Source organism: Elgaria multicarinata, chromosome 2, assembly GCF_023053635.1.
Source record: "Elgaria multicarinata webbii isolate HBS135686 ecotype San Diego chromosome 2, rElgMul1.1.pri, whole genome shotgun sequence".
Classification (NCBI taxonomy): domain Eukaryota; kingdom Metazoa; phylum Chordata; class Lepidosauria; order Squamata; family Anguidae; genus Elgaria; species Elgaria multicarinata.
Window position 1 is genome coordinate 12179206 of NC_086172.1, and position 1127812 is coordinate 13307017.

Genomic DNA, 1127812 nt, shown 5'->3' on the forward strand with positions numbered 1-1127812 from the left:
TATTTGGAGTGTAAAATTCTACACAGCAATGAAAGGCATGGGGACCCTGCCCCCCCTTTCTTTCTAGATAGCCTCCAGACACCAGATTTTTTTTAAAAAAGGTTTTTATTTTATTTAAAGTGTTACAGAAAAGAAAATGAATACAAACAATCCCCTAACACTAAATATCAAACCAACAATTATATGGATATGTATAATATACAAAAAAAAAAAAAAAAAAAGGAAAAAGGAAAAAAAGGTTGATTGATATAATTACTAGGGAATGGAAGCTTAATCGAATTAGAAAAAAACTCCACAGGCAACTGATGGAGCATTTGTCAGTTGCTTTATTGCGTCTGGTATCTTATTGTAACTGTTTTCTAGCTCTCTTAGAGCCATTAATGATTGTACAGTATATTTTTATTTATGCTTTACTTGTGGCTTGCAATTTTTGTGAACCACCCAGAGAACTTTGACTAGTGAGCTGTGTAGAAATGAAATAAATAAATATGTTCTATGAGAAAGTTCATTTTTTGATGTGTTAACTACGAGCCTCCGCTTGATGTATCAATACACAGCTGTTGGTGGTGGCACAAAACTCAGGGTTTGCGGCACAAAACGGCACAAAACTAGCACTAATTTTTGGCACCGGTTTGGAGTGGATCTGAGAATGTGAAATTTTTCTCATCCACCCGACCACACCTAAGGGCATGTCGTTAACTGGCTTCTTGGGGAGGCACAAAACTCAGGGTTTGTGGCACAAAACGGCACAAAACTAGCACAAAACTTTGGCACCGGTTTGGAAAAGATTCTAGGTTGGGGGGTTCCAAGTTAACAGAGCTGATCCAGTCTCATGTCCATGGAAACAAATACATGGTATATATCAGGCCTATAAAACACAATATTGAAGTATTTAAAACCTCGCTTTACCTACAAATCCTTTACTAATACCAAACGCGTTTTGACCTATGGTCTTCTTCCGTGGTAAAATGAACATTCACAATTATACAAACATATATCAACAATACAGACAACACAAGTATCAATACTAGGCCCTACTGCAGCGTTAAGACCTGTAAATACAAAGGCAGTATTCTATTTAAAAATATTATTTATTAAAAATTCCTACTTAAAATCGAAGTAAAAGGTATCCAAAAATAGGTTTTTCTAAAATAAATTAAATTTCAACTTCTCAATTCAAGGCTCTTGCCAATCCTTCCTGTAATACATGGAGCCTACAGAACTATACATTTTATAAAACGTATATAAACGGCTCCACCAAGGAGGATTGTTTTCCGTTTGGCAAAGGACGGCGGTAGTCCCAGAAGTGAAGATATAAACAGATCTATAGATAAAACAGGTAATATACCAATTGTAAAAAGTAAAATATGCTAAGAATGTAGATATATGAAACGACACACTCGCATACAAATGTCAAATAATAGTAAAATAACTCAGGATGCTGCCCGAACAGAAACTTTCCAGCTCCTGGCACAGCTTATAACTGCTTAAGGCTCCCATTAAATTCTTAAAACAATTAGAACACTCCTACTTAAGGAGCTGAATACAACTTTAAGGGCATTCATCCTAGGCTAGCTGATAACACTAAAATACTTCAAAACATCAACAGTGAAACTACGAATCAAACGCATAACGGCCTCACACACCCACACACCCACATATATGTGCTCTTCCTAGTGCAGGACCATCCAGTTCATCTCCTCAACCAAGCCAGCTGGGGACTTAGTCTTTCGAGTGGAAGTCCAGACACCCACCTCATTGCTCTCACAGGTGGGCAAATGAGAAGGACCTCTCTTCCTGATCTTAAAATTAAGGCAGGCCCTGCCCTCAGGCATACACCCTAACAAGCCATGAGATGCAACGAAAGGGCTTAGGAGGGAGATGGAGAGAAACCTGATGGTGATGCTAGACTATGTTGCCCAGAAGAAGAGGAATGTTGCTATTCTGGAACCTGTTCTGGGTGCAGTTCCACCATATATGGAGAAGCGTCTAACTTGGTGAGAAGAGTGAAGAGTCTCTGACACTCTGTCTTCCTTCTTCACCAGAACTCTGTTTAAATCCCCTCCAAGAAGCCCTGCACCCTGCCTAGGTTTATCCTGCTTGTTCAGGGCGTTGCTCAGGAAGTCCTACTGGCCCTTGTCTGGGCTGTAGAGAGAGCAAAGAAGAACTATATCCTTCCCACGTGCCCCAGTGAGCAGAGAAATTTGCCTTTTGAGGGCCTGTGGGCTTTGGAGAGGGGGGAAGGGGCACCTCTTGGCCAGAATGAGAGAAACCCCTCTTGATTTCGTGGAGCCAGATGCTGCTACACGGTAGAGGGGGGGCACATCCATTGTCTGCTTATTATGTGACACACTGGGGGCCTCTCGTGTGTTTCTTGGGAGGAATAGAAAGGTTTGGGGTTTTCTCAGGGCAGCAGTGATCCTATTCTGGCTTGCTTAGTTCAATGAGCCTAATCCTTTCTCATTTCAGGAAATCACTTCCAGGTTTTCAGAAGGATGCAAAGTGTACCTCTTCTATTAATGATTTACTTTCTTTAGTTCTTAGCTTGTGCAACGTCTGGGATGACTCCAGGTTATTCTCCCTCTGATCTCTGAGAGACTTGCACCTCGGTGTCATGATAGCACAGCCCTCGAGAGTTTCTCAGCACCTGGAAAACGTTCTCTTTAAATTGGTAACAGTCAAAGCAGGGGAGGATGTCACATGGTCTTCCACCATCCCAAGGTTTCTGCCCAAAGGATCAGTGAACGGATTCAAAATAGTTTGCAAGAGTCCTCCTTGGTTCAACTTGCTCTGCAGCTTGTTCAGTGCAATGGGCTATTAGTCAATTCAGTATAATTTACATGCTTTGCACCTCTTTTCGCCATAGCAGCAGCCTCAGTTTTTGCTCTGTCAGAGGCGTGAGACCGATGTTTACCATGCAAGAAAGGTTGGGAGCATTTGGTTGACTCCGTTTGTATTCTCGGTTCATCCCTTTGATTGCAGAAATCCTCTCTCTTCACCATAGAGGACTTTGTTGTTATTGATGGCTCAACAGCTCCAGCTATTGTGCTGTTCGGAAAAGTAGTAAATGGAAAGGACAGGGCAGGACAGGGAGAGAGACAGGGAGAGCAAGAACAAGGCTGAGGCCTCAGCTGCTGTGAATGACGCTGTTGCCTGAGATGTGGAGCAGATGAAGCAGAAGCTGCAACTTCCCTTCTGGACCTCACATTAACCTGCGCTCTCCTTCTACTGGCCCTTGGAAAGGGACTTGGTGGGATTCTGATCAACACTCCGCTGTGCTTTGGAAATGACACTCTTAAATTAAACAGTGTCATCAATAAAGCAACAGAAGAGACTGGGAGAGGAAAGAAAAGAAAAGAAAATGTGGTTGCTGTTTGTAGCCTAGAAGTCACAACTAAGAAGGTACAACCCTAATTAATCTATGGGGAGTTGGGAATAAACTTGCAAGGACATGAGTACTGACTAGAAGTGTCGTTCATCTGTAATTGCTGGCGTTTGAAGAGACTTTACGAAATGGTGCTCTCCGGAAGGGGATATAGGACCCTGGGAATTACACCTTCTCCAGAGACTATCCCCGCAATGGATGGGCAAATCAAACCAAAATCACACTGTTTTCTTTATAGCAAGGGAGGAGGTGGGAAAGGAGGGAGTAGCTGAGCCATCTCAGTTCCTGAATTCTATCTTCGATTGGTCTTTGCACCTTAAAGGAAACTGTAATATATGTTATGTGTTGGCACCTAGGGGCAACGTAGCAAAAGTGTTTGTCTTAGAGTAGTTGGAACTGAGCTTCCTCCAGGCCTGATTTCGAGATGGACTCCAAATGGCAATGTACGAAGAAGTAAGCCAGTTATTCTTTCTTTTTACCGGTGTAAGCTACCTCTATTACACTGGTGACAAGGATAAACAGGATACATCACTCCTTTGATTCTTCACACATTGTGAGGAGCAGGTGGCTGAAGATGGCTGTTTATGGATTTATGAAGGAGTTTGATCCTGACCAGGAGGCCTGGGTACACTATGCAGAGAGACATTCCCAGTATTTCATTGCTCATGGCCTTGATGATGATAGCCAGAAGCGTGCCTTTTTACTGACTGTTTGTGGAGCAAAGACATATGGACTCAAAAGAAGTTTAGTAGCTCCTGATCAGCCCAGTGACAAATCCTTTGAGGAATTGATTGGGATTGTCTCAAATCATCGCAACCCCAGGCCATCAGAGATTGTGGAGACGCAGAAATGGCAACTCAAAGGAGTATACCTATTTTTCAGAAAGGCACAAGTCCTTCTCAAGAATAGATATGACTTGAAAACTAAAGAATTTTTCACAAAAGTGGGCAAAATAGAAATCTTACCTAAATCTTTCTCAGATCACAATCTTATATCTATGGTCTATAGGGGAAAAGGTAAAACATTTAGATGGAGATTAAATGAAACTTTGCTGCAAGATAAAGATATGATGGACATCAGTAAAAGAAAATTGAAAGAGTATTTTGAAATGAATCTGAACAAAGGAACAGATCTCCAAATGGTCTGGGACGCAAGTAAGGCCTATAGGAGAGGACATTTTGATCAACAAAATAGTCAACTTAAGGAAAAAAGGGAAGAGAAAAGACAAAATATTCTGAATGAGATCAAAAAAAGAGAAGAAGAATTAAGGAAAACGTCTGGAAAGACAAGTGCACTTCAACAAATTAAAATGCTTCCACAACAATTATCAATGTTAACAATATGGGATATGGAAAAAAAGTTAAGTTATATGAAACAAGGAAGTTTCGAATCAGCAAACAAGCCAGGAAAATGCCTGGCTTATAAATTGAAGAAAGAAAGAGAACAGAAAACAATATTAAAAATAAAGAAAATGGAGCGGAATTAGGAGATGATACGGCCATACAAAGAGTCTTTCACCAATATTGTTCGAATTTATATAAGGGACAGGATATATCAACAGATTTAATGGATAAATACATTGAAAAACAAAAATTACCACAAATTTCAAAGGAAGAACTATTGATGATGAACATTATAACAACAGCTGAGATGGTGGCAGTGAAAAGAACGATTAAGTTGGGGAAATCCCTAGGACCGGATGGACTGTCAGGTTGATACTACAAGATACTTGAGGATGATCTCCTACAACCACTACAGTCTACAATGAACTCTGTTTTGAATAGTGGGGAGATACCTGATACTCGGAAGATGGCTTATAGAACACTTATACAGAAAGAAGGACAGGACTTGACTTTGACCAAGAATTATAGGCCGATATCATTACTAAGTATTACTAAGTTATTTATGGCAATTTTGGCAGAAAGAGTTAAGGAAGTCCTACAAGAATTCATACATGAGGATCAAAGTGGCTTCTTACCTAAGTTGAGAGACAATGTAAGAACGGTCATAGATGCTGTGGAATATTTGGAAAAACACCCAGAGAAACAGGCTGCTTTGATTTTTCTCGATGCAGAGAAAGCGTTTAATAATCTTAATTGGCCCTTTTTATTTAGAACTCCAGAGGAACTGGATTTTGGGGTAAACTATTTATACCTCTCAGAAAGCGCAAGGAATTATCCATGGAAATGTGACCAAATCCTGTGAAATGCAAAGGGGGACAGGACAAGGTTGTCCCCTGTCACCGTTATGGTTTATTTTGGGGTTAGAACTGCTGAACCAAGATCTCAGACAAGATGAGCGAATCAGAGGAATAAAGATGAAAAAAGAGTCGTACAAGCTGAGGGCATTTGCGGATGATTTCGTTTTTACCTCGGAAGGTCCTTTAAAGGGCATTGAAATCTTGGTGAGAAAATTGAAAGAGTTTGGGGCAGTAGCAGGTTTCAAAGTTAACAAACAAAAGACAAAGTTGTTAACAAAGAATATGAGCTCCCAAGAACAATCAGAATTGATAGAAAAGACAGGCTTCCAAATTGAAAAGAAGGAAAACTATTTCGGAATTGTACTAACAAATATGAATTGTATGTTATTTCATAATAACTATGTTAAGGTGTGGAATGAAGTTTAAAAGATGGGAAAAGCTCCAACTGTCTTTTCTGGGGAGAATTGCAACAATTAAAATGAATTTGCCGAGAATGTTATTTTTGTTTCAAACAATACCCATTGTAACCTCGGACGTACCATTTAAGCAGTGGCAGAGATATGTATCTAAATTTAGATGGCAAGCAAAAAAACCAAGGTCATATATGTCAATGGATTTGTATGTACAAATTAGGGAAAGGTTTAAAATAGATAAAAAGAATTGTGGGTTTGAGCAATCGAAATCAGAGTTTGAAATGGCACTGTGTACAAAAGATGAGCATGTGATTTCAAAGATGTAGATAATCTTTTATTAAGGTATGAAACAGAGGATGAGCAGGTAAAAGATTGTATGATAAAATGGGCTTCAAATTTTGGATATAACATTTGAGTGGAACAGTGGGAGAATATGTGGGGAAAGGGTTTGAAATGTACATTATGTTCAAGAGTTAAAGAGAATCTTTATAAGAAGATGTATTGATGGCATACAGTACGTTACCTAAGAAGTTGGCCAAAATGTATAAGGGTAAATGTTGGAAATGTGAGGAAGAAGGAACCTTCCATCACCTTTGGTGGACCTGCAAAAAAGCTAAGGCATTCTGGATGCAGATACACCTTTTAATTCAGAAAATATTAAAGACTAATATACAAATGAAACCAGAAGCCTTTCTATTGGGGCTAATGGACAATCATCTGAAAGAGAAGGGGGGGACTTTGCTTTTGTATAGGACAACGGCAGGGAGATTATTATATGCACAGAAGTGGAAAGATGAAACAACGCCAACAATGCAAGAACGCCTATTGAAGATGTTCGAGTTGGCAGAAATGGCAAAACTAACAGCGATAATGAGGGATAAATCAACAGCCACATTTCTATCGGAATTTATTTATTTATTTTTATACCGCCCAATAGCCGAAGCTCTTTGGGCGGTTCACTAATGGAATGGAATGGAAACCACTGATAGGATTTCTGCAAGAGACATAGAAAAACGATGGATTTGTCTATGGATTCAATGTATGAGATTTAGATAACTTAGAAGAAAGAAAAGAATTTGATTATTACGTTAAATGTATTGAACAAGGAGAGAATATAATTCACATTTTTGATGTGTAGCGAGCCGAAAACATACCTTAACCTTGATGTGTGTTTTCTTTTTCTTTCTCTCCCCTCCTTTTCTTCTCCCTTTTTTATATCTTTATGTAATACTTTTAGGCTACATGTGTTTATGAAATAATAATAAAATATGATTAAAAAAAGAGAGATTGTGCAGCGATTTCAGTTTAACAGTCCCTCACGCTCCCCTGGGATGTCTGTGGCAGACTATGTGGCAGACCTGTGTCGCCTGTCAGAGCCTTGTGAGTTTGGAGATACCTTGAATGCCCTGCGGAGGGAGCGGCTAGTCTGTGGCATCAATGAGGACAGGATGCAGAGGCGTTTATTGGCAGAATCCAATTTAGACTTCAAGAAAGCCCTGGAAATTGTGCAAGCCGTGGAGGTGGCAACTCAGAATGCTTTCGATTTGCAGAGGGTCTCTACAACCCCAGAGATGCTCAGATAGTGTCTGCTACTGTGCAGAAGTTGGCTGAAAATGGCTCTCCGGGGAAGACAGAATCCACGAAGATAGCCGAAGTCCCTGTTTTCGATGTGGAAGGAAACCTGATGGTCACCCATGCCCCCACAGGGATAGTGAGTGCTGGTTGTGCCTAAATCGAGGCCGTTTAGCTAAAATGTTTCGTACAAGAAGGACACAGAAAAAGGACCAGGAAGGCTCACAACAGCAAGCAGATACACCATATTACAGGTGCAGGAGAGAATGTTGAGAGCAGAGATGTGGTGTACTCCGGCTAGAGACACGGCTAGAGAAAATGTCGATACACACATACACTGTTGAATATGCCCCAGTGAGAGGCAGTATCCATGTTAAATGGATACTGTTGTTTTTATACTGCTGTTTTTATGTTTCTGATGATTTTTAAATTTTGTATCCTTTTTTAGTGCTTACTGTTTATAACTTTTGTGAACCGCCCAGACAGCTTCAGGTGTGGGGCGGTATACAAATGTAATAAATAAATAAGTAAATAGAGGTGATATATGTAAATGAGACCTTACAATTGCCCTTAGTTGTAGGGAAAGGGAAAGGACCTAGTCTAATGGGCCGGGTCTGGATAAGGCTGCTGAACCTCAACTGGGCAAACATGAATAATGCCAGTTATTCCGGAGAGACTGAAAGGACCACAATCCCTGCTTCAGATCATGCCACTGCTTTCGGCGTCTCTCCTGATGAAGTAACTTCAGAGCTAGAACATCCAGTGACACCCATGGGTGAGCCGGGAGCACGGGCAGTTACCCTGCGCCATTGAAAGTGACATCCCAAGGCCAGGGAGAGGCTGAACTTGTCAATACAAAGGACCTTGTGGGTTAAGACCAATGTATCTGGAAACTAGTTCAGTATGCTCAAGGTATCAATTGATTTTCTGTATCTTCATTTTCTGTTTGTCTATATGCTGACAGTAGAAACTAAAGGGAGAGGAGTGTACTTTGGTTCAGTTTAATTTCTGCCTTGACAAATGTGAGCCGGTCTTGAGGCAAAACCTCCAAATTTTAAAAGAGACACTCTCCTAGATACAACTAGGTCTGTGCGAGCCTCGGGCCTCAGAATTTGAAATCTAAATTATGACGGTCATTTCGTAAGAGACCTGCCATTTTATGTTGGAACCACCTTTTTAATGCACAGCCCTAGGCTGTAAAGAAGAAACAGCCTACAACTGTATATCGCCCAGAGAGCTTCGGCTATTGGGCGGTATAAAAATGTAATAAATAAATAAAATAAAATAAATAAATAAAAATAAATAAATAAAACTCCCAGCATGCATTGCCTGGGAGAGCTGAACCTATCAGAGCCCAGGGTCAGTGGGCACTCACGTCCTCCCTGCTGCCGCTGCAACCGCCCACTCACAAGCGTGATCGCCCACTCCCTGACGTGGTCCAGAACACTCCAGTTCCTGGAGGAGTTCTCGTGTGTTCTGCAGGCGCCCCACAGCCCACTGCTTCTCCCAAAAGCCAAAGCAGGCATCTGCGTGGTGCCCGTGGAACACATGAGGACCCCTCCAGGAACTGGAGTATCTTGGACCACGTCAGGGAGTGGACAATCACGCTTGCGAGTGGCCGATCGCAGCGGCAGCAGGGAGGACACGAGTGCCCACTGACCCTGGGCTCTGGTAGGTTCAGCCCTCCCAGGCGATGCATGCTGTATAGGTTGTAAATGCTTTTCATTAAAAAAGAAAAAAAAGGAAAAAAGTAATGAGAAAGAGAGAGATGAAAAAGAAGGAAAGAAAAAATGAAAGAGAGAGAGAGAGAGAGAGAGAGAGAGAGAGAGAGGAAAAGGAAGGAAGGAAGGAAAAGGGGGCAGGAGCGCTACTGGAATGAGGGTCTCTTTATTCTCATCCTGCAAAAACAGAGACATTAGAGGAATGAGTCCAAGTGGTTTCTATGGGGTGTGGCAGCGGTGCCGCTGCCAGGTGAGCCCCCCTCCCCCTTACTTACCTGCGTTTGGAGCTCCAGATGGAGGCGAACCATTTCACCTCAATCCACAGCTCCCCCTGACCTGATTCGAATCCGCCTTTGGCGAAGACGGACCGGGTCGCTACGCCCTGGATTCACGATCTGAATTGGAGCGGAGCACAGCCCTAGTTCCTACTCATCTCTATACATGACCAGGGCATGGTGCCACACCACAGAACCCCATCCCCAATGTTACATTTCCCACCAGCACTTCTGAAACATCGAAGCAAAAGAAAATTCCAAACCTTTTCCTTTCGGGCCCCTCATTTTTTGGCTTCGTAATCTGAAAGTAAGAGAGAGAGAGAGAGAGACGTTTGTAATGGCTGATGAGGGGCCTCCATGGTTTTCTGACTCTTAGGGACCCCCGTGGGAGGAGAGCCCGAGGGACCAATGATTCCCCTTCCCAGGGGACAACACAATTTCAGCCCCCATGTATCCCCCAACCCTTTTGTGGGAGAAGTTGGGTGGCTGCTGAAAAGGGCAGCAGCATTGCATCTTGTCCCTTCAATACCCCTTGACGCACTTTGTCACAGTGGTCCTCCAGGCAGTGACCAACACAAGCTCTCGCAGAAGGACGCCACACTGTGAGTTTCCCTCCCCCCTCCCCTGAAATGGCAGCCAGTTCCACTGGGGTCCCAGGGTCGTCCTCAGGGGCTTCCACCCATTCATGTGGTGACTTTTTGAAGAGCCAAATAGCTCTGTGAGCAGAGAGTGCCGTGTAATCGATTGCCTTACCTCTTCCTCTGGCTCGTTCGGAGGATCTCCACTCCTTTTCCTCCACGCCCGCTTCCTGATTGTGGGGAGTTTCCCTTCAGCCTAAATAGAAGGAAAGAATGCAATCAGGCGGGTGGTCCGCATTCCCTTGGACTTGGGAAAGTCAGGGAATTCTGATTGGCCAACACATTCTTCAAGCTATTTTTTATTAATCTATTATTTACCCCTGGATTACCTCAGCTTCTTTCTGAACCGTTTTGACCATTTCCATAGGAAAACTGTACCAGGTGGCAGATAATTATTTTTAAATTTTAATTAAAAATATATTATCCTTTCCTATAACAAAAGGGTGCTTACACCTAAGTAAGTGTCTCCCACTAAAGAAGGACATCCTATTTCATTCCTGTATTCATGCTCGTGTGACATGACAAGTTAGCCTGGCCTGTGGTCGCCCAGTTCGGTTCTCCCCTGAGTGAGGAGATGAACTTGGCCCTCTCTTGAGGAATAAGGCCCAAGAAAGGCCTCCCCTGTAAGCACCCTCTGTCTCTGAGGGGAATGGCCCTGCTTCCCCTCTCCTCTCCCTCTGGACATCCTGTGTTCCCTCTCATTTCATGACTCTGGGGATGAGGGAGGTGGGAAAGGAGGTGGCAGGGAAGGGGATCTTACCTGCGCTGATTGTGCTCCAGGAGTCCCTCCTGACGTTCCCGGAGCTGGTGGAGGAGACGGCCCCGGAGATGGAGGTGGTGACGATGAGTCCGAGTCCTGTGAACATACCAGTGCAGAAACTTTATTTTGGTCTATAGTATAATTGATCCACCTGTCAGGGATGCTTTAGGGTGGATTCCTGCTTTGAGCAGGGGGTTGGACTCAATGGCCTTATAGGCCCCTTCCAACTCTACTATTCTATGATTCTATGATCTGCATAATAACTAAGAAATTCATATATTGTCTCCTCTCTTTAGCCAAACAGCCAGTAGAGAAGAGCCACTGACCTCACTTTCCACCACCCACGTTTCTTGGGATGACGTCCATTTGTTCTGTGAAGCAAAGAAGAGCAACCATTAAATCCAAAGGGTTTACATTCACATCCACCGTGAATTCACTGCCCCTTTTGATTTCCATCTTCAGGAAAAGCCCCCCCCCCGCCCCTCCTGGGGAAAAAGGGGTCTCTTGGCTGCTGCTGGCGCTAAGAAATGGAAGGAGGCACTTCTGCAGCCTCTGCCTTCGTCGGCTTCCTGCCACGCCACCCCTCCCCGCCCCTGCTCGTAGCACTGCGCAAGCTTCTTTGTGAAGAAGGAGCTGGGCCCAGTAGCGGAGGGATGTCAGGAGAGAGTCCTCTGGACTCCCGGACCCAGTCCGACACCCGTCACATCCTACACTAGAACGCCCCCATTCAAGGCCTTGCTCCTTGGCCCTTCGCTGACTCCCTCCTCCACCCTCCACCAGCAATGTTAGAGCTGAAGAAGACTTACTTGCAAGGCTCTCAGGGCTGCTTTAATTGCCTCTGTATGGCCACCTCTAGGGACAGATGTTTCCTGGAACAAGTCAGTAAACAAATCAACCCTGCATGAAATTATACTTTTAGTGATCAACAGTGATTTTTTAAATTACATTCCAGAGTAATACTATTACTCTGTTGACTGATCTGATAATTCTACTGGAAAGTGGTATACAAATCTGCATACCAAATATCCATAAAGTAATGAATCCCCCCCCTCCCTTTAACACCACCCTGCAGCAAACACAACCTGCGCTGGCCACTGACCTTGTTTCCCTCGCAGGTTCCTTGCTGTGGAGGAGAGGAGACCGATGGTTGTGCCTGAAGGAAAGGGAAGAATAGGGAGTACAGTAAGCTACAGTGAATCCTCCTCTGATTTGCCTTCCCCAACCTGATGCCCTCCCGATGTCCTGGATTACAACTCCCAGCAAGACCCAGGCGCCTGGAGAAAGCTGCATCGCACATGAGGCGAAGCACCGAAAGACTCTTGTCGGGATTTGGTGGTTTCTCAGAGGGAGGGACAGTCCTGAGCCTCCCCCTCTGCTGAGCTGGGCCTCCTGGTTCCCAGAACAGAGACCTGGAGTTGTTCCGAGCGCTCTGCTCTGATGACAGGGGGAGCTGAGAACACCCCCCCCCACGGCGTTTGGTCCTTGGGGAGAGTCCCGCTCCCCTCTGGAAGTTACATTGGACCTGAAGAAGAGTTGCGTGCAGAGCTTCCATCCTTAGGGGCATCTGCTGATACGCAGGGCTTCTCCTTACTGTGTGGCCTTGTCCTTGCCTGGCTCGCATGCCCTTGGATGACCTCCGTGACCAGGCAGGTTGATGGGGAGAAGGCGCTCTCTCAGGCATCTTGGTCCCAAGTTATTTAGGGCTTTGTACACTAGTACACAAACCTTATACCTGGCCTGAATAGGGAGCCAGTGCAGTTCCCTCAGCATGGAGTTACATGCTGGAAAGCATCAGCTCTGGAGAAGAGCTGAGTTCCGGAGAAACTCTAAGGGCAGCTCCACACAGAGCACATTGCAGTAATCCAGTCTGGAGGCTACCTGTGCCTGTACCACCGTGGCCAAGCTACCCCTGTCCAGGAGAGGCTGTAGCTGGCGATCCAGCTGAAGCTGGTAAAAAGCACTCTGAGCCTCCAGCGACAGAGATGGGCATAAGAGAACCCCCAAACTCAGAGCCTGATCTCTCAGAGGGAGTGCAACCCCATCCAGTGTCTGCTGTTGGGCTGTTGCTTCTGAAAGAGGCACAGAGTCAGTTTATGTCTCTTTCGTGTGTGTGTGTGTGTGTGTGTGTGTGTGTGTGTGTGTGTGTGTGTGTGAGAGAGAGAGAGAGAGAGAGAGAGAGAGAGAGAGAGAGAGAGAGAATATGTGTTTATGTTTTCTGTGTCTGTGCACTGCATGTTGCAAAAGGAGAAGGTTGTGTTTGTACTTGAGTTTTCTACCATGGAAGAGATTTCGGTCTTTTGATTGCAGGAAAGCAAAGAAGATGATTTCCACTCAAATATGGGGTGAAATATGTTTTTGCCTTATTATTGTATATCATTGACTCTCTGTGTGTGTGTGTGTGTGTGTGTAGTGTGTGCGTGTTCAGTATTGGGGGCCGAGTAGGAGGCTCACTACCGACCGTTACTTTGGGGCTTAGCCTGGCCTTCAGCTGGCTTTGCGGAGTGGCTGTGAGGATATCCTCATTAGCAGGGGAAGCATCATGATTTTGTGGTGTGTGGCGCACACGCACACCCCATCCCACTGTTCCCTCATGATTCTCTGTGGAATGGAAGTTGTTCCTGGGACAAGAGAATGTGGGTGCAGAGAAGGGTGTTTGGGAGGCTACCATGTCCCCACACCGTCCTTTGCCCGTGCAAGCTTAATCTTCCTGTGCCTCAGTTCTCCCTTTCCGTGGTCTGCATTGCTTGCTGTTGGGGATTCAAAGATTGTTCCGCCTCCAGGACCCCTTGGCTCCGCCTCTGCTGACCTGTCCTAACCTCACCACTCAAATTAGCCACCCGGCTCCACTACTCAGGCACAAATGTGAATTCTGGGGAAGACGTTGAATCATCAACCCCTAAATCTAAATTCAATGCTGGGGTCAGAATGCAGCATTCCATCGCTCTGCCACAGCTAGATGCCTGGGTGGTATTTATCCTAACCCCTGGCACCGGCGTGAACTTCGTATTGCAAGCCTATCAGGATATATGTTCCACACTAGACTTTTTATTTTAACAACTGGTGTAAGTTTCAATAATAGAAAGGCAATACTGTGAGTGTTATTTTAATATCATTTCACAGATAAAATCTCTCGCATAAGAGCCAATTTAGATGCCCTCGTTATAACAGAAGCTGAAGCTGAAGTGTCCAGCAACTCTGTGAGTAGGATTACACTGGATCAGTTTCAGTTGGTGAGTGCTGAGGATGTGGACAAGCTGCTTGGACGAGTAAGGAAGACAACTTGTCCTTCGATCCCTGTCTTTTTGGGCTGGTCGCCCAGGGAGGAGATGCAGTTAGATTATATCTACAACATATTATTTATGCACCTCTCAGGGAGGGGAGTTTTCCACCATGTTTAAAAGAGGCAGTGGTGCGGCCGCTTCCCAAAAAACCCACACTCCCTGGACCCACTGGACCTTAATAATTACAGACTGGTATTAAACCTTCAATTCTGGGCAAGGTGATGGAGAGGGCACTTGCCTTCCAAATCCAAGCAGTTTGGGATGATACAGATTTTCTAGACCCATTTCAAACCGGCTTTAGGGTGGGATACAGAGTTGAGACTGCTATGGTCGCCTTAGTGGATGATCTCCGCATGAGTATTGACAGGGGGAGTATGTCCCTGCCGGTACTTTTGGACCTTTCAGTGGCTTTCAATACCATTGACCATGGTATCCCTATGGAACGCCTGAGGGGTTTAGGGATCGAGGGCACTGTGCTCCAGTGGTTCCGGTCCTACTGTCGAGGAAACGTGTGAATGGGCTGTTTTGTCTGGGCCCACCATGTTTTGATGTAAGCCCTTTCTATTAGACATTAAGCTCTATAGCAATTTGATCCAAACTGTAGCTGAAAATATATTGAGCAACACTTGCTCAACCAAATAGAAGTGTTGACACATTAGTCAGCGTGTGAGCCTCCCAGCGAGGACAGGAAGAGTAGTAACCCCAAAGGAACAGATGTTCCAGGATTGCAATACCCATCTACATGTTGTTTTTCTAGTCTTAGAATTATCTGCACTCTGCACATGCATAAATGCCTTGTTTATCATTGGTTATTTATCATTGGTATTGCAAAACTATTACAATTTGTTTATTATACGAGGAAGTTCTGTTGTTGCTTCTGAGGATGTGACCCTATAAGTATCTTAGCGTTGCCTACAACTAGTGGGCAGTCCTTCAGATCCACTAGGCTTTGTCACCTCGCAGCACTGCAGGCTGCTCATAATAAAACTTTTCCAAGATGAGAGAAAGGGTGTCTTGAGAGTCTTTGACCGCCACTCAGCGAACCAAGGGAACCTGCCCTTTCGGGTTCCTCCACACCTACCTCTCAGGTAGATTCCAGATGGTGATGCTTGGGGATAGACGCTCCTCAAAAAAGGAGCTATTGTCTGGCGTACCACAAGGTGCCATCCTAACCTCAGTGCTGTTTAACATCTACGTGAAACCGCTGGCTGAGATCATCTGGAGGCATGGGGCGGGGTGCTATCAGTATGCTGATGACACCCAAATAGATTTCTGTAGGCCTTCAATAAGAGCATCGGCTAAGGATAGTGTGTCTCCTCTGAATGAATGCTTGGAGGCGGTCATGGGCTGGATGAGGAAAAACAAACCGAAGCTGAATCCAGACAAAACAGAGGTGCTTGCTGTCAAGGGCTCTGACCTAAGTTTAGAGGTGTGTCAGCCAGTTCTGGATGGGGCTACACTCCCCCTGAAAGACTGTGTTCGCAGTTTGGGAGATGCTCCTGGATCCGTCGCTCCAAATGACAGCCCAGATAGATGCGACGGCCAGGAGTGCCTACTATCAGCTTCGGCAGTTGCGCCCCTTGTGACCTTTTCTAGAGTTGGAAGACCGAAAGACAGTAGTACATGCGCTGGTAACCTCAAGGCTTGACTTCTGCAATGCGCTCTACATAGGGCTTCCATTGTACCTAGTTCGGAAACTTCAACGAGTTCAAAATATGGCAGCCAGGTGGGTCACCAGTACATCGAGAGGTGAGCATATTACCCCAACATTAAATTCACTCCACTGGCTGCCAATTAGTTTCCGGGCAAAGTTCAAAGTGTTGGTCATTACCTTTAAAGCCCTAAATGGTTTGGGTCCAGGTTATCTACGGGATCGCCTTCTGCCATACAGTGCGCCCCACACACTTAGGTCCTCTGGGGAGAACTTACTTCAGCCAGTCAAAACTAGGCTGACATCAGTTTCCCAGAGGACCTTTTCTTCTGTGGCCCCTAGATTGTGGAATGGTCCGTTGATTCCTGTACTAATGTTGTTCCCTGCCTCAATCCAAAGGGAGAGGCGGGTAAGAAATAATAATAGTAGTAGTAGTAGTAGTAGTAGTAGTAGTAGTAATGAAGTCATGATAGTTTGATAACAAATGCAGAGCATTGAGGAAGAAGCTGAAAAAGCCAATGGGAAGAACTCACTCTGTTCCTGAAAGCAGTGCACATAGTTCCATGTGAAAACTCCTATGGGCATACAATAAGGCAGTGCAATGGCACAATAAACGCCTCCCCTGTAAGCGCCCTCTGATCCAAAGGGAGACGCGGGAAAGAAATAATAGTAATAATAGTAATAGTAATAATAATAATAATAATAATAATAATAATAATAATAATAATAAATATTGTATTGGTTTTATATTCTCCTTTAACTAATTTTATGTATTATCTTGTGTCTGGTGTTGTTCCCTGCCTCGATCCAGAGGGAGAAGCGTGTAATAATTTATTATTATTATTATTATTATTATTATTATTATTATTGAAGTCATGATGGTTTGATAACAAATGCAGAGCATTGAGGAAGAAGCTGAAAAAGCCAATGGGAAGAGCTCACTCTGTTCCTGAAAGCAGTGCACGTAGTTCCATGTTAAAACTCCTATGGGCATACAATAAGGCAGTGCGATGGCACAATAAAGGCCTCCCCTGTAAGTGCCCTCTGTCTCTGAGGGGGTTCCTCTTGCCCCTTGTCTCAAAAGAGCACAGGTACCTCCATGCTTGCAAGTGCCATGCATCGGAGTCTGTGGCTGCTGAGAATCATTCTGAATATGGACCTACTGACTTGGGACTTCCTACCTGATTTTTCCTCCCACCTCTACAAGAAAGTTCAGAATTTGGGGAGACTTACAGGCAAATGATCTTCTGGCAGGTCTTTCTCCTCCAAACGCCTTCGTTTTGCTGGATAGCTGGGAACATCCAGGGCCTGCAATAGAAAGATTCAACAACAGGTCAACAACTGGCAGATCAAATCCCAGATGACTGAGAATGTGTCAACGTTTTAGGGGAGATTCGGGTGGGCAAAAGGGAGGCCACTGCGGGAGCACTTGCCAACTTCTCTTAAATACTGTTGTAAGCCGCCGTGAGAGCTTTTTTTGGCTGAACGGCGTCATAAAAATGCTTAAACGGATAAATAAATAAATAAATAAATAAAATAATTGATCACTTTACCTCTTCATCTGTAAGTCTTAATGGGCTCAATTTCCTTTTTCTTGGCCCCCTGGTATTTATTTTAGGGAGGTTCCCTTCAGTCTAAAGAGAAGGAAATAATGAGATCAGGCAGGCAGTCTGCATTCCCTTGGACTGTCCCTTCATGCTATTTCCTATCTTCGTTCCTCCATCTCTATACCCCACCCACCAGTCTGCAGATCCAGGTTACCTACGGGATCGCCTTCTCCCATACAGTGCGCCCCACACACTTAGGTCCTCTGGGGAGAACTTACTTCAGCCAGTCAAAACTAGGCTGACATCAGTTTCCCAGAGGACCTTTTCTTCTGTGGCCCCTGGATTGTGGAATGGTCCGTTGATTCCTGTACTAATGTTGTTCCCTGCCTCGATCCAACTGCTCCAAACTGACAGCTGTCCTCTCCCAGCAGTTACGTCAGTAAATCCTAATCAGGAAGGAAATGATATCTTTTGGGGGAAATAGTGAACTCTGATCAGTTCCATGATGAAGTGAGGTATCCCTTGGCTCAGCAGGTTTCTGAGCCAACATGATGTCTACGTGGGGTGGGGTGGGGATGTAGCATCGGACTCAACCTTCTCTCTCTTTATGAGGCAGTTCAGCTGTCCCCAGCCTGGTGCCCTCCATGCATTTTGGACTTCTGATCCCATCAGTATGACCAATGGTCAAGAACGTTGGGAGTTGTAGTCTAAACATACCAAGTGCCACAGATGATGGGCCATGTGAGGGTTGCTTGACCCTCAAATTACTACTAAGGACATCTTAGGTCCGAGTAAAAATCAGCTTCAGGCTTCTAGGATTTGGGACTTCCTACCTGATTTTTCCTCCCACCTCTACAGGAAAGTCCAGAATTTGGGGAGACTTACAGGCAAATGATCTTCTGGCGGGTCTTTCTCCTCCAAACGCCTTCGTTTTGCTGGATAGCTGGGTATATCCAGGGCCTGCAATAGAAAGGTTCCCCAACAGGTCAACAACTGGCAGATCAAATCCAGGATGACTGAGAACGTGTCAACGTTTTAGGGGAGATTCGGGTGGGCAGAAGGGAGGCCACTGCGGGAGCACTGGCCAATTTCTCTTAAATACTTTTGTAAGCCGCCATGAGAGCCTTTTTTGGCTGAAAGGCATCATAAACATGCTTAAATGAATAAATAAATAAATAAAATAATTGATCACTTTACCTCTTCATCTGTAAGTCTTAATGGGCCCAATTTTCTTTTTCTTGGCCCCCTGGTATTTATTTTAGGGAGGTTCCCTTCAGTCTAAAGAGAAGGAAATAATGAGATCAGGCAGGCAGTCTGCATTCCCCTCGACTGTCCCTTCATGCTATTTCCTATCTTCATTCCTCCATCTCTATAACCCCCTCCACACACACACCCCGGTCTGCAGATCCATGCAACCTTATTTAGTTTGCGTAATTTTTTTAAAATTGCCTTTTTTGGTCTTCACTCCTGATCTGGGGCCAGTCATCCACCCTGTCCAACTAACCTACTTCAGGGGCTGGTCTGAGGCTCAATTAGGAAGTGGGAGGGGATGGAGAGAACCATCTATGCCCCAACAAGGTATTTGGAAGAAAGACTAAGGCCTTAGCTAGATCTAAGGTTTATCCCGGGATCGTCCCAGGGTCATCCCTGTTCATGTCAATGAAGCACAGGGCATCCCGGGAGCAGGCAGGGACGACCCCGGGATGATCCTGGGATAAACCTTAGGTTTAGCTAAGGCCTGAGTGTGAATGTAGTAAATAAATGTGGAAAATAAGATACAGACATTTTTAACCCTATTTAGAGGATTCATTGGCCATCTTTCTCTTATTAATCAAATGGCCAACTCTTCAGCTACATGTTTGTAAAACTGGAATTCCAGCTGAAAACAAGAATGGACTACTCAAGTCAGCCCACTTGTGTCCTCGAGAAATGGGAGAGGGGGAGGTAGATCATGGTCTACCAGGGGGAGACTGGCCCATTTCCAGTGGACCTAGGGCCTGGCTGTGCTTCTGACTCCTGCAATTCCGGCTGGATTCACAGGGCCCAGGGATGAACAGATTTTGTCCAATCTTTCCACCTGAGTTTCGTGGATGGTCAGGTGTCTTTTGTTCCGTTATCCACTCACTGAAAGAACTACAAGAATTTCATCCCATTTGCACTAATGCACATTAGCATAGATCTAATAATGGATCTTAGTACGGCCCATTCATGGAAGTGTGGTTTGGCGCCAATCCCCCTGAAAAGTAGAAAAGAAAAAAGTCCATGGAATCCACGTGGTTTTAAAAAGTTAGTCCTCTGTGGAATTCGCAGGTCAGGTTCATAGAAATCCCAACTCATTTGGTTCTCCTTCATTCCTGGCTGGGCCTTCCTGTGGCCCAGGGGGACAGTTTGGCTCAGTTCACATCAATGAGTTTCAGCTGAATTTTAAAAAGGTCCTGAATTATGCACACTTGATTTCTAAATTGGCGAGACGTCAGTCAACCACGGGGCTTCTAATAAAACACAAAAGGGGGCCACACAGTATTGAACGGAAGCCACGCCTGTTTGGGACTTCTCCATCTGCAGGTACCAGAATCAAACGTGACCCAGGTCCTGCTCTACTTTTTGAAACGAACAATAGTGAATTATAACCCAGCTACATGTGTGGGGTCTTCCTCTATTGATTCTGTGGCTAAGAGCAAGTTCCTTAGTGGGCATGCCATAACTCCCTTCCAGTCAGACCTCACCAACCCATAAAATAAAGGTAGAGCTGTGGGGGAAATGAAATAGCGAGACTATCCCAACTCAATTACAGCACTGTTAATATGTTGACAGCCCACCTTTCATAGAATCAAAGAACAGCCGAGTTGGAAGGGGCCTACAAGGCCATCGAGTCCAACCCTCTGCTCAATGCAGGAATCCTGCATTGATACATTTCTTCATTCTTTCCTGAAGAGAATGCTGTTTTGGCCGTATTTTCCCATAAGATTGCATTGGCCGAAGAAACACCTATAACTTCTTTGTTTTTAAAGCTAGATCCCTGTAACTTACTGTACTTAGAAATTGATCATTGGGGTTCATTTGTGTCAATTTCCAGAATTTTTCATTTTGCGCTTTGCTTGTAATTATTTTTTTTGAATGGGTAAAAGCTGGAGGGGGGGAACTTCCCCCCCCCCAGCAGTGATAGACAGGTTCATCTTGCAATCGTGATAAGTTATCAGCCCATGTGTAGCATCCTCCAATCCCAATGTTGGAAGGGGGGGGACATAAGCGAAAAGGGATACTGAGTAACTTTTCTTTGTTTTTTGTAGGACTTTTGTCACTTTTGAGTACATTGGTGAAGCAGTAGCCCGAGCAAACTCACACAACCTTACGTTGCTCCAGTAAAGGAAACCACACCTATGTTTTAAATAATATACAAAGCAAAATAAAAGATAGGCAACACAGCACTGCAAGGTACCCACAATAACCTTGCTGGACAACTGGATAGCAGTGGTGCAAATGGATGATGGCCTGTACAGCATGTGGACGTGCCCAGTGCCCAGTGCCCTTGAGGAACATCAGAACCCTCCCAAGGGGAAGCAGTGGAAACCAATGAGTTGCACGAGTTCATGTGTGATGTGGTTTCTCAAAGGCAGGCACCTAGACAGGACCAGCCCCTGTTTCCTCCAGGACACTGGGCACGTCCGCTCCAATACTGGGTAATAAAGTCAGGCAGCCTTTTTGTTCTACTGTCATAATAGTTGTTGTTGTTGTTGTTATGTTGTTGTTGTTGTTGTTGTTGTTGTTGTTGTTGTTATTTGATAATGGCTGTGTAGTCAATCAACTCTGAAGCAAGGAGCACAAGGCTTTACTGTTGTCCTGCTAGCCTCCTATTATTTATGGGATGAAAAGGCATCTCTCTGTGCTGTTCCCGCCTCACAGGGCCGGTTTGTGTTTCTGCCAACAGCTACGGCTATTGGGCAGTATAAAAATGTAATAAATAAAAATAAATAAATAAATATAAAGAAATTTTGGGACAGGTTCTTTAGAGAAATTGAAAAAAAATACTGCATATATATATATATATATATATATATATGTGTGTGTGTGTGTGTGTGTGTGTGTGTGTGTGTACAGCCAGAACTGGCATTATTGATTTTTTGTTTCAAAGAAAATAAAGAGATAAAAGAACAACCATTTATTGGATGTATGCTGACAGCTGCAAGGCAATTAAGAGCAAGTAATTGGAAAACAGCAAAGATACTCACAGTAGCTATATGGAAAAGGAAAATTTGGGAAATAGCCATTAGTGAAAAATTGACACAGAATTTACCCTTACAAAGAGGAATAAAACAAAAAGATAACTTTAAGAGAGATTGGCAAAAATATATAGAATATATGAAGAAAGAAATGAACAGAACAACTCTGGCAGAGGCCTATAGGACGCTCTGTGACTCCTGAAAAGAAGTAATGTTAGGAAATAACTATCAATACAATAAAGGAAGAGATAAACAGAAGTGATATAACATCCCAGAAAAAGAAATGGGACAATTTATGAGAAATGTACCAGGCTGGGGGGAGGGAACGCGCTAAAAGGGCTAAAGAGGAAACCTGAAATGGAAAGTAATTATACTTATAACTTTGGGTGGTAAAAAGGTTATTGTATAATACACATTCATTTATTTATGAACATTTGTTTATATATCTACTGGGGGGAAATTATTTTCCAAAAAAATACATAATCCAATGCCTGTGGGAGAAGCAAAGCCCCGATTCCCCGCTGGCCCTCTCTCTCCAGAGCCACCAGCTGACACTTCCCAAGATGGGACCCTAAACTGTTGTTACAATATGAGACAGAAGATGAAAAGGTAAAAGACTGTATGACAAAATGGGCACAAAATATTGGGCATAATATCATAATGGAAGAATGGGAAAATATGTGGGGAAAGGGTTTAAAATTTACACAATGTGCAGAACTTAAAAAGAATGTTTATAAGATGATGTACAGATGGTATATGTCACCTGTAAAATTAGCTAAAATGGTTAAAGGGGCTTCAAGTAAATGCTGGAAATGTAAAAAAGAAGGAACCATTTATCAACTTTGGTGGACTTGTAAAAAAGCCGAGACTCAAATACACTCCTTAATCCAAAAACTATTAAAGACAAACATAGAAATGAAACCGGAAGCTTTCTAACAAATACAAGAGAAGGGGGGAATGTTGTTTTTGTATATTATTATTATTATTATTATTTATTTATATAGCACCATCAATGTACATGGTGCTGTACAGATAACACAGTAAATAGCAAGACCCTGCCGTATAGGCTTACAATCTAATAAGTTGTAGTAAACAATAAAGAGGGAAGGAGAATGCAAACAGGCACAGGGAAGTGTAAACAGGCACCGGGTAGGGTGAAGCTAACAGTATAGAGTCAGAACAAACTCAATATTTGAAGGCTATAGGGAAAAGAAAAGTTTTTAGCTGAGTTTTAAAAGCAGTGATTGAGTTTGTAGTTCTCAAGTGTTCTGGAAGAGCGTTCCAGGCGTAAGGGGCAGCAGAAGAAAAAGGACGAAGCTGAGTAAGGGAAGTGGAGGTCCTTGCGCTCTGGGAGGATCGAGAAGAGATGGCAGCAAGATTGCTATTCACACAGAACTGGAAAAAATGAAATAACACCAACAATGAATGCATGGATGTTAAAGATGTTGGAACTTGCAGAGATGGAAAAACTTACAGCGATAATGAGAGAGAGGTCAACAGCTATGTTTATGTTGGAATGGAAACATTTGAAAGAATATTTGAAAGAGACTGAGAAAAATGATGTATTGTAAGCCTATGCGGCAGGGTCTTGCTATTTACTGTTTTACTCTGTACAGCACCATGTACACTGATGGTGCTATATAAATAAATAAATAATAATAATAATAATAATAATTGTTTGTAGATTTTAGTATTAAGGTGGGGAAAGGGAGGAAAGTGAATCCAATGTAGGAGATTTAGATAAATTATAAGATTATAAGAAAAATTGAATTGGATATATAAAAGGTAATAAAGAAATTAATCAGAATTTTGGGCATGAAGAGGGCAAAAGAAAAAAATACTTTAACCTCACCCTTAAGTGTTTTTAGTGTAATTGTAGTTGTTATATGTATACCCTTGCTTGTATGTACCATGTGTGATGTTTGCTTAGATGTTGTTGGGGGAAAATACAAAATTTAAACCACCCAGATGGGACCCTTCTTACCTTGGGCCGCGTTGGGTCGTTGTTGTTGTCGCTCATCATGGACAGCGGTGGGTGGAAGATGGTGTGGGGAGGGGGGAGGGGGTCGGCTCTCTGGGATGAGGGGGGAGGGGAGGGGAGGGGAGGGAAGGGAAGGCTAAAACTACTCAACTATGAAGTTATAAAACTTTTTAAAGATTAAAATATTAAACTATTTATATGAAGAAATGAACTCAAATGCTGTAAACTAGTAGCACCCAACCACTAACCCACCACACTCGCACACTCAGCCACCACACTCAACCACGACACGCTGCTCTCAAGAGACCAACGGACTCTTGGGGTTGGAATCCTGCGTCACCATGGCTGCTAGAACTCCGGCATTGTGGAGAAGCCGGCTCTGGACTGGATGGGATTTTGATATAGGCAGTGACCATTATGGGCACCCACATGGGGGTGAAGGGGGCCTTCTACCCCACCCCCACTCCCCCATGAACCATAATCCTAGCTGTCTATACTGCTAAGGTGATGGTGTTGATATCTGCAGGAGTCCCTATGCAGACCTGAATGAATGGAATTCAGCTGCCTGATGAATGAATGGAATTCAGCTGCCTGATGAGCGAGTCCAGGAATTGCTGTCTGAAGGTGACACTGTATTCAGCGGATGAAGTGCATCCGGAAGCCCACGTTTCTTATGCTATACAACACTTGTTACTCTTTCAGGGGGCCCAAGACTCCTCGCAAGAGGAATCTGGTTGAATGTCAACCTGTACCTTCCCTTTCATACAATTTTACTATTTTTAACTTATTTACATTTTCAAATTCTGAGTTATTTATCATTAAACACTTGTCATTTGCATTTCATCATAAGACCTCTAACACTGTCTTAAGACAGATGGATTAGTCTTGTCAGAATCAGCTGTTTCCAACCAATCCAGGAGACTAAGGCCATAGCTAGACCTAATGTTTAACCCAGGATCATCCCAGGTTCATCCCTGCCTGAGCGCTGGATGCCCTGTGTGGCACCTAGATGAACAGGTTTGACCCCAGGACAATCCTGGGATAAACCTTAGGTCTAGCTATGGCCTAACAATGACCTTTAATTAATGGGGGGGGGGGATACGCTGGGCTGCGTTGCTTTTCACTGGCACAATGAGTGACTTAATTCCATCGGCCATCACAGACGGCCATTGGCCAGCAATGGAGGGAGCCAGTCAGTCCGTTCAAAATCACTGGACTGCTGCCCCCCCAAATCCTCCCACGTTGTTCGTGTAACACGGCAGTCCAGTTCTTGTGAGGAATGACCCTCCCTACCAGCCTTCCTTAATAAAAGCCTCCTCCTTAAATTTTATCAATTTATAAATAATTATTACTATATGTCTAATAGAGCTCCCCCCCTCCCCAGTCCTGCCCTCTCTCCCCTGCTCCCAACGACATGCATGCAGGGAGTTGTAGGCTGTTCATACAGAGCTTTCAGGGGAAGCAGGCAATGGACAGCCTACAACTCCCAGCATGCACTGCTTTGGAGGGCTGCATTTACTGAGGCCTAGGAGAGCTCTCTGGAGAAGCAGGCAGCTGTGGGGTCCTCGGGAAATGTGGGGTGGCGAAGATGACCCCTCCATGGACTGCCCCTCCTGCACCGCGCAAGCAGGCATTTCTGCAGGTGGCAGCAGCAAGGCCTCAAGTGCTCACAAGTGCAGCCTTCCAGGCAGGGAGCATTGGGCCTTGCAGGCTGTTTCTAAGGCACAACACACACACACCCCTTTCTCACTTATATATAGTCTGAAATATAGAGTTTGAGGTAAATAATTTGTATGAAATGTAGTTGTTATTCCACTTTAAGCTCTTTTTTATGCGTTATAGTCACAGAGGATGTAAGAATCTGATGGTTGCATTATCAGTGTGGTACTACTGCAGGAGCCCTGCCCTCTTTCGAGTGACCAGCTCCGTCCTCTTGTATTCAGAGTAGAGGCAATGAGGGGAAAAGGCACAGCTGTTTTATTAAAGGTAAATTACATTCCTGAGAAGGAGTACAGGAGGCCTGAGACTCACGCTTGCTTATGGATCCAAGTGCTCCAGTATAGGCATAGAATGGTCCTCACTACAAGAACCTACTGATGCATTTCAAAGAGGGGACTAGATCCACATATACATTCCTTTGAAGACCTCAATTGGATCCCTTCATGGAAATGAGAAGTGACCCCATGTGCATAGTTGCTTCATGTAAGCATCTGAGCATACACCAAGTTCTGGACTGGGTGTATTTTTTTATATTACCAAGGGTTTGAATCAAACTGCTGTTGTTATTGTCATGAAATCCATGAAGAAATATGGGTTGATTTCTTTTGAATGAGTAGGGATGCAATGTTTAGTTGTTTAATAGATCGAAAATGTTTTAAAATATCTAAAACTTCAGCCAAGGTTTGGTAAGTATTATATATATATATAAAGTTCACAGCTGGTGCAGTGTAATGCCTGTGAAACTGAGCAACTTAAGCAAGCAGCTGATTTTTAAAATAAAACCTTAGCATTTAGACAGGACTTCAGAATAGCACAACATATGCATGACATTCTGGAAGCTGTATGACTTTTTTCTGTCTGAACATGCATGCATAGCATTGTGTCCTAAGTTCCCTAGCCAATTGAAGTATGCCCAATTGAGCTCCATGCAGTTGCTTCTGAGTAGACGTGTATGGGATTGCCACAGTATCTCACTGGCATGTCTCCCATTAAGGTATTTCCATTGGAGTCCTACTGATAAAACTTCTGACCAGCACAATATCTCAACCTATGCCAATAGGAATGAGATTTCCTAAAATCTTTGCTGGGTCATCATACTTGCTGGGGATCGAAAATTTTGACTCTTGATGGAAATTCTTTCCCAACATAGACAGTTGTTTTTAGCCATCCTCTGTGGTATGTGGTCTGGCTCGCTTGCTTGAGTTATTTGTGCCTACTTGTTCTGCAGTGCAAAGGAAGAAATGGGTGTCTAGCTGGTGCTGGAAGATAGTAATTTGTTTTTTTAATAATGCTTTTTGACCCATAGACCTTCCTCTATTATATTGTTTGCTATAATTGGCCTGACATATATTTTGTAATAATTGGTGACAATCGTTCATTCTTCTTAAAAAAACCTTTTTAAAAAATCAACAGCTTTGCTTATCTCTTTCTCGCTCATGGTGGTTTTTCTAGATGAACATAACAGGCTTTGCCAAGTCATGCTGTCTTCTACAGATTCAGGAATTTCCTGACAATTGAGCATGTTTTAATTATGGCTGCTTTCTGGATGTTGGTGTGGATGTATTTTGGTAGGCCTCGTTTCTGAAGGCTTTCTGTGAAAATAAAATTTAAAAATGATGTGATGCTGGTGACTGATCTAATGGAATAATTGTAATGGAACTGACTAATGGACTGACTAATGGAATAATTGTAATTTCCCCCTGTTGCCATAGTTCTTTAACTTCCATAGCCAGTGGTGTATATTTTCTTCTCTGTTCTCTTCCTTTTGTGCAACTCTTTTGTCACTAGCTATTGCTAGGTCAATGAGGTAAGTATGTTTGTTTCTTTTTTGTTTATGACTGTTATGTCTGGTTGATTGTAATGTAGTCTCTTGTCCCAGAATGGTTCTCATAGAATCATAGAATCGTAGAATTGGAAAGGGCCTATAGGACCACCAAATCCAACCTCCTACTCAAAACATTTTAAATCTATTTTCAATGACGGTGTGAAAATGTGTGAAGAGCATGGTATATCTATTCCCCCAGTTAAGAAGAGAAGAATATTCTCCCAGGCATTTTAAGCAGCATTTAATAACGTTAAGTTTGTTTTTAATGGCCCCCAGAATTGTTGTTTTAAATGGATACTGTTGTTGTTTTTATACTGTTTTTATGTTTTTTAAAATTTTTGTGTACTTTTAATGTTTACTATTTTTAATTGTTGTAAACCGCCCAGAGAGCTTCGGCTGGGGGGCGGTATATAAATGTAATAAAATAAATAAATAAATAAATAAATAAATAAATAAATATCCACCGAATTGATGACCCGTTTGAGTCCCAGCATCACTTTGATACAAAAGAGGAGCAGGAGAGAATAACTTCATTTTACCCACTCCTAGACTCAATGATTACTTGCACTGACCAGCGATTCGAACAGGAGACTTGTGAAATTGCGACTGCAGTGGGAAAGCACTCTGCCCTTTCATGAGATCGGCTTGTTTGCCTGTCCAGCTGGGACACTTTGGAGGAGGTGGGAAGGAGGCTGGAAAAGCCTCGGGATAGCCCCCATCCTGGCCTCCGCAATCCCCTCCCCTCCACCCCGCCCACTGGTGGAGTTCCTGACCTCGGAGAGGCATCTGGCATGGTTGCTTGATAGGAAAGAGGAAGTAAATAGGGCCGGTGGCCCATTCAGGGACCATCGTTATCACGCTGCTTGAGATAGCGGCAACTCCCATTTTAAGAAACAATATGGACTTACCGGGGTCTTTTTCTTTTGTCGCACAAAGAAGGCTAGAAGGGGCGGGAGGCAGATGACATCATGGTGAGAGGGACCCATGAAAATCCATGAGTGCCCAGAGACGAGCGTGCAATAAAAGGCTCTTCTGATGATGTGCTGCGAAGTCTATATCCATTCTGTGAAGCGCCCAGAGAGCTTCGGCTCTCGGGTGGTATAGAAATGCCATAACTGGCAGCCTAACTCAAGGGGTTCAGAAGAGGTCTTCATAGCCCCCTGAAATCTTTTGAACTAGTGATGCCACGAGTTATTCCTAGGAGCTTCTGCACACCAAGCACGTGCTCTGCCCGCCCTCAAAGCAACTCTTTTTAATCAATGGTTTCTTTACAAATGTGCCAGCTAAGCAGGAATTATAGAGCCACGAAAGTAAATGTACATACAGGCAGGTTAAATCCCAAAGCAACAGCAGCATCCTGGAATCCAAAAGGGACTACTTGCCTTAGTCATCTATCAAGACCATGAACTCACACCAGGCATGGGCATCAGCGAAGCCAATGGTGAGTGATCATTGGATTTGTAGACCAAAACACCTGCAGCCATCTGGAGGTTTAAATTCTAGCCTCTCAGGCTTGCTTGACCACCACTGACTTCGTTGTCCTTGTCCACTCCTGGACTTACTGGAATGTAGAATTTTAATTTCTGGAACTCTTGGCTTCAGTTGCTCTTCTTATATTTAGTGATTTCCCAAGAGGGGGTGGAGGAAAGAGGACTGTATGAATGCAACCACAATAGGTGCATCCAGAAGAAGTGTTTAAATGTACAATAACCCTGTCCCATTCACTGAATTTTACAAGGGGGGGGGGTCAGACGTCATTGTCATCCACTTATAATCCTCCCGGATTAATACCTGGTGGCATCAGCAGTAGTACAACAGCAGCAAAAAAACATAAAAAAAACAAATTCCTAGAGATAGATAAAGAAGCTGTGTTAACGGTGACAGTGTTGAAGTATTTCATCATCCCCAGAGAATTTTTGTCAAAAGGCCTCCCCCTGTATTATTGCCTGCAAAGAGAATTTTGAGATGCCACTTTCACTCAACCCTAAGTTTATTTATTTATTTATTTATTTATTTGCACTATTATATGTTTCTCATTGGAACAAAATTCCAAACAGGTTAACAAATGAATTAAAAGACACAGACACACACAGGTCAGTTCAAAGATACCTACCATGGTGCTAATTTTCATGTCTCTATTTTTAAAAATGACAGCGTATTTTAATTTTTTTTAAAAAAAAAAACACCTCAAATTAAAAAACACACCTAAAAATCAGTTGGTGAACCCATTTGCTATAAATGTGGCATGCCTAAAGTCCTACTTAGGACCTACCATTGTGCTAATTTTTATGTCTGCATCTGTAATTTCATTTCTTTTTTGGGAAACTTAAGCTTCTAGTCCTCAATGACCTGTGATCAAAGGTCTTTCCATTTTGAAGACAAACCCATTAGTGCATACATACATCCACACACACCCAAAAGCAACTTAACCATATCATTTCACTAATGCTTTGATAGGAAGTACCATATTTAGGGGGAAATTAGAAAAGTGCCTTTTAAACACTCTCCTTTATTAAATATATGGTTTTGTTGTAGGCAATGAATACTTTTTTGCAGCAGCAGCAGAGAACCCACACTGTAAAAGGTAGAAGACAATCCAGTAGCTATAGAAACAGTCTTGTTGTGGTTCAAAGATCAGGTGTATTTCATCTGGTGCAGATTTCAACACCAAGCAAGTCCACATTTGGCATGTGGAAAGCAACTTGAGCAACTTGGCTTGGCAAATTCTCTCCCCTCACCCTCTCTTTCCAATCACCATTCTCAAGAGGCACTTCTCCCGTGTGTTTGAAGTGACTTTAAAGTGACTAATGATTGAAACACAGTGATCGAACACAGACAAAGCCAATACTCCCTGAACACTAGTCATTTTTCGAATGGGGGTCTCGTTTGCTTTAGGGTGGATTCCTGCATTGAGCAGGGGGTTGGACTTGATGGTCTTATAAGCCCCTTCCAACTCCACTATTCTATGAGTCTATGATTCCTGAAACCACGACTGGGAGGACCGGTCTACCCATTCATTTCCCATTCTAAAATGGCAATCGCTATTCCCGGGCAGGAATAAAAACAGCGAGAAATGTACTCCTGTGTGTTTTAAGTGACTTTAAATGGACTTTAAGCAATCTAAATGATTTAAAACACAGACACTTGTCAGTTTCTGCATTGGACTCTTGTTAACCAATACCGGGACTGAGAGAGGTCCGGTCTACCCATAGAATACAAAGGTGGACTGGTCTGCCAATTCCACACATCTTTGTATAAAAGTGTCCCAACAAATGCTGTTCCCAATACAAATGGTTTATTATCAAAGCTACACATTATTATTATCAAAGTGACCTACCCCCCCATTTTTATTTCCATTGAAATGGGTGCCCGTAACTACAACTAATCAGTCTCTCTTGGAGAAACGGGCAGGTATGAGAGAGGTGTGGGAACTGAGAAGTGTGGTGGGAAATGGGCAAGACGTGACATCACTTTGTCCAGCCCTCAAAGCTACTCCCACATTTCAAAAGCTGAATTTACTCCCCCAACCAGGGCCGGCGCTACCACTAGGCCCACAAGGCAGCTGCCTAGGGCACAGACCTCAGAAGGGAGTAGTACTGTCCTTTCAGGGTCACAGTTTTAGACGGTATGTGGGATGGGAGCAGTGCGCACTGCAGTGCGCGGGCCTGAGGAGGACACTTTGCTTCTTCTTCTTTTTTCCTCTCAGCCTTCCCCAAATCATTGCTGGTTCTGCCGCTGCTACCATCATGCAGGAGCTCTATTGCCAGCGTGGATCACATCAAGCTCGACCTGGAGATCGCGTTGGAGCAACAGCTCGGGGCGCAGCCGCTGCCCCTCCCGGGCATGGACAGTATGGCGTGAGGGGACGAGGGAAGGAGGGAGGGAAGGGAAAGCCAAGGCCTAGGCAGACCCGTGCACCGATCCACCATCCTACCAGGCTTGGGAACCACTTTTCTTTCCTATTAATGCTATGATTCTCTTCCTTTCGTTTGTTTAGGGTGCGATCCTATGTCGGTTTAGACAGGCAAGAAAGTCCTATAGCTCCCAGCATGCCCCAGCCAGCATGTTCACTTCCGAGTAGACATGAATGGGGTTGCACTGGAAGTGGACCTTTGGTCTCATGCAGCAGGGCTCTTCTTAGGCCAGGGCTAGAACTTGGCCCAAGAGCTTGTGCTTCTGCAAGGTCACCTTGAGTTAGGGTGCAATGTCTATAGACAGAAAAAAGTCCTAGAGCTTCCAGCATGTCCCAGATGGCTGGGGCATGCTGGAAGTTTTAGGACTTTTTTTTGTCTAAACAGGCATAGGATTGAGGCCTTAAATATATATATATATATTTCCAAGGATGATAACAATATATGTATGTTAAGGTCCCTATGGGCAAATAAAAGAGGACGTATTAAAAAAGGGAAGAGTGGCATGAAGATTGCAACCCTAGTCACACTTTACTATTATTTAATTTACATACGTATATGGCCCACATAAGTTGGTCTCAAGGTGGCTTACATCTGCACAAAAACAAAACATAGAATATCAGAGAGAATTGGCACCAAAGTTACAAAAAAAAGCACCAAAATACAGAGTCAAGAGAGGGGATAAAGTCTCAATGAACTTGGTTGGGCTTTCTTCTGAGGAAGCAGGTGTAGGATCACTCTATAAGTCTTTGCAGTGCAATCCTGGAGTTGTCTAGTAATCTCCACTGATTTCAGTGAGACTTAATCCTAGGCAAATGTGTATAGGGTGTTCCATGTCACCGTCATCACAGATTTCTTCTCTTCCATAAATATATCTAATTCCTTTTTAAAGCCATCTAAGCTACTTATCACTCTCACTCCCAATATCAAATTATTTTTGCCTTTTTCATACACTTTCTCTTACTTCATCATTATCTTTCACTTAAACCCCCCCCCAAATAATTAACCAGTTGTGGGGGCCCTGACCCATCAGTTGAAGATGAGTGGATGCAAAGAAGGACAGAGCAATTTAAAATATTTATTTTTTCTACAAAACATCTGTTCTCAAAAATCGAAGTTGGCTACTTTTGGGGTGGGGGGTGGGGGGGTGCAAGTCCCTCACCTTGCCTAGGGCACAAAATAGTCTGGCACCGGCCCTGCCCCCAATGACACATAAGGATAATGCAGGGTAATCGTGAAGGTTTTGATAAAGTCGCGGTATAATTGTAGGTAGGGATGTGCGCATTTCAGGGGTAATAGATCAGCACTGCAGTGAATGTGCGGCTGCGTCATTTATTTATTGATTGCATTTCTATACCGCCCAATAGCCGAAGCTCTCTGGGTGGTTTACAAAATTAAGACAATTCAAAGTATAAAACAACAGTACAAAACCATAATATAAAATACAATATAAAAGCACAACCAAGATAAAATCAGCAGCAATGCAAAAATTCAAATTTTAAATACAAATGTGTCCAACAAAGCAAAAATGTGCAGTTAATCTGGTGTAAAGAGATGTTTACAGATGTTCCCCCAGTTACAACTAGGGCTGTGCAAGCCTCGGACCGCGTATTCAGAAATCTGAACCACGCCGACCATTTCATGATGGATCTGCCATTTTATGACGGAACCCCATTTTATTGCACAGGCGTAGGCCTCATTGAAGAAGAGCTATTTGGCTCTTCAAAAACTCACCACATGAATCGGTGGAAGCCCTTGAGGACGACCCTGGGAAAAGACCTCATGAACTGGCTCCTAGGCCTCCGTAAAGAAGAAACAGCCTACAACTCCCAGCTTGCACTGACTGGGAGGGCTGAACCTACCAGAGCCCTGGGACAGTGGACACTCATGTCCTCCTCACTGGGGCCGCCATCATCACCCACTTGTAAGCACTATCACTCCTTTGCTGCCTCCAATCAGCCAGCCGCTGCCATGAACTCCCACTTCCTGCCGCAATTCAGGATATTGCTGTCCCCGCAGTGGTCCTTCTGTGTTCTACAGGTGCCCCGCAGCTGCCTGCTTCCCCGGAGAGCCAAAGCAGGTGGCTGCGTGATACCTATGGAATACATGAAAAGCCCTCCAGGAACTGGGGTATCCTGGATCGCGGAGGGGAGTGGGGGATCATAGCAGTGGGTGGCTGATTGTGGCAGTGAGCGAGCAATGGCGCTTGTGAGCGGGTGATCGCAGCGGCGGCGGCAGGGAGGACACGAGTGCCCACTGTCCCAGGGCTCTGGTAGGTTCAGCCCTCCCAGGCAGTGCAAGCTGGGAGTTGTAGGCTGTTTCTTCTTTACGGAGGCCTAGGAGTGAGCATCTTGTCCCTTCAATACCCCTTGACACACTTTGTCACAGTGGTGCTACCAGACAGTGACAAAAATAAGCTTTCGCAGAAGGCCGTCACACTGTGAGTTTCCCTCTCCACTCCTCATAAATGGCAGCCAGTTCATGAGGTCTTTTCTTCCTCCATTGGGGTCCCAGGGTCGTCCTCAAGGGCTTCCACCGATTCATGTGGTGAGTTTTTGAAGAGCCAAATAGCTCTGTGAGCAGAGTGTGCAGAGCTATTGATCGCCTTACCTCTTCCGCTGTGAGACTCAAAGGGTTATTTGGAGGATTTATTGGTCATCTTTCTCTTCTTAGTCAAATGGCTCCCTATGAGCTTAGAGATTTGTTCTCTGGGCCCCTTCCTACCATGGAACCCACCAGCTGCAGTGATCCTTTGGTGCTGTGGGAACTGCCCTAACAATGGGCATCTGCGTGTCTTTTATCTGATCGAAATGATCATTACCTGGGTGCTGGGGCATGGACCAGTGGTTTTCAAAGTGCAGAGCCAGGCCCCTAGCAAAAGTCTCCTACTTTATAGAGGACAGTCCTCTCCCTGAAGGCCTCCTCTATTGTTAAGGCCACCCAGTACAAGACTGCTTAAACATAAAGAACTGAAAATAAAGGAGGGGAGAACCTCAATGCACACTGAATTGTGTCTGTTTCCCAGTAAAAATTGAGGAAACGGGCTGGGTTGACTGTAGAACCAGTGTTGCCTCTCATTTGAAGACTCTGTGGATGATGGAGGTGGAAAAAGAAATGGCAGGGGAAATGAGCTGTGAAGGCTGTTGCCCCATTCTCTGGCTTGAAGGCTCTGGTGTTGTTGGAGGAGGTGCAGAAGATGTTGTTGCTGGAGGAGGTGGAGGAGATGGAGATGGTGATGGAGAGGATGATGGTTCTGACTCCTGTGAACATACCAGTACATAAACTGTATTTTGGGCTATAATGTAATTGATAACTTCCCACTTTCACCACTCAAGCTCCACTATGTTTACGTTCATTTGGCTTGAGGGCTGCCCTGAGGGGCTGCTCTTGGGAAAGTCAGGGAATTCTGATTGGCCAACACATTCATCAAGCTATTTTTATTAATCCACTATTTACCCCAGGAATACCTCAGCTTCTTTCTGAACCATTTTGAGAGGAGAGAGGGCAAGAAACACCCACCCACCCACCCACATATCACGTAGCTTACGCAGGAGTACATATTTCCTTCATCCCACATTGTCAGACAGTGATTTAACATTAGGTGAGGTAGATGTCAGTGGCACAAAGGTTCTAATTCTCAACCAAAAAGCCTGATGAATCATGAAAACCTGCCACAAAAGAGAGCACCAAACACATCACTTTCTTAATTTCTGCTTCCTGCTAATCTCCAAACTACAGCCAGTTAGAGTTTTATTATTCAACCGTGATTATTTCATTGTATTTTGCTACAAATCTATTATTATGCTAACCGCTTTGATCTTTTTATTGGAAAGCGGCATAAACATCTGCATAATAAACAAGAAATTAATATATCCTCTCCTCTCTTTAGCAAAACAGCCAGTAGAGAAGAGCCACTGACCTCACTTTCCACCACCCAAGTTTCTTCGGAAGAAGTCCATTTATTCTGTGAAGCAAAACAGAACAACCATTAGCTCCAAAGGGATTTAGGCCATCAACCGTGAATTCACCATCCTTTTTGATGTGCATCTTGAGGAAAAGCCTCCCATTGGGGGAAAAAAAAAGATCTCTTGGATGCTGCTGGCACTAGAATACGGAAGGAGAGACTTACCCACCTCTACCTTAGTCTGCTGCCTGCCACCACCACCTCCACGAAGCCCTGTTCATGGCACCACGTGAGCTTCTTAGTAAATTGGTTGCGTCCAAAGGAGTTGGGCCCAGTGGGGGAGGGTTATAAGGGGAGAGTCCTCTTGGCTCTTGGACCCAGTCGGACACCCTTAACAACCTACACTAGAATGTCCCCATCCATCCATGGCCTTGGTCCTTGGTCCTTTGCTGGCTCCCTCGCTCTGCCGTCCACCAGCAATGTTAGATCAGAAGACTTTCTTCCAAGGCTTTCAATGCCACTGAAAATGCCTGTGTCTGGGCACTGCTGGGTACAGAAGTTTTCTGCAACAATTCAGTCCACAATTTTACAGAGACCTACACAAACCAGAAACAAGAGCTTTTTGAGAAACAAAACACCTTTATGCCAATGGGAGAACATAGATCAATGTCCACGAAGGAGGAGGAAAACTTAATTGTAAATTTGTCTACCAAAGTACTCACGCATAACGAACGTCATGTTTTAAACCTGGGGTTATCCTTTGTACCTAAACCAAAATACAACCCATTATCCACTAGAATTGAATTACATAAACTTATAAGAAATACAAGACTCTGAGATTTCGTTAAGGACATTCCTAGATTAGAATATAGTTCCACCACACCTTTTCGACCTAAGTCTACATTTATTCCTCCAGGTAGTGTGAAGCCATGTATTCAAGTTTTTGAAAACCTTTTGTTAAAGGATTTGGAAACTTTTGAAAAAACTCATAAACAACAATGGCAAAACCTAACATATACTGATCGACAGGCATTAGACAACTTAAAAGATGAAACGATTATTATAAAACCTGCTGATAAAGGCGGAGCAATTGTGTTGTTGAATAGAACTGATTATGAAAAAGAGGTGTACAAACAACTAAATGACAAAAAAAAAAAAGATCATGTGACGGGGATCCTATGGTGACTATACAGAGAGAGATTAGAATTCTTCTAGAAGACGGGATAAGTCTTGGTTACTTGACCCAAAAAGAATATGATTATTTGTGGAATAAGGAACCCAGAATTCCTTTATTTTATATATTACCTAAGATTCATAAAAATATCTTTCCACCCACTGGGAGACCTATAGTCTCGGGGAGCAACTCAGTATTAGAACCGTTATCAAAATATGTTAGATTCTTTTTGGCTCCTTTTGTAACAAATTTAAGATCGTATATAAAGAATTCAATGGACTTCATTAATAAGTTAAATACACTAAATAACATTGACAAATGATATAATGGCTACCCTAGATGTCTCTTCCCTGTATACTAATATCCCACAAGAGGAGGCCTTGACATGTATAGAGGAAATAATGAATACAAGAGAGAATAAGGTACCACCTACTCATTACATCACGGACATAGCCAAAATAGTTCTGTCTAGAAATTATTTTAAGTTTCACTCTCAGTTTTATTGGCAAATCAATGGTATTTCTATGGGCTCCCCTATGGCACCCGAGTTGGCTTGTCTGTATATGGGAAAATATGAAGATGCATATGTATACTCCTCAAATAATCCATTTAATGATTAGGTTTTTGGTGTCGTTACATTGATGATGTGTTTCTTATATGGCAAGGGAACAGAGAAGAATTGATCCTTTTTTGGAAATGGTTAAATAACAGAACAGAAAATATTAAATTTGAAATGAACAGTGATGCACAACAAATTAAATTTCTAGACATATCTGTAGAAAAAGAAGATGAGAAACTGTGTACCAAACAACCGTATTTCTTCGATTCTAAGACACACTTTTTTCCTCATATAAACATCTCTAAAAATGGGATGCGTCTTAGAATCGCGGGTTGTTTATTATTTCTTAGAATCAAAACTCTTTTTCTGTTGGTGGTACTGAAATTAGTGTGCGTCTTACAATTGATGGCGTCTTAGAATCGAAGAAATACGATATATAGAAAGCCTACAGATAAAAACAAGCTCTTAAGATACGACAGCTCACACCCCAAACATATAAGAGATAACATCCCATATGGCCAATTCATAAGGATTAAAAGAAACTGTACTAGGGTTTCGGATTATAAAAGGGAATCTCGAACCCTACAACAGCAGTGTCTACAGAGAGGATACTCAGAAAAGTGCATATTAAGAGCCAAGGGAAGAGTAGATAATACTGATAGAAGCACCCTTTTGAGGTCATAACCAAAGAAGATTAATAACAGATTGATATGCAGCTTACCATTCAACAACATTAGCACCTCTTTAAGATACTCAATAAATAAATACTGGTTTTTAGTAAAGGATGTAATGGGGTCCCATGAAAAACCCCATATTGCATACAAAACAACACAAAGTATTGGGGGATCGTATAATTAGGAGTAACACAGCTAAAACAATTACCACCTTGAGTACACAGTCCCTTCTACCAGGATCTACAAGATGTGTCAGAACCAGGATAGGTGAGCATATTAGCAATATCAAATATCTCTCTCTGTCCCCTCTGTATGTGTATATATTGTGTGCGTGTTCAGCATTGGGGGCAGAACAGGAGGCTCGCTACCCACAGCTACCCTGGGGCCCATCATGGCCTTCAGGTGGCCCTTGCTTTGTGGCTCTGAGGATATTACCATTAGCAGCGGTAGCATCATGATTTTGTGTTGTCGTGTGGCACACACGCACACCCCATCACACTGTTCACTCATGATTCTCTGTGGAATGGAAGTTGTTTCTGGAACAAGAGAATGTGAGTGCAGAGGAGTGTGTTTGTGTGGCTGCGATTTCCCCACACCGTCCTTTGCCCGTGCAATCTTAATGTTCATGTGCCTCAGTTCTTCCTTTCCGTGGTGTGCATTGTTGGCTGTTGAGGATTCAAAGATTGTTCCACCTCCATGATTGCCTCCCCCTCTTGTGACCCCTTGGCTCAGCCTCTTGTGGCCCCTTGGTTCCACCTCTGCTGACCTGTCCTAACCTCACCACTCAAATTAGCCACCAGGCTCCGCTACTCAGGCACAAATGTTAATTCCGTGGAAGACATTGAATCATCAATGGTTTTATCCTGGTTGTGCTTTTTATATTGTATTTTGTATTTGTGTTTTTTAAATTGTTGGTTGTTTTATTATGCTCTCCGTGGTTTTAATTTTTGTGAACTGCCCAGAGAGCTTCGGCTATTGGGCGGTATAAAAATGTAATAAATAAAATAAATAAATAAATCTAAATTCAGTGCTGGAGTCTGAATGGAGCATTTCATGACTCTGCCACAGCTAGATGCCTGGGTGGTATTTATCCTAATCCCTGACACTGGTGTGAACTTAGAATTGCAAGCCTATCAAGATATATGTTCTACACTAGACTTTTTTTTAACAACTGGTGTATGTTTCAATGAAACAAAGGCAGTGAAGTCACAATGGCTTGACAACGAATGCAGAGCACTGAGCTAGAAGCTGAAAAAGCAAACAGGAAGAGCTCACGCTATTCCTGAAAGCAGTGCACATAGTTCCATGTTAAAACTCCTATGAGCAAACAAAACAACTAACAGCAGCCAAAAAAATCAGCAGTGGAACGGAGCCCCCAAATGAGAACGATGAATGAGGCAATGCTTATTGATCATCTGAAACATGATATCAATGGAGAGGATGAGACAAAGCTTATTGAACCATACTCTTATGTTGAATTTAGAATTTTTAAAGCTATAACTATATAAATGTATAAACTGGGTGCGTAATGGTGGTCGGCATATGGCTTGTTTCTACTGGCCAACAGCACCTCCATCTCCTCTGGGTTCAACCTCAGCTTGTTCACCCTCATCCAGCCATTTATTCTACCCAGGCAACGTGGAAAGCTTTCAACGGCTCCCTTAGTCTCATGTCTCAAAGAGCAAAGGAGCCGTGGGGTCATCAGCCTATGGGTAGTAAATTGCTCCAAACCGACGCATGGGTTATGTGAGTGTTGAACAATCCTCCGATAAACCTGCAACCCTCAAATTACACATGCTTGCTGAGTTCACACCACACAGCATTCACCAAGCAGGGGCTGGCTATGCAAAGTAGTACCCATGGGCACAATGGTTTACTGCGGATGAAATAACACACAATGAACTGCCATGTCATGCAAACCAAGTCACTGTGTAACCCTTGCTAGATATACTTGTCTCTCAAAGGAAAAACAACTTGGCCTTGAAATGTAGACAAACGTGAGGCACCCAAAGCTAGGAACCTATGCCAACAATACCAAACCTTTTAAAGAAAAAAAGCTATAAATATGAAAACTGATTATATTTATAGTGTTTTAGGCAGAACTAGTAACAATTCCACAGAGCTCAACCTTATGCAAGCTCCACTAAATGCACTACAATTTACTTCCATGTAGTTTCAGAGAAGTTTCACATAACCATTTGTCTTGGGAGAGGTAAATTTAGGGAAAACTTGCACATAAAATGAATAGACTTCTGTGTGTGTGATCCATGCTGCCTTATGAAAGGTTTCTGGCACATATGTAGCTAAGCCGAACAGGACAGCCATATATCTCTGAATGCAAGGAAGGGATGACACTAAATCCCCCTGAATGATGCAATGGCACAAATTGGCTTTGGAGGAAGAGCACCAGAGTGATCTCTTGGCATCCTCACTGGTCCCAAATAAAGTCTAAACCCTCAACCCATGCTGTCTTCCGACTAACCCCACGGGGCAGCAAGATACGGAGCAGGGAGACGCCATGCTTACCTTGACTGCCATAGGGTTGGACAACCTTTTGCCAGCGATTCATTCTGTGAAGCAAAAACAAACAAAAAATGGCAAGGTCTGATGATAACCATAACAAATACGTAGCAACGAAATCCACAATGAACTGACCCTGCATATTGCTACAGAAATGACGACAAAACCAGACTCTCAGGAGAAACCAGACCCTCTTTCAAATGAGATTTATTTATATCCCACTGTTTCTTGAAGAAGCTCAATAGAACTTACACGGTTCTGTCTCCTACCCCATTTTATCCTTAAAACATGTGAGTAATTTACAACCGTGTGAGGTAGGTTAAACGTGCAGACATGTAGTTTAGTCTATGTGAGGTAGTTTGGTTTGGTCCACGATCCTCCCTTGATATCCATGTCCATCTTTCTGGTTTCTCACCCCCACACCTTGGCCCCAACAGTGGGAGGAGTTACCATAGGAAATGCTGAGGATGAATGGAGGATATGAGAGGGAAAAGAGTTTGGGGAGAGACTTGAACTGATCCTGACCTTGGACTCCCAACCTGCAATCTGGGACCCACTTTCACAATTTTCTCCATGCCAGACATGGCAGCAACAGCTTTGCCACGACCTATCTGGACTGACCTTATGACCCACTTTGGAGTCATGACCAATGGTTTAGGCACAACTAGGAACTTTTCCAGTGCACAATCCTATGCAAGACCTGCTAAACATACTGCAAATTATGTTTGTGTGTCTTCAGAACAATATGTTTATGAGGAAGTGCTAAAAATATATTTTTTAAACCTAAGCCATTTATGCAGTCAAAAAATGTCTTGATGGAGGTAAAAGTATGTAAAATCTGAACATAAAATAAATAGCCCTCAGCGTGTGACCCATGGTTTCTTACAAAAGATCTCAGGCACAGATGTAGCTAAAATAAGCAGATTAGCCTTATATCTTAGAATGCAAATGTGTGAGGATACTAAATGCCACTGAATAATGTGGTCACACAAATAGGCTTTGGAGGAAGAGCACCAAAGTTATCTGTTTGCATCGTCACTGGGCCACAGTAAAGCCTAAACGACAACCCCTTAACCCCATCTGGCAGCAAGACACAGAGCATGAAGTAGCCATGGAGCAGGAAGTAATGTATTTATTCTGTGGCTAAGACTAAGTTCCTTAATGGGCATCCCATAACTCCCTTCCAGTGAGACATCACCAATCCATGAAATAAAAGTGACTGCCTCCTAGTACAGCTGGTGACATCTTTAATAAGTTGACAGCCCACCTTTTCATACATTGCTTTGTTCTTTCCTGGAGAGAACAAAGAAAAGTTTGGTTATTTTATTTGAGCAATGCCAAAAGAGCATGGAATTAACTTCTGGCATGAAAGAGGCCTCATCAAAATGGGGCTCTTCGCTCTTGCCCTGGGACGTGCCCTGCCTTCCCCCCTGCAAAGCTGCCCCAATTTTGCCTTCACTCATTTGTCCCTAGCCAGAACCCCCTAACCCATGGAATCTCCTCCGATGCCTGTGGGAGAAGCAAAGCCCCGATTCCCCGCTGGCCATCTCTCTCCAGAGCCACCAGCTGACACTTCCCAAGATGGGACCCTTCTTACCTTGCGCTCCGTTGGCTTGTTTTTCTTCTTCATTGTGGACAGCAGTGGGTGGAAGACGGTGTGGGGAGGGGGAATGGGATCGGCTCTCTGGGATGAGGGGGGGGAGGGAAGGCTAAACTATTAAACTATTAAGATATGAATAGGGTGACCATATGAAAAGGAGGACAGGTCTCCTGTATCTTTAACAGTCGTATTGAAAAGGGAATTTCACTAGGTGTCATTTGTATATGTGGAGAACCTGGTGAAATTCCCTCTTCATCACAACAGTTAAAGCTGCAAGAGCCCTGCCCTCCTTTAAATCTGGTCTCTCTAGGATAGTTCTTGCAGCTTTAACTGTTGTGATGAAGCGATATACAATTGACACCTGCTGAAATTCCCTTTCTATGCAACTGTTAAAGATACAGGAGACCTGTCCTCCTTTTCATATGGTCACCCTATATAAGAACCTATTAAACTCTAAATAACCATTAGGAAGAAGAAATAAACAGTAAATACTGGTAAAGCTTGCCGCACCACCCCACCCCTCTGCCTTCAAGGAACCAACAGGACTCTCTCAGAAATAGCAACAAAAGCCAACAACAAGCCTGTGTTGTCCCCAGGTCTTTAAAGCAGAAGGGTGAAGGATCTGCCAGCCAGGCCTGCTGCTGTGATTGAAAGCTCGCGGTCTAGGATGGATGAGCAAAGACCTCCCTTTGGGCGGGAGATTTGTCCTGTGTTTCAGGCCTAGGCGGCCCAGAGGCCCTGGCTGAGCCCACTCCTATTTTACCAGGCCTCAACCCCTTTTCATTCCACCTCATGTACTTATGCCTCCCTAGATAACTAATTTAGTTTCTGGTGGAAGGTAAGTTACTTTCTTACCTTCCACCAGAAACCTTCCACCAGAGCAGGGGGTTGGACTCGATGGCCTTGTAGGCCCCTTCCAACTCTGCTATTCTATGATTCTATGACTATTCTGTGCTCTTTGTGAAAGGAGATGGTTTAACAAAGACTGTTGGATTTAAAGAAGAGGCCCAGGTTTACCTGGCTGAGAAGTGACTCTAAGCAGGACACACAGGCCACGGAGGCAGCACAAGTTTTGTGGGCGCTTTGAAGTCTCGCACATTCATTATAGTACAAGGTCCCTGGGGCTGGAGCCTATTTCATTAGCTGCATGAAGTGTATCAAGCATGGATGTGAAGGGGGAAATAGCAAAGGAAGGAAAAAGGACTATCCAGTGGAGGCAGGTGGCTCTGATTTTGGTAGGGCTTTCCATGCACTCAGAACCAACCAGAATTGGGAAGGAGTTGTACCAGGGGCCGAGTCTTTTCCCCTTAGGACGGCTCCTTTAGAGTTCTAGCTGAAATCCAGGATAGACTCACAGCCCCACCAAAACCAGGGCCACCAGCCTCCACTGGTACAGTCTGTGAGAAGTCAATTAATGCTTAAACGTATGCATTGCATCACAAGTACAGCAACCCTTCACAACAGCAGTAATTGGAGATCATTTATTCAACACTGCTTAAGATGATGGTGTTAATATCTGCTGGAGTCCCTATGCAGACCTAAATGAATGGAATTCAGCTGCCTGATGAGTGAATTCAGGAATTGCTATCTGAGGGTGACACTTCATTCAGCGGAAGCCCACGTTTCTTATGCTATACAACACTTCATACTCTTTCAGGGGGCCCAAGACTCCTTGCAACAGGAATCTTATTTATTTATTTATTTATTTATTTATTTATTTATTTATTTATTACATTTTTATCCCGCCCAATAGCCGAAGCTCTCTGGGCGGTTCACAATCTTGTTGAATGTCAACCTTTATCTTCCCTTTCATACAATTTTACTAGTTTTTACTTATTTACATTTTCAAATTCTGTATTATTTATCTTTAAATATGTTATTTGCATTTCACTTGCAGTTTCTATTTAAAATAATTAAATCTAATCTACTTACTAAGTGAATAAACTGTATCCTTAAATTCCTGTATTACTAAATTCCTCAATTTAGTAAACCAGTTTATATTATTAGATAGTTCATTTCTGTTTTCCCTGGGTTTTTCTCACTTATTACTTGCTTGGTTTATATTTCCCCTTCTATTCTGTCTATCCCAGCTATCAAGTTCATTTGAAACAACTAACTGATTTGTATTTTTAGCAATATTTGCCAGCTGTTGTTAAATTAATTGTATGCTATGCAACAAGGAAGCTATGCTCTGCCAGAAGTTCTAATTGATCTTTATCTGTTTGTTCGATTTTAGTATCCTAATCTCTATGTTATGGGTGTTCCGACAATCACAGGAGAAGAAGCCATCATGACTTCACCACGTGTGTGCAACCACCATTTACATTATTCCGAACATGTTCCCCCTCAAACAATTCTCCTGTTCCTCCACCAAGGTGAAATTCCACCTGTTTGCATCTGTGGAGGATCTGTTTTCCTTTACTTTGGTAATGCACAGTATTTGATGAGTGCTATCATGTCTCCCCTCAGGCTAAACATGCCCAGTTTCTTCTGTCTCTCTTCTCATAGGGCTTTGTTTCCAGACCACCGATCATCCTCTTTGCCCTACTCTGAACCCCCTCCAACTTGTCTGCATCCTTCCTGTTTCCTTGCATGACATTAAGAAGTCCACTGTGTTGCACCGCTGATTCAATCACACAGAAACCCAGAAAGTGGGAGCTGCACAGCGCAGGAGTTTTAGTGCATGATTACGGAAGTGTCCATCCCAAGCACAGTCCCTGGTGTGCCAGCTGCTTTCTCTTAGCCTGCTTTATTCTATCCCCTCCCTCATGATCGTCTTTGGGCACATTTCATTAATATGTCAGGACTTCAGTGTGGACTTCATTGCGAGCAGGTGCATTGAGTTCGCTTGGGCTCTTCCAAACCGAGAGCTCAAGCTGAGTAACAATACTTCACATCAAGCTATCATAATACACCAGGTCATGTTTCTGGTAGTCCACCATTTAGTGCCACTCAATGAACGTTATCCCAAAGGGGAATGAACAGAATTCCTGAGTTACCAAGAGATTCAGGTCTTGCCAAGACAAAAAAAGTGAAGTAGATCACCTGGTAACTCTCCCTACAGGAAAGTGGAGAGACAGAGTGGGAAGGGTGGGGGGCATGGAAAAGCAAATGGGCTGAACCATACAGGCCAACATACATATTCTGAACTTCACCAAAGCCTGCACCTTGCAAAACTAGGGCTGCTCTTATTGCCCTATTTTATTTATTTATAACATTTATTTATAACATTTACATCCTACCTTTCCTCAATGACCCCAAGGTTACTAATATAAGTTAAAACAATTTTAAAAACAATGTCACTATTTAACCCTGATCAACCTTACTTTCCACTGAATTTGTCTAAGTTTAAAGTTTAAATTTGCTTTGAAAATATGCATTGCACATTTGCAAAGAATTTTACCCTTAGAGGTCCAGCAGTTCTGAATTCGATTACTGACACACAATCTAAGCTTGCAAAGGTTACGGTTTGTCAATAATCACACAAGCTTGGTTTGCATTGCCATCTTCTGGTCACATTTGGGCAATGCAAGAATATCTGCATTTGAAACAGAACCACTCAAGACCTTGGCATTATACACCAGTGGCAATCAGTATAAGAAATGAAATCTTGAAACACCTTCTATAAAACATAAAGAATTTACTTCTGTCAAATTTAAAGGGAATAGAAGGTTTTGCTCCACAAGAGGAAAGTACTTTCGGTAGAGACCATGCATGGTGGCTAGGAAGCGGGATTATAAACATAATCTCATCTCTGCCAAAGACTCGCTAGGGTGGCCTTAGGCAAGCCATGCCTTAAGCCTCAGTCTCTTATTTGCAATGTGGAAATAAATACAAATAAGTTTGGGCTGAGCAGCTGTGGACATTAAATCTACTTTCTTGTAAGAATTTCAAGCTTGCAAACATAATAGTAACGATAGGGTGACCATATTTGGGAAACCAAAAAAGAGGACACCTGGTGTGTGTGTGGGGAAGCAGCTTTCTGAGTCCTGCAAAAAGTATGTTATTCCCCCGCCACCTTAAAGAACCTAATTGGAGTGGAGGAGGGGAAAGGATTTCATTCTGCACCACCACCATCCACTCCAATTGGGGCCTTTTCTATAATGTCCATGAATGACCCACTTTCCCCTTTAAGACTTCAATTGGAGCTTGGGGTGGGGGAATGATGTGCCTCAAGAAAGCATGTCATTCACTCCTGCCATGCTAATGGCAGCCTTAAAGGGGAAGGTGTGTCATTCCAGGACATTATTGAAAATTATAGAAAATCCCCCCTGACACTATGGAAAGAACAAAAACCAGGACAAATCCGGGGAAATCCTGACAGTTGGTCACCCTAAGTAACGAGCTGGTTTTCCTTAAAGTTCAGCTGCTATGTCAGCTGCTATGTTTCCTAAACTCCATTCCACCCCTCACAAACTAGCACAAGGGTTCTTGGTAAGTTCCGAGATGAGTTTGGTTTGGATCCCACGGCAGGGATTTGGAAAACAGCCTGATTTGGTTCAGGTCGTTTTTGGAAAGGAAGGAAAGGAACCTCTCGTGCAAGCACTCCAGAAGTCCAAAGCCCCATTGACGAACACTGGGAATCAACAAGTGACTGCAACATGTTTGCATTTTGATAGACCTGGATGACATTTTCAGGCATAGCAGCCCTTCTGAATGAATGAGGCATGCCAGGTTTCAGCTAAATGGGTTCAGGGGCGGTTGTTATAGGTGCCTTTAAATTTTGATCTTTTTTAAAAAAATGCAAATGCAAATGACATTCTTATTTCTTGACGGAACTGGATGAAAATTGTAGACACAGTTGCCCCTTCTGAAGGGATAAAGCCTTCATTTGCTTCCCTCCCCTTTTATTTTATTTATTTATTTATTTATTACATTTATATACCGCCCCATAGCCGAAGCTCTCTGGGCAGTTTACAACAGTTAAAAATGGTAAACATTAAAAAGTATACAAAATTTAAAAAACCGTCAGAAACATAAAAACAACAGTATAAAAACAACAGTATCCATTTAAAAACAACAATTCTGGGGTCCATTAAAAACAAATCTAACGTTGTTAAATGCTGTTATAATGCCTGGGAGGAGAGAAAAGTCTTGACCTGGTGCCGAAAAGATAACAATGTTGGCGCCAGGCGAGCCTCATCGGGGAGATCATTCCACAGTCGGGGGGCCAATTTGTGGCAATTTGAATGCCTACCTCACAGAGGTGACCCTAAGAAATGCAAAACCAAAACCAAAACCAAAATCAGAAGGACGGATGCAGAGGTTACGGCATTATGATGAATGAAAACATAGTTTGTGTTTTGTTTGTGTTGTTAACACCAACGTCATAGAAACTTCCTTTGCTACATCCTTGATGGAGTGGATAGATGACACTTTATTGAGAAAAACATACGAATGTGTACATTATAGAAATTCTGCATACACTGAATAGTGCAAAGGAAACCTCTAAAGGTTGGGCTGCTTTGGTGTGTTTTTTAGGGATTCCCCTTTCCCCCTTTTGTGGGCAGTTTCCTGTGTTCTTCGTTACGTGTCTGTGTACTTAGACACCCACCCACGCCTAATTTTCTACACCTCGGCCATGCCCCCTTACTTGCCTTTTTGCTTAACAAAATAGCCCTAAACGTTGAGAGATCTCCTTGTAGGGGAGTTGCTGTAGTTTCCCAAGGTTGCCCCTTTCTGTACCTGGTCCACGAGTTCATGAGATTGACGTCGTTCTCACTGAGGTGTTAGCCCTGTGCCTTGGCTATGATACTTCAGACTCTAGATGGGGCTTCCCATGAGGGAAGGGGCAGGAGTCAGCTCATGAGCAGAGAGCATGCTTGTTCTCTAGGACCCATCCCCAACATCTCCCGTTCAAAGGATGAGATAACAGGTGATGGCAACATCTTTCTCTGCCTGAGACATGACAGTACGGAGTAGTATTGTCCACATGACAGTACTGAGTAGATGGACCAATGGTCTAAATCACTGGGCAACGTTCTGGGGAATGTTTTCCCATACAAAGCAATTCCTTACATGTAGGAAACTACTATGCCAGGGGGAAAGATAGGCCACAGCACCTTTTTGTACATCATTTGAGCTTTCCGTGTACAGGAATTCCCTTTTCTTATGAAAAGCATTCTATCATTTGAGCCCCCGTCTACATTTATATCCCGCTTTTTTCCTCCAAGGAACCCAAGGCGGCATACATAATCCTCCTCCTCTCCAATTTTATCCTCACAACAATAACCCTGTGAGGTAGGTTGGGCTGAGAGGCTGTGACTGGCCAAAACTTACCCAGTGAACTTCCAAGTACTAGAACCCGGATCTCCCGACTCCCAGTCCAACACTCTAACCACTATGCCACACTGGTAACATTACCAGCCACATGACCATGAAAAACATTACAGGCTTTTATTTTTGCTTCAGTGCAGTTCATAAAGCTCTTTGATGTTCTGGCTTCTTTCCTTATAATCTTATTTGCCTGCTCGTAGCATCGATGGCTAAGCTGCATTTCTTCTTTGCCGTCGTCCTTCTTCTCCATCATCATCATCATCATCATCATCATCATCATTTCCTTTGCAGTACCTTGAATATTGCTTTCTTGGCTTCTTAGGGAAGACCCTGCTAACAGTTCAAACTAAATCAAGTTTAAAGTGTTTAATGAACGCTTTTATTTTATGTCCAGGTTCACATCTAATGGCATGTGCAGTACATCCAAAAGAAAGCATGGGCCCAGGTTGTTTTTAATGAGAATCAAATCTGCAAGGTGGCTTTAGATATATTGGTCTTAACAGCGAAATCAGCTGGAGCAGCTACCTAGCCATTTTCAATCATTGAAACCTGATGCAATTGGAATAAGTCCTTTGAATCCACATGAGTGAAGGGGGAGCCGCACATGACATTCAGCACAGTGTTGCCGCCAAAAATGGCCGTCCTGCCTCGATTTCTCCCCACAGCTCATCATGTAGAGCAGGGCGGGGCTACATGTCTCTTCCCACCTTTACATACACATGTGAATGCTATTTCTTTTTCTTATGGCATCCTAGGACAATGCTGATCAGGGTCTAAAAACCGTTTTGGATAGGGCACAAAGAATGAGCATCACCTTGAGAGGGTCACATTGGCTTGACGTTCCTCTCTCTCCAGGGGCTTTTAGGAATAAATTGATTGCCCTAAAGACATAGGCAGGTACAGTGCTAGTGCTGACGAATGCACAATGACTTGCTCTTCTGTTGCCAGAAATGTTACGGCACTGAGCATTCACTTGGTTTATTTCAATGTGTATGTTGGAAGGGCTTCCAATAGCCACCATATCTTATTTAGGAATCGAAACATTTGTGGGGGGAGAGATATAGTCTTGTAATCCTTATGCCTTGAATATTTAATTAATCATTTTCAAGCGTACTTGTATTGTCCTGTTCTTTTATTAATAAAGATTAGCAGTTGTTCTGCTACACTGTTATAAACATAATTGTGTGACAGTAATGCTGTAAATGTAGTACATGAGGCTTCAGCTGACCCAAACTCCTTGGTTTCAAGATAAAGAGGAAGTTGGGAGAAAAAGAACACCTCTGTGAAGCAGATTTTTAAAGATCCTGGTAAAAATTTAGATTTCTCCATTCTCCAGATGCGCCTCAGCTTTATTATGACACTTCTCACCTAGCTTCAGACATGACTTTGAACTGGTTTATAATCCCCCCTTGCTATTGTTGGGGGCGGGGAAGGCAAAGAAAGAAGCATCTGGAAAACAGAACTGCGACTGTGCGCTTTCCCACTGTTTTTCAGCTTTCCGATTCTTTCTTTTCTGTGTTTGATAAATGTATAAAGAGCTGCAGGGCAAAGATTGCAATCAATACAAAGGGTGATCCACTACTTTACTACCCTTGAATATGCATCAGTTAAACCAAGCTAATGTTAAGTGCCTTACCCACAGAATCACTCTGTTCTTTGGTCCAATACTGAGGTAATTGTGAGCATTGGCACTCACTTTCCTGGGAAGTGGATGGGGTCCGAAGTTTGTTAACTGCGTTGCTCATGTCACGGATATCAGCCAAGCCTTGTAATTCTCATTTTTAATAAAGTGTACTGGTTGGAAAATAACTTTATACCTTCACCTTCACTCAGCCGTTCTTTTCTGTGGCATCTAAAACAACCAAAAACATTTTTTTTCTTTTGACCAGTAGAAAACAGCATGCCTTGGGTTGCACTGCTGTTCCACTGTTCCTGGCCTGGGACCCCATAGGTCCCAAAGTACAGTTACCAATTCTATGTCACAAAACACACACAAATGTAGCCCTTGTGTTGGCCCTAAGAAAAGTTCCAACACCCATATTCATGTTACACTTTTATTAGCATTATGATAAATTAATGATAGGGGTGTTCGGGTCAAATAAGAACTTTGATTTCTGAAGTGGACCATTCCAAGTGAGCACGTGTGCAAATCTAGCTTGAATGAAAAGCAAACGCATGTGTAAGAGTGAAAGGCTCAACATGGATGAAAGGCCAAACCAAGAGTAGTGCCACTGAACAGCAATGGTGCCCATGGTTACTAGGTTGCTAAGGTTATTGTGACATGTCCTCCACTGCTTCATGAGCCAGGAGGGCAGACTTGCTCAATGTGAGATGAGGCTTGATGCTTTTGGATCACAGTTTGTTAGCTGATCAGTTTTCGCTATATTAGCAGAAAGAAAGAGAGTGAGACATGTAAGTGGAATTTCTTAGCAGCTTCTGCATTCTTGTCTGATCATTGTTCATCATGCTCCCTAGTGGGCTCTTTCCTCTGGTGGGGTTGTCTTTAAAAGGCCCAGATATTCAGAGAAAAACACACACACTAACACCCACCCACCCACCCACCTCATTGAGCAGGGATGTGGAAGATCAGCAATTTATTCTTTGAATGTTTCTGACTGCCCTCCTCCCTATGTAAAACACCTCTGGGTAGGGTACAGTCAATCAAAATAATTTGACATCAAGTCACTGGGCTCTTGCAAATGAGCAATTTATAGCACCCTCGTGACTGGCCGCTCACGGATGCTCGTGGGTCATGTTGACGCCACCATGAGCCACCTGTAAGTCTCTCGCTCCATTTCCCAGTTTTAGCATTATAAAATAAGCCTCACAATTTCCTGCCATGTGCAGGTGAAGTTGCGCTACAAAACGCCCACCAGAGGGTGCTGTCCCATTGAACTGTATGGGCCACACGATCACAGCTCTCTTCCCCATGTAATTTCACATTGTTTCAAATATGGAAGAGAAGCAGGAAGCAGAGTGATGGCAAGGAAATGTGATTCCCCCCGGTGTCTGAAAGTCCTCACTAAGCCACAGCAAAATCCCACAATCCAATATAGTATCAGCCACAGTAAGCTCCAAACTCAGTTTAGTCATGCAGATCAGGAGACTTCAGCAAGCCCCGTTCCTCATGTTCTCCTCACTCTCTTCCAGGCTGTCAAAGCTGCAGCACTTATTTCACCCTGACCATTCCAAGGTGAACCCCAAACAAGAAGGAAGGGGTGAAGAACAGGGAGCCGCTGCAGCTGCAGCCTGTGAAAAACGCAGGGGCTGGCAGTTTACATCGTTCCTGAAAAGGAATAAGATCAGGCCCCTGCCAAAAGATGGTGGGCTGAGGCCAAAGGGAAAATGGTTGTCCCTTTGCCCATGGATAAAATCCATCTCGGTGGACAATGTTGGAAAACGCTCTGGAGCCCCCAAAACCACGACCCAGGGAGATGCATCTCCACAAAACAACGAAAACTCACAGAGATGCCTGATCGCAGGTGAGGAGAAGCCCGGGACTTGGGAGGGGAGGGGAGGGGAGGGGAGGGGAGGGGAGGGGGAAGCTCATCAGGTAAGTGCAGCACTGTTGTTTATCTAGCCAAGATATCCAACTTCGGCTATTCAGCGGAATAAAAATGCAATAAATAAATAATAAAAAGGAAATAAATAAAATGACGTTACGCACACACCTGAGGGAGGTGTCAGTAGGCTTGGGGAAAACCGCAAGGGTTGAGGAAGTAAAAAAGTATTGACGGAAAGCCTGAAAAGTGGGAGGGGGACCCACCAACCCACCCACCCAGATCACTGTTGGGTTAAATGGAAACCCAGGGGGAGCTGAAGGGAATAGATAGGCTGCCATCATGAACCGGAAGCACTCCACATCTTGTGATAGTGCGTGACAAAAGCCCATGAGCTTAAAGAATGCTGATGGCAGTGGGGCTGAAAGAGAGGGGTGGGAGATCATGTCTAAAGCAGTGGTGGGGTACAGGACTGGTCCTGGTGATCAGCTTGTCCATCAGTGTCAGTCTGGACAGCTGGATGATATCAGGGTGGGACAGCTGAAGCCCCACCCCACCCCTTGGCATCTGGGCCATTTTGCTTCTCTCCATGCAGAGAGAACTCTGTGCCCACCAACCGAGCAGAGTCATATGGGAGGAGGTGGTCCTTCAGATATCCCAATCCCGTGCCATTTAGTGCATTACAATTAGCACCAACGCCTTCAGTTGTGCCTGGAAACAGATGGGCAACCCCTGCAGCTGATATAGGACTAGTGTAATATGGATGACAACGGACCTACTAGAAAGCAATCGTATAATGATCTCTAGTATAGCTAGAGTGACCAGATACAAAAGAGGGCAGGGCTGCTGCAGCTTTAATGAAGAGGGAATTTCACCAGGTACTGTATGCATACAAATAACAGCTGCTGAAATTCCCTTTTCTGTACAACTGTTAAAGATACAGGAGCCCTGTCTTCGTTTCCATACAGTCACCCTAATTTCGCGCTAGTTGCAGTTTCTGAATAGTCTTTGATCCATTGCACCTATAACTGAGAAAGGTTGAGGCATGGAAAGTTCGGGTAACATGGGATTTTGGAGAGACAGGTTGGGCGGAAGGAAACGGAGAGGATTCCTCCAGGGACCTATGAGTACCAGAGGAAAGGAAATAGAACTGCCCCTCCCCAACACCACTAGGGAAAAAATTAGGTTAGTAAGGTGGGCTTCCTTGAGATGAATCTGGCTCTGCCTTTGGTGAAGGAAGGGGATATGACTATAAACTCCATCTGACGAGCGTTTTATTGCACACTCCTTACTGGGCACTCACGGAGTTTGCTCACGTCCCTCACATGACATCGTCTGCCCCTTCTGGCCTTCCTTGCGTGACAAAAAAAACCCTCATTAAGTCTGGTTTTTTTTTGAACTTGGAATTGCTGCTCTCTTCTGCTGTGTGCAGGAGAAGCAGCGCCATTAGAGCAGCAGACTCAATGGGCCTCGTGCTCGTTGTGTACTTCCTCTTTTGAAAGACCGGATTTGTCTGGGTTTTTGGTGACTGTGGTCGCCCAGTTCGGTTCTCCCCTGAGTGGGGAGATTAACTTGGCCCTCCCTTGATATCCATTCATTCACCCATTCTCTCATTACATTTCTGTACTGCCCCAATAGCCTAGGCTCTCTGGGTGGTTTACAAAGATCAAAAACCCTTAAAATACAATGTTATACACATAGTAATATAAAGAAAAACCCATTTACATACAAACATATAAACAGATAGCACATAGAGAGAGGGGGTGTAGATAGATAAATAAATAAAGTAGATAGATAAATAGTGCTTTTTATATTGTATTTTGTATGTGTGTTTTAAATTTGTTGGTTGTTTTTATGCTCTTTATGGTTTTAATTTTTGTGAACCACCCAGAGAGCTTCGGCTATTGGGCGGTATAAAAATGTAATAAATAAATAAATAAATAAATAAATGGGGGCCACCAATGAGAAGGCCCCCTCCTTTGTTGCCACCTTCTGAGCCTCCCTTGCAGGAAGAACCCAGAGGAGGAGCAGAGATCAAGAGCATAGTGAAACAGAAGGTCCATGTCAGGAGAGGCGCTCTGTCAGATCCATGTCCATCTTCCTGGATTCTGACACACCGCTGATGCCCAGCTGTGGAAGGGAACAAAATTCCTCTCACACAGAACTTGTTTCCCCATCCCTTAAAAACAACATGTTTTTAAATTATTGACAGTTCAGAGTAATACCCCCTCCCTGCACTGCATACATCTTAGCCTGACATACTTGACAGTTGCTGTCCACATTCACAGCGGATGTACACAGCGGATTTGTGTACACAGCGGATGTACACAAATGGTCCCTCTGATCACATTTACCAGGGGAAACTCATATTTTTTGGTTCCAGTTATGATTGCTGACCTCACAGCATGGTGTACATGTGTGTGTGTGTGAGAGAGAGAGAAAGAGGCAGAGACAGAGACATCCCGACAGAGTTATCCTGGTCCTTTAAGGCTGGTTGCCGCCCTCATCCCCAGACAACATCAAAACAGACTTGGATCCTTTGCTCAGTTCCAGCTGGGTCCAGCAGTTAACGGGCTGGAGCTGCTCCCCTGGCTCCTCCAGGCATCAAAGGTCCCATTCCTGGGGGGTTTCTTCCTCCCTGCTCCCTGCTTCCATCCTCCTCCAAGCTTGGACTTCTTTTCAAGGCCTGCCTCAGGTGACCTTCGTCCTTTGACAATACTGCCCTGTCTTGCCTCTGGCTGTGTGCCTGCGCCCATTGAGGAGCCCAGCTCCCCAAACCCATCTCAAGAAAGCCACACACACCATTTCTTTCCCTTACAAACTGTCTCTGCATTCACAGCTCGTGTTGTTAGTCAGAAAAGAGGGAAGGGGAGACTGTATCACACAGAGTATAGCAAAAGCTTCAAAGTACAGCAAAAGCTATGAAAGTAGGAATGAGTAAAGTTAATTTCAGATACATTGAATGTCTCACTTGTTCTTTATTCCAGTGATTTTAACATTAAGATGTTATGTAGAACAGGTTTGTCTTAATTGTGTGCTGTGAAATCAGACCTGTGACCAAGGCCATGTTTGGGTGGGCACGCCCCCTTGGGGGCTGGGCATGTTGGTGGGCACGCCCCCTTGGGGCTGGGCATGTTGGTGGGCACGCCCCCTTGGGAGCTGGGCGTGTTGGTGGGCACGCCCCCTTGGGAGCTGGGCATGTTGTTCTCCTTTTTGGTTCCCAAAATATGGTCACCCTACGGTAGGGGGAGTGTTAACCCCCGGTGTGATGGAGCTTTATGTCTACATGATCTGTGTGTTCCCTCCCTCCACCAAGAATCCGGATCGCAGACCAAGCAGAACATCTCAAGCAAAGATGAGGACCCGTGCTGCATTATTCTCGAGCGTATGCGTAATGGAGAGAAGGTAAAAACAAAAGCAAACGAACAAACACTTCCACAGAGATATTCCCCTCACATGTAAGAGACCTTTAGGGCTGCCCAGCCATTGCCTTTCAGCAGTCAGGTGGAAACTGCATTAAAACTGCAATTAAACCAGTGGTGCTAAATCCACTGCTTTATTCCCAATAAAAATCCCCATGGACAAGAGCCTACGCTACTGTATGTTTACTCAGAAGTAACGCCCATTCAGCAGCTGTGTCTTTATTTAGTCTTTTCCTCCTCCTTTCTTTTAAAATAGCTTCCGCTTCCTGGCTTCTGCCCCTTTGGGTGGTTGCTTCTTATTCACTTGTGTAGCCAAGAATCAGCCCAGAATTATTCACGTCCTGTTCCCTGTAGAAAAGTGGGCTTTCATTCATTGTTTTTGATTTGTAGCCAGAAGAATTCCTCTTTCAATTAAAATCTTGAATAATCACAATTGAGCAATTATGATGAGAAGAAAAGAATATTAGTGAACAACTCCCCCGATTAACAGCCTGACTCTCTTACAACCTCCAGATCAATCAGGATTACAAAGCGGATCTTCGCTTCCTCAACAGCATCGCCAATATATGTCAAGCAATCAATAAGAACCACCAGGAGGAACTGGAGCTTCCATGCTCCAAGGCGGAGTTGGCGTGGGCAATAGTGGTGAGTGGGAGGCAGCACCAGAAAGCTAGAGGAGAGGTGTCAGCGAGGCGGTGGGTGGAGAGCCCAGGGTTCGAATTTCGGGGAGGTTTTGTGGTGGTCGTAGAAAGAAAGACTATGGAACCATTTAGAATAGGATAACTAATTCTACCAATGATAGTACAGAATTGTTACTCCTGTCCTGAGGGTTATGCGGAGGGCTCCAAGATGCCCGAGGGCTCAGACAAAACCAGTCGGAGGGTGAGGTTGGGATGGAAGTGTAGGACTGGGGCTGGAACAGCCCTCCTGGAGTCCATGGGGAACTGGGTCCTCACTTGCTCTGTTCTGCCCACTTGGTTTCTCCTAGGAGGTGATGGAAAAGCTGCCAATTCCTTCGGCACCGTCGCCAGTGCTCTTGAGCGCCATGGATGCAATCCATCATTTGAGGTATGTCTTTTTCGGGGAGAAAGGCCAGGGAGTAGCAGATGAGAGGGGAGTTCTATAAGGGACAGATAAGGGCAGGAAACAGAACATTTTCAGAAAAGCAAACAAAACAGCGTAAACTAAACGCAAGAGGATGCCAGAAAGAAATTAACCCATGAAAAGCAAGAGTCTGTCCCAGCAGCCCTCAATGGTAGCAAAACACCAGAGAGCCCTCTGAGTTTCACAATGCAGAAAAGGGCACTCAGGAGCGATTGTGTCAATGGCCTGTAGCATTTCACCATCCCATCGTGCGACGAGGGACTCAACAGAATCGCCAGCTCTAGTTACTGAAAAGTTCCCCAGAGCAACCAGGAATTGCTTGGATTCCGTAAGTCTCCAGGGGTGGACCATCTTAATGAGTCCCCCAGCCCTGCAGGGAGGGACTGGCACGGTAAGATCAGATTTCACCAGGAAGTGGTCTGACCAAAATGAAGGGGTATTTTACACACGCACGCACACAATATCCTGACACCCCTTCAGATCCACAGGCAAAGGCCAAGTCAAGGGTATGCCCATCCCTTTGTGTTGAGCCAGTGACAAACTGGAACAACTCAGTGGTTGTCATGAAAGAGGCATAGGTTGTCCTGTTAAGGCATAGGTGTTGAAATCTCTCGGGACCAGAATCCTAGAGCTCTCCAACATTACAGCTTAGACCATCTCAGCCAGTGAATCCACTGGGTAGCAGGATGGGCAGTACACGAATGGTATCCCCAAGTACGGGCGCTTGCCTCGTGTTACTTTGGGGAACATGACCTCAGTGCCCAGAAAACTCCTCCTCCTTCCTCTTCCACCCTCAGACCTGGTCTCTGTGCTTCTGGGTGTTCAGAGTCTAAAGGTCTGTGTTTCTTCAGGCCCAAGTGGAGCCTCCGTGTAGGAGATTTGCAAAGGAAAGTTTAGAACTGGTAGCCAATCATCTTGATATGGATAAAATCAAGTATATGCTATCTAGCAGAGCTAAGCCTGTTAGGTTTAACAGGAAAACTTGCCAGGAAATTTGCTAAGGAAACTTCCCAACTTAGGCAAGCCTGTAAGGCTAATGCTTTTCTCGAAGGACTTCATGTCTTGTGTATGATCTAGGAGTTAAAATGTTTGATTTGTTTGGCAGTAAATTTCCTTATTGATCATAATATGTAATTGGCATAATAGACATGATTTGGAATGGGCAAATGCCAGGCAAGCTATCGGTTTGGGCATCAGTTACTTTGTGATGGAGTCAATCTGGATGGCCGCCCCTCCCTCTAATACTTTCCCCTCCACCCTGCCAGTAAATTCAGGCCTCCCCTTGACCCGGAGCTGGAGTCGAGTCTCCTACGCTTGGCTCTGCATGACGTTATCTCGGTGGATGTGGCCAACAGTGATACCAGCAACCAGGTAAGTTCAGGAACAAGTCCTGTCAGACTAAGTTGATCTCATTTTTTGATCGGGTAACCTCACTTGTGGACCGTGGGAATGCTGTGGACGTCATATATTTTGACTTCAACAAAGCTTTTGACAAAGTGCCCCATAATATTCTGATTAACAAACTAGCTAAAAATGGGCTAGATGGAACAACTATTAGGTGGATTCACAGTTGGCTACAGAATCGGACTCAAAGAGTGCTTATCAATGGAGCCTTCGCAAACTGGGGAGAGGCAACGAGTGGGGTACCGCAGGGCTCAGTCCTGGGACCAGTGTTCTTCAACATTTTTATTAATGATTTGGACGAGGAGGTGCAGGGAATGCTTATCAGATTTGCAGATGACACAAAATTGGGTGGGATAGCTAATACCCTGGAAGACAGAAACAAACTTCAAAGTGATCTTGATAGGCTGGAGTGCTGGGTTGAAAACAACAGAATGAAATTGAATAGGGATAAATGCCAAGTTCTACACCTAGGAAATAGAAACCAAATGTGCAATTACAAGATGGGAGATACTTGACTCAGCAATACTACAAATGAGAAGGATCTTGGAATTGTTGTAGATCGCAAGCTGAATAGGAGCCAACAGTGCGATATGGCTGCAAGAAAGGCAAGTGCTATTTTGGGCTGCATTAATAGAAGTATAGCTTCCAAATCACGTGAGGTACTGGTTCCTCTCTATTCGGCCCTGGTTAGGCCTCATCTAGAGTATTATGTCCAATCTGCTCCACAATTCAAGAAGGACGCAGACAAGCTGGAGCGTGTTCAGAGGAGAGCAACCAGAATGATCAGGGGTCTGGAAACAAAGCCCTATGAAGAGAGACTGAAAGAACTGGGCATGTTTAGCCTGGAGAAGAGAAGATTGAGGGGAGACATGATAGCACTCTTCAAATATTTAAAAGGTTGTCACACAGAGGAGGGCCGGGATCTCTTCTTGATCCTCCCAGAGTGCAGGACACGGAATAACAGGCTCAAGTTAAAGGAAGCCAGATTCCAGTTGGACATCAGGAAAAACTTCCTGACTTTTAGAGCAGTACGACAATGGAATCAGTTACCTAGGGAGGTTGTGGGCTCTCCCACACTAGAGGCCTTCAAGAAGCAGCTGGACAACCATCTGTCAGGGATGCTTTAGGGTGGATTCCTGCATTGAGCAGGGGGTTGGACTTGATGGCCTTGTAGGCCCGTTCCAACTCTGCTATTCTATGATTCTATGATATTGAGCTCATCAGCACTGTGTCAAATGTTCCTACTTCAGAGCCTGGGGTACTTGATTCCTTACTTGAATCTCTGAGAGAGTTTCTGTATTTGGGGCGCAGTGGACAAAACTGTGTGCCCAGAAAAGGCAGGAAGGGGCTGGGGAGGGGAGAGTTATTGTTCATGAGCTCCATCTTATTGTCCAGAATCCACAGGACCACTTCTAGTACAAAAGTCTCTGTTCGACAGGCAGAGCAACATAGCTTTGTGTCGCCTGCATGCAGGAAGGCCTTGTTAAGGAGAGACTCCAGCAAGCACAGTGTGGCTTTCTCTTTACTTCCAGGCAGCATACAGGAGATGTGCCACAGCCTTGGAAGGAATGCTGAGGTCCATGCTGGAGCACCACAGCACCACACCTGTTCAGAATCTTAGATGTAAGTACATTGAAGCAAGGTTGGCAAAGACGTTTTGGTGCTGCAGGTGAAGGACAAGACGGGTTAATAAGATGGATATCTGTAGAGCAAATTATTTGGGGGTTGCACAACTGCCAGTAGCATGACGTCAAGACTGTGTAAGAGGTTCGCCCCGTGCAAAGTTTCTGAGGTGTTGCTTCCCCTTGCAGCACATCCACTTTTGGTTCAGTTCCAACAACATGAAGGAGAGAGCCCGGGCCACCAGGAGCAGTGCTTCCCTGCTGCGCTATGTCACAATAATGGCGGACTTTGACGTAAGTAGCCCACAGATGCTGACGACCTGCTTTGGCTCGAAAGGGCTGCAGAATTCTGGGCTGGTAAGCACGAAACCTAGAAAAGGGGGCCACAATTCCCATTGCTTTTTCCCTTTGCTGTGTGGAGTGCATTTGGGTTCCTTATAGCAAAGTGCCATCGGTCTGAGTTTCCTCGTTCAGCTTGCTTTGGGAGGGAGTTGCTCTTCTGGCAACATACAGGTTGGTGGAGATTAAAATCCCAATTTCTCTCCTTCCCCCTAGAACACCTGTGAGCTCCCGCAGCTGGGCCGCTACATAGCCGAGCTCTCCCTTTCAATTGTTGACACCAAAGCCCACATCAGTCGCCAGGCCAGGGAGGGCGTCTTCCGCCTGTACGAAATACTTGTCCACCAGAAAGGTAAGTTAGCGACAGCAGCTACTTGCTGGGACATTATGCGCTCTACCAAATGCCTGGGTTTCACATACCAAGAGAAACTGAAGAGCAACTTCTAGTCTCAGTTCTTCACACAAGAGACTACTGCCTCATTCAGTTTGTTTTTCCTGATACCCTTCTCCCTTCCTGAGGGCTGGACCAAGACATTTGGCTGTCTGAGGCACAACCAGGAGTGCCCTCCCTTCCCCTCCCCTCCCCTCCCCATCCCACCAGCCAAAGCCGCCACCCAAACCCAATCAATTTATTTAGGCAGTTGAGGCAGAAAATCTTACACACACACCCGCCTGCCCCCAGTAGAAAACATACAATGATAACAAACTGAATAACTAAAGATTTGCTGCCCTCAGAGTCTGCTGCCTGAGGAAGCCACCTTTACTCTGCCTGATGGGAAGGCCCGCACTCCCATAGGCCCTGCCTTGGGAACTGTCCCCTGTTCCTTGGCATTCAAGTTATATTTATAGCTGATATCCTAGAATCCCATAAGTTTACACCAGATTAGATCCAATCTGTTATTTTCTGTCAGACCTGAACACGGCAGCTCCCTATAGAGTACCAATGTTTACACTATCAGGAAAGAACATCAGAGCAAGCTTTGTTGGTATGTTGGAGGATCCTGAGGCCTAGGGTCCACACTGAGTACTTCATGTACATTTCTCTTCTTTATTTTGTTTATTTTCTAGTGTTTTGTTTATTTGGTGTGGTATTCCCTTTGTCCAGTCCTTTGAAATGTACAATATGTATCTGATTAATAGGCCCCACCATAGAAGTAATTCCAGTGGTGGGAAATAGGCATGCAGGAGCATGTGAGATTCCCTCTTGTGAGGCAGACTTGAACCTTCTTTACTTCAGTCTTGCCTCAGACCACTGTGACAATTAGTCAGGAGAAGCGCCAGAGAAATCCTCTTAGAGGTAAGTCTGGAGGCAGCCCTCACAAACCCCTGCATCAAGAGCCACTATGTGAGAAAGACCCAGAAACAGCATGAGTGGTCAACCTCCAGAGGGTGCTGGATTTCAACTCCCATCATCCCTCACCATTGGTTAGGCTAGCTAGGGATGATGGAAGTTGCAGTCCCAAAATATCTGGAGGGTCACACGTTCTCCTCCCCAGTGATAGATCACCATGTTCAGAGCAATAAAGCTTTATCTTTTGGTGTTTCTCTGTCAGGGATGAGCATGGACAATGCCCAAGAGCTGTGGAGCAGAGAATACCAATATGAACAGCAGCTGCTCTCCTATATAAACATTGCAAGAGTTGGAGAGGTAAGAATGTCCCTCTGAGAAGGCTCCCCCGCCCCAGTGACGACGATATTACTTGTTACGTTTTTACCTAGTACAACCAAAGTACATGGCCCTTTACAGAGTAACGTGAGCAGAAGAGACAGGTTGGGACATACAGTTTAAATTGTGAGTGTGCAAGAAATTATTGAAAAAGAGGAGGAAAGGTGAATATATATGCAAGTCCAATTAGACATCTTTTGACTTGGTTTTGGTGGGAGAAGAAGACTGTGGCCCTGTTCAGAAGACATCTTAAATCATGGCTTTAACCATGACGAATAAGGCAAAAAGCCTTATTCACTATGGTTAAAGCTGTGGTTTAAGGTGTCTTCTGAACAGGGCCAAAGAGATGTTAATTGTCTATTCTTAGGTGTTTGGAAGGATCTTCACGGAAGACCAACGAAGATCGTACCCAAAGGTGGCTTTGCTTGCCGTATACCATCCCCTGCTAAGGGTATCCGAAGCTGGGCTCCTTCTGGTGTATTCCCTCCTGGGCAGTGGAGAACAACTGATGGGGAACGAGGTGAGCTTCAGGGTGTGGCTTGCTTGGGCAGGGAGGGGGCAGGCCTCAAAGCAGGGCTCCCCAAACCCTTTGGGTCACTGGGCACATCTGGGGTTTTGAAAGTGCTGTGCCTCTCCCAGACACAAAATGGCTACCATGGGGTTGTTTGCCAATCATGAAGTGGCTAAAATGGTGGGTGGGGATGGTTACAAAATGCTCATTTCCCAGAAGGCAAAGTGCCCAAGAACTTAAGTACAGGTCAGAGGTGGGGTCTGAGGTTTAAAACACCAAAACGCTTTGAAACCAAATATAGGAGGTGCTGGAGGGAAGCCCCTGGCTTTGCAGTTTGCCAGCATCCCACTGGGGGCGGAGTTAAAGATCTTAAGAAATAAAACAAAAATCAGGAGGGAGCTTGGAGGGCCCAAAGAGAGACAGATGTCCGTGAACAAATCAGTGCCCGTGGGCTCCATGTTGAAGACCCCACCTTTAAGTGCCAGCCCTTTTCTGGGATTAAAAATGGTTTCTGACGTTGGGGGGATTTTTCCCCCACCTCTCCAGGCAAAGGAAGTGAGGAATAAGATCTCCCACCAGCTCCAGAAAATCCGGGTCCATAAAGAGTTGCCTATATCCATCCAGAGCCTCTCAGCACGCAAAGGTATCTACTTCTTTAAAACTATAACCTTGAAATCCACCAATTACACACTGGTACATAAGACATATACTTAGAATTAAAGCATTCTCAGGCCAGAAATCAACTGCTCAGAGTCTTTTCCAGGTTACCCAAACCTTTCTTCATTTCAGAAGAATTAATTTAGGGTGAAGGGGAGATATTTTGTTGTTGCAAGATGTCCTTGACAGTCTACCTTGCAGATTGCCCAGAGATCTACTAATAGATACAAACCTACCTTCTGTCCATCCCTGCTGTAGTGTGTCTGCACCCAAATATCCTAGTGGTCATGTCTAGATTGGTCGGAAACAGGTTTCTGCATCAGATCAGTCCTCCCTTGACCCCGTGCGCAGGTGCACCCAGGGCCGGCGCTACCACTAGGCGAACAAGGCAGCCACCTAGGGCGCAAACCTAAGAGGGGCACGACTGATCCTCGTCACAGCCCTCTCCTGGCCTAGCCAGAATTGGGAACAACTGCAGCCTCCCTCTCCCAGACCTTTTGGCTGGCTTGGCTAGCTGCTGGGGAGCTTTGTGGCTTGGCGTTTCAGCCGTGGCGTCAGAGGGAGGGTCAGGTCAGCAGTACATGGTGCGTGCAGCGGCAGTGATGCCGGGGCACGACCTCACCCTCTGGAACTCGGCGTGGCCCTCCTCCCCCCACATGTCTGACATTGAGTCCCTGCTGGTCACACTGGAGCCGCCCCAAAGGATCCCGCACGTGCCCAGCATTTGGCCTGCCTGGCTGTGCGTGGGTGTGAGCAGCATGTGCGGGGCCGCGTTTGGGACGCTCCCTGCTGGCGTGAGGCACCGGGCGAAGAGCAGCTGGGATCCGCAGCGGGGAGAGGCGCCTGACTTTTGGGCAGCGAGGAAGACGCGGCCTGGACTGGGCTGGTGGGCACAGCCGGGACATCTGGGCTGGTGCTGCTGGGCCCCGTGTTCATTGTCGGGTGCCTCCCAGCCGGTGTGGCCTAGCTAGCCCCAGGCCCATTTGAGTGGAGCAGCTGGGGTTTGTCCCGGTGGGCGCGCACCCCCACCTCCTGGTGTGGCCTGGCAAGCGCTTTGGAGTTCAATTGTAAGAAGGCAGGGCAGCGGACAGGCCATTGCAGCCCATACTGGGCCTGTAGGCGCTGCTGGAGCAGCAGGGCAGACCTAACCAGACCCTATCTACCCAGTGGGCACTCCCAACTGGTGTGGCCTAGCAGGCACAATTGGTATCTGGAGCAGAGAGGCCTGTGTTTTCCCTAGCCTCCCCCCTCCTGGCATGGCCTTACAAGCACGACAGCTTGGCATTTGGGGGTGGGGGTGTGCAAGTAGCTCGCCTTGCCTAGGGCACAAAATAGTCTGGCACTGGCCTTGTGTGCACCACATCAAGAACATGGGGAACCATGGCAGATCAGCTCCCATGCTTCCGAGTCATTGCAGGTGTGCCATGGACATGTGCCAGTATCCAGGGGCCTTGGACCCTGCTGTATGCATCCCAGCCCCCTCCTCCTCCTCCAAGGGCCTAGACATCCAAGGTAGACAATCCAGTTTGAATGAACTTTCTGGGTGTCTATCTGGACAATGACTCCAGAAGAGTTTGAGTGGATACCCATCCCTGATTAGCTTCTGGCCCAGGTACTCTCCTCTAGCTGCAATTTTTGTATTCTGTGGCTCATTACTCTCCCAAGGCTACACTAGATGAACCACTGGCCATGCCATCTGACAAGCACCATTCTTGCTGAGAAAGTCCCTGCACCTAAACCCCAGGTTTGGAAGCAGTAGTTCCCACCTACTTTGGGAGCTTTAATGCTAGCACCAAGCCATAAACCATGTTGCCACATTTTAATACATCCTATCTAGTGTACTGGTCAGAGTGGTGGACGGTTAAGAGGTTCAACTCCCAAAGGCCCAGGTTCAAATTCCCATTCAGTCACAAAGCTCACTGGTTAGCCTTGGACCAGTTACTATTTTCACCCTAACTGAACAGGATTGTTGGGAAGATAAAATGGGTGTGGACAGAACCATGTACACCACTCTGGGCTTCTTGGAGGAAGGGAGGGATAAAAAGGACACCATCTGCTATTACAATTGCTCTGCTGACCTTTCCTTCCTTACCATGTCCCGAATCTCATATAATTACATCCCCTTTCTCTTCTCTCCCATCCAGGTGATGTGTTGGTGGAGGACCTTGATGTTGAACAGCAATAAATCACCTGTTGCAATGCCCTGTTCCAATCCTCCTCAGAGGATGAAGTAAAGCCTCCACAAACCAGGGAGACACCACCACATTCCCTGGCACCAGACCAGGAGGACCCTGGGCCATCAGGGGAGACGACTCCAGTCCTTCCCTCTCAGGAACATTGGCTTCGGTTAATGCTTGGCCTTGTGGCCAGCCCTGGAACTACGACTGCTACAGCCAATGCAGGGTTGTTTGTTTCGAGCTTTATGGCAGGACAGGTGACTGCAAGGTGCCCCATGGTCCCACAGCAAAAGCAGAGACCATCTTGTCTCTGATGGTCCTTCTCCTCACTGGTCAATTTCTCCTGAGGCCTGGATTCCCAGGTGTGCGTCTAATGGTACACAAACTGCTGGCTTTCTAGCTGTCCATCTATTCTTTGGCATAGTGAATCAAGGCCTGGAGGGCTGATGGTCTTCCTACTCGATGCCATCAGACAGGCCTTCCTGGAATTGGTTTGTTAAGGCCTGTAGCAGGTGAGCCATCAAGTTCTTCAGGAACTGCTTCAGGGCACTTCAGCCTGGGAGGTGCAGCTGCAGGCAGTGGCTGAGCTGGCTGAGCTTGGCACCTATTGATATCAGCTGTCAGCTGGGCCATCTGCTTCTTTCAGGAAACCATCCTGTTAAAAATGGTAAATAAACTTGCAATTTACTTTTTAAAAAGAGCTTTCCTGGCCTTTTTTGTGAAAAAAAATCTTATCACAGCATGAAAACTAATTGTTCTGGCAATGTTTGATGGAATACTTTGCATGGCCAAATCCATAAGACGTTCCTGAGACATTGTAGACCTTAAATAATTCTTAATTAGCTTGACATCTAATAACAAGGCCTACATTATTACTTCTCTCATCTTCTAAATTCACTTCCGCATGCATCTTTATGTCTGTTTCTTTCTGTTTTCCATTTCCATTTTCTGCATCTGCCCCTTCATCAAAATACTGTGCATGATAATCAACTGCTCCTTGTTTGGGAATGAGGATTCCAAAAGCTTCTTCTTGCTCCAATTCTATAGGCGAGTTCAATGAAAATCTTTTTGAAGCCGTACTTAATCCAAATTGAAAGAGTGTTTGTTTGTTGACCCCTTTTTTCATTTTCTGCTCATTCTTTCTTGTCTTGTCTTTTCTAGGCTCCTGCTTTATAAGAAAACATTTTGGAGAGATGATTTATAATTTATACTTCTATATAGTCCCTTCTCAGCCAGATAAACGCAAGCCTCTTCTTAAAACTCAACAGTCTTTATTAAACAACTTCTTTAACAGACAAGAAAGAATAGTTACATTCTTCTATAAACTAAAGAAGTAATCCGGGGGGAAACGAACACAGGATGTTGAATTAAAAAGGGTTAAGGCCTGTTTAAAAAGGAGTGCTCTGAGCCAGGTCCTCTGGGCCTCTTACTTCTTTGCCCTCTAAGCCAAACTGAGGAGAAATCTCCTGCCCAAATGGAAGCCCGCACCAAGCCACTCCAGACTGCTAGATCCCAGTCACAACAGGCTTAGGCCATAGCTAGACCTAAGGTTTATCCCAGGATTGTCCTGGGGTCAAACCTGTTCATCTATGCATGCACTTGTGTCCCTCATTACTTCCTCTTTTGAAAGAAGAAGTAAACAATGTGCATGCCGCCCATTCAGTGGGCCATTTGAGACAGCAGGAGTGGCAAGTTCTGTCTAAAAAATAATTCGGATTTACTGGGGAGTTTTTTGCCATGCGAAGAAAGCTAGAAGGGCGGGAGGTGTGCATGATGCAGTTGACGTCATGAATAGGACCCGCAAAAATCCATGAGTGCCCAGTAATGAGTGTGCAATAAAACACACATCCAGTGACACCCTGAATCTCCAGGAAGCAGCCACAAAGGCAGCATAGAGATAGGAGCTTTAACGATTTGGATTTCCATAACAAAGATGACAGGCTGAGCAGATTTGTTAAAAGGGTTTAAAAAAAATCCTGGTCAAGAAAGAAAGAAAATGGTTTGTATTCAGTTCACCCTAATAAACAGATGAAAACCACCTGACTGATCTTTAATAAATGGACAAGTTTTTGCTGCATAAGGTGTAATCTGAGATCTATAAACATTTGGATGACATGATAACCCATCATGGATTATTTAACCCATCATGGGTTATTGTGTCATTTGTCCGTTTTTTTTTTTAACCCACAGTGTCTTATTTCCCTAAAATAACCCACGTTGATAACCCACAGTCTGCACTAGGGGTTATTTAACCCACCATGCTTTATCATGTCATCTGTTGGGGACTGTCAATGAAATCATTTGCCTAGGGAGTCATGCAGCCAGAGCAGTTTACATCTCTGCCGCGTGACTCTCTCTTACAGAAACATCAAAAACTGGCGCCCCAACATAGTGCTAAAGCTTTTTAAAAGGGAATAAGTTCTTTTACTGCCCCACTCCAGCCCAATTGCTAAAGTGTGCGACTGCACATTAGCAAACGGGAAACACAGTGGCTCCATGACATAGTGCTAGAGCGCTATGTCGATATAGTGTTAAGGGGGGGGGGGGAAATAGCCCCATCATTATTGTGCACAAAAGAGGCAGGGGACAGGGGTTATTTTTTGATGGGGCATCAGGTACCCCCTGACTAGGGGAGGCTGGGAATGAAGTTTGGTCCTGATCCTGCAACCCTCCAAGGGTTTATTAGTGCCACCCCCTTTTTGATGCACCTGGTATTCTCCCCACCCCAGGTGTAACTGCACAGGGTTTTGAAGGTGAATCTTGTGCTTCCTGACTAAGGGAGGATGGGCATGAATTTTGGTCCCTGCAGCCCTCCACGGATTTGTTATTAGTGCCACCCCATTTTTGATGCACCCAGAAATCCTCTCCCCCCCCTTTGCGTGTAGGTCCGTAGGGTTTTGTAGGTGGATTGGGTGCCTCCTGACTAAGGCAGGCTTCGGCCATAGCTAGACTAGGCCTATATCCCGGGATCGTCCCGGGATCATCCCTGTGCATCCAAATGACACACAGGGGATCCCGGGAGCAGGCAGGGACGACCCCTCCATTTGCCTGGGATAATCCTTAGGTCTACCCAAGGCCTTCCTGTGAAGTTAGGTCCCCTCACCCCCCTTTCTGGTGTACCTGAGCATTCACTTCTCTCAGCGATTTACTGCTCCTTGCAGCCCCTGCTGTGATGTTAGAAATGGGTGAAACAGCGCCACTGCTTGGGCAGCAGGACAGGGATGCGGTGGGGAGAGGGTGAGATTAGGCCCAGGAGCTTCATAAACTACACACAGTAGCTTATTAGCCTGGCCATGTGGCAGGCCATCTAAGCTACTCTGCGTAGTTTATGAGGCCGTCGTAGACTAAAGTGATATCTGATCACTGCCGATGCATGTCTTCTTTTGGCACTATTTCTAACTTTATCCAATTTTTCTTTCATCCACAGGCTCTGGGTAATTAACGAAGCATGTCTGTAACTCAACACAATTTGTTTATATTTCTTTGTAAACATAATACTGACCTGTTATAACTGATTAGAAAACAATGTTTATGAACGGCTTTGGTATGATTATTTCTAGAAAATAAGAGATCCTAAGTGGTCCTGTGCTTTTTCCCTTGATAAACTAAAGATTACATCTCATTAAGGAGTAGAAAACACAAACCACGATAAAATGTCTGTGGTGCTGATTGCCGGGCCTTGAGGGCAGGGAGTCGTTTATTTATTTATTTATCTATTAATTACATTTCTATACTGCCCAATAGCCAAATTAATTTTAAATAATTATTGAAGCTCTTCCCTAAAGCAGAAAGCCTACTAGACTAATGCTAAAAGAACTGCACTGGAATGGCCACAACAGAGGCAGTTCTCTCAGCCAGGAGCTGCAAGCCCAGCAGGGATGGCCAAGGCTGGCCAGGCCTTGATCCAAAATGTAACAGAAGCAGCCTCCCAGATAACAGGCAAAACCAGTGTGCTGACTCCCACTGCTAGGAGTGGACAGGCACCAGCTCCATGCCCAAACGTTGAAGAAATCAATTTCCACAATAGAAGTTTGCCAAGAGCTGCCTGCCACGACACAGGCTCTGAACACCGGACCTCTCGTCTGCCACCACTTCTTATGGGGCGACACAGGCTCTGAACACCAGACCCGGCCGAGGCTACTCCCTGCTCAAGCCAAGCACCACCACTTGATACGCCTGAGGCAAGGGATAAAGCCCACCTTCCTCCAAACTATGTGGAGAAAGGGGTTTAAAATGGAGAATGGATTTTAACATATATAATAATGCGCTGTGAGTTATATCTGCTTAGGTGAATGATTGTCAGAGTGGGTGTTATATGTGTAAACTTAAGATGATAAATGCCAAACAGACACGTGGGATTTTTGTGGTAGTTTTAAAAACAAAACAATCAAAATTTATTTTTAAAAGTTCATAAGCTTTGTTTCAAATAACAACATTTAAAAACCTTTTTGAAACCTTTCATACAATCCGGTCACTCTCACATTCGCGCTTTCCTTTCTCTCACACAATCACTCTTGAACTTTCTTTATTATCAGTATTAATATACATCCACTACATGCACACCACACCCTAAAGACACCACTCACTACACTGACCCTCACATTTCCCAGAACTTAAGTACCATAAACACAGAGAGCACTACAGACTCTAAGAGTCCCTAACAAGTCTCCCTGGAAAGATCTCTCCATCCCCTCCGTCATTCCCTTATATATCACTCCTCCCCCTCCCCAGACATTCTAACTCCGCCCACTCAGGCCAACATTCTAAAAACCACAGACTTACAAACTGCAGACATACGTTTGGAATTGACTTGTGGGGTGTAACGCCACACTGCCCCTCCGCCATGGAAGTTTGTGTAGTCTGGGGAACAGACTCTATATATCTCACTTCTTCTTGTATCATGCTAGCCTATCAGCTTCTGCAGACAACTGCACGAACGTTATAAAGCCCTGAGGAAGAACGCAACCGCGTTCGAAACGCGTAAGCACCTGGCACTTTAATAAAACTTTTACTAATAATATTATTGTAGAAGATTACTTGGTTCCACCCTTGCCTTCGGCTATTTTTTACTCCCCTACGGGGTTTTCCTTGCTTTCGCACCACTTTTTAAGAAAACAGTTCTCTATTTGAAGACATCCTCTGCTTGAAGGATTGTCCACTCCCAACTCCAGTTTAAAGATAAAGAATAAGACAGGCGAGGAGCCTTGAAGTTGCCCATGAACACTTTGTCCCTGGACTGCAGACTAAGCAGACACACACAGGGTCACCTGGTCACAGTTTTCCCCACTATGGTGAGCTTGACTGCATTTCTCATTAAGGAGTAGAAAACACAAACCATCATAAAATGTCTGTGGTGCTGATTGCTGGGCCTTGAGGGCCGAGAGTTCAAGAGGCAGCTAGACAACCATTCAAGAGGCAGCTGGACAGCCATCTGTCAGGGATGCTTTAGGGTGGATTCCTCCATTGAGCAAGGGGTTGGACTTGATGGCCTTGTAGGCCCCTTCCGACTCTGCTATTCTATGATTCTATCTAGGTTATAGTAATAATTTATAAATTTGCATCTACATGGATAAATTACCATAAACCAATTTTATGCAAGCCAGTGTTCTCCTTTGTCCTCTTTCTTCTCTGTGCATAACTGGCTGCCCTATAATCCAATCAAATTGTTTCAAGGCTGTAGCATTTGATGTGAATCTTTCAGCAAAAGTAATACCACGTTTTGGTTTTAGATTCTAAAGATAAGGCTTAGATTGGTTCATTAGAACATAAAAATTTAAACTAATAAAAAAGTAGCTGTAAAGCTACAACAAACATTCTGTCATATGCATACAAACAGCTGAAAAACTGTATTAGCATAAACTTTTGCTAGCTGTTCTCGAAATATGCAATCATGTTCACATTTGGAGTTGCAAGCAGGGAAATTCTCGCACAATTTATAGGCAACATTGAATGAAGCAAAATTTCCACCTAGTGGTTAGACACATTACTTGTATGTGGTATTTAACCTGTTTGTTCCTCTGTATAGTAAGAGACTGCTGAGGTAGTTTGAAATTATTTGTAAACTGTACTCTTTCACCAATGACTTACACACACTCCTGGAGTATTTAGTCTTGCAGATGGATGGATATAAGCCACTCTGAGTATAAGCAGATTTTGACAGGAGGGCTTCTGTGTAAGTAGCTGTCTCCAAGGCACATTTACATTCATTTTACATCCTTAAGAAATACTTAAAATGACACAGCACACCCCGTGCACTGAGGTAAATTTTGCAGTGTTTGTACCCGTCAAGTACTTTATTACAGTCTTGACCGCACTGTAGAAAAGGGACATAGCGGCCTGCGGTGGAGAATAAAGGATTACACCAAATTATTTCACTAATTCCCTCCCCACGCCCAAACTCATACTGCTTCCCATCCAGTAGGAAATGGTTACCTATGCACTATACAATGTGCAAGGTTATGCAACCAGGTGAACACCTTCAAATACCTGGAATGTGGCGATGGGAGTTTGGACAGAAATGATAGTCTTGAACAAATCGTTCACAAGTGCCTCCTGCTGAGATGGACAGGACGCGACTTGGTTCCTCCTCGCATGAGAGTTCCTGAGCTACCTTGTAACAAGTGAAGACCACATCTGTGGGTTTTCCTGCTTTGACAGATGTTTCCTCACCACCAAATGGGAGATGCTACTGCTAAAACATGTCCCACCCCACTCCCCATGTTATCCTATCACCAGGTGGAAAATGGTCTCCCCTTTTGGCCAAAAGAGGCATGGTCTGAGGGCCCTGATGCAAGCCAAGCAGGTGTGGGTCAGGTGCCTTGATGGAACACAGCCCTTGTACACCACCTGACGTTCCGGGATGGAAGAAAAAGTCAGTCTAAATATTTATTATTTGAAGTCAGCTTCAAATAATAAATGACTCACTATACCTTCCTCATTCCTTGGTCAGATTCTTAGTTGGCCCCTAACATGGATTCAAGGCAGCCAAGTATTGTAATGTGCCATTTGAAGCAGCCACTCCTAATATTCATGCCAAGGCCATCTAAGATTGGAAAGGGTGCATATATCTGCACAATTGAAATGCTTTCAGGGAAAATGTCTGTCACACCAAAACATTGCTAATTTCAGTCTAAAACTGAAACAGAACAATATGCATAGCAGGTCTACTTTTGCACAACAGGGTTAGGCTGCAATCCTAAACATGCTTACTAAGTAAATGCTACTGAATATAATAGGTCTTGCTTCTGAGTAAAAAAATGCATAGGATTGTGCTGTAAGTCTCACAAAAGGGCCAGGAAGTTTTATGTTTCCAATACTCCCTCAGTGTCATTAGAGAAATGGTTGAAGTTATGTCATATCTCATATTTTCGAAGTCTGAAACTCACTGGTCTGTTTACTGTGAATCCAGAAATAACACATTCTTCGGAAAAGGAGCAAGGAGGGAATAATCACAACGGGCCTTTTTATTTATTAAATTAAGGTATCAATGTAAATAATTGATACACCTTTTTTTCCTAGGAAAAGTGACAAAACACACTGACAATTCAACAAGTATATGAACATCATTGGTACAAACGCTAAAAAAACCCTCTCTTGCCATTTTGTTCACTGTGTTGCTTCCACAAAAATCAAACACCATCTGGTGAGAGCAGCAGCTTTTTTGCTGTAAAAAAAAGTGCTGAGCCATCACCACATCTGTTCTTTAAAATTATTGCTCACTGTCAGACAGCAAGATATTATATTTGGGCCATATTAAAACATTTTGTATTATTCATTTTTTGTATCATTCGCAAACACAATATAGGTTTCCGTAAAGTAAACACATATTTGTTCAAACAGTTAAGATAGTGAAAAATAGAAATGCCAAAATATTTTTTGCCTCCCAGTGACTGAATGCTCAGGGCCAAATCAGGCAGTACTTTAAATCTGGATCTAGCAGCTATGGGTTCCCCCACACACACACCATTTTTTTTTTTTTTACTCCAGAGTAGGCGCAGGGACCTCAATTCAGATTGGGACCCTAGAGAGAGGATGGGGGCTTTAATCCTTTCCCCCTGCTATGGGCTCAATCCAGATTGGGGGCCGTGCATCTATTTGGGTGTAAAACTGAAAAAGATATTGCCACTAGATCTGGATTTAAAGTAATGTCTATTTCGGCCCCAAGTTTCATCAAACCTTAAGGAGATTGGAATGTTCAAGTTCAAAATGTGATCAAAATAGTAACAGGAACACAGGAAGCACCTGGAATCATTTTGTCACTTCACAACATATAGGGCAATTTCTACATAGAGTTTTCCCATAAAGAAAGGCTTATATGTGCTTTCCAGTACAAAATCTGAAAATAGATACTTACACAAATCTTTCACAGTGAAACAATGGATTCGTGCTTGGTAGGGGAAGGTAAATATGAAATAGCTATGGTAGATTTGGGGCAAAATATCAGCTTGAAAGAACAGAATTTGATTTTCTGTTTCTTCACCCACTAAAAATGCTACTCAAGACAATGATCAGGTTCAGATGACATTGCAGCTCATCGTGGGTTATTTAACCCATGATGCGTCACAGCACGCATGGGCGCCAGATTGTATTTGCAACCCTCCACTTGCAGGTTATCATGTCATGCGAAACCAGTGAGCATGGGCTATGCAAGGGTTAAACAATCCTCACACAACCCTAAAACAGGCCATGGGTTATGCAAGTGTTGTTTAACCTTGCATAGCCCATGCTTTCCGGGCTCACACAACATGACAACCCCTGAGTAGGGGTTGTATATTCAAAACAGTGGCTGCATGCATGCTGCACCCCATTGTGCATTCAATAAACCGCAGTGGGCTGTCATGTCATATGAACAGCCCCAGTATACGACACTCTTGCTGCTGGGAAGTCACTTCCATTGTTGATATTCATGCAACAACATTGATAGAATGTTGTAAAAATTAAGAATCACCCACATCTACCAGACAGAGAATCGCTTATTGCATAGATGGACATGGAGGGATTTGCTGGCACAAAACGTAGTGTATTTCCTATGAGAGGAAGAACTTGATGAAATGGCAGAAGAAGTCAATTTGTTACCCTCTATTCAAATTCTACTTAAACGAGAACATGGGAGAACAGCCATGTACAGGAGATACAGATCATTGTACCGAATCGGCGAAGAGAAAGTGTTACGACAGAGAAGAATTGCACCAGGCCATTTTCCATTGTCTTCATCGTTCACTTTTTGGATATGTTACACTCGCAATTCTAAAGAATTCATCAGCAGCATCAAGGGCAATGAGACGATCCTGCACAAGAGAAGAAGCTACAGTATTGCAATGGCAAAAGGGATGCATAGAGATAATTGTCAGAAACACTGTCTGTGGCTCTCGTAACGAAAAGGCTCTCCAATCCGTTTTCTTCCATACATTTCTACACTTCCATAACAAAGTGAGTTTGCAGCGATGTAAAGTCTGGTGCTAGATGAGGCATATTTCTATTTACGGCAGACAAGCCTGGATGGGAGCAATTATGTGCCAGGATCCAATGGGCCAAATGAGATTTCCAAATCACACATTTTAAAGCAGTTGTTGACTAAGGCCGTAGCTAGACCTAAGGTTTATCCCAGGATTGTCCTGGGGTCAAACCTGTTCATCTAAGTGCCACACAGGGCATCCAGCGCTCAGGCAGGGACGAACCCGGGATGAACCTGGGATAAACTTTAGGTCTAGCTACAGCCTAAGTTATTTTTTCCTGCCGCACATGCGTCTCTGCTTAAATGTATTATTTTACTGACATTATGAACTTCATCTGTAATTTTAATTTTGAAAGCTGCCCTGTGTATTGTGAATGCAACAGAAGGGTTGGGTATAAATCATCTTAATATTGATTCCGGACTGTATATATTCTTGGGCAGAAAGTTCTGCCTCAGAATAAATAATGCACAACAGTTTAGATTTTTGTGCACACATTCATTCAGCTTTTAAAATGAGAGCTTTCAACAACATTTATAATTTTTCAGACCGAGAATTGTAATTATGCGTGTTGGGCAAATGGAGCATAGCCCTCCTGAGAAGCCAATGTTGCTTCTCAGGCCTGATCAACCTGGCCTGAACAAGCCACATTTTTTCCTAATTTAACAGAGATTAAACAATCATAGACCTATTATCCAAGTCCTATTCCGCCTTAGTCAATTTTTTAAATAATGAATTCTATGTTAGATGCCTCTTTTGAGGGCAGTTTCATGAAAGAGCATGTGAAAGCAATTATGGAAAGAGAAAAGCAGCGACTTACCACCACAAAGAGGTACCTCTCTGAAAGCTCCCAGCTTGTTGGGAAAATAGTTGTCTCCTCAGATAGCTTCAAGAGGATCTCTCGGGCTTTGCTCATGTTCTGAGAGTCACTAACAATGCTTCGTTTGGTTACCGACAACAAGGTATCTGCTTCCTTCTGAAAACCTAAGACAGAAGGATTTGGAGCCCCATCTTAGCAAACACTCCATTCCATACTCTCATAGAACATTAATTACAGCAAACACTGCTGCAAAAGAGACAAAAGTAGCCCAAATCTAGGCGAAACTTTGCTTAAAAACGGGGCAAAGTATTGCGCAATGGGGGTAAAAGGTGAAATGTCTCACTTGTTGGTTAACATACAAAGACAAGTTTAAGAGGCTTTTGAAGTCCTATGCTCATTGGCATTGCTTAGGCAAGCCCTTTGGAGAGGCACAGGAGTAATTTCAGACCACATGTAATTATGCCTCAGGAGCACTTAGAATTCTGGAGAACTTACTGGTCCTACACACTATTGTTATTATATCCTATTAAATGGGCTTATGTACTGGGTATGCAGGCTGACGGCACAAGTCCCCTTGCTTATAACAAAGGATAGCAAACTGTGTTTAGTTTATTATTACAGCAATGCCACAAAAAACTATGTATTTAAGGTGTCCAAACATTTTTTAAAAAAATAACTATAGCAATTGCTCTTAATATATACCTTTTTCCTTTTTAGAATTTGATCTAGAATATATCCAATGTTAGGCCTTTAAACCTGTAAATGAGAATATTAGCCTTCCTTCTGAACTCCCCCCCTTGCAACCCTGAAATATGAAATGGTACCCCCAAATTTGCTGGGTCAACACCATATGAATTCTTTGACATGCATAGAAATAGCATCAGAAACACTTTGTGATGAAGGGAACACTAGTCAAGACACTTGTTTTATTGATTACTGACACTTCTCCCTGAATCTTCTCATTTATTGTTCTCTGTAGAGCACACAAGACCTTCTCAACTAGGTATGTAGTCCCTGCAAGCTGAAACACTCCCTCCCAATCATATGACTCTCCTACACCCTGGTATCTATCATTGTCTTGTACCAACAAGCAATTGGGACATAAAGGGGCTAGCCCAAAACATACATACTTTACTTCAGCTTTCCCCAACTTGGTGCCCTCCAGATGTTTTCAACTACAACTCCCAGCATTCTTGATCTTGTCCATGTTACCTAGGGCTGATGGGAATTCAAATACAAAACATTAGGAGGGCACTAGGCTAGAGAAGGCAGCTTTACCACCACATTGCAGATAACCTTTACAAATGGATTCTTTCTACAATTATCTATTGACTTATAAATTGAATCCATGTGAATAGAAAGAAAAATCATACTTACCCAAGTCTTCCAAAATGCATTTCCATCTGTTTCTCACTTCCCTTCGCATTTGACGTAAAGTATAGATGTCATAGTTCAGTTTTTGCCATTCCTGCAAAGGAAAAAAAGAGATATACCATCTTTACTCCTAAACATCTTAACTCAGCTCTTTCTGATGGTCTTAACAAATTTTGGGGGTTTTGCCCAAATTTAACACAATTAAGGAATGTCCCTTCATTCAGCAGTTCTGCATAACCCAAAGATACTCTCTTTAAGACAAATAGGTAATTTCTCTCTCAATGACTTGTGCAACACCCCCTCTGAATTTCCAAGGAGATCAATCTGTGTGTTTTCCCCACTAGAGGGCACAATACGATCACAAGGCAAACTGAACAGCAGAGTAATCATTCAAAGGAGTAATACATGTTATAAAAACACTGGACTACAACGGCTAACCTGTTTTAGCAGGCCTATACTTTTCAGAAATTAAGTAATAAATTAAATTATTAATATAAAAAGTTGTATTATACACACACACACACACACACACAATGCTTTCCCTTGCAATTCGCAAGGGTAGGTTCCTGAAATGTCTTCTAAATTTGGGTGGATGTTTAAGGAAGCAAAAAGCCTGGGTAACCATAAAAATTACATGAGCCCATATTGGCATTTTTTGCCTGCCTGCCTGCCTGCCTAACCAAGGATGTGTATTTGTCCACTCTAAATATATATCTTGCTTAATCCTTAACATGGCAGCCGCATATCCTAACACAGGCTGTGGTACCTTAGACAATCCTATTTATTATGAGATGTGTTTCTGTAGTCTGTCAACATCCAACTTCAGCACAGGCGTGAGGCAGGCCATAGCTAGACCTAAGGTTTATCCCTGGATCGTCCAGGGGTCAAACCTGTTCATCTAGGTGACACACAGGGGATCCAGTGCTCAGGCAGGGGCGAACCCTGGATGATCACAGGATAAACCTTACGTCTAGCTGTGGCCGCAGACAGATGGTAACTGCATGAGAAACAATTTACTGTTGGTACAATGAGCCACTCAGCATTCTTATTCAAGACCCCAAGAAACATAAAAAATGGTTAATGAAGCTTTATGCTGCAATTGCGGTCAGTCACCCTACGATCAGAAACTGACTGTTGAGGACTCCAGAGGGACTGAAAATCTCTTCTTGCTGATTTATGCATCTTGGTGAAGATCCACTAATAACTTCATCCTGAGGAGCTTGAAAATGGACTTAATCAAAGCTGCTTATTTTTTCCATCAGTTTACCTCAGCTGTAGATCTCCAACCTCCTTACAGAGAATGGAGCCAGAGTAATAAGAACCCCCAAGCAAAGGAAAATTTCATTCCACATTTACTTCACATCTGTCCATCCCTGTCCTTACACCAAGCCTGAATTGCTTGGTGTCCTTATTGCAAGGCTCTTAAATTTAATGGAGAAACAAAAGGAATGTGTTGCGCTGCTGGAAAAATTAAACTGCCTCAACTTGGAGAACCACCAGAGCCATTACAAACTTTGCTTGCTGGATATACCGCTGAATCAAAGCATTTCCTATCTAACATCAGGAAATACAACTCATGCTTCCAAATGACGTCGTTCGGCGCAGAAATCATCACAGCTCCATTTATGCCAACTTTCAAAGTCAAAGGACAAATTTATCATAAACCGGCTCCTTCCTTCCGTTTCAAGATAGTCAACATAAATTCCTACAAATGTATTCATTGGTGATGGCAATGATGAATTGAATGCACGCTGTGGAATTTATACCGGCATAAAAAGGTCCATCGTTTCAAAACTGCAACAGCTACTTCACGAAAAAAACAATTTAGTACATTTGTTCAAAACAGCAATTGACATGATGCCATCTGATACACACAAGATTGTTATTCATGCTGACAAAACGCCTGCTGGAGAACATGTGTGAAGATTCAATGCTCCAACTATAGATGAAGTGGCAATTGTTATAGTCGGAGATCAATCTTGACAGGACCTTTCAAAGGTGAAGATGTCCTCATTCCTCGCATTCCTATGATTCCAACAGATATGCCATTTCAATTTAAGAGATTGCAATTCCCCATTCGATTGGCGTTTGCAATCACCATCAACAAAGCTCAGGGCCAATCTTTAGAATTGTGCGGTTTAGATCTAGACACAGATTGCTTCTCACATGGACAATTATATGTTGGGTGTTCTAGAGTCGGTAAACCAGACAATCTCTATATCTACACAGACAATGGAACAACTAAAAATATTGTATATCCACAAGCATTGTGAAATTAAACATATTAGAAAAATCCGCTTTGTCTTTTCTTTCTTTTCAATTTAACCAGACTGAGCCACAGCAACGCGTGGCAGGGTACAGCTAGTGTCGTAATAAATTTGTAAGTCTTTCAAGTGAAACAAGCCTCTTTCTTGCTTTTGTTCTGCAAGAGATTGACATGGCTGCCACTCTAGAAATTGTTACAATGGAAGGCCCACTTCAAAGTCTCCTTGGATATGGAAAGTTTATAATGCTATAATATTGGTGCTGTATAGAAAAAAAATACGTACAAAAAATACACCTCAAGATGGCATCTATCTAAAATCTCTAGCTGAACAAAACGCAAAAGGAGATTAGCACTAATGGGACGTCTTCCTCCTCCTTCCTTCAAAAGAACAAAATGCCAGGAGGGAAAATACAAGAGTCAAGACTTTTAATAAATATTTATAACTGAATGTTGACGACAGAAGGAAAAAAAAATAGACTGAAAACCAATACCCTAAAATGTCACATTGTCTTTATCTGGGTCAAAATGTTCACTAGAGTTAAAGCTGGCCCAGAGCAGAGATAAGAAGAACCCCTTTTTTGAAGGCGTAAGAGTCTCCGCCCCACTAAGAGAGCTTTCTCTGCAATTTCACAAGCGGGGGACCCTGAGTGTTGAGGAAAAGAGGGAAACCCTATCCACTGTACGGATGGATCATACCAGGATGCGTGCACACACACCCCACGCCACACTCCAGGGGATGTAGCGCTTTTGGGGTGCAATGGTGATTCTGCTTATAGTGAAAAAGCAAAGATGATTTCGTGGTGTGAATGGCCCATTTGGAAGCATCCCAAGTCAGTGAGATCTTTCCCTCTTCCCAGGGTGGGTTGGTGTGGCTCTGCAGATCATAGATTATAACACTGCAGCTGAAGCAGGTCCACAGTTCATGTTAGGTTTTCAAAATAAATGTTTATGCTTTATAGGAGGCTCCTTTAACGTCTTAATGTTACGCTTGCAGAAAAGCCAGACCTTTTAAAACGGATTCAGTTGATCAAATAAAAATATGAGAAAAATATAAATGCAAGCACTGATTCATCTTCAGCTGCCTCCATCCTGTCAGATAGTATTGTAACATGGAACCAACACACCCAGAAGTTACACCATAAAAGGAATTTCACACACTACTTAATACAATTACCTCCCAAAATTTCAGATGGCATAGATAGGGCTCTCAGGTGGCTCCCTACGCAGTCACTGACCAGACCTGCTTAGCTGGTATCCAAAATCTGCATTGTGGAACAACTTGCTTCAGGTAACATTGTAGTGGAAATGCTACTCATTGCTTGCATGTAACAAACTGATAAGTCAGGAAACTAGTAAGCAGCTTCCTAAACAAAGTATACACACAAATATGAAGGATTTGGGGGAATGGACCTCATTTTTGTTCAGTACTCCAATCCCATTGAATTTAATGGAGAAATTAAGGACATTATTTACTTCCACCACCACCACCACCCCACTTAATTCAGTAATATTTTACTTTGGTAGAATTGTGCCTTTGGTTTCCCCCACCCCACCCCACTAAGCTCCATTTATGACAGCCTTTCTCAACCTGAGGCGCTCCAGATGTGTTGGACTACAACTCCCAGAATGCCCCAGCCGGCTGGGGCATTCTGGGAGATGCAGTCCAACACATCTGGAGCGCCCCAGGTTGAGAAAGGCTGATTTATGAGAACAGCAACCTGTGAAGCGATCCCTAGCCTTTAATGCCACAGGTATCATGGCAAAAGCATTATGAAATCCAACAGCTTAATAGAAGGATTAGCTCTAAAAACCTGATATCACTTCAGTGTGTGCTTAACTCTCCCCCTGGACAATAAACACACAACCAGCCACACATCTCAGTCACAATATTTGGATGCCTGCCATAAATAATTCAGAATACAAAAGGGCAAATGTGATATCGTTTAATTACCGTGCTCAGGTGTCCAGTGATGAATATGCAAAGAATATTTTACACAAAGTTATTTTACACAGTATAGTTACACGCCTAAAACTATTGCACTATAAGCTCCAAAGGACTTGAGGGGAAAAATTTAAAGAGGAAATTTAAAAAATCATGACAAATCAACAGATGACCCAATCTGATCAAAATTTGGTATGCTGAAAGCCCTCGTTAAGACCTGCCACTGTGCCAATTTGGATCTCTTTAGCTTTAAAACTTACACAGATGTAAGCATTTGTTTAATTTCCATTTTAAAAATCATAACAAATCAACCAGGGGGGAGGCGAAGCCAGGAGATCAGGAAGTGGGTGGAGCAAAGAGACGATAAAACAAACAGGGTGTCCTGCTCTAATCAATGAATACGGGGGCGGGAAAGCAAAAGGTTCGTAATACGACATTACTGGAGTGTGCCCCGTGAAGTTTAAAAACGACACAAATCAAAACATTTCCAGTGGTAGAAAAAAACGTAATAAGCACTAGTGTAGATCTGCCCTCAATTTCCTTTGGAAGAAAGAGTACAGGGAACTTCTCGTGCCTGAGTGCAAGGATATTTTAAAACTGTACAAACAGGGGAAATGGGACAGGTGATACGAGGTTCCATTTCAGAAGCAAAAGCAGCCCAGCCAACCCTGAACACACAAACAGAGCCCACCTAGCCTCAGATCCAAGATTCTGACACAAGACGCTCAGTCTAAAGTCAGATTCCTTGAACCACCACTGTTGAGCTTGTATGTACAGCTTCCAGGAAATCTTAATACATCCTGTCAGGATGGAGAGTCGCACAACAGATTATAAAACCTCCCTGCTGGAAGTATGACAGCTTAACTCAATTTGAGTTGATTGGAATCACTGGCTGTCATTAGCAAAAGCTGCAGCACCTCAGTGTTCCTTATAAGGACAACAGAAGAGCCTGGCAGGGAACAACACAAATGCAAACGCCATAAAATACATATAATTAAAACATTTAAAACTAATACATTATTCAAAGCAGAACATTATTAAAAGGCATCTTAAAATTCAACTGGGTAGGCCTGCCAGAAGAGATCAGTTTTTATAGCTTTCTTAAAATCCAGAAGAGTGTTACGTTGACGAATCTCTCCCGACAGGTCATTCCATAATCAAAGAGCGGCAGAGGAAAAGGTCCTCGGGGACACGGTGCAACAGCACCCTCCCAACCATGTTCCCCAGCAACTGGTGCACACAGGCTTACTGCCTTGAATACTGGAGATAGCACACAAGCATCAGGGCTAGTAGCCATTGATAGCCTTCGCCTCCAGGAATTTATCAACCCCCTTTTAAACCCATCCAAATTGGTGGCCATCACTACATCTTGTGGTAGTGAGTTCCATCATTTAACTATGTGCTGTGTGAAGAACTACTTCCTTTTATTTGTCCTGGATCTCCCACAAATCAGCTTCATGGGATGACCCCGGGTTCTAGTATTTTGAGAGAGGGAGAAAAATGATTTTCTATCCACATTCTCCACACCATGCATCATTTTGTACACCTCTATCACGTCTCCCCTTAGCCTCCTTTTTTCCAAGCTAAACAATCCCAGTTGATGTAACCTTCCCCCATAGGGGAGATGCTCCAGCCCCTTCATCATTTTAGTTGCCCTTTACTGCACATTTTCCAGCTCTATAATTTCATTTTTTTAGGTGTGGTGACCAGAATTGTACACAGCATTCTAAGTGTGGTCGCACCATGGATTTGTGTAAGGGCAGTATGATACTGGCAGTTTTATTCTCAGTTCCTTGTCTTATAATGCCTACTATCGAGTTTGCCTTCTTTACAGCAGCCGCACACTGGGTGGACATTTTTATCGAGTTGCCCACCACAATCCCAAGACCTCTTTCTTGTTCAAGTCACCACCAGCTCAGATCCCATCAGGTTATACTTGAAGTTGGGGTTTTTTGCCCCAACGTGCATCACCTTATACTTGCTTACATTGAATCGCATCTGCCATTTGGATGCCCACTCTCCCAGCTTGGAGAGATCCCTTTGGAGCTCTTCACAATCCCTTTGTGTTTTAACAACCGTGAATAATTTGGTGTCGTCAGCAAACTTGGCCACTTCACTGCTCACTCCTAATTCCAGATCATTTATGAACAAGTTGAAAAAAATGGTCCTAATACCGATCCCTGTGGGACCCCACTGTTTACTTCCCTGGCCCTATGCCATAGGTCAGAGTCCTTTTTAGACTTCTACTCAACTATGGATAGCACACAAAAGAGAGCTGACCATCACACACGTAGTGAGCCATTGTATTATTCAGAGTACAGTTAACTTTGCAGAACAGTAAGATATTGCAACAATGGAGATTTAAGTCTCAAAGAATCCCACTTAGTAGAATATTCAGGATCAATCGTGCTGCAGAATTAACGATAAGGATTGCCCTTCATTCAAACTTTTACCTGGCAACATAAGCATAAACTCAAACCACCCACTGAGAAACATTCCAGGGAATCTGGCACTAAAATGCTACTAGCTATATTGATGCATTTCAGGAGCAGGAATGTAACAGCAGCACTAAGAGGATTATGCCCAGTCACATGCCATTATAGTTCTTACCTAAAACCTTTGCATTTTAGAAAAAGCTGAGTCCTCTTTAGGGAAAACGTAGAAATGGAGTTTTGTCTTTGACTCAGGTGGGAAGAAGGCATTTGAAATCTGTGCTTGCTTTCCCCATCTACCTTTAAGCAGCTCTAACCACACTCTTCCCCCGCCCTTCTCTGGACTTTTACTTTCCTTGTCATCTGCTTTCCTAGATCACTCACTAATTGGAGAGTATCTCAGTCCTACTCTTTCATTGCAAAGAGGGATTTATTTGGCCACTTCAACACTATAATATGGTGACAAGCAGGATTACCAAGCCATTTCTGGAAACAGGAAAGAAGGTTCGGTAGCTTCTATTCCAAGAGTTCCTTTGTAATCTCGTTGGCTTAGTTTCTTGACTACATTCTTTTATCATGGCTGCCTTTGATTCTATCCATTGGCAGCATTTCCTGAATAAATTACAAGTCCTGGGTGTTGATACAAAAAGCTACTAAACTGCATTATGAGTTTATACTCTGACACATTTTAAGAATTATGAGCAGAATGCAATGGACAACTATCTAACCCAGTGTCAGATACAAACGGTGTGGGACAAGGATGATGTGGTGGAGTTCCTTAAAAGCAATAGTTATTTCCCAATTAAGCCAACAATTAATAAGACTGTCATCCTTCTTTATGAGGTTGATGCTGTTCTAATTTCATATACCCATATTTTAAGGCAGTTTAGTCTGTACTATCAGAATGAACAGCTTTTCACCAACATTAAGCTAATGATTTGTACCCAAACACATTTATAATTGGATACTGGATGGGAACAGTTTAGACCAAGTTTTTCTTTTTTAGTACTTCAGGATTGCTTTCCAGTGATCAGGTGAATGGTCTTCTAAAATGCAACTGAGTACCTTTCTTAGATGATAGAAACACAATAATGTGTTCTATCGTGTAAAAGGGGCACTTTAGTTCAACTAATCTTAGAATTGTATATGGTCAGGATTCTGCCACAATTAATTTACAAAGCCCCTTTATGGGTCATGGTTAATTGGGACTTGCTAAAAGGTGTGTGTGTGTGTGTAGACCAGTTTCAGTTCCAGCCTCAAGTAGGGTGATTTATGCTGAATTAGGTGCAAAGTCTGAGGCTCTTAAATTAGCCTTGATTTTTTAGTTGAAGATTGCTTTCAAACAGGCAACATAATGTATGCTGACTGCAGTTGAGGAAATGGAAGCAATGTCATGGAAACAAAAGGTCCAACTCATTGTTCTGAATATGAGATTTTCAACATCCTTCTTATTATCAGGACAGGGCCAATCCTATGGTATCACCACAGCCCAGTGGCCCTAAGTAGGGTAAGGTTTGTCTTTGTAAACCTCTATATATTGAGGATGTTATACATTTGTCCTTGACTGTAAGACTTAAAATGATTTTCAAATTGTATATTCCTCCCTTGTGGGATTTAGTTAAAGGAAGGCCCTCCATTATAAAACTATGTCTTTTATCAACTAAGAGACAAAACTTTTAGTCCAAACCACTCTATTCCAACCACAGTCATCACACTGTTTCCGCCTGATCTTGTTTATCACTCACAATATCCCCAAAATAAAGTTTGTCCATCAACTCGAAGGAAAAAAACTGTGTGACTGCAGATTATGACTTCCTTAAAATCAATGTTTCCCTCTTTTGACAAGCAAGCACGACAAGTATAATTAAGATTTTAGTTCACCGAAAATGCGGCTAATCAAAATAAGTCCATGCCAAGTTTAAAGTAAGGCATCAAGACAAATTAAAAAGAAGTGCCAAGGCTAGCTTCCAGGTTATGGCACCCTACAAGATAGGGTGTATAAAGATAGGATATAAAGATAGGATAGGATCCTATCTTTATATCCTATCCAAGATAGGATATAAAGATACTGCCCTCAATGTGTGTGTCTCTAATCCAGGCAATGCTGAAAAAGTTACTTTAGTCATAAAATACTACATGGAGCTGCGGTTAGAATGAAGGCTTCAGAGGCAAAAAGCTTGGGTAGTAATTCTTGCTCTGTTGCAAAGTTCACTGGATGGCTTTGGGCAAGTCATTATCTTCCATATTTTGGACAGAAGAAAAATGCCACTGAATTGGCTGAAGGCACCTTGGAGTACAGAGATCCGACATGTAATAGCAGTGCATACTCTTCCCTATATTCACGCTGTTCTTGTCTATTTGTAAATAAGGTAGGGCTGAATTCAGTTTAAATTGCTGAGATTCCTGAACTTCCCCCATGACTCATATTTTCTTGCATATCTTACAGTCCTGGCTACCACCCACCACCACCACCCCCGTTTCAGCATGCAGAGTCAAGGCAGGAAGCATTTTTCTCCCAATTGGCTTAATGATATTTCATCTTGTAATGCTTCCTGTCTTCCCTCTGTTTGCCTGAGGTGGGGGTGGGCGGTGGGGGAGGGGAAGAAATGCCCTTCACCAATCACACAGAACCGCAGCTGGAAGCGGCAAGAGAATACAGAGAATCCCAACTTTACCACCTGTGAAGAGGGTGGCTAAATTCAGGGCAAGCATTTTGGTTCAGTAGAAAATGAAGCAAATATTATGTAGATTCCATGGGTGTTTTGTTCTCAAAACTGAAATTGAACCTAGACTGTGCTGCCCCTGGAAGACATACAGCAAATTTGCCATGCACCTACCACAGCCTATGGTCTATATACTTTTGCTACCGAACTATTTTACAGCACATTACCTTTTTCTCACATTCCAAATGCTCATGAAGGACAGCTGTCCACCACCACACCTACTATTTGGTGGAGCTGAAGAACAGCCTTTGCAAGTAATTTATCAAGGCAGCAGTAACTATGTTTTATTTTTGACATCTGGTTATAACCTTGGCAGATTTCATGATTTCAGTCTCAAGACTGAAACTGTCACTGTGGGCACCAGAGGGCATGCTCCTAGTGGTTCCACATGGATCTTTGGGCCAATTGGAATCCACCAGGTGAAGAGCCTTTCGTGTGGTGGCTCCTTTTCTTTAGATTTCTCTGCCCCAGGCACCAACACTGTGCTGCCTCTGTTGTCACCTGAACACAGCTCTTTTCCAGGAAGCATTCCTCAATTAACCAGCCACCACTTTTATCAGTATTCTGTTTAAACTGAAGAATGGTAATATGCTGTTTCAATCTTTTTACTGTTTTATTGCTATGTTCACTGCTTAGGAAACTATTTTAGATATAGAGCAGTATATAAATATTGCAAATAAATATATCAAAACAGAATTGCTTTTAAACGGCTTTACAACAGCCTTTAACACTGCTTCATTCCCATATGAACCAGCCTGATTGCCCAGGCTGTCCTGAGAGGCCCTGCTCCATGGACCCTCATGGTTTGAGGCATGATGGGTAGCTCTAAGAGTTGGAGCCTTCTCTTCAATAGCACCCGTGCATTAGAATCTAAGCAGACTCAGGCTTTAGCTAGACCTAAGGGTTATCACGGGATTGTCCTGGGGTCATCCCTGTTCATGTAAATAACACACAGGATATCCTGGGAGCAGGCAGGGACAATCCCGGGATAAACCTTAGTTCTAGCTAAGGCCTCAGTCTCTTGCCTTTTCAGTTTTAGAGGAGACCTTAAGGCTACATTTTTCTGTCAAATTTTAGGGGAAGGAAGCAGACAATATTTGCATCCTCATGCTTGTTTTGTTAGGGTATTGTGTGACATCTCTCTCTCTCTCTCTCTCTCTCTCTCACACACACACACACACACACACTCTCTCTCTCTCTCACACACACATGCACACACACGCTGCAGTGCATTATTTATTCATGCTGCTTAGATACTGCATTTGTAATGTTTTATTGGTGGTGATGGTGTGGTTAATCCCTATGAGCCTCCTTGTAGATTGGTTTTGATGGAGAGGCAGCACATAAACATTTTAAATAAAAAAACAGATGATGCAGCTATCTTGCGGTAACCTCACGGAATACTTGGTTTCAGCAGTCTGGAGGTAGGGATCATTTATCAAACATTATTCATTGCCCCTCCTTTCCTAAGCACCTCTTTTACTTAATCTAGTTAGACATTTTAATTATTCCATATTGTTTATTGCTGTAGAGTTATACATGCAAATTAACGTTTTAAAATGCAACGTTCAGTTTTTCGAGAGCAAGTGACAGAACTAACGAGCAACAATGTATCAAGTCAATCAGCAGACTAATATTAATGGGGTTTTTAAAAATAAAAAAAATTGACCAACCATTTATAGGAAGTTCAAGGTCTGTGTATAGGCCTTACCTCAGAATCTTTGTCCAGTTTATCTCTAACCACAATTAGGTTATAGAGTATCCGGTCATCATCTGCTTCTGTGTGGGAGATGTCATGAGGGGCGCTCCACAGGTTCTTCTCTTCATCCCATGCCTGTGTTGCTCCAAATGAAGCATAAGGGTTGTTATTACTGAAGTGCAATAAAGAAAAAGAAATTGAAAACTGTATTAGCAAGCCAGCTTTGGAAAAATGGTGCAAATCATATGAATTGCTAGCATCATTAGTTGCTGGGGAGCTGGTGGGTGGGGGCAGAGTTAGGAGTCTCCCATACAAAAAGGGAAAATGCTTAGCTGAGATTACTTGCCTGCTTTCATGGTTGACCTGACTATGGCTCACCAGTGGTCAGAGAGCTACCAGAAAGGACTGGCCACAAGCAGAATTGCCATGGAATGAGGGGAAAACTACATATTACACAGGAAATCCAGTATTTGATCTACCCACCTCCACCCTCTCAAGATATTATTGGAAAAACTGCATGGGGTCATTGTTACCCATTAACCCCCAGAGCTGAAACCCCAGTCTAAATCAGGGCCCACTATGGCTGCATTTAAGTATTATTTATTTTAGAAATATTTTAGTATCGTATCATGAACCAATAGGGCTGGGGTGAGTAATTCATGGCCTTCCAGATATTTTGGCTTACAATTCTCACCGTCCTTTGCCGTTGACTATGCTGGCTAGGGCTGATGGGAGTTTTAAGTCAAAACATCTGAAGGGCCACAAGTTGCCCACCCCTACCATAGAATCTGGATGAAAGGAACCAAAGACCCAAGGAAAAGGTAGTATCTCCACACTGAGTATTTACACTGAGTATTTACAGCTCATTGTACTATATAAGAGGTTTGTATTGCAAAAACACAATTTTTGCTTCATCCCTTTTGTAGGAAACTGCGATTTTATTTCTCTAAATAATAATCATGTTGTTGACATTATTAAGTCCTAGGAATGAAGACAAATGTTATCTTTCTTTTGCTGAAGGAGGAGAGTGAGATTATGCTTCAATACACAGGGCCACAATACATTTTTTCATTCTTACTGGAACTCTTTGGAAAGTCCTCAAACGTACAGCTGCTTCTTGTACCAAAGTGGTCACAAACATCTCCTACTAGGAACCATGAGAGGTACAAAACTATAAGAGAGGTACGAAGCAATTTCTGTTGCTCAAGTTTGTTTATAACTGTGAATCATCTTGATGCTGGTTGAAGGTGGGTGGGGAGACAAGTAGCCTGAAACCATTTGCTCACTAAGCATCTCCTTAAATTTTACTCTTACCAATCACTGCTAACTTTCAAGGACAAAGACTGTACTGCTAACATAAAGCTTTTTCTACACCATGGCGTAAGCTATATCTGCCTCTATTTTGATTATGGTGGGCTGCTGACAGGGTGCTTTTTAGGTGTTGTTTGTGAACAACATGTATGGTAGAACTCTTCAAGTTTCAACCTGCTTCTCCAGGTCTCCTAAACATAAATACTGCTTAGTTCTGGATGCACCTTTAAATGCACAGGCACGAACATGAACACAGAGTTCACACTTCTTCCCTTTTATCTGTTTCATAAGTGGTGCCAATTCAATAGTAAATGTTGCTGTATGTGTTTGAGCTGTACTTTTCCAATAAAAACTGCAACCAGATCCATTCAATATTCTGTTTGATCTGTTCTTAGGAAAGAGTTCTGGCCAACTTTTCAAAGTGCACAATGTGGGAGAGGGATTGCTCCAGGGTATAAGAACAGGTAGTACAGATACATGCACCCCTATTTTCACCTGAGAAATATGGGGAAATAAGCCATGGGGCACAGCAAGTACAACAATTACTTGTAGAAAACAGCTTACCCAGAGCAAAAGGGTAAGCCTCCCTAAGAAACACTGTTCATAATAAGTTTGGGTGAACTACCCTATCTATGCATTCAACTACACACAAGATTTATTCTTCCTGTTGTGTTTCAAAGGATTTTTGCTGTTTACGTGCAAAGGGAAGAAAATGAAGCCTTTACATACTGAGATAGAGGTGTAATGTTTTAAAGTTGCTTCCACTTCCCTTCACTCCCCACTACACATCTTGGTTTGTTCCCCAGCATGAATAAAGATGCCATTGCTCAACAAACTGATGTAGCAAGAGTGCTAGGATAACATGTCCACAACTCATCTTTACCAAGGAGCCCTGGAACAACTTGAAACATGTAGAAACAAACTCAGGTCAAGGCTAATATGAAGCTGCATCATTTCATACAGTCTGCTTTATTTAATAGTATTTTTACTCATGGCTTTTATTATAAGTTCATGATTTCTCACTCACAGTACTCTGCTAGTCCTTTACATGGTATCGTTGTCCTCCAGGGCCTCCCCTGAACTATGCGACCATTATCCGAATGGGCTCTTTAACGCCATAGAAATCTTGTGTAATTTTGCAATTCTGCTATACCACAGTGCCACCCTGTGGTTCTATAATGGTACACATAGAAAGGCACAGAAAGAAAAACCCTAAGAAAAAAGCTGATCTTAATCCTGGCAAAGGACCAGAAAGCAGAAACCTCGGTAAAGGCGCAGGTTAAAATCTTCATGTAGAAAAGCCCTAACAGCTGTAGTTTTTAATCTTGAGAGCAGCAAGATCCCTGGGATGGCACAAGATACCAAGGAAGAGGGTGGGGGGAGGCTGCAAAGCTTCAGGGCAGAGGGAAAACCAAGACAGTGGCTGAAGCACTGCAGCTACTAAAACAGCTACGCTAAACATGAAGGCTGCCAACAGGGAGGGAACATGGTGGAGCATCGCTGGCCACATCATATCCTCAGTGGTCCACCAGCCTTCAAGAACTAGTCCAAGATGATCTATTTTAGCGCTCCCCTTTAATGACAGTTGGACAAGTGTCCACCCCAAGGTACAGGCCCCCTTTATGCAGACAGGAGTGAGCAGCATGCTTGTGGCTATGTGTAAAGGTTCTTTGTATCCATTCACATTCTGAAGAGATAGCTACAGGTAGTTATTTGCCAGTGAGAAGGATTGGAAGGAATGAGGAATCACGTTCAAAGGTTGAGACACACCGCTTAACAGTAGCATTCTATATTCTTAAAGAGCTGCCCAATCTTAGCCCATGGAATGGGGCTGGTATGGGCAAAACTAGATGTGATACACGGACTGTGATACAGGGGCTGCTGTAACTCCATGTTATACATTATTAGAAAAGAATTTGAGAATAAAACTGCCAATGTAATACTGCCTTTATACACATCTATGGTGCGACCACACTTTGAATACTGTGTACAGTTTTGGTCACCACATCTAAAAAAGATATTGCAGAGCTGGAAAAAGGGCAGAAAAGGACAGCTAAAATGATCAAGGGACTGGAGCATCTCCCCTGTGAGGGAAGGTTACATTGTTCAGCTTGGGGGGAAAAGACTTTAAGGGGAGACATGATAGTGGGGTACAAAATTATACATGGTGTGGAGAATGTTGACAGGGAGACATTTTTCTCCCTCTCCCATAATACCAGAACCCAACGGGGTCATCCGATGAAGCTGATTGGTGAGAGATTCAGGACAGATAAAAGGAAGATTTATCTGGAATTGTTGTAGATCACAAGCTGAATATGAGCCAACAGTGCGGTATGGCTGCAAGAAAGGCAAATGCTATTTTGGGCTGCATTAATAGGAGTACAGCTTCCAAATCACATGAGGTACTGGTTCCTCTCTATTCGGCCCTGGTTAGGCCTCATCTAGAGTATTGCATCCAGTTCTGGGCTCCACAATTCAAGAAGGACGCAGACAAGCTGGAGCGTGTTCAGAAGAGGGCAACCAGGATGATCAGGGGTCCGGAAACAAAGACCTATGAAGAGAGACTGAAACAACAGAACATGTTTAGCCTGGAGAAGAGAGATTGAGGGGAGACATGATAGCACTCTTCAAATACTTAAAAGGAGGGCCGGGATCTCTTCTTGATCATCCCAGAGTGCAGGACACGGAATAACGGGCTCAAGTTACAGGAAGCCAGATTCCGGCTGGACATCAGGAAAAACTTTCAGACTGTTAGAGCAGTACAACAATGGAACCAGTTACCTAGGAAAGTTGTGGGCTCTCCCACACTAGAGGCATTCAAGAGGCAGCTGGACATTTGTCAGGTATGCTTTAGGGTGGATTACTGCATTGAGCAGGGGGTTGGACTCTATGGCCTTAGAGGCCCCTTCCAACTCTACTATTCTATGGTTCTATGTTATGATTCTAAGTACTTCTTCACACAACTTATAGTTGAGCTATGGAATTCACTGCCACAAGATGTGGTGATAGCCACCAATTTAGATGACTTTAATAGGGTTGTGGATAAATTCCTGGAGGAAAAGGCGAACAATCAGAAGGCATTGTGCAGCTATTTCATATTTTCTTCCTTAACGGATTTTCAACAATAAGAAGAAAAAAATTGAAGTAGTGGTGGGAAAAGACAGGAGGATCACAATGACATCTAGGCCCCCAGTAAAATTCTGTGAATGAGGCAAGTGATGGCACCATAAAGGCCTTAACAGGAAGTACACTATATATTTTGCTCTACAGGGCAAATAAAAGATTTTTAAAAAATAGGAGGAAAATGATGTGAGGAAAACATTGTAAGTCCACTCCAGTACAATGGTTCCAATGTGAATTGACCTCCCCATGGTTGTTATTAACATTTTTTAAAAAAAGAAACCCTGGAAGATCCTGTTCCCCAGTCTGTTACATCACATCTAGTTTGGCCTCAAGTATTTCAAACACACACACTGTTCCTGAATAAATTTAATCACAGGAAAAATATTGCAATCAGCGGCACTGAACTTCACCATCATGAATTGAAAGCTAGTAAGAATCATTAAAAGGAAGCTGGGGGTTTGAAAATAATGACTCCAGCACTAACTGCTGCCAATTTGTGAAAATATAAATAACTCCTTTATTTAAAGCATTCTTCACATTACTCCCTGGAAGTACTGGGTATACTTAATCAAAAGAACAAAAATCAGTGCTTCAAAGTGCTATATTATACTATACTTATAGAAAGCAACTGGCAAGGTTCACTTTTAGTCAATACTATTGCAACAAGATGCTTTTTTCAGTCCATTAAGGACACACTTCTCACAAAATATAACATGCTTAGGCCTCTCCATCTCACAGAGAACAGTAGAATGTGGAAGCCATTTGATACCCTGGACAGCTGGCCTTTCATTGTTGAACACGGACGTTTCACTTTCCTACATATTTAAAAATATTCTGCAATTAGAAGACTGAATACTTTCTATTTGTGGCTGCTCTGAGAATATTAAACAACAGAGGGTGGTATTTCCACAGTAAGATATTGACAATGTCTTTAGACGTAATGGGTTTGGATTAGCACATACCATTTACAGGAGCTCAATTAAATGCTAAACAATTCATTTAGGTTGCACTGCCATGATAATTTCTCCACAGATTGTGAAACAGGAATTAAGTCATGAAGCACTTATTCTTTAATGGGCCACTTCAATTAGGCAGGACCATTACGTTAGTTCATTTAAAAAAAAATCAGTTATATGATCTCACAAAGATCACATTCCTCCTTAAGAGGAATGACAGAAACCTACCTCTTCGTAGTATAGCTGCATAGGTGAAATCTTTGTGCCCAGACAGATTCTTAGTAGGACTGTCACCCAGTTAAAGAAATCCTGGTTGATTAGTCATGGGAGTTAAGCACAGAGCTCTACAATTATTTTATTAATTAAATCTGCATAACTCTGCATATGAATTAAGACTGAATTTGAAGAAAAGAATCAGATTTTTAGTGGGGCAGACACCATCTTAAATTAGCATTCTTTCCCCCTTCAAGACACACAATAGAGAATAATGCTTCCAAGATAAAAACTGTCGGGAGCAGGCACCATGTGTACTAATACTGAAAATAATTACATTTTTATCATCAGCATCTTTTTAAAAGAAATCAAACTGATTGACTAGGGTTTGCTACCTCAATTCTTAGTCATAAGGTAGACTAAAGCCATCTCTACTTACTTAAGAAATGTCATTTTCTACTACCATTTTTAAGTTTAAGACTTGAACAAATATGCTTGCCTGAAAAAGTATGTTTAACTGTAGAGTTCTTATGTATTTTAAAAGCCAGTCATCGGCTTTTAGTCATTCTGTCACTATCTGAACCTAGTTTAATTTTAAACACCACTTGCGGCAGGCCACTTATACTCCAATTCCTCTATAGGATTTCCTATGTAAAGCAATTACTAAGTAACTGGATCAGTACTTTGAAATGCTACTAAAGAAAGATGTCCTGCGTAAGTGGGCACTTGGTATTACGGCAAATATCCGGTGCAAACCTTTGTAGTAGGGCAGCAGCAACACAGGGCATCACATGCTGAGAGATCCTTTGGATTATGTTGCAATATAAATTATGATAGTTGGTTTCTTATTCTTGGGAACGAGTTCTAGCTGAAGGAACTGTATGATCGTGCCACTAAATCTTTCAAACACAACAAACTTTTGCGTAGGAAAAAGTATTCATTACCAAGTACAACAACCATCCACACATCTATTTCACTATATGTAACTGGCACACATGTGAGCATTACATATGGTTTTTAGGGGTGTGTGTGTTCCTACACACAATTGCTTTTCATGCGGGAAATGCATAATGTCTGAGACAGTCCATAGATAAGAGTTCATCAGTTGCTACACAGACGTTACAGATGGCTGATCAACTTAGTACTGATCAAGTCCATAACAAATAGATGTTCTGTGTCTTCTATAGAAGACTAGAATAGACACATTGAATTGCAATACTTTAAAACGTAAGACTAAGCAAGTACATATAATGCATGTGCTCAATTAGTAGATCAACACCATTAACCAAATGGGTTTAAACCACATACTAAGAAGGATTTATGCAACTGACTTAGCCTTTAATGCCTATTGTTTAAGGAGTGCCAAGCTCTGAGCTGGGAGAAGCTGCATGCTGACATTTGAAATCAGTTACAGAATGGCATGAATGAACAAATATCACTTGGGTGTGCGGAATGACATCATAGCAGGATGTATTATTAACACTTCTGGAAGCTGCAGAATTTCATAATATGAAAAATAAAAGTCAAACACAGCAACAGCAACGAAAACACCTTCCAGCGCCAAACTACGTTGTTTTGTTAGTTGCTTCTTTAAAGCACTAATAACTCCCCCTCCCCACCCCGCAAAAAAACAATAAAAAGACAATCAACCCAGAAGATTATTGCCTGGAAGCATCAACAGCCTTTGAACTTCACAAAAGAACATTTACAACTATATACTGTGGATGGGCTTTAGATGGGACCTATGGCAGAAGCCTGTCCTGCAGAAGCTGAGCTTACCATCCTATACATAGCAAGTACAACAGAAGTCCAGTTCTGTCACATTTGCTTTAAACTCTCCTGATTAGAGAAGTGGCACATAGTTGCCTTGCAGTTCGCAGCTCATATCTGCTACAGGTCCCAGGACAAATTCTGAGGGCAAATGATGCAGCCACCACACTGAAGCTAAGCTGGCCCGGGTCTCCTCAGTGCCTGGATGGAAGTCCAGCTGGGAAGCCCATGTACACCACCTTAAATTAAATCATGGAAGAAGGCAGGATATAAATGTACTAAATAAAAATAAATACGGGCCAATGTTTGGATTAAAATTACTATATTCCATTGCACTAGTGCTATACCCAATCCTAGGAAGTTGTGCCACAGCACAACAACTTATTCATTAAGTTCAGACATCACACCACGACCATTAAAAAAACTTAACCAGAAAATATGGGCAACATGGTGTGGGAAACAGATTTGAAGATACAACTAGGGCAACAGAGTTGGGAGGGAATATGGAGACAAAGAGTGTTGAGAAGTATGTCAGTGAGGATAAAAGAGAACTACTATAAGATTCTATGGAGGTGGTGTCTAACCCCAGTGAGATTAAATAAAATAAACAAGCCGTATTCAGCAAATTGCTGGAGAGGATGTAAAGAAAAAGGAACGTATTTACATATGTGGTGGGAATGTGTATTTGTTCAAAAACTGTGGAAAATGGTGTTTAAAGAGATAAATGATATAGTGGGAATGGAGATTGAAGAGACACCTACAGTGGCATTGCTATCATTATATGGAGATTTAAAATGTAATAAAGAAACAAAAGAACTGATAATGAATTTGCTGACAGCAGCATGGTTGATCATATCTAGGAACTGGAAGGTGCAAGGAGATTATCATGTTGAGGACTGGTATAAAGAGATTTGGGATATTGCTATAAATGATAAATTGACATGTAATATAAAAGTAAGAAGAGGGATAACAAAAATGAATGATTTTGAGGGAATTTGGAATCAGTTCCTAGAATATGTATTATCTAGGGGGAGTGGAAAACCACCTCCAGAAGAATCAATGAGATTTTGGAAACAGGAATAGATCCCGGGGTGGGGGGGTGCACTTTATGTTATGCAATGATGTAAAAATATCAATTAGAAATGTTATAAGGTTAATCAATTTATGTATTATGTTTTTTTTGTCTTGTGTTGTTGTGATTATTGTAGTATTGTATTAGTGTATTGTTAATCAATAAAAAAAAAACTTAACCATGGTTTAGGATGTCTGAATTATCAAACCATCATTACGACTGTCACATCATCTCTGACTTACAAAATTAAAGCAGACAAGCAGCTTTGAGTCTACCATCTCATCACCATTGTCACTAGCTGCTATTGCTTCTCCGCCCTCTCATCATCGTTACCACTTATTTGATTGACAGAGAGACAATGATTGAGTAGGCAGTAGCATCTACTGCTCCTTTGTCTCACCACCACCATTGTCTGGGCCAGAGCAAGAGACAGAAGGATCGCTTCCTCCCATATGTATCCTCCTGGAGCCCGGAATAACGGGCTCAAATTAAAGGAAGCCAGATTCCAGCTGGACATCAGGAAAAACTTCCTGACTGTTAGAGCAGTACGACAATGGAATCAGTTACCTAGGGAGGTTGTGGGCTCTCCCACACTAGAGGCCTTCAAGAGGCAGCTGGACAACCATCTGTCAGGGATGCTTTAGGGTGGATTCCTGCATTGAGCAGGGGGTTGGACTCGATGGCCTTGTAGGCCCCTTCCAACTCTGCTATTCTATGATTCTTCAGGGGTCCTTCTCCTCGAATCTCTGCCAAAGGAAGTGAGGAGGGTGGCTACCAGGAACAGGGCCTTCTCTGCTGTGGCACCCCAGCTGCGGAATGAGCTCTCTAAAGAGGTTCACTTGACGTCTTTGTTATTCTCCTTCTGGCGTCATTCTCCTTTTAATTTTCCCAGTATTTTAGCATCCTAGGCTTTTAGTTCTATTGTTTTAAATCTTTATTTTAAACCTCTGCATTATTATTATTATTATTATTTATTTATATAGCACCATCAATGTACATGGTGCTGTACAGAGTAAAACAGTAAATAGCAAGCTGCTAGGTTTTATTCTGGTTGTTTTATATTGTGGTTTTAAGCTTCCATGTTTTATATTTTATGCTGTACCTTGTAGAATAAATTTTTGTGATCTGCCCAGGGCCAGGCAAAGCTGGTCATAGGCCAGGGCTAGATGGGAAATGTAGGCCCCATTTCAAACTCCTCATTAAGTATTTTTAGTCAGTTCTAAATACATATGAACTAGAATGATTTATAAAAAAGGTAATGGCAAGCACTTTTATTCAAGATGTATAGAAGACATCTTTGCCTCTACCAGGGGCCTCGGAGTAGGCCCCCTCAAAATCGTAGGCCTATGCCAACTGGCCCCACTGGGCCCCCCTCTGCCCAGCCCTGGATCTGCCCAGACAGCTTCACTTACTGGGTAGTAGAGATGTAAAATAAATAAATAAATAAATAGCGAAGAGAAGGAGGGACTCCTGGAGGCTCTTGCCAGTGAGCCCGTCCTGGGGTGTGAGCCCTGGAAGGGCCCAACTATACAAAGCCTTGATGCTAGTCATGGTTTGACGTAATGTCCTAATTGAGCCATAGTATCTGACTATTTGCATCTCAGAATGTTAGACGGAGCTGCTTAGCTATTGAAGCCACAACATGCAGCTACAGAACAGGCCCACTCAAGCTGCAATTCCAGGCGTACTTGCTTGGATGGAGTCTTAGGCAATAGCTAGACCTAAGGCTTATCCCTGGATCGTCCAGGGGTCAACCCTGTTCATCTAGGTGACACATAGGGGCTCCAGTGCTCAGGCAGGGGCGAACCCTGGATGATCCCAGGATAAACCTTAGGTCTAGCTGTGGCCTTAGTGAATCAAGGATCAGGGTTTGGGCATCCCTCAGTAAGGTGAACCAAATTGTTGTTTGCAATTCTAAGCTTTCTGAAAGAATACAGCCTGGAGTTATAAATGACAATTCTAATTCTGCTCATTCTGGATCATTTTCACTTTATAAAAAGAAGGAAAAGTAATGTAGCCTCTTGTTAACATCTTCCCTATTCACACAAACAGATGCATAAAGATACCATTCGTTCTATTCACACAGAGAGGAGTTTAAGTCCTCAACACTAACATTGCAATCCTGTTTAGACTATCTCACTTTGCCCAATGAGTCTTACCAATGAGACCCTAGTCATTGAATTTAGGATTGTAGCCCAAGTGAATTTGTTAAAGTGGGGAAGTCATATTCTAACTCTAGAAACAGATGTAGTACAGCAGCTTTCAGGTTTACCATCATTTTGAATGTGAGAATTTTAAGAATGCCTCTCTATCTAAATTTGAGCTTCACATTGTCTCCTTTGTTCTGCTTTTATTTATTTATTTAAAATATTTGTATCTCGTCCTATATCATTAGGATCTATCATGAAGTGTACAATCCTGACATTGTGGCTTGACAGCTGCACTAATCTACACAGTTATTGACACATAAATTAAAAGTCCACAGGGTCTCCACAAATAAACTACACCACTGAGAGCGTCTCCCAGCAATTTCAGGTCTGCATTACTTTACAAGGCAGATAGGGGCTCACCTATGAAAACACACATTTTTATACATAAGGACTAGCATGGCAGGTAAAATATTTGTCTGGATCCTATGTGCCTGCTACTTTTCTATATAGAGGGGGATATTTTTCGTTTGGTATGGAGGAGCATTCTATCATGTGCATCCTCACCTATGCAGTGTGAACAGCCCAGACACAGGTTTACCACCTCAGTGAAATTAGGCCAGGCAGGAGCACAGCAGTTGGCAGCAGTGCTATCATTTCACAAAGTGATAAGGTAAGAGACATTCTAGAAGGTGACCCATTTTCCTGCCCTCAGCTGCACTTCTCTGCATCATTTTAAAAATTGGTGCAAATCAAGTTCACTTCAGGTGCAAAGATGCTGATCAATCATAACAAGCAATACTTACTTCTGAGAGTTCAACCATCGGGCCTGAAAGGAGCCAGAAGGCCATCTGGACCACTATAAAGTAAGATTGTCTATGTAGCATTCGACCACAGATCAGCCTACACATGTGTCAGTCCACCTTTTGTCCATCAGGAGTGGGCAGAAAGTAAATCTCCAAATCCGTGGAACTTCACCTTCCAGAAGTCCCTGCTAGCATAACCAAAGGTCAAGAATGTTGAGAGTTGAAGTCTAAAACATCTAGAGATCTACTTTCTGCCCTCCATCTGTCCTAGACCAATCTGTGCCATAGCAAGTCATCCCAGAAAGTTGGCAGCAGAACAAATAAATAGCTCAAGCAAACCATTGCCCATCTGGTCCAATACTTTCAACCTGTGATTGTCATTTTCAGACCCAATTCTGCAATGGAGAAAGGACTTTCTCATTCCTGTTAACCAAGGATTGAGCTACACAGTATATCCACCACATAGGGGGTGATCAAGATAGGTCCATGGGGTAGCTGTTAATAGCATTGTAGTAAGCTGATTGTGTGCAGCAATTCATTGCAGAGTTCAAGCAATTTTCTCCACGCCGATGCAGACTTTTCTTTTCAGACTTTAGCACAGTCGATCTTGCATGGCGAAACCCACCTGATTCTCATGGTGAGTACACAAACACATACAGTTGCTATTGCACAACTTGCCACATGAAACAATTTGGAACACCTCCTTATGGTGGCTGTTACTTGTGCTGGAACTGCTCCAGATGAAAGCAAGCAGCTGCTATTGCACAATGACGACCTCTTCTCCCAGCCCTCCCGTGTTGGCCATCAGGAAATGCTCAAGAGCCTTTAAAACAGACTGCCTAGGCAAGCCAAGGAATCTCTGCTAAGCATAATTGGGAAGACAGATTTTAAAAGAGAAGATTGAATAAGTATGCTCAGAGTGACTTACCTTGAGGGGCTCTGAGCATCTCACAGGATAAGATAAAAATTCATGAGTGAGAGCTTGTTTTTAAGACCATATGAAGGGCCTCTGAGCGTAAACAGAATACCTTGCCCTTCCCATTGGTTAATCACAATTCATGCCCACCCATGCACAGGGCCAGCCCTAGGATAAATAACGCCCTGAGTAAGGAGTGCCTTTGTCCTGGGGACCCCCCTGCCACCCAGGGGATTTATGGGGCCTGGTGCAAGTGTGATGTCCATCAAGAATGCCATTGCTCACAACCTTGATCTCTCTGCTACAGTTTGCACAAGCCAATGTTCAAAAAGCCACATTCTGAGCAGTGGCAGTGCACTGGCAGCACTATCACAGGTTTTACGTATAATTTTTATTTTGTAGCAGTTCCTATCTTTTGGTAAGCATTCTTAAACTTAGAATTATTTTTATCTTTAGAAATAAAGTTATAAATAAAAAAGGTATCCAGCTAACCTCTTACAGCTTGCAGGTTACTATTATTATTATAATTATTATTTAATGCTCACAGTGTTTACAGTATTTGAAGTGCTCAGTAACGTGGCCTCAAACGAACGCCGTGTTCCACTCATTTTTAGCTAGCACAAATAACATCAAAGTGGAAATTGAAAAAGAAACATACTTTAAAGCTAACTGAAAGAATATCCTTTTTAGTTAGTACCCAAATAACCTGCAGAACCTTGAAAAAAAAGGTTGCAGACACTTCCTTTTTGTCGCCCTGTCTCACTGCAGACAGTGTGTGTGTCCGGGGCAGCCGCCCAGGTCACCCACCCCTAAGGCCAGCCCTGTCCAGGCAACCCTAGAAGTCATTTGGTGTAGACATATCTTGCTAGACGTCACCAGTGCTGAGAATTGCACCTCGCCGTCCTCTGGCGGGCCACTGTTGGGAGAAAGGGCGCCCGAAGGACTGGGCCCTTGCTCGGACCCAGCCAGGCTCTTCTTACGTTCTGCTGTTCCCCTTTCTTGGCTTAGCAGGAAGGTTAATAACATTCATAGGGCCGTCCTGAGCCATGACGGGATCGCTCCACGGAGACGCCACGGTCAGCGGCACTGCACCTCTGAGCGCCACAAACGGGGCGGGGGGGGGGGGGCGTTGCGTTCACACCGCGCATCCGGCTTCCCAGGGTCCAGAACAGGGTGTTGGACTAGATGGAGCCACCTGTGGCCGATCCAGCAGGGCTGCTCTTGCGCGCGCGAGCGCTCCCAGCCCAGACCTCGAGCGGCGCCGGACAGCTCAGGATCGCGAAGCGCCTTGGGGCGGCCCCGAGCCCCTCGCGGGCCATGAGCCGGCGGCGCCACGGCGACTTGGCCAAGGCGTCGGGCATCCTCGGCGCCCCGCTCTGGGCGCTTGCACGTCCCGCCCCTGGCTCGGAGGAAGCGCGCTGCCCTCGCGCTCAAACGCCAGCCCTGCCTGCCTGCCTGCCTGCCTGCCTGCGCTCGGGGGGCTGCCGGGTCGGGGGGCAAGCGACGCGTCTCACCTGACCAGGGGCTCCTTCTCCGGAGGCGCAGCGTCCCCGAAGCATCTCCCGCGACGGCGGCAGCAGCAGCAGCAGCACCAGGCGTCCAGCCACTCGCTCAGCCCCATGGAAGAGGACGGGCGCCCTCCTGGCCCCGCAGCCACAACCAGGGCGGCCTACCAAGCGCCGGTGGCCCCTCCCGGCAGCCCAGGCTGCTCCGCTGTCTGCCGCATGGCGAGAGCCGGAATCCCCTTCGCCACCTGCCTGCCTGCCTGACTGCCTGCCGGCCTTCTCCTCCTGCCACCCGCAGCCACGGGTGTTCCCTCCGCGCATGAGCAGCTGAGCGTCTGTGAGACCCAGTCTGCTGCAGCAGCAGCAGCACAGCAGCAGCAGCAGCAGCGGGGCTTTGAACGCGGAGCCGAGGCGAGCCCCGACGGACGCCACCTCCTGGACGCAAAACCGGCACAAAGCAAGGCAGCGCCTGATGCTCACCGCTCCTGGAAACTGAGTCTCCCCTCAGGGCAAGATGGTTTCTTGGAAGCCGCTGTGGGGGCAGCTGGGGGAACCTTTCAAGGATTTGAGCAAGGCTGGCCAACCCTATTGGCCCCAACCTACAGGCCTGATGGGCAGTGGATTGAAGGCTACACACTCTTCTTTTCACCCATGTCTCCGTGTGCAGGAATGGGAAGGGTTATTTATTATTTATTTATTGCATTTCGATACCGCCCAATAGCCGAAGCTCTCAGCCTCCCTGTGCAGTGAGATCAGGGTCTCCCTGCGGCTGGAGTGGAGAAGAGACCCACTTCACCCTAGCACAGCCTTCCTCATCCTGGGTCAAAGTTACAGTTTTCCTGCTCCTATTAATAGAGGAAGAGGTTAAAGCTGTGATCCTGATCAAGATTTCTTCACTGCTACTAGCAGCAATCTGTTCCTCACCACCCAGCTGATCATCAGCTGAGTGGCAAGGAAAAGTCAATGGTTGTTTCCCATTCTGTTCCTATTACCCCCCCCCCCAGTTGATTAGCGTGTTGACCAAACACAGCGGCTGTAGGCTACCTTCATAACTCCTTTGTCAGATGCATGAAAAACTGTCCCCAGATTACAGCTACAGACACACAGACATGCTTTTAGTGTTGGTGTTTTTAACAGAGCGATACACAGACACACACGTGTGTATATAGGGGGGGATTATACAATGTTTAGAGAAAGAAAAATGTTATACAAAATGTAACATCTGAAACGGAATAGGGAAGATGATAGGAAGATAAAGTGTCAGTCAGTATGTCATTATAATGGGACTTAATTTACTGATACCATAAGTATATTTGACCAGAATAGCATATGTTTCTCAGGAAAACATTTAACCAATAGCTCATTATTTGCAAATGAGGTAAGCAGCCATACAAGAATCCAAATCATCTTACTTATTGTAGGTATAAATTTGTTTTGTTAGTTTGTCCATTAACATTATGAGCCATATTTATGAATAACATTGTTTTATTGTAGGGGAATCCTCCTTACTGGCTTGCTGCCAGCGGGAGAAAAAAGCAAAAAGGATCTTTACACAGTATCCTGAAGTTCTTGTAAAAAAAAATTAATAGCATGAGTTTAGTTGTAAGCATAACTTCAGAGCTTAATTTTATTAATTTCATCATAGATTTGCCTCCAGAACCTACTGATGACATCACATTCCCACCACATATGAAAATGTTTCTATGCCTCCACAGCCCCTCTAAGGTAGAACCAAAATGTCTGCACATCAAGCTGCTGTTAAAAGTACAGCTAGTGAGTTGCTGATATGCCAGCAACCTTATTTCCACAAGAGGTTGTGGTCTATATAAGTATTTAAAAGACTGCCTGCTTCTGCCTGAAGCTGCTCATCTATTAAATTCTTTGGGCCCCTACTCTTTGTCCCACTGCTTCTAGAGATGCAGTTGATGGGAACATGGGACAAAGTTTTCTTGGTTGCAGCGCCCAGACTGTGGAACTCCCTCTCCTGGGAAGGTTATCTGGCTCCTTCTTGTTGATGTTTCAATGCTTAGTGGGCTGTTCTTTGTATACATGCTTTCAGTTGCAGTATAGTTGTGCCCCTAATCTATGAGCTCCATCAGATGAGTGTTTTATTGCATGGATTTTTGCAGGTCCTTCTGATGACATCGTCTGCCTCCAGCACACCTCCCACTCCTTCTAGCCTTCTTTTCTCAACAAAAAAGTACCCCAGTAAGTCCGAATTATTTTTAAGACGGAACTTGCCGCTATCTCCTGCTGTGTACAGGAGAAGCAGCAGGATCAAAATGGCCCAGTGAATGGGCCACGTGCAAGTTGTTTACTCCCTCTTTCAAAAGAGGAAGTAATGAGGGACAAACATGCAGGCAGAGAAACAGCAGTAAGCAAACACGATTTTCCCTTGTGTAATGATGCTCCATGTTTTGTAGTGACAAGACTGATTGGTTGCTGTTGATTTCTGCTCCTGCTTTAGTGCCATTTAAGATTTTACTGCTGCAGTTAATGTTTGTTATATTTATGTAGACTGAGGTATGTTTTATCCCTGCGCTGCCCACCCACCCACATTATACACGCCTTGAGGGATATGACAATTACATCTTAAGTAGACTGGGCAGATTCATTTCAGCCTTACTAAGAACAGGGATCAACCATGATAGCTAAGAATGGCTCCTCCATGTTCAGGGGTGCTGTACCTCTGAATACCAGGTTCAATTCCCAGCAACTCTAGTTCCAGATTGTTAAGTAGCAGGGATGGGATAGAGCCTCAGTCTGAGGGCTTGAAAAGCCACTACTAGAATAGACAAATACTGAGCTAATTCAGACTCAGTGGCTACTTCATAAGTTTATGAATAAAGGAAGTGATTATTGTAATCCCCCATGCAATAAATAAATCAGAAGCAGTCTTAGTCAACAGAATTCTGAAGCTTTTCTGTTGCTCACCCAGAATTGCAGCATACACAACGCCCTAAGTATGTCCACCTTTACTAAGATTGTGGTCTTTCTCAGGGTTATTTGGAGAAAACACACCCACCTGTTTTCATTCAGGTCAATTCTGAAATGTAGGAGGATTGAAGGGTCTGCCCAGTCTACTTAAGATGTCATTGTCATATCCCTCAAGGCGTGTATGTGGGTGGGTGAAAGAAAGAGGAACAATTAAGAGAGAATATATAAAACCAAAAAGATGGAAACCACATAGATCCCTCTAAACCTAGAAGTATCAAACCTAGAATAAGGTGACCTTGGGCCACTCACTTTCTTTCAGCCTACCTAAGGTTGCCAGAGCTGACCATTACAGCCTGGCCTACTCCAGGACTTTTAAAAGGCATGTGCACTGGTTCACACAGGAATGCATATTCTGGACTTGATGAGAAGCAACTCCATTTGAAAAGCACCCAGATGAAGCATTGTTTGTATGACTGCCTGACTGGTGTAGTGAACCAGATATAACAATTCTATGGATCTACTTCAGCTGCAATGGCATAATCAGTGACCTAGTATGTTGTTTCCATCAGTGGCTAGCTAGATAATCCTCTGTAGTTGATAAGGGCACAAAAGGAACAGCCATCCTTTTATTAGTTCCAGCACATATTATTTAAAGCACAGGTGGGGAGTCTTTTTGGTGGCAATGTATTGGGTGACATATGGCAGCACTGGGGGAAGGGCAGAGCCATGGAGGCTAACCCTGGCGTCGGACATTCTCTCACACCTGTAGCACACATTCATCAATTCTCTCTCTCTCTCTCTCTCTCTCACACACACACACACACACACCATATACTGCATCTGAACATGGAAGCTCAATTTCGCTATCACTGTTACCTCCTTGCCAGGGAAAGCCTAAAGTAAAATGTCAAGTTTTTATAAAAAAAACTCCGAACAGACTTTGAAGCTACAAAGAGCCAGAAAGAAAAAAGCGTTTATTTGGACGTCGACGTGAGCTGTAATTTGGTGGCAGATTTGGAAGAGACTTAAATGTAAATATCTGGAGGACTGAGCTAATAAAGTAGACTAGAGAACATCTGGTCTCTTTCGACGCCTTCAAAAAGCAGCCAACACGGCGCTTTGTGGGCATAATAGAATTAGAACCACCGCGATGACGGAGGATAGGGTTAATTCTGCCCCCGACGTGCCGTTTCCCCGAAGTAAATGCCCCACAACCATCCCGCTGTTCTTTGCCCTTTTAAGGAAGGCCGAGGCGCCCGCAGCAGTAGCGCGACCAGGCTACCAGCCCCCGACCTCTTTTAAAATGGCGGCTGCGCGCAATCAGGTAGGAAAGTGGCCATGAACCCTCCTTTCTCGGGCTGTCTAGTATTCTCGCGAGAGGTTAGGGAATCCTCCCCTCCCTCCGCTGTCAAGGGGACGCGCATGCGCACACTCCGTTCCCTGTTCGCTCAATAAAGTTTGTGTTGTTGTTGGGGGGGGGGTTCTTTCCTTCCACGGGGAAGCCCCGCCCATGCCTTTCACTTCCGGTTCGGTGGGGGAGGGGGCGGCGTTGCCGCTGCCGCTGGAGAAGGGGCGGAAGCAGGAGCTTACCGGGGATGGTCCTGGCGGTGGCTCCAGCTCCTGGCGTGGGACGCGCGGCTTGACAGCGGCTCCTTCAGGTGAGGCGGCGCGGAGTTCGCCCCCCCTCCCCGGAGCTCTGGCGCGCGCAGAGTGCGCAGCCCCGCTCCCTCGTGGTCCCGCCCGCCAACGTCTCCCGGCCCCCTCCCCCACCCGCTGGAGCAGGTGAGCCCCCCCTCCCTCCCTCCAGGTCAGGCTCCCCTCCCCGCTCTGGGTTGCGCCAAGGTAGTAGGGCCAGCTTACGGGTTCCACCGCCACAAGAGATGGTGATGGTCCCTGGTTCCAACACCGGCTGGAGGAATCCGTGGAGGCGGGCGGGAGGGGTGCGAGATCCCCGAAGGGCAGGTGCGGGGTCTGCCACCTGAGGCACCCGAAGCCCTTTGCGCTGCTGCCGTCGTGGCTGTCCTGCGTTACCGGTGGCCTTTCCAGAAGTTCTGGCTGGACGTTGGGAACAGGGACCAACTCCAGGGAACAGACCTATGTGTTGGACTGCAACTCCCATCATTCCCAGCCGCCATGGATAGAAGGAAGTCTTTTGAAAACAAAAGAGCCCTGCTAGATCGGACCAAGGCCGTAGCTAGACCTAAGGTTTATCCCAGGATTGTCCTGGGGTCAAACCTGTTCATCTAAGTGCCACACAGGGCATCCAGCCCTCAGGCAGGGACGAACCCGGGATGTTCCTGGGATAAACCTTCGGTCTAGCTATGGCCTGAGTCATCTAAAAGACAAAGCTAGGATGTATAGTCTTCTATACATTTACTTCATTTCATTTATTTCATTTCTATTTTATTTTTATTACCTTATTTCATTTATCTAACTTCTTTTAAGGGCACCAGGATGGGGAAGATGGATACTTGGTTTGATCTAGCAGGGCTAGACTTCAACAGATGTCTTACCTTGCTGTTGGAAGATCATTCTAGTTGAGGACCCTGTTGAAACTGGATGGTCTCTGAGAAGCTCACAGGCAGAACATGAAAGCAGCTGGCTGCCTCTGAATCTGGAGGTTTTATTTGTTTATTTACAGCATTTATAGACTGCTCCACATCTGAACAGATTCTGGAGCGGTGAACAATAAAAAGATAAAAGAAGACTTAAGCAGTGGCTGTTAATCAGGATAGCTGTCTTTTATAACTTGATCTTACAGCTATTTAAATTGCCACCACATCCTGTGATAGCAAATTCTATCAATTAGCAATGCATTGTGTGGGGTATTGATTTTTGGCTGTCCTGAATCTACTTCTCATTATGTGACATTAATATATGAGAGAAACTTCTCTCTCTCCACAACATCCATGATTTTATTGCTGCATGATGGTGTAAAAATATGCATGGTGTGGAGAAAGTAGATAAAAGTTTTCCCCTCTCACACGCAATACTAGAATCTGGAGTCATCTCATTAAGCTGAATGGTGGGGAATTCAGGACAGACAAGACGGAGTACTATTCCACAAAGCACATTGTTAAACTATAGAATTTGCTTCCACAAGATGTAGTGATGGCCACCAACAGGGATAGTTTTAAAGGGGGATTAGACAAATTCATGGCTGTCAATGGCTACTAGTCCTGATGGCTTACATATTACCTCCAGTATGCCTTTGTATCGCAGTTGCTGAGAACTTGAGCACGAGAGTGCTGCTGCACTCACGTCCTGCTTGTGGAGTTCCCATGGGGTCTGACTGATCACTCTTCAAATAGAATGGTTACATCTTCTTGATTTTATACTCTGTTATTTTAAGAACATTAGAAGAGCCATGCTGGATCAGACCAAGGGTCTATTTAATCCAGCATTCTGTTAACAAAGTGGCCAACCAGCTTCAACTGGGAACCCACGAGCAGGACACTAGGGCTACAGCACCTTCCTGGCCTTGTCTCCCAGCAACTGTTGCCTCTGATACTGGAATTACTGTGATTTTTCATGTTTATTTGGACTTACATCCCACTGTTCAATGGAGCTTACTTCCCTGTAAGTATACATAGACTTATGAGTAGGTCCCATTGAACTACACAGGACTTTGTTCTAAGTAAACATGCTTCGACTTGGACTGTTAGACTCTCTAGTTTCTCCCCTCTAATTTTGTTACTATTATTATATTATTATTCATTTATATAGCACCATCAATGTACATGGTGCTGTACAGAGTAAAACAATAAAATAGCAAAACCCTGCCGCATAGGCTTACATTCTAATTCAGAAGATGCTATATTTTATATTAAAAATCTACATTTCTCTGTTATGAAATACCCTGGCTTTCCTATTAGTCAATAATAATACTGCTTTGACAGCAAGGGCCCCAATAATTAAGACTGGTTATGGGAAGGAACTGAAGCTTAGTGGTAGAGCCCATACTTTTCATTCAGTCTCTAATAAAAAGTCTCAGCGTAGTGAAGCATCATGTGTTCATACCAAGGATTTTTTTTTAAAAGAAAAGATAAATTCTGTGTATTGAGGTTATTGTGATGCATAAGCTATATGGGAAAAGCTAAGCATGAAATTTTCCCCCATGTAATTGAACCTTGCTTTTGGAAGAAAAGAGAGGTCAAATCCTGGATAAAATAACTGATTAACTTTTAATTCATTGCCTTTATTTTAGATTGAAGATAGCAGTAATGCTAACGCTGGCAAGCAAACTAAAACGGGATGATGGTGTCAAGGGGTCCCGTACATCCAACCCAGCTTCTGATTCTACTCGGAGAGTGTCAGTTAGAGATAAATTGCTTGTTAAAGGTAACACTATTTCATGCATAAAATACCAGTATTCTTCTAAATTTTGCTAAATTGTTGGCTACTTTAACTAAGTGCTGTGCAGGTTAACATAGAGATCCTCAGATTTAAAAAACGCAAAAGCCACTGCTTAAGAGGAAAGTTAATATGCTTACAAATAAACCTGTGCTCCAAACTAAGGACAGTTTGAGGATGTTGGCTAGCTAATTCTACAGTGACTTCTTGCTTTCCCTATTTTCTGGTATTTTGGTTGGAAAACTAGCATACATCTCTAGTGGCAGACTGTATATGGGAGAAATGATGATAGATGGAAGATGTACAGAGGGACACTTTTGTGGCAATATGTAAGTCAGCAAAAGAAAAGAAGAGGTGAATGATTTCTGTATTTATGAATAAGCATGCATAGGATTGGGCTTTGGAACAGGCCAGCTCTATTTATAATGAAAGAAGTTATCTGATGTTCTGTTAAAGCCTGAATGTTACTTGGTTTGGTTAGGTTTGCTTTTGATTAAAAATGCGTAACATTTCACTCTACAGCTTAAAAATAAACTTTTCAGTAGGCTGGTTGTCGGAATGAAAGGTTTCGAATTTAAAAGCGTATACCTTATTAAAAACACTGACCCTAGTGTCAGTGTTTTCCCAACCTGCAGAGAAAGAGGATTGGAGAAAACACATAATCCTTAGGGAAAAGAACAGTGATTTCCCAAACTTTCTGGATCTTCACACCTTTAGGAAAGAAACTACATCACATGCATGTCACATCTATGGTGTAAGTTCATAAAAATAGAAGTTGCAAGAAAATAAACCTCATCTCATCCTTGGGATGAAATGAATGAGCCTTGGGAGCAATTAAATCCTGGGAAATCCTGCTGATTTATCCCTTCAAACAGAGAGGAAACTTGAAACCCACAGCCAGGAATTCTAGGGATTTGAAAATGTAATTGGCCTTTCTCCTGAATTACAGCAGGCTTTGACTACAGTAATAATTCTAGAGAATGTTTGATTAATATCATAGTATATTGCCATAGGACATGAGAGTATGCTCAAAGACTCTAGAGCATGCTACTATTTACACCACTTATAGATGATGATGATAAATTGATTTATATAGCGCTTTCTAACAAAGTGTTGTACACGAAATAAAATAGATCAGTAGTTTACAAGAAATGGAATAAATACAATAATTCTAATAAAAGATTTTAACTGGATTTAAAAGAATATAACAATAAAACCTTAAAAACCCATGTAAAATGTGTCATGGCCACCACAAGAAACATCAGCATGTTTTATCTCAGGAACATTCAGCCCACCCCATCTATTTGAAAAGAAAGGTTTTCAAACCTTTCTTGAACACCTCCAAACTCTCAGTAAGCCGCAGAGGGAGGGGAAGTGAATTCCACAGCTGAGAGACAAGGTCCTGGAGTGCATGATACCGGGACACCATGATCCGTGAGGTAGAACAGGTCAGGAGGTTCTTACCTAGGGAATCTGGTAGCCTGGCACAGAACATACCAGGACAAAAGGGAGGAAAGGTAAGCTTAAAAGCCAGGAGTAAGATCTTTAATTGGGCCCTGGCCTTCAATGAAAGCCAGTGCAAGGCCTTACAATGGAAAGAGGTATGGGAAAATCAGAGGAGGTCCAGAACAGTCCTAACAGCACTGTTCTGGACCAGGATCAAAGGGCGGAGAGAGGAAAGAGGAAGACCCTCTAGGAGACTATTACGGTAATCCAGGTGTGAAACAACCAAGCCCCGAACCATGAGGTCCGCCGTCGCCTGAGACAGGAACTTGTGAATCCTGCAAATGTTCAGTAGATGGAAATTGCAGGCCCTCGCTGTGTTCTCAATATAGGAACACGGCAAGAGGTGGTTGTCCACCGGGACACCCATGTCCCTGGCATCAGGGACTGGGGTCAACTGGGTACCTTGTAGACAGAGGGGAGGTAAAGAGGGGAAGGAGGAATGACGGTCAGGATGGAAAATCAAGATTTTAGTTTTATCCATGTTCAGCTTGAGGCAGTGAGCAGACATCCGTGATGACATCCCCAGCAGGCAGTTTCCCACAGATGTCCACTCTCCTTCCCCAAGCTGATTGGAGGACTGGTAAACCTGGCTATCATCAGCATAGATATGATGCTGGAAACCAGAATTGGAAATGAGGGAGCCCAGAGGAAGGAGAGAGAGAGAGAGAGAGAACAGGAGAGGTCCAAGGACAGACCCTTGGGGCACCCCAACAGTGAGGGGAAAAGGATCCAAAATAATTCCTGAAAAGGAGACAGAGAAAGAACAATTTGACAAGAAGGAAGCAAGCCAGGAAAGAGCAGCGCCAGTAATGCCAACCAAGCCAAAAGTATCCTGCGGTTCAGGATGTCCAATGCTGCTGAGAGACCCAGCAGCACCAGCACAGATGTGCGATGCTGTGCGTTAGCCACAAGGACATCATTCATTACACGAAACTGTGCTGTCTCTGTTGAATGGCCAGCTTGGAACCCTGATTGAAAAGGGTCATTGAAATCATAGGACGATAGGTCAATTGGGAGGCCACTCTCTCCAGGATTTTGGACAGGAAGGGTAAAAGTGAAACAGGATGGTGACCCACCCAAGAGGTAAGGTTTCTTCAATAAAGGGAGGCGTGCTTAAGGGAGCCTGGAGAACTGCCAGTGGAAAGGGAACAATTGGCGAGTCAAAAAGGTCAGGAAAAGGGGACACAGGATAGTATAAAAGGGATGAAGAGAAGAGATCAAGAGGGCAAGTAGTATAGAGTATCTTACTGCATACTAAAAAGAGTGCTCTCACTAAAATACTTACCTAAATCCTGATAAGGAAGAGCTACTGCTGTAGTTTATTTATGTTATTTATTACATTTATATCCCACCTTTTTTTCTCCAAGGAAGAAAATAATCCCTCTCCTTTCCATCTTATTCTCCCAACAACCCTGTGAGGTAGGCTGGGCTGAGAGTCACCCAGTGAGCTTCCATGGCCAAGTGGGGACTAGAACCCAGATCTCCTGACTCCCAGTCCAACACTCTAGCCACTACACTAGCTTGTGATAGTTTGCATTTTTAAAAAGTAATCACTGTTTAGCCACAGTTCACTCAGATGTTCAGAATAGTTAAGATGATGATCTGAGAGTGCACAAAGAAGTTACCTTGATGAAGTTAAGCAGGGCTGGACAATGCACTACAAGAATAATGTTATCTTTGGTCAAAGGGATAATAAAATGTGTAGCTGTTCTAAATGTGTACACGTCTTATCAATAATATGTGAAGTGTCCCTTAGTGGTACGGTACAAATAGTTGTTCTATGTATTGCATTTGCCCTGACAGTTTTCATGTCTTCTACAATATGTTTTCATTCTATAAAATCCAGAACTTGACATAATGAGGGAATACAGCTGAAGATAAAGTTCTGGTTCAGATATAAATTGGGGCTGTTCTGCAGGCTTGCACATTCAAACCATGGCTTCTGATAATGGTTAGTATACAACCTATGGTTGCAGGGAAGCCATTGTTTGCCTAATTCAGACATCATGACAAAGCTTGGTTACAACAAACCTGGAAGTGGTTATGGAAATTTGTGAGAGCAGAGTGGAGGCAATACACAAGCTTATAGCACATACCCAACAACCAAACCATGGTTAGATTGTGACATCTGGAACAGACCAGTGTCTTATTTAAGCAAGGTTTATTCTCCCATTTTCTACAAAAAAAATAGCACCCTATTCACACTGCACAGAATTGCAACTATAGTTGCAGTTTGATCTAAACAGGGCTTGACCAAAGATGTAGTATGGATACAGCTATCATTATGAATTTCACCTTTTTCACAGTGAAATCATTTCAAGGCTTCTAGTAGATCATGCGGTTTGTATGCCATTTCCTAGAGGATATAAAATACATTTTTTCTGGATTGATAATGGGCTGGGGAATTCTGGGAGTTGTATGACATTTTTCTTTCTAAACATGAATAGCCATGTGTCCTTAATGGATTTAGGACCAAATTGTTAGTTTTGACAATATTGTTATGATTTTGTAATTATATACTGATTTGTTGGTCTGATTTAACTGGTTTGTTGTTGTCTTTCGCTTAGTTGTGTTTTAATGAAATCTTATAGATTGCTAATATTTATGTTGCCTTATTATGAATTCTTGCATGGTTCCATATATTAAGAGTCAGTGTGTAAAATTCTATATATCGTTTTTGCTCTTGATTTTTTATTATAGCAGTTTTATCAATTTGGATATAGACTGCCTTGAGCATTATATAGGGAAAGGTGATTAATAAAATGGACACTGACTGACATTTTTATTTTTAACAGAAGTTGCAGAACTTGAAGTAAATTTACCTTGTAAGTACAGTATTCAGCATATTTTCTGGGGAGTGTACAAACTCTTGCTATCCAACTTTATATAATACATTTTCAGATAGCTGAGATATGCTATGTAGATTTATGCGTGAAATTCTTAGCTGAAATTCTTGAGGCCTGGTGCCTTGCTCTCTCTTTCTTTCTGTCATTTCCCTCTGTTCAGCCTGCTGGAATTGTCATTGTATTTATTGCAGCGCTTGATTTTAAAATAGTTCGCTGTTCTAAGAAATATTAATCTAAAGAGTGAGTTTAAAAAACCTATTTGAGAGGAGATTCTCCCATTTTTTTCAAAGAGATGGAATATGGTATTGCTTTTTGTTTGAAAGAACTGAATTAGAGTCACACCTAAGGAAGAGTTATAATACTCAAAACATGTTGGGCAACTCATTCCCTTCTATGCACCTTTTTAGGCCTTTTCCCCTTTCATTCCTGGGTTTTCGTTCAGCTGTTTCTTCAATCAGAAACACCACAATTTTCAGTTATTTTCAGATTTTTATTTTCATTTTCAGGTACGTGTGAAGTGAACTTCCCTGACCCAAATAAACTCCATTATTTTCTCCTAACAGTAAACCCAGGTAATCTTTTTAAAACACATATTGAAATGATGTTAACTTTTAAGTGACCCTGAGCGCAGAACGCACATGGTTTTATATATCTATGTCTTATTCTACATTAGTTGATAAACTTAAATTAAAAGCTTGTCAATTGAGCAGAAATAGAGAATAGGTGGGTAAAAAGATATTTATATTATGATGGTTAACTTACACCATCAAAGTTATGTAATCTGAAAACAGGGCTGCGCCAATCAAGAACAAGATACTAAAATATTTTTTTAATTAAAAAAAAATGTTATATTTTTAAGCCATATAATAGGTGTACAATACATTAATTAATAAATTAGGATTAATTTAAGAAGATAGTTTCTTAATATAAATATCAAGAAATATGAATTTACATTCAGAAACATGCACACAGATATAAACATATTTTTAAAAAACTATGAATACATCAAATTAAAGAATACATTTATTAAAGAAATATCAAAATAGCTCAAACTGTATCACACACACACACACACCATAAAACTCCTAACATACAAATGTTCTATCAAATCCCTAATAAAGAATAATGTTGGACTGCATCTTGTACTTCATTATTTCAAAGCATTGTAAATATTCCCAACTTCTCAAGTTGGTTGTCCATTCTTCTTCATTGTCTAATACAATATTTGTTCAGTCATGTCAGGAAACAATCATTGATAGAGCATGCTTTCACTTTTTTCATCAATGGCTTGTGGCCAACCTTGCTGCGGTTAACAAATGAATTACCATTTCTCTATCCTCAGCAGGGACTGTTGAGTTAAATCCAACATGTAGCAGACGTCCTCTACCACAACAGGACTTTCTCTTCCACACTTCCTAAAAATCTGTTCTAGAGGGTTTCCTTTGCATCCAGAGTAGATTTGGGGGGCATGCACAGGGAAGGGGAAATTAACACCCTTCTGGTTCTGCTGACAGAGCTGGTTCTATCAGTGGAATGGCACAATAAGATTCAGCACTGTATTTCTCATATAACATTAAATTACTGGTAAATTGGTTGACTTTTTCCAGGTAATTATTTTGGTGCTTTTTCATTTTTATTGTGTAATTCTTTTATGCAGAAAAACAATATGCTCTTTTTTATATACAAAACATGTACTTTGAAATGTAATTAGTATTGTCATGTTGGCCATACTACTACGATCGAAAATAAATTTTATTGTCTCAGTTGTGCTGGGGTAAGTTGCAAGCTTTCTACTTGAGTGAAAAATCATTCCGTGTAACATCACAATTTGCTACCATGCCGGTGTAGTCATGTCATTTCAATAGTCTCTTTGAATCTGTGTTACATGGCACTTTGTGAAATGAACTAGTGAAATGTTTTTACTAGTTTTGGCAACTTTGCAATTTTGTATTGCATAGATGTATGCAGTAGATGGCACTATTAGTTAAGATGCTTGGAAGAAGCTCAGTTAGCATTTAAAAAAACTTGATGCTTTTGCACTCCCCCACCCCAGTCTTAAAGATTTTAAGGCAGAGCAGACAGATGTGACTAGAGATTTGTGATGCAAATTTGGACGACGATTCTAGATAAGTAAGTGAAATTCAACTATTCAGCTTCCTGACCCACAGTGATCCTGTATGCCTGTCCATTCCCTCTCTATCAAGAAAACCAGACACACAAGGTCTATAGGAGTGCAGCCTCATTTTTTTCTATTCCCCCAAAAGATAGACTTTCAAAGTTTGTACAGCCTCTTAAATAATATCAGTTTCATCTTATTTTCCTGTAATATTCTCTCAATTAAAGTTATTCATAGCATGGCAAATAATCTACTTCCACCACTTGTTTCTTTTCTTCATGTGACCAAAAATAGTTCTTTTTAAATAAGCACATGTTATTTCTTTTCCAAATATCACAATTTCCTAATTGCATATTCTTATTGAAATTTGAATCATATATGGCTGCAACTGGGGCTTCAGCTAGACTGGTCCTTTCTTTATATTTATCGTATAAATTGGGTTCAGACAACACAATAAACCACGATGTGTTAAATAACCACATTGTGGGTTATTGTGTTGTCAGGAATTTTGGATTATTTGCCTGAAATAACCCACTCTGATAATCCACGTTCTATAGTAGGTGTTATTTAACCCACCATGAATTATGGGCATCATAGGGTAACTTGCTGTCATATAAAGTTGCATGGCAAAACAGTATCATATTGCTGCTGCAGCTCTATAAAACCTTGAAAGTTTGCAGGATTGGAACCATATGTCATAGGCACACACACCCATCCTTACTCCACCTTCAAAACCCTGCACAATTTCACTCAGGGGAGGGGAAATTCTGGATGCACCAATTAAGTGTGGCACAAATAACCCTTTGGAAAATAAACAAAAATAAAGAAAACAGCCAAAAATACGCATTTTCCCCCATAACCTAAAGTGCACAATTGCACAGTTATGAATTCATACAAATGAAAATTAATGTAAAGAAATATTTTCTGACACCAATGGGTCTGCACAATACTGTCCACTAGAGCTTTTTTGAGTGATGAGATGCCTGTTGAATGTAGATCATGGGGCTCAGGTTGTGGAACCCTTTAAGGTTTGCTGTGATCCATGTATGTTGCATTTTGCTGCTGAAATTACTTGCGTCTGTGCTGACTTTGATGTCATACTTTTGACAGTATCTGGTCCTGTTGTTATGGATACTTTTCAACTTATACATACTGAAAACATAGACAAACCTCCACCAGCATTCTAGAGCCTTGCACTTCTTGACCTTTGCAATCTGTCAGGGCATGGCTGGGCATTTGGACTTCAGAAATGATAAATGCTTCTTTGAGTTAGGGAATGGTATTTGTGACCCTAAAAGTGGCAGTGCTGGTTTTGATCTTTAAAGCCTTAATAGCTGGGTCCAGAATATTTATGGGGCCTCCCACAATTGTATGAACTTGCCCATTTGTTAAGATCATTGTCAGAGACCCTGTGGTATTGGACCTCCATTAAGAAATGTAAGGTTGACAGGCACTAGAAATAAGAACTCCTCAGTGGTGGCCCCTGCTCTGTGAAATCTGCCCCCCCCCCCACACACACAATGGTTAATCTGCCCCAATACACCGCTTGCCCCATCTGTTACTGTTTTTAAGAGGGTTTGTTTTCTTAAGTTTTCAGTTGAACATCTTTATTATATGCTTTATTAAAGCAACTTTATTAAATGCTGCTTTGATACTGTTGTTTTAAATTGGTTTTAAATATTATTTATGAATGTATGAATTTATTATTGATCTAGAATTGTGTGTATTACAGTGTAAACCATCTTGAGAAAACTAATATTGAAAGGAAGCTGAGAAATTGATTAAACACATAAATAAATTGCATATTTTATTTTAAGTTCTGGTGTTTCCTTTAACAGATGAAGGTTATTATCAAAATGGAACATTTCAGTTTGAAATTGAGGTTCCTGATGCTTATAATATGGTGGTAAGTAATTAAAATGTGTAGTACTGTGTGAGTTTCCTTCTACACCCAGTTTCAAAATGCATGTAGTTTTTAGCTGTGTGTTATAGCTGAATTTGATATGTAGTGATATTGTTGCAGGTCATATTCACATTCCCCTTGTGTTAGAAATGCAGTTTGCAAAAGAAAAGGTTCATTTTGCATGTTGTGTTCTTACACTTGGACTAATTTTAATGCTGAAAGCAATTCTTTAAAATTGAATCTCTTCAGATTTAGGTGTGATCTTAAATCTGCATAAAGTGTACTTACTTATACACTCCTTAAAGAGAATTCTATTACTGAGAAGCAAGTAAGCTACTGTTCTGAATTTAATTTCGAAAACTATTTAATATATCAGATCTACTCAACAGAACCTTCATGTCAGATCTGGTAATTATAGTAAGCTCAGGGTGGGGTGGGGTTGGGGGGAAGTGCTAGGTGGACTGACAGGAGAACAGGATAATATGAGAGGCAAAGCTGCTTGCATTGCACATACCTTCCTGCTTATGCAAGAAAAATGTGAAGGTCAGAATCTTCACAAGATGCTAGTCAGTGTCTCAGGCTCCTTTAATTGGCTGTTAATTAACTGAATGTTTGGTCTGCCTATTTTGAACCATTAGACATTTAGCATGTCTTAAGGCTTTTTTTATTTTTTCATTTTGAAAGCAAAAGTAAAATTGTAAATAAAATATGAAATCAAATGTTAACTTCTTGGATTATTCTCACGAGGAAACTATACATATATGCTCCGAGTTTAAACTTCTGAGTTTAAATGATCTAGTACAAGATCATTTAAAAAGATTACGTCAAACAAATGTAGTTCCATTATATTATCATTTTCTATTTGTTCTATGTAGCATACAAAGTCATTATTTTTCATGTGGTGGTATTATTAAGGTGTTTCTCATTTCTTGTTAGCAAGAAAATTTGAGAATTGAAACAAAATACACAGATAGCTTAAGTTTGAATATGTATATATGATTAGAAGTTTGAATATGTATATGTGATTAGAAGAACAATGAAATCAGGTTTTGGGAGAGTTAGATCCTTGTACAAAGCTTTAATTGAAGGAAGAAGGATTTTTCTATTATCAGCAAGGAAGCTGTTTCAATGACTTCTTAGTTTGCCACACTGTAATTTTACTTTCCAAATAATGTGCATTTCTTTAATGCAGTTGTTTAATCAGTTTAAGGGTGTAATATTAAAATTCCTGAAGGTGAAGGAAAGATAATGTCAAGCAAGATATAAAACTCTGTCAACCGATTCCTTCAGAACTAGAAGGAGGTAATGCAGATGAAGAGGCTTTACTTTTCTTCCTGGTCTTAAGGGTATTCAATACCCACTTGCAACCAGACAGCTCACATTCTGATAAGAGACCTTGCCATAATACTATGCTTTTGCATCATAAGTGTCATGGACCCTTTCTGAAGCATATTGCTGGCCCATAGAGGGTCAAGGTAAGCTTGATTTTTAATATATTGCACTTTTTCATTTTTCATTTTATAATCCAGAAGATGTAAAATAATAATGGAAGATATTTTAAGGTGTGAAATAAATTAAAACAGCACTTAGCTGATCATCTCTCAGCTGACTCCATAACAGCAGAAGAACATATTTTTGGAGTCTGACCCACCTGAAGTCAAAGTAAACATGATGTTTCCATCAGAGATCAAATGCAAATAAGAATGATGTAACTATGTTGATCATTGTTGTAAGTTTCCTACTGGGAACAGGAACACAATGGGGGTGTTTGCACAACACACTAACCTATTATTGGTGACAAACTACGCACTGCAGGTTGTTTTGTGAACGAACAACAGTACATGGCTGGTGTGCCTGACAGACAATCAGACACACCACCCATAGTGCCTAGCTTGCTTCCTGCTGCTCTCTGGCTTCACCCAGGATACTTGGGGGCAGAACCCATCTTGTCTACTGCCAAGCCCCTATCCCCACTCCAGCTGTGATCTCCATCACAGTCAGAATCTTTATTTTTATTCTGCAGAAATGGCACTGGGATTTTTGATTTTCTTATTTTCCCTTTTATGTGCCCTTTTAAAATAAAAAATTGGTTATTCGCAGTTGCACACTTCTGCAACTGAATATCCAACATATCGGGGCTTGCCTTGGCTGCTCCCTTGTATGTCAAAGATTCAAGGGAACAGTCAAGGCTACACTGTAGCAAGGCTGTTTTTATGGCTGTGCACAGTTGACAGGTAGAGAAATGGGGTGCAGATCACACCTGAAGCAATGCGTTGTCCTGAACCTTGGGGGTGCCCTGCTAGGAATGTCACTTTCCCGAGTTCCCAGCATCTGTTTTTAAAGGGTTTTTAAGAATCATGTTTGATTCTTGTTTTTTCATGGATCTATGGATCACAATAAAGAAGTATGGTATGGTTTTTAAAGGTGCCTGAGGCACCACCTTCTTTTTCTCTTTCATTGCTGTAAGCACTTCTATTTCCCAGTTGTCATCCCTTTGCAGTAGAAAAATGGGGTGGCATGCACTTTTTTATGAAAACTAGGTGCTGCAAACTCAAGGAGGGGTGCACTAGAAGGAGGGGATCCCCAAAAACCGTGCTGCACTTTAAATCCCTGAGATCTCTTGGCTAACTGGATGATATTGAGTGCTTCTCAGCCAAAGAAAGTGCTCAAGGTTGGCTGAGTGCCCCCCGCTTTAAAGTCTTGCCCATGCTGTTAGGGCTGTGCCCCTTCTTGTGCACCCTACCCCGAGTGCAAGCTTAATCTCTCCTCTCACAGGGAGGAGAGGTGTGCAAGTCGGCAGGTCATTCAGTCTTACAAACCATGATTTGGAAGATCATCTCAATTGAGCCAATATGTCTCATCTTACGGACTATTAGTTATTTGCAGTTCCCTTCCAAATGCTTTTATGTTTCCTCCCAGTCCTCCTGTAGTGATGCTCATCAAAGTCCAGCATCATGCGATTCTTGTGTTCTCTTTGTACAGAGCCGGAATGTGGTTGTGGATGTATAGACAGCAACTTAGGTGACGTAGCTACAGCCAAATGAAAATCTAAATTGTTACAATCTCATTGGGGGCGGGGGGATGCTTGATTGGACAGGGATTATTTGCAGCACCAGGACAGAAGTGCAGACAAAATCAGTCAACAAATGAAGGCAGGCACAGATTATAAAAATGTGCATCTTGACTGATATACTAAGATGAAAAGGCTGTCAGAACTGGAAAGACTTGATAGGCCTTGGATACAGCAAAACTGACCTCACTGATTTCAGCTGTGGTGATGGTTACAGAAGAACAGCACTGAGTATTTTTCAATGGTGAAACTTTTTGGCCAATGTTGTGTCATGGTAAATAGACAAAGACTTCAGTTAATCATGAGTTACGTACTGACTAACATAGGCATCTTGGGATGGGCAGATCCCTACAATAAACTGTTTTCCTATGGAAGAGGTAACATATCTGTCTAAACAGAACAAAATAGCTATGAAGTCATAGAACTATGAAGTTCTTTCTCACGCATAAAGCAAAGTCATAAATCTAATGATTTCACGGTTTGTGTAATTAGGATGGCCTCTCTGAAATTTCTTGAGCATCTGATGAACTTAAAATCTTTGATTTTAATTAAGAGGGAAGTGCCAAGCTAGGGTTTGGTGTGATGATGGCTGCTATGTTGTAGTTGAGTTAATTAAAATGGGAATATTTTGAAAAACAAAATATCCAAAGTTAATTTTGAAGTCCTTTCCAAGCAAAGTGCATTGGATTCTCCATCCCTGTACTTTTGGTGGGGGTGTAGGTGGGAATTCACACTGATTCACACGGCATAAAAAAAGAGCTCTATGTAAGGACAAAAGAGGGCCTTGCTAAACTTTTAATATAAAATTTTGAAATAAAAGCTGAAGTGAGTAAGGTATAACTTTTAAGGTCTCTTTAGGACCTGGACTAATATTAAGTACCCTTAAATTTGATCAGCAGTTTCACATTTTTGGATGCAAAATAGCAAATGATTCTCAGAACAGATTTAGAATATTGTTTTTTCAGAAGTGGCTATAAACGTTACCTAAAACCTGCCAGTTTTATTGCCATGGGCTTTGATGAGGAAGTGCAAGAAGTGAGGGTATCCTGGACAGATAAGTTAAAATATGTCTCACTTTTTAATAACAATAAAACTGACTTTTGGGGAGGAGGGTTGAAATGAAAAGCCAGTTACAATAAAACATAGTCTGTGGGTTGTGCTATTATGATTTGTACTTTCTTTTCTGACAACTTACACCCACATGCATAGAGAAGTTTCTAAGGGAAAAAGATTTACAAATAAAAAGCATAATTTTGCAAGAGATGAGAAATGCTGTTGGTGTTGAGTCATTTCATCTATCTCTTTAAGTGTTTATTTTTTAGAAATTGTAGATTGCTGCTACTTACCAACAAAACATTCTCTGTGAGGTTTTTCATTTATATATGATGAGCAGCCATGTATACATGAAAGGCTCAGTAAACTGGGTAGAATCCAGGGTCCCTTTTGTGAATGGAAACAAATGAGATCCAGCAGAAATTCTTGCTGAAGCAGGGGGAGAGACAATTTCCCCCCTGAGGTGCCGCATGCCATCTCCCACACTGTTTCAAAGGATCCCCTAGCCAACCAGAGCGGCTTTTCAGGCACATGAATGGAGTTCTCTTCATAGGATCTCTAAATCCAACCTATCAAGTTTGAACAATCCCAATCAAATAGCCATATAGATTTCCAGTTTTTAATTACATTGTGAAGCTTTAGAAAACATGTTGATCCTTCTGTGTATATAATAAATCAGATATAAACCTCAGGACCATGTTAAATTGAATATTTCTGTCTTCATCACATTCTTAAAATTAGAAGCAACATTTTGCCATTGCACCTTTCTAGATATTTAGCTGTATTGGCTCGTCCTTGGTCAATAGAGGAACTTAAACATTTGCATCTGCCTCCTTAATGCCTTGTAGATAACTGCTACAAAGTATAGTAGTAGTAGTGATAGTTTATTGTAACCACAGTTCATAACACAATAAATCAAACATACACATAAAAATAATACAACGTATATACATTATGCATAAAAGCAACAACAATTAATTATAAAATGCAAGTAAAATAATGAAATTCTAAATGTCTAACTGTGGTTACAGCTACAACTAAGACAAACCTAATAGTAAAACTAATCATAAACTACAGTCTAGCAAACTGTCTAACAGGGTTAGTAGATATAGTTCTTTTTCTGATTTTAAGAGTCAGCAGGTAAAGATGGCCACTTGTTAGATAACACAGGAAAGTATCTGCTAGCAAGTAGTAAACACATTCCACTACAGAGCACATGAATTTAGCAACAGTCTGGCTGGTTGTTTTCCTTCTAACTGCTTCATAAAGCGGGCAATGTAAGACATAATGTGTAATGACCACTTGCCTCTAGTCACAGGAGCAGAAACACTTCCACAGGAACATTGTGAATCTGCCCTCAAGATATGCCGAGTGCATGGTTTGGAAGCACAGGCTTGTAAATTCCTTCCTTAGTGGTTGATCTGTAAGGTTAAAGAAGTAAATTTGTTTTTCTTAAAGTGGGGGTACCAGAGGGAGAACTGTGAATGCTGAATCAAACCAGCACCTCAGCTGGCATCCCACTCAGGGAGCCAGTGACAAAGGTTTTTTGTTGAGTCCCAAGACCTAATGTCCTCTAACGAGGGCAAAGAGTATATTTGCAGAATATGGGACAGCATATTTACTCGCTGGTTCCCCCTCCCAGTAGTACCAGTAGCAGGATTTAACTAGATGAGTTTCTGGAAGACTATCAAGTTTCTTAAAATGGTTTAGCAATGGCAGATAGACTCTTACCGAAATTGAGGGCAGCCCTGCCTCCATCCTTAAATGCGTGGCAGGGGTGCCCTGAGGGAGACCAAAGATTTTCCTTAAGAAATTGTTTCCAGCTGGGCGGGAGACTTCTTATTCCAAGCCCAAGTTTCTACCTCATACAGCAACTACGTGATTGCTTCACTTTTTAAGGGGGTGTTAATTGGCCTCCCTTAGAAAAGGAGACTTTTAGAATAACCCCGCCGTACAACGGAAAGTTGTTAAAGCTGTATTAAGATGTACTTTCCAAGTTAAAGAACGAAATGTAGCACAATGACAGTGAAGTTGTATTGTACAACAGGCATTTAGCTGGTCTCTCTTATAAAGATAATGCTGGGCTGGCTGGTAGACCCTTCTACTGATTCACCTCATGGTGGTCTTCCCCAACCTGGCATCCTCCAGATGTGTTGGACTGGCCATAGTGCATGGGGGTAATGACAGTTGTAATCCAACCCATCTGGAGAGCACATGGTTGGGGAAGGCTTCCTTATGGTATGTGAAGCTGACTTATACCAAGTTAGATCAGTTGGTCCATTTAGCTCAGTATGGCCTATGCTGGCCGGCAGTGACTCTGAATGTTTTCAGACAATAGTCTGCCCCAACCCTAGGTGAAGTTTTCAGAATTGAACCTAGAATTTTCCGCATGTAAAAATTAGTACCACGGTATGGCCCATCCTCAATATTTAAAAGCACTGTAAGGAGCATTAATATGTAGCTAGCCCCCCTCAGATTAAATTTCCTACTTCTAGCTGCTGTTTTGTTATTTATCCTGGGACCGTCTTCTTTTGGATCTTGAAAAGGCTTATTCCAGTGGTCTGCAATTAAACCAGTTATAAAATCGAGAGACAGAGAGTAAGGCAAATTGCTTGTGGATAGTTATGTGACGATCACATGCACATACATATCTCTGTTTCATATTCAAACGATCAGCAGGGGGGGAAACACAGCAACAATTGTTTCCCCCACCCCACGCATGCCTGTTGTGCGACCAGGATTACTCTTGATTACCTGTGTGGCATTGCAGGTTGCCATGTTGTCCAAATGCAGCATGGGCATAGTGCATTTTAACCCACCCTACAACACCTACTGCAAGCCATGGGTTGTAGGGTGGGTGAAAATGCACTACACCCACGTCGTGTGCTGGGTTCAGACCACACGGCAACCTGTGATGGGTAATCCTGGTCGCATAACTGGCATGTGCAGGGGAAGCAACCAACACTGTGTTGTTTCCACCACTGATTGTCCAAACCCGGACTATATGTTTAGCTCCTGGGTGCATACTTGGAAAGCCATGAGTAAATGCAGATTGGGATGTGCAGTGCCCGTCATTCATAAAATGGGTCAGGCTTGGGATGGGAGGGGGATAGATTGCACACAGGGCAGACTGGTGGAGAGGAAATTTCCAAAATAATGTCTGGTTATTCCTGATTTGTCTTTTAGGTAGGGTAACATTGTACTCTATTTTGTTTTTTGGCAGCCTCCAAAAGTAAAATGTTTGACTAGAATCTGGCATCCAAACATCACTGAAACAGGGGAAATTTGTTTAAGGTAATGCATGAATTGTATAGTTCATTTTCCTTATTTTGCAGTTGCATTTAAATACCAGTAGATCAAATGTTCTGTGTGTGTGTGTGTGTGTGTGTGTGAGAGAGAGAGAGAGAGAGAGAGAGAGAGAGAGAGAGAGGTGTAATTAAGTGCAATACATCTATACAGTCATCCACTCCACCCTAACATTAACCTAATGTTAATAACTGAAAAGTGTGTTGTACTCTGTCTTCCTAAAGAAAAGCATTGGTGGCCCACAGGCTAAATCTAGTCTTTTGAAATACGCTGGCTGTCAACTACTCTCTTCCTTCTTCCTTACTTCACTTCTTGAAACAGCTTACAGAAGGGGAGATGGAGACTTCAGCATGTAGAAGCCTTCTTCTAGAGAAACACTGCTTTTCCCTTGCACTGAGGGGGAAATCAGCTCTTGTCCCTGTCTCACAGATAAGAGCCAGTCTTACCACTGAGCATTAGAAAAAGGCAGCATTTTTCTAGTGCTGAGAAGTTCCTTGAGAGGAACTCCTTAGTGCTAGAGAAAGGCTATTTCTATCTAGCATTGGGTGGTGAAACCCTGCTCTTGGTTCCAATCAGTGATAGAAGAGATAGGAATGAGATTTGGTTTCCTCCTTAGGGCTAGAGAAACCCTTCTCTCCAACAATGGGAGTAGGGAGAGAATCTGGGCGGTTCCCATTCCTACGCTAGACCATTCCTCTCTCCTTTCCAGTAAGTATAAAGGAAGGGAGGGGGTGGGCGGCTCACCATCCCTATGCTAGACCCTCCCTCTCTGTCTTCCTTCCAGTATAAAGGAAGGGAGGGGGAGGACTGGTGAGTGGAGTTGCTGATCGGACTCCTTGGGGAGGGGACCCATTAATTTTTTAACAAAATATTTCTAGAACGCAAGTTTAAAATTGCAGTTTCAGCAACCCCCCCTTAGTTCTTAGGAGCAGCAAAGGGAGATCAAACAGATTTAATTTCATAGAAGTTTAAAACATAAATGGTACTTTTACATCTATTCAACGTAGAGTAGAGACTCAAAGGGAAATCTAGGTTTGTGTTGCAAACATGTATTTCCCAGAGCTTTGACAGTACTTGCAAAATATTAACGTGAATTCACAATTTTTGTGAAGGTGTGTGTGTTTGTACATACATGCAACCTGCGCACATAAATAACTTTTCCAGCCATTCGTGGAGAAATGTCTATTGCCTCTGCTTAAGGAGGAGCAGTCTCTGCACCTGTTGCACTTTTAAAATCCCAGAATAAAAAAAGAACATACAAATAACTGTGTGTATAATGTATGTGTGCATGTCTCTTTCAGTTTATTGAGAGAACATTCGATTGATGGCACCGGCTGGGCTCCAACTAGAACTTTAAAGGTAACAAATGTTTGTTTGGTGTAGTCTTGATCAGCTGAGAACGTTTAGAAATCAGAAATCACAATCCAGGCAAAGTGAAGAATATTTAAATTATATTGATTTCAGTGGGGAGTTAAGTATGTGCTTAATTCTCTTCCATTAAAATAGATAGGATTTCACTATGCTTTCAGTTGAAATTGCAAAATAACTCTAAAGTGCAGCATTAATGCCTAAGATCGGGAAAAGTAAATTTGTTTATTGCTGCAGGTTATCGTTGGAATGCAAATATGAAAGTAGTCCCTGTGCTATGGTAGCCACAGAAACCTTAATACTGTACTGTAACAGTGTAAAAGGAATCTAAAACTAAGAAGTCAAACGTTTAACCATTGGCTGTATGAAAAGGACCTTAAGTACATTTGGTTGGGATAACAGTATTGGTGAATGGTTTATGTGGTTATGTGGCTTCTCATTTTAAGCTGGCCAGTTGTAGAAGGAATTGCTGTATGAGCTAGATTATTCTATGTTAGAGCGAAACCCAACAGCAGGATTTCTCCTCCCTCTTGTATTCCTCAGAGGCTGTACGGGGAGGGGACAATCACTCCTCTTCCCATTCCACTAATGGAAGCTGTTCTGTCAACAAGAGAGATTAATTGGATACCACCCTTCTATATTCTGATTGTACACGGAGCTTCCAGTGGTCTAGGTCCACACCTGCTTAGGTCCGAAGCCAGTGATTGGTTCACCACATAAGTTTCTTCTCTTAAAAACAGTCTTGAGCAGACCCAATTTGGATTGGACATGTGGGTCTAACTGTAGCCCTGATCCAAATCTCTCCTTCCCAGAGCTGCTGCTAACCCCAGAGTGGAAAACCTATCGGGAACATGTGCCATTTTCCCTTCTCTGTAGCAAAAGCAGCTCAAGTTATTGCAGTCTACTATCTTCCTAAAGAGTATAAAGAAGCCATTATGTTGCCTCATTTAAACTAAATCATTATTGTGGCAGCAGAGATCACTAAATGGGAAGGTGGAATACATTGACATGAGTTGTATTTTGTGCTAGATTCATTTAAAATCCCTTGATGGCATAGAAATCATGCCAACTTTAGGCTTTAATATGTTTTTCTAAGGCTTCTGAAAATCCTTTGACTTTTATATATTCTCCTTCAGTTACAAGTGTGATCATAATGTGTTTATTTCTGGCTGTGTTCTACACATGTTGCCCTGAACATTCATGATTAAGACAGTTTGTTTTCAATCTGTGCAGTTGTTTGGAGTTTGATTATTCTGCAGTTGTTTGAAGTTTGGTAATTCTGTGTAGATTGAATGTAGAAATTGTCACAGGCACACCCAGATGTAGGGACAAACTACACATGTCACACAAGATCCATAATCGGATTTTCAAGCATCTTTTTTCTAACGCTTAAAGGCAGCTGCGGGTAGGCTAAGAGCAGTGTTAATGGAGGGGTGTTTAATTCTCCCCCCTCCCTCCATTTTTCTCAGTCCAAACTCCCAGAAGCTACTCTTAGTATAATGAGAGGAAAAGGCAGGCCCAGTTCCTGTCCTTTTTTCCTAAGAGGGCTAATAATATCCAGGTTGGGGCTGGGATTAGGGTTAGGGAAAGGATTAAACATGCCCTCTCCAAGCCCTGCAAAATTTGAAGGACTCAAAACATATCTATGCTTATGCGTACATTAAAAGGACTTTTTCTGAAATTTATGCATAGAGGACATTTCTAATTCTAGATTTAACACATAAAATAGTTTTCTCGTGTTAGTAAGCAGTTACATGGTAAATGCTTACCTATGAATGAGTCCCATTGAAGTAAGCGGAGCTTAATTCTGAGAAGACATGTATAGGTTTACACTGTTAGAAGGTTTAAGTTTGAAAAGGACTGGCTTTTAAACTTCTATGGCTTCTAAAATAAATTGTAGAGTTGGTCCCGTTTGAATCTTAAGGTTTAGTTCTAAATTTGAATCTTAAGGTTTAGTTCTCCACACTAAATTCTCCTGGTGTGGAGAAATGGTAGCATTTCTCCACACCAGGCCCTCAAAGCAATGCACAATTTAAAACATTACAATGATACACTAAAATCACAACAAATAAAAATAGAAACAAGGCATTCTTCAAAACAAAAGGCTTGGTGAAGCAGGACAGTTTTTACTGCCTCTCTAAAGCGAAGTAGGGATGAAGCCAGCCTGACCTTTCTTGGAAGGGAGTTCCACAATTGAAACTAACTTGAACCATAAACCTGAAAGTGGGTCAGATTCCTAGCCTAGCTGTGATAGTTGAGTCATTCTGATCTAAGTAGATGCACAGGACAATTTGTCTGTGTCTAACCATTTCTCAGTTCACGTCGGGAGAGGAGTCTAATTGTTACACAAAAGAGAGTTGTGTCATGGAGGGGAACAAAACTCTGATATTGGAAGAGAGTCAGGCTGGGGTAAAACTGCTCAGCAAGGTAAGGCAGAGAAGGAGTGTTTCGCCTCACCGTCTGTTCTTTTCTGTGTTTTTAACAGGGCAAGCACATGATTCCTTCATGTATCTAATTTGGCCCTAAATAGCCCCAGGATTTTGAAGTGCCCTATCCTCTTTTTAGCAGCTAGTACAAATTTTTAAAAAATACATAGGAGGCTCTGGTGAAGGGCAAGTATTTAATGTATGTTAGGCCACTTCTTATCTGTGCACTTATTGATACTTTTCAAAGAATTCAAACGCTGCTGAGACAAGATCTAATGTTAAGATTCCCCTATTATAAAAATAACCAGACATTTATATTATCTTGATTTTTTGCTTTCAAATAAGGGATAAGGGTTAACTTGAGTACCATTTTTGCTTAAAATAGGAATTGCCAAGTTCAGTTATCCCACAGATGCTTGCAATCATTTTGAGCAGCATAGTTTTTCATATTATTAAAGAGAAGGAACTATTTTTCACATCCTTTTGTTCCTATTCTTAGGAAAATTACATCTTAATGTATGAGATTACATCAATTGACAATGCATTGCTTTTTTTATCTATTGCAGTTGCAAATAATCATCATTAACTTGTCCATCCTTACAATAATGAGGGAGACCAGGACTTCCATTTTTAAAGATCAGACTGTGATTAGAAAATGATTTGCTCATAGCTGCCCTGTGAGATCATGGTCAAACTGAGACTTCAGTCTGTTCTGAGGTCCAAGTCTACCATTGGATCAAGTCACTGTCTGTTAAATGTACAATATTATGTTTGGAAGGGCTTCTTCTCTGGAATGTGGCCTATAAATATTTTAAATAATAACCAATAATAAATATGCGTCAAACTGTGCAAATATACTATAAAGGTAGTAGGAAGGTTTATTTCGTGTCTGTTTTACAATTGATCAATATTCCTCTATTTTCTTTCCCTCTTAGTATAAATCTGGAATCATATTTTCAAACCACTGATTGTATTGTTCAGGAATGCAATTCTTGGAGATGGCACCGAGCAAATAAGATCCAAAGAGACTTTATTTGATAAATTATGCAGCATTGTTATATTTGCTATTTGCTTCTCTTATTAGCTGCTTTAGGGAGAGAAATAAATAGTTTAAATAGATAATAGATGTATTTGACACCCAGTTTTACCTAAAAATAATTCACGGTGGGCTACATCCAATTGGTGCGGTTCTACTGACGGAAGAGTCTTTGATTCAATGAAAATTTCGGCCGTGGAACAGGGAAAGAGATTATTTTCCCAATCCCCCTCTGCAAGCTTCCATACCACCTCCCGAACTAGGTGACTAAAGAGCATAGAAAAGAAGGGGAATAGCTGAAAATCACCTCTCTTCTCATTTCACAAATGGAAGCTTTGGCTTGTATCAAAGACCCTTCCGTTGGGGGAGTGACACCAATTGGATACAATCCAATATATTTTATTTGCATCATTTAGATACCATTCATATATCTAGACATCTTTGTGAAAATAGCATTAACCATGAATGCAATTGAAGATCAAAATTCCTGTCTTACAGTGGAAAATAAAAGAAGAAAATACTCTTTAAAATAGAGGGTATAAAGGGAGGTATTCAAATACCAAAGGTTTTACATTTCATTTCAAAAATCTGCTAATCACTTTTTGCCCCCAAATAAAAATGTTTTAAAATTCTGAAATTCCAAGCAAAGTGTTATTCTTTTGCTTACATTTTAAATTGTCCTCCAGTATTTAGATGCCAAGCATGTGTTCAGCATAGTTTCAGGTTGATAACTTGAAATTAAGAATTTCAGTTTCCACACACCTATTTTTAATTAATGTTTTATACTGGAATTTGTTCAATACCTTGAGAATGCTCCTTGGGTGTGTAGAAGTTTAAAGTGTTTGACTTCTTTGGCTGAATCCACTTCTTTTCCTTTTCAGGATGTTGTTTGGGGATTAAACTCTTTATTTACTGTAAGTAACAAGCCACATTGACTGAGCTATGTATCTTTTTTGATTGACCTTAAGAATTGCCCCTCACAAAACAGATTAAGCCTTGCAGCTTCTAAAGGGGTAGTCATGTTAGTCTGTTGCAGGAAAACCAGCAAAGATGCTTACAACACTTTAAAGACATTGAGTAGTATCCAACAGGGACGTTGTGCAAGCAGCACAACATCCCTGCCAATTCCACTGCTCAAGCGGCCTTTCCCACAGATTCTGTTGCCCAAGTGGGACCCACCACTTGCACAATAGAGATTTAACACTTCCCATAGGAAGCCTAAAATATGCAGGAATGCTTTGGATTTGGACAAGTCAGCGGAACTCTGTTATGCAAGCTCTACTGACCCACCGTGTTCCAGAAATGAGTGTTTCTGGTTGTTCCCAGAAGCGTTAAGTAACCATTGCGCAAATAGTGGGTCTTGCTTGCAGAATTGAATCCACTGGAGCGCAACAAAATTGCTCGGGACACAATATCCTGTTGGATACAGCCGTGAGCAATTTATCATGGCACAACGTTTCTGGTGAACTGGACCGTAGTCTACGAAAGCTTATGCCACAATAAATTGTTAGTCTTTAATGTGCTACAAGGCTCTTTGTAGTCCTTACAGATATAAGAAGCCCACTTCCCCCAGCAACATACAAAATATATTACATTGTCAATGCAGAAAAGTATGTACTTGTCTGTTTTACATCCTTTGCTCCCTAAAATAATAGTTCTGTAATGAACTATTTGTACTGTTCTCTGGAAGTAAAGGGAAGGGTAGATGAATTCTTAATTATTTTCCCTTTAAAATGCTATAGTTAAAGTAACAGGAAGAAAATTGTGAATATGTGTGCAGTCTATATTAGGCTGCAGTCTAGTGATCCAATTTATATGCAAATAATAGCTTATAAGGAAGAGATTTGTCTTTGTTTTCTTCCCAGATAGTATTTGTAGGAAAGATTTGCTCTGTTTGCTCCTATAATTACTGGTGGAGTCTGTGTTGATTTGTTTATCTCATCCAGACTACTGTAACCTTGTTGGAATTTGTTCCTCCCCATATCTCCTTCCCCCCCCCTTCCCACCATTGCTTTTTTCCCCCTCACCAAGGCTTTTAAGTCTCTGTACTGTCTTTCACTCTTCCACATCAAGCTCATGTTTATAGTCCTTTTACACTTTGCACCCTTTCTCTCTACAATTGAAGCTTTATCTGCTATCGGCAACTCTAGACTCCTTCTGCTCTGCTGCTTCCTAATCCTAGGAAAGCTGTGCCTTCCAAAGTCCGTACAGAAGATACTCCTTTGAGCGAGGCTTTTTCTGCTTCACCATAGCCTCTTATTATAGATACTTCCTTTCCCAGTACCTCTATCATTCACCACTGTTCCTTTGTCCAGTACTCCATACCCTAGTTGTTCAGCTTGTTGTTGGTTGTTTAACCCACGATGAGTTGCAGTACCAACAGGCGCTAGATTCTATATGCAATCTATTGGGAGTTTTCATGTCTTGCAAACCTGGCGAGCGTGGCATATGGAACAATTAAATAGCACTCATATAACCCATGATTGCACGACATGACAACCCCTGAGTGGCGGTTGCATATTCAACTGGCGACCACACATGGTGCATCCTCACCATGGCTTACATAACCCATGGAGGACTATCAGGTTGTGCAAACAGCCCCACTGTAAGTTACCTGCACAGACTTACGTAACTTCTTCATTTCATGTAACATCTATCACATTATAGCTATTAAACAAAAGTCAAGTGGTATAACCCAAGACAATGACTGGGTTTGGACAACATGATAACCCATTATGTGTTAAATGATCCATGGTGCGTTATATCGTGTGGCAGGATGTTTTTAACCCACAGTGGGTTATTTTGCTGAAATAACCCACGCAAATAACCAATGATGTGCAAAGTGGCTTATTTAAACCACCGTTGGTTATCATGTCATGTGGAGGGCACGTTGGTTATTTTCATCGGCTACAGAGTAGCTAGGCGACAGTGGTCAAAGTGGTGGCCCCTGCTCTACTTGAGCAGGCAAAACTCTAATTTCAGCAGCAAGGGATGATGGGATACAGGCAGGAGGACTGAGAAGAGGAGGAAGGGCGGGGTTGAACTATGGATCCACCGTGGATCCACTCACAGTTGCTTATAACCAACTCACAGTTGGTTGTTTCTCTGATCGTGTGGGAGGAGTACCTACAAAATAATCAACTATGAGTTGACTATTAACCCACCGTCGACTGTCGTGATGTCTGAATGCATCCCATACCTCTTTCTGTGGCCTTAGATATTTCTCTTTCAAAACCAGGCTCTGATTTGTTTTTGATAATCAAGGACATAATCCTGTGCATGTTTAGACAGAAAAAAGTCCTACAAATCCCTGTTGGATTTGTAAGACTCCTAAATGTGTTGTTCCTTCCTGTTAAAGCACATTCTGCAGTACAAATGGAGAAGAACCACATGGAACATTGGAAAACATTCTGCCTGACACTTTATTTATTTACCTTAATTAATTTTTAGCTACCTTAATGTTGGAACCCTTGCAAAACTGCAGGGCTTTGTAAAATTGTGTACAACCAGCAGGCTCAGACCTCTTAAATATTGCCTATATATGTGCTTTCGGAGGATTAGTATTTTCCAAAAATTAAGGCCCAAACTAAACTGGAGTTGCTGTATTCCCCACCCCACCCCCAAGCAGGGCAAATTGCATCTTGGGGTGGGAGAGGTTTCAGATCATGACAAGAGCTCAGGAGTAAGGGGGCTAAATACCATTTCCTGCAGTCCAGATTGGAGTCCATCTGGCAGCTTTTAAGTACAAGTACCAATGTCAGTTTATCTGGTAACATATATATATTTTGTGTAATTTTGTTCAAAGTTTTTTTTAAAAAAGCTACCATGTGGGTGGTTAGTACTACCAGCTTCCAAGGTTTTTTGTTTTGGGGAAATGGAGAGGGAATCACAAAAAAGAAAAACCCACCACTAGTGTTTAGTTGTGATAGTGACAAAGTCAGAATGTAATATTATGATTTTATATCACTTCCAGCATCAACCAATGCAAAAAAAACACCACCCACAACTATTTAAGAGGAACTAAACCTTTGCTAGAGAATATCCTGTTTCCATAGTGACCATTTCTTCCTGCTCCTCCCCACAGTAACTTAATTAATACATCAGCTTGTCAACTCTCTGCCTGCTTTAATTTAAATAATGCTGGATTTTAGCCTTCATGCAAATGGGGAACAGTGTTTACTGCACCATGTACACCATGCACCAGCACCATGTACATTGATGGTGCTATATAAATAAATAAATAAATAAATAAATAATAATAATAATGCTAGCGTGAAGTGTTTGGGAATTTTGGACCTTACTACTAATCTAATAAATCTAATTAGAATTAGCTATGTTTAAAGCTGCAGTTCTATTCACAGCCCCATGGAAATGATTAGAATTGGTTTATATATCTCACTGAAACTACGTTGCCAGTTGTGATTGGCTTAAACCCCTCTCCTTTCAGTAGGATTTATAGGATTTATATGAATGTCCACTCAGAAGTAAGCCCCATCAAGTTCAATAAGTTTTACTCTCCACTATGTGTGTATAGAGTTGCAGCCTTATCACAACTAACTGTAGCTGGATTGGGACCCGTGTTTTTATATGATGGGCTAGCTTAACAAGTGTTTTTCTTCAATGCGAAGTTACTGGATTTATGGCATATGAACATATTCCTGAGATGTTTTTTGTGGTAAAATAAAGTTGCCCTGGGTACTAGCCTAACCAAAATAGGATGTAACAGGTTCCAAGCACCCGAGTGAGATTTCAACATGCTTCTCAGATAGCGTCGTGCATATACCCATACATGCTCACCCAACCTCTATACTGTATGGCAAACCTCAGTTGAAACTAAAGAGGGTTTCATAAACAGTTTGTGATAAAGGGTAAGGACCTGTTCTTCAATGGTGGGGGAAGTAAAAAAAGTTCCATTGGACATGCATACGGTTTTTGATTTGCCTAAAATTGCTCTTTGGATATCAACCAGTTACTGTTCCTGAGGCTGAGCTCTATGTTCCACCTGACCTACGTTCAGGTTCTTTGGGTCAATTCCGATGTCAGTAAATAAGCTTGATTTTACCATTTCACTGGGTTTACCATTAGATGTTAAAATGAATTCTCATATAGATGAGGTCCAAAGAGTTATTTTTGCCAGTCCAGTACCTTGTACTTGCCCAAAGGGATTTCTATCTTTTTATTTCTGTGAACATCAGACTATTAAGTTATATTGCAAACAGCTTTTAAGTACTCCCTTCACTTTCAAAAGCAGCTTGCCATGTGGAATGCAGGACTGCTTTTCAAGAAATACAAACCCAAAGCTTACAGAACTAGTTGCAGGGTTCTTTGGATTTTGGCCATTGCACCTCGTCACCTTTTATGCTCTTGACAAATGTAGCAAACCTTTTCCTTAAAAGTCGCTATTTTTGCCCTTTTCAGGATCTCTTGAATTTTGATGATCCTTTGAATATTGAAGCTGCAGAACATCATTTACGTGACAAGGTGAGTAGTAGTGTAGTTCAAACATCTGGAGGGCACCAGGTGGGGGAAAGCTATTCTAGGGTGTCAGGTGGCTTGGGATAGTCTATGTTGGGGGGAAGGGAGATTGGAAAAAATATGAACAAAAGTGTGTTGAAATCATGCAGCATGATCTCTGTATCTAAGCTATCATGATTATGCTGCTGATTTTATCTGGTTGAGCTTTTATATTGTATTTTATTTTATGGTTTTATACTGTTGTTTTATACTTTGAATGTTTTTAATTTTTGTGAACCGCCCAGAGAGCTTCGGCTATTGGGCGGTATAGAAATGTAATAAATAAATAAAATAATAAATAAATACTATGAACTCACATTTTTTTTAGGAAATTCCTCAAAATGAAGATTATGTCTTAGAGCCAAAAAAAACATAAGTGCAAAGAAAATGGCAGAAGTGATTGTAGAATACTGCCATTAGTGCTTAATTTTCATGAAAGAGATTGTTCAGTTCTATAATCAGAAAATTCTGTAACATTTCCTCTAGTTCATGAAGAATGTGCACATAACATTCACCAAAGGGGAATTGTACAAAATTCCCAATCAATAAATATTTTCCAACAGGCCATGTGAAATGTACATATCTCAGCAAGAATAATGCTTTAGCTAGGATTAGCATTCCACAGACAGACCTCATATAAAGTGTACCTTTCCATTGCTGACTCTGTCACATCATTGCCAAAGGCTCCTGTTACAAGAAAAGTATCAGTTACTCCATTTCCATGGAGGTGCTTGCATAAGCAGTGCATGAAATAGGGTGCATTATGCATGGTGACAGATAGTAAATATTTGGCTGTCCTTCGTACTGTTTAAGAAAAGCAATTTTGCCCAATGTTGATGTGGCGATTTCTATAATGATTGAACTAAAACATGATTTCCAAAAATTCTCAAAGGTTTGTCAAGAGAAATCACAAGGGATCAGTTTCCTGATTTTGTTTGACATGTGAAGAATCTATTTGCTCCATACTAGAGATGCAAAATTTCCAGGTTTTTTCACGGGGGGTGGGGTGGGGTGGAGGGAAATGAAAGATTTTGAAAAATTGAAAAATAAGTAATGCTAGTTACTTTAAAACAGCCTTGCTTTGTTACTTTAAGACAGCGTTGCCCAACCTGGTGCCCTCCAGATATGCTGCACTTCACTCCCATCAGCATCAGGCAGCATGGCAAATGGTCAGGAGTGCTGGGCATTGTAGTCCAAGACATCTGGAGGGCACCAGGTTGAGGAGGGCTGCTTTAGGAACATAAAGTAGCCTTTGTGTTCCAAAACATAATTTATGTATAACTTAGTTTGCTTATAAATATATTATATTTTAAAACTTTTAAAAGTGAACTCAGTAAATTTGTAAATATTGTCTGATTAGATAGAACTATATTAAATGACTGCTACAGCATCAGAAAGACAGGACTATAGAACAAAATTCAAACTGTCAGGAATGCACATTTACTGTCAAGTATGCACAACAGTGATTCTACTCACATGTTGGTAAACTGAGTATAAATGTCTATCAGTAAAATATACTCTAGATCAATACTTTTAATAAGGAATGAAAGAAATAACTATGCTGGGAATCTTAGAGAGATGATTAAAAATACATTTCCTCCCATGGCTTCATTATTTCCAAACATTTTACATCTCTAGTCTTTCTATAAAGGTGTTATTACATAGTTTTTAGAAATCATTTTGGGGAGAATAAAGGCTGGGTAACAATATATAAATACTTTGTCTTAAATTTTAAAAGATAATATTTCATAATCCAAAATGGTTCAGTCTTTTGGGGGGACGGGACAAAAAAGGCCCTTGGGGGGAAATGTACTTTTCTGGGCCTTCCCATCTCTGCTTCAGACAGGGAAGATGACTGAGAAGGTTGCCTTCATATAAAGTAGCATATTCTTTCAGTCTTCTTTCAATATCCAGGCCATATATCATGGTACATTGAGAAAACATGGTAACTTAAGACTGATCAGGCCATTTTACTGTGAGTCAGAACAGAGGACTTCTCAGTGCAGTTGCTCCTGACATCATATTGGAGCAAATGATACAGAGAACTCCTAAGAGTGTAACATTTATGTTGGACAAGGAAGACAGTTTAAGTTTGTTTCCCAATGGGAACTGCACTATCACAAGGTGTCTGGGAATATGAACCAAGAGTTGCATGCAAGTGTAGTTAAGGTTCATCAGTACATGGTATAAAGAGGAAATCCTTACACTGTGTGCAGTATAGCCAAACTGCACCATTCTGTTGCTAAGCAACAAGGGGATTTAAATGCAGCTCTTACATTCCATGAAAAATGGTACTGCAGGTTACATTGAGTTCCGAAATGACAGGCTGGTCAAATGAAGAAAACTCAGTGACCCAGTCAAGAAAGTGAAGCTGTCCACTTTCACTTCATATCTCCCATCACTCAGTGAGCATGTTCTGTTATCAGATCTGGAGAAGACAATAGAGATCCCAGATTACACATTCACAGACTTGGAATTACAAATTGATTTTTTGCTGTAAAACTTCAAAAGATACAATTATATCGTTCTGTGGTATTACCATTGGCTTTATTTCACCAGGGAACCTATAGTTTGACATAAATTTTAGGTGTATAGGTGCCAAGGTTCATGAGAAAGGTTCTGCATGAGGATGGCTGGTAGCCATTTTGGAAAATTTATGCTAAAATGCTCATGATGTCTACTCATTTTTTTTATTCCAAACCAAATCTTATATATCTTATATATATATTTTGTTCCAGCAGGCCTTTGGAGAATAATCTGGCTCTCAATCTATGTTAATATCTTATAATTTTGTTGTGTATTTTAAACGTTTATGGGGTTCCCCCCCCCCAATGTATGTTTCAAATTTTGTAAGGCCGCCTTGAGGCCCAGCATTGGGCAAAAGGCGGGATACAAATAATAATAATAATAATAATAATAATAATAATAATAATAATAATAATAATTAAAAAAATCATTCAATTGGAAACTACCATCAGTAATTACTTTCCTTTAGAAGGCTGTTACAGGGATAGGGCTGGTAGCTGGACTTACCTGTTTTATTTTAAAAGGATGAGATTGCTTTAACCACTGAACACATAGATCTTTCAAGGGCAAAATACATTTTTATTGACTTTATGAAAATATAGTCAGGGTTGTTTAAACAAGTTTGATTTAATATTGAGTACTACGGAGCGTCTCTGTGGAGTGTATGTCATAGGCTGAGCTGGTCTGTGCAAACCTGTACTCAGGCCAGCATTTGCTAACACTCAAAGTGAAGAGCATTCAATGAATGGAACTGCCACAGAAACAAATGTAAGTTCATCATGTACCTGATGTTTGTCACATCCTCTCCTGCAACCCTAGCCCCACTGTTTGTTTTGGAATTTGAATAGTACCAATATTTTAAGGACTAAGTAATTTCTGGATTGTGAGAGATACGTGTATCTTTGCAGAAGGAGATTACATCTGTATATCAATTTACAGTGAGCATCCCTAAAAGTTAGAATGAAGAAGAGAACGATTTTAAATGTCTTTCTCAGCTGTTTAGTAACTCATTATACTATCATAGTCTACAAACAATGAGATTCTGCCATTCTCTCAAAACTATCTGACTCGGGGATTATGAGCTGGAATACTTAATGAATTAATACTGCTTGGCATAAAACCATTTTTCTTCCTGATATTAATTGATCTAGTGCTCATAGAGATACATAATGTAGCTATATAGTTAGTTGGCAAGCTGCATTTTGCTAAGTTAAGGGTGTTCTTCAGACTAGATTCAAACATAAAACTACAGTTCTTTCTGTGTTCTTATCTGCCAGATGCCATCAGGCCAAAATGTGTGTTATTTTTAAACAGCCGAGTCTCCTTATTGCTAAAAACAGTTAATTAACAGAGTGTTCTAGAATGTCTATCATAGCCAGGCTCCAAAGTGGAGTGCATGATGGTCTGCTCAGGCCCAGGGGCTCTTCAACTCCTCCCTGCTAGCTGCAGCCTCTTTACCCTTCCCCGAAAGGGGTCCTCTGGAGCACCACACAGACCTAGGATGCCGCCTTTACTAAGTGAGACCATTGGTTCATCTTACTCAGTCTTCTGTATCATAATGGTAGCCGTTCTCCACAGTTTCAGACAGAAATGTCTTCCACGCCTACCTGGAGATGTCTGGGATTGCATGCCAAGCATGTGCTCTGTCACTGCGCTATACAGCTCTTCATGCAAGGATTAAGGGGCTGATGATGAAAGGAAATGTCCTCCCTCCCAGCTCCGCTTCCTTCCACTGGTACAGGGTGGTATCCCATCCCATGTTCCTTTCTCACAGTGCCCTTTTATCAGTGGGGACTAAAGCTAAACAAAGCTTATGTGACGACAACCTAATTGTCTCAGTCTTCAGATGTATGCATTGGGCATGCCTACTCATTGCTTCACCAATGTGTAAAAGCAATAACTCTTTGGTTCCCCCATACTCTTATCTAGAACTACCTGCAAAGGGAAATTTGAAACTAATTAGCATCCCAGAAGTGCATGTTGTCAATAAAAAGTGAAATGGTACCATTCCTAAATGAAAGTACACTCACTTTCCATAAAAGATGAGTATTCTGGGGAACGCAATAAGTTCAACACTTAATCTCTCTCTCTCTCTCTAGTCTAATATAGTGTCAGTTGTATTATTTCCTTTGTATGTGCAAAGAGGTGAAATTTTGTGTATTTCTATATGCTATTATACATTTACCATTTTTCCTTGAGAAAAAAAGCAAACAACCCATCAATGCTTCTGCAGACAAATCTAAAATGTCTTTGTTTTTCCCCTTCTGTATAGGAGGACTTCCGAACTAAAGTTGAAGATTACATTAAGCGCTATGCAAGATGATGAAGGGAGATGAATGGCAAGACCATGGATTGCATACGCAACGTTGACTTGATAACTTGATAAACAACAAAAAACCTGGAATGTACTTGTCCTGTGTCCATGTTGTTCTGAAGAAGAAAACACGTCATAATAGTCCATGTGAATTGGAGAGTTCACTGTCCATACAGCAAGAAAATAGTGTATGTTGGTTGGGGGAAAAAGTTGTTTGCTTAACCCTTAATGTTTTCTTTTCTGAAATTGTACTGTATATGCAGAATTGAAATATGCGTGGGACTTCAAAAAATACTATTAGGATTATTTACACGTTTTTAAATTTTCTTCATGGCTAGTAAAAATGAATAGAATGTTTACTTAAAAATTGGCAATAAAAGTGGTCGCCGTGTGAACCGAGTCACAGAAACATTCACCTTTGCAAATGAAATAATTTGCAATGAAATTAGAAATAAAATAAAAACATGCCCTGCACTGAACAAAGGCAATTGCATAAAGCCAGTTATACCTACTATTGAAGTTTTTCTATTTAATTTTTTAAAAAATTAATTGCTGCTCTCTGTTAATCTTTTGCCTACAGTGTTTTAGTTTGCATTTATTGTGCAGAGCACTTACTGAACAAGGCTGATTCTATAACCTACTTATAAATGCAGTGTATTACTTTTTTAAAAAACAATATTTTACATGCAGGTGCAATGAAAGGAAAATTGATTATTTTAAATAATGCCTTTTAAACTTTCAGATTTTGTTACAGAAAGTTGATATTTCAGACTGTTATGTAACCTGAAGTTTCAAGTAATAACTTGGGAGAACTACCCAAAGTTCTAGAAGCTAATCCATGAGAGCAACTGTATGCATGTTGCCATCTTGTTATAACACCCTTGGAAACCAAACCTTTTGTGATAAAGATACAGTGTATGAAGATGGTTTTAAAGCCTACTTCGGTAGCTCTATATCAAAGAATGTAAATACGAGACTGCAAAATCCCTTTGGGGACAGGGGTGCATGTACCTCAGGAACTAGTTAGAAAATGCCACACGTAATGTGTGCTTATTATTTTACCCTAGTTCTTCCTGACATAGGTTGATCATAACTGATTCCCAATATGGATACTGTGCTTGGACTGGGAATCAGTGAAGAGAGAGAGCCATAGTCATCAAATAATTTTATTTAGGGTTCATACAGCAGAAGAGAAATGTGTTTAGATTACTATGATAAATTACCACCAAAGCCAGAGATGAATAAATGTTTGTGTACTTTCATAAATATTGTGTGCATAACATTTCTGCCTTGACAATTACCTATGCCATATGGAAGGATCTGTTTAATTCATCAGATATCCCTGTGATTTGCCAGTATGGTATGATTTTAAACTTTGATAATGAAAGCCCTGAAATTGCACCATGATATTGATAGTTTATAATAGTGTAACCCAATTGACAGGATAATGTGTGCAATCCAGTAAAAGTTAAGCATGTTTAGGTCCTATTGATTCTAATGGGAAAGATTAAGCATATACTTAACTTTCCCAATACAATCAGTGGTACTTAGATGTGCTTATATTTTGCTAGGTTGTACCTAGCTTATTGTAGAAATTTGTCACAAAATACATAGTTTTTTTTCAATTGCAAGCTGCCGTTTGACCTTCTGAGAAAAACGTTCTTCTCTAGGTATTGCCATTGGCTTGCAGAGTAGGGCCTGCAGGAAATAGTTATTCACAAATGATCCTATAATACACAGTTGGGAAGCCTCCAGCTCTTCAAATGATGTTGGACATCATGATCATTGGCTATGCTGTCGAGTTGATGAGAGCTGGAATCAAACAGCATCTGGAAGGCCACAGGACTGGTGCCCCGTGGTAGAAGATTTAAAGACCCCATTCCCTATCAGGACAGTTTTAATGAGAAGCGTTTTCTCCCTTTAAAATACTGAAATTCAGAAGGAAAAGTCACTGCACATTCAACCATGTAATAAGTAACATTCATATAGCTTGAAGGAATGTCCCGTCCCCCCCCCCCCCGGCATTGAAATGTATAATGTGGAAACAAGTTTATTTATGTTCTGATTAAAGTTATTCATAGTTTCGCCATCTGCTTATTTGTTCAATAAGTGATCATGAAATCATGTATCTGGAAAGAAATGCCCACCTTTCTCTGCCCTGTGCATATGCTACTATTGGTGCTCAGTATGCTCTATGATATTGTGCCAATGACGTCAGTTTTACTCAACGCCTTGGGTGCAGCCAGTGCTGTACTAGCTGTGTAACGCTAGCCCCTTGGAGCTCACTAGCCTTCTACAACTCAGCACAGCCCCCAGGGGCTCCTTTCCACATTCCTTTTGTGGTCTTGGAGCTACTGTAGCATGGCTGCTTCCCATGCTACAAAGGAACTATTAGAAGACCCAAGCCAAATGGGAAGAACCACAGTGTGGAATCCTCCTGTTTCAAGTAGAGCTTCTGACGTTGGGATGCAGGAAAGGAGCTGCACTGCAGTAGCTCCCATACTGTAAAGGTCGTGTGCAATGGGTCACGAATCTTGAAACAAAATGCCGTTCTGTTCTTATTGCTATGGAAAATCCACCATTTTAAGCAGAGGCATTTCTGGCCAATTCCCTGTCCCCTTGAAGCTCCCAGTGCCACCTTTCATGCTGCTTCAGATGGTCCCTCAATACTCCAGAGCAGATATTCAAGGGGCATTTGTTTCTACCAGCAGAATCACACAGCTGGATTAAAAATCTTCCATGGACAGATTTGTGTAAAGCAAGGTTTGGATCCAAGCCAATCCTGAACCTTTAAAGAGAACTGGAAACAGTTGAGCAAAGAATTGAGATGGAAGCAAGTCTCCATTCATGTCTGTCTGTAAACATGAGCTATTGGATGTTTTCATCAAAATAAACTGGTCTCTTAAAGAGATTTTTAATTTGCATTTGTATTTTGGCTTGTTACTGTCAAGCGTCCGTAAGTGTCACAGCTGATCAGCTGCTTGGTGTATATTGCTAACAAACCACAAAGTTAAGCCCCACATTGGTGAAAGGGATGAAACTGGGTAGACAGGCCTGGGGAAGAACTGTTTCTTCTGAGGAATTTTGGAGGACCAGGGAAGGAAGGAAGAGGTAGCAATATTTTCTAGAGTATAGAGTTCTGAAAACTTTAAAATAATGAAATCCAATGCTACCATTCTGCTCACATAATGGTTTTTGGTCCAGGGGGCACCTCTGCAAGTATAATTGGATGGGTGGCAATTTTTATCTGATTCAGTCTTCCTTCTGGACTATAAAGGCTGAAAACAGAAATGCAAGGAAAATAATAGTAAGTAGATGACCAACATCTTAGTAGTTAATAAGGAATAAAGATGAGGGAGGTCTTACTTCAAAAAAAGATGCTCCTGGAGTGCTTTCATAAATGCAGAGTTCTTCGTGATACACTTACAAGGGAGATGCACTGAACACACAGAAACAGCAATATATGTCCTAGAACATAATTTCATATCTTCTTGTTTCACCATCAACAAATAAAAAGCCAAGTACATATTTTAGTTTTTTTATGCTTTTATTCTTTGGAATAGCATGTTTACGAATGAGTAAGTAGTGCATTCTATATGTATTTCCTCAACTACATATGCATATAGGATCAAAGCGTTAACTGGATTTTTAAAAATCTGCCAGTGCTTCATAAAGTGTAGTGGGCAGCATAAAATATCTATGATTGCAATCCATGTAGTCAAGCGGTATAATTTGAAACCAATGAAATTAACGTGTCATGATGATTACAATTAGAACTTACAAAAATGCAAATTGACAGCTGTGCATGTGATGAAAACAACTAGTTATTAATGTCTAGTTTTGCATATTTTAGCCGCATATTTCACAGATAGTGCGTGTTCTATAGACTTAGAAGGAACTGAAATTAAGGAATTTGCTTTCAACCACAGGCTATCTCATAAAATTTCTTAGCATACAGAAAGATTGCAAAATATGATAGGGTACAATCTTTGCATTATCAAACAAGCCATTGTGAAAAATAAAGATTTCTTACAGCATTACCACCAAGTTGTTATAACTGTTTTTGTAGACTCTGTTGCATGACAGAAATGGTATTTCTTAAACAACAATTACTCTTTGGTTCTTATCGAAAAGAAATAAATCACACCTTTACCAGCTAGATTCAGCTGCAGCTTGGTGTATCCTTCCCCTTTTGCATTGCATAGCCATATTCAGGACATCTCTACATTAAGGGAAAAGGCTGCATCATTACCAGCCTTTCCCTCTCTCCCTGCCCCCTGCGGATCTTTCCATGTTCACTATCAGCTCCTTTAGACAGTGACCAATGGCAGCAACATGATTTGTAATTGAAAACATCCTATCCGGGCTAGGCTCTATAAATAGTGGCAGAATTAACCCCACAATCATTTTAAATGCTGCATTATCTCCATTTTTTAAAGAAGTGAGATAATTGCAGGAAAACTTCATATAAAGGACCCACAAACTTCTGTGAGTGGCCAATCATAAGCATGCAGTAAATCGCTCATGTAGAGAAGCTCATAGTGTAGGAAGCAAAACGTGTTTGGCTCTCATTGTTCCTAAGGCAAGGAAAGAAAAGCAATTTTAGGCTACGTTTCCACATACGTCTCTCCTGAATTCTTTAAACGAGTCATAACTAGATTAATACAAAGGAGAAGATATGCCTGCCATGACAGCTGTCTGCCAGATGTGTATCCCTCTTCTGTTGTGCTAATTTCCCCTGAATTCACAAGATTCCGTTGCTTGTCACCAGAATTTAAATGGCTTTTTAAATAGGCTCTGTAGTAACATTTCCATTGCTAATTATCACAATTTAACAACACTTGTCCAGCTTGTCCACTGGCTCAGCTGCTTTGCATCCCTTCTATAGGTGCTCCATCTGTGTCAGCTTTTCACAGGGGCTGCCCACCCATATAGGCGAACTAGGTGGTCATCTAGTGCCCCTAGTCAAATAGGGCACCAAATTCAAGGGGAGAAATGCAACCTAAAAAAATACAAATAAAATAACGAAGATGTCATCATTTCAATTCATGTGCGCATACAGAGGGAGTTGCTGTTAAGATCCTAGGGGCAAGGTCCCATCAAAAGACTTTGGCAACAAGGCTGGGGAAGCCTCTGTAGAGCTGCCACCAACCAGAATCGACTATTTGAGGCTAGATGAACCAATAGACTTGCTCAGCACAAGACAGCTCATTATAGCCTTAAAGGTGCAATTTAGGCAGCAAAAAGGCTTACAACCTCCAGCATGGTGAAAAACTTGACACATGCTGAGAGCTGTAGGCCTTTTGTCTGTCTAAATTTGCATAAGATTGCACTACAGCCCTTTCTACCCCCAGGAAAATGGCGGGATCATCCCTGCCTGCTCTGGGGATCCCCTGTGTGTTATTTGAATGCACAGGGATGATGGGGTGGGTGGGAAGGCAGGTATAGAAACAGCCTATGTTTTACACCACGGTTACAGGAAACTCTCATTCTGAAAGAAAGAAGCTGATGTAGAGTTATAAACGATAAAATGGAATTGAGCTTGCATCATCAAACTATGGTACTTCTTTCCTCTACAGATATTTTTGAGCTGGTTCTCCATGCTGATGTCTTCATTTCATCTGCAGTATACAAAGCAGGGAATCTGGATAATGCCACAGCCCTGACTGGCTGCTTAGTTCAAACCATCAGATTCTGAAATTCAGCTCTCTTGCCCTCAGCCAACAGTCAGTCAGTCTGTCTGTCTGTCTGTCTTCTCCCAATCCCAGGGTACCCAGTCATGGTGTCCATGGTATCCAAAGTTTTCAACCCTTGCTTGAAGCACTGAATAAAGCCCCTATACTTTACCCCACACCTCTCACCTCTCATTGGGATATTGTGGAAGGTGAAAACAGGCCACTGTGGTGTTGTCAATGGGTGAAACAGTGTCACTGCTGGGGCGGAGCAGGGCGGGGGGGGGGGGTGACTCAGATTACACACAGATAAGCTGTGCTCAGTAACTTATTTGTCCAAGTGTGTAGGATGACAGTAATTTATTTTTAAAATAAGCTACCATGAGTAGCTTAAAACAACATCTGAGCCCAACAAGTGACTGCACAAAGTCCACCTTATGCTTCCCTCTCCTCTACCCAAAAGGAGGAATAATTGGTAAAGCTTGAAAAGACATTCTAAATAAAAGACATTTTATTCTTTTTAGAGGAGGCAGAGGGGTGATGGGGTGGGGAATAGTGTGACCATATGACCAGTTTCCCCCAGATCCATCCAGGTTTTTGTCCCCTTTGTGGGACATCCGGGTTTTTAAAAATATTTTTAAATAATACCTGGGTTTTCGAGGTCCCAGCAGGGCCAGAGATCTCACATCATCCAGGAAGTCTCATGAGATGTGGGACTTCCAGGAGATGCTGGGAAGCCACCGAGGATGCACCTGCCCAGCGCTGCATCATGCTGTCTCCTGAGCCAGCTCAGGAGGCAGCGGATTGGAGCACTAGGCAGACACACCCTTGGTGGCTTCTGGGAGAGGCAGGGAAGCCAGCCAGCGAGCAGTGGCTTCCTCACCTCTCCTGGAAATCTCACAAGAAGGGGGACTTTCAGGAGTGACGCATCTGCCTAGCTCTGCATCCTACTGTCTCCTGAGCTGGCCAGCAAGCTAGCGGTGGCTTCTCCACCTCTCCCAGAAGTCTTGCATCTCACGAGATGTCAGACACCTTATCCCAGAAGTCTCGTAAGATTTCTGGCGCAGCTGGGACGGGATTTCCCCCTGGATATTATTTAGTATAGCAAAAGCTTCAAAGTACAGCAAAAGGTACAAAAGTAGGAGTGAGTAAAATTAATTTCAGATACATCGAATGTCTCACTTGTTCTTTATTTCAGTGATTTTAACATTAAGATGTTACGTAGAACAGGTTTGTCTTAACTGTGAGCTGTAGAATCAGACATGTGACCAAGGCCATGTTGGGGCAGGCATGCCCCCTATTAATTATTATTATTATTATTATTATTATTATTATTAATTTATTTATATAGCACCATCAATGTACATGGTGCTGTACAGAGTAAAACAGTAAATAGCAAGGCCCTGCCGCATAGGCTTACAATCTAATAAAATCATAGTAAAACAATAAGGAGGGGAAGAGAATGCCAACAGGGACAGGATAGGGTAAGCAGGCACAGGGTAGGGTAAAACTAACAATATAAAGTCTGCCCTGGGGGGGGGGGCAGCCATGTTGGGGTGTCCTCCTTTTTGGTTTCCAAAATACGGTCACCCTAATGGGGAAGCATCATTGACCTCACTCTGTTTCACTAGGCAAAGAGCAGAGAAAGAGAAGGTGGAGGGGAAGTAACCCTTCAGAGGGATGGAATTGGGAAAGCCTTCAAGAAAGACTGATTGCTGCTGTTCTCTTCTTTTTAAAACAATATTTGCAATACATACCTACAAAGCCCCATACCTGCGCAGGAACAATTGAAGGGGTTTTTTTTTTTGCCAAATACTTTTTTTTAAAAAAAAGGCTGATGATGGTCAGCAAAAGGGGGATAGGCCCCCTATATCCTCCCCACAGAACCACTCCCTCCTCCCACTGAAGGTGAAAGATGATGGCGGGCAGAAGGAATGCTGAGCCATTTCTGGAGGCTGAAGCCAAAATCGTGTGTATTTTTTTTGTTTTACTTTAAAATACCACACACACCCTCCTCAGCAGCCATTTGGCTCAGGAGGGAAGCTGTCACAGCTGCCAACAGCCGGTGTGAAATCTTAAATATACAACTCCCACTGACATAATTAGCATCACATGTCATTTGACCGCGAGCCATAGACTCATTGCATACTTGTATGGATAGTGGGATAGTCCTATGAATAAACTCTACACTGATTCCAGTTTTGATTCCTTTCAGGCAGGAGGGCAGCTCTATGTACATTATTATTATTATTATTATTATTATTATTATTATTATTATTATTATAATTATTATTGCTCCTGAGCCTGTTCTTGTTCATGATAACCTCAACATGAAAAATGTCATAGCCACACATGGGCGGGTGGGGCTGTGCTGGGCAGGTATTGACAAATCTAAATATGCCCTGGGGTAAAGTCACAAATGCAGTTGTTATGCTTTGCTGAAGCCAACAGCAGTTGTCTCATTCCAATGCGATACAAAAGGGTGTCCAGTCAGGGACTGAAATATTCTAAGCACAGATGCTGAACACCCAGCGAAAGATGCAAGCAGTTTAGCTGGGGGTGAACCCAGTGTAGAGCAACACAGCATGGCGTCCAGAGGGTATCCCAGGCAGCACTCCCAGACAGGGAAAAATGGGCCATTTTTCTTCCAGACAGGTTTTTAAAGCGTAGGTTTCTAATCATTAGTAACCAGCTCCTCACCATTTAGTGCCAGCATGGACAAGAAATCTATTCTGGCTCCAGCGAAGAAGTCTGTGGCCTAAAGTAATTATATTTGTTTTCCAATATCAAAGAGTAATTTAAACCACTCACCTCACTGAATATCAGAGAGTTACCAACCAATTTCAACCCTCTTCTTTCCTGCACTAAATTTCAGAATTAAATTAGGATAATCTAGGGCTAGGGTCTCTTTCCTTTCCCCAGATCTTTGTGGATTCTCAGTGCTTTATATGGAACATTCTTCAGGAGAAGAAGTTAATGCTTAGTTACCATTCTCTTCAAAGGGAATGAAAGAAATGGGTAACTCTGCTTACCTAGGACAGAGCTGTGATCATTAATGGACTCAGCAGGCATATATTATTGGAGGCACAATCATGCCTCCAATAGAGAAAGGTAATCAACAAAATAAGCATTCCATAATTTTACATGGAAATCAGGGTGGGTGGGTTGTTATAAACTTACGAAAATCAAAAGGGTTTCACCAATCTTTCCAAAAATTCCACATGACAGAAAGAAATGCCTATTTTGCATAACCTGAAATTTTCAGAACTATTGGTTAAAGATTGAGGGTGAAAAGGCAGTTAACAGTGGGGGTGGGGAGAAAAGAAAGACCTTTGTCACGTAAAAGTTTTTGAAAATGTATTGGCAACCATTTGTGTCCATCTCGATGAAGCCAGTATAGATTAGGGTGACCATATTTTGGAAACCAAAAAGGAGGACAACATGGCCACCCTATGAGGGGGTGCCCACCAACATGTCCAGCCCCCAAAGGGGCGTGCCCACCCAAACATGGCCTTGGTCACAGGTCTGATTTCACAGCACACAATTAAGACAAACCTGTTCTACATAACATCTTAATGTTAAAATCACTTGAATAAAGTATAAGTGAGACATTCAATGTATCTGAAATTAACTTCACTCATTCCTACTTTTGTAGCTTTTGCTGTACGTTGAAGCTTTTGCTATACTGTGTGCTCAGCTACACCAAGCAGGGTATTCCACTATGAAAGCGGTATATAAAAGCCAGGAGCCACACTATTACTTTATAGATTGATTGAACTGCACTGCAGGATCTACACTACTGCTTTATAGTGGTACTGAAGTGCACTGACAACTGTTGGGGCCCATGACACATCTACACCAAGCAGGATATAACACTATGAAAGTGGTATGAAAGCAGTATATGGTATGTGTCATGGGCCCCAACAGTTGCCAGTGCACTTCAATACTGCTATAAAGCAGTAGTGTGGCTCCTGCCTTTTCTCTACCATAGTCTAACCTTTCCTAACATTTAACACTGTTTCCCCATCACCTTACTGCATACTGCTACCACTGAACAAACGAAGCAGTTGACAAGTATACAACAAACAAACAAACAAGCATTCAGAAACAGTATAAACTATTAGCCTGCAAATGTTAGCCATGGAACAAAATGGACTAAAGGCTACCACCTCTTAGCTTGTTTCAACTTCAACCAGACATAACAGTCAAAAACAACCGAGAAAAACACACCTACTTCATTGAAATTGCAATACCTAATGACAAAAATGTTGCAGAAAAGGAAGAGGAAAAGAGAGAGAAATATACACCACTGGCTATGGAAGTTAAAGAACTATGGCAACAAGAAAAACTTACAATTATTTGTTAGTCACATCAGTCACCAGCATGACATTGTTTTTTTTACAGAAAACCTCCAGAAGTTAGGCCTACCAAAATACATGCACGCCAACATCTAGAAAGCAGTCATACTTAAATGTTCAATAGTCAGGACATTTCTGAATCAGTAAAAGTCGGCATGACTTGGCAAAGCCCATCATGTTCATCTAGAAAAACCACCACAAGCAAGAGAGAGAGATGATGATGATGATGATGATGATGATGATAGCAAACCCTGTTAATTTTTTAAAGTTTCTTTAAGAAGGATGAACAATTGTCAGCCACTGTTACAAAATATACGTCATGCCAATTATAGCAAACAAATTGGAAAGAAAGGTCTATGAGTCTAAAATGCATTATTTAATAGGAACATCACCTCCAAATCATCCCCCAAACTCACAGAAAACTACAGCCACAACAACATCACACTGATTAGAACATTAGAACATGGACCCAAAATGTTTTGGACCTGTGGGCACATTTGGGAATGTGAGAAACTGCTCTGGGCACCACCACAAAACTAGATGTGGCTAGTCACAAAATGGCTGCCATGGAGGCCTAGTTAGTCAAAAGAGAGCTAAAGAGGGAGGCGGAAGAGCAAGGCTAGAGGCCAGAAAGGCAGATAAAGAAGACGGTCCTAACATTTTTCAAGATTTTCCTTAAAAATAATAGTTTTGAAGGGGGCTAGGAGGGCACAGCTTCACATAAAATTATTCAAATAGTCTTTTAACAAAAGGTTTACACCTTCACCTTCACACAATTGTTCTTTTCTGAGGCGTCTAAAAGAACCAAAAACAACACTTTTTTCTTTTGACCAGTAAAAACCAGCATGCCTTGGGTTGCGCTGCAGTTCCACTGTCAAAACAACTCTGCCTGGCCTGCACCCCATAGGTCCAAAAGTACACTTTCCAATTCTATATCACGAAACACACACAGCTGTAGCCCTTGTGTTGGCCTTAAGAAAAATTCCAACACCCATATTCACGTTATACATTAGCGTTATGAAAATTAAATGATAGGGGTCTTTGGGTTAAATTAGAATGTTGATTTCTGAAGTAGACTATTCCAAGGAAGCACATGTGCAAATCTAGCTTGAATGAGAAGCAAACACATGTGTAAGAGTGAAAGGCTCAACATGGATGAAAGGCCAAGCCAAGACTAGTGCCACTGAACAGCAATAATGCCCATGGTTACGACGTTGCTAAGGTAATTGTGACATGTCCTCCACTTCTTCATGAGCCAGGAGGGCAGAGTTGCTCAGTGTGGGAAGAGGCTGAATGCTTTCAGACCACAGTTGGTTAGATCATCGGTTTCCGATATCTTAACAGAGAGAGAGAGAGAGAGAGACATGTAAGTGGAATTTCTTAGCAGCTTCTGCATTCTTGTCTGATCATTGTTCACCATGCTCCCTAGTGGGTTCCTTCTTCTGGTGGGATTTTCTATAAAAGATCCAGATATTCAGAGAAAAACTTACATACCTCCCCCCTACCCCACCCATATCATTGAGAAGGGATGGGGAAGATCAGCAAATTATTCTTTGAATGTTTCTGACCACCCTCCTCCCTATGTAAAACATCTCAGGGTAGGGTACAAGTCAATCAAAGTAATTTGACATCAAGTCACTGGGCTCCTGTATTTGAGTGATTTATAGCACCCTCATGACTGGCTGCTCACGGATGTTCGTGGCTCATGTTGACGCTGCCATGAGCCACCTGTAAGTCTCCTTTTCCCAGTCTTTACATGAAAAAATAAGCCTCAAATAACCCGACTCTTCTAAAATATGTTGGGATTTGTCAGCATTTCCTGCCATGTGCAGGTGAAGCTGCGCTGCAAAAGAACCACTAGAGGGTGCTGTCCCATTCTAGGGTGACCATATGACAGGAAAAACCCAGATTTGTTTGGATTTTTGGTAACAATTCTGGTAAGTGGGGGGGGGGGGTGTTATGAAATCTAAAGACAAATCTGTATTTTTCCCATCCTCCCAACCCAAAGGGCAGCTCTGCTTTAATGAGAATTAAGCCACAGCAAAATCCCACAATCCAATATAGCATCAGCCACAGTAAGCCCCAAAGTTTAGTCCTGCAGATCAGGAGGCCTCTGCAAGCCCCGTTCCTCATGTTCTCCTCACTCTCTTCCAGGCTGTCCAAGCTGCAGCGCTTATTTCACTCCCACCAATCTAAGGTGGACCCAAAAAAAGGAAGCGGCAAAGAACTGGGAGCCGCTGCAGCCACGTCCTCTGGAAATCGCAGGGGCTGGCAGTTCCCCTCTTTCCTGAGGAAGAACAAGATCAGGCCCCTGCAGAAGGATGGTGGGCTGAGCCCAAAGGCCAGATGGTTCCCCATTTGTCCGTGGAAAAAATCCATCTTGCTGGACAATGGGCGACAATGCCCTGGAGCCCCCAACATCGTGGCAGAGGGAGATGCATCTGCACAAGACAAAGGCCACAACTCACAGAGATGCCTGAGTGCAGGTGAGGAGAAGCCCGGGAGTTGGGAGGGGAGGGGGAAGCTCATCAGGAAAGTGCAGCACCGCTGTGTATCCAGCCAAGATAGTCAACTTCGGCTATTCAGCGGAATAAAAATGCAATAAATAATAAGTAAAATGACATGACATGGGCTTGGGGGAAATTGCAAGGGTTGAAGAAGTAAAAAGTATTGACGGAAAACCTGAAAAGCGGGAGGACACACACACACACACACACACACACACACACACACACACACACACACACCTGTTGGTTTTAAATGGAAAACCGGGGGAGCTGGAAGGGAATAGATAGGCTGCCATCATGAAACGGAAGCACTCCACATCCTGGGAAAGTGCGTGTCAAAAGCCTATGAGCTTAAAGAATGCTGATGGCAGTGGGGCTGGAAGAGAGGGGTGGGAGATCATGTCTGAAGCAGTGGAGGGGTGCAGGATCGGTCCTGGTGATCAGCTTGTCCACCAGTGTCAATCTGGACAGCTGGATGATTTCGGGGGGGGGTGGAACAGCTGAAGCCCCGCCCCACCCCACCCCGCCCCTATGCCCCACCCCTGGCATCATCTGGGCCATTTTGCTTCTCTCCATGCAGAGAGAACTCTGTGCCCACCAACCTAGCAGATTCATATGGGAGGAGGTGGTCCTTCAGCTATCCCAATCCCACGCCATTTAGTACATGACAGTTAGCACCAGCGCCTTCAGTTGTGCCTGGAAACAGAGGGGCAACCACTGCAGCTGATACAGGACTAGTGTAATATGGTCGACAAAGGACTTACCAGAAAGCAATCATATAGTGATCTCTAGTATAGCTAGAGTGACCAGATACAAAAGAGGGCAGGGCTCCTGCAGCTTTAACTGTAGTGATGAAGAGGGAATTTCACCAGGTGCTGCATACATACAAAGGACACCTGACGAAATGCCCTTTTCTATACAATTGTTAAAGAGACAGGAGCCCTGTCCTCCTTTCCATATGGTCACCCTAATTCCACGCTAGTTGCCGTTTCTGAATAGTCTTTGATCCATTGCACCTATAACTGAGAAAGGTTGGGGCATGGGAAGTTTGGGTAACATGGGATTTTGGAGAGACAGGTTGGGCGGAGGGAAACGGAGAGGATTCCTCCAGGGATCTATGAGTAAGAGAGGAAAGGAAATAGAACTGCTCCCCCCCAACTCCACTAGAGATAAAAAGAATAGGAAGGGCAAGCCAGGGAGGGCAGGAATGAAAGTGTCCACTCATATCGCTGCCCCACTCCTGAAACAACCCCCCAAGGGCCTCAAACAAAGGCACTATAGGTTAGTAAGGTAAGGTGGGCTTCCTTGAGAAGGATCTGGCTCTGCCTTTGGTGAAGGAAGGGGATATGACTATGAGCTCCCTCCAACAAGCTCGTTACTGGGCACTCATGGAGTTTGCTCAGGTCCCTCACATGACGTCGTCTGCCCCTTCTGGCCTTCCTTGCGTGACAAAAAAAACCTCACTTACTCTGATGTTTTTTAAAACTCGGAATTGCTGCTGTCTCTCCTGCTGCGTGCAGGAGAAGCAGCGCCATTAGAGCAGCAGACTCAATGGGCCTCGTGCTCGTTCTGTACTTCCTCTTTTGAAAAGAGGAAGTAACTGAGGAACAAAAACACGGGCGGAGAAGTGACGGTAGGGAGAGTGTTAACCCCCGGTGTGATGGAGCTTTATGTCTACATGATCTGTGTGTTCCCTCTCCCCCCCACCCCAGAATCCGCATCACAGACAAAAAGTGACATGTACTCTTCATGCAAAGCTGAGGACCTGTGTACCATCATCCTGGAGCGTATGCGCAATGTTGAGGAGGTAAAAACAAAAACAAGCAAGCAAACACTTCCGCAGAGATATTCCCCTCACATGTAAGAGACCTTTAGGGCTGCCCAGCCATTGCCTTTCAGCAGTCAGGCGGAAGCTGCATTAAAACTGTGCAATTCAGCCAGTGGTACTAAATCCACCGCTATGTTCCCCATAAAAATCCCCATGGACAAGGGCCTCCACTACTGGACGCTTACTCAGAAGTAACGCCCATTCAGCAGCTGTGTCTTCATTTAGTCTTCTCCTCCTCCTTTCTTTTAAAGTAGCTTCCGCTTCCTGGCTTCTGCCCCTTTGGGTGGTTGCTTCTTATTCACTCGTGCGACCATGAATCAGCCCAGAATGACTCAGGTCCTGTTCCCTGTAGAAAAGCGGGCTTTAATGAATAGTTTTTTATGTGCAGCCCGAAGAATTCCTCTTTAAATTAAAATCTTGAATAATCACAATTGAGCAATTATGATGAGAAGAAAAGAATATGAATGAACCACGCCCCTGATTAACAGCCTGACTCTCTTCCTACCTCCAGATCAATCGGGATGACAAAGAGGACATCCGCTTCCTCGACAGCGTCTCCACTTTATGTTCTGCTATTAATCAGAACCATCAGGAGCAACTGGAGCTTCCATGCTCCAAGGGGGAATTGGCACGGGCCATAGTGGTGAGTGAGAGGCAGCACCAGAAATCTAGTAGGGAAGTGTCAGCAAGGCGGTGGGTGGAGAGCCCAGGGTTCGAATTTGGGGGAGGTTTTGGGGAGGCCTTAGAAAGAAAGACTATGCAACCATTTAGAATAGGATCACTACTTCTGCCCGTGATAGTATAGAATTGGTACTCCTGTTCTGAGGGTTATGCGGAGGGCTCCAAGGTGCCCGAGGGCTCAGACAAAACCAGTCGGAGGGTCAGGTTGGGATGGAAGTGTAGGACTGGGGCTGGAGCAGCCCTACTGGAGTCCATATGGGGACCTGGCCCTCACTTGCTCTGTTCTGCCCACTTGGTTTTCTCCTAGGTGGTTATGGAAAATCTCCCGATGCCTTCTGCACTGTCGCCAGTGCTCCCTAGTGCCATGGCCGCAATCGATCATTTGAGGTATGTCTTTTTGGGGGAGAAGGGTCAGGGAGGGGGAGATCTATAAGGGACAGATAAAGGCAGGGAACAGAACATTTTCAGAAAAGCAAACAAAATAGTAGAGGCACAAGAGGAAGCCAGAAAGCAACCAACCCATTAAAAAACCACAGTCTGTCTCAGCAGCCCTCAATGCTATCAAAACACCAGAGAGCCCTCTGAGCTCCAGAGTGCAGAAAAGGGCACTCAGGAGCGATTGTATCTGTGGCCTGTAGCACTTCCCCATTCCACAGCGCGACAAGGGACTCAACAGAATCGCCAGCTCTAGTTACTGAAAAATGCCCCAATGCATTCAGGGATTGCTGCGATTCCATAAGTCTTCACTGGTGGGCCATTTTAATAGGTCCCCCAGTCCTGTGTTGGGCCAGTGACAACCTGGGACAGCTTGATGGTTGTCATGAAAGACATGATGTCCCAATTTGGTCCTATTAAGGCATAGATGCTGAAATCTCCTGGAAGCAGAATCCTGAAGATTTCCAACATCACATCTTAGACCACCTCAGCCAGGGAATCCACTGGGCAGCAGGGTGGGCAGTACACTCACGGTATGCCCAAGTATAGGAGTTTGCCTCGTGTTACCTTGGGGGACCTGACCTCAGTGCCCAAGGATCTCGTCCTCCTTCCCCTTCCACCCCTGGTGGGGACTCCCTCGGTCCTCGTCTCTGCACCTCTTGGTGTTCAGAGTCTGAAGGTCTGTGCTTCTCCAGGCCCAAGTGGAGCCTCCATGTAGGAGATTTGCAAAGGGAAGTTTAGAGCTGGTAGCCAATCATCCTGAGAGGGATAAAATCAAATATCAGCTCTCTAGCACAGCTAAGCCTATTATGTTTAACACAGGCAAATTTGCCAGGGAAACTTCCCAACTTAGGCAAGCCTATAAGGCTAATGCTTTTGCCAAAGGACTTCACCTCTTGTGCATGATCTAGGTATTGTACATGTTTGATTTGTTTGGTGGTAAATTTCCTTATTGATCACAATTTGTAATTGGCATAAGAAACATGATTTGGAATGGGCAAGTGCCAGGCAAGCTATCGGTTCGGGCATCAGTTACTTTCTGATGGAGTCAATCTGGATGGCCGCCCCTCCCTCTAATACTTTCCCCTCCGCCCTGCCAGCAAATTCAGGCCTCCCCTTGCGCCGGAGCTGGAGTCCAGCCTCCTTCGCTTGGCTCTGCAAGCTGTCATCAACGTGGATGTGGCCAGCAGTGATGCCAGCGACCAGGTAAGTTCATGTTGAGCTCATCAGCACTGTGGCAAATGCTCCTACTTCAGAGCCTGTGGTACTTGATTCCTTACCTGAATCTCTGAGACAGTTTCTGCATTTGGGGCGCAGCGGGCAAAACTCTGTGCCCAGAAAAGGTAGGAAGGGGGGGAGGGGGAGAGAGTTATTGTTCATAAGCTCCATCTTATAGTCCAGAATCCACAGGACCACTTCTAGTACAAAAGTCTCTGTTCGACAGGCAGAACGACACAGCTTTGTGTCGCCTGCATGCAGGAAGGCCTTGTTAAGGGGGGACTCCAGCAAGCACAGTGTGGCTTTCTCTTTACTTTCAGGCAGCATACAGGAGATCTTTTGCAGCCCTGGAAGCAATGCTGGAGTCCTTACTAGAGGAGGACCCCACGACAGCACACCTCCTCCGAATCTTAGATGTAAGTACATTGAAGCAAGGGTGGAAAAGACATTTTGGTGCTGGATAGGGTGACCCTATGGAAAGGAGGACAGGGCTCCTGTATCTTTAACAGTTGCATAGAAAAGGGAATTTCAGCAGGTGTCATTTGTATTTATGGGGAACCTGGTGAAATTCCCTCTTCATCACAGCAGTTAAAGCTGCAGGAGCTATACTAGAGTGACCAGATTTAAAAGAGGGCAGGGCACCTGCAGCTTTAACGGTTGTGACAAAGAGGAAATTTCACCAGGTTCTCCATATATACAAATGACCCCTGCTGAAATTCCCTTTTCAATACAACTGTTAAAGATACAGGAGCCCTGTCCTCCTTTTCATATGGTCACCCTAAGATGGATTAATAAGATGAATATCACTGAGGAGCAAATTATTTGGGGGTGCACAACTGCCAGTAGCATGTCATCAAGACTGGGGAAGATGTTTGCCCAGCACAACGTTTCTGAGGTGTTGCTTCCCCTTACAGCACATCCACTTCTGGTTTGAGTCGAAGGATGTGAAGGAGAGAGCCAGGGCCGTCAGGAACAGCGCCTCCATCCTTCGCTTCGCTACTAGGATGGCGGGCTTTGACGTAAGTAGCCCACAGGTGCAGACAGGTGCTTTGGCTCAAAAGGGCTGCAGAGTTCTGGGCTGGAAAGCACGAAACCTAGAGAAGTGGGCCAAAATTCCCATTGCTCTTTCCCTTTGCTGTGCGGAGCACATTGGGGTTCCTTATAGCAAAGTGCCATCGTTCTGAGCTTCCTCGTTCAGCTTGCTTTGTGAGGGAGTTGCTCTTCTGGCAGTATACAGATCGATGGAGATTAAAATCCCACTTTCTCTCCTTCCCCCTAGAACACCTGTGAGCTCCCACAGCTGGGCCGCTATGTAGCCGAGCTCTCCATTTGCATTAATGACTCCCAAAACATCATCGGTCGCCAGGCCAGGGAGGGCGTGTTCCGCTTGTATGAACTAGCGGTCCACCAGAAAGGTAAGTTAGCGACAGCAGCTACTTGCTGGAACATAATGCATTCTACCAAATGCCCTGGTTTCCTATACCAAGAGAAACTGAAGAGCAACTATTTATTTATTTATTTATTTATTAGATTTTCATACCGCCCAATAGCCAAAGCTCTCTGGGCGGATCACAAAAATTAAAACCATAATAAAACTACCAACAGGTTAAAAACACAAATACAAAATACAGTATCAAAAGCATACTGTCTCAGTTCTTGTCTCAGTTCTTCACACAAGAGACTACCGTCTTATTCCGTTGTAATTTCCTGATACCGTTCTCCCTTCCTGAGGGCCGGACCAAGACATTTGGCTGTCTGAGGCACAACCAGGCGTGCCCTCCCCACCCTATCCCATCCCACCACACCCCACTCCGCCATCCAAAGCCGCCACCCAAAGCCAGCCAATTTATTTAGGCAGTTGAGGCAGAAAACCTTACACACACCCCACCCGCCCCCAGCAGAAAAAAAAATACAGTGGTAACAACCTGAATAACTAAAGATTTGCTGCCTTCAAAGTCTGCTGCCTGAGGAAGCCACCTTTACTCTGCCTGATGGGAAGGCCCGCACTACCATAGGCCCCCGCCTTGTCCCCTGTTTCTTGGCATTCAAGAGCATGTGAGATTCCTTCTGGTGAGGCAGACTTGAACCTTCTTTACCTCAGTCTTGCCTTAGACCACTGTGACAATTAGTCAGGAGAAGCGTCAGAGAAATCCTCTTAAGATTTCTCCAGAGAGCTCCGGCTATTGGGCGGTATAGAAATGTAATTAATTAATTAATTAATTAAGAGATAAGTCTGGAGGCAGCCCTCACAAACCCAAGAGCCGCTATGTGAGAAAGATCCAGAATCATCATGAGTGGGCAACCTGGGGCCCTCCAGAGGATGCTGGATTTCAACTCCCATCATCCCTCACCATTGGCTAGGCTAGCTGGGGATGATGGAAGCTGCAGTCCCAAAACATCTGGAGGGTCCCACATTCTCCTTTCCTGCCATAGATCATCATGTTCAGACCAATAAAGCTTTATCTCTTGGTGTCTCTCTGTCAGGGATGACCATGGACAACACAGAGGAGCTCTGGAGCAGAAAATATGAGTTCGAACCAAAGCTGCTCTCTTACATTAACATCATGCGAGTTGGAGAGGTAAGAATGTCCCTCTGAGAAGGCTCTCCCACCCCTGTGATGAGGATATTACTTGTTATTTTTTTACCTAGTACAACCAAAGTACACGGCCCTTTACAGAGTAACCTGAGCAGAAGAGACAGGTTGGGACGTACAATTTAAATTGTGAGTGTGTAAGAAAATATTGAAAGAGAAAAGGGAAAGGAAGAAAGGTGAATATATATGCAAGTCCAATAGACATCTTTTGACTTCGTTTTGGTGGGAAAAGAAGACTGTGGCCCTGTTCAGAAGACATCTTAAATCATAGCTTTAACCATGATGAATAAGGCAAAAAGCCTTATTCACCATGGTTAAAGCTGTGGTTTAAGGTGCCTTCTGAACAGGGCCAAAGAGATGTTCATTGTCTATTTTTAGGTGTTTGGAAAGATCTTTACCAAAGAGCAGCGAAGGTCTTTTCTCAATGTGGCTCTGCTCGCCATCTACCACCCCCTGCTAAGGGTGTGTGAAGCTGGGCTCCTCCTGGTCTACTCCCTCCTGGGCAGTGGAGAACAGCTGCTGGGGAATGAGGTGAGCTGCAGGGTCTGGCTTGCTTGGGCAGGGAGGGGGCAGGCCTCAACGCAGGGCTCCCCAACCCCTTGGGGTCACTGGGCACAGCTGGGAGTTTGAAAGTGTTGTGGGTGCTCTCACAACATGGCCACCCTGGTGTTGTTTACAGATCATCAAATGGTTAAAATGGTGGGTGGGGATGGTTACAAAATACTTATTTCCCAGAAGGCAAAGTGGTGAGACTCAAAGAAAAGTGCCCCAGAACCTCAGTACAGATCAGAGGTGGGGTCTGAGGTCTAAAACACCCAAACACTTTGAAACCAAATAAAGGAGGTGTTGGAGGGAACCACCTGGCTTTGCAGTTTGCCAGCATCCCAGTTGGGTGAATTTTTTAAAAAAATCTTAAGAAATAAAACAAAAATCAGGAGGGAGCCTGGAGGGCCCAAAGAGAGATGTCCGTGAACAAATCAGTGCCCGTGGGCTCCATGTTGGAGATACCATCTTTAAAGTGCCAGCCCTTTTCTTGGATTAAAAATGGTTTCTAACATTGGGGGATTTTTCTTCCACCTCTCCAGGCATGGGAAGTGAAAAACAAGATCCGCCACCAGCTCCAGAAAATCCGGGTGTTTAAAGAGCTGCCCGTTGCCATCCAGAGCCTCTCTGCGTGCAAAGGTATCTACTTTTTTTAAACTGTTAACCTTGAAATCCACCAGTTACACACTGTTACAGAAGACACATCCTTAGAATTAAAGCATTCTGAGTCCAGGAATCAACTGAACAGAGCTCAGAGTCTTTTCCAGGTTACCCAAACCCTTCTTCATTTCAGAAAGATGAATTTAGGGTCAAGGGGAGATATTTTGTTGTCGCAAGATGTCCTTGCCAATCTACTAATAGATACAAACCTACCTTCTGCCCATCCCTGCTGTAGTGTGTGTGCACCCAAATATCCTAGTGGTCATGTCTAGATTGGTCAGAAACATGTTTATGCCTCAGATCAGTCCTTTCTTGACAACATGCGCAAGTGCACCACATCAAGAACACTGCGAACCATGGCAGATCAGCTCCCATGGTTATGAGCCATAGCAGGTGTGCCATGGACATGTGCCAGTATCCAGGGGCCTCGGACCCTGCTGTATCCATCCCAGCCCTGTCCTCCTCCTCCTCCTCCTCCTCCTCCTCCTCCTCCTCCTCCTCCTTCAAGGGCCTAGACATCCAAGCTGGACAATCCAGTTTAAATGAACTTTCTGGGTGTCTATCTGGAAAATGCATCCAGAAAAGTTTGGGTGGATACCCATCCCTGATGAGCTTCTGGCCCAGGTACTCTCCTCTAGCTGCACTTTTTGTGTTCTGTAGCTCATTACTCTCCCAAGGCTACACTAGATGAACCACTGGCCATGCCAGCTGGCAAACACCATTCTTGCCGAGAAAGTCCCTACACCCAAGCCCCAGGTTTGGAAGCAGTAGTTCCCACCTACTTTAGGAGCTTTAATGCTAGCACCAAGCCATAAACCATGTGGCCACTTTTTAATACATCCTATCTAGTGTACTGGTCAGAGAGGTGGACGGTTAAGAGGTTCAACTCCCAAAGGCCCAGGTTCAAATTCCCACTCAGTCACAAAGCTCACTGGTTAGCCTTGGACCAGTTACTCTTTCTCAGCCTAACCTAACAGGATTGTTGGGAAGATAAAATGGGTGTGGACAGAACCATGTACACCACTCTGAGCTTCTTGGAGGAAGGGAGGGATAAAAAGCATATCATCTGTTGCTGCTATCACTATTGCTCTGCTGACCTTTCCTTCCTTACCATGTCCTGAATCTCATAGAATTACATCCCCTTTCTCTTCTCTCCCACCCAGGTGATGTGCTGGTGGAGGATCTTGACGTCGCAGAGCACTAAACCGCCTTTTGCCATGCCCTCACCAGAGGAATCCTCCTCAGAGGATGAAACAGAGCCTCCAGAAACCAGGGGGACAGCACCCCATTCCCTGGCACCAGACCAGGAGGACCCTGGGCCACAAGAGGAGACGACTTCCCTGTCAGGAACATCGGCTTGGGTTAATGCTTGGCCTTGTGGTCAGCCCTACATCTAAGACTGCTCCGAGCCTTTGTGGAGGTGGGGGCTTTAGCCCAGGAAACCATCCCGTTAAAGAAGCAGATGGCCCAGCTGACAGCTGGTATCAGCAGGCTCCAGGCTCAGATGCCTGTGCAACTGCCTGTAGCTGCACCTCCCAGGCGGAAGTGCCCTGTAGCAGCTCCTGGAAAGCTTGATGGCTCACCTGAGCAGTTCCCTGCTTTCCTGACACAGTGTGCACTGTATATGGAATTGCGCCCTGAGGACTTCTGAAAGGACAAGACCAGGGTTATCAGTCTGCTGATCGGGTCTGCTGCCAAATGGGCAACCCCGTACCTGCTACAGGCCAGTCTGCTCCTCTCTGATTTCAAAGGCTTTCTAACCCAGATGTGCCAGGTCTACAAGGACCCACAGAAGGTCAAAAACCATTACGTGTAACATCAGGTGACTTCAAGGAAGGGAAAATCAGTTACTGAACATACAAATGATTTCCGTCTGGTGTCCTGAGACTTGGAAAAGAATGAAGCGGCCTTAACAAACCAATTTCAGGAAGGCCTGTCTGATGACATCCGTGATGAACTGGCATGAGTAGGAAGACCATCAGCCCTCCAGGCCTTGATTCACTTATGCCAAAGAGTAGATGGATGGCTAGAAAGCCGGCAGCTTGTGCATCATTAGACCCACACCTGGGAATCCAGGCTTTCAGGAGAAACCCGGCTGAAATTGACTCATGAGGAGAAGGACCGTCAGAGACAAGATGGTCTCTGCTTTTGCTGTGGGACCATGGGGCACCTTGCAGTCACCTGCCCTGCCAAACCTCCATGGCCTGCAGTTCTGAGAGACGCTGCAAAAACTCAAAAAGTGGATATGGCTCCAGAGCCTTGTCCCTCTGTACAGTTTCGCAAAAACACTTCCTCGTACAAGTGACTCTTCAGTGCCCAGGGCACGCCCTGATGCATAGCATTGCTGTGATGGATTTGGGAGCCTTAAGCAATTTTATGGACATTGCCTTTGCTGCTGCTCACCAGATCCTAACTCAGCCCACAAGCCACCCAGTGGCACCCAAACTGAATTTTGGGTGCCATTTTCCAAGATGACGGTTGTTACGATGATTTCCTGAGCTGCCCCTATATCTAATTTTAATCTACATGGTAATAAATTTCACCATACCAAACTTCACACTTGTATCACAATGTGCATGGTTTGGTCAGAAATTGATATTAAGCCGCTCTACTATATAAAAATTGCATTGCTTAATTAAATGATTGGATTCAGTGTGTATTTGGATAGGAGAAGTCACAATTCAGAATTTTAATGCTGGTTTTTATATAAAAAAATATTTTGTGGGATAATAGGAATAACTCTGCATTCTTCCAGACACTAGAGTGTTACAGAGAATGTCATGTAGCTTGGTCAATTCTCATTTCCTGCTCCCTCCTCTTCCTCTTCCTTTCTCTGCAACAAGCATTATGTGGTCTCTCCAGAGAGGAAGCAAAGATCCAATATCTCATGCCTTTGCTTACTTGCACTCACACACCTAGCGTTAGAGGGTGCTTGTGATTTAACAGTCTTAGATAGCTTTCTCTGAAAATGTATGTAAAAGCATTAATAAAGTTGATTGGAACTTCTTTTAAACTGGCTCTACCCTACATTTATTGCCTCCAATACTGAATGATGTGTTGCCGTGCTTTCTCTATATAAGGCCATTCTGCTGTAAGTCATACTAGACTTTCCAACATACTTAAGACAAAGCTATTTCAATTATAATATGTCTTCTCATTAACTACAACATATTTAGATGCCTCTCATAATATGATGCCCTAAGCTATGGCTGGCTTGGCTTGTGCCACAATCCGGCACAGTTCTTATATAATGACAACCCAAAATACAAGTTGAATATCAGTTGTTGAATCATGGGTTGTTGTTGCGTGCAAACCCTCCACTATGGTTTAACTAGAGGTTCTTAACCATGAACAATCGAAAGTCCACAATCCAACAATAAACCATGAGTTTGCTTCCTGGGTTGTTTGTGGTTAACAACCCATAGTTAAAACATAGTGCCGGGTTAACACATAATGAAAATCCATATTTCAAGAACAACCCACAATTCAATGACAACCCATACTCTGGGTGGTTGTTACTATCGCCCTACAGTGACCTGATTTGCACATCACAAGCAGCCACCATGGGGGAATTTCCCAGTGGGGATGCTTGTTGTGGTAGTTGCCACCATTCTTGAATATTTCAGCCTGTTATTTGCAAACTCAGCAAAGGTGGTATGTTGGGAGGGGTTGACAAGTCACTCATAACCTCTGGGCTTTTTTAGGGTTGCACATGTTAACCACCCCAATAACCCACCCCGGCTGAGTTAACATTCAAAATGGCAGCTGCCGCCATGACAAGAAGCCCCAGGAGGGATTCACCAGTGGTGGCTCCTCCAGATGTTTGAGTCGGGCCATGGTTTAAAACACTCTCTAGCAGTCAGTGGTCTGAGCACAGGTCCTCAAAAGTCTGTTGCTGTGAGGAGGCGCCATCAACTTAGCCTTTTATGTGTTAATCCTTTGTTGTCCTTCTCTGAAACTTTTTCAGGGCTCTCAATGGGTGTCTCCCCACTCCCCCAAGTTTACTGATGAAGCTGAACCAGTCTGTTGCTTGCCAAGTGTTTCAGTTTCCAGAGATAGGGGAGATCATCATTATTGGGGTGGAGTGGGTGGGTCAGTTTTCTGTCCTGAACTTGCACACAATCTGATAAGTACTACAATTATTGGCCAAAATGGAGTATTTACAGAAAAGATACCACTGCGGGAATTATCTCATAAGATATTACAGCTCCAGAATAAACATCATTTATGGTTTTTTAAACAAAAACTCTGTGTGTGATCCATCAGGTTGTGGACTAACAAATGTGGGAACTCTGCAATTTATCAGAACAGGGAACGGATTTAGTATACAAGAGGATATTTCCATCAAAGTAACTCATGGGCAGCACAAGAATTCTCAAGGTGGGGTGATAATGTGGATCAGTGGAAGTTTGTAAGAAAATCATGAATATCAAAACAAAGAAAAAAAATTCAAAGGACAAATAGAAATTTGTAGCAGTATTGAAAGATAAGTAAGCAATTTTTAGAATCTCAGTTTATGAGCTTTGATCAAAAGAGCGGCAATAAATGTGATGAAACTGAGAAGGATTTGAAAAACAAACAATATTTAAAGACCCCATTGGACTTTGAAGAGACTAAAGAAAAAAATTGGCCTAAAGCATTAAATGTGTTAATGCCCTACAAGAACATCAAGAAGTATTGAATAAAGATTGATCAAGGGTGCAATCCTATGCATGTTTAGACAGAAATAATTCCTGCCACTTGTAGGATGTATTTCTGTCTAAACATGCATAGGATCGTGGCCCACGTAAGGTCTTCTTTTAGAGGGGAGGGCAGACTTCAAAGACAGATGTACTTAAAAAAAACTAGAAGCCTACTTTTCAGCGCATTCTGAGGCTAGGAATATGTTTTCAAAAGGAAAACTGAGCTGAGGTCACAGGTAGGGTGACCATATGAAAAGGCGGACAGGGCTCCTGTATCTTTAACAGTTGTATTCCAAAGGGAATTTCACCAGGTGTCATTGGTATGCATGTGGCACCTGGTGAAATTCTCTCTTCATCCCAGCAGTTAAAGCTGCAGGAGACCTCCCCCTTTTGTATCTAGTTAAGAGACCAGGGCTCCTGCAGCTTTAACTGTTGGGACGAAGAGGGAATTTCACCAGCTTCTGCATGCATGCAAATGACACCTGCTGAAATTCCTCTTTCAATACAACTGTTAAAGATACAGAAGCCCTGTCCTCCTTTCCATATGGTCACCCTGGTCACAGGCCTTTCACACAAAACTCTCCTGTTTATCCCAAGTGTTCTTCATTTCAGCAGCCTAATTTAGGTGGAAAAGTGAGTTTGCTATTGGGAGTTGGAAGGTCCAGCCAACGTACCGCCAGTCACCCAGAGATAGATCAGGATCTACTGATCTATCTCCTGTCCACTCCTGAGAAGGCTGTAAGAAGTCAATGAAAGCTCAGGTACTTGAAGACAAAGTGAAGCATCTCAGGGTGAACCAGGGCTGGTCCAGGCTGTTTTGCTGCCAGAGGCAAAGAATAAGATGGCAACTACAACTCTCATCAGCCCCAACCAGCATGGCCAATAGGCAGGGATGAAGGGAGTTTCTATACAGACTGCCAGGGAATAAGACCCATTGACGTCTGAGTGAAGACATATAGGATTATGCAGAGTGTTCCTTTTATTTGTGCTTGGGGAACATCTATTTTGGGGCTTATCTGCACCACAGATTGAGCTGTAGTGTAGATAAGAGACACTCACTTAGGAATGCTCAAAGTTTTTGTCTCAGCAATACTCAAGGGTTTTGTTCGGTCCACATTTTGTAGCAAACCTATTTATTTATTGAATTGATTTATGCCCCTCCTCCCAGCTGTAGACATGCTGCAGCCCAGGACATGCTGCAGCCCACACACACACACACACCTGGCATTGCTTGCCCTCCCCAAGATATATGGTTGCAAAGTAATCATCTTACAGTAGTAGGCCAGAGCTAGGCCTGTGAGTTAACTTTTAATCGAATTATATTCATTTCTTTTTTTCCTTTCTCACTCCTCATGACAACCCTGCAAGGTAGGCCGATGCAAGGCCTGTGAGGTATCCTTAAAATGAATTGCATTTGTTTCTCTCTCTCTTTCTCCCCGACACACAGCCAGGGCCGCCTTGAAGCCACCACCATTTTTCATATTCCCACAGAAAACAAAAACTACAACTCCCAACATGCCTTTCGCTGTGGTGCCCAACTTGCCAAATGGTAGGGTGACCATATGAAAAGGAGGACAGGGCTCCTGAATCTTTTACAGTTGTATTGAAAAGGGAATTTCAGCAGGTGTCATTTGTATATAAGGGGAACCTGGCAAAATTCCATCTTCATCACAACAGTTAAAGCTGCAGGAGCTATACTAGAGTGAGCAGATTTAAATGAGGGCAGGGCCCCTGCAGCTTTAACTGTTGTGAGAAAGAGGAAATTTCACCAGGTTCTTCATACATACAAATGACACCTGCTGAAATTCCTTTTTCAATACAACTGTTCAAGATACAGGAGCCCTGTCCTCCTTTTCATAGGGTCACCCTACAAGTGGGAATCCTGCCGTTGAGACTCACCGGAAGTGAAGTCTGGCCGAGCCAGTCCACATTGCACTGTGCTGATGGTACCCATAAATAGGCAGTGAAGGAGCTGGCTGCTTGAGCTTGGCCATTGCTGTTGGCAACGGGCCCGGAGCTGCACCCTCCTTCCCTCCAGCTCCCAAGGGTGCCTAGCGACTGAGGCAGCTGGTCTCAGGTGCTCTCCCTTCAGGCCCAGGATGGGGAGCCACTTCCAGATGATGGGCGAAAAGCCCGAAAAGTCTTCCCTCCCACCCAAGGCATGCTGGGAGTTGTAGGTGTAAGCCTAGGTCCCTGAATAACGTGTTCATCTCTGAACACCATCTGAGGTGAGGTGGGAGACAACTGGAGAGTGGGCCTTCTTAGTTGTGGCACCCTGCTTGTGGATTTCTTTTTCCCGGGCAGGCTTGCCTAGTGACGGCATTAATGGCTTTCCAGTGCCAAGGAATAAATTTTCCCCAAGGCCTTTTAATTTGATGCGACTTTTTATGCTGCGTTTGTTGTTGTTGTTGTTGTAACTAAACCACATCATTCCAAGACAGATGCAGGAATTACTGAATAAAGTTTATGATTTTTATGTATCATTGAAACAGAAGAGTGAATGGAGGAATGATGGATAGCTGAGGCTAGAATGGAGTGGTGGGTTGGGTGAGTGGCAGTTGGAGAAAGTCATAGAATCCTAGAATCATAAAACAGTAGAGTTGGAAGGGGCTTATAAGGCCATCAAGTCCAATGCAGGAATCCACCCTAAAGCATACCTGACAGACGGTTGTCCAGCTGCCACTTGAAGGCTTCTAGTATGGGAGAGCCCACAACCTCCCTAGGTAACTGGTTCCATTGTCGTACTGCTCTGATAGGGTGACCATATTTTGGAAATCAAAAAGGAGGACAACATGGCCGCCCTATGAGGGGGTGCCCACCAACATGTCCAGCCCCCAAGGGGGCGTGCCCACCCAAACATGGCCTTGGTCACAGGTCTGATTTCACAGCACACAATTAAGACAAACCTGTTCTACATAACATCTTAATGTTAAAATCACTGGAATAAAGTATAAGTGAGACATTCAATGTATCTGAAATTAACTTCACTCATTCCTACTTCTGTAGCTTTTGCTGTACATTGAAGCTTTTGCTATACTGTGTGCTCAGCTACACCAAGCAGGGTATTCCACTATGAAAGCGGTATATAAAAGGCAGGAGCCACACTATTACTTTATAGAGGTATTCAACTGCACTGCAGGAGCTACACTACTGCTTTATAGTGGTACTGAAGTGCACTGACAACTGTTGGGGCCCATGACACATCTACACCAAGCAGGATATAACACTATGAAAGTGGTATGAAAGTGGTATATGGTATGTGTCATGGGCCCCAACAGTTGTCAGTACACTTCAATACTGCTATTAAGCAGTAGTGTGGCTCCTAGCTATACCGCTTTCAAAGTGAAATGTGTAGATGAGCCCTGTATGTGATACAGTCTTCCCTTCCTTCAAATATCTTTTCTGACTGCAAATCCTTCACTGGATGACCATAATCTAACCTTTCCTAACATTTAACACTGTTTCCCCATCACCTTATTGCATACTTCTACCACTGAACAAATGAAGCAGTTGACAAGTATACAACAAACAAACAACCAAGCATTCAGAAACAGTATAAACTACTATTAGCCTGCAAACATTAGCCATGGAACAAAATGGATTAAAGCGTGTCTTAGCTTGTTTCAACTTCAACCAGACATAACAGTCAAAAACAACCGAGAAAAACACACCTACATTGAAATTGCAATACCTAATGACAAAAATGTTGCAGAAAAGAAAAATATACACGACTGGCTATGGAAGTTAAAGAACTATGGCAACAGGAAAAACTTACAATTATTTGTTAGTCACATCAGTCACCAACATGACATCGTGGTTGTTTTTACAGAAAACTTTCAAAAATTAGGCCTACCAAAATACATGCACGCCAACATCCAGAAAGCAGTCATACTTAAATGTTCAATAGTCAGGACATTTCTGAATCAGTAAAAGACAACAAGACTTGGCAAAGCCCATCATGTTCATCTAGAAAAAACACCACAAGCAAGAAAAGAGATATAGATGATGATGATGATAGCAACCCTGTTAATTTTTTAAAAGTTTCTTTAAGAAGGATGAACAATTGTCAGCCACTGTTACAAAATATACATCATGTCAATTATAGGAAACAAATTGGAATGGAAGGTCTATGGGTCTAAAATGTATTATTTAATAGGAACATCACCTCCAAATCATCCCCCCAACTCACAGAAAACTACAGCCACCCCCACTACAAACATGCACATGCATTAATTCAGTCAAACAACAACGCATCCCATTCAGACATCAATACACTCACACTGCCAGCACACGTGTTTGCACGCACACGCACACACACAGTCAGCATCACTCACTCCAAAAACACTTATGCACACACGCATGCACACGTGCATTCACTCAAAGACCCCATGCATCCCATGCACCCCCACATTCTCTTTCACACACAAACAAACCTCAGTCTTACCTCCTCCTCTATCTTCTCCTCCTCCTCTTCCTGCTTGCTTCTTCTTGCTGCTTCTTACTGCTTCTTCTGCGCTGGGGTGGGGTGGGGTGGGGTGCTGGAGGCTGCCTTGCTGGAAATTCCTGCATGCAGCCCCCAACCACTCACCTCGCTCTCACCGCCCACCCCTTGCGGCGGCCATCTTGAATCTCGCCCGAACTCACGCGAGATCTCGGCTGTTGGCTGGGTCTCACAGAGTTCCCAGCCGTCTGCCGAGATCTCGCGTGAGTTCGGGCGAGATTCAAGATGGCCACCGCCACTCGCTGGGGAAATTTAGGCCTGGTAAGTTGGGGTTGGGGTTGCTGCGGGCCCAGTAACCACAACCCCGGTATTTTGGGCCCCAAGTCCGGTTCCTCCGGACCCCCAGCTCTCCCAGGAGGTTTCCGGAATTTTCCGGAGGGTCTGGGCAGCCTAGATAGATGCCATCTTTTAACCATTCCTGTTTTTTTTATCTCTTTTCTACTGTAGTTGGTGGAATTGAACTTTAAAATATTTTACATATTTTTAAAATAATTATTTTCTAATAAAAGTCTATGGTAGTTCATAACACGGCACTTGAAATATTGAGGGGGGGTGAGAAGGAGGGGATAACTGCCATCTGGAGTAAAAGTAGCAGCAGCAGCAGCAGTAGTGAATTTATGGGAACTCTCTCTGTGCGTGTGCGACTGCGTGAACACGCAATCCCCTCATTGTAACCAGACCCTACCACAAGGAAGCTATGGAATCAAATGGGAGTGAAACTTTTGGGCCTGTCTTTCCTTCAGGGCAGAGAGTTTTGCTACCTGAAATTTGACAAGCAGGCCCAGTCAGCATCTTGCCACCCTTTTGGGAGAAGAAGAGTCCTCTTTTCTCTTTCTTAACATGTTTTTCCTTCGTTTTATTTGGGCTATCTTTCCCCAAGCCAAATTTAACTGAGCCAGACACCTGGCTCTTGAGCAGTTTGGTGTAGTTTTTGTCCCGTATTTGATTTTGCTTACTAGAACTTTTCATTTTAAAATATTTTCTTCACTCTGTACCTTAATCAATTTTCCTTACCTGGGCTTTGCTGAGTTCTACACCCTGGATTCTAGAAGAGATCTCTTTTAACCTTCCTCTGGATCCATGAAAGCCTGGTCTTCAGATATCTCCTTGGGGATAGATAATTATACATTCCTTTTAATTCCCCCCAACACACACACACACACACACTGCTCCCTTCCTTTTTTCTAAAAATTTGGACCATAATGCTATGAAGCTGAAAGCTTCAAACACTTCATTTAACTAATTTGGCCTGGTGCAATTTTAAGAGCAACTTAGAAAGTTTTCAGAGTACTTCTGGGCCTACTTGACACTACTAACCTTGTTTTGGTCCTACTCACACTGTTTTCTAATAAGCCTTAGCAACAGTTAAACTGTAGTGTATTTTACATAGTGTACACATGTATTTTCTTTCTAGTCATTGCACGTTTCACATTTCACTTCTGTATCTGATAGGGTGACCATATGAAAAGGAGGACAGGGCTCCTGTATCTTTAACAGTAATGTAGAACAGCAAATTGCAGCGGGTGTCAATTGAAGTGGGTGAAATTCCCTCTTCATCACAACAGTTAAAGCTATACTAGCTATAGTAGAGTGGCTAGATACAAAAGAGGGCAGGGCTTCTGCAGCCTTAACTGTGTTGATGAAGAGAGAATTCCACCCTCTTCAATTGACACCTGCTGAAATTCCCTTTTCTACATTACAGTTAAAGATACAGGAGCCTTGTCCTCCTTTTCATATGGTCACCCTAGTATCTGATGCTCTTTTTAATTCACTTTTCTGAAGACAGACAAACTGGCCAACTATTATAACAGTTTTCATGGGCCCGTTTGCTTTACGAGACAGACGCTCCTGCAGGCTACCAAACAGAGAGTCTAACAGGCCAAAGAGTTGCCTGAGTGGGTCTGCCAGAAACCCAGCCTCACCACTCCTTGCAGGTCCATGTTCTACAACAACCACTATTAGCTGAACTTGATGGAATCCCACCCTCCACCCCTGGCTTTAATTTACTGACTTCCCCTGGATGGGCCTTGCAGAGAACTACGGGGACAGATGGAGCAGGCATACATAACAAACAAAGAGCATTGAGAGTGGCAAATCTAAAAGCAAGTACATTGCTTTTCAAAAACCAAGGAAATTAAATCATCAAAACACCTGCCAGTTTAAAAGACTGGAACATTAAGGCCTTCTCATCTTGGTCCAAACTTCACAAAGCCAGGAAATTGGAAGCTAAGGCTGATGTCTTATCTGATGTGCCCTGTGATCAGTCATGATGTGCCATGTCACAAATTGTGCTTGCTTGCAACTTATGTGTGTGCACCCACACATTTCCTGGGCCTTTCAGTCCGAAATCTAGATTGGCAGGATTTGGGGTCAATTTGCTCCAGGCCCCCACAAAGTCACCCCCGCCCCACTTCAGCACCAGTGCTGGTCTTTGCCCAGTCCTGCCACTAGAATTGGTGGCATTTTGTTTGAAGTAAACTCTCTCTGCCTCATTGTCCTTGCAGCAGGGATGAGCCTGCTTGTTCTCAAGGCGAGGAGGAGTCAGGCGCTAAAATCCTCACCTGTAGTCTTTATGAGCAAAGTATTCTGGTATCTGTTCTTCCCATTTTGTGCATACATACAAGGGTCCTGCAGCTGGGAACCCAACATCACATCTGCTCCGCATTGTGAGCCCTGTAACTGCAGTGTTCTTTTATTGATTTGCCTATCTTTTGTGTTATCATACAACATCAGAGTGTTCCAGAGTCAAAGTTAGTTTTAGTTGTATTTTATATTGTATGCCCCTTTGACTATATGTGTGTGGCTGGGGGTGGGGGGCAAAAGGGAAAGAAATGAAGATAAAGTAGGGTGACCATATGAAAAGGAGGACAGGGCTCCTGTATCTTTAACAGTTGTATTGAAAAGGAAATTTCAGCAGGTGTCATTTGTATATATGGGGAACCTAGGGAAATTCCCTCTTCATCACACCAGTTAAAGCTGCAGGTGCCCTGCCCTCTTTTAAATATGGCCACTCTAGTATAGCTCCTGCAGCTTTAACTGTTGTGATGAAGAGGGAATTTCACCAGGTTCTCCATGTATACAAATGCTGAAATCCCCTTTTCTATGCAACTGTTAAAGATACAGGAGCCCTGTCTTCCTTTTCATATGGTCACCCTAAGCGAAGGACACAGAAAGTGATGTCAGAAAAGTGGAAAACCAAATAGTTTTCATTAGCGAGGGCAGTTATTGCATGAAATTATGAGTGATCCCACTCATTAGTGGCTTCTTGCTTGAGTGTTACTGAAAATAACAGCAAAAATTAAAAACATTTTGAAAAAGTCACAAAATGGAGTAGACCCTGAGGAGGGAACAGTGTCATTAATGGCATCACAGGCATTAACCAATAGCTGCTGAAAACACTTGTGCACAGGGATCCCATCAGGTTGCATCAGTGCAAGCAGTAGCAAATTACAAATTACATGTGTGTGTTGTGGGGGTGGGGAGGGGGAACCTAATTTTCCCATTGCTAAAATGTTGTAATTTGAGACTTGTGGGGAAAAATGGCATTCTTCCAATAGAAACACCTTCTATGCACAGGATTCTCTGCAAGAAATGAATAAAATAATTTTACTTGTAAAAACAAATAAACCTTAAAGGAAAGGATTCCTTTGCCCTACTTGTAAAAAATTCATCGCAGTTAACACTCATTGATTCATCTTTATGAAGTATTTTCCCATCAATTTAGAAATATTTTAACTGGAAAGGGTTAATTTCTTGAGCATCAGGATCTACTTTGTACCCACAATCTGGCACCCACGTGGTATTAATCAAGAGCTGACATTAAATGAGTGAACTTGAGCCTCCAGTTATCTAGAGAGAGCAGCTCATTGCATGGGAAGGGAACGTCTTTGACTTACGAAGCAAAGGGAGGGTCCTCAAGGTTTAGGGTAAGGAGAAAATAAGCAATTGTTCTATCTGTTTATGGAAGTGTGCAATCCTATACACACGTACCTGGGAGCAATTCCAATTGAACTCAATTGGTTTTACTTCCAAGTAGACACACAAAGGATTACACTATTAGATGGTAGCTAGGAAATCAGAACTCTTCATTAGATTGGTGCCAACACAATTAATAAGTCATTACCAATACCTCCAGTAAAAATAAATAAATTCAACACTCCACAGAAATGAGCTCCATCCCAAGTTTTTAACCTGATATTTCAGGGAGCCGTTTGCAGTGGTCACGAGGAAACAGGCAGGCAGTGAGAGCTGCACAGAAGCTGCTGGTGCCGGGCTTCTTGGTCACTCTGGTTTTCTGACCCTGGAGTTCAACAGTAGGCTGCAAAATTTTAAATCCTTTCTAGACCTATGAAGCTATGATTTCAATATTAGATTCTGAAAAGCAGTAACCAAACTAGTTCATTACATGTTTGGGCTTGGAAAAAGTCAGTCTTTAAAATGCAGATATTAAAAATATAACCTCTTCTCCTCCAATACAAAGATGACATCATGAAGCAGGATGTTATTAACTGCTGAAGCACTTAATAAGATATAAGCAGCATTTTTCCTTGAATTATTTTTTCTCTTTTGGATATGTGTGATGGTGAACACACACATCTTACTCCAACCCAATTTAAAGAAAAACCACGTCCTTTGAAGAAGGGTGGGGTATAAAAGTAATTAATCAGGCACAGCCAAATCTTGAATCCTGAGTAATGCTATCATAAATAACTCCATGCAAGTAATGCTGTTCAAAATTTGGTTGCCCAACAATCAAGCTCCTGTCAGAAAGATTGCTATCCCCAGAACTAACATGAGTCTGGCTCCTAATCTCTCTAAATTGCAACAAACACACACCCCAATATTCTGTTAGTGTGAAACATTGTTGAAACCCTTAAATGACCACTACTTGTTGTTACCTCATAATTAACGGATCACTCAGCTCTGGAAAATGAGAAAAAAGGCTTCTAGTTCCCTTAGGTTTGCTTTACACAAGCATTCTGTGGAGCCAAGCCTACAGCACTCTTCCAAGGAGAAGCACAAACTCCTTGGAACAGACTGGCAGAAGGGGACCTCTGGGGTACGTAGCTAAGGCGAGAGACCCAATTCTTTTGCCTCTGTCCCAAATCACATGATTTTTAAAGAGATTTTGTTAGAATTCTCTGGAAACCCAGTTACACACAGGTGCAAACATTAGCAACAAGCATACCTCTAGCATGGAGCTAGGCGCTTTTCATCAAGAAGCAGGGAAGGTTGCAGTGACTGAAAGAGGCATTGCCATGCTCCTTGGACCTCCCTATGACAGGTGTCACAGGCCTTAGCTAGACCTACCTCATAGTCCGCAATAGAGGAGGGAAGATCTCGCATTGTGATTAATGTAGGGTGACCCTATGAAAAGCAGGACAGGGCTCCTGTATCTTTAACAGTTGCATAGAAAGGGGAATTTCAGCAGGTGTCATTTGTACATATGGAGAACCTGGTGAAATGCCCTCTTCATCACAACAGTTAAAGTGCAGGAGTGACCAGATTTAAAAGGGGGCAGGGCACCTGCAGCTTTAACTATTGTGATGAAGAAGAAATTTCACCAGGTTTTCCATATATACAAACAACACCTGCTGAAATTCCCTTTTCTATGCAACTGTTAAAGCTACAGGAGCCCTGTCCTCCTTTCCATAGGGTCACCCTAATTAATGCGAGTTCCCTCCTCCGTTTACACATGAGGCGCAACAACCTCAGGAGGAGAGGTGTTGCGCCAGCTTTTTTTAAAAAAAAGAGGAAGGAGCGCATGAACGCTTGTGTGCTAAAGGTAAGGTTTTTTAAAAATATTAATTACTTTTCCCGCTCCCCCCACCCAATGGGTGCAGCGCTCCTGAGGAGTGCAGCTCCCGGTGAGGAATCACGCGGAGCCAGGTCAAACCGCGGCAACAGGCCACACTTTCTGCGGTCTCCGGCTCAGCCCGGGACCATGGAAAAAGTGGGCCCAAAGAGGAGGGCACAGGGTCGATCCCGGGGTTCGCCCCGGGATTTCGCCCAATCTAGCTAAGGCCACAATTGCCAGGACCTCCCAGCAATCATGTGGAAAGGATATCTTATGAGGCCTGAACTTTTGGCTTTATGGCGAGGTTTTCCTTTGGCTGAGTTTGGAAGACACGTTAATCAACTGGGGGAGTAATTGGAACAGAATGGGAAACAACCATTGATTAGCGTGTTGCCCGAACTCAGCCACGGAAACGTAGGCTGAAACCATAAAAGCTTTGACTTCAAGACGGTGCGTACTCTTTGTGAATGACCTTTACTTAATGAATTTGGCAGCCTTCGTTACTTGGAATGTGAGGGTGTGAAGGGAACCAATCAAAGCATTGCCCTTCCTGTGGCAGGTGGGACAGCAAAAGGGGGAACATTCGGTCCAGAAACTGGAGATATACACCTTTCCGCAGGTAGGGAGAGGCTTGTGGGTGGAGCAAGGGCCAGCTGGGTGATCATGACACTGACTTACCATCTGTCATAAGAGGCTTTAGGCTTCACAACAACAGGCTCAAGCACCCGAAGGATACACGGTACAGACCACCAGGCAAGTTCATCAGGTATAAAGAGTAAAGAATGAGCCTCCCATCCAACTTTTAGCAAATCCCAGTTGTTTGTTATAAAGGTTGTAGCCATAGTTAAATCCAATATTATTGTCCACCTCTTCATGGTTGCTGCAATCCCTGCTGCAGGCTATGCTAGCAACAGCCCGAAGAGGAAGATAAGTGTGCTATAGTAACAAACCAAGACAACAGAAAACAGATCCTTAGTTCTGAACCTGTTTTTAGGCAACAGTGACACAACTGCTAACACTCATGGCCTCTTGCCTGCAGCAAGCTAAAAAGGTGTTGACTTTAGTAAGTCTTTAGCTTCAGTATCGGCTTTATTGAGCTATTCCAAGCCAATAAGATAGTTAAGCAATTGCCTTTATAGGAATAATTAAAGGTTCAAGGCTTAACACTGGTACCCACACACTGGAACAAGTTGCTCTGATTGTTTACCCATGAGGCAATAAAATATTTCATTGGTTGCTGGTATTGACTTTCCCACCTATATGGAAACCATTTAGAAACAAACCTGGTGAGTATGAAGAGTCTTTTATCATTTCAGCAGCCAGGAAATGGAAAATGGGTGTAGTACTGGTTGTGTGGCCATAGGTTAGTGGTTTGTCTACTGCACAGAATACAAAGGCTGGTGGCTCCGATTTTGGTGGGGCTGTACATCCATTTTGAGTTTCAGTCAGAAACAGCAAGAACTCTAAAGATGCTATCCAATATGCAGAACCCTATCCCCAATAACAGGTCCATCACCTTGGATAGCTTCTTTAGAGTTCTGAGTGGTTCTGAGTGAAACCTGGATTGGAATTAGAGCCACCAGCCTCCACTGCAAAAAAACAACAACCCACCCTTATATGTGTAATTGTTCAGTGTTGCTAGTGGTTGTTCACAACATAACCCCATCCCCTTTGGATGTTTGGCCTGGTAAAGCTGTCCCCTGTTCTAAATTATCTTCAGTTAGGTATACACTTATGAACAGTGGTGGCACTAGAAAAAAATCATCGGGGGGGCACAGCAGGGGCAAAGTATATTTCTAGGTGGGTGGGCTGTGCCCCACATATTAAGGTCTTTGTAGAAAAATAATGGTATATCTCACACTATAACTGCCATCCTAACCATACATTCTGAAATAAAACATATATTGATTTAGGTTTTTTTTTTTTAATATGGCATGTATTAGCTAAATTCAAATTGCAGTAAGGAAAAAGGCTTTCAGACAAGGTAGTCAGTATATAAGCATTTCCTTGACATACAATTAAACAGACAGAACACTTTCTTTAGAAAACAGTAACTTTTTCAACCAGTGCAGGTAGAACCAGGAAGGTAGACCTTTGGTGTAAGGAAAGTAAGAGCAAACTGTGGGCCCTGTACACCTAGGAAACTCAATGTATGTTGTTGTGTGTTGTACTGCCTATTTTCTTTTATATGTTCTTTATGAGCATCACTTAATTGCACTAAAACAGAGCCTCCTTTGGATTTCTGTGGCCTTAGCTAGACCTAAGGTTTATCCCGGGATCGTCCCGGGGTCATCCCTGTTCATGTAAATGACACACAGGGGATCCCAGGAGCAGGCAGGGACAACCATGGGATAAATCTTAGGTCTAGCTAAGGCCTGTGTTTGTTTGTAATTCTCCCATGCCACCATACAGGCTTTGTGGATGGCACTTCTGTTATGCAGCTTCAATCCTGAATCATTAGCAGTAGCTTTTTTCCAGTTGTTGTACCCTTTATGAGCAAATGGATTTTCAGCAGTACAGGGTTCTTTTCCAGAGAACTGGCCACAAGCAAAGCAAAACACAGCATTTTGTATTACACTGTATTCTAACCGAGAATAGCATTTGTACCATGCTGGGTTGAAATGTCTCCACGACGATTGGCCATATTTTGTTGATGGATAACTTTTTAGCGCTGGCTGAACTGGACTTTCTTCTTGAGACTGTGCAATGTCACTTGGTCCAGGTAACTTATTTTTTACAAAGGGAGGCATTAACTCAACCCCTAAACAAGCATCTGGCAACTCTGAAACACTTTCGTCTTCAGAATTATCTATTTCAGAAATATCAGACTCACTCCTACTGCCGGATAATTCCTCCTCTCAGTCAAGTTCTGGTTTAGTCAAGTCTTTCCAAGGAACCCTGTGTTTCTGTGAAATGAGACCTTTTCCTGAGTTTCGTTTGGCTTGTGAAGTAGTAGTCTAAAGATCCAAAAGACAATGTTTTTGAAGTTGATGCTCCTGATGAAGCTGGGTGTTTTTTAGAGCTTCGGCTATTGGGCAGTATAGAAATGCAATAAATAAATAAATAAATAAATGACCACAATTTACTCTTCCACTGTGAGTGAATTCTCCCCACCCCCCATTCCTGTCCTAATTCTCTGAGGAGAAAAAAGGAAGACGTGGAGAAGGTACAGATTAATTCTTTCCTCCCCCTCTCATTTTTCCTGGCCTACTGTAATGAGAAAAAAGGAAGAGATCCATGGAATAAGCTGTGTTCTTCTAGCTGGCTGGCTGCTTGTGGCAAGAATAAGTTTAGACATCAGGGGTTTTAAATGTGATGCAGTTATGAGTGCCCCCATCCCAAACCTCAGTTACCTAACCCTAATTGGAGGGACAGAAAGTGGGTTCACTGCAGGCAGAGCCAAGGGGTCACCTCCCTCCCAGAAACCTCTCCAGAATAACACAGAGAAAGAAGTTTGTGGCAGAGCCCACTTATTGAAGCAAGGGGAGGTGGGCAAGGAAGAAGCCCATTTCACACACAGGCAAACTGAGGCAGGAGGCAAATAAGAGTCAATTACTGCAAGAGAGTGAGTTTGGGTTGCATAATTGCAGCACACTTAAGTTCCCAGAGCCAAAAGAGAGCAGGCTTTTTAAAAAAGTGTCTTAAACACACACACACACCAATTTATCCAGGATATGTCATAGCATAGAGAAAGGTATTTATAGACAAGCCTACTTCTCCCACATTTAAATTAAATGCAGATGGGAGACCAGGAAACTCATTTCACACACAGATAAACTGAGGCAGCAGGTAAATAGGTGTCAATGGCTGCAAGTGAGAGAGTTTCGGTTACATAATCACATGTTTAAAGGGGAAAATGCACCTCGTTAAACAGGAAGAATTTAGCCACAAATATGTATTAACTTGCACCATGAAAAGCAACAAAATTATTTTTTTAAACCACATGTTCACAATATAATTGAGATTAATTATGCAGGAAAACAAAATGGATTCTAGGCCCAAACACACACACACACACACAAGAATTTCTCAATCTGAAAATCACACACACACACACACACACCAAGCCCAAATAGATTTTTACACAACATGGCAGCATAGACTTAAATGCATTCCCTATTCAGTCATAATCCCAAGAAAATATTTTTACATGAATTTATTGAGCTCTGATGGGAATGGGTTTTGTTAAAACAAAAGTATTTGTGCTGAGGGAAATGATCCCCTACCCACCCAGAAATGAACAAAGGAAATCAGCAACCAACCGCAGCAAGAAACATTACAAAAAATAGCAATAAGATCATGCCAGGAAGAAGATGATGGTAGTGATATTCTTGAAGCTGCCTGCCCCCACACCTGCTCAGACTTAGCTGGCCAGATAGGCAAAGGTTAAATAGCAAACAATAAAACTTTAGCAGAACTGGGCAAAACAGGCTGATACCAAAAAACAACATGCAAAAAAAGAACAAAACCCAATATATATAAAGACAATGTGTTGAATATTAAAAACCCAAAAAAGCTTTCTGCAACCAGCATAGAAATATTCTACCAACCAGACTGAATTCACAAAATTGAAGCTGCAGCTTGTGCAGAATGCGGTGGTCAGATTGATAGCTGGAACAGGGAGGTTTGAGCATATAACACCTATTCTGGCCCGCTTGCATTGGCTGCCTATACGTTTCTGACCCAATTCAAGGTGCTTGTTTTAACCTATAAAGCCCTACATGGCTTAGGACTGCAATACCTGATGGAACGCCTCTCCTGACATGAACATACCTGTACACTGCGCTCAACATCTAAGGTCCTCCTCTGAGTGCGTACTCCGAGGGAAGCTCAGAGGATGGCAACAAGGGAGAGGGCCTTTTCAGTGGTGGCCCCCCGACTATGGAATGATCTCCCCGATGAGGCTCGCCTGGCGTCAACATTGTTATCTTTTCAGTGCCAGGTCAAGACTTTTCTCTTCTCCCAGGCATTTTAACAGCCTTTAACAACGTTAAGTTTGTTTTTAATGGACCCCAGAATTGTTTTTAAATGGATGCTGTTGTTTTATACTGTTTTTATGTTTCTGATGGTTTTTTAAATCTTGTATACTTTTTAAAGTTTACTATTTTTAACTGTTGTAAACCGCCCAGAGAGCTTCAGCTGTGGGGCGGTATATAAATGTAATAAATGTAATAAATAGGCAAAGGTGGGGTAAATAAAATGTTCCTCAGTGCAGATTTGAATAGTGTATTGAACATTTTCCTGACAAAAAATATTAGGAAGAGTTTTTATAAGGGAGACCAATAATATAATTGGAATACTAGATTGTTAGCAGACTGTCTTAAGGGAAGGGAATGATATCAGTAACTTAAAAGAAAAGGAGAATCTTTTAAAACATACTTAATTTAAACAGGGCACAGTTGGCAGCCGCAGGGAAAGCAGAGGCAGCAACCTGGGGCCTGGGCCGGTTCCTTCTTATCCCATCCTTGTTCCTTCCTCCTCTCAGAAAAAACTTCCTGACTGTTAGAGCAGGGCGATAATGGAAGCAATTGCCTAAGGAGGTTGTGGGCTCTCCCACACTAGAAGCCTTCAAAATGCAGCTGAAAGGCCATCTGTCAGGTATGCTTTGAGGTGGATTCCTGCGTTGAGCAGGGGGTTGGACTGGATGGTCTTATAGGCCCCTTCCAACTCTACTATTCTATGATTCTATGACAATTATCTTCTGGCTGATCAGGTAGGTGGTGCTTCTCAAAAGATCAGTAGGATTATCTGCAGCTTCTTTGCCACAGACTGTGGTTGTCCTTTTAGGAAAGAACTAGACATGATATAATTAAAATAACCTAAAAAAATTGCCAAAACCATATAGCATGCAGTATGTCAATGATTTATTTCCCTTGTTAATTAATAGTGGTCTGAAGATCAACATACAAACAGTATACAGTTTTGTTTCTTTAACTTAATATTAATCGTGTGAGGAGAAGAGCAAGGACCAACTAGACAGGGGAGAGTAGCCAGATTTCTTTTTCACCTGTTCCCTGAATGTGCCTCCTTGATTGTCTACTAATACGTTTGATGTGGTATTTGCGCATACATGGAACTTGTATCTAGATGGAATTGTTTTCCTTTGGCCCTCCTTTGATTTTTGCAAGGGAAAATATGTTTTGGCCTTATGTACCAATTTGATGGGCTTGCACTGAGTTGGGAAGTATGTTAATTTTTATAATTACTTGTTGTCTGTGATCCAGTGGCTACATTGTTGTGGTTGTTTTCATAGAAGATAGGGCTGGTAGCTGGGCAGCAAAAAGGGATATTGAGCTACCTACAATGTCAGGCAAGTAAGCAAGCCCCAGCTCCCAGCTCCCCAGAGTCCCTTGAACATGAATTTGGCAGTGGCCCCCTGTGAGGCTGCTTTGGCTGTTTGTATGACTCCCAAGCGTAGCCTCGTGGTGAGGTGCTAAATCACCACGGCTCCTACCACTCTGACTATGCCACTATATGCCAGTTGCTGGGAAATGCAAGCAGGCAGGTCCTATTGCTCTCAGGTACTCACTGAGTACTCCTGAGTACTCACTTGGCCACTGTGAGGACAAAATACTGGACCAAATTGGCCTTTGGTCTGATCTAGCATGGCTCTTCTTATGCGTACCCCCTCCCTCTCCCTCCTTCCCTCCCTTTCCCCTTTGGTTAAAAGTCAAATAAAATGTGACATCGAGAGATCCATGAATACGTCTCCCATGGCTGTTTAAAAGGCTAAATACAACTACTGGAGGCTCAGTTTCGGATGAGAACCACAGCTTTAATGTTTTCCTGATCTAATCTTCCCCCAGCAGCTATTTTCCCATGGAGGGAAAACCTACAACTTAGGATTATACAAACAGGCAATTGTTAGTTTCGCTACCCCATCCCCAAAGGAGAGGCTTTTTAAAAAGACCACAGAAGATCCCATCACAGATCGTACACCGTCTCATCTAGTTGCCCCTTAACACACATGGGGGTTGTCTCGATGTCTTCTTTGCCCTGGGGTGCTCTGAACCTGCATGGTTTGATGCCGCAGCCACAGATTCAAAGCCACTCTGGGGCAAAGAGCCAAAAATGTGAGGCTGAAAAGTCGGGGGCTTACCCTAACTTTTCCGGCCAGAGAGAGGGCAGCCCAGCTCTTCTGCTGGTCTGTCCTCACTCAGGAGCTACTCCGGGAGCATTCCTGATGGATGGTGACCCCAAAGGGTGGTGGTGTGTGGAGAGCGGAATGGATGACAGAATGCCCTGGCTACCTTGCTGTGGGGAGAAGAGTTTATTTTCACACACACCCCGAACTGCTGCTGCCTCCTCTTCCTCCTCCACTTCCTCGCCTCAGTTCCAGGGAGGGACAGGGGAGGGGGGCGGATGACAGCCATAAACCCCACGCTTGCTCCTTGGGGTGGGGATTATCTGGCGCAACCCCACAGGACCGAAAGTGTGGGGTTTGCGGGAACGTTGCACCAACTTGGCACCGTGAAGATAGCCCCATGGCATAAACCTTGGCCACACCCCTACTCATGACTGGACTGGTGACATGCAAGATAGGCCCCGCATTTTGTAAAGTCTCAGAAAGATTATGTACCCAGGGAGCAAGTATCGAATGCAGATGAAACAGAAGGCACAGAAACACGTGGTGGAGCAGTAGGTTGAAAGATGCGTTGTGTCACTTGCATCAGAGGTACTTACAAGGACTGCTCTTCCTTTTATTTATTTTCTGTCTTCCTCCACAGAAAATTCATAAAAATATTGGAGACACCTATATCTGCCCTTCAGAAAACAGGAGGGGAAGAGAGATAGGGAGAAGTATTCATTCAGGATGACTCCAGAAGAATAAGTCGTCAATATATAAAAAGTTCTTTGTGGTCATTCTAATGCACCTGCTTAGCATTTTCTCATTGGCAAGCAGAGTTTCATCTTGATTTACTTACTTTCAGTGTGAATTGGCATGTGAGTCTATCTGTTCCTTAATCCTTAGTGTGATTTCATTTGTTAGCTACTTCTAGGGTGACCCTATGGAAAGGAGGACAGGGCTCATGTAGCTTTAACAGTTGCCTAGAAAAGAGAATTTCAGCAGGTGTCCTTTGTATATATAGAAAACCTGGTGAAATTCCCTCTTCATCACCACAGTTAAACATGCAGGAGCTATACTAGAGTGACCAGATTTAAAAGAGGGCAGGGCTCCTGCAGCTTTAACTGTTGTGATGAAGAGGAAATTTCCCCAGGTTCCCCATATAGACAAATGACACCTGCTGAAATTCCCTTTTCAATACAACTGTTAAAGATACAGGAGCTCTGTCCTCCTTTTCATAGGGTCACCCTAGCTACTTCTCCATAGCTAGGAAAGCGGGGGGGAGGGGGATAGAGGGTCTGTGGAGAAGCTGGCAGGCCAGAGGGGGAAGCCCTGGACCCACATCTGGCTCATGGCCTGGAGCCTCTCCTGTGCCTGCCAAAGATATCGAGTGTGTAGATTCCAATCTGTGAATTGCAGATTCTCAGGCACGTTAAGAATATATTTGACCTTTGCTTGCAGAATACAACTCCCCCGAGTGATGTATAGAGATTTGCTTCTCATGAGGAACTGTTATAGGTCACTGTAGATTTTAATCCTACTGCTGTATGAGAAGAAATCAAGGGTACTAAATAAATGTTTCATAAGTTTGCCAACTGAGAAAAAAAGGGCCTTCTAGCCCGCTTTTTGTGTTGCAAATAGCATGGAAGAAGCATGATCACATCCTAACATCTGCTCATCAAGTTTTTGTGAAGGCACAGGTCATATTTCTTCTCCTTCCCCACTCTCATTCACTATGGCAGTACAACTAGTGCATTTTCCCACATTAATCACAGCTGTTTTAATGCCAAATTTCAAGAAGGATGCGCAGATAGGGCACCTCCCTTGATACTTCCAGTGCTGACTGCCAGCACAGCCACCACCTAAGCTAAACCGAGACCAGATGCCATGTTGTGAGCTCCCCTGAGTCAATGCATCACATTTACCAAGGGAATTTGATCAATTCCAGGTAGCAGCAAAACAACTTTGCATTTTGCACTTATGGTTTTAATTTTTGTAAACTGCCCAGACAGCTTCAGCTATTGGGTGGTATAGAAGTGAAATAAATAAATAACATTCTTGGTGACTTTTAGATTAAAGGGAAATTCCGTTTCCTTACGCAGGCTTTGCATAATAGAGAAGCAATCTATTATGATTGCTTCTCTTGAGCAATCATAATGGGGCTGCATTACATGGCCAGAGAGGGGCGACCATGTAGTCTATAAAGGAAAGCTTCCCCTCCTCCCACTGCTCATAGTCCTGAATGGGACAGCACCTTCTAGCGCAACTTCCCTGCACCTGGTATATCAGCAGTCAGGATATCGCAGTTTTGGGTTTTTTAAAATGGAAGTACTGGTGGAAAGTGCAGGAAGTTGCCAGCGTTGTCAAAAGGACCCGAGACCTTCCATGAGTGGCTAGTCATGAGCGTGCCTTATTTTGCTTGCGTGAAGAAGCTCTGATATATTTTCTTTCAGTTGGGAGCAGGACATGAAGTGATAAAGGTCTTGTGTATTGGGATGGGGCAGGATTCCCTTGGCATCAAATTTTGTTTGTTCATGATTTCATTCTTCTCTTATTTATTTTAAAAATCTTTGTCTTTGAGATACACTTTGATTTCTCAGTAGTTCTGTATAGTTTTCTGTGTGAGTCTTCGTGTAGAATTAGGTATGGGATCCATTTCCTCTTCCCCTAAATAGGAAAAAGAAATAACAAAAAATCCTGTTCCTTTTGTTCTGCAGGGATTGTGTGTGTTTTATTAACCCCCCATTTGTGTCTGTGTCTCTTGCTTTGCTTTCTCACTGGGCAGTTTACTCTGCCTTCATCCTTCTTTGTTCCTATTGAAGTTTGAAAAAAAGATTTTTGTTTCATCACAACCCCACCCACCCATCATTTTGGTTGCATTTTCCTTTTGTTCTTAGTTTCCTTCATTTCATTTTGCATTACATCAGTGTTTATTAATTATAATTGATAATATTATATTATTTTTATGCATTAAATTTTCTCCTGAAATTCCCTGTTTTGTGTGATTTCAGTCCAACATGGTAGGGCAAAGTTAGGATCCTGAGATGGCCATTCTTCCAACGAGACCACCCTTTACTATGAAAAAGCCATAGGGTGTGATCCCACGCATGTTTAGACAGGAAAAAGTCCTACAACTCCCAGCATTCCCAAACAAGCCTTAAAAGTGGTATTTAAGCATCAAAGAGCTTCCACTATTGGGAAGTATAGAAATGTAATAAATAAACTTCCTTATAAAAGTCTGCAGGTTTCTTGCCTGGTGACACTTCTATGATGTGTGTCATTTTCATACAAATTGCCCCAAAAACCATGGGGAGAGGAAATGGAAGCAAATCACATACTGCCCCTAAATTTGAGGATTCATCTTACACAGAAACGGCTCCATATGGTCCACTAAGAACATAGGGAGACACGCATGTCTCTTTTGGAGACCCTCAATGTCAGGGCTGCTCTTGAGAACTGCCCCCCCACCCCCTTCAGATATAATTTAGTCAGTGGGCAGGCTTGATCCCTCTGAAGGGGAAACTAATCTATCCCTGAATTTTTCATGTGGTCTGCCAGGAAATTTGGGTGGGGGGGAATCCTTTAAAACATCAAAATATGAAGGCGTAGAGCACCTATTTTTCTGAAATTTGGCAGGCATAATACCCTCCTAAGAGGCTACTATGCCTACAGCTATCCAATTCTAACCAAGGGGGCAGGGGGGAAGCTTTTAGCCACTTCCCCCATGATTGTCAGTAGGAGGCATGAAACCTCAGATTTCCAAATCTCAATTTGGGTTCTGTACCCATGTCAAATCAGATGGGGACTCTAAAGCAGTCTAAGCCAAAGTGGGCCATTTCCGAAGTGCTAATTCTGGGTCCAAGTTGAATCTATGTAATATTATATATTTCTTGAGTAGCAAGACAGGACAGTTTTTTCTTTTTCTTTTCAGTGTTTGTTGAGAAATCATATACCTATGATCATTTTGAAGAACTGCCTTTTTTCCCACATTCTTAAACTTGGGATGTTGGAGCCAAAAAAAATTATCTCTGCTTTAGCATCCTCTCTTTTCACACTGCTATCACACAAACGGCCTTGTGTTGTGATCCTTACATTTATTTGCAGGACGGAATCAGAGAAAGGGGAAAGCATCACATTGGGATCCACACGTTGTGGGCTTCCCCCATGCGGAAGTAGACAAGGGCGTCTGATCTTATGTTCTTATCCACTGATCTGCCAGGCATTGCCGCCCTAGTTCCCATGTCGTGTCCCGTGTGCCTTCTTAGGGTCTGAGCTACGGCCACCAAAGGCCCGAACATTTGAGCTGAATCCCTCCCACCCACCCCCACCCCCAAGGCAAGGGCACTTAACCCTTTTATGCTTTGCGTACTCTCTGCTGATCTGTCTAGCCAAGTAGAATCAACTTACAGTTGTCTAACCGGTATTTGTATTTTGTATCACGACTGCCTAGCTCATCTATTTATTTTCATTTTCATTTTTAAGAGTATGTTCACAGCAACCAATCTTCCTAGTATTTCTTCTATTTTATGCTACTAGGTTGGTAAAGTCCATCCCTTCCTTGTTCTGCCTTGATCTGTATTCTACTTCTGAGGTTTGTGTTATTTTAGTGTTGCGCTTTGAACAAGATATGCAAATAAGCACTACAAAAGTTGTTAACACAGAACTTTTTGCATGGATTCCTCAAAGAGTCGCACTGTCTTTAAGGCAATGCTCTAGTGAAAATATTTGAAAGAGAACTTGAGTCAAGCCATGGGGCGCATTCATTCCAGCGCAGGCTCAAAAGTGAGTCCAGCTCTCAGGCACAGATGCCGTCGTCTCCAATGATGCAATTCTGCTAGAGTTAGGGGATGTTGCCCTAGCAGAAGCCAATGCTAATCTAGCAGAAACTGACGCTTGCTAGGAAAACATACATGGGAGGTGGGGTGAAGAAAGCACTGGAGCCACCAGAGGGCTGGCCAGTGAGAGTTACGTTCACCCGGCAGCGGGGAGTGGCACAGCCTTCCCAGTGCCTGAAGGACAGTGGAGCAGCAGGCAAGTTGAGTTTGTGAAAAGGAGGCACCAATTTTCTGCCCTGGACCCTTTGGTGCTGCATTCTGTGCTGCTCTCGATTTAGATAAATTTCTCAGATACCAGGCTGGATTCCTCCTACAACAAAAAATGGTTGTTTGACATCCATTCATAGGGAATTCCACCAAAGTTAACCGGCCATTAATTGTTGCATCCAAAGTAGCCAAGCATTTCTTTACTAATTACTAGAGTTAAGAAACATTCAAGCCCAACTTCTCCAAGCTCTAAGTTATGCTTTAATTAAGAATATTTCTGTAGAATGGCTGACTACTGGCAAATATATAAATAGTAATTTGCTGGAGCTCCTAGACCTCGCCCACTGTAAATCCGTCAATGCCTGCACCAGATGGTTTTTTGTGGGTTTTGCACCTGAATGCACTGCAAATAACTTGTGCAGTCTAGAACTTATCCTGACTCTGTCCTAATTAGTACCCCACTCAACACTAGCCTTCCTATTGTGTACTTTGGGTTGGCTCTATACTTAGCCATACTTAGAGTAGATCCATTGAAATCAATGGGATGTAGTCATGACTAACTTCCTTCAATTTCAATGGGTTTATTCTTAGTATAACTTAGGCCTTTGCTAGACCAGGGGTTATCCCGGGCTCAGGGAGGGATCATCCCTCCCTGGCCCTGGAATAAAGCCCTACACTTTGGGCCCACTTTTTCCCGGGGTCTCGGGCTGAGCCTGAGACCACGAGCATGTGACCCATTTCCGTGGCTTTTCCCGGTTCACTGCGATTACTTGCGCAGAGCCGGGAGCCGTGCTGCGCCCATCGGGGCTGGGGGGTGGGGAGCAGGGAAAGTTGGTAAAATTTAAAAAAACCCACTTACCTTTCACAGGATCAATGGACCACTCCTGCCTCTTTAAGAATAAAAAAAAATGGCGGGCGCGACAGCTCTCCTCTTGAGCTCGTCGTGCCTTGCATGTAAACGAGGGCGAAATCTCACATTATTCACAACACGAGGTCTCCCCTCCTCTCCCCTGGATTTTCAGGTAGGTCTAGCAAAGGCCCATGTCCGGATCCAATCCCTTATGCTTGTTTAGGCAAATATCCTGCAAGTGTAGCAAATATCTTGCTATGCTATTCTCCTGTACTGAACCTCCCCCACTTCCTTAAAAAAATGCTGAAAATACAAATTTCCACCTGTATAAAATAAATGTTGTGTTCTGATTTTTGTGAGCTCTGGTCACTTCTCAGGGCATGTCTACACCAGCCCTATATCCCGGGATCGTCCCAGGATAGTTCCTGCGCATCTAAATGCCACACAGGGCATCCTGGGAGCAGGCAGGGACGAGCCCTCCATTTTCCTGGGATAACCCTTAGGTGTAGAAAGGGCCTCAGTCTCATAAAGATGGAGGTGTGCTCCTCTTATGTCCACTCCAGAAAGGCTATATGGGCATGTACAGCATGTGAATGGCCACGCTCCTAAAGATGCACAGCTGCCTGTGTGTGTCTCCAACAAAATGTTCTGTTCTTTTCAAATTACTTGACCTAAAGACCAGCTTACAGTCCTAAAGGAAATATATATGGGTAGGTAATGACCAAAGAACAGCAGGAAGATTACTAAGACAAAACTAAGGATAACCCAAAGAGAAGGTAAATCTGAAGAACTCAAAGAGGGGAGGCAAAAGTGCAGAAATGTCTCCAACAAGACTCAAACGTGGATACATGAAAGGGCTTCAGATATTGAGAAAAGTAGTTTAGTCCCTGGCGCATTGTCTTGGCTTTAGGAAAGCGTTTGTCCTCTAGAAAATGTGGATAGCTATAATGTTTTCTCTAGGTAGCAGGATGTTTTCTACCACTGAATATTGTCTAGCTGTACTCCTTTCTTTTTTGGTGTTTCGCTTGTAGAAGGAGCAACAAAACTGTTCTCATTACAGCTTGCTAGGCATCCAATTTCAGTGTCCCAGGTCCTTCGCATGTGGGTACCTCTTCACTGACTTGCCTTGTGCCTCCAGGTACAGACGAAGCTTAGACAATGCCTTCACTGCGTTTGCTTCGCCACACGACCAGTGCCGTCACAAGCAGAGTGACAAAAATGGGCACCACAATGAATGGGCACAAAACGGTGTTAGGAGGGTCTCTCAAAGACCTTCCTGAGACAGCGCAGTTTTTGAAGTAGTGCTTGTGGATCACTGTGAAGAACTCATCCACTAGCCGGTTTGGCCAATAACAATCCAGTTTTTTAGCTATCAGTACGGTACAGTTGGTAAGCTCTTCGTACCAGCTGAAAAAGAGAAGAAGAAGAAACGTGTTAAACAAATGTCTGTTGATGTAGTCATTGATGGCAACTTCACAGATTACACAGAGGCAATGCTTGAATTGCCATTGAGTATAATACATTCGACTAGTGCAAAAGATGGCAGCCAGGTTGGTCACCTGTACACCTAGCGGTGACCATATTACATCAACTTTAAAATCACTTCACCAGCTGCCAATTAGTTTCCGGGCAAAATGTAAAGTGTTGGTCATTACCTTTAAAGCCCTACATGGTTTGGGTCCAGGTTACCTGCGGGATGCCCTTCTCCTGTACAATCTGCCCCATACACTCTGGGAAGAATTTACTCCAGCCATCCAGAACTAGATTGACAACTATTACCCAGAGGACCTTTTCTTCTGCCGCTCCCAGATTGTGGAATGGCCTGCCGGAGGAGATTTGCCAACTCAACAGTCTTTCTGAATATAAAAAAGCTATAAAGGCTGGTCTCTTCTGGCAAGCCTACACAGTCGAATTTTAAGAAGTCTGGCTGTTATTTTAATAATGTATTAGTTTTATATGTTTTAATCAGTTTTATGTCTTTTATAACATTTTTGTACTTTATGATGTTCCCTGCCTTGATCCAGAGGAAGAGGCGGGAAATAAAAATAATAATAATAATAATAATAATAATAATAATAATAATAATAATAATAATGTTAAACCAGGTGTTCCAATTCTGGTTTGTCCCTCCCCCAACAACTCAAGAGTTCCAGTTTTAAACATCATAACATATGACCAAGTGACAAAGTTTCCCTGGGTTGTTTAGTTCATTCTGGCTACAGCTGGAGTTGGCAAACAGCCAGGAAACAGTTAACCTACAGTTTGTTAACCATGGGTTGTTGCAACATGTGAACTGGGTCACTGTACTTTTCATATAGATGTACAAATCTTTATGTGTACATCTAAAAATGTGTGAAGTGGACCTGAGAATAATTCACGCAAAAATTAAGTAGGATTAAAGCTTCTTTAAGGTGCTGAGCATTCAGAATCCCTGTTAATAATTGCTTTTAGTATCTCTAAAAAGTCCTAGGCCATAGCTAGACCGAAGGTTTATCCCAGGATCATCCCCGGTTCGTCCCTGCCTGAGCGCTGGATGTCCTGTGTGGCACTTAGATGAACAGGTTTGACCCCAGGACAATCCTGGGATAAACCTTAGGTCTAGCTATGGCCCTAATGTCTAGGTAAAATTGGGCAAATACACTTCTTGCACAGAGTGATGATTTATGCTCTCAAATTACCCTGGATTTGTGATCCTGAGACAAGCATCATTTCCCCAAATTTTTGTCTTAAAGGCAAAAGTCTGGTACAGACATTCAATGGATGTATGGGGCATGGGTAGGATCATGGTCACCCATTGCCCACACACTCCCCATCCTTCCAGATGCCCAATGTCCATGTGTTGATCATAATAGCTGCATAGGGACCTAAGTGCATCAGCTCCAGCTTTGTGATTTACACACCAATCATGGCATAGTGTTTGTGCATGCTGGAATCTACGCACATAGATCCCGATGTAGAGCTTGTGATCCAAGTGTGGAAGTAGAGTAGGTTAAGGCAGGGCTAACCATTATGATACTGTTCTCCTCTCCATTAAGCATGTGCTCAGGGGGAGTAAAAGCGATATAAAACTGATGCTTCATAGATGTAATTAGAGTATTTCTGTTTCATCTGAGAATAACTGACCGATGCCACATCGAAGAGTTATTTTTTGGACCCTGAAGTGGTGGATATTTGCAATGCACAGTGACCTAAGAGCAAGAGGATGTGGTTAATACATCCTCGCCTCCTTGCATAGGTAAATAATTGGGTAAGACTTAGAGGCCTCGCATCAACCAGTGCTGGTGTCTCTGATCATGTAAATGAGCTCATAGTAACAACAGAAGTGTGGGGGAAATGCACTGGTACTGTGCCAGGAATATATGAAAGAGCTGAACAGAGTCCAGAAAACTGATTTACATAGTAACTAAGGAAATAAAAATAGGAGCAAGAAATCTTGTCAAGAACAGAAGCATTCACTGAAATGCCAATAGTAAGAAGAACCACAGCTCATGCAGAATTCATGGGAAAGGAGCAAGCCATCATATGTGTCAGGTATAGGTATAAGTCCATAGGTAGATTTATTCTGAATAGTTTTAGAATGTCAATGTCTCTGCAAGCTTATCTCTGCCAGAGTTTCTCACGGGAGTAGCTCTCACACTCCCTGTCATGGCTTTGCAGCTGTAAAAGGTTTCCCTGGAAACCTGGGTATGGTGGAAAGGTGGGGGCCACGGTTTGAAAGTGTCACTCAGATTATCCTATACACATCTACTCAGAAGTAAGCCTCATTGAATAATGGGACTTACTTCCAAGAAGGTACATACAGGATTGCAACCTTGGAAGTAAGCTTTGCTGAACTCAGTGGGACTTACTTCCAAATAAACATGCATGGGATTGTGCTGTATATATGCTTTGGGGTATTTAGTCTAGTTTTTAAGTAATCCACAGATTGAAGAATAAAACAAACTATTTATGACAGGTTGCTCTCATGTGACAGGGATAAATCATCCTGTGTTTGTAGGAGCATTTAATCTCAACTTTTGAGTAACTGACACTACAATGATTAAAAATAGAAACTCCTCAGTATAATTTACAGTCAGTCAAGTCCCCATTAAGAGCATTTGTTGGTGCAGAGAAAGTTTTGAATGAGTGGCTGCAACCACTGATGATATTATTCAGTACCAGTAGAGCCAAACCTGCATCAAAAATTTTGTAACCCCCCTCACCCCAACATCATACACCTATCATCTTCAAAACTGCAAATGTAAGTGATATAAATGTTGGTGCAGCATTATCTTGAAGCCAATACATTTTTTATGATTAAAGTATTAAGAATAAAAATACAAAGCATCCATATATATATATATGAGAGAGAATAGATCTGGATATGCTTTGTACTTTGTGTTGGAATTCTAATTGATAACTAATAAAATCCATGTACTAAATGAATTTGTCCTTTAATTTTTCTGTAAAAAGGAAGTCTGATGATAAAAGCTAGTGGCAAGATCTGATTAAAAACAGGGTAACATAGAAGGTTCTTGATGACGCAGCCGCAGATTCAAAACCACTCCAGGGCAAAGAGGGAAAAGATGAGCGGCTGAAAAGTCAGGGAATTAGCCTGACGTTTTCTGCCAGAGCAAGGTCAGCCTGGCTCTTTCACTGGTCTGTCCTCACGCGGAGCCGCTATTGAGCACCAGAAGCTGCCAATGGGGGAGGGGCAGGGCCCGGTGACCCTCATTAGAACAACTTGCCTCCACCACCACCACTCACCAGGGATAGCGCGGGGTTTGGCAGTGGAGCAGTGCCAACCTGGCGCTGTGAAGAAAGCCCCACGCCCCACCCCCTGGTGTCCAGCTGCTGTAAAAAAAAGCTAAATTCCATTTTAGGTATAATTAGAAAAGGAATTGAAAATAAATCTGCGAAGAGCATACTTCCCATATACAAATCTATGGAGTACTGTATAAAATTCAGGTCACCGCACCTCAAAAACGATATTGTAGAGTTTGGAAAAGTGCAGTAAAGGGCAACTAAACTAATCAAGGGTTGGAGCAACTCCTCTATGAGGAAAGATTATGGCATCTGGGACTGTATAGATTAGAAAAGAGGTGAGTAAGTGGGGACATGATAAAGGTGTTCAGAATGATGCATGTTGTGGAGAAGGTGGATTGGGGGTGGGGTGAAATTCCTCCCGCTCTCATAATAGTAGAATCCAGGGTCATCCCATGAATCTGATTGGTGGGAGATTCGTGATAGATAAAAGGAAGTACTTCTTTACACAGCGCATAATTAAACTATGGAATTCTTTCCCCCAAAATGTAGTGATGGCCACCAATTTGGATGGCTTTAAAAGGGGGTTGGATAAATTCCTGGAGAAGTAGGCTATCAATGACTACTAGCCCTGATGGTTGTGTGCTCCTTCCAGTATCAGAGGCAGTAAGTCTATATATACCAGTTGCTGGGGAACATGGGTGAGAAGGTGCTGTTGCACCCGTGTCCTGCTTATGGGTCCCTGGTCATCAGCTGGTTGGCCACTCTGTGAACAAAGTGCTGGACTAGATGGACCCTTGGTCTGATCCAGCATCAGGGCTCTTCTTATGGTCTTATGTAAAGGAGTGGGGGGAGGGGATCTCCAAGAGAATATTCTCAGTATCAAAAAAAAAAAAAGGGAAAGCACCAGAATTCAGCTCACAGCTATGTTTGAGCAAGTTGTAAGTCATAAGGCATCAAACGAAGGATCAAAATGTCTCCAGTTCTTAACTCGAGGAAATGTTTTTCTCTGCATAAAATATTGGCACCATTTTCTGTAGCTGTTTCTCATTGAACTTATGACAATTGGAATGTTCTTTTCTCAAAGTCCTGCCTGCCTCTGTGGACAAGATGGGAAGGCAGTTGGTGGGAAAACAAAAAAGGAACCATTCTCTGAGCTTACTGATATATTGCAAGATATATACGACATATGTGCCTCACCCTAGAAAAAATATTATGGGTTTGGTGTACGGGTGAGCCAGTAGTAGGACTGATACTTACTAAAAATTACCTCATTATCCATTACTGTCTATCCTTATCTAACCTATCAATATCCTTTCCACTGGGTCTCTGTACCATCTGAGCCCTATGGCCAACTAACCATCCCTGTTATCCAAGTCTGGCCACCCACTACCCTGACCATCCAATCCATATTCTTCTACCTTTGGAATTTGCCAGTATTAGCTGCCAAATTCCACTCTTCCCATACTCCTTGACACTGAAGTGGAATCAGGGGGCATGGAATGGTAGCCATTGGACATCACTTCCTAGCTCTGAAGAGTGATAATTTGTGCAGGGAGTGGCAGCGGTAGCCCCAAATATCCTGATTAGATTCCCCGCCCTCATGTTTGATAGACCAGCCTTAATAGATTCCTATTGGCTGTGCGGGGAAATGAAGTTAGAGACTTTTCAATAGGGAACAAGTGCAAATCCAGAAAACCTGTAATGGGCAAATCAGAGGCTGTGTACACACAACTGTAGGATAGTTTAAGACTGATTTGTCTTTCTTGCTGTGACGAATAAGATAAAACCTAATTACTCAAGTTCAACCTCAAGCATATATGGTTAGAAATGCAGTAGATCCTGGCCCATGTGTCTACAGTACCATAGTACATATTGATAACATTATTTCATGCATGTTATGATAGATGACAAGAATTCATGTTACACTTGCACAACAATCACATTTTACAGCTGCATGTGTCTTACTGATCTTTGGAGTAAATGGTATTTCAAAATGCAGACACTGTTTAGATTTTTCAGTAGGTTCTTCAGTTGTTGCCCAGGGGAAAGTAAAGTTGGTTTCTGAAGCTTTCACAGCACACACAAACAATAGAAATGTCATTAACTTGTCAGGACGTAAAAGCCATTTAAAAAGTTGGCTGGCACTTCAGTGCATTACAGACAGGAGCTTTCGGTATTACTATTTGAACCATCTTTGCTTGTCATCAGATTAACCTGACACGGTGTGGAAAAAAGGCAAGGCTAGCCTGCCTCAATTTAATTAATGTAAGATTGCTTTGCTTCATGACAATTAACTTGTCTTTTGGAACAGTGTATTACGACTGTATACTGAACAGAGAAGAACAAAGAGGACTATGCCCTAAAAAGGCCAAGGTGACCCTAAAAAGGCCAAGGTGGCTCTGCTGCCGTAATGTCACAGAAAACCTTGCAAGCCTTGGGGCTAGACAGCTTACAGAAAATGGAGAACATTTTGATTCTCAATTCTAAGGTCCATAGAGAAACAAGGATATGGTGGTGGGGATTGTTAAAAAATTAAAACTAGAACTAAAAATGAATCACCCCTAGATGGTTTTTAAGAGCCTTCCTAAATTTGGTAGTAACTTCTTCCGAAGTTATTGGAAGACAGGTTAACACAAGATATAAAGTACTTACCTTAACAATATGACAACAACAGAACCCTTTTTTTTTCAAAATTGCAGAGAAAATGTTAGTATTTAAGTCATTCCTATTCCCTGTTTGCTACTATCATGGAGTTCATAAAATTCAGTTTTGCTATAAGAAGTGCCTGTCAGAAATTAAGCAGCACATTTATTCTATTAAGGGAATTGCCCTAAACGATACATTTACTAGCAACTGTTTATGAAGTGACTTGCCTTAAAAGATACATTTTCTAGTGATTGTTTATAATATATGAAAGTTGTATGAATACAATGTAAAAAGATACTGAATGAATAGCAGGCAAAAGCTTTTTGAAGCCGTTAAATTGGGCAGTTGGAAAGGTGGCTGAATAGTTCTCCTCAGGGAAATCGCTTTACAATAAAACTTGGCAGAGAGATTAATATATCCTGCAGAACAAGGATGTTCACACATGCAACTGCATTGTGCTACAGTGATATTAAAAAGAAAGCAGAGGCAGCTTCAGGCTCCTGAATCCCCCAAAGATCTAGAGAATGAAATACCACACACAAAATAATTTACAAGGGGAGGATATTTAAGGGCAGATAAGAAATTGCTTCAGAATCTGTCCCAAGAAATCCGAACGTTTCATGACTCAAGTCAGTCTAATTCTCTTCACATTAATAGAGGGTCTTTAAAACCTGTTATGCTATTACTGTGTGTGACTCTTCTAATAAATGCTACAAATAACGAAGAGCATCTGATTGAACTTGTGTAGGTAAAGAAGCACCTTCAAGGAGGTTTAATTTTTGAATTCATGCCTTCAGCACTTCACAAGTGAACACAGAGGGTTGCTGAAGAGCTCTGAAGATCCATGTTGCTTAATGGGTAAAAACAGAACACTGAATGTACTGTAAGTATTTAGTCATACTTGTAGTGCACCCACTGAAATCAATACAACTTAACTCAGTCACATTGGTTTAAATGGGTTTATTCTAGGCATGACTAAATCTGTATCTAACCCACTGTGTTTGCCATTCTTATAAGTAGTTTCGAAAAAGTATGAATGTTAAAATGTTTACCAGATATGCTTTGACACATTTCCAGAAAACTGGAACAGAAGAGGTAGCCTAACCACCTACACTATATTCTTTCAGATGCCAGGTCTGAAACCTTTTTGTTTTCTCATCATTTTAACAGTCCATAAATTTAATTTTAACTTTGCTGTTTTAAATTTGTATTTCTGCACTGCTGCTAATTTTAACCTGGTTGTGCTTTTATATTGTATTTTATATTATGTTTTTATACTGTTTGTTTTATACTTTGAATGGTTTTAAATTTTGTGAACCACCCAGAGAGCTTCGGCTGTTGGGCGGTATAAAAATGGAATGAATAAATAAATAAATAACCTGTCTTATGCAATTTTACTATTAAAAAAAAGGGGGTTTCCTGTGGTCGGGCCATGGATTAAATCCAGTGTTATATGAGTGGATATCTGCTCACATGATGGGCATTCCTGTTTCCCTCCTCTTCCTACATCCCTCCATTCCCCCCCAACCTGCTTTAGTAGGGGTCCCTCAAACACCGGAACAGATTTAGAGGTGCATTGGGGGGGGGGGGGCTGCAGCAGTGTTGCCCTTTCTGCTGGTAGCAGGAAACCATTGGATACAATTGAATGTGTGCTAACTTAACAAAGTGAAAGTGATTATCAGGCTCTGTTGACAGTTAAAGCATAATTAATCTGCATTAAGTGATCCTGAATATGTACTCTTGCTTAAGAACATAAGAAGTCCCTTATTGTATCAGATCAAGGGACACCTAGTCATGACTAGATGTCGCACCCAAAATTACCCAGTGGTCCACCAGTAGACTCCAATGGATACATCTATTTCAAGGATTTATATTCTGCCTTTTCAAAATTGTTCAAGGTGGCTTACAAGAGAAAAATATAAAAAATAAGTGCAACAATGAAAAACACATACAAAAGCAAGAGCAACACAGCAGCAAATTTAAAAGTGTGGATAAAATCCCATTTAAACGAAAATACAAGTTCAAAACTGTTGGAATACGTTAAAACCTGCTCGTTGGTGGGGAAAATTACTGGTTGAAAATCTATTAAAAGTGCAACCCTATGCATGTTTAGAGAGAAAAATGTCCTACAACTTCCAGCATCCTTCCAAACAGCCCTCATGAGATAATCTTAAAGCACAGTCAGGTTTGCACAGAAGCAAGGGGTCCTTGAGGCAGATGCACTCATCCCAACCAATATAGCTTTAAATGTTAGCACCAGCACCTCGAATTGGACTCAGAAGTGAAGGTGTTTCCACAGTGACAGGTTATGCTCCTTATAGCCCATGCCAGTCAACAACTTAAGAGCTTCTCTAAATGAGCAATTTATTGCACACTTGTGATGGGCCACTCGTGAAAGTTTGTACATCACACAATGTCATCAGTGTCCAGGATGCTCCTCTGCTATCCACTGGAAATTTTGCTTTAAGACCCCCCATATATATATATACACACACACACACACACACACACACACACACATGCCTAGAGGCCTCCTCCAAGCCACTTATGCAAATAGGAGAGAAGGCAGAGGCAGTGGATTGGCCTACTGGTTGGTGATGTCACAATGACATCGCCAACCAGTAGGCCAATCCACTGCCTCTGCCTTCTCTCCTATTTGCATGTTCTCTCCTATTTGCACTTATAGGCCAATCCACTGCCTCTGCCTTCTCTCCTATTTGCATGTTTAAAAATTCTGAGCTCACGGGGCCTTCTATGGAAGTTCCAAGAAAAATAACTGCCATCTATGGAAGTTCCAAGATAGAAGGCCAGAGGGCACCTCCAAGCCACTTCTAGGTTTTGCCCTCTGGCGCCATCTAGCAACGTTTCTCAGAACTGCGGCCTTCTATGGAAGTTCCAAGTTCTGAAGAAAGAGAACTGCCAGGAGCTTCCGGCCTAGCAGAGGGGCCAAAACCCACCAACCTCCTCACCAGACTGCTCCTCTACACCTGTCTTATGACAGGCTTTTTTGCTATGTGGTAATATCTGGGAAACAGCAGGATCCTCCCAGTGTGTAAACTTGTTGTGCTATAATTCCTCCACTAGGTGGTGATGTCCCATTAAAGTGAATGGAGCACATAGAGAGAAGTATTCAATTCAAATCACATGGCCACCAGTGGCCGGCCCTGTAATGTCGCCAATCATAATTCCACAAAGAAAACAAATCGAAGGCAGCAAGTTTTTTTTTCAAAATGTAGAGATGCTCTAAGTTCTGTATTTTGGACCAAGTGACCTTTCCGAGAGGTCTTCAAGGGCAATTCCACATACAACACATTGTAGAAGCCAGTGTGCAGCAGTCAGAGCTGCTTTCCAGACAATATTTTGCACTTTTAAAGTGCTAACTAAATACATATAATTTTAAAATGAGTTACATATTATAATCCAGATGAATGGGTTTAATGACCACAAGCACCTCTACTAGGCTTTCACCTAAATATGTATATCAACATCAACAACATAATGTGTATTGCTGCAGCTTCTTGACCAGGTGTGGGCAACACATGGTCCCTGCTGTCCCCACCCCCCACATGTGAAAAGACATGTTCTGAAGTCAAACACTAACACAGATTATTACTGATGTTATTTATCCATATCAGGGATGGACAACTTGTGGCCCTTCAGATGTTTGATTCCACTGACTATGCTGAGTAGGGCTGATGGGACTTGTAGTGAAAGGTATTAGAATTATGACAGCATCCCCGCCCCGCCCCCGCCAAACTGTCTACTAGAATTTGACATGGGCTAGGAATCATAGAATCATAGAATAGCAGAGTTGGAAGGGGCCTACAAGGCCATCGAGTCCAACCCTCTGCTCAATGCAGGAATCCACCCTAAAGCATCCCTGACAGATGGTTGTCCAGCTTCCTCTTGAAGGCCTCTAGTGTGGGAGAGCCCACAACCTCCCTAGGTAACTGATTCCATTGTCGTACTGCTCTAACAGTCAGGAAGTTTTTCCTGATGTCCAGCTGGAATCTGGCTTCCTTTAACTTGAGCCCGTTATTCCGTGTCCTGCACTCTGGGAGGATCGAGAAGAGATCCTGGCCCTCCTCTGTGTGACAACCTTTTAAGTATTTGAAGAGTGCTATCATGTCTCCCCTCAATCTTCTCTTCTCCAGGCTAAACATGCCCAGTTCTTTCAGTTTGTCTTCATAGGGCTTTGTTTCCAAGACCCCTGATCATCCTAGTTGCCCTCCTCTGAACACGCTCCAGCTTGTCTGCGTCCTTCTTGAATTGTGGAGCCCAGAACTGGACGCAATACTCTAGATGAGGCCTATAGATGAAGCTATAGTTCTATTAATGCAGCCTAAAATAGCATTTGCCTTTCTTGCAGCCATATTGCACTGTTGGCTCATATTCAGCTTGTGATCTACAACAATTCCAAGATCCTTCTCGTTTGTAGTATTGCTGAGCCAAGTATCCCCCATCTTGTAACTGTGCATTTGGTTTCTATTTCCTAAATGTAGAACTTGGCATTTATCCCTATTAAATTTCATTCTGTTGTGAAGACAGGATATATCACTGTCCTGACACAATAAAATGCTGAGTTCAAATACAAATATATTATTTACACATACAACCAGTTAGAGTGAAATAAAGTACTTTTTATTATAATGATTTCTTAACACACACCTTTCATAATACAGAAGCAGAAAGAAAACTATAGGACTTAGAACAAATCTACTGGCAGAGCCCCTGTCCCCTCTTCCACCAAAAAGAAGATGTTCTTTTAGAGTTGAGATGGAAGGCAGGAACCTCACCCATCAGGCAAAACTTTCTTTTATACCCCTAATTCAAATGCCATATTATTTAATACCATATTTTTTAATTTTTATTTATTTATTTATTACATTTCTATACCACCCCATAGCCAAAGCTCTCTGGATGATTTACAGAAGATATGGATATTTGGTATCCATAATATAATAATCTTACAGATTGGATATTATAAAGTGGTCTGGCCTCATTTAAGCCCCCTACTCTAAATCTAAGTGCCTCCCTTCTGAAAACATCATTACTGACTTTTGACTAATTCAAGAGACATTCAGAAGACCTGTAACTTCTCCTAAGCTTCCTGTCTCTGTAACTTGTGGATGGAAACATATCTTTAAAAAGTACATTAACCACAATCTGCTCTCTTAAACTTCTCCTTTTCCAAAGTACAAGTAACTCTGACAAAAACTACTGTACTGTTAATATACTTTTTAAAGATATGTTTCCATCCACAAGTTACAGAGACAGGATGCTTAGGAGAATTTACAGATTTTCTAAATTTCTCTGGAATTAGTCAGAAGTGGCTAAATGATCTTTAAAAAGTACATTATCCATAACCTGTTCTCTTAAACTTCTCTCTTTTCCAAAGTACAAATAACTGACAAAAACTACTGAACCAATATTAGCTATTGTGTCCTATACCTACCTTATACTATCTATGCTAATCTTAGATATGTAAGCAAAAACGTTCTAGCAGGTTCATCCATTTGTCTTAAAATAGGCTCAGTTACAATGCTTTGTAAGCTTCCAACAAGCCACAATTTGTCCACCCTGATCTATATTGTTGCAGTGCTTGGAATTGAGCTTTACTGCACTTTTGAAAGACCCACCTAAAGAAATAATACTCCTGAAATCTGTTACTTGGGCCTTGTGTTAATTATCCCAATGGTATCACTTCTGAAAGGCGGAAGAAGTAGGGTGACCATATGAAAAGGAGGACAGGGCTCCTGTATCTTTAACAGTTGCATAGAAAAGGAAATTTCAGCAGGTGTCATTTGTATGCATGCAGCACCTGGTAAAATTTCTTCTTCATCACAACAGTTAAAGCTGCAGGAACTATACTGCAGCTATACTGTGACCAGATTTAGAAGAGGGCAGGGCACCTGCAGCTTTAACTGTTGTGATGAAGAGGAAATTTCACCAGGTTCTCCATATATACAAATGACACCTGCTGAAATTCCCTTTTCAAACAACTGTTAAAGATACAGGAGCCCTGTCCTCCTTTTCATATGGTCAGCCTAGAAGAAGTATTCATGGCCTTGTAATGTAAGCAAATGGTAACTGCTGTTGTTGATGCTCCACAACATTTTTGGCCAAAGCAGGAAACACAGGGACAGAACATTCAAATCTAAACTGAAATAATAGGGTGCAGAACATCTGTGTATAATTTCGACCAGCCCCAGTATAATTTCCCTAAGCCCCAGTTAGGGAATTTTTAGTAGATATTGATGGGTCCTAGTAACTATTGGTCCAGTTAACCATGTTATCTACTATCTTTCTCCTTGCATTTGTGTATCACTGTTTCTTTTGTTCTGACTAGCAAAGTTTACCCCATCCAGTATGTGTTAAAAATTCTAATAAATATAAAAAGAGAACATCTGGTAGCATTATCTTCACAAAGTGTCTTGTGAAGGAATGAAACACAGTTCTATTAAACATGGCACTAGTCTGTCACTGGCACTAAAGCAAAACTGAATCACTGGCAAAGGAAGGAAGGAAGTGTTTAAGTGTAGATGTTTCATCACCTGATCACTAGAAGCTCCAGGCAGATCCATTTCTAACCCTTTTATCATCCACTGCCCATGTTTTCAAAAGGCTGTTTCTCAGCAACCATGTCGGTTATGGCAGGGTTACATGATGCCAAAGCGTAAGCACTCGTTTCCAAAATACTCTTTACCTAGAGTCAACCCTTTTCTGTTTATCTCACTCTAGCAAAATGCGTGTCACACTTGTTCTACTGAGACATGATACTTTGATGAAAAGAAGATTTATGAACAGCTGCATTTCAGATTGAATGTCATCTTCTGCACATACTCACCCACCTGTTTTCACCCAAAATACTTTCAGAAATAATTTCTATTAATTAAAGTACAACCAATTATTTCTATTTATGGGAAACATCATTGTTCCAAGGTTTTTAAATCTGATTATTTTATTCAAATGCTATTTCCTGCTTTGATGAAAGTGCAATCTGAGTCATGCCTGTTAAACACAGTTAAGGCACAATCCTATGCATGTATAGACAGAAAAAGGTCTGACAATTCCCAGCATCACTGGCTGAGGAATGCTGAGAATACGCAAAGGATTGCACCCTTAGGCTGCAATCTTACTTGGATTGCAGCCTAAGGGTGCAGTCCTATGCATATTTTATACTTACTTGGGAGTAAATCCCATTAAACTCAATGAGGCTTATTTTTGAGTAGCCGTGCATAAGATTGCACTCCTAAGGTGACATGCTCTATGCATTTACCTGGAAGTAATTCCTACTAAAACAAGTGAGACTTATTTCCGAGTGGGCGTTGCTGACTCAACATCAGATGGACAGGTCCATGCTGTGAGTTTATTGATGCTGCTTGGATAATAGCGTAGCTCATGTTTTCTTGCCGTGAAAGATATCTTCTTGCATACTTTCAAAGTTTCATGGGCCCCCAGCAGTCCCAAACCATCCAAATTCTTTTTGGGGCCTCCTTATTAAGGAAAATGAAACTAACCATGTAATATTTATGTTTGTGGTGTCAATTTATTCTATTTGGAGGCTGCCAAGGTCATTAGTAGGTGAGAGAGAAAAGAACAACATGGGTGCCAAAATCTAAAATTGTCGTGTTAGTTCCGGAATGGTTCAACTGGTGCAGGAAATTAAAGTAAAACTCTGTTAACAAGGACTCATAGGGCTGGTTTTGTACATCACTACAAGCCACCCTGAAAATAAGCCATGGTGGGAATCTACACTGATGTTATTCTAACGTTTTGAAGGGGTTACTGTGACGCACAGCATCACGTGACCCTGGGTCTCCAACGTTGTAAATGAGTTGTACTTACTGGTTCTATTTCTTATATTGCACCGTGGCTACTGATTCATGTGCCTCGTTCTACCGGTAATTTTCCTCTTCCTCTTCTCTGAGAGTAGCAGAGCTGCTGGGTTTGCTCCGCCCACTTCCTGTTCTCCTTACTTTGCCCCATTTGCTATCTTATCTGCTACAGCAGATAAGTCACACCAGCGTTATACTGTGCAATCACTGCAAATTGCATGCAAAGGACTCAGAAGTTTTCCGCCTTAGAATCTGCTTTTATTGTGAAGTACTCCCATGCATCCTGCCTTAATTGTGCTCCTTTTGCAAAAGATTCGCCCGAGCCGCTGCTGTGGGCACAGGAGCAGGATCTTAAACAAATGCTTACATCTGTGTAAGCTTTAAAGATAAAGACACCAAAATTGGCACAGTAATTCAAATACCAAATTTGAATCGAATTGGGTCATCAGTTGATTTTTTATGATTTTTTTTAACATTTCCCCCCTCTTTGCAAAGGAGCTGAGGAGCGCTCAAAGGAGCGCTGTAGCTCCGTGCAGGAAAATTAACAAGGATCTCTGCTCCCAGTCCAAAACTCATGACCAGCGGGGCTTAAATGGTGTGTTTGAAATAATCTCAACAGCTGGGGTTGCTGCTAAAACTTTTCAATTCGGTCACCCATCCAAACCCTGACCAGACCCAGCCCATCTTAGCTTCAGGAAAGTGGCTGGCTCCTATGCATTCAGGCTATTCCCTGGGACTTGTATTAAGACGTTTTGGTAGGGAGGGAGTTTGTGTGTGCTTATGACTGCTGCTGGCTAGGAACGAGGCAGGAAGTGGGTGGAGCAAACCGAGCAGCTCTGCTTACTCTCAGAGAAGAGGAAGAACGGAAAGGATTGAACAGTGTGCCCTGAAGTACCGTTGCAGCTAAACGTAAGTAACGCTAGTGTGCCCCGTGATACAGAGAAACCACGTTAGAAAGGGACACTAGCAACGGTATAAGACTAGTGTAGATCCGGCCATGGTGGGCTGGCTGCTCACTGGCTAACCCATCAGCTCCTTTGCCCCCTTAGCCCTCCAGCCTGATCCCTGCAGGTATCCCAGTGTCCTTTGCAGCATCTTGTATCCCCATCCCTATAGAGGCAAACCACCCTGCTCTGATCGCTACTTCTTTTCTATTCACAACATATTTTTTTTAAAAAATCAGCAAATGTAATTGTAATGGCTTCATACTGTAGTGTATTGCAATGAAATGTTATTGTGTTGTATTGCAATACTATTACATATCCAAGACATGGGTTATCACTTCTGTTATTTCAGGCACAGTTGGGCTTCAAACTGGGAAAGCTAATTTTTAAACTATTCATTTGAAATGGCATTACCACGTGCTAAACCATTTCTAATGTGAATATGGCTTGCTTACTCTCAGTGGGGAAACGTACACATCCCGTGTTGACCAAATCATTCGAAAGTTGAGGGATCAGTTTTCCTAGCACTCCTAAGTAATGTTATTGGCAGCAAATTTTAAGATTAGCTATTTCTCAGGACATTTCTCAGTTGCTCACCCAGTAGTTTCACCACCAATCAACAGGGCAATAGAAGTCACAGGACAATATTTCTCAGCAATAATGATCCATTCCAGACCACAGCATTTGCATGAAAAGTTGGAAGTGGAATTAAAATGGTGCCACCACATATAACGCTATATTCCCCATAATAATTCCACATTGCCTGACCCCATAAGCAAGATAACCATAGTTTGCCATGATATCTGAATCAGACAAACTGTGCTTACTACTGAAAATACTGTTGTAAACTGCCCAGAGAGCTTTGGCTATGGGGCGGCATATACATGTAATAAATAAATAAATAAATAGTTTCCCTCCAAATCTGAAACCGAAATCACAGACTGAAGTGGATTTTAATTCCTAGTTTGGAAGCAGTTAACATTAGCCACAGTACATCTGGTTAAAACACCACAGAAAATTGTGGTTAACTCATACCATGAAAGGGAGTTGGGAAGTCCATGTGCCCATGGGGCAGGGGGTGGGGGCATGCAATCCCACAGATCCATGATGTGTGAAATGTGATTTCCTAAACTGTGCCATCTTCTCCTGTAAGCCATTCTCAACCACCATTCTGTCTACATTAGCCACAGCTGAAAATTTTATTAAAAATAGTAAATGTTTCTTTAACAGAAAAAGAAAGGTAAGCACCTTCATGCCACTATGGAACAAGGCTTTTAGGGAATAATTTGAAACCTCTTTCCACAAAACTCAGTACTGGCTTATTTCAGCTCCCTTGACATTATTAAATAGTTTCCAGGAAAATTTCCCAGGGTGCTCCCTTTCCTTTACCAAGTTTCACATGGAACTCTCCCAGATAGACACCTTAGATGGACACAGAAATAAGTATTCCCACAGTATAAAGTCTATTCTTTCCCACCAAAAGTGTTGTTGTTATTATCATATTCGCAACTCACGCCAATTTGAAAAAACATTTCCAACATTCTGATGAATTTACTTTTGGACAGAATTTTTAAAACAATGACACCGAAACACATTTTGCTGTTAGCAGCATGCCCAAGGGGGAAAAAAGACATTGTTGCCAGCTCTCAGGGTGAGCCTGCATCTCTTATTAGGATTTATTAGGGGGGGCGGAGTCTCAGTGAGCTCAGCGAGACTTGGCAAAGATGTATAAGATCGGTCTGTCAGGCTGAAATCCTTTACTAAGTTTATTTACTGAGATGTAAAATCCCATGGAACTGAGAAGGAAATGTTTAAATTTTGGCTTGAGCTTCAAGGGTGGTGTTTTACTTTCACCCTTTCACATAGAGAAATCACCCTAGATTCTATTCCCATTCTGACACCCTCAGCAACTACTTTCCACATAGTTTGTCCCTCAAGTGTAAGTAATCCATTTTTTTCACCCATCTTTCCTTTCCCACTCTTCACAGCATTACCGTACTATATACTTGTTGTGAGGGAGGGAGGATTTTATTTAAGTGGGCTCTATCTAATTCGTTATTTCCATCTGAGATGGTTGAAGTTATTCTGAATACTTGTGCACAACTCCTCTTTTTATGTCTATTTCCTTAGAAGTTCAGGTGTCAGCTACTTAGGATGCGCAAACTCTTTGGCTGCAGGGTATGTCCAGTGGATCATGGTGGCATTTAAGGAGGAAAAGAAATGGCTGTGGGCATTTGATAGGCCTGTCATGTCATGGTGCAAAATGCAGTGACCACAATGCTCACTGGGGCGAAGTACTTTTAACACTTAAAAAATGTTGTTTGATTTCCACTGGTTGCCAGTTTGTTTCCAGGTCCTGGGTTCAACCTTTAAAGGCCTAAACAGCTTGGAGCCCAGTTAACCAAAGGATCACATTCCTCCATATGTTCCTCCTCACACGCTCTGGCTGTCATCCGAAGCACTTGTTCAGATCCCTGCCTTGCAAGTGTGACTAAGGCCACAGCTAGACCTAAGGTTTATCCTGGGATCATCCAGGGTTCGCCCCTGCTTGAGCACTGGATCCCCTGTGTGTCACCTAGATGAACAGGTTTGACCCCTGGACGATCCAAGGTTATTTGAAAGAACGTATTCTCCCTTATGAGCCTGCCCGTGCTTTGAGATCTTCTAGAGAAGCCTTTCTTTCAGTCCCACCATCTTCACAGGCGTGCTTGGTGGGAACATGGGAGAGGGCCTTCTCGGAGGCTGCTCCAGTGCTCTGGAACTCTCTTCCTGGGGAAGCTAGGCTGGCTCCCTCCTTGATGGGCTTTCGGAAGCAGGCTAAAACTTTTTTGTTCAAGCAGGCCTTTGGAGAATAATCCAGCCCTCCATCTATGTTAATGTCTTATAATTTTGTTGTGTATTTTTTAATTGTTTATGGTTTTGTTTCCCTCCCCCCCATGTATATTTTGGACTTTGTAAGGCCGCCTTGAGGCCCAGCGTTGGGCAAAAGGCGGGATACAAATAAATATAATAATAATAATAATAATAATAATAATAATAATAATAATAAACCTTAGGTCTAGCTATGGCCTAAGTGTAGGGCCTTTTCTGTAGTGGCACCTATGCCGTGGAATGCTTTGGTTTTTTGAGATCTGTCAGGCCCCAGCACTCTATTATTTTCAGGAGCTGGTTAGAAAAAGGCTTTTAAAAAGCTTATAGATCTTTTATGGTTTTTTTTTTAATATTGTGGGGGGGGTGTACTCTAAAATATTGCTATTTTTGGCTTATGTTAAATATGGAAGTTTTAAATGATTTGATTGTTAGGAATGAGTGGTGATATATTGTTTTTAAATATTATGCAGTGTTCTTGTTTCTGTTAGCTACCTTAAGTTCCTTTTTTAGTAATGAGGTGGGATAAAGGGATATATATATATATATATATATATATATATATATAAGGTGGGATAAAGGGATATATATATATATATATATATATATATATATATATGTAGACATGAGTGGCAAGGAAATCTCCTTAACAGACTACCAATGTTATTATTATTTTTTATTGAAATGCAGCCATGGCAGGTGTGTGTGTTTAAAAAATTGATCAGCGTAGCAGCGGGGGAAAGTCTTTTCCCTTTCAGCTATATTATTTATTTCCTCAAAATTGCTTTCCTAGCTATGGGGACAAGATGCAAAGTTCCCACAGTTTTACAGGAAGGTGAGCAACAAACAAAGAAATGATATAACTGAACCAGATACAAGAACTTATAAAAATTTGTGGGTACCATTCAACAGGGACATTGTTAGTTGAGGTCTCTTAGTTGGTGGATCAACATAGGTCTGAACATAGTCAAATCACAAAACATGACTTAAAGACGGGGTTTGAGAAATAAATTGTATGTACGCATCACTCCCCTGGAGCCTGTTAGTAAGAGTGAGTTATAACACTATGCAGAAGAAGGAGAGTGAAGAACAAAAATAGAAGCTGGGCAATGGTTATAATAGCCAGCGTGGTGTAATGGCTAGAGTGTCAGACGGATTCGGGAGATCTGGGTTCTAGTCCCCACTCGGCCATGGAAACCCACTGGGTGACTTTGGGCCAGTCACAGACTCTCAGCTCAATCCACCTCACAGGATTGTTGTTGTGAGGATAAAGTGGAGAGGAGAAGGATAATGTACGCTGCCTCGGGTTCCTTGCACGAAAAAAGGCGGGATATAAATGCAATAATGATAAATAAATTTGAAAGGCATTTCGACACTAAAACTGAAGGAAGGCAGCTACTACTGATGAGGGAAAGTGCTTAATTCTACTCTTGTATTATCCATTGCTCCTTATTTTAGTTCATATCATATTATTACCTTGTCCTTGATTTGGTCTAAAAAAAAATCCATCCACTCACTTCTGTCCAGCCCTTTCTAAGTTATTTGATAATGGATCATTTTGACTACTGTAAAAATGACTCATACCTAGCACAAGGTTTGCAAGATTTTATTGGAGGATTTAAATAGGACAAAACAATTTCATGCAGGCCAAAGTATTCCCTTATCATTTTTTAAACTAAATCTTATTTCTTTGCATAATCAAAGTTCAAAGGAATGTATTTCAGAAAGAACAAATGCTTAAACCTTCTTTAGTTCTAGCATGAAGTCAAAGTTAGGAATACATTGAAATTCCAAAGCTTTATAACAAATTACTTTCATCGCAGTATGGTATTTATTATTCTTTTTCATTAAACTTCTTTGATGACTAAAGGTGCCTTCTCAGTCTAGACAATGAGTGCACTGTCACATATTTGATTATTATTGTGTTCCATAGTTATGTAACCTATTATATAACTATTATTATTAATTGAAATTAGAAGGTCTGATAGCTGAGCAGGGGAGCCAGAGAAGACAACAAATCTGAAAGACTTTTATTAAGAGTGCTTTGGAATTAAATTTTTCAAAAATATTTCGAGTAGTATATTTAACTACTGAATTTCAGCCAGGATTTTAAACAGCCCCCATTATCTAGTTCTACTTGTCAATGAGATTCTTCCAGGACCAGAGGTAGGTGAGTGGGATGAGATTCCTTGAACCTAAACACAGACTGTCCCTGTTGAATGGTACCCACAAATTTTTATAAGTTCTTGTATCCAAACATTGTAGCCATTTAAAAACAAAACCATAAATCATTTAGCTAATCAGGGGGCACCATTTCAGTTGATTCATCCTCAGATGAAGACTCTGATGTGACAACCTCTGAAGAACCTATGGGCACTGTAAGCCCAGCACTACCCCAGATACTACCTAGCCTCTCTAAAGAGGCTTGACCAAGCCCTTTGGCAGCAGAGGACCTGGAGATGTCCCCAATTCACCTGCAGAGTCAGAGTGGGAGGTCAAACTGACTCCCAGCCCCAGGGAGTGCAGACGTCAAAACTGCAGGCACAGGCACCTCATGTTGACAGAGTGCGTGCCTCAAGGCCCGAAAAAACATGCTCCTTGTGAGGAAAGGGCCTCCTCAGAAGTAAGGGGTTCCTCAGGGGTAAAAGTTTCCTTAGGAGCAGGGAGCATTGAAGGCTGGCTAACTGGCTACAGCTGGGCCTGGGCAGGATCTGGAATACGTTGCACACATTGTTTGTTGAGGTCTCTTAGTTGGTGGATCAACATAGGTCCGATATCCGTTATTACACCCATGGCTCTCCTGTGCTACCGACCTCTGGATCTCAGCAACTACCTCACTCATGGAACTCTACCTGTCTTTGGACTGCTCTAGTCTGTTTGACCTCAGTTTTGTATAACAACTCTGTTACTGGACTGTACCTATCTTTGGACTACTTCACCCTGTTTGATCCCAGCTTCTCCTCAAGCATCTGCATTTCTGGATTGCCCTGATAGCTGATGGACACCATGACTCTCTGGGCTTGGCCTGCCCTTATCCTTTGGATTAGCTACTTGTCTCCTATTCAGAGGCTAAGTAGGAACAGGCTTAGGAAGGGCATTTGTTGAATAAAGGTTGTAGCCCATGTTTCTAAGCTTGCTTTTCCTAGTAAACAGCATGATGAACTCAAGTCTATATTATCCTAAGAAAACTCCTTGGCAGGGGATTCAGAGCTAAGAGTTACACTACTTAAAAGAGCATCAAGCATAGTTTAACAGCAGTGCCTTGGAGCCAGTTAAGGGCATAAGTCCAGATGATTCAAGCCCCCGAAATGCTGGAACCAGTAACATTTCGGTCTCTACAGGAATGCATTCACACACATATTTTACGGGCAGCTTTCATGCTTTCAGATGGGCCTGTGCCCAAAGTAAAATGTGTTTAGTATGAACCTCTATTTATAAACACAACTACGCAACAAAATATAACTATATATCCAGTAACCAGCTCAGAGAAACAAATAGTTGGCAGGATGAATCAAAATGTGGCTTTGCTTTAGAAATACCACTGTGACATAGTGACACTGACATAAAACAAACTCCCGGTGACTAGTCTGCTATATTCTAGACTGTATACTTTACATGCGAGCTTTACCCAAGGTAAGAGATCAGTCCTTGCCAAGACAAGTAACTCCTTTCTATTTCATTTGTGTGAATTTCCTCATTTTAGTGACGTTCCCTCTCCTGAAGAGAAATGCGACTATGCTGGCAATTTCCCACTTCACATTTTGCACTAGGTCCTGGGCAGAGACACTTAGATTTAACTCAGGGCTGCCTCTCCTCTGGCCAGTGTCATGGGTAGCTGTTTGAGGGCACAGTCATTTAGGGTATCTAGAAATTCTATCTCTTTATTGTGGTAAGAACACACATGTATACAGTTTAAGGGAGGGAAATCACGTTGATGTAACTCTGGTCAATACAATCAGGGTTGATTTGATTTAAATCAAATTGCTATGAATCATGATTTAAATTGCTTCTCTGAAGGATTCTATTTTAATGATTTAAATTGCAGTTTAACTCACTAGTGAGAAAGATTTTATTTAATTTTTAATAGAAGTACATTATTGTTTAATAATACATATACAGAGATGTAAGTTTCATTAGAAGGAAGGTACACAATAAGCAATTCTGATTTTTTTCGGATTAATTTTTACCAAAAATGTGATGATAATTTTATCATTTTAGTATTAAAGCAGAATGAACTAGTGAAGTCATTCAGGAAGTGAACCAGCTCTAACTGATCAATTAAGCGTGATATTTTGGCATGGTGTGCCAGAATCACCACTAAGGAACAGGCTTTTACATTGTACTAATACAATTGTTTATTTTTCTGGTTTATTTTCTTCTTCAATAACCATCAACATTAACAAAAGTTGCACATGGATTTTTGAATGCTTAGCTATTTCAGGTATTAGATAAATGTAAAGTTCTTAGAAAAATAAAATTTAGGCAATTTCAATCACAGCAGGTACAAAAGCAAAATATTTCCAAATTGGGTCTCTTTTATGGCCTGCTGCTACCGTGGAGGATATATACAGCAAAAGTTTCCTCAGGAGTCAGGACTTCATGAATACCTCCTGTTCCCTTTGGTTTAATTTTCCTGTTCCCCTCCCCTATCCCTTGCATTTATATCCAGACTGCTCTGTCTTGTTCAGATCTACTCCATCTCCCCAAATTCTCTATTCATTGACCTTCTCTATCTTTGCATTTAGAGAGAGGCAAGGTCTTGAGAAAATGAGAGAGAGAGAGAGAGAGAACATGAACTTCTTTACACCACTGCAGTACAAGATAGGACTAATTGGGTTATCTCCCATCTCCATAAATTGCTGTGAACATATTCATAGAAGTTGTATAATTAGTATTCATGATGATAGCTCTTTTTTTACTAATTGTTTTAAGAAAATTTCAACATCTGATTTAATTTTTTTAAAAAAACGAGTTGTTGTTTTTAAAATCATTGATTTTTTTTATCAACCCTGAGTATAACACTTTCTCCTTTGGATACTTTCCTGATTTCATTTTCCATCTCAAGATCACTCTGAGCATTTTGGTCAGGGGATACATGATCCCAGTAAGCTCTGGAGGCCTGGTATTTTCACTGACAGTGAGGTTTTAGTTTGGTGCTATGCACACTTTGATGTACAGAGCGACATCATTTTGACACACCTTTAAAGGCAGCTCCATATACAATACATTGTGATCATCTAATTTGGATATTACACTATGGGCAACTGTGACCAGGATATGCCTCTTCTGGAGCGGTCATTGGTGGTGCACCAGCTTCAACTATAATGCTCTATGCTACTGAGGCTTCTTGGGTCTTTCGAGACCAATCTGGGTGAATAAGGGCTCATCTACACCAAGCAGATATTCCACTATGACAGTGGTATGAAAGCGGTATATAAAATGTAGGAGCCACACTTTATAGTGGGACTAAAGTGCACTGACAACTGTTGGGGCCCATTGACACCTACCATATACTGCTTTCATACTGTTATATCCTGCTTGGTGTGGCTCCTGCCTTTTATATACCACTTTCATACCACTTTCATAGTGGAATATCCTGCTTGGTGTAGATGAGCCCTGAGTACTTCCAAACTATGAACCTGACAGATTAGTGGGAGTGCAACCACTGAGAGACGATTGAATATCACCTCCATGGGGAGATGAACTGCGCCCACCAACCGTATTTTCATGTTACCTAGATAGTTCTTCAGTCCATGCTTTGTCTCTTTGTTAGTCAGCTTCAAAATACCATATATGTACAACCCCCACCCACCCCCATACAAACACAGTCAATCTGGCCAACCCAGACCTTTCCAACCTTTCAGATGAGTGTGTCCACAGATATAGTGCAAGGGAGCTTTGGACCAAGGGCAGCCTAGTTGTCTATAGGTGCCTCATCAGTGGTCAAAGTAAATCTAAAGGGTAGAGAAGGTTTGCATAACAGGAGAGAATGGGCCTGTTCACACGTCACGACACCCCATCATGGTTTCAATTATCCATAGGGGCTGTCAGATCATGCCAGGCACCCACGGGTGCCATTTTTGCATGGAGCCCACAGGAGCCCGGTTTGCTATGACTTGGCAAGTCATGGAAACCCAGAGACAAAGGAGTGTTTCAGGGTTCGACAACCCTCAAATAACCTCTGCTGCCTCGGTTCACAAGACATGACAAGCTATGTGATGACTAACATCTCTACCGACTGGCCACCTTCTACTAAATGCAACCATTTAAGTGTTTGGTTCCTCCTGAAATAGCCTCCCAGAAACCACTGCACTTACCTTTCCATATTAATCATATTGATCCATTTTAAATGGAATCTAAATAGCCATACTGGAATAATTCTTCATCTGAGCTCCCTTTTTAAACAGCTGTCATGCTACCACAAAAACAAACAGCATAATGAATCAGCTCGTTTAAATGGGTTCTGCTCCTATGTACAAAAAAGTACATTTGCGAATGCTACCTCATGAATAAATGAAAACATCTGCAACCTGAAAACCAGAGATAGGTAATAGTTCAAAATGGATTGTGCCAAGGCAATGCTACATTTTTAGAGGCAAAAACTGTAAATAGCTCTGACCCAGTGATGATATGTGCACAGAATTAAATTTCTCCGTTCCCATCCCATGCCAGATCGCTCAGACTGTGTGGGGGGGGGGCATGTCAAGGGTGCATACCGTTGGGCACCTGCTGCAGGGGCATTGCTGCCTTCTGTGGCCTCCTAAGCCAGCAACAAGACTGAGGAGATGGAACAGGGTTCTCCATTTGCTCTGGGCTTTCTTTATAGGTTAGGCCTGGGCAACTTGTGGTGCTCCAGACTTTTTGGCCTACAACTCCCATTAGTCATAGCCAGCATAGTCAATGGTGAGGGCTGATGGGAGTTGTAGGCAAAAACATACAGAGGGCCACAAGTTGCCCACCTCTGCTATTAGGGGTTGTGTAGATTAGCCCCGAAGAATATGGCAGCCAAATGGGCAGCGGTAGCAATGGCAAAGAAGATGGGGGAGTCCACTGATAGCATCTTGCCCAGAGCTCCCCACCCCCCAAAAATCTGGGTACAGCACTGGAGAAAGGGAGAGAGAAAATATAATTTCCAAGTTCTTTGCATAAATTGGATTAATTTAAAGTTAGTTACTCTTCAGCAAAATGCAGCTTCCCATTCATCAAGTTGGATAAAGAACAGCAGGAGGATAGATTGCCTTCATTATTTTGATACAACTTTTTGCCTGAAGTATACATTCTAAGTATGCATTCTAAATTGGAAATCACTGTGGGGTGATAATTAGTTTCTGAACAACGCTAACGTACCAAGTATAGTTCTAATTATGCTTAAAACCATCATTATTTAGTTATGGGTTTACAGATTGATGTCTGTAGCTTCTGCTGCTCTCCAGGTCCACACTATTGGGTGTGGGAAGGGGATAACACCTGTTATCTGTTGGTCATTTCTCAGAAAGGCGACTCTTACAGGTTGATAATACAGAACAGACAGCAGATCAGCAAATTGGATATTAGATTTTGATCATCTTTTCCCCAGACTCTCATTGTATTCTAGTGAAAATTTGCAAATCCTTTGCTGTTATTTCTTGTCCATCTACAGTCCTTGCAGTTCCATATAAGCCTCCTATTATACGCTGCATGGCGTATAATAGGAGGGGGGAAAGTGTGTCCCTGTTTAACCCTGTCAAAACCCTGAGGGATCTTTATTGGGGAAGGGGAATGGTATACCCAGCACCCTGGAAAAGAAGTAGCAGTGGCACGATACAGGGGGCATGAACAGCAGCCTGGCCATGATTATGGCCCCAGTTATCAAGAGAGGGTTCCTCCTGCTGTTGCTGAGGGGTTTGCATGACATGGCAACCCATTGTGGGTAAAGCAACCCCTCCTTCAGACCATTAGTTATCAGGGTGGGTTGTTTTTCCCCAAGCAATTCACTCTGATGAGAGCGTGTCATGTAAACCCATTCAATGTATGTCAGAATTGATTCTCCATATGAACATTTTGCAGGGACAGATACAGGAACAAGATTCTAGATTCTTGTCTGGTTCTGCTCATAGATTTATTCATGAAAATAATTATTTGGACATATAATCCCAACATAAAATTTCTGCGAATACATGTCATGGAGATATGCAGCGTGCAAAAGCCACCTGTTACAGGCAAATCAGTCCTTCAATGTCAGCATAGCTGCCTAAAAGTTAACTTAAGTTTTCCTTCGGTAGTGCTTCAGAGCCAGTACATTAGTATGGATTTCCCCATTAGATAAATTCCATTTGTCCTTTCCTGCTAGAAAAAACGGGATTATTCATTTACTGAGAGAGATTCCCAAACTCTAAATTAGGGAAAGCAATAACTTGAAGCAAGGGGTTCTGTGAGCAAATATCCTCTTAAGAGAAATGTTTTTAAAAACAGAAAGACGGGAATCAAACACCTCTCCACCACCAATGCTTATATTTTTCCTTAGAGTTGACAATCGTGCCAGATATTGTGAGGGGTTCGTTTTTGTGTTTAATCAAATTGTTTTATTTTAGGCTGCAAGGAGAAGAGGGAAATCTTCAGTTTATGCTTTCTCACAGAAAGATATGTTGCTCTTCATTGCTTGCACAATGTGTCATAGATGGTCTGCTTACTTATTTCCTCATCAGTACTGAAAAGAAAGGAACAGCAACAAGAGACCCACAGTTCTCTGCTGAATTACAATGGTGAAAAGATATGTGGTGATGCACAGTCGTCCTCGACACACTGAGGGTATTTTTAGCCTTGTCCAGCTGGAACAGCTGTACACCAGCATAGAATGGTGTGAGATGCAGCAGCATGATGCAATCACACAAGGCTAACCCAGCATGGGCCAGATTAACTGAAGCTTCACTTGCTTTTGCTAGATCCCAATAAAAATAGCTAATGTAATCATCGACATCTATTGCACATCTGAAGAGATCAGCCCAGACAAAAAAAGAGTTCAGCTTCTCATGGAGAACCAAATCACAAGGGTTTTTAGTCATGGGGGTCGGGTGGGGGGTGGGGAGAGAAAGAATATCTCCAGAGGAGGAGATGATTGGATGATGCTCACCATCAACCAAGATATTCATGATCCCTGCCTCCAGCATAAATATTCACTCCTGGCAAGAGATGATACTAGGTAAGTTCTTGTTGTCCTAGCTTTCCATTTTTATGATCAGAGTGCCTCAATGGTATATGTTATAGCATGCAAGCACTGCCATTTTGGAGTAGTCATTGTGGGACTTAGATAGGTCTGCAGTTAGCCAGTTATTGCTCAAAGAACTCACACATTCTGTCCCCCCCCCCAAAAAAATGAAAAAATAAGTCCACCATTTTGGGCCATAGGAGCAATTTGGTGCTGCTAAACAATGGGTGAGGAATTGCTGCAGTAATATGCCACAGCGATTGCCAGAGGCCTGAGTAGACCGTGCTTGAGTCATAGCTATTGACGTTCCATTTTGCGAACAGAAACAGGAACCACAATAGTCCAGGGACCGTGGTTTAGGAATAATCATTCAACACTAAAGAAACTCTGTCACTGCCATGCAATCCCATGTATGCTGCATTGACTCCTTGGGAGAAAAGTGGGATATATATGTGATGACAATTAACAGGGGGAGAAATAGCACTGTTAGATTCTGAGCGTGTTCTGCTTGTTTGAATTATTAGCTCAGTGCAGGAGCAAATGTTAAAGCACCGTAATTAAAACAAGCAAGAGAAAATACAAAACCATTTGTGCCTTCCCTCTGGTCTAGGAGGCTGTAATCAGCCACGGTACAAAGAAAACGGGATCACCATGTATTTCACACTCCAGTGCTGTATATCTGAGATCAGACACCTGAGATGCAAGCACTAATCCTAGGTGTCACCGTGCAAGATGTCATCCCTCCTTCGCTTGCATTTTAAAGCAACGATCAGCTCATTGCACAGCTGTGAAGAACCGCAAGCGCCTCTTCCTGTTCTAGTCTCCTGCTGTCGGCAGAGGCTGAATAAAGCCAAATTCTTTCCTCAAACCTTTAAGAGATTCCCAAACCTCACTCTCACCACAGAAGCAAAGCCCCACAATTAGACAAGGAACAGAACTTTACATTTACACAGCAACGCAAGATCAAACATTCTGGACATGATCCTGCAAACCTGCTCACAAGACCCAGCAAAATCCTACACAAGCACTGACTTAGAACTTCACTTATTCAATTATTATAGGAAAGGCTCTTCATTGGACAACACATATTTGAAAGCAAATCACAGGCATCAGTGTTTCTGCAGAATCAGACGAGTTCTCTCCCATTACATCATTGAAGGAAGCTTAAGTGGCCCAGTTACATAAGCATTTCACAATCAGATGGGAAATTCCAAATCTTTGCCAGGTTTCTCCAGATTCTTCAAGTTGGGTCCTGTGATTGCCATCAAATTGCCTGGTATTGTGTCTGGCCCAACTGAAGAAGGCCTCAGGGGTTGAAAGTGGGCTGCATGCATGAAACCATATCAATAAAAAAGAACTAAACAGCACCCACCAATTAAAACCTACTTCAGTAAACAAGTGAAAAGCCTGTCTGAATAAAAATGCCTATGTTTGCCAACAGAAAAACATCAAAGACGGAGTTAGTCTGTCTTCCCTTGGCAACTACAGGCTGGGAGCAGACACCAAGAAGCTGGCTGCTCTTATCTCAAAGGCAACAAGTCTAGCAATCCTGGTTTCATCTGACGACTAAGCACTTTCTCATATTTAATCGGATAACTTGTTAAAGGTGTCAAATGGAGACGTCCTTCCCCAAACACCTCGGGTACATAGTGAACATGTGCTGGGGGATCCAAGAAGCTGCCTTACACAGAGACATCCACCTAGCCCTGGATTGTCCACCCTGACTGACAGGCTCTCCAGAGGCTTAGTTGGGAGGCTTCCCCAGGCCTCATACCAGAGATTGAAGCCAGGACCTATTACTGAGCTGTACCCCAATGAGAAGGCAACCCTTGCTCAACTCAGGATGGCCGGCACAAGATTTGAAACCATGTGCCGCTCTGACCTGTTGAGCTAGCCTATTGTTCATGCTCACTGCACATGTAGAGCAACGGCCCTTCCTTTCACTCTTGAGGTATTTATCCAAGCAAATGCTACAGTACTCATGATGCCATGCAATGGGATTCTAAAAGGTTGATCATAGGACTCTTAGGGCTTTGCTAGACCTGCCGGGATAAACCGGCAGGGAGGCGGGGCCAAGGCGCGCTAACGTTAGCGCGCGCCACCTCAGCTTCCAGACGCCGGACTTGCAGGGACGACGCAAGCCCTGCAGCGTCCGCCATTTTTTTTTTTTAGTTTAAAGGGGCCATGTGCGGCCCGAAGACTCCGCAGAAGGTAAGGTTTTTTTTTAGTTAAACCCCCCCATCCGTCCTCCCTCGCCATCTCCTGTTCGACGCCCCCCGCCCTCCCTCGCCATCTCCTGTTCGACGCCCCCCGCCCTCCCTCGCCATCTCCTGTTCGACGCCCCCTCCCTCCCTCGCCATCTCCTGTTCGTCGCCCCCCCGCCCTCCCTCGCCATCTCCTGTTCGTCGCCCCCCTCCCTCCCTCGCCATCTCCTGTTCGTCGCCCCCCGCCCTCCCTCGCCATCTCCTGTTCGTCGCCCCCGCCCTCCCTCGCCGTCTCCTGTTCGTCGCCCCCCGCCCTCCCTCGCCGTCTCCTGTTCGTCGCCCCCCGCCCTCCCTCGCCGTCTCCTGTTCGTCGCCTCCCGCCCTCCCTCGCCGTCTCCTGTTCGTCACCCCCCGCCCTCCCTCGCCGTCTCCTGTTCGTTGCCCCCCGCCCTCCCTCGCCATCTCCTGTTCGTCGCCCTCCGTCCCCCCTTGCCATCTCCTGTTCGTCGCCCCTCGCCATCTCCTGTTCGTCGCCCCCCGCCCTCCCTCGCCATCTCCTGTTCGTCGCCCCCTGCCCTCCCTCGCCATCTCCTGTTCGTCGCCCCCCGCCCTCCCTCGCCATCTCCTGTTCGTCGCCCCCCCCGCCCTCCCTCGCCATCTCCTGTTCGTCGCCCCACGCCCTCCCTCGCCATCTCCTGTTCGTCGCCCCCCGCCATCCCCTCTCCTGCCGGTCCGGCCTTCCCTCCCCCATCTCCCCCCCCGATCACACACACCCTGGCACGATGGGCACAGCGCTCGTATGAGCGCTGTGCCAGGTCCGTGGCTTTTCGCGGCTACTCGTGAGTAAGCGAGTAGCCGCAAAAAGCCACGTACCTTCCTAGACGTTTTTCAGCCCTGGCCTGAGGCCGGGGCTGTGAAAAAGGCGCGCCATAAGCGACTTCGCTTATGGCGCGTTAGAGGAGGCCTCAGTGCGGCCTGGCGCTGGATTCCCCTGTGCGTCATCTGGACGCACAGCAGGGAAACCGGCCCACAAAGCGCGCTAAGGCCTCGTCTAGCAAGGCCCTTAGTGGTACTAAGACAGCTGTCTGCCTTCTGGAAGGCAGGTGTAGGAGGGCATGTTTTTTCCTTGGAGACAGCGTGGTATGTGTGTTTGTTTTTAAACTATGCCCAACTGCTCAAAGAATGTTTGCAAGGGCACAATTATAAATCTAAAAATAGCCAGAAAGCACAGGCATGGAATTTACCGCAAAGAAGTATCATAGTTATAACTACAAAGGAACGCTTATTTTATGGAAAACCTAGAACATGGGACAAGGAGTTGAAATGCAGCCTGGCATATAGTCAATTCAGACTCATCACATCCAAAAAATATATAGGAAGTGTCTTCCTAATATTAGAAATGCCTCTAGAAGTCACAATTTCTCAATTAAATGTTCAAACTGACTATTCATGACATCTAGGAACAAACGCATGTGCACATGTTTTCAGGGAAATTTATACATTGAAAAAGTCTGTTAAAAGTTACTTAGCATACATACCACTGGATCAGATGAAATCATTACAATTCCGTGTACACAAATTAAAAATGAGTCTATTTTACTCTGCAAATGTTGGAAGTTCGAGCGAAGGTTTTGCTTGCTAAAGGGATCCATAGGGCTGCTCAAATTATCTGTCATGACCACAGCAGTATTTTGGGTCAACTATGAAGATTTCATATCACCAGCAGAAGCAAGTGTAGATACAGATTTCAGGGATTCTGGTGTGCAACCCATAGTCTGCCTGCACCAATGTCAGGAGCCTTTTTCTACTACTTGCTCCACTCGGGCTCCTGACACTGGTGCAGACAGACTATGGGTTGAACACAATCCCTGAAATCCAGTATACTATTTCTTAGACATATACATGCCCCCTCTATTCCCACTGGATAAGATAATATTGATTATTTGACACTTACCCGAAAGTCTTATCCCAATCACACCACAGTGTCCGCCTGAGAGTTTCCATGTCAGATTTAAACTTGCTGAAGCAAAACTCCTGGATGAGTTGTCCATAGGTGGCTTCATGGCATGCAGTGACCACAATAAAGTGATGGGCTGAAATTGGTGGAGGGGAGGTAAAAACAAAACAAAAGGATAAAGGATGTGGTTGAAGGCTTGGTTCATTTTAACAGACCTCAAAAGTTACCAACATGAGATGGATGCTAGATCCCTTTCCCTCATCAACAGGCTTGTCTATACAGCTTCTTTTACCCCCAACCTAAATGCACATATTCGCATTTTAGGTTACATGACACAGTCGTCCATTCGCCTCAGTGCCAGGTTTTAATTGCAATAATGTGCATATTCACATTCACGATTTACAGTGACTTTTAGATCGGGTCTGAGATTGCACCGCATTATGGCTGTGTGTGTTTGGGGGAGTTATGTCAGATTTTGAGATGTGGGCGGAGCTTTGAGGGTAGGATAATGTGATTGGCTCATTTCCCGATTTTGCACCAATCCGCTGCCTCCTTTGTTCGCGCTGATTTTAGTTTGAAGTCTCCCTGCGGAGCTCTGCAGAGAAAGCTTCTTAAAACAAATGTATTTCTCTCTCTCTCTCTCGCATTTCTGTACCACCCAATATGCGAAGCTCTCTGGGCGGTTCACAAAAAGAAAGAGGGGGAAACGGGCAGCCAGACGAGGAGACGTGGTCTGCTGCCTCCTTCCTTTCTCTCTGTAGCCTTGTCCCCCACCCTCCGCTCCTGGTTCATGGAGGCTGTTTCTTTTAATTTCCTTATGGGGAGCAATGATGTGACAGGAACAGCAATGGGAACAAAGCGGGGAACAGGCAGCCAGCCTCGTTCCTTTCCCTCTGTAGCCTCCTCCCCCCCCCCCGCTTGGTTTATGCGTTACATTAGTCCTCGGAGCTCCACAGATAGATTTATAGCTTCGTAGGCATCTACTCTTTATCATCGTATATGGGATAATGTGATAATACGCATGTGCGCATTAATAACTCACTAAATAAAAAAAAATCAGGAAATACATCGCTGTCACTGCTGCAGTGTGATGCTTTTTACCTACATTCGAATCAATGAAAAATCGGGTTTTTCTTTAATGAGGAGCAATCATTATAGATGTCGTATAGATGAGGGCAACATCTCACAGAATCTTTCCCTGCTCTGGAGTTAAGCAACCACTAGAAAATGAAGCATTTAATATGTGCTATTGCACAGCACTTCGGATACAGCAGCCTCAGCATACAAGTTGAGATCCTCCAGGACCACCATCTTGGGGGGCCCTCAATACCAAATCCAAGACAACCTCCATCAGCTCAGGCAGGGAGTCTGATGGGCAGCAGGGTGGGCGGTATATCAGCAGAATCCCTAATCTGTCCCGGATACCCAACACAAAGGAGAGACACTCAAGACCTGCACTTGAATGAACAGGAAGCCTAGTGAGGGAGAACGTATTTCTATAGACCACAGCAACTCTCCTCCCCAACCCTTGAGTTGGTGCTGGTGCTGCACCAAGTAACCAGGAGGGCAAAGCTGGGAGAGAGAAACCCCTCCCAGGTCACTCAGGTCTCAATGATATATACCAGGTCGGGCCCCTCATCCACAATCAAATCTTGGTTGAAACAGATTTTGTTTTGGACCAACCTGTTGCTAAAAAACTACAGTGGTTTTAAAAACCAGGAGAATTAAGTTAACATTACAAACTGAGATATCTTTGCTGACTCCTCACTCCCTTGACTTCTTTTGTTAGCACCAATTCAACTGATATATGCAGGACTGCTCATATTCATCACTCTGTCTTGCTATTCCAAATTTTGTATGAAGGGTCAGTTTTGAATTAAGGTTATTCCTTCTGCAGTAGGATAACCTTAAAAGTATTACATCAAAAATGGAATGCTAATCTCCAGTTCCCAGATTTTTCATAGAAAATGTATACAGATTTTGCAATCCTCACCATTAAAAAAAAGTCATTACTCACTGGAAAGAAAGTGTTTTGTTGAAATTGGTCCCAAAAAGAATCCCAAGACAAATGAAATTCTGTACCTAGAAAATTCAGCCCCTGCAGTAAATATACTACTACACTAAATATACTGCACTTTAAGACAATTCAAATTTTGCATGTTGGTTGGGTATAAAACAAAGTAGCACAGCATTATAACATAGAGCTTATTTTGAGCATCCCAAATTTGGAGAAGAAAGACTAGTATGGTGATGATAGATGGACATATATGGTGAAGTGAAGAGTGGAAGGGCCCATCCAAGATTTCAAGGATGAAAATAAAGCGACTCAGGTGAATTTATAGGGCTGCTATTCTCGTGCCCCAATCCCTGCCTGACCAAGCAGGTGCACACACATGTACACTACTGTTCTTCATCAGGCATTTGCTGTGCTTCAGAAGCTGTCGTGCACCAGCTTCTGAAGCAGGTGAGTTAGTAAAGTGACCAACATGGTTTCCTTTTTTAATTTTTTGTGTTGTTTAAACATTCATGCACTGCTTTACAGCCCTCAAGAATGTTGAATAGGACATTTCTTCTCATAGTGGATCCTCAGCAACACACTCAGGAACATCGACTGTCAGCGTAGACATTTATTGGGGTGGGGTGGGGAAGGAAAGTAGGAAAGGAAAGGAAAGGAAAGGTGAGGTCGTGTCGTTTACAGCACACTTCACACACTCAAAATTCTTTTAGAAGTCCTCACTAAAAATGTTCTCCCCAAAGGCACAATAGGCACAGTGCTTCACCAAGGGACTGATGGCATAAAATGAGGTTTGTCCCTGGTAAATAGAAACCGTTGGAGCCTATGCAGAAGCAATAGATAAGGGAAGATAATGCAAAGCAACAATAGATAGTCAAGAACACAGAAACTTCATAGAAAGGCAAAATGCACGGATAACATCTAGTTTAATTTGGCCCACAGATAGCAAAGGGACACAGCTATAGTCCTTGGGCTATCCTGCTCAAATGTGAGCCTGCTATGCAGTGACAAAGTTCCACATATACATACAAACCCTTTAGTAGATATTAACAGCACTCTTGACCTGGGCACAGAATGCTGGCAAGTGTTTGCTTCCTCCAGGGACATCCTGGATACAAAAACAGCCTGTGAAGTCCATGAAGACATATGATAGTGCTTCAACCAAAATAGATCAACAGCCTATCTAGGCTGGTCAACAGTCAGGTCATCAACTTATTGCTATTAAATATGATATAAATACATTAGTGTCCCCCATATATCCAGTGTGCAGCAGTAATATAATTTATTTCTACATCCAGCCAGAGTGCTAAAACCAGAATATTGATTATAACTAAGATAACTAATTATAACGATGATAAAACAACAGAAGCCGATGTGCTTACATGAATATGCTTCAGGCATATCCTCCAAGAATATGCTTACTTGATTTTTTAAATCAATTTTTTATTGTATGTTTTAACAAAATGAAACAATAAAATAAAAAATAAAAATGCAAGTGTAAGAAAGCAAATGCCATTGAGATCGAAATAAGCATCCCAACCTTCTTCATAAGGCTAACGTTATCAAGAGCTCTGAGATTTGACACCATCATGTCTGATGTCCGATATACTTGAACGCGTTAATAAATATTTCAAGCCCCTTACATGTAGGGATGCTCAGGAAATCTGATCTTTGCGAATTCCAATACAAACCGACCTTGCCCACACTGGACTAATGTCTGCTTTGGAATGTCACTAACCATCAGATTTTGCACTTCTGCAATGGTTGGAACACTGCTCTCCACTAAAAAAAAATGATCAAAATTTGTTTAAAACAGATATTTTGGCAGAAAACATGTTTAGATATGTGTATTTTGAGAAAATATTTTAAATGGGGAGTTTTGTGTGGAGTTTTTTTTTTTTTAAAAAAAAATCAGATTAATGTGGAAATGGGATGGAATTGGAACATACTTATGAGTGAGCTCATGTGAAACTGCCACACTTCAGAAACAGATCTTTATAGCCAACCAACAGTAGCCAACAGTTGGCTACAGAATCGGACTCAAAGAGTACTTATCAATGGAACCTTCTCAAACTGGGGAGAGGCAACGAGTGGGGTGCCGCAGGGCTCAGTCCTGGGCCCAGGGCTCTTCAACATCTTTATTAATGATTTGGACGAGGAGGTGCAGGGAACGATTATCAAATCTGCAGATGACACAAAATTGGGTGGGATAGCTAATACCCTGGAAGAGAGAAACAAACTTCAAAGTGATCTTGATAGGCTGGAGTGCTGGGCTGAAAACAACAGAATGAAATTTAATAGGGATAAATGCCAAGTTCTACATTTAGGAAATAGAAACCAAATGCACAGTTACAAGATGGGGGTTACTTGGCTCAGCAATACTACAAACGAGAAGGATCTTGGAATTGTTGTAGATCTCAAGCTGAATATGAGCCAACAGTGCGATATGGCTGCAAGAAAGGCAAATGCTATTTTGGGCTGCATTAATAGAACTATAGCTTCCAAATCACGTGAGGTACTGGTTCCTCTCTATTCGGCCCTGGTTAGGCCTCATCTAGAGTATTGCGTCCAGTTCTGGGCTCCACAATTCAAGAAGGACGCAGACAAGCTGGAGCGTGTTCAGAGAAGGGTAACCAGGATGATCAGGGGTCTGGAAACAAAGCCCTATGAAGAGAGACTGAAAGAACTGGGCATGTTTAGCCTGGAGAAGAGAAGATTGAGGGGAGACATGATAGCACTCTTCAAATACTTAAAAGGTTGTTACACAGAGGAGGGCCAGGATCTCTTCTCGATCCTCCCAGAGTGCAGGACACGGAATAATGGGCTCAAGGGAAGCCAGATTCCAGCTGGACATCAGGAAAAACTTCCTGACCGTTAGAGCAGTACGACAATGGAATCAGTTACCTAGGGAGGTTGTGGGCTCTCCCACACTAGAGGCCTTCAAGAGGCAGCTGGACAACCATCTGTCAGGAATGCTTTAGGGTGGATTCCTGCACTGAGCAGGGGGTTGGACTCGATGGCCTTGTAGGCCCATTCCAACTCTGCCATTCTATGATTCTGTCAGTACAGCCCCCCCCCCAAAGTAGCACCCACAAGACCTCCAATGGCACCTATGAGGCTCTCTACTCCTTGCCTCCTTAAAAGAACTATTTTAAGAAAAACCTTGCAAAGTGTGAGGGCAGCCTCCATTCCCTCCCTCTCTAGCCCGTAGCCTTGCTTCTCCTCTCTCCTCTATGCCTTTGCCTTTCTATGCCTCTACCTACCTCCCATCCTCTAGCCTTGCTATTTCTCTCCCCCACAACCACCTCTTCAGCTTACTTTTGTCTAGCCATGCCCCTACGGCAGCCATTATGCAACTAACCACATCCACCATGGGAGCCATTTTGTGGCACCACAGCAGTTTCTCAAATTTCCAAATGTGCCCATGAGTTCAAAAAGGTTGGAGACCCCTGTACTAGTAGTTCACTAGTAGTACTGTAGCCAAGTCCTTAGAGAGTTACCATAGTGGTCTTGCCATCAACAAGAGACTAGCAATGCAGCCTTCTAAAAGCCACAATCCAGGCACAGTTCAGAATGGCATAACTAGGGGCACAGAGGGATACAGCAGGAAGGTGAAGATGGGCAAGTATCATTCTGTGAACGTTATCTCTGTTCTGGTGATATGATCCAAGCCATTATATGGGAATGTCCAAAATTACCTTGCCTCCATAAAGAACAGTGACCCTGTTCAGACAACACAATGGTTAAGCATTTTGAGCTTCATTATGGCTTAGCATGTCATGTCAACCATGGCTTAGCATGTCATCTGAACCATATAACCACAGTTTAAACATGCTCACTAACCATTTGCTGCAAAAGGGTTAGTGGTCTAACTATGGCTTATGTACTGTCTGAACAGGCCCAGTAATGTTTACTGAATTTTTCTGCTCATGTTCAGATCATAAAAGGCCAAAACTTTTATGATTATGTTGGTTTGTAAACATTACTTCTAAATAAGGCTATGGCATTCCTTGAAATCTGGGAGAAGTCTAACCCAAGAGCAACGCAAGGCGTCTAAAGAACTAGCCAGCAAAAAGAGGGTTTTAATACACATTTTATGAACAAACATGGGTCATCAGACTTCGGCAACTTACAGGCTCACTTTATATACTTCAACTCCTTATAACCTTCAGGGCTGCAATGCTCTCTTCCACTGCAGAAAAGTAATGCATTGCTAGGGTTAAAAATATTCACAGCTTTGGACAGCAATGGCAGGATCGCGCAAAATGTTTGTGATGGAATCTAAAACCAAGAGAAGCCCACCTGTTTTTCTACTTATGGATCCTAGGTCTGCTTAATGGTGTCCAAAAGCCTTGATGGAGGGGTTTGATCAGCTCCTAGCAAATGGTTGTCCAGCTGTCAACACCTGGCCGGTGGGAGGGGTGAGCTCAAAGCTTCCAGATGGATTGGGTAGGAAGACGGATGATTGCACTGGGCTGTCTAGAAGTATTCATGATGTGAACATATTCAAGAACTATGAAAACAGTACATTTGATAACCCTTTGAACTGGTTTCTATTCACATTAAAGGGTATTGTATCTGCATGCAGTTATCAGGATACCATGGGCCCAATTAAAATCAGCCAGCATCAACTCATATACCGATTATTTGCCACATGTGGCTCAAACATTACACAGAGTCCAAAATAAAAATAACAACCTAATAAGGCAATGTTTACTGCTTTACCAGAACCCAATGTCCCACCCAAAGTTCTACACTTATTTCTGTGAAGTTAACCAAAATGGCTTTCTGTTCCCCCTGCCGAGCCACTTGCTATACCACCATCCCCAACGCACAAAGCTTTGGCAGCTTATTCCTTTTTAAAGTGACTTATTCCTATTCATTCCAAATATATTCCAAACCTCCTACTAAACAGAAGTTTTCAAAACACTCAGTTCCAGAAAGACCTCTCCCCCACATTTTCCATGGTCCTCTTTGTTCAGGGGTTGAGCAGAATTCTATGTATGCAAGGATCCCTGCTTCTTGGCAAGGGATCTCAAGGCCTATTTCAAGTTGAGCTAAAAGGAAAGTGTCAATAAAAATGCACCTCAGTGACAAATTTGATCCTACCCATTAATGCACACATGAAATACACTTTGGGTAAAGAATTCTATAACAGATAATTTCCTCACCATGTTGTAGCTGATCACTTTCTAGCCCGTGTGCTCCCAGCATTTCCTGCTGGCTTCTTTTTTCCAATGGATGCTTATTTTAATTGATTTATGTCCTTATGTGAATGTTTTTTTAATACTTTATATAATGGATTTAAATTGTTTTCAATTTTTATTAACCGCCCAAAAAGCTTTGGCTATGGGGTGGTATAGAAATATAATAAAGGAAATGAAAGGAAGGAAGGAAGGAAGTCTATAAGAAGTTGTTTCTCATTAATGGCTATAGGCTTTGGCTAGTCTTTTCTCAAGCTTTTTGGATTTAATATCCTTTGGATAAGTTAACACTAGAGACTTATGGAGACTTCCAATGTGGATTGCATTTTCTCCTGCTTCAACTCCTAGAAATTGTTTCTCTAGCATTTTACCAGCTGTTGGGGCTGTTCCTCAAGCCTTTTACTCTCCTAATTTCTGGGAGGCTTCTCAATAAGTGAAGTACCTCAGTGACCTTCAAGACCTGCTTGTGGGCTTTCTGGAGGCATGTGGTTGAGACCTTCATCTGATCCATCAAAGCCCCAGCTCATCCATGCTCATGGGTCTTCTCAGCCACCCCCAACTGAGTAATCAAACTAGACTTCTGGGTCAGTTTTGACTCCAGTACACTGGAGATTTATGGAATCTTTGTAACCTTTGTGTTATTTACAAAAATAGAAGCATCAAAAGAGGGAAACAGGAACAGCCAGAGGACAGCAGTTCTGCCACTCTGCCTCAGCTCCTCAGAGTTCTTGCACCCAAGCGTGCTTCAGTTTCAGCCCAACACAGTCCCTTCTGTTCTTCTCTGTCAGTTTCACTGAATTTAGTACAGTCCTACCTCAACTTCTCATATGGACTCATCTTGGACTCCCCATCAAGTGAATTGCATATTTAGGAAACAACCAAGTCCTGTCTGTGTTTTGCGAATTGGCAGGTGTCTTTCGTCCCACTACCTAGTCATTGACAGAATTGGAATATTTAACCAGAATTTCATTCTCATTCAAAATGCATTAATCCGCAATAGTTCATGAGAATTAGTGCTAATGCAGATTAGTATATGCACACTGCTGTTAATGCAGATTAGTGCAAATCCTCTCCCCCCCCAGTGCAAAAGTGGTCCACAAATCCACAGAATCCACGTGACTTGCAAAAAGCCAGTCCACTGTGGAACCCGCAGGTCGGGTTCATCAAAATCCAAACTCACTGGAGTCTGTCTCAGATGTGTCTGACACCTGTTGGCAAACAATAGCGATATACACCAGTTTTCAGTGATTAGATATCAAAATACAGCAATTAAAGGTTTGCTAAAGCATGCAAATATAATCTAGAGTACAAAAAAAAGTATGCATGTTAAGAGCCTCTACACCAGACTCCCCCGACATTGGACTATAACTCCCAGCATTTCTGCCAATTGTCTATGCTGGCTGGGACAGATGGGAGTTCAAATCCAAGACATTTGAAGGATACCAGGATGGGAAACGCTGATCTACACATTTCCTTTATGTCCAAATGTGAAACTGAGCTTCTGTGAAAATCCAGATTGGTTTACAGGCACAGAGCCAATCTGAAAGGCTAACTTTGCACTTTTTGTGCCTGCTTCCCACCCTCTGTTACCCTTTAAATTGAGCAAAACATTGGATTATAAATGTTTTTATACACATACACACACACACACACTTGGAAAGTAGTAGAAACGTTTCCAGTAAGGATCACTTAAACTAAATTGAGCTGACCATAAGAGTTGTCTCCCCTACTTGGTTATAATTGTGATCTTATGGTTTTGATTCAAATTAGGCAGGGAGATAATCCTCTTCTTCATCAGTTCACAAGTACTGTGTGGGCAGGTTCTCTTCCATGAAATATAACTGCAATATGAAATTAGAACTTTGTAATAAAGTTGGTGGGAGATTCAGGACAGGTAAAAGGAAGTACTTCTTCACGCAGCACATCGTTAAATTATGAAGTTCACCACCACAAGTTGTAGTGATGGCCACCAATTTGGATGGCTTTAAAAGGGGGCTGGACAAATTCCTGGAAGAGAAGCCTATCAATGGCTACTAGTCCTGATGGCTAACTGCTAACTGTGTGAACTAGGTAAACCCTTGGTCTGATCCAGCATGGTTCTGCTTATATTCTTATGTACCATGTGATGGTACCATGTGATGAAAATGAACATGTGATAATAGGCTTGTCTGAATCTCCTGATTGAGTTCAGGAGAACTTTATTACTTTGTATGCAAGGAGAGTGAGCAATTAGAACTATCCCCTCCATCAAAAAGGGGTGCTGAGTGTTTTGACTGTTGGATTCTTCTAGATCAAAGGTCTCTAAGAAGACTGAGGTTTTAAAGTGCTGAGCCAGTATTGACAGGGGCTCATTATAAGATTAGAGCTCTTTTTTGTTCAGAAATTGAATTTTGAATAAGTTGTGGGGGGGATCCCCAATTTGAAATTCTATAGATGAAATTCAACACCTGAAATTCAGAATTTGTACCATGTTACAATCCAATGCTTAAACATGAATCTTTCAACCAACATGAGCAGGCCCCATATTCCACATGCCAGAGCTTAGCTTTGCTACCAAATTCTGAAGAAGAGCATAAGTTTAAAGATCCAGTGCCCTGATCCAGCAAGCAACAGCATTCATGCGGAAGCAGGGCGTTCATGTACATACCCCTGGCTGGACAGGGAACCCTGTGCATTGGAGGTTCCTCTCCCATGAAGGAAACCATTGACAAAAAGCTAAAATTCAATTGACGAACCAGAATCAGTTCCTTCATCACCCCTTCTGAGGGCAAGACTGTGGGATGATAACTTTTTGGAAAGGTCTCTGTGTGTGCAGTTCTGTTCGGTTGAAGCCTAAAACGTGACATTTGGAGGTTTAAATTTTTCATGAACTGAAATTCACCCAAATTAGTTTCAGCAATAATCATTGTAATGATTCCACCAGGTGTAATTTATGCATTTACGGTGAACGCGTGCCAACGATACTTGCATTTTTGTGCCCGCTCAAGACTCGCCTAGGCATTTTAAAGTTATTTTATGGTTTTAGTCTCTGTATTCCCTTTAGCTGCTTTCTTGTATTTTATCATGGTATAGTTTCATCATTTTTTTAATAGTTTGTACAACACCCTGATATCTTTGGAAGAAGGGTGGTTTTAAAACTAATGCTAATATATAAGTAAATAAAAAAATTAATTTACAGTGCAATCCTACGCCCTCACAACAAAGTAAGTCTCATTGAGTTTAGTGGGGCTTACTCATAGAATTATAGAATAGCAGAGTTTGGAAGGGGCCTATAAGGCCATCAACTCCGCCCCACTGCTCAATGCAGGGATCCACCTCAAAGCATACCCTCCAATGTAAGCATGTATAAAATTGCACCCTTACTCGTCCTGTAACCCTAAAAACCATGGGAAGAGTGATCCTACACCCTCCAGACAGAATAGTTTGGTTTGCTGGCTCTGACCTTGGAGCCAGGAAAACTTGGTGCTCTCCTCGCTCCCCCTCTCCCCATAGCCAACATGGAGAGAAATGCACCAGCTACCTCTGCACTTGGAAAACAGAATATGGAGATGGGAAAGGTGGGCAGTCCTGAGGGCAGGGAGGGGAGAGACTGGGGCGGTGGCTGTATGCCATGCCATATCCTATGGCTGCCCCAGCCTCCTTTCCTCCACCTCTGAGGCTCTGCCACTAGATGGGCAAAAATGCCCATCTAGCAGAAATGCAGGATAGATGGAGCATGGAGTTGACCATCACCTCCACTCTCCTCCTGCCCTGCATTGGATGCTCAGCTGCCTCGGAGTTTGGAGCCTGCCAACTAACTGAATAGGATTGGGTGACTGGGAAATGCTGGGAGTTATAGGACATTTTTCTGTCCAAACATGTGTAGGATTGTGCTCTTAGTAGATATATATTTGTAAATAATAGAAGGCGCAGTTACTGATATTGTCCTTAACAGTTGGTTTTATCCACTCCAAAAGGTTAATTCAGTTCTATTAAAGTATACCCCCAGATTTATGGTATATTTTACATTTGTGGCTTGTGCTGTGTGTTTATTTTGTTACAGGATAGGTTACTTGAGTAAACAGTAATTGAGGTAAATATGCGCCTTAATAATAAAAAAAAAATGTCCAAGTCAAAAGCAAATGCTTATTGCATGTTCAATTTACAGCAAGCACCATTTGTCTTTTGAGATCTGGTCACAATCACAATGGTGGTAAAATTATTAATTTCTTTGGGTGCTGCACATTTTGACCGATAGCACATAACTTCTGTATGGAAAATTACATCAGGCTAATAATTGGCCAGATGAAAGAAAAATAGGTCCTGTTTATGCTGCTTCAATTGAAAATAAAGCCCGTATTCATTTCCAAAGTTATCTGAAGGTCTGATATTGGTTTCTAATAAAACCAAGTTAGATAACATTCAGCCATATAATAGTAGAATCTTCTCACACAGTAATTAAGTATTATATGTCAGAAAAGAATTCATCACATGAACTTTAAATAAACCTGGATGTGATATGAACTATGTTTTCACCTTCTTTAGCCACTCTAAAAGCTCCATCACACCAGGGGTTAACATGCTCCCTACCATCGCTTCTCCGCCCATGTTTTCCTCCCTAAAGTTACTTCCTCTTTTCAAAAGAGGAAGTACAGAACGACCATGAGGCCCATTGAGTCCGCTGTTCTAATGGCGCCGCTTCTCCTGCACACAGCAGGAGAGAGCAGCAATTCTGAGTTTTAAAAAAATTGGACTTAACGAGGGGTTTTTTTGTCACGCAAGAAACGCCAGAAGGGGCAAGAGGCAGACGACATCATGTGAGGGACCTGAGCAAACTCAGTGAATGCCCAGGAACGAGCTTGCAATAAAACGCTTGTCGGCTGGCGCTTTAAGTCATCTTTTTTCACCAAGGGGGGTGGTAGGGGAATCAACAAAACCTTGTTCTTTCCAACATGCATGCAAGGTCCACAACAGCTGGCAACCGACCAACATGGTTCAGATGTACTGAGAATCCGTGCTTTCCTGCCACAAAGAGGAACTGTTTTGAGTCTCAGGCCTTAGCTAGACCAGGCTATATCCCGGGGCGAACCCCAGGATCGTCCGTGTGTGTCCACATGACGCACAGAGGATCCCGGGATCAGGGAGGGATCATCCCTCGCTTGCCCAGGGATAGGGCCCTCCCCTTTGGGCCCGCTTTTTCCTTGGTCCCGGGCTGAGCCCGAGACTGCAGAACGTGTGGCCCATTTCCGCGGTTTGACTCGACTCGCGCGGAGCCAAGCGCTGCATCCATCGGGGGTAGGGTGGGGGGAGTGGGTAAACCAAATTAAATTTTTTAAAACCCCACTTGCCTTCAGCACACAAGCATTTGTGTGCTGCCATCGCTTTAAGAATTTTTTAAAAAATGGGCGTGACACCTCTCTTCCTGAGGCCTTACATGTAAACGGAGGAGGGATCTTGTGTTAATCACAATGCGAGATCTTCACTCCTCCATGACGTGGTAAACTGTAGGTCTAGCTAAGGCCTCAGACTCACACATTTCCCACTCTCCTCTTTCATGTGCATGAAAAGTAGGTCAAAAACTTCCATGTTCAGTTTTAAACAACCAGTTTCCTATGATGTCTGAATTCAGGGAACTGTGATTTGTTCAAACTGTGCTTAGTGGGAACTAGCCAAAATCAAACAATAGTTTCAGATCCTGGTGTGCTCTCAAACCATAGTTTAAACAAACCACAAGTACGGATGTTATGGAAGCGTTTTCTATGTTCTGACGTCATGGTTAGTTTAAAACTGGAAAAAAATATCTTCAAGTGCATGAAAGAGCTAGAGAGGAAGGAATTGCACAAGACCAAAGCTTGCCGTTGCTTGTTACCAAAGCAAGAAACCATGTTTTTTGAATCATGGTTTACATCTGAACTGAGCTACCATATAGGAACCATTGAATTAGATTATTCTAGCTAGAAGAGCTTCAATTTGCAAAAAGGGACAGATTATGTTAGATTACAAACTTTATTAAGTTTTGTAATGGTCACTCCGCCTTCTAAAATAATTCCTTTAGCTTTAAAGCTTGTGTTTAAATTTATTTTTGAATAGAATTCTCAAATAATGAAATTTAATTTGCCACAAAATAATACAAACTCTTAAGCCTGGCACCTGAAAGTTCTTTCTATTTTTATTTCTCTGAGTTCTTTGCAATTTGTCGGAAACTTGGAGGATGTGCTCAGATTTGTGGAGTCCTTTTATGATTTTGGATTTGTGCTCAGTTTAAGGGGGATACTGTGACACAAAAGCAAACCAAATTTAGTACAAAGCATTTATACCTAGGAATGCATTAGGTGAAAAGGTGTATTCTTTTAAAAATTAATGTAATGATCTAACATCCACATTGTAGCTGATCAATTAAAATCAAGAACATGGGATATTTATCATACAACAAATAATGATAGAACAAAAAAGAATACACAATAATAATAATAATAATAATAATAATAATAATAAGCACTGTCCATATTTCAAAGTTTATTACCACAATACTTTGTTACAGAGATTATGTCAGGTCACCCTTACATTCGATATACATCATTTTTCTGATAGGCCGAGTAGGGTTAGTAGAGTAAACCACACATGAACACTTTGAATTTAATAGCTACTGTACACTCATTACATGTACCTTTGAGGGTCTGGAGTTCTATGCCAATCACTTTGTACAGTTTGCTTTGCATTGCACTGCAACTTCGTCCATACTCAAGGTAACTCTCATGAAAACAAGCTGTCTAAAGTGAGGGCTAAAACTACATGTAATGGCAAAAGGGAAAGACAGTGCAGTGATTACTTGGTGTTGTTTCCAGGGTCCTTGGGCCCCTGGAAGTAAGAAACTGGTTTCACACAAAATTTAGGAGATGAATAGCTCACTTCCGTGTTCATCTCTTGCATACTGCCCTGGACAGACTGGCCCTTGCCTTGCTGGTCTAGTATAAATCCTGGGGTGGGTTATCTGTGCTTAGTCCAGGGAAATAGAAATCCTGCCTGGCTCAAGGAATGGACCTAAACCCAATTCCATCTGCGTTTTGCAGAACATCAGGCCTCTTTCATTGTCTCATCCATTCAATGACAGAATTGATTTTTTTAAAACAATTTTTTTGCTAAGTCACAATAGCACTACCTCACACTTGTGCAAATCTGCATTTGTTTATGTGCATTAACTAATGCTGATTAGCACATTTGAGCCAGATGCACACTACGCTAATGTGAATGGCGCTAATGTGAACTAGCTGTAATCAGCAGACTCTGAGTGACTTGGAAAAAGCTGCAGAACCTGCAGATTGGATTCAGAGATTCATCTGAATCCATTGCAGATTTCTCTGACATTCCTCAACTTACCATAAACACAACACATGGGAGACGATTTCTACACCTATTGGGTCTATAACGTACTGTTAACAAATTCATTCCGAATATAAGGATTTTTTTTAGGGTAAAGCCTAAAATTGGTAGAATCATTCCAGCACATATGAAATTTATTTTAATGGATTCAATCTATGTATTTAGTTTCACTGGGACTTCCATAAATATTCACTTGTGGTGGTGGTGGGGGGGGGGGAAAAGGATTAAACAGGTTTGTGGTTAACACTGATCTTATTCTAGAATAGGCTTTTTGCTCATAAAGAAGGGCATCTTAAAAAGTGCAGTGCAATCCTATGCCTATTTACTCAGTAGGACTATCTTGCTAATAAACATTTTGAGTTTGCAGTTGAAGAAACCTAAGATCAGCATCTTTATGAGAGAAAAGAAATATGTCACAATTTTGTAATAAAGATGGATCTTGTGCATTTTGAAACAGCTTTATTCAACCAATGTATGATCAATCTGTCATTTCTTGGACAATAAATATATTTGGTAAAGCAAAGAGACTTCTACTGACTTCTGTTTCCTAGTGAAGAGTTACAAGCTAAACTGTAGTAAATAGTTAATTATGTTGTACCGATAAGACCATTATATATAGCACAACCCAATGCATTATTCACTAGAGTCCTTCTGTAGAGGAAAGTGCAGGAAAGAAACAGGGAGGGAAGGAAATGGACCCTTCTTTAAACAAACCCACCATCTATATCAGAATGTTCATTTTTCAACATAGTAACTGAAGCATTACATCAAAAAGCTTGAAAGTATATCTAATATTATTTTAAGAATAATGAAAATATTTGATCTCAAACTTTAAAGGTAGGAATAATGGGAAGAAGTAAAGGAACTTGTAAACTTAAGTATTGGTTAGATGTGACAAGAACATTGGAAGACCCATGTGATGATGGAAAGTATATGTTTTAAAAAACTGAACCAATGGAAAAGAATCGAAAGTAAAATCCCACCTTTCCATTACCAGAGAGTGGGTGTAATGGTTAGAATGGTGGAGTAGGAATGTAAAGTTGAAAATGTTCTGAAAATTCCTGGTATGCGAAGTCCGACTCTTCGTGACTTTGCATACCAGGAAAGGGGTTTAAGGGGGGAAATGTAAAAAAATCATTAAAAAATCAATGGATGACCCAATCCAATTCAAATTTGGTATGCTTAAAGCTCTCCTTAATAGCTACTACTGTGCCAATTTTGATGTCTTTATCTTTAAAGCTTACACAGATGTAAGCATTTGTTTAATTTTTCTTCAAATCCTGCTCCTGCTCACCAGCGGCCGCTCAGAAAACAACAAATGATACACTCGAAAACTAGTAGCAAAATACAGCGAGGCTTTTGCCTTTGAAGCACAATTAAAGCAGGATGCCTGGGAGTACTTCACAATCAAAGCAGATTATAAGCTGGAAAACTTCGGAGTCCTTTGCACGCAATTTGCAGTGATTGCACAGTATAACGCTGGTGTGATAAAGCTCTACAACTGGACATTAGGCATGCAAAGCAGGTGCTACCACTAAGGACTGAACGACTTATGAAGTTAAACGCATATTTGGACAAAAGGGCACCTGTTTAACCCTGACACTTGGAAGGGAAAGCAGGCCTTTGTGAGCGAGGAGTGAAAAGTGAGCTCTCCTTCTTTCCCTCTTCTCCTGGCTGGACAAGAACAGGAGGAGGGACTCCCCAGTCAGCAAGGCCCTAGTCCCTCATGTGCGGTGTCCCCTCCCCTTGGGGGGGGGTGCAGAGAAATGAAGGCAGCAGCTGCTCTTAGCTCCTTTCTCCTTTCTCATGCTCATGCTCTCTGGGCTCTACAGCAGTGAGCATTGGGCCAACAATACTGCAGAGAGAGAGACAGAGAGAGACTGCACATTCTCTGTCTCTCTCTCTGTCTCTCTCTCTCCGTGTCTCTCTCTCAGGGGGATGCAATAAAGGGTGAGCGAGAAAGAGGAACTGGGAGCAGCTCCTGCCTTCTCTTGCTTGCATGCTACCCCAAGGGGAGAGAGGGGGGGCGTCTAGACAAAGCAGCGGGTGAGAGGGTAACCAAGAGGACGCTGCTTCCACACAACTGCTCCGTTTTTCTTTCTCTCTGCAGGCAAGGGAAGCCAATGACGGCTACCACGTCCCCGTCCCCCCCGGTGCTCACCTGGCCTCCCCCTCTGAGACGCTCCCCGGGCCTCGCACACCCTCTCTCCTCCCTGCTCGGTGCCGCCAGAGGCGTCGGGCTCAGCCACTCCGAGGGAGCGAAGGGGGGGGGGGGCGCCTACGCCGGCACTCCGTGGCTGCGCGACCCCAGGAGAGTGGAGGGCGGCGCTCAGCCCCCACCATCGCCGCCCCACACCGGAGAGGCAGCGCAGGGGGTGAGCGCCTGGCTGGCAGGGCGCCGCGAGCGGGACGCCACGATGCCTCTCGCCCCGCACACCTTCGCCAGGAAGGAGCCGGCTTGGGGCGCGCACAGCACGCTTGGGGCAGACGCGAGGAGCCGGCGCTCCCGTCACGGCCCCAGCCAGGTCCCGCGCTTTCAGGGGGGCGAAAGGGGCCCAGGGAAACGCGGCCGTCCAAAGCGGAGGCTGAATAGGGGGGGCTCCCCCCGGCGTCGCCACTTTCCCTCGCGGGGGCTCCGCAGGCTACTGACCCCCACACACACACCCCGCGCAGCAGCGGCAGCAGCAGCAGCATTTCGTGTCCGACCCCGCTGCAGCGCCGTCCGCGGGACGGGCGAGGCAGAGGACCGTCCGCAGCGCTCCGACAGTCGCCCCACTGTGGGGGCCGCCCCGCGCCTTCGCCCCCGGACCCCCGCCCCACTCACCCAGGCTCAGCCACAAGAAGCGCCGCAGCAGGACGAGCTTCCCCGCAGCCATGGCACCGGCGCCGCTCCGTCTTTCAAGCCCCGGCGGCGGCGGCAACCGTGGGCGAGCGAGCCATGCCGAGGACGCTGCCCGAGAGGACGGGCGCGGAAGGGAGCGGGCGGGGCGGGGCGGGGCGGGGCGGCCAGACCGGCGGCGGCGTGCGGGGCTTCTCCGGCCCCAGTGTCGAGGGACGGCCCCTCGGCGCTCCCCAGAGGCAGCGCGCTCGGGCGCACGACCGGCTGCTTCAGGGGGCGCGTGAGGGGGGCGGCGGCGGCGGCCTCCCATTGGATGGCGCGGCTGAACGAGGGCCCCGCCTCCCCCGCCCCGGTCCTGGTCGCCCAGGGCGGCGCGACCCCCTCCGCAGCCCTGCGGCCAGGCGCGAGCAGCGTGCGCGAAGCGGCTGCAGAGGAGCGCGGCGCGGGCGTTTCGAAAAGACCCCCCGGCGGTACCGGCAGGGCTCGCGCGGGCGGGCTCCCGAGCCCTATTTAAGGAACAGCCTCCCGGCTCGAGCTCGTGAGAAACCCCAAAGCCAGGGGAAGAACCACGCTCTGCACTGTCCCAGGAACCGGCGCCAGCTTCCCAGGCAACTCCGCTTCAGACGGGATAGCAAACAAAAGGGAGGGAAAGGATCGAGGTGATGGGAAAGACCCTGAAGTTTGCAACAAATTTAGCCCGGGCGCTTCCACACTTCTTTGAGAATGTCAGTACACGTGTAGACAGGGGAAATGCGATGGACATCACGTACTTGGGCTTCCAAAAGACTTTTAATAAAGTCCCCCACGAAAGACTCTTGAACAAACTTAGCAGTCCTGGAATAAGAGGAGAGGGCCTCTTATGGAACAGAAACTGGTTAGAAAAGAGAGAGTAGGAATAAATAGTCAATTCTTCTCTGGAGGGAAGTAAACAGTGGGGTCCCACAGGGATCGGTATTGGGACCAATTCTTTTCAACTTGTTCATAAATGATCTGGAATTAGGAGTGAGCAGTGAAGTGGCGTTCCGTGTAAACAAGTGTAAGGTGATGCACATTGGGGCAAAAAACCCAACAACTTCAAGTATAACCTGATGGGATCTGAGCTGGCGGTGACCGAACAAGAAAGAGATCTTGGGATTGTGATGGACAGATGGATGAAAATGTCCACGCAGTGTAAAGAAGGCAAACTCCACGTTAGACATTATAAAAAAGGAATTGAGAATAAAACGGCCAGTATCATACTGCCCTTATACAAATCAATGGTGCAACCACACTTAGAATACTGAGTACAGTTCTGGTCACCATACCTAAAAAAAAAAGAGGTATTGTAGAGCTGGAAAATGTGCAGAAATAGGCAACTAAACGGATCAAGGGACAGGAGCGTCTCCCCTATGAGGGAAGGTTACATCAGCTGGGATTGTTTAGCTTGGAGAAGAGGAGGCTGAGGAGAGACATGATAGAGGTGTACAAAATTATGCCTGGCATGGAGAATGTGGAGAGGGAGACATTTTACTCCCTCTCAAAATACTAGAACCCGAGGTCATCCCATGAACCTGAGTGGTGAGAGATTCAGGACAGATAAACAGAAGTACTTCTTCACATAGCTCATGGTTAAACTATGGAATTTGCTACCACAAGACGTGGTGATGGCCACCAATTTGGATGGCTTTTAAAGGGGGTTGGATACATTCCTGGAGGAGAAGGCTATCCATGGCTACTGTATGCCGCTCTGAGATCTTAATGATATAGAGTGGGCTATAAATGTTTTTAAATAAATAAACAGTCCTGATGGTGATGTGCTACTTCTAGTATCTGAGGCAGTAAGCCTGTGAGCACCAGTTGCTGGGGAACATGGGCGGGAGGGTGCTTTTGCACTATGTCCTGCTTGTTCCTCCCTGGCCGATGGCTGGTTGGCCCCTGTGTGAACAGAGTGCTGTAGATGACCCTTGGTCTGATCCAGCAGGCCTCTTCTTATGTTGTTATAACTGTGGGCTCCTACCGCTAGAAGGCATTGTGCAGCTCCTTTCTTAATGTTTTTTCTACCTTAGGGAGAAAGACAGATGAAGCAGTAAGAAATTACAGGAATGTCACCGGTAGAAGCAGACATCATTTGGAACCCCCATAAAATTCTGTGAATAAGATGAGGAGTTGGCGCCATAAAAGCCTCATCTGGAAGCATCTAAATATGAGACTTAGGACGTGTGTGTATGTGTAACTTACATGTCTTCCTAGCTCAGGGGTGGGGAGCCTGAGTGTGTAAACTCTCTTGCACATAGCACAGCCTTCCTCAACCTGGGGCGCTCCAGATGTGTTGGACTGCACCTCCCAGAATGCCCCAGCCAGCCGCTGGCTGGGGCATTCTGGGAGTTGTAGTCCAACACATCTGGAGCGCCCCAGGTTGAGAAAGGCTGACATAGCAGTCTAATCAAGGTGGAAATCCGATGCATACTTACTTTAAAGTAAGCCCCATTGAACACTATTTGAGTAAACATGCATAGTGTAGGGCTGCAAGTCTACTTTACACCACCTGTACTCCATTTTAAACGTGTTAGAACAGTAGACGTTTGCGGGGGGGATTCTATTCCTCCCCCCCATCTCCTCCCTCCTCTCACCCCATTTCACTTAATAGCAGCACCAAAGAAAAGTTCCTGCAAATTCAAGCTTCCTCATTTCTTTTGAGATTTTTTTACTTGGTCCAAATCAAGCCATTATGCTTCTGTTGCTGTTTGGATTTCTTTCCAACAGACCAGCAAGTTATGCTAGTCCAGAAGGATGTCCTCAAAGTCCAGGAGGATGTCCTCAAAGTCCAGAAGGATGTCCTCAAAGTCCAGGAGGATGTCCTCAAAGTCCAGAAGGATGTCCTCAAAGTCCAGGAGGATGTCCTCAAAGTCCAGAAGGATGTCCTCAAAGTCCAGGAGGATGTCCTCAAAGTCCAGAAGGATGTCCTCAAAGTCCAGGAGGATGTCCTCAAAGTCCAGAAGGATGTCCTCAAAGTCCAGGAGGATGTCCTCAAAGTCCAGGAGGATGTCCTCAAAGTCCAGGAGGATGTCCTCAAAGCAACAGGGTCTGAAATCCAGACAGAGAATCAGAAGAGTCTGGGAACTAACAGGTAAGAGTATGAAGCAGGGGTGTAAACTATTGGGGGGGGGCCTCAAGCCCCCACCAGGGGAGCAGTGCCCAACCAGGTAACATCAGTAAGCTCAACAGCCTGTCTGGCAGGTTCCTCAGACAGTATCCAGTTGTCTGTATTATGTGTTGGGGGTCAGTCTAAATGACCTCCGAGCAAACCCTGCTTCCTCCAAAGCTGCCCAGCAGATCTCTTTGTAAGACAAAAGCCGTTCTCCTTTGGTGTGTCAGGTTTAGCCTTCCTCAGATTAATTTCCTCCTACCCCCTCAGGCCTCGTAAGACAAAAGGTTGCCTATTTAGGAATTGCAGTAGGGAGGGGGCTTTTAAATATGTCTGAACAATATATATATATGCTTTACTATGTACAGCACCATGTGCACTGATGGCGCTAGATGAATAAATAACACATAATAGCACAATCCAGCTACTATTTAAACTTTTAGCTACCTTAAACTTGTGCATGTTTACTTAGAAGGAATTTCCAGAGAGCTCCCTGGGACTTACTTAATTATAAAAAATCTCCTTAAATTAATACAGTACATCTTGACTAATGAGTCAAAAGCATATTACAAGTCCGACATTTTCAGACTAAGCACAAGAGTAGGGTCTTGAGGGTATGTGGTATGATTGCGCTGGGTCATGGGAAAAAAACGTTTGAAGAACACTGGTATATTATATGAGACTATGGATGGAGGGGTAGTGTGTAAACTATCATAATATTATAAATAAAATGTAATATTTTTGTCAAGTACTTGTGATTTTAATATGTGGCTTTAAACACTCTAGGATCCATTATTGATGAAGGATGGTTTCTAGAAACAGAAAAATATACATAAATGTAAACAAATAAGCCTAGCTGCCCCCCTTTCCAAGTTTAGCCTCATGACCCCCTTCCCCAAATGAGAAGTCTGTGCCCCTAGTGTGAAGCCCAGGGTACAACACATGCTGGGTGAGTGGTCAGAGCCGGGTTTTCCATGGCTCAAGGATGAAGCCTGATGGACAACAAAGCGGAGCTAATAGTGAAAGCTCCAAATCCACCAGAATACTTCCCCTGGCCCCTGGGTTACAGTCCCTCCACTGAGGTTTTACTCCTTCTCCTAAAGAGGCGAAAGAGAAATCTAGGGCAGAAATGGACCCCCACCCCTCCTCCACCTTTGTCATCCTGTGCAGAGGTTGAGATGTTAGGGGGCACTTTGAGAGCTGGCAGGGCAGGGGGCTGAATGCATTGCCTCTATTTGCACTTTGCCAAGTTGTCACACTGCCTGCCATTTTTCCTCCTTTTACCCATGAGGTGTCACACCGAGTTCAAGAAGCATTGGTCTCACTCCAATTTGGTTTCAGGTCATGGCAATACACAGCCAGTAAGATTTGGCCACATAACGTGCGATGCCAAATCAGAATGAGGGCAGGGAGCAATGCTTTCTGGCTTTACTCTGGAATCGTGTGAGCTCAAAGAAAAAGAACGGCAATGCAGTAGCAGTGGGGAACGCAATTGCTGCCGGAGCTCCACAAACAGAAGGTGGGAGGGGAAAAGGGGGGCCAGTTTCATAAATCCTCCTCCCACACTTTGAACTAAAAAAATGGTCTAAAAAGCATTAACTAAATCCCTGAATTCTAGCAGACATGCAGAAGACAGGAGCTCAGGCAAACTTGGGAGGTTAAAAATGCAGAAAGCAACTGCATATAGGAGGTTTTCAGGGCTGAGGTTGACATGCTGCATGTGGGAAGGTGCAGTCTTGGTCTTAAAGACACCAGGAAATAGAGAAGGTGGCTTGTTCTTCTCCATTTAGTTTTATGTGAAAAGCTATTCCTACTGATGCTCCCAGAAAGCAGGAGACCTTCCACTGATTGGGAAGAAGAAAACCGAATCAGCCCATTATTCACTATCCTATGAAAGCACATGTGTTCAATTTTTCCCCCCAGTGACAGGCTTGAAATCCCAATTTGCTGGTAAAACAAACAAACACTGAAAATTACCTCCAGTTCTGAGTGATGGGATGTTTCTAAAAATAAATGTATGCATTTGTAATTAGTGGCCATTTGTAACATGCATGCTAATGAATGGTTGTTCTGGCAGAAGATTTTATTTTATTCCTCAGAAGTTCACATACACTGCAGAAAGATGATTGACACGCACAGCTTTTTAACTGGGCGCTTGCTATTAAATTATTAACAAATGCCCTGTTTAATGGTACAAAAATATCACCTAACTGGAAGACATCCCAGAAGTTATTTTCTCTTTTCAGGCTAAAACATATTATCTTAAATTTCACTTTCAGAAGAATTGATGCAAAGCCAGTTTGAAACTAAAATTATTACATTTAAGATAACCTTATTTGGTATACATTTTTGGACGTGAAATGCAGCAGTAAATCTTAGAGACATAGAATATAGATTCACAATTATACTGGTTTGCTAATGAGTGACTCCTACGTTGATCTATTTTTCCACTTACCCAGCAAGAAGTTTCCTTTTGCTGCCATCTGTTGTACACTGTGGGCAATTACATTAAACACTGCAAGAATAGCAGTCAAACATGGAACATAAGGATAATTTGATAAATTCAGAAATTCCATTTTTGGCCCTTAAAAGATTTCCGCCTATTTGCAATACATGATTCTCCACAATTCTCTCCTAATCTTTTTTCATAGTTTTAACAGCTACTTGCTCCTGGGCCCCAATGTCTTCTGAGAAACACTGGGACTTTTATGTTTTCTGCGGAGGCGAACAGAACCAAGCAGATTCCCAAAGTGATCCCTAACCAGGTTGAATATCTGGGGATGCAGGGTCCAGCCAGTCAGATCTAGTCCCAGACGCCTTTGTGCACTAAGCACATTAGAATGCCTTTTACATTCACACCATAGAGAGACAGGGGATGACCTACTGCCCATGCTACTAAGAGGGGAATTACCTCCCTGTACACGACATCTGACCGTGATCCCCCCCCTTGCTGTGCTGTCTGATTGGATCAGAACCTGATGTCTGTTAATGAAGGCCTTAGCTAGACCTAAGGTTCATCCCGGGATCATCCCTGTTCATGTAAATGACACACAGGATATCCCGGGAGCAGGCAGGGATGACCCCGGGATAAACCTTCGGTCTAGCTAAGGCCTTAGTGTTCTGCTACTAGAAGAGTGAGGTGGATGGCCCGGAGCTATTGGAAGCTTATGTGTCAGCCCTTCTGCTGGTTCTGTAGCCCCTGTGTAGGAAGGAGCTGCACGTGGCACCCCACCTGTCCAGGCAAGCATCAGTCATTACTACTGTCCTCTCTCTTATAGTGAGCGGGAACCCCTTTTCTTTGGGGTACTTTCAAGAGCCACCAGTCCAGGGATTGACAAACTTCCCTAGTGAGACTATCTGCACTTGGACTGAGTTTGTGATATTCTCCAGTAGAGGAGCCAGGAAGAGCAGTACTAGTCGAAGGCTGAGCGTTACCCATGGAACGATCCCAAGGTAGGAGACCAGCATGGCCAACAGGAGAAAGAGGGCGAACAGAGGGAAGTGGAGTGACGAGTGGGCCTCCTGAGAGCCTGTAACTGTCTGTTTTCTGTGGGGAGCCATGGAAAACTGTGGAAAACAGGTGCTCTTTTCTGGTTTATGAGGAAGCCCATCAAGGCTGTTCGGCTGACTGCCCAAACTGGCTGCTGGAAGTAGGGAGTACCTCCAGCCAGTTGTCCAAATAGGCATGCATGCACTCATCTGCACTCTTAGGATGACCACAACTGCCACAGGACTCTGGTGAAGACTCAGGAACAGGAGAGGCTGAGTGGGCGCACCTTGGACTGCCAGGATAGGCCCTGGACACAAAACCGCAAGGAAGGTCTGTGTTGGCTGCCAACAGGGGCGCTTGTGCTGCCAAGTAGTCTTGAGGCTCTGGCAGGGCTGGTTCTTTAAAAGTAGGCAAGAGAGACCTCCTGAAGAGCCTTTCCCCCTGGAAAAAAAAGCCGCCAACTCCAGGTCCCCTCTGAACTAGGGGGTGCAGGTGGTATAAGGACACATGGGCCTCGCAGGCAGCTCCAGCGTGGAGGAAGCTGGGGAGGTGGAATAGAGGCCCAATCCCAACAATTCATCCCAACATTGGGTCCCTCTCAAATTGGGGGCGCCAGTGGAGGGAGGCTACCTATCTCCCTTTCAGTTCTTCCCATGTTTCTCCTCTTGCAGCTTGGGAACTCCAAAAACAACGTCTGCCCTCAGCAGGCAGAAGAGAGAGATTGGGGAATTTAAGCTGGAGGAGGAGCCAAGGAGGTGGGGACTGAATCTTTGAAAATTTGAAAAGTTCTGCCAAAGGCTAAGCCTTTGGAGCTTGTAGGGAGAAGTCAGGGGAAATTCCCATTTTTGGCCCTTAAAAGTTTTTCACCTATTTGCAATACAAAATTCTCCGCAATTCTCTCCTGATCTTATTTCATCGTTTTAACAGATTTAGGTGTGTACTACTTATGACTAGTATTAACAGATTCAAGCGAATGAGAATAGAGCTTCTGTTCAGACCTGTCCAGTTCTGATTGGAGGAGAGTGGTGTTGGCACAACCAGAGACAGGGGTCTGAGCCAGTATGTGCAGCACCATCCCAGTGCACACCTTACACCCTCACAGTCTCCAGCTGAACTGGTGTGGTGTGTTTTTTTTTTAATATATATATATATATATATATATATATATATATATATATATATATATTAATTATAATTAAAGGGCTCCATCCAATGTTAAATGAATGGACCTTCCCCCTCGTGCAACAGGACTCCCCACTGCTGACATTTGCTCTGGAGCAGACAGAGGGCAGGCAGGAGACAGAAAGGAGGGGGAATTTGTTCTGCCAGCAGATGGGACGCAATTGGATACAACTCATTTTATCCTACTTTCTTCCAGCTGAGACCAGCAGTGTTTAGCTCCTCCTCTCTTTGAACTGTTTCCATTAGAGGTAGCCATGGTAAGACCAGCAACTTCCAGCTGCCATACAGCCACTACAGCTGTATTATTCCTAGTTCCTATAAGATCTAGTTAGCATTAAAAATCGGTGCCTGAATTTTCATGTTTTCCTTTTCCCTCCCCATCTCTCTTTTTTATGTTGTATCTTTTTAGGTTGTAAGTCTCAGGGCAGGGACTGTTCTGTTTTTGCTTATCTGTAAGCTACTCTAGGAGCTTTTCCAGCCGAAAAATGGCATATTAAGATGTTGTATTAATTTAATACTTTCATGTGCCACTCTTTGGCTGGAAGGTTTCCCACTTGTGCCATAGCCTGGGGATAAGGCCTTGCTCTCTAGTGGAACTGTGGCTTTGTATTAATGACTAAATTGCATATTCTTAGCAATAGTGACCTAGCCCTTTGCTCTAACAAGCATTCACCATCTTTACCACTTTAAATTAGATTGGAACATTTTGTCAATTAAAATACAAGCATCTTAAACTGTGCGACAACCAACCAAAATTTATTGAAACTGCAATTACAAACTTCAGCTATGAGACATTACATAACATTTCTAATATAGTTCCACATTACAGTAGCGGAGAGACACAAAACACAGGTAACGGAAGAACTAATGAAAGTTTACGCTTTGTAGTTGCTTAAGGCAAGGATTGCTGATGTTTGCAGAGTTAAAGATCAGATCATCAGTACTTTGCGAACTTGTTGTCAGTAACAAAAACATGGCTATAAATATTTGCCAACAAGAATATCTTCCAACAAAGTTATGGACTTCCTTAAACTAATGTTTTTGCTTCTTCTTTAAATTCACATGCTCTCAAAGACCTGTGGCTTTCAGCAATTCTTCAACTGAAAGTGTGTTTTCTTTTCAGGCCTGCGAAGGTGGATTCTCTTTTCAGTCTCATTTGCCATTGGTACTCACAAAATTATTGCAGAATATGAAGTCATGTCATGAAAGCCACAAATGGCTACAGAGTCACTGTACAAGGGAAATTGAAAATATACTAGAAGAAACTGTTCTTAATTCGTGAGATATTACTATTATTATTAATTATTATTAGTATATCTGTATCCCACGCATTTTGCCCAATGCAAAAGAAATACTAATACACCAAGAGCAGAAAACTACACACCCCTGCTCAGAGCAGTTAGAGGAGGGGGCTGGGAGAACCCATGGCCTGGCAAGACATTCAACAGCCTGGCAGAACGCAAACTTTCTCACTCTGTCATGACTACATTAGCAGTGGGCAGAGCAGGACACCCAGAGCCTTGCTTACATAGCACATGCCGGACTACCCTGCTTCCCCACTTCAGCCAAATCTCAATGGGCCACTTCCTTTTTTTTCAGAAAAAGCAGCTCCATGGGAACCCAATCCAAATCAGAACCATGGCACATAGGGAGGGGGTTTAATTTCTTCACATCAGAAATTAACACACCATGCGTCTATTACCCCCAAAGGCTGTTTACTGTAAATAGCACCTTTGAGTAGAGATGTATAAGAATTTCTTTTCACTTCATTAAACACCAGCACTTGCCCTATTCACATATTCCTGAGCTTGTGATCACAAAATGCATTTGTTAGACAAACTCTTTAAAAATACTAATTTTAAAAAAGGTAAGACATGCTTTAATCAATACAGGGAAGTTCACATTTTAAAAATGCACACCTAAATGCACACTTTCCCTATCAGAACAACAAAGCTCAATAATCAGCCAGATTGAGCTTTGAGGTGGAGCACAGAGAACATGGATGAGCTCAAGCCTTTTGCTGATTCTCTCCTCTCTGCTCTAGGAAAGGCACCTGTTGACAGAAGAGCAGTGCAGGGAAGGAAGAGACCCAAACCTCCCCCATAGATCACCCCCCCCCCCAGCCTGGCTGTTATTTCTGAATCAGGAAAGTTACCAGTGCTAGGCACACTTTTAAAAATGTATGCTTAACTTAACGTATCGTATGGCCTTGATAACATCACGAGTAAAACATCCATAAAAATCAGTGTCACTTCCACAAACATAATTGTGTTCACGACTATAGGCTTACACTCTGATGCTAAGCTACTTTCATAGCATTACATTAACTTGAAATCAAAGTCATTTGCAGATCTAGAAATTAAAAATTAATTACTATTGAGAGGAAGATGTGTTAAACTAAAGTATATACATGGTTTCACATTTTAGGTATTCACCTGCTTAGTCCTTAGATTATTCTCTTGATTTTCCTTGGATTGGCATGCCATTTTTTTATTCAGAAGCGATGATGTCATTTCCACAATTATGCTAAGGGGTAGCCCACTAAGCAAACCCTTATTTTCTTTTATCTCAACCAAAGCATCCAAAATATTGTCTCTAAAAAAGGAAAGAGAGAGAGAGAGAGAGAGAGAGAGAGAGAGAGAGAGAGAGAGAAATGAGAAACTCCAAGTGAAGCTCAATAAATACATTCCTAAGAATTCCACCTTTGAACATCATACTTACCTGCTAACCTCTGGATGTAGCTCTTCAAGTTTCTTCACTATTTTGCGGAAGCTTCTCAAGTTCAATGTGTTTGGAGGTATAAAGGTGGTGGATGGATTTGGGGTAAACTGTACTGAGGCCAATGGCAAGAGACCCTCTGCAATATCCTAGGTAGACATTATATGAACTAATTAATCAAGAAAGGAAAGTTCAAACTGTGTATTCAAGAATATGGACACCCAACTATTTTCGCTATGGAAAGCTAAAATAGAAAACACATGCCATAATAAAATTATAGGGAAAGCTTTGTGCACACATTCCCATTGCATGAGCAGAATTTTGCAGACAGATTTGGGAGTCTCTGCTCACAAAGAAACATGTGCACAATAGAACATGTGTGTGCTGTTGAAAGTATAGGTAATCCACTCCTGAGGTTTCAATGGGAAATTTGGAGTAAGTTTAAAGGGAAGTTGCTTCCGAGCAACTCTCCTTTGTCACCGGTAATAATGTTAAAGAATTTCCCAGAGGAACTGAAGGGTAGATTAAGTAAAATATTATTCAAGGATTGGTTAAGAGATATAAATACAAGAGAAGATATGGAAGAGCTGTTAAAGGAGAAAAAATTATCTTGGTTAGAGTTTAGGCAATTAGAACAATGGAATAAAAAGTGGATTAAAGAAAATAGAGTTTGTAGAGAAATGACGAAGTTTGAGGAGTTAATAGTAAATAAGGAAAAAGGTAAAGGAGGAAGTATAGTCTTAAAAGGGTTAATGAGCGAAATATATAAAATATTGTTAGAAAAAGGGCTAATGGATAGCTCAGGAAAAATGGTATGGGAGACAGATTTGAAGGTACAAATAGGGCGACAGAGCTGGGAGGGACTGTGGAAACAAAGAGTGTTGAGAAGTATGTCAGTGAGAATAAAAGAGAATTATTTTAAAATTTTGTGGAGGTGGTACCTAACCCCGATTAGATTGAATAAGATAAATAATCAGCACTCAGCAAATTGTTGGAGAGGTTGTGGGGAAAAAGGAACGTACTTACATATGTGGTGGGAATGCAAATATGTACAAAGATTATGGAAGATGGTGTTTTTTGAAATTGAAGAAATAGTGGGAATAAAAATAGAACAAACACCAAAAATTGCATTACTGTCAATATTTGAAGATTTAAAATGTGGAAAAGAAATTAAAGAATTGATATCGAGTTTGCTGACTGCAGCACGATTGATGGTAGCTAGGAACTGGAAGATTCAGGGGGAATATTCTATTGAAGAATGGTATAGAGAAGTTTGGGATATAGCTATTAATGATAAATTGACTTGTAATATTAAGTGGAGGAAAGGTATAACCAAAATAAATGAGTTTGAAGGAATTTGGAAACAGTTCCTAATATTTGTGTTTTCTAAGGGAAGTGGGAAACCGCCAGCGGAAGAAAGCATGAGATTTTGGAAGCAGGAATAGATCCCGAGGTGGAGGGTGCACTTATATGTTAAGAATGCTTATATTGTATGATAGGATAGGTTATAGATAATATTTACTCATATATATGTATTCAACATTTACTCAAAATGTATGTAGTATGTTGTGTTGTTTCTTTTTTGTAAGATGTTTATTTTGTGTTTTAAAATAAAAAAATTACAAAAAAAAAAGAACATGCGTGTGCTGTGCAAATATAACAGCCTGAACTGCTTAAACCTCCTTAATTCTGTCCTTTCTAGAGAAGAAGTTATTCCCATCATGTCTAGCCACAGTAACTGCTACATTAGCATTATTAAATGTACTTAGACCAGGCGATATTCCGGGGATCGCTCCGGGATCATCCCTGTGTGTCCCACATGATGCACAGGGCATCCTGGAAGCAGGGAGGGATGATCCCTCCCTTGGCCCGGGACATGGCCCTACCCTTTTTTCCCGCTTTTTCCGGGGTCTTGGGATGATCCCGAGACAGTGGAACGTGTGGCCGGGCGTCGAGGGTTGTCCCTGTTCCTCACAAGTAACCGCGAGGAGCCGGGACCCGGGGCACAGAACTCCTTAGGAGCTCTATGTCCATCGGGGGTGGGGTCGGGGGAGGGCAAGTTTTGTTTTTGTTTTAAAAAAACTTACGGTTTTCATACAAGCACTTGTGCGCTCCTTCTCCTTTAAAAGCCAAAAGCCAAAATGGCGGCCGCGATGTCGCATGCCGCGTGTAGACGAGGGCGACAATCTTGCAATTATGAAATCTTGAGATCGTCGCCCTCCAACCCCCTCGTCTAGCCATGGCCTTAGTTAACCATTGGCTAGACACAGCAGGGGAAGCTGGTGCTCCAAAAGGAGCACACAATCCCACAGCCTACACCGGATCACTTAAGCATCAATTAAACAACCAGGAGTATTATGTCAACAGAATAATGTACACTCATCATTCTGACCATTACAACAGAATAATGTGTACTCAAAACTTTTAAAATAGGTTTTGACATGCAAAGAAAGAAAGAAAAAGAAAGTTACCTCCTGATCTATTTCAAAGCATGTATTACTTGATGAAGATTTGAAATCAGGATTGAGTACTTTGGAAGGGGCTGAAACACACAGAAGCTCTTTTGAAGTGGCTGAGGGAGGCCTGCGACCATTAGGCAAAGATGACTTTATGGAACCTTTAGAGACTCCAGAGATGTTTGAAGAGGAGATAGGACCACCAGCAGGAACCTTTGGAGTAGCTGAGGCAGAAGGAGGCACTTCTGAAATTACATTACAATTCTTTCTATATTCAATATCCTTGTTAGAATTATTATTTGGCCTTTCGTTTTCATGCTCCTGTTTCACCAAACTCTGATGATCTCGGACTCCATTTTCTCTTACGACCTTTACAAGTCTAACCTTCACTTCTTTCCCCTTTATTTTTCTCTGATTCTTTTCTTTCACTGCCATCTTGGCATCAGAAGCGGTTTTAAAACTGAGGGATGCATATCTAAAAAGTTAAAAATGTGCCAAAATTAATATACAGCACAGACATCTCATTAGTAATTTCAATATAGGGGGTGTACATGTCAAATATGATTCCTTCAATGTAGAGCTACTAATCCTTGCCAGAAAGTTAGGGGGTGGGAGGGTGCTGTGGCACCATGTCCTGCTTGTTCATCCCTGGCTGATGGCTGGTTGGCCACTGTGTGAACAGAGTGCTGGACTAGATGGACTCTTGGTCTGATCCAGCATCAGGGCTCTTCTTATGTTCTCCTACTCACAGGGATTAACTTGGCATGATGCACAGCGACTACTTGCAATGGGAGACTTGTCTGAACCTCCCAATAGGTCTAGCTATCCTCCTCTGTTCCAAGGCCAGACACACACGCGCAAGCAAATAAATAAATTTGTGTTTTGAGTGGGAGTAGCTTGTGCGTACTGCCCTGTCAAGGTACTAGACTAGGTTCACACGTGGCTGGATTAACATACAGAAAAGTCATACAGGCGTATAAGAGGCACATGGATGTGTCTGTTGCTGTGTGCTTGCAAGAGTCCAAAAAGCCAGCACGGAAGAGGAGGGTAGGAAAAAGGCTTGAGTGACCCTATCATGATGGATTGTGCCCTAGGATTCTACAAATCATGCAAGCAGAAGCGTTTCTCTAACTGTATTTCTACTATGAGATCACACATATTCCAAGTAAAACACTCACATATACATACCTGTAATTATCAGAATACTCACAAATTGAAATCTCAGAAACATTATAGTTCTGGAAATGAAGCCACAGGTCAATCTAAAATATACAACAAGATTTTGATTGTAGCACATTAAAAAGCATCAAATGAAACATATTTAAATAGATGTAGACTCACTTCTGATACTAAAGGACTTAAACCACCAACATGAACTAAATAGATGTTCTTTGACTCCCTTTTTCTGTCTTCTATAGTTTTTGTTTCTAGAAAGGTACAAGAAAGGAAACATGTTTAACTGAATTTATTGCTGAAAGAAAAAAATTAAGAAATGCCATCTACACAAATAAAAGCCTCAATACTAAAGACAGAAAAAAAATCTGGCCATTAAAAAATCCTTATATGAAATGATTTTTGGGGGAAAATACTAGATATCAGTTTCACAGAACTTAAGAACCTTATCATAGAAGCTTAGAGGAATAATAAATGTCTTTTCTAGCCCTACTTTTACAGTTGATGTCTAAGTTATAAGGCTTAAAACGTTAGCTCAAGGTCTGCTAGAAAAAATAATTAACACATATTCGAACATTGTACCAGCTCTCATGAAACTAATCTTTTCTTTTTAAAAAATATTGATATGAGTCCTGCATGGATACGGGATAGGCCAAAAGGACCAGTCGGTTAACAAGTAGCCAACTGGTTATATAAATGTGTTATTTATTCCAGTAATCAAGTGGCCAGCCCATTCACCCAAGTAGAACACTGAGATGGATCAGATCTCTTCAGATAAGACAAAAAACGATTATTAGGCCAACTCAAAGCTAACAGAAAATGCGCAAACTTTTGCAATCTCCAAATCTCTTCAGTAGGCAAGGTGTTACAAAAAACGGAGGGAGGGAGATCTTCAATGTCAATGCAGTGTCAATGGTCAGCAGTGGTCTCTGTGCAACACAAATATGGGCAAGTAGCAAGCTGACTTACAAGGAGGTGGGTCGGTGTCCTACTACAACACAGGCAAGAGGATGGCATGACTAAAACCACAGCCCAGATATCCAGTCTGTAATGTCTAGTAAAGGTGGATGGTGTAGACCAGATTGCTGTTTGACACAGTTCAAGGATGGCAAGGCTTCTGTTGAATGTGACCAATGTCGCTGCTGCACGAGTAGAGTGAGTTTGTACTTGGGCAGTCAATTCAACCCCTACCAGTTTGTATGAAGCTTGATGGTCTTCACAATACAGGATGTGACGTACTGAGTCGAAAGACGGGTTGTGTGTGTTGCTTCTTTCACTGTAGCAGACAAAGAAGCAATGCAACAATCTAAACCGTTTAGTCCTTGACTTATAAAAAGCCAGGGGGCAATGAACATCGAGTGTATGCAGGGTCGGCTCTAGCTGTGTACAAAGAGAGGTGAAGAAAAAAGGCAAAACAATGTCCTGATTTAAATGAAACTAAGACATAACTTTATGCAGAAAGGCAGGGTCGGATCTGAGCCCCACTTCATCTTGATGAAAGGTGAGAAAGGGCTGATCCACTCTGAATGCACAGAGCTCACTAGCATGCCTGTAGATTTAATGGCCACCAGAAACAACACCTTCTGTGAAATTCTGTAGCTGCCCACAGCTTGAAGGGCTTTGAAGAAAGTTCCTTAAGCACCACAAAAGGGCTCCAGTACGGTCCTGTAGAATGGACTGGAGGTGCTAAGTTCCTAATTCCTTTCTGGAATCTTTTTGCAGTCAGATGCAAGAAGACAGAAAACCCCTCAGCAGGAGGATGAAAAGCCAAAACAGCAAAGAGGTAAACTCTCAAAGATGACAGTGTGAATCTTCTCTCAAACAGGGACAGAAGAAACTCAAGGACTTGATGGAACCGCTGCACCTTGGCGAAAGCAGAACATGCAATTCATTTCTTTTAATAGAAATGCTGCATAGAAGGCTTACGTGCAACATCAAAGGATCCTTTTAACCCCAGTTGGGACCACCACAGTGTCCGTCACCTGATCTTTCACACTGTCATGCAGAGATTAATAGATTCAGGTACCTGATCCTGTCTCTCTCCTTGGTGAGAAGAGATGCAACGGAAGCCATTGGTACCAGCCTTTCACCATTCAAAGCAATGGGGCAAGTCAAGACTAACATGGCCACTATCATGATGCACTTGGTGCCATCCAACGTGATCTCCTTCAGGACTCTGGTGATCAACGGAAAGGGGAAGATAGAACATCGCCCTTGCCCATTGACAAACAAAGGCATCACCTGCAGAACCTCGTCCTTGTCCCACTCTGCTGCAAACAGTTGGGCAGACCACACTCTCCTCTGTGGCAAAGAGATCTATGTCTGGAATTCCCGAATATTGGAAGAGGCAGTTGAGAACAGTCCTGTCCATCTACCATTTGTGGGAGGTCAGCATAGACCAGATGAACTGGTCCACCAGTACTTTGTCGACATCAGCAATGTGGATAGCCCAAAGTCAAATTTGACAAAGTATACACCAAGCAAAAATTTGCAGTGTAAGGGAAAGTAGTGAAAGCAATCTGGTACCTTGTTTGTTCAGGAACATGACAACAGTCTCTCTGAAGAGGCACACAATAGTGCTCAAAACAGAACTGACCAGAACTGACCATAACCTGCTAGGGATATGCACACTGGGATAGTGGGGGAAGGGCTCTCTCCAAAATTCCTCAGTTACAGAAGTTTCCCCAAATCAAGGATCCACACAAGCACAGAGCTCATATGTGTGATGCATAGAGACCATGGAGAAGAACTAATACTATTTTGTAATGAATTTTAAAAACTATATTGTTCATATAAGATAAATGTATTGTTCTTTTGGGGTGCTGTATTATGTTTTGAAATGAATTGGTACTTGACTATTGTAATGCTGCTTTGCTGTTCTTGTGTTGTGAGAGGTTTGGGCCACATTTATGTGCAAAGTGACATGCAAATTAAAATGTTTATGAGAAGAACTTGAGAAAATGTAATATGAGAATGCTTCAGTAAACGCATACAAAAAATATAGAAGATAAAAGCTTTTGTAACTGAAAAAGTAATGAACTGCTAAAGCTGAGGGTAGAATTTAGCAGGAGAATGCTCACTCTACCTCATGAGGGGATGAACACTAAGCTTCTTAGCTAATTCTATAGAAAATTCCATAAACAGATCCATGTGAGGAGCTGCACAAAGACCATATAGACGACCTTTCCTATGATAGCTGGAACAAAGCGCTCCATCACATCGGGGGGAAACATGCTCCCTACTGTCGCTTCTCCAGCCATGTTTTCGTTCCTCAGTTACTTCCTTTTTCAAAAGAGGAAGTACCCAACGAGCACGAGGCCCATTGAGTCCGCTGCTCTAATGGCGCTGTTTCTCCTGCACACAGAAGGAGAAAGCAGCAATTCCGAGTTTAAAAAAAATAGTACTTAATGTGGGGTTTTTTTTTTGTCGCGCCACGAAGGCCAGAAAGTAAGGCGCGCGGGAGGCAGACGACATCATGTGAGGGACCTGAGGAAACTCTGTGAGTGCCCAGTAATGAGTGTGCAATAAAACACTCGTCAGATGGAGCTCACAGACAACCAATGCAAAGTCAAAACTCACCTGTTCTAACAATTAACTTTGACTGATCTGTAAGTGACCGTGAAGAATCAGTCACTGTCAGGTTCTCTGTTGCATCAAACCAGTCTTCGCTGATTTCTTGAGTATTTGAAGAACCTTAATATATCATAAATACTGAATAAAACAAATGGTACTGAGAATACAGCACAGACAGGTAAAATCAGCACAGGTTGGAAAGAGGAAGAAAACCCTGGACTTTGCTTCTATCATTAACCCCATCCCTAACATTTTTTGTCATCAGCACATAACAAAGGAGTTCAGGAAAGCATAAATAGCTACACCAGATAAAGCAGGACTGATTAAAAACTGATAAGATTTTTAAAAAACATTTGTTGTTTTTAAGATAATCATACCAAGTGTATCTAATAGTGCAAGAGCTCGTGTCAAAATACTTACATCATCAGTTACAAAAGGTTTTGCTATGTGGTATCTCTTAAACTTGCAGTCTTACAAGCAACTGCTGTGGCATTAAGTGAGTGACAGCCCCCCAAATCCTTTTTTGGGGTCAATAATTACATCATAAGATACATGAATGAAACAGGTTAATTGTTTTTACAATGTACAGCAGTCTGATTGGATATTTTAAGACCATGGACCAAATGGACCAGTTTCAGCCATGTACCTTATGATGCATTTAATGACCTCCTTTTTAGATGGGTCTCAAACAGGGCTTGCCCCATCAAAATAAGTCAGACTGGACAGTGGAATTATACACATTATTCCCCAATAAATGCTGCTTGCTTCATACATGTACTTGTCTTATCTATCATCTAAACTCATTCTACACCTTTCCATAGTCTCCTCAGTATATCATAGAATTGCAGAGTTGGAAGGGGCCTATAAGGTCATCGAGTCCAACCCCCTGCTCAATGCAGGAATCCACCCTAAAGCATCCCTGACAGATGGTTGTCCAGCTGCCTCTTGAATGCTTCTAGTGTGGGAGAGCCTACAACCTCCCTAGGTAACTGATTCCATTGTCGTACTGCTCTAACAATCAGGAAGTTTTTCCTGATGTCCAGCTGGAATCTGGCTTCCTGTAACTTGAGCCCGTTATTCCGTGTCCTGCACTCTGGGAGGATGGAGAAGAGATCCTGGCCCTCCTCTGTGTGACAACCTTTTAAGTATTTGAAGAGTGCTCTCATGTCTCCTCTCAATCTTCTCTTCTCCAGGCTAAACATGCCCAGTTCTTTCAGTCTCTCTTCATAGGGCTTTGTTTCCAGAGCTCTGATCATCCTGGTTGCCCTCCTCTGAACACGCTCCAGCTTGTCTGCGTCCTTCTTGAATTGTGGAGCCCAGAACTGGACGCAATACTCTAGATGAGGCCTAACCAGGGCCGAATAGAGAGGAACCAGTATATGAATATAGAAATTCATGTCTGAATAGCATGTTTCTGCAATTATTGAGGCATATTGTGACTCTTAGCTATGATAACAGAGGTCCCACATTCTAAGAGCTATGCAATCTTCCAGTGCTGAGAGAAGTTGAATGGGAAAAGCAGTTCAGGTACCTGATCTCACTACATATTGGGAGAGCCACCGCCTGCACGAGAGAACACGGCCATGGCCCAGGGAGAGCCACCGCCTGCTGCTTGCCTGCCTGCTTGTGTGCTGTGCTGTTGTCATCGCCTCCCTCTCCCTGTTGAACTTTCTGTTGGCTGCTGCGCCCTGCAGGACTGAGCCCCCAGGTACTCAGCCAGCTGCTGCTCACACTCTCCACCTGTCCCCCTCCCTGGAGGGGGATATATAAGCCAGCTGGCTGAAGTGTCCTGGGAGAGCCAGTGCCTGCAGGAGAGGGGAACCCTGCCACCGCTCAGGGCACGGGGAGAAGTGATAGGGCTGGCACTCCTGTTGAATCACTGGTTGATCTGTGGAATGCAGAAATGACCCAGGCGGTTGACATGATTGCTCCTCAGCGCCCTCTCCTAAGTAGAGCTCGTACAGTTCCGTGGCATACCCCAGAGCTGAGAGCGATGAAACAGGAGACATGATAGCACTCTTCAAATACTTAAAAGGTTGTCAGACAGAGGAGGGCCTGGATCTCTTCTCAATCCTACCAGAGTGCAAGACACAGAATAATGGGCTCAAGTTACAGGAAGCCAGATTCCGGCTGGATATCAGGGAAAACTTCCTGACTGTTAGAGCAGTACGACAATGGAACCAGTTACCTAGGGAGGTTGTGGGCTCTCCCACACTAGAGGCCTTCAACAGGCAGCTGGACAACCATCTGTCAGGTATGCTTTAGGGTGGATTCCTGCATTGAGCCGGGGGTTGGACTCAATGGCCTTATAGGTCCCTTCCAACTCTACTGTTCTATGATTCTATGAAAATAGGAGACAGCTTGAGGGCAGATGGAGACGAACTCCTAGTGGATGCAACCAAACACTGTTAAGTGCCTATAGTAAGGTATATTCAGGGGCAGTGATGGCAGCAAAAAACCAATACCTTGCTGCCACTATCAAATCATCTATTTGCTGCCCAGCCAAGATTTTCCGAGTTGTCTGGGGGTTATTACATGTCGGCTCCAAGGACATGCTAGAACCATCTGAGGCCCACTGTAATGAATTTGCTAGGCACTTCCAGAATAAAATCTTTGGCATCCTCCAGAACTTAGACTCCAGTGTTATAGCAGGTGAATCTAATGAGGTATCCAGAACACAGCCTTGTCCAGTCTTCTTGGATGAGTTTCAGTTACAGCTCAAGGATGTTGACAAGCTGCTTGGACAGGTTCGTGCAACCACCTCCATATTGGATCCTTGCCCCTCTTGGCTAATAAAAGCTAGCAGAGATGGAACAGCCAGCTGTGCGAAGGAAGTGATTAATGTCTCTCTGCGAGAGGGAATGGTCCCAGACCATCTGAAAGAGGCGGCAGTGAGACCACTCCTGAAGAAATCTTCCTTGGACCCGGAAAATCTTAGTAACTACAGGCCGGTGGCAAATGTTCCATTCCTGGACAAGGTCCTTGAGCGGGTGGTTGAAGGCAAGCTCCAGACGCTCTTGGATGAGACTGATTATCTGGATCCATTTCAGTCGGGTTTCAGGCCTGGTTTTGGCACAGAAACAGCCTTGGTCGCCCTGTATGATGAGCTATGTTGGGAGAAAGAAAGGGGGAGTGTGACTCTGTTGATTCTCCTTGATCTCTTGGCGGCTTTCGATACCGTCAACCATAGTATCCTTCTGGGATGACTGGCTAAGTTAGGAGTGGAAGGTACTGCATTGTAGTGGTTCTGCTCCTACTTGGCTGGTTGGCTCCAGAAGGTGGTGCTTGGGGAACATTGCACGGCCCCGTGGATTCTTCAGTATAGGGTTCCACAGGGGTCAGTCTTGTCCCTCATGCTGTTTAACATTTACATGAAACCGCTGAGTGTGGTCATCCAAAGTTTTGGAGTACGTTGTCATTAGTATGCTGGTGACACACAACTCTATTTCTCCTTTTCATCTTCATCAGGTAAGGCTGCGGATATGCTGAAATCGTGCCTGGCTGTGACAATGGACTGGATGAGGACTGATAAACTGAAACTCAATCCAGACAAGACTGAGATGTGTTAGTGGGTGTTTCTTCTGACCGGATAGTAGGTGTTCAACCTGTTCTAGATGGGGCTGCACTCCCTCCGAAGGAGCAGGTTTATATCTGAAAGAACTGGGCATGTTTAGCCTGAAGAAGAGAAGATTGAGGGGAGACATGATAGCACTCTTCAAATACTTAAAAGGTTGTCAGACAGAGGAGGGCCAGGATCTCTTCTCCATCCTCCCAGAGTGCAGGACACGGAATAATGGGCTCAAGTTAAAGGAAGCCAGATTCCAGCTGGACATCAGGTAAAACGTCCTGACTGTTAGAGCAGTATGACAATGGAATCAGTTACCTAGGGAGGTTGTGGGCTCTCCCACACTAGAGGCCTTCAAGAGGCAGCTGGACAACCATCTGTCAGGGATGCTTTAGGGTGGATTCCTGCATTGAGCAGGGGGTTGGACTCGATGGCCTTGTAGGCCCCTTCCAACTCTGCTATTCTATGATTCTATGACCTTGGGAGTTCCCCTAGAACCATCTCTGTCATTTGAGGCTCAGGTGGCCTCGATGGCAGGGAGTGCCTTCTACCAACTCCGGCTGGTGGCCCAGCTATGCCCCTATTTGGAGAAGGATAACCTTGCTTCAGTTGTCCATGCGTTGGTAACCTCCAAATTAGATTACTGCAATGAGCTCTATGTGGGGCTGCCTTTGAAGACAGTTTGGAAGCTGCAGCTTGTGTAAAATGCAGTGGCCAGATTGATAACTGGAACCAGAAGGTTTGAACATATAAGACCTATTCTGGTCCGCTTGCATTGGCTGCCTATACATTTCCGAGCCCGATTCAAGGTGCTGGTTTTAAACTATAAAGCCTTACACGGCTTGGGACCACAATACCTGACGGAACACCTCTCCCAACATGAACCTAACCGTACACTATGCTCAATATCTAAGGTCCTCCTCTGAGTGCCTACTCTGAGGGAAGCTTTTCAGTGGTGGCCCCACAATTATGGAATGAGCTCCCAACAAGGCTCGCCTGGCACCAACATTGTTATCCTTTTGGTGTCAGGTTAAGACTTCCCTCTTCTCCCAGGCAGTTAACAACACAGGCTGAGTTTTTTTTAACTGACCCCAGAATAGCTGTTTTAAATGATATTTCTGTTTTTATTCTTTTAATTTTTTGTGTATTTGTTTTTAACGTTCACTGTTTTTAACTTTTGTAAACTGCCCAGAGAGCTTCGGCTATGGGGTGGTATACAAATGTAATAAATAAATAAAATAAATATGCTGGGGATAACATCCAGCCAGGCCCTAAATCCAAACCTATTTGACAACAGTGCACTGAAACTAGCATCGAGAAACCATTTTACAAATATAAGAGAACCTGAACGGAGAACTGTAGCATGTTGGCATTTAAATAGAGACAAGTTTATATTTTGCAGCTCCACAATACATTTTAAAACAATGGGAAGCAAGACACTAGTTCAATCTGGGAAGAATAATTTTCTTTTACTAAGAAAGGAAAAAAATTACAATATATTAAATTCGCTATGTGTTACGAATAGATATTCCATCAATTTAAACATGTTTTTATTAACATTTCAAACAATGTGAATCGGTAGATTTAAATACTTGCATATCATATTTAATATTTGATAGTTGCAGTTCAGAAAACGAGCAGTTTTGGTGTAACGTTACGCTATAATAATGTTGACTTTATATTTTTAGCCAGACATTGAACTTACTGTTTTCCACAAGATCATTTTTCCTCTCCTTAGACATCTTGTTGGAAGGCCACAGCTGATGGTCAAAGTTTTCACTCATTTGGGGTGTAACCTATTAAAAAACTATATTCAGATTTATTTTGTTTGAATTTTTGCTCTATAGACAACTTTCTAGTTTCAGCTTTTTCCTACACAGATCAGTTTCAGAAAAAAAAAATTCTTTAGCTTGCAGTTCAGAGTACCATGATTTGTGGCATACACTTTTCTTCCCCTCCTTCCATCCCCTGAAGAGTTTCCATCAGAGATGCTAGAACAGGAATCATAAATTGCTTTTTAAATTTTCAAGCAGGAAGTTTAGTTGGGGGAATCCAGCTTTTTGAAGCAGAAACTTGATTAAAAACAGCACATACATACATTTAAAAATTGCCAAGGAAAATCAATCTGAGATATTTTCAAAGCTAATATAGAGTTGTCACAATACTAACCATATTAGATCACTATAACAAGTGAACATAAGTATTTTTTCTTGGTGTGAGCCAATTAAAAGGTACTTTACAGTGTAGAATCCGCTTCAAAATCAACCATTTTCAAAAGTTAATTCACAAGTTAATGAACTAAATATGCAGAAGACTTACTAAAGGGAGTGAGGCTTCTGTGTTCTGTGGCAATGACACTTGTGACACAGACTTTCCTATCCCAAGAGAAGAACTGAAAAATAAAGCATGACTATTTTAATCCAGTGTGTATGATCTATTGATATAGCAGTATGAAAGTACTTCACATCCGTCGTCTTGCTCATCTTCACTAAGTAATTTTGATCACAGTCTTTCTTTTCCTTGGTGCATCTGGAGAAACTATCTTGCCTTTTATAGATGGATTTGAAGCCCATCTACAGGAGTTGCTCTATTAGACCACACTCTAATCTAGCTGTAAGTTCAAGTGAGTTCTTTCATCCAGGAGTGTTTTTTACCAATGACATCTTATTAAGAAGCTGCAGCCTTTCTTGAAAAAGACAGGTTGCTTACCTGTAACTGTAGTTCTTCGAGTGGTCATCTGTGCAGTCACACATATGGGCTCTGCGCCTGCGCGGGGCCAGCTTCGGAAACTTCACTAGCTGAAAATCTTTTTAGGCGGGAACCCCTCCCCCACCGTCCACTGAGCATGCTCAGGGGTTCCCGCCTAACTCCTCAGTTCCTGAAACCGCCTAAACAGTCTCACTGAGAACCACCAGGTGATCAAAATTTTTATGACACCATAGTGGGGATGGTGGGAGGGTTGTGTGACTGCACAGATGACCACTCGAAGAACTACAGTTACAGGTAAGCAACCTGTCTTTCTTCTTTGTGGTCTCTGTGCATCACACATATGGGCGAATAACAAGCTGACTTACCAGAGGAGGGTGGTGTCAGATGATGTATGAATTTCACAGAATTTCCGATAAGACAAAAGCGCAGTCTCTACGTGCTCTGATGTCCAGATGGTAGTGGCTGGCAAAAATCAGAGGTGTCGACCAGGTAGCCGCTTTGCAGAGGTCTGGTAGAGCGACCCCCTTTTCAAAGGCTGTAGAAGTGGCCACTCCTCTGGTGGAGTGAGAACGCACTCTACCCTCCAACGGGAGGCCTGCGAGTTCATAGGCTAATTTGATAGTCTGAACAACCCAAGCAGATATTCTCTGTGGAGATGCCTGAAGTCCCTTTTGTTTGCCCCCGTAACAAACAAAAAGTCTTTGGGATCTCCGGAGGGTGGCAGTTCTGGACTGGTAGAAGGCGAGAGTCTGTCTAACGTCCAGGGTATGTAGAGCAGACTCAATAGGAGATGTCGGCGAAGGGAAAAAACTTGGCAGGGTGATATCCTGTCCAAGGTGAAAAGAAGAAACAACCTTTGGAAGAAAGGCTGGGTCCGGTCTAAGGACCACCTTGTCAGCATGAAACACCGTGTAAGGTGAGTCTATGCGGAGAGCTGCTAGCTCAGATGCACGCCTAGCAGATGTAACTGCAACAAGGAATACCACCTTAGAAGTCAGTAGACGCAAGTCCGTCTTTGCTAATGGCTCAAAGGGCTTGGCAGACAGTGCCTTGAGCACCACGGATAGGCTCCATTGAGGAACAAAAGAGCGAACTGGTGGGATAGTATTTTTCATACCTTTCATGAATCGTTTAGTTAAAGGGTGTGCGAAGACCGAACAGCCCTGAATCCAATGGTGTGAGGCAGAGATAGCTGCTAAATAAACTCTAAGTGATGAGAACTTGAGTCCTTTTTTAAATAAAGAAAAAAGAAAAAATAGCACCGTGGCTATTGGTGCTGAAAACGGGTTCTCGTTTCTACTGAGGGTAAAAGCAGAAAATGCTGTCCATTTTTTGGCGTATGACCTTCTAGTAGCTGGTTTCCTAGCTGCTAGGATAATGTTCCATACGTCAGTAGGCCGGGGTTGGTTGTCTAGCGCTGCCATATCCTCCATGCTGTTAGGTTTAGGGACTGGACATCCGGATGGAAGATGAGTCCCTTCCCCCTGGATATGAGGTTGTGGCATAGAGGCAGTCTGATAAACTCCGCTGAGGACAGTTTGAGTAGCGGAGTGAACCACGGCTGCCTTGGCCACCAAGGCGCTACTAAGATGGCGTTGTCATTGTCGCTGCGCAACTTTACAATGACCCTTGAGATGAGTGGTATGGGGGGGAGCAGGTACAGAAGCTGTCCTGTCCACGTCCTCTCGAAGGCGTCTCCTAGAGATGCTGTCCTGTGACCCGCCCACGTGCAGTATTGGTTGCAAATGACGTTCTCTGGTGACGCGAATAAGTCTATTACAGGCTGTCCCCATGCCTGAAATATCATGTCGAGTACAGACCTCTTCATCTGCCACTCGTGGGTGTCTACGAAGGTGCGGCTGAGGTCGTCTGCCAGAATATTGTCCTGGCCTGCGATATGAATGGCCGGTAAAGTCATATCGTGGGCAATTGCCCAGTGCCAAATGTCTAAAGTTAGAGAGATCAGGTCTATAGACCGTGTCCCACCTTGCTTGTTTATATGCCAGACAGCAGCCATGTTGTCTGTGTGTATTTGGATCACATGTCCTGACAAGGTCTGCTGAAAGGCATGTAGTGCTTTTTGGATGGCCATCAACTCCAAAACGTTGATATGTCTTTTCCTGTCGAGAGGACCCCAGCGCTCCTGTATGGTTAGGTCTCCGCAGTGGGTTCCCCAGCCCAGTAGGGATGCGTCTGTCATTAGATGTTGAGATGGCAGTGGGGGTTTGAAGTCCAGGCCCTGCATAATATTGGATAGGTCCGTCCACCAAAGGAGTGTGTCCTTTACTTTGGTAGGGAGCGCCAATTTCACTCGATGAGCGTCCAATGTATTGTCGTACTCCCGTAAGAGCCACAATTGTAGGGGCCTCATGTGAAGGCGCGCCCAAGGGACGATGCTGACTGTAGCTGCCATAAAACCCAGTAACCTTTGTACCTGGAAAGCAGATGTAATGTTAGACTTGAAGAGCTTAAGAGCAAGTTTAATTAATGTTGTAGCTCTATCCTCCGGAAGGAAAGCCCTGGAGCGGGTTGAGTCCAGAATTGCTCCAAGGAATTTAATTTTTTGAGTTGGTTGAAAATTTGATTTTTCTTTGTTGATGCAAAGGCCTAATTCATTGAGGAGATTGATGGTGAGTTGGGTGTTACGGGTGGCTTCCTGTTCTGTACTAACCACTATCAGCCAATAGTCCAAGTAGGGGTAAATCTCTACCCCTCGAGTTCTCAGAAAGGCGCAAACTGGTGCCATACACTTTGTGAAAACTCGGGGAGCAGTAGAAAGACCAAAAGGAATCACCTAAGATGTCTTCCCCTACTATGAACCAGAGGAATTGGCGATGGTCAGGGTAAATCAAGACATGGAAATAAGCATCCTTAAGGTCAATGGATGTGAACCAGCCCCCTTGGGAGAGGAAAGGTAGGATGCTTGCTAAAGAGTTCATCCGGAATTTTTTAGGGTTGATGAACTTGTTTAGCTCTCTAAGGTCCAAAATAGGCCTTAGCCCCCCATCCCGTTTCGGAACCGTGAAGTAGCGAGAGTAGAAACCACCTCCTAGTGTGCATGTTGGTAATCGCTCTATGGCGCCCTTCTTCAAGAGAGACTTGGTCTCTTGCAACAGAGCGTCTGTAGGAGGTGAGAACCTTGCGGTTCCGAGGGGAGGGGGGGTGGAGAACTCTATTTTGTAGCCCCGAGAAATGATGTTAATGACCCATGTATCTGTAGTAATAGTGGTCCAGTTGTGGAAAAAAGGGGCAAGGATGTCACCAAACTTAAGTGTTGAGCTGTTTGGTGTGTGACAGTCAAAGACGCCGTCTTTGATTCAGATCAGGCTTGTTCTTATTTTGCTTGAAGCGTCCTGAATATTGTTGTCTCTTGTACTGACTTTGAGGTTGGTACAGAGTGGCACGATCCTGCAATTGTAGTTGTTGATGTCTTGGCTGGAACTGTTGTTCTGACCAATCCCCATTTTCTTAGCCGTGTTCTTGGCTTTTTGGATACTCTCCATGGACTCATCCGTGGAGGAGTGGAAAAGACCTTCCCCGTCAAAGGGGAGGTCCTCTATCCGGGTGCGTGCTTCTTGAGATAGTCCTACGGACCTAAGCCACGCATGCCGTCTTAATGCAATGGAGGCTACCATTGCTTTTGAAGCACAGTCAGTGGCGTGTCTCGCTGTATTCAGCTGTTGGCGAGATAGCCTCATAGCTTCCGTATAAAACACGTTTGCAAGTTCCCTTTGGTCATCAGGGAGATATCCAGAAATGGATGCCATTTTTTCCCAAAGGAAAAGTTGATATTTAGCCATAGTGGCTTGGTAGTTATGCACCCAAAGGGACAACGCAGATGAGGAATAAATCCTTCTTCCCAAGCCGTCCAGCCTACAGCCTTCTTTGTCTACTGGCGCATTGTGTTTCCTTTGAGTGCGTCCTTGAGATGCCTCCACAATGATTGAGTTGGGCTTGGGATGGGTGAAGAGGAACGGGGCTGTTTTCTCCTGAATCTTGCAGATGTTATCTAGTCTTCTCGACATTGGTGGCATAGAGGAGGGCAGCTTCCAGGATTGTTGTGCTGTGCGTAGTAGCACAGGTAGATATGGAATGGCCGCTGGGGTTGATGATTCACAGTATACGTCATCGTAAACTGGGTCATTCAGCTTTTCAATTGGCTGCGACATTTCAATTCCCAGGGACCTCGCCATCCTTTGCACTTGGTCGGCAAAGTGTGCCAAATCCTCCGAGGGGGAGACCACATCCGACGATACCACCAGGTCATCCGGCGAAGGGATGGATGGTGCTGGCGATGCTTCCTGAGAGGAGTCAGACCGATAGTCCTCGTCAGAGGGTTCATCCAATGTATTTTCCCTCATCCTTGTCGCGGGCAATGTCTGTAATGACTGTGACGGTACCGAAGCAGTCTGTACCGTAGTCTGCACCGGTTGCAGTGGAGGCGGGGCCCTCGGTACCGAAGGTTGAGGCGGTGGTGGCATAGACGCAGCAACTTCCGCGGGCGGGCGGGAGATTGTTTCTGAAGGGGGTTGGCGAAATCGTGGGTAGGGAGCAAACTGTTCCTGGTAATAGTCTTGCTCACGCCTGTGCCTCCAATCCCCATAATAGTATGGAGGGTATTGTGGAGGTTGCCAATCCTGGTCGTGTCTCCTGTTCGGTGTGCGGGGATGTTCCCCAAAGTCGTAATGCCGTTGGCTTGAATAGACTGAAGCCGGTGAGCGATCATGATAATAGCCATAGGGAGACATTGGACGATACCGACGGCCGTCGGTATCGGGTGCTGGGTATGGATCCCGCGGCATATCTCGGTACCGATGAGGTTCGATTTTGATTGCCGAATGCGGGTCATGCTATCGATATCGATGTCCATCGGTATCGAGCGGCAGTCGTTGATGTTGACGGTATCGAGGGGAAATAGGGCCCCCTTCTAGCAAAGTAATGTCCTGCGAAGAGCCTCTAATCTCTCCTTCTGAGACTGATGCTCGCACGCTTGTTTCCTCCTCCGGTATCGTGATGATGTTCAAGGGGGACGGTACCGAAGGATTGGTCGGCTGCTCTGTTTGCGGTAACGCTAGGACCGGAGGCGAAACCGGAGTTGCCCGTCTCGGTATCGAGAATGCTCTCAGTACCGACAGTGTCGGTATCGGGCTCGTTAGTATTGGAGGCGTTGTTTGTAAAGAAAGCCTCGATATCGAGCTTCTTGGTACCGCTGAGTGCTTCGGCATCGAAGTTGTCGGTACCGGGCTCTTCGGTACCTATGGATTTGACTTGGTCGATTTTTTTCTTTCCATTTTTTGACTTCAGTTTGCTCTTTTTCTTTTGGGGCTCTTCGGGCCCAACATGCTCTCTCGCTCTCTTAGATATCTTTTTAGCCGCTTTAGACGAGGTGGAATGAGAGGAGGAGGGGGGAACCGCTGAGGCTTCACTCCGTTCTGGAGGAGGTTGGGGCATAGTCTCCATTTTGTGAGGAGATGTAGAAGCACAAGATTGCCTCGGTTTATCTACTGCCTCCAAAGCCTTTTCCCAAAGAATCGCTCGCAGGTGATCAGCGCAGTTTTTTCTTGCTTGTCTTGAAAATTTCAAGCAGAAAACACAAGACTCTACCACATGAGTCTCCCCCAAGCACAGCAAACACAGAGAGTGTCCATCCGTTTGCGATATCTTTTGACCGCAGTTAGTACACTTTTTAAAAAGTCCTTGGTGTGCCATAAGCACAAGCACTAAGACTAACAAGATAATATATATATATATATATATATATATATATATATATATAAACTAACTATATAGTAAAGAGAGAAAACGGAGAGGTAAGAAAAAGATTGAAAACGATAGATTTTCCAGCTGAGGTACAACAATACCAAGCGAAGTCTCCAACAAGCTGTTGACCCACAGGCGGTTGAAGAGAACTGAGGAGTTAGGCGGGAACCCCTGAGCATGCTCAGTGGACGGTGGGGGAGGGGTTCCCGCCTAAAAAGATTTTCAGCTAGTGAAGTTTCCGAAGCTGGCCCCGCGCAGGCGCAGAGCCCATATGTGTGATGCACAGAGACCAGGAAGAAGAAGAAGGGACTTGACAATTGCAAATTGCTATCAATTGCTATCCCTGCCAATGTTACCTCAAGGATTGACATGTAACACACTCTGCCCAGGGTTGCTATTGAAAAATTGTGAGAAGCTTGAAGCTCCTGCAAGTTGTGGCAGCCTGTCTCCAACCAAGTTTGGATAGTTATGATAACATCCATCCAGCCCTTAAACAACTGTACTGCCTCCAGTTTAGCTTGTATGTGGAATTCAAAGTGCTGGTGATACTTTTAAATGCAAATGTCCTGCATACCTCTAGAAATTCCTCTTGCGGTTTGTACCCGTCCATAGACTGAAATGTGGTACAAGATCCATTCTCTAGGATCCCAACAGTAAAAGCTGCAAAACTGGACAAGACATAGACCTTAGCTAGACCTAAGGTTTATCTCAGGATCGTCCCAGGGTCAATCCTGTTCATGTAAATGACACACAGGGGATCCCGGGAGCAGGCAGGGACGACCCCAGGATAAACCTTATGTCTAGCTAAAGCCACAGTGTAACGATCCCTGTGGAACATCCAAATTGCACTCTTAAAAAGCATGGTTAAAAGAACTAAATGTTGGGAGGCTCCAATTTAAGCTTTGTTTCAAACATCTTCCTATGACTTTTTACTTATGCCTGGGTTCACAGAACACACCAACCAATAATGGATTGTTTTCTTGCGTAACCAATAGCCAAAGCTCTCTGGGTAGTTCACAAAAATTAAGACCACAAAATGCAGCATAACATATAATAGCTTAAAATTATAGTATAAAACTACAACCAGAGTAAAACCTAGCAGCAATGCAGAGATTTAAAATACAATAGAAGATTTAAAACAGAGCTAAGAAACTGGAAGGCAAAAAGGCAAATGCTATTTTGGGCTGCATTAATAGAAGTATAGCTTCCAAATCGCATGAGGTACTGGTTCCTCTCTATTCGGCCCTGGTTAGGCCTCATCCAGAGTATTGCGTCCAGTTCTGGGCACCACACTTCAAGAAGGACGCAGACAAGCTGTAGCGTGTTCAGAGGAGGGCAACCAGGATGATCAGGGGTTTGGAAACAAAGCCCTACGCAGAGAGTCTGTAACAACTGGGCATGTTTAGCCTGGAGAAGAGAAGATTGAGGGGAGACATGATAGGACTCTTCAAATACTTAAAAGGTTGTCACACAGAGGAGGGCCAGGATCTCTTCTCCATCCTCCCAGAGTGCAGGACACGGAATAACGGGCTCAAGTTAAAGGAAGCCAGATTCCTGCTGGACATCAGGAAAAACTTCCTGACTGTTAGAGCAGTATGACAATGGAACCAGTTACCTAGGGAGGTTGTGGGCTCTCCCACACTAGAGGCCTTCAAGAGGCAGCTGGACAAGCATCTGTCAGGGATGCTTTAGGGTGGATTCCTGCATTGAGCAGGGGGTTGGACTTGATGGCCTTATAGGCCCCTTCCAACTCTACTATTCTATGAATGCTAAAATGCCTGGGAAAATAAAAAGGTCTTCACAATTCCTCACTCCCACATGGTTCCCAAACAATTTCATGTGCAGATAATTTGTCACTTTTCATGAAAGTGCAAAGTGGCAGCTATTATGCAATAGCTCATCAGGTGGCTCCCAATATGGCTGCAATCCCATATACACATACCTGGGAGGAAGCTCCAATGAACTCAATGGGAGCTTCTGGTATACAATTTAGGATTGTACTATAAATGTTTGTATTAGAAATGCCCATATCAGGTGCTTCCACACCAAAAACTATTTCATAGAATCATAGAATAGCAGAGTTGGAAGGGGCCTACAAGGCCATCGAGTCCAACCCCCTGCTCAATGCAGGAATCCACCCTAAAGCATCCCTGACAGATGGTTGTCCAGCTGCCTCTTGAAGGCCTCTAGTGTGGGAGAGCCCACAACCTCCCTAGGTTCACTCAAGAGGTTCACTTTCATTCAAGAGGAATTACATCCATACCTCTTTACGTGCTCCTTTTCTTCCATAATAGACTTAGAAGTCTGCCAGCAGTGCTGATGATACATCTGATAGCGGATTTTCAGAAGCTGCATTTCAGCCTTTATGGCTCTCTGCAATATCTCCTTACAGCAGTTTGGCAAACGCTCAGTTATTTCTTGTGACAGCTGCATCATCCTTTCAATAGAAATATTACTGAGAGTATTAACAAATGTGAACTAGAGGATTCTTCTTAAATGTTTATATTAAGAAAAAGATGATCAACTGAAAAACCATTCCTCATCAACTATAGGCAACTGAGTTATGTTCCCATTTTTAATGCAGTATTATTAGCAACATTCATAGCTTCTAGTTAAATTACATTTTATACTCAATTAGCCTTCAAGCATAAGCATTCTAATAGCCATTTTCCTGGCCTAACTTGTGTTGTTGTTTATTCGTTCAGTCACTTCCAACTCGTGACTTCATGCCTAACTTGTAACCTTGCTAAATCTCATGGGCTTGGATTCAGAATAGTCCCTCAATGAATAGAAAGGCTGACAATTCAGAGAAGGCTGCCACTCATGGAAAGGGGGAGACCATTTTCATTGATTCCTCCTTCTCCTGCAGCCTCCTGCACTACCTCTCATGCTGTTATAGAGCCTCCAATCGGCTGAAGCAGGTCTGGGCAGGGGGAAGTGGAAATTGGCAAAAACGCCTCCTCTCCCCATTTATGTGAGCCAAACTTCACTTACAGCATTTCAGGATCCCTCTCATGTAGTTTTTCAAGGATATTAAAAGAAAAATAAGCTATAAGACATTGGCTGCGTTTGGACAACACAATAATCAAAGTTGGGTTAATAGTCAACTCTACAGTTGATTATCAAGGTGGGACTCCCCACACGACATGATTATAATCAATCATGGTGTGGATTGAGGTCAGCGTCGAGTTGACTATTAGTCACCAGTGGGTTTGGTTGACATATCTCCCACCCTCTCTTCCCCTCAGTCCTCCTGCTGGTATCCCATCAGCCATTGCAAGTTCTGCTGGCTGGACTAGAGTGGCAGCTGCTGCTTTGGTCGCTCTTGCCAGGGGACTCTATACTCGCCCAATATAACCAACTATGTGTGATGAAATAGCCAATGGTGCCTGACGCATGACACAATAATCAACGATTGTTCAAATAATCAACTCCTCAAAGTTTCAGCTGAATAACCAACCGTGGTGTGCAAAAGTCCCGACAGACGACACAATAGCCAACTGTTGACTATTTAACCCACCGCTGTTTATTATGTCATCTGAATCCTGTCATAGTAAAATCATCAGTACTGCACATAAACTTTAAAAAGCATATCATACCTGTTTGGGATTTCATTTAACTCTGTACTAATGCTATTTTCCAATTCCAAAGGATCCTGAAAAGTTAATTTTAAGACGCTTTAATGGCAAACTTAGTGTGGTTAATCAACTGAAGTTGTACTGCAGATTTAACTAGCAAGTTACAAGCCGTATGGAACATACCTAAGAGTACCTTCGTTTGAATATGGAAATGCAGAGCTCAAGACAAAACCCACCCACCTACACACACACACTGTATACATAACCATATGATATCTGCATCATCCAACACAGAAAACTCTTTCCCCAATAGGAATCAACATACATCCCACATACAACATTTTCAGATGAGGAGCTGAGATGGATATCAATCTGCAGCATGTATACCTCGCTTCTACATGCAGAAAACACACATTAGACTCTACACTACACGTGAGTTGTACACTAAGACTTGTTTGGATGACACACCACTTTGCATATGCAATCGCCTCGGGGGTTGTTGTGTCGTGTGAAACCTGCAAGCCTGGGTGATGCAAATTAAATTTACATAATCCACACTTCCTGCATAACATGACAGCCGCCAAGCAGCGATTGCTTATTCAAAATGGCTGTATGCACCCCACAACCTCACCATGGGTTAAATAACCGACACTGGGCTGTCGTATCATGCGAACAGACCCTAATTCTTGCAGGGAAAGGCTTTCTGTGCAGAAATGTTGTGAATAAGCTAGACAAATGTGTAAGCTCTGCATTCCCTTACTCAAACGATAACTCTTGAAGCACCATAGAAGTGAATATAATTAAGAGCATGGTTAAAACATCTGATTGCCAGGACAGAACCAAAGTAGCAAACCGGTTTCCCAGAAATCAGCAGTTCAAGTCAAAACCTTAACAAGGCAGAGCTCTGCCTGCAATCTAATGAAAATAGATATCCCTTTCATACCTCCAAAAACAAATGGTACAGCATTTCTTTAAATTCTCATAAAACTTATAAATTCTCAGGTTCTTAAAAACATGTTGCAATATATAAAGTTTTGCAATGTAAAGTTAGCTAACTGATTAAATATTAGAATGACAACCGCCCAGAGAGCTTCAGCTATGGGGCGGAATATAAATTTAATAAAATAAATAAATAAAGAAATACGCAGTGGTAAGTTAGGCTTTGATGTAGAAGGCCTAGGTTCAAGTTTTGGACATAAGCATGTGTATTCAGCAGCTGGGGCTGTAAAAATGGCAATTGCATTCATTGCTCTTGGTAGAGAAAGAGACTAAATCTATTCCCTCTTTGAACTGTTAATCTGAATGACTGCTTTTTACGAATCTCAATATATTGAACCTTGCGAATTGGATTGGGCTGGGGAAATCACATGCTCATGGTCCACTTGCACTTGAGTCCCCACTGAGCTAGGGATATGTACTTAGGCTGTGTCCAATATTGTCTGTTGAAAGTGCTGTAAAAATAGGTTTCCCCCCTCCCCCCTACAGCCCCCTAGGCTTCCAAAAACTGTTATAGAAGATTTGGGGAAATTACAGAAAAGATTTGTGTGGCAAACAGGGCTGCAGGAGGAAAGCAAGGGTATGTACTATTGTGCAAGGGCAATTTCACTTACGTGACACTGGATGTAGCCCACAGAAACAGGTTTCCACACAGCTATCATCCCAACTACATAACCCTTCATCCGTACAACAGATGTAATTATGGTGTACCTCCTCACAGAGAGTAAAATCGCATTAGTTTCCCTCTGCTTATTGAAGACTTCTGTCAGCGAATTGCCTCTTTGTCCCACAGCTTCCACAATCTGTTCTGGAGGGTTGAGGGGCCTTCTAGAGCAGATTTTAGGGCGAATGGGGGTTTCAAAGGGAAGAGGAAGCAGGTTTTCCATTGTGTTAGTCTGCACATTCAATTTCACCCAGAGTTCTTACAAGCACATTTAATAGTTAGTTAGGAAGTGTCAAATAATCACAAGTCGCTGAACACAGTTTAACAAGCTCTCCAACGTTTTCAAGGTTACCTCAAAATTTGATGTCCATCCATGTTTGGCAGTATCACTACCGATACAGTTTCCCAACGTATTGGCCATTACAATTTGCGAATCTGTTATCTCCATACTGCCAGATATGCATGACCAATCTGTATTGCAGGCAACACTTCTGTGGGAATCTGCCAGCCACTCCTTGGGCCTACGTTTGCTCATCATTGTTATCACCGTGTTTTGTGCCCTGGACACCACTGAAGCCTTGACATTAGTTGCACGACTTGTTGTAAAACAAGCTCTAAAATCAGAACTTGCATCAACAGCTTGGTTAACTTTACTTTGATGGTTACTAGCTACATTATTCAAGTATGTCACGTTCTTTAACTTTGAATTAGGAAAATTATCTTGGCATCTTCTATCTTTGTAGGTGCAATTCTTATTTGCATTAAGTACAACTGATTGTTCATGAACACAGGAATTTGAAACTTCTGAATCACCATTAGAAAGGTGGATATGTGATAGTGTTCTCTCCTGCTGTAACACATGTGGATTTCCAGTTTTCTGAAAAACACGTGCACTATTGTAATCAATTTTTTTACATAATCCTTTATTGGTCGCCATTAGAGATGTCAGTGTTATATTTGTAAGAGAATTTACTTTCACTTTTTCATCAATCCCAGACTTGCCCAGTGGGAATGATTTTGAATTATTTCTTTTTTTACTAGTGCTAAATGAATCCTCATTAACAATACTATAAAACATACTGATGGTCTCATCTTTTTCTTGATCATCACAATTTGAACACTCTCCCTCTGTACATTTGCCATCATGAAACATCTGGGAGAATTCTGGTATTTCACTGTAACAGTCACCAACAATACTACAACCTGAAGTAGAAGACTCATCATCCAATTTGTTAAAAGGTTGTTGGTCATCTTCATTTGTCAGTTCCTTGTCCTGAAAAGTTTCTGAAGTCTCTGTTTCTTGCCTATATGAGTTATGCCCAATATAATCTTGTTCTTCAGCACTGTGATATTCTAGTTGCGAATCATCATCTAAGTCATTGCATTTGTTCTCATCATTTTGATTATCTCTGAAGTGGGGAAAATATGCATCAGTATCCAAGTTAATAATATCTGTTTCACTGGCATCTTCCAGTGCTATGGAAAATTTTTGTTGCTTACATGCAGATTCAAGTTCTTCAGCAAGTTTTGAACTAAAGTTAGTTATGTTTTCTTTTGACGACTTTAATTGAAAAGCACTTACTGAACCTGACTGGCTTGAAATGGAGCAATTAGTTCCTGCTTGAAATTCACTAGAGATATTAATCTCACTTTTTTCAGAAAGTTCTGGCTCATGGTGTGCATTCAAGACTCCGCTTTCTCTCTGTTCCATGCTCCTAGAATCAGAATGGCCACTTGAATCAATTAGATTAACCACAGGTTTACTGAATCTACTTTTCTCAGAACTATCTGATGACAGCTGATGGGATTTGATTATTGCCTTTTCACCTGTTTAAAGATAAGACATCATATTCAGGATAGCTATTTCAATATAGGTCCTTTCTATATTATGAAAAAATGAGGAATGTGGTTTGATTGTTGCAAGTAAATAAATAGGCACACAGAAGAAGGCAGTACAGATCAGGAAAATACTGGTTCTTTTTCTGAGCTTTTAAGAGGCATTCCTTGTACTATTAGAACCTCTTCACATATTATTTACCATAAACAAAATTCCCAAGATAATCTGCAATTAGAACTGATTAACACTAACCCATGTTTTGTTGCCCTTCCCAGCAGACAACCAAACAAACCACAGGTTTCTCAGTCACTGGTTTGCTTGTTTCCTTCCCCCTTTGCCTACTCCCTCCCTATATCACAAATGCTTTTGCAGCACTACAGTACTGACAATAAAGAGGCTGGGTTTTTTTTTTTTTACTCTTGCCCGCTGCCTCTGTAGCTAGGCAAAACAATCCACAGTATAATAATTTAAGCAACCCAAAGTTCACAACCCAACAACAAACCATGGGTTCTCTTTGTTCATGGTTAAGAACCCATAGCTAAACCATAGTTCCAGGTTCATATGTAACAACAACTCACGATTCAAGAAACCATGATTAACTAAACCATGATTTGTCAATGGGCTTAATTGGACACAACTGAGGGAAGAGGTGTTAGGGCAACTATGAGTGGGGGTTAGTTAAACCACACAGCATGTGCCCATCACAGAACCAGGATCTGCTCAGCATGGTTTATTCACCCTTCCCTGCCTCATAGTTAATCCCCTGGCCTCCCACTGCCAGTTATCCCAGTAGCCTTTGTGCTGGGAACACACACATGTTGGCTGCTCTGTCCATCACTATGTAATGGCATCCAGAGTCTGGCCATGACGCTAGTGTTGCCAGAAGTGGCAACTGACTCCAAAGTCCCCATGTTTTCATGCGGAACGTTCATTTTTAACCATGGTGAGCCTGACAGATGACACAGCAAGCCATTCCAGGTCACCTTAACCCCACTGCTGTGGGTGGTTAATTAGCCCTTGTTGTTGGACTTTTCTCACACACACCCATACAACATGCAAAGCCACCATGGTTCGCTTCCTAACGTGAACCATTGTTGCTTAGCATTATGTGTGCAGAGAGCCATTATGTGTGAACTAGGTCACTCTCAAAAAAAAGAACAGGATTGTTAACTGGAGTTCTCTAAAGGCTGATAGATCACTCATGAATCCTTCAAAGGCATACCTGTTAAGTTCACACTTTACGAGTAAACCTTATTTCATATCCCCACAAAAGATCAGTTTGGAACTATGCACAGTTGGTTTTGTTGTTGTTGCAGAATTGCAGAAAAGAGAAACAAAGAAAATCTGTGTATGTTCCCATAGATCTCCATATATAATCTTTAATCCTCTTTCAAACAATTGTCCACAAAATCGTTAAGATAAAAATTAGAAAGCAGAACTTCAACAGATGTGCTGCTTTAAATAACACAGCATGCAAAATATCATTAAAATTCCTCCAGCATGGTTTTGCAAGATAACAAAGCAGATACAGACCACCCACTTCATAGTAAACTAAGTTTACCATAGAAAACAGAAAGAAAACACTTCGAACGTCTTAAGCATTTTGAACTGTGCCCCTCTTTCTAAATGTATTCTACCTTGTCTCCCACCAAACTCAGCATCAACTATCTGCTCCCAAACTGTGCAGAGATCCTTGCAGTCAGGAAAAGAAAAATAACAAAACACCTTCTAACGCTACACACAACGAAATACCAGTGGGACAAAGAGGCACTTCTACCAAAATCAGATTGAAATTATGGGGCCAGCAAGGGAAGCATCACCCCCACAAATCTATGTGAATCAATGAGGATTCTCTGCTAAAGGGCATTCAAACAACTCATGTCTCTTAAGCAGGGAAGGGCGAAAGGTTCCCGTTTCATGTTCCTATCCTTTTCTGGAACTTTGTGCTAGACTTTCAGATCTCTTGTGCCCCTCAAGGGCCCACCAAAAAGTTTGAGGACTATTGAGCCACCACATTAACAGCATCATTTTCCTCCTTCAAAGATAAATTAAAGCATTTCTTACCTAACATTACAGACCAGCAATAACTTTCCATTTTTGACAGGCAAACAGAGGAAAAAGAGGATCTCAGAGGATCTCCGTTGGCTCTAAAATTCTTCTTTGCAGGTCAACTGAGGGGCTGTGTAAATGCTCAGAAAGCCCCAGGGTGGGTGTGCAATTGCAGCTGTGTCATAAAATCAACACCACGCCACCGCACACCCACCCTGGGGCTTTCCGCCAAAGTTGCAGAGAAAAAAGAGTCAGGGACTTATCCATTTTTTTCTCCACAGCAAGGTAAGGATGCACAAGACGACACCAAGACAGCCCTTCAACTCACTATGGAGGTGCAACAGAGGCATGGCCAAGCGGTGCCTGGTGGAAGGTGACCTGCATTTGGTTGCCTTCCACCAGGAAGAGGGCGGGGTGGCTCCGGTCACTGGATGGCCGCCCAGAAACCCTGTGCTCCCTCCTTGGCATCAAGATTACCCGATGCCAACCAGCACTGTGAAGACACCCCCTAAATGATGCAAACTTAATAAAATAGCTCTTTAAAACTGATGAGACCAAGTAAGAATAAACAAACTGCACAGACTTTCCCACCTCTGCCATTTTTTTGCAAGTAATAGATATAGTAGCTGCTGCCGCTGCTGATACATGAGTCTGTGATCATTGTAATTGTACATTCATGCTTTTGTAGCCTTGTAAGCCACCTTGTGAGGGCAGTGCACCTTGAAAGGCAGGTTAATAATTCCCTAATGCAAATCAAATTTAAGTAAAATGTATTTTATAATTAAAATTACTCATAACACAAATTATAAGTGCAAAATTATGACGAAGTGTTGCCAAACTACTAAAATTAAAACTAACTCACCTGAATTGCTATGAACAGTATTGGGCTTCTCTAGAACTTCTAGTCTGCAGGCATTCATTTCAGCAGTAGCACAACTACAGTAACTACTTTCCCTTTGATGATGATTAAAAGGAACAGGCAAGAAAGGCACTACCATAAAAGGGTTTGATGGATCTATAATCTTATGTCTATAAACTTCTGGTGTAGCTAAATATACTCTTGGGTGAAAATAGAAAGGTACCACTGAATAAGGGACTGGTTCATAATGTGAACAATCTCTTAGAAACCATGGCCTTGTATACAATGGAGGATGAGCATATGAATTTTCATTAAAATAAGGTGGGCATGACATATTTTAGACATGTGTGTGACTGGGTAAGAATATGCCAGTTAAAAGTCCTGCAAAGCAAGGAAAATAGACATGCATATATAAAAACGAATGGTCAACAATTGAGCAAAGAATTCAGCCCTGAAATGTATACTGTAACCTAGGGGTCCCCAACCTCTGGGCCACAGACCGGTCCCAGTCCGTGGCCTGTTAGGAACCTGGCCGCGCAGGTGAGCTGCTTTCACCCCCACACACCCCAGTGTACCTGGGCGTGGGGCGCCATCTCGGCTGCCCAGCAGAAGTGAAGGCAGGACGTTGGAGTGGGGTGGGTGGGGGGTGCTTCCCAAAAGAATCCCCTCAACGACCCCCCCCAGTCCATGGAAAAATTGTCTTCCACAAAACCGGTCCCTGGTGCCAAAAAGGTTGGGGACCGCTGCTCTAACCCCAAGCAGTATTTCATAAGTTACATACGCATATACATTTCATACTGTTGAAAGTTAAATAATACTTTAACAATGCAATCCTATCTACTTAAAATAAGCCCCACTAAATTCAACAATACTTCCAAACAAGTGTGTACAGGATTACAGCCGAAACTTCTTTTTGTAAATAATACTTATGGCTGCGATCAAAAACTACTTTAGGCTTTCGCATACCTAGCAGAAGTTTGATTAACCCCCCACCCCACCCTCCTCCATGCCATAGTTGAAATACTATTTCACAAGTGGCTTACTAGTAACATGGGAGCTGATTCTCAAGAAACACAGGTCCAAACTTCCCCTGGATGTGCAATTCTTTGGATCCCACCCACTGTCAATCAACTCAAAACACATGAATGAAACTCTTTAATTTAGAATGAGTAGGGCCAACCTCCTTTAATGCTAATAATGAATACTTAAGGATTTGTAGTAAGCATTTTTATGCATCGGATCCCAATCATTTACAGTAAAGTTAATGTAACTGATTTCTCTATTATTTACATAGCATTTCCAGTGAATGATCTGTGCTACTCCCACACTAGCAGAACAAAAACTAGTTCTTGAAACATCCTGTAACAAACAGAAGCGCTTGTTTCCAGAACAGGGCAAACTCCCAGAAGGAATTATGCTGATGTCTCTTGTTCCAGAAACAAACATCTCCACTCATTCTGGGATTGCTTTAGGACGCATGTGTTCCTTTTGTGCTAGCAGTGGGTCCTGCTTGCATAACAGGAACATCAGAGGAGTGGCTGTATATGATACCATACAATGTTCATGTGCAAGTTGCAGTCAGGTGACTCCATAAAACTTTGAAAGGAACCAACATTCCCCCTGTGGCTGCAGCTTCTATGGGGAAGACTAACGGTAGACAATTTATCTTCACAGTGAATACCTGTTCAAGCAGGCAAATTAGGATTTTTATTGCTTTTAATTGTTGCTAGCCACCTTGGCCATCTTATGGAATGGCAATATATAAACGTTTTAAATCAATATAGGAATGGCACAATTGGCGCCTACTGTGCTATAGACAGCATGACAGTCAAGGCTTTGCACCACCAATTTAAATGTTGCTTTCAGACTATAGCACTAACTCTGGGAAGCAGTTCACTCCAGATTTACACACACACACCCAAACTGCAAAATGGGCTCACTTTGCCTTACTTTCTATACCTAGCCCTTCCCTCCTCACCTCTCCCCATCCCTTCTGCGAAAATAAACGCTTGGGATGTCTCTAGGATCCCCCGTGCGCAGATGCCGAACAGGGCTGGGCTACGTGGTAGCAGGTGAGAAGATCCGAGCCACGCAGGAGGGCCCGCGAAAGCGGTTAAAGCGGTTGAGGCGCGGCCCCACCCGCGGAAAAGCAGCCATGCATTTGAACGGGGATGTCCTCCACCCACCCCACCCCCCTGGGAAAGCACGGGCCACTTCTGGCTTTTTCTAAACAGATGAACGGCCTCCATTTTGGGAACGACGCCTCTGAGCAACACGCCAACGAGCGGAGCCCCGTCTCTTTCCTGCCTCCCGCCTTCGCGCACCTTGAGCGACATCTGGAATAAAAGAAATGCTTGGAGGCCCGTGAAGGAGAAGGACTCACACACACACACACACTCACACAATGCAACAGCAGGCCCCACAGCCCCTCGCCCGCCCAGCGGTCGCCTCACACTGGAACCCACGTGCCCCAGCGGCTCCTTTTATAGAGGCCGCGCGCTTGGAGGCGAAGCGCCATTGGCTGATCTCGGCGTGGAGAGGCGGTTGGCCGGGGGCTCGGCTGAGGGAGCGGCCCGCTTCTCCCCCGCCAGCTCCTCCCGGGCCAGTGGCAAGTCAGGGGTGTCCCTGGCCGGGCCGAGGCGGATGCTTCGGGAAAGAGCCCCACCCCCACGCGCCCTCACGACTCCTAGCTGCGCGAGGTTTCCCTCACGTCGCAAGCGGGAGTGGGGAGGGGGGGAGCGCACCTGCGGTATATCTAGGGTGACCCTATGAAAAGGAGGACAGGGCTCCTGTATCTTTAACAGTTGCTTAGAAAAGGGAATTTCACCAGGTGTCATTTGGAGAACCTGGGGAAATTCCCTTTTCATCACAAAAGTTAAAGGTGCAAGAGCTATACTAGAGTGACCAGATTTAAAAGAGGGCAGGGCTCCTGCAGCTTTAACTGTTGTGACGAAGAGGGAATTTCCCCAGGTTCTCCATATATACAAATGACACCTGGTGAAATTCCCTTTTCAATGCAACTGTTAAAGATACAGGAGCCCTGTCCTCCTTTTCATATGGTCACCTAACGGGCTTCCCGTAGAGGACGAGCAGCATTGTCCCGTGTAAGCCATTAAGCTCAGCGTCCCAGATTTGCCTCAGAAGCGGGTTTTTTTTGGTTGGGCGCAGAGAGAGAGAGAGGCTGTGTTTGCAAAGTGTGGCAAAGTATTTATTTATTTATTACATTTTTATACCGCCCAATAGCCGAAGCTCTCTGGGCAGTTCACAAAAATTAAAACCATTAAAAATAATAAAACATCCAACAATCTTAAAAACCCAAATACAAAATACAATATAAAAAGCACAACCAGGATAAAACCACACAGCAGAAATTGATATAGGATTAAAATACAGAATTAAAACAGCAAAGTTTAAATTTAGGTGTTAAAATACTGAGAAAATAAAAGAAGTATGCTCTCTGTCATCAGGATGCAGCAGTCTCCAAAGATCAATTAAACCTAAATCAGTCATATAGGATTGAAGCGTTTGTCTCACCCACTGTTTGGGTCTTAGGGGTGGGTGTATTTCTATCCAAAGGAGGATTTAAAATCTCATTAAAATCCCCCCCCCAAAAAAAACAATCAGATAATCATAGGTCATTTCAAGCAGGTGGCTAAAACATTCATGAAACTCTTAGCAGGAGAGTCTGCATTTGGACCCATATGCATTCATCACTGCAATTATTTTATCCGCATATTTCCTAACCAAAATTAGAAAACGACCATCAAGATCAATATTCATCAGTTGCAGAGAAAGGAAAGTCTTTTATGGATTAAGATTGCCACTCCTTTAGCACCTGTTGAAGTGTCTTGTTATAAAAACCTCACCAACTCAATCCTTGTTTATCAAATAAGCCTCTTCAGCGGTCATATGGGTTTCTTGTAAAAATGCCACATCAACATTAAGCTCTTTTAGCTTTGAAAGCACCATTTTCTGCTTATTAATATTTCGGAGTCCCTTGACATTCCATGAGGTCACATTAAGCATTGGACAAGAAAAGGCAACGTGCCATTTGCACCTCCGTATAGACAAATCATATCAATATTGCAAGTATTTCTCACATTTAGATCAAAGACCACATTAAACCTTAGTATAATACATATTGGTCTGCAAAAATTTAAAAAATCCACAATAATATTTGCCTCTCCCAAATTATAATGAAAAATAAAATAAAAATAAAGACCAACAAAACCAAAAACCATGAAAAATCACCCTAAAACAAAAAAACAAAACTTCATGCCTCCCGTTTGGGACCACGGTGCACCCCATCATCCTGCTCTACCCAGGATTAAATTTATGAATATACAATCAGAAAAGGAAAGTATTATTAAAGTGTTAACAGACTGCTTTGGAAGGAGGGGGGGAGGAAGAGAACCAAAAAGAAACCAGTAATTGAAGAAAAATCATAATAACTTGTCTAAACTATTGGTGTTAAAAGTTATGCTTAGTACATTAATTAACAAAAAATAAGTGCATATATTTATTGCATTGTATATAGCGTCAGGAACGAGAAAAAAAGTGGGGGAAGGAGATAGGAAAAAAAGGCTGGAACAGTAGTATTGTAAATATAGTAACTGGCTCAATGCCTAGAAGTTCTTATCAGCAGACTAAACACAGGAGGAAGGAGAAAAAGAAAAGAAAGAGGGGGGAGAGAAAAAAGGGGGGGAGCAGGCTGGGAAGCATCACTTAATTTTTGAGATTTAAGTCCAATTAAGAATTATTCTGCTGATTCAGGGATACAGAACTTGGTGATTTGATCATCATGATGGACACCCATGTTGGCAGGAAATTGTAAATAATATTTTAAACCGAGCTCTTTAGCTAAGAACTTTGCCTTGGTAAATCTGACACAGCCTTTGAGTAATCAGGATAGATCATTATTTTTATTTTATCTGGACCCCAATGGAGGTCGTCTTTCTGCCAAGCTATACACAAAATAAATTCTTTAGTTGAAGCACGTAATAGCTGGATAATAACAGGTCCACCTCTGCGTCATTGTTTAGGACCACCTGGGACACGGAAAGCTCTTTCAATCTCCAGCTGAACAGGCAGTGCAAGCAGGTCACATAGAAGTTTTCCCATGAAATCTGCTAGGCATACCTGTTGAGATTGTTGAGGAACACCAAGAATGTGCAGATGGGATTTTCGATAATCATCTTCCAGTTGGGTGATTCTGACAGATAACACACTACACAATGCATTAGTTGCTGTTTCATGAGAGATCACCCAATCCTCCAGCTTGATAAATTTAGACTCCATTTGCTTGAGATGGATATCAGTTGAATCCACAGTCCCCTGCAGAGTACTGATAGCATCCAAGTTCATCTGAAGCTGATCCAGCTGCGCCGTCTTCTGAAACAGTTGTAATGATATATTTTTCACCACAACACTCAAATCTTCTGCACCGTCTGACTGAGAAGTCTTCACAGACTTTGCAACTGAAGGCTCCAGAGGTATGGGTGGCGTCCCTACGGCATTTTTAGTTTTCAGTGGAGCCATCCTCAAAACCTCCCACAGAATACAGCAAGTAATTAAGGAGAAAGTAAAAGCAAGCAAAACAAAGTTTGTGCGAGAAGTTAATTAGATAACAAGGTAGTCAGAAGGCTTATTAAAAAAAATGACAAGAATGGAGCAGAGCAGGAATGAACCGACTATGCCGCCATCTCAAACCGGAAGTTTCTATTCCATCCCCCATGCTCTTCAACATCTACATGAAGCCACTGGGTGAGGTCCTTAGGGATTTTGGGGTTGGGTGCCATCAGTATGCTGATGATACTCAGCTCCACTTGTCCTTGTCGTCGGAGTCAGCTGGGACTGTGAAGGTGCTGGGGCAGTGCCTGGAGGCTGTAATGGGCTGGATGAGGGCCAATAAACTGAAGCTGAATCCTGATAAGAGGGAAGCTCTGTGGATTGGTGGTTCCCGAGTCTGGGAATTGGGTAAGCGACCTGTTCTGGGTGACGTGGCGCTCCCTCTGAAGGAGCAGGTGCGTAGCTTGGGAGTACTGCTAGATCATCATTGTCACTGGAGGCCCAGATGGACTCTGTGGCATGGAGTACTTGGGGCCAGCTTCGGCTGATCCGCCAGCTACGGCCTTTCCTGGACAGGGACAATCTAGCCACAGTAGTGCATGCATTGGTAACTTCCCGATTAGACTACTGCAATGCGCTCTTATGTGGGACTGCCCTGGAAGATAACTCGGAAGTTGCAGCTAGTGCAAAATGCAGCAGCTAGACTGCTGGCGGGTACATCTCAAGCCCGAGACTTGAGATCTGTTGGAGGAGCCCTTCTCCGCATCCCACCAGCGCAACACATACACTATGATAGGACAAGGGAGAGGGCTTTCTCTGTTGTGGCACCCTGACTGTGGATTGCCCTCCCCTTGGAGCCCGACTGATGCCAACACTGATTTCATTTCAATGCCAAGTAAAAACACGGCTTTTTAACAAAGCCTTTAATGGTTAAATGCACTAAGAGGGCACATTGTTTTAACTGTTTAAATTGTTTTTACTGGTTTAAATTATATATTGTTTTAACTTGATTCATGGTTTAATTTGTTTTTAGCTGTGTATATATATTTAGTGTTTTATACTGTATGCTTTTATCTATATGCCGCCCTGAGATCCTAATGATATAGGGTGGGATACAAATGTTTTAAATAAATAAATAATAAATTATCGGGTTAATAGCGATATAATATTGCAATGTTTTTACTCCTAAAATAGTGTTCTCAAGTGTTTCTAACACATGCCATTGTTTTTGGCATGGTTTTTTTTTTTTAATATAAAGGGATTGTTCTGTTCCAGCTTTACACCATCCACTATACATGCATAATTGATAAGTGGGGTCTTGTGTGCGTAACAACAGATGGAAGATGGCTGGCTTGGGTTATGTGATTTTGAGAGTGTTGTCCATGGGTGGTGAAGCCAGGGTGAAAGATAATGTATGGGGTGATCTAGAGAGAGAAACGTATGGGGAAATGAATTGGCTGGTGGGGGGGGGGGAAGGGAGTTTGCCTCCTGTGAAACAGATTTCTGTTGGTGCTGAAAACCGTGTTTAAAGGTATTAAGAGGACTGGGTAGAGACCTCACCTCTGCCTAGTACTGTCTTTTGTTTATTACCCATGTTTCCTATGTCAGCCATTTTGCTTTGGATGCCCAGGAGTTTCTTAAATTGCCCTAAAATCTTGCTTTATCTCTGCCTTAAGCTAAGGCTGCATGATGCTCTAGCTTTTAAATCTTTCTTCCATGTTGTTCATGTGCCATTCTATGAAATTCACATGTGCAAAACAAGAATTCTTTGCGAGTAAACATTCCAGCATGACACATCAAGTCAAAACTAACCCCTTGTTCTTCAGATACATCTGCACTACACACATCAGAGCCTCCTGCAATGGTCACTGGATGCAGTATTATTTGGGAAATCACACACACTTTTAAACAAACAAAAAATTGAAAGCACCATCCAATAAAAAACATTAATTCAAATTCTGAAAACCATAAGAAAATAATTCCACGAGAAGCAGTATTGATATACACAAAATAAGTAAAAAACAGTTACACTGCAATCCTATCAATGTTTACTCAGCAGTAAATTCCACTTGTATTCATTGGAGTTATTCCCGGAAAAGTGTGCATATGATTGCAAGCCTAAAAGTATTGATCAAATGCTTGCCTGAATAAAAATGTCTTTACAGCTTATCTAAAAGTAGGAGGGGAAGGAGTGTCAGTATGGTATTCCTGGGACAGTATACCATAATCATGCCATCATGGAGAAGACCCTATTTCTGTAACTCATCAACAGTATCTCCAGTAGAGATGAGCCAGAGAACGCCCTCCCCGCCCCAAAAAAACACCCTAATCTTAAATTGTACTAAAACTTTGGGGAAGGTTTGGTTTGAGAGTGTACTGGGCCCAGAATTCCCTGCTCAACAGATGCTCAACACTAGCAAAAGAGGTATATTTCTACATTTATGCAGTAAAAATACTAACATTTATTTATAGTTTGGGAGATCATGTGATAAAAAACAAGTTAATACTGACTTTAAGTTAGTAAATAGTAAATAATGCATGGCTGTGATAAACAACATTGTTCATGATTCTCAAATTCTTTCTGGAAATTATCGGAGATGTAATTTCCATTTTGAAAACCATACCAATTTCTGGGTGGTTATTTCTACTCTTCAGTGGGAGAATCATTTCTGTTGCAGGCCTATATTAATAGTTTGGGGAGGACATTGTGTAATGCAGATTCTACCTCTGTTGTATTAAATTCTACCGCATATTATTTTCAGGCATGGGTATATTCAATTTTTATATCATAAATGATCCCTATAACCCATAGTATGGAGAAATGTGAGAAATTTTGCTGGGTTCTTTTGAACAATCAACAAATCCCAGTATTTCAGAAAAAGATTCAAAGGTAGAGGAGTACTAAAGCCAATTAAGTAGAATTGTGATAAGCATACATGCGTACTTGTATGTTTATCACAGACTCATTCAAATAGTACTGTTGCACAGAGACAATGTTGTGGCCAGAGAAGTCAGTTGTGTCAATGCATCACTCAGTTTTAAATGTCTAGGGGTCCTACAACACCCAGAATTCCTCCCACAGGATTGTACGATGAATAAATAATCTGCTAGTGGGCACATCTGTACTACTTAGTTGTATATGTTCTAGTATCTAGTACATTTGAATTTAAAAAACATTAATTTTAAAGTATCCCCTAAATTACATAAAAAAAGACTAATGGGGGAAAACACAATTCAGGTAGTTTTGTGATACTAGATTTTGCTTCTCAGAATCTAGGTTTCTTACTCATTCTTTACTGATGTGGAGTCAGGTTCTTGTAGATCCAGACTTTGCCATATGTGAATGAAAGGTTCCTTTCCATCCATGGAAATCTTCTGATCCATTTATCAGAAGGCAGAAGAGGCACCTTTTTCCAGTTCCCCCTGCAATCACCACTGTTCTGGAAAGTTCCCCAACCCTTCAAAACAGAATTTCAGAGGATGCAAGGGGCTGAAGGGGTGGGTGGGAGAAATCAGGAAAAAAATGGTATTTTGTCTCCTACCAGCAGGTATGTCTTCCTAAGCAGAACGCCCCATGGGATGCTCCCACCAGCAACGGCAAAACCTGGATCCAGATTTTGGATTTATTATCTAGTTGAAGTGGATCAACTCTCCCTTAATTTTTCCTCCTGTCCTTTCAGCATCAATTAAGCAGACAAATTGGACAGGAAGGTTCCACTACCCCTCAACTTGGGTAGGTTCTAGTTCGGGTGAGGGCATGAAAGTCATTTCCTGTTACCACTTCTGCATTTTGTTTTTTGAAACTTTGGTCTCAATCTGTTACTGGAGCTATCTTCTCATGTCATGGAGACCTTGTACATTGTTTCACTAGTCCTGGACAATTGGGCACAATGCTGTTACACTTACCCCAGAAGAGAGAAGAGAGTTTTCAGGAAATGATTGGGGCCTCTGCAGGCCAACTGATGATCAATAACACATATTTGATTTATATTTAGTACTAGCTGTACCCTGCCACGCGTTGCTGTGGCTCAGTCTGGTTAAATTGAAAAGAAAGAAAAGACAAAGCGGATGTTTCTAATATGTTTAATTTCACAATGCTTGTGGATATACAATATTTTTAGTTGTTCCATTGTCTGTGTAGATATAGAGATTGTCTGGTTTGCCGCCTCTAGAACACGCAACATATAATTGTCCATGTGAGAAGCAATCTGTGTCTAGATCTAAACCGCACAATTCTAAAGATTGGCCCTGAGCTTTGTTGATGGTGATTGCAAACGCCAGTCGAATGGGGAATTGCAATCTCTTAAATTGAAATGGCATATCTGTTGGAATCATAGGAATGCGAGGAATGAGGACATCTTCACCTTTGAAAGGTCCTGTCAAGATTGTTCCTTCTATGACGTTGCTCAGTAATTTTTTTACTGCAAGCCGCGTGCCGTTGCAAAGTTTTGGCTGGTTGATATTTCGCAACATGATAATTGGCATGCCGATTTTCAACTGCAGTACGTGCGGTGGCATCCCTGGCAGATCGAGTGAATTCAAAAATTCTGTTGGATAATTAACCGCTTCATCTGCTTCCACAACAGTGTCGATGGACTTGTATGTGACTGCCTCGCTTTGAATGTTAGATTGAATAATATTGTTAAGTTCGTAGACGTTTTTGTTCTTGGCCGCAAGAATAGCTCGTTCACTCAGCCAATCGTGATTCTTATAATTGGTTTGAATATTTGGAAATACTTTTTCAACCAATTCTTCTTTTGACGTCACTAAATTACAGAAGTTATAAGGTAATAAAATTCGTCCTGAGGTCAGATCAACCGGCACCTTTCCGTTCCCAATTTCCAGCAATTGACGTGAGAATATCTCAGCTGATCGATCGTTTTGCAGCTGGACACGCATATTTGTAGTTTTTTTTTTATATATATATAATTTTTATTCATTTTCAACACTATATAAACATAGATAAACATTACCAAATATAACTAAAACAACACAATAAGAAAAAAAAATAACATCAAACATCTGTTACATACATCTTGAATAAATGTTGAGTACAATATCAAAAGCTATTACATATACCTTATCAAACTATAACATCTTCGCTCTTAACATAAAAGTGCACCCCCCCACCTCGGGATCATTCTTGAGTCCAAAATCTAATCGTTTCTTCTGCTGGTGGTTTCCCACTTCCCTTAGTAAACACAAACACTAGGAACTGTTTCCAAATTCCTTCGAACTCATTTATTTTAGTTATGCCTTTTCTCCACTTAATGTTACATGTCAATTTATCATTGATGGCTATATCCCATACTTCTTTATACCATTCTTCAATAGAATATTCCCCTTGGATCTTCCAGTTCCTAGCTACCATCAACCGTGCTGCTACCAACAAACTCGATATCAGCTCTATAGTTCCTTTTCCACACTTTATCTCTTCAAATAGTGACAGCAATGCTATTTTTGGTGTTTGTTCTATTTTCATTCCCACTATTTCTTCAATTTCTGAAAACACCATCTTCCATAATCTTTGTACATATTTGCATTGCCACCACATATGTAAATACGTTCCTTTTTCCCCACAACCTCTCCAACAATTTGCTGAATGTTGATCACTTATCTTATTCAATCTAACCGGGGTTAGGTACCACCTCCATAAAATTTTAAAATAGTTCTCCTTTATTCTTACTGATAAACTTCTCAACACTCTTTGTTTCCATAGTCCCTCCCAGCTCTGTCGCCCTATCTGTATCTTCAAATCTGATTCCCAAACCATTTTCTCTGTATTCTCTCTAAACTCCTTCTCTAACAATATTTTATATATTTCACTCATTAATCCTTTTGAGACTATACTATCTCCTTTTCCTTTCTCCTTACTTACTACTAATTCTTCAAACCTCGTCATCTTTCTACACTTTCTATTGTCCTTAATCCACTTTTTATTCCATTGTTCTAATTGACCATATTCTAACCACGATAGCTTCTTCTCCTTTAACAAATTTTCCATATCCTCTCTTGTTTTAATATCACTTAACCAATCCTTTAATTTTATTTTATTTTTTTCTTTTAATATTTTACACAATCTACCCTTTAGATCCTCTGGGAAATTCTTTAACATTATTATCGGTGCTAAGGGAGAGTTGCTCGGAAGCAGCTTCCCTTTAAATTTACTCCAAATTTCCCATTGAGTCCTCAGGAGTGGATTATCTATACTTCCAACCCACTTTCTTCCTCCATCTTTAAAAAAAACATTCTCCAAATTCATCTCTACCTTACTTATGTTTTTTTCTTCCATCCAATATAAATCTCCTACTCCCATAATTGCTTCTACAACATGTCTTAATCTATTTGCTACGTAATATAATTTTATGTTTGGGAGACCCATTCCGCCCTTTTTTTGGCTTAGGTACCAATTATTTTTATTCACTCTTGCTCTCTTTTCTCCATTACAATATTTATTAATAATATTTTGCCAACTTTTTATCTCGGTTTCTGATATTTTTATAGGTAACATCCTAAATACAAAATTAATTTTAGCTAATATCTTCATTTTTATCAAAGCTATTCTCCCAAACCAAGATAAATTTAATCTTTTATATTTCTCCAATTTCTCTAATACCTCCTTCTTTAACTTCGTTAAATTTTCCCTTTCTAAATTTTCTAAATTTTTGGTAATTTTAATTCCTAAGTATTTAATCTCGTCCTTGACTTTCACTTCCATTCCCTTAAGTGCCAAATCCTTTTCTTCCTTCTTAGTATAGTTAAATAGCATCATCTCTGATTTAGACCAATTTATTTTTAACCCTGTAATTTTCTCAAATTCCCTCAACTGATATTTAACTCTTTCTAATTTTCTTAATGGATTCTTAATGGTCAATAAAGTATCATCCGCGAACATGTTTAACTTTATTTCCCTTACCTCTCCAATTCCTTCTAACTCTTCATCCTCCCTTAGTGCCTTCGCCAAAACTTCCATAACCATTACAAACAGGACCGGCGAGAGCGGACATCCTTGTCTTGTTCCTCTGGCTAGTCGTATCTTTTCAGTAAGTCCGTCATTTACCACCACTACCGCCGTATTTTGGGAATATAACTGTTCTATTACATTTTTAAATTTATTTCCAAATCCCAGTTTATCTATAATACTCTTTAGTGCCTGCCAGCTCACACAATCAAAAGCTTTAAAAATATCCAATGCCATAATACCTGCCTTAATATTTGCTTTTTTTATTACATTTATTACATTTAAAACTCTACCCACTAAATTATGCATATGCCTTCCTACCACAAACCCACATTGATCTGCTCCTATATATTCTGCCAAAAATTTATTTAGCCGTTTAGCCATAATAGATGTAAAAATTTTGGCATCCTGATTTATTAAAGAAATAGGTCTATAAGAATCGGGATTAGTCAAATCTTTGTCTGGTTTTGGGATCAGAATTATCACTGAATGTTCCCATGATTCAGGTATCTTCTCTCCTAATAATATCCTATTATAAAGTTCCATTAATTTTGGAACCAAGTAATCTTTGAAGACCTTATAGTATTCTGGACCCAATCCATCTGCTCCCGGTGATTTACCAACTTTTAACTTATCAATAACCTCTTCAATTTCTCTTTGAGTTATTACTGACTCCATTAACTCCTTATATTCTATTTTTATTCCCTTCTTTATAAACCTTCCAATATACTCCTCCACCTTTTCTTGTTGAATTTCTTTACCCTTATACAATTCCTGATAAAATTCCTGAAAAATTTTTATTTTGGCTTTCATTGCATGACAATAATTCCCTCGGCTATCTTTCAACGTTTCTATCCCATTCCTTCCTTTTTCTTTTTGTGTGAGCTTGGCGAGCAACCTCGAGTTCTTATTGCTATTTTCAAAATATTCCCTCTTCATATACAATAAATTCTTTTGAACCTCCTCTATATTTAAATTTTCTAATTGTTTCTTCTTAGCTTGTATTTCCACTAATTTATATTTGTCTTTAACTCTCCAATATCTTTCCTCCAAATTTTTAATTTCTATCTCTAACTTATCCTGCTCTACCCGTTGTTGTCTTTTTAAAGTACAGGTTTCTCTAATACAGATTCCTCTTACTACGGCCTTCATGGTGTCCCAAATGACTGACCCAGCTGTTCCTCCTTTTTCGTTTATTTCCCATGACTCCGACAGTTCCTTCTGAATTTTCTCTACTACTTTATTATATTTCAATATCTTTGTATTCAACTTCCATCTATATGCCTCTTTATAATCTTTCTTAACTGTAAATTCTAAACTTAACAAGGCATGATCAGTTACTTTTATTACCCCTATTTCCATCTTACAAATCTTCGTTGCAAAATCTTTTGAAACAAATATATAATCTATCCTGGAGTATGTATAATGAACTGGGGAGAAATATGAGAACCCAGGCCTATTCCCATTAAGTAAACGCCACGAATCTAGATAACCATTTTCTTTTACCAATTTATTCAGTATAGTCATATTATTCCTCTTTTCAACCTTAGTGGGATTTGACCTGTCTCGTTTATTATCCATAACCATATTAAAATCCCCAGCTAATATAGCATATCCTTCCTTAAATTCTTCTATTTCTTTAAACAACTTTATAAAAAACTCTCTATGCCTCTCATTTGGGGCATAAACATTAATCAAAGTATAAACCTTTCCCTCAATTTTACCTTTTAACATAAGATATCTGCCTTTATCATCCTTTTTTACTTCTTCTAATACGAACCCACTTTTTTTTGAAATCAAGGTGGCCACTCCATTTTTTTTAGATGTCCCTAATGACTTTTCATAATAGGCTAGCCACCTTAATTTTATCATATTCGAATTCTCGGAGCCTTGATGTGTTTCTTGGACCATTATAATATCTGATCCCTCTTTATTAAATAATTGTTCTATTCTCTTCCTTTTCACGACTGCCCCCAAACCTTTAACATTGAGTGTTGATACTTTTATCTTTTTATCCATAATCACCCTTTTGAAATCTCTTCCGATCCCTCGTGCTCAGTAATTCAAAATTACTTACATAAAAACACAAATTCCACACATAATACTCCCCCCCTCCTACCTCATAAACAAATACAACAACAAATATAACAATAAACCCTAACCCCCCCATCGTCTCCCTCCCTCCCTCCCTAATAACCCCCCTCCCCCTCTCCCACCCCCTACTTTCCCCCTCCCCATATCCCCGCGAGTCTATTACTCCGGCCACCCAATTAGGGGAGAGGGGGGAGGCGGTGCCCCGCCATGACGACCCGATCTCTGTATTTAATTAATTATCATATCAATTATCTCATAACATTTCTCTTTACCCCATCCCAGATGCTCCTGCCATTGCTCCATTCTCTTCCCCAGCTCCAACACTTCCATTCTTCATTAACCCCAATCTCTTCAGCAGCTCCCTTCCTTGCTCCAGAGAGGTTACTCTATAATCATTCCCAGCATGGGAGAACTTTAAAAAAACCGGGTAACCCCAAGCATATCTCACTACATTTTTTATTAATATTTCAGTTATTGGCTTGATGCTGCGCCTCCATTGGAGTGTTTGCTGACAAAGATCGTTGAAAACTAGCACTGCTTTGCCTTTATATTTAATCATAGCCATAGCTCTCAGCTTCTTCATTACTAACTCCTTCTTATAATAACTGCCAAATTTCACAAGCAAATCTCTAGATGATCCCTTGTACTTTACTCCTCCCACTCTGTGGATTCTTTCCAAGTCGCTGTCCTTTATATCCGCATCAGGCATCATGTCGTTGAACCACTTCAATACAACTTTCCTCAAATCTTCTCCTGGTTCTTCAGCAAATTGCTTGATGCGAATGTTACAACGTCGAAGCTCATCCTGAAGCTGAATCAGCTGTGAATCTTGAGCATTTAACTTTGCCTCAGAACATTTTTCAAATACATCCTGTTTTTTTGCAAGAGCTTTAACTTCAACCCCAACCTTCTTTAGCTCTTTCTCATTATCAGCCAGCCTGTTCGCTAGCGCCCCCATCCGTGCCTCTGCATTCTTTTCATTATCAGCGATCTGCTTGCTGAGTGCAGCCTTGGTTTCCAGAATCAGCTTTTTAAGTTCATCCATTGTAACAGAAGAAGCTGGCGCCTTGCCAGAACCTTCCGCCATCTTCACCGACTCGTCTGAGCCTGAAGCTGAATCGCTACCCGAAGATTGTGACTCTTTTCTGGCAGGCACTTTCTCCAGACGGGCCAAATTATGATTAGAAGGGTGTGCTCTTTGCCAAGCAGCCTTTCCCGGGGTTTTTTTCTTTCTAATATACGGCATGGATTATGTTTACGTTTCGTCAAAGTCCCGTTTCACTTCCCCCCTTCTTATCCAAACAAGTCCGTTTCAAATACTTTTTTTTCTTCCTTAAGAAGGGTGAATTTACTACCAGAACATCTCTCTCAGATTAGGGGTATATAAATCAGCTTCTATCAGACTGGAAAACAGGAGAGCTCCAACATTCCAAACATTCCAAGTTGCTTGCTCCCCCCTCCTTCCGTCTGCTTACAGTCAGAAAACAGCCAAGAACAGTCTATTTTCTCCCCTTAATCTGTGATTTCTTTCACAAAAAACAGGATTTCCATCTTCACTCAACACTCATAAGCATCATCCAACACTTTAATTTATAATCCACGCCTCATTAAGTGAGATAATAAGCTTTTCATATCCCCCCTGATGGGAGAATTCACACAGCGATCTTACCCGTCATAACGTCCGGCTCCGCCCCCCCATATTTGTAGTTTTCAGTGTTTGTTGTTTGACCAGCCGCTAGTCAAGCGTTCCTCTAAATAGTTTTATTGCTTTAGGGTTTTATGGTCAATTACCCGGCCATAAATCTCTGGCCAAGAATGCAGGAGTGAGCTGCTGCTGTTTTAAGAACAGCCCAGTCTTTTACACAGAGTCCAAGAGTTCTTAGCCAGAGGCACGTTCTGCAGCGTAAGCCTACTGGTCCAGGTCGAAGCACCAAAACAGAGGGTGTGGGCATCAAGGAGCCAGGAGTAAGCGAAGGTCCAGTCCAGTCCTAAATCAATAGCCGAGTCAGTCGTCCAGAGTCCCAGGGATACACGTTCAAGCGGAGTCAATCAAGCCGGTCCAGGTCAGCAATCCAGAATCACAGTCACAAGGCAAGGCGGGTACAGTAGCAACCGGAAGAACGGAAGGTGTTTGCTACACCAGACCAGCTGTCAGGTTCTCCCTTTTCAAACCCTGCCAGCATGACCCCACCCAGATCCCAGCTGTGCCTCATTCCTCCACCTTTTGACCCAACCCCCTCCTACAGTTCAGCGTCTTTTCCCTGCCTGTTCTGAAGGCGCATACTTCGCCTCACCACCTGCATTTGTTCTGCCCTTCTCCTTCGTCTCCTTTCGCGGGGGCTGGGTGGTCGAACCACCTCCGTCTCTGACTCAGCCTCAGGAGCGACAGGCAGAGGAAGCAACTGACTGGCCCGTGGCTCCTCCACGGGACCTGCATTCTCCTCCATGGAATGACTCCCTACCAACTGTGCACTGGTCTCTGGTCCGGCTGTGGGGGAGGAAACTCCCTCTACTTCTTGTAAGTTTGCCTCCTCCTCATCTGAGGAGGCTTCCTTGGGTGCAACTCTAACACTAGTTAATTTTAACGTGTTTACGTGTCGCCACAAAGTAGAGTATTTCAGGCAAGCATTTATTTCGTCCGCTGGTGTCGATTGAGGAATTACAGGTAATGTTTGCCTGAAATCTCCTGCAAGCAATATTAATGTGTTCCCAAATGGTCTGATGTTTCCACGCAAATCTTGCAATGATCTATCAAGAGCCTCGAGTGATTTTTTGTGTGCTATTGTGCATTCATCCCAAACAATAAGTTTGCATTTTTGTAATATTTTTCCCATTCCGGATGCTTTGGAAATGTTGCACGTGGGAGTTTCAATGAATTGTATGTTTAATGGCAATTTCAAAGCAGAATAAGCAGTTCTTCCACCAGGTAGCAATGTCGCAGCTATTCCGGACGACGCAAGAGCTAAGGCTATGTCATTTTGGGATCGAATTGCTGCCAGAATCAATCTAATTAGGAACGTTTTACCAGTTCCTCCTGGCGCATCTAAGAAGAAGATTTCTCCAGTCCCGTTATTGATGGTTTTCATTATTTGATCGTAAATGCGTTTTTGCTCAAGCGTTAGCTTAGGAATATTTGATTGCACATACGACAAAAGATCATCCGTGTTGTAATTTTGTTCACGACACAATTCTACATCGAACGAAGCAGCAACAGTTCGATTCGGTGATGGCATTCCCAATTGATTGAGAACTTTGTTTGCGATTTCTAAGCACAAATCTTCAATCATTATCAACGCTTCGTTGTAGATTTCTGGTGTGAAATCCATGTTTATATTTGAATTTTCTTTGTGTATTCGACGGAGAATATCTTCAGCCATGTCCGATTTATATTTCTCCCATAACTCTGTTGGAGATGAAGGAGAGCAGGCGGTCAATATGATTGCAAACAATGCACGAATTTGATTTGAATGTGACGTGTTGCACGCGTCATTAATGCATACATCCCAGTGTCGGTCGTTCTCCAATAAATTCAGAGCTTGACATGCACTGCAGAAAGTGGCATGTGTTACGCCGTTGACAATTCTCAATTGATGGAAAGACGTTGGACCGGGCACATTTACCAACAGCATGCGAAGAAAGAAGCATTCATCTTGATTGGGATGCACGGTGTACAGTCTGCCCATCGTTGTTTCTTTGAATATGCCAGGTTGTCCGTCGACTCGATCTGAAGCTGTAGAACGCGATTGCCGTGCTCGCAATCGTGCATCCTCAAGTCTGGCTGAACGTTGCTTGCCTGGTTCCTTGGCACGTATTTGCGGAATTCTTTTTCTTTTTTTTCTCGTTTGCTGATGCCCGTTCTTCCTCAGTCTGATTTGCAATTTCTCGTCGCAGTGCTTCCGCTCCGCGAGTACGACGACCTAAGTGTGATCTTCTGCGAGGCATTATTTGGATGAAGTAAAGCAGATTGTTTGGTTTTTTAAAAAGGATGTTTTTACGGTTACTGGAAACTCCTGGCAGTTACCTTTCTTCAGAACGTGTAACTGTCACAGGTGTGACATCTATATTCACTCAGCCAATTGTGAGAAAACATGCAAATAGGAGAGGAGGCAGAGGCAGCGGATTGGCCTACTGGTTGGCGATGTCACAATGATCAGCAGGACTGGTTTTGAGGAGGCCTATTTCTTCGATTTTAAGAGAAACCTTTGACCCCATAGAGAACATAGTTACATAACAACGCTCGCGTATTCGAACGCAACGTTGTGTCAAAATTTCAAAGCAATCGGTGAAGAACTTTCGGAGATATAACGTCTGTTTCGAACGGACATTTACATTTTTATTTATATAGATTGATTGACTAGTGTGCATAGTAATTAGAACATAAAATAGGATTCAGTTTTTTTAAAATGTGGGATCACAGTTTTATTTTTGCAATGTTACATCCTTTATAAGAAGTCATTTAATTAAATTCCAAATAGGGGGATTAAATACAAATTAAAAGCTGTTCTTTTATTTAAAGTTGAAGCTATTGCCTATTGACCCTGAAATAAAATAGTCTTATGATTGAACAGGTGCAAAAATCCCTCCATAACCTTTTATTTTTATTGGCAAAGTCATTTAAGGTCACTTTTGCTTCCTAGACCATCTTCTTCCATGATTTCTAGTGGACTTCTGCTTCATAATGGCTTGTGGTTCCACAGTGTTTGTAAATAAAGAGGCTGCTATGAAAACACTATCGCTGTTGCTACAGTCACAGACACTGCCATAAGAGGAAGTCTGAAAATTATAGTCATTTTCACCACTATGTCCAGAAATAAAGAAAATCCAAGTTCCAGTTTAATCTTTTTTTCTTTTCTTCACTTTCAATGTCATTTTCAAAATGCCAACAGCCAGCTGCTGTGCCTTTCAGCTCGAGCTTACAAGTTGCCCAGTGTGCTTGTTAAATGGCATACAGATACTGTACTGCATGCATTTCAAGAGTACAGTGTGGAAGGGCACCTACAAGAACAGGCATTTGGAGCAGCTATTATTAGGCATATAATGCAGCAGCTAAGATCTGCGTAGATGGAACCTCAGTATGGTGGCATGACGAATGGGTTCATGTGTTTGGCGTTTTGCTGCTCTCAGAAGGCATGAAACAAAGCATCCCAAACAGGAACAGACAGGAACAGACGCGAGCCTCTGCTGCGCTGTTGTCATTGTCAAGCACTCTCCAATGAAATCTGGCATCTATTGCTGGGACAGGAAAGCACTTCGATTGGCTTTCATCTTTTCTAGCCGTTTAACTAGATGGCCATTGCTTACTTCAAGCTCTTCTGTTTTGTCTAATGCTGAACGGAGCTGAAAATAAATTAAAAGAGAAATTATATTCAAGTTAGTAACGAGTTGCGTTCCTTCATTTATCATTACAAGAGCCCAGTGACTATTATTTATTAAAATTTTAAGGATGGGAAAAGTCTTTACCTGTAACTGTCATTATTTGAGAGATCTTCTGTGCACTGCAAATGGGATCTGTGCCTACGCAGATCAAGATATTGGAAACTTCTAGAGAAGTCTTTTTAATCTCTCAGTGTTTCTGAGATGTTACTCTTCTCACGTGCACACCCCACATGTGTGCACAGAAACCACGAGGAACCACTAAGGTTAAAGTTAGAGTGGATTGCTTAATCTAGTTAGTGAATCCATGGGAAAGCCAAGGTCTTCTAGGTCCTAACTCAATGGGTTACCTACTAAACTATGCTGATGCTTCTCTCCTCCCCGCAAAATAGGGAAAGAAAACAATAACAACATATATGAACATATGAAGCTTACATGGAGTCAGACAATTAGTCTGTACCTACCCGGACCTTAAGATCATCTACAGGGGCCCTTCTCCGTGAGCCCCTGCCAAAGGAAGTGAGGCAGGTGGCTACTAGGAGGAGGGCTTTCTCCGCTGTGGCACCCCGGTTGTGGAATGAGCTCCCCAGAGAGGTCCGCCTGGCGCCTACACTGTACTGCTTTCGTCGCCAGCTGAAGACCTTTTTATTCACTCAGTATTTTAACACTTAATTTTAACTTAAATTTAAATTATACTGTTTTAACTCTGTATTTTAACCTTATATCAATTTTGCTGCGTGGTTTTATCCTGGTTGTGCTTTTTATATTGTATTTTGTATTTGTATTTTTAACTTGTTGGTTGTTTTATGATGGTTTTAATTTTTGTGAACCGCCCAGAGAGCTTCGGCTATTGGGCGGTATAAAAATGTAATAAATAAATAAATAAATAAATAGTCCATCTGACTCACTGACAGCAGCTCTTCAGGGACCTTTCATATCACTTGCTATCTGATACTGTTTTAAAAACTGGTGGTCTACCACTGAGTTATGGCTCCTCCCCATAAATAGTGTTCATGTGTTTAAAGGGCTACGTTTCTGGGACGTCTGGAATATAGCTGAGCGTTCCTTGGGCAATTGGGACTATTCAGCCCTCTGTTTCCTTCAAGAGATGCAATTCTAGTACGGAAACAAAGGGCCAGTTATTGCTCTTTCACCACTATAACAGGTGCAAGCTGTTTGTAGGCTCTGTGCCCACAGTATCAGCCTTAAATAGTCAAGTACTGAAGGTTATTTCCATTCGTTTTTCGGCTGAGAAACACTAACATCGTTTGGATTTTATTTCTACTTAGAAACTTTATTAAAGTTGTTTTCCTTCAACACAAAAACACAGTTAATCTTGTAAAAATATTCCTAGTGATACTGAGTATTTTATTGAGAATGATTTAGTAGTATGGATTACCTCTCTTTGGAGTTTACGTTTCTCTGCTTTCAATTCATCTTCTATTCTTTCAGAATTTTCAGCAGCTGTTTTATAGCGAGCAACTTGACCTTCCAGTCGTATTACCTAATATGAAAGAAACTTAACTATTAAGATAGAAGTACGGTAGCAAATGTATAAACACCATTAAAGTAATATGCAAGCCACAACAAAAAATAGGGCTGTAAAAGTTTAAAGCCTGGGGAAATTACAGGTTATTTGCCTGACATGAGACATCAGAATGAGCCCCTTTCTAGGGAAAGGTTTCCAAAACTGGGATGCCACTACTGAAAAGACCCTTCTTCTGGTGGCAGAGAAGAAGAGCCTGTGATGATGATCTCAAAGTACAGGCAGACACACAGACAGGTGCCCCGGCCAGAAGCTATGAAGGGCATTAAAGGCACTTTCAATTTAATATAAAAAGACACCAGAAACCAATGCAGTTGGTGAAAAACTGGCATAAGAGGATCATAAACCTGATCCCATAATCAGGGTCAAGCAGTTCAATGCATTTGACTGAGGAAATAGGTTTAGTATCTCTGTCGGAGATATATGATTTTAGGTTGGCCAGGGCAAGAGCAAATCATATGGCAAAGCCTTACTCACACAATATGAATACTGCAACCAAACTTTCAATACAAGCTAGTATTTATGTATATGTGGTACACTCTGAAGAAATGCTTTCACTATATATTTTGGAAGCAACCCAAGACCATTGGCCTCTCAATAACCTCTCTGACTTCTTGCCCCATTAGCTCTTTACGCCCTGCAGCAGTCATTGCCCAAAACATGGCAATCCACCAACAACTTGCAGTGAATCTCGAGCAGTGACACTCACTGGGGCAAATGCCAACAATGACCTTTTACTTCAAAATAAGTATGTTTAGAATTGAAATATAAACAACTTCCGCTAATTTCAGGGGGATTTGCTTTGCGTTTTAGGATTACTGCCAGTGTTTCCCTCCCCAACCTTTTAAAATAAGAAAATACAAACATCTTTATGTAACTCCACAGCTCAAGAGTGCTATAAATATGGCATAAACTTACATTCTGTTCCAGTGCTGTGATCTCTTGTTCAGACTTTGCAAGCTTAAATTTGAGGTCACTGATTTGTCTATTTGCATCTCCTAAAGAAATTTAAAAAAAATGTCCGCCATCAAAACAATTCAGGGTGAGGTTCCATCTCAAAATATCCAAGGGCATTAAAATATAGTATAACTTATAAAAATGTATGTGTCCAAATCCCATTTTCCCCAACGATAATATTCTGATGTTTCTCATACATAGGGCTCATACTCACTCACTCCCTCCAGCCAGCAGAACACATCTCTCAATTTTAATTTCCATATAATTGCTACTAACTTCCCATATTGATCCTAGAAGCAAAACCTCGGTCCTCTTTGTTGCATTATAGTGAAGACTCATTGCTGGAAGCTTAACAAGACAAACCCATTCCGTGATGGATCCCTAGAATCACAACTCAAAAATCAATACTATTTTCTTTCAAGTTGGTAAATGTTTATCCAACTCTCTCCATAATATGAATACCTGACTACCTTCGATCATACCATAAATAGAATTATTAGCCTGCAGACAGCACTCTTGTCCACATCGATAACAGAAGAAAAGAGAAAGGCCACCTTTTCAACTTGACTGCAGAGGCCACCATGAGGGAGGAAGCAGCAGCCAGGCACCTCTCCACCGTGCCTGGGTCCAGCTCCAGCTGAGAGCCCCCTCCCTCCTGCTACCAACTGCCACTGCAGAGGCCACCATGAGGGAGGAAGAAGCAGCCAGGCACCTCTCCACCGTGCCTGGGTCCAGCTCCAGCTGAGAGCCCCCTCCCTCCTGCTACCAGCTGTCTCTGCAGAGGCCACCATGAGGGAGGAAGCAGCAGCCAGGCATTTCTCCACCGTGCCTGGGTCCAGCTCCAGCTGAGAGCCCCCTCCCTCCTGCTGTCCCCTGTAACTGCTGAACTTTCCAACTAAGATTGTAGTGCCTGAATTTGCTTTCCTTTCCCCCCTCCTCCTCCTCCCTCCCAATCCCCTTTCCTTTTGTGTCATGTCTTTTAGATTGTAAGCCTGTGGGCAGGGACTGTCAAGAAATACTTTTGTAAGCCGCCGTGAGAGCCTTTTTTGGCTGAATGGCGGCATAAAAATACTTAAATAAATAAATAAATAAATAAACTTCATGTTATAGGAGGGGTTACATTCCTTGGCTCAGCTTGCAATAGGCTTGCTCAAGTAATGGGTACATGAGGTATGCTGAGGTAATGTGTAACAAATGGGGAGTCCAGTTTAATTCTATTTGGTATATTTTCACAATGTAAGTGGACAAAATGAGTGAGTGTCACTGACAGTTGAATACAGATTCTTCAACATGTAGATGAGCCTTACTTTGGAGATCAATCACGTGTATCTCTGTGCCATTTTCTAGGACTCCATCTTCCAAATGTAAATTTTGAGTGTTACTATTCTGGTTTTCTTCCAGCTGTGCTTTTAATTTTTTAACCTGAAAGTCACAAAAAAACCAACTTACTGAAAAATAAACCAAACTATATGAAAAGGGATAATTAGAACTACAATGAGGACTACATGAAAAAGGATAATTAAAACTACAATGTTTTGTGCAAATCTCCTATTTCCCTCCCATAAACCCACCCAGCTGACATTTTCTGATAGTTGCATTCCTGTAGGATTTGAATTATTTTTGTAAGGAATGATGTGATGTCAGGAGAAGAGATTATAGGTAAAGTGAAGAACAGGAGAGGTTTATTGATCATGCAGGAAATAAAAGTTACAGACATTGCTGGCATTTTTTCCAAATAATTATGACAACTAAACATCCTGCTCTTTTTTTAAATTAAAGCTAAGATTTTGGGGAAGCCACATTATTGCACTAACTACAGATTGTGGTATTATGAATGCATAGCATACTTTTTAAAAAACGTAACAATTGGTTAATGGACTGCGATATTCAAGATGCTAAGGATGAGAGGGACAACTCCAGGCATGTCACTATCCACCCCAGTCCACTACAGAACAGGTCTATACTCTTGTATCTTATGCTACATTTTAGAGAATGCGTTGGAAAGAGAATTTGCACTTGGTAATTGCGAAGAGGGCTGCTTCAAAACCTATATTTCTGTACTCAGGTCTGACTACACTGAATACTCGAGCAATGCACCAGATGTGAGGTACACATGTATTTTTTGGGTCTATCTCTTTAAAGGTGATCCAACCCTTTCCCAATATCTCCTTGCATTTTTTTAAAAAAGACAAGTACCAAAACAACAACAAAGTGTTCTCACACTTGGTGTATATGACATGACATTAACACTCCATCACACTAAGTGAGGAAATCTCGTCTGAAGTTGCATACTGTTTTATAGATTGACTTTGGAAGCCATTTCTTCTCATTCTAATCGCCATGTGAAAAACATGACCTTTTAAATCAGCTGTAATTTGTAGGGAATCATCTGGCAATATCCAAAGGGACTAACAGAGAGCAAGTAGAAAATGTTTGATTACCTGTTCAAGTAAAGTTTCTCGTTCATCAACAAGTTTTTTCAATCTAATGTCTACAAGAAAAAAAGAGATATGAAATGTACCCTGTGTTGATATTGTTAAATGGAATATGTCAAGGAATGTATTTAATTTTTAAAAGAGAGAATAATGAAGGTTAGTGGAACTGATGATAAATGTTGTTATGCACGTACCACAGGAAATGAGGTCACACACAGGACTGGGAAGGGGTCTCAGCCAAGGGAGGTTATGCCAGCCTCACAAAGCATGCTTGTCACTTCAGTAGAAGCACCCAGCTGCATGCAAAGCGGCTAATCTTCTACTGTAGGGTAGCATGCAAGAATTCTAGGGCCAAACACTGAAATACAAAAATCTCACAAATCTTTACAGTTTAACAGCATCACAAAAACATCAACACACTATAACAATTAGCCACACAGTTTAAAAACTCTACGGCTCTTTATAATTTTGTTATCTGATATCTATTAAGTTGTATGGGTGGCTTCAGATTTTTCCAGATTGAAAAATTCACCTTGAAATATTTCTCAATGGAAGAAGACTCACACCCCAATTTTCTAGTGCATTCTTGAACTTGAAAAACAAATCAATTCTCGAACATTTAGAATTTTAAAACAGCCATGCATTTTATTTTCCTATATAATACGGAATCACACATTCTTAGAAGGTAGTTATGAAGTAATCCAATGATCATTAATCTTCCTGTGTTTGAATTGAATAAACATACTAATATAAACTCTGGCAATGATTTCACAAGGCCACCTTATGGACGTCCATAGGAAGTTTCTCCCCTTTCCCTTTATTTACCCCAACGACTAGACGACTCATGCCCAGGTTCTTTGCTCGTCCATCAACCAACTGCAAGTTACTTTTCAAAATATGCAAGGGATATTTAATGGGATAGTGCATGGAGAAGTTCACAAAGAAGTGTTACTGGTTGTATAGATTTTCCTGCACATTTCCCCAGAAACCAAACAATATGCTTACCACTGAAGGAATGTCAACAATTAACATTGTGTGAGCGGACTTCCATTTGCACAACAGGGATCACTTTCCTCTACCCTGCACACACACACACACACACACACACACCTGCAATTCCTTCCAAATCTCTGGAGCAAGGAATCTCATGTAAGAGACCTATTGAGTCTGTATGGCTGTGTCTCATGCCACATATCTTTTCTATGTTATAAACATTTTATTTAGGACAACCATGATGTTAGTAGGCCTTCGGTTTAAATATAAAGCTTACACAGGGTTTGCAAAGTTTCTAAATATAAAATTTGCTGTTTGTAAAAAGAAATGATTAAACAAATAAATACAATTTAGGAAGCTGTAACTACATGGCAATTTTCATTAAAAAAAATGAAAACAGCACCAAAGCCCCTTGCAAAAAATAAAAAAGAGGTAACTTCTGTGATAATTTGCAAATCATTTCTTTAGGCTTTGGAACTGCTTTTGTGATGTGGTGATATCATGGTAAATCCAATGAGAACTAAATTGGACAATTTCAGTTTATTCATCTGCTCCAAAACATCTGAGTATTAAAAGTCTGTTGTATAATCACCTTTTAAAATAAACATTAGAAAGAAAACTAAAGATTATTGAAGTGTTGTAACATTAGGTTTTCTCAGGAATTATGTTGAGGGTTTACAGAGGGAAGAATCACCTTTGTACATTTATGGAAAGTGCAGGATGGTCACTATCATGCCACTTGGATATTGCATATCTAAGGCAAACAAATTAAAGGAAAGAAATTGGACGGCATTCCCTCATTTTCTATAACAGTGGAAATACTACTATCCTTTTCCCTAGCAGTTCCTTCCTGTTCTCCTGCATCCTACACCCAACATACACTTCTTTCAAAATATAGATGAATCATAAATCAAGATATAGGGTGGTTATTCTACAGGAAATTAGAGCAGCAGTAGGGATGAACATCTATTCCTTATGTACTATTAATCAAAACATTAATATATGATTAGTTGAAATGGCAGTTACCAAGGGATAAACGTACCACTTTGGTTGCCCCCACTGACACCCAAAAGAGAACCCTCATGAAAGCTGCAGTTCCATCAACAACATTAATCATCTCTAGTTTTGTAATGAATTACTACAACTCCAGATGTATTTGTCCATAAATAACTGGCTTTGTCAACACTGCTGACCAAGAAGTTTGATCAAAGCTAGCTATATCTAGTTCACACCATAGATAAGCTACATAACTGACATACAAAATCCGTCATAACCAATTTTACTTATATATCCCTAGTTTGTCAGAAGTATGCATACACCTGCTACCGTTAATTACACATCCATGAGTGGAATGGATGAACAAGCATTAAATGAGAATGTAATTACATTAAATGTAATTTCTTGCATTACATAGGACTCTATGAACACAAAGGGTGAGTGGAGTCCATGCAGTCACATTCCTAGAAGCCTTGTCTACAACAGGAATGTGCTCCAGGCCATGCAATCAGACCCAAGTCTGCTGCATTCACTTTCCCTATGAGCCAGGCATATTCTCAATGCAGGCACCAGGACGAAAGGCAAGAAAAATTAGAAGCTTTAGCTTTGCTGATGTTCAAGGAAGGAAGAGATAGCATCTCTTTGGAAATGTGGGTATCAATGCTCAATCCTGTCCTTTTTGCAAACTGATGCTTGAAATTGTCCTAGGCATTCAAACCTGTGGATCATGCGTACCAAGATTTCAAATACTGTTTCATAACTTTACTGCTCATAGCCTGGGAATCCTTTTCTCAGAAAAAGTCTCTCTTTTATGTAAGTTTGAAGTTACCAATTTGAAAGCCTATACTGCTGACTTAGAACAGATGCTTTGCTTTTGTGAAGAACTGCCACATCTAAGAATGCAACAACACGACAAATAAAAGCAGGTAGATACCAGCTAGATAAATGTTGAAATAAATTTGTAGAAAAATATTAGGGGTAGTATCAGTTTAATTGTAAGCAGCTCTATAAACACAAGGTGAAGACATTTTACAGTATAAAATGTTTATTATATACAACTCAGTGAGACATATTTTGTTTTGTGTGTTATTACTTGCATCGAAGAAATACATTTATTATTTGTTATACCATTATAGCTGTACAAATGTCCAAAATTTGCATCTTCCCTTAATTCTGATAGCCTAAAACAACACTTAGAATATTTCTTTATGCGATAAAAATACTCATAGTTAGTAAACATTGAGAAACATCTTTATTTGATTCATTATTCAAATCAATTTATACATTTGTTTTTTTTTTTTTAAAGGCAGCAAATTTAAGAAGGCATTTTATGCATTCAACAGCAGTTGCCATTAACCGGTGATTTTTAGTTTTAAATAGTTATTAAGGCATTCATAAAGACATTAAAATTTCCCTATATTCCAGCAGAGAGGAAGGGGTAAATGTTCAGGATGTTACAAAATATTCATTTACATGTATTGCTGGGGTGGGTGGAGTGGATAGAGCATATAATATAAATTCTTAAGAAAACAGATTTGTTATATAATTCATAGTAAATATTACTTGATAAAAAGGTTAAGCACAATGTGAACTGAAACATTCTTAAACATAAGATATACAGTGGGTTGGATCCAGTACAAGTCAGTCACATATGTATGAAAAGGTTGTCATGCTTACTTACGTCCTGCTGATTTCAAAGGAATCTAAGTGCAACTAACTTGTTCTGGATTCAACCCAGTGATTTGGTATGAAATGGTTGAGGCGTACACTTACTCCTATTAAGCAACCAACATTTCTTCACTTACAGGTTCTTTTCATTAATTCTACATTACACAACATTCCCATACTGATCTAGCTATCTTTTGGCAATAGAAGTTACATTAATTTGGAATGTTTCAACAAGAAATGTGTTCAAAGTGCAATTTTATCATTCTCCTGCAAATTACCAGCATTTTAAAAAGATACTGAAGCTACAGTGCTTTATTCAAATTTGAATCAAATATAAATGTGTCTGACAGTTGTTAGCTAGTATTGTAGGCTTGGTGGAAGCACTTTGTTAGATAAACAGTAATTAAATCTGAGAGGTAAGAAAACCTTCATATACATTCATTATTGATACAGATAATGAGTTGTATAAATGTATTTAGAGCAGGAATAGGTGACCTAGTACCCTTCAGATGTTTGGGACTACAACTCCTATCATTCCCAACTAGTCTGGCCAATGGTAAGGGATTCTGGGAGTTGTAATCTAAAGCATCTGTAGGACACCGGATTTCCCTGATTTAGAGTGTGCAACTAGATCCATTGCAGATCTCTTCCTTTTAAATGAATCAGAAGTTAAACAATTTCATCTTTGATATATATGAGCCTTTTTGCTTTGTAACTTACCACATAGCTGGTGTGTAACATGCAACAATGACCTGAGGTTATGATATAACACAATCTTCCCGAGATTTACCTTTACCCTTCTTACCCACTAGGGCTTCCTCTTGGTCTTCATCCACAGAACTCTCTAGCTTTGCCAACTGCTCTGATGTATATTCAGCAATTTGTTTTGAATTAATTTCATCTAATATCTTTGTGTTTGTGTCTTCCAATATTTCACACTGTGCCTCTGAGGAACAGGAAACAGAAGGATCAGTCTGCAAATGTTCAGCAAATTCCTTTCCTTTCTGCTGCTGAATATTTTCACTTTCAGTCAACATGACCTTATCTACCACTTCATCTGCTGAGGTTTGGTATATTTCCTCCTTTTTCTTTTCATCAGCAAGACTTTCTTTATCTTTACATTCTTTTTCATAGACCTCTTTGCTTACATTCTGCTCTCCACTTTCTGCAATCCCATCTTTCTCTTGCATTTGGTGAATAACTTTCTCTGATTCATTACCCTGTTTATTACTCATTTCAGTAGTCTTAAGTGCTCCAGAAGACGATTCTTCAAAATCAAATGCTTCATGATATTCTTCATTGTCAGCCTCTTGATCACTGACTTCAGCCTTCTGTGATATGAGACAAACACCCTCTTCCCTATCAGACAAAACTTCAAGAACTTTTTCCTCGGCCTTTCCATGATTCCTGTCCTCTTCATTCCTTTTGTGAACTTCAACATCTTCAGTTATTATACTTGCAATTATAGTTGAGTCTTGAGTAGTCTCATCTTGTATTGTTGCTATATCTGCCAAAGCTTTGCCAACATCTATGAATTCTGATTTGCTTTCTCCTGAATCCTCTTCTAGGCCTACATTCCTTTCCTCATGAGTCTGGCATTCACTGTGATTTACATTGTCTTCAACAGTTTCTTCTGTAAGAAGCGGCTTCATGGCATTTTGCTCATATTTCTCAGAATCTAAACAGGCTTCTGGTGCTTTGAACAAAGCTTCTGTTTGATCTGTCACTTTAGCAGGACTCTCTTCAGCATTATCTTCTCTTGCTTCTGTCTCTTGCTCATTTTGTTCCTCTTCAACAAATATATCCTGTTTTGAAAACAGGGCCTGGATTTCTTCAATTTCAACTTGCTTTTGTTTCCCAGTTCCTGGTAGTTCTACTGCAGAAGCTACTAGTTTGTTCTTCTGCTGCTGGACTACATTGTCTGTCTCATTCTCTTGATTAATGACACCTGCTTCATTTTTACCCCACTCAGCTTCATCAGTTATTGTAATACCTTCATTTTTATCAAGCTGTCTATCCAAATCACTCTCAACCATTTTGTTTTGTTCAACATTAGGGTCAATACTTGGCAACAATTCTGGTGATTCTGGCTGACTAGTAGTTTTCATGTGGCTGTTACTCACAAAATCCAAAGCTTCCTCAAATACTTCATTATTATTGCCTTCTGTCTCATTAGTAACAATATCTGTTTGCTTTTCTTTATTTTGCTCTTGGGGAATTATTTCTATATCTGTGTTTATTTCCTGATTAACCTTAATGCCTGGACCTGCTATTTTATTCTGATTACCAACTGTATTTACAACATTTCCATCAGGCTCTTTCATTTCTGTGGTATCACCAAGTGGCCCCCCTTCACCCCTAAATTCAACTGCATCACTGCTTTCAAGGGAATAAACAATTCCTGGAACATGCTCTGAATGACTTTTATCTGATTCCTCGGGTCCACTATTTAATATCAATGTTGATGCAACTTTGCCTTCATTGATTTTCTCTGCCTCCGCAGTTTCATCAGCATGCAACGTCTTTATTTCCGAACATTCCTGCACAATTTCCTGCTCCTTAGTCTCCTCTGTGTGTTCCTCATGCTCAGTATTCTGCAATGGTTCTCTTTTCCCCACATTCTCCATAATCTCATTTTTCATCTCCACTTCATTGGCTCTGCCTAAAAGATCATTAAGAAAGTTGAAGGGACCACAATGTAGGGAGACTAGTTTAACACTTACCTCCCCACTTAAAACCCAGAAGAGAGAATGAATCAAAAGAACTGGTTAAGAAAGATCAGTTTTTGCCAATTATGTGAAGGCAAAGCAGCAATTGAATTAGTAAATTGTCCAATCAGCAAAATGCATCTCCATCTCTCATATTAACTATACTGCATTTGTAAACATCAGTGAAGATGAGACGTTTTACATAAGACCTAGTTTTAATACTATATTTTAACTCACACCCTCAACTGGCCCTCTGAATATAGCTATATAGAAATTAGTTGAATCAATTTAACAGAATGTACTCTGGACAACAATACACTAGTTTAGGATTACAAAAAGGGGAGAAGGAATTATTTTACACCTCATAAAGAGAGCCATACCTTGACAACCATTATTTGGTCCCCTGTTGTGTTCATGACTGTATGATAGCAATGATTCAAATTTACCATCTCCATTTTCTTCGTAAGGCTAAGTAATAAAAGGCTTTGTAGATTTAATATTTTACTTTGCCCTTCTGACTCGCCTGTTTGCTACACATATTTTTTGAGGCAAAGTTGTATATTATTGCCCTAGGAAAGTATTAGGGGTCAAAAGCTGCTGATCATAATGTGGCTATTTCAAATGTACTATTAGTATTACAAACATTTGCTCTGACATATACATCAGCATAAATAAAAGTAATGATTCTATATTACTACCCTAATCTTACAAAGTTTCAAGTGCTCCTAATCTCCATGTTTTCCCCATGTGTTGCTGGGGGCCAGAGCAACTTCAGAGCCGCTCTGTACATTTATGATTGCATAAGTCTAGATAAAATGTATGCATGGCTCTGTTATGTCTTTAAGTCATTTGTTCCCCTGGACCTAGGAAATAAAAGGAATTACTTTTAACATCCCCTGTTAAAAGCAATGAAATGTGCTTGAAGTGATAATTGGCATTTAGCAAAAAAATAAAATGCACAGAAGTGATTGTATGCACAGCATGCTGGTGATTAGTAAATAGTTCAGATTATAAATTTTCAAGCAAAGGTAGGGATAAAAAATCTAAGTGGAGTGCAAATACTTACCTAGTGTACCATCCCCAGTTACCTCAGGGACATGACTTGTCCCTGGAACAATCTTGGAAGAACTTGATAGTCCATCATTATCAAGACCACTACAGGATTCTCCATTGGTAGCTACTTCTGAGTTGGGGATTATTCCATGTTGCTGTGAGTGAAATAATAAAGTAAAATTATAACATTGCAGTACTTAAACATGAAAAGTGTTTACACATACCCAAATCAGAGATTTGGTACACAAAAGAAGCATCTTGATAAAGGAGGTTATATGGTATTTAGATTAACAGACTGTCTGAACAGATGTCTTGGGCTCTGCAAAAAAAAATCCTTTCTTTTTAATCCTTGCTCCTTCAAGGAATTCAGAGCAGGATTTTATCTTCTCAAAAATGCCAAGAGGTGACATATGGTTTGATTGACTTGACCAAAGCTATGTAGAGTGAATTTTATAGTCAAACAAGAGAATTTCCAAACCTTATACTCCAGCAACTACACCATACTGACTTCCATGATAACTTTGAACCCAGCCCATTGTGTATGCTGTTTTGCAACACTTATTTGTTTTAATACGGTTTGAAGCATGTGATAGATCATGCTACATATTGGGAAAATAGTTCACAATATGGCTTTGGTTTACAGGGGTGGCGAGCCTCGTGTGGCGCAGAGTGGTAAAGCAGCAGTTTCTGCAGCTGAAAGTCTCCCCACGGCCTGAGTGCAATCCCAGCGGAAACTGGTTTCGGGCAGCCGGCTCAGGTCGACTCAGCCTTCCATCTTCCCGAGGTCGGTAAAATGAGTACCCAGTTAGCTGGAGGAAAGGTAATAATGGCCGGGGAAGGCAATGGCGAACCACCCCGCTATAAGGCCTGCCAAGAAAACGTCAGCAAAAGCAGGCGTCCCTCCAAGAGTCAGTAATGACTCAGTGCTTGCACGAGAGGTTCCTTTCCTTTCCTTACAGGGGTGGCACAGCCTATGTCCTCTGTCAAATTGGAAATGTTTGAGTACATGCTTTTACGCCTTACAAATTATCAAATGTAGCTGTGTGGATTTAACAGAACAGTACAATGAAAGGATAAAACAAAGTAAGAAAATAAAGGTGTGCCCCCTCTGCCACCACTTAAACAATTAGCTCCCTACCACTATGAAGCCCTAGCTAGCTTTTTCCGTAGCACACAGAAAGAAATAATTATTTGATTCTTTTTACGCTGTTCCTTTTGTTGTTTCTGCATACCTTCAATTGTTCCTTCAGCACAATCACCTCCTCTCTAAGATCATCTCGCTCACTTCTTACGGTATCAAAGAACTCTTTCTGCCTCTCTAAAGCCTGAGTTTTCAAGGAATAAGTGGAAGATAAAGTAACAACAAGAAGAGGGAAGGGGGGAAAGTAAAGTTAAGGAAAATTAGCAAAAAGCAGGTTTCAGATATGCAGAGAATAAAGGAATTCGCATGCAAGAAGAGGAAAGAATTTTATTTCAGGATTCCCATTTTTATAGTTAGGGTTATTTTCTCCTTGGTTAAAAGTGCCATACAGAATTGCAATGGTGAGCTAATGTTTATCTAACTATTAGGTTAAAGCCTCTTACTGTCCATTTAGTGGCAAAGTTTTACTGAAAATAAATTATAATATTTTGAGTATTAAACATGTTTAGTTCTGCACTGAAACCACAATAATAAAGAGGTTTAAATCTCTCCTATTGTAATAGGGAACATGTAAGATGAACTCTAACAAGGAATACAGCAGAGTTTCAAGATATTTTTTTTAAGGGGCAAATTTCTAGCTGCATTTCTGTAAGGAGAAACTATTCTGGTAGTTTCTGCTGAAAGCTAATGGACATATTATTGCCAATGACAGAGTCTGCGGAAGTCTCCTTAGTGCCTCTTCTATAGTAGTTGCTTAAATGATTTCATCAGAGGATGAAGAGAAAGTACTTGAGGAAATTTGTTCCACAACATGGTCCTCTTGACTCTTGCTTATATTGATTAGTGATGGCCAATTATGAGACTCTGGCCAGCATAGTCAGACTGATAATGCATCTTCAGCTGAATGTTTTCTTTTAGCCACCTTGAATAAGGCAGTCATTAGACCCTTCTTTAAGCTGGGCAATTATTGGCTGATTTCCGATCTGCCATTTCTGAGGAAGATGCTTCAGAGAGTAGTAGCTGGCCAACTCCAGATGCACTTTAATTAGATTGAGAATCCAGATCCTTTTCAGTACGATTTCAGGCCTGAAATTGCCTTGATCAACAACGTTTGCTAGGAGAGATGGGGAGTGTGATTCTCTTATCAACTATGGCATTCTTACAAGATAGAGGTTTGGGAGCACCATATTGTGAGGATTCAGTTCCTTCTTGGAGGGTAGGTTACTGAAGATGGTGCAGAGAACTCTTGTTCCTGCCCATGGGAACTGTCCTGTGGGTTCCTTCAGCATTTAGCCTTGTCCCTCATGCTTTTCAAGATTTGGTGTAATCAGTGGTGGACTGGATTACGGTGAATAAACTCAAGCTCAATCACATAAAACAGAGTTAATGAGAGTGAGAGACTCAGTGGAGTGGCTTCCTCACTCCTCTGTAAGGATCAGGGTCATAGTGTGAGGATACTGCTCCTGGTTTTCCAGGTGGCCGCCATGACTTCAAGTGTCATTTATCAGCTTCTACTTCTATGGGAAGATAAAACATTAGACACTCATCTACATTTATTTATTTATTTATTTATTTATTTCAATTCCTACCTACAAAATACCCTAGGCAGCACGTATTTTTTGGTGACTTCCAGAATGGACTAGGTAGGGTTGTTTTTACAACCAGCTGTTTTCTCATATATTAGCTGTCATGAAGCAGCTGTACTGGCTGCCAGTTCACTTGTGGGATCAATTCAATGGACAGGTTTTGACATTTTAATTGTGATGCCGTTATTCAGTAACTTATGCTGATAATCATGGCTGGTTATTAAGTTTGTTTTATTGATTTATTTTTGTCTGTTTTATTGGATGTTACTGTGAATAGCACTATAAAAATCTCTTAATTAAATCAAATAAAATGAATTAATTGATATATTTCTTAGAATGTTCTTTGGTTTGAAACTACTATTAATATATTTCTAGTGAAGGTCAAAGTTGAAATTTAAAACACAACCACATGGAAGAATGGGCAACTGTTAAAAAAGAGCAAAATGGGGGCAGGATGATTATTTTTGAAGTGGCTAAGCAAGTTTATCTGCTAGTAGGGATGGCAAGTAACTGCTTAACATGGCACATTGCTGAGGTCACTTACAGTCAAAATTCCTCATGAATAAACAGGGCAATATGTGGTAGTGTTTGCAACTAAGCAGGTTACAGGGGAGCTGCAATTGGGCTTGGCAGGGAAGCTGAATTGGGAACATTGATTGGTCGGTTTGAATTGAGCCTGTGCTACGCCTCTTTCAGGTACCTAAACCTCCAGTCGGCTTCGTCCATTTTCTTCTGCTGCCCCTTACGCCTGGAACGCTCTTCCAGAACATCTGAGATCCACAAGTTCAATCGCAGCTTTTAAAGCTTAGCTAAAAACTTTTCTTTTTCCTAAAGCTTTTAAAACCTGATGTTGTTTGGACTCTGTACTGTTAGTTTTACCCTACCCTGTGCCTGTTTACCCTACCCAGTGCCTGTTTGCATTCTCTTCCCCTCCTTATTGCTTTACTATGATTTTATTAGAATGTAAGCCTATGCGGCAGGGTCTTGCTATTTACTGTTTTACTCTGTACAGCACCATGTACATTGATGGTGCTATATAAATAAATAAATAAATAAATAAATAAATAAATAAATAATAATAATCAGAACAGACATCATGGTGCCCGAACATTGACTGTGTTTCGATGATCACATCTTGGCTTAATAAGCTGAGATATGAGTCTTTTGTCCAGGTGCACAGCCTTTTCATTCCTCCCTTTGCCATGTGAGTAATCAAACAGGAAGCCTCAAATAGTTTTCTGTTTCCTCCTGGTTTGTTCTAAAGCTGGTAAACATAGTTTAACAGTTTCGATAAGTGGGAAGCTATAGTTAGGGGCTTCCTGATTAAACTGCTCGGGTCTCCAGAACATTTCCAAAGCAGCACGTGGATCTGTATTCAGAATGGGAGATCTAGCAGGCAGAAGCACTTCAGAAGCTATAAAAAAACTTTTTAAAATTCCAACTATGTTGTTAACTGAGATGGCTGCACTCATGACGTTATCTAATTTAAAAGAGCACAGGTAATCTGAACAATTTGGGGTGGGGGGTATGGTTATGAATCCTACCCCTATCTTTTTTTCTTTCCAATCTATTGTCTCCTGAAGATCAGACATTTCCCTTACATAGCCCTCTTGTTTCTGTTGTAGTTGTCGGATTTCCTGAGGTGCAGGAGGAAACAAGAAGACAGAAAGCAGACAAGAGAGTTAATCAGAAGAAAAATTCAAGGTTGCACCAGTTACAAAGAATAATGAAATAAAAAGACACATGAACTAAGACAAAGAAACCTACCTGTTTATGCAACTTTCATAGTTATACCTTGAAATCCTAAACTTTACCTCTTACGATAAAATACAATTCTAATTATGTTACCTTTTAGATTTTGCTTGTCTTTCTAGGATAGGGTGCAAATAGGATTATTACACAGGGGCAAAATCATCCCCAAACCACTGGGGGAGGGACGGAGGGACAGGTTACTACTGTATATCCACTCCAGGCAGCACTCATCAAAAATGTTAACATTTGATTTATTTATTTATTTATTTATTTATTTATTTATTTATTTATTTATTTATTTCATTTCTATACCGCCCAATAGCCGGAGCTCTCTGGGCGGTTCACAAAAATTAATGCACTACATCATTCTTAGGATCTGATATGTAACACATGTGCTGAAAATGTTGGTCACCACTGCCCTACTCTTGCATTGGCTGCGTGTACATTTCCGAGCCCGATTCAAGGTGCTGGCTTTAACCTATAAAGCCTTACACGGCTCGGGACCACAATACCTGACAGAAAGCCTCTCCCGACATTAACCTACCTGTACAATACACTCAACATCTAAGGTCCTCCTCCGGGTGCCTACTCCAAGGGAAGCTCGGAGGATGGCAACAAGGGAGGGGGCCTTTCCAGTGGTGCCCCCCCAATTATGGAACAATCTCTCCGATGAGACTCGTCTGGTGCCAACATTGTTATCTTTTTGGAGCCAGGTGAAGACTTTTCTCTTCCCCCAGGCATTTAGCAGCTTGAGTTTTTAACTGACTCAGAATAGTTGTTTTAAATGGATATTGTATCTAATCTGTTTTTATGCTTTTTATGGTTTAAAATTTTGTATATCGTTTTTTAATGTTCAGTGTTTTAATCTTTGTAAACCGCCCAGAGAGCTTCGGTTATGGGGCAGTATATAAATGTAAATCATCATCATCATCATCTAAATAGATTAATCCACTTTCTTCACCCCTTTTTTTAAAAGGTAAAACAAACAAACATTCGAAGCAGTGGAGAGAACCAGCTCTTTTAAGTACCAGGAATCATGTTTCTGTGGATTAGTAGGTAGGGCTTTAATTCAGAACCCACTGACACTTGAGTAAAAGTTTCCTCCAAGTTCTTCTTCGTGGTCTCTGTGCATCACACATATGGGTTCTGCGCCTGCGTGGAGACCTGGCTCTGGAAAACTTCTAGAGCTAACAGCATTTTTAGGGGGGAACCCCTGCCCCACATCCAACAGCACATGTCCCAATGGTCCCCGCCTCTCCCTCAAATTTAAAATATTTTAAAAAGGGAAACACCCTGCACAGCCACGAGACAGCACTTCTGAGGGCAAACCTCCATGCGAGCAAACACACTGGTTTCTGGAAAGGCCAGGTCAATCCCTATCCAGAAATCAGCACTTTTGCTCACATGAAGGCTTGCCCCCAGAAGTGCTATATTGCAGCTGCACATGGACAGGGCCTACTGGATATTACTCTTTGTGGGGTTGTTGATGGCAGTAATGAGAATTTAATCTAGAACAGTGTACTGAAATGTTCTTGCTTCTATTGCTCCAGGAAGCTTAGGTGCTAGCCACTAGAATTAATTCCTGAAGAAGTTACATTTTTGTTGAAAATCTGAAGCCAGAAAGATGCTTCACTGTGTTCCATCAGCCAACATACAAAAGCTTGTTATTTCCTTAATAATAAGAATTCACTTACTGCAAGTAGTTCTTCTCTCTGCTTCAAAGCCTCTTTGACTTCCATGAACTGAAACTGCAATATCGTGTGAGCATGCTTTTCCCTCTCAAAATCCTACAAAGTAAGAATTTTACAGTCAGCTTGTGAACTTATTTATACAAATAAATTAATTTTGCAAAGGATGTTATATTATTATTACCTCTAAACATTCCAAATGTTCCCGTTTAGTAATCTTTCTTCCTGTTATGGGTTGTATATCTACATGCTAAGCCACATATTGACACAGCATGTACATTATGCACAGGGTGGGTCATGTAAGCAAGCTTGGGAGGTTCAAGAACTACCCTCCACCATTCACGGTGCCTTTCATTTGAATCCGGCTCTACCTGCATAAATGCTTGTGTGACTAGGCCCCACACAGGTGATTCACCACATATGGGATTGCATAAAAAGCCAAGGCTTACTTCCACATTATGCACGTATTTAGTCTACATCCCTAGGCTATGAGTTATTACTGTACCCTTTTAAAGAAACTTGTCTGAAATCTCAAAAAATGTACAGCCATCATGATGAATCTCTGTATATCAGTAGGATTAAGAAAATGTTTCACTTTGGTCTCATGTAACTGATGAGAACACCATGAAGGATTTCTCACTTGCTGCTACTTACTTTACTTTTCTCTTCATATTGTCTGTTGGATTCTGCAAGCTGTTCTTCCAGTTCCAACAATGCATCCTTTAGGGTGTCTACTTGATACATGAAATTGGTTTTCTCATTATCCAATTGAGCATTTGACACCATAGCCTTCTTATATTTCTCTTCAACTTCAGCTAGCGAGTCCTAAATACAAGAAATAATTCCAAGATTAAGAAGTATTTTCAGTTTACCAACTAAGACCAAATGCTTCAGCCTATGCTAAAAGACTCCTTGAACTGGATCTGGAAATGCCTACAGCTAAAACCCCATAAGGTGTCAGGATTCCTGTTTAGGTTTTTGTTCCTTAAAAAGAAAGTCCAGTTTTTTATATACTGTAACAAGAGCATTTTAGTAACTTCAGAATGTCTTTAGCCACATGACATTTTATAAGCAACCTTAGGAAGCTGTTGCCAGATGTGCCATGTCTAGGTTACTATTTGTTTTGGGTATTATAATAGTATCAAATAGGGATGCTGTATTAGAATTACAGTCCATTTTTGTGAACCACCCAGAGAACTTTAGCTATTGGGCAGTATAGAAATGAAATAAATAAAATAAAAAGTTGTATTAAGCGTTTTCGCCCTGGATGATTTCACATTTAACTGTGTAGAAACAAAAGTGAGGAGGGCTATAGCAGCACACTTAAATAATCTAATCATTCCAGTAAAAATATGAAAAGGTGGAATGTCATCACTTAGAAGCAACATAATTGTACTGAGATTTTAGTAAACCAGAGAGATTTCAGATATTAAAGGAACCAAGTATAACAAGGGTAGACATCAACAAAATAAAATTATAGATATATAATGGGAAAGAGAATGCTGGTCAAAAAAAGACAGACAGATAAGCAAGTTGCTTGATAAACATTATTCTATTACCCTATTTCTTCAATTCTAAGACACACTTTCCCCCCCATATAAACATCTTTAAAAACGGGGTGCGTCTTAGAATCGCAGGCGTGTCTTAGGGTTTTTTCTCTGTTGGTGGTACTGAAATTAGTGTGCGTCTTACAATCGATATGGCGTCTTACAATCGAAGAAATACGGTATTATTTATTCTTAAAAGTGCTTTCCAAGTGTTCAAAACACTTCATGTTTACTATCTCCATTAATTCTTACAACAACCCCAGAAGACTGGTCAATACTGTTAGTTTTACCCTACCCAGTGCCTGTTTACCCTACCCTGTGCCTGTCTGCATTCTCTTCCCCTCCTTATTGTTTTATTATGGTTTTATTAGAATGTAAGCCTATGCGGCAGGGTCTCGCTATTTACTGTTTTACTCTGTACAGCACCATGTACACTGATGGTGCTCTTTAAATAAATAAATAAATAAATAAATAATAATAATAAATAATGTTGCTGAAGGCCACCTAGTGGGTTTGTGTCAGAGATAAGATTTGAAGCAGGCACCCTCTAGACCAGCATTCACACCGTAGGCATGACACTATATAATTAACCTAGAATTCTGAGGTATGTTGCAAGTTTTATTGTTTTATCTTAAGGACTAGTAGAAAAGTGAGCAGCATTTCACAAGGAAAGGTTCTATGCCTGTGGCCCACAGAGCACACGCTGAAGCTTCCCCCCCCCCACCGCCCTTTTTAATCTCTGGAAATTCTGTGGCATAGAATTTCAAAAGCAGCGTACATGCTTCAATCTAATTTTAATATATTCTCCAGTTCAGACTGTCCTATCTTTTACTGAAACTAATTTTAAACTGTGTAATATTTTAAAATGTATAATTTCACAAGATTAAGTATGCTCTGAAGAAGTAGTACAAAGCATGCAAAAGCAAAAACATGTGACTGCCGTATTTGGTGCATCTGTTAAATATGCTTTATAAACTTCTGAATTGAACAATTAGAACTTATCGAGCATTACAAAATGTGCAACACACTCTACATTTTAAGTTTGGTATGCAATTTCGTAACTCTAAAAGAAAACATGCGTGTTAAATTCCACTCAGCTCTTGTTCCCTCTCTGGCTGTTTAGCCAAGATTAATCCCACAAACTCACTCTACAGTAAACTTGTACCTTCATTTCCTTCAATCCCTGCATGTATTTTCCTTCTACATCCTGAATCTGGTCCTTTAACTCATGGATATCCTGAAGAAAATGGCAAAACATTGTGACAAGAAAAGCACTGGGTAACTACTAATAGGGGACATAGAAATTACCTATTACAAAAAAAGTGGATTTTTCTCTTCCTTGCTTTCAGAAATCATTTACCATGATGAAATGTGTATCCTGTACTAATTATTTTAAGCTAGGAAAGTATGATTGATCTCTTCTCTGTGACCTTTGTGCTGCTCAGAGTCATATAGCACAGGCATTTGGAATATAAGCAAATGCTATCAGCTTCCACCAACAAGCATCTTACCTTAATTTCTCTAATAGATGCTTCAGTATCAACTGAGATGGAGGTATCCCCACTGCCTCGTCGGGAAGAAGTTCCACCTAGAGAGGCCAGCGTAGCTGCTGACAAACTTGAAACAGTGCGAACTCCCTGGAGTTAAGTGATGGTTTACAAAACAGTTAATTTACATCTTCAGAAGTGCTCTTGAGTCAAAAAGGTTGATGGAACTAGACTCCATATTAAAAACAATCCAAATTGATTTAGTTTCCATTGGACCTCAGTGCCAGAACATAAGAACTATGCCTTTGAAAGTCCAAGGATATCCCATTACCCAATACCACATTAAAAAAGGGAGTGGAATATGAAATGGGGAAGATGGGGAATCTTGCTATTCATAGGGCAGTATCCAATACTGCTGCTGAGCCTCCACTCTTTCTCTTGCACTCACAATGGGCCCCACAGGCGCAACAGGAAGCTGACACTTTCTTAAATAACCCTGGAAATGAGCAAAACTCTCATTTCAAGAACAGTAGAGCTCTTTTCTGTACGCTCCTCTAATCTCCAATGTTCTGTAAACTAGTGTCTTGACTTGTTTGATTGTTTTCAGAACCACTAGCTTTCTGTTGCACTAGCTTGTGGGACCTGCTAGTGGCGTAAGCAGCACTGGATACTGACCATAACAAATGGGATGCTTAATGCCAGGATACTATTCAGTGCAAAATAAAGTCAAAAATTGTTGTAATAGCAGTAAATCATACCATTCACAAAACTGTTCATCAAGTCTCAAGGAAAACAAGAAAGCTATACCAAGTGTTAATTTATTTTCATTCCATATTGAGACCTGGTTTAGATGTCAGCCTACCCGCAACTTGAAGATCAGAAAGAGAGGCCCCTCTCATTTGCCCACCTGTGAGGGCAATTAGGTGGGTGTCCACACAGGAGAGGACTTTCTGGAACTAACTTCCATCAGAAGTCCACCATGCACCTTCCTTGCAGGCTTTCAAGGAGGTCTTAAAAACATTTTATTTTACCATGGCCTTCACATGTTGCGTATTGTTATTGCTGTTACTGTTATTATTACCGCTATTGTTGTTCGTGCTGGTTTTATTTTATTTTTTTATTGCTTAATTGCTGTTTTATTGCTTTTAATGTTTTTAATACTTGATTACTTTCAATATTTCGTGTATTTTATTGTAAGTCGCCTTGTGAGGGCTTTGCCCTGAAAGGCAGCCAAGAAATGTTTTAAGTAATTAAATAAATAAATACTGGAACAAGAAACAAACTCAAGTCCTTCCTCTCCCAATCCCTCCTCTCATGCATCTAGCTGAGAAGCAACTTCCTGGTTGGTTAAATCAGGACATTTGAATGGAGAAACTATGGTTTTTACACTTCCTAGAAACCACTCCTGGTGCAAACTACTCTGTTCCACTTCTGTGTCTGTTCAGTATTCTTTCACTTTTGCATACACCCCTCAACAACAAATATTTATAATGTCAGATGACCTAACTCTGAAAGTAGATTATACAAAATATGGATAGTATCCAATACTACCATTGTGCCTCCAGTCATTCTGTTGCACCCACAGGAACTACCGCTGGTGCAAGTGGGAAGCTAGTGATTTTTGAAGCAACTCTGGAAAGAAGCAGAAATGCTTGTTTCTGGAACAGAACAAGCTCTGCTGACCTTCCCCAAACAAGAAACAGCATTTCCTGGGTTGCTTCAGGAACCACTAGCATGGATATTGCTCATATCATCAGAGCTCATTTCCCCCACAAAAAAGTAAATTTAAAAAATGGTGGGAATATATATAAAAATATTATTACTTGGATTATTTAATCTAGCAATAGTAACTTGGTATTAAAACAGTGTATCTACATAAAGTCAGCAAAAAAAAAATCAACAGAAAATGAAAGAAGCTGAAAACAAAGCACATTCTATCCTTCATAGTTTTCAAATCAGTCTCTGTTTTTATCTATAATTTAAAATAGTGTAACATTAACTTTCCATTCACATACAACCATGCTACACATTCTCTCTTACCTTCTCAAAGTCTTTTTCAGGCCTTTCTTCAACCTAGGGTGAGGGAGAGAAAACACACAATAATAAGCAGATGACAATGCAACAATATGAGATGTCAAGGAGCCATTTCCTCATCAACAGATTCCCGTCAAACCTGTTCAATGCGACTCCATTGGCAGCCTGAAGTCTTGGAGAAAAGACTGTTTATTTACTACCCATTCTGCACAAGTGTGAGCTGATTTAGTTACTACCCAGTCAATACAAGATATTTGTTGCTGAGGGGTATATGCACTTGAATATTATCAATGGGCACTTTTGATCAATCCAGGACATTAACCTTTTTGTTTATTTCAGTTCAGGGATCAAAAATACCTCTTAAATCAAGACTTCTGCTCTTTAATTCATAGAATCATAGAATAGCAGAGTTGGAAGGGGCCTACAAGGCCATCGAGTCCAACCCCCTGCTCAATGCAGGGATCCACCCTAAAGCATCCCTGACAGATGGTTGTCCAGCTGCCTCTTGAAGGCCTCTAGTGTGGGGCAGCCCACAACCTTCCTAGGTAACTGATTCCATTCCATATACTCATGTGTTGTGAAATTTGTATAAATTAACATGAAAATTTAAAGTGTAGAGAAAAAATAATCTGGAGTCTGAACCAAATAAACTAAAATTTGAAATAGGTTACTTTGCTTCTGTACCAGGCATCTGAATGCTGTTCAAACACTTAACTGAATAAGCATTGAAAGCTTAAGTCATCATTTGATACCACTCAATAGCTGATGCTTTCTGGGGCAGTGGGGCGTTAACAGAAGGGTGCTCTTTGGAGAGGCTCAGTATGACTAAATTCCAAAACGTACCCGGTGGGCAGGATCCTTTTCCCTGTTCAGGAATAATTTCCATAACTATTTCCTAGCAAAAGAGGTCTCCTAAAAAGAAGTTTTACCTACAGAATGTAACCTTTTCGAACCCCATTTCCTTCATCTTTGAGGCCTTCCACCACATCCCTCTGCTTTCTGAAGTTAGGCAGGTAGTGATCACGCAGAGTGCCTTTGTACTTCCGCCTCCCAATTCTGAAAAGTTCTCCTTAAAGAGGTTCTTCTGCTGCCAAGTTTGATATCTTTCAGTGTGAGGAAAATTTGTTTTATTTGTTGAGACTTTCTAGCATAGTTGATAGATGATTTTAATTTAGTATTTTACTGTTCTGCTAGAAAGATGATGATGATGATGATGATGATGTGAGCTTATATGAGAGCTTTAACTGAAAGATGGCATACAAATTTTCTAAATAAATAAATGTGTGTGAAAATGAAATACTGTTTTCAGAAATTCTTTACTGAGCCAGAGTTGTGTAGTCAGTGAGAACCAGTGTGGTGAAGTGGTTCGAATGTTGGACCAGAACTCAAGCAAGCCAGGTTCTATTCGACCATGGAGCTCACTGGGTGACTGGGTCAGTCACTGGGCCAGTCACTGACTCTCAGCTTAACCCACCTCACAGGGTTGTTGTAAGGATAAAATGGAGAGGAGGACTATATAAGCCACCTTGGGTTGCTCGCAAGAGGAGAAAAAGCGGGATATAAATGTTGTTGTTGTCCCTTCAGTTACTCAAAAGCACAATAACAGAAGCTCAGCTAAAATGTATACCACAAGTTAGGAAAATAGCACCAAGTCTAAGAAGTTAACTAGCAGTGTCAAGGGAGCTATTGTAGAAAAGAGAGTTTTCTTCAGTCTTGCCCAAGTCAGGAAAATAAAAGGGAACACTAGTTTGTACAAAGGCAATGCAAGCAGACAATAAGTGATGCAAAAATGCATTTCGAAGAGCATATTACCAATATGATGGCCATATTACCATGGCCATCAATAAAGAATTCTTTAAATATATCAGAAGCAGGAAACCAGCTAGAGAAGCAGGTGGACCACTGGATGACAATAGAGTGAAGGGGGTACTAAAGGAGGACAGGGAGATTGCAGAGAAGCTGAATGAATTCTTCGCAGTGGTGTTCACTGCAGAAGATATAGGACAGATACCTGTGCCTGAACTGAAGGGAGTCTGAGGAACTGAGGCAAATAGTGGTGACAAAAGATGAAGTTCTCAACCTTACTGACAAATTGAAAGCAAATAAATCACCAGGTCTGGGTGGTATCCATCCTCGAGTTCTCAAAGAACTCAAATATAAAATTGCTGATCTTCTAAACAAAATATGAAACATGTCCCTTAACTCAGCCTCTGTACCAGAGGACTGGAGGATTGCCAATGTAACACCAATTTTTAAAAAGGGATTCAGGCAGGATAAGGGAAATTACAGGCTGATTAGTTTAATGTCTGTTTCAGATAAATAGGTTGAAAACATTATTAAAGACAAAATTAGTAAGCAAAAGGAGGACAAGTCCTTCTGAAAAAGAATCAGCATGGCTTCCGCAAAGGCAAGTGCTGTCCCACTAATCTTTTAGAGTTTTTTGAGAATGTCAATAGACATGTAGACAGGGGAGATGTGGTGGACATTATTTACTTGGACTTCCAAAAGGCTTTTGATAAAGACCCTCACCAAAGACTCCTGAGCTAACTTAGCAGTCATGGAATAAGGGGAGAGGTCCTCTTATGGGTCAGTAACTGGTTAGAGAACAGAAAGCAGAGAGTAGGAATAAATGGTCAATTCTTCCAAGGGAGGGAAGTAAATAATGGGTTCCTACAGGGATCGGTACTGGGAACAATTCTTTTCAACTTGTTCATAAATGATCTGGAATTAGAAGTGAGCAGTAAAGTGGCCAGTTTGCCAATGACACCAAATTATTTAAGGTGGTTAAAATAAAAAGGGATTGTGAGGAGTTCCAAAAGAAGTTCTCCAAGCTGGGAGAGTGGGCCTCCAAAGGCAGATGCAGTTCAGCGTAAGCAAGTGTAAAGTGATGCACACTGGGACAAAAAAACCCAAGCTCGCGGTGACTGAACAAGAAAAGAGATCTTGGGACTGTGGTGGACACAGCTCGAGGAACATATCAAACCAGTGTGCGGCCACTGTAAAGAAGGCAAACTCCATGTTAGGCATTATCAGAAAAGGAACTGAGAATAAAACGGCCAATATCGTACTGCCTTTATACAAATGCATGGTGTGACCACACTTAGAATACTGTGTACAGTTTTGGTCACCACACCTAAAAAAAAGTGCAGAAAAAAGTAAGGAAAACGATCAAGGGATGGGAGCATCTCCCCTATGAGGTAAAGTTACAACAGCTGGGATTGTTTAGCTTGGAAAAGAGGCTTGTACACCTCTATCAGGGGAACTGATAGAGGTGTACAAAATTATGCATGGTTTGGAGAATGTGGAAAAGGAGATTTTTTCCTCCCTCTCCCATAATACTAGAACCCACTGGGGCCATCCCATTAGCTGACTGGTAGGAGATTCACGACAAATAAAAGGAAGTACTTCTTCATGCAGCGCATAGTTAAACTATGGAATTCACTAACACAAGTTGTGGCGATGGCCACCCATTTGGATGGCTTTAAAAGGGGGTTGGATAAATTCCTGGAGGAGAAGGCTATCCATGGCTCCTAGTCCTGATGGCTGCTACACTAGTTGCTGGGGAAGATGGGTGAGAGGGTGCTGTTGCATCATGTCCTGCTTGTGGGTCCCCTGATCGACAGCTGGTTGGACACTGTGTGAACAGAGTGGTGGACAAGATGGACCCTTAGTCTGATCCAGCATGGCACTTATGTTCTTATGATGATAATAATGATGATGATGATGATGATGATGATGATGATGCATTCCTATGTTGTGTGTTGGACTGAAATACAGGCAATGGATTGCTCACCCTAACAAAGGGAAATCCGTTTTTGGTGGAGGTGAGGCTTGGGCCAAGCTTCACTTCAGAGGTTGACCCTCTCTTCTTGTACCCTGCCCCTTTCCGCAACTTACTTGGAGATGGAATCAGCCTATCGTATCCTCAGCTCATCAACCCAAAATAACTTAGGCGCTCTGCACTGAGCTATTTTGTCACTGAGTTTACCTGCCAAATATTTTCAGTATGACTTTTAGCATTGCAAGTAGGCCAGGCAGAGACAATTCTTCCCTCCTACTTGCCTTTGCCTCAGGCTTCCTACCTTTTGTCTCTACCCACAGCCTCATGAATCAGGCACTACTTTTGAGAACCTGTTTTACAACAACAGGGTAATTGTTTCCAGAGCAAGCACCTGCTACCTTCCAGCAGATGTAACTCTTTGTAGATTAATTCACCTTCATTTCATTCATTTGAATTATATAGTACATTTTTGTCACGTCAGGGAAGACTACAAAGTATAAGCAAGAAGTGCTCTGGTAATTTACTAGCCAGACATCATTTGGGGTTGCCATAGATCCCTCCCCCTTTAGAGCAGATTCTCTCCCTTTTGCTCGGCTTTTACAGAAGATGGCAGTAGCAGCTCACTGCAGCTGGTGGTTCTTGCAAAAATTCAGTGCGAAGGGGAACTTCTCTCTCTCTCTATGAGAAACACACACACACGCACAAAAGGAAGGAGTGCTTGCAAGCTAGTGAGTAGTTTTAAATCTGACTTTGTTTCTTCTATAAAGAATAAAAATGATGCATTAGAACTGGCCATTAAAACTTTGCTCCTGCTCCTGTATAATGTGTCATTGGATATTACTCTATTTTACCAAAGGGCTGGCTTTACTGAATGAATTGAGCGACTCCATCTTTTTTCATTTTATTTATTGTTGCATTTATATCCCGCCTTTTTTCCTGCAAAGGCGTACATTTTTTCCCAAGGCGGCGTACATAATCCTCCTATTCCTTCTCCACTTTATCCTCACAACAACAACCCTGTGAAGTGGGTTGGGCTGAGAGTCTGTGACTGGCCCAAAGTCACCCAGTGGGTTTCCATGGCTGAGTGGGGACTAGAATCCGGATCTCCTGACTCCCAGTCTGAAACTCTAGCCACTACACCACACTGGCTCTTGGCATTATTTGCTCATTCATATAGAGGGGTGTGTGTGTGTGTGTGTGTGTGTGTGTGTGTGTGTGTGTGTGAGATGCCACTACAGACACTTCTGAGATCTCCTATTCTGTTTTTGTAATTCAGGTTCTTTTTTTACAAGATTTAATATCAATTGCAAAACAATTTCAGCTATTATTCTCTTATTGACCATCACGTAGAAGTTAAAGTCCTACGTTCTTAATACTAATAATAGCATAATGGCATAACAGAGACTGTATCGTTTCCCACTGATAACAAATGCGTAATTATCAAGATAAACCAACAGGTTACAACTACACAAACGGAAGCTTAAATGCCTGCATGCTTAGGAATAGGATGGAACTATCAACCATTGTGCCAAGGGAACTGGAGTTGGGACGCTGTACTGATGTGAGACGCAGACAGATGCTGGCACAAAAGGCAGGCACACTGAGGTGTCAATCCTTTCAATGTTACAGTTTGGTTTGGTCTAACAGTCATCTGGATTATTCATTCATTTATTATATTTTTATACCACCCCACAGCTGAAGCTCTCTGGGCGGTTTAAAAAGATGAATGTTTGATTGATACAAATAGTCAAACTTGAAGCAAATTTTGGATGAAGAAGCAGGCCCTTTTCCAAAATAAGTTACACATCTGCACTGCAAGTTATTGTGCCAACCATACACTATTCAGGGCAGTTTCTCATTATATTGTATCAAATTACACTGTAGTTACTACAGTAAATGCATGGAACTAATCTCAAGAACATTATCAGCTGACCTTGGTTGTAGTCTATGCTGGATTTCATGTACTACACCAGATACTCCACTTGCATGCAGGAGAATCTGGCTCACGAGTAGCAAATGCCATTTGCTGTTGTTGTTGCCATAATGGTCTTATCTACATTATGGATGGATGGATTGTTAGAGATGTTTGGTTGGTTTGGCTTGCAGTAGGAGTTGTAGGGTGAGTGAGAAGGCCGGGTTTGGACGACACGGCAACCTGCAACATGGTGTGCGTAATTCGGGAAATACTGGTTATGTGACCAGCAGACGTAGGGATGGGAGAAACAGCATGAATTGCGTTGTTTCCCCCACTGATCGTCCAAATGCAGCCATAGTTACAAGAACATGTTGATCGGGTTTACATGCTTGCAGGGTGGTTAACAAGCCACGGTGGCTTATTCAACACCCTGAGTGTGCCAGTTGGGAGCCAGCTGACTTCCCTAATTACCCTCGCCAGGCATGGCATGTGGTGTTGTCCGAACCCAAGAAGGGTGGCTTCTTGGGGTGGTTAACAAAACCACCCAGAGCACATGACCTGTTGTAGGGATGTAGGATCATTTGTTAACTTCCCCAACAAGCCACCCTTGCAAGTTTCAGACAACACAAGAAGCCGGGGGGGGGGGGAGGTTTGACATAGCAATGTGACACCCAGGGGCACAGTAAACCACCATAGATAATAGGCCATCGTAGCTTGCAGTGATCCTGTGAAACAAATCATAGTGTCATAAAGACACACCCAATTCCAATTGGATTGGAAAAACGTTAGTAAAAATGCAACATTTTTCAGGCTTAAAGCTTCATACACCAATAGCAAATTCATTCTCAGAGTGAGAATCCTTATGTAGCTAAAGCCATACTGTAACATTTTGTTGCAGGTCCTGCATATATTTGTGTTTGTGTGTGCAAGAGAGAGAGAGAGAGAGAGAGAGAGAGTTATAATGTGCTGAGTTATAATAGCTATGTAGTCAAAACAGGCCTACTAAGAAACAAGCAGGAGGTATCAGCAGGCATGGAGAAATTGCAAGGTTTGCAGAAACGGGGGGGGGGGGGGGAGAAAAAACTATTGAGAGAAAAACAGCAACAACTATTAAGCCCAAACCAGCCCAACTGTTTGGTTACAAGGACAGGCGTTAAGCAAAAAGGAACACATAATTGGCTGCCGGTGGCTGCTAGGGTGCGCTACAAGGTCTTGTTGACCGTGTATAAAGCCCTGCATTGCTTGGGTCCTGGATACCTGAGCACTCGCCTTTCTCCTGTGTCTCACCATTGGCAGACTCGCTCTCAGGAGCAGGGTGCCCTGATGGTCCCCCGCTACAAACTGGAATGTGCCGGGGCCAGGGCTTTTTCAGTGGCTGGCCCCCAGTTATGGAACAATGTGCCACTGGAGATTCGACAGGCTCCCACTCTCAATTGCTTCAAACGCCTTTGTAAGGCGTTTTTATTTTCACAAGAGTTTGGGGAGGGGGTGGTTTAAATTGGGGTTGAGGGCTTTTAATGGTTTGAGGGTGAGAGTTTTAATGGAATTGTTGTAATGTGGGTTGAGGGTTTTAACGGAATTGTTTTATGTGTTATTGTAAAGCGCCTCGATGCCAGAAATGGTGAGGCGGCGCTATAAAAATGCTTTAAATAAATAAATAAATAAGACAACAATAATAAATAATATCACATTGCACATTAGGAGCAGAGCTCCGTGTGTATCTGAGGATAAGAGCCCCAGTTACAGTATGAATGACCGAGTGGTGGCCAGTCATGTTTTGACTTCGTGATTTAATATGAACTTATTTAAGGAAGCACATACTTCAGAACAGTAGGAACAGCCTTGGGAAACAGAGGAAAAGAAATTCAATATGGTAAAGAGAAAGCAGAAAGACATGCTCACCACAGGACTTGCACGAGCAGAACTAGCTCTAGAAGAAGCTCGAGATCCTGAGCCCAGGTAGCAACTGTACTCCGAAGCCTGCTCATATATACCCCAAAGAATGCATCAAACAGAGATGAAGGGAGAAAGAAGCATTAGAATAGTAGAGGACAGATAGACTGATAGCATTTCTAGTTAAGAATACGACATGAGGCTATTTAAAGTATTAGTAGTTGCCCCACGCTGCAAAATCAACATAAGAAACTTAGACAATGGATTCAGATTTTTAAAAATGCAGCGCGTTTCAGGACTAGCAGCCCAGTTCTATGAGCCATTGCCCATATAGTTAAGTGGCAGATATCAATTTAGATATGTGATCATTGGTACATTCACACTAAGGTAAGATCCAACTCCATTCCAGTCTCCATAATCACTGAAACATTTCGCATATTTTATTTGAAAATTCCCATAAACATGAAGTTCAGAGACTACCTTTAAAATTATGTGGTGATATTCTCAATTCTGATCCAGATAACAGATTTTGCCAATTAGCTCTTAGGTGGAAAATAAGAGTACAAATAAGGGATATAAAATTTAGCAAATTTTAGTTGATTCATTTGTACCTTCAGTTCAACCCCAAGAGCAATTCAACAAATCCCACAGGGCCCACATAAACACGTGGGCATATGTCACTCTGTCTGAATAGCTCCCCCTCCTCAGACATTTCAAAAGTAGCTTGCTAACTAGCACATGGGAAAATCACAAATACGATTCATAAAGCTAAACAGAACAGGTTGCTTAATTTGTTGGATCGTGATTAGTATAGATACTGTAGCTCAGTGGTTCTCAACCTGTGGGTCGGGACCCCTTTGGGGGTCGAATGACCCTTTCACAGGGGTTGCCTAAGACCATCGGAAAACACATATTTCCGATGGTTTAGGAAACTGTATTGACTGAACTATGTCATGTATCATCTTTTGTATTATTAAAGCTATTGTTATGTATTATTTTCATTAGCAAACCATCCCATGACAATGGATCGTGAGGAGAAGAACGAAAATAATTTTATGGTTGGGGGTCACCACAACATGAGGAACTGTATTAAAGGGTCGCGGCATTAGGAAGGTTGAGAACCACTGCGTGTAGCTGCTTTGAAGTTAACGCTTTTGAAAGGCAACTGAAGTAACGTTAACAATGAAATGTTATTTATCTGGTGTTTTCTTTATTGTATTTTTATCTTGTCCTTGCTCCAAAGAGTGCATGTCCCGAAGAATGCTGTGAGATAGGTTGGTCTAAATTACAGTAACTAGCAAGATTTGTAATGGAGCAAGGACAGTTATCAATTGCTTTTCATAGTAAGGATATACACCTCCAAAATGTATCGTAAATATGTAATTAATAAAGTCCACTGCTATAGAAGATTTACTTAAACATTCCCATCAATCTTCTAAATGTTCTTCTTGTCAAAGTATCAAATAGCACATTTATTTAATGAACTGTCAATTAAGGCCTTAGCTAGACCTAAGGTTTATCCCAGGGTCATCTCTGCCTGATCCCAGGATCCTCTGTGTGTCATTTACATGAACAGGGACGATCCCTGGATAAACCTTAGGTCTAGCTAAGGTCTTAAAAAAAAGGTATTTGCCACCCAAGATGACAAACTGCAAAAATAACTAGCTACTGAACTATTATCAACTTTGTCTGAATTTACTATCCTGAAGACGAGACTGGAAAGTATATATAGCCTAGTTTATTCTATCAATTGAGGTGGGGGTGGGAGATTAGATTTAAAATGTGAATTTTCAAATAGTATTCCCAAATATAAGCTATTTCCCATTCATCAGAGATTAGTAATCAAGGTAAGTAAATAAAATAAGCTGTTTTGTGTTCTACACTATAGGATCATAATATTATGGATGCAAAACATCAGCTGTGGAAGTTAACATAAATCACATACATTAAGCTCCCTGTAAATCCCGAACTACACACTTTTGTTGTTTTCTATAAAGTGAAATATTCTTCCCACCCCAACACCAACTATGAATTTAATAGACAGAGGTTTAATAGACATGCTTAAGGACTCAATTCCTTTATTGTTTATTTATGATCACTACTAAGAAACTTGCTTATCTTTAGAAAATATTTAATATGATCCAGTGATAACCAGAAACTCAGCAAAAAGGTACTTAAGAATGGAACAAGACTAATATCTTTCAGCTGAAGCCAGGTGACCAGACTGACATTAATTGAACATTGCATAAAATAAGAAAATTAATTGAGAAAATGAGAGAGATTTCAATGATTGCATTTGTTTTGATTGATTGGTATGTTATTACTTTTATGACTGTAAACTGTCCTGAGAGCATTTGCATATAAGTTTAACAAATTAATCAACAAACTATCTTCATTTTAAGTTATTTTAAGATAAAAAATCAAATTGGTAAGTAAAAGTTAATTTTAGAAAGTCTGCATTTCCCATTAATTAGCAAAAATTATTGGGGCGGGGGAGGAGAAGGATTTTTACATTTCACCAATGTAGTACTGAAGCATTAAAAACAATTGCATTATTAAAATGTATTCAAGCATTAAATACAAATGCATCACTAAAACGATCTGCACTTCCACAGAGTGAATGCGTAGAGGGGAAAGATGGTTGGGAGTACAAGGATGATCATATGGCTCTGAACTGTATTTCAAGTCATTTGGATTTACAAATCAAAACAGAAAACAGTTCACGTTCAAATGATTTTCTAAACCCCCTCCTGTCCCAACTTCCTAATTCATTATTTTCTGTTTTCATCAAACCAGAGTTTGTCATAATATCCAAACAGGCAAACTATGGCTTGAGTGAGTCCCCAAACCAATAGTGCAAACTACAGTTTGATCCTGGTTTGTAATTATGGTTCAGAACATTCGCCCAAACCATAGTTTGCTAGCTCAGGCATAATATAGGGTGACCCTATGAAAAGGAGGACGGGGCTCCTGTATCTTTAACAGTTGCATAGAGAAGGGAATTTCAGCAGGTGTCATTTGTATGCATGTTGCACCTGGTGAAATTCCCTCTTCATCACAACAGTTAAAGGTGCAGGAGCTATACTAGAGTGACCAGATTTAAAAGAGGGCAGGGCTCCTGCAGCTTTAACTGTGGTGATGAAGAGGGAATTTCACCAGGTTCTCCATATATACAAATGACACCTGCTGAAATTCCCTTTTCAATACAACTGTTAAAGATACAGGAGCCCTGTCCTCCTTTTCATAGGGTCACCCTACATAATAGTACATTCTGATTTGAATAATACAGGAATTAATTAATAAAGCCCACACGTGATAGGGGAGGGAGTGTTCGATAACAGTGCTTATCCATAACGATCCTTATTTGCAAACCAAGAACGAGCATCAAGCCCATGCAGTCCTCCCTTGCTTTGGGGCTTCCATCCTGGTCAGCACTCCCCATTGTGTCTGAAATGAAAATTTAGTTGCTAGGATCTTAAACCAGGGAAAAACATGTTTTAAATATCCTGGTTGGTAAACTGACATTAGATGAAATGGGGAACTCTCGTGGCAAAGCCAGTCTACAAAGGGAGGAACATGTGGCTCCAATGCTTATTCCTGGCTTGCTAAACTATGGCTTAAGTTAAGTCAGGACGGTTACATTTGGAAGAGCCCATTATATCTTATTGGTACTATTTGTGAAACAAAGAACAGTACTAGAATTCTAAAGAGGAATTCACAATTCACAGATGGCCACAAAAAGCGGTATTTTCAGGAATCATGGGCAACCAGGGTTATACAAGAGCAATGTTTGAATATACAAAAACGAAGCCAGCACAAAAATGCGGAAACCATCTTACAGGACGTGAACTAGAGGCACTATACCGACGATTCCCACTGTTAAAGTTCTCATCATACAGAGATGCCTACAATTAAAAAACAGAGTCAGAACAGGATTGGTAGACTTTATTGGGAGATTCAAAATGCATCAAGGTGCAGAATAAAATAAGTGAAAGGGAAACAAATGAATAAACAAAACAGCTGTATCTTCCATAATGTAGTGCAAGCTGCATGCAACTCAAGGATGAAAAACCACGACAACCACCCCTTATTAGGGTGTACTGTGGAACTGTTCAGAATGCATGCAGAATTCAAATGAAATCAGACCCTTTGTGTCAAGGGTGTTGCTAGGCTCCTTCTGCCCTAGTGGCTCTTACACTCAGTAGCCTGAATCGTTTGCACAATGATGCCTGAACAAATGGAAAGCGTTTCATGCATGTGCATGTTTTGAAATAGTTTCAAATTGGAAGAAGCAAGGACTGCTTGCCTCTCTGGCAGAACTTTCTGCATGGAACCAAACAGACGGGGGTCAGAGAGCAGCATAAAAATAAGGGGCGAAAAGGGCCCTAAGACGCAGAAGTGTGATCCTGAATACAACATCCACTGAGGAGACTAAACTAAGCGGAAGGTAGTCTATTAGAGAGGCCTTCTTTCAGTATTTGCAGAGTGGCCCCTTTTCAGTTCATACCTTCAAGATAATACCACCGTCAATCAAAAATATTTATTTTATTTAAAGCCTGGCCCATTCTAAGGTCTTCGGGTGGGCAAAAATACGTTAAAATGCGCTCATGCATTTGAAATGCTAGATAGTCACAGCAACTTAAGGACACAAAATCATTACATCTACTCCTTCAAGTGGCTGCCACCTCAACTTGTTTATGCTGGTGGTGAAAGTAAATTAAGAAAGTGGAAATTACAGCCTCCATTTCTAGAGAAAAACAGTGCATAAACAGTGACGGGTAATCTTTAGTGAAGAACACAAGTCCTATTGATGGTAATCACACGATGAATTGTAGAGCTTGGCTTTCCGAGCAGGGTGTCTAGTGATCAGTTTCTGTAGTGTTCAAACTTAAAAATAGCAGCAAGCTTCTAAACCCTTATAAGCCTACTGAATTAACCTTAGAATGTAAAAACCTTGCTAAAGACTGAGGGATCTGCTAAAACCTGGATAGAGAGTTTTCTGTCCTTGATTACATACATTCAGGACCATTATTCTATTCCCAACTATGGTTAATTCCACTATTTTGTAATTAGACTGAAAATCTGAAATAATTTGGATAGCATAGTGTCAAAAGTAGAACTGTCACCTGTTTAAAAAAAATAGCTTAGCTAATTCCACATGACTAAAAACTACAGTTGTGAAGAAAACCCCACACCCCACCCCAGAATACTCTCTTTAAAAAGTTATATCGGTGTATCATAGGAGGCATCATCTTAGAAGAGCCATTCCCTGCTATGTGCGTCAGACATGGGAATGACTCTTCTAAGATGACACTTACCATCCGCCATCTTTATGAATACTTGTATTTTTAAAATGACATTTTTATAAAACTGCTACCCAGTTAGTTGGGCATTTTTTGTAAATCAAAAGAAGTTATATCCATTTATTCCCTCCACTCATGGAAGGCTCTTCCTTCCAGTGAAGGCTTCAAGTAGCAGAAGGGGGAGGGAGGTGTTTTTCGCAAACATCCTTTTCCTATTGCAGTCCCCACGCCAAAGCCCACATTATTCCCAAGGGTTCTTTAGCCTTCTGGATCAGTTTTGGAGGGCATGGGGTGGGGTGGGGTGGGGTACAGAGGGAAGGGGAGATCAGCAAAAATTGCATTCTCCCTTTCTGTTCCTTGAGGTCAATGCTGGACTGGTTTTCTTGAACAGAGCAACACAATTGGATACAACCCATGGCGTTAGTCAATTAAGCTAATCAATTAAACAATGCATTCTTAATAAAAAAGTATTACTTCTACTAATCCTTAAGATATTTAAATATACTAATTTTGTCAACTAGATAAAATAGCAGCTACTTTATATATTTCAGTCTCTTTGTAGTAAATCTGCAGAATTAGACTTTCGGGTCACATAATTCAGGGGTCTGACTTGCTGTTAGGTTAAATAATGAAACTGGTACCATATATTTGCAGGATGAGCCAAGTTCACTGCTGCTATCTTAACTCCATTGTTTGCTGATTTCCTTCCAAGAATCCTAGATACTATATTGCCCTGTTGGCCTTTCTTGACCTATAACTGTAGTTTTTCAAGTGGACATCTGTGCAGTCATACATATGGGATCTGCGCCTGCAGAGAGCTCCATCAGAACTTTGTAGAGCTGAGACTTTTAATGCCCAGCGGCAGCCCCAAATCAAGAGGACAATGAGGGCATATCAGAACACCTGTAGTGGGGTAGGACAGTGGGTTGTTTGACTGCACAGATGACCACTCAAAGAAGTACAGTTACAGGTGAGCAACCTGACCTTTTCCATGGTCTCTGTGCATTACACATATGGGTGATTAACTGACTTACCAAAGGAGATCAGGTGTTCAAGTCGATAGAGATGAAAGCACTGCTTGCTCGAACATCAAGGCACGTATTGCTTACTGAATTCATGGGCCAGGACTACATGGTAGCCCTGCATAACTCCCGGAGAGAAACATCTCCCGAAAAAGCAAATGAATATAGAACAGCCCTGAACCTATACTAATGTCAGTACCTGGAGCCGAGCAGGGACATAACAAAGTTTGACTGTGTTGGAAACCCAAACACAGTGTCATTGTATCAAAACTAGGGAAATCCTAGTTTTCCCCCCATAGCAAATAAAGAGTTTCAGGGTATTCCTGAAGAAGCTGGCCAGTATTGATAGAAAGCTAGGGCCCCTCAAACATCCAAGGCGTAAAAGGATGTTTCCATGAGAGGAGTTAGATTTGAAAGGAAAACAGGTTCAGATGGAAGAAAGAAACCACCTTTGGCAGAAAGGTCAAATATGGTCTGAGCACCACCTTAACTTTATGAACAATAGTAAATGAAGAATTGGAGCGGAAGGTAGCCAGCTCACTTGCTGTTTGTCCAGAGGTTAAGGAAACAAGTAAAAGCATTTTAAAGGTAAGTAGATGGATATCACACATAGCAAATGGCTCAGAGGGTTTGGACATCAAAGTGGTTAAACAACAGAGAAACTCAAGGTAGGAATTAGTCTGGAAACTTGAGTGTATAGATTCTTGATTCCCTTGAAGGATCTCTTAGCCATAGGGTGCGAGGGGAAAAACAACAGTGGAACATGGACAGGGCTGCTAAATAAATTCTAAGCAACGGCAAAACAAATCCTTTCTTGTGAAATATCAGGAGGAACTGGATATGATAAAGAGGGCAAGATACAGGATTAACAGACATCCAGAGTAAGCCAAAGCAGTCTTCAACCGGGTACCCCATTTGTTTATATACTAAACACTGACAGTGTTGTTCGATACGATCTGCACAACTTGGTTACAGAGAACAGTTTCAAAGGCAATTAATGCTTTATGAATTGCTAATAGCTTGAGACTATTGATATGATACCTTTTCTCTTCTGAAGACGATTTAGCATGGATTTGAAATGTGCTGCAATGTCCTCCCAGCTCAAGGTTGAGGCATCAGTGATCACTATTGGGGATGGTTGCCTTTGTTGGAACAAAAATCCCCACCAGAGATGGGATGGAACTGTCCACCAGTAAAGGGACTAAGACAGCTAGCGGTAATCGGGCTTGTGGTGGGTCCTGTTCTGGACAAAAAGTGGTGAGAAACCAAACCTGGAGTACGTGCATTTGGAGCCTTGCAAATGGGATGACAGAAACCTTGCAAATAAGTTAGCCATAAGACCAGGCAGGTAATAGATCACAAAAACAGAGACCGAACTCTAGGAGATGATGAAACAAGTAATCGATATAGGGTGCAAGTCCTATCCAAGGGGAGGAATGATATTGTTTGCTCCAAATCAAGATGGGTCCAATGTACTGAATTTGAGTGACTGGGATGAAATGGGATTTTGGTAAGCTGACACAGGGCCTAGAGGTGAAAGAAAAAGAAGCGTGGCTACATTGAGCAGGGGGTTGGACTCGATGGCCTTATAGGCCCCTTCCAACTCTACTATTCTATGATTCTATGAAGGTGGATAGTAAGGAGCAAATGAGATGGGATTACTACGTGCCAGTCATCAATGTATGAAAATACTGTAATGCCCAAGTAAAGGTGGATACCAATCACTGCCATACACTTAGACAATATTCTAGGAGTGATAGCATGACCAAAGGGCAGGAGTTGGAATTAATAGTACCATGCATCAATGGCAAAACAAATATTGATAGTGGCAAGGGCAAATGAAAATGAGGAAATTGGCATCCTTAAGATCCAATAAAGTGAACCATCAGAGTTGCCACACGGAACTTTTTTGGTCAGATAAAGGAGTTTAGGTACTTAAATCTAGAATGGGTCAAAGGCCTCTGTCTTTTTTCCTGGACCTTAAAGTAATGTGACATGAAACATATATCTTTATTTAAAGAATCCATCTCCTCGATGACTCCTTTGTGGAGCAATGAGGTGATCTCCTCTTCCAGGGAGGGAATAGAGTCTGTGAATCACAGAAGACCTAAGAGTGGGGTGGAGTAGAATTCCACTGATTACCATGTTGTACACTGGCAAGAACCTATCTGTCAGTGACAATACAGTGCCAAGCCTCATAATACCTGCTTAAACAGGTGCTGAAGATTGGGGAATTGGTACCGTAAGATCCAACAGGATAAAGGCACTGCTTCTATCCATCACTCTGCTTTGGATGCTATTGTTTATATCAAGCAGAGAAGGAATGTTTGGTCTGCTGGGATCCCACCTTTTGAAAGGAGCACTTGAAGAGTAAATTGATGATGATGTTGTGGCCTATTCCAAGATCTGCAGTATACCCATCTTCTTTGTCGAAGACTTTATTTTGTATACATAATATAGGGTGTTGTACAGTAAACAGTCCCTGTAAGTCAAAGGGTATATCTTCTATACATGATCGAGCTTCTTTGGTGAAGCCCATGGACCACAGCTTTTAAAATCTCTTCACTGGCTGCCAATTAGTTTCCAGGCGAAGTATAAAGTGTTGCTTATCACCTTTAAAGCCATGGTTTGGGTACAGGCTACCTGCAGGATCGCCTTCTCCCATACAATCCTCCCGCACATTCAGGTCCTGTGGAATGACCTGCCGGAGGAGACTTGTCAACTTGACAGTATATTAGCATTCAAGAAAGCTATCAAGACTGATCTCTTCCGGCAGGCTATCCAGGGGAATTTTAGGATGTTTTTAGGATGTTTTAACAATGTATATTATGTTCTTAATTCAGTTTTATGTATTTTATATGTACTGTTGTTCCCTGCCTCGATCAAAATGGAGAGGCGGGTAAGAAATTATGATTATGATTATTATCTTCAGAGAATTATTACAATGCCATAGATATTGCTTCACAGTCTGCCATATTGCTTGCCCATGTCAGCCTGTTGCATGGTCTGAGCAGTCTGGAAGAGACATGCAATTTATTTCTTATTGTCCGGCAGGCAATCGAACAATGAAGCCATCTTCTTCCACAGGAAGAATTGGTATCGAGTCATACACACTTGGCAGTGTGCAATGCAGAATGACAGTGCAGCCATAGAATAACTCTTGCATCCTATTGCAAGAGTTACGGCCTTACTGATTTGTCAGAAGCCTTGTTATGGCTGGTGGTTTCAGTTTGGACAAAATTCATGACTGGGTCATAGACTGGGGTATCTACTTGTTGTACCTCTAATCCTAAAGTTGTAGCCATACACACCAACTGTTCTGTTTAGGGGAAATTATCTTCCACTGGTGAGTGACCTCCAACTCCTTGATCTGGAGAAGATTTGGATGAGTCCAACTGATAACCATTGGGGTCAAATTCTGGTTGCATTGGTGGATTCAGTGGTCCTTTTGGCATAGCTTCTGGAGAAGTAGGTGAGGTCTGATGGACAAGTGGTGTCCATGTGGTTGGAGCCCACTTCTGTGCTTCCACAGGCATGTATGGGAGGAAGGTGGTCTGGACTTCCTGCCTAAAAGTCTCAGCTCCAAAATCCATGTGTGAGATGAACAGAGACAATGAAGAAACATCATTGATAATTCATAACACAGAGATACTAGGTGTAAGACTACTGAATATAGGCGTTCTCCCCTATGAACTGAGCTGTATTTATTCTAAATTAATGTTTCCTCTTATCTACGAAGCAAGTGAATATATCCTACAAACCTTTCAGATTCTATTCATTGCCTCTCCCTAGGAGACTTCTAGCACAAGAAATGCCACACTTCTCTAGAAGAAGCAATGGCAGCAGCTGCTTGAGGCATCCTGCTCCAAATCATATCTGTACCTAAGCCATACTCCTGTTTCACTCATTCATACATTCCTAAACCATCAAATCTATAACTTTCAATTAGCTATAACAAGTGACATCAAGTTTTAGCTGGGAAAGTAAAATGTTGTTTGAACCCATTCAGAGGAAACAATGGCTGCAATCCCATAGACAACTGGGAGTAAGTCCAATCGAACGAAATGGGACTTACTTCTGAGTAGGCATGTACAGGATTGCGCTCAAAGGCAAAAAAATATGCTCCTGGCTGAGCATACCTAAAAAAATATTACAGCCATTGTAGTAATATGATTGTCCAGATTGTATTACTGCCTGGTAAATACACTTTAAATCCTAAATCTTAAACTCTTATGTCACTCAGGAAACATTTGCTAGTTTCCAATTACTGGTGTATATGCTTGACAGTGAAGCTGTCTACAGAGTTTTGTTTAAAGTGTAATGTGAAGGAACAGGGGAGATTTAGAACGGCAGGCAAGTAAAGTCTTTTTGTTCCTTTGGGCGTGTAGAGACCAAGCATACACTGTGGTCACGCCGAGAACATTTTAACCACTTTATTAAAAACTGCAGAAAGCTCTGATGTTCTCGCTGCCTCTCAAACTACCTTTCATTGTAATGTACCATCCAGTAACAGGAAGTCAAGCGTGCCTTATTGCAACTAGCAGCCTTCAGGATTGTTACAGCAACACAAGCACAACTGCAGGCTTCTAATGGAAGGAAAAGGCGGGGCTCACAGCACAGAGTTGACAGACACGCTGAAGGCAAATGGGCATTCCATTCTTACAGATCACACACATCATGACACAATAAAAGTGAAATGAACTGGACCAACAAGATATTCTTGATACACAACAGAATTTATGTGATATGTGAAGCATACTCCACACATGTGGAGAGAGAACCAACCCTGTAGCTTCTAGCTGGCAGAGCATCACTGTACAACAAGGATGGCTGAGAAAGACAAGGAGCACAATCTGTTTTAAATACATTTAAAAAATGAAGCGAGAAGGAAAACAAAGTTTGTTCACAGTGGGATTTCTGGTTGGTTAGATAGAATGCAGGTCATTACAATGCCTATTGAAGTGCAATATAAACTTGGAGTGTGGCAGGTCATTTAAAAAGCTGGCCATTCCTGCTTAAATGGCTGAAAATGCAAATAGAAGCAGAGAGTCAGACAGCAAGGATAGCACACTTATGCATATTTTCTACAGGAAGGTAGCCGTAGCTATTAGTCACAGGGCATGATTTCAAAACATCTAGGTACAGGAGACAGAAATGGACCTAGGATTGTTCCTGTTTCAGTCACAACCACCATACTGGCAAAGGAAGATGCTTAGGCAATATCTACAAGACACCAGGGCAACTTATTAGGAAGCAGCTTCATAAATAACTGAACAATTGTTAAGTAATGCAAATCTATGTTACCACTAAACTATTGTTAGGAATGAAACTAACAAATCTAGTCATAAAATCAGAATGCAACAGGAGCTAGATTAGAACATTAGGGAAGACATTCCTTTTAGTAACATATGTTTATAAAAGGTTGACATGTAGACGTTTCTGATAGAACATATGAAACTGCAGAAAACCCCCAAACACACCACATCTAGAAGGCAGGGAAATCCATACAAACAGAACTCTGATCGTGCTGAATGCATGGTATGTTCTGCATGCAAAAGAGGGCAAATTCAACCACAGTGAAGGTTGAAAGGCTTTTAAATTAGTGATTCTCCATGGCCATAGCAGGAATAATTTGATCTGTACACTCTACAATAGAAGGTCAAAATACACATATCAATAACAACAAATAGCTCCTTCTTCTTTAGATGTTTTCAGAACTGCTAAGGCAAAATGATAAGACCAAAAAGATGAAAAAATGAGTAAGATTCAGGCTAGATGTGTAGGTTGGAGTCTTCAACTATCTGAAAAGTAGCATTATATTTTACCTGTCCCAAACAGCAGAGAAAACAACTTGAAGAAAAACAAATAAGCCACTAAGCTGGAGTTTCGTGGAGGTCAATAAAAATAAAGAGAATCACTCATTTATTAAAGCCTCATAACACTAATGGTTCAGGTTGTACTGCCCAAGTGCAACAAAAATTGGCAGGGAGGAAAATTGACAGACCCGGTTTCCATTTTGGGCTGAAGGCTGGGATTGGGAAGGAAAATCACTGCAATGAAGACTAAGGTCAGAATAGCAGGAAGCCTGCATAAATATAAAGAAATTTTTAAAAACAACGAGGAAACAATGGCATTTATTCCAAAGCAGAAGTCCTCACACAATAGTGAGGACACTCCCTGATGTACCCAAAACTATGGGTTTGAAAAGTTATCTCAAGCAATATCTTCTCCAAGTCCCAACAATAAATGATGTATTCTAAGATGCTCATCCAGACTCCTTTAGAGAGAGGGTAAAAATGTCTTTCAGTGAGAACTAAACTAGTATTTGAACAACAAAACAGCGATAGAAACTACTATTTCAATGACAAAACAGCAGAAGAAAAATCACCTTCACCTACTCTTGTGAAGTAAATAACCATCGTTCTTTTGAATGATGCATTTCCACTTTAAAGAATTGTAAAAGATTTAGTCTATACTGCAGTCGTCAGTAAAGGAAACACCTATAATTTACTTTGCTATCCACACCCTCTCTGAATGTTTACCTCTTTTCAAGATGTATTTCTGACACAGTATCCAGGAGGTAGAAAGCAAATAAAAATCACTTGTTCCTCATTAGAAATGCATCTATGTATAGGCCAAAACTATTTAGTAATTAATTCAATAATCTAAGCATTATTGGTACTTACCAACTTTCCTCTAAAAAAGAAGTCTTGCCTTTTCCAGGCACTGAGTTGCCATTGCATTTCTGGCTACGAGACAGAACTAGACTGGTAAGGGAAGAGGCTTGCCTCTGCTATCTGAACACTCCTTTAAATGGGAAGGCCAAACCAGAACATTGGGATGAGTCTGACACACCCACACCCACAGTTTAGAGAAGAAAACCAAAAGTCATCGAAAAGCCGAGCTTCAAGACTAGGCGTACATCTTTTTCTATACTAAAAGGCAGGGTAGATCTCAAAAAGGCAGGATATATCTCAAAATTTCTGTTGCCAGAATAATCAATGAATTAATTACTTGGATGTTTCTCAAGACATCTTTGACCCACTTTGATCAAAAAGATTTTTTTTTGTCCTTCCCCATTAAGATCCCACAGAAAATATGCCTTGCACAAATCCAATAGTGGGTTCATTCATATGAAAAGGTGTTGGCACATAAAATGTACAGGTTTATACCTGCATAGGCTATTTAATATTACTTTGGGGTCTTTACCATGCAATCCTATGCATATTTACTAAGCAATATTCACACACTCTAGTGTGTTTAGGACTGCAGACTTATTCTTGAAACACTGTTTAGGCACTGAACAGGAAAAACAAGAAATAGACTGTCTTCAGTACTGGGGCAGTTTGAGTTGTTGTTTTTAAAAAACTAGGGCTTCTCTTATTATACTTGCTTGGAGTGGGGTAAATAGACGTTTAGATCATAGTTAACAACAGTATCTGCCTGGAAGAATATTCCTCATGGATTCTTTCCAAAAAAGAAATGGCAGAGATAAAACGATTAAGGGGTATAAATCCACTTATTCTAATAAAATATCTTTCTAAGTTAAATGTACTTATTGTACCTTGGTTTCCCTTTTCTGACTCTTGTTTATAATAATTTTCCATCATTGTGGTTTAAGGAAGTTTTGATGCAAAGACAAGAAATGTAAGGTTCTATTACAACCATTTTTATTTATATAGTGCTATAAGTGTATTTGGCTTAGATAAAGAAGCTATGGTAAATTGTCATCCATATCAATTCCCACAACAACTCTGGTAAGTGTGGTTGACCAACAGTAGACCTGATCTACCTCCCATCTCAAAAGATTTGACACTGTTGGAGGAAAGGACATAAATCAGTATTACGTATCCCATCATCGTTTATCTCAACTTTGCAGCAAAAACAGTTTAGCCTTATCTCCACAACGTGTGCTTGTGAATCTGACAATGTGCCAACTGGTTACTTGTCAAGAAGTAACTGTCACTTGCCCCTGTGAGTGGCTAACTGAAAGTCTTTTTAATATACTCTTTTCAGAGGAGAGACCTCATGAAGGGGAAAGATGGTATTCAATATATACTGTAGATGTGACCTGGCCCTAGGATACTTTCCTTCCTTGCTGTAGAATTTTTCTTCCTCAGCTAAAAGGATTTTTTTGCAATAGTGCATAGTGCAAGGCAAACACTGAGTAATGCAAGATCACCAAAGATTGTTTTGGTTCCACAAAACCCGCCCAACTGTGCTGCACAGTCCAGCTGAGAATAGACACCGACTCAAAGTCAGACTCATCACGTTTATAATATTTCCTTATTGGCTGTATGGGTGCAAAGTGGCAGGTGTATAATCTTTTGTTTTTTGAACTGGCATCAAATATGGATTACTGTATGATAGCCAGAAATGGGTCACATCCACATTGATTGAATCTTGCATTGTTTGATTGGATTCTGGATTCATTTGTGCTCCACATAGTACTGTGATACCCTTATAGTTATCTCTTGCATTGGTTGACCTTACTTTTCCCCACTACTCTTTGTACTTAGGGTATATCTACTCCATACATTTGGCAAAGATAACTTTGGTCGATGAAAGTTTATGGCACAATAAATTTGTTTCCCTTTAAAGACTACCAAGACTTTGTTGTTTTTGCTTATTCCTCATACAGGCTGTCAGTGAAGAGTAGGACTGTGTACATTGCTTGTTGAGAAACCTGCGTAATTACTACTTTCAGCATGAACAAAACTTCTTTAGAATTAAAAAGTTCTACTAACCCTACTAGATTTTCTATTCTGGGATGAACGATACATGTCTTCTTCATAACCATTTGTCTGTTATGAGGGGAGGGGGAGAGAGAAAGAGAGAGAGAAAAGGGGGAGGGGAGAATCAAAGCAACCATCAAAAAGTATCATGGAAGTGTTTTAAGAAGTAGCATGGTAGAATGGATTCATCCATAAGAATTTTAAAGCAAACTTGGGAAGCAAGACAGATAGATACTGCAGAGGCTCACAGGGAGACCTTGAAAACAGTAGACAGTTATGTATTCTGGGAATTTCTATAACCAAATAATGTCATTAAGAATGTTTTAATAAAGGCAACATAATAGCAAAGAAGGACAGGTTGCTTACCTGTAACTGTTGTTTTTCCAGGAGTCATCTGTGTATTCCCATATATGATGGGTTCTGCCACTACACAGAATTGTCATTCAGAACTTTCTAGATTTAAACAGAGTTTTAGGCGGGAGTCCTGCCCACCTCTTCTACACACGTTCTGGGTATGGCTCCTGCCTACCTCTCAGCTCCAAGTCCACTGCAGTGGAGAAATAAAGAAGGCAAGGCACTGAACTGGGAAGGAGGATGGGTTGTGTGAGTTCACAGATGATCATCTGAAGAACCACAGTTACAGATAAGCAACCTTCTTTGTGGTCTCTGTGGCTCACACATATAGGTGACTGAAAAGCAAGTGGCTTCCTGGAAGAGAAAGATGTCACACCAGAATTGAAATTAAGAAAGGACTACTCTGCCCAAAGCCGCATTGGTGTGAGCTCTGTTATCCAGGAAGTAATGTCTGATGACGGTCCAGGGCTACACAGTTGCGGAAACGAAATAGCTCTGAGGAAAGTGGCAGAAGTTGCTAGTCAAGTGACCCCATACTTGTAGAAGAGCCAGAGCTGGTAAGCATGCTAGATGATAGGTAAGCAGAATAGTTGAAACCACCCACTTGGCAAAGTGTTGTGATGACACTGGGTGACACTTTTTGGGTCCCAAGTGCCAAACAAATACATTTCCTAAAAGGTGATGTTCTATGCACATGGAACAAAAGCGCCTTTTTGACATCTAAGAAATAAAGCTTGACTTCCATTGGGGGGGGAATTAATGAAAAAACATTGGTAGTACAATATCCTGAGTTGAAAGCAATTATGAATCAACCTTTGGAAGAAAGAGGCACTACTGTATTCCTTGAAAGTTAGGAAAAGTTGATTGTGCCTTAGAGCAGATAGTTCATTTGCTATTCATGCTGAAGTAATAGCAGCGAGGAAGATCACTTGTGAGGAGCCTAAGATTGGGCATGGCCACCTGTTCAAAGGGCTTGATCATTAATTGAGCCAGTACCACTGACCAACTCAAGTCAGGACTGGCAGAGAGGCTGGTGGACAGACGTTAGTAAGTCCTTTAAGGAACCATTCAATGGGAGGGTGTGAGGAGGAGAGAAAAATTCAATGTTGTCATAAGGCTGTGTGATTTTATCCTGGTCGTGCTTTTTATAATGTATTTTGTATTTGTGTTTTTAAATTGTTGGTTGTTTTATTATGCTCTTCATGGTTTTAATTTTTGTCAACCGCCCAGAGAGCTTCGGCTATCGGGCGGTATAGAAATGAAATAAGCAAATAAATAAATAAATAATGGAGAAGAGAGATAAATCCCTAGAATTAAAAAAAGAAGAAGAAAGTCCTTCAAGAAAGTGAGAACACTGACAGTGGGAATGGCGACACAGGTTGTCTGTATCCCTACAATAATAATGATGCTGTCTTGGTGATCAACAGTCTTCATAATAATGGGAAGAAGACCTGTAAAAGCAGGGCATCTATGGCTTCCCCATGGCACATCATCGTGATGACTGAGAAAACCTTCTGAAGAAGCTGAGGAGGCCAGTGAGGACTGTCAGAACTGAGGAGACCTATTTTTTCTTGTGGAAAGGTCTCAAGGCAGTTGATAGCACAGTTCTGGCAATAAAAGTCCCCTGAATCTCCCCCCCCCCCAAATATCATCTCAGGTACTGGATATCATCTGGGGACTTGGACTCCAGTGGGAGTTGTAGCTTCACTAGGATCAGGATCAGTGATTGCATAAGAGTTTGAAGTGCCAACTGTACCCATGGCAACTGGCTTGAAACTGTCATGGGCTTGGGTTCGTTGTTGAACTCTATCCTATGAGCTGTCTTTTTCTTTTTCGGTCCCAGTGCCTGGGGGTTAGCAGTGCATTTATTACAGGACTTGGCCTGTTTGACCTGGCCAATCTCAACAGTCGGTACTAAAGAGCTGGTTCTGATTTGCTGGTCCAAGAGGATGGCCAAAGGGGTTGGTACAGCAGGGCCTGGTACCCCGATACCAGGGACGGTTACTCTGAAGTACTTTTCATAGTATGTGCCAGAAGAAGCTGAGAAAGAGCCAGAGCATGCTTCTTGCAAACGGAGGCTGAGGCAGCATGCAGAGTCCGGTTCAGTGCGCCTGTGGGCTTGTTCCCACAACAGAGCACAAAGGTATACTGCAGTAAGTACAACAAGTCCACGTTGTGTGCCTCTCCAAGACAAAGAAGGCAACTGGAGTTTCCATCAGTCAATGGTATCTTCCTGCAGTAATAGGTGTGTGGTGTTTTGCTGTTTAATGCCTGTTTTGTAATGGAAGTATTTGTACTGTTTTAAGAATGTTTGCGGTTTAAAGATGTATTTGCCGTGTGTGCTGCTGGAACAAGGGTGTGAAGTAGTTAATTCTAGTGGGAGGGGGAGTGAGTGACCAGAATGTGAGAGTGAATGCTGATTGGCTGGTGGTTCAAAGGTTAGGATTGGTGGTTAGCAGAGAGTGGGAGGAGTTAACAGAGAAGCAGTTAGTGAGAAATGTGTGAAGAGTGAGAGGAGAAGGGTTTGGGGTTTGTCAGAGAGAGGGTCTAGATTTAGTGTAGGAACAATGTGTTTTATTATTTTGGGGAACAGAGTGAAGCGAGGAGAGATAGTGTAGCCTAGAGGGTAGAGCAGGCAGGGTTGTATATGGAATTGAACTGAAACAAATAAACTTGAACCTGATGAAGTTTATGCTCTTTAACTGCATAACCTTACTCGTTGTTACTAAACATTCTTTTTGTTTCACACTAGAGTGAGGTACCTGAGGTAGGCTACAGGATTCAATTGTGTCAGCGAAAGGGAAGGTATGAGTATAGAGCGCTGGGCTGGGCTGCTTTGAGGCCAGACAAGGGCGGCGAGTCACACAGACGACAGCGAGTAGCACTCTGATGCCCATCCCGTTGCTGGGATCCTTTGATTTATAGGGAAGAATAAAGGCGGAGCAGAGGGGACAGCATCACAGGGTGCAATTTTTGAAGAAGGCTTTGGAGGCCACACACCCCGAAAGGGGCAATGAAATAAAAAGGAAGAAAATTCAAAAAATAGTAAAGGCAGAGAAGAAAGAGAGAAAGAAGAAAAAGAGAACTCTATTCAGCATCCCAGGAGGGGACAAAATTTTGGCGAAATTTGCCTTGGGGTGAGAAAACATCCCAAATCTTGCTAGTCATTGCAGCAGACAAAAAGGATCTGAGAGGCAGGCAGAAGCCACACACAGAGCATGCGCTGGGGCGGTAGATGGGACTCCCGCCTAAAACTCTGTTTAGTTCTAGAATGTTCTGAATGACTTTAAGGACACACTGGTAGTGGTGGGGGTGGGAAAACCAACCCTTCTGGTTCCTCTAATGGAACTGTTTCCATCAAAAGATTTACACCACTATATACAACCATAGGAAGGGTCTCCATCTTCTGTGCTGACTACAGCACAAAGACTAGACTTTCTAGGATCCAAGCAGGAACTATACTGAATGAAGACGTGTGACCATAATTAAAGGAGTACACCAACACCAATGTAGTAGTAAGTGCCTTTTACTTGTCATAGTTATTCCCATTAGCAATAAAGGTCTAAACCAGAGCTTTCCAAACTGTGTGTCGCGACACGTTAGTATGTCAGCTGCAGTGTGTAGGAGTGTCACGCGAACGTATTGAGAAATCTCTGAGTCTATGTGAAATAAGCAATATCAACTTGCATGCATTTTTACGCAGCAAAGGTGCCGATTAGTATGGTGCACTAGTATATTCCCCTTCTGTTGTATCCGTGTATGCACACCACGGTTGAGGGATCATACAGGTACTGCGCATGCACAGTATGCATAATCGGGTCGAAACAGCTGATTCCGCGTCACTTCCGGTGACGCGGCTGCACCTGAAGTGACGCATTCGAGAAATTCCATGGGTCCAGGTTTTTGATGGAACACCGTCTCAACCGCCGCTCAATCGCAGCTCAACAAAATTGGTTCAATGTGAAAAGTCTTGGAAATGTATGTTATTATCTTGCAAATCATATATTTTTAAAAATATAAATGAAAGGTTTTCATGAGATATGTTGTGTCTGTATCTCTTATAAGGGGTTAGTTTAACCTCCAGTTTGCTAGTAAAACTGAATTTCTGTGTCGCAAAATGATGCATGTCTAAAAAGTGTGTCACCAACATGAAAAGTTTGGAAAGCTCTGGTCTAAACCATAGTTTATTATAATTTGGATGAATGACATTGCAGAAAACCATCTGTGGTATTTGGTCATGCATGTTTTTAATTACATTTCCCCCTGCTTTTTCTCCAAGTTGCTCAAGGTGGCATATGAAGCCTCCTCCCTTTCAAGAGATTTTAACAGATAATGATTGGCTTAAGTCACCCAATAAGTATCAGAGCCAAGTAGGGATTTGAACTTCAGTTGCCTTGATGTAAGTCCAACTAGGGACTGCAGAACAGACAATGTTTGAGCTTGTCAAGTTTTCCACCTCAATGCTTGTCTTGTCTCATTCTCGCTCCTGAACGCAAGCCATTTTTTTCCAAACAGCAAAGGGTTAGGGTGCACACTCTTGAACATTGTAAAAAGTTCCTGAGGATTAAGCACCTATTCACAAATGGGAATTTGCACGATTTGTGAATGGAAACGAATGGGAAGTCATGTGAACCATGACTTAGCATGTCGTGTGAACCATTCCTAACCATGGTGCCTTCACAACCATGGTTTAAACACGCTCACCATTTGCTGCAAAAGGGTTAGCGGCTTAACTATGGCTTAGCATATTGTCTGAACAGGCCCCAAATGATAATAATCAGTCGGAGAAGGGTACGGAGCAGAAAAGATTATGTTATATGCGCCACGTTCCCATTATGCACTTTGCTAAGGTACATGTACAGAAATTCAAATATAACAGAACTTTCATTCAAATTTGTAACACTGCATTTGTTACTTGGAGAGCAAATGACTAATTCTGACAGTGTCAGCTCACCCATCACTAGTCGCTAAGCTACTTTACCGTGCTGTTGTAGTGATAAAATAGGGTTGGGAGGAGATCCATCTATGCTGCCCTGAGCTCCTTGGAGAAGAGGAAAAATAAAAGCATAACAGAGAACGATATTTTCTGCAATGGACCTTCAGTGTTTACATTATTATACAGGATTTTGCTGCCCAATCCACAGTGGCCGGCCGGCCTCTCCTCCCCCCATGCCATACACACACACACACACACACACACACACACACACACACACAGAGGATACTGAGGAAGCCTACAGAGGCCTCAAATGGGGAGGGGGAGGGTAAGTGAAACTGTCCCTTCAACTCTTCTCTCCATCACAAAGGCAACTCAGAATTTGAGCAATGTTCCTCCCCCCAAAAAATGAAATGAGCATCACCCACGGAGCAATAACCCCCTTCCCTCCAAAGCTGTAGCAACTTGGGTGGTACGTGGGAGAAGAATTCAAGTGATACATATAACCTCTAGAGGGGAAAAGGAATTGGATCCTGCTGTGTTGCATACCCAAAGGAGTGGGTGAAAAAGCTATGCTCTCCATGCATTGATGAGGTAGTCATCACCGGTTCTACTCATTATATCATAGTCATGCTGTAAAACCTAGTACTTTTCAAGGCAAAATGTCAGTAAATTGGCACTTAAGTTTATAGCAGCAGCCCCTTCTCCTTCCAAATTGACTACAGTATATTAACATGAGTTGCTCTTTCCTCTCCCCAACTTATAACAATATGGCATCTTATTTTTCATCTCAAGATGTTCTGGAAATAGATGTTTTGGAATTAACGTTTAATATTCTTCATATTCCCACAGCGCAAACATGTTATCAGTACCACTACTTCTAAAATGCAGCTATTTTATTCAGTCTCTCTCAACCTTCCATATGATTGTATGTTACTGTTCCCATGGAAATGTAGAATCTTTAAATACATACTGTTTTGAAGTTCCTCCTTTTGGTCCTCTCTTTCTCTAATCCAGCCTGAAGCAAGAGTAAGAATGCAGGATGAAAAGGCTGCCAGATTCCCACTTCTCTCATATCCACAAGTGCAATACAAGTTTGGGTCTCTGTGAAATCTTATTGCTTAGGAATTTACGTACCTGCTCAACTGAGTAGAACTTCCCTTTTGCAAAGGTAGACTTTTTAAAATGAGGGGAATATTTTTAAAAACTATTAGGTAAAGTTCAATTAGTTAGGCCTGAAGGGTAACTCAAACCATCTGATCAAGCTAATGCAGCCAGGAGGTAAGTTCTCAGGGAAAGTTCTCAGAGCCCCCTCCCTCCTGCTGTCAACTGTCTCTGGAGAGGCCATCAGTGAGGGAGGAAGAAGCAGCCAGGCACCTCTCCACCGTGCCTGGGTCCAGCTCCAGCTGAGAGCCCCCTCCCTCCTGCTACCAACTGTCTCTGCAGAGGCCACCAGTGAGGGAGGAAGCAGCAGCCAGGCACCACTCCACTGTGCCTGGGTCCAGCTCCAGCTGAGAGCCCCCTCCCTCCTGCTACCAACTGTCTCTGCAGAGGCCACCAGTGAGGGAGGAAGCAGCAGCCAGGCACCTCTCCACCGTGCCTGGGTCCAGCTCCAGCTGAGAGCCCCCTCCCTCCTGCTGTCACCTGTAACTGCTGAACTTTCCAACTATGATTGTAGTGCCTGAATTTGCTTTCCTTTCCCCCCTCCTCCTCCTCCCTCCCAATCCCCTTTCCTTTTGTGTCATGTCTTTTAGATTGTAAGCCTGTGGGCAGGGACTGTCAAGAAATACTTTTGTAAGCCGCCATGAGAGCCTTTTTTGGCTGAATGGCGGCATAAAAATCCTTAAATAAATAAAATAAATAAATAAAGTAATACTTCCATCCAGGCAAGCAGCATGTCAGGCCTACTGCTCAAGCCCCCCTGAGATCAATGCACTGCAGGATACCACCTTGTTTTTTTAATTTGGAATTTCACAATAGTACATTCTTAAAATTAAATTTAAATAATTGCCTTGTAAATGCTTTTCTTATGGACCAACCTTCTCTACCACAGTTAGTTGTCTAGGACAGTATTCGTCAAACTGGCAGAAATTATCTTCTACCACCACTTTTTTGAGGGGAGGGAAGGAGGAAAGGAGGTTACAACTCCTGAAACCACTAAGATTTTTATCCAGTTAGGTATTGACTTTGTATCTCATGTACTACCTGAAATTTTATCACCAGCTTCACTAATATAAAGAATACTAGTTTAGTCTTTAGTTTCTGGCCTCCCAAAGGACCTGTGTGTTCAGATTATGACCAGAGACAGGACTGAGTAACTACTACACTTTGTATGTTCAAAAATGGGGGAGCAATCATGACTACTTTTATCATCCCATTAGCTCTGGATGCATCCTGCAATGCGTCTTACACCCAGTGAAACCTATCCAAGTATGCCTGACCAAGTACGCCTGACTTTCTTACACTCTATTTTAAGAGCTGTAGACTAGATGGACCAAGGGTCCGGCACTCCATTCACGCAGTGGCCAACCACAAGCAGGACACAAGTGCAACAGCACCCTCCCACCAATTTCCCCCAGCAACTGGTGTATATAGGCTTACTGCCTCTGATACTGATACTGGACTTGGAAGCAAAAACATGATTTTCTACGTTTCTCTTCCCCCATCCCACCCCGCCTTTTGTTTTGTTTAACATCTTGCCAGATGAAGAGTTCTGGAGAACTCAAAATAAAAGATTGGTCTTAAGATTGTAACATTTTCGTTAGTCCTAATAAAGGTATTTAGATATTATGGCAACTGACTTTTAACAGATTTATAAAACATGTCCTGCCTAAAACCGCCCAGAGAGCCCTGGCTATGGGAGCGGTATACAAGTGTAATAAATAAATAAATAAATAAATAAATAAAATGCCTTAATAATAATTAATAAATTATGTTCAATATATATCGTTTATCCCCTTTAAGTATCAAATCTCTTCTGGTCTCTTTCTTAAAGAGACATGGTATCTATTTCTTTCATTAATTAATTAAAATGATACCCCACTGTTTCTAAATAAACAAATAAATAAATAGTCCCAAGATGGTTAAACAAGGCTTTCAAACAGTAAGCAAAAACTTGTCCATTTTAAAGAAGAGCAAGGACACGCAGAAAGAGAGAGAGAGAGAGAGAGAGAAGACATACCAGCTATGCAAGCCCCCGGATGATGTCAGGGCAATGCTACATTCTATTTGGGCAACTAATAGTGGTGGGCAAGAACCCACATGACTACAACTTTTATAATATTACTAATGTAACATGGGAGGCATCCACCAGCCCCACAACTAAATTCATAACATTAAAATGGACATTTTGTCTAGACTGTCTCACATATTACAACAAATTCTAAAGTGTATTCTGACTATTGCAGTGTACAAGTCTGTCAGTTTTTTTCTCACCACTGGATAGGCACTGGCATAATCCAAGTCACTCTGTTGGGGGTATAAAGGGAAAACTCTGTAAGAACACAAATAGCCAGACAAAAGGACAGAATAAAGATCAATCCAAAAGTTCTAATTCCTTGTATAAGCAGGGAACTATGTCCGGCTTTATGTCCATGATATAAAGCCTAATATGGCAGAAATTGCCCTTACTGCTTGAGGTCAGTACAACTTATGAACTCAGATGAAGAAACTGAGGCCCTTTCTACATGTAAGGATTATCCCAGGAAAATGGATGGGTCGTCCCTGCCTGCTCCTGGGATCCCTTGTGTGTCATTTGCATGCACAGGCACGATCCCAGGACGATCCCTGGAAAAAAGGCAAACGTAGAAATGGCTTGAATGTGCTGCAAATTTCTTAAAAGCAAAACAGCAGAGTATAGAGTTTGATTATCACATTTATTTATTTATTTATTACATTTTTATACCGCCCAATAGCCGAAGCTCTCTGGGCGGTTCACAAAAATTAAAACCATCATAAAACAACCAACAGGTTTACTACGTTCATTTCATGATGTACCCTGAAAGAGGGGAATTTGGTATTTGCATTACCTGGGAAAGGTAGTAACCATCACTGTCTAGCCTTACATGGTGGAGGATCTCTCTCACCATCTAGGGATAGATTCAAATGAACCACATCATTTGGTCCACCCATTTGGTTCCAACAGATACATTGCACAAGTGCCGTAGAACTGATCCCAAGGAAACAGTTCTCATTCTGTTGCAGCACATTGGATCAAGTCTGGGTGGGCAACAGGAGAGGGAGCAGATGGAGTTGCCCAAGAGACTCTCACCAGTTACTAACCATTGTTTTACACAATTAGCTTGCAGTTTTAAGTTCTAAAGATCTGAGGTACTTTAGCAGCTACAGACAATGCTAAATAGAATTTAAAGTTTGCCGTACCTCATCACAAGTGGTGGCTTTCAAAATCAGGATTTGATTCAACTCCAGAAAAATGTTGTTCAGAAACAATATTTTCAGCATAAAAATATTTATTGTGTAGGATAAATATTCATCCTCCTTGCTTTGTACTAACTTATTTGCCCAAAGTATTTTAATACTGCCTTTTATGCGTGTTTAATATAGATATGCTCACCTGTGCATAAACACCACTGTAACCTGCCTGTCTGTTCCTATTTAAACCATTCTAAGGTGACCAATAGACTACGCTACGTTTGTTTTTTTAACAGCCCCCAGAACTGTTGTTTTAGAAATGGATGCTGTTGTTTTTATAATGCTGTTTTTATGTTTCTGATGGTTTTTAAATTTTGTATACTTTTTAATGTTTACGGTTTTAACTTTTGTGAACCGCCCAGAGAGCTTCGGCTGTGGGGTGGTATATAAATGTAATAAATAAATAAATAAATAAACAAACAAACAAACAAATAAAATACAGCATGTGTCATATATCACTGGAATGAAGATTACTGCTTCTGATAAGGGCAGTACTTCGCAATCTCATTTGTTTTAGGACTCAATACAAAATCAGCTGCTGAAAAACAGTGCTGGCTCCAGGATTTGGAGGGCCCTTGGGTAAGAAGCCCTCTCTATGCCCCCTCCCTGAGTGGGCCCGCTTCCCCCTCAGTCCCATCCCCACTGCCTTTTCACTTGCCTTCTCCCTCTGGACCCAATTTTTACAACCACCCAGAAGGAGATTACAAGACACGTGAATAGGTAGAGACAGCAAGGAGCAGCAGTACTAGGAAGTTCTGGGCGCTGGCAGTCGATCCCCTGTAGGGGTGTGGACGTGGGCAGGTGCCCTGTGATGGCGCCCCCTGATACCAGTCCAGCTGAAAGAACAGCTCTGGAATGTAAACTCTACTTTATCCAACTGTTAATGCTTGTGTATATTCAGTGAACACTGATAATTATAACAACTGATGAAGAAAAAGACCCCATCCAGAACACCAGAATGACGAGGGTGCTGTCTTCAGAACCAAACAGGTTCTCCCTGCTTGTTGGTAAGGTGCCTAGTGCCTTGCTGTCAAGAGAACATGATGAGCATAGCTCCCCAAAAAACTTTCCAGACCCCATTTCGGTGCTGTTCATTAAGTCAGCGCGATTTTCCTTTACTATTGGTCTAGAGAAAGAAGTCTGTTGCAACCATCCAATCAATTTGACAGAGGTAGACGAAATGGCTTTACGGCTAGGATAGCCTAAGAAAGGATATACACAACTTGCATTATGCATAGTTGCCTCATGTATAAATTGCCAGAAGCAAAAACCCATGTAATTAAATTCCAGAATTTTCCAGTACAGCAGGCTTTGGAATGGATACTGTAGATCACTTATCTAATTCAGTTACAAGTCATGCAAGTTTGATAATTTTGTAAGGAAAAAAATGAACAGCTTTATGTCAACAACATTCTTTAACTATGTATGTACTCCAGGCTAAAACAGGGGAGTAAATCAATCCTGAACCAACAAACCTTTTAGTGGAAAAGCTATGTATTTTGAGTTTACAGTAATATCAAACAGATGTATTTCTATTAGTTATAATTTGTATAAAGTTAAGATAATCAGTCAAGGGAAGGTTGGTTGTGCAAGACTAGAAAAAGCTAAATGCTGCAAAATATGAGATGTAACATGTGTGTAAATCGCATTGCAATGCAATTGTTCACAGGATCACAGCTTTTGTTAACAGTTCTCTATCACATTAATGGCTTTACGACACCCTCCATGGTGTTCTCCATCTTAAAAAGTTCATTTTAATACAAGGCTCAGGCAGAAAAAAAAGGCCTTATAACCTAAAATAGCTAAACCTGGGAGGCAATGAGAAGAGAAGGCAATTATCAAATTACTAATGCAGAGTAAGGGAAACCACCCATTCTGAGGAAAGTGGGGAGAAAATAATGTTAGGAACGATTACGTATGTTTAATCATTTGTTACTAACCCTTAGACTTCCACGGCTACCCACTGACATGCGCTCATCTTCATCCGAAGCCTATGGAGAAGCAAGCCAAGACGACACCAGAGACAAATTTAAAAGATGCAAATGTCAGCTATCAAGTTAGATATAATCCAGGAAGAAGTTCTTAAGACAAATTACCAAAAAAAGTCCCCAAATCATCTCAGAATGTACTACTGAATATTTCATATATATGAAATGAAAAATATAGAAAAACAAATACCAGAAAAATGAAGAGACACTTCTCAAGCATTATTTTTATGTTCTTTAGCAGGCATCTAAAGAATCTCACTTTATGTGAGATAGATAAATAGAAGTTATACCTATGTGTGGTTTCTGCCAGCGCGCTTGCTGCCAATTACTTAGGTCTGGCAAACACAGACATCACATTTAGCCATGCTCCTCCTTTTACACAAATTCCCCCACCCTTAACTATTCACACACCTTCAGACAATAACTACACTTAATGCTGCCCACGATGCAATTATAAACTTGAATTTGAAAGCACGTTTCAACAGTGTTCTTATACTATCCCGGGTTAAGTCTGAACTACAGTAGCATTAACCACAGTTCGGGTCAGTGCAGACAGACATAATTATGGTTAAGGCCAGTAGGAGAAGAACAGAGGGATCTTGTGCATGAGAGGATGGAGTGGGTGTTCCCACCCCCGTTCCCGTTTTGTTTTAATTTAAAAAGAAATAATTTGAGATTTTTGTTTCTGGTAAATTTGCAGGGATTCTCCATAGCTCTCTCACATAGAAAATTGATTTATTTTTATTCATTAATTTAAAATGAAAATTTTAACACAAAGCACAAACAATACTGACCGAGGCATTTCTTCTGGATTTATGGGTGTAACGCTCACTGTCTTCCTACCAAGGCAGGAGGAAAGATGAAATGTGGGAAGTGAGAAACACCATTACAGGTTTTTAAAAGTAAAAGTTAGGGGAGAACATAGATAGATTTAGCAAGATTGCCCTGGATAATGAAAAAGCTTTTTTTTCAAAGATACATGAAGAAGAAAAGTGGTAATAGATATTTCACCATATTTGAAAATCATTAATGTCACAGACTCTGTAATCTAATGTGTATATAAAATCCAACAACATGATTATTCTCTTCCAAAGCCCATGTCTATTGTTGTACATTTGTAAGATAAGGAATTCTATAAGCATATATTCAAACCACTCTAATTTCAGGCCTGAGAACTTTGTTTTATTACTTCTGATTCACAGTCCAGATATGTGGAATACACTTCAACGGAGGCTAGCTTTTTGCCATCCACAGAAGTAACTGTCCAGTACAATTCATGCAGTTAAGCCTAGAGATGTCCCAAGAAGGGGGGGAAAAAAACCCAAGAATGATTGGAGGACAGAACAGCAAAATCGCTGTCCATCAAAACTGCCATTACTTTCTGAACTTATTTTGTTTCATGTGCATTAGGACACTTTTCAAACAACCACCATGTAACTAAAGTGATTATTCAATGGAGGAAAGCTAGAAAACAGTTTGGAGGATAGATTATAGTGTTCTGAATTGAAGCCCCTTTTGCTGTCCTATATGCCTAAAGGGTACCTCATGCAATACTCCTTCTTTCTTCACACAATAGTAATCTCACTTCAAGTGAATGGTTACTACATCTAGGATTGCACATGGTTAAGTGGAAGCTATTCCACCGTGACCACAATGGCAAAAAAGCAGTAAAAAAGAGGCAGGGAAATTCACTAATGGATTGAAGGGAGGAAGACAATATAGTCAAGCATATAAGCCTAGGAAGTACAAATGAAGTTTTCAGAGCTCTGAAAAGTAAGTCACTGAACATGTACAAAGTGACTTCTTTGCCTCCAAGAATCTTCACTGGGTATTTTACATTCTGATAGTAATATGAAGACATACTTTATTTTGGAATAGTTAAGAGTACACCATGGTAACTACTATTTTGTTGATAAGTTTACCATAGAATTTAAACTCCATTTAATGGAGAACGTGGGGCATTTCAGCATATAAATTTGCATGTTTTTTTAAGTGTGACAAATCTCCGATTAATGGGCCATAACAGAAAGCTGATTATGTGGCTACATACACAATGTGTATACATTGCTACATACACCTGAGACTTAAGTAGCAAAGAAAAATTAAGAGCTTCAGTGTGAAGGTGAAACATACTCAAGTATGTATGTTCCACCTTTATAATGAAGCTCTTAATTTTTCTTAACTACTTAAGCTGTAAGCAGTAAACAAGCTGAGTTTTTTATCTTGAGTTATTCTCCCCTTTCTCACAAGGTGGTATTTCTTGAAAGTATTTCATTGAGTAGCTTGTCAAGCCTTTAAAGGAATACTGTGCTGTTAAATCCTTGTTATATATTTGACCCTGTAGCAATATAACGGGACATCCCAGAAAAAAAATGTTTTGTGTTTTTAAAAGGGCACAGGTGCTTTCTGAGAGACAATATATCAAACTATATCAGTCTTTTCAACTACGAAAAAAATGTGTTAATATAATAACTGGAGTTCAGGAACGCAAATAGACATCTACAGCTATGATCTGTCATTCATCCAAGATGTTAGCAGTTTTTAGACAACACTGGATTCTTAGACAAAGCCTACCATCCACTGCTCGATGTCACCAAACTTTGTGTCCAGACCATAATATTTCTATAGACAGAAGAGGAAAGGAAAAGAATTTAGGTTGAAAGGTATAGAATAGACAAGTTCTAAGGCCAGTTTGCTCCCGTCCCCCTAACAAAGCAAGTCTGAAGCAGCTGCATATCACCTGCAAGCGATATGTTGCCCACTCCTGCATTACTAGTAATCTCTACAGCACTATATTCTCTCTCACATAAACTAAGGATCAGGCAAACATGCTCATGCAATGCAGCATGCCATAACAAATGTTCAATATTTTTTGAAGCCACTGAGGCACAAAGCAAGCTTCTCAGAGCAGAGTGGCAGTGCTGTTTCAAGATAGTCTAATAGTAATGAATTTCTGGGTTTTTTTAGAAGGGCATATCATGCCACAGAAAAAGAAGTGGAGAATGGTGCAATGGGCCAAAATCTCCAACCCAGTACAATCATAAACTAATTTTTAAAGCTCAACAGTGGCATTACATGGGTCCATTCGCATGATCAAATAAGCCACTGTGGCTTATTTAAGCCACGGTAAGCTTCACCGCGTGCCAGCAGTCATTTTGAACTGCAGCTTATCATGACGTCTGAATCTGGGTGGTGTGGGTTATACGAGGCTTCTAGGGTTATGTTCTAGGGCTATGTGGGGGTGTTTCTTTTAACCCTTGCACAACCCACACTTTCTAGGTTTGGACACATGACAAGCTGCAGCTTGAGTACTCAAGAACCAGTCTACCAATTCGTAAACAAGGGGACTGCAGTGATCATGTGAATCGGGTCACTGTGTTTGATAGATCTTTCAGGAGCAGGAAAGGACTGCGATAGAAGCAACCTATCAGACCCTTATAAATGGAGGGAACAGCTTGTTGAAAAGCTCTTCCCATATCATATGAATATATGTTTTCAAGAGCTTCCTGTAGCTCTGATGAAAGTGGACTAGTGTCATGACTAATAGCTGTTGCTGAATGCAAGACAAGCAACTCCATGACAGGTGGATACAGCAACAACAGTCCCTAATATTAAACACACAGCTGCGGGAAGAGACACTTCCTGGTTAATTATTTTGCATATGGGAATGAAGGTACCAGTCCTAGTCCAGTTATTAAATAGGTATGTATTTATTTATTACATTTTTATACCGCCCAGTAGCCGAAGCTCTCTGGGCGGGTATTTAATATTTCAAGTATGTAAGCAGTTTCTACTTCTTCCTGAAACACTACTTAAGAGTAGTCGCCCTGTTGGTTTGCTGAAATGTGATAAAATATGCCTGTGTATCACTTTGTAATTAACATTGCAATGCATAGTAGCTGTGTTTGCTTTTTAAAGACAGACATGTGGCTACCATTAAAATGCATTTGTTCTTTTCAGCAACTGTCCATGTTTCTTACATGGGTGAAATCAACTATGAACTTAATAGTGGAATTGTACATTTAACCAGTACACAAAGTCCAAATTCCATTAAAAAAAAAATCTGTAAATAAATACTGCAAGGTGTTTTGTTTAAAAACAGAACAAAACTCCCAAATGCAACACGGTTTCTGTGATACTTTCCTAGCTGGAAAAGATGGAAGTATATTTACAGAAACAATTCTTTGTTGAAGACTTGCCAAACCCCCTTTAATATTTTGGTCCTCAAAGACAATACTTAGAATGTACAAAGATTTTTATCCTATTCATTTGTATGTTGCCTTTATAGAGATATAAGGTCAAAATGGCACTGTTAATTCAGTACTTTATTAAAATTACTGGTGAGTACATTATGTGACATGGCATCACATTTGGTAATTGTCAAATCACATTAAACTCAATCAGCTTTTGTCTTAATAGCCTCTTCCCATATGTGAGCACATCCTTTTCTCTAACAAAGATGGCATGGAAGTCAAAATAGGTACATTCTTGTTTGTGTTGTGTATCTGTCAGAAATATAACATTTAATATTGAACTTCTAATAATCTGGTAAGAGAAGAACCAATTCAACACACTACATGCTCTCCTGCCCCACAATGAGTTTGCAAAGTTTTCTTTATGGGTGTATATAGATAATCATGTCTGTAAAATAATTGAAACAACTTCACCCTTAGAACTAACATGATACGTCATTATCCAGCATCAGTAATATGATAACACTTCATATATGATGGGATGAAGAAGAGACACTGCAAGTCTTGCTTGCTTTGTTTCATAATTTCCAATTACAGTATTTTGCTAGGGTCATACTCAAATCAATAGAGAAGTGAAATTAACTAGGCCAGAAGGCAAGCAGCCATAAATTGATAATGAATTTGGTGGAGATGAATTCATGTTGGTCGAAGAAACATGGATTATATTTTTTAGGAAGTGTTCTTGAAATGGCAAAACACTACTGTACGGAAGCTATGACCATGTTCACACAACTTGGTAGCCCACCATGTATTAATTTACCCGTGGGGATTGTGGCATCATACTGGGCATCTGCGGGCGCCTGGCTTGCTATGCCTTGTGCTGTGTGAACCCCACCAGCAGGGGTTGTTTGAGGGTTAGACAACCGTGAAATAACCCATGGCTTGTTTTAGGTACCTGGCACAACCCGTAAATTAAGGGATGGTAGACGGTCGTGCCATGTAAACCAAGTCCATTAGTGGCATTAGTTTTCTTTTTAAAGGTCTACATGACTGCTTGCATGGCTAAGAAGTGCCACACGCAGTTTACGAATTCAACACACACTCATTTTTAAAGGGAAAATATTTAAGCCCATTTTGGATGCAGGAGAGGGGCAGGTAGGGGTGGATGTTACTGGTCACAAGGTCTAACCACTATGTGACAACTATACACTCAAGAGCCAGTGTGGTGTAGTGGCTAAGGTGTTGGACTGGGAGTCGGGAGATCCGGGTTCTAGTCCCCACTCGGCCATGGAAACCCACTGGGTGACTTTGGGCCAGTCACAGACTCTCAGCCCAAGCTACCTCACAGGGTGGTTGTTGTGAGGATAACATGGAGAGGAAGAGGGTTATGTATGCTGCTTTGGGTTCCTTGGAGGAAAAAAAGGCGGGATATAAATGTAATAAATAAACTTTTGCACCAGTATTCACTTAATGGATTTCAGCTTTTTTCCAGGTGTGTCTGAAGCACTACAGAATACTGCGGTGAGACAGAAAAATGAACGTGTATACTGCAGGCCACGACACCACTTCAATACCTCTTCCAAATCTCTGAAAAGGTATCTCCTGTACACAGCTCAAGACTAAAGCAGTCAAGCAAGAAAATGCACACAAGTAACCCATTTCAGAAGCAGCTTAATTTTGCACTGCCATTCTGTCACTTTCAAGAAGCATTAGTAAGCACAAACATCCAGTGAAAACATGCAAAAGAAGAACAGAATGTCATCCTAGGAAAAGGAGCCTGATGGCCAGACTCCTCTGTGACTTATGAAAAATGAAGTAATAACAGCAGGCTTATAAGTAAAGACATTTTAGGATTCTGTCTTCTCTCTTCATTACAATTATGTATCTTGAAAGGGGGTTGTATTAAACTTCAACTGTATTAAGGACTGCTTCATTTGCTACACTAGTAAAACAACTGGGATTCCCAAATGTGGACTTTTTGTACTGGAGCTTTTTCACATATTAAAAGAAAGTAATCACTCATAGTCTCAAAACTCCTGGTTATCTGCAGTATTTACTTCACTGCTATACTCTGCTATTCCAGTGCAAGCCGAGATGCAACACACTAGCTCTTGTTTAAAAACAACAACACAGAATGGTAATTTTGTACTACCCACCCTATAATGTTTTCGTAGCTAATGTTTTATTGGAAATATTTACGTTTCGGACTGTTCCAATCAGTTAAGAGAGAATGCCAAGGAATCACAACTCTACAAACAAAATTAAGTCAGCATTACACTGGTGCTGTGTGGCATATAGTATTTATGTATTTGAGGTCGGGTGCGTCAAGGCAGGCTGACATCCGTAAGTCACTCAGATACTTTTCCAGTTCTCATGCTGGTCCTTGCATATCCAAATGACAGCTCAGAGACTAGCAAACTTAGCATGAGGACCATTCAAAAAGAGCAACACCTGTGGGCAAAACTTGTGCTGCGCTGCTTAATGCTTCTTCTTTGAGGGATGCTTCCCTCGGTTTCTTGTTTAGTACTTTTACAGCAAATCACTCATGGGAGAAGCTGTTAGTTGAGCAAGCCATAAGGAGATCAAGCTCACACTTCTTAGTTAAGAGTAAGTTAGGTGGCAGAATTTTACATGGCTTAGAAAGAAGTGAAAGTGGCTTAAACATAAATTTCCAAGTAAAACCTGCTGCATACCTGACATATTTGGGTGGATTTATTTCTCAAGCGCCATCAAGATTCCCAATGCAAGAGAAAAGTGCATGCAATCACACAAGAAGCCAAGCAAACCCTACCTTTTGAACTTGATAGATCTACAGCGGGGAAAGGAAAGAAAGGAGGAGCGTATAAGGGCAAGAAAGAGTGTTCGTCAGGTACAGCATACAAAGGACATTTCTTCCAATACACAAGTAAATTAGAATACAGGAATAAACCGCTTTTCAATCCCATTTATTTTTCTTTACCAAAAATAAGGCAAGATATAAATAAGAGGTGAAAGAAAATTGCAATGGATCCTTTATTTTGGACATAGACAGTATAAGGGACATAGAATGGCTCTTGGATGTATAAAGACCCCACCAGAGGACCTAGCAACGTTCCAGTTCTTTTCTGTTCTTTAGGTGCTGGCCTAGTAATTTAGGCTGGGACAGATCTCCAGATCTGCATAGATGTAGCTATCAGCTCTGCATATATAGTGGTCCAGCTGAGAGCTCTGGCAACACATGAATACATGATTTCCTACACAACTTTCATTGTAATTCATCAATGGGGCCATGTTCTAAGAACTACCATTAACGATTATCAAATTATAGTCTGACTTCAAATTCACTGGAGTGTGCAACCCAAAACAAGTAGATTTGTAAGCCTTACAGTACTAATAGACAGGATGGGCATAGCATAAGTGTTATCAGTCTTTGCATCCACAATACAAGATAAACCAGGTATTCATACTGTAAATACTTCAGTGTTTGTCAGTATTATACTGATCTCTAAGACAGATGAATATCGAAACTGTTAAAAATAATATATAGCTTCTTCCCCAAACCTCTTTTTTTTTTTCTTTAAAGAAACAGACCTTTTATTCTGCAGCAGTTTTCAGGACATGGGAGAACAGGAAAGTATATCTCCCATTTCCTGATAATCCAAACTAAATGACAAAAAATGCATTGGCCAGTCTAAGCACTTCCTCTAGTTACAACATTACTATCCCCCAAAAGCATGCCATCCATACCTCTGTGTGAAACATAGCGTTGACTATACTTATCAAGCTACATAATCAGCCTTTAAGCCTTTCTATTTTAGACAGCTAACAATGAGTCCTGAGATCATATATTCAAGCATGTATTTATGGAAAATTACTTCAGTAGGAAAGTGCTCTATTAGAATGAGCAAACGTTTAGGCAAACTTACTGCTTTGCCATGACATTTGCGTATGTTTACTGATCCCGCTCACCGCTCTGTAACCCATATCAAGAGGCGAGAGCTAACAACGGAGGGAAGTGACAAGCCGGACGGCCCCGGGGTGGGGGGGGAGCCAAAAGTGGCAGGAGAGAAGGTAACTTTGCCAGCAGGTGTTTTTCCTTTGGGAGCAGGTGTGCTTACTTTAGTGTAAAATTAGCAGAATTGTTTTAAATTTTATTTTTTTAACAACGTGTTGGCTAGCTAGCAATGTAAGTGCCCAAATGCAGGAGCGGAGTTGTGTTCTTGCACAACAGCAGAACTCCATTTTTTTTTAAAAAAAAAAACGCTACTGAACATAAGGGCTCAGAAAATTAATTCCATTTGGCAAGCTGGTATTGGGGTGGGGATTTCCCTTGGTAGCCAGCAATCCTAGTGGACCAATGGCAGAAAGATTGCCAAGACAGTGAACTCTGCCACAAAGACCTGTGGGATACATGCCAAAACTAGCAAGAAGACTGAGGGGGAATAAAGGGAAGAACAAGAACAGGCCTGATGGTCTGTTGGAAGTACTGCGGGTTGTTCAGCAAACAAACGACCCAAGGTGGCTTATAGTGACATGCAAACCCGCCCAATATCAAAACAAGCTTAAAAACTGGCAGCCTAGGAGCAAAATCTAGTCCTTTGGCAAATGCCATCTGCTCCCCACCAGTGACCACCACGCCCCCTCCGTCCTCAATGGGTGGTGGAGCTTTGGAAGAGGAAAGCAAGAGTTAGCTGGGAGGGGGGGGGAGGTGTGAAGTTGGAAGGTGCCCCAGTGTGTACCCTGTAACATTACTGAAGCCTTGGCGGAGGGGGGGGGGGTGCTGACAGTGTGTCTGTGGTAGCCAGCTGGGTCAGAAGTGGTGTGCAGTAGTCCCACATGCTTCTTGTCCCGCAGACAAAACAAAAGCAACATACAAGTGTCACTCTTCAACCCAGCCAGGTGGCCTGTGGAAAGTGGCAATGCACCTCTGGGATAGTACAGGGAACTCTGGGGCACCCTCCAACTTTGCATATTAGAAGAGCCTGATTTCTTTTTTCATACACCTAGTGACTTCAAGCACTTTAGATGAGTAGGGCGGCTTGAAAGTGCTGAGGAGAGGATCAGATCTGGTTTTCCATCTCCCTCTATGCGAAGTGAGTCACAGGCAACATTATAATATTGTACCCTCCCCAACCCTATCAAAAGGAATTTGTGTTGAACCGAAATGACTAATTCTAGTACTGAATGTATATAGACAAGATTTTCTCCCTCCAACAGCCGTAGAACAGAATACAAGCATTTTTATCTGTTGTGCAAACTTATCAGTGAATACAAACCTTCATGGAAGGAAAAGGGAATAGGGACCAACAAGTTCAGGCCTGAAAGAGGCTTGAAAGCAATTGTCTGACAATGGTAGCCAATTAAAATGATGTTCTTCCAGGTCTCGCCCATCTTCTACTCTAGATGGTTGCTCAGGGAAATCTTATTTACACTGCCATAACTGGGTCAGCATGTTATACTGACATGACGTACAGATACCCAGAGGACAAAAAACTGCGCTCCAATCCATTTTTTAACAATAGAGGAATATTTGCATGACTTCTACATTAGGGGTTGTGCAGGCTTCAAATATTCTGAACATACACTAATACAGTTAGAGAACTGGTACCTTCGTCAGTTAATGAAAACACATGTTGAAGTAGGAAAGGACACCTCAAAGTATAATGATAGCTTGCCCTTAACTAGAGTATCAGATACATGCTTTGTGATAATCTATAAAGAAGTGTCAAGTGGTAACAAGTATATCTAATTTCTCCTGTGAGAAAACACACACACCCCTTTCTGATATTTCAGCAGTAGACTTCTCTTCACCCATGAAGACAAGAAGTGATTCTCTAAGGGCAGATGCTTTGAAGCGCACAGGTTTTTGTTGCAGCAGCTAACACAGTAGTATCTTATAGAGTGGATTGCATTACTATTTTCCTTTCACCTGAAATTATTGTCCTTTGAAACAATGACTCGAAGTTTTTTCCCATTATAACAAGAAGATTTAAAACCTCACCATAGAAATATTTATGAATGTACACTTACTAAGCATACATTGGCACATCTTAAAGGCAACAGTGTAAATACTAGAATTAGTCCAGATTTAATTACTTGTACCACAGCTGTGCTTTTAAGAATAAACTCTCATACTTAATTTATAAATTATTTCATATTTGCAACTCAGCAACTGTGAGAAACAACAATGCAGTATACAGAAGCCTATACAAAATGAAAATGCGGTACAACACCCTAGAAATAACCCAAAAAAGTAACTCAGGGCATCAGACAGGCCTGAGAGCAGAAAAACGGAGATTTCCTTCACATTAATGTTTGTTCTCAGAGCTCTATGGAGGGCATTCCTTCTCTCTGGGATGGTGCCTCCTTCGGGACCATGTAGGCAGAGTTGATTTGTTGCTTCTTCAGGGGGAGGAGCTACCCTGCCCTTCCAGACCAGATGGGTAGAGCATAGAAAAACCCCTCAACCCTGCAACTAAAGGGAGAAAAAAGTAAACCTAAGCCAGCAGAGTAAAATCATGAACATGTTCATCTTGAAACAAGTTCAAAAAACAGACAAAAGCAAATGTGCTAGGCAGCTTCTCCTAGGAAAGAGCCCAGGAGAAGCTACAACCACCCCAAACTCTTTCTTCTTAATGGAATAACACACTGCATCCCTAGAAGGGCAGGCAGAATGCTCTCCATGGAACTTTGAGAACAAAAATTCCTGGTATGGAAGTTTCCATTTTCTCCAGAGCTCCATGGAAGGTGTTCCTCCACTTCGGGACATAAATTTCCTGGGATATATGGAAAGCAGAATTAAGCTTAACGGTGAAGGAACGCTTGGTACAAAGTACCACCTTATCATTATGAAAAATACAGAACTTTGGATCAGCCAAGAGGGCTCTGAACTCTGAAACTCTCTTTGCTGAAGTTATAGCCACTAAAAAGATTGCTTTAAAAGTTAACAACTTAAAAGAATACATGGCCAAGGGTTCAAATAGAACCCATCAGTGCCATAAGAACCCATTCAGGTTCCAGGTAGGAAAATGATGTACAAGGTGGGGATTAAGAGGTGCCACCCCCTTTTTAGGGTTTTGAGATGCAGGTGAGGTTAAATGGGAGGACTCCCTTAGTATTCCAGGATGCTGCTAAGCACAGCTGCTTGTCTCTTAATTGTACTCGTACTCAGAGCCTTATCACCCCACCTGGAAAAAACCAGGACCTCTTGTACACCTCTAGGGGCCTATCATTCTTCTGACCCCAAACCACAAACACTTTCTAAGCTGTACTACAGACCCTGGTGGTGTAACTTCATTTGGAAGACAAAAGTGTCTTAAGAATAGACTCTTGATACCCCAGGTTCAACAACCACTGCCTTCCAGCCTTCAGGGTGTTAGTCAGAAGAGGTCTGGATAGAGGTGCACCACAGGACTTTGAAGACGCAGATCCTTCCTGCTGGGCAGTCACCATGGATCCTGGATCAACATGTTTATCAGGTCCAGAAACAATGGATGTTGGGGTCAATATGGAGCCACCAAGATAACTTCTGCTGAACTTCTCTGAATTTTGAATATCACCTTGGGAAGAAGTCCTATTAGGAGAAAGGCCATGGATTGAAATGGATGCCAAAGAGGAGCCCTCATGGGATCTAGAGGAAGATGGGGAGGAGGATCTATGGTCCCATTTGTGGCTGTGGGGAGACCTCCGCCTAGACCTATTTTACTACTTCTTTCCTTTCTTTTTACAGGAAGAAAGAGAAGACAATAAAGATCCCTCTCTGGGGGTATCCCTGCTCCTAGTTGGTAGGGCGTTTGAAACCTGCAGAGAAACCAGCTTCTGAACCCAGGCTGCAAACTAAGACATGGCCCCTTCCCCCTCAATGTCTGGCACTGGGGATGGGCCTACAACATTAAATTCTGAGTTCTGGTGCCAAAGAGCATGCTTTCCCCCTCTTGGTGCCAAACTTGTATTCCGATTATGAGGTCCATCTCTCTTCCCTCAGCCTCCAACTGAGGCTTCCATGTCCAATCCAGGACTGGTGATTCTTTCCACCATGGCGGAGAGGGCCAGTAGAGTGATTGGGGCTCAACACTCTCTACATGCCCTATAAAGAGGGAAGAGAGAGGACTGACTTGTTCCGAAGCTGCAGTGAAAAGGGCTGGGGAAAGTGGCAGGGCAGCAGTGCAGGCGCACACTCTGGTAGCTTGCTTCCACGCTGAATGGAATCTGGCTGCTTGTGTGTCCCCCACTGGGGAAGCTCTGTGAAGCTGGATCCCTGCTAAGGAGGTGGGTAGGAACAACTAGCAAAAGCAAAAGGAAGGGAAAAACTAGGCCCAAAGCTGGACTGACAAGAGCACCAGCTTGGCGGAACCACATGGCTCACCGGACAGAGCCAGTCTGAGGGGCAGGGGGGCTCCTCCCATTGAAGAAGGGACAAATCGACTCTGTCTACGTGGTCCAGCAGGAGGCACCATCCCAAGGAGAAGGAATGCCCTCCATGTTCTGTAACTTGATACAGCCTCAGTTGTCAATTTTAACAGAGAATTTGATGAGAAGTAGGAAAGCATGTAATGTAACCTTTTTGAATAAAAAGTGCACTAACCTCTGCCATTGGTTACTTTAGCCACTGACTTGACTCACAGATGCGTTAGGCTTGTTCAAATACTTCAGCTCAAGGTACAAGTTTTGTATTGCTTAATATGCAAATACTGTCGGTATCTGGGTTTTCCCCCTTATTCATTATTTAAGAGCTTCGCCGCCAATACTAGGTCGAATCTGTATATTTGATTTTTAACCCACCTCTCAGCCCAGAAACAGGACTATAATAATTCCAAGTTGAAAATATAAAAAGTAAATAGTAAATTAAAGCACATCACACAAAACAATTAAAATTACTAAAAACAGTAATCGGCCAACATATACACACAATTTATTTAGCTGAAATTAGTTCACCCAGACCACAGGATGACCTCTGAAATGAAAAGGCTATAACTCTATTTCTGAAATAAATCCCACAGGAAGGATACCCCAGGAAAAGCCCCACTTCCCTCACGAGCCAAATCCCTGCAGGTGAAAACCCCAAGAGATGACCCCCTTCAGATGATCTACACACAGAGGAAACTGAATTTGGTAGAGAGGTTCCATAAGGTACCATGGGCACCAAGAGTTTAGGGCCAGCACTTTGAATAATGTTCCCCATGGTTGGCATCGACAAACAATTGGTCTGCCAGACTGACTAGCTTTCAAAACTAGTGCCATACAGAGTGCATTATAATAATCCAAGCTGGAGATTCCTAAGCATAAAGTGGGCAGGCTTCTTCTTTTCCTGCCCCTGGAGAAGATGCATCAACCAAAACTGAATGGTGAAATATATTTGTAGTCAGGGCTGTTACCTCAGTATACAAGAGAACTCCCTAAATGCACTCACCCTTTAAAGAGGAGTGTGATCACGTCCATTACATGCAAATCTCTTACTCAAAGGTTAACTAAAGTCCTTTTCCTTTCCCAATTGTGTGAGGCTCAAACAGTGCAACATAGTTCCTGTTCCAAGCTGGCTGGAACTTGAACAGGAAAATTCCTTTTAGGGGCTGGAATACACTGCAACATTTTCTAAGTTGGTGGCTTTGGTCTATATAAGGGTGACTAGGACAATAATCGTGGTATCATAACTGAGCTGACTCCACAAAGAACATAGCTGTCTTCTAGAACTAGTTATTATACTCAGTCTTAGTTATGACCAAACTAAGCCAAAATATTTCTTTAAACTAAAAGATTTAAGTGGGAACCTCTGTCTATTAAACGTTTTCCATTGCTGATACAGTTATAGTTTTAGAATTGGTAAGATATCGATCATGTTTTAGTTTTCAGAATTTCGTCTTCATTTTGATTTCATCATAATTATTATTTTGTGCTGGTTAAGATTTATCAATTTATACAGTTATAGCCTTTGTGGAAGAAATAATTTTATCATTCATTCACATTTTGTTGATACTGGCACAATGAAAATTCAATAAATTTAATCAATTTTTAAAAATTAAACTGAAAACAGGTTGGGATACTCAAACCACTGGAAACACTAAGTTCAGAAAGTGAGAAGCTATTAGAGACTTAAACAGCCTGTACAACAAAATCATATGCGTACATTATGTGAATGGACATTTTCACAGGTAGGGTGATGATATTTATTTACTACGGTTTGTTATAATCCAGTTTAGGAAATCCTGTTAGTCAGAACTGGCACAGCAGGTGGATATAATTACTCTGCCAGACATGTAAACCTTCTTGTTGAATCTACAAAGGAGTATTCTACTCAAATAGAAGCAAGAGCTGTAACAGAAAGGCACCAATGAGCAAGTTATAAATTCTGTTTGTGCCTAGTCTTAGAAGAGCACCCTTTCCAAATACTGCCCGTTGAAACAAACAATGAACAGCACTATTGTAGCCACTGTCAAGTATTGACCTAGAAGTCTGTGCCAATTTTGTGCTCATGCCCAACAAATGCTCCTCTAGCTTTCATTGCCTAAGTAAGTGCTGATCCTGAATTCATCATAGGGAGAAAGAGCTGATATACTAAAGTAATAATAGCTCTCCAAGTGTCAAGAACTAGAACCACTCCATTTCTAGATTACAAACACTGCTTTTACTCCATTTGAATTTACTGATGGGTGATCAAGAAACAGCAACTAAACCAGTGCTTTCCTTGAATATTTTTCTATATAAAGGAACAAAACTTTTCTACAGTTTCATGACATTAAAAGAAACAATAATAATTATATATTCTTTAATTCTGGCCTCATCCAATTCTATTTTAGATTATTACAATGAGAAGAAGAGTTACAACACTGCCACACATTTCACATTTTTCAGATCTTTAAACAGAATTCTTACAATCACTACTAACTGTGACTGTTTCTGCATGTTATTCAGAAGATCAATAAGTAACCGGAGGCTTTAAGATAAATGAAGGAAGACAGCACACACACACACACTTAAGCATTCTTAACATACCTCCTTTTGCACTCACCAAGCTGTATTTTGTTTTTATGTCACTTTTTATCTATCCTTTGTATGTTTTGATGTTGATTTTGCTGGTCTGTGACCGTAATAAATAACAATATATATATATATATATATATACCTCCTTTTGCTGCCTCTCAAGTTCCTTCATTCGGATTTCTCGTGCTTCAGCTCGAGCTGCACGCTTTGCCGCGAGTCTTGCTTCAGCCTACCAAAAGAAGGAATAGCGCTAAATTTCATACATTTTAAAATGGTAGTAATATCTAAAATCAAACTACACAAGGTTCTGCATATGGCAGGATATTCTCATGGGTGACCTCACAATAGTACACTCAATACTAAATACCCAGATACCCAGATGGTTCAAACGCTTCATCATTTTCAGGTGTTTTGATCATGTACCACTAGCACTTCCAGGAGTGCATGTTAATGTTTCAATATTTTTTCGCAGAAGGAAAGATTAGGGCAGGCGCAGCTTCTCCATCAAACCGCTGCAGTGGTAAATCAGCAGTACCTTGCGACGATTCTCGCTTCTACATACATAGCAATTGAAACCCCGACCCAGACAAAATCTGGAAAACCTGTATCATGTGAAAGGTTTTGCAGACCTCCATCATTACTCAGGGGAAGTCGCAGACAGGCCACCTATGCTGCTTTAATTTAGACAGCCCCACGGCAGGGAGTCCTGGTATAACAGGACCAAAAAGTGGGTAGGTGGGATTCAAAAACCAGTCTGCTACTCACGTTCCCAAATATTGTTTCACAGGCCCACCTGTCAGATGAGAGGAAGTGTAAGTAAACAGGGAAGCCATTTTTTCTCGCCTTCACTGTATTTCTCCCTCCCCATTATTTATGTGCGTATACTGTAAGTTTGGGGAGGGAGGCCCCTAGAACTTTGTTAGATTGCATATGCAGAAATTTGAATGATCAGTCAACAAGGAAGACAGCACTGTAGACTGCAAATTGAGATGGCTTTGGAAGGAATCCAGAAGATGACCACTGGTGTGTTCAACCCCCCACCCTCAAGTGGTTATCCCTGGCAGCAGCAGACCAATAGCAGCCTGCTTGCTCTGAGCAGCAACAGGGGTTCTACTTCAGGAGGTCTAGCCCAGTTCAGTTGGTTCAAGACTGTCTGCTGCCTCCCAGTTCCCAGCCACCTGCCCATACTGCTGCCAGGTCAGCCGCAGTTGACACAAATCCAAACCTTCTGACCACCAGTCCCAGGAGATCCTGGCAAAATGGAGCCACAGCAGCAGACAGGGGTTAAAAGGAGAAGCATGAGAGCACTGTATATATGCATTATACACATGGGTATATGAAAGAGAGTGAGCAAGAGTGAGGTGCATGAATACAAGGGTGCAGATGTGGGTTTTATGCATATGACAAAGACTGCACTACAAAGCATACTTACATGGGAGTGGAGTTTACTTCTGAGTAAACCTGTACAAGATTGCACTGACTAATCCACAGCTTGGGTTACCTAGTTGAGTTATGCACAATTAGTTCTTGTGATGCAACTGGAATCTGGGTTACTAAATTAATCCATGTTGGCCTGATTTCATATACTGATGTATTGCTTGATGGCAGGAGCTTATAGACTCATGGTATTCTAAACAGAGACCTTTCAGATGGTTCCACCACTTGACTCTGCTGGGCTCTGTTCACAGATACAAACGATCCAACTACAGGGCCTTCTTCAGGTACCAGAATGTTGTCATTCAGGATTTGGCAACCCTACTTTTAATCCCCTGTAATGAGGACTATGGGGTGCAGATAATATAGTAATTTATGAGAGACTACTTAGACACTGCATTTGTTTTTCCAGAGCCGCTGAATACGCCTACTGACCTAGCAATGAGCTACAGACAAAGTTCCTTTCCTACTGCCTCATTCAGTGTACTTTTAAAAGGATATATCAGATGAATTGCTGTGTTGATGGTCAATGCTAACCAAGGGGCTGTCTTCACGGCACCGGGTTGGCACCCCCCCCTCTCTTCAACCCCTGCTTTCCCTCTCCTGGGACGGCATCAGGTAATCCCAACGCCAAGGAGGGGGCGTGGGGTTTCTGGACAGCCATCCGGGTTCCGGAGGCGCCCCCGCCCTCTTCCTGGTGGAAGCTGTCCAATCGCTGGCTGCCTTCCACCGGGCTCCGCCCTCGGGTTGACCCCGGATTGGCTCCAGAGCAATGTCAGACAGCGGAAGCGCCGTATTGACATTACTCCCTTTGAAAAAGTCAAGGTAAATCCCCCGACTTTTCCAAACTTCCATAGCGGGGGAGCCCTGCGGTGGCTGCAAACCTGCGCTTGCGTAACCTAACCAACGATCCACAACCACTGCGGGGCTTTTCCCGCATTATTATTATTATTATTATTATTATTATTATTATTATTATTAATTTATTTATTTATTTATTTATTTATTTATATAGCACCAGCATATTTCCATAGTGTTAACTGTGGCAATTAAAACAAATGGGCAAATCTGAACATTCAATTTTTTGGAGCTCTATCTACAATTTCTCTTTTTCAGTATTTCCTCACCCAAGAGAGGGATCCTAGAATTGAAGGAAGATGATCTTCTACAACCGAATGATAAGCCTTTGTTTATGGAAGTTACATGACCCCTAGCCACTAGATAGGAACCACATTGAGTGGTGCTATTGATTCTCTGCGCACCACCCAAAATTAATATCCTGTGTAGTTAATAGAAGGACTACTACATTCTTTTTTCCTTCTTTCTGCCTTGCTGTGTGTTTCTTTAAACACCAAAGCAGGTATGAATTACTGCTGGCATTGTATTTTTAAAAAGAGAGTTGACATTTCTTCTCCATCCGCATAGTGCTTTGCGCAACTTGAAGAAGCTAACCTAATTACGTCTGCATGGCACCTCCTGTCACCGCCTTTAGGCTCGGGGCTTTTCCAATGTGCCCCTAAGCACCTTTTTCTGTCTTTTTCCGCCCCACTTTATTTTTTATTGTACATTTAGCTAAAGAAGAGTTCTAGAAACTCTAAAGCCTGATTACTATTTTATTTTGTGACATTTTAGTTTGTCCTAGTAGAACACATTATACTACAGTTGCTTTTGTATTTTTTTCTAATTGCTACCTGCAATTATGACTAGGAGGTACTTGACAGAGTTTATTCTTTTTGAACTGAACCAAGAAACTTCGGCTATTGGGCGGCATAGAAATGCAATACATAGAATAAATAAATGACTATAAAGCATGTTAAACTTGTTGCTTTTTCCATATATTAAGTACGTAAATAACATGGAAGAAAAGGCCAAAGTGAAAAACAGGTTTCTGTCAGCAACTAGATCTATAAATAAATGCAGTGATTCCACTCAGTTAATATTCATGTGTCAAAAATAGATCACACGTGAATATGCTACATGTTTCCACTGTACGTCTTCTGTGCACACCGTAAGAATTTACCAACTGCCTTGAAACCTCTGTTTCAATTTTAATGTGCTGAATTGATAGCACCGAGCAGTGTATAAGCAGCAGTTCTCAGCTGGAGTGGGGCAAAGAATTATGCTGGACAGAAATTCGTTCTTGCTTCTTTTCCTCGCTAGCCTTTTCCAGCAGGCCAACCTAGATCAATGTAAAATCAAGAATTTTTAAGATGTGTTGATTCCTGTACTAATGTTGTTCCCCGCCTCGATCCGAAGGGAGAGGCGGGTAAGAAATAAATTTATGATGATGATGATGATGATGATAGCAGGGGAGGTGGGGTTGTATGCTCAGAGGTTATGCTAAACTACATTTGACTGCCCTCCCAAAAAATCTTTTTAAATTGCAAGGGAAACTACCCTTCTGCAGTTTAAAATACTGGAAAGAGGGATCTCAGAGCACTAAATTATCTCTCCCTTCCCAACATAATTGCAATTTGGGCAAAGTGTGTGTGGGGAGGGGACCGTGCTTTCTCTCCCCCCACGCTTCCTTTTGGCCCCAAAGTTATTGCGGGGGTTGAGTACCATGAGCTCATTCCTCTAATGCAGCCTTTCTCAACCTGGGGCGCTCCAGATGTGTTGGACTACAACTCCCAGAATGCCCCAGCCAGCTGGCTGGGGCATTCTGGGAGATGCAGTCCAACACATGTGGAGTGCCCCAGGTTGAGAACCACTGCTCTAATGGCTTCAGGGTGAAGGGGCCACAATAAGCTCACACAGAAAGACTTCACCTCTCTGAGCCACGCATTCCCTAGAGTCAGCTCCATGCAGCCAAGTTGGAGGACCCTTGTAGAAAGAAGCCCCTCCAGTTGAGCTGAACAGTGACTGGCTCAAGTAGAGGGACTGCCCTGGGCGAGCCAGACGTTAGGATCCAAATAAGGAGATCAATACATGGAAGCCGGCATTTGCATGTATATCATTTCTTGGATCAGAAGCATAGCTTCCTGAATGCAGCTATGGTTTACCTATATGGCATTGTTTTCAATAGGATGTGATTTGGCTGCCTATCCCCATTCTGGATGCACATCTGAATTTTAGTGTTGATTTGATGTATATACAGCAACATAATTAGTATCTGTCAGACCAAGTCAGGAAGTCCTCCACTACACACAATCACCCAAAGACAATCAGGAATTGAAGTAAAGGGCTCAAATGTTTGTGCGGACTATTTAAACCTACAACCAAACTATATTAAGGGTAATCCTGCTGCAAAATGCCAAAGAGATTAGGCAGATCTATTTTGCAAGATGGGAAGACTGGGTGCTGAGTGGAGTAGGAGGGGGAGCAATGTATTTTCCCCCTTGCCGTATGAGTGTCTGGATTCAGGCATTCTGCTTCTGTTTGCACGGCTTCAGAAATTGTTTTTCAGGTCCTAGAGCCAAAATCCTCTCACACACACACGCACAAACAGAGAGCACAAGCATATAGCTATTTAACCAGCTAACCCCCACCAAAAAACACCTTTATTAAATATCCAGAGGTTTTCCTCAAAGCTTTTAACCTATTTGTCCAGAAGAAAATTTTATCTGTCTCTCTTTAAAATCCTCCTACGTTTGTCAAACAAAAACAGATCATTTGCTGGCAATTCAGCTTATGGGAGTGCCAAAGGTGAACAGGAAATTTCACTATGTGCTTGCAAGAATTACCTTTGCTGATCACTGCGCTATTGGTTAATTTTCCTCACAACGCCTGAAGGACAATACTCTGACAAAATACTCTGACAAAACATTCGGCCTTCATGTTTAAAACTGTAACAGGTACTTCCTCCTAGCCTCTACAGCTTACCTTCAAGGCTCCTCAGCAGAATGTTTGCTGAGAAAGAGAGGAAGTGATGATAATGTATTATTACCAAACCAGCTGGGAACTGCAGTCCCTGACTCAGCAAGTGATCATCTGGCTCCTCAGAAGGTACACAAACATGAGCAACCTGATATGCCTCCTTCTAGAGGCACAAAGCACAAATTAAACTGCAACTCTTGGGATTTCTATCACCCCAAAAGGGGAAAAAAATCTGTATCATCCTGCTCAGATTCCATGACGAAGTCAGACAGGAAAAGGTTTGCTGAAAACTATGTTGCACGTTCTAAAAATAAATAAATCAGCAGCAACACCCTGATTACAAATTTTGATTCACATATAAGAAATTCATACTTCTAAGTTCACTAAAACTGGACTTATTAAAATGTGTTCACACAGTACCCAAAGAGTTTTCATGATTCCTGGAAAACAAAGTTTATAAAGAAATTTTATAATGTACTTCATATAAACTGTAAGTGCAAAAGGGGCAAATGAGAGACGGTATATCCTATCCATAAGGAACACAATGCATCTTTTTCACCATACACTCATTTATTTGGACCCTCTCATCGGAGGCCTATCTACTCACCGGCAGGGCTGGTGTGCATGGCTTCTATGGCACTACTATGGCATTCAGAATCGAACCCTGTACCTAGGGTTCGATTCCTTGGATTCATTAATGAAACACACTAGCAAAATGGCTTTTTAAGTGCACAGATGCTGATCTACTTTGTCTTTGTCTATTTAGAGGTTCTTTACATTTTTCAACCTGATCATTTCTTCTTTAGCTATCAATGCTAAATGGAGCCTATTGCTGCAGGAACCCATCTTTTGTTCAAGTATCCCATCCTTGCAATGTTCAGGACCTTGCTTATAGTACTGAACATCTCTGCCATGTGTTAGTAAGCCCTGCCAGAGATGCAAGAGTCTGCCTATGAAGGGATTTGGCAGGTTCCTATTCCCCCCGCCCCCGGCTACTTCATCTTCACTCTCTAGTGTCTAGCATGGCCAATTCAATGTCCATGCTGATTTGTTGCCAGCAATTACAATGGCTCCTTGTAGGCTTTTAACCAAACAAAACGTACTCTCTAACATACACAGGCCTAATTATGGCACAGGGAACAAGTGTCCTGTTGTCATCATTACTAGTATGGACAGTTTATGTATTGGGAAACAGATGGCCCAAACAAGGGGCCTGCTGAAAGCTATTCAGCACTTCTCAACTTCAGCAAAAGCAAGGAAGGAGTCACTTCTGCGGAGAAAGCCTGAACAGAAAAGCAGCTCTTCCTTCTGGATGCACTGGTAACACCCTTTGAGAATTGCTGGAGAAAAGGTTGCTAGCGACAAGCTTGGCTCAAAATCAGACCAATCTTTTAATAATTAGTGATTCAACTGATTCCATGCATACCACACAAGAAACGCCAGATCTTATTGCGCATTGAAAGTCTTGAACCACTATTGTCCAGATGCCTCATTTTTTTTGCCATCCATCCAAGCAAAACAACATAATACTGTCTGCCAGCTTGTTGATGATGTAGATGAGTCCTTATTTTATCAGTTCAAACAGAAATGGTTTGTAAATCATGGATCATTGCTGATCTGCAAGTGGAAAAGAATCTAACCCTAAAAAGGGTTCTCCTTCAGTCCAACTACAGAGTGAAGATTTCATGAACTTTATACAATTTAGAATCCACCCTCTCTTAAGATTCACAGTGGCATTTATATGTTCTCATCATAATTCACAAAACACCACCTTGTAAGCAAATAAGGAGAGCTTGGCTGCTCCAACCCCTGCCTTCCCTGTTTAACCACCACTTCTCTGCCCCTCCAGGTCTAGCAGTACTCTTTTCCCAGCCATAAAAACACGACAGGGCTATCTGCAGTCTGGCACCCAATACCTTAAAGGGCTGGGAAATGGATTTAGATTCATGCTTCCGTCTTATAATCGACAACAGAGAGCTTGTGGCCCTCCAGATGTTGCTGAACTGCCACTCAAGAGCATCCCTCACCATGCTGGTTCGGGCTGCAGCCCAACAACGTCTGAAGGACCACACGTTCCCCACACTTGACTTAAAGGGTCAGAGAGGTACTAGCCCTGCAGGATTCCTTCTGACACTAGGAAAGAACACCACAGCAGCTATAGCAGAGGGCGTGCTGCTTTCCCATTCACCTAGAAACCCTGCCTCTCCCACTAGGCCACAGACAAATTGCATGTTTGTGACAATGTAGGTCACATCCATATTTCATAGATGATGAAAAGAATCTGAGACAAAATCCTGCATTAAATGTGTGATGTCTCGGACCTAAGGATCTGTATGGCGACATCAGTGTACAATGTGAGTGTAATGGCTTATTCTGGGATATTCAGTGGGTACAACACTTGACAGCCTCACCCAAAGCATTTATTTACTGGCATAAGCAATAAGATGCTCATACCATGCTCAAAAAGTAAGATATAGGAGGAAGTTATATCTTTACATTACAGAAAAATGAAATGTAGGCTAAGTATTAAAAATAAAATCAAGAAGAGATTTCATCAATTGGAAAGCAAAGTACAGGCAGTGCCTTATAGACTATGGACTCCAAGCATCTGATTGGTGTCAGCTCCAAGCATCATATGAAAGACAATTCCTGTTGCAGATGTGGAAATTTTGCTACCACTAATCAATCGTTCTTCCAAGCAGTAGCTGTTTCAGAGTTGGAGAATTAGTAGACCAGCTAACCCTTTGGATGCAGAATCCAGAGTCCATCCCATCTCCCTTTATGGAATTTAGCAGATGGGAGCTTAGGAATGGAAATGGCCATGCTTGCAAATACTTTCTTCTCACTTTGTGACAATCAAAGCAGCTTCCAAACGGTCACGCTAGGACATTTTTGTAAACTGAAAATTTTGTTACTCAGAAGCTCAGCCATATTGGCTTTCACATATAATTTTTGGAAGTATCATTGCAGCACTTGTCTAAAATACATTTATTTTTTGGAAGGTTGTTTAAGCAAGAGGTTCATGGCAGCTAGGAGCAAAAGGTTCCTAATGGTAATGTGTGAGCTACTCACACTTGATGTACTTAAAATGTATAACCTCCATCTTGTGTTCTCTACTTTAATTGAATCAGCAAGTGTTGCTCTCCATGGCACGGGAATCCGGATACATGATGCTGCTGCCCATCTAATTAACAAGTCACCACCATAATGAGCCCACTCAAAGGATAATTTGAATCCGCCATTTTAAAGCCCTGGCAGAAAATATTCTCCAATCCTGAAGCATCATCACCTTCAGGTAGGCCATTAGGTAGTCCCTTGGAAGCATGGCTTTTGCAACACTGAACTGATCAGCCCAAACCCAGTCATAGAACCAGGAGCCTACAGAAAGCTATTCACCCCAGAAGCCAGGCAACTGAGCCTTTGGTTTAACCCCAACCCAAGCATGTCCAACATTCTTGTCTCATTTGTACTCCTTGCCTGTATCCTGTAAGTGCCCTTGAGTCCAAACCACAGTGTGATCACAGGACCTAACAGATACAGATCATCTGTTGCATGGGCATGTGGGACACCTGGCAAAAAGTCTATTCCTCATGATCCTCTCCTAGCACTATCCCCCTCTCCTGGGTAGACTGATTTAAAATGAGTGTTTGGATTAATCAGAAGATGCTTTGCCTCAGTGCTCTCCACTGTCAATTCTATTTTTGCAACCACGTTTCACACCTGGTGGGGCTGCAGGGCTCCTAAGTATGGTTTAGCCTGCTGTCTGTTTCTCATCATTCCCTTTCCTTTGCATGTTTGTTTGAAAACAAACACTATCACTGAGATTGGGCACGTACCCCATTATATATTGTTTTAACTTGGATCATGGTTTAATTTGTTTTTAACTGTGCATATTTATTGTTTTATACTGTATGTTTTTATCTGTACGCCGCTCTGAGATCTTAATGATATAGGGCAGGATATAAATGTTTTAAATAAATAAATAAATAAATAAATTCATGACCAGGGTAGCCACTGTCCATTCTTAACTTCTAAGTGATTGTGAACTATGCTTCTCTGTACCACATAAATATACCTACTTTGACATCACTTTGAAACTGCCCCTCACATGGACAACCCTGTGCCATTCAAATTTTCCCCATTTCATCTAAGTCACCACCATTACCCTACAATCATTCCTGCTCCTTACTTAGCAAATCATATTTATATTTTCCCCTATCACTGCTATTAGGAATCCTAAGGGAATAGCCTGCCAGTCCAGTGCAAACTAACTACAGTAATACTCTCTTTTTCTATAAAATATGTCAAAATAAACATGCATTCTTTACATCTATGTTTTGTTGGTATTCTTGAGCTAATTTCCCTACTCTGTCTAGGCTGAGGTGTGAATGCCACACCTCAGCCTAAAAAACTTCTATTTCTTTATCAGTCAAGTACACATGTATAGATCCAAGTCTCCATACACATGTCAACAATAAGAGGTGGAAAGAGTACTACTACTACTACTACTTTGTTGTTTATATGTTCAGTCACTTCTGACTCTTCGTGACTTCATGGACCAACCCACGCCAGAGTTTTCTGTCAGCTGTCGCCACCCCTAGCTCCCTACTACTACTAAAAAAACCACCAATCCTTAGTGACCTCCAAACCACAAACAACTCCTCTGATGCCATGTTTCTCGCCTGCCCAAGGGCCTCTACTTCCCTTGCTCGGCTTCGTCCATTTTCGTCTGCTGCCCCTTACGCCTGGAACGCTCTTCCAGAACATTTGAGAACTACAAGTTCAACCACAGCTTTTAAAGCTCAGCTAAAAACTTTTCTTTTTCCTAAAGCTTTTAAACTTGATGTTGTGCAGACTTCTACTGTTACTTTCTACTGTTAGTTTTTCCCTACCCTGTGCCTGCTTACCCTTCCCTGTACCTGTTTGCATTCTCTTCCCCTCCTTATTGTTTTACTATGATTTTATTAGATTGTAAGCCTATGCGGCAGGGTCTTGCTATTTACTGTTTTACTCTGTACAGCACCATGTACATTGATGGTGCTATATAAATAAATAATAATAATAATAATAATGAGAGCTATGCATGGGCAGGAAGGTTAGTTAAATAGTAGCAGCAAAAACTTGAGATAGTTTCTTACAGACACAGGGTTTGAAACATGGTGTTTATTTATTTATTTGTGGCATTTATACGCTACTGAGTATAGTTAAAAAAAACACAACCTTGTAAATACAGAACTAGAACCCAGGCATCAATATGCCCTTCCTTGACCTCAGAAAATCATCATAATCCATCTTAAGTCGCCTACATTTTTTAAAGAGACAATGTTTTCCTGATCTGAATAGATAGAAAACAGAATATAGAATCTGCAAAAACAACAACACCCATTCTACCTTACAACTATCCATCTAAAAGACTATTACCATGATAAAACTCTAGAATTACTCACAACTCAGACGAAGTCTCAGAGTCCAGATTAACATGCTCACTGTCCAAAATCGCATTTATGCTGCATTTATGGACTGGTTACACTACGACTAAATATGGATTTATTTATTTAAAATACATATGCAGTGAATTCAAGTCGGCTTACATAAAGACACATCATAAAATAAGTAAACAAAAAAAGTTATAACAACATCAAATAAAAAATCAATCAAGAAGATAAGCATCACTAAAACAGCCAAGAGAACTCTCAATTAAAAGCCTTCTGGAACAGTCTTTATCAGGAGTCTAAAAAAATCAACGGGTGATGCCCAATGAACCTCCCTTGGGAGGCTGTTCCACAAAGTAGGTATGTGACGCCCTTCTTTTATTTATTTTTATTTTATTTATTTGTTGCATTTATATCCTGCCTTTTCCCCCCTCCAAGGAACCCAAGGTGGCGAACATAATCCTCCACCTCTCCATTTTATCCTCACAACAACCACCCTGTGAAGTAGGTTGGGCTGAGAGTCTGTGACTGGCCCAAAGTCACCCAGTGGGTTTCCATGGCCGAGTGGGGACTAGAACCCGGATCTCCTGACTCCCAGTTCGACACCTTAGCCTCTACACCACACTGGCTTTACCTGGACTTTCACTTGTTATCCCCTCAAACTGGGACAACAAGCTCAAGGAATGGGCCATCACTGCTAAGTCATTTGTACACACTGACCTGGCTAACCTACTACCCCACCTCAGTCAACACCAAAAGTGTGTCAAAACTATTACTGTTACTGTAATTCCTTGTTTGGGTAAATGGTTGCTGGCTGCAAAGTGCTATTGTATGTAACAGCATAAACAGAGACCAAGCGGGCACACAGGTTAACTCAATAACACAAAATAAAAGTTTATTGTATACAAGATGAAGTTTCGGTGCTATAAATATTATTATTATTATTTGCTTAAGATGTTTAACAAATAGCCTAAGCCTACCTCACTACTCCTCTAAATCCTCCCTCAAATTAAGAAGATGCTTTGCCAAGGCACAAACTCAAATCTCCCCCCAAAATAAACTGAAAAACCCTTCCTCTCATCACAGTCATTCCCCACCTTCCCCCCCACCTGCCAGCCACAGTTAATCCCTTTCTTACTTGTATAAACAGTTTCTGAAAAAAATAAATACGTTCGTATCGATATAACAAAACAGGTTAACCAAAGAAACAAGTTAACACACACCCCTCCAAAAAAAGGCCGTGCTTCTTATAGCTGTCTGCTATATCTCATCCAGCAGTGATATCTGGAATAAGGCCTCACAATAACCACAATGGAGAAGTTACAAATTCTTAAGCATAATTTGGCTTTTACATTCCTGTTTGTAATCACAAAAGATTGTAACACTTGACAGGAGTTGCAACAATCCACCATATTACTTCCCCTGCCCAACACACTATCAGAGAGAACGAATTGGTCTTAAAGATTTCACTAAGCACACCAAATAATGAAACACTACAAGGAAATCCCTTTATGATGGCTATCTGGCAAGATAATGTTTCACAATCAGAGCATCCCACCAGAGAATGATAATCAGCAAAAAAACAGGGAAGAATGATTGCATAACAGAGGAAAACTAATAGAACATATGGTGCAGACAGATATAAAGAGGATTCATTTCATTTGGATGGAATCACTTTGAATGTGGGACAAGTTACATTCAAGAATGAACTTGTATTAAAATTAATTTTTACCTTGCCCTTTCACCAAGGAGCTCAAGGTAGCATATGGGGCTCCTCTCCCTCACAGATCTCCATTTATCCCCACAACACCTGTGAGGAGGGTTAGTTACACTGAGGGGCCATGACTAGGCGAAGGCCTTTACACACTGTTAACATACTGGGCTCAGGATAGCTTAATTTTGAACTCAACAGATTGCTAGTATTTGAAGACAGGCTTAAAGCCTTTGCAACATGGGCAAAGACTGATGAAATCTTAATCAAAAAGATGGCCGAGTACTATTTCCAATGGTCAAAGATGGGCTTTACTGCCCTGTGTAGCGCTTTGTCCAGCAGCACTACAAAAAAAGAATGAAAAAGAGAAGCAAGAAAATTTATACAGGACAATAAATTGGTGTCCCAGTATATAATTTTTCATTTCACACTAATCTTGAGCAATAAAGCTGATACAATGGCTGTGTTTTGAGAATGAGTCTTAGGCTCATGTGCTTCCCACCCCCTTCTTTAGCATTGTGTCCAAATAAGCCCATTGTTTATAAAGCTGGGGGAAACGCAGAGTGAATTTTGATTCAAAATTGCAACTGAATATTGGTAAGTTTGATCGGTTGCACAACTACACTGAGCTGAGACAAGAACACAGAAAGTACCGTATTTCTTCGATTGTAAGACGCCATCGATTGTAAGACGCACACTAATTTAAGTACCACCAACAGAAAAAAAAACCTAAGACACACCCGCGATTCTAAGACGCACCCCATTTTTAGAGATGTTTATATGGGGGGAAAAGTGCGTCTTAGAATCGAAGAAACAGGGTATGTGCAACTTTTGTAGAAGTGGTAGCTATCTGGGATGTGCATTAACACTGTAGGAAGAAAAATGGGAAGCTGCCTTATATCAAACCAGTCCATTGAACCAGCTAGCTCAGTATTGTCTACTCTACAGAGTCTCAGACGGAGGTCTTTCCCAGCCCTACCTGGAGATGTCTTGGTTGAATTGTACCTAAAACCTTTCACATGAAACGCACCTGCTCTTGTTTGGGTAAGATGCTTGGTTAAGCTATCACAAAAGCACCTTGAGAAGTTCTTTTTCTTAAAGGCTAAGGGATTAAGAATGCCACATGTATTCAGGCACAAAACTCCAGAAAAAGAAGTTCACTATACACAATCCTTTTTGCTTTCATCTTCTTGGGTTACCATGTTATTTCCGCATTTATTAGAAAACCAATGATATATCAGCTAACCACACACTTCTCCAAATTACATTTTCTCTCAAAATAGCTTATCAGTACTATGCCACCATCCTCTCATCACAATAGGTTTAGGAGTCCAAGCATTCTTCAAATAAATGGGACGAGGAACTGAAAACTACCATGTATTAAATAGTAATGCTAGGCTTTATATAAAAATAAATAAAAGTGTATAAGTTAAAAACGTGAGGGCCTGCTCCAGTTGGACCCCCACTCCCAAATATGAAATAATATGGCAGGGTGGCAATGTTATCCAAGCAATTTCAATAAAGGAAAACAGTGCTTCCTTTGCCCGCCCGTCTCCCTCGCTCCATCTTCTTACCCACAGAGCCATGGATGTCAGCCCTGGGGGTGTGGGTGGGGAGTCCAACTCTACGAATAGATTAACCGAATAGTAAATACATATTCACTGCTAATTCTCAGGGAGACACAAATATGTGTGTCCTATTAAGCAGTTATTTTCCTCATTGAAATATTTCTGTCAAAAAGTGAACACCACATACAATATGTCCACATGACTGGATGAAGTAGTAATTCAAGTGGGGAAATAGGATCATCCGAAGTTGTACAGTGCTGAAGGCAAAAAAAAAAAAAAAAGGCAGACCGATTGATCCAAATACAATGGATAAGAAAAGTTTCATTTCAGGTGCAGTTGTGTCATGCTATTTACTTGAAAGCTAAAGGCCATTAATAAAACTATACAAAACGTATGACAGAAATAAAACACTGGAATAATTAGACAAATAAAATGAGCATAATGAATCTCTACTAAAATACATCTAGGCCTTTACACCACAGAATCATGTTTACAATTAACTGTGACAGCAGTTAGAGCTTTACCACATCTTGATCAGACAGTAGGTAATATGTATTTCTTAAAGCAAACTCAGGTTGCAATTCAGATATATTTCCAAAAAAGTTTGAATGCAGTACTGACTATAAGGGACACACCCAAAATAGTTCATCATATCTTCAACTTCTGGAGATCCACAATATATATTGCTGGTTATAAGGGATCGGATGCTATTTGCCATCAAATACTGCTGTCTGCATGATTTGAAAACATAAAACTCTGAAGTTTGTCTAAATCTAGGAAAAGTCAGATATACCAGATCACAGAATCATAAAATAGTAGAGTTGGAACAGGACTATAAGGCCATTAAGTCCAACCCCCTGCTCAATGCAGGAATCCACATTAAAGCATACAGATGGCTGTCCAGCTGCATCTTGAATGCCTCTAGTGTGGGAGAGCCCACGATCTCCGTAGGTAACTGGTTCCATTGTCGTACTGCTCTAATAGTCAGGAATTTTTTCCTGATGTCCAGTCAGAATCTGGCTTCCTGTAACTTGAGCTCATTATTCCGTGTCCTGCACTCTGGGATGATCAAGAAGAGATCCTGGCCCTCCTCTGTGTGAGGAGGGCCAGGAGGTATAAGGCTCTTGAATGAATACATTTATAAAATCCATAAAAACTTGAAAATTTAGAAGTCCAACATAACATTTTGATCATAAATCCATTTCTATAGCTTTCTCTTAAAAAGTGAAACACAGAGGTCCTCAGAAATGGGATAGGATAAGAGAAGATAATTCAATCTAGAGAACTATGGTGTGCAAGACTGAAGACTGATAAACACATAGCTTAGATTAAAAACTTGTCAGATGGGTTTTTCAACTTTCTCAAGCAATTAAAAATAGTATAGTATACTGGAACTCTAATTGAGGGGAAGCCCACTTCTGCCCAAACTAAAGCCACTGGGATGCCTCAAGGTAATGCCAATATTTTCCAAAAGAAGTATTTTTGAATTGTTTCTAATTTGGCAATGTGAAAAATCATCCCAGCCACATACACCATAAAAAAAATGGACAATAGCTTTACCCTTTAAAAGTTTTAACACTGGACCAATAAGAAAGCCCCCCTTTGTATAACAGAACTTCAAAATGGCAGCTAGTAGACATAGGGTCAGAGATCCGGCTGGACATCAGGAAAAACTTCCTGACTGTTAGAGCAGTACGACAATGGAACCAGTTACCTAGGGAGGTTGTGGGCTCTCCCACACTGGAGGCCTTCAAGAGGCAGCTGGACAACCATCTGTCAGGTATGCTTTAGGGTGGATTCCTGCATTGAGCAGGGGGTTGGACTAGATGGCCTTATAGGACCCTTCCAACTCTACTATTCTATGATTCTATGATCTAACAGCACCTGAGCATTCCAAGAGAGTCTCCCTAAAAAGTACCCAAAGATCTTCTCAATCCAACACGAGTTAAGGATACTAACACCATGTTATCAGTGCATAGAAACACAAAATGTTGCAGGTAACAATTGAGGGAGCGAGAAACTCTTATGACCTTATTTGTGGGTATCACCAACTGTTTCCCCTAAGTCCTCAAAGTCTACAGAGTATACTCGGAGAGATAGACCATCCAATAGAAATCTTTGCTATGTAAGCACAGGTTTGTGGGGAGGAGAATAAAATGACTGGCAATATCACAGCTGATAGGCCTGAAATTTTTTAAATTAAAACACAAAAGAAAAGTATTTGTGGCTCAAGATTAGACTCCGACATGTGTCACATACTAATTTCGATCTACTTGGTATGGATTTTTTTAACCATGTTTATTTCACTTCAATTGTGTTGATTAGCATGCACTTTGGGTCATTCTGGAGCAACTGCACTTTTACAGCTTGGGTACTCTTCACCACCTCACTTCTCTCAATAGAGGGAAGATGAAAAACTTCTACTTGGCTGCTCCAAATATGTAAAATATGGGGCAAAGGCAAATTTCAACAAGTCTACATGTGTTCTAATTAAGCAACTTTCAATTGGGAAGCTACACACAGAACAGAAAAAGACTGAAGAGCATCACAGAATAATTACTGTGATGTTTTTGCACCCATGTACTGTGTGAAACTCCTATTGTAATGTCACAAGCATTTGACTACTTTCCCCTTTAATCTGGAGCAAGAGCTTCCGGCTTGGAACTGCTTAACCGAGGACGGGGGACTGCTAAAAGTGTAAAAACAAAACCACCCCCTCATCATTTCTAAGAAGCTTAACATTTTTCTGAGAAGGAAATGTATATGATATGTATAGCCAAAGAGTTCCTTGACTTCAATACATTTTGAAAAATGAGGCAGGTTCTGGATTACTGAATGCTAAACATGTTCTGTGATGTATGGTCAAAGCAGTGTTATGTACATCACTAAATATTCAAATGCTGAACTAATCCCTTCCCTTATTCCACTCTCCAGCTACAGAGATCTTCGTAAAATTGCAACAGACATCAACATATAGGTCAAGCTAGTACAAACAGCCTCAGCACAGTGAGTAAATTTCCTTCACAAGTGGCTCAGGGTTTATTAGCCATGCAGAGTTTGTTCATCCAGTTTGCTGATCCAATGTCAGGGTAGATCACTGCCAAAACATGGCTAGTCAAGTAAAGCAGGGACCATGCCTGCAGCCCCTCCATTTTAGGCCCCATGACATTAGCTGATCCCCACCCATTTCAGCCCCAGTGACTTTCCATCTCTAACCAGCGTAAAAAATCTAAATCAAATCTCAAATCAACAATCAAATTGTATCTAAAAACAGAAAATGTTAGCATACATTTTCCACAGGAATACTTTTCAAAACAAACACAGTAACTCATAGTGGCAAAGAGACTGAGCTATGAATCAGGAATTCCCTGGTCTGAATCTCATCTTTGCCATAAATTCATTCATTAGAGAGTTAGACAGCCTCAGTTCCCCCATTTGCTATACGGAGTATAGTACTGGTTTACTTTTATAGCAATCCTGTATGTATTAGAACTAGATAATGCACCTGAAGCACTTTGAACACTTGAAAGTGCTATACAAAATATGTATCTATAATAACAAAAACAGTAATAGAGGGGGTGTGTGTATCCATCAGTAGCACAGCACAAAGATCATGAAACCAAGACAACTGATACTTGTTATGCATAAGTGGATCCTACAGATGTGCACCTTGGGTGCATTAATTTTAATATGTATCTGTATTTGAAGCAGGACCATCTTCAATCACTAGGTGGCAGACATCCCTAACCAGCACATAGCATTACATTCAATATATTTTGAAGCCAGAGGGAAGTCTTCTGAGAGATGGAATTATAAGGCTGCCCCATCCTCGCTGCTGTGGGGCAGCACCTCAGGGAATGGCATGGACAGACCCCTCCTTCAGGGGTGCAGCATGCCTACGGATACCAGCAGCCTAGACTACACTCAACCAGTGTAGCTACGATGTGTATAACTCTGAGATGTGCTTAACTTTGTTTAAAGATTTTGGTGTATCAAATTAAGGCTTATTCCAATCCATGCAAAGCTGTGCCTATTTGCAATTTATTAAAAGAAAAATGTGAAATTATTAGTTATTAAGGCATTTGCAAAGTTGTGTATGTTCTCATTTTTTGTAATGGGCACATATGGGAACTTTAAGAGATAAACAGGAAGAAAGCACAAAGCAGAGAACATCTGAATTTTTACAATTCAGACAAAAGAGTTAGTACTGAACATTCAGAATGACTCTGATTTCTCAACATCAATTACAGCCTGCTAACAAATAAACACACCCTTTTAAGGAGAGTGCCTGTGCAATTACTAAACTACTGAAAAGCAATGCCTGCCAAATAGTTAATTATTTGGATCACTAAAGAATGTATTGCAAAACCTCATAAACACAGATGCATCTCAATGCAGAAGAGGTTACTACCTATAATTAATTAAAAGAAAGCTGCTGGAAGCGAGAGTCCACTTCCGTTAAGTAAAATAAAAATCATTTAATCCTGAAATAACATATAATCCAAGTACCAATTAACACAAGGGCAGCTGTTAAGTTCACTGAAAGGAAGAGTATTTAATGCAGCTTCCAAGTGCAACTGGTACGTCGATTTTACTTCCACAGAGAAATATATGGGAACATAAGAAAAGCTATGGTGGATCAGACCAAGGGTCCACCTACTCCACCATTCTATTCATACGCTGGCCAGCCAGTTGTTGACCAGGGACCCACAAGCAGGACATGAGTGCAACAATACCACCCACCCACCCATGTTCCCCAGCAACTGCTGTACATTAGCTTTCTGCCTCTGCTACTGGAGGTAGTACATCGTTATCAGGACTAGTAGCCATTGACAGTCTTCTCCAGGAATATTGTGGGCAAACCAAAATATACTTAAAGAATTGGTTAGCGACATCCTAGACAAAATTCCTCAGGAAAAGGCACATAAACTATAGGCATTTCAGTCTTATCACCTTGTTAATATCACAATCAGGCTGTATTACCATTCATTCAATAACTTATTGCTCATATCCATACCAACCCAAATCAACACACTTGCTTCATTCCATTAGTCTTTAAAGTTCATTTTCCTGGTTTCTCTAAACATACACATATCATTTTAGAAATAAATTAGTTATGTGCAGATTCTCAACATAGATTTTCATAACATGAGACCAGCTTGTTGTAGATTCTCATTTTCAGAGAGTCAGGTTATACACTAGGTGGAAAGATAATTTTGAAAAAAGTAGATGAAGATAGTCATATGTATGCAAAATTGTGTCTGGGTGCATGACTATGCACACAGCAATATCGCAGAGCAACTAACAGGTCTAAAAAAACTACTGGTGCGCTCCAGCCATTATAGGGCAGGGCAAGAGAAACCCTCCTTTCCTCCTGCCAGACAAGCAGCTACAGGATGATCAGGGGTCTGGAAACAAAGCCCTGTGAAGACAGACTGAAAGAACTGGGCATGTTTAGCCTGGAGAAGAGAAGATTGAGGGGAGACATGATAGCACTCTTCAAATACTTAAAAGGTTGTCACACAGAGGAGGGCCAGGATCTCTTCTCGATCCTCCCAGAGTGCAGGACATGGAATAATGGGCTCAAGTTAAAGGAAGCTAGATTCCAGCTGGACATCAGGAAAAACTTCCCTACTGTTAGAGCAGTACGACAATGGAATCAGTTACCTAGGGAGGTTTTGGGCTCTCCCACACTAGAGGCCTTCAAGAGGCAGCTGGACATCCATCTGTCAGGGATGCATTAGGGTGGATTCCTGCATTGAGCAGGGGGTTGGACTCGATGGCCTTGTAGGCCCCTTCCAACTCTGCTAATCTATGATTCTATGATAAGTATGCAAGGGTATTTGGAGATAGTACCCAGTCATGCTCTTGAGAATGGCCATTTCCACAACTGCCTTTTTCCAGGGATTGTCCCAGGATCATCCCTGTGCATGCAAATGACACACAGGAGAACAGGCTGGGACCATCCCTCCATATTCCTGAGACAATGTCATCAAGGGCCAATGTCATCAGTGTGGTTTTATCCTGGTTGTGCTTTTTATATTGTATTTTGTATTTGTGTTTTTAGATTATTGGTTTGTTAAGCTCTTCATGGTTTTAATATTTGTGAACTACCCAGAGAGCTTCAGCTATTGGGCGGTATAAAAATGTAATAAATAAATGAATAAGAAATCCAATTTGACTATTTTGGCTCAGAATAGACCAAACTATGTTCTGAGTTTTTTATTTTGGTTGATAGTATCAAAAGCCACTGAGAAATTCAGGAAAGTTCTCAGCATTACACTCCACCTGTCCTTCTCTCAGTGCAGGTCATCCATAATGACAATGAAAGCAATTGCAGTTCCAAACCCAGGGCTGAAGCTAGAATAAAATGGATCTAGTTAACCTGCTTCACCCAGGAGTACATAGAGCTACCACCTTCTCAAGCACCTTGCCCCGAGAAATCAAAAATTAAGAACTGGCCCTTAGATTACTTCTCATTTTAAATAGGACATATAAAAACTTATCTGGGGATATACAACTGATTTTCTTCTGATCAACAAAAGGGAAACCCCTGCAATAACCTTGAACTTTTAACGTTATCTAAATGAGTAAAAAGAGAAACTGAATTTCTGTTTTAGGTTGGCAGAGAAGTAGTCAGAAATACCTGAAAGCAAGTATTTAAACTCAGTTGTTGTTCTTCATCAGATGTTTCTGTAGTTTTGCCCATTCCCCCCACCCTCCAGGTAGATGCTTCCACAGAGATAGAGCAAATTGTCTAGATTTTATGTTTAATAGAACGTTTAGGCTTCTTAATTTTAGAATTCTGAAAAAACCAGCCACTTTACTCTATACAACTCTCCTACCACATTCTAAAAAGTGTCAAGCCTCACCTCAGCTTAATTACATTTCTCTGGAGTCATTCTCAGTTAGTTACATTAGCTAATGTTGTAATGAGATTCTTGTCCTTATTAAACAATCAGCTAATGTTAATTCACACATCAGCAAACAGAAAGCTTCCCGTTAAAGACAACACACACAAATCCAATCTGATAGTATTACAGCTAACAATTACAGAATTGTACTTTTTATTTATTGGTTAAAATACATCTGTTCAAAGCAGTTTTGAAAACATTTTAGAATGAAATGTTGTTAGATGAAAGTGTTTAAAAAGGACTTTTCTTGCTAAGTGCTACTCCTTCACTTAAGACTTTGCTTTCGACACAAAAATAACTTTGTAAAATATAATGGCGATCGTGGAAACACAGCATTTTCTAGCTATATTGTGATGCTTATGTGGTGGTGAAGCACTGGATGTCTGAATTGGTGTGGTGGTCCAAAACACTTCAACTATTCAGAAAGCAGAACTGCCAACGAAGAAAAGGGTTGAGGTCCAGAGAAAGGGTAGCTGTCAGTCTGTCTGGGATCAAAGCCCCATGCAGGCCCCATGGAAGGAATATCTGTGTGGGGTAGAAGACTGAAAGGGTCTCCAATGGTAGAGAATCTAAAAGGGTGACAAGGGCCTACAAGCATGGTGCCCAAATAAAAGGGCCAGAGCAAGAAGAGAAGTAAGATAATACAAGAGTCTGAAGGAAGGTCAGTGGGAAGAGGCAAAACCTGAAGGAAGGGTTTGGCCAACATGGGGAAGGGAAACAGGAAGTCATGGAATCGCCACCTCTGGACTCTAAAAAGGCTCTTTCTCCTCTAAGAATTAGATAGAAGGGAAAGCCATTCCAGTTCTCATTTCTTTTAACCCAGCAGCATTGTGATCTGGTAATCTTAAAGAGACAGTTGGATGTTGGCAAGGGGAGAAGAGACGAGACAGCGGGGTGGGTACTGAATTTGACACATTGCTTTGAACCAACTGGACCATTCTTTGCCTGCATGCTTCTAGTTATTTTGTAAAGCACGTCCAGTTGAAGTTGAATCATACACATTCTAGCTATAAAAGAATGCCAAACAAAAAGCACTGAAAGTGGCCATGCCAGAAGGCTACTCAAAATGCAATCAGTCCTTTCGCTTCCTTTGATTTGGGGAGACCTTTATCTGCTCATACTGGAGCAAGCCAGGGATTAGACACCTCTGCTAATCTGCAAACCAGAACTGATGGTACAGTGAACTTCTCAACCCCATTCATTCTCTTCCAGTCTGGCCTCCCCAGGAGGACAGCATCTGCTTAACCCAGTTTTTAAATGCCGCCTCCCTCCTTGCACACCACATATGCACGTGATTCTTATTCCTGCATTTTAACAGCATCATGTTGAATGGATGACTTGTTCACCATGGATAGAGGAATATTTAAAGCTTTTCAAGTTACCTATGTCTGAGCTGGAGTGATATGGTGGTAAGATAAAAACTGGCTGACAGGCTTTGTAAAATAAGTTTGTGTGCTAAATAGAGCCAGTCACCAGCACCTACTTTAACAGCAGATAAGATCAGTAACGTTGATGGGAGGATGTGGAAGCAGCTCAGCTCTGCACAGCATAAGCCATAGTATCTAAGCTCTTTATGCACACTTATTTTTCATTTGACAAACACAGAGCTTTCAGTCTAAGCTGTGCCACTCAGAAAACAAGTATTAAGATTTCTCGTGCTTGTGACACAATATACTGCCATGCTTTTGGAATTTTTTTTTTTTAAAAAAAACTGCTATTGTTCCACAAATGCACAAAAAGCATTAAAAAATTCATGTACACATCGGAACAGCTTGCTTTATTTATTTGGTACCAATGGACATTTTCCAACACCACAAGCATGTAGTTTTCCTTCATTCTTTTCCTGTTGCCATTCTTAAGCATGCCCTAGAGAGGGTTCTAGAAGAACCATATAGAAGCAAAACATAAGCCTTTATTTGTGTATATAGGAGCTAAATCCAATGTTGTTATGCATTTATCCATGGTCTTTTCCCCACATGTGCCCCCCCCCCCAAATCTGCTCCACAGAGTTCCCCAACCTTTTGGAACAGATTTGGGAGGGAGGGATTGATTCACCGAAAGTGTTCATTCTGCTGGTTGAAGGACATCATTAGATTCAACCCAAGGTATTTAAAATGATTCAAAGAACATACTTAAAAACATCAAAACTAGAAGTTATTTATTAATGCCCTTTAATGGCCATATTTGGCAGAATGACAAAACAATAGATTTCCCCCACTGTGTATGCTTACGGAAATTCAAATATGCACTGGTGATTGTAAATACAAACCAACATGCTTTAGTTTAGCTTAACACGGCCTGATCCTGTGCATATGACATGTGTGATCATTTAGAACAGGAATAACAGACAGCAAGCAAAAGGTATTGCATTATAACCTTATCAGTATTTGCTGAAAGCTTCCTGCTCGTGTACTTTTACACATAATTAACAATTTCCATTAATGTGAAAAATGGGCCCCATTTCACCAGCTGATGAAGATTATCACAGATTCCCACCCTCACACACCAGCAAAACAACTCAAGCAAAAACAATTTGCTCTGGCAAAGCAATGCCTATTCAAGAAAGACTTTTAAAATGATTCCTAAAAGGGATAAGAGAAGCTATGGAATTCTGTTCAATTTGTATAATTTACTCAAGTCACAAAATTCAGCTTTGCTTGTAGCAGAATTTGTATTGAATGGATTTGGGCATATTATTTTTTATCCATAGAATACATGAAGTCATGCTTATAGCAAGAATTACAGAAATAATACTGCAACAGTAAACGACCTAAATATTTATGAAATACAGTTTAAAGTCCCAGACGTACTACATGACTATTTAAAGAAAACCATTCACATCAACTAAAAAATATTTATTTTCTTAGTTACCTCCAGACATTACTTCTATATTCAACTGCAGCAATTATTTCTTAATGCAGCAATAAAATTCAATTTAATGTGCTGTACCTTAAGACACTTATCCTACATTTTTAACAAAATGTTTCATTTTAATTTTTAGTAATACCACCAATAGAGACATTTCACAAAAAAACTTATCACGCAAGCCTTTTTATGCTCTAAAACCGAGATAATCACTTAAACTCTAAATGTCTTTTGATCATTGTACAGCTTACTTAGTATTTATTTATTTAAAAGATTTATAGACTTCCTTTTAGGGTAAACCCCTTCCAATGTGGCATATAAAACATAATAAAACAATTAAAAGTAATGATAAAATGGTGATAAAATCAAAATAAATAATTAAAACCAGATAGCACAATATAAGCCACATCCCAAGTAAAGTCCTAACTCAATTACGAGCCAATGTAAACAGTTGAGTCACTTGAAGGCCTGTAATGACGGGGCCTGCAGATATCAATTGGAACAGAGTCCCACAAGCGGTGGGGCACTACCAAGACAGTCCCATCCCTTTGTGCCTGCTAGCCTAATTGCTCTGGCACAGGAAGACACACAAGCAGGGCCTCAAATGCTGATCTCAGAGTGTGGGCAGATTCATATGGGTGAAGGCTTCAAGTAACCTCACCCCAAACTGTTTAGGGCTTTAAGCCTAGCAGCACTTTATTTACACATGTTTTAACCCACCTTTCAGGACACACTTTATAATACATTATATGATTACAACTTAACACACAATTAATGATTTTAGTAATAAATGCATACTGGAAAAATTGTCTTCAAAGTGCTGGGTTTGGTTTTTTTAAGCCAGCAGCGATGAGGCCATACATATCTTCCCAGACAGTACTGCAAAAACGTGGGGCCACCATTAAGAAAAACCCTATCCCTAGTACTTGCCATCCTAATAGCTCTTGCTGGTGAGCCAGAGGTAGGAATTCTGGTGCTGTTCTGAAAGCTCAGGCAGGCTCCAACAGTCCTTTGAATAATGTGGCATGTGAAGTTTTACTGTTTATTGCTATTTATCTATGACGTAAATGCTGTTTGGACTTCAAATGGTAAGGATGGTAAGAGGTTAATTCTGTTGGGAGGGGGAGTGAGTGAATGGAATGTTGGAGTGAATGTTGATTGGCTTTTGGATTCAAGTGTTTGAAGGGGAGTAGCAGTTAGAAGCAGTGTGAGTTGTATGTGGAGATTTGACAGAGAGACGGTTTGACTGTTGAAGGAGTTTAGATCAGAGTAGGATGAACATTTTATTGTTTTGGGAAAAGAGGGAATAGGAGGAGATTGATTTGACTAGTGGATACAGCAGGCAAGGATACATGGTATATACTGTATTGTAACAAACAAGAATTGCAACAAATGAAACCACAAGATTGATAAACTGCATGAACTTACTTATGGTTAAATAAAATTATTATTATTATTATTATTATTATTATTATTATTATTATTATTATATTTGTATCCCGCCTTTTGCCCAACGCTGGGCCTCAAGGCGGCCTTACAAAGTCCAAAATATACATGGGGGGGAGGGAAACAAAACCATAAACAATTAAAAAAATACACAACAAAATTATAAGACATTAACATAGATGGAGGGCTGGATTATTCTCCAAAGGCCTGCTTGAACAAAAAAGTTTTAGCCTGCTTCCGAAAGCCCATCAAGAAGGGAGCCAGCCTAGCTTCCCTGGGAATAGAGTTCCAGAGCACTGGAGCAGCCACCGAGAAGGCCTTCTCCCATGTTCCCACCAAGCGTGCCTGTGAAGAAGGTGGGACTGAAAGAAGGGCTTCTCCAGAAGATCTCAAAGCACAGGCAGGCTCATAAGGGAGAATACGTTCTTTCAAATAGAAGTTATTTTGTTGCATAAACTGGATTGGATTCTTAAAGTACCTGAGGTGTAAGGTACTGAAATATATGATGGCAGCAATGAAGGAAAAGGGTGAATACAGCAGAGCACAGAGTGCTGGGCTGGTTGCTGTGGGTCCAAGAAGGGTCTGTGAAACACAGAACCAGTGAGCAGCAATATGCAAACTAAGTCCATGGTTTAACAGAGTGAAGTAAAAAGGAGGCCCAAAGGGAGCAGTCGTGACATAGTTCCAAACCATTAAGGGCTTTAAGGACCAAAAACAGCACCATGAATTTCACCCAGAAACTAAAAGGCAGCCAGTGTAATTGATAACAGAAGTAATATGATCCAAGTGCCTAGCTCCCAGAAGTGTTCTAATTGTCACATCCCGTACCAGTTGCACCTTCTGCATCATTTTCAGCCAACCTTCAGGTGTGTCTCCATGTTCAAACTGCCCAGTGGCTCTTTGCTTAACTGCTGTGTGCCATGGCGGCAGCATGCACATTGCACAGAAAGGTGTGGCAGCAGGAGTTGGTTAGACAGCAAGGATAATATTTTAAATAATAACAGTAATAATAATGATGATGATGAGCATAAGAGAGTAAAGCTATTAAAAGAGAGATCCAGGAGGAACTGAGAAATTAAAAACCAGTTAGCTTAAAAGCATCAGTTGAAAGCATTATTAATGATAAAATTAGTAAGCATATAGAAGGACAAATCCTTCTGAAAAAGAAACAGCATGGCCCAGCAAGGTAAGTCTTGTCTCACTAACTTTTTAAAGTTCTTTGAGAGTGTCAAACACAAAACCCCAAGCAATAGGTTTTCCAATTCAGACATACCCTGATAGATCACTAGCTAGAATGGGAAATGAAGTGGGGGTAATGTTCCTTCTTTTCTGTCCAAGAAATTCACCCTGAATTACTGGATTTGTTGAGATTATATGTTTGCACTTAGTTGTAGAAAGTATGTGATGAGAAAGTACTTATATCTTAAAATGTATGTAAATCCTACCTAAGTTTTTCAAATAGATTATGAAACTTTCTTCCAATTGTGTCCTCATTCTCTAATATGAGAAATGTAGCAATTTAGTGCATAGGCAGCAATATAAATAAAACTGCACGCAGCTACAGCTCCAACTAGGATTTTTTTTTTCTTTACAAAGCAACTGTACAAGGGTTGTGACCACAAGTGCCCTTCTGTTAGCAGAATGAACACTGCTGGAGGATTGAATTCCAATCCCCACTGTAGCCCCCTCCCACATTCCCTTGATGCTCCAGAACAGGTTTGGGGTGTAGACCAGGGGCTGCTGGAGGGAGGGAGAAGGTATAGTCCTGTCCATTCATGTACAATATGGCTAGGCAATACAGACTGATAGCTGGAACAGGTTCGAGCATGTAACACCGATTCTGGCCCGCTTGCATTGGCTGCCTATACGTTTCCGAGCCCAATTCAAGGTGCTGGTTTTAACCTATAAAGCCCTACATGGCTTGGGACTGCAATACCTGATGGAATGCCTCTCCCGACATGAACCTACCCGTACACTGCACTCAACATCTAAGGTCCTCCTCCGAGTGCCTACTCCAAGGGAATCTCAGAGGATGGCAAAAAGGGAGAGGGCCTTCTCAGTGGTGGCCCCCCGACTGTGGAATGATCTCCCCGATGAGGCTTGCCTGGCGCCAACATTGTTATCTTTTCGGTGCCAGGTCAAGACTTTTCTCTCCTCCCAGGCATTTTAACAGCATTTTAACAGCATTTTAACAACGTTAAGTTTGTTTTTAATGGACCCCAGAATTGTTGTTTTTTAAATGGATACTGTTGTTTTTATACTGTTTTTATGTTTCTGATGGTTTTTTAAATCTTGTATACTTTTTAAAGTTTACTATTTTTAACTGTTCTAAACCACCCAGAGAGCTTCGGCTGTGGGGCGGTATATAAATGTAATAAATAAATAAAATAAATATAAATAAATAACGTTGGAAGAGATTTCCAAAACCAATCAAAATAAAGAAATCAAATAGGTCAGTGAAGCAAATAAACGTTTAAGGGTCACAGCTTTCTGTACAAGGTGGTGCTTGGCATATTTGCCATCAAATCCAATATCAGTGAATACATACAAAAGACACAAACAGATGTGTATTTGGAGTGCCCACTTTATAATCCCTACAAATCTAAGGATTAAGTTATGACTGAAAACAATACATTCCATAATTTCTGCGAGTACTTAATGCAGACTGCAAAACTGTCAACAAATTTACATTTATTTTCCCTCAATTTCTTGAAGAAACATAAGGTTTAAAAAAATCATTTTCTGTATAGCACGTTCTATATTACTTGCAAACTAAAAGCATAAACATTAACATCTCAGATTAATTAAAGCCATCAAAGAAAGCAAAAGCTATTATTGAAAATGCACATATTCCATTCATAGCCCTACATTTTGTTTTTGTTTTTAACTAGAAGTGTTCCACTTCTGAACTATACATGTAGAGTGTCTGCAGTCTAGAAGTATAGGTTTACACTGCTTGCAGACTGCCATCATTACTGAAGGGGCAACGGAATTCAACTGTTTATAAAGGAACAGTGTGAAATTGGACAACCAGTGCCAAAAGCTCTCCTTATCACTATGCAGATACCAAGGAATGATCATATTATACCCACCTCACCCCCTTTGGCCTGAACTAGACCTTCTGGGCAGCTACAGAAAGAAAGCACCACACAACTAAAAGTACTAAAACCATGGATCCCATGTGTCTGTGCTGGCACAGCAATGCCTAGTGTGATGTGCTAAACAGGACTCTTTCCTGGCTACCATAGAAATCATATATAATTTCAACTCAGTCCATCCAATTCACACCATCCTCCATAGACTTAAAGAGGTTTTCAAAAGTTTAGATGGATTTATATACCAACAGATTCCTGTACCCCACCAGGTATCTAGGGGAACCCATAGTGCCATGGCATTTTCTACAGGGAGTGAAGTCAGCTCTCTGGCTCCTTTTCAGATCCAATACAGACTGACTTCCTGCTACATACATACACGTGCACGCACACCTCATTCATCCCCTTCCATTGTCTACTGGGGAGAGAGGGGAGAAAGATTACTAATCTCTGCCCATTACTTATGCCTTCTTGGACATCTTACTTCCCATAAAGCACATCGTCAGAATGTAACCTCATATCAACTGTCATTTGCCTGGTCTTAGGAAATATGGATTGAAGGCACTGACATTTATAGCTCTACTTACAGAAATCTTAAGAGTCAAGGTTTACATAGTTGAGAGGGATTCTGAATCTTTGTAGTGAGAGGCATTGGGATGAAAAGATCTATTCAGACCAAGCCCAAATTCAAAACAATATATAGGCCCGTCATTCCAAATACTTAAGTTTAAACATTGTTCAACACTATATATTAACTAGATTATCCACTAAAAATAGCATGACTTGGTGTATATTTTCCTTTGCCTATATATCTTATATATTGCAGCTATAAAAACAAACTCAATAGGACAGCTCTTGCTTGATGCCTGGCCTGTACAACCAAATCAGCTATTTATTCATAGGTAAGAGCCTACCTGTTTAAGACCAGACCATCACCAAAGATTGGCAACAGTCCGCAACCCACTCTTAATGCCTCTGGCATTTTATTTAAACGAAGTCTTCATTTATTCTGTTATGCAGCAGCAAGTCACATGAAAAGAAAACTCTCGTGTCACTGGGCAGCCAAAATCAAGGCCTTGCGACTGCCCCACTAGCCATGTCGAGTGACGCAGCCATCAGATTGCCAAAGCCAAGAAACAGAAAAGACCGGACAGCTTGTGTGTGTGGGATGGGATTACCACATCCAAACTGGGCATGAGCTTCAATGGATTAACAAATGTAACTTCTTCTTTTTAAGAGTTTATGCTCTTTTAACTCTGGAAGTTAAAGGCCCATTAAAAGTTGGCTCCAGATCCTATGAAAAATGTTATGAATTTCATTTTCTTCTGCACTGTGAAGGAGAGAATTATATCTTTGCACATTCATAAAGCCTTGAAGGCTACAGCAAAATCCTGATTCGTTTTTACTTTCGATGGCAGTTCTCCTTTTCTTATTTGCCAATAGACTGTAAATCCCCCACGATCCCCCACCACACAAACGGGCTAAGAAGCTACTGTGAGTAGTGTATTAAGCTACTGTGTGTAATTTGACTCACCCCCTGTCCTGCTGTAGTCCTCCTGCCCAAGTAGTAAGAACTTAAAAACATTGGAAGAGCCCTGAGGCTGGATCAGACTGAGGCTCCATCTAGTCCAGCACTCTGTTCACACAGTGGCCAACCAGCTGTCAACCAGGGACCAACAAGAAGGACATGGTACAACAGCACCTCCCCACCCATGTTCCCCAGCAATTATGTAAACTGGAGGTAGAATATAGCCATCAGGATTAGTATCCTTCTCCAGTGGCACTGTTTCACATCTGAAGTGCTGAACATTTGCAGGATCTGGTCAAAACTTCATAGCCAGTATACCCAGGTCAGGAGGCACCCGATCCACCTTCAAACCTGTGCACGATAACTCACCAAGGAAGGAAAATCCCGAGTGCATCAGAAAGGGGGAAGTGGCTAGAATACTATGGGAGTTTGCAGGATCAGAACCAAATGCCACACAGCCTCGCCTAGTTGGGAGGCACCCAATCCATCATCAAACCCCTGCATATTTACTCCAGAGGAAGAAAAATCCCACATGCACCAAAAAGGGGCACATGGCTAGAAAACCTTGGGGGTTTGCAGGATCAGGACCAAACCTCATACCCTGCCTCTTTTACACTGTTGAGCTGGTTGCTTAACATGATCCTAAGTAGTAAGCCAGCAAAAAGCAGAGCCACAATGTTTTGAGTGTTCTTGCCATACAGCTCTGTAGCCAGCCAAAATAACCCATGGTGACCGCCACTTAACACGATAACCTGTGATGGGTTAAATAACCCATTCTGCAGACCATGGGTTATCAGGGTGGTTTTTTTTTTGCCAAATAAGCCACTGTAGATTAGAAAGAGATACAATAATCCATGATGGGTAAATTAGCCATTATGGCATCATTAATCCATCATGGGTTATTGTGCTGTTTGAACCTATCAGGCAATATCTAAACTGCGCAAAATAAAAAGGGATGCAAGGTTTTGATGGTGTATCTGGTTCTTCCTGACTAGAGGAGGCTGCCTATGAATATTTGTCCCAATCCTGCAAACTTCCAAGGATTTATTTGTGCCCCCTTAAGAACAGAAGAAGAGCCATGCTGGATCAGACCAAGGGTCCATCATACACATCCTCCTCTACTCAGGAGGCTCTCCACGCATCATCAAAACCCTGCACCCTGACACTGACAGCCGGCAAGGAGCAGAGGTTCCCCTCCTGGCCTGTAAGCTTTTTTTCTGATCAGAGATAAAAGGGTATTTAAAGGCTATTAACCTTTAAATACCCTGCAAAGAATCAAGCTGTTGCAAAGTCTTTGAGGTGTGCATTTTGCAGGCATGATACCAGCTTACTTGTAAGCAGACATACAAAGGATTGTTGAAAGTGCTGCTGAGTGATTCTTTGTAGCCATATTTGTAGACATATCCTTCTTTGTGGACATATAGAAGCCTTGACCTGCTTACTTTGTCTTTAAAGAGTAATACTCATATTTGGCCCTGCCCACTCTGCTTTGGATTGTGGCCTTCAGGCTGAAAAAAAGTTCGCCACACTGCTCTGGGTGAACAATTATACTGGTGCTGTTTCTTAACTCCTCATGCAACTATTAATGTATGCCCGTTTGGGACTCAGCCTACTGACTGATTTCTCCTACCTTTGCTAATATCTCAAATGACAACAACCAAAGAGGAAGCAGTGTTAGCCTGCTGCAACAATGACTTGGAAGAAGCTATCATGAGCCAGAAGCCACATGGCATAATTCATACATTTGACAAAGTGGTTGCTGGACCAATAAAGCTTACGCCAAATATGTTGGTCTTAAGGAGCCATAAGAACCTTCTTTCTTGCTTTTGTAGCAAGCCACCAACACAGCTGTCCCTTTGGAATTTGCTATTTGAGCTATTAACAACTGAAGATTCTAGACTTGCATTGTCAGCAAGGAAAGGATAACAAAAGAAGTCATATTCTGCAGGCTGGATTCTATGGTTTGCATGTCTCCAGGTCTGGGAGGAACTTCCCAATTCTGTGGACTGGGGGAAGACATTTTTACTTCCAGTTCTAATGCATTCGTAATTCTAGATAATTATATATAGAAATACAGTTTTAAGATGATCCAGCTTCAGAAGTTTTCCTACACCCTATCCTTGATCAGCACTTGGCAGCTAAAAGTCCTCTCGAGTTTGCCTCCTGAGAGCAGTGGCACGCAAGCTCAAGCAGGCATGGAAGAATGTCCGTATCAAGCAGCTTCCTTCCAAGTGCTGAATGTGCACACACTCATGCATCCATCTCAGGCAATCTTTCAGCAAAGCCAAAAATCTACTTCCAGCGATACAGCTGCAAGGGGAGGTGTTTTTTAAAGTGACATTCCCACTATTGCTGGGAATAGGGTCCTCTTCTGTTCATAAATTCTGCAGCAACAACTATGCAGTGAATGTCAGCCCCACCATGGCCTTCATGTAATGGAACAAGAGTAAAAGGGGAAAGGGTGAAGTTCCCTACAAACCCCTTCATTCTTTTTAACAAGTCCTGCAGCATCAGAATATTTTGGAGCATCTTTCTGCCTTTCCTCTTCTTGTTCCAGACAGTAAATCAGATCACTATGAGATCAGACAAACAGCGAGATGACAGTTATAACATTGTTTCTTAATTACAACTAGTTACAGAGGTCCCCTGCAGAGAGGAACAGACTTATTAGAATGATCCATCTTTCCTGAGAGCCTTTGGGGAGTTTCCAGTTGACAGAGCTAGGACTGCTGGCAAGATATAGACCATGGACAAGATCCTTGGAGGAGTGTGGCCACCTGCTTACTCAACACTAGCCTCTCCTGGATCACCTAACAAGGGAGGAATGACCAGCTGGGTCCAGAAGTGCTTGATGTCTCTTTGTGAGAAAGGAAGATCCTAACTCCCCCAAAGGAGACAATGGCAGACCACTCCTAAAGAAGCTTAACCTGGACACAGGAGACTGCTTTAACTACTGCCCAATTGCAAATATTCACTTCAGGAACAAGTGGCTTAAGCAGGTAGCCACCACGCAACGCCCAGGATTCTTCGATGATACTGACATTTCACTATGCCTACATTTGGCACCAAAACAGCTTTGGTCGCCTTGTATGACCTATCTTGGCAGAAAGTCAGGGGTAGTGCAACTGTGCTCATTCTACTACACCTCTTAGTGGCTTTCCCTTTGGGACGGATTGCCTAGGATGGGAATAAGGGGGCATGGCCTACCTTGAGGGTCATTTCCAAGGTGGTGCTTGAAGACTACTGCTCTGCTCCAAGGCATGAAAGTGCTGGGTGAGGTTGCACTGCCCAATTGGGCCCTGTGTTATTTGTTACATTGTCCCCTAGTCTCTGCATTTAGAACAGCTTTAATTTTGTGTAGTCTTTATGTTTCTAGGTGATTTAGAATACATTAGATTTTGCTATTTTTGCTTTTTAAGAAAACAGTTGTTTGTAAACCATTTCCAAACAGTGAGTGATGCAGTGTGTTTTAATTTTTTAAAAAAGCTTAAAAAAAATTCCTGAGCAAGAAAAAATTCTATGCACCATTTTCTGGTTCACATTCTAACAGCTGTATTTACCAATTCCTTTATTGAAGTCAATGCTGGTATTTTAGCAAGACTGAGAGCCAGCCTGCAAAAACAGCATAATTTGTACTGCAACTTTAATAAGTGAGAGAAATGTTACCAGGCAATATTTCTGCAACAGGATAATATTTTATCCTCCCCCAATATAGTCTATGCATAAAACAAGTATAATAATCAAATGAACCCAAATTAAACTTGAATATAGTTCTCTGTATCTGTCTGTGTCATGTCCATGCCGTTCATACTCAGGGACGTCAGATTTCACATGAAGTCACAAGTATGAACATCCCAAGTCAGAATACCAATTCTAAAAATTATTTTTCTCCTGTGATTCAAGTTTCAGTATTTGTGATAAAAAGCACCAAAGACTTCAAGATGGTTTTCAAGGTAAGTTCTATTTAATGTCCTGCTACAACTAACCACCATTCTCTCAGTAGTTTAAGAGAAAATAGATAGCAGCTGCTATTTCAGAGAAGCTATTTTAAGGTTCTGTTACTATGTCCAACTAGCACAGAATATAGATTGTGCCTAGTAGCCTGCTGCTCTACCTTTTTGGGGGGAGGGAGGGGGTAGTCTGGTGAAATTTCTGCATTGGTATTTTTTATTTCATTTTTAGGTCCATGAACAAGTAACAAAATGCATTTAAAGGACTTCATAAAGCACAGAACTATCTATATTGTGTAAACAATTTCTCATGAGGTTGTGAAGGACAAAAGAACAAACCACACAACCTCTGTTAGCTTGGGAGTTTTAAAAAAATTTCATTTGCCAGATATATGCCTTGGAAACCTCCTCACACTGAAGTGTTTGATTTCATTATTTAAGGTATTTCTAGCAACTTTACAGAGCCATAACCTCACAATGCAGTATACAGTAAAGGATAACACAGAAACATTTGCAAATTTAAGTCATCACAAATATTTGAAACTGAGTCAATACTGCCACCTCACAGCCACAAGATCTGGTCTAATTTTTGAACATTTCTGTTTCTTCCCCCATCCCCAGCCTCTTATATCACCAAGCCTGATAAAAAGTTCTGTCATACTCAAAAGATTACACAATCTTTTGTGGCATTTTGTTTTGTCCTAATAAAGGTATTGCCTATCTGTGGATTTTGGATTACATACAGACACGGATTTTCATAGTATCTGAAAGCTGTTCTAAATCATAAAAGCTACTAACACTCTTAGGAGAAGGCAGCATTAAAGAAATATTAATCTATCAGACAAGCTACTCAAACAACTTCAAAACTCACGCACAAACTAAAGCCTTGAAAGTTAAAAAGTCATTTTCACTATCAGGTTTGGCCTTGTTCCTCATTTTGTGAATGAGGCTTCACTCTCTCCAACTCCCTGATTCTATCACAGATGAGGGACTTTCCTCTCAGTTTTTCAGCTAATATCCCCACTTTTGAGTCCTACGCATGGATTTCTAGAGTGTTCATTTGTGTACAAAATTATGCATGTTATGGAGAATATGGATAGGGAGACATTTTTCTCCCTCCCTCAAAATACTAGAACCCGGGGTCATCCCATGAAACTGATTGGTGGGAGATTCAGGACAAATAAAAGGAAGCACATAGCACACAGCACATAGTTAATGTATGGAACTTACTACCACAAGATGTAGTGATGGCCACCAATCTGAATGGCTTTAAAAGGGGTTGGATACATTCCTGTAGACTAAGGCTATCCATGGCTACTACCTCTGATGGTTGTGTGCTATCTCCTGTATTCGAGGCAATAAGCCTGTGTGGACCCTAAATGGACCCTTGGTTTGATCCAGTATGGCACTTATGTTCTTCTGCCTCATATGCCTAGTATCCCTTTGGACTGGTATGAATCCATATTGGAATTCATATAATGCCTTACTAATACAACAAGCAATTATCACAATACCCCACGATTGATCACTGTATACAATTTCATATTTTTTTTTTTGCAACAATTAAACTAATCTACCCCTCTAGAAGTATAGATATGATATTGATGATGATGATGGTAATAATAATGATGACGATTTATTATTTATTTATTATTTAAAACATATATCCCGCTGCCACGACACAGGCTCTGAACACCAGACTTCACTGCTGCCACCACTTCTTATGGGGTGACACAGGCTCTGAACACCAGACCCGGCCGAGGCTACTCCCTGCTCAAGCCAAGCACCACCGCTTGATATGCCTGAGGCAAGGGATAAAAACCACCTTCTTCCAAACTAGGGGTTTAAAATGGAGAATGGATTTTTAATACATATAATAACGCGCTGTGATTTATATCTGCTTAGGTGAATGATTGTCAGAGTGGGTGTTATATGTGTAAACTTAAGATGATAAATGCCAAACAGACACGTGGGCTTTTTATGGTAGTTTAAAAACAAAACAATCAAAAATTATTTTTAAAAGTTCACAAGCTTTGTTTCAAATAAAACAATTAAAACCCTTTTTGAAATCTTTCATACAATCCTGTCACTCATTCACATACGCACTTTCTTTTTTCTCACACAATCACTCTTGAACTTTCTTTATTATCAGTATTGATTGATATACCTCAACTACGTGCACACTATACCCTAAAGACACCACTCACTACACTGACCCTCAAATTTCCCAGAACTTAAGTACCATAAACACAGAGAGCACTACAGACTTTAAGAGTACTTAACAAGTCTTCCTGAAAAGTTTTTTTGAAAAGATCTCTCAATCCCCTCAGTCATTCCTTTATATATCACTTCTCCTCCCTCCCAAGACATTCTAAATCCACCCACTCAGGCCAACATTCTAAAAACCACAGACTTACAAACTGCAGACATACATTTGGAATTGACTTGTGGGGTGTAACACCACACCCGCCCTATATCTTTAAGATCTCAGAGCGGCATACAGATAAAAGCATACAGTATAAAACAATAAATATGCTCAGTTAAAAACAAATTAAACCATAAACTAAGTTTAAACAATATATAATTTAAAAGCAGTAAAAGCAGTTAAAACAGTTAAAACAACGGGCCAGTGAGTTTAACCATCAAAGGCTTTGTTAAAAAGCCATGTTTTTACTTGGCGTTGAAATGCAATCAATGTTGGCACCAATCGGGCCTCCAAGGGGAGGGCATTCCACAGTCAGGGTGCCACAACAGAGAAATCCCTCTTTTTTGTACCATCATAGTGTATATGTTGCATTGGTGGGATGCGGAGAAGGGCTCCTCCAACAGATCTGAGGTCTCAGGCAGGTATAAATAAGGATGATAATGATGGTGCCTCAACTGATGAAGTTCGAAGACCATAAAGGTTACTGAGGTATGAAAGGATGTAGGGAGGTTGTGCCACAGAGATGTAGGATACATGGAGAAGTGAGAATGGAACTGGTAGGTAGACTATTACACCCCACAGAGTTGTCCTAAATATCAAGTTTGCTTGTATTGCCCTATGGTTGAAAGTCACAAATTTCTCCATAAAGGTGATACTGCTTCAAATTTAAAATTGAAATGCTAAATATGCGGGGGGAGGGAGAATGAATAAATTCCATGATTTTAGAATTCCAGTTACATTGTCTCTTTCTATAAATAAGCTTGTTTATGAAGAAATCGAAGTTGAATACAAATATGCTTATGACTGCACTTAACAGTCTTTTGAAACTTAATATATGGCCTGCTATTAAACATGTTGGGATTAAGAGCGTTTGCTATTAAAAAAATAATAATGGGGAAAATATCTGACTCTTGAGATTAAGTATTATAAATGTGACACAATAAGCCTTGTATTATTTATTAATGTGGGATTCCTATTGTACCCAGGTTTTAACAAACATCCTGAGTGCAAATCCTATATCTCATAAGAATCATTCACTGAACCTAAGCAGTTCTGGATTATGCTCCTATAGTTGCAATGAAATAGTATGCACATTTGGTCAGGATATAACAATTAATAAAATATGATATAAAATAAATCATTTAAGTTTAACGTTGCAAGAAAATAGTTAAAATTAAGTTAAAGAAGCACCAGTTGCTTGGGAACATGGGTGGGAGGGTGCTGTTGCACCATGTAATGAAGGAGCTAGCGGAAGAACTCTCAGAACCTTTGTCTATTATCTTTACAAAATCATGGAAGATGGGTGAGGTGCCAGACGACTGGAGGAGGGCTAACGTTGTCCCTATCTTCAAAAAGGGCAAAAAGGAAGAACCTGGGAACTACAGACCAGTCAGTCTGACATCCATCCCTGGGAAAATTCTGGAGCAGATTATAAAGAAGTTAATCTGAAGACACCTTGAAATTAATGCAGTGATTACTAGAAGCCAACATGGATTTGTCAGGAACAAATCCTGTCAGACTAATTTGATCTCATTTTTTGATCGGGTAACCTCCCTTGTGGACTGGGGGAATGCTCTAGACGTCATATATCTTGACTTCAGGAAAGCTTTTGACAAAGTGCCCCATGATATTTTGATTAACAAACTAACTAAAAGGGGGCTAGATGGAACAACTATTAGGTAGATTCACAGTTGGCTACAGAATCGGACTCAAAGAGTACTTATCAACAGAACCTTCTCAAACTGGAGAGAGGCAACGAGTGGGGTGCCGCAGGGCTCAGTCCTGGGCCCAGTGCTCTTCAACATTTTTATTGATGATTTGGACGAGGAGGTGCAGGGAACACTTATCAAATTTGCAGATGACACAAAATTGGGTGGGATAGCTAATACCCTGGAAGACAGAAACAAACTTCAAAGTGATCTTGATAGGCTGGAGTGCTGGGCTGAAAACAACAGAATGAAATTGAATAGGGATAAATGCCAACTTCTACATTTAAGAAATAGAAACCAAATGCACAGTTACAACAAGGGGGATACTTGGCTCAGCAATACTACAAATGAGAAGGATCTTGGAATTGTTGTAGATCACAAGCTCAATATGAGCCAACAGTGCGATATGGCTGCAAGAAAGGCAAATGCTATTTTGGGCTGCATTCATAGAAGTATAGCTTCCAAATCACGTGAGGTACTGGTTCCTCTCTATTTCGCCCTGGTCAGGCCTCATCTAGAGTATTGCGTCCAGTTCTGGGCTCCACAATTCAAGAAGGACGCAGACAAGCTGGAGCGTGTTCAGAGGAGGGCAACTGGGATGATCAGGGGTTTGGAAACAAAGCCCTATGAAGAGAGACTGAAAGAACTGGGCGTGTTTAGCTTGGAGAAGAGAAGATCGAGGGGAGACATGATAGCACTCTTCAAATACTTAAAAGGTTGTCACACAGAGGAGGGCCAGGATCTCTTCTCGATCCTCCCAGAGTGCAGGACACGGAATAACGGGCTCAAGTTAAAGGAAGCCAGATTCCGGCTGGACATCAGGAAAAACTTCCTGACTGTTAGAGCAGTACGACAATGGAATCAGTTACCTAGGGAGGTTGTGGGCTCTCCCACACTAGAGGCCTTCAAGAGGCAGCTGGACAACCATCTGTCAGGGATGCTTTAGGGTGGATTCCTGCATTGAGCAGGGGGTTGGACTCGATGGCCTTGTAAGCCCCTTCCAACTCTGCTATTCTATGATTCTATGTCCTGCTTGTTCATCCTTGGCCGATGGCTGGTTGGCCACTGTGTGAACAGAGTGCAGAACTAGATGGACTCTTGGTCTGATCCAGTCTCAGGGAAGTTCTTATGTTCTTAAGCAAAGGGGTTTCATCATCTAAAGAGTAAAAAATGAAGTCAATTCTAAATACAGTGGATTGCATCCAGACTTAAGCAGTAATCCTAAACCCCAGATCCACCATCTTGGGTGGGTTGGGATAAAATGGAGCCACTCTTCTGCTTGGGGAAAAGGGTTCTGTCTGCCCTCTGGAAAACTTCTCAGATGGAAAGCAATCAGCATTTCTGTTCCAAGCAGTATTAACAAGTATAAGGCCACGAAACACAATGCTCCAAGGTTGGGGCTTGTGAGAGCCAGCTTTGGTTCTGCTTGGTCCAAAGACACTCCATTCCTTCAGGACAGGCCCAGATCAGGCCCCTTAGCTCTGCCAATTCCATACTTCCAATGGAGGCAAAAATTAAAAATAGAATGATCCGTCAGCTGAAAAGTCTGGCAGAACTCCACCCCCACCCCTCTGCCCTCACCAGTGCACACCAGCAAGGCTTGGAGTCAGATGGTAGATCTGCCTCTTTGCTCCTCCTCAACCCTACAGAAGATTGCACTGTAAATTTGCTGCACTTAGGTCCAATTGAAATTAATTCGGTCAAATATACATGCCTACTCTGAAGTTTGTCACACCAGTTTCAAAGGAACAAATACCCAGGTAAATGCAGATAGAACTGCAGCCTTCATCACTTTTCACATTAATTTCAATGGAACACACGTACAACTAATGTAGCCTGGATCCAACCTATTATATTTTCAAATTTCTAAATCTTATATCATGACTGTAATCATTGGGATCTTATGATATTAGGCATATGCCACAGCCACTGACTGGCACACTCAGCTGGTGAAGAAAGTGGTTTGTTAAGAGTTCCCAACACCCTAGGAATTGTTTCATCGAAATGGAATGTCATTCAGGGCAAGGAGTTCAACATACACAAGTTATATGAAGTAGCATAAGATTTGTGAAGCAATAACAATTCCTGCTGAACCTGAACCTTTGGATAGGTTAGAATGCATAAACTGATGGCAACACTCCAAAATGTATCTAAACAGTACATTCAATTATCTTCCTTGTATGCTGATGGGTGTACACTGAGGTCTTAATTAGCCAAGTGTCATCCCAAGAGCTGCCACTTCAGCACTGCATAGGAGATTGTACAAATGGGATCAGAGAAGGGCTTGAGAATGCCCTCTAGACGTGGCCAGGTGTCTGCATAAGACATGCAGAACATGAAATACAAGGATAATTTTATATAAATAAAAACAGAGTCAAAGGACTGCAGCTGAGAAAGAATATATTTCCACAGAGGCACATTATGCTGAACAAGAGGCTTATAAGCCAATTGCAGAAAGCTGAAATATTAAGGTCTGTTCTACACTTACAATAGTCTGAACTGGTAGAATGGACCATACCTCTAGACAATGAATAAGATACCACTGTCAATGCTCTCCCAAGTAAAAAAACAAAAACGTCCCAGCAAAGCATGCCAGCCTTTACCTGCCATGCCAATTTTCTAGTTTCAGAGAATGTTTAACTTGGTGGAACATTCAAGAATGTGATCCATCATCTGCAGTTTCAAGCTATGCATTCCATTCTACTAATTCATGCATGGGTAGACCAGTCTTACCTCAGGGTTTTCGGATCTGGCCTCTGCCCAATCATCCAACTCTGTGAATCTTACCATGGAAGTAAAAAAGATATCAGATACTACATTTAAAGCCCTAAACGGTTTGGGGCCAGGTTATCTGAAGGAACGCCTCCTCCCATATGTACCTACCCGGACCTTAAGATCATCTACAGGGGGCCTTCTCCATGAGCCCCTGCCAAAGGAAGTGAGGCAGGTGGCTACTAGGAGGAGGGCTTTCTCCGCTGTGGCACCCCGGTTGTGGAACGAGCTCCCCAGAGAGGTCCGCTTGGCGCCTACACTGTACTGCTTTCGTCGCCAGCTGAAGACCTTTTTATTCACTCAGTATTTTAACACTTAATTTTAACTTAAATTTAAATTTTACTGTTTTAACTCTGTATTTTAATCCTATATCAACTTTGCTGTGTGGTTTTATCCTGGTTGCGCTTTTTATACTGTATTTCGTAATTGTGTTTTAAACTGTTGGGTGTTTTACTGTGGTTTTAATTTTTGTGAACCGCCCAGAGAGCTTCGGCTATTGGGCGGTATAGAAATGTAATAAATAAATAAAATAAATAAATACATCAGAGCTGGAACTAGCGTGTGTCACTTATGCCAGAGTACGGCCTTCAGTACCCTGTCTGAGCTGTACCTGAAATGAAGATGACTATTACTCCTCCAGGAACCATCATTTGGGCAGCTGATTCCCTTAGTGGAAATAATGGTGCCCTCAAGTAAGCAAAGAAGAGAATGTTGGGATACAACCACATTACTAAACTGCACCAAAAGTCCATGCAGAGCAAAATGTGTTTTGTACTACGATGCATGACCACATGAAGTGTTCTCAAGAAGTGTATTCTGTAGTGTGTGTGTGTGTGTGTGTGTGTGTGTGAGAGAGAGAGAGAGAGAGAGAGAGAGAGAGAGGAAGAGAGAGAGGAAGACATATACTGAAGTGAGGATGGGGATAGAGAGTGTGTGTAACAACATAAAATACATCACTGTACAAGATTTCTAATTTTAAAAGTCCGGGGGGATGAGATAGTATTTATTTATTTATTAAATTTATATACTGCCCCATTGCCGAAGCTCTCTGGGTGGTTTACAAAAGCTAAAAACAGTGGACATTAAAAAAAAGTATACAAAATTTAAAGCCATCAAAAATATATAAAAACAACAGTATAAAACAGTATCCATTTTAAACAACAACAATTCTGGGGTCCATAGTAACCCCACCGAACCTTTTTATTACTATTGTTTCAGTTCTACATGCCACGAAGTCATACTATGACTAGCTGTTATCACCCAGCAACCAGATGATCAAATTATTATTATTATTATTATTATTATTATTATTATTATTATTGTATTTTGTTTTAATGCACAACCCAGTTTTCTCAAACAATAATCATGACAGCAAACTGTTGGAAGTAGACAGAATGTACATGAAGAAAGGATTAACTAAACTGAGTTGCAGCCATTTGCAATCCCAGTACAAGAATTCTAGTGATCTAAACACAAGTAACTCTATGAACATATAAAAGTTCCTTATACTGCATTAGACCTGTAGTTCTTAGACTGGCAGTGGCTCTCAAGGGCTCACACTTCCCCAGCACTGCTATCTGAGATCCTTACAACTGGAGACATTGGAGACTAAACCTGAGACCTCGCATATGCAAATCATGTGCTCTATCAGAGCTTGAGTCCCTTCCCAATAATGAGCATCACTATCGGTTTGAGACAAAATATAAAAGCGGCTAAACCCAATAGTATTCCATTTCAACTATTTAACCCCAACAAATGGAAAGGCAAATGTTAAGGCTAAAACAATGCAATAATATAAACACAAAATAGTTAAGAAGAAATTACAATTTCATCTAAATTCTGTTTTCTTCTATTGTTCAGCCATGTGTCCATGCTTAAGAATATGGCCCTAAATTTCTTGGTATATCACACAGATACACCAAGAAATACTCTAAAAGCAAATATGCTAATGTTTTCTCATTTTACAGAGATTCTGAAACTAATTGCCTTCATTTATATCACAAAGAGGTCCTTCAATTGTGTTTGTCTTAATGTTTACACATTAATATCAGAATAAATTGAAAAGACAGAAATTCCCCATGTTAAGACAATTTCTGAATATTAAGTGTTGGAACTTGTTGCAGTAAGACTTTATGCAACATGAACAATGTGTACAGTTTCCTCTTATTTGTTCATAGTTATTTCCTTTTTTTAAACTGTTCTCACATCCTGTAGCTGAGAAACACATCAAAACCAGAAGCACATGAACTCTATCGTAATTTTTTTCGTACCAAAATTTATATTTATGTGCAATGTACACAAATAACAATGCATTATGAAAAGCCTAGAATTTAGCCAGTTTATTTATATGCATCATGCATTCAGAAGAAAACCCTATATGGAAGTTTCACAACTTCAGTGAAAAACTCTTTTTTTAATACAGGCTTGGATTAATACTAACATATCCTGTCAAAGCCACCAGCATTCTCTAAACATAGCAACTCTAATAGTTGTAAGCTTAAGCTTCTGAAGTTTCTGAGCAAGTTAGGATAAACAACTGGAAGAATGGAAATTGTTCACATAAACACTCCAGAAGTTACAAACCTTTCAGTTCTCTGTGATAAACCTAGCAAACACAGTTTGCAATGCTATGAGCTATGTACTACTGTTAGTGAAAATGGTCAGTTGGACATTTTGGAAGAAGGTAAAACATGTAGTATATATTTCACACAACAAAAAGAACTGAGCCCCAGCCTTTAAGAAACCTGAGAATGTGAACTGTTTGTGGAAATGGAGGCCCCGTTCAGGATAACAATCAGACAAACATAATGGTGAATAACTTCTCATTTATGGGCTGGGTCCAGATTCACTCCCCATGGCAGCCCCTCCAGCCCTGTAAGAATACTACACAGGAGGGTTGGAGTGAGCAGAAAGGAGTGAGCTGTAAGGTGGGGGAAGAGAAGATCCCCAAAATTGTGTAGAGGCAACTCTCCAAGGAAAGCAGAACCTGGATTCAACCCAAGTTCTTTAGTGTATGCAAGGCTATAAGTGTGACTGATGGAACATTTTGATCTATTTTTAAATCAACTGTATGAGAAAAGATTCTTTATAATCACATAAAACACTGGCTTCTTATGCTTCTACTCTTAACTTTAGGTATGAGAATTATGATATCAGGCCTTTCTACAGAGTGAAGAAAATATTTTTTCAGGAGGTTCAGTGAATGACTTTTGCTTTCACACTGGGAAGGTTAATTACCACCATATTAGCGCTGGGTACATTTCGGGTTCTTTGTCACAGGGTGTGCATGTACACTTGTGCATACCTCTATAGCACAATATAGCTTATTTTCATGAAACATCTGTATAGAGTTTACTAAATTTATTCTACATCTTACTAAAACATTACCACAGTAAATGTTCACACTTGTATAGGTCAGTTTATGCTCCATTTATTACATGAATATCTGGTCTTCTTTCAAAGAGCTCAAGAGAGGTACATGGAGATGGCAGCCGTGGGGCCTCCCAGATCAGACTATGTCCCACTTCCCAGACCCTCCCCAAACAGTTAAGGTTGAGAAAAGCCTTCCACTGGAACCAATGGGAGGTTTTTTAAGACAAATGGCAGCACCAAGAGGGAGCAATGGGGGGGGGGGGTTACAGTTGAGATTGTAACCCCCCCATTGTTCCCTCCCCTGCATGCTGCAACCTCTCTTCCCCTCCCACAAATTCACTCTTTCAATTTGGCTTGGGAGGTTTCTCTCAAGCCTAATTGCTGCACAGAAAGAGAAAATTAACAAGTTTCTGTGTGTGTGTGTGAATGGATTTGTATGTAGCTTTGACCCCATCCACTGCTAGCATGTGGCTCTCAGAAGGTTAGAATCATAAAATCATACAGTAGTAGAGTTGGAAGAGGCCTATAAGGCCATTGAGTCAAACCCCCTGCTCAATGCAGGAATCCACCACAAAGCATACCTGACAGATGGCTGTCCAGCTGCATCTTGAAGGCCTTCAAGGCCTCTAGGGGACTCAAAGACCCCCTAGGCCAGCGGTTCTCAACCTGTGGGTCGGTACCCCTTTGGGGGTCGAATGACCCTTTCACAGGGGTCGCCTAAGACCATCGGAAAACATGTATTTCCGATGGTCTTAGGAAACTGTATTGACTGAACTATGTCATGTATCATCTTTTGTATTATTAAAGCTATTGTTATGTATTATTTTCATTAGCAAACCATCCCATGACAATGGATCGTGTAGAGAAGAACGAAAATAATTTTATGGTTGGGGGTCACCACAACATGAGGAACTGTATTAAAGGGTCGCGGCATTAGGAAGGTTGAGAACCGCTGCCCTAGGCAATTGCTTCCATTGTCGCACTGCTCTAATAGTCAGGAAGTTTTTCGTGATGTCCAGCTGGAATTTGGCTTCCTGGAATCGGAAATATCTGCTTTCAACCAAGTACACTTAGGGTTTCATCTAAACTAGGACAAACTGCTTAGATTTAACCATCCTTCTGAATAGGCCCTCAAAAGTTACTGACCTGCTAAAAAGGTAGTAGCCCGAATTTCCATCCTGGCTGCAGAGGTATGCGTTTCCATGCTGTTTCCCATGCACCCCTTGCCCACAGCCCCTGCAGGCTTTGTCAATTGTGACGTTCCTTCAGAGTCTCCTCAATGTACCGTATCTTTTGCCCTTTTCTTCACACCTCATGACAATTGTTTGTCTGAACAAGCCAACTTCAAACCATGCTTTATGAATCTGGTTTGTTTAGAAAAATTACAGTTAAATCTTACTGCAGTACCCAGATGCGACAAAAAAGCAAACTGCAGTTGGTTGAAAACAGATGCTTCTGATCACTACTCCACAGCAGTACCAGAGAGGGAGAAGGAGCCTGAGGCTTATTCATGTAGCACTAAACTGTGGTTTAGTGTTACGCCCAAACAGCCAGAATGTTTTACAGCTGAATTTTGCAGTATAGTATTCACATAAAAGTTGTAATGGATATCTTAAAATAATTTCCACCTGCTTCTTCCAATATTCAGTTAAAGCAGTTATTTTGTTAGGGTACTACTTTGCTGCTGTTTTGTTTGATATTTTAGTAATTGTATGAATCTATTTTATTGCTTTAAGCTATTTTTGTTAGCTGCACTGGATACTATTTATAGAAAGGTGGCATATAAATATTTCAAATAATTAAGATGTACTTATATGTAAACTTGATTATTACAGTCTAAAGGACAATTCAGATACTTCTTTTTCATACTGATAGAAATGATGCCAGGATTAAATCTCAGCATTAATATGGGAATTTTGAATTATGGCAATTTTAATCATTTCTCAAAGACAAATATTGAGACAAATATCCACATGTACAGTACATTAGCATTACTTGACCTCTCACTAACCCATATAGAGCAGTTACATTTAGGAACAATGCATTCAGATCATCACTGCCTTGCCGCAGCGATTATTACACTTGATCAAAATAGCTGGAATTTGGAAAATTATACTCTCAAGGGAGAAACAGTTAGAGTGACTTCTGAGTAGCTGAAACTGATCAGTTATTACGTGACACGTCAAAATCAGAAAAACACAGGATTTCACCATGCTAGAGAACCTGCATACTGTTCAAAACTGTTCATGAAAACAACCCCACGCTGGCTGGATTCAGATATTAATACCAAACCATGGTTTGTTATTATGAGCAGAGATAGCCTCAAGCATATGTGCTCCTACTTTTTCTTCCTCCACGTGCACAGAGCTTCCATTAGTTTTTAAATTAATTAATATTTTAACTGACTTTTGTTTTTAATTTATATTAAACATAGCTATAACAAAAAAGCAAACTAAAAGAACAAAAGTACTGGTAAAAAGAGAAAGGCAAGCGCATCAAATAGGTCCCTTTTTAAGTGGTATAGTCAGGGCAATTGCCGTAGTCCTCACATATGGAGGGGGCCACATCAACACCGAAAATCAACAATGATTGACAACTGTTGCCACTTATCAGAACCCACTTGAGCTTCTTAAAAGTAACGGGGAAAATCACAAAACAAAGTCCACTACAGAATGCTAATGACTTTTGCCATGAACTGACTAAATTAGACACACCTTAAAAAGATCAATAGCATGGATACACAAATACATTTTGCCAGATGGAAGAAGTGACTGCAGACACATGTTTCGGGTGGAAACATTCTACAGTATCTTAGATAAACTTCTGTGCTTACGCAGATATTGTGATTTTATTTGGTTTCTCGGCCCCTCAAAATCAAAGTACACTAGAAGGGGATGCAGAAGCTTTAATGAGAGTATACCCAAACAATATTCAAGTTTCTCTGTCCTCTGAACTCACACATTTCATCCCCATCTTAGATACTACGGAGGGAAGTGATGGATCTATTACACACAATATTTTGAAGATAATTTACAATAAGAAATGTGTTGAAGCTTTTTCAAATGTCACCATGATATTCCACCTTTACCTAATTCTATCCATCTCATTCTCCAAATTATCTTTTAGTAAAAACAAAGTACATTCAACAATGCTGCAGTCAAGACTGTCATTAACTATTCTCTCTACAGAATGAGATCTTTTGAGAGAAATTAGTTTTTATCATTTCATATTTGAATTTGTTGCCAAGAAAAGTGGGGAAAAACTTCTACAATAACCTAAATATAGTTTGGTATTGTATGTACACATTTCTTTAACTTATTGATGCTTATATGAAACATGAAAGAGTATCCCATATGAAGAAAGACTGAATGAATGCTGTACACTGCATCTGAATCCAACAAAGCATTTTTTTGGTCTTTCAATTTTAGAGACATAAAACCTTCACTTACTGCTTCTGTTGTCAAATATAAATAGCTTTTGAAAAGATTCTGTGCGTATTTTGTTTGTTTGCAGTTGAGGAAGAAAATGGCATTGACACACATTGCAGTTAGAAAGAACAAATGAACAATCACCTCCATGGCCTCTAATGACTCTTAAAAAGAGCCTGACTCCAAAACATAGTTTCCCATTTTGTTCCAAACCTGGTAAGCTATGCTTTGCATAAGCCATAAATTGCCAGCAAACCTAGATCAAACATTGGTTTGGGATCTTGGTTTGTGGGCAAACTAAGCTTTACACAAACCACAAATAGAAGATTCTAATCTCACATATAGAGGAATTGGAAGCTGCTCATGCTCCTAACACCAAGCAAACATTTGGTGTTATATTTGAACGTAACTAATATCTCCAAATTTAATTATACTTCTTAAAAGTTCCATAATAAAAGCCTCTTTAAACACTATTTAAAAGAAAAACGCCAAAGTTCTCTGTTCTTAACTCTTCCAAGGCGGCATTACATAAACACAATCGTGTCTTGGAATATTGTGTCACTGAAAGATTTACAATTCCAGATACAATTGAAATTGGAAGATCCTCAATTCCAACGCTGAAGAATTCTATAAATTTTGCCTTAACAGCTCTTCCTGCAATTACGTTGCTACCATGGATATATTCACCACAGTATTTACATATACACTAATGCATCATTATCATTGAGACAAAAATAGTGATTAAATTGTGTTTGTTTCTCTTTACTGCAGCTTTACTAGAGGGGGCCTGCTCTGTTATTTGAAGCCCTATAATTACTTGTAGTTCACTACTAATCAACCCAGAAAAGTAAACAAAGCATCTTCATTCAAAGTTTCTAAAAACAACCAAGTTGGCATGCTACACGTGTTTTTACCCTAACTGCTACTCCATCTATATTATAAACAATTGGCTCTTAACCCTCCATTACAGAAGACTCCTGGAGACAGCAAGACAGATCTTATAAGAGAAAGTATCCAACCTCAAGAACCAAGTATTTGTGCCAATTTATATATGCATAGGACGAATTCCTATTATAAGCCTAATTAACAGATAAGGTGCTCTATTGAAGAGATAGGGGGCTACAGGTAATGGCATGTCAGCACATAGCAGAGAAAGCTTAGAAATGATTGCTTTCCTACCGAGAACATATAAATAATTCTCAAATTAGAGAGATACAGTAACATCACACACACACACACACATTTAGGCTAGCCAATTAAATACCGTCTCGGTATCTATTAGAAGGAGATGGGCATAACCATTTTTGGTAACCAGGCCAGAGGGGGAGTTTTCATCTTTCCCTCCTTTCCACTCCAATAGTATGTATGAAGGGGAGGTGAGAAGAGGGGAAGGATAAGCAGGGGTTGCATCTGGATGTTTGGTAGTTTGTTATTGGAATGAGGGACTAGTTTTTAAAAAGCGAAAGGATCTCACTACTGATAGAATAGATAGGTTTCCTCATCTGTTACCTTCCTCCTGAGATTGTCAAGTCACCAGAAAACACAACTTGCTCTTTCACAGCGGTTTGATATACGTAAAGCAGCAACTGAACGTTTTCTTGGCATAGAACTAAACATTTATCACCTGCTACTTGCTGCAGATCAAACCGCTGTTAAAGGGACAGCTAAAGGAACTAGTTCAAAAGTTGGCAACCTCCCTCTTCCCTCTATTCTGATCTTTGAAACACAAAACTAAGTTGCGTCCACGGCAGAAAGACTTTGTAGGTACATAAAACAATTCTTTTTTTAAAAAAAAATCAACAAATTTATTGTAGCTTAAGTTTTTATAGACTAAAGCCGGTTTTTAACAGATGTAGGGAGGAAAAAACGAAACGTCATCAAAGTGGACCCCAAGAGGCGAAATGGATCTGCAGAGCCCAGATTTGTACAAGGTAAGAACAATTCACAGCAGCAGCAGCAGCAGTACAGATGTTCATATCCTTCATACGTATCCCACCCCACGCAGGCATGATCCAGCCAAACACCGTTTCCTACGGGGCAGGGGCTTGATGCTCCGCCACTGGAATTAACGGGGCGTGAGGGCGCTGAACGCTGGCTGGATCGGGCCCCGCCCTGTTCCCCGGAAGTCAGGAGGGGGGAGGGGCGGAGACACCTGACAGCCGCGGGGGGGAAGGGCGAGAGGGGTGGGTGGGGGAGGGGGCGGCTGAGGTGACAGCTGGGCGCGTCCACCACGGATGGGTGTGGTGTGGTGTGGGGGGAAGTACACCAAATGGCCGCAGCAAGCCGACCTCCCCTCCCGCCTCAGGCGCCCTTGGAGAAAGCCCCGCAGCACAACGGACGAGGCGGAGGCGCCGCTGTTGGAAAGCAACGGAGAGGCAGGCAGGCAGGCGCGCGCACGCGCACGCGCACATAGGCAGGCAGGCAGGCAGGCAGAGCGCGAGCCCGCGGCCACGCCCACCGCCGCCTGCCTCACTCACCTCGCGAGCGATCTGGTTAAGGGCATCGTCCTCGGCCGTGGGCCTCTCGCGGTTGGGCACCCTCTTCCGCCCGGCGGGCCCCTGCTGCTGCGCCCCCACGATCTCCATCGCCCGCTGTCCCTTCCAGGCGTCCTTCGCCCCTGCCGCTGACAAGACTCCACCGGCGTGAGCAGCAGGGCACGGGATTGCTCACTGCGCACGCGCGAGCGGGCAGACCGGAGTCACCGCACGCGGGAGGGGCGAGACTGAGCGAGGAGGAGGAGAGGGCGGGGCGTCAGCGAGAGACCGCCGCAAGAGGCGGTGCCAAAAGGCGGGAAAGATCCACCTTGGGGGAGGGGGAGAGAACCCGGCAGAGATCTCCGTTTGTGGAGAAATTGAGGAGGAGACGTCTGCGCTCTCTCTCGCACACACACACTCGAACACAGAACTGCCTCTTTCCTCAGCCTCATCTCTATCTTGCCTTATTTCCCTATCTAGGGAATGATAAATAATACACAGTGCCCTTGGAAGCAATTGTACTCACTCAATCTTTGTACAACTGGCCTAATTTAACATGTTTTATACATTAAAAATCCTTAAACTTGTTAGACGCACACGGATGCAGTCCACCTTGCATGAAATAAATGTATAAGAAGCCATGTATTTATTTTCAGCATGCCATTTAATATCAACGTACTCTCCCCCCCCCCCACATCCTTACTTTTGCCTCCATAAAAGGTCTGGAAGTTGAAATCCAAAAATATCTCTGATCACAGACAAATTGTTTGTCTTAACCTTGTTCTAAGAAAATATTTGCCTCTATCACAGAACCGCGAAATAACTTGGCACAATCAGGCAAAGGATTAGAATACCAGAGTCAAGCCAGGTCATGAGCAAAGTTTGTTGAACTAGCTGTGTATTAAAGAAATTGATTCATTACGAAAAGGGAAGCAACGAAGTAGATCAATAAACATTACTGCTGGAAATCTACATTAATAAAATGATAACGTACAGTATGCTATAAGATTAGTGAATGCCTCTGGCCTTATTTCAGCTCCTGGGGAACATACACGGAAATCACAATATCCCTTGCCAGTTTAGCTCAACACTTCTTTGCCTAGAATCCTATTTATGGCAGTTGACATATCAAGGGTAAATCTTTGCACTAACTGCCCTCATAAATAGTTTTACATCACCATCCTAATCCCATTTATTTGGGATCCCCATTGATTCCAGTGGAACTAAATTTTTCATTAATTATGTGCATTACTTTTGCATCTGAATTGTTAGCATGTGAACGCAAAAGCAGTTGTCTCCTTTTTTATTTCTGTTAGCTGTAAGTGATCTAGTAAACAGAATCCATACCAAGGTACAACAACAACGTGTTTAGTACCATCTTAGATTTTTTGTGTGGATTCTAGTTCATAAAGGTTTGTAGATTAGAGCACATTCCATCAGATGCATGGTGTGTATTATCCTCAAGCTGGCAAATTGTGTGTGTGTGTATTCATGTTTTTATATATATATATTACATGGGTACAAAGAAAAAAGTTAACACTGGAGGAAAGGCTATCAAAAGCAAGATGTAAAGTAGACCTTTCTATGCAAAACTCAGATGTATATAAGAAATAATTGATCATTTATAACAATAGTAATTGTTTCCTTTGTCGAGTTATGGAACAGCATTTGAATGGCCTTGGAGATTTAAATGTTTGTTTATTTATTTATTTATTTATTTGTTACATTTCTATACCGCCCAATAGCCGAAGCTCTCTGGGCGGTTCACAAAAATTAAAACCATAATAAAACAACCAACATGTTAAAAGCACAATTACAAAATACAGTATAAAAAGCACAACCGGGATAAAACCACGCAACAAAATTGATATAAGATTAAAATACAGAGTTAGAACAGTAAAATTTAAATTTACGTTAAAATTAAGTGTTAAAATACTGAGAGAATAAAAATGTTCTCTCACTGTTTTCTGAATGTTGCCATTTTTTATGTCTAGTTGTGTTCGTTTATCCTTTTTCGTAGAGCTTGATTTGTTCGTCCTATGTAGAGAGCAGAAGGGGATTGCTAGTGGACGATGACATGTGTCATGTTGGAGAGTGAGTAAGTGAGTGAAGCCCTTCATAGCGGGGCTGATGTTATTCGGTCCTCAACAGTGCTGCCTGAATGGATATGGGGAAAGTGTGAGCGAAAGGAAAAGGTGACACTGTGCAATGCATTTAGATGCATGACACCCCAAGGCCCAGTTCACATGCTGACCCTGCCCTTGGGAATGCCCCCCTTTCCTGCTGTCTCGGGGTGGGACATAGGATTGCTCCCTTTTACATTTTATTTATCACATTTCTAGCTGAAGCTCTTTTATTAGTGGAAAGAAGGCAACTAAAATATAAATCATATATTCCCATTGCCTAATAATATAAGTTTCAATCTACGTGGCAAAATATGCACTTTTTTTCAAAAATTTAGATTAAGTACAAAACTGAATCGTTGTAAACCACCCAGAAATCTTCAGCTATTGGGCAGTATAGAAATGATGATGATGATCATGATGATAACAACAACAACATTTTGAGAGCATGACTTTTTCTTTGAAAAAATGTTTTTAAAAAAGGCTCATTTAAAAAAAAATGGTTATAACAATGCCAAACCCCCTGCCAGTTCCAAAATGCTCTATTTAAAGAGCATAAACTGCAGGGCAGGCAGCTGACCCTTCAATATCTTGTGTGTGAGAGTGTTGTTTTACATTCAATGAGGGGATGTTTCCTTTGTACTAGTTTTAAAACAACCTGCTCTAAAACAGAACTATGCCTTTATCAGAACATGCCATTATTCAGTCTGCTGGGGAAATGAAGTTACCAAAACAAACGAAAAGTGGGTGTGGGTGCGGGAGAGGAGGTTACATGTGAACAGTGATGAGTTGCCATTGCCACGATTCTTTAATATTTACATTTCTAGTAGTTGCCATGGTATTCTTCCAGGACAGTCATAATTATTTGACCACCATATGGTTATTATTAGACTAATAGTTTTTCCTCAAGGCTCCAAATGAGTTTTAGCAATTAAAGTCCACTCTACTGCTCTTTGAACTGTCAATAGAATTTATCCATTTCAATGCTGAGAGCAACTTTTTCTTTTCTTTTTTTGCAAAGACAGGGGATCTCTAACCTCTCTTGCCATTTGTGATCTTCCTGTTTGTCTCCTTGCTTGTTAATCAGCACATAAACAGAACAGGGGAACAGCTCCAATTCCATTGACCACGCAAGAGCCAAGGGCCAGTGTTCTATTCTATTATGTATACTTGAGATGGCCACTCCGTGATGCTGATACTAGGCATTCTTCCCTTTGTGTTTCAGGACATCTCTAGGTCCTAAGTGGAAATATTCCCAAGTAACCCACCTAATTCTAGTCCATGGTAAACAACATTCCCAACAGCCTCAACTCCTTTATCATAGAATCATAGAATAGTAGAGTTGGAAGGGGCCTATAAGACCATCGAGTCCAACCCCCTGCTCAATGCAGGAATCTACCTTAAAGCATCCCTGACTGTCCAGCTGCCTCTTGAATGTCTCTAGTGTGGGCCCATTACCTCCCTAGGAAACTGTTTCCATTGTTGTACTGCTCTAACACTCAGGAAGTTTTTCCTGATGTCAAGCCGGAATCCGAGTTCCTGTAACTTGAACCCGTTATTCAGTTTCCTGCACTCGTAATTGTTCTGTGTCAGCTTTCTGGCTGACTGAACTCTTTGCTTCATGGTCACTATCTAGATCAGCCTTCCCCAACATAGTGCTTTCCAGAAGTGTTGGACTACAGATCCCATAATGTTCAGCGAGCATTATTGGCCAACTCCAAGGGCCAATCCCTATTCACAAAGCCTTATAAAGCCTCAGAGCTTGCTTCCTAGCCTGAATAACTTGTCTCACCAGAGGAACCCGTATGCTAATTGCCCCTGATCCCTCGGACTGACACCACGTCCTTGCCCATGGACTCTGAAGCATCACCATGTGGCATGGTTAGGGTGACCCTATGGAAAGGAGGACAGGGCTCCTGTATCTTTAACAGTTGTATTGAAAAGGGAATTTCAGCAGGTGTCATTTATATATATGGGGAAATTTCCTCTTCATCACAACAGTTAAAGCTGCCCTCTTTTAAATTTGGCCACTCTAGTATAGCTCCTGCACCTTTAACTGTTGTGATGAAGAGGGAATTTCACCAGGTTCTCCATATATACAAATGACTCCTGCTGAAATTCCCTTTTCTATGCAACTGTTAAAGATACAGGAGCCCTGTCCTGCTTTTCATAGGGTCACCTTAGGCATGGTTAATGCCTGCTTGGTTCTGACATCCACATAGATGATTAGATGTCAGGGAGTATGGACGGCGGATGTAGAGAGAGAGAGGAGGTATTCAGACAGGGCTGCCCCTCCCATTTGCCAGAGTGAGGCATCCACCTCAGGCAGCATCTCAGCCACCTCAGGCATCCTCCCTTGCTGTTCCTTCTGAGTCCTCCCCCCACCCCCATCATTCATTCATTGCTGTTGGAGGATGGAGTTATGTGTGCCCTGTGTTCCCTAAGCTTGCCTGCTGTCCTCAGTGAACACTGTCCTATTGCCTGTATTGAAGTAAGATTCAGCTGCCAGTACAGTTGGCTTCTGTCCTTGGAAAATGAGGGTGCTGTCTTGTCCTTTGCCTCAGGTACCAATATCTTTTAGGCCAGCCCTGCTTTCAGCCTCTTCCTGCAGTCTGTGGTCAGGCCAAGGCCTTGTGTAGTGACAGGCTGCAGCTGGGGTCTGATTCTGGTTCTCTCTCAGCACTAGTTGTGAGGCTAGCTGCATGGCCTTTTACCCCAATACTAGAAGGAGCTGTAAGTAATGGAACTTTACTGAGTGGCCTCCTCCACACCCGCTCTGAGTAATAGCTGTGAGTTTCAGAAGCTCAGGAAACCAATATAAATATGGGTGGGGAGTTTGGAGGCAAATGCCAATGCTGAACATTTTCCAAAAGCTTACGATTGTACCATGACAACACCCCAGAAAACAAATAATTTCCCACATGTTGCAGGGGAAAACAGCAGTTTGCAAGAATTGTATCTGAACAAAAGCATAAATTAAAAGCACCAAGCCTAGTTGCTACACTGGATAATAATTTACAGGTTTGCATTGTCAGGGTCTAGGTGACCGAGGGCTGACTGACAGTCTATGTGCCCAAGCCTCAACTGATGACACCCAACTCTACTACTCCTTTCCACCCAATTCCAAGGAAGCGGTTTCTGTGCTAAATCGGTATCTGTTGGCAGTAATGGATTGGATGAGGGTGAACAAATTGAAGCTTAATCCAGATAAGACAGAGGCGCTCCTGGTCAGTCAAAAGGCAGATCAGAGAATAGGGATTCAGCTTGTGCTGGATGGGGTTACACTCCTCCTGAAGACACAGGCCCGCAGCTTGGGTGTACTTCTGCATTCAGCCCTGAGCCTGGATGCCCAGGTTTTGGCGGTGGCCAGGAGTGCATTTGCACAGTTAAAGCTAGTGCGCCAGCTGCGCCCATTTCTAGAGATGTCGGACCTGGCCACAGTGACACATGCCTTAGTTATATCCTGATTGGATTACTGTAACGCGCTCTACGTGGGGCTGCCTTTGAAGAGTGTTCGGAAACTCCAGCTGGTTCAAAGAGCTCCAGCCAGATTGTTGACCGGGGCTGGTTACAGGGAGCACACAACTCCCCTGTTAAAACAGCTCCACTGGCTTCCAGTCTGTTTCCGGGCACAATTCAAAGTGCTGGTTATGACCTATAAAGCCCTATATAGTTCGGGTCCAGGTTATTCTCCCTTACGAGCCTGCCCGTGCTTTGAGATCTTCTGGAGAAGCCCTTCTTTTAGTCCCACCATCTTCACAGACGTGCTTGGGGGTAACATGGGAGAGGGCCTTCTCGGTGGCTGCTCCAGTGCTTTGGAACTCTCTTCCCGGGAAAGCTAGACTGGCTCCTTCTTTGATGGGCTTTCAGAAGCAGGCAAAAACTTGTTTGTTCCAGCAGGCCTTTGGAGAATAATCTGGTCCTCCATCTATGTTAATGACTTATAATTTTGTTGTGTATTTTAAACGTTTATGTTTTAATATTTTTGGGGGGTACATTTATTTTCCTAGGTTTTACAATGTATGTTTTAAACTTTATAAGACCACCTTGAGGCCCAGTATTGGGAAAAGGCAGGATACAAATAAATATAATAATAAATAATAATAATAATAATAATAATAATAATAATAACAACAACAACAATAACTGAACTATACTGCAGAGAATGGCAGAAATGTTATTTCCCCTACACACACACACACAGAGGCAAAACAAGCAAAGTAAATAGGATAGTGAATTCATAGAATCATAGAATAGCAGAGTTGGAAGGGGCCTATAAGGCCATCGAGTCCAACCCTCTGCTCAATGCAGGAATCTACCTTAATGCATCCCTGACAGATGGCTGTCCAGCTGCCCCCTGAAGACCTCCAGTATGGGAGAGAAGTGGTTCTTTAAACTTCAAGTGTTTCAAGCTGAAATAGCTCTTCTTCAGGAAAAATAATGGTTAAATGGGAAAAGCAATTATTGCTGATTTCTTTTTCTGTAATACTGATAAAGTTGATTCTCTTTTAGACTGAAATACTATGCATGCTTACCTGGGAGTAAGCCCCATTGAAAAAAGTGGGTCTTTCTTCTGAATACGTAGGAATAATTTGCACATTGTGTTTATAAAGTACCAGACTTTTCTTAGCCTGTCAAGTCCTTACATTTAAAAAAACCGAACACATCAAAAAATGAATACATCTGTTCCAACTTTTAAATGGTTTGCACTTCTGCACACCAGATTTCTCTGCAAACGTCAATATGATGACTCTACCGTTAAAAGGGCAGGGGGTGAGTGAGCTGACTCTAATCCATAATTATATGTTAATAAATAGTAAAGAAATTGAGAGATCTCAAACAAACTATAATTATCTCTATTTTTAACTTAGCCTCTGCTTTACTAATTAAATGTTAATAATTGGACAACGTTTTGTGAGCTTTTAGTTGGATGTGTTAAGTCCCTCTGGGTGATTCAGCATGTGAACTAAAAGCAGGCCAAATTCTTGTCCTCCTTTACTGCAGAAAAGTACAGAAAAGGGATATTTGTAATTCTTCTGCTTTGTCATTATAATGAAATAACTGGGCAATTTCCAGTGCTTGTATAGAGCAAAGAGGCCTGGAAGACTTGTCCTGCAGTTGCAGGAACAAATGCAGCATTTTTCGTCCTCCCATGACCAAATGACAGTCTATGCAGTCAACACAACAGTTTTCCAGTGGGCCACTTGGCCCTTAAGGTAATACAGTAATAGGCACATCATAGATTAATTCATGTCTCAACTAGCAGTAAGGGGTGGGTGTGGAATTGTCGAAACTTCCCTCAAATTGGCAGCTATGATCCAGCAGTCCCTATGGCTACTAGCCAACCATTCCTTTGTTAGGCAAATTGCTGGTTGCTCCAGGATGATTGGCTGATGGAAGAATATCTCCCTGTTTGAATGTAATGCCCATCACAGGTGGGAAAAGGTGGCACAGCCCAGCTAAGGAGAGGCAGCAGATTTGTGGATGTGTACCTGGACAAAGCAACAGCTTGCCTTTTGAAAGAGGCAGAGACCCAGAAATCACTGTAAATTGGCTGAAGGTTCTTTGGGAGTGCCAGGCCTCCCTCCCTCCCTCCCTCCCTCCCTCTCTCTCAGGATCTGATGATTGCATCTGCTGCCTTGAAAGAGTTCAGGCTCCTTGCCTCTACTTCTGTTCTTTGTAAACAAATCAAATATTACAAAAATGCCCACCAATGCTCTCTCTTCCAAAGAAAAACAAACCCCCAAAGCACTGCCCCAGAAGTGTCTCACTACTGTCTCTGAAGCCTCCTTATCAGGAAGTGGGGAGCATGCAGCAGTATTTCGAAGTCTCAGCATGTCATGATAAGACCAGGGGTCTTTCAAAACTACTTGCAATGTTGCCAAAAAAAAAAAAAAAAAAATCAACAATGCTGACTGCAAACCCCAAACTGCTCTCACTGGCTTTATTTGCTACATGAGTAAAGTGAGTATAATGGTGGCCTGTCTTGCAAGATTATTGTGAAATCGGGGAGGGTGGAGGAGAGAGGGAAAATGTTGCTTCAAGCCTTCAGTTCTTTAAAATAAAGCAGTTATGATTCTTAGTGCCAGGTCTCAGTCCAGTCAGGCTTCAGCCCATCGAATTCTTGGATGTGAGCAGCTGTCTGTCCAGCTGGGCAGAAGCAGGTGCAGAGGTCTAAATCAGCAGCACCCACGATTTAGAAAACCCTCCCTTGTGTGGCTCTGTAGTGGAACCCACAATCTGGAAGCTCCTCCCCCACGTAGTTTGGGAGGCAGAGAGTGTAACATCTTTTGAACACCTCGTGAAAACACGCTTGTCCATCAAGGTTTTCCCTGGACTGTAAATAAATCAACTGTAGTACTCCATTGTACTGCTCCTTGATTTTTTACTTTAGTAAGAACATGAGAAGTGATATGCTGGATAAGACCGAGGGTCCATCTAGTCCAGCACTCTGTTCACACAGTGGCCAACCAGCTCTCGACCAGGGACCAACAAAGCAGAACATAGAATCATAGAATAGTAGAGTTGGAAGGGCCTATAAGGCCATCAAGTCCAACCCCCTGCTCAATGCAGGAATCCACCTTAAAGCATCCCTGAGAGATGGCTCTCCAGCTGCCTCTTGAATACCTCTAGTGTGGGAGAGGCCACAACCTCCCTAGGTAATTGATTCCATTGTCATACTGCTCTAACAGTCAGAATCTGGCTTCCTGTAACTTGAGCCCGTTATTCCGTGTCCTGCACTCTGGGATGATCAAGAAGAGATCCTTGCCCTCCTCTGAGTGACAACCTTTTAAGTATTTGAAGAGTGCTATCATGTCTCCCCCTCAATCTTCTCTTCTCCAAGCTAAACATGCCCAGTTCTTTCAGTCTCTCTTCATAGGGCTTTGTTTCCAAACCCCTGATCATCCTGGTTGCCCTCCTCTGAACATGCTCCAGCTTGTCTGCATCCTTCTTGAATTGTGGAGCCCAGAACAGGACGCAGTACTCAAGATGAGGCCTGACCAGGGCCAAATAGAGAGAAACTACTACCTCACGTGATTTGGAAGCTATACTTCTATTAATGCAGCCCAAAATAGCATTTGCCTTTCTTGCAGCCATATCGCACTGTTGCCTCATATTCAGCGTGTGATCTACAACAATTCCAAGATCCTTCTCATTTGTAGAATTGCTGAGCCAAGTATTCCCCATCTTGTAACTGTGCATTTGGTTTCTATTTCCTAAATGTAGAACTTGGCATTTATCCCTATTAAATTTCATTCTGTTGTTTTCAGCCCAGCACTCCAGCCTATCAAGATCACTTTGAAGTTTGTTTCTGTCTTCCAGGATATTAGCTATCCCACCCAATTTTGTGTCATCTGCAGATTTGATAAGTGTTCCCTGCACCTCCTCGTCCAAATCATCAATAAAAATGTTGAAGAGCACTGGGCCCAGGACTGAGCCCTGCGGTACCCCACTCGTTGCCTCTCCCCAGTTTGAGAAGGCTCCATTGATAAGCACTCTTTGAGTCCAATTCTGGTGCAACAGCATTGTCCCACCCATGTTCCATAGCAACTGGTACACACAGTCTTACTGCCTTTGATACTGGATGTTGCACTTAGCCAACAGGACTAGTAGCCACTGATAGCCTTGTCCTCCAGGATTTTTTCCAGCCCCCTTTTAAAGCCATCCAAATTGGTGGCCATCACCAGTTTGTGGTAGTGAGTTCCATAGTTTAACTTTGCACTGTGTAAAGAATTACTTCCATTTATCTGTCCTGAATCTCCCACCAATCAGCTTCATGGGATGACCCCGTGCTCTAGTACTTTGAGGGAAGAAAATGTCTCCCTATCCATATTCTCCACACCATGCATAATTTTGTACACCTCTATCATGTCTCCCATTAGCCTCCTTTTTTTCTAAGCCAAATAATCCCAGCTGTTGTAACCTTCCCTTGTAGGAGGGATGCTCCATCCCCGTAATCATTTTAGTTGTCCTTTTCTGCACTTTTTCCAGCTCTATAATATCCTTTTTTAGACCAGAATTGTACACAGTATTCTAAGTGTGGTTGCACCATAGATTTGCATAAAGGCAGTATGATACTGGCAGTTTTATTCTCAATTCCTTTTCTACTAATGCCTAACATGGAGTTTGCCTTCTTTACAGCAGCCACACCCTGAGTTATTGACTTCATAATGGTGGGACAGGTAGTAGAGTAAGAGCAACCAAACTTCAGGTTTGGAAGATCAACTTTGGTAGGAAGGGTGACATAAAGTTGAGGACCAAGGTGCCTCTAACCACATGCCTAATCCAGGAATTATTTTTTCTGCACCAGAACTGGAGCTCACCAACAAATCCTTCCACATGCAAATCTATTCCTGATTATTTATTTTAGGAGCATAATTTAGAAGGAAAAAGAGGTCTTTTTTTTTTTTTTTTTGCAATTTCCACTGGAATTGGAAATCCTTGCTGATCTACCATCTGCCCACCTTGGTACTAGAGCAGTGGTTCCCAACCTTGGGTCCCCAAATGTGATTGACTATAACTCCCATCACCCCCATCCAGCATGGTCAACAGTCAGTGATGATGGGTGTTGTAGCCCACAACACCTAGAGGCCCAAGGTTGGAAATCATTGCCCTAGTGGTTCCGCTTTTTGTTGTCTTTGATTGCACAGTTACCGTCAGCATATCTGAGTCCAGGAACCCAAGCTGACTCCAAGTTAAACTATAAAGGAGGCCCCAGGGAGGCATCCCCTCGGCAGCTGCCCAAGGTTACTGGGGGCTAGCAGCCCAGCTAAGAAGGGGTTTTCCCAAAAGGCAGATTGACCAAAGACCTAGAAGTTTATTTGTTTGGCCTTCATCTGGTGTTGTATAAACACAACAGAAATATTCATTATTTTGATTATTTTATACATTAATTTCTCATTGTGTTTTCCTGCCTAAATTCTAGGGGTGCAGAAACTTATTAGTCTCTTGGGGGTGGCAGCTGGAGGTGGGACAGCTTGGAGTCCACATTCCTGACGAAGATGGCACTTTCCTGGGAGTGGGTCCATCGAACACAATGGCCTTACTTCTTAGGAGGCAAGTCTAGGATTGTCCTGTCACTGGTTCAAAGTTCATTTCATGCAAGATGAAAGTACCCATCTCAGGCAAAGTTTCCCACATTTTTATGTATATTCATGAATGTGGCATTTCTCAAGCTTATCTTTTACTACAGGAGTTAAGGATAAACAAATCACAAATGCAAAACAGAATTTGAGATAACTTGGTTAATTCTGTTAAGTTTACAGGTTAATTTTGTTATTTTTGTCCTCCTATCTTGCATATTTAAAAATGCACTAGCAATAAGAAAGCTTACCATGATGCTCTAATAATCTTTTTTTAAAAAAGGTTTTTCCAGCAGTTTCTGAATTGGCACACAAGCTAAAATTCTCAGAATAAAACTGGATGAGGATTATGCTTCTCTTACTTCCTTGCATGGAACATTTCCTGCTTTCCTGCATGTCCTGTTTTTAAAGACTTGAAGGTTTTCTTTCACTTTCCAATGTAAATAGTACCTGCTAGGGTGACCATATGAAAGGGAGGACAGGGCTCCTGTATCTTTAACAGTTGCATAGAAAAGGGAATTTCAGCAGGAGTCATTTGTGTGCATGTCTCACCTGGTGAAATTCCCTCTTCATCACAACAGTTAAAGCTGCAGGAGCTATACTAGAGTGACCAGATTTTAAAGAGAGCAGGGCACCTGCAGCTTTAACTGTTGTGATGAAGAGGGAATTTCACCAGGTTCTCCATATATACAAACGACACCTGCTGAAATTCCCTTTTCAATACAACTGTTAAAAATACAGGAGCCCTGTCCTCCTTTTCATATGGTCACCCTAGTACCTGCTAATTAGAACATGCAAGAAGTATCTTACCTTTCAGTACAATATATGGAAACCCTAACCCACCCCCAGTTCTTCATCCATACATTATCAGAGAACCTTGGATATACATTTGCTGTAATCATTCTTAACTCTGTAGAAATAGCCACAAAGGGAATCATTTTCTCAGTAAAAGTAATGTTTTTTAAAAAATATCCTGGATTGCATGAGACAGCAAGATGATGTAAATATCAGTAGCATCTGCTCTAACCACTAGATGCACATCTTCATCCTTTTTCTGGCTACAAATGTATGAACTATATTGCATGATTCTTTTGGCTGCTTGCACTCTCCTCTCACCATATACCCACCTTCCATTTCATTTGAGTTTTTTCGCATCAAAAATATCACGCTATAGGCTTGAGTTATTGGCCTTTCTTAGCTTAGGCTTGCGTCAAGGACACAGTTGGCCCCCTCTTGGCTTATGTGCAGTTCTCCTGGTTTCCTCGGAACTTTTTTGAGTGATTCATACCAAAGGTTCTTTTTGTTCCGTCATACTAAGCTCTGAGCGCTTAGTGTCAGAAAGCCCAAGGATGACACAGTAAAGGAAAAAAAGGTTAGGGTGTGTTCTAGGCAAGCCTAGGCAACATTTTCCATTTATGTCATGAGGAAAACTGTGGAACTAATCACCATATGTCCTATTGCATTCAAAGGGGTTATAAAGCAAGGTTGGAAGCCAACGTGGTTGGAATTTTGTGGACTGGAAATACTGATCCAGGTGTGTGTTCATACTAGGCTTTTATGGCACCATTGCCCTGCTTCATCTTAGGGGCAAAGGAAGTTGTAGCTAACCTCATCTTCAATTCATAACCTCCCCATGTTTTCCCATTGCTGCGTCCATCTTTCTCTTACTCCAGATACTCCTTTAAGAAAGAAAGGGCAGAAAAGCTGCACAAGGCCCTTCTCACTGGAAGTGCTAGCAGCCCCTCTATCTGGAAACAGCCCTATACAAAGCCCTCGTGCACTGCATTTCGTTACGATTTTACTTTGTGAACCACTTTGGGTTTGTTTGATATATATATATATATATATATATATATATATATATATATATATTCCTGAAATAAATAAATTGGAGGGGAATATATTCAACACATTTGCGTGTGATGTAATTATGGGCGAGATCAGAAAGAATGGACTTTAATGTGTGAATTTGGAATGTTAAAGTGCTGGCGGTGACCTTTCCTTTCATAACTTTATTGCTTTTAGCCATTAGCCATTGCAAAACAACAAAGCACAAGGAACATCCATCAGGGCAAAAACAGATATGAACAAGGTGGGGGGAAATGACCCCTGTGGAATGTGCTGTCCCAGTTTGACTGCCTTTTGATGATGGCATGCTATGAAGTAGGAGTGTCCCCTACTTCACACTGCACAGGTCAATCCACTGACTTATGCCACACAAAACTTAAGTGTCTTGGGAAGGTCATTTCTCCAGTAAAATTGGTAGTTGTGATGTCATGTGGCACAATTATAACATATGGAATTGCAGCAAGTCTTACCAAATTATGGGATATAGCATGCCTCTAGCTGTTGTGTGCAGTTTTTCAGTGCTTTATTAGAAGAGAGAAGCCTCTGTGTTCCAGATTCTGAAAATCTGAACTTCTCAAGTCCCTGTTGCACCCAAAACCACATAAAGAAAATAGATATTTCATGTGTTAAGGTATACGTCTCGTAACATGTTGCTCTTTAAATGTGTTTTATTCTTCTTGCAGGTGAGATTCCTGGAAGTGGTGGCCAATAAGGGTGTTTTTTCCCTATTCACCGGCTACAAACGTGTTCATGGACTTAATGGTCCATGTCTTGAGAGGTTATGCCACCTCATGGCATAAAGTGGAAGTGCAGCAATATATATTGCTTTGAAAGAAAATTACACCCGTCCGAGATGAGGCTACTTAGTGATAAAAATTCTCCCCCTCCCGCCCCACATACACACATACTTTTTATTATTATTATTGTACTTGAGATCTAAAGCAATATGTCTGAGTTTTTCCACAGATGTAAGATTAGGAACACTAGTATCAATAATAACAACATATAACATTTTTTCTGTTCAAAGTGATGATTAATAGCACCCTATTGAAATATTCAAAAGGTATGATGAAATGTTCTGACTTTCCTTCCCTATAGACTTGGCTTTTGTAAAATATCTGTATCATGAAACCAGTTATATCAGGGGAGCATTATGATGTCACATTATTTATATTTTATGCATTATGATGTGAGCATTCCTGTTAATAATAATCAGGCTTGCTCATGGAAACACTGGAAAGATAGTTCAGAGACTTAAAAATAAAGATTTATTATCTAAAGTTTGGGAAAATGTAGTTAATTACACCTATACATATTTACCCGTGAGTACATCCCATTGAACTTAATAGAATTTCCTTCTGAGTAGATATGTATAGGATTGCAGTGCAATAATTTCCAATTAATCTTGGTATAGGCTTCAAATTGGACACCACGCTTGGAGTCCAACTGTAATATGAGTTAGACAACATATTTTTGACTTGATCCGAGATATTTTAATTGTACAAGGCTCTGCAATGGAATTCACATGTTAAGTATTATTTTTTTATGATCTTCGGCTTCTGTGTTGTATTTGTCTTAAAATGAAAGAAAGGTAAAGAAATTGTAGATAAAGTATTAGTCTTTAAACTGCCCAGAGAGTCCTGGCTATGGGAGCGATATATAAGTGCAATAAATAAATAAATAAATAAATAAATAGTCTTTGGGAGGATCCGTAGATTCCAGAACGAGCCTTTGTTTAGGAAACCTCTTGATAGTGGCTCTTTCTAAGTCAAGCAGAGACAATATTGACATAATCACAAAGTGTTCTGCAGCTAACCGTAGTTGTGGGATGAATGTTAAATGCCTGTTCCTTCCATATATAGAACTGATCAGTGCAGTTAAACTTTTCCAGGGGAAAATATAAACACACAAGGAATCAAACGAAGTTTGTTTTCACCAAGAGCTAAATAATGCACTTCAATTTAGCTGTCAGCATTCTTACATAACTTTTCAGATGGAGAAGGAAAGAATGCAGTTTCCAGAGAGGAATCTAGTAAAATAAATGAGGAGCAGGAGACGTTCTTTACCTAATGGATATGGCACAATCATTGTGGTATTTGTCTAAAAAGCTGCATCTTATACACAGTTACTGGGCGTAAGTCCCATTGAGCCCAGTTATTATTATTATTTATTGCATTTTTATACCGCCCAATAGCCGAAGCTCCCTGGGCGGTTCACAAAAACTAAAACAATTCAAAGTGTAAAACAAACAGTATAAAAACATGAGATAAAATACACATTAAAATGAATAAAAACATACCATACATGATTAAAACAGCCTGAAAACATTCTAAAATTTCACTGGATAGGCCTGCCGGAATAGATCAATCTTTACTGCTTTTTTAAATTCTAAAAGACTGTCAAGTTGACGAATCTCCTCTGGCAGGCCATTCCACAGTCTGGGAGCAGCAGAAGAGAAGGTCCTCTGGGTAACAGTTGTTAATCTAGTTTTTGCTAGCTGAAGTGGATTCTTCCCAGAGGACCTGAGTGTGTGGGGCGGATTGTACGGGAGAAGGCGATCCCGCAGGTAGCCTGGACCCAAACCATGGAGGGCTTTAAAGGTAATAACCAACACTTTGTACTTCACCCGGAAACTAATCGGCAGCCAGTGAAGAGATTTTAAAACTGGTGTAATGTGGTCACCCCTAGGTGTACCAGTGACCAGCCTGGCTGCGATATTTTGGACAGAGGTAGCCCCATGTAGAGTGCATTACAGAAGTCAAGCCTCGAAGTTACCAGCGCGTGCACTACCGTCTTTAGGTCTTCCAACTCTAGGAAGGGGCGCAACTGGCATATCAGCCGAAGCTGATAGGAGGCACTTCTGGCCGTTGCATCTATCTGGGCTGTCATTTGGAGCGACAGATCCAGAAGCACCCCCAAGCTGCGAACACAGTCTTTCAGGGGGAGTGTAACCCTATCCAGAACCGGTTGACACACCTCCAAACCTAGGTTGTGGCCTTTGACAGCGAGCATCTGTCTTGTCTGGATTCAGCTTCAGTTTGTTTTTCCTCATCCAGCCCATTACCGCCTCCAAGCATTCATTCAGAGGAGATCACTATCCTTAGCTGATGCTGTTATTGAAGGCATAGAGAAATATATTTGGGTGTCATCAGCATACTGATAGCACCCGCCCCATGCCTCCGGATGATCTCTCCCAGCGGTTTCATGTAAATATTAAATAGCATTGGGGAAAGGATGGCACCTTGCGGTACGCTGCACAGCAGCTCCTTTTTTGAGGAGCAGCTATCCCCAAGCATCACCATCTGGAACCTGCCCGAGAGGTAGGACTGGAACCACCGAAGGACAGTGCCTCCAATTCCCAATCCCCTCAGGCGATCCAGAAGGATACCATGGTCAATGGTATCGAAAGCCGCTGAGAGGTCCAAGAGTACCAGCAGGGACACACTCCCCCTGTCAATACTCAGGCGTAGATCATCCGCTAAGGCGACCATGGCGGTGTCAACTCCGTATCCTGCTCTAAAGCCAGTTTGAAATGGGTCTAGAAAATCGGTGTCATCCAAAACTGCTTGGAGTTGGTGAGCAACCGCCCTCTCGATCACCTTGCCCAGAAATGGAAGATTCGATACTGGTCGATAGTTGTTAAGATCCAGAGGGTCCAGAGAGGGCTTTTTTTAGAAGTGGCCGTACCGCCGCTTCTTTTAAACATGATGGAAAACTCCCCTCCCTGAGAGATGCATTAATAATACATTGTAGTTGTAATCTAACTGCATCTCCTCCCTGGGCGACCAACCAAGAAGGACAGGGATCGAGAGGGCAAGTCGTCTTCCTCACTCTTCCAAGCAGCTTGTCCCCGTCCTCGGTACTCACCAACTGAAACTGATCCAGTGTAATCCTGCTCGCGGAGTTGCTGGACACTCCATTGTCAGCTTCTGCTATAATGCGTGTGTCTAAGTCGGCTCTTATCCGAGAGATTTTATCTGTGAAATGATCATTAAAGGCATCACAGCAAACTACCGAAGGCTCTAAAGTCGGGTTCAGGGGTGAAGGTGTCTGCGTCAGACCCCTCGCCACCCTGAACAGTTCAGCTGGACGCGAATTCGCAGACGCAATGCGGGTAGAGAAGAAAGCTTTCTTCGCTGCACGTATTGCCACCCCATAGGAACGAAGATGTTCTCTATGTCGTGTCTTGTCGGATACAAGTCAAGTTTTCCGCCATTGGCGCTCTAGTCGTCGTCCTTCCCGCTTCAGCTCTCTGAGTTCTTCTGTATACCAGGGTGACCGCTTAGAAACGGGCCGGAGTGGACTTATTGCTGAACAGATGTGTATAGGATCATATTGCATGTAGGGGGGAGTAGGGCGAGAACTAGCATTTCACCTTTTGTGACCTCTTGCCCACATCACAGGAGCGCTGTGCCTGATGTACTGGGGTGAGGAGGGAATTTCTTTCCAGGGCAGCTTGGGCAGAGATTTTGGACATTTTCCATTCTTTTTAGGGTCTTTTGCTAGGGCTGTTCCTATAAAACTAGCCTTCTCCAACCTAGTGCTGTGCAGAAGTTTTGGACTTCAACTCTCATCAGCCCCAGCCACCAATGGCTAATGGTCAGCAATGCTGCAGTCCAAAACATATAGAGGGCACCAGGTTGAGGAAGACTGCTTAATTCATAAGAAAGACAATTGTGTAGTGCAATCCTCTGCATGCTTACTCCAAAGAAAGCCTCACTATGGTCAATGGAGCTTATTCCCAAGTAAATTGGTATAGGATTACAACTGCAATGTACCATTTTCACCTCTTGGTTGTTGACTTAGTGAAAATGATGGCCTGCTGAATAGTTGATTATAATCCAGCCCTACAGCTGACATGAAACACTGCTTTTTGCAGGGCAACAATCAGGAGTAGCCAACCACAGATAATTGCAACTCAGTTTAAGGAGATCTTATTGTGATGAAGAAAGTAGGTGGCAGTAGCAGTCTGTTGTCAAATTCTGAGAGCTATTTGGTGGCCCTATGATTAGAATCTACCGTTATCTTATCAAACTCGTCATTAGTGACAAAAACTATCAACTTCTCAAAGTGACAAAAATACACTGACCTCCCAATAGACCTGGGAGAAGTGGGGTCATTTTCCTAGTCACTATTGTGATGTCTTGCCACCACAGCTGTTCATGTATAGAAGAGAATGGGCCTGATTCTATGATGATACTTCCTAGGAGGATAAAAGTATCTGCTCCAGTTTTTGAAGATATACAGTTGTTGAAACTTTGCTGCATTGAGAACTAAAAGTGTCAGTTGAAATGGCATTGAAGTCAGTTAACCTTTTACTCCTTTTTTTTTTTACTGCAGGAAATAATCTTGAAAGGGTTGGAAAAAGTCCTCAGAAATTAAGATAGCCCTTTTTTTAGGTAAGTGATTGTGATTTAAGAGTATTTTGCTTAATGCTCTTTTTCAGGAGTCATGCTTCTGGATTTTGTACATGTATTGGGCAGGAATCTGATTGCATTTGTTGCAAGTCCTGTGAAACCCATAAGCAAGTAATTTTGACAAATTTGAAAAACAGTATTTATTTTATTAAACATATTTATTTATTTATTTATTTATTACATTTTTATACCGCCCAATAGCCGAAGCTCTCTGGGCGGTTCACAAAAATTAAAATCATCATAAAACAACCAACAAGTTAAAAATACAAATACAAAATACAATATAAAAAGCACAACCAGGATAAAACCACGCAGCAAAATTGATATAAGGTTAAAATACAGAGTTAAAACAGTATAATTTAAATTTAAGTTAAAATTAAGTGTTAAAATACTGAGTGAATAAAAAGGTCTTCAGCTGGCGACGAAAGGAGTACAGTGTAGGCGCCAGGCGGACCTCTCTGGGGAGCTCATTCCACAACCGGGGTGCCACAGCGGAGAAAGCCCTCCTCCTAGTAGCCACCTGCCTCACTTCCTTTGGCAGGGGCTCACGGAGAAGGGCCCCTGTAGATGATCTTAAGGTCCGGGTAGGTACATATGGGAGGAGGCGTTCCTTCAAATAACCTGGCCCCAAACCGTTTAGATGACCGTTTAGATTACATATCATAATTTTCTGTAGCTGTTTTACAATTGAAAACAACTTCTTCTTGTTGTTGTTGCATTATGAAAGTGATATGGAGAAATGCGTGAAACCCAGCTAGCTACTGAAGAGAAAGTGATATATCTGTAAAGTCCAAGGCAGCTATAGATGGAGAGGGATGAAGGTCAGGTTCGAGGCATCTCTTCAAGGACTCTTCTCCAAATACCTGCTCCTCATTTCGTAGTGCAAGCTGTTTTGAAACTCCCAATGTTATATATTGTGGATATATTGTGTATATCCTTTCCCATAACCTTCCCTTCTCCAACTCTGCCCCTCTTAGCCTCCAAAATTCTCCTGCTCCCTTCCAGTGGTGGTTGATGCCAATTGGAGCTGGTGTGGCAGAGGACATCACCACATTCATAGCCAAGGAGCCATCAGAGATGGAGCAGGTATTTTTTTTAGGGAACCGTGGTTCCCCCTCCCTATCTGATGGAGCCCTAGAGAGGAGATGTTTCATATTTCTTTACTTGAGCAACTGAAACCGTTGACCCCAATTTAAACTTCCTTCAATAAAATGGAATGAAGATGTTTCTCTTTATCTTCTTACATGGATCATTTCCTATTTTACTACATGTATTGATCACTGGATGCTTTCTGCTTTGAGGTAGGAGACCTAAAGAATAAGTAACTTGTAACCCTTGTGGGGTGGGAGTGGAGAGGAAAAGCAATTTTCCAATTTTAAAGAGACCAGACACTTTTTCCTTCCTCTTGGTTACACATAACATGTAATACAGCCAGTCTTGAGCCATTGCCTCTTTATTCCTTAGACAAAAGGCAAAATCAGTTAAATTGCAAGTATGACCTAATAATGATTAACACAACAGAAGTTTAAAGCACTATAAAGGAGACGATATGCTCATTGAAAACTTTCCTGTCCAACGAAATGTGGGCAATGATGGGGCTACGGAGTAGGAGCTCTTCCATAATCCAGGCCCTGGACAGCGAAACGACATAGAGGAGAGACTCCAAAGTGGAGGTTGTGTTCTTGGGCAGAGTCACGTGAGAGGTGGTGGTTCCAGAGACCCTCTGCTGCCAATCCAGGCCTTTAAAGCTGTAATCCTACTTCTGAGAAAACAGAAGAACATGGTGCCATTTGGAGGGCACCAGGTTGGGGAAGGCTGATCTATGACATCACTACTGATAAGACCCTCCCCCAAGTGGCTTCACCAATTTTAAAAAGAATCATTCTAGAGGCTAAGAGCTTCTCAAAAGACAAGTCAAGGCGTGGACTGACTAAAACAAAGGGCTTCCTTAGATAAAAGGGAAATCGTGTTTGCTTACCGGTGCTTTGCTTCCTGCTTCTTTTCCACAATTATAATGAGCTGAATTACACAGAAGGAGAGGGGCAACCATGTGGTCTGTAACAGAAAATATCTCCTCCTCATAGTATTGAATGGGACAACACCCTCTAGTGGGTGTTTTGTAGCACAACTTTGGCTGTACACCATAGGAAATCCCAAAATATTTCAGAAGAATCAGGATATCCAAGATTTTTTAAAAAAAACTGGCAGAAGGAGTATGAGTATGAGATGTGCAGGAGGTTCCTGACGTTGTCAAAATGACCTGCAAACTTCCGTGACTGGCCAGTCACAAGCGCGCTATAAATTGCTCGTGTAGAGAAGCTCATCAAACTGGGAACAACAATGTGAGAGTTCCAGAAAAACACATGAGTCCGTTTTTCTCTTTGGAAAAAATGTCCTGCTACTGCAGACTCCCCAGAGCTGATGATGATGGCTTTCTGCATCATTTCAATTAGGGATGTTCTTCCATGCAACTCATAAACATTCTCAGGCTTTTTCATTTAACCTTTTGTTCTTGTAATGGAATACTTGGATACCTTACCTATGGGTCTTTAGTCCTCTCCATAGGTGGTTACTAGACGGACTGTCCTCATGCTTCTTTTTAGATGTGCAAATGGTTTAACCTCCATTTCAACTAGAGCTCAGCATCTGCATGACCTCCCCCTCCACATATGACAGAAATCTTCATTATAGTGCTTGACTTTTGATGTTCTACACATCTTTCACAGGTCTGGTCCACACATGCAGCAGAATGAGGTGGTAGAGATCAGGAGGTATTGCAGAAGTACTACTTCAGCATGTAGGTGGGGAAATCACATTGTTGAATACTCCCCTGAATAAAACATTCTCTTCAAGTAGAAAGCTAGCTGAGCTATAACCCCGATATGCTATCTTTCAACAAATGCAGGGAGTTAACAACACAGAAACACAGCAAAGCTTTCCAAAACTGCACCCACCTGCAGCTTGAAGTGGTTCAGCCCACTACCAATTCAGAATCCTACGACATCATTCCACCACATGTGCAGACTGCAAAAAATACCCAATACTTCTTGTTTGTCTTGACTGATTTTCTTTCTTCAAACAGTGCTCTATTGAGGTCATTTTGAATTTTAATTCTGCCTGCTTGCCTTTGCATTGCCACATGATGGCAGCATTGCCGCACTTTGGTTCAATAAAGATGACAAAGCTTGTTTTCAAACCCTTGTGCACCCTAATGCAGCAGAGGGTGTTTCACCCCCTTCGTGACATTTGTATGCGGGCTATGCAGAAGTGGTCCATGCCCAGACTCCTTCAGCTTTCTATACTCTTGGCAGTGCTGCCTAACTGTTCTTCCCTGGTGCATCTGTGCCTATATCCAAGTAAGAATTCTTTTGAAGGATACGTATTGTTTTTAAAGCTAAGAAATCGTGCGTCCATATAACATGCAGTAAAACTGTGTTAGGGAGTTTATAATGAAGGGCCCTAATACAATGAGTGGGAGGTTGGACTCGATGGCCTTATAGGCCCTTCCAACTCTACTATTCTATGATTCAAATGGAGAGAGGTGAATGGAAGTTGTCTCAGCCTACATGCTACACATGGCACCCCTGAAGCATTCCTTTCAGAGGGGACCACGACACACAACCAGTTTTACCCTCATTTGTACAACAACAGGGCACTTACAATTCCCTCCACAAGACTGAATGGCTGCCATTGATTTTTGCGGGAGGAGGCGTCACTCTACTCTTCCTTTGGGGGAAGCATCGAAGAAAGAGACAGTTGTAAGATTTCTGTGATTCATAATTATATTTTTAAACTTTGGGTATCCTGCATGATTGTGAATATTCCCCTTCTGATGTTTTGTTTTCAAGTATTTGTGCATGATACACTAGATATCAGTTTAATCTATCTATCTATCCATCTATCTATCTATCTTTGGGCTACCAGAGTACAGCCCAGAGACTCTGACTGCCACTGTTCAAGTTCAAGATATTTGGCAGGGAATTCCACTTCCTTCTGCAGGTAGGAGAGAAAAGTTTATAAATGGGATATTGACAATGAGATAGAAGAAAGGGGTGGATATATTGGTGACCATATCACAATCAATAATCACATATAATATAAAGGTAAATGAAATACTTAAAATACCTTTAATGTACTAAATAAAATCGCTAATCTATATAGTTCAAGTATATTCAAACTGTATAGTATTGCATTTTAGAACATCAATAAAAACAGTTAAAGACCAAACGCGTTTTGACCATGCAAGGTCTTCTTCAGTGGTAAAATAAAATATACATGAACCTTAATCTTTATTCCCACTTACCACTTCACACTCTAGTCTCTTGCCTTTTAGAGGCTCAATATATCCTACTGTATTCTAGCTATTATCAAACTTATAGCTTTTGGATAAGCCTTCATGTCCCAACTGCTGAGGTAGTTTTTAGATGGCAAGGAGCTGTTTTCTTTCTAGAATTAAATGTGCAAAAAGAACATGTTTAAGGAACTAGTAGTCAATAATTTTTAAGAATTTTTATATATTGAAGTGGAGTAGTAGTATATATTCAAAGCCAAAATACTTGCATGTGGCAAATCTAGCAACACGTTGCATAGTCTAAAAAGGTAGGTAGGAACAGTGAGTACCTGTGAAGATAAAGGGGCAGATGTTAGACATCAAGGGGTTGTACATTTTGATATATACATGAAAATACTTTTAGAGTCTCTAAGGGCCTTGCTAGACGAGGCCTTAGCGCGCTTTGTGGGCCGGTTTCCCTGCTGTGCGTCCAGATGACGCACAGGGGAATCCGGCGCCAGGCCGCGCTGAAGCCTCCCCTAACGCGCCATAAGCAAAGTCGCTTATGGCGCGCCTTTTTCGCAGCCCCGGCCTCAGGCCGGAGCTGCGAAACGTCTAGCTACTTCCGTGGCTTTTTGCGGCTACTCGCTTATTCGCAAGTAGCCGCAGAAAGCCACGGACTGGCCACAGCGCTGAGCGCTGTGCCCATCGGCTGGGGGAGATCCCGAGGGGGGGGAGAGGGGCAGGGGGAAGGCCGGACCCACCAGGAGAGAGGGGGGGAAGCCGGACATCGACGATCGCAAGGGAGGGGGCAAAGATGGAGGAGGGGGCTGCCGAGGGAGGGGGGGGAGAAGATCGGGGATGGGGCTGCCAAGGGAGGGGGGGAGAAGATCGGGGAGGGGGCTGCCAAAGGAGGGGGGAGAAGATCGGGGACGGGATCGGGGATGGCGGATGCGGGGAGGACGAGCGAGCAGGCAGGGGCCTATGGGGAGGGATCAGCAGCGGGTGGGGGGACTAAATTAAAAAAAAAACTTACCTTCTCCGCAGTCTTCGGGCCGCACATGGCCCCTTTAAACTGAAAAAAAAATGGCGGACGCTGCAGGGATCACGAGGTCCCTGCGCGTCCGGCGTCTGGAAGCCCCGGGCGTGCGCGCTAACGTCAGCGCGCCGTCGCCCCGCCTCCCTGCCGGCTTATACCAGCAGGTCTAGCAAAGCTCTAAGTCTCTTAGCTCTGTTGATCCATAGTTATGTGTGGGCATTATATATAGGGACATGTCAGCTACTGGGAGGACTGCAGCTAGGCTCAGAGGGAAAAGAGAAATCTGAGCGGGGTGGCAGATGACACCACCATCCCTGCTAATCAAAATGTCCCAGCACTTCGGCTCTGTCAGCCCTGGCTCCATGACCCCACTGGCAAGCGGAAATGCCTTTTCACTCCAGCAAGCTAGCTCTGGATCCAAGCCATTGTCAGTGCCCAAGCAGCTAACCAGAAGAGCATGTGGCTCATAACACCTCTAAACATCTTCCATTATTTTTTTAGTGACTGCTTTTTAAATTACCACAAACTATTGCACCTTGCATTGAAAGAGAGAGAGAGAGAAGGCTAAATTAAATGAAAATGAGAGTGTGAGCAGAACATGCTTGTCAAAGCCTGTGCACCAATGTGAGCATGAAGTGAGATTCTTTTCAAATGGGTCTGAAAATGCTACTTCCTCTCTTGTCATGCACATATGCAGGCTTAAATAAAGCAGGAGCAATTCATCATACATGCTTAGGTGACCACATTTTGGAAACCAAAAAGGAGGACAACATGGCTGCCCCCAAAGGGGTGTGCCCACCAACATGCCCAGCCCCCAAGGGGGTGTGCCCACCAACATGTCCAGCCCCCAAGGGGGTGTGCCCACCAACATGTCCAGCCCCCAAGGGGGTGTGCCCACCAACATGCCCAGCCCCCAAGGGGGTGTGCCCACCAACATGCCCAGCCCCAAGGGGGTGTGCCCACCAACATGCCCAGCCCCCAAGGGGGTGTGCCCACCAACATGCCCAGCCCCCAAGGGGGCGTGTCCACCCAAACATGGCCTTGGTCACATGTCTGATTTCACAGCACACAATTAAGACAAACCTGTTCTACATAACATCTTAATGTTAAAATCACTGGAATAAAGAACAAGTAAGACATTCAATGTATTTGAAATTAACTTCACTCATTCTTACTTTCGTAGCTTTTGCTGTACTTTGAAGCTTTTGCTATACTCTGTGTGATACAGTCTCCCTTTCCCTCAAATATCTTTTCTGACTGCAAATCCTTCACTTGATAACCGTAGTCTCACCTTTTCTGACATTTAACAGTCTTTCCCCATCACCTTTCTCATATCCATACTCACAGATTCAGCATACTGCTATCAGTGAACAAATCCAGAGGGAGAGGCGGGTAACAAATAAATTATTATTATTATTATTATTATTTGCAGAAAAATCCAGTACAACAAACGAGCAACCTAGCATTCAGAAAGATTATAAAATAATTCTGGGAAAAGGCTTTCCGTTCTTCCTGAAAATACAATTGTCTTGCTTAGTTTGCCTAGTTTTGCCTAGAGGAAAGTTCCTAGAGGTTGGACTCTCTTCAGGTGGGAAGAGACGTTTATTGCCTGAATAAAGCTTTGTGATTACGTAGCAGACCTCTTTAATGTCTCCCAATAAGGCGGGAGGTTTTGGGAAACACGACACCCAGTAAGCTTCATGGATGATTGGGGGCTAGAATCCAGATCTCCCAAGACCCAGTCTAACACTCTAACCACTACACCACACTGGATTCCCTTGCTCCTCACTCTAAGCACTACTCCTATCTACCCATGGAGGTAGCCACCTTTTTTTCTATACAATATCCCTGAGCCTTTCTATACAAAACTTTTGTTGTGGTTGCTCACTCGCAGTAATATGCGGATTCTTTATATGATGTCATCATCCTCCAGAGCCTCTCCAGTGTTTTGAATCAATTATCTTGGTTTGGTTCATAACGGGGAAAGTCTGGTATTTTACCTCAAGTGGCATTATAGAAGCCTCATACATTTGGGCATTTCCACTATACGACAGCACCACCTAGTGGTAGTGTCATAGCACATATGAAAAGGCAGAGAAAGAAACCCACCCACACCTGGGTAGAAAAATGAGTAAAGGAGCCGGATCTTAATCCTACAAATAATTGAGAAGCAGAAGTCTCGTTAAAGGAGCAGGTTAAAAGCCTCATGTAGAAGCACACACCACTGCGAGGGATGTCACGTTATGGTGTGTTGTCCATCACAGAGGCATTTGTGGGGCCCTTTTCAATGTGCACAGTAGCAGCTTTGTGCTAGCTGCTCTAAGCAGCTATTACCTGTAAAAAAACAGATGACCAAACTTTTAAATCTATATAAATAAAAACAATTTAAAACTCTAAAGGAAGCCCTCAGACCACCTAGTAAGCGAAGTAAGTTACTTTTTAAAATACAAAATTTCAACTTGGTTAAAAATAAATATTCATGGGAAAGTAAATGGGATGGAATGTAGTTGAGACAGAACCCATACAAAAGTAGATATTGATCCCTCCCTCTGATAATGTGACACCCCTCTTTACATCCCTACACTGGCTTCTTCCTGTCCATTCACAGATCCAGCACCATCTCTTCATCCTGACCTTCAGAACCCTAAATGGCCTTGCCAACCACTCCTGCTACAAGCAGGATTCTACACCCTTATCTGGACAGAGATAGCCTAGCTACAGTTATCCATGCTCTGATAACCTCTCGCTTGGATTACTGCAATGCGTTATACGTGGCGCTGCCTTTGAAAACGGTCCGGAAGCTTCAGCTGGTACAAAATAGGGCAGCCCATTTACTAACAGGGACTGGCCGACGAGATCACATCACGCCAGTCCTTTTCCAGCTTCATTGGCTGCCAGTCCAGGTCCGGGCCCAATTCAAAGTGCTGGTATTGACATTTAAAGCCTAAACGGTTTGGGGCCAGGTTATCTGAAGGAACGCCTCCTCCCATATGTACCTACCCGGACCTTAAGATCATCTACAGGGGGCCTTCTCCGTGAGCCCCTGCCAAAGGAAGTGAGGCAGGTGGCTACTAGGAGGAGAGCTTTCTCCGCTGTGGCACCCCGGTTGTGGAACGAGCTCCCCAGAGAGGTCCGCCTGGCGCCTACACTGTACTGCTTTCGTCGCCAGCTGAAGACCTTTTTATTTACTCAGTATTTTAACACTTAATTTAAATTTTACTGTTTTAACTCTGTATTTTAATCTTATAATCAACTTTGCTGTGTGGTTTTATCCTGGTTGCGCTTTTTATACTGTATTTCGAAATTGTGTTTTTAACCTGTTGGATGTTTTTTGTGGTTTTAATTTTTGTGAACCGCCCAGAGAGCTTCGGCTATTGGGCGGTATAAAAATGTAATAAATAAATAAATAAGCCCATTTGACCCCATCCTTAAATGTCTTTGGAGGAAGCCCCCTAATAACCCCTCCGACTCCATCCTGGGCCCTGCCTTGATCAGTGATACCCCCTCAGCTCTCCAGAGTGAAAGCAGTGATCACCAGCAGTCTACTTGGGAAGAGGAAGAAGATCCAGTGAGTAGATAAGACCCTCAAGGCTAAACTACACCTTATGCTAATTGTGTGGTCTGTAGCTGAGGCTAATAAATCCATCTGCTGAGCAGCTCAGGGGGGATGGTGTGGAAGGGGAGCTCTCACCCTTCCTTCCCTCTATGATCCTGATGAAGAATCCTTTCCCCCCCCTGCACTGCTGTTAAGCTGAAGAACAAACTTAATAGCAGGATGGGCTGGTTGCGATCCTCACCTGGATCATGGAGGGGAGGCGAAGGGTTAAGGCTGCAAGTACGTGGGTGGGGGAGTGGGGAAGCGACTGTGTGTGAGCAGTCCAGGTAAATTTTGAAGTCCAGGCATGCAGCATGACAGACCCCATAACCACGTCCCCAAGAGGCCGAAAATGCAGGCATCTGTGTTGATCCATATCAACAAACCATTTTTAGTAGTTTTCCTCTGTACCAGGGGCAGGTCTTCTACAAAGCTATTGGGTCTTAATTGTCTAATAAAGTCTTCATGGATACTTTGAACTACAACAGGGACAACTCCCTGCGCTTGCCTTTGCACGGCCTACTGACCTTGCTTTTGGACTTCACCCTCTCTGGATCATGGGAGGTGCTTGACTCAGCCAGTGCTTGCAAGAGTGCCGGTTGAGACCCTTTCTCTGCGCAAAGGAAGATGGACAGCTCTGTGCCTCTCCCTGCAGGGAGAAAGAAAGAAAAATGCAAGGGTGGGGCTGGACGCTATCAGGAGATGGGGAGGGGCCCAGCCCCCTGGATATGATCTGGCCCCCTGGATTGGTGCAGGGGCCCAATCTGGACCCTGGACAAGGAAAAATAAAACTTCTGCCCCTAGCATAGGGGGATGCTGTACCCCTAACACATTTGCCCCTGAGGGAATACAGCACAATTTGCTCTGCCCTGTCTTAAACTGAAGGTTTTTAAATATTAGCATGCATATAAGACAAGCACAGTGTCCATTCACAAAATTGTCCTGTGCAAAGGCAGCATTAAGGTAATGAGGAAAAAGAAAATGTGACGAGGGACGCAAGTCAGAGGCTGCTGCAGTGGATGGATCCATTTTGTGTTAACTTCCAGTATATTTCTGAAATGGCAGAGTTGTTAGCTGTCTATGCGAAAGTGTGTGTTGAATATCAAACATTCCCTTGGTCTTCCTGGGGCCTGGTTCTTATTTACATCAGGATTCCTGGAAGATGAAGTTGGGCTTCTGTAACATTTTTAGTGAAGAGATATGCACTTCTAAGACAGTACAGAGTCACTATTACAAGGGTGTTTTTTTGGGGGGTGGCGGCTTTTTTTAATTTATTTTTTAGGATAGATGTGATACAGCACGCGCTCGATATTTTACTGGCTCTGTTCCCAATGAAATAAATGTGCAGCCACTCTCTCTCTAGTTTAGCTGGAGCTTTGTACAGCCAGGACTGGGTTTCCTTGGCAATCCCAACTCTGCTAGAGCTCTTTGAAATCATACAACATTATAAAGCCAGTAATTACCTCCTCCTTTTTCTGATTCATTTTCGTCAGCAGACATCCTGCGGTGCTTAAAAAAATGCCACAATGTGGTATCAGAGCTACTTGGTTAACAAATACCCATTATTTCTATTTTTTACTATTCGAATGGCCCCCTTACTCAAAATTGGCAGGTTTTACCCCCCGTTGTCCCAATAAAATGAATACACACCATTTTACACGCACAAGGAGTGATTTGTTCCAGTCAAATTATTTCCCCCCCAGATTTTTCAGATACTGTTTGGTTTCACCTGCTCTTCCTCACCACCGCTCTCCCCCTTCCCCCCCTGACTCTGGATGCATCTTGACGAGGGGACAGCCCTGGGGTGGCCCCACAGTGGCAGCAGGTCATTTATAGGGCGCAGCCGCCATCGTGGAGCCACCCTAGGGCATTCCACTGAAACTCTGCTTTGAAAAAGTGGGGGACTCACCCTGCCTTTTACTATTTGGAGCGAGGCGACGGCAGCATCTGCTGTCTGCCGCCTTGCTTCGGAGCTGCGGCGGAGCGTGCCTCAGCCGATGGCGACCCCTGATTGGTCACCATCGTCTGGACAGGGGAGGGGGTGGGCCAGCAAGCCAAATGGCCTCTGGATCATCTCCACGCTTCTCCAGCGTGGCAGAAGAATGCCATGTCGGAGAAAATGCATGCAGCCGTGGCTGGGAGCAGTAGCCTTGGGGGTGTGGGACTCAAGGGGAGGAGAGGTGTTGCTCCCTCATGCTCCCTCACCATTCAGCTGGCGTCGCGTTCCCTTCCCACTCGCTTGCAGTTGTCATGGGGATGATGCTAGCGGGATCACCGGCCTGGGCTTGATGAATGGCAACGATTTGTCCTCGTCCAGGGCTGCTGCTGTTGCTGGGCTTCCTCTTGGAAGAGAGCTGCTTTGGGCCATTTGGGCAAGCGTGCCAAAGACAAAAATAAGATTTTTTTAAAAAAAAATCATGGGGGACGCGCGGAGGCGCTGTGCCTCCCATGGACTGATGCCTCGGCGCTTCTCTGGTATGGCAGAAGCACGCCATGCCGGAGAGGAGCATAAATGCAAGGAAAGTTAAAAAAACAACTTTTTTTTTTTAAAAAAAGTGTGGTGCACGCTGGTGCCTGTGCATGGGCGCAGTGGCTTCTTCCTGTAAACCCCGCATTTGTGCTCCTTGCTGTGGGGATAGCGGGAAGAAGTGCAAATGCGGGCTGGTCGAGGGCTCGCAGCGCCAATGCACCGCCGTCACGGCCTTGCTCATCTTGATGACTTAACTATTGCCCTGGGAGCAGGGACCGTGTTATATCCTTGGCCCCAAAACAATCAATTCCTCCACCTAATGAAACATAGCACATCGTTTTTCTATCCCAAGCCAGAGAATTACAAATATGAAAGGGACAGTCAAAGGCAATCTTCTTCCTTACAAAATTGCAATTGGCTTTCTGCGTATTCAGATGCACAGTTTGAGGAACTGGTCTTCAAGTTTCCACTGGTAGCTTGAGGCCTCGGAGTACCGTTTAGAGATATTGCTTTGCTTGCCAGTTGAGGCAATATTTTCAGAAACGACTGAGAATTGCAGAAGAGAACACTTCTCACTGGCGCCAAAACCCACACCATGTATTTCAGCTCTAGCAGCTGTCTGATGTGGCAGCTTAATTGTCACAGAGAGCTCATTGGTCAAGTTCCCTGGTGTTGGCATGCTATCCTCTGCGCCACCTTCTGGGCACGGTTCAAGGTGTTAGCACAGTGCTGAATACCACCAGCTGCAGGGCTAGGCCGGCCCCACCATTAGGCAGAGCAAGGCAGCTTTCTCATGTAATGGACGCTGGGGCTGGGGGCATGGCAGCTGCCCTCTCCCCTTGACCATTCACATTCTTTTGAGCTGGCACCCCAGAATGCTTGCTTGTTGCTGGGCTGGCCTGATGACGGACTGACCCTATCCTAGCCGCCTTCTTGGAATGTGTCACAGTCAGTGTTGTTGGGAGAGATCCCTGGCGGAGTAAGCAGACAGAGAGGCAGGCAGAAATGGGCCATTAGGCTCAAGGTGCTGATGGCGCTGTCCAATTCCAAATGATTAAAAACGGTCAAAATAATGGCTTTAATAATTTAGTACTCACAGTGGTGACGGAGAGACTGAATGGAGGTTAGGTCATAATTAGGGTCTCTGCAACCATAATAATTGTACTTAAGAACAGATATTTTGATGGCAAGCCTTACTACTGGGGCTTCCTAAAGTATCCAGTTAGATTCAGAAATTGTGCATTCAGCTTCAAACATTTTGGTAGCTGTTTCCCAGTGCTCTGAGCTCCCGGTGGGACCAATGCCACCTTCGGACTCAGGACCTACAGCTCATGCAACAGGCACCATCCCCCTACCAGGCTCCGGAATGGCTCTTAGATGGGATGTGCTATATGTGGGTGTTGGGTTTGGACGCCGTGGGGTCCAGACTTTGTCTCTATGGGTATACCAGGCAAATGGATCTGTCTGGGACACACAAGGCAGAAGAACTCTGGCAAAATATGGAATAGACACCAGCATAGGGGAGCAGGGGAAGCATGCTAGGAGTCACAGGGAATAATATTCAAAGTCAATTGGACCCTGGGTTATTCTCAGAGCTGCAGCTCATGAAGCCTCTGGACAACAAGGCTCAGAAAGAAGCAGGTCCAAATCAATCAATAGCCCCAACCCACTTCATATCTCTGATCAGTAGCTGATCAGAAAAAAGTACTTTGCCTTGCAAAGCACTGAGTCAAGGAGCTTTTCTCCAGGCTAATCTTGACCTCTGCCTCAAGTAGAAAAATGTATTGGGCCAGCCTAAAAGATGGGCGCCCTGTTTGTGGGCATCTTGGAAGCATCTGGAAACCACTATTGGGAACAAAACGCTGTGGATTAGATGGCCCCTTGGTCTGGTCTTATTGGATGTACAGTCTCCCTTTCAGACCAAGTGAGTGTAACAGGGGCTCAAATTGCTGCAGAATTGAAATACGTGGCATTTGCCAGCTCATTTTATTCAACATAGATGCCTGTGCTGTCTCCCAGCATAAGAGAGGTGGGATTCGAACCCCTGGCCCCCTGGGTATCGACTGAGAGTGACTGACACAACTAAAGCTCTGGACCACAACTGATCATGTTTACTAATTACATGGGCCTGGTCCATATGATCCCCACAGCTTAAACAAGCCACAAAGGTTTGTTTAAGATGGGGGCATATACACCGGTTTGTGCCAGGCGCCACTTGCCTCATTACCCACCCAGGCACAGCTTCTTGTGTCATCCATACCTGAGTGGCATGGCTTGCTTGAGTGGGAAACAACCCTCAAATAACCCATGGCTTGTTGTTGGCGGCTTGTGAAAACTGGGTCTCTGTGTTTAAATGGTTTCTTGTCTGGAACTGGGACAGGTTAAATATTAAGTTGATTAATAAGTAATCTTAAAAAACATTTGCAATTACTAAAAGTTGAGCTGAGGCTACCTGTTGCCTCCCAGCTCAGTACTTGCTGTCAAATAATACTGGGAAAGGAAAGTAGGTATTCTGCACAGTCACAGGAACTGCACACATTAGAACTAAAGAAATAAGTGCCAGCCAATGCTATCAATCACAGAGGTGCCTTTGGCCAGCAAGCAGTAGAGCAAAAAACAGATAAACAGTCTCTCTGCTAATTTATGGGAAAAGGAACCCAATGAAGAGAGCTTTCCCATTCATTACTCATAGGTCCTGAGGGAAAGATTTTACTTAATTCAAAGTCATATACTTCTCTCACATGCATTCAGAAGGTGATTCAGGGTGATTAAAAAAAAGTTAAAATGTTTTGAAGATTACCATCACACTGGGGCTTTGATCTGGCTTGTCCGTATTAACATTTTATATTTATTGCTATTTTAATAAAGCTGTTGAGCCCGTTTGACTTTTATGAGAAACATCTTTCTGGACTAGAATTTGTATTCATATAATATCACTCTTCTTGTCCTTTCTTTGCTTGTGGTGTCGCCCATGTCTGCTGTCCCCCACCTCAACGTTTGTTGGAAGAGTCTTTGGTGCTGTCCTAATGCCAAAATCCCTCTCAAGCCTGTAACTGACAGACTGTTTGCACAATCAATCAGAAGAATGCTACCCTCGCATGGTATTATTCTGTGTATAGGAAGGGTTTTTTTTCCCCACCTTGAAGGGAAGCATTCCAGTGTGCTGCAATCCCCCACCTCTTGCTTGAAATGGTATAGCCCAGGAAATGGGTTGCCACTTCATCCAGCTGTTAGATAAATTCAATTTTTTATAGTCAACTACAATAGGCAGCCATCTCAACTTTCCAGTAAATGTTGCACAGCAGAGCAATCATTGCAGACATATAGCTTTGGCCCCTGGGTTCTAAACAAAAAGGAAAGGTCTACAAGACAAAACTCTTTCCCTAATAACAATGCCACAAAAACACTGATAGTGTGAGACAGGTGGAACAGTATATGCTTCAGTTAAGGTAATCTCCTTGTTTAATAATGCATAACCACTTCCAGGAGGCTTCTAAGTAAAGACTTTTAAAAAGCTAATCCATGTCTTCCCAGGAATACCCACTGCTTGGCTAATACCTTCATTTAAAACAACAACAACAACAACTAGTAATAATAGGAAGGAGTTATAATAGCGATGCATAATTTCTATAGTACCTTCTTGTGTATAAAGGAGTTTGCAGTTCATATCTTAACACAGAATTTCTAACAAGTTGTTACTTGTTGCCTTCCTAAAATGAAGCTGACTGGGACCTGATCAGTAAGCTGGATGGGAGAACACTGGGAGCCCATCTACATGAGGCATTTACTCCTGTCCTATTGCACCTCCAAGACTATTGTGGCACAATGCCCCTCTTGGAACAAGCGTGAATTCTCATGTTGCAAAATGCATTTTTTACCATTTATTTTTTGCAAACTGGTTTTCTGATGGATTTCCCCATCATTGCGGCTTCACTGCAGTTTGAGAGTCTCTGTGACTGCAGGCTGTGGGGAGCAGCGCTGACCGGCGAAAGGGAAGGTGGCGTTACACCCCACAAGTCAGTTCCCAAAGGTATGTCTGCAGTTTGTAAGTCTGTGGTTTTTAGAATGTTGGCCTGAGTGGGTGGAGTTAGAATGTCTTGGGAGTGGGGAGGAGTGATATATAAGGGAATGACGGAGGGGATTGTGAGTTCTGATCTTGTTCTTGTCCTTTTCAGGAAAGCTTTCCAGGGAGACTTGTTAGGGACTCTTAGAGTCTGTAGTGCTCTCTGTATTTATGGTACTTAAGTTCTGGGAAATTTGAGAGTCAGTGTAGTGAGTGGTGTCTTTAGAGTGTGGTGTGCATGTAGTGGATGTATATTAATCAATACTGATAATAAAGAAAGTTCAAGAGTGATTGTGTGAGAAAAAGGAAAGCGCGAATGTGAGAGTGACTGGATTGTATGGAAGGTTTCAAAAAGGTTTTTAAATGATGTTATTTGAAACAAAGCTTATGAACTTTTAAAAATAAATTTTGATTGTTTTGTTTTTAAAACTACCACAAAAATCCCACATGTCTGTTTGGCATTTATCATCTTAAGTTTACACATTCAGCACCCACTCTGACAATCATTCACCTAAGCAGATATAACTCACAGCGCATTATATATATATTAATAATCCTTCTCCATTTTTAACCCCTTTCTCCACATAGTTTGGAGGAAGGTGGTTTTTATCCCTTGCCTCAGACGTACCAAGCGGTGGTGCTTGGCTTGAGCAGGGAGTAGCCTCGGCTAGGTCTCGATTTCAGAGCCTGTGTCGCCCCATAAGAAGTGGTGGCAGACGTGAGGTCTTGTGTTCAGAGCCTGTGTCGTGGCAGCGTCATCAAAGGATGGACCTGAGAAGAGTGGGCAAAACATATCTACTCAGAAGTAACTCTCCTCCACTGCACTTCATTGAGCACCTGAGCAAGAGAGGATCTGCAGGTAGGGGAGGGTAGCCTGTTGTTTCAAAGGGCTGCTCGTACAAATGATATTAACTGCTGATTCCCTTCAAAGGAGACTTTTCCTGCTGAGAAAGGGTGGACATAAGCGGAGATGTTTGCTGAACATGTCTACTTGGAAGTAACTCCTCCTTCTCCACTCATTTGCTGCCCCACACATATGCAGTTGCCCCACAGTTTTACTCATGGGACTCTGACCACCCTACCCCGAACTAATTATTTTTCAGATGCCACTTGCCCCAGGCAAGTGGGATTTTCTGTATACACAGCTTTACTGGCTCCCGTTTGCCCTTGGAGGAGGGCAAACCCAATTTCATGAAAATCCAGATTTAAACAGAATTGCCTTAAAAACTGTCTTTGTGTAGATGGACCCCCTGTCACAGCACCATTCATTTTTGTGAACTGCTCAGAGAGCTTCGGCTATTGGGTGGTATAGAAATGTAATAAATAAATGAATAAAAATAAATAAATATACAGATAATAAATACATATTTTAAGAGTGAAAACAGTGTTATGTCCTTAATAGTGAAATAAAGAAAAATAACATGATTACATATATTTTAAGTTATACAATATTGGGCCATAGATGAGCATTTGGAGAGAGGAAATGTAGACCTCCAAGAAGGTCAAGGGCTTGTGTAGGGGTGCATATCCCCAAGGCACGTCCCAGTACAGACAGACCAGCTTTCCCTCACTTGGTGCCCTCCAGATACGTTGGACTGCAGCGGCCATGCTGACTGAGAATGATGGGAGTTGCGATAAAACGCGTATGGAGGACACCAGGTTAGGGAAGGTTGGTCTGTCTGCACTGGGATGTGCACTGGAAGTCCGAGATGCACCATCTACATCACATTGTTTGCATTGGAATATCCATGTGGATGATGAGCATGGGACCATTCCACTGGAAGCGCCACCACAGGGTTGTTTGGAGGATTGAGAGTTATGGCTGCAAATTCTTCTCCTTTGGGCTTTACCACTGAGTTTTATTGAGCTGGACAGTCAACAGATCTGTACAAACAATTACTACCCCAGAGTAGAGTTCCCTTTTAGTTAGGGTGACCATATGACTGGATTTGCCCAGATTTGTCTGGGTTTTTGATGGCAAATCCGGGAGGGGGAGGGGAAATCCGGATTTTCTTTCAAAGAGCAGCTCTAATGGGAATTAACAAACTCCATCATTTTTTAAGATAAAGACATGAAATTTGGCACAATGGTAGCACTTAGGAAGGGCTTTAGTCATACCAAATTTGAAACAGATCTGTTCATCCATTGATTTTTTAGGAATTTTTTTAAAAATGAGGTTTTAAAATTATTATTTTTAAAACTGTCATTTTTAAAGATAAAGAGCTGAAAGTTGGAACCATGACAGCTTTTAGGTAGAGCTTTAGCCGTACCAAATTTGAAACAGATCTGGGGGCAGTAGCAAACCCTGTTAACAACAACAGCAGCTTGCAATGAGTGAAGATACAGTCAGAAAAGATATTTGAGGGAAGGGGAGAATGTAACACACAGAGTATAGCAAAAGCTTCAAAGTACAGCAAAACCTACAAAAGTAGGAGTGAGTGAAGTTAATTTCAGATACATTGAATCTCTCACTTGTTCTTTATTTCAGTGATGTTAACATTAAGATGTTATGTAGAACAGATTTGTCTTAAAAGTGTGCTGTAAAATCAGACATGTGACCAAGGCTATGTTTGGGTGGGCACGCCCCCTTGGTACTGGACACGCCCCCTTGGGGGCGACCATGTTGTCCTCCTTTTTGGTTTTCAAAATATGGTCACCCTACTTTTAGTGTAATGCTTAGGAAGGTGTATCTGAGGGCAGGTCCATGACACACGCCCCTCGCCCCACTCTCTTGTAATGGTGTTTTTCCAACCTCACAAGGACCTGCTCCTCTAAAACTAGTAATGTTAGAGAGCAGCTAGGCACTTCGGGAATTTTTGAGCTACACTGTTGCACCAGTCTAGAGTGTTTAATAACTACATTTTATTGGTAAAATACAAGCCATCAGCAAAGCAGGCAACTGAATTCCCACTCACAGCTTAATGGATTGCTGAATGCTTGGTGGTGCTAGTAGACAAGAGGTTAAAAAAATTGTCTTCCGACCCATCTGACCTTTGTTGCACTGCAAAACCCCCCAGAGAAAGTCCAGTTGCTGCTCTCTATGAGGCTAATTACTTCCTGTTTTCAGGAAGCAATGTCGGAGCAGCGACAGAGAAGCGATGGGAGCCATGCGTTTGACCTAGATGTGATGGGGCTTTTAGTCCCTGGCATATAAAGAGCTGTGCACCAGACATCCCACAATGGACTACATGGTTTCCTTGTTTTATATACTTGGCTCTTCTTTGAATCTAAGAAAATGTCCTGCCTTCTCATCCAACACAAACCTTCATTCACTACTAATTGTTCAAATCAACATCATCATCATCAACATCGTCATCTAATTCTAAAGTTTTCTTCAAGGTATGCTAACTAGGTTCAGTTCTTTTCTTGCTTACAAAACCAATGCTTAAAAGTGGACTTGATCATGGTTATATTTAAATGTAAATTAAGAACAAATGGTAAATCAAACGTAATGCGAGTCACAAAGGGAACAAGAGGTTCTTGAGGATTACAACACATTTTTCTGGTCAAGGCCATGCTTTTGTAATTTTGGTCATGGTCACAGGCTTCATTCGTTTTGTTTGTTGAAAATTTTTGAAGTTCATTGTCCCTGTTCAGCTAACTTGGCTTACTGATCTCAATCAGTTCATGATCATTAATTTAAGCTGTCTTCTGCCACTATATAATTCTGTTATTTCCTGCCTGCTGAAGAATTTGATTTCAAATGGTATGCCCTATCTTTGAGACCTCACATTTTTTAAAGAGAATTTCCCCCCTTGCAGTGGTGAAGGATTTAACATCCTAATCTTATGATACATACCTCTTAGATTATTTAGTGATCTTCTTGTTACATGCTAGGAAGCCGAACATCAGGTCTGTCGTGTCTTAAGGCTGAGTCAAATCCAAGGATTCTGAGTCAAGGAATTGTTGCTTCTCTGCATATTCCAGTTGTTTTGCTTCTGAAAGCGATAGCAGATTGGTTACAAAAGGGACACCTTCTCACTTAGTTTTCTTTAAAACCCATATGAAAGATCGCCTCTTTGTACTCCATGTTAATAATTTGGAATACCCACATCCTTTTGGTTTCACACTTATTTATTTATTTATTTATTTATTTAATTACATTTATATACCGCCCCACAGCTGACGCTCTCTGGGCGGTTTACAACATTTAAAAATAGTAAACATTAAAAGTATACAATTTAAACACACACACACACACACACACACACACACACATAAAAAACAGTATAAAAACAACAGTATCCATTTAAAAACAACAATTGTGGGGTCCATTAAAAACAAACTTAACGTTGTTAAATGCTGTTAAATGAATCATGACTTTACCTGTAAATCAGAAGCTGAAAAACAGCACAGAGCACAATCAGGGACTTTACAGAGTGTGTGCTCAGTGTAGAAGTCTTCCACTGAGGCTTCTCTTTCCTGTTGTACTCTTCCAGGAGCAGGGGAATGCTATAGGCTCCATAGTCAAGCACATGCTTTGCATGCAGAAGGTCCCAGGTTGAATCCCTTGGCATCTTCAAGTAGGGCTGGGAATGATTCCTGACTGACACACTAGAGAGCCAGGGGTAGGCTGTAGAGTACACTGAGTAGATAAGCCAGTGGACTGAACTGGTGTAAGGCAGTGCCCTACATTCATATGAGTCCTCACCTTGAGCCTTCATAAATCATATTTATGAACATCAGCACTCCTCCCACAAGAACAAGTGTTGCCTTGATGGATGAGAGCCAAGATCCATTTTCTTCATATTGTTGTTGTTTATTCATTCAGTCATTTCCGACTCTTCGTGACTTCATGGACCAGCCCACGCCAGAGCTTTCTGTCGGCTGTCGCTCCCCCTAGCTCCCCCAAGGTCAAGTCTGTCACCTCCAGAATATCATCCATCCATCTTGCCCTTGGTCGGCCCCTCTTCCTTTTGCCTTCCACTTTCCCTAGCATCAGCCTCTTCTCCAGGGTGTCCTGTCTTCTCATTATGTGGCCAAAGTACTTCAGTTTTGCCTTTAATACCATTCCCTCAAGTGAGCAGTCTGGCTTTATTTCCTGGAGTATGGACTGGTTTGATCTTCTTGCAGTCCAAGGCACTCTCAGAATTTTCCTCCAACACCACAGTTCAAAAGCATCTATCTTCCTTCGCTCAGCTTTCCTTATGGTCCAGCTCTCGCAGCCATAGGTTACTACGGGGAATACCATTCCTTTAACTATGCGGACCTTTGTTGCCAGTGTGGTATCTCTGCTCTTAACTATTTTATCAAGATTTGTCATTGCTCTCCTTCCAAGAAGTAAACATCTTCTGATTTCCTGGCTGCAGTCAGCGTCTGCAGTAATCTTTGCGCCTAGCAATACAGTCTGTCACTGCCTCCACGTTTTCTCCCTCTATTTGCCAGTTATCAATGAAGCTGGTTGCCATAATCTTGGTTTTTTTGAGGTTTAACTGCAACCCAGCTTTTGCACTTTCTTCTTTCACCTTTGTCATAAGGCTCTTCAGCTCTTCCTCGCTTTCAGCCATCAAAGTGGTGTCATCTGCATATCTGAGATTGTTAATGTTTCTTCCTGCGATTTTAACTCCAGCCTTGGATTCGTCAAGCCCAGCACATCGCATGATGTGTTCTGCGTACAAGTTGAATAGGTAAGGTGAGAGTATACAACCCTGCCGTACTCCTTTCCCAATCTTAAACCAGTCCGTTGTTCCGTGGTCTGTTCTTACCGTTGCTACTTGTTCGTTATACAGATTCCTCAGGAGGCAGACAAGACGACTTGGTATCCTCATACCACCAAGAACTTGCCACAGTTTGTTATGATCCACACAGTCAAAGGCTTTAGAATAGTCAATAAAACAGAAATAGATGTTTTTCTGGAACTCCCTGGCTTTCTCCATTATCCAGTGGAAATTGGCAATTCTCGCTCCATGAATTGCTGGAGTCTACCTTGCAGGATCTTGAGCATTACCTTGCTGGCATGTGAAATAAGTGCCACTGTCCGATAGTTGGAACATTCTTTAATGTTTCCCATCCTTATTATCAGATATTCAGAAATATCCTGCTTCTGTACATGGATAGGGATTGATAGACTAATCAACCTTGAAATAGGCTACTCTTTTTTAAAAAGCAAAAATCTAGTAGCTATCACTACCTCTTGGGTTAGTGAATTCCACTGTGTGTCAGTCCTAAACCTACTGCTAATCAGCTTCATTGAGGGAATATAAATTCTAGTACTCTCTCTCTCTCTCTCTCTCTGTGTGTGTGTGTGTGTGTGTGTGTGTGTGTGTGTGTGTGTGTGTGTGAGAGAGAGAGAGAGAGAGAGAGAGAGAGAGAGAGAGAGAGAGAGAGAGAGAGAGATATTTCCAAACCATTCATATTATAAACCTCTACCTGCCCTGTTTTGTTACAAAACTAGAACATAAAAAGAGCTGCGCTGGATCAAACCAAGGACATATCTACTCCAGCATTCTGTTCCTACAGTGGCCAACCAGATGCCTATGGGAAGCTCATAAACAGGACATGAATGAAACAGCACCTCCCATCAGTATTCCTCAGTAGGCGTAATTGAGAAGCATACTGTCTCTGATAGTGATGGTAATATATAGCCATCATGACTAGTAGCCATTAATATCCTCCTTTTGCCTAATCCCCCTTTAAAGCAATCTATGTTGGTGGCCAACACTACATTTTCCATAGTTTAACCATGCACTGTGTGAAGACGTACTTTCTTTTATCTGTCCTAAAACTCCCACCGTTCAGCTTAATTGGATGACCCCAGGTTTTAGTATTACGAGAAAGGGAGAGGGGTTTTGCGCCCTATCTACTTGTTTTACACTTCTACTATGCCCTCCACCTTACTGATATTTTTTCTAAGCTAACCCATCCCCCCCCAAATATTAGAACCTTGCTTCATAGGAGAGTTGCTCCAGTCCCTTGATTAATTATTGTCCTTTTCTGTACCATTTCCAGATTTACAATATCATTTTGGAGGTGGAACTAGAACTGTACATAGTATTCCAAGTGTGGTTGTACTATAGATTTGTATAAAGATATTATAATATTGGCAGTTTAATTTTCTGTTCTTTTCCTAATGATCTCCAGCATGCAATTTGCCCTTTCTTCGCAGAAGCCACACACTAGATCAACAGTTTCATTGAGCTTTCCCCAATAACACTTGCTACACAAGCTATTTAGTGCAGAGAGCGAGCGAGCAGTTTGAGGTCCATTGCAACACGTGATATTGTCACCAATCTGCAGCCAACCAGCAGCTGCCCTCTTGAAAGGCCACATTTTCTGAAAGTACTTGTCATGATCAAGCCTGTTCCCCTTAGTGTGGGGGAAGGAGTTTCAGACTATCAATCAGAATCAGATTCTGAAAGCAAAGAAACAAGACTAGAAATGTACCATCCTTCACAGGAAGTGGGAAAGGGTGATTCTCCCAGGCTCTTCACCTGCCAGAGAGGAATCTCCACTAGACCTTATCAGTGTCAAGGTTAACAACTCAGATTCTGTGGGAACTCAACAGTCCTCAGAGGGGGGAAGTTGACCAATTCCAGAGTCCACCACAGGTTCAAATGGGTGGAGTTAAAAGCGTCTTCAGAGGAATCCTCCTTGAAGTTAAAGGGACTCAGGGAAAACTACAAGTTCAATCGCAGCTTTTAAAGCTCAACTAAAAACTTTTCTTTTTCCTAAAGCTTTTAAAACTTGATGTTGTGTGGACTTTATACTGTTAGTTTTACCCTACCCTGTGCCTGTTGGCATTCTCTTCCCCTCCTTATTGTTTTACTATGACTTTATTAGATTGTAAGCCTATGCGGCAGGGCCTTGCTATTTACTGTTTTACTCTGTACAGCACCATGTACATTGATGGTGCTATATAAATTATTATTATTATTATTATTATTATTATTATTAATAATAATAATAATAGACTTTGCCTTTGTTGAAAAGGCAATTGTCTCACTTAGTTAGCCAGGTTTTAGCCTAGAGGAAAGTTCCTAGTATTTAAGCTCTCTTCAAGGTGTGAAGAGATGTTTATTTGTTGAATAAAGCTTTGTGGATTACTTGGCAGACCTCTTTATTGTCTCACATGGCAGCAGGAGGGCTTGGAAACATAACAGCATTTTTAGTCTGTATTTTTTTTACTTAAAGTGGCTCCCAAGAACATCCGCTGCAGTGTGCGCCCTCCCTTCACATTAAATCCCCAGCATGCCTCTGTGATGTGGCTGAGAGCTGGCAGCAACATGATCAAGGGGTGGAGTCAGCCCTCCCTGCCCCCCATTCCCTCTTTCCCTACTCAATAATTTCTTTATCCAGGGAGACTATCTAACCTGCATTTCCCATTGATGAAAGCCTAAAGCACCATTTCTCACCTCTGGAATTGCACAGTACTTCCTTTTGCCAGGGAGAGTAGCTAGCCTAACGTTCTCATTCAGCAAATCATGCAGTGATGTGTCTCCCCTAAGTTATTGTGCATGGTTATTTTGGTGATTCACCATATGTAGCCTTATCTCAGAGTGCAGTAGTGGGGGTGGGACATGGAGAGCTGCAAAAACCAAGTCTCTCTCATTCGCTGAGCAGGGTTGATGATGTTTAGTTCTAATCCATCCATGTGGAATGAGAAGTGCTTTCATGTGACGCATGAAAGGTGCTGCATATTCCGCTTTTCTTGCTTTGTGTCAGGCAGAGCAAAGCCAATGTCATGAAAATCCAGATAATACCCCTACACAATTCCCATTCCATTCTCATGTAGACACACACCTGGACAATTGTTGCCAGCTGAGCCCTCATCAGTGTATATGTCAGGTTAAGATTATTTCCCCCCAACATGCATCCATTGTGCATCACAATGTGAATACATTGACCCACATTGACCATTTTAATGCTGATGTTAACCATCCTAAATAGTTTGGTGCCATGTGCAAATGTGGCCACATCGGTGGTTACCCCTAACTCTAGATCATGTATGAGCAAGTTAAAAAGCACTAGTTCCAATATAGATCCCACTGTTTATATTGATCCATTGTGAGAACTGTCCATTTATTCCCTCTACTTTTTGTTCTTTAACAAGTTACTGTTCCTTATGCCATGGCTGCTACATTTGCTCGGGCGTCTTTGTGTCAAACGTTTTTTGAAATCCACATACACAATGTCTACCATATCACCTGTCCACATGCTTGTTGATACAAAAAAATCTAAACAGGCAGGACTTACTTTTGCAGAAGCTATGTTGATTCTTTCTCAGCAGGGTTTGCCCTTCCACGTGCTTAGTAATTTTATCATTCACAATGCTTTCCACCAATTTATATGGAACAGATGTTAAGCTCGATCAGCCTGCAATTTTCTGGATCCCTCTCGATATTTTTTCTCCAATTGGCATTACATTGGCAATTTTCCATCTTCTGTTACAGAGGCCAATCTTAGGGACATGTTACATATTTTTGTTAGTAGTTCAGCAATTTCATAATTGTATTCTTTAAGAATTGAATGTATATCATCCTGATGGTTGTTTGTTTTCAGTTTATCATTATGATCTAGAATTTAATCTCTTGTCACCACAATTTGCTTCCATACCTGAGACTCCCTTCATAAAAATGTCAGTTGAGGCCCTACAGCAGTAGTGAAAACAGATGTAAAGAATTCATACAGCTTTCCTACCATTTCTTTTTCTTTAGCACTCCTTTAACCCCCTTGTGGCCCAATCACCTCCCTAGACAGTATCTTGTTTCTGCTGCATTGAAAGAGTTTGTTATTGTTGGTCTTAATGTTTTTAGTGATCTGTTCTTCAACCTCCCTTTTTGCACCCAGCATTGTCTGCTTTCATTTCTTTTGTATAAGTTTTGTTCCCTTTTGTTCTCCTCATTCGGGCAAGACCTATTTTCTGACAGCAGCTTTTTTTTTTCTTTTTCCAATAGCTTCCTTCACACCACCACGAATCATGTTGGTGACCTCTTGCACTGCTTTCAAACACTTCAGCAACACTTACATCTCACAGTGGGTTCTGGGTGCCACTTAGGATTAAGTCCAGGGTGATGATCAACTGTTTCAAGATCAACTGTTCTAGGGCTCAATCAGGGGAGTATCTATAAAGTTTACCTCCTTGCTGTGATTAGAACATGCATTTATCCAGTGAAGGTAGTTTCGTATTTGCATCTCATGATAAGCCTTGTGTTGCAATGTTCTGCCATGCTATGAATCTTTTAATATTTTTTAATTTAGTTGTTTAATGTCAGTCCACTCCCATGGGCTGCAGATATTATTTCCCCCATATTTTCTTTTTTTAAAAAAAGGTGATAGAACAGCTATTCTCTCTCTCTCTCTCTCTCTCTCTCTCTCTCTCTCTCTCTCTCTCTCTCACACACACACACACACACACACACACACACACACACACAGAGAGAGACACTGTTAAATGTACAACTGATAACAGCACCCAAGTTCCCTTTGGATGGAATTTTCTCAAAGGCTAAAAAGCATGTGGAACCCTGCTCATCTTAATAAACTATTTACTTAGCAAACACTTCTGAGATTGCTACAGCAGCAGCTTCAGTATCATCTGCTAAATGTCTTTAACATATCCATGTTTTCTTTTTCTTTCCTTTGGCAAGAATTCAACAAACACGCGCACACATCTGTAAAATGTTTGTGTGATCTCCTTCTTGAATGCTTGACAAATTAAGTTCTGTGAAAACTGATAATGCAGTGCAATGAATGACGTTTTAATAATCACAGAAAATAAGCCTAATGTTAAGTAGAATGTTTAGCGGCATCTTCTCCCTGGTTATTAAACATCTATTTAAGTAGCCGAATTATACATCTGTCAACAATGTTTAGAACAAGAATAAAACTTTCCTCCGTGGCAAAAGGTTATTTGAAACAAAATACACAGTATAATAAGTAGTTTTAGTTTTGAAGGTTTGGGGACAGCCTCTCTTATTCAGTGCTCCTTGGCAGCAGTGCCCATAGCAACGCTCACTGGTACAAGTAAGATTGCAACAATACTGCAGCTGTTCCCATCATAAGAGGCAGAGAGAACGGAATCAGGAGTGCATGGGCTCTCTCAAGGCTGCCATTCTCTCTGAGCAAGGCTCAGGGGTGTCTGGAAAGCAGCCAATCCAGATGAAGTATGAGACACTTCGTCCACAGAAGTTACTGAATGAGTGCAACACCGTGACTGGGCTGACTGACTGCAGATCTGCAAACCTTTTGCTTTGTTATTAGCATTCCTGTGTGACTGAATTCCCGTGGGCTGGGGTTGAATGAATGGAATCCGATGCTTTAATTTTTACTGTCAGGAGAAATGGTAATGTGAATGAGGAGGAGGAATATTAATTATGCTTGGCAGACCTTCTTCAAACTATATATATATATATATATATATATATATATATATATATATATATGTATGCACACAAAAACAAAAAGGAGTCCAACGAGCTGAAATGTGGTGGAACCTTTTGTATGGGAGTCATCCAAGAAAACAGGTGGGTAAAGGGGAGTCATTTGCTGTTTATCATTCTATCTATTTTCTCATTTTATTTTCATATGTTTTTAGCCTACCCTTATTCCCAAAAGGTATTTACATATTTTTTTAAAAAAACCAGAAATGAAATAAAATATAAACGTAACCACATTTAAAAGGCCATAATATATGAATACAACATTGCTTTCATCTTTCTATCTGGTCAAATAACCCCTTGCACACGGGTGTCTTCTTGCATTAGGAAGATGCACGGGCTGGGGCTTTGACTGACCTCCACATGAAGGAAGGTCTAAACTAGAGAGCAGTAACTCTAGAATACTTTTAGGTGTGGCTTCCCCATTTCTAAATGGTTCATAGAAGGCCATTCTCAGGTGGCTATAAGAAGCAATTTGAGCAGCTGCTGGAACAGCTGGGAGCAGGAAGAGGCAGACTGGACCTTCAATCTCTCATTACTTGCTCCCCGATTTCTGCCGCTCTGAGAGAAAGCTTGGCCATGAGCTGACCAGCTCACTAAGGGAGCTGCTACTGCCACCTTTGGCCTAGCTGAGGGCACCTTGCCCGATGCCACAAACTGAAATATTGGCTTGAAGATACTTCCTGGAGATGGGAGATATCTCCTGGGCCCAGTGGTTTCTACCAGCACAACAGCAACCAGTTTGAGCAGCAACCAGAAAAGCTGGAGGGACATGCTGAGGCCTCTGCTCTCTGCGGGTAATATTCTGAGTTTGTTGCATTTATCGTTATCGTATATTAAGTGGGTTAGTTAGATGTGAGTGTTCTTAGTTAATATTGGTATTGTTATTGAAATGTTTTATGTTGCTTTATTTCTCATTATGAATTTGATATGCTATTGAACTGTTATTTTTATCTAGTGTTTAAAAATCTATTGTGTTGATCTATATCAATTATATTGATTGTAATTTTGATATTTTTGTACCGATTGTTTTGCATTTATTGGGTTGTATCCAATCAAGTCTTTGTCTTAGCAGAAAGCACTTCTGCTTGACCAATTTGGGGGATCCACTTTTTGCAAATCACTTCACCTACCCATTTAATTATTAGCCCACAAAGCTACTCCTAAGGTTTGGGGTACCGTCTAGGGGTAAAACGTAGAGAGCTGCAGTAAAGCTGTGGGGTGGGGTGGGATGCGGACTGGTGAAAATTGGATTTGCTGCCTTGCGTGAGCAGACATGCTTTCTGCTAAGGCAAAGCCATCACTGGACACAACCCATTATCAGCCATTTTGGGCTTCCTGTTGGAAGAAAAAGTAGATTACAAATATTAAATGAAATTATGTAAAAGTGAATTTGAACATACACATGGAGTGTCTCTTGAGTTATTTAAGGCCTAATTTGTGCAGGGCTTTATAGCTCAGTACCTTTGAAGGTTACGGTCAGTCAGCATTGATACTCAAGCATCTATGTGCCATTCCTGTCATTATCTGTAATTTATCCAAGAAGTTCAGAGTAATGTAGAAAGGTGGGCTGTCCAATTTTAACTTCAAAAGTGTTGGGCAGCTGGGCAGAGGGGCACTGAGTCTGCATCCTGCCTGCTGCTTACCTCCCCACTGTGCTTTTCATCCAGCCATGAGCTCCTGGTATTAGCTGAGGTGAAAATGATTGGAGAGAGGCACATGCTCTGTATGTGGAAGGTCCAGGTTCAATTTCCAGCATCTCCATGTAAAAGGGCTGGGAATGACCTTGGTCAGAGGCCTTGGAGAGCCACTGCCAGTCATTCTAGACAATACTGGATTGTCTGACATGATGCACAGAGCTTCATGTGTTTTATGTTTAGAGCTTTGGGGAACAGGTAAGATTCGGGTGGGGGAAGGATTATCCAGACTGCCCCCTTTCCACACGACTGTAGAAACATTCTGTGTTTAAACACATAGATTGCTTCCATCATATTTAGCTTGGACCTTGGCCTCACAACAAGAGGAGCAAAGCCAAGAGAAAGCATCTTCATCAAGGTCTCCCAGCGGGCTTCATGTCTGAGTAGAAATTTGAACTTGGGCTGCCCACATCCAAATGTAGCCATCATGCTTCATCTCCATATATGATGGTGATCTTATAGCAAGACTTAACATGGCCAGGGCTTAGCAGTCATGTCTTCTTTCTTTTGAAGTAGTGTGAATTCAAAGCTATATCATCTCAATGTTTACCAAGAATTGTTCTAATGTGTTCCATGATGCTTACTTTAAAGGTGTGCACATGATTGTAGCCTTTGGGCTCCTGGTTCTACCATCAAGTGCTGGGGAATTAAAATATTCACTTCCTTTTTAGTCCCACTTTCCCCAAATTGGTTCCCTCCAGATGTTTTGGACTTCAACCCCCATCAGCCCCAGCCAGCATGGGTAGTGGCCAAGAATTCTGGAAATTGTCATCCAAAACATCTGGAAGGCACCAAGCTGGTGAAGGCTGTTTTAGACTACGATCTCTCAAACACTCCCTGTTGGCAGCTTTTAAAATATCAATATGGCAGTATTCTTTCAAATGAAATATTCTTATGCTGAACCACATAGCATTGTTAACATGCTTTGTATATAATCAAAATACAAATCCTTCAGGAAATGCCAGCATTCTTGTTGGAGGTTATCTTGACAGGTAACCCCAAAAGTTGGGTGTCTGGAGGGACACTTTTCCTATATTTTTAACAGATTCTCCTGGAATAGTTGGGTGGCTTAGTGCATTGTATAGATAGATAATCTTTCTGGTGGACTGCTGATTAATAAATGAGATGTGGACTCCAGCCAAAGACCAAATTGGCACAGCAGGGAGACAAAGAAGTCAGACAGGGACAAAATAATGCAATTGATCAAGGCCATGAGGGAGCATACAGCACATTGCTGGTTTCAAGGGCAATAAGTAAAAAAGAAAAGAAAAAAAGATTTATAAATAAGTCCAGATATTCAGAGAATGTTAAAATTAATGGGATGGAGCGAAGACACAGCATGAGTGTCAGATACAAGCATTCCACTGCATGTATACATTCTTGTGAAATTTATTTTTGTGAGCTTCTATAGTCTGCAGCCTCCTCATTCAGTTTTGAATAATGGCTCAATTGAGCTGTAAAAGCTTCTAAAGTTGGAAGTCTTTTGACAAGTTAATTTCAGCCACACAGTAAAAATCCACCTCCACCTCCCAGACAGATAAAAGCCTCCATATCATCAATGTAGCAGGCATTCTGAAGAATTAAAAAAAGCAACAAAAATGACAACAACCTTATCTAGCCTGCAAAACACACACACATAAAGTGGCATTGCTTTAGGGAGAAAGTAGAATACACTCAAACACAAGAAATTTCAAAGAATTAAAAGAAAAGCAAACTAAATCTTATCTTACTTAGGAAATATATAAAGTTGTATACCTTATGCAGAATGTGGTTTACACTAAATCACAAACTATCACGATTTTGTCATTATTATTCAGTGAAATTCAAATATCACCATTTAAAACCAATCTTTAGAACCTAACAATATATTTTAACGGGTGGGTGGGGAAAAATATATTTCCTTAGGTAGTTTCCAGAAAACTCTCCACTGCAATTGATATTACTATGTGCTGCCAGAACTCTTTATAAATGAAAATTTAGTTTCCCCACACACATTGTGCTCAGCCAAACATTACAAACACACACACACAGAGAGACATTAATACTAATGGAAGTTTGTGTGTGCTCGTACCTAAATAACCTAAACTACACTACTCACACAAGAGATAGGTTACCATGAGATTTGAAGAATACCAAACATCTGCCCAAAAGAAAACTTAAGGATACAGGGGCAACCCCTCCCTAATAATAAATCAGTGCCAAAGAATGTTGAATGAGTAAAAGGTGGGAAAGCCCTGACAACTGTATAAGAGGGAGGAATAAAACGGAATGACTGGAAATTGGAACAGGAGGATGTGAAACCCCACCACCACCACCTGTGTGTGTATGTAAGTGTGTGGGTGGGTGTGGTACAAAGAATCCACTTATTGTCTGGATAGGACACTTCCTGGTACACATTGAGAAAATATGTCTTACATTTTCCTATGGTTGAAAGAAAGTTAATGGGGTGCTGGGGAGAAGGGTGCATAGGTCCATGCACATGTGTGTGCAGCATGCGGGCGGACACCTACAGAAGGTAAAAGTCAGGTCCAGAAAAACAAGTCTCCTTGACTTTGCATAGATGCTACACAGGTCCACCCCCCAAACCAACATCAAATAACAAATCACATATGTTTCTGCCAACTGAACCGCTGCCACAACCGCTCACAAGAACATGGATTCGAGGCATGGATCCTCATGACTTTTACAAGAGATCCTCCCGAAGCTACCTAAAAATTATAGGTTACCTATGCATCCACAGAGTTGTTTTTATGCCATTGCAGTGCTGGCAAGCACAATATCTGTGATTTTTACTTACCTAAAACCCCATGGAAAATCTCTCTCTCTCTCTCTCTCTCTCTCTCTCTCTCTGTGTGTGTGTGTGTGTGTGTGTGTGTGTGTGTGTAGGAGGCAACCCAAAGGGGCAGTGCCCATGGCACTTTGTCAAAATCCTGAATGTTCCCAACGGCCCAAAAAGATTAGAGCAAGCCTTGATAGTGCAACAAGATGCAAAGGACAGCAGACCTCCTTTGCCTTCAATAACCGTGGGATTTTGGTAGGTGCAACATATTATGAAGGAATGGGAAAAACTATACCACCTGAAACATCCTTTTTATACAAGAAGCCCTGTCTTCCTTTGCATCTGGACAACCCAATCCTTGGATCATAGTCTCAGTTCCGTTTCTAAAGTAGCACAGAAAGATGGTATTGTGAACTACAAATGAGGAAGTCCCTAGTTCGAATTTTGCCTCTGCCAAGAACTCATTGGGTGGCCTTAGATAAGCTTGTCTCTCTCTGTCAATCCCCTCTCCACCTAGGGTGACCATATGAAAAGGAGGACAGGGCTCTTGTATCTTTAACAGTTGCATAGAAAAAGGAAATTTCAGCAGGTGTCATTTGTATGCACGCAACACCTGGTGAAATTCCCTCTTCATCACAACATTAAAAAGGTCAATGCCTTAAATGATGAAATAGGGATTTGCTAGTAAATGTAGAAGAGGAAGTTTGTACCTCCTTTTTGTGGAAGGATTTCACTTCACAGTTTCTTTGAAGATGAGAGAAAGTAGTTATAAGATGACATTCCTGAGGATACGTTGCACACTGGAAAATCCATAAAATTTATACACTTCCAAAGATAAGGGTTGGTGTTGCCAATCAGCCAAAGGTAGGGTGACCATATTTTGAAAACCAAAAAGGAGGATAAAATGGCCACCAACTTGTCCAGCCTCCAAGGGGGCGTGCCCACCCAAACATGGCCTTGGTCACATGTCTGATTTCTGAAATCACTCCACTGGCTGCCAATTAGTTTCCGGGCAAAGTACAAAGTGTTGGTCATTACCTTTAAAGCTCTAAATGGTTTGGGTCCAGGTTACCTGCGGGATCGCCTTCTCCCATATAGTCCGCCCCGCACACTCAGGTCCTCTGGGGTGAACTTACTTCAGTCAGCTAAAACTGGGCTGACATCAGTTTCCCAGAGGACCTTTTCTTCTGTCGCCCCCAGATTGTGGAATGGCCTGCCAGAGGAGATTCGTAAAAGTAACTCTCTGTGTGATTTTAAGGCAGCTTTAAAGACTAGCCTTTTCCGGCAGTCCTATCAAGATCAATGTTAAATCATGAATTTTTAAGATGTATTGATTCCTGTTCTAATGTTGTTCCCTGCCTCGATCCAAAGGGAGAGGCGGGTAAGAAATAAATATATTATTATTATTATTATTATTATTATTATTCACAGCACACAATTAAGACAAATCTGTTCTACATAACATCTTAGTGTTAAAATCTCTGGAATTAAGAACAAGTGAGATATTCAATGTATCTGAAATTAACTTCACTCATTCTTACTTTTGTAGCTTTTGCAGTACTTTGAAGCTTTTGCTATACTCTATGTGATGCAATTTCCCCTTACCTCAAATATTTTTTATGACTGCAGATCCTTCACTGGATGACCATAGTCTCACCTCACCTAACATTTAACACTCTTTCCCCATCACCTTTCTCATATCCATACTAACACATTCAGCATACTGCTACCACTGAACAAATGAAGCAGTTGACAAATACAGAAAAATCTAGTACAACAAACAAGCAACCAAGCATTCAGAAAGAGTATAAACTACTATTACCCTGCAAACATTAGCCATGGAACAAAATGGACTAAAGGCTAGCAACTCTTAGTTTGTTTCAACTTCAACCAGACATAACAGTCAAAAACAACAAAGAAAAACACACCTACCTATTTGACATAGCAAAACCTAATGACAAAAATGTTGCAGAAAAGGAAGAGGACAAGAGAGATAAATATACACCACTGGCTATGGAATTTAAAGAACTATGGCAACAGGAAAAAGTTACAATTATTCACATCTGTGCATTGTGGAAGGCAGTTACTTGTTTTGGGCAGGAACTTATATAGATGCTGTGCCCCTGCTAGTTCTGTTGCTCCTGTGGGATCCATTGCTAGCACAATAGGAACTGGCACTTCCTAAAGCAACCCTGGAAATGAGTGGAAATGTTAATTTCTGGAATGGGAAATGTCAGAAAAGTTCCCTTCTGTGAGCTCTGCTGATCTGCCCCATTTCATAAATGTTTCCATTTGTTTCTGGTTGTTTTAGGAACCACTATCTCCCCATTGTGCTAGTGGTAGGTCCTGCTAGTGCATGGTGCCCTTCATGTCAAATTCTCTCCTTAATTGAGTGAGGAATGCTTTTGATTGTTTTATGTTCTGAGATACCCTTAATTGGTTCTTAATATGTCTACTGCAATTATAAGTTTTCCCTCCATTTTGCATTTGTTTTTTATATATTCTAATGAGGTTTTTTTATGTCTTGCATTTTCTTTGGGCTATTCTATTGTCTAATAAACTTTTTTCAAAGTTCAGGTACAGTGTTTTTCCTACATCTGCTACAGTAAAGATAGATACTTATTCATTCAACCTCTTTGCAATTACCCTATTCTCCTTTAACCCCTCTATTGTCTCACAGTCCCACCTGCTAATCAGGAACCACCTGGGCTACAATCAATGGAATGCTTGGCACTGCTAGGAGATGGGGAAATGGAACTTACACAGAGTTGTGAGAAGAGAGATAGGGTGTGTGCCTTTTACTACCACACAAAGGCATTGCAGTTGTTCTTCTCTTTCTGGCTTTCTCCTCCGCAGTCCCGAAGAAGCATAAATATTTGGAAGAGATTTCTCTGATATGACAGATCACAGAGGGACAAATTTATTTATTGCATTTCATTACTGCCCAATAGCCAAAGCCAAGTACCATTTCCACTCCCTAACGGGATCTCTCCCACCTATGATGGTAGGAGAAGGTTCCCCAATGTACTAGCATATTGTCAGGGACAAGCCACAGGCAGCTGTTAAAATGGAACCCGGAGCCAAGCCAGAGATAGAGTTGTTGCCCAGGCAAATTACCAACCTAAAAGGAGGCATTTCTTTGCCCTTCTTGTTAAAGAGAGTCATTGGTCAGCCTGGGTGAGTACAACCAATCTGTTGCCTGAGAATCATTACCTGGGAATCAGGCAAGTATTCAAAACTGTAGCCCAGATGGTTCACTTCACAGAAGTAGTATCCAGATTCTAGCATAGCATCTCCTGACACATGTGTTCCCTTGTAGGCATGATGTCAAATGTTATGTAGGTAGGTTTATCTCTTGGCTATTAAATTCCATGTTTACAAGCTCACTTAAATATTGGATCTATCTTTTTATTGGTTAAATTTATTGATCTTACATTGTCTGCCAATTGCTTTGGGGGTATGAACAGGAACCTAGTAACCAAATAAGATTTAAACTTTACCCTCACTGATAAACCAAACTCACTAAAAATACTAATTCGAGTTGGGGGGTATTTTCTCTCTTTGGCAGCAGAGTCTCATGACACAAGTAGATAAATGCTCAGTCTGGGGACCCCTCCTGTCCAGGATTACAAATGCAGGACTTGATAGTCAGGGATGTCCTGACAAGGGAAAACCTAACATTGATTCCCTGCCTACCAGAAACATGCACGTATCCCTATGAAACCTGAGGGGTGTAACTGATTTTTTAGTAGTACTATTACTACCCTATTTCTTCGATTCTATGACACACTTTCCCCCCATATAAACTTCTTTAAAAATGGGGTGTGTCTTAGGGTTTGTTTTCCTGTTGGTGGTACTGAAATTAGTGTGCATCTTACAATCGAAGAAATACGGTAGTATTATCTATGAATACAATGTTAAGACACTTTGCAGGCATAGATAAAACTATGCACAGTGTATATACTCTCCTTCAAAACATCAGGACAAAACGTGTTTACATTTTCCAATCCTAATCCACATGTTTACTCAAAAGCAAATCCCACTGCATTAAATAGAGCTTACTCCCAGGTAAGTGTATATAGAATTGTACATACTTGGGATTGGGAAGCAATTTACACATCACCAAAAAAGTACTTGCATATTTGAACATTGTAATTTATATGCTTAGGTGCAAATTTATAAATAATTTGCACCTACCGGGCAGAATATGACCCAATGGCTTGTGTGCCTTGTTCAGCCTGTTGTCCAGGTGCTTTGACGGGCAACTTCAAGGGCCCTGTTTTCCCTTCTGATTCTTTATTTTAAACCAAATTTGAACTGAAAAGTCCTTCAACTAAAGTCCTTCAACTCTGTGAGTCCTTCAAATAGAGGAATGTCATCTATAAACTATAGGATCCACAGCCACCCTAACTTGGGAGAAAGTCCTATTGAATCAATGGGGCTAACTTCTGAGTAATGATGTGTAGGGTTGCACTGTTACTGAATTTAAGGTTGGCCTTAAGTTCAGGTTGCACCTTGAATTCAGCAAAATTACAGGGAAACAAGTTGTTAGTTTATCATTAGTTATTTAGTTTATCATTTTAGATTGTAAGAGGGCAGGGAGTCGTATTACTAAATAATCTGCGATTGAGTGGCTATTCCCCTCAAGATAATGGGAATCAAAAATGTTGGTTTGAAATACTAAATAGATTTGTAGGGGACAAATGAAAGAAAATCTAGTAGCACTGTTAGCTTTATTTACAAAAAAACATGCTAGCACCAGAGGAACGAATTTGTTTATCATGGCAACACCACCACCACCACCACCACCACCACATGGATGGCAGAGCAAGACCAATCGCTTTGCCATTGGTGCCTACGAAAACGTGAGGGCGCGCCCTCGTGTTTACTCCGAGGTAAGGCCCGCCGTGTTCAATCTGACGCCTAGGAGTAAGTCCCATTCGGCTCCGTGGGTTTGGTTGCCGAATGAGCATCCTCAAGGCTGCGCTCGATGCCAGCCTTTAGGATGCTACGGGGCTGTTGGGGTTTGTTTTATTTTTAACGACACCAACCCAGTGGAAGAGGGAGATTCTAGCCGGAGGCGCCTTTGTGAAATCCGAGCGAAGTGCTGCGTGCCGGCGGGTGGTCCGTGAGGGGAGGCGGCGGCAGCGAGGGCAGGGCGGCCTCCCTCCCTCCCGCCGCCGAGCGGCCCTTTGTTTCCCCCCGCGTCAACGTAGCGATGGTCGTGTGTATGTGTGTGTGAGAGAGAGATGACCCCAGAGATGCGGAGGCCGTCTGTACACCGAGGCCAGGCCAGGCCACGCCTCCGCCTCCCTCAATCAGCCAAAATTTCACCCGCGGCTGCAAAACTCGCCTCCACTCCACTTCCGGTGGGAGAGAATGAAGAAAAAGAGGGGGGGAGGGGAAACGATGCTATTAATAGCCCCGCTCCCTGATTGGCTTAAGGAAGCAGGGGGGGAAAAAGGAGGAGGGGGAAAAAAAAAGGAAAGGCAGAAAGGTGGTTTGTACCACGTGACTTTCCATCTGAAAACCCCAAGATGGCGGGTCCCGTCACGGGCTGATTCCGTTGGCGGCGCGCGCACCGCTGTGCTAGCGCCCAGGGCCCGTCTTCCCCCCGCCCGCCCCCCAACCCCAACGGCGGCTTCTGCGAGGGTCGCTCGTTCTCTGCCCCAGCTTGAGCCTTTGGTCTCCAGAGCCAGGTAAGTGTCCGGCGCGGCTTCCCGGCCGATTTCGCGCGGAGGCCAGGCGTGATTCTGCAGTCGTTCTCCGCACTTTTCCTTTAAACGAGAGCGCGAAAGGAGGGAGGGAGGTATTTCTGTCCTCCGGTTTTTAGGTGGACGGATGGGGCCCCTTAAAGGGATCGGTCACTTTCGCGTGCACGCCTGTCTATGTGTGAAAAGCGCGCGGACGTCGTCTTCGGGCTCGAGCCCTGGGGCTGGGGTGGGGGGACGCGAGGGGGCGAAGAGAACGCCCAGGGCCGTGGGGAGACTGACGCCCGGGACCACCAATCGGAGCCCTGTTTGCTGTCTTGGCGGGTGCTTTTGAGCCATCCTCGCGGATGCCCCCTGGCTGGGCGAGGAGCCCGTCGGAGCGGGAGCGGGAGCGGGAGCGGGGCTGGGCTTGTTCGCACCCCGTCCCTGTCAGAGGGCGGAGGGCGGGCCTTGGGCCCTTGATCGACACCTGCTCTGGCCTTGCCCCCCGCCCCTCCCCCCGTGCTATCTATCCCCCTTGGCCGGGAGCGGAGGGAGCCGCCCTTTCGGCTGCTGAGGGGAGCGTCCGCTGAGGGGCCTGTGGATTCGTGGGCTCTGGCTTGGGAACGAGGCGGGTGGGCTCGAGAGCCGCCGCCCGTCCGTCTCCCGCGGCCCCACCGCCACGGCCACCCCTGCCTCCCTGCCTGCCTGCCTCCTCGCGCCGGAGGGGTGAGTATAACGGGAGGGAGGGAAGAGATGCGGCTGAGCGTGGAAACGCCCATCAGGGCGAGGCCGGGGCGGTGTCCCGGTGAGGGGGGCGAGGCAGGGACGGGACGGGACGGGACGGCGGGCAGAACGGAAGGGGCTGCCAAGGGGTGGTGGTGGTGTCGTCTCCCCCTTCCCGCGTGCTGAGGCCGAGTAGTCCGGGGATGGAGGGAGAACGAGGCGCGCGGTCCATGCAGCGCTTTTGCCTCGCCTTCAGCCAGAGGCATGTTGTTGACGTTATCCCTCCCTGCCCCCCACCCCCCAAAATGGAAAGGGAGCCGCACTTCTGGCGATGGGGACGGCGGCCCCGTGAGTGACAGCTGTTGTGAACTGGGTTGGGTGGGGGGGGTCCACTTCTGTTCTTTATCTTGTCCGGGCGGGGTGACCGTATGAAGTCTGTGGCAGCGAAAAGCAGCCGCGAGCAAGAGTCTAGTGGCACTTTTTAAAAGCTAACACACACTTATGGGGGCATTAAAAGCTTTCGCGAGGCGAGAACCTACTTTGATCGGCTGTTATGAAGTGGTTGCCTGACATATATATGTGTGTGTGTGTGAGTGAGAGAGCGAGCGAGAGAGAGAGAGAGAGAGAGAGAGAGCGCCAGCGTAGGGTCCTGATATGTATTGGACTTGGATCAGGAAGATTAAAATTTCTGCTCAGCTATGGGATTCATTTGCCTGAACTCACATCTCAGCTAAATTTACCCTACACTGTGCTGGGCTTGAAGAGACCTGAGCGTGTTGGACTAAGGATGGGATAAAAATGTCATAATTATGTACACTTAGGCTCTGTAGACCAATTGTTGCGATTTACAATTCATATTTATACTGTTTGTTTTACACTTTGAATTGTTTTAGTTTTTGTGAACCGCCCAGGGAGCTTCGGCTATTGGGCGGTATAAAAATGCAATAAATAATAAAAATAATAATAATAATAATGTTTGCCTTGATCTGCTGTTTACAGCCCCCCTTCCATATATATGCATGTGTGTACATCTGCAAAGTGAGGATAACAGTTCATGCATCTGATGAATTGGGATCTAATTAATGAGAGCTGATGCCATAGTAAGCCTATTACTTAACAACTTGTTAATAGGCGGTTATTTTTAATTTAATAGGGCTCACATATGAGTTTTGTTTAATAATTTTACTATCTTTTCCATCGCTTTTCTCATCCCATATAGCTTGGCTATATCTCAGTGATGGAGATTATACCTTGCATGCATAATAAGGCTCTGAATTTAATCCCTGGCATCTCCAGTGAACATTGGGTAGCATGGCTGGGAACCACTCCTGCCAGAGGACCACTGTCAGTTGGAAAAGACAGTAGTGGGCGAGATGAACCAATGGTCTGACGCGATGTAATAATGGCCTATCAGTTGTATGTACATTCCCTCTGGTCCCTTTCCCTTTGAGTTAAGCTGTCATTTGCATATCTGTGGGTAATTGCCTCACTCTTCTGGTGTTATTCTAGTGATTCGTCTACATCTGGCACTTCATTTAAATGAGCATGTTAAATGTGGATGGATAAGAAGGCTAACTTTAACTGCACCAATTGTGTGGATGACTGTTTAAGATGTATTGTGGGGAGATTTCCATAACTTAAACACAAAAACCAGCCCTGCGATATCTTAAGACAATTGTGACATAGACCAGAGCCACATCATTGTGTGAATTGGTGATGGGTGTTCTACTTCATTGGGTATGTACAGTACTTGAGTCTGTGTCTATACCCAACTCTGTTTCTGTTTACTAGTCTGAAGTAGATTTTTGGCTATAAATACTCATGCCACAAATTTGATCGTATTTAAGCTGCCATAAAACTCAGCCTTTTGTTGCAGTACGCTAATGTGGCTATGGAACTTCATTCTGTGTTTAAAGATCATAATGACCTTGTGACATCTGGACTCTCAGTTCGTTGTTGTTGTTATCCTCCCCTTGACTTCTACTTCTTCAGCTCTGCCATCCAAAGGTCTCTTGTTCCCTGATAACTTTGCCCATTTTGTCTTGTTGCTTTTTATATGTGGAACCCAATCCTTGAATATGTATGCGGTGCCAACTCTCTTCCTTCAAATCCCTCCTCAAGCCCCATCTTTTCCATGTGGCATATGACTTGTCCCTTTAATACTCATTCCTGGCTGCAACCAGACTTTAAGTACATGGAATAGCAGTTGCCCGCATTAATTCTTTATTTCCTTTGGGTTCCCCATTGTCTGTTTTAGATAGTATGCTGCTTAAAGGCAAGAAAATGCCTATTTGTGCAAATGTAACTCTACAAGGCTTCATGTATGTTGATGGTCCATTATATTTATTTTTTAAAAAACTCAGTGACACTGAATTGGCTAGTGACTGCTTGCCTTGAAAATTAAAAGGATCCATGGCTTGTTCACACTGCTTTATGTCTTAAATTTGTATGAGAGGGTAACAGGTTTTAATGACAGTTCTGCTCTTTAACTACTGTATTATAAGTAAATCTCTCATGTATCTGGACAGTTTTTGCCAGAAAAGCTGTTCTTTGGTTTCATTGCTGTCATTTAACTTCTTGTAACCCCTGCAGAAAATACTTTTTCATTTTTTAAAAAATGGAGAACTGTGCAATTCATGCATCTCTAACATTCAGCAGGGATGACTACTACCATGCACATACATACCTCTTCTGAAAATAGATGGAATACACAGAAAGCACAGAGTTTATTGTAAAAATTCATGGTAGTGGAAACACTTGCCCATTCTCAATGCAGTGCATCTTGAAGCAATTTGAAGTTGCCCTATTGCGATCTGGTTCAGGTGTAACAATGAACTATTGCTTGTTAATATGTCTTGAACTGTGCCAGAATCTGAGCAAAAAAAATTCCTTCCTATAGATAAGCACAAAAAGTACTGCTGAGAATGATAGAATCAGTGCAAGGAAAACTGATAGTATTTGAAATATAATGGGTAGTGCAGATTATAAATCTTACATCCTTTTTATGTCTTTCCAAACATTACTTTTTTGTACTAAGGTTGCTGAATATTATTTGACATATCAGTTCAATAGGATTGACAAGTAGCAATCCAGAAACAGATCTGTAGCTTGCTGTCTTGGACTAGTTGCATGTGTTGGCAACTTGGTATGCTTCTGAACTCCATACGGATGTGCATGCATGCTAGTGTTCCCTTACTGTTAAACATCTTACTGGTGCATCCATGATTTGTGTGTGTGTGGCAGGTCCATCTTCTTGTACAGTTCCTTGTTCCAAATTTAGCATCAGTTCTGGGTGACTATGTATCTATAAGCTGTATTCAGATTCCTGAGTGCTATTGGATGCTGTCCGCCTTCTGAAGCTGTATGAATTATTTGGAACAAGTTGTTAAAGTTTTCTTGGTGCTTTTTTTAAACAAGAATGGCCTACATTAATTGCTTACCACACTGTGGTAGGCTGTTAATATACCAACTTACCAATTAATATACTTACTACAGTATACCAACCTGATGTCCTTGGGTATTGGACAAAAAAAATGCAACACAGTTCCTGCACATTACATGAGGAATGGTGGAATAGCCACTCTTATTTCTGACTGTCGGGAATCATTCCCCAACCTTGTTTGGGTTTAGAACCCGTGAATAGATTGATTTTCTCTTGTGTTTGAAACCATGGAGATGGCAACTGGTAAACCACGTTGATGGGATCTCATCACAGTAGTAGTGATTCTGGAGCATTAGACTGTTCTGGAATTTCATGGAGCCTATAGCTACTACATCAGCTATATGATTTCTGAAGTGTGTAACCACTAAGCTTTTGCTGTGAGATTTCTTGCAATAAAGAAGTCTCACTGATTTGGGTGTCCTGTGTCAGTTTGCCAGAATGTGTGCTTGTCTGAGGGACTGGGATCTCAGAAACCTGACACTGAATGAGCAAAGCAAGACTTATTCTTATTGCAACTCTATCATGTATGGTGGTTTTAAGTTTTGTATGTTTCCTTGGGTGGGTTTTATCTTAAAAGGCAACTCATAAACCTTTTAAATAAATAGATGTACCCTATCCAGTTGCAATTTCAGCAAGTCGGGTTTAGATGAAGTTCCTAATGTGCCATGATCTTGTATCCCTTCTGTGGTTCTCTACTAAGCTCTAGGTGGCCAGATTGTTATTTCATTTATACTTGCTCCATAGTCTTGCGTGTCATCTTCTGTTCTTTCTGGGGACAAGATCATTCACTCTCTGCTGTTTTGCTGGGCCTTCAGTAGTTCCTTCCCCAGATCTTGTGTTGGCCCTGGCTCTTCTGTTGCTGGTCTAGGTGAGATGGCTTCCTGTCATGGTGCTTCCCCCCCCCCCCCCCCCCCCCGTGGGTCCAATTTGCCAGTTTCTGTAGTGGATCTGGAAAGTGTTCTTTTCTGAGGTTTTCCTTCTACATCTGTTACTTTTCACTTCTGATTTGAATCACTTTTATTAAAAGGCTGTGACCCTAGTAGTTCACCTCCAAGCTCATTATTGCTTCCTTTGCTTTATACTAGTTGATGCTTTGCCTCCTGTGGCAAAGGCTGAAGGGTTGTTGACCTCAGGTGTTTGTGCAACAGGCTATATCTTTCACTTATTGGGACACCCCTTGGATGTCTAGTGAAATGAAGAGGTACTTGGTGCAGTGTCTAGGCTGCTGGTCATGTCACTCAAAACTATTCACAGTGGTTAATAAAGCTTCTTTGTTGCACTTATTCTCCTAAGTATCTTCTGATATATTTACTTGTTGTTCCCATTCCACAGATATACACCCGAGTGTGGTACAGTGTTTGTAAAATTGACTGTACTTGTTGCATGAAAACTATGCCAACATATTGATAGACTTCTTCAAAGATGTGTTAATAAGAAGGAAAGTGTTCTTTTTTGCCTGTTCTTTGGATTAAAGTACAAATTAATTACATTTTATCTGTCACAATTGGAAACCTTGTTTAACATGCAATGTATGATTTCTGAAATTTTCATCTTATTCCTTGTTTTGTTGCAGTTTCTATGGGCTTGTTCACTGATCTTAAATTTGGGAATACTGTAAATGTAGTGAAGTAGCAGACTGTCTTTGCATCCACTTTGCATACCAGAGAATACATCTATGCCTGGTTATCGTGAGCTACACACTTTAGAAAAGTGGGTGGGGAAACAATACATAGTAACTACATATCTTTGCTCCATGCATTACACTATATCTGCTGATGGCGTGGGGAGTGTATATATGATCCTGCTACCCAACAGTATTTTTGGATTTGAGATGGTGTAAATTGACTCTTTATTTTGCAAAATTATCCTTGTCAACTTCATTAAGTAGCTAGCTAATCTGAAGACATATTAACTATAAGAGCAAAATACTTAAGTCTGGGTTTGTCTACAGGTTATTGCAACGTAATGGGTTATTTCAACAGAAAAAAATGAGTTTTTTCTTTCAAAATAATGGATTATTTCAGCAGAAAACAACTATCAAGTATATACATGGTACTATTATTTATTCTATATTACATGCCTCCAAGGAACTCAAGGTGACATTTATTGCTCTCCCCCACTCCCCTTTTTATCTCCGCAAACTTTCATGTATGTTAGGCTGAGAGATAGAGCTTCATTGCTGAGTGGGGATTTGAACCTGGGTCTCGCAAGTCCTAATCCAGCACACTAACCACTACACAACAGTAAACTGAGGTTGTGATACTCACCCTGTTACTTTGCTTTTTTAAAAAATGTGTTTTGTGATGAAAAAGTATGACTGTTCCTGTTTTTAGTATATGGCAAAACTTGTAACAATTTTCTGGAACAACTGGAAATTTTGTGTAGTCTTCTAAAATAAGTATCTGTTAGAATATTGAAGTTTTAGGATGTGAAATACATCAGTGAGCTTTGTTCTTTAGTTTATTAGAGGAGGTAATGGCTGGTTCAGACAACACCATAGTCAACGGTGGGGTAATAATCAATTCAACAGTTAATTATCTAAGGGGTACTCCCACACAACATTATAATAATCAATCATGGTATGGATTACGGTCAGCGTTGAGTCGACTATTAGTCCATGCTAATTGACTCACTCATCCCCTGCCCTTTTCCCTCCTCAGACCTCCTGCTAGTATCTCATCAGCCATTGCTGCCAAAAATCTATCCTGCTGGAACAACGCACGGGGCAGAAGGAAGGAGTGAGAAAGTCGGTTCGATTACACCAGAACCTGCCTCCGCACCAGGCTCTCTGGTGGCTTCCTATTCTTCTTGAGCAGACAAGCTGTCATGTCTCTCAGAAAAGTCCTGCTTTTGATGAGAGGCAAATGACGAGGCTTGCTAAGTAATCCACAAAGCTTTTATTAAGCAACAAACATTTCTACCTGAAGAGAGCCTAACCTCTTGGAAATGTCCCCCTAGGCAAAACTATGCAAACTCAGCAAGACAATTCTTCTTGTCCGCTCAAGAAGAATAGGAAGCCACTTCCTAAACACCTGTAACTTCAGAGAGCCTGATGCGGAGGCAGGTTCTGGCATAATCGAAACAACTTTCTCATGCCTTCCTTCCTCCCCATGCGTTTGAGCTTCCGACGGACCTTGCATCAGCTAGCTTGTTGGGACGCTCACCTCCGGAAGAATCCTCACTTCCCACTGAGTGTGTAGGATTTGGCCTTGAGGAGATAAGCTCTGGAGAGGGCTGACTTCCAGCTGGGGAATCGCCCATGACAACTTCCTCCCCTACTGGTACAGGCTGGCTGGTGTCTGGCTAGTTCTGATTCTGATTGATTACCTGAAACATCTTCTCCCAAAACAGGGGCAGTAGGGTTAGACATGACAGTTGGGGAGGGTTGCTTTCTGTTCCTAAAGTTATTTATGTATAACTTCGTTTGCTCATTAAGTTATATTTTTAAAAGTTTAAAATTAAATTCAGTAGTAAATCTGTAATTGTCTGAATAGATTAGAACAACATTAAATGACTGCTGTAGCATCAGAACAAAACCTAAACCCAATCAAGAATGCACATTAACTGTCAAGAATGCACAATGGTGATTCTATTCACATGTTGGGAAAATGACCAGATCAATAAATAAAGGATGAAAGAACTATTATGCTAGGAATCTTACCGAGAGAATGAAAAAAAAAATCCCCCAAGGTTTCATTATTTTCAGGTATTTTACTTCCCTAGTGTTGGTGTTGGAGTCCACCCAGCTTGTTGTTCTGGGGGATTTCAACATCCATGCTGAGGCTGCCCTGTTGGGTGTGACTCAGGACTTCGTGTCTGCCATGACAACGATGGGTTTGCCCCAAATAGTATCTGGCCCCACCCATGCTGCTGGGCAGACTTTGGACCTTGTTTTCTGTGCTGGATGGGATGGCAGGGATCTGAACGTGGAGGAACTTTCTATAGTTCCATTGTCATGGACAGATCACTACCTGGTGGGGTTTAGACTTGCTGGCACTCAGAACCTCTGCAGGGGTGGAGGACCAATTAATATGGTCTGCCCCAGGAGGTTGATGGATCCGAATGGTTTCCTGATGGCTCTTGGGGAATTTCCTGTTGCCTCAGCAGGTGATTTTGTCAAAGTTCTGGTCAATCTCTGGAATGGAGAAATGGCCAGGACGGTGGACACAATTGCTCCTGAGCGTCCTCTCTCACGATGTGGAGCCACACCAGCCCCCTGGTTTTCCAGGGAACTGGCAGCAATGAAACAAGTGAGACAGAGGCTAGAACGATGTTGGTGGAAAACTCGGAGTGAATCCAATCGAACACGGGCTAGAGCCTATTTGAAAGCCTACTCCATGGCAATTTGGGCAGCAAAAACACTTTTTTTTCTCTGCCACTATTGTGTCTGTGAAGAGCGGTCCAGTGGAGATGTTTTGTATGGTCAGGGGCCTTCTACACTCTGGCCCCCAAGAAGAGATTTCAGACCTTTCAACAATCCGCTGTGACCAATTTGCTCAGCACTTTGTAGACAAAATCGCTTGGATCCGCTCTGACTTGGATACTATTGTTGATACAAACCCAGTGGATGTGACTTTGGCACCTGTTTGTCCTGTATTATTGGATACCTTTCAATTTGCACAGTCCGATGATGTGGACAGGGTCCTTGGATTGGTGAGAGCCACCACGTGTATACTAGATCCTTGCCCTTCCTGGCTTATAAAAGCTGCCAGAGGGGGACTGGCTGAGTGGGTAAGCGGAGTGGTCAATGCCTCCTTTCGCCAAGGTAGGGACCCAGCCTGCTTGAAGGAAGCAGTGGTAAGACCCACACTGAAAAAGCCCTCCTTGGCCCCCACTGTATTGGATAACTACTGGCCAGTCTTCAACATCCCATTTTTGGGCAGGGTATTGGAGCGTGTGGTGGCCTCCCAACTCTAGGGATTCCTGGATGAAATGAATTATCTAGATCCATTTCAATCTGGCTTCAGGCCTGGTTATGGAACAGAAACAGCTTTGGTTGCCTTGGTGGATGATCTTCACCGGGAACTGGACAGGGGGTGTATGTCCCTGCTGGTTCTGCTGGACCTCTCAGTGGCGTTTGATACCATCGACCATGGTATCCTTCTGGGCCGCATTGCTGGGATGGGACTTGGAGGCACTGATTTACAGTGGCTCCATTCCTTCCTGGATTGACAGACCCAGAAGGTGGTACTGGGGGATTCCTGATCGACTCCTTGGCTGTTGGCCTATGGAGTCCCTCAGGGCTCTGTTTTGTCCCCCATGCTATTTAACATATATATGAAACGGTTGGGAGAGGTTATCCGGAGTTGTGGAGTGCGATTCCACCAGTACGCTGATGACACCCAACTCTACTACTTTCCACCCAATTCCAAGGAAGCGGTTTCTGTGCTAAATCGGTGTCTGTTGGCAGTAATGAGGGTGAACAAATTGAAGCTTAATCCAGATAAGACAGAGGCGCTCCTGGTCAGTCGAAAGGCAGATCAGGGAATAGGGGATTCAGCTTGTGCTGGATGGGGTTACACTCCCCTGAAGACACAGGTCTGCAGCTTGGGTGTACTTCTGGATTCAGCCCTGAGCCTGGATGCCCAGGTTTCGGCAGTGGCCAGGAGTGCATTTGCACAGTTAAAGCTAGTGCGCCAGCTGCGCCTGTTCCTAGAGATGTCGGACCTGGCCACAGTGACACATGCCTTAGTTATATCCCGATTGAATTACTGTAACGCGCTCTACGTGGGGCTGCCTTTAAAGAGTGTTCGGAAACTCCAGCTGGTTCAAAGAGCTCTAGCCAGATTGTTGACCGGGGCTGGTTACAGGGAGCACACAACTCCCCTGTTAAAACAGCTCCACTGGCTTCCAGTCTGTTTCCGGGCACAATTCAAAGTGCTGGTTATGACCTATAAAGCCCTATATGGCTTGGGTCCAGGTCATCTGAAAGACCGTATTCTCCCTTACGAGCCTGCCCATGGCATGCTTGGTGGGAACATGGGAGAGAGCCTTCTCGGTGGCTGCTCCAGTACTTTGGAACTCTCTTCTCGAATAAGCTAGACTGGCTCCCTCCTTGATGGGCTTTTGGAAGCAGGCAAAAACTTGTTTGTTCCAGGAGGCCTTTGGAGAATAATCTGGTCCTCCATCTATGTACATTGATGGTGCTATATAAATAAATAATAATAATAATAATGAGTTATAAAATTGTTGTGTATTTTAAATGTTTATGTTTTAATATTGTATTTTTTAAAACTTGTGTACATTTCTTTTCCTAGGTTTAAAATGTATATGTTTTAAATTTTGTAAGGCTGCCTTGAGGCCCAGTATTGGACAAAAGGCGGGATACTACTACTACTACTACTACTAATAATAATAATATATTTTATTTTAAAAAAAATCTATTTTAAATTTTAAAATCAGATTTTTGTAATGCTTTGAAGTTGCAGGGGATATAGGCAATTTAGTCATTGTCATCTTCATTCATATTGTTCATATTCTTACTTAGATTTCTTAGACACCTTTCTCAAAAGAGACTCAAGGCGACTTACAACAAAATTTAAACATACCTAAGGTAGAGTGCTAAGATCTCCAAAATTGCTCTAAAACTGGGATTCCAAGATCTGTGAGCAGTGTTGGTCAAATTTAGTAAGTATTGCTAAGATCCTGCAGGTATTAAATTGACATACTATTGATGTAAATAAGTTTGGAGTTTTTGAGCTTCATAGTGGAGCAACATATACAATGATTGCCCCGTCTCATATGTGGTGCATTTTTTTTCAGTGATCAACATCTGTAGTTCCATTGTGAAAAGTGTTTTATTTGTGTGTGAAAAATATACCATTAAAAGCTTTATAGTGGTCTACTTAAGTCTTATGGGCTAAGGCTTACCTGCTTTGACTCACTTAGTACTGATGCATTTATTTAAAGCATGTTTATTTAACTCTTCATCCTAAAAGGCTTCCAGAGCACCTTTTGTAAGATAATAAAATCAAGACAGCTCCTGCCTACAGTGTTACAATCTAAAAGCAGAAACACAAAAGGAAAATTATGAGGAAGGAAGAGGAAAGGAAGGAAATTCATGCCTCAGTTCTTACAATAACCAGCTGGAATGAAAACAGTTCAGGGACAGGAGAATCCAAATAGAGCTGGCCTTTCAGCAGAGCCAATGAAGTGGGTCGGGCTTTTAATCGCTCTCTCTCTGCTGAATTACTCTGATACTTCTTTTCAGTGCAAGGTACTAAGGAGCAATGATCTTTTGCATAACATACCTTCTCTTCCTAGAATGTATGTGTGTCTGCTTGGGCAAGGTGGTAGAGTATCTGTGCTACTTTAAGTGATGGCTCTTGGAGGCTGAAGGGAGCCTCCTCTGTTTTAAGTGGCTTTCTGATTCTTTGCATTTCTCATTTCCTGGATCTTGGAGTGTGCTCTTTTATACCATTTGCTCTTTTTAGTGCAGTCTATTTATTACATTTCTATTTAGAAGTAAGTCCTTTGAGTTCAGTGGATCTAACTCCCAGGTTTGGAGTTGCAACCTAAGCCCGTCTGGGCTGAGTTCTGGGATGAACGATTGCTGCTCTTTTTGTTTTGAGTTTACTGACACTGGGTTTGTAGGGAGCTCTCTATAGAACAAAGATTGCAAGGGGAACCCTGTATTGGGGATCTCAGGACCACATATTGGTTGTTGTCCTTGAGCCCGATCCTTAAAAGGGTGGTGAATTAAGTAAGCTCAGCTGCTTGTCATCAAGCCATTGCAAGGCAGTAAAGTTATTGTAGAATTCTACTGTAGCTATGGCAACATTCACTGTGCTACATTTGGAATCTAAAATGCCACCCAGCAAGAAGAGATTAAGTTTTAACTGGTTTTTGGTGCAACCAAAATTAGCATGAAGTAACCTAGAATTGCACAGTCTTTTAAATGCTTATATAGCTCAGAGACTGTGGTTGCTACACACTTGCCATTATCTCTTCTGATTTAGCGTGTCATACGGGTGCTGCAGGTTTCCTCCAATAAATTTGAGCAGGTGTGAGGAGGTTTCAGGATTGCTAATCTACTTTGTTGTTTTTTTTACTAGAAACCTCCACAGACCAGAGCAAGGTGCAAAATAGTGACTGGGAATGGACATATGCTTAGAACTAAGAATCAGGTTCTTTTTGAGCTTGTGCTCAGCCCAGGAATTCGTTCTCAGTCCAGAATTGTTCTCTGAGTCCTTTCCCAAAGAAATCCACTTTTTGACACTTTATTTCAGCAGCTTAATTTAGAGGTGGTGTGTGTGTGTGTTTGCATCTGTTTGGATTACTACTGTTTTAAAAATTGGAAATGAGAAACCTTGGCTAATCTACTGCAAATCACCCAGAGATCTGGTCTGACTTTCTGCCAGAGCATCTTTTTTTTGAAGTAGCTGAGGAAGACTTTTAGAAACATTCTGATAAACAGATTTTTTTTTTTTTACATTTTAGTGTGCCTCTCAGGGTTACAGTGGAAGGAAGTGTTACAGATAAATCTTGGTAGTTAATGGGTTTGAGGTAATGACACTCACCAGTTTCAGCTTCACAGCATTGCTGGGGAAAGATTAAATGAATGCAAAATGTGAGCTGTGGAAACAAATTTAAAGAATAGGCAGGTGACACAAAGAACTCACCTTAGGAAAACAATGAAATTGCTGTGGTACCCAATAGCGTGTCTCACTGTCCAGGCACTTTATTGATTCTGATGTCTAGATACTCAGATTTTTTTCAACTTTGCTTGAAACTTACTGGGCAGTATTCTGTACTGCTGCTCTGCCTCTGCTAGTTGTGCTATGAGATTCACCAGTAGCATTTCCATTAGCAACCCCGAAAATGAAGCGATCTGATTTCTGGATTGGGTCTGGTCAGCAGAGCTCCCTTCTGTGAGCTCTACTGGCCTGACTTGTTTCAGAAAAAAATGTTTCTGTTCTTTGAGATGCTTGAGGAACTGCTTACCTTGTGGTTGCACTAGTGGTCAGTCCTGCTAGCACATGGGCAGCCCATTGATTGTATGCAGGGGGAGGAAAGGGAATACTCTTTGTCTGCGCATTGGCTGCGTATGTGCATACAGTATGCATAGTTAACTAACAAATGCGCTTTCTGGCATATAGACTTCTGTTCAGGCGCATAAAACTTCTGTTCAGGCATAATACCAAATTTTCAAGGCTTTCTTGCTAAGTATCTTAATTGCAGAGCAAACTAAAATAGAATTGTGCTAGATATTCAAAATCAGAAATCACTTCTCTCTTAGTTCTGATGATGAATACAAGCACAGTTAAAATGAAGAGCTGGCCGGGCAAAAATGGTTTAGGTGTTATTACAGGCATTATATAAAAATGTAGACAGTAATTATGACACTGTATCTCTCACTTATTACTTCTTTGCCAATGTATTGTGTTGAGTCTTTAGGTTTAAGGAAAAACAAATATAATAAAAAAAGAACATAGTTATAATGAGAGGCGGAGAGCTGAGCCAGTTTCCTTTGAAGGAAAGATAATTATTGAGGGATCTGACTGATTGCAATCCTCAAATACCTCCTCTCAGAATAGCTTACCAAGATCCTTCAGAGAAAGATAAGATGCTGAATTTTCAACTTGTTGCAAGGTAGAATGAACCTTCGCTTTGAGTAAAAATAACCAAGCAGTAAAATGGGCTTATTAAAAAGGCTTTGGAATGTGCATTGTCTATTGGCATAGAAGACCAAAGCTGCATCTCATATTAATTGTGTGAAAGGATTTCACATATACAAAGGGGCAGTAGGTCCAGGCTGCTAGTTCTGCCCTGAAGTCATACAGCTTTTCAGCTTCACCCCAGTAGTAGGTATTACTAAAGGTGGAGCTAAAACGTCAAGACCTCTAGGTAAGCTGGATGTCTGCACACATAGGTTTCATTCGTGCAGGTGGGGGGCAAGGGGAGAAGTGCAATGTTGGGATTGCTACCCATTCATATCTCTGGAGCCCCTTAACATGTGACAAGGGTGAAATGATCAACTTTATGATACATTTGAGTGAATTCCAGTGTTTGGACTAGATTATCCTTGTATGTTTATTGTCTGGTGAATGTATTGCCTTTGCCACAAGTACACTTCAAGAGATTTGGGAACCTTTTATCTCAGGACTAGAGATGTGAAGGCCTGAAAGGAAGCTGTAAAATGGGAAAATAGCATTCTCCCCCCCCTCCTTCTGTTTTTTCAAGGATTGTTTTGGTTTTTCTGGAAAAAAAATAGATTATGAATTTTTTTTAGAATGATGAATAAAATATTTAAGTCAAAGTGTTTATATACTGTTACACAGCCTTTTCCCTCCAAAAATGATTTCTAAAAACTATGTAATAAGAGTACTTTTATATAAAGACTAGAGATGTAGAATGTCTGGAAATACTGAAGACATGAGGAAAAATGTGGTTTTATCCTCTCTGTTAGATTCCCTGCATAGTTACTGCTTCCATTCATTATTAAAATCATTTATCGAATGTATCTTTTACTGATAGAATTTCAGAGATGCTCCAAATCCTGCTCAATTTCCCAACATGTGAGTAAAATTATATAATAAGGGACCCTTTCTTTGGGGTGAGGAGCAGCATTAAAATGCTTCCAATAAATAAACGTGGAATGTGCCTTTTTTCACAGCAGCTGCACAATGGGTTGGTGTTTTCATCGAGTTGTCCACCACAACCCCAAGGTCTTTTTTCATCAGTCAGTGCTATCTTAAATCCTATCAGTATATACTTTAAGTTGGATTTTTTTGTCTCGACATGCATCACTTTACACTTACACTGAACAGCAGTTGGTGTTTTGATGCCCATTCTTCCAGCTTGGAGAGTTCCTTTTATTTGAGGATCAGCAATTTCATGTTTGACTTTTTAAAAGAACTCTAGGATGTATACAATTGGGGCCTGGTGATTTGTTAGCTTTCAATTTGTCAAGAAGTTTGAGAACTTCATTCCTTGCTTCCACTATTTGCTTCAGTTCTTCAGATTCCCTTTCTGAAGACATAGTTCAGGCACAAGTATCTGCCCCTACATCTTCTGCAGTGCAGACAGATGAAAAGAATTCATTTGGATTCTCTGCAGTCTTCTTAGCTTTCTTTACCACTCCTTTATCTCCGTTTCATCCATCAGTTCTGATTCTGGTATAGTTAAAGAATTTGTTATTGTTGGGTTTGATGTTATTAGCTCTTCAAAATCCATTACTTTTCACCACTTGGGGAGCAATCCAGTGCCCCCAAGACAGAGTCTTGCGGGCGTGGTGGTGGTGGAATAGGATTTTTTGGATTCTTGGATCTGAGAACCACACTGGCTGCCCATCTGAGGCTGCAAAGGGTGTTCCCATGGGTGGGGAAGTGGAAATATGAGCTATCCCCAGCCTTCCCGAGCCTCTTTCCCATCTAATGTCCATATAGCTAAATTGTAGAGCGGGGGAGTGCGGAAGCCTCCCCCACTCCTCCCGCTCTGCATTGGATGGTGATTAGCCTCTGATTTCAGAGGCTTATGGCCATTCCCATAAGATTGTGCCCTTATTGTCTGTTTGCAAGTTTGTGTTCCTTTATGTTCTCCTCATTTAGGCAAGACTTCTATTTTCTGAAGGGAGCTTTTTTCCTCCCTAATAGCTTCCTTGACGCTGCTTGTTAGCCATGCTGGTGACCTCTTGGACTAGATGCTACCTTTCCTAACCGTCTGCATTTATTCTAGCTGAGCTTCTATTATTGTGTTTTTGAGAAACCTCTAAGGATAGATTAAAGTTGGAAGAAAAAGGGGAGGGGAAATTGAGTGAGTGGCTGAGAGGAAGGAAGAGAACAAGCTTTAAAATATGAAAGCAGTCTTTAACCAGAGTCAGAAATGTAGATATACTCAGTGTTGTTTAGCTGAGTTAGCTTCCACTATTGCAGTTCATTAAAATCTGAAAGGAGTTATTAGTAGATACTGATCAGAGATTCAAACTCATGTTTGCAATCCTGAAGACCTGCAACATACTGCTTTTTAGGAAAGGATCAACTAACATTCCTAGAAATCTTGATTTATATGGTAGGTGACAGAACCATGTAATTTGGGGGCAGCTTTGCAGTCATTGATGACACTCCAAGTAGCCATAGGTGACAAGAATACCCTGCAGGCAAGTGAGTGAGCTGGCGGAGAGAAGACAAAGTTCTCCATTGCTTCTCTGTGCCTAATATAGAAATCAAGCAGGCTGCTACAAGCAGGGAAGGCCACCTTCTCTATGCCCATCCTAGACATGCAGTGGATCGCTGGAGGAGGGATGGAGATCTCCATCTTTCGTTTGCTACTCCACTGCAGGCTAGTACCGTTTTACATGCTGGTAACTTTTCTGGGATTCTTTGCAAGGCTAAACCTGATGTATAGGAAGAAATGTTATGTGGTCTCCAAGCAGACAGCAACGAAGAGGTACCACAGTATTTTCCCCCTTTGCATTGTACTCTAACTGGTTCTTATAAGAATTAAAGTATTCTGTTTTCCAAACAATCTTCATACAATTTAGGAGCATAATCCAAAAGCTTTGGCCATGTTTTCCATATGCCTCTTGAACTGCAGATTTCTCTCTTAAGGCACAGAGCGATTTCTGTTTAGCTCTTTATGTGTAAGAATACTCAGCAAGATTACTTGCATACTTATTTGGAAGGACTCAGACTGAGCACAGTGGACTTGCAGCCCAATCCTGTGTGTGTACTCAAAAGTGAGTATCAGTGTACGTTCCAGAAGCAAGAGGATGGTAGTAACTAGGACAATAGTGTTTCTCTGCAACATGGAAAGTAAATATCTATATTGTTTGGCTGTGTCATAAATATTCATAATTCAAGAACTGAAAATGCTGCAGAGCTTGGGCATATGGAGGGCATAAACGAAGAGCACAAGATCATTCATTTGGGCTCATTGGGAGATACTAGTAAGAGATGAGATGGCATGGCATATCCTGGAATTGATTGCTGATGATGACCTGCTAGTCTCTCTTTCCCAGAAGGAAGCTATAATGTGGCTTTTTGGAATTTTTTTTGGCATTGGAATAGCTTCAAATTATTGTGATAATAGGATCTGATTTGGCATATTTGAGTTTAATGATTTTAATTAAATAACCCCTTTACCCATGCCATTCTGTTTACAAGTTGTGAACCGCTGAGGGATTTTACTATATTCAGCGGTATACAAGTGTCACAAATAAACTAACAAATGAATAGATTTTGAGGAGGATATGTTTTTCTAGGAATAGGGAAAATGTTAATTATAACTTTGAAACTGCACAGTGTTTATATTCATTATGTTAAACTTTATGAAACAATATGTTGAAATATAAAATTGTTCATGGAATAATATAATAGCAGAATGTTTTTCTGCTGAACACTTTCTGCCCAATATCACTGTTAGGAAGCCCCTGATAAATACAATTGACAAATTAATAAATTGCCTGTAATTCTTGGCCTCAGCAGTAAGAAATCTTTTCCCATAATAACCTTTTAAGTTAAAAACTGCTTTCTTGTTCATGTGCTGGTTTGTTAGAGGACCATGTATTTTTTTTGCCCTCATTGAGTAAATGAAGTATAGACCAGTGGATCAAGCACCTAATGAGCTGCCAGGGCAATTCAGGGCAACCATACTCTAGTTTTCAGCTGCATTACAGCCACCTAACCCTTCCTACATCCCTTCCCCATTGAATCTTGGAGGGCAGGGGGCTGTGGGTGGGCCAGTTTGCTATTGAACTGCCCTATTGGATTCCTTGCCCTGCAGACAAAAAGAAATCTAGCATAACTAGTTGTAAGCTGGTGTTAAGTAGCTACACTTAACCCACACTTTCCTGCTCTGTCTGGGAAAGGGAATCCATCTCCTCATGTACATCACTTACTGGTTGTAACTTAGATGCCCTGTAAAGGGAGAAGCCAACTCCTTATTAGTGGAGCGATGAGTAAAAAAACGTACAGGCAGAAATTTGGAGCACTGTGCTGTTCCAGGTGCTGCAGCCGTAGTGAGAGCAGAATCTCAAGCAAACACAGACTTGTGTCTCCACCTCTGCAGGTAAATGACTGATAACTGAACTACCTGTCTGACTGGCTTACTCTCTGTGATTGAAGGGAATCCCTTTACCCTGTTCCTTAGAACAGATAATACTGCCTCTGACTTAGAATCCAGCTCCTCCTCCTGCAAAATTTGGCACCTCATGGGTAGATGGATTCTGGAAACTGTTCATCATGGTTTCAAGCTCCATTCCGAAGTATAATCCGTTCCAAAACTAAACTGTAATAATGTTACAGTAAGGTAGGGTAGGAATGGCTTGTGTGTCGCACCTGACCTGGCTTCTATTTTTTGGGGTGGGTGAGTGGGGGACTCTTCAAACTTGAATAACATTGGTGATATAAAATGGATTAATCACATAAGACACTACAGTGGATTACATGTTATGTTTTGAGTTTCATATTCAAATTGTGATTAAAGCAAAAGATTCATAAATATTTTGTACAGCCTTGTAAATAAACTTCCAAAAGTTACTAGTCATCAAAGAAAATTGCCAGTTTGTTTAGATACAGAGCTGGGTTCTACGCTTGGCATTGAGGGCTTCCTTCCTCCAGCAGCATTTTGTTTCTATGTGGGGTGCAGAGGTCTCACTCTCCTCTCTTCTGGCCTGCTCATTCTTCTGCAAGGAATTCCTGGTTGTCTAAATCTGGTTTGTATCTTGCTATAACCCAAGATTCCAGCTCCAAAACAGCAAGTGTATTTTGCAGCAACACAATTAGCAGCTGTTGGAATTGACATGAGAAGGATAGGGACACAAGTTCTCAGCATGTGTCCCCTGAAAGCTAATGTGGTCCATTAGATAGATAAGCTTGCATTTAGGAGACTTTGAGTCAAGACCCACCTTGAGTGGGCTTGAGGTGTGCTGTTGAGTAAGTAGATCACTCAGCAGGAAGTGTTTTCAGTCTTGCTTCTCAGAATGGTGTTCTGCTTGATTTATATAGAATTAACTATTATTGAAACATAGAATCATAGAATAGTAGAGTTGGAAGGGCCTATAAAGCCATCGAGCCCAATGCAGGAATCCACCTTAAAACATTCCTGACAGTTGGCTGTCCAGCAGCATCTTGAAGGCCTCTAGTCTGGGAGAGCACTTTGTTAAAAGCTTTGCTGAAATCAAGATATATTATGTCCACAGCATTCCCACAATCCACAAGGGAAGTTACCTGATCAAAGAATGAGATCAGATTAGTATGGCAGGATTTGTTCTTGACAAATCCATGTAATCACTGCATTGTTTTCAAGGTGCTTACAGTTTGACTTCTTTATAATTTGGTCCCAAATTTTGCCAAGGATGAATGTCAGAGTAACTGGTCTATAGTTCCTAAGTTCTTCCTTTTTGCGCTTTTTGAAGATAGGGACAACATTAGCCCTCCTCCAGTCATCCGGAACTTCACCTATGTTCCATGATTTTGCAAAGATAATAGACAGTGGTTCTAAAAGTTCATCAGTCCCTGGAGATTTGAACTCATTCAAAGAAATTGCCAGGGGGCGTTCATAGACCTGCTTTTGGGAGAAGACTGAGCCAAAGTAGGAATTGAGCATTTCAGCCTTTTCTTTGTTGTTTGTTATCAATATGCCATCCTCATTAAGCAGTTGAACCACAATTTCTTTCCTCTGTCTTTGCACATACCTAAACAAAGCTTTTTGCATTCCTCGCTAGCCTCAGGTCATTCTCAGCTTTAGCCTTCCTGATGCCATTTTGGCACTTCTGTGCTACCTGTCTTTACTCTTCTTTTGTAGCCTGGCCTTCCTTCCACTTCCTATATGTATCCTTTTTTGTTTTTAGGTCATCTCTAAGCTTTTTGTGGAGCCATATTGGCTTCTTCTATCTTTTTTCCTTGCTGGAATTGTTTGTAATTGTACCTTTAAAATTTCCTTTTTCAAAAACTCCCACCCGTCTTGGACTCCTTTTCTCATTAGGGCCATTTGACATGGGACCTTACTTATCATAGTTCTGAATTTATTAAAATCAGCTTTCCTAAAATCCAGAGTACGTGTATGGCTACACTCAGCTTTTGCTTCCTTTAAAATCAAGAGTTCAAGTATGACGTGGTCACTTTCCCCCAGAGTTCCTGTAACTGCCACTTTATCCACTAAGTCATCCCTATTGGTCAGTATTAAGTCAACGATAGCTGATCTTCTAGTTCCTTCCTCCACTTTCTATAGGAAAAAGTTACCAGCCACACATTTCAGGAATTGTATCTTATTTAGTAGTAGTAATAGTACCTTATTTAGTAATAGCAGCTTTAAATTTCCATACAGATTTGATTTTGTCATCTTGCTGTTCCTTCAGTTACTGAAGATGTTGGAGTTCAGTTTCACAGTCAAAGTATTAGAATTTGATTCTATCAATAAATAAACCACTGCACAAGCTTTTTTCCTGTAATTCCTGCACAGGCTGGACACAGATAAATGAAGTTGCTCTGTAGTTCTATGAAAACTATGTGTTTTCTATGGTTCCTGCTAAAATCTTGGGATAAATTGCAAACTGCAGGGCTGGCAGATTCAAATTATGAGACTAAACTGTCCTCTCCACACAATGCTTCTCTTCCCCTCTTCCTCTCCCCCCATCTCCAACCCCTTATATAGCAATAAAGTGCTTGGATTTAGCCCTGAACCTGAATATTTAGCACTATTTAGCACAGTGGGGGAATGTTTCAGAAAAGTGTGTGTGTGTGTGTGTGTAAGTATCCAGGTCCCAAGCAGTGCCATAAGCTCTGCTTAATTTAACCAACTTCAAACCTTGTGTTGTGAAGCTGACTTGTTTAGAAGCTGGCCGCAGTTTGTTTTAAACCACAGTTTCTGAATTGTATGTAATGGCAAGCCAGGATTCATGGAAACATTGCTTTAGTCCTCCCAGATGCACAGCAGGATGAGTAGGGAGTGTGAGAGCTTTGGCTTGCTTGGGCTTAATCCAGCTCATTCATGTAGCACTATACCATGGTTTAGCATTACATCTAAACTAACTCATTGGAAGTCCATGTGGCTATTTTCAGTTCTGGATTGTTCAGTATCATAAGGGGAAGAGAGAGCAAGAAAAGTGTGGCAAAACTATTATGTGGTAACTATATGATATTGAAAATAACCCCAGAAAGTTCCGAAGAATTATTTAATAACGGAGAGCTAAGAAATTGCTTCAGCAAATACCTTTTTCCAAATACTGTGGAAAGTTATAGCAAAATCTAAAAATGTTAAAAAACAAAAACAAAACCCACTTGTTCTATGTACTAGACAAAATCCAAGAGGCTATTAAAATTAGCCTTAATTTTTGATCTATGCCAAATCACTAGTACTGAATGTATTCAAATTGGGGTGAATCTTTATTTGAGAGAGTATGTTTGACAACTTAAAAAAACCTATATATTTCTTTTAGATGAATAGTTTTTTGTTGGCAGAGGGGGAGCAGTAGTCAATGGTGGGTTAATATTCAACTCCAGGGTTGATTATCGAGGAGGTACTCCCCACATGACATGATTATAATCAACCATGGTGTGGGTTTAGGCAAGTGTCAAGTTGGCTGCATAGGATAATTTGCATTGGAAATTTTTGTGATGCTCTAGATCTAATTTGTAAACAAAATAAAAAAAGTGCCCCATGTTAATTTGTTTGTCTCCGCTACAAATATTTGTCCTAAAATAATTGAGGGGGGAAATGTTAGTTAAAAGTTATATTATATAGAAATCTTTATTGGAACTCTTGTAAGCATTAAAGGACAACAGCATGTACTTGCCTTATATTGTTTAAACTTAAGGAAAAAAAGCAAATGTACTGAAAGCCCATTGATACACTAGTGCTGCTGGCAATCTCGAAGATTTTTTTTTGCCACAAAGGACAGTGTGGTAGAGATGGCAGCAGTAAGAAGTATGGCATTGGAGAGGAAGGTGTGTGTGTCCGGGGTGGGGGGAGTTGTCCAGCCTTTCGAGCGGTGTTGACTTGGAGTGTTAGGATCCCAGCATGATTTGGGAGAGGCAGTGCTCAGAGCCTTGGCCTGTCCAGAGAGAAGGAACTACTAGGAGACAGAAAAAGGTACAGTTGGGGAGAGATGCAATTAATTAGTACCTAATAACCAGTTGTGTCATTAAAATTAATGCAATTCATAAGGAGTCAAGTATAAAAGTATCATCACTTTTTCGTGTAAGAAACCAAATTGTAAGACTGTTTTTTCTTTCTTTCTGTTTACAGGTTTACATTTTGAAAACTACTTGAATAGTCTACCATCCTGCTGGACTGCATTTCTTTGCAACATAGAATGCCTTTCTGATTAGGAGTTTATCTGGTGGCTATGAATCTTTTTCCTGGATATACTTCCTATGTTTCATTGGAATCCTGAAGCTCTTCAGGGCTGTTGTCTATACAGAAGCCAGACTCTCTATCATACTTGTTTAAAGAGTTTAGATTCTGCTAGCAATGAGTTCTCAAAGCCATCCAGGTAAGGTTAAAAAAATCCTTCTTTCTAGAACCAAATGTCATTGTGGAAAAAGCAGAAACACTAGTTGATGGGAATTTAAAGGCAACATATACAATTCAGAGCAAGTTAGGTGTCCTATATTCTCTGGACCTATATTCAGTATGTGGCATAGAATAAGACAGCCTCTCCATTGTCAGATTGTTTTTTACCCCAAGATATGGGACATTGCTAGCATGATGAAAATGACTTACTATATAAAATCAAGAGAGAATAAAATGTTTGAGGATAGGTTTACTGAAAAATGAAACAAATTGGTCACATTTTGGAATGATACATTCCAAGTTAGCATTTGTCTGTATTCATTATTTTCATTAGTTCCAATTTATATATTATAATGCCCGTATCTGTAGGATGAGTTCCTATTTATTTAGTATATTGCTTTGTTCCATTTTTTTTTAAAGAATAAGGTATCCTTCCCCAACCTGATGCCCTCCTGGTGTGTTGAACTACACAACCATGCTGGCTAAGGATTTTGGGAGTTGTAGTCCTATACATATGGAGGGCACCAGATTGGGGAAGGCTGGAATAGACATGCAGCAGCAACTAGGATCAGAATGCCTTAATAGAATACATTATCTCTATTAGAATAGAGAACTGTTAGGAGATAGCACTATGATTGAAATTGACAACTGGAGGGATGTGAGGAATTGTGGAGAGTTTTGAAGTAGTGGGACAAAGGCTGGAGGAAAGTGGTAAGATGGAACAGTGGATCATTGTAGTCCCTGTTTAAACTGCCAGATTTGTCCAAACTCATTTGATATCTTTGGGTGTGTCTTCCATAAGGATTTATAAAGCTGCCTAGCAAGCAGAAATCTAGGAAGCAGCCTAGATCTAAAGGAGTCACTCCAAAGCTCTTTACAGGGGTTGGACAAGCTTCAACAAGTTTGCTTAATATGGGCCGGTGGTCCCAATCAGTAGCTCCTAATGTATTGAGGCATTAAATGCACCCTGCGTTTCAGGCTTACATGCACCTCAACCTGATAGGTTGTCTTCACTGGCTGGTATCTTTCCTCCTGCGCCTTTTAATTATCTATGGTACGGGGCTGGGTGCTTGGTAATTGTCCATCTAGAGTGTTCCTCCAAATGTTACTTTGTGGTATTTCTCTGTACACTGTGGCTTTTGGCATTCATTTTCTACACCTTGGCTTCTGTGCCAGCTTCAGGCTCTTAAATGATTCTTCTTTACTGTCTGTATTTCACAGCCCATTTCTCAGCTTGGAACTCTCCAGGCTTTCATCAAGTGCACACACACTCATTTCAGTAAACTGAAATTAGACTCTAAACTGCAAGTCATTTAACATAACTGTTCCATCAGTGTGGCTAGGCAGTTATTGCATATCAACAGCCTGTACTAACCTTAGTTTGTGACAGTTATGCTAAAGCTGCTTTCCAGCAGTGTGTACTCTATGCTTTATCACACATGCAATTGGCAGTGTTTGTAGGTACTTGTAATGCAAGCTTTCAGAGATGGCACCTTATGGCAAGCCTTTCCTGTGAAGCAGGCCCCTGCATGCTGGCATTTGTGAAAATTGGGTCTTGTGTACACGTGACTACAGAAGCATTCACTTGGTGATATTAAGATCAAACGTGGGATATAGGTACTTTTATGCACCAAAGTAATGACGTGTATTAACAGAGAGAATAGTTAACAACACCATGAGTGGTATCATAAAAGCAGTGAAGAGCAATCCTGCCTGTTCCCCAATATTTCAATAGTGTGGAAGAGTTAGTTTTCCTATCCAAATACTTTTGACTGCTGTACTGCTGTTTTGACTTTAGATTTCTCCAGGGCTATGCATTCTGTTTTACTTGGTGTTGATCTGCAGCAGAGTACAATAAACATGGTGCACTTAGAAGTTAGTTTAAATGTTGAACAGTTATTTTGTTTTAATTTAAATGTATTTTAGGACCAGTGTTGAATGATAGCCCCTCTCTTGCAGCTTTAAAGTGACCTCTGAAATAACAGTGTTATTTGGCTTTTCTAATATTATTGTTTTCCTGATGGTGCCATACTTTTTATCTTAATTTCTGAAAGCTATTTTGTTCCTGAAAAGTAATTTTGTAGATTGTGAGCTAAACTTATAGACTTATTTCTGATGGACAATACCTGACAGAACACCTCTCTTGGTATGAACCTATCCATACACTATGATCAACAAGTGAGGTCCTCTGAGTGCCTCCTCCAAGGGAGATTCGGAGGATAGCAACAAGGGAGAGTGTCAACAATCAGGTGATGGCACCTGATTGTTGAATGCTCTCCTAAGTGAGGTCCCCCTGGTGCCAACATTGTCATCTTTTCAGTGCCAGGTTAAACCTTTCCTTTTGTCCCAGGTGTTTGACAGCATATGATGGGACTTTTTAATGTTAGTTTTTTTATCGAGTCCTGCTAGTCTTATTTTTAATTGTTTTTATTTATTTATTTATTTATTACATTTTTATACTGCCCAATAGCCGAAGCTCTCTGGGTGGTTCACAAAAATTAAAACCATAATAAAACAACCAACAGGTTAAAAGCACAAATACAAAGTATAAAAAACGCAACCAGGATAAAATCACGCAGCAAAATTGATATAAGATTAAAATACAGAGTTAAAACAGTAAAATTTAAATTTAAGTTAAAATTAAGTGTTAAAATACTGAGAGAATAAAAAGGTCTTCAGCTGGCGACGAAAGGAGTACAGTGTAGGCGCCAGGCGGACCTCCCTGGGGAGCTCATTCCACAACCGGGGTGCCACAGTGGAGAAAGCCCTCCTCCTAGTAGCCACCTGCCTCACTTCCTTTGGCAGGGGCTCACGGAGAAGGGCCCCTGTAGATAATCTTAAGGTCCGGGCAGGTACATATGGGAGGAGACGTTCCTTCAAATAACCTGGCCCCAAACCGTTTAGGGCTTTAAATGTCAATACCAGCACTTTGAATCGGGCCCAGACCTGGACTGGCAGCCAATGAAGTTGTAAAAGGATTGGCGTAATGTGATCTCGCCGGCCAGTCCCTGTTAGTAAACGGGCTGCTCTGTTTTGTACCAGCTGAAGCTTCCGGACCGTTTCAAAGGCAGCCCCACGTATAACGCATTGCAGTAATCCAAACGAGAGGTTATCAGAGCATGGATAACTGTAGCTAGGCTATCTCTGTCCAGATAAGGGCATAGTTCGTATATCAACCTAAGCTGATAAAAGGTCTCTTTGCCGCTGAGCTCACCTGTGCCTCGTGACAGTTCTGGATCCAAGAGCACCCCAAACTGCGGACCCAATCCTTTAGGGAGAGTGCAACCCTCCTTTTAAAGAGGCTGGCACCACTCCCTCTCTCAAGGAGGCATTTACAACTTCCTGGACCCAGCCGGCGATCCTCTCCTTATTTGATGTAATGAGCCATGAGGGTCAAGCACACAGGTGGTCCACTGGACTTGGCCAAGCACCTTGTCCACATCCTCGGGCCTCAATAACTGAAACCCATCCAATAAAACTGAACCGGACGGCGCTCTGAACGCCTCTACTAGTGGAGCTGCATTAAGTGTGGTGTCCAATTCATGACGAATCTGAGCGACTTTATCTTCAAAGTGCCATGCAAACTCATCACAGTGTGCTACCAAGGGTTCAACTATCTCATGCCCTGGCCCAGAGTGTAACAGGCCGCGAATCACTCGGAAAAGCTCCGACGGACGACACTGAGAAAATGCAATGCTGGTGGAAAAGGACTGTGTCTTTGCCACCCTCACCGCCACAGAGTAGGCTTGATAGTGAGCTCTAACCTGTGTTCGATCAGACCCAGCACGAGTTTTCCTCCACCTGCGTTCTAGCCGTCTCCCCTCTTGCTTCATTGCCCTCAGCTCAGGTGTATACCAAGGAGCTGACCGGGCTCTGCTCAGAGGGAGAGGACGCTTGGGCGCGATCGTGTCAACCGCCGAGTCATTTCTGCATTCCACAGAGCAACCTGGGCTTCGACAGGAGCACCGGCCATATCAGCAGGAAAATCCCCCAGAGCCCTCTGGAATCCATTGGAGTCCATTAGCCTCCGGGGGTGGACCATTTTAATAGGCCCCCCACCCTTGCAGAGGGGAAAGGCCGCCGAGAGTCTAAACCTCAATAGGAAGTGATCCGACCATGACAAGGGGGTAGATGATCACCATCACCATACCAGATCACCATCCTCCTGTCCAGTCGAGAAGACCAGATCAATCGTGTGTCCTTTTACATGCATTGGGCCAGTGACATGCTGAGACAGCTCCATGGTTGTCATGGCAGCCATGAAGTCCTGAGCCGCTCCGGATACAGCAGCCTCGGCATGGAAGTTGAGATCCCCCAGAACCACCATCCTGGGGGTCCTCCACACCAGGTCCGAGACAACCTCCATCAGCTCAGGCAGGGAGACTGTTGGGCAGCGGGGTGGACGGTACACCAGCAGAATCCCTAATCTGTCTGAGTACCCAACACACAGTACAAACACTCAAGATCAGCACTCGAATGAACAGGAAGCCTAGAGAGGGAGATTGTATTTCTTTAGACCACGGCAACCCCCCTCCCCGGCCCTCGAGTCTGTGCTGGCGCTGCACCGAGTACCCAGGAGGGCAGAGCTGGGTGAGAGTAACCCCCCCCCCCCAGTTCACCCACCCAGGACTCAGTGATACATACCAGGTCAGCCCCCTCATCTACAATCAGATCATGGATGAGGGAGATTTTGTTTAACTGTTTCAAACTGTTTTAGATTTTTGTATGTGAAATGTGTTGTATTATGTTTTATCATGTTGCAAATGGCCAGAGAACTTTGGCTATTGAGCAGTAAAGAAATATAATAAATGAAATGAAATGTCTTGAAGATTATCATTATTCTGGAGGGGGGGGGGACCTCCTGAAAATTCTATGGGACAAGTGTGTGCCAGTCTTCATATATTTGGGAGAGTTTGTTAGTTTTTGTCAGTATTGAACATCCCGAGATGCTTTCCTTACTATGCCATCTCATTGGCTTATGTTTTAGCATGTGATTAGGTAGTGCTATCAGTGGAGTACAACATGGGATGTCATTTTAGTTCATTCTGATTTTTGAGTCTGAGACATTTTCTAGGAATAAAGCCATTCGCTCAACAATTTTTATTTCTTTTAAACCTTGTAAGTTTTAGACATGTTTGGCTGGCTTCAACTTTTTATTAATAAACACGGTGGGGAAAAAGGCAGAGGCAGAGTAAAGACAGTGACTCAAAATTCCAAGATGTTTTTAGGGCACAACTCTTTTGCGTTTTTGCATCTTCTGTCAATACACTTCTACCCAGTTCAAATGATGGTTGTCTATGTGCAGCTCCTCACATTTGGCATAGTCTGCAACAGCTCTGCCAACTCTCTGTCTTCTGCCACATTCATAAAACATTTGTTTTGAGAATGGAGAACAACAGTTTGAAGAAGATACCAAATAGTTCCTAAATACAATTTAACAGTTGCCCTATTATGGAAGTGGTCTGGACTTGGGAGTTTAACCAGTCAAATATTGTCACTTTAAAACTGAAAAAAGGATAGTTATAAAAACAAATTGATTAACTAATCTATGCAAGTTTATGTTGAACATTGGATTGAACAGCTCTTCTTAGCTGTTATTCTGAAATCTAGTCCACAAAGTAATGTGGAAGGAGGAAATTTCCCAAAACCAGAACTGGAGAACAAGTTTCTCAGACTGGTGGTTGTAGAGTCCCATATTCTCACTTTGCGGATACTAAACCACTTTTACTAGAAAATCCCTTAACAAAGATGCTGTATTGTTACCTTTGCATAGGCATGTGGAGGGCCTAAGTATCCCTACATTTTGACAAGACATAATGGTTTCTTTTCCTTTTATTTATGTATTAAAACATTTGTATCCCACCCTTTATCACTAGGATCTCAGGGCAGAGCAATATAAAACTATAAATATACACAGCTAAAAACAAATTAAACCATTCATAAGCTAAAACCTGGATAGAATTTAAAAACACTAAAACCAATTAAAACAATTAAAACTATGTACAGGCTTGGTGAATTTAGCCATTAAAGGCTTTGTTAAAAAGCCATGTCTTAACTTGGTGCTGAAATGAAGCCAGTGCCGGTGCCAGTTGGGCCTCCAAGGGGAGGGCATTCCACAGTACGTGTCGCATTGGTGGGACATGGAGGAGGACACCTCCAACAGATCTCAAGTCTCGGGCAGGCATATATAAGGAGAGGTGCTCCCTCAAGTATCAAGGTCCCAAGCCATTTAAGGCTTTAAACATCATTAGATTTCTTGGCCCTCTTATGAGAAAATGCCCTGGAAGGACACCCAAACAATATTTGGAATATTTTCTGGCAGGTACAAACAAGTTAACAACAGAGTTAGTGGCTAAGTTCCTCTTCTCCGTACAAAGGTCTCGCAAATCGACTTCATCGTAATTTTAACTTCTATCCTGTGCTGCTGTTGCCTATCTTTTGTACCAGGTGTTCTAACTACGTCTATATATTTTAAATATGTGTATGTTGTAAATAACTCTTTTAGCCTGTTCCTATAATGAACAAATGACTGTGATTTTATGGTTTTAAACTAATGATTGTGGGTATTGTTTCTATTGGGTCTGTGACCACATAATAAAAATGTATGTCATTAGCAACACCTTGAATTCCAACCGAAAGCCAATGCAATTCCTTTAAGACTGGTGTTATATGATCTCTGTGAGATTTACTGGTCAGCCGTCTATCTGCTTTATTTTGCACTAGCTTCAGCTTCCGAATTGTCTTCCAAGGACAGCCCCACGTAGAGTGCATTGCAGTAGTCTAATCAGGAAGTTACGAGTGTGTGCATTGCTGTGGCTAGATTATCCCTGACCAGGAAAGGCCGTAGCTGGCGGAGCAGCTGAAGCTGACCCCGAGTACTCCAGGCCACAGAGTCCACCTGGGTCTCCAGTGACAAGGATAGGAGTACTCCCAAGCTATGCACCTGCTCCTTCAGAGGGAGTGCAATCCCATCCAGAACACATTGCTTATCCAATTCCCAGACTCGGGAACCATCAATCCACAGAGCTTCTGTCTTATCAGGATTCAGCTTCAGTTTATTAGCCCTCATCCAGCCCATTACAGCCTCCAGGCACTGCCCCAGCACCTTCACTGCCCCAGCTGACTCTGATAACAAGGAGAAGTAGAACTGAGTATCATCAGCATACTGATGACACCCAACCCCCTAATGACCTCAACCAGCGGCTTCATATAGATGTTGAACAGCATGGGGGATAGAATAGAACCCTTTGGCACCCTACAGCTTAATAGCCATGGGGTGAAACAGGAATCCCCAGTACCACTCTCTGGCATTAGCCTTGCAAGTAGGAGTGGAACCACTGTAACACTGTGCCTCCTATTCACATCTTGCAGAGCTGATCCAATAAGATACCATAATCAAAAGTTGCCAAGAGATCCAGGAAGATAACAGGGTAGGTTGTCAGTCAGAGCAGCCAAGGTTGTTTCAGTGCTGTGCCCTGGCCTTGAAACTAGACTGAAATGGGTCCAGATAATCCATTTCCTCCAAGAATGTCTGAAGCTGCTCATCCACCACACGCTAAAGCACCTTGCCCAAAAAGGGGATATTTGCGATAGGGTGGTAGTTCTCACATAGCTCTGGGTCCAGGGAGGGTGCACTGCAGTCTCTTTCAAGGCAGAAGGCACCACCCTCTGACAAAGTGAGGCATTTACCAACCTCTGGACCCACCCAATCAATCCACCTCTGCTGGGTCACATTAGCCAAGATGGGCAAGGGTCAAGCTTACATTGGTGGAATGGACCTATTTTAGCTGTTTTTGTTCTAGTTCTGTTCACTCCCTCATGTGGCTCAGATGATGACATGTGCATCATGGATAGTCAGACTTCAGGCTTGATTAATCAATTTCATGTTTTTATTAGAACCTTAGGTCAATTACAAGGATCAGATGCAAAAACATAACTCTATGGAGCTTCTGTACACTTAGAAACAGGGTGCCTGTGAGTATATGCTCAGCTCAAGAATTGGTTATTTATATCAGAACTGAGCTTGCTGTCCTTTTGCACACAAAGGCCTCTTCTACACCAAGCAGGATATTGCACTATGAAAGCAGTATATAAAAGGCAGAAGCCACACCAAGCAGGGTATTGTGGTATGAAAGTGGTATATGGTATGTGTCAATGGGCCCCAACAGTTGTCAGTGCACTTCAATACCGCTATAAAGCAGTTGTGTGGCTCCTGCCTTTTATATACCACTTTCATAGTGGAATATCTGCTTGGTGGAGATTAGGCCAAAGATTCTTTGCAGTTTTCCCACCTCAAGCTTGCTTTCATTGTTATAGCAGTTTAATTTAGAAAAAAAGCCTTTTAGTTGTTGCCATTGGGAGACAAACACTTGCTGTTCTATTACAGATCACTCCCAAGATTTATCAATAGATCCCGATACATGTTTGACCCACTGTTGGTGTATTTTGCAAGAGAAGATAATAGGAACAAGATAACGTGGCTAGAAATCATTATTTTTAGTTTGCAAAACATTTTCATCAGAACACTCAAACCTAATTGTAGGATTGTAGCACAGAAAGTTGAAATCCCAAGCTGTTTTTAGGGATCAACTCTTCTGTATGTGATAAACCAGGTAGTGCTGGCCTTTCTTTAATCATTTGTACCAAGGCTCTTATTCCACTGGATATGAATATAGGGTTGGATCCAGAGATTGCAGGAGCAGTTTTCTGCTCATGGAAAGAGGTGAAATGATTTGGGGTGGGGGGTTGATTTCCCCCCTCCCCCCGCAATCTGCTCTGGAGGACTGTGGCGTTCCCTAATGTATGACTAGGATTGGTAAGGCTGTTGTGTTTAGAATGTTGACCTGAGTGGGTGGAGATTGAATATCTTAGGAGGGGGGAGGAGGATATATAAGGGAATGACTGAGGGTAAAGGAAGGGGTGTTTTTAAAATACTTGGGTTCGAGGGAGAATTAGAGGATCAGGGTAAAGAGGGTTGTCTTTTGAGTGTAGTGTGCAGATAGTCAGTTGGTGTATACTAAACAATCCTGATAATAAAGAAAGTTTAAGAGTGAAGGTGTGAGAGAAAGGAAAGTGTATGAGAAGAGAGAAAGGATTGGATGAGAGGTTTTAACAAGGGTCTGAAAAGTTTTATTATGAAACAAAGTTTGTGAACATTTAAATAAATTTTTATTCAGTTTGTTTTTCTATCACAAAAATCCCACGTGTCTCCTTGGCATTTATCATCTGCAGTTATATACATATAACACACGTTCTGACATTAATTCACCATCAGCACATATAATTCACAGCACATTATTTTATTCCTGAAATTATTCCTGTTTAACCCCCTTCTCCGCATAGTTTGTAGAAAGGTGGTGTTTGTCCCTCACCTCAGGCTCATAAAGTGGTGGTGCTTAGCTTGAGCAGGGAGTGTCCGCGGACAGGCCTGTTGTAAAGAGCCTGTGTCGTGGCACAAGGACCGCCCATTACAATTTTGGAGGTGGTTTAGGAGGCTGCAGGGGGAAGGGTGATTTGCAGAGTGGGCTGTGATCCAGTCAAGTTACCCATTCATGGATGATCCTCTTCTGTTTGTGGAAGGGCTGTTCTGGATCTAAGCCATAAATAATAAAATAGGCAGTCATTTGTGGTCACCACTGGCTCCACCCCTCCTAGAATACTCTTGCACATGCAGGTGATGGACAAAAGAGGTGGGGAACCAGTCCTTCATTTCATGATGGTTTTTTGCAGGTATTTTGAAGCTGTGAGAGATTCTTGCTGCTTCTGAGTGGCCTTAAACACTTGGTGTGATTGCAGATGTGGCACAGTTTTCTTGGCAGGTACAAAGTAACGCATCCCTCCTGTCTTCAGAGGTCTTTCTAGTAATTGGATCATTTGGGCAAGAAGAGAGGCAGATGGTTGCCTGAAAAAGATTTGTGGTCACCGCTGACAACCACATATGAAGTCTCCTTGACGTGCCTTTAAAAATGGTTCTGACTTTGCATGTGTGTGCAATTTTGTGGAGGAGGTATAAAAGTATTCTGGAAGTCTCCCCCCCCCCCCCCAGTATAAATATACTGTACTTTGTGATCAAACACTTCTTTATTCCCCCCCCTCCAAAAAAAGAAAAGAAAAAGAAAAAACAAATAAAAGGAGCTGGGTAGATTTCTTTGCAACTGTTCTATAGAAAATGTCTGAACTTATGGCTCTCATGGTCATATTGGTATTCACCATGTATTCTAAATGTTACATACAGGGTGTTGATGCATTGCAGGATAATTAGTGCTGACATTACTTTAATCATTTGTACCAAGGACTAATTTTTGCCTTTGGCTCCATAACAAATATTTAGCTTAGTTCTGGATGGGGTTACACTCCCCCTGAAAGACTGTGTTTGCAGCTTGGGGATGCTACTGGATCCGTCGCTCCAAATGACAGCCCAGATAGATGTGACGGCCAGGAGTGCCTCCTATCAGCTTCGGCTGATACGCCAGCTGCGCCCCTTCCTAGAGTTAGAAGAGCTAAAGACGGTAGTGCATGCGCTGGTAACTTCAAGGCTCAACTTTTGCAATGCGTTGTACATAGGCTACCTTTGTGCCTAGTCCAGAAACTTCAACTAGTTCAAAATATGGCAGCCAGGGTGGTCACCGGTCCACCTAGGGGGTGACCATATTATACCAACTTTAAAATCGCTTCACTGGCTGCCAATTAGTTCCTGGGTGAAGTATAAAGTGTTGGTTATTACCTTTAAAGACCTACATGGTTTGGGTCCTGGTTACCTGAGGGATCGCCTTCTCCTGTACAATCCACCCCACACACTCAGGTCCTCTGGGAAGGGTTTACTCCAGTCAGCCACAACTAGGCTGACAACTGTTACCCAGAGGACCTTTTCAACCTAAGAATTTTAATATGTTGTGATTGTTATTTTAATATTGTATTGGTTTTATATGATCTTTTAACTAGTTTTATGTATTATATTGGATTTCATGTTGTTCCCCGCCTCAATCCAGAGTGAGAGGCGGGTAAGAAATAAATACATTATTATTATTTTTGTTGTTTTTTCGTTCAGTCGCTTCCGACTCTTCGTGACTTCATGGACCAGCCCACGCCAGAGCTTTCTGTCGGCCATCGCCACCCCTAGCTCCCCCAAGGTCAAGTATGGACTAGTTTGATCTTCTTGCAGTCCAAGGCACTCTCAGAATTTTCCTCCAACACCACAGTTCAAAAGCATCTATCTTCCTTCGCTCAGCTTTCCTTATGGTCCAGCTCTCGCAGCCATAGGTTACTACGGGGAATACCATTCCTTTAACTATGCGGACCTTTGTTGCCAGTGTGGTATCTCTGCTCTTAACTATTTTATCAAGATTTGTCATTGCTCTCCTTCCAAGAAGTAAACGTCTTCTAATTTCCTGGCTGCAGTCAGCGTCTGCAGTAATCTTTGCGCCTAGAAATACAGTCTGTCACTGCCTCCACGTTTTCTCCCTCTATTTGCCAGTTATCAATGAAGCTGGTTGCCATAATCTTGGTTTTTTTTAGGGATGTGCTCCGCTCCGATTAGGAGCGTAGAAGCAGTAGCGGATTGGCCTGCTCCGCCTTACCCAGAGGCGGAGTAGGAGCGGACCGCGGACCCCCTAGAAGCAAGGCGAAGAGAAGCGACCATTTTTCGGAGCTCCGAGTTCAGGCGGAGCGCTCCGGTCGCCATCTTGAAAACATTTCGCCATAGGATTGCATTGCGGCAAATAATCGCGCATAACTACGTTGTTTTTGAAGCTATCGTTCTGGAAATTCTTGTGCACAGAGAGTCGTGGATGGGGGTCATTTTGAGACCACTCTCACCTCTCTGCGTGCTGTGGTTCACGTGCAATATTTTTTTAAAAATCGGGGCAACCGCGGGGCTCAAACTGCGTTTCGGCTTTTCGCCCATAGGATTGCATTGAGGGAAAGAATCGGGGATAACTGGGGGGGGGTTTAAGCTATCGTTCTGAAAATTCTTGTGCACAGAGAGTCGTGGATGGGGGTCATTTTGAGACCACTCTCAACTTTCTGCGTGCTGTGGTTCACGTGCAATATTTTTTTAAAAATAGGGTCAACCGCGGGGCTCCGTTTCGGCTTTTCGCCCATAGGATTGCATTGAGGGAAAGAATCGGGGATAACTGGGGGGGGGTTTAAGCTATCGTTCTGAAAATTCTTGTGCACAGAGAGTCGTGGATGGGGGTCATTTTGAGACCACTCTCAACTTTCTGCGTGCTGTGGTTCACGTGCAATATTTTTTTAAAAATCGGGGTTTGGGTTTTTTTTATTTTTTTATTTTTATTTTTTTGGAAGCGATGACAGGCACATTCAACTCCCAATCCTGATGAGAATTCATCTCCTCAGAAAGCATCCTCCTCCAATCCCAGCGTTGGAGGGGGGACTAAGGCAGACCCACCCTGAGAACTTTCTGTTTTGTGTCTCTTTGTGGGTTGGCGTTCGTGGAGGGAACACTTACTTAGCTAGTGCTCCTGCTTTGGAGATAGATTAATTTAATATAGGTTTAGTTTGGCGCGTGTGTGTGTTTGTTTGCTTCTTTCTGACTTGTAGCTTAGTTTGCCCTGTGTTTTCCCCTTACTTTGATTTAATATAAACTTTATTTTTGAATTTTGGAGTGTGTGGTTGGGTTGGTTGGGTTGGTTGCCCCCCCCCCTTCCCTGTATTAAAGCCTGACTGTTCTGCTTTTGTGAAAGCTTTCTTTTGAAAGCATACACACAGTTTTTGTCCCATTTCCCTACATTTATATTCTTAAACATATTTTATTATATTCTTTCACATAGTCCATTAGTATATATTCTCATACATATTATATTAGTATTCATATTTTGTTCTTCTTATAGTAGTGGTTGGTTCTTTTCCCCCCTCCCCTCTCTTAAATCCTGATTGTGTTTCCTTCTATCTTCTATATACCAAATATACCAAAAAAATTGGATTCTCTTTTTCTTCTCTGTGTAACTTCGACGGAGTGGGCTGCTTTTGTCAAGTTCAACAGGCAGCCACAGATTGAGCATTTTGGGGAAAGCATACGCACACCATTTCCCTATTCTTAAACATATTATTATTATATTCTTTGACATAGTCTTAGTAGTCTATTAGTATACATTCTCATACATATTATAGTAGTGGTTGGTTCTTTTCCCCCCTCCCCTCTCTTAAATCCTGATTGTGTTTCCTTCTATCTTCTATATACCAAATATACCAAAAAAATTGGATTCTCTTTTTCTTCTCTGTGTAACTTCGACGGAGTGGGCTGCTTTTGTCAAGTTCAACAGGCAGCCACAGATTGAGCATTTTGGGGAAAGCATACGCACACCATTTCCCTATTCTTAAACATATTATATTATATTCTTTGACATAGTCTTAGTAGTCTATTAGTATACATTCTCATACATATTAGTAGTAGTAGTATTCATATTTTGTTCTTGTTATAGTAGTGGTTGTCCCATTTCTTGTCCCATTTCCCTACATTTATTAGTAATATTCTTAAACATATTATTATATTCTTGTAGATATTCTTAGTAGTAGATATATATATATATATTAGTATATTCTCATACATATTAGTAGTAGTATATTTTATTGTTCTTGTCCCATTTCCCTACATTTAAACATATTATATCTTCTTATACATATTCTTAGTAGTACCTTATACATAGTATTAGTAGTATTAATATTTTGTTAGTCATCATGAAAAGAGGAAGCAGGCGTGCTGAAAGCAGCAAGGCTCAGTCTGCCAGCAGTAAGCAGGCTTCCTCTCCTCCTGTGAAACTCAAACGGGCAACTCCTTGGCTGACTGCTCCAAAACAGAAGCAGGACAAGCAGCAGGCAGAGCCACTCTCTTCTGCAACTTGTGCCCGGCGTTCTCTTTTTGAGGGTGGGAATGGGAAAAGTGCCCGTTTGCAAGAGGCACGTGGCAGCAGTGCCATTAGAGGAGGAGGAGTATCCCCAACTCCTTCATTCTCCTTTCAGCCCACGAGCCCGATGATGGACCTAGACGAGGTCCTCAGCACAGTGGAGGGGGGGGAGGAGGAGGAGGAGGCGGTGGGCCTCCAGGATGTGGGGGCTGAGGAGGAGCAGCAGCAGGCCGAGGCTCTCTCCCCAGTCTCATCCCACACCCCTGTTTCTGTGGCAACACCAGAGAGCTCAGGCGGGCAATTGGTGGTGTCACCACGGAAACGAAAGACAAGCATCGTGTGGGACCACTTTGAGTTGGGAGCGGATCCCCGCTTTGCTGTCTGTCGCCACTGCAAACTCAGCCTAAGCAGGGGTTCATCGACAGGGCATTATGGAACCAGCAGCATGAAGATGCATCTTAAGAGGCAGCACCAGTCGGTCTTGCTGGGGAAAGAGGCGGGCAAGGCGACTGGTTCCAGGGGAAAGCCGAAGGCGGCGGCTGCTGCTGCTGCTGCTGCTGCTGCTGCTGCTGGCACTTCCAGTCTCAGCTCTCCATCTCCCATCCCCACAAGGGTTAGGCAGGCAACCCTGCCGGAAATGGGGTGGGGGAAGTATGGAACCACAAGATGGCGTTTTCCAACGCCCTCCCAGATCACCACGTCAATCGGTGAGATGGTGGCGTTGGACGACCAGCCATTCAGCCTCGTCGACAACGCAGGCTTCAAGAGGCTGATGGCGCTTGTGGTGCCATACTACAAGCTGCCGTGTCGCACCACCCTGAGCAGGCGGGTGGTGCCTTCCCTGTACCGTTCCTGCAGGGAGTTAGTGCTGGGTCGTCTGTGCCAGGCAGAGGCACGGATGGTGCACTTCACCTCGGACATTTGGTCCAGCGAGGGCGGAGTGCACGCTTACCTGTCCCTGACGGCACACTGGTGGGCAGCCGTGGGGCAGGAAGGATCCAGCACTACAGGGACTGGCAAGGAGGGCTACTGCTGGGCCCTCCTCCACACGCAAGTGATGGACCAGTCCCACACGGCAGGGGAGATTACGGAGGCCATGAACCGCATGGTGGATGGGTGGCTAGCTGGGCAGAAGGTCACCCGCGGTTACATGGTCACGGACGGGGGAGCCAACATGGTGAAGGCGGTGCGCGACGGCGGATTCGAGGGCGTCCGCTGCATCGCGCACGTCTTGAACCTGGTGGTGAGGGATGGCCTTGGGATGGGCAGCAGCAAGCCCAACCTCGGTCCCCTGTCCGGGATCCGTAACCTCCTGGAGAGCTGCAGAAAGGTGGCAGGCCATTTCCACCACAGCGTCAAGGGCAGTCGCTTGCTGCGGGAGAAGCAGGAGGAGTTGAATCTCCCGCAGCACAGGCTAGTGCAGGATGTGGTGACACGCTGGAACTCCACCTACCTGATGCTGGAGCGGATGGTGGAGCAACAGCGTGCCATCCACGACTTGTTCAGGGTCAGGGACATGGGCGTCCACCACCTGGGCAAGCAGCAGTGGGACGCCATGTCCCAGCTGGTGGCGGTCCTCAAGCCGTTCCTGAACGCCACCGAGACCCTGAGCAAAAGCTCTGCCCTCCTCAGCCAGGTGATCCCTGTATGCAGGCATCTCCAGAAACAGATGGGCGACTTTCTGGAGTACAGGGATCCCGTCACCGGCAGGCGCTTCGAGCCCGAGGTCCGCGAAGCGGTGACTAGGCTGAGGGACGGCGTGACGCGGAGGCTGGAGCCCATCCAAACCGACAGGGTCCACATGTTGGCAGCCATGTGCGACCCTCGTGTGAAGGATGGGCTTTGTGGGCCAAATAGCAGGCAGCACTGGGTGGAAACGCTGGTGGGCGAAGTGCGGGCGGCATGGGCCAAGAGGGTGGGGCAGAGTGAGGCAGAGGAGCAGGCCACCCCTCCCCGCAGCAGCACCAGCAGCACCAGCAGCAGCCTCACCTGCATCCCTCCCAGCAGCAGCACAGGCGAGGGGTATTGGGAAGAGGCTCTGCACACCGTGTTTGGGCAGAGACCCTCCCCAGCCACCAGCCAGGATGACGCTGCAACCACCGTGCAGCGTTACCTGTCAGAGCCCATCGAGGACTCCTCCATGGACCCCCTGGCCTACTGGTCATCCCGTTTTCAGATTTGGCCGGACCTGGCGCGGGTGGCCATGGATCGACTCAGCTGCCCACCCACCAGTGTTCCAAGCGAGAGGGTGTTCTCTATGGCGGGCGACATAGTGACCCCTCACCGCTCTCGCTTGGAGCCGGACTTGGTGGAGCAGCTGGTCTTTCTGAAGGGCAATCTCCCCCTGCTGGGATACCCCACCCTCAAGCCCTCGTGGGAGTGACAGGCAGGCTCCCTTTAATTCCACCCCTCCTTGGGTTGGCAGGCACACTACAGTTCAGGCAGGCTGGTTTTTTCTCTGTAGGCACTAGGCAGAGTTTGTCACCGTGCGTGTGTGTGACTGACTGTGAGGGCAAAGCACCGCACTTGAGTTCATTTCATTTCTGTGGCGTCCGGTACAGCTTAGTCAACTCATCCGGATAGTTTTCCACCCAGTTCCAAAAGACTCCATTTATTTATTTATTTATTTATTTATTTATTTAATTAATTACATTTATATACCGCCCCACAGCCAAAGCTCTCTGGGCGGTTTACAACCGTTTGTCCATGATTGACTGCACGTTTAGGTGAGGTGCAAGCAGGGGGCAAGGCAATGCCTGGCACCACCACCACCACTAGCCAGGCTGCCTCTCTCCAGCAGTCCACGGGTCGCCCTTTGGAGTGCCCTGGGAGTGGAAGACGTACTCCCTGATCCAGAAGTATGGTTTTTTGAGAAGCAAACAGGCGAGTCCTCGCCTTTGAGAAGCAACCTTTCACTTGAACTCATGGAAGTCATTGACTTCAGCACAGCCACTACATAGAGGCTGTGGACCTCTGGGTGACTCCATCAGTGTGCTGATTTTGAGAAGCAACCTTTCACTGAAACTCATTCACTTCCCCAATTGAGGGTGAGGGAGGTTACACTCCAGCAGTCCACGGGTCGCCCTTTAGATAGCTCGGGGATCAAATGGAGTCCTTGATCTGTGTGCTGATTTTGAGAAGCAACCTTTCACTGAAACTCATTCACTTCCCCAATTGCGGCTGGTACTCCAACAGTCCACCGAACGCCCATAGCACAGCCACTTAGTGCATAGGGACAGTTTAAGTTTCCTCCTGAGAAGTGAGCACTCACTTCAACTCATGACAGCCATTGACTTCACCACAGCCACTACTGCGGATGCTGTGGTCCTCCAGGATGTGGGGATAAGTAGCAGTCGCTGGTCGAGCTTCTCTCCCCAGTCTCATATGGAGCAATTTTGAGCTCTCACTTCGACTTCAAGTTCAGACACTTGAGCACAGCCCCTACGGTGGAGGCACAGCTGGCCGTGCCTCTCTCCCCAACCACTGACTGCACAGGGACAGTTTAAGTTTCCTCCTGAGAAGTGAGCACTCACTTCAACTCATGACAGCCATTGACTTCACCACAGCCACTACTGCGGATGCTGTGGTCCTCCAGGATGTGGGGATAAGTAGCAGTCGCTGGTCGAGCTTCTCTCCCCAGTCTCATATGGAGCAATTTTGAGCTCTCACTTCGACTTCAAGTTCAGACACTTGAGCACAGCCCCTACGGTGGAGGCACAGCTGGCCGTGCCTCTCTCCCCAACCACTGACTGCACAGGGACAGTTTAAGTTTCCTCCTGAGAAGTGAGCACTCACTTCAACTCATGACAGCCATTGACTTCACCACAGCCACTACTGTGGATGCTGTGGTCCTCCAGGATGTGGGGATAAGTAGCAGTCGCTGGTCGAGCTTCTCTCCCCGGTCTCGTCCCACCCCTCTTCCGCTGTAACCCTGTCTTTGAGAAGCAAGCTGTCACTTCAACTCATGGACTTCCCCTATGTGCGGGTGGTACTCCAGTAGTCGACCGATCGCCCATAGCACAGCCACTTAGTGCGTAGGGACAGTTTAAGTTTCCTCCTGAGAAGCAAGCTGTCACTTCAACTCATGGACTTCCCCTATGTGCGGGTGGTACTCCAGGTGTCCACCGATCGCCCATACCACAGCCACTTTGTGTGTACGGACAGTTTAATTTTCCTGAGAAGTGAGCACTCACTTCAACTCATGGACTTCCCCAATTGCGGCTGGTACTCCAACAGTCCACCGAACGCCCATATCACAGCCACTTAGTGCATAGGGACAGTTTAAGTTTCCTCCTGAGAAGTGAGCTTTCACTTCGACTCATGACAGCCATTGACTTCACCACAGCCACTTCTCGGTGGATGCTTTGTTCCACCAGGATGTGGGTGAGGAGGATTAGTTGCAGCAGCTGGCCGAGCGTCTCTCCCCAGTCTCGCAATTCAAGTTATCTGAGAAGTGAGCTTTCACTTCGACTCATGGACTTCCCCTATGTGTGGGAGGTACTCCAGCAGTCGACCGATCGCCCATAGAACAGCCACTTAGTGTGTACGGACAGTTTAATTTTCCTGAGAAGTGAGCACTCACTTCAACTCATGAAACTCATGAAAGCCATAGACTTCCGATGCAACCTCTCTCTCCTCAGTCTCATCCTCTTCCTCTTCCCCTTCTGCTGTAACCCGTCTTTGAGAAGCAAGCTTTCACTTAAACTCATCATTCACTTCCCCAACTGAGGGAGGTAAAGTCCAGCAGTCCACGGGTCGCCCTTTGGAGTGCCCTGGGAGTGGAAGACGTACTCCCTGATCCCGAAGTATGGTTTTGAGAAGTAAGCTGTCACTTGAACTCATGAGCCTCTGTGCAAAAGCTGTCCTTGTGTGTGTGGTTGTGAGTGTTACTGCAGCTGCCTGTCTCGCTGCGAAAATGAAACAGGCAAGTCCTCGCCTTTGAGAAGCAACCTTTCACTTAAACTCATGGAAGTCATTGACTTCAGCACAGCCACTACGTAGAGGCTGTGGACCTCTGGGTGACCCGATCAGTGTGCTGATTTTGAGAAGCAACCTTTCACTGAAACTCATTCACTTCCCCAATTGCGGCTGGTACTCCAGTAGTCCACCGAACTCCCATAGCACAGCCACTTAGTGCATAGGGACAGTTTAAGTTTCCTCCTGAGAAGTGAGCACTCACTTCAACTCATGACAGCCATTGACTTCACCACAGCCACTACTGCGGATGCTGTGGTCCTCCAGGATGTGGGTGAGGATTAGTCGCAGCAGCTGGTCGAGCTCCTCTCCCTGGTCTCATATGGAGCAATTTTGAGCTCTCACTTCGACTCCAAGTTCAGACACTTGAGCACAGCCCCTACGGTGGAGGCACAGCTGGCCGTGCCTCTCTCCCCAACCACTGACTGCACAGGGACAGTTTAAGTTTCCTCCTGAGAAGTGAGCACTCACTTCGACTCATGACAGCCGTTGACTTCACCACAGCCACTTTGTGTGGGATGCTGTGGTCCTCCAGGATGTGGGGATTAGTAGTAGCCACTGGTCGAGCTTCTCTCCCCGGTCTCGTCCCACCCCTCTTCCGCTGTAACCCTATCTTTGAGAAGCAAGCTGTCACTTCAACTCATGGACTTCCCCTATGTGCGGGTGGTACTCCAGTAGTCGACCGATCGCCCATAGCACAGCCACTTAGTGCGTAGGGACAGTTTAAGTTTCCTCCTGAGAAGTCAGCACTCACTTCAACTCATGACAGCCATTGACTTCACCACAGCCACTTCTCGGTGGATGCTTTGTTCCACCAGGATGTGGGTGAGGATTAGTAGCAGAAGCTGGTCGAGCTTCTCTCCCCAGTCTCATATGGAGCAATTTTGAGCTCTCACTTCGACTCCAAGTTCAGACACTTGAGCACAGCCCCTACGGTGGAGGCACAGCTGGCCGTGCCTCTCTCCCCAACCACTGACTGCACAGGGACAGTTTAAGTTTCCTCCTGAGAAGTGAGCACTCACTTCGACTCATGACAGCCGTTGACTTCACCACAGCCACTTTGTGTGGGATGCTGTGGTCCTCCAGGATGTGGGGATTAGTAGTAGCCACTGGTCGAGCTTCTCTCCCCGGTCTCGTCCCACCCCTCTTCCGCTGTAACCCTATCTTTGAGAAGCAAGCTGTCACTTCAACTCATGGACTTCCCCTATGTGCGGGTGGTACTCCAGGTGTCCACCGATCGCCCATAGAACAGCCACTTAGTGTGTACGGACAGTTTAATTTTCCTGAGAAGTGAGCACTCACTTCAACTCATGACAGCCATTGACTTCACCACAGCCACTACTGCGGATGCTGTGGTCCTCCAGGATGTGGGTGAGGATTAGTCGCAGCAGCTGGTCGAGCTCCTCTCCCTGGTCTCGTCCCACCCCTCTTCCGCTGTAACGCCCTCTTTGAGAAGCAAGCTGTCACTGAAACTCATGAAAGCCATAGACTTCCGAAGCAACCTTTCACTTCAACTCATTGACTTCCCCTTTGAGAAAAAGCTAAGCTCCAGTAATGCACCGTTTTTCCGTGGGACAGCTCTCTTTCGAGAAGCTGCACTGCATATGCAGCAGTGCCATGGCTTTGAGAAGCCGAGACCCATCCCAGCCACCGGGAACCGGAGGAAAACTCCAGCAGTCCACGGGTCACCCTTTAGATAGCTCGGGGATCAAATGGAGTCCTTGATCTGTGTGCTGATTTTGAGAAGCAACCTTTCACTGAAACTCATTCACTTCCCCAATTGTGGCTGGTACTCCAACAGTCCACCGAACTCCCATAGCACAGCCACTTAGTGCATACTAGGGACAGTTTAAGTTTCCTCCTGAGAAGTCAGCACTCACTTCGACTCATGACAGCCATTGACTTCACCACAGCCACTTTGTGTGGGATGCTGTGGTCCTCCAGGATGTGGGGATTAGTAGTAGTCACTGGTCGAGCTTGTCTCCCCGGTCTCGTCCCACCCCTCTTCCGCTGTAACCCTGTCTTTGAGAAGCAAGCTGTCACTTCAACTCATGGACTTCCCCTCAGAGAAAAAGCTAAGCTCCAGCAGTCCACCGATCTCCCGTAGCACAGCCACTACATTTCCTGAGAAGTGAGCTCTCACTTCAACTCGTCTTGTAGTGCGCCCGCCGAGTTGAGCACAGCCACTACAGTGGAGGCGCCTGCCCGCCTGCCTGGGAGCCATCCTTGTGAGGTAGCTGGATCTGCTGGGACTGACTCCCCCACAGATCTATGGCTTACTTGTGCAAGGTACCAGCTTTTCTGGGCCCGCCAACCCATGCCTGCCTGCCTGTCTGCCCGCCTCCCCCGGGGTGCTGCTGTGGTGGGGCATCTGCCAGGACTGACTCCTCGCCTGCTCTGCCCGCCTGGTGCCTGGGAGATGGGCTTTGCGGTTCGTGGCCAGCACCCTCCGGCACGCTTGCTCCCAGTCGTCCTCCTCTGTGCCCCTCAAGGCGTAACTGCTGGCTTAGAAAGAAACAACCAGCCATCTTTGCCTCACTTTGCGCCCACTTATGGGTTGGTTTGCTATGCGTTAGTGCTCAAGCCATCCTTGCGGCACTACAATGCATGCTGCCTGCCTGCTTTCCCTCCCTTCTCCCCTTCCCGCCTTGCAGCGATGGTGTATGTGTCTTGCTTTGACTAAGGGGAGAAGTCCTTCCTGCGCTCACTTAGACTTTATCAAATTCAATAATCCCTTTTTCAAATGTGCCAGAAGATTTAGGGTTATCTCGTGGCATGTTGGGATTGCCTTGGAACTGGCCCCATTGAGCTGTCTGCAATTGCAACTTTAAATCCCTGACATACTGGAGTGTTCAAATTTCAAAAGTTCCCCTAACATCAGGGGATGATGGGATTGCCTTGAAACTTGGTGTCCATGGGGACACATGGGTAAGCTGTCATGGGACCAAAGGATAGGTTTCTAACGTGCAAATTGACGTAGTTGTAGAATGGGACTTGATTTGGGGTGAGTTAAAAAGTTTAAGCCGCGCCAAAAATCAGGGGATGATGGGATTTGCTTGCAACTTGGCGTGCATGTGGACACATGGATAAGCTGCCCTGGTGCCGAGTTTGAGGTTTCTAACATGCAAATTGACGGAGCTATCCCAAGGGGTGTGAATGGGGTGCCCGATTTTCATAAATTCCCCAAAAATCAGGGGATGATGGGATTGCCTTGAAACTTGGCGTGCATGTGGACACGTGGATAAGCTATCATGGTGCTGAGTTTGAGGTTTCTAACGTGCAAATTGACGTAGTTGTAGAATGGGACAATTTGGGGTGAGTTAAGCCATGCCAAAAATCAGGGGATGATGGGATTTGCTTGCAACTTGGCGTGCATGTGGACACATGGATAAGCTGCCCTGGTGCCGAGTTTGAGGTTTCTAACATGCAAATTGACGGAGCTATCCCAAGGGGTGTGAATGGGGTGCCCGATTTTCATAAATTCCCCAAAAATCAGGGGATGATGGGATTGCCTTGAAACTTGGCGTGCATGTGGACACGTGGATAAGCTATCATGGTGCTGAGTTTGAGGTTTCTAACGTGCAAATTGACGGAGCTATCTAAAGGGGTGTGAATTAGGGTTATGGGAGGTGCGTTAGAGGGTAGAGCCGCGCCAAAAATCAGGGGATGATGGGATTTGCTTGCAACTTGGCGTGCATGTGGACACATGGATAAGCTGCCCTGGTGCCGAGTTTGAGGTTTCTAACATGCAAATTGACGGAGCTATCCCAAGGGGTGTGAATGGGGTGCCCGATTTTCAAAAATTCGCCAAAAATCAGGGGATGATGGGATTGCCTTGAAACTTGGCGTGTGTGTGTATACGCCCATGAGGTGTCATGGTGCCAAACGTGAGGTTTCTAACTTCAACGGAAAAAAAGTTGTTTACTTTTTTAGCTTTCAATGCAAGCCTATGGGGGGGCAAAAACGGAGCTCCGGATCCGATCCGGAGCTCCGAGCGGAGCGGAGCGGAAGTGGGCGGAGCGGGGGCGGGGCGGAGCGACCCGCTCCGAAAAATGGCGGATCTGCAAGTGAAGCGGAGCGGGGGGTCCGTGCACACCCCTAGTTTTTTTGAGGTTTAACTGCAACCCAGCTTTTGCACTTTCTTCTTTCACCTTTGTCATAAGGCTCTTCAGCTCTTCCTCGCTTTCAGCCATCAAAGTGGTGTCATCTGCATATCTGAGATTGTTAATGTTTCTTCCTGCGATTTTAACTCCAGCCTTGGATTCGTCAAGCCCAGCACGTCGCATGATGTGTTCTGCGTACAAGTTGAATAGGTAAGGTGAGAGTATACAACCCTGCCGTACTCCTTTCCCAATCTTAAACCAGTCCGTTGTTCCGTGGTCTGTTCTTACCATTGCTACTTGTTCATTATACAGATTCCTCAGGAGGCAGACAAGATGACTTGGTATCCCCATACCACCAAGAACTTGCCACAGTTTGTTATGATCCACACAGTCAAAGGCTTTAGAATAGTCAATAAAACAGAAATAGATGTTTTTCTGGAACTCCCTGGCTTTCTCCATTATCCAGCGGATATTGGCAATTTGGTCTCTAGTTCCTCTTCCTTTTCTAAACCCAGCTTGTACATCTGGCAATTCTCGCTCCATGAATTGCTGGAGTCTACCTTGCAGGATCTTGAGCATTACCTTGCTGGCATGTGAAATAGTGCCACTGTCCGATAGTTTGAACATTCTTTAGTGTTTCCCTTTTTTTGGTATGGGGGTATAAGTTGATTTTTTCCAGTCTGATGGCCATTCTTGTGTTTTCCAAATTTGCTGGCATATGGCATGTATCACCTTGACAGCATCATCTTGCAATATTTTAAACAGTTCAGCTGGGATACCGTCGTCTCCTGCTGCCTTGTTATTAGCAATGCTTCTTAAGGCCCATTCAACCTCACTCTTCAGGATGTCTGGCTCTAACTCACTGACCACACTGTCTGAGCTATCCCCGATATTATTATCCTTCCTATACAGATCTTCCATATATTCTTGCCACCTTTTCTTGATCTCTTCTGTTTCTGTTAGGTCCTTGCTATCTTTGTTTTTGATCATACCCATTTTTGCCTGGAATTTACCTCCGATGTTTCTAATTTTCTGGAAGAGGTCTCTTGTCCTTCCTATTCTATTGTCTTCTTCCACTTCCGCACATTGCTTGTTTAAAAATAATTCCTTATCTCTTCTGGCTAACCTCTGGAATTTTGCACTTAATTGGGCATATCTCCCCCTATCACTGTTGCCTTTTGCTTTCCTTCTTTTTTGGGCTACTTCCAGTGTTTCAGCAGACAGCCATCTTGCCTTCTTGGTTTTCTGAGAGAAGGAAGATAGATGCTTTTGAACTGTGGTGTTGGAGGAAAATTCTGAGAGTGCCTTGCACTGCAAGAAGATCAAACCAGTCCATACTCCAGGAAATAAAGCCAGACTGCTCACTTGAGGGAATGGTATTAAAGGCAAAACTGAAGTACTTTGGCCACATAATGAGAAGACAGGACACCCTGGAGAAGATGCTGATGCTAGGGAAAGTGGAAGGCAAAAGGAAGAGGGGCCGACCAAGGGCAAGATGGATGGATGATATTCTGGAGGTGACAGACTTGACCTTGGGGGAGCTAGGGGTGGCGACAGCTGACAGAAAGCTCTGGCGTGGGCTGATCCATGAAGTCACGAAGAGTCGGAAGCGACTGAACGAATAAACAACAAATGTTTTAGCATATTGTAGACTCTGGTACTCTGTAGTATCTATTGTAATTTTCGTAATAAATAAAATATGTAATACAAAGTTAGCATATAGTAGCAGCTAATGTTTTGTAAAGTGTATTATTGGGACTACACGAAGATACTGGAGTTTAAATAGAGTGTGTTTAATGGTATTTGAAGCAAAACATAGTCTGGTTGTATACTGGTAGCATTTACATGCACTGTAACTATGTGAAAGATGAATAAGCAGAGATGCTGTTGCTCAGATAATGCAATTTCAAATGAATATTGATCTGTATGTCTTCTGAGATTTGAATGACCTTTTGAACTTGAAAGCAAGAATGAACTTGAGTTGTAATGCAAAACATTGGCTTAAATCCAACGGTGGTGGTGCTTGAATAGAAGGCATTTCCACTTGCACAAGGTGGGGTCCCTTTTCATCTACTTTACCTTCCTCTGTGTCACATTTCATTCTGTTACAGAGGGTCCCTCAACCTCAGGAACAGAGTTCTGAGTTGTACAGGAGCTGGAGAAGAAAGAGGTAGGCAGGAAAGTTCTATTTTATGAATAGATCTGTTTATTTTCACAGAATGGAAATTAGGTTCCAAGCTACTGGATTTGGTGTTTGGATGATCAAATCCTGAGTTAATGAGCCAGGATATGCATAAGCTTCTTGTATACCCACATGGAGCTCCTTTGCTCTCATTTCTGACCTTCCTTCACAACGCGGGGAGACAAACCATGAAGTAGCAGTTAATTTGCTTCCTGTTATGTCTGAACTGGGAATGATGTGGTTAATGGCTTGCAAACAAGCCTGTATTTGTAAGCTAAGTTTAAACCATGGCTTCAACTTCTGGCTAATTTGTAAGTCATCAATATTTAAATAATCAAAAAAATTAACCATAGTTTCCTGGTTTGATCATAGCAAGTAGTTATGGTTATCTGCTGCTTTCCTGGCTTGTTTCCCCATTTAAGTAAAGTGACAATCAAAGTAGGACCTAAGGCACTACATGTAGGTCCACAAATAATAATAATTATAATAATTATGATGATGATTTATTACATTTATATACCACCCCATAGCTGAAGCTCTCTGGGCGGTTTACAAAAGTTTAAAATAGTGAACATTAAAAAGAAATAGACAAAATTAAAAACCATAAAAAGCATAACATACAAACAAAAACAGACAATATCCATTTAAAAACAACTATTCTGGGGTCAGTTGAAAAACTCAGCATATGCTGTTAAATGCCTGGGAGAAGAGAAAAGTCATGACCTGGCACCGAAAAGATAACATTGGCGCCAGGTGAGCCTCATCGGGGAGATCGTTCCATAATTTAGGGGCCACCACTGAACACCTCCTAAAATCAATGGGATGGACTCTCCTTGGATATCTGTGGGAAGAAGCCAGTCCATCTCTTCTACAGTTTGAGCTATCTCTGGCATAACACCCATTTCTGAGAAGGCCGCAATGCTGTTAATTTTATCAAACTAGGATTTGATTATCTGAATGGGGCCATTGCATCTGTACAGAGATTGTAAAGGAGATTCCAACCTATGCATCCTATGTTTCTTATATAATTGATGAAACAAAGTTTATATGTAGCATTTTTGTGAAATCTTTAAATGTGCTTTTTCCACCTCTTTTTGTATTGCTGGATTTAGATTTTGGAAGACTCACCCAAATATTGTAAAGGATTTTCTTCTGTAATTGAAAATGTGTGAATTGCATAGGAATAAAATATTATTACAAAGGAAAATGTGTGAAAGTCTATTTTGCCTACCACCAAAAGAACTGCTTCTGTCAATAGAGACATTCCTCATAGGACTTGGTTTCCAGACCCCTCACCATCCTGGTTGCCACCTCTGGACATGTCAGTGATGTTCTTAAAACGTGTCTGTAAGAACTGGACATGGTACTTCAAATGTGGCCTGACGAGTGCAAAATAGAGTGACACTGTTACCACGATCTGGACATGCTTCCATTGATGCAGCCTAAGATTGCATTAGGGTTTTCATCAGCCACATCACACTGTTGGCTCATGCTGAGCTTGTGATCCACTGAGACAACTAAATCATTTTCATATGCACTGACTAAGCCAGGTGTTTTCCTTACAATACTTGTGCCTTTCTTCTTTTTGTGTGTATCTAAATGCATTATACTTCTGTTGAACTTCAACTTGTTGGTTTCAGCCCAGCATTACAATTTGTTAAGATTGTTTTGAATTTTGATTGTCTTCTATGGTATTAGCAATCCCTCCTAGTTTCATGTTATTTGCAAATTTGATCAGCACCCATTCAATGTCCCTAAAGTCATTTAGCAGCTTGTGCAAAATGAGGCAGCCAGATTGATTACAGTGACAGAAGGGCTGAACATAACATAACAATCCTGGCCTGCTTGCATTGGCTATCTGTATATTTCTGAGCCCAATTCAAGGAACTGGTTTTGACCTATAAAGCCTGACATGTCACAGGACTGAAATTCCTGATGTAATGTACAGGTTGGAAAGGCTCTCCAACGATCATCTGAGGCCCTTTCCCAGGTCCCTCCTCTGATGGAGGTTTGGAGGGTGGCAACAAGGGAAAGGGCTTTTTGGAGGCATCTTTAAGATTGTGGAACGCTCTCCCCACTGAGGTCCACCTGGCATCAGCATTGTCATCCTTTTGGCATCAGGGTAAGACTGCCATCTACTTCCAGGCATTTGAAGCATATGATAATGTTTTTAAAGAGAGGGTGAATGAATTATTTGTGTCTTAATTGCAGAAGTTGTAGAACAGATACCCATGGTTGAAATGACTCTTTTTCAGGGGGTCCAAATAATTGAGGTAGTGAGATTTTATTTATTTAAAAATTTTTACCCTGCTTTTCATCCAAGAAGGCTTCCAGACAGTTTATCAACATGACAGTCCCTGCCAGCCAGTTTACACTCTAAAAAACATAACACAAAAGGAAAAAGGAGGCACAGTTCTAGGGCTTATAGACAAATTAAATGTGCAATTCACTGGGTCTGGATGGCACTCACCCAGGAGTTTTTAAGGGGCAGATATAAAATAGATCCTATTAAAAAAATCAACTTGTCATTTAAAATCTGTCTTGCTGAAGAAGTAGCCAATGAAAACAAAACAAACAAGGTTGGATCCAGGAAGTTAAAGCCTGGTTATCATCTGTTTTAGGTAAAGTGATGGAAAACCTTAAAGATAAAATAGAATTAAGTATTTAGAACAACTCTTGCTGAGCGAAGAATTACTATGGATTCTGCAAAGGGAAATCTTCCCTCTCTAGCCATTTGGAGTTCTTTGAGAGTATGAACGGATAGGGGAGGTATGGAGGTGTGTGGTATTTGGAAAATGGGAGGGCTTTTGCTTTCCTGAACTGCTTATTAGCTTTCTGGATGCATCTGGCTGGTTAGTGCAGGAGAAAAAATGCTGGACTAGATGGACCATTGGTCTGATTCCTATGAGTTTATGTTAGTTAAAGAGCATGGCAAGAGTGCATTACACTTCAAAAGTTATAAAATGTTCTAGAATTACAATTGCACATGCACAGATTGTATATTTTGATTGCTTAGAGTGCCACTCAGAGGAATAGAGGTTCAGATAAATGTAGATCCCTTACATCCACTTGCCACAATGACTTAAGAAGGATTTCATAATGGCAGGTGACTTGTGTCCTTCAACACACATGAATTGTTTGTAATTTTAAATGAGTCTTGTGTGTTCTTGAAGAATTTACTACAAGAACATTTTCCCCTATGTATTTGTACATAGTTTTAACAAAGTGTCCTTAAAATATTGACTTGGTAATGTAAGGCAGGTGGTAGGTTGTAAAAGGCATAGCACTGGGAAATGTTCTGGCTTGAGTAGAAAATGAACTTAGTTTTCTCAGACAAGGCCATATATTCTACATGCCAGGATGCCCTGTCTCTTGTACTTAATAGCCTTTGGAAAGCCACTGCTGATTGCTCAGAAGTAGAGCTGAAAGGCTATGCGTTTCTTGGGATTCAGGAAGCACTTGGCTTTTGTTTTGAGGCACAAGGTACCCAATCACATGGATTAAGTCATTACTTTCAGAGGAGAGCAGCAGAGGAGGGAGAAGACAAAGGAAGCTACAGTGGAGCCTTACACAGTAGTTCATATATGTGTTGGAATTGTAAGTACAGTTCAGTGCCTGGAAATTGTGGTGGACTGGAGGAGAGACAATAAGTTGGAGCTGAATTCTGACAAGATGGAGACACTGGAGGTGGGCTGTCCCTATGTCTGGGAATTAGGTTACCTGTTCTGGGTAGGGTTTCACTCGCTCTGAAGGATAAGGTTCGTAGACTGCTGGTAATCTTTAAAACGTCGCTTGTCACTGGAGGCCCAGGTGGACTTGGTGACTAGGATTGCCTTTTGTCAGCTTCAGTGGATATGCCAGCTACACCTGTTCCTGGATAGGGATAATCTGACCACTGTAAACCATTCATTTATTTTTATTAAAATATTTTGTCCTATTTCTTAGCCAAGAAATCTCCCAGAGTGGGTTATATGCAGTCAGTCCAACAAGACAAAACAGTGCATTTGTAACCTCAAGATTGGATTACACTCTATGTAACTGTAGCTAGTGCACAATTTGGCAGATTGCTGAGTGAGGCAGCCTACTGTTGAGTATATTATGCCTTTACTTAGAGAACTGCACCAGCTGCCAATATATCACTGGGCCAGATTCAAAGTAATATTATTGGCATCTAAGGCTTTAAACAACTTGGGACCTGATTGCCTGAGGGAGTACATTCTCCCATACCAACCTGCTGGTTCACTGATATCAGGGCCTCCTTGTTGTGCTATCACTTGAAAAGGTATATCGGGCTGCAGTTTAAACCTTGTCACTTAGTGGCTTCTTATAGATGTTAAAGAACATGGGTCCTTGTTGGAACATTTGTGGGACTCCATAGCTCAAATGCCATAAGGTTGAGGGGTGGGGGGAAACCATAATGCCACTTCCTGAAACCAACCTTGCAGGTAGTAGCAGAACCGCTGTATCACTGTGCCTTTTAACATCCAGTCTGCAAAGGCAATCCAATAAGATACCATGAACAATGGTATCAAAAGCCATAGAGAAATAAAGTATCAATAGCACTGCACTTCCTGTCTCTTCTCTGCTGAAGCTTATCCATCTCAGTGGCCAAGGCTGTTTCAGTATCAAACCCAGGAGTCTAAATGAATCTATATAATCTGTTTTCTACAAAAGCAACTGGAATATCTTCAAGATCATGCCCAAAAGTGATATTATTGTCTGGGCCCGGGCTTGTTAAAACCTATTTTGACTTGGGGGATTTTAAGGCTTTTAATAAGTACCTCTTTCAAGGCAACTGGCACTAACCCCTCTGGCAGGGAGGCGCTGACTGTCTCTTCGATCCATCGAATCGAGTCTCTCTTCCCCCAAGGCTCATTGTTTACTGGGGAGCTGAGGGTGATGAAATAGGCAGGGAGTTGACTAGAACAGAAGTGGTAAAAGTCTTGCATTAGATATGACCAAGCACAAGATCAGGCCAGCTTTACAGCAGTAATGGCAACAAAGTAGTTTCTTTTCTATCCCCTTGGGAGGTCAAAATTGGTCCCTTGAGCCTACAAAGATGCCCACCCCTGCTGTAATAGATACATTAGAACTCTTAGATATCTGGTGTGCATGTTTGAAACACTTGAGATACTTATTCTTATCCATTTGGACCTTGACACTACAGTTGGAACAGTTTCTGTGAAGGCACCTTGTGTACCATCTAGTCTATTTGGGGCCAGTTTCAGTTACAGAGTCCTGAGGAGGTAGACAATGTGGGGGTGGGGTAGGGAAGTTTCAGTTGATTACATGAATACTTGAACCTTGCCTTTCTCAGTCATATCTACCCAAAGGAGATTGACTAGGTGGCACCATGAGGCAATTAATGCCTCCATGAGAAAGGAAGTGGACTCCGGCATCTTGAAGGAGGGAGTTGTCCTGTCTGTCCTTTCAAAACTCTATCTGGACCCAAAACTTCATTTAAAATGATCAACTGGTCTCAGATGTATACTTTTCAGACAAGGTAGCCAGGCAGGTAGTAGCAGTTCAACTCCAAGCACTCTTGGATGAAACAGATTATCTAGACCCATTTCAGTCTGGTTTCCAGCCTAGTTTTGGCACCAACTTAAGCATTGGTCCCTGATGGTTGACCTCAGTCAGGACAGAGACAGCGGGAATGTGGCCCTGTCAGTTCTCCTTAATCTCTCATTGGCTTTTCAACCATCATATCCTTCTGGACCAACTCTGTGTTAGGGCTGAGAGGCACAGACCACAGCTGTTCTGCTCCTACCTGCAGGGTCTGTTCCAGAAGGTAACATTGCATGCTCTGGTAAGCTGATTGGATCAATATAATGTGTTATATGTGGGACTGCCCTTGAAGACTTCCCAAAGCTTCAGCTAGTGCAGAATGTGGTGGCCAGGATTGTAACAGGTACAGCCAGGCACACTCCTATTACACTGATTCTGAAGGAGCTGTGCTGCTTGCCTATTTGCTGAACATCATAAATAGCTTTGGGACCCAAATATCTGCAGATACATCTCTCCCTTTACTAGTGGGGCGTTGGCAAAAAATAATCGGGGGAGGCTCTTCTGTTTATATTTTATGTCTTTTAATGTTTATTATATTGCGTATTGTTTTAAGAATAAAATGCCCTGGTATCTGTTACAATGAAAGGTGGTTTAAAAACATTTTAATAAGTAAAGGTATTTTTTGACTAAGTAACCACAGAGATGGAAAGATAATTTGCATTCTCACTTCAGTATTTCTGTGGAAATCTTTCATACAACTTTCTGGGGGTGGCTGGGGTGAGATTTAAGATACCTTTTTATTGTATGCAAGGATGTAACTTGCCCTTACGTTTGGGTGAATATCTTGAAATGAAATTTATATGGCTTCTTTTCAATCCTGCTTCTCTTAGTTTAGACAGCTTCAGCTGTTGAGAGGTATAGAAATATAATATATAAATAGTTTGAAGAACATTCCTTTGTCTTTGGCTAACATTGGCTGCAACTAGGGATATATGAGAACTTTGGTTTTGCTTGCAAAACATGTGAGCTTGCCCTGTTTGAAGGTTCAAATGTGAGCATCTGTTGCTGAAAATATTAGTAAATTGTCAAGCATGTTCATTTCAATCTTGATTTGTGCAAATTTCCTCCGTAGAATGATCAGCCTTACTTTAGTCTATGGAGGAAAGTTGTGTGAATTTGGGAAAACTTGCTCAAACCTCCCAGCAAAGTTTCAGAAGAATAGGTGCAGCAGTTCATGTAGTAGGGAAGTTCTCCAGTTTGAGGAGGGTGATTTCTTTCCCCTTCCCTTCTTCTTCTCCACACCCATGGCTTGATTGATAACTTTCTACAAAAATGTCACAGGTTATAGAGGTGTCCCCAGGCAAGATTCCTGCAAAGTTTCAGAAGGATAGGAGCAGGGGCTAGGGAATTAATATGCTTGAAATCCAGTTTAAGTCTTGTTCATAATGAAGTGTGGTGGCATTGGAAGAATGGCTGTCTCATGGACCCATATTTATCATCCCCCAAAGCACAATGATTGGAGCCCATCGTAAAATGTACCGTAGGATTAGAAGGTGGAGCTCTCAGTTATTCAAACACACTCCCTCCCTGCTCCTGTAGAAATTTGGAGGAACTAAATCAAAATTTGTCATAATATCTGCCTGGTTCTGTTTGGGCGTCAGATTTTGTTTGAAGTCGATCACATATGCGTATGTGTGCGCTCTCACACACACATGCATGGAAATTGAGAATTACTAGAATTTATTTCCATTTCACCAGTGAAACAGTGAAATAAAGGGTGCCTCTGAGCATATGCAGAATGCTTTCCCCTTACCACTGAGCACTTACAGATTCCCTCTCCCTGTTCCCCTCTACACAACAATGCCTTCTCCTTCTTTTCTCCAGCAACTCTCTATAAAAACAGATGTTTTGCCTTTGTTTTGTGCAACTCTCCTCTACCTCCTCATCGTTATGTGCAAGATCTCCTTCTCTCCTCCTTCCCATAACTTAATTTTTGCCAGGAACTCACCAGGATTCAGCCAAGGAGTCTGTTTTCAAAATTAGGGCTAAGTTATGGATAAACTTTGAGCATGTACTAAGTGCCTTTCCCTCACCAATGAAGCTAAAGTCCACCTAAAAAGAAAAGAAGAAAACAGAAATAATAAAGCAAGCAGGGTTGGGCAGAATTAGTGGAATTGGCTGGGAAGTTTATTAAACCTGTAGTACCACCCTCACAACTCTGGACTTAATTTCTGAATAAACAGGCAGAACATCAGGCTGCAACCCCACCCCCACCCCCAATAAATGTAACTTGTGCTGGAATCTTGTGCACACTTTCTTGTGAGCAAGACTCGTTGAACGTAATGGGACTTATTTCTGAGTAGACGTACATGGGATTGTATGTGAGCAGTATTTATCTTTCTTGTACTTCCAAAAATTTAACTGCTATATTTTTATTTTTTATAAAAAGCTTTCCATTTATAGAAAGTTGTGTAATATTGTGTCAGAGCCTTGGTTTATCCAGCCCAGTATTATCCACACTGACCTGCAGTGGGTCCCAGGGTTTCAGGCAGGAGTTCTTTCCCTGGGGATTTAACCTGGGATCTTCTGCATACCAAGAATATGCTCTTCCACTAACCCTTTCTATTGCTGGATAAGAGCAACTGACAAAACAGTCTGGATTCCTTTCTCAGCAACCATGTAAACCCACTTCTTTCAAAGACCTGGGTGAAGAGGAGAAGGAGAAAAACACATCCTCTCTTCTGTTGGTATAAAGTCAAATACAGTTCAGAACTACTCTTCCCGTTATCCTCCCCTCTTGAGAATTCCCCAAGATGTGTTTTGGATGTACTTAGGAAGAGAAAGAAAGACCAGGATAGGGGAGGGAAGAAGAGAAAAACAAGAATGGTGATTGGAAGTGGAGGGGATCGAGAAAGTATTGCCCAAGCCAAATGGCTCCTTTGAGTAGGGTCTCGAAGGTTTCATATAGTTAAATTAACTTTATGAGGTGAGGTAGCTGAGGAAATTGTCATGCTTTCTAAAAAGCCCCAGCATTTCCTGGATCATGGTGTCACATAGTACTAATCCTCCTTTTGTTATAAAATGCCACATGCAGCTGCATGGGAGAAATTCAAGTGGAAGGGGAGAAAAGAAATTTGTAGAGGCAGATTAAATCCTATGCTGTTCTGAAGCTGATGAACTTCTGCAGAAGCCAGTGATTCCAGTTTGGGGCATTAAAATCAGATGCTGTGTGAAATATCACAGCTCTTCCTGTCCTTTCTCCCCCCTCCTCAAAATTTCATTGCACGCAAGCTCCCAGCTATGGGCACGTAAGAGTAGAAAAGGGGAGAGAGAAAAACGCACACAATGAGCACACTGTGGAAGGAAAGGTGACCGTCTCCCCTCTAATTTTAAATCCTGGCACCTTCATGATACACTTCGTATTGGTCTGCTAAGGGAGTGAATCCTAAGTTCTAGTAACCGCAAGGTTACTGAGCTGGGTGGGAAGAAGCAGTGCAGGTGATGGCATTGGGGAAGATCTAAAGATCCTGGGCACACACCCAGGTATGCTGTATAACTATAACAATGCCGATGTACGTGTCCTTCCTGATTGATTTCTTATGCTCAGGCTGCATGATCAACAGCTGGATTTCTGCTGTACCATATTAGATTACAGGTGAGGATCAGATAGTTGAATGAGTTTCTCAGATCTTAATCTCCAGAATACAAAGCTAACATGTCTGAAAGAAGCCTCTTGCCTTGCTTCTTCTCTGGCATGTTAGAGGTGTGTATGTGTATACAAAACAGTCTAAAATGATCCTATGAAATGTGGTTACGGAACATGTGCCAGCGTGGTGTAGTGGCTAAAATGTTGGACTGGGAAGCGGGAGATCCTGGTTCTAGTCCCCACTCAGCCGTGGAAACCCACAGACTCTCAGCCCAACCTACATCACAGGATTATTGTTTGGATAAAATGGAGAGGAGGATTATGTTCGCCGCCTTGGGTTTCTTGGAGGCAAAAAGGCGGGATGTAAATACAATAAATAAACAATAAAATTCTGTAGATAGCTTTCTAGAAAGGAAGGATTTGTGTCATCCTTAAAAAGGCTGAAGTTTAAAAGTAGAGCACATACTTTGCATATATAAGGTCCAGTCTCCAGCATTTGCAGGTAGGGCTATTAAACACCTCTTGTTAGAATCCCTGGAGAGCTGTTCCAGTGGTATCTACATTGCTGTTGTCAGTGGAGACGATACTGAGCTAGATAGATGCGTAGTCCTACTTGGTATGAGGCAATGTCCTATGTTCTTAAACAAATCAAAGTGGGTGGTGGAAATTGAACAGCATCTCCCAGACAGGCATGCTGCCTTTTATAGGCAAGAGATGGACTAAAGTCTTTTCTCTTCTCTCTGGTTAGACCCTGCTGTGTACAACCAAGCCACACAATCTCAGCTCACTGAAAGGGCTAAGTGCCAGTTGATGGCAGTGAAAGAACTGGCAGGGTACAGATGGCCCCTGCCTAAATCCAGGAAGTGTTCTTACTTCCTGTTGACTTCCTTCCTTTATTCTTTAGTGAAGTATGTGTACTGCCTCTGGACTTCATTTTTTGGTCTGGGCTTCCTTCTGCCAAAACAGCAGACTAGGTAAACTTTTGCCAGTGAAAATATAAGGCAGTATCCAATGCGGTGTTCCTGGACATTCTGTTGATCCAGTGGGACCCACTGCTAGTGCAATGTGATGTTAGTGCTTCCTAAATTAACCCCATAAATGAGTAGAAACACTTGTTTCTTCCTCGTGGTCTCTGTGCATCACACTATGGGCTCTGCGCTTGCACTGAGCTGTGCTTCGGAAAGGATCAGTAGCTGAGTAAAAAACCGTTTAGAAGGCGGGAACCCCTCCCCCACCGTCCACTGCGCATGTCTCCACCCGTTCCCGCCTTCCCCTCAGTTCCTTTGCGACCGCTTACCTGCTAGCTTCGTCGGAAGGATCCTCCTCGTGATTTAAACGAAAACTTGTAGCTGAGCTTTCCCCCCCTCTTTCTCTTAATTCTTCTTACATTCTATATCTCTTTCCTAAAAAAAAAAGAATCCTTCGTTAATACTATTTTTTCTTAACTTTTTCTTTTACTCTCTACTAATTAACTTCTTATTATATTCTCTCTTCTCAACGTTGTATGGCCCTTAGAGCCCCGTTCAGAAAGTGTGTCCGCTGCGGCACTAAGCTTCCCGCGGCAGACGGCCACTCCCTTTGTGTCCTCTGCCTTGGAGAGGCCCATGTTATAGAAGCCTGTCACCATTGCCAGGCCTTCTCCAAACAAACCAGAAGACACATATCCGACCGCCTAAAAGCCGAACTGTGGAAAAGAACGCTACTATCCGTCGACACGCCTAATCCCAGAGATTCACCAATGGCGTCATCTTCCGTATCGATACCGAAAGCTTCGACATCTACAGCTCCCTCGGTATCTACGGCTAAAAAACTCTCCAAAAAGGCAAAGAAGCCGAGATCTCCTCCTGACTCCCAGCCTAAAAAGAAGAAGAAACGCCCACTTCCATCATGGGGTTTGTCGGCAGCGCCACACCCGCCACCAGCTAAAGAGAGTTCAAACCTGGCTGACCGCCTGGTCACTGATCTACTCTCGACTCCATCAGAAGGCGAGATCAGAGAACCTTCGTCCTTACCTCAGAGGCCTCCTCCTCCTCCTAGGAGGACTTCGAGTACTGCATCTTTAGCCAGGCCACCCTCAACCAATCAGGGCCCTACACAGCTTTCTCCTCAACGCCCGACCCCTGATAGGGAATGCTCGAGGCCAGCAAACACAGGCATAATGCAACCCTCCTCCTAATCCTACCGTCGACATCAGCGTTCTCCAAGACCACTCTTGAGATATCGCTCCTCCTCACCATACAGAGAGCATTACCCACAGTACTACTACGACGACTTCAGGGGTCGATCTCGATCGCCGCCCCGAGACAGGGACCGATATTCAGAATATCGCTACGCCAGAGATTATGCTTACTACGATAGGGATCCTGATCCTGATCCCTACCTAGATAGACACGGATCTCACCATCCACCTACTCAGGACTTGTCCTTGCCTCCTATACCTCCACGTTCTATATCTCTACCTCCACAAACCCAGGAGGAAGCATATCCTGCACTGCACACCGACCAAGCTTCCCAGGAAGGGTTTCAATCAGATTCATCCACATCGACTCTGCCACCATCGTTACCCTCTCCCGATGATGAAGTTGGTCCAAAAGATCGTCCCTCACCATCAGAAGACATGGGTTCCTTTTCAAAACAAATTCTCTACATGCCTACTGCCCTAGGTGTCGAGGCTCAACAGCATCAAGAACAGATACAGGACCCATTCTTCGATGCTGTGTATTCAGAAGCATCGACTCCAATAGAGATCCCGTTTTCGCCTATTTTGCTACAAACTTTAAAACAAACATGGGCGTCCCCTTCACTTATCTCACCTACATCACGCAGACTCGAATCCATGTACCGGGTTCAGAATAAGGATGTTGACTTTCTATTCTCACACCCCTAACCCAATTCTATAATTGTGGAATCCTCGCACTCCAGGTCTCAGAAAGTACACTCCTCTCCAGTCGATGAGGAAGGGCGCAGACTAGATTTTATGGGCCGTCGTGCTTATTCCGCTTCAGCCCTAGGTCTTCGAGTTACGAATTACCAGGCACTTATGGCACGTTATCAGTTGTTCCTTTGGGACAAAATTGGGTCCCTATGTGACTATTTACCAGAGGACCAGAGAGAGCTAGCGCGAGTTTTTCAGGCTCAAGCCTCTAAACTTTCCAGACTCCAAACCAACTCTACTCGACATCAAGCGGATTGCTACTCTAAGCTCATGACAAATGCAGTAGCTCTCCGTCGCCACAGATGGCTTAGGTCCGCTGGCCTCACACCAGAAGCCCGATCACGAATCAAAAGCCTCCCCTTCAATGGGGATGGTCTTTTCAATTCAAAGACTGATGAGCAAATGGACAATGTCCAAAAAGCAAGAATAACTGCCAAAAAGATGGGCCTCGGCCCACAACAGCACCAACAACAACAATCTCAAAAGCCTCGCTGCTGGTCTCGCCAGTACCAACCATATGCACAGAGGCAATCTTTCAACAGGACACCAAGATTCCAATCCTCACAAACTTTCCAAAGAAAGACGACTACCCCCCAAAATAAATTTAGATCACAGAAAAAGGGGAATAGTTTCTCTAAACGTCGTTTTTGACGCCATACCAGACACCCAATACCACCTTTTCCAAAACCGGCTCGCTCCATTTTTTCACGCATGGGAAAAAATTACCACAGACTCATGGGTCTTAGACATCGTCCTAACAGGATACAAAATCGACTTCGAGACCTTCCCTCCTGTCGGTACTGTAAAGCATACAACACCATCGGAAGTACTCATCCAAGAAACTTTAACACTTCTACACAAGGGAGCAATCGAGCGAATCCCCAAACATTTAGCAACAAGAGGTTTCTTCTCTCGCTATTTCACAGTACCGAAACGAGACGGGGGTCTCAGACCCGTATTGGACTTAAGAGACATCAATACTTTCATACGCCCCCAAAAATTCAAAATGACAACCTTAAGCACCACTCTACAATTCTTGAGGAAAAACGCTTGGTTCGCTGTCGTCGATCTCAAGGACGCGTATTTTCATATTACCATCCACAAATCCTGTCGTCATTTTCTACGCTTCGCCATCGGCACAGACGTCTACCAATTCTGCGTACTGCCCTTCGGCCTCACAACTGCCCCGAGAGTGTTCACCAAGTGTATGGCCGTTGTCTGCGCACACCTCCGCCTACTCGGCGTCGAGGTCTACCCGTATCTGGACGATTGGCTCCTCGTTTCAGACTCCAAACAACATCTCCAAAGCCACATCTCACTCACTATCTCTCTACTCAACGACCTTGGCCTATGTGTGAACCACGAAAAATCTGTTCTGCAGCCGACCCAATCAATAACTTTCATAGGAGCTCGACTCGATTCGCTGTCCGCAAGGGCTTACCTTCCACACGAGCGATCCCGTCTATTAATAAGAAAAGCACTAATCATGATGTCAACCACCCGCACTTCGGCACACTCCATTCAACGTCTACTCGGCTATATGGCATCAACCGTGTCCGTAGTCGAATGGGCCAGGTTCAGAATGCGACATCTGCAACTCTGGTTTCTTCGCCACTTCGACAGACTACGCAACCCCAAGCTACATTTCCTCAAACTTCCGAAACATATAGCTCACTACCTTCAGTGGTGGACAAAGCTCAGCCACCTTCTCAACGGAGTCCCTTTTCATCCAACACCGCCTTCACGGGTCCTTACCACAGATGCCTCTACCATAGGATGGGGAGCCCACTGCGGCCCCCTCCAGATCCCGGACCGATGGTCAGCATTGGAGGCAAAAAATCACATCAACTTCTTAGAACTCGAAGCGGTCAGAAAAGCCCTGCTAGCATTCGAGCCCGAGCTTTCCAACCGACACGTTCAAGTTCTGACAGACAACACCACCATACTGTGGCACATCAACAAGCAGGGGGGTACCCGCTCTACGAAGTTGGTCAACCTTACCCTACAATTGCTCGACTGGACTATCCGCAGGGGAATCCACCTCACTGCAATTCATATTGCTGGCACAGACAACTCTCTAGCAGACTCCCTCAGTCGCTACATCCATCTCCAACACGAGTGGAAACTCTCGACCTCAGTGACCCAGTACCTTTTTCAACTATGGGGCCAGCGGGATGTGGACCTTTTTGCCTCAGAGGAGAACAGAGCGTGCGAACGCTACTGCTCCAGAGGGGGTGTAGGAACTGCCTCACAAGGGGATGCATTCCTCCACAATTGGCACGGCCCCCTACTTTACGCATTCCCCCCGTTCCCCCTGTTGCACAAGGTGATAGCCAAAATTATCACAGACAATGCGAACTGCATACTGATCGCCCCTCGATGGCCCAGACAAACTTGGTTCTCCCCTCTTCTTCGCATAGCAGGGCAGGATCCTTACACTCTACCACTCATCCCATCTCTCCTATCCTGCAACCACGGCCGGATTCATCACCCGGACCTGCGCTCCTTCAACCTCTCAGCTTGGAGGATACACAACACCTGACTGACCCTCCCTCCATATCTGATCTTCCCACAGGTATCAAGGAAATTTTGTCCGCATCCATAAAACCATCCACCAGACGCTCCTACTCTAAAAAGTGGGCATCCTTTTCCATTTTTGCTTCTACCAATTCGTTCCAATCCGAGCGCTGTTCGGCTAACGACGTCCTCCTCTTCCTCCACCACTTGTACTCCAAAGGACTACAATACTCTTCTATTAGAGTATACCTTGCTGCATTGTCAGCCCACAGAGGCGAAATTGGAGGCAGAACCCTCTTCTCCACTCCAATCATAAAAAAATTCCTAAAAGGTCTAAAGAACTTAATCCCACCTATAAAGCCTATATATACAACTTGGAGCCTATCTGTAGTTCTCAATGCCCTCACCACCAAGCCCTTCGAACCTCTGGCCACTGCACCGCTACATCTACTTACCTGGAAGGTCGCCTTCCTCGTTGCCATAGCATCTGGCCGCCGAGCGAGCGAACTCTGTGCACTCCACGTCGATCCACCGCTCACAGTCTTCACACCGACAAAGTTGTACTCCGCCCAGACCTTGCCTTTTTACCTAAAGTAGTTTCAGAATTCAACATTAATCAACCGATCATCTTACCAGCCTTCTTTCCCTCCCCCACGACCTCCCTGGAAAAGCGATTACACTGCCTCGACGTCAGAAGAGCTCTCGCCTTCTATAAGGACAGGACTCAGTCTTTTCGCACTACCAACAGACTTTTTATCTGCTATGGAGGCAATCAAAAAGGCCAAGCAGTCTCCTCCCAACGCTTTGCGGGATGGATAGCTGGCACCATTCACCTTGCTTACCAAATTTCGAAACTTCAACCCCCGACGGTGGTAAAAGCACATTCCACCAGAAGTCTGGCTACATCTACGGCCTTTGCCAGAGGAGTCCCACTCATTGACATTTGCAAGGCAGCTACTTGATCGCGCCCCCTGACATTTGTCAAGCATTATAATGTCGACATCCATTCTAGGAACGACTCCTCCTTCGGCAGGGCAGTCCTTTCTGCAGTCTTACAATGACACCGACCCTCCTCCGGTAAGTAACTGCTTGGTAATCGCCCATAGTGTGATGCACAGAGACCACGAAGAAGAAGAACAGGTTGCTTACCTGTAACTGTGGTTCTTTGAGTGGTCATCTGTGCAGTCACACAACCCTCCCTCCGTCCCCTCTGCGGTGTCATAAAACTTGCTGAAACTCCGTCCTTTTCCTCTCGGTACCAGGTTCGACTCTGTCGCAAAGGAACTGAAGGGAAGGCGGGAACGGGTGGAGACATGCGCAGTGGACGGTGGGAGAGGGGTTCCCGCCTTCTAAACGGTTTTTTACTCAGCTACTGATCCTTTCCGAAGCACAGCTCAGCGCAAGCGCAGAGCCCATAGTGTGACTGCACAGATGACCACTCAAAGAACCACAGTTACAGGTAAGCAACCTGTTCTTCTGGATTGGGACTGATCAGTGGAGCTCCTTTCTATGAGCTCTGCTGTGCTGCTCCATTATGGAAACCAGCATAGCACTAGCTGTAGATTCCACTGGCATGCAGGCAGGATACTGCCCACAAACAATAGTTATTCTTCTGTATTCTTTATAGTATTTTTAGTACCGTTTTAAACTCCCTTTTTTCAGAAGAGAAAGGTATATTTGTACTGCGTATATGATGCTTCTGAAAACTTTGAAGTGAAGCACCAATGCTGAGATGAGTGAACCTATTTAATGTTCATGAGCATTTCGGAGATGAGGCAAAGTATTCGCAAGGGAAACAGACCTGAAATGCAGGAGTTGAAGTTCAGGTGAAGAATAAAAGAAGAAGACTTGAACAAGGTTATTCGTGTAGTTCTAAGCAGAAAATCGGCTCTCTGTTCTGTCTAGTCTCTACACACCTTCACTTCAGCAGAGGAAAGACTTAAGTTAAAATTATTATTAAGGTCCACACTTAGGTTTACATGTTGTTTTGTTTATACATTTAAAGGTTATTGTACAGATGAAAGCTTGTGTTCGATACAGCAGGACATTTATTATGGGGGGGATTTCAGTAATAATTGTAGCCCATCCTATTTTCACTGGTTCAGAACAGCTATGTGGGCAGCATTTCCTATAAACACAGAAGTGTGATCATCAAGCCCCACCTTCTCTGTGTGTGATGTGGCTTGGGGTAATTCAGCTCAAAAGTGATGGTAGGGTTGTGCCTGCTGGTGACTACTTGCAATAGAAGCCTGCCTACATTTCTAAAGTGGAATCACATCACATTCTGAGTCTGGCAGGATGTATTGAGGTCCCAAGTCTGTTCCCCTGTTTTTTTTTCTTTTTGCTGCTGCATCTGTTCTGCCCTGCATTCCCTATTATTATTATTATTATTATTAGCTATTTGAGATATCCCAAACACCTTGTAACTTCAAAGGAGAACTTTTAAATTTATTTAATGTTGAATGGATCAGGGCAGATCTGGAATATATAGATTTCTGAGAATACTGTTTCTAACACTTCTCAGACCAAATTACAGTATAAATCAGAGATGCTTGTCCTCTACTCATTTACTTGCTGAAAATGTTCAGTAGATGGAGTACATGCTGAAGACTAGTGCAGAATTCTTGTCCCTGGCACGTTAAGGTGAGAGGAATATTGCAGTTAAGTAATGGAATGACGTGGTCCTGATATAGAAGTTAGTACTACTTCCCTCTTCATTGTAACAGTTAAAGCTGCAGGAGCTATACTAGGGTGACCAGATTTAAAAGAGGGCAGGGCACCTGGAGCTTTAACTTTTGTGATGAAGAGGGGATTTCACCAGGTTCCCCATATATACAAATGACGCCTGCTGAAATTCCCGTTTCTATGCAACTGTTAAGGATACAGGAGCTTGGTCCTCCTTTTCATATGGTCACCCTAAAAAGTTTTCCTTTAAATGTGCCTTGGTGTTTAGAAAAAAATTAAGTAGGGAAGTGCTTTGACAACATGATTTTCTGCCTATACCATGTGAAACAAGGCATTCTTTAAATGTGGTTTTCTTGAAATTTCAAGTGTGTGTTTTAAAAACTGCTTATGTTGTCATTTTTATTTTATGTTATTTTTTGTTTTCCAGCATACTGCAGTTGTTTCTGGACTTGCCTGTTCAGGGCCGTATTTCCACTCAAAGGTTCACATTGTTGTCAGTAAATAGAAAATAAATGGTAATTAGATCTTTTTATTAGCTCTATAATATAATCTTAATCCTTTTGTAATATAATTGACTAGCAACATAAAGAAAACTAGAGCACAATCCTGCTTTTCATTTCTCTTAAATAAAATATTGCGCTCATGTTCTTGTCAGTCTGCCTTCTGTCTGCTTGTCAGATATTGTGTGCATTGACTTGCAGTGCTAACAAGTGGAAATAGTGCTCTGGTCATGATGAGTCTCTAGTGTACCATATTTACAGTGTGAACATTGTCATGAAATGCCACATGAAATGCTTACTCCTCCGTCCCAATGACATTCTTCCTGTGTTTTGGTGCTCTTTGGTGGAATTGTGTTTCTTTCTCGCTGGTCTTCAGTATGTACCTGATCTTGCCCACAACATGGTTTCCAATACCGTGCATTCTCCCTGCCTGGCGCAAGCTTCCTGTATTCTTGTTCATCTTAGGTGCTTGGTGTTGTTTTTAAAGATGTCATATTACTTATTATTCACCAACAGGTTAATAGAACTTCTGGAAATATTTTTCATTGTATTAGTCATAGCCCATAGCACAGTTTGTTTTTCACAAACAAGATACAACTAAAACAAATATGCCATATAAAAGCAACAACATTCTCACAAGCAATTATGTTAAACATAGCTGAAAATTGAAATAGAACACAATAACTATAAATTATACCTGAAAATTAAGCCTTCTCTTGAACATCCTGACTCACTTGCCTGTTTTCTGTGCCCTTTCTAATTGTTCAGACACACTATGAGAACCTCTGATGAGCTTTAACCTGATTGAGCTACTAACATTAGGTGGGTTTCTTTTTTTCAGATGGACTTTCTGGCAGGGACCAGCCAGTAGAATTGCTAAATCCAGCCAGAGTAAACCATATGCCAAGTTCTGGTAAGAAACAAAGCATTTAGTTGCCTAATATTGTGACATGTGTAAAAAGTGTATCTAACATTGTCCTCTAGAGCAGCCTTCCACAACCAGATGTTTTGGACTACAACCCAGCATTTGTGACCACTGGCCATGTTGACTGGGGCTGATGGGAGTTGAAGGCCACAGCATCTGGAGGGCGCCAGGTTGAGGAAAGCTGCTCTAGAGGGATAGAAGGTTTGTACTTTAAAACTTTTGGAATCTTTTGAATAGTAGATTGCTGGGGGTGAGAGTGGCAATACTTTATATTAAGTACTAGAGAGAGAGAAAGATTAACAGTGGAAATGGGGAAAACATTGAAGAAGGTAAGCAAAACAAGGCTAAGGTGAGAGCTAAATAATTTTATATTAACTAAGAACTTTCTGGTTTTGCTCCATTCTCTTCACTTTGCAAATTATTGTGGGATGCTGCATATGCAAATATGGTTTCTTTTCATTTGTTAGGATCACTTTGTGTCGATTTTTTTTAATATGGTATTTATCATTTGGAAAAAGTACATGTGTATTTCTTGCTGTGTGCACAAAGATCAGGTGGACAGTAAATGCAGCAACCCCCCCCCCCCATTGTGTGCATCCGTGGTAGAATGCACACTTGTGTTATGTATTCTCCTACAGTAAATTAATCTCCTTTTTAGAAAATGCAACATACGAAGTGGCTGTTTGTGATATCGGGGTTTGCAAAAACGTTTTTTAGGCAATTTCTTCTTTTTAATATTTTAAATAGATTTTAAATTTATAAAAATTGACAAACAGTAGCATTTTATCAGATGGATATTCACCTCCACACTCCTCCACAATGCATTTTGGCTAGATGGCTTTTTTGCCTTTCTGTCTGGGGCTTTGCAAAGCAAGAGGTAAGGAAGCCAGAAGATTCTTTACAAGCTGGCCTCCCCAGTCCTGGCCCCTCCTCTCTCAGAGAACTGCCCCATTCCCTCTTCTCTGAGGCCACTTTTGCGGTCTCAGCAAAGCAGCCAGTGTAGTTCTCTTTGTGCTGACTGCAAGGGGGAGGAGGTGTGGGTTAGGAGCTCAGACTCCTGGGTCTGAGGTTGGAGCGCAGTCTCTGACCTTGGATCCAGGAACCTGAAAAGTCCAATGGCCCTCCCCCAGATGCTGTCTAGGGGCCATAGGATTGCTTCCTCTGTGAATTGCTTAGTTTTTAGGCAATTTCAAATGCTCATTTACTGGCCATTTTAGTTCATTCTAAAGAAAAGGACCTAGGTTTTTGAATGCAAACTAAACTCTAAAGTGGGCAAGTGCTTATATTGTGAAAGCTAGGAGAAAGCAACTTTCACAGAGAGTACTTTATCATCTGTGGATCACTACTAAATTTGATTAAAGTGATACAGAAAATGGAAGAGGTTGAGTTTAAATTTAGAATGTCTATCTTGATTCTTTGCAACAGTATTCACTGCAGAGGATATAGGACAGATGCCTGTGCCTGAACTGATGTTTTCAGGAAGGGAGTCTGAGGAACTGAGGCAAATAGCGGTGACAAAAGATGAAGTTCTCAAATGTATTGACAAAACTGAAAGCAAATAAATCACCAGGCCCAGATGGTATCCATCCTAGAGTTCTCAAAGAACTCAAATATGAAATTGCGAACCTTCTCACAAAAATATGCAACATGTTCCTAAGCTGTACCAGAGGACTGGAAGATGGCCAATGTAACACCAATTTTCAAAAAGGGATCCAGGGGGTATCCGGGAAATCACAGTCCGGTTAGCTTGACATCTGTTCCAGGTAAATTGGTTGAAAGCGTTATTAAAGACAAAATTAATAAGCATATAGAAGGGCAGATCCTACTGAAGAAGAATCAACATGGCTTCCAAAAAGGCAAGTCCTGTCTCACTAATCTACTAGAATTATTTGAGAGTGTCAAGGAACCTCTAGACAGGGGTGATCTGGTGGACATTGTTTACTTGGACTTCCAAAAAGCTTTTGATAAAATCCCTCACCAAAGACTCCTGAACAAACTTAGCAGTCATGGAATTAGAGGAGAGGTCCTCTTATGGATCAGTAACTGGTTAGAGAACAGAAAGCAGAGAGTAGGAATAAATGGTCAATTCTCCTGATGGAGGGAAGTAAATAGTGGGGTCCCACAGGGATCGGTATTGGGACCAATTCTTTTCAACTTGTTCATAAATGATCTGGATTAGGAGTGAGCAGTGAAGTGGCCAAGTTTGGAGACGACAACAAATTATTTAAGGTTATTAATACACAAAGGGATTGTGAAGAGCTCCGAAGGGATCTCTCCAAGCTGGGAGATTGGGCATGCAAATGGCAGATGCGGTTCAATGTAAGCAAGTGTAAGGTGGTGCATGTTGAGGCAAAAAAATAAAAAAACCCAGCTTCAATTGTAACCTACTGGGATCTGAGCTGGCGGTGACCGAACAAGAAAGAGATCTTGGGATTGTGGTGGACAGCTCGATGAAAATGTCCATCCAGTGTGCAGCTGCTGTAAAGAAGGCAAACTCCATTTTATTCCATATTATGAGACCTTTTTATTCTCTCAGTATCTTAACACTTAATTTTAACTTAAATTTAAATTTTACTGTTCTAACTCTGTATTTTAATCTAATATCAATTTTGTTGTGTGGTTTTATTTATTTATTTATTTAAGGATTTTTATGCCGCCATTCAGCCAAAAAAGGCTCTCATGGCGGCTTACAAAAGTATTTCTTGACAGTCCCTGCCCACAGGCTTACAATCTAAAAGACATGACACAAAAGGAAAGGGGATTGGGAGGGAGGAGGAGGAGGGGGGAAAGGAAAGCAAATTCAGGCACTACAATCTTAGTTGTAAAGTTCAGCAGTTACAGTTGGTAGCAGGAGGGAGAGGGGCTCTCAGCTGGAGCTGGATCCAGGCATGGTGGAGAGGTGCCTGGCTGCTGCTTCCTCCCTCACTGGTGGCCTCTGCAGAGACAGTTGGTAGCAGGAGGGAGGGGGCTCTCAGCTGGAGCTGGACCCAGGCATGGTGGAGAGGTGCCTGGCTGCTGCTTCCTCCCTCACTGGTGGCCTCTGCAGAGACAGTTGGTAGCAGGAGGGAGGGGGCTCTCAGCTGGAGCTGGATCCAGGCATGGTGGAGAGGTGCCTGGCTGCTGCTTCCTCCCTCACTGGTGGCCTCTGCAGAGACAGTTGGTAGCAGGAGGGAGAGGGGCTCTCAGCTGGAGCTGGATCCAGGCATGGTGGAGAGGTGCCTGGCTGCTGCTTCCTCCCTCACTGGTGGCCTCTGCAGAGACAGTTGGTAGCAGGAGGGAGAGGGGCTCTCAGCTGGAGCTGGACCCAGGCACGGTGGAGAGGTGCCTGGCTGCTGCTTCCTCCCTCACTGGTGGCCTCTGCAGAGACAGTTGGTAGCAGGAGGGAGGGGGCTCTCAGCTGGAGCTGGACCCAGGCACGGTGGAGAGGTGCCTGGCTGCTGCTTCCTCCCTCACTGGTGGCCTCTGCAGAGACAATTTTATCCTGGTTGTGCTTTTTATACTGTATTTTGTAATTGTGCTTTTAACATGTTGGTTGTTTTATAATGGTTTTAATTTTTGTGAACCTCCCAGAGAGCTTCGGCTATTGGGCGGTATAGAAATGTAATAAATAAATAAATAAATAAATAAATAAATAAAAATATTAGGCAGAATAAGAAAAGGAATTGAGAATAAAACTGCTAGTATCATACTGCCTTTATATAAATCCATGGTGCGACCACACTTAGAATACTGTGTACAGTTCTAGTCACCACACCTAAAAAAAGATATTATAGAGCTGGAAAAAGTGTAGAAAAGGACAACTAAAATGATTAAGGGGCTGGAGCATCTCCCCTATGAGGGAAGGTTACATCAACTGGGATTGTTTAGCTTGGAAAGAAGGAGGCTAGGGGGAGACATGATAGAGGTGTACAAAATTATGCATGGTATGAAGAATGTGGAGAGGGAGACATTTTTTCTCCCTCTCTCAAAATACTAGAACCTGGGGTCATCCCATGAAACTGATTTGTGGGAGATTCAGGACAAATAAAAGGAAGTACTTCTTCACACAACCCATAGTTTAACTGTTGTTTTTATACTTTTTGATGTTTTTTAAATTTTGTATACTTTTAATGTTTACCATTTTAATTGTTGTAAACCACCCAGAGAGCTTTGGCTGTGGGGCGGTATATAAATGTAATAAAATAAATAAATAGTTAATTTGGATGGCTTTAAAAGGGGGTTGGATTAATTCTTGGAGGCAAAGGCTATCAGTGTCTACTAGGCTATGAGAAAAAGAGGTGACTAGTTCAAAAAACTTTCAACCAAACTTGTACAACACTCAACGTTCTGTTTCTGTCACAGAACACTTTGACTGCTGACAGAGACAGAACGAACATGACTGCAGTCTTGTAAAAAATATCTATAAGGTTTCAAATTTATAATTACTTCAAAAAGTAATTCATTTCGTTGTACAGCTCCTGACGAAAGATCTCCAGATCCAAAACGTTGAGCGTTGTACAAGTTTGGTTGAAAGTTTTTGAACATTTTTTATATTTCGGATAAGAAAAATAAAGAAACCTCTTTTGACATTTCATAGCACCAGAGCTAGTCACCTCTTTTTCTCATAGCCTTTTCGTGGTGCTTTCCCCCTCTTTTTCCACAACTATCAATGGCTACTAGCCTTGATGGTTGCGTCCTATCTCCAGTATTCGAGGCAGTAAGCCTGTGTGCACCAGTTGCTGGGGGCCATGGGTGGGAGGATGCTGTTGGTCCCTGGCCAATGGCTGGTTGGCCACTGTGTGAATAGAGTGCTGGACTAGATGGACCCTTGGTCTGATCCAGCATGGCACTTCTTACATTTGTTGTGGCGCTTCCATTCATGGGAAAAGAAAGAAAATCAAATACTGTTCTTAGCATTACTTGAAAAAACGCCCTCTGTGCCTTGCAAGTCACTTCACTTCCAGACAGTAATGCCAACCATGCTGACAAGGTCCTCTGTTATCACAGAATTTCTGCCTGCTTGGGAAGGCAGGGATCTCTGGTAATAGTCAACACAAATAACACAAAATGTTGGAGAAACGGCAGTCAGCAAGTTTGGTGAATCTTAGGGTACTAACGATAATAAATAAAAAATAAGCATTTGAACTAGAGAAATAGTGGTCGTGTTCGGACATCACATTAAACCTGTGTGCCGCATGCAGCCCAGCATGGGTTTTTGGTGCCCCCTGATGGGTCCTTTGCCACTTCTGTGGCTGGTGCCGTGCTGCTGGATTCCCAGCAATTCTACTTGGAAATATAGCATCAAGGAACACATGCCTAGGATCCCAGCAGACGTTTTCACTCCTGCCATTAGAAAAATGAGGGAGAAGGTGATTTTTGTCTGTTCCCTCTCCCTTTGTAGCCCCAATGTCTTGTCACAGATTTGGGGGTGTGGATAGGGATGAAGGGGAGGTGGGGGAATCAGTGAAGACCAGCTCCTCCTCCATTCTGCCAGAGAAATACTCTGCTGAATCAGAAGCCTTCTTCTATATGAGAGGCTGATGTTGGGTCTAGTTCAACTTAAGTCTAAGGCTTGCTCCCAAACTCACAGTGGTTACACTCCTGGAGGCTGAGTAATATCTGATTTTGCTAAGATCTCTTAACATTTTAGGACAATACATACTGAAATTTAAACAGGTAGATAGTCTTTAAAATGCTGGCTGAGTGTATTAAATTTTCTAGAGAAAAGCTGTTCTTTCCTTGCAGACAATTTATCCTGATGCAGAAAAAATGTTTCTGATTTCCTAACCCTGGTTGAAACATAGGAACTCTGTTATGGGCTCCCTTTTGCTCATCCCTTTCCCACAATTCTCCATTTCCTTCAGTTTTTAGAGGTCAGTTAGTGCACAGGGAACACAAGCCATGGTTATCTCCAAAAAAGGGAAGAGGGGAAACTCACATTGTAGTGTGGAGAAAGTAGAATACAGTTCCACAACACCTGAGATAAGAACATTGTCTACACAGGGCTAATAATGAGTGTGTTACTATGAAGGCCAGTATGAATATAGTTTGCCTAGTAACATAAACCATACTACTCCTACATTCTTTTTGGACTCATTAGTCTAGCTTCATAGATTTTGCCATTTTATAATTATCTGTTACTTAAAAAGGCCTTTAAAACAGAGTAGATGTTAATCTAATATGTAGTGATCTTCAGCTAAGTTATTCCATGTTGAGGTATGTCCTGTTACAGCTTAAATTAAAAAAAATACCATTCCTTTATCTTGGCACTGCAGTCAGATACTGCAGAAGCTTTTTTCTATAAATAGCTATGATCTCACTGTCTCTTAGTGTTTCAGCTAGTTTTGACATTTACTGAAGAGTAGATAGTGGAAAGAGTGCCTTGCATATACAATATATTCTTCTAAACAATACCATTGTTAAAGCAAGTATTCTTTTTAGTCTGACAATATTGTGTACAAGAAAATGATGCAAAACCACATTTTTTTAGAGGTAATATGAAAGTTGAATATTTGCTCATATTCTAAGCCTGTTTAGGGGGTGGGACAAATGTGTTCTTTAAAATAAAGTATGTATAATTTGAATTTATTCCTTCTGTTTAATATGTGCTGAACATACCTGAGTTGTGTGCAGTATTTTTCTCACGTGAGAAGATTACTTGACAGTCATCAACGTGATCTAAAATACTGCAGGACCTGTGATATACATGTTTGAGCAAGGATTCCTCATTCATTTCAGTGTCTGAAATCACTTTGGATACACAGGGTTTGGATGACATGATAAACCATGGCAACCCACTGCTGGGGTTTGAATATTCAAAATGGCCACAGTATTCAAAATGCGCTGCAACCCGCTACGGCTTAATTAAGCCATGGTGGGCTGTGGTGATTGTGCGAACCAGCCCAGTGTGTATGCCATTGCTTATCCAAAAGCTCTGCATTATGTGTACATTCAGAACACAGATCTACCAGTAGGCTATAGGATCAAAGCAAGTTTGTTCTTAATATATTGATGATGGAAACAAAAATTACAATACAATGACAAAGGATCAAATATTGAAGACACTGAGGATCGAACAAGGAGTCCGATACTCAGACTAAGAAAAAAAAACCCACACCCAGTTAAAATACATAGGCTGTTCTCAGCATTTTAAACTATGTTCAGTATTTCTTATCTTACATTTTCATGATTATGTCTTAGTATTCTGTAAAATGATTTCATCATTTTAGAGTCCTTGTTAGCTATATTACATTCCAGAATTTCTTTAATAAGTTCATACATTAAAATCCTTTGCCACATGTTCCTTCTCTATTCATCTACTGTTGGCAGTTGTTGCTTCCAATATCTAGACACTATAAAACACGAGCAACTATTAACATATTTTCTGCCATTTGACAATACTTAGCTTCTATCATGTGTTTACCTAAAAGCAACATTGCAGGATTCAGTACAATCTCACATAATCACCTTCATATCTTTGATTTTATCTATTTATTACAATTTTACACCGCTTATTAGCTGAAGCTCTCTGTGCAGCTTAGAAAACAAAGCTTACAAACATAAAATACAGTATTGTAGTAAAATATAAGATAAAACCATAGGGTGGAAACAGAATAAAACCAAGATAGTAACTAAGATAAAAGCCAGCAACACTGTGAAGATCTAAAAATGCACAACCACATTTTTTCTTTAAATTGGAAGTCTAAAAAGCCTTGAGAAATAAAAAGGTCTTCACCTGGCGCCAGGTGAGGTTCTCTGGAGAGGGCATTCCACAACTGGGGTGCCCTTCATTCCCCCCAGCCCTGCAATTTTTGTATAGTCCGACAATCTCATCAAGCAGGATGAGATTCTGGACATCTGGACATCTCCAACAGTAGCAAGTGGGAGTGTTGGTACATTTTATGAAGTCTAAAAGGAATTCTTCCTTATTATTTTTAATATCGCTCTCAGAATCTGCAAATCAAAGTGTATTTTATATACACCTGACAAAGGCAGGTTTTTTTTTTATTCTTACTATTTTGGGGACCAATTGATAAACTTTCAAAACTTCTCAAAAGGTCTAATTATATTGGAACAATATGACACTATTTTTTAAAAAAAACTTTTATTTGTAAATATTGAAACATAGGAAAGGCATTCCATATCTCATCATTTCTTGATGGTTAATAATTGCCTCCTTCTTAAGGAACTCACACTTTTTGAAATATTGATGTTCCAACCAGATTCCCAAATTTTCATTCTGTCTTGCATCTTTAAACTATTTTTGTATAAGAATGGTGCTAATGGGGAGATACTTGGTGCTACTAAATGCTTACATTTCTCTGAAATTCTCACAATTGCTTCCTGGATTGTATTTGCTTGTTTAACTTTCCCTTTGCCTTGAAATATTCACACACTCATTTATTGGGAGTGTTAACACTATTCTGTTCTATCTCCCAATGTTATTGACCTCAGTTGTCCTCTAATAGTGCAATCCTATACATGTCTATTCAGAAGCAAGTGAGTTCAGTGCAGTGATTTCCCTAGGAGATACGTTGGAGAATACATATGTCACTGAAATACATAGATGGGCAGTATCCAGTGGGTTAGAATTGCTAACATAAATTACATTGTGCTAGTGTTACTACTCACATGCAACACCAGTAGCATTAGCTGCATCACCAATTTCCCAGGAAAAACTCACGTTACTAATTCAGTGTGACTTTGTCCTAGGCAAGTGGTACAGGATTGTAGCTTAAGTTACCTGACAAATCGTAGCTCTTAATATTGCTGCTTGGTTGCAACGGCTAGTATTAGATACTGCTATAATCCTCCTTTCTTTATAATACTTAGTGTTGCCTTAAACATACTTTGAAATGTATTATGATTTGAAATAAAAGTATTAATGATTAAAAGTATATTTTTTTAGTTTTTGGAATTATCATAGGAGGTTCGTATATATAGAAATATGTTTAGTTTTATAATTTGTTGCAAGATTTTGTGAAATTAATACTCCTAGATCATAAATATCGTCAGCCATCAGGAAACATACACATCTTACTTACTTTCCTTCTTAATTGTACCAAAATTATGTCTCACTGTTATGGCAAGAATTTCTATTCCTATATTAAGTAATAACAGCGAAAGAGAACCACTCTGCCTCTTTGTTGCAGACAAATCTGATGTATTAAGTTTTTCTTGCTTGTTTATGCCCTTCGATCTTTATATAGTGAGGAAGTGCAGGATAGATGCTTTTGATCCAGATAAAAGCATTTAAAACTTCTATGAGAAAAGGGCATTCTATTCTGTTAAAGCATAAGTTAAATAAAGAACAGTTGAAATGTTATGTTTTGATCTATAAGTGATGCTGATAATATTTTGAATTGTAAAAAATTGTCTACCTTTGATGAAGTCTGTTTGCCCATTGTTTATAAAGTTCAGTTGCCATCAGTGTTTCCAAACTTTATCATCCACATTGGGAAGTGAAATTAATGTTTGTTAGATTTTCTGTCTTAACTGTCTTTCGGTTAAAAAGCTTGGTATTTCTTCAATTTGCATAATGTGAGTAAAGAAATCTTTCAGTAAGTATTGTGCTAATTCATTACTAAAGACTTTTGCCGTAAGCCCTGGCACCTTAATATTTTTCAGTCCATTAGTAGGTGTTTTTATCTCCTGAATCGAAAAAGCTTCTTCCCCAAACAGTAGATAATCATTCATAGTCCTTGGAATATCTAAACTACTTAAGAAATTCCCACTCTCTCTCTGTTTCCATCAGAGCCATATAGATGTTCATAATACTTAGGGAATTATTCTGCAAACCACTCATAAAAGTGAACATATTGGTCTTCTACCTTATTCTGAGGTATATGTAAGCAATTAGTCTTTTCTAAATATTTTCCTGACCTACTTTCCAAATCAAAAGCAGAGGGTGTTTGACTTTGCTGCCTTCTGTGGTCCAAGTAATTTTAATTTATGTTTAGAAGTTCCAAGTTTTTGTTTCGTATAAGAGTTCAACTCTATTTTTGTTCTGCACTGTTATTTATTAAATAATATACAAATCCTTTCTCCCACTGTTTTATAATAATCTTTTAATGTATATGAATAGCAATTGAATTAAAGTGGGAATCTCCATATGTAGATTATACCACCTTTATTCAGTTGCTTAGTTCCAGTTTTTCTTCCCTTTTTTTTTTAGTGTTGTCAGGAACAAATCTGCAAAAATTGGCACCTCTTCCCTACTTACCGTTACTTGTGGTTGAGCTTTAAATGCCACCTTAAGTGCCAGTTTTGGTAGAAGGTAGAGTACAAGGTAGAAGGTAGAGTACAAATAAAATAAATGCACAATATATTTTGAGCTGAAATCTAAGAATGTTGCAAGTATCTCTCTAGAACAAGAGTGGGGAACCTCAGTGGGCTAAATTTGGCTTTCCTGGGTCCCAGTCAGGCCCTCCAGGGTTACCCAGAAGGCCACACCCTCATTTCCCCAACCAGCAGTCTTTTAGTGGTTCTTCTTCGTGGTCTCTGTGCATCACACATATGGGCTTTGCTTTGCGCCTGTGTGGAGCTCGTTTCGGGAACTTTCCATAGCTGAGAACCTTTTGGCGGGAACCCTCCCCCACGTCCTATTGCACATGTCGCACAGGGTTCCTGCCCAGTCTCCCAGTTCTTCTTTGATGGACATTGCAGCTAGATGCGTAGGGAACTTGCTTGTCCTTGGACTGCGTTTTTTCTCTTTAGCTGAGTTTTTTCTTGATTCATACTTCCCTCAACTTCTAATTTCCTCGTTTCTTCCGAGGCAAAACAATTCAGTAAGCTTTGCGTTCTATGGATTGATCCTCCGTATACTATTTTCCGTAGGGCCAAAGTGATTCTGTGACCTTACTGCTTTCTTACCAAAGCTAATCTCGTCTTTTCACCTCAACCAAGACATAGTTTTGCCTGCGTTTTTCCTTCCCCTAGATCTCAGTTGGAGTTGATAATGCATATTCTAGACTACTGCCATGCTCCAGCTTATAGGGCAAAGCCAGAGTCGTTTTGGCAATGAACAAAGTCTGTTACGGAGGAGGCCCAAGAAAAGGACAGCCACTTTCCCTTCAATGCCTAGCAGCATGGGGTGTACAGACAGTACAGCTGGCATATACTCTGTCAGAATGCCAAAAAAAGGCAAAGGGGGTAGAAAGAAGGATTATTGATTAATTTCAATAAATAATTCTGAAGCATTTTGGACCCTTTTGTCCTTCCTCAGAATAATGTTTTAGAGCATAAGGGATATCTACTTTACAAGCTCTAGTCTCCTATATTTCGGGCCTACAGCTTTTGGGTTTAGTGAGTGCCCATTCTGCTCGAGGAATTGACTACTCACTGAGTTTTGAAAGGGGTGTACCTCTGCCCGACTTCTGTTGAGAAGCAACCTGGTTGCAACCATTGACTTTTATATGGCATTACCAATTGGATGTTAAGGCCTGAAAGGATGGTGCATTTGGATGTGTGCTATTATCATTGCTCCTTAGCTGAGACACCAACCCACTTCTGTTCAGTTAGCTTGCTACTCGTCTACGAAGAAGGACAGGTTGCTTACCTGTAACTGTGGTTCTTTGTGGGGTCATCAGTGCATTCGCACAAGCCAGTGTCAGGCTCAATTTTAGAATTGATACTGAAGTTTCCTTCAGTTGCAAGGCCACAAGTTGGTCTCAGGGAATTGGGGGAATAGGTGGGAACCTGTTCTGGACATGTGCGCTGAGAAAGTGGGAGAGGGGCTTATGCCTAAATTCCTCAGCTGTGTAAAGTTTCTGAATTGAGGCTTTGCACAGGCGCAGAGCCCATAGGTGTGAGTGCACAGATGACCACTTGAAGAACCACAGTTGCAGGGATGCAATCTCTCCTTTCCTGGCTTCTGTGCATTTTCTTCCCCTTCTAAAAGGTTGAAATGCCTCTCCTAAGGCTTATTATATTATTATTTATTGCATTTTTATTTATTGCATTATTATTTATTGCATTGATGGTGCTATATAAATAAATAATAATAATAATAAAAAAATAATAATAATAATTTATAACCCACCTTTTTTCCTCCAAGGAACCCAAGGTGGCATACATAATCCTCCTCCTCCTCCTCCTCCTCTTCATTTTATCTTCACAATGACAGCCCTGTGAGGTGGGTTGGGCTGAGAGTCTGTGACTGGCCCAGAGTCACCCAGAAGGTTTCCATGGCCGAGTGGGGACTAGAACCCGGATCTCCTGACTCCCAGTCTAACACTCTAGCCACTACACCACCCACTGGCTCCCTAAGGCTTAGTTACAGGCAGTAAAAGCTTTAAGTTACAATGGGCTGGCATTTTTTATTTATTTTTTAATCATTTCAAAGAAGTCTTCATAGGATTATACATGCTTGATTCATATTATTCTACTTTATAACCAATCTTTATAACAGTGCTCATGTAAATTCATTCATACTTTTTCCTTCTAATTCATTCAAAATATGTAGAAGAAATAATATATATTTTTCATAATTAATTCAAGAAACACACAAAAAAAGTTAATTTATGTCTTTTATTTATTTATTTATTTATTTATTACACTTCTATACCGCCCAATAGCCGGAGCTCTGGGCGGTTCACAAAATCATTTGTGGGCTCTGCGCCTGTGCAAAGCCTCAATTCAGAAACTTTAGGGTGGATTCCTGCATTGAGCAGGGTGTTGGACTCGATGGCCTTGTAGGCCCCTTCCAACTCTGCTATTCTATGATTCTATGATTCTATGATTTGGGCAACAAAGTAAAAGGAAAGGAAAAAGAGAGAGTAGCCTTCTCACTGCTATCTGAATTCTGGAGGTTTGGGGTGAAGTGTCATCAGCATGTGGATAACATCCAGCTTTGTGTGCCAAATTAATGACTGGCCACATCCTTAGGGATTGATGAGGGCCAATAAACCGATACTCAGGCCAAACAAACTGGCGTTACTTTGGGTAGGTAGTGTGTCCACCCAAAAAAGTGATTTTCTTCCTGTTAGATGGGGTTGCACTTTCCCTGCCAGTTCAGAGCAGGTTCAGAGCTTGGGAGTGCTCCTTGATACAGCCTTGTCAGTAGAAGCACACATTTCTTTTGTGGTACAGAGTGCTTTTAGACACCTTAGGCAGGTAAACCAGCTGCAACCCTACCTCGACAGAGATAGCTTCAGTTATCCATGACCATGCTCTGGTATCCCTCAAGTTAGACTACTGTAATGCGCTACTGTATACAATAAGCTCCCTATGAAGACTGTTCAGAAACTGTTGTTAGATTATTAACTGGGATTGGATGTCATGATCATACCATGCCTGTGCTATGCCAACTGCACTGATTCTCAGTCTGTTTCCAGGCCCAATTCAAAGTGCTGGTTTTGACCTTTAAAACCCTTTGTGTATTAGGACCAGAGTACTAGAAAGACCATCTTTCTCCATATATAACTTTTTGTTGTTTGTTCGTTCAGTCGCTTCTGACTCTTCGTGACTTCATGGACCAGCCCATGCCAGAGCTTTCTGTCGGCCGTCGCCACCCCTAGCTCCCCCAAGGTCAAGTCTGTCACCTCCAGAATATCATCCATCCATCTTGCCCTTGGTCGGCCCCTCTTCCTTTTGCCTTCCACTTTCCCTAGCATCAGCCTCTTCTCCAGGGTGTTCTGTTTTCTCATTATGTGGCCAAAGTACTTCAGTTTTGCCTTTAGTATCATTCCCTGAAGTGAGCAGTCTGGCTTTATTTCCTGGAGTATGGACTAGTTTGATCTTCTTGCAGTCCAAGGCTCTCTCAGAACTACCTGTATATTATGAAGTTCAGTGAAGGGCGTCCCTCACAATCTGAGGTGAGATGCATGGCTTCCGCAGAGACCCCTTCATAATAATGATACCCCAGTTATGAAACACTCTCTTTAGAGAGGTTCACCTGATGTCTACTTTATTGTCCTTTTGGTGTCAGGCCAACACTAGTCCCGAGTGTTTTTGAAGAATTTTGTTTTAATATTGCTGGCTGTTTGATAATTTTGTGGCTTTTAGCTTATTTTGTTTTTTGTATTTGCATCTTAATTGTGTGTTTTTTTGTTATTGTTTTTTTTTATAAACTGCACTGGGAATGTGAACAAAGGGTGGTATAAAATACTTATAAAAAACAAACAAACAAACAAACAAATATAATAAGGCTTTAATGTTGTCCCTTCATTCAGTTCAAACAATGTCTAAACATGCCTTGTTCATTATCGTAATAAAAGGCTGCTCAGAGCTTGTTCTTCTCAAAGTTAGCAGTTTCCAAATTAGTGGAAATGTTATTAGCTTACAGTTTGTAGTGAGGTCTAAAAAAACCAAACTAGGTTCCATAAGGGACCTAAAGGAAATAGAGAAAAAGACAATCTCCAGGCTTTTATCTGCCCTGTCCGAGGACTATTGCCCTTTGAGGTGCTCTTGCACCAGCTACTTCCTGATCATAATAGTCTGCCCACCAAAAAACAGACATGGCAGTAGTCCCAAGGGAAACAGAGGGTCCTCAGCCCCTCTTTCCTCTCTCCTCCATGATAGCAGGTAGCAACAGTGACATTCACTGGAAGACAGAAACAAACTTCAAAGTGATCTTGATAGGCTGGAGTGCGGAGATGAAAACAACAGAATGAAATTTAATAGAGATATACCTAGGAAAAAGAAACCAAATGCACAGTTACAAGATGGGGGACACTTGGCTCAGTAATACTACAAGTGAGAGGGATCTTGGAATTGCTGTAGAACATGAGCCAACAGTGTGATATGGCTGCAAAAAAAGCAAATGCTATTTTGAGCTGCATTAATAGATGTATAGCTTCCAAATCACGCAAGGTACTGAGTCGGCACTGTTTAGGCCTCATCTTTAGTATTGTGTCCAGTTCTACGCACCACACTTCAAGAAGGACGCAGACAAGCTGGACGGGGTTCAGAGGAGTGTAACAAGGAAACAAAGCCCTACGAGGAGAGACTGAAAGAACTGGGCACGTTAACATTGAAAAGAGAAGGCTGAGGGGACACATGATAGCACTCTTCAAATACTTGAAGTTCAAGTACAAACTGACATGGGACACCCAAATCAGTGAGACTTCTTTATTACAGGAAATCCATAGTCAAATCTTAATGGTTACACACCTCAGAAATTCATATTGCAGATGGTCAGAGCTATAGGCTCCCAAAAATTTCCAAAACAGTCAAAAGCTAATCACTACAATAGCAACGTGGTTTCCCAGTTGCCATCTCCACGATTCTAAAAACGGGTTCCAAATTCAGACAAGGGAGGGGAAAGATTCCTGATATGATCCTTCAGTCAATCACAGTGGGAAATTCTTGAAAGGCTTAACAAACCATCCCAAGGAAGCTGGTCCAACCTTGGGTCATTCGTTGGTAACTTGAGGGAACAAGGTCAAAGCCTAAACAAGATCACAGTGAAGGCAAAACCTCAGCTACAAGGTGTCCCGTGCTTCTGCTTCAGCGCTGGGAACTCCCCGCTGCCTGATTTGGCAGCAGTCAAAATCCAGCCCAGTCTGCTGCTACACTGAGCTGTTGACCAACAAGAACACACAATCCACAGCAAATGAGAGTTCAAGTCTATGAAAAGCCTTACAGTACTTTTTATGACAAAGTCCTTAGTAATCCAAAGTCCAATTCATGTGCAGAGTGCTTTAAAAGTCCCAGATGGTGATGGATCCAAACAGGGAGGGGTTTCAGGCCATGCCCACAAGATGTTCAAAGCAAAGGCTTCTTGCTTTTGTTTCAACTTAAAAAGGGAGGTGTAGGCCTCCTCCAGACCACTAGACAGACAGGGGCTTTGGCCTTTCAGCAAGGCCCTTGTCAAACAGAGTGGCACTGCTCAGCCCACCAAGATGATGCTACAATCTGACTCCTTCAGCAAAGCCCATACCTCTTCCAAAACTCTGTCTGGTTCCCAGAGAAGCCTTGCAGCCTCAAGATTGAGGCAGGGGGTGAAGCGACTCCCATCTGTTTTTTCTTTGAGAACACTGGCAAAGATAAGTTTGCATAGATTCTAACATTCCACACTAGTCCTAATTAAATCTAACTGCAAATTGTACGGCCTATCGGCCATGCTGAAACCTATACCTGAGAGTCACTCTCTCAGCAGCATTTGATTCCATCAATTATGCTATCTTGCTAGTGTGGCCTTGTAGTTTGTGTGTAGATAATATGGTGAATAGGGCTCATTACTGTGAGTATGGTTTCAGAAAGCACCATTCAGAAAGTAGCATTGGGGGAATTCTGCTCAATCCCATAATGTTCGAGTTGTGGGGTTCGAAAGGTTCCATATTTTCTCCTGTGTGCTTTAAGATCTACATGAAGTTCATGGGTTAGGTAATCTGAGGGCTTCGAGTAAAGAGTCATTGGTATGATGACGACGACACCCAGTTCTATTTCTCTTTGCTATCTGAGTCAGGTGAGGCTGTGCAGATGCTGAACTGTTGTTATTCAGTAATTGGCTGAATTTTGGCCAATAAACTGAAGTTGAATCCTGAGAAGACAGACACTATGACTAGGTAGTTCTTAAATTCTAGAACTTTGTGTTCAACCGGTTCTAGATTGAGGTGCTCCTTGAGGGGAGTTCCTAGGCCCAGTGTTGTCAACTGGAGACACAGGTGGCCCGGAGTGCATTTTATCAGCATTGCCTTGTTCATCAGTGTGGCCATTCCTGAACTGGGATTGCCTGGCTACAGTTACCCATGCTCTGGTAACCTCCCAGTTTGGATTATTGTAATATGTTATAAATAGGCTTTCCCTTGAAGACCACTTTGAAGCTTCAATTAGTGCAGAATTAAGCCATTATAATTCTGACCGGTTTAGCTGGGTGGAGTCAAATTACACCAATTCTGGAAGAGTTACATGGTCTTCCTATTCACTTTCAAGCTTAACTTGAGGTGTTGATGCTTACCTTTAAAGCTCTAAATTGCTTTGGACCCCATATCTGAAGGAATACTGTGTACCATTCCAGCCTGCCCATGCATTAAGATTTTCAAAGAAGGCCCCTCTCCATGTACTATTTGTAGGAGAAGTACAAAGATGAGGGCCTTTTCTGTGGTGGTGCTCTGACTCCAGAATACCCTCCCTAATGACTTTTGACTGGCATCAGGGTTACGTTACTTTCAGTGCAAGGTCAAGACATGTTTGTTTGCCCAGACATTTTAAGCTTGTTTTATAGTATGGTTTTTAATGTTTATTATTAATTTTATGTCTTGTACACAACTCTAAAATCTATTTAATGATGGATGATTTACAAATTTTTAGAATAATAATAAAATAATGAAGATTAGTTAGTTTTCCACATTTACTATTCTGGAAATATAAATTTCTTAAGTCAGTTTTAATGGTGTTAAAATGCTAACTTCTAAGACAGTGATCCATATCTAATAAAAAATAATGTAATCCTTCAAAATATCTTTTATTTATTTATTTATTTAATGGTGATTGAAAAGTCTGGACCAAGAATACAACCTATTCATAATTTAGATCTAATTTGTGCCTTTGGCATTTCTCATTAAAACTCTGAATGTAGCCTTTGTATTTTTTGTAGATGTCATGAATCTGTTCATACTAATATGTTGTGAAGACATAGCTGTTAAAAGCAATTTCCTAGTTCGCCATAAAATATTCATGACAATACAGGCTTTTTCTGTTTGGCTGACATGTTCATTAAGTAGAGAAGGTTTTATTGTTTCCCAAAGAGTACTGTGGGTCAGATGCACGCATTGCTTCGGTTTGGAACTCGTGGCATGTCTGATACTTTTTTTGTGACTGAAATAGTGTGAGTCATGTTTGACGCACCAGTCTGTGAATACAATAAATGGGAATGATGTTGATGATCTCTGCAGCTGGCATCCTTGTCTAGTAATGAAGGCACATATGAGGTAGATTTTGTTTCTAACAAATAGTGAAAATGTGTAAGTTTTCTTCCACAGTATAATAAAAACTTGTTTTACGGGCCACATTTCAGAAGTAAATTAGTGAAGAAAGTTTTAGTTTGTTGCTGATGATTTCCATGCGATATAAGGATACATGGTTTCATGTTGAGAGATCTACATATTCGTTTTGCAAACTGGTTGCCTAAGGGAATCTTTTTTGGAGTTGGGTTACACTATATTCAAGGAGATGTCCCTGTAGACCCGAATCTAGAGAAAGTGAGTGATGCTTGGGTCCCATTTAAGTCAATAGGATACAAGTTGCAGCCAACGTAAGTCCCATTCATTTCCGTGGGCTGGGGCCGTGATGAAATACTTAGCTGGCTGTTTTATTATATATTGGATAGAGCTGTTCCAGGCTGCGAGGCCAACCAGGAGTCAATTGTTCTCCCTGCTCGCCATGTCGCTCGACCTCACTCACCCATCGAACCTGGCGAGCCCCTGCCCACCCGAGCCACTGCCCCTGCCCACCCGTGGGACGTACCTGACCCATTCAGCAGCTGTCCTTCCTTGATGAGAGCTGCCATTTTCGTTTCCTAGATCTAGTGTTCTAACTACAGCGGCCATAAAGCGCCATTTCCTGAAGGGTCATTTCCAATCCACTCTTGATTGCTTTGGCCCAATCTGGGCCCAATCTGGATTTGGACTGAGGCATGACAGATAGGCCTGCTTCGGTTCAGGATCCAGATTCAGAACCGAGGCAATGCACAGCCCTAATATTTGAACTCTTACATTGTGCAGTTTTTTTTTTTTTTAAAAAAAAACCAGGTAGCATAAACTGTGTCAAGAGCCTGTTGGGGTTAGAAATTGCAAAAAAGAAAAGAAATAAAATACACACGTTTGCTTCTAGTTTTTCCAGCTCCTGTCACAGGTAATAAAATAACTTTTCAGATTGCATGTAATTTATATACTAAAATTAATATTCTGTCCAAATCATCATCTATGTGATTTTTCACAATGACTTAAATATATTTGATTGGATCGCATAGGGTTTCTTGGGGTTTTAATGAAGGTTGGAGGTAAACCAAGGTCATCATAAAATTGTTTGTGGAAGGTATGTTGTTGTTTTGGAAAGCACCATGACTGGAACTTGCTGTTCGTATTAATTTACTTTTATAGGCCAAACCAATCCTTCCTCCCTCAGAAGGGTTGATGGAGGGGCTGTGGCTATGGTAGAGCATATCCTTTGCATGCAGAAGGTCCCAGGTTCAATTCCTGGCCTTTCTGATAAGGCCGGAAAAACGCCTGCCTGAAACCCTGGAGAGCTACTGCCAATGGTCTGGCTCAGTAGAAGGCAGCTTCTTATGTTCCTAAAACAAAGTATAATTCATCATATATATTAATAGTAAACGTGGTGGCTTTGTGCCTGTCAGTAGGGCAGTGAAATAGGACTACCCACAGCCAAAGCTGGGGTTTCTGCATATACATTTTTTTTATTTCTATGTTTGTGTATATGTAATGTATATGACACCCTATAAAAAAAGGTTCTCAAGGTGGCTCCCACAATAAAACAGGTTAAAACAACATATACAATAATAAAAATCTAAAATATCTGGGAGAAGAGAAATGTCTGCCTGGTGCCAAAATGATCGGTGTGGGTATCAGGTTTACCTCCTTGCTCTTGTGGCCACCTGCTTAACTTTATTTGGCAGACAAAGGGCTTCGAAAAGCGAGCTAAGGGTCCGGGCAGTTACATATTGGAAGAGAGGTTCCTTTAGATCAGGGTTAGGGAACCTGGTCCCCCAGATGTCTTGGGAAACAACTCCCATGTGCCCCAGCCAGCATGACCAATAATCAGGGATATGGAGGTTTGGGCATGCTGTGCACCTGCCTCTGCTCCAGACCAAGGATGGGCCAGCTGGAAGTGAGTACAGATGGGGCATGTGGGGGCTTTTGGCAGCTGGACAGCTGGTGCTCCCACGCTGGGATTTAAATACCAACGAAAGCAAGCAGCAGGGACCAGGAGAAGTAGCAGCAGTATCATCCATTTTAAACAAAACAGCAAGGAAGCAGGGGCTTCTAAGAGAATTTGTCAAGAAGTTGGTGAGTTAACTGGCCAATGTTTGTATGCACTTAAAGAGGTGAAAGGAGTTGGGAGATTCTAGATTCAGGTGTCCGTGGTGAGCCAACTTTGGAAAATGAGATTAAAGTCAGTGTCCTTTAAAACTGCTGCAGGTAAGTCCCATTGATGAGCCAGGCATCTTAACCCTCCTAGAGAGGTGAGGAGGACCCCTTACACACACACACACACACACACTGAGTTAAAGAGTGAGTGGTGGGCTCTGATGGGTTTCCCTTAAAAGTGAAAGCCTCTATACCCCCCCCCCTTTTGGGAGAAAGTCTGACAAGGGACTATGGGAGTTGATGTCCAGAACATCTGTAGGGCCCTCGGTTGCCTACCTCTGCTTTAGTTACTCCGGCCCAAATCCATTTAGGGCTTTAAAGGTCAATGCAAACATTTTGAACTGAGCCTGGAATTGGACTGGAAGGCAGAGTGGTTGACAAACCACTGGTGTCACATGATCGTATCAGCCAGTCTAATTTAGTAACTTAGCAGCTCTGTTTCAGACTAACTGATTTTTTTGAACCATATTCAAAAGTAGCCCCACATACAACACATTGCAGTAATCCAACCAGGATGTTTCCAGAGTATGGATTACTCTTACCAGTCTACCTCTGTCAAGATATGGTTGCACATATGTCACCCTAAGCTGATAAAAGGTGCACCTAGTCACTGAAACCACCTCCCTCAAGTGACAATGATGGATCCAGGAGCACCCCCAAACAGTGCACCTGATTCTTCAAAGGGAATGCCGCCCCCTCCAAAATTGATTGAACACCACACCACAACTGGGCAATTGAAACACCCACCAACAGTTCCTCTGTCTTGGATTGACTTTCAGTTTATTGGCACCAATTCAGGACATCCATTTCTTTACATAAATTACATATCTCTTTTTCAAGCCCTTCTGTAGAACAGAGATAGTGTGTTTGTGAAGTTAAAGTAGAACTTGCAGTTTCAGAGACAGATATTTGAACTTCCCCATGTAATTGTGACATGCTCTTTCGAAAAGTACTCGGGCATGGTTGAAAAGCTCCAGTATGGTCCATAGTATAATTTCAGGTACTAGATTGGAATTTCAGAATTAAAACAGAAACTTTTATTTTATGACTCATATGAGATTGTGTGTATGGGGTGGGGTTGTGGTATGTGTGTGGGAAAGGGCCCATGTTGGACATTTATACTGAGTCCCCCAAAATAAAGTTTAGGCTCTGGCTGCCTCTAAGCCAGATGTTGTACCCTACACAGTGCATTTCTATTGGGGGCATTTAATTCTTCGATGGTGTTAGTTATGCAATGAAGAGAAGAAGGAGGAATCCTCCTGAAAAGCCCTTAAGAGTTTTTCCCTTGACAAAAAGACCTTTGTTGAAATGCATTGGGAGCACGACCGGTGCAGCTCTCTCGCTCTCTCTTTTTATTTTGGTTAGTTTATCCCTTCCAGTTTTCTGTCCTACCTCACCAGACCCCTCAGCTCTTCTGGCCTGCTGGTGGAGCCCAAGTGTTCCCACCAGCTTACAGCAGAGTCCCCATCATCTTCAGCAGAGGCTGCTGGGAGAGCATGCTGCTGCCTCACCAGACCTCATCCCTTAGTTGGTTGGTCTGTCACTTTTTATCCCTGGAACCCTAATTCTTATCCATGGTACTTTCAAAATCAATATACCTGGGAAAGGGACTGATGTTGTCTGTTTATGCAGTATTTATTTAATAATAACACTGTTATTAATAATAATATACTGTTAGTTTTACCCTACCCTGTGCCTGCTTACCCTACCCTGTGCCTGTTTGCATTCTCTTCCCCTCCTTATTGTTTTACTATGATTTTATTTGATTGTAAGCCTATGCGGCAGGGTCTTGCTATTTACTGTTTTACTCTGTACAGCACCATGTACATTGATGGTGCTATATAAATAATAATAATAATAATAATAACAACAACAACAACAACAACAACACATATATACTGCTTAATATGAAAAGTAATCCATTCTGAAGTGAGGAACAAGAAGACGTGTAATTTTAAAAAGAATTACATAGCTGTGAGCCCATCCATATGCAGTTTGTTAAAACAAACTTTACATCTTTCATGTTATGTGGCTTTTGAGGAAAAAGATTTAATTCTGAAGAGTTTCATATGGCTGCAGTGCTATCGTTGTGCATGCAATGTGATGATACTCCCAATCCTTAAATATCTTTTTAATATGAGATATGAGACAGCACCCTAACTCTGTAACAATTGGAGATGGGATTACCTTTTTTGTTGTGTTTTGCAGTTGATGTGACCACAACCCTACCCTTGCAAGTGGCACCATCTGTAGTCCCGATGGATCTCCGCTTGGACCATCAGTTCTCCATGCCAGTGGCAGAGCCTACTTTACGGGAACAGCAGCTCCAGCAGGAACTGCTGGCCCTCAAACAAAAGCAGCAGATCCAGAGACAGATCCTCATAGCAGAATTCCAGAGACAACATGAACAGCTCTCTCGTCAGCATGAAGCTCAGTTACATGAACACATAAAGGTGAGCGATGCAAATTAAGTTTGAGCAGCAGACGAAGGTTGCTTTTAGTTTTGGAACAGAACATCTAAGCAGTATGTATTAAACAGGTCTCTGAATGTTTTATTGTTTTACTATGTACAGCACCATGTACACTGATGGTGCTAAATAAATAAATAAATAAATTAAAAAAAATAAGGTCCCACACATTTGGCACTCGCAAAACTGCTCTGGAGTGACTTTTAAGAAGCACAGAAGCAAGAACAGACTAACTAGTCTAAATCTAGGGGAACCTCTAGCCCTCCACCCTTTTACCCCTTTAATCTAAAAGCCCAGTGGAAAGGGATTCCTTGAGGGGTCCCATCCAGGAGTAGAACTGACTTGGAGCTAAGTGCACCCCTTATTTATTCCAGATGTTTTTCTAACTGTAATATATGCATTCCTCTACAAAACTTCAAGGACGTACGTTTCTTACAGTAAACATAGTTAAAATGCTCTACCCCTTCTCCTCTCTCTTTACGAGGAACTGTAATGTTCTGTTCAAGCTTTTAAGAAGTTTTATTCTGACATGCTTAGGGGATGGTCATTTAAGGTGTTGAAAGCGCAAAGATTGTGTGCATTTACTTTTCCCCACCCTTTTCCTGGCTCAACAGCAGCAACAGGAGATTCTGGCAATGAAACATCAGCAAGAGCTCTTGGAACACCAGAGAAAGTTAGAACAGCATCGGCAGGAGCAAGAATTGGAGAAACAGCACAGAGAACAGAAACTACAGCAGCTTAAAAACAAAGAGAAAGGAAAAGAAAGTAAGTAACATTAAGATAGATGATGTCAGTGATGAGTATACTAATACATGAATAGTGATGAGAGAAACATTTACCTGGTTACTTTGTACAAAAGTAGATTATAATATAGATGAAATCTTTCTGCAAGGGCAGGCTCCAAGAAAAACCCATGCTAACGGCTGTTATGCTTTTTAATCTGAAGAAAGGGAATAATTTAAAGAAAAGGCTATAACATTTTAATTGATATCACATATGAAAGATGTCTGAGTTATCTAAAAGATTCTGGTCGATGTTGATTTGTCTGACGTATGCACATAATCAGAAGATTTTATATAATTTTATGAATTAATAACACATGAGGTTATGATATGATCACTTTTTCTCCCCCCCTGCCCCGCCTGTATGGTGGTTGTATTCCCATGCATGCATGCCAAGGGTGTGTGTGTGTGTGTGAATAGGAACAGAGCTCTATTGAATCCTTTAACTTTAGCACTCCCTCTGCAGATGGGCTCTGTGTCCATGGGGGATTGGGTTATGTATGCCCTTAGTATTTCCATGTTGCATATACTAGATACTTTTGTGCTGCAACTCTGTATACTCTTGAATTTGACGATAGCTTTGACATAATTTGGAAAACAACCCTGAAATGAAGTGAAAGTACAGCATTTTCTCAAGCCCCTGGTCTTATTCCCTAGCCCACAACCCAGCTAAATTTAGAGTTAGAGGCTTCATCCTCTCCCGAGGTTTCCAGATCACCATCTCCATCCAGATCCATTTCCCCTATAAGAGAAGAGGACAGCAACATTTCTGAGGAGGAAAATGTTAGAGATAAACGTTCCCAAGGGAGGTTGTTTTCCCCATGACTCTTTCCCTTAGTTACTTAGCAGAACAGTGGAAACTCTACAGTGGGAAACCAAGGAATACATAGGGCCCATTCAGAAGACACCTTAAACCATGGCTTTGACCATGGTGGTTAAGCTAGAAAGCCAGGCCATATTCAGAAGATGCCTTAAACCATGGCTTTAACCACAGTGAATAAGGCTTTTTTGTTTATTCACCGTGGTTAAAGCCATGGTTTAAGGTGTCTTCTGAACACGGCCAGGCTTTCTGGCTTAACCACTATGGTTTTAACAAATGGACCAAATTTCCTCTCCAGAGAGACTTGGATGCTCCCACAACGTCATTCAGAACTCCTCTGAGACTCCTGTTGCCCCCATCTTTGTGTACCCCGGGAAGTGGCAAACACTTTGGTGTGGTGGATGCACACTTGCAACCTGGGTGTGGGACTCCCATTTCTCCAGTTTTTCCTATGTCAAATCTTTCCCACAGATGTAGCTCTGTCAGGGTGGGAAGCTCACTGTCGGATTTTGGGAATGCAAAGAGTATAGCCCAAGGTGGAATTCGCACAGCACATCACTTGAGAAGGCCCTGCGGGCTTTCGAGACTGATCTCAGAGGTTCCTTGGTTCAAGAAGTCTTGGATAATACCACCACTGTTTACTACTTCAACAAGCAAGGGAGTATGAAATCTCTCTGTCTGGTCGGCCTGATCCCCAGGATCTTTCTTCAGATTGGTCTAGTTGCAGCACACATTGCCTGGGTGGGCAACACCATAGCCGACCAGCCAAGATGGACCTATCTGAGTTCCCATGAGTGGGCACTGGACAGGGCTGTCCTTACAGATATATTTTGCCTTTGGTTCACTCCAAAGGTGGACTTGTTTCCTTGAGCACTTAACGCCATTTGTCTGAATTCTGCCGCAGAGTGGGAGTGGACAAAAAGTCTATAGTCTTTGTCTTCCAGTGGACAGGAAAGCTGTTTTAACTTTTCCCATATTTCCCATTCATAACAAAAGTGCTAGCAGATACAGGTGGAGGAGGTGGGCTGTATTCTGATCACGCACTGTTAACCAAGGCAGCTTTGGTCCACAGTTGTGCTTCAGTGCTCCCATGGGGAGTGTTACTGGCTTCCATCAATACGAAAACTGATCACACCAGATCGAGGCAAGATACAGCGTCTGGAGCTTGACACACTATGATTGATGGCATAGTGGGTCAACTCTTTCCAACATTTCAGTCCCTGATGCAGTAAAATGGAGAGGTGCCTGGCTGCTGCTTCGTTTCCCTCTGATGGCCTCAGCAGCGACAGTTGGAATAGGACTTTCTGTCGTGATTAGGGGGTGCTCCATCTCAATGTCGTGTTCCTGACCAAGATGGTGTCTGAGTTCCATTTGAATCAGGACATCATACTCCCCACTTTCTTTTCATTTGCTTCAACTCTGCCTGAATCTACTTTTCCTATCTTGGATGTTTGATAGATGTTAGTTGTCTAGAAATCAAGGACTGAGTCCTTTTGTCAGTTCCCTCACTTACTTGTGTGCACCAGTGGCAAGAACTACCAATGTCGTTGCAGAGACTGTCATTCTGGGTGGTCCATACTAGGAACTGTTGCATGAACTGGCTGGTCTTGACCTTCTGCTCCAATCTGAGCTCGGTTGACTCATTCCATGGCTATTTTAGTGGGGTTTACAAAGTGGCCATCTGGTCAAACTTGATGTGTGGGCCAGAGCAGACTGCACCTTCAGCCATGCAGTTGAGTCTGCTGTCTTTTAGTAGGACATCAGTCCACCACTAGTAAGTCAACTTGCGACTCACCTATCTGTATTATGCACAGAGATCGTGAAGAAGAAAGACAGTTTCCTTACATGTAACTGTTGTTCTTTGATGGGTCATCTGACCTTTATGCAACCCACCCACCATCCCCACTTCTATGTTAATGTCAATATTGATGTTGGTGCTGAGGCTCCGATCAGTTCTGAGGCTGCAGTAGGTGGTCTCAAGGAACGGGAAACTGCTAGTGCGTGAACACTGGAATGGTAGAGGAGGGTTCTTGCCAAGACTTCCTCAGCTATAGAAGTTTCTCGAGCAGGGCTCTGCGCCGGTGGAAATCCCCTATGTGCAGGTGATCACTTGAAGGACTACAGTTACAGGTAAGCCCATTCTCCCATTTGGAGAGATCCTTTTAGAGCTCTTTGCAATCCCTTTTTCTTTCAATCACCCTAAATAATTTAGTGTCATTAGCAAACCTTATTGCTCACTCCTAATTCCTAATAGTTTATAAACAAGTTGAAAAGCATTCTTCCCAATACAGATCCATGTGGGACCTCACTGTTTACACCCCTCCGTTGGGAGAATTGACCATTTATTCCTACTCTCTGCTTTCTGTTCTTTAACCAGTTACTGATCCATAAGAGCACTTCGCCTCTTATTCTGTGATTGCTAGGTTTGCTCAAGAGTCTTTGGTGAGGGACTTTGTCAAAAGTCTTTTCAAAGTCCAAATTAAAGAAGTCTACTGGATCACCCCTATCCTCATGTTTATTGACACTCGGAAACAATTCAAAAAGGTTAGTGAGACAGGACTTCCCTTTGTGGAAGCCATGTTGATTCTTTTTCAGCAGGGTTTGTCCTGTATCCTTATTTTTATCTTTTAATAATTCTTTCCTTAATAATGCTTTCCACCAATTTACCCAGAACAGATGTTAAGTCAGCTAGCCTGTAATTTCCCAGATCCTCCATTATTATTTTTTAAAGATTGGCTTTCAAGTTCTTTTGTTCAGAAACTGCTCTTAGAGGTAACTCACTTTTTCATTTGAGTTATTTAAGAACAATGTGGTCCCAGTAGTTTGTTAGCATTCAGTTTGTCAATAAAGCCGAGAACCTCAGCTCTTGTCACCACTATTTGCCTCAGTTCATCAGACTCCCTTCCTGAAAACATCTGTTGAGGCATAGGTCTCCACACTATATCTACTGTAGTTAAGACAGATGAAAATAATTCATTGATCTTCACAATCTGCTTATCCTCCTTTAATGCCATTGTCATCCATTGGTCCAACTGCCTCTCTAGCTGATTTCCTGCTTCTGATATATTTAGAGATTTCTTTATATCAAAAGCAGGGAACTTGCTAGGGAGGTAGTTGGACCGTTGAATGACAAATCCAGACTGTTAGATTTCAGACCCAGATGACAACAACAGAGGGCCAGGTTGAAGCAACACCAGGCATTGCAGATCTCCAGCAAAAAGCTCATTTTGGCATGATGGCCACTAGTCCTTTGTGGAGAATGTGATGTGTAGCTGTCTACTCCCCCAATCACTGGGTTTTGGACACAAAGGGGGTTCAAATTTGTACGGATCACAAGTGACAGATTCTCAGTCCCCCTCTCGTCCAGCCCTCTCAAACATCAAAGGACATTGAAATTGCCGATCTCTTGATGGTCTGCACATCGAACCAGTCTTGCCAGACCAGAGAGGCCAGGAGTGGGGGTGGTTCTAATTCTGGATCTCAAATATGTCAATTATTGCTTGGTCAAACCAAGTTCAGGATGGAGATAATGCAGGCAATTCTGGCTCATCTCAAATGAGGAGATTACCTGGCTTCAGTAGTCCTCATGGAAGTTTACTTTCATACCTTTATTAGGAAGGGATATCACGTCTTTCTGAGATTCTGTTAAGAGAGATCAACAGTTCCAGTTTTCAACCATAGGTTTTGGCTCCTCTTCTGCCCCAAGGGTATTTATCAAGATTATGGTGGCACCAGTTGAGGTAGGCTCCGTCTAGCAGATATACACATCTACCCATATCTAGATAACATCTTAGTCCTTTCTTACTCCAGTTCTCAGTGCAAGGAGGTTGTGGAGAGAACCCTGAAAATCTTGCAAAACCACAGGTTCCTGATAGTTCTAGAAAAGATCACCTCAAATCCTCAGAACGCCTTCTGCATTGGGAGTGACACTTGATCCTCATCTGGACAGATTCTTATTTATTTATTTATTTATTACATTTCTATACCGCCCAATAGCCGGAGCTCTCTGGGCGGTTCACAAAAATTAAAACCATTCAAAGTATAAAACAACAGTATAAAACCATAATATAAAATACAATATAAAAGCTCAACCAGATAAAAACAGCAGCAATGCAAAATTACAAATTTAAAACCATGTTATTTAAAATTTATAGATTGTTAAAATGTTGGGAGAATAAAAAGGTCTTCACCTGGCGTCTAAAAGCATATAATGTAGGTGCCAAGCGAACCTCCTTAGGGAGCTCATTCCACAGCCGGGGTGCCACAGCAGAGAAGGCCCTCCTCCTGGTAGCCACCTGCCTCACTTCCTTTGGCAGGGGCTCACAGAGAAGGACCCCTGAGGATGACCTTAGGGTCCGGGCAGGTACATACGGGAGGAGGTGTTCCTTCAGATAACCTGGCCCCAAGCCGTTTAGGGCTTTAAATGTTAATACCAGCACTTTGAATCGGGTCCGGACCTGGACTGGCAGCCAATGAAGCTGGAAAAGGACTGGCGTAATGTGGTCTCGTCGGCCAGTCCCTGTTAGTAAGCGCCCTCAGAGACAGATGTCAACCAGAACCAAGCTTCTAACATCTAAGGTCGTGCCAGGATTTGCTTCCTGTTTGGTATCTTGATAATGGCAGTTAACACCATCACATGGTGAAGGTTCTGCTCCAGGCCTTCTTACTCAAGTTCCAACTTCAAATAATCAATGGCTTGAACCTAGAGACTCTCTTGAAAATTCAACTGTCTTTGAAATGATGGGTGTCTCCTTCTGAACTGTTCCACAGTAATCAGATTGTAGATGCCTTTCTGAGTGGTTTGGGAGCATACCATGGAAATTAGTGCATTCAGGGTCCCTAGGCATCTGGAGAGAAAGTACTCAGTATCAGTCTCCTGGAGCTTGGAGTGATATCTTGTTCCCAGCCTCCAAAGGCATCATGTTCTGATCAAGACTGTTTCCAGCCTTCAAGTCCCCTCCCTGTTCTTATCCTGCCTTTGTCAGGAGAGCAGAGTTTTTGTGTGATTCTGGCATATAGAGTTTTTGGCCTGTCTTTCTCTTAATGTTCTCCTCTTCCCTTCAGTCTCGGATCAGCCTCTCTCACACAACAGGATAAAGAAGAACAGCTGCCGGAGAGAAGGCTGCTTTGTGGTCCCATGACTGTTCTCGGGGGAACAACAACGAAGAGTGTCTTCTCAATGGTGCCCCCCTAATTATGGAATGTCCTCCCCAATGAGGCTTGCCTGGTGCCAACATTGTTATCTTTTCGGTGCTAGGTTAAAACTGCCCTCTTCTCTCAGGCATTTGGCAGCATACACTGAGTCTTGGATTGCCTTTGGTTGGTTGTTCTTAAGAAATTGGTTTTTTTTTTTTAGATATATGTTGTCCGGGTGTGTGCTGTCACTTTCTGTGTTTTTATGTAGATAGCTTTGCACTTTGTGTAATGTATTTTTAATGTTTTTATTTTTATTTTTGTGAACTATCCAGAGGTGGTATAGAAATATAATACATGAAATAATGAAATGAATAAAATAATTACTAGTCAACTGTAACCATATTGGCTGGGAAAGCCTGCATGAAGAAGTCGGTCTTGAGCAAATGTCTAAAAGATCAAGACTGAAGATGCCTGCCTAATATCCATAGGGAGGAAATTCCAGAGGGAGGAGGCTGGTGCTCTCCAAAGGACTCTTCCTGTGGAGGAGGAGGAGGAGGAGGAGGAGGAGGAGGAGGGGGGGGGGGGAGGGGGGAACATAAGGGGTAGGCGGTCCCCGAGTTAGCACCCAGGAATCCTCTCCCACTTACGTAGTGCCATAGTAAGACCCCTTATATATGTGTCCTTGAGAAAACTAAAGCAGGAGGGGATGAATTCAAAACATTTCTGTTCTCATATATCTTTTAAAGCAGTAGCCATTATGAAGGAAGTTTTCCTTTCCATTGTCTTGGTGTTTATAATTTACTGTGATGGATGGTCTGATCAACTTGTACAAGAGAGTGGTTCTATGCTCACCAATGAATTTATCACATCCTCCATAAAGACAATTGCTTGTGTATGATAAGTGTAATTTTAACTATAATTACCTGTATGAATGAAATCTGTCACCTTCAAAACACGTAGGTTTGATAGAGAACAGGGCAGTTGGTAGGATGAGGGAGCTCTCATTTCCCCATCAACCAGTCATCCAATTAAAGCTAAATACACAGATTATCCATGTGACAACTAATAATCAACTGGTTTTTGAAATGAAGTGCTAGATTGGAAGTGAAAATTGTGAAATGTATTTCATTCTAAAATATATAACTAAAGGACCGTCAGTATGAAATGCCTGCTGATTAATCATTACAGGAAAAATCCTGGTTTTGCATATATTGTCCCCATCTTGATTTCTATAGTGTGGGATTACCAATTTGAGCATTTTTAGGCAAGAAAGTGTAATATTCAGGTGAAGTAATAATGTTAGGAACTCGAGCTGCGGACTTTCCTCTTCTCCCTGACCCCTGCTGATGCTGCCGCAGCCTTTCCTCACTTTCCCCAACCCCTGCTGATGCCATGGCGGCAGCTGTCCCTTTCCTCGCTGCCAATCCCACCGCAACCCTCACTGCTGCTGCCACTGCTGTCTTAGCCTTTCTTTTCCTTGCCGCAGCTGTAGCCATAACAAGTGAGAGGGAGGGGGAAAGGAGGAGGAAATAGTGAGTGGAGGGAAAGAGCAGTAAGGAAACAGGAGCCTGGAGGAACAGGAGGAGGAAATAGCTGGCAGGGGGAAGAGGAGGAGGAGGAGGAAGGTTCAGCCACCCTGATGGTCATTTTTGGTGGTATTCGCATGCACATTTCAAAACGTAAACTGTGCCCACAATCTCAACAAGGTTGCCTACCCCTGCTATCGACATTAATCCTCATCCAACTGTGGTCCTTCTTGTAAAACCATGGCCTGGTCACAGTTATCTATGGCATGAAAACATCTAGGTGAGATGACTGTGTTGAGCCATATTGGAGCTGCCTATGAAAACTTCCAAAATCTTAGTTTGATAGTAGTGATATTTAAAGGCCAATAAAAATATTAAAGGAATAATGAAATACATGGAAGAGGAAGGATGTAAAGGAAAGTTGGTTCTCCAGTGGTTGTCATGCCAGACTAATTGGACTTCAGTTTTACCAAAAAATGGTTGAAAGTCTTTATGAAAGAATGGTCTTTGGACTTTTCCAACATATTAGGCATTTTCATAAACAGTTTTGCTTATGGAATCCATATTTGCTACTGAATTGAGAAATAGATCCTGATTTTTGCTGTAGTGACCTCAGTGAAATTATATTGTTGGTGATACTGAACCAAGCAGATTTCAAGCAAGCATAGCCTGGAAAACTGTGGCTATGTGGAGAACAAGCTGCTACAAATACAGTAATCTTCTATGCCTTTTTCATACAGTTATTCTGGAATCGAAGGTGTGGATGCAGACTAGAGGTGCATTTGTGTTGTGTACATCTCTTGTAAGATGAAGGATAGTTTATAAATGTTAAAAATGAAATAATACATAAATAATATAAAAGCCCATACTTCACATGCAGAAGGACCCAGATTCAATACGTGGCATCCTCAGGCCACAGCTAGACCGAAGGTTTATCCTGGGATCATCCAGGGTTCACCCCTGCCTGAGCACTGGATCCCCTGTGTGTCACCTAAATGAACAGGTTTGACCCCTGGACGATCCAGGGATAAACCTTAGGTCTAGCTATGGCCTCAGTTACAGAATCTCTGATATCTGGGAAAGATCTGTACCTGAGATCTTGGGCAGGCAGTGCCAGGGAGAGGAGACAATTCAGAGCTAGATGGTCCAATGATCTAATTAAATATAATACAAGAGTTATAGCTTCATATATGAGGTAGTGTAAGGAAAAATGAAAACCGTATAGTTACTGTGGTTTATATAGCCCTGGGTTTTCCAAAGTGGTGCCTGTGGGCACCAGTGTGCCCGCAGATACCTTTTTTGGTGCCCTCCAGGCTCCCTGCCCCTCCTCATTTTTATTTTATTTCTTAAGATTTTTTAAATGAAATAGTATTTTTTAACTAGAAGGCTGTCATGCTGAGAACTGAATGATGTCTTCCAACGCCATCTTTATTTGGCTTCAAAAGAGTGGTTTGAAGTTTTGGTGCTCAGACCCCAGCTCTGCCTTTTACTTAGGTTCTTAGGCAAGTGATTTTTATTTTAGTCTCACCAGTTTGCCTTCTGGGAAATTAGAGTTTTATGACCGGCCATGCCCTCCATGGTAGCCATTTGGTAAAACGGGCAAGGTTCCCATTGTCAACCATTTTATGACAGTGCCTACAACACTCACTCAACATTCAAGATGTGCCCGCTGATGCAAAAAGGCTATGGACCCCTGATTTAGCCTCAAGGAAAATAGTTTCAGAATACATGTGCTTTATTCAAAACTTCCTAAATAGTCAAATCAATGAATGCAAGTCATATTCTTTCTCCTTGCACTGCTTTTAAGTATGGAAAGTAGGTGTTACACATGAGAAATAAAGGTACATAGAGATACAGAACTCAAGAGATTGAAAAGACTCTTGCTGATGACAAGACAGGTATGTTTTCAATTTGTTGCTCCATTAAAACCACAGCCTAAGACTCTGACTGCACGTTGACAGACTGGTATCTTGTGAAGTAAATAGTGATTAGAAATTATGCCACTGGGTATGTAATTCTAGACTTTGAAGATACATTGCTTTCTTACATGCCAGATTTTCTGTTTGACAAAACAGATGATTGACTATGAATTGAATGATTATATAGAACTTATTTGACACAGATATTGTGAACAAAAATCCCTTTTGAAAGATTTTTTCTAGACATAGTCTGCACATGAGCCATTCATATCCTCAACCTTTGCATGCAGATGTGACTTTAAAAAAAATTGAGTATGTACAAAACTTCTGTTCTAAATGCCTTTGATTAAGAGAAGCCTCGAATAACTTCTATAACTGCTTTCGTCTAAGCATAAATTTGTGTGTAAAATCATATTCAGCTGCTCCTCCCTTTATAGGAAAAGGATATATCTCTGATTAAATTTCCATTTCCAAGCATTTGTTTTAATTGTGTAGCATTCCTCATTGCAAGGAATAATTCTTTATTGATAGCTTAAAATATTGAAAGAGTTTGATTGGAAGCTTTAGATAACCTTTTGTAATTTGAGACCTATTTCATGAACTTAATGTAGTGGGTACTAGTTAGATCTATTTTCTTTTTTTATTTGGTATTTCAGGTGCAGTGGCAAGCACAGAAGTAAAAATGAAGTTACAAGAGTTTGTCTTAAATAAAAAAAAAGCTTTGGCACAGCGGAATCTCAACCATTGCATTTCTAATGACCCTCGCTTCTGGTATGGGTAAGTGTTCCTAACTTCATCTTAGGTTTCCCACAATTCTTCATCGTGGTCTCTGTGCATCACATATTATGGGCTCTGCTCCTGCATTGAGGCCAATCTTGGAGCTGAGGAATTATTTTCGGCAGGAAACCACCACCCCCATTGTGCATACTCAGGGGTTCCCACCCTGGTCCTCAGTTCTCTTTCGACCACCGCTGGTGCCACACGTTGGGAGCTTCTTCTCCAAGAGAATGTTTTCTCTTTCAAAGCTGAGGATCTCGTCTTTCTTCTTTTTCTCCTGCTCTCTCTTTTTCTCCATTTTTTCCTCTCGTCTCCTATCTCTCCTGTGTTTCCTCTCCGACTGGAGTAGTTTCTGCCTCTATGGCACAGAGAGCTCTCTTCAAGAAGTGCTCTTGCTGCGGCAGCAAGGTATCCTTGCCAGATGGCCGCTCCCTCTGCCTTCTTTGCCTTGGCGAAGCCCATGTGGTTGAAGCCTGCACGCACTGCATGAAACTAAGCAAGCCCACCACAACTGGTTTGACTGCCTTAAGGCAATCTTGTGGAAAAAGGCCCTCAAAGCACTGGATAACCCTAGACCACAGGCCTCGGCTTCTCAAATTTGTCCGGAGGCTCTAACCATGGGCCAAACAGAACCTCCACGAGGAGCAAAGTTGCTCACCATTTCCACAGTGAAGAAATGATTAAAAAGGGCACGGAAACACAAGTTGGCTACAGAGGGACATTAAAAAAAAAACTCCAATTGGAGTTGCCCAGAGACTTGCTATCCCTTGCCTCAGGCACAGCCACAACCGCCCAGGCCATCGGTACCAATGCCACCCCCGATACTGACTCCTGCTCTGGGCCCGTCAGTACCCCCTTTATCAGCCTCCATCTCGGAAGGCGATATTCGGGACTCCCCAGTTTCTAGGGAGCACATCCCCTTGGTTCAACAAGCCGCTCGATCCAGGTAGCCTTCCCCCCACTTGCTCTCCGACACCCTGCCTCAGGGCTCCAGACCATCAAGATCAGAACCCATCTCAACCCACCACTCCTGCCATGGAACATTCGATTGGGACTTCCTCATGACAGATCACAGTCCCCTTTACAAGATTGCGATAGAGATTCAGAATGGTCAATACCCAGGTCCCACGCCTTGGACCATCGACCCTATAGAGACCATTTCTGCGATTGTCGAGATGATAGATACCAGCCTTCTCTCTCCTCTCGATATCGCAACCACTCCTCTTCATTCTCCAGACTGCCACCGATACAGACAACTTCCATTCGTCCTCTGGTACAGCTTGTCTCCACCAGCCTCGCAGCCTGTCATCTGGACCATCGCTGGATTGCTACCTACTTACAACCTAGGGCTTGCTTGCCCTCATGCTCTGAAGATGTCTATGAGTCAGACTCGGATTCGGTCATATCGGCCCCCCAACTCCGGATGATGTGGTTGGCTCCACAGAGCGGGCATCCCCGTCTGAGGATATTGCCCATTTTGCTGAACAAATCTTACACATGGCCCAGTCTCTAGGCATCTATATCCAGCAACCGTCAGAGGAAATTTCCGACCCTGGTGTTTGATGCCATTTACGCAGACAACACATCACCGGTCTCAATACCATTCCTTCCTACCCTTCTCACCGCCTGCCAGTCGTGCAAAGCACCATCTTCTGTGGCACCTACCTCTAAAGCGTCTTCAAAGCCTTTATAAAGTAGAAGAAAAGGGTGCTTCTTTTCTTTTCATGCATCCTAACCCAAACTCGATCATTGTTGAGGCCTCACAGGGTTGCTTGAACAACACACACACACGGCCCCTGTAGATAAGGAAGGGCACAGACTCGATATGATCGGAAGGCGGATCTAGTCTTCAACTGCACTCACTTTGAAAGTGACTGACTACTTGGCCATGATGATGTGCTACCAAATCTTCCTTTAGGACAAGATTTCGTCCCTAACTACCCATTTGCCTGATGACCAGTGTGATGTTGCGCAAATGTTCCAAGCTGAAGCTTTGAAACTCTCCTGGTTACAGCTTAACTCTTTGCGCCATTTGACTGACTGTGCCCCTTCTACTGCTAAGAAAATGGGAATTTCACAACTGACTCCCCCACTTAGCCCCCCCCCCCCCCGCGCCCAGTGGTTCCCCAGTGGAGCCTTTCCGGCATCCTCAAAGCTCTAACGGGAAAGACCTCCGAGCTGCTAGCGTCCGCAAGTCTCAGGCTGTTGACACTTAAGATTGCCTTTCTAGTTGCAATCACCTCAGTGCGCCAGGCATCGGAATTTTCTGTGCTCAGGATCGACCTCCCGTACCTCATCTTTCACACCAATAAAGCTGTCCGCCCGGACCCTTCCTTTCTCCCCAAAGTGGTTAGTGCTTTCCAACTCAACCAGGACATTGCTCTGCCCACTTTTTTTAAGGACCCCCTCTTCCCCGTTAGAATCCACGACCCACTCACTCGACATCCACCGGGGACTCGTCTTCTACAAGTCACATTCAGAACCATTCAGGAAATCACCCCATCTCTTTCTGTGCTATGGGGGGATCTAAAAAAGGGATGCCGGACTCAACCCAAAGACTCTCAGCATGGATTACTCAAACGATCCAACTTCCTTATCAGCTCCAAGGGCTCCACCTCTCTGGCCCAGTGAAGGCTCATTCCACTCGAGGCATGACAACGTCCATAGCCTTTGCTAGAGGCGTCTCGATCCTGGACCTCTACAAAGCAGTAACTTGGTCCAAGCCCTCTAACCTCATCAACCACTACAGACTGGATGTCAGAGCCAGGGCTGATGGCAACTTTGGCAGAGCTGTCCTGTCCTCGATAACTCAGATCTGTCATCAGTGAGACAACCCACCTCAGGTAAGTGATCTTGTTAATCCCCTATAATGTGTGATGCACAGAGACCACGATGAAGAAAGGCAGGTTGCTTACCTGTAACTGTAGTTCTTCGAGTGGTCATCTGTGCATTTACACAACTCACCCGCCATCTCCTCTTTGGTCTCGCTACTCCTTTGACTGACACTGAGAGGATTCTTGCGCATCCTACATTCCTCGGTTTTGGGACCATCTGCAATCTCAAGGAACTGAGGACCAGGGCGGGAACCCCCAAGCATGCGCAGTAGGATGGAGGAGGGGGAATGAGTTCCTGCCAAAAATAATTCCTCAGCTATAGAAGTTTCCCAAGATCGGCCTCAGCGCAGACACAGAGCCCATAATGTGTGAATGCACAGATGACCACTCAAAGAACTACAGTTACAGGTAAGCAACCTGCATTTCTTGTTGACTGATTAAGACAGAATGAAATTATATCTTTTGTTTTTATGACTCCAATCTTACAGAGTAACACCCATTGAATTCAATGGAGGTGGGTTTTTAAAAAAATGTAGAATGGAAAGTGGCTGGGAAATTAGGTAATCAGTTGCTAAAAAAACCACTACACTTTCCTTACATGAAATGCACTTATGTGTGGCAAAAAGCATGGCATCGGATGGTAGAATATCTTGTGTGAAGATGGTGCAAGCATGTACTTTGCTTCCTAGCACTATGTGTGCAATCGCCACCAGTGATAATTAGACAGACAACAAGAGAAATGTCACTTGTTTCCAGAAGGCGTCCTTGTAAATTGTGAGGCTGTTGCATTTAAGTCTACATCTTCTTGACCTCTTCTAATATCTTTTCCTTAGGAAAACGCAACACAGTTCTCTTGATCAGAGCTCTCCACCACAAAGCGGTGTATCAGGCACTTACAATCACCCTGTACTAGGGATGTATGATTCCAAAGATGATTTTCCACTCAGAAAAACAGGTAAATCTTACCTTGCATTATTCACATACAATACAAAACCTATTGGAGTAAAGAATACAACTTCTTTACATGTAGTTCTTTCTCTGTTTCTAGTGTTCAAGACATGCCCGTTTAGTTTATAGACCGTATACTGAGATCTCTCTGAGAAGATATATCTGCTGCTGGATGTTTATGTATCTTCCCACTAGCTCTACTATTTTACAAAGAGATAGTTTTATCGCATAAAGCTGTAGCTCTGGAAAACAGGAAAACTAGGGGCATTATGCCTAATATGCAGAATGTACAACATTAGGTAAAACTGTGGAGAAACTGCTGTCATTGGCATGCTACACAAATTGCTGTGAGTACTTCCTGCTAAAAACAAATTTCTTTGGGTTGTAAACTAGCAGTATGTTTTTGCAATAAACATTCCTCTGTGAGCTGATCGTCAACTCATGAATGCATTAAGTGACTTATTACAAAAATTGCTCAGCAGCTTAAAGTGCTTAACACAGTGTGGGTGTGCAATTCAGAGAGAGCCTCCACTCTTTGTGATGCATAAAACATCATTCATGTTAATATCTCCACCCACTATATACTTCCTAATGCTGTCATGGTCCAATGTCTGGTTCCTCTGTGCTGTATGCTTTACTCCAATATGCCACATCTTGTCAAATCCCTAAATGTAAGGGGAAATTACTTCAACTATTATTCCGTGCACTATCTTGCAGCAGTTAAACATCTGTGCACACTCTTCAGTCTCTCTGGATTGAGTAGACAAGTAGGCTTTCCATATCTAAAAATAATAGATCCGTAGTCTGTCTGAGCACTTATGGTTTAGGAATTAAGAACGTGTCCAAAAAATAACCTTATCCATATATCTACTATATAACCTTTTTCTTTAAAAAGGTGTTTCAGTCCCATTAAGAAGAGTTGCTATGGTGGAGAATCCCCTCTTGAATGTGTTATAGTTCTTTTATGAAAAGTTAATGACTGTACCATAAAGGGAATTTGGTGCAGCATCTGTGTAAAATGCCACATTGTAGGCATATCAGCTCATACTTTTAGGATCTCGGTGTAAAACTGCATTTTACATTCTATGTTTCATTTGTTACGAGATCCCATTTGCAAAGTGTAATTTTCCATATAAATGTCAGTTTCCAACAATGGATGGCCAGACACAACACCTCCCTTATATTAATTACTTCTCTCTTGCTAAGTTGTTGAGACTTGTAGACATGCAGTGCTAGACCACAAAACATAGCCTACCTTCTTGGTGGCTTTAAAAATAATTTTTGGTCTCCATCAGGGCAGATCTAAAAGCTACACATAAAAATAATCCAAGATTTTAATGTAGTGGTGATCAGGCAGTAGTATGTCTCCCCCCACCCTGCCCCCCAGCACCAAAAAAAAAAAAAAAAAAAAAAAAAAAAACAGCAAAGCTAGGAATTCATGCTGTTTCTAACTTAGGCCTTCTTTTGTGTAATAAATGTGATTTTGTTTATTTTTTAGTTTAAAAAATCATTTTAAAATAAAATGTGTGCTTGAAGTCAATGGAGCTCAAGACACATACCCTCATAGTGTGTGTGTGTGAGTGTGAGTGTGATCAATTAATTGGACCATAATTTTAATTGGAAAGTAAAATTTTAGTCAGGGTGTAATACTTCACAGGTTTAGACAGAAAAAAGTTGTACAATTCCCAGCATTCCACAGTTGTAGGACTTTTTTCTGTCTAAACATGCATAGGATGGCACTTTTAATCATTTTACAGCACTTGGCAAACGTAATCTATATGAATATATTTAACACGTAAATCAGAAGATGACCAAAACTCGTTGTCTGCCTATTAATTGATCCAAAGTAAAAAATCACCTTATCTGTCCATGTCCTCCACAAAAACGTTTTCTTTTCAATTCTTAAATCTTGATTTCCCCATAAAGTCAATTTTGCCTGAGAGAATGGATCAAACTGTAATTGAAGTGATACTATACTTCACACCTCTCTAGCAGCCAAAATTGTGGTGGTTATTTATTGTAATATGTTGAGAACTGAGTGCCATTCATTTTGGAAGAGGTTCTAACCATAAGGATTCCAAAACTGACCAGGGTGGCAAATCTAAACAAATTGGAAAAGACCAAAACTTAGTACAAGCTAATAGATGGTCCTGATGGTTTGTCAAAGCAAGGTCTGGAAAACCAAACCCACCTTCTTTAAAGTTGCATTCTTTTCAAAGATATTCAAGATGAGAAAAAACCCCAGAAGAATTTACGAAACAGAGTGTTAAGTTGTTGAAAGTATTTGCCTGGTATAAATAAAGGAATTCGAGGTACAGTGTTCATCTTAAGTGTGTTGACTTTACCCCACAAACTCAACCTTAATGGTGGCCATCTATATCATAGAATAGTAGAGTTGGAAGGGGCCTAAAAGGCCATCGAGTCCAACCTCCTGCTCAGTGCAGGAATCCACCTTAAAGCACCCCTGATAGATGGTTGTCCAGCTGCCTCTTGAAGGCCTCTAGTGTGGGAGAGCCCACAACCTCCCTAGGTAACTGGTTGCATTGTCATACTGCTCTAACAGTCAGGAAGTTTTTCCTGATGTCCAGCCAGAATCTGACTTCCTGTAACTTGAGCCTGTTATTCCATGTCCTGCAGTCTGGGATGATCAAGAAGAGATCATCTTATTCAAATTTACTTTAATCAATTGAGATATATCTCTGGGAATGAGTATTCCCAAATAGATAATAAAATCAGGGTACCATCGAAATTGACCATTAGCCAACACACTAGGGAATATGCTGCCGCCTGGAGTTTAGAAATAAGCAATAAAAGTTCAGCATAAATAATAATTTTAAATTCACAGTCAGCATGCACAAACCTGTGAATACTACTGTTTGGTTTTTACTAAACTGGTGTCTTTCAGCAGTAATGGACTGGATGAGGGCAAACAATTTGAAGCTTAATCCAGACAAGTCAGAGGTGCTCCTGGTCAGTCGAAAGACAGATCAGGGAATAGGAATTCAGCTTGTGCTGGATGGGGTTACACTCCTCCCTGAAGACACAGATTCGCAGCTTGGGTGTACTCTTGGATTCAGCCCTGAGCCTAGATGCCCAGGTTTCGGTGGTGGCCAGAAGTGCATTTGCACAGTTAAAGCTGTGCCCATTCCTAGGGATGTCTGACCTGGCCATGGTGACACATGCCTTAGTTACATCCCAATTGGATTACTGTAATGCGCTCTACATGGGGCTGCCTTTAAAGTGTTGGGAAACTCCAGCTGGTTCAAAGAGCTGCAGCCAGATTGTTGACCGGGGCTGGTTACAGGGAGCAGACAACTCCCCTGTTAAAACAGCTCCACTGGCTTCCAGTCTGTTTTCGGGAACAATTTATGACCTATAAAGCCCTATACAGCTTGGGTCCAGGTTATCTGAAAAACCATATTCTCCCTTACGAGCCTGCCCATCCTCTGAGATCTTCAGGGGAGGCCCTTTTCTCGGTCCCACCACTATCACAGGTATGCCTAGTGGGAATGCAGGAGAGGGCCTCCTCGGTGGCTGCCCCAGGGCTCTGGAACTCACTTCCCAGGGAAGCTAGACTCACTCACTCACTCCCTTGTGTGTTTCCAGAGGCAGGCTAAAAATATTCAGTTCCATCTGGCCTTTGTGGGTAATCAGGACCTCTGTTTATATACTGATATATAATTCATATTTTAAATGCTCTTAAATGTTTTTAATTTTTTAATATTTTAGCATGTTTAATTATTTTTAAATTTTTGTATATCTCTATCTGTTTTAATTGTACATGTTTTAAGTTGTAAAGCTGCCTTGAGTCCCAGTATTCAGAAGAAGGTGGGATATAAATATAATAGTAATAATAATAATAATAACAATCACCACCACGATCATGGTTAGAACAAAGTAGGATCAAATTGTGTTTTCAGACTCTGTTTTGTGAAATAACTTTCGAAGGTAAAAGAAGAAAGTTTCACTTTCCTTTTCTTGGGTACAGGGGAACAGAGTGGATGGGGACGTGCAGGAGAAAAAGGTTGTCATGGCTTTTAAGGTTTTTTTTTAAAAAATTGTGAATATGACAATAACAAGCAAAAACAAAAAAAGGGGGGAGCAACAAAAGAAAAGGGAAAAGAAGGAAGAACATATCATAAAATGCACCCATACTCAATAACCATTTATACCACCATTAACTAAGAAAAGGGGGGAGGCACGGCTTGGACCTGATCACCTGAGAAGGACCGAGGGGACAGGAGCAGGCAGAAGTAACATCGGGGCCTGCTCCTGCTGGACTCTTTCCCCCCCCCACAGGGCAAACTGCCATCTTGGCCCTGTGGGGAAGAAGAAGGACCGAGGGGACAGGAGCAGGCAGAAGTAACATCGGGGCCTGCTCCTGCTGGACTCTTCCCCCCCCCAACAGGGCAAACTGCCATCTTGGCCCTGTGGGGAAGAAGAAGGACCGAGGGGACAGGAGCAGGCAGAAGTAACATCGGGGCCTGCTCCTGCTGGACTCTTCCCCCCCCCCCCCAACAGGGCAAACTGCCATCTTGGCCCTGTGGGGAAGAAGAAGGACCGAGGGGACAGGAGCAGGCAGAAGTAACATCGGGGCCTGCTCCTGCTGGACTCTTCCCCCCCCCCCACAGGGCAAACTGCCATCTTGGCCCTGTGGGGAAGAAGAAGGACCGAGGGGACAGGAGCAGGCAGAAGTAACATCGGGGCCTGCTCCTGCTGGACTCTCCCCCCACCCCCACAGGGCAAACTGCCATCTTGGCCCTGTGGGGAAGAAGAAAGACCGAGGGGACAGGAGCAGGCAGAAGTAACATCAGGGCCTGCTCCTGCTGGACTCTCTCTCTCTCTCTCTCTCTCTCTCTCTCTCTCTCTCTCTCTCTCTCTCTCCTCCCTCCCTCCCTCCCTCCCTCCCTCCTGGACTCCTTTTCCTTGTGTGTCATGTCTTTATTAGATTGTAAGCCTGAGGGCAGGGACTGTCTTTTTTGCTAAGTGTAAGCCGCTCCGAGAGCCTTTTTTGGCTGAGGAGCGGGGTATAAGTATGATAAATAAATAAATAAATAAATAAATAAATAAATAAATAAGCAAGCCAGGGGAATAGAACCTCTTTCAGCTGAGGACCAAATTCCATTTTGGGGAAGCTTTCAGGGGCTGCACTGGAGGGGTGGCGAGGCCTAAGCCAGAGGGACAAGGCCAAAAGACTGGCATATTTTAGCTTAAACTTCTTATTGCCAGTAACTAAACCTTAGGAGAGGCATTTCAACATTTTAGAATGGGGTTGGGGAGACGGCACAAAAGTCAGGAAACTATCAGTGATTGGGGAGAAGGGAGTTGGGGCCAAGGAACAGGATGTCAGCATCTGGGGAATTTTGGAGCACCAGTATGGGTCCCCAGAAAGGCTGAATTTGGTCCCAAGGCCTGAGGTTCGGCACCCCTGTTCTCAATCGTAGTTTAGTTAATGGTCTGAACTGACAAGGTCCCTCATCAATGGATCCCAAGCAAACTTAGCAGTAATGGGGTAAGAAGATGAGGCCTCTTATGGGTCAGTAACTGTTTAAAGATCAGATAGCAGAGAATAGGAATAAATTGACAGTTCTCACAGTGGAGGGATCTAAAAAGTGGCTTCCCCATGGATCTATATTCTCACAGTGCAGCTACTCTTGTAATACTGTGTAAAATTCTGGTTTCTTAACTTCCAAATGGCTATTGTACAATAGGTGCGAAAAAGGACAACCAAAAAGGTGCAAAAAAGGACAATCAAAATGTTTAGGGTCTGGAGCCATTTCTCTATGAAAAAGATGTCAACATTTGGAGCTTTTTAGTTTAATGAAAAAGGCAAATAAGGCTGGACATAAAAGGGTTATAAGCTTTTATGGTGTGGAGAAAGTGGATAGAGATGCTATTCTCCCTTTCTTAAAATAAAAGAACCTGGGGTCATTCATTTAATGAAGTTGATTGTTGGAATAGTCAAGACAGACAAAAGAAAATACTTCTTCATACAGTCCATACTTAAATTATATAATTTGCTACCTCAGTATGTGGTGAACGTTACAAACTGAGATGGCTTTAAAAGATGGGGTTCTTCAATTCATGGAGATTAAAGGCCATCAGTCACTCTATACTGCCTGCAGGATCAGAGGCAGAATGTCTTTGAATATCAATGGCTGGGAACAACAGTGAGAGAAGACTGTTGCTCTCATGGCCTGCTTCTGGGCATTCCGGGTGTATCTAGATGGCCGCTGTAGGAAACAGGATATTGAACTTGATAGGCCTTTGGTCTGATCCGGCATGGTTGTTCTTATGTTCTTATAGAATTGCAGCTTTAGCCATCATTATCACAGTAAAAATATGCCACTCAAATATGCTTTAGTAATCATTCTACCACTCAACCACTCAAGAGGCAGCTGGACAACCATCTGTCAGGGATGCTTTAGGGTGGATTCCTGCATTAAGCAGGGGGTTGGACTCGATGGCCTTGTAGGCCCCTTCCAACTCTGCTATTCTATGATTCTGGATCTCATATTCTCTTCCTGTATGAATGGACTTCTCCAGTATTTGAAATGCAGTTAATAGATCACTGGTAACTCATATTTAAGCACTCACTGGCTTGGTTCACATATAATACCAATTCCAGGGTCACGTCATCTGGCAATTGGCGTGGCCATACGTGAACGAGGGTGTGTTGCTTCCTGCTTATCCACCACTTCCACTTTGAATCAGCTTCCCAAAATAACTCAGGAACACCCAGTTGTTGTTATGATGTGCAAACCCAGTAGTCAGGATTGTTTAGGGTTAAACAAATCAGGATATTAACCCAACCACATACCATGGTTTTGCTAAATGCTAAATAACGCAGAGTGCCAGGTTCATACGTCACGGTAACCACTCTGGAACGGGGCACTCCAGGGTTGCTTCGGAAAGCATGAGCAGGTGTGAGCCAGTTTATTAACTATGGTTGTCTGATTGTGCAAAAGGCCCACTCTGTAATACCTGCTTGCAATGTAGTCTAAATCCGTATTTGGCGGATACTGTGCTGGCTCAGTGGTAAGTATGCTCTCTTTCTTAGTTTTCATGTTTTTGGTATATCCAGTGTGTTTTGTTTAGAGAGGTTTTATAACTGGAAATCTCCTTTGCGTAGAATAAGTTTATTTTGTTCCTTCCCACTTCTTATTCCAGCATCTGAACCCAATCTCAAATTGCGATCCAGATTAAAGCAGAAGGTTGCTGAAAGGCGCAGCAGCCCTTTGTTACGACGAAAAGATGGTCCTGTAGTAACAGCTCTTAAAAAGCGTCCATTAGATGTCACAGGTATGTTGAAGAGGCAGCTATTAATTTACCATCCTTAAATTACAAAATATGTAGATAAACTCTGTAAATATTATATCAGATTAAAGTGATTGTAATGATCACCGTTTTTCCTGTAATGCTCATTCCAGTATCCCATGAGCAATGACTATATTTCAGCAAATTTGTCATGTCTGTCTTTCCTTAACCTCTCAAATTTGTCTATTTGACGATTGTGGCTATAATACAAATTCTGAGATGCCAATATTTGAATGTTTTGAGTAAACGATAATTGTTTTGGCAGCAGTTAATAAATGAAATTCTAGAGTTGCAATTTCAACTGATACTTTCAATTTTCTCAACTAGAACAGTAACTGGATTATACACTACGTTAGCAAGTTATGTTTTGATTTTTTTGTTAATATTTTCTCTTAAAATTTTAGAATTATTATTATTATTATTTATTTATATAGCACCATCAATGTACATGGTGCTGTACAGAGTAAAACAGTAAATAGCGAGACCCTGCCGCATAGGCTTACATTCTAATAAAACCATAATAAAACAATAAGGAGGGGAAGAGAAAGCAAACAGGCACAGGGTAGGGTAAACAGGCACTGGGTAGGGTAAAACTAACAGTATAAAGTCAGAACAAAATCAAGTTTTAAGAAAAGATAACCTTTTAATGCCCTGAATCTCTTAAATTTAGCATAATTAGAGGTTAGGTTGGATCCAGAGTGTCCCTTCTTTTAACGGAAAGGACTAAGATCCAGCAGAGACAACAGCTGGATCTCAGAGCGGTAAAGCAGCAGTTTCTGCAGCTGAAATTCTCCCCACGGCCTGAGTTCGATCCCAGCGGAAGCTGGTTCTCAGGCAGCCGGCTTGGGTCAACTCAGCCTTCCATCCTCCCGAGGTCAGTAAAATGAGTACCCAGCTAGCTGGGGGAAAAGGTAATAACGGCCGGGGAAGGCAACGGCAAACCACCCCGCTATAAGGCCTGCCAAGAAAATGTCAGCGAAAGCTGGCATCCCTCCAAGAGTCAGTAATGACTCAGTGCTTGCACGAGAGGTTCCTTTCCTTTCCTTTTCCTAGGTTGGATCCAGAGTGCCCTTTCTTTTCACGGAAAGGACTGAGATCCACCAGAGACAGCTGGAAGAGGGGGTGGGGGAAGAGGCTTTTTTTTTGCCTACTCCTCCTATAGGCCCTCACAACACCACTGTTCCGCAGGGTCTCCTGACCCTCCAGCACAGCTTTTCTACAGGAGAAAGGAGAAGTTAGTGAAAATCATCTCCTAGGAGGAGGGCTTTCTCCACTGTGGCACCCCGGCTGTGGAACGAGCTCCCCAGAGAGGTCCGTCTGGCGGCTACACTGTGCTCTTTTCGTCGCCAGCTGAAGACCTTTTTATTCTCTCAGTATTTTAACACTTAATTTTAACTTAAATTTAAATTTTACTCTTCTAACTCTGTATTTTAATCTTACATGAATTTTGCTGCATGGTTTTATCCTGGTTGTGCTTTTTATACTGTATTTTGTATTTGTGTTTTTAACCTGTTGGTTGTTTTATTATGGTTTTTAATTTTTGTGCGCCCAGAGAGCTTCGGCTATTGGGCTGTATAAAAATATAATAAATAAATAAATAAATAAATATAAAATAAATTTCTCCTGCAGAATAGTCATGGTGTTCCATTCACTCAGCTCAGTGGTGGAGTCCCACTCACAGGAACTCTGGATCTGACCCATAGACTGTCACCTTTTAAATACTATTGATACTTAACATTAAAGACAATTTATTTCAAATTCACACTATTGTGAATTGAGTATCCAGGCCCATACTAGTATACACATCTCCTGGGCTATGTTTCCTGTCCTTTTCAGAGGGATTGAAGGTCTGCTGGTGCAAGGGTGGAGCTCCCAAGCTCCCGTCTCCTATGCTCTCCTATAGAAGCATGGCAGTGTTCATGAAAGATGACCATTTGAGCAGGAAACAAAGTGGTACATGGTTGGCTCACACGGGCCTGCAGCAGCAGACCCCCATGCCATTTGAAAAGGGCTGGGGGGGGGGAGCTTGTGAGCTCTGTCCTTGCAACAGCAGACCTCCATGCCCTTTGAAAAGGGCCGGGGAGGGTGGCTTCCAGAGCGGCATCCTGTGAAGTACAAGGGACTGCCACTAAAAAGACATTTTGCCCTCCATCCTTGCCTGTGTGTATAAGCTCATTCATTTTCATGACTATACCTTGATACAATGTCTTTGCAAATTTCTAGAAAATAATCAGTGCTGGCCGAATTATGCAGCATTTAATTGGTAAACTTTTTTTATTTAGCTCCCTGTAAGCTAATGTATCTTGACATCATTGTTTGAGCTAATTTTTTTAGTAATATGTGGGTATAATGTGGATTCTTAGTACAGATTATCAGCGACTCTTTTCACTTATGATTGGATGGCTGAAGTGTTTTGGAATACTGCAACCTTCTGCAATCTGGTGCCCTCCAAATTTCAGCTGCAACTCTCAGCATTCCTGATCATTGGCCCTGGTGGCTGGGTCTTATGGGAGTTGAAGTCCAAAACAACTGGAGGGCACCAGGTTGGGGAAGGCTCCTATACTTGTTGTTGCTTTTTTAAAAAATACATCCATAGAATTAAAGATTATTATTTATTTATTTATTTATTTATTTATTTATTTATATAGCACCATCAGTGTACATGGTGCTTTGTTTGTTGAGCCAAGAATATATTCTGATATTTTTAAAAATATGATCACATGACAATGGTTTTAATAAATGGCTTTGAATGTGTTTTAGACTCTGCATGCAATAGTGCTCCAGGATCTGGCCCTAGTTCTCCAAACAATAGTTCCAGTAATATAAGCACTGAGAATGGAATTACTGGATCAGTTGCAAATATTCAAGCAGAGGTAAGACACATTGTTTTGTTTAATTTCAACGTATTACAAATTATATTATACATTGTGGAGAGCCAAGTTATACTGTCTCTCTTCTCTCTCTCTCTCTCTCTCTCTCTCTCTCTCTCTCTCTCTCTCTCTCTAGTTACACACACGTAGTTGATCTGTAGTAATAAAAGAAGGTGTATGCCATCTGTCCATCACTACTATAGCGGCGAAACCGTAAAGCTTAAACATCTGAAACTTGGCATGGATACTAAGGGAACTCTAGGGGTGTGCACCTAGGGTTATTTTGTTTTTATAGTACATTAATTAATTTTAATGTGTCTGTGTGGTTGAAGCCTACAATAATAAATTCAGCCCTTTGGGGCAGACTTCGCTTGCAAGGACAGGGCATTGCAGTCCATAAAGCTTGAAGCCAGGGAACAATAGTAGGCCAAGGGACGGAGTTATATGCCTGCCTCTCTTCTCTGCTGTAGGGCAGCCCCATCTCAGAGGGACAGAGCCCTCCAGAATTTTCAGTTACTAAGGGTAGACCTCCTTAGTTAGTGCATAGTTTTGCAGTCAATATACTTTGAAGATAGGGGAGATTAGTGAGCTGCTGTAGAGGCAGGCCTCTCAGGGGAATGGAGTGGACAGACCCCTCCCTTAAAGGGTAGAGGAGCCAGGCTCAGGGGTGCTCACGGGCAGGGCTTCACTGAGCATGGACACAATTTGTCCAACTCTGACAGGTGTAAATTTGCTTGAAGTTTTCACTTTATCACTATCAGGGCTATCCTCATCCATGCAAAGCTGGATTTGTTTGCTTGTATATAATATTATACATTATGGAAAGCAAAGTACATTACATCAGATGTTGGTAACTTTTAAGAATTTGAATGGAAAATGTTGAGAACATGAGTATGCTTCTATTTCTGTTACAATGGATCAATAATATTTACAGGTTTTGTCTGAGCGAGCAAAGTATTATACTTACTGAAATTAAAATAAGAACATTTAAGCTTGTAATATTTAAAGTTTACTGGCGCAATATCAAGTTGATATTGCGATCCATTTATTGGCAGGTTTTTTATTTCAACAATGTCATATGTCACCTTTCAGTATAAATATTTTCAGTGTGACTTACACAATCCAAAGATTTTGTTCCATTCATGGAAGGCCCTGTTCCGTGACCAGAACACTCTTTCTGTGAACAGAAGCTCTGTTCTCTTTGTAGAACAGAATTTTGAATCCAACTCTGTAAAAATAAAACAAATATCACAGGAAACATGATAACAGAATTAAAGAGCAGGTAAAAACTGGCACTAATGAAATCATTGCAGTTAAGCAATTACTGGTACTGGTACAATTTTTTAAAAAGTATTATCCTAGTGCCAAAAAGATAACAAAGTAGGCAACATCTCAGCTTCCCTCAAGAGAAAATTCCATAAATGCCCTTCTCCCTAGTCAAGTCTAGAGGATGATTTTGTTGCACAGGCAACTTGATGTGGAGGCAGCTATTTCTTCAGGTACTCTGGTCCCAAGCCATGAAGGGCTTTAGAAGGTAAGAATTGATTCCAAACACTGTTACAGCACTTCCCCTGTTTGCTTATCTCAGTAGAATTGGGTGTTATTGATGGCACCTAACTCCAGATTACTTCCTTCAGCAATTTCATATAGAAGTTAAAAAGCGTGAGACACAGAATGCAGTATCCCATAAAATAACTGGCATTGAGCTGAGCTAAAGTCTCTCATCACCATCTTTGGGAAATGGTGCTCAAGGTAGGAATCACTCCAACACAGTGCCTCCAATTTGCAATCCAGAGAGTCTGCCCATAGTTGATGGTACTGAAGGCTGCTACAGTTTCCAGGAGAATGAGCAGCGTAAGACTTCCCTTGGCACTCTTTCAGCATAGGGTCATTAATCAGGATGACCAAAGCATATTCTATGTCTAAACCAGGCCTGAACTCAGATTGAAATGGATTGAAATGAGCATTCTTATGCAAAAGTGGCTGGAGCTGGACAGCTATCACCCACTTGAGTTCTTTGCCCAAGAAGGGGATATTGATAACCAGTCAATACAACCAGCAGGGTCCAGGAATTATTGTTTCAGGAACAGCCTCACAGCCACTACTTTCAAGGCACCTGGGATCATCCTCTCTTGTAAAGAGGCAACCACCACTCTTTGGATCCAGCAAATCAACCTCTTCCTGCTAGATGAAGCACAAATATCAAGCAAATGGGAAGTGGACTGCCCCTCTCCCAAGCACCTTCCCCACATCCACAGTAACTGAAACTAATATAATAAAAGATGATTAGGTAGGTCTCTGAACACCTCCATAGACTGTACTGTAGAATTAGGTGCATCTAATTCAAGGTGGGTAAAAGGGAATGTTTAGGAAACATGTCACAGCATGCTTCTGAAGAGTTCCTTCACCGCTTTTTGTGGGCCAAATTGTAACAGGTCCCAAACAGCTCAGAAAAACTTCACTGGATGCCATTCTGCTATCACCACCACTGAGTATGGTTGCTAATGAGGTCTTAGTTGTGTTTGGTTGTATTCATTTGGGTGTAACTCAAGATGTTAGGAAGCATTGCCATGTATTTAGACAAACTGAAGCCATTTTGTTAGACTTCTACATTTAGCTATTTTATTTGCAGGGTTTAACTTTAAAATACCATTCCACCAAATTACTAGTATTCTGACAAATAAATTAATGTAGATTAAACAGATCATACACATGAAATAGCATTTGGTGTTATTATAGATTGCATTTCAGATTTTTTCTGTAGATTAAAAACTTCACACAATATTTTATAAAATTGCAATCATTGTGAAAGGTGTTAATATTGTAACACCTGCTGGTTGTGCTAGGAGACAAATATTAATGCATTTTTATAAGAAACAATAATCGAGATTATAGACAAACGAGCTGTGTGATGAAAATGATCTGAAATCCAAAACAACTGGGCAAGCAGTTGCAGAGGTTCCATCACTCTGACCTGCTCCAATATTGGAGTCCAGGTGAAGTTGAATCTGAACAATTTTATCTGCAAAAGAACAAAGGAAATGGTTCACCATGAGCTGCTGACTGCTCTGGCTCCCCTCTCCAGCATCCTAATGGGTTATGGAAAAGCATCGCCAGTCTATGTTGTGCTGACGCCGTGGTGGCAAAAATTTGAGTTTCCTTTGCTGCGCTCACCACCAAGTATAGGTCTTTACGTTGGTATAGGTCTTTGCCTGTGCTTGGTTGAATTAGTTCCACATTTTTCTCCAACAGTGCTCTTACTGATACCTGTTCTGTTTCATTAAACCAGGGGGCTGAGCTGACTCTTAACAGGAGGGAGAGGGCAACTTAGAAGCTATAGCGTCAATAGCCCAGGACAGTTCTGTATTCCACAGTTCAGCCAGGGCTTAAACAGTGCCACCAGCAGGCTGAGAAATCCCCACGCGCATGCAGGAAACCTGGGGCGGACCATTCTGGTAGCCAGTCCAAAACTAATGAGATCGCAATTTGACCATGACAACAGAGTCACACGTAACGCCTCCACCTTCAGAGCCCTAATTCTACCAGAGCAGAATACAAGATGGAGAGTGTGCTCTGCTGCATTCAATCTGACTGAAATTTCTGAGCAGTTTTCAAAGGCAGCTCCGCATGGAACATGTTGCAGTTGTCCAACATGGAGGTTAACAGAGCATGGAATAATTGCTCCAATCTGATATAGAAAAACGTATATTCTGATTATTCTCTTGGTGTTCAGCAGGTGTATTTCATGTGCTCCCTTAAACTCTTTGGGTATCAGTAATGAAGACTTCTTTTTAATACAGCAAAACAACTGCTGTCTCTCATTCTCAGATCACTTGGCAAACCTAGTCATTTACTGGAAAATCCCATACTCCATTTTCAGCAACACAGTACTGTTTTCTTTGAATATTTTTTACCAGTTCTGTTTCCTTAATTTAACCTACCTGACAGTGAAGATACAGTGGATGGGAAGGAAGCCCATATAAGTCACATTGAGCTCTATGGAGGAAAGTAGGATACAAATGTAGACGTAGTATGTGAATAGGTGCAACACACCCACCTTCGTTTCTTATTTACTGCAGGGAGGAAATACCTGCACTCTTTTCATGTACAGTTGAAAGAACTTTGTGACAGTTTGATGACCAAGAATTCCAGTTACTATTAGGCATCATTAAATAGAAGTATTTAATCTTAATTTCATTTGCACACTGATCATAATTAATAGAATGGAGCTCAAAATACCTCTGCTTTTGTAGGACCATTCATCCCCCTGCAAAGTGGAGGGATTCTTGGTGATCTCATCTACAAAATAATTGAGGTGGGAAGTTTATTCCATCGAGGCAATCAAAGTCATGTTTTCCACTGACTATAATAAAAACATTGTCTCCATTTGAAGTGGTGGCTGAGCAGTCTGGTAGTGTCCTAACCTCATTTTGAATTGAATGCTCCATTGATAGTGATGTTAAGTCATGACAGCATATTTCCCTAGGGCATTGTTCTTATGGGGGGAGGGGTAGATGGCCTCTTCCATGACCACTGTTGAAATTTTGTGCATTTTTCAAGGTCTGTGATTATCAGTGAGATCAGTAAACTCATGATCCCGCACATACGGTGTTAATTGATTCAGTGTCCAGAAAGGTGGCAGCACCCCCGCCCGCAGCCTCTGAAGAATAGCCCTGGCAATGATGCCGTGTCGTGACATGATGCCTTTCTTACTAAGACATAGCATTCAAAATTTTGAAGATGAAACACCGCTAGGTCGCTCCACTGCTTGAAATAGCAGCAGTGTTTATATTGCAGGATAAAATGGGGGGAAAGATCCTTGCCCCCTCCCACAAGGTATAGAATTTCAGCATGCGCCTAAAACTTATTCTAGTCTTCAGGGGCTCTTTTGCCATCTCCCCCAAAACCAGTGGAAAAACCTGGGCCCAGTACTACTAATCAATGGTTTTATATGAGGTGCTTTCTTTCTTGTATAATGGAAGTGTCCTGTCTTCTGAGTCAGCATTTATTTCTCCTTTTTTCAGACCAACCTTGCTCATAGACTTGTGAATCGTGAAGGCTCAGTCACACAGCTGCCTTTGTACACGTCTCCCTCCTTGCCCAATATAACGTTAGGGCTGCCTGCCACTGCTCCATCCAGTGTAAGTGCTGTTTAATGTAGAGCTTGAGGGGATTTGTGGTTACATTAACTGCATTCATAAGCTCAATGTATTACCAGTTATATGCTTACAGGGGGGATCAGGACAGCAGGATGCTGAAAGACTTGCTATTCCATCACTACAACAACGAATCTCCATATTTCCTGGCACACACCTCACTCCTTATTTGAGCAGTACTGCGGTGGACAGGGATGGGGGAACTGCACACAGCCCTCTTCTTCAACATATGGTCTTACTGGAGCAACCAACTGCACAAAATCCCCTAGTCCCAGGTGAGAGAAACCAGAGTTATATTGAAAATGTTTGCGTGTTTTTCTCAGAATCAGTGATAAAAATGAAAGGCCCAGTTCAGACGTACAAATATCGGTGCTTCATCCTAAACCCTTCCTTTCTCAATGTGCTATGATTGAGGTCTACTTGAATTAATTAAACATATTTCCCCATTCTGTCCACACCAGGAAACTATAGTTTGAAGTTGGTTTCAGATTTTGTTTTATTCCTGGTAACCATATTTTCCTGATTCAGACAGTAATCAGGAAACTATGGTCAATTTGTCCAGGAAGTCTTCAATTGCAGCACATTGAAAAGTGTGGAGAGAAGGGACAAATTGATGATGGAGTGTACAGACACACAGCCCATGCATTTCTCAGCTTAATACATTAAGATATGTTTTTGTGAACCAGGCTCAAATGAGATAGCCCAAAGGAATACAGATGCTGAATATCCAAATCGAGAGAATTTGTGGCCATATTGAATGAGCGTAAGAGAGATTGACAGGGGTCAGACAACACACAGCGACTTGTCATGGGTTATTTAATCCACAATGAGTTGTGGTGCCCTCAGGCGCAATTTCATATGTAACCCCTAAACCATACAAGGGTTGTTTAAGCCTCCCATAACCCACACTTGACGGGTTCACATGACATGACAACCTTCGAGCAGGGGTTGCATATTCAAAAAGTTGGGTGTGCACACGTTGTAGCTTCATGACCCATGGTGGGCTGTCATGACATGCGAACTGCCCCATTGACTGGGACGACTCCTTTGTAGCTACAGTGAGTGAGGTAGCAACCTACTCTTTTAATCCCCTCCCCCCCCTGCCCCTGATGTAATATACTAAAGCAAAGCTACATTGGGGATAAATTAAAATGACTCTTCATTGCAGCCATGCATTGCTCTCAGCATCCACCTGACCTGGGGTACAGGCAGGCATCAGCGATGGTGGGCCCTGTGAGGGCTCCGGCTCTCCGGCATTTGCCTGAGAATGCTGCATTTTGACATTGACCCACTCCGCTGCTAATCATGTTGAGTGACCATAATGGATGGTCAGAACTCTCTCTTTCCATAAAGGATGTGCCATAAAGGATGGTGAGAATTCCCTCTCTCTACTGTCTCTATAGCATGCATAATTTTATAGACCACTTTCATGTCTCCCTATATTAATGGAAAATGCTGAGTTCTTCACTCTGGAATTCAGTGCCTACACTGTAGAGAAGACAGAGAATGAACTGGGACTCTGCCAATTGATGACATTTGTGACTGAGTGTGATGAGTGAGCTCTCATTTTGTATAGGGCAGCTCTCCTCTATCACTTCTGTTACCTGCTCATCTTGACTCGCAACCAGGTACCAAAAGGTATCTTACTGTTTATCTTTATTGCTATTATTTGTCCAAGGAACTCTGTGTTACCATATTCTTTATCTACTGCAGTTTTATTTTAAAAACTTTCAGCGGGACAAAATGACACTGTGGCTGGCTTAAAAACTCACATAATGGTTACCGTGACAGTTACTCAAAAGCTGTTTTCTCCCTTCCTCTTCCTCTTTCACATGGTTTTCCTCCATATTATCTTCCAACTGGTGTCTTTCAGGGCTCGGGACACTCCCCCTCCATGCACAGTCCCTGGTGGGTGCAGACCGGCTCTCTCCCTCCATACACAAACTCCGGCAACACCGCCCTCTGGGGCGCACACAGTCTGCTCCTCTTCCCCAGAATGCACAGGCCCTCCAGCAATTAGTGATCCAACAACAGCATCAGCAGTTCCTGGAAAAACACAAACAGCAATTTCAGCAGCAGCAGCTGCACATTAACAAGGTAGGTTTGCCAATTGCTGGTTCTTCCTCATACATTTTTGATGCACCCGTTTAAAATTGTCCTTTCTCTAATATGCACAGCTTATAATTATGTAATGTCAATTTGTCTTCATCCCTGGATTGCTTACTGTTAGGATGTTCTTAGAGAACACAGAGGGAAATGATACATTGGAGATGTGTGTGACATAGCGCCTCTTAAAGCAGAGTAGCTGGAAACGAGAGGGATGCCATTGAACATCAGCTGTTTGAGTGAGGGATGTATGTTTACTTAATCCATTCACCAGAAGACTGTTCTGTGTGAAAAGAATAGCTCTGAATGCTTGATTGGCACCTGGGCAGCTTGAGTTCCGTTCCCAGCTGAACGCCTGGCAGGCCTCGTTCCAGGGCCTCGGGCTGCTCCCTGCCTTTGCCTCTCCCTTTTCAAAGGACTCGGTTATATTACTTATTAATATTTATGAAGAATGTAAAGGCTGGAAGAATTATGTCAGTGTTTAAAGTCTCATATTCCACGAACCTTTAGATAAGGCAATGTGATTAGTTTATTTCTAAATCATCTGTGCTATGCTCCATTCCTTATATAGACAAAAGTAGTAGTTTTACCATACAAAGGGAAGAATTCTCTGGGATGTGGGTGTTTGTGTGTGCTTGGGCATGCACACACCATTTTACCTCTGTTATTTAACCATTCAGAACATCTATAATTTTAATTCAGTACAATCCTTAGAAATATAGACCACATTCGTCTTAAGGTAGGGGCAGGAAACTTGTGGACCTCCAGATGTTTTGGCCTATAGCTGCCATCTGCCCAAGCCAGTGGCAAGGAATGATGGGAATTGTAGGCCGCAACATCTGGAGGGCCACTCCAGTCTTAAAGGGACAAAAGGCTTTTCTTAAAGGGTCATAATTTCAGAGTTTATCAGGCTCTGCCATTCCTCCATTCCCCACTCCTCCTCTTCTTTCCATGCCTTATTGTATGCTTCTTACAGTTAGAGAGGAATGCAGTAACTGTGTTTGGCTTCAAAATGCTGTGGTTTCAGTTTATTGTGGATAGATGGTTAGTTCCCTGATTAAAGAAACAAACACCACTACGAGTTATATTAGCCTAATGCTTTGGCTGCTCATGTGGATTTTTTCCCAGTGAAAAGGAGAGACAATTAGGGAGGAGGGTGTGTGTGGAAGCACTTTGTTTATAGAACAGAGTGAAGACAAGATGATTACACAAGCCACTGACGTCATTTTTGTACTTCTGGAAATGTGCCACTGCTATGCATGTGCCAGACCTGGAATTTATTCAAACTAGCATACTGATGTAGTTTAGAGCTGTTATTTCCATGGAGATTTCACTCGCTGCTTGCCAGACATACTTCGTGGAGTAAAGCTTAAAATTAGGGTTATTAGAAGCAATAGGTGATGCAATCTCTTTGCAGCACATTTGTATCAGTTTTAAAGTTTCCCTTTGCCAATATTGGAACAAAATATGTGTTAAAAGACACCTCCTTGGAATCAGATTTGTGGATGATGCTTAATACTTTCAAGCAGACTATCTCTTTTTTCCAGTAGCTTAATAACTGAATTTAGGCTGTGCTAGACTGTACCAATTTGAACATTAATTGGTGAACATTAAGAGTAGCCAGTGTTAGTCCTACTTACATTGAAATGAATGGGACCTAAGTTAGACTAACATTGAATACAACCCTAAAACCTTGCTGGCATAAGTGTCAGCAGTTGCTTGGTTGTATGGGTCAGAGCCCTGTCCCATGATTAAATTGAAATTAACAAAGAACCTGTTGAAAGTTTAGTCGAAAACTGTGTATATCAAATGCTGAAAGGGATCAAAATCATGCTGTTCAGTGAAAGCAACAAAATAGGTTCTTAACATCTACATGAAGCCATTGCGGGGAGTCATCTGGAGATTTGGACTGCAGTATCAGCACTATGCTGATGACACACATCTCTACCCGTTTTCCACCTGCAAATCGCGGGGAGGGTGTGGAATTCCTGAACAGGTGTCTGGAGGCAGTTGTGGGGTGGAAGAAGGGGTGAACAAGCTGAAGTTTAATCCATACAAGACGGAAGTGCTGGAGGTATGAAAAACAAGATGTTCTGGGCAGAGGGGTGCAGCAGGTTCTGGGTGGGATCTCACTTCTTCCTGAAGAGTCAAGTTCCCAGTTTGAGGGTTCTTCTGGACTCCGCACTGTCTGTGGAAGCAATGGTGCCCAAGAGTGTCTCTTTACTAGCTTAGACTTACCATTTGTTCACTGTTTTGGTTGGAATAAGGCCAGAAAGACAGCTTAAAAATATTACAATAAAAATAATTTCTTAGTTTGTATTATGATTATTTATTTATTAATTATTAATGTCATCTTTAAAAATGTGACTAGTTACTATGTATATAATCATTTGTATTATATTTGTTCATTCTTACGGTGGGTGTTCTTTCAAATCGCAGTCTGAAAATTATTTGCATCTGTTCTACTCCATAAAATGGCAGGCTTAAGAGGTTTGCTACTTTTGTGGATGTCTTTGCGTGATATCTGATTGCTATTATTATTCTACCCATTTCTATAATTTAGTAGGATTATTCTTTATGTAGAACTCTTTGCTGGCAAATACTGCAATTTCTATGTGAAAAGCTAGCAATTCAAAAACCAGAAGACCGTAAGAACGGTTTCTGCAGTGTTTTCTCCCGTAATAGTATTTTTTATTAAGTTGCCCCTTTCCAACTAACGTCAAATATGTGTTACATACATAAATATAGCATTACATCCAAACATTACGGGAAACTACATAGTAACCTAATACATTTATATTACCTTCCCACCCAGACACCAATCAACTTATACTGATCCTTCTTTCCTCTGCCAATATCTGCCTTAAATTCTTTACAATATTACCTCTATTTCTGATAAAACACCATAAGTAAATATAAATATTAATAGTCATCAGCATAAATGTAATTATAAAATCCATAAAATATAATAGTCCTAAGAATAATTGTCATAAATAATCATCAAAGCAATATTCAAAAATCATATTTAAATAGTCATTAAAATTCTTAATGATAAATGTTCATGAATGCCAGAAACTTTTGTATAAATACGTCCTAACAACATTTGAAATAATCTGTAGATTTATTACCATATGAACTCATAGCATATTAAGTTCTTGATACCTGTATCTTCTTTGTATGAAACTGACAAATGGTAACCAATGCTTATGGAAGGATTCTATCGCTTTTTTCTTTTAAGTGAATATATTCTGTTGTCTTTGCAATATGCCAAACTTTAAGTAGCCATATCATAAGAGCAGGTACTTTACTACTTCTCCATTTAGTAACTATTAGTATGTTTGACTACGGTCAACAAGTTCCAAACCATTTCATAGTTTATTTCCTTTACGACTACTTTACTATATCCTAATAACATGACCAGTGGTTCAAATAAGATTTTATAGCCAAGCATTATATTCATTGTATATCTAACCTTACTCCAAAATGTGGCTATTTTAGGACATGACCACCAAATATGCCCCCCAAAAATAGCTTGTTCCTGCATACAACATTAACATTGTCCCATTCTTATAAATTCTATTTAATCATGCTGGTTTTATACACCACTTGTATAATACCTTATAATGGTTTGCATCTAATGTTTAAAAAAGGGGACACTACTGGCCCTTTCACAAAGATAAGTAGCCACACTGTTTCAATTAGTGTTCTTCATTACTTATTTTCCCATTTTATCTTTAATTTATTACCCAATTTTTGGTCCACTGCAAAAATATGCCGTGTATTTTAGAAATCACTCTTTTCATACAAACATAAAATCATAGATTAGTAGAGTTGGAAGGGGCCTATAAGGCCATCAAGTCAGGAATCCACCGTAAAGCATAACTTTCTTATTTATTTATTTTATTGCATTTGTATACCTCCCCATAGCTGAAGCTCTCTGGGTGGTTCACATAAGATAAAAACACAAAAACAATATACAAAAATTAAAAACCACAAAAACATGCAATATACACATACATATAATCCCCAAGATTGGATTACTGCAACGCGCTCTATGTGGGGCTGCCCTTGAAGCTGCTCTGGAAGCTGGAGCTAGTGCAGAATACTGCAGCTCGGCTGTTGTCTGGAGCTGCCCCTATCCGGCACGTAACTCCTCTGCTGAGGGAACTGCACTGGCTGCCTATTTGCTACCAGGCCAGGTTTAAGGTTCTTGTACTTGTGTACAAAGCCCTAAACAACTTGGGACCAGGATACCTGAGAGAGCTCCTTCTCCCCGTAGCCAACCAGCCAAGTAGGAGCAGAACCACTGCAATGCAGTACCTCCTACTCCTAACTCAGCCAGTCATTCCAGAAGGATACCATGGTCGATGGTATCGAAAGCCGCCAAGAGATCAAGGAGAATCAATAGAGTCACACTCTCCCTGTCTTTCTCCTGATGTAGGACATCATACATGGCGACCAAGGCTGTATCCGTACCAAAACCAGGTCTGAAACCCGACTGAAATGGGTCTAGATAATTGGTCTCACCCAAGAGTGCCTGGAGCTGGCTCGCAACCACCTGCTCAAGGACCTTGCCCAGGAATGGAACATTTTCTACTGGCCTATTAAGATTTTCTGGGTCCAGGGAAGATTTCTTCAGGAGCGGTCCCACTACCGCCTCTTTCAGGCAACCCGGGACCACTCCCTCTCGCAAAGAGGCATTAATCACTTCCCTGGCCCACAGTTGTTGCATCCCTCCTAACTTTTATTAGCCAAGAGGGGCAAGAATCCAATGCAGAGGTGGTTGCATGAACCTGTCCAAGCACCATGTCAATGTCCTCAAGCTACACCAACTGAAACTCATCCCAACCTGGATCTTGGGTTCCCCATCAGCACCCCATTGTTGCTGCTTCCCCAGTTCTGTTCTCCAAGTGTCTCTATTTCCAATGCTGCTTTCCTACTATCCATGAAGAAGAAGATGATGATGATGATGATGATGATAATAATAAATTGCTGGAGGGAAGTGCACAGCCTTGGAAGCAGCAGCCCCCATGAAAATGCCAGCTCCTCCTGGTTCTGCTAAGCCAAGGCTCTTCTTCTTACGCAGAGTTGGGAGTGCATCACCCCCATCATCTCCTGGTACAGTTACTTTAAAAGTCCATTTCCTCTCAGGCTTCTCAATGGGTGGGATTTTCTTATCACCCAGCACTACCCAGAATTGCAATTTGAAGTATGTTTCGCCCTCGGACTACTAGCACCCGTGACGGTATGGCTTTCCTCTAGTTCCCAAAGATTAGACCAAACAATTTAATGTTATGTTTATATTTTATGAACTGCAATAACTGTAACAAACAGTGTTTCAGATCTCACAAAGGAAAACTAGAGAAGAAAGCTATGCCAAATATATAATAATCACAGCCAAGACAAAATAATACATCCATTGTTAGTTTTACTAATGGTACTTTTACGGGGGATGGGGTGGGGACAGAATTCACAGGAGAACATGAATGGAAGGGAAGTGATACTTTGTAAAATAAATGTATAGCTTCTTACAAGACTGGATTATCTCTGCGTTTAGCTTAAATTCTATTGCCCTGTAGTATGTCCTTTTGTGAGATCATATGTCCCTGGCTTAGTGTAAATGCTTTAGAAGACAGGAACATACTCAAGGAAAGACGTAAATGAGTATTTATATTGTATTGCCCTCTTGAGTATCTTAATCGAAGGCAAAAAAGGAAAAGGGATATTGATTAACATGAATTATTGATTATAGAAAAATTACTATAGAATAGAATTACTTCAGTTCCCTCGTATTTGTTTGGCAGAATTTGATGCTTTTCTGGATCCAGCTAACATGGTATAGTACCCAAGTTATGTAGTTCAACATTTTATGCTTAATATGCACTAATTGGTGGTAGTGTTTAAGAGGACTCTAATATTCACTGTATATCATCTGCAATCTGAAATTTTTCCCATTCCCAAACATGAATGCCTGAAAATGGGTTCAGAGATTGGTTAGTAGAAGCATTGTACAGTATGTTTCTCATTTTACAAAGTTCCTGATGTGGTTAATTTATATCCCTCTTGTTTTAAAAAAAACCACCCTAATTCATATGTGTGGTTCAAAGATTTAAAGTTTGTTAAAATAATTCAACCAAGTACAGGATTTAAATGGTAAGAAAATGTGTTTTATTTTTCTTACATTCTTCACAATTGCAAATTATTTCTTCGATAAGCTTGTGTTTTGATTCTTGAGTCTCTTACTTAAAGTTGTACATTTTGGGAATGTTTCCAGATGATACCAAAATCAAATGAGTCTTCCCGCCAGCATGAAAGCCATCCTGAAGAGACTGAAGAAGAATTACGAGAACACCAGGCGTTTTTAGAGGAACCATATATTGACAGGATATCGAATCAAAAAGAAGTTCAAGGGTTGACCAGTATGGTCCAGGTGAAGCAAGAACCTCTTGAAAGTGATGAAGATGGAGAATTGCAACAAGATCTGGAGCCGGGGCAGAGGCAAGCTGAGCAGGAGCTGCTATTCAGACAGGTAAAGCAGAATGCTGAAGGGCGGCGTGCCTAAATTACTTAATGAATGGTTTCTAGGGGCATGTAGGTTTGTTGTTTGTTCTGAATGCATAAAAGGCAACAAGTTCCTGACCTGCTACTTGAAACCAAGGTGCATTTATTTTTTACTGCCTTTTATTTGTTGCATTTTTATTGTATTTTTGCATTTATTTATTTATTTATTTATTTATTTGCACAGCAGTTTTGACATTTTTCTCCCTCTCTCATAATACTAGAACTTGGGGTCATCCCATGAATCTGATTGGTGGGAGATTCATGACCGATTAAAAGAAGTAGTTCTTCACAGAGTGGAATTTGCTACCTTACCATAAGATGGAGTGATGGCCACTCATTTGAATTTAAAATGGGTTTAGACAAATTCCTAGAGGAGAAGGATATCAATGGCTACTAGTCCTAATGGCTAAATGCTTACCTCCAGCATCGTAGGCAGTATACCTGTGTACATCATTTGGTGGGGAACATGGATAGGAAGATACTGTTGCACTCATGCCCTACTTAAGGATTTCCCTTGGGCAGCTGATTGGCCTCTGTGTGAACTGAATGCTGGACTAGATGGACCCTGCATGGCTGACCCTGCATGGCTCTTCTGTTTTTATGAACAGAGGCACAAATACCAATTGTGTAGTTAACGTAACCCATCTGTTCCTTGCCTGGTCATAAATCAGATAGAATTTGTGGAGCTAGCTTGGGTCATGCACTTTTCATGGCAGGATTGGCAACTACAACTCACAAGAGAAGTACCTGCTTTGTCTCACCTCACATGCTTCTGTTGTAGAAGCAAGAACGCTGTCCTCAAATCCAGATCCAGGCCTTTCACTTCCTGTGTTCTATACCATGTCTGAATTAGAGCTTTCACCTCTTTTCCTGAAGGAAGGTGTACAGTCTGGCCCTGCCTGGGGGAGATGCAACAGTTTTGTTCAGAGAAATGTAGGAAATATTTCCCCTGTATATACATTATATCCCGAGGCATTCATAGCTAGTACTGTGTTGGCCCCTGCAGAACACTTGAACCAGATTTTACCTTACACTACAAAAGTTGTTGGCTGAGCCATTTTTGAGGATGTGTATGGATTAGCGATAATTTCATGTCCGTAGAGACAAACCTTTGCCATGCTAAAAATTATTCTTGTGCATAATTGAGTTAATTGTGTCTGAACTGCCTTGAATCTTATCAGCATCAAAAGTGGAGTTATAGGAAAGGACTCTAGCTTGCATTCAAATGCATGTTTACTTAGAGCAGTCTGAAATTTTTCCAGATTCAGGATTATCCTTAATCCAACATGCAGCATGGGACCAATTTTAATTTTTTAAATCTTGTATCTCTCTCTCTCTTTCTCTCTCCATCTCTCTATCCTTCGTCTATATCTCTTCTCTATCACTTTTCTCTCCTATTCTTTTACAGTTTTCCTCTTTCCCCATCCTTTCTCCTTCTCTCTTTATCACCTAAAAATGGTGGAGGTGGTACTAGAGCACTCTGGTTGTGACCCATTAGTTGAGGACATTTATGTTAGACCTTCACCCAGAAACTCCACTTAAGTCAAAATTCAGTAGCCCTTTATCTTATAACTTTAGTGCTAAAACCCTATCTTTCAAGCTGAATTCTGATTTTCAAGTTCAAGAAGTCCAGCAATAATTACAGCTTTGAAATGTAGGACTTATCAAGGAATAAAAGGCATATAAAATTAAATGTCAACCTTCTCTTTCGAAAGGTTTGTGATAAGGTAATTAAAAACAAAGCTCTTCTGAGGCAAATTGTTGTTGATGTATTAGTTGTACTGGTTTATTGGAATAGCACTTCCTTCATGAAGAACGCCACTTAAAAGGGTTAGGTTTGAAGATGCGTTGGCTAGTAAAGTACTGCAACCTGCAGAAAGCCATGTGGTGGCAACCTGGAAGCAGGTTTGCTCTGTGGCTGCGCCCACTTTGTGGAGTGTCCTCCCCCTTGGTATGTGGGAGACACCAACCGTGGCAACTTTTGGCGCAGTTTAAGACCTACCTTTTCACCCAGACCTTCCCTGACTAATCGTGCTTCCTAGTATGTTGATTGTTCTTTCATTTTAAATGTTTTTCACTGAGATGTTTTTGCATTTTCTGTTTTTAAATGTAGAAGTTTTGTACTGTATTTGTTTTTATGTTGTAAACGACTTTGAGATGACTTTTTAAATCAGCCTAGCGGTCTGGAAATCGATTAAATGAATAAAGTAATTGGCTAGTGGAGTAGTGTGAAATAATTGTTCACTGTCAAAAAGGAAGTAGTAACTCCAAACCTGAGTTAAGAAATTCATTGAATTTGAACTTGTAGCAGTAACACAAGCCATCATCCCTAACAGCAAGCCCTTTTGCTGGAGCAGCAGCGCATTCACCAGCTGAGGAACTACCAGGCATCCATGGAAGCTGCTGGCATCCCAGTGACGTTTGGAGGCCACCGGCCACTTTCTCGAGCCCAGTCATCACCTGCCTCTGCTAACTTCCCCATGTCTGTCCAGGAGCCACCCTGCAAGCCACAGTTCACAACAGGTGATATGGAAAACTGTTTTCACAGTATTACACAGCACCATATGCTCGTTCTTCTTGTTGTTTTACATTGTTTAGTCTTATAAGTACATGTGCTATCTGTATAGCAGCTACGAAGGTCAGAATATAGTTTTTAAGGCCAGGTTTCCATAAAGTGTTCCTCCCCTGCTCACAAAAAGAAAACAACACCATCCTGGTAGATTATAGAATCGCCTCACAGAAGAAGGCAGTAGAGTACAAAACAAACCATTGCCACGGGAAGCCCTCCTTAACTCTTGTGGCTTCTGAGTCTTTCAGTGAAATTATAAACATAGGAATACTTGCAAAACCCGGAGGATTTGCATAGCCCTTCACCTCCCCTGCCAGTCCCCCCACTCCCGGTTCTTCTCCCCACACAGCAAAGAAAAAGCCCTTTACCTTCATGGAGGGGTCAGTAACCAGTGATGGGGGTGGGGTGCGGTGGGGCTCACTGGTGCCCAGAAAAGAGAGGCGGGCCGTCCTGCCCACCGGACTCCACAGCTTGAAATGACACACTGGAGCATGTTTGGAAGCATAATTTCCAAACATGAAATTAATGAAGAGGGAAGAAATTGTAGTTTTCTCCATCCAGAAGTAAAAAAGAGAGACTGTAGGGAATTTTAGTAGCATGCCTCGAATATAGCTAACTGTTCCTATAATAAAGCCCCACAAAGTGATATTTCTATCTGATATGACCTTATTGTGCCCTGTTTACTAAAGTGTAACATTACTAGAGAGTTTTATGATATTTCCTGATGCCTGTTTTTTCACAAGTAAATTCCGCTATGTTCTCAATGGAGCTTTTTACTCCCAATTCAGTGAGCAGCACTGAGCCTTGGGCTCATGACACACTTTCCTTTTATATGAGGAGAGAAGACTTTTGTTTTTGAATAAATCAAAGTTTCTCATTACATCTGAACTTCAGATACTGACTTATTCTTTCTGGTTTGGGAACTAACCACGGTTAAAACGAACTAGTTTACCAAGTTCAGATGTAACAGGAAACAGCTCATTCAAAACCCAGTGCTACAGCTTGGTAATTTTAGAACCTGGTTTTATGGGGCTCCCCCTTTAGAAGGCCATGCTCACAGCTAACATTCCTCTTCTCCCTGCCTGAAGTATTATGTATAAGGGAATCTATATTGATAGAGCTATTTAAGAGTTACTTGTTTATTATTCAACAACTTATTATTGTAATTAATAAAGCTTTATAAGATTCTAAGCCATCTGCTCTTGGCTACATAAGAGGGAGGTAATAAATGGAGTGTTACAAGGTTATAGAGTAAAGTCTGTGTGTCTTTGCTGAGAGAGGACTGAGTAAGGGTTGGGTCTTATTTAAAGGTCCTGGTGGCAATGAAACCCAGTGTGTGTGAGAGAAAGTCGTAATGCTTGGGGGTGAGAAAGGGAAATCTCACTGGGAAGAGGTGGAAATCCCGCACACATCAATTTCTTAGAGCTGCCAGTAGTTGATACTGATCTCAGTGTTCACTTGTTTCAATTAGTCTTGGGCAATACCACCACCATTTGCTACTTGAGCAAGCAAGGGAATACAAAATCTCTCCCTCTGATTGACCTAACCCATGGGATCTTCGACTGCTACATCTCTTGTCACATTGGTCTGGTTGTAGTGCACGTTGCCAGGATGGACAACACTGTAACCAACTGTTGGATTTACACTTCATACTCTGGATGTTAGAAAGGGGTTGGCTTTTTATAAATTGAGCACTGAGATCTTTCATCAGTCCCCTTGCTTATTTGTGTGCTACAATGGAAAGCTGTTGGCTACATACCTTCCTACTACCAGAACCCCCCTGCTCTTTTTCTGTCTCATGGGAGATTGAGCTACTCATTTCCCTTATGGGGAAAGGGACTCTTCCACGCAAAGCCTGAGCTGCTGTTGAGATGCTGCAGAGTTGGCGATGTAATTGAAACTGCGTGGGCTCAGTTTTGCTGCAACGCAAAGCAGAAGCAGCGGAGGCGGAGCTTCTGTTCTCAGCAATTTGCTTCAGATGAATGAGTGAGCTCTTGCTCACTGCTGCTGACTGGGATGTTTCTTGAATCAACACTCTTTCTGAGCTGAAGGGGCAAGTAGTAAAGGTGCTACTGTCAAAACTCAAAGGTGGAAAGTTTCAATCGCCTTCCTTGCATGCAAACGCTGAGAAAGGGATGTGGGGGAGCAGCTGAGTTCTAACGATGCTAAACCATGGTTTTACATTACACCTGACACATGCCCTGGGTTTTTTTTTTTATACCAATTTTGATATTTGAATTTGAATATTACTTTCCTCTTCTTTCTATTTTACCTTTAAAATCATGTGATTTACTTTCTGTCGGCATGGAATGTTCCTTATTTAAATAACTGAGAGTACTGGTGCATTGAGGAAAATATAAAGTAGTTAGTTGTAAGCCTTTCAGAACCTGTGTATCCCTCTTTTAGCAGTCCAGTTTAAAATTTTTTTGTAAAGTTGTGTCATACATTACCCGGAATTTAAAACTGAATTCAAAATATCCTACTTAAAAGAATACGTCCCCTTTACAAATGGAATTAATTAATTTGCATCACATTCTTGTATATTTCTATTCAGAAGTAAATCCCACTGTGTTCAGTGGGAGTTATTTCTTGTTAAGTAGGTATAGGATTGCAGTCTGAGCTATTTCGTATCCTCTAATGCAGGCCTTGTGTACGACACCTTGATGCTGAAACACCAGTGTACCTGTGGAAACACAAACAGCCATCCAGAACATGCAGGAAGAATCCAGAGCATTTGGTCACGTCTTCAGGAGACAGGCCTTCGTAGCAAGTGTGAGGTAATTGGGGAAGGGTAAAATGTCTTGTGATTTGAGGATAATGAAGCTTGATTTTACTTGTAACAGAATGAGGTGGTCAGAAAAGGCAGAGACTCTGGACTAGGGATGGGTGAACTCACCTTTGCCCACCCCGTGCGCTGCACACTGGACCCCCAGCAGCCTCCCAACCCTGCTTGCTGCATGTGGTGAGCTGCAGGGTGGTCCGCATGTGCCCAGCAAGGGGCATGCAGGGTCCCGCTCCTCTGACAAGCCGCCATTTTCTGCAAAATAGTGTCTCGTCTTTTTATTTAAAGGGTCCTTTTGTGCAAATGGTGTCTGTAAATAGAGCCACTTAGGCAACATTACAGGCATAAATGGTCTATTTAGACCATTCATGCCTGTAATGTCGTGTAAAATGGCCCTATTTACAGACACCATTTGTTCAAAAGGGCCCTTGACTTCAAAGGGGGAGCACAATGGCCACTCTCACAGGTGTGCAACCCCCCCCCCCGGTTCTTCCTTGCAAGAAGAGAATGATGGCTTAACGGACCCTGCCTCCACCCCTCCTCAAACACTTGCAGTCTCCTTACAAGGAACGAGAGCATGAGGAGGAGGCAGCCAGCCATGCCTGTCACCCCTCCACTCTGCTTGCAAGGAGAGTGCAAGGGCTTGACAGGCAGTGGGAAAAAGTGGCCTTGCCCCTGCCCAACTCATCACGTGACGAGTCAGGCAAACTCAGGGATGCGTGAACCAAAGTCCGGTGCGGGGGGAGTGGGGGGGGGTGAGCTGACAAGAGCTCGCAGAGCCCTACCCCCAAACCAGATTCCTCCGACATCCCTACTCTGGACTTTATCACTGCAGATTCTGGGGTGGGAATGGAGGAGGGGATGGGGGGGACACAAAACCCATATTCTCCTGTTTCAAAGTAGCACCGCTTTGGAGAAGGCTGAACTAGACGTTCTAGGTTTTTAAAAATGTCCAGGGAGTATTTACAAAAATAGACCTGCAACCCAAAATGGTTCCCATAGGCTTTACCGCATCAGGATTCTACCACCTGATTATTATATAAATCAAGCATGGGTATGTTTGTGTCACCCAGAGTCTATTAATTGTTCGAAATCTGTTAATTTGTTCCTGTTTATTTTGATACCTGATTGCAGTGTGAGCTGGGCCTTGTTTGTGTCCAGTGTTTGATCTAGTTATCCAGTAAGTCTCCCCACCTCTGTACATTAGACCTGTAGCTTATTTGACTGGATTATGCAAGAAACTGCCTTTGATGGGTGTGAGTGTCCCTAATTTGTATCTTTACACCCTTGTTGAATTTTCTAGATACTGCTATAGTTGCGCTAGTATTAGATGAATATCACCACTCTGAATTTGACACCAAGCCTTTGTCTTTTAGTTTAAGTAGTTTTAATTAACCAAAGCTTTCTTTTTAAAACCCACATGATAATGAAGGCATAGTTGCTACAAATAATGTCAGTTTAGATGCCTTGAAAACATGGGACAGCAACTCCTGGAAAAATATCCCATGCAAACACTGTTTAAGCTTCACTGACAAATCCGGATTTTATCACAATAACAACAAAACAAAAATGTTCCTTAATGATACATACATTTAGCAAAATCCTAAGCTAATGGACATGAATAAACACAATTTTAAAAATGTGTCACAATATACAAATAATATCTTCAGTGTATAAAACCTTAATGCTAAAACGTTGTAGCAATGTAAATAAGTATGTTTGTACATTTGAATCATATATATAGAACTTTAAAAGCTACAAAGAAGGTTTTATATAGTCTAGTTTACACACACATATACACATTGTCATGTGTAGACACATATAGATTTAACACTGAGTCAAACAAATAATACTGGGTTAAATCCAACATTGCCGTAGCAGACGTTTCACTAAGGCAGTGGGACTTTCTCTATCCTCCTCTGGCAGCCCTTGGTAAAATCTGTTAATGAGGGTTTCCATAGCAGGTTTTGAGGGCACAGAGGGGGGCTGTGGGGAAGGGGGGATCTGGCCCCTCCGTCCCAGTTCTGCTGACCGTAGCAGTTTTCAACAAAATGACACCGTTGGATGCAAACCATTTTATTTGAGCAGGCTTTATTATTCAAGTTTTACTAAATTCAGTACAATCTTCCCTAGTGATGCAATTGTACTAATTCAGGGAAATATTGCTCTAGGTTTTTTAAATATATAATTGCTAAAGTACATTGTTTTTATTATTTTCAATATCCAAAACAGCAGAAATCTGCTTTTTGCAAATGATCCTCAAATTCTATACTTGAAAAAAGAATGATTTAAAATGTCTGAATGAAAATATAGATGTCTGTCAAATCAACACAGGTCTGACATCAGTTCTTTGGAACACAAACCTATGTACAACTTCAGTAATGTTCTTTCCATTTTTTGCTGCTGATTTTATTTAAAATGAATAAATACAGTTTTAAATACAGTTTCATTGCTTTCCTTTCTCCTGTAGTGCATTCGTGGAAGAAAAGCAACTCTAGAAGAGCTACAGACTGTTCATTCAGAAGCCCACACACTGCTTTATGGTACCAACCCTCTGAACAGACAGAAATTGGACAGCAAGAAATTGTTAGGTACAAAAGGGAATTTAATGTTCTCCATGTTTTTGAGTCTCAGTCCATGCAGCTTGACCCTTAGTGATCTGTGGATATATAAATATGCAGAGCTTCCACCTCCACTGAAGTGAATTGAAAACCCATTGCATGTATGTGAGTTTCTTGTATTTATCACACCTCCTTCATTTTCAACGGACCCCTGGATGTCTCTGCTTGTGTAAACTAAAACTGGATTAGTAGTTTGGAAAGTTAGCAGCCTTGAAAATCACAACTAGATTTTTTTTTAACAAATGAAATGCTTAAGTTCTTCTTCGTGGTCTCTGTCATTCACACATCTGGGCTCTGCACGGAGCCTCGTTCAGCATAACTTCCATAGCTGAGGTATTTTGGGCGGAACCCCTCCCCTGCTGTGTATTGCACATGCCTGAAAGGGTTCCCACCCATTCCCCTCAGTTTTCTTTCAACCACCATCGTGGAGGCATTATTCTTGTTAGGGGCATTTTTTCTTCTCTCTTCTTTTCTGCCTTAAAAAAAATAAAATGAAATTTTCTATCTTTCTCTTTTCCTTTACTGAATTGGGGCAGGACTCGCGTCAGCGATCCCAGGATTGCCCAGGCGGGTGTATGGCCCTCCAGGCCCCATTCAGAAAATGTTCTAATTGTGGCAATAAATTGCCCCCTTCCGATGGACACTGCTTGTGTTTGCTGTGCTTAGGAGTCTTGTCACTTTTGACAAGTGTTTTCAAAACAAACAAGGAGGCACAGGTCAGACAGGCTTAAGGCCATCCTGTGGAGCAAGGCCTTGCAAGCGGCGGACACCCCTGCAAAAGTTCAGTCTTTAGGACAGTTGTCCGTAATGGATTCTTCGGATCGTTCCCCTCCCTCGCCATTGCTTGAGGAGGGTGGTGTATGCACTCAGCCTTCCTCTCCGAACTGTTCAGTTGCCATGTCTCTCACCAAGAAATTATCAAAAAAAGCGAAGACATTTAAGCAGGTTGGCAATATAACAGGAGAAGGAAAGAAAAGAAAAAACAGGAGACCACAAGTGGGAAACAAGACTCCTGTACCGAGAGAACTGTTTCCCAGTCTCCAGCGCTTGTACAGCCTGTTGAATCGGTCAATGTTGATGTTTCCTTTCCACACTGCATCAATGTCGACCCGGTTGATGTCAACCCTACACCAGTGCCCTACACTGGTGTTCAGTCACCACCAACATTATTGGCACTGCTAGGGGTAGCTCCAGTACCCCCACTATTACTCTCACTGATTCCAATGGTGGGAAATGTACCATCTCAGTCAATCTCCGAGAGAGAGATTCAAGTCCCTTCAGCGCAGCCTGTGCGCGCAAGGGAACCTTGACACAGAGCCTCAGAGAGAGATTGCAGACGCAATTCGCCTGATACAATGTTTTCTGCACATTTGGACAGAGGATACCGTGTTCCTAGATCAAGATCTAGGGATCGATCCAGATCTCTACTGGAGTGGGATAGGCGCTCCGATTGTGGTCAATGTTCCTACAGACCCAGATATTAGGAACATAATCTCAGAGCTGATAGTTACTATACCAATAGGCGCTATGTTTCCCCACCAGAATATAAACGCTGTCGACCGTCTCCTTCGGTACAGAGAGACGATCAGGGACTTCAGTATGAGAGGTCACACCAACCGCCTCATACGACTCACTCGGAGGTCCGCATGCACTCATTTCTGCAAGCTGTCCCTCCTGGGGAATTGGGGCAGCAGCCCACATTACTACTCTTAGCGACAAGGCACCAACAGCACAACAACCTGGTTTAGACTCACAAGTGGGAATTTCCGGCCTATCCGACCCGGAAGATTACTGTTCAGAATCGTCCTCTCCAGGATCGGTTCAACCCTCTATCTCGTCACCAGGTGTTTACTCACAACGCACTCTCCTCCAGAGGATTTGGGCCAATTTTCTGATCAGGCCTTACGTATGGCACAGGCTTTGGGTCTTACAGTGCAACAAGCAGTGCAAGACCCTGTGTTTGATTCGGTCTTGACAGGTACTGCTCGCCCAGTATCCATACCCATGTTACCGGGTATGGACACAATCAAAAGTCATGTAAATCACCTGTTTCTATGCCTCCTACTTCTAGGAGACTTGAGGGTCTCTATAAAATACAACAGGAGGAGGCCAATTTTCTCTTTCAACACCCTGCTCCCAATTCAGTGGTCGTGGAAGCGGCACAGGGTAAAACAACTTGACAGCATTCATCTCCAACAGATAAAGAGGGCCGTCATTTAGACTTGTTCGGGAGGAGAATATTGTCCTCAGCCGTGCTTGGGCTTCGAGTGTCAAACTATCAAGCAGCCATGTCAGATTACCAGCTTTTGGTGTGGGAAAAGATGGGTAAGCTTATGGAACACCTTCCTGATGACAAAACGTAAACCGACCTGATTGTTTGTTTCACAGCGAGGCAACTCATTTATCTTGACAACAGATCCATACTTCTTGGCACCAGGTCAACTGTACTGCAAAAGCTCTTAGGAAACATGCATGGCTCCAGGATCGAAGATTTACCATTTGATGGCTTAGGTTTATTTAATAACACCGATAAAGCTTTAGATGCCATGCAAAAGGTTGTACATTGGCATGTGAGATGAGGTTCGCACAGTCTTTCTACCAACCCCAACGACGCTGGTCACGTCCTTGCTCCTCCCTTACACAGTTTCAACAACCCCGTCCTCAGCAGCAACAGTCAATGTACTGTCAACAGCCTTCGCAACAAAGGAAACAATTTCCCATCTCCGGGGTTAAGAGGGTTTCCAAGAAATTTGAAGGGGCTCCTCGACATCGATTCTGATCTTTTCATTCTTCTTCTCTGGGCCCTTCACCCTTCTTCACTGACAGATTGGCTTCATTTTTCCCTGGTGGTCGATAATCACATTGGACACTTCGGTACTCTCGGCACCGTGAGAGTGACCGTTCAAAACCCTTCCCTACTATTTGAGATCAATACGCTTCAGAAGGGAGCCATTGAACAGGTTCCATGGAATCGTCTTGGGGAAGGATTTTATCTGAGATATTTCACAGTGCCCAAGAAAGACAGGGGGACTCTGTCCCATTCTGGACCTCCGTCATCTTAATACTTACCTCATGACAAGAAAGTTTCGCATGATATCTCTTGCTTTGATTTTGCCACTTTTTTCAAGAGGGATATGGTTTGCTTCCATTGACGTTCTTGACGCTTATTTTCATGTCGCTGTCAAGTTCATATCGCAAATACCTCTGTTTCATTGTGGGCGACAGCATATACCAATATACCACTCTCCCTTTCAGCCTGGCTATGGCCCCGAGTTTTTCCCCCAAAATGTATGACTGTAGTATGTGCTGGTCAAGGTAAGGGTGTCAGAGTACACCCTTACCTTGATGATTGGCTTCTTGTGGCATCAATGAAGCAGTGATTGCAACCCTGTACCTGTACCCTCTTGGAGAGGTTGGACCTTTACATCAGCTATGAAAAATATTGTCTTTCTTCCCAACAGTCCATTCAATTCATTGGTAGCATTCTGGATTCGGTGGCCAGACAAGCCTTCCTTCTGGAGGATCAGGCACACAAAATAATAGACCTCACGACCAAGCTCCAAAGGACTACTATCACCATAGCCTTCTCGATACAGAGAATGTTGGGACTTATGGCTTCCACGACAGCAGCCATAGAAGACACGAGGCTCAGAATGAGACCTCTGCAACATTGGTTTCTTTGAAACTTCGATGCCGAGAGCAATGTGCGGCATACCCGACTGTACCTACCGGCAGGCATCATGAAATCTCTCATATGGTGGACTCAGAAACACAATTTACGGACTGGGGTTCCTTTCCACCTCCCTCCTCCATCAGGGACTTTAACTACCGATGTGTCAAACCAGGACTTCGGGGGCGCCCATTATACTGGGTTGTCGGTGTACAGACATTGGTCGATACAAGAGGCATTGGATCATATCAACCTTTTGGAGCTCAGGGCAGTCGAGAAAGCCCTTTGAGCTTTCGAGCCCAGCCTGGTCGGCCGTCTAATATAAGTGGCATCAGACAACACTATGGCCTACTTGAACAGACAAGGAGGAACCAGATTGACACAGCTACTCAAATTAACTCTAAAAGTATTCATGATGGATATGCCTCTTGGCAGAGCACGTCGCGGGAGTGGACAACACTCCGGCAGATCAGCTGAGCAGAACGTTGCAGAGCTCGCACGAGTAGGAATTGAACAAAGAGACCTTGAGGACTCTCTTCCACTGATGGGGACAGCCCAATGTTGGCCTATTTGTCACCGACACCAATATGATTCTTCCGAGTTTTTGCAGCAGGGCAGGATGCAGAAAGGACTCACTCAGGGACACTTTTACCATTCTATGGACTAGGATCCTGTTTTACGCGTTCCCTACCTTTCCACTAATCTCCCGAGTGCTAACGAGGATCGCAGCTGACGGGACCTCTTGCATCCTGATAACACTGTGGCCTCGGCAGATATGGTTCTCGTATTTCCTGAGGCTCTTGGCGGGCAAATATTACAGATTGTGGAACAACCCCGATCTTCTGTCACAACAGCACGGTCTAGTCAGACATCCAGACTGTACGATGCTCAGGATGACAGCCTGGAGGATTTACCCTCACCCATAAAACTTATTCTTAATGCCTCAAAAAAGTCTTCGACACGTAACTCCTATGCAAGGAAGTGGTCTGTTTTTTTTTTCTAATTTTGCTGCTCTGCATAGATTCAGGCCTGAGACGGCTTCATTACCCAATATCTGGTTATTTCTACATGGCCTGGTCCAAAGAGGTCTAGGTCCGTCGTCTATAAATGTTTACCTTTCATCTATGTCATCAGTTCACCCCTTCATTAAGGGGTTTACAGTTTTTTCACACCCTTTAATAAAGAGGTTTCTTAAAGCAGAGGTCCCCAACCCCCGGGCCACGGATCGGTCCTGGTCTGTGGCCTGTTACGAACTAGGCTGCGCAGGTGAGCTGCTTTCACCCACCCACCCCCACCTCAGTGTACCTGGGCGCAGGGCGCCATCTCGCCTGCCCAGCCAAAGCGAAGCTAGGACGCTGGGGTGGGGGCAGCGGCTTCGGAATGGCGCGCCTGGCCGGAAGCTGCTCTGGGAGAGCGACTTCCGGGCGTGCTGTTCTGAAGCCGCCCGCCCGCCCCAGCTGAAGCGAAGCCAGGCCGCTGGAGCGGGGGGGGGCAGGTGTGGCTTCCCAGAGTCATCCCCTCAATCCCCCTCCCCGGTCCGTAGAAAAATTGTCTTCCACGAAACCGTTCCCTGGTGCCAAAAAGGTTGGGGACTGCTGTCTTAAAGGACTTAAAAGCCTCTCTCCACCGGTGCGTTCAGTTAAACCAGCATGGAGTTTGTCAGTGGTTTTGAAGGCTCTCACAGCTCCGCTGTTTGTACCTTAAGCAAAAGTAGATTTCAGGTTACATCAGTTATATTATCATGGAAATTTCGTTTGATAATATTAGAAATCGCAAGGTTTATAGCTGATAACGATCTTGGATACAGGATTGAAATACTTTATACAATCCAGTCTTACACATGTCTACTCAGAAGCAAGTCCTACTGAATAGGATTGCAGCATTAATCACTAAATATAATTAATACCAGATGTCATCGTCTTAGGGACAATTAGTTCTGTCATCGTGACCTCATTACATTTTTTAAGAGGGTATGTTTAGCCTGTTTATACTTCATCTTCTTGTAAGGCATTTGAATTAATACTGCTTAATGTACCTGTCAAAAGGCCACTGTGATTTTATTAAGGGATGTAGTGCATTTGTTAACAATAGGCTGTCATTTCAACAGTCAATTGGTAATAGGAAGTCAGGATTTTTCTGGTGTAATCATTATTGGATCAGATTTGGGAAAACATTGAAATGTTTTCCTGAATGATCTCAAAGAAAATACAAAATTGCACTTAGAGCTGAGGAAGGTACAAAGAATGACGAATAATGGTGGAGTAATTGACCACATGTTCAGCTGTTCTCTTTTAAATGCCATATATTTTAACATGATGCCAAGTCATAATTTTAAGAACAAAGCAGTCAGGCCATATGCTAATAGGGATTATTGGAAAGCTTGAACTGTGAGCTAATATTCATGGCAGGAAGTCTTGCATTAGTCCCCTTTTTTCCTTCTGGAAAATAGATGTTTCATATTTATTTATTTATTTATTTATTTATTACATTTCTATACCGCCCAATAGCTTAAGCTCTCTGGGCAGTTCACAACAGTTAAGTACATGTGTGCACCCTGTTCCTCCCCCTCTTCATGTATTTGCCAAATGGCTTGTAATAAAGCCATTCGGAGACAGAGAATCTGTTCAAATGTCAGTGTAGTGTTGTTGCCACTGAAAAATTGCTTTTGCGTAGTTGACGTCCATACAGTTGCAGCACTGTTGATTTTCCAGATGTTTGGGTAAGCACCCTCACTAGTGCTATAGCTCTCAGGGAACCAGGGGCAATTGTGTGAGCACGTGCAATCTGATATGGTCATCTCCCCAATAACCCAGATATCAAATGTTATGCAAGCACATGTAGCTGTAATCATGTTGAATAATTTTCTTGGCAATTATATTGCTCTGGTAACATTTCAATAAGCCAATATAGAATATAATTTGGATTGTTTTTTCTATTGATGAGAATGTGGAAGTTTTTAAATATTCCTTTGGATTCCAATGAATGGTTCACAAAACAAGTCAAAAATATATTAGCAAGATTTATATGCAGTAATAAATTTTGAACCCGTTTATGAGAATCCAAGTTTGTTTGTTTAAAGACTAAGCAGTAACACAATCTAACAATACAATAAGATTTAAATACAGTACATCAAGAAAAGGTTTTGTAACAATTCCAGAGCAGCTAGCCCGCTACTGCCCTATTCATATGCAGTATGCAGTCACACACTCTCTGTCCTACAACGTCCAACCCACATACTTTGGAGTCTGTAGGATGACTTTATAGATGGGATATAATTGCACACTGAAGATGTAATTGCACACTGAAGTTCATCCTCAGGGGTCCTTCTCCGCGAGCCCCTGCCAAAGGAAGTGAGGCAGGTGGCTACCAGGAGGAGGGCCTTCTCTACTGTGGCACACCGGCTGTGGAATGAGCTCCCTAAGGAGGTTCGCTTGGCACCTACATTATATGCTTTTAGACGCCAGGTGAAGACCTTTTTATTCTCCCAGCATTTTAACAGTCTATAAATAAATTTTAACTTAGTGTTTTAAATTTGTAATTTTGCATTGCTGCTGTTTTTATCTGGTTGAGCTTTTATATTGTATTTTATATTATGGTTTTATACTGTTGTTTTATACTTTGAATGTTTTAAATTTTTGTGAACCGCCCAGAGAGCTCCGGCTATTGGGCGGTATAGAAATGTAATAAATAAATAAATGTTGGCAGTTAGAATGAGAGAATCAAGACTGAAGGTAGGAAAAGAGTAATTCATGCAGCATTTAATATAATTCTTTGAATGGGAAGATTCCTTCTTCAGCTGACTTAGAGATGTAGTTCACTTTTGTGGTTATTAAATGTTTTCAGTTGCAGATTTTTAAAGTGCTGTTAAAAGGCCTATAAATGGTATAATTTCAACCATGTTCTGTTCTGCTCTTAACTCCCCCAGGCTCTCTGGCATCAATGTTTGTCAGGCTCCCTTGTGGTGGTGTTGGGGTGAGTATTTTTTTTCTCATGTGTATACAGTATAGAGACATACCAGAATTTCATTCCTGTTTACAAATGCCATTGGCAACCCCAAATGCGAACATAAGCAGGAGTGTAGTTCTTGGGAAATTTGTGCAAGCTTGCACTTGTGCAAGTGTGCATTCCCCCCCCCCCCCCACACACAGCATTTTCACACTTCAGCCTATGGGGGGGAAAGTGTGCATTTGGGGTGCATTTTTGGTATGTTCAAAAATAACCACTTTTCTTATTTGAAAAAAAGAAAAGACATTTGCATTCAGGAGCGAGAACAAAGTGCAACAAGCTTTAAGGTGGAGAACGGAGAACTTCCGCACGGCTCATTCTCCCATCCCTAATGTAGTGTCTGTTTATCTCAAGTAGAACAACAGAATTTTATGTGTATGGTTAAACTGACTGAATACTATAGTATTCGCTTGTACCACAGAATTGCTAGAGGAGTAAGATATAACGACATTGGGGAAAGCCCTATATGCACTTTTATCGCTATAGCCACTATAAATCTATCATGCTGATAACTGTAAACAGGTTCTCAATTGTGAGATTATTCAGTTCTGGAAACTTTGCTTCTCCACATTGCACAAGGCCTTCTTCATATAAATTCTTTGAGGCTTAGGAACATATTTGATATCAACATTCCACTCTGCAATATAGTTTAGTTCCTAGCAAGTGCAGTTTAGTATAATTATAAGCAGGCAGTTTAGTTTTTGAGGTACAGATCTGCTTCATTAGATTTGCTCACAAGAGTTCTGATTTCCTTTCCTTATTTCAGATTTTTTAAAATAGATATTAAGACCACCTCCATCCCATCCATCCCAACTATTATAAAATAACACATAGTAAACATGTTGTGTAATTAATTCAAATCTGAAAAGAAATTTCTGTTGCAAGCCAAGCACCATTAAAAAGGAAAATGTAATGAACAGGGGGCATCCCCATAGCGGTATAATACAGCCAAGTACAAAACGTCCTACGCCAATGTTTCAATTGGTAAAAACAACCCAAATCATATAGGGTAGGAGCAGCAACCCAAAGTGGTTAGTTTCAGGGCTTTGGCTTTTGGTGGGGAGAACAGGGCAACTGCATTGGGTGCCAAGTTCTGGGGCCCCCAGGACAACCCCCAGGAGATGGTGGCTCTTGGTTCCTTCCCCCCAGGTCGGCTTCCCCTCCATCCCTGCCACCCAGAGAGTCCACATGCCCGCCCAATCTTTCTCTCTAAAACCTCTCACAGAATGAGAGATTGGATGGATCTTCTACTGGGCCGGGCTGGCCGCAGCTTCCAGAGAGGCAGCTGAGCCCAACTGCTGCACCTTGAGAGGTCCTTTAGGGTGAGATGGGCATGAAGATTGCCTGTGCTGCCACAGCACATGCACTCTCCAGCATCAGCTCACCCTAAATGCTGCCTCACTTTGGGGAAGGACCCCTCAAAAGATGGCATAGAGGTGAGTGGGGGGCAGCTGGGGGGCAGCAGATAGGAGTGAAGCCAAGAGATTGGGGAAGAAAAGAGAGGGCGGCAGAGGCAGCGTTTTGCCTAGGGTACCAAAATACCTAGCGATGGGCCTGATTAGTTGTGACCAGTCATATATTCTAATAGATGCAGTAACCCGTATTGCTGCTGCACTTCCACTGGTTCTTTTACACTTGCAGGATCCACCGCAAGTGCAACAGGAACTCTGTAGACGAGCGGACTACATGCCACCCTGCAGAGTGTAGCCTTCACATGGAAGGGTGGGTCTGGAGTGTGTGTGAACATGGCTGCCAGACCTCCCACAGTTGCCTCCCTCTTGAGCTCTTCAACTTAAAAGAGTCCCCCAGAGGTTTTTTGGTGTTTTGTTTATTTTAAAGAAACAACTTAAAACAAGGAGATGAACAGTAAGGCTACTGCTGTGATCCATCTTAATGATTTGCTTGTCGGTCCTTACCTTGTAATTTGTCTGCATTCATTTGCTAAAAATGAATGTAGGAGTTGTGTCATCAGATACTGATGACCATAGCAATTAACCCTAGAATTGTGATTAAACCGTTTACACAGCTAATACATCTCCTATTCTAGAATTCAGTGCACACTGCTTTGTATTGATAAAATTGTTTCAGAATCCACAACTATGGCTTTTACTGTATTTGTGAATCTCTCTTATTTAGGTTGACAGTGATACAATTTGGAATGAAGTACATTCATTTAGTGCGGCTCGCCTTGCTGTTGGCTGTGTCATTGAGCTTGTTTTTAAAGTGGCTACAGGAGAACTGAAGGTTAGCATGGTATCAGTATGAATTGATCCTCATGTTGTTGATGTGAGAATGGCTTGGTCACTTCTTGTGGCCTGTTCATGCAAAACCCCAGAAAACATAATTTCACAGTTTTTACTATTTAAAATATAGAGAGCAGGAATCATGTTCTACATGCTATTAATTACAACTGGAGCACCCCTTGAAACGACTACGAAGGGTTTTCTTTTTAATTGAACTTTATAGTACAATTGGAAGATAAAAGGTCTCTCTGATTTGAATCTTTCCTCTCCAGTCTCTTGTATTCAGTACATTAAAACCTTCATTCATGCTTCTGGAGTTTCAGAGTTTGAGTACTGTAGTATGCTGTATATACACGAGGCCGCCCTTGAAACGCATTTGGAAAATATTGCTAATGCTTCTTGGTGAGACGAGTCACTGGAACCATTCAACACAAGCTTACATAAGCTGCACTAGCTGCCAATATGTGTCTGAGTGCCGGCTTTCTCTTTAAATCTCTTCATTCAGAATCCTAGGGGAGACCCCTCCTCCCACCTGAACCTCCGTATTAATATAAGAAGAGCCCTGCGGGATCAGATAAAAGGTCTGTGCAGACCAGCAGGCTGTTTCTCTCCATGAAAAGCCCCCAAACAGGCTGCTATGAAGGCGGCAGCTTTCTCCGGCGTTGTTTCCCAGGAATTGGGGTTTAGAGGCAAGCCTCTTCATCTTGTGGTTTAGCGTGATTGGTAGCCATTGAGAGATTGTCCTCCATGAACTTGTCTAATTCCCTTTTAAAAACCATCTAAAGTAAAGGCCACCATCTCACCCTGTGGCCGAAATACCATAAATTAATTGTGCATTGTGTGAAGCACTTCTTTGTGTCTGTCCTGAATCTATTGGAAATGAGAGGAAGGAAACCTCTCTCCACGTCATGCATATAATTATTATATAAATGTCTGTCATGGGCTCCTTCAGTTGCCTTTTTTCTAACTACACCTTATGTTAAATATAATTTGCCTCAGTTGGGGATGATAATAACACCAGAGGGGCAGGGGCAGGGAGTTTGTTTTGTGGGAAAATCCAGTGGGAGACTTCCTTCCAAGGCAAATGTTAGCTTCAGAGGAGGGGTTTACCTTTGAAGTGGAGTTACATTTGCCCTCCCTGCCTGCTCTGGTTCCATTAATTATCTTTAATTATCAACCCCTTCAACTGATGCAATATGTATTTTTTTTAAAAAAAAAATTGTTGAAAAATGCAAAGATACATTTAACGTAATGTCCAGTTTGACCTCAAAAGTCCAAAATGTAGCTCTTGCTCATAGGGAAAGTGTTCAACTCCCTCCCCCACCGGCCAATCTTTTTGTAGCAACTAAGTCAACCCAAACATTTCTTTCCTGATTAGTCATTACCAATTTTGATCCATCAGTACATCCAGCATGAGAAATTAGGTCCTTTTTCACTCCATTGTAAATAATGTTACATTTACTTACATTGAATTAGATAATTTTGTCACTGTGTACCCCACTCATGTCCTTAGGAGAAAACCTTTCAGAACTCTTCACTGGCCCTTTTAGTGTTCACGACTCTGAATCATTTGATGTTATTTCTAAGCATGATAACCTCACTGCTCACACCAAATTCCAGATCATTCATGGACAAGTTAAAAAACACTGGACCAAATGCCGATCCTTAAGGAACTCCACTTCTTTCTTCCCTGCAATGAGTGAAATGTCAACATATGCCTCTTTAACTAATCCCTGATGCATAAGAGAACTACTTCACTTATCCCATGTCTGCTAAGTTTAGTTGGATAGGGAAATTTGTCAATGCCTTTTTGGAGGTCTAAGTCTGTAGTGTCTGTTATATAGGAAGCTGCTTTGTACCTAGATCATTGGTCCATTTAGTTCAGTATGGTCTACAGTGATGAGCTGCAGCTCTCCAGAATTCTTTGTCAGCCTTGCCTAGGGTGACCATATTTGGGAAACCAAAAAAGAGGACACCTAGTGTGTGTGTGGGGAAGCAGCTTTCTGAGTCCTGCAGAAAGTACGTTATTCCCCCGCCACCTTAAAGAACCCGATTGGAGTGGAGGAGGGGAAAGGATTTCATTCTGCACCACCACCATCCACTCCAATTGGGGCCTTTTCTATAATGTCCACGAATGACCCACTTTCCCCTTTAAGACCTCAATTGGAGCTCGGGGTGGGGGAATGATGTGCCTCAAGAAAGCATGTCACTCCCTCCTGCCATGCTAATGGCAGCCTTAAAGGGGAAGGTGTATCATTCCAGGACATTATTGAAAATTATAGAAAATCCCCCCTGACACCATGGAAAGAACAAAAACCAGAACAAATCCGGGGAAATCCTGACAGTTGGTCACCCTAGCCTTGCCTAAAGATGTTGCGGCGTGAATCTAGGACTTTCTATATGCAAGGCATATATACTCTGCCACTAAGCTACAGCCCCTCCCTGGATCACCGCTGTCAACTTGCTTATTAATACTCTAAAATAACTCTACAAAGTTAGTGAAGCAGGACTTAACTTTAACTTTACAGAAGCCTTACTGATTCTTCTTCATCAAAATATGTTTTTATATACATACCTTGATGAATTTTTGTTTAATAATAAGATGGACTATGGGGAGACTAACCCGGCCTCCCTTTTCTTGGGGCCATGCATTAGGGAACCTCTTCCCCAGGCAAACCCTATCGTGCAGTAAGATGGACAGACTCCACCGTTCCCAATTAGATCTCAGTATTATTATTCTGATTGCTGCATCTGGTTTGTTACGTGGTTCTTTCCAGTAACATTGCTATTCCATACCTAGTAGAATTCCAGATTTTTGGAGTATGCTTCTTCCATATTTGAGGTGCATTAAGTGCGCTGAGGCTTGATTTGGTGTCTGACACTATCTGTTGTGACTCTGTTGTATTGGGTACTTGAATCTAATTCTTGCAGTACCTTGAAGCAGACGTAATTCAGGGACTAAATGTTGGCAATTTTTAAAATGACTGCAAATTGTATATTGCAGATGTGCATTCATTCATTTTGGCAAACCGTAATTATGAAATTTTAAGAGTATATTGGCCTGAAAGAGGTTTTTTTATAACCTCTTCAAGGATAACCTGCTGCAAATACAGAACACACTGTGCCTTTTGCCATGTTGAAAATGTAGAAACAACTTGTTGCCCCAGCACACCTATCAGTACAAATTTGTGTTACCCGTCAGCTCTAGAAAATACTTGATTTTATCAATCAAGTGTAAAGTATTTTCTTACTGAAATAGTTCCAGATTTCTGTAGCATATACTTAAAAACGTTTCTGCTTAGAAGAATCGGCAGAGGTGCAAATGATTCTTCTATAAATTTACAGGAGTAGTTTTTCTTGCATTTTAAAGGATGCCAGTGTTTGATGTTTTTGTTTGTTTATTTTCTCCCCTCCCCATCTGTCTACTAATAAAATCAGACGATTACTTCTAGAACTATTTAGTATCACTGCTACAATTATTTAACTTGCTTGAAATAGATATGGACATTTTATATCTAATGTGTTTTTTGCTTTATTTTGGTAGAATGGATTTGCTGTAGTTCGACCTCCTGGTCACCATGCAGAAGAAAGTACACCTATGTGAGTATGTGTTTGTGCTTTAACTGTTAGATCCTTTAATTTAGAAAACCAATTGTACGATAATGAGGTTGGAAATTTGACCTGCTGTGATGGAATTGCTTTCTTGTTATCATCTGGTTACAAAGAACTGTATTCTGAAAGTTTTTATACTGTGTAAGGTCTTTTATTTGATTATTATGATTATTTTCATTTTGAAAGAAATTGTCAGCTTGATGCTGTATCCTACTGTAAGTGTGTCTGGAGCAGCCTGATCTTCCTGGGCTTAAGAATATGTAGCAAGGTTCTCATCTGACCTCTGTTTCCAGGGGTCTGGAAACAAAGCCCTAAGAGGAGAGACTGAAACAACTGGGCATGTTTAGCCTGGCGAAGAGAAGATTGAAGGGAGACATGATAGCACTCTTCAGATACTTGAAAGGTTGTCACACAGAGGAGGGCCAGGATCTCTTCTCAATCATCCCAGAGTGCAGGACACGGAATAATGGGCTCATGGTACAGGAAGCCAGATTCCGGCTGGACATCAGGAAAAACTTCCTGACTGTTAGAGCAGTACGACAATGGAACTTATGACCTAGGGAGGTTGTGGGTTCTCCCACACTAGAGGCCTTCAAGAGGCAGCTGGACAACCATCTGTCAGGAATGCTTTAAGGTGGTTTCCTGCATTGAGCAGGGGGTTGGACTTGATGGCCTTATAGGCCCCCTCCAACTCTACTATTCTATGTTTCTACGATTCATCACATGCCATTTTAGCTTCTGCAGTGTCTGTGCTTTTACCTCAGCAACTAGGACAGTGAGGGAAGGGTCCAAACTCCATGCTTCCAAAGTTTCAGGGATGGCCACTGCTCATCCTCTCTATTTAGGATTTGTTTAAATTACGAGGTTTATAGATTAGGTAAATAATAAATATGTTTAAGTGTAACAATGGGAAAATGTCAGTAATGCAGCACTTGTAGTCAGAGCCTAATTGTAGTAGAAAAATGTGACTTGCAAAATGTTACCCAACTTTGCAGGCAGAGATGGTGGAACAAGTGCTTTTTGCCAGGGTGCAAAAACAGCAAAGCACATACAGTTTTCTCTCCAGATTTTTTTTTTACTTTTTAAAAGAAGTTTTAATTATTTCATAATTCATTATATTCATATTTAACCCTTCTGGGCTAGTAGCATTTCAATTGAAATGTGATTCTAAAAGTTTTTTTAAAAAAAATAAAAGGGATTTTGTAGAACATTTAATTTAATATGTGTATATCTGGTTTGCTTGAGTCCTGTAACTCCTTACAATATATCACGACTGGAGTACACATCCTTATTGGTAGCTGCTCATTAACAATTGTGGCTTCAATTGTTTTTTAAAGTGTAGACGTATTGCCAAAACTCTGTTTTTTCAGCTTGGATGCTTATGGCTTCCCATAATGCTGCTTCATACGCAGAGGTGCATGCTTGTTTATGGTCAGGGATCGAAAGAATCATTTGCCAGTTCACTATGGGTAAATGCTCCTGACCCTCTGGCAACGAGGGCTCTAAGAAGCTTTCAAAAGCATGGCAGTTTGGAAAAGGGAATAAACACCAGGAGTTTATTCTTCAAACTGCATCACTAGTGAGAAGAATTCTTCCAAATTCTCTGTGCTTGTCAGAAGTGTAATAGGGAGAGGCAGCCCTGTCTCACTTTATTTAGTTTTATTTATTTAAAGTTATTTTTAGGCTGCCTAATAATAAGTAAGAAAGAGTAGAGAACCCTCCCCCCCACCCCAGTTATTTCCTCCCTTCTTCAAACCTCCATGCGAGTGAAGACTCTTCGTCTGGGTTCACAGAACACGCTAACCCACCATGCGCTATTTTGTCTGAACACAGTGCGTTTTCCGCAGGGTGGGTTAATGTGTTGTCTGAACACAGTGCATTTTTTGCAGGGTGGGTTATCGTGTTGTCTGAATGCAGCATGTTTTCTGCAGGGAGGCTTGTTAACCATGCAGCGTTTTTTCTTGAAAACCCATGGTTTGTTGTTGGGTTGTTCAGAGTGATTAACAGGCCACACTGCATGGTTAACAAGCAATGCTGTGTCAGACAACATGATAACCCACTCTGAAGAAAATGCACTGCAGACAAAACAATAACCCACAGTTCAACAACAACATCAACAACAGCAACAACAAACTGTGTTGTGTGGACCCAGTCTTCCTCTTCCTCTGACAAACGCATAGGACTTGGAAGAGAGGTGGAGATTCTTCACACTTGCTTGAAAGCAGTACAGGAGAGATTCTTGTTGATTCTTATTTAAGACTCTGGGTAAGTAAGACAAGATACCACCTCTCTGCATATGTCAGCGGAATTGAGAGGGAGATGGAATTTCCTCTCTTTCTCTCTTGCACAGTAATTTGAAGTATTTCATACTTTTTCTTACTTTCTCTGTACTCTGGCACATACAAGAGAAATCTCTGCTTTTCCCCAAAGTTCTCTGAAGATGTCAGAGGATCTGGGGAAGTGGGGGGATTACTAGGAAGGACAAATAAAAGCTTTAACTAGTAAGCAAACCTGATACTTGTGGCTGTGTGTATTATAAAATAAGATTGTGTGTGTAAATATGTGTTCTTTGTGGTCTCTGTGCATCATACATCATCATTATTATTATTATTATTATTATTATTATTATTATTATTATTATTATTTATTTATTTATATAGCACCATCAATGTACATGGTGCTGTACAGAGTAAAACAGTAAATAGCAAGACTCTGCCGCATAGGCTTACAATCTAATAAAATCATAGTAAAACAATAAGGAGGGGAAGAGAATGCAAACAGGCACAGGGTAGGGTAAGCAGGCACAGGGTAGGGTAAAACTAACAGTATAAAGTCTGCACAACATCAAGTTTTAAAAGCTTTAGGAAAAAGAAAAGTTTTTAGTTGAGCTTTAAAAGCTGCGATTGAAGTTGTAGTTCTCAAATGTTCTGGAAGAGCGTTCCAGGCGTAAGGGGCAGCACATACACACAGGTGCAGAGCCTCAATTCAGGAAACTTTTATAGCTGAGGATCAATTTGGCAGGACCCCACCAACACCCCCCCCCTGGGGGTGGGGGCTACACACACATCCTACTGCACATTTCCTTAGTGGGCTCCCAACCAGCTTCTCAGTTCTCCTTTGACCGCCTTGCAGGTTGCTAGTCTTGCTGAGCCAGCTTATCACATTCTTTCTGTCTTTTCTATCTAATCTTTTGTTGTTTCTTCTGTCTAAATATTTTTTTTAAAAAAAATATTGTAGTTAGGTTTTTTTGTCATTTCGCAGTCTTTGATAGCTGTGGCGTGGCATGAAAAGCGCTCTTCTGCAAGTGTGTTTGTTGCAGCAGCAAATTACCACCCACCACCCACCACCACCCCGGCTGATGGACATTCACCCTGTCTTTTTTGTGTCAGGAAGGCTCATGTAGTAGAGACCTGTCCCCATTGCCAAAGTTTGGGACAAAGCTAATAACTTTAACCCTATTCGGGTTCAGTGGGTGAGCGTCCTTACCTTTTGCCACTCACTGTTTCAAAGAAGATTTGAACTCTCTTCAGTTAGAGTCTTCGTAGCCGCTGTCTTGGCTAATCATCGACCATTTCAGGGATTTTCGAGATTTACTCATCCAACTGCTTGACAGTCCTTGAGAGAGCTTAGAAATCTTGCGCCCCCAATAAGAGTCCTGGTTCCTCCATGGAGCTTGTCAGTTGTTCTTAATGCTCTGACTATGAAGCTGTTCGAGCCCTTCAAGACCATGGATTTCCGCCTTCTTTCGTGGAAGGTCACCTTTCTCTTTACCATCACAATGGCATGGAGATAGAGTGAGTTGTGTGCCCTGCATACTGATCCTCCCTGTTTTATGGAGACAAGACTGTTCCCGTCTGGAGGTGGCTTTCCTCCCAAAGGTTCCTGACTTCCATCTGAACGAGGACATTGTCCTGCCAAATTTTCCCATCACCTTCTTCTTTGCAAGAGCCAACTTTGCATGCTTTGGGCTTAGTTAAGCCCTTGCTTTTTATAAGGCTGGAACCGAAACATTCTGTAAATTGCAGTGGCTCTTTGCATTCAATGGAGGACCAAAGAAGGGGTCCCAAGTGTCTTCTCAGAGATTTTCATCCTTGGGCATACATATGATCAAACTGGCCCATGAGATCGTTGGACTTGGACTTTCAGATCCAATTAGGGAGCACTTGACACAGGGTGTTCCTATGCTGACACTCTTCAGATGTGGAATCCTAATACTACCACAATTCTGTGGAGCTGCAATGTTTATTTTGCACAATAAACTTGATGTTCAAGCTCAAGAGGACTGCAACCTTGGCCATGTGCTCCGTCATGCACCTACCCACCTCTGGTAAGCTGGCTTATCCATCACCCATGCATGTGATGCACAGAGACCACGAAGAAGAAATGTAGGTTGCTTACCTGTAACTGTTGTTCTTCAAGTGGCCGTCTGTTCTTTCACACTACCCACCTACCACCCCCACTTCGATGTCGACTACGATGTTGGTACTGAGGTGTGATGTCTCTATTTACAGATCCAAAACCCCATTAGCCCCATTGAAATGAATGAGACTTCAGTTAGTCAAGCCTAATTTCATTCCCATTCACCTCAATGGATGTACTCTAGATAAAACTAACATTGGATACTACTCATTGGGGTTACTCATATACATGTTTATACATTAAAAAAAGTCCTACACCTCCCAGCATGCACTAGGCAGCCATGCTGTCTCAGGAATGCTGGGAGTTATAGGACTGTTCCTGTCTAAACACGCATAGCATTGCGCCCTAAGACATTTCTCCACATCAGCAGGGGTCATCTCATGCACACGTTTTAATCCTTATCTACATTGTAATTGCTATACTCTAATTGAGTTGCTGTAGTTTCTTCAGCAAAAATGATTCAGCATTTCACCAACATTGTGCAAATATTGCACCTAGGTAATGTTGCTTTTGCACTCAAATTGTTAAGATATTGCTACGTATTCCACTTTTTTTGCAAAGCTGTTTGATTTGCAGGCATTACGATCAACTAACTAATGGAGTTTATGGAAGATTTGCAATTCTTGGCAAGGGTTAGTGTGAAGGCAGGAGGAACAGTATGAATATATGATAGGTGATAGAGATGGCTGACAAAAGAGGGTCCAAAAGCTCTTGCATTGCTAAAGTCAACCTTTTAACATATATTCGTATCTTATGTACATTTTATTCCTTCTGACAATTTTTGCCATGATCATTTTTTAAATATGTATCGTTTTTGCCTGTACAGATATATTGCATACAGGTTAGAAATGTTGTAACATGTATGTGTAGTTTCTGCAAAATAATGCTCCCACTGTTATTTTAGCAATATTTTTGCTGTTTTGTCAAAATGAAATATTTTAATTATTCTGCAAGCGTTGCTCCCACTCTGAATAGGCTTTGTGAGTCCTTAGTGGCAACAGAATGTAGACAAATCTGTGTGCTATGACATCATGGTGTTCACTAAGTGATTCTTGATTGGGAAGGATTTTTCTAATAGTAAGAAAAGGGTGCCAAAGCAACAGCATTTGGGGAAACAAATAGAGGTAAACAATATTAAGAAGAGTCAGGCATTCTCTCTGAGTTTTTTCAAGATACAACCCCACCACCACCACCCTGAAAGCAGTTCTTTTGAGCTGAATGTTGAAAAAGGAGAACATTCAGCACAGACCTAATTAACAGTTTGTGCAATAAATAGCTCATTCTGCCACCGTCACAATTATTGACATAATCTGACTGAAAGCTATTTCCGCGTTTTGGAGCAGCAGCAAAGACAGTTTATAAAATATTTTTGTTTTTTGAAAAATGTTTAGAGGTATATTTTCCACCTATGCATCTATGATATTCCATTATCTTTCAGGGGTTTTTGCTATTTTAATTCTGTGGCAATTTCAGCCAAGCTTCTCCAACAGAGATTGAATGTGAACAAAATCCTTATAGTGGACTGGGTGAGTGAAACAGTTTTTGTTTTAGAAACACCACCCCTACCCCCAAGTACATGTACAAAATGAAAGAACTATGTGTCAGCAAAACTGCAACCACAGAATCCCAATATATTAATCTGCAATTAATGTATATGAGCTGGCCAATTTTGTCCTGTAGGGGTACTGTGGACTTAACACATTAGGCAACTATGCTGACCATCAGTTCATTGTTTGTTACTCCTTTAGCCATTAAGGAAGGTCTGCAATCTCTCTCCCCCTCCCCCCCCCCACTCCCTTGGCAATTAGGTGTGAAAAAACCCTCCTAATTGCTGTGTTGTGGGGGTGTGCTTGTGGGCAGGTGTAGATGGGCAGGAATGGGTGTAGATGAGTGTATGCTTTGGTCCCACCCACTACTGACATGTGGACCCCAGAGGGTTAGCTATGAGGGAATGTGGCCCATGGGCTGGGAAAAGTTCCCACCCATTCTGCAGTTACCACCATTATCAGGGAGATCAGGCATTGAGTGGACTTGGCTTACCAAGCTACTAGTTTTGCTGCCCGGGCAAGTCCTGCTGCATATGCCCTCAATCTGTCAGGGATGCTTTGGGGTGGATTCCTGCATTGAGCAGGGGGTTGGACTCGATGGCCTTGTAGGCCCCTTCCAACTCTGCTATTCTATGATTCTAAGTGCAGCAACTGCTGCGTTATCAAAGACATTTGCAACGTGGGTCTTGCTGCCTATCCTTTATGAGGCACTATAATGGGTGGCAACTTCAGGTGGTGGTGGTCCAAGGGCCTGCATGGGGTGCACTCTTGCTGCAACAGTGGCAACAACAATGAATGGTTTGGACGAAGAAAAGCAAATTTTGTTCTCATAATTTCCTGCAACCTCATAGCGGTTGCAGGAAATCACCTCCCCCCCCTTCCCCCCAATAATATTTTGAGTGGAATGGGGGCTGCGTGTTGTTCACCCCTGCACTATAGGATTTATGCCTTTGCTTCTGCAGAAGCGGTCTTCAGTAGGTGGTTGAGGCAGCATCCTCTGGTAGAGATCTGTACATGGGGGCTTTGCTTAGCTTCCCACTCTGGGATTTGGGACAGCTTTAGTCTCTTTCTTTCTTCCCTACTGCCCTACCACTGTACAGGAAAAGAATTGGACATCATCTCACACCTGTCTAGTTAGTAGGAAGATGGTGGTCAAACAAAGCACAGTCTGGGGGTAGGGGAGTGGTGACATTTGCACCGTGCACCTCTCGTCAGGTCAGGGATCCCTTGGCTACCTGTTTCTCAACGTTGTCTTGTCCATCAGATTTCTTTCTGTATTCTTTCTGTTCTTCAAGTTGGCTCCTTTGTCAGGCCTTATTGTTTGGGCCATGCTGTAGCCATCACCAAGAACTGGAAGGGGACCCCTCTCCAGCTGGGGGAATACGGGGTTGGCCTGACCTCTTGAGTCAGAGAAGTGGTTAGCATTAACTCTCCCCCCCCCCCCCCGGCTTAGGACCTAATAGTCCTAACTTTCTTTTCTCAGAGGTACAAGCTCTTTTCATGCAATATTTGGGCAAAGGGTTACTCTTGTGATCAATGGGCAGCAAGGCCTTGTCCCTGCTCCCAAGTCAGTGCATTAGGCAAGGATATCTACAGGGGGAAAAGCCCATGCATATAGATTTCTATGTGCATAGGCTTTCGTCCTGCAGACATCCTGCGAGTCACACGTGAAGGGGGCTTAGTGTTATCATTAGAAGGAAGGAGTACTTCTGATTACTGATGATGAAGATGATGATAGTGAATATGTAGGGCATTTCTTTCTTTTCAGAAATGCTTATATGCCAGCTCCTCTTTTATATTTTCTCTTTCAATGCTTGTTGAAAAGGAGTCCCTGTTCGGTATATAGCTCCTTTCACAAGTAAGCAGAGTGAGCTACAAAAGTGTATTCAGTTAATTTGGCTCAATTGTGAAAAATTCCTTAGGTCTGTGGCTTTAAGCAGTTACCCATATATTGGTGTCACTGAAATGAAATTGGGCAGCCCTACTTTCGTAGCCAAGCCTCTCCCCGCACAGAATTTTCAGCATGAGCCTGAGAAAGGTGTTGTAGTATTGCAGTTGCAATGTAATGTAAACAGCCACTCATGTAATAATCCTTCTCATATAATATAATCTCTATCCCTGAAGGATGTACACCATGGAAATGGTACTCAGCAGGCTTTCTACAATGATCCTAATGTTCTTTATATTTCACTACATCGCTATGATGATGGAAACTTCTTCCCAGGCAGTGGAGCTCCTGATGAGGTAATAACCATATTGATAACTGTGTATTTGCAACATTTGCGGTAATAATTATCTCACAATCTTAGAAGTTGTTCAAGCAATAAAACACCAGGAGTTTCAGTACAGTCAGGAGGGTGGGAAGAGAATTGATTTCTACCATTTTGAAATGCAAGTGTTCTGGTCTTTAGTCCTTTATAATCATCTTTCACTTCCTGCACCCTCAAATGTAGCTGATATATTGGGTAGGGAAAGGTGGTATTTCATGATGATGATGATGAACTATGGTAGGTTTTTCTCAAAACAAAAGCTGATGCTTGATATCAACGTTCCTTTTTCCCACCAGCAGAGGGCACCCCCTACTTTCTTAAGCTTGTAATAGGAGAATTCTCCCAACAACACATAGGCTATATACATTATTTCTGTTGAAAGTGAATCTTCAACAGTTTAACAATCCAGTCTCTGCAAGTCTGGCTTTGTTAGTCATAGTAGCCGTCCTTGCTATCCTGTCTCTGTGCATTTGCTGATAAAAGCTATGAATTGGAGCTAGTAGTGATGATTAAGGCAACGGTTGCATTCTTTGCTATGGTACTCTGGAATCATGGACATTGTTACACATTGCATTGTTTAAGTTGTGGAGTAAATAAACAATTCCTATAAAGGTAGGGCTTTTGAAATAAACTCTGCACTAAGCAAAAATAAAATTTGGGCAGAATTGGCTCTTGCTATATAACCTTGCTCATTTATATGTTTTAGATAGAAAATAATATTAGAATTTTGCAGAAACTGTTTCCCCACCAATTAAGAATGCATGGGCAGGGAAAAATATAAATGGTCTTTAGGGAAGACATAAAAGGTCAAACACTGATCATTTGAGACTTTAGCAGAGCAGACTGTACATACCTGCATAGCAATGAGAGCTGGTTTACATTCATTGCCTTTTATTTACACCAAGGAGTCGTCCTGGGCATCCTGGGTCACAAATTGCATTGAGAACGGTATCATGACCTGAGCAATCACTGATACAACCAGCAGTAATCTGTGTGATTGGAGAGGTGCATTTCCAGTTGTTGTGATCACATGAATTGCTATTGGCAGTATCTGTCATCTCTCAGTTAGTGTGCTGACTTTATTCATGTGGATGTGTACCTGGTAACAGTTGAGACTGAAACTTGCATATTTTTGAAATGTGAAACAATAAGTTCTCCCCCACCCAAACTTGTGTGTAATGCAGTCTGTCTTGCATTCCAAGGTAGAAGGTCCCTGCCTAATGGTTTATTCTATATAAATCTTCCCTGAGAAAAGGCCACCACTTGTGCTTGATGAAAATTGTACCTGGTCTTGTTAATGCCATTCTTCATCCTTCACAGTATACCACTGTATTGCTGTCCCTCAGAGTTTAATCCGTCCAAATGATACATAAACTCAAGCTTCATTCTTCAGTGTTACTGAAGACTTGCTTATCGGTTGGACCAGAGTACAATCTGTTAGTACTAGAGTTGGGAATTATTCTGCAATTAACAACAACAATACTCTGCATTACCTGCAAAATGCATATGCCGTGAAAGCACCCGAGAGGGAATAAGCCTTAATTGTTATACTTTAGGCTACAATGACAGTGGATTTAAAGGCGTAGTGAGGTTACCACTTAGCTTTCATGGGGCATACAATCTCCCCACTCCCTATCTAGATGATTTTTCTTCCCTAAGGAAGTCAGTAAGTTCCGTTGCAGGTTTGGAGTTTTTAACCTTCTGTGTGCTACCTGTGCACGTTGAAATTAGGGACATTCTGTAAGAAAAATGCAACTAAATATAAGCAGCATCAGGATATGCAGCCAGGGATTGACTGACATTTTGAGAAAATTCATGGTACTATAATATCTTAGACCATGCAAAGTTATAACGACCTAGGCAGGGGAAGGCTGAAAACTCTGTTGCAAGGCGTGAATCTGTCATATTCAGTTAGTGAATAACAGCTGTTAAGGTAGATTTCTTTATTCATATTTTTATTTGGAGGTTGAATGAGAGCCAAGGTTTTCTACTGATATGTGCTACTTTTTAATGTGCTGTTTTGAATTGATTATGAGATGGTATTTCTTTACCACAAATAATCTCAACTAGAGGCTTCTGTCCAAGACCAGCAGCGTTTATCCTGAGCTCACTGAATCTATAAGGAGAACATGTGTCCTAGGAGAGAGGGCAGTAACAGAACTCGAAGAAAACATTTTTGCAAAACAGAATAGGCCACCAGACCCCAGTAATCAGGTGTTGTTCTGTGTCAACTGCTGCTTAATGCTAGCAAAACCTTCAACTGTTGGGAAATGTATTTCATTTCTAACTGACCCTTTAAAAAACAGGGCTGAGCAACTTGTGGTCCTCCAGATGTTTTGGCCCCTATTAGCTGTGCTGCCTATGATGGCAGTTGTAGGCCAAAACACCTGGAGGACTGCAAGTTGACACCCCTGCTTTAAAGCTACAAGCCTGAAAATAATTGTTTCTCTTAGCCTGTAATCTTATATACACTTTCCAGGAGTAAGTCCTATTAAACTAAATGGAGCTTACTTCTGATTAGACATTTAAAAGATTGCACTGTTAATGTACTTAGGGATTTATTATTTATTTATATCCTGTTTACACTGTTCTGATGGGACAGGAAGCTGGATTTTTTAAAAGGAGATACAAAACCTTCTCTGTAGAAATTAATGTGTTGTTACATATGGAATTGTAGATCCGTGAGGTCATTTGGGAATGCTGCTTTGGAAATATGGGTAATTCCATACGTGACAATATTCTCTGGAAATGTAACCTATTACATTCTTTTCTTTCATTCTGTATTTCTTAGGTTGGCATTGGACCGGGTGCTGGATTCAATGTTAATATGGCATTTACTGGTGGTCTTGATCCACCAATGGGAGACACAGAATACTTGACTGCTTTCAGGTAATTTTCACATCTTTGGGCTTTTCCTGAAGTTATTTCAGTCTAAATTAGACATGCGCCTTTTTTTGTCTTCTGTCTTTGAGTATCTTGTTCCAAGGCAAAGAAAAATAAAGTAAACTCCCTAGCTTTTGCAAATGACAGTGTACTGGTGAAGTATTGAAAGATGGACATTTAAACAAAGCATTAATAAACTCTGCATCTCAAATTTATCCATTCATGCTATATTAAGAATTGGCTCCTTTCTGGCACTTGGAATATATTGGTTAAATTCAGTGAAATTGTTGTTGTGCACAGCTTTGTACAAAAAAATCTTTTCCCAGTTTGGTGAGGAGGCACCCAGCAATGGGTTATTTCTCCCTACCACCCAGGAAAGACAGGAATCATGTGACCAAGATTTATGCCTTTCCTACTAGTAATCTCCAACTCCTTCAGTTTATCCCCGCATTTCTCTAGGACAGAGCTATCTCTTTTGTTTGCTTCTTCATTACTGTATGCTCCTGATTCCTTTTCTTCCTTAAACCAGGGGTGGGGACAGGTCTCAGTATCATAATCCTAAATGTATTCCTTCAAATCTCTTCAAAGGGAAATTGCAATACATAGCACAGTCTGGAACGCACAATGCCTTCATTCAAATTTTAACTATGGTCTCTAACAAAGAGCATTCAAGTCTCCATGAGTTAAGTAGACTACATAATCTAGGTGTCTTCAGTTCTTTGAATGGAAGGTCCTAATCTATAGGATCACTCTAGAGATACTGAGACGAGCAACCTTTACTTATATTGGTATCCATGGAATTTATGTTGTCGTTCTGAATTACGTTTAGTTGCTATTCTAGTACACTTTGATGTGAGCACAACAAGGTAAATGGGCAAACATTTTAGATTCCTGCGTACTGTGCCATTACTGTGCCAGATGGCACTTGGAACCTTTCACCTGATATGGACCGTTTTAGGAAAGTGTTTTTCATGAAGTATATGTACAGATGCCATGTTCAGAAGTATTGCCCACCTCTGAGCTATAACTTCATTCAATCTGAATACTGCAGATCTGTGCCTGCTGTCAGATGGTGGTGGGCGTCATGCTAATCTTAAAACAGACAAGTTCAATGAAGAAATATGCAACACTAAATATGCAACACTAAATATGCAAGTCCAGCCATTCCCTTCGACACCAATCCATTATTACACAAGCATCCAGTAGATGCCTTCCCCAAAGAACTGTTACAGATCAGGGAGAAAGAGTTAATTATTTTAAACTAGCAAAAACACCCATCATTGTGATGGGAAGAGAAAAGTGCAAAGCGTGCCTTTCTGTTCTCTGTCCTCAGAGATGTGTCTGTTACTTATTCATTTACTAGCTGATATGCCCATGAATAATTTTATACCATTTATTTGGTATAAAATAAATTTCAATGCAACTTATTCATCTTTAGGTTGGTTGGTTTTTTTAGTTTGTTTGAGTTAGTAAACTTTTTTGTTAGAATAAATGGGAAATTGTGTTAATAAGAACTGTATTTTAAATTAGAGCTTTGTGATAAACCACATTTTTTGTTTTACCTAAAAAGCCTACACCTCCCATCATGCCTTGGCCGGAGCAGCCGTCTAAACTTCAAAAGCAATCAGGATGCACAACACCCTTTCCACCAGTTAAAGAAGAAGCAAACCTAAAAATACGTTTTCAAAATATACCCGACATTGCCCAGATATCTGAATAACATATAGTAGGGAAGCGGATCCACCATCTTAAAGTAGCCGGCCGGTGCTAGGCCTGTGAGTTAAACTTTAAACAAATTAAATTCATTCCCCCCCTCTCTTATCCTCACAACAACCCTGCAAGGTAGGCCTGGGAGGTAACTTTAAAACAAATTAAATTAGTTCCTCTCTCTCTCTCAATCTCTCCCCGCCCCCCCGCCAACGCCTGGCCAGGACCGTCTTAAAGTTGATTTTTCTTGTCCCCACAGAAAACAAAAACTACAGCTCCCAGCATGCCTTTTGCCCAGAGCTGCAACCTCCTTCCCTTCTGCTCCCAATGGGGAGGTAAGCGGCTGTGAGTGGACACCCACAACTCTGGCCAATTCCTGCTGGGACTGCCTCAGCCCACACTTCTCACCCACGAAGTGCTCCATCAGGAGCCTGTACTGAAGAGCTGGGACTGGGCTGGGCACTTGCCCCCCCTTCGTCAAGCCTGTTTCTGGGCATGCGTTGAGTGCTTCCCTTTCCTCCTTCCTTCCCTCCCTCTTAAGGGTGAAGGCTGCGCATGTGTGTCCCTCAGTTTCTGAGAAAACCGATATCAGGACAGGGTGCCTTTGACCATGTCCAGAGTTCAGCCCCTCAAAGACATTCTGTTGTATCCAGTTATGATTTTAAAACCACACATGGCAGGTGGGAGGGGGCACCGCAAATGGATGCAGCCCATTTATGTGGGTTGTTTCCTTTTATGTGAAATTGGGTTCACTGCTTGAGACTGAGCTTAGGAATCACAATGGCCGCCAAAGGCCAGTAAGTCTGGCCTCCCACCCAAGGCATGCTGGGAGTTCCACCCAAGGCATGCTGGGAATTATAGGTGCAAACCCTGGTTTTTTTTTTATTAAATTCTTTAAAAATACTTAAAACCCCAAAATCCATGTTTTTAGAATTTTTTTCTGATCTATGTACGCAAAGACCTCTCTGGGTGAACAGCATTAAGGCAGCACCATATGTGGAAGTGGGTAAACACACGTACTTTCCGCTTTGTAGGTAGAGATTACATTTTTACCCTGTACTTTCTCCAAGGATTGTCCCCCTCAACCCAGTTTTATCCTCAATCCTAAGAAGTAGGTCAGACGGAGCGATAGTGGGCCACTTCGCCCGTCACAATAAGCCACGCTGAAACAAAGCCATGGTAGGTTGGTTAATCACTGGCTAAGCCATGCTGCTACAGACGGCCTGTTAGGGCACTCACGGGCTTGCCATGGTTGGTTTCTCCCTTCGTTCGCCCACCTGCTCCCACCACATATTCCAGGGACCTTTGCAGCCTTGCCTTGTGAAGCACCAGTGTTGCCAGATCTATGCCAGATCTTTGGAGTTACTTACTGAGGGTTTTATTATTTTCTTTAACAGTTAAAATCCTAGGTTGCTCCTTGTAGCCTGTTCCTCTTCCTAGCATAGCGATGCCTGTAGGCATGATTGACTTACTTCTGGGTAACCACATCCTCTCCCTATTCAGGACCATGGCCATGCAATGGGGGATTTTAGCATTGAAATGAGGGTGGGGGACGACTTAATCCCACCCAACCCCAAATCGACATGATCATGAATTTGGAGTGCATGTGGGAATTCTAAAACACGGGATTTCTTCCTCCGCAGCCATTCTTTGGTAGATCTGCTCATATGTTTAGGATCATTGTCTTGTTGCATAACCCACTTTCGGTTCAGGTTCAGAACACAGACGGATGGCCTGACATTCTCTTGTAGAATCTTGTGATACGCTGCAGAATTCATGGTTGAGTCAATGATGGCAAGCTGTCCAGGTCCTGAGGCAGCAAAGCAGGCCCAAACCATCACATCCCCACCACTGTGCTTCACAGTTAGGGTTTTATTTATTTATTTATTTATTACATTTTTATACCACCCAAAAGCCGAAGCTCTCTGGGCGGTTCACAAAAATGAGGTTCTCCTGTTTGAACTCAGTGTTTTGTTTAGTGGTTTTCTCCTGGCTATCCTTCAATGAACACCATTTTTGTTCAGTCTTTTTCTGATCATTGAGTCGTGGTTAGCCAAGGTGAGAGTGGCCTGCAGATCCTTGGATTTTACTCTGGGGTTGTTTCTACTTCCTGGATGATGTGTCGGTTTGTTCTTGGAGAGTTTTTGGTAGGATGAACACTCCTGGGTGGAGTGACTGTGGTCTTGGATCTTCTCCATTTGTAAACTATCTGTCTGACTGGATTGATGGAGCCCTAAATCTTTAGAAATGGTTTTGTAACACTTTCTAGCCCGATGAGCAGCAATAACTGCTTTTCTGAGATCCTCAGAAATGTCTTTGTTCATCACATGATGTGTTTCCACACAACTATATAGTGAACACCAAACTCACAAATTTTCGGATCCTTTTATAGGGTGGAACCTCCCAAATTCACCCTGAAACTACCTGATTGCTTAAACATCAGATTCTAATTATTCCCTTTAATTGAACTGATGCAACCAGGGTTCACTTACTTTTGTACACACCCTGGCTCTTATGTACTCATTCTTTGCCTAATTTATACTTTTCTATTTTGTATGGAATTGTTTAATATTTACCCTTTTAGATATTTAGAAAAGATCTGGTTTTGATTCACGAAGTCTATCATGGTGAAACTATAGAATTTCCGTAATTATTGTTAGGGTTCACAACCTTTTTCTCCCCGCTAAAGGTCCCCTATGACGTGGAGGGGTGAGATGCTGCCCTAAGAAAGGGGCTCTCACTGCCCTAATGTCTGCCCTTTGTGATACCAACTTAAGCCCAGATCAACATGGTTTCTATTCCATTTTATCGAAGCATTACTAACGTTGTAGGAACTAGTCACTTTTGAGCTAAAACACCAAAATACTTGATCATGTTGAGTCCAGTTAAAAGAAGCTAGCACTTCCATACAGACAGCAAACCTGGTGATTTGGTTTTCCTAGTTTCGTTTTGATGGGCTCCTTCTTATACTCGTTATCAGATTTCCGAAACTCCTCTTTCTTACTCTCCCCCTCCCTGGAGCAAAATAGCAATTCGAATATTTTTATATAGGAAGTGTTTCCCCATTGACAGGCTTACTCTCTGGTGATGGCAATGCCTCTCTTGCCCCCCCACCCCCCAGCTGCTGTTTGCTGCTGCTGCAGCCACTGCCACTTGCAAATCCTCTGCCACTCTTCAGCATTCGCATGCAAAGTTTCACTAAGTACCGAGACCAGATGCAGGCCTCCACCCTCTTAAGTGGATCAAAAGCAAAGCAGAGGAAATTATTCCCTATCTTCTACTTTGCACTCACTGCTCTGTTTGCAAAATTTGCCTTGGCTGCAAATAAGTTAAGACCTAGGCATCAAAATCATTCAGAAGTATCTTAATGGGGAGCTGGAGATGTTTCTTTCCGCATATCAATTTTGTCTTCCTTTATATGTGTTGATCTAGTACCCCATTGGGGAGCTCTTGATTCATGCTAATATATCTTGCATTTTAATACTCTCATAACTTTGTTTGCTATTTTTACTGTATTTTAAATTCACTATGTTATTGTGTTTATTTTAGCTCCTCCTACTACTTGTATTTCATTTTGCTCTAATTATATCAAATTCTTATGGCTTATTGCTTTTAGCAATGAAGATTTCATTCACTCATCATCTGCTTTGGCTAACCCTCAACTCCTGCACCACTGCAATGTGCCAGCTTCAGGGGAGGCAAAGGTCAGCCTCAGAAGCTCAACAAGTTCATGACCATCACTGCTGACCAAGCCAACATCCCCAACCTGCGCCCACCCCCTCCAACCCCAGTGAGACACAAACAGGCACCTGCCTGAATGCACGAATGGTCTTCTACTAGAAAAACATTGTGTGCTTGCAGGTCATGTACATAGAAAATAACTTCAGTGGTATATGCACATGTGCAAGCATACATACACTTTCAGCCTGGGAGTTACATTGGAAACTTGTTTAATCTTGTGCCCATTTCCCCCCAAGATAATAGTCTGTACAGTGACCTTTGAGATTCTTAAACAGCTGCCTTGAAAACCCTTTTCCTGATCCACATTTATTGATTTTAATGTAAAAAGAGGCTTTGAAGTTTTCAATTTATTGTCAGTCCCTGGAGAGGCAGAAAAGTGAAGAGAATGGGTTGTATACTCTCTTTTTTCTTAGGAGACAGTGGATGCCTTAAAGGCAGCACCTTGTTATGCTGGTCCATTGAATGCCACATTGCATTTCCAAGGGATCAAACCAGAAGATGAAGAAAAGATAAGAAAATTGGTCCTAATGAAATCCAGAAGCAACAGGCAGTTTCACTATGAACTTGGGAAACTCAGGATGGAGAACTGAGCTCTAATTCAAACCTGTCTACATGCCAAATTCAGACGCTTTGAAGTCTTCAGATAAATCAGTGGAAATCCTTTTGAGCTAAGCAAATATAGAAATGCTTTTTCTTTAACTCCTAGCATACCTGGCTTCATTCTGCATGTATAGTTAGCTACCTTCTGTGAAAAATATAGGGAAGAAAATGTTCTTTCTAGCTGCAGAATGTAATTCAACATTCAATGGAATTCGACATTCCAATAAAACTAGATTTTCTTATGAAACTAGAAGCTTGCAGCCAGATCGCAGAATAGTAAGTTCAAATCACTGTGTAAAATTCCTCTCTCACAATCACACCCAGTGCTCCTGGGCACTAATATTGCTGCTTTCAGAAGAAGCCTGAGACGAATAGATTGCCCTCTCTATCTACCCTCTACCCAGTTTTCTTTTGCTCAGTACACTTGTGAAAAGGGGATTTAAACAACCCCTAAGCTACCCAGCTGAACAGGCTGGGACAACTTGGACCTTAGGCGGAGGAGTCAATAAGCACAAGCAGTAAAAGATTTTTTTAGGGAAATGGGGGGAAGGGAATTAGTAATGAATAAAATAAAACAGTGAAAGCGACTATAAATATTCTCAGAGAGCATCACACACTCTCTTGGCTACAGACTTAGTTTCCAAATGTTACAAAGAATGCAGAGTTACACACAAACACACACCCCCTTTGAAAATGAGAATTCTTACTTCGCCACTATTTGGATTATACCATTCCAGCCAACCATGTCTCAAGAAGTGGAGATCCCCAGATCCCACCTGCCCAGTGGCAGGTGCAATGCGCACCAAAGAGACGCATTTCCTTGCCCCTCATTTGGTTGTATAACCCAAAAAACACTTTGTGAAGTATGACAAAGCAAAGATGGCTCTCCCTGATCTATGCCACGGACGATGAATTCCACCCACAAAATTCACCCAAAACATACTCACATTCACGCAACTGAATTCTGGCGAGGAATCAGAATATGTGTCTGTTGGATGAGGGTTCTGTCCCTGTGTGCACACAGGATCATTGGAGTTACCACGCGCCTCCTGAATGCTGACAGTCCAAGTGGTTTTATACCCCTTCCCTCTCGTTGGGGTTTATGGCCACAAAGGAGGTGTTTGAGGTGCTCTTTGTTGATAATACATCATGTCCAGTTGTAGCACAAATTGCTTACTTACTGAAAGCTTGACAGCACTTCTGACAATAATTCCCAAGGTTGTTTCTATGGTCATAAGGTGCTTTGTCCCTTGTGGTTAAGAGCATCTGGCACCGTCATCCCCCTTGGCGTGGCCCATCTCTGTTTTGTGACATGAGAGATCTTGGGGTTCCTGGCACGTGCCTGGCACTACCCTCCCTCCACCTGACCTTCCTAGAATCCCAAGGCCGTTAACCTTCTTTCACACTTCTTTCTCCCACCAGAGCCAGGGCGTTTCACATAAGGTTGCCATCTTTGCTCCCTTCCTCCTTCCTCTTTTGATATTGCCCAATGTCACTTGCATGTTTTGGAAACACTGGGACATTCAAATTATTTACAATTCACATTCCATCTGAGGTCATGTTGGCCTTCATGTCTTCCACATCACATTAGTTACATTTCAAATAGAGGTTTAAAGTTCACTGTGGCACCTATGTTTACATCTGAAGGGGAAAGCATGGGTAGACGTTTCCCCTCATAAATTAGGCAACTTTTACTGATAGGGATGAGGAGAGGGAAGGAGGAACGGCAGACTGAAGAAAAAGGAAAGAAAGCCATCTTTGTGGTTAGGAGGGGAGGGGGGGCATAGCAGGATAACTGGAGGAAGGTCCACTAAAGCAGGAAATAGAAAAGCCTAAAACTAGGCAACTAAAACAAGTCATAAGAAATCATGTTCTTGTTCCGTTTATGCTGCCTCCACATGTAATATAGGGCCCATGTGTGTCACACTGTTACTCAGTCCCTTCCTCTAGTCACCTGGCCTGTGGTCTCCTGATCCTTTCCCCATTCAGTCCTCAGCCTGCCCCACACAGACCCTCTTGTTCTTGGGGTCTGTGTGAGGTTCTAATCCCAACGAAATGTGATTATTTTTTCTTCCCTCACCAGGGTGAACTATTTTGTGGAACATATCCTTGAATTTACACCAACCAACTCAGCCAATTCGTGTCAGAGGCTTCACTGCCATAATCGATGTTGATAAGAAAATATTTAGCATCACATAACTGCTTTAAAAAAGGGGTAAATGAAGTCCCCAGTGTTCTCCACTTTTAGTGGCCCCACTGTTTGGTGTTGAGAATCTTGTCTTAAGGTAAATGCAGCCTTAGATAAGTGAGCATTAAGATGAAAACGTATTGCGTTGAACTCAGTCTAAGTTTGTCATGCTCTTGTCTCATTGAATCAATGGACTACAACATGATTGATTTAGTCTTGATCCAAGCAACATCATTTGTCACAAATAATTTTATTTTGAGAAATTTCTATATTAATCCAAAATAGCTGAGTATTCAACTCAACCAAGTTGTTTTGCTTTCCTTGGCAATTTTAGAATGACTTCATGAGTATTTATTCTTGGCTTGAGATTTTAAATACAGCCATTTATCTAACTTTGGGTGCAAGCTAAAGCAGTATAAATTTAGGGTTAGGCAAGGCAAGTTTGGTCGTGTGGGTCCTTCCACCTTTCTTCTAACACTCCAACCCTGCAGAAATAGGTTCCTGGAGCAGATAATTTAAAAGTGGAGGATAAGTGTCCAAGGGCAAGTCTCGGCTTGTGCATGTGGTGTGTCCAGGTACCCACACCAACCATGAGCTTGGCTGCACAGCCCTGGTTTGAGTGCTCCGCATATTGGTGTGGGAGTTGGAACATGTGAAGGCTAGAGGAGTCTTTGTTCTCCCTGGACTCTTGCACCTGTCACCAGGAATAAGTACTGTAACAGATAACCCAGGTGAAGAAGCCCTGTGAGAGACTAGCATATATGTCTGCTCTGACAGCCAGGGTCATTCACTTCCAAGACATGTCGGGTCCCAAAGATTCAGAGGGCAGCATTGCATTTGTAGTGCCTGAACGTAAGCCCTCTGCAGACTCTCATATACCACAAGGACATAGGCTTAATAATCTACTCCCATTTCCCAAGTCATCTAATCTTAACTGCAAGTCTAGCATAATTTTATATAACAATTGAATTTTTCCTTGGTGTTTGAGGCTCAGATCCATAGCTTCATTTATTATTTCTGCTATTTCCATCAGCCTAGAAGACACATCAAATAACTTATGCTGAAGTGGCTTAATAGAGGAGGCCCATTCACTAGTGAGACCATGTCTATGTTGTTTCAGTTGATTAGCTATCTCTGTCATGGGCTCCCAACTCAGTTCACCTTTCCTTCACCAGTCCAGCTGCATTGTGGGGCCATCATCATTTTCCAGGAAGGCAGAGCTAGCTTGGCTGTCCTGCACCCCAAAGTAAGATTTAAGGTTCCTTTTTTGCAATGGGGGGATTCCTTGTGTATAGCCATCGGGATTGTACACTTTCACAGCTCCCTCTCCAGTTTCAATTGCTCTTTTCATAGGACAGGACAGGGAAATCTTTATTTGGTGACATCACCACCCTCTGTGCATTACATTTAAGCTTTTGCATGAAAATATCAACTTTGTATTTACTACTAAGACTCCAGTCATACCCCCAAAGTACTCAGAGATTATGGCATGTGTGTGTTAATCCTTCATCCTAATCAGATTTATATGAATGAAACATTTATTTATTTATTTTTCATGTTAATTTTGTGAGATTAAAATCTCTTGAGATTTAAGTTCTTAAGATCTACTGATTTCATTGGAATTTAGGCGTACCAGAGTTTATCTGGGTTTTTATTGTTAAGGTGTGACCCAGTGGTGGTGCCAGGGGGAGATGCAAGTGCCCACCCCAAACAAGGAGCTTGCCACCCCAGTTGCTAGACTCCTGAAATTACTTGAAGGAAAAGCATTTTTTCTTTTGTCTCTCTCACACTTCAACAGTTCCGCTGCAGCCCTTGACTGAGCCAACAAAGGCTCTGCATTTTGCCCCAGTGGTGTTCTCTTCAAGAGGCCAAAGGACCAGGGGCCATCCACTGAGGGGAAAGGGGAAGCATCTGACCTAGGGTGACCATATTTTGAAAACCAAAAAGGAGGACAACATGGCCGCCCCCCAAGAGGGCGGGCCCACCAACATGTCCAGCCCTCAAGGGGACGTACCCGCCAACCTGTCCAGCCCCAAGGAGGCATGCCCACCTGAACATGGCCTTGGTCACATGTCTGATTTCACAGCACACAAATAAGACAAACCTGTTCTACATAACATCTTAATGTTAAAATCACTGAAATAAAGAACAAGTGAGACATTCAATGTATCTGAGTTTAACTTCACTCACTCCTGTTTTTGCTATATTCCTTGTGATACAGTCTCCCTTTCCTTCAAATATCTTTTCTGACTGCAAATCCTTCACTGGGTGACCATAGTCTCACCTTTCTTAACATTTAACACTCTTTCCCCATCACCTTTCTCATATCCATACTCACAGATTCAGCATTCTGCTACCACCAAACAAATGAAGCAGTTGACAAGTGCAGAAAAATCTAGTTCAACAAACTAGCATTCAAAAAGAGTATCAAATCCTATTACCCTGCAAACATTAGCTATGAAATGAAATGGACTAAAGGCTTGTTGAAGTCATTTCTCACTAACACCTCTTAGCTTGTTTCAACTTCATCAGCCATGTAAACAAGACCATGTCAGTAGCAATAGAAAGAAAAGCCAGAATGAATGCCTATTATCACAGTGCTAGACAAGGATCTTTGCCTCCTTTTATCCGAATATTTCCTTGCTTCAGTGTGTAGAGAACTGAAATCTCAATCAGGGACCCAAAGAAAACTATTCAAAGAAACCTTAGGGAAAAGTCTCATTGATTTCACTAAAGCTTACTCCCAGATAAATGAATATAGGATTGCATCCTCTTCACATCTCTTCACCTTATTCTACTAGCAAGTGCAAGTCCCTCCTGTCAAGGACAACTACACACTCACAGAACCTGGCCTCGTGGATCATGCAACCAGCTCTCTAGGAAGATGCTTTCAGAGCCTTGGAGATCCAGACACACTCAAATAAGTCAAGCCAAGCTACGCTATGCTCTCATATATTATCTTTCTGGGACAGAACAATTCTGAGACACGACAATAGGTTGCAATTGACCAAACATAACAGTCATAAACAAAAAAGAAAAATACAACTACCTCATTGACATAGCAATGTTGTAGAAAAAGAAGAGGAAAAGAGAGAAAAATATACACCACTGGCTATCACAAGACAACCAAAGTCTGTTTAGTATGCACAGAAATGAATTTAAGACCACTGGTCACCTGCCATTAGATTACCAATATAAAAATATTTACAAGTTCATCTATTATAATACCCATGGAGAGTACAAGAAAACACTGAAGTTAGTGCATCTATTTGTCTTAGGTGAAACTGCAAGTTTCCAGTCCAGCTCCATTAATGTCTTTCTGAATGAAGCAGAGCTTGAAAAACGTGCTGAACATTTTCTGTTGCACTGTAAAGTGCATTTGCTTCCATTTAATTCCATTCAGGGTTATTTACAATAAAACGACTGTCATTTGTCCATAAATCCCTACCTGATACATTCGTTTCCCAAATTGCTTTATTATTAATTAGAATTGGAACAAACTGCACAATTCTTTCCTTAAATTCAGCCAACAGCAGAGCTTAATAGAATATAAAGCATGATGCTTGTTAGTTGTTATTTTAGTTATTATTTTAACTATGTCATGTGATGGCACCAGCCAGGAAAAGGAGAAAATATTTACTTAGTATAAGGAAAACCCTGTATTTCCCTTGACTGGTGCTTCCCCCACCCCCATGACACAATCTTAGAAACTTACCACCGCTGCTGCCAACTCGCTGCTCCTTTGTCTTCGTGCCGCTGCCGCATTTTTCTTGATTGATGGTGGGAACGGGCACACTGCTGCATGCCCCGGCCCCAGCACCTTTTTCTTCGTGCCACCACTGGCAGCGGGCGGGTACGCTGCAGGCCCCAGCCCCTTCTTCTTCATGCCACGCAGAAGATTGGCCCTAGGGCGGGCGCGGGGGCTGGAAGATGCATTCCCAGAAGTCTGGGATCACGTCTTTCAGCTCCTCCCCCCTGGACCGATTTCAGCCTTCTCCTGAAGGGCTAGATCGGCCCTGGACGCGGGGACTGGTAGACGCGCTTCTGCACATATCAGCCAGGGCATTTGGCGCAAGAATCACAGCTGCTGGCTGGGGAAGTCTCGCCAGAACTCTTCCGAGACTTTTCACTCTTCCGAAAGAATATGGCTGCACCCACGCCGAACCAGGGAAAATACAAGGCCATAAGTTGGGAGCGTGGGGGCAGGCCCAACCCTGGTACTTTGGGACCCTAACTCCGGTTCCTCTGGCCCTCCTTATATCCCCGGAAGTTTCCGGAGTTTCCCGGTGGGTATGGTCAGGCTATCTGACCTGCAGGGGGGAAAAGTGGTTGAGGAGGCGGGGACCAATTGCTTTGTGGGGGAGCGGGGAACTAGAGCCCCCTGCCTGCTGTTTTTTCTCAGCCAGTCAGGGTGGGAATTGTGTGCTGCTCTGTTCTGCAATCATAGCTTCTCCTTCAATCACCTGGCTGAAAGAGTCAGATAAGTACTTTAACTCCCCTCTCCAAAGCCAAACTGTACATTCTTCCTCTGCCTGGCTTTTGCATCTGTGCATGTCATTCCCAGATTCCCTCCTTTCCAGAACTCTGCAGTGGCCATGAGGGGCCAACCAGCAAGCCAAGGCTTAAGAGCAGGCAGAAGCAGCCTTACCTTTCAACTTATGTTATGTGTGAGTGAAAGAGAGAGAGAGAGAAAGAACAAGAAAGGGGAAAGTGTTTTTACCCACCCATGCACCCATTTTATTCTTTTTTGCTTTTATGTTCTTTTTTTAACCAAACAGAACTAAGGAAAGACAAAACAGGGGAATAATTCACCAATTTTGTTATTGAGATAAAAGCGGGGTGGTGGTGGATGGACTTTCTTACTTGTTTGTTTGTTTTTATTTTAAAATTTAGTGGGTGTGGATGGGGTGAGAGGTGGCCAGTTAATTCACACAGCAAGCACAACCTTCCCCTTGGTTGTCTGTTGGGCCTTTGGGTGTGAGCAAAGTAGCACTTTCTTACCACGAACAGACCCAACTAGTGGGGAATTTTGGAAGCTTAAGTTGAATCGCTGAGAACCGTCTCTTTGTTAAGATAATGACTCAAGCCAAGTCTATTAGGCATCCATTAACTACTGCTCATGGACATATATTAACTCCACCTAACCTAATTCACAGGGTTGTATTTCCATAGTATAAAAGGTTTGCCCTATTTAATTTCCATCTGCCATACAGCTCTGAAAGACTGCCCTCTGTGGGGTTGGAGGGGGACCTCCTAGGCTCCGCCCTCTCATGACCTCTTAGGCAGCCACCAGGTCTAGGTCCTACCAGCCTCCACTGCTCTCTTAGGGTCACTGCAGCCCCTTTAGAAGTCAACACATGACTTATTTCAGAATATATGGTGAGGATGGCAATTTTAGTGTGAGATATTTATTTATTTATTTATTTATTACATTTTTATACCGCCCAATAGCCGAAGCTCTCTGGGCGGTTCACAAAAATTAAAACCATAATAAAACAACCAACAGGTTAAAAGCACAAATACAAAATGCAGTATAAAAAGCACAGCCAGGATAAAACCACACAGCAAAATTGATATAAGATTCAAATACAGAGTTAGAACAGTAAAATTTAAATTTAAGTTAAAATTAAGTGTTAAAATACTGAGTGAATAAAAAGGTCTTCAGCTGGCGACGAAAGCAGTACAGTGTAGGCGCCAGGCGGACCTCTCTGGGGAGCACTATTATACACTATTATAAAAATAAAAATAATACACTATTATTTTTATTTCAGAGATCTTAACATGTGGGATGCATCCCCCACACCTAGAAATACACTTTGCCCCTCCTGTGCTCCCTCTGATTTTTTTTCCTGGTGCCACCCCCGCTGTGATCTATACGATTGATGTCACCCATGCAGTGGAACAATGGCTTTCTATAGCACTGCTTTCCGCGTAACTGCTCATAAATCTGCAGAACAATCTAGTTTTTTACACTGTGGTCCTGGATGGAAAAGGCAAAGTCCCAAGTGGCTGAAGATGTTCCCTTCTACAAAGTGATTGTGTCTACAGCACTTTATCTAGTCTTTTCCCCCTTGTTTTGTTCTGCATTTTGTGCTAAAAGTGTAAGAAGACATTGCTCTCCAAATAAATCAGCATCCATTGAAGGGCAAGTCATAGTAATGTGCTTTCTGTTGATTTTTGTTGCAGAACAGTAGTAATGCCTATTGCTAATGAGTTTGCTCCAGATGTTGTGCTGGTATCATCTGGTTTTGATGCCGTGGAAGGTCATCCTGCACCACTCGGAGGTTATAACTTATCGGCAAAATGTAAGTCATCTCAGAGTTTTAAGTTTCAATGATATCACTTCTTTTTGCATATTTACTTGCATTTAGGTTCTATTTCAGTTCCGTTTAATAATCATTGTGCTTTAACTCATCCCACTCTTTGTAGTATTAGCGTGGTTTAAAAAGAGAGCAAATGTAATATAAATACCATCAGAAGGTAATACAACACATTCCCCTGTTGTATACAGAATCCAGGTTCCTGTCTGGATTTATTTAAATATCAGTATCTCATTCACCCATAGCTTGCAGCAGCTTCAAAAACAATACAAAATAGGTGTGTTAAGACGTAGAAATACAATAATTAAAAATGGCACAATGAAATCAGCAGCCAAATACAAACAAGAAACAAACAAACAGAACGCATGAAGCCCAGAGGCCAATTTATAACAGTAGGCTTTGTGTGTTTTTTTCTCTCAAGCTAAAAGTGAGTGGGCTGGCACACCTCCCTGGGAGCTCATTCACTGGCCTTAAGGATAAAATAAAAGGCCTGTTCTTCCTCACAGCTGATCTAAAGACTTTTATAGATGAAACTCCGGGCTTGTCATACAGGGAGAAGTGGTCTTCTCTGAGATAAGCAAATCCCAGCTGTGTAGGGCTTTCATGATCCAAAAGAGCATTTGAAAAGGACTGAGGGGAAAAAAACACGAATTGGAAGATATGGTAGTTGCACCATTCTCCAAAGCCTGAAAATCCTTCTACATGGAGCTCATTACAGTAGCTGATTGTGGAGATTATAAGAGCATGCCCATGATTGGTTGTCCCAGAAAGGGTGTTGTTGGCATATTGGATGTAACTGATAGAAGGTGTGCTTACTCACAGATGCTGCATGTTTCCCAACCAGCATTTGCTGCAGCTGAGACTTCTCGAGGCGAAATACCGGCTTCAGCAGAGTAACTCCTCCTGCTACATAGACATAGGCAAAGCATGCTACATATGTTAACATACCTCGTGTACATGTAGGATGATTTCATAATTAATGGAGAACTTAGCCGTGTGGCGTTTGTTGGGGGTTGTAAGGCTGACATTCAGGATAAAAGTATTACGACATATTTGAAGTGAACACACAAATCATAGGATACTTTATTCATTTACTGGAGCAGGAATAGGTTTCAATCTAATCATAAAAACTATTAACCTAGAATGTGACTACAATGTTCTCTCAGATACTTTATAGATTTTCTTTTTTCTTCTTCTTTTTCTTTTTTACTATCTATCAAACTTTTGAGAGGAGTTTAATTCTGCTGCTGCTATTTGCCTTTTTCTTGTATTCCTCATTTCACAGGCTTTGGGTACCTGACGAAGCAGCTCATGGGGCTGGCCGGAGGACGGATCATTTTGGCCCTTGAAGGAGGCCACGACCTGACAGCCATTTGCGATACATCTGAAGCATGTGTTTCTGCTTTACTAGGAAATGAGGTATAAAGAGAGGCCAAAGACATTCTGGATTACTTATTTTTATGAAGTCACTCTGGCATAAATCCCACAGGTTTGCACTACCATCAGTGATAATTGGTATTATAAAGAGAATCTGAAACATGTCATTAAAAAAAAGTGTTATCTTAACTATATTTACTGTACATGAAAAATAATAAATCATTGCTCTACACTTGCTCTACACTCTACACTTGTTGTCCTGCTAAAATCTTCTTTAGGATATGAGGTCTGGCAATTCCAATAAAATGCTGCTGCAGTCCAAAAATGAGTGTGCACATTGCAGTTTTCAGTCATTTTCCTCTTCCTTTACTTGTCCTACAGTTAATTTTGGTTAACTAGACTGTTCATTGTCAGGGCATTCCAGTTTTTCCACTGCAGAGATTTACTTCTTCCCATAGCAGTACTCAGGGACGCCATTGTGATAGAGGGAGGGCAAAACCTGCAGTCTACTTCAGTATGTTATGCAGGTTTTGTTTCTCCTTTGTTGTCTCAGGGCATTTTGGATTTTTAAAAATGGCCACCCAAAAACTGCAATAGCTGTTTTTTGCATTTTAAAAAAAAACAATACCTCAGAACAATAGAACATCTTGGGTTACTGGCATCTTGGGGAAGGGTGCCAAAAGTCCATGTCAGGTCTTTTATCAAGAAATCACTCTTGGTTTGCTTGTGTTAGCTTGGTTAGACATTGTAGTAAGACATCCTCTGATTCAGCCTAAATTGAAAATTGTGTTATTTGACCTTGGAAGGCAGGTTATATTTAGGCCTTAGCCAGACCTACCGTAAAGTCCAGGGGAGAGGAGGGGAGACCTCACATTGTGAATAATGCAAGATCTCACCCCCGTTTACACGTAAGGCATGACGACCTCAAGAAGAGAGGCATCGCACCCGCCATTTAAAAATTTATTTTAAAGGGCCGGCAGCACACAAGCGCTCGAGCGACATAAAGTAAGTTGTTGGTTTTTAAAAATTGATTTCCCTGCTCCCCCCACCCTAGCCCCGATGGGCTCAGTGCTCCTGAGGAGTTCTGCGCCCCATGCGCAGCCCCCAGCTCAAGCCACGGCAACGGGCCAAACGGGCCCAAAGTGTAGGGCTGTATCCCGGGGCCAGGGAGGGATGATCCCTCCCTGATCCCGGGATCCCCGTGCATCATCTGGACGCACAGGGACAATCCCAGGGTTTGCCCCGGGATAAAGGCTGGTCTAGCTAAAGCCATAGACAACCAAAGATCCGTCTTTTATAAACATTTATTATTAAATAATCCAGGTTTTGTGAAAGACCGTAGTGTTCTGATACATTTAAAAAAGCACAAAGGCCTAGTTTTATCATTATTTTTCTTGACAATATATTAATGCAAGGTTGTTGACATAAAATGGTACTTCTGTATTCTTTGAAGTGTGGTTCTACAGCATGTTCAAACAATTTTGCATGGGCACCTTGAATGCTGGCTGTGGACAGCAGTAGGCTGCAAGTAAAATTGGCAGTATTACAAAATAAGGACATAAAACGGGTTTGAGGCCTTTTCCTACCTTACGTGTCTTCAGTAACTAATTTTGCCATACTATGTACACCTACTTAAGAGTAAGTCTCATTAAGTTTGTTGGGACTTACCAGCAAAACTTACCAGCAAGTTTTGTGAACCGCCCAGAGAGCTTCGGCTATTGGGCGGTATAAAAATGTAATAAATAAATAAATAAAAAAAATAAAGTAAACGTAACATACAATAGGGCAATGCATCCAGGTGCGGTTAATGATCTTACATGAGTTTTTCTAAAACCTGAAGCCCCAGCAATTAAGAGACAAGGCTAATAGGGACCATTTCTACATCTGATATTTTTCTTTTTTCTTTTTTGTCAGAAATTTTAAACTAAAAATTAAACTGTCTGAATTTTTCATGTTATATTATAGTTTCAGTTACCTTGTTATCTGAAGCCAGTGCAGCTATAGTTAATTAGCTTGGCGTGGGGGGACTTGCAAAGAAAAAGCATAAATGGTGTCCAGTACTTTACAAGGTTTATTAAAACATCTCACAAAAAGCCATGCAGAAACTTTACATTGTGACAAAACTGGAACACTGCATAGGAACATGGAACAGGTCATCTTATTTCTAGATGACCTGAACTACATATTGATATATCTTGCAAAGAAGAAGTAATGTGATATACCTGTAGAAGGTTGTACTGAACTTGTACAGGACTAGGTATTTTACGGTCGGTGTGCAATTCTACCTTAAGAATTTTTGTGCCAGTCCTGAACTGTTTATAGATTCATGGGAATCCCAGTTCAAAAATTAATAAATAAATGAAACATTTTAACATGTAAAAGGTACAGAACATTGAGGATAAAGGAAGTGAGAGCCAATTCAGATGTTAATTTATAAGCAGAAAACACAGATATAAGAAGCATTACTTGTAAAATTAAGTTGCAAATCTAGATCTCGTCCACAAATCTGTATGTTGAGATGAAATCTGAAACACATGGATCTGAATGCAAGGAAGACCTAAATGACAGTTAATTAAATGATGTAGAAAGGTGTAGCAGAAGGATATAGACATCTGCTATTACTGCTGATAAAATATTGAACATCTGAATGGAAGGAACGCCAAAATTCCTTGTTTTTACCATTTCTAAAGCTTTCATGGACTTCCTGAACATTGCAGAATAGGTGCAACCTGTTCAACTTTTACCAGTGACAAAAATGATATGCAGTTATACAAATTATAAGGAACCAACTGTGGAGTCCTCAGAGAACAAAATCAGACTTAAGGCTTCAATAATTGAAGCCTATATTTTGAACCCCAAAATATGTACCTTTTTTATTTGTAAAAGCTATTCACCAACTTCCATCACACTCTTCCAATATTCTCTCATATTCTAGCATGATCAAGAAAGAGCACTTGAGGTATAATAAGCAGATGGGAACTGAGTTGATTCTTAGTAGCTGGAGTTGCTATAGGGAGGAAGCAGGTTTATCACCCCACACTGTCTCTTTGTCATGTCTTGACTTGTTACAGGTTGCCATTAACTCTTATGAAGAAAATTAACAACTGCAGTTTGGGGTATTGTTGCAGCGACAGCTAATCTGTCGTTTGCCCATAACGATGGCCATGTTCACACTGGCAGGGATCCCCTAAGGAATGCAGTGCGCAGCACACAAAGCAATAGATAAGCCATCATTGCACAAATACCTTGACGCGTTTGTCATGAGATCTTGAGGATATGCAGTTTGCTAGTAACTAATAAGAATACTTGATATTTATAGAGGACATTGTATGTTCACATACAGTAAACTTTATAACAGCTCTGTATGTAAGCCACTATTATTATCCCCATTTTGAAGATTTGGGGTGAATGCTGAGGTTGAGAGAGGATGGCTTCCCTAAAATGACCTAATCATTTATGGCCAAGTTGTGATTTGATACAGGGCCCTCTGAGCTCACATACTTAATAGCTGTGCTACACCATGATTTTTCAATAGAGGCTTCTGTAAAAAAATAAAATAAACAGAAGGCTTTTTAAAAAAGTATGAATTTAGCTCAGATAGCAAAAGGCTATTTCAATTTTAGAAATGGAGAGACAACCAATTCCTACAGTTCTTAAAACTTTTACTGTGGAAAGATTACTTGTCAGTCCAGCTCTCTAGAGTACACAATTTTATAATTCAGTCAAATTTGCTAATCCGTGTGATAGAAGCATATCAAACTAAGCCTTTGACATTTCAGAGAATATTAACACTTCAGAAGCCCCAAGTGAAAGAAGGGGTTGTGAAACCATTACTTACTTGCTGAAGGCCAGTTGTGGCCATAGATTTGCATTTTCTTTCAATCAGACATTCTTTGTAAGGAATAGAAAAGTAGCAGCAATAGATTATGGTGCAGCAACGGAGGGCATTCGTATTGTCATCCTCAAAGTGTGTTCTGCTTTGAGAGAGGAATTAGCATTGTCAGAACCACATTTCATTTTTTGTAGAATAGTGGTTTGTAGTCAATCACCTATAAGTGAAATCTTGGTCATGCTGACAAGTTATCCACACCACACTCCATCTACTGCACATATATTTCCGTCTTTACCAGACTTCCCCCCCTCCCCCAAGCCAGTGTGTGCAAAGGACTGAAATGAACATGTGGACGTATCTGTTGCTAATGGGCTGCCCAGACACAACAGAGAAAACCTGGGATGGTTGCTAAGTAGTCCATCCTTTGTCTGTTGTCATCATCTCCTTTCTGTAGTTATTGTTTAGGGAAAAAATTATGCATTTCACAGATACGCCAAGAATTGTTTGGGGGAGTGTATTCATGGATGGAACAGTAGGGAGGGTCCTGTGAAGAGAGAGCCTCTCCAGTTGTCTTGATAGATTTAGAACTGTGGGCAATTAGTTGTTGAACATCTCTTTAATATGACTTAATAAACATCTCTTTAAATGACTTGCTAAAGGTGAAACAAGAGTTGGACGTATTAAAATCTGAACACAAAAGGAAAGAATAGTCTCAAAATGCTATAAACACATCTATTGTAGAGAAGCCTGACGTGTTTTGGTGGTAACAAATACATATATAAAACATGAATTCCTTATGCTTCCACTGCCCTGTACTGTCCATGCTCCAGTGGGACCCACTGCTAGCCCAACAGGGAGGAGCGAAGTGGTTATTCTTAAGGCAAATAGAAATGAGCGGAAATACTCATTTCCAGAACAGGGGAAGTCAGTGGTGCTCGAGGAAGGGAGCACCCTGACCTGTCCTGATCCAGAAAGGAGCATTTCTGATCCAGAGACGAGCATTCTTTTAGGAAGTGCTCGTGGCGCAGCAGTTTCTGCAGCTGAAACTCTCCCCACAGCCTGAGTTCGATCCCAGTGGAAGCTGGTTTCAGGCAGCCGGCTCGGGTCGACTCAGCCTTCCATCCTCCCGAGGTCGGTAAAATAAGTACCCAGTTAGCTGTGGGAAAGGTAATAACGGCTGGGGAAGGCAACAGCAAACCACCCTGCTATAAGGCCTGCCAAGAAAACGTCCGCGAAAGCTGGTGTCCCTCCAAGAGTCAGTAATGACTCAGTGCTTGCATGAGAGGTTCCTTTCCTTTCCTAACTCTCCAGTGCGCTAGCGGTGGGTCCTGCTGCTGCAACAGAATGAACAGGAGAACAGCGGTATTGGATATTAGGTTATTTGGCACCAAATATGACCCACTGTGCATACGTAGTACATTGAAAGCCGGCTGCATTATAGTATTGACAATGTCTTTGTGGGGAGGAGAGGTTTTTTTTTAAAAAAATGATGGGTGTGATGACCTTGAAAGGAGCCAAAACCACAGTCTTTGAGCGGCGCTTAAGTTAACAGATGTGGAAATCTACTACTGTAGAAGTAATATGATATTTTAAAAAATACTTCTAGGCTAAAATGTATGTTTTTGTTTTAAATTATTTCAGCTTGATCCTATTCCTGAAAAGGTATTACAGCAGAGAGCAAATGCCAATGCAGTGCATTCCATTGAAAAAGTTATTGAAATACACAGTGAGTACCTAGGAGTAGCCATAGTTATTTTGCACCTAAATTGAGCCCCTGATTCATTGTTTTAACGGTTGTTACATAGTTCTCTACATGCTAAACAATGAGTTGAACTTGCATGCAAGCTGCTTTAGGATAAAAGGAAGAGCAGCTGTGGAGATGCAAAATAATTTCAGAAAGAATTGGTGTGACCTGTTTTATCAAACAGAACCAGGATAGAGGTGATTTTGCAATAAGCAAAAGGCAAATAATAATAATAAACCATCAGGTCTAACAAACCTATCAAGAAGTTACATAATATACAAGAATAAGGATCAAAATTCACATTGAACAGCTCACACTATTGGGGGAAGTGGGGAATCCCAAGTAGTGAAGGTAGCTAGACGATAGAACTGTAATGAGACACAGATGTCCACAAGAATCTGATATCTGGTTTTGGGAAAAGTGGCATAGATTGCTGAAGTTCTGTATGGAATTTTTCTCAAAATGAAGATCTTTTGAAATTAACTGACTGGCTACTTGCCAACAACTTCTTTTTACTTTCATTTTTAAACCTATTGTGATTTCTGCCTCCAAGATGCTTTGGCAAAGGGGTTTAGTGTTGATCTTGGAGCCAAAGACAATTTTTTCACAGGCACAGTGGTAAAATGAGATAACACTGAGTATTTGCACATTTAAGTATAGCTTTGGGTCTGAATGTGGCGCACATTCAGAAGAATGTTTTCTCCACTGGTCTTCCTTTCTCACTTCACTGCTCTTATTACCTTTCCCTCAAACATACCTGAAGTGCTGCCTGTCCTCATTACCCAACAACAGAAGTTCTTCTGTTATTATACCAAACGGAATGGCTAGTAATGGATTCTCCTCTTTCGTATTTCCTTTAGGTAAGTACTGGCACTCACTCCAGCGTTATTCCTCAACAGTCAGCTATTCTTTGGTAGATGCACAGAAGTGTGAGAACGAAGAAGCAGAAACTGTAACAGCGATGGCGTCGTTGTCAGTGGGAGTCAAACCACCACCTGACAAAAAGTAAGTGCCATTACTTTCCATCTACTTCCATCCACCATCTCCTAAAAGGGCCCATATGGTTGTTATAAATAAGCAGATAAAATCAATTCATCTGAAAAAAAAGATATTTTAGACAAGAACTGGGAAATAATAATTTATTGTAACTCTGCTGACAGAATGGTCTTTGATCCAGGAGAGGTTTCCATCAGCAGAACGAGGAGGGAGCTGATTTTTAGCAATCCTCCCCTGCAGCTCCTCCAGTCTGCTCTGGAGCATTGGAGGGACCCTTCGGAACAGTGTGGGAGGTGGCTCCGGCAGGGTGGTCCACTCACTAGACTCAATAAAACAGTTTGAGAAGGTAGCGGATTTGGGACCTCTCCCCCACCCCAAGGCCGTGTTGCTCCTTGCCCGTCTCCAGGAAAGCTGTCGTCAGGTGCCAGCAGGACACCATTCTTCTCTCCTTCTGTCTCATATGAAGGCTGAGTGAGCACGTGTGGGTGCCTGGGAAGCAGCAGTAGCAGCACCATCTCAGCTGAGCTCTTGAGCTGCCGTGTGAAGCCAGAAACAAGCCTGAGCTGCACACTGACAAGCTCTCCTCGGTCACTCACTTTCCCAAATGGGCTCTCAAACTAGCAAGTGTATGAAGTTAAAACAACAACAAGCTTAGGAAGTCTTTGGTGTATTTGAAAGGGGGAGGGAAGCCCCTTTTTAAGTGGCTGTGAGTGGGGAGAAGGCATCTGGACCGAGGAATGGCTTTTCAGTGTTAACATCCCTTTAGGCCTGTGTTTTCCCTTTTGCCCTTAAGAACAAAGGGGGCCTTCCTTCTCAGTAAACAGGCAGAAACAAACAAAGTGCCTTTGATATTTGCTGTTCCTCTGAATGTTGGCATTTAAACAGGTTGTATTGTGTCAATTAGGGAAATTTGGGCTGGGCTGGGGTACAAGTAATCAGTTCAGTAAATATTCTACAGTGGGGGGCATGTTCTGTTGTGGTCAGCAGACTTAGGCTTCAATCCTATGCACGTCAGGGGGTAAGCCACATTAAACTCAGTAGTTACTTCTGACTCAAAATGCTATGTAACTGTTCGATCTGGTAATTGAATTTCTAGCAGATGATAACATCAAGGGAGTGCCAATCAAAAATCAAACTCATTTTATAAATTTGTATGTTGATGACATGGTACTTAGGCTAGTAAATCCAAAAACAAGCATAAGACACATACGTGTTTCCAGAAAGCATTGGGACTGAAAGTCAATTACACAAAATCAGATTTGCTATGTTACAATATACCTCCCAAAGATCAAATTGGCATGTGTAATCGAGTAAAAATCCCATTAGTTCACAAGTCATTCCATTATTTAGAAGTCCAAATTTCAAAAAATGTTAACAAATCCTTCCAATTAAATTATGGAAGACTCTGGAAACAAATAATAGCAGATATTAAAAGATGGAACAAAATGAAGTTGTTGCTATTGAGCAGAATATTGGCCATAATTTACATACTTGTTCTATGTATTACCCACTGATATTGCACCAATTTTTTTTAAATATGGCAATCAACAATTGACACATTCACCTTTAAAAGTAAAAGACCTAGGACACCAAACAATTTAAGATAGAAGAGGATAGAGGATGGGGGATACCCCAATTAAAACTATATTATGAAGCCTACCAGCTTAGATACTGAATGTCTATAATTAATGATTCACAAGACAAACATTGGGTTTGTATAGAAAAGTCTTTATTTCAAGATACAGATCTCACATTACTACCATTCGTTAAAAAAGAAATTAAAAAGTGTATACAACAACAACAACATACAAGCATTATTTCCATATTAAAGGTCTGGAAATACAGAAAGAAATCATTGATGCCTGGGATATCTCCATTGATACCAATTTGTGAACACCCGGATTTTCACCTAAAAGAGAGAATGATAAATAAAAATGCTTTAAAAGACTGGATAGATTAGTGCATTCTTATTCAGACTTATTACCCATATTTAACCAATGTTAAATAATTTGTACTGTGTGTTTATAGTGTTGGACTGTGTAGCATATTTTTCTTCTTTAAAAAAAAAGCATATGTAATTTATTATTCCTTATTTATTTATTTATTTATTTCATTTTTATACTGCCCAATAGCCGAAGCGGTTCACAAAAATGATGAGCATGAAGAGCATAAAAACAACCAACAAATTTAAAACACAAATACGAAATACAATATAAAAAGCACAACCAGAATAAAACCACACAGCAAAAATTAATATAGGTTAAAATATGAGATTTTTCCTTGCAGGTATGGTTTCTATATTATGCTAATATTTCAGTTTTTATATTTGCAAATTTAAAAAAAGAAACAGGTAAGATAGAACTACGTCGGTGGATTTTTTAAAAAAATTAAGGAACTGTAGAAACATACATTTCCTAATTTAGGCAATATGCTTTATGATGATTTTCCAAATAGCAAATGATTTGTTACACTAATTAAAAATGGTACTAAAATAAAAAGCCCAGCTTTGTTACAAAAAAATAATACATGCATACTCCTTTGCAAAATTACTTTCCCCAACAGGTACAAAACATTTCTTACTCATTGAAGCTTTTTATACACATTTGAAGCTTCTTATCTAGCTTTTTCTACTGCTTACGTTCTGGATTGTGTAACCCAAAGTAGCTTCAAAATGGCAAAATACATATAAAAGCATAATATTCACATAAATATTATTTATTATTTATTTAAAACATTTATATACCGCCCTATATCATTAAGATCTCAGAAGCGGCGTACAGATAAAACAAATCAACAGTGTCAGTCAGTGATTAAGACCGCATAATTTAAATCAGAACAGAGGCAGGAGAAGCTATGGCGGCATCATCTCCTGTCTTCTTAGCTGATGTAAATTGGCAACTTTACTCAGACCACATCAGAGGGATTTCTCCACCCACTCCTTAATTTTATTTAAGCATAAGAATATATCTTCAAACACTAGAATACTATCTCAAATGTTAACATTTAAAAAAAATATTATAACTAAGAGATTTCATAGAATCATAGAATAGCAGAGTTGGAAGGGGCCTACAAGGCCATCGAGTCCAACCCCCTGCTCAATGCAGGAATCCACCCTAAAGCATCCCTGACAGATGGTTGTCCAGCTGCCTCTTGAAGGCCTCTAGTGTGGGAGAGCCCACAACCTCACCAGGCAACTGTCGTACTGCTCTAACAGTCAGGAAGTTTTTCCTGATGTCCAGCTGGAATCTGGCTTCCTTTAACTTGAGCCCGTTATTCCGTGTCCTGCACTCTGGGATGATTGAGAAGAGATCCTGGCCCTCCTCTGTGAGAAAACCTTTTAAGTATTTGAAGAGTGCTATCATGTCTCCCCTTAACCTTCTCTTCTCGTGGCTAAACATGCCCAGTTCTTTCAGTCTCTCTGCGTAGGGCTTTGTTTCCAGACCCCTGATCATCCTGGTTGCCCTCCTCTGAACACTCTCTGGCTTGTCTGCGTCCTTCTTGAATTGTGGAGCCCAGAACTGGATGCAATACTCTAGATGAGGCCTAACCAGGGCCTCATCTAGATTTAATCACATCATCACCACCACAGTTTGTCACAATAGAGTACAAATCTGTTGGTTCACAATTTTTATTGCCAAGGGTGGGAGGTGGCGGGGAAGGGGGGAGAGAAGGACTTTTGCCATTTTTTGTCCTAGGGGCCAAAAGATAGCTTGACCAGCCTCGAGTCCTATGTACCTTGGCTTACCGGGGCGGGGCGGGGGGGGGGCATTTACTGCTCTGCCTCAGGCATCAAAATGTCTTGGGCCAGCCCGGTGGAGGGGTAATGACTGAAAATTGCCTTGTTCCACTGGATCAAAGAGGATTTCATCACCATAATGACACCAATTGGCAGTAGAACTGATTAGATCTCAGGTTTAGCATCCTGGTTTGCTTTCAAAGAACTGGTTATGTTTATTTAGGAGAAAAAATCCAGTGGGATCACAACTCACTTCCAGTGTTAATATACTTTGGAATTAGACTTCCTCCGCATTGGGATGAATAATAGAAGTAATGTATTTGAATAATGGGACCAGTTGTTTAGAGCTGGGGTCTCCAATGTGGTGCCTGCTAGGCTCCTTAACCCTCCTAATTTTATTTAATTTCTTAAGATTCTTTTAAAAACATTTTTGACTGGGATTATGCTGCATAGCTAAGTCCTGCCATCTTTATTTTAGCTCAAAAGAGTGGTTTTGTATTTTCGTGCTCAGACCCAGCCACTGCCTTTAAATTTGTTTTTGGGCAAGTTACTTTTCTTCTAGCTTCATCGAAATGAGTGTTTTGTCATAGACATGTCCACCATGGCAGCCATTTTGAGAGAACATGCATAACCCCCAAAATTTAAAATGTGCCCACCAACCCAAAAAGGTTGGGGACCCCTGGTTTAGAGGAAGATTTCATAATTGGCCTACGTGTTCTAAATATCAAGTAGCTTTCAGGACAGGTGGGTCTAGAAAATCACTTCTTTGCATTTTGTCAAGGTAAGATGTTGACAAAATGCAAATTCCCTTCCTGGAATTCCCTTCTGACATTCTTTTGACCTCCAAAGTTTGATGCACAGAAGAACCACCATGCATTTTTCAAGGCTGAGCATTTTGTAGCATAATTTGAATTTGGCCAGGGTGGGGGTAGAGACTAAAAATCACCCTGGTTCTTTTAACAAAACTTTACGGCCCGACTGTGCTCCAGTTGTTTGCTGTTAAGCTGCATGGTCGTATCTGTAAATGAGACATCACATCTCTGTCTGGCTTCTAATGTTCTTCCTCTCTCTGCTTCTCCTCCACCCAGTTCCATCAGTTTGACTCCTCTCTGTGAATTTGTTTACAGGTCAGATGAGGAGCCCATGGAAGAGGACCCTCCCCTGTAGCCCTCAAGTTTTAGGTCGGAGGTGTCCTGTTCGTTCGTCTTGTCCAGAAGCTCTGCCAAGAAGCTTTCTCTTGTTACTCCTGCACTGGTTTTCTTCCAGACTACAGAAAGGCAGCCGTGCATGAAAGAAAGCTAAATCTCTCAGTATCTGTACAGAATATGTTTGTGGAAAAGAAAAAATGCAGGTGAAGAGCAAAATATGAAAGACATGGGCACTGAGCATTCTTCCTCTTTTCCTAAACGGAAGCCATGAGAGGCAAGAAGTCAGTGAAGTATTTGGCAGAGTTGCCAACATATTTTTTTTTAAGAAATCAAAGATTTTACACAGATGTGACAACTTTCATTTAAAACTGGTGCTTGAAGTTTGATTACCCTCCATTCAGACCACTGAGACCATATTGTAGTTTTGTTTATGTTTTATTTTTGTGGCTCTTGCCAACCTGTGATTCAGACACTCTCTTCAAAACCCAAACAATATGAGAAGGTATGGTTTTTTTCATATGAAGGGTGAAAAGAGAACCAAGCTTTTTATACCTATATACATACATGCAGACTATATACATGTGGAGAGGAAGATCATAAAACAAGGAAGATCGCCCAGAAAGGGGATCGGCTTTAGCATCTCCAAAGCCATCTGAAGAGTTTGTGCCTTTTAAAAACATAGTTTGGGTTGATTTTGGGCAGCTGGTTTTTTCTGATGTTTTGAGGAGCAATGCCTTAAAGAAAAGAACTTTGTAGCAGTTCCTTGGGCAGGGTAGGCCAAGGACTGCCATCAGCAAGAAAGGCTCTAGGATTTCTGCTAGCATGATATTACTTAAAGCAAGCAATGGCCGGAGTTTCTCCAAAACCGTCTACAAGTTTGGGTTTTGTTTTGTTTTGTTTTGTTGCTGTTTAAAATTAAAATTAAGGTAGTTGCCAGTAATGTGGCAAATACTGTTGGGTTTCTAAAATTCAACAATTAAAAAAAAATTCCAACATCTTCTCCCATACGTTATGTATAACCATTTAAACTATGAATTTGGTTGTAAAAGCATGCATCAGACAGAATTGCAGTTTTTTTAAAAAAAAAATTGGAATGCTTTTTATTAAAAGCAACTAGCATGAGTTATTGCTTAATATTTTAGGTATATATATGTGTGTATAATGTATAATGTATATTCCAAATGTATTCCAAGCTTAGAAACATGACTCTTACAAATTATTGATAAAATATTTAAAATGCATTTATACAAAATATATAAATAAATGCAGATTACAATGGTAGCCATTGGAAGTTCCCTTGCAAAAGATTTATTTGTGAATTGGAATGTAAGGGTTTTTAGAAAAGGAATCTAGTTTGAAAATTGACCATTTTCAAACTGTAGTTTGGAATGTTTTCAGAATGCCAACATTTTAGCCACTGGGCAACTACCCTAAACATTGCTATTTTAATTTAAGGTTTTTAACTTTAATCCTCCTCATAAAAATGAGTTTCCTAGCAAATATGTATTTGCTGTTGCTTTATTTTATATTGGTTTTCATAAAAGCCCTGGAACAGCCTTATTTGCACGAATTTTCATTTTTACTTTCCATTTTACAGCTGTGTTTCCAAACAGCCGTCACATCTGGACCTGCGTCATTGCCCCTTGCACGCTGGAGTTTGTTTGTGTTAAGACTTTTGTATAGTCAACAGTTTTCATGGTCATGTAGGACGGTTGCAGATGTTTAGGCTTTGTTTTCAGAAAGCCCTTTTCACAAAAGGAAGGATTCACAAGGTCTTTTTTTTTATATCAGGAAACTGATTGTATATTTTCTCCATTCTTCAGTCATAGTTGCTATGCTACATTAAAAAAAAATAAGGAGCTTTCTTACCTTAAAAACGTACTAGTATTATAAAGGGTGATGTATCATATATCCTCAGTATGGAGTGTGGCAAGGATTATTAAAGGCATTAAAAACTTAAATGACCATATTGAAGGTCTGCCAAACTCTGTTGGTGCAGTTAACGCGAACACAAACACACAGAACCTTTCTTGAACCACTCTGGTTGAGTAAGTCCTCTAAAAGACTATTTCACAGTGAATAATAATAATGATAATGATGATTTAATTAATTCTTGTTGGCTGGGAGAGTGCTAATCTTCGCCACCATTTCCTTCCCCCCCCTCCCCCATTGCCTTTTGAGGTGAGGGGAGTTGACCCTCAGAGTAAGTAACTAAACTTTTAGTAGTGATATAAGATGGCTGGAGAAGACTGAATTCATGTGTTCTTTTTCAAGCAGTGTAGGGTATATTACATGTCCCTCATCTGGATTACCAGTGGAATTTTAAAGTTTTTCCTTTTAAAAATTTTTGTTATGGTAACTGACAGGGTCACATTGTAATAACTTATTTTCTTGTTCTGTTTTTTCTTCTTCATTCCATTAAGAGTGGAGTTCTGAGAATTTAAACATAAGGTGCAGGAGAGGGTTTTAGAGTTTTATTTAATGCTTGATATGCAATTTTTAAGACAGACACTACAACATTTGAGTTCTTGCTAACCCAAATACATTCAAATTTATGAATACTTTTTGGCATTAGAACTGCCACGAGCATACTCTAAGAGTAAAGTTTGACAGGAAAGAATAAAGTGTATATTTTATAAAATGACTACCTTGCTGCTGTGATCTAAAAAGATTTTTGCTGATTCACTTGATGTCATATTTTGTTAATTTACCCCTTTCTCACTGTTGAAAAAAGTGATGCATCTATAATCACTTAAACCTAAAATACATTTTATTTTCAAAACCAAATTACATCTTGTCAAAATATGTACTTCATTTGTTTCTTGCAAACAAATTGCTACATCATTGTCAGTGCAAATCTTTCTAAAGTCACAAACATCTTTGCTATTCAGTAGTCTATTCTGCAATGTAAAACTCTTGGGTCTGTTTAAAATGGTAGCTGCATAACCTCACTCTGGGTTTCCTTCTTCAGTCCGGACATAGCAGAACCAGAACATTGCATCACGACAGTTGGGGAGGTACCACTGTAGCCTTGATTTTTTTCTAGATGTTTACTTAACTAGGACCTGTTGGGAATGCTTGTGAGCTCTGTGAATAAAACAAAGAATCCAAGCTGATTTAGGCAATGTACCTGTAATGTCCACATTTTTATATACTACAAAAGTGAGGTACCTGAATTCCACCAGCAAGATACTAGAGGTTGTTTTTACTAACCCAGCTTCCAAGGTATGGGGTGGTCCTATCACAGCTCTTCTCTTGTAGCAGTTTAGAAACGAAGGAACATCTTAAATCTATATTACCCAGATGTGAGTACACAGTACTAACAGTTTAATATTTGGGGTTTATTTTACTTTCAATACACAAACATTCCTTTTTATTAGCCATGTACTCATTCCATTCTTCCTTTTGTAAACTTTTGGGCCCACATTTTATGGGCATTGATATATATAAATATATATAGATATAGATATATATATATATAAAATATATATGAATATATTTTTTTAAGTTTCCTACACCTTGAGGTTGCATGGTCTGTTAGGTTGGCATGTCTTTATATTGTATACAGATTTTGCACGCCATACTTGGCAGCTTGGGGGGCGGGGGCAGAAATCCCCCCTAATGGCATTAGCAAGAGATAAATGGTTGGGATGTTTTCTGTCAGACAAATTAAAAATTAGGAGCATGAAGGGGGAAGTTTGTCTTACTGAACTTACTAAGGACCTGTGGGTTTTATTGTAAAATAATAAAAAATACAAAGGACTTAAACATTTGTCATTTTAAGAAAAGAAAAAAAATCTAGCACTTGTGACAAACCAATAGAGTTTATTGTATTTATGTCGAAATAATGTTCTAGGGGAAACTACACAGAACACACAAGTAAACTGCCTGTGTCATTTTTTTTAAAAAAAAAGGGTGGGGGGGGGAAGAGGAGTTTGTTTTCCTTTAGGCAGGGAAGGGATAAGGCAGGCACAAACCCTATGCCAACTTCGTTTTGTATTAATTCTCAGATGAAAATGATGAGAACTTTAAGAGTTAACTCTTCAGCACAGCTGTGTTAACATTTTTTTAATTACTTGGAATGATGTATCAATAGATTTCACTTTTAAGCAGTGATGTACTGTGCAAACACTGTGGTTTCAAACACAACTTTATATCAGCAGGAAATGAAGTGTCTTCATAGTGATAGTTGAGCTTGGTTTCCTCCCAGCTTCACCTTGTATTTGATATTGATTAAAAAGATTCCTATTGAATGAACGAAAAACAAAGAATTTTAACACTTCTGGTGCTCTACATTGGAGGCAGTGATATATATATATATATATATATGGGTTGAAAAACTATTCACCCAAGAGCTTATTACAAATATGTAGTACCAAAAGTTGTAACTCTTATTATATTCTGCTTTATGCCTATACATGCTCAGTATGTTGTCACCATTGGTAACAGCTACCAGTTTATTCTGTAATTTAGACACAGTTTCACTCTTAACTGTATGAACCCTTTAAGTGATGGTAGCCTATTCTTTGTACTTAAATTTTCTTATGACCTGTTTACTTTACTTGGTGGAGTTGAAAGTTTTGGGTTATTTTTCCCCTCTCTCTCTCTCTCTCTCTCTCTCTCTCTCTCTCTCTCTCTCTCTCTCATTCCTGTTTTTGTTATTTTGTTTTACTTGTTTTTTACTGGCCAATGGTGTCTTTCTCTGACAATACCAACTTCAATTTCAACTTTAATAGAAGTCCAGTATTTTGTACCACATTATGACAACTTGTTATTCTTGTGGTGTAAATAAAAAGATAAAGTGAATTATAGTACCATCTCTGTTGCAGTTACTGATCTCTTTATATCTGTTGTCTTCTCATTTATTGACAACTTCTTGTATTCCTATGCAAGAGTATAACTTGAAGAATTGTCATTCTGATTCTGATTCAGAAAATGTCACCTTTAGAGTTCTGGAGCAGGAGTGCTTCTACAGATGCATCCCTGAATGTCCTCAAGGCAAGAAATAGGCATGGCCCTAAGGCCTAAGTGAGTACCACTTCAGACTGTATGCAAAAAGACTCCATGCAGTACACACACACACACACACACGTGTGCAACTAAAAACTTTGACTTGATGTACTAGTTTTCTAGGTACATTGGTTTTGTTTGGTTCTTCTGGTTTTTTTGGGTGTGTGTGTGTGTGTGTGTGTGTGTGTGTGTTATGGAGTAGCATTCCATCATCTGAGCCTCAACCTGCAGTCTGAAATGGTACAGTGCAAAGACTAGTAAACTACCTCAGTGTTATCTGGGCCTCTATCATAAAATTGAAAACTTAGAACTAATTATTATTACAAATGGTCCTTCAGGCTAAGAAAATAATATCTTCTAGTTTGGTAACATTTTGGTCCCAACATGTTCAAAATCAGATTGTAAAAGAGGTGTACAAATTATACATCCCATTCTAAGCACAATGTATGAACGTGTTGCTGTTGGTAAAATGGTTTTCATATTGAACTTTGATCATGTTTATTCTATCCAAGAGAACCGAACGTCTGACGGCACATGCAACACTGTGTTTCTCATTCCCCACCCCCCAGACAGCATGCCCCCAGCATCCCACCTGTCAAGTTACTATTATAACTTGAGGAAGTTAGGAATATAGGAAGCTGCCTTACACTGAGGCAGACCATTGGTCCATCTAGCCCAGTATTGCTGACACTGATTGGCAGCAGCTTTCTAAGGGTTGCAGGCAGGATTCTTTCCTAGTCCTACCTGGAGGCGCCAGGGATTGGACCTGGGACCTTTTGCATGCAAGCAGAGGCTCTACGACTGAGCTATGGCCATCCCAGTTGAAACTGCGAGTTCCAATCACAGCCCTTCGCTAGATGGGGCTTTATCCCGGGGTGAACCCTGGGATCGTCCCTGTGCGTCCACATGATGCACAGGGGATCCCAGGATCCCCTTGCTCCAGGATAGAGCCCTACACTTTGGGCCTGATTTTTCCGTGGTCTCAGGATGAGCCCGAGACCATGGAATGTGTTGCCCGTTGCCGCAGGTTGGGTGGGCGCGACACCTCTCCTCTTGAGGTCGTCGCGCCTCACGTGTAAACGGAGGAGGGATCTGGTGATAATCCCATCGCGGGATCTTCCCTCCTCCGTCGTGGATTAAAAGGTAGGCCTAGCTAAAGCCACAGTCTGCAATGTCTATGATGGAAGTGATGTTGAAAGGGTAAAACAACCTGTTGGGTATGCCTAGAGTTTGAGTTGTAGCCAATATTGCAGAAGCAACATATGTCAAATGGGATGTGTGTATATCATCATCACCATGTTGTAAATGCAAGACTTTTTATAGCACAAGTCTAACGCTTGTCAGAGCAATGAAGAATTGCTTAGAATGGTGAGCACTAATGATACCCGTACTCTAAACCAGCCTTCCCCAACTGGTGCTTTGGACTACAAGTCCCAGCATTCCTAACCATTGGTCTTGCTGGCTAGGGTAAATGGGAGTTGAAGACCAAAACATCTGGAATGTATCAGGTGGGGAAGGCTGCTCTAAACTAATTACATGTATCCTTGCTTAAAAGCGCACACAGAGGTCTCAGAAGGGTTTCCTCATTTTCTTGGATGAGCTATGGAAGGCCCCCATACAGCAGGCAGTCCCTATACAACATTTATAAAACATTTCTCTTAATAAAAAAAGAATGGAAAGCCCTTGCATGCATCTGGCTTTGGGTGATACTTCTCACTTCTACAGACCGAGGTCTTTTTAAAAGTTATGTAAATGAAACTAGTTGCAGAGAGCTGTGTGACTATGCGATACTGGGCTTTCACAGTACCAACCAAAGTAACATTTCTAACCCAAGCCACATATTAAACTTTCTCAAGATCTCACACGTTAATATTGACATTTTCATCACTATCTGCAGTCATTTAAATTGCAACCTTAACATAGGAAGAGCCCTGCTGGATCAGACCAAGGGTCCATCTAGTCCAGCACTCTGTTCATACGGTGGCCAACCACAAGGTTTAGGGTGGATTCCTGCATTGAGCAGGGCGTTGGACTCGATGGCCTTGTAGGTCCCTTCCAACTCTGTTATTCTATGATTCTAAGGCAGGACACGGTGCAACAGCACCCTCTTCCCCAGCAACTGGTGCACACAGGCTTACTGCCTCTGATACTGGAGGTTGCACTTAGCCATCAGGACTAGTAGCCATTGATAGCCTTCTCCAGGAATTTATCCAACCCCATTTTAAAGCGCTGTGTAAAGAAGTACTTCCTTTTATCTGGCCTGATCCTCCCACCAATCAGCTTCATAGGATGACCCCAGGTTATAGTAGTATGGGAGAAGGAGAAAAAATTCCGCCTATCCACCTTCTCCACACCATGCATAATTTTGTACACCTCAGCCTCCTTTTTTCCAAGGTGAACTGCACCTGCCGTTTGGAGAGCTCCCTTTGGAGCTCCTCACAATCCCTTTTTGTTTTAACCACTTTAAATAATTTGGTGTCGTTGGTAAACTTTGCCACTTCACTGCTCACTCCTAATAACAGCTCATTTATGAACAAGTTCCTACTCTCTGCTTTCTGTCCTTTAGCCAGTTTCTGTTCCATAAGAGGCCCTCTCCTCTTCTTCCAGGACTGCTATGTTTGCTTAGGAGTGGGACTTTATCAAAAGCCTTTTGGAAGTCCGAGTAAACCTTGGGATCAAGCCGGTTAGGCTGTAAAAATGTTTTTTCAAAGATTTGTCAAGGGAATTTTTCATGAGTTTTGTTTGCATTAAAAGTGTTTTAATGAAATGTACTGCCACTGTTTCATTGTTACTTTAAACAATATTTGTTAACGCCCTTTTCAAACTGACAAAAGCCCATCATGATTAGTACAATATATCTGGTGAGATAGCCTGTATATTGTGGATAACCTTGGGGAGGAGTTTAAAAACATAAGATTGGTTCCCTCGTATGGCCCCTGTCAGTGTAGGAACATCCACTGCCAGGTCTAGATGCCCCACTGAAAACTTGTCTCTGTTTCTGTTCTTTCCCTGGCACACTGCACATTCAGTGTTTCCTAAGCAGTAAACTTCAAAACCTGACTGAAGAAAGGAAATATGAAAGCGATATGTACATTTGTACTGGGATAACGCAGCACAAAAGCAAAATGCCATAACCAGGAAACAACTGTGGCATCTCCTGCTAATTAGGGCACCATTGTAACATTTTGTACAAGGCCAGTAATTTCCTTGGAAAGCCAACATTTTCCCCATGTTGAATATAGCCATGAAGACTTGATCTTTCAAAGCACAGTTTTTGAGTTGAAGTAGGGCTCTGTTAATCAATGATAAGAGTAATAGCTGAGCCCGCAGGGACCCTACCCAAATGCTCAGATTCAAAATTGGCATGGCTAAAGCCCACCTTAAGAGCTATCACTGTGCCAAGTTTGATGTCTTTATCTTTAAAAATTATGCAGATGTGAGCAATTTTGTTAATTTTCACTTTTTAAAAAAATCCTTTAAATCAAGGCATGAATGGGTCTGATTCAAACTTGGCGTGGCTAAAGCCGTCCTTAAGAGCTATCACCAGGCCAAGTTTGATTTCTTGATCTTTACAAATTATGCAGATGTAAGCATTTTGGTTACCTTGGAGCAAAGGAGGGGACCTGACCAACTTTACAAAAGAAATTAGTTAAAATTATTGTTCATCCTGCCATCCTTTGAAACTAGCAAAACAGGCCTTCACTCCTCCTCCCCTGTAAACCTTTCCCAAGCCAAGGGGCAGCAACAGCCTCGGCCCAGGCACTCCCTCCAAACGGCCTCCCTTCCTTGGCGTTTGTTTAATATGATCTATGGGGAAAGTATAGTGTCTTGTTTTACCATAATTGTTTCAGGCTGCTGTACTATTGTATTTGGCAGAAATAAACAGTTTTTAAAAATTAACTGCAAGGGAAAGGAGAACGTAGGGGACGGGGGCAGGAGATTTCAGCAGGATAGTAGCAGTCCAGGTGGAAAGATACATGAGCTGAAAGAGCGCAACAGCGCACAGACATGAAAGTGCGCAGCACTAAGGGAACGGAGGGGGAAACCACGGATGAAAACCGAATAAAAAGTAGGTGTGATGGAGCTCCGAGAACCCCCAAGCCAGGCATCCTGTTTCCTGCAGTAGCCAGCCAGATGCTTCTAGGAAGTTCATATGCACAGAGGATGGATATTGCAATGGTTGGAGTGTTGGATTGGGACTTGGGAGACCTGGGGGGTGTCTATATGAGGTCACATTGGCGCCTCAAGCCCCCACTATTATTATTTATTTATTTATTTATATAGCACCATCAATGTACATGGTGCTGTACAGAGTAAAACAGTAAATAGCAAAACCCTGCCGCATAGGCTTACATTCTAATAAAATCATAGTAAAGCAATAAGGAGGGGAAGAGAATGCAAACAGGCACTGGGTAGGGTAAACAGGCACAGGGTAGGGTAAAACTAACAGTATAGAGTCCAAACAACATCAGGTTTTAAAAGCTTTAGGAAAAAGAAAAGTTTTTAGCTGAGCTTTAAAAGCTGCGATTGAACTTGTGGATCTCAGATGTTCTGGAAGAGCGTTCCAGGCGTAAGGGGCAGCAGAAGAAAATGGACGAAGCTGAGCAAGGGAAGTAGAGACCCTTGGGCAGGTGAGAAACATGGCATCAGAGGAACGAAGAGCACGAGCGGGGCAATAGTGTGAGATGAGAGAAGAGAGATAGGAAGGAGCTAGACCGTGAAAAGCTTTGAAGGTCAACAGAAGAAGTTTATATTGGATTCTGAAGTGAATTGGAAGCCAATGAAGAGATTTCAGAAGTGGAGTAACATGATCAGAGCGGCGAGCCAAGAAGATGATCTTAGTGGCAGAGTGGTGGACCGAGACCAACGGACTGATGTGAGAAGAAGGAAGGCCAGTGAGAAGAAGGTTGCAGTAGTCCAACCGAGAAATAACCAGTGCATGAACAAGCGTCTTGGCGGAAGAGACAGACAGAAATGATCGAATCCTGGCAATATTATACAGGAAAAAACGACAGGATTTAGCTACTGCCTCAATATGAGGAATAAAGGAGAGCGAGGAATCAAATATAAAGCCAAGACTACGAGCTTCCTTGACCGGAGTAAGTGTAACATCATTGACAGTAAGAGAGAATGAGAGATGAGGGGAAGGTTTAGGAGGAAAAACAAGCAATTCAGTCTTTGCCACACTTGCGCTCCTGCCGGGCTGTCTCCACAGCAAGGAATGAGCGCAGGGTTTGAAACCATCACGGGGAAGAGGAGCTGCCGCCCTCCCCCATTCCATTCCACTCCATTCTTCTTTGTGATGCTGCACTGCCGCTTCGCCACACCGTGTGTCCCTCCCCGCCTGTTTTTCCCCCTCACTGAAGCTTTTCACCCACCATTTCTCACCAATGCTGGAGGACGCGCGGAAGCGTTCCAGTGGCCATACGGGTCACTGGCCCTCCTCCCTCCTCGCTGTCTGGCAGTGGCAACCAATCAGGAGTCGCTATTGGCCAGGACACACCTCCGACGCAACACCGGAGGAAGGCGACGGATGACAGATGCCGCCATTGCATCATCACCTCGCTGAAAGAGGGGAAAGTCGCGTTAAGTCCCTGACTTTTTTATTTCGGATCTTCGTGGGGAGGCCCTGGGATGGCTCCGCAATGGCTGCCGCGTCATATAAATGACCTGGTGCCACTGCGGAGGAAGCATCCCGGGGCTTTCCCCCCAGGCTCCAGTCCCAGTCGGCCATGAAGCTCACTGGGTGGCTTTGGGCAGGTCTGTGACTCTCAGCCTAACCCTACCTCACAGGGTTGTTGTGAAGATGAAACGGAGAGGTTGAGGCCCATGTATGCTCCCTTGCAGGAGGGGGAAAGCCGGGATATAAATGTAATGGCAAATACAAAATCTGCAGGGCATGAAAACACACACACTGCCTCTGAACATGGAGGCTCTTCTGTTTAAGCAGCATTCATGGCTAACAGCTATCGGTAGGCTTTGCTTTAGTGAATTTGTCTCATCCCCTTTAGAAGGGTCAAAGGAACGGTGATGTTGTGCTCAATAGCCTTACAGTACAGGTCACTGAGGCCACTAGCCCAGTCCTGTAGATGCAGATGGCCATGGCTCCATCAGGACTGTCATCAACGCACACCAGTCAGCAGCACCCAGCACCCCAGGGGCCGTGCCAGAAAAGCCTGCAGTCTCTGGCGGACACGTAGACCCCTTTCTCAGAGTGCTTGCCATGGCTATGAGCTGGCAGCCATTTTATTTCTCTAATCTCCAAATGTGTTTGTGGCCTACCCCCTGATATAAACGGCCTCTTATATCTGCCTCCATAAGGGTCCCCTGGCCCTTTATGCAGTGTTGGGGTATGTGGTTGTTGGTATGGTAAGTTCTGTAAGTAGGGTGGCAGTGTCACTTCCAAAAAAGGCTGCAGGATGGTCAGGGGCGGAGAGGGTTTAGGGACATACTTGAAATACATGCAAGAAGGAAAATATTTGAAATACATGCAAAATTAGCTTCCTCCCCATCAGAATGAATAGGGATGCCCAAATGTTCTGATTCTCTGTTGTAGCATCAAAGTGCGTGTGCATGCGCGCGCGCACACACACACACCTAGATTAGAGACAAAGGATGCTGTGGATTTAAATTGAATGTCCTTGAAACAGTTTGTTCCTCCTGCACATTGTTTTAAAATGGTGCTTGGCATGATGACCTTTTGGGTATTATCAGCTTGGGTCTTTTGGGTATTATCACCTTGCAGATAAATAATGTATCTGATGATGCAATATCCATGTAGTTTTGTCCTTTTTGGAAGCACGGAATCTCATACATTAAAATGTCCACATTATTTTCCTTTACATGGCTCAGCACACTTTATCACAATTATTGGGTAACAAGTGACCCTCTAGCTCTCCCTAGTGGATACAAAATAACAGATACAACTTGGAATTCTGGAAAATTCATCGTAATTATTGAGGGGGGGTGGTGGTCATGGGGAGTTAAGGTGGAAGTAGGACAGGGCTCCTGTACCTTTAACAGTTGTATTGAAAAGGGAATTCCAGCAGATGTCATTTGTATACATACAGCACCTGGTGAAAATTTCCTCTTCATCACAACAGTTAAAGCTGCAGGAGCCCTGCCCTCTTGACCAGATACAAAAGAGGGCAGGACTCCTGCAGCTTCAACTGCTGTGATGAAGAGGGAATTTCATCAGGTACTACATGCACACGAAGAACACCTACTGAAATTCCTTTTTCTATACAACGGCTAAAGACACAGGAGCCCAGTCCTCCTTTCCATAGGGTCACCCTACATTGTGATCGGTCAGCAGGTGCCCTCCCCCCACCAAAACAACAAAAGGCAGTGGCAAAGGCAGGGGTTTCTACTCTTTCTAATTCAGGCTTTAATTCATGAGGGAAATGTTCCCCCCTTTTCTTTTTAATCATTTAAAAAGAGCCTTGTTGTTGTTTATTCGTTCAGTCGCTTCCGACTCTTCGTGACTTCATGGACCAGCCCACGCCAGAGCTTTCTGTCAGCCGTCGCCACCCCTAGCTCCCCCAAGGTCAAGTCTGTCACCTCCAGAATATCCTCCATCCATCTTGCCCTTGGTCGGCCCCTCTTCCTTTTGCCTTCCACTTTCCCTAGCATCAGCCTCTTCTCCAGGGTGTCCTGTCTTCTCAATATGTGGCCAAAGTACTTCAGTTTTGCCTTTAATACCATTCCCTCAAGTGAGCAGTCTGGCTTTATTTCCTGGAGTATGGACTGGTTTGATCTTCTTGCAGTCCAAGGCACTCTCAGGATTTTCCTCCAGCACCACAGTTCAAAAGAGCCTTGCCAATGAAAATTCCATTGCAAATACAGTCCTTTATTCCATATTGCCACGGAATTCTGTATGGCAGAGAGGGGGGGGCGGTGACTGAGAAAGTGCTCTTATTAATATTGGGGATCAGCCTGAAACTGAGGAATGAGCATATACACAACTGCACAGTGCTTTCCGTTTGTGTTATTTCTGCTTTGGGTGTAGGGAGATCACTGAAGTTGGGAGACCAGTGCTAGTCCTGCTCTTTATGTTCCAGTTGTTTTATTATGGTTTTAATTTTTGTGAACCACCCAGAGAGCTTCGGCTATTGAGCGGTATAAAAATGTAATAAATAAATAAATAGTCCAAACACTGTTTCATAGATTTCCCTCCAGTTTATTCAGTCCAGTTCAGAACAGGTCTTTAATGGCAAGAGGTGGGACTGTTGTCTTTAGGAAGCAAGATAAGGAGCCACAGAAAGAGATATACAATCATTTTGTTTCTGTTTGCAAATCATGCAAACCTGTCCCATTTGCAATCCCAGGCAGGAATGTGAGCAGCAGTGCTTTTGCGGAGAAATGTTTGTGAAGTCTTGACTTGGTGATTGGGTTAGAAAAATATGTGTGTGTGTTTTGAAAAGTGCACTTTGAAATGCACATGTCTTAGAATGCACATGTGCTCCATCACATCAGCGATTTATCGCACTTTCACCATGCCTGGTAGGTGTTTTTGCAGTGTGGTTCTCACATGACGTCGTCCCTGTCCTGCACTCATCTTGCTCCTTCCACTCCCTTTTCCATCTTATGTTGGAGCTGGGAAAGTCCGTTTCCCCGCACCCCTCAGTGCACAATAAAGCCGCTCCTCTGTCCCGAGTATAGCTGTTCTTGTGCTACATTGGATCAACCTGTTTTTTGTTGGGGGCGTGTGTGTCGAAGGGCAGGTCTCGCTGACAAAAGAGGAGGGCAGGCCGTACTCCACTCCACTGCTCAACCGTGAAGGGGGAGGGAGAGAGGGCGCCCGAACACCCTGCGGAGAAGGTGAGAGGCTGCCACTACCCATGCCCGGGACTCAGTCCCATTCAACTCTATGGTTCTTACTTCTGCGTAGGCATGTCTAGGTTTCCTGCCCAGAACAATGTTGGCTTCCTGTTGCCATGCCAACATTGACCACAAACTTCTCCAAAAACTAATTGTAATACATTCTCCTCACTTATATTGTTTAATATTATCTTAGGGGAAAGCATAGTGTGTTGTTTTACTGTAATCGTGCAGTTTCAGGCTGCCGTACTATTGTATTTGCACAGAAATAAAACAAATCATATATATATAATTAACTGCAGGGGGAAGGAGAACATAGAGGTCTATCCAAAGAAAGACCAATTGCAGAACAAGCCCCACCACCGGACAAATGCTGCCAAGACTCGTCTCTGATATAATCATTAGAATTTCAGCCTCTACTGTTTGCTTATTAACAACAGCAACGGCAACTTATAAGAAATAAATATACAAAGGATGCAGAGTTCCGCACTCAACCATAAAACTCTCTGGACGACCAAGTCCAAGTCAAGTTTATTGTACTTCGCAACCAGCCATCATACAGCTTCACATTACATTACATTCTGTGTTACATTCGTTCGTTCATTCCCTTGGCCTTTGTGCCCAAGAGCAGGGCCGGCACAAGAAATTTAGCAGTTCTAAAAGTTACGTATTTCTTAAAGTCATTCACAGTTTTTCGAGGGATGACCTTCCCTTCATCTGAACTAGCAAAGGGAGGATATAAATTTTCCTAATGTCTGAATAGACTTTGCATTCTAAAATAAAATGGGTGACGTCTTTTAAAGTAAAAAGGTTGCAAGGGCAACCTCTGGCTTCCTTGGGGATACTCTGGAAGCGCCCTGTACAGTCTGCCAAGGGGAGCACATTTCACCTTGCCCAGGAAAAGGCTCTTCTCATCTTAACAGAGGGTAAATCAACCAGATTTATCCGCTGTGGCACCCCGGTTGTGGAACGAGCTCCCCAGAGAGGTCCGCCTGGCGCCTACACTGTACTGCTTTCGTCGCCAGCTGAAGACCTTTTTATTCTCTTAGTATTTTAACACTTAATTTTAACTTAAATTTAAATTTTACTGTTCTAACTCTGTATTTTAATCTTATATCAATTTTGTTGCATGGTTTTATCCTGGTTGTGCTTTTTATACTGTATTTTGTATTTGTGCTTTTAACCTGTTGGTTGTTTTATTATGGTTTTAACTTTTGTGAACCGCCCAGAGAGCTTCGGCTATTGGGCGGTATAAAAATGTAATAAATAAATAAATAAATAAATATTTCGGAAGCTTAAGGGAAGAAGGGGCTAAATGCACATATAGCTGGTTAGATGTGCAACTTGTGATTTCAGCCATTTGAGGCTGCATTTCAATATCTTTAAGGCGTTGCAACAGTGCTGACTGCTCCATCAAAACCCAGTGACAATAAAAAGGGTGTAGAAAATCCCATATTTGAAATGGTAAGAAGAATATTTTGTTTCCAAGAGCCAAAGCCCATTTCCTCAACTGCAGTAAGTATAAATTCAGAGACCTGTTTAAATATCACCTTTAACCAAAAAAAAAAAAAAAAAAAACAGGGCTAATTGAAGGGCTTCAGCTTTTATTGACGTCCCAGTTCAGCACGGATTATTGCCAATTTAGTAGAAACTGGGACAGAGAGAAGCCTAGGCAGGAATTTGTTTTGGGCTCTTTCTGTTGGATCTAATTTAGCTAGTGCTCACAATGGGGCCCTATAAAGTAATGTGGCAGAACCCTTAACCTGATATAATTCTAAAGCTGGTTGCACTAAGTTACCCCCTTTAGTACGATGGAAACGTAGCAGCCCATTAAGTATTTTACCGGCCAGCAAAGCATTAGTTTGTATTTGAAGGGACCACGTCCCTAATTGTTGGCATATAACCCCAAGGTACTTAAAGGAAGGAACTTGTTCTAGTTTCTAGTTTTTTTCCAGTTACAAACATGCCTAGATTCACCAAACACCATTATCTTAGTTTTCATAGAATCATAGAATAGTAGAGTTGGAAGGGCCTACAAGGCCATTGAGTCCAACCCCCTGCTCAATGCAGGAATCCACCCTAAAGCAATCCTGACAGGTGGTTGTTCAGCTGCCTCTTGAAGGCCTCTAGTGTGGGAGAGCCCACAACCCCCCTAGGTAACTGGTTCCAGTGTCGTACTGCTCTGTCAGGAAGTTTTTCCTGATGTCCAGCTGGAATCTGGCTTCCTGTAACTTGAGCCCATTATTCTGTGTCCTGCGCTCTGGGATGATCGAGAAGAGATCCTGGCCCTCCTCTGTGTGACAACCTTTTAAGTATTTGAAGAGTGCTGTCAAATAATTTTGTCATAATTAATAGAAAGCTGTTCATTTTGACAGTAGTGACTCAACTTCCTCAACAGTCTATGCAAGCCTATATGAGAATGAGATAGAAGAATGGCATTATCTGCATAAAGAAGGATTGAAATCTTGTTTTGTCCAAGTTTAACTGGAAAATAACAATCACCCTTCAGAAACTCTACAACATCATTTAGAAAAAAGATTAAAATGAAGTGGAGCAAGTAAACATCCTTGTCTAACTCCTTTTGTGGCAGACACCATATTGGATAGTTGGCCCTCTCGGCCTACTCTAATTTTAAGAGACATCTCCGAGCACAGGATCATGTTACAATGCAGTAACTGTGGATTGATTCCCAAGGTTTGTAACTTAATCCACAGATGTTTCTGGGAAATAGAGTCAAAAGCAGCTTTTAAATTGACAAAAGCAACAAAAATCTGTTTGGTGGGACCCATCAGATATTTATCTATAATATGCTTAAGCAAAAGATAGTGGTCGAGTGTCGATCGTCCTACATGAAATCCAGCCTGCCCTGGAGCAAGCAAGGCCTTTTCCTCAACCCAGTCCTCCAATTTTTTCAATAGGTGCCTGGCATAAATTTTCCCCTCCACATCAAGTAGACTAATAGGTCTATAATTAGCTGGATCATCCTTGGGGCCCTTTTTTAAAAATGGGAACTACAACAGTTGAGAGCCAACTAGGTGGAGGATTACCAGATCGGTCAATAAGAGAAAAGAGGGATGCTAATATAGGTGCCCACCAATCTGGGAAAGAGGTAAATAATTCAGTGGGGAGGCCATTTTCACCAGGAGCCTTCCTGTTCCGTAAGCCTAAGATCAGTGCCTTGGCCCCATCAACTGGAACAGGATTCCAATGAGGGGCCCACTTAAGATCGAGGGCAGCATTTGAGTCCAATTCTTGGTTATTTAAATCATTAAACACCTCCCTAAAATGGCTTTCCCATTTGGTCATGGCAATATAGCCATCAGTAACAGGGGCTGATCTCCCTTCCATCTTAGATACTAGAGCCCAGAATTTCCCAGGTGTTTTTTTTGTTTTTTGTTTACGAAGGGCCAGTCCCATTTCCCTCCATTGTTCATTATAAAAATTTCTCTTCTTTTCTTTAACTAATTTCTTGGAGGATCTGAGTAGCTCATAAAAGGAGGGAGACCTTGAACAAGTCACTCTTTCTTTGGTTTTCCCCACATCACAGGGTAAAGTTGTTGAGGTGTGGATGAAGAATCATATACATCGTACAGAGTTCCTTGGAGGAAGGGTAGGATAAAGAATAGATTTGTGTGTTTTTCTTTAGCTGCCTTTAGCATCCTCCATGCACCAAAACAAATAGCAAGACAAGGGATCTGTTTTTCATTGCCACTCCCAAATTTTGCAACAGCCTTCCTCCAGAGGTTTGCCAGAACTGAAGCTCAAGCAAAGGGAAGGGGAGCATTAAAAGCAGATTTGGGCAGGCGTTTAGTCATTGTGGGAAGTTGGAGAGGGGGTTGCTTGCTTTGCATGTTCATATGTATGTATGTATGTATGTATGTATGTATGTATGTATGTATGTGATGTATAAAAGGTGTGTGTGTGTGTGTGTGTGTGTAAATGTTGCTGCCCTGTGTGATCCATAAGAGAAAGGGTGGAGCAGAAATATTAACGAACTCCTCCTAGCCGATCTCTCAGTTTATCTCCCAGCTCTGGCTACATAATCCTGTCCTCCACCCCAAACCCCCACCCTGTTGCCCCAAGGTCATCTTTGCTTGGAACATTTTCAATTCCTTGAATACTGATTTTCTTCTTTTCAGTGTTGGGCTGCTTCCAGTATGAGTCACTGTCCACCTCTTCTTATTAATTAGCACATGGGGACTCATAAGTATAGCTTTGGTGCAGACTACTAAAATTAATCCAAATATAGCTTATACATTTTAAGGCAGGAAAAAATGGTCACCTAGCCAAATTCTTCATCCACTGGCACCACGACAATTTGAGCACCCCCTCTATTCCCCTGCCCCACGCACACACTCAGGATTCTAGCAGGACAGGGAGGACTCACGTTCCTTCCTTGATTTCTCTTTAACAAGGTTGGTGGCTGGGATGGCAGAATTTGTTTACCAGACCTGAACTGCAAACTGCCCCAAGCCTGAAGAACACAGAGTTGTGACCAAGATTTCTTCTGAACTGAAATTTAAATGTAGAGGATGCTCCTCAGCCCAAACATGTGGGGAATTTTGAGCGAAGCCAAGAAGTTTCAATAAGATGGATGAAATTTCTCAGAGGGGGTTTAACTCATCGCTAGATTGTCACTGGATTTCGCCCAAGCAAATTTGGAGATTCCTCCTCAGGAGTAATATCCAAGGAATGTTAAGGGAAGCCAAAGGAGTTTTATTAGGCAGGAAATTTCTCAGGAAAAGGGAGATGAGTTTGCACGTCTCTAGAACTTCCTAGAAGCCATTTGACTCAGCAAGGGAAATCAGCAGTGGTATAGTGATCAAGTTTGAAAAACAGGCACCCATCATGACTGCCCCCATACCCAGAGCCCCAAGGAGAGTCCAAAATGCAGGGCAGCTGCATTGATCCATATCCCCAAGCTAGTTCTAGTGGTTTCCCTCTCCATCTGGACAGGTGCTGTGTAAAGCTAATGGGTCTTGATTGCCCATTCAAGACCAGGTCACCCCAAGATGCTTTGCATTACAACAAGGACATCTCACAGCAACGTATTGTTTCTGGAAAAAAACATTTCCCCAAGATTGTAGCTCAGCTGACAGAGGTCAGGGCTGGCAAAAGACAGCGTCATCCCTGCTAATCAAAATGTCCCAGCACTATGACCCAGTCCTGTCCCTATTTCCATTACGCCATTGGAGAGTAGCACATTGAAGATACATGCAGATTCCCTTGCTGGCTTGGGAACTGCTTACGGACGTTGCATCTGGATAGCCTGACCAACAGCGAGTAGCCAGGATAACTACGTAAAACATACAGATTGGTTCCCAAGCAATGTACGTCTGAATAACAGATAGTGAGACAGAGGCCATAGCTAGACGGGGTGATATCCCAGGGATCATCCCAGGATCGTCCCTGTGTATCCACATGATGCACAGGGGATCCCAGGAGCAGGGTGGGACGATCCCTCCCTTCCCCCAGGATATCACTCTACCCTTTAGTCATGCTTTTTCCACGGTCTCGGGATGATCCCAGGACCGTGGAAAGTGTGGCCCACCGTCACAGTTTGTCCCGGCTCCTTGTGGTTACTCATGAGGAGCGGGAACTGCGCATGGGGCGCAGAGCTCCTCAGGAGCTCTGTGCCCATCGGGGGTGGGGTAGGGGGAGCAGGGAAATTATTATTATTGAAAAAAACTTACCTTTCAGCACATGAGCATTCGTGCGCTCCTTCTGTTTTTTTTTAAAAAAACAAAATGGCAGGTGTGATGTCCTGTTCCTCCAAGGTCGTTGTGCCCTGTGTGTAAACAGGGGGAGATCTCGCAATAACAATATCATGAGATTCTCACCCCTCCATTGCACTAGATCCGTAGGTCTGGCTGAGGCCAAAGTAGAGGGGAGTTTGTTGGCTTCTTGGAGGCCTCTCAGTGGCCACTGGGTGAAAGAGAAGGCTGGACAAGATGAAGCTTTGGTCCAATCTGGCAAGGGAGGGGGGGGTCTTATATCAGGATGCAAAGCATTCAATACAAATCCTCTTCCAGGGAGTGGATGGAGATGTCCATTATCATAAATAAATAAAAAATGCAATATGGATGTAAAGGTGGGTCCCCACCTTCAGCAGTTGCAACTGTCCCTGGATCAATTGTACACAATTGCTACATGTTTGCTTTCAAATTCTTACATAATTAGCTATTATGTAGCAAAGCATACTTGGCCCAGATGTGGCTTCATTATATATCAGGGGAGAGATCGAGCTGTGAATCATTCCAGCAAAGCAGAAATAATCCAAATAAAAGAGTAACATTTATCCGAAAGTTGTAAGATGTGAATTGCTCTCAGAAAGTGCTGTCCCTAAACATCTGTTACCCAGAAAGACAGTGATGGGATGGGCACCTAGGGCAGATGGGATGGGCAATTTCTGAGTGGAGTCTCAGACCTGCTGGCTGCGTTATTCCCAGGGTCTTTAAGGCAGCTGCACAACATTGCGATTAAAAGGGAAGCATCCTGAAAGTGAAGGTGGAATCTGTCAGCTGGAGCTAACATTTAGCCATTTAGCACCAAGGAGGCGCTCAGGCTCAGATGTCACTTGAGGCTCATTTTCATGATGTGGATTTTTAAGAACATAGAGCCATCATGGAGGCTATAATTACAGTGGTAGAGATGAGAACAGCTACTTAGCTGGTTACTTTCCTGCAGCTGTCCACTCAAACTCTCTGTGCTTCCATCTCCACGCTCCCCACCCCATGAGGCTGGCTGGAAGGTTGTATGAATGTACGATATTGCTTCTAAGGAGAGAAAGGGATTGAATTGGGCAGTCTGAACTCCACCCAGAGCCTCATTTACCCCTTTTCATGTGCCAAACAGAAATAACACAGGCAATGCAACCACAAGCAGTTAGCTAAACTACTGAGCCCTCAATGCTAGGGTGACCCTATGGAAAGGAGGACCGGGGGCTCCTGTATCATTAACAGTGGTATAGAAAAGGGAATTTCAGCAGGTGTCATTTGTACATATGGGGAACCTGGTGAAATTTCCTCTTCCTCACAACAGTTAAAGCTGCTGGTGCCCTGCCCTCTTTTAAATCTGGACACTCTAGTATAGCTCCTGCACTTTGACTGTTGTGAGGAAGAGGGAATTTCACCAGGTTCCCCATATATACAAATGACAGCAGCTGAAATCCCCTTTTCTATGCAACTGTTAAAGATACAGGAGCCCTGTCCTCCTTTTCATAGGGTCACCCTACTCAGTGCATTAGAGTTAGGTGATTCCCTGACAACATCCATGGATACAGGCAGCCCAAAACAGGTTTCACCCACAAAGGAAAATGGATGTGTGTTTTTAGACATCGGGCATGGCTAGACGAGGGTGGTGGTGGAGTGGGATGATCTCACAATGTGATGATCGCGAGATCCTCCCCCTCAGTCTACATGCAGCGTGCGGTGTCCCGGGAGGAAGAGGGTGTCGCAGATGCCATTTTTGTTTCTTTAATCGAAGAAGAGTACAGGAGTGCTCCTGCGCAAAATGTGAAGTCTTTTTAAAGAAAAAAACGGATCCCGCTCCCCCCATCCCACCGCTGATGGGCACGGAGCTCCTGAGGAGCTCTGCACCCCATGCCCAATTCCTGCCTCCTCGCAGCTACTTGCAAGGAGCCAGGAAGAAAACGGGATGCCCGGATACACGTCCCGCAATCTCGGGATCATCCTGGGACTGTGGGAAAAGTCAGGATTAAAGGGTAGGGCAATATCCCAGGGAAAGGGAGGGGTCATCCCTCCAGGCTCCTGGGATCCCCTGTGAGTCATGTGGATGCACAAGGACGATCCCAGGGCAATCCCCGGGATATCGCCCCATCTAGCCATGCCACCAGACACACTAAACAGTGTGGAAGTAGTAGCTGTAACACCTTTAGTAATGCAGGATTAAAATTACTATCTTGGAGCCTTTACAGGATGGACCTCTAAGCAAAATAATGACCAACGCTTGAACTTTTTGGGCCGGTTTGATATTATTTTATTGCAAGAGACATGGCAAGAGGAAGCTATACAGTTGAATGGATATAAGTGCCATTGGCTGGCAGCTATGCCTTCTGCGAAAGAGGGTAGGGCAAAGGGTGGACCAGCGTGTTTTGTTTCCACAAGTATTAAGTCAAATATAATTTTTATGACCCCTTGCAAGCCATTAGCAGTTGTTGTGTTAATCAAGTGTGCAGAAATACATCTAATGATAGTTAATATTTATTTTTCTTCTCCCTGTTCAACTAAACTGGCTGTGGATATTACTTGGAAGAGCTTTGACAAGTATATAGAGTATCTAGAATCTCTGTATCCTGCTGTGGGATTCGTAAAACTGGAACTAATCTACATTTAAATGCCTGTTTCCGTCGTGTTCCAAATTTGGACACATTTGGGGATCAGGACAGTTTTCGTATTTCCAAAGACAAGTTTAACTACGTGGGATTTAAATTGGTCCAATTTACAAGACAGAGAAACTTGCAGTTATTAAATGTCACAACCAAAGGGGATCAGAGAGGGGAGCAAACCCATTTTTCAAATCATTCTGGCAGTGCAATCGATTATATATTGATTTCAATATCAATTTACAGGTTTCTTGTCCACTTTGAGGTTGGCACTTACACAGAAAGTGACCATCTACGGTATTGGCAAACATAATAGAGAATAATACACGTTTACAATCCCAATATATTACTAACAGAGATTCAGGAGTGACTGGTAATAGAGAATAAAGTGGACTCCCAAAATGGATCTAGCTCTGTCCCAACTTTTGCAATCAAAGGATTTCAGTGTTTTACCCGCTGCAACTCTTTCTGCAAAACCATCCAGCCATACAGGTATTTCAGGATCTGATAGACGAATTACAAGTATATTTAAAAACAGAAGCTAATTTGGGACCAAGAAACACAATTGCAAATACAAGCTGGCATGTATGACAAAGAATGAAAAAAGGCTAAAAGCCATATGATTAGAACTTACCAAAAATATAGAAATACCAACTCTGCTTCTTGGCTGAAGGAGTATGTAATATGTTGGCAGAAGTACAGAGCATGGATCAAAAAGGAAAAATGGCAGGATGGCACAAGGGCTTGGCAGTCATTGGTGCAAGCTTCTCATGCTCAAGAGACCTGTCTTTTTAGCGCACTGTGACAGGGCTGCTGGACCAAGGTTTGCTTTGCACTCATCCGATATGTGTAATTAGTCCAGATGAATGGATGTTTTTTTTTAAAAAAATCCGGCACTGTTTTCTGATAGCAATGTGAGCAATGTGAGGGCCAGTCAGTCTCTGGAACGCCCAAACAATCTACCTGAATGCCCCCCTATATCAATAAATTTTTATTCTCTCAGTATTTTAACACTTAATTTTAACTTAAATTTAAATTTTACTGTTTTAACTCTGTATCTTAATTTTATATCAATTTTGCTGCGTGGTTTTTATCCTGGTTGTGCTTTTTATACTGTATTTTGTATTTGTGCTTTTAACCTGTTGGTTGTTTTATTATGGTTTTGATTTTTGTGAACCGCCCAGAGAGCTTCGGCTATTGGGCGGTATAGAAATGCAAGAAATAAATAAATAAATAAATAAATGACACCGAGGATCTCATTTCCCAATTAAAGAAAAATAAAGCACCCGGAATAGATTTTATACCTCCAGACGTACTAAAATCGAATATCACTAACCCCTGCCCCCATTGCTGGCTGTTGTATTTGCTCATATTGATTTAACAGGGCCAATCCCCAAGGCAGTAATTGTCCCCTTATACTGTACCAGAAAGGCCCATAAATTGATCCAGCAAATTACCGCATAGTTAGTTGGTTGCGTGTAGTTAGTAAATTGTATGCAAAACACCTATGTAACAAATTAATTAACTGGTTGGATGAGGAGAATATCTTGTCAGGTGCACAAGCTGGATTTAGACAAGGTAGATCAACTCTAGAGCATTGCTTGGTTTTGAACCATCTAATTGATAAATATGCAACAACAACAAAACACAAACAAAAACACACACACCAAAGGGGTGCTGTACACTGCTTTTATTTATTTAATAGCAGCATTTGATTCAATCTCCCATTCAAGACTTTGGGGGAAACCGGCATCAACATCTATAGAGATAAAACACTTCTTTTTCTGATCAAGAGCCTGGATGGAGGTCTGACAGGCCCAGCTTCATCCTCTAAAGGGGTCAAGCAAGTTTGTATTCCGGCTCCTGTCTTGTTCGCTCATGGAAATCAATATGCGGATGATACCCAGCTCTACCTTTCCTTTTCATCAAACCCAGGTGAGGCAGTGGCTGTTCTGAACCAGTGCCTGGGCACGGTAATGGACTGGATGAGGGCTAATAAACTGAGACTCAATCCAGACAAGACGGAGGTACTGTTAGCGGGTGGTTCATCTGTCCGGCGAGGTGATGTTTGCCCTGTCCTGGACGGAGTTGCATTCTCCCTAAAGGATCGAGTCCGTAGTTTGGGGGTGCTCTTGGATCCAGAACTGTCACTTGAGGCACAGGTGAACTCAGTGGCAAAGAGCACCTTTTATCAGCTTAGGTTGATTTACCAACTATGCCCTTATCTGGACAGAAATAGCCTAGCTACAGTTATCCATGTTCTGATAACCTCTCGCTTGGATTACTGCAATGCGTTATACGTGGGGCTGCCTTTGAAAACGGTCCGGAAGCTTCAGCTGGTACAAAATAGGGCAGCACGGTTACTAACAGGGACTGGCCAGCGAGATCACATTACGCCAGTCCTTTTCCAGCTTCATTGGCTGCCAGTCCAGGTCCGGGCCCGATTCAAAGTGCTGGTATTAACATTTAAAGCTCTAAACGGCTTGGGGCCAGGTTATCTGAAGGAACGCCTCCTCCCATATGTACCTGCCCGGACCCTAAGGTCATCCTCAGGGGTCCTTCTCCGTGAGCCCCTGCCAAAGGAAGTGAGGTAGATGGCTACCAGGAGGAGGGCCTTCTCTGCTGTGGCACCCCGGCTGTGGAATGAGCTCCCTAAGGAGGTTCGCTTGGCACCTACATTATATGCTTTTAGACACCAGGTGATGACCTTTTTATTCTCCCAGTATTTTAACTGTCTATAAATAAATTTTAACTTGGTGTTTTAAATTTGTAATTTTGCCTTGCTGCTGTTTTTATCTGGTTGAGCTTTTATATTGTATTTTATATTATGGTTTTATACTGTTTTATACTTCGAATATTTTTAATTTTTGTGAACCGCCCAGAGAGCTCTGGCTATTGGGCGGTATAGAAATGAAATGAAATGAAATAAATAAATAAATCTGACCAGATGCTCAGATCAAGTGACACAATTTCATGGGTTCTGTACAACTGAGCAGCATTTTTGTTCTGTTCAGGTGTTCCAGCTGTCTACAGTAAACCTGTGTGTTCGTGTGAGGGGAGGGGTAGCAATGCATCACCATGTAATGGGGAACCCTGGAAAAGTAAGGTTCCTGGCAGCAGGCAAAAAGCCCTATGAATATACTGCATAGAGAGAGTCAGTGGACAGACTAGGGCTGGGGAGATCCAGATTTAAATCCCTTGAGCCAGTTGCCAGTGCAGGTATACTGGCTCAACTGTACTAATCTACCTTACAGGGTTGTGGTAACCATAAACAGAAAGACAGCCCTGCATGCCACCTTGAGCTCCTTGGAGGAAAAGTGGGATTAATAAAATAAATATTGTTGTACACCTCATAGATGTTCAATTAACACATGAAGATTCCCCCATCCTGCACATTCAGTGCGCCCAGTTTGATCCTCTGCCTATGGCTAATGAATCCTCTGATGAATAGGACTTAACTTGAGTTTGCCTGTCTTATGCCCAAAGTAGATCATTTGAATTCTGAAGCCTCATAATAAAACAGCCTGTTTTTCCTTTGCCGTGAACATGACAAGTGATCCTTTGTGTTCACAATACAATTTAATGTACTGGATTGCCAGAAATTGCACTTGGGTGGCCTCACGAGTTACGAGCATACAAACATCTCTGAGCATTGCCAGCCCTCCTCCTCCTCCTCCTCCTCCTTCTCCACTTTCTCAGCATCCTCCTCCAGCTGCTTGAAAGGGACTGAGGCTGGCTGGAAGGTTGTACGATATTCCTTCTAAGAAGAGGAAAGGATTTAATTGGACAGTTTGAACTCCACCCAGAGCCTCATTTCCCCCTTTTCGTGTGCCATTTTTTGTTTTCGTTCTCAATAATAATAATAATAATACTATTGCAAAAATGTCATTCTCTCATTTGGCCTCGCAGCAACCCTGGGCCTTCCAGTTATGCATGTTCAAATTTGGAGAACAGGGTCAGAGAGTGTGAGTGACTTGTCCCAGACCATCCAAAAGCCCATAGCTGGTTGAGGAGGTTTGGCAAAACCCAGTGTTTTTTACATGACGCTGGCTCTAAAAATAGCTGCAGTTTGGCAACCTAGGAGAGAGTAATTCTGAATGAGAATAACTTTGCCTCGATTAGTGCTGATCTTTGTACTTGGGCATTTTCTTGTTCTGGAAGGCATGCCATGGCCTAGAACTTAATCAACCAACCATGCCGGTGTCTTGATGGCGGTGAATTGGTGCCTTGAGCCGTGACACCCCACCCCACCACGGTTGCACTCCTTCGCCTTGTCCCCATGTGAAGGAGCCAACATGAGGTTTACAGGGGAGGAAGGGGGACCTTGAGCAATTAACAAAAAACTTTAATTGTGAACTTTCACAGTTATAGAGAGGCGCAGAGATGGACTGCCACCCCTCCCACACACACTGTCCTGGTGCACCTGCACGGCTCTTCTGTTCCCCCCCTCCAAAGAATTACCCTCCCAAATGCTTCTTTATTGCCTTTTCCCCCAGCCAAAGATTTATTACTTCCAGGAAAGAACAGTGACAACCCCCACTTTCTCTTCTCCTGGCTCCACCTTGTGGGTGTGGGTGTGGGCGTGCCCTGCGTACACACACAAAACACATATAGAGAAAATTTAAACAGAATGGTCCACAAACAATAATCCTAAACACATTTTGACCTCAAGGTCTTCATCAGTGGGAAAAGAATTTTTATACAGATTTAAAAAAAACCTTTCTTTATAACCCAAATACATGAATTTCCAATAGGACCAAAAATTGGCTCCTATAAATCTTCAAAGATATACCAGAAAAGATGGGGGACTTGGCATTCCCTCCTGTCTCCAAGAAAAAATTGTATCTGAAGTGTTAATAAATCCTTTAGTTTGTGCAGGCTTGTAAAAAGCACGGCCTTCAAAAGTAGATGCATGATAGGCTATCCATTATTGTTTGTTGTATGTTTGTTTAGATTTTATTTATATGTGTTTATGATTAAATATATATTTTCTATTTAGGCGGCGTTCCACGAGGTCCGTGGAAGTGGCCCAGCTGTACTGCCCCCTCCCCCTGCCCAGCCGGTGACCAATCATGGCTTGCCGCTGGTGGGGGGATGCGCCCCCAGTGCCAAGCTGGAGGATGGCGGCAGATGGGAGATGCGGGTCTGTGTCTCCTCAGCATGAACAAGTCACGGGAAGTCCTCAACTTTTTAAAACCAGAGCTTTGGGGGTTTGCCCCTGGATGGCTTTGCGAGGGCAGCTGCATCACAGAGGTGGCCTGCCTGCCGCCACTGCAGGTCCACCCCGGGGCAAACCCCTCATCAAGACAGGCCCCACGTTTGCCTTACCTAGCAAAAAAACCCACTTCTCCTGAAAGGCAAGCTTTTAAAGCTCCTGAGGTTTGCTTCATCTTGGATCCAAAGCCAAGCGGGAGAAAAAATCCCAGCTCTCCCCACCCCCATCCCTGCTAGCACTTTTCATCTCCAAAAGCCCCCACCCCAGCCAGCTCCCCAAACTCCCCCCACTCAACTTCCCTGTACTTGCCTGCGTAGTAGTGGAATGCAGGGCCAGGGGAGGAGTGAGGTTCCCCCGGCCTTCTTTCCTTCCATGTCCATTGCAGTGACCTGCTACAGGTTGCAAATCCCAGGGAATTACGGGAGAAGTAAATATTCGGAGCACTGCTGCATTTGCAAGCTAATACTACTACTACTGCTTCTGCTTGACAGGTAAATATGGGGAAGAGAGGGGAGGTGTTTTGGGGGGTTTGGCAAAAATGGGGGTGGTTGGGCAAGGGCGTTTCCCCAAACCCATGGGTTGCCTCAGAAAAATGATCTGAATTCTATTTTTATTTACTGGGAAACTTATATAAATTCCAAGTTAATCTGTGGAGCATTTGAGAGAGCATAGATTCTGGACGTAAATGTCTAATGGGTACCTCTATCACTTAACCCTTTCTAGGTGGTCAAAGGAGGGCTCAGTTGCATGGCCCTTGGCTTTGGCATGGGGGTCGAGTCCTACCTGCAGCATTGACTTGCCAATATCTAGTAGCACCCCATCTTTGGAACCCTCCCTGTGAACAGATTCATAAAATGCCTATGGTACAATAATATAAGCACCAGGGGCTGTACCTCCCCTGGTTCCCTTGTGGTGTGGGACCCATTGCAAGTGCAGCAGGAAAGACAGGTTGCTTACCTGTAACTGGAGTTTTTTTAGTGGTCATCTGTGCATCCACACATGGGGCTCTTCACCTGTGCAGAGCACCACCAGAAAACTTCTAGAGCTGAGGCGTTTTTGGAGGGAACCCGTCCCCTCGCAGCGTCATGCGCATGCTTAGAGGGGTTCCCTCCCATTCCCCTCAGTTCATGGAGACCGACATCGTGGCCTCAAGACCAAAGGGAGTGAATTATGTTCCTTCCCTGGCCTGCTCTGCTGAAGAAATGGGGAAGATTAGAGTTAGCTGGCATTGTGAAGAGATTGATCTTGGTAAGTCCCCAGGTGTGAAACAGACAGTCGACGACTCGTCTGTGTAGCTGCCACTCATTCGAGCCTTGGCATGATCTGCTGAGATTGTCTGCTAACGTATTGTGGGCAATGGCGACTTGTACGGCCGTGAGCTGGAGCTTTCTGTCGGAACACCAAGTCAAAATCTGTAAGGTGAGTTCCAGTAAGAGTTGGGACCTGGTCGTGCCTTGTTTGTTCAAGTAGGCAATGGCAGCAGTGTTGTAGGAGCCCATGCCAAAGATTCGGCTCGAAGGCTCTCAGGGCTTCTGCAATTAACTCCAACCAGTGGATGTAGTTGTCGGCCTCAATAGCATTCCAATGTCCGTGGACTTGTAAGCCCTGATAGTGGGCGCCCCATCTGAGGAGGGAGACATCTCTTGTTACAATGCCCTGGACGTCCTGAGGAGGGGATGGTGTTGACCGAGGTATACCTCATGGTGCCGAGGGGAGGACGGTCTTAATTTTTATTGGCATGTAATTTGGTTGTTTCTATGCTCAAACATCAATTACTTGGAGCTTTTTTACTTGAAACCCAACTCATATAAAGCCTTAAAATAATAAACGAACAGATAAATAAGACTTTAAGCTCCTTCAGATGGGGGGAGGTGAATCATGTTTCCTTACAATGGTCTCTGGAGCTGCATCTCTTCTGCTTCTGTAATGAGCTCCAGTTACACGCAGGGAGAGAGCAGGAAGAGGAAAGGCCACATGGCTTGTACAGCTTTTATAGTGGAACTTCTCCTGCACATGGCAGGAAATAAGTGACCTATGTCAGAGGGTCGGCTTTTCTGAGTCTTTTTTTAAATAGCCAAAACTAGGAAATGGAGCGGACACACAGGAGGATCACTGTGTCGCCAAAATGACCCATGAAGCCCCACGGGTGGCCCAGTTGTGAGCGCATCGGAAGAAGCTCTTTCTTGTTTTCACAATTCACAATAAATGAGTGGAGTGAGGTGATTCTTTATGTCTTGCGGAGAGGGTCGTTAGATTACATGCGCACAGTGTCCTGGGCAGCTTTGATGTGCTAATGGGCAACATCACTAACCTCCGTTCCTTTATTGCCTGATCGCTGCTCCCTGCGCAGCTTGTATTTTCTCATGGCAAGGTTTTGGGAGACCCAAGCAGCTCTTAAACATCGAGGTGACTGTGCCTCAGAATGTGGATGCCTTAGAACAGACTTCCTGAACCTGGTCTCCTCTGGATGTTTTGGACTTCAGATCCCATCAGCCCCAGCCAGTAGGGTCAATGGTCAGGAATACTGAGAGTTGTAGACCACAACATCAAGTCAGGCATGGCTGCTTTAGAACCTGAGAAGGTGGCCCTGGAAGACTTGCTCCTTTGCTTGTTCCCTTGAGTCCCCGGGTCCCTGAGAAAGCTTCACTCTCTTTCCCTCTGAGCAAACAGGCATCTTTCTTAGTTTGTAATGTTTCCTTAAAGGAACCGGCTTCACAGGGATCCTTGAAACTGAATATCAAATCTGAAAAAAACGTAACGCATGCTCTAGCCAAAGTTATAGCCACATTTAACTTGGGCTGAGTCAATCTGCTGAAAGACGTAAGGCATTGATCTCTAGTCAAGTTGAGGCCACACTTAACTAAGGATGAACCAGAAAAGGGACCCCATTTTGTCAAAATATTAAATGGACGGATGTCATGATCCACTTTTGGGTTGCAACCGCCTGCCCCCCACCCCCCAGTTGAAGATCATTGACTTATACGACCTGTATAGGAAGCAATGCTCTCATTGTAATAGACTTCATTTGCCCATAGTGACATCAGCAAACAGCCAGTTTTGAGTGGCTACATAACCCCACGATGTCATTATGTACAGTACATGATCCGTGATTAGCCAAGAGCAATAAAACACAGAAAAAAGCAGCAGCATTAGGCAGGATTTTGAACAACAGGGAACAGCCACAATAACGTGAGGTTTAAAGAATCTTAAAAGCTAACGCAGAGAACTCTTGAACTTAAAAGCTAACGCAGAGAACTTTTGGTTCAGCCATTCCTCTGTTGGAATCAATGGGGCTCTGAAGTGCTTAGTTTTGTCTGCTTTATGCCTCTTAGTACACCTGAAAAGTGGTAAGCAAGCAATTTAAATAAACAAACAAATAAATAGTGGGTTGGATTCAGATTTAGTCATAGTCAGTTAGTTGTGACTAACAAGTACTATTGATTCCAATAGGCCTGCTCCAATTATGACTAAACCCAATATGTTTAATTCAACAAAGCATATTCAGCCCTTATAAAACTATATAATTTATATCTCTTTTTTTTGTAATGAATACCACAGATAAATCAAATGTATGCATTTTTTAATTTTATGAGCTGGAGAAGCAGTATACACCAGGGACCTTTTCATTTTTTTGTTTAAAAATATCTTAATAAATAAAACAAATAATAAACTTACACACCGGCACAGGGTTATTATTTTTTGTAAAAGAGGTGCTAGCTGAAGCAAATCAGTAAGAAAGTGATGCTGGGCATGTAAAGAGAAGAATTTGTATTCCAGGCTTCTGTGGGGAGGGGGGAATCGTGCATCATTTGGAAAGTTTGTTTTTCTAAAAGCCTTGGTCCAGTTTCTGACATTACGTTATACAACATGATTTTAATTAAACTATACACAAAAATACAAAGATAAAATGAAACCCAAACCCATGGATTTCTCATTAATGTGTTCCTGATTTTTTTAAAAAAAAATGCAACACACACGTGTCCACACGCACGCACACACACACACACACACACACGCACAGGCTCCAGCAAATAAACACAAACATGAATCGTCTCTTTGTGTTTCAGATCACTCTCATGGGGAAAGATGTTGCAACCTTTCAAATCCCGTTAGCTTTGGTGCTGCGTTTCTGCTCTCTCGAAACGCTCTGCAGGAGTTCAAAGCGAGGGAAGTCAAGTGGTTCCTTTAGACCAGTTCTCTTGAGGTTATTAAGGTTTCACAAGCTACAAACATAGATACATTTCAGCTCCGCTTCAGTCTCCAAATCTGGACAGTCTAAGGGAAAAGAAAGAAAAAAAATAAATAGATGAGTACTGGATGCATTCCAGTGTGCGTTCTCTGGTTCTTCCTTTCTTTTTGTATGGCCGCAGTTCAGCAGTATGACAAACTGGTGCACAAAAATGAGGAAGGGAAAAGCTACATTAGGGCTGCATTGACAACAGTGTCATGGAGAAGACAGGGGAACTCATTGCATCATGTTATTCGGAACGTCTTTAGTTACCAGGAAGGCTGCGAAGAAATACAGGAGAGAGCCAGAGAGGGGCACCATTTAAAGAGGGCAGGGCTAAAGGTAGCAACATGCCCCTGTATTGAAAAGAACTTTCCTGTCTGGGAATTCTGAGTCATCACAATGAATGATCTTTAAACACCCTGCTTTTTGCCATTTAATCTTCAAAGTTAAGAACTTCGGAGTCTCATTGATTTCTCTGGGAGAGAAAAGAAATCCCTTCTGCCATCCTGCCCCCCCCCCGCCAGAAATCAATGTGACTTGAGAGATTTTGGGTGGGCTGGTCCCTGAAGGTCTGTAGGGGCCCTTCACCTCAGCCTTCCAGAAACCAGGCAAGCACAATACTTTTCATTGCTTTTACAGGGATTCAGTGCAGTTGCACGCGTCTTGTGCATGCCCAGTAATCACTTGTACAATGCTTAAAAGACCACCGTTTCCCAAAGGCTGCAGGCCGATGGTGATTCACAACACGTTCCAAATGGGCGTCATGAAGCTGTTCCTGAGTCATCACGACCCACAGGAAGCTTCTCAGTGGGCGCATCTTGTATTGGGGAGAGGAATGAATCGGATGCTGATCATAGAATCATAGAATCATAGAATAGCAGAGTTGGACCTACAAGGCCATCGAGTCCAACCCCCTGCCAGGTTGTGCCGTTCCTTTTCAGGCAAAGAAATCACAGTTCTTGTTCCACAGGGAAAATAAAATTCAGTGTCCAGAACAGCGGAATTCTGCTTCCTGTATCAATGAAACAAATTCATACTTGCACACATTTTCTTGACTGGCATAATTTATGTTGGTTTGAACTCTACGTTTCTCCACCGTTCACATAACGAGGAAATTTTCAGGAAGCACAAGGGACTGCAGAGGAGAGAAAGGGAGTCAGGAAAGCCCTGTTCCACGGACTGGGTTCCAGTCATGGAAGGAAATTTAGGATCTCTGCCTGTCATAGGGAAATTCAAGGAGCAGCAGAGCGTTGAGGGAGGCATTCAGAGCAGACCCATTGAAGTGAATGGGCCTAGTTTACATACACAGGAGTACCATTGGATACTGCCCTGAATTCCTGCCCATCCTCAACTACTGGATATAGTGCTTGCTGTCCCGCAGGGTTTGGGTGTTTCACCTGGCCCTGCCTTCTCACTCTACAGCCTGGCAGCCTAAAGATGCAGACTTGTGTGCCCGGTCCCAGATTCTGTCCTCCCTCCCTCCCTTCTGAACTTGCATGGGATCATGGAATAACCACCGTCGTGCCTGTATGTGGACCATCACGGCTCATGGTGGGTGGAGAATTTAATTAATATGTTTTCAGAGATGGCATTAAACCTGCTTTTCAAGGCAAGGACTGGCTCAACTAAAATTGCAAATATGTATAATTACTTCCTCCCACAAAGGAAAGCTTCCATTTAGACTCCTTCCCCGTTGTTTTCCTACCCTATGCCTGCTCCCTCCCCGCCCTCTGGGCTGGCTATTATTTATCTAATTGCAATGACATTTTGCAGAAAAGCCAGGGCTTGGCTCACAGCCCAAGAGCACTTTGAAGATCTTCAAAGTTTGGCATGGGTCGAGCAGAGTAGTGTCTGTCAGCTCAAGTGCAGATACAAGTATTGCAACAGGCATTGCGGGGAAGAAAAGACACACACACACCACACACGCTAATCAGTTCTGCAAATCTGTATCATGTGTACTCAGAAATGCTCTCCTTTTCCCCAAGCTTAAATGGATCAGTGTTGGTATCTAATGCTCTTAGACTAGGTGCTGTAAACAAGATTTAAGAAATTATAAAATGTAGGGTGACCATATGAAAAGGAGGACAGGGCTCCTGTATCTTTAACAGTTGCATAGAAAAGGGAATTTCAGCAGGTGTCATTTGTATATATGGGGAACCTGGTGAAATTCCCTCTTCATCACCACAGTTAAAGCTGCAGGAGCTATACTAGAGTGACCAGATTTAAAAGAGGGCAGGGCACCTGCAGCTTTAACTGCTGTGATTAAGGGGGAATTTCTCCAGATTCCCCACTTATTCAATTGACACCTGCTGAAATTTCCTTTTCAATACAACTGTTAAAGATACAGGAGCCCTGTCCTCCTTTTCATATGGTCACCCTATCCCCACCCCAATCCTGTGAATTATAAGTCTCTGTAGGAACCACTGACAGAAGAGAGTTCCCAATGGCAATGGTGATTTATTTATTTTTTAAAAAGGGGATAATTAAAGTTAATGTCATCAAGCATATAGAAGGACAGGTCCTGCTGCAGAAGAGTGAATATGACTTTTGCAAAGGTAACTCTTATTGCACAAACTTTTTAGGGATTTTAGAGAGTGTCAGCAGATATATGGCGAGGGAGGTCCAGCAGACTTTATTTACTTGGATTTCCGAAAGGCTTTTGACAAAGTCCCCCACCAAGGACTCCTGAGGAAACTTAGTCATGGGATCAGAGTGGGTATGGGGTGTGTGTGTCTCCTTATAGATTTGTGATTGGTTAAAGAACAGAAAGCAGAGGGTAAAAATAGATAGCAATTTCCCCCAATGGATGGCTGTAAAAGGCAGGGTCCCCAGAAAGTCTGTATTAGGACTGTTGCTTTTCAACTTGTCAATGAATGATCTGGAGTTAGGAAGTGACCAGGTTTGCTGATGATACCAAATTCTTTAGGGTGGTTAAAAGAAAAAGGGATTGCAAACAGCTCCAAAAGTTGCTCTCCAAATTGGAAGAATGGTAGATGCAATTCAATGTAAGCAAGTACAAAGTGGTACACATTGGAGCAATTTATTGTGTAGTCCTCTCCAAATTTTTTTATTTATTTATTGCATTTCTATACCGCCCAATAGCCGGAGCTCTCTGGGCAGTTCACAAAAATTAAAAACATTCAAAGTATAAAACAATAGTATAAAACCATACTATAAAATACAATATAAAAGCTCAACCAGATAAAAACAGCAGCAATGCAATATTACAAATTTAAAACACCAAGTTAAAATTTATTTATAGGCTGTTAAAATGCTGGGAGAATAAAAAGGTCTTCACCTGGTGTCTAAAAGCATATAATGTAGGTGCCCCCCTCTAAAATCCATTGTATTTCTTCCTTTATCTCATCCTCTGAATCCTGCCATATCACCTATATTGCTTTCTAAAAGTTGAACAATGGATCCTTGCAATGAACCCTTTCAGGGAACCACGTGGCTGGGAATGGATTCTGCTTATAAGTTAATGTAACACCCAACACGCCCTGCAAAAATCAATATCTAGAAGGAAAAAAACACTGGGGCCAGTTTCCTTTTCGGACGGCTCCTCTAGTCCTTCCAAAATTCTAATCAAAGACCTGATGAGGTGCTTGTGGTGGAGACACAAAACCTGAAATTGTCTTTTTGTTTGTTTCGGTTACTATAAGCATTAAATACAGAACCAGGTTATTCAGGACTGCAAGCCACTGAATTTATGGCTATCTTCTCCAAAGAATCCTCACTGAGATGCTACAAGAAATCTTGGGGGTCTGTGCCCCCCCTTCTCTCTCTCTCTCTCTCTCTCTCTCTCTCTCTCTCTCTCTCTCTCTCTCTCTCACACACACACACACACACACACACACACACACACACTTTCATTTAGTGTCACTGGCTATTTTTCCTACAGTATTTTAATCTCTAGCCCCTAGACTTAAGAACAGTTATATTCCTTTTATTAACTCCTGTATTCACCTGTATTCAATAGGCCAGCTGGAATTCTTTCCCCTTAATATCTGTGCAATTTTTGAAAGACTCTCATCGAAGCCTGAATCCGTAAACTCTGAACCCCTTGCTGAACTTTTAGTGAGTTTTTCCTCCCCCTCCTTTCTTTCGTTACTTTCTACCGTGCATACTCCTGAACGTCACTCCCTCTGCCCCCAAATCCCTCCCCCCTTTGCAGCAATCTTCCAACTTTTTGCACCCTGAAACACACTCAAAATCTTCCTACCCATCTTGCCTTAGAAACACACACATTTTCAAAATCATCACCCTCTACATGAATTCCACTCACATCCTTCTTCCCTACACCTTCCTCTCCTCTATATCAGCTAAGCACTCCATTTCCAGCAAAATTACATAATGCATATTGCCTATTGTATCTAAGATCCTTTTAAATACACTTGCTAGACTCATTTGTTTCTATGTTACTTCTAGCATTTCTTTAACTATGCAAATGCCAGTTTTCATTCTAATGCTTTAAATTAGAAACTGTAAGTTGTTCAGGGGGCAGCGCCAGGGCTGGTGCCAGAATATTTTGTGCCCTAGGCAAGGCGCGCTACTTGCACCCTCCCCAAATTGTGCGGAAGTCCGAACGTGTGCGCCGAGTGGAGAGCTGGGACTGGCTCACTTCAATTTGGGACTGAGCTGCCTGGAATTCACCAGGACTTACTTCCGTGCAAACACAACTCGCTATGCAGCCTGGCATCCCGATCCCCTCCGCACGTTTACTCGGGGGAATAAGGCTTCCGAGTAAGGAGGCATAGGCGGATCGGGCTGCACTGGTGCCTCCCGGTGCAACACTTTCTCAGATGCAAGTCCTGTTGATCCACGCGCGCAGGATTGGGAAGAAGGAAAGTTTGCCTTATGAGGAGTCCACAAGTCCCTAGCTTTCCTGGGGGAAGGGAGAGGGAGTCCCACTTGCCCGCTTGCCTGGACATCGCATCCTGTTTGAGGAGAGAGGCGAGGCGACCCAGTGCCCTTTCCTCGGGAGTAAGGCAGAGGCTGGCTTGGGCCAGGGTCGAGCTTGCCACGTGCTTTTTCTTCTTCTGGTGGCGGCGGCCTCCCGGCTCTGGGAGGGCGGCTTCCAGGCAGCTAGAGTGGCTCTGGGAGGGTGGCTTCCAGGTGGAAGTCCGAATGTGGAGCCCCCCCCCCAGCGTCACTGGCTTTGCTTCGGCTGGGTGGGGGCGGGGCACCATCTCGCCCGCTGAAGCCCAGCTGAATCCTCGGGCCAGGCCAGGCTGGCTCACGGCCAACAACGCGCATGAGTGCTGTGCAGCGCCTGGCACCCCTCTTAGCTTAGTGCCCTAGGCGGCCGCCTGAGTGGCCTCTATGGTAGCACCGGCCCTGGGCGGCGCTATTTGGGGCCCGAAAGGAGACTCATAAATGGGGTATGTGGCAGGCACTGGTACATGTCCACTGAATGACTGAAGGGACTCCCCGTGAGTAGAGCTGCAAATACATTGACCTCTGTCTGTGCGATTGGGACCAAGGCACAGTTCTCTCTCAATCACAAGGACAGGGACACTTTCACAGGGAGGCTGCTGGAAGAGGTTCAAATGGACATGTACAGATTGGGGTTGGCGCCTGCCATGCCCCATCACATACATTGACTGAACCAGTTAGCAGGACCTTTTTTGGCCACTGTATAAAAATCAACATATGAGTGCTAAGGGCAGAGTATTCCAAAAATTGTGCCAGCTATATGCTAATGGCCGGTAGTAATGAAACATTAATGTGTCAGATGGATATTAATCCATCGGGGGAGCTCTGGGGGATATGGGGATGCATGCATAACTGTGGTCACGGGTAGGGGGAGGTATGGTGCTGTGGGAGGAACAGGCCAGATGAGGAGAAGAGGGGATAGAGTCCTTACAGCTATCCCCTCTTCTAGTCCTTCCCCCAACCAGATGGTTCCTGGCGGCCTTATCAGCTTGCTCTCGGGTCTGGTGCTGCTGCTGCTGAATGTCAGGTCAGTCCAAAACAAAATCTCTCTCATCCATGATCTGATTGTGGATGAGGGGGCTGACCTGGTATGTATCACTGAGACCTGGGTGGGTGAACTGGGGGGGGGGGTTGCTCTCACCCAGCTCTGCCCTCCTGGGTACTCAGTGCAGCACCAGCACAGACTCGAGGGCCGGGGAGGGGGGGTTGCCGTGGTCTATAGGAATGCAATCTCCTTCTCTAGGCTTCCTGTTCAGTTGAGTGCTGAACTTGAGCGTTTGTACTGTATGTTGGGTACTCGAGACAGATTAGGGATTCTGCTGGTGTACTGTCCACCCCGCTGCCCAACAGTCTCCCTGCCTGAGCTAACGGAGGTTGTCTCGGACCTGGTGTTGAGGACCCCCAGGATGGTGGTTCTGGGGGATCTCAACTTCCATGCCGAGGCCGCTGTATCCGGAGCGGCTCAGGACTTCATGGCTGCCATGACAACCATGAGGCTGTCTCAACATGTTACTGGCCCAACGCATGTAAAAGGACACACGATTGATCTGGTTTTCTCGACTGGACAGGAGGATGGTGATCTGAAAGTGGGGGAATTAACATCTACCCCCTTGTCATGGTCGGATCACTTCCTATTGAGGTTTAGACTCTCGGTGGCCTTTCCCCTCTGCAAGGGTGGGGGGCCTATTAAAATGGTCCGCCCCCGGAGGCTAATGGACTCCGATGGATTCCAGAGGGCTCTGGGGGATTTTCCTGCTGATATGGCCGGTGCTCCTGTCGAAGCCCAGGTCGCTCTGTGGAATGCAGAGATGACTCGGCGGTTGACACGATCGCGCCCAAGCGTCCTCTCCCTCTGAGCAGAGCCCGGTCAGCTCCTTGGTATACACCTGAGCTGAGGGCAATGAAGCAAGAGGGGAGACGGCTAGAATGCAGGTGGAGGAAAACTCGTGCTGGGTCTGATCGAACATGGGTTAGAGCTCACTATCGAGCCTACTCTGTGGCAGCGAGGGTGGCAAAGAGACAGTTCTTTTCCATCAGCATTGCATCTTCTCAGTGTCGTCCAGCGGAGCTTTTCCAGATGGTTCGCGGCCTGTTACACTCCGGGCCAGGGCGTGAAATAGTTGAACCCTTGGTAGCATGCTGTGACGAGTTTGCACAGCACTTTGAAGATAAAGTCGCTCAGATTCATCATGAATTGGACACCACACTTAATGCAGCTCCACTAGTAGAGGCATTCAGAGCGCCGTCTGGCTCAGTTTTATTGGATGAGTTTCAGTTTTTGAGGCCCGAAGATGTGGACAAGGTGCTTGGCCAAGTCCGGTCAACCACCTGTGTGCTTGACTCTTGACCCTCATGGCTCATTACATCAAATAAGGAGAGGATCGCCGGCTGGGTCCAGGAAGTTGTAAATGCCTCCTTGAGAGAGGGAGTGGTGCCGGCCTCTTTAAAAGAGGCGGTAATTAGACTACTCCTGAAGAAGCCTAATCTGGACCCGGAGGACGTTAACAACTACAGGCCGGTGGCTAATATCCCTTTCCTGGGCAAGGTGCTTGAGCGGGTGGTTGCAGGACAACTCCAGGCGTTCTTGAATGAAACGGATTACCTAGATCCATTTCAATCGGGTTTCAGGCCTGGTTTTGGAACGGAAACTGCCTTGGTCGCCCTGTGGGATGACCTCTGTCGGGAGAGAGACAGGGGAGTGCGACCCTGTTGGTTCTCCTGGACCTCTCAGCGGCCTTCGATACCATCGACCATGGTATCCTTCTGGATAGGTTGTCTGAGCTGGGAGTTGGAGGTACTGCGTTGCAGTGGTTCCGCTCCTACTTGGATGGCCGATTCCAGAAGGTGGTGCTGGGGGATTATTGCTCTGTGCCATGGCTCCTAAGCCATGGGGTTCCGCAGGGCTCTATCTTATCCCCTATGCTGTTTAACATATACATGAAGCCGCTGGAGGAGGTTATCCGGAGATGTGGACTGAGGTGTCATCAATATGTGGATGATACCCAGCTCTACCTTTCCTTTTCAACAAACCCAGGTGAGGCAGTGACTGTTCTGAACCAGTGCCTGGGCACGGTAATGGACTGGATGAGGGCTAACAAACTGAGACTCAATCCAGACAAGACAGAGGTACTGTTAGCGGGTGGTTCATCTGTCCGGTGAGGTGATGTTTGCCCTGTCCTGGACAGGGCGGCACTCTCCCTAAAGGATCGGGTCTGTAGTTTGGGGGTGCTCTTGGATCCAGAACTGTCACTTGAGGCACAGGTGAACTCAGTGGCAAAGAGCACCTTTTATCAGCTTAGGTTGATATACCAACTATGCCCTTATCTGGACAGAGATAGCCTAACTACAGTTATCCATGCTCTGATAACTTCTCGCTTGGATTACTGCAATGCGTTATACATGGGGCTGCCTTTGAAAATGGTCCGGAAGCTTCAGCTGGTACAAAACAGGGCAGTCCATTTACTAACAGGGACTGGCCGGTGAGATCACATTACGCCAGTCCTTTTCCAGCTTCATTGGCTGCCAGTCCAGGTCTGGGCCCGATTCAAAGTGCTGGTATTGACATTTAAAGCCCTAAACGGTTTGGGGCCAGGTTATTTGAAGGAACGCCTCCTCCCATATGTACCTGCCTGGACCTTAAGATCATCTACAGGAGCCCTTCTCTGTGAGCCCCTGCCAAAGGAAGTGAGGCAGGTGGCTACTAGAAGGAGGGCTTTCTCCGCTGTGGCACCCCAGTTGTGGAATGAGCTCCCCAAAGAGGTCCGCCTGGCGCCTACACTGTACTGCTTTCGTCGCCAGCTGAAGACCTTTTTATTCTCTCAGTATTTTAACACTTAATTTTAACTTAAATTTAAATTTTACTGTTCTAACTCTGTATTTTAATCTTATATCAATTTTGTTGTGTGGTTTTATCCTGGTGGTGCTTTTTATACTGCATTTTGTAATTGTGCTTTTAACATGTTGGTTGTTGCTAAATCACGCAGGTGCTCAGTGATGTTATATTTTACTTCTGGTAGGAATTCATCATCAGTGGACTCCAGAAATGAATGGTGAATATGTGAATGGTGCCACGGACCCCCCGGGTGGGTTACGCGGACCCCCAATTGGGAACCACTGTACTAAACGAATGTAGTGGTTGCAAGTGGGTGCAAGATGCAGATCCCCGAGATGCGGATCCCCAGACAACGAGCTCCCTCAGACAAGGATTTTATTGCACGCTCGTTACTGGGCACTCACGGATTTCTTGGAGGTCCCTCTCATGATGGCGTCTGCCTCCTACGCGCCTCCCCTCCCCTTCTGGCCTTCCTTGCGCTGCAAAATAAACACCCAGAAAGTCCAATCTATTTTTAAAAAGAGAAGTTGCTGCTATCTCCTGCTGTGTGCAGGAGAAGCAGCGCAATCAGAACAGCCCATTGAATGGGCCACCTGCATGGAAGTATCAAGCAACGAGAGCGGGGGCAGAGAAGTGACGGTAGGGAAGCGTGATGTCCCCCCATCTGATGGAGCTCAACAACTTATGCAGCCTCCCGCACAGCTGCACCCCCATTTCCACTAACTCCCATTCTCAGCTCTCCTTCTGTCTCTGACCTTTGAAACAATGCTGGGGTTTGGGATTTTGAGGATGAAAGGGAAGGGGTCACTGCCCTCCTTTTCTGGAGGGGTGTCATTTTCTCCAACTGGTAATGAGAATCACATTTGAAAAGCTAGAGAGAGATTTATAGCATTCAGCTGAACTTCTCCTGACTGTTTTTAACTATTGTAAACCGCCCAGAGAGCTTCGGCTATGGGGCGGTATATAAATGTAATAAATAAATAAATAAATAAATAAATCACCATCTTGGACTATTACAAGCCATCAGTGTAAAGAACAAATAGCACATTAGTAACCATAATAGTAGAAATGGGAAATATACTGAAGACAAATCTTTCCTTAAATATAACTTTGTAAATTTAATTTAGAAAGACACTGAAGATTAAAGATTGTATGGAACTAAAGATTAAAGAACAGAAAGTAGATTAATGAAGAGAAGGGTAGTTGGGTCTCTTTTTGATGGGCACGCCAAAGTATGGGCACCACTACTGAGGAGGCCCTGCTCCACAGATTATCTCAGTAAAGAACGAACAAAAAGTATGCCCTGTCTTCCTGAATTCCATATGAGAGAAAGTGTTCCCTGAGGTATGCAGGAGCCAGGCGTACAATATAATCAGTTCTTTGTGTATCAGTGGAATGAATTTTCAAAGCCTTTCTGCCAAAGTCAGAAAACCTCCTAAGACCCTCCCTGCCCCCATTTTGAGTGCTTACAAGTTGTTTTGGTTATTATTAATAGAGCACGGCAACACTTAATAGAATAATAATGAGCAAAAAAGAACACTCGCGTTGAAGAATAAAAATCTCACATACTCTCCTCCCGTTTACATATATATGGGCATTCTTATATCCCTGATAATATAATCAATAATCATCAATTTGTAAGCTGGTTTATTTATCAGACCTTACGGTCCTTCTGTTTGTTCTTGCTCCTCCCATTTCCACCATGGAGATTCCACTCTCTGCCATCTAAGGTGCTCTCTTTACCCACACTCAGAGGACACATGCCCTGACGTCCTACACACCCCAGCAGATCAACGATTACATCCTTTCCAAGAACAGTGAAGCTTTAGTTAACAGCACACGCAGGACTTTTAGAAATTCCTGCCCCAAGGTCATGCAGCTGTCAAAATAGCAAATAAATTAGAATATTCTTTGGGATATTAAGTTTAGATGTTTCCTTGAATATTTGAATTGCTAAAAGGAAGGGATGGGGCAGTGACATTATGCCATTCAGGACACCTGCCAGACTTTAATGAGAAAACACATTCTTCAGTTTAGACCAAGTGCCTTTTGAAGAGGCAGTAAAGCCTTGTAAGACCAGATCCTTAATCCAGCCGGCCATTCTCATTGCTCTGGTCACCTCCAATCTATTCCAAAGATGGGACTAGTCGTCCTACCTTCATTCGGGTACTATCAAGTTCTCATGCTGGTTGAACAATGACAACGAATAACCACCATACATTAACCAGGGCCACTGTAGTGGAGGACTGTCTGGGTAAAAGTGGAAAACTGTTTTGGATTGTGGATCTTTGGACAAGGCCTACATTTTTTATCTATGTACAATCATATGAAGCACTATATAAATAAAAATATGTGTAACTATGGCATCTTGGGTTCATGAATTATGAGAATTCCCGTGAAAACAATATATACTTAATGGAGTTCTTCCATCTGTTGCCAAATTATCCCATTGAAATATGTTCAGAAATGTTTCTGTCTGTAACCTTTTGAAACAGCTAGAATCCCTTTAAGCTGCCTTTTACCAGAGAGGGCAATTGAGGAAAGGGAAGAGAGAGAGAGAGAGAGAGAGAGAGAGAGAGAGAGCGTTTCTCTACATTTAGCAAAAATCCCGCAGCCTTACTGGTCTCCCAGAATCTTTGCGAGCTTAAACGATCATCACAATACATGTGCCTCCCACTTTTGTTTTTGTCAGTTCCTTTTTGTTGTTGTTGTTAATATTTTTATTTTCTACATTAATTAAACATACAGCATTACAATAATAAAAGAAAAAAAAACATCAAACAACTGCTACATACACATTGAATAAACGTTGAGTACATATATGTTGAATAGCTATTACCTATAAATTATCATACTACAACATAATCGTTCTTAACATAAAAGTGCACCCTCCACCTCGGGATCTATTCCTGATTCCAAAATCTTATCATTTCTTCTGCTGGCGGTTTCCCACTTCCCTTAGTAAACACAAATATTAGGAACTGTTTCCAGATTCCTTCAAACTCATTTATTTTAGTTACGCCTTTTCTCCACTTAATATTACAAGTCAGTTTATCATTAATAGCTATATCCCATACTTCTTTATACCATTCTTCAATAAAGTATTCCCCTTGAATCTTCCAGTTCCTAGCTACCATCAATCGTGCTGCAGTCAACAAACTCGATATCAGCTCTTTAGTTTCTTTTCCACATTTTAAATCTTCAAATAGTGATAGTAATGCAATCTTTGGTGTTTGTTCTATTTTCATTCCCACTATTTCTTCGATTTCTAAAAACACCATCTTCCAAAGTCTTTGTACATATTTGCATTCCCATATGTTTCAATTATACCCCCCAGAAGATGATACTTTTTTATTGCGTGATTTTGATTTATTACCGCATTTTCGGGGTTTTATAAAATGACTGTTTCTTGCTTGAAAACAGCAGGAGAGACATCAAATGTTGACAACTTCATGAAAAGGGGGCTGCAAACTTCCGTCAGTGACAAATCACGAATGTGCAATAAACTGATCATACGGAGAAGCTCTAAGGCTGCTGTGTCGTTTAAATAGTCTAAGGCCACAGCTAGACCTGAGGTTTATCCTGGGATCATCCAGGGTTCGCCCCTGCCTGAGCACTGGATCCCCTGTGTGTCACCTAGATGAACGGGTTTGACCCCTGGACGATCCAGGGATAAACCTTAGGTCTAGCTATGGCGTAAGGCTCTAAATAGCATATGATAAGGCTTATTGATGAATAAGATAATTAATAATAATGAGTGAAGAGCATTTAGTTCTTAAATAGGGTAACCATATGAAAAGGAGGACAGGGCTCCTGTATCTTTAACAGTTGCATAGAAAAGGGAATTTCAGCAGGGGTCATTTGTATATATGGAGAACCTGGTGAAATTCCCTCTTCATCACAACAGTTAAAGTGCAGGAGCTATGCTAGAGTGACCAGATTTAAAAGAGAGCAGGGCACCTGTAGCTTTAACTGTTGTGATGAAGAGGAAATTTCACCAGGTTCTCCATATGTACAAATGACACCTGCTGAAATTCCCTTTTCAATACAGCTGTTAAAGATACAGGAGCCCTGTCCTCCTTTTCATATGGTCACCCTATCTTAAATAACTATTTACAAGGGTGTGGTTGTTTTTCTAACCACTGCCCCTGCCTCTTCTGTGTCTCTGTGCTGCAATTATTACTACTTGAATCTCCATTGGAGCTGGCAGATGAAACTGAAAGAGAATGAAGAATTATTGCTCACTGCCATTGGCTTAGGGCATAGCTAGATCCACAGGTCTAGCACGACGGAGGAGGGAGGATTTCATGGTATGGTTATCGTGAGATCTCCCCCTCTGTCTACATGTGGCACACGACGTCCTAGGAGGAAGAGGATGTCGCACCCACCATTTTTTTCTTAAAGGAGACAGAGCGCACGAGCACTCCAGCAAAAAACAGTAAGTTTTTTTTAAAAAAAAGAATAATTTCCCCACTCACCCCACCCCACCCCCATGCCTGGCTTCCGGCTCCTCGCGAGGAGCCGGGACAACGTGCAACAACCGCCCACATGTTCTGCGGTCTCGGGATCAGCCCAAGACCGCGGGAAAAGTGGGATTAAAGGCTATTCCGATATCCCAGGGCAAGGGAGGGATGATCCCTCCCTGCTGATCCCCTGTGCATCATGTGAACGCACAGGGATGATCCCGGGGTGATCCCCAGGATATCAGCAGGTCTAGCCATGGCCTCAGATGGCTTTAATAGAGGATTGATGGCTACTGGTCTGATGCCTTCTGGGACTTCCAGGTTCCAAGGCAGGATCTACACTACTGCTTTAAAACAGTTTATAATGGTATTGACAGCTGTTGTGGCCCAGGACACACTCCATATACAGTTTTCAAACCATTTCCAAATTGTTTTATGCTGTTTGGTGTAGATCTGGCTCAAGGCCACAGAAGGCCAAAGCAGACAGAATGTTAGATTTCTTTGGTTCTTTTTTTACTCTAGTGTAAACAAAGGGTCTTCGATTTAGGATCCTAGCATGGGGGCGGCGGTGAGGGACTTTAACCCAATACCCACAAACTAAGGGCCTGATCCGGGGCCCACCCCTACAATTTTCACTGCAAAAAAGTGATCCATTTACTGTGATCCATTTACTGATGTCAATTGGACAAACGAGGCAGAAATGTTATAATCATAGAATAGTAGAGTTGGAAGAGACCTATAAGGCCATGAGTCCAAGCCCCTGCTTAATGCAGGAATCCACCTTAAAGTATTCCTGACAGATGGTTGTCCAGCTGCGTCTTGAATGCCTCTAGTGTGGGAGAGCCCACAACTTCCCTAGGTAATTAGTTCCATTGTCATACTGCTCTTACAGTCAGGAAGTTTTTCTTGATGTCCAGCCAGAATCTGGCTTCCTTTAACTAGAGCCCGTTATTCCGAGTCCTGCATTCTGGAAGGATCGAGAAGAGATCCTGGCCCTCCTCTGTGTGACAACCTTTCAAGAATTTGAAGAGTGCTATCATGTCTCCCTTCAATCTTCTCTTCTCCAGGCCAAACATGCCCAGTCCTTTTAGTCTGTCCTCATAGGGGATGATCAGAGCAATGATCATCCCGTTGCCTTCCTCCAGCTTGTCTGCATCCTTCTTGAAGTGTGGTGCCCAGAACTGGACGCAATACTCAAGATGAGGCCTAACCATTGCTGAATAGAGAGAAACCAGTACCTCACGCAATATGGAAGCTATACTTCTATTAATGCAGCCCAAAATAGCATTTGCTTGTTTTGCAGCCATATCACACTATTGGCTCATATCCAGCTTGTGATCTACAACAATTCCAAAATCCTTCTCGTTTGTAGTATTGCTGAGCCAAGTATCCCCCATCTTGTAACTGTGCATTTGGTTTCTATTTCCTAGATGTAGAACTTGGCATTTATCCCTGTTAAATCTCATTCTGTTCTTTTCAGCCCAACCCTCCAGCCTATCAAGATCACTTTAAAGTTTGTTTCTGTCTTCCAGGGTATTAGCGATCCCACCCAATTTTGTGTCATCTGCAAATTTGATAAGCATTCCCTTATGGGCATGTTCTTATTGTAAGAAAATATAAGCCTATGTAAGGAATTCTGCCTCACTAGATGGAGCTGCACTCTTAATTCCATTAAGAGGTGAAATCATTGTACAATTTACTATATAACTTTTTAGGAGTTACACAGTCTGGTTTGGTATTTCCAGATAATCACTCATCCCGATCAATGTATCTCATGATTTGAAGATTCCGCCCCGCCCCCCTCCCACCCAGGGTGAATGCCACCTTGGGTGGAAATGGGGCAGGAGGAACTGCAGGCATTTATAGATGGATTGCTGAATCTCTTTGTCTTTTTGTGAGGGGAGACAGTAATCATATACTAGACAAAGCTGGGAGCTCTTGTGAGGAGGGTTTCTTTGTAGATATGGGTAAAAGATAATGTAACTGCTGTAAAAATAATAATCTGGTAACATTAAATTCTGAAATAAATATGCATCTGGGGATTGGTCGTAGGTTAAGCAGAGCTGTAAGCAAATAATCCAGCCATTCCAGATGTGCATACAGACCTCCCATATTTAGCTGAGAAAAGCTGATCTGGCTGAGGAACCTTCTCCTACTACAACGTTCTGCTCAGGGCTTGTGGACAGTCAATGACGGGTGACCATAGTTCAGTCCAGAGGTAAGCATGCTTAAATTCATTGACTTGGATCCTAAGATGAATTGAGTTCACAGAAGGGAAGTTTTCTGGCCCCTCCCACCTGCAGCCACCCGTGACCTCTGAAAACCTCTCCAGAGGGTTAGGGACAATGTGGAATGTGGCACCGGGGAGGGAGGGCTGTTGGGTAGCGGCAGAGGACAGGGGAAACTTGTCCTCCATGTACTTCTTTAATCTTAGGATCCAAGCTGGTGGGGATGTCCCCCCACCCACCTGCCATAGCCCCATCCAACAGTATTCAGGAGGATCCCCCCATCCTCCAGAAAGGGATTTTTAGGGTGCAGGTGGGAAACGTGGACTGGAAACATCACTTTCCTGAACTTTCTTAACTTAACTTGTCCTAGGATCCATTGTTTTCAATGAGCTCTGTGCTGGATTGTGGGTGCCGTATGCTGTGAAACAAAGGAGGGAAGCAAAACTGGAAAAGTCGGCTTCTTCTTAATGTTTAGCTTGTGATGAAGGAAAACTACCATGATGACTGTGCTATGCATACTGCTTCCTCATTTTACAGTTACAAGTTTAAAATTTCACTTTTCAAAATGTAGGTGTTTGTCCTCATTTCTCACTCTTTTTAGAAATTTATCATAGTTTCCCCCCACAAATTTTACATTTTTGTTCGCAGACTGTAAAACATTCATTAAAGGAAAGCCACAGAGTGCTCTCTGTGCTCTTAGATCCAGAACTGTCACTTGAGGCACAGGTGAACTCAGTGGCAAAGAGCACCTTTTTTCAGCTTAGGTTGATATACCAACTGCGCCCTTATCTGGACAGAGATAGCCTAGCTACAGTTATCCATGCTCTGATAACTTCTCGTTTGGATTACTGCAATGCGTTATATGTGAGGCTGCCTTTGAAAATGGTCTGGAAACTTCAGCTGATACAACTTCAGCCCGTTTACTAACAGGGACTGGCTGGCGAGATCACATTACGCCAATCCTTTTACAACTTCATTGGCTGCCAGTCCAGGTCCGGGCCCGATTCAAAGTGCTGGGATTGACATTCAAAGCCCTAAACAGTTTGGGACCAGGTTATTTGAAGGAACGCCTCCTCCCATATGTACCTGCCCGGACCTTAAGATCATCTACAGGGGCCCTTCTCCGTGAGCCCCTGCCAAAGGAAGTGAGGCAGGTGGCTACTAGGAGGAGGACCTTCTCTGCTGTGGCACCCCGGTTGTGGAACGAGCTCCCCAGAGAGGTCTGCCTGGCGCCTACACTGTACTCTTTTCATCGCCAGCTGAAGACCTTTTTATTCTCTCAGTATTTTAACACTTAATTTTAACTTAAATTTAAATTATACTGTTCTAACTCTGTATTTTAATCTTATATCAATTTTGCTGCCTGGTTTTATCCTGGTGGTGCTTTTTTATACTGTATTTTGTATTTGTGTTTTTAACCTGTTGGTTGTTTTATTATGGTTTTTAATTTTTATGAACCGCCCAGAGAGCTTCGGCTATTGGGCAGTATAAAAATGTAATAAAATAAATAAATAAATAAAAATAAATAAAAACAGCCTGAAACTCTGCTGATCTCTTCCACTGAAATTAAGGAGACATTGAATTGAGTTGTATCCCATGGTGATGGAAGCCATGTGACCCCTGCGCTGAGAAGGGCTGAGAAACTCTCCAGAGCAGAGTTTTGGACAGCACAGAAGGCTGTAGGCGGGAGGCGAGAAGGAGGACGTTCCCACTGCACTAACACAATATTGGATTAAACCCATTATACTTATAACTGTCAATGTGCACGGGCCATAATCTGGTCAAGGTTAAGTCAGTGTAAGTCCTGTGATGGAGGAGATTTTAATAATAATAATAATAATAATAATAATAATAATAATAATAATAATAGTGTATTTATTTATTACCCGCCTCTCCCTCTGGATCGAGGTGGGGAACAACATAGAATACAAAAAATATTATAAAATACATAAAACTGATTTAAACATGTTTCACATCAAAATGAATAAGGGGGCACCTGCTCACTGCCGCTTTACCTACTGATTCTCCCCCCCACCAAAACCACGTAGCATTGCTGCTGAGAAGCAGCGTCAACAGGGTCATGGGGCAAGAGTGAGCGTGGGCTTGATCCATCCAGGAAAAGTTGCAGCACTGTCAGACAGCAGTAATGGGCAGCAAATATCGAGTGACTGAAAACCACTCAAACTGTTCCCTCCGGCAACTCTGTGCAGCATTGTAACTTGGAAAGCCTGTAGCTAGTTCATTGAATTTATGCGTGAGAGTTAACTGTCTTTACTTTCATTCCAGAATGAGACTTCAATGTTGCCACGGCGGCCACTGCTGAACGCTCACCTGGAGCCCACCCCTGGCCCTGTATTCTCGTGGATCCGCTCCCTAACTACGCCCCACTCCTTTAAACCAAACTGAAGCCACCACTGACACACACACAAACAACCTTGGTGACACCGGATCAAAGTAAAAAGTCATGGCAAACCGACACATTGAAAATGCACGGCTTCATGGGGAATAGCGAGGTGTAGCTGCGAGATGGCGGCTTCATCATCTAAACAACGGGGCACAACTACGCAACCATGACAGAGTATATAGAGCGTATAAACAAGCCCTAACTTGCAATGCAATCCTGTATATATCTATTCAGAAGTATGTCCTATGGAGTTAAACTGAATTTCATTTTCACTTAAATGGGGCTTACTCCCTGGCCAGCTCATGCCCACAGTGTTTTATAGAGAGACACGGACAAAAAAAGAGGTCCTTACCTCATGGTTCTCTTATTAGGAGTGGCAAAAGTCCACCCATTTGATTTTCAGGCTGAATGTAGTGCTTTCAGGGGGCTAAAATGCTTCCTGAAAAACTCTTAAATAATATGAATATCAGCTGCAGTTTGCTGCCATTGTCTCCTCACTCTCCTTCTGCTTTGGCATCATTTCCTTCCTGTACTTACTGGGTCATCTTCTCCCTAGGTGGGTCTGGCCAAGCAGGAGTCATGGGATGAGTGTGATGATATCATTACACTGTGCAGCAATCTGATTTGGCTACGTCATTATGGCAGTGAGGGCAAATTAAGCCCACAGCGGGCGAGGGGAACGCTTCGCGGATTTGGAATAGAGATGGGAGCAGAAGAGGGCACCCCTCATCTCACTCCAACAATTGTTTCTTTCTTCTTCCCCCAAATTATTTATTTTAAGAATACATAAAGTGCACCTTCATGGGAAAATGGATGTCAAGGTGGTGCGGATTGTTTCTTTGGAGGTGTACAAGAGCACCTGGAGAGTAGCAATGTGTGCTGGAAGCAGGGCCCTGATTCACAGGCTTCCTAAGGCTACTTCCAAAGCAGCCTGTTGTGTACTGTGAATCACCATAAAACAGGCTACTTTTAACAACAGATTATAGAAATGATGTCACCTTCCAGACACCATTTCAAAAAACGAAAAGGAAAAAAGAAGTCTAGACTTCGTGTCATTTTTATTTTTCACTTGGCTACAATTAGTATTCTTCCCAGTAGAAAAGATCCACAAGGGGAAACCATTTTTAGTTTAGCAGATTGTCCTTGCAGTCTTATGGCTCTGGTCTGTGGTAGGGTTCACACCACTGAGAAGGACCATTCCTCATCAGTTTCACCCAACTATGGAATCGACTCTTTTATTTCAGCTATATTTTGGGTACGAAGCAACTTTGTTTTGGTGGGAAGAGAATCAGAGCAGCTGCCATTTTGTTCCCCCCAGAAAGTACTGTTCTGAAGTGCTCTTTGAATTTGGGTAAATTCAAATATGGCTACCAATACCATAAAAATAGCTGCTTTCTTTGCTGCGGCTGCGCTGGGGGCTACTGTAATAGCACACACACTTTTAAAAAGTGGACAGATCACTCCAGCTCATTTTATTCAAAAGGTGCAGTGTTATATCCCCCTCCTAGTGAAATGGGTATTTGAAGGACTGAAAGAGGGTTCTGTACCCTTGATCTTAAGCAACATTATGTGGGCTGAGTCAAACCATCAGAATCCTCATAGAGACCTAAGGTTTATCCCAGGATTGTCCTGAGGTCAAACCTGTTCATCTAAGTGCCACACAGGGTATCCAGCATTCAGGCAGGGACGAACCTGGGATGATCCTGGGTTAAACCTTAGGTCTAGCTACGGCCAGAGTCAGCCAGGATTATGAAGTTTTATATTCCATACTCAGTGTTTAAAGTCACAAAAAGCAGTTTACAATAAAATAGATAGTAAAAATAATCAATGCAAAGTACAACGAAGTATAAAAAGAAGCTATGATACCACAATCACACTGGGAAATGTCAGTCGATCTGGGTTGTACATCGAGATAGCTGGTAGCTATTTCCAAAACGGCTGATGCAATTTCCCCAGCTACTGTGATTGTGGGAACTGGTTCTAATAAGACAACGTCAAATGGCATACAGGTTTGCCTTCAGTAGTCTTCTGCTATTGTACCTGTCAGCTCTATTATAATTTTGTAGGCCTCTCCTCTTACAATCTCTACTCAAAAATAACTGAGAACTCTCAGGATCAGCTGTATGATGCAAGAATGTCCTGTCCACATTAGTGTGGCACATTTTCATTTATAGAAGTCCACGCCTTGTGGGTGGTACACGGTGGCCTTAGCTGGACCTAAGGTTTATCCTGAGATTGTCCCGGGGTCATACTTGTTCATGTAAATGACGCACAGGATATCCTGGGAGCAGGCAGGGGCGACCCCAGGATGATCCCGGGATAAACCTTCGGTCTAGCTAAGGCCAGTCTGTCCATTTTAGAAGCCTTGAACTGCTTACATCCATAAAGTAATTGATAACACACTATAGGCCACGCCCCCTTGTGAGTGGGGAGAAGCTCCAGGGCCAGAGCTATAGGAGTTAAATTTCTTTTGAGAAAAGACTGGAGACTGACAGCACAACTTCCTGCATGTTGACTTGGAAGTAGGTCCCATTGTGATCAATGCAACTTACTTCCAGATAAATATGGACAGACTTGTAGCTTTAGGGTATCTTCAGAATATTTGCCTGATTTACAAATATGCAACAGAGCATCAGTGGAGACAAACAAGCACTACTACAGCAGGCAGCAAATTCTACAGAGCAACTTGTGCAGCCTCCCCCACCCCACCTAAGGCTACACCCCTAGTTCCAGCCAACTACAGCTAAAAATTCTCAGCGCTCTGTCTCAGACTATGGCTGGGTTCAGACAAGACGATAACCAACCGTGGTTTAAGTAGTCAACCATCAGTTGAATGGTCAACAGTTGGTTATTGTGTTGTCTGTTGGGCAAAAAACACCCCATGGTTGACAATTTCCCAAAAATAACCAACTGAGATAACCAACGCTCTGCAGAGTTGATTATCTGCACAACCATTGGTTAGCGTGTTGTCTGTCAGGCTCAGTAGACTGTTTTGCAGGGTTGAGTGGACTATTTCGGATGGCTACAGAGTTCCTGAGCAAGAGCCCCAAAGCAGCAGCTGCCACTCTAGTCCAGCCAGCAGAACTCCCAATGGCTGCTGGGATAGCACAGGGAGGGAAGGGAGAAGGGTGGGGGCTGTGTCAGTCAAATGCTGGGTTGACTATTAGTCCACTCAATGCCAGCCCCAAGCACTCCACAGTTGTGTGTAGGGAGTACCTACAAAATAATCAACTGTGAGTTGACTATTAACGCACCATTGACTAAAGTCTTGTCTGAATGCAGCCTATGACTGGGTTCGCATGATCACTGCAGCCCACTTGCTTATTTACAGTGGATTGTGATGAGTGCCAGCAGCCATTTAGAATATTCAGCCCTTGGTGGGAGGTTGCCATGGTTTGCCGAGTTATCCAAACCAGACAGCAGGGGTTGTTGGCATAACTCATGTCTCTCTTAATTTAGTCTGAAAATATCATTCTGCCCTTTCCTTCACTAGGAAGGTGGCAACTTCTTTGATCTTAAGACGGCTATTTCACTGAAAACGTTCAAGAGATCCCCAACCATTACAGCATGGCTGAGTTTGGACGACACGCTAATCAATGGTTGTTTCCCATTCTGTTCCTATTACCCCACCCCCCAGTTGATTATTGTCTTGTCTGAACTCAGACCATCTCTTGTCATTAGCTGCTGCTGCTGAAATTCAAGTAAGTATCCAAGGCCACTCATTAACACAGCCTATCTTTCAAGCATTAACTGCCCATGTTTAGCCCAGCCTGATCAGTTCCAGATAACTGATGGTAGCCTACACAAAGAGGGTGATGTCACCGTGGGAAATTCCCCGGGCACCTCTTGCGCTTCCTTTTTCTTAAAATTTATTTGGCCTACTGGTCTCCCAAGCTACCAAATGTCCATGCCGTCATGGCCAAAACCCACAGAAAGGGATACCTCAGTTGCAGAGACCCTCTTCCGCCACCTGAGCTTTTTTGAGCGCACCTCCTTCCCCGTGCTTGCATTTAAGAAACAAAAAGCCAGATCCAGCAAAAGGAACGAATTCGGCACAGTCACAGTGAGCTGATACTGCTTTCTGCTGTAATCCTATGCAGCAAAAGGATAGCACAAAGATAAGTTCCTTCCTTGCCAAATATTGAATTGCACCAAGCCTGCAATCCTATACCTACTAACCTGGAAATAAGTTCCACTGAACTTATTGGCCCCGTTCAGACAACATGCTAAACCAGAGCTTTCCAAACTGTGTGTCGCGACACGTTAGTGTGTCGGCTGCAGTGTGTAGGTGTGTCGCGCAAACGTATTACAATTTATGTATGTGTCCATATCTCTTATAAGGGGTTAGTTTAACCTCCGGTTTTCTAGTAAAACTGAATTACTGTGGGCCTTGCTAGACCTACCTGATAATCCGGTGGGGAGTACAGGTGACGCCGCGCTACAGCTAGCACGGGCCATCGCATTTTTCTACAAGTAACACGCGATGGGGTAAGGGAAAGCTCCGTTGCATCCTCCATTTTTTTTTACTTAAAGGGCCATGTGCGCAGGAGCGCACCAATGGAAAAGTAAGTGTTTTTTTTTAAAAAATAAAGGGTTCTCCGTTCCCCCTGTCCCTGATTTCCCCCCACAATGCCTGATGCCCCCCCTGCCTGCTTGCTTGCCCGTCCTCTCCCTGCTCGCCATGCCCGTCCCTGCTCGCCATGCCCGTCCCCGCTCGCCATGCCCTGGCCCCGTTCTTCTTCCCCCCCGGCCGCCATGTCTGATGCCCCCCCTGCCCGCTCGCCAGCCCACTAGCCATGCCCACCCAATCACCTGCCTGTGATGTCCGATGCCCCCTCCGCGCCCCCTCATCCGTGATCTCCCCACCCTGGCTCCGCTCTTCCCTCCCATCTCTCCTGCCGGGTCCGCTCTTTCCCCTGGCCCCCATCTCCCCCCTGTGACTCCCCCTCCTGGCCCGATGGGCACAGCGCTCCTATGGAATGCTGTGCCCAGTGTGTAGCTTCTTCCGGCTACTTGCGAGTAAGCGAGCAGCTGGGAAAAGCCACAGAAGTCGCTAGACCTTCTGTATCCCCGGCCTCTGCCCGGGGCTGCGGAAAAGCCAGGCCATAAGCGGATCTGGTTATCCCGGGTCAAGGGAGGACTTAGCTCAGACTGACCCCGGGATCCCCTGTGCGTCATCTGGATGCACAGCAGGGAGCCCGGGCCTCACACCGGGCTAACTCCTCGTCTAGCAATGGCCTGTGTCACGAAATGATGCATGTCTAAGTGTGTCACCAACATGAAAAGTTTGGAAAGCTCTGCACTAAACCATGCTGCTTAATCACAAAATGGTTAATGGAACCATTTTATGGTTAGGCAGCATGGTTTAGCGTGTTGTATGAACGGGGCCCATGAGGCTTACATCTGAGTAGTAGACATATATAGGACTGCATGCAAACTCCGTGAGACACACAAGCACACAGCTGAAACCAAGCAGAAAATACTACCTCACACAGCAACATTTTCCAGTCTCCTTTTCTCAAGGAGGCAGATGGGTGGAGAGTGAACAAGGCAAAATGTAGAGAAGGGTGCGTGGGTAGAAGTAGCCACCCTCCCCTCCTAACTGCATGGCTACGACTCCCCTCTCCACCTTTTGCTATAAGCTTTCACTTAGGTCATTTTCCCTGCCTGCCTTTTCCTTTTCTCTTTTTTACTAGAAAGCCCTATAAATGGGGGGTGGGGAAGAGATAGAATAGCATTTAAGCTTCTCAGGGATCCAACCCCTGGAAGTAAGAGTGGAGGATGCGGAAATAAAAAAAAAGAATATTTGAAGTATGCACAAAGGTTTAGCCCCTTTTTCTGTTCAGGGGTGTGCGCAGACATAATACAACTTGGTTAGACACCCTCCCCCTTGGTAAGATGCCACACTTGAAAACACACACACAATGACGACTCCTAGCCGCCGCCCCAAGAGTGGGGATGCCACATTTCACCCAGTTTCTATTTAAGTTATAGTTACATATAAATTAGGAGATGCTAGTTCTATACAAATCAGTGTACTTTTGTCGTCTCTTCTTGTGATGCAAATTCTCTTTTTTTAGTGTACCTGGCCAGTGTAGGAGGTCTCTGGGGCCATTTTGGCATTTTTAGGGCCTGAATGATTTGGTATGCAGTGGCCTATTGCTGATGCAAATACGTATAGATTGGTTGATTTGGTATGCTTTTCTTTGAGCCCTTGAGTTTCCACTTGTTCCAGTTACATTTAATTTTTGATTTAAACCAAGCAGAATATCTTCAGCAGAAATTTAATTTTGAATTGCTAACTGATCCAAACCATAGCCCACTGAAATGGACGATGGAACAAGAGGTAAATTTGCTATGGATTTCAGCATGTGTTCTGTGTGGATTATCATTTTTAAGAAAAAATGTTTATGTTTCCCCCTTTTTGATAGTGTTTCTGAAGACAATGACATTTTTCTAAGAACAAAAGTGAATACAGGCTTTCTGGAACTAGTCCAGTAACTGTAACTAAAACGGAGCTGGCAGATAACTGTCTCTTTTTCTTCCTAAGAAACAGAAAAATATATTGAGAAGGGGTTATTTTGTTTTGTTGTTGTTCGTAAAATCACTGCGTGTGCTGCGTTTATCTGGGAGCAAGCGGAAACAAGGCCATTTGCTTTGATGTTTTTTTTTATCACATTTGGATGCAGTGCAAAACTAGACCTGCCTATTCAGTGCCTTCAAATAAGGTTTTTGAGGGGCAACAGATGACCAGAGGCTGTTGACGCTTCAATTTACAGGTTTGAAACAACAAATGAATGTCCAGTTTAATCAAGAAAAAGCAGGCATACAGTTGTCTATTTATCAATATTACTCAGATCGTTGTAGCTTCAACTAATTTATATATTTGGAAAATATTCTCTCTGTATCCTATTCCTCAACTTTTACTACTGTGTTATTTTAGTTCTCTGCAACTTCAATATTTACTTCCACACTATCTTAGGCCACAGCTAGACCTAAGGTTTATCCTGGGATCATCCAGGGTTCGCCCCTGCCTGAGCACTGGATCCCCTGTGTGTCACCTAGGTGAACAGGTTTGACCCCTGGACGATCCAGGGATAAACCTTAGGTCTAGCTATGGCCTTAGACAATAAATAAATAAATAAATAAATAAATCAAATAAATTCTGTAAATAACTGCAGATCTCAACATAGCCAATGGTGGGTTTTTTTTGTTTTGCTTTTTAAAGTTTGCATTTACAATAGGACTGTGAATTTACATGGGACAATTTTGGGTTGGTATTCAGTGTTGGAATTCCACTAGTGCAAAGCTTCTAGTGCTTGCAGAAAAACTGTTCTTATCCTAGTACAAGTGCCAGATCCAGTACTTTGATTTCACTTGCACAAACCGTTCGACACTTGTGACTTTATTCAGGTAGGTGTCGCTTGCTCTACTTGTGCTCATTGTCCTGCTAGTGGTTGTGCAAGTGATCACAGAACTGCCAACTTTGGTCGTTTCTCCGGTGGCATAACACTCAACGCCTTCGTAAATAAATTTGCTGCTCGATTATGACACTTCAGATAGTTGTGGTTTGTTTTGCGATTTCTGAATTCCTTATGCCCTTTAAAAAAATATGCTTCCCATTCCCATTTCCTGATCCAGTTAAGGAGACCTATATGCAGAAGGTTTCCATCCATTTGTTGGATCAAGACCTGCAGGTGCAAATTGGATTTTCATTTGTCCTCACTGCATTACTTTTCACTAAATGGCTGTTTGATATAAATTGAAATGTGTATCCCCACCTGCCACAACTAGTCACATATAATTACATGTGAGTAGAACTGGACTGGGAGTGGTTGAGTCTGTAGCCATCTCCTATGGGCTTTTTTTTTAAAAAAAATGCTTTTGTAATAATTTTTATTCTGCATGATATTACCCTTAGTAACAATCCCAAACCTTTCCATTCATATTGCAAGCCTGTGTTATATTAATATTAATGCCTTCCAGCCCGTTCCATGTGCTAGCTCCATTTAGGAGAAACAGGAGAGGTGAACAGAAATGAAGAGGTTCTGGAGTCTGTTACGCTTATTTGGCTGTTGCATGCTGACTTCACTGATACTGATGTTGGAAGTATCTTCATTCCTCATAATTATGATTCTTTAGGGATCTAATCTGAAACGCCCAGTATCCCCACGCAAATCAATTGCCTAGGATAATATAATAGGCTCTTTTAGACTCTCAAGGTGGTGAAAATCACTTTATTATCAGAGGATCATTCCAGATTTCCTGTGTGTAAAATATAATCAGGCTGTATTCGAAAGATAATCTGTATGTCAGCTGTCATAAAATCCCACACAACCTTTGGAAGTGAAAACATAAAGCTAAGGCCCAGTCTGCTGAATCTATGTTAAGTAGGGTCAATTTTCATGAATCTTTTAGGTCGTATAGAAAAGTTGCGGTTGTCTCTCATAGGAAAGAACCCTTGCAGCACAATCCTATATACTCTGAAGTATCCCATTCACTGAGGCACACTCCCCAATACATGTGTTTAGGATTGCAGAGTTAAGTCATTCGCAAATTACAGAACACTGACTGTTGCCATTTGGAGCTCGATCAGAATTGTTACCTCCCTTTATTTATTTATTTATTTATTTATTTGATTTCTATACTGCCCACAGTTCACAAAAATTAAAACCACAAAACGCAGCATAAAATATGAAATATAGAAACTTAAACCACAATATAAAAGTACAACCAGAATAAAACCTAGCAGTAATGCAGAGATTTAAAATACAGATTTAAAAAAGCAGAGCTAAAAGACTAGGATGCTAAAATACTGGAAAAATAAAAAGGTCTTCACCTGATGCCAAAAGGAGTACAACATACATGCCAGGTGAACCTGTCAAGGAAGCTCATTCCACAGCCAAAAAGGCCTTCCCAGTAGCCACCTGCCTACTTCCTTTGGCGGCGTCTCCCATAAAAGGACCACTGAAGATGATCTTAGGGTATGAGCAGGTACATATGGGAGGAGGTGATCCTTCAGATAATCTGGCCTCAAGATGTTTAGGGCTTTGAATGTTAATACCAGTATTTGAATTGGGCCCGGACATGGAGTAAGCAGATGTTTCTTTCACAATACTCATATTTATCAATTGCAGATTGCTAACTTTGGGTTGAGAAGGTTGGTGATGTTGTTTTAGTGCAGTAGGAATTAAAGTCATTTGGAGAAATAATTCTATGTTTTGTGAAGTATGCATAAGGAGAAGAAGAAGATGTCATAAGCTCTGGATGTTTGTTAATGTGTAGATGGAGGGCTCATGGGTTTTTCCTTAATCTCAGCGGAAGGTCCACTTACCCACAGGAATGCAAGGCAATGTCCCCAAGCATCAGAATAAAAGGAGAATTTTCTGTGGATGGATGGGAGGGAGGCTGAGGTACCCATTGGAGCCCCTGTAGCTCCACCTCAGAGAATGAGCTTACATGTACCTGGGGAAACTAATGAGAATTCATTACAAGAGCAATGGCCAAAAGTTGAGGGGGGAGGGAAAAACACCAGCAAAATGTTATAAATGTGGAAAAAAATTGTCTTGTATTTAACAAGACTGTTGCAACTTTTGAGTTCGATCAAGATAACTCGATGACTCAGAAAGCATAGCCTTTTAAAGTTCTTGAGCAATGTTTTGTTACTATGCTATTATGTCATGGAATAGAGCTTCTTAAGAAAAACCTTCACTGATACACTTTGAGCCCCATCACACCTAGTTCAAATGCGCGGCTCCCGTTGCTTCTTCTGTCGCTGCTCTGACGTCGCTTCCTGAAAACAGGAAGCAATAGCGCCATTCAGTCTGGTGGGAGAAAGCAGCAACCGGACTTTATCTGGTTTTTTTTGGCTGCGCAACAAAGGCCAGAAGGGGCGGAAGACGCGCAAGAGGCAGATGACGTCCTGTGAGCAATCCATGAGTGCCCAGTAACGAGTGTGCAGTAAAACGCTTGTCGGATGGAGCTTTTTATCAGCTAAATTAATAGGTTTTCCTTTTCCTTCCAACTACCTTCTTGCTTTACTTCAGGTTTTTCACATTGTGAGCCTGTGGCCAGGGACTTGTTCTTCTTAAATTTGGCACATATTTGGTGCTTCATATTATTATTTTAAAAGTATGTTTATGACAATAAATTTGTGATGGGGGTAGTGTGGGGAGGAAACAGTGTGGACATAAAAGCTGGTATAAGTCATGGTTAGTATTTGTGATTTTGAACCCTGAAATAACATTAGGGATGGGGAGAGAATTGTACTGCTATTTAAACTGAGAGAAAAAGTAAATTGAAAAAATAAACATAAAAGCTTAATGACCTTATCCCTCCTTCTATCCTTAAGGTGCCTCAGTACTAACACGGCAAACAGCACTGACCTGTTTCATCGACTGCCAGCCTAAAACTTTTCGGTTGACATATCTGCTGGCATTACCAACACCTCTCTGAAATGGCCACATCACTTCAGGCTATGCAATTTTATATTTGCAACTACAGCCAATGTGCCAAATTGTAATTATTAGTAGGCTGCCAGATATACCTTAGGGGCAAAGGGCATGGCTAGTTGAACCTTTCAGAAATTTTTTTTCATTGTTGATTTGCCCTAAAATAAAACTACTAAGGGAACAGGCTGGAATTTTAATGAATAAAAAATAAGTTTTCAACCTAATCCAAAAGACAATTTGTTCTGTGTATTAGTAAAAATTATTTAATAAGAGGGCTGTAACTTCTTCACCTATAATGCATCAGCGGCTGACTTGCATTACAAAAATTCTACCATTAAAGCACCTAATTTATCTGAACAGAGATAGAAATGGTTCAGTTTAGTGTTTCAGTTTCAGAAGTGTCTTGACTTTTTAGCACAAGTCTATCATTGCCTCAAGTATTTTCAGGAACATCTCTTTGTATCCTAGTTCAAAAATGTAAAGTCAAACACAATTGAACCTAATAATTTCAACAGAACAGAATTAAGAATGGGGTTAACTTAAATCTCATCTATTTAAATTAAGTACTTAACTTTGGCCACATAGTGCTATAAATAAAATAAAAGGCTGGTTGTATTTGAAGACATAAGACTTCATCACAATTTCCAGATGGTTGTGGAAAAAGCAACAGAAAGTTATGTAGCATCTTAAAGACACATTTATTATGCCCTAAGTTTTCATGGATTCAAGTGGCACCCAATGAAGTGGCCTATAGTCCATGAAAGCTCTTACGCCACGATTCCACAATGATCAGTAAAGAATATCTAGCTCTGTTTAGAAACCAACCATAGTTTGTAAATTTAAGATATTTAAGTAGATCATGATTTAATGTATATTAATTTTTCTTAAAGTTTTTAAAGTAAACATCCATTCTAAAAGTTTTTAAATTATATGCAGTAAACAGATTTATGGATGTTTGAAAATATAATTATGTGAACTGATCGATTTTTAATTTTAAAAATATATAATTGCATCAATTAAACAGCTAGAGTTAGGAATATTTTGCTTGAAGATAAGAAATAGATATAGGTCATAGATTTCCCACCACATTTTCCCAAATCGTTCCTTTGCTTATGAAACATGGAGATTGTATAGCAATCATAATGAACAAAGATTTTGTTTATTGTATATTGTGATTACAATCCTATACTCACCTGGGGAAAAGGCCCACTGAAGTCAATGGGGTTTATGTCTGAGTAGTCATGTATAGGATTGCACTGTAAAAGATTTAAAAGACCTAAAACATCATCTTACTGTAAAACAAATGGCAAGTACCTTTTGCTGTGTACAGACGTATCTCTAGCTAATGAAGAAAGCCTCATGAGTTATTTAAAAGACTAGCCTGCCGTAATTGTTAAAAGAGGTTTCAATAAAAATGAAAAAAGGTAACCCAACATAGTGGTTTATAGTTAAATTATTACATAAAGTACCTGTTCTGTTAACCTTTTTCACTAGATCAATTGGTCCTCATCCAGAGTTAGGAAAAAAAGGGCATGAAAGGACAAGTTAATCACTTGTGCAAAGTGTTCTTATATCAGTTTACGTAGAAGTATGAGAAGTTGCAGGATGATTATTATAAGACATGAAATAATGTAGGAAAACATTTGATAACTGAATATATTTGCAGGACTTGGCAGTTTTAAAGCTAAGTGGTGGTTCCCCCCCCCCCCCCCCCCCGCGGCCTAGTTTTTTAATTTTTCAGTTGAAGTAAACAAGCTTCCACCTCCATTCCTCTACCGTATTGTTCTGGAAAGGTGAAGTGCCCATAACCACGCTTCTTTCTCTGAGAAATCCCATGCTGAATCAGCCCACATTTTTTTAAAGGTACATTTTTCTCAATGGACAGATTGGGGGTGGGGGGAGGGTAACTGTTGCAAGTGACCGTTGTCACTTCTGTTGTTAGCATCTGCCAGCACTTGGCATTCTATCAGAGCCTCCCAATATTTTGCTTTGTATTAGCTAGAGAAATATATGCTTCAGAGTTGCAAATTTTCTTTTGAAGCTTCTTCCTACAGCAGCCTAGTATCCTAGCTCTGAAGAATTAGAACAACACGCACAATTTTAGCACACAGCTGGTATGCAGTGAACTGGTATGATTGATCTCCACTATGTGTACAAGCAATTCATACTGTGAGAATGAGCAAACTAATGGAACGAGTAAGTTCTGTGGAAAGTCTGGTGGCAGTTGTGAATTTCTGATATATTAAGTTCCAGTCTACATGGTTTCACATTTAGTACCGTGGCAAGGTAGTGACATTTATTTCCCATGTAGACCAGACACTGTGCCATCTGAAAGTAAAACAATAGGAAGGTATGTCCCAGTATTACAAAGAAAGTAATTAAACATCAACATCTTGTGTTGAGAATGTGAAAATAGGTACAGTACCAATTGCATAGCATAACTGGAGTATATGTTATTTGTGGAGGTATTCTGCATTGTTAGCATTTCAAAGTTTGACCATAATTGAGTGGCTTCCATTGCTAGAAGGTAAATCACCATTCAAATTAATTTCTTTTTAAAGCATGTGTCATGGCTTGTTATAATCTACGCTTAGAACAAATAACAACACATTATTATTATTATTATTATTATTATTATTATTATTATTATTATTATTATATTTTTTAAAAGCCCAACATTTTAAAAGATAGTAAACTAAAATAATAGCTGTTGTGTACCTGTGTAATCTCAAGGAATGGCTCCATCATAAACAATGCAGCCCTTGCTTCCTTAGCTCTGATCTCTAAATTCTTGTCCCAATGGAAAACTCTTACATTCCTTCTGAAATATAGAACCACCACCTTCTGAAGTTTTTGCCATAAGTGTCAAGCAACATCGAAGAATCTCTCTATCTCTCTCTATGTGCATAGTTGCAGAACGTATTGTTACATAATACCCTAGCTTGATACTTTATTGATAGCTTCTGCTCATTTTATTTGTTTAGGCCATAAATTATGTTTGAATGATACTCAGCATTAAATGTTCCCTACAATAGCTTCTATGAATGCCTTCACCAAAAGCAAACTAACAGGTGAACACATGAAGCCATGCCTAAACGAAGTTTAAAACAGGATTTAAACATACACCCTGTAGAGTGTATTCTAGCGTTAAACAGGCTAAAATACAACAGTATGTGTAAAAGTGTTTCTGAAAAGTTCATTTGGGTAAGAATAATTTTCAGCTCAATATTTAGCCACGGCGTGTACCTATAGAGGTCTGATATGATTCTTTTAGAGTCATTGATTCATGATCTGTATCATAATGCTTTTGCTCTCTCTCTCTCTCTCTCTCTCTCTCTCTCTCTCGTGTGTGTCTGTGTGTCACGTGTGTGTGTGTGTGCATATTTACAATTGGGAAAAGTCTTCAGATTTATAAGCTAAAAAAAAGTTTAAAATACATTAGATAAAATACACATTTTGGCTCTTAATTACAGTTATCCAATGTAAAAAAAATTAAAGAATGTTTCATAGAAGATAACAAATGAAGGTTCCAATGCTTACTTACTCTGGACTAGTGCAGTTTAATGGGACTTCTTCAGAGTAAAGAACTGTGGATTGCAGCCAAAGGACTGTTAAGTTATAGCAGACATGATACATGTATTGTTTCTCTGACTGAATAATAAAAAGCACAATCTAAACTTCTTGCAGAGTATGTGTCTGGGACATTTTCCATCTGCTTTAGGCAAAGACAGCAGAAGATTCCCACAAATCTGATCTTTTCCCACTTCGCTATATTTGCTTTAGGTTTTACAACTTGTATTGACACCAGGGAAGCCAATAGATTTTGTTTGAAAATGTATTTTAAATGGTTCTTTGCAGTTCATACAAAATGAAAGCCACACAGAAGTACCCTTTATTAAGTGAATTATCAATGGTATTGAGGTAAACCCATTGTTTTTATATTGTACTTTTTATATTGTATTTTGTATTGGGGTTTTTAGATTGTTGGATGTTTTATTATGTTCTTAATGGTTTTAATTTTTGTGAACCGCCAGAGAGCTTTGGCTATTGGGCGATATAAAAATTGTAATAAATAAATAAATAAATAAATTTCAAATAATTATATTGATTTGTAGCTACGGGTATATTTAAGAAAAATAATTTTAACAGAGACAATCAGATGTCTTTTTTTCTAATACAAATAAATCATGGCTATTCTAACATTTCTGAAAATGTTTACAATTAGCATTTTGGTCTTTTCTCTGTAATGACCAAAATCTGTGCGTCTCTAGAACTTTGCCTTATTCGTATTATAGACTGCCAACTGCATTCTGGTCTCTACCTGTCAATCCTATACTGCTGCTAAAAGATGTATGCCTAAGCTGTTGGTTGAAACCCTAAATTAATTTTGTTTCCAAATAATGAATGTATCTCTTCCCATATTTATTGCACTCTAGGTTGCAAAAAATACCCTCCCCATTGTAGGTTTACAATCTCCACCTATACCTTCACAATATTTCCCTTTACTAAGAATATTTTTATTGTTGTCTATTTGTATTCCACAGCATATGAAACACTGCACACATTTCATTTGTGCATTAGCATATTTGAAATATTATTATGATTTGCATGGCAGAGGAAAAGTGGTATATTGGGTCTGACATTCTTTTAAATGAATGCAAAGTTATAAAGTACAGAAAATCTTGATTTAAAAAAAATGAATTAAAAAGAAGATAAAATGAACAATTTATCTAGTAATGGATAAGGAAAACTTAGAGAATTAACTAAAACATGGTGCTGGGTTCAAGGTAACAAGTTAGATAAAGACCACATCTCCACGTAAATGATATTTTTTGTGGTCAAAGAAAGCAAATCAAACCAAAAACTTGCAAAAAGGTCTGGCTCTAAGTTTACTTTTCATATGCCCTGTGGGAGGGGCATAGCCCAGCAAAACAAATACTGAACATCTGTTTAACCTACAAAATCTCACTAAGACCAGAACAGAGTGGATTGTTTGAAGAAGGACCTGGCCCCTCACACTCGCCCCAAAAGGACAACACTGTAAAAACACTGAACGCCTGCTTTCTCCATCTATTCCCAGATTCTTAAAAGCACAACACCCTCTAATCCCACTAGCAGCTATTTCAGATATTACTTGTCAGTACCATTTCCCTTGTCTTTCTCTCTCTTTTAAAATCGTTTGTAACAAATACAGACCTGCAAACCCAAGGAGCATTCAGTCTTGCCATTTCCTTCGTGGGATCAAATCTTTCAAATGAGAGCTGCATTCTATTTCCTCTATGCCTAGACATTTATACCTGGTATGACCAAAAATAATACTTCTCCCACATAAGCTTCAGAAACTAATGTCATGAGGCCTGGACCTGCAGCCGGAAGACCTTTCTAGAGGTATTTTGATTGAACCAAATTTTCTTCCACTTTGGTTTGAGGTCATGCCAGGATTACAAACAAATAATGGCTAGGGTTGTAACTGGCTTTTCCATATTGAACCAGCTTGGAAATTAGATTTTTAAAAAAGGTTTCCTAGCCTGTATGATCACAGGGGACAGGAAGGGTTCTGTATGAATTCAGTAATGCAACGGTCCTACTATTCCCATTTTACAGACAGGCTAAGAAGAAAATAGCAACATGTCTAAAGGCTACCAAATAAATTCATTGTGGCGCTGAGTTTTTGACCTGCATCTCCTTTCAATATCACAACACTATCTGTGCAATTAATCATTTGCCACCTCCTACCTTCTCATTGGGGTACAATGTCGAACACAAACGTGCAAGCCATGTTCAAAGCAATAACAATGAAGTACCTACCACTTTGGCAGTTCTGTTGACCCTGATGCTGGCTAGTGTGAGGCAGACATTGACCAGGCTCCTTCCATCCTCCAGACCGAAAAGGCATAACTGAGCCTCTCGTGAGCCACATAGCTGCAGCTGGTCATCTTATTGTCCATCTCATCACTTTGCAGTACCTGGTAGAGGAAGTCTATGTACCTGGCAGCCAGCTTGAGAGTCTGGATTTTACTGAGTTTGTCCGAAGGCAGGGTTGGAATGATTTTCCTTAAGGCTGCAAAAGCTTCATTGAGGGACTGAGTCCTCTGCCTCTCTCGGACATTAGCAAGAATCCGTTGGCTCTGGAGTTCCTCATACGACTGGGCGCCTGGGCTGGATTTCTTTCCTCTTTTGCCTGGAATGGGACTTCCATCTTCACTGGACTTCTTGCTGTATCGTCGCTTCCTCCCAAATCTCTTTGGCTGCCTCTCCAGTTCTTCTTCACTGGTCCCCAAGCTATCCACAGGAGAAACAGGAGAACTAGAACTTTCTTCCATGCTTTCTGTAAGGAGGGGTGGGAGGGAAAAGAATTCTCCCCCCTCCTTAAACGGTGGGTGCCTGTGTGTGTGTGTTTTAAAAGTGTGCTTTAAATTCCTGAGACACAGCCTTTGGAAAAACAGAAGGATTTTGCTGAGCAAACGTTTTCCAGGTCTCTTGAAGGGATCTTATTTCAAGGACCGGGCTGTGCAAAAAAATTGAAATCTTGGAGAGAGGAAGTTATTCTAACTTTTTTGGAAACTTTAGCTGAGCTCAGTTGCTAAATAGTTGTCAGAAATGAGGGAGATGCAGGGCTGCTTTCTGATTGGATAATCAAGCCAGTGGGAGGAAAGCATTTCCCCCAGCTAAACTTTTACAGTTTTAGGTTACAGTTAACAAAATCCGGGACATGCACCTAAGATACAACCACAACTTTCCCCTCATATCCCCAATTCACTCTGTGTGTGTGTGAGTGCATGGCTATGACAAGCCCTCCAAATTAAACACATCATGTTGGTTGGTTGGTATGTCTGTAACCCTGCTAAATTTGTTAATAGTACAGGAGAATGTCAGGCTGAAGCTCCAAACTAGACTTCGCCTTTTGGGACATGGAAAAAGCCTGGCGAATGGGCCTCAGTTTTCCCTCTTCCCAACACACTTCTGTTACTTTGAAGGTTATTGAAACATTGATGTGTAAAATAATAATGATATCAACTTATTTTCAAATCATCACTTCATTGCACTGGAGGTCTTTCACAGCTGCCCTGCCCCCCTGGACAAATATTTTCTTCTCAATATAGTGGCGGGATGCCTGTTATCTTTGAAGTAAATCTTTGAAGATGTAATTGAGAGTTCTTCAAAACTGAACCCATTATTATTATTATTATTATTATTATTATTATTATGCTTTATTTTCTGGTAAATATTGTGTAAAAGTTCATAAAAATTTAAACAGGTATGATTCAATTGTGATTCAGTATGATTTATTATATTTAAATTCAGTATAATTTTCATAATTCAATATAATTCTGAATCCAACTAATAGATGTGTGTGTGTGTGTGTGTGTGTGTGTTGCTTAATATAAAATACATGCTTTGCATGCAGAAGATCCCAGGTTCCGTCTCTGGTAGGGTTGAGAAAATTTCTTTTGAAATCCTGAGAGCTGCTCTCAGTCAGTGTAGACCATTTTGAGCTAGATAAACCAGTAGCCTAACCTGGTATAAGGCAACTTCCTATGTTGCTGTGAGAAACTCCTATACTCAGATGTAGCTCAACAGTGCCTCCTAGAGTGTCTGGTAAGCGAGTACCATGTTGGGACACTTGAACTGGCTTATCTCACCTTCTTGTTTGCTAATGCACATCCAAAAACTGTAATTCTGTTTTAGAATAGGTTTAAACTGTTTCAAACCAGCTGTGTCTTTTGAGATTTAAGTTTAGAGTCATTTGGAAGATGGGTCCAACCTTCATTAATTTTCTGATTTGCTGGCTAGACTACTGGTATCAGAAACGGAGGCTGTCACATTATTGGACAGAACAACCACCAGTCTTTCTTTAGGGGCTGGCTTCTACTGAACTCAGATTTTCATAAAATAAAAGTTTGCTCCCTCCTTCTGGAGAGCCTGCCTGAGATGATCTGACCCTAGGCCAGGACGCTCTCTTTCAGACCAACAATACACTTTGATTATGCTCTGGAAATCAAGTTGGTGGTAACATGCAATTACGTAAGTTAGGTTGACAATTGATTGCATTTAAAATTCTGAGTGTGTGTGATTGTTGCCTTCCCTTGCCCCCCTCCCCAAATCTGGTTGTGTTGTTTTAAAATGGGTTGCAGAGAGAAATCCTGTTCACTTATACACTCCTATGTATATCTACTCAGAATCCTCATTATATTCAATGGGGCTTACTCCAAAAAAATTGTGCATAGGATTGCAGCACAAGTTACTTTTATGAGGAGGTTTTCAGCCTGATCCTCTGCAATGTTTACTCAGAAACAAGTCCTCAGTTATAAGGGTGTTTCTGGAGTCTTAATAAACTGCCCATCTCCTTCCACTCAACTGACTTAGCTACCCTTTCAGCACAATCCTATAAGTTTTCTCATTTATGGTGCCCTATTTTTTTGCATGGATGTTGGATTTAGTAGTGAGTAAAAGGCACTTTGTACATGCTCTGGGGTGCTTTCTCCATAATTTAGCCCTAGTATTTAAAACAGATCCTTTGGCCCAATCCTGGGGCATGTCTACATGAAGGGTTTGTCCTGGGGTGGCTTTGTAGTAGCGGCAGGTCACCTATGTGATGCAGCTGCCATTACGAAGCCATCTGGGGGCAAACCCCAGAAACTCTGCTGAAAAAAAATTGGGCACTTACCCCAACTTTTTTGGCAGCAGAGGCTTGTCACAGCCCATGGCGTCCCCTGATTGTTTGCCATAGGCTGGAGAGGGAAGGGGGTGGACCTCAGGAACTCAGGAGAGCCGTGTGCCCCATGGAAAATAATAAGAAAATGGAGGGAGGGAGGAGGAATGGGCCCCGCGCCTCTTTAAAAATAAAAAATAAAAAATGGGGGGGGGAGATGAATGGGGCCTGTTCCTCCCCCCTTTTAATTGTTATTATCTGTATCTGCGCAGCTGCACAGATACAGAAAATAAAAAGGGGGGGAAGGAATGGGCAACCAGACAGAGGTCAGAGGGAGGAGAGGTGGTTCAGGCACCCGGTGTGCCTCTCCTCGTCTTCCTGGCTTCTTCATTCCTGCCCCCTCGTTCCTTTCCCCCTCAGCGCCATAGTGAAAGTTCGCACTTAAGTTCCTTCCCATGCAGATGTCGGGAAGGAACGCAAGTGTGAGAGCAAAGACACCTTCCATCAAGACAGGGGCCTGGTAAAGTTATGGAGACACAAATTAAGTTATGGGGAGAAGGAGACAAAGACATCTTACACATAAAAAGGAGGAGGTAGAGAAGAGTTGCAAAAAGCAAGAAAAATAACGCATAGGAGGGTGCTGGTCAACAGCTTGTTGTCCACTGTGTGAACAGAATGCTGGACTAGGTGGATCCTTGATCTGATACAGCAGGGCTGATCTTACATTCTTACACCTCACTGGTGGGCAAGCTGTGATCTGGTTGTAAGATCTGGGTGTATTATGTCCACATAATAATTCCTAGCATTTCTGTAGTGCTTTAGAGTGTTCAAAGGGTTTCACCCACATCCAGTTCACCATAATAACTACCCTTTATGGTAGGTTAGTATTATCTGTATATTGGAGGTGTGTATGTGGGTGAAGTTGAGAGAGAGAGAGAGAGAGAGAGAGAGAGAGAGAGAGAGAGACTTCCTTAAGGTCACCTGGAGAGTTCATGGCAGAGGTAAACCAGGGGTCAGAAATTCCTAGTTCACTACTCAGGGTGCTTCCAGACAGGCAGCTCCTAACACTAGTCAAAAGGCACTGTATAGCTGTGCCTTTCCTTCCTTAGTGGAATTTTTTGAGAGAAGAAAAGTGAGATGGAAGAAATGACAGGAAAACTCAGGAGGTTAATGAATGGAAGATGACATTGCCTGGACCCCTCCTAAAATTCTATGTTTGAGTCAGGGTCAGCACAACATCTCCCTGCCCCACCCTCTATTTATAAAATTACCATGTTCTGAAGGGGACAAAGAATGGAGTGTGTGAGATGCCTTTAGCTCAGTGGCTGAAGTTCCCAGGTTCAATCTCCAGGTAGGTCAGGAAAAGCTCCTTCCTGAAACCATGTAGAATTGCTGCCAGTCATACTGGGCTAGATGCACCAATGGTCTAACTTGGTATAAGGCAGTTCCTTAAATTTCACTGAGATACCAGATAAAGCCAGAAAATGTGGGGTAAATGCCAATGATAGGGAAACCATGACTTTCTTGGAGGAATAAGAATGGGAAAGAGATGAGGAGATCCTTTAGAAACAGGAAGAACTCTTAAATTGGAGTGCCCAAACTGCAGCCCAGTGGTGCATACAGTCCTCCAAGGCCTTTACTGTGCACCCCCAAGCATACCATGACTTGCTAACTACTGCAGAATTTCTCCACCCTTACCTGTACTCTCTCCTCACTCCCACAGAAGTCCTCATACAGATCGATCTTTCCCTGCTGCTTTGAACAACGATGAACGTGTCAACTGTATTGTCTAAGGACCGCTGGTGTATGTGTGCAGGTGCATGTATGTGTAGGCGGTGCAGCCCACAATCATAGACTCACAGAATAGTAGGGTTGGAAGAGGCCTATAAGGCCATTGAGTCCAACCTCCTGCTGAATGCAGGAATCCACCTTAAAGCATCCCTGTCAGATGGCTTTTCCAGCTGCCTCTTGAAGGCCTCTAACATCCCTAGGTAATTGGTTCCATTGTCGTACTGCTCTAACAGTCAGGAGGTTTTTCCTGATGTCCAGCTGGATCTGGCTTCCTGTAGCTTGAGCCCGTTATTCTGTGTCCTGCACTCTGGGAGGATCGAGAAGAGTGTTTGACAACTCTGTTTGACAACTTTTCAAGTATTTGAAGAGTGCTATCATGTCTCCCCTCAGCCTTCTCTTCTCCAGGCTAAACATGCCCAGTTCTTTCAGTCTCTCTTCATAGGGCTTTGTTTCCAGACCCCTGATCATTCTGGTTGCCCTCCTCTGAACACGCTCCTGTTTGTCTGCATCCTTCTTGAAGTGTGGTGCCCAGAACTGGATGCAATACTCAAGATGAGGCCTAACCAGGGCCGAATAGAGAGGAACCAGAACCTCGCGCGATTTGGAAGCTATACTTCTATTAATGCAGCCCAAAATAGCATTTGCTTTTTTTGCAGCTACATGCTAGCTACAGCATCTGGTTTGACATGATTCCCACTATGATGGCTGCTGGTATGCATGGCTGAAGTGGCAGGAGGCGGATGGAGTAACCATGGAGCATTACGTAAACCACATGGTGCCACATGGTTCCGAGTTGTGTGACGGGTGCGCGTGAGTCACAGTTTCACTAACTCTCCCCACTCTGTAGTTATCCTAACCACCCTTCTACGTGTGAATAGCCGCAATATGTTATCAATTTCACATAGGTTAAATTGGTTATTTATATCCTGGTTATTTATATCCTTTTGCCAACCCCCTGCCTCCATATCTGTCTTCACTCTTTAAGCACAATAGGCAACTTTCAAACTTGATCTTCAGAACTGATGTTGTGGCGGAGTGAGTGGGCCAGAGGTCTGTGTTTCTAGCTTCACCTCAATCATGCAGGCCCATGATTAGTCTCGCACATGGGCTTTTTGTAATTAATGTTGTATTGCTTTTAGAGAAAGAAGTCTCTTGCAGCAAGCATGATGAAGACGGCTGGGCTGTCTGTTGGGTTCCTGTACTGCAATTTGTTTGTCTCCGCTGAAACCAAAGGGGCAGCTCTGAAGTGAAAGTCAGCCACACAAAACCCACCTACAATGACTGGGTTTGGACAACATGCCGCAGCTTGTTGGGGGTCATTTAACCCCTGATCTTGCTGTATGAACTTGGCAAGCCAGAGTTATGTGAGGGATAAATGACCCTCACATAACCCACTGTCTGTTCTAGGGTTATGTGAGGGTTATTTAACCCTCGTATATCCCATGGTCACCAGGTTTACACGATATGCCAATCCCTGAGCAGGGGATGCATATTCAAAAAGTTTTCATAACAGCTCTTTCCTTTATCTGGACACCCAGGGCGTTACTAGACGAGGCTCTAGCGCGCGTTACCTTCCGCAGTCACGTCGAGGCTTCCAGATGACGTTCACGAGGATCCGCCGTTATCCCGCGGTGAAGCCTCTTTCTCCCGACTTTAAAAAAGTGAGTTTTAGGACGCCTTTTCCTGCTGTCCCGCGGTAATTCGGAGTACGTGTGGGAGGATGTGAGGTCACTGCGGTCCGCACTGGGCAGGAAAAGGCGTGCTAAGGGGGAGTGGTCAGCGGCTTCGGTCAAGCCGCCTCCGCCATTTGCGCGCAGTCCGGCAGCTGGGGCAGCGCGGCGGAGCGGCTTTTTTTTTTTATTTCCCCAGTGACAGTTTGCGCAGGAACGGAGGACCGGAAAAGTGGCTGGTGACTCCTTGCGGTGGGCAGCTACCGTGGCCGCATAATGGCGGTGCTGTACGCTGCCTGTTAGTGTGGGTACCAGGCTGGCAGAGGGCAGAGCTGTTTGTGGGCTGCTGCCATGGCTACGGCCAGATGTGGGTTGGCTCCTTGGGATGGGGCACAGGGCACAGAGGCGGTCATCGCCGCCGACACCTCAGAGGCATGATGGGAGATGTAGGCACAGAGTGGCCATGCAGACGATTGACCTCGGGTCATATGACACCCGCCACGACCCCCATCAGGAAGTGAGCGCATCAATGTTGACCCTCAACAGCACCAGCAGCACTTCGGCTGGCACTGGCACTGCCGCCGCTGCCGCCGCCAGGGCCGGCGGCGGCATCGCTGACGGCTGCGCAAGTTTGCGGTCTTTCGGACGTGCGCAAACCGTGCAGCGAGCGAAAAAAAAAGCCGCGGCAATCAGGCCGGTGTGGCTGCGCAACCGTTCTCGCGGCGGCAGCAGCACAACCGGCGCAAACTTCCGCCACAAATCGAAGGCAGGTGTGGATGATGAGGCGTCACGGCTGAACGGGAAAAGCCGCTTTCACCGCTCCTCAACGACGGAACACCCGGTACGTCTAGCAACGCCCCCAGTTTTCTTTTCTTTGCCTAATGGAGGTGCTCTGTGTGCCCTCAGTGCTGAAATCATCTTCTTGGCCCACCGCTCTGACCATGTCACTCCACTTCTGAAATCTCTTCATTGGCTTCCAATTCACTTCAGAATCCAATATAAACTTCTCCTACTGACCTTCAAAGCTCTTCACTGCCTAGCTCCTGCCTATCTCTCCTCTCTCATCTCACACTATCGCCCCGCTCGGGCTCTCCGCTCCTCTGATGCCATGCTTCTCGCCTGCCCAAGGACCTCCACTTCCCTTACTCGGCTTCGTCCTTTTTCTTCTGCTGCCCCTTACGCCTGGAACGCTCTTCCAGAACACTTGAGAACTACAAACTCAATCACTGCTTTTAAGACTCAGCTCAAAACTTTTCTTTTCCCTATAGCCTTCAAATATTGAGTTTGTTCTGACTTTACACTGTTGGTTTTGCCCTACCCTGTGCCTGTTTACACTTCCCTGTGCCTGTTTGCATTCTCCTTCCCTCTTTATTGTTTACTACAACTTATTAGATTGTAAGCCTATGCGGCAGGGTCTTGCTATTTACTGTGTTATCTGTACAGCACCATGTACATTGATGGTGCTATATAAATAAATAATAATAATAATAATAATAATAATAATAATAATAAATCATGGACAGTGGCAGTGAGAACGAGGGTCTTTTCTGGTGTGGCTCCTTGCCTTGGGAAATCCCTCCTAAGGGAGGCCCATCTGGCTGATTGTCCCCCACCTGTTCAAAAGCTTGTTGACTTTTCTATTTCTTTGGTGAGCCATTCACTTTACAATTCTAGAGGAGTATGAAAACCAGCACTCTCCCTCTTTTGCACTGGTCTAATAGATTCTATTATTTTTATTCTATTTTTACTTTAGTGGTTGATATGAGAGTCAATGTGAGACCCAAATATAGCTGTTTAATCAGGATATATATTTTTAAACAAACAAATAAGGAGCTTCTGCCCACTATCAACTAATCTGGCACTTTAGATGGTGCAAAACCTTGCTTGTTTGCTTGCTTGTTTAAAAGAATAATTCCTGGAAGAAATAAAACAGGACTGCTACATAGGAACTTGCTGAAATCTGCTGTGACTATGAGTGCACGCAGTATGTTTTCGTATTTACAAAGGCAGGTTATAATTTCAATGCAGCTTTTCTGAAAAAGCAATAAAAGGTAATAGGAGTTATATTTGGCTTGGAAGAAAGAACAAAAAAGAGTCCAGAATTTAGTATGCCAGCATTCCCTTTAAAACAACAACCTGGGACCTTGCTAGACCTACCAGATAATCCAGTGGGGAGTAGGAGCGATGGCAAGTTGCAGCTAGCGCGCGCTGTAGCCCTTTTCTAGACGTAACACACGATGGGGTAAGGGGAAGCCCTGTCGCGTCAGCCATTTTCTTTGGGATGTTAAAGGGCCATGTGCGCAGGAGCGCACCAACGGAAAGGTAAGTCCTTTTTTTTAAAAAAAAATAAAGGGTTCCCCGCTCCCCCTGCCCCTGATTTCCCCCCACAATGCCTGATGCTCCCCTGCCCACTCGCTCGCCCGTCCTCCCCCCGCTCGCCATGCCCGTCCCCACTTGCCATGCCCACCCCCTGCCCGCTCACCCGTGCCCACTCCTGCCCGCTCGCTCGCCTGTCCTCCCCCCGCTCACCATGCCTGTCCCCCGTCCCCGTTCTTCTTCCCCCCATCTACCATGCCTGTCCCCTGTCCCCACTTGCCATGCCCGTCCCCCGTCCACCATGCCTGTCCCCGTTCTTCTTCCCCCACTCTCTCCTGCCGGGTCCGCTCTTTCCCCCGGCACCCATCTCCCCCCATGATTCCCCCCACAGCCCGATGGGCACAGAGCTCCTATGGAATCCTGTGCCCAGTCCACGGCTTCTCCCGGCTACTCGTGAGTAAGCGAGCAGCCGGGAAAAGCCACAGACCCTGCTAGACCTTCCGCAGAAAAGCCGGGCCATAACCGCATCCGGTTATCCCGGGTCAAGGGAGGACTTAGCCCATCCTGTCCCCGGGATCCCCTGTGTGGCGTCATCTGGATGCACAGAAGGGAGACCGGGCCTCACACCAGGCTAATGCCTCATCTAGCAACGGCCATAGTTTGCTACGAGACTGTCTTTGGCTCTGGAGACATATGTAAGCTATAGGAATAATCTCCTTTCCCCCTCAGTTCTCAAGTCAATATGTATTCCTTTACTGAAAAGTCATTACTCTGTAGTGAATTTTTAAAAATGGCAGTTCCTGCCCTTCTCAGCTGAAGGACAGAGAAAGAAGGACATGGCTCTGTGCTTGATAATCTTCTTCACGGGGAAGAAAATTGGGGATGGGGGGAATGGAAGGCAAGCATTCAGTTACATTCCTCCTAAGTGGTTTGTGATTGTCCCTCTCCAAATGAAGACACTACAGATAGGAAAGTACTTGAAAATATAGAGTAAATTGTGAACTTATGATTTACTGCAGCAGGATGGGAGAAGCAGAACATACTATGTTAAGAAATGAGGCAACAGCAGGAGTATTAAGGAGATAGTGGCCTTATAGGGGAACGGCAGGCCGATTTTTGAAATCCCTACATGCCTGATTCTCATGATCAGCTGGTGCACTGCTGGCGGAAGAATTAAATTAGAGCAGCTTGATCATATTACAGTCCCATTTCATTCCTGTGCCAGAAAAGGGGGTGGAAATGCACTCCTGAAGGGTCCAAACCAAAACTCCTTGATCTCTGTGAAAAGGCATCCAATGGGTTCAAATAGGCACAAATTTAATCTAAAGGATATGTTCCTTTTTAATAGTTCTAGTCCTTCGCAAGCCCTTTCCTTGATTTTATTTTATATGGATTTATTTTTAATTGTGTGCTACACCATAATGGGTTGGCTGGTAAAGTGCATGTGTGCGTAAAGGTAATTATGTTGGTTCAAAGTTTCTGCAGCCAATCCAAATGCAGTACTCCTACAATATAAACTAGATGTTTTGAACCCTGTTGGTGGCACAATTAAGATTTAATTAAGTACAGAAATAGAAACTTGTTTTTTTCGTTTGTAGTTCAACATCTGCAAGCCAATGGGTATGGTGGTTTTCTGCATTGCGATTGTGCATACTGTTAGCAAATGTTTCATATTATTATTTTCCATCTTGCCAGCCACACTTGCACACTTACAGATTTAGAAAAGAAGCAACAGCAAGAGCTCGATTATCCTGCTATTAGAACAAAGTTCCCTCTCAGTGTCGTACTCCCCTCTTGATGTTGGGGTGTGGTGGCGGTACACTGAAATAGATGGAGATAGATTAGCCAGAGCTTAAATGCGAAGCTCACAGGCCTAAGGAAAAGAGGAGCAAGGGTTTATTCCTACAGTTTAAGTTGGTCATGTTTGTGGGCAAGACAACCAAGCCTGAAGCTAGCAACTCAAGAGCCCACGCCCAATGAACCAGTCGGCGTGGCCTAGATTGACAGACGGCAAACCGGATGAACCACCTGACTGAGCCAACTTCCACTGCGCCAGACTCATGTGGGTTCAAATGTTTGCTTTCGTGAGTTCCCTCCGTTCTTCCCTGGAATAAGTATAAGTAGAAGAAGGAAGAAAAGGAGGAGAAGGACGAAAATGGTGATGAGGTGACAAGATTGGTACTTTTATATCAGAGTATAGGCAGGTTCTTCTGTTTCCCAGAAATACTGTCAACCAGGCATGTTAGTTTCCATTTTACTTCAGACTTTGTTCTATATACTTAGATCCTTCCCCTCAACACACTTATTCTGTCACTGAAATTGATTATTGTCTTCTGTGTTAAAAAAAGGTGGCATTCTAGAACTGTGGGGCAAGGCCGAAGTTAGTGTGGGGCCAGGAGGTGCATTGACCCACCTGAAACACTTTTTCACTGCAACTACCAATGTTTAGGAAAAAGACAGCCTTTTTAGATAAAAAATACCAGTAGTAGTTGGCACACTCCTCCCAAAGTGGTAGTGTTTGCCTATCTAAGGTTCTCCTGGCTCAGAGTGGATTTTTCCAGATCACTGTCACCCTTGTCCTACTTGAACCATCCTGGGGGAAACACACCCACACACCCACACACCCACACACCCACACCCACACCCACACTTCTTTTGCAATTGTGAGCATGGCAGGTTGCTTAGAGTGGGAAGGGGCAACTTAAGAATGTTGTTATTTAGGAATATGTTCCCTATATAAAAGTAAAAAACTTCTGAACATTGAAATAATTGCTCTTATTCAATTATACGTTCATTATGCTAACAATTCATAAACAGTTGGAGTTGTGACAGAGTTCTAGAAGTTTTTGTTGGTTATGAGGAAAATTCTTTTCTTTTCTTTTCTTTGAAGCCCCACCTGGAACTGGAGTAACTCCACTTAATGACAAAGGGTGGCTATGGCTCTTCTGTGAAGGAGGAACAAATGTTTATACATTAACCAGTATTTTTGAGAGAGAGAGAGAGAGAGAGAGAGAGAGAGAGAGAGAGAGAGATGTCTCTTGTCTGACTGGAAACACTACTAATGCCTGAGAGCATCAGCACACAGGGGAAAATTGTGCTTGCTTACCATTACTTCTCTGCCCACGCGTTTGTCCCTCATTACTTCCTCTTCCGAAAGGGGAAGTAAACAATGTGCACATGGCCCATTCAGTGGGCCGTTCTGATCGCGCTGCTTCTCCTGCACACAGCAGGAGATAGCAGCAACTTCCGTCTTTAAAAATAAGTCAGACCTACTGGGGTGTTTTTTTGTCGCGTGAAAAAGGCTAGAAGGGGCGGGAGGCACGCAGGGGCAGACGTCATCATGAGAGGGACCTGCGAAAATCCCTGAGTGCCCAGTAACGAGCGTGCAATAAAATGCTCGTCTGATGGTGCTCTGAGTTACGGGACTTTCTGTAGTTTAACAGTGCTGAGGGTTAAACTTTACCATTGAAAACAGATGCTGGGACTGAGTCTAGCAATCTTAGAAAGCAATTTAAGGAACAGGGAAATTAAAGGTTAGCTATATAACAAATGGTCTTGTATATATTTTTCTCTCATATGACTCAGTTCAATTAGGACTGATTGGTGTTTTACCACATTTCTGTGACTATATTGTTTTAATGGTTACTATATCATCCTAATTTGGCAATTGTGCTATACTTGTTTTTGTTCTTGTAGAGGAATAGGGATTTTTATTATTTGAAATAATAAAAGTATCAATAAAATAATTTTTAAGTGCTGCTCTTTCCCTGGGACACTATGGCTGTTATTCTGCGCACACATACCTAGGACTTAGGAATGGGAAAGAAGCTCAGTCAGTTTGCATTTTATTGAAAACTTACCTAATTTTGCATTTTCGAACCAATACTAATACCTGAACTGAAACTCAGTTGTCTTTCAAAATTTGTACTTCTCTAAATTTTGCAAATGGATCATCTCACTAGTGACATGGGGGACATGTAACAGTGTGTAACTCCAGCTGCTTATGCAGGGAACAGTTAGCAGCTTTGGTGAATGTTATACATTATCTCCTTAGGGTGCCATCCGTAGCATGTTTAGACAGAAAGAAGTCCCCCAACACGCCCCAGCCAACAATTGACTTATATCCTGCTGAGTTAATAAAAAAAATACTAGCATTTTGATGGGAATAAAGATACATTTTGGTGGACTAAAAGGAAGCCCGCTTTTGCAGCTTTTGCATGTGGGAAGGAGGGGAAGAAAGATGCTGCACGTGCAAAGCGCACATGGGCAGCATGAAGCATGGGTGGGGCAAAGCCTATAAAAGCCAGCTGTGCCGAAGCTCGGCCTCTTTCACTTTATGGCTGGGAGGAGGAGGCATCAGTAGAACAAGAGGGGAGAGCGTGGCCATGTGGCTTTCGGCCTGGGGGCCTTGCCCTCCAGCAGCATCAGAGTTTCTTCTCTGGCATCTTCCAAGACTGGGCATTGTTGTCCAGCCCAACAGTCTGGTTCCCAGGGTGCCAGCTTTGCTGTGCCCAGGAGTTTCTTCAGCCCTGGCGGTGGCTGTGGGCTGGAATTTTCTTGTGCGGCCATCTGCTGGGACCCCCCCCCCTTCCACTCGTGCATCCACTGAGCGCCAGCAACAGTGTATCAAAAGTTTAGACTGGGGACTGAACACTTCAGGAAACAATTCAGAACTTGTCCTTTACAGCCAGGCAAATCATACCTAGATCTAGGGGGACAGAGTCACTCATAGCCAGAAAGAACTAGGTTCTGTGACAGAAAATAAAGCTCCAAGCAATGTAAGCCCAGAGCCAGAAAGCAGGCAGGCTGAGGAGAAAAATGATGGGGTTACCATAGAAACACCAGAAAAAGCGGGAAAAGCTGAAACTGTATCCTCTATAGAAGAACCAGCTTTTGCTGACTCCACTGCCTACAGACAAGAGTTATATAATGATACCAGCTTGCAGGCTGTGAGAGAGCAAGCTAAGAGTTCTGTGTTACCCTTTACTGACACAGTTAGAAAAGAAATAGTTTGAGAGACTAATCTCCTGTTCTGAAACTCCCAAGTCAGTGAAGAACCAGTGAAACAGCTCATAGTTCCATTAAAGTACAGAGGCAGTTTTATACAGATGGCTTCTATCCCTTGACTGCAAGAGAAGTTACAGGACAGTTGAGAAAGACCCTGTATTGTTAGAAAATAACTAGACACTCTAACAAAGAATAAAACTGTGAATCTAAACTTGCTAAAGCCATATAGAACAGGGGAGAAGAAAGTCCTACAAGTATCTGTATTCCCTGAGAAAAGCAAATCCATATGAGCCAGAGTCATTGAGTGACAGCAAACAAGAAAGAGAGCTCGTACAGAGTGCTAGAGGCCATGAGGCAGCAAGTGCAAGACATGGTACAGCTGAGAGTTTTGGCCTTCCTAAACGAGGGTTTAGCCCGTTGCGAGGCCTGGGCTCCCTGCTGTGCATGCAGATGATGCACAGGGGATCCCGGGGTCAGGCCGGGCTAAACCCTCCCTTGACCCGGGATAACCGGATCCACTTGTGGCCCGGTTTTTCCGCAGTCCTGGGCTCAGCCTGGGGCTGCGGAAAGTCTAGCTGGTTCCGCGGCTTTTCCTGGCTGCTCGCTTACTTGCGAGTAGCTGGGAGAAGCCACGCACTTCTCCCAGCTACATTGGGCCGGGGGCGAGGGAATAGCGGGGGGGGGGGAGAGATGGGGGCCAGGGGGGAAGAGCGGACCCGGCAGGAGAGATGGGGGGGAGAGCGGAGCCCGGGGGGGGGAGATCGCGGCCGGGGTGGTGGTGGAGGGGGCATCGGACATGGTGAGCGGGGCTGGCGAGCGGATGGGCAAACGAGCGGACGGAAGGGCGAGCAAGCGGGCGAGTGGGGGGGCGAGCGGGGGGCATCAGACATTGTGGGGGGAAATCGGGGGCAGGGGAAGCAGAGAACCCTTTATTTTTTAAAAAAAACAACTTACCTTTTCATTGGTGCACTCCTGTGCACATGGCCCCTTTAACATTTTTTTAAAGATGGAGGACGTGACGGGGCTTTCCTTTCCCCATTGCGTCTGATGTGTGGAAAGGAGCGACAGCCTACTTCTAGCGCGGGCTGGCTGCTCCTCCCACATGGATTCTGAGGTAGGTCTAGCAAGGCCCTTAGTCAAGCATTATTCAGCCTTTAGTCATTCAGAGTCATACTAGATTCCCCCCCCTCAAAATATGAGACTATGCATGTTTGTGTAGATTGCAAACCCATAAGCAGCCAGAACATCTAGAGCATCTTAAGAAACCATTAAGAGCCCTTGAAAAAGTGGGCTTGGCTAGTGATGTGAACTGGTGCCAGATTGGAAAACTCAGAGTGACATGCTTGAGTCAAGGGGGAAGAAGAAGAGAGATAGGGCATGTCTGCACCAGGGGGGTGGAGGATCTCACGATATGGGGATCACGAGACCCTCCCCCTCAGTCTACACACCGTGCGCAACGTCGAGGGAGGACGTAGGATGTTGCGGCCACCTTTTAAAAAATTTTTTGACGACGAACACAGGCAGGAGTGCTCCTTCAAAAAGGTGCTGGTTTGTTTTTTAAACACCCTCGTGCTCCCCCCCAATGGGCATGGAGCTCCTGAAGAACTCTGTGCCCCATGCCCGGTTCCTGGCTCCTTGCGTTTACTCGCGAGGAGCTGGGAACAAACTGGGACGGCTGCCCACACGTCTCACGGTCTCGAGATCATGGGAAAAGGCGGGATTAAAGCCGTCCCGGCTATCCTGGGGAAAGGGAGGGATCGCCTGTGCGTCATGTGGTTGCACAGGATATCGCCAGGTGTAGACATGCCCATAGTTTCTGTATAGAGCAAAGGAGAAGTTGTAGAGAATTGGCTAGAGACTATGAGAAACACAAATACCATATTGCAGAGATAGTCATGGATCCTGCAAGGGTTCCAGATTGACTACCAGTTCATTAAGAGAAAAGACAGACTGTCCAGGTGGGGAAGAGAGACCAGCGTTCCAGACTCCTCAAGGTGAGCAGCAAAGGAACAATCACTCTGCTGTGTTCCAAGATTGGGGAAGACCTTTTAACATGCACCAGGAACACTTTCTTAACCTTAGACACTGTGTATGCTTCTTGGAGACAAGAAGCATACTCTGTTTAGTTTTAAGAGGGGGCGGCAATGGCGATGTGATGTTTTGCTGTTTAATGCCTGTTTTGTAATGTAAGTATTTGTACTGTTTTAAGAATGTTTGCAGTTTAAAGATGTATTTGCCGTGTGTGCTGCTGGAACAAGGGTGTGAAGTAGTTAATTCTAGTGGGAGGGGGAGTGAGTGACCAGAATGTGAGAGTGAATGCTGATTGGCTGGTGGTTCAAAGGTTAGGATTGGTGGTTACCAGAGAGTGGGAGGAGTTAACAGAGAAGCAGTTAGTGAGAAATGTGTGAAGAGTGAGAGGAGAAGGGTTTGGGGTCTGTCAGAGAGAGGGTCTAGATTTAGTGTAGGAACAACGTGTTTCATTATTTTGGGGAACAGAGTGACGCGAGGAGAGATAGTGTAGCCTAGAGGGTAGAGCAGGCAGGGTTGTATATGGAACTGAACTGAAACAAATAAACTTGAACCTGATGAAGCCATTAGGCTCTTTGTGACCAACCTTTGTTGTTGGTCACATAGACAGCGAGTAGCACTCTGATGCCCGTCCCATTGCTGGGATCCTTTGATTTATAGGGAAGAATAAAGGAGGAGCAGAGGGGACGGCATCACAGCCGCTAGGTCAGCCTACCCTTTGTCTGTGGCATCACATACAACTCAGACAGATGTGGAATCTGAGATATTCCCCCAACCTGTGCTGATTCCTATGCCTGGGCACAAGGGCCCTGCAGCACCGTATGGGTGGTTCTTCTATAGAGGATACTGCTTCAGGTTTCCCCGCCTCTTCTGGGGTTTCTATGGTAACCCTGTCATTTTCTTCCTTTGGGGACTTTCCTGCCTCACCTATTTGGAGTTGTACAGCACTGGGCGGGGATGACGCAGGGCGGTCTCCCCACACTTACAAAATGTCAAATAAGAGAGGGGCAGGGTTTACTCCACTCCTGGCTTTGGAGAGTGGCTCACCCATAATGGCAGGCTAGGCTCTAGATTCCTGCACTTTCACATGCAGATCCAGGGAGGGGTGAAGTTTCCTTATTTAAATAAAGAGGCCCTAGTTTATCCCAACCTCTGGTGTCTGTGTCTTTATTCCATGCTTCCTTCTCCACTCGCAATAAACTTGATGAAACCAGATGAAGTTTGCACCAACTTACCTAGGAATAAACTCCATTGAGCTAAATGGGACTTCTGAGTAGACGTTCATAGAATTATGCTGTAAAAGTTATTCTTGATATTACATGGATTTAATTATAAGTTGTATATATTTGGTATAGGTTACGTAATGTACTTATAGTGTATTGGAATTGTGTGTTTTATTTATGAAGTGTTATGAGATGGATTTAAATTAAAAATAACTGGTTTAAAAATAAAAAAAGAATGATAGGTATATACAGCTTTTAAAAAGAAAATTAAAAAGGAAGGAACTAAAAACTTCTGACTACAGACAACAAAGAAAGCACACTCAAAATAGAGTCACACAAATATATTGAATCACAGACAAAATGAAGACTGACTAAATTTGAGGTTTTTATTTTGGGAGAGAAGGGTGAAGAGTAGAAGAAACCAAGGAAATACCATAGTCACATATGTTGATCTACATCCTGACCCTCAACATATACACATTCATATTTGCCGACAGCGCTAGAATAAAATTGAGGCAACACCAATATAGTACATTTTGTGACATTACACAAAACATCAATCAATGTGCTCCATTGGAACTACATACTTGGGGTCTTGAACCACAGGAGAGAAATTTCCTGCCAGAATGACTCATTTAAGGTGTTTCTTTCTACTATAAGTATGCCAGTTGCTTGAATTATCCATCTTTGTCTTTTCAGATGTAGTCAATCCTATGTATATTAGCCTGTAAAGAAAGCCCATTAGATACAGTGTGACTTACATGTCCATAAACATGCATGAGGTTGAGCTGCTCATGCCTCTGTGTCTTAATGGGTCTTGATTCTTTCTGAGCTCCAGTTGTGGTATGACCATAAGACACATCTGTATCCTATAATCAAACTTCTCAGGTTGCTTATGTTGACCATCCAAATATTTAAAAGGTGAACACAACTGCTAGGATCATGGAGATTTGGTTTAATGCCTTTTTACATAGATAAATGTATAGTAGGAATTGGTAATAGAACAGATCTGACTCTCTGTCATTGCTAATTTATATGTGCAGCCCTGCAACTAAATGTTGCAAATAATAATAATAATAATAATAATAATAATAATAATAATAATAATAGATAAAATAGGTCAGGGAGTTATCAGAAGTGGAATAAATACAATAATTCTAATAAAAGACAAAGCTGAAATTAAAAGAATATAACAATAAAACCTTAAAACCCATATAAAATGTATTGTGGCCACCACAAAAACCATCAGCATGTTTTATCTCAGGAACAGTCAGCCAACCCCATCTATTCGAAAAGCAAGGTTTTCAAACCTTTTTTGAACACCTCCAAATTCTTGGTCAGAAGTGAATTCTACAGCTGAGAGACAAGGTCCTGGAGTGCACAATACCAGGACACCATGATCCATGAGGTAGAACAGGTCAGGAGGTCCTTACCTATGGCCTGGCCTGGAACATACCAGGACAAAAAGGAGGAAACGTAAGCTTAAAGGCCTAGAGTAAGATCTTAAATTGGGCCCTGGCCTTCAGTGAAAGCCAATGCAAGGCCCTACAATGGAAGGAGGTATGGGTAAATTGGTGGAGGTCCAGAACAGTCCTAAAAGCACTGTTCTGGACCAGGATCAAAGGGCGGAAAGAGGAAGACCCTCTAGGAGACTATTACAGTAATCCAGGCATGAGACAACCAAGCCCCGAACCATGAAGTCCGCAGTCACCTGAGAAAGGAACTTGCAAATCCAGAAGATGTTCAATAGATGGAAATTGCAGGCCCTTGCTGTATTCTCAATATAGGAACACAGCAAGAGGTTGTCGTCCACCAGGATGCCTAGGTCCCTGGCAACAAGGTACCTTGAATACAGAAGGGAGGTAAAGAGGGGAAGAAGAAAGGACGGTCAGGATGGAAAATCAAGTTTTCAGTTTTATCCATGTTCAGCTTGAGGCGGTGAGCAGACATCCATGACACCCCAGCAGGCAATTTCCCACAGATGCCCACTCTCCTTCCTCAAGCTGATTGGAGGACTGGTAAACCTGGCTATCATTGGCATAGATGTGATGCTGGAAACCAGAATTGGAAATGAGGGAGCCCAGAGGAAGGAGAGAGAGAGAGAGAGAGAACAGGAAAGGGCCAAGGACAGACCCTTGGGGCACCCCAACAGTGAGGGGAAAAGGATCCAAAACAATTCCTGAAAAGGAGACAGAGAAAGAACAATTTGACAAGAAAGAAGCGAGCCAGGAAAGTGCAGCGTCAGTAATGCCAACCAAGCCAAAAGTATCCTGTGGTTCAGGGTGTCAAATGCTGCTGAGAGATCCAGCAGCACCAGCACAGATGTTCGGTGCTGTGCGTTAGCCACAAGGACATCATTCATTACATGAGACAGTGCTGTCTCTGTTGAATGGTCAGCTTGGGACCCTGATTGAAAAGGGTCACGGAAATTAGGCTGACCATATGAAAAGGAGGACAGGGTTCCTGTATCTTTAACAGTTGTATTGAAAAGGAAATTTCAGCATTGCTATTTGAATATATGGAGAAATTCCTGGTGAAATTCCCTCTTCATCACATCAGTTAAAGCTGCAGGTGCCCTGCCCTCTTTTAAATCTGGTCACTCTAGTATAGCTCCTGCAGCTTTAACTGTTGTGATGAAGAGGGCATTTCACCAGGTTCTCCATATATACAAATGACACCTGCTGAAAATCCCTTTTCTATGCAACTGTTAAAGATACAAGAGCCCTGTCCTCCTTTTCATAGGGTCACCCCACGGAAATCATAGGATGATAGGTCAATTGGGAGAGGGCCACTCTCTCCAGGATTTTGGACAGGAAGGGTAAAAGTGAAACAGGATGGTGACCCACCCAAGAGGGAAGGTTTCTTCGACAAAGGACAAAGGAAGGTTTGCTTAAGGAAGCCTGGAAAACTGCCAGTGGAAAGGGAACAATCCACCAGGTGAGTCAAAAAGGTCAGGAAAAGGGGACACAGGATAGTATAAAAGCGATGAAGGGAAGGGATCAAGAGGGCAGGTAGTGAGCGGGGAGGAAGAAATAATTCGGGAGACTTGGGGCTCAGTGACCTCAAGAAAACAGAAGCCACTAGGGGGATAAGGAAATGGAGGGGGAAGGGAAGAGGAGCATCAGCAGAGAAGGTGGCAGATATTGTGGCCACCTTGTTCATAAAGAACTCCCCCAGCTCCACTGCTGAGAGAGCTGAAAGTTCTGAAAAGCTGACAGGGGGCATGAGCCTGGGTAGTTATGGTGGCCTGATAAAATGACTGCTTTGCCACCTCCACATGACATAGGTAGGTAGGTCTTCAATGCTGCTGCAGTGTACTCATTGGCATCAAGTTCCTCTCTTTCCCTGCACCTCCTCTCCAAGTGGCAAACCTGAGCCCTCTCCAACCTCAACTCAAAAGAGAGCCAGGGCCTGGGGTCATGTGCCAGAGGCGCTCTGGATTTTGATGGGGCAGGATGGATAAGAGCTGAACATGTGGCATACAAGAATGTCTCTGCCAATTCATCAGCTGTCATAGAATCACTCTTCCCAGCCAATACCTCAACTCAACAGGCACCTTGTAAAAGTTGGCCTTGGAAGGCCACTGGTGTAATCTTTGTGATGTCCCTACAAATGACCATTTGTGAGGCAGAGGTTGGGGAGCAAGATCGTAGGAGCAATGGACTAAAAAGTGGTCCAAATGACCCAAATCTTGTACCGAAACTGGGGACAAGGGGGTCACCTCCTGAACAATAATAATAAGCTCCAACACCCCACCAACTGAATGTGTAAGAGAGTGAAGAATCTTAAGGCCCAAGGAGGATATAATGGACTGAAAGCTGGCTCCAATGGCATTGGAGCTCAAGTGGATGTTAAAGTCACCTGCAATAAGACAGCAGCACTGCCCAGAGGGAAGGAGGAAAGCCAGGCTGTGAATTCCCCAAGGAACTCCACTTAACTTCCCCCACGAGGAAGATGCACACAAGCCACGAGCAGGCTGCATTTCTCAAGGCACCCTGCCTGAAGCTCAGATGTGGAGGGGGCCACCATCATTCCATGGTGATGCTCTCAGTGAACCCAAGGCCTTTGCCACAACGATCCCAACCCCTCCTGCTTGACCCCTCTAACTAGGGGTATGAGAACAGCTATACCCTAGGGCAGAGAAAACAGGAAATAGTATGCTCCTGAAGATAGTTTGCCTTGTGTGTGGGTTTTCTGAGCCTGTTAGATAAGTTAACATGGGGAGTGGGGAGGGGAGGGAGGTTTCCTTGGTCAGAGTTTCTTGCCTTTTGGAAGCTCTGGCCTGGGAGATTCACACAGGGGCCAAAGGCCATTTATTCGAACCCGTTCTATTTCTGTTTTCTTCTTGTTTAGCCACACAAACACTGGCATTGAAGGATGGGATGACCATCACCATCATCACCATCATCATCATCATCATCATCATCATCATCAATAATACCAGGAAATTCTGATTAAGTATCAGAAGTCATAGGGCCTGATTCAGCAAAATTCCTCTCAAGGATGGCTTTTGATCCATCCAGATGCTTTTGCTTACTGAACAGAGCAAAGAAGAGACAAACAATCTTTGCTGATTCCCCATGGCCTCTGCAGGCCCTCAAAAATCAGTTCCTGAGGGTTATGGGAACAGTAGGAGAGGTGGCATTGGAGACTGGAGAGGGAGGGAGAACAGGGTCTGTTTGCCTCTCCCCCTCCCCTTAATGCCATCAGGAGAGTTCTGAGTGGAATTCTGCTTCTGGATCCAATTCATGGTGTTCTTGAAGTGAAGTAAGTTGTTACCAGAGTGATAACAGGGACCAAAAGGTTCGAACATATAAGACCGACTCTGGCCCACTTGCATTGGCTGTCTGTATATTTCTGAGCCCGATTCAAGGTGCTGGTTTTAACCTATAGAACCTTACACTGCTTGGGACCACAATATCTGATGGAACGCCTCCCCCAACATGAACCTACCCGTACACTGTGCTCAACATCCAAGGTCCTCCTCTGGGTGCCTACTCTGAGGGAAGCTCGAAGGATGGCAACAAGAGAGAGGGCCTTTTCTGTGGTGGCCCCCCAATTGTGGAACAATCTCTCTGGCGAGGCCTGCTTGACGCCAACATTGTTATCTTTTTGGCGCCAGGTCAAGACTTTTCTCTTCTCCCAGGCATTTAGCAATATGTAATTAGCCTGGGTTTGTTTTTGTATGTTTTTATGATTTTAAATTGTATGTTTTTGTGATTTTAAATTTTGTATATTGTTTTTAAATGTTTTTATCCTATGTAAACCGCCCAGAGAGCCTCGGCTATGGGGCGGTATACAAATGTAATAAATAATAATAAATAGTAATATATAGGTCATTAAACCACAAAAGAATAAAACCAAGGGATGATAATTTCTCATTGGAAAAGTGGGAGCATGGTGTTCAGGAAATTGTGAGATAATCCCTCCTAATTGTTTGTTTTAATTTGTTGTTACACTCCCAAAGAAAATGCTTTCATAGTCTACCACTAGAGGGCAATGTAGCAACTAGATTTACATATAGACAATTGAAGAAATCATTTTGTCTCTCTAATTTGTATTAATTTTAATTTTGAGCAAAACCATTTCACAAGGGAGTAAGCTACAAGTCTTTTGGAAACAAACTTCACAGTAGACTAACAGGTCATGGCAAGCATCATAAATAAATGTCCAGAACTACACTGTTGATAACATCTAAATGGAACGCCCATGCTCTGTGAGAGTCTAACTTTCAATCTCAGTAGCTCAGGACAAAACACAGGGCAGAACTTTTGCCTTCAGGAACTGTATCTGGGACCTTTTAGAAGTACTTGTCTTGCCACCATTGGGAATAGGCTGCTGGAACAGAGATCTTGAATCTAATCCAGTCGGGCTCCTCTTCTGCTCTTACTGTACGTCTTTCATTGTCAGAATTTGTTGTTATAGCAATGTATTGATGAACTATTGCAATTTTGTTTTTTTGTTTTTTTATTAAATTTTTATTCATTTTCAACACTATATAAACATAGATAAACATTACCAAAATATAACTGAAACAAAACACAATAAGAAAAAAAAAACATCAAATATCTGCTACATACATATTGAATGATTGTTGAGTACAAATATCAAAAACTATTACATATACCTTATCATACTACAACATCTTCGTTCTTAACATAAAAGTGCACCCCCCACCTCGGGATCATTCTTGAGTCCAAAATCTAATCGTTTCTTCTGCTGGTGGTTTCCCACTTCCCTTAGTAAACACAAACACTAGGAACTGTTTCCAAATTCCTTCGAACTCATTTATTTTAGTTACGCCTTTTCTCCACTTAATATTACATGTCAGTTTATCATTAATGGCTATGTCCCATACTTCTTTGTACCATTCCTCAATAGAATATTCCCCTTGGACCTTCCAGTTCCTAGCTACCATCAGTCGTGCTGCAACCAACAAATTCGATATCAGCTCTATAGTTCCTTTTCCACACTTTATATCTTCAAATAGTGATAGCAATGCTATTTTTGGTGTTTGTTCTATTTTCATTCCCACTATTTCTTCAATTTCCGAGAACACCATCTTCCATAATCTTTGTACATATTTGCATTGCCACCACATATGTAAATACGTTCCTTTTTCCCCACAACCTCTCCAACAATTTGCTGAATGTTGATCACTTATCTTATTCAATCTAACCGGGGTTAGGTACCACCTCCATAGGATTTTAAAATAATTCTCCTTTATTCTTACTGATAAACTTCTCAACACTCTTTGTTTCCATAGTCCCTCCCAGCTCTGTCGCCCTATTTGTATCTTCAAATCTGATTCCCAAACCATTTTCTCTGTATTCTCTCTAAACTCCTTCTCTAACAATATTTTATATATTTCACTCATTAATCCTTTTGAAACTTTACTCCCTCCTTTCCCTTCCTCCTTACTTACTACTAATTCTTCAAACCTCGTCATCTTTCTGCACATTCTATTATCTTTAATCCACTTTTTATTCCATTGCTCTAATTGACCATATTCTAGCCAAGATAGCTTCTTCTCCTTTAACAAATTTTCCATATCCTCTCTTGTTTTAATATCTCTTACCCAATCCTTTAATCTTATTTTATTTTTCTCTTTTAATATTTTACATAATCTACCCTTTAGATCCTCTGGGAAATTCTTTAACATTATTATCGGTGCTAAGGGAGAGTTGCTCGGAAGCAGCTTCCCTTTAAATTTACTCCAAATTTCCCATTGAGTCCTCAGGAGTGGATTATCTATACTTCCAACCCACTTTCTTCCTCCGTCTTTAAAAAAAACATTCTCCAAATTCATCTCTACCTTATTTATGGTTTCTTCTTCCATCCAATATAAATCTCCTACTCCCATAATTGCTTCTACAACATGTCTTAATCTATTTGCTACGTAGTATAATTTTATGTTTGGGAGACCCATTCCCCCCTTTTTTTGGCTTAGGTACCAATTATTTTTATTCACTCTTGCTCTCTTTTCTCCATTACAATATTTATTAATAATATTTTGCCAACTTTTTATCTCGGTTTCTGATATTTTTATAGGTAACATTCTAAATACAAAATTAATTTTAGCTAATATCTTCATTTTTATTAAAGCTATTCTTCCGAACCAAGATAAATTTAATCTTTTATATTTCTCCAATTTCTCTAATACCTCTTTCTTTAACCTCGTTAAATTTTCCTTTTCAAGATTCTCTAAATTTTTTGTAATTTTAATTCCCAAATATTTAATCTCATTCTTAACTTTCAATTCCATTCCCTTAAATTCCCAATCCTTTTCTTCCTTCTTGGTATAGTTAAACAACATCATCTCTGATTTAGACCAATTTATTTTTAACCCTGTAATTTCCTCAAATTCCCTCAACTGATATTTAATTCTTTCTAATTTTCTTAATGGATTCTTAATGGTCAATAAAGTGTCATCCGCAAACATGTTTAACTTTATTTCCCTTACCTCTCCAATTCCTTCTAACTCTTCATCCTCCCTTAGTGCCTTCGCCAAAACTTCCATAACCATTACAAACAGGACCGGCGAGAGCGGACATCCTTGTCTTGTTCCTCTGGCTAGTCGTATCTTTTCAGTAAGTCCGTCATTTACCACCACTACCGCCGTATTTTGGGAATATAGCTGTTCTATTACATTTTTAAATTTATTTCCAAATCCCAATTTATCTATAATACTCTTTAGTGCCTGCCAGCTCACACAATCAAAAGCTTTAAAAATATCTAATGCCATAATACCTGCCTTAATATTTGCTTTTTTTATTACATTTATTACATTTAAAACTCTACCCAATAAATTATGCATATGCCTTCCTACCACAAACCCACATTGATCTGCTCCTATATATTCTGCCAAAAATTTATTTAGCCATTTGGCCATAATAGATGTAAAAATTTTAGCATCCTGATTTATTAAAGAAATAGGTCTATAAGAATCGGGATTAGTCAAATCTTTATCTGGTTTTGGGATCAGAATTATCACTGAATGTTCCCATGATTCAGGTATCTTCTCTCCTGATAATATCCTATTATAAAGTTCCATTAATTTTGGAACTAAACAGTCTTTGAAGACCTTATAATATTCTGGACCCAAACCATCTGCTCCCGGTGATTTACCAACTTTTAACTTATCAATAACCTCTTCAACTTCTCTTTGAGTTATTACTGACTCCATTAACTCCTTATATTCTAATTTTATTCCCTTCTTTATAAACCTTCCAATATACTCCTCCACCTTTTCTTGTTGAATTTCTTTACCCTTATACAATTCCTGATAGAATTCCTGAAAAATTTTTATTTTAGCTTTCATTGCATGACAATAATTCCCTCGGCTATCTTTCAACGTTTCTATCCCATTCCTCCCTTTTTCTTTTTGTGTGAGCTTGGCAAGCAACCTCGAGTTCTTATCACTGTTTTCAAAATATTCCCTTTTCATATACATTAAATTCTTTTGAATCTCTTCTATATTTAAATTTTCTAATTGTTTCTTCTTAGCTTGTATTTCCACTAATTTATATTTATCTTTAACTCGCCAATATCTTTCCTCCAAGTTTTTAATTTCTATCTCTAACCTTTCCTGTTCTGCACGTTGTTGTCTTTTTAAACTACATGTTTCTCTAATACAGATTCCTCTTGCTACAGCCTTCATGGTGTCCCAAATGACTGACCCAGCTGTTCCTCCTTTTTCATTAATTTCCCATGACTCCGACAGTTCCTTCCGAATTTTATCTACTATTTTATTATATTTCAATATCTTTGTATTCAGCTTCCATCTATATGCCTCTTTATAATCTTTCTTAACTGTAAATTCTAGACTTAACAAGGCATGATCAGTTACTTTTATTACCCCCATTTCCATTTTACAAATCCTCGTTGCAAAATCTTTTGAAACAAATATATAATCTATCCTGGAGTATGTATGATGAACTGGGGAAAAGTATGAAAATCCAGGCCTATTCCCGTTGAGTAAACGCCACGAATCTAAATAATCATTTTCTTTTACTAATTTATTCAATATAGTCATATTGTTCCTCTTTTCAGCATTAGTGGGATTTGACCTGTCCCGTTTATTATCCATAACCATATTAAAATCCCCAGCTAATATAGCATACCCCTCCTTAAATTCTTCTATTTCTTTAAACAACTTTATAAAAAACTCTCTATGCCTCTCATTTGGGGCATAAACATTAATCAAAGTATAGACCTTTCCCTCAATTTTACCTTTTAACATAAGATATCTGCCCTTATCATCCTTTTTTACTTCTTCTAATATAAACCCACTTTTTTTTGAAATCAAAGTGGCCACTCCATTTTTTTCGATGTCCCTAATGACTTTTCATAATAGGCTAACCACTTTAATTTTATCATATTCGAATTCTCGGAGCCTTGGTGTGTCTCTTGGACCATTATAATATCTGATCCCTCTTTATTAAGCATTTGTTCTATTCTCTTCCTTTTCACGACTGCCCCCAAACCTTTAACATTGAGTGTTGATACCTTTATCTTTTTATCCATAATCACCCTTTTGAAATCTCTTCCGATCCCTTGTGCTCAGCAGTTCAAACTTGCTTACATAAAAAAACAAACTCCATACATAAAACCCCCACCCTCCTACCCCAATCCCTCCTCTCCTACCTTCCCCACCTCCCCACCCCCCCACTCTAACCCCCCCCATATCCCCGTAAGTCTAATACTCCAGCCATCTACTTTAAAGGGGGGGGGGAGGCAGTGCTGCGCCTGGCCGGCAGGTTTCTATATTAGCATTTCTATTTGCAATTATCTCCAAACATAATTAACAATTCTCTTACTCTCCAGATGTCCCAGCCTCATTCCCTCCCCCACCCACTCCAGCCCCATTTGCTTCCCCATCCAGACCCAGCCTCTTCAGCAATTCTTTACCTTGATCCAATGAGGTTACTCTATGTTCCCTCCTCCCATATGTAAATCTTAAGAAAACCGGGTAACCCCATGCGTATGGAATTTTGTTCTGCATTAACATTCCAGTTATTGGTTTAATACTCCGTCTCCAATTTAATGTATGTTGAGAAAGATCATTATAAATTTGCACTGCTTTGCCTTTATATTGTAACTGGGTCAAAGATCTCAATTCTTTCATGATTTGCTCTTTTTTATAATAGTTACCAAATTTCACCAAAATATCTCTAGTCCCTTTGTAGTTTTGCCCCCCCATGCGGTGGACTCGGTCCAGATCCGATCCATCTATTAGTATGTCAGGCATCAGCTCTTTGAACCAGTTCAGAATGATTTCTCTAAGATCTTCTCCTTGTATCTGCTTCAGCTGCTTTATTCGAATCGAAGATCTACGAGATTGGTCTTCCAAGGCGATCAGACGTAATTCCCATTCCTTAAATTGAATATTTGTTGATTTTTCAAAGGCCTCTTGCTTCTTCTGGTCCAATTCCGCTTTTGCCTCTATCTCTTTGATCTTATCCGAGTTTTCTGCGGTCTTATCCGAAAGAACACGCATTTGTTGTCTAAATTCATTCATTTGCAGATCCATTTTTTTAAAAATGATGATATTATTCTCTACAATAACTGCCTTAATTTCTGCTAGGGAGGGAAAGTTGCTGTCCATTGCTTTTCCCCCTTCAGCCATATTCTTTTCTTTATTTGGTACTGTATCCAAAGAAACTGGGTCTATAACTTCGTCTTCCTGGTCTGTTCCAGGGGCTGTATCTTCCAGGTGGGAGAGGTGGGTTAAATTATGATTTGAAGGTTTCTTTTTTTGTATATTCAACTTTTCCCACTTCTTAATCTTTTTTTTAATGTTGGACATAGGACCCTTCTGAGTAGGGCATAAATCTTAGAGCCCCCACTTCCTTAGCAACTTTTACTGGCTTCTCTTCTATGTGCCAAACACACCACCTTCTTCCCGAGGGGGAGGAAATATATTCAGTTCACAACAGCATTCACTAGAGGGGATCAGATCCAATCATTCACAGTTTCTCAAAATCCCACATCTCCCTCACAGAATGCTGTTTCTTCCCCTTCACCCCCCCCTTCTCGGCACACCGCAAACAGCTTCCACTTTCCACTTTACAAAGATTACAGCAAACAACTTCAAAGCCAGTATTTCAATCTTTCCAACTTAAGATAAAGGATGAGAAGTGAGGATCGCTGTAAATCAGATCAACGTTTAACAAGCATAAGTTCTTTCTTTTCAAACTGCGACATCAATCATGTTACTTTCGGTTTTGCCTCTGCAGTTTATAAAGACATTCCGTCAAGCTCACCTCATCCCATCGGCTCTTCTCAACACTTTCCAGCTCCGATAGCTTTTATAATCATTTTCTGTCGTTTGCTCAAAGATTTATGCCCATTAAAAAATAGATAATTGCTTTTTCCGGCAACGCCGCTCAGAGCCTCAGAAGAAACCTGCCACCGCCATGGCTGCCAAGCTCCGCAATCAAATCACAACATGTCTCCTACATCTGAAAGTACAAAACTGTCTATTTGGTTTTATCTAGGGATGAGAAAATCTGCCAGGTCTGTTTTCCATGTCCGAGTCCATTCTGTACTGGTTCCACAGATTTCTGCACAGATTTTTTAAAATTGCATATTTTGTGCACATTTTTCAAATTGTAGGCATCCATCCATTGTTTTATGCATTTTTAAAATTTACACATTTTCCCTTGCGCTCTTTTCAAATATGTACATTCTCCCTGTTCTGGGGAGGGCGTTGGATTTCTGCATGTAAAATGTGTGTAATCTGCATCAATTTCCAGGCAATTTGGATTGGAGAAATCTGGATAAAAACTCCAGGTGGAACAAGTTCCTCACATATCCTTAATCTTATCACAGCATGGCTGATGGAGAGTGCCTTAATAGCAAAAGCCTTTTCTTACAGTCATCTGATCTGTGAATCCTCAGTCATGGAGTATATGGATAATGCTCGGACTGATCAAAGTCCAGCATATTTCCTGTGATCAAAGATGCTAAACCTTTTCAGCTTTCATGTGTTTATTAAGTCCATCCTCCTTCAACTTCATGGACTATATGGAAGCACTTTGTCCATTTCACAACAGCGTATTCAGAAATGGATCAATATTACCTTGCATGCCTGTGTTGCAAAATATCCCCAAATAGAGGAAGGCAGATTCCAGCTGGACATCAGAAAAAACTTCCTGACTGTTAGAGCAGTACGACAATGGAACCAGTTACCTAGGGAGGTGGTGGGCTCTCCCACACTAGAGGCCTTCAAGAGGCAGCTGGACAATCATCTATCAGGGATGCTTTAAGGTGGATTCCTGCATTGAGCAGGGGGTTGGACTCGATGGTCTTATAGGCCCCTTCCAACTCTGCTATTCTAAGATTCTATGAAATCAAACAGCACAGGAGTGAAGACATTGTAAGCTTTAAAATTCTACTGCTTATTAAAACGACACCTGTTGCACTAGTAATGTGAAACGTGGCACCCATGATCTACCTGAGGAGGCCTAAAATCGTGGAAATATTTCAAAACAATCTGATACAAGTTGCCACGGGTAGAGCAAGTTGCGACATTGGGCAACATCATAACTGATCACAGGCCATGTCAGTTAAGACATCAGCCTTAACTTCCCATTTCTGGGCTTCATGGAATTTTGAGGCAACATGAGTTAGCTGTAAATCTGGTCTTAAACTGGCAAGTTTTTTTTAAAAAAATAATTGAATTACACTTTATTTTTTATGACAACTGAAAGTTTTGAGCCAAAAGATTGCTTCATCTGCTGCAAAATGTGCAACTGCATTGTTTAAAAACAAGACACAAGTATTGCTATGAAAGGCCACTGACAACTACCTCTGCCCTGTTTAATGAGTCCCCAGCAGACTAGATGAATGGAAAGACATTGTGTCTCATTCTGCACTATATATACTAGGTATATAGTGCTCCTCTATAGTGCTCCATAGTGTTCCTTCCTCACTATCACAATACAAATGGAGAAAGAGGTCTAAAGGGTGCCTTGAACAGATGTACCGCTATGTAGGTATGTATATCTTCAAGCACGTTATCAGGGCAGTTTACAATAACATATTAACGAATGAAGTAATTAATACCTAAAAATAGGCTAAATAAAATAAAATCTATAGGAGCAGCATATAATAATATCAAAATTATCTGAGTAAAACTGATCAACAAAAGTTTAAAAGCCTGGGGGAAACGGGCCTGGAAGGCAGAGGCAGTGGCAGTCTTCTCCAAGGGCCGGAAGCATAACAGAGTGGACATCAGACAGGCCTGAGGAGAGTGTTTCATAGCCAAAGAGCCACAAAAGAAAAGAGGGGACTCTGCCCAGTAACCACCCGCTGCATCTCAGAAGATAGGGGATTGGTGAACCCAAGGAAGGGCCTCGGATGATACTCTTAAAGTATAGGCAGGCATATGTGGAGACAGGCTTTCCTTCAAGTACCCTGGTCCCAAGCTGTGGTGGACTTTAAGGACAAGGACAGCAATTGAATCAGGTCTGTACAATATTAGTACTACCCAGTCCCAGGGAGTAGACTACCAAATAACTGCAGTATCCAAACCATTGATCACTGAGGCCAGGCTATCTTGGTCCAGGGAAGGATGCAGACGATGCATTAGCCTAAGCAGGTAAAAAGTGTTCCATGCCACAAAAGAAACTTGTGCCTCCAGTGACATAGATGATTCAATGAGCTTTCCCAAACTGTGAACATGTTCCTTCGGAGGTGAAACACCATCCAAAACAAGATGAACACCATTTACCAAGGCAGACAAACTAACAGCACCTTCACCTTATCTGGATTAAGCTCCAGTATTCTGGCCCTCATCTAGTCCATTATTTTGTTTAGCACCCATGTCTCACCTGATCTAGTTAAAAAAGAGGAATAGAAGTGAGTGTCATTTCCATATTGTTGGTACCTCAGCTTGCATCTCGGATTGACCTTAGGAATTTCATACAGAGGTTTTAAATATATGAGACATGATAGAACCACACAGGACTCCAAAGCATTAATCCCAAGGAATTGATCAATGGTCCCCCAGCGCTACCTCTGAAATTGACTGCCTATCTGTGGGTTTGCTTCTCCTTTTTCACCTGCTGTTCAGAAAGGAGTAGGGTTCCCCCTTCCATCCATTGGTGTAAACTGGGACCCTGTCACCTTCAGTTTAGTAGTACAGTGACAACATCCATAGGCCAAATGATCTCCATTTGGCTCATTGTCATGGACATACAGTAGTGCCATTAGTTCTATGTTGATTCTAGAAAGAACTCTGTCAGGACGGTCTCAAATATTTGAAGATGGCCTATCTTCAAATGTATGAGGCAGTCCTGACAGAGTTCTCTGAAGGCTTTTTAAGATTCTCTCTGAGGATTGCTTCAAGAATTTATTGGGCAAAAATAGGTTGGGGCGTCTTAAATAGTAAACCATTTCCCCAGCAACTTGAGGTCAGTCGTCTCATGGTGGTGGATCTACTTTAGAAACTTTCTAGTTTTCTCATATCTTTTGGTAACTTTTAGCCCAAACATGCTGATCATGAAAATCCAGCTGTTTCAGCAGACTGGCAACCAGATGCACTGCATGGGCACAACTGGAATCCCCCAAAGAAGTGCTATGAAGATAGGCCCACAGACTGGAGAAAGAGGACATAGAGTTTCAGGGTGTTCTTGGATCCAGAACTTTCACTTGAGGCACAAGTGGACTTGGTGGCACGGAGCTAACAAGTCCACACTGTGCCAGTACTTTTCCAGCTGCACTGGCTGCCAGTCCAGGTCTGGGCCTGATTCAATGTGCTGGTATTAACATTCAAAGCCCTAAATGCCTTGGGGCCAGGTTATCTGAAGGATCACCTTCTCCCATATGTACCTGCCCGAACCTTAAGATAATCTTCAAGGGTCCTTCTCCATGAGCCCCTGCCCAAAGAAGTGAGGAGGAGGGCCTTGTCTGTTGTGGCACCCTGGTTGTGGAATGAACTCCCTAGAGAGGTTTGCCTGACACCTATGTTAGACTCTTTTTGACACCATGTAAGTTAGTATATGCCACTTGATGACTGCATGAATCCACACCAAGGCTCCAGCTATGATGAAAGTAGGTTCTAGTCTATAAAAACTGAGGCCACAGCTAGACCTAAGGTTTATCCTGGGATCATCCAGGGTTCGCCCCTGCTTGAGCACTGGATCCCCTGTGTGTCACCTAGATGAACAGGTTTGACCCCTGGATGATCCAGGGATAAACCTTAGGTCTAACTATGGCCTAAATGTTGTCAGACTTTAATATGCCATTTTGTATTTATACAGTTTTTAAGGTTTTTGTTTCTATTTTCTAAGCATCTAGTGCACAAACATGGGGGATAGTTAACTACAATTGTGAAGTTCTTTAAACTCAGATTGCTGCAGTTTTCAGGCTTGATATTAAAAGCCAACTTTCTACAAATTTAAATTAACTATATTCTATATTAGGTTCTGCCACAGCAATATTTGCAAGTTCAAAGAAGCATCATTCCTGTTACTTATGAAAGCAATAACAACTCTAAATGTCCAGTTCCAGTGGATTTTAATAGGAACTGGATCTGTAAATCTATTTTGAGAATGTGTTTATTATTATTGCATTTTATGTAATATCTTATGTTTGCCATGGTGAGAACTTGACAGCTGATATCAAGCAGGCCGATCCTTTGAAGAATCCCCTCTTCTTTCTGATATGGTGCATTTCTTAATCCCACTTTACCCAGGACAAACGGGCTGTCAGATCTGCCAAGAGAAGGAGAAATAATAAACCAAATGAAGCACAATGTCTCAAAGTGCTTCAGAAAAGTTTGACAAATCCCAAAAAAGCGATTTTATTATTCACACCCCTCTTGACCAAAACTGTTGGTTAACTAAAACCTCAACAAAACCACACACTTTTGGAGAAACACAGCATTTTAATTTAGAAAGGTAGGAGCCTGCTAAATGGTTGTCTCACAAATACTTTCCCCATCTGTTACCTTATGCTTGATGAAGCTAATAGAAAAATGTGATGAAAGGAATTAATTAACATGAAGCACTCTTTCCTTTTAATTAAGGAACTGATTTGTCTCATTCTATTCATTCAGCAAGAATTATCTATTTTGATTTGCCCTAGGACTGGAGATTTCAAGTCTGCTTCAACGTTTGCAATGGGAGTCTGCTTTATATATTGCGGTGTGCGGAAAGCTAGGACGAGGTACAAATCCAAGGTGAGTAGCCCCACTCTGGTGGTATTCAAACCACATCAGAACTTCACATTATTCTGGTCCAAAGCAGCCCAAGAATAAGCAGGTTGATCTCAAGACTTTGGAACCACCTTGGAGTTTCAGAAAGGAGCTTCTAGTTTTAGATTTTCTGGCCAATTTGAAACCCTAGCTTGGCTTTGTTTAGATCATGGCCATTATTTCAATATTTGGATACAATTATTGTATCCAAAATCAATGGTACCAAAACAAGATCATATCATCAGTACTGTTGTACTTTTCTTAGTTAATATTTATTATCACCTGAACAGCAAGCTAATAACAGCAGCGAAGGGTAGATAAAAACAACTACTGTTGGTTTTTATATAGTGTTTCTAGAGTGATCAAAATGATCCAGTGCTGGTTTAAATGCATTTTGCAATTCATACAAGGGCCTTGTCAAGTAGATGACTTATTAAAGCCATAGTGCCAATGCATGGAGTGAAAGCTGAGAGAGAGAGAGTAGCTTACCTAAGGTCACCTAGCAATTTCCTGGCAGAGGCAAAATCTGAACTGAGGACATCAGGGCTTATTCCAAGCTCCCCACACCCCACTGCATAAGCGTCCACCACAGCCCCTCTCCCCCACCTCAGAACATTTTCTAATAGAAAAAAAGAAATGGAAGGAGGGGAAAATTAAGAAAGTTAAAAGCTGGAGAGGAGAGGAGAAAAATGGCAGCGGCAAGCAAAAACTGGTGGAGTAAAATAACTGTTTTCTATTTATTTTTAAAATCTTTTCTCATTTATTTCTTTTTCAGGAAGGACTTTGCTCTTAAAACCCAACTGTGAAGAAATATCCACAAAATATATCCAGCTACAAGTTAGAATAAACTTGTGTGTGTGGGGGGGGTGATATCCTAATTCATAATATATAGAATTCTATCTATCCATCCACTCACCCATCTCCATATCTGACATTGCATTGGCAAGTGGTAAAGGTGTAGAAATGCATCATTGTGTTTCCATGTCTAATTTCAGGATACTGAATGAATTAAGACAATTAGCTTTTGTTAATTTTGTTAAATTTGGGCTTATCTCCATGGTTTCACCTGTTCTTTTAGTGGATCTGTTGCCAGCCTTGGATTGTCCTTATGCATATGTGTTTACGAAAACAGTGAAAGGGACTCAGTATCTTAGTGTCCAATAAAAGAATATAATACAGTTCTTCAGACAGGGAAGACCATTATTTAGACGTTTAAAAACTATGCTATATAGCAAACTGAACTAATTCAAGTAAGCAAGATTTTCCACATTAGACTAGCAATTTACTCATGGTTGTGAAGGAATATCTTTCTAGGAAATGTCTAAAAGTACAATTTTGAGTTTCTCAAAATTCTTTGGTTTGTGTATGATCTCTTATCACCAAAATATTTTAATATACAGCACCATTAATGATCTTTTCAGTCATTTGCTCAATTTGGGCACAAGGGAGAATCTTTTATACTCCAACTTGGTTTAGGGATTAAAAAAAAACTCTACCTGATTGCATTCTATGACGAGATTTTAAGATAGATGTTTAAAAATTAAATAACTATGTACTTACCACTTGTGTTCCAGATTGCATCCTGATGACCGTCATATCCATTTTTCATACATTTCTGCACATAGGATTTGGGGTCAGATCCTGAAGTCAAGATATCACTAAGTAGTGCGATGTATGCTATGGCCAGTCTGAGGGTGTCGATTTTGGAGAGACGCTTTTCATAAGGGAAAGTGGGTACATGGCCTCTGAGTTCATCAAAAGCAGAGTTGATGCTGAGCATCCTCTTCCTTTCCCTAACGTTGGCAGCATGTCTTTGTGTCTTGTAAGGGTGAGCAGGAAGGAAATTGTGATATGTATGCCGCAGATCGCTATCATCAGATTGAACCAACAAGGAGCTGTCCAATTCAGCACTACCCTCAAGCTGCTGAATCTGCCCACCTAGATCTGGGAGTGGTATTTGCACATCACGAAATAAGGATTGGCCGGAAAGAGGTAGCCAAGAAGTGTCTTCACTTGCAAGAGTAGGACAGTCAAATAGAAAATGATCTGGCTGAGAAAGGAGTTGGTCAGTAGAGTTTACACTGGCCCAGAATGAACAATCTGACATTGAATCTTCTTCAAAATTAAAAGAAGACAATTCCATTATGTTTATCCTGGAACTGTACTTGATTCAGTTCTAAACTAGCAGCCTGATTTACTCCTCAAAGACATTTTAAAAATAATTTGATGATCTGACCTCATGTATGATCAAAATCCCCAGAAGGAGAATAGCAACAATTTGTTATTGCTTCAGACAAACACCTGTAAAGTTTTACTCCAGATTGCAAAATTGGGTAGATCTGAAGCTTTAAATACTCGGAACCTTCCTAAGAGGCTGCTCTTGTTCTATTATCTCTTGGTGATCATGGGATAACAGACAAGTGATTTTCTATTGACTTCCAGATTGAGAATCCATTGATGTCATTACCAAGTTTGTCTGCAAGTTCATTCACTTTACTCTCTGTCTACTATTTATGGAACAGACTGTACAAAGACTTGTTATTCTATGAACAAAAAAGAGAATAAAGTGCTCCTTTAAAGTTGTTAGCAAAATGTGATGCAGCTGATTGAAAACAACAACAATTTATCCCATTATGATGGTGTCAGAAACATATGATGCTGCTCCTTTGATAAAACAAGATACTTGGGTCCTCTGTATTTTTTTAAAAAGGGGGACAAGTGAAGAGGGAGAAAGACCATGGGAAATCTGAGCGTCCTGCTTTCTCTTAGTTATTTGTGAAACCACTATTGCTTTCTTTAGAGGGTTTTTAAAAATGCAACTGTATCCTTTTTTCTGAAACTCTGAAATCCTCATTTGAAATAATAAATTTCCTCAAAATATTCATTGATCTGTCATATGCAATATAAAATACAGAGAAGTTAATACAGAAGCTGCTCACACAGACTGACATTCAACCCAAATAAACAAACACCCTCAAGTGGGGTGGAAGAACACATCCAAGAGAGTCATCTTAAAAAATCTGCATCTCTACAGGATAGAACAAATGGCCTTTGTTACTTTTTAAATATATGAATTATAAAGCAATGATTCATAATTGACTGGGGATTATGGGAATTGTAGTCCAAAATATCTGGAGGTCACCAGGATGGCAACCCTAGCTTTAGACATTTCAGGAGCAGGAGAATATACATGACTCCAAAAAGCATCAATCATGCCCCTTTCCACAGAATGTAGTCTGTTCATCCAAAATATCATGTAAATAGCGGAATAAACAGATACTTTGTTTATAATATAAACATCGTCAAAATCGCCTGCAAACGTCCGTGAGTGGCCAGTCATAAGCGTGCTATAGATGGCTTGTTTAAAGAAGACCTTAGAAGCAGCATCTCTGTCCTAGGAACACCTTCACAAAATTTCAGACCACATCTCCTGTTGAAGTGCTGCGCTGTCTTAAAATATGATGACACTGCAATGTTGTATAAATTAGTTTATATGATAATAAATGTTGTATAAATTAGGTTATTTGATAATTTTATGGGACAACTTGATATTGGCAGATGCAAATACAAAACTACAAACGTAACAAAAGGAAATATTTGGTCATCTCTTATGTTGACAAGCACACTTCTCTACTCGTAAATATTGGGAAGAGAAATGGAACTCTGAGCTGTGGAAGGAGAAGTAGGAATAATGGGCAAAACTGACATACATAATACTTCATTTAGCATGAGCCAACATTTATCTCCAGCTTGATTTCAGTAGGTAACCAAGCATTCATTTAGCACAAGAGAATCCCCTTTACTCTGACAGGTCTTAAACAAAGACTGGAAATGTCTGGATACTGGATATTGCCTCAAATATTTTTTTCTGTGTTTCAGAAGTTAGAATGCAGTGTGCTGAGACTGAGGGATATTGACGTTTTTCTAAGGGCATGTACCCTGAATCAGTGCCAGTTAAGAGATACATTCAGCATGTTCCAAAGATATTTCCAAATTTAAAAAAAATGAAATGACATGGGTGGATTCTTCTGTCCTTCAAATGCAGGCATAATGAGATTCAAATACTGGGAAATTCAGACAATTTCTCCACAGTTATAAAGTTAAATGTACTTGGCAGAGAATGAGCTGGAAGATTCCAATTCATTACCAAGAGAACTTAATTCTACGCACCACAGCTTGGAATATACAGGTTAAAATTATCCAGTGTCCTACACTTACTCTCATCTGAGTTGTATAAACTAATGTCTGTGCTTGAAAACTATATTGTTCCGTTTCGGCCTAAATAATATGGATGTATGAAAGTCACAAATAGGACGTTAAAAGCACTTCACTTTATAGTTCATAATGTCAACCTTGTTCCTTGCTCTCTTCTTTATCTCGCACCTGCACAGCTATTAAGGTACCTCATAAACCTGCCCCAGGGCTCTAGATTTAAAAACCAAGTTGTTAAAGCAGATTTACAGGGTGCTATCTATTTGACTGACACCTGTTTTCAGCTTTATGGGAAAAGTGCAGCACATGTTCACACTAAAACAGGAACAATAGTTTCAAAAATATCGAGGGCAGGAAAGGATGGCGGGGGAAATGGATAGAATATAATAATTATTTCACTGACTGCTCCATTGTTTCTGGCCTGCTGCTCCATCTTTGACTCACTATCTCATTTTCCTTGGGATGCTTCTCTTGGGCCTTGTTCTCACTGAGGTGGCAAGCCTGTGTCAGGACAATCCAGGCTACTGATAGAATAGATCAACTATTCCTCCATATGCTGCTTGGGGATCATGGTGTGGGGGAAGGCAGGCAGCAGCGCATTGCCCAACATTGAGTTATAATGACTCAATACCTGGATCCCTAATTGTTTGCTGGAATGTGAAGGAGGAGGAGCTGGTTGAGGAAGAGAAGGAGGAAGAGGAGGTGCTGGTACTGGTTGAGGAGGCAGTGGTAGTGGTGGTGGTAGTGGTGGAGGCATCAACAGTTCCAAAGGTATTGACAAAAGCATCAGTCTTGCCTGCCAGATAATGAGGAGCAGCCTGTTCCAGCGGGGTACATTCTGCATCCCCCACGTGGGAGAACAGTATGATGCCAGTGAGTTATGGAGTAGGTTCCTGGAAGAAGTGGAAGTGATGTGGGTACAGGGAGGGAATTAGTGATAAGAAGATTGGGATTGGGAAGCCACCTGTATTGTATTATAGTATTGTATTATAGCAATTGTATTATAGCAATGGATAATACTAAGACTGGACCAGAATGCAGCTATCAAGAAGTAAGGACAGCTTTTCATGGAAACCCACTAAGGACATGAAGTATTCACGTTCTCATGCTACAGTGCTGGCTACAAATGGAGTAATGGTCCTCAGTGCATAAATAAAAATGAATATTACAAACAGAGTAAATTTGTATTACAAACCAGAGTATTTGCTAATTTTTATCAGTATTACTAGTCCTGGGCCACCTAAACCTCACTATACCTGGGGCTATTGCAAGAAAAGAATCAGATGCTTCCCCCCTTTGGCTTTGCACAGTTTGAGCTCATCGTGTGGGTGTTTCCCTCTTTGTTGAACAGCAAATAAACAGGCAGAGGAGATGGTGTGGTATGCCCCATTGCCCCATAATTGCTTGGCAATTGCAAGTCCCTCACTACACAGCCCTTTCCTATTAAAATATATCCTCATCTGACTCTCTTTTTTTAACCCGCCATCTTATGATACTGCCCATTGTTCCTTTCATTGCTATCCAGATATTGCCCTCTTTTTCTTTGTTTTCTAGGGTGACATATTTCTTCTGCCATCATAGAAGCAGACAATTCCCCTATTTGAATTTGAAGTTTATATCTCCAGAGTTCATGTAGTCTGACTCCCATGATTGCATTTCCTTATAGGGAAGATGAGCGAATTAAGGGAAGATGAGTGAATTAAGGGAATAAGCAACACTTTGTGCAGCCCTGTTTGGTGGACTCTCATCAAACAAGTCCACCAAGCAGAGCCTTTCTTATGAGACTCTCTTGTCTCATCAGAAACAAGCTATGCAAATTATCTTCTTTAAGTGTATCCTCCATGGCTCAGCCTTTTGTCCCTATTTTAATGTTTGTTTGTTTTTACACCTCTCCTCCATTTTTCATTCCCATTGTCCTCAGACCATCTTACTTTGCAGAGTCTCAGATCTGTTGTTTGTCTCTCTCTGATGTTTTATCTTAAGTCCAATCTCACATACAGGTGTTCAATGCATCCTTTTCCTTTTGGATGTCCCAGTGACAAAAGCGAAAGAAGACAGTGGCCGTTGCTACACCTGCCTTTCCCCCCCAGGATCATCCCTGTGCATCCAAATGACACACAGGGGGTCCCAGGAGCAGGCAGGGATGATCCCTCCATTTTCCTGGGATAACCCTTAGGTGTAGAAAGGGCCCCAGTGTCTCTAGACTTTTCATTAAGCAACTAAGGTGTGTTCTTCCTTTGCTTGCTAACACTTATCTACTGTTGGTGGTGCAACCCCCATATGGTGCTCCAATATGCTGAGCAGAGCATCCATCAGGGCCCATGAGAGGGGGGTGCAGGGGGTACTTTTACCTGGGCCCAGGGACAAAAAGGGGGCCCTAAAGGAAGGGAGCTGGAAATTTCCTGGGATCTCAGAAAATGTTTGCATATATTGTGTGAAGACTAGCATCCACATTTTGTGTAAACCTACATAGTTTTATATATTGTAATCCGTAGAAATTGTGATCCATAATATTATTCATTAGACAAAAAAACTACAGTTTACAAAACAACATTAAGGCTCTACAGTTTCCAACCAAGCACCAAAAAGCAGGGAAATTGGGAATTAAGGCCATAGCTAGACCTAAGGTTTATCCCTGGATTGTCCAGGGGTCAAACCTGTTCATCTAGGTGACGCACAGGGGATCCAGTGCTCAGGCAGGGGCGAACCCTGGAGGATCCCAGGATAAACCTCAGGTCTAGCTGTGGCCTAAGTCTCACAAGCCTTAACACCACATCTTCCATAAGGATGCAGAAATTGCAAGTAAAATTCTCATTCTCCCAAAGCAGATAAACCATGAGGACAGGATGGAGAATAGGATATGCAGTGGTGACTAGTCCCAGATTTGATAACCTTTCCTCATAGAGAAGTCACCACAGGCTCAGATCCCATCATTGTATTTGTGATGTTGGGATGCTTTGCTCCAGTGTGCATCACTTTACAAATGCTTATGTATTGCCCCCAGCTCTTTAGGGCAGAGAGATCGGGGATCTGCTGGCCAGGGCCATAGCTAGACCTAAGGTTTATCCCAGGATCATCCCGGGTTCATCCCTGCCTGAGCGCTGGATGCCCTGTGTGGCACTTAGATGAACAGGTTTGACCCCAGGACAATCCTGGGATAAACCTTAGGTCTATCTATGGCCTAAGCCTGTTGTGACTGGGATCTAGCAGTCTGGAGTGGCTGGGTGGGGGCTTCCATTTGGTCAGGAGATTTTCCTCAGTTTGGCCTAGAGGGTAGGCTGCCCAGACCCTCCGGAAAATTCCGGAAACCTCCTGGGAGAGCTGGGGGTCCGGAGGAACCGGACTTGGGGCCCAAAATACCGGGGTTGTGGTTACTGGGCCCGCAGCAACCCCAACCAACCCCAACTTACCAGGCCTAAATTTCCCCAGCGAGTGGCGGTGGCCATCTTGAATCTCGCCCGAACTCACGCGAGATCTCGGCAGACGGCTGGGAACTCTGTGAGACCCAGCCAACAGCCGAGATCTCGCGTGAGTTCGGGCGAGATTCAAGATGGCCGCCGCAAGGGGTGGGCGGTGAGAGCGAGGTGAGTGGTTGGGGGCTGCGTGCAGGAATTTCCAGCAACGCAGCCTCCAGCACCCCACCCCACCCCAGCCCAGCGCAGAAGAAGCAGCAGAAGCAGCAAGAAGAAGCAAGCAGGAAGAGGAGGAGGAGAAGATAGAGGAGGAGGTAAGACTGAGGTTTGTTTGTGTGTGAAAGAGAATGTGGGGGTGCATGGGATGCATGGGGTCTTTGAGTGAATGCACGTGTGCATGCGTGTGTGCATAAGTGTTTTGGAGTGAGTGATGCTGACTGTGTGTGTGCGTGTGCGTGCAAACACGTGTGCTGGCAGTGTGAGTGTATTGATGTCTGAATGGGATGCCTGGTTGTTTGGCTGAATGAATGCATGTGCATGTTTGTAGTGGGGGTGGCTGTAGTTTTCTGTGAGTTGGGGGGATGATTTGGAGGTGATGTTCCTATTAAATAATACATTTTAGACCCATAGACCTTCCTTTCCAATTTGTTTACTATAATTGACATGATGTATATTTTGTAACAGTGGCTGACAATTGTTCATCCTTCTTAAAGAAACTTTAAAAAAATTAACAGGGTTGCTATCATCATCATCTATCTCTCTTTTCTTGCTTGTGGTGTTTTTTCTAGATGAACATGATGGGCTTTGCCAAGTCATGTTGTCTTTTACTGATTCAGAAATGCCCTGACTATTGAACATGTTTTAAGTATGACTGCTTTCTGGATGTTGGCGTGCATGTATTTTGGTAGGCCTAATTTTTGAAAGTTTTCTGTAAAAACAACCACGATGTCATGTTGGTGACTGATGTGACTAACAAATAATTGTAAGTTTTTCCTGTTGCCATATTTCTTTAACTTCCATAGCCAGTCGTGTATATTTTTCTTTTCTGCAACATTTTTGTCATTAGGTATTGCAATTTCAATGTAGGTGTGTTTTTCTCGGTTGTTTTTGACTGTTATGTCTGGTTGAAGTTGAAACAAGCTAAGACACGCTTTAATCCATTTTGTTCCATGGCTAACGTTTGCAGGCTAATAGTAGTTTATACTGTTTCTGAATGCTTGGTTGTTTGGTTGTTGTATACTTGTCAACTGCTTCATTTGTTCAGTGGTAGCAGTATGCAGTAAGGTGATGGGGAAACAGTGTTAAATGTTAGGAAAGGTTAGATTATGGTCATCCAGTGAAGGATTTGCAGTCAGAAAAGATATTTGAAGGAAGGGAAGACTGTATCACATACAGGGCTCATCTACATATTTCACTTTGAAAGCGGTATAGCTAGGAGCCACACTACTGCTTTATAGCAGTATTGAAGTGTACTGACAACTGTTGGGGCCCATGACACAGACCATATACCACTTTCATACCACTTTCATAGTGTTATATCCTGCTTGGTGTAGATGTGTCATGGGCCCCAACAGTTGTCAATGCACTTCAGTACCACTATAAAGCAGTAGTGTAGCTCCTGCAGTGCAGTTGAATACCTCTATAAAGTAATAGTGTGGCTCCTGCCTTTTATATACCGCTTTCATAGTGGAATACCCTGCTTGGTGTAGCTGAGCACACAGTATAGCAAAAGCTTCAATGTACAGCAAAAGCTACAGAAGTAGGAATGAATGAAGTTAATTTCAGATACATTGAATGTCTCACTTATACTTTATTCCAGTGATTTTAACATTAAGATGTTATGTAGAACAGGTTTGTCTTAATTGTGTGCTGTGAAATCAGACCTGTGACCAAGGCCATGTTTGGGTGGGCACGCCCCCTTGGGGGCTGGACATGTTGGTGGGCACCCCCTCATAGGGCGGCCATGTTGTCCTCCTTTTTGATTTCCAAAATATGGTCACCCTATCAGAGCAGTACGACAATGGAACCAGTTACCTAGGGAGGTTGTGGGCTCTCCCATACTAGAAGCCTTCAAGTGGCAGCTGGACAACCGTCTGTCAGGTATGCTTTAGGGTGGATTCCTGCATTGGACTTGATGGCCTTATAAGCCCCTTCCAACTCTACTGTTTTATGATTCTAGGATTCTATGACTTTCTCCAACTGCCACTCACCCAACCCACCACTCCATTCTAGCCTCAGCTATCCATCATTCCTCCATTCACTCTTCTGTTTCAATGATACATAAAAATCATAAACTTTATTCAGTAATTCCTGCATCTGTCTTGGAATGATGTGGTTTAGTTACAACAACAACAACAACAAACGCAGCATAAAAAGTCGCATCAAATTAAAAGGCCTTGGGAAAAATGTATTCCTTGGCACTGGAAAGCCATTAATGCCGTCACTAGGCAAGCCTGCCCGGGAAAAAGAAATCCACAAGCAGGGTGCCACAACTAAGAAGGCCCACTCTCCAGTTGTCTCCCACCTCACCTCAGATGGTGTTCAGAGATGAACACGTTATTCAGGGACCTAGGCTTACACCTACAACTCCCAGCATGCCTTGGGTGGGAGGGAAGACTTTTCGGGCTTTTCGCCCATCATCTGGAAGTGGCTCCCCATCCTGGGCCTGAAGGGAGAGCACCTGAGACCAGCTGCCTCAGTCGCTAGGCACCCTTGGGAGCTGGAGGGAAGGAGGGTGCAGCTCCGGGCCCGTTGCCAACAGCAATGGCCAAGCTCAAGCAGCCAGCTCCTTCACTGCCTATTTATGGGTACCATCAGCACAGTGCAATGTGGACTGGCTCGGCCAGACTTCACTTCCGGTGAGTCTCAACGGCAGGATTCCCACTTGTAGGGTGACCCTATGAAAAGGAGGACAGGGCTCCTGTATCTTGAACAGTTGTATTGAAAAAGGAATTTCAGCAGGTGTCATTTGTATGTATGAAGAACCTGGTGAAATTTCCTCTTTCTCACAACAGTTAAAGCTGCAGGGGCCCTGCCCTCATTTAAATCTGGTCACTCTAGTATAGCTCCTGCAGCTTTAACTGTTGTGATGAAGATGGAATTTTGCCAGGTTCCCCTTATATACAAATGACACCTGCTGAAATTCCCTTTTCAATACAACTGTAAAAGATTCAGGAGCCCTGTCCTCCTTTTCATATGGTCACCCTACCATTTGGCAAGTTGGGCACCACAGCGAAAGGCATGTTGGGAGTTGTAGTTTTTGTTTTCTGTGGGAATATGAAAAATGGTGGTGGCTTCAAGGCGGCCCTGGCTGTGTGTCGGGGAGAAAGAGAGAGAGAAACACATGCAATTCATTTTAAGGATACCTCACAGGCCTTGCATCGGCCTACCTTGCAGGGTTGTCATGAGGAGTGAGAAAGGAAAAAAAGAAATGAATATAATTCGATTAAAAGTTAACTCACAGGCCTAGCTCTGGCCTACTACTGTAAGATGATTACTTTGCAACCATATATTTTGGGGAGGGCAAGCAATGCCAGGTGTGTGTGTGTGTGTGTGTGTGTGTGTGTGTGTGTGGGCTGCAGCATGTCCTGGGCTGCAGCATGTCTACAGCTGGGCGGAGGGGCATAAATCAATTCAATAAATAAATAGGTTTGCTACAAAATGTGGACTGAACAAAACCCTTGAGTATTGCTGAGACAAAAACTTTGAGCATTCCTAAGTGAGTGTCTCTTATCTACACTACAGCTCAATCTGTGGTGCAGATAAGCCCCAAAATAGATGTTCCCCAAGCACAAATAAAAGGAACACTCTGCATAATCCTATATGTCTTCACTCAGACTTCAATGGGTCTTATTCCCTGGCAGTCTGTATAGAAACTCCCTTCACCCCTGCCTATTGGCCATGCTGGTTGGGGCTGATGAGAGTTGTAGTTGCCATCTTATTCTTTGCCTCTGGCAGCAAAACAGCCTGGACCAGCCCTGGTTCACCCTGAGATGCTTCACTTTGTCTTCAAGTACCTGAGCTTTCATTTGACTTCTTACAGCCTTCTCAGGAGTGGGCAGAAGATAGATCAGTAGATCCTGATCTATCTCTGGGTGACTGGCGGTACATTGGCCGGACCTTCCAACTCCCGCTCTTTTGATCAAAGCTCATAAACTGAGATTCTAAAAATTGCTTACTTATCTTTCAATACTGCTACAAATTTCTATTTGTCCTTTGAATTTTTTTTCTTTGTTTTGATATTCATGATTTTCTTACAGACTTCCACTGATCCACATTATCACCCCACCTTGAGAATTCTTGTGCTGCCCATGAGTTTCTTTGATGGAAATATCCTCTTGTATACTAAATCCGTTCCCTGTTCTGATAAATTGCAGAGTTCCCACATTTGTTAGTCCACAAACTGATGGATCACACACAGAGTTTTTGTTTAAAAAACCATAAATGATGTTTATTCTGGAGCTGTAATATCTTATGAGATAATTCCCGCAGTGGTATCTTTTCTGTAAATACTCCATTTTGGCCAATAATTGTAGTACTTATCAGATTGTGTGCAAGTTCAGGACAGAAAACTAACCCACCCACCCCAACCCAATAATGATGATCTCCCCTATCTCTGGAAACTGAAACACTTGGCAAGCAACAGACTGGTTCAGCTTCATCAGTAAACTTGGGGGAGTGGGGAGACACCCATTGAGAGCCCTGAAAAAGTTTCAGAGAAGGACAACAAAGGATTAACACATAAAAGGCTAAGTAGATGGAGCCTCCTCACAGCAACAGACTTTTGAGGACCTGTGCTCAGACCACTGACTGCTAGAGAGTGTTTTAAACAATGGCCCGACTCAAACATCTGGAGGAGCCACCACTGGTGAATCCCTCCTGGGGCTTCTTGTCATGGCGGCAGCTGCCATTTTGAATGTTAACTCAGCCGGGGTGGGTTATTGGGGTGGTTAACATGTGCAACCCTAAAAAAGCCCGGAGGTTATGAGTGACTTGTCAACCCCTCCCAACATACCACCTTTGCTGAGTTTGCAAATAACAGGCTGAAATATTCAAGAATGGTGGCAACTACCACAACAAGCATCCCCACTGGGAAATTCCCCCATGGTGGCTGCTTGTGATGTGCAAATCAGGTCACTGTAGGGCGATAGTAACAACAACCCAGAGTATGGGTTGTCATTGAATTGTGGGTTGTTCTTGAAATATGGATTTTCATTTTGTGTTAACCCTGCACTATGTTTTAACTATGGGTTGTTAACCACAAACAACCCAGGAAGCAAACTCATGGTTTATTGTTGGATTGTGGACTTTCGATTGTTCATGGTTAAGAACCTCTAGTTAAACCATAGTGGAGGGTTTGCACGCAACAACAACCCATGATTCAACAACTGATATTCAACTTGTATTTTGGGTTGTCATTATATAAGAACTGTGCCGGATTGTGGCACAAGCCAAGCCAGCCATAGCTTAGGGCATCATATTATGAGAGGCATCTAAATATGTTGTAGTTAATGAGAAGACATATTATAATTGAAATAGCTTTGTCTTAAGTATGTTGGAAAGTCTAGTATGACTTACAGCAGAATGGCCTTATATAGAGAAAGCACGGCAACACATCATTCAGTATTGGAGGCAATAAATGTAGGGTAGAGCCAGTTTAAAAGAAGTTCCAATCAACTTTATTAATGCTTTTACATACATTTTCAGAGAAAGCTATCTAAGACTGTTAAATCACAAGCACCCTCTAACGCTAGGTGTGTGAGTGCAAGTAAGCAAAGGCATGAGATATTGGATCTTTGCTTCCTCTCTGGAGAGACCACATGATGCTTGTTGCAGAGAAAGGAAGAGGAAGAGGAAGAGGAGGGAGCAGGAAATGAGAATTGACCAAGCTACATGACATTCTCTGTAACACTCTAGTGTCTGGAAGAATGCAGAGTTATTCCTATTATCCCACAAAATATTTTTTTATATAAAAACCACCATTAAAATTCTGAATTGTGACTTCTCCTATCCAAATACACACTGAATCCAATCATTTAATTAAGCAATGCAATTTTTATATAGTAGAGCGGCTTAATATCAATTTCTGACCAAACCATGCACATTGTGATACAAGTGTGAAGTTTGGTATGGTGAAATTTATTACCATGTAGATTAAAATTAGATATAGGGGCAGCTCAGGAAATCATCGTAACAACCGTCATCTTGGAAAATGGCACCCAAAATTCAGTTTGGGTGCCACTGGGTGGCTTGTGGGCTGAGTTAGGATCTGGTGAGCAGCAGCAAAGGCAATGTCCATAAAATTGCTTAAGGCTCCCAAATCCATCACAGCAATGCTATGCATCAGGGCGTGCCCTGGGCACTGAAGAGTCACTTGTACGAGGAAGTGTTTTTGCGAAACTGTACAGAGGGACAAGGCTCTGGAGCCATATCCACTTTTTGAGTTTTTGCAGCGTCTCTCAGAACTGCAGGCCATGGAGGTTTGGCAGGGCAGGTGACTGCAAGGTGCCCCATGGTCCCACAGCAAAAGCAGAGACCATCTTGTCTCTGACGGTCCTTCTCCTCATGAGTCAATTTCAGCCGGGTTTCTCCTGAAAGCCTGGATTCCCAGGTGTGGGTCTAATGATGCACAAGCTGCCGGCTTTCTAGCCATCCATCTACTCTTTGGCATAAGTGAATCAAGGCCTGGAGGGCTGATGGTCTTCCTACTCATGCCAGTTCATCACGGATGTCATCAGACAGGCCTTCCTGAAATTGGTTTGTTAAGGCCGCTTCATTCTTTTCCAAGTCTCAGGACACCAGACGGAAATCATTTGTATGTTCAGTAACTGATTTTCCCTTCCTTGAAGTCACCTGATGTTACACGTAATGGTTTTGACCTTCTGTGGGTCCTTGTAGACCTGGCACATCTGGGTTAGAAAGCCTTTGAAATCAGAGAGGAGCAGACTGGCCTGTAGCAGGTACGGGGTTGCCCATTTGGCAGCAGACCCGATCAGCAGACTGATAAGGAACGCAACCCTGGTCTTGTCCTTTCAGAAGTCCTCAGGGCGCAATTCTGTGCCAGGAAAGCAGGGAACTGCTCAGGTGAGCCATCAAGCTTTCCAGGAGCTGCTAGGGGCACTTCCGCCTGGGAGGTGCAGCTACAGGCAGTTGCACAGGCATCTGAGCCTGGAGCCTGCTGATATCAGCTGTCAGCTGGGCCATCTGCTTCTTTAACGGGATGGTTTCCTGGGCTAAAGCCCCCACCTCCACAAAGGCTCGGAGCAGTCTTAGATGTAGGGCTGACCACAAGGCCAAGCATTAACCCAAGCCGATGTTCCTGACAGGGAAGTCGTCTCCTCTGATGGCCCAGGGTCCTCCTGGTCTGGTGCCAGGGAATGGGGTGCTGTCCCCCTGGTTTCTGGAGGCTCTGTTTCATCCTCTGAGGAGGATTCCTCTGGTGAGGGCATGGCAAAAGGCGGTTTAGTGCTCTGCGACGTCAAGATCCTCCACCAGCACATCACCTGGGTGGGAGAGAAGAGAAAGGGGATGTAATTCTATGAGATTCAGGACATGGTAAGGAAGGAAAGGTCAGCAGAGCAATAGTGATAGCAGCAACAGATGATATGCTTTTTATTCCTTTCTTTCCTTCAAGAAGCTCAGAGTGGTGTACATGGTTCTGTCCACACCCATTTTATCTTCCCAACAATCCTGTTAGGTTAGGCTGAGAAAGAGTAACTGGTCCAAGGCTAACCAGTGAGCTTTGTGACTGAGTGGGAATTTGAACCTGGGCCTTTGGGAGTTGAACCTCTTAACTGTCCACCTCTCTGACCAGTACACTAGATAGGATGTATTAAAAAGTGGCAACATGGTTCATGGCTTGGTGCTAGCATTAAAGCTCCTAAAGTAGGTGGGAACTACTGCTTCCAAACCTGGGGCTTGGGTGTAGGGACTTTCTCGGCAAGAATGGTGTTTGCCAGCTGGCATGGCCAGTGGTTCATCTAGTGTAGCCTTGGGAGAGTAATGAGCTACAGAACACAAAAAGTGCAGCTAGAGGAGAGTACCTGGGCCAGAAGCTCATCAGGGATGGGTATCCACCCAAACTTTTCTGGATGCATTTTCCAGATAGACACCCAGAAAGTTCATTCAAACTGGATTGTCCAGCTTGGATGTCTAGGCCCTTGAAGGAGGAGGAGGAGGAGGAGGAGGAGGAGGAGGAGGAGGAGGAGGAGGAGGAGGAGGACAGGGCTGGGATGGATACAGCAGGGTCCGAGGCCCCTGGATACTGGCACATGTCCATGGCACACCTGCTATGGCTCATAACCATGGGAGCTGATCTGCCATGGTTCGCAGTGTTCTTGATGTGGTGCACTTGCGCATGTTGTCAAGAAAGGACTGATCTGAGGCATAAACATGTTTCTGACCAATCTAGACATGACCACTAGGATATTTGGGTGCACACACACTACAGCAGGGATGGGCAGAAGGTAGGTTTGTATCTATTAGTAGATTGGCAAGGACATCTTGCGACAACAAAATATCTCCCCTTGACCCTAAATTCATCCTTCTGAAATGAAGAAGGGTTTGGGTAACCTGGAAAAGACTCTGAGCTCTGTTCAGTTGATTCCTGGCCTCAGAATGCTTTAATTCTAAGGATGTGTCTTCTGTAACAGTGTGTAACTGGTGGATTTCAAGGTTAACAGTTTTAAAAAAGTAGATACCTTTGCACGCAGAGAGGCTCTGGATGGCAACGGGCAGCTCTTTAAACACCCGGATTTTCTGGAGCTGGTGGCGGATCTTGTTTTTCACTTCCCATGCCTGGAGAGGTGGAAGAAAAATCCCCCAATGTTAGAAACCATTTTTAATCCAAGGAAAGGGCTGGCACTTTAAAGATGGTATCTCCAACATGGAGCCCACGGGCACTGATTTGTTCACGGACATCTCTCTTTGGGCCCTCCAGGCTCCCTCCTGATTTTTGTTTTATTTCTTAAGATTTTTTTTTTAAATTCACCCAACTGGGATGCTGGCAAACTGCAAAGCCAGGTGGTTCCCTCCAACACCTCCTTTATTTGGTTTCAAAGTGTTTGGGTGTTTTAGACCTCAGACCCCACCTCTGATCTGTACTGAGGTTCTGGGGCACTTTTCTTTGAGTCTCACCACTTTGCCTTCTGGGAAATAAGTATTTTGTAACCATCCCCACCCACCATTTTAACCATTTGATGATCTGTAAACAACACCAGGGTGGCCATGTTGTGAGAGCACCCACAACACTTTCAAACTCCCAGCTGTGCCCAGTGACCCCAAGGGGTTGGGGAGCCCTGCGTTGAGGCCTGCCCCCTCCCTGCCCAAGCAAGCCAGACCCTGCAGCTCACCTCATTCCCCAGCAGCTGTTCTCCACTGCCCAGGAGGGAGTAGACCAGGAGGAGCCCAGCTTCACACACCCTTAGCAGGGGGTGGTAGATGGCGAGCAGAGCCAGTTTTAGAAAAGACCTTCGCTGCTCTTCGGTAAAGATCTTTCCAAACACCTAAAAATAGACAATGAACATCTCTTTGGCCCTGTTCAGAAGGCACCTTAAATCACAGCTTTAACCATGGTGAATAAGGCTTTTTGCCTTATTCATCATGGTTAAAGCTATGATTTAAGATGTCTTCTGAACAGGGCCACAGTCTTCTTTTCCCACCAAAACGAAGTCAAAAGATGTCTATTGGACTTGCATATATATTCACCTTTCTTCCTTTCCCTTCTCTCTTTCAATATTTTCTTACACACTCACAATTTAAATTGTACGTCCCAACCTGTCTCTTCTGCTCAGGTTACCGGGCCGTGTACTTTGGTTGTACTAGGTAAAAAAATAACAAGTAATATCCTCATCACAGGGGCGGGAGAGCCTTCTCAGAGGGACATTCTTACCTCTCCAACTCGCATGATGTTAATGTAAGAGAGCAGCTTTGGTTCGAACTCATATTTTCTGCTCCAGAGCTCCTCTGTGTTGTCCATGGTCATCCCTGACAGAGAGACACCAAGAGATAAAGCTTTATTGGTCTGAACATGATGATCTATGCCAGGAAAGGAGAATATGGGACCCTCCAGATGTTTTGGGACTGCAGCTTCCATCATCCCCAGCTAGCCTAGCCAATGGTGAGGGATGATGGGAGTTGCAATCCAGCATCCTCTGGAGGGCCCCAGGTTGCCCACTCATGATGATTCTGGGTCTTTCTCACATAGCGGCTCTTGGGTTTGTGAGGGCTGCCTCCAGACTTATCTCTTAATTAATTAATTAATTAATTACATTTCTATATCGCCCAATAGCCGGAGCTCTCTGGAGAAATCTTAAGAGGATTTCTCTGACGCTTCTCCTGACTAATTGTCACAGTGGTCTAAGGCAAGACTGAGGTAAAGAAGGTTCAAGTCTGCCTCACCAGAAGGAATCTCACATGCTCTTGAATGCCAAGAAACAGGGGACAAGGCGGGGGCCTATGGTAGTGCGGGCCTTCCCATCAGGCAGAGTAAAGGTGGCTTCCTCAGGCAGCAGACTTTGAGGGCAGCAAATCTTTAGTTATTCAGGTTGTTACCACTGTATTTTTTTTCTACTGGGGGCGGGTGGGGTGTGTGTAAGGTTTTCTGCCTCAACTGCCTAAATAAATTGGCTGGCTTTGGGTGGCGGCTTTGGATGGCGGAGTGGGGTGTGGTGGGATGGGATAGGGTGGGGAGGGCACGCCTGGTTGTGCCTCAGACAGCCAAATGTCTTGGTCCGGCCCTCAGGAAGGGAGAACGGTATCAGGAAATTACAACGGAATAAGATGGTAGTCTCTTGTGTGAAGAACTGAGACAAGAACTGAGACAGTATGCTTTTGATACCGTATTTTGTATTTGTGTTTTTAACCTGTTGGTAGTTTTATTATGGTTTTAATTTTTGTGATCCGCCCAGAGAGCTTCGGCTATTGGGCGGTATAAAAATCTAACAAATAAATAAATAGTTGCTCTTCAGTTTCTCTTGGTATAGGAAACCAGGGCATTTGGTAGAATGCATTATGTTCCAGCAAGTAGCTGCTGTCGCTAACTTACCTTTCTGGTGGACCGCTAGTTCATACAGGCGGAACACGCCCTCCCTGGCCTGGCGACCGATGATGTTTTGGGAGTCATTGATGCAAATGGAGAGCTCGGCTACATAGCGGCCCAGCTGTGGGAGCTCACAGGTGTTCTAGGGGGAAGGAGAGAAAGTGGGATTTTAATCTCCATCGATCTGTATACTGCCAGAAGAGCAACTCCCTCACAAAGCAAGCTGAACGAGGAAGCTCAGAACGATGGCACTTTGCTATAAGGAACCCCAATGTGGTCCGCACAGCAAAGGGAAAGAGCAATGGGAATTTTGGCCCACTTCTCTAGGTTTCGTGCTTTCCAGCCCAGAACTCTGCAGCCCTTTTGAGCCAAAGCACCTGTCTGCACCTGTGGGCTACTTACGTCAAAGTCCGCCATGGTGGTAGCGAAGCGAAGGATGGAGGCGCTGTTCCTGACGGCCCTGGCTCTCTCCTTCACATCCTTCGACTCGAACCAGAAGTGGATGTGCTGTAAGGGGAAGCAACACCTCAGAAACGTTGTGCTGGGCGAACATCTTCCCCAGTCTTGATGACATGCTACTGGCAGTTGTGCACCCCCAAATAATTTGCTCCTCAGTGATATTCATCTTATTAATCCATCTTGTCCTTCACCTCCAGCGCTAGGGTGACCATATGAAAAGGAGGACAGGTCTCCTGTATCTTTAACAGTTGTATTGAAAAGGGAATTTCAGCAGGGGTCATTTGTATATATGGAGAACCTGGTGGAATTTCCTCTTTGTCACAACCGTTAAAGCTGCAGGTGCCCTGCCCTCTTTTAAATCTGGTCACTCTAGTATAGCTCCTGCAGCTTTAACTGCTGTGATGAAGAGGGAATTTCACCAGGTTCTCCATATATACAAATGACACCTGCTGAAATTCCCTTTTCTATGCAACTGTTAAAGATACAGGAGCCCTGTCCTCCTTTTCATAGGGTCACCCTATCCAGCACCAAAATGTCTTTTCCACCCTTGCTTCAATGTACTTACATCTAAGATTCGGAGGAGGTGTGCTGTCGTGGGGTCCTCCTCTAGTAAGGACTCCAGCATTGCTTCCAGGGCTGCAAAAGATCTCCTGTATGCTGCCTGAAAGTAAAGAGAAAGCCACACTGTGCTTCCTGGAGTCTCTCCTTAACAAGGCCTTCCTGCATGCAGGCGACACAAAGCTGTGTCGTTCTGCCTGTCGAACAGAGACTTTTGTACTAGAAGTGGTCCTGTGGATTCTGGACTATAAGATGGAGCTTATGAACAATAACTCTCTCCCCCCCCCCCCGCCCCTTCCTGCTTTTTCTGGGCACAGAGTTTTGCCCGCTGCGCCCCAAATGCAGAAACTGTCTCAGAGATTCAGGTAAGGAATCAAGTACCACAGGCTCTGAAGTAGGAGCATTTGCCACAGTGCTGCTGAGCTCAACATGAACGTACCTGGTCGCTGGCATCACTGCTGGCCACATCCACGTTGATGACAGCTTGCAGAGCCAAGCGAAGGAGGCTGGACTCCAGCTCCGGCGCAAGGGGAGGCCTGAATTTGCTGGCAGGGCGGAGGGGAAAGTATTAGAGGGAGGGGCGGCCATCCAGATTGACTCCATCAGAAAGTAACTGATGCCCGAACCGATAGCTTGCCTGGCACTTGCCCATTCCAAATCATGTTTCTTATGCCAATTACAAATTGTGATCAATAAGGAAATTTACCACCAAACAAATCAAACATATACAATACCTAGATCATGCACAAGAGGTGAAGTCCTTCGACAAAAGCATTAGCCTTATAGGCTTGCCTAAGTTGGGAAGTTTCCCTGGCAAATTTGCCTGTGTTAAACATAATAGGCTTAGCTGTGCTAGAGAGCTGATATTTGATTTTATCCCTCTCAGGATGATTGGCTACCAGCTCTAAACTTCCCTTTGCAAATCTCCTACATGGAGGCTCCACTTGGGCCTGGAGAAGCACAGACCTTCAGACTCTGAACACCAAGAGGTGCAGAGACGAGGACCGAGGGAATCCCCACCAGGGGTGGAAGGGGAAGGAGGACGAGATCCTTGGGCACTGAGGTCAGGTCCCCCAAGGTAACACGAGGCAAACGCCTGTACGTGGGCATACCGTGAGTGTACTGCCCACCCTGCTGCCCAGTGGATTCCCTGGCTGAGGTGGTCTAAGATGTGATGTTGGAAATCTTTAGGATTCTGCTTCCAGGAGATTTCAACATCTATGCCTTAATAGGACCAAATCGGGACATCATGTCTTTCATGACAACCATCAAGCTGTCCCAGGTTGTCACTGGCCCAACACAGGACTGGGGGACCTATTAAAATGGCCCACCAGTGAAGACTTATGGAATCCCAGCAATTCCTGAATGCATTGGGGCATTTTTCAGTAACTAGAGCTGGCGATTCTGTTGAGTCCCTTGTCGCGCTGTGGAATGGGGAAGTGCTACAGGCCACGGATACAATCGCTCCTGAGTGCCCTTTTCTGCACTGTGGAGCTCAGAGGGCTCTCTGGTGTTTTGATAGCATTGAGGGCTGCTGAGACAGACTGTGGTTTTTTAATGGGTTGGTTGCTTTCTGGCTTCCTCTTGTGCCTCTACTATTTTGTTTGCTTTTCTGAAAATGTTCTGTTCCCTGCCTTTATCTGTCCCTTATAGATCTCCCCCTCCCTGACCCTTCTCCCCCAAAAAGACATACCTCAAATGATCAATTGCGGCCATGGCACTAGGGAGCACTGGCGACAGTGCAGAAGGCATCGGGAGATTTTCCATAACCACCTAGGAGAAACCAAGTGGGCAGAACAGAGCAAGTGAGGGCCAGTTCCCCATAGGGACTCCAGTAGGGCTGCTCCAGCCCCAGTCCTACACTTCCATCCCAACCTCACCCTCCGACTGGTTTTGTCTGAGCCCTCGGGCACCTTGGAGCCCTCCGCATAACCCCCAGAACAGGAGTTACAATTCTATACTATCACGGGTAGAATTAGTGGTCCTATTCTAAATGGTTGCATAGTCTCTCTTTCTACGACCTCCCCAAAACCTCCCCCAAATTTGAACCCTGGGCTCTCCACCCACCGCCTCGCTGACACTTCCCCACTAGATTTCTGGTGCTGCCTCTCACTCACCACTATGGCCCGTGCCAATTCCCCCTTGGAGCATGGAAGCTCCAGTTGCTCCTGATGGTTCTGATTAATAGCAGAACATAAAGCGGAGACGCTGTCGAGGAAGCGGATGTCCTCTTTGTCATCCCGATTGATCTGGAGGTAGGAAGAGAGTCAGGCTGTTAATCAGGGGCGTGGTTCATTCATATTCTTTTCTTTTCATCATAATTGCTCAATTGTGATTATTCAAGATTTTAATTTAAAGAGGAATTCTTCGGGCTGCACATAAAAAACTATTCATTAAAGCCCGCTTTTCTACAGGGAACAGGACCTGAGTCATTCTGGGCTGATTCATGGTCGCACGAGTGAATAAGAAGCAACCACCCAAAGGGGCAGAAGCCAGGAAGCGGAAGCTACTTTAAAAGAAAGGAGGAGGAGAAGACTAAATGAAGACACAGCTGCTGAATGGGCGTTACTTCTGAGTAAGCGTCCAGTAGTGGAGGCCCTTGTCCATGGGGATTTTTATGGGGAACATAGCGGTGGATTTAGTACCACTGGCTGAATTGCACAGTTTTAATGCAGCTTCCGCCTGACTGCTGAAAGGCAATGGCTGGGCAGCCCTAAAGGTCTCTTACATGTGAGGGGAATATCTCTGCGGAAGTGTTTGCTTGCTTGTTTTTGTTTTTACCTCCTCTCCATCGCGCATACGCTCCAGGATGATGGTACACAGGTCCTCAGCTTTGCATGATGAGTACATGTCACTTTTTGCCTGTGATGAGGATTCTGGGGTGGGGGGGAGAGGGAACACACAGATCATGTAGACATAAAGCTCCATCACACCGGGGGTTAACACTCTCCCTACCGTCACTTCTCCGCCCGTGTTTTTGTTCCTCAGTTACTTCCTCTTTTCAAAAGAGGAAGTACAGAACGAGCACGAGGCCCATTGAGTCTGCTGCTCTAATGGCGCTGCTTCTCCTGCACGCAGCAGGAGAGAGAGCAGCAATTCCGAGTTTTAAAAAACATCAGAGTAAGTGAGGTTTTTTTTGTCACGCAAGGAAGGCCAGAAGGGGCAGGCGACGTCATGTGAGGGACCTGAGCAAACTCCATGAGTGCCCAGTAACGAGCTTGTCGGATGGAGCTCATAGTCATATCCCCTTCCTTCACCAAAGGCAGAGCCAGATCCTTCTCAAGGAAGCCCACCTTACCTTACTAACCTATAGTGCCTTTGTTTGAGGCCCTTGGGGGGTTGTTTCAGGAGTGGGGCAGCGATATGAGTGGACACCTTCATTCCTGCCCTCCCTGGCTTGCCCTTCCTATTCTTTTTATCTCTAGTGGAGTTGGGGGGGAGCAGTTCTATTTCCTTTCCTCTCTTACTCATAGATCCCTGGAGGAATCCTCTCCGTTTCCCTCCGCCCAACCTGTCTCTCCAAAATCCCATGTTACCCAAACTTCCCATGCCCCAACCTTTCTCAGTTATAGGTGCAATGGATCAAAGACTATTCAGAAACGGCAACTAGCGTGGAATTAGGGTGACCATATGGAAAGGAGGACAGGGCTCCTGTCTCTTTAACAATTGTATAGAAAAGGGCATTTCATCAGGTGTCCTTTGTATGTATGCAGCACCTGGTGAAATTCCCTCTTCATCACTACAGTTAAAGCTGCAGGAGCCCTGCCCTCTTTTGTATCTGGTCACTCTAGCTATACTAGAGATCACTGTATGATTGCTTTCTGGTAAGTCCTTTGTCGACCATATTACACTAGTCCTGTATCAGCTGCAGTGGTTGCCCCTCTGTTTCCAGGCACAACTGAAGGCGCTGGTGCTAACTGTAATATACTAAATGGCGTGGGATTGGGATAGCTGAAGGACCACCTCCTCCCATATGAATCTGCTAGGTTGGTGGGCACAGAGTTCTCTCTGCGTGGAGAGAAGCAAAATGGCCCAGATGATGCCAGGGGTGGGGCTTACGGGTGGGGTGGGGTGGGGCGAGGCTTCAGCTGTTCCACCCCCCCCGAAATCATCCAGCTGTCCAGATTGACACTGGTGGACAAGCTGATCACCAGGACCGATCCTGCACCCCTCCACTGCTTCAGACATGATCTCCCACCCCTCTCTTCCAGCCCCACTGCCATCAGCATTCTTTAAGCTCATAGGCTTTTGACACGCACTTTCCCAGGATGTGGAGTGCTTCCGTTTCATGATGGCAGCCTATCTATTCCCTTCCAGCTCCCCCGGTTTTCCATTTAAAACCAACAGAGGGGTGTGTGTGTGTGTGTGTGTGTGTGTGTCCCCTCCCGCTTTTCAGGTTTTCCGTCAATACTTTTTACTTCTTCAACCCTTGCAATTTCCCCCAAGCTCATGTCATGTCATTTTACTTATTATTTATTGCATTTTTATTCCGCTGAATAGCCGAAGTTGACTATCTTGGCTGGATACACAGCGGTGCTGCACTTTCCTGATGAGCTTCCCCCTCCCCTCCCAAGTCCCGGGCTTCTCCTCACCTGCACTCAGGCATCTCTGTGAGTTGTGGCCTTTGTCTTGTGCAGATGCATCTCCCTCTGCCACGATGTTGGGGGCTCCAGGCCATTGTCCCCCATTGTCCAGCAAGATGGATTTTTTCCACGGACAAATGGGGAACCATCTGGCCTTTGGGCTCAGCCCACCATCCTTCTGCAGGGGCCTGATCTTGTTCTTCCTCAGGAAAGAGGGGAACTGCCAGCCCCTGCGATTTCCAGAGGACGTGGCTGCAGCGGCTCCCGGTTCTTCGCCGCTTCCTTTTTTTGGGTCCACCTTAGATTGGTGGGAGTGAAATAAGCGCTGCAGCTTGGACAGCCTGGAAGAGAGTGAGGAGAACATGAGGAACGGGGCTTGCAGAGGCCTCCTGATCTGCAGGACTAAACTGAGTTTGGGGTTTACTGTGGCTGATGCTATATTGGGTTGTGGGATTTTACTGTGGCTTAATTCTCATTAAAGCAGAGCTGCCCTTTGGGTGGGGAGGATGGGAAAAATACAGATTTTTCTTTAGATTTCATAACACCCCCCCTACTTCCCAGAATTGTTACCAAAAATCCTAACAAATCTGGGTTTTTCCTGTCATATGGTCACCCTAGAATGGGACAGCACCCTCTAGTGGTTCGTTTGCAGCGCAGCTTCACCTGCACATGGCAGGAAATGCTGACAAATCCCAACATATTTTAGAAGAGTCGGGTTATTTGAGGCTTATTTTTTAATGTAAAGACTGGGAAAAGGAGACTTACAGGTGGCTCATGGCAGCGTCAACATGAACCACGAACATCCGTGAGCAGCCAGTCATGAGGGTGCTATAAATCACTCAAATACAGGAGCCCAGTGACTTGATGTCAAATTATTTTGATTGACTTGTACCCTACCCTGAGATGTTTTACATAGGGAGGAGGGTGGTCAGAAACATTCAAAGAATAAATTGCTGATCTTCCCCATCCCTTCTCAATGATATGGGCGGGGTAGGGGGGAGGTATGTAAGTTTTTCTCTGAATATCTGGATCTTTTATAGAAAATCCCACCAGAAGAAGGAACCCACTAGGGAGCATGGTGAACAATGATCAGACAAGAATGCAGAAGCTGCTAAGAAATTCCACTTACATGTCTCACACTCTCTCTCTCTCTGTTAAGATATCGGAAACCGATGATCTAACCAACTGTGGTCTGAAAGCATTCAGCCTCTTCCCACACTGAGCAACTCTGCCCTCCTGGCTCATGAAGAAGTGGAGGACATGTCACAATTACCTTAGCAACGTCGTAACCATGGGCATTATTGCTGTTCAGTGGCACTAGTCTTGGCTTGGCCTTTCATCCATGTTGAGCCTTTCACTCTTACACATGTGTTTGCTTCTCATTCAAGCTAGATTTGCACATGTGCTTCCTTGGAATAGTCTACTTCAGAAATCAACATTCTAATTTAACCCAAAGACCCCCATCATTTAATTTTCATAACGCTAATGTATAACGTGAATATGGGTGTTGGAATTTTTCTTAAGGCCAACACAAGGGCTACAGCTGTGTGTGTTTCGTGATATAGAATTGGAAAGTGTACTTTTGGACCTATGGGGTGCAGGCCAGGCAGAGTTGTTTTGACAGTGGAACTGCAGCGCAACCCAAGGCATGCTGGTTTTTACTGGTCAAAAGAAAAAAGTGTTGTTTTTGGTTCTTTTAGACGCCTCAGAAAAGAACAATTGTGTGAAGGTGAAGGTGTAAACCTTTTGTTAAAAGACTATTTGAATAATTTTATGTGAAGCTGTGCCCTCCTAGCCCCCTTCAAAACTATTATTTTTAAGGAAAATCTTGAAAAATGTTAGGACCGTCTTCTTTATCTGCCTTTCTGGCCTCTAGCCTTGCTCTTCCGCCTCCCTCTTTAGCTCTCTTTTGACTAGCTAGGCCTCCATGGCAGCCATTTTGTGACTAGCCACATCTAGTTTTGTGGTGGTGCCCAGAGCAGTTTCTCACATTCCCAAATGTGCCCACAGGTCCAAAACATTTTGGGTCCATGTTCTAATGTTCTAATCAGTATGATGTTGTTGTGGCTGTAGTTTTCTGTGAGTTTGGGGGATGATTTGGAGGTGATGTTCCTATTAAATAATGCATTTTAGACTCATAGACCTTTCTTTCCAATTTGTTTGCTATAATTGGCATGACGTATATTTTGTAACAGTGGCTGACAATTGTTCATCCTTCTTAAAGAAACTTTAAAAAATTAACAGGGTTTGCTATTATCATCATCATCATCATCATCATCATCTCTCTCTCTTGCTTGTGGTGGTTTTTCTAGATGAACATGATGGGCTTTGCCAAGTCATGCTGACTTTTACTGATTCAGAAATGTCCTCACTATTGAACATTTAAGTATGACTGCTTTCTAGATGTTGGCGTGCATGTATTTTGGTAGGCCTAACTTCTGGAGGTTTTCTGTAAAAAAAACAATGATGTCATGCTGGTGACTGATGTGACTAACAAATAATTGTAAGTTTTTCCTGTTGCCATAGTTCTTTAACTTCCATAGCCAGTGGTGTATATTTCTCCCTCTTTTCCTCTTCCTTTTCTGCAACATTTTTGTCATTAGGTATTGCAATTTCAATGAAGTAGGTGTGTTTTTCTCGGTTGTTTTTGACTGTTATGTCTGGTTGAAGTTGAAACAAGCTAAGAGGTGGTAGCCTTTAGTCCATTTTGTTCCATGGCTAACATTTGCAGGCTAATAGTTTATACTGTTTCTGAATGCTTGTTTGTTTGTTTGTTGTATACTTGTCAACTGCTTCGTTTGTTCAGTGGTAGCAGTATGCAGTAAGGTGATGGGGAAACAGTGTTAAATGTTAGGAAAGGTTAGACTATGGTAGAGAAAAGCCAGGAGCCACACTACTGCTTTATAGCAGTATTGAAGTGCACTGGCAACTGTTGGGGCCCATGACACATACCATATACTGCTTTCGTACCACTTTCATAGTGTTATATCCTGCTTGGTGTAGATGTGTCATGGGCCCCAACAGTTGTCAGTGCACTTCAGTACCACTATAAAGCAGTAGTGTAGATCCTGCAGTGCAGTTCAATCAATCTATAAAGTAATAGTGTGGCTCCTGTCTTTTATATACCGCTTTCATAGTGGAATACCCTGCTTGGTGTAGCTGAGCACACAGTATAGCAAAAGCTTCAACGTACAGCAAAAGCTACAAAAGTAGGAATGAGTGAAGTTAATTTCAGATACATTGAATGTCTCACTTATACTTTATTCCAGTGATTTTAAAATTAAGATGTTACGTAGAACAGGTTTGTCTTAATTGTGTACTGTGAAATCAGACCTGTGACCAAGGCCATGTTTGGGTGGGCACGCCCCTTTGGGGGCTGGGCATGTTGGTGAGCATGCCCCCTTGGGGGCTAGACATGTTGGTGGGCACCCCCTCATAGGGTGGCCATGTTGTCCTCCTTTTTGGTTTCCAAAATATGGTCACCCTACTAGAGGGCAAAGAAGTAAGAGGCCCAGAGGACCTGGCTCAGAGCACTCCTTTTTTAACAGGCTTTAACCCTTTTTAATTCAACATCCTGTGTTCGTTTCCCCCCGGATTACTTCTTTAGCTTATAGAAGAATGTAAGTTAATATTCTTTCTTGTCTGTTAAAGAAGTTGTTTAATAAAGACTGTTGAGTTTTAAGAAGAGGCTTGCGTTTATCTGGCTGAGAAGAGACTATATAGAAGTATAAATTATAAATCATCTCTCCAAAATGTTTTCTTACAAAGCAGGAGCCTAGAAAAGACAAGACAAGAAAGAATGAGCGGAAAATAAAAAAAGGGGTCAACAAACAAACACTCTTTCAATTTGGATTAAATACGGCTTCAAAAAGATTTTCATTGAACTCGCCTATAGAATTGGAGCAAGAAGAAGCTTTTGGAATCCTCATTCCCAAACAAGGAGCAGTTGATTATCATGCACAGTATTTTGATGAAGGGGCAGATGCAGAAAATGAAAATGGAAAACAGAAAGAAACAGACATAAAGATGCATGTGGAAGTGAATTTAGAAGATGAGAGAAGTAATCATAATGTAGGCCTTGATATTGGATGTCAAGCTAATTTAGAATTATTTAAGGTCTACAATGTCTCAGGAACGTCTTATGGATTTGGCCATGCAAAGTATTCCATCAAACATTGCCAGAACAATTAGTTTTCATGCTGTGATAAGATTTTTTTTCACAAAAAAAGGCCAGGAAAGCTCTTTTTAAAAAGTAAATAGCAAGTTTATTTACCTTTTTTTTTTACTAATACTTATGTCTTCTGATGATCTGATCTGCATTGCAATATAAAAGGATGTTTCAATGTGAATTCTTTCTCCTTAACTGTATTGTAGCATAAACAAAGATGTTCAAATCAAATGTGCTTTCTTATCTCTAACCCTCTTTCATTTTATTAATATTTATTAATATTTATCATTTGACCTTACAGGCTACAGCTCATGGCATAAAAACATAGTGGATAAAAACAGAATGACTAATGGAGAAGGGAAGGAGCCCAAAAGAACCTTTGTACCCCCCTGATAAAATTCCTCTCAGAGGCCCTGGTAGAAACCTTTTGATTTTATTGCAGGGGCATGAGGTGACATCTATCACCCCTGTCGAATTGCAGGTTAGAAAGTCTTTGATGATTGTTAATCTATCATTGCAGATGTTATTAAAAGACAGAGTCTTCTTGGTGTGTTTACAATACACACAGTGCCCACAGGGATGGAATCCCTGGGGTTTGGACAAGTTCCCCAAAGTGGATTGGGTTATAGCTTTTGTTGCGTTCTTAGTGTGGTCAGAATGTACCAACCAGTCTTTTAAATTCTTGGTCCTTTTATAGATTACCATCGGTCTTTTATTCAGGCCCCTTAGATCTTGTAGAATATGCCAATTTGAACGTATGTGGGTTTCAAGTTTCTTTGTTACTGAGTTGAACGGCAGCACACAGGAAATTGTGTTGATGTTTGTGTCAGATTTTGTTCTGGGTTGCAGAAGATTGCCATGACTAATGCTCATGGCCTTATTCATGGCAAATTGAAGGATCCTTTCCGGGTAGCCTCTGTTACGCAGCCGTCGTTTTAGATCTTGTGCTTCTTTTTTATAATCTTCATTGTTAGAGTAATTGTGCTTAAGACGAAGAAACTGACTGTATGGCAGGTTGTTTTTCAGGTGCGCAGGATGATGACTGTCATATTGTAAGAAGCTGTTTTTGTCTGTAGGCTTTTTATAAATTGTGGTAGCGAACCCTTGTGGTTGTTTCCGTATCACAATGTCCAAAAAATGTATCTCATATTTACTGAAGGTACTTTCAAAGGAGAGATTGGGATCCCTATTGTCGATCCATTGAATGAATTTTTTAAAACCCTCTTCTGTTCCTTTCCAAATTAGGAACACGTCATCAATGTAGCGCAACCAGATGGTCAATTCTTGTCCAAAGACGTTGTTGGCAAAGATGTGTTGTGTTTCAAATTCTTCCATATGAAGATTTGCAATTTCAGGTGCCATAGGGCATCCCATTGCTACTCCTTTGGTCTGAAAATAAAACTGCTTTTTAAAAGAAAAATAGTTCTTCTTGTCCGGGATAGGATTTCCATTATCCCAGTTTTAGGTTTGCCCACAGAAGAAGATTGTGCAGAAGGCTGTTAAATGTCAAGGCCAACCACCTGGACTTTGGCAGGCCATTTTGTGGGGTGACTTGATTGCCAATTAGTGGCTAAATTGGTTGTACAGATAATGTGATGTATATATATGTCCAGTGTTTGAATGTACCTTACTTCTCTCCTGTGTATGCGCTGTTGCTGTGAGTTTTATGTTATGTGCCATGTATGCTGTAAATATATTTTTACCAACCTAAGTTAAAACCTCAGTAAATGTTATTGAAGAATTCAAGCCTTCTGTGGTTTCTGGTTATCTTCGCTGTCTTTGGCTGTGTCTCTGCACATTAAATCTTCCAGCTGTCTTCTCTCTAACAAGAGAAACTTAGCTACCTCGACAGGGTTATGGGCCCAGTGTGTGACCAGCCGAGATGAGTGAGAAGCCAGTAGCAGACCATTGAGTTCAGTAACGCCAGCTGAGACGAACTGTGGACCTGACTGGTTTGGTCATTGGGAAGGCAAGAAAGGCTGCTTCGAGAGCCGTTTGTCTTGAACGTCAGTGCAGTAGTCTGGAAAACTGGAGGAAGAGGCTAAGTTTGCTGACTCTAACGCCAAGGTTTCTGAGGAAGGGAGCCGGTCAGACGTGGAAGATTCGAGCGGAGCAAAGGTTGGAATTCAGCTTGGGACGATGGCACAGGTCCAAATGGGTACGCATGTTCCCATGGAACAGTTAACAGACAGTAACTATTTGTCCTGGTCATTTAAGATGGAGATGAGTCTAAAGAAGGATGGTTTGTGGTATGCAGTAGCTAATCTGCGGCTGGGGGCGCTTGAACCAGATGAACAGCGTGAGTGGGATCTTCAAGCTGAGCGTGCGAAAGCTATGATTGTGCTATGTATGCAGAATGAACGGCTGTCTTACATAGAGCGCACAGACGCACCAAATGTGATTTGGAATAAATTAAGGACGGTGTATGTAAGAGAAACAGCTGGTGCACACATAAACATTACCAGACAGATTTATCGCACCAGAATGCAAGAAGGTGCAAGTGTGGCAAAACATCTTCTGTTTCTGCGTGATTGTTTTAGCCAGCTTAGCGCTGCAGGCATGAATTTTTCAGAAGAAAACAAGTGCTATGTGGTTTTGTCAAGTTTGCCAGCTTCATATGATGTACTAGTAACAACTCTTGAAAGTACGCCTGTGCAGGACTTGTCTTTAAACTTTATTTCTGGATGTTTGCTCGTTGAGGAACAGAAGCGGCTTGAGAGAAAAGCCACTGAAATCCAGGAATGGAAGCCTGCTGGTGAGGAAAGAGTTAAAAGTTTGCTGCAAGGAGAAGGAGCTGAAAATGCTTATGCTGTTGCCAGGAAACCGGAGCGGAAGCCGAAGCTGGAATGTTTTCGATGTGGGAAGGCGGGTCACTTCAAGAAAGACTGCCATGTTTGTTTGAAACCTGACACTGCCCATGTCAAGGAAGCTCAAGACGGGCAAGCATTTTTTGTTTCAGCTGCAGTTCGGTGTGAAACAGACGGAATATGGCTTATAGACTCAGCATGTAGCCGTACCATAAGCAACCGGAAAGATTTATTTGTCGGCTTGGAAAAATCTATGCTCAAGGAAGTCAGCCTAGCAGACGGAAGAATGGCCAAGGTCGCGGGCCGAGGAATCTGCACCGTATCCTCTTCGAATATGAACTTGAGTGATGTTTTGTTTGTGCCAGATCTTAAGTATTGTTTGCTAGGGATGTCAACGCTGACGGAGCTTGGATTCACTGTTCGATTTTGTGGAGCGAGATGGAAAAGTGCACGGGACAGCATTGAAAAAGGACGGGCTGTTCTATATGGAATCAAACGATGAAGGGGAAAAGCCATGTGTGGCTCAAACAGGTCGTATGGCTAACAATATTCCTCCCCATAACAATTGTATGCATTTACTCCACAGAAGGATGGATCATGCTAACTTCAAAGCCTTAGCAAAAACTGTTGAGTGCTGTGAAGGTGTGAAACTGAAAAGCTGTAGCAAGTACCTTGACTGTTCAGTTTGTAAGCTTTCAAAATCCAGAGTTGCTAACATTCCTAAAACCAGGGAATGGAGAGCAAAGCAGAGCCTGGATTTAGTGCCTATGGATCTCTGCGGCCCTTTACAAAAGAGTATAGGGGGCGCAAAGTATGCTTTGGTTCTGTTGGATGATTGTACCAGGTTTTCATGGGTTTATACGCTCAAACAAAAGAGTGAATGTGTAACCTATTTTAAATCCTGGATAGCTTGGGTGGAAAGATCTTTCCAAAACCAGGTCAAAGCCATTCAGAGTGACCGTGGAGGAGAGTTTGTGTCTGCAGAATTTCAAAAGTTCTGCACAAGGCTTGGCATAAACCACAAGCTAATTGATCCAAAAGCTCCCTGGCAAAATGGCTTGGTGGAAAGAAGAATTGGGTTCCTGCAAAGTATAAAAGACTGTTTGTTACAAGACAGTGGGGCTTTAAAAAGTCTTTGGGTTGAAGCTTTTAGAACTGCAAATGTGTTATGCAATCTGACGTGGTCCAGTGTGAAAAACAACACCCCGTATTACTTGTTGTTTGGGCGAAAGCTTTGAGACAGTGAAATCACTGATTGTACATAGTCCAGCATTGTCCTTATTTGACCCAGCATTACCAACCATTGTGACTGCAGATGCCTCTGACTATGGTCTTGGGGCTGTACTTACCCAAATCCATGGAGACAAAATTGAAAAGACAGTTGCTTTTGCATCCAGAACATTACAACGGGCAGAAAGATCATATTTTACAGTTGAAAAGGAAGCACTGGCATGTGTATGGGCTACAGAGAAATGGCGGACATATCTATGGGGTCGTTCATTCACATTGCGTACTGATCATAATCCATTGACAACCTTGCTTACAACTAAAGGTTTGGGGAGGGCAGGAATGAGAATTACCAGATGGTCTGCTAAATTGTTAGCTTTTACATACAAAATGGAGTACAGACCTGGCACTGAGAACATTACTGCAGACTGTTTATCCCGGCTACCTTTGCCATCCTTAGAGAGTGAACAAGATGAGGACACAGAGGTGATTGCATCCATTGCATCTGCTCTGGCAGCGATTTCCAAGGAGCAATTTAAAGCTGCTTGCTTGTCCTGTCCAGTACAATGCAAACTACGGGATTACCTCATGGGGAAATGGCCACACAATGTGCGTAATGTGGATCAGACCCTGTTGCCTTTCTATAAGATTCGTGAGGAATTGTCCTTATATGAAGGTTTAGTGATCCGGGGTACCCATCGTCTCATCGTTCCACCAGAATTACAAGCAAAACTGATACAACTAGCCCGCGATACACATCAAGGGATTGTACGAACCAAGCAACGACTGCGTGATTTATATTGGTGGCCTGGAATGGATATGCAGGTTGAGGCTGCTATAAAATCTTGTGTGACTTGCCAACTTCATGACAAGACAGCAACCACACATGTCCCTCCACTACAGCCTGTTCCATTGCCTGATTCAGCCTGGGAGAAACTGGCCATTGACATTGTGGGACCATTTGAAAAGGGCCCTGCTGATTGTCGTTATGTCATTACCCTTATAGACTACTTCAGTAAATGGCCTGAAGTGGCTTTTACTCCAAATGCTACTTCTGCTACAGTTATCAAGTTCCTCTCTTCAGTTTTCAGTAGAGAAGGAGATCCAAAGGAACTGATCTCTGATAATGGCACCCAATTTACTTCTGTAGAGTTGGAAACTTTCCTGCCAGAAAGGAATATTAAACACAGACGTTCATCAGTTTATTATCCACAGGCGAATGGAGAGATAGAACGTTTTAATAGAAGTTTGAAGGAAAGTCTACAAACAGCTGATTTGGAAAGTAAGGCTTGGAAACCTTTCATTACAGAGTTTTTACAAGTATATAGAGCCACAAGGCATGCCACAACACAGAAGTCACCAACTGAACTATTACATGGGAGGGAGATGCACACAAAGCTTAGTGTTGCTGGACTACAAATGCTTAAGCCAGATACTTCCCTGCAATTGGATGTGAGGCAAACAGTACAAAAGAAACAACAAAAGTATAAGACTTATACAGATCACCGTTATGGCGCCAAGGAACCAGGAATACAATGTGGTTCATTTGTACGGGTGAAGAAACCAGGAATCATTCGGAAAGGAGAACAAAGATTCACTTTACCCCTGAAGGTACTTGACAGGGTAGGACAACACACCTATAAACTGTCCGATGGCCGTATATGGAATGCTCGCTATCTTGCTCATGCTTATTCTGACTCATCTACAAATGGACAGAGATGGCAGACCAGGAATCTGGCTCCTAGTCAGTATGATCCAGTGACCGACACGAACGGGCACCTAGTTGGCATTGATGACTCCAGGGTGTTGCCCCTTGCTCAAAATAGCCAACCAAGACCCCTGCCTGATCAACGTCCTCAGCGCACTAGACAACAGCCTGCATGGGCTAAAGACTATGTTAAGTAATTACATCAGCAGCAATTAACAATGTTATTGACTCAAGGATAAAAGTTGTATTATGTTGTTTGCAGGGATGTGCTAGTCTGTTATGTACTAGGGTGGGGAAAAGTTATTGTGTTTAAATAAAGGGGATATGTGGTATTGTGGTAGGTGAATTGCATGTTGGGAGTTGTAGGAGAGGCATGGAGGGGAGCTGAGAGGAAGAGGAAGTAAAGGGGTGGAGCCAGGAAGATTGGAGTGTGTTTGTTAGAGTTGCAGTTGCAGTCTAGGCCGGGAATAAAGGAGTGTTTAAGAAGATGTCTCTGGTGTCTTAAGATTCTTGCAATACAACACTCATGCGTTTGCTTTTCATTCAAGCTAGATTTGCACACGTGCTCACTTGGAATGGTCCACTTCAGAAATCAAAGTTCTTATTGGACCCAAACACCCCTATCATTAATTTATCATAATGCTAATAAAAGTGTAACATGAATATGGGTGTTGGAACTTTTCTTAGGGCCAACACAAGGGCTACATTTGTGTGTGTTTTGTGATATAGAATTGGTAACTGTACTTTGGGACCTATGGGGTCCCAGGCTAGGAACAGTGGAACAGCAGTGCAACCCAAGGCATGCTGTTTTCTACTGGTCAAAAGAAAAAAAATGTTTTTGGTTGTTTTAGATGCCTCAGAAAAGAACGGTTGAGTGAAGGTGAAGTATAAAGTTATTTTCCAACCAGTACACTTTATTAAAAATGAGAATTACAAGGCTTGGCTGATATCCGTGACATGAGCAACGCAGTTAACAAACTTCGGACCCCATCCACTTCCCAGGAAAGTGAGTGCCAATGCTCACAATTACCTCAGTATTGGACCAAAGAACAGAGTGATTCTGTGGGTAAGGCACTTAACATTAGCTTGGTTTAACTGATGCATATTCAAGGGTAGTAAAGTAGTGGATCACCCTTTGTATTGATTGCAATCTTTGCCCTGCAGCTCTTTATACATCTATCAAACACAGAAAAGAAAGAATCGGAAAACAGCGGGAAAGCGCACAGTCGCAGTTCTGTTTTCCAGATGCTTCTTTCTTTGCCTTCCTGCCCCCAACAATAGCAAGGGGGGATTATAAACCAATTCAAAGCCATGTCTGAAGCTAGGTGAGAAGTGTCATAATAAAGCTGAGGCGCATCTGGAGAATGGAGAAATCTAATTTTTTTCCAGGATCTTTAAAAATCTGCTTCACAGAGGTGTTCTTTTTCTCCCAACTTCCTCTTTATCTTGAAACCAAGGAGTTTGGGTCAGCTGAAGCCTCATGTACTACATTTACAGCATTACTGTCACACAATTATGTTTATAACAGTGTAGCAGAACAACGTAATCTTTATTAATAAAAGAACAGGACAATACAAGTACGCTTGAAAATGATTAATTAAATATTCAAGGCATAAGGATTACAAGACTATATCTCTCCCCCCACAAACGTTTCGATTCCTAAATAAGATATGGTGGCTATTGGAAGCCCTTCCAACATACACATTGAAATAAACCAAGTGAATGCTCAGTGCCATAACATTTCTGGCAACAGACGAGCAAGTCATTGTGCATTCGTCAGCACTAGTACTGTACCTGCCCATGTCTTTAGGGCAATCAATTTATTCCTAAAAGCCCCTGGAGAGAGAGGAGAGTCAAGCCAATGTGACCCTCTCAAGGTGATGCTCATTCTTTGTGCCCTAACCAAAACGGTTTTTAGACCCTGATCAGCATTGTCCTAGGATGCCATAAGAAAAAGAAATAGCATTCAGATGTGTATGCAAAGATGGGAAGAGACATGCAGCCCCGCCCTGCTCTACATGATGAGCTGTGGGGAGAAATCGAGGCAGGACGGCCATTTTTGGCGGCAACACTGTGCTGAATGTCATGTGCGGCTCCCCCTTCACTCATGTGGATTCAAAGGACTTATTCCAATTGCATCAGGTTTCAATGATTGAAAATGTCTAGGTAGCTGCTCCAGCTGATTTCGCTGTTAAGACCAATATATCTAAAGCCACCTTGCAGATTTGATTCTCATTAAAAACAACCTGGGCCCATGCTTTCTTTTGGATGTACTGCACATGCCGTTAGATGTGAACCTGGACATAAAATAAAAGCGTTCATTAAACACTTTAAACTTGATTTAGTTTGAACTGTTAGCAGGGTCTTCCCTAAGAAGCCAAGAAAGCAATATTCAAGGTACCGCAAAGGAAATGATGATGATGATGATGATGATGATGATGATGATGATGATGATGATGATGATGGAGAAGAAGGACGACGGCGAAGAAGAAATGCAGCTTAGCCATCAATGCTACGAGCAGGCAAATAAGATTATAAGGAAAGAAGCCAGAACATCAAAGAGCTTTATGAACTGCACTGAAGCAAAAATAAAAGCCTGTAATGTTTTTCATGGTCATGTGGCTGGTAATGTTACCAGTGTGGCATAGTGGTTAGAGTGTTGGACTGGGAGTCGGGAGATCCGGGTTCTAGTACTTGGAAGTTCACTGGGTAAGTTTTGGCCAGTCACAGCCTCTCAGCCCAACCTACCTCACAGGGTTATTGTTGTGAGGATAAAATTGGAGAGGAGGAGGATTATGTATGCCGCCTTGGGTTCCTTGGAGGAAAAAAGCGGGATATAAATGTAGACGGGGGCTCAAATGATAGAATGCTTTTCATAAGAAAAGGGAATTCCTGTACACGGAAAGCTCAAATGATGTACAAAAAGGTGCTGTGGCCTATCTTTCCCCCTGGCATAGTAGTTTCCTACATGTAAGGAATTGCTTTGTATGGGAAAACATTCCCCAGAACGTTGCCCAGTGATTTAGACCATTGGTCCATCTACTCAGTACTGTCATCTGGACAATACTACTCTGTACTGTCATGGTCTCAGGCAGAGAAAGATGTTGCCATCACCTGTTATCTCATCCTTTGAACTGGAGATGTTGGGGATGGATCCTATAGAACAAGCATGCTCTCTGCTCATGAGCTGACTCCTGCCCCTTCCCTCATGGGAAGCCCCATCTAGAGTCTGAAGTATCATAGCCGAGGCACAGGGCTAACACCTCAGTGAGAACGACGTCAAACTCGTGAACTCGTGGACCAGGTATAGAAAAGGGCAACCTTGGGAAACTACAGCAACTCCCCTACAAGGAGATCTCACAACGTTTAGGGCTATTTTGTTAAGCAAAAAGGCAAGTAAGGGGGCATGGCCGAGGTGTAGAAAATTAGGCGTGGGTGGGTGTCTAAGTACACAGACACGTAACGAAGAACACAGGAAACTGCCCACAAAAGGGGGAAAGGGGAATCCCTAAAAAACACACCAAAGCAGACCAACCTTTAGAGGTTTCCTTTGCACTATTCAGTGTATGCAGAATTTCTATAATGTACACATTCGTATGTTTTTCTCAATAAAGTGTCATCTATCCACTCCATCAAGGATGTAGCAAAGGAAGTTTCTACGACGTTGGTGTTAACAACACAAACAAAACACAAACACTGTTTTCATTCATCATAATGCCGTAACCTCTGCATCTGTCCTTCTGATTTTGGTTTTGGTTTTGCATTTGCATTTCTTAGGGTCACCTCTGTGAGGTAGGCATTCAAATTGCCACAAATTGGCCCCCCCGACTGTGGAATGATCTCCCCGATGAGGCTCGCCTGGCGCCAATGTTGTTATCTTTTCGGCACCAGGTCAAGACTTTTCTCTCCTCCCAGGCATTTTAACAGCATTTAAAAACGTTAAATTTGTTTTTAATGGACCCCAGAATTGTTGTTTTTAAATGGATACTGTTGTTTTTATACTGTTGTTTTTATGTTTCTGATGGTTTTTAAAATTTTGTATACTTTTTAATGTTTACCATTTTTAACTGTTGTTAAAATGGAGGGAAGAGCTTCGGCTGTGGGGCGGTATATAAATGTAATAAATGTAATAAATAAATAAATGGGGAGGGAAGCAAATGAAGGCTTTATCCCTACAGAAGGGGCAACTGTGTCTACAATTTTCATCCAGTTCTGTCAAGAAATAAGAACGTCATTTGCATTTGCATTTTTTAAAAAAGATCAAAATTTAAAGGCACCTATAACAACCGCCCCTGAACCCATTTAGCTGAAACCTGGCATGCCTCATTCCTCCAGAAGGGCTGCTATGCCTGAAAATGTCATCCAGGTCTATCAAAATGCAAACATGTTGCAGTCACTTGTTGATTCCCAGTGTTCGTCAATGGGGCTTTGGACTTCTGGAGTGCTTGCACGAGAGGTTCCTTTCCTTCCTTTCCAAAAACGACCTGAACCAAATCAGGCTGTTTTCCAAATTCCTGCCGTGGGATCCAAACCAAACTCATCTCGGAACTTACCAAGAACCCTTGTGCTAGTTTGTGAGGGGTGGAATGGAGTTTAGGAAACATAGCAGCTGACATAGCAGCTGAACTTTAAGGAAAACCAGCTCGTTACTATTACGTTTGCAAGCTTGAAATTCTTACAAGAAAGTAGATTTAATGTCCACAGCTGCTCAGCCCAAACTTGTTTGTATTTACACGGCAATGTTCTGGGTCACATCAGTTTTAATTGGAGATGGCATGTTCACAAGCTTACGCTGTAGGGATGTTTTAATCACTAAGCTCTGGAGAAGTAGATTAGTACTGTCAAAGTTTAGCAATTTTAAGAGTTTCTCAAGGAAAACCGTTGGACAAATGGGCAGAACACTTTAACATAAAAACATAAACACTACTTAGAATGTTTGAGTTTTCAAAGTGCTTCACATATATTGGTACTCTAAGCTTGACAACAACCTTTTAATGTAGGTCATATTATCTCCACGAGCATGGCTAGATGAGGGGGGTAGAGGGGGATGATCTCATGATATGATGATTGCGAGATCCTCCCCCTCAGTCTACACGCGGCATGTGACGTCCTGGGAGGACAGAGGATGTAGTGCCTGCCAATTTGGATTATTATTATTATTACTCAAGATGAGTGCATGAGTGCGCCTTTGAAAAGTTAAGTAATTTTTTTAAAAATTTTTTACTCCTGCTCCCCCCACCCCCACCCCTGATGGGCAGGGAGCTCCTGAACAGCTCCGTGCCTGGTGCCCAGTTCCCAGCTCCTCGGGGTTACTCGCAAGGAGCCAGGACAAAACCACAATGGCAGGCCACACATCCTGTGGTCTCGGGATCATCCTGAGACTGCTGGAAAAATCAAAATTAATGGGTAGGGCGATATCCCAGGGAAAGGGAGGGATCATCTCTCCCTGCTCCTGGGATCCCCTGTGTGTCATGTGGATGCACAAGGACGATCCTGGGGCAATCCCCAGGATTTCGCCCCATGTAGACATGCCCCATATTGCACGTGGGGTGGATGGGCTGAGGCTGAAAGAGAGCAATTTGGCTAAGAGCATCCAATGAGTTCATAGTGAGGTGAATTTCTAACCTGGGACTTCTAAGGAGATCAGAACTTCCTGATCTCCTTAGCTGGTCACCATGCTACACCTTCTCTCAAATGTTACTACTTAATTAAAATATTTAATTAAAATAAATGTTCACATTGAAAGGCCAAAATCTAACATAAAGTGTAAGATAACATACAATTAACCCCTCCCCCTCCATACACTATCACTCATTGTTAGAAGGAAATGTCATCTTTAATATTTTTTCCATCTAATTTGAGGAATACGGAACATTTCCTAATACTTCAGAATTCAAAATGGCTTTAAAGATAAAGAGTTTCATGACATATCTCTATATGCACCTCATTTAAAAGACTGAAACTGCTTACACAAAAACACCTACTAAATACTACTTGGGGGGATCTACATACTGCTTTAAAGTGCTTTATAACAGTTTTGACAACTGTTGGGGCCCAGGACACACTGCATATACAGTTTTCAAAACGTTTTCAAAGTGCTTTAAAGCGCTTTAAAAGCAGTTGTGTAGATCCCTCCCTTACCACTCACTATTGATGAATCATGAGTTGCTTTCTCAGTACAGATGAAAGAAAGTACATCTCCTCACAATTATTTGTGGAGTTTGTTGCTACAAGTGGTGATGGCCACCAAATAAAATGGCTTTACACGACATTCATGGAGTATAGGGATATACTCAGCTGTTAACTATGATGGATTCTTCTCCCCGGCAGAAGCCATGCTCTGTATCAGCTGTATGATGTGAGAGCGGCAAAGAATGAGTGAAGGCGGTTGGCCTTGTGACCAGCTTAGGGGCTTCTTGGAGGCATCTCATTGGCCACACAACCCTAGTAATTATTTCTAGCATTAGTCAAGCAGTCTGTCTTGGCCAAAGATATAGGTACTCAACAGAACCATAACATGTTCTGTTGAGTACATGTTACTCAACATGTACTCAACATGTTGAGTACATGTTGGACTCGATGGACTTGTATCGAGTCCAACATGGACATGTTGGACTTGTAGGCCCCTTCCAACTCTGCTATTCTATGATTCTATGATTCTATGTGATCTGAAACATATGGGAATGGAAGAGGACTGTTCGCTCTGCTCTCCATAAATGGTACCCCTGCCTTTGTGACCCGGTGAGCCAAATTTGGACTCTACTTTCTAAAGTGAAAAAATAGAAAACCACTTTTGACACATTGTGAATGAGAACTTTGATTTATTCATGCTATTCCTATCATGGCCCACATTGTTGAGCATGTGTTCTGCATATGGCCATGGTCTGTGATGACACATATGGGTGGGCTGGATCGCTGCCACTTGGCATGTGTACATTGTGTGCGCCACATCGTCTCTGCCGTGCTCCATGCAGGCTGCTGTGTGGGTTTGAGGCTTGTGCAATTCTTGTTTGTTTCTTTCTTTTTCCTAAATGAAAGCTCACATGCTGAACCTATCACATTTCATGCCAGGTACCGTAGTTGTGTGCCTTCAGCAGAGAGTCTCTAGATGTATAACGTACTCTCATGTAACTGACAACAATGGGAGTCTAAGAGAGCCTAATTTTGTCCTCCAAAAAGCAGTTTGGCTATTCTGATTGGCTCTAGCTTTTTAGAGGCTGTTGGGCAAATTGGCTTGCATTCCCCTTTAAGTATTTGGGAGTGGGAGGTAGCTGAGGCACAGCCAGCCAATGAGAGTTGGAAAGGAATTGGGAAGGTAAACAACGTCTGGCCCCAGCATCCCTTGCTCTTTCAAAGGTAATTATGGGGAAAACACTCTGTATTGGTCCAGGACCCGACAGGCTGGAGATTGTATAGATGGCCCTTGACCAGGCAGAACCCAATACCAAGAGACACCCAAGATGACAGCAGTGAGTTCAAGCAACTACCAAACTGTTGCAATCTTTGAAAGTGGCTGGGTGTTTAAAAACGGTGACCTCCAGTTTTAGATATGAACATCCCCAACCATGGAAATTTACTTTTTCCAGTAAGGAAATGTCAGTGCCTCCAATGTTGAGCCAATGGCAAGCAGTAAATAATCAGTGAGCCTTTTCAACTGCAATGATCCCAGCTTTCTAAACAATGGTTTAGGAACCCGGCAATGAGGTCAGGCCCATGTGATGATAACCCCTCACACACCATGGTGCTGTGATACTAGGCAAATTAAACCACAGTTCTTCAATACCTCCTAAATAGGGGACATTGGTTTAATTAACTAACTAAGTAATGATGGCCTGATCTTCTGAATCAAAATGATCCAATGCAATGAAGCACTTACTGGCGAATATTGCCATGAAAGAAAAATTGAGAAAGTGATCAAGAAGTGGTGCCCTCACAACTGCAGATGCACTGGGATTAAACTGATTATCTGGACCCATTTCAATCACGTTTCTGGTTGAGATATGGGACTGAGACTGCTTTCATCACCTTGATAGATGACCTATGCTGGGAACTGGACGGGGTGGGGGGAGTGAACCCCTACTAGTTATTTTGGGCCTCTTGTTGGCCTTCTGGAGTGCCTGGCAGAGCTGGGTCTGGGAGGTACTGTCTTGCCAGTGGTTCAAGTCCTTCCTGTATCGTTTTGCCCAGTGTTGGGGGACTACTGCTTGCCACTATTACCATTGCTTTATGGGCAAATGAGTGATGTTTGAGATCACCAGGATCCTCTGAAGATCATCTCACTTTTCACCTTTGCGAATATTGCTCGATTTGCACGAACACGAAACCTATACACATTGAACAGCGAACAAATGGGAGATTTGTGTAAATCTCCCTAAATTTAAACAAATTCCCTAATTTGTGAAAATATCCTCCATAGATTAAAATGGACTTGATTCAATCTACTAAAAAAAATGTGCAGAAATTAGGAAATTTGTACAAATTGAACTGGGAATTAGGAACGAGATGAGCATGAGGACATACTGAACCATTTCTGAGTGTTTTAGGTGGGCATGTGCTTGCGCTCATGTTTGGAACTTCAAACGGGGCACACTCACATGTTTTGCAAGCAAAAATGAAATTCTCAAATGTCCCTAGAATCATAGAATCATAGAATAGCAGAGTTGGAAGGGACCTATAAGGCCATCGAGTCCAAGCCTAGGTGCCTTATCTACATGAAACTGCTGGGAGATGTCTTCCAAAGCTTTGGTGTGAGATGCCATCAATATGCTGATATCAGAGATTGCTCCTTGTTACCTGACTCCAAGGAAGCAGTCCACACCCTTGAACGTTGCCTAAGTTTGATAATGGGCTGGATGAGGGTAAATAAGCTTGCATTAAATCCAGAAAAGATAGAGATGCTGTTGGTCAGTAGAAACGCTAATTCAGAAACTGGGGTTCAACCTGTTCTAGATGAGGCTGTGTTCTCCATGAAAGAGTCCAGATTCATAACTTGAGAGTGCTCCTGAAGCCTATGCTGCCCCTGCATCTTCACGCAGTGACAAGGAGCGTGTTTGCACAACTATATCTAGTGTGCCAGCTGCAGCCATTCCTGTGTCGGTCTGATCTAGGTCAGCTGTTCGGCCCGTTAACCACAGATGCATGCTAGATGACACCTTAAACCAAAGTTAGTGCCACTAACTATGCTGCATAACATGGTTAGTGAGGCTGACCACAATGTGGTTATCAGAGGCACCCGGTTAAGAAAAATGCATGTCAGATGATACCGTTAACCCTGCTGCTTAACCAAAAATCCTTAACCAGCATGCTTAACGGTGTCATCTGAACGGGGCCTATGTGTTTGTTTATGGTTTTTTTGTATATATATATTGTAAACTGTCTTGGTTGGCTCCAGAAAGGCAGAATTGGAAATGCAATTAATAAAATAAATAATGAAATGCTTGTAAGTGGCCAAGTCAGTCAAATTTCAGGATCCAGAATTCAAGATGCTGACTCTTGATGTTCAGCAACACAGGACATTTCTTCATCTCGGCTGAGCTCCTTCAACTCTCATGATTCACTGATGTATAAAATGTATATAAAATCTGGATGAAGAGGGGAACAAAAGCACAAGTGGCTTTTGACGTTAAGGGTGCAATTCTATGCATGCTGACATAGAGAAAAAATCCTACAAATCCTAAATGTTTTCTGTCTAAACAGACACAAGATTGCATCTTAAGACATGGAGAATACTAACACCTTTTAATGTTCTTATTCTGCCTCCACTGAATCAAATGCTGGGTTTTAGCATTTTAAAACCTTTCTTTAATCATATCTATTCACATTACCAGGTAGCGAATAGGAGGCTGCCACTTTGAAGGGCTCATGACACCATTTAATATAAATTGTTGCCTGAAAAGAAACAGAATGATAATTTCTTCCTGCTTTGTTGGTCTCCTTCAATAGCTTTCTTCTAGATCAGAGGAATATAGTTTCATTCTTCAGAGACAGCATAGATCGTTACAATTTTCTAAAAATAATCTAAAGATACCACAACAATTGGGGGAAATGATGGTCCTACAAAGCTGAAAAACTAAGCAAAAGCTTGCCCTGTTGCCAAACACTTCCAGATGCCATTTCTGAATTTCTAACACACCCATTAAAAAGGATTGAAATTGGAATATATGGATGTTTATCTACTTCTGCAGTTCTTCTTTTCCATGTACTCTCTCTCTCTCTTAGGCCCCTGCTTTTCCCAAGGCGTTGCTGTGCTGCTATTTGATAAAAGCAAAATATCACTCTGTCTCCACGTGGCAATATTACACCGTATCCCCTGTGACATTGTGTGATTCTGTGCCACACAGCAGTGTCTAGGATGGGTACTGCATGAGAAGTGGTCGATAGTTTTTAGGTTCTGTGGGATCTTCTCTTCACACTTTCCCCCTCTCAGGCTTCTGCCTGCTTAACTGTGCAGAACAATTTGTGGGTGGTGTCACTGAAATCCCTTCGGAGGCACAGTGTCAGTGTGTGCAGAGAAAAACACCCCTCTGTTTGGAACCCATTTTGGATTCAGCAGCTCACATCTTCAGATCTGCATCCTGCTTCAGTTCATGTCCCAAGCATAGCCTCGCTTAGTTCATTTTCTGAACCTTTGGCTCTATTCCCACTGACTATAATGGGATAATCAACAAATGGTTATATTTCTAAAAATGTTTTGTCAGAATTAGATGCAATTTTCAGGGCTCAATGTCCCATTTTGAGGGGATAAATCTTGCCAAATGCTGGACAAATAGGTGCAGGAAATTTTGTGCTGGGCTCTTAATATTTGTGGTTTTCTAAAAAAAGGCAAGATCAAGAAATGCCTGTAATTTATTTACATGTGGAAAAAATGAAGCCTGACATTATTTGCAGACCGACAATAACTTTAGCAGTAAGATGGCATCCTGCTCTCTCTGCACTGGCAGTCAGGGAGGAAATGGTGCAGGAGCTTATCTCAGGTTGAGTGTGTGTGTGTGTGTGTGTGTGTGTGTGTGTGTGTGTGTGTGTGTGTGTTGGCAGGCCCAACCCACACATGAGGCATGCTGAAGCCCCTGCCTCAGGCAACAGAGCAGGAGGTTTGGCAAACTGAGTTGCTCCCCACCAGGAAGGCTCCGTGCCACCTCCAGCAGGTGTTCTGGAGTGCCCTGCGAACTGCTCTCCCCTCATGACATTTGCCACGTGTGGGTGATCTCCTGGGACAGGCTTTCCATGCCTGGCTCTGAAGAAGGACCCTCTGAGAGCCAGGCGTTTCCGCTTGGCTGGTGGCCTAAACTGCTGCTCCAGCCACTTCCTCAGTCTCCCTGGCTCTACAGAGAGCGGATGCCTCAGTGGTAAAGGGAAGGTGAAGTGGTTATGATAGGGCAGGAAGGAGAACAGGGCAGGGGCACGACACCACAGGGTGCAACAGGGCGAGAGCTTGTACCAGGGCTGTGGGATGGGAAAACATGTACCTGATTGGGGAGTTGGTGTCAGCCTGAATAGGAAGCACTGTGACACCAGGCCGGTACCTACCAGTTGGTAGTAGGAGCCATGAATGCTACTGCTACAGTCTCTGCTGCCACAAGCCCACAGTCATAAAATGCAGTGAAAACACAGGAGCAGCCTCCGATAATTTCCACCTATACCCCTCCCCAAAGCACTGTGCCTGGAAATAAAAAACAGAGCCCTGTTAGACTCATTCCCTGCTTGGAAGCTAGTACTGCCAGTCACTTCCTTTCGCTTCCTTATGTTTTCCTTTCATAGAGAGATTGCCTTTGGGAGTTTCAAAAACATTGGGCTTACAGACTAAACTCAGAACTACTGCTTGAAGCAAAACTGAAGTTTTGGGATCAGCTTCAGAAAAGCTGAGATTCAGAAGTTTTAATCTCTCTGAAGTTGTTGTTGTTGTTGCATTTATATCCCACCTTTTTTCCTCCAAGGAACCCAAGGCGGCGTACATAATCCTCCTCCTTTCCATTTTATCCTCACAACAACAACCCTGTGCGGTGGGTTGGGCTGTAAGTGTGTGACTGGCCCAAAGTCACCCAGTGGGTTTCCATGGCCAAGTGGGGACTAGAACCCGGATCTCCCAACTGCCAGTCCAGCACTTTATCCACTACACCACACTGAATGTATGAATGTTTGAATGTTTGTTTATTTTGGTCATAGACCAGCACAACAGAAAACATCATCACAATAATATTTAAAAACCCCAATATACAATAAAATACATACATAAAACACGGCAGTCTCAGCCTAAGTCTAAGGTGCAATAAAATTCTTCAACATCAATTTCCGTCGGCTTATGGCAGCTGCACAAAAACCGGCCACTTTTAGAGTAACCTGAGGATTCTGATCCGATAGGAGATGTTTTATATAATATTCATCTGATCTACCGGGTGTTCGCTGCAAGATAGAGGTTATAAATGTTTGGCGCAAATCTTGATAAAAGGAACAATACAGCAGAACATGGCCTACTGTTTCCACTTTACCCATCTCACAAGGACATACCTGTTCTTCGTAGGGTACATTTCCAAACCTTCCATCCAAAAGGGCTGAAGGTAGAACGTTAAACCTGGCCAGTGTGAAAGCTTTCCGGAATTTAGGAATATTCAAGTCCACCAGATATTTTGCATAAGCAAATATCCTCCCATTATCTCTAAATTCAGGATACCTTGAAGCCAAACTCAAATGATTCTGCAATTCCATATCCCAAATACGTTGTTGAATTGTCATTTTAGCTTTTTCATAACCAAGAGCAACTAGGGCATTTGGCGAGAAGCCTAGAACTCTCAGTTTTTCATATAGCGTAGTTTTCCATTTTGTCTGGAATGTATCAATTAATGTCAGTGGGGCCAGGCCCACTGGGGAGAAAATCAGCTTCAGCTAGTAATGAATCCTAAGGATCTTTATACGGGCCTCAATAGAAATTTGCCCTGTCTCTGAACGGACAATTACATTTGGAACACAACTTGGGACTCCCAAAACTGAACACAAAAACTTAGTCTGAGTGACTTCAAAGGGGGCAAAACTTTTGTATGCACACAACTGTGATCCATATAACATCTGGGAGATGGCCTTCGCCTTGAAAACTTGAATGGCTGAGGGAATATATTGGCCTCCTTTCCTATAGAAAAAGTAGAGGAGAGCCTTGATGCTTCTCTGTGCATTCTTAATTGCATTTTTAGTTTGCAAACCCCATAAGCCAGAAGAATGAAATGTTATCCCCAAGTCTACACCACACTGGATACCTTTCCCTTGGAATTTGGGGATGCATCCATACTACCTTGTCTGTGTGAAGAGATACACACACACCTGCACACTAAGAAGCAGGGGTGTGTGCTCCACACCAAAAATCTGAGGGTTCAACAGATCTTTGTTGGACCTCTGAAATTGTAGTGCATTTAGGGGGTGGTTTTAAAACCACCAGAAAACCACGGTACGGTTAGATTGTTTGGAGCCCCGAATGGATCCATAGGGTACCCAAAGGTGTTTTAGGTGACCTGAGGGCTCGTCATTTCATCTTGATGGATGGCTAACTGAACACACTAACTGAAGACGTCGAGGGGTGAAAGGGGGGATAGCCCCAGTCTCCTCCCTGCCCCCCCCTCCAATCACAGTCCTTAGGAGGAGGGAATTGCAAATGACAAGTCCCATTTCCCCCCGCCTTGTATCTCATTTACTTGGTAGCTCGTGCACTTCATCTTCTCTCAAGAGAGCTTGCAGAACTTTCAGAAACTAATCTCCTACAAAAATTGAAGTCTCCCGTGTTTGCCAACTTGGTACCATATGTTTAAATTTTGGGAACTGTGTCTGAACCTTTCTTCACTTCTTGAAAAATTGATGTTGGCTGAAAGGAAGGATTTAGGAAAAACGGCTCACAATATGAAAATAATGAAAACCATTCCATGTAAATGAGTTGTCTCAGGAAGTGATGATGACTGGCAGGCAGTGTAGATCCATACAGTCTCACAAGCCCTACCCTGTGCCTGCTTACCCTACCCTGTGTCTGTTTGCATTCTCTTCCCCTCATTGTTTTACTATGATTTTATTAGATTGTAAGCCTATGCGGCAGAGTCTTGCCATTTACTGCTTTACTCTGTACAGCACCATGTACATTGATGGTGCTATATAAATAAATAATAATAATAATAATAATAATAATAATAAGAAGAAGCCAATATTAGGATACGGAAAAGAATCTTGTGCCAAAGGCTGATCTGTGTACTGCAAGTATGGATGCAACTCAGCCGGGTATAAAGTCAAGAGAAAAAGGGGCAGAGAGAGAAAAGTTTGCTAGTACTAGTATATCTCCTGTTTTGAAGACAGGACTCAAGTTTATATGCTTTGAATATATATAATAAAGGTATTATATTTATGTTTGTTCTTGGCTGACCTCTCATAGGGAGAGCACACACCCCATTTGAGTGAACGGTCAGGGAACAGATCTCTATTTTTATAAACAGAAGATGCACAACTGTGCATCAGCAAAGTAAAGGATAAAAGGTCCTGCACAGTGTGTGTGTGTGTGTGTGTGTGTGTGTGTGTGTGTGTGTGTGTGTGTTGTGTGTGTATGGGGGGAGGGTTGAGGGAGATTTTTTTAAAAATCCTAAAAATCATGGGATGAAGGGGTCTGCCTTAAACTTGGCATGGCTGAAGCCCTACTTAAGAGCTACCAGGGTGCCAAGTTTCATCTCTTTATCTTTAAAAATGACAGAGATGTATGCATTTCGATTAATTCTCCAAAAACAAAGTGGTTTTCAAACGAGTAATCCTGCAGTGCAGGGAGACAGAGCCACCCTGAAAACTGGGGTGGGGAATCACCTTATTGGAGCTCTGCCTCAAATTTCGAAGAGGAGCAGACCCGCTCTGCACACCTCTACTAAGAAGTAAGAGGGAGATATCAGCATGCTTGGGGGAGTCTTGAGGTATGTAGAAGTACAAAATGTTAAAATACATACAAACACAAAAGAGAGAACCTTACAAAAATAACAGCTCAATGGGGATTGAACTTGCTCATTAACCTCCAGGACCTACAGAATGTTGACTGTCCATTGGAAAAGAAAATGAAACAAGTGGGGAGGGTGCTATGAATCCCACTTTGCAAATACACAAAAAGCAAATACAAGATAAAACCACATTTAAAACAAGGGCTGGCCCATGTCCACTATTTGTAAACATTAAAACGCTAATAAAAGTCAAATGTTAATGGTTGGTTCCTTCTTGGGGGAGGGGGAAGCAAACTGTAAAAAAGTTATATGTGAACTGGATCTGTACAACAGAGGAAATAAGAATGACCGTATATGATTCACAACAGGTCAAATTTTAGTTATGTATAATCGTGTCGTATTGAGAGGTAATTGGAAGGGAAATTGGAATGACAAAGCAGCCTCAGTTATCTTCTGTGAGAAAAAAGGCAGGGTGCATTCATTCTCCTTGTACAATCATAGGTCCTATAACACGCTTGGATGTCTTGTCACGTCATGGAGTGTGCAACAGACCCTAGGAAACAATGGGAAACAGGCACGGAAGATCCAGGCAAAGCGTTGCTGGATAAGAGGGGACTAGAAAGTACAAAGACAACCTTTGGATCAAAGGGTGCAAACACAGGTTCTCAAATAAAGGGGTGATTATGTGAACAGCTAAGGAGGGGATTAGAACTGGAGGTGATAATAAAAAGCAGATGGAAAGGGAGGCCATAAAGAGCCAGAAAGAGGAGGAAAGAACAGTCAGTTGAAAGAAAGCACCTGGATGAATTAAATGAAAGTGAAAAGAAATGATCTCTCAGGTATCTCTTCAATTGTCCAGCTTGCCGGGGTTAAATTCACTAAGATCTGGGGTTGTGGGGTAGCGATTGCCCTTTGTTATATGGGTGGGCAGATGTAGCACGCCCTGTTCATTAGGGACAGACTTTACTTTCTGCCATCTGTCCCCGGTAAAACACTTCCCTGATTCTGCCTTTGGAGAGATTCTAGGGATGTCTTTTGAAAAGACTTTGGAGTGTGTTGCAGTGACCTGCTGTGTTCTGGAGTGTGACTGGATGGGAGGAGGAACTGCTTAGAGGGCAGAAGCCTAAGGTAAGAGGGAGGGGCAGCTTGCTGGGGGAAGACCGTTGGGGAAGGAGCTGTTAAAGCCATCCACAGGGGGTCCAGGGCCACAACGGGAAGGTGGATGAATGGGGCTCGTAGGTCAGGAAGAAGATCTCCTGTTTGGAAAGGTCCGGCATAAAAATTAAAAATAAAACACCCAAACCAAAATAAATGTGGATGCCATATGCAATACTGCATTCACCAACACACATAGCTTGATATTTGTTCCCCATTCCCTCATGGGAATAACATCTGTTAAATTGTTAAACCTCGTGTGTCTCCCACAGAATTCACAGTTTTAAGGGTTTCAATACATACCCCAAAGCAAAGCATCTACAGTGAGACTGTGGGCCTTGCTAGACCTACCTGCAAATCCGTGCGGGAGGAGGGGCCAGCCCGCGCTAAAAGTAGCATGGGCTGTCACCCCTGTCTACACGTAAGATGCGATGGGCTGCAGGAAGCATCCGTCGCGTCCGCCATTATAATTTTTTTTTAGTTTAAAGGGGCCATGTGTGCAGGATTGCACCAACGAGAAAGGTAGGCTTAAAAAAAAAGGGTTCCCCGCTCCCCCTGCCCCCGATTCCCCCCCATGATCTTCGATTCCCATCCCCCCTGTGCTCTGTTTCCCCCCCATACCCCCTGGCTCCGTTTCCCCCCTCCCATCTCCCCACCCTGCCTTGATGGCTGCAGCATTCCTGTGGAGCGCTGTGTGCTGTCCGCCGCTTTTCCTGGCTACTCGTGAGTAAATGCAGTAGCCGGGAAAAGTGGCGGAACAGGCTACACGGCCACGGTCTTTTATACCAGGCCAGAAGCAGTGCTGGTTATCCTGGGCCAAGGGAGGGTTACTCCTGCCTGAGCCTGGGATCCCCTGTGCATCATCTGGACGCACAGGGGCCAGCCCAGGGCTCGTCGTCTAGCAAGGCCCTGCAAGAGCGTGCAGGAGAATATACCATTGCTCCCTTTCCTTCTACGCTCCTGTCTCATCATTGCCTGTCAGGCCATTTCTTAAAGACTCTACAGTGTTCCTTTTGTGAATGGAAAGCCTGGTGGGTGCAAAGAGAAGTCTCCTTGAGTACACCCAGACTTAAAGCAACTAGATGAGCAAATTCATCCTGAAATGAGGCGGCTGAGTAATAGTACCTCCACAACCAATGTCTGCACTTAATTTGAGGAAAGCTGAATTATGGAACTTCCTGCTACAAGGAAATAGCTGTGGCAAAGAATTTAGCCATTTTCAAGGAGGGATTAGCTAGCAATATAGAATAATGCCACTAATTGCCAGCAGATTATACCAAACTCTACTTGCATCAAGATTTTGTGACTGCCTCAGGCCCTATAACATCATTTCGTGACTGGTGGGGCTCAGCCATTTTCAGCACTTTCAAGTGGGGCCTGGGGTAGAAAATTAGAGAACCCCTGGCTTATCAAAATGTATGTATATACAGAAAAAAGATTACATGTGTGTTGCACACGCACGGTACTACAGCTGTTGTAACCGTGTATGCTATGTACGACCAAAAGAAAGACATTGGCCCCACAAAATCCAAAGCTCACCAGCCGCCTCAAACCTGCATGTACTTCTGTCTGGCGAGGTGATGTTTGCCTTGTCCTGGACGGGGTTGCACTCTCCCTAAAGGATCGGGTCCGTAGTTTGGGGGTGCTCTTGGATCCAGAACTGTTACTTGAGGCACAGGTGAGCTCAGCGGCAAAGAGCATCTTTTATCAGCTTAGGTTGATATACCAACTACGCCCTTATCTGGACAGAGATAGCCTAGCTACAGTTACCCATGCTCTGATAACCTCTCGCTTGGATTACTGCAATGCGTTATACGTGGGGCTGCCTTTGAAAACGGTCCGGAAATTTCAACTGGTACAAAACAGGGCAGCACAGTTACTAATAGGGACTGGCTGGCGAGACCACATCACACCAGTCCTTTTACAACTTCATTGGCTACCAGTCCAGGTCTGGGCCCAATTCAAAGTGCTGGTATTGACATTTAAAGCCCTAAACGGTTTGGGGTCAGGTTATTTGAAGGAACGCCTCCTCCCATATGTACCTGCCCGGACTTTAAAATCATCTACAGGGGCCCTTCTCCGTGAGCCCCTGCTGAAGGAAGTGAGGCAGGTGGCTACTAGGAGGAGGGCTTTCTCTGCTGTGGCACCCTGGCTGTGGAATGAGCTCCCCAGCTCCTTTCATCGCCAGCTGAAGACCTTTTTATTCTCTCAGTATTTTAACACTTGGACCACAGCTAGACCTAAGGTTTATCCTGGGATCATCCAAGGTTCTCCCCTGCCTGAGCACTGGATCCCCTGTGCGTCACCTAGATGAACAGATTTGACCCCTGGACGATCCAGGGATAAACTTTAGGTCTAGCTATGGCCTTAATTTTAACTAAAAATTAAATTTTACTGTTCTAACTCTGTATTTTAATTTTATATCAATTTTTGCTGTGTGGTTTTATCCTGGTGGTGCTTTTTATACTGTATTTTGTATTTGTATTTTTAAACTGTTGGTTGTTTTATTATGGTTTTAATTTTTGTGAACCACCCAGAGAGCTTTGGCTATTGGGCGGTATAAAAATATAACAAATAAATAAATAAAACATGCAATGATTACAAGAAAATACATACATCTGAACCTATGAAACATATGGCTTACATGCTAAGATTACATCATACAAACTAAACTACAGTTTTACTCTTGCTGAGGCCTAATAGAAAATAATATTAGGAAAACTGTATTAAAGAATCAAATGGAATAGCGACAGACCCAACTAGCAGCAGTTTGAATTGTTACTTAGCTCCACTTAAACTTCCACCAGTCCAAACTAGTTAAATGCAATGTTTGAAGCTTTCAATTATACTGCAGTATAGTCCAATCGTTTGGAGAAAAAAGCGGGGGCAGAATGAAAAGGAATGTATATAAGCTACCTATGACAAGCAGAGATCTGAAGAACAGGCTTTTGTGAAGAATCTAGAGGAAGATTGAAAGAGACTTCCCCGAGAGTTCAAGGTATAGAACTCAGCAAAGTTCAGGTAAGTAAATTAATTCCAGTGTAGAGAATGTCTTAAAATGAAATGGAATGGTTAAGTCTGAGCTTCACCAGTGAGTAAAATAGGGTCGGGGGGGTGGACGGACGGGACTGAATCAATCAATCTGTTCAGGAACTAGCCATCTAGCCCCAAAAATCTAGTTCAGAAACAATGGCTAGTTTCAGCCTTAAAAACTGAAGAAGGGACATTATCAAAGTAAGATTTTCCCTATTTGTTCAATAGGGAAGGGCCCTGCAAACTAGTAAAAACCTGTTAGCAAAAAACAGAGCAATGCAAAAAGGAAAACATGAAAGAAACAGTTGAATGAAGTCCCTCTCTTAGGGTTCAGCCACCTTTCAAAATCCACTGACTCCTCTAAACATTTTTGCCTTCTGAATGGCTTTTTTCTTTCTTTCCAGTTTTCAGCTAGAAATATGATTCTGGACATATTAGGTGGGCAGAAACATGCAAAAACAGGCTTTTCTCGTAGCCTTGGCTGACTAATATTAGTGCTGGGAACTGCCCACTATTTTTGGGAACTTTCTCTGTCCCTGCAAAAGAGGCATTGTTTTTTCTGCCTCTTTTACAGGGAGGGAGGGAGGAAATTCAGAGAATTTTCTCCTTGGGAAGTGGACAAGTTTTCCACATGCCTTTTATAAGTGCAGCCAGTTGCTGAGGGGCCTTCTTCCTATTTTCTTAGTTTTTCAAAAAACAAACATCCAGCCCCCTTCCCTTGGCACTTGGAGGAGCCCAGCAGTTCTTAGTGAATGCCTATTGGAGACCAATAAGCATTCAGGAAGAACTCCTGAGCTCCTGAAAATGGCGTGGGTGTTTTAAAAGGAAAGAAAGAAAGAAAGAAAGAAAGAAAGAAAGAACGAAAGAGAGGACCCCTCAACTACTGGCTACATTTGAAAAGGTATGTGGAAACCCTGTCCCCTCCCCAAGGAGAAAATTTTCTGAAATTCTCACCTCTCCCAGCCTCTTTCGTCCAAGTTTTCAACCCCTGCCCCCACCCCCACCCCCACGAAATGCTGAAACTTGAATGGTTGAAATTTCCGGCCCAGCGCTAGCTAAGGCCTGCTTATGAACCAAACTTTCACCTCTATTCCATTCCATGACTTCCTGTTTCCAGCACTTGAACCTCAAAGAGGACCTTAGCAATCAATTTCTCAAGGTATATGAATGATGATGGTATTAAGAATTCTTTGGGAAGAATTCTTCTTACAGATAATTATGTAACTGGCAAATTTAGTGATGTTGCCAAAATATGAGACTCACCTGGTTTGGAATATGAAGTTGCCCAGCTTGCATTATGAACTGAGTATCACGTCCCTCCTAAGTTCTTCTCTGGCTCAAAATGTTGAACAAGATACTGCGTATACACAATTCACAGGTACCCAACCATGGCTAGAAAAATGGAAAGCTAGAGAGACTGATTTATTGGATTTATGGAATTGCACCATCTACCTAGCAGGTGCTTGGGGCGATGTACAATAAAAAAAGTTAAAGGGGCATGTTTAGGTATCCCTAATACAAACAAAACAAGTTACCAACTAACCTAGCATGACCATACCCACTGGAGAAGTCTGGACTCCTCTGGGAAAGGAAGGCCAACCGGACCAACCGGAGTTGAGGGCAAACTCACCAGTAAAACGGGGGTGCCCGGCCCTGCAGTTCGTGTTGGCCTTCTTTCCCCCATTGGCCCGGCCTTCTCCACAAGGAAATTGGAAGTCTCGTGAGAATTCCAGCGAGAATTCCGGTTTCTGGCGAGACTTCCAGGCCCAGCCGAGATCTTGTGCGATTTTAGAGCCGGCTGGCTGGCGGCTGATCTGCGTTCTGTGCAGAAGCAGCAGCCAGCACAGGAGCAGCGAGGCACAGCAGCAGCAGTAGCGGTGGCAGCAGCAGCGGCGGACAATGACAACCAGCAGCAGCAGCAGCGCCAAAAGGTAGGTGGCCAGGAGCACGGCCCCATCTCTTCAGGCCTGGGTCGGCTCTGCTGTCCGGCCTGGGCGGACGGGGCCTGGGGCCTGGGCCTGAGACCACCCAAGGCCCTCCGTGGGAAGAGGCGTCCGGGCCTGTGTTTGCTGGTGGTGAGGAGGGCAACTCGTAATGTGCCCAGGGGGAAGTACGTGCGCCTAGGGCTGAGTGGGGGCTTTGGCCTGGGCCAGCTGCAGCGCGGCCATCCACCGCCACCCCATCCTCAGCCGCGAGGTCTGGCAGCTCGGATTTCGCTGCCCAGCCCAGGCAGCTGGGGCTGGGACAGCAGCACAGCCATCCCTCTGCCCCATCCTCAGATTTCGCTGCCTGGCCCGGGTGGCTGGGCCTGGGCCAGCTACAGCGCGGACATCCTCCACCGCCCCATCCTCAGCCGGGAGGCGTGGGAGTCTTGGATTTCGCTGCACGGGTGGGCGGCTGGGCCAGCACAGCCCAGGGTTCCCAGCACATCCCCCTCAGCCATGTAGATCATGATGATAATGATGATGGTGATAATGATAAGGGATGATGATGATGGTGATACAATGATGATGATAATGGATCATGGTGATAATGATGATGGTGATAATAGATGTTGATGGTGATGATAATGATGGTGATGGTGGTAATTATAACGGATGATGATTAGACATATGTCAAGTTGGCCTTGCCTTGGGTTGGGCATGTTGGGGTGGCCACGCCTCCTTGAGGGGGGCCATATTGTCCTCCTTTTTGGTTTCCAAAATAATGGTCACCCTAAACTAACCAGCTTCTAAATATACACTCACAATTGCAGCAAACCTGGCATAACATAGCTTGTGATGTTCTACTAACACAGCAAATAATAGGTCATATCCTAAGAGCTGGTATTCTAGCAGAGAGTCAAGAGAGAGATCCAGTTGCCTTCATTTATAGATCAAGACACGTTTGAAGAAGAATCTGGTACCCCAGTCCTCCAAGCCCTTGTCACCCTGCCAGTTCGGTGGTAGATGTAACATTTCTTGTTGGCTATGGCGAAAATCAAGGAGACTCCATTCCCAGGGAGACGGCTGCCGTGACTGAAGCTCCGCCTTGAAGCTTTAGGCATCGTTATAGCAAACAGACCCTAACAAGACAGGAAAGCTCTTCCTCCCTCCCTTTTCCACATCTAAGGTCCTGCCAGAAATGTTAATTAATCCAGTTGAAATTACCCAGGTGGTATCAGAGAAATAAACCAAAGCATAAAAGTAAGAAATGTTCTAACTTCAAGAGTGACGGAAACGGACTCATACTGTGATGGGCTGCATTTAATTATTTCTCTCCTATAAACCCCAGCTGAAAACTGTTTAAAGCATAAACCATAACCACAGAGTACAGGAAACATTCTGGGGTAAACTCCTTAGCTAGTGAGTGTCAGAATGACTGCAATGAAATAAATGTTGATTTGCATCAACAAAAGACATGGCCCTGTGTTTTCCAGACCCGTCTTTTAACACATTTCCCTTTGCCGCCATCCCCCCCCCCTCACATAGTACAAAGAACTGGCTTTTTAAAATATTTCCCCTCAAAGAGCCATGTTGCTAGATAAACACCCTGGAAAAAAATTGAAATGTCTTCTCCTCCTCGCTTTTCTTTTTTTGTAGCTCCTTATAAAAGTTGACTGAGAATGTGCACGTGGACTATAGATGTGGAGCCTGGTATGGTTGACGTAGGAACACCTACTGGTGTCCGCTGGGGGCAGAGGTTAAGTCCTAGTTGGTCAGGAGTGTGGCTGGCTGCTTCTAGTGCCTCAGGGTTGAGCCTAAAGCAGTGGAGGCTGGTGGCTCCAATGTCAGTGGGGCAGTGAACCTGCTCTGGGTTTCAGTTAGAACCAGTCAGAAGTAGGGTTGCTATATGTCCCGGAAAACCAAGAATGTCACGGTTTCCAAGCATTTCCAAAATGTCCCAGCCGGTCAGTCAAGAATCCTGGATTCCTGGTCCAGCTGGTCGGAGAAATTCCAACCTCCGAAATGGTGCCTTGAGCCTGCTCAGTGGAGTGGCAGCAGCAGAGAAAAAGATGCATCAATCTGGCACCTTTTCCAGAACACCACTGCTCCTCCCTACGCTCAGCTCAGTCACTCACCGCAACTCACCTTACCGCACCTGCGGCTGCATAGAAGAGGGCCAACAGCAAGGAAAGGCGCACGTGCTCTCCTCAGGCTGCCTGAGTCCCATGCAATGCAAAAGAGGTTGGTGAGCTTGGCTGGTTGCAGTCACAGCTTTAGGGTGAGCGCTGGGCAGAGCTGCTGGGCTATTTGTGGGGAAGAAAGAGAGTTTTATGGGGGTGAAGGAGAGGAAAGGAGAGAGGGGAGAAATAAAAGAAAAGCCACACACCTCAAAGAAAATTGTCCCGGTTTTGTGGATTCAGAATATGGCAACCCTAGTCAGAAGTCTAAAGGAGTTATCCAAGGCACTGAATTGCATTTTGGGATAGGATTCAGCACCTTAGAGTTCAGCCTGGTTCTGACTGAAACCCAGTGCAGCTTCACTGCCCCACTGACATAGGAGCCACCAGCTTCCACTGGCCTAAGGGCCAGGCTGGAGTGAATGTAAAGTATCTCATTAAGCCAAGCAGAAAATAGGGTTCATTCAGCAAGACAAAATTTGTCACCCTATGTACCCATCAGAGGATTTCAAAGACAATAGAACAGAATGCAGACTCCGGGGAACTATGTGAGGCTTTAGCATTAAGAAACTGCTCTGGCTTGTGCCGGATTATATTATCAAAAATTAGCGCTAAGACTGATGAAACCCAGAAATAAACTATAGCAGACTTTGTACAAAGTTGTTCATCAGCAAAACAGACATGGTAACCTGTAGGGGTGTGCACGGACCCCCCGCTCCGCTTCTCTTCCAGATCCGCGATTTGCGGATTGGGCCGCTTCGCTCCGCCCCCGCTCCGCCTATGTCCGCTCCGCTCCGCTGCGGAGCTCCGGATCCGGATTGGAGCTCCGTTTCCCCCCCCCCATAGGCTTGCATTGAAAGCTAAAAAAGTATACAACTTTTTTCTATTAAAGTTAGAAACCTCAAGTTTGGCACCATGACACCTCATGGAGGTATACACACGCACGTCAAGTTTCAAGCCAATCCCATCATCCCCTGATTTTTTGGGAATTTTTGAAAATCGGGCACCCCATTCACACCCCTTTCGATAGCTCCGTCAATTTGCATGTTAGAAATGTCAAACTCGGCACCATGATAGCTTATCCAGGGATACACATGCACGCCAAGACTCAAGGCAATCCCATGATCCCCTGATTTGTGGCGGGGCTTAAACCTTTTAACTCACCCCAAATCAAGTCCCATTTTACAACTATGTCAATTTGCATGTCAGAAACCTCACCTTCGGTCCTACGACAGCTTACCCATGTGTCCACATGGACGCCAAGTTTCAAGGCAATCCCATCATCCCCTGATTTTTGGCGGGGCTCTAACCTTTTAACTCATCCCAAATCAAGTCCCATGCTACAACTACGTCAATTTGCACGTCAGAAACCTCACCTTCGGTCCCATGAGAGCTTATCCATGTGTCCACATGGACACCAAGTTTTAAGCCAATCCCATCATCCCCTGATTTTTGGGGAATTTATGAAAGTCGGACACCCCAGTATCTCAGGGATTTAAAGCTGCAGACAGCTCAATGGGCCCATTTCAAAGGAAATCCCAACATGCCATGAATTGGGGAGTAGAGATAAACCTAAATATTAATCTTCTTCCACACTTGAAAAATTGATTTGGAACTTGAGCACAGGAAGGACTTCTCCCCTGAGTCAAAGCAAGACACACAAAAACCATCCCTGCGAGGTGGGCAGGGGAGGAGGGAGGGAAGGCAGGCAGGCAGCAGACATTTCTGGGGGCACAAGGAAGTGAGCCAAGGATAGTTTCAAAGCCAGTAATGCATATAAAATGGAATAAATAAATAAATAAACAAACAAAGGAGGGGCGGAATTAAAAGCAGCAGTGTTGCTGAATAAACAACAAGAAGAATTTTTTTTAAAAGGCTATATCTGTCTTTTACCAGTAAGAGGGGAGTGGACGTGCCCAAGGGGAGGGGGAATCATCTGCCAATTTGACTGGTCCTGTCTAGGTACCAGTCTTTAAGAAGCAAACGCTCACTTCAACTCATGATAGGCATTCTCTCCAGTGATTTACCTTTGGAGGACTCTGATGATCCTCCAAGGTCAGGAGAGTGCACTGGGCACGTCCACATGCCCTAGGGGAGCTCATCCCCTTGCACCACATCTATTCAGTTGTTCCCCAAAGTTAGGGTGGGTAGCAGTGCTGTGTTTTCTATCTCTTATTATTGGCTTAGTATATGATTTCAGGTTGTGTTTGTGCATTTGGTGGGGCTACTGTTTTAAAAAACACTGGGAAAAGTCCGTTCAGACTAATAAAGAGAAGTTCCCAGAATCTCAAGTTACCCATTTTGCCTATCCCCTCCTCCAACTTTGGGATCATGTGATCATGACCGGGAGTTGACTCTGCCCCTCAGCCCTTCGAAAAAGGTACATTTTCCCGCTGTTTTACCCGATTTTCCCAAAAATTCTAGCAAGCGAACCGCAGCATGCAGAGAGCTGAAAGTAGGCTCAAAATGACCCCCAGCCACGACTCTCTAAGCACAAGAAGTTTCAGAAAGATAGCTTAAAAAACAACACAGTTATTCCCTATTCTTTTCCGCAATGCAATCCTATAGGCAAAATTTTTCAAAATGGCGATCGGATCGGTCCGCGAAAAGAGAAGCGCTCCGTGTATGGGCGCTTCTCTTCGCTGTGCTTCTACGGGTCCCCGGTCCGCTTCTACTCCGCCTCTGGGCAAGGCGGAGCAGGCCAATTCGCTTCTGATTCTCCGCTTCTAATCGGAGCGGAGCACATCCCTAGTAACCTGTAGCTCAGTTTCCAAACTGGCCAGATTTCTGCAATCAAAATTGGGAAATCATTGTTTCTGGACAACCACCTAATGGAAGATGAAGAGGATCTAAACACTCAAGTGACAGGAAAAGACCAGAAGCCAAAGGGACAAAACTCTGTGGGGATATTTGGGTAGTTTGATGGCCTGTAATGTGCCTGGTAAATCAGTTCCTTTTAAGTGCTTTAATGTATCAAAGAACCTGAGACTAGAGTGTCCTAAGATAACGGAATATTCTCTCACCGATTTCTGAATATTGCCCTTTCTGATGTCAAATCTATGTATACAACACCAACATCCCCTACACAATTAATCATTATTGGATAAAGTTGCACTTCAGGTTAAGGAATGTTTTACAGAAGATCGGATGACTGCGTCGTATGCTCATGTCAATAAATATTAATGAATTATTAAACTTCTGCTATCAGTCTGTAGGGGGGATAAGCAGGAACTATATTTAATAACTGTTGCAGGAACTATATAAATGATTATAATAACAGTCTGCACTTGAAAAATATTGATTGGCTTTACAATTGGGTAAAGTGGACATGAGTGCAAAATAGCATGGAGTCAGTCACACAAAGACAAGAATAAACCTCTTGATATTATAAAATTACTATGGGTCATCGGAAGTCTGCTAGAAGAAAATAAAATTTTGCTAATTTGTAGAGAATGTGTCGTGTTTCTTTAAAAACAACAACAACTCCTACCTTCTTAGGAGACAAAAAACGAGGCCTGCTAAGTTATCTACAAAGCTTTATTGAAGCAATAAACATCTCTTCCCACCTGAAGAGGGTCTAATCTCTTGGAAACTTCTCCCTAGGCAAAACTATGCAAACTAAGCATGACCATTGTCATTTCAAGGAGAACGGAAAGCCTTTTCCCAAAAGGCGTTAGTTCTGATGCGGCTTCAGACGCGATGTGAGCCGGACTGACTTTCTCTCGCCTCCCTTCCACTCTGTGTGCTTTTGCCTGCGCCGCACCCTAGGATCAGTTAGCCTCTCAGTGCTCCCTCCTTCGGAAGAATGTTGGCTTCCCGCTGCCTCTGTATGATTTGCCCTTGAGGAGAGAAGCTCTGGAGAGAGATCAGGACCAGTGGGAGGAGAACGCTTGAGACCTGTCTCTCCCACTGGTACAGGCTGGTCTGTGTCTGGGGCCGACTCTTCTACTTCAGAGTCTGATTCTGAATGATTACCTGAAACACATTCTTCCCTGTGAGACCCCACTATTTACTTCCCTCCATCGGGAGAATTGACCATTTATTCCTACTCTCTGTTTTCTGTTCTCTAACCAGTTACTGATCCATAAGAGGGCCTCTCCTCTTATTCCAGGACTGCTAAGTTTGTTTAGGAGTCTTTCTTGGGGGACTTTATCAAAAGCCTTTTGGAAGTCCAAGTAAATAATGCCCACTGGATCACCCCATCTACATGTTTGTTGACACCCTCAAAGAATTCTAGCAGATTAGTGAGACATGACTTGCCTTTTTGGAAGCCATGTTGATTCTTCTTCAGCAGGACTTGCCCTTCTATATGCTTACTAATTTTGTCTTTAATTTTGTCTTTCGACCAATTTACCTGGAACAGATGTCAAGCTAACCAGCCTGAAATTTCCCAGATCCCCCCTGGATCCCTTTTTGAAAATTGGTGTTACATTGGCCATCTTCCAGTCCTCTGGTACATTGGCTGAGCTTAGGGACATGTTGCATATTTTTGTGAGGAAGTCCACCATGTCATAATAGAGTTCTTTGAGAACTCTAGGATGGATACCATCTGGGCCTGATGATTTATTTGCTTTCAATTTGTCAATAAGGTTGAGAACTTCATCTTTAGTCACCACTATTTGCCTCAGTTCCTCAGACTCCCTTCTTGAAAACATTAGTTCAGGCACAGGCATCTGTCCTGTATCCTCTGCAGTGAACACCGATGCAAAGAATTCATTCAGCTTCTCTGCAATTTCCATGTCCTCCTTTAGTACCCCCTTAACTCATTGTCATCCAACGGTCCACCTGCTTCCCTAGCTGGTTTCCTGCTTCTGTTATATTTAAAGAATTCTTTATGGTTGGCCTTGATATTATTAGCAATGTGCTCTTCAAAATACTTTTTTACATCTCTTATTGTTTGCTTGCATCTCCTTTGTGCAAGCTTGTGTCTCCTTTTATTTTCCTCACTTGGGCAAGACTTCCCTTTTTTGAAGGAAGCCCTCTTTTCTACAGTAGCTTCTTTGACGCTGCTTGTTAACCATGCTGGTGATTTCTTGGACTTGGTGCGACCTTTCCTAACCTGTGGAATAAATTTTAGTTGAGCTTCTATTATTGTGTTTTTTAGTAAGCTCTGTGCATTTTCCAAGGATTTAACCCTCTTGATTCCCTTACAACTTTCTTTTCACTAGTGGCCTCATTTTAGAGAAGTTTCCTCTTTTGAAGTCAAGTGTAAATGTGTTGGATTTCCTGGGCAATTTCCCACTTAAGTTTATATTGAATTTGATAGCACTGTGGTCACTTTTACGATTACATCTTGTATTAGGTCTTGGGCAGCACCACTTAGGATTAAGTCCAGGGTTGCCTCCCCTCTGGTCAGTTCCATGACCAACTGTTCCAGGGCACAGTCATTTAGGACATCAAGAAATTTAACCTCGTTGTCTTGACTGGAATATGAATTTATCCAGTCAATCCATTATTACAACTCTTCCTTGTTTGGAGGCATCCCTGATTTCATTCTCCATCTCAAGGTCACTCTGAGCATTTTGGTCTGGGGGATGATAGCGTGTTCCTAGCACTACATTAGTTTTGGGGCCCTGCATTGTCACCCACAGCACTTCTGTGGAAGAGTCTTCTCCGTTTAGTGGTCTAGTCTACTTGACACAATGCCCTCTTTTACGTAGAGAGCAACACCGCCCCTGGTACGCCCTTCCCTGTCCTTCCTGTAAAGTTTGTATCCAGGGATGACCGAATCCCACTGGTTCTCTCCATTCCACCAGGTTTTAGTAATTCCCACTATGTCCAGGTTCTCTTTTGAAACCAAGCACTCCAATTCTCCCATTTTGGCTTGGAGGCTTCTAGCATTTGCATAGAAACACCTATACACGGTGTCACTCCCCAGATGTCTCTGCCGTGCCCCCTTTTCCCTGTTGCACTTTAGTCCCTTTAATTGGCTATCATGTTCTATCCTGTTCTTGTGGCCTATTTGCTCCCCTTCTACATTGGGACAATCAAAAACATGTTCAGATTCTTCTCCTTCAGATGATTTAACCCAAACCGGATGCTTCCCAGCTCCTGTCGGCTTTCTCAGACAACAGATGTCTCCAAATGTTGGGCCTGTGAAGGAATCATAGAATAGCAGAGTTGGAAGGGGCCTACAAGGCCATCGAGTCCAGCCCCCTGCTCAATGCAGGAATCCACCCTAAAGCATCCCTGACAGATGCTTGTCCAGCTGCCTCTTGAAGGCCTCTAGTGTGGGAGAAGAGCCCACAACCTCCCAAGGTAACTGAGTAGGTATGAGATAGACTGTGCATTTTTAGCTAGGTAGCAGGGGTTAAGTAGTTGGGTAGTTTTTTAGCATGACACTTTTAAAGTGCATGACATTGTTAGAAGGAAGGGCGCTGGCCTGCAGGTCTACATCAGGACACCTGGGGATAGACACCTGCCTGCATGTGTGTTTTATTTTATATTCTTCCCACCATACCCTGCCCTACCGTGTAAATAAACTCTTTCTATCTCAACTGTTCATACTGCTATATTCTTGCCTCGTTGGTCAGTGCGAAATCCGGGGCTACTGGGTCAGGATTCTGGTGCCCTTCCTCAGAAGCTTTGGGTGCCTGAGAGCCTCTGGGAAGGTGGTGGCAGTGGAGACAGAGGGGGAGGTTCCCGGTTCCCTTCGGGCTACCTTTACAGGGCCAACTATATTCTTCCATTTTCCCTACCCCTTTCTCTTTCAGTTATAGCAGCTACACCTGAATATCTAAGAAAGGACAAAGGGGAAATGACTGAAAATCTCAAAGCTTTTGAGGTGTCAGTTCCGAAGAGGAACAATGGTACCATAAATCAGGGGAGATATCTAAAAATAGCATGCATGTTTGTTGTCTTTGCTATCGCTGCAAATAAGATATTTCAATATATATTTCAGTCAACTCACTGTAGGGTTACTCTCCCATACCCTTTTACCTAATCTAGCAGACCGCCCCCCAACTCTGTGAAACGTTGAATACTTGCTCCTCATTTTAGGCACTTTTAACAGGATTGCCAGTGAGCTATATTCAAGCACATGAGTCACAACATTACTTTCATGGGGTTGGCATAAATAATCACGAGGCATAAAAATAAAATCTTTACTGTGTGACCTTTGAGTGTTATATGTACCCACATTCCATTAGCGAGGCAAGTGATAATGTCACAGATTGACTTTTGGGCTGCTGAGTTCTCTAGGTATGTCTTTCATTTCCTGTCACTTTATCAGATTGACAAAATACTTTCTTTTATATAGTGTTAAAGTTCTTATATCTGTACAGCTTACTCCAGCGCCTCAGCCAGGCTGGTCCTTCCTTGAAAGATAACAGTGACCAGGTTTGTGGGGAAAAAACATTTTTTGTCCAAGAGGGATGGAATTCAAATCACTCAACAGCTGTAGCTGTTGTAGCAGGCTCTGGGTTTTCCATATAAAAACCAGCATGTCAGGGAAAAGGCTGAGCTATCCTTTCTCCCTGGCGTCTACTTTTCTATATGTGGCTTCTGAGGGGTTGGTGTGGTTTGGAGAAGAACATTTCATGATGTGAACCCCCACCCCACCCCCAGTACACTGAAGTGGTAGGGCCCAAACACAGCTTTACTACCTTGTAGCTTCATCCCACCAGCCTTATATTGTGCTGCTGCAGCGAATTCTATGCAATGGACACAAATGACGCTGACGTTATAGTCTGCTTTCCCTGCAAAGGACTCCGATGACGTCAACTATGTCCTGCTGTGATTGTGGTTCTTCTGCCCCTCGTAGCAAAATATTTTGGTGTGCAGAAAGTCTGGTTCGTCTGGTCATGCAAAAGCACTTCGCTCAAACTTTAACATGTATTTTCAAACATTGTTTCATTGCGCTGTTTTGTGGGTGTGGTTTCAAAGGGGGGGGGTATTGCTGACAAAAAATAGGGGTGTGCCAATTGAAAACCTTTCCTTCTCCTGCTTCCGAAATCCCCATTCTCTCCTTGCAGGGGAAACTGGACCAGCTAATCCCAGTTTAACTAGCAAAAAGCAACAGCAACAACTCTCACCCACATATATACAGGACTGTGAGTGAGGAAAGGAAGGTGGTGGGGAGAGAGACTCTTTAGATCTGTGTGTGTTTTTAACGGAGCCTTTGCTTCAAAGCATGTGGAAAATGCACCCTCCTTGCCAGCAGCACCCTCATTTTTAAAGATAAAGAAATCCAAATTGGCACAGTGGAAGGTCTTAAGGAGGGCTTTTGGTATACCAAATTTTAATCAGATTGTTTCATCCGTTGATTATATATGATTTTTAAAATTTTCCTTCTTTAAACCCTTACAGTTTATAGTTTTCCACTGCAAAGGAGTATCCGTAGGTCCGAAAAGCGCTATTCAAAGCAATACAAGGCTGGTCAGTTTCACCCAAATGTCTTGTCAGTTTCAAGCAAAGTCCTTTGGCTGTTTCTGAATCCTGTTAGTGTGTGTGTGTGTGTGTCCTTTTCCATCCTTCTCTGCCCTGTTCCCCTACCCCTTCCTTGCTCTCCATGGGGGTGGGGCTCCTTCCCTTATTCATTTGTCTCTTTAAAAACATGTGTTGTTCTTGTTCTGATTTGAATGGGAGTTGGTGGGGGAAGGACACAGATCGTACTTCCATTCCTTTGAGCATGTGAAGCTGAGTGGGGGATGGCAGGAGACACAAACAGGGGGAAGCAGAGATGGAAACGTTCTCCATTGGGGGTGGGGATCCTGCATCTCCCTACCTTTTTATTTCTTTTCTTTTTTTTAAACAATGGGGTTGGTCCAGTTTTTATTGGGAGCCCCCACATGGGAAAGGATGGCTTAATCCTCTCACTAACTGTGATTTCCCTCTCAATTTCTCTGCCATTGGAGGTCCTGGCGCTGCATTTGAAGTTTCCTCCTCCGTACACTGGAAGTTGAGATGGCCACTTCCTACCTCACTTCGCTCCCCCACCCCAGCCACCCACCCCGCTTTTTTCCCCTTTTTAAAGTTGCAAAAATTAAAACTGCAATCCGAGGGGCTCTAATTTGGAAATGCATTCCATTGAACTCAATGGGATTTATTTCCTGAGTAAGCATGCAAAAGAGTTGATTGCAATCTTATGTAACGTTCTACTTTGGTGTTCAGTAACAAGAGAAGCAAACCCCAATCCCTGTTGTCTGAGAGGGAGTTGTCCCCACTTCAAATAACCAATAAACGGGAGGAGGAGGAGGTACAAAGAAGATCTGGGGGGTGGGGATAACAACACATGTGAGTGAACCTCAACGGATCTCCCCAAATACGCTACAGCAGAGGTGTAAGTTTACAAGTTTTCATACGCTATGTAAGCGCTATGTAAGCACTATATAAGTGAAATGAGATAATTCGAGGGTAAACCAGAACAAAAGTGTACGTGGGATGAATCTCTCAGTGAGAATTAAGCCTCTCTCTTAGCTTGAGAATTCTCCCACCCTCTCTTTCACTCAGGCCCCAAACCATCTTCCCTGTGGTCCTTTCCTTGGCTTCAGGAACAGTAGCCCCAAGCCAGACCAAGATTTATTTACCCGAAGAGTACAAAAGCTTAGTGAATATTTTTTGGACACAGCTGGTACTTGGAAAATGGCAGGTACCACATAAAATGGTACGGTGGTCTACTCATCCCGTTTGAAATTTTGTAAACATTTGAACATGTTCAACTGTAAAAATCGCATTTTGTAAAGAACATTTTGAATATGTTCAAAAATGATCTGTGCATCAGATCGAGAGCTATTTAGGGTGGATACTTTTGAAAGGAAACTCCTGTATGATAAACTGTAAAAACATACAATCCTGAGAAAGTGGACATATAATGAGATATCACTCATAATTCCCTAAGCATTGGGGTAAACCCCATGTTATTATACATTATCTTAATCCTAATTTAAAAATGCAACTTTTTTGTCTTTTAGTATTCTTTCGAAAGTCATACAGTTTTTGAGTAAATCGTGGTTAAACGTCACACATAACCGATGTGAACACTGATTTTATACATTCAAATGAAATTATCTCAAAAACTAATGTAGTTAACACACTGTGTAATTACAGAAAGTATTTGTCATTAAATTTGAAACATTTCAGAAAAAAATCAGCTCTGTAGCATAAACGGGTGAGAAATTATGCATATTTAAATGTGGCAACTACATAATAGTGTGGCAGCCATATTGATGATGTCATCACACAGCCACCACCACCACCGGAATTTTGTAAGACTCACTTTTCTGAGACACTTCTGTCATACCTAAACAAAAAATATTCACTAAGCTTTTGCACTCGCTGGGGTCAATAAATCCTGGTCTGGCTCTGGGACTACAGCCTCTTCATGTAGTCACCTGCCTCCAGTGGCTGCCTTTGAAGGTAAATAAGACACACTTCCTAGCTTTATTTATTTATTTATTACATTTTTATACCGCTCAATAGCCGAAGCTCTCTGGGCGGTTCACAAAAGTTAAAACCATAATAAAACAACCAACCAACAGCACAATTACAAAATACAGTATAAAAAGCATAACCAGGATAAAACCACACAACAACATTGATATAAGATTAAATTACAGAGTTAGAACAGTAAAATTTAAATTTAAGTTAAAATTAAGTGTTAAAATACTGAAAGAATAAAAAGGTCTTCAGCTGGCGACGAAAGCAGTACAGTGTAGGTGCCAGGCGGACCTCTCTGGGGAGCTCATTCCACAACCGGGGTGCCACAGCGGGGAAAGCCCTCCTCCTAGTAGCCACCTGCCTCACTTCCTTTGGCAGGGGCTCACGGAGAAGGGCCCCTGTGGATGATCTTAAGGTCCGGGCAGGTACATATCCTTCAAATAACCTGGCCCAAACCGTTTAGAGCTTTAAATGTCAATACCAGCACTTTGAATCGGGCCCGGACCTGGACTGGCAGCCAATGAAGCTGGAAAAGGACTGGCGTAATGTGATCTCGCCGGCCAGTCCCTGTTAGTAAACGGGCTGCCCTGTTTTGTACCAGCTGAAGCTTCCGGACCGTTTTCAAAGGCAGCCCCACGTATAACGCATTGCAGTAATCCAAGCGAGAGGTTATCAGAGCATGGATAACTGTAGCTAGGCTATCTCTGTCCAGATAAGGGCGTAGCTGGTATATCAACCTAAGCTGATAAAAGGTGCTCTTTGCCACTGAATTCACCTGTGCCTCAAGTGACAGTTCTGGGTCCAAGAGCACCCCCAAACTATGGACCCGATCCTTTAGAGAGAGGGCAACCCTGTCCAGGACAGGGCAAACATCACCTTTCTGATACAGAAATAATGTTATAGTTCAAAACAAGGAATGGAAGTTAAGCTCCAGGATGGGAGAATTGGTACAGCTTAATCAATTTAGGCTGCTACAGATTAGAAAGGTAACAATAAAGCATTTAATTTCAGATGAGGAATAGAACCTTTAAAAAGTGGCAACTCCAATGGTTTTTAATTACTGGCCTGTAATTCAGATATAACGGTGTAGTAATAATAAGAGTGTCTCTCGTACATGTCTTCATTTACCTGCAAAACATATATTTTGCTGATTTATTGAACAAAATTCATTTTGTTCCATTTATAGTTCACTGTCCATTTATAGTACTGCTGATAGTATGAAGGGTTGTTTTTCCTGGGTTTACATTTTTGGATAACCCATATTTTGCTCACGCCAAGGAAGAGACCAAGGAAAAGGGCACAGAGTTACCTCTGTGCCCTAAGTGAGAATTTCCTGCCACCATCCACATTGCTTGGTACATTAGGAGCAGGAATAGTAATTACAAGAACGTGCCACTGTAAAAAGCATTAGGAGGCCAATTCTGGTAGCCACTGTCCCACATGAAACAGCAGTAAAGTGGAATGAAGGTCAGGAGCTTGCAGAAGACGTTAAAATAATAGCTCCAAAGCATTTTTTTATGCTTTTAAAATAGAAATAAAGGAATAGTTATACACAAAATTCAAGGTTTGGTGAACTGTTTTAACTAAAGGCAGAGAACCCCAATGTTCCACATGGCCAAGTGTGAGATGAAGCGCCTAGAGGCAACTTTCAACATCTTCTGACACACAACGTGATGAAAGTTGCCTCTAGGCGCTTGGTATCACACTCTGCTTTGTTTTCAGTTTTCATTATTTCCCCTGAGCTTCCTGACTGAGGTAGCAGATGGTATTCAGATGATAGTTTTACCAGCTGAGTTGAACTGGTTTGCCCTCCTAATCACGAAAGTCATATTAATTATTTCTGAAATAGCTGTAGCTTAGAATTACCCATTCACCTGTATCTCCCAGACACCACTTCCCAGAGGCCACTGGTCTCTTGTCCAGAAGAATCCACAAGGTCTATTTTTTCTTTCACAAATATCCCCCAAATCCTTTACATCAGCCTTCCTCAACCTGGGGCGCTCCAGATGTGTTGGACTGCACCTCCCAGAATGCCCCAGCCAGCCGAGCTGGCTGGGGCATTCTGGGAGTTGTAGTCCAACACATCTGGAGCGCCCCAGGTTGAGGAAGGCTGCTTTACATGAACCTGGACAACTAAGGAAGACCATGTGCCCATCGTCATGCTCAGCAGGCATAGGGCTGCCCCAGCAACCAATGACACCACCAGGGAAGGCACACCTCCTCGGTGTGTGTGCACACTCAGTTGGAGAAACCTGAGCTGCGAGCGGGAACTTAGGCTTCCCGTAGTCCCGCGCTGCTTGTATCTCTGCAGCAGCCTTGAGAGTGCAAGGTGCGGGCCTCTCACACTGGCAATAGCAGCCTAAACACTGTACCACTGCAGGAGATTATCCCAGCTGTGAGAGGAAGAGTCTAATGAGCACGTGTGCTGGTCATCCAGAATGTTTACTCCCCCCCCCAAAAAAAACCTCTGGGTGTCCTCTCCGGTTTGCCTCCCTTCCTATTATTGCCCTGTCAATAAATTACTACTCAGTGGAAGTGTTAAGGCAGTTACCGTGCTGGTGTTACCGCTGCTGCACTTTTGTAAACCACCCAGAGAGCTTCGGCTATGGGGCAGTATATAAATGATGATAATAATAATAATAATAATAATAATAATAATAATAATAATAATTTATTTCTTACCCGCCTCTCCGATTGGATCGAGGCGGAGAACAACAGCAAGCATAAAATACAGGAGCTATTAGGAGCTAAATAATAATAATAATAATAATAATAATAATAATAACCGTTTCTGGCATCTAGTTTGATTGCATCCCAATTACTTCAGCTCAGCGAACATCAGCCTTGAGATGACCACCTTTCCTGGTGGCATGTTGGGCAAAGGCTCAGCTTCCCAAGTTCTGTATTCGGATGAGGGGTCTGAGGAACCACTAGAGCACTCCCACCCTCCCATCCCTGTGGATGAAGGCGCCCCTGAGGAGGTATCTGCTGTTGGGCTCTGTTCTTATTCGTATTTGCCCATTTTATTGTTTTTGGGATCTGCTGATGGGCAGAAACGAAAGAGAGTGCACTCGCAGTCCTGGACTGAGCCAGAGGTATGGTGCCTCATTGGACTGTGGGGAACCCAAGAGGCTTAGACAATTTTGAAGTCTGAGAAGTACGACCAGCTCTTCCCTTCATTCTCCACCCATCTCCAGAAGGAGGGTTTCAACTGCACTTCTGAGCAGTGCTGGCAGAAGCTGAATATGCTGAAAAAGACGTTCAAGGCTGCTGTCAGGAGCCGTTCCTAAGACAATTCCACTCTATGATGAGTTGGCACGAATTCTGATTGAGAGGAGGGACATTACCTCAGGTCACACTGCTGGAAGTGGTGTGCTAACTGCAGACCCACCAAGAACATGGACACATCTACAGCAGCTAACACCCACTCCTGTCTCAGGAGCTATTCCTAAGGGTAGGAAGTGATCACAGAAGCCACCTACACCACAGCCACGGCCCACTGCAGACCCACTGGAGGACACCTCTGCACAGCAACACCAACCTACTTTCCCAGCACCTTCTCTGTTGCTAGTTCCAGTCCTGCCAACTCCAGTGCCACCTACTCCACCTGCTAATCCTGCATCTTATCAAGCTGATACTACTCCACTTCCTGCATAGTCTAACCAACACCAAGCTTATGGAGCTGTCAAACAACACCCTTCTGGAACTGGACTGCCAAATGACCCAGGAGTTGGGGGAAGAGATGAGTCGTTTCGACCTGAAGTGGGGCCCCACTCCTTCCACAAATACTTCCTGTGCTGCCTGGCTCACCAACCCTCCCCATCGATCCAACACCACAGGGAGGCAGAGGGCCACTGCCTACCGGGCTAGAGGAAGAGGAGGAGGAGGAGGACTAAAATGGTGCATATAATGACAGAGAGGACAGGGAAAACAGAGGTCCGCCAGCTCCAATACCAGTACCTCCTATTCCAGCACCACAGCCAGTGCCACCTGCCCTTAAACCTGCACCCCTGGACACCTCCCCCAGCCCCAGCCAGGAAGTCATGGTGAGGGTCAGCTACCGCAGCCGGAGGAGGAGCTGCCAGCGGTGGCTGTGTGAGGTTGAGAAATGCATTCCCTCTCTGGAAGCCCAGCTCTCAAGGGCCAGCAGCTGTTTGAGAAGGCTTGAGAGGCAGTTCTCCTTTCCGGAGGCCACTCACTTCCCCACCCTTGCATGCCTGTGACAATTCACAAGGCTTTACTAACTTAGCTCATTTCTTGTTCGTGCCTTCCCTCCCCCCACACTCATAGGCACCTGGCATTGCCCTCCCATGCATGGCCACGGCTTGACCTCACTACTGGTGGGAGCCGCCCGCCCCCCACCCCTCCACGTCTCCCTGATTTTGGAGTGCAATATAGATGCTGTGGAGGAGGAAGACATCCGAAGTGCAGCTTCCTCATTGATGCTTCAAGTTCTCAGTGCTAATGACGAGGAGGAGGAGGACGGGGATCACATTCAGCAGCGTGGTCTTCTGCATGGAGGCATGGGGGAGGCAAGGGTACACCTAACGGAGGCCAACCTGAATGCAGTTCCTCCCGTTCTCGGCGCTGTACGGCAATTCCTAAACGATGAAGAGGACGTTGCGAGGAAGTCGTTCCCCTCCGACGTGGTGCATGTCGTCACGCGTGCTGAGCAGGAGCGCACAAATCTTCTTCGGACAAGTGCTTCAGACTTTGGAGACGACCCCTTGATTGAACGCTGAGGCAGTTTGGAAGAAGATGAGCAACATGGATGACTGGGATGACGGCAGATTTCACAGGGAGTTCTGAATGTCCAGAGCCACATTTAATACTCTTGTTGAAGAAATGACCCCGATACTCCTGAGACAGCACACAAATATGCGTCAGGCTGTCAGCATTAGCTCTCGCCTAGTGATTTGCTTGTGTAAGCTGGCTTCCAATGTTGGCTACGGCCCTTTAAGCACCATTTTAGGCATCGGCAGGTCTACAGCATGCGAGGCCTTCCCGGAGGCTGAACTGTATTTGGACGATGTTATCAGAGAAGGGGATGGAAACGGCAATATGAAGGGATTTTGCAATGCAGTTTTCCAAGGACTTATGTGCTTTGGATGCAAGTCACATAAGAATACTTGTTCCTCACGGTCATGGGCCGGAGTTCTACAGTCACAAGCATTTCTACAGCATGACGCTGCAGCCAGGGGAAGGTTTTTGGAAGCGTACGCCAGTATTTCTGGTTGCTTCCACAATACAGCAACTTTCTGGAATTCTCCCTTTGCAGACAAGCTGTCCTTGGGGCGATTTCTTACAAACACACCTGCAATGATTTGTGGCACCTCTGTGAAGCCTCTAATTATTGCAGATCAGGGCTATGCACTGCAGCCATGGCTAATGGCACCGTTCAGAGCCCCAAGACAAGCTAAGCAACGAAATTACAATTACTACAATTACTACCACAGCCAGGCTTGGGTTGCGGTGGAGAAGGCATTTGGTCGCCTCAAGACTAGGTGGAGCTCAATGTCCTCTCTTCTGTGCATAGATGACAACATTGTCACAGATGTCATTGTCACCTGCTGCAATTTGCGTAACATTTGCAAGTCCAGGGGGGTCGTGCTACTTCTCAACCATTCTAATCTGCCTGGACCGAAAGCAGAAGCAGATGCTGCCCCTGTGCAACGTGGTAATCGGCCAGGGAATGTCCTGATGCAAAAGCCAGTTGTCCCTCAGAGGAGGGGAGGGAGGCTGCAACCTTTCATGGCATAATCACTGATGGGATATGGTATCATTACTCCCATGTCGCTGGAGGAGGGCAAGGCGCAGATATTCCTGTGTAACATTTATATGCATTATAGTCGACATATGTAACCGCGCAATGCACTGTAACTTCTAAGTTCTACTTCATGTAATGCTAAAGCCAATGCAGAAGTACATTAATAAAGGACTATATAATGGATCACTTCAACATGCAGATGTCTTGAGTGCTTCCTCTTCAAGGGGTAATGTGTACGCCTTGCTTGGGGTTGGGGTGTGAGATTCGTGGGGGACAGGCATTTCATGCCCACAGTAGGGGCCCTTTGGTACATCCCCTAACAATTGCTGGATGGAGGAGGAGGTAGAACTGTCGCAAGTGTACACCTTGTGATACTTGCATAAGTGAGTGGGGATCTTTTCATCCAAGAAGTGCCTTAAAATATCTCCAGGGGTGCATCTGTGAGAGAATCATTCGGCCATGGTTATGTACCCTTCAATGAGTGAGGATGTATGTATGTGGTATGAGAGGAGGCACTCACATCGCCAGAACACTTGGCTACAGGGGCAATGGGAAGTGGCTGACACACTCAAAATGGCCATGGGAGGCATACTGCTCTGGGGACTCTCCAACATGGCTGATGGAATAACGCGGAGCAGCCAAGCCTCTCGAAACGGCCACGGAAGCTGGACGGCAGTCCCGTGTTTTCGGATGACACCATTAAACTGGCATAAGTCCTTGCCACTGAAACCACAGCATATCATACATTCCTGAGAGCACAGGAATCGCTCACTGAATGGGCTGATTTATATAAGAACTTGCTGCCTGCACTAAAATGGTGGGCGCAACTGCCAGGGCTTCTAGCACAAGGACTGCTGGGATACTGGGTGAGGGAGATGGAGGACTCAGGAGCTCAAGTAACCAGTTTGTGGTTAGCATGTGGTTAAGGAAACTTAACCACAAAAGGGTTAATGGTGTTACCTGCTAGCGTTGCACATGTGGTTTTGTAGTAGTAATAAAGCTTCATTGTTTCAACCAATGGTTACAACAAGCATAATAAAACAATGCTAAAACAAATCATACATACTGCAAGGCCAGAAATTTTGCTGATCATGGTTAAGCTAACCACAAAGCCTTGAGTGTCATCTGAATAATGCAAATTATGAAGTGACTTTCAGATTTTAGATCAAGAAGCAACTAAGGATCTTACATGGTAGCACTAATATTAGCACTCAGTATTTGCAGTTTTGCAAATTTACAATCCATCTGCTCCTTCTACCACTTTACCCTGATCTAGAAATGGAGTCTATGGCCATAGCTAGACCTAAGGTTTATCCCTGGATCGTCCAGGGGTCAAACCTGTTCATTTAGGTGACACACAGGTGATCCAGTGCTCAGGCAGGGGTGAATCCTGGATGATCCCAGGATAAACCTTTGGTCTAGCTGTGGCCTATGTTTAACAATATATCTCACCTGTAGCAATATTAGAGCCATGGACTCAATCCTTTTCCTTTTTAAAAAGAGGTTTTCTAGACACACTATTAAGATAAAAGAGTGAACACAATATAAAGACTCAGTTAACATACCATTCCCAGCAATAACATTATATTGCATAGTGCAGAAGCAAACCGTGAATGAATAATACTTTGAAATAAGGTCAGTCCCTGGAGTACCATAACAGGTCTTGAAATTGCAATGAGAAGTCAAAGGAGGAAGTTTTGAAATTAGAGGTGACCTTATTGAAAGACCCTTTTCTCTGATGAAACACAACCCAGTGGTACAATTTCCAATCCTAGGTAGTAGCGTCACAAGTCCTACGTAAGCTACAGTGAGGAATTTTTCAGCAAAACAGGAGAACTGAGTAATGCCATTGGCAGCACTATATAGCAGACTAGGTTCTAATTTGCTCATTGTGTTAAATAGTTTGTGCTCCTTGTATTTAGCTTTGTCAGATAATCATTTTGTCCAGACAATAAAAATACACAGCTGCTACTCATTTGTTGTGCAGATCGCAGGAGCCTTCACTTGAGAAATGCCCACATTGGGATCTGTATATCATATTTTCCCAGCACTAAAACTGTATTTCAGCACTGGGTAAATTCGGTTTGTTCCCCACACAAGCTGTGCTCATGGCATTCAAGTGTGTGACTGTCATAGGACCCATACTGGAAGTGCCTGTGCGTCTAACACGGCTAAGAGTACTTGCTGTGAAATCACTTTTTACGAGCGATACAACTCATGTATTCCTTTATTCTGCCACTCCAGTTTAAAAATGCCCAAAGCCTTAAAAAAAAGAGAGAGAGAAAGAGAGAGCAAGGCTGTCCCTTAGCCTACAAAGATGTCCTTGGGAACTGAAGATCTACTCCTTTGTTTGCTGTTCTGCCTCCTCATTTTTCTTGTTAATCATCATACTGTGAGGACTTTCAGACAGGGCGGAAATCATGTTTCCTTACTGTCACTCTGCTTCCTGCTTCCCTTCCGCATTTAGAATGAGATGAATTACATGGGAAAGGAGCCGCAACCACCTGGCCTGTAATATAAAACCTCCCAGCCTGTACGGTTTAATGGGACAGCGCCATCTAGTGGGTGTTTTATAATGCAACTTCGACTGCACATGGCAGCAAATCCCGACATACATCAGAAGAATTGGAAAAACAGGAAATGGAGCAGGATATATATGCAGGAGGCTCACAGCGGTGTCAAAACTGTTAGATGTAATCAACCTTGACTGTGCAAGAAACTCAGTCTGAGAATATCTGAAGATTCTATGAGTGTCCCATGATGCAATTTGCAGGCTTGTTTCCTGGTCCTTACTGCGCTCTCTGATGACAGTTATGTTCTTCTATTGACAGTTGATAAGTAGTCTCCAGCAGGTCTTGTTTTGTGTAATTGAAAAATTGAATGGAGCTAATTACCAGATGTGGTCTTTTAAGATGCGAATGAATTTAGTCAAAGAAAATGTTTGGAGAGTCATTGAAATGTGGTTCCCCTCTGAAGGTGTAGATAAACAGAGTGGGGTCTTTGCAATGAAGCTGCCATGGCAACCATGGCCCACCTCCCTCTGTGGAAGACAGTCAGCTCCTTCATATTAGGAGGGAAGAGACCACCTCAGCTATGTGGAGGAGCTGGAAGGATTTCCATGTTAAAGATCGTCTGAGAAGTAAAGTTTATCTACAGAGGAAATTATATACAACAAGACTCACAGAAGGAGCAGATATACAGACTCCTATAAATGGGATTTTAAACACTGTTGAGGAATTGTGAGGAGCAGGAAAAGACTTAACAGATGAAGATAACATTCCCATAATTCTAGCAAGTCTTCCAGATTCTTATGGCCCCTTAATTAATGCAATTGAAGCAAGGGAGAATTTATCTTTAAAGTATGTTTTAAATAAGATCACACAAGAGAGTGAAAGGAAGTGTGAAAATCAGACCATGTCACCAGTGCAGCTTACAGAGCAAAAGACAATAAAAATTGATTTATCTATGGAAGTCGTAGTCATTTCAAAAAGGATTGCAACAAGCGTTTCTCTGAAGAAAGGCAGCATCCCAAAAGCTACAGAGAAAGTTTTTCACAGAAAGGCAAAGAACAAAAGAATCCACAGCATGCATGTCTTAAAGACACGCTGAATAACTCAAACTCTAAGGGCCTTGCTAGACTAGCCAGATAAGCCGGCAGGGAGGCGGGGCGACGGCGCGCTAACTTTAGCGCGTGCCACCCCGCCTCCTACGCGCATGACGCTGGAAGCCCTGCAGCGTCGGCCATTTTTTTTTAGTGTTAAGGGGGCCACATGCGCCCCGAAGACTCCGGACAAGGTAAGTGGTGTTTTTTTTAATTAAGCCCACCACCCGCTCCTGATCCCCCCTGCCCCCCTGCCCACTCTTTCCCCGCCCTCCCTCCCCGTCCCCGATGTCTGCACCGCCCTCCGCCATCCCCCCGTCCCTGATGTCTGCGCCACCCTCCACCATCCCCCCGTCCGTCGTGTCTGCGCCACCCTCTGCCATCCCCCCATCCCCAATGTCTGTGCCGCCCTCCACCATCCCCCCGTCCGTCGTGTCTGTGCCACCCTCTGCCATCCCCCCATCCCCGATGTCTGTGCCGCCCTCCACTATCCCCCCGTCCATCGTGTCTGTGCCACCCTCTGCCATCCCCCTCTCCTGCCGGTCCGGCCTTCCCCCCCATCTCCCCCCTCTCGGGATCCCCCCCGGCCCGATGGGCACAGCGCTCATATGAGCGCTGTGCCCAGTCCGTGGCTTTTCCCAGCTATTCACGAGTAAGCGAGTAGCTGCAAAAAGCCACGGACCCTGCTAGACGTTCCGCAGCCCCGACCTAAGGCTGGGGCTGCGGAAAAGCCGCACCATAGGCGAATTCGCTTATGCCGGCTTAAGGCAGGCTTCAGCGTGGCCTGACCCCAGATTCCCCTGTGTGTCATCTGGATGCACAGGAGGGAAACTGGGCCTCACACTGCGCTAACGCCTGGTCTAGCAAGGCCCTAGGTGGTACATTGATTGGGGAGCAACCTTTGATATGACCAATTGCAGAGAATTCTTTACAGAACTGAATAAAAATAGCAGCATTGTCGATGGGTGGGCTTTAAATGCAAAAGTGGAAGGGACAGGTGTCTGCACTACGGAAGTGCAAGTGAAAAATGTCATATGTTCCAGAGATGAAGAACAGCCTTCTATCAGTGTGCATCCTAGCACAGAAAGGTTTTACTGTGAAATTCAAAGGGGACAAATGTAGGGTGACCACATGAAAAGGAGGACAGGCTCCTGTATCTTTAACAGTTGTATAGAAAAGGGAATTTCAGCAGGTGTCATTTGAATCCATGTAGCTCCTGGTGAAATTTTGTCTTCATCATAACAGTTAAAGCTGCAGGAGTCCTGCCCTCTTGACCAGATACAAAAGAGAGGAGGGTACCTGCAGCTTTAACTATTGCGATGAAGAGGGAATTTCACCAGATGCTGCATACATACAAATGACACCTGCTGAAAATCCCTTTTCTCTACAACTGTTAAAGATACAGGAGCCCTGTCCTCCTTTTCATATCGTCACCCTAGACAAATGAACAATCAGCAAAGACCGTGATTTAATTGCAACTGGAACTATAATAGATGATATATAGGGTTTTAACAATCAAAAAGTGTAAGCTAGAATTGCAAAACAATGTTCTCACAAGAAATTTGAAAAACTATGGCACAGGAGATTTGGGCACAAAGTTTATGATGTCATTTCCCAACTTTTAAAAAAGGAACTGTTGAAATGGAGTATTGTCCAACGGAAGAAATGGTTGCAGATGCAAATACAAAACCACTCACCAAAGACAAGTTTGAAAGTCTAAGAGAGAAGATGAATCTCATGGACTTGTACACTCGCTGTTGAAAAGGGGTGTTAGATGTAATCAACATCGACTGTGCAAGGAACTCAGCCTGAGAATATTTCTTTAAACTGAAGATTCTATGTGTGTCCCATGATGCAATTCTCAGGCTTGCTTCCTGGTTCTAACTGATCTCTCTGGTGACAGTTATGTTTTTCTGTCGACAGTTGATAAGAAGTCTCCAGTGGGTCTTGTTTTTTATATCTCTCCACCACTCCTAGTTTATTAAAGTTTCAATATTTGTTATAAGAATAAAGTAATTCACCTTTTTATTGTTCTCTGCCACTAAAGAATTGTCTCTTAACATTGTTCTTTAAGAACACACGAATTTAGATTACCCGTGAACATTGACCCATGAACATCTGTGTTTGGCCAGTCACGAACGTGCTATAAATCGCTCATTTAAAGAAGCCTACTGACTCTGGGCATAATCTTTACAATGCTGATGTGATGGTTTGTATTTTATCTGGGCTCCTTCACCTGTTCATAGGGCAACCAGGATGTTCAGGGGTCTGGAAACAAGGCCCTATGAAGAGAGACTGAAAGAACTGGGCATGTTTAGCCTTGAGAAGAGGAGATTGAGGGGAGACATGATAGCGCTCTTCAAATACTTCAAAGGTTGTCACACAGAGGAGGGCCAGGATCTCTTCTCGATCCTCCCGGAGTGCAGGACACGGAATAACGGGCTCAAGTTACAGGAAGCCAGATTCCAGCTGGACATCAGGAAAAACTTCCTGACTGTTAGAGCAGTACAACAAGATATTACCACATTAATAGTGTTTCTTTTCATACTGGGATTTCCAGTGGATACTGCAGGAGATGTCCTGGTCATTGATGACATCATGTCACTTGTGTGCAATAAATCACTCATTTAGAGGAGCTCCCAGTGACCTAGGGAGGTTGTGGGCTCTCCCACACTAGAGGCCTTCAAGAGGCAGCTGGACAACCATCTGTCAGGTATGCTTTAGGGTGGATTCCTGCACTGAGCGGGGTTGGACTTGATGGCTTTATAGGCCCCTTCCAACTCTACTATTCTATGATTCTTCTCCTCGTTTCTATACTACCTAACAGTCAAAGCTCTCTGGGCAGTTTACAAAAGAACATTTTAACTTCATATGTTATTCCTTATTGTTAGACCTTTGGTTAATGATCTGTGACTTGTAGGTGGCTGCAGCATACTTCCATCTCCATCTTCATTTCCCCACCCCCACCCCAAATGCTCACATTAAAAGTTATTTAACAGTGAAACTGACTTTCAGAAGCATGGGAGCACAAATGAACCCCAAGGTTTGCAGAACAACATTTACAGAAGGGGGAGTCAGAAGGCTGTGCATTGATGTGCTTGCATAGAGATGGGGATGGGAGGAGGAGCAGGCCAAGGCTGCATTGCTGTTAGCTTGTTCCTCTCCTCTCCGTCATACCATTTCTGCCTCAGGAAGTTACCTGAGGAAGAACACCCAAGAGCCCTTGAAGGCATGGATTTGGTCAGCTGTGAGGCATCCCTCTTCAAGGATGGAGGCTACCCACAGTTGTGCCATCTCCCTGAGCATCTTTACATAAATTGTGTTGCTTAACCAGGGCTATGTTCTTCCTGGTTCTTTGGCGCGATTGCTATGAGCTGCATCACACGGGTGGGAAGGGGTGACCATAGGCTTTGAATTGAATACTTCCCCTCCCTTCACTGCTATTGAGACATCGCCATCTAGTGGTGGAAGTTTTTGTGCTTCCCAGATGTTACCACATTAATAGTGTTTCTTTTCATACTGGGATTTCCAGTGGATACTGCAGGAGATGTCCTGGTCGTTGATGACATCATGTCACTTGTATGCAATAAATCACTCATTTAGAGGAGCTCCCTGTTTGTTGGCAAAGTCATGCTGGGGATTCATTCCATCCAGGGTTCTCTTGCCTTTGCCAGCACACGTGGAACATAGATTCTCTCGGCAGGACTCAGGCAGGCTCCTTTGGGACTTGGATCCATGGGCACCACTGGCAACAGTGATGGTACAGAAGCTAATATCTGTACTTGTTAATATCTGTTAAGCTGAGTCCATCCAAGTTGTTATTCCTAAGAATACTTGCCATCTGAACACAACAGTGCACTCCTTCCAGAACTGCATCACCTGCAGTCTGGAGGGGTGCCAATCAATAAGCGAAGTTTAACATGTTATTACTGCATATTTTAATTGGCTCCTAGTACTCCAGCTCAAAGAACACCCTGCCTCTTCAAAATTAGTCACCTTAGTAATGATAATGAGTTTATTCTGAATTCCCATTTTGGGAACACATAATATACCTTGAAACATGTATGTGACCAGAAGACCATCTGGTCTTCGTTAAGTTCTTAATCAGCAACTATGTTCAGACATGATTTTTATGGCAGATGTAGAGTGAAGCTGTAAGAGGAGACAGAGCACAAAGATCTCTGCATATTCATTACGACAGTCTTAAGAGTTCTAGATAGCCATCTTTTTCTTTCTCATGTAGATTCCTGTATGAGAATGTGTCTTCATAGAATCATAGAATAGCAAGAGTCGGAAGGGACCTACAAAGCCATCGAGTCCAACCCCCTGCTCAATGCAGGAATCCACCCTAAAGCATCCCTGACAGATGCTTGTCCAGCTGCCTCTTGAAGGCCTCTAGTGTGGGAGAGCCCACAACCTCCCTAGGTCACTGGTTCCATTGTCGTACTGCTCTAACAGTCAGGAAGTTTTCCCCGATGTCCATCTGGAATCTGCCTTCCTGTAACTTGAGCACATTATTCCATGTCCTGCACTCTTAAAAGCTCTTCTTCTGGAGCAGCTATTAATCAATCAATCAATCACATAAAGATGCCCATTAGCTGAAGCACTCTAGGCAGCTCACAACAATTAAAACCATAAACTACAAGACAATAAAATTTTACAAGTTTAAAGCAGTTAGAGATATGAATTATCCCCTTATTATATGTTTCTAAAAACAGAAAAGGGTATTTCAATGGCTCTTCAAACAAACACACAAAGAAACATACAAACTATGGCAGTGATTGGTCAGGCGTATAACTGTATGAACCGCTGTGAGGCCCAGTATTGGGCAAAAGGTGGGATACAAATAAATATAATAATAATAATAATAATAATAATAATAATAATGAACCAAGCATGCATGTCAGGTTTTGGAGGATACTGTTTAATCATACTTGGCAAAGCCTCCTCTTTTGATTTGAGGAATGGAAAACAACTTCCTGTCAATAAATGTGAACAAAAACTTGGACAAATCTTCAAAGTGATGAGTTACGTTGAAAATATGCTTCGAAACACTTGAATGTTCCTGTAAACTGAAAGGAAATTATTGTTCAGAGTGTTTTGGCATCTAAATAGGTTTTATAAATAATCCGAGCAGGTCTGCATGTCTTTAATTGTGTCGTGACATAAGATATACAACTAAGCGGAAAGGAGCGACTCTAAGAAAAGAGCTAGGAAATACAAAGGGTGAAATAGAATTTGCCAAGCTCCCAATAGTGTCAAGCATTTGAGAGTCTAGCAAAGCTTTCTCTCAAAAGTAAGCAGCAAAAAGAAACAGAACAGTATCATTATTATTTTGGAAAGAGAATCCAAATAAACCCAAACAAAAGTTACTGGTCTGTGTGCACAGTATTGATGCTGATAGCATACTGTTGATGCTCTCTACATATATGATGATGATGATGATGATGATGATGATGATGATGATGATGATGCAGAAAAAGAAGGTGGGGCAACTGCTAACAAGTTTCTTGGTCCCTTCTCATTTGGCTGCAACTACTTCAGGGGTGGACAAATTCTGTTGCTATTAAGCTGCTGCCTTCACTTCCTCATACAAAATGATCCATGATGTTCTCTTAAACACTGTGGGTTAAATCTAGGTTCTGTCTTCCAGAACGACTCCACTCATGGAAGGTGTCTCTTCTTGATTCTGGAGGATAACCTCTCCTCTCACACACCAACCCACCTCATTCAGCAGGCTCCCCTGACCCACTGTGTAGCCCTTTCAGGGGGCTGGAGGAGCTGGCGTGGGGAAAAGGGGGCAGGGAAACCCACTTTCGCCAGTCCACTTGCATATGCCTAAATCTGTTCAGATGACACACTAAGCCATGGTGGTTAAGCATTTTGAGCTAAACTTTATGGCTTAGCATGTTGTGTGAACCATGACTTAGTGGGCCTGTTCAGACAACAGTTTAGGCTCTATGGTTAGTGAAACTGTGGTTCTCTGGGGTTAGCACTAGCCACAAGCCATGCTGCCACAAATAACACTTTAAGTCATGGTTAGAACCACTAATCCTGCTGCAGACGTTCCGACCGTGGTCAGTGAGTAAGGTTTAGCAAAACGCATCACACAAGATATCTTAAACCATGCTCCTTAATCAAAAGCCTTAACCAGCAGGGTTTAAGGTGTCTTCTGAACAGGCCCAGTGTGTTGTGTGAACCATTCCTAAGCATGGCGGCTACATAATCACGTTTAACCATTTGCTGAAAAATGGTTAGTAGCCTAACCATGGCTTAGTGTGTTGTCTGAACAGGGTCTATATGGTCCAGCCATATTTGTGACTAAATCCCATTGAAACTGATGGAACAAGTTAGACACAAGCAACACAAGGGACTTAGGCAGGATGTACAGTACTGTTTTATAATGGTATCGAAGTGCACTGACAACTGTTGGTGCCCATAACACACTCCACATACCATTTTCAAACCGCTTTCATAGTGTTATATCCTGCTTGGTATAAATCTGGCCTTAGTTATGAGTAATGATAATTGGCCCTCGATTCTTTGGTTGTTGCTGGTATTGTAAGCCCTAACGCTGGCGTTCAACTGCATATATCACCATTTGCACAGAGGGGAAGGAAGTGAAAAAAGTTGATCCATATGGTTTGCATTCATTTCGGAAAGTGAAAACACATGCAACACTTTTGGCTGGACGTGCTTCTTGTTATTTTAATGAGAAATTCCTTAATTAGATGAGGGAAATAAAATAAAAATGAAGCTACACTACAAGCAAAAGAACCCCCACCCCCATTTCTCCTCAGACACATCAAAGGCAGTGGGTGTTTTCACCTAATACAGATTTTGCCAGGCTGTGATGTTCCTTAATCTTTTCACGTAGGGGAATTAAAATATACCCAAATAAAATGACAGCATCTTTACATATACAATCTTTGCTTTAAATAGCAAATGAGCCCCTGTCTGTATTTCATTTGTCAGCAGTTAAATATCATTACAACATTATCATCCAGTCTACATGTGGAAAAGCCCTGCTTTGTACACCTATAAACTACAGTACATCAAACTGGACTTTATGATGCACTGCTGAAGGCGGGGGGGGGGGGCATTCTATAAACTTTTACAATTCTCTGCATTCTTTTGATTATAGTAAAAAATATTTGAACTTCTTCCGAGGCATAAAACATCGCTTTATTAAAAAACATTTGGACCCACTTCTGTAAATGAAACAATTGAGCAAAGAAATAATTCAAGAATTTTCGGTCAGTAGAGGTAGCATTTAGTCAAAGAGTCATCATGGAATTTTTTTACATCTCCTGTGCAGATACAAATTTCTGAAGTATGTACTCCACTAGAGCCTATTCAAATATTTTTATTACCTATGACATTAGTCATAATATGCAGTTTGGCTCTTATCATACCAGGAAAAGTGTATGAAAATGTATATGCACCAGAAATATATATTGTCCGCTAATAAAACTGTCCCATCAGTGTATTTGCAGTGAAACAAGCCAATGTATCAAGTACCACGTAATACTGTACAAACGTGTCCCTATATGGAGATGTGTAGAAAAGTTGTAACGAATTAAACAACCCTTAGGTTTGGGTTGCATCTTTTCAGTAGCAATGTGACAAGACTTCATAGTCCTGCGATAACAGCAAGTAGAAGGTTTTTTCCCTGCTTAAACAACAACAACAACAACGCTCCTAAAGTATCCCCCCCACCCGGTCTTCATTGCCAGACATATCTTGTTATTCCCCCCACCCCCAGAGATAAGGATAGTTGCCTGAAAACCTGTTTCCTTCATGCCACAACTGCAGGAAATTAAACACCAGCATGTGTACCTTTCACTCTACCTATGAAAATTGAGTTCTGATGAACTTCAAAGCTTTCTTACAATTTTGTGACTTTTAAAGTGGTCTAATAAAGTTACTTTTGTATTTCCCCCCCCCCCCCACCCCTGTAACGGAACAACATAGCTGATTCCATTTTCAGTTTGTTTTGGAGAATTACTAAACATAGCCAGCCAGAACTGAAGGACAATGACCTTCTAGCTTCTAATGATAAGACTTTGTCTATGGGGGGAATGACACCCCTTCCAACTACTACTAAGTAACACCACTGAATTGGGCTGCTATTAACTAGTATGTCATGTAAAAGCAATCTTCACCTTTGCTAAAATGATGGCTATGTTTTTCTGTCTTCTTTTTGAGCTTTGTGTGCTCTCATAAGTGTTAGAGAGAAATCCCTGTAACATTTAGCTTTTACACTTTCAAAGGAACAATAGCTATTGGCATCTTTCTCCTAGGGGCTGCTTTCACAGCTCTGGGTTGGCTGAAATCCCGCACTTTCCCTCTCTTGGGGTGGCATCAATTAACCCCAACGCTGAGGAGGGAGCACGGGGTTTTGGGTGGCCATCTGTGTGCCTCTGCCCTCTTCCTGGTGGAAGGTGACCAATCGCCGGTCACCTTCCTCCAGGTACCGCCCCCGGATTGGCCCCAGAGTGACATCAGATGGCAGAAGCAGCAGACTGACATTGCTCTGATTGAATTAGTCAGAGTAAATCCCTGACTTTTTCAAACCGCAGCTTTGCAGGAAAGCCCCATGGTGGCTTTGAAGACCCACAGCCACCTCAGGGCTTTCGCCACGTATACACAGCCACCTGGTAACTTTCGGTGTTTTGCACTAGCCCTGGCGTAACCTAATTATGACTGGGTAAGTCTCCTCCAGGCTCCATTCACTCATGAGACTCAGATTGCACACTTTGACTTTTCATCATTTATTTATTTATATTTATTTATTAAATTTATATACTGCCCCATAGCCAAAGCTCTCTGGGCAGTTTACAAGACCAGCAATGTCTTTTTGGCCCACCACCTTTTCGTGTTTTGTTTTGCCTAATATCCAGCCTGATTAAGTGTTCTGCTGACCACTTTGTTCACTTATGTTTTTTAGTTGGTACTAATAAAGTTATTGCTGTTTGGGAAGAACATGGTTGCCTGCATTGTGTGTGTGTGTGGGGGGGGGGTACATTTTATTTACAACCCAGTTTTAGTTATTTGTAGTTATTAAGGAGATATTTCCTGTTCACTCAAAGAGTTTGCATTTGTATTCAGGCACAGGAACCATTTGAGGAAATCATCCTGTGTTAGTAAAATCAATTCATGAATTGTCTCTAATAAAGACCGCCAGATTGCTTTTGGTTCTAGTATGCATGATTCATAATGGCTTTTCCAAGGATCTACATGGATAAGAAGACAACATAAGTTGAGCGAACCCATCCAGTGGGGGTTATGAGAGGGTAACAATCCTCTCATAATCTGTGGTCTATTGTAGGGTCATACAAGGTTGATGGGAACTCTCACCTGACCCTACACCAGACCATGGATTATGAGAGGGTAATCCAGCTGGGTTTGCACAACTCGACAATCCAGTCAGGTATTGAATATGCAAAATGTCAGCCAGCATGCCCTGGGGCTCACTGGGGCTTAAACAACCCCAGGTAGGTTGATTGATCATGCAAACCGAATCAGTGTGTAAGTCCTTGAAGGATTTCCCGTTTGATTCCTTCCTTGTGTTTCTTAGCTCTATGCAGATGATGACAAGTGGAGGGGGAGGCAGGTTGGCGGTGGCAAGCCCTGTGTCCATCCTCCACATGCCAACCAGGTGTCATGCAAAGTTGTCTGCACATGGGACATGGGACTGCTGGCTCTCTTTCTACCCAGAGAAAGCTTGGCTCATACTGGTTTGGTATGTAAATTGCCAAGCAAATCATGAGTTTGAAAAGAAAAGAAAACCCTGCTAATATCTCTTAACAGCATCAGTAGTGGCAGAACTGAATAAGGCCATCACTGATTTTTTTGTTTTTGAACTCTTACTATTATTAAGTAGAATACAACCTTCTCTGCTGTGGCACCCCGGCTGTGGAATGAGCTCCCTAAGGAGGTTCGCCTGGCACCTATGCTATATTCTTTCAGATGCCAAGTGAAGACCTTTTTATTCTCTCAGCATTTTAACAGTCTATAAACTTAATTTTAACTTTGCTGTTTTATTGCTTTTTTATTCTGGTTGTGCTTTTATATTGTATTTTATATCATGCTTTTATACTGTTTATTTTAGGGCTGTGATCAGCTTCTCCTCAGATCGGAGAAGCAGCAACGGATCGGGGTGATCCGCCTCTGCTACAGGCGGAGGAGAAGCAAATCGGGGGGCTGGAGAAGCATGGAGAAGAGAAGCAACCATAAGTGGATCACTCCTCTTATTGCGGAGCGCTCCGCCTGCCATTTTGGATTTTTTTCACCCATAGGATTGCATTGCGGAAAAGATTAATGGATAACTTTTTTGTTTTTCCAGCTATCTATTTGAAACTCGCTGTGCTGAGAGAGTTGTGGGTGGGGGTAATTTTGAGCCTATTTTCAGCACTTTGCATGCTGCGGTTTGCTTGCTATAATTTTTTTTAAAAATAGGGTAAAAAAAGTGGGAGGGGTACCTTTTTGAAGTGCTGAGAGGCAGATTCAACTCCCAATCATGATCACCTGATGAAGCATCCTCCAATCCCAAAGTTGGAGGGGGGATAAGCAAAATGGGATACTTAGTAACTTGGGATACTGGGAAACTTTTCTTTCTTAGTCTCTGAACGGAGTTTTCCCAGTGTATTTTTAAACAGTAGCCCCACCAAATGCACAAACACAACCTGAAATCATATACTAAGCAAATAAATAACAGATAGGAAAAACAGCACTGCTACCGACCCTAACCTTGGTGAACAACTGAATAGATGTGGTACAAGGGGATGAGGTCCCCTAGGGCATGTGGACGTGCCCAGTGCACACACTCCTGTCCTTGGAGGGTCATCAGAACTCTCCAAAGATTAACCAGTGGAGAAGCTATGCCTGTCATGAGTTGAAGTGTCAGGTAGCTTCTTAAAGACTGGTACTTAGGGCCAGTCAAATTGGCACAGTTCCCCCTCCCCCTGGGCACGTCCACTTTCCTCTCACTGGTAAAAGACAGACATAGCCTTTTTAAAAAAAAATCTTGTTGTTGTTGTTTATTCAGCAACACTGCTGCTTTTAATTCCACCCCTCCTTTGTTTATTTATTTATTTATTACATTTTTTACACCCCATAGCGCAAGCTCTCCTGGTTTTTCCTCTACAGTGAAGTCTGGCAGGCTTTCATTGTGGTTCAACTCCTTATTGTTGTGGTTATTATTATTATTATTGCCATTAATATTAATTAGTACTGCTATTATTAACGTTACTATTTTGTTGTTGTTTAACAATGGCTGTGATCACAATTCAGTCAATCAACTCTGAAGCAAGGATCACAAAGCTTTACTCTTATCCTCCTAGCCTCCTAGTTATGGGATGCAAAATAAAAGGCATCTCTCTGTGCTGCTCCCACCTCACAGGGATGGTTTGCATTACTGGCTTTGAAACAATCCTTGGCTCACTTCCTTGTGCCCCCAGAAATGTCTGCTCCACGCCTGCCTTCCTGCCTCCGCCTGGGTGCTGTTGTTTTGGTGTATTTGCTGGGACTGACTTCCCCATAGATCTCTGGCATATCTCTGCCTGTCTCTCTGCCCGCCTGGTGCCTGGGAGCTGTACTACATTATGGGCTTTGTGGTTCAACCCCACAAGCCTCTGGCATGCTTGCTCCCAGTGCTGCCTGTCCTCCTCTGTGCCCGCCTTGCAGGGATGGTTTGTGTGTGTGTTGCTTTGACTCAGGGGATAAGTCCTTCCTGTGCTCACTTAGGCCATAGCTAGACCTAAGGTTTATCCCAGGTTCATGCCGGGTTCGTCCCTGCCTGAGCGCTGGATGCCCTGTGTGGCACTTAGATGAACAGGTTTGACCCCTGGACGATCCAGGGATAAACCTTAGGTCTAGCTATGGCCTTAGACTTTTTGAAGTTCCAAATAAATTTTTCAAGTGTGGAAGAAGATTCATATTTAGGTTTACCTACTCCCCAATTCATGGCATGTTGGGATTTCCTTTGAAATGGCCATAAATAAAGCCCATTGAGCTGTCTGCAGCTTTAAAAATCCCTGAGATACTGGGGTGTCAGATTTTCAAAAATCCCCCCAAAGTCAGGGGATGCTTGGATTTGCTTGAGACTTGGCATGCATGTGTATACATGGATCAGCTATCATGGTGCCTAATTTGAGGTTTCTAACATGAAAATTGATGGAGTTCTAGCATGGGACTTGAATTGGGGTGAGTTAAAAGGGAAAAAACCCGCCAAAAATCAGGGGATGATGGGATTTGCTTGAAACTTGGCATGAATGTGGATCTAGATGGCATCTGTGAGGGCCCCTGATTCAAAGTTTTTTATCTGTCAAAATGTTGGAGTAAATTCCATTTCTGAAAATGGGTTGTCGGATTTTCAAAAATCCCCCCCCCCCAAATCAGGGGATGCTTGGATTTGCTTGAGGCTTGGCATGCATGTGTATACATGGATAAACTATCATGGTGCTGAGTTTGAGGTTTCTAACATTAACAGAAAAAAAGTTGTAGGCATTTTTGGATTTCAATGCAAGTCTATGGGGGGGGAAGCGGAGCTCCGATCCGGATCTGGAGCTCTGCAGCAAAGCGGAGCAGAGTGGAGCGGAGCAGACCCAATCCGGAAGTTGCAAATCTGGAAGAGAAGTGGATCAGGGGGTCCGTGCACAGCCCTAGTTTGTTTTATACTTTGAATGGTTTTAATTTTTGTGAACCAACCAGAGAGCTTCAGCTATTGGGCAGTATAGAAATGCAATAAATAAATAAATAAATAAATAAACCAATGAGCCAAATTTAACCATTTAAAATCAATATTATTCCAGTTGACTCTGGGTGATAGTAGTATTTGTGTTTCAGGTAAAATTAGGGAATCTGTTAGGGTCCTGACCTATAGTCACTAACTAAGGCCTTAGCTAGACCTACCTTTTATACCATGATGGAGGAGGGAAGATCCCGCAATGTGATAATCGTGAGATCCCTCCTCCATTTACACAAGAGGTGCAATGACCTCAGGAGGAGAGGCATTATGCCCGCCACTTTTTTTAAAGCAACAGGAGCGCAGGAGCGCTCAGGTGCCGAAAGGTAAGTTTTTTAAAAATAATAATTTTATTTCCCTACTCCCGCCCCCCTACCCCTGATGAGTGCAGCTCCCAGATCCGCGTGAGGAATCTCACAGAGCCGGGTCAACCCATGGCAACAGACCACACACAGCCCAACTTGTAGGGCTCTATCCTGGGGCAAGGGAGGGATGATCCCTCCCTGATCCCGAGATCCCCTGTGCGTCATATGGACACACAGGGACAATCCTGGGGTTCGCCCCGGGTTAAAGGCCCATCTAGTTAAGGCCTCTGCCTGCAATCCTATCTTGTACACACTTACTGTAGAGTAACTTTCATTGCATTCCATGAGGCTAGCTTCCATGTAATGCATAGGGTTGCACTGTAAGAAAGGTAAATAGCAATGGAGACACATTGGCTGCATTCGGACAGCACAATATAGTCAATGGTAGGTTAATAGTCAACTCCACAGTTATTATCGATGGGCTTCTCCTCACATGACATGATTATAATCAACTGTGGTATAGATTAAGGGCAATGATTAGTCAATGGTGTGTTTGATTGACACATCCCCTGCTCTCTCCCCCCTAAGTCCTCCCGCTGGTATCCCATCAGCCATTGCAAGTTCTGGCTGGATTAGAGTGGCAGCCGCTGCTTTGGTCACTCTTGCTAAGAGACTTTGTAGTCAATGAAAATAGCCAACTGTGTGCGACAAAATAGTCAACAGTCAATGACAAGAGAACTAAGGTTTTTCAAATTATCATCTTTGCACAGTGTTGGTTATTTGCATTGCTTATTTCAGCAGAATAACCAACGGTGGTGTGAAAAAGTCCCAACAGACTACACAATAACCCACCGGTGACTATTTAACCCACTGTTGACTATTGTGTCATCTGAACCCAGTCTTTTTATAGTTTCCCACCATTGTGAGGAACGTACTCAACCCAGATAGGTCATTTAATTAATTTTCCTGCTAAACAATTGTGTTTCCTAACTTTTTACAGTTCACACATATTTAATAAACCTGGACACATCCCCTACCTCTGATGTATGAGATTACTTGAGCAAATACGTGGGTGTATTCAGGTCCTTTTAGGGATCATAATGAGTTTTGGGAGTTATTTTTTGGCATGAAATTTTCCACTCTGCGAGAACAATGTCAATATCAGTGCAGAATTAGCACCAAACGTGAAGCAAACTATTTGTGCCATTAAAAATGACTTGTAAAATGTAAGATAGTTATCAAATAATGAGGACCACATTTCTCTGCATTCTTTTCTTGAGGGCCAAAAGTGTTTTTTTTTGTTTTAGTTTTCCTTCTGTGATCTTAGTTCAAGGGCCTTTTCCTGGCAGTAGTTAAATATCTTCAACTCTTTTTATTTTATTTTACCAGAAACATAAGCAATCAGTATTTGAGAAACACTTGGTTCAAAAAGCAAATCGTATCCTGCCTTTCTTTTTAATATGCGATCATGTTATTCAAAATGGCTGGCATCATTATGCTTTTAAATACATCTAAATGGGGCCTTATTTGGAATACTGTGTATAGTTTTTGTTGCCCTAACCCAAAAGTATATAAGAGCTGGAAAAGATACAGAAAAGGGTGACAAAAATGGTCAAGGCATTGGAGCACATTCCTTACAAGGAAAGGCTAAAAGGTTTGGGGCGTTGGTGATTATCATTTATTATAGGAACAAGACAACTAAGGAGAGGCGTAAAAGAGGTTTGTAAAGTTATGCATGATGTGGAGAAAGTGGGAAGAGATCACACACACACACACTCAGTTAAATTGATTGGGCTGGAACAAGAATCAGCCTTCGATAAGAGGAAAGTCTCTGCTCGTAGAAGGTTCCTCCATCAGATTTTGGGGGATTCCTACCTCCTCACACCAGAGCTCACCCTATTCAGCAGAGTCTTCTGACTCTCTGTGTAATTTTCAGGGGTTGGAGGGGCTGCTGTGGGAAAGAGGAGGCGGGGAAGTCCACTTCTATCAGCACTTGACGTCCATATTTTTCAGGTCCTCTGAGAAAACTGGATGTCCGTATCCCTGGCACCAAGGGTGCTCCCACTGCAGCATTCAAAGCACCTGGGAGGGATGCCTTGCAAAGAGGACTCCAAGGTTCAGGGACATGTGGGGGGGTCATTTGGGGTTGGGGGAGGCATTTGGACCCTGCCACACTCTCAGTGATCCTACTGGGAGCACAATACAGTCCAGATTTTAGAACTGGGCTCAGAAAAATGATTTCTTACCCAATTTTTAAGAAAATAGCTCGGTTTGCAAAGCCCAATTCTGAATCAAGCAGAGGGGAGTTCTCCCATCATTAGAAGATGCATCTTTGGTCTGATCCAGAAGGGCTTTTCTTATATTTTCTTACATACTTACTTCAGAGAGCTTCGGCTATGGGGCAGTGCATAAATTTAATAAATAAATAAATAAATTCAGACAAATCCAACCAAGAGGTAAAGAAACCTGATGAGTTTATGCCACAAACGCCCATGGAGCATGTGCTGGGATTCGGGGGGGGGGGGGCGAAGAGGAAAACCAGTCACAGCAATCTTTGGAAGATTTATCCTGTTTTGGCAAAGAACATCCAGATTTTTTGAACATGCAACTTTTCTGTCTCATCCCATCAGATCCTTTTGAAGATTAAATGGGCCACCTTTTTGTTCTTTTTTGGGTGTGTGTGTGTGTGTGTGTGTGTGTGTGTTTTGTTCTTTCATTCTGGTTACATATGTCAAATAATAAGTCATACATTACATTCAATTCGAAATCCAATTTCCGCCTGGTTTTAATATTGATATTCATTAACTTGCTTAATACTCTTTGTTTCATTATTCCCCACTCTTAAACCCTGACCACCCTTTTACGGACCAAATTTTCTTTTGGACATCTTAAGAAGGGAACCTCTTTTCCTTAGTCCTATGCTCCCCATAGCTCTGTGTATATGCCAACGGAGGCATTCTCCTATGTTCTGCTTTATTTACAAATTCAATGAATTTCCTCATACCCCTTCAAACTTGTCTTCATTTAATTGTCCTCACACAATCCTTAACTTTTGGGTCAATTTCTCTAAGAAAGCGATCTGCTGTACTCTCTGGTACTAGTTATTGATATAGAGCTCATGACCATCTTTCCAATGCTTGGCTATCAACCATCTTGCTGCTAACAATAGATGACTCACTAATTCCTTACTTCGCAGGTTGATATCTAATCCTATATATAAATTTAGCAAGGCTAAGTGAGGAGATGGATGAACCTGTTGTCCCATTATCGAACTAGTCTCTTGAAAGACTAATATACAGAAATTATTTACCCTAGGGCAGGTCCACCACATATGTAAATATGTTCATGTGCTTAAGCACCCCCTCCAACGCACCTTTTTGTAATGCTGAATCTGAGACAACTGCATAACACATGGAAAATAGAACACAGAGGAAGAGCAAGAGATAAATGGTATCTTTAATTGGGGAAAGCATCAAGAACAAGATGATTTTAGGTCAGTTTTCTTTCTGTTCCTTGGCAAGAAGCTCGATTTTTAAAATTTAAACTAACATTTATCAAAAGTTGCAGTGCCACAGCCCAATAAGGAAGTTGTTATGATACATTTGATTACATTTTGATTCATTCATTCGATTACCTATTGATTCATTTGAATGACATTTTTCTGGCTGTCCCACATAATGCCTTAGTGACAATGTTAATTCTACACAATTAATATATGCAGTTACAATCAGAATAAATGGTTAAATCACAAAAATTAGCCATCCCTCATCTGCTGGGCTTCTTTCAGCAAAAATCAGACCTATTAATAAAGCCCTTAGAATCCCTCTGGAAAACTGCTCCTGGAAAATAGTGCTCTAGCTTCTGGCTGTGCGTTCTGAATCTGACGCAGAAGACCAAAAATTCAAGTGCACTTTAGTTCTAAATGGCAGATCGCAGTGGGGAATAAAGAAGGAGATGGTCTCTTTTGTTACGTCCTAAATCTTCATCTTGGCCTATAATGCTTCCCCCCCCCTCCCCGTTTTCTTTTTTTAAGCTGAGGCTGATTTAACATGCAACGAATCTGTTATGCCTACCCTGAAAGTATCTAAAAGTGTAGGCTGCCAGAATCTGCCTTAATTCAATGAAAACAATAAAGTCTTGTTGCCCTCTAAAAACGACTGTGTGGGTCAGGTGCCACTTTGTTGGTAGTCTTCAGTTTATGAAAGCCCTATACCACAATGTATTTGTAAACCAAAAGGTGATTTGGTGTGTTTTTTTTTGCAACAGACTAACACAGCTACCCCTGAGGAATAGGTCTCATTGGTTCAATGTATGTATTCAGAATTTGAGAAGAAACATTAAAGTGCCTCTGAACACGTGGCGAGTGCTTTTCCTCGCACACTGAATAACCACAGCCTGATATGGCCATATTTTATGCTGAGCCTTATTGTTGCTCCATACAGTGCTTTAGGGTATAGAATCTAGGCCATTCTGTACAGGGGTGTGCACGGACCCCCCAATCCTCTTCGCGCCCGATCCGTGAATTGCGAATCAGGCCCACTCCGCCCCGCCTCGATCTGCCTAGGGGCCGCTCCGCTGCGCTGTGGCGCTCTGGCTCCGAATCGGAGCTCCGCAGTGGCGGGAAGTGGCGCCAGGTAAGGCCCCCCTCCCTCCTCCCCCTTACCTGCATCCGTCGCAGCCCATCCCAGCTTCACTAGAGCCCATGGCTCAACCAGGAACTGTAGGCCCTGATTGTGGCCTACACTTCCTGGTTGAGCCACGGGTTCTAGTGAAGCTGGGATGGGCCGCAACAGATGCAGGTAAGACCCGCCTCCCCCTTGCCCCCTTACTTGGCTCTGCCGCCATCGCCACACGGGCAGCAGCGACAGTGGCAGGGCCAAGTAAACCCCCCTTACCTTTTTTGCAGAGCTCCGGATCGAGGCAAAGGATCCGCCTTCACCTCGATCCGCTCCGCTACGCTCCGCGGGTCCCCCAATCCTCTTCACCTCCACCTTAAGTGGAGGCGAAGCCCCCCAATCCGCTCCTGCTTCTCCGGTCCGAGGAGAAGTGGAGCACATCCCCAATTCTGTATCCACAAGGAGAGATTGTGACATGGGCAGGGTCTACACTACTGTTTTAAAATGGTTTATAACAGTAGTGACAACTGTTGGGGCCAAGGACACACTCCATATACAGTTTTCAAACTATTTTCAAAGTGTCCTATCCTGCTTGGTGTAGATCTGGCCACGATCCTAACTCAGCAACCATTGGACTCTATTCAAAAAACGTATTTGCTGGTTCATAGAATTCAGCTACTAGTGTATTTCAGATAGTCAGTACTCAGGTTGTAAATCAGCAGTGGGATGGAAACTTCCACGTAGATTATGAGTGTATCCCTTCAGTTCTGCCCTTTTATTATCCCAGCATTTTGATATCCCTTGGGTTCCACTCCATTTGAATTCTAGCACAAATTCCAAAATTCCAAATGTCAGTCATGGATTCATGCTCTTGTGAGGGGAAATGGGGGGAAATAAAAATAAAATAAATTCAAAAACACAATTCCGTGTTTTTAAAAGTTTTTAAAATATATTTTAAAATTGCACAATTGCCGTAAAATAAGTTATTCCAGATGCAGGGGAAAGTTATTTGGTAGGGAAAGTTACTTTTCAACTTACTTTTAATGAGTTTTTGACAAGAAAAAGACAGAAATGCAAGCAGTGATCCCTTCTCACCCAGTTCATTAAATTCACTAAATATATCTATAAAAGAATAATATATTCTGACATTTGTGTTCTGCTCCAGGAAACATGTCATCTTGGATCCAGAGTCTGCCTCCATGAAGGCCTCCTACCATCCATGGTTGTCTTTTCATCTACCCAAGCATTTCCACTTACAGAATAGCGGCGGAGGTGATATTTGCTTTCCCCACTCCTCCTGCAGTCCCCTATGAACCCCAAATGCTCTGGGGTGTTGGGGGATGACTGTGGGGAGATGGCGCTGAGGAATATAGATGAAAGGCAGGATTGGGATTCAGATGAAAAGCAGAACTCCCACCAGCTGGAATGTCCTGAACCAAACTCCACTCAGTAATACTCCCAATGGCAGGGGCGGGCAGGAGGGACTAAGACTCAAATCCATGTCAAAATCAAGGAGCTGGGTTTTGTAGGCATTCCTACTAAGATATAGGGGTACTCTTATGGGGGGGGGAGTTACCCCATCTCAGCAGAAACCATTCCTGCATCATGCAACACTTTTTTCTTCTCTGCTCAACTTCCTGCCCCCTTCTTTCTTTTAGGGGCATCATAGTTATTAAGATTGTAATCCAAATGCTGGGAAATTACTAAATAATTGCAGGGCTTGTAATAGGAGAAGGTTCTCACCTCTCAGAAAGTGATTCAGAAACTCTGGAGCAGCATTTTTCTCTTCCTTCACTAAAACAAAAATAGTGGTAATCCAGATTATGGGAGTTTGGCCATTTTCCAAGTCAAACTAATGAAGCCGCTGAGTTCTGCTTGGGTTTTAGCCAATCTGTCCTTCTGGGAAGGTTCCCTTAAAACCTGGCTCAGCCGTAACAGCTCAGCCTGCCAAGGTTTGCACATCTTTTGGCAAACCTAAGCCAAGTTAGCCAAATTGATTGAAAATACTTCTTTCTTTCCATTTGAGGTTTTGTTATGTAAAAGGTCACATTATTTTAGTGGGAACCTCTCACCACTACAGTGAGATCAAGACCCATCTGTAAGTCACTAGGGAAATTTGTGTATTCTTTGCTTGTTTGACCTCTTTGTTGTACAGGGCATTTCAATGCATGGACTTCATTTTAGTGTTTCTCTTTAACTAGGGTGACCATATGAAAAAGAGGACAGGGCTCCTGTATCTTTAAAGTTGTATAGAAAAGGGAATTTCAGCAAGTGTCATTTGAATGCATGTAGCAGCTGGTGAAATTTTGTCTTCATCATAAGAGTTAAAGCTGCAGGAGTCCTGCCCTCTTGACCAGATACAAAAGAGAGGAAGGCACCTGCACCTTTAACTATTGCTATGAAAAAGGAATTTCACCAGATGCTGTCTGCACACAAATGACACCTGCTGAAAATCCCTTTTCTCTACAACTGTTAAACCTACAGGAGCCCTGTCCTCCTTTTCATATGGTCACCCTACTTTAACAAAAACAACAGTAACCACAACATTGTATTTCTTTGATTATATAGAGTATACAGAACCATTCACCAGTGTTTAGTGTCTGTTTAACACTTCCCCTTTGAATATCTTTGTGACCTTTTAGACTTCTTACGGCCTGTGCTCAGTATTTTCTCGCCTTAGCAAACAAGCAGTCAAAATGGGATGCAGCAATTGCTATGCAAGGCAAATGTCACAAGCTGACCTTCAGCATCATGACCCATAGTTGCCTTAAGACACAAACCTATGAATGTTTAGACATAAAAACTCCTACAACTCCCAGCATGCTGCCTGGGGAATGCTGGGAGTTGTAGGGCCGTTTTTTCTATCTAAACGTGCATATAGATTGCACCCTTAGAATTATAAAACTAAAATAGTAGTTGTATATTTCAACAGGTATTTCTTAATCTGCACTACCTGAAGATGCTTGATTTTTCCTCCATTTTGTTTTTGGGCCTGTTGCTTTGGAGTGATGGTGGTTTGTGACTGGCAGTTGATTGCCTGTGTACCTGCTTGTTTGCTACTTGCTCAGCCTATATAGTGGTAAGAAACCATTTTTACAAAAATACCAGCAATCTCAAAAGGAAACTGATCCTCTAAAGCTTACCTGGAACTTTCCAACTCTTACTGAAGGAGAAAGCACTATTACAAAAGCGAACTTTGAGAATCCCAGTGAAATGGTGATTTTAATGATAGAGGGTTTTTTTGCATAGAGTATTAACTCCTCATTTTATACTTCCAAGATATGATGACAATATTATTTAGAATATCCAAGGATGCAACGGTAAATTTGGCTAACGAATGAAAACAGAAGATGTTATTTGTATGCACAAATTCCATATTATAAATGGAAATGAATCATTGTTTAATTCCATCAAATGTGAAAACCTTTAAGAATATCAGCCTCCTGTTCCCTATCACCATACCCCCCTCCTCAAATTAACAACAACAACAACAAATACCTCCCTTCCCCTCACTAGGGAAATTGGAGTCTGCTGACCAACTACCACGGGGTTCATGTTTTTCACACCATCTTTCTACAATGATTGTAATAATAATTTCTTTATGACTCATTTAAATCTGTTTGTTAGATGGAAACAAATGTTTATGTTGCCATGCTGTTGCAATTTACCAGAAAAGAAAGGAAACCAGAGATGGAGCTCATCCAGATTGCAGACCCAGACTTCCCCAAGCTCAGATGGGTTGGATTCATACTTCTAGTTGGAAGCCCATTTTAAATGAGTTCAACATGTCACTTGCAGGCACGAAAAGAGGCTAAGTGAATAAAAATCTAATTGGATTTTGGAAGCAGGAGAGATTGGAAACTGAGACAAAACCACCTTGATCTTCGTGGTGCAACCGTTTGCAGGGAACTGGAAGGGAAGAACATGGAATATTTTTCTAAAATGTCCCACGCATTTTAGATGATTGTCTACAGTATCTTAAGTATTTATATTAGAACCAAACCAGACAAGATGTTAATTGCAGGCATGCAATTAATGTGTACAATTTTTGTTATGTAAATAGCAGAAGCCACAGGGATGTTTGAGCACCTCTAGATCATGGGGAGAGAATAAGAAGTTTAACCTTTCTCTTCCTACTACACTCCTAAGAAAAACCTGCTCTCTGGGATTGCTATTTGCATTTCAAGGAAAGCCTCAGTTGGTGCCAATGAGAGCTTCTCTTGAAATGCAAATGGCACCTTCAGAGGGTCTGCTTTTGTCAAGGCAGTGGCCGGGAAAGAGTTAAACTTCCCATCTGCACCTCCCACTTCTCAGTTTCTCCCCACCCCACCACTATTTACATAGCAAAAAGTACACATTGATTGCATTCATGCAATTAATGTCACGTCTGGTTTGGCCCTTAGGTAAGACTGCATGCATGAACAGAACAGCACCATTATGGAATAAAATATATTCCAAACTTAGGGCATGTCTAGACCTAGGGGGGGGGAAGATCTCGCAATTTGGTAATCGGAGATCCTCCCCCTCAGTCTACACGTGGCGCGCAACATCCTGGGAAGAAGAGGACGTCGCTCCGCCATTTTTTGTTTGGTTGTTTGTTTATTGAAGATGGGTGCACGAGCACCCCTCCCACCCCCGATGGGCACAGAGCTCCTGAAGAGCCTCGTGCCCCATGCCCGGTTCCCAGCTCCTCGTGTTTACTCACAAGGAACCGGGACGAAACCGGGACAACTGCCCACGCTTCCTGCGGTCTTGGGACGATCCCAAGGCCGCGGGAAAAGTTGGGATAAAAGCCATTTCGGTTATCCCAGGGAAAGGGAGGGATCATCCCTCCCTGCCCCCGGGATCCCCTGTGCATCATGTGGACGCACAAGGATGATCCCAGGGCAATGCCTGTGATAACCCCTTGTGTAGACATGCCTTTAGTTATACAATTGGCTTGGGCCACTTCTTCACTTTTATCATGACATGAAATCACATGCCCTCTGATGTTTGACAGAAAAAATGTGCCAATTTTAGGGAATTGTTACAAAATTTAAATGCTAGTAAAACATTACAATAGAAGTTAATCCGGACTATCTGGATTGGAACGTACTTCTTTCCTATTTCACTTTTAGGCCTGACAGCCTGTTTTATTTAACTTCACTTTGTTTTGGGCTGTTTTGTAATAGTTTATGTCCCTGCCGGGTTTGTGCCGCCTCCCTCTCCAGCCCCGCGCTTTTCCTCTCCCGGGGCGGCATCAGGTAATCCCAATGCTGAGGAGGGAGTGTGGGGTTTCTGAGCCACCATCTGGGTGCTGCCCTCTCCCTGCCCTAATCACCAGTCGCCGCCCACCAGGCCCACCAGATTGGCCCCAGAGCGACATCAGACGGGGGATGTCTGATTGACGTTGCTCCGATTGAAAAAGTCAGGGTAAGTCCTGGACTTTTTTAAACCTCAGCATTGCTGGGAAGCCTCATGGTGGCTGCGAAGCTGCGCCTGCGTCATTTAACTGATGCAGCGCGGATCCACAGCCACTGTGGGGCTTTTCCACATATAGACAGCCCCCATATCACAGCAAATCATAAGGAATGTTCTAAGAAAAGAGGCAACGACTGTAAGAAGAACATCAATAGATGCTCTTAAGTTACATGATGTGAAAATGGTTTATATAACTTAGTGGGGAAAGTGGAGGAAGAACCAAGTAGAAGTACATGAAAAAAGTGGAACGTGTGGGCTTATCTGAGACTTATCTGAATAAACGTATTTCAATAACTCCTTTTTTTTGGTGCCACTTTGGCCTGTTGGCCTTTTTCGGATACTTATATAACTTAGTGCCAGCCTCAGGTTTGGTGGGGCTCTCAGCAGATTCTGCCTCTCCCCCCCCCCCCGCGCACACACACACTTCAGGTGAGCTGTTTGGCAACAGAAGATATGAAGGAAGTGGTGGCAAAATCTCTCACCTGTGCAGAGAAGGACATGGAGGAAGAGGAGGTGAAGGAGATGGGAGAGGTGGTGGCTTTAGCCACCCACTTGGGTGGCATCTCCATGCCCTTTACTTTACAGGTGTCAGCAGCGGGGGAGGGGAGGGGAGGGGAGGGGGGAAGGTGACCTTGCCAGCAAATGCTGCCATTTTAATTCCTCCACAAGGCTTCTTGATTCCACCTAGCTGTAGAGTTACTTGAGTATCAATCCTTTGGGGCACCAGAATGAAAATGGCAGGTCCCAGTAGCAGCAGCAGCAGCAGCAGCAGCAGCAGCAGCAGCAGCAGCACTCTTTGGCAAGACTGTGTTCTCCTTGTGGTTAGGGTGGCACCCGCCCGCCTCAAAATAGGCTGAGTGGGGCAGTGAGCCTCCCAGAGGACTCAGCAGCTGACCGTGGGCCCTGATACAAGAAGGGCTCATTTAATAAGCATTGCCAAAGTTGGAGTGCCGTGCTCAGCTAAAGAACTTTGGAAACGTTATCTAATTCTCAACATGAACTCTTTCTTTCTGTGTTTACACACATTAAGGCCTTCACTCATGTTACATCTGTGGACTAAGAGCATCATTGCAATGCAGTAAGATGAGAAGCCCCAGGTCATGTGGGAGAAGGCTGCACCGTCACTCCTGCTTACATAACTAAGGTTGCCAGAGCTCTGGTGTGGCCCAAAGTTTCAGGGTTTCAGCCTCATTCCCAAGGTTTAAAGGGGGAGGAGTAAATCTCAGGGTGAGGGGCTCAGATCGAGGGGGGCAGGGCTATTTTTCAGCTTCACCCCAACTCCTTCCCTTGCCTGCCCTCGCCAAGCACTACTGGGCTCCACCCCCTGACCCACCAGACAGGCAGCACCTACTGCATCTCTGGGTCTGAGCCTCAGGAGACATTGGCGCTGCCCCAGTTTCCAAGAGAATGGAATGGAGCTCACAGCACACACTGCAGGAAGGAGCTCCCATGCCACAAACATAAGATGAGAAGGCATAACTATTCATGCTGTGATTGTCAGAATCAGCCTCCTGGCTGCAATAGGGGGACAATACCCTACCTTGCCCTACCTTGCAAGGCCAGTGGATGGAGTACAGAGTGTCCAGGGTGCAACCCTACCGCCACAGGCTTCGGTCTCAGCGACTCTCCCTTCGCTGCCGAGCCACCCATGGTGGCTGCTACCTGAACTGGGAAGGAGCTTCCAAGCGTGGCAGGGAAGAAGGCAGCCCTGCCACTAGAGGGGCCACGGCTGAGCACAGTCTTGGGTGACCCTGGGAGCTTTGTGAGCGGCAGGGAACATCTGCAGGCATGTTTAGTGCATTGTGTGTTTGGAGCCCCTGTCAGCCTCTCTGTCCCATCCCTCTGATTCTGAGGTGGGGGTGAGGGGGTGAGCAGTAATCCCATGAGGCATAATACAAAAGAGGAGCAAACAGCCCAGCCCAGCCCCCCTCGGAGATAACCAAGGTGGTGCTTGGAGCAGGTGGAATGATCAAAATATGTGGAAAGAGTTGTGTTTACAGAATATTATAGTGTCAGAGTTTAAAGATCTATTTTCAACTAAGTCGGTCAGGTAAAGCAGATACAGTTGACAGGCAAGTTTCTGAGGCACAAAGTACAAGTGCCCAGTGGTGACATCCCGGGAGGTAGAGGGCAACGTCTTTCCTGCCCTGCTCACCTGGGGGGCAGGGAGTGGACCCATATATTAAGAAAAATGGCGCAAAACCTAAAGGGCTATATTTGGCAGTGTTTGAATTCATAAATCTTCTTCTAGTGACAAGCAATTGCCACACCCATGCCTACAATTGCCACACTGCTTACTCTGTTCCATATTAAGTAAATGAGAATTAATATGAAACCAAAGGCCACCAGATTCAGTCGCCATTCTAAGGCCTTGCTTCTCCTTTCTGGCTTATAGCTAGCTTCTCAGTTCTTGCTACAGGAGCAAATATGGGATCTTTGGTCAGAATTTACTTGGTCTGATATTTCAGTGCAGCATCTAAAAATGAAAAATGTTGACTTCAAGAGATTAGTCTTCAGCTCCAGGTCCCATCAAAGTTTTCTTTTATGGCACAAATCAAAAAGTATCTCGGTGAGGTTTTTGTTCCCTTCCAATGTAATGGAGAGGTGTTCCCCCCCCCCCCATGTTTGAGCATTTACTTGTTGCTTGTGGTCTTGAGTTCAAACTGTGTGGAACTGCAACATTGCAGTCAAAATGCAGAATAGCTGCCAAATCTGGGACAAGAGGGCTAAAAGACATCAGAGGCCTGGCAAAGAATTTCCCTGTCAGCCAGTTCACCTACAGATGCTTCCACATGGTGGAGGCAGTTGTTCAGATGGCAGGGAGAAAGGAAAGCCTACTGCCCTTCTGTCCTGGTTGTCAGTTTCCCACAGGCAGCTGTTGGACTAGATGGACCCTTGATCTGATCCAACAACCCAGCTCTTCCTGTGTGCTTATGGCTAATCCAGAGGTGTTCTTCAGCTTAAATTGCACACTTGAACTGTTTTAACTGTCATGTTTTCCCTCAACCTTAGGGATTGTAATTCTGTCTCACTGACAGCCGTGCTACAGTCACCAGGTGAGCAGACTCACCACCTCAGAAGTTTGCCTCAGAAATGCACCCCACCCCCACCCCATCAAGAGGCAGAGGAAGGTCACCCTGCAAGTAGCACACTCTGCAGTTGCTTTGATAGTGCAGAAGGTCTTGTAAGCAATGCCTGTGCAGTTGGGGTTAAAATATGTAGAAGAACTATACTCTACGAGTGATCTCACTCCTTCTTGGGACTGTCTGTCAGGACCAACATAAATAAATCTCCTGATTAACTCAATAAGTCTGTTGACATAAAAGCTGGCAGCTTTTCCTAACACTAAAATAAACTTCAGTAATTTCTTTAAATAAAGCACAACCAGAACTAACACTACTAAAGGGCCCCCTCTTATAATTTGGGTTCCCCCCCTTCTGTAGATGGTATGATACCATGATGCATGGGGAGACCAAATGTTGTTTAGGTTAAAAGGAGAAAAAATGTTTCCAGTGTACATCAGAAAAGTTAGTGATGTCAGAGAAAAGTTAATAATAGTGGCAAAGGGTACAAGGTACAAGCCGAAAGTCTCTGGTTTGATTTGCTGGTTAGCCAGGAACCCATTGGGAGACCTGAGATAATGTGGCATCTCTAAGCCATACTCCTGCCCCAAGCTGTGAGATAATAAGGATGGCTTATTTTATAAAGTTGGTTTTTGCAAAAATAGTATGTGCAAAATTCTTTGAGCATCTAAGTCTAAGTGTTTATCTTTCAAATCTTCCTTCCATTTTCTTCAGCCACTTTCTGCTTGGAGGCTGCTTATAGGATGAATGCAGTTTTTTCTGGTGCAGCATGACGTGAGAGTTGAAGCCACTTACACAAACACAGATTTAGGGCATAAGTTGGTGTTTAGGTGAAGCAAGGTGAAATTAGATGCTAAGCAAAGATGATACCTATATAAGGAAGTTGCATTCTAACAGGATAGAAAGAAAAAAAATTATCTAAAATTACACTATGACTTACACTGGGATTTTTTTTACCGTGCCCCCAAATACCCTCCTGGCTATTTTTTGTTTAATATAAACAAAAATAAGCAACAAACCTGACTATTTTGTAACTTTGGGGTTGGTCTTGACTCCTAATATAATATCCTGTCAGTGGATTATGTCCATTATGTCATCTCCTTCTCTTCCCCAGATGTATAAGAAGTTAATACTATCCTTTCCTAGCACATGTGCAACTATCTACCTGCTGGCCAAAAATCATGAGCATGCGCGCGATGCGATGTGCTCTGGGCTGTCAGGGAACAAGCTCACTCCCTTGGGGCTGAAAGATGGAGAGAGTAGGATGAGGCCTTTGGGAATGTTATAGCAGTGCCCCATTCCTAGAGTAACAGCAACTCTGCTGTCAAGCGAATGAGGGTCTCAGGGAAGGACAGCGACACTCCGAGGAAGAGGAAAATCCATCACACCTGGGGAAAATCGCTGGCTACCGTGGCTTCTCCACTCCTGGTTCCATCGCTCAGTTATTTCCTTTTTGAAAACAGGAAGTAAACAATGAGCACGAGGCCCATTCAGTCGGGTGTTGTAATCATGCTGCTTCTCCCCCACACACCAGGAGAGAGCAGCAACTGGACCTTTTCTGGTTTTTCTTGTGGTGCAATGAAGGCCAGAAGGGGCAGAATGTGTGCGAGAGGCAGACGCCGTCATGTGAGGGACCTTCGAGAAATCTGTGAGTGCCCAGCAACGAGCGTGCAATAAAATGCTCGTCGGATGGAGCTCATAGACAGCTGCATTTGTGATGGGCATGCAGAGTGCATGGTGAATTGCCGGCCTGGTGAAGAGGTTGTGGATGTCACACGTCATCTAGATAGTCTGGTAGATAGTGGTGGGTGTCATGGCCTTGCTGGAGAAATCCTCTTCCTCTGGGGAGCTAGAGCTCCCAGAGACAGCATCAAGGAATCACCCATGTCAGGAGACTCTGGGCCCTCAGAGATTACCACAAATCTGTTTCTGCAGGCAGACAGGAGCTCCACCTCTGAGGTGCAGGCTGGGTGACCATTTACCCACCCCCTGAGAGCATTGTTGCCTCAAGAGGTAGGCAAGTAGGACTCCTTTGAGAAGGATAGCTCAGTTATAAAAGAGGACACCTCAAGATAACATGACTCCTCAGGAGCAAGGCCTTCCTGACAAGTAGGACTTTTGTCAGAGGGCTTGTAATGAGCAACAGCTGAGCCCTGAGTGAGGCTCTAGAAGCTCTGGCTATATAAGCTTTTAGCCAGAGCTTGCTAACTAAGGGAACAATGTCTTTTAGCTCTAATGTTCTTGACCTTGTAGCTGAACTTCTGGATGCTTGTTTGACTCCACTGTAATGTGCAACTTTTGAAATTGAAGCTTAGATCAATTGTATAGTTTTGCTGCTAGGTTTTCTCCTATCCCCATTTAGACCCACAGATAGTTCACAACCCCCGACCATGAGTTTGCATGCTCCATCAAAGACACCCCCTTTCACCAGCTACCTCTGAGCTACCATGCCGGGGGAGTTGGTTTTCCAGGTCAGGAGGTGTTTTAGGTGGGAGATGATGTCAGGTAAAAGAGTCATATAAGGTAGGTAGATTTATTCTGAATAGTTTTAGAATATCAAATGTCTCTGCAAGCTTATCTTTGTCAAAGGTGGGGTAAATAAAATGTTCCTCGGTGCAGATTTGAATAGTGTATTGATCATTTTCCTGACAAACAATATTAGGAAGTGTTTTTATAAGGGAGAGCAATAATATAAATGGAATGTTAGATTGTTAGCAGACTGTCTTAAGGGAATGAAATGATATCAGTAACTTAAAAGAAAAGGAGAATCTTTTAAAACATACTTAAACAGGGCACAGTTGGTGGCCGTGGGGAAAGCAGAGGCAGCAACCTGGGGCCTGGGCCGGTTGCTCCTTATCCCATTCTTGTTCCTTCCTCCTCTCGCTTGCTTTTTTCTCTTCAGTTGGATCTTGCTCCCTCAGGAAAAGGAGTAAGCAAAGCAGGCCTCGGCAATGTCTGCTCACCGAGGCTGCTTAGCTTGGCCTGCCCAGCACGTGCTCACTCTCCTCTTCACGCTTGCACAGTCACTCCTTCCTAACCTTCCCACCCTGCCCCACCTCTTTCTAAAACAACAAGTCCCTTCTTCCAGATAATTAATCATCATGACGAGGCCTCAAAGCCTGTGCCCAAGCAGTTGCCCAGCAGTGAGCTGATCAAGCAGCCCTGGAACTGGCTCTGGAACTGGATCATCATCATCATCATCATCATCTATTTATTTATTACCCGCCTCTCCCTTTGGATCGAGGCGGGGAACAACATTAGTACAGGAATCAACACATCTTAAAAATTCTTGATTTTACATTCATCTGGGTAGGCCTGCTGGAAAAGGCTAGTCTTTAAAGCTGCCTTAAAATCACAGAGAGAGTTAATATTACGAATCTCCTCCGGCAGGCTGTTCCATAATCCAGGGGCAACAGAAGAAAAGGTCCTCTGGGAAACTGATGTCAGCCTAGTCTTGGCTGACTGAAGTAAATTCTCCCCAGAGGACCTGAGTGTGCGGGGCAGACTGAATGGATCAAATCCTCGTCTCCACTGCCTTCTTGGCCATCCCAGAATGCAGGCAATTATAACAGGAGTCCAAAAACAGGGGTGGCAACTGGGGTGGCAAGCTCCTTGTTTGGGGGGGCACTTGCCCCCCTCCACCCCCTCCCCCGGAACTGCCACGGGGTATTATTCTGTCATACTGCAGGCTCTTCTAAGTACAGGACTGTGTCGGTTCATACCTCCATTGCCAATGATGTGTGTATGGGAAGCTTCCAAATATCCCTCAACCCAGAGACCCATTTGAAGTGGGGCCATTGTTGAAAAATAACATTCCATGTGACCTTATAGATTCTTGAATTTATAGTGTGAGGGGCACTTTCTCTGCCTGGTGATTAATGTGCAGGACAACTCCAGACACCCTTGAATGAAATGGATTATCTAGATCCATTTCAATCGGGTTTCAGGCCTGGTTTTGGAACGGAAACTGCCTTGGTTGCCCTGTGGGATGACCTCTGTCGGGAGAGAGACAGGGGGAGTGCGACCCTGTTGATTCTCCTGGACCTCTCAGCGGCCCTCGATACCATCGACCATGGTATCCTTCTGGATAGGTTGTCTGAGTTGGGAGTTGGAGGTAGTGCGTTGCAGTGGTTCCGCTCCTACTTGGATGGCCGATTCCAGAAGGTGGTGCTGGGGGATTATTGCTCTGTGCCGTGGCTCCTAAGCCATGGGGTTCCACAGGGCTCTATCTTATCCCCTATGCTGTTTAACATATACATGAAGCCGCTAGGGGAGGTTATCCGGAGACGTGGACGTCATCAATATGCGGATGATACCCAGCTCTGCCTTTCCTTTTCATCAAACCCAGGTGAGGCAGTGGCTGTTCTGAACCAGTGCCTGAGCACGATAATGGACTGGATGAGGGCTAATAAACTGAGACTCAATCCAGACAAGATGGAGGTTCTGTTAGCGGGTGGTTCATCTGTCCGGCGAGGTGATGTTTGCCCTGTCCTGGATGGGGTTGCACTCTCCCTAAAGGATCGGGTCCGTAGTTTGGGGGTGCTCTTGGATCCAGAACTGTCACTGGAGGCACAGGTGAACTCAGTGGCAAAGAGCACCTTTTATCAGCTTAGGCTGATATACCAACTGCGCCCTTATCTGGACAGAGATAGCCTAGCTACAGTTATCCATGCTCTGATAACCTCTCGTTTGGATTACTGCAATGCTTTATACGTGGGGCTGCCTTTGAAAATGGTCCGGAAACTTCAACTGGTACAAAATAGGGCAGCACGGTTACTAACAGGGACTGGCCGACGAGACCACATCACGCCAGTCCTATTCCAGCTTCATTGGCTGCCAGTCCAGGTCCGGGCCCGTTTCAAAGTGCTGATATTAATATTTAAAGCCCTAAACAGCTTGGGGCCAGGCTATCTGAAATAATGCCTCCTCTAATATGTACCTGCCCAGACCATAAGGTCATCCTCAGGGGTCCTTCACCGTGAGCCCCTGCCAAAGGAAGTGAGGCAGGTGGCTACCAGGAGTAGGGCCTTCTCTCCTGTGGCACCCCAGCTGTGGAATGAGCTCCTTCAGGAGGTTCGCTTGGCACCTACATTATATGCTTTTAGACGCCAGGTGAAAACCTTTTTATTCTCCCAGCATTTTAACTGTCTATAAATACATCTTAACTTGGTGTTTTAAATTTGTAATTTTGCATTGCTGCTGTTTTTATCTGGTTGAGCTTTTATATTGCATTTTATATTATGGCTTTATACTGTTGTTTTATACTTTGAATGTTTTTAATATTTGTGAACCGCCCAGAGACCTCCGGCTATTGGGCGGAATAGAAATGTAATAAATAAATAAATAAATAAATAAAGACCAAATCTACATAGATTACGTTGGCCTTAGCCAGACCCAGCGGTCTAGTGGGATGGAGGAGTGAAGATCTCAGGATTTTTTTAATGCGAGATCTCCCCCTCCATTCACACACAGCACACGATGAGCCTAGATGGAGAGGGGTCGCTCCTGGCATTTTGTTTTTTGTTTTAAAGGGACAGCAGCGCATGAGTGCTCATGCGCAAAAGGTAAGGGTTGTTTTTTAAAAAATACTTCCCCCTCTCCCCCCACCCCACCCCCAATGGGCACACTCCTAAGGAGCTCTGCACCCCGTGTGTGGGTCCTGGCTCCTCACGAGGAACCGGGACAAACCATGGCACCCAGACACACGTTCCACAGTCTAGGGCTCAGCCTGAGACTGTGGAAAAACCTGGCCTAAAGTGGAGGGTGAGATCCCGGGGCAAGGGAGGGATCATCCCTCCCTGATCACAGGATCCCATGTGCGTCATGTGGACGCACAGGGACGATCCCAGGGATCGCCCCCGGATAAAGCCCCATCTAGTTAAGGCCTTAGAGTCCTGCTAATTCAGTCCAACACCCTCCAATGTTTACTGTGCCTTTTTGAACCATGTATTAGCAGACTGCTTTATGAACCTTTATGTTCACTGCATAAAACCATCAGAGGTGGTCTTTAGATCTTTTTCTGAATCTACAGTATCTGGTGTCTTCATCGCATCAATCAACAATAAAGCCCCAATCAAAACCAGAGATACAGACTTATTTGAGAGGCTGAGTCACAAACAAATCACCCTTCTTGGTGGAGGGGGAAGAAAAGGAATCCATTTGTGCGTATACTTTGATCTTTTTCCGGCGTTATTTTTTTAAAGTTTGTTTTAGCCACATCCTTTTCACTGAACTGCTTAGGTTAAGATGCTTTAAATTACGCAGTGTGTGGTTATGGTATGCCTTGCCTATCTTTTCTCTCTCTTCCACTCACACCTGCCTGTGAAGCCTCGGGTTAGTCTGGTAACCAGAGATCTATAGTTTGCTAATTGGAGAATGGCACAGACAAAAAGATTTATTTCTATTGGATGTATTTAAGTACACTGACCTTCAGCAGTGTTTCCAGGGTGGCTTACAAAACCAGCAAAATAAGCAAATGGATTTTCTGCAAAATTCTAGGATTATTTCTTACCATATATCTCACCAGTCAAATTTTTCAAACGATAGCTCAATTTTCCAAAAGTTAAGTTATCATTTCCCTGCTAATTTGAATGAATGAATGAAATCTTTATTGCTAAAAGTGATAAGCCATCACAATTTGACATATTTAGAAAGATAAATACAAGTAAAAAGATGAGCTAAATAGAATAAAAATGGGTAGTTTAAAATAAAAGAAAAATAGTAGACAAAAAGACAAGAATATAAAAATACAAAATCACATTAACATAAATTAAGAGCTCCCTGGCAGAAAAAAGAAATGTTTAGCATGGAGTAGCCCTAAGCAGGTGTTTGCCTACATCATGCGTAGGGCTGAAGTGGGGGCAGGGTGTGTGACTACTGCTTTGGTTTCCAAGTGTTTCATATAATTATAAAAACTTTACGTAAAGAAGCAAAGATAAATCCTGTCATCTTCTCATAGCTTAAAACCCAGGCCTCTGCAGAGCTGCCCACAGGATAACATGATTTTTCAAACGGCCGGGCATCCATTTCCAGCCATACTTCTCTATTCCTTACTCCATGGATTATTTGGAATTCCTCCTGGCCTCCAGATGTAGAAGTGAATTTTTTTCTTTCTAGTGATTCAACGTGGGCTTTTATCTTTCTCATCTGCTACAGTAGCTGTGCATGGAGGGTGGGTGGGAAGGGAAGACAAAATGCCTCCTAGGTACGGTGAAGTAAAATGGCCGATTTTCAGCCGTGTGTAGCCAGAGCACAACTTCATCTGCAATGAACCCAGATGTCCCAGTGTACAAGCTATTTTGCACTCTCTCAATATTCCCACCAGTTGGTGAGCTGCTAGAGACTTTCCAGATGATCACACACAAAAGGCAGATGTGACATGGACTTCATTATTTATGAGGATGCAAAAAGTTAGTTTCAAACATATCTTTCAGAGCAGCTAGTAGGAAGAGCCAAACTCTCTCTCTATAAAAATGATTACTCCATTGAATAAAGATACTGCCAGCATTCATATTTGAGGCTAGGGAAGACTGTTATTTCACTGAAAACAAATTTTATTCTTTTAGAATTGTGTATAAGGTATTTATTTCACAGGAGATTCATTATTAGTTTGGCTTCATATCCAGAATTATGAACTGGAGATATAAAATTATTCCAAACTATACAAATACTTTTTTCAATCAGGCAGATATCCACATTCGTTACTATTCTTCATTCACAAATTTTTCAGCCTGCCTTCTAACATACAAGGACTAGCCAGATAATAACATGGAGAAACATATGAGATGTTGACTGGGTTCAGACAACACGATAACCAATGGTGGTTTAAATAGTCAATAGTTTTTTAACCGATGGTTGGTTATTTGACTGAAATAACCAACACAAATCATCAATATTGTGCAGAGTTGGCTTTTTGAACCACCATTGGTTATCATGTTGTGTTGAGGGCACTGTTGGTTATTTTCTCAGCCACCATCGATTTCCTCAGCCACCATCAGCCACAGAATCGCAAGGCAAAGGCAGTGGCTGCCACGCTAGTCTAGCTGGCAGGATAGATTTTTGGCAGCAATGGCCGATGGGATACTTGTCGGAGGACTGAGGGGGAAGAAAGGGGGGGAGATGAGTGAGTCATCTCAACGTGGACTAATAGTCAGCTCAGTGCTGATCCTAATCCACACCAGGGTTGATTACTATCGTGTTGTGTAGGAAGTACCCCCTAGATAAACAACTGTCAAGTTGATTATTACCCCACCATTGAATATAGTGTTGTCTGAACCACAGCCATTGAAATCTATGCTTCTACCAGAATACGCTCTTGTGACCAAATGAAGGTCCAGATAAGAAAATCATACAGTCTTTCCTAGAGACTTTGGGTATTTTCCAAGAGGAAGATGTTCCATATTTTACGGGCAGCTACTGAGAACATTTTCTATGAGTTTGCAAAGTTGTTCTGTTAACAAAATTTGGTGCACTGATGTCATTACAAAGAGGCTGTCCTTCTATTGATCTGAGAAATATTGATGGGTCATGAAGGGGCAAAGTGAATATTTAAGTATGTCCTTGCACAATCAGCTGCTTGGTGCATGATTTTGAAGTTTTTTTTAAAAAAAATACTCAGAGTTTCCCCCCCCCTTTTTTTCTTTTAAGCAACTATTTCTTCTGAAGTAACTAAAATGTTTGGATTAATGAGATACCTTGACTTGTTCTATATTTAGAGTTGTGAATTAGGCCCCATTTTATTCTGCCAGATGAACAGTTCTGTGAAAGTCAAAGCCTGCATACTCATACATCAAGATAGATTAGTGTTGTTAATTAAACAATCCCAATAGCTACAGATAAAAATATGAAGTTCACTCCAAACTGCATGTCCCTACTGAGGATAATTTAATTCCAATGACGGAACTGGCAGCAAGGGAACAGGAGTTTTATAAAGTGTCATTTCCTTCCTAAAACCCTTGACCTCTTCTTTAATAACGTATACTGTACCCTACCTAGCAATTTCTGCTTCTTTATATCTGTATACTGGTTGCTCATGAAGATGGCTCTTGATATCCATTATCTGAAACCCTTCCTAGGGCCATGGGGCTGAGCTGCCTTTGCACATGAACAATGGTCTGAGAATGGATGCATGAATATTAATCCAACAAGAATGGGGAGGAAGCACCAGGAGGCCAAAGTGGAAATCAAAACAAACTAGCCCTGATCCAGTGTTTGCATTCTTCCACCTCCTCCCCTCGGGGCAGGGAAACGTTCCCCTGATGTGCTGCCAAGAAAAAGAACAGCCGTAAAATTGCTGATATTCTTCTCAGTTCCCCTTCGAATGCCTTCATCCCTGCTTCCCTCTCATAAAGCAGGAAATGGCTCAGGTTAAATTAGCGTGGAAGCCTGGAATAGGCATCATTCCCCTTGCTGGTCTCTGATGGGAGATGGCGGGGCGGAGTGAGGGGAGCCATCAGGCATGGGGGAGCACATCTCCTGCCAGTCTCTCCAGCACTGCCACAGCACAAACCACGGTGTTTTGCCAGCACAGATTCTGCTTTAGCACTTAATGGGATTTGTCCACAGCTTTGTTATGCCCGCTCAGGGACCAGCGATCCAATTGGGTTAGAATGTAAGCCTATGCGGCAGAGTCTTGCTATTTACTGTTTTACTCTGTACAGCACCATGTACATTGATGGTGCTATATAAATAAATAATAATAATAATAATAATAATAATAATAATAATATGTGAGAACCAACCCCTTCCCCCCACCCACCCCACAGTTTCTTTTTTCATATGTCTATTTTGTTCAAAATAAAATCAAACTGATGTTACTGTCTATAATTTCACAACTGTAATGTTTAGGACACCGGTACTGAGAGTTTTGGAAATGTTTATTTTGTTCAGTTTAGGAGGGTCCTTGTGACGCCTCCTGCTGTCACTTTAGTTGCCCGTGGACCTATTCCTTTACCTGCTAAGGCTACTGCTTTTTAGATGAGTTTCAAATTTCATTCCTTCACTCAGGCTCAACTCAACCAATATGCGGGCAATGCAATGTGAATGGTATAGCTCTCCCCAAACCAACAAATGACCACTAATAGTGCATCCAGTTTACATTTTTTAATAGATGTATAAAAATTGACTGAAGCTGGTGTTTTATACTGAAAAATTACCAAGGACAGTCTATTTTTGGGAACCTATCCCAATCCTAAATCACTGCTAAATCAATGTTTCTGCCTTTTGTTATTCTTTTGTTATTCTGGGTTCAACTCTCTCCTCTAAAGCTTAAAGCTGTGATTGAGTGGGGGTAAATGCTCATTCTTAAAGCTATTTTATGATCAAGTTCAGAGAACTGGATTTATTTTTAAAAAATTGAGTGCTGCCTATGTTGGTGAGCATTGTGACGGAAGGATGAACCAACGCCTGTGAGTGAGTGCCATGGACGGAAGCAGGATGCGTTTAGGATGCATTTAGTATGTTTTTAGCATGTTTTTAGTACATTTTTAGGAAGTTTTAACAACGTATACTGTGTTTTGATTAATATTTTATGTATTTTATACTTCCTGTTGTTCCCCGCCTAGATCAGGATGGAGAGGCGGGTTAGAAATATTCTTCTTCTTCTTCTTCTTCTTCTTCTTCTTCTTCTTCTTCTTCTTCTTCTTCTTCTTCCATGGATGACCAGCAGAGATTGGGTAGTTGCCTTTTTGAGAACTGTTGTTGTTGTTTTTTGTTGTTTTTTAATATTTTTATTAACTTTTACAACACAACAAAAAAAAGAAACATAATACATAAACATAAAATAGCATTTATATCATATATTCAAGCTTAATCTATTAAGCATATTCATACTCAACATAAAAGTGCTCCCCCCACCTTGGGATCTCAATCCTGTTTCCAAAAACTCATAGTTTCTTCTGTTGGTGGTTTCCCGCTTCCCTTAGAAAACACAAATACTAGGAACTTTTTCCAGATTCCCTCAAAATCATTCGTTTTTACTATACCTCTTTTCATTTTAATATTACATGTCAATTTATCATTTTTTGAGAACTGTTGTAAAGAGTTGCACACTTTTAAATGTTTATTTGTTCCGCATTTCAATCTCCTGTGCATCATTTTACAATGTTTGCAGCAGCAAATGTTACAGTAACCTTATGCAGAATCAGCATTCAATTCCAAAGAAACAACAGCATGGATAAACCTCAAAGTTTGTTCAAGGCTGAATAGGTAGACAAAATTTACCCACCACTCTGATAATGGGAAATATTACACTGACACAAATCAATAGCACACTGTTCTAATTATATAACTAGGTAAAGGTAAGAGAGTCTGGATCCACACTGAGGTGAAGCAGCGATGGCACTTTCTTTCCATATTCAATCAAACCTCCATGTAATATTTGCTACAGCATTATACACTTAACTCACAGGACACTGAAGTGTGGAACATACAAAACTTAGAGCTCCATCACACCTACTTTTTCATCTGGTTTCCATCCATGGTTTCCCCCTCCATTTCCTTAGTGAGTCGAGCACTGGGCACTTTCACGTGTGCGCATTGTTGCGCTCTTTCAGCTCATGTATCTTTTCACCTGGTGCGCTACTATGCTGGCGAAATCTCCTGCCCACCCCCTTAACATTCTCCTTTCCCCTGCAGTTTTTTTTTTTTAAGTTTTGGTTTGTGTGCAAAAACAATAGTACAGCAGCCTGAAGCTGTGCAATTGTGGTAAAACAACACACTATACTTTCCCCGAAGATCACATTAAACAAACTTTGGGGAGAGAAGGGAGGGAGGCCGTTCGTAGGGAGCAGGATGGGCCAAGACCGTTGCTGCTGCTTGGCTTGGGAAAGGTTTACAGGGCAGGAGGAGTGAATGTGCAGCTTGGGTACAAGACACGCCAGTGACTTGCTCCATTTCTAAAAAAAACCCAAGTCTTTAACCGCGAAGCTTCGCAGTGCTAGGCAGGTGTGGGGGTGAACCACCACCACCCCTGTCCTGGTGCATTTTCTGCATTTCTTTTAATGTACCCCTGGTCCTGCCTCCTCAAGAGTAAGAACACAGAGTTAAATGGGACCTCCCTCCTTCCCCTTCATGGTTGAGAGGAGAACCGCCCTGCTTTCCTCTTTTGTTAGAGAGACCCACCCTTAGACACACACACACCCCAACAAAGAAAGGGATGGTCTGATAGAATGCAAGGACAGCAATACACAGTTTTGCATGGAGGGGAAAAAAACCCAGACTCTACACACTCCAAAAAGAAATGAAACATGGAGGGGAAGAGGCAAATGAGTGCAGGACAGGGACAACGTCATGTGAGTACCAGGCTGCAAAACCGCATACCAGGCATGGTGAGTGTGCGATAAATCACTGGTGTGACGGAGCTCTTAATTAGCACTATGAAACCTTAGCAACTACTAAACTCAAAATAGCTGCTGCCCTAGATTTCAGTTCTCCTAATGTTCTGCAAAGTCCCTTCTATAGCTGCTCATGGGCCTTGGAGGGCGAACCATGGCTGATGCCCACCTCCTCTTTTAAAAATAAATAACCACCTTTTTTTAATGTCCTAGTACTGTAAAGAAAAGTGCTGGGCCAAGTGGTTGTAGCCATTACTGCATCTTCCTTATCCCCAATACTTCTGGTCCTTACCTCTGATGTGTCCAGTGCTTCTCTTGACAACATTGCTCTGAGGGAGTACAGAACCCCAGCTACATGGGGACACTTTCTAACGTGATTCAATTTCAAATCATATTTCCATCCATTCAGGTTTTCTCCTCCCATGGCACACAGCTAATTAAAGAGGCGTATACTTGGGGTGGGGAGGAACACTTTCATGTGACAGACTGCGTAAAAATGCATTTGTTCAGGCATATATGGGTGGAGTCTCGTTGCATTAACAAGTTGTTAAACTTATGCCTAAATCCACTGCAGCGGATAAGGGGAGATTTAAAACAAAAGACAAAGCAATCCCCAATTCTTCACACACCTCTCTTCTCCCATACTGAGTAAGCGCAACTGAAGATGATGTGATTTACTTCTGAGTAGGCATGTTTATCCAGGCTGTTTTCAGTTAGTTGTTCCTTGAGGTAATTAAACCTATACGAATATTCGTACCTGTGCAGAAGGAGATTAAAAAAAAATAATCCCAAAAGCAACAGGAATAGGCTTATTTGGGAAAAACAAAACATTACCAGTGGAGAATGAAGCCAACTCCTCTCCTTGAGTCCACCCTTTGCTGACGCCATTTTTCCTCCTTAAGGTTCTTTGATTTGAAACCTAACTTGGACTGGGTACATCTTCAAATAGAGGATACTTTCAAATAGAGGACTGTCCTCTACCAGTTCTCCAAAATAAAGGAATGGCCTGTTGGGCTGGCAGGACATCATATAACTCAGCTGTTTGGGGTGGGTGGGTTGTTAATGCCCCACCAAATTTCTCAGGCTCAAGAGAGGTGAGATACTTGGAGAAACCGTGTAAGTAACTGCATGTAAAATAAAGGCATAAAAGTAAAATACCTGCAGGTTATCTGTTGTGGGCTAAGAACAGCTCAGAGTGGTTTATATTGGGGAAATGGTGTGGAGGGGGGAAAGTGAAATCACCCCTTTCCCAGCACTGCTGCCCAATATAATTCAGGCCCCCTCCCTTAAAATTAAAACATCAGGAGATCCATTCAATGGTCTCCTGCATCATGTCTGTTCTGGTCATCAGATACATACTTAAAAAACAAAACTTAAAGGCTATTTCACTCTCTCAACACTCTGTCCACATGCTGCATTTTAATACATTCTGTGTGACAACGAAGCCAAACACCAAAATAAGGATCAGCTATAAAAGTTGCTTTTGTCCCTAGTAAAACGTTTTGTGCTTTCAGGTATGACAAAACACTTGGTGGCTGGAGAAAAAAGGCAGGTGAGCATGTAGTGTCTTAAGGAAAGAGCAGCTGCGTAATGGTAACAGCAATGGGATAAGCAAATATACTATAAAACACCCAATTCTCTAGTTAGTATGAAGGCCCCCTTAAACGAGCTATACAAAGGTAAATTACTCCCCCAGATTTTATATGGGGCACCTGCCTGGGCCCATGCAGACATTACCTCATTCGAGTCAAAGCAGCATAAATTCCTATCCAGAGTACTCGGGGTACCTAGATCCACCTCCAAGGCCATTGTCCGATTAGAAACAGCTCGTCAGTCAGTGGGCATTCTTGTCCAAAAAGCAGCCATCTTCTTTTGGCTAAATATAGTGGTCCAACTGGTGTCACCCTTGGTTTTATCAGCATATAAAGACATGGGGACAGACTTACGAGCAGACAAGACAAGCGACGCTTGTTCATGCACTGGTTATTTCACGGTTGGACTACTGCAACCTTCTTCTCTCTGGCCTTCCTTCTTCTCACATCAGCCCGTTGGTTTCTGTTCACCACTCTGCCGCAAAGATCATCTTCTTAGCACGCCGCTCCGACCATGTTACTCCGCTTCTGAAATCTCTTCATTGGCTTCCAATTCACTTCAGAATCCAATATAAACTTCTCCTGTTAACCTTCAAAGCTTTTCACGGTCTAGCTCCTTCCTATCTCTCCTCTCTCATCTCACACTATTGCCCCGCTCGTGCTCTTCGCTCCTCTGATGCCATGTTTCTCGCCTGCCCAAGGGCCTCTACTTCCCTTGCTCGGCTTCGTCCATTTTCGTCTGCTGCCCCTTACGCCTGGAACGCTCTTCCAGAACATTTGAGAACTACAAGTTCAACCACAGCTTTTAAAGCTCAACTAAAAACTTTTCTTTTTCCTAAAGCTTTTAAAACTTGATGTTGTGCAGACTTCTACTGTTACTTTCTACTGTTAGTTTTTCCCTACCCTGTGCCTGCTTACCCTTCCCTGTACCTGTTGGCATTCTCTTCCCCTCCTTATTGTTTTACTATGATTTTATTAGATTGTAAGCCTATGCGGCAGAGTCTTGCTATTTACTGTTTTACTCTGTACAGCACCATGTACATTGATGGTGCTATATAAATAAATAATAATAATAATAATAATAATCTATTTCTGAGCTGAGCTTTTCGCAAACATACATACTTGCGAGGGCGTATGATAGTGCCAGGGTGATCTTTAGAAGGCTACACGATGTTGACATCCAGACAGGATTGGCCGTCACTGCTGTGAGTTGCTCCAACATGATTTATAGACGTATTATTACCTTTCCAGGGACGGTTCCCCCATACTTGATTTCCATCACCTCATATGAGCTGAAATGGCTTATGACTAGGTGCAGACTGAATTCACTCCAGCTGATGAAAGTGAAGGCATGCTATAGGTCCCTCCATAGTATGAAAGCAGATTGCCCAGCTGGCTGTCTCAAGGTAGAGGACATGGTACACTTCCCAGGGGAATGCCCATTGTACACAGAGCTGAGGAAGCCATATTTTGAGCCCTTAATAATTGGGTGTGAGGATAATTCCTCTGTAAGCATAACTCTATCACTCTTGGCTGGTATAGATTATTATATGTCATAAAGGACTGCCAAGTTTGTCAAGTGGGCTCTGGAAAAACAAAATTCACTGGCTGCCATAAAAGACTAAATTTGTCAATATAATATAACTTGTTAGCAAATATTGTTCAAGATTACAACATGTTTTAACTTGCTCTTTTTAGCCACTTTATTAACACTTTGTATTTTGCTGTTCTCCCTGGCTGAGAGGCGCATTTTATTATGTTTCTGTTTAATAAGCAAGTTGTTGTTGTTGTTGATGACGATAAAGGCTGCTGCACCTGAGTCTTGGGGGAAATTAAGCTGTTGAAAATGAAACTCTATTCACCAGAGGTTCTGTTTGGACAGCCCCTAGTAACACCATCAGAATTTTCCAAGACATAAAACATCCATGAGAAAACATTGGTAGCAGCATCGGAGAAAGCAGGTTCTTTGCTCAGATATATTCTCTGAAATGGGGGAAAAGAGAGAAAAGAAAAGCCTGCACCCAAAAGAACAGCAAGCTATAGTGGGCTTTGCGTTCGCAAGAGTGCCTAGGCAGAAATGAGAAAATTTACGTTTCTAAGGGTGCGATGTTATGCATGTTTAGACAGAAAAAAGTCTTACAGCCCCCAGCATTCCCAAGCCAGCATGGCTAACTGGAAGACTCCCCCCCCCCCCCCGTTTAAACATACATAAGATTATGTCCTAAATCTTGTTAACTTATTAAATGGATTGTATAAAACGTTCTTTTTACGGTGCCCTTGAAGAAGAGTTTCTGGCCTGGAACCCAATGAGCTGAATAAGTTATGCTCTATTTGCATATTAGTAAATATGCAATATTAGTATATTTGCATATTAGTAAATTCGTAAACCCACGCTCCCCAGAAGTCTCCAAACTCAGGTAACCCTGACCCTAGGGTAAGGGGTTGCAATGCAATGCCCAGAGGTGTACAAGACTCTCACTGCTTGTACTCTTCTCCCCTCCCCACGTACCTTTCTCGCTGCCTCCCCCCTCCACCATGCACCCTCTCCAGCCCTTGCCTGGGATTCCTCGCCCGCCCCCACAGACCTCACCTCAGCAGTGATGAAGCTCTAAGCTGGCAAACTGGGAGACTTCCGCTGCTGCCCCTTCTTTTGATCTGCCAATGCCCTGCTGGCTCGTTGGGTGGGCCTCATTAAGGCCTAGAACTTTCCACCTACTGTGTAACAAGGTTTCCAGAGCTTTTGCGTTGGCCATGAATAGTGAAATGGACAGAATATGGGGACTGGATAATGGGTTTATAGGACAGATGGAGGAATCAGGAGGAAGCTACCTACAATGAAGAGGACCAGTGCCCTGGACCCTTGGATTCCTACTAATACCTTTTGGCTTGTGCAACCTGAGAATGTGGACAAACAGCTTGGAGGATTGCTATTGAGATCCTTATCCATCCTGGCTTGTGAAATCTGCCAGAGCTGGGCTGGATATCTGGACCTCTGAGGCAGTAAATGCCTCCTTGAGGGCCCTTATAGAATCCTGCAAAGACTGGTGAGTGTGAGTGCCCGTCGCAGCTGATATACTCACAATGCTGTTTCGTGTGTGTGTGTGTGTGTGTGTGTGTTAATGGCCCAGGCTAGAAGTTTAGTAATTTTGTTTTGTAATTCATAGTATTTTCTGTCTTGACATACCATAGAGGAGTGCACGTTTGTTATTTCCAAAGCATTTGATTCATACCTTAGAGTAGGGCTCTATATATCTTAGAGCTCCTTGTCCTCTTATGATCAGCCTCTCATTTAGCTATTTTAAATAACAAAATTTGCTTAGTGCTCACTCCTTTTAGACATACTGTTGGCCTTGAGTCACTGCTCTCATTGTATCACATATGAGGAAAATAGTCTGCTCCAAGTTCATGTTGAGAGTGGGGGGGGAAAAAACCTTTTTTGAGTTGTTCTAGTACTGCCGGATAAGGTTGCAGCTTAAAACACCACATGAATGGATGTATTCCTTCATTTTATAAAGATATTACCATTGTAGCTGGCGCATGGCCAGACACTGCAGTAACCCCAATCTGGGTGCTTCAAATTTGCCCCCATAGATTCTCTGAGACCAGTAGTCTAACTGAATAGAATGTAAAGTCTTTGTCTATGGGGTGTAGTTTTTTTTCCAAATGTCTATCAAATTGTGTGATGTAAACGATTTTGCTACCCAGTTTTTGCTACCAACTACCCAGTAGAGTGCTGTACATTTTTTATTTTACTTTTGTCCAGTTTTTCATCCATGTTTAAGAGCGTCATCACAAGGAGGGAAATCATGTTTGCTTACCGTCGCTTCTCCACTCACACATTTGTCCCTCATTACTTCCTCTTTTGAAAGAGGAAATAAACAACATGCATGTGGACCATTCAGTGGGCTGTTTCGATTGCACTGGTTCTCCTGCATTCAGCAGGACTTACTGGGGTGATTTTTTTGTTGTGCGAAGAAGGCTAGAAGAGGCAGGAGGCACGTGGGAGGCAGATGATGTCGTGAGAGGGACCTGCGAAAGTCCATGAGTGCCAAGTAGCAAGCATGCAATAAAACTCGTCTGATGGAACTCTAAGGCCTTAGCTAGACCTACCAGTAAGTCTGTGACAGAGGAGGGGAGATCCCACGACGCAAGTATCATGGGATGTCGCCCTCGTTTACACATCAGGTGTGGTGACCTCTGGAGGAGAGAGATTTTTTATTTTTTAAAGAAACAGTGCACAAACACTTGTGCACCAAGGTAAGGTGTGGTGTTTTTTTAAAAAAATTGGGTTTCCCTGCTCCCCTCCCACCCTAGCCCCGTGCGCAGCTCCCGGCTCCATGCGAGTAATTGCATGGAGCCGGGAAAAGCCGCGAAAACGGGCCACACATTTGCGGTCTCGGGCTCAGCCTGAGACCACGGGAAAAAGCGGGCTTGAAGGGGTAGGCTATATCCTGGGGCCAGGGAGGGTTGATCCCTGCCTGAGCCCGGGATCCCCCGTGCATCATCTGGACGCACAGGGACGATCCCGGGTATCACCCCGGGATATAGCCTGGTCTAGCAAAGGCCTAAGTCACCTCCAAGAACAACCGCACTTTGCTGAAATTGTTGGAGCTTTACAAAGCTTTACAAAGGTATCCTCCAGAATTGTTTATTGCCCCTTGTTGGGCCTATAAATAGATGCTAGAGTCACAAGTTTGCCTGCTAATCTCCCTGCTGCAAACCTAAAACTCCCTCTTGAATGTTTGAGGATTGCAGTTTTGATAAAAGGGCATTTATTGGTAATTATAACAGAGACAACTCTTGATCCAGGTGTGCCTGAGGCACAGAACCGCCCCGCCCCCCCCATCCAGCCCTTATTCAGTAAGTTATGACTGATTTCTGGCCCCATCTTCATGAACACAGGAGGAAAGCACATTGCAATAATAATAATAATAATAATAATAATAATAATATGTCTGTAGTATGATTAAATTTGCTCTGCTCTGACACATGGCAAAGCCAGCCGTTTTCAGGGCCAGGAAAAACATAAAATGTTGATTTTATGTGGTACATCAATATCTCCAAAAATTACCAATAGCCCAAAATAATTGAACAGAACTATTTGATGAGTGAAAAATAAATAAAAATGAAATAATAGACACTAGGTTTAAATATCATGTGCAGATACAGCTTTACATGGAAATTATTTTTATTGGAATACTTGCAAATATTTTAACACATGAAAACTCAGCATCAAAGATTGCCCTTGCATCATTTAGGTTTTAAAACAACAACAACAACAACGGCATGGATTATTGTTTACATACTAATAGCATGTCTAGTCAAAAGTTATGTCCCACTGAGTTCAACGGGATTTACTCCTAGGATTGTAGCTTGATTGAGGCAATGCCTGAGGAGCTGTGCACATCTGTATGTATAGGTGCTTCTGAAGGATAGCCTCTTGGTGGAAAAAAACACATCATTACTAATTGAATTGACTGGTATTGTATTCATTTCAATTGAATTGACTGGTATTGTATTGTATGAAGTGTGGCTTAAGGCTCATGGCATAGGCAAGATTTGAACTAAGCACTTCTCATGTGGTAGCTCAGCCACTTAGCAAGTATGCAACACAGGCTCTAAAATAGACATGCATAGTGGGAAACATATACAGTATACGAGAGTATAGAGAATTATACATTGATTACTCATTTTATAATTATGTTTGCTTATTTGATAATAACCCTGAAGTAGCGAACACACAAAAGATTGTCCTATCTATTCCATGAACTGGAAAAATGGCAACTTGGCTGAGCATGTGGCTCTGACATTGACTTCTCTACATTAAGGGGAAATTGTGTTGCTTATCCAGGGCTTTTGTGCATCCTGTTTGGCATTATTGTTATGGACTGCATTACATGGGTGGAGAGGGCTGACCACATGGTTTGAATTGAATCGAATACTTCCTCTGTTCACTTCAATGAGACAATGCCATCTAATGGCAGGAGATCCCATTTTTTCAGGATGTTACCACTTTAAAAGTGGCTCTTTTCATGGCAGAAGTTCCAGGGGATACAGTGGGAGACGTCCTGGGCATTGACATCTTCATGTAAAATAGCCACAAACTTTCATGAGTGGCCAATCACAAGTGTGCAATAAATCACTCATTTAGAGGAGCCCATTATCCTAGTCACATTTTATTTTATTTTAGGTACCAGTCAATCATCAGAACTGATGCTCAGTGAAAACAGGAGTTAAAAGTGAATTATGGCTATGCTAAGCTGAAGTTAACTGTCCTTTGATATTTCATTTTAGGACAACCTTCCCAAACCTGGGGCCCACCAAATGTGTTGGAGTGCAGTTCCCATCATTCCCAGCCAGCATGGCCTTTGGCACCAGGTTGGGGAAAGCCACTTTAGGATAAACTGTTCATGTGACATGCATGACATATAAGTGTTAGGACAGGCTTTCAGAATGCTTCTAGTTTAGTAACAGCTTTTGATGAGGATGACATGTCAGTAGCAATCTTTGGACATCCCTAATGAGGCTTTCAATTAATTGCAATTGAAAGATAGTTTTACCTGGAATTCTAATTTGAGGTCGGTATGACATAAGAAAAATGCATGGTTTCCTTACTGGAAAAGGTGACAGTTGACTGTCTGTTCTGGCGGCTTTTTCTCCACTAAAATAATTCTTCATTCCGGTGTAACACAATAGTAACTTGCCAGACATTCTAATGACTAGTGCTGTTTATTCCAAAACGGTATGGCTTTTCCATTTATAATTCAAAAACCAGAGGGCACAACTTTCTTGCAGTATAATTACAAAGCTGCTTGATGGTTTGCCAGATTAATAGGATGAAAATACGACCCAAAATACTACTCTGTCCCAAAGAAAACCAGTGAAGAGGGTGGAAGAATAATATAAGACAGCTCTGCAAGGTGGCCAAAACTAAAATTCTTGGGTGGTGATCACTGAGTGATAAGCAACACCACCCAAGAATTTCAGCGTATTCAGCGTATAAGTTTCTGGTTCTCATGGTTCCAGAGATCACTTGTAAAATGCTGTAAAATTTAAAAAATAGAAATTGTAATGATATTTGGTCGTCTGATTCCAAATGTTAAAAGGCCGATACGTTTCTTTTTTTATAACCCGAAGGCAAGAAAGTATTATTATGACACTCTTCAAGTAACAAATAGAGTTTGCTTAAAGATTCTTAAATTAAATATGCTGTATTAGTATGTATTATTATATGCTGTATTAGTATGTATTATTATGTATTATGTAGTATGAGGTAGTGTTTTATACCCAGCCAGCATGTACAACTGTACAACTGTTTGGAAGTTTAGAAAAAAATAAAAATTAAATATGCTTGGTTACCATTCCTAAGAGCTGGAGGCTGATGTTGTCCACCAGTCTTCCTCTTCCTGCTTCCTCTCGTTTCTTGGATATATCAGATGTTTCAGGTTCTACTTACTGAGGTTCCCTCTGGTCTGACATAATTCAGAACCCCACATAGATGGTATATAACTTGGTTTGCTCATAAAATTACTGTGTTTGTTATTTTAACTGGTGTTTTAAATTTGTAATTTTGCATTGCTGCCGTTTTTATCTGGTTGAGCTTTTATATTGTATTTTATATTATGGTTTTATACTGTTGTTTTATATTTGAATTGTCTTAAATTTGTAAACCGCCCAGAGAGCTCCAGCCATTGGGCGGTATAGAAATGCAATAAATAAATAAATATGAAATTTAAAAGTTTATTCAGACAATAATTATAAATTTACTGAGTTTATTTTTAAATGTCCTTAATTTTAATGATAGTTTTATCTGCAAACCAAGTTATACATGATGCATTTTATATTTCTAAAGAAATAAAGTGACAATAGATCTGTAAAGAGTTCTAAAAAATAAGTATTGCATATTCTTCCATTTTTTTCTTCTCTACCGAGAGCATCATCTCACGGAGGAAAATTGTGTTTGCCGGCCATCACTTCTCCGCCTGCGCATTTGTCCCTCAGTAAACAACTTGCACGTGGCCCATTCATTGGGCACAGCAGGAGATGGCAGCAACTTCTGTCTTTAAAATAAATCGGACTTACTGGGGTGGTTTTTTGTAGCACAAAGAAGGCTAGAAGGGATGGAAGGCAGACGACATCATGAATAGGACCTGTGAAAATCCGTGAGTACCCAGCAATGAGAGTGCAATAAAATGCTCGTCTGATGGAGCTCCTGGTGTGTTCCTGGCAGCAGCAAGTTCTGAACAGGGGATTCCCTGATTTGTTACTCAGCCACTTAGACATTATGTTTCATCAGTTCTTCCTGCTTCAAGAAACGTGAGTACAACTAATTTTTTCATGTATAGGCCTTTCACAATGCAGTCCTAGATGTGTCTACTCAGAAGTAAGCCCCACTGAGTTCAAATGCAACTTAGGCCACAGCTAGACCTAAGGTTTATCCTGGGATCCTCCAGGGTTCGCCCCTGCCTGAGCACTGGATCCCCTGTGTGTCACCAAGATGAACAGGTTTGACCCCTGGACGATCCAGGGATAAACCTTAGGTCTAGCTATGGCCATACTGTCAGGTAAGTGAGAATAGGATTGCAGCATTGCTATTTAGCTAGCGTGGAACACAAAGTTATGCATCTGTACACAGAAGTAACTCCCACTCTATCCGATGGGGCTTACCCCCAGTAAGTGTGTATAGGATTGCAGCCATGATTTCTATATGCATACTATTGTTGGTTTCAGATCAGATTTTTGTGAATAGGACTATCAATGTGGGTTTGCCTTGAGGCAATATTTGGCCAGACAAATATTGCACTAGACAAAAGGAGTATTAATAGACTGGATATTCCAGTGAAGTACCTCCATGGCAACTAATTGTTAGACATTGGCTAACAGCTATGGTCGCCTTAGTGGATGGTCTATACTTGAGTATTGACAGGGGGAGCGTGTCCCTGCTGGTGCTTTTGGACCTCTCAGTGGTTTTCAATACCATTAACCATGGTATCCTTCTGGAACACCTGGGAGGTTTGGGAATTGAGGGCACAGTGCTTCAGTGGTTCTGGTCCTACCTCTTGGGCAGGTTCCTGATGGTGATGATTGGGGATAGCTGTTCCTCAAAGAAGGAGTTGTATGGTGTACCACAAGGCGCAATCATAAGACCATAAGAAAAGCCCTGAAGCTGAATCAGACCGAGGGTCCATCTAGTCCAGCACTCTGTTCACATAGTGGCCAACCAGCCATCGGCCAGGGACCAACAAGGCAAGACATGGTGCAACAGCACCCTCCCACCCATGTTCCCCAGCAACTGGTGCACACAGGCCTACTGCCCTGGATACTGGAGGTAGCACACCACCATCAAGGCTAGTAGCCATTGATTGCCTTCTCCTCCAGGAATTTATCCAACCCACTTTTAAAGCCATCCAGATTGGTGGCCATCACTACATCTTGTGGAAGTGAGTTCCATTATTTAACTATGCACTGTGTGAAGAAGTACTTCCTTTTATTTGTCCTGGATCTCCCACCAATCAGCTTCATGGGATGCTTTAGGGTTCTAGTATTTTGAGAGAGAGGAGGGAAATGTCTCCCTAGCCACATTCTCCGCACTTTGCATAAGCCTAGTTCCCAACTTAACGGGGAGCAGTGATTTGTGAGGCCCACTGGACGGCAGCGAAGGGAGAAGGGCTGGTGGAGAGCGGTGCGGCGGTCCAGCCTCCGCTGCAGCACAGACCCAGCAGCAGCATCGCCCTCCCAGGAGGGGGCTGCTGAGCCAATCAGTGTGGTGATGGGTGTGGCCAGAGGCAGACCCGGCAGTGTTAGATCTCTCCTTTGTTCTGCCTCCAGTTCAGTCTCAGGCAGTCCTCCCATGCGGCTCCAGGATTGCAGTTGCTGGCTTCCCCACCCAGCCACCCACTCCTGGTAGTAAGATGTCTTGCAGTGGCAGTCGTAGTCGCCAGTTCATGGGGCTAGGAAGGAATTTTACCTGCATAGCAATTGGCAAAGACTGTGCAAGTTTGTTGCCTTCCCCATTGCAAGATTAACTTCATTGTAAATACGGTAAGTTGATCTTGTCTATCAGTATATTCTGTGTGGATGCTTCATTTTATAACATTTGTCACAACTTACGTAGGCGTGATAGGCATTGGGCTGGATCCATTGGTGAGGGGGAGCGGGATTGGCTTCCCTGCTCCCCCAGGATTCCCATGAAGGATCTCAGGGACGTAGAACCAAGACCAGACCAGCATGGGGGCTGTGAGCTGGCCACGTCCAAGGAGGTGGAAAGGGGTTCACACTAGCGGTCCACACCGTGGGGTGTCCCTGGCTCTACCATCCACCATCAGTGCCCCTGGCATGCTGGCCAGGAAGAGGAATCAGTCAGCAGGCAGGCTGGTCGATTACAGGATCCACGCCCTGTGCTCCCGCCAAGCCTATTCAAGTGAGTCAATGACGTTGTGGCCAATTTATTACCCAGTTATGCCTGTGTGTCTAATTTGTTCTTGTCCCTTCGCCAACTGGACCCAATAAGCGCTGCTCTCACAGTTTTGTACACCTCTATCATATCTCCCCTTAGCCTCCTTTTTTCCAAGATAAACAATCCCAGCTGATGTAACCTTCCCTCATAGGGGAGATGCTCCAGCCCCTTCATCATTTTAGTTGCCCTTTTCTGCACTTTTTCCAGCTCTGTAATATCCTTTGTGAGGTGTGGTGACCAGAACTGTACACCGTATTCTAAGTGTGGTCACACCATAGATTTGTATAAAGGAAGTATGATACTGGCTGTTTTATTCTCAATTCTTTTTCTTAAAATGCCAAACATGGAGTTTGCCTTCTTTACAGCGGCTGCACACTGGGTGGACATTTTCATCGCGCTGTCCACCACAATCCCAAGATCTCTTTCTTGTCTGGTCACCGCCAGCTCAGATCCCATCAGGTTATACTTGAAGTTGGGGTGGTTTTTTTGCCCCAATATGCATCACCTTACACTTGCTTACATTGAACTGCATCTTCCATTTGGATGCCCACTCTCCCAGAGATCCCTTTGGAGCTCTTCACAATCCCTTTGTGTTTTAAAAACCTTAAATAGTTTGGTCTCGTTGGCAAATTTAGCCACTTCACTGCTCACTCCTAATTCCAGATCATTTATGAAGAAGTTGAGAAGAATTGGTCCCAATACAGATCCCTGTGGGACCCCACTATTTACTTCCCTCCATTGGGAAAACTGACCATTCATTTATCCTATCCCCCAATGCTGTTCAACATCTACATGAAACTGCTGGGAGAGATCATCCGGAGGTATGGGGCAGGGTGCTATCAGTACCCCAGTGACACCCAAATGCATTTCTCTATTCCTTCGATAACAACATCAGCTAAAGATAGTGCGTCTCCTCTGAATGAATGCTTGGAGGCGGTAATGGGCTGGATGAGGAAAAACTGAAGCTGAATCCCAGACAAGATGGAGGTGCTTGCTGTCAAAGGCCCCAACCTGGGTTTGGAGGTGTGTCAACCAGTTCTGTATGGGGTTACACTCATCCTGAAAGACTGTGTTTGCAGCCTGGGCATGCTCCTGGATCTGTTGCTCCAAATGACAGTTCAGATAGATGCGACGGCCAGGAGTGCCTACTATCAGCTTCGGCTGACATGCCAGCTATGCCTCTTCCTAGAGTTGGAAGATCTAAAGTCGGTAGTGCATGCACTGGTAACTTCGAGTCTCAACTTCTGCAATGCACTCTATATAGGGCTACCTTTGTGCTTAGTCTGGAAACTTCAACTAGTTCAAAATATGGCAGCCAGATTGGTCTCCAGTAGGGGTGTACACGGACCCCCCAATCCGCTCCACGGGCCGATCCGAAAATTTCGGATCGGCCCACTCCGCTCCGCGCCGCCCATAGTCTGCTCCTCCTTGCCGTGGAGCTCTGGCTCCGAATCGGAGCTCTGCAGTGGAGGGGAGTGGCGCCAGGTAAGGCCCCCCTCCCTCCTCTCCTTTACCTGCAGAGACCAAGGGGGAGGGGGGCCTTACCTGCGTCCGTCCGCGGTCCCTTGGCTTCTTCAATTGAGCCCGTGGCTCAACCAGGAAGTCTGGGCCACAACTTCCTGGTTGAGCCGCGGGCTCAATTGAAGAAGCCGAGGGACCGCGGACGGACGCAGGTAAGGGAGAAGAGGGGGGGTTTACCTGGCCCTGCCGCCGTCGCAGCAGGGCCAAGTAAACCCCACTTACCTTTTTGGCGGAGCTCCGGATCGAGGCGAAGGATCCGCCTTCACCTCGATCCGCTCCGCAACACTCCGCCGGCCCCCCAATCCTCTTCGCCTCCGCCTTAAGGGTAGGCGAAGCCCCCCACTCCGCTCCTGCTTCTCCGGTTCGAGGAGAAGCGGAGAACATCCCTAGTCTCCAGTACATCTAGGGGTGACCATATTACACCAGTTTTAAAATCTCTTCACTGGCTGCCAATTAGTTTCCGGGCGAAGTATAAAGTGTTGGTTATTACCTTAAAGTCCTACATGGTTTGGGTCCAGGTTACCTGCGGCATCGTCTTGTGCTGTACAATCCGCCCCGCACACTCAGATCCCCTGGGAAAAATTTACTTCAGCCAGCAAAAACTAGATTGACAACTGTTACCCAGAGGACCTTCTTTTCTGCCGCTCCCAGACTGTGGAATGGCCTGCCAGGAGAGAGATGCCAACTCTAAAGTCTTTCTGAATATAAAAAAAGCTATAACGACTGATCTCTTCAGTCAAGCCTACCCAGTTGAATTTTAAGAAGTCTGGCTGTATTAGTTTTATATGCTTTAATAAGTTTTATGCATTTTATAATATTTTTGTATTCTATGTTGTTCCCTGCCTCGATCCAGAGGGAGAGGCGGTTAAGAAATATATTATTACTATTATTATTATTATTTGGATCATTCTGGAATGTTATGAATAGGAAAAGCCACCACCGAAGGGGGCAGCCTCCCCACCCTCCACGTGCATCCAGGTGTCTCTGTGTGAAGAGAAACTGCAGCTTGAGTGTGAGACACAGAGAACTGAGTTTTGGCTTGGTAGGGTAACAGCACTTTTGGGAGCTGACCCTTGTTCTGCATATCTGAAGTAGGAGCAGTGGACTTTGTTGGGGTGTTTAAGCTTTGCCTCTCTACCTATGCTCATTTGTAAATGAACTTAAAAATTACAAAATTCCAGTAAGCTTCCAGTGTTCTCTTTCCATACCTGGGAAGTGCTGGAACTTCACACGACTCAGAGAAGTGAAGTAAGAGTACTTCAACTTTCTGCAAAGTTTTCACAGGGAACGGACATTTCCCCCCATGGAAGAGTAAATAATTTTGTCAATAGACACTACAAATTCTTAGTTCAAGTTTCAATGAAAAATGGCAAAGATGATAAGGTATCGTGAGAAAGAAGAGACTTCTTTACAGGGTGCAGAAAATCCACAAAGGCAGACACGACAAGGCAGTAATGAAATCTGAGTGCAGAAAATAAAGTAGTACATTTATCAACAGATATGGGAAGCCACACACAAATAGCAGTTGCTACTAGGTAACTTGATCAGGCCTAACTGTTACTGGTTAGAGCAAGCTGCATGGAATAATACACAAACTCACCGATTACATGACTAGCAATCAAATCAACCAACTGTAGTTATAGAAGAAACCAGATCAAGGAACGCTGGTTCATGGAGAGCTTCAAAAAGTTCTCAGAGTGATGCCAAAAAGACAAGTACTTTCCAATATGTTTTGATCAAAGGCAACCAGAGGCACCAACTCATTATATATGGAACAAATATTTCCACCCTGTTCTCTTCATTAATAAATTATTTTTCTCTTCTCCCATGCATTTAATAGCATGTGTTGAGTTTTAACTGACCCAGAATAGTTGTTTTAAATGGATATTATCTAATCTGTTTTTATGCTTTTTATGGTTTTAAATTTTGTATATTGGTTTTAAAGTTCAGTGTTCTAATCTTTGTAAACTGCCCAGAGAGCTTCAGCTATGGGGTGGTATATCAATGTTAATAATAATAATAATAATAATAATAATAATAATAATAGACACACATGCTTTTTCAATGTCTTTATTTTGCTAAAAGATGCCCAGTTCAATCAATGATGGAATCTGAGTCACCATACAGATTGCTACACCTTGGGGAATGATGGCATCAACACAAAGAGCACCTTTCAGAATTGCATGCAGATATTTCTTGATGCATCCAAAGAGGCATAATACATAGAACTAGAGGACTGAATTGCTGGAAGGCCACCTCCTCCAGGCCTCTCCACTGAGGACCAATCCTCCCTAGCCCTAAATGTGGGAGGTCACAGAATATCCTGGGGGCTGCCAGCACCTGTGCAGAAAGTGTGCAGACCTTTGCACTGAAAAGTAGCTGAATGGGTGCACATGGGGACAGGTTGATTGGCGTACACCCCTCCTAGCCCCCTACATACTTTGTGCCCTCACACAATCAGCCCAATAAACAGAAAAGGGCTTATATACTGAGTCACCCTTGCCAAAAATTCAATAACATTCTGGTTATAATATGACATAAGCAGAGCTGGAGCAACCAAGTAGATCATACTAGTAGATCATACTTTTGAGCAAGGAATACATTCTGTGAAACAAACCCAGATGGCTCAAGCAACAGGCAGTTGGGGCTGGATTCTTTTGGATTTCTTTTTGCAATATACAAAAGCAACCTTAAGCCTGAAATATATTTAACATTGCACACACTCTTACACAGCCTGCAAAATAAAGGTGTCACATTTAAAACGACTGAATCTGTTTAGTCTAAGGGCCTTGCGAGACCTACCAGTTAATGCGGAGAGGAGAAGGAGCGAGGCCGCGCTGCAGCTAGCGCGGGCCGTCGACCTTTTCTACACGTAAGACGCTACGGGGAAAGGAAAGCCCCGTCGCGTCCTGCATTAAACCTTAAAGGGCCATGTGTGCAGGAGTGCACCAACGAAAAGGTAAGTCCTTGTTTTTTTAATAAAGGGTTCCCTGCTCCCCCTGCCCCGATTTCCCCCCCAATGTATGATGCCCCCCACTCGCCCCCTCGCTCGCTCGCCCGTCCGTTCACCCTCCCACTCACCCCCCCCGCTCGCCATGTCCACCCCCCGCTCGTCATGTCCACCCCCCCACTCGCCCGTCCACTCGCCATGTCCGATGCCCCCTCCACCCCCCGTCCGTGATCTCCCCCCTCCCCAGTCTGATGGGCACAGTGCACGGCTTCTCCCGGCTACTCACGAGTAAGCGAGCAGCCGGGAAAAGCCACGGAACTAATTAGATCTTCTGCAACCCCGGGCCATAAGTGGATCCGGTTATCCCTGGTCAAGGGAGGGTTTAGCCCGGCCTGACCCCGGGATCCCCTGTGCGTCGTCTGCACACACAGCAGGGAGCCCGGGCCTCGCACTGGGCTAAACCCTCGTCTAGCACCTGCCTAAGTAATGTCTTAACAGTGGTTTTCCCCCCTATGTTGCTCTGCTTTTCCCATAGCAAACGTGAACTTCCGTGAAAATGTTGTTAATGTGCCAGGCAGTGCAGACACAAGAGTCCTGGAAAGGCCCCAGCTATATGGGTAAAATAGCCTGCATGGATGGGGCCCAATGTCTACCCTTTGTAATCACAAGCGGGCATTCTGGGTGTCTATAGGTTTGGCAAGAACCTGCACGATCACTGTTGTGGTACTTAGGCAAGATCATGTCTAGTAATATGCCATATAAGCAAATTTCAGTTCTTCGTGAAAAGCATAAGTGCATTTTTAGGAATGGTTTCTTTCCAGTAGAAAAGACAATATACAAAATCGATTCAGTTCAGAGTCCTTTTCTGCGTCTCTATTTCTGGTGGAACAGCCAGTATGCGGTAGTGCAGCCAATGTACACATACTTTACAAAGTACCTGTATGTAGCTAAGCACAATGGCAGGTCTCTGGAACGCTCTTCCAGAACATTTGAGAACTACAAGTTCAACCGCAGCTTTTAAAGCTCAACTAAAAACTTTTCTTTTTCCTAAAGCTTTTAAAACTTGATGTTGTGCAGACTTCTACTGTTACTTTCTACTGTTAGTTTTACCCTACCCTGTGCCTGCTTACCCTACCCTGTACCTGTTTGCATTCTCTTCCCCTCCTTATTGTTTTACTATGATTTTATTAGATTGTAAGCCTATGCGGCAGGGTCTTGCTATTTACTGTTTTACTCTGTACAGCACCATGTACACTGATGGTGCTATATAAATAATAATAATAATAATAATAATAATAATAATAATAAGGAGTTATCTCGGCTGAATTCCTTTTATGGAAGTAGCCACAAAGCAAGTAAATCAGCAGAAGTCCGTTCCTACAGGTAGTTAGCAACTGTTACCCATTGGCAATTAACGGCTCTTGCTTAACCTCAAACGTTAAAACATTATTTTGCAATACCAGAACATCCAACATTTGAAAATGTCAAGCTTTGCCCCAAGACCACCATGGGGCAAAATGCAATGTGTCCGTATCTCCGGAGGAGGAAGAGAATACAGCTCATATTTATTGATAAGAGTTGGGTTAGTCTCTGAGCACAAAGAGAAGGTCACAGTGATCTGTAAGCTATAGATAGCCCTATATGAGCTACACTAAGAAAGAAAGGGGGAAAAAGGTTATATTGACAGACTGCTAATATTTGCCTCCTTTAGGGCCTTTCTTTTCATGAACTGTTATTCTAAAATAAATACCTATTAGTTTACTTCCTTGCCTGTTTTACAAAAATGACAAAATCGCTCTAAGGATGAAGCAAGTTAAAATGAAGAAGAGCCCTTGAGTAACTAGAGGCGCTTGTTTAACATCGGCTACTTCTCCTCAGTTGCATGGTTATATGAAGAATTTATAGACCGTGTGGATGGCTGCACATTCCACTTTAAATAAAGATACGTACTCCTCAGTCTATGCCTGTGTTTTTATCATATTGCAAAATCACTTTCATTCACACTTACTTATTTAATCTGCAATTGTCCATCCTTCATTGTCCCTTTTATATGGTCTAGTTGTGTTGATACCTTCTTTTGCTTAACGGTCCATCGTGCAGGTAAGCTCTGTTTGGGACCTGTTTGGAGGAAGGTCCAGGCTCATATCAGCAATGGCCTGGTCCCACCCCCATCTTTCATAGATTCAAGATTTCATTTGTACAGGAGCCTCAGCCCAACACTCAACGTACGCAGGCTTCTGATGTACAAACTGTACTCTGCAAAAATAAAGGGCACAGATCACACATAGGGAATCTATGTCTGTAGGCTCCTGTGCAAGTGTGATTCCAATCCCTTCACCCTCCCAACATATGTTTACTGATACCCACCATGACTGTATGCACAGGGCTTGAGAGATAGCTGATTATATAAGGGGAGAGAGGGCTTTTACTCACCCTTTCATCCTTCAGTTTTCGCTTTGTACAATGTTGGTGATCCCTGTAGCTGATCTAACCATAGTTATATTATTAAAGAGAAGGGCTGGTTTTTATATTATAAGCCTTCAGGCAGGGGCTGTGTTGGTATTTTAAATATTTATACTCAAAGTTGCAAAAATGAAAATTTATTGCAGCCCAATGCATTTCTGAACAGGAGACTCCTTCATGCAAGAAAGGCACTCCTCACCCTTGTATCAACTGCCCTGTGGTAAGAATTCCAGGGGAGAGAGAGGGAGAGGACCAGGTCAAGGAGACCTCAGGGCTTGCCTCACACAGCCTCTGCCTCTTTACCCAACGTCCAGCTACCATCAACTGCTCACTGTGGGAAGAATTTCAGGAGAGAGAGAGAGAGGTAGATGAGGAGAATGCCAGACACCTGCTCCTGGTCCAGCTGGACTCCTTGTCCTCAAGGGCCCAAGGGGTGTGTTTGGCTGGTGGGGGGGAAAGAAGAACAGGGACTGCTGGGGCTTCCCTCTGCAGTCTCTCCCCTCACCTGCTGGGCGTCAGCTGACTGAGTGCTCCACCTCTCCCTAACAGGTACATCTGCAGCCTGCCAGAGGCTGGGAAGGTGGGGTGTGTTTGGCTGGTGGGGGGGAAAGAAGAACAGGGACTGCTGGGGCTTCCCTCTGCAGTCTCTCCCCTCACCTGCTGGGCGTCAGCTGACTGAGTGCTCCACCTCTCCCTAACAGGTACATCTGCAGCCTGCCAGAGGCTGCGCCTCGGCGCGCGCCTCGGCGACGCGCAGAGTGCGGCCGAGTGCGCACTTGGCGCCGCACTTTGCGGCGCACATAGGAGATACCATACTACTGTACCTGCAAGATCTCCAACCAGCCAACCAGCAGCAAATTGTAAAATACATTTTAATTACTTTTTAATATGTGCCTGGGGAGCTCTGGGGGATACGGGGATGCCCACATAACTGTGGTCACGGGTAGGGGGAGGTATGGTGCTAGGGGAGGAACAGGCCAGATGAGGAGAAGAGGGGATAGATTCCTTACAGCTATTCCCTCTTCTGGTTCCTACCCCAACCGGATAGTTCCTGGTGGCCATATCAGCTTGCTCTCGGGTCTGGTGGTGCTGCTGCTGAACGCCAGGTCAGTCCAGAATAAAATCTCCCTCATCCATGATTTGATTGTGGATGAGGGGGCTGACCTGGTATGCATCACTGAGACCTGGGTGGGGGAACTGGGAGGGGTTGCTCTCACCCAGCTCTGCCCTCCTGGGTACTCGGTGCAGCACCAGCACAGACTCGAGGGCCGGGGAGGGGGGGTTGCCGTGGTCTATAGGAATACAATCTCCCTCTCTAGGCTTCCTGTTCAGTCGAGTGCTGGTCTGGAGTGTTTGTACTGTGTGTTGGGTACTCGAGACAGATTAGGGATTCTGCTGGTGTACCGTCCACCCCGCTGCCCAACAGTCTCCCTGCCTGAGCTGACGGAGGTTGTCTCGGACCTGGTGTTGAGGACCCCCAGGATGGTGGTTCTGGGGGATCTCAACTTCCATGCCGAGGCTGCTGTATCCGGAGCGGCTCAGGACTTCATGGCTGCCATGACAACCATGGGGCTGTCTCAACATGTCATCGGCCCAACACATGCAAAGGGACACACACTTGATCTGGTTTTCTCGACTGGACAGGAGGATGGTGATCTGGAAGTGGGGGAACTAACATCTACCCCCTTGTCATGGTCGGATCACTTCCTACTGAGGTTTAGACTCTCGGCGGCCTTTCCCCTCTGCAAGGGTGGGGGGCCTATTAAAATGGTCCGCCCCCGGAGGCTAATGGACTCCGATGGATTCCAGAGGGCTCTGGGGGATTTTCCTGCTGATATGGCCGGTGCTCCTGTCGAAGCCCAGGTCGCTCTGTGGAATGCAGAGATGACTCGGGCGGTTGACACGATCGCGCCCAAGCGTCCTCTCCCTCTGAGCAGAGCCCGGTCAGCTCCTTGGTATACATCTGAGCTGAGGGCGATGAAGCAAGAGGGGAGACGGCTAGAACGCAGGTGGAGGAAAACTCGTGCTGGGTCTGATCGAACACGGGCTAGAGCTCACTATCGAGCCTACTCTGTGGCGGTGAGGGTGGCAAAGAGGCAGTTCTTTTCCACCAGCATTGCGTCTTCTCGGTGTCGTCCGGCGGAGCTTTTCCGAGTGGTTCGTGGCCTGTTACACTCTGGGCCAGGGCGTGAGATAGTTGAACCCTCGGTAGCATGCTGTGACGAGTTTGCACGGCACTTTGAAGATAAAGTCGCTCAGATTCGTCATGAATTGGACACCACACTTAATGCAGCACCACTAGTAGAGGCGTTCAGAGCGCCGTCCGGCTCAGTTTTATTGGATGAGTTTCAGTTATTGAGGCCCGAGGATGTGGACAAGGTGCTTGGCCAAGTCCGGTCGACCACCTGTGTGCTTGACCCTTGCCCCTCGTGGCTCATTACATCAAATAAGGAGGGGATCGCCGGCTGGGTCCAGGAGGTTGTAAATGCCTCCTTGAGAGAGGGAGTGGTGCCGGCCTCTTTAAAAGAGGCGGTAATTAGACCACTCCTGAAGAAGCCTAATCTGGACCCGGAAGATGTTAACAACTACAGGCCGGTGGCTAATATCCCTTTCCTGGGCAAGGTGCTTGAGCGGGTGGTTGCAGGACAACTCCAGGCACTCTTGAATGAAACGGATTATCTAGATCCATTTCAATCGGGTTTCAGGCCTGGTTTTGGAACAGAAACTGCCTTGGTCGCCCTGTGAGATGACCTCTGTCGGGAGAGAGACAGGGGGAGTGCTACCCTGTTGGTTCTCCTGGACCTCTCAGCGGCCTTCGATACCATCGACCATGGTATCCTTCTGGATAGGTTGTCTGAACTGGGAGTTGGAGGTACTGCGTTGCAGTGGTTCCGCTCCTACTTGGATGGCCGATTCCAGAAGGTGGTGCTGGGGGATTATTGCTCTGTGCCGTGGCTCCCAAGCCATGGGGTTCCGCAGGGCTCTATTTTATCCCCTATGCTGTTTAACATATACATGAAGCCGCTGGGGGAGGTTATCCGGAGATGTGGACTGAGGTGTCATCAATATGCGGATGACACCCAGCTCTACCTTTCCTTTTCATCAAACCCAGGTGAGGCAGTGACTGTTCTGAACCAGTGCCTGGGCACGGTAATGGACTGGATGAGGGCTAACAAACTGAGACTCAATCCAGACAAGACAGAGGTACTGTTAGCGGGTGGTTCATTTGTCCGGCGAGGTGATGTTTGCCCTGTCCTGGACGGGGTTGCACTCTCCCTAAAAGATCGGGTCCGTAGTTTGGGGGTGCTCTTCGATCCAGAACTGTCACTTGAGGTACAGGTGAACTCAGTGGCAAAGAGCACCTTTTATCAGCTTAGGCTGATATACCAACTGCGCCCTTATCTGGACAGTGATAGCCTAGCTACAGTTATCCATGCTCTGATAACCTCTCGTTTGGATTACTGCAATGCGTTATACGTGGGGCTGCCTTTGAAAACGGTCCGGAAGCTTCAGCTGGTACAAAACAGGGCAGCCCGTTTAGTAACAGGGACTGGCTGGCGAGATCACATTACGCCAGTCCTTTTACAACTTCATTGGCTGCCAGTCCAGGTCCGGGCCCGATTCAAAGTGCTGGTATTGACATTTAAAGCCCTAAACGGTTTGGGGCCAGGTTATTTGAAGGAACGCCTCCTCCCATATGTACCTACCCGGACCTTAAGATCATCTACAGGGGCCCTTCTCCGTGAGCCCCTGCCAAAGGAAGTGAGGCAGGTGGCTACTAGGAGGAGGGCTTTCTCCGCTGTGGCACCCCGGTTGTGGAATGAGCTCCCCAGAGAGGTCCGCCTGGCGCCTACACTGTACTCCTTTCGTCGCCAGCTGAAGACCTTTTTATTCACTCAGTATTTTAACACTTAATTTTAACTTAAATTTAAATTATACTGTTTTAACTCTGTATTTTAACCTTATATCAATTTTGCTGCGTGGTTTTATCCTGGTTGTGCTTTTTATATTGTATTTTGTATTTGTATTTTTAACTTGTTGGTTGTTTTATGATGATTTTAATTTTTGTGAACCGCCCAGAGAGCTTCGGCTATTGGGCGGTATAAAAATGTAATAAATAAATAAATAAATAAATATTCTACCAACTGCCCTATGGGAAGGATCCTGATGATTTACTTATTTAATTAATTTATTTTATTTTAAAAAATGTTAATATTGTTTATTGTGATATTGAAAGGAAAGGAACCTCTTGTGCAAGCACTGAGTCATTACTGACTCTTGGAGGGACGCCAGCTTTCGTTGACGTTTTCTTGGCAGGCCTTATAGCGGGGTGGTTTGCCGTTGCCTTCCCCGGCCGTTATTACCTAACTGGGTACTCATTTTACCGACCTAGGGAGGATGGAAGGCTGAGTCGACCTGAGCCGGCTGCCTGAAACCAGCTTCCGCTGGGATCGAACTCAGGCTGTGGGGAGAGAGCTGCAGAAACTGCTGCTTTACCGCTCTGCGCCACACGAGGCTCATTGTGATATATTTGTGTTATTTGTAAACTGAATTCTGAAAGGCAGCATATAAATAATTGTAATAAATAAATAAGCTATTTTAGCCTGGTTTCCAAATTTGGAGGTATAAGATTGCCCTTGAAGAAACACATCAGACTGCAATAAACTTTAATTGTTGGCACTTTTGAGAACTACTTGCTCCTTTTGCATTCTTTCTGGTTTTGATGCCTCCCATCTGGTTTTGGTTTTTTTTTTTTTTAATAGTGCCTAGAAAATTTTAGGTGCTTTGTAAATAATAAATAAGAACAGTGTTAATATCCAAAGTTATACATTTTGGATATCAGACATCTCTGGATTAACTTTATATTGATGGTATTATCCTTGTAGAACGTTAAACCAATGGGACGACTTATATACATACACACAAAATATAATGCTTCAGAAAACTATATCTTATGCTACGTAGTAATGGATCAGAATTTTAATGTGTCGTCACGCTGAAAGAAATTGGTCAGAAATGCCACAATTGCTGCTCATAGGGGCAGCAACAATCATCCGTTTCTCAACTGAGAACAGTGCCGCTGAAGTCCAACAGTAAGGGGACGGGGCGGGGAGACCCTACTCCTACTCCTACCATTATATGCTTTTGATGCATCTCTATGATCAAGACACACATAGTACAAAACTCTTATTGGGGCAGTTTCAGTTAAAAGGGTTTGCAAGCTTTCAAATTTCCTAGGTACTATTTGATCTAGGAATCAGATCTGCGTAGGTCTAAAATGGAGCTAACACAATAAAAGATGCTGTTAAATCATTTTTCCTCCGGAGTGTCCTGTTGCGTCTTACTGGTGGTTATTTGTAGCATGCTTTGCACATAATGGCTGCCATGTGGGAGTTGCTTAAAATTGCATTCATATGTCAGCAGCTCCAAGCTAGCCATGTGGTTTGTCTTTATGTCACTCCAACACATTCTTGCTGCTGGCTGAACTGTGGCAAAACCTATACAGTATCAGGCAGCCCGTGTATAAGCTGCTATCCGTAAATGGTTCATCATGCAGAACAGCCATCACAGCAATGTAATTTCAAGCTATGGCAACCGTTCCATGTGAAAAGAGCTTGTGACCGAAATTCAGGAGTAGGAAGTGGATGGCAACATTTTTTATAAGTTGTATTGGTAAGACAGGGTTAGGTATGAAGAAAGACTTGAAACCACAGTAGAACCAAAGGCAGAGAAAATAACATATGTGGAGTATAAATCTAAGTAAGTACACAAAACTGCTTTGAGCAGCATATAAATATGTAAATAAACATTTAAAATAAAAATAAATAAATGAATAAATATACCGCCTTTACTAAAGACCATGTCCTACCTTTTTGATCTGAAGCATTATATCAGATCAGATCATATTCACCAGGCTAGCCCTGCTAGAATGCAAATTAGAAAGAGTAACCAAGGAATATATTGAACACTGTTAGGAAGTACAGCTTCCTGATTTTAATGAATCACTCTTTAAAAAAAGGGTTAGGATTAGAAAGGAAATTTCCTTCCAAACGTCCAATTAGATCTTACTGTTGTTCATGAAGTAAAAATTTTGTGATAGGGTCTGGGACCGGGAGTGTGTGTATCAGCTGCAGACGGTATTTGCCAAGGACCCTCCGCACAGCTACACGGCACAAAGACATCAAACTTCTAGGGCAGCCTGCAATTAAACACACAAGAAAGAGACAATAAGAAGTAACCACAACTGGTATCCAAAGTGTCACTCTATGCCTAGTCCCTTTAAGAGGAGTGGGGTACTTCTAAAATATTATAAACTCCCCTGAGCCTTTGAGCTACCATGAAATTTCTGTTTAATTTACCATCAGAGGATCTGTCATCTCAAACCTTAACTGTAAGACAGTCATCAAAGACAAGTCTTGATTTTGATCATTTGTACTTATCTGCCTACCTGATCCCATGCATGTTTACTTGAAAGGAAGTCCCACCAAGTACAGTAGAGCTTTCTTCTAAGTAAAGTGTGCATAAAATGGCAGCCTGTACATACCTTTTCCCGCCAACAGAGTAATTTGATCTGGGCCGGATCTATACTACTGCTTTAAAGCGCTTTATAACAGTTTTATAGCGTTTTAAAGCAGTTAAAGCACTTTATAACTGTTATAAAGCGCTTTAAAGCAGTAGTGTAGATCCGGCCCTGGTTCTACTTACATGATAAAATATTTTTCCTCTGCTTCATCTGCAGTCTCTGGCAATGTTTAATAATTACTCATTTTTATTAGGTATGAACATATTTCTTGCTAGGAATGGCCAATCCATTGGGGTATTGGGGAAAGTGCAGACATTTGCTTCATCAAACAGAAGAAGGCATTATGGAATCATAGAATAGTAGAGTTGTAAGGGGCCTCTAAGGCCATCGAGCCTCTTTGAGTTCTTCTAGTGCCTCTATTGCTGGCTGACATCAAGATGTGAAAGATGTTAAATATTTACTAAAATAACCGCTTTCAGCTTTTATCAATTAATTTACAGAATTAATCACGTGAGTTCTTGATCTGTTTTTAATTGGAGCTGTCTCATGAGAAGTGGAATTAAGTGCAAGTTTCATTCTAACAAATTTGTCTAGGTTCAGTAAAAGCATTTAATTCATTTTCTAACTGACAAATGAGCTTGTCTGTGTTGCTTAATAAATCACTGATAGACTAAATGAACGTGGATCCATTTAAGCTCAGTCCAGATAAGACGAATGATAGAGTGGATCAGTTAAGTTGACAATTTATTTATTTATTTATTACCTTTTTATCCCACCTTTTTTCCTCCAAGGAACCCAAGGTGGTGCATGTAATCCTCCTCCTCTCCATGTTATCCTCACAACAACAACCCTGTGAGGTAGGTTGGGCTGAGAGTATGTGACTGGCCCAAATTCACCCAGTGGGTTTCCATGGCCGAGTGGGGACTAGAACCCAGATCTCCTTTAGCCACTACACCACACTACACATTTTCTAGATGGGGTCATACCCATCTGTAAGGAGCAGGTTGCTAATATTGTGGTGCCCCATACCTTTAATCAGCTTCATTTGATACTGCAGCTATAGCCGCTGCTGGTAATTCTCTGTAGGTGGGACTGTCATAGAAGACGACTGAGAAACTTCAGCTACTGGACAATGTAGTAGCCTGCCTATTAACAGGGGTAAGTCGATATTCACATATATCCAGTTTTGAAGCATCTGCACTGGCTGCCAGTTCATTTTCAATTCACAGTGCTGGATTTTTTCCTTTGGAAGACTTAAATAGCTTTTATTGCCCTTAGAATGTGGTGGTTGTCTTGTCCTGTTGTTGATTATATTATATGAGGTGTTTCAATGATGATGCTGTACAGCACATTGGGTACTTTTAGTAGACGAGATGTATATTTATTGTTGTTGTTGTTGCTATCATCATAGAATCACAGAACAGTAGAGTTGGAAGGGGCCTATAAGGCCATTGACTCCAACCCCCTTTGCTCAATGCAGGGATCCTCCCTAAAACATCCCTGACAGATGGCTCTCCAGCTGCCTCTTGAAGGCCTCAAGTGTGGGAGAGCCCACCATCATCATCATCATCATCATCACCACCCGATCCTGATTACCTCAGGGAACATTCTCCTCCCATCTGGGCGTCCCGCTCCCACCATCTTCTGGTGAGGCCCTGCTCTGACTTGCATTCTATGAGCGGGCTACTAGAGGAGCCTCAAGGAGCAGGGCTCCAATGTTGTGAAACTCTCGCAATGTTAATTTCACCACATGGTCTGTACAGCTTTCTCCCAGCTAACCTTCTGAAAATGGGCCAGGTTTTGTTTCAATTGGCCTTTGAAAATTAATTGCTTTTTTCTGGCTTTTATAAGGATTTCACTGCTATGGTATTTCCTGCTGTTTCCTTTTTCTTTTTACTTGCTTATTTATTTATTTATTTATTTAATCATATTTATACCCCATTCCTCAGCCAAAAAAGGCTGAGGAGCGGCTTACACTTAGCAAAAAAGACAAACCAATTAAAAAACCCACACAGCAATGCAATTTGTGAACTGCTTTTGAAATTAGTTTGAAAAAGCGCTATATAAATGCTTTTCAAATAAAAAAAATCATCCTTAATCTTGTATTGTGACACTACTTAACATTTTAATTAAATATTATAAAATATTTCTAGCATACATCCATCAAATCCCCCCTCCCTCCCCTTCCCATCCCAAGAACACATTAATCGACTGCCTAATCTATGTACATTCAGTTTACTGCGATCTCTTTTTGCAGGGCTAAAAAGAGCCAAAAGAAGTCTTTGTACTCACTCTTGGCTTCTCTGAACACCTGCATGGCTTCCGGGTTTACTTTGATTCTTCCCGTCACTCCTTCTCCCAGAGTCTCCCATTTCACCAGATTCAGGTTCGCACCAAAGTCAATCAAGAGGCTGACGAAGGCCACATCACAGCCATGGCGCAAGACTGCGTCCAGCACACACACGGCAGAGCCCCTGGAGAACCGTTGGATGTTCACAGGGCCACAGGAGTTAAAATCTGGATTGGCTCCTGCTTGCAGAAGCAGTTTGAAGCATGGCAGGTTATGATAGGCTGCGCTGATATACAACGGGCAGACCACTAGGGATGTGAGCGGTCGGGAAGATGGGTTAGGTATTCCAGAGGTCAAATGGTGATTAACATCCACATCGGCGCCATACCTGAGGAGAGAAAACAAAATTCATTTTGAGCAAGGGCATGGGGTTGCTAGGCAACCACAAAATCCAATTCCCTAACCACTTCTGGATTCTAGCAACCCCCAAATGGGATCTCCTTGTAAATCTAGCCAAAGGCTAGTCTGAGATATAGAGGTTCCTCAGAGGAGCATTTTAACGCGCGTTCGCTACTACCCACTTACGGATGTGCATGTGTCTGCCTCCTGTGCACCTCCCACTCCTTCCGCTCATTTTTCCGTAGCAAAATAGACCCCTTTTAATCTGACTTTTTAAAAAAAATGTTGGAAGATGCCTAAAAAATTGTGCTCCCGGATGCTACGTTGCCTCCGGGTATTCAGGTTGGAGTTTTCTTCAGCAATTGAACCTCTCTGCCTTCCTTGGCTAGATCTACACAATTTCTTTTTATTGGTATTGAAGTGCGCTGATAACTGTTGGGGCACATTACACATTCCATACACCATTTTTCTAGTGTTATTTTCTACTTTTTTATTCTGTATTACTCAAAATACCGCAACAGATGTCATTGTGTGCTACGAGGTATAAATGTGCAAGTGGGATCCCACCATGGTGGGATCATATCAATATGACGTAAAGTGAAGATCTGGCCCTGGTCTCTCATTAACCTGTAGAGTCCTGCTGTCCACGTACAATGGTGTGCCTGTTGTCAGTTGCTAGGAAACAAGAATGTATTTTAAAACTAATTCAGTCCTTTCAGTTTTATCGAAGTACAAATCAGTACGGACTGTGAATGGAACAAACAAAGAAGCTTTGATCAATTCTTTTCCAGGAATAGTCCCAATTACCTCAGCTTTTTACTGTGTGGGGTAACAGACAAGAATATGTATAATCTCCCCTAAGTGCTGACACTACTAGTAGCCAGCTTGCTAGGACAGTTTCCACCACATGCAAAGAAGGGAACAGAGAGTCCTCAAAATGCCAAGACCATAGAGATGAACAGAATTCTGCCGCCCTCTACTGGGTAAACTGAAAACAAGCAAGTATGGAGCTCTCCAGAGTGTTTTGGGAAATATAAGATCAAGAGGGCTACCCAAAATGTGACCAAAGAGAAAGGCACACTGATGTCTTAAAAGGGCCATCCATCATATTGCATTATAGAATTGTACATCACAGATCACCCTGTACAACAATCTATGCCACTAGGCCCCACGGAAAATGGGCACAGGGTTCAGGCTGGTGCTCAAACTTGAAATGCACATTTTTGTCCTCAAAGGGCACACCAACATTTCTTTCAATATCTCAGTATTCAAGGGAGGCATTGTGATACATACAATAAACAGCTAATGCGCAAATAAGTGAGCTCAACCAAAGGGCCACGCATTGTTCATTCAATAAAAATAACGAAGACTGTGAACAGCCCTATTCTCAATGCTATATAACATTGTGTGTGTGTGTGTGTGTATGTATGTACACTCTATTAACCCCATAGTAACTGTGCAGTGGTGTCCTGTCCTGTGGGCCTTGCCCCGCTGACTTTGACTGACTCATTTCAATCCAAATGGAAAAGGACACTGTCAGCAAACGTGCAGTATTTGGGCTTCTTAGCTGATGCCATACAGATTTTGGGATATACTAAAGCTAAAGCGGATATCACACAGCAAATCAGAGACATTGAATTCCAAAACCACCCGAGACAGCCTGAATGCCATCCTAACTATTGGGACTATGCAGGAGCACTTATAATGCCAAATGATATGTCAAACCTACCAATCCCCAAATCTAGGAAAGCATTTATGTTAGCCAGATTAAATGTCCCACCTTCTGCGCTCTTGGATCCTCCCAGAGTGCAGGACATGAAATAACAGGCTCAAGTTAAAGGAAGACAGATTCCAGATGGACATCAGGAAAAACTTCCTAACTGTTAGAGCAGTACGACAATGGAATCAGTTACCTAGGGAGGTTGTGGGCTCTCCCACACTAGAGGCCTTCAAGACAACCATCTGTCAGGGATGCTTTAGGGTGGATTCCTGCATTGAGCAGGGGGTTGAACTCGATGGCCTTGTAGGCCCCTTCCAACTCTGCTATTCTATGATTCTATAATATAACAAGATCTCTGTTCAGGAGTGATTGTGCTCATGTGACATGGGAAGTGTGGAAACTGACGCTCATGCACTATTTCATTGTCCTTTTTACAATGACCTCCACAAAGATTTTATTACTCCAATTCTAACAACAACAACAACAACAACAACAACAACATTACATAGAGATCTGAAGCATTTTATTTAGAATATGTATTATCAGACCTGAAACCACCACCCCCCAGGTTGCTTACAATGTAGCACGATTCTGTGCATCTGCTTACCACCTGCAGAAAAATGATGATGAATCAAGGACAGCAAAGCCTTTGTAGAGGTACCATTACTATTACTTTTATGACATTTTGTCTCTCAGATACATGACTCTGTTCCCATTTTTAACTGGGTTGTTTTCATAATTGTATTATGAAATTGTAGCTATTTTAATCTGCTGGTCAGTGACTCCTGTCTGGTTTTAATTGGGTTGTTTTTATAATTGCTGTAACTGTAACTATTTTTAATCGGCTGGTCTATGACCACAATAAACTCATTTGGATTTTGCGCCGTGGCGTTGCGTTGTTTATGTGACACACCTACCAACTTGCAGCTGCATTGGGCTTCCTACCACCACCACCAAACTGCGTACATCAAAGTGATGATTTACCGCAACTTTTACCTCTCCTCAAATGTCACCACTTTGTTGCAGAGCATATAGACAGCCACACACACATACACACACACACACCGGCTTTGGTTTGGGTTATCCAGTGGGCACAGTTCTGTAAACGCGGGAACGCAGGGCAGGGGGCAAGCTTGACTAATTTGACAATTAGAGTTGGCAAAGTAGAAAATATGCAACAAAAGCAACCACAACAAAAGCTACTATTCCTGTAGCCCTGCCTCATCTCTAACTGTCACCAAGAGCCTGTCCTAAACAATGTATTGGTTTGAAATGTAAATTCTGCAGACTATTTGAAGCGTTTGTCTAAAACCCAAGAAATAGGACTAAAAAACAGTTGCCATTGCACGTATGGTAAAAGTTTAAAAGAAAAAGGCAAACAACTCAGAAGTAAGCATGATCCAATGAAAATTCACCACCAGCAGCAGAGCATTTGGCTTTGCTATATCCAGGAAGGGGATTCCACTTTAAGCGAAAGTCTCTAAGATGTCCCTATGGAGTAATTAAATGAATCAGGAATAATTATGTTTTCCCATCCAAGACATCTGAGAAAAAGGGTTTCTGCTTTTCTAATTATATATTTCCATCCCCCCCCCCCACTTAACAAGTAAGGGGTGATATTCTGGGCCAAGTCTTCTTAGATGTCTAGCTTTTGTCTGTAGGACTTGCTACACTTTACAGAGTTGGAAAATACCACTTTCAAAGAGCACAATTCGCTCCTTGCTAAGTCACCCCGTCCGTCAGTCAAGCCTGTGTCCAGGGCCAGATCTACACGTCGTTGCGAAGGCGCTTGCGTGCGTCTGGAGTGCGCCCCGAGCTCCGGCTATTGGGCGGTATAGAAATGTAATAAATAAATTAAATAAATAAATTGAGACACACAGGCTTACTTTCAAAGCGCATTTTCCCGGCTTTTGGGCGCTGTTACTTAGTCCGTCTTAAGTGAATTTGAGGCGTCCCTTCTTCTAACGTGTGTAACAATTATTCGCTCTTTCCTCCCCGCCCCGCTCCGCCCAGACTTATTTTGTTGCCTTTCGACTTCCGATACCATTTCCGGTGCGAACAGCATTAATCTTTAATCATCACCTTTCCCGCGTCTGAGGACAGGTGAGGTCGGTTCCATTTTCCTCATTGCTTTCCTCTGTTGCCTTTCCCACTTTTAATTTTTTTAGTAGTTAATAGGGATGCGCATATGTGCTTGTTCGGTTAGGGTTAATCTGCTCTTTACAGAGCGGTGGCTATTGTGCTTTAAAGTCTATAGCCAACCCACAAATCCAGCGCGAAAAGCATCCATCTTTCCTTTTCACTTTTCCCATGATCAAGGAGAGGGGAGGTGGGTGGGTTCCATTTTCCTCATTCCTTTCCCCTTTTGCCTTTCCCATTTTTAATTTCTTTTAGCTCTTAATAGGGATTCGCATATATGCATGTTCGGTAAATCTGCTCTTTACAGAGCGGTGGCTATTGTGTGCATAGTCTATAGCCAACCCACAAATCCGGCGGGAAAAGCATCCATCTTTACTCTTCACCTTTCCCGCGAGCGAGGAGAGGGGAGTGGGGAGGGTTCTATTTTCCTCAGTCCTTTCCTCTCTCGCCTTTCCCATTTTTAATATTTTTTTAGCACTTAATAGGGATGCGCATATGTGCATGTTTGTTTAATCTGCTCTTTACAGAGCGGCGTCGATTGTGCTTTAAAGTCTATAGCCAACCCACAAATCTGGCGCGAAAAGCAGCATCCATCTTTTCACCTTTCCCGCGAGCGAGGAGAGGGGAGCTGTGTTCTCATTAACTTCTTTCTTTAGAAGAAAATGCCGATGTTTTTACGTCTGCTGATGAATGCATGTTCTCTTTTTAATGTATTCTTCCCCCTGCCTCATGGCATAATTTCTTAAAGTAAGAACAGATACTTTCGTCAGCCCCCCCCCCCCTTTTCAAAACCTGCACTTTTGCACAGAATTTTTCTAAGCAGGACTGCTTTCGCTGCCTGGTCAAGCTCATGTTAAGTTTCTCCACTCCACACACAAACCCACCCTACCCCTCCTTAGATTACCCTTTAATACTGATGTTTTTATGTCTGCTGTTGAATGCATGTTCTCTTTTTAATGTATTCTTCCCCCGCCTCATTGCATAATTTATTTAAGTCTAATGTGGAATGCAATGCTTGCTTATAAAGCTTTTGCATGCCTTTCTTCTAAGTAGAACAGCTTGTGTACACTGCGGTCATTTTCAATTTCATTTCTTAAAGTAAGAACTGATACTTTCGTCATCCACACACACACCTTTCCCAGCCCATTCCACCCCACCCCAACTCTCCTAACATTACCCTTTATCAACCATGTGTTCTTAATAGAAGTCCTTTTCTTCACTGGTCAATTTCCTTTTTCTTTAAATCACAGTGTTCCTTTTTGGCTGCTGAAGTTTACATTTATCTCTTAGAAGTGATATTTCAGTTCAGGACTATTTTGTTTAGTCTCCCACCCACCCCACTCCTCTTCCCCCAACCTCCCTTGCATTTCCCTCATGCTTGTAATTGTTCTTCATATTTCAGGTAGCGGTTGCATGAGGAGAGTTATTCCAAGTACAATAATTTTAAAAGTGAGTGTGGTTTTATTTTTTGTGACATATTAAAAAACTTCATTCTGTTAGCAATTCTGCTAAGTTATCATTGACCTAACATTAAAACCAAATAAAGGAGTTAATGAGTTTCAGCAGGAGATGTATTTATAAATTAATAATATTATAAATATTTTTATTCTTCGTAATCCCTAGATCTGAGAACAGCAAGTGGCAGTAAGGGGCGAGGCACTCATGGCATCACCCAGAAATTCTGGATTTGCTTGACGTACGGGGGGAAGAAAAAATTCAGGAGCAACTGAGGGCAAGCCATCGGAACATTGATTCATTTGAAGTGATAGCACAGGAACTACAAAAGAGGGGGCACAACCGAACAGCTGTAGAGTGCAGGAGGAAAAGCAAAGCTATGAGACTTGACTATCGTAGAGTGATCATGCACAATGCAAAGTCAGGTAACAATGCAACCACCTGTCCCTACTTCTCACAGCTACACAGCATTCTCAGGGGTGATGCTACAATTAGACCGAAGTGTGTAGTATCAAGTTTAGAAATTACAAGGAGCATGGCGTCATCAGGCAGCTCATCCGGAAGTTCCTTGAACATGAGTTATGGTTCCTCACAGGAAGAAGATCATGTCCCTGTTGAAACTTTGAATACTGAGGACTAATGGTGAGTAATGTTATTTGTATTCGTATTTTTCTCCCTTAACAAAAGGAAAACTGTTTATTAAGTATTGGTTGTTTTTACTATTCACAGATGAACAGCTCAGCATGGATTTGGATCCAAATATTAGCTCTACATTGACAGATCAAGAGCAAGCACCAATTACTGTGGATCAAGGTTTGCAAATGTTAAAGATGGGCTGCCAATGTTTTGTGTTTTCAACCTGTTATGGCCTGGGTAGCATTGCCTGCGAGTAATCATGTTTGCCAATGCAAAAATGATATATATTAATCTTGTTACTTGTTAGATTTGTGATTTTTAACACAATAATTATGATATATATTAATAGTGTAACTTTTTATATTTCTAATTTTAAAAACATGGACCATTTTGACAATGTTAACTATGGAAAGAGAAGCTGAGTTAATCTTTTTCAACTTATATTCACAGAAACAGCATCAACCTGCAGCACTGCAGCTGATGCACAACAGCAAGCATGCCAGCACCCTGAAAGTGGTAAATCTAAAATTATACCATCCATTGTTAATTATGGTGCAGCATTTCGCATAAATAAACAGTAATTGTTGAATATGCTGGAAAAGCACTTGCTAGATACCTTAACTTCAAAGTTTTAGAGTAATTTGTAATATTATTGAAACAATGTTCTAAGTCATGATAATGCCAACAAACACTACCTGTAACTTTAATTATTATTTTTCTTATCAGACCCAGGGATTCCAAATACACAGGCCACTTTGTCGCCTGCCACGAGGCTGGCAATGATTCGAAATTGCAAAACCAGACGTTCGGCTAATGATATTGCTCAATGTTTAATGCAGCATTCTTCAACAGAAAGTGCAAAAACAAGAGCAATGATGCAAGAAGATGCAACATTTTTTAATGATTTTTTCCGAAAGTCAGTGACAGCAGATGAGGAATATAAACGGAACAGGAAGATGCTGATAAACTCCATAGCACATCACGCATCTATCTTGGAACGCCTTGTTGATAAAATTCCTGATGCCAACAGCATGCTGCGACAGAGGAATATTCAGGCAACAGAAATTGCTGAGATTCAATCTGCTGCTCAAAATCTTGATGTTGAGATTCTTGACAATGATCAAAATATTCCTAGTTACTCCTCATCTGTTACATCTACTCCAAAAAGAGGTGTAGCAGATGATGTACGTCCCAGACGGCTGATTAAATGGCCGTTAGTGTTTTCACCATAACTGTCATTGTTATTAGTGTGCAAATAACAAAACTAGTGAAGTGTTAATGTAGTTGTTTTATGATGTTGTAAAAGGGTTGCTCTCGTTTCAATGTTCTTTTTTTTTAGTATTTTCCACGTTTACCTTTAGTAGTTTAATGGAGGTGTAGCAGATGCTGTATGTCCCAGAAGGCTGATTAAACCTCCTATTGTGTTTTCACCATCACTGTGATATTAGTGAGCAAATCACTTTAAACTTGTTAAATGTTTATGGAGTTGGTTACTGCTTTGGTTAAACTATTGTTCTACTGTAAATGTTCTAAAAGTTTTTTTTTAAGTTTAAAGTTAGGGTTTTAATGGCTAAGTCACAAGTGTTATTGTTACTCTTTACAACTTATCCATAACAAGATTGTAAGTATTAAAACTACAAAAAAGGAGAAAACAACTTTATGTTTTGTTTGCAACAATATCTTTTTTACTGCATGGAAATATAATTTTTTTAACCTGGAAGTTTGATTCATTTCTTTATAACCATATAATAAAGTTATTTTTTAAATAAAAAAAAATTTTTTTTTTAACAAATAAAATATTATTTAAAAAATCATTTTGGAGGGGCTTGTGCTGATCCTCCCACTTGCAAGCCGATCGTGCGTCTCACCTCTAGCATCTCCTCCTCTAATATGGAGACTCTCCTTTCCAAGTGACGCACTATGAATAGAGTAAGTATAATCGTTACTATTCCATGCAGGAAATAGGTTATTCGCAATTTACACTTTAAAATAGTTTTTTTTAAAAACATATTTACTTGTTCTGTGAAAGGAAGCCTCCAGCCGGAGGACAGCCTGCAACACTTCCTGACTTTGGGTCCCAAAGGAGTCCACAGACTGCTCAGCTGCAGGAGGTTGGAGGGTTGAGGATGTGCCTGAAAGGGGAAGCATGTACTTTTAGCAATGAAATCAAGTGATCATCAGTCATTACCTTGGTGTGTTAAATTATTCTATAGTTTATTGGATTCAGTGACAGACCTGGGTCATCAGGAACTGGTGGTGACAGAGGATCTTCAGCTTCCTCTGTATCTGCAGTGGCTTGCTGCTGGCGGCGAGCTGGCGGCATGTCTGAAAAGTAAACAAAGTAGTAGTACATTTGAGTGCAGGATATTTAAGAATTTTTATGTTTTCCACTAGCAAGTCATAGTTTAGTTTTTTATTTTTTTTTAATAATATAATGAAATATATTTATATGAACACTAATTAAAAAATCAAATGCACTATCATAACTAAAGAGGAAGCACATAACTTTAAACTATATTTTTTTAAAAAAAATGTATTACTTTATCAAATTTACACTGCTGTTTTTTAAGGTACTTTTAGTGTATATATTTAATATAATGACACAACTCTATAAATATAGAATTATCAATGGCTGTAACATTACACTACCTAGTTTGTAAGTGTTATGCTGTAACAGCTGCTGATACAGTCAGGTTCATAGACAGTTCTGAAATATTTATTTAACAGAATTAGACTGCAATGAAATTAGTGTATGGAATCAAACTAGTTTTATGAATAAACTTGGAAGTATTTAAAAATGCAAAATGGGTTTACATTCCTAAACAATCAAAACTTACTTGCTGGTCTCCTTTCCATCCAGCCTGGCTGCCCTGCTTCCAGCCATAGCTTGTGCAGGGCATCATAATGGGGGGGGGGTCTCTGCCGCCTTGGGGGTGCCCCTTGATGCAGCTCCATGGCCTCAAAAAATTTGCCCTTCAAAACTTTAAATTTAGTTCTGGCTTGTAGGGCACTTTGCGGGTACCCCTCTGAGGTCAGTGTCCCCGCGACAGTTCTAAAAATGGAGATAGTCTCCAGGTTCGAGCTCCTCATAAGGCGCTCAGCCTTCCCTGATTTTAGGAGCTCTTCGAGTAAGAGCTCCCCTTCCTCTGGTTGCCAATAGGCCACTCTGCGAGGAGCAGCCATGTTTGTTTTTCTCCCTAACTGAGAAGGATAAGGGTTACTTCCTGAATTGCGCCCCCTATAATCCCTAAAAATTAATTGCACATAATCGGACATGCGCATTGATATTAATTGAAAAGGGAAGTACACATGCCAATACAAAAGTTTTTTATTCCATATGAAACAACATAACACAAAACATGAAGTCGCGAAGAGAGTGAAGGAATATACAGCAACAACATTGCAATTATAGTACACTTTAATTTTACCGACGCAACTCCCTATTGTGCCACAAGTATGTGCAAATAGCATCCCTAACCTCGGTTCCCTCAGCTAGACGCTCGTTTTCATTATTAACATAGGCTTGTCCTAGGGTCGCAAGTGTTACACGGTTTAGAGGTCCATCTCTGTTAATGATTGCGTAACCTCTGGCTTCACAGATGTTGTGCAGAATTATGCAAGCAGTAATAACTGAGGGAACATTTTCCTCCGCCACTTCCAAACGACCACTGAGGCACCTCCATCTGCTCTTCAGCCTCCCAAAGGCACGTTCGACAACGTTCCGGGCACGGCTAAGGCAGTAATTGAAGTGAGCTTGCGGTGGCTCAACGTTACCCCCATACGGCTTCATAAGCCATTTCTGCAATGGATAAGCCCCATCAGCGACAATGAAAGGCGGCACTTCGACGTCCCCAATTCTCCAGACCTCATTGGAGGGGCAAAAAACTCCAGCATCCATTGCCTCAAAGACGGATGAATTTCTGAATACATGGGCATCGTGGTCCCTGCCACTCCACCCCACATCAATATGGGTGAAGCGGCCAGTGTGGTCCATAGTCCCCTGCAGAATCATAGAATAATAGTTTTTCCGATTTATGAAATCGTTGCCTTGCCTAATGGGACAAACAATTTCAATATGCGTTCCATCTGTGGCTCCGCAGGCTCCCCGAAATCCCAAAGCTGCAAAGCCGTCCATTACCTGTATTAAAAAGTGAAAGGCAATGTTTAAACCAACAGGAATTTTTACATTGAAACACATAGCAGCTCGTCTCACATGCGCACGTGTACCGGCAACTTGGGGCCGCCACTCTGTAAAGAGCAGATTAACCGAACATGCACATATGTGCATCCCTATTAAGAGCTAAAAAAATATTAAAAGTGGGAAAGGCAACAGAGGAAAGGAATGAGGAAAATGGAACCCTCCCCACTCCCCGCTGGCGGGAAAGGTGAAGAGTAAAAATGGATGCTGCTTTTCGCGCTGGATTTGTGGGTTGGCTATAGACTATACGCACAATAGCCGCTGCTCTGTAAAGAGCAGATTAACCGAACATCCACATATGCACATCCCTATTAAAAGCTTTAAAAAAATTAAAAATGGGAAAGGCAAAAGAGTAAAGGAATGAGGAAAATGGAACGTCATTTTCACGTGTGCATCCAATTTAGCTTAGAAGAAGAAAAAATACCTTTTGATAATCGCCAAGATAGACTGTGCGACGAAGAAGAACTAGCTGCATTGCCAAGCAGACTTCAACGAAGACTTCGCCAACTGTCGAGCGGCCAACCCCAAACTGCTCTGCTGCATTTTTATAGAACCCAGGGTTAGCCAGCTTCCAAATACCAATGGCAACACGCTTAGCGACGGAAAGTGGCTCCCTCATGGCCGTCTGGTTCCTCTGGAGTGCTGGAGTCAGCTCAGCAACGATTTCAAACAGCATGGCCCGACTCATCCTGAAGCTCTCGATCCACCTTTCATAATTCCATACTTTCAAAACTAAATTCTCCCACCAATCCTTGCTACTGGGACAGACCCAGTAGCGTCTGAAAACAGCAGGGAGACGAATGAACTCAATGCCTAACACCAAAAAGTTGCTGTCCTGCGCAAGCTGCTGCAAGAACAGCATCCTCCGTCTGCGGTGCATTTTGATGATTTTACGGAGTTGCGCCCGGCGATGCCGGTACTCATCCTCGAGCACAGACAGTGCTCAAAGAGCACATAGAAGTAAATTGATCGAAACAGCCACGGTGCTGACTAATTCCGTTTGGCTATCCATGGACTCCATCTTCTCCACAACGAGCACAACGACCCAAACAGGGAATTCTGGGATTTGAGGAATTTTTTTAAAAAGGGGGGAGCGAGGGAGAACGTCACAAGCATCCTCCAAAGCCAGCCTCTAAGAAACGCCCACTTGGGACGGAAGAGATGGAAGGGACAGAAATTTAGAAGAGTGTGAACAGCTCCAACAAAATGAAATGAAAGAAAAGGCGCATGAGGCAATAAAGAAAGTGGCGCCTCATTTAGGTACGTACTTAAAAAAGGCACACTGAAGCGCCTTCACAACGATGTGTAGATCTGGCCTAAGCATGTGCACATTCAGACTACTTGTGCCTTGTGCAAGCCCTTGTCTCCTGAGAGACTCATTTAGAGGTGGTCAAAGCCTGGGACAGTTGAGATGGCAGATGGAAGATGAATAAGCCCTTGTGGTTGAAAGACAACCGGCAGTGTCATGAATTGGCTGCAACCTGAATAGGTGTGGCAGCAAGGGTTAGGGTGGTAAGGGACACCCCTCCCCTGCCTCTTGTGGTATGGTAGGCATTGGGCTGGATCCATTGGTGAGGGGGAGCGAGACTGGGCTACCTGCTCCCCTATGGTGAGGATTTCCGTAAGGGATCTTGGGGACGTGGTACCAAGACAAGACCAGCATGTGGGCTGCGAGCTGGCCACGTCCGTGGTGGTGGCAAGGGGTTCACATTAGTGGTCTGCGCTGCGGTGTGCCCCTGGCCCTTCCAACCACCACCAGTGCGCCTGACATGCAGGCCAGAGGAATCGGTCAGTGGGTGAACTGGCATATTACAGGATCCACACACCCCATGCCACTGCCAACCCTATTTACTGTTTTACTCTGTACAGCACCATGTACATTGATGGTGCTATATAAATAATAATAATAATAACAACAACAACAACAACAACAACAACATTCCAGAGGGTCAATAAAAGTTGCGGCCAATTTATTACCCAGCTATGCCTCTGTGTCTATTTGTTCTTGTCCCTTCGCCATCGTGGCTTCTCCTTCCGCCCCTGAACGAGCTGCATGCACCCACATTTTGCATATTCCCTCACGATGCAGTGCAGACTGGCGTGCTGTCCAAACCCAGTTTGGGGCACAGTGGGAGCGGCTTTGTACCCACTCTATAACCCACAACATGCAGTAGTGGTTGCTGGTGGGCACAAAGCTCTTCTCAGAACTGCTTCTGATATTACTTCACTCCAAAGAGGCACTCCCAGCTATTTCAGAAAAAAAAACCTTTTTTTTATATTCCAAATGGTGGTGCAGGCATATTTTTCTGCCCAAGTGAGTCAGGTATTGGGAAGCCAATGCAGAAATTGCTCTGCCCTTGCTGCTTTTCCGTCTCCAGGGGAAGAGATATGTGGACCTGATACCTTTTCTCCTATAGGTGCGGAAACAGCAGGGGCAACTTTTGATTAGAATAAACATTTGCAGAAAAAAGTTATGCCCCCCCTCCCTTTAGACCTTTTCTTTCATTAAACTTGGAGCTCCTTGCGGCTCTATTAAACTAATTAAAAAAGGAAACATCAGGACACTCCATGGCTGCATCCAAACATAACAATAAGCCAGAACTGATGGCCTCTTCGTTCATTTGTGCATACAGCTCATTGCTCCTGCTTCACGCCTCCTTTCCTACAAGTGGGTAAAAGAAACATGAAATGGAAAGCTCCATGTGATGTCTGATCCCAGGCTCATGGTCTGTTGCTCCCAAACAAGCTGGGATTCATAGGCCAACAGCAAACACTGTTTCTTTCCTGGCTTATGAGCCTGGCTTGTTTGGGAGCAATGAACAAGAAGCTGGCTTCAGACATCCTGCAAGGCTGGGCAGTAGTTCCGCATGCTGCTTGCTTTGTGCTGTAGATGATGTGATTCTTTAGTAACATGAGAAAATAAAAGGACACAGGAAGGAGGAGGCTGGGAGTGGTTGGTGCCAATGATCTAAGACTCATGAGCCTTAGGGGCCGTGGTGGGGCTAAGATGAACTTTACAGCTACAGCCCGGGGCAGAACAGGCCAAAGTGAAGAGTTGTCAGGGATACAAAAGGAAAAATGGGGGGGGGGGCACAGGAATCTTATACTCTGGCTTGGCTTCACATTCCTCTTCATTGTGGATTCCCTGCTTGGTGTTGGGACGTTTTCTGCAATATGTCAGTGGATGTCATGGCTGATATTTTCAAGCTTTCCTCAATGCAATTAAAACTGATTAATAACTGCATTTCAACAACATGACAATCTGGTATTGACAAAGCATTCTTGAAAGACACATTCTATAACCACAAGATATTGGCCAAAGTTCAGTTAATTTAAAACTTGAACATTCTCCAAGGTTCACATTATAATATTGCTGGCAAGTGTCCTTGCCAGCAGATGTATAATTTTATGCATCAATACTCTACGCAACAGTGCCTATTTCTACAAAAAAAATCCACATAGATCAGAGTAGCTTCCTGCAAGAAATGTGGAGTATATACAGATTTGCCCCCTGAGCCTTCCCCCGGCCCCCACAAAAAAGCAGGTGTCACAAAGCAACACACAATTCCCCAGCAGGAAAGGCCAAAGACAGGCACAGTAACCAGCAAATAAAACACAGATCTCATTTAAGAACACAAGAAGAGCCCTGATGCTGGATCAGACCAAGGGTCCATCTAGTCCAGCACTCTGGACTAACAGGACAATCCAACATGAAGTGGATTAAATTCCTATAAACTGCAGGCCCTGGAGGAAGGGAACTGAAAACCTAATAAAGGTGGACAGGAGACAGGGCTAAACCCTTCCACTCCCCATCAATTTCTCTCCTGGTAGGTTTCTGACATCAGGAATAACTTGTCTCGGGAGAAAAAGTGGCTTTAGGAGGGTGGCATGGGCAGCTGGAGGGCCTGGGAATGGTTCAGCAGCCCCTTACTGGCTGTCTCAATGCACTTTAAAACCTCACCATGCCTGCTTTCTTGGGATTAAGCAGAAATTACATTCTGACATACAGATCTGCCGCCATCACGTCTCATCTTTCTCTCAGAATTGAGCGTATGCACTGCCTCCGCTGGGAGCCACTTCACAAATTATGATTTTATGATTTACAAATATTTATGTATTTATTGCATTTTTATACCGCCCAATAGTCAAAGCTCCCTGGGCGGTTCACAAAAATACAAATATTTGTAAAGGGGGTACGCAACAAATAGGTATTCAAAAACACTTATTTAACTACCTGTTATGGGGATGTATACCCTACCCTTTAACAAGTATACAAGTTAGAGAGCTGGGATTCGCTGTAGCTGCCTGATATCTGCACATCTGGTGGCAAACTCAGGTGTGTTGCTTTGTAATGTGCAAATGGCCCCAAGACAATCAGAGGCCACCCAGCCAAAGTTAACCACTGTTAAGTCACATGGATTTCAATGGATAAAAACTTTTCTTTTTCCTAAAGCTTTTAAAACTTGATTTTGTTCTGATTTTATACTGTTAGTTTTACCCTACCCAGTGCCTGTTTACCCTACCCTGTGCCTGTTTGCATTCTCTTCCCCTCCTTATTGTTTTATTATGATTTTATTAGAATGTAAGCCTATGCGGCAGGGTCTTGCTATTTACTGTTTTACTCTGTACAGCACCATGTACATTGATGGTGCTATATAAATAAATAAATAAATAAATAATAATATATGCTTTAAAAATAAAAGCTTGCATCTCTCCAACTGTCCTCCCTCCCTACGAACTGATTTGAAAGCTTAGAACTTCATAGTAGACCTTGCTCTGTATCCCACAGTTAGCTGAGATATGACAGGTGGTTATGTGGGACAGGGCCTTCTCCTTTTTGCCCTGGAATATCTGGTCAGTTCCATCCTTTCCTAACTTCAGATGCTAGGTCAGGACATTGGGCAGTAACTAGGCAGTAAGTGAGTATCTGTTTGGTTCTCTTTTTTTAGGGTTTGCTTCTGGCTTTGCTACTTCTCTCAATGTTTTTTGCCAATTGCAGTTTTATTTGTAGTGATGAAACACATTTTTTATCTATTTTTACGTTTTTATTGTGTATTCATTGCTAGCTGCCTTGAGAGGTATGCATGGATATAGAGGCAGGGTAAAAATATTTTATTAAATATAAATAAATGTGAAAAAATGTAAGTGAGCGTTTGGTCAGTGTTCTTTTGATCTGCAATAGCTGTTTCACAAGGAGTAAAGATGTCATCTGATGTTGCTGCCCTTGAGCAATGAACAGATCTGTCAACCTGCCCTCAGAAAGGCCAGAAGGGAAAGAGCCAGTGTGCGTTTTCTTGATGAGTACTTTTTACTCAGAATGGTAATTCTTTGGATGTTGCAAAGAAATAAATGAAGTCTAGATGTTGGGACGGACTGTGAATTGCTGCCAGCCTAAGAAAGGAATTCCCAAGTCTTTCCACCTGGTGGTCTCCATTTCCTGGGGATCCTTCCCCACTTCACCTCTCCTCTTTCCTCACCAAATGCGGCCTGTTGTAATTGACAGATTTGACAACCCTTTCTGAAGCAGATATACCATCTTCATTTGAGAGGCAGCTGGCCCCAAAATGACAAGGCAGTGACATGAATCTGTACTTACTTGATCAGTTCCCTCAGGATGTCTGCCCTGCCTACCCGGGCAGCATGATACACTGGGGTGCTGCGGTGGTGGTGGCTGCCGTTGGGATCAGCGCCAGCTTCCAGGAGGATCTGTGCACATTCCAGGTGCCCATGCACGACAGCGACATACAGGGCGGTTTGTCCTTTCACATCCACAAGATCAATCTCCGCCCCTTTCCGAAGCAGGAATTCCACACAGTTCCCGTGCCCGGCTGTGGCAGCAATCCGCAGTGGCGTACAAGGCAACCAACCACAACACCACACAGATTTCTCATTGATGCGGCTGAAGAAAGGCAAAAGCAGCACAACTAAGTTATCTGGGAACGTACCAGGATCTTGTCCTGCTTCCTCTCTGTGAGACTGCACTGTTCTGAATGAGCATGGGATAGAAATTAAGAACAAGCTCCAACTTTTCAGTCCCTAGATGCTGAAGGTATATGTTTCCATGCATCTGTCCTGTATTATCTAGAAGGCATTTACTGGAAGCATTGGAAGGAAGCCTCGACAAGCTAGATATAGGACCCAGCCCCATGTTGTACTGAACGCATGGGGCCTTGCATGTTTCAGACCGCATGTGATTATTTCCTAAGAGCACATGTATTCTTGGTTGTTGAGAAGTATCCTCAGCAATGCTTTTAAATTGTATTGTGTTCTTGAAGTTTAATCTTGCAAGAGAGGGACTTTGAAGCTTGTTGTGAATTTTACATCCTCATCCCCACAATCTGACATGGCCTCCCTTGAGCCATTGCTCGGCTTCGTCCATTTTCTTCTGCTGCCCCTTATGCCTGGAACTCTCTTCCAGAACATTTGAGAACTACAAGTTCAACCGCAGCTTTTAAAGCTCAGCTAAAAACTATACTGTTAGTTTTACCCTACCCAGTGCCTGTTTACCCTACCCTGTGCCTGTTTGCATTCTCTTCCCCTTCTTATTGTTATATTATGATTTTATTAGAATGTAAGCCTATGCGGCAGGGTCTTGCTATTTACTGTTTTACTCTGTACAGCACCATGTACATTGATGGTGCTATATAAATAAATAATAATAATAATAATGACATGGGCCAGATTTACTGTCCTCCTCATCCTCAGGACAGACAGGTGGGTGACCCTTGGACGCCTCTCATTTTAGGATGAGAAAGCCAGTGCACAGTCCTAATCCCTGCACACACCCTCCCACACACACATTCAGTGACCACCTGCATGGGGCAAAAATGCACAAGAGAAGCCATGTTTAGACTCAAGAAAATGGTTTACCTTTGGAAGCTCTCTTCCTGCAACAAGCTTCTAATGGTCTGCAAGTCCCCCACATAGGCAGCATCATGGAGTCGGGTGTCCTCACAATGCTCAATGGCATGGTCACAGAACTGCTCCTTCAACCACTCCTTCAGATTGCGACCTGTGCTGAAGAGATTGTTGCTGTTGTTAGAGGGCCAGATGGGGAACTCCTGTGGGCCATATCCGAGGTTTCCCATGCCTGCATTAGACCAAGAAACTCAGCAGTAACGCAGGGTCTTTATTGTTCCTGAGGAAGAGAATGAGGTAGCATGCTGCCAGAGGCTGCCTGAGTCATTCAGCCTCAAGGAATGGTGGGGCCCAAGATGTCTTCAGGCTCTATGAGTCACTGTACAGGTGGTGGTGTTTTTCCCAGCTCAGCCCAGGGGGAGAGGGGAAAGTGATTTCTGCCCATTCTTCCTTCCCTCTAAAGCCCTCTGTGCCCACCCTCCAAAGGTCTATTCCAGGGGGCTGGAGAACTCCCCAGAACAGTGGGGGGGGGGGTGAAGCAGGAAACTGCAGGGTGAAGGAGGGATCAGTGGAAGCCAGCTCATCTCCTCTTTCTGTGAATGGAATCCCCCACTGGATTGTAGCTCCTTCCATGAATGGGATGCTCCATTTGTGGAAGGGCTACTGTCTGCCTTGAAAACAAGGGCCTTCAAATGCAGCAAAGGAGTGTTCAAACCATTCCGTCACATTTATCTGCCTTCACTGTTTTAGGGTAGCTTCCAAAGGTCCGGAAAGTTGTCTGAAAAGTGGCCATTCATTTAAATTTTGGGTTTCTCTATTATACCTGGCTAAACACACATGAGACAAACAATGCAAGTATAAAAATTTGTAACAGAAATGTAAAATACCCAAATTAACTAGCCCATCTTATTTCCCAGTTAGCGTGCATAAAGCTACCCTAAGACCTACCATAACTGTTGTGATGAAGGAGGAATTTCCCCAGGTTCTCCAGATATACAAATGACACCTGCTGACATTCCCTTTTCTATGCTACTGTTAAAGATACAGGAGCCCCTGGTCCGCCTTTCCATAGGGTCACCCTAACTTGGCAGGAGTTAAGCCCAAGCTGCAGGCCTCACCTTTTCACAGAAAATTAGGTTAGGAGGGAGGGGATGAAATTGATCTGCACCTTTCCCAGGCTTTTCCTCCCATGCTTTGCAGGCCTTACCTAGGAACGTGATGGGGGTGGGATTAATCTGCAGTTTATTTATTTACACCCTCCAAGGCCTTCTCCCTGATCAAACAGACTTCAAAAAAAATTATAACCACCAGCATGAAGATCCACAAGGCCTCTACCTTTAAGTAGCTGTGACAATGATACTATTATTTTATACCCTCCTGGCTTGTGTAAATCCCCAGATCCCCAAGTGCCACTTGTCTCAGTGCAGTTTACTTCCAAACACACTTCAACATTCCTAACTGGAAGGTTACCTTCCCTCTTGTTAATCCCCACCACCACACTCCACAGAATAAAGGCAGGGCTGCTTTAAAATCTCTTCACTGGCTGCTGATTAGTTTCCGGGTGAAGTATAAAGTGTTGGTTATCACCTTTAAAGCCCTACATGGTTTGGGTCCAGGCTACCTGCAGGATGGCCTTCATAGAATCATAGAATAGCAGAGTTGCAAGGGGCCTACAAGGCCATCGAGTCCAACCCCCTGCTCAATGCAGGAATACACCCTAAAGCATCCCTGACAGGCGGTTGTCCAGCTGCCTCTTGACGGCCTCTAGTGTGGGAGAGCCCACAACCTCCCTAGGTAACTGATTCCATTGTCGTACTGCTCTAACAGTCAGGAAGTTTTTCCTGCTGTCCAGCTGGAATCTGGAATGGCCTTCTCCCATACAATCCGACCCACACACTCAGGTCCTCTGGAAAGAACTTCCTTCAGCCAGTCAAAATTAGGCTGACAGGTATTATCCAGAGGACCTTCTCTTCTGCTGCTTCCAGACTGTGGAATGGCCTGCCGGAGGAGATTCGTCTTTTAGCATTTAAAAAAGCTATAAAGACTGGTCTCTTCTGGCAGACCTATCCAGTGGAATTTTAGTATGTTTTTAGGAAGTTTTAACAATGTATACTGTGTTTTGATTAATATTTTATGTGTTTTATACTTGATGTTGTTCCCCACCTCGATCAGGATGCAGAGGTGGGTTAGAAATAAATTTCTTTTTATTATGATTATGATTATTATTAATAATTTTTATTCTACTGGGCATCCATTGTGACCCATGCTACTACTCACATATAGGTTGGAACTTAGTTTTGTAACTATTCGTATGGAAGTTATGCATAGTTAAATTATGAGAACTCACTACCACAAGATGTAGCGATGGCCACCCATTTGGATGGCTTTAAAAGGGGGTTGGATAAATTCCTGGAGGCGAAGGCTATCAATGGCTACTAGCCCTGATGGTTGTGTGCTACCTCCAGTATTTGAGGCAGTAAGCCTGTGTGCACCAGTTGCTGGGGAACATGGGTGGGAGGGTGCTGTTGCACCATGTCCTGCTTGTTCATCCCGGGCCGATGGCTGGTTGGCCACTGTGTGAACAGAGTGCTGGACTAGATGGACCCTTGGTCTGATCCAGCATTGCATTTCTTATGTTCTTACGAGGCAAACTTATTTATTTTGTTTATATTACTAACCTGGCTTGATCCCCTTTCTTTAGTTTCAATAAAGTTTCTTAATTAAAACTGGGATGGCTGCTGTTGTTAATCACCCAAGGAACATTCTTCCATGAGCGAAATTGCTTGATCAAGTAATTGCTTGGTCATGAGAACTACATTATTTGTTTGAAGAGAGATAAGGGAAATAGGCTGGAGCTCACAAGTGGAATCTGATTGTTCGGCGTACAGTGCCTCTCCTTCCATATAAACAACCTGTAGGTTTTTGGGGTTCCCCTCACCCCTAAAGCTAGAGGGCAAAAGAAGGTAGTTGCTAAGAAAGAAAGTAGCATGGCAAGCAGTCAGCCTTGCAGGGTTGGTGTATGTTTTTCACAATGAATAATTTTTTTTAATAACTGTGCAGAAAATCCTATGATGGATCTTTTACTAACAATTTTTTTATTTTTGCGAACAGCAAGAACTGAAGCTAGAATGAGTTCAGGAAAATTGCTTGTTGCATTTAAAGCCACAAGCCCCAAACCCATTTGCTACAATGACTTAGATTTTATTTGATTTATTATATTTATATACCACCCCATAGCCGAAACTCTCTGGGCAGTTTACAAAAGTTAACTGTGCAGCCCAGGAATCCATTATCAGACAGTTCCATTTCTATCATATTATCATCACATTAGGTTTAATTACTTTGAAATTTTGAGTTATTTGCCTTGTGAATAATTTTTAAGTAATTTATCTATTATATATACTGCTAATTATATACTATATATTTATGTATGTGCTTTTGCAGTGGTTGTAGTGAGCGGCTGATGCCTTTTCTACAAAGGAAAACACTGGCAGTTTTGCAAAATAGTAATATGCTTTAAAGCTGCGCATGAAATTTTGATAAAACCTCAGATATATACAACAAAACCAATTATCAGCATTCTCTCACATACATGTTCAAGAAACATTCATCATGATGGAGATATGTAGATAAAGGGAAAGCCAGAGGCAGAAAGCAGGTATGGTCCCCTCCTCAATATTCCCCCAAAGGCACTGCACTTGCAAATGCTGTTGCAAAAAGGGGGAGGGGGGAACCTGCTTTTTAACCCAGGGAAGGGGGGCCTGGTCCTCACTCAGTGGGGAATGGAGGGCGTGCAGCCTGTTTCTGTATACTCTTTTCACTACTATTTAGATTTAGTTGTCAGTGTTTGTAGAGAATGGAAGCGCTGGCCCAGGTAGGTAAATACCACGAGCCCTATTTTACAGGAACAAATAGCAACACAGAGAGAGCAGCATTTCTCCTAGATTCATCTGGCAGCTGAGCTAGGAAGAATTTGGGTCCCGTGACTGCCAGCCCACATAACTCACCATACTGCCCCTGACAGGCACATAGTGAGTCCTGAGTGCTTTAAAATAAAGAGGCTTTTTTGACAGTATTGGCTCCTGGCATATGATCATAGAATCATAGAATAGCAGAGTTGGAAGGGGCCTACAAGGCCATCGAGTCCAACCCCCTGCTTTATTTTTATTTTTTTATTTTATTTTTTAAAATTTATTATTTATTTGTTTATTTTTATTTTATTTTTATTTTTTTATCAAATGCCAATCAATTGGCCAAAATTTCTGAAGGAACTACTTTAAATCATGTTGTTGTTTTTAAAAATGCTGCCTAAATGTCTTGCTATATGGGCTGGAAATACTAGATGGTAATTTTAGTTATGTGAGTACTGCATACATGTCAAATAACCTGAGAGCCCCGGGAGCGACTTGAATCTCTTGAAGATCCTGGAGTCTTTTCATTGGAAAACCCAGTTCGGTTTTGCTTGCTCAAGGTTTCCGAAGTTCATTCCGGCCGCTGCCAGGCCCCCTTGCCTGGTAAATCCAACAGTCACGAAATGCCACCAATTGAAAGATGCCTGAATACTCATTCGCTCCTGATCCGAATACAAACCCAGCAGCCCCTCCACCCCCATCAACACAAGAAGCGCTTTGCTTTTTTTTTTTATCAGATGGTTGTTTTAAAAAATAAAACCCAACGAAGTTTAGACAGCAAAATGGAGAAAAATTCACCTGTTCTTTAAAAAGCAAAAAGCAAAAGCAAAGGGCTTTTTATTCCCTCCTTCCTTTGTTGTTTATTCCTTCAGTCGCTTCCGACTCTTCGTGACTTCATGGACCAGCCCACGCCAGAGCTTTCTGTCGGCCGTGGCCACCCCCAGCTCCCCCAAGGTCAAGTCTGTCACCTCCTTCCTTACCTGATGCTTTTCAGGGGTGAGGGATGGGGGCGGGGGGGGGGGCTGTGTGCCCCTTACATTACCTGCACTTCCACTGGCGGCATGGAGAGGAGCCGCCTGGCTGCCGCCGGGGGCCTGCGCTCCTGGGCCCACTTCCCTTTGGCCGTGCCCGGGGGGCGCATTCGTGCCCTCCGCCTGGCTGCCTGGGCGGTTTGCCTCCGCCATCCGTCAAGGGAGGCCCCGCTGGCTCCCCTGCGGCGCCGGCGCCTCTGAGGCTAGCAGGGGACTCCCTTGCCTCCGCCTGGCCGGTGGAGCAGCTGCAGAGCGCCTTCCAGCCTTCCTGCCACCTGATCGCCTGGAAACCCGCCGCCCCGGGACTTCCTGCCTTGCAGTTAAGGTGGTTTGGCAACGCCTTTTTTGCCTTTGCCTTTAAGGCGTTTGGGTTTGTTGGACAACCCAGAAGAAAAGGCTGCCGGGATCCACACGACTGCTTTAAAATGGTTTATACCAGTAGTGACAACTGTTGGGGCCCAGGACACACTCCGCATACACAGTTCTCAAAACGTTTTCAAAGTCTCGTATCCTGTTTGGCTAAAGCATTTGGCCCCTTTGTTGCTTTGGATTCTAAAAGATAACTAAAGGCAGACAGGGCAGAGATGAATCAGGATGTGCATGATGAGAACATGGGATCTTGGAGAAGAACTCAGAATCCCCCCCAGGAAATGGATGGGCAGCTGATGCAGGACAGAGAAGGAAACCCATAACGAATTTACGTTGTGGAACTTGCTGCCGGCGCAAGGCTCGCGGGGGCGGGGGGAGGGATGGCTGCTGGGCTCAGAGGGGCTTTGGACCCCGGAGTGACCGCAGTCAGTCGGGATAGCTCAATGCGGCCCCCACGGTCAGGGGGCAGCAAGCTGCTGTTCCAGGGTGAACGAGGGAGAAGGGCCGTTTCCTCTGTGTGGCCTCCTAGAAGCACCTGGCTGGTCATGGTGGGGATTAGAAAGCTGGCCTAGAAGGGCCTCCTTGGTCTGACTCAGTAGGAACTAGTCTTATGTTTTTATTTCTTTGAAAGCACTTCCTCAGGGCAGTAGAATAGAGTCTCACCTAGAAATGGGTTGGGGGAATTGCTTAGTGTACACACCCACCCACATTATATATAGGATTCGGGGAAGTGATCTCACCACACACACACCTCCCCTCCCCATCCTCTCCCAGCTTTCTTGACAGCTATCCAGAATTATTAGAAGCACCGTATTACTTAGAAAAGGATGGGGGAAGAGGAAGAAGGATTGACCAATCAGAGACACTGTCACATCCGATGTGCCTCCACTGAGGGGCATCCTTTGAACCAGACCTTGCTTAGTGTCTCTAGGACAGGGGCAGGCAACCTGTGCTCCCATCAGCCTTAGCCAGCGGTGGGGGATCCAGCTGGACATCAGGAAAAACTTCCTGACTGTTAAAGCAGTACGACAATGGAACCAGTTACCTAGGGAGGCTGTGGGCTCTCCCACACTAGAGGCATTCAAGAAGCAGCTGGACAGCCATCTGTCAGGGGTGCTTTAAGGTGGATTCCTGCATTGAGCAGGGGGTTGGACTCGATGGCCTTGTAGGCCCCTTCCAACTCTACTATTCTATGATTCTATGATCATGGGAGTTGTAAACCAAAACATTTGGATGGCCACAAGTTGGGCTCCCTGCTCCATGAAATGCCATCCTGTAGCTGACTGAGCAATAAGGCACACAAAAAGACTGGACTGGATTTCACACAAGATGTGATCAAATTAACAAGGATCAGAAGAATGCGCCTTTTGAAAAAATTCTGGTACTAATCTTTGTGGCCCCCACATAAGTGTTTTGCTTTTCCTCCGGTTTCTTACCCACCAGGACTGAAAACATTGGACTAAGCAGCTGTAGTCTGGGCTGCATGGTTCTCCCATATTCATATATAGAATCTTACCAAGAGCACCTTGCAAATTGATGCCAGCCATCTTCATGATCCTCTTCTTAATAATATTTTGCGCTCATAAAGGGTTTCTTAACGTCTCTTAAAGGCCTGGGGGGAGCACATGATGTCAACGTCCTGGCTAATGAAAAAGTGCCAGCACTGCACTCCTGGGAGCCCTGGCTCCACTATACCACCAGCCAGCACCATATCTTGGTTGATGGACTCCATATTTTAGGACATCATCAGATTTTTACAGGCCCTATTCACATCATTATCTGCATACCCCGCACCTCCCAGCCCTTCTAGCCTTCTTTGCGCAACAAAAACAGACCCTGGTAAATCCGAATTCTTTTTGAGATGGAACTTCCTGCTATCTCCTGCTGTGTGTAGAAGACGCACCATGATCAAAACAGCCCACTGACTGGGCGACATGCATAAGAACATAAGAAGAGCCCTGCTGGATTAGGCCGAGGGTCCATCTAGTCCAGCACTCTGTTCACACTGTGGCCAACCAGCCATTGGCCAGGGACCAACAAGCAGGACATGGTGCAACAGCACCCTCCCAACCATGTTCTCCAGCACACAAGCTTACTGGTGCACACAGGCTTACTGCCTTGAATACTGGAGATAGCACACAACCATCAGGGCTAGTAGCCATGGATAGCCTTCGCCTCCAGGAATTTATCCAACCCCCTTTTAAAGCCATCCAAATCAGTGGCCATCACTACATCCTGTGGTAGTGAGTTCCATAATTTAACTATGTGCTGTGTGAAGAAGTACTTCCTTTTATTTGTCCTGCATCTCCCACAAATCAGCTTCATGGAATGCCCCTGGGTTCTAGTATTTTGAGAGAGGGAGAAAAAGGTCTCCCTATCCACATTCTCCATACCGTGCATCATTTTGTACACCTCTATCACGTCTCCTGTTAGGCTCCTTTTTTCCAAGCTAAACAATCCCAGTTGACGTAACCTTCCCTCATAGGGGAGATGCTCCAGCCCCTTAATCATTTTAGTTGCCCTTTTCTGCACTTTTTCCAGCTGTATCATATCCTTTTTGAGATGTGGTGACCAGAACTGTACACAGTATTCTAAGTGTGGTCGCACCATGGTTTTGTATAATGGCAGTATGATACTGGCAGTTTTATTCTCAATTCTTTTTCTTAAAATGCCAAACATGGAGTTTGCCTTCTTTACAGCAGCTGCACACTGGGTGGACATTTTCATCGAGCTGTCCACCACGATCCTGAGATCTCTTTCTTGTTTGGTCACCGGCAGTTCAGATCCCATTGAAGGGTGTTTTTTTTTGCCCCAACGTGCATCACTTTACACTTCCTTACATTGAATCGCATCTGCCATTTGGATGCCCACTCTCCAAGCTTAGAGAGATCCCTTTGGAGCTCTTCACAATCCCTTTGTGTTTTAACAACCTTAAATAATTTGGTGTCATCAACAAACTTGGCCACTTCACTGCTCACTCCTAATAACAGATCATTTATGAATAAGTTGAAAAGAATTGGTCCCAGTACCGATCCCTGTAGGACCTTCTCCATCGGGAGAAATGACCATTCATTCCTACTCACTGTTTTCTGATCCATGAGAGGACCTCTCCTCTTATTCCATGACTGTTAAGTTTGTTCAGCAGTCTTTGGTGAGGGACTTTATCAAAGGCCTTTTGGAAGTCCAAGTAAACAATATCCGCAGGATCACCCCTGTCTACATGTTTGTTGACACTCTCAAAGAATTCTAGTAGATTAGTGAGACAGGACTTGCCTTTGCAGAAGCCATGTTGATTCTTCTTCAGCACAACCTGCCCTTCTATATGCTTACTAATTTTGTCTCTAATAATGCTTTCAACGAATTTACCTGGAACAGATGTCAAGCTAACCGGCCTGTAATTTCCCGGAACCCCCTGTATCCCTTTTTGAAAATGATGTTACATTGGTCATCTTCCAGTCCTCTGGTACAGAGGCTGAGTTTAGGGACACGTCACATATTTTTGTGAGGAGGTCCGCAATTTCATATTTGAGTTCTTTGAGAACTCCAGGACGGATACCATCAGGGCCTGGTGATTTATTTGCTTTCAATTTGTCAATAAGGTTGAGAACTTTAGTCTTTAGTCACCACAATTTGCCTCAGTTCCTCAGACTCCCTTCTTGAAAACATCAGTTCAGGCACAGGCATCTGTCCTGTATCCTCTGCAGTGAACACAGATTCAGAGAATTCATTCAGCTTCTCTGCAATCTCCCTGTCCTCCTTTAGTACCTCCTTAACTCCATTGTCGTCCAAAAGTCCAACTGCTTCCCTAGCTGGTTTCCTGCTTCTGATATATTTAAATAATTCTTTATTGTTGGACTTGATATTATTAGCAATGTGCTTTTCAAAATGCTTTTTTGCATCTTATTGTTTGCCATCTCCATGATAGTGTGTGTGTGTGTGTGTGTGTGTGTGTGTGTGTGTGTGTGCATTGTTCACACCTGAACAATGCATATTCCATATCTAAAATGCACGTGTTTGTGAATGGGAATAAAACCTGTTCCCTTCCTAGCAATATTCCAGATGCTGATGGGGTTGTGGAAAAAACCTACAACCACAGTGAAAGTGAACATGACAGATGCTGAATTCAGATAACGTGGTGTGTGCCTCTAAAGTTTCACATGTTTTGTACAAAGCAAGTCAATGGATAACAACTCTTCTTAAGACATGATGATAGAATTCTAATTCTAAATGTAATTTTAATCCCCCCAAAATGTGCTATAAGAAACATGCACATCTGCCCTCTGTTCATAAATGCATTCCACTTGGTGTTTATATTTTTAGCACAGCATTTGACTCACTGTGGAATTTTGGAATGTTTTGTAAACATGGCTTGAGGTAATAACTCCCTGTATGCGCACACAGTTCTTATGGGAGTGAGGCCATAGGGCCGTAGCTTCCCCTCAGTGCTGACACTGCTTCTAGGTGACTGCATGGGTTGGGGAAGCCATGGTAGTTCATCACTCCATTCTATGTTAATCAAGCTGGATCAGAGCAAACTGCCTGTGAAAGATTTTGGAATAAAATTTATTGCGTTACTGATGGTGAGTTAATGTTGCTTTTTTTTTTGCTTTTTTTTTTTTAGTTCTTCCTTCAATAGAATGGCTTCCAAAACCCAAACCTTGCAAATTAAGTGATTTAATGTGCAATCCTATGCATGTTTAGACAGACAAAAGTCCTACCGTTCCCAGCATGTCAAGAAATACTTTTGTAAGCTGCCATGAGAGCCTTTTTTGGCTGAATGGCGGCATAAAAATCCTTAAATAAATAAAATAAAATAAATAAATAAACTTAGCCTGGCTGGCTGGGGCATGCTGGAACTGTAGGACTTTTGTCTGTCTAAATACGCATTGGATTGCATCCTTAATGAATTTACAAGCACCTATATGAAATTCATTTAACAAAAAACCTTTCGGATTAACTTGTGTTAAGGGTTTTCCATGTTCACTCAAGCTTCAAAATGCCAGGAAATTACAGCTGTTAAAGGCCATGCACTAAATAGATGTGTTATTTAGGCAATATGCATATGGTATGGTATCCTATGTTGTGGTTAGTTCCAGCTTTAGCACTATATTGATGCTGGGTGGCTGTCAGTTGCAGAGTGATGGACCCCTATGAGCAACTACTGTCATTTGTTTTAGTATGCCCCAATCACTTGGCTCACTATTTCTTCTGGTGTCAAATTCACTACACCAATTCACAAACTTTAGAAGTTGTTCTCATCTGTGCACTAGCACCAAGAATATCTCCATTCCCCTCCATTGGATAAGCAAAGCATATCAAACTATTAGTTGAGGATTTAGGCTACTACATTAGTACTTAAATTCTGTTTCCAACATCTGGAAAGCCTCCCTTTCACACTCTCCCATCTGTTGTAAGAACGCAATTCCACAGTTATAGTATGTGAATGCATGCTAGAACCACATGGGTTTTCCAACAGCATGAGTTTTCCTGTGATCATAGCCCAGCTGGGCCATCTCCATGTACCAAATTTCACATACGTTCCACAGCAACACCGGATTGTACCACTGGCAAGTATTTCCCAGCCACACTGCTATGAGGACAGCTTCTGGAAGAGCCCGGTGTTTTACATATCATATGGCTGTGTGTTGATTTTGTCATGGAAAGGGAATGATAGTAATGCTATCGAAACCAGGCAAATATGAGTCCATAAGGATATGCCCCACAAATTTATGAGCAGTTTCATTCCAGAGGGGATTTTCTACAGCTGTCAACAGCATTCACACTTTGTGTACAAGGGAGTATTTGAACCTGCCCTTTAAATACAACAGATTTCTTATAAAAATCCCATACATTACATTATTGCCTTTCTCAAGAAATAGGTTCCCTTGAAAAGTAAATTCACAGGATGCGATTAAGTTATTTGTCCTTTTAAACACTTGGCCAAATGGAATGCCTTGACAGCGTTGAAGTCCCCAGTGTGAAGCTTTGGGAGCAGCCCGATTAACTTCGGAGAAAAACTGATTCACTTTAGACTTTATCTGAAATATACAACTAAGGACTCATCTACACCAAGCAGATATTCCACTATGAAAGTGGTATGAATGCGGTATATAAAATACAGGAGCCACACTGCTGCTTTATAGCAGTACTGAAGTGCACTGACAACTGTTGGGGCCCATAGACACATGTCATATACCACTTTCATAGTGCTATATCCTGCTTGGTGTAGCTGTGTCAATGGCCCCCAACAGTTGTCTTTGCACTTCAGTACCACTATAAAGCAGTAGTGTAGGCCCTGCAGTGCAGTTCAATACCGTTATAAAGCAGTAGTGTGGCTCTTGCCTTTTATATACTGCTTTCATAGTGGAACATCCTGCTTGGTGTAGATGAGCCCTAAGAGTAATAGCCAAGGCCTATTGGAAATGATTTAGTTTCTTGAAATAAACCGTTTAGTTTAAATAAAGGTTTAGAACATCTATACACACTTTCAATAAATGCATGAGGGCGGGGGGTACATATCCCCTCCACACCACTGTATGCACTGGCCATGTCCCCTAGCAGCCAAGCATTTGGTGTCAGTGTGACGGAGTAGTAGTAAACATTTACAGATGTAGACCAGCACCCTAATTGGCCAGCCTTTGTGTATTGAGCCCTCCAGATGTTCATTTGTATGCACATCAACCCCTTTCATATTGGCACTGAAAGTGCGTCCACCAGGTGCCATGGCAACTGGAAGATGTGAAGCTACAGGTGTGATCCTGGTATCTCTCTCACAGTCTGTAAATGTGTGGGGAGACGGTCTGTATATACCTTCTATGAGAAAACGTCGTATCATTGTCTGAAAAGGAGCCTTTAGTGTGGTGGCCCCTTCTCTTTGGAATTCCCTGCCCCGGAGGTCAGCTAGGCACCAACACCAGGATGTTTCTGGCGCCTCCTGAAAACCCTATTCCAGGAAGCCTTCCTCAGCTGACCAGCCACTGTTTTTATTGGTCCTTTTATTTTAAACTGAACAATTTTAATTTACTGTTTTTAATCTTTCCCTTTTAAAACGTTTATTCCTATGTGCACTGCTCTGGAATTTAGATATGGAGCGGTATATAAATATTGTAAATAAATAAATAAACAAATTCTGTCTGAAATGCTGACCTTACTATAACCCTATTCATCGATTCCCCTCTCAGATTCATGTGTGTGCAAAAATGAGATCATGGTTTCACGAACACTTCAGTTTCTTATTTTATTGTCTTTCCAAAATAACTGTACAATGCAAACACCACTACTCATAGAAAAAATAGGTCATTTAATTATTTTATATAAAAAAGAAAATAAATTTATAATACAAATTATATTTTATCTGTACATTTTTGCTCACATACAGAATATATTCGATTCTTCTAATACAAATAGTTCTACCATACATACAGATTCACACAGAAATATGATAGGGTATTTCAGATATTGAATTAAGTTGCATGCATTTTGAAAAGATTGTAACTTAAGCAGCCTAACACCCTCTGCTGATCCCTTATGACATTTCGGCCAGGCTTCCTTGTAATATCCCCTTTTCTGGGATTGCACATTGATATTTTATTCGAAATAAGCTAATTATAGCCATACCATACACAATGGCAAACTTCTGCGGTGCTTCTTTTGAAATGTATTCTAAAACAATTATGGTACACATTTTGGGATAGCACCTAATAAAATCAAGGGTCCAATCAATGAAAAACAAGAATCCAAACGCTACCAGTTAACACACTTATAATCATATCATCCACACTGCTAAACAAGGGCTTAGGCAGCAACCCTAATCACATTTATTGGAAGATGGCATTTACTTCAAAGCAAATGTTTTTATTTGGGTGTCAGATTCATAAACTGCACCACAATTTATTAAATGGCTGCTTGCTTGATTGCAACAAGGTGTTTCTCCAAGTCTTTAATGCTTTTACCAGACTTCTCACTGCTTTAACACTCAAAGGTTCAAAACGCAGATACAAAATTACAATTATCCTGCACAACATGTATAACCCATGAGAAATGTAACTTTGTTTCTTAATAAAGAGACGGTAGGTTTTCAAAAGGAATGAAAATGAGGCTTCTCAAATCACATTCATTGGTGAAAAAAAAATCCCGGAAACTCAAGTCACATCCACTGAAATAATGGCATAACTTCAAAAGAATAAAAATAAATTTAGATATTGGGCTGCTTTGCATGACGCAACAGCCCATGGGTTAAACAAGTGGGGCAGAGCAGACGTGTTGCCTGGAGTTGGATTCGTCACTCTTGCTTTTACCTAGCAACCTACAATTGGCTCCTTCATAGGTTGCTTAGCGTGTTGCCTGAACCTGGAGCGCTGGGCTGTTTAGGAGCTAAACAACACAGCAGTTAAGTCAACAATAAACCATGGGCCGTTTAACCCACGGACTGCTGTGGCATGCAAACCAGGTGATATGGGACTAAACACATCCACAAACCAACATGACATGGAGAGTGTCTTTGCCTGCCCCTTCCAGCAAGCATGACATGCCTTAGATGTTCTTCCAAACTTCAAAAGAGAGTGGGGAGAGAAGTCTCTGTAACTGTGCTGTGGTCCCAAGATGTTCCAAGCACCATGGAAGTGCACTGCAACATGGGCAACCTTGAATGCCCTCCTAAATTCAGAGCTGGGCCACTATTACAGCAGTCATGCCATATTTAGAGGCACAGGGAGCCTTGGAAGAGTGGATACAACTCTCTGGACCACACCTCATTCCCTTGCCTAACTTAAAAAGAGGCTGGAGCTTAACTGTGCTGACTTTGTTTCCAAGGTACTTGAGACACTCCAGAAGCAAGGATTCCCTTGCTCCAAGGTCGGGAGGAGAGCTGGGACTTGCCATTTTGCAATGTGCTTTGCAGCTGATCCTAGCACTTTGGAAGTGCAATGCAACACAGACAAGCTCCAGAGCGTCTAAAAAGCTGAAGAGGGGGATTTTCACTGACTCTGCTCTGCTGCACTGCAGAGGCACTTGGAGCACTGGTGAAGCCTGGCATGACATCAGGCAAGATCCCATTAGATGAAAGGCAGGGGGTGCTTGATGCCACAAACTTTTGTCATCTACCAATATTTTTGGGTCCCAGAGAATAAGTACAGCAGGGTCTCTTCAAAACTATATTGGGGACATCAGTGGCAAAAACCAGATCCATGCCTGCATAAATGCATACAACTTCTCCCCTACCTGCATTTACTAATTTCCTCCTAATGATTTAATCTAAAAACATACATGACCAGGTATTTCGGAGAAAAGGTTCTTAAACCAATTCTTTCCAAGTAAATGGAGGCAATACAAATATAATTAACGTAATATTCAAGTAAAATGCTTTTCTTCTCTTCCATGCTGTATGACTTAAGGAAGTACAGGTTAAAAAATTTTTTTCTTGATCTACAAGAATTCCTTGCTGTATTTTCTTTAAAGTTCAAGGAAGTGTTCCAGGCCACTCCAACAAAAGTAGCAAAAGAGTTTCTATTTGCTCAAAATGCCACACGTATGCTGGAAATGAAGGGAACAAAGTTTGATTGTATTGATATTAAAGAATCCAGGAAAGTGACTCTGCCAATAACAATGAAAAACCTACCACCTTAGGTGAATGTTTTGCATTGGTCTTTTTTAAAGCTACAAACGTTGAATGAATAGCAAGTTTCACCCAAGCAATATCAGTCCCCCAAGAAGGCCATACACAATTGTAAATAAATTAACTTGAAATGATATATACTATTACATGCAACCGTTTTATTTGCACATCATGTAACTTTGTTTGTTCCTCATTTCTGTTTAGTAGAAAAGAATATCAGTTCCAGCCCTTTATCTTTCCATTGTTCACCTTCTTGAGTTGATATTATGAACCATCTTCTGGATTTTTTCATCATTTTTTAAAATGTTAGCCCTTTTAGCACAAATTTTATCTTGCTCGTCTTTGATCAACTGGTCCAACTCTGCAAGTTCGGCTTTCAGTGGTTCTACAACACCATCTGTGATACTGAGAGAGACACAAGCAACCTGTTACACTTAATAGCACTAATATGAATCTGACCTGGGTATACAATAACATTTGCCACAAAGAGAGAAGCATGGAGAAGGTTTTATAGAAGTATATACTAAAAAATTAGCCTGAGATATTTTTCTATGGGTTGAATCCAACTACCTGCTTGCCAGTGATGTTGGATGGAGATCTAGGGTAGGAAATGGGGGGGCGGGGGGAGGGAAAGTCACCATGAAAGATTAAGGTGAGAATCAGAGTGGGTCAACAAAGTGTTGGAATGAGGTCTGGCAGTTCCTATAGGCCCCTTCCAACTCTGCTATTCTATGATCTTAACTCTATGACTAGGTTTTCCATCTGTAAAACAGGAATAATAAGGATTTGTCTTACAAACCTAGTATGGGCACAAATGATAATGTTACCTATTTAAACCTTATCTTACAACGTGTCCAAAGTCAAGGGTACACAGTTTTTTGGTCCAAGGGCTGCATGTGATGTTGGCTTGAGGATCACACATGCATACATGTACCCACCCACGCAACAAACACCCACATGTAACACCCACCCACACCCCAACAACCACATCCCACAGTGATCCTGTTTCAGATCACTCTTTCCTCACTGCTTGTAGCAGCAAGGAAAGAATTATCTGTAAGAGAACTGCTGGGGGAGGAAATGAAGAGCCTTCCCTCTACCCCCTCCTCTAGTGATACAGATTATTCTTTCCAGTGTATTAGGATTGTTTGAGGAGCTTTGGCAGCGCAGGGGGGCAGAGCAATATTGGGAACTACAATTTAAGTCTTGGGTGGTCACATGCCGAACGTTCTGCATCCCCGTCCTAGGAAGATGCTAATCACTCATCTAATGGAAGGAAGGAGTCTTGTGGGAGGTACTTTCTCCCAGTCTCCAGTGAAGGCAGCAGAGAAGGCTATGAAGCTCCCTGGTCTAGATAAGCTACAGGGGGCATGGAGTGGACAGAAGACAGAGAGCACTAGGACATTCCTTAACATTCGCCAACCCTGTGTCCTACTATTCTCTTTGGGGACATCTGATTGCTCAGCTGACACAACCTGTGGAGGTTAGGCTGGAGGAAAGTCAGTGGCTGCTCACTTTCCTTGAACCTCTAACACAATGGCATATTCTTGGCAATTGGAGGGAAATGTGCATGTATTTCCCTTGTACCACTGCAGATTTGGGGATTGCTCTGACACCTCCCTCAATATTTTCAGCATGGTATGGAGCCTTAATTACTGGATGAATCCTCTCCTACCCTGCATTATTCCTCAGCTTTGCAACCCTGAAGTTGTCATGACGAATCTGATTTAAGAACATGATTCAAACTTCAAACAGATTATTTTAGATTATCCAAGTTTTATATGGCAATTTCTCAATAGCCTCACCCCTGTTCCTTCTGTAGGGCCTCTTCAAGTTGTTTATTTTCATTCTGCCACATCTGGAGCTCGTTCTTCATGGCATCCACATCTTCCTGAATATAGTCCATGATTTTTCCAAGAGGCAGAGCACTCCGACAAAGGGCCTGAATGGATCCACGAAACTTCTCTATTTCTTTTGCTACTAGGTCCTTCTCCTTTCTCTTTGCTGCTTCTGACAAAAGTGGCTTCTCCTAATTGTTTAAGAACACACAGACACTGAGAGACAGAATTGAAGGGACAGAATCCACTAGTAAAGGAGTGAGCTAAACATGGGGGACAGGTTTGAAAACTAAAAACTAAACAAGAGAACAGCAGCAAGGTACTCTTCCATCATGCTTAGGTACAGCTACAGCTGAGAAGCTTCCCTCTCTTTGGCTACCAATTGCCATCATTGAGGCTACCAGGGGGAGAGGAAGCAGCAGCCAATCACACTTCCGCTGTACCTAGATACAGCTCCAGCTTCAGCCAAGAGGCCTCCTCCCTCCAGCTACCAGCTGCCCATTGCAGAGGCAGGCAGAGGAAGAGGAGGAGGAAGCTGGCTGTCCACTGTGCTCAGATCCAGTACCATGAATGGTCGAATTACTGCCTATCGTGGATGTGATGGACTTTAGGGAATGGAAAGACAACACAATCTAATCCAGGGATTAGCTGACTTCAGGCTTGTTTTCATAGAATCATAGAATTGCAGAGTTGGAAGGGGCCCACAAGGCCATCGAGTCCAACCCCCTGCTCAATGCAGGAATCCACCCTAAAGCATCCCTGACAAATGGTTGTCCAGCTGCCTCTTGAAGGCCTCTAGTGTGGGAGAGCCCACAACCTCCCTAAGTAACTGATTCCATTGTTGTACTGCTCTAACAGTCAGGAAGTTTTTCCTGATGTCCAGCTGGAATCTGGCTTCCTTTAACTTCAGCCTGTTATTCCGTGTCCTGCACTCTGGGAGGATCGAGAAGAGATCCTGGCCCTCCTCTGTGTGACAACCTTTCAAGTATTTGAAGGGTGCTATCATGTCTCCCCTCTTCTAGAACACCAAGATCCAGCAACAGGAGCCTGATGCAAAAGACATATACTTAGAATTAAAGAATTCTGAGCCCAGGTATTTGTTCTGAGTACTAGAACTGATTGGAACTCATACCTGAAAGGGAGTACTGTACAAATTCAAAACCTTTCCATCATTAGAACAGAGTTTCACAGACTGAGGTAACCGACCAGCCAAAGAGGGAGGAGGTGGAACCAGGGTGGGTGGTGGGGAAATGTCAGGTCTGGGAAAAACTCTGCTGGGCAGGCAGGGCAAAATGGATTCACAGGTGATTGAATTTAGGTTAGGAAAAAAAAGGTGAGTAAGGGGAGATATGATAGAGGTATACAACATTATGTATGGTGTGGGGAAAGAGGACAGGGAGATGTTATTCTCCCTGTCATATAATATTAGAATTATATGCCGAATGGTGGCAGATTCAGTTCAGATAAAAGGAAGTCTTTACAAACTGCATAGTTAAACTTTGGAATTCCCTACCACAATAACGGCCACCCAATTTAGACCTGCCTCCTTCCAGAAATAAGGGTTTCCGCTCGTGTCAGGCTGTCCCTTAATTGCTGCCGCGCAAGTGGCGGAAGGCCACTTGCCTAACCCAACTGGTGTGGCAGAAGACAATCGTCAGGGGCATAGGCGCCCCTTTGAATAAAACTTAATTAAAACAATTATTAAGTTTTAGTTTTGTAAAAATGGTCTTTCTAGAAGCCTCCTTACCATGAACCAATGCATTATTAAAAGGAGTTCATGCAAGGTGCATAAGTGTGGCCCTTGCTGGGACTCCAAATTCTTTTAAATGTTTCTTATGGCTTGATTTATCATTCTTTCTATGTACATCAATGGCTTGTTTGTTCAGCTGGGTTTGAAGGCAACAAGGACTGTTGCCAAAGACATTTCAGCAATCACTGGCCTACAAATGAAATCATATCTTAATTGTAGAAAAGTATTTCTATATGAAGATTTCCTCCCAATGTTTGGTTGTATAATACACAGTGCGGAAGGAAGATGTTGACAATGTAAAATACTGTGATTTTATAAAGCTGCGTGAATTAATTAGGAATTATACTGAAACAAATGAATACATCTGAATGTATGGCCTCAAACTTTTTCAAAATAGAACAGACTGGTGATTCAGTGCTAAAACATACTAGATTATATATTGTAAGTAAACATTAATGATCTGTTTTAAGATTCAGCTACTAAAGTACTTTTACAAAACAGGCAAAGGCAGGCAAAATTTGTTTTCCAGATGTGGAAAATGAAGAGCAAGGCATATACCTATGTGAGGTGAGGGAAAGAAGGAATGGAAGAGCTGGACCATCTTTCCCCCACCTGGTGCCCTTGGGATGTGCTGGAATACAACTCCCATAACTTTGCATGGTTCTGGCTGGAGATTATGGTCTAGACCAACTATTACACCTTTCTGATTTCAGTATGACTTCAGAATCTGTAGGCTGTACCCTCTGTGATAGCAAACACATTTTTAACATCTTTCATAAACGTACTTGAATAACGTCAGAGAACCACTCCAAAACGACTCTAAAAGTCAGTAGACAGTCCGTTCAGAAAACAACATGGTTAATGAGATTCATATTATCAATTTTTCGAGGATGAGAGTCTTCAAAGTGACTTCAGTTGGGCATGCAACAAGCATTAATAATTTTTAATAGAATCAAATTTTAAAACCCAGGATTTGGAATCTAATCACAAATAAAAATAGAATACATATGCTTTCCAGATGAGAGAGTGAAGGTTTCATATTTTCTTAAATATGCAACTGGGAAGCAACAGAATTGGATTCCAAAAGCATCTTGCATGAACTTAAAGGCAATTCTCAGATTTCCGCAGAGCCCACCCCGCAGCTGCACTCGTGCCATAGAGCTACGTTGCGTCCCGTTCCATGGATCTCCCAACTATCTGGGGGGCACCAGGGGCTGCAGCGGCAAGAAGGCAGGAGCAGATTTCCTCCTCACAGTTCTTTATTTTTAGGCCATAATGATTGCACGTCACCATAATATTTCAGTTATTTTCAGCTCATCACAGTGAAAAATAGGTTGAAATTAGTTGGAGTAACCTCAGATGGGAAACCACTGCTGGATAACAATAAACTTCTATTCAAATATCTAGTGAACACAGAACATCCAACTAATGACAATTGTACACATCATGCAACAGCTCCTAAATGAAATTATCTTGCCTTCTGAAAACAGACTACATGCTTTGACTTTGAATCTTTATGAAAGGTAAATAGATTCAGCCTATTTTATTATTATTTATTTATTTATTTATTTATATAGCACCATCAATGTACATGGTGCTGTACAGAGTAAAACAGTAAATAGCAAGATTTTAACTACCATGCAGCCGTCTTAAGGCAGATATTTAAAAAAACTTGTTGGATGATTGCCCTAGCCATTTATTCAGGATACCAAGGCATATGTATGAATCATAACAACTTCATTTAATAAAAAAAAATAACAATAACAATAATAATATATTTATTACTCGCCTCACCCGCTGGATCCTTTTCTATCAAGGAAAAAAATACTTTTCAATCCTTCAGTGCTAGAGGGTCTATAAACTGCCATTTGGAGCAAAATCCAACACAACGTAGCCACTGGATATGCCAGCAACAAAACAGCATTGTTTTATTGTGTTTTGTGGTATTACATTTTGCATGCTGCCTTATGAGGATTCCCCCCACCCGCTCCGCAAATGACAGGTTAGAAATCTTCTAAATAAAAAGGAACATAAATAAATAAAAGCAGACAAACACTACTCCAAAATTCTGGAACAATGGATCTACATGATCCAAGTGACAAGTGCATTGTTGGTGCTATATAAATAAATAATAATAAGTGGAAAACAAGTGTCTGGAACTACTAAAGGGAGTGGAGGCAAAAAGAGAAAGATGAGCAGAGCAAAGGATGATCAGAAGCTTGGAGAAAGGATTTAACAGGATCAAAGGGGGTAAAGCAAGTGGTTGGAAGGCAAATTCTGGAAGCGTCATTCGGTGCTGAATGCTGTAACACCCCTCCTACACACCTTGAATACACACACACAACCAATACTATGGTGGTTGCATTGGCTGCCAATTAGTTTCCAGGAGAGGGAAGAACTACAGGTGGGAAGAACAAGACTTTCCTTAGAAGTAGCCCTGAAGTGCAGAATTTATTATAGTGCCTTATATTTTTATCCCACCCTTTTTTCAGGGACTTCAGGGAGGTATTCATGGCTCTTCTCCCTCCTCCGTTTTATCCCACAAAAATGTTATTAGGTGGGTTCGGCTGAGAGAGACTGACGAGTCAAAAATCACTAGTAAACTTCACGGTAAAGAGAAATTTTAACTCGGGTCTCCCCAGTTTAAGTCCAACACATTCTTCACTACAGCACACGATTGTGCGCAACAATAAAATATTTATTTATGTATTTAAATGCACAATAAATAAAGTAATAAGGACTTCATTGGACAGAGGGAGTAGACTGTGGACCAGAGATATGATGCAGTCCACAGGAGATGTGCTTCGTTGGACAGGATGGTCTTTAATAGAGGCACTTTGTGGAATGCGATAACATTGATACCTTCTTTGCAAAGATAGCGACATAGGTAGTCAGTTTTGCTTTGTGAGTTACAGAATGATGCAACAATGGAAAAGGGGACTTGTATTGCAGAAATAGCATCAGGAAGGCTAAAGCTGAGAATGAGCTGAGACTAGTAAGGGATGCTAAAAGCAATAAAAAGGCTTTCTTCAGATACATGAATAGTAAAACACAGAGGAAAGAAATGGTGGTTCAACGGCTTAATGAGGATGGCAAATTGATAACAGATGACAAAGAAGAGCCTGAAGTGCTCAATTCCTATTTTGGCTCAGTCTTCTCCAAAAAGCAGGTCTATGACATCCCCTGTCAAAAGTAAAGTACAACTTGAAGGGGAAGGATTGCAGTTTGAGATTGATAAACAAATGGTCAAAGAACACCTAATTTCTTTGAACGAGTTCAAATCTCCAGGGCCCTATGAGCGGCATCCTTGAGTAATGAAGGAGCTAGCAGAAGAACTCTCAGAACCACTGTCCATTAACTTTGCGAAATCATGGAAGGTAGGTAAGGTGCCGGATGGCTGGAGGAGGGCTAACGTTGTCCCTATCTTCAAAAAGGGCAAAAAGGAAGAACCTGGGAACTGCAGACCAGGAAGTTTGACATACATCCCTGGGAAATTTTAGGAACAGATTATTAAAAAGTCAATCTGTAAGCACCTTGAAAACAATGTAGTAATTACTAGAAATCAGCATGAACATAATATATCTTGACTTCAACAAAGCTTTTGACAAAGTGCCCATGATATTCTGATTAACAAACTAGCTAAAAGTGGGCTAGATGGAACAACTATTAGGTGGATCCACAGTTGGCTACAGAATCGGACTCAAAGAGTGCTTATCAACGGTACCTTCTCAAACTGGGGGAGGTAACGAGTGGGGTACCTTAGGGCTCAGTCCTGGGCCCAGTGCTCTTCAACATTTTTATTAATGATTTGGACAAGGAGATGCAGGGAACGCTTATCAAATTTGCAGATGACACAAAATTGGGTGGGGTAGCTAATACCACGGAAGATAGAAACAAACTTCAAAGTGATCTTGATAGGCTGGAGCACTGGGCTGAAAACAACAGAATGAAATTTAATAGGGATAAATACCAAGCTCTACATTTAGGAAAAAGAAACCAAATGCACAGTTACAAGATGGAAGATATTTGGCTCAGCGATATTACAAATGAGAAGGATCTTGGAATTGTTGTAGATCACAAGCTGAATATGAGCCAACAGCGTGATGTGGCTGCAAAACAGCAAATGCTATTTTGGGATGCATTGATAGGAGTATAGCTTCCAAATCGTGCAAGGTACTGGTTCCCCTGTATTCGGCCCTGGTTAGGCCTCATCTTGAGTATTGCATCTAGTTCTAAGCACCACACTTCAAGAAGGATGCAGGCAAGGTGGAGAGTATTCAGAGGAGTGCAACGAGGATGATCAGGGGTATGGAAACAAAGCCCTATGAGGAGAGACTGAAAGAACTGGGCATGTTTAGTCTGGAGAAGAGAAGATTGAAGGGAGACATGATAGCACTCTTCAAATACTTGAAAGGTTGTCACACAGAGGAGGGCCAGGATCTCTTCTTGATCATCCCAGAGTGCAGGACATGGAATAACGGGCTCAAGTTACAGGGAGCAAGATTCCGGCTGGACGTCAGGAAAAACTTCCTGACTGTTAGAGCAGTACCACAATGGAACCAATTGCCTAGGGAGGTTGTGGGCTGTCCCACACTAGAGGCCTTCAAGAGTCAGCTGGACAGCCACCTGTCAGGGATGCTTTGAGGTGGATTCCTGCATTGAGCAGGGGGTTGGACTCGATGGCCTTGTAGGCCCCTTCCAACTCGACTATTCTATGATTCTATTGAAGACAGTAAAAGAATAATATTTGTGTACTGCCCAGAGAGCTTTGGCTATTGTGTGGTATAGGAATGAAACGAAACAAACGAACAAGCAAACAAACAGCTACGAACTTGACGTACTAGCATGTTACCTTCTCAGCAGATTTTGGCAATTGTGATAATTCATAATCTTTCTTTGTTTCCAGTATTCTTTTTACAAGCCCACCTGTTGAAGATCAAAATTAATTTAATTATTAACTACAAAAGAACTCTCTAAGGATGCAACCCATGCATGTTTAACAAGAAACAAAGTCTAACAACTTCCAATATTCCGCAGCCAGCCCTGCTGGGAGTTGTAGGACTTTTCCCCATCTAAACATGCATGAGTTTGCACCCTAAAACGGCACAAAATGCTGAGGAAGCACAATTCACTTTGGGCTTGTTAAAACCCTTTCTCTTCTTCTGGTGTCCTTATGACGTCCTTATGCCATTGAAGTTTCATAATAGTGATGAGGCAACAGGGAAAAGTATCACATCATTATGATATTGTAACTCTCTTCACATGTTGGGAAGCCAAGCATGACTTGAGTCATTCCAAAATGTTTATCAATAAAAGATTAACTAGATTAATAATTTTAATAAGAAATGGAAGAATAACTATGCTGAGAATCTTAGGGGATTAAAAACATTTTCCCCATAGCTTCATTATTTCTAGACATTTTATATCTCTATTCTTTCTATTAAAGTCTTATTACATAGTTTTTAGAAATCATTGGTGGGGAAATAAAGGCTTGGTAATAATATATAAACACCTTGTCTTAATTTCTAAAATAATAATAATAATAATAATAATAATAATAATAATAATAATAATTCTTACCCGCCTCTCCGATTGGATCGAGGCGGGGAACAACAGCAAGCATAAAATACTGATTAAAAACATGGTATACACTGTTAAAAAACACCCTAAAAGCATCCTAAAATTCCACTGGATAGGCATGCCGGAAGAGATCGGTCTTGATAGCTTTCTTGAATGCTAAATGACTATCAAGCTGATGAGTCTCCTCCGGCAGGCTATTCCACAGTCTGGGAGCAGCATAAGAGAAGGTCCTCTGGGTAATGGTTGTCAGCCTAGTCTTTGCTGACTGAAACAGATTCTTTCCAGAGGATCTGAGTGTGCAGGGCGGATTGTACGGGAGAAGGTGATCTCACAGGTAGCCTGGACCCAAACCATGTAGGGCTTTAAAGGTGATAACCAACACTTTATACTTCGCCCGGAAACTAATTCGCAGCCAGTGAAGAGATTTTAAGACTGGTGTAATGTGGTCACCTCTAGATGTACCGGTGACCAACCTGGCTGCCATATTTTGAACTAGTTGAAGTTTCCGGACTAGGCACAAAGGTAGCCCTATGTAGAGTGCATTGCAGAAGTCGAGCCTCGAAGTTACCAGCACATGCACAACCATCTTTAGGTCTTCTAACTCTAGGAAGGGGCGCAGCTGGCATATCAGCCGAAGATGATAGTAGACACTCCTGGCCGTCGCATCTATCTGGGCTGTCAATTGGAGCGATGGATCCAGAAGCACCCCCAAACTGAGAAAACAGTCTTTCAGGGTGAGTGTAACCCCATCCAGAACTGGTTGACACACCTCCAAACCCAGGTTCTGGCCTTTGACAGCGAGCACCTCCATCTTGTATATATTTCATAAACCAAAATTGTTCAATTCTTCAGGAAAAAAACAAAACCAGTCTTTGGGGGAAAAAACCAGGCTTTCCCCCCACATTCCCCCCCCCCCCCAGGCCTTCACATCTCTACAGATGTTAAGAAAGCAGGAACCGGACTGAGTATTTGCACAATACATAGGGGAAGGAAGCCAGCAGAATAAGAACGTGGATAGTGACAGCAAGAAAAGACAGAGACTGGGTTCCGACGACACCATAACCAGTTAGTTATGCGCCTTCAAGTTGACTTCAATTTATGGCCCCTATGAATCAGTGGCCTCCAGTTGCATCTGTTGTCAACCACCCTATTCAGATATTGTAACTTCATGTCCTCATCTTCCTTTATGGAGTCCATCCATCTCTTGTTTGGGCTTCATCTTTTCTTCTACCTTCTGCTTTCCCTGGCATTATTGTTTTTTCTAATGAGTTATTTTTTCTCATTATATGTCCAAAGAAGGATTGCCTCAGATTCAGCATTTTTGCTTCTAGTGAGTGTTCTGGCTTAATTTGTTCTGGAACCCACTTACCCTATTTCTTCAATTCTAACATGCACTTTTCCCCCCATATAAACATTTCTAAAAATGGGGTGCGTCTTAGAATCGCGGGTGCGTCTTAGGGTTTTTTTTTCTGTTGGTGGTACTGAAATTAGTGTGCGTCTTACAATCGATGGTGTCTTACAATCGAAGAAATACGGTATTTGTCTTTTACGTGGTCCGTGGAATCCGCAAAACTCTCCTGCAACACCGCATTTCAAATGTGTTGATCTTCCTCCTATTCGCTTTATTCATCGTCCAGCTTTCACATCCACACACGGAGATCAGAAATTCCATGGTCTGAATAATCCTGACTTTGGTTTCCAATGTTATATCTTTACTTTTAAGGATTTTCCCCAGAACTCTCACAGCTGCCCTTCCTAAAACTAACCTTCCTCTGATTTCTTGACTATTGTCTCCATTTTGTTTACTAACTGTGCCAAGATATTGATAATCTTTGACTAGTTTGAGGATACTGATAATCTTTGATGGTGGGTTAAATAGTCAATGGTTGGTTATGTCATCTGTCGGGACTTTTTCACACCACAGTTGGTTATTCAGCCAAAGATAACCAACGCAAATAACCAACACGGTGCAAAGTTGATTATTTGAACAACCGTTGGTTATTGTGTCACGTGTTGGGCATCATAGACTATTTTGTCACACAAAGTTTGCTATTTTCAGCAACTACAGAGACCCCTGGTAAGAGGGACCAAAGTGGCAGCTGCTGCTCTAGTTCAGCTGGCAGAACTCGCAATGGCTGATGGGATACTGGCGGGAGAACTGGGGGGTAGAGAGGGCAGGGATGTGTCAATCAAACACTCCGTTGACTAATAATTAACTCGACTCTGGCCGTAATCTACACTATGGTTGAGTATAATCATGTTGAGTGGGCAGTAGCCCTCGATAATCAAACGTGAAGTTGACTATTAATCCACCATTGACCATTGCGTTGTCCAAACTCAGCCAGAGTGGAGGAAAGAGGATGTAGCTCTAAGCTATACTAGATTTACTGCTTTATGAAATTAGCTATGTGGGGAAAAGCTCAGAAAAAATCCTAATCAAAAAGAACACTTACCATGCTTCTCATCTCCTTCCAGCTCTACTGTTGCCTCCTGAGTAGTAGCAATTGAAGAGAAGATAGAAAGAAAATTTACATTATTTACAATCTTCTTGAGGTAAAGACGTTCAGAGACAATACTTGGGGTTAGCAGTGAATTTTCTCACTCTCCTAAAAAGGGGATTATCGTCTCCACCCCACCCTGACTCTGAAGATTATCAGCTCATTTGGAGAGAACTGCTGTATTTTACAATTCTATTCTTCTTCCCTGTAAAATAAAAAAGGGACCTCTACCGTCCACCCTGGGGATCACAGGTTAACGTACCAATTCAGGTGGAACTTGAAATGTGTCTACCATTAGATCCTTAGAATATTAGCTATGGAGGATAACCCGATAGCAAGCATTTTCAGGTATCTGCGCTGTATCTTATTTGGGCAAGATTTGAAGGAATGAGCCATGAGATTTGAAAGCAAAAGTTTTAGGCCTCTAGGCTGCCTCCAACTGTTGATTCTCGAGACTTCCATCTTCAGACTGGCTGCCATAATTCATGAGCCTACCTTCAATAGCCTAGTAGATAAAACAACCTAATAGAATCCTTCAAGGAAAGAGACTCAGAAAAAGTAGATATTACATTAACTTTTAGTTGACATTTGAATGAGAAAATTCATTAACCAACCATTGCTATTTCTGTCATTTCAGGCAGCTGCAGTGTGGCCTCAACAACAAACTGGTCATCATCTTCCTCGTCCTCTTTGTCTATAATAACATTTGCCACTATTTTGCCACTGCCATTTCTAGAAGAAAGAAAGCATAAAACTACCTCAGTGAGAATGTTCTGGCTGACGATCAGTGAAAGCAGAAAGCAGAGCTCAGTCTCTAACAGAAAAGTGAGCATCACATTCAGCAGTTTCTAAAAATGAAACATTTCAGGGGCAGTGGGGGCATTTCCAAGAAAAAATGGACATTTGGGGGGAAATTGAAATAACATTTATTTTCTTATCAAATCCAATTTACTTATACTAATTTAAGAACATGAGAAGTATTATATCATGCAGTGCAATTCTAAGTGGGTCTGCGGGAGGCGAAGCAATGAGGCAGTTTTTACAAATTAATTAGCCTTGCTTTGTTCCATCTCTCTAAATAATATAGCTTTAAAATACTAGTATAACACAAGCTGATTTCTCTAGTCAGCATCTGAAGGATCAATAGCTTCATTTCTGAACTTTCAGTTTCAGTTTCATGTACTTCAGAAAAAGGAAGGTTTGCATTAAAAATAATTCGCCTTTCACATTGGTTTGCAACTTGATTGTGTGTGTGTGTGTGTGTGTGTGTGCATGTGTGTTTTCAAACATTCGTTCGATTATTTCCTTGATGCAAAAGATGGCAAAATCTGAGACAACTGGGAGACAAGAAGTAGGCTGTGCTATACAAATGCTTGGCCACCATGCTGTAAGAGCAATAGGCTAGGCAGAACGTACATTTGAGATATATATATATATTTCCAACATCAAGTCTTAGGGGTGTTATTTATTCAATAATCCAATCAAATTCTGTAGCTATACTATCATCACAAACATTACTACTATTCTCTTATTGCAACAATATTAATTGGCTATAACAGTATTGTTTTAAAATATTGCTTCAAAATACTTCACATCACACTGAAAGAGAAAGTATTTCATAAGAGGCGTTTGCAATTTTCTCCAGAATTTCCAAATTTCTCCAGAATTTCCAAAGGTTATTAAAACTAATGCTTTGACTTTTAAATAAATAGCTATAGATTGTAAAGCAGCTTCTGAAACAGGAGCTTGCACCAAATTAAAAGTTTGTTGTGGTATAGTAGAATTCTAGGGTTTAATCCATTTCCCCCACATTTTGTATAATTATTTACGATGACATTCAGATCAGAAAAAAACTGCACTGAGGACAGTCATTTTATTAGGCTACTTGGAAGCTTAAAAATTCTGAAACTGGACTACATTTGCTAATAACTAGGGAATGACATGGCAGAAGTGTTGACAATATTTGTCATAACTCATATTACCTCTCTGGCACTAAAACCTCTGCACTTTCTTGGCGTTTTATCCGGGGTGGAGCGGGCCTTGCACTGCTGGGTCGTGGTAGTCTTCTGTGAAGTGGATTAAAAGTCATCTCAATTAGAATAAATAGGCTCATAAAACCATGTACTTTGAATGAATCCCCCAAACCCAATCATTTCTAACCTTGCTACATCTTCCTCAATAAATAATATGCTTTGTAATAACAGGCACCAGTAATTCTTAACGAACTACATTCTAATTATTCAGAACACCAGGGGGGAATATAAGCTTAAACAAAAATCCAGTCAAAGATCAGTACATTAAACCCCATTTATTTTACTGAAAAACACTGAATAGTTAACTAAGCAGATCTTTAACTTCTACTGAAATCAATGGGACTGAAAAATACTTTCTTTTGGCTGAGCAGTGCCCTACTTCTGTTTGCATAATCAATGGTTAAGGGATACAGAGAACTAACTTAATTTGACCTTGAAGAATAATCTTTCCCACTGGAATGCCAAGAATTAAACAGTTTTAAAATTCTAATCTTGCCAAACAGGTGCAATTAATTTAACATTAGCAATGCAAATAAATATGAATATTTCTTTTATTTATTTTTATTTATTTATTAATTACATTTCTATACCGCCCAACAGCCGGAGCTCTCTGGGCGGTTCACAAAAATTAAACAAGTAATAGAAGGCAGTAGTTATTAAGTAGTACTATATAAGGTGCCAGGAGGCACACAACTACTCCAAACACCAATAAAACGTGATAATTATCAGATAACCCATTTATTTACAATTTGTAAAGATGTGTAAAACAAACTGATGTGTCTCAAGGTGGTTAACAATCACAATGTTGGGTACTATAATAACCAATAATATATACCATACATGAAAGAGTACAATTATAATACAGTCCAACAATATTACAAACTTTTATAACACTTAGCACCTGAGACAATTGTCTCAGGTGCTAAGTGTTATAAAAGTTTGTAATATTGTTGGACTGTATTATAATTGTATATATTATTGGTTATTATACTACCCAACATTGTGATTGTTAACCACCTTGAGACACATCAGTTTGTTTTACACATCTTTACAAATTGTAAATAAATGGGTTATCTGATAATTATCACTTTTTATTGGTGTTTGGAGTAGTTGTGTGCCTCCTGGCACCTTATATAGTATCACAAAAATTAAAAACATTCAAAGTATAAAACAACAGTGTAAAACCATACTATAAAACCAGATAAAAACAGCAGCAATGCAAAATTACAAATTTAAAACACCAAGTTAAAATGTATTTATAGACTGTTAAAATGCTGGGAGAATAAAAAGGTCTTCACCTGGCGTCTAAAAGCACATAATGTAGGTGCCAAGCGAACCTCCTTAGGGAGCTCATTCCACAGCCGGGGTGCCACAGCAGAGAAGGCCCTCCTCCTGGTAGCCACCTGCCTCACTTCCTTTGGCAGAAGGAAGTGGGGCAGCCCCAATTGGGGCTTTAGAAGCCCCAATTCTTACAATTGGGGCGTCTAAAATTAGGTTTATGATAACATGTATTTTTCATTTTTCTCCAGGATATGTTGCTCTTGACATTTAAAGCCCTAAACGGTTTGGGGCCAGGTTATTTGAAGGAACGCCTCCTCCCATATGTACCTACCCGGACCTTAAGATCATCTACAGGGGCCCTTCTCCGCGAGCCCCTGCCAAAGGAAGTGAGGCAGGTGGCTACTAGGAGGAGGGCTTTCTCCGCTGTGGCACCCCGGTTGTGGAATGAGCTCCCCAGAGAGGTCCGCCTGGCGCCTACACTGTACTCCTTTCGTCGCCAGCTGAAGACCTTTTTATTCACTCAGTATTTTAACACTTAATTTTAACTTAAATTTAAATTATACTGTTTTAACTCTGTATTTTAACCTTATATCAATTTTGCTGCGTGGTTTTATCCTGATTGTGCTTTTTATATTGTATTTTGTATTTGTATTTTTAACTTGTTGGTTGTTTTATGATGATTTTAATTTTTGTGAACCGCCCAGAGAGCTTCGGCTATTGGGCGGTATAAAAATGTAATAAATAAATAAATAAAAATAAATTGATCCAGAGCTCCAAGCAAACACGGTTTGTACACAAAGTTCATGTATAGGAAGGCTTCCCTATTCATTCTAAATATGTTTAAATCTTTGTAATGGAAATAAATGGCATGTAAGTGTTAACACTGGGTGGATTGTATCCCAAATGTTCAGCCATAGTATTATAGTTAATATCCATTTAATAATAAGAAAGATGCACAGACAGACCTTTGGGTGACTTGGGGAGGAAGTTCATTAGTAATTTCATTATTCTCAGAAACAGCTATTTTTTCAGGGGCAGCAGAGTTCAGAATATCTCCTTCTATTAAATAAAACAATTCCATTATATGCAATTTTGAAAGCTGTATTTATATCAAATGCCTATTACTCCTTTTCCAATCCTACTGAAACCAATTATAGACTTCCTCACATAGCTTTTTAGTTTGTACAGAATTAAATTCAGTATTGCATATGAAACCCGGGCCAATATGTATATGCAATGTCACTCTCCTTTATTACATATACAATATCATATTCTAATTTAAAATGAAATTAACACTATATTCATGTTAATCCACCATTCTGAATACAAAACGTATTTCCACGTTCAACATTAATGAAGTTAAAATACACTAAAAAAATGAAATAAATAAAATAAATAGTAATGTAAGGATTTGTCTTTAAATTCATTATTAATTTTACCTGCATCACTGGATGATTCACCTGCAATATAAATGCATACTGATTAATTTTCAGACATAGGAGCAATTTAAAAATAGATCAGGTATCATGCTGTTTGTATGCAGGACAGGGCAGAAAATCTTGTTGATTACTGACTGACTCACTGTCACAAAGTTGCTAAAAGCCTACTGAGGTCAGGATGTGCTGTGTGTGTGTGTGTGTGTGTGTGTGTGTGTGTATAAAGTGAGGAGGGGATTGGAACATGCAACCATACATAAAATTGTATGCTTCCCTCCATCTATGCCAGGGTGCTATGTGTTTTGACACTGGAAAAACAGCACCCAGCAAGTCATAATTAGAAATAGGAACTCTTGCCCCCATCAGTTTCTATATCTTCTCCAGAGAAAAACTGTTGACAAGAAAGACTCTACACTTTATAAATGAGATAGTGAGGAAAACAAAATCCCAAGTGTATTGTGATAATTACGTTTAGAAAATTAATAGGTTTAATTATTAGGCAGTGGTAGTGTTTGCACATCACAATATTGATGGTGCTATATAAATAAATAATAAGAATAATAATAAGCCAGCATGCTTGTGCATGCTGCTTGATTGCTCCCCGCTTGGCTCCACCTGCAAACGGTAGCAGCTAGACACACAACAGGCCTTCTGTCCATGGCGTGTTTACTGTGATAGGCAAACAAGGAATAAGCCAGAGACACGCTAGAACTCCTAGTTTGTCCATCATGATAACCTAGCCACGGATGGAAACGCCATGGTTTGTTTAACTGTTCCTGCTTGCAGCGGGAGCAACGAACACAGCATGCACCAAAACAGTGGCTTGTTCATAATAAGCCATAATTTTGGCTTATGTGCAAATGTGTCCAGACCCTTTAAGTTACTCTCTGGAAGGCATTAAAATGGAAGCAAAGTTTTTAACATCAAGTACGCAACATCTGAAATGCAAGCTGTAAGGTGCAAAGAAAAAATGGATTAAGAATCATAAATAAAATTTAATCACATGAATTAAAACTACATCTTCCAAAGAGAGTACTGAAGAAATGGCTACTGTTTTGCTTACCTCTCTGTTTTACTGCAATTTCTGCTTCAACTTTTCCATGTAAAACAGTTGCTGATTTTTCATCTGCAAGTTTAGCTGCAATGCTATTAGCTCCCATTATTCCTAGCATAAAGTTTTTAGTTGGAAGTTATTAAACTAGTTAACGGGCAAAATGCTGTGCTAGATAGTACTTTAATGTATTGTTCAACACAGGTACAAGTATTTCATTTACCACATACACCTTCTGGTCTTTAAATCAGACTTCCCCTACCAGGCAGCCTCAAGATGTGTGAGATTACAAGTCCCATCATCCCCAGCCATCTAAAAGGCATGAGGTTTCCAAAGGTCCTAGGAACCTAAAAAGTAGAGTAGTTTCCAGATTCTAGGCGTCTAGGTTGGGGCAGCTCTCACATTCACACCCTCCCCAATTCCCCACCATTAGATATAGGAGCAGAAAATCACTCTGGCTATATAGGAAAGGAGGCCATAAACTTTCCACCCAGCAGGCAAGTCTCTGCAACACAGGAGGGAAGAACTCTTGTCGTTTGAGAGTTCTCAACCTCTGCTCTAACCCTACTGGTAATACTTGTCATCGGAAAGTAATACTTCGTATCATGTAGCTCTTTATGGAAACCCTGAAGGGTAGATCAGAATTACCCTATCCTGCAGAAAAGTGATTGAGTCTAAGTGAGACTCACTTAGCAAGTTTCCAACAGACACAACATTTACACCAGGGATTTTCTGATTCATAGCTTGATCTTGTCGCCGCTATTCCTATACCAGCTCTCTTGGATTCTAAAACAGTTAAGAACACTTTTGTTGATTTGATATTACAAGACCAATTACATGGTAAATCTGAGGTTGCATTGTATGGGTTACTAAATATTGACACCTATTTAGCACTCAAAGATCAAGCAAGAGACCCTTGCTTTTCTTACCTGGCTCTTGTTCTGCAATAATTGGCTCAACTTTCTCTTTTAATATGTTAGCTGTCCTTTCAATTGCACCACTAGATAGTGCACTTTTACTAGTTTCCTTTCGTCCTGACATGAAAGAATTTACAATGAGATGTATACTATTAAAAATCCTTTAAACAGGTTTAGAATCAGCAGATTCTTTATCAAGCTCTTCATCAACACAAGCAGTTATCTACCTGTCTGCTCATGTGGTCCTGAGTTATTTCTTCAAGCTATCAAACCTGTATGCTACTGACAGGCATCTCCTGCTATAATATTAGAACCTCCACATGCCAGCAGAACAACCTGCAGAAGTTATGATATCATAGGCATCGGCCTGGTGCAGATATAATGGGAAACAAAGGTTTCCTACCACCTGAATAAGTCTCCGGACTGCACTCCCTCCTCCTGTCTCCTCTTTCATGCACCAAAGGAAGAGACTGAAAGCTTCAGGTGTTGTTTTTAAAAATTAATTAGTTTCCTAAGACATATGAACTTGCTTAAATTATGTTTTGAGAACAAGCCAGGATCTGAAACCATGGTTTGACCCTATTTGTTGTCACTACATAGTTTAAACAAGTTCAGACTTCAATGGGAAATGTGATTGTGAAGGACATGGGGCTTTGCTGATTTATGGGCTATACTGGCTCTTTAAGTGTACTGGCTTTTTAATTGTATTATTCTTTCTCTTCTGTATCTGTTGTGGTATGTTAACTGGAGGTGGGAGTTTGGAACTCTAGGCACCAAGACTCCAAGAGACTCCAAGGTCAGATTGGGCCTCGCACCTGCATGTTATCTCCATGGTCGTTAGGATAATTGGGTTTAGTTGTGAGAGAAAGGGCAAAGCCCTCTCTAAGGGAGGGTCATTAAGAGCCAGGCTGAGTTGAGGGTTGGTTCAGCGAGGTCATGGGGCCTACATCCAAAAGGGGATAAAAAGGGTATCCGGCGTGGGAGGAGTGTCTTCTGTTCTGGTTTTCGAGGAAGAACATCAAGGGAAGCCTAGGAGGGTTGCTTGGAGTAAGCTAGGGTCTTTGTTTATTTTAAATGTTTGGTTTTCCTGAGACAAGGCTAGCCGCCTTTATGGCTAGGGATGGGTTGTGCGTTTGCAGGTTTTAGATGGAGCGCTGGCTACTAGCGCCTCCTCCATTTGTAATCTTTCCTTTAATCCCTTTCCCCCAACCCTGTCCTTTTATTCCTTCTTTTTATACTTGCTGCTACCTCTGGCCAAAACCTTACGTATTAGTTTTAGCTGATTTGTATTAAACTTGTTTTGGCCCTTACGCTGAGCGTGCGTGTGTTTTATTCCAGGAATCTCTGGCTCATCCCGGTTGGGGAAAGGGCTAGGGGCGGCCAGGAACAACAGGACGTTTGGTCTGGGGCCTACCTTGCAGGAAGGTCGGATTGACTCTGGCCTTCGTCTACAGTGATTAGTTTAAAACTGAAAATAGAAGCTTTTAATCCTCTCAGGTGCGCAAATGAAGAGGGAAGGAGGAAATACATAACCCCAAGGCTCATGTTGGCTTATTCATATGACAGGAAAACATGATTTCCTGTTATGTCTGAACTGTGCCATAGACTATAAAGGACTTCAAATGTTGAGTAAGCCCCAGTATGTAAAGAAACAAAAAGTCTCGCTTTAGTTACCGTCACTTCCTGGTTTGGGTCGTTGTCTTGGTCCCTTTGTTGAATGTTGCCTTGGTAACCGTGCAGAGTTCTCACTCTTGAAAAAATATACACTAGTTAGCAATAATGAGAGAAAGCTATTTACCTACCATTTCCCCCTTGCCCTAATGTGTACTGGTAACCAACAGTTACAGATGTTCAGAATTTTTGGACAAGCGACAATATGATGAACCAAAACCAGTGTTGTTTGTACTCTAATGACAAAGGAATTGATGAAGCAGTCCTCTTAGCTACTGCTTTTAGAGCATAATCCTATGCATATTTAGGAAAAAAAGATCTACCACATGCTGACAAGTAGGAGTTTTTTTCTGCCTAAACATGCATAGGATTGCGCCCTTAGAAAAGTAGGTGGAGACATTCTTTGGCTAAAGTGGGAGACAGAGCTATCATAACACCCATATCACCCCCCTACACACACACACTCACACTCATTTTCCTCTATATATGTGGTCAGGGCAGAGATTTGGTGTGACTGCTCCTCTTGAACACTAAGGAATAAGAGAGGAAGAGGAAGGATGGGCGCAAATATACCCCTTAAGCATAGAGCAAGGTGAGACAAAAAAGGAGAGGCTCACAAAAGGGGTGAGCTATATACAGTTAGGGTGGCTAAAGGCAAAAGAGAACAAAGCCCCTGTACCTGTACAGAAGAGGGTATTTTGGCAGGTACAAGTTGTCATACAACAAGCTGTAATTCTCTCTTCTACGCTACTACTAAAGGTACAGAAACTCTGTCGTTCTTTGCCACTGGTCACTCTAAGCAAAGTACAAACATTAGAATTTCTTAAGAACCTCACTTCTAGTTGTCCATTAACTGTACTCCAAAACAATAAAGAGGAATATTAACAATCCAACATCTTCTCACACACCGAAGCCCATAAGCTTTGGAAAAAAGATTTAAGATCAATTTTGGAATACCAGAAAAATGCAGACCATTTTTCATAACTGAAATGCTAACATTGAATACAAAAATTAACAAGCATAAGAATTTGTATCAAGTAATGCTATACTTTAAAATATTACATTAAGACTTCTTCATAACACCATTATCTTTGGCCACAGCTTGAATAAATAAAATTAAGACGACTATTAGAAATATCCCTAGGTGATTTCCTTAATACTTAAGCAGACAACATTTCTTCTCCCCTGCACTTGAGTAAAGAATCTTCCCCATCCCAGTAAGATTTTGACTGTAAAAACTCTTTTACTTTCGGTTGGTTTACTGGTAACGGCAAACTACAGTTTGGCTTTCCATGAATAAGCCTTATGCTCAGGTGCTCCTAATGGGCGTTGTTTTAATCAGCTGCTTTCAAAGAAGCCAATTTGCTGATTTATACGTAACTGATATAAACATTGCATGAGGGAAGAGATCAAGAAGGAATATGAATGAACAAAGGAATTTGTGCCAAAACATGTTGTTGTACTTGTGAACCATATTTCAGGTTTGTGCGATTTTAATAAGGTGAATGTTTCTTAAGTGGTCAGCAATCCTATGGCCCCTAGACAGCATCGGGAGAGGGGGAATAGGATTTTTCAGATTCCTGGATTTAGGAGTCTAAGCTTCCTGTTCCCTCTCTCTCACAGCCGGCACAGAAAGAACTATGCTGGCTGCCTCCGAGGTCACAAAAGGCACATTAGAGAGGAGGCTGTGGGCAGCAAAGGGACTATGGAGGTCAGTTTATAAAGAGAGGCCAGCTTATAAGGTACCTTCCGGTCTCTCCAGACTCCTTTCCTCCCACTCCACAGAGCCCCAGCTAGATGGGTGAAAAAGCCCATCTAGCAAAAGTGCAGACTGGGAGGAGCAAAAATGGCCTCCCTACTCCTCCCGCTCTGCAAAGGGTGCCCATTAGCCTCCGAGTTTTGAGACAGATGTGTATCCTGATAGGACTGCGCCCTTAAGATTTTAAAATCACAAACCACTCTGCTCATGCTAATTTTCACTTGTTTGGAATCTCACATCGTTATACTCTTCAGTCATTTGAAAAATGTTTATTTTCTATTGCTTACTTCTTTATCTGGCTCAGTTTTATCTTTTATAGATCGTTCCACAATTTTTTTCGTTACATTCTCCTCAGATCCTATGGGCTAGAGAGAAAAAAAAGTGAACACAATATTGTGATTGTTATTAGAATTCTCTAGAAAAAGTAAACCATAGCAATTGGTCATATTATATTTGAGCAGATTGACCATGTAGCATCAGTAGTAGGTGTGCTATCAGGGACTTCAATGCAGTTGGCAAAGCATGGAAATCATAATTTATACTCATTCTTGGTAAATGGAGAAGGAAAATCTAGAATATGATTCTGATGAATGATAGCTAATTATACACAACTTTGGTAAGAAAGACCTGATAGAAACCTAATGATCTAATATTAATTGGTATTTTGGTTATGTGCTAGATGTGAATTTAAATGCTTTGTTTAGTTTTTATAAAATAGAAAATAAAATGATTAAGAAACTAAAAAGCCTATCACAAATATTCAGGTCAGAGAATTTAGCTACCCTCAGTGAAAAAAATGGTTTATTATTATTTACCTATGCATGTTTGACTTTATTTCTTATTCTACATTAAATAAAAGTCTCATGTGCAAAAATTGTAATATTTGTTTATTTATTGCACTTATATACCGCTCCCATAGCCAGGGCTCTCTGGGCGGTTTACAGAAATTCTAAAATTGAGATAAAAACAAGTATACAAAATTTAAAATTCTAAAACACAGAACATACACATAAAGCATTAAAAACCGTTAAAAAACTAAACATGTGGATGATTAAGATGTGCCGCCATATGCCTGGGCAAAGTATTGGGTGCGTTTGGACGACACTTTAGTCCACGGAGTGGAAATAGTCCACTCCACAGATGGCTATTTCCAGGGCGCCTGTGGGTGCTGCTCCGTGGAATGGACTATTTCCACATCCAGCCACAGGAGGCATCCTTCGCCCCCTCTGCCCCGCAATCCAGTTGGGGGTTGGCTCCAGGGGATGGAAGGGGCTCCTTCTCTCCCTTGGAGCCTATCTCCAGATGGATCGGAGTGCAGGAGGGGGTGGCAGGGGATGTGCACGTCCCTGGGAACATGTGGGGTGCTGTGATCGGGGGCACCCCACCCAGGATCAGCATGTGCCTTTGCCAGGAAGCGCGTGGGGAGCCGAAGATCGCGTCACCCCACCAAGGGATGGCATAAATGGGCCTCCCCAAGCACTTGCTGGCACGGGATTATTTCCCCTCCCAATGGAGCCCTGCTGGGCTAGAGCAGCCAGGGTTTCTGCTGCTCTTGCCTCGTGACTCTGTTGGCAGGGGAAATAATCAACGGAGCCTGCCACATGAAACAATAACCAACGGTTGTGCAGACAGTCAACTCTGCAAACCATTGGTTATTCTTTTGGAAATAACCAATCGTAGTGTGGTTTTTGCCCGACAGACGACAAAAGAGTCAACAGGGTACTATTTAAGCAACAGTTGATTAAATAGTCCACCGTTGACTAACGTGTCGTCCGAACTGAGCCATTGTTTAAACACGGTTCAGCTCGAGATTTAATTATAGTTGCCATCAGCTGCCAGTTTACACATTAAAGGGAAAAAAAACCTCTAACCTTTCTTTCTGCTTTGTCCTTCCCTGGTTCTCGCGGCTGCTCCGTGACTTTGCCTCGTTCTCTTCGTTTGTCCTTTTCTCTGTCCTTTGCCCTTTCTCTGACCTTCTCATGTTCCCTATCCTTATCCCGAGCCTTTTCTTTATCCTTTTCTCTTAATCTATCTTTTTCTCTCCCTCCCTCATGTTCCTTCCTTTCCTTTTCTCTTTCCTTATCCCGATCCTCTTTTTCTCCTTCCCCATCTGCCTTTTCCTTGTCTCTAATTTTCTCTGCCTCTTTTCCCTGTTTGGATGACCTGTTTTTGTTTCTCTCTCTTTCCTGTTTTTCAACTTCTTTAAAACTGTCTTTATCAAGATTTTTGTGACGGTTCTCATAATCTTTATGTTTGTCATTTTCTTTTCCTTTTCGCTTGCTCTCTTCCTCAGGTTTTTGGTCTTGACTTGTGCTTTTATCTTTTATTTCAGAGTCACCTCTGTCCTAAATAATCAAACATAAAAATATTAAAATACAAACACAGTTTCCCTTTGTTTTTCAAGTATAATTTAGTCTTTTAATCTGCAACATTATTTACATCACCTCTTTATGGGATCTATGTTCTTCTGTTCTAGATTCTCTATTTTGGGGTTTAGAAGATGATGGAATCCGTCCTTTGATATCAGCTTTCTCTCCAGCAAGCACTTTTTGAACAGCTTCATCACTGGATAGCTACAAATAGAAAATTCAACTCAAACTGATGTATAAAGTTTTAGCTCACAATGGAAATATAGCCATTTCTTTAACTCACATGATGTGTTCTTTTAAAGAAATAATGTGCATACAATCTCAGCTGCCATTCCTTTCAATTCAATTAGAAAGAGTTGTTTACCAAGTTGCAGGGGGGAAAAATCCACTGGAGCCAAAAAAGCTATGACGATAGGAAGGCCTATATTTAACTTTCCTTGATTGCTTTCAGGGTGATGAACAATACATGCTGTGACAGTGATGTGGGATCGAAATTTTTTCACAGCTATACTTTTCTATGGAAATATTCCCATTTTTAAAAATTGATTGTGTTACAAAATTAATTAGTAACATAATGAATGCATACAGTTATCAGTCAAATCGAGCAGTTTCAAAGTTGTAATTGACTTTTTTCAGGTGACTATTTTTAGGAAAATCAATCCTGCACAGCAATTGGACACACTAAAACAAGTATCTTAGTAGGGCCGTGAACCACCTCGGCCTGAATCCCTGAATCTAAGGTGAGGTGGGCCGATTTGGCCTGCGTCAGCCCGGATCTGGAGCGCCACCAGGCTGACCTGAGTTGCCCCGAGGCCAAAGCAGATTGGCCCTGATGCCTCGGGGGCCTCAGCCCGATTCGAGGTGGTGCTGGGCTGTTCCCCCATAACCGCCTACCCACCCAGGAAAGCAGGCGCAAGGCCAGTCGTGAGTCCAGGTGAGTCCATTGGACTCACCAGACCTACTTCCCTCTCCCTCCCCACCCTCCTGCCGCAAGCTGTACAGGGGAAATAGCTGTTTATGATATTCTAAGAGTAAAGAGTCCCTGCGATTACTTTAAAATGCAGACTGGCTCTCAGGAGGAGGATGTGTTTGCATGTAAGTCCAGGCGGTGGCGTGGCTCTGGGTTGGGGGTGCTGAGGGGGTGAGGCAGGCACCCCCCCTCCCCCGAAGCACCCCAAGTCAAATTGAGCCCATTTCGGAGGTTCTGAAATGGTCTCCAAGACGAGTTGGGGAAGATGTGCACACCTCTAGTTTTCAGTGCCTTCAATTTTTTTTAAAAAAAGAAACTAATCGGGGTACATTATCGTTCTGTTTTTTAAAAATTAAAGTTTCCCAATAAGAATAATTTCCAACTAAATCTTGAAATTGGTTTGATGATAACATGACACAGACTAACAGATAAATTATATGGGGGGGGGGGCAGAGAAAATCCAAGGTGATTACTCTGACACAACCAAAGCTCATCCAGCTAACAGGGCCAAGGTTGGAGTGGCGAATTAAGGTTTTTCCTTTTGACCACCTGCAACCCCTGAACTATACTTTCATGGGAGGAGAGTTATTATACTAGGTCCAGGACTGGTGTAAGTCAGAGAAAGGTTTACAATATCCTACAGCAGCTCAGAGGCCCTCCCGGTAAGCACAGAATTTCTCCATGTGTGTATTTGATTAGGAGGGGGGCGGAATCAATAGTTTCAGTTCAATTATTTTTCACTATTGAAAAACACGTATATAGCATGAGATACTTACATAACACAAAATTAACACAGTGTAGTTTTTAAAAGTATTGCTTACTAAATATAAATCAGACATCCTAAATCAGATCGAAATCAATTTAGAGCACTGGAATTTTTTAAAATCTACATTACTGGGCTCTAGCTACATTCAAGATCTCATCATGGCTGTTTTGTGCATTGAGGCACCAGCAATCATTATTCTATTTCTGCCATCCCACCTTATTGCACTTAGTCCTTTGTTGTGATAAAGTCTGGAATTCCAATCTTCCAAATATTCATACTTGTTTCCCTCTAATCACTTCTAAAAATGTAGACTTTTTTTAATTTCCCAAGAGATTTCAAGAAATCTACTGTTAAATATCTCTTTAGTCTATCTTCCCCCTTCTTCTCTCTGTTTAAAGCTTCTTTAAATTATTTAGTGATGCTTTGTTGCATATTATCATGCAAACACCTCAAACAGCAACCAAAGTTTATTGCATTATGTGATGCAACCTAGAAAGGCAGTGTCCAATAGTAATGAAATAATTGTGTATGTTATTAACGTATTATTTATTTTAAATAATTTATACTTTGACTTTCCACTTATGTTATGAAGCACCCAAGGAGGCTTATGTTCTTTGAGCCGTCAAGTGAAGTCCACGTTCCATTAGGTGAATCACATACATACTGCACAGATTTGCAGACAAACAAGTTACTAGTCAACTCATATATACAAATGCCTGTCTGCTACAGCTGTAATGCAAAGGGGTGAATTTTTGAAAGATGAAGGAGGGATGCTTAGTTCTTCCCCTACAATTCACACATGAGAGAGATTTCCTTACAGTGTCCCCACACCTTTGGAACAAGTTCGCCATGCTCCATCATTGCTGGCTTTTAAGAAGGCCTTGAAAACACATTATTTTACTGTGGCCGTCTCATAATATGATTACTATTGTTGCTGCTATTTCCATTGCTGTTGCTGGTTTTATTGTTGTATTTTATTATTTTAATTGCTATTTTATTGTGCTTTTTTTTTTTTTGCTTTTAATACATTAGTTCTTTTTATGGATTTTATTGTTGTAAGCTGCCTTGCAAGGGCTTCTGCCCTGAATGATGGCCAAGACAGGTTTTAAATAAATAAATAAATTTCCCACCCAAGCTGCCTTTTCCCAGTGTCTCCACCCCCACCTCCTCCCAAATCTTGCCTTTCCTCCAGCTGGGGGCTTTGAATGAAAACATTTAGCAATACTTAAACCCGGTGGATTAAAAGATGTCTGTTAAGATCCTACCTTATTGAGACAGCATTTAGCAATTGCTTGGAGCAGTTCATTGGTTCTTTCAGGTTCATGTCCAGCAACAATACGTGCTGGCTTCACTGCCAACGGCTCCCCTGACACCATGATGACAACATCAATAGCTTTCTGAAGGAAGCCGATTTTTGCATCTTTATCCTAGTAAAGCAACAGGTTAAAATAAGTTCTCCAGGCTGTAGCATAAAATGTGTTCTTAATGGCACATAATCTTTATTAAATACATTCAGATTATGCAGCATTTTAGCACAGTTCAGACATTACACCAAATAATACTTAAAGGTTTGTGTGTGCGTGCAATATTTTTTAGACTTAAAAAGATTAAATAATGAAAGTGCATACATACCTTAACATTATCAGATTTCATCTCTGCTTCTGTGTACAGCCCTTTCATGAAACCAGTTGATCTAATTACCTTTAAACAAAAAAAACAATGCATTTCGTTTCTGGATTTGGTAGGCAGCCATGTCTGCATTTCCATAGAGATGCTAACGTTTTCAGGTTTATCCCTTTTCAATGAGACTTCCTGTGTGTTACAATGCTATCAAATGTGTTTTCCCAAAGCATACAAAATTGTTTGAACACAGGTTCAGATAATGTTAGAGATTATCATGATAATCTCCAGTGAAATTCTACTCTCTCTAATATTATGTTGCATTTATAACAAAAGTTGGTGGCTCATATTATCTATAGTCTAGCAAAGTTCCCTTTGGTTATGACATCTCTGTACAGAAATGGTTATTCTTTTAACAACTTGGTATTATAACATAGGTCATGTCTACTCCAGTGGGGTCAGCTAAGGTTATGGGCACTGGAAGAGTAGTCGTTGTGGGAGACTCCCTGCTGCGTGGGATTGAAACCCAAGTATGTCGTGAAGACCCATGGACTCGCCAGGTGTGCTGCCTCCCTGGAGCACAGATTAGAGATGTGACTGAAGGGTTACCAAAGCTCATAAAGCCCACAGACACATACCCCTTTCTTCTCATCCATGTGGGAACAAATGATGTCGCCAAGCAGAGCTACGAAGAAATCATTTCAGACTTTGAAGTTCTGGGAAGGAAACTGAAGAACTTTGGGGCCCAGGTAGTTTTCTCATCCATCCTCCCGGTTCTTGGAAGAGGATTAGAAAGGGAAAGAAAAATACTCCGGATGAACGACTGGCTTCGAAGGTGGTGCCATCGTGAGCGTTTTGGATTCTGGGACCACGGGCTACGCTACTTGGAACATGGACTGCTGGCAAGGGATGGGTTGCACCTCACAAGGGCTGGAAAGAATGAGTTCAGCCACAGCATGAAGAACTTGATCAGGAGGGCTTTAAACTGAATCTTACGGGGGCAGGAGACGTAAATTTCGAGGCAACAATGGATGAAGGCCAATGCACCACACTACAGAGAACAGTTCCAATAGTGTCCCAAAATAGTGTCCGCAACAATGTAGGAACAAAGCCAGACTATAAAAAACATGGTCTTCGATGTCTATATACTAATGCCCAGAGCATGGGAAACAAACAGAACGAACTTGAACTCTTATTACATGAAGGCAAATACGACTTGATAGGTATAACTGAAACTTGGTGGGATGACTCCCATGACTGGAATATAGCAATTGAAGGATATAACTTGTTCAAAAAGAACAGAAGAAATAGAAAGGGAGGTGGAGTTGCACTATATGTTAAAAATACCTATCCCTGCACAGAAATACAGGCGGATCAGACTGGGAGCCCCGTCGAGAGCGTCTGGATTAAAATAAATGGGGCTAGGAATAAAAAGAATATGATAATCGGAGTCTACTACCGACCACCCAATCAAGGAGAAGACGAGGACGAAACTTTTGAGAAACAAATTGCCAGTGTTTCAAGGAAGTGTGATGTAGTAGTGATGGGGGACATCAATTACCCTGATATCTGTTGGGAGACCATTACTGCCAAAAGCGGCCCTTCCAAGAAATTCCTGACATGTATGGGTGATAACTTTCTCCTACAGAAAGTGGAGGAAGGAACTAGAGGATCGGCAATCCTTGACTTGTTATTGACCAATAGGGATGACTTAGTGGATAAAGTGGCAGTTACGGGAACTCTGGGGGAAAGTGACCACGTCATACTTGAATTCTTGATTATGAAGGAGACAAAAGTCGAGCGTAGCCATACACGTACTCTGGATTTTGGGAAAGCTGATTTTAATAAACTCAGAACTATAATAAGTAAGGTCCCATGGCAAGGGAGCCTAATGAGAAAAGGAGTGCAGGATGGGTGGGAGTATTTAAAAAATGAAATTTTAAAGGCACAGTTACAAGCAATTCCAACAAGGAGAAAAGATAGAAGACAACAGAGGAAACCAATGTGGCTCCACAAAAAGCTTAGAGATTACCTGAAAACAAAAAGGGATACATATAGGAAGTGGAAGGAAGGCCAGGCTACAAAAGAAGAGTACAGACAAGTGGCGCAGAAGTGCCGAAATGGCGTCAGGAAGGCTAAAGCTGAGAATGAGCTGAGATTAGCGAGGGATGCTAAAAGCAATAAAAAGGCTTTCTTCAGATACGTGAGTAGTAAAAGACAGAGGAAAGAAATGGTGGTTCAACTGCTTAATGAGGATGGCAAATTGATAACAGACGACAAAGAAAAGGCTGAAGTGCTCAATTCCTACTTTGCCTCGGTCTTCTCCCAAAAGCGGGTCTATGACCCCCCTGGAAAAAGTGAAGCAGAAGTTGAGGGGGCAGGATGGCAGTTTGAGATTGATAAACAAATGGTCAAAGAACACCTAATTTCCTTGAATGAGTTTAAATCTCCAGGGCCCGATGAACTGCATCCTAGAGTAATGAAGGAGCTAGCAGAAGAACTCTCAGAACCTTTGTCTATTATCTTTGCAAAATCATGGAAGACGGGTGAGGTGCCGGACGACTGGAGGAGGGCTAACGTTGTCCCTATCTTCAAAAAGGGCAAAAAGGAGGAACCTGGGAACTACAGACCAGTCAGTCTGACATCCATCCCTGGGAAAATTCTGGAGCAGATTATAAAGAAGTCAATCTGTAAACACCTTGAAATCAATGCAGTGATTACTAGAAGCCAACATAGATTTGTCAGGAACAAATCCTGTCAGACTAATTTGATCTCATTTTTTGAAAAGGTAACCTCCCTTGACTTCAACAAAGCTTTTGACAAAGTACCACATGACATTCTGATTAACAAACTAGCTAAAAGAGGGCTAGATGGAACAACTATTAGGTGGATTCACAGTTGGCTACAGAATCGGACTCAAAGAGTACTTATCAATGGAAACTTCTCAAACTGGGGAGAGGCAACGAGTGGGGTGCCGCAGGGCTCAGTCCTGGGCCCAGTGCTCTTCAACATTTTTATTAATGATTTGGACCAGGAGGTGCAGGGAACGCTGATCAAATTTGCAGATGACACCAAATTGGGTGGGATAGCTAATACCCTGGAAGACAGAAACAAACTTCAAAGTGATCTTGATAGGCTAGAGTGCTGGGCTGAAAACAATAGAATGAAATTTAATAGTGATAAATGCCAAGTTCTACATTTAGGGAATAGAAACCAAATGCACAGTTACAAGATGGGGGACACTTGGCTCAGCAATACTACAAATGAGAAAGATCTTGGAATTGTTGTAGATCGCAAGCTGAATATGAGCCAACAGTGCGATATGGTGGCAAGAAAGGCCAATGCTATTTTGGGCTGCATTAATAGAAGTATAGCTTCCAAATCACGTGAGGTACTGGTTCCTCTCTATTCGGCCCTGGTTAGGCCTCATCTAGAGTATTGTGTCCAGTTCTGGGCTCCACAATTCAAGAAGGATGCAGACAAGCTGGAGCGTGTTCAGAAGAGGGCAACCAGGATGATCAGGGGTTTGGAAACAAAGCCCTATGAAGAGAGACTGAAAGAACTGGGCATGTTTAGCCTGGAGAAGAGAAGATTGAGGGGAGACATGATAGCACTCTTCAAATACTTAAAAGGTTGTCACACAGAGGAGGGCCAGGATCTCTTCTCGATCCTCCCAGAGTGCAGGACACGGAATAACGGGCTCAAGTTAAAGGAAGCCAGATTCTGGCTGGACATCAGGAAAAACTTCCTGACTGTTAGAGCAGTGCGACGGTGGAATCAGTTACCTAGGGAGGTTGTGGGCTCTCCCACGCTAGAGGCATTCAAGAGGCAGCTGGACAACCATCTGTCAGGGATGCTTTAGGGTTGATTCCTGCATTGAGCAGGGGGTTGGACTCAATGGCCTTGTAGGCCATCTTTCAGGGGGGCTGCAGAGGAAATGCGGAATTGGTTAAAACCACTTCACTGTCCCTTTCTCGAACAGGAACGTCCAGTGAACAGAGTTCTACTCATGGGAACTACAAACCCAAGCTTATATATGTTTGTCTTTTGTCTACCTCTTTATAACGAAGTTGCAGTTTGCTTGTTTTTAATTGACACCTCATATAAATGGGGAAAGTTATCACAGGCCAAACAACCATCAGATCCATCCACCAGTCCTGTTCTTTTATATTGGAACCATAAAGTAAAGTGCAGAGTATTTTATGTAATTTTTGTTACAACGAACTAGTTTCTTTTCTGTTGCTCTTGGCACTGTAGGCACCTTATAACACAACACTATATATATTTACTTGGAAATAAGACCCAGTGTCTTCAGTGGGCTTACTCTCAGGAAAATGGCCATAGAACTACAGTTTAAAAAACAAATAGAATTACAGCAGGACATAGGTTTTGGTGGGCCAGAGCACATCCTTGAAAGTTTGATGAAGCACCCATCTATGTGGGTGGGTCAATATGTTCTTATAATACTTTTGTGTTTTACAGATCTTCTGCTTCTTACATTTCATAATCTTTTGGCCCCATCATTTAAACATATGTTCCCCCCACCCCCCTGTAGCCATGTGCCAACTTACATATTTGATAAAATGGGCTCTCAATAATGAAAGATTTGGCCACAACAGCCTGGTTTGCACAAACACCATGGCTTAAACAAGCTGGGGTCAAGGAGGTGGCTTCTCCCTCAGATAAGCTGGGTCTGAATGACACAACAACCCGTATCCAGATGGGCAATTAAGCAAACAGTGCCCAGCATCTTGCCTTGTTTAAAATGTGGTGATTGTGCAAACTGAGAGTTTTAATGTGTCACAAGACTCTTGGTTATTTTTAAACAGACTATTACTATTATTGTTATTACTACATTTCTGTCCCACCTTTTCTTCAAGGATCTCAAGTGAACGTTCATACCTATTAACTTCACAACAAGCTTTTGAAGTAGGTTAGGATGACAGGTAGTGATTGTCCCAGATTACCTACTGAGCTTCATGGTCTAGTGGCAACATGAACCTGGGTTTCGTCAATTAAACTCTTCTAGCCACTACACCACATTCGCGCTTATAAAACAAAACCAGAGGTCTCTTGAATTTCATGGCTTTTTAACCCCTTTTATACTTTGTGTACCCATATTTGTAAGTGAAAATAACATTTCATGCATGGGATGCAACGGGTGGGGTCTATAATGCAAGACTACCCAGAATAGTATGGGATGGAACTGGGTGGTGGCAGTGGAAGAGACGTTTTCCCATAGTTACAGTGATGCAAAAAGGAGGCAGATTTCTCTCAACCTGGCCACACTGTTACTACAAGGGTTCTTCCCTACCTCTCCAGCGGCCTATATATATGCAGCTGTGCTTTCATCAGCAGCGTGACCTACAGGGAACACCAGGCCAAGCTTTTTCACATCACCAAGAGATCAGAGACACAAGCACCAACGCGCCAACGCCTGAGTTGTCCTATCTAGAAAGAGCCACGGCCCGGGCCGCCACTTCTTGCTGGCTGGCCACTGTCCGGTAAAGAACGTACTTCCACAAAAACTAGCAGAAAGGGTAACTTGACATGCTTGTGCACTGGAGCACGTGGTGGGCTGATTTTATTACCAATTATTTTGACATTTTGCACACTGCGCCTCTATTTACGGGTTATCCCCCTTTGACCCAAACCAATTCATTTTTACACACACACACACGCACACAGAGGCTTCCCTCCCTGGTTGCCTGGCAACCCGGCCGCTCCTCCTTGCACACGCACACACGCGCACCCCCTCCCCCTTCGCCCCATCTGACCTCCCCTATCACGTCGTGCAGGTAGCGGAAGGGGGGCTTGCTGAGAAGGCGTTCTGTGAGGGGCGGTTTCCGAATCACGCGCCCCAGCAGCTCCTGCGTACGCCGGACCATGGAGCCCTGCATGGCCGCGGCCCCCGGGAGAAGGCCCCGACCCGGACCCGGCAAACTCCCGGCGCGCCCCGGCCTGCGCTCTCGTTGCTACCCAACTCCGCGACCCTAGCAACAAGCAGCGCCTAGCCGCGCTCTCGTGACGGTGCATCCGGCTCCGCCTCCCCCTTCTCCTATTGGGCGTTGGCTTAGGAGGCGATGACGTCAGAGCCCCCCCCCCCGGCAGCTAGCTTCCATATGGCGCTTCTAGCGAAGGAAGAGGAGGCTGGGGCGTGGCTGGCTGGGATCCTGGGTGACTTAGAGTAGGCCCATTGACATGCACGGGAAGTCAGTCAGGAACGACTGACTTCATGTGAATGGGCCCGCTCTACGCGGGACCTACGTTGGGTTTCACCCGGCTTTGACGGATGCCCGTATGTTGCAGTGCCGGCATGCGCGCCCAGGGCGTCACTGTGCGAACGCTTCAGCGCAGCGCCTCCTCGCACGGGAACCTTTTCTTTAAAACGGGCTGGGGCCCTTCAGGCGTTTATTGAACTACAACTACCATCATCCCTTGCGGGCTGAGCCGGAGGGGGTTGGAGTCCGACGTCACCCGGAGGGCCACAGGCGCTCCGCCTCAGCTTGAAAACGCCTACACGGCTGCTGGAAATGGGCTGTGCCTGCTGCAGGCGCGAGGAAACAACGAGCTATTGAGTTGTAGTAGTTAAAGAGCATCAGGCCCATAAGGGGTCGCAGCAAGAGCTACCAACCTTTTTAGACCTGTGGGTACCTTTAGAAATTTAAGAAATGTCGGCACCACCACACTCAGGGCCAGCACCAGACTATTTTGCGCCCTAGGCAAAATAGGATACTTGCACACACACACCCCAAAAATTTCCAACTTCCAATTTTTAAGAACAGATGTTTTATAGAAAAAATAAAAAGCACAAAACTTGAAACTGCTAAATTTATATTTTAAATTGCAAGAATAAGTAACAATCAATCTTCATTTAACTTTCACAAATACAAAAGAAAATATTTTGGCACACAAATCATTTTGCACTAAAGGGCACTCGGTATAATGCATACCTCTGCCATTGGCAACACAACAGTAAAACCTTTTACTTCACACACTTTTAAGTACTGCGCCCCTCTGAAGTCTGCGCCCTAGGCGGCTGCCTAGTTGGCTTAATTGGAGCACCGGCCCTGACCACACAGGTGCTGGACTGGGAGTCGGGAGATCTGGGTTCTAGTCCCCACTCAGCCATGGAAACCCACTGGGTGACTGGGCCAGTCAGACTCTCAGCCCAACCTACCTCACAGGGTTGTTATTGGGAGGATAAAATGGAGGAGGATTATGTACGCCACCTTGGGTTGCTTGGAGGGGGGGAAGCGGGATATAAATGCAATAATAAAATAAAATGGCTTCCACAGTGGATATGGCTAGTCGAGTAATGGCTGCGGTGGAGGCTTGGCTAGTCAAAAGTGAGCTAAAGAGGTGATGGAGAGAAATAGCAATGCTAGAGGCTAGGAGGGAAGGGGGAAATAGCAAGGCAAAGGGGAGAGACGAGAGCAGCAGCGAGTCTAGAAAGGGAGAATAAAGAAATAGCTGGGGATGGGGAAAGGAGAGAAATAGCAAGGAAAGGGGATGTGAGGAGAAAGAGCAAGCAAAGGGGAAAGGAAGATTAAAGCATCGTTTTCCTTCTCTGCCTGTCCACCAACAGCTGATCTGCAGCAGGTGCAAGAACTGAAATGTAAACCTGGCACCCTAACACTTCTCCAGATTTTTAATTTAGTTTTTTGAAGGGGGCAGGGAGGCTACAGTTTTGTGGACTGCCAGTGGACATTGTGCTGAGGACCCCTTTATGGAAGCCAGTTCTACAGGCTTCCACAAAGGAGTTTTTCTGAGCCTTACCTGGTGATACCAGGGATCAAAACTGGGACCTTTCACATATAAAACAGCTCTACCAATAAGCCATCTTCGTAGTAAAATTTGGGTTAATTTTTTTTAAAAAATATATCCCTGGGTTATGCACCAATTCTTTTCTTTACAACAAACATTGCTGCAATATCAGGGTATTACGTATCAGTACAATTTCAGTATTCCCTTGTGAATGTACTTTAGTGTTACTACCATTCTGTGTTCATAAGACAGGTGTATGAGGAGCTCAAACATCCCTTCCTCACAAGCTGCAGTTAAAAACCTTCCTACATTTGCCTTTCCCCACGTAAGACAGTTAAGGTTTTTGCTACCATTTTCAAGGTCTTTCCATTTGCCCTATGGCTTTACTTTCCCATTTTCTGTCCCACAGCCCAGCAGCACTTTCATACTGTGGAAATGTGGACGATTGACTTCTATGAGTCCGAGCAGAAATGCGCTCCTTCTCTCCCAGCCAGAAACAGCAGCCAGAACAGTCAGGGACAGCCCTGTGGCTATTCCTAAATTGGTTAGCCACAGAAGTCAATATCAAAGCTACCCCTCTCCCAGTCAGCCTCTTCCAAATATGGAGATATTCACTTTAAACACACACACAGCAGGGTAATTCCGGAGACTTTAGACGCTCTGATTGGGTACGTCTCTGCTCTAATATTAATCGATGGGTTTGGAAGCGGGCAATCTCTGCTCTGGAAGATCGAATGCTCCGCAGAAGTTCGCGGTTACCAGATAATTCCAGGGCCTAGTGCACACCCCTAATTATTAACCTATTAAAAAGATTTTTTTTATAAATGGAATACCAACAATCATTTAAATTCTTTATTCTTTCTGCCAGTTCAAGAAAGATCAAACATATTAAAGACCAGACTTAATAAAAATTAAATATATATATAAAATATATATATAAAAAACTTGCAATGAAATACAAGCAGAACTGTGGAACCCTGAATGTCCCACTCTAAAGGTACTTTTAACAAAATGTTTTAATTATAGAATGTCTCATAATTTTGTAACAAAATAATCACAAATAGCCTGGTTTTGGCTTGCAGCAGCTAATGCTGTATTATCTTTTATTAAAGGCACATAACTTTTTGAATATGTAAAAAAAATGTTAAGCATCATGTTAATCAAATAACTTAATTATTCCCAAAGCAAAAACAAAACCCACAGGATTTCTTTATGAGGGTACTTCCAGATTCTTCAACTAGCAGCCTTTTGTGACAGCATGAGTACATTTTTCTTCATGTGAGGCAACAGGATTCCATAGTAGGAAAAGAGCACTGAACCGATAGAACTTGCCAAGTGATCACTACATTAAGAATGAATTTTATCCTAGATGCAGTTCTCCTATTTGGCTCTAAAAATTGTTTGAACGTTTTAGTAGAGAAATATATGGAATTTCCTTCTTGGGACACTATTATGTGAACCAGATAAAAGTAATCTTATGTCATATTTGCCTAGATGATAAATTCCTTTCAAATTATATGCTTTAGTTAAAAAGAATAAAAACAGCAAAATACCCCAAATATCTAATGCACAGGAATAACTTGCAAACAGTTACCACCTTCTCTCAGTAAACTGAAATCTTGGTAATAAATGTACTAACACTTTCCTTTTCCTGTCCATCCTGCGCTCCCACTCATCACCCTTTACTTCTCTCTTCCATTTACATACTCTCCGTAACCTCTTTTAATGGCCCATTTACACAAAGTATCCCTGCAAATACCCACTGTAAAGTTAAATGCTCTATTCAATAGAATTCATATTAGAGCATAAATAATGTCAATGTACAGTATGTGTTGGGAAAAATACTTTTGGGAAATGAGCCATGGAGATAGGGAGCTACTGACACACACAAAAAATATGTTGCCTCAAAGATGTTTCTGTAATTTACATAAACAAAATGCATATGAAACATGTAGGCTAGCTGCTGCTTAAGAAATGATATGCAAAGGTTAACAGAATCCTTATAATAACTATTCTCCTTTTCTGTTTCCTAGTTTTCCATCTCCATTTGTTCACTTTGGTAGCACAACACTTTTCTTAACTTTATGGGATAGATGCAGTTGTATAAAGGTGAACTCTGCATATTTGATGATCCCAAACATGCCCCCCCCTGCGTTTCCCCCCCTGATTCCCCCTTCCTCTTGCAGCCTCATTTCCCCTCAAAATTCTCTGCAGGAACCTCCAGAATACTGTTTAAGTTTATGCAGTGAGGAATAAGTGAAAATCGCTGGCTCATGCCCTTCCCACAACAGGGAGTCTCTGCTGAATCCTGGTTCCCTCCACACTTCTGTTCGTTGAGGGTGACTCTGGATCCAGCCCAATGTTGTTTATATAGGATTATATTGAATTTTGGTAGAACAAACCTAATCACACAAAGGCCTGGTTCAGATGATGCCCTCTTCCAATCTTCTATGTGTGTGTGTGTGGGGGGGGGGGAAGAGTAAGATAACATCTTCCTCCATTGTCCACACAATGCACCTATCCCACCTCTGATGTCTAATGTTTGAGAAGAGTATACATTCATAACACGCAACATGCCGAGGCCCAGACCACACCATCAATTTCCAGATTTTATCTGGGATATTGATAGTACTGTCCAGGCCTATTCATACAAGCTATATTCAAACATTGCACCCACACACAGATATCTGTTTGGACAGGCATGTCTAGATTAGTGGGACAAAAGGCATGATCTCACCACCCACTACACATAGTGAATAAATAGAGAACAGCCTGAACCAAATATATGGTAATCCAAGAATGAGAGAAAACATTGGATCTATGCCTAAAACCCCTCTGCATAGGGATGTGTGTGTGTTATCAATCACCCTTTCTCCTCTCGAAAACTGGCTGTAGACGGTAGGGCACCTTGTAAAGCATCATTTTCAAAGGACACTCCCACCTTCAAAATGTAATACAAAAAGCAGCCCTCCAATTCTTCTCCAACATACATACGTCTAGGAGGGGAAAACCTTGTGGTGATGATGTGGCACATAATCAGATTAAAGCACGTTACTCTTACAAAATAATGGTTGAGAGATCAAGCTATTGATATGTATTCTCATTAATAAAGTGCAGATACCCACCCTGAGAGTAAGTGCTGAAACTATAACAGGACTAAAGCACTTTCCCACAATACAGGGAGACCCAAACCATCTTCAGCCATTGCCAGTTGTCCATCAAAGATGTGTCAGGGAAGACTATTCCTTGGCTAGTTCAACTGAGGCAATTCCACTATAGTTCAGTAAGATACTGGTGAAGTTTGTCCAGTCCCAGTTAGTCAGCTGAAAGCTCCTACACTGATGGAGAGTGCTGTTTCAGGTTTATGATTCTTAGCCATCTTTTTTCCATGGGAACGATCATTCTGTGTACAGTCAGTTTGATGACTATTGGAAAACAAAAATGGATACACTATTAAGTTGCACTTTCCAGAGGTAGTAGTAGTAGTCTGTGGCAGGCTTGTAGCAGAAAACTCAAGAGTCTTGTGGCATCTTAAAAACTAGCACATGTATTATGGCATTAACTTTCATGGACACTCCACTTCATCAGATGCTTGAGGTATTAACCTCAAATTGACAGATTTATATACACTTGTTGGGGGCCACCTTAAGGTCATAGACCTAGTGTCCTAGAAGGCTGAAATGTACTGGTTTCTGAACATTGCCATTCCTGATGTCAGATTGGGCTCCATTTATGCTTTTGCATAGAGAATGGCCTGTTTGTCTTATGTAGAATGCAGTTGGGCATTGTTGGCAAATGATACCATTTATCACTTTGGAAAATAAGCAGATGTATGAACCCTTGATGTCGTTGATGCATTATTAGGTTCTAATGGCCATTACTGAATAAAGGAATTTCAAAGACAGATACCAATGTGAAATTGCTGAAGGTTAATCATACTATATATTTTAATCGCCTCATCATTGCAACTATGTCTATGGGGGCATGTCTATACCAGCCCTATATCCCGAACAGAACTTATTTACAAGAATGAAATTTGGAAAACAAATAGATACACACATTATGCACCAGCCTGACTTCAGAATATGTTTGGCATAGATTCTGATGTATTCTGGAGATATCCAAACAACACAGAAAAATCTGCCCATATTTGACAGGAATATACATTCTGTTCAAGTGTATTAGAAAAATACCCTGTCTTCTTTTAAATATATTGTGAGATAAGAGTTCACATGTTCCATTTTGTTTCCCAGGTGAAAAAAGAACATAAATAATTCCTTGCCAGCAAATTGGTACTGAGCAACCTTTTATTGATTAAAATCTGGAAATAGATACAATTATCAGAACATGATATTTTGAAATGTTTAATGTAGCACATGATATTGATAAACATGTTAACCATGTAAATACTTCTGGAGAAATAAAACCTAATGCAAATGAGGAATTTCTACAGGATTGGAATTCATTTATTTGTAGGTAGGTATTTTTCTTCTTTATTGCATAGTTGCATTATGCATAATTGCATTATGCAAACCATTATAGTATATTTTTGTAACATTGTAATAAAAAAATGAATGAATTGTATGCATGTGTACTCAGAAGCAAGGCCCATTAAGCTCAGTGGGATGTAAATGGTACAAGGTTGCAGCCTTAGGCACACTTATTTTGTGCTCTCACTGATCAGTATAACTTATTTCTGAGTAGTTGGTTTCCTAGATGTGGTGTAAAAAATACACATTTGATTATACATTCAAAGATTTAGCAGAATTGCAGCATATAGTAGATAGTTTCCATAGCTGGTTTTCAAACCGGTTCCATAGATCAATGGGTTGTATCAAAACATCCCATTCTGCTCATGGAAGGAAATAGTTCTTTTATGTATAGAAGCTCCTTCTGTTTCCTTAACAGAACATTTAGAGGCAATCCTATAGCATCCAAAATTCAAATATATGGCATCAACGGGCTGGCAGATTTTTGTAGCGTGAATTAATGTTAGTCAGGATTTACGTTAACATGGTGGTTTCTATTAAAGTCAGATTTCATTTTAAATATTCCTATATTACAGGAGCTTCTTCACTGGAATTTTAAAACAAGTCTCTCTTTTTTGAATAGCACTTCTCTGTTAGGTATTAGAACATACTTACAACATTTAAGGACACAGAATTGTTTTATGGGTTTCTCAGTGAGAGAAGGTATGGTATAAATTATATAAATAAGTGAAATATATTTACCTTGTTTTTTCCTGAGTAAGTTGCCTTTGCATTTGTTTTCCAATGTCATCTTTTATGGTACTAAAGTCCTTACTGTCATCAAGTAGGAGATTCTGTTGCCAGAAGTATTGAAATGATTATGAAACAATTTCTAACAGCATTCCACTTACAAGGGCTATACATTTTACCACTGACATTTTATTAATGGTATTGAACTTTTAATAACAAGACTCATTTACTATTTCCATATTCTTCTGGTTGTATCAGTACAGTATGATTTTTATTTCCTAACGCTATTCTCAGAGTAACATTTTATTCTCCAATATGCAGTCTTCAGTAATTCGAGCTCTGCAAAATTTCACAAGACAAAATTCTTGCATAAGCTCTCTGCCCAATACAGAATTGGGAATCAGAGTGAAATCATGTTGATAATATTTATTTAAAAAATCTAAAATTCTAAAATCAGGCCACAGTCTTTAGCAGCTGCCAGAATAGTTAAGGGGGTAAGGGGAGAGATAGGGAGTTTGATCTCCAATAGAGGATTGCCGTATCATAATTGAGGGTTGCCATATCGTAAGTCAAACCAAAAACAAGGCAAGTATAAATGATGTGGCCTCACCCACAGCTGCAAGCTACAGAGAGACATTTCAAAGCAAGCAGTGTTGGAGATCTGCTCAAAAGGATTGCAGTTTCTACACACATGATTTCCTAACTCACAACTTATTAATAAAAAGAATTTCCAGAGCTCTTATAATAACACAGATATATAAACCGAGCAGGAAAATTAGTAAGTGACTATGGACCACAATATGCAAATGCTTATCTCACATATAGAACTGTTCTGTTATTGATATCATGAGCTCAAAACAATTCCATTAATAAACTCCTCCAGTTGACCCCTGTGCCTCTCCAACCCTACACTCCTCTGCTATTCCCATTTCATCCTATCATTTGCTTTCCTCCGACTCTAGCCAGGAGCTACCACCTGAAAAACCCATGTCCTCCACTCATTACAGGTTTTGATCTGATCCCATTCAGATCAGATCCCATCCATCAGGGAGCTATTTCCTCAAAGCTCATATCCTTAGAGGTTATGGCAGAACATGAAGTGTATATTCCTCCTAATTTCAGAGGGCGATTCCACTATCACTGTGATAAAGTACCTCAAGATCCTCTTAATAGCAAATTATAACAGCTAATAAATCAGTTACCTTCACACCAATAATATCTCCATCCTTCAGACTGTAGGGGCTCAACTGTAAGCTGTCACTTTTCTTCTTCTTTTTCTTCTTTGAAACTTGCTGTGTCTGAACAAAGTATGACAATAGCACCATAAACTAGCAGATTATTGTGCAGAGATGAGAGTGGAGTATTTTACAGTCCCAAATAAAAACGTACTATGTATTTTTATGCTTGAAAGGTCATGAGTAGTTTTAAAAATAAAAACTGTTATGAAGTTACATTATTAAGGGTGGCCCCCACATCTCAACCTGAACATAACATTATATGGGCTTGCTCAAAGGAGACCACAGCATATTTCTGTTGGGGATAAATATTAGTGTTAATTTCAAAGTGCTAACTCTTCACAGCTTTGCATCTCTATATACAGCCATGTTCAGATATATCATGTCCACAATATTCCATGAGATAAATATACATATGTATAAATTAGGGCTACATCAAAAGGAGGCCTTTCTAGTCATTCTGTGACCAAAAGAATATTGCCATGTAATATCTTCTTGGTGGCAGTGCCCATCCTCTGGAACACCCTCCCCTCCCCATTCAGTTCAGGAGGCAGGAAGTTTGGTATGTTTTAAATGCCTCCCAAAAAAAGCACTTGCTTTCTCTGGTTTATAATTAATTGCTGCTCCACAAAAAGCTATATAGAAATACAGGATTTTAGTGCAGCTGTGATTGGGTGGTAGTGTGTCTATCCAAATACCAAAGGTAGTAGCAAATACAGGAGTTCACAATCTTTCTAACTCAGATCTTACTATAAATATTGTATCGAAACAGCATTCGCTATGCATGCAAATTACGATCACATATCATTGTGCAGTTTAAATATTTCCTTTAAAACATGTCCTGCTCTGTGTGTGTGTGTATGTATTCCCCAGCCCCAACCTGAAAAAAATTCTGCAGGCACCCATTGTAAGGAGGAGGCCATGAACTTTCATCAATTTCTGAACCCTTGCCCTTTGCCCTCAAAATTTGAATTGGTAAACTTTTAGTACGTTTAATATTCATAATCTTTTGTTTAGATAATGTGAAATGCTCTTTCATTGCAAGAATAGTTGACAACATTACTTCATGTCTGACGTTTTTCCTCTGCGATCTCTCAGCTTACCCAACTACATATTGGCATCCATTCAAACTTTCCAGGAGAATATTTAGCAATTTCAATGTTCTCCACTGGTAAGGAATAATATGCAGCAATCCTTTGTCTCAGTGCAGATGCTGTACAGTCTTTGGAGATATCCCATGCCAAATCCACAGGATGGTAATAGTCTCTCTCCCCTGGTATGCGCATCAGCATCCACAGAAGCAAATCCTTTGGTCTGTGATCAAAAATACATACAATGCAATTATTATTCTCAAAATACATGCCTACATAAATTTCACAGAGGCTCCAAAATTTCCATATTCTTTTAAAGGAAGATTCTACAGGGAAAACCTAGAATATAATTTTTATTTGAAAATTTTCTTTTAAAACGTGTGTTGATGAGTAGTGGCTGTATATCTTACCCAAGATTCTCTTCCTTATGTAAAGGCTCTACACACACTTCCATACTGTTTCCTAGTTTGAGTTTACTGGGAAAAAAATAGATAATTTATATTCAGTATTTAATATTTAACTAGAAAGATGGGATTTCATTATTTTTAAATTAAGTAAAGAAATAAGTAAATAAATAAAGTTACACGTTTATATACTAGGTATTTTAAAATCACAGATTGCCAACACATGCATTGTCCAAAGTTTCAAATGCATGAATAGAATTTTAAGAGCAAGAAACATTTATAGTTTTATTGAAGAAATAAATTGCTTTCCTGAATCATAAAAAAACAAAAATTGTGCTACACAGCAACCAAATATACTTTTAAAAAACATTAACAAACAAACCTGTGATGGAAGAACTGAAAGAACACTTAAAGAGAGTGGTAAAAATATATTGCATTAACATTTAAATTAGCTTACATTCAAATCCTACATGTCTACTCAGAAATGTCCCACTGAGTTCAATGGGACTTACACCCAGGTAAGCGATTATAGGATTGCAGCTTTAATATTGTAGTTAGGAACCTACTAGAGTTGCTCCTTGTTGTTTCGTAAGACTTTGACCGGCCGCTTATTTTCCATTGCCCAAACTCGGAGAAACTCTGGTAATGGAATACTAAACTCTTGAAAGGATGGCAAAGTCATCACCTGAAAAGGAAAGTGCTTTGCTAGCAATTTTAGAATAAATAGCTGAAAGACAGAAGACTACAATCTATGTATGAAATGTATTTCCTCACTTCTAGAACTACAAACGTAAGCATAATGTAACCAACTCTCCACATCAATTTCTTTTAACAAATGCAATATTTCCCCAACATTCTTGAGCCACAAACATCGCAGAAAATCCAAACAAAGTATTGTTTCTGATTTTAAAATCTAAAAATGTATATCCAAAGGCCTCTTCAAAAAGTATGTTCTTCCCATACTGCAGCCTATATGTAATGGGAGCAACCTATATGCAATGTAAAGGCCATGAAAGAGCTCAGGCTGAAGACCTTGGAAGAGCTACTCCCATTTGAAGCAAGAGAGCTCTGGGCTAGATGGACTAATGGTCTGATTCAGCATAAGGCATTCCTAGGTTCATAACAGAATGGTTTTACTGCCCTCACTTGAAAGCTTTCCCTATTTGCTAAGCACTGACAATCTAACCTAAAATGTCATAAATATTACCACCAACCCCTTATGAAAGACAGCCCCTACCCCTTAATCAAGGAACAATGTTAAAATGTAAAGTGGTTCTTTTGAACACCAAATATATTACTTTTTCATTATAGCAAGACTAGGAAGTCCTGCAATGCCTAAGAAACTTTTTTGATGAAAGTGCAACATTTCTTTCAGCCAAAAACTCATGAAAGGATTGATGTTGCATTGTAAGAAGTTGATATTAGGTTGTGTCTCAGATACAATCCCAAAGGTTCCTGTTTATACTTACCACCGAAAATAGCATAAAAGTAAATGCCATATCAGAACATACTGGAGATAGAGGAAAGGATGAGAGCGAGAGAGCGAGAGAGAGAGAGTTCTTATTTAAAGAAAAGATGGGAGCATTCATTAACAAAAGATAATGTCTAACCTGCATCTTCAAATCTTCCAGGAAAGCTTCTCCTGAGATTTCTATATCACCCACATAACATAGGTCAACTTCACTTTGTAGAAATGTTGGCAAATCTTTAAAGAATATCAAGAGTCAAAATTTAAAGAAATTTTACACAATTATTTAAAGAAATATTACACAATTAACAAAACATGAGTTTAGTGATCAATCATTGAATTGTTTCAGTCAGTTTACTGTTAAAACAAATTCTGATGAGGCACGTCATAATACTGAAGAAACAGCTTTGCTCTTTGATCAATCCTCCAAGTAAATTTTGATGATATGCAGAGCTGAAAGTAATTCAAACCAGGTTTGTCATCGTTTTTCCTGAAAGTGGATGAACCTGGAGAATTGTGGTTTATTCTAACTGTCATGAATTACCAAACCTTTCTTGAGTTCATATATAATGAGAAACTGCAGGTTATTGAAAAGAAAAAGGTGACGCTTTTAATCTCATACATGAGAGTAAAGGCAAGGGAAGGAAAAACATGTTAGACCACAGGGCAAAACACACATAACTCATGGGCTGTCAAAGACAAGCAGAACAAAGCGGACACCCAGCTACTTCCACTTTTAATCAACAAACTATGATCGGACTTTTCATAGGTTGCTGAGTATGACATGTGAACATGGAGCACTGAGTTGTTTAGGAGCTAAATAACCCGTACATTAACTAAAGAACAAATCATGGGTTAACTATGCTAGGTTGCTTAGCCCCTAAACAACCCAGCACTTCAGGTTCACATATCATAACAACCTACAAATGGGCTGATCAGGGAGGCAATGCAGTTAGTCTTCCCTGCTTGTACATGACAGTCCATGGGTTGTTTAAAACACAGACTGTTGTTACATATAAATAAGGTTAGGGGTGCACTATATCATGTTCTTGTAGCAACAAACAAGGATCTGGCCATGACTGAATAGACCAATTGCTGTGGAACATGGGCAGTAGAGTGCTCTTACACCTGTGTCCTGCTTGTGGGTTCCTGGTCGACAGGTGGTTGGCCACTGTGTAAACAGAGTGCTGGACTGGATGGACCCTTGATCTGATCCAGCATGGCTCTTCTTATGAGTGTGTCCTTAATACAACATTCCTTGCCTCTCCCTGGTCTTGAATTTTTTGCCCTATGTTCTTTCTCCACCCCCATCTTCGCCTCAAATTGTCAATTTCTTCCCCCAATTCCTGCACCTTGTTTTTAGGTTTTTAAGACCTCACTCCTATGCATGTTTTGGCAGTAAAAAGTCTGCATGACTCAATAAGCCATGCTTAACTAAAAGTGAAAGCAAAAGCTTTCAAACTCCTCCTCCTTGGGCAGACAGGAAGAGGAAGGGGAGCGCAAATCCCAAGGTTCACTGCAGTTTGTTGCTGTTCATACACATTGTTCTAAACCATGGTTTAGCATGTCATGCAAACACAATCAATATCTTGTGAACCACAAAGTATTATGTATTAGTCCAAGAAATGATTATTTATATTGATCTTCAATAATGTGTTCAAATAAAAACTGCTGCTGGCATGGTAATATTGGAATGACTAGACATGATTTTACAGCACTGGAAATAGTCTTTCTTCCTTCTATGCTTGGGTATTTATGGCTTACCTCCAGATGCAGAGAGTCCCAGAGCCCCTACTTTTTTGCTAATGCAATTCACTTGATCTGGAATGTTCCTTCTGCACTGCAGCTGAGAGAAAGGTTTATACCACCAGACAGGCACTTTCAAGAATCCCTTTGGGAATTAATGAAAAGTGTTATACAGTGTACCACTACCAACAAACAAAATGTATTGGCTTTAGAACAGATATTAACTCTAATACATCTAAATAGAAGATTAAACAAAAACATGCAGGGGGTGCATTGTTGTAACAGGTTCATTTACTGAGGCAGTGCCCTTTTTCCTGATTCCCCGGAAGACATCCCAACACTTCAAATTGTATTTTCCAACCTCTTTTATCCATCTTGGATGTATTTGTTAACGTCTTTGTTTCACTTCAATGCCTTCTATCCTTGCCTGTTCTTCTGCCTCTGATATTCTTCCTCCTACTATATCTGTCTGTCCCTTCTCCCTTATATAGGTCTACTGTCTTTCCCAATGGGTCATAAATAAATAATCTACTCATGGTTCTTCAAGCCAACTCGTCTTCCATCTCACAAGTTAGCAATTTCATCAATTGCCTCAACTTTGTCCTTCCTTTTTTTGTGGCTCACTGTACCACTGTCGCAGTGTTCTGCATTCTGCTATTCAGCTATCTTTCAGTGTGAGACAAGCCCGTGCCAAGCTTGAGATACTTTTATTTATGAAATCCGTTTGTTAAGCCAGGAATGAGTGTCAGGCTCACACATTCCCCCTCTCCTCAAACACTGTCTTTAGCATTTGATACTAGTCTCTTTAAACCAAAGTTCATCATTATGCCTGAAATGGTTTATTAAACCAGGAATTGAAGATAAGCATATTTCTATAGATTAAGCTATTTTTCTCTTGGAAAAACTGGTTACTTCCTTTCTATTTCCATGGCAACCTCATTGCTATGGGACCAAACCTAAGGGACCAGATTTCGAAATAGTATAGTTTAACACAAAAATTATGATGTTACCTTTGGTGGAAGTTTGCCCTTGGAAACATTCAAAGTGTCTCCACTGCAGATATTAAGTTCTTTTAGTGTGGCACCCTGAGGAAACAAAGGTAACACAAAAAGCAGTATACCTAATCAAATGACAAACAGGTCAATTTATTTTAAAAAGAAAAGAAAAAAGTTTCTAAGCAGTAGAGCCACAAAACCTGTCTGCTTATAGCAGAGCTCCCAATAGCATATTTCCTATTTGTAAAGAGCACTGAAAATACTGTGAGCTGAAGTAGTAATGGGTTTATAGAAATTTACTATAGTTGCTCATACACTTTGGACCAACACATATGTTTACTGCAATAAAAACTTCATCATTTACCAAGCTCTTTAAATGTAATACCAAAATTAATACTTGTGTAATATATATATAGATATATAGATAGATATATATAGCATTTTTACTTCCTCATGTAATGCCTCCCCAACTTCATAACACCAATCAATCTTTCTTAAATGCCAGCTATCGCCTGTAAAAAAGAAGAATATGTGAAGTCACTTCATAAATACAATTCCTATACATTTATCACTTTATAAAATACATATACAGAAGGTCTTAGATAGTATCAGTTGTCTACTTCTGAGAATGTACTCAATCTGCAAAGAAGAATTAGATGTGGGGGATTCTGGAGTACATTACTTTCAGATTCCAGCCACAGCTTGCTAAAGCCATCACCACCATTAAGTTTACAGCATAAAAACCTGAGTGTAGCACAAGTGTTTATTGTTTACTTCTGAAATTTCAATTTATTAAAAAGAACTCTAAATCTCTGAAGTCACACTGTAAACACTCAAGATTCTTGTAACCTTTGAGCAACAGCTAAAGGACAGAATTCTTCTTCAAATGTATCCAGTCTTTCCCTGAGCAAAACTGATGGACATAAATCATAGAATCGTAGAGTTGGAAGGGGCCTATAAGGCCATCGAGCTCAATCCCCTGCTCAATGCATGGATGGAGGAGATTAGGAAATAAAAAACAAATACTAAATAATAATATTCTGATACTAACCTGCTAAACCAGATTTTTTAAGCATTAAGTTTAGACACTGAAATAAAAATAAAAATAATCACATTAAGAACTGAAACAGCATAATTGGCTTATCTAAAAAAAATAACATACTTATGCTGGCAACACTAACTTCAGGATATACCATGACAACTAAATATGCATGCACTAAACCCTAGGATAGAAATCCATCTGTTTTTCAATTTTAACATGGAAGTGAAAAACGTATGCTATCCCCTCCGTGCTCTTGAGGCAGTATTGTCAACTCCCTTCCAACAGAGATTTGGCTATCCCCCACATTTGTCATTCAGGTATCAGTTAAAGACATATTTATTTGTTCAAGCTTTTAGGCCACAGGGGAGTGTTTTATGTGTGGTAGTGATAATTTTATTGTATTGTATACTTGTAATTTTAGAGTTATACTTTTAACAGTTTGTGTGTTCTATTGGTTTTATATGGAACATTAGCTTCTCCTGGCTCCTTGCAAGGAAGGGTAGGGTATAAATATAATTAAATATTATTCTAAACTCGTCAAGTGCCTGCCGCTTTAATGGGGTGAATATTGGCCAGGCTGCTCCTGTTATAGTGGAAATGTTCAGTGGCAGTAGCTTTACAACTGACAGGTCTCATAAGAGCTATCCCCACTCTCCAACAGGAGTGATGCTACTACCACTGCCAAAAGAGTGAGGGGGAAAGACTGAAAAGATGAATACTTCCAGTCCAGCCTGACCCCCCACCCCCACCCCCACCCAGCTAGGCAATGCTGCAGATTGCAGAAAACCACTTCTTCCCCTCTTCTGAAAAGATGGGTTTCCTATATGCTGGACAAGAGGTCATATGACACTGGAGGTTCAACATGACCACATGAGGAAAGCCAAGGCTTTTATAAAAAAACTAGTGAAAAAGCCCGTCATACGACAGGTGTATTTATTTTGTTAGGATTTCTTTGAATACAACATTTTTGGTATACACTTTTCTAAGATTTTGAACCAATTTCCCCTGTTCTTTCCCATCAATAATTTTTAACTTTACGTCCTCAGACCGTCGGACTCTGGACATTGCCACAACGTTAAAGTAAAAGCCTTGCTAACATTTTTATGACAGGTGTGGAAGTTAGACTTCTATCAAATTTACCCTCATGAGACAAATTACTTACTGAGAGTTTTATTTACTGAGGTTTTGGTCCGTCTGCTAGGCCAGAAGCTCCTGGCAGTTATCTTTCTTGGAACTTGGAACTTCCATAGAAGGCCGCGGTTCCGAGAAACATCGCTAGATGGCACCAGAGGGCAAAAACTATTTCTCGGAACTTGGAACTTCCATAGAAGGCCGCAGTTCCAAGGAACGTCCCTAAATGGCGCCAGAGGGCAAAAACTATAACTGCCTGGGCTGAGAGAGAGAGAGAGAGAGAGAGAGAGAGAGAGGAGCAGTCTGGGCATATATATATATATACTGAATATATATATATATTGAGGTTTTTATAATATGCAAACCTATTTAAATTTAATCAGTTAATTAAACAATTAACTTGTTAATCAACTGAAAATATTTAATTGGTAATTCCTAAAAAAAAAAATATATATATTTATTTATTTTTAGGAATTACCAATTAAATATTTTCAGTTGATTAACAAGTTAATTGTTTAATTAACTGATTAAATTTAAATAGGTTTGCATATTATAAAAACCTCAATATAGGTGCTTTTTTGACATGTACACATGTTAGTAAGATTAATTAAAGCAAAACAAAACCTAACACTTGGGCATTAGTTGGGTCATTATAAAAGACACCTCAACTGCTTATCTATGCCATTTTTAAGCTAGCCATTTTGAAAGATGGACACCATATTGATTTCTAATTGATTTTTTTTGGGGGGGGTCCCTATCGTAAATGACTTATATAGGCCTAAAGTAAACGTGAGCAAAGTAGCACCTTCTTACCACAAATTGCTGGATAATGGTTTTTTATGCGAGCAGCCCCCACTGCATTAAGAACATGCCTGGATTCAGACTTTGCTCCCACCAGTGGAATAAGGAAGGTGACATTTGCTGATATCCCCTACAGCCCCACGCACCCTAAAAAAATCTGCTCTGGAGAGTTGAAACACCTTCTGAAACAATGTGGGAAGTGGAGTTGGGGGCTATGGAGGGAGGGGGGAAAGTGGCAGAAGTTTTCTCCTCCCTTATGCTGATGGGTTTCTTCCACTGGATCAAAAGGCTTCCATGGCGGGAAGGATTGCCCCCATTTGTGGGAGGTGATGTTTGGATCCAAGCCAATGTTTAGTATTTTATTTTTTATTTCTGATTACAATACCCTCAAACCAATATAGCTTCAAACCAATAACTGAAATGATACAGTGTGTCCTTGTCTCATGGCCCCATTTTATTTTATTTCTTGTTAGGGCCAAACCCTTACAAGACAATTTTGAAAATAAAACAATATGATTATTACAATAAATATGAAAACTAATTCCCCCCACCCCCAATTAATCAACTGGAACCTAAGTTGACTGTTCTTTGATTAGACAGGCTAAAGTTTGTAGCCCTAATAAACTAAGGATAATTTGTTTCTCCAGACTGGGGCATTCGACTTTAAACCTCTGTCTATTTTAACAGCAGAGTAACATAATACAATAACATAGCGGCTATATACAATTCTGAAAAGTTCATACAGCAGACATTTTGCATGGAATGTATAGCTCCTGTATTTACCTCTCTTACAGTACTCATTTCCTCCAACACTATCTCCATCTCTGGACTACATTGAAGGTCATGGCCCACAATAAAATGCAAGAACAGCTAGGAGAAAGACAGCAGACAACTTCTATTAGTTTTAAATGCGCTACACCAGGAATTGGGGAACCTGTAAGTCCAACAGGGGGTTACTCCTACGAGTGTATAGGATTGCACCTTTAATCTGAAAATATAGCAGGAGTTTGCAGGCTGTGGTCTTCCAGATGTTGCGAACCAACTCCCATCCACCCCAGCCCACATGATTAGAGATTGCCACCCCCTCCTATACTTGCAGATTATGGGTGCAATCCTACACTCAGTTGCCTGGGAGTAAGCCCCCCTGAACCAAATTGTATTTCTGAATTGGCATGCATAGGATTGCTCGGTAATGCTTTCCTCTTAATCGACCAATAATTCAGCATGCAATAGTATACCCTTGCAAATAAATCCAAGAGAATTTGTGACACCCCCAGTGACCCAGAATGAAAAGAAAACAGGAAAGTAGCAGTTTTCTAATTTTTTTTTAAAGCTTCCTTGCCTGATCATCTCAGGAAGAATCTTACTCATGCCAGATTAGGCAAAAATCTATTCATGTCTGAAATACGATTACTTGAATTTAAGTATTTGTAAGGTGCCTTGAATTAAGATTTAAAACTGAGAACAATTTAATTTTAATTTCTTTCATTATGTATTTTTACAGATTGAGAGGGTCACAGCTCAGTGGTGGAGCAGAGACTTTGCTTGCAAAAGGCTCCAGATTCAAAGTCTGGCGTAGTCTCAAATTAAAGTAGGGATGGGAAATCCCTGGTCCTCAGATGTTTTGACCTACAACTCCCATAAGCCCTTTAGCCAGCACAGCCAATGATAAAAGGCTATTGAGAGCTGTAGAGGCCAAAGCATCTGGGAGGCCTCTAGTTGCCCATCCCTGAGTTAAAAGGATGTCCAGATAGCGGGTTAGGAATTGATTTTTCTCTTCCCAAGACCATGGGGGGAGCTGATGCCCATCAGAGTTCATAAATACTGGCATTAAAAGGCAGCTTCATTTATTCTTATGTCCTACAAATAGTAAGCAATGGATAAACATGACACAATTAAATTATGTAACTCTTATAAGGCGGCCACAGATATTATAAATTCTGAAAACCTACTGACTTCTATTTAATGGGATTTCTGATTTTGGATATGGGATTTCTAAGAAGGTGTGGTTGGCGGCTGAGTTTTAAAAGGACTAGCTATAACAGGTCAGTCACTGCTATGCATAAATCTAAAAAGAAAGTATTATTTAGCATGCTAGCTGTGTGCCAACACAGTCCAAGTGCATCAAAAACAGTGTACTAAATGTTTAGCATGACTTCATTGAGATGTGGACTTCAACCAAGGGAACATTAATTCTATTCTGTCACTTTCAATACTAACAAAATGATAAGAACAAGAATGGTTAGAAATATTTACACAAATAACACTGTGCAAAACCTTCTTTATTGCTTCTTTTACCTGAGTGGCTGTTGGAGCTTTTCCAGGGCATAGTCCTAGCAAGCTTCCCATTTTCAGCTCTGCTTCTTTAACAGTATAATCCTCGGGAACTTAAGGGAGTTCAAAATAGGAGCACACAAAGTTTTGCTTATTAATGCAATACTATTAAGCAAGAAATCCCCAAAATGCACTGCAATACATATTTATTTATTTATAGATTTCTATCACACCCTACATCACTAGGATCTCACGGTGGCATACAGATAAAATTATACAACAATAAAATATACACAGCTAAAAACAAATTAAACCATTAATCAAGTTAAAACCAATATAGAATTTAAAAGCAGTAAAAGCAATTAAAACAGTTTAAACAATGTGCAAGCTTGGTAAATTTAGCCATCAAAGGCTTTGTTAAAAAGCCATGTCTTTACTTGGCGTCGGAATAGAGTCAGCATTGGTGCCAGTCGGGCCTCCAAGGGGAGGGCATTCCACAGTCGGCATGACACCACAGAGAAAGCCCTCTCCCATGTCCCACCATAGTGTATGCCTTGTGTTGGTGGGACACGGAGGAGGGCTTCTCCAACAGATCTCAAGTCTTGGGCGGACATATATAAGGAGAGGCTCTCCCTCAAGTATCAAGGTCCCAAGCCATTTAGGGCTTTAAACATCATTAGCACCACCCTGAATTCTGACTGGAAGTGTATAGGCAGCCAGTGCAATTCTTTTAAGACCGGTGTTATATGGTCTCTCTGGGATGTACTGGTCAGCAGTCTAAATTAGAAAGATTGGGTCACTGGACACGTCATTGTTAATTAGAACTTACAAGGCCCAGTGGTTTTACGTGTTGGATAGACAGGCTGTTTACCTGTAACTGTAGTTCTTTGAGTGGTCACCTGTGTATTCACATATTATAGGCTCTGTGCCTGCACAGAGCCACGACTTGGAAACTTCTATAGCTAAGGAGTGCTGTTTGGTGGGAAACCTCCCCCAAAGTCCTACTGCACATGTCCAGAGGGGTTCCTGCCCATCTCCTCAGTTCCTGGAGACCAACTTGCTGACCTCAAGGTCGAGGTGAAAGGACCCCTATCGATGTCCATAAGGTATGTAGACACTGAAGAGGGGCAGTGTTGTTGTTGTTGTTGTTGTGTGAATGCACAGATGACCACTTGAAGAACTAGTTACAGGTAAGCAACCTGTCTTTCTTCTTTGTGGTCTCTGTGCATCACACATTATGGGAGATTAGTAAGCTGACTTACCAGAGGAGGGTAGGTGTCGCTTAATTGCTACTGCAGTATAGGATATAGGACTGCTCATCCAAAGTTGCAGTCCTGGTGAGCTCTGGTGTTGAGGTGGTAGTGAGTTATAAATGTTAACGGCTTCAACCATGTGGCAGTCCGACACAACTCAGGTAAGCAAAGGCTGTCAACGTTGACATCGCCCACGTGGAATGAGCCATTAGTGAACTGCGAATTTTGAGGTTCGCTAGCTGGTAGGGTATTCTGACCGGGTGAACTATCGAAGAGGTGAATTTTTGGAATGCGACTGGCTGTCTCTTCCTTGCCCCTCCATAGCATACAAACAGTTTTGGGGAGCTACGGAAATCTGATGTTTGAGGTTTGTAGAAGGCTAAGGCTCTTCTGACATTGAGTGTGTGGCGAGTTCTTTCCAGTGGGGAGGACCGAGAGGGAAAAAAGATAGGTAAAATGATGTCTTGATTAACGTGAAATTCTGTTACGACTTTAAGAAGGAAGGAGATGTTGGGATGGAGGACGGCCTTATCCTTGTGGAAAATGAGGAATGGAACATCGATGTGGAGGGCGCAGAGTTCATCTGCTCTCCTGGAGGTTGAGATGGCAATGAGGAAAGCCACTTCCCAGGTGAGCAGTCTCAGGTCGGTGGTGACCAGAGATTCAAAGGATCTTGATAGAAGAGTTTTGAGTACCACCGACAAGCTCCATTGAGGAATGCAGGTTCGGACAGGAGGAGTGAAATTGTTTATTCCCTTAAGGAATTGATAAGCAAGAGGATGGGAAAATGGTGAGTGCCCTTCAATAGTAGGCTTATAAGCCGTTATCATGGCTTTCTAAAAGAGTAAGTGTAGGAAAAAAAGGATTCCCACAATAGGGTCTGTTTGGGGGTCGATATCGTGGAGTCTGGCTAAGTGGAGAAAAGCTTCCCATTTCACCTTAAAGGCTCGTCTAGTACTTGGTTTTCTGGCCTCTAAAAGAATGCTCCATATCTTCTCTGGTATGAGGGAGGGATCCTTCATGCGGTGAGGCAGAGGGATGGAATGTCCGGATGGCGGAGAGTTCCGCTGTGCCTCATCCATAGGGTTGGAGAAGGAGGCAGTTGGGTGTATTCTCCTCTGGCCATCTCGAGCGGGGTGGGGTGGGGGTGAACCACGGTTGTCAGGGCCACCAAGGGGTGAGGAAAATGCAAATAGATCTATTTTCAGCTGACCCCATTTGCCCACTAGGAGCCAAAAGGAGTTGAGCCTGAGCTCCCACTCATGGGATGTGGAAAATTCTCTGCTGAGCATGTCGGCTCGGAGGTTGGTCCTTCTGGGGATATGGAGTGCTGAAATTTGAAAGTTGTTCTTGACACGCCAGTTTAGGATGTCCATGGTGAGACTAAGAAGGTGTGTTGAGCAGCTTCCTTCCTGTTGGTTTAGGTGCCATAGCACCGTGGTGTTGTTGGTGTGGACCAGGACATGGTGACCAGAGAGGTGGTCTCTGAAAACTAATAGGGCTTTCTGCACTGCTAAGAGTTCTAGAATGTTGATGTGCACGTTGGTCGCAGTAGGTGACCAGAGGCATTGTGTTTGTAGGCGGTTGCAATGCGCACCCCAACCCCTTTGGGGGGCATTCAGTGTTAGGACTCAGGAAGGGGGAGGAGGGATGAAGGGTAAGCCCTGGAGTAGATTGCCGCGGTTGGTCCACCACCAAAGGGAGTTCATGATGTCGACAGGTAGTCAAACATGGAACCTCCTTGTGTTGGCCTTTGATGGGAATTATTTATTACATTTATTTATTACATTTGTATTCCGCCCCATAGCCGAAGCTCTCTGGGTGGTTTACATATGATTTGAGGAAGCATTTGAAGAATCATTTCTGAAGTGGCCTCATGTGGAGCCTTGCCAATGTGATGACAGAGGCCATCGCAGCCATATGTCCTAACAATGCTTGGACATGGAAGCAGTCGTGGTCAGGTCTTGAATGAGCCTGGAGGCGAAGGCTACTATTACATCAGCTCAGCATTGGGGACGGTATGCTTTTGCTGACCTGGTGTTGAGGACGGCGCCAATGAAGGTGATCTTTTGGGTTGGGGTCATCTGTGACTTTCCCATGCCTTGGATGCTGAGAACTGATTGCACTGTGGATACTGCTTTTTGAAGGGTATTTTTTATTTTATTTTTATTTAAGGATTTTTATGCCGCCATTCAGCCAAAAAAGGCTCTCATGGCGGCTTACAAAGGTATTTCTTGACAGTCCCTGCCCACAGGCTTACAATCTAAAAGACATGACACAAAAGGAAAGGGGATTGAGAGGGAGGAGGAGGAGGGGGGAAAGGAAAGCAAATTCAGGCACTACAATCTTAGTTGGAAAGTTCAGCAGTTACAGGTGACAGCAGGAGGGAGGGGGCTCTCAGCTGGAGCTGGACCCAGGCACGGTGGAGAGGTGCCTGGCTGCTGCTTCCTCCCTCACTGGTGGCCTCTCAAGGGACAGTTGGTAGCAGGAGGGAGGGGGCTCTCAGCTGGAGCTGGACCCAGGCACGGTGGAGAGGTGCCTGGCTGCTGCTTCCTCCCTCACTGGTGGCCTCTGCAGAGACAGTTGGTAGCAGGAGGGAGGGGGCTCTCAGCTGGAGCTGGACCCAGGCACGGTGGAGAGGTGCCTGGCTGCTGCTTCCTCCCTCACTGGTGGCCTCTCCAGAGACAGTTGTAGCAGGAGGGAGGGGGCTCTCAGCTGGAGCTGGACCCAGGCACGGTGGAGAGGTGCCTGGCTGCTGCTTCCTCCCTCACTGGTGGCCTCTCCAGAGACAGTATGTCCGGGAGGAGGCTACTATCAACAGTCAGTATGGGTATACTTCAACCCCTTAGCGCCATAGGTAGGCGCAGACGACTGCCATGCACTTCGTGAATAATAATAAAGAAAACTTTCATCCTGAAAGACTCTGGCTAGTTCGCTCTGGTCATCAGGGAGATAATTGCACAGGGAGCCAATCTTTTCCCAGAGAAATAATTGGTAGTGAGCCATAGTGACTTGATAATTCGCTCCTCTTAGCCCCAGGGTAGCAGAGGAGTATATCCTTCTTACCAGTACATCTAAGCGTTGGCCTACCTTGTCAGTCAGGGGTGCGTGTATACGCTGCATCCTACCTTGTGACGATTCAACTATAATTGAGCTTGGCTTGGGATGTGTGAATAAGAAGCCAGCATCCTCGTCTTGCACCTTGCATAAAGATTCTAGTCCTTTTGACTTTGGTGCCATTGAGGAAGGTGTTTTCCATGACTGCTTCACTGTATGCTGTAAGGTCGGGAGGAATGGGATGGAGACTGGTGCCACAGCTTCAGTGTAGATGATATCGAAGACTGGGTCCTGTACCTTTTGGGCCTGTTGTTGGGTTTCTATGTCCAATGCCTGTGCCGTACGAAGCACTTGGACAGTGAAGTGGAAGAAGTCTTGTGATGGGGATGTGCCATCATTTGTATCATTTGTATCCACAGCATCCTCCGGGGATGATATTGAGGGCTGGATTGAGACCACTGAAGAGGAATCAAAGACATAGTCATCCACTGACTTGGACGAGAGAGACCCACGGTCACAGCCCCTGGCACATTAGAGTTCGGTGGTGGTGGTAGTGGGTGGTTTAGAGCTCAATTTTACCTCAGTATTGAAGGCTCCTGTGGTGGGATTCTTGGCAGATGAAGCCAAACTCCCCTTAGAGGAACCAGTGGCAGCCTTGGAGAGGCCGGTTGCTTGGATGGGCATAAAATCATAGCTGGTGGTTGGCGGGGCAAAGCAGTCAAGGATGCACTTTGACTTTGAAAATTTCTTCCAAGAGGGGGGCTCTTTTGTAATGGAAGTCCCTGTCTGTCGGGGCTTGCCAGTTATCATAGAATGAGTGCTGGTTGGGAGGAAGAGGCCAAAAAAAGTCTCTGTCCCAGTCTCTTTCTCTAACCGAGGATCTGTCTCTATAGTGTAGGGACTCCAGCAAGTGCATCGACTGCGGTGAAAGTGGCTGAGCAGGATGCAGGAGCTGCGGAGAGTGGTGGGGCTGCATATTGATAGTATGCAGCGAAGGCCCTGGCAACGGGTCCCGTATCTCGCCGTCTGATACCAACGCCGTATAGGCCTGTCTCAAGGAGGGTGAAGCCTGTTGCGGTGTCAGCACGGAGAGTGGTCCTGGGGCATCAGGACGTGGCACCTGCGGGGTTGGTGTCGACTGTCTTGGCACCGATACATTCTGAATTGGCAAATCCAAGAGAGGAGAACATGGCAGGATGGCATTCTTTGAGCTCTCACCTTGTTTCTGGATGTCGTTTGGAAGAGTCCTTTCTTTTCTTGTATCTGTAGAAAACGTAGGTAATTTAGCCTTCTTAGATATGTTAAGAGCAGCCGTTGCTGCTAAGGAGCGGCTCGGCATCTGCTGATCCGATCGACCCGTGGTTAGAGTCAAGGATCCTTAATGAGGAGCGGATTTCATGGCCCGTTTCTTTGGGGCGACAGCACGAAGGCTCTGCTCCCAAAGGATAGCTCTGAGATGGACTGGGTGATTGCACCTGGTTTGTTTTGAACATCTCATACAATGAGCACACATATCAACGATACGTCCTTCTCCCAAACAAATTAGGCAAAGTGAATGACCATCAGCAGGGGGTAATTTAGTGCCACAACGCACACATTTCCTGAATGGTGACTTCAGTGCCATGCGCTCAGGAGACAAAGCCCGAAACGCTCAGTAGGGAGAAAGGGAGAAAAAAGGGTAAAAAAGAAAGTTTTTTTTATCTTTTCGTAGGAAGTACTAGAAAAAATAAGCGAGGAAAAGAAATAAAGATTAAAGTGCCCCAGAGAGGATTGTCTAAGTGATCGGAGAGAAGCTTCTTGAGATGGGTCCAGCAAGGCGGTTGAAAAAGAACTGAGGTGGTGGGTGGGAACCCCTCTGGACATGCACAGTAGGACGGTGGGGGAGGGTTTCCCACCAAACAGCACTCCTTAGCTATAGAAGTTTCCGAGTTGTGGCTCTGCAAAGGTGCAGAGCCCATAAGGTGTGATGCACAGAGACCATGAAGTAGTAATATGCTTATTTATGGCCCATTCCAAGTTTGCAAACTGAGACTGAACTCCTTTTACTGCCCCAGCACCACTTAAACATTTTGCACTTCGGGGGAGTTTTCCTATTTCTTCTCGCATTCGTTCTCCCTATATTGAATGAACCAATCAATTTTGCCTATTAATACGTGTGTGTGTGTGTGTGTGTGTGTGTGTGTGAAGTGTTGTATAGCTTTTCTGTATGTACGCAAATGCTGGGGTTCCCTTAAGTCTGCTGAAACCTTCCTCTTATGTGTGGATAGTGTTGTTTCAGCTACATAAGCTTCATTATTCACACCTGAACATCAGAAACAGATATAATGAAGATGCTGGACTACAGTTCTAAGCCGAAGTCAGTAAAAGGTTGCCAGTTTATACTTCAAGATACAACTGGACAGCCATCTGCCAGGGATGCTTTGAGGTGGATCCCTGCGTTGAGCAGGGAATTGGCCTCGATGGCCTTATAGGCCCCTTCCAACTCTACTGTTCTATGATTCAGAGATTAGCAATATTGAGAAGCAAGTGTTAAGTACTAGGCAGGAGAGCTTCCACTTTCATTTTGTCTTCAGAGAGTACCCTACATGCAAATAGTTTTGCACACATAGGCTTCCTCCCTGCAGCTGTCCACACCATGCTAATGGTGTGCCCAATCCAAGGACTAAAAGCATACTAAGGAAACACAGAATACTCAGCCTCAGTTTGTTCACAATACTCTAAAGTAATAGAGGGCAGGGGTGGGGCACACTTTCAAGGAAGAAGTTGGGTGTGCTTTTGCCACTAATTATTAATTTCTTTGACCATGTTCAGACAACACTGTGGTTAAGCACTTTGAGCTAAACAATATAGCTTTAGTGTGTCTTGTGACCCATTCCTAACCATGGTGGCTACATAACCATAGTTTGAACACGCTCACTAACCATTTGCTGCAAAAGGGTTAGCAGACTAACCATGGCTTTGTGTGTTGTGTGAAAACACCCATTTCTATATTGCCCCATAAGCCAAATTTCTCTGGGTGGTTTACAACAATTAAACACACACACACTAATAAAAACATAGTCTAAAATTTTAGCATAGAAAAATTAAAACAATGTAAACACCTAAAAACAAATTAAATAAGCAATGTTTTTCCTATTAGACCTGTTCTAAAACAGCAGACATAGATGCCTCATCATATACCTTTAAATGCCTGGGAGTGGAGGGTAGTCTTTACCTGGTGCCAGTGTCGGCGCCAGACAGGCCTTGGTGGGGAGCTCGTTCCAAGTTGGGGTGCCACTGCTGAAAAGCCCTTCTCCCTTTTTGCCACTGTCCAAGCCCCCTTAGAGGTGGCACTTTGGGGGTGGGTGGGCAGAGCGGGGGTGGGGGGAGGGCAGATGTTGATTGTAATGTCCGGGTATGTTCAGGTTGAGAGAGGTGTTTCATCAGGTATCTTACCCATCAGGTCTCCCTGCAACTGATCTGTAAATCTATCCCCAGTTTTTTAAGAAATATTTCCCCCTGATTTCTCTGAAATCAGGCTAGTAGGGGACACACACCCCGGGGGCGGGGGGGCGGTCATTTGGAGAGGTGAATCAATGACTGTGACAGGGATTAAGCTACACTATCCTCCGCCCACTGATTCTCCCTGCAGTGCTCCATCCTCTTCTATAATTCATAAAATGTGGAGATGGAACCACATAGTTGTTCATATAATGTCTAATTATGTTGGAATACAGCAATCCTCAAACACCTCCTCTGCAACACTTTTAGTGTGGTTAAGAGGATTAAGGAAAAACATGTGACCTGTTTGAAGGGTAGTTAAATACACGGTGAGGGCTGGAGTCCATTGGATGGCTTTGAGGTCCTTTTTCAGGCAATCTTCTTGCATCACATTTTTCTATATGACAATTATCCACTGCTACATTCATCAGCTCTCTAAACTGTGTACTTTCTACAGGAAAAGTACTTGTGCCACAATAGTCATACTTCCCCAAAGATTCTTTCCATTATGAAAAATGTAATATGCAATGCAACCCCAGGACTAAAGAGGGAGGAAGATGCAATTAACATAGATAAAACAAACTGTTAGCTCATCACACAGAGCTACTTTTAGTGGGGAGAGGGGGTGGCGGAGCTGAGCCTATGCCATATAACTGCATAAATTTTACTAGGATGATGACTTCATGACCTTACCTGGACAGAGAAGTTTTCCATTTTTGCTAATGGGTCTGAGACAGCTAATGTTTACTGCAACATGAGAAAAAAGGACAACGATGGAATAAACACAGCTCTATGAAGTTTCATCTACCTCAGGATTAGGAAGAATTTTTGTTCTCCACAGTAACAAGCCGATACACAGACACTTCCCCAAGACATACGTAAATACAAACGCTGACAGCCTGCCTACATGCACACACACACAGTTTCCTCCCTCACAATCCTGATCTCAGTAGGGATATGGGTTGCATCACGATCACGTAAGGGGGTGAGGTTAAAGGCCCTCACCGCCAGTTGAGATGCCGATCAAGATTGTGATTTCCTTGCTAATTACGGCACTGGAACAGTGGTCTATTCTCCATAGCCCAGCTGATGGTTGATTGACTGGGGAGGGGAGGGGTGGAACTCCGCAAGCTGCACTGAGAGTGGCCAAGTGCCACATGAGGCAGCTGGACTGTGGCCTGCCCACCTATGGCATAAATTCTCTGCACCAAATTTCAGCTGGTTGGGACAGACTTTGCCTTTATAATGATTACAATGTTCAGGCATTTAAGCAGTAGAAGGTTGTTCGATCCCTGTGTCTTAATCCTACAGGTGCACGTCTGTACAGTAACAGAAATTAAAAATTCCTGTGCACACAATATCATTTTTGTGCAATGCTAATCCACACAATACTAAGCTGAGCATTGGACTAAGAAATATATCTGTTAAAACTGAGAGAAACTCACGTTTTAATTTTTTATCTACCACCAAAGAAAGGAATCATTGAGCTGGATTTAGCATTTCTGTGAGTGGAATTGCATTTACAGAATGTTCCTGCTGGAGGAAGCAGCAGCAAGGCAATTTTTGCTTCTGTGCCCTCTGAAAAACTGTGGCATGGGAACTGCAAGCAGAAGGGCAGATTGGCAAAAGTCGTCTCCTGCCTTCCTCTACTGGGAGCCTTTGCTAGATCTGAATGCACTCTAACCTATTAACATTTAACCCTCTTTTATATTTAAAGTCTTCAACAACGTTAAAATAACAATTCAACCAAATAAAATAAAAGAGGTAAAACTAATTTACCTAGCTCCTTGTCCAACTGCATTTCCTCTATTGCTTTAATTTTGATATCTGCCATCACCTAAAAAAGAAAAAGAAAAACCCACTTGTTGTGGAGCAGGAAACGATATAGCAAAGGAATGCAGACTTTGAGTTATATCCTATGGTTGCAGCTCACACAATCAATCTTTCTCTCGCCCTTCCAGTCCCCTGAAAACCCTCTCCAGGGTTTTTTCCTGCACAGTGTGGGCTGTGTCACATAGAACTGCTATGAGAAGAATCACCCCAAATAGGGCAAAGAAATCTTTCACTTGGTTTTCAGAGGGACCTGGGGGAGAAGGGGTTAGAGAAAAATGGGTTTTGTGAGTTGTCTTTCACTTTGCAGTTATTAATATAAGCACCTCTTTCAATAGGTGGTAGAAAAATGTCAAAGCTATTAACAGCCAAGAATTTCATTTCTGGCTGCGAAAAGGTCTCTAATATATGCTACGATAAATAACCCAAACAAAAAAATGAGATCGTGCTGAGGGAGATGAGAGAGACGCCATTCTACCAGCTCATCCTCCCTCAACTGTCACCATCAGCAGCCATTCCAGTGAGCTGTGCTGAGGAAGATGAGCGGGGGAAGCAGGGCGATTCCACCAGCCCTGCTGAAAGCCTTGACTTTTTTCTCTCTACCCTCCCTCTTCCTTTTTCCTTGCATGCCACGACTTTTTAGATTTTTTAGACTTTTTTAGATTTTTTAGACTTTTTAGAAATGCTGTGGGCAGCCTTCTTTCACTGATTATTTGTAAGCCACTCTGGGAGCCTTTTTCGTTAAAGAGAAGTATAAAAAAATATTCTAAATAAATACATAAATAAAATGAATATATAAAAATAAGCAAGCTATATAGAAAGAATTCATATTTTATTGTTTTTCTGAGTTATACAATGCAAATATTTCTATATTTTTTAAAAATAATCTTGCATCTTATTTTTCTCCGGCAGTTAAAGAGTATTTACTGAAACCGTTTTTTAACTTGTCCAGGGTTTGTGTGTGTGTGTGTGTGCGCGCACACCAAGCGATAGGTACCCAGTCAGAACAGACAGTACCACACACGTATTTGCACCTTAAACTGGGGTTCAATTTTCCTAATTGAAAAATTGAGGCGTGAATCAGCCCTCAGACCCACAGCTAACAATATGCATGTTACAAACACATGCAATCTTCTGGTCATTTCTTTCTTCCCTATAACCATCTAAAAATACAAGCCAAAATAACAAAGGAAACAGCTTTCTATAACGGGACAAGTTAGAATGTAAAATAAAATAAAATAAAATAGCTGATCTAGGCTGGACTGAATGGAAGGAAATGAATCACAGGAGATGATGTCTCTCAGAGCCATGCACAATCACAATTCCTTTACTTACTGTTTCAATAGTTGCAGTAATTTTAACTTGCATCTCTTCAGCCTCCAAACTACAGAAATTTTTTACTTGTAACCAGCTGATATCATGCGTAAAAGCAGTCAAATTGCCGCCTGCCACATTCACCATGCTGCAAACAACACATGCTTAGAATGCATAATTGTGCACCACATATAAGACAGACTGCAGGAAAATGTGTTCTGAACACTTGTACTTATCTATATAACTAAATGGCCAGCAAGATAGGATAAACTTTTCTTGCAAATATCAGTCACATATTTTGTATTTCAGCCTTGTTCATCAAGACAATACTGCGAAAGACACAGTATATACAAGTGTCACACATTTTAAATCTGGTTTTAGTCGACATCATATTCTTATGAGGGCTTTTTTTCTTTTTTTCTGCTCCTCCTCTCGTTATTTAATTAACTATTAATTAGTCAGATACTATTAAACAAGTTTATGTTCCAATGAGATTTGGGCTAAGGGAGAATGATGTAGACTGAAGGCTGGTTGCATATACACTTATTTTAATGTAATTTAATCTTTCAGTTGTTATTGTATGTTGCTTCAAAGCATTCATTGAGTGCAGGGGCACTCCAAAAATATTCTAAATTAGAAATAAAATTCAATTAGTACAAATTCATACAACCCTTTCATCCCATAGGCCAGGATCCCAAGAACTTCACAAATAGTTCTGTGAGCCCAAGGAGTCTTTGAGTCAAGATTGCTTGAACAGTATACCCCCAGCCCTAGGCATATTATATAGCAATCTGCTTTTGAAACTGATGAGATTTTTAATAGCAATTCCTGATATGTTCAAAGGAAGGAAGTAAAAATCCCACTGGGCATGCCCAAGTCCTTGAGTGAATCTGAAGAAACTCTTTGGTGCCTAGCTATGGTACCTTAACTTCAAGCCAGTCTTTGGTCACTTTTAGCCTTACTGCTGTTGGTTGAGCTAACTGTGTGATTAATGCCACCACTGAATTTGGGGCATTAGTTTGATTGTGACTATGTGCTGAAAGACAATGTGTGCCATTCTTCAGCATACACTGCTGGCATTCATATTACAAACTCAGCCCATAGCTGATTAAATTAGCACAGTTGTGGCACGTATTAGTTTGTACACTGGGACAGTTGCCAAGAGACAGTTCTGAAAGCAGATCCCATGAATGCCAACTCCAGAGAAATCCATCCGGATGACTTAACTCCCAGTACAACTCCACATAATCCAAAACTTATTTCCAGGTAAAACTGGTTGTCATATTCTATATGAATACTAATGCAAAGAGGGCCAACAAAGAAGCTCTAGCATCGAAGATATGCATTCCCATATCACACTCCATTTGTACTATGAAATGAAGAAAAACGAAAGTATAAAACGATTTAAAAATGACACAAGAACTCTTCCATAACAATGCTTTTAGGAAATAAATGTGGGGACGAGAATGATTAAATATAAGTTTTCTCACAGAAGCAGACCTATGAGGGAAAAACTGATAATAAAGAGGGAGAATAAATTAAGCATCTTGGTAGAAAGCTCCAGCACTAAAAAGTCCAAAGGAAATGTTGGAAAAGGAAACCTGATTCAGAAATACACATTTCAGCCTAATTCAGTTATATACCATTGTCAAGTCTTTACACACCCATTGTTCATATACGTTGTTTCTCAGCAGTACTAGCCTTTACCACATATTCCGTCTAACATCTTCAGACTACATTACTTGGCCACATCTCTGCCACAGACCACATAGATTAGTGATGCTCTGGAGCCAAGAGCAAGTTGGGAATGGAAAAAGAGGAAAGAGGGCACCACTGACCCTTCGATCAATCCTTTGCTACATCTGCTGCAGATTTTTTTTTATTTTTTGCTTCTGCTTGACAATTATTATTACCAACTCTGAGCTCCAGAGATAGTGGACAAAAGATCCCCACTTGACTTGCCAAATAGCTTTCCAGAACTGAATTAGACAATAAAATCAGGAAGGAGAATTGCTATTTAATCGGGAACCAAGTTGCAACACTTACCTTTGGTCATGGCTATCTAACACCAGTATTGAGCTTCCATCGGTAAGGCCAACATTCCTGAGAGTCTTCTTCATATCTTCTTCAGGAATGACTTTCCAGTTCTCAGCTTCTTTATTAGACCCTGAATGGTTCTTTAAGATAATCCCTTTAGGTGACGTTAAAGCATCATGAACAATTCCCAGGCTTGAACTACATGAAAATACATGCTGGGATTCCATAAATTGTTGTCCTTTTCGCCCTTCATTATGTCCAGCTAAACGAAGAACATTTATGAGAACAGGTTCATGGTCAATGCCAATCTGAACCTCCACTCCATCAACCTATGGAAACAAAATAGAATGATTTGAAAAAAGATAATGGGAGCACATTTCAGGAAATTAACTTCAACTGCAGAACTTGGTCGTTGGTGAACTATAATCTTTCTTGTACGCTGCATGGAGCATATGATCTAGTTTTCTAACTAATATATTATTTTAATGAATATTCTGAAACATTGTACTGTGGTAGTAAAAAATGAACAAGTAATTATCAGTGAGCAGTTGACAAGTCTGTCTGCCAAGACTTAACTGATTTCAAAGCCAATAAAGTCACATTTCAGATTACACAATACTGATGGTTTCAGCAATTTTAGTTTAGCGATATAAGGCAATTTTGCTTTATTCCCTTCATTAAATGGGACTTTCACAGAACATGCAAAGCACAAAATCTGCAACCATGTGTTGGTGACTACACATATGCAATTGTTCTGAAAAACATAACTGAAGAAACAGAAAAGTACTAATTTTTTGTCAGAGGAAAGTATTTACAAAGCTAATGTTACATATTTTAACAATTAAACGACCATAACTATCTATCTGGTGAGATTACTAAAACATGATGATGTGAAGCAGATTTATTTTAATGCACTTCATTAATCTATGGCTATTGGCATTCTAAGAATATAATTTAGGGCAAAATCTTTCCCATCATAAGGATTACTTCTCCCCTTCCTCTCCCCTGGAGCGCATGGAAGTAGTTCAATAGGGACATCTAGGAAACTGGAAGTCTGTGGTCTTCTCCTATATCCCCATCAAGTCCCCCCCCCCCCTGCTGTAAATTACTCAAGATCCAGATTTCAAGCAAATAGCACAGTGCAGAATGTGGGATAGAAATATGGGAGATGCACAGAAACCTCCCATTTTCGGGATAGTCCTGGTGTACTTTCTCCGCACCTGCAGGGGAGAGAAGTAGGCTCATGGGGATTTAGCTAAGGGTGTTGACCCCCTTGTGTGGTGAACTACTGTGGTCACAGCTTAAAAAAAAAGAATACATATCCAATGGGCATAGTGTGCAAGCATGTATTCTACCAAGAAAAATAAATGACCCAGGAATGATAGAAGCAGAGCAAGGGGCCAGGAATAATAGAAGCACTGCCTGACGACTTGAGGGCCCCCCAAACAGTGTCATGACAGGTAGAGGGAGATATGGTGTTGGGAGAACTTCTTGGTAAGGGGAACACGGTCCAGACAGTTAATGGTTGTGCCATGTTCCAGTCCTGCCTGCAACCGCAAGTTTGTTGGTTACCCTATCAGCTAGCCCTCAGGTCTCTGAATGCTGCTTTTAAATGCGAGATCGGTGCATAATAAGACCATTCACGACTTAACTGTGGATGAGGCAGCTGATCTGGCATGTATAACCGAGACCTGGGTGGATGAGCAGGGAGGAGTCAGTCTCTCCCAGCTAGGCCCACCAGGGTACTTGGGTCAGTATCAGGGTAGACCTCAGGGCTGGGGAGGGGGTTGCTATGGTCTATAGGAACTCCATCTCCCTCTGCAAGCTCCCTGTCCATGTGACTACTGGTCTGGAGTGTTTGCACCTTATTTTGAGTCAGCGGGACAGATTAGGGATTCTGCTGGTGTACCCACCACCCTGCTGCTCAACAGACTCCCTAGGTGAGTCTTGGGTGCACTGCTGAGATTCCCCCAGACTGCTGGTTCTGGGGGTGTCAACATTCAGCCCAGGATTTCATGGTCTCCATGACAACCATGGGACTGTTTGTTTTTAACTGTGCATACAGTATTTATTGTTTTATACTGTATGCTTTTATCTGTACACCGCTCTGAGATCTTAATAATATAGGGCGGGATATAAATGTTTTAAATAAATAAATAAATAAATAAATAATAACATGCCACCGGCCCAACGCATGCAGCAGAACATACTCTAGACCTGGTTTTCGCAACTGGACATGGAGACAGTGTCATGGTCAAATCACTGCTTGCTCTGGTTTACACTTACAGCTGCTTTTCCCCTTTGCAAGGGTGGGGGACCTATTAAGATGGTCTGCCCCCTCTGGGGAGATTTCCAGCTGATAGGGCTGGTGCTCCTGTCAAAACCCAGGTTGATCTGTGGAATTGCAGAAATGACCTGGGCAGTTGAGACGATTGCTCCTGAGTGCCCTCTCCTGAGTAGAGCTCATATGGGTCCATGGTATACCCCAAAGCTGAGAGCGATGAAACAAAATAGGAGGCAGCTTGAGTGCAGATGGCAAAGAACTCTTAGTGGATACGTGCCTATAGTAAGGTATATTCAGGGGCAGTGAGGGTGGCAAAAAACAGTACCTTGCTGCCAATATCAAATCATCAATCTGCTGCCCAGCAGAGCTTTTCAGAGCTGTCCGGGGGCCATCTGAGGCCCACTGTAATATATTTGCTAGGCACTTTCAGAATAAAATCTTTGGCATCCGATAGGACTTAGACTCCAGTATTATAGCTGGTGAATCAAGTGAGGTATCCAGAGCACAGCCTTGACCTGATTTCTTGGATGAGTTTCAGTTCGTACAGCTCAAGGATGTTGACAAGGTGCTTGGACAGGTTCGTGCAAACACCTCCATATTGGATCCTTGCCCCTCTTGGCTAATAAAAGCTAGCAGGGATGGAACAGCCATATGGGCCAGGGAACTGATTATTGCCTCTTGTAAGTGGGAGTGGTCCAGGCCACCAGTGAGACCACTCCTGAAGAAATCTTCACTGGACCCAGAAAATCTTAATAATTATAGGCTAGTGGCAAACGTTCCATTCCTGGGCAAGGTCCTTGAATGGGTAGTTGCAGGCCAGCTCCAGACTCTCTTGGATGAGACTGAGTATCTGGATCCATTTCAACCAGGTTTCAGGCCTGGCTTTGGCATTGAAACAGCCGGGGGAGTGTGATTCTGTTGATTCCCCTTGATCTCTCAGTGGCTTTTGATACTATCGACCATGGTATCCCTCTGGGACGACTGTCTGAGTTGGGAGTGGGAAGTACTGCATTGCAGTGGTTTGCTCCTACTTGGTGGGTTGGCTCCAGAAGGTGGTGATTGGGGAGCATTGTCTTGCCCCCCATGCTGTTCAACATCTACATGAAACCATTGGGTGTGGTCATCCGGAGCTTTGGAGTATGTTGTCATCAGTACGCTGATGACATGCAGATCTGTTTCTCCTTCTCATCTTTATCAGGTGAGGCTGTGGATGTGCTGAACTAGTGCTTGGCTGCGACAATGGACTGGATGAAGGCTAATAAACTTAAACTCAATCCAGACAAGACTGAGATGCTGGTGGTGGGTGGTTCTTCTGACCAGATGGAGGGTGTTCAACTTGTTTTGGATGGGGTTGCACTCCCCCTGAAGGAGCAAGTTCATAGCTTGGGGGTTCTTTTAGAACCATCTCTGTCTCTTGAGGCTCAGGTGGCCTCAGTGGCATGGAGTGCCTTCTACCAACTTCAGTTGGTGGCCCAGCTACGCCCCTATCTGGACAGGGATAACCTGGCTTCGGTTATCTATGCTCTAGTAATCTCCAAGTTAGATTACTGCAATGCACTCTATGCGGGGCTGCCTTTAAAGACGGTCCAGAAGCTCCAGCTTGTGCAAAATGCGGCAGTGAGATTAATAACAAGGACCAGGAGGTTTGAACATATAAGACCGACTCTGGCCTGCTTGCACGTTTCCGAGCCTGATTCAAGGTGCTGGTTTTAACCTATAAAGTTTTACATGCCTTGGAACCACAATACCTGATGGAATGCCTCTCCCAACATGAACCTACCCATGCGCTATGCTCAACATCTAAGGTCCTCCTCTGCGTGGGAAGCTCAGAGGACGGCCACAAAGGAGGGGGCCTTCTCAGTGGTGGTCCCCCAATTATGGAATGATTTTGCTGAGGCCCGCCTGGCGCCAACATTATTATCTTTTTGGCACCAAGTCAAGACTTTTCTGTTCTCCCAGGCATTTAACAGCATATGTTGAGTTTAATTGACCCCAGACCAGGTCTGGCTGAAAGTTCAAAGTTGTTTTTAAATGGATATTGTCTTTATATGTTGTCTGTTTTTATGTTTTTAAATTCTGTATATTGTTTTTTAATTTTTACTGTATAAATCTTTTGTAAACTGCAAACAGAGAGCTTCGGCTATGGGGCGGTATAGAAATATCATCATCATCATCATTATCCTACCACAAGGAAATGAAATTAGGACTTCCGAAATGAATTGCTAGTGTATAATATAACTGAAGATTTAAATAAACTTTTAAAAGTTGTCAAAATACATTTTCCCCATTCACAAGACCAAGGATTTTTTTTACCTCTTTTCCATTCCACACAAATATATCTGCTCCATCAACAAGTCCAGTGTTACTCAATGAAGAATCATCACCTGCCAAGAACAAAAGAATGTGGAAACTCTTAAAAATATCTTGAAAAGTGAAAAGGCCTTTAAAATTACGTCAGCTAATTAAAGTTTAAAAATGGCCAGTAGCGTTTGATTTGATTTCTAATACAGGAAAAGTGGAATTGTATTAACCAACCATGAAGTGTCCATTCTATTTGTTCATCTAAATACACTAGGCTGGACCCAATGAAGGGACGTAGACTATCTTGCCTGCAACCTCAAAAGATTGTCTCGAGAGTTTCCTTTCTGTATAGTCAATCCTACTTCATCTGAATATACTTTGAATCTTGATACAGTAAAAAAACACTGCTGCTAGAAAGAGACAATCAGATTGAGGAAACAGATTTCTTAACACAAATCTGTACTAGGTAGGCAAAAAAACATGCACCTCATGGGAGAACACTCCACCTCCACCAGCTACAACAACCCATTGATATTCTTACATTACACTCCTTTCACAAGCTTGCATGGTAAGCACTCTTCTTCTATCTTTTCCTGTCACCCAATTCTCTCAATCTGTTCTAAGCATGAGTAACAGGCCAGCTCATACAAACAGCTAATTTTAGAATGCAAGTGATGGACTCATATGACTGACTGCTCTTTCACACAAACAATAAATTTCAGTGAGAAGTACTCTAGCCTAATTTTCTCTGTGCTATATAAGAACTTTGGGCAAAATCTAATGGGGCACTTACGCTCTGCTGATTCTCTTGGATCCCACCAATTCTGTTGCTCGAGCGGGACTCAGCACTTACACTAGGGAAATTTAGCACTTCCTAGGGAAAGCCCCCAAACAAGCAGAAACACTAATTTCTGAAAGGAGGCAGGTCTGCAGAGCTCCCTTATACAAGTGCTGCCAACCTGCCTCCTTCAAGAAACAAGCATTTCTGTGGCCCGGAAACAGTAAATTGCTGTTATGCGAGCACAGGGGCTGCTTGCTCAGTAGAATTGGCAGGGCATAATGGAATTAGCGAGGGTATAAACACCCCATTGGACTGTACCCTTTGTGTACACAGGGATATTTTTCATAAGAATAGTTATTAAAGGAGAAATACCACTTGATGTATTGTCACGGCTTCCTATTGAGGACATTGATGGATTGATAGCTGCATGATTACAGTGTAATGTTTTCAAAGAAATGGTGTCTTAGCAATGAGAAATCAGCTGGCACCATTACTGTCCATTGCATATATGAACTCTATTGAAAGATGCTTTATTGACCTTGACATTATCCTGTATTGGTATATAGATGATATAATTATAAAATGAACAGCAACAGAAGCAGATAAAGAATTTAATGCAATGAATGGGATGGACAGTATAAAGTTAATACAGGAGCAGCCAAACGTAGATAGCTAGCTTGACTTTTTGGATGTTGACTTAAGGTTCTGTAATGGCCAGTTAGAAACAAGGTCATATAGGAAACCTATGAAAAGGGACACACTGTTGAGTAGTAATTCTGCACAACTTGTACTGGTGAAAAGACAGGTTGTAAAAAATATGATTCAGAAAGATGCTGGGGTGTTCACAATTACTCTGGGGAATCAAAACAAAAGACAGTAAAATTGGCGGAGGTTAAGGATTTTAAGTTGCCAGTTCCAGCTCTTAAAAGTGTGACGTATCTCAAAGAACCACCTATTTGAATGTTCCATTTGTGATTGATAGATTCCGCCTCAGCAACATTGGAACATCATCTCATGAAATCTCAGTTGTATGATAATAAATACTGGGCACAGGAATGCCCAATTTGTGTTGAAGTTAAGTGGGAGTGGGCAATTAAAAGTACTATTTACAAAAGAGTTTAGAGTATAATTCCTTTTACATTGGTGAAACTGGAAGACCCCTCCTGAAAAGATATATGGAGCATAATAAAACATATAAAGGAGAAACATTCTGGTAGCCAGCCTCCGTTAAGATCTACGTGCTGGCAATTGAACAGAACCTTCAAAGGAGAAAGATTAAGGAGGCAGTGTTTACTGATCAATTATAAACCCATGTCAATTTGGTTTTTGTTGAGTTTATAAGTAGTATTATAATATACTCTCATCTGTGACTGAAGCTAGCTTTCATGCTGAAACATTTCAAATTTAAAATGTTTCTTTAATAGTAAAAAATTATAAACTGTATGTGCGATTGCTGGTCATTTATTGTGGCTTGGAATGTAATGCACATCACGTCACCGATGTATCTGCTTATACTTAAGAAAAACATTCAACCATGTGATAACCACCTGCAATGTAGTCCAGGAACAATCATCATGGGAAGTATGCAGTGTGGCGTTACACCCCACAAGTCGGTTCCCAAATGTATGTCTGCAGTTTGTAAGTCTGTAGTGAGTTTAGAATGTTGGCCTGAGTGGGCGGAGTTAGAATGTCTTGGGAGGGGAGAGGAGTGATATATAAGGGAAGGACTGAGGGGATCGCGAGGGACTTGTTAGGTACTCTTAGAGTCTTTAGTGCTCTCTGTGTTTAGGGTACTTAAGTTCTGGGAAATTTGAGTTTCAGGGTAGAGAGTGATATCTTTGGAGTGTGGTGTGCACGTAGTTGATGTATATTAATCAATACAGATAATAAAGAAAGCTCAAGAGCGATTGTGTGAGAGAAAGGAAAGCGTGTATGTGAATGAGTGAAAGGATTGGATGAAAGGTTTCAAAAAGGTTTTTTAATGTTTTATTTGAAACAAAGCTTGTGAACTTTTGAAAATAAATTTTGATTGTTTTGTTTTTAACTACCACAAAAATCCCACGTGTCTGTTTGGCATTTAACATCTGAAGTTTACTCATTTAGCACCCGCTCTGACAATAATTCACCTCAGCACATATAACTCACAGTGTTTTGTTTTATATATTGAAATCCTTCTCCATTTCACCCCTTTCTCCTCATAGTTCAGAGGAAGGCGGTCTTTGTCCCTCGCCTCAGGCGTATCAAGCGGTGGTGCTTGGCTTGAGCAGGGAGTAGCCGTGGCCGGGCCTGGTGTTCAGAGCCTGTGTCATGGCATCCAGTACCGCCCTTGTGCTAGCAAAATGACCGCTAATGCAACAGTGCTGCCAGAATGGAACAAGTCAGCAGAGTTCACGGAATGAGCACTAATGTGATTGGCACTGGCGGACTGCCAGCATTGGATCCTGCTCATTATCCCACCTGCTGTTCATCTTGGTCACTAAAGTTATGCATACAAACTAGGCCTTGGTTACGCATACGTTCACCAGCATATTAGAATAGATGATATAATTATTAGAGTTAATAGTGAATTTTAGAAAAGCATCAAATAGAATATTGCAAGTAAAAACCCTAAACTTGCTGAAATTAGTGATGTTGACTACTATAACAATCAAGATGATACTTGATGTCTAAATGAGTTCAAGGAGTCTACCTGGTCATTCCCACAGAATCTAATAAATCTGTACTGTTCCTACAATTATTCTGGTTAGACTTAAAAGGTGATATTCTATGACACATGGATAATTTTAAAACTTTGTTTTAAAAATGCTTTACCTTCAAGTACTTGGTATATATGCAATCCAGCTGGAAGAGATTTTGCAAGGCTGAGAACCAGGTCTCCTTCCCAAAATTCCAATATCTATTCATAAAAAGTTATAAAGTATTTCAGAAAAACATATATACCTATTTTCAAGCTAATTAAAAGTTATTTGCTTTATCTATTTACATCTAGATGCTCAATTTTGGGTTTGAATTTTACCTTCCAAAGTATGCAATTCATTGTTCAACCAATACAGCTAATGCAGTACATTTTCTCCATCTAGTTTCTTTCTTTTTCTTTTTTTACTGACAATGTAAGCTTGTTGCTGAAACCAGTTGGGTTGTTTCAAACACATATTAACCACAGTTTGTTGGTTCACACAACATGAATAGCTGTGGTTCAGCAAAATAGCTTCTCATGGCCACACCAGAAAGGCAGGGAGGGTGTGTGTGCAAACCCAAGGCTCATTCATTTCACACTAAAATATGATTGAGAATGGTGTCCAAATATAAGAGTAATCCACGCTAGAAGTTTCCAAAGTTTATAAGATGAATAACACATATGTAAGCAATCTAGTTCGTTGTGCATGGCATCCTAATACATTTCTATTTTGAGTAAAGAACCTCAAGCCCAACAAGTTTGAAAAATATAATAGTAAATACCTGGAATACTGATTGTCGAAGATTTCCCAGTGTTTTTCTCTTATCGATGGTAAGATGCAAAACACTTTCCTTCCAGGAAAGTAATGGGTGTAGAGCCCCATTGTAAAATTTATAGTGAGAATATATATGGAGGTGCAAATCAATATTATTAACTGCCAAGACACATTCTGCCCTTTAAAAAGTATAAGAGAAAAATATCTTAAATATAATGTCAGAGAACAAGTAAACAAAAAGATTAATTTCTCTTAGTACAATCTTATCTTCCCAAAATTCCCAAAGTAAAAAATTGTTCATTTGTATTTTATTTTTGGAAATGCTATTCAAACTTTTATTTCTTAGTAATCCTGCACAATGTATTTTGCAGGATTTTTCTAAGGCCTGTTAAAAGGAATTTCATATGTTTTTATTTGTATATATTTAGTGCACTTGTTTACATATGTGCATGCTATTTTTCACATATAAGTTAGAGCGATCTTGAAATTTAAAAGCTTGTCTGGTACTTCCTCTTAAAGGCATAAAAATGGAAAATTCAAAACTCCAGGTGCCAGCATGCTAGTTGCAAACAAAGGGCAGGATTGCACCGCTGTTAGAGCACTAACACTAATTATGTTGCTCCAGCACAGGGAAGTACAACCTCTGCCCCACACTGGGGCCCAATCTAGCCTATAGAGGGTTGAACCCCTCTATGGACTCGGCCCCCTGCCCTCTCCAAACCCCGTTACCTTCCCAATCCCCAGCTCCTACAGGGAGAGGAATCGCCAGCTGCGTGTTCAATAAACAAGAGTTGAATTTCAACCAGAATGAGTTTCTTATCCCTGACAAGGGCAAGCAGCACAAAGGGGAATCCCTTTCTTATCCCTCTGATAGAAGACAAGCTGGGAATTCTCCCACACCCCTTGGCTGGTGTCAGCCCACCAGCTTCCTCTGGGTTGTAATCCAGCCCTGGACCAAAAGTGGTTGCCTTCCCCCGCTCTTGCATAAACCAACACCAGTGCAACACTAGGCAAAGGGGGAAAAGCAGTAAGTTTTGCAACTGAATTTTGGTGGCATGCTCTGCCATCGAATTTCAGCTGCAAACCGACATTTCCCACCCCCCTTTGTGTAGCAAGCGCTAATGACATTGTACTAGTGTTGGTGTGCGCTAATGAAATGTCATTAGTGCTGGTGCTGTAAAAGCATTGGATGCTGCCTAATATTGTTAATAAGTCCACAGTCCACACTGATCTTGAAGGATGAAAGGCAATGATCTCCCCACACACTCCCTGGAAAGATTATCAAAGCATAATCATGTATTGCTGTTAACATATCATTTTAATTGAAATAACTTCTTCAAAATAATAATTAATTTGCATGTAAAAAACTGTTCTTGTACAGCCAGTGTACATCCCTTGGACAGAAAGTCAAATCTCTACATGGCTTTGCTGCAAACTGCTATTTAATTACTAATTAACAACTAGTTATGCAATTATACCCAATACGAAGTTTCCAAATCTGCACGATACTGTATAAACTTTGCATTCTACTATACAAGAAATATAGACTACACATTTGAGCTGAACTTAACTCACCTCTTCTTCTGCAGATTGATATTAGCAGCATCCATTTCATTCAAGAGGTAGCTGGGGACCTGGTATCTTGGATTTCCTCGAGCTGTGTTCAAAAGAAGCTAATTAATTGAGCATCAACTGAAAAACACTGATATAAAAAGGACTAGGAAGTGTTGGTTCGGGGCTTCTTATATATCCTTTTGATGTCACTAGGGAAGTCTGGATTCTTTCTTTAGGTAACACTACATTAAACTATACACTATAAGAAACTCAGTCAAATTCTGGTAACTACTGTTCTTTGAAAGAGATGCTAGAGGATAAAATAAATTATTTTCTTGCTCAGATCAGAATGTCTGTTTTGTTAAAGCTGTAGTCTTCATAACACTCACTGGAAGCTTTGCTACTGAAGCCAGTGGACTACTCTGATCTAAGTTACTTCAGCAATTTCTTTTTTGAGCTTTCTGCAAACAGTACTTCATAACTGATTAATAAAGAGCTATACACAGTGTACAATTCGTACCTTCAGACGGTCGTGTCATTTGGGATTTTCGATAGAACAACATGTAGGCACTTTCATTACCCTGAAACTGCTTCTCAATATCTCTCTCTTTGATTGGCTGAACTTTGGAGTCATTCAAATCAAACCAATGAGATTCAGAAGAATGTTCCTTTAAGCCTGTTGATACTTTTTCCAATGGTATCTTCCCATCATCTTTCTGAATGTGGCTTGGGGATGCTGATCCATAATGATGTTTATGGCTTTGGTCATTCAGCCTAACCTTGCTTTCATCAGAACTGAGAAGAAATGCTTGAGAATGGCTCTGCAAATACTAAAGAGCAAATGGGAAGTGGAGTGGATAAACTAAACTGATGTTTTAAGTCCAATTTAAAATGTGAGTCTATTACACATTCATTAAACTTCTTTTTGATGCAAAGGGATTCCCCCCACCCCCTGAATTTGGCAATTAGCTTCCCTCTTCTCCTGGTACATCTGCAAAGAGAAATTCAGAAGGTTCTGCTTCTGTTTTGATGACCCACATTTAAGCACTACATCTGAATCCTAAGCTCTGGCTAATCTTAATAATATGGTTTACAAAAACAAGATAGCTTCATAAAGCACAGTTTGCAGTTGGCTTGTTGCACTAAACCACAATTAAGGCAGTTTGTCCAGGTTCAGATGTAAGGATGTGCTTAATCAAAAACAGAAGTGAAAGTTTTCAAAATCCTCCTTACGGATGGGCAGAAGGACGAGGGAGTGAATGGACTTCCCCTCAAAACACTAAACCATGGTTTTGCATTAATGCGAACACAGCCTTTGACCACATTTGGATGAATATAACTTAGCTTCCTGTCAGAACTGGGAATCTATGGTTAACAGCTTCAGAACATACCAGGATATGAAGCTACGGTGTGAAACTAGCATAATATCCTGGCTTGTTCCAAAGCCGTTAACCATAATTAACTAGTTGGGACAGAACTGGAGGCTACAGTTAATTGAAGAGTTCCTAGTTTGTTCACTCTTGCCATGAAGGAAGGAGTGAAGGAACTGTGTACATGTCCACAAGGTTGGTTTAGATCTTGGCATGTTAAATTGATATGTGATCATCCAAACCAGCCCCTTTTCTGTAAGCACCCTACCTATTGCCATTCAAGTACTACCTGAAATAAAAGCTCTTCGTTCTCAAACACCATGCATATATCATAATTTATTATGCCATTCTCCAACCACTCCTAGGATTTAAGAGGTGCAATGGGAAGATATATAGTACATTAGTATATACATTCATTTAGGTTTTCTAGCATAAAAAGATACTACCAACGATTACAAATAAGTATGCAGTAGAATAGAACTGACAGCACTCAAAATCTATTTACATATTAGAATTCTTTTGTCATTTTTCTTACGATTTGTGCTTTACCATTCATGTCCCAACCACTGGCAAATGCATGCCAAATGTGCAAATAGTAGGATAACTTAGAATTAAAAAGGCTCTTCATGTCAAGAGAAAATCATTGCTAACTCAAGTAGTATGGAAGATAGGGCAAGGCACTCTTTGTATGCTAAATTGTATAAAACACATTGTATAACTCAAGAGGAGTAAATCAAGTATAAATAAAATAAGAGTCGCTTCAGATAATACCTTCCGTATTGGTCCATACTGCTTACGGTATTTCTTGTTCCAGGACACACTTTTTTTCTCCAAAAATTTCTGTGCCAACCGGTCCACAGCAATTTCCTTAGATTCTTCCTACAAGATCAGGTAATTACTAACTAAACTGGGATCATTATCCAAAATTGGGACAGGCAAGCAGTGCCCCAGGGGCTCAATCTGGCCCCAAGCATACATCTCCCTTCATTAGAGTTAGAAGACCTAAAGATGGTCGTGCACGCGCTGGTAACTTTGAGGCTCAACTTCTGCAATGCGCTGTACATAGGGCTACCTTTGTGCCTAGTTTGGAAACTTCAACTAGTTCAAAATATGGCAGCCAGGTTGATCACTGGCACACCTAGGGGTGACCATATTACACCAACTGTAAAATCACTCCACTGGCTGCCAATTAGTTTCCGGGCAAAGTAGAAAGAGTTGGTTATTACCTTTAAATCCCTACATGGGTTGGGTCCAGGTTACCTGCGGGATTGCCTTCCCCTGTACAATCTGCCCTGCACACTCAGGTCCTCTGGGAAGAATTTACTCCAGTCAGCCAAAACTAGACTGACAACTGTTACCCAGAGGACCGTCTCTTAGGTCATCCCCAGACTGTGGAATGGCCTGCTGGAGAAGATTCGTCAACTTAACTCTCTGTGTGATTTTAAGGCAGCTTTAAAGACTAGCCTTTTTTGGCAGGCCAACCCAGATGAATTTTAAGATGTCCAATTTTTATTTTAATATTGTATCAGTTATATAAGTTTTTAATCAGTTTTATGCATTTTATGATATTTTTGTATTTAATGTTGTTCACTGCCTTGATCCAGAGGTAGAGGCAGGTAAGAAATATATTATTATTATTATTATTATTATTATTATTATTATTATTATTATTATTAATCTCCCAACCACTCCCAGCTCTTGAACCCTCTCCTCCCCAGCATGAACAGCAAAAGTGGCTTTGAGATAGTTGGCTCATTATTTACCTCATAATTAAGAGACTCAGTCCTGTGTCTTAATTCACATATGAGAGACAGCAGTAGATGGACACATATGGAAAAGTGTCAAAGACAGAAATCTCTGGTTTTGCTAATTGTCGTTAAGATTAATATTATTTCAATAAATCTTCATAAGGATCCAGTGGATTGTGACATTTAATATTCGAAAGCAAAAATCTGAAACCTTACATCCCAGAGCTGCATTGAGATGTGGTTTCATTTTTGCACCCAAACTGTAGTGCTGAAATATATACCAGTTAAAAATATTATAAAGCAACTTCGAATCTATTCTGACATACTCTACCTCCGATAAGATGTTTTTCAGTATTGTTATTGGATTTTCCTGTTCTTCAGCATTTTCAATATCTTTCAAATTCCTTTCTTCATCATTCATGTTGTCTTCCTCCTTCAAGAAAAAAAAATCACCTTATTTAAAAGCTACAAAGACAGAAATTCTGTTATGCTAAACCAGGGATGGGCAATTTGTGGCCCGCTGGATGTTTTGGCCTCCAGCTCCGATCATTCTGACCTTTGGCTATGCTGGCTAGGACAAATGAGTTAAAGGCCAAAATAACTGGAGGGTCACATGTTGCCTACCCCTGTGCTACAGGATGAAAAGCAGTTTTGACATATTTACCTATCTGTCTTCCAATTAACCTAACGGAATAGGTAATACTGCAACACAGGACATGCTCTATGGCAGCCTCCCCCAATTCAGTCAGCATTGGCAATGGTCAGGAACATTGGGGGTTGGAGTCCAAAACCAGGTTGGGAAAGGCTGCCTAATGAGTTACATCTTATGTCCTGCGACTGAATTTTCACTTACACAATGGGGCATTTTACTCCTATCCTTTCCCCTGTTTTCCCGGAGATCTGGGGGCATGCAGGGAGCTGCAGGGGGAGGGGAAATCAGTTCTACCTATGAGGTTCATTCCGCTGACTGACACCACTGGATACCATGGATATGTTCACAATCTTTATTAGCTATTTTCTATTTGCTATTCATCTATATCAATCCCAACTTTTACCATTCCCCTCCCTCTGCCATTTTATCACTCAGATCTACCATGCAGTGTATATGAAATGGCAAGCTGCAGAAATGATGTTTTGGTGTTGAAGTTGTGTAAAACCTGTTGCACAGCTTCAATATCCTACCTGAAGTTATCTATGCTTATCTAAATAATCTGACTTATGATAGATGTCTTACGTGGGAAGTAAATAATCAAATCAAAATCTACTCATAAAGCAGAAATAAAAATCAGGTGGAAATCAACTAGACTTACTAGCATGTGCCAGTTTCCCAGTTCATCAATATCTCTGATATAAACATGATAATGTCCTCCATAGCAGCCACCTTTGTGTATTATAACAGAAAAGAGCTCATACATATATTCCAAATCATCCAACTGAGTCTAAAAAGAACAATAAAAATGTACAGTCAAAAGTCATCACAACATGGAAAAGACACACGAGGACAGAGAAGGAAGAACAGAATATATTGTGCTAAAAGTAGCCAAGCACTAGCCACCACATGGATATTTCCAGGCTAGGGGTAACAGCTGAGGGCACCTAGACTGTCTTTGAGAACTTCCTAAGCCACCATGAGGGCCTGTTTTAATAGACAAAAGCCAGTTAAATAAGAAAAATAAGTAACCAAACTAAGAAATCAGAACTTGTGCAGCTTTAAAAGGTTTGGGGCCAGGTTATCTGAATAATAATAATAATATTAATAATAATAATAATAATAAAAAATTATTTCTTACCCACCTCTCCATTTTGATCGAGGCGGGGAACAACAGTAAATATAAAATACATAAAACTGAATTAAGAACATAATATACATTGTTAAAACATCCTAAAAACATTCTAAAATTCCCCTGGATAGGCCTACCGGAAGAGATCAGGCTTGATAGCTTTCTTGAATGCTAATAGACTGTCAAGTTGACGAGTCTCCTCTGGCAGGCCATTCCACAGTCTGGGAGCAGCAGAAAAGAAGGTCCTCTGGGTAACACTTGTCAATCAAGTTTTTGCTGACTGAAGTAGATTCTTCCCAGAGGACATGAGTGTGCGGGGTGGATTGTACGGGAGAAGGTGATCCCACAGGTAGCCTGGACCCAAACCATGTAGGGCTTTAAAGGTGATAACCAGCACTTTATACTTCGCCCGGAAACTAACTGGCAGCTAGTGAAGAGATTTTAACACTGCTGCAATGCGGTCACCCCTAGGTGTACTGCCTTCATAGAATCATAGAATAGCAGAGTTGGAAGGGACCTACAAGGCCATTGATTCCAACCCCCTGCTCAATGCAGGAATCCACCCTAAAGCATCCCTGACAGATGGTTGTCCAGTTGCCTCTTGAATGCCTCTAGTGTGGGAGAGCCCACAACCTCCCTAGGTAACTGATTCCATTGTCGTACTGCTCTAACAGTCAGGAAGTTTTTCCTGATGTCCAGCTGGAATCTGGCTTCCTTTAACTTGAGCCCGCTATTCCATGTCCTGCACTCTGGGAGGATCAAGAAGAGATCCTGGCCCTCCTCTGTGTGACAACCTTTTAAGTATTTGAAGAGTGCTATCATATCCCCCCTCAATCTTCTCTTCTCCAGGCTAAACATGCCCAGTTCTTTCAGTCTCTCTTCATAGGGCTTTGTTTCCAGACCCCTGATCATCCTGGTTGCCCTCCTCTGAACACGTTCGAACCTGTTTGAACCTGCCTATTCAGCTCTTTGAAGGTCCTGGAGGTCCACTATTAAATCTGTTCAATTCACAGTCATGAGAGATGTCTTTTGGGCCCATATTTGTGGAACTCCCTCCCATGGGTCATGCAAATGGGCCCTTCAATGCAGTTTTTAAACAGGCCTTAAAGAACTACTTGAATGAGCCTCATGTGGCGCAGAGCGGTAAAGCAGCAGTTTCTGCAGCTGAAACTTTCCCCACGGCCTGAGTTTGATCCCAGGGGAAGCTGGTTTCAGGCCGCCGGCTCGGGTCGACGCAGCCTTCCATCCTCCCGAGGTCAGTAAAATGAGTACCCAGCTAGCTGGGGGAAAGGTAATCACGGCCGGGGAAGGCAACGGCAAACCACCCTGCTATAAGGCCTGCCAAGAAAACGTCAGCGAAAGCTGGCGTCCCTCCAAGAGTCAGTAATGACTCAGTGCTTGCACCAGAGGTTCCTTTCCTTTCCTAAAGAACTACTTATTTCAGGTTGCGTTAAAAGGTTTATCAGTTTGCTGGTTGAAATGGTTTTAAATTGCTTTTAGCTCATCCATAATGCTATATTGTTGGCCAGTGTATTGCTTTAGACTGCTGCTTTTTAATGTTTTTTTAAGTGATTATTTTCTTTAAATTATTTTCTTTAAATGTGAGTTTATATTTAGGCTAGCTATGTATTCTGTGCTCGCTAAAACAAAACAAAAAAACCCATCCTGGTTTATAACAACAATAAGCAACAGAAATGAAAGAGAAGGATTGTAACTAAAATTAGAATAAGAACTTACAGAACAATCCTATACTTGAGTTCTTCCAGTTAAGAGTTTGGTGAAAGCCCCACCATGCCAACAGAATGCCAGATATGCCACAGACACTTAAGAATATATATTATTTTATTTATTAAATTATATCCCACCTTCCCGCTTATCCCCTCCTTTCCCAGGGTGAATTGGTATCGGATACGGTGGCCTTTCTCCCAGTGTAGCAGTGGCATATCTCTAACCCTTGCCTAATTGGTGAATAGTATTGCTCTGTCGGAATTTTTGGAGAAAAAACTTTGAAATTTTGAAACTATCACAAACAGAGGGGCTTTTAGTCATTAATTTTCATTGATTAAAATGGTACCAGTGATTAAAAATGCAGCAACCTTTATAAAAACTGTGCTTTTTGGTTGTGTGTGTAGTTCTTGGCTTAGAAATACCAATATAAAAATGTAATCAGGTTCCAACTGCACAAAAAAGTTGAGCACTGATTTCAGAATAATATTTCCAATTATATATGCTTACGTATATAATCGGACTCAGGACTGGCAAGGCTGCGCATAGGACTGGTGAGAGAAGGGAAGAGAAAAGGGGGAAGAGGAACGTTCTACCATCCACAGCAGCCTGCTGCTCGTTGCCCGCGGACTGCAACTGCCACCTCCCAGCCAACTTTCCTGGTGCTGGCCGGTTGCTGATTGCAGAGTGGAGACACCTGCCAAAGTTCTCTCCAGCCAATTAGAGTGAGATTTGAACTCATGGTGTTACTCCCCTCCTGCAAGGGTGGGGGACCCATTCAGATGGTCTGCTCCAGGAGACTGATGGAATCCAATGGATTCCTGAATGCTCTTGGGGATTTTCCAGTGTAGAGAGATGGTGATCCAGCCGGGGCCCTAGCCTCACTGTGGAACAGTGAGATGCAGAGGACCACTGACTTGATTGCACCTGAGTGCCCTCTTCAGCTCTGTAGAGCCCGCTCTGCTCCTTGGTATACTAAGGACTTGTGGTCAATGAAGCAGGCTGGACGTCGGCTAGTGCACAAGTGGTGTAAGACTCGAAGTGAAGATGATCGAGCATGCTCTAGAGTGCATAATCGTGTCTATTGTGTGGCAACGCAGGAAGCAAAGAAGTCTTATTTTGCTGCCTCCCTTGAGTAACCATTCAGCGGAGCTCTTCTTGGTGGTCTGGGGCTATTAACACCTTCTGCAGCAAATGGGGCCTTGGCCCCATCAAGGACCCGCTGTGACCTTTTTGTATTGCACTTTGAGGACAAAATCGCTTGTCTCCGCAACGAGCTTGACGCTGTTGTTAGTGCAGCTCCAATTGAGGTGTCGGATCAGTTCCAGTTAGTGCGGCCTAATGATGTGGAGAAGGTGCTTGCAGCAATGCGACCAACCACTTGCAGTCTTGATCCTTGACCCTCCTGGCTTATAAAATCAAGCTGAGGGGGTTTGACTGTGTGGGTCCAGGGGGTGATAAATGCTTCCCTTCAGGAAGGGGTGGTCCCTGCTCTCCTTAAGGAGGCAGTAGTGTGATCACTCCTGAAGAAACCCACCCTGGACCCGATGGTACTAGACAACTACCGCCCAATCGCAAACACCCCCTTTTTAGGGAAGGTACTTGAGAGGGTTGTGGTGGAGCAACTGCAGGCACTCTTGGAGGATACTAATTATCTAGACCCATTCCAGTCTGGGTTTCGATCTGGTTACAGGACTGAATCAGCCTTAGCCGCCCTGATGGATGACCTTTATCAAGAGAGGGACAGGGTGAGTGCAACCCTGTTAATTCTGCTTAATCTCTCATTAGCTTTTGATACCATTGACCATGGTATTCTCCCTGGATCGCCTTCGTGGGATGGGCATCAGAGGCACTGTGTTACAGTGATTCTGATCCTTTCTATGGGGTCATTTTCAGAGAGTAACATTGAGTGACCATTCCTTGACCCCTTGGCAATTGAACTATGGGGTACCACAGGGCACCATCTTGACTCCAATCTTATTTAATGTCTATATGAAGCCACTGGGAGCGGTCATTCGGGGATTTGGAGCTAAATGCCATCAATATGCTGATGACACACAGCTCTATCTCCCTGTGACAACTGAATCAGGTGAGGTCCTGTACTAGATTCAGTAATGGGCTGGATGAGGGCCAATAAACTGAAACTAAATCCTGGGAAGACGGAAGCTCTTGAGTGGTTCCTGAGTCCGGGAGATAAGCTCATTGCCTGTTCTGGATGAGGGTGCACTCCCTCTGAAAAGATCAGGTTCGTAATTTGGGAATACTCTTAGATCCATCTCTGTCACTGGAGGCTCAAGTGGCCACAGTAGCTCAGAGTGCCTTTTACCAGCTTCGGCTGGTTCGCCAGCTGTGGCCTGTCATAGACAGGGATAGCTTGGCCACGGTGGTACAGGCATTGGTAACCTCAAGATTGGATTACTGCAATGCGCTCTATGTGGGGCTGCCCTTAAAGCTGCTGGAGCTAGTGAAGAATGCTGCAGCTCAGCTGTTGTCCAGAGCTCCCCTTTTCTAGTATGTAACTCCTTTGCTCAGGGAACTGCACTGGCTGCCTATTCCCTACCAGGCCAGGTTTAAGGTTCTTGTACTAGTGTACAAAGCCTTAAACAACTTGGGACCGGGATACCTGAAAGAGCACCTTCTCCTCTATCCTGTTTCCTGGGGCGTAAAGGCCTAGTCAGAGACCAAAACACAGTCAATCCAGTCCAAGGTCATATCGGAGAGTTCCACCAGTGGGATGAGAAACAGAGGTGGCGTTTCGGATAAAGTCCAATCCGAAAGTCAGGAGCCAGAAGGTCATGGAGCCAAACATCAAGCTGGTCAGGGTTGTCCAAGAGAGAGTCGTCCAGGAGTGAGCTGAGGGTTTGGTAGTCAGGATGTCGCCAAGGAAGTGTGCCAGGAAGCCGAGGAGCTGGCAATTTGTCTTCAGCAATGTGTGACGGGGGCGAGGCTGTTTATAGCCAGCCATTAATCAGGCTTAGCTGCCTCATTAGAGCCAGGGGGAGTATTTAAATTCCCTGCACACTTTCCTCAAATTTTCCCTTTCTTCTGTTCCAGCTGCTTGCTCTTCCTTTGCTGCACAGGATTTATTATGTCCAGCTCTGCCTCCAGCAGCTGTGGAATTCCAGAAATGCTGGAGATGCCAGGCTGCTCTTCTGTCTCTTGTAACTGTGCAATGTTGTCTTGTGAATCTTCCAACCCTCCACATACTTCTGGCTGAGGCATAATTAACTGGCTCTCTCCCTCTTCCTCCAAGGAGGAATCCCCCTCAAGGTGAGGCATGACATCCCCTACCAACCTGCCCGATCATTGAGGTCATACAAGGGCATGCTCCTGGTGCTTCCACATAGACCTGTCATCTGATTGGAGTCCACCAGGGGAAGAGCCTTCAGGGTGGTAGCCCCCCTCCTATGGAATTCTCTGCCTCTGGAGGTCAGGCAGACACCAACTTTGTATTCCTTTTGGTGTCTCCTGAAAACATTGTTGTTCCAGGAATCCTTCCCTTGATAACCAGCCATGGTTCACTTTGCATTTTGCTTCTTTTAAAAATCTAATTTAATGTGTTTTTATATAATATATATATATATATATATATATATATGCTTAACATCAGGAAATATGTGAACTGGAAGAAAAGCTCTCAAAGGTGAAAAAAGAGTTTAACCAATGGTCAGAAATAATGACATTATAAACAATTCAGGCAAAGAGCTCTAAGGGACATTGTAGTAAGGTATGAACCTATTTTAAACTTTGCACTAAAACTGGATATGGGCCCCTAAATCAGTCCAGGACACAGGATTAAGTGATGACTATGCTAGTAAACATGAGAATAAATTGTGCAATTTCCCAGAAACTATTCAGCAGAAACAAACATTAATGATACAACGCAATGCAAACTGAAGACAGTTGTATAAACTAGCATGAAAAGTTAAAGACACCAAAAAGAAAAAGTTCAACCTGCTCACAAAAAGGCTGGAGGTTTATCCGGACTGGGAAGGTATAGCAGCTTGTCTCCTTGTATCTTTCGCATTTCTCAAAGTTGAAGTTAAATCTCAAGAGGGAGACCGTGAGAAATGGAGGCAACTTGCGTAGTTTAGCGGACTGTAAAATGATCAAAATGTTTTTAAGAAGGTGTCCGTATTTTAAAGACACAGTAATATGTGTTTTCTTGCTATCCAATTTGGCTTTAATTGATTTATATTACTTAGAACAACATGAAAAATAATATCCTGCTTTGTTAAACTAAAGACTAACTGTGTTTTCTCCATGATCAACGAGAAAATGGAGCCCATGTTATTTAACCAGAATAAAAAATCCTTCTGAGAATAGCTGGAGTTTAGCAGCAGAATCCAATGGGCACTAATGCCATGCCAATTACCTTATGTTCCACTGATTCTGTTGTGCAAGCAGTCCCACTGATTCTGCTACAAGTAATACATTTGTTTTCCTGCCTTTTACTTTGTATTTTATTGCTGTTCTTATATTTGTATTTTAGTGCTGTTAGCCAGCTCCAGCACCAATTGGTGGAAAGGCGGGTTACTAGGAGTAAGGCAGAATGCACCGCACAAATTTCAAAAGAGATATTAGTCTAGCATGCATTTTGCAACATACAAGCAGAAATAAACAAGTAAAATCTATAAACCAAAACTTAACAGATTTTGTTTCCAATCAACAAAAAAATTTTGTAAGAGAACATCTTTAGAATGTACTGGATATATTAAGTTAAAATCGAACCATATTTTTACAACCAGGTAAAACTTGGCCTTATTTTAAGATTGTAAAGTATATTGTGGAGATGATACATGTAAATAGTACCTTTGTGGCTTCAACCAGTTTATCGCATGCTCCACATCGATACAGATTCTCTCTCTCAAAATGTTCTTCTTCCACATACATATTCCACAAGGCTTCTTCCAAACCAGATACATCCTTGACAGCAACTGTTAAGTCCAAGAAATCTTCCTACAAAGTGGTAGGGGGAGGGGGAGAGAGAGAAAGCTCATTTAAAATATATTTTGAAGACAACACAGGAATATTATATATAGACATATGCCTGATTTAAAAAATGTCAATATAAAGATGATACGAGCCAGAGACTATGCAGTGCCAAGAAACTTCAGTCCAGGACTGTGAGATAAACCTCCGTATCTCACAGTAGTGGGACTCACTGTAATACTTGATCTCAAATGTTAGAATTGGGGTCAGAAGTGGGAACAGCTACTTTAAAAACAAAACAATATTTTAAAAGCCTTCTCTTTAAACTTTTTAAATATTCATTTTAGAATGTTTTAATAAAATACAACAACACATTATAATTATAGTATGCTATGAAGATTCCCACTCAGCTGTGCGGTCACTATGTTCAAGTACCCACTACTGAAATATTTATTTTATTTTATGTTTAGGTGTTGCTAAGTAACTTTAAGATCCTCAAGTACAGCTGAATTAATTAAGAATGTAATCCTATGGATTGCACTCCTAATAGACAGAGAGCTCCACCTATCCTATGTCCTACCAGCAAGAGTCAGACAGGGTGAGAGCAGGATAGAGACAATTTCACCACCATTCAAAATACAGAAAGCAGCTAGACAGGCCTCTGAACCCATCTAGCTGACTCGCCTTGCGGTTATACAGATACTGCCTATCTCAGCCTCTCCTCTCCCTGCCCAGCAACATGCCCCCTTTGCACCTTCTCCAACTTCTCTTATGCCCTCATATGAGAAGCCTTCTGTAGCAGTTGGGAGGGGTGGGGGAGGGAAGGCCCACAACAGTGCCTCCTTCTCCTCGCTCGTAGTTCTGGCTGTGGCGGAGGAGATTCCCCAGGATCTTATGGCACTTCGGACACTGTCTAGGGGCCATGGGATTGCTCTCTAATTTGCTGAAAAACCTTTAAATTATTTTGGAATTAGTACAAATCAAACATTTCCAAAGACTTAATTCTAATTAAATGTTAAAATAAGATGTGAAAAAAATCATAGTATTTTTCTGAGCACATAAAAACAGTCTGAGGGCATCAAGAAATCTAAGAATACAAAATGCTCAGGCTAACCCACTCTTCAGCCCACTAAGGTGACAACCAGAAGGCTGAAAAGAAGGGTAACTTATACTGCAGTCATCTTTGTGAACAGCAAATTCACAATACTTCACCTTATCCACTACAGTAGGCAGCTCCCATTTTCTCATAAATGAAGCTGATTACAATTACAAAAGAAGAACAAATAAGGAAGAAAATTTAGGATACTCCAGGTTAGCTCCTTCAATTTTCAGCCTGCTAAGCTTGTCACCAGATAAACTTTTAAAGGTGGAAGCATAAAACTTGTAAAGTAATGGCAATGTAGTCCTGTTAGGAAAGCAAAGTACAAATTTTAATCCTCTTGAAATTGCTCCATTCAGCTATCTATTCTACAAATTTCCATGTGAGCAGAAGAATTTATAGTATTTTAAAAATAATTAAGGGTTGTATGTATTCAATGGTTGTGTGAGTAGAAGGCAGCTCATGTAACCAATCTTAAAATCCTTCCGCCCAGTTTTAGGAAATTTCCCCTCGCTCTTCAGCCCTGTAGGATACAGTTCACACTGTTCCAGGATGCCCTGCCATTGATCTTCTAGAGAGATCTTTCAGTGGTACAGGGGGAAAGAGCAAATGGGTTGTGTGGGCTGCCTCCCTAAGCATGATACACTAAATATAACCTTAGAAACTATAAATCAGATCTTTGAAAATCTTCTATGGTTAGGCATGTAAGCACATGCAATTCAACTAAAAGAGGCAACATAGTATATTCAGAGAGTCACTAGCTGCTTCTGTATCATAGAGGGAACACAGTTCTGGAACTTGCCTATGGATTTACCTGTCTCTCACTGACATTCTTGCACTCTTTGCAAACAACCTGATTAACAACTGTCCCATGGTATAGCTGGTTTATAAGGTTATGGCCAGAAGTCCCCACAAGGGAGGTTTCTAAAGCACTGAATAGAATCCGATTTAACTCCTGGACATCATGTTGCCTCATTTCCTGAAAGATATCAGAGACAAAAAAAGCATTGTTTTAAAAAAGTTGAAAATGAAGAATTTTCCTCTTCGTTTTAAAACAAAAACAATAAACTTTACAGGACAGGCATCTGTGACACAGCCTACTAAACAGGTTGTTTCCAAATGCAACATCTGCCTCTTGACAAATGATTCATTTAAACGTAACTGACCTGGAGACTTTGATCAGTCGGCAATACAACAGATGCCTGCACATCACAGTACTTCCAGTTAGGGAGTAATGCAGAAGGGAGAAAAGTCAGATTGTAATATAATACAATATAATATAATATAATATACAGTAATATAATGGCTCAGATATTACCCAAGTTGCTAGAAAACAGAACAAATGTGCTTTGAAGCCTGGCTACAAAGTCCACATATGCACAGAGTTTTTTTAGAACAGGCCCTAAGACACTTGGGCCCTAAGACACAGTGCACCACACTTATAAATACCATTGCTATGTCTACTCTGCAGAACTTTGTGAAACTTCTGTATTTAGTACTGCCTTGGAATTTATAATGTGCCATGCCATACAGCTTCCTACCAGCTTGGACAAAGATCATGGGAGAAGCAAGTATCATAATGTACTTCTGAAACTCCTCATCTTGATGATGCAGATCTTTAATAAATGATCTTTGCAACAAACAAACAAACAAAATTATAATAGAAACATTTGTGAAATAACATAATGGTGTCAAATCTGCAGTTTTCATTTTGTTTTTTAAAACGAAAATCAAACAGAAAAAATATGATCAATGCTATATAACACTTGAATTCTATATTGTACCTCGTTACTACTCCATCCAAAACTATCAGTGAGGTCTGTTGTGGATGCAGCATGTTGATCTAAGAGCAAAAGCTGGGCAAACAACCGTTGCAGCTGTAATGGGATTATTCGAACCTAAACAAAAATGACAATATACTTTAAGAAGCTATTTTAATGATTAAAACCTGCTTATTGATTAGCATTTAGCATTGAAGAGGAAACTAACCAACATCCTCCCAAAAATATATGGCATGATTCAGCCAATGTTCAACGTTAGGCAGAATGCAAGCCCACTTGCACGATAGGACTTTCTTCTCCCCTACAGAACCCCTGTACATTCCAGAATCAGCTCCAGAAAGTCTCCAATCCTCCAGAGCAGGTTTTGGCAGTGTAGAAAAGGGGAAGGGAAATTGCACACACACATGCAGTTCCACTTTCAGATACTGCTCTATTAGCAGAAAGCCTTCACTAGATTCTACCAATTGATTTCAATGGGAGAGAATTAAGCACAGTTTTTTCTTACATTACTATCGGTCGGACTGATGTCTGCCTAATTTTGGCTGGTCATGCTTTTAGTGAATTGCACTTTAAATTGTTTCGCTCATATTCTATAGCCAAGTGAGCATTTTTTAGTTTCCAAATGCTATATTACAGCTTCGTTTCAATGAAGAGTAAGTTAATTATTGCATATAAATTTGGCCAGTTGGTAAGATCTCTTTATAATAATAATTTTAGAAACAACTCTACCAAATTAATTTTGCTCAAACCCAATATATAATTGCCTTTCTTAAAAATAAAAATGTTAGGGGACAATTCAGGCCCTCCGAACTCATGAATACATGCACAGTTCCTGGTACTCAGGGCCATGAAGGCATTGATAGAGAATTTCCCTTGCATGCACTAACTCTACATGCACAAGGCAATTAATGTGGAGACAGAGTAGATCTTCCCTTCAAACCATAAGTAACTGTTTCTTAGTGTTTCATAGAGCCTATCCATGCCAGAAGGCATTTAGGGAAATTTTCACCCAAACACATTTAGCTGCAAATTTTGCTGATGCATTCCTCCTGGTTTCTGAAAGATGTTCTTATGAACAATGTAAATTTTGTATTGAAATTTGTCCTCCTTCCACAGAGTTAGAGGATTAAATGCTTAGGGTGTGATCTTTGAAGACTGAAAGCAAACTGAAAAGCTCAGGGAATGACGTAGTTCCGTTTCCTAATGTATGGCATAAATTTGTCATCCACTCTTTCTACACTGCTACAAACACCAAGAGGAATGTTTAACAGTGGTGCAGGTCAGCTTCATGGCAGCTGCTAGACCATACACTGGCAGTTTATCTTTTTCTCTCTTCCCATTCCACGTCTTTTTTATGCTGGACCTCCAGAAATTCAAACAACGTATCTATGCTTCCAGTCCTTTGTCTGCTAGAAAGCTCTTCTGTAGCCCTCTACTTGTTTATCTCTTTCTCTTTCCTATAAGCCTAGGCAAGATCTATCCATCCTTTTTATTGTTGAATCCTTTATTATTTATAAACATCAGTAATAACTGCCCAGATGCAATTTTAAAAAGCCTCTACCTAGCAGTTGTATTTCTAGCTCTCTTCTTAAAATTTACTGGACTGGAAAACAACACTAATAGAACAGAAAAAAAAATGAATGCATCACTGTAAATACTTTCGATGCCCCAAATATGGTTCTAAGAACTACCTTGAAGCCAAGGCATCAGAATCATACTGAAAGATCCTTGCTCTGTGGCTTAGATGAGTGCCTGAAATAAAATGCATATCACCTGCCATCCATGATAAAAACCATACTTATTTATGAATTGATTAAAGCAGAGGATAATTCAAGTAGAACTGAAAACCTTTGACTCAGGCTTATTGCTGTCCTCCAAAGAACCAAGTTCTTCAGGGCCTATGGAAAACAATGCATCTGTAATGAAAAGAGAGAAATAGCAAGATTGTTTTTCATATGAACATTTATGCACAATTGAACAAACGATAATGTTTTGGGGAAAACACACAACACACGTAAATTTTGTTTAAATCAAGAAATGTATATTTCTCTCGCAGACATGAACACACATTTTGGGTACCATATTCTCCCTGAACTAAATGAGGTAACAGTATTAAGAACTACACGATTGGAACCATAGTGTTAAACAAAAAATGGAAAAAATGCTATTCTAAAATGTCAATAGACATATTCGTCAACATCCAGGTATGTAGGGCTTGGCTACATCACTAAGTAGACACAAAAAGAGTGCACAGCACTCAACCACATATAAACCAAACAGACAACAGTTATAATGTGTTAACAACGTTTTCGTAAGATTTTTTCACCATATTCACACTTATTTCATAAAGATCACATTCAAATATTTTTAAAACATAATTTCTTCATTATATGGGTGTTTATCCAGCATTTATATATTTTCCAAACAGACAATTATAATGTGTCCATAACTTATTCACACATTTTTTTCAACATAGGTCATGTCTTCACTATGCAGATATTTATCCAGAATAAATATGGATTATCTATATAGATATTTATCCAGTGGATATATATTTTAACAGGTTTCATAAATCCTGCTTTTGCATTTGCTTCGTCAGAAAAAAATGTTCTTTTTGGGCTAAAGCAGTGGATATATAAACAGGGTCATATCCTCCAGATAAAGCAGTCACTTCATCCACCCGTATAAAGCTATCCAGCACATAAAATATACATGCGCTGGATAAATATCTAAATTTAGATATTTGTTAACTTTTGTTGTATAACCAGGACTCTTTTTGTTTTGTTTTTTAAGTTAAAGCCTTTGTATCTTTCATTTTGGCAAAGTTACAATCCTTAGACTCCCCGGGTTACAATCCATTCCAAACAGAAAAAGACAATACACAAAACACATTTTTCTTGATTATTTACTGGGTTCAATAACTGGCAATGTAAACTAGATTACAGTGTATGAAATAATACAAAAAATGTGGTATTTAGATCGTTATTTTTAAATTTTAATTTTAAGATACTATACCTCTAAATTCTGGTGTGAAGAGCAAGGTTTGAAGAAGTGAGTTAAGATAGCAGGTTCCACCCTGGTTTTTTATTCCACTTAAATTGGTGTTTTCCCTGGGAACTGGGGGCTCAGCATCTTTCAGGCTTGACGTGGGTTTCCCACGTTGATTGTTTGACAAAAAGGAGAAGTCTTCATCAAATAAGTCCCCAAACATTGTAAATTCACAACACAGCCCTTTAAAGAAAAGAAATGTTTTCAAAAAACCTTTTACCACAATGTCTTGCATTTTCATAAATTATATTATCTTGGTGGTATCTAAAAAATAAAACCACAAGAGAGACACTTATGCAATATATGCCGATTGAAAGCAGTCAATTATAAAATTAGATATCTAGAAATGAATATAGCTCTAAGAAATTGGGACACAGAATCTTCCAGCAACATAGAGGGGGAGGGGAGAAACTTAGGGGGAGACGAGAAAGGGAGGGGGGAAATGGTAATTAGGGATGTGCTCCGCTTCTAATCGGACCGGCAAATTAGAAGCGGAGCAGGGTGCTTCGCCTCCCCTTAAGGCGGAGGCGAAGAGGATTGGGGGGCCGGCGGAGCGTGGCAAAGAGGATCGAGGTGAAGGCGGATCCTTCGCCTCGATCCGGAGCTCCGCCGGAAAGGTAAGTGGGGTTTACCGGGCCCTGCCGCTGTCACTGTCGCCCATGCGACGACAGCGGCAGGGCCCGGTAAACCCCGCCTCCTCTCCCTTACCTGCCTCCATCCGCGGTCCCTCGGCTTCTTCAATTGAGCCCGCGGTTCAACCATGAAGTCTAGGCCGCACTTGCGGCCCAGACTTCCTGGCTGAACCGCGGGCTCAATTGAAGAAGCCAACGGACTGCGGACGGAGGCAGGTAAGGCCCCCCTCCCCCTTGGTCCCTTACTGGGCTCTGCCGCCGTCGCCGCACGGGCGGTGACGGCGTCAGGGCCCAGTAACCCCCCCCCGCCCTCCTCTCCCCTACCTGCCTCCGTCCGCGGTCCGTCAGCTTCTTCAATTGAGCCCGCGGTTCAACCAGGAAGTCTGGGCCGCACGGGCGGCGACGGAGGCAGGGCCCGGTACCCCCCCGCCCTTCTCTCCCGGCCTTACCTGGCACCACTCCCCTCCACTGCGGAGTTCCGATTCGGAGCCGGAGCTCCGCGGTGAAGAGGAGTGGAGTATGGGCGGGGCGGAGCGAAATTTTCGGATCGGCCCGCGGGGCAGAGCGGGGGGTCCGTGCACACCCCTAATGGTAATAATTAGTTTGGGATATTAAAAAAAAAGAAAGAGAAAAAATAAAGAGATACAGCAACACCTAGTGGTTGGTATAATTATAACAGTTTATTTATTTATTACATTTTAATACCGCCCAATTGCCGAAGCTCTCTGGGCGGTTCACAAAAATTAAAAACCATAATAAAACAACCAACAGATTAAAAACACAAATACAAAATACAGTATAAAAAGCACAACCAGGATAAAACCACACAACAAAAATTGATATAAGATTCAAATACAGAGTTAGAACAGTAAAATTTAAATTTAAGTTAAAATTAAGTGTTAAAATACTGAGAGAATAAAAAGGTCTTCAGCTGGCAACGAAAGGAGTACAGTATAGGCACCAGGCCGACCTCATTCCACAGCCAGGGTGCCACAGCGGAGAAAGCCCTCCTAGCAGCCACCTGCCTCACTTCCTTTGGCAGGCGCTCACGGAGAAGGACCCCTGTGGATGATCTTAAGGTCCGCGCAGGCACATATGGGAGGAGGCGTTCCTTCAAATAACCTGGCCCCAAACCGCTTAGGGCTTTGAATGTCAATACCAGCACTTTGAATCGGGCCCGGACCTGGACTGGCAGCCAATGAAGTTGTAGAAGGACTGGCGTGATATCTCGCCGGCCAGTGCGTTAGTAAACGTGCTGCCCTGTTTTGTACCAGTTGAAGTTTCTGGACTGCTTTCAAAGGTAGCCCCACGTATAATGCATTGCAGTAATCCAAAGAAGAGGTTATCAGAGCATGGATAACTGTAGCTAGGCTCTCTCTCTCCAGATAAGGACATAAATGGTATATCAGCCTGAGCTGATAAAAGGTGCTCTTTGCCACTGAGTTCACCTGTGTCTCAAGTGACAGTTCTGGATCCAACAGCACCCCCAAACTACAGACCCAATCCTTTAGGGGGAGTGCAGATCTCTTGTCTTGGTTGGTAACTTTTCCTATTTCTTGAAAATCTTATCTCCAAACTGCCTAACTTTTCTACATTCCCCTCGCATATGAATTTGGGTTCCATTATTTTCACATCCTCTCCAAAACAAAGGCGACTGATTCCTATAGATTTTTCTCAGCCTCACAGGTGTCAGATATCACTTTAAGACTAATTTTAACACACCTTTTATTCTTGTGGATATTGTTTGAAAGGGGAATCTCTCTCTCAAAAAAAATTCCCATTCTCCATTCACAATCTTCTCTTCAATGTCTTTTCCCCATCTCTGTTTTATTGTTCCATACCCCCTAATCTCCTGCTTTATTAAGATTCTGCATGTTTGTGTTATTATGTAATTGTCTCCTACTTTGTAATTGTCTATAAATTTTGTGTCATTATGTAATTGTCTCCTACTCTGTAATTGTCTATATTTTCCCCCGTTCTGTTAAGTCTCTTGTGCTTTGCCTTATTATTTTTCTGATTCTTGTAACTCTACTAATTTGCATCCCTGCAATCCATGAGTTTCCTGTATTTTGTGTACGGTTCCTCCATATTTCCTGTTATGGGATGTTGCTGTTCATAAAAAAATTCACATTTGTGTCAGTCCTATTTCTTTCAACTTATTTTCAGCTATAGCTTTCCCTTTTATAACAAAGTCTGGATGTGCCCAAATTGGTGTTAATGGTGAGATCCCTGAAATGTCATACTTTCAATACTCCTTTTATTGTACTTCCTTTGTTTCTCATTTGTTGTTTTATATATTTTCTACTATAAAACATATTCTTTTAGATACTTTATACTGTTAGTTTTACCCTACCCTGTGCCTGTTTACCCTACCCAGTGCCTGTTTGCATTCCCTTCCCCTCCTTATTGCTTTACTATGATTTTAGTAGAATGTAAGCCTATGCGGCAGAGTCTTGCTATTTACTGTTTTATGCTGTACAGCACCATGTACATTGATGGTGCTATATAAATAAATAAATAATAATAATAATAATGGAGTGAACCACATCTAAAAACATATTACGATACATATCAATTAAGACATCTATTAACAATAATAAAGAGGAGATTACAAAATGGGTAGAAATAGAAAGGTAACCGATGGAATTAAAGGAAGAAGAAATACAGAATATGTTTTATAGTAGAAAACATATAAAACGATAAATGAGAAACAAAGGAAGTACGATAAAAGGAGTATTGAAAGTATGGCATTTCAGAAAAGAGAATAAGGGTGTAATAACACAAATATACATAAAACAAATATAAGACATTGAAGAAAAGATTGAGGATGGAGACTGGGAATTTTTTTTTGAGAGAGAGATTCCCCTTTCAAACAATATCCACAAAAATAAAAGAAGGTGCATTAAAATTAGTCCTGAAGTTTCACAGGTATCTGACACCTGTAAGGCTGGCAAAAATCAATAGGAATCTGTCACCTTTGTGTTGGAGAGGAATGAAAATAATGGAACCCAAATTCATATGTGGTGGGAATGTAGAAAGGTTAAGAAGTTTTGTAGAATGTAGAAAGGTTAAGATTTTCAAGAAATAGGAAAAATTACTGACCAAGAGATTTGTAAAACACCAGTTAGCTTTATTGAATATGTATGTTAAAGAAAATAGAAAAATAAAAGAAAAAGTATTAATTGGATTCTTGTTGACCGCCACAAGGCAATTAATAGCAAGTAATACTACCCTGGAATAGAAAAGAAAATGAAAGACATAAGAAGAAAAACTCTGAAATAGACCAAGCATTGGGAGGGAACGGGTAAGGATTTTGAATTACTATTAATGTGTTTCATTTTTGTTTTTTCTCACTATATCTTACTTTGAAAACTCAAAAAGAAAAAGAAAGGAAAGGGAAAAAAAAGAAATGAATATATTTCTTTGTTAATCAGCTTGTTAATGAGTGATGGACATTACTGCCATTAACACTGGGTGGAAGACATCAATCGCCTATAATAAATTTCAAAGAGACTGTCCTTTTGCTGTTTCATACACATAAGAAAAAAAATCTTCCAAAAACTTCAATTAAGCTTACACATAGTTCTCTAAGATAAATATTAGCAACAAAAGTAGTCAGTTAACAGACCATTTAAGAAAGGTGACTTGGCTACACCACATTTTAACGGCATAGGAATACTATAAATCAGAGCAAGTTTGGGCATAAAAAAAAAGTTATCATATATGGCATGTATACCCTTTCAGAAATGTATTTCCAATTACAAATTTGGTAAACTTCATTTAGCAATGTATGGTCCCACAAAATAGGGCAATTCTATGCAATGAGCCTCTTACATGATGGTTATCATTATACAGACCTCATCATGTGGAAGCAAATGGATTGATGACTATAGACGTCTATTTTAACAAGTGGTAACTTACAAAAGTGTACATTTAACTACTTGTTAAATTAATTTTACAGGCCCCTTCTTTAATAGATTAAGTGCAAATGCAGGGCAACTCCCTTATTTATCTGCTTATTGATGTGACATTACATATACACTTACTACAAGGTAATTAGCTACCGGGAAGTAGCTAATTTAGCAGGAAGGCAATTAGCACACCAGGGAAAGAATGAGACCAATGACCAAGATACTGGGCCGGTTCACATGGGCCTTAGCTAGACCTAAGGTTTATCCCGGGATCGTCCCGGGGTCATCTCTGTTCATGAAAATGACACACAGGATATCCTGGGAGCAGGCAGGGCCAACCCCGGGATAAACCTTAGGTTTAACTAAGGCCATGATTTGACAGCTCATTAATTAAACAACTCATGGGCAGTTAGTTGTACATGGGAGAATGGATGTGGCAGCTTGCCTGCCAGTTCCATATTTGCTGAGCAACCCACAATTGAATCCTTTGTAGGCTGTTTAGCATGTTGTCTGAACTCAGGGCACTGGATTGTTTAGGGTCTAAACAACCAAGCGGGTAAGCCAATAACAAGCCAACACTCCAGGTTTGGATGACACACTAAGCAAGATACAAAGGAGTCAATCATGGATTGTTATGCAAAAACAGAAGTGGTGGGCACGCCTGACTACCCATGGGCTGTTGTGCTATATGAACCAGGTCAACGAATGGGACACTGGTTTAAAGGAAAAATCGTAAGCTGATGCAAGGTGTGGGAACTAGAAGCAGAAGCAAAGCATTTGTCCATATAAACATTCTGTGTTCCCTCATCACATATAAGCAGACTTATTGCATGAGGCACAAGTATTTTTGCGTCAAATTAACAACAACAAAAAGTGCTGGAAAGGGGGGGGGGAAGGAGTGCTAAAAAGAAATCTAAAATGCCAACCATTTTAAGACAGAGAAAACATATTCTGCCTGTGACTGAACTACTTGGCCAATACCTTCTGGGCTGTATCATTTTAGACTTTAGTTGGGGGGGGGGTTTCTCATGATGGAGTGTGACCCAATACACACACAAATTCTCCACATAGAAAACTAGATGTCAGGGGAAAGGCGTTGGTAGAATTGTTCATGTGCCAGTTTTGTGAACCCTGCTTCCAGCCTACAGAATGTTTCTCTAGAACAGTGGTTCCCAACTGGTGGTCCACGGACCCCCCACCCAGGGGGCCCGTGGCACCATTCACCTATTAGCTCTGCAAGGTCTGCATTTTAATAAAAGAAAATATGCCATCTCCCGTGCTCTGTTTGCTTCGACGGTGACGTCATGTGTGACCTGCGTGATTTAACGACTAGCTGCAGAGATTACTTCCCTGCACCTAATCCTGAAAACTCATGGATAAGGAATCCTTCTGAATGTGGTGATGTACAACTAACTATCTGTGGAAGAGCAAGATGCACTTGTTGACGTGACTTGTGATGGTTATGAACCGCCCAGAGAGCTTCGGCTATTGGGTGGTATAAAAATGTAATAAATAAATAAATAAATAAATAAAAAATCATTTAAATCATTTTTCAAAGAATATAGACTGGACCAATTCTGGGTGAAGGTTTTTCCTTTTTATAAGAAGTTAGGTGAAAAAGCTTTGAAACATCTAGTTCCCTTTCATTCCACATATCTTCGTGAACAAACATTTTCGACATTTTGTTATATGAAGAACAAGCATAGAAATCAGCTTGATGTTGATCCAGATTTGAGATTAAAAGTAGGAAATATTGAACCGGATGTGGAAAGGATTGTTCAGGACAAAAAGAGGCATGATTTCTCCCATCACATTTAGGTTTAGTAGCTGCTAGACATGTCATAATTTGTTCAATTGTAAACTAGACGGTAGTAAAATTAAATTCGTCTTTATATTCCTAACTAAATCATTGCCATTTTTGCGTGGTAATATCACAATTTTTATGGCCTACTTTTTAGTATACCTAAAATCCTTCGCTTATTAGGGGCTACCCCATATTTTCTCCAAGAAATTGCTTTGTACAGGTAACTACCATACAGATAACAAAATTTTCAGAAGTAGGGAGTCCATGGCTTGGCATTTGAAAAACAAGGGGTCTGCAGTACTTAGCTAATTGGGAACCACTGCTGTAGAATACGGGGTGGGAGCAAAACCTCTGGGCAGGCAGACGATGAGGCTAAAAAAAACCTTCTTCCTGCCAGGCTAGTTTTCTACGCGAAGGGAAGCGCTTTCTACGCAGCCACACGAACCCTCCTACGCCCGCTCTTGAGGTGTTGAAGCACCGGCACAGGTTGGGGAAGTCGGGCCCGCCGTGAGGGCATCCGTGGCACGCGTCTTGCGAGGGGAGAGAAAATCACGGCGAAATCTGTCGAAATCTTCGACACTTCGGCGAAGTCAGTCTGTGGGAGGCTGCAAGAGCTCCGGCCGCAACCACAGAGAGAGAGACTGAGGGGGAGAGGAAGGAAGGGGGCTCCGGGCGCGGGCCGAGGTAAGAGCAGCTGCACCCGCCTCGCCCCCTCCCCACCCCCCCACCCCGTTTTATGAGGCGAAGGGAGGCCGTTGGGGCCTCGCCCCCCCTCAGCCCAGGGACGCCTGAGGCGACAGACGCACCCCGCATCCCGCCGCAGCGCCGCCCGCTCTCGAACCTCCCCCCCCCCTTCGCCATTTCTCTCCCACTCACAGCCAACAGCGCTCCGCCAACAAAACCCACCACAAGGCCGCTTTGCTTCCTCCTAGCAGGCGCCTGAACCTAGAGAGGATGCTGGGAATTGTGGTCCTTGGACCGAACGCGGGCTTTCCCCTCATCCGCGTCGGCTCAAAAGAAGGCTGGTCGCAATGGCTTGTGGGGATTGTATTTCTTTCAATACTCGCATGAAGTTACCTGCGCCGCACATCAAGGAGGACTTTTAGGGCGCGATCTTATGCATGTTTACACAGAAAAAGTCCTAATCACTCCCAGCATTCCCTACTAGCAAGTCAAAGAGTTGTACGACTTTTTTTTTCCTTTTCTGTCTAAAAACATGTCTAGGATTGTGCCCTTCAGAAAATGTTTCTTCGCCCTCAGCACCCGCCTTCACCTTCTGCTTTGTGCCCTTTTTCTTTTTTCGCTCTTCATATTTATTTATTTATTACATTTCTATACCGCATAATAGCCGAAGCTCTCTAGGCGGTTCACAAAAATTAAAATTTTATTTATTTATTACATTTTACATTTTTATACCGCCCAAACCATGAAAAGCATAATAAAACAATCAACAGAAATACAATATAAAAAGAACAACCGGGATAAAACCACACAGCAGAAATTGATATAGATTAAAATACGGAATTAAAACAGCAAAGTTTAAATTTAACTTAAATTAGGTGTTAAAATACTGAGAGAATATATATATATATATATATATATATATATATATATAACAACTCCAGGTAAATTACCTTATAAATACGCCATATAAACATAAAAATTAATGAAAAAACCCAATTACTTTATAATAAATATATTACAATAAACATAGTATTGTACATATTACAATATTATGTCCTTTCAACCATTTCAGAATAATTATAGGATCATATACGGCTAAAAATCCTTCTTTTACTATTGAAAGTATTCTCTCTTCAGCAGTTAGTCTTACATAGGTTGCCTTCATTTGCTTATACTTGCCACCTCATTTTTTAATTTTTTTTATTGCATTTCTATACTGCCCAATAGCCGAGCTGTCTGAGCTGTTCACAAAAATTAAAACCACAAAGTACAACCTAAAGTATAAAACTTAAACCACAATATAAAAGTACAACCAGAAGAAAACCAAGCAGCAATGCAGAGATTAAAAAAAACAAATTTAAAATATATAATTAAAAAAGCAAAGTTAAAAGACTAAGATGATAAATTGCTAAAATACTGGGAAAATAAAAAGGTCTTCACCTGGCGTCGAAAAGTGTATAACATAGGTACCAGGTGAACTTCTCTAGGGAACTCATTCCACAGCCGGGGTGCCACAGCAGAGAAGGCCTTTCTCCTGGTATAGGGTGATCATATTTTGGAAACCAAAAAGGAGGAGAACATGGTTGGCCCCCAAGGGGTCATGTCCAGCACCAAGGGGGCGTGCCCACCTGAACATAGCCTTGGTCACATGTCTGATTTTACAGCACACATTTAAGACAAATCTGTTCTACATAGCATCTTAATGTTAAAATCTCTGAAATAAAGAACAAGTGAGAGATTCAATGTATCTGAAATTAACTTCACGCACTCCTACTTTTGTAGGTTTTGCTGTACTTTGAAGCTTTTGCTATGCTTTGTGTGTTACATTCTCCCCTTCCGTCAAATATCTTTTGTAACTGTATCTTCACTCATTGCAAGCTGCTGTTGTTGTTAACAGGGTTTGCTACTGGCCAGCTGGATGGCTGGCTTTTTTTAATTTCAATTTTTTAAAAAAGCTCGTGTATGATTGTCAGAAGTTTCTCTACTCTAACATTAGGGTGGGTGTTGTGGCAGTTTACCTAAAGACTGGAGATCCCCTTAATGCCAAGGACTGAAACTGCTCAATATGCAAAACCCCAAAGAGGAGGTTTGACAACCTGAGTTTGAAGGATATGGCTCCAGCAGTTTTAAAACACAATAATTTTAAAACTTTGAACTTTTTAAAAAATCCTAAAAAAACAATGGATGAACAGATCTGATTCAAACCTGGCATAGCTAAATCTCTTCTTAAGAGCTATCATGGTGCCAACTTTCAGCCCTTTATCTTTTAAAAATGTCGTTTTTAAAAAATAATTTTAAAACCTCAATTTTTTTAAAAAAAAAATCCTAAAACTCAATGGATGAACAGATCTGTTTCAAACTTGGCATAGCTAAACTCCTTGTTAAGAGCAATCATGGTGCCAAGTTTCAGCTCTTTTAAAAATGACAATATAAAAAATCAATGGATGAACAGATCTGTTTCAAATTTGGTGTGGCTAAAGCTCTACCTAAATCCTATCACGGTGCGAAGTTTCATGTCTTTATCTTTAAAAATGACGATTTTAAAAATAATAATTTTAAAACCTCAATTTTTAAAAAAATCCTAAAAAATCAATGGATGAACAGATCTGTTTCAAATTTGGTATGACTAAAGCCCTTCCTAAGAGCTACTATCATGCCAAGTTTCATGTCTATCTTAAAAAATGACAGAGTTATAAGCATTTTTGTTAATTCCCATTAGAGCTGATCTTTGGAAAATCCGGATTTCCCCTCCCCCTCCTGGATTTGACATAAAAAACCGGGCAAATCCAGGCAAATCCGGTCATATGGTCACCCTATCGTGGTAGCCACCTGCCTCACTTCCTTTGGCAGGGGCTTACGGAGAAGGACCCCTGAAAAAGATCTTAAGGTCTGGGCAGGTACATATGGGAGGAGGCATTCCTTCAGATAACCTAGTCCCAAGCTGTTTAGGACTGCTCTTGATGGAACCTTGCAACCAGTCCTAGATGGGGAGTTCTCTGGGGCTGGTGCTAACTGGGCAAGTTCAGGTAGTTGTGGTGCTTAGGAGAGCTTTTTACTAGCTTAGTCTGGTACATTCACTGCAATTCTTATCTGGAGAAGATGAGCTTTGCTTCAGTTATCCATGCTTTAGCAACATTCAGCCTGTATTGCTGTAATGCATTTTGTCTGGGTTTCCTTTAAAGATGGTTCAGAAATGTCCTGATAGAAAATGTGGCCACTACATAAGTCCAAGGTGGCCTGATTGGAGGACACCTATATTATACCGTTTGCCCTGGTTGCTAGTGTGAACCTGCACCCTATAATTGACTGATAAACTTTTAGACCTGGGGTCCCCAAATGTTCTGGTTTGGTTGGCATATTTGAAATTTTGAGAGAGTGTTGTACACACTCTCAGAAAATGGCTGCCATGGGAGGCATCTTTATGCATAAAATGCTTGCCATGGTGGACATGGCTGGTCACAAAACACTAATTTCCCAGAAGGCAAACTAGTGAGACTAAGGCCTTAGCTAGACCTAAGGTTTATCCCGGGATCATCCCGGGGTCATCCCTGCCTGCTCCCGGGATCCCCTGTGTGTCATTTACATGAACAGGGATGACCCTGGGATGATCCCAGGATAAACCTTAGGTCTAGCTAAGGCCTATAAGAAAAGAAACGTGCCCCAGAACCTAAGCACAAAGCAGAGATGGGGCCTGAGTTTCAAAACGCAAAAGCACTCTTTTGAAACAAAACCAAATAAAGATGGCACTGGAGGGCAGCACTTTGCTTTGCAGCATGGCAACCTCCTGGTAAATAATTGCTGGTGATGACCCTAGTTGCTCTCCTTCTGTGTTGATCAGTGTGGGACTGTGATGCCTGATTGTAGTGCCCTGTGTCGTAATAGATTGCACAAATCAAATGCTCTGAGCAGAATCTGCTCCACCATCTGACCTTATTGGCTTTTACCTCTGTATGTGGGATGTGGATTGCAGTTCTCTGGGGTGCTGAATCAGACTCCAGAAACGCCCTTAGGAAAGGTTGCAGATGCTCTTGTCTCTTTGCAGTGAAAAGTGCACATTATCTCTAGTTTTCTGATTCAACATCATGCAGAAGAGTTACTCATTAAATGTATTCAAGGCCATGCAGTGAAAGTTACTGCTTAATGGCAATAATTGTTTGTCATTTTTCCAGGTTTCTGAAGGATATATAGAAACAGTAAATATTTGTTTAAGAAGCCAGTAATCACACATCAGATCTAGGTTATACTAAGCAGGAGGCAGGAATTGTACTGGTCTTGATGTTGAGCAGTTTTTCTCCTTTCTTCTTCGAAATGGCTTGTGGGATTTCACCTTCATATCGACATACAATAAGGTTTCTCCTTCTGTTTCTTTTTGTGGACTTTTCTGTATGTGAGAAGCTCTCGGTGATGAAAGACCATGGCTGAGCTAAAAGGTCTTTGGTGTGTATGAAATAGTTCTTATAGTGTCAGAACTAAATTTTTAAGCCCTCCAAAAACTTCACACCAAAGACATATTGAGTGTCCTACAGTGAAGAAGACATCCGTGTATTACTGGTAAAGAACACATTCTCCAACAGTCTTTTGTAAAGTTATCTTCAGTATATGAAACAGATGCTGTTTCACCTGATTCTCACATAACACTAACCCATCGTTTATTTAAAACATGGTTTATTTAAACCCTGGGTATGGTTTGTTGCCATACCCGGGGTTTCCTTGGAAGATGACTGAACAAACCATGGTTTGTTTTCACTCCCTGGGTGGTTTGACTCCCTCCTCCTTCTCCCACTTCCTCCCTGTATTCCAGCTGCCTTGCAGCATAGCAGTACTGGCATGTAAAGAGGATGGGGTTTTGACCGTTTTTGCCAGAATGCCTCTGTAGCTTACTGAAACAATCCATGAACAACCACAGTTCTGGGTTAATATGTAACAACAACCAATAGTTTAAAAAACCCACAACCTAATAGCAAACCATGGTCTTCATGTGTTTTTCATTGTTAACAAGCAATAGTTAACCCATAATTCCAGGTTTACCTGTAATGACAACCCATGGTTCAACAACCCATGGTTTGTTGTTACAAGTTATCCAGGTCTATAGCATGGTTTGCATGTCATATCAGCAATTCCTGAGTTAAACAACCCAGAGTTAACCCAACAATTGCCCATGGTTTGTTGTTGGGTTACCTCTAAGTTGTTTAACTCATGTTTCTTGGATCAGACATCACAAAACAACGAAGGAACAGGGTGTTCCTGGGTTGCTAATTAAAAGCGGAAGTGACAAGAGCACCCCTAGTGCGCTCTGCTTGCCCCCAGCAATTCCTGGGTTAAAAAGCCAAGAAGTTGCCACCTTGATGGAAGAACCTAAATACATGTACCAACAGTTGATCAGCACATCTATCCCCTTTGTTTTCTATTTGCATGTGGAGTAAGATCCAAAGGAACTCAGTGTCCAAACCATATTTATATGTTCCATGACTGTTTCTAAGTTATTTTGACCCTGTTCAAATGACACACTAAGCCACGGTGGTTAAGGATTTGGAGCTAAATGTGGCTTAGCATGTCATGTGAACCATGGTGGCTGCATTACCAAGGTTTAAACATGCTCCCTAACCATTTGCTGCAGAAGGGTCAGTGGCCTAACTATGGCTTAGCGTGTTGTCTGCAAGACAAGAGTTAAGGAAAATGGTTGCATTTACAAAATATTATCACCAATGCTTGACGGCTATAATGAACATTGATTCACATTGAAAGTGCAGAGATAGCACATAAAAACTAATAAGAGCCGTATAGTATAGTGCACAAAATAGTTTAAAACAAAATAGTTAAAAACAGGTCAAACGCGTTTCGACATAGGTGTCTTCTTCAGTGACCCCTAAATAAGCAGAGCTCCTGTGTATGTATAAAAAAGGGCTGACTCCAATTATAAAGCCCAAGGTTAAATAGCCAGTGTCACTCCCATAAAACTAATTACACCGGGCTCGATATCTCTGTTGCTGACTATGAACCAGCTGTGAAGCATAGTCAGCAGCAGAGATATCAAGCCCGTTTTAATTTATTGCTTGCCTAAGAGCCTTCAGGGATGTGGCCAATCTAACTTCTTTCAGGAGGAAATTCCATATTCAGGGCTACAGAATAGGAATGGATTATTCTGTAAGAGTTGCTTTCTCCTGCATTCAGGTGCTGTTGTTGTTTTAAAATCCCAAGTTCTTTCTCTCATGAATATGAAGAAATATGTGAATTTTCATAAACTCTTAACAGAACTGAACTAAATCTCAATCATCTGCACTGGTCAAATTCAGTAAGTACAGTCATTTCCAGCATGGAAAGGAGCATGTTGTTCTTACCTGCCTGCCATAGAGTTGCAAAGGATGAGGAGCCTGCCCCCCAAAACAAAACAAAATCAAAATCAAAGGGGTGGCAATCCAGCACTATCATGGCTAAATACACAGGGATTCAAACCCAGGCTTTTAAAGCTAGGCACTCAAAGCCCAAGGCCTGGATGGACAAACACTTCCATTTCTCCCATATTCAAATTTTAAATCACAAATTCTTTCTGTCCCATTTAAAACATGTTTTTGAATGTTGATATATTTTTTTTATCAAAAATGAATCAAATAAAATCCTCACCCAGAAAATACCTTGGCCCACCCCCCCACCCACCCCCTTTTAGGTTATTTTGGTGGTAGGACATAAAGCACAGCCTCAGAAAACTTTCACAACCTATGGACAGGTTTGAATGGGAGAAGGTGGTCTTTCAGATATCCTGGCCCCAGGCCATTTAGGGCGTTATAGATAAGAACCAGCATCTTGAATTGGGCCTGAAAACAAATCAGAAGCTAGAAATTCACAACAGAAAGCATCCAGGCTGTGCCGTTTAGCACCAGCTACATTTTCTGAACATTCTTCAAGGGCAGCTCTTGGAAGTAATCTAATCAGTAACCTAATCTGGAAGTGATCGAGGCATGTGTCGTAGGTCAGTCTTCTCCAGGAAGGGACGCAAGTGGCACACCAACCAAAGCTGAGCCAGGCCACAGCAGCTACCTGGGCATCCAGGTGCAATGCTGGATCCAAGAGCACTCCCTAACTACAAAAACTGATTCTTCAGAGGACAACCACCCCCATCTAAAACAGGCTGTGTTCACAATCCTGGATCAGCTTACCTATGTCTTGTCTGGATTGAGCTTCAATTTGTTAGTCCACATCCCATCCATCACTGCTTCCAGGCAACTGTTCAGCACTTCCACAGCCTCTTTGGCACTAGTTGAAAAGGATAGACAGAGCTGGGCACTGTCAGCATGTTGACCCAAACCTCTCCCAGCACCTTTGTGTAGATATTCAAAAGCACAGGAAATAAAATAAGCCCATTTGCCAAAAGCCACAGGCTGCGCCTCTCCCAAATGGTCCCCTCCTCCCATCTATATCAGCCCACTGCTCCGGAGCTACAACAGAACCAGCAGAAATGTGCGCCTCCTGTCCAGTTCTCAGCAGAAGTCATTCACCAATGTGACTAAGGCTGTTTCGGTCCCAAACCCAGCCTTGAACACTGAATGCAAAGACAACCCATAGTTAAGAAGCTGCTAGTTTCTATAGTGAACTAACAGTCAAAACTATAGTTTGTAAATTCAGACATTACCCCTAACCATAGTTAGAAAAAACTATGGTTTAAAAACTCACTTCAAATTATGGGTTCTGATGTTTCCAATCACTAACCATGTTGTTGTTGTTTCCAATTCAGACATCACACCAAACCACAACATAATTATTGAGAACTATCCAGAGAGCTTTGGTTATTGGGTGGGATAGAAATGTAATTAGTTACTCTTCCGAAGCCACATTTTGGCGTGGTATTGTGGCTTTTATCTCATCCAGAATTGCAGCTCTCTCTATATGCTGGACAAAGCTGTCTTTACTCATTTGCATCTCAAATTAGCCTATTCCCTTTCCTGATCCCCTCTAGTTAACTGTTGCATTACTGCAGTAGCTCTTCATTCAGTGCTCTTTGACCTGATGCTACTTTGGCAAGACACATATTATCATGGGGCTGTTTTGGATCAGTGGATGATGATTAGCTAATGATTGATACAACTTGGGATAGAATAGATCACCAGAAAGATAGCATGAGTTCTGCTTCATAATCTGCATTAAAAGGATAAAAGAAGCTAGCACAAGGTACGCAAGGGGGTCCTTCCATTGATGACATTTTTGTGAACAGAGTGATGGCTTTTGTTTTTCATCAGCCTGGGAGCTTGGCTATATGGCTTCTCTCTTTGCTTACCATCTTCACCTTCATTGAAAGTGAGAAGCTGCTAGTGCTACCTCAAGATGGAAGTCACTGGCTCAGCATGTCTGCTGTCGTACAAAAGCTCAGCGAACGAGGTCATGAGATAACAGTGGTGGCACCAGAAATTAATTTGCTCTTAAAAGGATCGAAATATTACAAGCAGAAAACATATGCCGTGCCGTACACACAGGTGGATCTTGATGCTGTATTTCAGAAGTTTGCAAGAAACCTATTCCATAAGGTTTCTTTTCCTTACACAATTCTTCAAGAGTATCGGAACATCATGTATTTAATAAATATGTTTTTTGACAATTGTGACAGCCTTCTGAAGAATGCAGAACTCATAAGGTACCTGGAAGACCACCAATTTGATGCACTTTTTACAGATCCAGCTTTGCCATGTGGAGTCATCCTAGCTGAATATCTTTCCATCCCTTCTGTATACTTCTTTCGTGGATTCCCATGCAGTTTAGAGCATGCAATTTGTAAGTCTCCAAACCCAGTTTCCTATATCCCAAGATGCTATACCAAGTACACAGACCAAATGACTTTCATTCAACGTGTGGTTAATCTGTTCGTTAATGCTGTAGAGACGTCACTTTTTAAGATTCTATATAACAAGTATCAAGATATTGCTTCAGAGTTTCTACAGCGAGATGTTCACTTACCAACACTTTACAGAAATGGTTCAATCTGGCTTTTGCGTTATGACTTTGTCTTTGAATATCCGAAGCCTTTCATGCCCAACATGGTCTTTATAGGAGGCATAAACTGTGAAGAAGGGAAAGTCCTGCCTGTGGTATGTCCATTAATTTTCATTGTAAAATGTTCATTCAATTGGGAAAGGAAGTGTTACATCTGTGTTATCACCATAAGGAATGCAAATGACATCCAAATAACCAAAAATATGAACAGGTTTAGAAGAAATCATTACACCACTGATAGATGCCAGGTGTCTATGAGAATGGTCTGAAAATACTAAATGAGGTTTCTATTTGTGAACATATCAAAGTCTGAATGGGAGACTATATGGAAACCAATCTGCATTGCTCTAAGAGCTCCATCACACAGGGGTTAACACGCTCCCTACCTCACTTCTCCACCTGTGTTTTCCTTCCTCAGGTTACTTCCTCTTTCAAGAAGACGAAGTGCCCAACAAGCACGAGGCCCATTGAGTCCGCTGTTCTAATGGCACTGCTTCTCCTGCCCACAGCAGGAGAGAGCAGCAATTCCGAGTTTAAGAAAATATCGGACTTAACGAGGTTTTTTTTTGTCGTGCAAGGAAGGCCAGAAGGGGTGGAAGGCGCGCGGGAGGTAGATGACGTCATGTGAGGGACCTGAGCAAACTCCGTGAGTGCCCAGTAACGAGCTTGCGATAAAACGCTTGTCGGATGGAGCTTTAAGAGGTTGCAATCTGATATCCCCTTAATTAGGAGTAAGCCCCACTAAACTCAAAAAGATTTAAAGGAGCTAATGGGAATCATTTAAAACTCAATGGAAATAGACATGTATAGGGGTATAGAGGTTAGAGTAAGAACAGGATATAAACATAACATAAATGTTGCTTGTATAAAATACAGCTAAATTAAATAAATGTGCTTACGTCAAGCTTCAGTAATGGTTCTGCTTGTCTACCATCCAAATGTTTTCACTTCTTGCAGCTTTTCAGTTTCTATTGCCTCAGACCTCCTGCTAGAATTACTGGGGGAATGAATTTGGGTTGAATAGTATGGATTTATCACAACAAATCTGAGTTTTGGGTGGATATTCTGAAATCTGTCGTGCCCTCACTGAATTCACTTACATATCACAGTTAAATTAATGAGTATTACCCAATCTAGTCTACGTTGTAGTGATATTGTGTCCTTTTTGAATTTGAACACTTTAACCTCAAACTATCACCATCCTTGTGAACAAAACAAGCTTGTGTCTGACAGCGTTATGCAGCATAAATGCAACTAAATTAAGGCAGCCACCTTGCTCCCTTAATTGTAGAAAAGCCGTTTTTATTACCATTTAAATCTCCCCCCCCCTTTTTTAAATCAGTTTCTCTGTTAACTTCTTTTCACTCACTCAGGCATTAAGCTTTCTCCTTTTCTCTCCCTATGCCATCGCATTCCGTTCCTTCTCTCTCTGCGCACACTGGCTAGATCTACACCAAGCAGGATATAACACTATGAAAGCGGCATGATAGCGGGATATGGCATGTGTCCATGGGCCCCCACAGTTGTCAGTGCACTTCAATACCGCTATAAAGCAGTCGTGTGGCTCCTGCCTCTTATATATACCGCTTTCATAGTGATATCTATCTATCTATCTATCTATCTATCTATCTATCTATCTATCTATCTATCCTGCTTGGTGTGGATCTAGCCACTGTTTCTTCTCTCCATCTGTCTTTGCACCACCACCTCTCAGCTCCCCTTGCTGCTTTTCTTCTTCTTTGAGTCTCGTATGGTCTGCTCTGAGCGCTCCCCTCAATGTCCCCTCTAGCTCTCTCTTGCTCAGCTCAGCGTTGGCCGTAAACACACGGCTTTCACTCCCCCTGCACATATGCACAGGGCTGCTTTTCACAAAGCAGCGCATGAGGAGGTAACTCTGCTCTTGGATGGTATAATTTCAGATTGCAGGTGGGCAGTGGTCTTGTTGGGCCAGGGCTCACAGGGATGCAGCACCGGCACATTATTATTATTATTATTATTATTATTATTATTATTATTATTATTGCAATTGTTATTAGCAGGGATGCAGAGGTCCTCTGCCGCCACTCTCCTGTTCCCTCTTAGCTTAGTTTCAATGCTCTTGGAGCGTTTTCATTCGCGTTTCCCTCCTGCTGCTTTACCTCCTGCTTCTGTCCCATAATAGGGACATGCAGCTTCCTTTTTCTTCGCACGGGGGATAAAGAGGAAGCAGCAGCGACCACGTGGCCCGTTCAGTGGGTGTTTTTGTAGCGCAGCTTCTCTTGCACATAGCAGGAAATGGCACCAATTATTGACAAGGGCAAGAAGAAACGGTTTTTCAGGTAGCATTTTGTAGTGGAAAAAACAACAGGAGGAGGAGCGGGAGGATCGCTGCTTTGTCTGAATGACCCGCAAAAATCTGTGAGTGGCCAGTCACGACTGTGCGATAAAACGCTTGTCTGAAGATGCTCTCAGTAGCTGGGAAGAAATGCATTTTCCCAGCAACAATATATTGTTCCCTGTTGTAATTTGAAGTATTTTGGGGTGGCCTGGTTTTGAATGGGCAATCAAGACTAGAGATGTAAAATTCCTGGAAATTTTGAAGCCATGGGGGGGAAAAGCATTTGTTTCCTGGGGGGGGGGAGGAGGGGGTTGGGAAAAATGGAATTTTGGGGTAAAATTGAAATAGTGCAATATTAGCACTTTTTACAGATTGAAAGTCACTTTGTTACTTTAGGAACATAAAATGCAATTATGTCCAAGTTGTAAGCAGATGTAAACATTTGTTTAAAATCCTTCTCCTGCACCCCAGCGGCGGCTCAGAAGATACGCTCAAAAAGTAGGGGCTAAGGGCTTTATCACACCAGCGTTATACTGTGCAATCACTGCGAATTGCATGCAAAGGACTCAGAAGTTCTCCACCTTATAATCTGCTTTGATTGTGAAGTACTCCCATGCATCCTGCCTTAATTGTGCAATAAAGCAAAAAGATTTGCCATATTTAGCCCCTACATTTTGAGCGTATCTTCTGAGCTGCCGCTGGGACGCAGGAACAGGATTTTAAAGAAATGCTTACATCTGCGTAAGCTTTAAAGATAACGACACCAAAATTGGCACAGTAATAGATATTAGGGAGAGCTTTAAGCATACCAAATTTGAATTGAATTGGGTCATCCGTTGATTTTTTATGATTTTTTTACATTTCCCCCCCCTTAAACTCACTTCCTGGTATGCAAAGGATCGCTGTCGCCTGGTAGCAAAAACAACAACAACCACGAAAGCTTAGCACTACGGGGATAATCCGAGGGAAGCAGGTACGTGGGATGAAGCTTTCTATACGGTGAATCTTTTTGCTTTATTGCACAATTAAGGCAGGATGCATGGGAGTACTTCACAATCAAAGCAGATTATAAGGTGGAAAACTTCTGAGTCCTTTGCATGCAATTTGCAGTGATTGCACAGTATAACGCTGGTGTGATAAAGCTCATTGGGTGGGATAGAAATTAGGGCTGTGCTCCACTTTGCTTCGGATCGTAGAAGCAGCATCGGATCAGCCTGATTCGCCTCCGTTAAAGGCGGAGGCGGTTCAGGTTGGGGGGCAGAAGAGCAACATGGGGCGGATCATCCATTTGCGGATCGACCTGCTTCCTCGCGGAGCTCCGCCCGCAATCTTGGAAGGTTTTCCCCATAGTATTACATTGTGCAAATACAGCGCATATAACTTTTTTGTTTTAAAAGCTACATTTTTGAAACTTACTGTACTTAGAGAGTGCTTGTTGGGGGTCATTTGTGTCGATTTTCAGAATTTTCCGTCGTGCAGTTTGCTTGCTATTAATTTTTATAGAATGGGTAAAACGGGAGGAGGAAGCAGCTCTTCTTTTCCACCTTAATTGACAGATTGAACTTGTGATGATAATGTGAAGCATCCTCCAATCCCAATGTTAGAGTGGGGACTAAGGAAGAGGGAGCCAGAGACAGTTTCCTTTCTCAGAGGGTTAGTTAGTTCTGCACTGTAGCTGTGTTTGTTTGGAGGAGATAGGATTTAGCTTGGGGTATTGGTGTGTTTGCTGTGCACTGCTTGTTAAGTGCAAACAGCATTCAAATAAAGTTTGGGCAAAGCACAATACACACTTGTCCCATTTCCCCAAATAATAAATACATTATTAGTATTAGTCCTTCCCCGTGATGAAAAAGGCATTGCTGCCCAGCTGTATCTGTAAAAAATATCAGAGCTATTTGCATTTTTGAAAATGGGGTGTGGAATTTTGAAATATTCCCCTAAAATCAGTGGATGCTTGGATTTGATCCGAACTTGGCACAAATGTGGATCTAGGTGGAAGCTGAGATTATGGCCATTTTAAAGTTTTTATCTTGAAAAATGACAGAGATATTGGCATTTCTGAAAATGGGGTGGGGGATTTTAACATATTCACCAAAAATCACTGAATGTTCGGATTTGCTTCAAACTGGCCATGAATGTGGATACGTGGATAAGCTCCCATGGTGCCAATTTTGAGGTTTCTAACGTTAAAACTGACGGAGATCTAGAAAGGGTAGTTAATTGGGGTTAGGGGTTGAGGGTTAAAAGGAAAAGAATTCTCTAAAAATCAGTGGATGCTCAGATTTGATCCAAACTTGGCACAAATGTGGATCTAGGTGGAAGCTGGGATGGTGGCCATTTTGAAGTTTTTATCTTGAAAAATGATAGAGATATTGGGATTTCTGAAAATGGGGTGGTGGATTTTTACATATTCACCAAAAATCACTGAATACTCGGATTTGCTTCAAACTGGCCATGAATATGGATACATGAATAAGCTCTCATGGTGCCAATTTTGAGGTTTCTAACATGAAAAGTAAAAAAGTTGTAGGCGTTTGATTTTCAATGCAAGTCTATGGGGGCGGGAAACATGGAGCTCCGATTCAGATCCGGAGCTGTGGAGCGGAGCGGAGCGGAGCGGACCATAGGCAGAATGGCATGGGGTGGAGCAGACCCTACCCGGAAGTTGCGGATCGGGACCCGGAGCGGATCGGGGGGTTCGTGCACAGCCCTAATAGAAATGTAATTAGTTACTCTTCTGAAGCCACATTTTGGCGTGGTATTGTGGCATTTATCTCATCCAGAAATGCAGCTCTCTCTATATGCTGGACAAAGCTGTCTTTACTTATTTGCATCTCAAATTAGCCTATTCCCTTTCCTGATCCCCTCTAGTTAACTGTTGCATTACTGCAGTAGCTCTTCATTCAGTGCTCTTTGACCTCATGCTACTTTGGCACGACACATATTATCATGGGGCTGTTTTGGATCAGTGGATGATGATTAGCTAATGATTAATAAAACTTGGAATAGAATAGAACACCAGAAAGATAGCATGAGTTCTGCTTCATAATCTGCATTAAAAGGATAAAAGAAGCTAGCACAAGGTACGCAAGGGGGTCCTTCCATTGATGACATTTTTGTGAACAGAGTGATGGCTTTTGTTTTTCATCAGCCTGGGAGCTTGGCTGTATGGCTTCTCTCTTTGCTTACCATCTTCACCTTCATTGAAAGTAAGAAGCTGCTAGTGCTACCTCAAGATGGAAGTCACTGGCTCAGCATGTCTGCTGTCGTGCAAAAGCTCAGCGAACGAGGTCATGAGATAACAGTGGTGGCACCAGAAATTAATTTGCTCTTAAAAGGATCGAAATATTACAAGCAGAAAACATATGCTGTGCCATACACACAGGTGGATCTTGATGCTGGATTTCAGAAGTTTGCAAGAAACCTATTCCATAAGGTTTCTTTTCCTTACACAATTCTTCAAGAGTATCGGAACAACATGTATGTAATAAATATGTTTTTTGACAATTGTGACAGCCTTCTGAAGAATGCAGAACTCATAAGGTACCTGGAAGACCACCAATTTGATGCACTTTTTACAGATCCAGCTTTGCCATGTGGAGTCATCCTAGCTGAATATCTTTCCATCCCTTCTGTATACTTCTTTCGTGGATTCCCATGCAATTTAGAGCATGCAATTTGTAAGTCTCCAAACCCAGTTTCCTATATCCCAAGATGCTATACCAAGTACACAGACCAAATGACTTTCATTCAACGTGTGGTTAATCTGTTCGTTAATTCTGTAGAGACGTCACTTTTTAAGACTCTATATAACAAATATCAGGATATTGCTTCAGAGTTTCTACAGCGAGATGTTCACTTACCAACACTTTACAGAAATGGTTCAATCTGGCTTTTGCGTTATGACTTTATCTTTGAGTATCCGAGGCCTCTCATGCCCAACATGGTCTTTATAGGAGGCATAAACTGTGAAGAAGGGAAAGTCCTGCCTGTGGTATGTCCATTAATTTTCATTGTAAAATGTTAATTAAATTGGGAAAGGAAGTGTTACATCTGTGTTATCACCATAAGGAATGCAAATGACATCCAAATAATATTACCAAAAATATGAAAAGGTTTAGAAGAAGTCATTACACCACTGATAGATGCCAGGTGTCGATGAGAATGGTCTGAAAATACTAAATGAGGTTTCTATTTGTGAACATATCAAAGTCTGAATGGGAGACTATATGGAAACCAATCTGCATTGCTCTAAGAGCTCCATCACACAGGGGTTAACACGCTCCCTACCTCACTTCTCCACCTGTGTTTTCCTTCCTCAGGTTACTTCCTCTTTCAAGAAGACGAAGTGCCCAACAAGCACAAGGCCCATTGAGTCCGCTGTTCTAATGGCGCTGCTTCTCCTGCACACAGCAGGAGAGAGCAGCAATTCCGAGTTTAAGAAAATATCGGACTTAACGAGGGTTTTTTTTGTCGTGCAAGGAAGGCCAGAAGGGGTGGAAGGGCGCGCGGGAGGTAGATGACGTCATGTGAGGGACCTGAGCAAACTCCGTGAGTGCCCAGTAACGAGCTTGCGATAAAACGCGTGTCGGATGGAGCTTTAAGAGGTTGCAATCTGATATCCCCTTAATTAGGAGTAAGCCCCACTAAACTCAAAAAGATTTAAAGGAGCTAATGGGAATCATTTAAAACTCAATGGAAATAGACATGTATAGGGGTATAGAGGTTAGAGTAAGAACAGGATATAAACATAACATAAATGTTGCTTGTATAAAATACAGCTAAATTAAATAAATGTGCTTACGTCAAGCTTCAGTAATGGTTCTGCTTGTCTACCATCCAAATGTTTTCACTTCTTGCAGCTTTTCAGTTTCTATTGCCTCAGACCTCCTGCTAGAATTACTGGGGGAATGAATTTGGGTTGAATAGTATGGATTTATCACAACAAATCTGAGTTTCGGGTGGATATTCTGAAATCTGTCGTGCCCTCACTGAATTCACTTACATATCACAGTTAAATTAATGAGTATTACCCAATCTAGTCTACGTTGTAGTGGTATTGTGTCCTTTTTGAATTTGAACACTTTAACCTCAAACTATCACCATCCTTGTGAACAAAACAAGCTTGTGTCTGACAGCGTTATGCAGCATAAGTGCAACTAAATTAAGGCAGCCACCTTGCTCCCTTAATTGTAGAAAAGCCATTTTTATTACCATTTAAATCTCCCCCCCTTTTTTAAATCAGTTTCTCTGTTAACTTCTTTTCACTCACTCAGGCATTAAGCTTTCTCCTTTTCTCTCCCTATGCCATCGCATTCCGTTCCTTCTCTCTCTGCGCACACTGGCTAGATCTACACCAAGCAGGATATAACACTATGAAAGCGGCATGATAGCGGGATATGGCATGTGTCCATGGGCCCCCACAGTTGTCAGTGCACTTCAATACCGCTATAAAGCAGTCGTGTGGCTCCTGCCTCTTATATATACCGCTTTCATATATCCTGCTTGGTCTGTGAACCCATTCTTTCGGAACCAGCCAGAACTCTAAAGGAGCTATCCAAGCACCCAGGAGAAAAGCCCATTCCCATACATGTTCAAGTATTTCCTGATGGATTTGTGGTCAGAGCTGTCCCTGGCCCAGTCTACATCTGTGTAACCTACCAGTTCTGGATTGCTACTAGCTGGCACTTTTATTTTAAAGCCATAGTCCCTTTCAGATATCTAGCCACTCTTAACAGTGACCCAAGCCTTAGCTAGATGGGGCGAAATCCTGGGGCCATCCCTGGGATCATCCCTGTACGTTCACATGACACACAGGGGATCCCAGGATCAGGGAGGGATGACCCCCCCCCTTGCCCTAGAATCTCACCCTACCGTTTGAGCCTGGTTTTTCCATGGTTCTGGGCTGAGACCGAGACAGCAAAATGTGTGGCCGGGCATTGTGGTTTGTCCCGGTTCCTCGCAGTTCATTGTGAGGAGCTGGGATCCGCGCACTGGGCACAGAGCTCCTCAGGATCACTGTGCCCATGTGGGGTGGGGTGGAGGGAATGGGCACAGTGATCCTTACATTTTGCGCACGAGCACTCGTGTGCATCTTCCCTTTAAGAAAAAACCAAAATGGCGGGCACGACGCCTCTACCTCTGAGATCATCGCACGCTGCATGTGAACAGAGGGGGAGATCTCACAATAAAAATATCACGAGATTTTCACCCCTCCGTCCCGCTAGACTGGTAGGTCTAGCTAAGGCCCCAGATTCTTCCACAGGTGAGCTGTTTTTTGTTTTGTTTTTTCTACTGAAGGTTCTTACAGCAGTTGCTATGTTTTGGTCAGATAGTAATGGTTAAGGATAGGAGTTTTGTTGTTGTTGTTGTTGTTGTGTATTTGCTATTGTTTCGCAAATGTTCACTTTCATCTGCCTTCTTGAGGAAGTCTGTTTCCACAGGTGTTGCTATGGTGCGAGTTCTTTGAGTCCTAATATCTCCAAAAGTTTAATAATCTTTTTCTGTTGACTTACAAGATAGGAACTGCCTGTTCTCTTTCAATCTGAATGCCTAAATAATAAGTTGCATTTATTAATTTGTTTATTTCCACTTCCTTGTTTACAATTCTTGCATAGTCCTCAGCTCTTTGTGTTATCACAATTTGATCATCTACATATATTATTATTATTATTATTATTATTATTATTATTATATTTATTTGTATCCTGCCTTTTGTCCAATGCTGGGCCTCAAGGCGGCCTTACAAAGTTTAAAACATACATTGGGGGTGGGGAACAAAACCATAAACTTTTAAAATACACAACAAAATTATAAGACATTAACATAGATGGAGGGCCAGATTATTCTCCAAAGGCCTGCTGGAACAAACAAGTTTTAGCCTGCTTCCGAAAGCCCATCAAGGAGGGAGCCAGCCTAGCTTCCCCGGGAAGAGAGTTCCAGAGCACTGGAGCAGCCACCGAGAAGGCCCTCTCCCATGTTTTATTTTATTTTATTTTATTTATTACATTTTTATACCGCCCAATAGCCGAAGCTCTCTGGGCGGTTCACAAAAATTAAACCCACAAAAAACATCCAACAGGTTAAAAACACAATTACGAAATACAGTATAAAAAGCGCAACCAGGATAAAACCACACAGCAAAGTCGATTATAAGATTAAAATACAGAATTAAAACAGTAAAATTTAAATTTAAGTTAAAATTAAGTGTTAAAATACTGAGTGAATAAAAAGGTCTTCAGCTGGCGACGAAAGCAGTACAGTGTAGGCGCCAGGCGGACCTCTCTGGGGAGCTCGTTCCACAACCGGGGTGCCACAGCGGAGAAAGCCCTCCTCCTAGTAGCCACCTGCCTCACTTCCTTTGGCAGGGGCTCACGGAGAAGGCCCCCTGTAGATGATCTTAAGGTCCGGGTAGGTACATATGGGAGGAGGCGTTCCTTCAGATAACCTGGCCCCAAACCATTTAGGGCTTTAAATGTCAATACCAGCACTTTGAATTGGGCCCGGACCTGGACTGGCAGCCAATGAAGCTGGAAAAGGACTGGCATAATGTGATCTCGTCGGCCAGTCCCTGTTAGTAAACGGGCTGCCCTATTTTGTACCAGCTGAAGCTTCCAGACCGTTTTCAAAGGCAGCCCCACGTATAACGCATTGCAGTAATCCAAGCGAGAGGTTATCAGAGCATGGATAACTGTAGCTAGGCTATCTCTGTCCAGATAAGGGCGTAGTTGGTATATCAACCTAAGCTGATAAAAGGTGCTCTTTGCCACTGAGTTCACCTGTGCCTCAAGTGACAGTTCTGGATCCAAGAGCACCCCCAAACTACGGACCCAATCCTTTAGGGAGAGTGCAACCCCATCCAGGACAGGGCAAACATCACCTCGCCAGACAGATGAACCACCCGCTAACAGTACCTCTGTCTTGTCTGGATTGAGTCTCAGTTTGTTAGCCCTCATCCAGTCCATTATCGTGCTCAGGCGCTGGTTCAGAACAGTCACTGCCTCACCTGGGTTTGATGAAAAGGAAAGGTAGAGCTGGGTATCATCTGCATATTGATGCCGTCCACGTCTCCGGATAACCTCCCCTAGCGGCTTCATGAATATGTTAAACAGCATAGGGATAAGATAGAGCCCTGTGGAACCCCATGGCTTAGGAGCCACGGCACAGAGCAATAATCCCCCAGCACCACCTTCTGGAATCGGCCATCCAAGTAGGAGCGGAACCACTGCAACGCAGTACCTCCAACTCCCAGCTCAGACAACCTATCCAGAAGGATACAATGGTCGATGGTATCGAAGGCCGCTGAGAGGTCCAGGAGAACCAACAGGGTCGCACTCCCCCTGTCTCTCTCCTGGCAGAGGTCATCCCACAGGGCAACCAAGGCAGTTTCCGTTCCCAAACCAGGCCTGAAACCCGAATGAAATGGATCTAGATAATCCGTTTCATTCAAGAGTGCCTGGAGTTGTCCTGCAACCACCCGCTCAAGCACCTTGCCCAGGAAGGGGATATTAGCCACCGGCCTGTAGTTGTTAACATCCTCCGGGTCCAGGTTAGGCTTCTTCAGGAGTGGTCTAATCACCGCCTCTTGGTTCCCACCAAGCGCGCCTGTGAAGATGGTGGGACTGAAAGAAGGGCTTCTCCAGAAGATCCTAAAGCACGGGCAGGCTCATAAGGGAGAATACGGTCTTTCAAATGTGGACACAACCCCTTGGGGGCTGAGCATATTGGGAGAGGCCATGTTGTCCTCCTTTTTGGTTTCCAAAATATGGTCACCCTACTTATGACTCCTCAGAAGTGAATGCAGAGCCACAAAAGTTGCACTACTGGGCAGAAGCTCCAACATCTGAGATGGTCCTCCATCCAAGTTTTCTGCACTTAATTAGGGTGACCATATTTTGGAAACCAAAAAGGAGAACAACATGGTCGCCCCCAAGGGGGGGTGTCCAGCACCAAGGGGGTGTGCCCACCCGAACATAGCTTTGGTCACATGTCTGATTTTACAGCAAACATTTAAGACAAATCTGTTCTACATAACATCTTAATGTTAAAATCACTGAAATAAAGAACAAGTGAGAGATTCAATGTATCTGAATTTAACTTCACTCACTCCTACTTTTGTAGGTTTTGCTGTACTTGGAAGCTTTTGCTATACTCTGTGTGTTACATTCTCCCCTTCCCTCAAATATCTTTTCTGACTGTATCTTCACTCATTGCAAGCTGCTGTTGTTGTTAACAGGGTTTGCTACTGGCCGGCCGGATGGCTGGCTTTTTTTAATTTCAATTTTTTTAAAAAAGCTCGTGTATAATTGTCACAAGTTTCTCTACTCTAACATTAGGGTGGGTGTTGTGGCAGTGAACACTACTTTGCCCATTCACACTTCTCACTTATATACATTAGCTTCTCAAGGCTTGTGTGTTGGCACCACTGCGCACACCCAGACTTTGAACTCCTGTCTACTTCCTGCACAAACATGCGACTCTGAGTCCCTCTTCCTAATGCCCTGCGTTTCATGCCAGCACCATGGGGCTAAGTTACAATAGATGTCTCTGGGTTGTCTGTGCAGCATGTTTTAATCAGTTTTATAGTATTTTGTATTCTGTGTTGTTCCATACCTCGATCCAGAGGGAGAGGTGGGTAATAAATATATTATTATTATTATTATTATTATTATTATTATTATTATTATTATTATTAATAGTAATAATAATAATAATAATAATTTCTCCCTTTGTGCCTCCCCATTTCCTTTCTTATGGTACATTTTACTTAGAGAAGTCTGCCTGGTTCTTGTTCTGTATTTTTGGAGCCTGATGCCCTTTTATCGTAACCAGAATGTGGCAGAATTGCATTTCTGGTGTTGGTTCTTGTTGTTTAAGCTAGGGTATAAATTATGGCTATTGTTTTCTCTTTCATTTGCTGTGATTTTACTATTTTCCTTTGTTATTATATACTTTATTAGGGTATGTGACTTCATTAGGACAACTACACTGTTCTTCAGGGACAAAAATGGAGAGGGAGTGAGATAAAGATATTCCTGGCCATGATATAACCCCCAGATTGCAATTTGTAACTGTATTTATTTATTTATTTATTTCATTTCTATACCACCCAATAGCCGAAGCTCTCTGGGCAGTTCACAAAAATTAAAACCATGAAGAGCATAATAAAACAACCAACAATTTAAAAACACAAATACAAAATACAATATAAAAAGCACGACCAGGATAAAACCACACAGCAAAAATTGATATAGGTTAAAATATGAGATTAAAACAGCAGAGTTTAAATTTAAGTTAAATTAGGTGTTAAAATACTGAGAAAATAAAAAGGTCTTCAGCTGGCGACGAAAGGAAAACAATATAGGTGCCAAGTGAACCTCTCTGGGGAGCTCGTTCCACAGCCGGGGTGCCACAGCAGAGAAAGCCCTCCTCCTAGTAGCCACCTGCCTCACTTCTTTCGGCAGGGGCTCACGGAGAAGGACCCCTGTGGATGATCTTAAGGTCCGGGCAGGCACATATGGGAGGAGGCATTCCTTCAAATAATCTGGCCCCAAGCCGTTTAGGGCTTTGAATGTTAATACCAGCACTTTGAATCGGGCCCGGACCTGGACTAGCAGCCAATGTAGTTGTAGAAGGACTGGCGTGATATGATCTTGTCGGCCAGTCCCTGTTAGTAGGCGGGCTGCCCTGTTTTGTACCAGCCGAAGTTTCCGGACCATTTTCAAAGGCAGCCCCACGTATAATGCATTGCAGTAATCCAAAGGAGAGGTTATCAGAGCATGGATAACTGTAGCTAGGCTATCTCTGTCCAGATAATGAGGCAGTATGTCCAGATATTGAGGCAGTAGCTAAATCTTGTCGATTTTTCCTGTATAATATTGCCAGGATTCGATCATTTTTGTCTGTCTCTTCTGCCAAGACGCTTGTTCATGCACTGGTTATTTCACGGTTGGACTACTGCAACCTTCTTCTCTCTGGCCTTCCTTCTTCTCACATCAGTCCATTGGTTTCTGTTCACCACTCTGCCGCAAAAATCATCTTCTTGGCTCGCCGCTCCGACCATGTTACTCCGCTTCTGAAATCTCTTCATTGGCTTCCAATTCACTTCAGAATCCAATATAAACTTCTCCTGTTAACCTTCAAAGCTTTTCACGGTCTAGCTCCTTCCTATCTCTCCTCTCTCATCTCACACTATTGCCCCGCTCGTGCTCTTCGCTCCTCTGATGCCATGTTTCTCGCCTGCCCAAGGGCCTCTACTTCCCTTGCTCGGCTTCGTCCATTTTCGTCTGCTGCCCCTTACGCCTGGAACGCTCTTCCAGAACATTTGAGAACTACAAGTTCAACCACAGCTTTTAAAGCTCAACTAAAAACTTTTCTTTTTCCTAAAGCTTTTAAAACTTGATGTTGTGCAGACTTCTACTGTTACTTTCTACTGTTAGTTTTTCCCTACCCTGTGCCTGCTTACCCTACCCTGTACCTGTTTGCATTCTCTTCCCCTCCTTATTGTTTTACTATGATTTTATTAGATTGTAAGCCTATGCGGCAGGGTCTTGCTATTTACTGTTTTACTCTGTACAGCACCATGTACATTGATGGTGCTATATAAATAAATAATAATAATAATAATAATAATAATAATAATGGCGTAGTTGGTATATCAGCCTGACCTGATAAAAGGTATTTGAACTGTATTCAAATGAAATGGAGATAGAAGCATTTTGAAGGCTTGTGGAAGCTCAGTTGTGCCTCTTGCAAAACAGCAACACATATTGGCACAAAGGAATAGTGGCTACTGAACCTTTGAAAAAACAAACACTACCTTCAATTCTAATCTATTATTGGCACTAATGGGAAGAACTCACTGTTCCCTTTCGAAAAACAGAGCCAAGAGTAAAGAAAAACATATTACCCCTCATATTAGGGGTATAGCAAAAGCTTCAAAGTACAGCAAAAGCTACAAAAGTAGGAATGAGTGAAGTAAATTTCAGGTACATTGAATGTCTCACTTGTTCTTTATTCCAGTGATTTTAATATTAAGATGTTATGTAGAACAGGTTTGTCTTAATTGAGTGCTGTGAAATCAGACCTGTGACCAAGGCCATGTTTGGGTGGGCACGCCCCCTTAGGTGTTGTACATGTTGGTGGGGACAATCCGTTGGGTACTGTACATGTTGGTGGGCACAACCCCTTGGGGGCTGGGCATGTTGGGGGAGGCCATGTTGTCCTTCTTTTTGGTTTCCAAAATATGGTCACCCTACTTATGACTCTTCAGAAGTGAATGCAGAGCCACAAAAGTTGCACTACTGGGCAGAAGCTCCAACATCTGAGATGGTCCTCCATCCAAGTTTTCTGCACTTAATAACAGTGGAGCGTAGCGGCTCCCATTTCGGTGAGCTGTGAATTCATTCTTTTAGAACCAGCCAGAACTCTAAAGGAGCTATCCAAAAGTTGAACTCAGGAGACAGGTACATGTACATGTACATCCACCGGTGGATTTGTGGTCAGAGCTGTCCCCTGCCAAGTCTAACTCAGTGTAGCCTACCAATTCTGGATTGCTAGTAGCTGGCACTTTCAGTTTAAAGACCACAGTCCTTTTCAGGTATCTAGCCACTCTTAACAGCGACTCAGGCCATGGCTAGACCAGGCCTATATCCCAGGATTGTCCTGGGATCATCCCTGTGCATCCAAATGACACATGGGGTCCCGGCAACAGCCAGGGATGACCCCTCCATTTGCCTGAGATAATCCTTAGGTCTAGCTAAGGCCTCAGTCTCTTTCACTGATGAGCTGCTGTTGGTTTTTCTGCTGAGGATTCCTGCAGCAGTTGCCATGTTTTGGTCAGGTAGTGGTGGTTAAGCATAGGAGTTTACTTATTGCTGTTGTATATTTGCTGTAGATTGGCAAAAGTTCACTTTCATCTGCCTTCTTGAGGAAGTCTGTTTCCATAGGTGTTGCCATGAGTTCTTTGAGTCCTTATATTTCCAAAGGTTCAATAATCTTTTGTCATTGACTTAAAAGATAGGAACTGCCTGTTCTCTTTCAATCTGAATGCCTAAACAATAAGTTGCATTTCTTAATTTGTTTAGTTCCACTTCTTTGTTTACAATTCTTCCATAGTCCTCAGCTCTTCGTGTTATCACAATTTAATCATCTATATACATGACAATCAACATAAAGGCCATGGCTAGACGAGGGGGTTGGAAAGTGATGATCTCGTGATTTTAAGATTGCGAGATCGTCGCCCTCGTCTACATGTGGTGCGTGACCTTGTGGCCGCCATTTTGGATTTATTTTTTAAAGGAAAAGGAACTCACAAGTGCTCGAACAAAAGGTAAAGTAATATTTTTTTTAATAACCTCCCCCTCCCCCCCACCTCCAGTGAGTAACTGTGAGTAACCTCACAGTTACTCACAAGGAGCAGGGACAACCCACAACGCCCAGCCACATGTTCTGCATGTGGAAAAGCGGGGTGGTGGTGGTAAGTAGGGCGATATCCTGGGCCAAGGGAGGGATCACGAGGATGCACAGGGATGATCCCGGGGTGATCCTCGGGATATCGCCTGGTCTAGCCATGGCCTAAATGTCCATTTCTGTGCCTGTTATACATACATGGATCTGCCTCACTTTGTTGAAGCCTTACTCTGTGAGCTATTCATTTCTTTTCTCAATCCTGGCTGATATTTATTATAGATTATATTTATATATTTATTATAACCTTAAATGCCATGTCGAGGTGGGGTGATTCAAAGGGGCTTGCAGCTGGAGAGGGAAGAATTAACCATGTGCAGTATGAACTCCACTAAATCCCGCCCCCACCCCCTAAAAAAGTTGTGCTTAGGGGGGGAAAAGCTTCCATTGGTGCCATTGGAATTTTCATATGTAAATAAGCCTGCATCCCAAATCTTTTAACTGCCATTACATATTCCACATTTGTTTAGTGGAAGTGCTTGAAAGATTTGTAGTAGTAAGGCCCTAAGATCCATAGAGTCACAGGAGAGAATCATTTTAGCTATAGGCAGGAAGTTATGGTGAACTATACTTGATGAAGTCTGCCTAGTACTGTTGTTCTGTAATTTTCAAAAATGTTGGGGGGGGGTTTATTACGAGAATGTGGCAGAATTGTACTTCAGGTGTTACAAAACCTGCAGTCACTGTACATTCTGTCACCAATAAATAATATTATAAGGGCTGAATAGTCTGTCACCAATAAACAATAAGAAGTCTTATAAGGGCTGTATAGACTGTCACCAACAAACTACATCATTCTAGTGAGGTCTGACTTTCATAGACAGCAGCTGTCCAAGTGCTCAGGCCAAGGTCTGTTCTAGCCGCTCTACCTGGGAGCCTTTAAGTGGAGAAGCTGCAGATTGCAAAAGGTACCTTTGGCATGCAAAGTACTTGCTCTACCATGGAGCCATGCCCCCTCTCAAAGGTTAATGATTTAGGATATAAGGGGTTGAGCTTTGTGTGGAGCTTCCAGGACACACTCAGTCTGCAGAGAGAAACAGAGAGATGGCCCTGACGTTCCACTCCCAAGTGTATATTGCGTTTCTAGTGCTTCTCCTGTCTTTTCTGAACTTTGTTTCTGGTGGGAAACTCCTGGTGGTACCTATGGATGGAAGCCATTGGCTTAGCATGCAACCAGTCCTGAACCAGCTCAAGCAGAATGGACATGAGATAGTAGTTGCTGCACCGGAAGTAAACGTGCACATAAAACCATCAGATACTATTTTTACCATGAAGACATATCCAGTGCCCTTCAGCAAGGAACAAATGGATGAACATTTTCAAGAATTTTCAAGTAACGTTTTTCAAGACCTTCCTTTTCTAGTTAGGTTTCGTAGAACATATGAAATAATGAAGAGGACATCTCATCTCTTTCTATCCACTTGTACACACTTGTTATATAACCAAGAGCTGATGAAATCTCTGGAGCAGAGCAAATTTGATGCTCTTTTTACAGATCCTATGACAATTTGTGGCCAGATAGTTGCTGAGTATCTTGGGATCCCTTCTGTATTTTTCTTACGAGGAATCCCATGTAGCTTAGATGCTGAGGCTACGCAGTGTCCAAGGCCTCCTTCCTACGTCCCAAGAATGTTTACTGCAAATACAGATCATATGACGTTTATGCAACGTGTGAAAAATACTCTGTTTGGCATGTCAGAGTTCTTCCTCTGTAGTTTTGTCTACTCTCCTTATTCAAGTCTTGCTTCAGAGTTCCTGCAAAGAGATTTGACAGTCACGAAATTGTTAAGTCACGGATCGGTTTGGCTGATGAGAACAGACTTTGTGGTTGATTATCCCAGACCACTAATGCCTAATATGGTTATAATTGGAGGGATAAACTGTGCTTGGAAGAAGCAATTGTCTCAGGTTTGTAACTCTGGCTATTTTCTAAAAACAAATTAAAAATGAAAAGGGTCACCAGGATGCTTTCCAATCAATTACTACAGTTCAGTGCAGTTATGTGTATTTAAATCAAATGGAAATCAACAGGGCTTACCCCTCCTCTGTTGTCCTGTGGAAATTATCTATTTATCTTTCCAGGAATGTTGTTTCCAGTATTTTAATATTAGAAGGATAATTATGATTTGAAAGTTCGTCTGTCATTTAGTAACAGTCAGGAATAATATAAAAAGGTTTTGTAATAGAGTTTATTTATTTATTTATTTTATTATTGCGTTTATATCCCACCTTTTTTCCACCAAGGAACCCAAGGCGGCGTACATAGTCCTCCTTCTCTCTATTTTATCCTCACAACAACAACAACCCTGTGAGGTAGGTTGGGCTGAGAGTCTGTGACTGGCCCAAAGTCACCCAGTGGGTTTCCATGGCCGAGTGGGGACTAGAACCCGGATCTGCCGACTCCCAGTCCAACACCTTAGCCACAATAGCACACTGGCTCTGAGTGCCATCCTAAAGGATTGGCACCCTTTAAACAGAGGGTTCAGAAATCAGAGCGGTCTGCCCATTCAGGCAAGAGTAAGACACCTTCGGAACGGCATTCCAAGATAGTGGCACCACCACTGAAAAGGCCCTATTTGTCTGTATGCCGCCCTGAGATCTTATTGATATAGGGTGGGATATAAATGTTTTAAATAAATATTCTTGGTTGAGGCAGACACAGGAGGCCTTCATCACATGATTTTAGAGTGCAGGCAGGTTGAGATGGGGCTAGGCTCTCCTTTTCCTAAGTGATGATCTCAGGAATCCTTATAGTAGCTGTGTAAGAAGAGTAATATAATCAACCCCTTCTTGCAGTAGGGGCTGATTCACACTGGCTTTCCTGTGGCCACCCACTCAGTTGACGAGTGAGGTGGGGCTTGAACCAAGGACTTCCTAGCTTCCTAGTTTAAACCAAGGGTGAGGAGGCATCTTTTCCCATTCAGGGCTGAATTCCCTCAAAGGTAAGCTGTGGGAGGCTTCAATGAGGTCTTCATACAGTCACATCTGATGGGCCTTGCAATATCAACTGTTTACAGTGAGATCCCTGATTGGTTGAGAAAATCCTTGGGACTAAAAGCAAAACACAGTAACTAGAAAGAAAACCTGGAGCCAATTTACACCAGCAATTTAGTGTGGAGGAAGAGTAGTTTGACGTCATTTTGACACATGACATTGTCTCCAATCTGCAGCCAAACAGGAGCTTCCCTCTTGAAAAGCCACATTTTCTGAAAGTTCTTTTAGCCTGTATTTTTCACAAAGTTACTCCATTACCCTTCACGTTAAGTCCTGGGCATGCCTCTGTGATGTGGCAGTGATGTGGTTAAAGGGTGGGGCTTCCCTCCCCCATTCCCTCCCCCTCCCACTGCATCTATCAAAATAAGTAGCCTGCCTGTTGAATTCATAAACTTGCTACCAGGCTATTCGTAGCCTCCACAAATGCACAATTATTGCTTTTGCTAGGCAGAGTATCTAGTCTTCCTTTTTCATTCAAAAAACCTCCAGAATTGTGAAGGTGTTGCTGTCCCAGTCCTAGTATCTAGCGTGCAGTTCTCATTCATAGGAACGCAGCAGCAGCAGGGGGAAGGGACCTGGACAGGAACAGGAAACAAGCCCCTCCCATTTGTTGAGCAGCACCTCTGGACTTTAAGTAAAGTATATTTTTAGGTGCTGTATGCTCTGCTTTTCTTGCTTTGTGTGCCACTGATGGACCAACCCCATTTCAAGCAAATCTGGATATAAAGAGGAAGTGCTTCTGATTCCACAATATCCATTATGAATATTCTCACGATTAACCTTTTTTCATTTTTTGTTTGGGTATAATAAATATTTCTTTCACTTTCCAAAAGGCAGCATTCTGGAAAGTGAGGTTTAAACTTTAGTGCTTTTGGGAGCAACCAGACATGAGCGGAAACTCTGGCTTCTGGAATGGGGCGAGTCAGCGGAGAGTGCATAAAGGGTTGCTGCCAACCTGTTCCAATCCAGAAACGAGCATTTTCTCTCATTTCAGGCCTTATATAAAAAAGATTAAATCTTCGCTGCGCAAGTGGTGAGTCACGTTTTTGCAACAGAATCAGTGGGAAAGGCCACTCGTGGGAGGAGCCCATTGGATGCTGGTCATAAACATCAAACAATAAAGCAATATTAAGACAGCAGAAAAAAACAAACCAACAGATTCAAAACATTTAAAACGCGCTTAAAAGCTCAAAAGAATAAAAAAGACTTCACCTAGCACCAAAAAGATAGCAGTATTAGGGAGGGAGTTCCACAAACAGCAACAGACAAAAATGCCTTCTATCTTCAATGCAGCTGGGCCTCTTGCTATTCTAAAACACCCTCCTAATGACTCTTGTTCACACTGAAGCACGGTAAAAGCTTCCAAAGAGTAGGGGTGTGCTCCGCTCCGTTACGGATCCACGGATCCAGAGCGGAGCGGGAACCAATCCAGACCTCCAAAGCCCAGTTCTGGAGCGGATCAGGGGAGGACCGGAGTGGTCCGAAGCGATTTGGACTGATCTGAAGCTTTGGAGCCAGGTAAGGGGGGAGGGGGGCTTACCTGGGTCTGTTGCGGTCCAGGCGGTGGCTTCAACTGACACCGAGGCCTATGGCCAGAAACAGGCCGTGCCTATTTCCGGCCTTAGGCCTCAGCGTCAGTTGAAGCTGCCGCCCGGACCGCGACGAAGTCATATAAGTGGGGGAGGGGGGCTTACCTGGCTCTGCTGCCGCCGCAGTCCATGCAGTGATGACGGCGGAGTCATGTAAGTGGGGAAGGGGGGCTTGGTGGAGGGGGGCTTACCTGGCTGCTCTGCCGCCGCCGCAGTCCGTGTGGCGACGGTGGCAGAGCCAGGTAATGGGGATGGGGTCCGTACCTGGCTCCGTAGTACACCGGTGGCGGATAGTGGAGCCAGGTAAGGGGGGAGGGCGCTTATTTGGTCCCCATTTTGTCCCCCTTTCCCCACTTACCTGCCTCCACCGTCCACTGCAGAGGCAAGTAAATGGGGAAGGGGAGGGCAAAATGGGCGCCGAATTTTGATCCGGACCTCTGGATCTCTCTCCGGATCCAGTTCTGGATCGGGATCTGAAGCGGTTCGGAAGGGGGCTGTGCACAGCCCTACTAAAGAGCACAGAAAATATGAAAGAATTATAATGCATATAATGAATGTAAAACTACCACATGTTGAATAATCCAAAGAAAGCCATATATTCTTGTAAATTTGTGAGGAAGTTCCTATAAGCATGCATGGCGTGGAGGAATTGATTCTTCCTTATTATGCATTGTTTAACCTTCTAGCAACTTAGTCCTATATATGAGCTTTATCACACCAGCGTTATACTGTGCAATCACTGCAAATTGCATGCAAAGGACTTATAAAGTTTTCCACTTTATAATCTGCTTTGATTGTGAAGTACTTCTGTGCATCCTGCCTTAATTATGCAATAAAGCCAAAAGATACGCCGTATTTAGCCCCTACTTTTTGAGCGTATCTTCCGAGCTGCCACTGGGGCGCAGGAGCAGGATTTTAAAGAAATGCTTACATCTGCGTAAGCTTTAAAGATAAAGACACCAAAATTAGCACAGTAATAGATATTAGATAGAGCTTTAAGCATACCAAATTTGAATTGAATTGGGTCATCCATTGATTTTTTTGATTTTTTACATTTCCCCCCGAGGTAGTGATTGTCCCAGATTATCCAGTGAAAAAATGGGAGATATTTGCTGGTCCTTCTCAGGCAGCAAAATGTACTGGGCCCACACTGGCTATGTAGGTGTGTCTCCTCCTTGGCTGTCTCTTTCTTGAATGTGTGTGTGTGTGTGTGTGTGTGTGTGTGTGTGTGTGTGTGTTTGAGAGAGCGAGTGGGAGCATTTCAATGTGTGTTTGTTTCTGTGCCTGTGTACTGTAAGAGGGGAAGTTTGTGCTTGTTTCCATGGAAGAGAGATTATTCTTTTGCTTCCCAGAAAATATGAAAGATGATTTCCTCTAAAACATGTAGTGAAAAATGTTTTTGCATTATTATTGCACATTTCTGACTGTGTGTGTATACACAAATGTTGTGTTTGAGTTCAATACTGGGGGCACAGAAGGCTAGCCCAGGGCACATCATGGCCTAAATTCTATCCTGACTCTGAGGATATCATAATGACCAACAACGACATCATAATTTTGTGTGGTTTGTGAATTCTCTATCCCCCTTTCCCCACTGTGCACTTATGATCACTTGATTCTCTGTGGAATGGGTGTTGTTGCTGGAAGAGGAAAATGTAGGTCAAAAGGAAAGATCTTGTGTAACTGTGTGATTTCCCCATCCTGTCCTTTGTGCATACACATGTGCCTCATTTTTCTCTTTCTGTGAAATTGATTGCTGGCTTTTACAGACTCAAAAGACTGCTATACCTCTGTTGACTCCCTTGGCTCAGCCTCTGCTGACCCTGCTCTCTACTCCACTGACCTTCACTGCACTGTGCTTTTCCAGAAAAGTGGACCTTAGCTAAAGGTTAAGGGCATTTTTTCTTAAAAGAAAGTTGTTGATGCCACAAAACTCCATCCACATATGCCTGAACTAAGGCCATACAAAAGTGGTTCTTTCTTCTTCTTTTGTATATGTCACTTTAATTTACTGCGTGTCATAGGAGGAGTAAATCTATTTTGATGAAAATGATTGAATCGTGTGTGTCTGTGTAGATGGGCCCCTCCATTGTAAGGCAACAGAGGAGTGAAGGCAACTGGGGCGTCTTTGATCCTGCCTTGTACTTGCCATTTTGGGGAACACAGGGGTGGGGGAGCAAGGCTAAGCAGCTCAGTCCTCTTTGCTCCTCCCCCATTGCCTTCCAACAAACGCCTTCCAAAAATGTCAAAAAACAATAAATAAAAATAAAAATGGTTTATCAGTATTTGTTGGTTTCTGATGATAGTCAATGGACAGGCATGAAGCTTCAGAACTCTAAAGCCAGTTTCCTGGTTGAAATAGACAGGCTCCACAATGGAATTACCAAACTGAGGCCTAACCAAATCCTGTCATTGATGCATGCTGTTACTATAGTGTATAGAGCCACACGTTGGGAATGCTGTAGCTCTGGATTTTATTTTTATTTTGCATCAAACGGGCTTGGACTAGATGGATTTCAAGCCACCCTCGAGCTCTGTGATTTCCACTTGACAGTTAAATGAGGTTGAAAGATTGTGAAGACCCAATGAATGAAGTCAAATACAAACCTTGGCCTCCCTGATCCAAGTTTAATAGTCTTATCAAATGTATTATCCTGGCTGTGTTATTGCTTTGTCAGTGGCATGCACTGAACCCTAAAACCTCTGGTATTTCATTTGTCTCCAAAGTCCACTGAGGTCACAAGAGTGTGTTCGGATGTTTGCAGGTTGGCAGGTTAAAAGAGACTGAACGTAAAGGTTACTCTGTATAGTGTTCTTGCCTTGGGTCCAGTTAATGTGCAATTTCTATTGCATAAGTGTACTAACAAAAAAGACTCACCTTAGCTCCACCTGTAGTCCTATTTGTTTCGAAGGGTTTACCTAGGGTGACCATATTTTGGAAACCAAAAAGGAGGACAACATGGTCGCCCCAAAGGGGGCGTGTCCAGTACCAAGGGGGCGTGCCCACCCAAACATAGCCTTGGTCACATGTCTGATTTTACAGCACACATTTAAGACAAATCTGTTCTACATAACATCTTAATGTTAAAATCACTGAAATAAAGAACAAGTGAGAGATTCAATGTATCTGAAATTAACTTCACTCACTCCTACTTTTGTAGGTTTTGCTGTACTTTGAAGCTTTTGCTATGCTTTGTGTGTTACATTACAGTCTTTATCTTAAAAAATGACGGAGTTATAAGCATTTTTGTTAATTCCCATTAGAGCTGCTCTTCGGAAAAAAATCCGGATTTCCCCTCCCGGATTTGCCATCAAAAATCTGGGCAAATCCGGTCATATGGTCACCCTAAGTTTACCTCCATTTGCCCCATTGTCCTTGGTATCAGTACAGAAGAGCTGGACCTATACTTACCTGAATGTGCTTGGCAGAATGAAATCTAATAGCACTAGAGGCAATGTCTTGAGAAAAATAAGCTACTTCATCTAGTTTCCAGCTTTATTCCAGAGAATTTGAAAATTCAGAGACTTAAAAAATTAAGGAGATGAAAGAAGGCCAAGAGGAACCTCGTGAAAACCAGCTGAATTAATTTGGTAATATTTTAGGCAGATTTCAAGGAAAGAGCTGAAGGGAAATGCTACTATTCGTATGTAATTCCCCATGTGTCTAACATAGGAGTGTAGAATTGTTTGGGGCCTGGGGGTAGATTTCACCTTAGACCCACCCTTCAGGCTGAGCTGACTCAGTCCTCTTCGCTTCTCAGCCCCATCTGCATGGGAGATTTACTCTGGTGCTACTGTGCCTCACACAATGTCATGGCACATGACATCCCCCCTCTTCAGCAGATGTGGGTTTTCATGCCATAAAACCCACATTTTTGCACAGTGGTTTTGTGGCTGATTTTCCTATTGTGCGGGCTTCATTGTAGTTTGGGAGTCTGTGTGACCTCAATTAGCGATACTGACTTTGGTCCCAACTGGTGTGGATGTGTGTGCAATGCTGATAGGAGGAAGGGGGTAGTTGCATCACAGCTGGAGGAGCGGGCCTGCACATGATGGTGCTTCGCTTTTCCCCACATGTGCCTTAAAGTCAGAACGTTGCTTTGAGATGATTTTTTTCCCAATTCTGCCTTGAAACATGCCTACTCAGAATTAATTCCCAAGGTACTAACTTAGCACAGCATGGAGCGGAGAGAGGGGCGAGGAAGCCTCCTAAACGTGTCAACTCAGAAGTCCCTCCCATTGACTTCCACTTCCACTGCACTTCGCTTTTCAAGAGAAGCAGATGTTCGCTTGCGTTTAATGACTTTTTCCTTAAAGGAAACTTGTTGATGCCGTGTGTCTTCACCCACCTATGCCTGCACTCATGCCGTTTCTCGTGCAGTTTGCCATGCAAAAGCAGTACCTTTTCTTTTCTTTCATGTGCTGCTTTAATGGTCTGCTTGTGCCACAGGAAGAGCAAAACCATTTTGATGAAAATGTGGTTTTACACTCCATCGTGTTGGAAAGCGTCTCTGTGTAGATGGGCCTCTCCTTTGTAAGGCAACAGAAGAGTGAAGAGGACCGAGGTGGCTTCCATTCCTGCTTTGTGTCCCATATGGGGAACACAGGAGTGGGGGAGCAGAGTGAAGCAGTTCAGTCCTCGTCACTCCTTCAGAGCGAAGGAGACTTGACTGGCTTCCTTCCTCCATTGCTGAGGCACCAAATGGAAGTGTGCTCTTCTATCTATTTATTTATTGCATTTATATCCCGCCTTCTTTTCCTCCTTAAGGAACCCAAGGCGGCGTACATAATCCTTCTCTTCTCCATTTTATCCTCACAACAACAACCCCATGAGGTAGGCTGGGCTGAGAGTCTGTGACTGGCCCAGAGTCACCTAGTGGGTTTCCATGGCCGAGTGGGGACTAGAACCCAGATCTCCTGACTCTCAGTCCAACACCCTAACCACTACACCACACTTGCTCCTCCACCCGTACCTCAGACAGGACCCAGCTTGGATGTGCACAGGTGGGGAAAAGCCCTGCTTCCTGGCTGTGGGGAGCTCACATTCACCAAAGGCTCCCTGGCTGAGATGCCTGGTGAAGTCCATCTACGCTGCACCTTGGTTGGGGTGGTTGTGCCTGCTCCACGCCTTTCCCCATTAGGGAGGGGAAACCCCCACTGCTATCTCCAGTTGGGAGTGGGGCTTACAGAGGGAGCCCAGGCCTCTGCTGAGATCCCCCATCTTCATTTGTGTGTGAGATTGTCAGGCCTTGGACGTGAGTGACCTCCACCGGAGAAATGGCAGGGGCAGGGGAGAGAACCATGCACCCCATCTCGAGCTTCTTAGGGGAAGGGTGGGACATTCAATTGTCATTGTTATCATAATCTCTGAACCTGACATAACACAAAGAAGGGATACCCTGGATACCACCATTTGAAAGCTTTCATGTCACACAACTGAATAAAAATAAGAAGAGGCTCTTATATCTGATGGTTCAAGGAGGACAGCCTTCTTAAGTGGAAATGCTTCATCTAAGTGAAACCTTCTTTTTTCATCATTATTTTAAAACAGTTGGCCCTCTGCCATCTCCATGAAGCTCCAGGGAGCTCCATCCATGTTTCCCCACAGACCAGGAAAAAGCACCATTCTGGTGCTGTTGGCTAAACTGGGGCAACAAGCCCTGGGGCAGGAGGGGTGGCTTTTGCCTCCCCACTCAAGAGATCCTGATGCACAGCTAAAGAAATGGCAATCTCAGAGGGTGGCAGATGCTTTACCCTTGCTTGACTCATCTTTAGTGTCTTCAGAAGGTGCTTATGAACTTGTGTGATCTCCAGGAGGCACAGAATCAAATTACATTGCAGTGCTGAATCATCTCTGCTGAAGGTATTTTGTTAATAAACAATGTAAACTCTGTTAGCAGTTAACTATTTAATGGCCTTGGATACACAGATAGCCTGTATATCCAAGGTAGATAAATTTCTAGGTTCACTGGAAGACATTTATTAAACATTTACTAGTTACTTAAGATCCAGTGATTTTATAGGCTGTACGATATTATAGTCTACAATATCTTCTTTCCTACATTATATACAAAACATGTAATGAGTATCCTTAAAACCAGTTGAAGGGCCCTCGATACCATGATGGCATGGCTGAATTCCTGCTGTCAAGTAGCTTTTGGGCTTACCTGTTGGTTCTGTTTAGGGCATTTTGTCGAGAGTAAGAAGCTGTTGGTGGTGCCACAGGATGGAAGTCACTGGCTTAGCATGCGAGTGGTCATAGAGGAGCTCATGCAAAGGGGACACGAGGTTGTGGTGGTGATGCCAGAAACCACATTCCTCATGAAGAAATCTGAGCCCTTTAATGTAAGAACATATTCGGTGCCTTACACCCAGGAATGCTTGGACAACCTTTTCCATCAAGCGAGTAGCGGTTTTTTTAAGAATTTAACGTATCTGGAGAGTATTGTTGGAATATTTACACAAATTTCTAAAGCTACTGCCCTGCATGCTTCTGCTTGTAGGCATTTTTTATATGACACAGAACTAATCCAATTTCTCCAGGAGAGCAACTTTGATGCCATATTTTCAGACCCTGTGTTTCCTTGTGCTCCAATCCTTGCTGAATATCTCTCCTTGCCCACGGTGTACTTCTTGCGTGGACTCCCGTGCTCTCTAGACTTCCAAGCGGCTCAGTGTCCAAGCCCTGATTCTTATATCCCGCAGGGCTTTACAGCTTATTCTGATCGGATGACATTTACTGAGCGTGTGAAGAATGTCTTAGCCAAAACCTTAAATTTTTTATTTTGTCACTTATTTTTGGCAAATTATGAACAACTTGCATCTGAGTTTCTGCAGAGGAAGATTACGGTCCTGGAGCTTTTTAGTAAAGCATCCATTTGGCTGTTGAGATATGATTTTGTATTCAACTTCCCCAGGCCCGTGATGCCCAACATGTTCTTCATTGGAGGCATTAATTGTGCGCGGACGAGCCCATTATCCAAGGTTTGTAACATTGTTATATATTTTCCAATTTATAGGCCTGTCTGTCGCTTCCATTATCATATTCCTGTGTGAATTATATCACTACATGGGCATTAGGTTTGCTCCAGTGGCTGTGTTATGAGGCAGTATTACATATTTTTATGCACACTAACAGCATGACTGTTGTTAGAATTAAGAATGTTAAGCCCTTTATCTTATCAGGTTTGTTATCAGGCTTCAAAGTGACCCTAGCTTTGATATGCAGCTGTGAAAGACCGGGGATGGGCGCTATCTTCACAGCACCAAGTTGGCACCACATTCCCCCAAAACCCAGTGCTTTCGCTCCTGCAAGATTGCACCAGATAATCCCCACACCAAGGAGGAAGCGTGGGGTTTATGGCTGTGATCTGCCCCTCCCCCATCCTTCCCTGAAAGTAGGGCGAGGAGGAGGCAACAACAGCAGCAATTGGGGGGGATATTTGAGGAGGAGGAGGAGGCAGTGGCAGCAGTTCGGAGGGGGGAGAACATAATTTGTTTTAGGAGGAGGAGGCAGTGGCAGCTTGCGGAAAGAAAATGAAATTTCCTCCCCACAGTAACGCAGCGTGGGATGCTCTGGCATCCATTCTACTTGCTGGCCTGCCCCCTCCCTCTGCCCAGGCAAACAGCGACCAATTATGGTTTGCCATCCACCGGGAATGCCCCCAAAGCAGATCCAGAGCAGCCCCTGAGCGAGGACAGACTGGTGGAAGAGCCGGGCTGCTCTCACTCTGGCTGGAAAAGTTGGGGAAATTCCCTGCCTTTTTAGCCATGCATTTTCAGCTCTTTGTCCCAGGGTGGCTTTGAATCTGCGGCTGCATCATCTTACTGATGCCATGCAGATTTGAAGCCAGCCTGTGGCAAAGAAGACATCTGAATAGCCCCCAAGGAAGACATTTTCCAGCTAGCTGGCTAAGATCATAGGAAAAGCCATGGTGGATCAGACCAATGGTCCATCTAGTCCAGCATCCTGTTCACACAGTGGCCACAAGCAGGACGTGGTGCAACAGCAGTGTCTTCTAGCTGGCATGGTTTTCAGCGTATGTTAACATCTGCAGAGCTGATGCATCTATGAAGCAGTGACACTTACTGTCGTGAAAAGAGAGTAACTATGGTGTACTGGACAGGGTGTCTGTCTCTGTGCTTAACTTTTAATGAGATACATTTGGGGCTAGTGGTGGTTACTCGGTGTTTGATGAAATACACTCTAGCCATGCTTAGAGGCATTCTCTGTATTGATACTTCACAGGTCTGGGGGGACTAAACCTTGGTTCAAATCAAGCTCTTTTTGTGTTTTGCCATGAGGGACCCATGTTGATACACATTCTTTCCCAGACCTCCTTTATACTGTCATGGGTTGGGCAAGATGACCATAGGGTGACCATATGGAAAGGAGGACAGGGCTCCTGTATCTTTAACAGTTGTATAGAAAAGGGAATTTCAGCAGGGGTTATTTGAATGCATGTAGCTCCTTGTAAAGTTTTGTCTTCATCATAACAGTCAAAGCTGCAGGAGTCCTGCCCTCTTGACATAAGATACAAAAGAAAGGAGGGCACCTGCAGCTTTTACTATTGCGATGAAGAGGGAATTTCACCAGATGCTGTATGCATACAAATGGCATCTGCTGAAAATCCCTTTTCTCTACAATTGTTAAAGATACAGGAGCCCTGTCTTCCTTTTCATATGGTCACCCTAGACATGGGAAGCACTTTTGATCAATGTTAAGCAGTCCTTCTGGCCCATTAACCTCCTCCTGCCCAACTGCACTTAATGTGCTAAATGATTGTTTATTCTTATCATTTTTATTAAACAGTATTAAAATAAATTGAATACAGTGTCCATATAACAATATGGACAGTATCTAACTCTGCCCCACTGATGCTTTTTGGCAAGTGGTGGGTCCCAAGGGACTCACCACTTACGCAATTTTTGTGAACCAGCCAGAGAGTTTCAGCAATTGGGTGGTATAAAAATGTAATAAATAAATAAATAAAATTGAAATTTAAGGCTTTCTAGAGGAAGCCTTGAAATGAGCAGAAACACTCTTTATTATGGATCAGGTCAGGTTGGTGGAGCTCCCACATTCAAGCTCTGCTAACCTGCCCCACTCCAGAAACAAGTGTTGCCCCGCAAGTACTAAATCTTTAAGCCATATGTGGTAAGGAATTGGCAGGGCGCAAAGGAATCGTCAGGTGCATAAGGGACCCACTGAATACTGCCCATTGTTTTTGCGAAGAACCAGTAAAGCGAATCTGTCCTCTTTGTTTCCAGCCGTATTGCTGAATTTGTGGCAGACCAAGTTAACCGTCAAGCTTGGTTTACACAGCTAACCTTTGATCATGTTTTAAAACTTAGTTGTGCCTTTGTAAATGTGCAGAGGAAAACAAATATTTACAAGAGAAGAAAGTGCTGAAGGTTCACAGAAGGCCTTGGTTTCGTGTGTTGTTTACAATGGTTTTTTTACACTCGTTGAGCGCAATGGGGAAGAAAACTTCCAAGTGTCAGGACATTTGCCAACTCCCTGTACGGCTTTTACTTACTTTCTTTTTCTGGAGCTTTTTGGATGCAGGGAAGGTATTGGTAATACCTGTGGATGGCAGTCACTGGCTCAGTATCCATCCAGTTATGGAACACCTTCAGGAGAGAGGACATCAAGTAGTAGTTGTCGCCCCAGATGTAAACTTGTGGATGAAGCCATCTGGACATTACACAATGAAGACATTTGTTGTACCTTACACAACGGAATACTTGAAAACGGAATACCGAAAGCTTGGCCACAAAATTTTTGCACACCAACCTTTCCTGGCAAAAATGACTGAGATGTTTGCAAAAATAAGAAATATTACAATGCTTTTCTTCAATAACTGCAAGCAGCTTTTGCACGACAGAGAACTCCTTACTTACCTGGAAGAAAACAGTTTTGATGTTGTATTTATGGATCCCGTGAGTCCATGTGGACAGATCTTGGCTGAGTATTTATCCCTTCCTTCAGTTTACTACTTACGTGGAATTCCATGTGGCTTAGACTTTGAGGCAACTCAGTGTCCAAACCCACTTTCACTCGTCCCCAAATTCTTCACAGGCTATACAGATCACATGACATTTAATCAGAGAGTGAAGAATGTTTTAGCCAGCTCTCTGGAATTCATGATTTGTTATCTTCTTTATTCACCCTATGAAGTCCTGAGCAAGGAATTCTTGCACCGAGATATGTCAGTAGCAGAGCTTTATAGTCAAGCATCCATTTGGCTTCTGCGCTATGACTTTGTGTTTGAATATCCCAGGCCTATCATGCCCAACATGGTCTTCATTGGAGGTATAAACTGTGCAACGGAGAGTCCACTAACTCAGGTTGAGTCTTTTTCCAGTTACCTATACTTTTCAAAGCTCCATCTTAAAAGTGGAAAGTTACAAGGGATTAAAATTTAGATATTCTAGCAGACTGGAGGAGGCATGACAAACCGCCATTAACCCTTAATTAATTATAATTATTAATTAATTACAGAACTAGGGGATACAATGTGATTACTGAGCAGCAAATTAAAAACAACAACAATTAAAATAAATCCCAAGTACACTCTTGACTTCTGAGCTCCATGTAGAAATAGTAATGGGTAAATAAAGGAATGAAAGAAATAATAGAAATGAAAAATAATATCCTGTCTTTATTCTCTAGGTTGTGAGCCTCTTTGGAGTAGCAAGCTGGTGTGTGTGTGTGTGTGTGTGTGTGTGTGTATTTCTACAGAACTGGAATATTGCTGGCTATTCAAAAATAAATCCACACTAATAATTAAGTAAGAGGCTCCTGGCACCTGTCTTCATGCTTGTATAATACCTTGACGCCTAATACCCTAGCAGGGTATGGATAGCTCCCTTAATGTTATCTGCTGTTACGAATCCTGAAATAACAGGGCACTTCAAGATGAAGTGAGAGGCTGAGAGGACCTTTAGTTTGACCCAGGACAGCCGTTCTTTTCTATTATGGGCTGAAGCGGATTGGTTCTTCTGACAGCACAACTGAATTTGAATTTATTGTGGGTTTGTATAAAAAGCATAGTTAAATGATTCTAATGTTCTAACATAAGTGGTATCAGGAAGTTAAAGTTAATATTATTGAGCTGTAGAATATACCCATGATGTAAAATGCTTGCAGTGTAATAATTAAAATGTCATATATGCAATTCTTGTTAGCTGCAAAAAACAATTCAACTCATTTTTTTACAAAGTTGTTGTTGCTCTAGAAAATACATAATCCTTTCTAATAAGTCAAAATGGAGTAATCTACAGTGACTATTGCACTAGATTGAAACATGATCTAATTCCTAAGGATAGTATGGTCACATACTAGTATGTTGTAATTTATGTTCTAAATCAATATTATAGTTTTGTATTCCTGATTTAATTGATGCATCCCCCCACCAAGAAAACAGAGCAAAAGCATGCCCCTTGCGGCTGAAATATTTTACCACCAAATGTTATTTTCTTTCTAGCTGCCTCTGAAGATTGGAGATGCTGCTTAAACCTAAAATGTACCCAGGTTATGTGATATATATGAAACAAAGAAGTTTGATGGAGCTTTATTTTTATTTTTTTTGTAGGAATTTGAAACCGTAGTTAATAAATCTGGTGAACATGGCATTGTGGTGTTTTCTTTGGGTTCAATGGTCTCTGAAATTCCAATGAAAAAAGCCATGGAAATTGCAGAAGGATTGGGAACAATACCTCAGACGGTAAGAAGAAAAGAATCATAACATTTATTCAGAATATTTGTTTAGAATATTAAATATTACGGTTCATTATGCATATGTCACACTCTGCTGTTAAACTAATTTTGTAGCAAAAGGGTCTTCTGTAATTTCAATCATATCTTAAATTCTTCCTAGGAATATCTCTCAGTCAAGGGTAGACACACATCCCCCATAGAATCATAGAATAGCAGAGTTGGAAGAGGCCTACAAGGCCATCGAGTCCAGCCCCCTGCTCAATGCAGGAACCCACCCTAGAGCATCCCTGACAGATGGTTGTCCAGCTGCCTCTTGAAGGCCTCTAGTGTGGGAGAGCCCACAACCTCCCTAGGTAACAATCAAGCCTGCAATTTGATACAGAATGATATTCACATCAAGAACTTTGGAAATAATATCACAGTGATTTAGGGCTTCTCTACATCAGCAATTTATATCTGCAATTAAACCCTGCCTTAGGACCCATTCTTACGTTAGCTCAGTAATTTCCCACCCCCACCCCCCAATTTACTCTAAGAGTGTAACTCTCCCACCTCTCAGATCATGTTGAAGGAGTCCATGACAAATTGACTTCCCGTATCTGCACCATCCTTTCTAGGAGGCCTGGCAACACTCCTACAAGAGGTAGCTGTGTTTTGCGTTGGCAGCACCTCCCAAATCGCACTGTTATCAGAGTAGAGCGAGGGAAGCCAAATTGCTGCAGTAGTATAAGAATAAACGCTTAAGGCTACAAGAGCTCTGTTGACTTGGCCTCAGAAGGCCACATATGACCATATTCAGACTTAGAATATTATGGATGAAGCCCTGATTATATATTTCTATATTTTATTTTATTAAGCACTGCTACTCTAATAGGATCAATTTCTTGCATGGTTTCATTTGTCTTAAAATGTTTGGAATTACCAATAGTCTATTTTTTTTCTTAGTACCGACCCTGCTTCTGGGGATTAGAATAAGAGACTGATTTTCACTTAGCATGGTATTAAAGGGATTTGGCATGGAGAAATTATTAATGCTCATACTAAGAATTATATGAATATATGTTGCACAGTAATACCTGATGTTTGGCAATTAAAGTGTTTACCAGCATCAGAACAATCCAGGATATGAAACTACAGTTTGAAGATGGTTTACAATCCTGGCTTTTCCAAAGCTGGTAAACCATAGTTTTCCGATTTGTGGGAAACTATGTTTGATTTGGAATTGGATTTAAAAAAAACAGAGGGAGGAGAGAGAGAAATAAAGATGTTGCTCTTCATTCTCTTCAGTCCTCCTGGTATGAGCCTGTTGGGAAACAAATATAGGTATCGTTATGGGATGCATTCTACAGCAATATGAGCACTTGGACTAGCAAAAGACATATATTTCTTCATATGTATTCTGTGTTTCCTAATTCATGAAGGTGCTGTGGAGGTATACCGGAGAAGCTCCACCCAACCTTGCCAAGAACACAAAGCTTGTTAAGTGGCTTCCACAAAATGATCTACTTGGTATGTCTGGGCCAGAAATTAAGGTGTTGGCTTTAATCAATATTTGATGCTACTCTCACACCATGAGTATCGTAAGGGAGCAGATCTATGGCAACCAAGGCTTTGACCTTGGAGCCCAGAAACTGCCGTGCCCTGCCCCTCCACCTCTAAGCCAGCATGGTTCTCTCTCCACACTTCCAAATGGAGTGTCGAGCCAGGGGAAAGGGGCATCCTGGGGGCGGGGAGGTGAGGTGACAAGGGATGCTGCATTACACAGCTTTCTATGCACACAACAATCTCCCTCCCTCCTGCTCAGAAGCGCCGTGGCTAGATGGGCGAAATTGACCATCTAGCAAAGATGCAGGTGGCCAAAGCATGGATGCGAGGATTGTCTCTGTGCTCCGGCCACCTTGCATTCGATACTTGGCAACGTCCAACTTTGGAGGCTGCCAACTATCTCCGTAGGGTTACACCCTTAGAAAAATGAAATCATGAATGGAACATTATGCCAGCATCCTGCAGCAGCCCATGGGTTATTGGAATGTTGTTTTCTCCTTCAACAAGTCATGCCAGCTGGCTTCAGATGTCAGGACAGGCTGTATTTGGGTAGTGACTATGGAAATCGTGCTCAGTACACACCATGATTTAATTAAGTGAAACAGATCACTGTCTAAAGACCTGATGACACATATGGAAGCCACTACAATCTTTCCCTCCTGTGATCCTGTCTCAGCATGCACAAGAGATGAAGTTGACCATGACTGAAACATTGCCTTCCTGACCTTCAGAGTTGCTGGCTGCGATCTGACATGAAAACAGAATGTAGCAAAGGCGAAAGTGGTGGGAGACCCTTACCTCTGTACCTGGTTTCCCAGGTGGTCTTTTGGGCTACCACTACAGGACATCTGGAGTAGGAGGCCCAGACTAGCTTTTGCCACAGGCCTAGATGTACTATGAGGTGGCAGCCAACTCATCTCATAGTTACCTAACATCCTGCTGGGAGACTTTTTCCTAGTCTGTGAATGACATGTCAGAAGAGGTCGGCTTTATCCTATTGCTTTTTAATTTGGAGTTTAATTGGCTGCATCTATAACAATGCAACTTTAATCATACATGCTGGTTTAGATTCATAGTAACTGGCAGTAACATAAATGTGTTTGTTTTTCTCCCCTCCTGTCCTCCTTCAACAGCTCATCCAAAAGCCAAAGCCTTTATCACTCATGCAGGTTCCCATGGGATCTATGAGGGGATCTGCAATGCGGTGCCAATGGTAATGTTGCCACTTTTTGGAGACCAAATGGACAACGCAAAACGGGTGGAATCTCGAGGGGCAGGAGTGACTCTGAATGTACTTGAATTGACTTCGAAGGACCTGTCTGATGCACTGAAGGCTGTCATTTATGACAAAAAGTGAGTAAGGGAAGACATTTTATTTATGCAGGTATTTGACTTCATGGACCAGCCCACGCCAGAGCTTTCTGTCGGCAACGGCCGACAGAAAGCTCTGGCGTGGGCTGGTCCATGAAGTCACGAAGAGTCGGAAGCGACTGAATGAATAAACAACAAATTTGGTGCCTCCAAGTACGTTTAAAATTAAAAGTACAACCTAGTAAGATAACAATGTAAATTTGCCTCTTTCTTTCTTTCTTTCTTTCTTTCTTTCTTTCTTTCTTTCTTTCTTTCTTTCTTTCTTTCTTTCTTTCTATAGTTTTTGTTGCTATCTCCAGAAACCTTAAGGGCACATTCAGAAGACACCTTAAACCATGGCTTTAATAAAGCAAAAAGCCTTATTCACTGTGGTTAAGGCCATGGTTTAAGGTGTCTTCTGAATGGGGCCTAAGAGTCTTCTCTAAACAGCCCTTTGTTTTTATGATGTTAAAACATCGTAAAAACAGTGGATCCTCTCCACCAGGGGTGGGCAACTTGCGGCCCTCCTGATTGCCCTCCCTTCATCTCTTACCGTTGGCTATGCTGGTAGGGATGGTGGAATTCGTAGGCCAAAACATTTGGAGGGTCACAAGTTGTTCACTCCTGCTCTACATTGATGGCTTTAAAGCTAGGTTCCTATGGGGTTCCTCAGAAATCTGTCATGGCATTATCAATGAGAAGTTCAGTAATGGTGTACAATGATCCCTAAAAGACAGCTTGGCCAATCATATCCTTCCCCCCCCCCCGCAATGAGCAGCTGTAAGAGAGTTTGAGTTGTGTTTTGGAGGCCATTCTTAGCACACACACAAAGAGATAATGAGGGAAACAAGCTTGTCCACTGCTCCATGCGAACCAAATGCACCCCCCCCCCCAAATCCTCTACAATGCACAGAACTTTTATGTCAGTCAGCACTTTGAAACTGTACTCTTGTTGACTAGCTACCAACATCTGCTGACAGCAGCAGCCTGCACAGAAGCCAACAGCATGTTTCTCTCATGGACCTGGCTGCAATGCTCCCTGCATCCGTTACCACACCCTGATGGTTACTAATAAGAGGAATCTTCCTCCTCATCAGTTGCCCCACAGCAGCTATGAATGGTTCCTGCATGCTACATACTGTATGTCTTCTATACGATCACCAGCTGTCAGATAGCTTTTATTTATTTATTTATTTATTGCATTTATATACCGCCCCATAGCTGAAGCTCTCTGGGCGGTTTACAAAAACGGTTTACAAAGGCGTTATCGTTTTTGCATACAGAAAGTACTTTTGTGTAGGAAAGTAGGTGAAAGCATCGTCATGTGTACTGACTGCAGTGCAAACACGCAAGGATCAGGCAGCAATGGCTGGCCGCTTTCTCCAGCAGGTGTAGCTGCGCACTCAGTAGAAAAGACACGTGTGCGATTATTATCCTTGGCGATCTCAGCATGTCTTTCACAGGTGCCTTCCGTACAGGAAAATTGTCCCATCTCAAATACCCCACGTGTGATGATTATTTTTGCATAATCAGTACTATCATAGAGTTAGGATGCAACTATTTCCATCTTTTTTAACTTTAAGCTGTACTTTATGGTTTCAATTTTTGTGAATCGGCCAGAGAGCTTCAGCTATTGGGTGGGTATTGAAATGAAAATAAATATTAAGAGCATATGAACCCTTCTTCTATTGCATCTATTCACTCTACATAAGCCCTGCACAGATTGTCACAACAAGTGTGTGCACAGCTGAACACATGGCTATAGGGGAGAGGGCTTAAACCCAATAACTACGCTCACTCAACATACCATAACCATGGATTGGAGGCCCCTTCTACTTGGGGGAGGTACATATGTACACTCCTCCATGTCTAGGCTCTGAACAGGCCATCTGGGCCTTTCATTTTTCATAAGTACAGATCATGTATACAGATCCTCTACATGTGCAACTTCATTCTATTTGAGAGTGAACATTTTCTACATATATAAGCACTTCGGATATTAGGGGAATTTCTTCAGTGCTGTAGCTGGAGAAGAATATTGGCTCCACTTGCATTTCAAAGGTTTTGGTATGTTTTCTTTCTCTGCATCTATAGTTCCTAGAGAGGTTCTAAATAAAACTTTATTCCTTACAAATGCTTTCAGGTATAAAGAGAACATCCAGCATCTCTCAGACCTTCACTTGGACAGACCCATCCACCCTATTGATCTTGCAGTGCATTGGGTAGAGTTTGTGATGAAGCACAAGGGGGCTCCCCATTTGCGGCCAGCAGCCCATGACCTTAACTGGATCCAGTACCACTCGATTGACGTCATTGCCTTCCTCATGGCTGTAGCACTGATTGCTCTATTCGTCTCATTGAAATGTTGTATGTTTTGCTGTAGGAAGTGTTTCTGCAAAAGTGGAAGATTGAATAAGAAAAGCAAATCAAAATCCCAGTAAAATGAGATGGGTTGTGACAGAGGAAGGGGAGTATAATGAAATGGGCTTTGTTCAAGGAGATCATAAAACATCACAGCATACCTAGGGCCAATTTGCAGGCATTCTTTTAAAATACAACAACATACCCAGTGACTTGCATGAGTCACTGCCATGCCTACATGCAAGTAAAATAGCTTGACCAATGAAATATAGACATAAGCAACCTTATCTTCAGGGGACCTATGAACTTCCAGATAGACTCCAGAGCTGTGTAGTTCATCAATCTAAAGGAATAATTTGTGTACACAGCTGGTGGGTCAGGACCCACAAATGGGTAACACCACAACCTAGGATCTGTCATACTGTGGCACGTATCGCAATTTGGGTGGGTGTGTTCTTCTAAGAAAAGGAGAATAAAAAGGCCAAGGAAGAACACAAACAGAATTACAAGGTAGCAAATGAATATAGAGGACTATTGTGCCTTTAACAGCTGCATGGGAGAGGGGATTTTTGACAGCTATAGCTTATGTAGAGATGAAAAATGCTGCAGCTGTGAGAATTTCCTCTTTGACAGGAACTCTGCCCTCCTTTCCGTCTAGTCATTCTGGAAGGAGAAGGACACAGGTGGGCATATCTAATACAGAATTAAAAATGGATTCTCTATGACTAAAAGTGGGGCTAAAAGTGGGTCCTAGGCATGAGAAGGTTGGAAATTACTGGTGTATACTATTCAGTTGCACAAGTTAGTTGAGTCTCTAGGAATGCGTGTTACTGCTGACCAAAATCAGTATTATGAAAATTGGCTCCAAGTATGAGCTCCATCACATCTGTGATTTATCGCACATTCGCCATGCCTGGTGTGCAGTTTTGCAGCTAGGTACTCACATGACATCGTCTCTGCCCTGCACTCATTTCACCTCTTCCCCTCCATGTTTCGTTTCTTTTTGGAATGGGGAAAGTCTGTTTGTCCCCCTCCATGCGAAATAAATGCGCTCCTCCCTCCCGTGTATTGCTATCATTGCGTTCTATCCAACCATCCTGTTCTCTGTTGAGAGTGTGTGTGTCTAAGGGCGGTCTCACTAACAAAAGAGGAGCACAGTGCAGTTCCCTGCTCAACTGTGAAGGGGAGGGAAAGAGGTCCCGTTTAACTCCATGTTATTACTCCTGAGTAGGCATGACCAGGGGTACATTTTCACCTTAAAAGAAATGTAGAAAATGCACCCTCCTTGCCTGTAGCTCCCTCATTTTCAAAGATAAAGAGGTGAAACTTAGGACCTTGAAAGCTCTCAAGTAGAGCTTTCAGCATGCCAAGTTTGAATCAGATTGGTTCATTCCTTGATTTTCTAGGATTTTAAAAAATATTTTCCCCTTTAAAGGAAAATCGTTCCTTCACAAATGCAAAGAGGTGGACTTTTGCACTGGTGGACTTTTGCACTGGCAGACTATCAGGAAAATGGTATAAAGGGGGAAATTTTTAAAAACATTTAAAAAATCAAGGGATAAACTGAACTGATTCAAACTTGGCATGGCTAAAGCCCTCCATAAGCGCTATAACTGTGCTAAGTTCAATCTCTTTATCTTTAAAACTTACACAGATGTAAGCATATTTGTTAATTTCCATTTTTAAAAAATCCTTAAAATCAAGGCAAGAATGGATCTGATTCAAACTTGGGGTGGCTAAAGCCCTCCTTAAGAGCTATCACCATGCCAAGTTTGATCTCTTTATCTTTACAAATTATGCAGATGTAAGAATTTTTGTTACCTTGAAACAAAGGAGGGGACCTACCACCTTTACAAAAGAAATTAGTTAAAATGATTGTTCATCTGCCCACCCTTTGAAACAAGCAAAACAGGCCTTCTCTCCTCCTCCCCTGTAAACCTTTCCCAAGCCAAGGGGCAGCAACAGCCTCGGCCCAGGCACTCCCTCCTGCTTCTTCCAAACGGCCTCCCTTCCTTGGAGTTAAATATGATCTTAGGGGAAAGTATAGTGTCTTGTTTTACCATAATTGGACAGTTTCAGGCTGCTGTACTATTGTATTTGGCAGAAATAAAGAATTTTTTTAAAAAAATAAAAAATAAATTAACTGCAAGGGAAAGGAGAATGTAGGGGGCGGGGAGGGAGATTTTGCCGGCATAGTAGCAGTAAGGTGAAAAGACGCATGAGCTGAAAGAGTGCAACAACACAGAGATGTGAAAGTGCCTGGCACTTGACTCGCTAAGGAAACGGAGGGCGAAACCACGGAAGAAAACTGGATAAAAAAAGTAGGTGTGATGGAGCTCTCGAAGTGCTTTCAAAATATAATTGACTTCAAAGATGGGTCTCCTCTTTGCTGCCATTTCAATGTGTTTGTCATTTAGTGCTTTTCATTTCAATGTATTCATTTAGGAAATTCTGATATGATTGTTAAGGATAATTTGTGCACAAAAAGACATTCATGGCACTAGAACAGCCTTCCATTTCTTCTTTTCCTCAGAAAGGTCATTTTTGTGGCAGCCTTTATTTTATCTCCTCTAACATAAGGAGTCCTGTGATCTGTCACAGTACTCCAATTTCTAGAGGCCTAAGTGGGAGTCTTTTCAGAAACAAGGTTACAGGAATGTTGATGGAGCAATAAGTAGAGGAAGGAGCCTAGCCCTGCTGATTTGCTGCAGCCAGCGGAGGCGGTAGGGGATGTTTTCGGTCCCCCGCCCTGCCCTGCCCCTGCTCCTGGTAGATCTTTCTTTATTTTCCCTCCTACTCAAAGCAACATGAGGGGAAATTACTACGCTGGCCCTATCAAGTAGATCAAAGGTCACCTCAACACGCTCTATCTGTTGAGGTGAACATTGATCTACTTGATAGGGCCAGCGTAGTAATTTTCCCTCACGTTGGGCACCTCAACACGCTCTATCTGTTGAAGTGAGAACGCCTGCTGGCAGAAAATATGCACGGACACAGCTTTCTGCAGAAGGACCGGGGTTGGGGGAATGCGCCACTCCCTCTGAACTCCTTTCTACTGGCGAAGGGGCAACTTCCACCGTATCCTAAATGCCCTTCTCTCTCCTGCAGCAAGGGTTAGGTTTCCTCTTTTAGGGTGTGAGTATGTATATATAGTCTGGGTAGAAACATTCCCAACCCCAGTCCCGTATGGTGTGGGTGTTACTCTGCACGCACTGCAGATGGTGGCTCGCACAAAGCCATCTAATGAGTCCATGGCAGTGGTGAGATGCGTAGAACACTTTGCTAGCCACAACACTTCACCAGTAGAGCAGACTTGCGAATCTCAGTGCCAAAGAAACCATAATCAGGCCAGCAGCAACTGTTGACAAAAACCAGGCTGGCTGCAAGCAGCCCCACTCCCCAAACATTCTCACTACTCAGATAAATCTGTCTCCTACTTGACTTGCCCTCAAAGTGAGGTTATTTTTTTTAAAAAAAATGTGAAAACGTTCTCTAGTTAGCACCATGTGATTATTGTGTAAATCTAAATGGAACAGTAAATTACCTCTGCTGATCTTTGTAACTGATATTCTGCAAATAAATCTACAGTAACATTGAATGGCTCTTATTTCCTTAAGTTGGGGACAGATCACATATGCCACCACGTGGAATTTGGAGGTTGGAAATGTATGTCTTTATATGCCTGAATGCTGCGGCCGCTCAGTGTGTGAATCTGATAACCAATCAAGGCCATCCCAGTCATTTTTGCAAGCACTATGGAAGCAGAGATTGCCAAACAAAGGCATCCTATAATTGTTATGTAATCTGTTCATTGTTTTTAGCTTTTATTGTTAACTGCTAGGAGGACACTGTTAACTGAACAGTATACAAATGATGTAAGTAAATAATGTGTGTCTGGGAAAGCCAACCAACATTTCCTTTAGCAATATTTAAAGGAACATACGCTGCTGTATTTACTGCATTCTAATCAGTAAATTGTGCATGAATGTTGCATAAAGATTGGGATTTAGTCTACCAAGATTAGATATGTATATGTACAGTGATTTTCCCCACATGGTGGGAATCCAATGGAATAAGGTTGATCAAGGCAGTTCAACACAAATTGGTCTCAATGATCATTGCTCCAAAATGGTCAAACTCCAAAATCACTGGGTCCAACAAGTATTTGCCCATCATGCACTGGATCCCTTTTAGAAATTGTAGTTTCACTTACTTTTCAGATACTTAAATGTTATTTTTTTCCCCCAAATATTCCATGGAGGTCTGGCATGAACCTGTAGCTGTAAAAAAATTTCATTAATGTCCGAGGAGGAGGAGGAGGAGGAGGAGGAGGAGGAGGAGGAGGAGGAGAAGAAGAAGAAGAAGAAGAAGAAGAAGAAGAAGAAGAAGAAGAAGAAACACTCACCCTCTTCTTCATCATCTCCTTTGGTGCCTAATTATCTTCCATGGGCACAGTTCAAAGTACTGGTTTTGACCTATGAAGTGCTGAATGCCCTGTGTTTTACTTATCATCGAGAACACTGCTTTCATTACATCAGTAATGTAAAGCCCATGTTGCCATGGGCACTAGTAATCTGAGGGCGAAACATACTGTTCCACGACTCCCACTTTCTCAGTCTTCCAGAAGCTGTATGGATATTACTTTCTTTCAAAGCAAACAAGGACTTGGGCCCTCACTTCCTCACATCTGTTGCCACGGAAAACCATCCACTGCTTCCCCTTAGGCCTCAAGCCCACCCTCCTTCCCTCTTCCCCCACATTTTAAAACTCTGCTTTTCCTAGGGCCGCTTCCTTTCCTTCACCACCGCTGCCGCCTCAGAGCATTCACTGCCACCTCTACCACGATCCCTGCTGCTCCGAGAGTGGGCTTGACTCCAAAGCCCAAGGCCTTCCTCGCCCCCATCCCCGCCTTTGCATTTGGCTCCCTGTGGCATGCAGAGCTATGGGGGAACTGTAGTTCCCCAACTGCCTCAGGCACCTAGCTAGAACATGGAAACATAGTAGTGCTGCTGTGGTGAATGTTTTGCTTTTTTTTTTTTTTACCATTCTCTGAGAGGGAGGGGCAAAAAGAATGTTCTTCGAGTTTTTTGAGCAAATGGTGGAGAATTTTGGAGAAATTGTCTTTGGCAGGGTGATTGAATCCTTACTTGGCCCCCATCTTTATGGAGATGCTTTGGCGTTGCCAGGCGACTTTCACCCACACTTGCCTTCCTTCCCGGCATCTGCATGGGAAGGAAGGCAAGTGCGAATTAACATTTATTACTCGAGAAAAGATTGTATATGATCCAGAATTATTTTTATTATCAATATACAAAGGATCCAATGTAAATTTCAAATGTAAAGATTTATTAATATTCTTACTAACTGCCGCTTGCCAGTCAATTACACAGCAGTGGAAAAAACTGGACAATTTGAACTTATCGGCATGGTACCGAAATATATGGTCAGTGGCAATATCAGAAAAAATAACTCACGATTTGCTTCTAATCCAAGGAAAAACAGAATCGCTATCCCTTTATCTCCAGTATTTGAGGCAGTAAGCCTGTGTGTACCAGTTGCTGGGGAACATGGGTGGGAGGGTGCTGTTGCACCATGTCCTGCTTGTTCATCCCTGGCCGATGGCTGGTTGGCCACTGCGTGAACAGAGTGCTGGACTAGATCTTTAAGATTAGCATATGTTTAAGATTAGCATTAACTACATGTCACTTCCAACACTTAAAATAATTAACAGACTATATTTTATTTAAATGTTCTGGTGTGAGGTACCATCTTAACATTAACTTATACTGAGATTTCCAAACTGAGAGTGAATAAGAGCTCTTATCAATCGATCCCCAATTTTTTAGCCACATTCCCTCTGAAATAGGTCTTCCTACATCTCTCTCCCACCTTTTCCTCAAGATAAGTTCCTTAATTTTCAAATCCAGTAATATTTTATAATTCACTGATAATGGCCTTCTCCTACCTTCCACTGTCTTCTCCCAATTTGTTAGTTCTCTAAGAGTCAACCTTGGGCCTGGTAAATTAATAAAAAGAAATCCCTCATTTGAAAATACTGGAAACAAGGTGGAGTCCATCTTGATGTTTTAATGGAAATTTCCTGCCTAGTCAATCTTCGTTGCACAATAAGATCGTCTAATCTTGAGATTCCTTTAGCGTCCCAGTTCGGAAGATCCTCTAACTGAGCATTATTATGCAAATTTGGGTGCTTTATGATTGAAGTCCATGGTGAAACCCCAGGACTCAAAATATTTTTTATATTTATCCCAGATCCTCAACAGCTGCTGTTGAACAAGAGTTTGTAAAATAGATGTACCTCTTTTTCTTTTAGGACACCACAATGTAGAGTCCAAAGGGATATCCACAAATTGTTGTTCTAAATCATATAGCACCTATTTTCCCCTGGGAACAGCCATAAATGCAGCCATACAAGTTGAGCCGCATCATAATAAAGCCCCAAATTTGGGACAGCCAGTCCTACCCTTTGCTTTGGACACTACATTGTATTAGAATCTATTCTAGGACGCTTGTCTTGCCAAATAAAGTTATCTAAAATTTTCTGCAAACTTTCCAGTTCCCTAGAATCAATGCATAGGGGCAATATGACAAACAAGTACAGAATTCTTGGAACTTTTGACATTCTAATTGCATTTATTCTTGCAAGCCAATTTCTCTTAGCAACTCTCTTTGCATCAGTGACCAATTTCACCCCAAGATATTTTACTGGATGGTCCATGACCCTCAAGCCATAATTTTGCTCAATATATTGTTGTTCATTGACATCCAAATTAATAGCCAAGATTTCTGTCTTCTGTTTATTAACTGCATAGCCAGAGATTTTACCAAAACACTCAATTGTCCCAAAGATAGGGGGAAGACTTGCTCAATGATCCGCTATAGAGAGCATAACATCATCGGCGTATAGCGTGATTTTAATCTGAGACACCAATATTTCAATTCCTCTGATTCTGGGATTTTCTTTAATAGCACAGGCCAGTGGTTCTATGGCCAAGCAAAAAGTAATGGGGACAGGAGACAACCCTGTCTAGTGCATCTTTTAAGTTTCATGTCCTTTGTGAGTTGTCTATTTACTATACTTTTTGCAGATTAGAATACATCACCCATGTATAGTTGATAAACCTAGGAGCAATATTAAAAGCTTTCAACACCTCAAACAAATACAGCCACTCCACTCTATCGAAAGCTCTAGTGGCATCCAAAAAAAGCAATATAGTCAGAATCTTGCTGATTTGGGCCTTATCTATGATATTAATAGCTTTCCTGATATTAAGAGCAATCTGCTTACCCTTAATAAAACCAGACTGATCAGTATGACAATGGAATCAGTTACCTAGGGAGGTTGTGGGCTCTCCCATACTAGAGGCCTTCAAGAGGCAGCTGGACAACCATCTGTCAGGTATGCTGTAGTAAAGCTCTTCAGGGGAGGCATGATGTGACCACTGTTGGGGCCCAGGACACGCTCCACATACAGGCTTCAAACCATTTTCAAAGTGTTATATCCGGCTTGGTATAGATCTGGCCGCCCTCAGTGCTATTTTTTTTAAAGGAATCTCTTGCAAAAACATAGCTTGTACCTATTCCATTGCAATGAAATTTGTATGATGATGATGATGCAATGTAAGAAGACTGCAGCCTTACATCCACGTGTTTACTCAGAAGAAAACTTTATTGTATACAGTAGAATCTCGGAGCAGCCTTGGGGATTATTAATCTACAGCAAATGCCTGTACATGTCTACTCAGAAGTAAGCCCTATTAAATTCAGTGGGTCTTACTCTCTAGTAAGTATGTCTAGGATTGTCTGGGGGCTTTGCTAGACCTGCCGGTTTATCCCGGCAGGGAGGCGGGGCGGCAGTGCGCTGATGTTAGCGCGCGCCGCCGCAGCTTCCAGACGCCGGACGTGCAGGGACGTCGGATCCCTGCAGCGTCTGCCTTTTTTTTTTTTTTTTAGTTTAAAGGGGCCGCGTGCGGCCCAAAGACTCCGGACTGGTAAGTCCTTTTTTAAAAACGGGGGGGGGGGGGGAAGGATGGAAAGGGGGGATGGCAAGGGGGGAGACGGGTGAGAGAGCGCCGTGCACCGCTGCCTGGGCAAGCAGGCGAGCGGCGCTTGCCCGGGCAAGGCCTGGCATGGGGCGGCATTGCCTGGGCAAGCGCCGCTCGCCTGCTTGCTTGGGCGGCGGCGCGCGGCGCTCTCTCACCCGCCCTCCCCCCTTGCCATCCCCCCTTGCCATCCTTCCCCCTGCCCCTCTCTTCCCCCCCCCCGGGCCGATGGGCACAGCGCTCCTATGAGCGCTGTGCCAGGTCTGTGGCTTTTCGCGGCTACTCGCGAGTAAGCGAGTAGCCGCGAAAAGCTGCGGACCTTCCTAGACGTTTCGCAGCTCCGGCCTGAGGCCGGAGCTGCGAAAAAGGCGCGCCATAAGCGACTTTGCTTATGGCGCGTTGGAGGAGGCCTCAGTGCGGCCTGGGCCCGGATTCCCCTGTGTGTCATGTGGACGCACAGCAGGGAAACCGGGTCTCAAGGCGCGCTAAGGCCTCGTCTAGCAAGGCCCTAGGAGAACCACACACATTCACAATCAATTCTTGATGTGGTGGTTTCCAGGGCCGGATCTACACTAGTCTTATACAGTTGCTAGTGTCCCTTTCTAACGTGGTTCTCTGTATCGGTTCTCTGTATCCCGGGACACACTAGCGTGACTTACATTTCGCTGCAACGGAACTTCAGGGCACACTGTTCAATCCTTTCTGTTGTTCTCCCTCTTCTGTGAGAGCTGCTGGGTTTGCTCCGCCCACTGCCTTCCTCATTCCTAGCCAGCAGAGCAGGGCAGGGAAATAGTCATAAGCATACACAAACCCCCTCCCAAAACATCTTAATACAAATCCCAGGGAATTGCCTGAATGCATAGGAGCCAGCCTCTTTGCTGAAGCTAAGCAGGGCCGGGTCTGGTCAGAGTTTGGATGAGAGACTGAATTGAAAAGTTTTAGCAGCAGCCCCATTTAAGCCCCGCTGGTCATGAGTTTTGGACTTTGGACCCTTGTTAATTTTCCTGCACGGAGCTACAGCGATCGTTTGAGTGCTCCTCAGCTCCTTTGCAAAGAGGGGGGAAATGTTAAAAAAAAAATCATAAAAAATCAACTGATAACCCAATTTGATTCAAATTTGGTATTTGAATTACTGTGCCAATTTTGGCGTCTTTATCTTTAAAGCTTACGCAGATGTAAGCATTTGTTTAAAATCCTGCTCCTGCGCCCACAGCGGCGGCTTGGGCGAATCTTTTGCAAAAGGAGCACAATTAAGGCAGGATGCCTGGGAGTACTTCACAATCAAAGCAGATTCTAAGGTGGAAAACTTCTGAGTCCTTTGCATGCAATTGTCAGTGATTGCACAGTATAACGCTGGTGTGATTTATCTGCTGTAGCAGATAAGATAGCAAACGGGGCGAAGGAAGGAGAACAGGAAGTGGGCGGAGCAAATCTAGCAGCTCTGAGAAAGGGAGAGGAGAATTACCGGTAGAACGAGGCACATGAATCTGTAGCCACGCTAGAACTAAGAAATAGAACCTGTAAGTACAACTCATTTGCAGCGTTGGAGACCCAGGGTCACGTGACGCTGTGCGTCACAGTAACCCATTCAAAACGTTAGAATAACACCAGTGTAGATTCCCACCAGAGCAACCCTCTCTGGGAAGGTGATGCAATTCATTCCCCACTTGCAGCCCCCTTGCCCCCAGTCGCCACCAGGATTTACCTGTAAATCAAATCACATTCTCCTCCCAGAGAGCTGACCTGCGATTTAAAGTTAAGATCACAGCTGCTCTCTGTTTTCACTATATCTATGGCTCTAATTATATATGTTGTCCACAACGAACACCCTCAAGCATCCAGAACAACAAACATCTTCTTGACTGCTGTTGAGCCAGGTGAGCGTGAAGATGCTCACCTGGCTCAGAATGACAACAGAATGAAATTTAATAGGGATAAATGCCAAATCCTACATTTAGGAAATAGAAACCAAAGGCACAGTTACAAGATGGGGGATACTTGGCTCAGCAATACTACAAATGAGAAGGTTCTTGGAGTTGTTGTAGATCGCAAGCTGAATATGAGCCAACAGTGCGATATGGCTGCAAGAAAGGCAAATGCTATTTTGGGCTGCATTCATAGAAGTATAGCTTCCAAATCACGTGAGGTACTGGTTCCTCTCTATTCGGCCCTGGTTAGGCCTCATCTAGAGTATTGCGTCCAGTTCTGGACTCCACAATTCAAGAAGGACCCAGACAAGCTGGAGCATGTTCAGAGGAGGGCAACCAGGATGATCAGGGGTCTGGAAACAAAGCCCTATGAAGAGAGACTGAAAGAACTGGGCATGTTTAGCCTGGAGAAGAGAAGATTGAGGGCAGACATGAGAGCACTCTTCCAATACTTAAAAGGTTGTCACACAGAGGAGGGTCAGGATCTCTTCTCGATCCTCCCAGAGTGCAGGACATGGAATAACGGGCTCAAGTTAAAGGAAGCCAGATTCCAGCTGGACATCAGGAAAAACTTCCTGACTGTTAGAGCAGTACAACAATGGAATCAGTTGCCTGGTGAGGTTGTGGGCTTTCCCATGCTAGAGGCCTTCAAGAGGCAGCTGGACAACTATCTGTCAGGGATGCTTTAGGGTGGATTCCTGCATTGAGCAGGGGGTTGGATTCGAGGGCCTTGTAGGCCCCTTCCAACTCTGCTATTCTATGATTCTATGAGGATATTTTATGCACATCAGTTGTACAACGGGGATCTTCCTTGCTGCATCTGGGTGATATGGACAAGATCCCTAAGGAAAAATGGAAGGGACTGGGCTCATGTAATGGGGCTGAGAAGAGGGGGGTGTATTATGGCACTTTCCTGACACCTAAAATGTTGTCATGTGCAAGACGATTACAGCTTATCAAGACCACTAGGAAAAGAACTTTTGTTTTTACTGAAACGAAGGTGATGTGATTATATCCTTTCATTTGGACGGTTTCTGTGGAGTTGTATGTTATAGGTACGTTATATAATAAATGTCACTTCACACATGATTAATTTCTTACACAGGAATGTTGGTGGATACATGCTACTTTGTATATGGCAATGATACCTCTGTAGAAATAAATAAAGCATCGTACTCCGTTTCTCAGGTGATGCTTTTGTCATTGAAAACAAATTTTACAATATTGGCTGTCTCCAATAGGTGGAGCTGCAGTTTTATATACACAACTCCTAGCCCAACGGTTGCACACTTATTTTCCCAGTTTTGTAACCCTGGCTTCTATAAAACAATTAGGGCAGCTTCAAATATGTTTGAAATATATCTTTTTTTCTGAGAAAAAAGGCTGAGAACTGTACTACATGTACACCGTGCATAACAAAATTGATGCCTCGGTGATTTGCATAGCTTCTCCTGCACAGAAGTGCATTCCAAATCAGAAATTGCTATGACTGATGGTGCCCTTAGTTTTAGTTTTGGTTAAACAAGCTTTGAAAACCTGTTTTAACCAAATAGCAATGTTTATGCTAAAGGATTCTGGTTTAAAGGTTCTTGCTTGTTTTTATTTTATTTTTTATTTATAGTTCTTCTTTCATTAAATGTGTTGCATGGCAATATGGAAACATTTCTCATCCCAGTACTTCTTAATAGGATGCAAGGGGTTGGATTTTTAAAGGAAGGTTTTAAGAAAAGAAATTGGTCTAAGTTAGAAACTGTTTTAAGTGAAGCACTGGCCTGGAAATAAGGCAGAGTTTATATCACATAAGCCAAAATAAGCAGAACCTCACCACCAATGGTTCACCAGAAACTCTTTCAGTGTTTTGCTGCTTCTAAGAGGGCAGTGGTGGCGGTAGTGGGGCACGCTCATTTTAAAATTAGCCCATGTCTTTCTGAATCTCTGAAGCAGGTCCAAAGCTGTGGGAGCAGCCAAATCACTTTGGATTGCTACAAAGAAGACCCAATTCGTTTTAGAGAAGGCCCAAATCTATCCAAAGCAGGCAGCTTGACTTTATCTGAAGTGAATGCACCCCACCCAATCCTTACTCCCATAATCCGCAGCAAAAAAGCTCTTAAGGCAAGCTACAAACGTATCACAATTCCCTGGCCCATTAAAAAAAGTGGTTATTGTACAATACAATGGCTGCAATTCTAAGTATGCTTACTAAGGAATAAGCTCAATTGAATTCAGGTTAAATTGTGAGCAAACATGCTCAGGTTTGTACTGCATGCGACCAATATAAGTGTCTGCAAAGACAGGTCCATCAAATTCAATTATTTCTAGCTCAAAAGGATATATGTGTGTGTGAGTGTGTGTGTGCGTATGTGTGTGTGCATGTGTGTGTGCACACGTGCCCCCGTACGTGCCTGCGTGTACATTTGGACAAACCATCTTTGTTTTTGGTAAGGTCTGTCAGGACATGAGATATTTATGCAATGACACTCCAAAAAGTGAAAACAATGTACACCTCTCTTATGGCTAATCATTTCATGTAAGGGTTCTTTTAATTTAGTTCACAAGTGGTGCAGGTTAAATATCTGCTCTGATTTCAGTCTGTATTTCTGAAACACTGCAACGTGGTTCTTGGTAAAGCCAGAGAATCTTTGCCATTCCCCATTTTATCCCACAGTTGTCTCAGGTACATGGAAAACCTGTTGGAATTTCAAAGCTCTAAGATAGATGGATTATAGTTCTTTCTCCATCTGTTTGTTGTTGTTTATTCGTTCAGTGTTTCCGACTCTTCGTGACTTCATGGACCAGCCCACGCCAGAGCTTTCTGTCGGCTGTCGCCACCCCCAGCTTCCCCAAGGTCAAGTCTGTCACCTCCAGAATATCCTCCATCCATCTTGCCCTTGGTCGGCCCCTCTTCCTTTTGCCTTCCACTTTCCCTAGCATCAGCCTCTTCTCCAGGGTGTCCTGTCTTCTCATTATGTGTGTATGTTGAAATGGCATAAACTAGTATTTGCATAAAATATTAAAGTCATGCATTTTTTTCATGTTGGATAAATTTCCGGGATGTCTTTTTAAAGTTGTTTCTGACAAAGAGTGATTACACTCAAAATGCATTAAGCGTAACAGCAGACAATGAGGATGTGTTTATGAACAGTATAATTTATTTTCCCCTAAAGCTGTCACTTGCTATTTGCTTCTGATCAAACTGCTGTAAAGGGAGCAATCCAGATGTACCTACAAAGCGAAAAACAACAACCAATTTTCTAAAGAATTATGTTTTCATATAATCCAGTCAGCATTTCTACGCTAATGGTTAATCTTGTGGTTAAGTGTAATCAGGGCTGGCCCTACCGTGAAGCAGCCTGATGCAGGTGCATCAGGCAGCAGAACATCAGAACAGTGGACAGGCAACCGCAGAATAAACAAAAGCAACGTACAGCAGGCTGAGTGGAGGCTAAGGGAGTATTAAAACATTCGCTGTTTGCATCTGTGAAATATTATATGGTTTACATTACAGCCGCATGTCAAAAAGCACGAAAATGCTGCCAAGGTGTTTGATGTTGCTCTGCAGATACTGCATGAGATTAGGACAACGTGTGTGATAAAGGCCTTTCAAAGGCCACCACATGAAGGTACTTTCCAGCTACTTCCACACAGGCTCTGCAGTGTTTAAAACAGCCTGGAAGACTTGGAGGCATTTATTGTGTACTTGTGATTCCTTGGTCATGGTAGTTTGCAGGAGTTTTACATGATGTCATCCTCCTCCAGGGCCTCTCCTGTTCTTTGCAATCAGTTTAGTGTGGAGTTTTGCTATCGGGGAAAGTCTGGTATATACAGGAATAGTGCTATAAAACCTTAGTGTATATGCGTAATTCTGATTCACCACAGTGTCACCTAGAGGTTACGTAAGGGCTCATATAGAAAGGCAGAGAAGGAAAGACACCAGAAAAAAACATGTGTAGAGGATCTAATCTTAATCCCACAAAGAATCCAGAAGCAGAAGCCTAGTGAAGTGGTGGATTAAAGGCATGATGGAGAAAAGACCTGTATCTTGGGGGTTTTCTACACAATCACTGTATTTTCTTTTGGTTTTGTCGCAGAATTGAGATCCGAGTTCGACACAAAGAGCTTTTCCTTTCCTGCTTTTCAGCTACATAACCTCTAGGAGGAGTTGTGCTATAGTGGAAAAGCATAAATGCACTAGAAGAAGCAGGGCTTTCAGAGATAATACTCCATTTTCCCCATTATAAAAACCTGGGAAAAGTGCTCTGAAAAAATAAAAGTGGAACTGGAGGATCACAACATAATCTAAACAACCCATTATAAATTGTGTGTAATCATGAGCACACAAAAAGCTTTCACAACTAAAACATTTGGAGGTAAGGGTTAGGGTTTGCTCATCAAGTTTTCATTTGATAGAAGCTCTGGTGCTGTGGAAAAGAAAAACCCAGAACAAAACCCTCTTCACATAACAGTGAGGTGTTATATGTCAATCAGAGCAGGATGTGACAACTCAGTTGTGGAAATTCACCACAAAGGAGGAGCTGGGGTATGAAGAACTACCCATAAAGCATCAGGGAAGAGGGACCTGAGCGGGAGTCCTGCACAGTTACAAGATGGGGGATACTTGGCTCAGCAATACTACAAACGAGAAGGATCTTGGAATTGTTGTAGATCGCAAGCTGAATATGAGCCAACAGTGTGATATGGCTGCAAGAAAGGCAAATGCTATTTTGGGCTGCATTAATAGAAGTATAGCTTCCAAATTACGTGAGGTACTGGTTCCTCTGTATTCGGCCCTGGTTAGGCCTCATCTAGAGTATTGCGTCCAGTTCTGGGCTCCACAATTCAAGAAGGACGCAGACAAGCTGGAGCGTGTTCAGAGGAGGGCAACCAGGATGATCAGGGGTCTGGAAACAAAGCCCTATGAAGAGAGACTGAAAGAACTGGGCATGTTTAGCCTGGAGAAGAGAAGATTGAGGGCAGACATGATAGCACTCTTCAAATACTTAAAAGGTTGTCACACAGAGGAGGGCCAGGATCTCTTCTCGATCCTCCCAGAGTGCAGGACACGGAATAACGGGCTCAAGTTAAAGGAAGCCAGATTCCAGCTGGACATCAGGAAAAACTTCCTGACTGTTAGAGCAGTACAACAATGGAATCAGTTGCCTGGTGAGGTTGTGGGCTCTCCCACACTAGAGGCCTTCAAGAGGCAGCTGGAAAACCATCTGTCAGGGATGCTTTAGGGTGGATTCCTGCATTGAGCAGGGTGTTGGACTCGATGGCCTTGTAGGCCCCTTCCAACTCTGCTATTCTATGATTCTATGATCCCTATCTTGACAATGTACATAATGGGATGTCTCTGTTCTTCTAGGAGCCGTCAAGACGGGGAACTCACACCCCTGTTGAAGGATGGCCACTTATGTGCTGACAGAGGTGCTGTGCCTTTTGGAGTTGCATTATAGATAGAAATATAATTCATACAACTTTTCCATCACAATCTCAACGAAAACTTTGCCTGTTGAAAATGTGCCAGTTGAAAGCACAGCATGCCTGCTTGGGGAAAAAGGCGGTGTCAACCTTAGGGGATTTTCTGCACCAGGAGAAAATCCTGCAACTGTACCGCAGCTTTCTGGCTTCTGTTTTTGTCCCACAATCACGATGTGCTCCCTTTACACTCACTCCCCCCCACCATTTTTTCTTTAAACAGGAGTGCTATATATTTCATTTTATACAGCCACAAGATGGCGCTGTCTTTTTAATAGCGCAATGTCCTCTTTTCATGGTGAAAGGGCAGAAGGGGGTTTTCATTACTGGTTTTAAAGCTCCATCACATCTAGGTAAAAACGTGCGGCTCCCGTCGCTTCCTGAAAACGAGGCCCATTCAGTCCGGCAGGAGAGAGCAGCAACCGGACTTTTTCTGGGGGGATTTGCGGCACAAGGAAGGCCAGAAGGGGCAGAAGATGCGAGAGAGGCAGACAACGTCACGTGAGCAGTCCGTGTGTGCCCAGTAACGAGCTTGCAGTAAAACGCTCGTCAGATGGAGCTTTTATTAGGGTGACCATATGAAAAGGAGGACAGGGCTCCTGTATCTTTAACAGTTGCATAGAAAAGGGAATTTCAGCAGGTGATGTTTGTATATCTGGAGAACCTGGTGAAATTTCCTCTTCATCACCACAGTTAAAGCTGCAGGAGCTATGCTAGAGTGACCAGATTTAAAAGCAGGCAGGACACCTGCAGCTTTAAATGTTGTGATGAAGAGGAAATTTCACCAGGTTCCCTATATATACAAATGACACCTGCTGAAATTTCCTTTTCGATACAACTGTTAAAGATACAGGAGCCCTGTCCTCCTTTTTATATGGTCATCCTAACTTTTATTGCATTATCAATTATAATGAGAGAAGCACTGGAGGATTGGAGCGTCATGAGATTGGCCAGGAAACTTCCGTGAGTGGCCACTCATGAGGCTGCTATAAACAGCTCGTTCAGAGGAGCTCTTAACTGCCAATTTTGGAGTTGCCCTTTTTACAAACAGTTTGATCAACTGCAATCAGCAGGTGATAGCATTTAGTCCTCTGCTTTGCAAAGCTTCAGCTGATGATTTCTGTTTATGAAACCACTGTTAAGGGTTAAGGAAATAAGAGTTAATTGCACTGCTTCTTTCTTCTTCCTGCCAATAGATACTTCAGCTGTGGGGAATATTCCAGTTTCCTAAAAGCAATCCTGTATACTGTATACTGCCCATGCAACCGCAGCACCCACCGTTGTCTCAACAGGAACTTCCTGCTTCCTAAAGGAACTGGGGATGAGCTGAAATGCTCATTTCCTGAATGGGGCAAGTCAGCAAAGCCCACAGAAGGGCTCCAATGATCTGTCCTGTTCCGGAAATGAGCATTTCTGGAGTTGCTTTAGGGAGGGGTAGCATTGAGCCACACTGACACCACACCATCCATGGAAGTGCAGTGACAATATCTGCCACATATTTCTTGTCACTTAATTCTTTTCTTTTTCTTACTCATCCCTGCCATACTCTCTGGCCATCGTTTTGTTTCCTAGTAACCGCTGAGAGACCGATAAGCATCAGTCATATTGCTGGCATTGCAATAGCAGCTATTATTGCCAAGGCAACAAAGGCTCTTGATACCAAGATATTTATGCTAACAAATCCATTTGGAAGGGTCCCAGTAGCTTACAACATTTGCACAACCAGCACCTGTTTGTGTAAATATAAACCAATATATTACAGTCATGGAACCATTTCAGAAATAAACTACATTGTTTAGTCTAAAAAAGAGAGGGGCGTGTTCTTGTTTCCCCAAGATGTTATGTAAAAATGAAACATTTGCACATTTCAGCTTTGATGCAGTTCACAGATCTAATCTGTTTGGTGTAAAGCATTTGTTGGAAGGGTCCCTGCAGCCTAGTGATCAAATTGCAAATGGAATACTCCACTGAAAAGTTCAGAATTGTGAATGGTGCAAACTTTCAGCAATTCATCCATTTTCACAGGTTCACATGGTGTAAATTGGAAGGAGGGGGTGTTGTGAAAATAAATTAACACTGGCATTTTATTTACAAACACTCTTTGCTTAAAACCTGTAGCTTGCGTTTTTCACACCCGCCTCTACCACAGTGACACCTGTGTTGTACAATGCTGGCAGATGAGTCACCGGCGGTGTTAAAGGATCACTTCCTTCTTTTTCTAGGTCACGGTGTGCCTACTGAGATCTTAACCAGACTGCCACAGGTGTCGGTCCGGTTTTGTAGAAGCTTTTATCTTTATGAAGGCAAGATGCTCTCCGGTTCTAGTGTGCTACTAAAGACCTGTGTGTGTTGCCATGCTGTTGATAAACCTGTCAAGTCTGAAATATGGGAAAATCTGAGGAATGCTGGTATGTGGGCTACCAGCTCAACCAATCTTCCAGCCAGAGATTTTAACGTAACAGTTCTGCACAGTGATCCTGCTGCCCAGGGCATGTTAAGCTTCTTTTTTTTACCTATGTTGCCCAATATGCAAAAAGCTTTTCTGATTTGGTAGCATCGTTTCTGTTTTTTATTTCCGAATAAATGCAGATGATTTTCCCAACCTGTCTGGAAGTCTTGCCTTCTAACCTAGATATCTTTCTTCTGAATCTTAGATGTTTAAGAGCTAGTACTGGTTTCTCCATGGAGAAGGACATGTACTCAGTCTACACATTTGCAAAGGGGTTGGGGAGAAGACTGAGCCAAAGTAGGAATTGAGCACTTCAGCCTTTTCTTTGTCGTCTGTTATCAATTTGCCATCCTCATTAAGCAGTTGAACCACCATTTCTTTCCTCTGTCTTTTACTACACACATATCTGAAGAAAGCCTTTTTATTGCTTTTAGCATCCCTCGCTAATCTCAGCTCATTCTCAGCTTTAGCCTTCCTGATGCCATTTCGGCATTTTGTAGCCTGGCCTTCCTTCCACTTCCTATACGTATCCTTTTTTGTTTTCAGGTCATCTCTAAGCTTTTTGTGGAGCCACATTGGTTTCCTCTGTTGTCTTCTATCTTTTCTCCTTGTTGGAATTGTTTGTAACTGTGCCTTTAAAATTTCCTTTTTTAAATACTCTCACCCATCTCGCACTCCTTTTCTCATTAGGCTCATTTGCCATGGGACCTTATTTATCATAGTTCTGAGTTTATTAAAATCATCTTTCCTAAAATCCAGAGTACATGTATGGCTACACTCAACTTTTGCTCAAGTAAGACAGTCCTTACTTGAGTTGGGTTTCCACTCAAACTTCCAATGCAATCAGTTTTACCCATACAGATACCATAGAGAGGCACCTTTTGTGCCAATAAAGTAACCTGGGGGGAATCTGCACGTAGTTCTCAGGGCGCTTCCATCCGCCCCCAGTGCACCCCGAAAACGAGTGTGTAACTTGCCTGTAAAACAGCCGGGGAAGAAGCGTCCTTGCCGGCGCCGCCACCACCCAACTCCCTCCTCGCTGGCTGGGATGGAGAGCTCGGCAGAAGAAGGCGGGGTGGAGAGCAGAGCTCTCCACCCCGCCTTCTTCCCCCGAGCTCTCCGTCCCAGCCGGCGAGGAGAGAGTTGGGTGGCGGCGCCGGCAAGGTGCTTCTTCCCCGGCTCTTTTACAGGCAAGTTACACACTCGTTTTCGGGGTGCACTGGGGGTGGATGGAAGCGCCCTGAGAACTACGTGCGGATTCCCCCCTGGCCAGAGTTTCAATTTCACCAGAAGTTTAGGCTGTGTGCTGTTGGAAGAGTGATGGCAGGGGATCACACCAAATAATGATGCAAGGAAGGGTTAATTTGTTGTTGAGTTTTAAAGCAGTCATTAGGTATGAAAGCAAGGGTCACTCAGGATGCAGAGCTAATTAACTACTCTGCATGTATCACAGAACCTTGGGTCCAAACAGGGAGTCGTTGGGTGGTGGGAGGTGCTGAGCAGCCAGGTGGAGCCAAATTCTCCTTTTGCTTGGGCTTCTCCTGTATAAAAAGACTAGCATGTTTACTAGGTTTAGTAGAAGTAGTGGTTTCAGTTTGTTAGAAATCTAACTTGATGTGCTCTGCTGTTTTATACTTGTGGCTGTTTAGACAGGGGACAATGTACTTATGGCTCAGTAAAGTTTGCCAGGCCCTTAACATTTGGGATTTAATCTGATTTATTCAGCTACTTCTCCTAGCATGCAGTGGCAGCGTTGGGGGTGGCGGAGGGAGGCAGGCATCCCCCTGCCAAACAATGAGATTGCCACCCCAATTGCCACCCTAGTTGCTGGACTCCTGTTATAAGTGCTTACATTTTGGGATGGCCAAGAAAGCAGCAGCAGTGAGTACAAGGGGTTGATCTCCTTCAGAGCAGCTTCGAGGCCTCATTGTCATGGCAATTATTGTGTAGGGTGACCATATTTTGGAAACCAAAAAGGAGGACCACATGGCTACCAATATGCCCAGCCCCCAAGGGGGTGTACCCACTAGAACATGGCCTTGATATCACATGGTCTGATATCACAGCACACAATTAAGACAAAGCTGTTCTACATAACATATTAATGTTAAAAATCACTGAAATAAAGAACAAGTGAGACATTCAATGTATTTGACTTAAGCTTCACTCACTCCTACTTTTAGAGCTTTTGCTGTACTTTGAAGCTGTTGCTATACTCCACGTGATACAGTCTTCCTTTCCCTCAAATATCTTTTCTGACTGCAAATCCTTACCTGGATGACCATAGTCTCACCTTTCCTAACATTTAACACTCTTTCCCCATCACCTTTCTCATATCCATACTCACACATTCAGCATTCTGCTACCACTGAACAAATGAAGCAGTTGACAAGTGCAGAAAAATTTAGTACAACAAACTAGCAACCTAGCATTCAAAAAGAGTATCAAATCCTGTTACCTTGCAAACATTAGGCATGGAACAAAATGGCTTGTTGAAGTCATTTCTCACTAACACCTCTTAGCTTGTTTCAACTTCATCAGCCATGTAAACAAGACTATGCCAGTAGCAATAGAAAAAAAAGCCAGAATGAATGCCCATTATCGCAATACTAGACAAGGACCTTTGCCTCCTTTTATCTGAATATTTCCTTAATTTACACTGCTTCAGTGCGTAGAGAACTGAAATCTCAATCAGGGACCCAAAGAAAACTATTCAAAGAAACCTTATTTATTTATTTTATTTATTTATTTATCATACTTATACCCCGCTCCTCAGCCAAAAAAAGGCTCTCGGGGCGGCTTACATTTAGCAAAAAAGACAGTCCCTGCCCTCAGGCTTACAGTCTAATAAAGACATGACACACAAGGAAAAGGAGTCAAGGAGGGAGGGAGAGAGAGAGAGAGAGAGAGAGAGAGAGAGAGAGAGAGAGTCCAGCAGGAGCAGGCCCCGATGTTACTTCTGCCTGCTCCTGTCCCCTCGGTCCTTCTTCTTCCCCACAGGGCCAAGATGGCAGTTTGCCCTGTGGGGGGGGGGAAAGAGTCCAGCAGGAGCAGGCCCCGATGTTACTTCTGCCTGCTCCTGTCCCCTCGGTCCTTCTTCTTCCCCACAGGGCCAAGATGGCAGTTTGCCCTGTGGGGGGGGGGGGGAAGAGTCCAGCAGGAGCAGGCCCCGATGTTACTTCTGCCTGCTCCTGTCCCCTCGGTCCTTCTTCTTCCCCACAGGGCCAAGATGGCAGTTTGCCCTGTGGGGGGGGGGGAAAGAGTCCAGCAGGAGCAGGCCCCGATGTTACTTCTGCCTGCTCCTGTCCCCTCGGTCCTTCTTCTTCCCCACAGGGCCAAGATGGCAGTTTGCCCTGTGGGGGGGGGGGAAGAGTCCAGCAGGAGCAGGCCCCGATGTTACTTCTGCCTGCTCCTGTCCCCTCGGTCCTTCTTCTTCCCTACAGGGCCAAGATGGCAGTTTGCCCTGTGTGTGTGTGTGGGGGGGAAGAGTTACTAAAGCTGACTCCCAGATAAATGAATATAGGATTGCATCCTCTTTGTATCTCTTCACCTTATTCTACTAGCAAGTGCAAGTCCCTCCTGTCAAGGACAACTACACACTCACAGAACCTGGCCTCGTGGATCATGCAACCAGCTCTCTAGGAAGATGGTTTCAGAGCCTAGGAGATCCAGACACACTCAAATAAGTCAAGCCAAGCTACGCTATGCTCTCATATATTATCTTTCTGGGACAGAACAATTCTGAGACACGACAATAGGTTGCAATTGACCAGACATAACAATCATAAACAAAAAAGAAAAAGACAACTACCTCATTGACATAGCAATGTTGTAGAAAAAGAAGAGGAAAAGAGAGGAAAATATACACCACTGGCTATCACAAGACAACCAAAGTCTGTTTAGTACGCACAGAAATGAATTTAAGACCACTGGTCACCTGCCATTAGATTACCAATATAAAAACGTTTACAAGTTCATCTATTATAATACCCATGGAGAGTACAAGAAAACACTGAGGTTAGTGCATCTATTTGTCTTAGGTGAAACTGCAAGTTTCCAGTCCAGCTCCATTAATGTCTTTCTGAATGAAGCAGAGCTTGAAAAACGTGCTGAACATTTTCTGTTGCACTGTAAAGTGCATTTGCTTCCATTTAATTCCATTCAGGGTTATTTACAATAAAACAACTGTCATTTGTCCATAAATCCTTACCTGATAATTCTATCTCCAAATTGCTTTAGTATTAATTAGAAATGGAAAAAACTGCACAATCCTTTCCTTAAATCCAGCCAACAGCAGAGCTTAATAGAATATAAGGCATGATGCTTGTTATTTATTATTTTAGTTATTATTTCAATAACTAATAACTTACTTGAAAGGTTGTCACACAGAGGAGGGCCAGGATCTCTTCTCAGTCCTCCCAGAGTGCAGGACACGGAATAATGGGCTCAAGTTACAGGAAGCCAGATTCCGGCTGGACATCAGGAAAACTTCCTGACTGTTAGAGCAGTACGACAATGGAATCAGTTACCTAGGGAGGTTTTGGTTTCTCCCACACTAGAGGCCTTCAAGAGGCAGCTGGACAACCATCTGTCAGGGATGCTTTAAGGCAGATTCCTGCAATGAGCAGGGGGTTGGACTCGATGGCCTTGTAAGCCCCTTCCAACTCTACTATTCTATGATTCTATGCTCAAGGGGGGAGGGGGGAGCCACTGTGGCTTCTTCTCCCACGTATTTCAATTGTGTGAATGCCACTTGGCTAATTAGCCATGGTGCTGGTTGTGTCATACGAACACAGAGAGGGTTGTGGGGTAGGTTAGAAACTACACTCGCCATGCACCTCACCGGGTTCATATGACATGATAATCCATGCCGCATTGTGGGAAATTAGGCAAATGGAAGTGGCACGTGTGGTGGTGGGGGAAAGAACCCACAGTGGCTTCTTCCCCCCCCCCCCGCCACGATCGTTCAAACCGTGTCATTATGCAGGCACAATGAATCCATAGCAGCATAACAATAGCATTGTGCTAGAAGTAACCTACCATTAGCATAAGGGTTATGTTGGTAGCACAACACCAGCTAGGGGACATAGCAGTAGTACAAGCAGTACCTGCAGTCCGAGGTCCAATGCAACTCTCTCATGAATACTTGAACTCAATGCATTTGATGTGTAATACCTCCAGCCACTGAGCTGTGGAGACCTGTGCTAGGGAAAGATGCTGTGGCAATAATATTATACTTGCAGCTAGATCCAATATAAATCACCACAAACATGATCCAGCTGGAGTGAAACACATCTCATGTCACACTTACTGATTTCAATAGAGGGAATTGGGGATCTGTTTAATTTTCCCGTTGGAATCAGTTCAACTTAAACATGCTCAGCTTTAGAACAGTTGTGCTGAATATATTGTTCCCAGATTTTGTAAACTCTGCAAGAATAAAAGTTTTTCCTCCATATTTCAGAATGCAGCTCCTCTACTATTTGCAGCTCCCTTATTTATTTATTTTTAATTGATTTTTTTTAATGCCAGATTTTTATAGCTAGTACAGGAGAAAGACTGGCTGGAACACCGTTACTATAGAAACAGAATATCGATATCGCAGCTAATAACAGCTTGCTCTAGAAGCACAGTTTAGTTATTCACATCCAGAACTGAATGGGATTATATTGAAATTATTTGGGTCAATAGCAAGCCCTGCTTCGAATGGTAGTCATCTTACTAAGTCCATCAGGACCACTTCCTAGGTAAGGGAATGAATGCCCTATTAATTATCTGCCATCTGTAGCTTTCTGTAATCCGGAATTAACTATGAGTAAGTAGATGGGAGATAAATTCCTCTTACATTAGAAGGGACACATAGATTGATGTAAGCAGCAGTGGCCGGCGAGCCAGTTGACTGGCCGGAATGCCCTGCTGCCACTGTGGGGCAAATAAGGGGAAAGAGAAAGCCCTTGTGGGCAGCAGGGGAAGGCAGAGGGTCAATCAGCACTGTGCCAGCACGTAGCTCCAGACTGGGAAGCCGCCCCCACCTTGGGCACTGGCAGGGCAGGTAACTCTGTGCTGACTGAGCCATCCTCTGATGGTTGCTAGTCAAGGCATGCTTTGCCCTCACCCCTGACCACCCTGCAGTGATGCTGCATAGGAGCTTCTGTCCCCACTCAGCTGTGAAGGCAGAACACACCTTGCCCCTGTCCAAGAACTGGTGATGGAGCCAATCAGCTGGGTGGGGGTGGGGAAAGGAGCCGGAGGTAGAGAGGTAGCTCCCCACTTGCCTCTTCTCTCAGACAGATAAACGGTGATGTTGCCAATTATCCGATTAGGACTTCATACACACCGCATAGGTAGCTATACTTGCAAGCAGTTGGAGTGGGATTACATGTTTTCATTTATCAGTGTCTGTTTAAGCGTTTATTTACCTCACTTCTTCTGCTTGGAAAAATAGGTGCTGAATTTTGCAGCAGTTTAAGAGTTGAACACAGGGAACCAACCCTTTTGGACCACGGCACATTAGGCAATTCTAAAACTGTCCTGGGACCGCTGTCATGGGAGGTGTGGCAAAAGACAAGTAATTTGCTCTAAAGCAATGAGTACAAGGCAGAGGCGCAGCCTGAGCCCTAACACGCTAAAAATTTTTCCTTTGAACCCATAGTTTTCAGCTCCAACAGAAACCTATTTCACAGCAATTCCAGGTGCTGGTAAAATTTGTTAATTAAAAGAAATGGGAGGGAGGGGGGAATGGCAATTGGGCAGGTGCCTTTAACTTGGGTCGACACGTGCCCTTTCCGTGGCCTTACTTCCGTAGCTGCCATTTTCCAAAATAGCTGACGTATGAATGTGGATATGTGGTAACTGATGAATGTATAAAGCTCATTTTGATGGCAAAAGACGGGTTAGTTTTTTGTTTTTAGTCAAGATGGGTAGAAGAATGATTACCAGCCACTGATACTACCAGTAGTGGCTAGAATGTAGGGGGGGGGGGATCTACACTATTGCTTTTAAAGCGCTTTAAAGCACTTTGAAAACGTTTTGAAACCTGTATATGCAGTGTGTCCTGGGCCCCAACAGCTGTCAAAACTGTTATAAGGCACTTTAAAGCGCTTTAAAGCAGTAGTGTAGATCCCCCCTGGGATTGAGAATACCTGGATTCAAATTCCTGCTCACCTGCTACCTTCAGTCAGTCACCATCTCTTGGCCACAGCTACCACAACAGAAAACATTTTCTCCTCATAGGGGGTCTGTCTTTTTAACATGTGCTAAAAACCATTTTGGTTGTGCTATCAGTACTGTGTGTAGCCCGCCCACCAATATTCTCTACAGGGAAGGATACTGGAGAGAGCGCCTTCTCCCTTACAAACCTGCCCGATCACTGAGGTTGCCGGAGGGCGTGCTTCATGTGGTTTCGCATGGACCTATGGCCCGATTGGAATCGACCAGGAGAAGAGCCTTTAGTGTAGTGGCCCCTTCTCTGTGGAACTCCCTCCCACTGGAGGTCAGGCAGGCGCCAACACTAGGCTGCTCCCAGCGCCTCCTGAAAACATCTCTGTTTTGAGAAGCCTTCCTCAACTGAGTAGCCACTTTTTCTGGTTCCTTTGTTTTTAAATTGAAAAATTTTAATTTGCTTTTTTTTAATCTTCTTCCTTTTGCTGTTTATACCTAAGTTCACTGCTCTGGAATCTGTGTTAGTTAATTGAACAGTATATAATTATTGTAAATAAGGAAATAAATGTCCGTTTGGAGCAGCTGTAAGACCTGAAGAACTTGAGATGACTCTGGAGTTCTTAAAACTTTAAGCCATTTGAGAAGCACAAAGAAGTGAAATGGGTGAAGAAGCTGGAAGGGGATTTCATTGAATCTGACAATGACAAGGGGATTTCATTGAATCTGAAGCCTGTAGATGTTTTCAAAGCAGACCAGTGCAGGCTATGAGAGCAAGCAGAAGCAACAATCAAATTAACAATAATCCATGGCTGAGAAAAACTAGTGAGGAGAGGGGTGTTCGAAACTACAGCCTTTGAATGACAGAGATAACATTTACTTCAATGTGGTTAGCAAGTGATATTAAAATAAATAAATAAATAAATAAATAGTTGATGCAGTAGGTGAAATGCTCTGTAGAAAGCGAGAATTTGGAATCTAGCGCTTGTGAGGAAACCTTCAGCATGTCTTGCAGATCTACATTAACCACCATGAGTGAGTCAAGAATCTCATGATCTACATGTAGTGTGTGTAATAAAACCAGCACAAATGAAGGTGGAAATAGGGTGAGATTAAGTTCAGAGCTTGTGAAAAGGGAGCTTCGGCTATTGGGCGGTATACAAATGCAATAAATAAATAAATAAATAAATAAAATGCAGCTAAGAAATAAAAATGTTAGTTACAGCTAGTTTCTTCCGGGATGAAGTATTTGACTGCATTACGAATCTTTACAGTGAACATGGGGTTTTTTTTCTGAAGAGATTTGCCCACAGAAAATGTACAGTTGTAGGATAAATGTAGTTGCAAGATAAATTCTGTGCTGTTGAGGAACTGTGTCACTCACAGGGGAACACAATAATATGTTCCTGACACACCCACCCACCCAATATCTTCATCTTTCTTCAGTATCAGAAAATCACATTTGCTACAGCAGAGATGAGCAAGCTGGAAAAAGTGATGGGATGATGAGACTGACTGCGATACAAGAAGTAGATTGAAATGTCAAGCTATACACAGGGATGTATGAGAATTACATTTGGGGAGTGTAAACTCAATGGTTTTTTCTGATTCAGTCCTGGTGGATTTTGTTCTGTTTTCCTCCGCTGGCATCGAATCGATCTGTAGCGAGTGGAGCCAATACGTGGATTCAGGTTGTTTTTTTTAAATGGTGGCAATTTGCGCAAATTGGATGGGGTTGGGAATCTTTACATTCCGTGCTTTCCCAGTGAAGTGGAAGATGAAATTGTCAAGTTATTTGACAAGCACAGAATATGGCTCTGCTGGGCTAAATGAAGTAGTGTGTGGAGAGGATGAAACTGAGAAGGATATTGACAAGAGGGGAATATTCCTTTGTCGGACTACATACTGTAGCAGACAGGCGGACTTGCAACCGTGCACACTTGCGCAAGACTGCCAAGTTAATTTTTAATTTTTTTTTAGCCCCACCCCAATTTATACAAATTTAAAGATCTCCCTCAAAAAATCCAGTTTGCGCAAATTACCATTTCTGCAAATGGTGTGACCTGGGAAAGAATGCACACACACACAATACGGAATTGGGGGGGGGGGCAGAATCCGCTAGAGTCTGCCCCCACTTACTGGAATGGAAAAACTGTGGAATCTTGTTGGGCCTCAATGTAACAGAATTCCTGCATTGCTCATCCCTATCTTTACAGCTGTCATGTCTTTGCTGAATAATCTTCCATGAACTCCTGCAGCACACAGAGAAAAATCTGCTGCACATGATGAGTGCTTTATACCGTGTCTGGCGAATGTAAAAGCTAGGTATTCATAACATCCCTGGATCAGAACAGCCTATCAGTGAGCTAGGCTGACGTAGTATCACATCAGAACCTTCGGGCTAGCCTTGCAGGAAGAGTATCAGGCTCCTCTGGGAGCCACATTGCCCCTTTTAGGCTGACAGCTTGGGAACGTCAGACCTCTCGAGGGTGGGGAGCTGCTTCCTATGCAACAGCCTGGAAAGTATTCATAGTTCCGTGTGAGTTGCCTGCCCTTTTGATCAAAAGCTTCTGTCTCTTTCAGAGCCAGGAAAACTGAAAAGGAGACATAGGCTATAGCTAGACCTAAGGTTTATCCCAGGATCATCCCGGGTTTGTCCTCGCCTGAGCACTGGATGCCCTGTGTGGCACTTAGATGAACAGGTTTGACCCCAGGACAATCCTGGGATAAACCTTAGGTCTAGCTACGACCATAGTCATCTCAGGGCCAACCTACATGTTACACACAGCCATGTGTATGTTTTCTCCAGAACTTCTTTTTTTTAAAAAAGAAGCAGCCCAAGGCAGTGAGTTTCAATGGTGGAACACAATATGTTTGTGTAGTGGAGGAATGAGCCTACCCCTCCTCCTTCGGACTATTCTTTGCCTCAGAGTTGCCCCAAGATGCTTTTTGCCTTATGGGAGAAAAGATGCAAATGCAGACGAGGTGGGGGTGGGAGACAGAAAAACCTTCAGAAGGAGAAGTGTTCAGTAACTCCTCCCATTATCATCCCTCCACAGAAACTCAGGCCACAGCTAGACCTAAAGTTTATCCTGGGATCATCCAAGGTCTGCCCCTGCCTGAGCACTGGATCCCCTGTGTGTCACCTAGATGAACAGGTTTGACCCCTGGATGATCCAGGGATAAACCTTAGGTCTAGCTATGGCCTGAGTCTTAGAAACTGCTTTTGGCTTTTTACAAAAGGCAACGTCGCTTGAAAGCTACACATGGCTGACCATAATGGGTAGTTTGACCCTCAGCCTCTACACTGATCACACAAGGGGATACTTCGTCATGCATACAGCCTATTAATTCCAAAATCTTTCTCTGTGTGTGTGTGTGCGTGTGTGTGTGTGCCCACAATTAGGCAATACTATTAATAAGACTAACCAAAATGCCACCAAAGATTGTGCAAGCTTTTGAATTCTCAAGAATTCTTAATCAGGCTAGGGGATGGGGGAGAGAAGCAGAAAAGTTCTTGGCCTGTCGTATTGGCTTTCATTCAAAATGGAGATTGCAGTTTGAACCAATTAGTCACTGATAGATGTTGCAGAGATCAGGTTACATCTAGCATTCTGGGACATGGCTGACCCCCCATTTCACAATACACGAAGGCCAGTTGTAAATCAGAACTGTCTCTTGCTCCGGCTGAAGCTCACAAGTTCCTGAGTGGGCAGAGAGCATAAATAAAGAGAAACATGACAGTATTTATGTTAGCAAAGTCATAGATTAATTTCAGGTGGTGTATTAGGTAAAAAGGTAATTTGAAGCCAGATTGGATGGGGTTACGTAGGGCTGTGCACCGCCTCGGATCCGAAACCCGAATCCAAAGCGGATCAGGGTGGTTTGGACCCTTCTGAGGCGGTTCGGGTGCAGGCCGAGGTGGCCCAAAGCCAATTGGCTCCGAAGCTTCAGGCCGCCTCAGCGCTTTGGAGCTGCCCCCAGCCCCCATCAGTCTCCTTACCTGCTGCCTCCGTCCCTGCTGCCATCTTTCTTCTGGTGGTTTCCAGTGCCGCCCCCGCTGGAAATGAAAGGGAGTAGGCTGCGCAATTTTAAGTTATCATGTGGCCTACTCCTTTTCATTTCCGGTGGTGGCACCGGAAGCCACCAGAAGAAAGATGGCAGTGGTGGTGGAGATAGCAGGTAAGCCCCCTTCCCCACTTACCTGCGTCTGCTGCCATTGTTGTTGTTGTTGTTATTATTATTATTATTATTATTATTATTTATTTATTTATATAGCACCATCAATGTACATGGTGCTGTACAGAGTAAAACAGTAAATAGCAAGACCCTGCCGCATAGGCTTACATGCAAGCCAGCAGTGGCTGCGGTGACAGATGCAGGTCAGTTCCCTCCCCCTCTTCCCCACTTACCTCCATCCATGGCCTACTTCCGGGGCTGCCTCGGGGGTTCTCGATCCACCTTGGTGCGGAAGCTGAGGTGAAATTCGGGCCCTCTGAGGCAACTTGGAGTTTTCTGAAAACTCTCTCCACTTACCTGGCGGCGGCCCCAGGTAAGCTCCCCTTTCCCACTTACCTGAGGCCGCTGCTGGCTTGTGCAGCCTACTTCCGGGCTTCAGCGTCGCCAAGAGTGGAAGCCACCAGATGCAAGCTGGTGGCAGCAGATGCAGGTAAGTGGGGAAGGGGGGCTTACCTGGTGCCTCCGCCGTCCGTGGCGACAGACGGCAGAGGCAACAGGTAAGTAGAGAGAGTTTTCAGAAAACTCCGAGTTGCCTCGGAGGGCCCGCAATAGCTAAATCCATTGGTCCATGTCATTAGACCATCTCCTTCCCAGAATGTTCCATCCTTTCCTGACATATTACTACTGCTTTTCATGTGGTCAACTATGTACTTTACTTCTCTGTTCTTATGGACACAGAGATTTTTCCAACCACAACCTCACTTGTTCTTAACCCTGGACCCTTCACATAGTTAAAGTTAGTACAAGTTCTTATGACTAATGTCTTTTGAGCAATACCAAGTTGCAAGTCCTCATGAGTAACATCTTTGAGCAACCTCAAATCATATTTCCAAATCATTTTCTATCAGGCCTTATCCAAACTAAAGCATCTAACCCTTGGTACAGTGTTCTATGTGTGTATGCCTACCTTGCCCATTTAATATCAAAGCGCTACCCACTTGTACACCCATTTAAACCCTTTCTATGCCCCTAAAAGCTTCTTTCTTTATGCTATGCCAACAAACTTTTATAACCCCAATCTTACACATACTGTAATTAGTAAAATTTCAAATGAAGAAATAATCTTACACTACCTAGCCTGATGAAGAGTTCTGTAGAACTTGAAAGCTTGCACACTCTTTTGTGGCATTTTGATCAGTTCTAATAAAGGTATTGCCTAATTGTGGCTTCCCTCCCCCCCCTCCACTGCTCCCCCAGATTTTGGATTTTTTTTACTCATGGACCAGAATGACTGACTACTAGTGATATGCAAATAACTACAGCCAAGGCAGGAGTAATAGTGCCAGTAATATTCCTCCAACTAATTTTCAATACTCATTTTTGCACTAATAATAATAATAATAATAATAATAATAATAATAATAATAATTTATTTCTTACCCGCCTCTCCGATTGGATCGAGGCGAGGAACAACAACAGGCATAAAATACATAAAATACTTATTAAAAACATAGTATACACTGTTTAAAAACATCCTAAAAGCATCCTAAAAACATCCTAAAAGCGTCCTAAAATTCCACTGGATAGGCATGCCGGAAGAGATCAGTCTTGATAGCTTTCTTGAATGCTAAAAGACTGTCAAGCTGCAGTTCTCCTCTGGCAGGCCATTCCACAGTCTGGGAGCAGCAGAAGAGAAGGTCCTCTGGGTAACAGTTGTCAGCCTAGTCTTTGCTGACTGAAGGTCCTTCGCTCTGTGAGAGTTTGCAGAGAGAAGGACCTTCAAGCCATTGCAGCATTTGACCAATGTGGCATTTCCTTTTCTTTGTTTCTTATTTGGCACTTCATTTTAATTTTTAAAATTTTGCCTTGTAGGTCCTTAAGGAACAATAGTTTAATTATCTGCAGCTTTCTTTTAATCCTACTTACTTTTGGGGTTGTTTCATCTCCTGCTGCTGTTCATAAGGCTCTTATGTAATCAACCTTCATCTGTTTTTCATACCACTAAATATGTTCTTTGAAGAACTGTGAATACAAACATGGTTAAGCAGAGTAACAGAGATAACTAACACAAGCTGTGCCCAACAGATCCATATTTTCATCCTTATGTTGAAAAATGGTTCTGTAACACTTTCCTGATAACTGGGGATGGGCAAACAAGCAATTTTCTCCCTTGCTGAGATTCTCCAAACACCACCTTGAAGTTCACCCTGTGCCTCATTCCCCGAATTCTATTGTGCTCTTTCTTTGTTTCATTCAAGAAGGGAAAGTATGCAAATTGAAAGGGAAAAGGCATTTTAAAAAGAAAGAAAAAGAAGTGCAGCCAAATGTGCACTCCCCCCCCTCCGCCGCCCCAGTGTAAGGCATGAAAATACATATTTTTGCAAAAATGCAGACTTTGGAAATTTGCAAACATTTTTGGATAACATGCTCTTCTGCTTGCATTCCAGTTCAGGTTTGCAAACTGCTCATGTTCACATAATTTGCAAATATAAATGAAATCCCAGGTACATCCTTACTGTTAGGTGCCAATTCTTTGGTTGGAGCCTTCTTTTTGTCCACTTGTCTTATTTATATTTTTATTTATTTATTATATTTACATACCACCCCACAGCCAAAGCTCTTTGGGTGGTTTACTTGCTTTCTTGCTTTGACTTGTTTTCTTGCTTCATTTTGCTGTACTTGTTTTTCAAGAAACGGGTACCAAAGTTTGTTTGTTTTTGAAGAGGTAATTGCTCAGGTGTTAGAGGAATTGTAAATAGCTCCTATAGTATTATGGGTCAAAATAAGGGATACAAATTCTTCAGGTTGGTTATCACCCTTTCTCCAATATTTTCAGGCAAGATTATTTTGCATTGCAAAAAAAGAAAAAGAAAGATGTGTGTGATGTTTCACTGTTTTCATGCCTTATACCTGTATTGTAAATGCTGCTTGGACTTCATATGGCAAGGTTGGGAAGTGGTTAATGCTGCTGGGAGGGGGAGTCAATGCTGAATGGTTGTTGGATTCAAGTGTGTGAAAGAGAATGGAAAGTTAGGCAGTTAGGAGTGAGAGAGAGTTGGGGTTTTGTCTGCTGAAGGGAATAGAGAGTGTAGGGTCTGTGTTTCATTATTTTGGGAATAAGAGGGACAGAAGGAGTTGGATTTGAGTGAGAGGGCAGAGCAGGCACGGAAAACCTGATATATTTAATGTAACAAAGTACTGAAGTAATGAAACCACAAAGCCTGATCAAATGCATAAACTTACTCCTTGTTAAATAAGTGTTATTCTGTTTCACTCTGGAGTGGATTCTTTGAGTACCTTAGGTAAGGTACAGAGTTATATGGTGGCAGAGGTGAAATAAAAAGATGAATTAAAAGGTACACAGAGTGCCAAACCGGTTGCTGTGGGTCATAGAACCTCAGAAGCAGGCGACAGTAATATACTGACTGTGTCCATGGTTGGGGTTCTTTATTGAGAAAGGTAAAAAGGATATCCAAAGGGAGCTGTCGTGACAAGGTGTATTAAAGATCTTTATCTCCATTTGAAAGAATTGAGCTGGAGATGGTTGCTAAAGACCTGCCTTCTTCTACAATTCAAGGAATACATGGAAAGATATGTATCACTGAAAGAAAGGAAACATAAACTGCCAGAAAGGTAGTATTTGATTCCTGTAAATGATGTAATATTTTATTTCTAGTAGAAAATGCCTAGTTTGCAAGATAGGAGGTGAAAAGCTGGACACCAGCTTGCTGAGAGGTTAGCAGACTAGGCAGAGTGGTCCTTTTGCAAATTTCCAGTAGCCCTGTGCCTGCCATCTCATGCAACAAAGCACATGCAGCCATTGCATGGGGCTGTTGGTGGTGGGGAGGATAAACGTGGAGGAATGTAACACCGTCAGGTCAGGTTATACCAGGTCAGATCACTGGTCCATCTAGCTCAGTGTTATCTACTGTGATTGGCATTGTGTTGCCAGTGAGGTCTCCCCAGCATCTACTACCTGACCCTTTTAAGTTGAGATGCCAGGGATTGGATCTGGGTCCTTTTGCACGCAAGGAGTGTGTTCTGTCATTGAAAAAGTGTAGATGGTTGGTTGGAGAATATGGTCTCTCTACCTCAGTCTTTCCCAACTTGGCACTCTCCAGATGGTTGGACTCCAACTCCCATCATTCCCAGACAATGCAATACTGTCTGAGGATGATGGAATTTGAAGTCTAACAATCTGCCTTGCACTCTCAGGTCCTCTCAGAAGAATTTACTCCAGTCAGCAAAAACTAGGCTGACAACCATTACCCAGAGGACCTTCTCTTCTACCACTCCCAGACTGTGGAATGGCCTGCCAGGAAAGATTTGTCAGAGAACCAGTGTGGTTTAGTGGCTAAAGTGTTGGACTGGGAGTCAGGAGATCTGGGTTCTAGTCTCTATTTATTTATTATTTATTTATTTAATTACATTTATATACCGCCCCACAGCCGAAGCTCTCTGGGCGGTTTACAACATTTAAAAATAGTAAACATTAAAAATATACAATTTAAAACCACACACACACACACACACACACACACATAAAAACAGTATAAAAACAACAGTATCCATTTAAAAACAACAATTGTGGGGTCCATTAAAAACAAACTTAACGTTGTTAAATGCTGTTAAAATGCTGTTAAAAATGCCTGGGAGAAGAGAAAAGTCTTGACCTGGCGCCGAAAAGATAACAATGTTGGCGCCAGGCGAGCCTCATCGGGGAGATCATTCCACAGTCGGGGGGCCACCACTGAAAAGGCCCTCTCCCTTGTTGCCATCCTCCGAGCTTCCCTTGGAGTAGGCACTCGGAGGAGGACCTTAGATGTTGAGCGCAGTGTACGGGTAGGTTCATGTTGGGAGAGGCGTTCCATCAGGTATTGTGGTCCCAAGCCATGTAGGGCTTTATAGGTTAAGACCAGCACCTTGAATTGGGCTCGGAAACATATAGGCAGCCAATGCAAGCGGGCCAGAATCGGTGTTACATGCTCAAACCTCCCTGTTCCAGCTATCAATCTGGCCGCCGCATTTTGCACAAGCTGCAGCTTCCGGACCGTCTTCAAAGGCAGCCCCATGTAGAGGGCATTGCAGTAATCTAATTTGGAAGTTACCAGAGTATGGACAACTGAAGCTAGGTTATCCCTGTCCAGATAGGGGCGTAGCTGGGCCACCAACCGAAGTTGGTAGAAAGCACTCCGTGCCACCGAGGCCACCTGAGCCTCAAGTGACAAAGATGGTTCTAGGAGAACCCCCAAGCTACGAACCTGCTCCTTAAGGGGGAGTGCAACCCCATCCAGAACCGGTTGAACACCCCCCATCCGATCAGAGGAACCACCCACCAGCAGCATCTCAGTCTTGTCTGGATTGAGCTTCAGTTTATTAGCCCTCATCCAGTCCATTGTCGCAGCCAAGCACCGGTTCAGCACATCCACATCCACACCTGATGAGGATGAAAAGGAGCAGTAGAGCTGCGTGTCGTCAGCGTACTCCACTTGGCCATGGAAACCCACTGGGTGACTTTGGGCCAGTTACAGACTCTCAGCCCAACCTACCTCACAGGGTTGTTGTGGCGATAAAATGGAGAGGAGGATTATGTATGCCGCCTTGGGTTCCTTGGAAGAAAACAGGCGAGATATAAATGCAATAATAATAAATAATAAATAAACTTAACAGCCTTCCGGAATAAAAGAAAGCCATACAGATCCACAGTTGGATTTTTTAGGAGGAGGAGAAGGCAGATTTTGGACCCTTCCTGGGCATAGAAATAGTCACGATACTACTTTGTTTTGACTAATCAAGCACTTCTAAATGAAGAATGGCATCCCCTAAAGAGAGAAAAGAGGAATACTTAAGCCTGTTTATCTCCTTTTGAAATCCTCCTCTAACTCTTTATCAAGATTACAAACAACCTTGATAACGTCCTGAAATTGGTATGCAAAAAGAACTGTTTCAATTTCCTTGTTTGCCCTGGTTTGTTGTTGGCTTCAGAAACCCAGGTCAAATATTTGTTTCCTTTGTGGAAACTCCCAGATTGATGTCACCTCAACCACACCTTAATGAAGCCTGCTCCAAATATTAATTCCAGCGCTAATCCAAAATCCTCCATTAACCAAATGTCACAAAACTGTGAGCAAATATTTGAGTATTGGTTGATTCCTTTGCATCATTGAGCTGCCCTGCAAGAGCTCTGAAGCAGGAACTTTTTATGAAATACTTGGGCCATAGCTAGACCTAAGGTTTATCCCAGGATCATCCTGGGTTCATCCCTGCCTGAGCGCTGGATGCCCTGTGTGGCACTTAGATGAACAGGTTTGACCCCAGGACAATCCTGGGATAAACCTTAGGTCTAGCTATGGCCTTAGTGGATGTTTACCACAATGGAAATAACAGAGTTATCAATGAAAGATGAATGTGATGGGCTTGTGGGAGCTCTTTGGGTGAAAGAGGAAAAGAGCATCATCAGTAGGTCAGTCCGTGGGGTGGCCAGTTAACCAAACAGGGTGGCACACTAAGGCACCTTATGCAGTGGATCGTACCATCCATTATTACATCTCTACACATGCCTTCATACCAAGAAACACCGAAGTGGTGCTCAACAGCGTGGTGCTCACAATGTAAGAGACAAGCTGAGATGGCTGCCTCAGGTTTGCAATATACAAAGCAGAATGAACCTTGGTGCAAGTGTGGATCTTAAACACTTAACCTGACAAGGTAATTACAGCTTGAGTCCCACTCCCACATAAGAGTCAATCTATGTGTATTTGGTTGCCTTCTTTACAAGGTTCCTTGGTTTGAAGGAACCGAGGATGAGAGCCTCATACATTTTGAAGTATATGTGTTAGGTAGGGCTGATAATCTAATTCTGTCCAGGTTGTGAGTATTTATGTGTACTCCTTTTCAAAGCATCTGCAGCCCTTGGCCTTGCCATGAGAGTCACCTACGGCAAATGCATCAGTGAATACCAGGAATTCAAGAACAACGTGGGTTTAGATCACTCTTGGCCTGTCCTGGTGGACCACTTTATGCAGTTTTCAGTTATGCAGGCCAGGTGACATCTATGGGCATGGCCACACCCACAGTTGTTATCGCCCCACCCTTGCCCATTTTGCGTTTTTCAGTGCTGTGAGAGGCATGTTGTTCTCTCAGTTCACAAGCAGACTCAACTGACACTGGGAAGAGCAGTGGCTGAGTATCCAAGGCTCCATACAAGTCTCTACTATATGGAAGGCGATTGAGAGTTTTCGACGTGATTGGTAACATATCACAAAAAAAGTCCTTTTTAAGAGAAACACAATCTATGTCCATCCCAGTCAAAACAGGCCAATATACTAATTTATAGTGAAATGATTAATCACGGCGTGGTTTCCAATGCATTTCCATGGGTCTACTCTGAGTAGGACTAGTTTCGTGTTTCTTTTCAAACATGGTATACGTTTTGTGGTTTGTTGCCAATTCTATTTAAGCTATGCAGTACAACGCTCCATAGGAGTCTCTACTATATCGCAGGAGCTTGAGGGTTTTCGACGTGATTAAGGTATCACAAAAAGTGCTTTTTAAGAGAAATGCAATCCATGTCCATCCCCATCAAAACAGGCCAATATTCTGATTTACATTGAAATCATTCATTACGGCGCAGTTTCCAATGCATTTCCATGGGCCTATTCTGAGTACGACTCGTTTTGTGTTTCTTTATAAACATGACGTAAGTTTTTTGGTAAGCTGCGAATTCTTTTTAAACTCCGCAATAAAACGCTCCACAGACGTTTCTAGCATTTGGCAGCCATTTAAGTGTTTTCATGCTGTGTTTGGTAATATGTTCCAAAAATGCTTTTTTACAAAACCACAATCCATGTCCATCCCCATCAAAACAGGCCAATATACTCATTTACATTGAAATGCTTTATCATGGCCTGGTTTCCAATGCATTTCCATGGGTCTACTCTGAGTAGGACTCTTTTCGTGTTTCTTTATAAACATGACGTAAGTTTTGTGGTACGTTGCGAATTCTTTTTAAACTCTGCAGTAAAACGCTCCATAGACTTTTCTAGCATTTGGCAGCCATTTAACCGTTTTAAAACGTTTGGTAATATGTTCCAAAAATGCCTTTTTACAGAAACGCAATCGATGTCCATCCCCATCAAAACAGGCTGTACTGATTTACATTGATTTACATGGGTCTACTCTGAGTAGGACTAGTTTCGTGAAATGATTCATCATGGCCTGTGTTCAAATGCATTTCCATGGGTCTACTCTAAGTAGTCCAGCAAAAAGCTCCATAGACGTTTCTAGCATTTGGCAGCCAATTAAGCGTTATCAACCTCTTTGGGTAATTTGTTCCAAAAATGCCTTTTTACAAGAATCGAAATCCATCCCCATCAAAACAGGCCAATATACTGAGTTACATAGAAATGCTTTATCATGGCCTGGTTTTCAATGCATTTGCATAGGTCTACTCTGAGTAGGACTCATTTCTTGTTTCTTTATAAACATGACGTAAGTTTTGTGATTTGTTGCCAATTCTATTTAACCTCTGCAGTACAACGCTCCATAGTAGTCTCTACTATATGGCAGGAGATGGAGCGTTTTCGACGTGAATGGTAACATATCACAAAAAGTCCTTTTTGAGAGAAATGCAATCTATGTCCATCCCCATCAAAACAGGCCAATATACTGAGTTACCTTGAAATGATTCATCACGGCCTGGTTTATAATGCATTTCCATGGGTCTACTCTGAGTAGGACTCGTTTCATGTTTCTTTATAAACTTGACGAAAGTTTTTTGGTAAGCTGCCAATTATATTTAAACACTGCAGTAAAACGCTCCATAGACGTTTCTAGCATTTGTCAGCCAATTAAGCGTTTTCAACCTGTTTGGTAATTTGTTCCAAAAATTACTTTTTACAAGAAATGCAATCCATGTCCATCCCCATCAAAACAAGCCAATATAGTTTTGCTCCTGCTGGACTCTTCTCCCCCCCCCCCACAGGGCAAACTGCCATCTTGGCCCTGTGGGGAAGAAGAAGGACCGATGGGACAGGAGCAGGCAGAAGTAACATCGGGGCCTGCTCCTGCTGGACTCTTCCCCCCCCCCCCCACAGGGCAAACTGCCATCTTGGCCCTGTGGGGAAGAAGAAGGACCGAGGGGACAGGAGCAAGCAGAAGTAACATCGGGGCCTGCTCCTGCTGGACTCTTCCCCCCCCCCAGGGCAAACTGCCATCTTGGCCCTGTGGGGAAGAAGAAGGACCGAGGGGACAGGAGCAGGCAGAAGTAACATCGGGGCCTGCTCCTGCTGGACTCTTCCCCCCCCCCACAGGGCAAACTGCCATCTTGGCCCTGTGGGGAAGAAGAAGGACCGAGGGGACAGGAGCAGGCAGAAGTAACATCGGGGCCTGCTCCTGCTGGACTCTTTCCCCCCCCCCCCACAGGGCAAACTGCCATCTTGGCCCTGTGGGGAAGAAGAAGGACCGAGGGGACAGGAGCAGGCAGAAGTAACATCGGGGCCTGCTCCTGCTGGACTCTTCCCCCCCCCACAGGGCAAACTGCCATCTTGGCCCTGTGGGGAAGAAGAAGGACTGAGGGGACAGGAGCAGGCAGAAGTAACATCGGGGCCTGCTCCTGCTGGACTCTTTCTCTCTCTCTCTCTCTCTCTCTCTCTCTCTCTCTCTCTCTCTCTCTCTCTTCTCTCTCCTCCCTCCCTCCCTCCTTGACTCCTTTTACTTGTGTGTCATGTCTTTATTAGATTGTAAGCCTGAGGGCAGGGACTGTCTTTTTTGCTAAGTGTAAGCCGCTCCGAGAGCCTTTTTTGGCTGAGGAGCGGGGTATAAGTATGATAAATAAATAAATAAATAAATAAAAATATACTGACTTACATTGAAATGCTTTATGACGGCCTGGTTTCCAATGCATTTGCATGGGTCTACTCTGAGTAGGACTCATTTCTTGTTTCTTTATAAACATGGCGTAAGTTTTGTGATTTGTTGCCAATTCTATTTAACCTCTGCAGTACAACGGCCCATATCTGTGTTGGTCAATAATGACTATTGCAAGGTGCAATAGTACCAAACTATTGCACCTTGCATTGAAAGAGAAAGAGAGAAGGCTAAATTAAATGAAAATGAGAGTGTGAGCAGAACATGCTTGTCAAAGCCTGTGCACCAACGTGAGCATGAAGTGAGATTCTTTCTTTCTTTTTTTTTTAAATGATTTCCCCCCCTTTTTTTCCTCCTTTTCTTTTTTTTAAAAATGAGATTCTTTTCAAATGGATCTGAAAATGCTACTTCCTCTCTTGTCATGCACATGTGCAGGCTTAAATAAAGCAGGAGCAATTCATCATACATGCTTCCCAACCAATGTAAATAAAAGAGTAAATCCAAAATGTCCACATGTGCTCAGTATCAATTGTTGGATAACTCCCCCCGCCCCCCTTGAACCGGAAATCTTATACTTTGAAAATGACACATGTCACTGAGAAAAACAAACCAAGAACTTTGCAATTTTAAATGAGGAAAAGAAGCACATAAATGAAGAAAAACCAAGATCTGAGCAATTTTTAAATGAGGAAAGGAATCGCATAAATGAAGGAACCAGTCACCAATTGGCATTTTACCATAGCAGGATTGGGTTGTTGACTCCAGTCTTCTGTAGTCAAGTTTAACTGGGTAACTGCCAAATGAAGTGCATTCAAGTAACCCACAATCTGAAGCAAAATCTCTACTCTCATGCAAATAATAAAATCAATTCACCATCTCAAAATCTACCTTTTCTCCTTCAATAAAGTTTCTCCTTAAATATATTTCTTCAGTTCAGAAATATCGTATTTCTTCGATTGTAAGACACCACCGATTGTAAGACGCACACTAATTTCAGTACCACCAACAGAAAAAAAAAACCCTAAGACACACCCGCGATTCTAAGACGCACCCCATTTTTAGAGATGTTTATATGGGGAAAAAGTGTGTCTTAGAATCGAAGAAATAGGGTATATGTACACCCAGTGGAAGGGGGGGGGGGTGAGGCAAAAAAACAAAACAAAAAACACCTTCTCACCCCCACACCCCCAAATTATGTGTAATGTACAAATTTTCTTAAATGCCATTGAGTGTGGACATCAGTCCTGGACTATGCATTTCAAAAAGGATAGTGTAGAGCTAGGAACAGTGCACAAAAGAGCAACTAAAATGTTCAGTGGGTTTTATCAACTTTATCGAAAACAGTGAACCCAGTGGAATTTTTCATGGGTGTAAGTGATCACCCAGTCACTCCCTAAATCCATAGGTGAGGGGGGGAGGGGGTGCCCGGCAGGTTCTGAAAAGGCCCAGGGCAGCCAAATAAAGCCGCATGCGTGCACACTGTGGCTGGGAAAAGGGGGGGGCGCTGGAGGCCTGGGCTGAAGGGAGCAATCCCAGGCAAGCCACATGTGGTGTGCACCATGGCTGGAGAAAGGTGAACTGCTTGAGCCCTGGGCGGGTAACAAGCCTGGGCAAGGCAGGCCACTGTGCAACGGGGGCGCATAGCAGCCACAGCTGTAGGCCTGGCTAGGAGGGAAGGAGGGAGGGAGGCAGCAAGCCCGGGGAGGCCCAAGCTGGTGCTGGCTGTGCCGTAACTTGGGAGGGAAGGAGCCAGCAAACCTGCTGCCTGCCACCACCATATACCTTCTTCGTGCCCCGATGGCCACCTCCTCTGCCACTGGTGGTGCCATTGCTGCCCCCTCCGATGCCCCCTCTGCCTCTTCGAAGCCTCCTCCTGCGCTCCAAAGCCCCCACCCCATCCTTGTAGTTTACACCCCTGATTGCTGAAATTTAGGCCTAGTTGGTCATTGCTTTTGGTTATCAATACAAAGGGGAGACATATACCCACACAACTGGAATTGCATCCCATTATGAATATATCAAAGCTGTGCTGTATAGCCAGGCTGGGGCTGTCATTCATGATCATCATAGGAACAGACCCAGTGGGTTTATTGAACAGTATAAGTAATTGATAAGTTGCAGGACAGGTGGAGCACTACGGGTCATGGCTGCCTTTGATTAGATTTCTCACTCCAAGTGCTGAGGCGGACATATACAGTCCCCTCCCCATTATATCCTCAAAACAAGCCTGTGTAGTAGGTTAGGCTTAAAGTTAGCCATGGAATCACGATCACTCAACCACTTTCACAGCTGAGAGATTTGAACCATGTTTCTTTGGTCCTAGTCTGGCACTCTATCCACTAGACATCAGGGGATTTTGCTGCTCTAGATAAGTCAAATCCAGAAAATCAGTGCCTTTATCATCAGCTAGCTACCCTCATCAGACCCACCCAAAACAATATCATGGCAATTGGAATAGATCGTGGGAAAGTGTTCAGACATGTGGCAAAGCCTGTAGAGAACAAAGTTGTAACCATGTTTTTGAACTACTGTGTCTGACCCAGATAAAGTTACCAGTTTAATAAAATGTTAAGTGACACCCGCTTCACAAAATAGTTTGTTTCATTGATTTAACTCATACTTCAAATGAAGATGGTTCTGGATGGGAACAGAAACATGCAGGTATACTTTGATCCGGACAGGCTGATCCTGTTTAGTTCTGATAGGAACCTGATGCTGCCTTGAAAAATGATAGTGTTCCCACAATCGTTTTTATCTGAGCCTTCATAAAAACAAAAATCTATGCCTGATGTGACACGAACTGTTCCAAAGTGCCAAAAAATGATCCAAGTCAAGCTCCCACAAAACAAATCAGACTGAAACAAAGCTGTGTTCAAATATCTGCTTTAATTGTATAGTTTTGACAAGTTTTTCTTAAAAAAGTACAACAAACTACTTATACACTGTATTAAATGTAAAATCCAAAGCAAGCTTACCTTGTAAGAACATACTTTGAGTGAAAGGCATTTGGTTGAACATACAAATCACTCAACTGTGAGCTAGGAGTATTTAGTCAAAACAGAGGTGGTGGAATTGATCATGCAGTGATTGCATTGACTAATCTAGAAAAGCTGCTGTTGTCATTCAGCACTTCTCGGTGGTGGTGTGTAATAATCATCTAGCCTTTAGCTTTGAGTCAAAATATGAAAAGGTGTGCAAGACCTGAGGTAGTTTGACAAAAATGGCAGAAGTACGAGGCAATCCAACCCCCTCTATTATGGAATTTCTAGTCTAATTTCAGGAGATGAAAACTTCCCCGACATCCACTTCTAAAATCCTGCTTTTATGTGTCTTTGCTTTGGCTCAGTTTCTGGTCTTAAGAGACCCACAACTACCCACTTAGCTCTGTGATTGAATCCCTGAACCAAGTTCCACAGTTGCCAGTAGGTGGTGCAATGCTAGCACAGATCCAGATCCAGAATATAAGGCTACCTTGCATGAAGCTTCTG

General features: G+C 42.6%; 12 protein-coding genes and 1 pseudogene across 41 annotated transcripts; 4 read left to right on the top strand and 9 right to left on the bottom strand.

The window, feature by feature from the left end:
- Positions 1-71653: 71653 nt before the first annotated feature.
- Positions 71654-100870, bottom strand: MREG (melanoregulin). The gene is made up of 5 exons (XM_063116007.1): positions 100745-100870; positions 86929-87088; positions 75858-75948; positions 74481-74644; positions 71654-73495 (listed from the first exon to the last, which is right to left on the bottom strand). The coding sequence occupies exons 1-5, from the start codon at positions 100849-100851 to the stop codon at positions 73418-73420; spliced, it is 600 nt and encodes a 199-aa protein (XP_062972077.1). The 5' UTR covers positions 100852-100870; the 3' UTR covers positions 71654-73417.
- Positions 100871-105212: 4342 nt separating this feature from the next.
- On the top strand, positions 105213-139209 carry UBE2F (ubiquitin conjugating enzyme E2 F (putative)). Of its 3 annotated transcripts, none has more exons than XM_063116028.1 (10): positions 105216-105330; positions 107880-108013; positions 112327-112356; positions 112884-112949; positions 116332-116399; positions 123743-123813; positions 125127-125184; positions 129537-129569; positions 134074-134136; positions 138968-139209. In XM_063116028.1, exons 2-10 carry the CDS (start codon positions 107896-107898, stop codon positions 139016-139018), a joined length of 558 nt encoding a protein of 185 aa, XP_062972098.1. In that variant the 5' UTR covers positions 105216-105330; positions 107880-107895; the 3' UTR covers positions 139019-139209. The 3 variants fall into 3 exon arrangements, with proteins under 3 accessions (XP_062972100.1, XP_062972098.1, XP_062972099.1); XM_063116029.1 differs by lacking the exon at positions 105216-105330 and adding an exon at positions 105434-105454; XM_063116030.1 differs by lacking the exon at positions 129537-129569 and having other exon boundaries at positions 105213-105330.
- A 48889-nt stretch (positions 139210-188098) lies between these two features.
- RAMP1 (receptor activity modifying protein 1) lies at positions 188099-735832 on the bottom strand. Its single transcript, XM_063116031.1, has 4 exons — positions 735823-735832; positions 237232-237258; positions 219828-219966; positions 188099-188850 (listed from the first exon to the last, which is right to left on the bottom strand). Exons 1-4 carry the CDS (start codon positions 735830-735832, stop codon positions 188595-188597), a joined length of 432 nt encoding a protein of 143 aa, XP_062972101.1. The 3' UTR covers positions 188099-188594.
- Positions 247466-277313, bottom strand: RBM44 (RNA binding motif protein 44). The gene is made up of 13 exons (XM_063147697.1): positions 276983-277313; positions 272587-274061; positions 272185-272466; positions 270596-270651; positions 269260-269433; positions 260847-260919; positions 260233-260323; positions 254969-255082; positions 251558-251643; positions 251405-251478; positions 250232-250691; positions 247764-247909; positions 247466-247637 (listed from the first exon to the last, which is right to left on the bottom strand). Exons 1-13 carry the CDS (start codon positions 277311-277313, stop codon positions 247466-247468), a joined length of 3534 nt encoding a protein of 1177 aa, XP_063003767.1.
- LRRFIP1 (LRR binding FLII interacting protein 1) lies at positions 296004-420160 on the bottom strand. Of its 12 annotated transcripts, XM_063116025.1 has the most exons (25): positions 420013-420159; positions 370216-370302; positions 361909-361926; positions 357499-357546; positions 355719-355763; positions 354877-354927; positions 351941-351973; positions 349479-349523; positions 343228-343284; positions 340485-340565; positions 331995-332060; positions 328165-328242; positions 320573-320605; positions 318557-318682; positions 318211-318282; positions 316153-316323; positions 315505-315597; positions 313603-313695; positions 310564-310656; positions 309345-309486; positions 301920-301969; positions 300786-300900; positions 299440-299519; positions 298375-298479; positions 296004-296939 (listed from the first exon to the last, which is right to left on the bottom strand). In XM_063116025.1, the coding sequence occupies exons 1-25, from the start codon at positions 420118-420120 to the stop codon at positions 296829-296831; spliced, it is 2001 nt and encodes a 666-aa protein (XP_062972095.1). In that variant the 5' UTR covers positions 420121-420159; the 3' UTR covers positions 296004-296828. The 12 variants fall into 12 exon arrangements, with proteins under 12 accessions (XP_062972095.1, XP_062972097.1, XP_062972091.1 ...); XM_063116014.1 differs by lacking the exons at positions 296004-296939; positions 298375-298479; positions 299440-299519; positions 300786-300900; positions 301920-301969 and adding an exon at positions 304160-308232 and having other exon boundaries at positions 420013-420160; XM_063116017.1 differs by lacking the exons at positions 296004-296939; positions 298375-298479; positions 299440-299519; ... (1 more) ...; positions 301920-301969; positions 420013-420159 and adding exons at positions 304160-308232; positions 410697-410762.
- HDAC4 (histone deacetylase 4) lies at positions 475393-667984 on the top strand. Of its 6 annotated transcripts, XM_063116011.1 has the most exons (28): positions 475393-475467; positions 497813-498059; positions 540919-541006; positions 541833-541904; positions 564152-564396; positions 565026-565176; positions 575251-575371; positions 579039-579160; positions 586324-586455; positions 589231-589343; positions 594365-594481; positions 594573-594771; positions 596370-596593; positions 602877-603131; positions 605500-605686; positions 608376-608509; positions 610985-611105; positions 618731-618777; positions 620947-621054; positions 624598-624653; positions 630523-630610; positions 632756-632875; positions 635693-635790; positions 650207-650325; positions 651626-651759; positions 657191-657275; positions 658154-658298; positions 663153-667984. In XM_063116011.1, the coding sequence occupies exons 4-28, from the start codon at positions 541892-541894 to the stop codon at positions 663190-663192; spliced, it is 3174 nt and encodes a 1057-aa protein (XP_062972081.1). In that variant the 5' UTR covers positions 475393-475467; positions 497813-498059; positions 540919-541006; positions 541833-541891; the 3' UTR covers positions 663193-667984. The 6 variants fall into 6 exon arrangements, with proteins under 6 accessions (XP_062972081.1, XP_062972078.1, XP_062972080.1 ...); XM_063116008.1 differs by lacking the exon at positions 540919-541006; XM_063116010.1 differs by lacking the exon at positions 540919-541006 and having other exon boundaries at positions 565029-565176.
- On the top strand, positions 666858-667984 carry LOC134413638 (uncharacterized; annotated as a pseudogene).
- On the bottom strand, positions 728915-729466 carry TWIST2 (twist family bHLH transcription factor 2). Its single transcript, XM_063118534.1, has one exon. The coding sequence runs from the start codon at positions 729427-729429 to the stop codon at positions 728947-728949; it is 483 nt and encodes a 160-aa protein (XP_062974604.1). The 5' UTR covers positions 729430-729466; the 3' UTR covers positions 728915-728946.
- Positions 735833-896019: 160187 nt separating the features above from the next.
- ASB1 (ankyrin repeat and SOCS box containing 1) lies at positions 896020-928485 on the bottom strand. The gene is made up of 6 exons (XM_063115866.1): positions 928344-928485; positions 923403-923544; positions 922129-922431; positions 905988-906373; positions 903242-903371; positions 896020-896965 (listed from the first exon to the last, which is right to left on the bottom strand). Exons 1-6 carry the CDS (start codon positions 928483-928485, stop codon positions 896893-896895), a joined length of 1176 nt encoding a protein of 391 aa, XP_062971936.1. The 3' UTR covers positions 896020-896892.
- Positions 915757-917500, bottom strand: LOC134392052 (uncharacterized). The gene is made up of 2 exons (XM_063116032.1): positions 916957-917500; positions 915757-916472 (listed from the first exon to the last, which is right to left on the bottom strand). The coding sequence occupies exons 1-2, from the start codon at positions 917410-917412 to the stop codon at positions 915759-915761; spliced, it is 1170 nt and encodes a 389-aa protein (XP_062972102.1). The 5' UTR covers positions 917413-917500; the 3' UTR covers positions 915757-915758.
- Positions 928486-935912: 7427 nt separating the features above from the next.
- On the bottom strand, positions 935913-971758 carry TRAF3IP1 (TRAF3 interacting protein 1). Of its 3 annotated transcripts, XM_063116035.1 has the most exons (17): positions 971631-971758; positions 965866-965934; positions 965499-965660; positions 962573-962701; positions 962000-962473; positions 960416-960493; positions 958373-958448; positions 956711-956815; positions 955794-955895; positions 954734-954754; positions 954260-954353; positions 951963-952046; positions 950595-950712; positions 949936-949972; positions 946755-946828; positions 940120-940343; positions 935913-938719 (listed from the first exon to the last, which is right to left on the bottom strand). In XM_063116035.1, exons 1-17 carry the CDS (start codon positions 971751-971753, stop codon positions 938560-938562), a joined length of 2130 nt encoding a protein of 709 aa, XP_062972105.1. In that variant the 5' UTR covers positions 971754-971758; the 3' UTR covers positions 935913-938559. The 3 variants fall into 3 exon arrangements, with proteins under 3 accessions (XP_062972105.1, XP_062972103.1, XP_062972104.1); XM_063116033.1 differs by lacking the exon at positions 956711-956815; XM_063116034.1 differs by lacking the exons at positions 955794-955895; positions 956711-956815.
- A 2806-nt stretch (positions 971759-974564) lies between these two features.
- On the bottom strand, positions 974565-1046683 carry USP40 (ubiquitin specific peptidase 40). Of its 4 annotated transcripts, XM_063116037.1 has the most exons (33): positions 1046589-1046683; positions 1046039-1046135; positions 1031821-1032036; positions 1030654-1030721; positions 1028809-1028922; positions 1027839-1028003; positions 1025806-1025952; positions 1024948-1025091; positions 1018798-1018926; positions 1017819-1017920; positions 1016511-1016618; positions 1014890-1015199; positions 1014391-1014472; positions 1012823-1012994; positions 1012175-1012259; positions 1008595-1008665; positions 1004007-1004326; positions 1001982-1002108; positions 1000596-1000653; positions 999510-999563; positions 991051-991139; positions 989536-989622; positions 986830-986866; positions 986226-986290; positions 985794-985868; positions 984802-984928; positions 983180-983274; positions 982136-982254; positions 981576-981641; positions 981178-981388; positions 980042-980137; positions 978852-978943; positions 974565-977045 (listed from the first exon to the last, which is right to left on the bottom strand). In XM_063116037.1, the coding sequence occupies exons 3-33, from the start codon at positions 1032014-1032016 to the stop codon at positions 976940-976942; spliced, it is 3717 nt and encodes a 1238-aa protein (XP_062972107.1). In that variant the 5' UTR covers positions 1032017-1032036; positions 1046039-1046135; positions 1046589-1046683; the 3' UTR covers positions 974565-976939. The 4 variants fall into 4 exon arrangements, with proteins under 4 accessions (XP_062972107.1, XP_062972106.1, XP_062972108.1 ...); XM_063116036.1 differs by lacking the exon at positions 1046589-1046683 and having other exon boundaries at positions 1046039-1046184; XM_063116038.1 differs by lacking the exons at positions 1046039-1046135; positions 1046589-1046683 and adding an exon at positions 1040325-1040537.
- Positions 1046684-1047034: 351 nt separating this feature from the next.
- On the top strand, positions 1047035-1088806 carry LOC134392056 (UDP-glucuronosyltransferase 1-6-like). 7 transcript variants are annotated; one of them, XM_063116047.1, is made up of 6 exons: positions 1074263-1074632; positions 1077999-1078580; positions 1079828-1079959; positions 1081374-1081461; positions 1082631-1082850; positions 1084991-1088806. In XM_063116047.1, the coding sequence occupies exons 1-6, from the start codon at positions 1074351-1074353 to the stop codon at positions 1085286-1085288; spliced, it is 1602 nt and encodes a 533-aa protein (XP_062972117.1). In that variant the 5' UTR covers positions 1074263-1074350; the 3' UTR covers positions 1085289-1088806. The 7 variants fall into 7 exon arrangements, with proteins under 7 accessions (XP_062972115.1, XP_062972113.1, XP_062972114.1 ...); XM_063116045.1 differs by lacking the exons at positions 1074263-1074632; positions 1077999-1078580 and adding an exon at positions 1047035-1047958; XM_063116043.1 differs by lacking the exons at positions 1074263-1074632; positions 1077999-1078580 and adding an exon at positions 1053216-1054174.
- The last annotated feature ends 39006 nt before the right edge of the window (positions 1088807-1127812 follow it).

Excerpts from the sequence above, each read along its gene's own strand:
- HDAC4 (XM_063116008.1), top strand. The coding sequence starts at position 498,038 with ATGAGTTCTCAAAGCCATCCAG. Across the intron at positions 603,132-605,499 it reads AGGAGCTGCTATTCAGACAG|CAAGCCCTTTTGCTGGAGCA; the intron begins GTAAAGCAGAAT and ends CATCCCTAACAG. Across the intron at positions 630,611-632,755 it reads AAATCCTTATAGTGGACTGG|GATGTACACCATGGAAATGG; the intron begins GTGAGTGAAACA and ends CTATCCCTGAAG.
- UBE2F (XM_063116028.1), top strand. The coding sequence starts at position 107,896 with ATGCTAACGCTGGCAAGCAAACTAAAACGGGATGATGGTGTCAAGGGG. Across the intron at positions 108,014-112,326 it reads AGATAAATTGCTTGTTAAAG|AAGTTGCAGAACTTGAAGTA; the intron begins GTAACACTATTT and ends TATTTTTAACAG. Across the intron at positions 134,137-138,967 it reads AACATCATTTACGTGACAAG|GAGGACTTCCGAACTAAAGT; the intron begins GTGAGTAGTAGT and ends CCTTCTGTATAG.
- ASB1 (XM_063115866.1), bottom strand. The coding sequence starts at position 928,485 with ATGGCGGAGGCAAACCGCCCAGGCAGCCAGGCGGAGGGCACGAATGCG. Across the intron at positions 923,545-928,343 it reads TGCCGCCAGTGGAAGTGCAG|GTCGCAATCTGAAGGAGTGG; the intron begins GTAATGTAAGGG and ends TCTTCAGCACAG. Across the intron at positions 896,966-903,241 it reads TTTTTACTTCATGAACAACA|AGTACAGTTTGTACATCAGA; the intron begins GTAAGATCTAAT and ends TTATTTTTGCAG.
- RAMP1 (XM_063116031.1), bottom strand. Across the intron at positions 219,967-237,231 it reads CTTCTTGTGGCTGAGCCTGG|CCCATCACTTTATTGTGGTC; the intron begins GTGAGTGGGGCG and ends CACCAATTTCAG. Across the intron at positions 188,851-219,827 it reads GATTGGGATAAGACTTTCGG|CTGGTACGAAGAGCTTACCA; the intron begins GTAAGTGTCAAA and ends TCTCTTTTTCAG.
- RBM44 (XM_063147697.1), bottom strand. The coding sequence starts at position 277,313 with ATGTCATGCCCACCTTATTTTAATGAAAATTCATATGCTCATCCTCCA. Across the intron at positions 272,467-272,586 it reads GATGGACATCAAATTTTGAG|ACTAACACAATGGAAAACCT; the intron begins GTAACCTTGAAA and ends TTGAATGTGCAG. Across the intron at positions 260,920-269,259 it reads GAAAAGGAGCACGTAAAGAG|TTCTTCTCTTGGGATAGGAA; the intron begins GTATGGATGTAA and ends TTTATTTTTCAG.
- LRRFIP1 (XM_063116014.1), bottom strand. The coding sequence starts at position 420,120 with ATGGAGATCGTGGGGGCGCAGCAGCAGGGGCCCGCCGGGCGGAAGAGG. Across the intron at positions 332,061-340,484 it reads CAGCCCAAAATGGAAACCGG|GCATCTCTGTATGATGAGAA; the intron begins GTCTGTCAATTT and ends TTTTAATTGTAG. Across the intron at positions 328,243-331,994 it reads GTGCCTCTAGTTCACGTCCT|GCTTCGGAGTACAGTTGCTA; the intron begins GTAAGATGGTTT and ends ATATATGAGCAG.
- USP40 (XM_063116037.1), bottom strand. The coding sequence starts at position 1,032,016 with ATGTTTGGGGACTTATTTGATGAAGACTTCTCCTTTTTGTCAAACAAT. Across the intron at positions 1,028,923-1,030,653 it reads GCAATAAGCCTGAGTCAAAG|GTTCGAATAATCCCATTACA; the intron begins GTTTTCAGTTCT and ends ATTTTTGTTTAG. Across the intron at positions 1,028,004-1,028,808 it reads TTGGATGGAGTAGTAACGAG|GAAATGAGGCAACATGATGT; the intron begins GTACAATATAGA and ends GATATCTTTCAG.
- LOC134392052 (XM_063116032.1), bottom strand. The coding sequence starts at position 917,412 with ATGCACCGCAGACGGAGGATGCTGTTCTTGCAGCAGCTTGCGCAGGAC. Across the intron at positions 916,473-916,956 it reads ATCTTGGCGATTATCAAAAG|GTAATGGACGGCTTTGCAGC; the intron begins GTATTTTTTCTT and ends TTTTTAATACAG.
- MREG (XM_063116007.1), bottom strand. The coding sequence starts at position 100,851 with ATGGGGCTGAGCGAGTGGCTGGACGCCTGGTGCTGCTGCTGCTGCTGC. Across the intron at positions 87,089-100,744 it reads GAGAAGGAGCCCCTGGTCAG|TAATAACAACCCTTATGCTT; the intron begins GTGAGACGCGTC and ends ATTGCACTTCAG. Across the intron at positions 75,949-86,928 it reads AACTGGACAAAGATTCTGAG|GAATGGCAAAAACTGAACTA; the intron begins GTAAGGCCTATA and ends TTTCCTTTGCAG.
- TRAF3IP1 (XM_063116035.1), bottom strand. The coding sequence starts at position 971,753 with ATGCAGGGCTCCATGGTCCGGCGTACGCAGGAGCTGCTGGGGCGCGTG. Across the intron at positions 962,702-965,498 it reads CTAAATGCTGTCTCAATAAG|CTATCCAGTGATGAAGCTGT; the intron begins GTAGGATCTTAA and ends TTCTATTTGTAG. Across the intron at positions 954,354-954,733 it reads TGAATCATCCAGTGATGCAG|AAGGAGATATTCTGAACTCT; the intron begins GTAAAATTAATA and ends TTTATTTAATAG.
- LOC134392056 (XM_063116041.1), top strand. The coding sequence starts at position 1,077,708 with ATGGGGAAGAAAACTTCCAAGTGTCAGGACATTTGCCAACTCCCTGTA. Across the intron at positions 1,079,960-1,081,373 it reads TGGGAACAATACCTCAGACG|GTGCTGTGGAGGTATACCGG; the intron begins GTAAGAAGAAAA and ends TAATTCATGAAG. Across the intron at positions 1,081,462-1,082,630 it reads TCCACAAAATGATCTACTTG|CTCATCCAAAAGCCAAAGCC; the intron begins GTATGTCTGGGC and ends CTCCTTCAACAG.
- TWIST2 (XM_063118534.1), bottom strand. The coding sequence starts at position 729,429 with ATGGAAGAAAGTTCTAGTTCTCCTGTTTCTCCTGTGGATAGCTTGGGG.